Raw genomic sequence first — 1,153,433 nt, forward strand, 5'->3', positions numbered from 1 at the left:
CAGCGGTGGAGGGACACCCTTTATGTCCTCAGGGTCAGTTTAGCAGAGAGTTCACAAATCAGACGGAGTCACCAACTGGAGGAATAAAGAGAAGTTTATTACATGGATTATAGCTCGAGCTAATACAGAGTCCCAGGACAGTCAAGTGACTATCCTACGGAGGCTGCCCCTTCACTCTGGGGCACCCAACCTTATATACACACAAAACTGCTTAGTCAGAGGACAACTCCACCCCTATTGTATGCAAGGTCCTCTGCGGTCTTCAGAATATTTCAGGGATACACGTGTGGTGGGAGAAGGTACAGATGCAGCTGGCAGGAGGTGGCAACGACCTGTACAAACTTGTTCTGGCAGTTACTGATTAAGCACAACAATTCTTGGAACTGTAATTGGAAAAAGTAATATGGCAGCGATAAGCAGATTGCCGCCCAAGGCTGGGAGCACAAGGTCAATCATCAAAGTTCAAGAGGTTTGTCGAGCACATGGCAACATAATAAAGATAAACAGATGCCTAGCAGCTATGGTGTATGATTAACTTTATGTACATTTTCTCACTAGTCTCAGATTTCCTTGCTGCCAGAGCTGCCTTATATTTTCCCCTTGCGGATCTAACTAAGTCACAGAAAAGGGGAATAGATCTAAGGGCTTTTTTTTATTCTTTATGGGCCATTGTACAGGCAGAGCTAAACCATCGGCAGGTCGCAGGGCCCCGATGAGTCCTGTCACTCACTAATGCCTCTGAAACAGCATAGCTTAAGTGTTCAAATTCTGAAACTAGGCAATCGTAAATGAAACAAGAACCAAAAGACCCCCACTTGCCCTTCCCGCAGAGGAGGGGGTTGCAGGTTGATATGAAGAAAAATAACCATCCAAATAGAAAGAACCACTAACCAGGTCTCTACAAAAAAATTATATCGTAAATAGAAATAAAATCCCGCCTCTCTGTATTCTTAGCCTTCGACCGGAGCCCCGCAACATTCCAACTAATTAATGTTAAGGATTTGGAGCCCAGCCCTACCGCCATTTCCTCGCCAATAGTAACAGCTACCGAGGCATAAGGGAGGGTATCTGTCTTGTCCAGCCCAGTCTGTGGGGGAGGAATATCAAATCCAACACCCTGCACTGGCCCAACCACTCCCCCTCCTGTAAATCCGGCCTTTACCGCATGTCAATCATTCTCAACTAGGGAGGTCAAGTCCTGGTGACAGCTGGCAGAAAAGATGTTAGACCGGATAAGGGTATTGGCTGACCCTGCTTTGTAATCACGCTGAACAGTTTTAGAGCAAGGAGGGAAAAGAGATCATAGAAGTGACTTAGTGAAAAAATCTGGAGTCCTTTTTCTTTCCTAGTGCGATAAGACAAATCAGCCAACAGATATTTCACTAGGCCGGGATTAGCAAAATTAATCACAACACAGTCAACCTCATGTACTTTCTTTGAAGGTCCAACCCATTTCACTCTGCGTGCCATAAGACTCTTGTTATTGAGAGCTCCTTGGTAACTGGATTTGGTCCTTACCCAAGGGCACATTTCCTCATTCATGCCTGAGTGTCTTCATTAAGGCCGGGGTCTAAAGGGGGAACATTTGCAAGAACCAAAACATATGGAGTGCACTCAGGTGGAATATACAATGGTAGTTCTGCTCGAAAATTTGTGGAATTATTGTGAGGAATAGTTGAGCAGCTAGGACGGGCTGCCTTACTGCTCTCCAGAGTGAGGTTAGGCTCCATTGATAAAGATTCAAGACTGACTATAGGATGTTCGAGGTGTGAACCAATGTCATTGGGTGGAAAGTTTTGTAAAGCTTCTCCCTTTTCGGGCAATGCCTCCCGCAGATTACCTGAGTCTTAAAGTTGGTTGAGAAATCATCCTAATCATGTTGTTATGAAAATGTTCCCGTTTTTTGGATATTAAGGTGACAAGTTTCTCCTCCAAGGCAGCACAGAACGGTTTAAGAATAGAGTCAATTAAGTGTATGGGATCATCCCCTGCTGGTCCCTTCACTCTGTTATTGAACTTAGAATGATCAGATGACAAGTCAGGATCTGCCAAGTGACGAGCAGTGTGATCCAGGTGGGTGTTAATAATCCTCTTGGACCCTGTGTCTCGTTTTGAGGTTTTAGGGCGAGCACCCGCTTTTCTCTTTTTCAGTGGTGGGAATACCACAGGGGAGAAGTCAATATTGGGTTCACTTATGGCTTGCAAGTAGGGATCTCCTGTTGCAGGGTGGAAAATGTCATGGTTGGAAACTATCAGAGGGCCCAGAGCCCCTTGGTTAGACTCAACACAAACAGTTGGCTCGAGAGGTGGGCTTAGTGTCAATTTGTGAGCCACACCAATTTTTTCCTCCACCTGTACAATTTCAGATTCTATAGCCCCAATAACAGATGATAAATAACTGGTGATTGATGGTTGAGTTGACTGAGTTAAAGGGCCCTGGGCACCCTCCCCCTTTTGAAGGTTTATTTTCCTTTTGCCCATGACAGGTAGTGAAGACTGTACACCCTAAAGATTAAAACTGGGCTTTTTCCAGGGGTAAAGAGATAGGGGGGGGGCTTACCTCTCTTCTTCCCAGAAGTCAGTTTTCAGAGGAGTGGCCCAGCCCCTTCTGGACGATGACGGGCGAATGACGGGCCCGCCCTTGGGCCGGGTTTTGCCTGGGAGCATCCCACACACATCCAGCAGTGCGGGGAGTCAGGCACCGCTAAAGAGCGAGCGGCAGTAGCCTGACCCCACCCCCTGGTCTCCACAGCGTTGCAGGGGCTTGGCGTCACCCTGACTAGTGTCTCCTTTCCGTGTCCCGAGGTGCTGGGAGTCAGGCAGCGCTAAGGAGCGTGCGGCAGTAGCCTTACCCCACCCCCTGGTCTCCACTGCGTTGCAGGGGCTTGGCATCCCCCTGATTAGCGTCTCCTTTCCATGTCCCGCCATATGTAGAGATAGAAAAAGTGTCTCTGGTTACATATAGGATAGCAGTACCCCATGTAAAGAAGAACAAACAGATATATTACATTAATCTAATAAAAGAATAGAAGGAAAGAGAAAATCCAAAGGGAATTCCCAACCAAGTATCTCTAATTACTCATATTCATTCCCTGAATATACAGTTTCCACCAATAAACACAGAAACAACTGAACCTTTTCCAACTCTGAATGCTAATCTGACCCACGAACAGAAAGAACAGGAGATAACATTGGTCAATCGCTTTAGGGATGTCTTTTCTACCTGGGCGACCTCCTCTTGCTCAACGTCACATTCATACGGAAAAAGGGAAACATGTCAGTTTGAAACCTTATCGTATTCCCGAGGCCTGGCAAAAAGCTGTGGAGGAAGAAGTAACCAAGATGTTGAATGGCAACATTATCAAACCTTCACCCAGCCCATGGTGCTCCCCAATTGTATTGGTCCCAAAACCGGATAAAAGGCTCAGGTTTTGCATAGACTTCCAACAGTTAAACTCCATTTCTAACTTTGATACCTATCCAATGTCTAGGGTGGATGAAATGATTGAACAGTTAGGGTCAGCTCGATATCTCACCATCTTAGACCTGACAAAGGGGTATTGACAAATACGCTTATCCCCAGAGGATAGGTGGGAAACTGCCTTCACCACTCCATCTGGTCTATATCACTTTAAGGTAATGCCCTTCGGTCTACACAGAGCTCCTGCTACATTCCAAAGACTAGTGGACAAACTCCTTATTATTATACATAAAGACCACGCAGTCGCATATCTTGATTACATTATCGTCTTCAGTCCTTCTTGGGAGACACATCTGCTACATTTAGAGACAGTGATCAACACTCTTAAGAAAGCAAAATTAACTGCGAATCCTAGTAAGTGTAGAATAGCCAAGGAGTCAATACAGTATTTAGGATATAATGTCAAACAAGGTACCATTAGACCCCAGGTTGACAAAGTAAAAGCTATACAAGAAATACATTACCCCACAAAGAAACAGGTCCCCTCATTCCTGGGTTTAGTCAGATATTACTGGAGGTTTTTACCCCACTTTGCAGACAAGGCTGCCCCCTTAACCAATCTGCTACAGGGAAAAAACCCTAATCGTATCATCTCCTTGACACCCCAACAAAAAGACAGTTTGACTCCCTACAAAATATTCTTTGTACCCAACCGGTTCTTTGTTGCTCTGATTTCACCAAAGCCTCTTTGCTCAGACTGATGCTTCAAACCAAGGGTTAGGCACTGTACTGTTACAACACAACAATAAAAATGAACTCCACCCGGTGATGTACATCAGTCGTAAACTTCTGCCTTTGGAACAGAAGTATCCAACCATAGAAAAGGAATGCTTATGTATAAAATGGGTAGTAGAAGCCCTTCAGTATTATCTGCTGGTACGTTCCTTTCACATAGTTATGGATCACGCTCCTTTAACATGGCTGGCACGCCATAAAGACACTAACCCCAGGATACTTCGATGATTTTTAGCTCTCCAACCTTTTCCATTCCAGACCCTTCATCTTCAGGGTAAAGAGATGGTCACAGCCGTGAACTACGGGATCTTCATGGCCCAGTCGACCATGCTTGGATGGGGAGTTATGTAACGGAAGTCCTGTTATGAATGCAGACAAGTGCCAGGACGTGGTCGAAGAGGAGTACTCCGTAAGGCACCCCGGGGGCACAACGCAGAGAAACTCCCTCAAAGAAGAGGAGTGGTTTCGGGGCATGACCTTGGAAAAATGTCGTAAAGGTGAGACGGAGGCGGAGGAGGTTTTAGAGACACAAGTGCAAAGCAGGAGAGAACGAGAAGTAGAAGAAGAAGATGCCGAAGGAGGAAACACAGGACCATCCGAGGAGAAAGTGGAACCACAGAAACCGCTGAGAGCAGAGCGAAGATGAGAGGCGAAGCTGGACAGCAGCGCTGAACAAAACAGAGAGAGAGACACCACACAACAGCCACGCCACGTTCCTGGAGGGACGTGGCTAACAAAAGGTACTGCTGTATTTAAACAAAAATAAGCCATTATTCATGAGGATTGAGGGGAGGGAGAGGGAAGATAAGGGGTCATTCAGGGAGAAAACAAATCTAGATTTATCCAGATTGGTGGTGGCAGAAGAGCATCAGAGAGCACTTTGTGCATGACAATCACCCCCTGAACCATATATCACAGTTGAAATGCATACCCTACTTACCTCCACAAGCACCTCACTGGTGGTTCAAACCCCCATATTAAAAAAATAGAACCACTTACCTGAGACCAGTCCATGTTTCTTTGTTTCGAGGGGGACCACTTGAGATCTTGACCATGAGAGAAATATCCCTCGCCACGGAAGCCAATCGGGAAGGGTGAAGACTCATGATACGACCTAAAGAGACAGAAGAAAGGAAAACAGCTTATGAACTTACCTGTTCCCCATCTCAGACAAGTTAAATAAAGGTAAATAATCTGTCAAAACTCCTAGTACACCTGCCTTATTACCTTATAACCCACTACAGGGACATTCCGCACTCTGTGAACAACAGGAACGGCATCAGGTTTAAGAATGATTTTGTGTTCAAAACTTTCACAATCCCTAATTTATCTTGAAAAATTGCCTCATGTTTCTTAAGAACCTCTGGTAAAGAATCCACTTTCATTTCAATTTTCTCCACCAAAGTAATTGGTTCATCAGTACCAGGTCTGGGTGCCATTCCAAATTGACCCTGGTCTCTCCACCCTAAGATATTATATCCTTTCTTGGCTACATAAATTTTGCAATTCAACCACTGGTGCTGATATTGATTTTTCTCTACAAAGTAACCTATCATGTTTATTTCCTGATCTCCAAATGAAACAGTTTTGATGTCCGGCGGCTACAAAGTGTTTCCTTCCATTTAGAATGATAATCATCCTCCGAACTTTTTGTGATCGGTAAACGTGAATCTACAGTGACCTTCATGACATTAGCCCCAATTATCACTTCACATATAGGATCCTTAGTGCCATGTAATTTACTACTTTGCGAAGTATCAGATGAGGACAGCATGTTAATTGATAGTACACATTTCTTTTCAAAATTCAATTCATCAACATCATTTATCAAATCAAAGTGATTTGGACTTGGTAAATATTGGGAATCAACTAACAAGACTTTTTGAGTGTTCTTACATACCCAGGAAAAATGTCCATCTTTTTTACATTTCACACATACCTTACCTAAGGCAGGGCAATTTTTAGCATTCGCCAAATGTGATTTGGAACCACACATATAACAAGTTTTATTGCTATTAACCCTCTTTAGTTGAAACCATTCATTCTTTGAATTCTTGTTTTTAAATGCAACTACAGCTACATTTTCTGTTTGAGCAATTTTTGTTTTACTTAACTCCTTAGAAGTCATCACAGAACGTTCAATCCCCCTTGCAACTCCAATGTTTCACTTAAGGTGGTATTTCTGCAACACACAATTTGATTCTTGAACTCTGGTCTCAAAATAATTAACAACTAACTGATCCCTTAAATATTGATCCAAAGGGCTTTCAAACTTGCAAGTGGAAACTGAAATGCCTAATTCTGCTAAGAAATTTTCAACGGTTTCATGTTGAAACAGTTTTCTTGTGTAAAACTTGTGTCTCTCTACTATGACACTTAAATCACCTTCAAACTGGTTTTCAAGTCTTTTCACAACTTCCGTCAACACATCCCACTGAATAGGTGATGGAGGATATAATTGTGGTAGATGATAAAAAATCATTTGACCTTCTCCCCCGAAACAATTGTATACAATTGCCTTCTTCCTTGCAGCTGGGTAATTTATCCCTCCAATGGCCACCAAATAACTTTTAAATGTTCTAAATGAATGAAGCCCCTTTAATCTAGGTACACCTGGCTCAGCAATAAAAGGTAATGGGATATTGGCAGTTTGCATTTTTACTGTGTACATAAAACTTAGACCAAAAAGAAAAATGTGCCTTTATATAACAGGCAATTTTTTATAAGTACGGTAAAATAAACTGTCTGTATATTGTTAATACAGAATACTGGCTAAGAGGGCCTAGAGTGCCTATTGCTGTGCACTGATAGGCAAATAACAAGCGTAAAATGTGCATATCATTGAGTAAAACGTGCCTCTTAAATACTCAATATAATTATAACTTAGGAAGCAATGCAGACAAGTATAAAATGTATAATTCCATAGTATGTAGTGTGACAATTAGTAGCGTGCCTATCGCTGTGAAAATTATACGTGATACAAATGTTCCAAAAGATGTATTATGACAAGCAAGTGATAGTGTGCCTATCGCTGTATGCATATTGCTCCAGAAGTATTGCTTCAATTAAATATAGGCAGTAAAGCATGGTTGTGGCATAGGCAACTAATAGCGTGCCTGTCGCTGTTTCAACCTTGGTCCGTATAGTTTTGCCCAACTTCTAAAATGGCAGACAAAATGTCGTCAAGCGTAAATGTTTACTGCTGATAGTGCTTTTATTTGATGCATATGCGCGGACCAAGCTGATTCCCACTCGTAGTTGGAAGCGAGAGCAAAATGGATGACTCGTGCCGAAAGCACCACAGCGCTTAACAGGTGACTCGCGCCAGCTGCACGAGAGCACCTAACTGTAAAGGAAATCTGAGGATTTTTCCTTTAAACAAAATGGAAGGTTCACAAAGTGTGTAGTCAGTCTTACCCAGTGCTTTAAATGGGCCGGTACTCTCCGGTACTGAGTACCGGCACTTTTTTATTTTGAGAGGGAGAGTACCGGCACATCTCAAGAAAAACGTAATACTTTTAATTGGAGAGTACCGGCACTTCTCAGAAACAAGCAGGTACTCTGGCACAGAGTACCTGCACTTCTATTTTTCCATTTAAAGCACTGGTCTTACCACACCGAAGAAGTTTAGTAGAAAATCTGATTGACAGGTTACGACGTAACGGTATCCAGTAGAAGGGAGTTCACACGTAGGTTCAGTGAACCTTGCTGACAAAAGCCCATCGCCAAATTATGTTGTATCGGTGCATAAAGTGAAAAGGCTCCACCACAAAGAAATGTCAAGAATTGCTTTATTCTTGAATACCATGTCAGCACTGGTGTCCTCACAGCTGCTCGAAGCCCCAACAATCATCAACTGTTGTTGCTTCGAACACTGCCAGCACACCAGTGCACACATGACCAAACATTCTAAAACTTATATTCTACAGCATATTACATTTAAATAGGTTATGGGTCGGTATGTTTTCCAGAACTGTGGTCACTTGGACCATTCAGCGTGCAGCATCTTGGCAGTGGTGCCCCATGTCATTTTGGATATTGACAGTTTCGTTGGCAAAAGTGGTTGTGCCTGCGGCCAATTGATTGATAGAATTAGTGAAAGCATCATAGCATGCCATGTGCTGCTGTTGCCTGCATCTTTGCAGAATTTGCCCTTTCTTCATGGCAGCAAACCAACAGTTTTGTTCTTTCTGCAATTGCAACATTGACCTTGACATGCTTTACAGATGCCTATTAACAGTTTTTATCTATTTGGCTTGCAGGAGCTGTACTGTAATGTTGGATGTCTCGAGGTCACCAAACAATGGAGAACTGTCTGCCATGCCACCTGAAACATTATCCTGCACACAGATGAAGTTGTGTTCTTGCTTTGTGACAGCTCCTCATCACCTTCCTCAAGGTGTGGTGGTGGTGACACATTTGCCGTAATTGTAGTTGGAGTAGGAGAAATGGGCGTAGGAGTGGGCGTATTGTGCGTATTGTGCTATCTTCCATTTCCACGTGTGTCAATTGCTTCATCAGCCTCAATGGTTTCAGACAAGTCCTGGGTGTGATCTGTGGAAATGTATGTATATAGTTTTGTTTTTTCTCATATTACTTTAGTAACAGTGTATAACAAGTCAATCTTACATTATATAACATCCCAGTCTGAAATTCGGGTTAATAATAATAAAAAACATACTTGCAGGGTAAGTACAGTGACTCTCCAGCTCACAGAGGATCCCAAGAAATGTAACATGCATTAGTTACCATTGCTGGTTTAGTGTGGGTGGGTGGGGTAGAGGGGGAAACACGGGGTACGGAGAGGTCAGGCATGACCATGCTCATAACTTCCAGGAGGCATATATTAGCAAACAGGTTTTTGGTGAGGAGGGCAGGGGGAGGGAGTCTCCAGACATCCAGATCCTGATCTGTCAGCCATTCCATCCACAGTCAATGCCATGAAACCTAGATAGATAGTACTTCTCAAACCGGGGGGGCGCCACCCAATCACATTAGGGCAGCCCCCAATCCACTATCATCACTTAGGGGGGTAGCTCTGCAGTAACAAGTGACCCCAGGGGTGCGATCCATCCTCCCCTGCTCCTCCATCTTCTCATAATTGGTCCAGCATCACACCCGACAACTCCAAGTCTCTTTCTGCCTGTTCATTTATGTGTAACTTCTTGAGGCTACACTTTTCTGCCACCGCACAGCCCATTCCAGCAGGTCAGCTCTCCCTTTATCCTGCGTTAGTGGCACCGATTGTGCCCAATAAATGGCAATACGACTTCTGGCAAGCACTAGGCCCAGCTGGGCAAACCTATAAAACATCTTCCTACCCTCTTTAGGGAGTAGCACAAGACCGAGTAGACACTGGCTGATCGTCAATTCAGCGTTGACTTCTGATATCAAGTTCACTGCATGCAGTACTTCTGTTCAGAAGGTTCACAGCTCACGGCATGTCCACATAACACAGATGAAATCAGCGGGGTCACATTACAGCGGACACATACAGCTGTCAATATACATGGAGAGAGGATGAGGGAGAAGGAGGGACAAATATGGAGGAACCCACCATACTTAGCTCCCTATTTCTATAACTCAAAGTACACAAGAAAGTACGGGGTTCTCTAAAGAGGGCGTCGCGGTGACCAGCGTAGCCCTAGGTTGTGCGTGTTCCTATTTGGAAAGGTAATGTCAGTGAAATGTCAGTAAGTAACTGCAGAGTAGATAGAACCCTGAAAAGTATCTTAAAGCGTGGATGCACATAGTTTATCTCTGAGTCCAATCTTGTAAAAATGCACCCCACCTAGAAAAAAGGTTGCTGAATATGGAAGGATGCAGAAAAGGCCAGCTCTAAGGTGAAGTGGCTGGTGCAGCTGCACCTGGTGCTGACCTTGGTGAAGGGTGCTGTGTTGAGAAATAAAACAGGTTTGTACAGCAGTTTTCAGGAAACAATAAATGTCAGATAATTCTGGTGACTAATGTTCCTGCTGGAGAGAGATCAGAGTTTTGTCTAATGGCAGTTTCCCATTGCATGGACAAAATGCTCTCTGTAGTGGTAGCCTGACAAAGAGTTTGACATGTGTGTGTTTGAGGGGGTGTGGCATGTTGAATGATCCGGTATGTATTGGTGATTAATCCTTTAGACCTGTCATACCGTCTAAAAAAAAATTGGGAATAGAGTATAAGATCTGGTTACCCCAGAATAACTTAAGAGTTAAATGCCCAGAGAGGCAGCTGGCATTACTGTAGCCTCTTCACTTCAGGGAGATGGTAATCAGCCCACACTGTTCAAAAATGTTTATGAAGGCTCCCACAAAGAGGTCTCTTATTTTCCCAAAGTCCTCGGCCTCCCATCTAGGAAATGATTGGAGAAGTAGCGCAAAAGTGAAATCAGAGCTGCGTGCATTTGGAGTGTTGGAGGAGGCGAAGGTAGTAAGCCCCCTTCTTGATTCCATATCTGTCTCAGACCTCGAGTACCATCCTAATGGTGGTAGCTAAATAGGTGCTGCTCAGTCAAGCGTGCTTGAGTAGCCATGCTAGAACCCAGAGGGGCCAGCAGGCCACTAACAGATCCATATGGAACCAGTGTTTCTCACTCTTGCAGACCACCCACTCAGATGTATCGTAATTTGGCAAACCAATAGTACTTGACCATATTAGAGAGGACAGTCTACCACTTTCTCAAGGCCGATATTATGCTGATAACAGCTCTACGTCTTAAGCTGAAAATAATTAGCAGCAGTAAACCGGTCTCTAATGGGCCATCATTAACAAGTTTGTCAATTATATGAAAACTTTGGGGGGGGGGGGGTGTAAAAAAGGAAGGGATTACAAATACTCTTCAAAAACACAACCCCACCCCTACTTCTAATACTCAAAGGGCCAGATGTAGCAAAGGTTTTTCCCCATTCTGTGTCTATGGGAAAAAGTGTTCGTACATATGGCCCATACTGTGAATACTTTTATGCATTTGTAAATTCTGCTTTACCAGAATAGTATGACTGTATTAATGTATTTGATTGCATTTTTTTAAAACAGTAACAGAAGTTATCTGCAATGTTTAAAAATGTTGAGGCAGATTAGAACATTGCCAATATAACAGAGTAATTGTGAAAAATTCGGGGTGGGGGAGGCCTGACATTAAAAACGTTGGAAGATCAGTGGTGTAGAGTATAGTGGCTTTGTGCTGCTGGAGTTGAGTTGGTATTGTGTGGTGTGGTAAGGAGAAGGGTAGAACTGTGTGGCGTAGGGTGGCATTGTGTGGCATGGAGTGGCATTATGTAACATGTAGTGTAGTGGCACAGAATCGAGTCATATTATGTGGTTGTGAGAAAGTAGCCTCTTTCTAGCATGGTTACCCCCATTTCTGGCCTTTTTATGAGTGTTTGTCAGTGTGTTTTATTCTGTCTCATTAGGATCCTGCTAGCCAGGACCCCAGTGCTCATAGTTAAAACCCTTTTTGTGTAAGTTTGTTTTGCCTGTCTCACTGGGATCCTGCTAGCCAGGACCCCAGTGCTCATAGTTTTGGCCTACATGTGTGTTGTCAGTATGCTTAACTGTGTCACTGAAGTTCTGCTAACCAGAAATCCAGTGCTTATGCTCTCTCTACTTACCAAATCTGTCACTATAGTTTAGTGACTCCATATTCCAATTCTAATTGGCACACTGGACCCCCCTTATAAGTCCCTAGTATATGGTACATAGGTACCCAGGGCATTGGGGTTCCAGGAGATCCTTATGGGCTGTAGCATTTCTTTTGCCACCCATACGGAGCTCAGACAAACCTTTCTTCAGGAGACTGCCACTGCCCACACTATTTCACAGCCATTTTCACTGCACTTAAGTAACTTATAAGTCACCTATATGTCTAACCTTCATTTACTGAGCCTGACAGAGCCTCTGGAAATGCTTTGAAGGGCACATATGGTGCCCTCCTTGCATAAGCCAGTCGACACCGGTTCAGGGACCCCCAGTCCAAGGTGTGGGGACACTCTGGAGACCTCTGAGTGGCCAGTGCCAGCAGGTGACGTCAGAGACCCCTTCTGATAGGTGCATACCTGGGTAGGTAGCCAATCCCCCTCTCAGGGCTATTTAGGGTCTCTCCTCTGGGTTTTTCCTCAGATTCAGCTTGTACGATTCCTCCAGGAATCCTCTACATCCTCTGCATCAGCTTCTGACCGTCGGATCAACCGCAGACTGCTCCAGGAACCGCTGTAACTGCAACAAAGTATCCAGGATGACTCCTGTGACCTGCAGCTTCAGCTCCAGCCAGCATCTGCAACAGTTTCCAAGGTGTGCACTCTCTGAGGACTGCCTGTCTTCATCCTGCACCAGAAAAACCGAAGGAATCTCCCGTGGAGTGATGGAGTCACTTCCCTGCTTCTGCAGGCACCCATCTGCAATGACGACCGGTACTCTGGGACTCCTCTCCTGGTGATGAGCGGGCTCCCTGGAACACAGGTGGTGGACCGACACGACCCAGACAGCCCTAAGGTCCAACTGTCCAAATTTGGTGGAGGTAAGAGCTTGCCTCCCCGTGCTGCGACCCTATGCACGAGTCTTCTCCAGCTCCTTGGGCTTCTGTGCACTTCTACCAAGAATCCTTTGTGCATAGTCTAGCCCTGGTCCCCAGCACTCCATCCTGCGACGCACAACTCGCTGAGTTGTTCTCCGGCGAGGTGGGACCTTCCTTTGTAGTGCTGCAATGACTGCACTTTGCATCTTCTTTGTCCCCATGTCCTGGGACTCCCGTGGCAACAGCCTTGTCTTCTGTGGGCTCTCTGAAGTGCTGAGAGCCCCCTCTGTCTCCTCAGTCCAAGCTGAGACCCCCAGGTACCTCCTGGGTCCAGGCAGCTCCATTTTGACACAAACTGTGTACTTACACAAACCAAGGCTTGTTGGCAGAATCCAGTGACGCAAACAGCCTGCATCCAACAACTCAACGTGGGACATAACCTGCACCAAGCAGGAACCCGCAGCCATCTTCTTTGGTGCTCTTCTGTACTTTTCTTCTTACCGGAGAATCAACTTTTGCACCATCTTCTAGGTTGGCAGGTGCTCCTGTCCTTCCTGGACTCTTCTTCAACTTCTGGACTTGGTCTCCTCTCTCCACAGGTCTTCAGGTCCAGGAATCCACTGTTTGTTGATTGCAGTCTTGCTTTGTTCTCGCAAAATCTCTTATCACGACTTGTAGTGTGTCCTGAGGAAACTTGCTGTACTTTGCTCCTGCTTTCCTGGGCTCTGGGGTGGGGTACTTTACTTACCTTTGGTGTTTTCTTACACTCCCAGCACCCCTCTACACACTACACTTGCCTAGGGGGGAATTTGTGATTCGCATTCCACTATTTTAGTATATGGTTTGTGTTGCCCCTAGGCCCATTGCAATCTAATGTATTTTCTACTGTTTGCACTATTTTATGACTGTTTACTTACCTGATTTTGGTTACCAGCGTATATATTGTGTATAATATTTATCTCCAGAAGGAGTATTGCCTCTAAGATATTTTTGGCATTGTGTCAATAAAACAAAATACATATCTTTATTTTTGGTAACACTGAGTATTGGCTTTTATTGTGTATAAGTACTGTGTAACTATAGTGGTATTGCAGGAGCTTTGCATGTCTCCTGGTTCAGCCTAAGCTGCTCTGCTACAGCTACCTCAAGACAGCCTAAGCTGCTAGAGCACTGCCTACATTTCACTAATAAGGGATAACTGGTCTTGGTATAAGGTCTAAGTACCTTAGGTACCCACTACAAACCAGGCCATCCTCCTAAAGTGGTGTGAAGTGAGGAATGGAGTAGTGTGGCATTAAGTACAGTGGAGTGGCATTGTGTGACTTGTTGTTGCATTTAGTGGAGTATAGCCATCCTGGAACACATTGATTTACATAAGGATGGAATTATGAGAAAATCAAGAGTAGCAATATTCCATAAGGATGGAATTATGAGAAAATCAAGAATAGCAATATTCCAGCCAAAGACAAAGAAGAGTACACCATGTAAGAAAAAGGACTACATGTTAGAACTTGAATAGGACACTGTTACGCCAATGCAGTAGCAGCAGGAGAACAAAAAACTGCAGAATGAAAGGTGAAGGGTGTGAAGAAACACACATAGACACCAGCCAAGACATAAGAGACAGCAAGCGTCAAGTGACGATGCCAAGGGAAAGAACTGAGCTATGAAAAGAGCAACTGCTGCCAAAAAACTGCTTGGAAAAAGTGGGGAAGAGAAAGAACACTGATAAACAACAAATAGCAAGACATCAACTCAACCAGCAAGAACAGCCAAGGTCATGTAACCAAGGCACAAAGAGGCCTCCCTCCCTGTGTGAAGACTGATGCATAAACAAAATGACAGAAATAGCCAGGCTTGGCTAATACTGAAACACCACCAGGTTAACTGCAAGAAATACATCCTAAAAAGGATGAGCTACACAATAATGAAATATACTTTTATGCGGTGTAAGTGGACTGTCATATGGCAGGAGCATTGCTAGGTACAGACAACAGTTCAGCTATATCACCAATGATGGATATAAGTAAAGTGGCTCCCATCCATTGTAGCTGTTAAAAGAGTGAATCTAGGTTGATTGTGGTAGATAGCAGTGAAATAGATCAGGGTAGATTGGACTGAGGTAGACTGGAATGGGCTAATTTGGGGAAGAGTGGATTGGGGTAAATTATATTGGGATGGGGTGTAGTGGGGCATCTTGAAGTGGAGTGGGGTACTTGGAGTGTGGTGGATTGGCTTGATTATAGTACAGTAGATTAGAAAAGAGTGGCCTACATTGGGGTACAGTAAGTGTAGTATACTGGGTAGAACTTTGATGTCTCCACAATACGTTTGGGCCCTTCTCTTTCATGGTCATTTGCCCACCCACACAAGTGAGGAAAGATTTTTCTCTAGAGCTTAGGAGAATGCTAGGTAGTAGGAAAATTGTGCCTGCCTGCAGAGTACGGGACTCCCTAACTGAAATGATTTCAAGGGGATTCTGGGTGAAGGAAAACTGGTGAGAGCCACGCAAGTCCTGCACCCGTGGACTCCCCTGGTAATAGTATGTTAAAGTTAATCCACCACACAAACTAGTTGGTTTTAGCAACTCCAGAAATTATGGTTTCAAAGCATGAATAATTATCAAAGTATTTGAATACTGAAACCAAGCCTTCTGAAGGTGAGCCATAAAACCACTTCACAGCACCAGCTGCTTTATGGTCCATTCACACACCAATCACGCACAACACACAGCAATTTCATACCGACGGCCACGGGCCCAATCCAACTAATCACTGCACTCATCAATTTACTGCCGCCAGACAAGGGCCCATCACATTCATACGCAACAGGACAGAATAAGATTGATTATGTTTTACCGCCTGTCAAGTAACTGCCTCCTTCTTCGCAGAAGGGAACTGCACGAAGAAAAAATATCTGGATCCAGTCTAACACCTGAGGGAAGTTTTAAGGTCAGGAATCTGCAACTAGAATATGTCTCGTCCTGATAAATCCTTTCCGAAGATAAGTAACTTCTTCATTAAGACATCAGGAAGCAAATATGTACACTGCTAAATCCCATACATTATTTTGTATCTCTGTGGCACACAACATCACAGAGTGACAAAAAAAAGATTTTTTTAAAATAGGGAACAGAGTATGAATACCCTAACCCCCTAGCCTTTGTACAGGGGTCCACCTGGGATCCTGCCTTAGCTTAAAGGTATTTCCTTTTTACATGTCAGGAAAATCCACGACTGGACACATGGATTTCGGTGAGATTTAAAAAAAAAAAGAAATGATTTCCTGCATTTCTCGGTTATTTTGCCACTGGGATGGCCAGGTCCTGGGGGCATTATGGCAGAAAAATAGGATGGGGCGCTGTAGGTGTTGCACCTTATACTGGGTCCGAGCAACCCTTATTAGATGGTGTACAGTGTCTAGGTAGCCAGGGCTCTCTAGTGGTAGCTGTGGTGAGCAGCCAAGACTTATCTAGGAGGCATGTGAAACACTTGCAATACCACAACAGTCATACAGTCACTTATCACACATGAAAGAAACCACAGTGTAAAGGTACTTTATTACAGGAACACTAGACTAGATTACTATAAGTGTACCCCCCTCTGGAGGTAAGTAAACACGAAATATACACAAGTAAGTAGGCAGAAATAGCATAAATTAGCAAAGGGCCATATAGGGGCACCAACCCATATACTAAAACAATGGAATACGAGTACAGGTCCCCCACCAGAGTGTATGGAGTAGGTAGACAAGGACTGGTGGAGAGTGGAACCCCAAAAGGTAAGTACTTAACAGACCCCCAGCGACCAGGAGCAGAGAGGTAAATTACCTGGTCGTCCCATAGACAAACAGAAGAAACCCATGCAGGGGTGCCCTCACACACAGGGATCTGCACCATGCAATCTGGGCTGAAAAGGCCTACCATAGGGGTGACTTACAGTGCCCTGGTGTGGTGCCCAGCAGTGAAAGGGTGCATGCACTGTTTCACCAGAGTTCAATGGCAGGACTGCAGACACATTTTACTTGGGCTCCCATAGGTGGCATAACATATGCTGCAGCACATGGGAGACCCCTGCTGTACCAATGCCCTGAGTACCTGAGTACCATCTACCAGGGACTTACAGAGATACACCACTATGCCAATTGTGGGGCGTAGGAAGTAGCAAACCAAACAAATTTGGAGGAGGGAGCACAGTGAAAACAGTCCAAGCACACTGACATCAGGAAAAAGTGGGGGTAACCATGCCACCATGCCAGAAAGAGGGTACATGCATGCTGGACACCTCTCCCCCCCCCCCCAATCTTCTGCTCTATTGCTTTTACAAGCCCCAGGGACCACCACCTCCCTGGGACTATACTTAATAACTATGGTGACGGCCATGCCTGCCCCCCACGCCCTGGAGAGTACCACTTTCCCAGGCCTACAAGCACACTAACATAATAGAGTGTAGATACAGCTAGCACCGTCACCATGCACTAATAATTAACCCAGATATTACATTACTCAATATCTTTTACAATAACATTGATAATGTCACTATAAAATGTGTATGAACATTCTTGATGTGATAACTGTGCATGGCAGGGGCACAAGTTATAGTTACCTTAGGGCGCGAGGTATACTTGCTCGAAATAACAAAGTAAACCAGATTAACTTCTATGGTTTTATACTTTTATAATTAGAGCCTAACTATAACGTCTCTGTAACATTTTGTTTTTCCAAATCATTATATGTTATTATATCATCATGACTTATTATATATGTTGTATTAATATGTTAAATATATATGTAATATATATTATATATTATTATATATATATATGTGATTGAAATTCTTATGATATATATCATGTAGTTATTGAAAACAAATATAAATAATACTTTACACCCAGGGATTCATGAAAATCAACATTTTCCTTTCACTGCTGGAAAACTCGTCTAACTATAAGGTCCCTACAACCTGTGTTTTTTTAAATATTATATTATTACATTATATATATATATATTCATATATATTCATATGTTATTACTAACCAAACAACAGCATAATTGCATATTTCCATGATCAATATTACAGTGTATTCAAATGCATTTAAACGTACTGCTTGAAACCTTATTGATGTGACTCTCCAAGCACTGCTTAACATCGCGTTCGGGGAGACACAAACAAATGGGGGAGAACAAACATGCAGACAGCAGCAGAATGTCTGTACCTCCCTCTGACCACTGGAGGGACTCAGACAGACGGGGAGACACAGACAGAACACCTGAGCTCCCCCAATATGTGTCCTACGCCATGCTCATGCTGGCCACACACCCTCAGATTTTGTTTTTAATTACTGTTGGTCTGGGACCTGCCAAGACCCATCCTACTGAAAGCCCTGGGCCTCGACTTTTACTTATGAGAGACTCCCTTGACACTGCCTGTTTTGAATGAAAAGCTCAGGGGTCAGAGCACTCAACATTTTGCTTTATCTTCTGTGGCATGCACCTTCAAGAGGTGCTAACCACCAGGCATATAGAACAGACCAGTTTTTGAAACTCCTCAGAAGCTCTTTTAGAGTATGTGATGGTCATATGCATATTTATGCTAGTAGAATGCCAGAGCTTAAGAATCCTCTCTGTAATCACTTTGGTGCTTACATCTGACAGAGGGGTCAAACTGGAGGCACTAACACTACTATAGTCGGGTATGTTATCACCAGAAATAACAAACAGTAGCAAAAGAAGGCCACTCTTTATTAAATCATACATTGTGTGTGGGAGTTCATGATGAAGTGTAGCACAGTGCACTAGTTATCTTCCAAATCAGATTACATTTTTTAATGCACTGTATTAAAGATTTTGATACAGTGCTCATTCGAACAAAAGCAGTAATGGTGTACAACGTACAGCCTCAGGATAAACACATGGTTGAGAATAAAAGAACAATCAGTGATACAAAAATAGGGGGTATACAGTAGGCAATCCTGTGTAAATTGTTTGTGAATAACAATTGTGTGCAGTCATAAGGTGCCACAACAGGTGATTATATTGTGCAAAGGAGAATTGTAGGTGTTTCATGTGAGTTCTAGGGAGGATTCCTCATCAGAACAACTTGTTTTTATATACTGCTTCATACCACACTTCTGCCATTATAATGCATTATAAATAACAAAGGGTTATATTAACCAATTTAAAGGTGCTCTGTTTGTCAACCTTTGAAGGATGGATGACAGACTAGGCCTTACCAGGATTCAAACTTTTACTTACACATCATGGCATATCTCATTGGCCCTCATAGATTCAAACTTTTTATTTACAGATCATGGCATTTCTTATCACCATGTAGAACCATGAGGGGTGGTCTCCAGGCATACCAATCACCCCCTTGCCTATCACAATGATTGTGATCTCAGAGGGAAGCTTTGGCAATAGCTCACAAGAGCCATATTTTCAAGTATACAAATAACTAACTTTTTTCTCTTCATTGAAAGGCCAAAGAGCCACTTCATACCTAGGCAGAGGAGTGTTATTTGAGTAGAAGAATAATATGGGGGGGATACAATACGATTTGCTCAAGGCATTGCAATAAGATGGTAAACATTTGTTTTAGTGATGCGTGAGGGGGCAGTTTCTCCACACACTAACTTTTGAACAGTAACATCCTATTTGATAGTATCTGCATATACATACCACTGCAATGTGGACCAAACCCACTTAAAGCCTAGCTCAGCAGGAACTACTGTTTAATCCATGTAACATGAAACTATTCTTTTAAGACTTTTGGGAACTGCAAATTTTAAAAGCCTACTTAACCTCATGCAGCTGTAAAATTGCAACTTTGTTTTTGAAAGCAGCTAATGGAGGGGCCCGTGGAGAGAGAGACTCACTCTAGTCTCTCTGCGGGCGCATTCGGGAGGACAGGAAGTGGCGCCTACGGGATGGGATAGGCTGCAGGTAAGTGGGGGAGGGACTAGGAGTGGTGGTTAAAAGGGGTGTGGGGGGAAGGATTGGCCTCTTTTCGCGCCGACGTTTAATCGGGACGGAATTTGCCCACGGCAGGGGTTTTTATTGAGGCAAGTTTTTCAGGCATTGGTGATGCTTTCTGCCTCGCCGGATAACGTTAACGCGACACTCCGGCGCTATACCGATCCAGCACCATGGCAACCAGCCACGACGCTGAAGCAGCACAAGCCGCGATTCGCATCATTGGCGAAGCCGGCTGGGCCGACTTACTCAGGCCTGGCGTCCTGGACCAGGCCTGGGTCGGCATGATGTGGCCGACGCGGGCCGCGTCGAGACGGGTAGCGGCAGTTATAGCTGTGTGTTCCTCACCAGAGCGGGAGGGGGCGGGGAGGGGCATGGGCCTCAAATATCTTTGAAAACCCCAGGGGGGCGGGGGCGAAGCACATCTAGCCCCCCATACCAGGACACAGTGACTCAGGGCCCAATACAGGCTGCAGAGCAGGCGGGGGCAGACAGGCCCACGTTTTCTATTTTTTTGTCCCCAGGGGACCAGCAGGTTTTGTCTACGTGGGGAGGGCCTGACTCGTACACAGAGTTAGGTGAACAGCCTTTGCCAGGGCCCAGCAATGTATGGGCCCCTTTGGACTTGTCTTGTCCTAAGGAGGACACAGCACATCTTAAGGGCCCCGGGCCCCCAGTCAAGAAACGCGGCAAGTGCGCAGCAAAGGGAAAAGGCGGGCCTGCCAAGACAGTGAGCAGGCAGGGTAAGAAGTCCAAGGTAGGGGCAGGGGTGGGGCCAGCGGGACCTGTGTCTGGGGGGGCAGGCTGCTGGGACCAGCCTGAGGCATGGGATTTGGAGGCTAGGATCAGAGAGCAAAGCCGCATTGTAGCGGAGACTGAAGCAAGGTGGGCCCAGTTGTGCAGGGACAGGGAGGAGTCAGGGGCACGTGGCAGGCAGTTTAAGAGGGTTACAGAAGGTACTGACGTTATGGGGCCCCAGCCAACAGGTCCGAGGGCTGGTAGTTGGGTATGGTAGCCACAGCTACAGGAAGGGAGGGAGGGGGCAGGAGGCTCGTGCAGCCGGAGGGCTGGTCTGCGCGGGAAGTCCCAGTGGTGCACACGGCCACGTGGGGAAAGGTCGAACAATGCCAGCAGCTGAGGTTGGCAGAAAGAAGGCGACACCAAAGGGGCGCAACACGGCCCCTGCACGTTGGTCTGAAGCACTAGAGGAGTCTTCGGCGGCCTTCTCAACGCCGCTGGATCGTGGGGCTCGCAGGGATGGTTTGCACCATGAGGGTCAAGAAGAAATCTCGGAGACGACGTCGAGACTGAGGGGTGGTGTCACTAACAGGTGTGAGTTGGATGACGACGAGGCGTTTGACCTCGATTATGTTGAGGATGTGGATGAGTGGGAAGAACAAGAGATTCGTGAGGAGGAGGTGAGCGGTGCCAGGGGGAGGGGGCGAGGGCACAAGTGCGGCGCAACCTCTTCTTCTGTTTCTGTTTTACAGGATCCCAGGTCTGTTGACGGGCCAACGTAGGTGCGCCAAGTGATGGTGCACAGTCGAGGGTTTAAGAAGGCTGCACGGCCTTTGGGGGCGCAAGGCAGAGGTAAGGGGCAATGGTGGCCAGTTTGTGGGTATGGTGCTGTTTCCAGTGGTTCATGCACGCGCAAATCCATTGGGGTGGGTGATTGCTCAGTGCTCAAGACAGCCATGGAAGGCATAGTGCAAGGTGGCGAAACGACAAAAGCTAAGGAGGCCAGTTCTATAACAGTTACCGAAACTGGCAATCGGATGTCAGGGGAGGTCACGGGGTCCGATGACAAGGAAGGGGGGTGGTCACAAGAAGTGGCTCCCATACATGGGTTTGGCCAGGTCTTTGGGTTCGCATGTAGCAGACAAAACAAAAGCGAGAATTTGGAAACACGAATATGTGGATGTTTTTAAGCTCCTACATAGGGATATACAGGACAAAGAGGGATCCAAGGAGGAGGAGTGGGAACTAGCACAGAGGCCAAGAGTTCCTGTCACAATGGATAATTGGACGTTAGCCTTTTTGATCTTTGGCAGTATTTATTGTGAAAAATACCCAGGCAGAGCCATAGCGCTGTACAAATATATGGATATTATACGGAAGGCCCAGATGCATTTTGGAGGTTTCGCATGGCTGAGCTATGACGAAGAATTCAGGTCTAGGGTGAGCGTCAATCCTGAGAAGCCATGGGGGGATGTAGACCCAGAACTATGGATGCAGTGGATGGCATCTGCTCAATCCTCTGCGTCTACGCATACTGCGAGTGGTTTGCCTGTAGTCTACAAGCCTTTTCAGGCCCGTCCCGCCCAGGGAGGGGCGGACGTGGGTCCACGGACCCGGGTGTCCACCACGGGGGCATGCTGGAATTTCAATAAATGTTTCTGTTCCCGGCAGCCCTGTAGGTTTAAACATGACTGCTCCAAGTGTGGGGGTCGTCACCCAGCCACTCAATGCTTTTCCCTCTCCAGCCCGGCAGAGCAATGGAGGGAGTCCAAAGGACGAGGCACGCAGGGCGCTCCTGCACCAAAAGGGTCCTACGCCAATTAGGCTGGAGTCCCTGTTGCCATGGTTACGCATTTATCCAGATTCTGACAAGGCTTGTAAGTTAGAGTGGGGTTTTCGAGAAGGTTTCCGCGTAGGCTATCAGGGTCCCCGGGGAAGGAGATGGGCAGACAATTTGCAGTCTGCCAAGGAACAGCCACAGGTGGTGTGGACCAAATTGGCAAAAGAAGTGTCGCTAGGTAGAATTGCAGAGCCCTATTACGATTGGCCAAGTTCAGATTTAATGATTTCCCTTTTGGGGGTGTTGTTAAAGAAGGCCCCAGGCGACTTTCGCTTGATTCATCATTTGTCCTGGCCGGAGGGCGCTTCCGTTAATGACTTTATCGCACCCGAGGACACCAAGGTGGTTTACGCATCAGTGGATGATGCCATCAAGTTGGTCAGAGGGCGCGGGCAAGGTGCTGCATTGGCAAAATGCGATATTCAGTCCGCATTCAGGCTGCTGCCAATATACCCAGAAGATTTTGACCTGCTAGGTATGCAGCTGGACAGGGCTATTTATGTCGACAGGGTGCTGCCCATGGGTTGTGCCATTTCATGCGCACTCTTTGAAACCTTCAGTACCTTTCGACAGTGGGTTTTTGTCAGACAGAGTGGGCATCGGACAGTGACTCACTATTTGGATGATTTCCTTTTTGTAGGAACAGCCACTTCTTGGGCCTGTGGGCGGGCGTTGATGGCCTTTCAGGAACTATCTCAACAGGTGGGGGTGCCCTTGGCTCCAGAAAAGACGGAGGGGCCGCAATCAGTCCTAACCTTTTTGGGTATAGAATTGGATGCAAACACCTTGGTGGCCAGATTGCCGGCCCCAAAGGTAAAAGAGATGTTGGACTTTCTGGGTGCGGTGCGGGTGCTTCGCAGGATTGACCTGCGGACTGCTCAGAAACTACTGGGCTACCTTAATTTTGCTTGCAGGGTAGTGAGGGGAGGACGGACATTTTGTAGGCGATTGGGGTTAGCTATGTCAGGAGCGGTGCTGCCACATCATAGGATACCTGTTTCAGTAGGTTTGAGAGAGGACATTAAGGTGTGGGAAACCTTTTTGGCAGATTTCAACGGTGTATCCATGTTTTTCTGCGACATCGATACGGTGTGGCAAGTCTAGATTTTTTCTGATGCGGCTGGAGTCTCTGGCTTCGGACTTTTCTGGGATGGGAGGTGGTGCGCAGAACCATGGCCTACGCAGTAGCTGCAGCAAGGGAGGAGCATTGCTTTCCTCAAATTTTTTCCACTCCTGGTGGCTTTGGCAGTATGGGGGCATGAACTAGGTAACAGGAAAGTGGTCTTTCTGGTTGACAATATGACAGTCGTTGAACTAGTCAACAGACAGCGGGCAAGGGTCCTCAGAGTTTTGCGCTTGTTGCACCAGTTTATGCTTCGTTGTTTGTCATTATATGTTATCTTCAAAGCTGCAACATACCTGGGGTTTACAACGAGATTGCAGATTCCCTGTCTCGTTCACAGTGGCGACGTTTTCGCACATTGGCGCCAGGAGCGGAGCGGGACAAGACTGCGGTCCCGGCAGACATTTGAGAGGGGGGGGGGCGTGATGATCACTGGGCTGGTGGAGATATCCTTAGCGGAATCCACTCGGCGGATTTACAGGCTTGCATGGTTGGAGTTTCAATCTTTCGAGTTGTGTTCAGGCAATTTTTGGTTGTATGGTCCTCGGGAGCTTGAGTCCCGCGTGTTGCGTTTTGTGCTCTTTCTGATTGGGGAAGGTTTATCTCCCGCAACCATTGGGGGCAAATTGGCTGGGGCCTCTTTATACAGGAGACTCTTTTTTGGTTCGGATCCAGAGCGTAATGATTTGCTGGGCAAGATGCTGAAAGGCTGGGGCAAGTTTAGGGCTGGTTCGGGTAGGTCAGCTAGAGAGCCCATCACTTTTGATTTACTTTTAGAACTCTTGCATGTGCTGCCAGTATGCTGCAATGATGAATACGAGTTGGCGTTATTCCGTTTGTGTATGGTCTGGATGTTTTTTGGAGCTTTTCGAGTATCTGAATTGTTGGGGGTCAGGAGGGGGGTAGGTGTGAAGATCAAAGAGGTTTGCCTGCATGGGGACCATTTGGGGATTTGGCTCAGGCGTTCTAAGACTGATCAGTTGGGGAGAGGAAAATGGGTATGGCGCGACAAAGGTGGTGATGTGGCAACGTGCCCGGTGTGGGAATGGTTGAGTTTTAAGGACATGCAACGCCTGACAGGGAAGAGTGGGGTGTTTGTACATAAAACAGGAGCTAAGCTTACTAGCTTCCAGCTGTTGCAGGTTTTGAGGATGGCACTGAAGCGGACAGGTCGTCAACTGCTGGAGTTTGGCCCGCATTCATTCAGGATCAGGGCAGCTACTGCGCCGGCCCATCTGGGTTGGGACTGGGCAAGGATTAGGGCTATAGGTAGATGGAAATCTAGATGCTGTGAGCGCTACATGAGGCCGTAATAGGGTTTTGACTAGAGCCAGCATGGCTAGTTAGTTGACTCAGTTTTTGGGGTAAGGGGTTCGTTCCGAAACAACCTTTACAGTTCTGTTTCTTTGCAGGGTGTGTGGCTGGCCCACAGAAGGACAAGATGGTGACATGGCTGGTCGGCCATTCCTTTATTCACTGGGCGGCAAAGTTTGCAGAAAAACAGATTTACGGCCGGGCGCTGGGACTCCCTAGCAGACATCATGAAGTTTTCTGGTGGGGCAAAAGCGGCATGAGGTCTGCTTCCGTTTATTACTGCCAGTTTGCCAAACTGGGGATGTCCTCACTTGCTGCTGATTCATCTGGGGGAAAATGACCTTGTGAAGCTATCAGGGCTCACACTACTGCAACATATGCAGAGTTATCTGGAACTCCTCAAACAGAGGTTGCATGGTATCTGTTTGGTATGGACTGAGTTTGTGCCAAGACGAGCTTGGAGAGGGGCAGTTAAACATGGAGCCATGGAGCGGGCTTGCAAGAAACTGAACAGGGCCATGGGGGTATTTTGTTGGTCACAGGGGATAAAAGTTCTAAGGCATGAGGACATCAAGGAACAAGATGAGGCACTGTTCAGAGCAGACGGGGTGCACTTGTCTCAGTTGGGAATTGCATATTATTTAACAGAATTGAGGTTACTGGTGGGGAAGTTCTGGGAAGAGAGGTTGTGGCTCAGAGAACAAGCGTAAGTCGTTGAGGTTGCAGTAGTGTGTTCAAAGTTTTTCCCAGGGTGGGGCAGCAAAACGCAAAGTGGGTTTTGCTGGTTGGCAGTAGATGGGAGAGGGTGGAGAGCCAGATGCGGGCTTGGCCATCCTTCCAAGGGGAAAAACAAGCAGGTGAAGGATCAGAGTGTGGGGGATGCACGAAGCAAGTAGGGCATGAAAGGAAAAGGGGAGTGTCTAGGGGAGTGGAAGCTAAATGTGGGTTTGGAAGTGAAAAAGATGAGCGAGGAAATCTTAAAGGGTTGGGGCTCTGTTAAAGTTGGGGTGTATACGTTGAAAGTTAAATGATGTAATCTGGTTTAAATCCTGTCCTAAATAAATGACCTTTTACACTAACAATTGGTGTCACTGTAAGTGTGTCCCGATGTGTGCTATTCATTAACTTGCAGTTTGGAATTGTGTGTCTTAGGTCAAGCACATATTTGACATGGATTGTTTCTTGATGCCAAAATATGGTAGGTTTCTCAAACGAAAGGCTGAAACATGAGAAGATGCAAAAAAGGAGATGCAAAAATAAGGAATTTGGACTTTGGTTTCACCTTCCTCACTGTTACTGGAGAAATTAGGTCACAGTGTGTGGTCTGGGGTGTGACATTAACTAATAACAGCCTTAAACCAACCAAACTAAGGTGTCATATGGAAACGAAGCAGTTGGAGAGTGCTGAAAGAAACTCCACATATTATATGGCCCCACTATATCATAAACCGGGAAGCCCTTGCAGTCCATAATGTGGATAATAATCTTGATGATGTGTTCAATTCTGCTGTAAAAATAGTTAGTTTTATAAATACACACCCACAAGAGCTTGTCTGTTTGGCATTTGCTATTCAGAAATGGGAACTGAACATGATGGCTTGCTGTTTCACACAGAAGTCAAGTGGTAATTCTGGGTAAAGGTGCTGAATTGCAGTTTTAAACTACAAACGTACAGCAATTTCTTCTGGATTTGGACCCCTGCAAAGCAGAGGCATTATGTAATCCAGAATAGATTGTGCTTTTAGTATAGCTTGCTGATATATTTGACAAACTATATTATCTTAATCCATCATAGCAAAGAACTGAAAACACATCCTTCACTATGAATAAGAAAATATCTGCCTTCAAGCAGAAGCTTGTGTTATGGAGATATGGAGAACAGTATTTGAAGCTGACATTTTGAGCTATTCCCTTGTTTAGCAGATGTTCTGGAGGAAACAGAAAATGACCTTTCAAGTGTTGCTGAGTTAATAAAAGAAAAAAGAAATCACTGGACTTTTCTCAATGACAGTAAACATATGTATTTTCATGAGCATTCTGATCACATAAATGATTGGGCCTTTTTAAAAATTGTTGGTGGCAGCTGGCACCCATCTCACAGTTCATCTACTATCGGAGCTCCATAGTGATCATACACTGTAGATGCAATTCAGAAAACTCTTACTGAGAGAGGTTTGGCCGAAAAATGTGTACATAATATTCAGCTTTGCCAAAATTGCTGTCAGAACTCTTCTGCCCTTCAGTTTATCATGTTTTTGGCAGAATGGGTTTTAAGCACTCACAGTACTGAAGACAAAGTACCGTTCATGAGTGGAAGTGGATCACAACATGACAATGGCAATAACAATAATTTGTCCACAGGTGGACCATCTCAGCAGAGAAAAACAGGCACACCCATCACATTTGTTCAGAAAAGTGTTATGCTCTAAATATCTTAATCACATTATGTATTGTATGGGGAAAATAAAGCACCCTTGAACATTTTCGGTTTTTCATTTGAACTGTACTAAGGGCCAGATGTACAAAGCATGGAGTCAGTTGTTGCAAAATGTGCATCAAGTTTTAACAAATCCATTCTTTCTTGTAAACTGATCTATGTACTGATAAGTCGGTTTCCACCGATGGTGGGAGGGTGAATGCATTATGGTCTTGGACCTGTATCCAGGGAACCGTTTTAATATTATACAAGATGCTTGTGACACTTTCGGATTGGGCAGGGGACAATTTTTACAATATGCAAAAAAGGGCAGTCGATGTTAGGCTGTTATGGCCACTGTTTCCCGACAAGCCGCCACCCACGCAAACATTAATCACTATGTTAGCCTTCGCTGGGGGACGTCGACTGATAACCCACATTTATTGGGCACTCCAGGAGGACGGACATACAGCACCAATCCTGGTGGAGGAAAGATGGCAAGACACTAGTCTGGAACTGATTACGCCTAAAGAATGGGGGTCCACACACACAAGGGTAAAAGAAGTCTCTGTTAATGCAAGAATTAAATTAATACAATACAATTACATTCATATGGCGTACCTGCTGCCAAAGAGACTACATGCCATATACCCGCACAGACCCTCACATTGCATATCCTGTGGCACTGAGATGGCAGATTTTTTACATATAGTGTGGTGGTATCCAGTCGTTACATTATTCTGGGCAGAAGTTTTAACCCGCATCACCACTATGATAGGATGGACAGTTCTCAAACAGATCAAGCAATGCCTACTGGGCTTACTCCCTGAAAACCCTAGAAAGAAGCTGAGAAGGAAGTATGCCATATTAGGGATAATGGTAGCCAAGAAGCATATTGCAGTTCACTGGCTGAGCCCTAGACCCCCATCGATGCAGGGATGGAGGGATGACTTAGTAGAATGGTCAGGGGCGGAGGGAGCACATATGAGACACACTAGACGTGACGGCAGGCTGCCGGTTGACCTGCTTGCATGGGGAGCTATGACACAGACCCTGACGATGGTGCTGGAAGACACTCCATCCTCTTAACTGAACAGCCCTAAACCTACAAAGTGTTCAACCATACCCAGAACCACATTTGTAGATTGGAGGAATCAAGGCCGTTTAGCAAGAGATGTTCGCCAAAGCCACGTACCACCCCTAATATGGAATGATGTACTGATTCCGCCACATCCTAGAGCCTATGGAACCTAAAGGGAGGGGAATTGTATTGAGCCTTTATTAACCTTCTAAACATGTTCTAGTTATGCTACTTGTGATGCTATTAATTGTGTTTGACCAATGACTTTGTGTTTCACCACTGCGCGTATTAGTTGCTCAATGTTCACCAGTAGCACATTATGGGAGTCATTACGACCCTGGCGGCCGGCGGTAAGGTGGCGGTAACACCGCCAACAGGCTGGCGGTGTTCCGCCAGCAATTATGACCGTGGCGCAAAAGCCACGGCCATACTGCCGGCCCCTCCAATTTACCGCCAGGTTTCCGCCTGGCGGTCATAATCCCCAGGGCAGCGGTGCAAGCACCGCTGCCCTGGGGATTATGAGTCCCCGACCGCCAGCCTGTCCGTGGCGGTAAACACCGCCATGGAAAGGCTGGCGGTAAGGGGACTTGGGGTGCCCCTGGGGGCCCCTGCACTGCCCATGCACTTGGCATGGGCAGTGCAGGGTCCCCCAGGCATAGCCCCGTCGCGCATTTCACTGCCCAAATTTCGGGCAGTGAAATGCGCGACGGGTGCTACTGCACCCGCTGCACATCAGCATTGCCGCCGGCTCCATTACGAGCCGGCAGCAATTTTGATGTGACATTTCCGCTGGGCCAGCGGAAATGTCATAATAGGGAGCCAGGAATACCGCCGGCAATGGCGGTCTTCTTGCAAGACCACTGAGGTTGTAATGACCCCCTATATGTTTTGTTCCGCCTATTGGCTTTGACATGGCATTAGCCATTACTTTCTGTTTTCAGTTTAGCCGCCTATTGGCTTTGACATGGCATTAGCCATTACATTCTGTATTCAGTTTAGCTGCCTATTGGCTTTGACATGATATTAGACATTACATTATGTATTCAGTTTAGCTGCCTATTGGCTTTGACATGATATTAGACATTACATTTGATATTTAGGTTAGCTGCCTATTGGCTTTGACATGACATTAGCAGTTAAGCTTCCTATTGGCTTTGACATGACATTAGACATTACATTTGATATTTAGGTTAGCTGCCTATTGGCTTTAACGTGGAGTTAAACATTGCAGTTGAGACATTGCAGAGATGTCTGTGTTTTTTCCAAGCTGCGTTTTTCCACAAGATGAACCAAGCTGTTTTCTTCACAACAGACCTTAGCTGATAAGAGCACGTAGATGTTGTGTTTACCTCGCAATCCAGTCTGAGAGCGGAATGGCTCAAGAGAACTGGCCATTCTCCAAGGTCGTTCAGATCTCACACTGAGCTTGCTTTTAAGGATGACTCTGGGCTACCGTGAGTTAGATTCGAATCTGCTTGACTTCAGGCTGGAGCTAGACGTCAGTTGCAAGTCTCCCGTTTGGGTAGATAATCTCTTTCTCGCAGTTGACCGGAGTTATCAACTTGCAGACCCCAGAAAGATGAAGCTGAATATAGGCCCTACTTGCCCATATGGTGATGAATTTTGACTTTTATGCTTTGCAATTATATTATGCTATAAATATATATATTTGCTGTGTACATTGCAACTGAGAAGTACTGTGATATATTTTGCTTTCATTGCTGCAACTACTCTTTTAAACGTGTGCTTGAAATCTACTAATTTCGTCTCTCAAGAACTTGTGGGTCGGGGAGAATTAACAACAATAAAGGTCTTCTTTGAACTCAGAAGTGCATTCCAGAGAGGTTCTGTAAGCTCTGATAGGAGATACTTAGGGAAGCAGAACATTATGCCGTAGTCGTCAGTCTTGAGAGTCAAATTGGAGATTTCTACGTGCACAATTTAAAAGTGTAATTGTTTTTGTAATTGTTTTTTGTTGTTTAGAGAATTAAAGAAGCACAGCAGACCATGTTTGAAAATGCATGTGAAGTTAAACTGCCTGATGGTGCTGTGAGAAACATGTTTTCTTGCTGTGATAAAGCATATTTAGAAAATGTGCCTTTTGAAAGCAATGATGTTCCTTTTGTTCTTGACAGAAGGGTTTGGATACTTTTATCTGCTTACAGAAAAATGCAGGAGAGATGTAGGCAGTTAGAACATGAAAATAAGAATTTACGTGAGCAAATTAGCCAGAACACATTAATGCAAGATAATGCTGAAAGCTATAAAACTGCTGTTTTAGAAGAATCTGGCTTTTCTCATTCCAGTAATGAGGGGGTTAAGTCAGCTGTGAGCCAGTCTGAGCCTCCGTGTGAGCCGGACTTTTTGGCAGTTGAAGTGCATTCCTTAACTGATAACACGGAAAACAGAGCTCAGAATGTGATTTACGAGGTACCGTCGCAAAATGTGCAGTTACTGGCACAAGTAAAACGAAAGATTTTAGAGTTTCTTACTGTTTGCACTAAGCAAGAGACACCGAGTTTCATTTGCTTGTTTGATTTTTGGAAACAGTATAGCCCTTATCTGAGTGAAATCTTAACACTTTGGTATAAAGTCACTAGGAAAAAATATAAGCAGCTGCGCGTTTGTGATTTGGCAAATGAAATAATGCAGACTTTAGGTTTCTGCGCAGTGCAAGAGGGAAACACTGATTTACATGTAAATCAGGAACAGGGGAAGAAAAGAGTGCCCCTGCAAGACAGGGCTAGAGTCACTGCAGCCCTACATGAACAGGTGCCACATGCCCCTTTTCAGGATGTGGAGAGGGTGCAGAGAGTACCACAGGTAAAAGAGTCACCAGTGAAATTGAGTGCACCATTTGAATTCATGTCCCCTGAGGATAAGAAGCGTGTGTGTTTGACTAATGCTTCATTGACAGAAATGCTGTTTTCTAGCACAGGAAAAGGAACAGCGTTGTACAATGTGTGTCAGACTTTAAAGCAAGAGCTGATTGAGATGTGTCATTTTTACACTGATTCTTGGTTCACTGACAATGGTTTAGCCGTTTGGTTTTCCACATGGCTTGTACATAACTGGTTCAATTCCCTTACAGATGTTAAAGAGAAAAATTCACAGTCTGAAGTGTCCACCCAGAATTCTGACTTAGTGGGGATGGCTAAGCCTCTGATATTCCCATTATGGCTATCCACAATAAATTGGTGGATTCCCTACAGGGTATCTTCTATAGGGAAATCCCTTCCAAACCGAGACCTGCTGATACCCCTCGTAGGGATTGGTACAATCAGGATTGTGTGCGAGCAAGATCTAATTTAAACGAGGCTGTAAAAAACTCTACCGAAGTGGCTATTAGAGAGGCCCGACGTAGGTATGCTAATGCCCTGAAACAAGCAAAAAAAGACTGGGATAATGAGATATGGCAGAAGCTGCTTGCAGCAGTTAAACACAAAGATGATAGTTCCTTTTGGCGGCTGTTGACTTCTAGTTCGAAAAGGGGCAATGATGACATTGGTATGTACATACAGCCCGAAAGATGGGTGTCCTATTTTTCTGGAATTTATGCTCTGCCTGCACCGCAAGCTCTGGAGGACCCTGGATATGATGAGTGTTGGGCTGTCACCAAGACTTCAACTGAGAGCATTGTTTTTACCTTAGCCAAAACAACAGCTGCAATTAATTCTCTGAGGCCAGCCAAAGCCCCTGGTCCAGATAAGATCCCAGGGGACCTGTTTAAATCAGAACCAAAGATATGGGCATGGTACATCAATTTATTGTCTAATGCCATAGCAGCTGGTAGCCCTATTCCAGATTCTTGGTGTGGCGCAGAAATAATACCTAGTACAGGAAAAGGAACAGCGTTGTACTATGTGTGTCAGACTTTAAAGCAAGAGCTGATTGAGATGTGTCATTTTTAAACTGATTCTTGGTTCACTGACAATGGTTTAGCCGTTTGGTTTTCCACATGGCTTGTACATAACTGGTTCAATTCCCTTGCAGATGTTAAAGAGAAAAATTCACAGTCTGAAGTGTCCACCCAGAATTCTGACTTAGTGGGGATGGCTAAGTGGGTGCACCAGAAATGTGGACAGCTGGGAGAAAAAGCCACTTACAGGTGGGCAGAGATGAGAGGGATGCACATTTCCCTAGATTTGATAAAAACTGTACAGCACGTACAAGAGCAATCTGTCCCACAAACAGTCACAGAGCAGTTGGGGAGAGGAAAGTTACCAGGACAGTTATGGCAAATTGATCAGGTTTTAGGGCGAGTGATTGCTGCAGATTACCAAGGAGAAATCAAAATTATGCTGATAACTAGAAAAGAATTTGATTCATTCATACAAATTGGAGACAGAATGGCCCAACTTGTCAAAAGTGCAGTGAATGGAGGTTTGGTAAAGAAGAAGTCTGCCCCAGCCCTTCTGACAGTGCAAGAAAAGGGAAGCGGTAGTGCAGCAGATAAAAACCTCAGTGCTGAGGTGTGGGTTGAAGCCCCAGATGACCCTCCAGAACCTGCAGAAATAATAACAAAGAGCCCTAAAAACATCCTGCTAACTATAAAACAGGGAAAGGAAGAGAAAGGGCACATTTCAGATGACAAATGTTATTTGCAAGAAAAGTCATACTTTTTTCTTTTGCGGATCCTACCACGTTTCGCCACTGTTCCTGAGTGTGCTGTGTGGTCTCCCTCTGGATGTGTGCGTGTGGGGTCAGGGAAGGGACCGAACCCCCAACCTGAACGTGACTAAGTAAATTACAACATTAAAACATAAAATTCGAATTCGGTTTTTGGAAGGGACCCCTTAAACATGTCCCTTCCAAATACTGATAAGGTATGTTGTTGCAACTCCGAATTGTGACTTGGTTACGTGTAGGTGAATTACAATTTGGGTTTCTTACATAACAAAAGGCCTTTATGTGGTTTCAAAGGACCTGTTCTGCAAATCGGACCCAGGGCCCGCTTTAGGGCGGTGCAAGCGGTGCAGCTGCACCGGGTGCTGGCCTGGATTGGGGGCGCTGACCTAAGAGAGGCGCTGTGTTTAGCAATAACTTAGAAACAGCATCAGCCTTCAGGAATTAATTAAAATGTCAAGATACCTCTTGTGATTAATGTTCCTGATCGGAGACCAATGGGAGTTTTGTCTACTGGCAGCTCTGACTCGCCATAAAGTAGCGTAGAGGGTTAATATGCCTGCTGCAGAGAACATAACTATACTTTATGTGGACAGCTTAGTGGATTAGTAAAGCTAGCCTTTACTAGCACTTTTAAAACAAATGAATGTATGTGAAAGAGAGGCTATGGAGAGATGAGGGGCACATTTGCTGGGTGGTAGTGAGAGAATCTGAGGAGGTGGTCATGGGTCGGGGTGCCAAAAAAGACTGTCGCACAGAGCACCACTGGTGCTAAAGCCGTCTCTGATCGGACCCGTTGTGACCTTAAAAAGGCTTCATACATCGAGCCTTGTGCTTGTCACATAGTCACAGCCACTCACAAACCTAGTTTATGAAACACTGTTATTTTATTTCTCTATTGTGAAAATGGTTTGTCAGATATGATCTGTGGAGGAAGGTGGTTGTCACAGGCACTAAAAGGAAACTTTCAGGAATTTCAGTCATGTGGGGCATGACTTCTAAAAACAGTGTTGGGGGCTTGGACTAAAAAGTTTGAAGACCTTTGACATAAAGTGAGGAATGTACCGAATCTGAAGGAGCTAAGGCGATTGACGAATCTGGGACCTGAGAGTGGTTGGTGACAGTTTTGTGGCACCTAAGGATGGTGGTAAAAGTATCAGAATGTGTGTAGACCTACAAGATTTAAATAATAACATTTGGATAGAGAAATCCTACCAAATATATCTGAAGAATTGGCAATTTTAGGTGACATGTAGATAATTAGTCTGATAAACTCATTACCATCATACCACCAGATACAATTAAATGAAAGGTCTAGGCACAAGAACAAATACAAACATTGGATTGATAAGAGACATCTAGTGAAGATAGAGCAGTGGAAGGTGGGGGATATACTGTTTGGTAAAACAAAAATAATAATAATATTAATTAAGAAGGGACATCTGGGTTCCTTGGGCCTTTCAAAGTTGTTGAAGTTAAGAGTAATATGTTAGTGGGTGGTATATCTTATGATTTGCGTATGCTGAGACTGGTATAAGCCTATGTAAATTGAAGAGAAAATTATTCCTAAATTCTAGTAGAGCAAAAGATGAGTCAATTCATGACACTGACATGGTGAAATACAAACAGAAAAGACTCACATGCTGTGAAAAGAGTCATGTTCGTCAGGAAAATGTTTAATTTTAATATGTATTAAGCAATTTTATACTCCTGTTCTTTGTACATTCTACTTGCTTTTGATGCCACAATATTTTCTTTGGTGCTATCCTGCAATCATCCAACATGTTTTATATTTTCCTGTTTAATTTTCATGTATCTTTATTTTTGGCACTTTTCTTTTTTGCGAAATGTAGAGTTGCAGATTGTTCTATTTTTTGTGGTGATATGGGGGTATTATGATTTAGGCCTAACTTGGTTGGGGTGGTCATAGAATGTACTGATAGAGGAATTCTATGTTAGGACCGGAGGCGAGGAATATACATTTCTTTCTTACTTTAATTAAACAGCATATTCAAAGTTAGCTAAGAAAAAAACACAAAACAATGTCAGAATGACAAGTCCCATGAATCTCAGGGGTGAATGTGACCATAGTAACCATAAGCCAATCACAACACAGTCTATGTCCCTTCTTGTTTCTCTTTCTTCACTGCTCAGCAGTTATGTCATTATTTTATTAATTTCTCCTCAGATAATGATAGTCAGTTTAATTCGATATTAAAGTTGTTTCCGTTAATGCGCTTTTTTAGACGTGTACTGTGTTTTTTCCAATATCGTGTGGTAGTCTTTCCTGCCCAAGTGCATTTTTCCCTGATTTTTGCAGGTCCTGAAGAAACGCTCAAATGCGTCGACACAGTTCTGTCAGGTACTTTGAGGCTTGTTTGTCAGCACTACTGTGCTCTAAATGCCTCGCTTGCGCGTGTTAGTGAAGTACTGTGAGGATTTGCCTTTGGGGGTGAGAGAGCGTAGCTTATATAATCTATATTAAACATAAAATGTTTATATATTAATGTGTGATGATGCTGCATAGAAACTATAATGATAGCGATTTTGCTTAAACGTGCACTTGAATTGTGTCCACGATGAGTGGCCACCAATGTATACGCAAACTTATAATGATGAATAAAATGTTTATGTTATGTTCAAATTAAGCTTATATTATTAACATTTGTATTTTTGAATCTGTATTGAAAATCCTCATAGGCCTTAAGTTAGCGTGAGCTGCAGCTTAGCTGCCTGGCTCTCATATTAAATTAATTTTTCTGTTTTTCAATGTGCTGACTCACAAGGGGCCATGACCCCGAAATGTTCTTTTTCTTCAAACTTGGAAGATGAATGTAACCATGTTAAATCCGTTCCCAGGCGCATCTTCTGTGCCGTGGACTAAATGTTATAAATTAATTGAAACAAGTGTAGATTAATGTAATGTACAAGGTCATTTAAACTGGTGAATACAATAGAACTGCTGACCAAAAGATGTGCAAAGAATAATCAAGAGATGAAGTCACACCGGACGTGCCACCTCTGAAGACGTCAATTGCGAAGACCAATCAAAGACTTGTAAACCAATATGGGGTGAAGATTAGGATTACCTAATGTCAAATTTGATAGGTTAAAGACAGTGGGGTATAACAAATGTCCAATAGAATTTTGGGGGAATGTACTACGAAAAAGGGATAAAAGCCCATGTCACAGAGAGGTCATCACGGTGGGTTATGGAATGCTATTGATTTTATCCAGAAACTCTGTCACTCTGTTTGGTGATTTGAGATTATTGAAAACCATCCTTGCCTTTAGTTTGTCCATTCATACTTTTCCTCCTTATGAGGGAAGTGCTCCTTTTGCCCTTTAGTTGAATCCTGACTGATGGCGATTTGACTGATGACCTGAAGACTGACCTAATCTTTGGAGGGTAATTATGACAATGCATTTGTAATTTGTCTGTTTGCTTTTGCTTTCTAGGTACCAACTGCTTGCTTTTGACAGAGACCATAGCTAGATGTTTTTTAAAATTGGTGTTCTAAATTGTTTTGCATGAAGGCCAACATGCGAATGCTAATTAGTGGTTAGGACAGGGGTTTACCAAAACTGACACAAATAGACAAACAACTGACATTATGCTATGTTGAACTGACAGGTTATTGACACTCTGCTATTTTTGATCTATGTTCACGCCGTGTTATATTCTAATGTTTGTGATTCTTGCCTTAATGAAATCTTATCAAAGCTGCCATATCGTGACTATGTTATTGTTTTTCTTGGTTTTGAGGTTAACGCATCTAATCTTAGATTGTAACTAATAGGGAATAAAATTCATAAAATTCTACTAAACTGGTGTGGTTATTCAAGGCTGAAAGGTCATGGTAGCGTCCTGAATTGATTAATGACTTTGACTAAAGTGAAATGTATTGTCGTGATAAATATTGATGACATTATTGACGTATTGATTGACATATTGATTAGTTATCTCGTCCTACGGTGTCTCTCAACTGGGTCAAAAGATTCATTGGCCTAAAACGAGTCCTAATGTGTAATAAATTAACATAAAGGGACGCGTTATCAGGGGTTTTCCTTCACAGCTTCTTCCCTGCCAACCCTTGCACTGCACACCGTTAAAGCAGTGGACATCTTTTTTTCAATTTTTCCCCCTTATAAATTCAATTCTCTTTCTATCAGCACCATCTAGTGGCCAAATATATTATTATTTTAGTACACATTTTTTGCACTTCATTGTAAGCACCTGCAAGGGGGCTGCCCTTATTACGTTTTGGGCGTATTTTTTAATTGGTGCCATCATCCTCTCAAAGATGGACCAGCCAGCTGATCATTAATATTCATCCTTTCAGGATGCAGAAGAAGTGTGCCCCCCTCCCCCCCAATATTACTGGCTGATGTAGAGCAAGTTCTCTCTCTGGCAATTTCCAAGCCATTATTAGCCCACCCTTAAAGAACAGTTTGAGTAAAAAAAAAAAATTCTCAATGTAATTCCTCAGAACCGGGCCCTAGCACTTCTAGTGAAGGGGGAAAAAAAGGCCTATAAGCATGACCCGGGCCCTTGAGGTTTTCGATAAGCTAAGTGAAACCTTTCGTAACAGTGCACGCACGCTTAGACACGTACCCTACCGGGATGATGTCCACCCCAGAGAAAATAGCAATGCTGTTTCCCCAAATTCTGACCTCAAGTATGAGGTCCCCTTTAGGGGAGAGGGTGATTCAGATGGAGATGTTTCCTCTGATATCGAAAAGGACCCTCTGAGACAATGGCGTCCTGGATCCACTTCTTCGTAATCCCCTGAAGGGGATATAATTTATTCAGATATGTTTGATCCATCCACTATTTATCAACCCTGTTCTTGTGAGTGGATTCCTGATCACAAAGTGGCAGATCATGTTTCCAGCAAGTTAGACAGCCTTTAGAAAAAGCAATCAGGGCTAGACTTAGAGCAGAGTGCCCCAGACCATCTTTACAAGGGAAAGTTACGGTCACACCTGGTATAGGTCCACAACTCTGTACTTTCTTTAATAAATACATAGGGGATCCCAAAAAGGCATATATCGTTCATGGAGGAATTGCCAAGATAAGTAACTTGATATAATTGGCCCTCTTACCCACATAATTCAATTAGCGGAGCAATCTAAACAAACAGGCATGCCTTTATCTGCTGAGATTATAACTGGTTGGGCTCAAAGAGCCATCTGCTTGCTAGCAATGCTATTTGTGCACTGGCAAGTGAACAAAGGAGATCCTTCCTCATAAAGGTTGAACCTAAACTGGGTGAATTAGCGACTTTGGGCGAAGGACAAAATGCACAGGGCAACCTAATTGGAGAATCCTTTGTTTAAGAACGAGGGAAGTTTGTTGCAACTTTTCCTGTCCTCGATAAGGCACAAGCCTCTATTAAAAAAATCTTCCCTGGAAAGATTTTTGCTGGGGCCGGAAGAGGTAGGGGGCGTTCCTCCGGCCGCTTCTCCCAACAAGGTCTCTCTACAGCCCATTTCAAAAGAAACAATGGATGGAACAACGGCAGACAGGGAACCTTCTACCCCAGTAGAGGTTCAGGGAGAAGGAGAAGCAACCGTGCTGCTAGAGCACGAGCTAGCGTCCCTGGAGGAATTTCTGGTAAGCAATACCCTTTTTCCTCTCAAAAACAGGGAGGGAGAATTCAGAAATTTGCTCACAATTGGGAAAAAAATACAACAGATTCTTGGAGCCTGCAAACTGTTCAGGGTTTTCACATCTAATTTTATGAATCTCCAATACAAAAAATTCTTCCAAGACCTCTAATTTTCTCCATCGACGAATCAGTTCTTATCGAGTCAAAGGTTCTAGATCTTTTACTGAAAGGAGCCATTTACAGGTCAGTTCTTCATCAGTGCGGGTTCTTAAGCAATATTTTTCTGGTACAACAGGACAGGGGTTTCAGACTAGTGATAAACTTAAAAGAATTAAACAAGTGGATAGTCTATTGCCACTTCAAAATGGAAGTATATATCTCTTGAGAGATATTCTTCTGACAGGAGATTGGATGGTCAGGTTGGATCTCAAAGATGTTTACCTCACCATTCCTATCTTCCCTCGTCATCAGAGATTTCTCCAGTTTTAATGGAATGATCAGGTTCTAATTTCTAGCTCTCCCCTTCGGTCTATCCTCGGCATTATGGTGTTTTAACAAACTCCGAAGACCGGTAATGGATTTTCTATGTACAAGGGGAGTTTGTATGATCATCTTCCTAGATGACATTCTTCTGATGGACCAATCCCCTCAACATCTCAAATACAACTTGAACATGACAATTGCTTTCCTCCAGGACCTAGGCTTATCATCCAACAGAAATCAGAAATCATTCCAACTCAACAAATTACTTTCCTAAGATTCCTGATAGACTAACTGAAAGCTTTCCTGAGTCTTCTTCCATCGAAGGTTACAAAGATTTGGAAAGAATTCTGGACAGTCCTTCGGCGAGACAGAATATCCTTACGTCAACTGGCCAGGATAATGGACCTTCTCTCATCCTCCATCCAAGTCATTTTCCCGGAACCCCTACACTATCGTGCTCTTCAAAGGCTAAAGGCCACTCATTTACACAAGGGTCTAACTTACTCACAACTGATCTTGAATTCGGAAGCCAGGACAGAACTTCAATGGTGGATAAACCATATGGAAGCCTGGAAAGGGAGAGCAATCGTTGGGACAACCCCAGACATAATCATAGAATCATTTGGAAGTCATCTGGGCTGGGGAGCCAGATGTGGGAACATTTCAATGGGAGGCAATTAGTTGACGGAGGAATTGCAACTTCACATAAATTGCCTAGAATTCTTAGCCGGGTCTTTTGCAATAAAATCTCTCACCAGGGACAAGGTGTCATGCTGTATCCTGTTGCGGATGGACAACATATCGGCAGTCCAATACATAAATTGCCTGGGAGGAACTTGAATAAAAATATTAGAAAACCTAGCAAAGGACTTCTAGCACTATTGTCTTCAGAGACAGATTTCGGTGATAGTGGAATGTCTTACAGGACCTCAGAAAATGATAGCGGACTGGAACTCCAAGAACTTCTTGGGCAGCAGCAATTAGTAATTAAACCCCTGTTTTCCACACCCTCATGGAGAGATGGGGTCCTTGCGTTCTGGACCTCTTTGCCTTTCGGTTGAATCGTCAACTCCCTCAATATGTGAGCTGGAGACCAAACCCGGATGCAGCAGCAGTGAATGCTTTCCTTCAAGATTGGTCAAAAAATCATCCATACGCCTTCTCACCCTTTCTAATGATTCCCAGGGTGGCAGCACAGGTCAGAAGTCAAGCAGCAGTTCTAGTAACGCCAACCTGAAAATCACAAGCTTGGTTCACAACACTGTTGGAACTCTCCTTGGATCTTCTGATGAAACTGCCCTTATTCTCTTTGATTCTTCAGAATCACCTTGGTTACTTATACTCCATAATCCTTCAAGGTCATCTTTCCCTCACGGCATGGAGGATTTCCAGGGTTGCCAGAAAAATGACCAAATTTCAACAGAAGCTGCTAACTTCATACAAGCTTGGGCTTCAGGCACCTCCAAGAGGTATTGATCAGCTTGGAGACAATGGAATAGTTAGTGTGTGGAAAAACATCTGGATCCCTTGGGGACCAAAGTTATTCACATTATGAATTTCTTAGCGGAATCAGCACGATCTAGATTAGCCTATTGTACAATGAACCCTTTCAGATCAGCTTTTTCTTCAGGACACATTCCAGTTGACTCAAAACCCACTGGTGAGCATCCTTGAATTTGTAAATAAATGAGAGGTGTTAGAAATTGAGTCTTTGGGGGGCAATCAGGTTACCCCCCTGTCCAAGCAAGCACCCTCACTCTAGTCACGGTAAAGGAGAATCACCCTCAGTTAACCCCCGCTTACCCACTTGGTAGCTTGGCACGAGCAGCCAGGCTTAACTTCAGAAGCAATGTGTAAAGTATTTGTATCAACACACACGGTAACCCAGTGAACCCACTACAAAATGACACAACACAGGTTTAGAAAAATAGGTAATATTTATCTAAACAAAACAAGACCAAAAGCTATTAAAATCCGATGGACACAAGTCAAGATATGAATTTAAAAAGACAAAAAGATTCTTAAATCCTTTAGAAAACAGTGAGAACGCTGTTACCGCACAAACTACCTGGGAAGTGTCAAAATAATGCCGCAAGGGTGAGTGTGCGTCAGATAAAGGCCAGCGATGCGTTGATTTCTCACTCGCAAGGGAGACCATGCGTTGTTCCTCCTCTGGTCGGGTCGACGTGTGTCGTTTCTTCTCTCCCGCAAGAGAGCGATGCGCTGATTCCAGACAGGGACCACGGGTCCGGGCAGGCTTTGCATTGATTTTCTGCGCCCAGCGATGTTGCCATGAAATCCGGTCACACGGTGTCAAGAAACTGCCCTGCATGGGAGCTTGCATCGCTAACAGCACCTGCTGCGGGTGTTGCATGTCGTTTCTCCAGCCGCTTTGCGATAATCTCCCAGCCGCAATGCAGGAGGAGCATCGAGTTTAGCCGCGAGGCCAGCGGCGCGTTGTTTAGCAGCCGCAAGGTCGGTGGTGTGTCAAACGTTTCCCTGCACGGCGGTCTGTGCGTGGATTTCTGTCCATTACCACTAGCTGCACCTTTCAAGGGCCCAGAGACCGGTTAGGGCAGCACTTGGCAGGCAGGACTCTCAGCAGAAAGCCCAAGTGCTGGCACAGAGAAGTCTTTGTTGTCCCTGAGACTTCAACAACAGGAGGCAAGCTCAGTTCAAGCCCTTGGAGATTCTTCACCAGTGGGAAGTCACACCTTCTGCAGGGCCTCCAACACGCTGCAGAGGTGCTGCAAGTGTTCCTCCCACGTGGAACTGAACACAGCAATGTCGTCCAGGTAGTCGGCACTGAAATCATCCAGTCCAGCCAATACCTGGTTGACCAACCTCTGAAAGGTGGAAGGGGCATTCTTCATCCCAAAGGGCATCACCCTAAACTGGTAGTGCCCATCTGGTGTGGAGAATGCAGACCTCTCCTTAGTCCCCTCAGTCAGGGTGATCTGCCAGTACCCAGAGGTAAGATCAAACGTACTCAGGTACTTGGCAGCTCCCAACCGGCCAATGAGCTCATCAGCTCGGGGGGGATGGGCTATGTGTCAGTCTTGGTGACCGCATTGACTCCCCAGTAATCCATACAGAATCGGAGTTCTGGGGTGGCACCAGGAGCAGCAGCTTTTGGGACCAGGACCACAGGGCTGGCCCAGAGAATCCAATAACCCCCAATTGCAACATTTTAGAAATAATCTTTAATGTTAGCCCTCACCCTGTCAGTCACTCTGTAAACTTTATGTTTAACAGCAGGACTGTCCCCAGTGTCCACATTGTGTGTACACAAGTATGTAACCCCTGAGATCAGGGAGAACAGAGAGGCAAGCAGACCACCTGGCGATAGTCCCTTTGCTGCTCTGGAGTCAGGGAGAGGGAGAGGTTCACTCCCTCCACAGCCCCACCCTTCTCTCCAGCAGACAGGAGGTCAAGAAGAGGCTCACTCTCTTCCTCCACCTTATCATCTATTGCTAGGAGCATAGACAATTCAGTCCGCACAAAGTGGGGCTTGAGCCGGTTCACATGCAGGACCCTCAATGGGTTCCTGGGACCCCCCCCAAGTCCAGCAGGTAGGTGAGTTTATTCTTGCGCTCCACCACCTTAAACGTCCCAGTCCACTTATCCTGGAACACCCTAGGCTCCACTGGCACCATCACCCACACTTTCTGACCAGGCTGAAACTCGAACAGGGTGGCATTCTGGTCATACCAGCATTTCATGTCCTCCTGGCTTTCTTCCAATTCTCCTGCGCGAGACCCCTGAAGCGGGCTGTCTGTTTTCTCAGAGCCAGCATGTAGCTGAATACATCCTGGGGGGGGGCTTAAGAGGGGTTTTCTCGAAAGCCTCCTTTACCAGACTCAAGAGCCCTCTGACAGGGTGGCCATACAAAAGCTCAAAAGGACTAAATCCTAGCCCTTTTTGAGGCACCTCCTTGTAAGCGAACAGAAGGCATGGCAAGAGGACATCCCCTTACGCCTCAAGGGCTCTGACAGGCCCATTATCATGTTCTTCAAGGTGCGGTTGACTCTCTCAACCAGACCATTGCTTTGAGGGTGGTAGGGAGTGGTGAACTGGTATGTTACCCCACACTCCCTCCACAGAGACTTCAAATAAGTTGATATGAAGTTGGTACCCCTATTGGACACCACTTCCTTAGGGGACCCCATGCGGGTAAAAACCTCCATCAATGCACGTCCCACCACAGGGGCAGTGCTCGATCTCAAAGGAATGGCTTCCAGGTACTGGGTGGCAGAGTCCACCAAGACCAGGATAAACCTGTTGCTCATGGCTGTCTTGGGATCCAGAGGCCCCAAAATGTCAGTACCAACCCTTTCAAAGAAGGTACTAACCACAGGGAAAAGTTGCAGGGAAGCCTTGCATTTCCCCCCACTACTGCCACTTGCCTGACAAGTTGGGCAAGACCTACAATGAGCATCGGAGTGCCTGCGCATTAGGGGCCAGTAAAAGTGGATGACAAGCCATTCAAAGGTCTTGTCCTGCCCGAAATGTCCAGCTAAAGGCACATCATGAGCCAGATCCAGTAGGAAGGCTCTGAAGCGCTGGGGTACCACCAGCACACGGGCTGACCCAGGCTCAGGAACCTTAGGCTCGCTATATAGGAGGCCATTCTCCCAGTAAATCACATGTGATCCAGGCTCCTTGCCAGATGCCTGGTCTGCAGCCTGCCGCCGCAAACCCTCCAGAGTAGGGCATGATTTCTGTGCCTCACAGAATGCTTCCTTGGTGGGCCCCCCTTCCTGCTGCCACTGGGACAGCTCAGGGACCTCACCCAGTTCAACCACCTGTTCCCCTGTAGGCTCCAGGGCCTCCCCCTCAGGTTCAGCCTCTTCCTGGACTGTGGGAACTTCTGGGGCCGGTTTCCCGCACCCCTTGCCCTTCCTCCTTCTGGCAGAAACCTGGACTACTCTTTCAGGCTCCAGAGTCTCCTGATCACCCTGACAGGCTGCCATAGACCAGGTAGACACACACGCCCACCCAGGCAGACCCAACATTTCCAACTGTGTTCCACCTCCTGCCAAGGGGAATCCTCCAGGTCATTGCCAAGCAAACAATCTACAGGCATGGTTGGACTCACAGCTACCTTAAAGGAACCTGAGATCCCCCACCCCCCATTCAAAGGGAACCTGTGCCAGTCCGCACAGGCGCTCTGAGTTGTTTACAGCAACTACTTGGTGAAGTATACGGGGATCTATCTGCCCTTCAGACACCACGTGACTCCTCACTGTAGTCACACTGGCTCCTGTGTCTCTCAGAGCCTCCACTCTCTGTCCATTGATGGTCACCCACTGCCTGTACTTCTTAGTGTTATCAGGCGCAAAGGTCCTCTGGACCATCTCATTGTCCCCTAGTGAGACAAGGGTCATCTCAGCTGGCTTCCACCCACCTGGAACCAACCCCCTCCCCAACCGCGACACTGGACAAACCCTATGACTGATCACCAGTGGGTGCTGGTGTCCACTTGGGATATCTGGGGTCCCCCTTCATGTGACCCTCCTGATCACATGCAAAGCACTTGCGGGGACCCTTCTCTGCAGGTTTCACAGTAGAGACCCATGGTTTCTTTTCTACTGGGGGTTGCTATTCTTTACCCTTAGAAGTAGGTTGGGGGCCTTTAGAGAACTCCCCCGTTTACCACTACCCTCCCACTTCTGATGGGGACACTCTCCACCCTTGGCATGGCCTCCCCGAGACCTCTTTTGGTCCCTGGTGCTCTCCCAATGTTCTGCTTCCTGCGCAGGCAGGCTTTCTGGCATCAGTCAGCTTTCTGTCAATTAGGTGCTGGTGCAGCTCTGGAAAACATAAACTGTACAAGTGCTTCCAGGCAATTAAACTGTAAAGCCCCTCCTACATTGTCACCTTACTTCCCTTCACCCAACCATCCAGTGAACTGCAAAAAGAATCAACACACTCCAACCATGTTTGGGATTCCTTCTTCTTATAGGACCTAAACGTGTCATTAAACTGATCAGAGGCAAGACCATACCTTTTGAGTAGGGTGTCATTCATGATAGAGTAAGTGAGCCCCTGAGGATCCCCTAAGGATGTCAGAGTATCCCTCCCCCCACGTCAAAGTGCTTCATCTCCAGATTGAGACATGATGAAGAGTCAAAAGTGTAAAGTTCCAAAGACAGAAAAACAAGTTCCCAAACGAAGTTAAAAAGTCAATCAAGGATTACGACCAAATAGAAGTAGGGAAAAATCCAAAAAGAGAAAAAAGCAAAAATCACAAAGACAAGTAGTATGTGGTCACGTAATGGTCTGCACTGAAAACAGTAGTATGTACTCTTAATCACTGTATGTCAAGTACAAATACACGTCCAATCCCAGCCGCTGATCACCAATGTTAGAAATGGAGGGGGTCATTCTGACCCCCGCCGGCGGCGGAAGCCGCCGGCCTGGCGGGAACCGCCAGAAGACCGTACCGCGGTCAAAAGACCGCGGCGGTCATTCTGACTTTCCCGCTGGGCTGGCGGGTGACCGCCAAAAGGCCGCCCGCCCGCCCAGCGGGAAAGCACCAGCAACGAGGATGCCGGCTCCGAATGGAGCCGGCGGAGTTGCTGGTGTGCGACGGGTGCAGTTGCACCCGTCGCGATTTTCAGTGTCTGCCAAGCAGACACTGAAAATCTCAATGGGGCCCTGTTAGGGGGCCCCTGCAGTGCCCATGCCAGTGGCATGGGCACTGCAGGGGCCCCCAGGGGCCCCACGACACCCGTTCCCGCCATCCTGTTTCTGGCGGTGAAAACCGCCAGAAACAGGATGGCGGGAAGGGGGTCGGAATCCCCATGGCGGCGCTGCTTGCAGCGCCGCCGTGGAGGATTCCCTGGGGCAGCGGGAAGCCGGCGGGAAACCGCCAGCTTCCCTTTTCTGACCGCGGCTTTACCGCCGCGGTCAGAATGCCCCCGGAAGCACCGCCAGCCTGTTGGCGGTGCTTCCCCGGTCGTTGGCCCTGGCGGTCCATGACCGCCAGGGTCAGAATGACCCCCTGAGTCTTTGCTTGGCAGTCAGGTTACCCCCCTGTCCAAGCAAAGACCTCACTCTAGTCATGGTAAAGGAAAATCACCCTCAGTGAACCCCCGTTCACCCCCTTGGCGGCTTGGCACAAGCAGGCAGGCTTAACTTCAGAAGCAATGTGTAAAGTATTTGTACCAACACACACAGTAACCCAGTAAACCCACTGCAAAATGAAAACAAAGGTTTAGAAAAATAGGTAATATTTATCTAAACAAAACAAGACCAAAAACAATAAAAATCCGACAAAGAGAAGTCAAGACATGAATTTAAAAAGACAAAAAGAGTCTTAAATCCTTTAGAAAACAGTGAGAACGCTGCTATTGCACAAAGTACCTGGGAAGCGTCAAAATAAAGCCATACGGGAGATGGTGCATTAGATAAAGGCCAGCAATGCGTCGATTTCTCAGTCTCGAGGGAGACCATGCGTTGTTCCTCCTCCGGTCGGGTCGGTGTGCGTTGTTTCTTCTCTCCCTCAAGAGAGCGATGCGCCGATTCCGGACGGGGACCTCGGGTCTGGGCAGGCTTTGCATTGATTTTCCACGCCCAGCGATGTTGCCATGAAATCCGGTCACACAGTGTCAAAAAAACGTGCTTTGTGGGAGCTTGCATTGCTAACAGCAGCCGCTGCGGGTGTTGCGTGTCATTTCTCCAGCCGCATTGCGACAATCTCCCAGCTTCAATGAAGGCAGAGTGTCGAGTTTAGCTACAAGGCCGGTGGCACGTTGTTTAGCAGCCGCAGGGCAGGTGGTGTGTCGAAGGTTTCCCCACACAGCGGTCTGTGCATGGAGTTTTGTCCTTTTCCACCAGCTGCACCTTTCAAGGGCCCAGAGACAGGTTAGGGCAGCACTTGGCAGGCAGGACTCTCAGCAGAAAGCCCAAGTGCTGGCACAGAGAAGTCTTTGTTGTCCCTGAGACTTCAACAACAGGAGGCAAGCTCAGTTCAAGACCTTGGAGAGTCTTCACCAGTGGGAAGTCAAACAAAGGTCAGTCTTTGTCCTCTCTCAAGCAGAAGCAGCTACTGCAGGCCAACCCAGCAAAGTATGGTCACAGGCAATGGGGCACTACTCCTCCTCCAGCTTCTCCAGTTCTTCTCCCGAGCAGAGGTTCCTCTTGGTTCCAGAAGTAATCCGATTTTCAGGGGTTTCGCGTGCTTATATCCCTTTCTGCCTTTGAAGTAGGCCTAATTCAAAGAGAAGTCTGTTGTTTTCAAGGTCCTGCCTGGCCCAGGCCAGGCCCCAGACACACACCAGGGGGTTAGAGACTGCATTTTGTGAGGGCAGGCACAGCCCTTTTAGGTGTAAGTGCCCACTCCTCCCCTCAGCCCAGGTGGCCCATCGGGATATGGAGGCTACACCCCAGCTCCCTTTGTGTCACTGTCTAGAGGAGAGGTACAAAAACCCCAACTGTCAAACTGACCTAAACAGGGAATCCACAAACAGGCAGTCACGTAATGATTTAAACAAGAAAATGCCTACTTTCTAAAAGTGGCATTGTAACAGGGTCGGCGTTATGAGTTCACGAGCGGCCGAGCAAGTTGCCATGACAACCCTCAACGCCAGCTCCAGAAAGTGCCCCGGGGGCACTGTGCTGGGAAATGACCTGGCCTGGAACGACAACTTCTGGGTAAAGGAGGAGGGGCTAAAAGACGGGGAGAGAGAAAGACGGGGAGACAGAGTTTGGCAAGGAGAGAAGGAGCAGGAGGACGCGATAACTGAAGCGGAGGACCCTAGGAAAGCAGAAGAAGAGAAAGGAAGAGAGGACTTAAGAGGAAAACAGACAGGGTCGGAGGAGGACCCAAACGGGGACACAGACACAGCAAGGAGCAACGAGGAGGTGGAAAAGGAGGGGGAAAGCAGAGGATCGTTTGGCATTGGAGGGGACTGGAGGCCAGCCAGAAAGGAGGACACCGCCAAAGAACCACACCATGTTCCTGGAGGGGTGTGGCTATACAAGGTAGGGAGATTTTTCACCTCAAATGTACCGGTTGCAGTTAAGGGGCACTAGAGGGAAGTAAGGGAGTCATAGGAGGGGTAGCCTCCTAGAAGGAGGGTCAGGAGTGAGTCACTTACCTGTCTGCATGTAAAACACCACGTGCTCTGAACTTCGGAATAATCCCTGTCTAAACATCCCTCACTCACCCCCTTCCTGGTGAAGGCCCTACCCTATTCCCACTAGTACACTTACCTGATGAAGTTTTCCTTCATTTTGAGGTACAAGGGAATGACGGAACCTGGGACCAACCGACTTCCACCACATCCCAAGACAGAGTAACCAGTCTCAAAAGAGGAAAAGACCAGAAGGACTCCAGTTACCTTTATAATACGGTGTTTGCCCACTTGTCACAGAAGAAATAAACAATTACAATCCCACCAATCTTGACTGCGTGGCCCTCAATAGTTACCATAATAACCATCAGAGGCATTTTCAAACACACAATCCAAAAACCATCTTCACTAAAAGATGTATTTTTAAATTGTGAGTTCAGATACCCTAAACTCCATATTTCTATCTGCTCCCAAAGGTAATCTGCGCTTTAATCACATTTAAAGGCATCTCCCATGTTAACCTATGAGAGAGATAGGCTCCTAGCAACCAAGGTAATACGCCTAAAGCAAAACCACATCCCCGGAGGGCATGATGAAATAAGTAAGACTATCCAGGTCATGATTGAGGCTGGTGTAATAGGTCCAACCACCACTGAATGAAACAATCCCCTTTGGCACGTGCGTCGACCTGATGGGTGCTATGGAATGACTATTGATTACCGCTAGATGAATAAATATACACCCCCTTCGACAGATGCGGTCCCCGACACCATCACTTTGATTGAAAGATTACACAAACATAAAGGTACATGGTATGCAAATATTGATATTGCCAATGCTTTCTTTTCTATACCATTGGCCCCTGAGTGTCAAGACCAATTTGCTTTCTCATATTCTGGCAGCCAATTCCAAATGTTATCTTTACCTGTGGGGTATGTACATAGCCCCACCATCTGTCACAGGCTGATGGCAGAGCACCTGGATGAAGTATCTGTCATTCCAGGAGTGCAATTGACCCATTACATTGATGACGTAATGATTCAATGAGAGACACAAAAACAGGTGCAGACTCAGTTTGAGCGAGGTGTGGAACTCTTGCAGAGTAAAGGGTAGATGATTAATCCAGATAAGACGCAAGGACCCTCTCAAAATGTGAAGATTCTAGGGATTCAGTGAAATCAGAGACATAAACAGGTGTTGCCATAGGCAAAACAAAAGATTTTAGAGTTTGCCACTCCCAGCACCAAGCAAGAGACACAGCGATTCATTGGATTGTTTTGTTTTTAGAGACAGCATATTCCTCATTTGAGTCAGACCCTAGCCCGTTTGTACAAAGTGACACGTAAAAAGCATAAGTTTAAATGGGGTAAACAGTAGTAGTGTGCTTTGATTTGGAAAAGGGGGCAATTCAACAGGCTTTAGATTTATGGCCAGTACAGGATGGAGACATTGAGTTGCATATAACCGTTCAGGGGCAATATGCAAATTGAAGCATGTGGCAAAAACAGGGAAGAGCGAGGTTGCCCCTGGAATTCAGGACTAAAAAGTTACCTGAGGGTGGGAAGCAATACACTCCCTTTGAGAAACAATTACTTGCATGCTACTGGGCTCTTGGATTCTGAGCAAATGACCCTATGTCATAATGTGATTTTGAGACCTGAGATTCCAATAATGCAGTGGGTGATGAGTTCACCCAAAACACACTGCATAGTACATGCACAAGAAGCTATTATCATACGTTGGAAATGGTACATCCAGGACAGGGCTAGAGTGGGACCAGCAGGCACAGCTGCTCTACACGAACATGTGTCACAAGCCCCTGTGCAAGATGAGGAGAGGGTGCAGGGGGTACCACATATAGAAAAGTCACCAGTGAGATGGGGTTAGCCATTTGAATCCTTGTCCTCTGAGGATAGGAAGCATGTATGTTTTACTGATGGTTAAACCAAATATGTGGGGACTAAAAGACACTGGAAGGCAGTTTAAGATAACCCAGTCACTAAAAAGCTGTTGACCACTACAGGAGAAGGGAAGAATAGTTAATATGCAGAACTGTATGCTATGTATCAGGTGTTGAAGCAAGAGTTGCCTGGAACTTGTCCCATTTAAACTGATTCTTGGTCTACCGCCAATGGGTTAGCACCTGGCTTTCCACATGGCATGCACATAACTGGCAAATACATTCCAAGGAAGTGTGTGGCAAAGATTTGTGGCAGTAAAATTGGAAAATGCTAAGGCAAATTACTGTTATTGTGTATCATGTAGATGCCCACTGCCCCACAGATTCACTAGAACGCTGGTTCAATTCCCTTGCAGATAACAAAGTCAAAATTTCAGATGCAGAGGTGGCGACACAGAATTCGGACGTGGTGAGGAAGGCTAAATGGGCACACCAAAAATGTGGACACCTGGGAGAGAAAGCCACTTAACGGTGGGCAGAGATTAGAGGGATGCACATTCCCCTAGACTTGATAAAAACTGTAATCATGCAATGTCCTATTTGTCAACACACACAACAGAGATCTGTCCTGCAAACTGTCAAAGGTCAGTTGGGGAGAGGGAAGTTACCCGGGCAGATATGGCAAATTGACTACAATGGGCCACTATTGACTAGTCACAAGTATCAATATGCCTAAACAGTAGTGGACACCTATTCTGGTTACCTGATTGCTGTCTCTTGTAAACATGCCACTCATTATAATACCATCAAGACTCTGAACTGTTAATGTTATATTATGGAGTACCACTACAGGTCCAAAGTGACAATGAGTCACATTTCAAAGGAAAACTGGCACAAGATTACTGTTTACAACACAACATTGAGTGGATGTATCACATTCCTTATTATCCACAAGCTGCAGGACTGATTTGAGAGAATGAACGGCTTGCTGAAAGCCCAATTATGAAAATTGTCGGATACAACTTTGAAAAACCGGGGAGAGCATTTAAATTAAGCCCTCCGAATTCTGAATAACAGACCACTAACAAATGCTGAGACTCCCCTAATGAGGATGTTAACCCCCGCATTGCAGATACAACCCCATGTGGCCACCAACACCGTCATGTATTGGGAAATAAAACCAGGAGCCTTAGCTCCTTACCGAGCCTCACCGGAGTCTGCAGGTCTTGACCTACATGCTTTAAAAGCTTATATATTGAAGCCAAGAGACATGGCATTTTCTGAAACAGGTGTTTGAATAGATTCCCCCGGAGCATTTTGGAATGGTTGCTCGTAGATCTGGATTGGCACTTAAAGGTATTCAGGTCTTAGGCGGTGTGATTGATGCAGACTACCAAGGAGAAATCAAGATTATTCTCTTGAATAGTGAAAACACTGATTTGATGCTACAAACAGGAGACAGAATTGTGCAGATTACAATTATCCCTGTGTATGGAGGAATAGTGAGAAAGGGGACTGCCTCAGCCCTTCTTACAGTACGAGGGGACAAAGGTTTTGGTTCAACTGACAAAAACCCCGGTGCTAAGGTTTGGGTGGAACCCCCAAATCACCATCCAGAACCACCAGAAATTATAGCTAAGGGCCCATGCAATGTTCTACTAATCATGAAACCAGGAAAGGAATGGTGGGAACACATCCCAGCTGACAAATGGTATTTGTGAGAATTATCAAAGTTGTCTTTTTTACAGATCACACTACAAGGTGTCTATACGCTGACTGCGCTTGTGGTCTCCTTTCGGGCGTGTGGGGTCAGGAGGGACCAAAAACCCTCAACTCCAACCTGATAGATCGACCACGTCGAGGGTACACCTCTTCTGCACTTGACCGAGAATATATGGACACACCTGGCACGAGGTGTGCTCAGTAGGTCAGACTTTTGCATGGGATCAATGCAAAGAACAGTGGATGTTCTATCTAGTTGTCTGATTGCAATACCCACACCTGCATGTGTCCAACTGGATACTTTTAATGCCACCAACCAGAATGGAGATGTTCAGGAACATGACATGTTATCCCAATTTAGCCCCTATGGATACTGTAGTGACTGTCAAGAAGCCACAAATGAGAAGTGGGAAAATCTCACTCAGATAATTGTGTACAATATCACCACCGATGACGTCTGTTACCGCATATCGTGTAATCCTTATGATGTTGGAACATGCACTCAACTGCGCATAGAGGCAAAAACATGGTTTTCTCAAGAGATACCATAGGAACACCAAACTTTATGTTCTCATCGAACGGATAAACACTGCAAACACATGACCAATAACATGGCCTGCCTTCACATTGTGAAAGCCGCTAGTCACATCAAGCATGTTAAATTACCAGTAGGTTGGCTGTTCTCAAGTGGAAATACCACTTTCACCTACAGTCCCGCTAATATAACTGGTGTACCGTGGACCTTTACACAATTAGGACTCGTGATGTATCCATTTAAATCTGTACATACTCGTTATTCAAGAGAAGCTATTCAATTAAATGAAGACTGTGAATACGATATGCAATTATTATCTAAATCAGAATATATAAGCTTGAGTCTCTCTACTGTAGGCGTGCCCGGATTAGCCATTTATAATACCTGAACGATCAATAAGTTGGCATGCTTAATAGTTAAAAATATTAATTACAATTCTATTACCTAATCCGAACGTTTACTAGATATACGTGGTGCTAAAAAATCTACATTGCAAAACAGAGCTGCTATTGATTATTTATTGTTAAAGTATGATTCGGTTGCTCTGAATTTGAAGGCATGTGTTGTTTTAACCTGTTAAATCACTCTAAATCCATCCAGTCCCATATTGACACTTTACATGAGTTGGTGAAAAGAGTAAAACAAGATGTGGATAAAGGGTGGTGGGATTGGTTATTCCAGTGGTTGCCCGATTTTGGACCATTACGTAATGTTTTGGGTGGGATACTTGTGGTCATTTCTAAAGTTATAACGTTGTGTTGCTGTGTACAACGTATACCTAATTTGCTTGCAATGCTTAGACCATAGCGAGTTAATTTCACACCCATATGTTATGAGATTCGCTGGTCAAAGGGTGGAGTGTAATGCTATTCGTATTTAACCACCAGCTCCATCTTGACCACTGACTCCATTTTGTGTTTAGGTTAGCTTCCTACACCATCAGGAATTTTTCCCTGCACAGCTTGTGCAACATGTTTAAGTTTTCTTTCTCACCAAGGCAGGGACATAACACGGAGGAGTGAGGGAAAGATAAGGATGTACCAGAGAATGTTTATTGTACGGAAGGGAACAGTTCGGTCTTGAGAGCGCACCTTGGGATGTGGCCAATCTCTAACATGCTCTTTCAACACGGACTGGTACAGCCAGCGCTTGAACAACAACTCACAGTATAGGAGGGGGGAGTTCTTAGAATTCTCCTCTCCAGCTTGTTTAAGGTATTTAAGGGGGAATCTTGACAACTGGGGTTAGATCGAACTAATTCCGGGAGGGGTTCACCTTTGCCCGGTTCATTCCCATTGAGGGTGGTTCTCTTTTTCGGCAGCCGTCTGGGTATCCCGACTTGAAGTTGGCAAAGAGATGCTGTCCATGTCAGGCCCCATGGTGATGCATTTTTGATTCTTATTTTTAGCTTCGCATTGTGCATGAATATATAATCAGTATATGTAGCTATATTATCCATGAGTGTATTTTCATTGTTTGTTTCTATGATCATTATTATTCTACTGCTGTGATTATTTTCAGAAGTGTATTCATGTTACTGCATTTGACCTGCATGCTTTCCCTATGCGAACCTTGAAAAGTGACTTAATAAATGTATTACTCAGACTATGAGTGCTAAATTGTTGGCATTTCTTTCATTTTGTCTTGTCTCAATCTGTAGTTCTGTAGTATAGAAAAACACCTTAACTTTATAACATGTTATTTTATTTATTGCATAGGAAATGATCAAAGGATTGAGTAGCATGGTCACTGAAGGCTGAACTTCCTCCAGTAATGACAAGGAACCGGAAGGGACATCCCCTGATTTGTGACTGGACTATGGTTACTATGGACACATTCACCCCTGAGAGTCAGGGGACTTGTAGTTCTAACGCTGTTATGCGTTTCTTCTTTACTAACTTTGAAAATGCTGTTTAATTTAAGTGAAGAGAGAAATGAATAATCCTCGCCTCCTTGTCCTTAATAGAATTGAAACATTCCTTTTTCATAGCTAGGATATTTTTCATTTTATAGGTCACAAGGAAAACTGAATAGTTTGATGAAGCTGCCCAGCTGCCAGCACATTGGTGACGTGTTAATAAACATCTGCATCATAACAGTTCTGTGAGCCACTTTAAATAAAGATGAAAAAAGGGAAAGAATGCAATAATATTGCATCAATATACTTTTTGTCATTCCTGTGTTTGCACATTAATGTCAAGCCTACTTTTATTTAGCTTTGCTAAAATGTGTTTCAGCTGTCTAGATAACAGCGAGAAGCAAGGTCTCAAAGCCTTGTTTTGTTCTCCGACTACTCCCCCTAGGACTGGGAGGGAGAGAAATTGAAACAGGCTTGTTTCCAAACACCTAAATATATCAGAGAGAGCGTAGTTTATATAATCTATATTAACATGAAATGTTTATGAACTAATGTGTGATAATGCCGCATTAAAACTATATTAATGTGTTTTGCTTAAACGTGCACTTGAAATGTGACCACGGGGAGTGGCCGCCATTGTATACGGGGATTAATAAAAATGACTAATACTTATGAATTCTTGTATTAAAGAATTGTTTTATAGTAATTAGTAATGATTATGTTATTAAAGTTATGCTAAATAGATCTTGTAGGCCTTAAGTTAGCATGAGCCGAAGCTTAGCTGCCTGGCTCTCATATTAAATGTGTTTTTCAAACGTGCAGTGTGCTGACTCGCAAAAGGACATGACCTCTTGTTTTCTTCAACTAGAAGCTGAATGTAACCATAGTGGATCCGTTCTCATTAAATTCATATTGCTTGTAGAAATGTTTAGTTAAAATGCAACAGTGTAGATTAGTATAATGTACAAGGTCACTCAAACCGGTACGGACAATGGAGCTACTGACCAAAAGATGTGCAAAGAATTACAGAAGGATGAAATCATACTGGACGTGCTACCTCTGAAGACGTCAATCATATGGACCAATAAAATGTCTGTGAACTGTTGTGGGGTGACAAATTTGATGAGCTAATTCAAAGTTAATTGGGTAGAGATAGCGGGGTATAACATTTGACCAATTCGATTTTAGGGGAAGGTACAACGAAAAAGGGATAAAAACCCATGACACAGGGAACCATTTAGGTGGGTTAGGGAATGCTATCAATTTTATCCAGAAACTTTGTCACTCTGTTTGGTGAATTATTGGTTTACTTAAAACCATCCTCTTCCTTAGATTGCCCATTTTACACTTACCTCCTTATGAGGGAAGTGCCTTTTGCCCCAGAGCTGAGTTTTGACGGATGGCGATTTGATTAATGTCCTGAAGACGAAGACTGAACCTGTGTGCTAACCTAAACCTTGGAGGGTAACTATGACAATGAAATTGTGATTGGTCTGTTTGCTTTTCCTTTCTAGGTACCAACTGCTTACTTTTGACAGAGACCATAGCTAGATGTTTTCCAAATTGGTGTTCTAAATTGTTTTGCATGAAGCCCAACATGCCAATTCTAATCAGTGGTTAGGACAGGTGTTCACTAAACTGACACAAATAGACAAACGACTGAATCCATGCTTTGTTGAACTGACGCGTTGATGACATTTTTCTAAAGTTAATCTATGTTCACGCCGTGTTATGTTCTGATGATTGTGCTTTTTGCCTTAATGAAATCTTATCAGAGTTGCCATATTGTGACCATGCTGTTTTGTTTCTTGGTTTTGAGATTAACACATCTGCTTTTAGAATTGTAATTAATAGGGAATAAAACTTATAAAATTCTACTAAACTGGTGTGGTTATTCATGACTGCAAAGTCATTGTGGTGTCTTGAGTTGATTAATGTCATTGACTAAAGTGAAATGCATTGTGGTAATAAATATTGATGACATTATGATTGACATATTGATTAGCTATCTCGTCCTAAGGTGTCTCTCAACTGGGTCAAAAGATTAATTGGCCGAAAACGAGTCCTAAATGTGTAATAAATTATCATAAAGGGACGCGTTAACATATCTCCAATGACTTTTTGAGAAACAAGCATAGTCGTTTGGCAGTTACTTTTAAAATGGGAGTTAATCTTTCAGAAACCAAAAGTCCAAGCTTCCAAAGTCAAACATATAGTTCCACTGTCCTTTATTGACGTCCCCAGCTGCTGGAACGACGTCTCGCCGGTAACGAAAAACCTGCACATGACGTCATAAACAACTTCGCAGACCTTGTGCGGAGACCGTCCCCAACTGAAGAATTCGTTCCTCCGCCTACTGTCTACTTTTTGACAGTTACATGACTCACAGGCTGCGTGAGCTCTTCCCGCAGAAGCATCCACGCTTCCGCCTTTCCCTCAGTCGTTCTCGGATTGGCGGCAGGACAACAGAAGCTCCTCCCCCGGCGCGTCACGAGCGTTCTATGGCCGCCCACCCGCTGTCGAAGTCCCTCCTGGGTCTCTCCTGCCATCGGCTGCATACTGCACCGACCGCCTCCCTCCTGCTCCTCCCCCGATACAAGCAGCGGCTCCAGGAAGCCCCTTTGTACCGTCAGCATGGCTTCCCCTTTAGCCGAGGAGCCTTTTCCGCTGCACGGTCTTCTGCCGAAGAAGGAGACGGGCGCCGCCGGCTTCCTTGCCCGCTTTCCAGAGTATGACGGCCGGGGAACGGTTATTGCTGTGCTGGACACTGGCGTGGACCCTGGGGCGCCGGGTATGCAGGTAACAGAACGTGCATGGAAAGGTGGGACGAGGGCAGACGGGGTTCGGTTGCTCCCAGACTTCCTTCATCTGTGCTGTTTGGTTCATGGGTAGAAGCAGCACACTTCCAAACGCAGACTCCGGCAAGTGGAGCTGCCTTTGTTCCGCTCCTGATGGTGTTTGGAAAATGAGTAATTTCAATGTACTGACCTCTACGCAGTAAACAATTTCTACCTGTTGGGGGTCTTCCGCGCCCCTTTTAGCCAGCTGAACATCCTCGCGACTGGCAGTTCGTTAAGTACTATAATCTTTTCTGTCCAAATGGCTTGGTTTACTTGTAGTCCCGGCACGCAGTGATGACGAATGCCATCAAAAGCACTGACGTCAACAGTGGGGGACACGCTCTATTTTTGACACCTAGTGTGTCAGCGTTAGAACTGTAGTTTCAGTTTCACAATTTTAAGTAAGGACTTAAAAATGATTCCAACCTGCAAAGTGCCATGGATAAAATAACCGGAATTGACACTGTCATGATGTGGGTCATTGGCAACTACTGTGTAGACAAGTTTAAGTATGCTGTGCGAACATTTACACGCATTGTGTGACCATTTCAGTATGTTTTATGTACCGAGCAATTGAAACCCGGTTTCATCACTGCCTCAATTTCCGCATTTATCTTAGGAGTAATAACATTAGACGTTCTTGGGTGGGGCGGGGGGAAATAGATTTAGAATAACTACTCAGATCTGACGCGTGGCAAATTAAGATGTTTGAAGTTGTCTTTGTGACACTTATCATCACACCATTGGTACGTGTATGTTTTTATATATATATATATATATATATATATATATATATATATATATTTATTTATATATATCATTACATTTCCCTGTCATGTTAGAGGAGGTTTTAAAGTGAATTAAGTGACAATCTTGCCGGAGTACAGGAAGAGTGAAAGGAAAGGCTGTGGGAAGTTGTTTTTAGGTCGGGCGCACAAGTGCTTTGACCTGTTGTAACTATTGCAGGCTTTCAACGATGCCCAAGTCATGCCCATCACTTATACTCGTTTGTGGGTTCGCCTTTTAAAAATCACTTGATGTCATTGGTAAATGCTTTACGTTTGTCCCGCCTTGAGGCTGTTTTTGTCACATATTGCTGACTGCCCCTGTTACATGGATTATTGCATGATTGCTGTTATACTTAAGAGTGGGCAAACTATTTATTTTGTCTCTCCCCTTCGTGCTGCATAGCGTCAACAGGCACAACAGTGTGAACTCTATCAGCGGTATCGGAACGCTGATCATATTTTCCAAAGTTACCTAATCGGAGTAATTTCTTGTAGCTCTCCCCTTAAAACACCCAAAATTGGTGAATGCTTTACGCAAAAAGGAAATCCTCAAATCGAAAGAGGCTCTGCCAGTGAAACCCCCCCCCGATCACTTGAGGCACTGTAGGGGCTAACAATGTGGTTACATGACCATGTTTCTCACAAATGCTTTTTGTTGTTGTTGTTGTTTTGTTATGGTGTCCTCTAGGGACTGTTTTGAGCGATACAGTCTAATACCAAATGTTTATTTCTGATAATTGTATATGTTTTAATAATCTCTCCTTTTAACAATTATGACCATAATTCAGGCCAATATAACAGCCTTAATACACTATGTCTGAACACTCTTGATATATTTGGGTGACCCTTCTAGTTTATTTCACCGCTGTGGTTGTCTTGTGCCTTTTTTGGGCAATTGCGTTAGCCAGCCAGCAACTGTGATTGTGGGGTGGTGAAAGTGGTATTCTATTGGAATCATCATAGCAGATTCAATTTAGGATGCTAAATGGCAACATTTTCATTTTTTGCTGCAGATAGAGGAAGAAGGTAAATGGAAGTGCTTTAGTTATATGCAGGGCCACTGGAATTATATGGCAGGGAAAGACTAAAGTATGAGGCAAGGTTGACCAATTTATGTGGCAAGAAAAGTCCAGTTATGAATTTACAGTGCCAGTAGCTCTAACTTGTGCAAGAGCGAGACCTATTGCATTGTAAATGCTCGTTTGAAACTCGCACAAACATGTAAATACCTGTAAATAAACTGTATGCATTCAGCACTGAAGAAAGCAAAAAAATGATGCACATTTCTTGCAATTCTGAAATCTGCTAGAAATAAAGTTTCTAATAGGAACAAAACAAATCATGACAAATAAGTCTGTAAATGTCAATAGCAGCATTTGGAGACCTGAGTACTGTCTAATAACCCTTTACACACTGAGTCAACAACAGTAAACATGAAGTATGTACAAACAGATCTACAGCAATTAAATTCTGTGCTCTAAAACAAAATGATCACACAGTGCAAGTGATTAGTGATACAAACAATAAAGTGATTAAAAGTTAGACCATAGACAATATGGTGGTCAATAAAAGGGCTAACACTTCAAATGACTGGTAAAAACAGTGAAATTATCGTGTATCCTAAATAGCTTAAAATTTACTTTCTTTCTTAACAGAATGTATTTGCGCCCGTCGATATTTCGACCCATGAGGAGGTCACCATCAAGACAGTAATTATTTACAAGGCTAGGGGTAGATCCCAGGTCACTTGTGAGGGGTATCCAAAGAAATGGCGTGGCAGGGTTCTCAGTCTAAGAAAATTCAGGGTTTGTGCAAGGGGTGAATCGGCGACTTGTGAGAATAGCCGAGGCTTGGAAAAAAGAAACTTGCTGGTACAACTGTCGGGCTAAAATTAATTATACCCACAGATGGTAAGCTAAGGTTTTGCTGTACTTTTCAAATCGGGATCCCTGTTCCGAACGGCAGAATGAATTCTACTAATGGCATTGGAACCATCCAGTGAGTTGTGTGAATAAATCCCACTAACCAAATTGGAACCATCCAAAGAATTTGAGTTAGCCTGGACACACAGGCAACATATTCTCATTTCTATGGTGTGTCTTCTTTAACCTTTTTGAAATACTTTTTAGCATAGTCAGTTTAATCTTATCTCCACTCACTTTGGTGACCTATTCAACATGCTTTGCCCCACAGATGTTTGTTACTTTTTTATGGCTCTGTTATGTTATCTAATATACATACTCATGCTCTTGACTATTGGATATAACTATTGAGAAACACGTATATTATAACTTTTTATTCAAGTTGAACATAGTTATGTACCTAATGCTGACATGAGGCACTTAACTGCTATTTCATGACAAACTTTCTGAATTTATTTCATTTGGGTGATAAACATCATGAGTCTTTAACCTTTTCTGTATTAAGAGCTACTTATGTTCAGTGGAATGAATCCTGACCTACTAATATTTTTAGTATTTTAATAGTGACCACATCAGACAAGATTGCATTAGTGGCTAGCCCAGGGATGTGGAATTCCTATCGCCCGGCACATTATTTTTAGGGTCAAGGGCAACAAGTTTTCAAGTTTATTTTGTCCTTGGGACAAGGAGGCCCAACCCTCCTGCAGCATAAACCCCTTTGGCTGCCAGTTTACAGAGAAGGGAACTGCCTGCAGTTTAGCTAATATGTGTGTCCGTATGTTAATGCTGTTCGAACTTGTATTCATGGTTCATTAATGAGAAGCCTTCATTATTAGTGTGAATGCTGTAAAAAAATTGTTTTAAGGTCACACTGCACTACTGACAATGGTTCCAGTACCAAAACAAAAAAAAGCGTACACACGTTTGAAAAGTTTAACAATATGAGGTTAAGTATAATGCTCCCAGAATGCTTGCTAATTAGATGCAGAAGCTTGTCAGCAAGAGTGATGATTCTTCGCTTTGCTTTCAAAATAAAATGTTAAGAGAAAAATGCAAGTAGGGAAAAAAAAGTTTCACTACTATGACATTTTAGGTGCTATTTCTTTGAAGCGTCATTTAGTAAAATGTGTTGACGCATGCTAGTATTTCCCAAAAATATTCGTAATGGAAAATCAGTGTAACCATTTTCAACACGATTATGGGAAGCATGAAAATAAACGAGCACTGGCAAAGCCAACTGATCAGACATTTTTTTTTTTGTCTCTTTTGATTTTGTCAGTGCATGTCTTGTTTTGACATGGCTTTTGTAACACTTTATTGTTGTGGGAGCTGCCAGGCCCTCATCACTGTAACAAATACAGGCAAAAATAAAAAAATGTTTTTGGTCTCAAAAAGCACACGTGGTGTAACAAAGGCCCTGCGTGCCCCTTCGCCTTGCACCTGACATGAATGAGTCGGGGGGGGGCCCTCCATATTCTTTGCAGGCCCCCCCCCCTCCAATTTTGTTACTCCACTGATTTCCACAGTAGTTCCTGGTACTGAACAAAACTACTTTGTGTGCCAATATACTCCTTGTAGAAGAGCAAAATGAGATCACTCACTGTAAAGCCAGCCGATAGAGAGAGAAATAGAGTTTGATAAAACAAAATGTCTTTGTTAACGCAGGCCTAATTAGGGACCCAATCCTTAAAGAAAGTCACAAAAGTGCACCAATGGTATAGGTCTTTGTAATAGTGGCTTTCATGAATTCACAACAATTTACAGAAGTAGACCAGGAAATCATACTCCTAGAAAATATTTGTGAACTCTATTTTAGCACGAGCAAATATGCATATGTATGTTTGCCCATGTGAAAATCTATTGAGTGTTTACAAGTTCACTTTCCCTCCAACCACTTTTTCCCCCAACCCTAGAAGAACTTCTGCTTCTGCCATTGTCAGGAGTAAATTTCCAACCTTTCTAGTTATGGGACAAGATTAGAGGAGAGCTGGTGAAACTCCTTAAAACATGCAAGTTAGTAGGTTTGCAGACTCAAAGGCATTCCAGCCGTGGAACTACTGCTTACTGCTTGCTCCAGCCCCAGTATGTAGATCTGTGGAATGGTGTCAAAATAAGGAAATTGCTACAGTAAGTAACAATGAAATTGAAAGTGTTCAAGCTTACTATAGTAGAAGACCCGGCATAATCAGAGAGACCATTATCAGAGCTCTTGCATGATGATTGCTGCTATAATTTGTCACTGCACTACATGGCACCAAAGGGACACGTATAATTTTTTACAGGACAAGTAGATTTAAGAAGCAACCTGTCCCATGGACAAGTAGATATTTTAATAAATTCCACACCCCTGCGGGTTCTACAGTCTTTCGACTGGTGTTCAAAGAGATGGTAACCTTCAAATTGGATTCCTCAGAAGTGAACCCAATAATTTACTGTGTTTCCTATGACCTCTTTCATCCCTTTATATTTCCTCTGAAAGGCGGGTAAAGCAATTTATTCACAATTCCCACTTATCCACAGACAGGGCTTTTACTGCCATACAAAGCCATGCTATTTTACCATGAGGAAACCTAATCCTATGAGAAAGAGAGCTCCTGTGGCCACACTGTTCCTCCAAAATTGCCAGCAACACCAACTTCAGGTTAAGGAGCAAAGACAAGCACAAGACTGGTGAAAAAAGTATGCTCCACATGTGACGAATGTTCCTGAACTAGACAAACTCGGATCAAGTGCAGGATGTCTCCGTGTTGCTGTTATGCAAAAAAATCACCAATTCCCGAAGCACCATCTTAGCACCCTTCCATCTAAAGGTCCCAGGTGTCAGTCTGAAAGGTAGTAAAGTAGATCAAGAGGGTCTGGCAAGTTTAGTCACCAAAGAGTTACAAGTCTAGGATGTATCCTTTTTATCATAGTTCAGTTTTTCCTCCAGCGGGTGATGTATGCAGATTATGCAATTCTAATCAATATTTGTAACCGGGCGCCTCCGGACGCCGGTTCTTTGTCGGAGCGAACGACCGCCGGGGGATACCCCGGGGGCACCCGAGGGATTCCTGACGTGATGACGTCCAACGTCATCCGTCAGACAAAAACAGGAAGGACGGCCGACGGAGGAGAAGCGCCGCGCGACCCAGAGAGAGACGCCGACGTCAGGGAGAGCCGGAGAGACGAACGCCACGGACCGCCAAGAGAGAAGGGAAACCCCGCCGTGGACGAGGAACAATGGAAGGAGAGCGGAAACCCTTGGGCGCCTCCCGCCCCTGCCGAGACGAAGTCGGGAGATCCCCTACAAGCCGGCCGCGTCCCTGGGGGGGCGTGGCCAAGGCAGGTACGAGCGTACCGGGGCTGGGACTGGGGTTCTGGGTGGTTGGCTGGGTTTAAGGGGGCTAAGAAGGGAGGGCTGAGGTCGTGTAGGGAAGGGGAGCCAATTTGAACAGGACCACAGTTAACTGAAGAATAACCACACCAGGACCGTACCCAGACCAGTGAATAAAACTGTAAGGGGATCACAGAAAGGGCACAACGAAAGGAAGTCACAAGAGAAAAGTAACCCCACATTCCTCCACCTCCACAGAACCCCCCCCTCTCACTCCTTACTAACCCCAATTAACCGTATATAAATAATTTTCCCCACTTACCTGTTCCTTTCTCCTTCTTTGTTTTGGGAAATCCTGGGGCCATGAGAGCCGGGTGAACAAGACCTCTCCCTCCGAACCGGACCAGGCCGTCCCGGGAACACCAAGGAACCCTGAAAAGAAAAGGGATTTATATTAGTTTTGGACTTGGAATATAACAGTTTGGCGGAAAAGCTATTGCTACAATCCCAACGAACAAGAAAATAAACGTACTACACCCTTAAGTGCCGCGTCTGTCACCTTCTTCCAATATCCCCTCGACTCGGGATAAAAGACCCCGTCACAGTGGTGTCAGAAGTGGGATATTGGAATAGGCGACAGAGACTTCCCAACCATGGAGGAGAAGTGTACCATATCCGATATGATGCAACAGTTGGCCTCCGGACAAAGACACCTACAATTAGTGTGGGAAGAGCAACAAAAAGAGGCCAAATTGGAAAGAGAGGCACTACAAAATGCCCTTAAGAGTCAGGCCACCATAATGGCCAACAACCAGTTGGTTCATGAAACCGCCATTAAGAATCTCACAGATACCATTGCTGCTACCCGCGTACACCCGAATGTGCCCAGTTCGGTCTTACAACGATATCAAGAAGGTGAAGACCCCGATGCCTTTTTCACCAATTTTGAACGAGTTGCTACTTCCGCTACTTGGCCTCAGGAGCGATGGGGCCAATATATCGCCCCCTTATTGACGGGGACTCTCCAAGCCGCCTATCAAGCGGTAAACCCCGGTGGAATAACCCCCTATAAGGATATTAAAAAGAGCATCTTAGAACGGGTGGGTTTTGATTCTGAACATTATCGCGTCCGGTTTAGAAAAGCTAAGTGGGGGCCCAACGAAAATCCCCGGGCCCTATATTTTAGGATCAAAGATCTGGGTCTCAAATGGTTGGGTCCCATAGGGACAAATCGGGAAGACATTATTGAGATCGTGCTCTTAGAGCAATACCTGGACGCTCTGCCTCCGTCTACACGCAACTGGATCAAACAACATCCAAACCCGGATACCAATACTACCATCGAGTTGGCCTGCGCCTTTCATCGCTCCCTTGAGTTCAAAGTAACCCCCCCCGATCAACACCTAGTCCCCTGCGTCTGGGTTCGGGAACATCCTCGACAGTGGGACGAAGAATCAATGAGGACATAGGGAAAACCCGGGGACTGGATAGGCCCTATATACAACAACCTCAGTGTTTCAGTTGCGGGGAATGGGGCCACATAGCTCGAGGTTGCCCCCTGAAAACAGAAAAACCGGAACCCATGGAAATAGGGGTCACTAGGGGAAGAGTCTTTTATACAGGGAGAAGAGACACCCCTTATAAAAAGAGACTGATTATCAATGGGAAAAGCACAGTGGCCCTCATCGATTCAGGGTGCAGCCAATCTGTGGTCAGGGCCGGGTTGTTCGACGCACATTGCTACACTTCGGGACTCACGGTATCAATCTGTTGTATCCATGGAGAAACCAGAGAATATCCCCTAATCTGGACAACCCTCACCTGGGGAGGAAAAGAAATACCCATAAGAGTGGGTTTAGTAGAGCAACTGGTTGAAGAAGCTATTATAGGAACTGACTTTTCGGAATTCCCGCAACTCCTAGACAGCCTTAGACAGCTCGAAGAAACTAACAACTGGTGGAAGGACGCTCCTTTCTCCAATATGCCTCTATCACCTCCGAGGGTACGACCTAAACTCTCCCGGAAGGAGAAAAGAATAATTAAGAAAGCCTATACCCAAGACCACTCCAGCAGGCCCCGGGTAATTACAAAGGTCCTCGCCCTCACTGCTCTTCCCAGCTTCCGGACTTCTCAAAGAGAAGACCCCAGTTTAATTCATGCATGGAAAAGTGTACGACCACGGAACCCCCAGGATAAGGGTCCCTCGTTCACCATAGTTAAGGACCTATTATACCGAGTCACTTACAAAGACCAAGACGAAAAGAAACAGTTGATAGTTCCAGAACCTTATAGACAACAAGTTCTACACTTAGCACACAGCCAGCCAGGGGGTGGACACTATGGGAGGGAGAAAACAGAGGAGTATTTGTTGAGGAAATTTTACTGGCCGGGGGTATTTTCCCAGATTAGGAAGTTCTGTCAACAATGTCCAAAATGCCAATTGATTGACCCAGGCTCACGGAGAAAGGCCCCTTTACAACCCCTCCCCATCATTGATGTCCCCTTCTCCAGAATAGGGATGGACCTCGTTGGCCCTCTTCTGCCCTCGTCGAGAGGCTATCGTTATATATTGGTATTAGTGGATTACGCCACGAGATACCCTGAGGCTATTCCCCTCTCTAGTATTAACATCAAGAGTGTTGCACACGCCATGATAGGGTTCTTTTCCAGAATTGGGTTTCCTCGAGAAATCCTAACGGACCAAGGTACCCAATTTATGTCCAACCTGATGACACAAATATGTCAGCTATTGGGGATTAAACAGTTACGGACGTCGGTCTATCATCCACAAACCGATGGTTTGGTGGAGAGATACAACCGTACCCTCAAAACACTACTAAAGAAAGCTATCTCGGAGACAGGTAAGGACTGGGATAGGAAACTCCCCTTAGTATTATACGCAATCAGGACACACGAACAAGCCTCTACGGGCCATAGTCCGTTTGAGCTGTTGTTTGGGCGACAACCACGGACCCTACTAGATATGGCCGCTGAGATGTGGGAAGAAGAAGACAGGGAAAAAACCATTCTAAAATACGCCCGTGAGTTAAAAACCCACCTGCATACAGTATGGGAAAGCGTAAGGGAACACATGGAGAGGGCCCAAGACAAGCAGAAAAGGAATTATGATCGGAATACCCAATTGAGGTCCTTTTCCCTAGGAGATAAAGTGCTAGTTCTTCTTCCCAGTTCAGACAACAAATTGTTGGCCAAGTGGCAGGGACCCTACACCGTAACAGGACTAGTAACCCCCGTGACTTATAAAATTCAGCTTAACGATACTCCCCCTAGGTCACAGATCTTCCATGTTAACTTATTAAAAAGATGGGAAGAACCTCCGAACGACCCAAGGCACGGCTGCCTAGTTAATACCGTTAAGGAACTAGAGATAGGGTGGTGCCCCACTGATCCCCCTGGCGAGAGGGAGTTTCCTATCTTTAATACAGAGATCTCGATTCAACAAAATAGACAATTGAAGAATCTCTTCGATAAACACGTTCGGGTGTACTCCTCGATACCTGGTAGGACACGATTGGTACATCATCAAATCCTCACACCACCTGGGAAGATCGTACGACTAAAACCTTATCGTATCCCTGAAGCTAGGAAAACCCTCGTAGAAAACGAAATCGAGAAGATGTTAGATCTAGACATCATAGAACCTTCCCACAGCCCCTGGTGTTCGCCCGTGGTATTGGTGCCCAAACCTGATGGGTCTATACGTTTTTGTATTGACTTTAGACAGGTCAATTCCATATCACAATTTGACACATATCCCCTTCCAAGGATAGACGAGCTCTTAGAAAGATTGGGGAAAGCGAAATACATGTCTACCCTTGACTTGACCAAGGGATATTGGCAGATCCCGTTGCGTCCCGAAGACAAGGAAAAGACGGCTTTCGCTACTCCCTCCGGATTGTATCACTTTACGGTTCTCCCTTTCGGGTTACATGGCGCCCCCGCCACCTTCCAACGTCTCATTGACACCATATTGCGACCTCATACCAGATACGCGGCGGCCTATCTGGATGACATCGTTATTTTCAGTGAGACCTGGGAAGACCATGTGGTCCACATAGACCACATCTTCTCGGCTTTAGGGAAGGCTGGACTGACAGCCAACCCCGCCAAGAGCCGACTGGCTTTTAGTGAGATCTCCTACCTGGGTTATCACATTGGCAACGGTATACTTCGACCCCAAAAGAATAAAATCGAAGCCATCCTACACACCAATGCTCCCACCACGAAGAAGGGAGTTCGTTCCTTTTTAGGTCTAGTGGGGTACTATCGAAGGTTCATTCCCCACTATTCCAGTTTGGCTGCCCCCCTAACCAATCTTTTAAGAAAAGGACAGCCCAACAACATCCCACAACTAGACCCGACTCAACTTCATAGTTATCATACCTTGCAAAGGTGTCTCACCACTCAACCGATATTGAAATGTCCTGAGTTTGACAAACCCTTTCATCTCCAAACGGATGCCTCCGATGTGGGGGTAGGGGCCGTTCTTTTTCAAAAGGATGAAGACGGAGTGAGCCATCCCGTCGTCTTTATTAGCCGTAAGCTATTTCCCAGGGAGCAAAGATACCCCATTATAGAGCGGGAATGTCTTGCCATTAAGTGGGCTATCGAAAGCCTCCAATAGTATCTTTTGGGCAGACCTTTCCTACTGTATACGGACCATGCACCCCTTACGTGGCTCTCAAGATACAAGAATACCAACAATCGTATATTGAGATGGTTCATAGAACTCCAACCTTTCTCCTTCCAGGTTTGCCACCTCCCTGGTGACCTTATGGGTCAGGCTGACTATTTGTCCCGGTTTCCGGATCTGGTGGGGCTCGATCAGCCAAATTCATGTGAGGGGATGTGTAACCGGGTGCCTCTGGACGCCGGTTCTTTGTCGGAGCGAACGACTGCCGGGGGAATACCCCGGGGGCACCCGAGGGATTCCTGACGTGATGACGTCCAACGTAATCCGTCAGACAAAAACAGGAAGGACGGCCGACGGAGGGGAAGCGCCGCGCGACCCAGAGAGAGACGCCGACGTCAGGGAGAGCCGGAGAGACGAACGCCACGGACCGCCAAAAGAGAAGGGAAACCCCGCCGTGGACGAGGAACAACGGACGGAGAGCGGAAACCCTTGGGCGCCTCCCGCCCCTGGCGAGACGAAGTCTGGAGATCCCCTACAAGCCGGCCGCGTCCCTGGAGGGGCGTGGCCAAGTCAGGTACGAGCGTACCGGGGCTGGGACTGGGGTTCTGGGTGGTTGGCTGGGTTTAAGGGGGCTAAGAAGGGAGGGCTGAGGTCGTGTAGGGAAGGGGAGCCAATTTGAACAGGACCACAGTTAACTGAAGAATAACCACACCAGGACCGTACCCAGACCAGTGAATAAAACTGTAAGGGGATCACAGAAAGGGCACAACGAAAGGAAGTCACAAGAGAAAAGTAACCCCACATTCCTCCACCTCCACAGAACCCCCCCCCTCACTCCTTACTAACCCCAATTAACCGTATATAAATAATTTTCCCCACTTACCTGTTCCTTTCTCCTTCTTTGTTTTGGGAAATCCTGGGGCCATGAGAGCCGGGTGAACAAGACCTCTCCCTCCGAACCGGACCAGGCCGTCCCGGGAACACCAAGGAACCCTGAAAAGAAAAGGGATTTATATTAGTTTTGGACTTGGAATATAACAGTTTGACGGAAAAGCTAGTGCTACAATCCCAACGAACAAGAAAATAAACGTACTACACCCTTAAGTGCCGCGTCTGTCACCTTCTTCCAATATCCCCTCGACTCGGGATAAAAGACCCCGTCACAATATTGTTCCATGGAATTACATATTTGTAACCCGCTATAGACTTTGGAATTCTGAAGGGCATATTCCTCTTTCAACTCCTCTATGGAATTCATAAATTAAGTTCCCAAATGTCCCCCAATTTGGCGATCCCAATATTATCGATGCCTTCAAGCTGGATCACCTCACCTAGTGGGCCAGCAAAGAGACCAGTCATAGTGGAGACTCCTTTGTGAGCTTGTTATACCGGCTCACTTTTTAAAAGATACACACCAAGATTCCACAGTAACTCCGCTATCAGTGGGAATGTTGAAGGAAACACTGTAAAAAAAAAAAATCTACTTGTCCCTTTGGTACCATGTAATACGGCGACAAATTATGATAGCAATCTCCTTATGTAAGAGCTCTGATAATAGCCTCTCTGATTATGCCAGGGCTACTATTATAGTAGGACTTGAATACTTGCAATTTCAATCCCTACCATAGCAATTTCCTTATTTTGCTACCTTTCTGCAGATCTACATACTGGGGCTGGAGGAAGCAGTAAGCAATATTTCCAGGGCTAGATTGCCTTTGAGTTTGCAAACCTACTAACTTGCATGTTTTAAGGATTTTCACCAGTTCTTCTCTAATCTTGTCCCATAATGAAAAAGGTTGTAAATTTACTCCTGACAGTGGCAGAAGTAGAAGTTCTTCCAGAAATGGGAAAAAAAGTGGATGGAGGGAAAGTGAACTTCTAAACGCTCAATAGATTTTCACATGAGCAGGGGTGTGGAATTTATTAAAATATCTACTTGTCCACGGGACAGGTTGCTTCTCAAATCTACTTGTCCTGTAAAAAGATCTACTTGTCCCTTTGGTGCCATGTAGTGTGGCGACAAATTATGGCAGCAATCTCATTATGTAAGAGCTCTGATAATAGCCTCTCTGATTATGCCAGGGCTACTACCATAGTAGGGCTTGAATACTTGCAGTTTCAATCCCTACTGTAGCAATTTCCTTATTTTGCCACCTTTCTGCAGATCTGCATACTGGGGCTGGAGGAAGCAGTAAGCAATAGTTCCAGGGCTGTAATGCCCTTGAGTCTGCAAACCTACTAACCTGTATGTTTTAAAGATTTTCACCAGCTTCTCTCTAATATTTTCCCATAATAAGAAAGGTTGGACATTTACTCCTGACAATGGCAGAATTAGAACTTATTCCAGGGTTGGGAAGAAAGTGGCTGGAGGGAAAATGAACTTGCAAATGCTTAATAGATTTTCACATGAGCAAATCTACACATGCGTATTTACCCACGCTAAAATACAGTTCACAAATATTTTATAGGGGTAAGACATATACCATGGGTGCACTTTTGTGACTTTCTTTAAGAATTTGGGGCCACATGTAGGTAGGTTCAGATTTGCCACCCGCAAATTGCGAGTCAGAGCGACTCGCAATTTGCGAGTCGCAAATCCGAATGTAGGATGGTGTCCCTGACACCATCTGTGATTTGCAAGGGCTTCGAAAATGCCCACCTCATGAATAATCATGAGGTGGGTCGCAATTTGCGACCCTCTGGTGAATGGCGGACCTCACAGGGATGGTGGCCTCCTGGAGACAGCAGACCACCATGTCTGTGACTGCTTTTCAATAAAGCAGTTTTTTTTTGTAATGCAGCCAGTTTTCCTTAAAGGAAAACGAGATGCATTACAGTGACATTCACAATGGGGAAGGGGTCCCATGGGGACCCCTTCCCTTTTGCGAAAGTGTTAGCACCCATTTGAAATGGGTGCAAACTGCGTTTGGTTTGCGCCTGCGTTCGCGGTCACAAAACAATCCTACATTGCACTGTGAGTCGCAATTAGAAAGGGAACACCCCTTCCTAATTGCGAGTCGCAAACCTGTTTTGCGATTCGGTAACCAGGTTACCGAATCGCAAAACTGGGTTTGTGCATCGCAATGTGCTTTTTGCACGTCGCAAACAGCGAAAGTCTCTTTTTGCGACATGCAAAAAGCTACCTACATGTGGGTCTTGGTCCCTAATTAAGTCTGGTGTTAACAAAAACATTTTGTTTTTATTTAACTTCTATTTCTCTCCCTTTCGGCTGGCTTTACTGTGAGTGGTCGCATTCTGCTCTTCCACAAGGAGCATAGTGGCACACAAAGTAGTTTTGTTCAGTGTCAGGAACTACAGTGGCAATCAGTGACGTAACGAAACTGGAGGGTGCCCCTTTGCAAAGAACATGGAGGAGCCCCCTCTCCAGACTCACTCAGGGCAGGTGCTGTGCTGAAGGGGGCCCCTGGAGGGCGGCGGCGGGGCCTTTGTTATGCCACTGGTGGCAACGTGTGCTTTTAGAGTTGAAAAACTTTTTTTTTTTTTGCCAGTGTTTGTTACAATGTTGAAGGCCTGGTGATCCCAAAACAATAAAGTGTTACAAAAGCCATGTCAAAACAAGGCACGCATTGATGAAACTAAAAGACTTATAAAAATATGTCAGATCAGTTGGCTCTGTCAGTGTTTGTTTATTTTCATGCTTCCCATAATCGTGTTGAAAATGGTTACACTGATTTCCCATTAGAAATATTTTTGTGAAATACTAGCATGCATCTACACATTTTACTCAATGACACTTCATTTGCATCTAATCGGAGAGCATTCTGGGAGCATTATACTTAGCCTCATAGCCTAAACTTTTCAAACATGTGTATACACGTTTTTTTTATTTTATTTGTACTGGAACCAACGTCAGTAGTGAAGTGTGACCTTAAAACATTTATTTACAGCACTCACCCTAATAATGAAGACTTTCAAATAATGAACCATAAATACAAGTTCGAACAGCATTATCTTTTGGAAACACATTACCTCAACTGCAGAGAGTTCCACTCTCTGTAAACAGGCAGCCAAAGGGTTTGGGCTGCAGAGGGTTGGGCCTACTTGTCCCAAGGACAAAGTAAACATAAAAACTTGTTGCCCTTGACCCCAAACAAGATGTCCCGGGCGTCGGGCAATAGGAATTCCACATCCCTGATGAGGTATATTTGTTCGTGCTAACATACAGTTCACAAATATTTTCTAGGAGTACGATTTCCTTGTCTACTTCTGTAAGTTCTTGTGAATTCATGAAAGCCACTATTTCAAAGACGTATACCGTGGTTGCGCTTTTGTGACTTTCTTCAAGAATTGGATCCCTAATGAGGTCTGGTGTTAACAAAGACATTTTTGTTCTTCTTAAACTTTTATTTCTCTCTCTATCTGCTGGCTTTACTGTGAGTGATCACATTCTGTTCTTCTACAAAGAGAATATTGGCACACAAAGTAGTTTTGGTCAGCACCAGGAACTACTGTGGCAATTGCTTGCAATGTGTACTTTTTGAAACCAAAAACTTTTTTTCTTTTTCTTTTTGCCAGTGTTTGTTACAATTGTGAGGGCCTGGCAGCCCCCACAATAAAGTGTTACAAAAGCCATGTCAAAACAAGACACTCATTGACGAAACCAAAAATGGTTACACTGATTTTCCATTAGGAATATATATATTTTTTTAAACACTAGCATGCATCAACACATTTTAATAAATGATGCTTCAAAGAAATAGCGCCTAAAATTTCATTGTTGGAAGCGCTTTTTTTCCTACTTGCATTTTTTTCTGAACATTTTATTTTGAAAGCGAAGAATGAAAACTCTTGCTTACAAGCTTCTGCAAACATTTGCATCTAATCAGAGAGCATTCTAGAAGCATTATACTTGGCCTTATTGTTTAACATTTCAAACGTTTGTACACTTTTTAAAAAAAATTTTTTTTTTTTACTGGACCAACTGTTAGTGCAGTGTGACATTAAAACGTTTATTTATTGTGCTCACCCTAATAGTGAAGGCTTTTAATTAATGAACCGTAAATACAACTTTGAACGGCAATAATATATGGATACACATCTCCACTGCGGACACGGGGTTGGGCCTAGTTGTCCCAAGGCCAAAATAAACATGAAAACTTGTTGCCCTTGACCCCAAACAATATGTCCCGGGCATCTGGCTATAGGAATTCCACATCACTGGCCTGTTACCTTCTGCTTTTCTTTGTTTTGTGTGTACGCAATGCATTTCTCAAGATTATGTAATGATTTGTAGGCACTTTATCTTGTATCATTAATAAACATTTAATAAAATAAAAATTGTACTTAAAATAGGACTGTAAGCTCCAGAAAGCAAAGAAAATTGTGGACTGGATGAGTTGGTCATCTGCCGCCCTCCCAAATGCAGCGGACAAGAGAGTCTTAGAGTATTCTCTTGAATCTGGGCAGCAAGTGTAGAGTCTGATGCAACTTCAGAAGCATAGTGTTGAAGAGATGAGGCCAATTTATCTGCTGCTGATTGAATACGGTGAAGGCACGTTAGTAGGTAATCTGGAGGTTCCAAAAACAAACCGTTACAATAGGTCTAGTCTTTTAAGAATAGCAGACTGCACTACAAGGGGAGATGGTGTCTGGGAGGCAAAGACATGATTGTTTTCATGAAAGATGTCTGACAGATCAAGTAATACAAGAGGCACTACGTTGCCATTGTCGACCGCCATTTAGAGGTCATCAAGAACTGAGACCAAAGCCTATTCATTGCCTTTGGTCGTTCGAAAGCTGTGTTGTCATGTCCATTAAGGTATGGTGTTCCAAAAATTGAGAGAGCAAACTTGTTGACATATTTTTCCCGTAATTTTAACTGGGGGAAAAAATTAAATAAACCGAAAATTGCTCTAGATAGATGGATCAGCTGTGTGTGTGTGTGTGTTTGGTGTTTTATTTATTTATTTCTCTAAAACAACGGGATTACCATAGCTTTTTTCCACTCAGTTGGTGAAAAAAAAGGTCTGAGGTTAGGGAATGATTGCAAATCGATTGTAATGACTTGGCCAAACAGGCAGATAGTTTTATCCAGATTGTTGGTGGTAATGGGCGAAGAGTAGAGCCTTAAGAATGTAGTTAGCAAAACTGGCAGGGATGCCTTTGAATCTGGCTAAAGTCATCCAAGAGTCAGCTTGGAGTTGTCATTGTTAGTATTAATGACTCTCTGGATAGAGCTGGGGTTCAGTAAATCATTTGACTGCCTCTACCTGCTGGTCAAGATCTCAAATAATAATCCTAGGACATTCTCCTAAAAATAAAGTGACCACTGACTTGACATTGAAGTGACTGAGTGTTTCTTAGTGTGTCCTGTGGTAGCTTGAGATTGTAAGCCTTGGGTGCTTTCCCTCATTGCCTGCAAAGTGCAAAAGAGAGAAACCTTGGCTATACAGTTGCTGTCACTGCTATTGTGGTACTGGGACACCAGTGGTGAGTGAAAGTGCCCACATAGGGTGCTGCCCATTAACTATTGACTTTCAGAGAACCATCCGAAAAGGGCTCAGACTTGGAAAGTCTGTTTAATAATTGTTAGTGTTTTTATGTTGCCTTCAATCGTGTTAATATTGTGTGAATTGTGTTTTAGTAAGTGACTGTTGGCAGACGCATTGCTCACCTGTTGGCAACTGACATGCTGTCCAAAAAGCTGAACATTTTCATGACAGTTTATAGTTTCCTCCACTTAACTCTTCTACCCCAATAATTGCCATTCTGAACAACTTGTAAGTATGTAGTCCCTCTTTCACTGTGGGTTACTCAGCTAGTTCTGCTAACGTACGGCTTAAAAAGTTGGTTAGTAGAAGAGAAACCCCATTGCCCTTTAACAAGCAGTTGAAGCAAATGTTGACTATTAACAGTTGCAGTCTGCGTGGGCCGAGGAACAAGCAGCTTTTGAACACCAAACTTCGTGCTGCTACTGATGTCACCTTTTACTTGTTTTTTAAGTATGGTGTAAGGTGAATATTCCTGTTGTGTGATATGAGTTTCAATTTTTTTCTTCTTAGTTGACAACTGATGGGAAGCCCAAGATTATTGACATCATTGATACAACTGGCAGTGGTGATGTAAACACATGCACTGTACAGGAGCCCAAAGAGGGAGTAATAGTTGGCCTGTCAGGAAGAACACTTAAGGTAAGAAGGTAACGGTTTTTATTCGTCACAGTTGACCTTGCACTTTATGAAAATAAATATTACTGCTTTTACATCCATGTTGAGTTAATAAACGTATGTTGAAAAGCCTGTCATTGCCACAGGCCAAACACTCCACATGCCAGCAGCTCTTCAGGCTTAAATGACTAACGTCCAGGGGCCAGAATAAAGTGATTAGAATCTGATGGTCTGACTGATATCTTTGCCCTCACGTGGTAACATGTTTTTTCCATCAAATAATTGCATATTATGCTTCTCTAAATCCCACGTGGAAAGACCCTGGATCTAGTGCTAATGCATCACAATAAAATATTAAAAGGTGTGTGTGTGATTTTTTTTTAATATGCTATTGGCAGTCACAAAACACTCTGTCCTGCACCTGAATGCCCACCAGAAGCCATGGGTTACCTTCATATGCCATTTCATGTTTATGAATGGGGGCCACACAATATACTAAAGAGAGCCATCTTATTTTAGGGCCAGGGCATGATGAGCATAATGCCTAGAATGGCCACAATATGTCAGTGAAGCCATCTCTTACTGTGGGCATTCTACCATAATGGATGCCCAGATATTCCATTGTGAAGAAGTGCTTTATTTGTTCATCTGGAGAGAGTTATAAGTGAATGGAAGCCACCAACTGCCCAGGTTTGGTGGCTAGTAGATGACATATTGTTTTGTGAATGACTATCAGTCACATGACTCATTGATGTCACCACAATTTAAATTGAATGCAAAAGGAACACCCATCATTAACAGAATTTGGAGGCGCACATCTCAGCCTCCTGAGCACTCGTTGTCTTAATAGCAGTACTGTAGGAAGATTGCTTTTTATATAGTAAACCAAAATTAGATCTTCTGTACAAAGAGTCCATGCGTTCCCTCACTGGTGGACAGGGGCTTCCTCTAGCAATCACAAGATGTTCTTTTTAGGTGGTAGTGTGGTTGAGTAGCCTTAGGCTTATCAGAGAGGAGTGTTGAACATGTGCGAATACACACACAGTCAATGAGACACATTACTCAATAAGGAGATTCATACCAAGTTACAAAAATAACAGTATCTTTATATCTATATATCTATATATTTAGGCACCAGAATCAATATGATCAGTGTAGCAAGGTGAAGGTATTATATGGTATGACTAGGTAGTCTTACCATGGAATACCAACACAATACTCAGTAGTGGTCCTCTGATTCACTCTTGGCAAAGCCTAGCTCAGTCTTGGTAGTGTGGCAAAGTGCAGTCAGGCTAGTTAGAGGAACATGTGTAAAGCAAAGCAAAGCATTTCACATTACCAGCATGGGCGATAAGTAAATTACTCCACAGCAATCCAACACCAATTTGGAAAATCAGTTAGATTAAAATCTTGATTTAGACACCAAAACAAACTTTGATCTTGGACAACCAGAGTTGTGAATGTTTAAGTCTTAAGAAAATTCAGTACTGTGAAGATTTAAAGGGCTTCCATTGACGTCAATGGTGAAAAATAGCAGTGTGCACTCGGACACTTGTAGGGTGAGTTCCGGCAATCCCACAAGAACTTAAGGTTCTGCAGGGACCTAGACCATAATTCACCAGTCAGACATGTGTTACCTTGCCCAGGACGTCTGGTTGCAGAGGTGGCTTAGCTGTCCTTAGTGTTGAATGGTCCGCAATGGCTGGTGCGTTTTTCACCCTGTTGCAAAACTGGACTTGGGGGTGGACTCAGACTCTACCCTTCGGATGTAGAGGTCTTTGAGGGGCCAGGACCAGGGATCGACGCTTGGATCTTCTCCACCTTGTCTGGTGGCTCCGGGTGCAGAGATAGTTCATAGCTGTCAATCAACGGGCTGGTCGTGCCAAAGATGCTTTGCTACTCCAGTCGAAGTCACTTCTTTCAGGCAACAGTCCCACAGGAGAGGGGTCACCTACAGCGTAGGTCTCCATCCTGGGGGTGGGTGTTGTGGGGGGGGGAGTCGGTGAACATCGTGTGGTTGTTTGTTTCCGTGCAGGCGACAGACCAGCCTTGGTAGCTGCAGGAGTGGTCCACGGGCTTTCTGGCGGCTGGAGGTCGTTTGGTGGGGAGTAGAGTCTTGAAACTTGGCACAGGCTTCACTCCCACTCCGTAGGTGCTGAACACTGAGTTTTTTTGGGGGTCAGGCACTCCAAGCCCTTTGATCTCAGCCCTTCTCTACTCCCGCAGTTTATAGGGGAATGGTACCACCATTCAGGGGAGTCTTCCTTGGAGTTTTGGTGTCTACAGGGGTGCGTCTAGCTGGGACCAACGAGTTTTCATCTTCACACGTCAAGCATGCAGTTCCAGTACTGGTCTCCTTAGGTCACTCTGTGACCTGTGCATTGTGCTGGGCTGGAGATCAGGTTCTGTTGTTGGTGCAGATGTCTTTTTGTGCTTTTCTTTTCTTTTCCAGGTAAGATCTAAGTTCTGGTGCCGGGGGGGGGCCTTAAATCCTGGTGTAGAGGGCGGTAAAGGGTGCAAGGAACAGTGGCTAATGGGCTACTGTCCCTGCTGCTAATCTGCCCCTGCAGTGATGACTTCCTGTGGAAGTACGTCACTGTTTTACCCAGAACCGACTACTCTTAGGGTCTGCCAAGATGGCAGAACCTTTCCTTGGCTATGTAGACCACCTAGCCCACCTCAAAGGTGTGACTAGTTTGAGGTTGGTGCACACCTCCTGCTTAGCTAATTTCCTGCCTGCCCAGCTGGGCAGGCCAAGAAAGGTCCTTGCCCTTCATTGGGGGAACAGCTCTCAGCACATCAAAGGTTGGGGAAGCCTTTGAGGATCACTGATCTGATGCTAATCTCACTAGCCAGCCTGAGAGGGAGGAGGTGTGACTTCCTTCCTGCCCAGGCCCTTTGTCTTGCGTCCAGCCAAGGTGCTAGCACCACTGGCAGGATGTCAGACTCTTGTCTATGATGGCAGTGGCTTGAGAGAGCCTGCCAAAACAGTACAGGACTTGGTAACTTTGTGGGCACCCTCTAAGGGCACCACCTGGGCATCTGCTTTTTAATTGTAAACATGTGCTCATGTTCAGGGTTAAAAAGCAGAGTTTTGATATCAAGCATAACAGGATTAGGCCGGGCCATTGTAGAGCTGGACATCTGAGCAGTGGTCAGATGCCAGTCCATGTTATCCAATGGACCGCCAATTACTCGGGCCAGCATTGCAGTTTAAATGCCAGCATGGGGGCATATGTGCTCCTGCACATAGGCCCTCACTCATGGAACAGTAAAGCTTGCTCCCTGGACTAGAGGGGGCCTACCTTAGGGGTGACTGACCTGGCCATAGGCAGTAACAGGGACTCTGCTTGTGCCTGGTGAGGGCAGAATCTCACTGGAGTAGCGAGGTGCTTGTGCAGGCTGACATGGCAGCTTTGCAGCCTGTCTTTTACTGGGGTCTCTCGGGGTGACACAATAAGTGCTGCATCCCTGCTGACCCCTCCTTACCACCCTTGCCCTGGGTACCAGTTACTAGGGACTTACAGGAGTAGTAGGGTGCTTGCCAGTTGGCCTATGTAATTTGACATATACCTTAAGGAAAAGAGCATTGGTACTGGGGTCTGGTTAGCAGGCCTCAATACACTGACCGGTCAAAAACAACAGAATCTGACAGTTCAAATGGGGGCAAAAAAAGTGGAGGCCCAAATGAGGCCTTCAAAGCAAACCAGTGGCTTGGGGGGCAGGGGGGGAGGCTACTCCTCCCAAGCCAGTCACACCTATTTCCAAAGGACGAGGGTATTACCTCCCTCTCCCAAAGGAAATCCTTTGTTCTGCCTTCCTGGGCTTGATCAGATCAAGCAGCAGGAGGGCAGAAATAATGTCTGAGGGGTGGCAGCAGCTGGGCTGCCCGTAAAACCCTGCAAGACTGGTGGTAGCAATGCTGGGGGTCCTCTAAGGATCCCTCCGAGTGCATGGAACCATACTTCCAGTACTTGCAACAGTATTGAGGTATAATTCTGACATATTTGATACCAAACATGCCCGGTTGGGAGTTACCATTATGTAGCTGGACATAGGTAGTGACCTATGTCCAGTGCACGTGTAAAATGCCGTCTCCACACTCACAAAGTCAAGTAAAATGGTCAGAGCAATTGGCACCAACAAGACTTACTCATGTAAGTAGAAAAGATTTTGTTTGTGGTGTCATCAACAACAAATTGATCCTCTTTCTTCACCACCGGAACAGATATTGTCTTATTTACTACATTTAGCTCACTTGGGGCTCTCACATTCCTCCTTAAAGGTTAACCTGGCGGCAATTGCATCTTGTAGATGCTCAGACTCTTCACCTTCGTTATGGTCCTCTAGGTTGATAAAACAATTTCTGATTTTCTTTCCACCATTCAGAGCTCCTCCTCCCTCCTGGAATTTAAATATTGTTCTCGCGCAACTTATGAAGCAGCTATTTGAGCCAATCCATAGAGCTTCTACGAAATTCCTTTCCTGGAAAGTTGCCCTCCTTATTGCTCTGACATCAACCAGGCATGTCAGTGAGGTACAAGCACTTTCCATACAGGATCTGTTTTTACAGATTAAAAAAGATAGAATAATCTTGCGCACTAATCCACATTTCATTCCAAAGGTCCCCTCAGATTTTCATTTGAATGAGCGCTTAGTTTTCAGGACATTCTATCCAAATCCTACAACTCCAGGGGAGAAGGCATTACACTCTTTAGACTTTAAAAGATGTATTAAATTCTATCTAGACAGGACTAAAGCATTTTGCAAAATCAACCAACTATTTGTGGCTTTCAACGCACCCATACGGGGTCAACCACTCTCTGAACAGAGCATTGCTAGATGGATCTCTTCAGCAATTCAATTTTGCCATCGGGTGGCGGGCAAGCCACTGCCAACATCTGTCTGTGCACACTCAACTTGGGCAGTTTCCTCTTCAGCAGCGCTGTTTGCAGTTGTACGGCTTCAGGACATTTGTAGAGCAGCAACTTGGAAGAGCTGCCATACTTTTACTAGGCATTACTGCTTGGAAGTATTATCTCAAGGAGAGGTAGCATTGAGCCAAGCAGTCTTCGGGAATCTTTACCAGAGCTATATCTTTCATCCCACCATCCTAATTTCAGTTATGCACATTGCCTATCACAAAGATGTTTGAAATGCATGCTAAATTCTAGTTAAACTGTTGCCTATAATGTTTAGAAATTATTATGTATAGTTGTATTTTAACATGCGGTTCATGTATGTATTGAACAAGATAGATGCGTAATACAATGTGCATCAATACTGCTTACTACTCTGATTTAAGCATGTGAATCTATGAAAGTTCCAATACTGGCGTAAGAAAGTTAGTTACTTACTTGTAACTTTAGTTCTCCAGTATTGGAATCTTTCATAGATTCGCATGCGACCCGCCCACCTCCACCAGAGAAGCTTACCTTCACCTCTCTTTTCTCCTTTATATCTTAAATGCACTTGTGCTTAGAAAATCTGAGGTGCTGGAGCTTCTCTCTGGAAGGTTCTAAAGGGTGGTGTCGCTTGATTGGAGGACTCAGAAGTTTGGTCCTTTTTCTTAAAATGACTCTGATAGAATGTTAAACTGAGAGGCCTAAGGACCTTTAGGTTTAAACCTATGTTAATACTACTTAAATATACCGGGGACTCCCATCTCGACGACAGGGAATGATTCAAGAATGCGAATCTATGAAAGATTCCAATACTGGAGAAGTAAAGTTACAGGTAAGTAACTAATTTTCATCCCTGTTTTCAGTGAAGCTTTGGAACTCGTATTGACTAGTGTCCAGCACATTTTCTTAAAATGGCTTCTCTGTCCACTCGCTATGTCTGAGAATCGGCAGACATAGCAGGGACATATCTGCAAGAGCAGCTATGCCCACATGTGTAATTCAATGCACCCTGCCTTAGTTCTGTAAAACCTGCTATAGGGGTGACTTACATATATTGCATGCAGTGTTTAGGGGACATGGCACTCAGGCAGTGTGCCACATTGTGTTTTCACTTTTAGCTGCACCAAGACAAGCAGCCTGCGATGGCAGTCTGCATGTGTTAGGTGAGGGGACATGCGGTGCCCTTGGGGCCGTCTTTGGTACCCATGCCCTCAGTACTAGGGGTACCATTTATTAGGGACTTAAAGGGGGCCAATGCTATTGCCAATTATGGAACAATTGGACAGATTTAGGGAAAGAGATCTGGCACTGGGGACCTGGTTAGCAGGATCCCAGTGCACTTTCAATCAAAATTGCATTGAACACCAGGCAAAAAGTGGGGGTGACCATGTCAAAAAAGGGTCCCTTTCCTACAAGTACCGTTAGAAGGACTTTTACCCTTTCCAGCCCTCTATATCCCGAGGAGGGCAATCCTGGACAATGATCCCCTCTAGACCTCCAGGGACATATATTCTCAGGAGAGCACCCCATGTTCACCTGGCATGTGCTTTCACAACTTGACCCCTCTGAACTGGAGCCCGCACTGTATTGGGGCTCGGATTAGCCAGCCCCTAGAGAACCCTAACAAACATAGGCATTTCTGGAAACTAGAGATCCAGAGGACAAAGTCGGGCTAAAACTCTGGCCATGTAAATCCTACTCATTTCTATAGAGTATTGACGTCTAGCTCTGTTAGTTTCCCTATGGTTACAGATTCCATTGTTTCAAAGTTTGAAATTAACAACTAAACTGAAGTGCTGAAAAGGGAAGAGAATGTATTGCTTCACCCCAAAGATGTCCTCCCTCGGACAATATATACATCTATATTTTCAAGGTTGCAGCAAGTAGCTACTTACTACTAATGACAGGCTGGCTTGTTATTTAATGATGATTTGCGCTTTGATAAGTATTCACCTGGCTGAAAGTACTTCTGGTATCCATTATGGGACCACTGCTTTGTTACTGAAAGTAGATAGAGAACTAACTGCAAAACAAGTAAAGTGCAGAGCAGTAGTGGGTCACATGTTTTGAGGTTCTCTCTTATAGCACCTCAAAACCTAAACCAGAGGTCTCCAAACTTTTCTTTTAATGAGTCACTAAATTTAGTGTTGTAATATAGACAGTATCGTACAACAGTACATTAGTAACTATCGTATATAAGATTATTAATTTGGAATGCCTTTACATGAGTAATACACACCAGGCCATGATTGCAGTGCTCCTGGTAATATGGTAATAATGTTTTCCAAATGCCTAATGATTTCTCTCCCAAGTATCAGCTTTAAATATATCTTGGAAATTCAGCTGTTTTTCTCCCTCTTGTCTGCTTTTAACATGTATAAGCTTTTCACTTTAGTACATCAGTTTATATCACTATAGTGAGAGGCATTTATTAAAATTGTTAATAAATGCCTATCACTATAATGATGTTAACTGATATACGAAAGTTCGCCGCTCCTGCATGTTAAAAACATTCACGAGACTAGAGCACTTTTGTTTAGGATGCATGCACTCTGGACTTGCATATTTAAAAGTGCTCTCTTTTAACACGCAGGAGCGTTTCACTTTAATACTCAGGCATACCACTATATTGAGAGGCATTTATGAATACTTAATAAATGCCTCTCAATATAGTTATATAAACCGATGTACTAAATGAAACGCTCCTGCATGTTTAAAGCATACAAGAGACTAGAGCACTTTTAAATTTGTCACGTCAGGATGCACACATCCTGAGCTCACATATTTAAAAGTGCTCTCTTGTATGCTTTTAACTTGCATATGCATTTCACTTTAGTGAATCAGTTTATATCACTATATTGAGTGGCATTTATTAACAGTTTTCATAAATGCCTCTCAATATGGTAATATAAAATAATGCACTAAAGTAAAACGGCTCGCATGATAAAAACACACAAAAGGAACACTTTTGAAAACATGATTTCCTGATGTGTGCCCTGCTGTGCTAGTTTGCAGTTTGTTTTTATTGTTTCTAAAACCGTAAAAACGAACCACAGGCATGATAGAAGGCTGCCATTCCCCGTCCCATGTCCCACTTATCTGGCAAATCCTGCTCTGGAACACGCATAGCAGCTTGCAACAGGTGTGCTGCTGCTGTACCAGTCCAGGATGGGAGGCTGCCAAGCGTGCCCTCTCGACCTCCGGTACAAACGCATGCAGGTTGCTCAAGGTCACGGAGTCTTAGGAGATTGTGACCTTGAGTCACATGCTTGCAGTCTTTCACAGGCTGCAAGCAACACCCTTTCCCAACCTGTCACAGGTGACAAGTTGGGAAAGGGTGTTGCTTACAGTCTGTCAAAGTGATTGACAGGCAGTCGGGGAATACATGGCTTATGCCCTAGATGCCCAGGACTGCTTGCAAATGTGATGCTGCTGGCGTCATGGATGGTAGGTCTCTTCAGACCCCCAAACATTGCAGGCCTGGGCTGCTGCTAGGTCAGCCCTTTGCCTTCATAGGCTTTATTTTTTTTTTTAGTAAAATAAAATGCAGCGGGACACTTGCTCGCTAGAGCATCTATCCCACTAGAAAGTACCTGGCTCCCTGACACTCATGCAGCCAGTGCCAGAAGCAGCCATGCACTTAAGCAGCACCCCACGGGCTTTAAGACCTTAATTAATAAAAATAAAAAAAAATAAAAAAAACGTATGTGGCTGGTAATTGCTCTTTGCAATTATCATTCACACAAACCTAAAAAAAATAATAAGTTGGTGGCGCCCTGGCTTCCTTTAGTGGTAGCCGCTTCTGGAGTACCGGCTCTGACAAAAATATTTTAAGTCGGGTGGGGGAGAAAGCAGTCCGTATTCCAGTTACTTGACCTTACAAGTCCTTGTTACGGGTTTCTTTGTTCATGTAAGTGTCTCACATAATGCAACTCATAGATATGTTTTTGTTTTGAAAAAGGTCTAGGGGTAGTAGTGATATAACATTTTCAAAATTGTAGTAAGCACAACAGTAAATAGAAATGTGTGTTACACTGAGGCCTTTGATCTGTTGGAGCCTAAACAGCATTGACATCTTTTCCTTTGTCAGATTCCAGCAACTTGGGTGAATCCTTCAGAAAAATATCACATAGGCATAAAAAACGGCTATGACTTTTATCCAAAAGCACTGAAAGAGAGACTGCAGGTACCACTACATTTATTTAAATTCTTATTGGAGTCATTTTCTTCATTGCCAACTACTCAAGTACTTAACTATCAATTTTCATTTTAGAAAGAACGCAAGGAGAAACTTTGGGACCCTGTCCATAGAGTTGTGCTGGCAGATGCTTGTAGAAAACAAGATGAGTTTGATGGCATTCAAAACCCTCAGTCACAAGTAAGCAATTATTACCCATCAGTGTCATTTTACTAGTGTCTTTATGTGAACTAGACTAATGGTGGGTGTGCAGAGATGACTATGTCACAGGTGTGCTTGACTGATAATAATTTAGTAATTAACTAGCTTCCTTTTGTGGAATCTAGTCATGAAGTTGTGACAGTTATTCTTACATTGATTTAAAAAAGTTATTTCCTTGCATTGGGTTTAATTGTACATCATCTATACGAATTTCTTTAAAACGCAGGGATCACATACATGGTAGTGGGTAGGATTGTTAGGCTGGGGTTATTGGCAGACTGAATGGTTGGGAAGTAGGAAGATGTTGTAGTTTTTGGACAGTAATCTGTCATTAGAGGAGGTTGGAGAAGTGGTTAAGTCTGTCAGTTTGAGATATGATTCAAATGGATTTGTGTGGGGAAGAGTCCTTCCAATTCACCTGATGTCAATGTTTGTTACATAATATATCGACTCTCTTTACATGGGTCAAAAGGTCATGTTTGTTGGACATTTTACGTCCTCGCTAATGTGGTAGGCAACCAAGTACCACGGAATTAGTGAGTTTTTTTTTTTTTTTTTTTTTATTATTATTTTTTTTTTTAAGGGGAGGACAGTTTTATTTCTTCAGACAGATTTGGGCTCTAAGACCTGCCCCCTCTTCATGACCTGGCCTCCTTCAAGGTCTCTCCGTGGCTTGTTAGCAAGTGAGGGATTAAAGGCCCGATCCCCTCTACAGACCAATCACCCTTACACTGTGAAAGTATTTGAGGTTGGCAAGTCTGAAATGTTAAGTACTGTATTCCGTGCAATTTAATTAATAATAACTTACTGCATTGTTCCTTATTCTGATAATGCAGCTAAAATGCACGTTGAGGGGAAAATGCAGTCCTTACTAAGCCAGTCTGCCAACGCATTTTGGAATGTGGGTGCAGACGCATGCAAAATGCATGTTTGGGCAATCTTCTGTTTTGTATTTATATCAGTAATTTAGAGGAGGTTCTCAAATAAGTCCTAGGCCGAATAAATACATCAATATAATCCTTTTCTGTAATTGCAGAGGCATAGAACTTGTTCCAACAGTCGATTAGTGGGTTGTCCGATTTCTGCATGAAGCATAGTCTAACTAGAAATTGATGGGTGTGGATAGGAGTGAATACATTGAAAAAGAGATTTCTTCTCCAAGGAGCCTTTATGCAATTTGTCGAGCCTTGTAATTATCTAGGTATTAGATTTTTCCCTAGCAAAATCATGAGCAGCCTGTAGGAAGCGGCAACCTGTACTTATGTGGAGATCTTCCTAGCCTACGTGCAATTGTTCCCTCATGTGTGAGTAATAGAGCTGTTGTTTCCTTAGTAAGATATGAAGTGTGTAGGCTCTTGTACAAACCCAGTGCGCAACAGCAGTTAGTTGGTACTTTTGGATATGAAAAGTTCTTACTCCCACTCTGGAAACTGCCTCAGATGGACATTGTTCAGACATCACTTCTGATGGGATCCGAGTTTGGTCTCAACATTAGCCCGACAATCACAAAGGCTGGGACTGCACCTGGCTGGTCAGGATCATCTAGAGCCAGAAAGGAACACATGAGAAGGAAGTTTGATGGGGTTCATGTATAGGGTGTGGAGAAATGGAGCACAATATAGAGGATGGTAGAACAGAGCATGGGTGTAGAGAAGTGGAGGACAGCATATTCCAGCATGGAGGATGGTAAAGCTGCAGAGTGTGGAGGAGAGGATGACATTTGAGGAAACTGTAGAGGAAAGAGCATCAGACAAGAGTAGAGAATCAACTGAGGAGAGAGCACTGGCAAAAAAAAAGGAGGAAGCGGAGATGCACATGGAGCAGGAAGATCCTGTATTTCACTGGAAACCATAGACACAGCGGCCACCAGGAGCCAAGTCGCTTTTGACAGTTCATGACTTAAGACAAGTGATCGGAAAATGTTGGGGATGGGAAATACAGGGGCATTTATCCACTAGCGCACACGAGAAAGATGGGTGACCTATTCCAAGAACATAAAGAGTATCAAGCAAAATACCCTTAATTTTATGAGTCACAAGGTGACGGCCTAATAGCAGTTCCCTTACATTAGGACATGCCACGCTTTGGGTGTGTCTTCGGTGCTCTGAGAACCTTATTTCTTAGTCTTCTAGATTTTGAAGACCTGTAGCACAGCTCCTTTACCAGCTGCATTAGTTCTACCTGACCAGACCAAGATGATACTGTGAATTCCTATTTTCCTTCTAAATAGGAAGTGTAGAAGAGAAGGCCTTTTCTTTTGTTGAGCCAAACGTTTGACTTAGTAGTGTTACTTAGCCACAGCACTGAATTCTGTTCTATTTGAAATTAATGAGGCACTGAGCCTGTTACTAAGTGAGCTATACTGTTACTGTATGTTAAGATTGCTCGGTGGCTGTTGTGACTTTTTCTTGATAAATACAAAATTGGTTTTTGCACATTTTTATTCTTCCACATCAGTTTCTTTGTAGAATACTTGGCGAGGATAGATATTTCCTTTCCCACTTGTCTGTAAATACCTCAATTTATTTTAAATAAAATTTTTTTTTTTGTTTTTGTTGGCTTTAAAATGCGAAAGCAAAAACAAAGTTTGATATACAATGCAATGCTAATTGAATCCAAATTAACAGTACTACTTATAGAAAGTGTTTGACATTTAAGAACAATGCCCAGAGTCCACAGGTAAAAATCACTACGGCAGCAGACGCAGTAATACAAGCTTCTGATGGATACAACTACCTGTGGATTCCTCACCTAATGAATACTCCCATGGTGCCAGCATTCGATGGAAATTTTCTTCCCAATAAGAGGTCCTCGCCGACGTGCCGACGTCCGTTCCCTTTTTTCCGTGCGTTCGAAACGGTCATCTTCGAGGGAGCTACTGTTGCTTTCGAAGTTAGTGTTTTTTTTCTACTACGTGAATTTTCTCTGAGGTTACTATGTCTCAGAGGAAGTCTGGTTTCAAGCCCTGTCGGGAGTATGGGGGCAAGATGTCCGTTACTGACCCACATTCGGACTGTTTATGGTGCTTAAGCTCCGACCATGACGTCGCAACATGTGATTCATGTCAACACATGAATCCCAAGGCCCTAAAAGAACGAGAGGCTAAACTCCTCATGGCGAAGTCGAAAAGGAAGGAGAAGAAGCGTCATAGAAAGTCCTCCTCGCCGAATTCTCATCGGCGTCATCGAGACTCCCGGCGCCGTAGGGATTCACGGCGCCATTCCAGCAAAGAGAGGTCTCGATCAAGGTCGCCTTCGGCTCGGCGTCGTAAGACTTGGGAGGTCAGTCCCACAGTCACTCCACATCCATCGACGCCGTTGCCTTCTCCGGCTTCGCCGACTTCGCCTGGGCAGACTTCTTCAGTGGTCGAGGTGACGCAGCCTCAGGTGTTCTCTCCGGCGTCGCAGACGTCGAGGCTGGCGTCGGGGTCGCCTTCCATCCAGGCACCCCAGTATCCGGCTTTTCCTGCCCCTGGAGCCAATAATACCGCATTTTTGAATGCGATGTATACCATCTTCCAGCAGATGGCTCCAGGAGGTGCTCCAACTGGTCCTTCGGGGCCGTTGGCTTTCACCTTGGGTGCTCCGGCGCCGCTACGGCCAGCACCCTTCATGCCCTTTCTCCCTGTAGGGAATGTGGGCTCGGCGCCGGTGTCGGCTCCGGTGGCCACAGGTTTCGGCCCCGGAGGTTTCCATCCCATCGACTTCGGGGTTTCGACCAGTGACTCCGGCAGGTCCATCGGAGACTCCGAGACGCGCCTCTCTTCATCAGGCTCCTACCTCGGCGTCGAAGCTGCCTGTGGCGCCGGACATGGTGTCGGATGGATCCGGAGATCGGCGCCGATCCTCGACTTCGGCGGATGCCTTGTTGACACCGCGTATTGAAGAGAGACTACATTCTAGGAGGCGTGTTCTCTGTCTCTTGGAGGAGCAGGAATACCAACGGGTCTTGGAGGAAGGAGAGATTGAGGATTCTGGCGAGGGTCTTCATGGTCTGGATACAGCGAGTGGACTGGATACTTTCCCTGAGTGGGACTTGTCATCTCCAGGGGAGTATACTGAGGAGGCAGCCACTTTTCACACTGTTGTAAGAAAGGCAGCTAACTTTCTTGAACTGCCTTTGCCGGTAGCGGAGGCGAAACAGAATTTGTTGACTGAGGTCCTACATCCGGCCTCTACTGCAGCGTAGCCTCTTTTACCATTCAACGAGGCTTTGCTTGATCCGGTGTTGGAGGTGTGGAAGAAGCCGGTATCTTCCTCGGCTGTTCATAGGGCTGTAGCCAGGAGGTATCGGGCTGCACCAGCTGACCCTGGCTTTCTGTCCAGACACCCTACGCCGGAGAGCTTGGTGGTCCAGGCCTCCTGTTCTTCTAGATCTGCGCCTGGATCTTTTCCGACAGTGCCGGGGATAGAGACTCCAAGAAGTTGGACTCACAATCCAAGAAAATATTCTCGTCCTGCAGCATGGCGCTGAAGTCCACCAACGCGACATGTATCTTGGGGAGGTACATCTATGCTCTTATGGACGAGATAACATCATCACATACGGAGCTTCCCCAAGGACTTTTGAATATCGTCTCGGATGCCCAGGCTGCTGCAACCCAGGTTATCCAATCAGGGTTGGATACGACTGACTCAGTGGCTAGGGCGATGGGCACGGCTGTGGTTGCGAGGAGACAGGCTTGGCTTCGCAACTCAGGGTTCTCTGCGGACGTGCAGTCGACCCTGTTGGACCTCCCGTTTGATGGGGACAAACTTTTTGGAGCCAAAGCGGATTCGGCCTTGGAAAGGTTTAAAGAAAGCAGGGCCACAGCCAAGTCATTAGGGCTGCAAACCGCTTCTTCTGCCTCCTCCAGGTTTTTTAGAAGGTTTCGTGGATTTGGACGTGGCTCTTCCTCCTCTTCCTTTCGGGGGAGATTCCAGCAACCTGCCTCTTCTCTCACTTTTAGATCAATTAGAGGGAGGGGTAGGGCCTGCACCAGGGAAGCCTCTCAGCAGCACTATGCCTCTTCCTCGTCCTCTGGAGGGGTGCAGCAGGGGAAGCAGCCTTAGGCTTCCACCAATTCCCACTCACTCCTTGTAAAGAAATGGCTCCCTGTTGCAGTTACCCCCCACTTTTTGCCTGATACTGATGCTGACTTGACTGAGAAGTGTGCTGGGACCCTGCTAACCAGGCCCCAGCACCAGTGTTCCTTCACCTAAAATGTACCATTGTGTCCACAATTGGCACACCCTGGCATTCAGATAAGTCCCTTGTAACTGGTACTTCTAGTACCAAGGGCCCTGATGCCAAGAAAGGTCTCTAAGGGCTGCAGCATGTCTTATGCCACCCTAGAGACCCCTCACTCAGCACAGACACACTGCTTACAAGCCTGTGTGTGCTAGTGAGAACAAAATGAGTAAGTCGACATGGCACTCCCCTCAGGGTGCCATGCCAGCCTCTCACTGCCTATGCAGTATAGGTAAGACACCCCTCTAGCAGGCCTTACAGCCCTAAGGCAGGGTGCACTATACCATAGGTGAGGGTACCAGTGCATGAGCATGGTACCCCTACAGTGTCTAAACAAAACCTTAGACATTGTAAGTGCAGGGTAGCCATAAGAGTATATGGTCTGGGAGTTTGTCAAACACGAACTCCACAGCACCATAATGGCTACACTGAAAACTGGGAAGTTTGGTATCAAACTTCTCAGCACAATAAATGCACACTGATGCCAGTGTACATTTTATTGTAAAATACACCCCAGAGGGCACCTTAGAGGTGCCCCCTGAAACTTAACCAACTATCTGTGTAGGCTGACTAGTTTTAGCAGCCTGCCACAAACCGAGACATGTTGCTGGCCCCATGGGGAGAGTGCCTTTGTCACTCTGAGGCCAGTAACAAAGCCTGCACTGGGTGGAGATGCTAACACCTCCCCCAGGCAGGAATTGTCACACCTGGCGGTGAGCCTCAAAGGCTCACCTCCTTTGTGCCAACCCAGCAGGACACTCCAGCTAGTGGAGTTGCCCGCCCCCTCCGGCCAGGCCCCACTTTTTGGCGGCAAGGCCGGAGAAAATAATGAGAAAAACAAGGAGGAGTCACTGGCCAGTCAGGACAGCCCCTAAGGTGTCCTGAGCTGAAGTGACTCTAACTTTTAGAAATCCTCCATCTTGCAGATGGAGGATTCCCCAATAGGATTAGGGATGTGACCCCCTCCCTCTGGGAGGAGGCACAAAGAGGGTGTACCCACCCTCAGGGCTAGTAGCCATTGGCTACTAACCCCCCAGACCTAAACACGCCCTTAAATTTAGTATTTAAGGGCTACCCTGAACCCTAGAAAATTAGATTCCTGCAACTACAAGAAGAAGGACTGCCTAGCTGAAAATCCCTGCAGCGGAAGACCAGAAGACGACAACTGCCTTGGCTCCAGAAACTCACCGGCCTGTCTCCTGCCTTCCAAAGATCCTGCTCCAGCGACGCCTTCCAAAGGGACCAGCGACCTCGACATCCTCTGAGGACTGCCCCTGCTTCGAAAAGACAAGAAACTCCCGAGGACAGCGGACCTGCTCCAAGAAAAGCTGCAACTTTGTTTCCAGCAGCTTTAAAGAACCCTGCAAGCTCCCCGCAAGAAGCGTGAGACTTGCAACACTGCACCCGGCGACCCCGACTCGGCTGGTGGAGAACCGACACCTCAGGAGGGACCCCAGGACTACTCTGATACTGTGAGTACCAAAACCTGTCCCCCCTGAGCCCCCACAGCGCCGCCTGCAGAGGGAATCCCGAGGCTTCCCCTGACCGCGACTCTTTGAACCTAAAGTCCCGACGCCTGGGAGAGACCCTGCACCCGCAGCCCCCAGGACCTGAAGGACCGGACTTTCACTGGAGAAGTGACCCCCAGGAGTCCCTCTCCCTTGCCCAAGTGGAGGTTTCCCCGAGGAATCCCCCCCTTGCCTGCCTGCAGCGCTGAAGAGATCCCGAGATCTCTCATAGACTAACATTGCGAACCCGACGCCTGTTCCTACACTGCACCCGGCCGCCCCCGCGCTGCTGAGGGTGAAATTTCTGTGTGGACTTGTGTCCCCCCCGGTGCCCTACAAAACCCCCCTGGTCTGCCCTCCGAAAACGCGGGTACTTACCTGCAAGCAGACCGGAACCGGGGCACCCCCCTTCTCTCCGTTCTAGCCTATGTGTTTTGGGCACCACTTTGAACTCTGCACCTGACCGGCCCTGAGCTGCTGGTGTGGTGACTTTGGGGTTGCTCTGAACCCCCAACGGTGGGCTACCTTGGACCAAGAACTAAGCCCTGTAAGTGTCTTACTTACCTGGTTAACCTAACAAATACTTACCTCCCCTAGGAACTGTGAAAATTGCACTAAGTGTCCACTTTTAAAACAGCTATTTGCGAATAACTTGAAAAGTATACATGCAATTTTGATGATTTGAAGTTCCTAAAGTACTTACCTGCAATACCTTTCGAATGAGATATTACATGTAGAATTTGAACCTGTGGTTCCTAAAATAAACTAAGAAAAGATATTTTTCTATATAAAAACCTATTGGCTGGATTTGTCTCTGAGTGTGTGTACCTCATTTATTGTCTGTGTATGTACAACAAATGCTTAACACTACTCCTTGGATAAGCCTACTGCTCGACCACACTACCACAAAATAGAGCATTAGTATTATCTATTTTTACCACTATTTTACCTCTAAGGGGAACCCTTGGACTCTGTGCATGCTATTCCTTACTTTGAAATAGCACATACAGAGCCAACTTCCTACATTGGTGGATCAGCGGTGGGGTACAAGACTTTGCATTTGCTGGACTACTCAGCCAATACCTGATCACACGACAAATTCCAAAATTGTCATTAGAAATTGATTTTTGCAATTTGAAAAGTTTTCTAAATTCTTAAAAGACCTGCTAGGGCCTTGTGTTAGATCCTGTTTAGCATTTCTTTTAGAGTTTAAAAGTTTGTAAAAGTTTGAATTAGATTCTAGAACCAGTTGTAGATTCTTAAAAAGTATTCCAACTTTTAGAAGCAAAATGTCTAGCACAGATGTGACTGTGGTGGAACTCGACACCACACCTTACCTCCATCTTAAGATGAGGGAGCTAAGGTCACTCTGTAAAATAAAGAAAATAACAATGGGCCCCAAACCTACCAAAATACAGCTCCAGGAGCTTTTGGCAGAGTTTGAAAAGGCCAACCCCTCTGAGGGTGGCAACTCAGAGGAAGAGGATAGTGACTTGGAGGACAATTCCCCCCTACCAGTCCTATCTAGGGAGAACAGGGTCCCTCAAACCCTGACTCCAAAAATAATAGTCAGAGATGCTGGTTCCCTCACAGGAGAGACCAACACCTCTGAAATCACTGAGGATAACCCCAGTGAAGAGGACATCCAGTTAGCCAGGATGGCCAAAAGATTGGCTTTGGAAAGACAGATCCTAGCCATAGAGAGGGAAAGACAAGAGATGGGCCTAGGACCCATCAATGGTGGCAGCAACTTAAATAGGGTCAGAGATTCTCCTGACATCCTAAAAATCCCCAAAGGGATTGTAACAAAATATGAAGATGGTGATGACATCACCAAATGGTTCACAGCTTTTGAGAGGGCTTGTGTAACCAGAAAAGTGAACAGATCTCACTGGGGTGCTCTCCTTTGGGAAATGTTCACTGGAAAGTGTAGGGATAGACTCCTCACACTCTCTGGAAAAGATGCAGAATCTTATGACCTCATGAAGGGTACCCTGATTGAGGGCTTTGGATTCTCCACTGAGGAGTATAGAATTAGGTTCAGGGGGGCTCAAAAATCCTCGAGCCAGACCTGGGTTGATTTTGTAGACTACTCAGTAAAAACACTAGATGGTTGGTTAACTGGAAATGAAGTGTGTGACTATGTTGGGCTTTATAATTTGTTTATGAAAGAACACATTTTAAGTAACTGCTTCAATGAAAAGTTGCATCAGTATCTGGTAGACCTAGGTCCAATTTCTCCCCAAGAATTGGGAAAGAAGGCAGACCACTGGGTCAAGACTAGGGTAACCAAAACTTCCACTGGGGGTGACCAAAAGAAAGGGGTTACAAAAACTCCCCAGGAGAAAGTGGGTAACACTAGAAACAAAGAAAAAGAGTCCTCTGTAGGCCCCCAAAAACCAGAACAGGTGGGTGGGCCCCAAGACACAACCCAAAACAAAGGTGGGTACCAGGGTAAGAACTGGGATGCCACTAAGGCATGGTGCCACAACTGTAAACAGTCTGGGCACCACACCAAGGACACTTCTTGTCCCAAAAACAAACCCCAGAACAAAATTCCTGGGGTAACCAGTGTAGCCATGGGAGATGACTCCTCAGATGAGGAGGTCTTCCTAGCCTTCAACTGGAAACAGGGCCCAACAGGTGAGTTGGAGATTCCAGAGGGAAGTAGACACTTCCACCACCTACTGGTGAATGGAATCCCAACCACTGCCCTGAGAGACACTTGTGCCAGTCACACTATTGTGCATGACAGACTGGTGCTCTCAAACCAGTACATCCCAGGTGAGACTGCCAGGGTAAGAGTTAGCCTAGACAGGGTCACTAAGAGGCCTGTGGCTTTAGTGCCCATAGAAGTGGGTGGCACTCTTAGCTGGAGAAGGGTAGTAGTCAGTACAGACCTCCCCCTTGATTGTCTCCTTGGAAATGACTACCCAGAGGTTAGTCAGAGCTCAAGAGAGGAACTGGTCCAGTGCCAGTCCTCTCCCAAGGATTCTGGAAGTCCTGCCTCTGCAGTAAATGCAAGCAGGCCCCAGAAGAAGAAGAAAAGAAAACAGAGTAGGAAGGGTGGACAACCTTTAGCCAAGGTTACAGCAAGCCAAGGAGATTCTGCTCCAGTAGGGGAGAACTCCAAAAATGGCCCTGATAAAGTCCAACCTGACCCACAAGAAGTCCTGGCTAGTCAGGCAACTGTTAAACCTGAGTGGGTGGCTCCTCAGCTAACAGAAGAAAGAGTGGAAGAAGGGTGTTTACTACAAGATGTGGTAACCCCCCACTCTAATACAGCAGACAGGCAACCTGAACCCAAAGAAGCCTGTAACTTAGCCCCTTCCCTTTTAGGTGAAGAGCTAAAGGTGTGGTTCTGGGCACTGACAGCTGTCAGTGGCCTCTGCTGGGTGTTAGCCTTTATGGCTGCACTATCCTTAGCATGGTGGTCTGACCCCATGCCAAATAGCAAGTTAGGCCCCCTGACCCTATTGGTCATGGTGGGGTTACTCCAGCTCTGGGTAACCTCTCTGGGTAAGCTAGGGGTAACCCTGGCCAAGATAAAGTTAGCAGAGGTGGATACCTCTAAGACCAAAATAGAAAGAATGGGTGGAGACATTGAAAAGGCAGACAAGAGGCAATTCAGACTAGGTCCTATCACTGTGGAAGTAGGTCAGTTCCCCAAAGGGAATGACCTGAACAGAAGGATGTAAGGCAGAGTAGGCCCTGCAACTAACCAGCCTATTTCTCCTACTCTTCCTCGCCTGACAGACTAGGAAGACTCTCCCAGCTTGGGCTGAGTCTCCTGGCCTGTAGGCTGGGGGGGGCTTGTGTAAAGAAATGGCTCCCTGTTGCAGTTACCCCCCACTTTTTGCCTGATACTGATGCTGACTTGACTGAGAAGTGTGCTGGGACCCTGCTAACCAGGCCCCAGCACCAGTGTTCCTTCACCTAAAATGTACCATTGTGTCCACAATTGGCACACCCTGGCATTCAGATAAGTCCCTTGTAACTGGTACTTCTAGTACCAAGGGCCCTGATGCCAAGAAAGGTCTCTAAGGGCTGCAGCATGTCTTATGCCACCCTAGAGACCCCTCACTCAGCACAGACACACTGCTTACAAGCCTGTGTGTGCTAGTGAGAACAAAATGAGTAAGTCGACATGGCACTCCCCTCAGGGTGCCATGCCAGCCTCTCACTGCCTATGCAGTATAGGTAAGACACCCCTCTAGCAGGCCTTACAGCCCTAAGGCAGGGTGCACTATACCATAGGTGAGGGTACCAGTGCATGAGCATGGTACCCCTACAGTGTCTAAACAAAACCTTAGACATTGTAAGTGCAGGGTAGCCATAAGAGTATATGGTCTGGGAGTTTGTCAAACACGAACTCCACAGCACCATAATGGCTACACTGAAAACTGGGAAGTTTGGTATCAAACTTCTCAGCACAATAAATGCACACTGATGCCAGTGTACATTTTATTGTAAAATACACCCCAGAGGGCACCTTAGAGGTGCCCCCTGAAACTTAACCAACTATCTGTGTAGGCTGACTAGTTTTAGCAGCCTGCCACAAACCGAGACATGTTGCTGGCCCCATGGGGAGAGTGCCTTTGTCACTCTGAGGCCAGTAACAAAGCCTGCACTGGGTGGAGATGCTAACACCTCCCCCAGGCAGGAATTGTCACACCTGGCGGTGAGCCTCAAAGGCTCACCTCCTTTGTGCCAACCCAGCAGGACACTCCAGCTAGTGGAGTTGCCCGCCCCCTCCGGCCAGGCCCCACTTTTTGGCGGCAAGGCCGGAGAAAATAATGAGAAAAACAAGGAGGAGTCACTGGCCAGTCAGGACAGCCCCTAAGGTGTCCTGAGCTGAAGTGACTCTAACTTTTAGAAATCCTCCATCTTGCAGATGGAGGATTCCCCAATAGGATTAGGGATGTGACCCCCTCCCTCTGGGAGGAGGCACAAAGAGGGTGTACCCACCCTCAGGGCTAGTAGCCATTGGCTACTAACCCCCCAGACCTAAACACGCCCTTAAATTTAGTATTTAAGGGCTACCCTGAACCCTAGAAAATTAGATTCCTGCAACTACAAGAAGAAGGACTGCCTAGCTGAAAATCCCTGCAGCGGAAGACCAGAAGACGACAACTGCCTTGGCTCCAGAAACTCACCGGCCTGTCTCCTGCCTTCCAAAGATCCTGCTCCAGCGACGCCTTCCAAAGGGACCAGCGACCTCGACATCCTCTGAGGACTGCCCCTGCTTCGAAAAGACAAGAAACTCCCGAGGACAGCGGACCTGCTCCAAGAAAAGCTGCAACTTTGTTTCCAGCAGCTTTAAAGAACCCTGCAAGCTCCCCGCAAGAAGCGTGAGACTTGCAACACTGCACCCGGCGACCCCGACTCGGCTGGTGGAGAACCGACACCTCAGGAGGGACCCCAGGACTACTCTGATACTGTGAGTACCAAAACCTGTCCCCCCTGAGCCCCCACAGCGCCGCCTGCAGAGGGAATCCCGAGGCTTCCCCTGACCGCGACTCTTTGAACCTAAAGTCCCGACGCCTGGGAGAGACCCTGCACCCGCAGCCCCCAGGACCTGAAGGACCGGACTTTCACTGGAGAAGTGACCCCCAGGAGTCCCTCTCCCTTGCCCAAGTGGAGGTTTCCCCGAGGAATCCCCCCCTTGCCTGCCTGCAGCGCTGAAGAGATCCCGAGATCTCTCATAGACTAACATTGCGAACCCGACGCCTGTTCCTACACTGCACCCGGCCGCCCCCGCGCTGCTGAGGGTGAAATTTCTGTGTGGACTTGTGTCCCCCCCGGTGCCCTACAAAACCCCCCTGGTCTGCCCTCCGAAAACGCGGGTACTTACCTGCAAGCAGACCGGAACCGGGGCACCCCCCTTCTCTCCGTTCTAGCCTATGTGTTTTGGGCACCACTTTGAACTCTGCACCTGACCGGCCCTGAGCTGCTGGTGTGGTGACTTTGGGGTTGCTCTGAACCCCCAACGGTGGGCTACCTTGGACCAAGAACTAAGCCCTGTAAGTGTCTTACTTACCTGGTTAACCTAACAAATACTTACCTCCCCTAGGAACTGTGAAAATTGCACTAAGTGTCCACTTTTAAAACAGCTATTTGCGAATAACTTGAAAAGTATACATGCAATTTTGATGATTTGAAGTTCCTAAAGTACTTACCTGCAATACCTTTCGAATGAGATATTACAAGTAGAATTTGAACCTGTGGTTCCTAAAATAAACTAAGAAAAGATATTTTTCTATATAAAAACCTATTGGCTGGATTTGTCTCTGAGTGTGTGTACCTCATTTATTGTCTGTGTATGTACAACAAATGCTTAACACTACTCCTTGGATAAGCCTACTGCTCGACCACACTACCACAAAATAGAGCATTAGTATTATCTATTTTTACCACTATTTTACCTCTAAGGGGAACCCTTGGACTCTGTGCATGCTATTCCTTACTTTGAAATAGCACATACAGAGCCAACTTCCTACACTCCTCTCCTGTAGGGGGAAGGTTACTGCATTTTCTTCACAAGTGGGAGGCTATTACATCAGACACTTGGGTTATCAGCATTGTGGGAAAAGGCTACACCCTTCCCTTTCGGGAGTTTCCACCCCCCATCCCGCCCATCTTATTGTTCAAAAGAACACCTCCTGTTGTTAGAACAGGAGGTTCAAGTCCTCCTTTTAAAGGGCGCGGTGGAGTTGGTTCCAGAGCAGGAAAAGGGTAGAGGTTGTTACTCGAGGTACTTCCTGATTCCCAAGAAGGATGGTCGGTTGAGACCAATCCTGGACCTGAGGATCTAGAATTGGTTCCTCAAACAGGAAAAGTTCAAGTTGCTGACCCTAGCTCAGGTGCTTTTGGCGTTGAACAATGGAGATTGGATGGTGTCTGTCGACTTGCAGGATGCTTATTTTCATATCCCGATACTCAAGTCGCACAGGAAGTATCTCCTGTTTGTGGTGGGGTCGCAGCACTATCAGTTTGCGGTCCTCCCGTTCGGTCTTACTTCGGCACCCCGAGTCTTCACGAAGGTGGTGTCGGTGGTTGCGGCAGAGCTCAGAAGGAAGGGGATAGCAGTATTCCCTTACTTGGACGACTGGTTGATCAAAGCCAAGTCCCCGGAGCTTGTGTTGCATCATCTGCAGTCAACAACCCAATTGTTGTTCGACCTGGGCTTTTCGGTCAACGTGCCCAAATCTCACCTAGAGCCCTCTCAACGCCTCCTGTTCATAGGGGCAGTACTGGATACAACATTGAATCGAGCCTTTCCTCCGCCTCAGCGGGTTCAAGATATTCAGGAGTTGGTTCCAATGTTTTGAAATGGAGCGGTCGTTCCAGTCCTCAAGGTCCTTCGTCTGCTCGGTCTGTTTGCCTCCTGCATACTGTTGGTCACGCATGCTCGCTGGCACATGAGGGCTCTTCAGTGGTGCCTCTGAAGGCAGTGGTCTCAACACAGAGGAGATCTCGAAGGTTCTGTCAAGATCTCCAGAGATGCTGCTGCGGACTTGAAGTGGTGGATTGCGGGCAACAATCTTTCACAAGGAAAGCCGTTCACGCAGTCACCACCAGTGACCACGGTAATAACGGATGCTTCCACTCTAGGGTGGGGAGCTCATCTGGGGGATCTGAAGATCAAAGGGCTTTGGTCTCCAGAGGAACAGATTTTTCATATCAATCTGTTGGAATTGCGGGTGGTACGTCTGGCTCTCAAGGCCTTCCTCCCATCCCTTCGCGGTCAGTCTGTTCAGGTCCTAACGGACAATTTTACCGCGATGTGGTATATAAACAAGCAGGGAGGAGTAGGGTCGTACCTTCTCTGCAGAGAAGCTCTTCGACTATGGTCCTGGGCAAAGGACCATCAGATTTGCTTGGTAGCAAATCATCTGGCGGGAGTCTTGAATGTACGTGCGGACAATCTCAGTCGCCATTTCTCGGCCGACCACGAGTGGCGTCTCCATCCAGATCAAGTCCGTCTAATCTTCCAGATGTGGGGGGGTTCCTCGGATAGATCTGTTTGCCACCCGGGAGAACACGCACTGTCCGTTATACTGCAGTATCCGGTGCAGGGGCTTTGGGGGACGTGTTTCAGAGAACCTGGTGCGACCAGTTGCTTTACGCGTTTCCCCCCATATCCTTTATTCCTCGATTATTGAGGAAAATTCGCCAAGACCGGGCCCAAGTAATCTTAATAGCTCCGGATTGGCCAAGGAGGGTGTGGTATTCCGACCTTCTCCAACTCTCAATGTGCCCTCCGCTCCGTCTCCCTCTCAGGGCAGACCTCCTCCCGCAGTCGCAGGGGCAGGTTTTACACCCCAACCTCCAGAGCCTGCACCTTCATGCCTGGAGATTGAACGGGGCAACCTGAGTTCCTTCTCTCTCCCACCTGATGTAGTGGATGTTATCTTAGCGGGCAGGCGACACTCCACTAAGTCTATCTACGCTAATAGGTGGTCTAAATTTGTGGTATGGTGTGGTGAGAGACAGATTGATCCCTTACGTGCTCATTTGTCAGATGTCTTATCTTTTTCTTTGTCTCTGGCGCAGAAAGGTTGTGCAGTGGCTACTATTAAAGGTTACTTGTCTGCCTTGTCAGACTTCATTTGTCTTCCAGACCAACCATCGTTATTTAAATCCCCTATAGTCCTTAGATTCTTGAAGGGCCTTATGAATAAATACCCTCCAAAACCTTTCGTTAGGCCTCAATGGGATTTGTCCTTGGTCCTGACTTTCCTTATGGGGTCCCCTTTTGAGCCTATGCATTCTTGCCCCTTAAGGTTCTTAGTTATTAAAACAGTTTTCCTGGTGGCCGTAACATCTGCAAGGAGAGTGAATGAGTTGTAGGCTTTATCGGTAAAACCCCCTTATACAACTTTTTATGGGGATAAGGTGGTGTTGAGGACCAAGGCTGCTTTCCTGCCGAAGGTTGTTTCACCCTTCCATTTGGCCCAGACAATTACTTTGTCCACGTTCTATCCTCCGCCTCATCCTTCAAAGGAGGAAGAGAGACTACATCGTTTGGACCCAAAGAGGGCGTTAAGCTTCTACATAGACAGAACGAAGGATTTCAGGCTGGAGGATCAGTTGTTCATCGGATACGTGGGCAAGAGGAGAGGAAAGGCAGTCCACAAGAGAACACTCTCCAGGTGGGTTGTTCTTTGCATTAAAATCTGTTACTCTTTAGCAAAGAAGGATCCTCCTGATGGTATTAGAGCTCATTCCACCAGGGCTAAGTCGGCCACTTCGGCCTTGGCTAGAGGTGTTCCTGTGGTCGACATCTGCAAGGCCGCAACTTGGTCGTCCCTTCACACTTTTGCGAAGCATTACTGCTTGGACTCTGAGGTTAGAAGGGACGGCCATTTTGCACGGTCGGTGTTGCAGGATTTCTTGGTTTTACCATACAGGCACCCACCACCGAGTGCGGTACTGCTTTGGGACTCTATTCATTAGGTGAGGAATCCACAGGTAGTTGTATCCATCAGAAGAACGAGTTACTTACCTTCGGTAACGACTTTTCTGGTGGATACATTAGCTACCTGTGGATTCCTCACGGACATATCTTTTATACTAAAAACTGCTAGCATGCGGATGGGAAGATTTCTTCATGTTTCAAATTAATACAGAAAGAACAATAGCTGGGTCATAGTCATTTGCGAGTCCGCACACAGAAAAAGCAGGAAAAATAAGTTTTAAATGAGAGTTACACGGCTAGTTCGCAACTCGTGCTAACTTAAGACATACACGTTTTAATGAATACAGTTTTGATTGTAATAATGCATATATCTTATTATTATTATTATTCAACATTAGTGTTCATAAATGAGTAAATCTTCACGTTTATTAATGCATTTTAATTATTATTTATTAATATTGCTTTACCAAATGTAAGTGTTTCACGTCTATAATATGATATTTATACTACACTCTCTCAGCCCCTCCTCTGATGACGCACGTCATCACACAATTCTTGATTTTCAATTTTTCACCTTGCGCATAATGCGCATTTCAACATCTTGCCCTTTATGTGAACTTTCCCATATTTCATTGAACACTTTCTCTCTTTCACTTTCTTCATTCTGTTTGACTCTTTTTGACAAGTTTCTTCTAATTTTGTCGTTAATTTTGCATGCTCCCCATAATCCTAATAGACAAATTAAAACAATTAGTAGGCCCAACATAATTTTTGCAAGAACACCATTCAAAATATTGGTAAACCAGTTTCCTACCCGGCAATTCCTTTTCCAAACTTTTCCCAAACTCCAGGTTCTTTCAGTTCCTTCAAATCTGTACTATCTCTAGTCAGGTTAGTAAGCATGTTTCTAATTTCCTTACTGTTATCAGGTATATAAGAGCAGCAGTGTTTTTCATTAAGCATTTTGCACACACCTCCATTCTTTGCTAAAAGAATGTCTAAAGCAAGCCGATTTTGAAGAGTCATAGCTCTTTCTGCAGCGAGTTCAGTATCCATTAATAATATTGCTCCTGTAAAAGTTGTCAGCATGTTATCCACAATAGTAGACAACTTTTGAATTTTCATAGAATTTAAGATAACCCCAACTGATGGGATTATTGCTCCAAATATGTCACCAATGACAGCAGCCACTGATTCTCGTTTTTGTCTAGAATGTTGTGTTTCAGAAGATTTAGGTATCTGTTTTAAGTCATCAATCTGGTATATCTTTGGGAAAACTATTCCCAAATAACATGTCCCATACCATCCCTTTGGGAGACGATAATATGCATTTAACCCACAGATGTAATAGATTCCAGGAATCACTGGGTCTTGTCCATTTAACATGAAGGTCCATTTACTCTGAAACAAAAACACATGCCTACATTCACTCGTACCCACAAACAAATTGTCTTGATCAGATTTTGGTCTGTATATACATAGCCTACCTACGTGTAATGCATCTATAGCTAACTTGCCTTGTATTTTAATGGCAGTGAAAGCATAATCATTTGCATAAGTACGTTTTTCTAAACCTTTTTCTAATTTCTCTTTTAGTGCTTTGCGTCTATCATCTGTGTGATCTAAAAAGCTTTTCTCTACAGAAGACAGTAAGCATGTTAAATTGTTGCGGTGTGCATAAGCAGTTCCAAATGTTAGTGTTGGCTCAAATAATCCTCTGACTAATTTTATATCATGCTCTTTAGCTAGCTTATTTAGGAATTCAATTACAGGCACAAAAGAAAACACAACATCCAGATTCAAATAGAAGTATTGTACATGCTCTTGATTATAGAATCTCGTTAGTAACAGGCTGCAGCTAATTCCATAAGTAAGAGGGAGACTATGATAAGTAACCCCCTCCTGCACAGATGAAGGAATTTTAGTACACACATAACAATCTCTCGTATCCATAGTTTCCACATACTCATTTAATAAGCGATAGAAGACATTAGTAGAAAGTTCCCTCTTCGTATTAGTTCCCTCATGAAGATGTTTAGTATCTTGTTCGAATTTCTCCCACGGTGATAATTTATTAGTTGTAGTGGTAGTCTCAGGTTTTGAAGTTGCATTAATAGTTTCACTCTCTCTCCACGGCATTCCCACAATCACTCCCACAATTATTATTGCGCATACAACACCTATCATAAGTCCTAACCAACCACACACTTTACTTCCTTTGTTGCTATAAGCCATGTTTGTATAGAATCAGAATAGCAGATCAACAATCAACTTAAGATGGCAAACTCTTTCTACGTATTTACAGCGTCTTCTCTCACTCCAGGACCCTTTTTGTCAATTCAGGATAGCAGCTTGTCGTAATCAGGTTTCTTATAAGTCAAATCCAGGTTTAATTGTCTCTTTTCGGTAGGTTTATAAAGTCTCTTTTCTTTTGATATATTTTCTGCAGAGTTTTCCTGTTGTTTTCCTTCAGGTACCGTAGTATTGGCCAGGTACTTCTCGATCAAAACAGAATGCCAAGAATTCTTGTTGCCATTCAGAGGTTGTAGCATATGCCCATTCAGGACCTGTGTACCTTCGGTTTGCTATTCTCTTTCTTTTTAATCTCCGTTCACCTTGCTGTTCCCCTTCACTCAGATCATCCACCTGTGAGGTATCGCTTTCTTCTATTATTGTCTCGTTCGTTAATTTTCTTATTCTAAAAGGCGATTTTTCTGGCCATGTATCACCTCTATGTGTCTTGTTTCGGTGATTTCCTTCAGGACGTTGGACAGCACCCTCCTCTTGTGATATGGTGTTTTCTCTCGATAGGCTTGGAATTCGATCAGAAGAGTCTGATTCGTTTTGATTTGGATTTGTCACTATTCCGTCTCTCTCTCCTTCTTGTTCAATACTGTATTCTGGTTCTGAATTGTATTCGTCTGCTTCTGGGAGAACCTCTCCTTGTCTTTGTTCTCCTGCTGCCTCCACTGAGATTGGCACTCCGTCACCTCTCTCGAACTCTCTGATAGTGTGAGGGACGCGGCTGTTCTCAGCGGGCTCTCCTGTAGTCTCAGATCTTTCTTGACTGATCTCTGATTCTGAGACTTCTTCTCTCAAAGTTGCTGTACCGGAATTTTCAAGTTCCTCTTCAACAGGACACGTTACCTTCTTTGTGTGGCTGGCATGTATCCAGTTGGGAACCCCGGCACACTTCACAGCAGTAGTGGTTGTCAATATCACTTGATATGGCCCTTTCCAACGCGTCTCAAGACACAATTTTCTTACGTGTTTCTTGTCAACCACCCAATCTCCAGGTTGCAGAGATTGTCCTGGTTCGCCGATTGGTGGTAACGTGTTAGCTTCTACCTGGTGAGAGAAAGAGCGTATCACGTCAGCTAAATTTTTGCAGTAATCCAACACCATATCATCTGTAATATTCACTAGTGCATTTTCAGGTACCGCTGGTAGCCTCATTGCTCTACCCATGAGGATTTCATGGGGGGACAATCCTGTTTTCTTATCTGGTGTGTTTCTCATGGACATCAGTACTAGCGGTAATGCATCTGGCCACTTCATGTTTGTTGCTGCACACATTTTCGCTATTCTTGATTTTAAGGTACCATTCATCTGTTCAACTAGTCCTGATGCTTCAGGGCGATAGCTACAGTGTAACTTCTGCTCGATGTTGAGTGCTGCACACAGAAGCTTGATCACCTCATTGTCGAAGTGTCTTCCCCTATCTGATTCTATAGAAACCGGGAACCCGAATCGTGGTATTAATTCCCTCAGTAATAGTTTTGCAACTGTGAGACTGTCATTTCTACGTGTAGGGTATGCCTCAATCCAATGACTGAAAACACACACAATCACCAACACGTACTTCAATCCTCCACAAACAGGCATTTCAATGAAATCCATTTGTATTCTATTAAATGGACCTCCAGCTCTTCCAATGTGGCTCAAATTTACCACTGTTCCTTTTCCAGCATTCATCTGTTGACAGATAATGCACCTGTGACAAGTAATTTCTGCGGCATTTCTGAATTTTGGATTAAACCAATCAACTTTAAAAGATCTGATCATGGCGTCTCTTCCTAAATGTGCTTGCCCATGATATATTCGGGAAAATTGTGACAGTAGACTATTAGGTAAGACCAATTTTCCATCATCTGAGACCCATATATCATCTGCTCTTTGTGTACATTGCATTTTCTGCCAGGAGCGTTTTTCTTCTTTGTTAGCACGGTTTTGTAGTGTCTTTAACTCATCTAAAGTATCAACCACTTGTAATGCTAGATTCAAAGTTGTCATTTTCAGGCTGAGGTAGCAATTCCCACTGTTCTTTGAATGATATACAATTTAATGCACAAAATCTTGCTACCTGATCTGCATAATCATTCCCCATTGACACAAAGTCTTGTGATCTGGTGTGAGCACTGCACTTTACCACGGCAACTTCAAGAGGTAACTGAATTGCATGTAACAAATCTCTTATCTGTTCTCCATTTTTCACAGGTGATCCGGAAGAGGTCATGAAACCCCTTTGTGACCAGATCTGACCAAAATCATGTACAATTCCAAATCCATACCTACTGTCAGTATAAATTGTAACTTTCAAATTTACAGCAGCATGGCAGGCCTTTGTAAGAGCTATTAATTCTGCCACTTGTGCTGAAAATATCTTTTCAAGCCAGGAGGCTTCGACTATGCCAGACATTGTACACACTGCATAGCCAGCTCTTAATGTTCCAGTTGAATCTCTTAAACAGGACCCATCCACGAACCTAATGCAATCATTTTCTTTTAATTGGGTGTCCTGTATGTCTGGGCGAGGTTTGGTACAGAGGTCAGTCACCTCGAGACAATCATGCTCAAATTCTTCCCCCTCTTTGATTTCTGTATTTTCATTGGGAAGCAGAGTTGCCGGGTTCAGTACTGTGCATCTTTTCAGTGTAACATTTGGTGATCCCAAAATAATCGTCTCATATTTGGTAAGTCGTGCATTTGTCATGTGCTGTGTTTTCGTTCTTGTCAACAAGATTTCAACAGAATGTGGAACCAAAACTGTCAAAGGGTATCCCATGACTATGCCCTCACATTGGGAAAGGCTTTGACCAACTGCTGCAACTGCTCGCAAACAACCCGGTAGGGCTGCTGCGACAGGGTCCAAAGTAGCTGAAAAATATGCTACAGGGCGGTTTGCATCTCCGTGGACCTGTGTTAAAACAGACAAAGAACAAGCATCACGTTCATGACAAAACAACAGAAAAGGTTTTTCATAATCAGGCATACCTAATACTGGGGCCCTGCACATGCATTCTGTCAGCTCAAAGAATGACTCAAGTTCTTCTTTTGTCAAAGTGATTGTATATGGCTCATCTTTGACATCTTTTCCTGTCAGTTTTATTAAGGGTTTTGCAATGATTGAGAAATTGGGTATCCATTGGCGGCAATAACCCACCATTCCCAAAAACATCCTGACATCTCTTTTTGTTGTTGGGGGATTCATTTGTATGACAGCTGTTATTCTCTCCTTTGATATTCTTCGGGATCCTTTCTCAATTAGATGCCCCAAATATTTTACTTCTTTCTGACAGTACTGCAGCTTCTTAGGTGACACCTTATGCCCGTTTCTTCCCAAATGGTTCAATAATGCAATGGTATCATATTTGCAACTGTCTCTGGTTTTGGATGCAATCAACAAGTCCTCAATGTACTGCACAAGAGTTGAATTAAAAGGTAGTACAAGAGGTTCCAAATACTTCTTTAAGATCTGATTAAAGATAGATGGCGATTCAGAAAACCCTTGAGGGATTCTGCACCAACTGTACACCTTATCTAGGAATTTGAAACTGAACAAAAATTGGCTTTCCTCATGCAGTGGTATTGAGAAAAATGCTTGTGATGGGTCTACTACGGTAAACCATTCAGCATCGCAAGGAACTTGGAACATTATTACCGCTGGGTTAGGAACCACAGGGCAGCATTTTATCACAATTTCATTTATTTTTCTCAAATCCTGGACAATCCGAATCTTCCCACAGGGCTTTTTCAAACCCATAATAGGTGAGTTACATGGACTGCTCAAAACTTCTTTCAAAACTCCTTGCCTGAGAAAATCTGCAATAATCTGTGTCACTTCAATGAGTACGTCTTGAGTCATGTGATATTGTGGTACTTGTGGTAATACTGCATTTGGTTTTATCTGCACCTTGACTGGTTTAACTCCTTTAATTAATCCAACCTCCTTTCCTGTCAAATCCCACACTCTCTCTGTTACGGACCCTTGTAGGTCAGCAGGGAAGTCGATTAGTGTGAACACTGGGAATAAGGTAATTAGAGGGTAATCTTCGCTCGTCTCCCCTCCTCCTATGAGCTGGTCCTCATCACCTTCATCATCACTGTTTGTCTGAACTTCTATTCCATCGTTGGAACAGGTAATTGAACATTTAGTTTTACATAGTAAGTCCCTTCCCAGCAGGGATACTGGACTTGAGTCGCATACGACAAACCTATGCAGGCCTTGGAAATTTCCAATTTCAACCTGTACTGGATCGGTAATTGGATTTGTCAAATACTGATTAGCCACACCAACCACTCGTATTGTGCGTCCTGATAAAGGTAACCTTGGTACTTCCACACTGTGGACTGTAGAGCGTGTAGCTCCAGTGTCAACCAAAAATGAAACCTTATAGCCCATTACTTTTCCTTCTACATATGGGCCTCTCTGATCTACTTCTAATGAGGCTGCGAGCCTACACTCTTCACTGTCTGAACTGTCATCTGACCATTCGTCATTTGTCTCATTTTCACCTCGCAATGGGAATTGTTGTACAGTGTTGTTTTGACTCGACACCTGACCTGTGACCTGCTGAGGAAGCATCACCTGTTGCTGACCCATCGGGGCTAGAGGTAGCTGCATTTGCTGTCTAGGCACCATAGGAATCTGCTGTTGCATTGGTTGTACTGACACAGTTTGGAACCGTGGCGTCTGCATTTGCTGCATGGGTTGTACCCCTGACATCTGCGTCAAATTATTTTGATAATTCTGATTTTGTTGTCTCATTCTTGGACCTCGTGGATTCTGTTGTGCCCCAACATTCATGCTCTGCTGAACTGTACCATCATGCACCATATTTGGACAATCCCGCTTCCAATGTCCCATGCCCCCGCACGCGTGACATGGTGACATCCTCTTCACTACTTGCCCATCATTTTGAATGGCAACATTATTCATGTCTAAATTACGATTCACAAAGCCTCGACCTCTACCTCTCGGCTGTACCTGAAACCCACCGTTCATTTGCGGTTGCTGATGCATCATTTGCTGAACACCATTTCCCTGAATTCCAGCCTGTGCAGCTCTTATCTGCATCACCATCACCTTTTCTTTCAGCTTTTTCTGTTTTAACTCAATTTCATCACTACAGTATTTCGCATACTGCAACACCTCGTCAATCGGTTTAGCTTGCCAACAAATCAAATGGTTCTTAATCATCTGACCAACCTCTGGTCTCAGCCCTTCAACAAATCTGAACACAAGATGATTCATGTCCTTCGGCTCGATCGTTTCAGTACCACTGTAATGTTTAAATGCTTTTAACAATCTCTCATAATAGGCATGTATTGACTCCTTAACCTCTTGCGAAGTCCGGTCGAATTTCTGCCAATCGGTCACCTTCGGTGACACCTTTTGTTTCAAAAACTCAATCACTTTATGATAATATTTCATCACTTCTTCAGAAGGTGCTCCTGTCGCTTTATCCCTTGCCGGTTCCTTTGTGGGCCAATCCACCCCTCTTTTGCACTCAAGCCACAAATCTGGTGGAACAATAATCTCAAAGTATTCAAGTCCTCCCAAAGACATTTTGCGAGCTTCACAAATCTATCTGTCTGCTGATACCACTCGATCGGTTTTTCTCTCAACCTCGGGTAATCGTTTGTAAAGGACAAAATATCTCCCCTGGACCATGGCACATGGACTAAAACACCACCAGCTGTTTCTCTCATGGGCAGGATTTTTACTGAATCCAGATTGGGTGTGGTCGCTGTTTCAATAGACCCTGGGCTATCCCTCTTCCCTTTGTCTTTTTTCTTTGCCCATCGGTTTTCCCATTTCTCTAATGCTCCCCAGATTTGCGCACTCTGCAGCAATTCTTTCAGGTGTGTCTTCATCCCTGCGGATCTCATGTGTTCAAAATCTTTTGTGTCGAAGTCTAATCTGTAGCTTCGTTTCAAATGTTTTGTGTTCCCAATATCGATGTTGTATTTGTCTGCCAGATTCGTTAATCTCTGGTGTATTTTTCCCACTTCTTGGGTAATCTTAGGGCATAAGTATCTCAGTTCTGCCTCAGTGTAAGATTCTAACCTGTTCACCCCAATTGTTCCTTCCACCAACTCAGCAGCTTCTGCACCTAGCCGTACCAGATTCAAGTATTCATCTTGTTTTTCTTTTTCAGGATTGACTTCGGTTACTGTAGTTGCTGTAGCCTTTTGTGATGTACAAGTTTTCTCTAACCACTCATTTAACTGTTGTACTGTAAAACCCTGCAGTGAAATGTTCCCTGTATGTATCATTGGAGTATATGAGGTATTTGTACTCATGGTTTGAGGAGTCAAGACTCCCAAACCTACTTGCCGCATTGCCTCAAGAGGTGCCCCTATTGGACTGAGGTCCATTAAGGGTCTTGATCGCTCAGAAACCTGACCTCCCTGGGCCATTATTTGTGGAGTTCTAATAGACCCTCCTCTTATGGCTTCATGGGTCATGACTCCCTGTTCACATGTCCTTGTTCTCTCTTGGGCATATAACGGTACTGGGGGACCAACAGTGATAGGTAGTGATATTGTGGCAGGTGTCTGACCTGATCCCAGGCTTCTAGGAGCTTCAATACCATAGGTCTACTCTAATAATCCCAGTGCAGGTTCTTTCAAAGGACCCGCTACTGGGTTATACCCCGGTATCAGTTGTGGTGGTTGTGACACTAACTGTGGGGTTGACTCGATCTGAACCAATCTTGGTTTTGTATATATCGGGTCTGGCGGCACCACCAAGTTCATAGTAGTCTCGAGTACTGGAACATCTGGATAAATTCTTTTTATCTGTGGTGGAGGTTGTAACTGTATCGGTACGTCTGGTGCAGTAGGTACACTGTCACTATTCTGTATCAAAGCTGTATCGCTAGTCTGTACCGTATCAGTAACTCCCTTCTCCTGTGTCTGGTTCCCAGGATCCAAGCTAGTGCTCGCAACATTGTCACTCACCGCATAAGGTGGTGGTCGGTCATTGTAAAGAAATGGCTCCCTGTTGCAGTTACCCCCCACTTTTTGCCTGATACTGATGCTGACTTGACTGAGAAGTGTGCTGGGACCCTGCTAACCAGGCCCCAGCACCAGTGTTCCTTCACCTAAAATGTACCATTGTATCCACAATTGGCACACCCTGGCATTCAGATAAGTCCCTTGTAACTGGTACTTCTAGTACCAAGGGCCCTGATGCCAAGAAAGGTCTCTAAGGGCTGCAGCATGTCTTATGCCACCCTAGAGACCCCTCACTCAGCACAGACACACTGCTTACAAGCCTGTGTGTGCTAGTGAGAACAAAATGAGTAAGTCGACATGGCACTCCCCTCAGGGTGCCATGCCAGCCTTTCACTGCCTATGCAGTATAGGTAAGACACCCCTCTAGCAGGCCTTACAGCCCTAAGGCAGGGTGCACTATACCATAGGTGAGGGTACCAGTGCATGAGCACTGTGCCCCTACAGTGTCTAAACAAAACCTTAGACATTGTAAGTGCAGGGTAGCCATAAGAGTATATGGTCTGGGAGTCTGTTTTACACGAACTCCACAGCACCATAATGGCTACACTGAAAACTGGGAAGTTTGGTATCAAACTTCTCAGCACAATAAATGCACACTGATGCCAGTGTACATTTTATTGTAAAATACACCACAGAGGGCACCTTAGAGGTGCCCCCTGAAACTTAACCAACTATCTGTGTAGGCTGACTGGTTCCAGCAGCCTGCCACACTAGAGACATGTTGCTGGCCCCATGGGGAGAGTGCCTTTGTCACTCTGAGGCCAGTAACAAAGCCTGCACTGGGTGGAGATGCTAACACCTCCCCCAGGCAGGAGCTGTAACACCTGGCGGTGAGCCTCAAAGGCTCACCCCTTTGTCACAGCCCAGCAGGGCACTCCAGCTTAGTGGAGTTGCCCGCCCCCTCCGGCCACGGCCCCCACTTTTGGCGGCAAGGCTGGAGGGAACAAAGAAAGCAACAAGGAGGAGTCACTGGCCAGTCAGGACAGCCCCTAAGGTGTCCTGAGCTGAAGTGACTCTAACTTTTAGAAATCCTCCATCTTGCAGATGGAGGATTCCCCCAATAGGGTTAGGATTGTGACCCCCTCCCCTTGGGAGGAGGCACAAAGAGGGTGTACCCACCCTCAGGGCTAGTAGCCATTGGCTACTAACCCCCCAGACCTAAACACGCCCTTAAATTTAGTATTTAAGGGCTACCCTGAACCCTAGAAAATTAGATTCCTGCAACTACAAGAAGAAGGACTGCCTAGCTGAAAAACCCCTGCAGAGGAAGACCAGAAGACGACAACTGCCTTGGCTCCAGAAACTCACCGGCCTGTCTCCTGCCTTCCAAAGATCCTGCTCCAGCGACGCCTTCCAAAGGGACCAGCGACCTCGACATCCTCTGAGGACTGCCCCTGCTTCGAAAAGACAAGAAACTCCCGAGGACAGCGGACCTGCTCCAAGAAAAGCTGCAACTTTGTTTCTAGCAGCTTTAAAGAACCCTGCAAGCTCCCCGCAAGAAGCGTGAGACTTGCAACACTGCACCCGGCGACCCCGACTCGGCTGGTGGCGATCCAACACCTCAGGAGGGACCCCAGGACTACTCTAAGACTGTGAGTACAAAAACCTGTCCCCCCTGAGCCCCCACAGCGCCGCCTGCAGAGGGAATCCCGAGGCTTCCCCTGACCGCGACTCTTTGAATCCTAAGTCCCGACACCTGGGAGAGACCCTGCACCCGCAGCCCCCAGGACCCGAAGGACCGGACTTTCACTGGAGGAGTGACCCCCAGGAGTCCCTCTCCCTTGACCAAGTGGAGGTTTCCCCGAGGAACCCCCCCCTTGCCTGCCTGCAGCGCTGAAGAGATCCCGAGATCTCCCATTGACTTCCATTACAAACCCGACGCTTGTTTCTACACTGCACCCGGCCGCCCCCGCGCTGCTGAGGGTGAAATTTCTGTGTGGGCTTGTGTCCCCCCCCGGTGCCCTACCAAACCCCCCTGGCCTGCCCTCCGAAGACGCGGGTACTTACCTGCAAGCAGACCGGAACCGGGGCACCCCCTTCTCTCCATTCTAGCCTATGTGTTTTGGGCACCACTTTGAACTCTGCACCTGACCGGCCCTGAGCTGCTGGTGTGGTGACTTTGGGGTTGCTCTGAACCCCCAACGGTGGGCTACCTTGGACCAAGAACTAAGCCCTGTAAGTGTCTTACTTACCTGGTTAACCTAACAAATACTTACCTCCCCTAGGAACTGTGAAAATTGCACTAAGTATCCACTTTTAAAACAGCTATTTGTGAATAACTTGAAAAGTATACATGCAATTTTGATGATTTGAAGTTCCTAAAGTACTTACCAGCAATACCTTTCGAATGAGATATTACATGTAGAATTTGAACCTGTGGTTCTTAAAATAAACTAAGAAAAGATATTTTTCTATATAAAAACATATTGGCTGGATTTGTCTCTGAGTGTGTGTACCTCATTTATTGTCTATGTGTATGTACAACAAATGCTTAACACTACTCCTTGGTAAGCCTACTGCTCGACCACACTACCACAAAATAGAGCATTAGTATTATCTCTTTTTACCACTATTTTACCTCTAAGGGGAACCCTTGGACTCTGTGCATGCTATTCCTTACTTTGAAATAGCACATACAGAGCCAACTTCCTACAGTCATGCAGTAACCTATCCATAAACTCCTCATCCTCTGAATCATCCTCTTCTTCCCATGTCCTTTTTTGTTCTTTAACTTTGTCTGAGTCTTTGTTAGTTTTGCAAGAAGCTTTCTTTCCCTGTGTCTCTTCTCCCTGTGTTATCGCTGGAAACAGCTTTAACCCATCTACGATTCCCCGTCTCCACATCTTATTCTCGTTATCCCATCTTGCTTCTGCATACGATTTCTCTGCTCTTGTCAATCTCCTGTGAAACCTTTCCTGCCTATGTTTAAGAGCCATCAGAACCCAGATCGCTAGAGCCTAGTATTGTGCCGGTCTCGGAGGTGGTTTCTGTGTACTTAACATCCACCTTAAGTTTTCTAATACCTTTTGATTGAACGTCCCATGTTCCGGAAACGCTAGACACCCTTCTTTTTCTGTCAACTTGCGCCATTGTTTTTACCACAAACAAGGTGCAACACCTTTTTCCTCCATAACTGTATAAGCTGGAGTACCCTTGGGCGGTGTAGAATCCCCATCTGTTGCAACGATGTACACATCTCCCCTCAAAGCGCTTTTGAATGCCTTAACAAAATTCATTTTATTATTCCATTATTCCATTATTTCATTTGCTCACCCTATTGCCTCTCACGAACGGCAGCCAATCCGTGCGCGACCCCTCTCAACATCTGACCTATCCCAGCACGGCACCACTGACGTCACACTCATACACACTGCAGCTGACCAAGTCTTGCGGCTTGTCCACACCTCACTAACTTCTTATAACTCATACAAACTAATGCGATTTATTGCAGACACCTTAAATGACAATACAAATCTGCCAATTTACTACAGGAAGGGTAACACATTCGCTTCAGAACTTTACAGAGATTTCACTTGAAGCCTCGGCCGCTACTCTCTCCTTCTCAGTTCCCTCATACGCAAGCAGAATTCGACCCGCAAATCCTACTCTCGACTTGTCAATGACTCCTTCTAGTGCACTTTAGAACTTGTCAAATCTCCATCGAAGGTTTCACACATACGTTGTGACTCAAACTTGACTTGTCAACCACACCCGATTGACCTATTAAATCGCACAGATTACAACATAAACCATATTTTTCATCCTACTCCGGACTCTTTGACCTCAACAGGCCTGTACCTTTACCAACCACGTGGATAATTTTGAACAATAAGCGCTGTATTCACATGAAGTACGCCGACTTCCCTACTCTCATACTGTGGAGTACGCCCACTCCTGCTAAACAACACTTATTTTGGCCTAAATACACACACTCTTCACAATCTCCTGCAAGAGGCATAAGCTTTGAGCAAGCGCAAAGACCCTAACCACACATACTATGGCGCCGAGAACATTCCCAACTCATCTTAGGCAGGCTCCGAGATCCCAGGAAAGCCCATGGTGAACCTAGCCACTCATCGTTTTGCCAAATTTCATTATCACAGAAAACAAAATTAACAATGAAAACTCCGTCCTAGGGCCCCCAAGGGCCAAACCGTTGCTCTGCTACCAGAACTGCTAACGCGTCCGTCTATGTTAAATTATACACATCAGGACTCGTTTTAGGTCGATGAACCTTTTGACCCAGTGGTGAGTCTCCGTAAGACGAAATTACCAACCATCAACATATATTTCACAAAAACCATTAAAGAATCTTCGACGCATTCATTTGTTTTCTGACTCAAATAACCACACCTCGAAAGAAGAATTTGTGAATTTTATTCCCTATTGATTACAATCTAATAATAAACTTATTATTCTTAATACCAAGAAGCATAAAAGCATAATCACAAAGTGGCAATCATGATGAACTTTCAACAATGCGATGATCAGAATCATAGAATAGATATGTTAGAAGAGAATAGACCATAGTGCATGATAAACAACAGAATATCAGTTCAGCATAGCTACATGTCAGTCACGTCAGTTCCGTCCGTCAAATGAATACCTCATCTAAACTCAGGTTAGCATTAGCATGTTGGGCTTCATGCAAAACAATTTAGAACATCAATTTGGAAAACATCTAACTAAGATACCTAATTAAACATACAGCAGTTGGTACCTAGAAAGAAAGGCATATAGATTCTGTTAGCATTAATAATTACCCTCCTCGAGTTAAGTCAGCATACAAGATCAGTCTTCGTCTTCAGGACATCAGATGGTTCACCGTCAATCTATCTAAATGGAATCAAGGGACACTCTCCTCATAAGGAGGAAAGTATAATAGGGCGGGTTATGGGCTATGATAATTTTGTCTAAGTCTCAAATCACCAAATAGAGTGACAGAGTTTCTGGATGCAATTGATGTCATCCCTTCCTAACTGAACTTCGTCTCTTGTGTCATGAGTTTTTATCCCTTTTTCCATAATACATTCCCCTAAAATTCTATTGGTTATTAACTACACCCCATCATTGATAACCAATCAAATTATTCATTAAGTAATGCATTTGTTATTTCTTGATATTGAATTGTCTTTCAATTGGTCTTCATAATCAGCATTTTTCGTAGGTGGTACGTCGGGGTTACTTCACCATCTTGGCACACGTCTCGGGTCAGGAGTTCTTTTCCCCTCGTCTCATCGTCCTTGAGAGTGTCCATTACTGTTTCGAAGCACATATCTTTTATACTAAAAACTGCTAGCATGCGGATGGGAAGATTTCTTCATGTTTCAAATTAATACAGAAAGAACAATAGCTGGGTCATAGTCATTTGCGAGTCCGCACACAGAAAAAGCAGGAAAAATAAGTTTTAAATGAGAGTTACACGGCTAGTTCGCAACTCATGCTAACTTAAGACATACACGTTTTAATGAATACAGTTTTGATTGTAATAATGCATATATCTTATTATTATTATTATTATTCAACATTAGTGTTCATAAATGAGTAAATCTTCACGTTTATTAATGCATTTTAATTATTATTTATTAATATTGCTTTGCCAAATGTAAGTGTTTCACGTCTATAATATATGATATTTATACTACGCTCTCTCAGAAGTGTAAGTTGTTATGGTATAAAGAGCCCATGTCGTGGTTTCAGAGAAATGCAGAAACAACTTTATTGACATGTTCCCTGGATTTCTCTAGTTGCAGGCAAAATTTGGTTGACCACTGCTACTTCTGCCGTTGGCAAATGTTGGAGAACATCAAGGCAGAATGTGGGAAAAGTGACATTAATTTACCAAAGGTATCCTTCATTATAATTTCCAATCCTACACTAGTATTTGTGCCTAGGTCATTGCCACCACAGTGCAAATCATCATGAGTTTTGGATGCTTTCAACCAGAGGCAGCAATTGATGTCACTTTAGCCCTCTCTGGCCAAACCAAGTATTGTCTATATTAGGTAAACCAAGGTCCCTGTCAATGCCACTCTTTCTAGCACTCTCTCGCGCCCAAAACACAAAACGTTGGCCCACAATCCAGACCCTGACCATTTTGGAGACGAGCATTAGTAGCACACAGGAAAAGGCTGCAGCAGAATGAGGCAGTATTGAAGATGAAAGGCAGTTAAAATGTGTAGAAAGCTGGCTATCTATGCAGTCTACCAGTGTAGGGGTAAACAATACAGATAGTACTTGCGACCCTTATTAGCTGACATAGGTTAAAATAATAACCCTAAATACTCTCTCTTGTGCTTGTGGTAGTGTGGGTGAGAAGTTTAGGCTTATCAGAGGGTAGTGCTAAGCATTTGCTAAACACACACAGTCCATAAATGAGACACTCAAGAAGAAACTCCAGGCCAATTTTTTAGAAAAAAAGACCATTATTTTTATATTATTTTTAAACACCAAAACTCAGTATAAGGTAAATACTGTTCAAGATATTACTTTGCACGGTGAGGTAAGTGTTGCACACACTGGCTTTTATGCGGTAATGCTTTTCTATGGAGAAAGAAACATATACTGCACATAGGTACTTGCGATCGAGTCTCGGGGGTCCCTTTAGGTTGTAGGGTGCTAGGGGCCCAAGGTCACGAGAAACACCAGTCTTTCTGGTTAACCTGCCCTGGGGTATCTGGGTGCAGTGGTGTTGGTCAGGTGCCTTGCACACTGCACGGTTGGAGAAGAGGGGAACCACCTAGAAATAGACTGCAGAGGGGCACCTGGTAACAAGTCCGGTAGCTCCCAACGAGGTGCTCAGTTCTGGGAGCATGGGGGTCGAGGTCAATAGTCATAGACCCAGGCCAGGCGCTCGAGTTCAGAGGGTTATGGTCAACTGGTCTTGTGTGTCAAAGGTGCTCATGGTTCCTGGCTAGACCTACAGAGGGGAAAGAAAACCACATAGTAGGGCCATTCTCATGGGCATTGCCATCGGTTCGTCGTCTCTGGGGAGCAGGTTGTTTGTTTGCGGCAATGGTGTCTGATCCAGTCACAAACCAGCCTTGGTGCTTGCAACTGCTTCGTTACTCCGGGTATTGGTGCAGGGCAACTCCAAGTGGGATTGGTGTTTCCAAACTTGGTGGGGAGCGGAGTCTGTTCTTCTGGAGTATGCTAACCTCCTCTTGGGTGACTGCTGTGCTGGTAGACCAGGTGGTCTGCAGATCGCTGGACCAGATGTCTGTCAGTGCCTGTAGGTTGCAGAAAAGTGGCTCCTCCACTCCAAGGGAGATGCTGGCTGGTTGGCAAAGTGCTGGCAGCCATACAAGGTTTTTGGGAGACGCACAGCTGCATGATCAGTCAGGTTGGGGCAATTGTCGGGACAGCAACAGGTAGGCAGGGTTTGGCGCCAGAAGTCCACGCTAATCCACAGTGCTTGCACTGATAGGCTCTTCTTTGTCCTCCTTCTTTGTTCCTGGTGTCGGGGGCCATCTGAATGCTCATTTTAGGGGAGTACAGGTTAGTCACCAATGGGCTACTTACTCCTGGGTTAGCCACCCTTCCAATATTCCCACTTACTGTGGGTAGTGAGCATAACCCTGTCCCAAAACTCGTAGTTCCACCAGAAACAAGATGGTGGAACCCATCCTTCGTGGAGCACATCAGGCTTGCCCACCTTAGTAGTGTGACTAGCCTAGTGCATTATGCCTCCTTGCATAGTTAATTTCCCACCTATCCTGGTGGCAAATGTCCTTCAGGGCAGAAGGTGGCCTCTCCCTGGTCTGAGGAAAGCCGGTGGATGCATATCAGAGGCGGCAGGGACTTTGAAGTATGTGGCCTTGGTATGCAGATATACTAGCCATCCTGCTGATGGAGTTGATAACATCTTCCCCCCCGTAGCAGGCATTGTTTATGGCCTCTGAGATCATGGGCCGTACCCTACAGGGGGTGGGGGTGGGGGGGTTGGGAGTTTTAGGGGATCAGAAACCTGTCTTTTGTGGCAGGCTGGTCGATACCACTCAGCCAGCACACTACGAGTCTGGTAGGTATCAGAGGGCACCTCAAAGATGCACTCTGGGTGCATTTCATAATAAATTGAATACTGACATCAGTGTGTGTAGGAAGTTGTCTCTGTATGCACTATTTCAAAGTAAGGAATAGTATGCACAGAGTCCAAGGGTTCCCCTTAGAGGTAAGATAGTGGCAAAAAGAGATAATACTAATGCTCTATTTTGTGGTAGTGTGGTCGAGCAGTAGGCTTATCATAGGAGTAGTGTTAAGCATTTATTGTACATACACACAGGCAATAAATGAGGAACACACACTCAGAAACAATTCCAGGCCAATAGGTTTTTGTTATAGAAAAAAATATTTTCTTAGTTTATTTTAAGAACCACAGGTTCAAATTCTACATGTAATATCTCATTTGAAAGGTATTGCAGGTAAGTACTTTAGGAACTTTGAATAATTACAGTAGCATATATACTTTTCACATAAAACACAAATAGCTGTTTTAAAAGTGGACACAGTGCAATTTTCACAGTTCCTGGGGGAGGTAAGTTATTGTTAGTTTTAGCAGGTAAGTAAATCACTTACAAGTTTCAGATTTGGGTCCAAGGTAGCCCACCGTTGGGGGTTCAGAGCAACCCCAAAGTTACCACACCAGCAGCTCAGGGCCGGTCAGGTGCAGAGGTCAAAGAGGTGCCCAAAACACATAGGCTTCAATGGAGAGAAGGGATGCCCCGGTTCCAGTCTGCCAGCAGGTAAGTACCCGCGTCTTCGGAGGGCAGACCAGGGGGGTTTTGTAGGGCACCGGGGGGGACACGAGTCAGCACAAAAAGTACACCCTCAGCAACGCGGGGGCGGCCGGGTGCAGTGTGCAAACACGCGTCGGGTTTTCAATGGTTTTCAATGAGAGACCAAGGGATCTCTTCAGCGGTGCAGGCAGGCAAGGGGGGGGCTCCTCGGGGTAGCCACCACCTGGGCACGGGAGAGGGCCTCCTGGGGGTCACTCCTGCACTGAAGTTCTGTTCCTTCAGGTGCTGGGGGCTGCGGGTGCAGGGTCTTTTCCAGCCGTCGGGATTTTAGAGTCAGGCAGTCGCGGTCAGGGGGAGCCTGGGGATTCCCTCTGCAGGCGTCGCTGTGGGGGCTCAACTTTGGTTACTCACGGTCTCGGAGTCGCCAGAGGGTCCTCCCTGAGGTGTTGGTTCTCCACCAGTCGAGTCAGGGTCGCCGGGTGCAGTGTTGCAAGTCTCACGCTTCTTGCGGGGATTACAGGGGTCTTTAAATCTGCTCCTCTGTAACAAAGTTGCAGTCTTTTTGGAGCAGGTCCGCTGTCCTCGGGAGTTTCTTGTCTTTCTTGAAGCAGGGCAGTCCTCGGAGGATTCAGAGGTCGCTGGTCCTGGGGAAAGCGTCGCTGGAGCAGGTTTCTTTAGAAGGCAGGAGACCGGCCGGTAGGTCTGGGGCCAAAGCAGTTGGTGTCTTCTTTTCTTCTTCTGCAGGGGGTCTTTCAGCTCAGCAGTCCTCTTCTTCTTGTAGTTTCAGGAATCTAAATTCTTAGGTTCAGGGGAGCCCTTAAATACTAAATTTAAGGGCGTGTTTAGGTCTGGGGGGTTAGTAGCCAATGGCTACTAGCCCTGAGGGTGGGTACACCCTCTTTGTGCCTCCTCCCAAGGGGAGGGGGTCACATTCCTATCCCTATTGGGTGACTAACTTTTAGCAATCCTCCATCTGCAAGATGGAGGATTGCTAAAAGTTAGTCACTTCAGCTCAGGACACCTTAGGGGCTGTCCTGACTGGCCAGTGACTCCTCCTTGTTATTCTCATTATTTCCTCCGGCCTTGCCGCCAAAAGTGGGGGCCGTGGCCGGAGGGGGCGGGCAACTCCACTAGCTGGAGTGTCCTGCGGTGCTGGAACAAAGGGGTGAGCCCTTGAGGCTCACCGCCAGGTGTTACAGCTCCTGCCTGGGGGAGGTGTTAGCATCTCCACCCAGTGCAGGCTTTGTTACTGGCCTCAGAGTGACAAAGGCACTCTCCCCATGGGGCCAGCAACATGTCTCGGTTGTGGCAGGCTGCTGGAACCAGTCAGCCTACACAGATAGTCGGTTAAGGTTTCAGGGGGCACCTCTAAGGTGCCCTCTGGGGTGTATTTCACAATAAAATGTACACTGGCATCAGTGTGCATTTATTGTGCTGAGAAGTTTGATACCAAACTTCCCAGTTTTCAGTGTAGCCATTATGGTGCTGTGGAGTCCGTGTTTGACAGACTCCCAGACCATATACTCTTATGGCTACCCTGCACTTACAATGTCTAAGGTTTGGCTTAGACACTGTAGGGGCACAGTACTCATGCACTGGTGCCCTCACCTATGGTATAGTGCACCCTGCCTTAGGGCTGTAAGGCCTACTAGAGGGGTGACTTATCTATACTGCATAGGCAGTGTGAGGTTGGCATGGCACCCTGAGGGGAGTGCCATGTCGACTTACTTGTTTTGTTCTCACCAGCACACACAAGCTGGCAAGCAGTGTGTCTGGACTGAGTGAGGGGTCCCCAGGATGGCATAAGATATGCTGCAGCCCTTAGAGACCTTCCCTGGCATCAGGGCCCTTGGTACCAGGGGTACCAGTTACAAGGGACTTACCTGGATGCCAGGGTGTGCCAATTGTGGAATCAAAAGTACAGGTTAGGGAAAGAACACTGTTGCTGGGGCCTGGTTAGCAGGCCTCAGCACACTTTCAATTCAAAACTTAGCATCAGCAAAGGCAAAAAGTCAGGGGGTAACCATGCCAAGGAGGCATTTCCTTACAGTATGGATTTATTAAGATGAGGTGTTTGATACCAAACACCATAGGTTTCAGACAAGCCATTATGTAGCTGTTCAAGTCGTAATGACCAGTGCCCAGTACATACCTTAAGATGGCTTCCCTGCTCACTCGCAATATCTAGGAATCGAACTAGACATCAGAGAAGCATATCTGCTCCTATAGATCTGTCCTCACGTCAGATTTAATACACCCTGCCTTAGGGCCATAGAGACTGCTGTAGGGGTGACTTAAATATATTAGATGCAGTGATTTGGGGCATGGCACACAATGAGTGTGCCATGTCATGTTTTCACTCATGGTTTGCACCATGCCAAGCAGTCTGCAATGACAGGCTGTGTGCAAGTTGTATGGTTGTCCCTTAGAGTGGCCCAGTACATGCTGCAGTCCCCAGGACCCTTGTTATTACCCATGCCATAGGTGCCTGGGGTACAGTTTACTAGGGACTTGCAGGGGTGCTAAAGTGTGAGCTAGTTTGGTTACAATTAGATTAGTTTACCTTGTTTTAGGGAAAGAGCACTGGCATTGGGGACCTGGTTAGCAGGAACCAAGTGCACCTTCAGTCTAAAAACCTCAGTACCACTGAGAAAAGGTGGGAATTATCATATTAAGAGGGGCACTTTCCTGCAAGGTTTTAGTGCAAATCTCAGATTTGCACAAACCACAACAACCAACGATTAGTAAAGAGGTCTTAGTGGACAGGCCACTGTGTTACACAAACCATTTGTAAAAATTGTATTCATCCCGGAGAAAGGTGTGAGCAGAAAGGCCAGTCTGTTGGAAATGTCTACTACATCCATCACCCAAGAGAAAGGTCTTAGTAAACAGATAAGTTTATTGCAAACTGGTCCTACAGTCATTCATCGTGAAGGAGAGCAGCCTAAGGAAACTGGTCAGTAAAACAGAACTATACTGAGCCATCACTGAAGAGTGAAGTTATAGACCAGTTGACATGTTAGAAATAGTATCACTCAGTAGTGCAGAAGGAATGGTAACTTAATTTACGCAGTAGCATACTATACATGTTTAAGGCTCAAACTTTAACAAAACACTCACTGGTGATGTCATCACGGATGTCATTTAAGATGTCATCACTTATGTCACAGACACGTTATGAGTGATGCAATATCTGAGGCCATCATCAGTGCATTGCAGGAGTGTATTATAGGTAGCTCACAGAACTATAACTGTTGAATTTCTGTGGTTTTGTGTGTGCAAAATCTGAACCTAATTATATCGCCCCTGTAACCTTTAGTTTTTTCCAGTGAAAATGTGTGTGTGTGTGTGTGTGTGTGTGTGTGTGTATATATATATATATATATTTATATATATATATATATGTTCACTTAAATTTTTTTTTTACAGGGATGTTAGAGTTAGGTTTTGAATTTACACGCACAAAACCATAAAAATTCATCAGTTATAGTTATGGTTATCTGAAATGACTAAAACTTGCGCCCGACCTTCCCCACTTTTCTCATCATTAATTTTGTTGCAAATATCATCATGAATAATATCATCATAATATCAAAATTGTTGAGTGTTGTAAAATGTGGGGTAATTAGAAGTGCATGGAGAGGGAGCGAGTTAGTTACCTTAAGGCACAAGTTCTAGTTACTTCAGATAACCATCATTATAAATGCTGAGTTTCTGTGATTTTGTTCATGGAAAATCACAACCTAATTATGACCTCTCTTTAACCTTCTTTTTTATTTATTTATTTATTTATTTCTATTTCCTATCTATAACGTCCTTGTAAGCTTTTTGTTTTTTTCTGTGAATTTCTTTGGGTTTTTAATATAAAGTAAGGCACTGCGACCAATCTCCTTCCTGTAACCACCCAACCTGTACCAGATTCAGCCTTTGGCCATGCTTTGGGGGATGTATGGCTCCATGCCCTGACTTTTAGCAAGATCTTGCAGCCAAAAACCCAATTAACCAGTCACCCCTGTGCCACGCTCTGCCTTAGAGGTTAGGGTAGGAACCCCCTAGCGTTGGTTCTGAGGCACCCCTGGGACCCCGCCAAGGCAAAAAAGCTTTTTTTATTTTTGCCGTGAATTCAGATTAAAAAAAGGGGTGGGGGGGGGGGAAGCGCAATCTGACTGATTTTTATACAAAAAAGCCCTCAGGTTGGCCAGGTCCTAGGACATACACAAATATATAAAATAAAAGGAGTGGGGTGCATGGGGCCACCCTCCTAGGGCTTTTTAGTTTTTTTGCCCTAGGGAACCACCCAAAAAAAAAAAATGGGCGGGGTCGTGCGGAACCCCCTTCATTGGGCTTAATGAGCCCCAGGTGCCCCCTCCTCCCCGGGGCCAAACTCCTAAATTAAATTGGGAAGCGGCGGTGTGGGCCCCATCCCCCAGGGAACATGGCCCCTTCCTGTTGGTTGCCCTGGCCTCACCGAGGGCACTCTTTTTACCATGATGGAGACTGCGGAGGGAGCCTCAAGGCCCTCACGGTCCCAGCAAGCATGAGCAGCCTTCCTACTCCCACATCATTGGCGCAGAGCTAGTGTTTGCTTTTGCTTGGAGTGAGCTGTCACAGCTCCCGCCGAGCAAAAGCCAACAGGAACCGGTCCTGGGGTGGGGGAATAGCTTTTACCAGGGCCATAAAAGGCCCCAGAAAGGGGGCCGCACGACCCACTCCCTCCTTTGTTGTTCAAAGGCTGGCCCTGGGGGTGGGGTGGTCCCTGGGCCGTGTATGGCCCAGGAGGTGGGGGGCACGTGGTCCCCCTCTTCAAAAAATAAATAAAATAATAATAATTGTATTTATCCTTGGAAGTGGTGGTGGTTCCTGGGATTTCCAACTGCCCCAGGGGAGTCTGTGCACCCCTTCTCCATCAATGAAATAAAGTCCCAGTTAGGTTGTGGTCGCCGCTGCTCTTAAGATTCCATGGAGGATGGAGGGGGGGACGGAGGGGGGGAGGGGCGCGCGCCTCCCTCCTTATATATAACATTTATTTGTGTATGCCTCCAGGACCTGACCCACCCATAGGCTTTTTCTGAAAGTGAGTGCAGGAGCCTGTACTTGTATTTCTTTTTTGCCGCAAATTTGCAGCAAAAACAAACCAAAAAAACTTTTTCGCCTAGATGTGGGATCCCATGCAGACCAAGGCTAGGTCAGGGTTTTTATTCCCTGCCCAGATTTCTTTATTTTTTTTATGTTTTTGTTTGGGACTTTGCTGAGTCAGAGTTCCGAAATGGCTGCCAATACTTCCTGGTTGAAATATCTGCACGAGATCAGGAGAATTCACGAATTATTTGGGCACCCACATATACAAATTTGGATTTTCTTTTAATCAAACTACTGACCAGATTTACACCAAATAACAAAAAGCGTGCTTTCTGGACCAAGAGCTACCTTTCTGACAAATTGAGTGCATTTCCTTCCAGCGGTTTGGGCTGTCGTCTTGTCTGAAATCTATGGGAATTAACATGGGAAACAGTTTTTTTTTAACCCTCACCTTTTTCTCTGCCTCCACTTGATGGATCACCCTGAAACGTTCCATGCAAAGCAAGACCCTGGAGGACACTTTTATTGGAAAATTTTATGACGATTTGTCAAATGCTTGTCCTATGGAAACTAGGTCCTGATAATAACTACCTACCTACTGGCGACAGGTAGTAGATTATGTGTTTATATGTGCGTGTGTGCGTGTGTGTGTGTGTGTGTGTGTGTGTGTATATATATATATATGTATGTATATATATATATAATGTGTATGTATGTATATATATATATGTATGTATGTGTATATATATATATATATATATATATATATATATATATATATATATCCCACACTTTCTTTTCAAAGAAGACAGGCACTCGGAAAGCATGTTGAAGACACTCTTAAATCAGCTAAACCATTATGGGGACAGAATGCGTTTCGGAAACTTCTGCCTTTCTCAACCTGCATGTTGCCATCTTGCCTTTACTTTTAAACCATCACATAACAACCCCACAGATCTTGTGAAACAAACCTATTCAGTGCAGTCGGAAAAACAGAAGGTGGCTATGCTAAGTGTTCGCTCATCCCAAGACTATAAGGATTGGGGGCAACAGTAATACAATAAGTAAATGAGCCCAAAGAGGAGCAAAGAAAAAGGAGTCCCTGGAGTTGTGCTCACATTGTAACAGCACCCCTCCACCTAAGGTGCGAAACTCCATTCTGTGAGTCAGTCTGGACAGCTTACGAAGAAGGTACCGAAGCACACACTATAAATTGTTTCAGGGAATTCCTTGATAAGTAAGTACACAGTCCCAGGATCAAGTTGCTTAAATTCATCCATTTATTCATCCCAATCTTCTGTGCTTAACATATAAAGCTTTCTTCATAGAAGCAGCCAACATGTCTCTCTCGCTCTGTCTCTCGCTCTGTCTCTCGCTCTGTCTCTCGCTCTGTCTCTCGCTCTGTCTCTCGCTCTGTCTCTCGCTCTGTCTCTCGCTCTGTCTCTCGCTCTGTCTCTCGCTCTGTCTCTCGCTCTGTCTCTCGCTCTGTCTCTCGCTCTGTCTGTCTCTCGCTCTGTCTGTCTCTCGCTCTGTCTGTCTCTCGCTCTGTCTGTCTCTCGCTCTGTCTGTCTCTCGCTCTGTCTGTCTCTCGCTCTGTCTGTCTTTCGCTCTTTCTGTCTCTCGCTCTTTCTGTCTCTCGCTCTTTCTGTCTCTCGCTCTTTCTGTCTCTCGCTCTTTGTCTCTCTCGCTCTCGCTCTTTCTTTCTCTCGCTCTGTCTCTCGCTCTTTCTTTCTCTCGCTCTGTCTCTCGCTCTTTCTTTCTCTCGCTCTCTCTCGCTCTTTCTTTCTCTCGCTCTTTCTTTCTCTTGCTCTTTCTTTCTCTTGCTCTCTCTCGCTCTTTCTTTCTCTTGCTCTCTCTCGCTCTTTCTGTCTCTCGCTCTTTCTTTCTCTCGCTCTTTCTTTCTCTCGCTCTTTCTGTCTCTCGCTCTCTCTCGCTCTTTCTTTCTCTTTCTCTTTCTCCAACCTCCACTCGTCTGTAGGGGAATTCTTCCCAATAACACATGAAGACTCCAGCTGGTTGCACAATATTACATAAATACATCCAACTCAGTACGTTGTTTTCACCAGTTTTGTATGTTCAGTTGTGAAACAAGATCGCTCAAAGTTTCTATAGGGCTGTACCATACAAATATACGTTGATTGGCCCAAGTGGGCGATTCTCCACCCTGGTCTGTCTGCAACAGCTGTCTGCAAATAATAGATAACATAGCTCCTTGACTTCTCTGTTTTGGTAACCATCCACCTCCAGCTCTGCAAGGAAGATTTAAAAACGATATATAAAAACAGCAAAACAGCCTCCCATATTTACTCCTAAGGAGCAAAGAGCATTGATGAATATCAGTTGTTTAAAACAAAGAGCAATGCGTTTTGTCTTCATCCGTAGCTTCAAATTTCTAGTGTTCGCAATATATTCTGCAGTAAAAAGAAAATAAAAACAGACAGCTTTCTTCTTCACAGATGCGCATGTAGCTCTTCACCACAGTTCAACACCTTAGGTTCCTTGCTGTCAAATGCCAAGATATTCTTAGATGCTAATATTCGTTGCTTCTTTTCCTGTTTCCTCCTCTGGCAGTTTTGCCTATACCATCGATTACACTATGCCTAAGGTCATTTGTTCTGCCTTCATGTACATCCTTGGTATGTCTGGCCACTGAATAAGTGGTATCACAATTTTTTAATCACTCTTAAATGCTGCAGAACTCTCTTGTGGACTTGCAATGTGGTACTCCTGACATACATTTTGTGGCAGCTACATTGGCGAATGTACACAACAAAATCACTCCAACAATTGTACTGCTCTCTGATCCTGTGTAGTGCTTTCCCTCCAAATTCCACTTTCCTGATGTTTTCTCAATTTTTACATGTTTGCACTTAAAACGCTTAAAGCCATCACCTTTTGTCAACCATGTATATTTTCCTTTACTTTGTTGAATATTTACCTCTATGAAATGTTAGTAGAGGGCGTCTTGGCATGTCCTCCCCAATAACTGGGTCACTTTTAAGGAGATGCCAATGTTAGCTTAGGGCTGCTGTCATTCGGGAATGTACATTACTATAAGTAGTGATAAGTCTCTGTAATTTCTAAGGATCTTTACACCACTGTTTTCTGAAAGGGCCTATCCTGGGGGTGCTTTACATGTACCAAAAAGGAAGGTTTGGGCCTAGCAAGTGGGTACACTTGCCAGGTCGAATTGGCAGTTTAAAACTGCACACACAGATACTGCAGTGGAAGGTCTTGGCCATGTTTACAGGGCTACTAAATGTTGGTGGCACAACCAGTGCTGCAGGCCCACTAGTAGCATTTGATTTACAGGCCTTGGGAACCTCTGGTGCACTGTACTAGTGACTTACCAGTAAATCCGATATGCCCATCATGGATAAACCAATCACCAATACAATTTACATAAGGAGCGCTTGCACTTCAGCACTGATCATCAGTGGTAAAGTGCTCAGTCAATAAACCAGCAAAAACAGAGTCTAGTATACCACAACAACAGGACATCAGAATGCAACAAGACAGGGGAGACACGCCAAAAAGCAGGCATTACCAACATTGACACCACATGCCCTGAAGCAGAACATTTTAATGAATGTCATGACCACAATCCCAATTGCTTTAAGTCTTATGTAATTGATGCGGTCCCCAAGCAGATGCGGGGAGGTAACCGGGATCAGTTACTTAGACAATTTGAGACACAATACATTTCAATTTAGATTCCAAATGGTTTAAATCTGAGAGAAGAGTTGCACATATTTTTTATAAGATAACTATTTTATTGTTAACTACTCAAAGTGGGTTTGTGTAGATAATTCACTGAGGGTGGTTTTAAGTAGTACAGCTATGTCCTTCCCCTTTGCACATTTTGATACTTTTTGATAACATTCGAGAAAGGATCAGGAACTTTCATATTTGACATCAGGTGATTTACACATGACTTGATATTGGATATGATTATTTTCATTTGGCATGGATAGTGCAATAAGTAATCAGTAATAAATTCTGAGGTATGCAATTGTTGATGTGCTGCTTTGTGGAATGTGGCTGGTGCCACATAGTAGAATTAGCCCACTAAGGGCGTAATTGCTTTCAAAATGAGGTCACATGGTTCATTGCATACATAATAAGATGTATGCATTGTATTTTTTTTGCATGAGAGTATCAGATGAGGTTAATGACCCCCGCAAAGGTGACAATTAATTGTGGTCACATATCATAAAGGAGAAAGAAAAAAATTATTTAACGGATGTTTCCACAGAAAAGTTGCATAATTTTTATAGCAGCTTTTTTACCTAGAATTGTATATGAATGTTGAGAATATCTGGTTTTACCAACATGACCAGCAAATTATTAATTGGAATTTTGTCATGCTTGTAATGTAATTTATGAAACATTACACAAATGTGTATTTATTGTGGAAATATTGTAAGGGAATTTCAAGGCAATTGACTAAAACAAATGTTAAAGTCTGTCTTCCATGACCATTGATCAGGTGACTACCATTTAAACAAATGTTAGTAACGTTGTGCGTATGTGAACAAGGCCAGACTTGGCCAAAACATGTTATGTCTGATATGTTGCAAACCACCTCCCCTTCCCTCCCCCACCCCCCGGTGTGTTTGCCACAGATTTTGGTGGCACTTTCTTGATGCCAAGGAATATGAGGACATTTCTACAAAATAAATAAGCACTTAGGTCATATAGCTAAGAGGAAGGACCCTGGTTTGGGAGAGATTTACATCTTTGTAGTTTTGTTGGCTCCTCTATAGGAGGATTCATGTTATCACAGAATTCTAGAGAAAGACGCAAAAGGAACAATCATGTTGCCAAAATGCACACAAGGTCACTGGTGACATCTCCTTCTGCTACATTACACAGCTGTAGTGTAGTATACATAACTGTAAGGAAATGCCTCCTTGGCATGGTTACCCCCTGACTTTTTGCCTTTGCTGATGCTAAGTTTTGATTTGAAAGTGTGCTGAGGCCTGCTAACCAGGCCCCAGCACCAGTGTTCTTTCCCTAACCTGTACTTTTGTTTCCACAATTGGCACACCCTGGCATCCAGGTAAGTCCCTTGTAACTGGTACCCATGGTACCAAGGGCCCTGATGCCAGGGAAGGTCTCTAAGGGCTGCAGCAAATCTTATGCCACCCTGGGGACCCCTCACTCCGCACAGACACACTGCTTGCCAGCTTGTGTGTGCTAGTGAGGACAAAACGACTAAGTCGACATGGCACTCCCCTCAGGGTGCCATGCCAACCTCACACTGCCTATGTAGTATAGATAAGTTACCCCTCTAGCAGGCCTTACAGCCCTAAGGCAGGGTGCACTATACCATAGGTGAGGGCACAAGTGCATGAGCACTGTGCCCCTAGAGTGTCTAAGCAAAACCTTAGACATTGTAAGTGCAGGGTAGCCATAAGAGTATATGGTCTGGGAGTCTGTCATGCACGAACTCCACAGCACCATAATGGCTACACTGAAAACTGAAGTTTGGTATCAAACTTCTCAGCACAATAAATGCACACTGATGCCAGTGTACATTTTATTGTAACATACACCCCAGAGGGCACCTTAGAGGTGCCCCCTGAAACCTTAACCGACTATCCGTGTAGGCTGACTAGTTCTAGCAGCCTGCCACACACCAGACATGTTGCTGGCCACATGGGGAGAGTGCCTTTGTCACTCTGTGGCTAGTAACAAAGCCTGTACTGGGTGAAGGTGCTTCACACCTCCCCCTGCAGGAACTGTAACACCTGGCGGTGAGCCTCAAAGGCTCACCCCCTTTGTTACAGCACCCCAGGGCACTCCAGCTAGTGGAGTTGCCCGCCCCCTCCGGCCACGGCCCCACTTTTGGCGGCAAGGCCGGAGGAGATAATGAGAAAAACAAGGAGGAGTCACTGGCCAGTCAGGACAGCCCCTAAGGTGTCCTGAGCTGAGGTGACTCTGACTTTTAGAAATACTCCATCTTGCAGATGGAGGATTCCCCCAATAGGGATAGGAATGTGACCCCCTCCCCTTGGGAGGAGGCACAAAGAGGGTATAGCCACCCTCAGGGCTAGTAGCCATTGGCTACTAACCCCCCAGACCTAAACACACCCTTAAATTTAGTATTTAAGGGCTCCCCAGAACCTAGGAACTCAGATTCCTGCAACCTAAGAAGAAGAGGACTGCTAAGCTGAAATACCCTGCAGAGAAGACTGAGACACCAACTGCTTTGGCCCCAGCTCTACCGGCCCGCCTCCCCACTTCTAAAGACACTGCTCCAGCGACGCTTTCCCCAGGGACCAGCGACCTCTGAATCCTCAGAGGACTGCCCCGCTCTAGAAGGACCAAGAACTCTCGAGGACAGCGGCCCTGTTCACCAAAGACTGCAACTTTGAAACAAAGAAGCAACTTTGAAACAACTTGCGTTTCCCGCCGGAAGCGTGAGACTTGACACTCTGCACCCGATGCCCCCGGCTCGACTTGTGGAGAACAATTACTTCAGGGAGGACTCCCCGGCGACTGCGAGACCGTGAGTAGCTAGAGTTGCCCCCCCTGAGCCCCCACAGCGACGCCTGCAGAGGGAATCCCGAGGCTCCCCCTGACCGCGACTGCCTGTTCCTCAGATCCTGACGCCTGGTAAAGACTCTGCACCCGCAGCCCCCAGGACCTGAAGGATCCGAACTCCAGTGCAGGAGTGACCCCCAGGAGGCCCTCTCCCTTGCCCAGGTGGTGGCTACCCCGAGGAGCCCCCCCCCCCCCCTTGCCTGCCTGCGTCGCTGAAGAGACCCCTTGGTCTCCCATTGAAACCTATTGAAAACCCGACGCATGTTTGCACACTGCACCCGGCCGCCCCCGTGCTGCTGAGTGTGTACTTTCTGTGTGGACTTGTGTCCCCCCCGGTGCCCTACAAAACCCCCCTGAAGACGCGGGTACTTACCTGCTGGCAGACTGGAACCGGGGCACCCCCAACGGTGGGCTACTTTGGACCCAAACTTGAACCCCGTAGGTGGTTTACTTACCTGCAAAAACTAACAAACTCTTACTCCCCCCAGGAACTGTTGAAAATTGCACTGTCTAGTTTTAAAATAGCTATATCTGATTTATGTGAAAAGTATATATGCTATTTTGCTAATTCAAAGTTCCTAAAGTACCTACCTGCAATACCTTTCATTTGAAGTATTACGTGTAAATCTTGAACCTGTGGTTCTTAAAATAAACTAAGAAAATACATTTTTCTATACAAAAACCTGTTGGCCTGGAATTGTCTTTGAGTGTGTGTTCCTCATTTATTGCCTGTCTATGTACAACAAATGCTTAACACTACCCCTTTGATAAGCCTACTGCTCGACCACACTACCACAAAATAGAGCATTAGTATTATCTCTTTTTGCCACTATCTTACCTCTAAGGGGAACACTTGGACTCTGTGCATTCTATTCCTTACTTTGAAATAGTGCATACAGAGTCAACTTCCTACAGGCAGTCTATGGGTGAGGATGGCTTATTAAGTCTCAAGTCACCAAACAGAGTGTCAGAGTTTCTAGATGAAATCGACAGCATTCCCTACCCAGTTCTAACATCCCTTCTGTGACATGAGTTTTTATCCCTTTTTCGCAATACCTTCCCCCAAAATTCTATTGGACAATTACTATACCCCACTATCTTTAGCCTATCAAATTATACATTAGGTAATCCCAATTGTCACCCCACGATAATTTATAACACTTTGATTGGTCTTCATAATTGACGACTTCGGAGGTGGCACTCTGTGCATACTATTCCTTACTTTGAAATAGTGCATACAGAGCCAACTTCCTACAATAATGGATAGTTATTCAAGGAGACAGAAAGAACTCCACTTCGGTAGATATTTTGGGCAAAGCTGTGGACTCTTGTTGGATAAAATGGCAGGTGAGGTTCCTTTGTGACTGAGTCACTCACACAGCTACTGGCACTCTTACACAGACACGCTCAGGCTCATGTACCCAGTCACAGAGGCATTCACAACTTGAGACACCCTCCCACACCCAGACACTTTCACACCCACTCTCAGCTGTACTCACACCCAGAGAGACGGATCCTGCAGCCAACCTTCAGCTGTGCACATGTTCTGCTTTCCTACATATCTCATATCGGAGTTTACAGAACCTCTCTGTAATGCACTTCTGAGTTCAAAGAAGACCTTTATTGTTGGTAATTCTTCCCCACCCACAAGTTCTTGAGAGACGAATTAGTAGATTTCAAGCACACAAAGTAGTCGCAGCAAGAAAAATCACAGTACTTCTCAGTTGCAATGTACACAGCAAATATATAATATATTCAAAGCAAAGCATAAAAGTCAAAATTCATCACCGTATGAGCAAGTAGGACCTATCTTCAGCTTCATCTTTCTGGGGTCTGCAAGTTGATGACTCCGGTCAACTACGAGAAAGAGATTATCTACCCACACGGGAGACTGGCAACTGACGTCTAGCTCCAGCCTGAAGTCAAGCAAATTCGAATCTCACTCACTGTAGCCCAGAGTCATCCTTACAAAAGCGTGCCCCCTCCTCTCAAACTCGGGAAAACTACGCAAGCCTTTGGAGACCGGGACAGATCTCCTAGACTTCTCCTATTCCCAAGGCTGAGCAGAAAGGAAAACACCAAATGTACTCTCTCTTATCAGGTCTAGTCTGGTGTGAAGAAAACAGCTTTGTTCATCTTGTGGAAAAACACAGCTTGGAAGAATACAGACATCTGCGATGTTTCAACTGCAGTGTCTAACTCCACTTTAAAGCCTATAGGCAACTAACCTAAATATCAAATGTAATGTCTAATATCATGTCAAAGCCAATAGGCAGCTAAGCTGAATACAGAATGTAGTGTCTAATATCATGTTAAAGCCAATAGGCAGCTAACCTGAATACAGCATGTCAAAGCCAATAGGCAGAATACAGAATGTAATGGCTAATGCAATGTCAAAGCCAATAGGCGGCTAAACTGAATACAGAAAGTAATGGCTAATGCCATGTCAAAGCCAATGGGCGGCTAAACTGAACAAAATATATAATGTGCTACTGGTGAACATTGAGCAACTAATATGCGCAGTGGTGAAACACAAAATCATTGGTCAAACACAATTAATAGCATCACATTGCACGGTTGGGTGGAGAGTGTGTTGGCGCCCGGCCCCTGTAGCAGTTCCTCGCTGCGCACTGCCTTTAGCAATGTGCAGCGGTGCTAGGATTAAAGTATAGTAATTAAAACTACTTTACGTCAAAAAACCCTAAAAAAAAAACTAGAAATTCACTGGAAAAAAAGGGACGTTCTGGTTAAGAAACGGAATTAAAAAAAAAAACCTTAAAAAAATAACTTAACAAAACATAGACTACAGGGACAACATTCTAGTTCGGTTCTGAATTTACTCGCACAAAACATAGCAATTCAGCAGTTATAGTTAGTTATATCAAGTAACTCACACCCTTGTCATGCACTGCCAATTACCCCAGATATTACAGCACTCATGACATCTTTTATAACGTCAATAGAAATATCAGTGAAACATTTGCAGTCAAATTAATGAAGAAAAAACTGTGCATGGTGGGGGCGCGAGTTATAGTTAATGGAAATAACTAACTATAACCGCTGAAGGTTTTTTTTTTTTTTGTATGAGTAAATTCAGAACACAAATATAACATCCCTGTAACCTATATTTTTATTTTTTTTAAGTGATGTGTATATATAAAACCTACTGGTGGTCGCCAGTAGGTAGCTATAGTTGGGTCCTAGTTTTCATAGGAAAGGCTTTTTTTTTTTTTGTCCTGCCAATAACTGTTTGCCGAATCCTCACCAAATTTGAAAGTTTTTTGGTGCGATCTGTCAAGCCTGCGCTGAGCAAAAAGGGGAGTTGGGGGAACTCAAAACGTGTTTTCCCCCATGCATTTTCCATAGGTTCTTTAGACACGCATACAGCCTGAACCGCTCAACGGAATTACAACAAATTTGACAGGAAGCTAGATCTTGGTGTGAAGATCATGCTTTTTGTGATTTGGTGTGAATCGGTTCAGTAGTTTTAGAGATACTAAAGGGGAAAAAAATATAGATATCTAGGGGCGCCCGTTCTCCTCTTATCCAGCAGTCCCCGTGCTCATATCTGATTGGCTGCCAACACTCCAACAAGAAAGTGTTGGCACCCATTTTGGGACTTTGCTTTAGCAGAGTCTCCCAAAAAGAATCTGCAAAAAAAGCAAAGTGGGCAGAATATGAATTGCCTAACCTCCTAGCCTTGCTCGGTGCTAAACAAAAAGGAGGTACGGCATGCAGCCCCCCTCCTGGAGCCATTTATGGACCAGGGAACCGTCCCCCAGACCTTCCCCTCATTGCTGGCTCCTGTTATTTCTCGAGGTGCCCATCCTCGGAAGATAGCTGTTTGCTTTTGCTTTGCGGGAGCTGGGACGACTCCCACCAAGCAAAAGCAAATACTCCACTTTCAGCAAGTGGGAGCTGTCAAAATATTCCCTGAGTTTTCATCTCTTTCCCTACCCGAAGACATGCGGGCAGGGTAGGAGATGACAGTATTGCTCCGACATGAGGGAGCTGCATTTCCTGCAGCTCCTTGCGTACAGAAGCAGTGCCGGCTCCCACAGGAGGTGGAGAGTCAGCTGCGACCGTGGCAACCGTGAGGCTCCCTCTGCGGTCCTCAAAAATTATTTTAAAATAAAGGTATTCTGCAGGGCATGATTTATTGTGGCACGATGCTCATTTCACAGAAAGTAAACCTCATCAGGAAGCACTTACAGACCGAAACAAAGCAGGAGCCCAAGTTGCAGCTTAATTTCTGTGAAGTACTAATCATCCTAAGTGCATGGTGAAGGTAGAGCAAGTGTATTTTCATTGCACATCCACCAGGAAAAGTTTTCTGTAATCCTTGATGGAGGTGTTTGCATCCTTTCTTTCTTTTTTTTTTTTCTTCTTCTTTTTTTAGCTTATTATCTCATGTAGTGACGCTGAGTGGGTTATTTCTTGTCATCTGTTACTGAGACTAGAGATTGTGTTCTCCCTCTTAAAAACTACAAATATGTAAAATGGCCTTGGAAGCCCTACCCATTTGTCCCCCCCATACATTAGTGGTATGCTATGTCTTCCTGCCCTTTTCCCAGGATGATGGACGGCTTACTGAAAGTCCTCCCACTCCACCCTCCCCAACCCCAAAAGTGTTTCCCTCCGTTGGAGACGCGTTTCTTGATGCAGAGGAAGGTGATCACATCTGCACCAAACAAAGATGTCATACACTGCAAACTATCCCATATATTACATCAGTAATGGTATCTTCCATGGCATCATTGAAATTATTACTGCAACATTTGCAATAAAATTATTGATGAAGAAAGTGTGCATTGTGAAGGTACTAGTTTCAGTTACTTGAAATATCTCTAAATATACCTGCAGAATTTCTATGGTTTTGAAAGTCTGAAATTAACTATAACGTCCTTGTAACTTTTGTGTGTGTTTGTGTGCATGTATGTATATGTAACAGAATGTTTAAAAACAAACCATGAAATTCACTTGCAAAACCACAGTTAAAGTAAAGTTCTCGTTAAAAAACCTAAAAATAACTTCAATGAATCAATTATGATTAATTCCGCAAATCATACCTTACATATCTGCCATGCAGATTATAATTAACACACGAAATGCAGAGCTTATGATATCACAAAGTGTATATCAGTGAGTAGCAACACTTAAAAGAACAAGATAATTAATCAACAAGCCAGACTAATTTAAGGAAATACTTCTGTATTCATTGCCGACATTGATGGTATTAATGATAATACGTAATCTCATTTGTAAAACTATATATGATATTTGTAATTGCATTTGTTAAATCAAGGATGAGGTCATGAGCATTGCTTTTGGTGTGCGAGCAAGGACAAAGTATTTGCCTCTGCTTTATTTGAAGCAGAGGTGCAGAACAGTCTATTTATGAAGTACTGACTATTCAGAAGTGGAATTTCCTGAAAAGACTGACGACCATACCAGTTAATCCCTCTCACTGCCTCTTGTCAGAAATAAGGAGTCCATATAATAAGAATAATTCATGAATTGTTACTGTAATCAGTCTTGTTTTAGGTCAAGGTACAGTCTTACTCAAAGAGAGAGAAACCTTAAAAGAAACAATAGCCTGAGGCTTACTAAAGCATGTTCGTTCAGCTTTGCTAATAAGCTTCAAACTTGTTGAAAAGAACAACAACTGTACTGAAAATCGAAAAGGAAAGCTTCTGTCCGCTTTTTTATTCATTTTTGCAAAATGTTTGTTTAACCAAGTAGCATGCAGGCCTGAACACTTGCGCCAGCCTATATGAACATGTGAAGTTAACAGTCTAAGCTGTTGATCTTGGATGAGGTGAAGGATCGTTCTCTTCTGCTATAGCTGTTCTACAAATCTACCAACTCAGAATTAAGAGATCTAGGGTTTCCACACGTTGTTTTATTGGATAAACCTGCTGAAGAATACATAGAAACTAACAGAATGAACGATGCAACAAGTAATCTCTTGGTGATAATGCACTTGTGGTTAAATCTATTAAGAATTTTGATAGCTGTATGTTGTGTCATACGTACAATTCCTATACTCGTTTTGAATAAATCAATGCTAATGTTTGAGTTTTAATGTACTTAATATATTCTGTATTATGTTGTGTTTTTTTCACTTATTTGAATCTGAACAACCTATTACTTGAATTTCAAATCCTCTCGGAATCAACTATTAAAATTCTGTGCCCCTGAAGAGTCAAGTGTATTGTGGTTATCCAGCTGCAGTCTAGTACATACTAATTATAGAACAGTCCCACCCTGTTGATAATGGGCAGGAACTACTGATTGCTTCAGTATGCTGGAAAAAAGTCTCACAGATTTGTATTTTTGTCACCTACAACTGTTTTTGCATCTATGCTATTGAATCCTGCTGTACGTGTTAATATTTTGCATCTTCCCAGGGCACTTTGATTGGTCTAATTTGGGTTCCGGTCATACTGAACAACATCTTAATTTAATGTGTTTCTTTTCAAGGTTAGCAAATTGATAAAAGAAGAGTTGCAGTGCCAAGTGGAGCTGCTGAATACATTTGAAAAGAAGTTTTGTGATCCTGGCCCAGTGTATGACTGCCTGGTGTGGTATGATGGTGAAACTTGGAGGTATGTCTATTTACTAGTAGAAGCAAATTGTAGTTATGTTGGTTGATTTATTTTGCCAAACAGATTTTGGTTATCTGCTCCTTTACCATAATAAATTGAACATGTCTGCATCTGAGGTTGAAATGTCCTGGAGCAACCTTTGATCAGGGAACATAACATCCAACCGTGGGAGAAATGGGATTCTCTTCTTACCAAACACCTTGACTCTGCCTTGCCAAGCCATCATCTGAATGCATTGCTGTGGGTCAGTGTACCAATGTAGATGACGTTTGGCTTTTCACCATTGTTTTATATTTTCTAATAATCCATTTCTAAGTAGTTGATGCTTTTGGAGACTCCTTCCCACAATGTAAAAGTTCAGCCAAGTAGGGAAGAGAAAGAAGGGATTTTGAGCATTCATGTGCTGTGCTTGAGTCCACGATCTCAGGGTCTCTCTTGGGTAACTGATTGTTTCATTAATTCTGTCTGTAGGCTTTCTTAGAAGGATCGATGTTTTGTCTCTTTGCACTTAAGATTGATAAGATTGTTAAGAAACCGGAGCTGCGATAAATGGTGGCTAAGAGGTGAAATATTAATGGGAGTGACTACCTGTGGATCTGACCAAGGTGTAACCAAGTTAACCATAGACCTTTGATCAGATTTGTGAAGCAGTAACTTCCTTTTCTTGTATTTTTAAGGACAGTTGTGTGATTTCACACAGTGAGCTAGGGTCTTTTGTCTTCATTATGCCTACACATATATGAAGTCAATTAGTGTAGTTTGTCGGTACAAGCCTTGACACGTCATGTCACAACTTTAAAAAAATATATATATATTTCCATACACTGCAGCATAAACCATTCTACAAGAATGAAAACAAAATGAAGCACTTGATCATTCTTAGTTGATTCTAAATTTAATCAACAAATGTACTCCTCCAAAGAGAGCACTGTCCTTTACGAGAGAGTCCTCTATGCATTTGCCATAGATGCTGGTGGGTATAGTATGTTTGTTGCTGGTAGTTAAATTGTATCTATCTCCATCTAACCAAGATAGCAACCTCTCTTGTGCAATGGGGGGGAGGGGTCATCCAGTTCTCTTTCTCTTTTTGGCCTCGTTCACCTCCCAGCCTGTCAAACTGATCAGTTGTGTTTATGACAAGGGACACATTTTCTAGAAATTCTTTCACCCTCTAACATCTGTAACTTGGCCAGAATGGCCTCTACAAATCTTGAAGGCAAGTATCTCTCCTATCTGGGTCAGATATGGGATGAGGGCATGTCTAAGTTGCAATTAGTGGAAAAGACTGCTTGTTTAATAGCCTGTAATCCTCTTGGTGATCCTCTAATGACTTGAACTGTGTTTAAGTTGTGAACTTTGAGATGGATAGCCATAGTTGGCCCCATTCTCCAAGTGCAGATATCTGGGAGGGTGTGATTGCCTACCCATATAGTTGTTTCTTCTGTAAGTTTACCTAGCCACTCAGTTTGCCAAAGGGATAGTCACCATTTAGCAGTACCACTTCAGGTGCAGATGGAATATTGGATAGAGGTTTTCATCCTTAGAGATAGTGGAGTTGGGAAGTCTCACATGTTGTGTGTAATTCAGTCTACAGGCAGGATTAGTATCTGGCCTGTAGTGCTATCTGTTGATAATGACTAAGTGGAAGGCAAATACATTCATCGCTAATCCTTGTTGGTTGATTTATAGTATTTCACACTTGCCATCCTTAGAAGTCCAGTCTGCCAAGTGAATGACCTCCTCAAGCTTGTAATACACTTAAACGAGGTTTGAATGCAGAAAGAGGAATTCATCATGATATATAATACCCTAGGGAGGTCTGCCATTTTGACTAAGGCCATCCCCTGCAACACAAAAAGAGGGAGGATCAGAACAGTGCAGGGTATCCTCTCTGAAGTGGTTCAGTGTATAAAGGATGTTTTTCATCTATTTCCCTCTAGCCACCCGGTTCCTAAAGTACCTGTATTAACATCTGTTTAATTGGATGCCTGTCCAGGTCCTCTAGTCTGCTCATTTGCTGGGGCGGAGAGGGGAAAACTCTTCTCTTGGCCCATTTGACCCTTAGCACCAAGCATATACCAAAGTTGTCTTACGATTTGTACCTCTCATAGAAGAAGAGAAGAGGTGAGATTGGTTTCTCACTGAAATGAAAATGCTGGTTTAAGGGACCTATCTTTTCAGTTGCAAGTGTCACCCACGGGCTATATGGATGCCCATCATAAGCGTTTATTTTCAACTGCTGCACATTCTAAGGATTCAATTAATGAGCACCAGGCCTCCCTTGCCCTGCTTGACTGGCCATGAGAACACACTGAACGTGACATCAGTCAAACTTTTAATAGTTTCTCCAAAAAACTTCTCCACTTTCACTTGCTCAAAGACATGGTTTGACTAAAGCTTGACTTAGGAAATGTAGTCTTGAATGGGAAACTGAGTCTCCAGATCACTTAAAAGTGGTTGGAGCCCTGTTTATGGTGCATTGTTCACTTGATGACCGATAGCAAACTCTGAACTATATAGAAGGTACAGAACGTGTATATACATTTTAAATTCTTTACGACCTAAGGAATTTGTTGATGGTAGCAAGAGCTCCTTCACTCTGTTTGGCTGGTCAGTTAAACATGTTGCAAGTTAAGTTTCTGACTTGCAGTACTTTCTTTCCTGTCTTTTAGTTGCAAGTATGACCCTAGACTGCTGGGGAATCCTACCACAACCATACAATGTTACCATCTACAACTCCTAATGTTTCTGTCACTCTGTGCCAGACCCTATCACCCTGAATGTTGGCATGCTGTGAGAAGACACTAAACATGACATTTTTTCCCCTGTTTAGCATTTTGTCCCAGTTGATAGTAATCCCCTCCAGTGTCCCTCACATAGCAAGGTGTCCCTGCCAATAATTTGATCCACATCTGTGTTCCTCCTGGTTTCCTCAGCCTTGGGGTAGTGGACATGTATTTTTTTTTTTCTTTCTCAGTGTTTTTGAGCGGAGTTCCACTCACTAAACACCAGGAAGTGTTGTGTGCTTTTTTCTTTTTTCTTTTTTTTGTTTGTTTTTGAAGGAACTTAGCTAGGGAGTGTCTGTAGTATTTGGACCCAAGGTCATCGGCATCACAGGAAACCTACCAACTGCAGACATGTATTGAAAAGAAAAAAAAAAAAAAAAGTGGAGACGAAGGGACATTCAGGCTATAACGTGGCTTGTATGAGCTCTAACATGTTTGATTACCCACAATAACTTGCTAGTGTCAAAGTGGAGTAACAAAAATAACTATTTTGTAACTTTTCTTTGACAAAAACTCGAAATACTGTAAAAGTTCCACCATTCAACGTTCTCAAACTTTTCATGATAAAAACAGTATGGGACAGAAATAGGCCAAAACTTTCAGCGTGTGAAGAGAAATTCCAAAACCTTTTGTCAAAAAAATTTGAGAGTATTTGACTTTTTTTAGCCAAATTGCTGGAAAGTGTTCTTTTTGTATGGTGATCCCCACAATTTTGCTTTTGTGGTTTATGACTCTGAAAGCGTGCTGGAGCCTGCTAACCAGTCCCCAGTCCCAGTTTTCTCTCCCTAAATATGATGTACTCAAATTGGTATCTCCATTGGCAAGGACTTTAACCCCCTTATGAGTCTGTGGTAAATGGTAATATTGGTACCCAGAGCATGGGATTTAAAGGAGTCACCAAGGCCTACATCACTGTTTGTGCCACCCTGAGTGATCCAAGTAAACTGAAGACTGTGCAAACTGCTCCTACTTGACTTTGCCCTCACAATGTGTGGCAAGGTCAAAGCACTTCTTTTAATATATGCCAGTCTTCCCTAGGGTAGGTATCCTAAGCTCAGGAGGTAAGGTATATTATATTATATTATATTATATTATATTATATTATATTATATTATATTATATTATATTATATTAAAGGTGTGGCCATTTAAGTGTAAGCCTATGTGTCCCTATAGTGGTCTCTTTCCATTAAGGGCTGTTATAAGAGGTCAAGGGACCATAGGCTAACATGGGCTGGCACATGCGCATCCCAAGGTCGCAAACTCCATCATGACCTGCTGTAGTATGTCCTGTTTTGTTTCAAACGACTTGTCTCATTAAACCTGACTTAATTCCAAAGTGATATTTAAAGTGACTTGCACCCAGGTGGCTACCTTAGAGGTTACTCCCCTGAATGTCACAGCATTTCCTGTGCCCCGGCTGACAGCCTGCAGCTGCTGCTGCCAAGACAGGAATCTGACCCCCCTGACAGGAGATGTGAACACTCCCAGGAGTCCGAAACAAAGGTGTACCTGGGCAGGAAATATCTCCCTCCCTGACAGGATGGCTAGTGGAGTGCCACATCAAAACGGTGAGCTTCAAAGCCCACACTGCCTCGCATATGCAATTAGGCTGACTGCCAGAGGAGGACAAAGCCATCCCCCTGCCCCTAGGCATATTTGTACCCAGGCAGGTGGTAAAATTCAGTGGTCGGGAGGCGTACTCTCCGAAAAGGCTAGCCACTCTCCTAGGGTGGGCTACCTTGTCTGTACAGCTAGGAATGGGTTCTGTCATTTTTAAGAGTGGCAAAAGAGAGGGTTCTGGGTAGAAAAGGTGGCACACACCCCCTGGATGTGGTCATCGCGGGTTATTCGCTGGGGCTAGTAGCCCATTGGCTACTTGCACCCACATCCCTAATATACCTAAATCGAGGATTTAAGGGGCACCCTTGGCACCAGATCTTCAGATCTTATTCCACTTGCAACCAAGGGCAAAGAAGAGACCAGAGTCTGGGACTTCAGGACATGTAGCAACCACCCAGCAACTGCAACTATCCAGGACAAGGGACCAGTTCCGATGGTAAGATGAACTTCTCTGAGCACCAAAGGCAACTCCAGAACTCTCTTGGATTAGAGGCACTAGTCGCTTCCAGCCCGCAGGTAAAATCATGCTCCTGGAGTGTCACTGGCCATCTGGCCTGCAGATGGATCGCCCAGAAGTAAATGGTGTAGTGCTTTGTGGGAAAAGTAGGTCTGACCTCCAGCAAGGTTTAGGTGGCTACTGTTGTCTCCCAGACTCCAGCACCTCAAAGGAATTGTGTGCTGTTTTTGCCGCTGCCAAGGCTTGTCGGTGGCCAGTCTGGTTACCGCTATCTTTGTTCGATGCTGCACTTAAAGTGAACTCCATAGCACCTTAAGACGTACACGTCTGTGTCACCATTGTTGTGTTTTTGCATCAGTTTCCTCACCAGCACCATCTAAGTAGTAAAAATCAGCACCTTCAACTCCAAGGACAGCCACGACCACTCTGCACCCAGGCTGTACTAGCCAGGTAAGGTTATACTGCCTTGGGTATCTTGGTCTAGGGACCTGCACCATTTTTACCTCCGGCGGTTTCCCCTGTACTCGACTTGCAAGTGACAGTGTGTCACTGGCTGTTTTGTCCATTGACTGAAGTGTTAAAGTTTGAGAGTAGTGAAATGCATTTTTCCTTCTAAAATCCATGCTTGTGATTGTACTGATCTGATAGTGTTTGTTTTGGTGTCAATTTATATCAAAATCTGCTCTGTTTTTATAAATTGGTGTCTGATTTCTTTTGAGTTGTGCATTTTACTTATTGTCAGTGTTGGTACCCTGAAATGTTTAACAGATGTTCTTTTAGTAAAGCCTGACTGCTCTGTCCCACACTGTGAAGAACTGACCTAGGGATTTTATTATTGTGACTCCAAAGGACCCAGTTTGGGGTATTGTGAGTATTGAATAGTGCAGCCTAGCGAGACTCTCTGTATCATGCTCCACTTTCCTACACAAATCTAGGTGTTTTCTTAATGTTCTGGTAAGAAAGTGGTGGTATTCGCACACACACCACCCCACCCCACCCAGGGCTCTCACAAGTGTGAATGTTTAAGAATTGTCAGCATTTGGTAGTTTTCTGTACATGGTGGCGAACTCTGGCTCCATCTACTGTCCTCCCAAAAGTCAACCTTCTTTCTTATGTGTGCCACAGTTGTGTTTTTAGAGCTTTCCTACCCCAGATATTAGACACATCCACATCTTCCTTTCTCAGGAAACCTGCCCCAGTTATTAGATGCATCCACATCTTCCTTTCTCAGAAAACACCTTGCTTGGCGGTCACACTGATGAAGACATGCAGCATCTGATAACTCAGGATGAAACTGTCATTACTGTGGGCCTTGCTAGAAATATAAGAAATGTCAACACAGATCCCAGTAGCGGTGTAAGTGCCTGCAGAGAAAAATCCAGACTGACCTCAATATTGACCCCAACCGCAGGAAAGGCAGCGATTCAGCACAGGTGCCCGGGTTGGGTGTGAAGGTGATCAACTACCCACTGCGGCTGCATGGAAAACTCATATTGCGTAATCCTTTACATAGCAGTAGTACTCCACTTCTGCATTCAGACCAGATATCCTTCCAATTGTCTTTGACCATATACGGTATTCTGTTGCCATTCTGCTAGGTTCTCACTCTACAATGCCCATGCATTGCAAACATTTTAAAGTAACACCTTTTCACTGTGCCAAACGTGGCTAGGGAGTTTTTCTTTTGTTTGTCAGAACAGAAGGCTGTTTTGTAATAGTATCAGATTACCAGACGGCTTGTTGATACAATAGTGACCATTATTGATGAATTAGTCTGTTTGCGAAGACACATTGGTTTGTACCTAATCCCATTGTCAGGCTTACCAATATACAATCATGGATTTACCTAATAATTCACTCTCGCACTTGCCAAATCCCTAAAGTAAGCACTTGAAAAAATGCAAAACATATGGACGTCTGTAATTTGTTAGTGTTAATGCGACCTTTTATGTTAATTTATACACATTAGGACTCGTTTTAGGCCAATGAATCTTGTGACCCAGTGGTGAGACACCGTAGGACGAGATAACTGATTAATATGTCAAGCAATATATCAATAATGTCATCAATGTTTACCACCATAATGCACCTTATCTTGGTTATAGACATTAATCAAATTATCGGCGCAACCATGACTTTTCAGCCATGAATAACCACACCTTTTGATAGAATTATATGGATTTTATTCCCTATTGATTACAGTCTACGAGCAGAAGAGTCAATCTCAAAACCAAGAAACATAAGAGTATAGTCACAATATGACAACTGTGATAAGATTTCATTAGTGCAAGAATCACAAACATAAAAACATAGCACGGCGTGAACATAGATCAGAATACAAGAATATCACATGAGTCTCAGTTCAGCACAGTGTAACGTCAGTCTTTGTCTATTTGCGTCAGTCATAGTAATTTCCTGTCCTAACCACTAATTAGCATCAGCATGTTGGGCTTCATGCAAAATAATTTAGAACATCAATTTAGAAAACATCTAGCTATGGCTTCTAATAAAAAAATGAGCAGTTGGTACCTAGAAAGGAAAAGCAAACAGACAAATTACAAATCGCATTGTTAGAATTACCCTCCAAGGATTAAGTCAGCACACAGGATCAGTCTTCGTCTTCAGGACATCAATCGAATCGCCATCAGTCTAGTCTCGTCTAAAGGACAGGGGACACTTCCCTCATAAGGAGGAGAAGCGCAAAGGGGCAGTGTAAGGAAATGCCTCCTTGGCATGGTTACCCCCTGACTTTTTGCCTTTGCTGATGCTATGTTTTGAATTGAAAGTGTGCTGAGGCCTGCTAACCAGGCCCCAGCACCAGTGTTCTTTCCCTAACCTGTACTTTGTTTTCACAATTGGCACACCTTGGAATCCAGGTAAGTCCCTTGCAACTGGTACCCCTGGTACCAAGGGCCCTGATGCCAGGGAAGGTCTCTAAGGGCTGCAGCATATCTTATGCCACCCTGGGGACCCCTCACTCAGCACAGACACACTGCTTGCCAGCTTGTGTGTGCTGGTGAGGACAAAACGAGTAAGTCGACATGGCACTCCCCTCAGGGTGCCATGCCAACCTCACACTGCCTATGCAGTATAGATAAGTCACCCCTCTAGCAGGCCTTACAGCCCTAAGGCAGAGTGCACTATACCATAGGTGAGGGCACCAGTGCAAAACCTTAGACATTGGAAGTGCAGGGTAGCCATAAGAGTATGTGGTCTGGGAGTCTGTCAAATACGAACTCCACAGCACCATAATGGCTACACTGAAAACTGGGAAGTTTGGTATCAAACTTCTCAGCACAATAAATGCACACTGATGCCAGTGTACATTTTATTGTAAAATACACCCCAGAGGGCACCTTAGAGGTGCCCCCTGAAACCTTAACCAACTACCTGTGTAGGCTGACTGGTTTTAGCAGCCTGCCACATTCGAGACATGTTGCTGGCCACATGGGGAGAGTGCCTTTGTCACTCTGTGGCTAGTAACAAAGCCTGCACTGGGTGGAGATGCTATCACCTCCCCCAGGCAGGAGCTGTAACACCTGGCGGTGAGCCTCAAAGGCTCACCCCCTTTGTTACAGCACCACAGGGCATTCCAGCTAGTGGAGTTGCCCGCCCCCTCCGGCCACGGCCCCACTTTTGGCGGCAAGGCCGGAGGAGATAATGAGAAAAACAAGGAGGAGTTACTGGCCAGTCAGGAGAGCCCCTAAGGCAACCTGAGGTGAAGTGACTCTGACTTTTAGGAATCCTCCATCTTGCAGATGGAGGATCCCCCCAATAGGGATAGGAATGTGACCCCCTCCCCTTGGGAGGAGGCACAAAGAGGGTGTAGCCACCCTCAGGGCTAGTAGCCATTGGCTACTGCCCTCCCTGACCTAAACACACCCCTAAATCCTGTATTTAGGGGCTCCCCTGAACCTAGGAAATCAGATTCCTTCAACTTACGAAGAAGAGGACTGCTGAGCTGAAAAACCCCTGCAGAGAAGACGGAGACAGCAACTGCTTTGGCCCCAGCCCTACCGGCCTGTCTCCCTCCTTCAGAAGAAAACTGCTCCAGCGACGCTTTCCTCAGGACCAGCGACCTCTGAATCCTCAGAGGACTGCCCTCCTTCCAAAAGATCAAGAAACTCCCGAGAACAGCGGCCCTGTTCAACAAAGACTGCAACTTTGTTTCCAGAGGAGCAGATTTAAAGACCCCTGCAATCCCCGCAAGAAGCGTGAGACTTGCAACACTGCACCCTTCGACCCCGACTCGACTGGTGGAGAAACAACTCTACAGGGAGGACCCCCCGGCGACTCCGAGACTGTGAGTAACCAAAGTTGTCCCCCCTGAACCCCCACAGCGACGCCTGCAGAGGGAATCCCGAGGCTCCCCCTGACCGCGACTGTCTGAATCCAAAATCCCGACGCCTGGAAAAGACCCCGCAGCCCCTAGGACCTGAAGGATCGGAACTCCAGTGCAGGAGTGACCCCCAGGAAAATATATTTTTTTTCTATAACAAAAACCTATTGGCCTGGAATTGTCTCTGAGTGTGTGTTCCTCATTTATTGCCTGTGTGTATGTACAACAAATGCTTAACACTACTCCTTTGATAAGCCTACTGCTCGACCACACTACCACAAAATAGAGCATTAGTATTATCTCTTTTTGCTACTATCTTACCTCTAAGGGGAACCCTTGGACTCTGTGCATACTATTCCTTACTTTGAAATAGTGCATACAGAGTCAACTTCCTACAGGCAGTCTATGGGTGAGGATGGCTTATTAAGTCTCAAGTCACCAAACAGAGTGTCAGAGTTTCTAGATGAAATCGACAGCATTCCCTACCCAGTTCTAACATCCCTTCTGTGACATGAGTTTTTATCCCTTTTTCGCAATACCTTCCCCCAAAATTCTATTGGACAATTACTATACCCCACTATCTTTAGCCTATCAAATTATACATTAGGTAATCCCAATTGTCACCCCACGATAATTTATAACACTTTGATTGGTCTTCATAATTGACGACTTCGGAGGTGGCACATCCGGTGGGTTTCTTCACCACTTGGCATTTCTTCTCGGGTCATGAGTTCCTTTGTCCATGGTGTAATGACCTTGTACATTAGACTAATCTACTTTTGTTTCAAATTGTATTTGAATTCATACTAAGGCAGCTAGCATGCGGATGAGAATGGAATATGGTTTGTTACATAAAATGAAGAAAAGGAACAAATGCAGGGTTATGGCCCTTTGCGAGTCAGCACACTGGAAAACAGAGAAAATGCTTTAATATGAGAGCTAGGCAACCAAAATCTACAACTCACGTTAACTCAAGGCCTATGGGATTTTAATACAAATGCAATATCGTAAGTGTTAATATAAATCGTGGCATGAACAGTTTTACTCATTATTGTTAGTTCACGTATATTGGTAACCTCATACATTATAGTCGTAATTCAGAAGCATGTTTAAGCAGAACACTAATTATTTTCGTTTTCTATGCAGCATCATTAATCATTGTTATAAGCATTTCATGTTTAGTATATGTAATATTTAAACTACGCTCTATCATTAGAATAGATTAAGGAAAAAAAGCAAGCTAGAAAGCATTTGCCAAAAAGCATATCCTGCTTTACCTGAAGTCCAAGAAGACTGGCTGATACTCATTAATGGTATACAAGAGGCTCCAATAACCATCTTGGAGCATGTATCCACGGTATAAGGAAATCTTGACAACCTTTTATCATCAATGGATCGAAGTTGAGTAACTGATGGGGACTAAACATTATCATTAAGTGATATAGGTTGAATCTTTTTCTGGGCTGTCCCTCATATCCTTCACTGTTTCAGAAGTCCTCTGTACAACCTTCAGGAAAAAAATTCTAAATGTGCTTCTACTAATGATTGAGAAGATGAAATGTCCCAGGTGTAGGAAGTTGGCTCTGTAGATACTATCTCAAAGCGAGAGAGAGTGCGCACAGAGTCCAAGGGTTCCCCGTAGAGGTTGATAGTGGCAAAATTAGATAATACTAATGCTCTAGTTTTTGGTAGTGTGGTCGAGCAGTAGGCTTATCCGAGGGTAGTGTTAAGCATTTGTTGTACACACACAGGCAAAAAATGAGAACACACACTCAGACAATTCCAGGCCAATAGGTTTTTATATAGAAAATTATTTTTTTCGACATTTATTTTAGAACCACAAGATTCATAATTTAGGTAAGTACATAAATTGCAAGGTACTTCACAAAGGTAAGGATAGAACTTTGATTTGAAACAGTAGTACACACTGTTTTGCAAAAATGGCAATAAGCTATTTTAAAAGTGGACACTGCAAAAATCCCTGGGGGAGGTAAGTATTGGTTAGTTTCTCAGTTTGTAGAGCACTGGGGGTTCCTTGTTACCAGGCAGTCGCGGTCAGGGGTAGCCTCTGGATCCTCTCTGCAGGCATGACTATGGGGATGAAGGGAGGCCAACTCAGGGTGTCCACGCTGTGTAAGTCGCCTGGGAGTAAAGTCGCCTGGGAGTCCTCACTGCGGTGTTGGTTTCTCCAAACTCGAGCCAGGGGCGTCTGGCGGGAAGGTGGAGTCTCTTTAAAGTTGGTTTCTTGTTGCTGTTTTTGGACAGAGCCGGTGTCCTTGGGTGGTCTTGGTTGTTTAGGAGCAGGTCAGTTCTTTGAGTCCTCAGAGGTCGCTGGTCCCGCTGGATGCGTTGTTGTGCAGGTTCTTTGAGCCGGTAGGGCTGGGGACAAGTCAGTTGTCTCCATCGTCTCTGCGGGCTTTCAGGTCAGCAGTCCTTCTTTCTTCAGGTTGCAGGAATCTGATTTCCTTGGTTCAGTGTCACCCCTAAATACTGAATTTAGGGGTGTTTTTAGGTCTGGGGGGCAGTAGCCAATGGCTACTGGCCTGGAGGGTGGCTACACCCTCTCTGTGCCTCCTCCCTGAAGGGAGGGGGGCCCATCCCTATTCCTATTAAGGGAATCCTCCAAAACAAGATGGAGGATTTCTTAAGGGAGGGGGGGTCACCTCCGCTCAGGACACCTTAGGGGCTGTCCTGACTGGTGGGTGACTGCTCCTTGTTTTTCTCATTATCTCCTCCGGACTTGCCGCCAAAAGTGGGGGCTGTAACAACAGGCATGAACCTTTTGAGGCTCACAGCCAGGTGTTACAACTCCTGCAGGGGGGGGGCAGGGGGGTGAGAAGCACCTCCACCCTGTGCAGGCTTTGTTCCTGGCCACAGAGTGACAAAGGCATCATCCCATCTGGCCAGAAACCCGTCTGGTTATGGCAGGCTGGCAGGAACTGGTCAACCTACCACTAGGAATTGGACTGGTATACAGGCGGCATCTCGAAGATGCCCTCTGTGTGCATTTTTCAATAAATCCCACACTGGCATCAGTGTGGATTTCTTGTGCTGAGAAGTTTGTTACCAAACTTCCCAGAATTTAGTGTAGCCATTATGGAACTGTGTAGTTTGTATTTGACAGACTCCCAGACCATATACTCTTTCTGGCTACCCTGCACTTACAATGTCTAAGATTTGGCTTACACACTGTAGGGGCATATTGCTTATGCAACTATGCCCTCACCTGTGGTATAGTGCACCCTGCCTTAGGGCTGTAAGGCCTGCTAGAGGGGTGACTTACCTATGCCACAGGCATAGTGGGATGTGGGCATGGCACCCTGAGGGGAGTGCCATGCCAACTTAGTCATTTTCTCCCCACCATCACACACAAGCTGTGAGGCAGTGTGCATGTGCTGAGTGAGGGGTCCCCAGGGTGGCATAATACATGCTGCTGCCCTTAGAAACCTTCCCTGGTCACAGGGCCCTTGGTACCAGGGGTACCATTTACAAGGGACTTATCTGTGTGCCTGGGCTGTGCCAATTGTGGGAACAAAAGTACAATTTAGGGAAAGAACACTGGTGCTGGGGCCTGGTCAGCAGGGTTCCAGCACACTTTCAATCATAACTAGCATTAACAAAAGGCAAAAGGTTAGGGGGTAACCATGCCATGAGGCATTTTCCTACACCAGAGTTTTATTCCAGGTATTTTATTATCCCCAAAAGACGTTTGTGGGTGGACCTACACTGGACCTTTAATTCCCTGAGTCCTTTTCTCAGAATAGAGACCTTTAATATGGTCACTCTAGCTCCACTGTTGGATTAGGGACTGCACCTTTTGGATAACTACATGACTGGAGCTTACAGAGTCCAATGAAGGAAGCATGACATTGATATGACCAGCGTTAATGATAAATGTCTAACCTTCAGCCTGATTTCCGCTCCTAGGTTATTTTTGTGAGAAAGTAGTCTCTTTCTAGCATGGTTACCCCCATTTTTGGCCTGTTTGTCAGTGTGTATTTACTGTGTCACTGGGATCCTGCTAGTTAGGTCCTCAGCGCTCATAGGTTGTGGCCTACTTGTCTGTATGTTTTTGTCAGTATGCTGGACTGTGTCACTGAAGTCCTGCTAATCAGAACTCCGGTGCTTATGCTCTCTCTGGTTCCAAATTTGTACTTGCATACTGGTAACCCAGTATTCCACTCCAAATTGGTATACTGGACCCCACCCTTATAAGTCCCTAGTATATGGTTATATGGTACCTAGGTACCAAGGGCATTGGGGTTCCAGAAGATCCCTATGGGCTGCAGCATTTCTTTTGCCACCCATAAGGAGCTCATACAAACACTTCTTCAGGACTGCCATTGCAGCCTGAGTAAATAGTGTAAGCACTATTTCACAGCTATTTTCACTGCACCAGGTCACTTATAAGTCAGCTACATGTCTAACCTTCAGACCCTGACGACTGGGTGCATAGTATCTGTGTGTGAGGGCACCCCTGCACTAGCAGAGGTGCCCCAGCCTGTCCAGACCCATTTTCCTGGACTTCGTGAGTGCGGGGACACTATTATAAGTGTGCACTACAGTACATATAGGTCAATACATATGTGTAACTTCAAAATGGTAGATCTGAATATGGCCATGTGAGGTGTCGAACAACTGGGAATTGTACCCCAATACTGATTCTGATATTGGGAGGGGAATTACATGCACCCTGAGGGCTCCACCATGGACCTCCAGTACTGCCATACCAGTCTTCTGAGGTCTTCACTGCAGCCCCAGCTGCTGCCACCTCACAGACAGGCTTCTGCCCTCCTGGGGCTTAAGCAGCTCAATCCCAGGAAGACCGAACAATGCATTTCCTTTAGGAGAGGGGTGTTACACCTTCCCCCTTTGGAAATAGGTGTTACAGGCATGGGAGGGGTATCTTCCCAGAGCCTCTTTAAATGCTTTGAAGGGCACTGATGGTGCCCTCCTTGCATAATCCAGCCTACACCGGTTCAGGGACCCCCAGTCCTTGCTCTGTCACGAAACTGGACAAAGGAAAGGGGAGTGACCGCTCCCCTGTACATCACCACCCCAGGGGTGGTGCCCAGATCGCCTCCAAATTGTCCCTGGGTTCTGCCATCTTGTTTTGAGGATGGTCTGGGAACTCTAGGAGCATCTGAGTGCCAGTGCCAGCAGATGACGTCCGAGACCCACCTCCTGATAGGTTCATACCTGGTTAGGTGACCAATTCCCCTCTGTGGGCTATTTAGGGTCTCTCCTCTGGGGGTTTCCTCTGATTCGGAATGCAAGACTCAAGCAGGAATCTTCTGCATCCTTTACTTCATCTTCTAACGAACAAGCAACCAATGACTGCTCCAGAAACTCGACAAAACTGCAACAAAAAAGCAAAGACGACTTCTGCGACCTTGTAACTTCAGCTCCTGCCAGCAACTGCAACAGTTTCCAGGTTGTGCACGCTCTAAGAACTGCCTGTCTTCATCCTGCACCAGAAGAACCGAAGGAATCTCTCATGGAGTGACAGTCACTTCCCTGCTTCAGCAGGCACCTGCTGCAGTGATGACTGGTACTCTGGGTCCCCTCTCCTGATGACGAGCTTGGATCCTAGAACACAGGTGGTGGACCGAAGTGACCCAGACTGTCCAAAGGTCCAACTGTCCAAATTTGGTGGAGGGTAAGAGCTAGCCTCCCCGAGCCAGACAGTACCACTGTGCACCGCGTGTTTTGAAGCTCCTAGGGCTTCTGTGCGCTTCTCCAGGGAATCCTTCGTGCACAGCGTATCTCAGGTCCCCAGCACCCTATTCTACGATGCTCAGCTCCCTGAGTTGTTCTGTGGCGGCGTGGGATCCCCTTGTGTAATGCTGCGACAACCGCAATTTGCAACTGCTTTGTCCTCGTGTCCTTGGACTCCTGTGGATGCTTCCTGGTCTTCTGAGGGCTCTCTGAAGTACTAAGAGCCCTCTCTGTCTCCTCGGTCTGAGTTGAGATACCCAGGTCCCTCCCGGCCCTAGGTAGCATCTTTTCCCACCAAACGCATCTTTAGCGTGAGCCAAGGCTTGTTGGCGGAATCCATCTCTTGCACCAAGCACAAACCCCCAGCTGTCGTCTTTGGTGCATTTCTGACTTTTTCTTCTAACCGGAGAATCCACTTTTGCACCTTCATCTGGGTTAGCAGGGGCTCCTGTTCTTCCTGGGCTCTTCAGCTGTTCTTGGACTTGGTCTCCTCTCTCCGCAGGTCTTCAGGTCCAGGAATCCATTATTGGTGTCTTGCAGTCTTGCTTGGTTTTTGCATAATTCTTTATCACAACTTCTAGTGTGTTCTGAGGAAACTTGCTGTACTTTACTCCTGCTTTCCTGGACTCTGGGGTGGGGCACTGTACTTACGTTTGGTGTTTCTCTTACACTCCCAGCACCTCTCTACACGCTACTCTTGCCTACGTGGGAAACCGACATTCACATTCCACTATTTTAGTATATGGTTTGTGTTTCCCCCCAGGCCCATTGTAACCTATGTCAATTTTCACTATTTGCACTATTTTATAACTGTTTACTTACCTGATTTTGGTTACTAGTGTATATTTTATTTGTAATACTTACCTCCTAAGGGAGTATAGCCTATAAGATATTTTTGGCCTTGTGTCACTAAAATAAAGTACCCTTATGTTTGGTAACACTGTGGATTGTCTTTCTTGTGTGTGAGTACTGTGTGACTACAGTGGTATCGTAAGAGCTTTGCATGTCTCCTAGTTCAGCCTTGGCTGCTCTGCCTACAGCTACCTCTAGACCGCCTCCTTCTAGACACTGACTACATTTCACTAATACGGGATAACTGGACCTGGTATAAGGTGTAAGTACCTTAGGTACCCACTACAAACCAGGCCAGCCTCCTTCAATTTTGTAATATTTATTAATTTGTTGAAGCTCCTCTTCATCTACAGGCTTTTAACTGTACCACTCCTGAACTACTGGATTGCCAATCCGCTGTGTCCCTCTGCCTGTCAAATGGGACTTTAAATTGCTATAATCCCCCTTTTCAATCTGGAGTTGTCCGTGAACCAGAAAGTTTAATTTTCTCAAATATTAGACATCAGTTCTTAGGAATGATGATATACCTCTCTAGGAGTCCGGCATTGATCAACTCATTTAAGCATCCTTTACTTGGGCATTGTGAATCAAGAAGGAGCTATGTTTAATGGTAGCTTGCATTCCTATGATCCTGTTGTTTTGGCTTCAGATGTGAATCCTAGAGCTTCGTGGGCATCAGCTGGTGGGGGAGGCAATAGATTAATGGTGGGGTTTTATAAAGACTATATGGATGTGTTAGCCCAGCAACTATTAAAAATGTTTGGAGAGCCCAGGGAATTGGGAGTTTGCCAGTTTATTAGCCAATCTAGTAGCCATGATATTAATGCCATCTTTGTCTAGTTTGGCTTGTCCAGAGCAGTTGGGCTGTATGCCATGATGTGTGGCTTCCAATAACATTCACAATCTTTTCTTTCTGTTGCATCAGGCGGACTCTGACATTCCAGCTGGAGCACTGCTACTCGATGCAGGAAAGAAGTTTGATTAATTGGAATCAGTGGTGCCCCTTGTTTGGGAGAGAAGGCCTACCTTGTTTCCCTGTATGCATTTAATATTTTTATTACATGCTATGAGGTCAGAAGACTATACTGATCATCTAGTAAGGGAACTAATTAGATTCATTGGGATATCTGCTCTGAAAATAAATAACTTGGGGGGGGTTGAGGAAAGTCTGCCCACTTCCCCATCCTCCCCCAACCCTCCCCTTCTAAGGCAAAGTTTGCTACACTTTTTAATTCAGTGGCTGACAAATCGCTATGGTGCCTTGGTGTTAAGTTCTACTGTGACATTGAGGTAATAAGAGACCACTACATTCCTCTGATGGCTACGACACAATCCTTAGTGGACAGGTGGCTATCATTTTCACTATTTATGGCTAGAAGAAAAGCACTAATCAAGATATTCTTACTCCCAAAATTACTCCATCTGTTAACATCATTATATTGCCTACATAATTGGTGTGAGCCTGGAAACAGCCATAAGGCAGTGAAGAATTATTGACATTACTATACAACAGAAGGGGGTTCTCAGACTCTGATTCAGCATTCTCTTTCTGTGTGACTGTAGGAAAGTACCATCTTGCCTGGCATGTTACCCCCATTTTCACTATGTATGTGTGTTGTAGCCCTTGTGTCACTGGGATCCTGCTAGGCAGGACCCCAGTGCTCATAGTATGTGCCCTGTATGTGTTCCCTGTGTGGTGCCTAACTGTATCACTGAGGCTCTGCTAACCAGAACCTCAGTGTTTATGCTCTCTCTGCTTTCTAAATTTGTCACTGCAGGCTATTGAATAAATGTACCAATTCTCATTGGCACACTGGTACACCCATTTAATTCCCTTGTATATGGTACTTAGGTACCCAGGGTAATGGGGTTCCAGGAGATCCCTATGGGCTGCAGCATTTCTTTTGCCACCCATAGGGAGCTCAGACAATTCTTACACAGGCCTGCCACTGCAGCCTGAGTGAAATAACGTCCATGTTATTTCACAGCCATTTTTCACTGCACGTAAGTAACTTACAAGTCACCTATATGTCTAACCCTCACTTGGTGAAGGTTGGGTGCCAAGTTACTTAATGTGTGGGCACCTTGGCACTAACCAAGGTGCCCCCACATTATTCAGGGCAAATTCCCCGAACTTTGTGAGTGTGGGGACACCATTACACGCGTGCACTATGCATAGGTCACTACCTCTGTATAGCGTCACAATGGTAACTCCGAAGATGGCCATGTAACATGTCTAAGATCATGGAATTGTCACCCCAATACCATTCTGGTATTGGGGGGACACTTCCATGATCCCCCGGTCTCTAGCACAGAACCCGGGTACTGCCAAACTGCCTTTCCGGGGTTTCCACTGCAGCTGCTGCTGCTGCCAACCCCTCAAGACAGGATTCTGCCCTCCTGGGGTCTGGGCAGACCCGGCCCAGGAAGGCAGAACAAAGGATTTCCTCTGAGAGAGGGTGTTACACCCTCTCCCTTTGGAAATAGGTGTGAAGGGCTGGGGAGGAGTAGCCTCCCCCAGCCTCTGGAAATGCTTTGATGGGCACAGATGGTGCCCATCTCTGCATAAGCCAGTCTACACCGGTTCAGGGATCCCCCAGCCCTGCTCTGGCGTGAAACTGGACAAAGGAAAGGGGAGTGACCACTACCTCCCAGGGGAGGTGCCCAGAGCTCCTCCAGTGTGTCCAGACCTCTGCCATCTTGGATTCAGAGGTGTTGGGGCACACTGGACTGCTCTGAGTGGCCAGTGCCAGCAGGTGACGTCTGAGGCCCCTCTGATAGGCTCTTACCTCTCTTGGTAGCCAGTCCTCCTTTCTTGGTAGCCAAACCTCCTTTTCTGGCTATTTAGGGTCTCTCCTCTGGGGTATTCTTCAGATAACGAATGCAAGAGTTCCTCTGCACTTCCCTCTTCGACTTCTGCCAAGGATCGACCGTTGACTGCTCCAGGACACCTGCAAAACCGCAACAAAGTAGCAAGACGACTACCAGCAACATTGTAGCGCCTCATCCTGCCGGCTTTCTCGACTGTTTCCTGGTGGTGCATGCTCTGGGGGCTGTCTGCCTTCACCCTGCACTGGAAGCCAAGAAGAAATCTCCTGTGGGTCGACTGAATCTTTCCCCTGCTAACGCAGGCACCAAAAGACTGCATCACCGGTCCTCTGGGTCCCCTCTCATCCTGACGAGCGTGGTCCCTGGAACACAGGAGCTAGATCCAAGTGACCCCCACAGTCCAGTGATCCTTCAGTCCAAGTTTGGTGGAGGTAAGTCCTTGCCTCCCCACGCTAGACTGCAAACCTGTGTACCAAGTCATTTGCAGCTGCTCAGGCTTCTGTGCACTTCTCCAAGGATTCCTTTGTGCACAGCCTAGCCTGGGTCCCCAGTACTTTATCCTGCAGTGCTCAACCCTCTGAATTGGACTCAGAAGTCGTGGGACCCTCCTTTGTGACTGAGTCGACTGCTGTCCTCAGATCTTCCAAGTGCCTGCTCCGGTACTTCTGCGGGTGCTGCCTGCTTCTGCTGGTTCCTCGGAGTTGCTGAGCGCCCCCTCTGTCTCCTCCAAGGGGCGACATCCTGGTCCTTCCAGGTCCTCGGCAGCACCCAAAATCCTTAACTGCGACTCTTGCAGCTAGCAAGGCTTGTTTGCGGTATTTCTGCATAGAAACACTTCTGCAACATCCAGCATGCCGTGGGACAGCTTCCTTCCAAAGGAGAAGTTCCTAGCCCTTTTCGTTGTTGCAGAATCTTCGGCTTCTTCCACCCGGAGGCAACCTCTTTGCACCTTCATCCGGGGTTTCCTGGGCTCCTGCCCCCCCCCCGGACACTATCGCGACTCTTGGACTTGGTTCCCTTGCCTTGCAGGTTCCCAGGTCCAGGAATCCATCTTCAGTGCTTTGCTGGTGTTTGTGGTTCTTGCAGAATCCCCCTATCACAACTATTGTGTCCTTTTGGGGTAGTAGGGGAACTTTACTCCTACTTTTCAGGGTCTTGGGTGGGGTATCTTGGACACCCTGACTGTTTTCTTACAGTCCCAGCTACCCTCTACAAGCTCCCATAGGTCTGGGGTCCATTCGTGATTCGCATTCCACTTTTGGAGTATATGGTTTGTGTTGCCACTAGACCTATGTTCACCTATTGCATCCTAGTGTAATTCTACACTGTTTGCATTACTTTTCTTACTATTACCTGTTTTGGGTTTGTGTACATTTGAGATATTTGTAGCATATTGTCATTAAAAATAAAGTACCTTTATTTTTAGTAACTCTGAGTATTGTGTTTTCTTATGATATTGTGCTATATGACATAAGTGGTATAGTAGGAGCTTTGCGTGTCTCCTAGTTCAGCCTAAGCTGCTTTGCCATAGCTACCTTCTATCAGCCTAAGCTACTAGAAACACCTCTATTCTACTAATAAGGGATAACTGGACCTGGCACAGGGTGCAAGTACCACAAGGTACCCAATATAAGCCAGGCCAGCCTCCTACAGTGACCCTGGTCGACTATTAATTTTTGTGGTTACCACAATAAGTAATTGAAGTCTAGTTCTATTACTAGATACTTCAAGTGAACAGGGAAGCCATCTTAAGGTATGTAATGGCCAGTGATCAAAACGAGTTACCCAGATACATAGTGGCTTCACTGAAACATATGGTGTGTAGTATTAAACACCTCTTATTAATAAACCCACACTGATTCCAGTGATGAATGTATTTATGCATGCACCCTGACGGTACCTTATTGGTGCCCGCTGAAGCCTACTAGTCCTCTAGTGTGCTGGCTGACTGGTCCTGTCCGACCTGCCACCACAGATGAGTTTCTGACCACCTAGGAGGTGAGAGCCCCGCTCTGAGGACAGAAACAATGCCTGCTCTAGCAGGAGGTGTTTACACCACCTCCATCAGGAAGACTAGTAAATTACCATGTCAAGGCAGGGAGCTTCAAAGAGCATACTGCCTTTGATATGCAAGCCTGGCTTCCCTAAGACCTGGTGGATGCCACCCCTTCCCTGAGGCCCATTTTGCGCGAGGACAGGTGGGGAATTAGCTATGGTAGGAGACGTGTTACACCTCTGGGCTAGTCACAACCCTTAGGTGGGTTACCTGAAGTGAACACAAAAATTATCTTGGTTGTGGTGAAATTAGGAACTCCGGGACGGGGTGATGTGCACTCCCCACAGGAAGTGTTTATCTAGACAGTGTAGTGACCCCAGTGGTAAGTTGCCCATTGGCAACTACCCTTCTCTCCCCTTAAAAGAGTATTAAGGTGGCCCCATGACACCAGGATATCAGAGTCTGGTGACCTAAGAAGGAGGGCATTGAAGAGCAGCAAAAAGCCTTAAGCCTGCCTGCTGTCCTCAACAGTTGCACCAAAATGTACTCGTCCTGCAGCTGCTCTGCCTCCAGAAGCCTGTGAGAACTGCCATAACTTCTAGAAACCACCAGTATCTCCATTGGAGTAGCAAAACTACTACCCTGCACCCTCTTTCAGCCTATTTTCCCCATGTGAATGGGACAGCTGACTCTGTAAAGCACCCTCTCACCTGGATGCCCTAGTACCTCCCAAAGTGACCTGTTGGTGCTGCCTTGAATCTTGCCCCATACTTAGCTTAACTCCAGAAGAACAGTACTGTAAGTTGTTGCCAAGTACCCATATGCAGTATATGCTTTTTTCCCCATATGATAACGTTACCTCAGTAAAGTCAATGAAAATCTATTTGCTGCTAACTTAAAAAGTATTTACCCAATAACCAAGTCCTTTGTGTTAAGAAATATATAAAAATGTGTTATTTTTTATAAATTGGCCTGGATCTCATTATTTAGTGTGTGTGTGCCATTTATTGACTGTGTATGCAGCAAATGTCTAACACTCTTCTTTGATTAGCCTAAGCTGCTCGACCACCCTACCATAAATAGGGCACTTGGGATTTTTAAAGATAGTCCTGTCCACTAGTAATGAGATACCTGAAATCCTTACACAGCATGCCTCCTGTTGGTATACTATGTAAAGACCCAGCTTCCTACAAGAATACATCACTGAGAGAATTTGTTATTTTCAGCTCAACCTCAGGCACTGATACCACTCACTTGTGATATTATGCACTTCATTCTGATGGATACAACTACCTGTGGATTCCTCACCTAATGAATACTCCCATGGCGCCAGCATTCGACGGAAATCTTCTTCCTAGTCTCTGCACGTCGACGAGGACGTCACTCTAGCCCATGCGACGCCGTCTGACGTCATACAGGCAATAAGAGGTCCTCGACGACGTGCCGACGTCGGTTCCCTTTTTTCCGTGCATTCGAAACGGTTATCTTCGAGGGAGCAACTGTTACTTTCGTGGTTACAGTGTAGTTTTTGCTGCGTAGTCCTTCGCTGCAGTAATAATGTCGCAGAGAAAGTCGGGTTTTAAGCCTTGTCGTGAGTGTGGGGGCAAGATGTCAGTTACGGATCCTCACTCCGACTGTCTTTGGTGTTTAATCTCCGACCACGACGTCTCGACTTGCGATTCATGCCAGCACATGAATCCAAAGGCCCTCAAGGAACGTGAGGCGAAGTTGTTTATGGCGAAGTCGAAGAAAGAAAAACATCATAAGAAGTCTTCTTCGCCAAGGCATCGGCGTCATCGAGACTCCCGGCGCCGTAGAGAATCACGGCGCCATTCGAGCAAGGAGACTCGTTCCAGGTCTTCGGATCGGCGCCGGAGGACTTGGGAGGTCAGTCCCACGGTCACGCCGCATCCATCGACGCCGTTGCCCTCTCCGGCGTCACCGACTTCACCTGGACAGGCGTCGGTGATTGAAGTGGTGCAGCCTCTGGTGTTGTCCCCGGCGTCGCAGACATCGAGGCCGGCGTCGGGGTCGCCTTCGATACAGGCACCCCAGTATCCGGCTTTTCCCACCCCTGGAGCCGATAGTACCGCATTCCTAAATGCGATGTATACCATCTTCCAACAGATGGCTCCAGGGGGTGCTCCGGCTGGCCCTTTGGCATTTTCATTGGGTGATCCTGCACCTCTACGGCCGGCACCCTTTATGCCCTTTCTCCCTTTTGGGAACGTGGGCTCGGCGCCGGTGGCCGCTCCGGTGGCTTCGGAGGGATTGGCCCCGGAGATTTCCATCCCGTCGACGTCGGGATTTCGTCCTGTGACTCCGGTGGGTCCATCCGCTCCGAGTGCTCTTTCATCGGCGCCGAAGTTACCTGTGGCGCCGGACGCGGCGTCGGTGGCTTCTGAAGATCGGCGCCGATCTTCGGCTTCGGCGGAGGCATTGTCGACTCCGCGTATCGAGCAGAGGCTTCATTCGAGGAGACGTGCTCTCCGTTTATTAGAGGAGCAGGAGTACCAACGAGTCCTGGAAGAAGGAGAACTAGAGGACTCGGTTGATGGACTGCATGGTCTAGATACAGCCAGTGGGCTGGACACTTCGCCTGAGTGGGATCTTTCGTCTCCAGGGGAATACACGGAGGAGGCTGCTTCCTTTCACGCAGTGGTACGGAAGGCAGCTAGTTTTCTGGACCTGCCTTTGCCGGTGGCAGAGACAAAACGGAACCTTCTGACAGAGGTGCTTCATCCGGCCTCAGCTGCGGCAGAGCCTCTATTGCCCTTTAATGACGCTTTGCTGGATCCGGTGCTAGAGGTGTGGAAGAGACCAGTATCTTCCCCAGCGGTTCATAGAGCCGTAGCCAGGAGGTATCGAGCTGCACCAACTGACCCTGGCTTTCTTTCTAGGCACCCTACACGGGAGAGCTTGGTGGTGCAGGCCTCCTGTTCATCCAAATCAGCGCCTGGTTCTTTCCCGACGGTGCCTGGGGACAGAGACTCGAAGAAACTGGATGCACAGTCCAAGAAAATCTTTTCGTCCTGCAGTCTGGCGTTGAAGGCCACCAACGCAAATTGTATCCTGGGGAGATATGTTCATGCTCTTATGGATGACATTTCCTCATCATTTACGGAGCTTCCCCAGGGTCTTTTGGATGTTGTTTCAGATGCCCAGGCTGCTGCGACCCAGATTATTCAGGCTGGGCTGGATACGACCGACTCGGTGGCCAGAGCAATGGGCACGACTGTGGTGGCAAGGAGACAGGCCTGGCTCCGTAATTCGGGGTTTTCTGCAGATGTGCAGTCAACCCTATTGGATCTCCCTTTTGATGGGGACAAGCTGTTTGGCGCCAAGGCAGATTCGGCCTTGGAACGTTTTAAGGAGAGCAGGGCCACAGCCAAAACGCTAGGACTCCAAGCTCCTTCTTCCTCTGCCTCTTCCAGGATTTTCAGGAGGTTTCGGGGATTTGGGCGTGGCTCTTCCTCCTCTTCCTTTCGGGGGAGATTCCAGCAACCTGCCTCTTCCCATCCCTATAGATCTTTTAGAGGGAGAGGGAGGGCCCGCACCAGAGGAGCCTCTCAGCAGCACTCTGCCTCTTCCTCTGGAGGGGTGCAGCATGGAAAGCAGCCTTAGGCTTCCACCATTTCCCACTCACTCCTCTCCTGTAGGGGGAAGATTACAGCATTTTCTCCGCAAGTGGAAGACTATTACAACGGACACTTGGGTTCTCAGTATTGTGGGAAAAGGCTACACCCTTCCCTTTCGGGAGTTCCCGCCCCTCATCCCGCCCCGCCCATCTTATTGTTCAGAAGAACACCTCCTGTTGCTAGAACAGGAGGTACAAGTCCTCCTTTCAAAGGGCGCGGTAGAGTTGGTCCCAGAGCAGGAAAGGGGTCGAGGTTGTTACTCAAGGTATTTCCTGATTCCCAAGAAGGATGGTCGGTTGAGACCAATCCTGGACCTGAGGATCTTGAATTGGTTCCTCAAACAGGAAAAGTTCAAGATGCTGACCCTAGCTCAGGTGCTTTGGGCGTTGAACAAGGAAGATTGGATGGTGTCTGTCGACTTGCAGGATGCTTACTTTCATATCTCGATACTCAAGTCACACAGGAAGTATCTCCGGTTTATGGTGGGATCGCAGCACTATCAGTTTGCGGTCCTTCCGTTTGGTCTTACTTCAGCACCTCGAGTCTTCACGAAGGTGATGTCGGTGGTTGCGGCAGAGCTCAGAAGGAAGGGGATAGCAGTATTCCCTTACTTGGACGACTGGTTGATCAAAGCCAAGTCGCCGGAGCTTGTGTCGCATCATCTGCAGTCAACGACTCAGTTGTTGTTCGACCTGGGTTTTTCGGTGAACAAGCCCAAATCTCACCTGGAGCCCTCTCAGTGCCTCCTGTTCATAGGGGCAGTACTGGATACAACATTGAGTCGAGCCTTTCCTCTGCCTCAGCGGATTCAAGATATTCAGGAATTGGTTCCAATGTTTCGAAATGGAGCGGTAGTTCCAGTCCTCAAGGTCCTTCGTCTGCTCGGTCTGTTTGCCTCCTGCATTCTGTTGGTCATGCATTTTCGCTGGCACATGAGGGCTCTTCAGTGGTGCCTCCGAAGTCAGTGGTCTCAACACAAAGGAGATCTAGAAGGTGCTGTCAAGATCTCCAGAGATGCTGCTGTGGACTTGAAGTGGTGGATTGCGAGCAACAATCTTTCACAAGGAAAGCCATTCGCGCAGTCGCCACCAGTGACCACGGTCATAACGGATGCTTCCACTCTAGGGTGGGGAGCTCATCTGGGGGATCTGGAGATCAAAGGCCTTTGGTCTCCAGAGGAGCAGATGTTTCAGATCAATCTGTTAGAGTTACGGGCTGTACGTCTGGCTCTCAAGGCCTTCCTCCCTTCCCTTCGTGGTCAGTCGGTACAGGTCCTGAAGGACAATACTACCACGATGTGGTACCTAAACAAACAGGGAGGAGTAGGGTCGTACCTTCTCTGCAGAGAAGCTCTTCGACTATGGTCCTGGGCAAAAGACCATCAGATTTGCTTGGTAGCAAATCATCTGGCCGGGGTCTTGAATGTACGTGCGGACGGTCTCAGTCGCCAATTCTCGGCGGACCACGAGTGGCGTCTCCATCCAGATCAAGCCTGTTTGATCTTCCAAAGGTGGGGGTTTCCTCGGGTAGATCTGTTTGCCACTCTGGAGAACGCGCATTGTCCGTTATTCTGCAGCCTCCAGTATCCGATGCAGGGAGCGTTAGGGGACGCGTTTCAAATAACCTGGTGCGGCCAGTTGCTTTACGCGTTTCCTCCCATACCCTTGATTCCTCGAGTATTGAGGAAGATTCGCCAAGACCGGGCGCTAGTCATCTTAATAGCTCCGGATTGGCCAAGGAGGGTGTGGTACTCCGACCTTCTCCAACTCTCAATGTGCCCTCCGCTCCGTCTCCCTTTCAGGGCAGACCTCCTCTCGCAGTCGCAGGGGCAGGTTTTACACCCCAACCTCCAGAGTCTGCACCTACATGTCTGGAGATTGAACGGGGCAACCTGAGTTCCTTCTCTCTCCCGCCTGATGTAGTGGATGTTATATTAGCGGCCAGGCGACACTCCGCTAAATCTATCTACGCTAATAGGTGGTCTAAATTTGTTGCGTGGTGTGGAGAGAGGCAGATTGATCCCTTACATGCTCATCTATCGGACGTTTTGTCTTTTGCTCTCTCTCTAGCGCAGAAAGGTTGTGCAGTGGCTACCATTAAGGGTTATTTGTCGGCCTTGTCAGCCTTCATTTGTCTTCCAGACCAACCATCGTTATTTAAATCCCCTATTGTTATCAGATTCTTGAAAGGTCTTCTAAATAAATATCCTCCAAAACCATTCGTTATGCCGCAATGGGATTTGTCCTTGGTCCTGACTTTCCTTATGGGGTCCCCTTTTGATCCTATGCATTCTTGCCCCTTAAGGTATTTGGTTATAAAAACAGTTTTTCTGGTAGCTATAACATCTGCAAGGAGAGTGAGTGAGTTGCAGGCCTTATCGGTAAAGCCCCCTTATACAACTTTTTATGGGGATAAGGTGGTGTTGAGGACCAAGGCTGCTTTCCTCCCGAAGGTTGTTTCACCCTTCCATTTGGCTCAGACAATTACTTTGTCCACGTTCTATCCTCCGCCTCATCCTTCTAAAGAGGAAGAAAGACTGCACCGTCTGGACCCAAAGAGGGCGTTGAGCTTCTTTATTGATAGAACAAAGGATTTCAGGCTGGAGGATCAGCTGTTCATCGGGTACGTGGGCAAGAGGAGAGGAAAGGCAGTCCACAAGAGAACACTCCAGGTGGGTGGTTCTTTGCATTAAAATCTGTTACTCTTTGGCAAAGAAGGACCCTCCGGAGGGCATTAGAGCTCATTCCACCAGAGCTAAGTCGGCCACTTCGGCCTTGGCCAGGGGTGTTCCTGTGGTTGACATCTGCAAGGCCGCAACTTGGTCGTCCCTTCACACTTTTGCGAAACATTACTGTTTGGACTCTGAGGTCAGAAGGGACGGCCATTTTGCACGGTCAGTGCTGCAGGATTTCTTGGTTTGACCATTTAGGCACCCGCCACCGGGCGTGGTACTGCTTTGGGACTCTATTCATTAGGTGAGGAATCCACAGGTAGTTGTATCCATCAGAAGAACGAGTTACTTACCTTCGGTAACGACTTTTCTGGTGGATACATTAGCTACCTGTGGATTCCTCACGGTCCCACCCGCCTCCCCGTTGCCTTTCTGGTCTTACCAAGTAATCCTTGAGTGCGCTCCTCTTGGTCTTCAAGGTTGCAATAGACGTTGTATATATGGATACGTGTGTATATTATCTGTATATATATATATATATATATATATATGTATATATCTTTGTGTACATACATGATTTGCATATATTTGTTAGTTATATTAAATTTACAGCTATTCATTGCAATATTGTGTATTTTACAAGGTTATGGGATGTTGCCTTGCTCTTTCATTGCATTGGGTGGTTGTTCTCATGCACGTAAAAAATGTTGGTACTGACGTCGGCACGTCGTCGAGGACCTCTTATTGCCTGTATGACGTCAGACGGCGTCGCGTGGGCTAGAGTGACGTCCTCGTCGACGTGCAGAGACTAGGAAGATTATTTCCGTCGAATGCTGGCGCCATGGGAGTATTCATTAGGTGAGGAATCCACAGGTAGCTAATGTATCCACCAGAAAAGTCGTTACTGAAGGTAAGTAACTCGTTCGTCTGGCACATAGCCCCCAGTTTATATAACATAATAGCGCTTTCAGTACAGACTTTTAAACATGCAGAGAGGGATTTAAGAATAAACAATGAATTTATTTCTGCTCCCAAACAAAGCAAGTCTCCATGAGCAGTAGATTCAGAAAAATACACTATGATTACTTACACAGGTTATATTGTACTCCAGCTATGTTAAGGCCCACAGTTTTAATTCACAATTCAGTGCGTGTCAAATGTCAGAATCATCTGGTAGATTTCTTATACATGGCTTGGTGGCATATGCTTTTGAAGGACAAATATTTCATTTAGCAGTTAAGTCGATTAGGGTAAGTTTTAGAGCCTCCTACCCCGCCCCTCCTCCAATAGTTGATTATCAGGGTTTGTGAATTAGGCACCGTTTATCGTGAAGCAAATTACAACTATAGCCTTGATACTGGTAAAAAGGCTGGTGGCTATCCTGTAGGGTAGGTGTCCGGTACTAACCACAGAAGAGTAGAATCGAGATTCAGATTATTGTAGTAAAGCAGTGGGCATGTACAGTAAACTAATTCCCTGTCCTCCCCCTAAAAGATGTTTTTGGGTCCTCCATGAGAATATCTCATGTCATTAGACCCCCCGGAAGGGAAGGACGTATAGTATCATTGATAATGCTTCATTCAGTCTTCTTAAATTGTAAGATAGACTGTTGAGATGTAAGTCAAATGAGGAATGGGTGATTATAAACACTTTATATTCTATAAAGTAGGAGAGACATCATGTTGAGGACATTTATGTGAATGAAATGTCAGAGTTTTGTGTTGATGGTTAGATGCAGTTCCCTTTGTTTACCTACCCTGCAACATGTTACATGTACATAACCACGTGAACAACTATCTTGACTACTACTGTACTGATTCCCACTTTGTGTTTTTTTCCCCCCTGATTTGATGCTTTATGCCAGTTTTGTTTTATTATTGAAATATTCCAAATAAAATTAAAAAAAAAGGTAGGATTTGGGTCTGCTGGTTGTTGACATTTATATATTTATATTTATTTTTATATATATATATATATATATATATATATATATATATATATATATATATATATATATATGTTCGGTGGCATGTGTAGCTGCAGATACACATGCTGTGCACATCCCGCCATCTGGTGTTCGGCTCGGAGTGTTACAAGTTGTTTTTCTTTGAAGAAGTCTTTTCGAGTCACGAGATCGAGGGACTCCTCCCATTTCGGCTCCATTGTGCATGGGCGTCGACTCCATCTTAGATTTTTTTTTTTCCGCCATCGGGTTCGGACGTGTTCCTTTTCGCTCCGTGTTTCGGGTCGGAAAGTTAGTTAGAATCTCAGAAAAATCGTCGGTATTGTTTGCGTTCGGTATCGGGTTAGTTATAAAAGATCGACACCGACTTTTGAAGAGCTCCGGTGGCCCTTCGGGGTTTTTTCAATCCCCCCCGTCGGGGCCTGGTCGGCCCGGCCACGTGTCTCTTCAAGGCTGATGGAACGGACCCCATTCCGCTTCTGCCCAAAATGCCATAACAAGTATCCATATACAGATCAGCATCTGGTCTGTAACTTGTCTGTCTCCAGAGCACAAGGAGGATACCTGTGAAGCCTGTCGAGCGTTTCGGTCGAGGAAGACATTAAGAGACCAAAGAGCAAGAAGACTGCAGATGGCGTTGGCGCCGACAGGACAAGGGCGTTTTGAGGAGGAAGAAGAAAGCTTCTCCATCCATGAATCGGACTCGGACGAGCTCGGTCCCGAAGAATCGCCGAAAACCGTGAGTAAGACGTCGAAACATAAAACTCACGAGAAGACAACAAAAGCCCAGGGGACGCCACCGCCATCAGGCCATGGCTTAACCCGAAAAATAGGTGACCGATCATCGGCACCGAAAAAGGGCATGCATGTGGCGAAGTCATCCGACTCCGGTCGAGATACCCGCCGCACAGCAATCTCGGGCCCGAGACAGCGGCTCCGAACAGATTTGGCACCGAGACAGTGGCACCGAAATGGTTCGGCACTGAGAAACCACGATGCCGAAAATAAAGAAGGTTGCCTCGGAGCCTAAAATGGCGACCGAAAAGATATCGATTCCGAAACATCCAGCCTCGGAACCGAAAACAGGTTCCTACACAGAGGAACAGGGATTGTCCTCCCAGATGCAAGGACATAAGTTCGGAGAGGAACTTCAATCTGTTGAGCCAGACTACACTCAAAGAAGGCTCCACATTCAAAAAGACACAGGGAAGATAAGCACTCTTCCCCCAATTAAGATAAAAAGAAGACTTGCCTTTCAAGAAAAGGACAAGCAGCCACAGGCAAAGGTGGCAAGACAAACAACTCCACCACCATCTCCACCACCATCAATGCACACATCACCGGTAGCCACTCCACCACTGATGCAATCTCCGACTCATACCGCAATGAGTCAAGATGATCCTGATGCATGGGACGTTTATGATGCTCCTGTATCAGATAACAGCCCAGACTGTTACCCTACAAGACCGTCGCCACCTGAAGACAGTACATCCTACACGCAGGTGGTCTCAAGGGCAGCTGCGTTTCATAACGTCACCTTGCATTCAGAACCAATTGAAGATGACTTTTTATTTAATACACTCTCCTCCACTCATAGTCAATACCAAAGCTTACCTATGCTCCCAGGAATGCTAAAACATTCAAAACAAATATTTCAGGAGCCTGTTAAAGGCAGAGCCATAACTCCAAGGGTGGAAAAAAAGTACAAGCCACCACCAACAGACCCTGTTTATATTACGCAGCAATTAACACCAGATTCTGTGGTTGTTGGGGCAGCTCGCAAGAGAGCAAACTCTCATACCTCGGGAGATGCACCACCTCCAGACAAGGAGAGTCGCAAATTCGATGCTGCGGGTAAAAGAGTTGCAGCACAAGCAGCAAACCAATGGCGTATTGCCAATTCACAAGCACTTTTGGCAAGATACGATAGAGCTCATTGGGACAAAATGCAGCATTTCATAGAACACTTACCCAAAGAGTTCCAGAAAAGGGCACAACAAGTGGTAGAAGAAGGACAAAGTATCTCCAATAATCAGATACGGTCATCAATGAACGCAGCAGATACAGCTGCAAGGACAGTAAATACTGCAATAACAATAAGGAGACACGCATGGTTGCGTACGTCAGGATTCAAGCCGGAAATACAACAAGCCGTGCTGAATATGCCCTTTAATGAACAGCAGTTGTTTGGGCCGGAAGTCGACACTGCTATTGAAAAACTCAAAAAAGATACTGATACCGCAAAAGCCATGGGCGCACTCTACTCCCCACAAAGCAGAGGCACATTTTGCAAAACACCATTTAGGGGAGGGTTTCGAGGTCAACCTACAGAGGCCACAACCTCACAAGCAAGGCCCACTTATCAAAGCCAATACCAGCGGGGAAGTTTTCGGGGGCAATATAGAGGGGCACAATTCCCAAAAAAATAGAGGGAAGTTCCAAAGCCCCAAAACCCCTCAAAACAAACAGTGACTTCCAAGTCACACATCCCCAACACATAACACCTTTGGGGGGGAGACTAAGACAATTTTACAAACACTGGGAGGAGATAACAACAGACACTTGGGTACTGGCAATTATCCAGCATGGTTATTGCATAGAATTTCTCAAATTCCCTCCAAACGTACCACCGAAAACACACTATGTCAAAAGAACATATAAATCTTCTAGGACTAGAAGTTCAACCATTACTACTAAAAGAAGCAATAGAATTAGTACCAGAACACCAGAAAGGAACAGGAGTTTACTATCTGTACTTTCTCATACCCAAAAAAGACAAAACTCTGAGACCTATATTAGATCTCCGAACATTAAATACCTAAATCAAATCAGATCACTTTCACATGGTGACATTACAAGACGTAATCCCACTACTCAAACAACAAAACTACATGACAACACTAGACCTAAAGGATGCATATTTCCATATACCGATACATCCTTCACACAGAAAGTACTTAAGGTTTGTATTCCAAGGAATACATTACCAATTCAAGGTGTTGCCATTCGGAATAACAACTGCGCCAAGAGTTTTTACAAAGTGCCTAGCAGTCGTAGCTGCACACATCAGAAGGCAGCAAATACATGTGTTCCCGTACCTAGACGATTGGTTAATCAAAACCAACACTCTAGAAAGGTGTTCACAACACACAAAGTATGTCATAGAAACCCTCCACAAACTAGGTTTCTCAATCAATTACACAAAGTCACACCTTCTGCCTTGTCAAACACAGCAATACTTAGGGGCGACAATCAACACAGCTAAGGGGATTGCCACTCCAAGTCCACAAAGGGTTCAGGCATTTCACAATGTATTTTTTGATTTGGATACATGGCCTGTATTACAAGTCAAAAAGGTGATGAAACTCCTAGGCATGATGTCCTCATGCATAGCCATTGTCCCAAACGCAAGGTTGCACATGCAGCCTAGCATCCCAGTGGTCACAGGCACAGGGTCAAATTCTAGATCTGGTGTTGGTAGACCGCCAAACATACACCTCGCTTCAATGGTGGAACAGTATAAATTTAAACCAAGGGCGGCCTTTCCAAGACCCAGTGCCACAATATGTAATAACAACAGATGCCTCCATGATAGGGTGGGGAGCACACCTTAGTCAATACAGCATCCAAGGACAATGGGACACTCACCAAAAACAGTTTCACATAAATCACTTAGAACTATTGGCAGTATTTCTAGCGCTGAAAGCATTTCAACCCATAATAAGCTACAAACACATTCTTGTCAAAACAGACAACATGACAACGATGTATTACCTAAACAAACAGGGAGGCACACACTCAACACAGTTGTGTCTCCTGGCACAGAAAATATGGCATTGGGCGATTCACAACCACATTCGCCTAATAGCACAATTTATTCCAGGAATTCAGAACCAGCTAGCGGACAATCTTTCTCGGGATCACCAAGAGATCCACGAATGGGAGATTCACCCCCAAATACTGAATACTTACTTCCAAAGTTGGGGAACACCACAAATAGATCTATTTGCAACAAAGGAAAACGCAAAATGCCAAAACTTCGCATCCAGGTACCCACAAGATCAGTCTCAGGGCAATGCGTTATGGATGAGTTGGTCAGGGATATTTGCTTACGCTTTTCCCCCTCTCTCACTCCTTCCATATCTAGTAAACAAGCTGAGTCAAAACAAACTCAAACTCATACTAATAGCACCAACATGGGCAAGGCAACCTTGGTACACAACACTACTAGACCTCTCAGTAGTGCCTCATGTCGAACTACCAAACATACCAGATCTGTTAACACAACACAAACAACAGATCAGACACCCAAATCCAGCATCGCTGAATCTAGCAATCTGGCTCCTGAAGTCCTAGAGTTCGGACATTTAGACCTTACACAGGAATGTATGGAGGTCATAAAACAAGCTAGGAAACCTACACTAGACATTGCTATGCAAATAAGTGGAAACAATTTGTTTATTACTGCCACAATAATCAAATTCAACCCTTACACGCATCTGCCAAAGACATAGTAGGATACTTACTACATTTGCAAAAATCGAAGCTAGTTTTTTCTTCCATTAAAATACATCTTACAGCAATTTCAGCTTACCTGCAAATTTCGCACTCAACTTCTCTATTTAGAATACCAGTCATAAAAGCATTTATGAAAGGTCTAAAGAGAATTATACCACCAAGAACACCACCAGTTCCTTCATGGAACTTCAACATTGTCTTAAAACGACTCATGGGTCCACCTTTTGAGCCCATGCACTCTTGTGAAATGCAATACTTAACATGGAAAGTTGCATTTTTAATTGCCATCACATCTTTAAGAAGAGTAAGTGAAATTCAAGCATTTACCATACAAGAACCATTTATTCAGATACACAAGCATAAAGTAGTTCTACGAACAAATCCTAAATTTTTACCAAAAGTCAGATCACCGTTTCACTTAAATCAAACAGTAGAATTACCAGTGTTCTTCCCACAGCCAGACTCTGTAGCTGAAAGAGCACTACATACATTAGACATCAAAAGAGCGTTAATGTACTACATTGACAGAACAAAACTAATTCGCAAAACAAAACAATTATTTATTGCTTTCCAAAAACGTCATACAGGAAATCCAATTTCTAAGCAAGGCATTGCTAGATGGATAGTTAAGTGCATTCAAACCTGCTATCTTAAAGCAAAAAGAGAACTGCCTATTATACCAAAGGCACACTCAACTAGAAAGAAAGGTGCTACCATGGCCTTTCTAGGAAATATTCCAATGACAGAAATATGTAAGGCAGCTACATGGTCTACGCCTCATACATTTACCAAACACTACTGTGTAGACGTGCTAACAACACAGCAAGCCACAGTAGGCCAAGCAGTACTACGAACATTGTTTCAGACAACTTCAACTCCTACAGGCTGAACCACCGCTTTTGGGGAGATAACTGCTTACTAGTCTATGCACAGCATGTGTATCTGCAGCTACACATGCCACCGAACGGAAAATGTCACTTACCCAGTGTACATCTGTTCGTGGCATTAGTCGCTGAAGATTCACATGCGCCCACCCGCCTCCCCGGGAGCCTGTAGCCGTTTAGAAGTTGATCTTGAACATCTGTATATTTGTAAATATATATATTACTTTAAACTGCATTATGTACATACGTATTCGCTCCATTGCATGGGCACTATTACTAGCATATACAACTCCTACCTCACCCTCTGCGGGGGAAAACAATCTAAGATGGACTCGATGGCCATGCGCAATGGAGCCGAAATGGGAGGAGTCCCTCGATCTTGTGACTCGAAAAGACTTCTTCGAAGAAAAACAACTTGTAACACTCCGAGCCCAACACCAGATGGCGGGATGTGCACAGCATGTGAATCTGCAGCGACTAATGCCACGAACAGATGTACACTGGGTAAGTGACATTTTCTATATATATATATATATATATATATATATATATATATATATATATATATATATATATATATATATATATATATATATATATATATATATATATATATAAAAATGTGGCGAGTCTGGTCCTCAGAGAATGATTAAAACGTTTCTAAAGTGCCAGTTTTATTTTAAAGAAGACTTCTTTCCTGTCCTGGCTCCTGGCACATGGGATTCCCATTCAGCTGTGAATGATCGAGCATGAGCAAGGAATGAACCAGAATCACCATGTAGAGAATTTTCCATTCATACCCATCCCAAGAAATAGATGCAGCCTGTTGAATCCCTCAAAAGGGAAACATTGCCCACATGAAACATAACCAATAATATAGCCAAGAAAAGTTTTTTTTTAAATCCATCTTGTTTGGAAAGTCTGTCAGATCCAAACGTCTTGGAATGATTAAAAATCTAATTTCTGTTGTATTCTGGAATACATGAGAAATGTGTGGCAATACAAATCTAGAAGCATTGGACCTTCCTATAATCATGGCAAAAAAGGGACATGAAATTTATCTGTTTTCCGTACTTTTATAAATTTAAGTTTGAAAGCACATCCACAAAACAATTAAACACACATAGCAAGTTGGGCAGGGATTTGAAGTAAGAGACACTTAATAGGATTTATATAAACCCACACAGATGAGTCTGTGGCTTATCTGGTTACAAATCCACATTTTTATTCCAGTAATACCGCAGAAATAATATAGAGAAGCTTGACTTGGATATCTTATCTAGTCCATGCAAGAGTTTCAGTTCATTTTATGAAGCAAGTAAACCCCTTAGCTTTTCATGCATGCAAAGCAGGACTTTAGAGGCCATCTTAACCCCAGTTTAGATAGATTTATCTTTTGTTACTGAAACCAGAATTAGAGTTTATATTCTTTGTCATAATTTTATGTGCAGCTTGTGTTAACTACTGACTGCTCCTTGGAGGAGAATAGAGGAAGATGAGTGTATGGTGTTTATTAATGCGGCATTGCATACAACATTGAAGAATGGGAATGAATATAAACATACGTAAAATTAATATAATGTAGGTGACCATAGAGAGCCTTCAAGAACTGTATTTAAGTTTTGTTGTGTTTGCATGCTGTGTTTAGACCGATGTCTTAAATGTTCTGCTGTCCCTTTCACCAGAGCCTGTCTGGATACAAGTGAATGTGGTGACCTTAGTTCTTGCACCGTATTGAGAAGCTACAAAGAAGCACAAGAGTATGGGTCTTTTGGATCCTCTGAAATGCTGAATTACTCTATCAATATTTATGAAGACGGAAATCTGCTTTCTGTTGTGACAAGTGGTGGTAATAAATCTTTAATTTACAGTTTACTTATCTATGTATATCAATGTGTCCAGCAAGAGCTTGATGTGGTATTACATGTTTAGGTAATTTCCTGAGCTGCATGTGCTTCAAGCATCCATGAGTGATTACTACTGTATACCTAATATAGTATCCAGCTCATCCATTGTTTCACATCGAACCTTAGCCAGTCCATAGTAATGATTTCTTTTTGTAGCTTTGTGTGAATTGTAGTTGCTGGTGGGGTACTGAAAGGGTTTTAGAAACTGGGGTTTTCCTTACGTATTGTCTTTATTTCTTACATGCATTGGAATTGTGGATTGCCATGGTTATGGGTCAGTGGGAGGTTACTGGGCACTTTCACATGTGGTTGTGTTTTGCACTGCTGTTCTCCACCACTGGTGGTGTGATGAGCCAAAGCGGATTTTGCATGCTAGATAGATTTTCTGTGGCCTTCGCACTTGGGTGTAGATAGCCTGTAGGCTTACAGAACTGGAAAGCAGACAGGATCCAGTGCCACACTGTGCTAAATCACAGCGAAAAGTTGATTATTGAGACTGCTCCAGATATATCCAAACTCTTGTTTTCCGAAACAAATACCTCTCCAACACATTGAGAATCTTTATTATATGTTTACCTCGAGTTTAAAGTATGAAAAACAGTTAATGGTGGTGATCTAAACAGGAAGAAAAAAAACACAACATTTTGATAAGTGTCAAGGCACAATGTCTTATATTTTCTGTTGCCCAGTAAATGTGCACCCTAATAAAAAATATACAGAATCTCTTCTCTGATAAGCTGAGAACCCTCTTCATGGTGAAGATAGTCTAAGTACATGGGTAGGGCACTGGTCAGTTAATTGAAGTCTCCTCTTGAATTGACTGACCTACCTTTTTAATTGCTAAAACCTTGTTGATTTTATTCAAGTGATATAATGGTTATTGTCTTCATACCATCTGGCCCAGGTTACAACTCAAAACACCTTTTTAACCTGCTGGGCACCAAGTTCTCTTTTAACATCAGGCTCTAACTGTATTATGATGGTCATCCCATTAGTATACTTCGAGTATGCTGGGTAAACTTAATAAACATTCAGGTTTCATTTTTCTTGGAACATATTGATAGATTATGTATGTTTAAGGATACTAGATTGTGACCCTTACTTTGTCAATGTCCAGCACATGACCTTAAAAATAGGTATTCCAAATAGGCCACTTCAAGATTCCTAACCTAGGAGCAATCTTTCCAACCCCCAAAGTTGTCCAGGTTGGTAGCTTCCCCCCCTTCACTCCTGCTACCAGGTCACTGGTTTGTTGTTGGAGCCCAGGGGCCAGTTATCAGTCCTACCAGTCCTATTAGCTGAAAGTATGGGATAATAGAAAATAGTGGGCTAGTTTTCAATGTATGCCCCAAATGGGGTTCCTATACGTTCAAGAACATCTGACTGTCTGCTGCTAACAGGAGACTATTTCCAAAAGTGTGGAATCCAGTAGCACCCCATTGCAGTCCAGGGTGATACTGGTAGCTACTGAGCAAGATGAAGAAACATGGAACTGTAATTTCTTCAACAGTTACTTCAAAAACATAAGGGCTAGAACTTTGATTCAAAAGTTTCCAGATTCATGGTGACCACCTCCAGACCACACACTTGAGCAGTTCTGAGGCTCAGAGAAGGTCGGAAGACCCTGGGTGAGTTTGGGTTGAGACTGGCTCACCCTTCTTGATTCGTTAAGACAAAAGAGCAGTTTCTCGAACAGTGTCTTATATCACCAGGGCTGCAGGGCAGGAGTGACCTCATGGCTCTAGGGCAGTCTGTTGATCGAGCTGTCTTGATGCAGGTCCTTCCATTAGCTGGTACTGTTTTTCTTGAGGCGTCTTCTGGCATGTTGTATCCATAGCCTCAAAAGACATTTATGTCTTATGTATTTTCTCAGGTAAGGCATCAAGTAGGCTATTGGTTTCCCCAGACACCACCCCAGTCTGTGCCGAGAATGTCAACCATGGAGAAGCCTGTTTCCTGATGGTCTTCTGATACTGTTCTAGTGCACAGGACTCCTCAGTGTCTACATGAGAGTGAACAAAGAAAAAATACTGGTTGAAGTGGTTGCTACTTGCACCTCACTGGTGGTAAAGGCAGCTTTCTAGTACCAACCAGAGAGTCTGCTATATTTAGAAGTTTAAAGGCTTCACCAGTCCTGTAGGACGATTTTGTTGGCTCCATGCCCGCTGTCCTAATTAAGGCAAACTTTAACCGCCTCCATCTGGAAGCACATTGTCCTCTGTTGGTCCTTACACAGGAAACAGAAAAGCAGCTTGTTTCATCAATGCAAGAGAATTTCATTCCAAAACAAAGATTAGGCCAGTAAAAAGGTTCTTGAGATGGTGCTGTGTGAAGTGTACATCCACGCTGGATGTCAAAGATGGACATCCCCAGTCATGCACATAGGAGACCCCACACCATTTTGTGGAAATCCCATTTATGGAAGTTATACTAGCCCTGCAGGAAGTCTCCAATAAGGCTACAAGTGCAAATACGTACTACTCATTGCTGCCACTGTCAGTCAATGCATAGCCTGTGGGAATTTTCTTTATCTGCCCCTCTGAGGTCAGAGCCCCACTCCGGTGTTGACAAAATTTCAGAACACAGTGTGCTTCTCTAATGGGCTTGCATGGTTTTCGCTTTCTCTAGATGGAATTGCAGGACTGCCCAGAAGACGTACAAGGTCGAGGCAGCACTGCTTAACAGAGCCGCCCTGAGGGTTTTCGGTGCAACACCTACAGTTTAGTGTTTTGCCAGTTTGGGATTTCATGGAAGAGGTGGGGCTTGGTCGTATAAATGTCCTTGGGATGTCCCATGGGTCTGGCAATGAACATTTGTATGGTAGTAGTTATCAGTATAATTTTCTATTTGAATTCGGACACTCGCCTGCTATTCACTGAACAGTACCACCAAACGAATTCCACGTATTTGGTTTCAGTGCTTTCTTTCAACATTAATGAAAGTTTTAAGCTAATAATTTCTGGTTAATATTTCTAACTACAGATTCCTTACCTTGTAAATATTCACCAGGTTTAAAACTAGTATCGGGAACATTTAAAGCAATATTCTTGTGTGCTGGTAGCTAGCGTAGTGCAGCTCTGGCCAGAGTAATTCTACTCCAGAAGTGACAAGCAGAGGTGCTTAGAAGTGTCACCCATGCACTCTGATGTCAGTTCTTACCTTTGTGTCTACAAACACTGATCTGTAGCTTCTTAACCTTTGGACCAGGAAATATTACACCTTATAACAATAGGGTCTGTTTGTGGTACCTAAGGTTGGTTCATAACTCCAGACCCTGCGGTCACTGCACCCAGATAAACCCATATGCCATATGGGACTGTAAGGCCGAACTCTACATTGCGGAACACAAAAAGACTCCATGCTGCGACCGGTCAAAGTCGAAAGGAAGGACCTATTCTTGTCCCATAGTCATTCCTGCAGCAGATTTCCATCATGTTTTGGGTCAGTCAAGGAAAAATCACAAGAAACTGGAGCAGGAGTTCTGCCCCTTCCTATCACTGTGAACTCCAGGGAGGGTTCATGGGTGTTAATATGCTTCCCGGTCTCTCTCCCGATCTCCATCGGAGCCTATTCCAAATTTGATCCTGATGCATCTTGAATTTTCAGGACTTTCGGTGACTTTGCAGCAAGTAGACGCCTTGAAGGATGGTATGCTGTGTATATTTGGCAGTTTCCTAGCTCCATCTTGCATGCCGTCTGGCCTCAAAGCAGGCCCACCGGCAAGGCTGCTCTTGGCGCAGTCTTTGCCCCTTGAACCTTCATTTGGTTCCGCACTGGCTCAGTTGCAGACATTGGTTCAAACATCATTCCCTGTGCTGGTTCCTTTCATGCCTGATGAGAATGTACAGCCCATAGTGCTTTCCAACTTCAAACTGAGTCCACCTCAACCAAAGTCATGCCTGGTGCCAACCGGCAACTCTTCTGAGTCTGATACGTTGCCTGTACCACATGATAGGGGCCCAGACTTTACAGTGTTTTTGGCACAGACTCGGTTATAACTGTGAGAAGGGGGGAGATTATGTTCCCCAATATGATGAGAAAAGCTGGTATGAAGAGCTTCAGGATCTCAGTGGGTTGGCAGCTTTACAAGATATTGGCCTTATATCCCCTGGTCCTGCCACGGAGGAAAGTGCTTCCTATACTGTCGTCATGCTAAGGGTGGCAGAAGTTCTGGACTTAAAACTACCAACCATGGAAGATAAGACTAATGTATTGACAGAAGTATTGCAACCTGGTCAGACTTCCACTGAGCCTGTTGCCATTCAGTGAGGCCCTTACAGACGCTCTTTTGAGCTATAGGTCAAACCTTATTCAGGTCCCCTTGTTAACTGGTAGATTACTAATCATCATCCCCCTCCACCTGGCGAGACTGCCTTACTCAACAGCCAGTGCCAGAGAGTGTGATGGGACAGACAGTTGCCACCAAAACTAATCCACATGCGTTCTTGACTACTCTGCCTGACCGTGAATCAAAAAGAAATTAAACATTTGGTAAAGGCTTTTCGTGCGATCTGTGAATGGCAGCTGTGTCCTAGACTGCTCTTCTTGTGCCCTTTGGGACCCTGTTACACAAGTATTACTAGCTGTTCTGGCTGGCCTTCAGGTGTCCTTTACTAAGGTTATTTAGGACAGTCGCTGTGCAACAACAATTTTTATCCGCTCTGGACTGTAGGTAACATACTTTGTAGGACATGTACTGTGTACCATTGCCGCTCTACGGTGCCATGCCTGGATGAGGCCTGTGGGCTTTTCTGGGGATGTCCATGCATCCTTGATGGACATGTTGATGGTTCTCGTCTTTTCAGTGATAGAGTACTCGGCCTTGGAAACCTTCAAGAAGAGCAGAGTCACAGCAGGCGTTCCTTGGATCTTTCTACTCTCACTAGACAATTCCACCAGAATTGTGTTCTCTCCATGTCTACGGTAGTGTTTTTCATCTCACAGGCACCTGACTTCTCCAGCTCAGCAGGCCTTTTAGTGTTTTCGTGACGACGGCAGCGGGAGGACATCAATAGAAACAACTTGCAGCTAATCTGCCCCCCCCCCCCCCCCCCCCCCTTTCCCCTCCGAACACCACCTCCAAAACCACTTTAGTGAGTCCTTGCTGGCCTATTCCCCTCCATTCTGTCCAACACCATCAGGAAGACTGGCGGACTGAAGCAAAGAGCTCTTCGCCATCGTCGAACCCTGGGGCAGATACCCAATCCATCCCTCCCGAGACCTCTGCAACGACCTCGCCACCTTCTTTCACCGTAAGATCCAGGACATCTACGAAGGCTTCAGGAACCAAAGCCTGACAGCACCGCTCACCACCATGGATCTTGCACCCCACCAGATACTGAACTCCTGGACCTTCATCACCATAGAGGACACCCAAAGACTGATGAACTCCATGCACTCAGGAGCATCCTCAGATCCATGCCCTCATCACATCCTCAATTTGGCCGGCGCCTCCATAGCACCGGAGCTCTGCGGAACAATCAACGTATCCTTCAAGACCGCCACATTCCCGTCAGACTGGAAGCGCACTGAAATCAGCCCGCTACTCAAGAAACCCACTGCCGACCCTAGGGAGATGAAGAAATACTGACCGATCTCTCTGCTCCCGTTCCCAGACAAGGTAAAGGAAAAGGCCATCAGCCAGCAACTCAATGAGTTCCTCCAGACACACCACATCCTGGACTCTTCCAAGACAGGTTTCAGAAGCAACCACAGCACCGAAACTGCACTCTTAGGAGCCACCAATGACGTACACAACATACTGGACCACAGAGGCACTGCCGCACTCATTCCCCTTGACTTCTCCGCTGCATTTGACACCATCTCTCACTCCACCCTCTGCGACAGACTGCAAAACGCCGGCTTCTGAGCCAAAGCCCTGAACTGGATCAGGTCCTTCCTCACCGGAAGTACACAGAGGGTCAGACTGCTGACCTATTCACATCAGAACCGAAAGACACTTGCTGCTGAGTGCCCCAAGGATCCTCCCTCAGCCCAACGCTTTTCAACATCTGTTTGGCCCCGCTCGCTAATGTCACCAGACAACACGAGCTAAACATAGTCTCCTACGCTGACAACACCCAACTGATCCTCTCCCTGTCCGAGGACTCTGCGCAAGCCAAGAGGAATTTCCACAACGGGATGAGAGCAGTCGCCGCCTAGATGGAGGCCAACTGCCTCAAGCTCAGCTCTGACAAGACAGAGATCCTAGTGATCAGCTCCACCCCTTCTGCCTGGAATGATTTCTGGTGGCCCCCTGCCCCAAGGGATCATACGCACAACCTGGGCATCATCCTGGACTTCATTCTATCGATGACACTCCAAGTTAACACTGTCTCCTCATCAAGCTTCCACACCCTCCGTCTCCTGCGGAAGATTTTCAAATGAATTCCCCCTGACACGAGGAAGATAGTCACCCACGCACTCGTCACCAGCAAACTGGATTACGGCAGCGCACTATATGCTGGCATTACCAAGAAACTTCAATCAAGACTACGAGTCCAGAATGCAGCAGCAAGTCTCATCCTGGACATCCCCTTGCACAGCCGAATCTCCTTCCACCTCGGAGACCTACAGTGGCTCCCAGTCAACTAGCGCATCACATACAAATTCCTGATCCACACCGTCAAGGCACTGCACAACATAGAACGAGCACACATCAGCCACCGGCCTAACCTTCTACCTAACCAACAGACATCTCCGTTCCTCCCAGCTCGCCCTTGCAGCCGTCCCCATGATCCAGAAAAGGACAGCAGGAGGAAGATTGTTCTCCTACCTAGCACCCTGGACATGGAACACACACTGCCCCTCAAGCTCAGTCAGACTGCATCACTGAAGCAGTTCAGGAAGGTCCTCAAGACCTGGCTCTTCGCCTGAGCAGCACACCTACATTCAGCGCCTTGAGATCCTATCGGTGATTAGCCTTCATTTACAAATCCTTGATTGGTTGACGGAAGATCATCTGTCCATCTTACAGCAGCAAGTACAGGCCCTTTGGCCAAAGGGGCCTTAGAGAGGGCTCCAGCCTCTGAGTTAGGAACTAGGTTTTACTTTCATATGCCAAAGGATAACATAGGCCTTAGTGCTATTATAGGTCTTCAACCCCTCTAGGCCTTCCTGCGAAAAATCGTTCTATGAAAGTGCCATCTTTCTGACAAAGTTACCCCCAGTTTTTGCCTGATGTTAGTGTGTTTGGACTGTAGTTCACAGGGATCCTGCTAACCTGGACCCCAATGACTATGCTCCCTCCCCTGAATTTAGTTGTTGGTAACCTTTCACACCCACAGTTTGCATACTGGTGCACCCATGTAAATCCCTCGTATAAGATACCTAGGTACCCAGGCCTTTGGTACACCAGGGGTTCCCCATGGGCTGTAGCATGTGTTGTGCCACCCATGGGAGCCCATGCAAAGTGTGACTGCAGTTGCAGGCTGTGTGAATGGGTGCATGCACCATTTCACTGCCAAACCTGACTGCTGCACTTAGACACAAGGGGATTCCCAAGTTCTGCCTGTGCAGCCTTACGGGGTCTAGCTGCCAGCCCACGCTGACCCCAGACACTGTTCCGCCCTCCTGCTGGTTAGCCAGGCCCAGGCCGGAGGAGCAGAACAAAGGATTTCCTGCAAGGGAGAGGTGTGACCATCTCTCCCAGTGTATTAGTTGTATAAGGGCTGGGGTGGGGTGGCCTCGGAGCACCACCAGCCTGCTTTGAAGAGCACATTTGGAGCCCTTCTTGCATAATCCAGTTTGCATCAGTTCAGGAATCCCCGGTTCCTGCTCTAGCGCAAGACTACTCAAAGGACAGGGGAGTGACTACCCCCCTGTCCACGTCCTCTCCTCCCCTAGGGAGGTGCACAGAGCTCGGCCACTAGATTCTGCCGTTTTGGAAATAAGATATGCAGAGGCCCCTGAGAGCATCTGACTGGTTTTGCCAGGTAAATGACGTCCCTAGCCCCCACTGATATTTGGGTCACTACAGAGTGACCAACTCCCTTTTAGGGTTACTTAAGAACTCCCTTGCGGGTGTGTCCTCACATTCACCAAGCAAGACTCTTCAAGAAACTTTCTGCAAGACATCATCTGCCCCTGGCCTTTGAAATCGCTGCTGGTCTTCGTTGGAACCAAACAAGTCTAATGCTGGTGGGAAGGCTCCCATTGCAACATGTTTCTCCAGATCCTGCAAGAATTCTGCAACATCCAAGACTGTGGATTCCCCCAGAGTGACAAAGGCTCTGCCTGCACCAGGAACCATGAAGTAATCTCCCTTGGAGTGAAGGAGTCATTCCTATGCAACCACAGGCACCTCAAGACAACTTCGACCGGCTGATAGGGTCTGCTGTCCACGGAGATCTGAAAATCCTGCAATACAGGTGGCGAGTCTGTGGACTCCTCTGGATCGTGTTTGTCTTCTATCCAACTTGGGAGACTGTGGGCCCTTGCTCCTGCCACTGGACTGGCTCCCCTGTGCACAGCGACTGTTGCATTTGCCAAGGCTTGTTGCTTCTTCCTCCGAGATCTTCAGGCTCCAAGAAGCCCCGGCCTCTAGCACTGTGCAGACAGAAGATCAGCTCCTGTCCTGCAACTCCTGAGACATGGGGCTTCTGTTTTGCTGGGCTGGTAAAGCCTCCTTGTGACTACATGTGCCCAGAGCTTGCAGGTCACTTGTGGGGGATCCATTGACTTCTGTTGGCCTTCCTGTGTGCCGAGGGCCAGCTCTGACTCCCCTTCCTGTGTAGTGTCTCCTGAAGCTTGCTGGTCCCCAAAACTTTGCAAATTCTTCTGCAACCCCTATTTGCACTTGCCAGTGCTTGTTGATGACCTGGTTGGTCACTAGCCCTCCTGCAATCTGACGACCGTCTAGGGACAGCTGCAGGGTCTTCATCTTCATGAGGGTGGGTATTGCCACCTGCACCCCATTGGCACCTCCAAAGGTGCTGGACTCTGGCCCCCTTCCTTTGCAGGTCCTCCACATCTGGAATTCATCCCTGTGTTCCACCAGCCAGGTCCACGGGTTGTGATAGCAGCTGGACAATCCTAGGCATACACAGCCTTCAGAGAGTCCCTTCTCCCCTCTGCATCCGGGTCCTTGGTGTAGGTACTCCTGTCTTCAGGGTATCATGGGGTAGGGGCACTCTCCATCCATCTTCTTGCCTGCTGGTTTCATCGGGGTCCATGGGGAAGGGTCCTAAATTTCACAAACTTCAGCCACTACTCTATGTGTTGGCTTACGCGACAACTGGGTGGGTAACTGGCTTGCTCCTGGTTGCTGGGGTCACTTACAGGACTTACCTCTGGTACTCCTAACTGCCCCAGCCCCTAGCTAGCAACCACACTTACCTTGGCTGGAATCACTATTTCACATTCCTCTTTCTTTGGCCCTTCCTTAGGGCCCTGTATATTTTTATGTTATTTTGGATGATTATTTGATGTGTATATTGTGTGTAATATTTCCAAAGGAACCTACATTAATGTCAGTTTAGTAGTATTTTTGCCACATTTCTAAGGTTCTTTCTTGTGAACAAGTTACTGTCTGACTACTGTGGTATTACAAACGCTTTACATTCCTTCTGGATAACCTTTAGCTGCTCACCTCAGGTACCCCTAGAGAGCTTCTGCTATCTGGACACCTATTCACTATTGATAAGGGTTGCCTGGACTCATTATAGGGTGCCACACCATAGGTGTACACCATAAACTGAGCTAGCCTTCTACAGTCATGTTTAGATGCTCATGCTACCCAGGTGTTGTCTGGCCTGAACACTTAAGGGTGGTGTTGGACCTGCAAGGCTCTTACATTCATTAGCCTTTTCTGCAGGCTCACAGACGCTACCTGCAGTTAATGGTGGGATAGGAGCATTTTCATTCCCCGATGCTCCCCTCTGGCCTCACCAGCGCCCCTCTTATGTTCATGAAAGTGATTGACTTTGGTCAAAGCACACCTTTCGGAGGTCAGGTACCAGTCTTTCCCATACTTCGACGACTGGCTGCTGGTGGCAGGTGTGCCCCAGGCAATTGTCAGCCACCTCATGTGGCACATGCAGGCTTTGCAAAGGGACCTCAATTCTCAGGTAAGCACAACATCAGGGGAATCGATTGGTTTAGTTCAAGATTTCAGAGGAGACCCCAAAAAAATCTGCAGTGGTGGGTACTGGACTGCAATTGGGGCAGAGTTAGGCCCGTCTCCTTACTGCACCCACAGCTGACGGATGCATCACTGCTGTGTTGGGGAGGCCATTGGTAAAAGGTTGAGAGCAGGGTTCTTTTTTCTCCAACAGAGACTCAACTTTGCGTAAATTTGTTGCAGTTTAGGACGATTTGCTTTGCATTTAACGGACTTCCTGCCCCCCATCACAGAAACACTGGTGCAGGTGCTCACGTAAAAAAACACTGCCATGTTGTACTGAAATTGGCAGGGCAAGATGCGGTCTTGGGTTAAGTGGCTCTGTGCCTCTGGAAGTGGATGGACCATCAAAGTATTTCCTTGGTAGTAAACCACCTAGTAGGATTTTTAAATGCGAGGGTGTACAAACACAGCTATGGGTGTTTCGCGGATCACAAATGTCAGTTGCAATTATTATTAGGCCATTTCTGCCCCCCTTGGGGGGAGATCAGCCTATTTTTGTAAGGCCAATCTGCCCCCTTTGGGGCAGAAACCTCTAGACACCATGGATTGGTGTGTGTGTATGTGGGGGTTTTGTTTGGAGTGGGCAGCCCCTTGGGAAAGGGTCTCTCCCCATGGGGGCACATTATTGTTGGCCATAATTGCCCCCCTTATTTTGGAAGGCCATGGGGGCAGAAAGCCCACCAGAGACCAGGGAAGATTTTTTTTTTCAAAATAAGAGGTTGAGGGTTTGGCCATACCCGCACCCCATATAAATGGGGCCAACGTTGTTCTGCCCACCAGTGGGCAGATTGGGCAATTGCCCCCGATCCACACCCCGGGGGGACAGAAAGTCTACTAGATGCCAGGGAATAAAAAAAATAAAAGAAAATAGTGGGGTGGTGGCTACCAACCAGTATGGGCCTGGTTATGCCCCCACCCGAACTGAAGGGGCTAACAGTCTTTCAGCTCTTCCCCTGTACACTAAAACATCTTATCCCATGGCAAGCAAGAGGACATTTGATTATTTTTGTTTTTTGTTTTACATTTGGGCCATGAGACCTTGGTAACTCTCAAAATCGTCCCACTTTGAATGGTGAGGCTGCACTTTTTTTTTACTTTGGGACGCTGCCATGTAGAAAAATCCACTAGACCTAGACACATCTGAAAACTAAACATCTAGTTGATTCCAGGGTGGTGTGCTTCACATGCACCCCAAACCATTTCCTTACCCACAATGCCCTGCAAACCTGCAACTTTGCTGGAAAGCACACATTTTTCCCACATTTTTGTGATGGAACCTTCCGGAATCTGCAGTAATCCACAAAATTCCTACCACCCAGCATTGTCTCATCTATACCGATAAAATTTCTGCGGCACTTGTCAGCCTAAAAATGTATTTTTTCAAACTGCCCTTTTGGACCCACTTTGTTTCCCCCTCAATTTCGACGTGTTTTTGGCTCTTTCCTGTCACAAACACTTGGCCCACCTACACAAGTGAGGTATCATTTTTATCGGGAGACTTGGGGGAATGCTGGGTGGAAGGAAATTTGTGGCTCCTCTCAGATTCCAGAACTTTCTGTCACCGAAATGTGAGGGAAAAGTTTTTTTTTAGCCACATTTTGAGGTTTGCAAAGGATTCTGGGTAACAGAACCTGGTGAGAGCTCGACAAGTCACCCTATCTTGGATTCCCCTAGGTCTCTAGTGTTCACAAATGCACAGGTTTGGTAGGTTTCCCTAGGTGGGGGCTGAGCTAGAGGCCAAAATCCACAGGTAGGCACTTTGCAAAAAACACTTCTGTTTTCTTTCAAAAAATTGGATGTGTCCACGTTGTGTTTTGGAGCATTTCTTGTCGCGGATACTAGGCCTACTCACACAAGTGAGGTACCATTTGTATCGGGAGACTTGGGGGAACATAGAATAGCAAAACAAGTGTTATTGCCCCTTGTCTTTCTCTACATTTTTTCCTTCCAAATGTAAGACAGTGTGTAAAAAAGACGTTTATTTGAGAAATGCCCTGTAATTCACAGTCTAGTATGGGCACCCCATCATTCAGAGATGTGCAAATAACCACTGCTCCTCAACACCTTATCTTGTGCCCATTTTGGAAATACAAAGGTTTTCTTGATAACTATTTTTGACTCTTTATATTTCAGCAAATGGATTGCTGTATACCCGGTATAGATTGGAAACCCACTGCAAGGTGCAGCTCATTTATTGGCTCTGGGTGCCTAGGGTTCTTGATGAACCTTCAAGCCCTATATATACCCGCAACCAGAGAAGAGTCCAGCGGACGTAACAGTATATTGCATTCAAAAATCTGACATTGCAGGAAAAAGTTACAGAGTAAAATGTAGAGACAAATGGCTGGGTTTTTTTCACCTCAATTTCAATATTTTTTTATTTCAGTTGTTATTTTCTGCAGGAAACCCTTGTAGGATCTACACAAATTACCCATTGCTGAATTCAGAATTTTGTCTACTTTTCAGAAATGTTTAGGTTTCTGGGATCCAGCATGGGTTTCACACCCATTTCTGTCACTGACTGGAAGGAGGCTGAAAGCACAAAAAATCGTAAAAATGGGGTATGTCCCAGTAAAATGCCAGAATTGTGTTGAAAAAAATGGGGTTTCTGATTCAAGTCTGCCTGTTCCTGAAAGCTAGGAAGCTGGTGATTTTAGCACTGCAAATCCTTTGTTGATGCCATTTTCAGGGAAAACAACACAAGCCTTCTTCTGCAGCCCTTTTTTCCCCATTTCTTTTATTTATTTTTTTTAAACGAAATTTTCACTGTATTTTGGCTAATTTCTTGGACTCCTTCAGGGGAACCCACAAAGTCTGGGTACCTCTAGAATCCCTAGGATGTTGGAAAAACAGGAAGCAAATTTGGTGTGGGTAGCTTATGTGGACAAAAAGTTATGAGGGCCTAAGCTAGAACTATTCCAAATAGGCAAAAAAAGGCCTGGCACAGGAGGGGGAAAAGGCCTGGTAGCGAAGGGGTTAAAGCTGCTGCTTCAGGATGACCTTGTGTTGCATTAGCAGAGCTGGGTGATACACCCAGGCCTTCTCATTCTGCATCTCCTTGCTTGGAGATTGAGTAGTGGCAGTTGACCTCCTTCGACCTGCCACACAAGGTCATTGAAGTCACCTTGGCAGCAAAGCGTCCCTCCCCAAAATCCGTGTATTGTTGTTGTTGTTGGGAGATATTTGTGATTTGGTGTGTCCCCCAACAAATTGACTTATTACAAGTGTCTGTTTTGTTCGTTCTATCCCTAGACCAGCAAAGATTTGCCTTAGGCACTGTTAAGCCCATTTTATCTACTTTCAGTTATTTGTGGTTGCGAGATCGAAATTCACTATTTAAATCACTTGTTTTGTTGAGATTTTTGAATGGTTTACATTTGTTTCTACCAAATCCCTTTGTGATGCCTCAGTGGCATTTAAACTTGGTCCTCATTAGTTTGATGTGTACCCCTTTTGAGCCGCTGCACAGTTCCCTCTTGAGACTTCTAACTTGGAATGCAGTCTTTCTCCTCACCATAACATTGGCTACACATGTGAATGAACTGCAGGTGCTTTCTGTAAACCCACCTATTACCACCTTCTTCCCAAATAAGTTGGTGTTGAGATCCCGAGCTTCCTTTCTTCCGAAAGTGGTCACTGCCTTTTAATATTTGGCAAGACATCACCCTTCCAGCATTCTTTGCTCCACCTCATCCCTCTAAGGAAAAAGAGACTCCATAATTTGGATCCGAAGAAGGCCCAGAGCTTTAATATCAGTTGAACCAATGAGCAAAGAGTGGATGAACAGTTGTTTGTAGGGCCTTTGGCAGCAAATGTGGTTATGCAGTGCAAAAGTGGACTGCATATCAGTGCATTTTTTTCTGAATAAAGATTTGCTAAGCATTGGCGTAGAATCAACCCTCAGAAGAATTGTGCACTAATTCCACAAAGGCTAAAGCCGCTTTCACAGCAATAGTACGTTGGCTATCTGTCGAGGACATCTGGCAGGCATCTAGGTGGGTGTTAGTGCACACATTCATGAAGCACTACTGCCTCAACAGTCGTGCCCATTGAAAGGGGCATATTGCCTACTCATTACTGCTGGTCTCTTTGTTATGAGACATTTCAGACCTCACCACCATGGGAGGTACTGCTAAAGTATCTATTGACAAGGTGATGAATCTGCCGTTAAAAGTATCCATTAGAAGAACCAGATTTGTAGCATGTGTTGGCTGCAGGTACAGCTGCTATGCACACGCCTGCCATATAGTGTGTTGGGCCCGGACTCTGCAAGTTGTTTTTCGCAAAGAAGTTTTATGGTAGATGTTGTGCATTGTATCTCCTCCTCAAGGTATGGGCATGGCCAACTGCTTCTTTGATAGATTATTTTTTTATGCCATCGGATTTGGATAAACTCCATGTGAGCTCTACAGTTTCGATACCCTCATGGCCTACAGATAAAAAAGAAAAAGATCGACAAGACCAAAGATCGATAACGGAAAAAAACACATAGCTCTGATATGTGTTAAAACAGTGTACAAATCAACCACGCACATCAGACTTTCACAAAGTCGACATCCACACTCTTCCAGAATGTTCGCCTCCGGCTAATATAGCCAAAAACAGAAAGCTTATTTAGATGATGGCTTCAGTGTGGGGCCAAATATGCCTACTCGGACACTCACAAGGTCTGTAACTTGTGCTTACCACCAGAACACAAGGAATAGGACTGCGTAGCATGCAAACTATTATATAAAATAAGAAAACGCTGTGAAACAGAATAGATTGGTGCCTAGCACATAACATGGAGATGGCAACTGAAGCAGAGTTCTTGCATGGAGAATCACACATCGAGGGTGAGATCGATGCCAAGATACATTTTCAAGGTGGAATCGTCATCACAAACCTCTCACAAATCCAGTGGGGAAGGTGAGTTGAAGGTGTAGGTCAAGGAACCCACGCAGAAGACTTCAGTATTGGGTTGGGACCGAAGACCATACCAAGGGCTGTGAGTACGATTGCCCACCACGAATGAAGAAAATATTACATACACCTTTCCTCCACGCCACAGCCCTCTAGTTAACATCTTGAGCACGCCTCTGAGCCGAGAAGGGATGAGAATGTTCTCACTCCAGATCAAGCAACAAGGACAAAAATTGGCAACATGTCTTTATGTGCTATGTGGAAAGAACAAAAACCTTTAGAAAATCATAACTATTTGTAGCTTTTTCTAATCTACGAAAATCTGGAATACCTAGATGGATAGTAAAATGTATACAGATTTGCTACATCAAAGCAAAATGAACTGTACCTGCAATGACCAACTTATTCAACAATAAAAAAGGCAGCATCAATGGCATTTTTAGGAACTATCCCACTGACATACATTTGTAAAGCGGCAACATGGACAAACCCACACACTTACCAATCACTATTGTGTAGGTGTGCAAAACAGACAACCGGCTCTAGTGGGACAAACAGTTCTACGCACATTATTTAAAGCAAATTCACAGTCTGATGCCCAAAGCCACTGCAGGAGGTGTATGTACTGCTTCACAGTACATGCATAGTATGTGCAGAATTGAGCCTATTACCCTGTAAGCATGGATTCCTAGCATATAGTGCTGCAGATTCACATCCACCCTCCTGTCCGCATGGCAGGTATTAGATGGCGACACAAATACACAGACCTCTCAGCACTTTTAACCCCAAACGCTTACTTAGCAGACTATATCCTCACTTCCCATATGGCAGAAAAAACATTAGAATCTAAAACAGGAGCTGTAGAACATGCCCAATAACTTGAGGAGGAGGTATGATGCGCAACATCGACCATAAAGCTTTGAGAAAAACAACATGCAGAGTCCGGGCCCAACACTAAATGGCAGGAGTGTGCTTAGCATGTGAATCTGCCACACTACACGCTACGAATTGATCCTTTAACATACTCCTTACTTACTGTCAGTAACTGTCTTTCTGGTGGATACTCTTTCTAACCACAGATTCCTCAGTGTCCGTCCCACATCCCTCCTATGTGAACTTTTTCATTCTAAAAAGATTTCAGTTTAGAGATCTACAAACTGCACATGCCAATCTGAAGCCTCGGACACAGAGCCAATTAAAGCAACTGATATCTTTGTTCATGGGTGGCGCTTGTATTTGGTTTCGTTTCAATTCCAGAGCAGAACAATATTGGCTCAGAGCTGCATAATTTAACTTACTGGCATTCAGGAGTACTGTTGCAAACGTTTCCAGATCCAGGCTGACACCTGGGGAATATTCAGTAGTTAAGGAATCTGCAGTTAGATTATCCACCAGAAATGTCTGGTCCATAGGTAAATAACTTGCTTGTTAGGAAGATGGAACCCCTTGTGAAAGGCTTGGCTCTTTTGTTCAGGAAAATTCCTAGATTTCTTTTACTGGAAGATCGTGTTTTTTGTGTTGAATTAATAGGATCTTGCTAAACTAAGTGAAGCTTTGCTCTGTAAAATAACTTTAAAAAATATATATATATTTTGCCTTTATCTTGCCACATTGTGTGACTTGAACGTTTTTTAGTTTTTTTCATTATTCCTGCTGAATGCTTAGTTGTTAAGAACTAAAGCTAAATTACCGGTTGGTATATTGAGCATTAAACTTGGATATGCATTCTAAAACTTTCCTTTAATTCTTCAGGGGCACATGGGACGCATGTTGCTAGCATCGCTGCAGGCTACTTCCCAGACGATGTAGAACGAAATGGAATAGCACCTGGAGCCCAGATTCTGGCAGTTAAGATTGGCGACACAAGATTAAGCTCAATGGAAACTGGGACTGGCCTCATAAGAGCTGTAAGTTTTCATTTGGCTTGACTGACATACGTTTTTGAGGGAATATCCAATAAAAAAGGCGTGCATGCTGGTCAAATTATGGTTATTTCCCCCCGTTGAAGGTTGTGTTGAAACCAGTGGTATCTCTACTAGCTAGGTTAGACATTCTGTTTTTCCAATGTTAAAGGCCTGATACAACTGTTTATTCATGGCCGCTACTGGCCATATATCAGACTATGATGCACTCAGCGTTTTGGGAATTTATGATGTTCTAACAGGAAATTATGCTAATTCAGATTTTTATCATGCTTTGCCGTGAAAGCAATCCCTCTAGAACTTAAGTGTTGATAACACCCATTAGCTTTATATGCTCGCCACATAGCTGTAGATTTGCTTATTGGTATGCATGGGGGACGCGCATATCGGAGGGCGGCTGGAGGCGGCACCACCGGCATCACCACTGTTTGATTAGGGCAGGAGCCCTTTAAATTTACAGCAGCGCTCCCGCCTCGCGGGACGCGCGTTGGCGGCGCCCGGGCAAAGCCCGGGCCAAGGGCGGGCCCATCCTTGCCCGTCCTTGCCCGGAAGAGGCAGGGCAGGGCCACCCCCCTGACATTTCTCCATAAAAACTTCTGGACAAGACACCTATGAGCGTAGGGCTGCCTGAAGGTACTGTTGTGATTTCTTTGCTCTCCTTTCTTTCGGAACCTCTCTTTCAACTGTTGTGCTGTGTTTTGCTGAGGGGGCAGGAGCCCTCTAAAATCAAGTTTTTTAACTGGTCTGACCGCAAGGCCCATTTTACGAAGGAACCCTCTGTTCCTCGCCTGTTATCGTCAGGAGGAGGCTGGGCTGGGCCCCCCTCTTCTTCTTTTGTGATTTAAGCGGATCCCACAGTGATTGGAGCCCTTCTTTCTCTTTGTATTAAGGGAAATTGCTTCAGACATACGAACACAGCTCTCTGACCTACCGGCCATTGCGTAAAATATGGGCAAAAGAAAGCACTCAAAATTAAACACCTCAACGAATTTAAAAGACAGTTCATCTATATTAAAATATATTTCTGGGGCAATGGGAATGATAGATAAGCAAATTGCCACTGTTGAAGGGAAAATGTCATTATCTAAAGAGCAATCTCCTGACTCATTAGGATCTGTACTACCGCAACATAATTCCCCTTCAAGTGAACTTGGGGATGGTCACTCTAAAGTAAGGGTTACAAACGGCTGTATTAAAGACTCTTCGAACACAATCTACTCGATGGATGAAATATCCCCCGTTGCTAAGCGACCATGGAAACCGGAGAAGGGCCTGGTGGACAAGACCTAAAAAAAAACGCCAGTGATAGACTTAATAACTACTCCAATTAAAAAACATTTTTAAAAAATTAACCCGGAAGAAACCCTCAACAACAGCAGGAGACACTATCCGATCACTCCTCATAAATCTCCACGAGATAGTAAACTCACTGAAAATATCTATCGGAGCCACTCTGGACTCAATGACGGAATGCTTAAAGGGTGTGGAGTCTAGTCTTGAGGCAGGCCTCGAAACAATAAAGTCCTTACAACAGGAAGACACGTATTTTATAAGCAAGGACCCCAGAAATAAATTGCGGTCTTCAGAATACGAGTTCAACACACAATCTATTCCGTTCAACAGGCCAATTAGCATACATCGGATCGTTAACTTCCAGAACGAGCCCCAATCTCATCCATTAGCTCCTCCTTTGAACCAACATAACCAACCCTCATCTTCACCACATAATCTCTCCGCAGACAAAAAAGTCCTAAATCCTACTCCATGTAACACAGCGAATAGTGATAGGCGTAGGGGAGCGAATACCTATCCTTATTCAAATCCAGGGAGAAATACAATTAGCAGGCCTGGACCCCCGAATCTCGCTTACCTCCCTAGTGACCTGTTACATCTTCCCCCGGAGGCTACACCATATGTCGTGGTCTTGGCTAATGTCCCACCGATAGATGGCCGACAACAAGAAACTTGGACGGCCTTGAGAAATAAGGCCCTTAATTGCATCGGGCCCGAATGGGCCCTGGAATGGTGAGGATTCTTTTCGATGATATAAAAATGGTCAGAAGGATTAAATGGATAGGAATCAACAGGAAAGAGCTGACGGGTGATTGCGTGAACCTTTCTTTTGGCACACCAAATTTAGTGAATAGGATTATTCATGACCTAGGAGCCAGACAAGTTACTTTGCAAGGAATCTCGCTAGTACCCTTGGGATACTTTTATCAGAGACCAGAGGGGAATAATTCCACCTGCTTACAGCGCGCTGTAGCACCTTCATCCAGCCCAAACTTGTCCATAACGCACAACACATTCTACCCTCTTTCAACGCTGGAAAATATAGATTGACTCGATATGAAACAGTTAGCTCTCCATGATAGAGAAGCACAGATAACACGTAGATCAGTGACGGAACTACAAAAGGAAGGTACATCACATACAACGGTTTCTACAAGGAATGAGATATTACCCCATCTAAGCCAGTGCGATGATAAATCTAGAAACATACCAAATACCACTATGGGCGATATCCCCCCCTCCTTCCCCAAAGAACCAGCCCTGTAATTTTAATCAAAATCCTAACCAGAAACCTGAAATAGTCCTACTATTTTGGAATATTTCAGGTCTAGCAAATAAGTTAGGTAATGAGATCTGGGTTAACTTTTTAGAAGATTATTCATGTGTTTGTCTACAAGAGACATGGCTTTTAACCCCTGTCCACTTAAACGGCTACAAAACATTTCACACTCCTGCTGAGCTGTCCAGGTATGGTAGACCTAAAGGGGGACTGTGTACATATATCTCCAACAAGTTGTCCTTACAGAATTTAGCGATGCAATTTATGAGTCCATACTACCAAATGATAGAGTTTGACTTAGATCACAAGACCCACCTAGTCATTATTAATGTTTACAATAATGTTGCTCCAGGAGAGTTTTCCAACATTCTCGTGGATATGGGAAATGATATTAAAAAAATATGTGGAAAAAATAATCGCGAGATCTTATTGATATGGGGTGGTGATTTTAACGTCCATCCGTGTAAAGAAATTTCGGAGAAGATATGTGGTTGGGACTCGGAAGGTATAGGTGCAAGCCTCCACTTCTCTCACAACACTCAAGGAGATGAAATGAATTTATTGGCTCAAACCTATAACCTATCCTTTGTAAATGAATTATTTTTGGGCGAACCACAGTTTAAACCAACGTATAACGGTAGGGGCGTAAATACAGTGATCGATTATGTCCTAATGTCTACTCATTTTGCACACTATCTTACAAACTATACCTTGCATGACATCGCAATTAGTGATCACTACCCCCAGAGCATGAATCTCCTACTATCCCCCCTTTTAGCAGCTAGGGAAGACAGTACTACACTGGTAGATGATATTGAACTGGTGCCGCGTAATGGATACACTATGAAGTGGTCCCAGATAGACCCCAAGTCTTTATTGAAACAGGTTATATGCCAATGTAAACATGCCTTCGCAGACTGTTTGAGAGAACCCACTCCCAGGGCAATGTTTAAGTGCGTTTACGATGATTACCCAAACCATAAAAGAAACCCTCACTATTAGAAGCAGTAAGGCAGGGAAAAAAAGGACGTGTGGATGGTTTGATTATAACTGCACTCAAGCACATAAGAGATTGAAAAAGGCCCTAAATGCCCCAAAAAGGTGCTTGAGTGACATACGTAAACGCAGACAGGAATATAAGCTAGCAATAAAGGAAAGGAAATTAACTATAAAAATAAACTTGTGGGAAACCCTCCATATAGCAAGTCGCAAGAAAGATAACATACTCTTCTGGCAGACAATAAATTCCCCCGTGTTAGGGGACAAAGACATTCCTAAGATGGAAATCGCCATCTCTGAAGAAGATTGGGTGGCATATTTTTCTAATATATACTCACCGACGAGTGACATATCTGACCATACACATGACCACGATCCACAGGAAGGTCCACATCTAGTTATAACCCCCCAATTTAGCCTTCAGGAGGTAGAGGAAGCTATAATAGAAAGCAAATCAGGGAAAGCGCCAGGCCCTGATGGCGTTCCAATCGATATATTCAAGGCTAATATTGAGCTGTGGGGGCCTGTACTGACGCAGACATTGAGGGCTATCTGTACATGCGGACCCCTACCTTCCTGGAGAGTCTCTAACATAATCCCAATATACAAAAAGGGTGACCGCCTTAATCCAGCCTGCTACAGGCCAATCTCCCTGCTGGACACAACAGCCAAACTAGCAGGGAGAATAATTCTGAATAGGTTGCAAACATGGGCAGAGGAAAACAACGTTTTATCCCCGGTCCAGTATGGATTCCCGAAAGGAATCGGAACAGTGGAACAAAGTTTAAATCTAAGTCTCATAATTGGAAAGTATACTAAGATCAGAGCAGGCAATCTGTACCTGGCCTTTATTGACTTATCAGCCTTCGATTGTGTAATCCATGATAAATTGTGGGTCATCTTAAATAGCATGGGGGTGGAACCGGCCTTAATTCAATTTATTCGTGAAATGTACACAGGGTGTAGAGCAAGAGTGAGGTACGGCCTAAAAGGGGAATGTACTCGCCCCTTTGGTCTATACAGAGGAGTGCGCCAAGGCTGCGTTCTCGCTCCGCTCCTGTTCTCAATGTATATAAATAATCTAGATAAAGAATTGGCCACGAAGTGTATAGATCTACCCCAAATAGACAATCGACCTGTTCTGGCATTACTTTACGCAGACGACGCAGTATTAATGGCCAGGACCCCAATAGCTCTCCAGAAACTCCTGACAACCTGCATTACATACATGACACAGGTGGGACTTACTGTCAACCGCTCCAAAACTTTTATCATGAACTGCGGAGGGAAGCGCGCCAAGACCTATAACACCACTATTGCAAATAGCAAGGTCGAAATCGCGCAAACCTTTTCATATTTGGGCATAACATTTGACAAGTTGGGTACCTGGGCAAATTGCAGGAAAACGAAGAGAGTGCACCTGATCAAAACAACGATGGCACTACGACTCTTCTCCAAAAGGCTTGGGGGGATTACACCACCTAACATGATAAAGATCTATAAAGCCAAGTGTATTCTGGCTGTTACATATGGGGCAGGAATTTGGGGACATACAAACTGTGACCTACTGCAGACAGTGGAAAACGATTTCCTACGATATCTGTTGAGGGTACCAAAAGGCACTTCATCGTATGTCACACACTCGGAACTCGGGGTTCCCTTCATTGCAGATTTGATAAAGATCCAGCCACTGCTTCTATGGCATAAAGTCTGGACCTCGGAACACACTAGTTTTAACAAGGCCATCCTGACAGCCTGTACGAAGTCATTATATACATCGTGGGTACCATGGTTAAAATATATTATGACCTTCTTCGAAAAATTGGGCAATAAAGATTACTATACAAACCCAGTCTCGTTGCGGAAGATATCCAGGAAGGACCTGAGCATCTTGCCATTAAACTATCTAGAAGACATACGCTGGGGGGGCCGAATCAAATAAAACTTCAGTCATTCATAACCAAATAATTTTGACGGCTGAGGGTATGCAGCCGTACTTGGCAAATGTGGTACCCCCTCGCCATCGTTATGTTCTCACTAGATTCAGGCTAGACACATTTCATCGCCTAGTTTCATTTCCAACTATGAACGACTGGTCCACCTTGTTAAAACCATGCCCCTGTGATGCAAAAACTCTTCAATCCACAATCCATGTGGTTTTATTCTGTAATTTTTACGCCTACCAGAGGAAGCGCCTAGTAGTTCCGTTTTTAAGGTCAATCAATCTCCCCCAGTGTCGTACAGCTTATGTCTGTCTCCAGTCACTATCTTCTTTAGAGATGTGCGGAATTTTAGCTAATTTTTTATGTTCTGTATTAAAGATAAGGAAATTTATGGGGGAGGTGACTGAATTATAATTTATTGTGAAAGGGTTTTTATTTATTTATTGATACACCAGACCGTTTTATTGTTGTGTGCATTTTATATTTTCTATTGTTTTATTTACTCGACTTTTTATCATATATATTGAAATGTATGTATCTTAATTGGAGAATCTTGTATGACTGTTATGTCTTTTATGACTTGCTGAAAGTCGAATAAAGATTTTGTACTACTACTAGGTGTGCATGAGTGATAATTTTTGCACAAAATTAAACGGAGTCTAAACCTCTATATTTCCTGAGAAATATGGATTACATCCACTAAGGATGCCTGGAATCAGTCTGATCCCCTTCTTTCGAGCTAATTAATCTCTAAACCTGACAGTGCTAGATAATCGGAGGCCCAACCCACTTTGATAAGCTTTACCGTTGTCCTTTGTTTTCCTCTTTACACTACCCGAGTATTGTTATTACACTTGGGGCCCTCGTTAATTGAAGCTTGCGCTCCAAAACTTAAGAAATCAGACTTTTTTCTTTTTTTTAAAACAATGCAAATCATTTTACTGTTGGAAAAACACATTTAAGTGCACACTACACCAATATAATAAACATGTATTATATAACCATATGTAATGAGTTCCTTGTGTAATATTGTTGTTTAGTTCCATCTTCTGGTACCCGTGGCATTGGCTATCAGCTTGTCCTTTGGCTTGTGGTTGAAAATGTTAACAAAAGTAATTGATGTCACTATAGTACCGTATTAGATGCTTACCAGTTATGTATCTATGCAACTATACTGAGAGGATATGTAACTTGTATATTTGTAATACGGTTCAGTTTTGCAATCAAGGGTTCTGGTGACATAAAAAAATATGAGATTGAGTAGTTTGCAAATTTCACCTGAACCCCAAGATGGCAGGATAGGACCACATTACACATCCTACCTGTCCGTATTTTGGGTAACGTGTTGTTTTGGAGTAGTTAGCTTCAAATGTGTGTTTTCTTCAAAGCTCCGCTAACTATTGGCACTGATTAGAACAAGAACGTTTAGTTTTTTACTTACTTTTATAAATAACTTGTTGATACAATTCTGTGGCTACAGTGTTAACAGCATAGTTCTGCATCATACGATCCACAATGATAGTCCTAAATACTGGATAAGTCTGCACTACCTGCTTGGACCCTAGAGCACTTCTTTATTTATACACAATCCATTCTGAAGTTCCATAGAGTGTTTAATGTTCATCTGGTTTCATGGTGTGATAGCTTATCGGAGGCTCAGTTTATTTTTCTTGGAGAATACAATTACTGTGAAAACCGTTGTTTTAAATCCCGAGTTGTATTGATGATATTATAATGAATGACTACAGCTAATCATGACACCAGGGGCCAGATGTATCAAAGGGTTTTACCCATTCTGCGTCTATGGGAAAATGTGTTCATACATATGGCCCCAAGTATCAACAGATAATAGGGTACATTGTATAGAGCAATTCGAACAATTTCTCGCAGATATGATATGAAAAGGAATAAAATAGCCCAAAATACACACACATAGGTAAATATCCACAAGTCAATAATGACTAATGAACAATATAGCAACCGTTATCAGTGCAGTCTTGTTGCAGCAAGTAAGCATAAAAAGGACCCTAGAAATCTAAAACTGCAGCATAAATCACAGCTTGACTCTACAATAGATCATGTCTTGTATCAAATGGTCATTGTTGGAAAGTACCGTCTTTCTTGGCACGGTTACCCCTATTTTCTGCATGTTGTCAGTTTGTTTGACTTTGTCTACTGGGATCCTGCTACCTGGGACCCCTGTAGTTTTGCTCTCTCCTGTAAACTGTGCCTTTTCTTCCCCTGATTGGTATACTGGTCCCCCATGTAAATCCCTAGTATATGATACCTGGGTACCCAGGGCATTGGGATTCCAGGGGAGCCCTATGGGCTGCAGCAGTTATTCTGCCACCCTTAGGGAGACAATGCAAAGGGTTCCTCGGGCCTACCATGAAAGTCTTGCAAAAAAACAAGTGTGTCCATTCCCAATGAAAAAATCAGGGATGATTGGGGAAAACCCTGATGAGTGTCTCTGCTGGGGACTATTGGCTAGTTAAAGAGGCAGTTGACCTTGATCCTAGCATATGTTGAGGCATGTAGTAAGGCTCTGCATTTTAAGAATCAACTCCCCAATCCTATACTCTGTAGGGTTCTTTTTCATAACTGACCATTTCAAGCCAGTAAACACATTTTTAACGTCCAGAAGCGCTGCTGGGGTGAACCTGATGAAGAATGGCCACAAGTGTGTGCAGTTAAAAGGCAGTAGATTGTTGCAATATGAAGCCAGATTGTTCTTGTAATACCAGGAGCTTCATCAGTGGTTACATCTGCTGTGCCAGTATCTTAGCAAGTTTTTTATTGCCACTGATTAGTAAGGACAGCGACCTTTAGGAGAGACATTGTGTTTTGTCCTTGACTGTTTTTTGTTAAGACTATTATTATGGCCTTTGTCAGAACCCCTTTCAGAGGACCACAGGGCAAGCAGGGGTTACTGGACCCAACTGTTTTGTTTGAAATCTTTTACTCCCGATGTCCCAGGGCCCGACCTACTATGGATTGCAAGCAACTGGGCCAAGTATCCCTTCTGCCTTTGACTCCTGGTAGTAGTAATGTGGTGGAGCAGTTCAAGGCTTCCTCAGAGAGGAAGTGTAGTTCCACTGGAGTGAACACAGGCTCAAACCTCAAAATTTGCACAGCAGCAATAATAAATCGTTGTCCAACAATGTCGTCACATTTTTGAAAAAGAGAACTGTTTCCATTTTCTACTGCCGCCAGCACAAAGGAAAAATACAACATTCACAAACAACTGCATAGTCCCCCTGAGGTCAGGGATCTAGTATCTCCTTGACGGTTTCCTGTCCCACGGCTCAGGCTGTTGCATTGAGAGGTCGGAGAATCTTCGAATAGTCACACCTCCGCAATGACTTGACAGCTCCTCTGCACGTGGTAAGTCTCTGGTTCCACTGAACACAAACCAATGTAGGCCAAGAGTGTGCTAAGCACATGCAGCAGAACTTAAAAACGAGTGAGCCTGTTGGCATCACTTCTGTGCCACGTTTGAAAAAGACCTGTTCTCGTCTACAGATCACTACACGATATGCTGCCACTACCATGTTTGTGCTGCTTAACTTCTGGGTAAGGCAGTAGCATCTCACCACATTGCGGGTAGCTCTTTGAGCCCTCCCACCCCCAGTCCAACAAGACCACAATCTGCAACACAGGCTATGGCGCACACTCACAATCCTTGTTTGCCTATGACAACAAACATATGCATTGGGTATCCAGACATCCATACAGTTGGGTACTTTGGGCTGGGGTGCATGTCCATTGCCATGCACAGGACTTTTCCATCCCAACAGACTCTCTCATAGTTGGGAGTAGGTGTCCCTTAACCAAAGCAACATTACGGGCATCAAGTAGCTGGGGAGAAAGGAGGTCTATCTCCTCTATCAAACTTGACAGGTAGTCACGTAAGTGGCGTTACAACTAGGAAGGCTCATAATAGCACTATTGACATCCTCCAGGGTGAGGGAGGACTTGAGTAATTCTCGCATTTCCCCCTTATTCCAAGGCAGGGCAATAGTGTCTAGGTACATAGCTGTGTCAGGGCTATTTCATTGTATTTTGGAGGTGTGCATAATAGTGGCTAAAGATATACTTAATATTACCTGGTACAGAGGTGGTCTCATCAGTGTCTGTGTTTATACAGAAAAAATGACTGCTGTGGGCATTGGACCTGAATACCCACACCAGAGTTCTATGCAGTCTATTCCCCTCCCCTAAAAGTGAGGCATGCACATGTTTCCCCGAAATAGTCACCTGAGCTGCAGCTTCCTGAAACTTTCAGTTTATCTTGAAGTGTAACTACTACATTAGTACAGTCGCACAATTCTGTAGTGCTTGAAGTTCATCCTCAAGGCACCCCAAGCTAATGCTGACCGATCCAAGTATGCTGGACCCTTTCAATATGCATATCCTCCTCATAGACAGTCCAAATGCCTTCCATAGGTTTGGTGTCTCAACAACTGAACAGTCATGCCATTTAAAGTGTTCTGTTATTCCCTGACTACTGAGCTGATTACGTGATCTCAGACCTCTGTGCCCTTCAAATGCCAACTAATAAAAGGGGAGATAGGATGTGATCCTACAGAAGGAGACTGATCGGGGAGTGATCAGACAAAGTCCTGGGATTTATATTAATATTGCGAACATTGGCAGTCCAAGAGCGGCCACACTCACTCAGGAATGTTGTCTATGTGTAGAAAGCTGGCTCTGTTTATACTATATCAAAATGAGATATAGTGTGCACAGAGCCCAGGGGTTTCCCAGAGGCTTAATAGAGGCTAAAGTAGATAACACTTATGTGCTCTTTTGTGGTAGCGTGGTTGAGCAGTTAGGCTTAGTAGAGGGTAGTGCGAAGCATTTGTTGTACACACACAGACAATAGGAGAAGCACACACTCAATGACTTAAGTCCAGACCAGTGGTTGCAGGGTGCAGGTACCTGTGTGTGAGGGCACCCCTGCACTAGCAGAGGTGCCCCCACAAACTCCATATCCATTGTCCTGGACTATGTGAGTGCGGGGACCCACTTTACATGTGTACTGGACATAAGTCACTGCCTATGCCCAGCTACATAATGGTAACTCCGACCCTGAACATGTTTGGTATCAAACATGTCAGAATAATACCCCAATACTATTGCAAGTATTAGAAGTATGATTCCATGCACTCTGGGGGCTCCTTAGAGGACCCCCAGCATTGCTACCACCAGTCTTACAGGGTTTTCCGACCAGCCCAGCTGCTACCACCCCTCAGACAGGTTTCTGCCCTTCTGCTGCTTGATCTGATCAAGCCCAGGAAGACAGAACAAAGGATTTTCTTTGGGAGAAAAAGGTAAAACCCTCTCCCTTTGGAAATAGATGTGACGGGCTTGGGAGGGGTAGCCACCGGGTTGCTTTGAAGAGCACATTTGGTGCCCTCCACACATAAAACAGTCCACACCGGCTCAGGGACCCCCAGTCCCTGCTCTGGCACAAAACTGGACAATGGAAAGGGGAGTGAGCACTTCCCTGTCCATCACCACCGCAGGGGTGGTGCCCAGAGCTCCTCCAGAGGGTCCCTGGGTTCGCCATCATGATTCTAAGGTTATCAGGGAACCCTGGGAGTGTCTGAGTGACAAGGCCAGGCAGGTGACGTCCGAGCCCCCTCTTTTTATTTTTTATTTTATTTTATTATCCGGAAAAAAAGAAACATCAGTACACAACAAGATACATTGTCACTTTCACAAAATGAAACAAAAAGAAAGATCAGCCAAACTTGTCTAAGAAATAATTTCCCCAGATCAGAGAGAACTTTTTAACATTACCTATTCTATTAGCATATCTCATCTCCTAAAGTCTAACTTGGACCATCCTATTATACCATTCTTGACTAGTAGGAAATAATTCAGACCGCCAGTTTCTCAGCAACAGTGACCTAGCCACCGCAGCGGCTATAAATATGAGCTTCTCCCATCTAGAGGAAAGTCTTGCCTCGGGATCATAGCCCAAGCTCAACAGGCGAATGCTGGGAGATATGGGTACCAACGCAATGGATGTTAAAATTGCAAAAACCCCTTCCCAGTATCTCTGTATACATCGGCATGTCGCAATTGTATGTATCTAGCCTGCTGCTCCTATTTCCTTGCAACGAAAACACATATTAGGGTGGCCAATCCCAATAGGAGAAGGCTTGCGGGGTTCGGTACAACAACCATTTGCTAAAAAATATAATTTGATGCCAATTAGCCCCTCGTAGCACGGAGAAATTCAGACGGTTAATAGTCTCCCAGTAATCACTAGAGACCTCTATGCCCTCCTGACTAACCCATTTCATCTGAGCTCTTATCCCCAGATCCACTTTGACCCTTTCTGCCAAGAGCCTTCTCCATGCCCCTGCATTCCCTATCCGCGAAGGTGTAACTGATTCTGCTACTAATGATTGGGCATTAATGATAGAATTAACATCCAGGTCTCTAAAAACCTGCAGCAAAATATTATAGGATCCGACCAGCAAAAAAACATTGATAGGTGCTTACCTGGTTAGGTGACCAATACTCCTGTCCGGGTTATTTAGGGTCTCTCTTGGGTGGGTCCTCAGATTCGGCTTGGAAGATTCCAGCTGTACTCCTCTGCAACCTTTACTTTGACTTCGAGCCTCCAGAACTTCGACTGGGTCCTCCAGGACCCAACAAGCTGCTTCCAAGAAGAAAGGACTCTTCAGCAACATTGTTTCCAGGGCTTTTGCCTGCTTTGCAACAATTTCCTTGCCGTGCATCTTCAGAAGAAGAGGAATCTCCCTTGGAGTGAAGGAGTCACTTCCCTGCAACCGTAGGCACCTACAACAAGCGACAACCGGCTGCGTGGATTCCCTCTCCTGCTGAGCTGCTTGGATCCTGCATCATGGGTGGTGGTCTGGAGTAGTCCTCTTGGTCCTCTCCGCCAGCTATTCAACTTTGGTGGAGGTAAGCCTTTGCCTTCCCACGCAGGACAGTACCCCCATGCACTACATCTCTTGCAGCTTCCAAGGCTTGTTCACATCTCCTCCAAGCACTCTTCAGGCAACGTGTAGCTCCAGCCCCCAGCACTCCATCCTGCAAAGCACAGCTTTCTGCGTGGTTCTCCTGCGGCGTGGGATCCACTTTTGTAGTGCTGCATGGGCTACTTCTGCGACTCCCGTGTCCCTGTCCTGTGGGACTCCTGTGGGTGCTGCCTCTGCTCCTGTGGACTCTCTTCGATGCTCAGGGTCCCTTGTGACTCCCCTTCCTGGGTTGAGTCCTCCTGGGCCTTGCTGGTCCCCGGCAGGACCTTTTTTCCACTAACCGCGAGTTTGCATTTGCCAAGGCTTGTTCGTAGAAATCCTGCACCAACACGAGCCTGCAATCTTCCTTTTGGCGGGGGACGTCTTCTGCATCCATCTGGAACTCTTCTCCGGCTCCTGGGCTGCAGTGCTGACCTGTTCTTCAGAACTGACGACGAACTCCTGCTTTCACAGCTGGATGGGTAGTATCGTCTACTCCTCCTGGACTCCACTGTGACTCTTGGACTTGGCCCCCTCTCTCCACAGGTGGTCTTCCTTCAGGAATCCACTGCTGGATTTCTTGCGGTCTTCTTTGGGTGTCTTGTTTTGTTTTTCTTCTTTCCCTCCTTTTGGGTGGTTTGGGGAAAATCTTTTTTTGTTTTTTTTACTCCTGCATTCCTGGTTGCTGCGGGGTACTGTGTTACTTCCTTTTGTGGTTCTCTAGTACTAAAAGCTCTCCTCTACTTACCTAGGTGGGGGTACCTTGTTAGATTTCCACTTTTTTAGTGTATGGTTTGTGCTCCCCCCCTAGGGTCACTACTGGTTATTACTTATTGCATTGTTTTCTATCCTTTTCTGTGCCTATTTCTGATTGCTAGTGCATATATTTAGTGTATTACTTACTTCCTCAGGGAGGGTCACCTGTCTAGTATTCTGTGGTAATTTGTGCCAAAAATAAAGTTCCTTTTTTTTTTTTTTTTTTTACAACTGAGTGTTTTCTTTCATGTGTGTAATTGCTGTGTGACCACAGTGGTATTGCTTGAGCTTTGCATGTCTCCTAAATAAGCCTTGGCTGCTCATCCACAGCTTCCTTTAGAGAGCCTGGCTTCTAGACACTGCCTACACTTCACTAAGAGGGGATACCTGGTTTAAGGTGTAAGCAACTTGGGTACCCACCCCACCATGCTAGCTACCTACACTAAAGATAACAAATTACCTCAGCAAGGCAGGCGATACATATCCACTTAGTCTTCCACCCTTAGCAGATGCAAAGAACAAATGCAGTGCAAACTACATATTAACCAATGGCAGGCACTAATAAAGGTCACTTAAGTTGACAGCACCCCGCCTCAGGGCTCCTCTGGACGATGCAGGGCTGTGCGGATCAGAGCTAGATCCATCCCCATGCACCAGATGGGTGTTGATAAAAATGAAATATCTGGTTGTGTGGAGAACTAAACCATACCACTGTGCTCTGCCTGGAGCTTAGCTGGGAAGAGCTTCAAGTGTTTCATTGTTTTGTGCATGAAGTACTCTTTTAACCTCCGTAAATGTCCTTTTGGCCTCCTATACTGCAGGTGTAAAATCTAGATGGAAGGCAAGAGGAGCAGCAGCATTGCATTCAGCATTAGCTCAGAGGTGCACAATTGGATCCTGATCTCTAAAATGGAGTAATCGCACAACTATCGGCAGGGGGCTGTGACCTGATTGTGACCTTAGGACCAGAGATTGGGATGCTCTTTTCACAGTAAAAGCCTAGGGAAGGCCTCCTGTCCAAACAAGGCTAATAGTTAATCTGCAAAGCACTCCATATTGGTAACATTTGTAATCTCAGCTATTCCAATGGTGCGAACATTGTTGCGCCACAAGTAGCCCCCTAGCCTAGGTCTTAATTTTTAGCCTTTACAGTTCTCATTTCAAGGTGAGTGGAGCAAACAAGCTAGCCATTTGTCCATGGGAGTCCTCAGTGTCTGATATTCTTGTCTCTACCTGTGCAAGTCTGGTATATGTCAAACATTCATGTAGATGATCCATTCTTGTCTTCAGGGTGTCTATTTTCCCATCTATAGATCTACAATGTTCCATCATTTCACTCAGCACTGCTGCCACATCAACAGCTTCAGACATCGTTAATGGGTGCTTCCTGTCATCAGGAGCCTGCTTTTGTCAAATGGATGCTGGGCCTTTTTGGGATCTGCCTTTTCCATACTGCCATTTTCAGAGGTTGCAGAGGCACAGCAGTACAGTATTTATTCAGTTTGTTTCTTTATCTTGGCACAGGTTGCCCTGAGCACAAGACCCACTAATATACTGCAGCAACATTAGAAATAATTTCCCCCCACAATAGGAAGAAATACTTTCTAGAGAGCCACACAATAAGTACGTCCAGTGTCTAACACACTTGCACTGCTGAGCAGCATATGACCTTTATACAGGACAGCAGATCACTGTAGACGGGTCTCCTCGACAACGCCTACCGCCGCCTCGGGCTGGTGCCTTTCGCGCTCCTCAACTGAAGGACTCACACGTTCCCATGGAAACATGGGAACGCCTACCGACGCGCGCGATGATGATTTCCGGGATGAAGGACACGCAGAGGGAGAGAGCCGTGACCCGGAGATGAGCACTTGCCGCCACGGCCCTGGAGGGTCGTGGCTTAACAAGGTACGGTCCTTGTTACAAGGACAGAGGAAACCCTGTTTTTCATATAGAACATAAGGGGGAGGAGCAGGAGGAACGGAGGGGAGGGCGGAAGGAGGGCATGTGTGAAGGGAACCACAGAGGGGAAAGGACATAAGAGAAGCACAACTTGGGCCAGCACTAGCGAGAGATTGCTTGTCACTAATATACCTACCCTTACACAACCTCACTACCGGGATTCTCTATAACCACACCTACCCCTATCTTCCACAATCCCACCCCCCCCTTTGCACGACTATACGCCAACCACCCCAGAACACAGAAAACCACTTACCTTCGTTTTTCTTCTGTGTCTTTGTTTCCGGTTCCACCTGGGAGGACCAGAGAGTCGTCGTCATCCAAGAGACCTAGGAAAATACAGATCAGAGACATTACGAAGAAGAAGAAGTTAGCCGAATAGTTCCATCATCACCCTTCAGTTAGATTTATTCTTACATCAACTTCCACTACCTATTGTCCAACCTCATACAAACAATAAACTCTTTTTGCACTCTATCTACGACCCAGAATCGTCTGTACCGCCGTTCCCCCACCACAATCACATAACTGCTTCTCTACCATCAGCAAGGCTGTAGATGCCAAAGCAGTGTCTGCAGCTGCTAGCTGGAGCCCCTCCAGCAAGGCCAGCCACAAAGTGTGATGACTTATGGGAGAAACTCACAGGTCTCTGGTGCTGGAATAACACACGCACGCAATAGGAGGTCACTTGGCATAGGTTGTAGAAGGTGTCCATGGTGAGGCCACCACTGCAAGTGAAGTTGGAGTCCACCCACGAGTGATCACAAACCTGACAGAGGGAAAGGGCCTTGATTGACCACCAAATATGTGCCTGCCAGCTGCTCGCCTCCAATAGCTGTGTGCATAGCTGGCTGAGCCCCACTGGCCCGACCCACCATTCGACCGGCCTGACAGACCATTCAGTAAACCCTTGAAACGCGCACCTAGTGCTCTCTTTAGTTGCCGGAGCACAGCGAAGGCTGCTCACCGAATCACCACCACCTGTGGCACTACAAGCTCGGATGCAGGTTACACCCCACCCGGGAAGGCCTCACAGTCTCGGGGCAGCGTCAGGGCTGCATCAGTGTACACGGATCGAAGTAGGCCGCACCGCCTACTGCATGGCCCAGTAGGACAGCCACTTACAATCTGCTTCCCAGTTGACAGAGTGCACCCAGATGGGCTCCAACATTTTCAGAAGGTGCAGCTACTCAAAATGCAGCGGTATCAGTTAGCGACATCGGCAGAGCAGCTGCTTTATTAATAATGGAAGAGTGGTAGACTTGACATGACAGTTGAAGCTTGACTGTTCCCATTGGAGCATGGACAAGATTGATTTCCAAAAAGTTTGGGACCTAACTGAGGTGACGTGGTATGCAAAATAATTATGTATTGGGATATAGCCTGAGTAATTGCCAGTGGTAGAGATTAACTTAAGCTTTCAATGGCATTTGTGGCTTCAACGGTATTGTTATTGTTCACACTTTCTACATTTGCACTTTGTTGGAAAACTTTGCTAGTTTAACTCTGTTTGACCGAAGCTTCTTCAGGGCAACTCCGTTCAGGGCCTAGCTTTGAGATCATTATCATTTTTCCTGAAACTGCTCCACTTGCAATGGAACACACACACTTTTGGTGTTGTCCCCTTTGCCATGTAAAGTACCCGCACACAGACCAACATTCTGTGTGTAACTTGTGCCTGTCTCCAGACCACAAGCAATCCGACTGCCACATGTGCAAGTCCTTCAGGTCAAAGAAAACACTCTGGGACCACAGAGCTCGTCGCCTCAAGATGTCTCAGAGGGCCACAGACGACGCTCACAGCATTTTCGGTGAACAGCATACAGAGGAGCAACCATCCATTGAAGAGAAGGCCTTCTCTCTCGACTAAAGCTCCTTTTTTCTGACTTTCAGGTAGATTTGGAGAAGGAGGAACTTTAATCTGCTCAACCTGTAAGTACTTCAACCCCGTCCCCTGCCTTCCATCCTAAGCCGAACAGAAAACCTTTGGCTTCAGTGGTCGCAGAATCTGAGATCCCTGGTCAACCGCAGCTGTCTGACCATGGTCTGCTCTGGAAAACTTCACAGGTGCCCCCTGCCCCCGAGCCCAGTGCTGAAAATACATGCTAGGTCAAAACCTTCAGCATCAACCTCTTCAGACCAAGGCCATTATTCTTCGTCGACGTGACCTTCGATGCCGGCCTGGCAGTACACGTCCACCACCTCAACGTCAATAGTGCCTCTCTCCTCGAAGTCTAAAGCTTTGGAGCTGAAAACTATTTTGACTACCTCTGCCTTTACTTCACCAGCCGAACCAATTGTGGAAAAACTGGATATTCGACAAAAGAAAATATGCATACAGGTCGGGGGCTTCCTCTCCTACACCACTACAGCGGGAACTCACTTTTGAGGAAGTACTGGAAGTGCTACCTCCTACTTGCAAGAAAACTATGGACAAGGCTACCAGCACTGCTTTACTTCCATGTCCCTCTACACCTCCACCTCCTTTACCACCGCCTCCACCATTATCATTCTCCACCACCCCTGTGTTCACCTGAACATCTCTTAGATAGGTCACCTCAGGGGGTCATCACTTTCAGACACTGGTGGTTATGGGTTTCCACAAGGGGCGATCCATGGGTCACGTATGACACAGATCCCCATGGAGACAACGATCCTGGACCCCCCCCCTCCACGAAAGAGGATACAACCTCTTATCAAGAGATCATAGCTAGGGCAGCAGCCTTCCACAACGTGGCATTGCACAGGGAACCATTGAAGGATGATTTCCTTTTTGATACTCTCTCCACCAGTCACAGGACCACACAGTACCTGCCCATGCTAAAGGGTATGTTGCAGCATAGTGAAGATATTTTAAGGACACGATTTGGGCTAGGGTCTTAATCTATAGAGTGGACAAAAAATATAAGCCTGCACCATCTGACCCTATCTTCATTAGAGGACAGCTATCACCAGACTCTCTAGTTGCCACCAAAGCACACAAAAGAGCCAACTCCCAAGCCACTGGAGACACATCACTTTCAGATAAAGAGAGCAAGCAGATAAAGGGTTGCAGCTCAGGCTGCTAACCACTGGCATATTGCCTAACCGAGGCTCTCTTGGCACAGTATGTGATCGGGCTCACTGGGGTGAGATGGAAGAATTAATTCAGTATCTCCCACAGGAGCATCTAAAATGGGGTCAGCAGTTGGTAGCGGAGGGGCAAACCATCACAAACGCCTTTATAAGGTGTGTGCTAGAGTCCGCAGTCACTGCGGTGAGGGGAATAAATTCCAATATCCGCCTAAGATGTCACGCCTGGCTCAGGATCTCTGGGATTAAACCTAAAGTTCAACAAGCTGTCTTGAACTTGCCTTTTGACAAAGTGCATTTGTTTGGTCCCCAGTTGTACTCTACTTTAGAAGAAATAAAAAAACAGGACATAGAGACCTCTAAGGACATGGGAGCTCTACAAACACATGCTCATCAAAGACTTTTCGTCGCCCAACCTATCATGGAGCCTACAAGTCTACTTCTTCAGAGGCATCCACCTCCCAGCAAAAACATTCCGAAGGCTCTTAAACCAAGAGCTACTACTGTGCCTCATTCAGAGGCAGTAACACCAAGGGCAGAGGTAAAAGTGCCTCCCCCATGGAGCCACACCCTCAGCGAAGCAGTGATTACCCTATCCTACCCCTGATCTCACAACACTTGTTGGGAGCAGACTGCAGCATTTCTGTTAAACTTGGCACAGACAAATGAGTATTAGCCGTTATCCAACATGGTTGTTTCTGGAGCTCTTTACCACACCGCCGCACATTCCACCTCGCGCTCACAGGTTATATAACATTACTCAAGCAGGAAGTTCAAACTGTGCTCCTCAGAGGAGCTACAGAACCCGGTCTGGTTCAACATCAGGGCTTAGGGGTATACTCTCTGTACTTCCTGATCCCAAGAAGGACGGGTCTCTAAGGCCAGCCGTAGATCTCAGGCCTTTAAACAAATACATTCTATCAGAACACTTCCACATGGCCACCTTACAGGATGTCATTCAACTTCTTCAAGGTGACTTTATTGCAAAACTAAATCTAACTGATGCCAACATCCATATACCAATACACCCAGCTCATCGCAAATACTTAAGGTTTGTCATAGCAAGCAAACATTACCTATTCAAAGATCTCCCATTCTGGTTAACCACCGCACCCCACATGCTCACCAAATGTCTATCAGTGGTAGCAGCTCACCTATGCAGACAAAATGTCCATGTATTCCCTTATCTTGATGACTGGCTTATCAAAGCGAATACTCATCAGTGACGACAACACACTCAGATGACAATAGATCTTCTCCACAGCCTCCAAGTCTTAAATACAACCATTATAGGTTCAACCGTATTTAGGGGCAGTCCTAAACACACACACAGTATTAACCTACCCCAGTCCCGCAAGAATTCAAAACATTCAGGCAATATTTCCCCAGTTTCAGACAAATCTACAACTCTCAGTGAAGATGGTCATGCGTCTGCTAGGGATGATGGCTTCCTGCATTGCCATAGTTCCTCAAGTAAGATTATACATGCGTCCGTGACAGGAATTTCTAGCACATCTCCCAGTGCACCAGCATTCGACGGAAACTTTCTTCCTAGCTCTTCGTGTCGACGAGGATATCACAATTGCACGACTCCACACGCGACTCCGTCTGACGTCATTGTGGCAATAAGAAGTCCTCTCCGGCGTGCTGATGTCAGTTTCACCTTTTATTACGTGCCTTCAAGACGCACAGGTGCATACCAACTTAACAAGAGCAACATATCTATACCAATCCAAATACAAATATAAATCACAATATTTGTTTATATGAAAAACACCAAAAACGTATATACATTTATAGCAAAAGAAGTCTTGGTATGACCAGATAGTCAACGGGGAGGCGGGTGGGACTGTGAGGAATCCACAGGTAGCTACTGTATCCACCAGAAAAAGCATTAAGGTAAGTAACTTTTTCTTCTGATGGATGCAACTTATGAATAGAATCCCAAAGCAGTCCTGCACTCGGAGGTGGGAGCCTGACCGGTCAAGTGACTTCATTTACCAATTCCATTTGGCACACTGGACCCACTTATCAGTCCCTAGTATATGTACCTAGGTACTCAGGGCATGGGGTTCCAGGAGATCCTTATGGGCTGCAGCATTTATTTTGCCACCCATAAGGAGCTCAGACAAACCCTTTCACTTGACTGCCACTGCAGCCTGCGTGAAATAGTGCACACACTATTTCACAGCCATTTTCACTGCACTTAAGTAACTTATAAGTCACCTATATGTTTAACCTTCATTTACTGAAGGCTAGGTGCAAAGTTACAAAGTGCAAGCGCACCCTTGCACTAGCAAAGGTTCCCCCATGCTGTCCAGGGCCAATTCCCCGGACTTCCTGGGTGTGGAGATACCATTACACACATGAACTGCATATAGGTCAATACCTATATGTAGCTTCACAACGGTTACTCAGAATATGGCCATGTAGGGTTTCTAAGATCATGCAATTGTCCCCCATTCCAAATCTGGTATTGGGGGCATTTCCATGCATCCTGGTGGCTCCTCTACGGGCCTCCAGTAATGCCAAACCAGCTCTCTGAGGCTTGCACTGCAGCTACAGCTGCTGTCACCTCACAGACAGGGTTCTGCTCTGCTGAGGTTTGAGCAGCTCAGACCCAGGAAGGCAGAACAAAGCATTTCCTTTGGGAGGAGGGTGTTACACCCTCTCCCTTTGGAAATAGTTGTTACAGGCTTGGGAGGGGTAGCCTCCCAGAGTCTCAGGAAATGCTTTGAAGGGCACAGATGGTGCCCTCCTTGCATAAGCCAGTCTACACCAGTTCAGGGATCCCAGTCCCTGCTCTGGTGCGAAACTGGACAAAGGAAAGGGGAGTGACCACTCCCCTGTCCATCACCACCGCAGGGGTGGTGCCCATAGCTCCTCCAGTGTCTCCCTGGCATTAGCCATCTTGTTTTCCAAGGTGTGGGGACACTGTGGAGATGTCTGAGTTGCCAGTGCCAGCAGGGTTATTTAGGGTCTCTCCTGTGGGTTCCTCTTCAGATTCAGCTTGCAAGTTTCCATCAGGAATCCTCTGAAACTTCTGCTTCAGCTTCTGACCGCTTGATCAACCGCAGACTGCTCCAGGAACTGCTGTAACTGCAACAAAGTATCCAGAAAGGCTATTGTGACCCAGCAACTTCAGCTTGTGCCAGCAACTGCAACAGTTTCCAAGGTGTGCACGCTCTGAGGACTCCCTGCCTTCATCCTGCACCAGAAGACACAAAGGAATCTCTTGTGGAGTGACAGAGTCACTTCCCTGCTCCAGCAGGCACCTTCCATGACAACGACTGGTTGTCTGGGACTCCTTTCCTGGCGACGAGTGTGCTCCCTGGAACACAGGTGGTGGACCCTTCGACCCAGACTGTCCTAAGGTCCAGCTGTCCAAATTTGGCTTAGCTAAGAGCTTGCCTTCCCGGTTGTGACAGTACCCCTGTGCACCATGTCATCTCTAGCTCCTGAGGCCTCTGTGCACTATTTGCAAGAATCCTTTGTGCACAGCGTGGCCCAGGTCCCCAGCGCTCCATCCTGCGACGCACAACTCACTGAGTTGCTCTCCGGCGGCATGGGACCTTCTTTTGTAGTGCTGCAGCAACAACAATTTGCACCTTCTTTGTCCCTGTGTCCTGGGACTCCTGGTCATCTATGGGTTCCCTCCATTGTGAGCCCCATCTGCCTCCTCAGTCCGAGTTGAGGCACCCAGGTCCCTCCTGGGTCCAGGCAGCGCGATTTTGACGCAAATCACGACATTGCTTGAACCAAGGCTTGTTGGACGAATCCAGCGCTGCAACTCGCCTGCATCCAACATCTCAATGTGGGACATCCTTTGCATCACGCAGGAACCCGCAGCCATCTTCTTTGGTGCTCTTCTGCAGACTTCTTCTAACCGGAAATTCCTCTTCTGCAGCATCTTCTAGGTTGTCAGGGGGTCCTGTCCTTCCTGTATTTTCTACTGTTTGCACTATTCTGTGACTATTTACTTACATGATTTTGGTCTCTAGTGTATATATTGTGTATAATACTTACTTCCGGAAGGAGTATTTCCTCGAAGATATTTTTTGTACTCGTGTCACTAAAATATAGTACCTTTTTTTTTTTTGTAACACTGAGTATTGTCTTTTATTGTGTATAAGTACTGTTTAACTATAGTGATATTTCTGGAGCTTTGCATGTATCCTAGTTCAGCCTAAGCTGCTCTACTACAGCTACCTCTAGAGAGCCTAAGCTGCTAGAACACTGACTACATTTCACTAATAAGGGATAACTGGACCTGGTATACGGTGTAAATACCTAGGGTACCCACTACAAACCAGGCCAGCCTCCTACAACGCATTACAGACGGGATGGGGTGCTCACCTACACGATCTCACAGTGCAGGACCTCTGGGATGCCAAGCACCAATCTCTCCACATCAACTACCTAGAACTTCAAATTGTTCACCTAGCATTTAAAGTATTCCTACCTCGCCTCTTTCACAAGGTTGTCCTAGTCCGGATGGACAATGACAGCCACGTATTATTTACAAAAACAAGGATGGTACAGTCTCCTTAACTCTCACATCTGTCTTAGATCATCTCCAATTGAGCTGTACATCACAACATTAAACTGTTAGCAGAATACCTTCTGGGAACAGACAGCTACTTTGCAGACCTGCTCAGCAGGATGCAGCATCAAGTCCACAAATGGGAACTCCACCCGCCAGTCCTCCTACCGTACTTCTGAAAGTGGGGGTTCCCTCAAATAGACCTTTTTGCCACAGCAGAAAAAGCTAAATGCCCAATCTTCTCCTCCAGGTTCCCACACCAACTATCCAAGGGGAATGCACTGTGGATGAATTGGTCAGCGATATTTTCCCACATTTTTCCACCTCTCCCTCTCCTTCCATTTCTCGTTCAGAAGCTCAGGCAGACTTCTTTAACAATGATCCTAGTTGCTCCCACCTGGGCTTGTCAGCCTTGGTTCACAGCACTACTAGACCTTTCTGTAGTCCCTCAAGAGAAGCTCCCCAACAGGCTGGACCTTCTCACTCAGAACCACAGACAAATCAGGCACCCAAATCCCAAAACTCTCAACCTAGCAATTTGGCTCCTGAGGTCATAGAGTTTGGTTACCTTAACTTACTGCCAGAATATATGGACATTCTTAAAAAGCACATAGGCCCACATCTAAGGCCTGTTATGCACCAAAATGGAAATGTTTTGTTTGCTACTGCCACGCAAAACAAATTGACCCTTTCAAAGCCATGATGCAAAACATTGTCTACTACCTTCTTCTCTTACAAAAGGCTGGAGTAGCGTTTACTTCTATACAGTTGCATCTCTCTGCAATAGCTGCTTATCTCCAAAATAGCACCTTTCTCTCTTCAAAATTCCAGTCGTCAGAGCCTTAATGGAAGGAATGAAATGTGTTATTCCACCAAGGGCTCCTCCTGCATCTTCTTGGAACCTCAATGTAGTGCTCACAAGACTCATGTGTCCCCCATTTGAACTCCTACACTCATGCACTCTTCAATTCCTTTCTTAGAAGGGGGCATTTTTAGTCTCCATCACTGCACTTACCAAGCTCCAGGCTTTAACTTTAGAAGAACCTTTCTTCCAAATACTGAGACAAGGTGGTTCTCTGCACCAACCCTAAATTCTCACCTAAAAGTAGTGTCTCTGTGTAACCTCAACCAATCCTTTGATTTGCCAGTACCCCCACCCCCGCTTTACAGTCTACGCGGAGCATGTGTAACTACAGTCACTCATGCCATCAAACGGAAAATATCTTACCCTGTAAGCATCTATTGTGATGATACCCAACTGATCCTGTCCCTGTCCGATGACCTTGAAAAAGCCAAGAGAAACTGCCACAGTAGGATAAGAGCATTTGCTCCCTGGATGCCAGCCAGCTGCCTCAAACTCAACTCGGACAAAACAGAGATCCTTATAATCGGCTCCACCCCTTTCACCTGGAACACTTCCTGGTGACCCACCACACTAGGAAACACCCCGCTCCCACAGACCAGGCACGCAATCTGGGCATAATCCTGGACTCCTCTCTAGCCATGACCCGCCAAGTCAGCGCCGTCTCATCGTCATGCTTTCACATACTCCGACTCCTTCGAAAGATTTTCAAGTGGATCTCCTCTGACACGAGGAAGAAAGTCGCACATGCTCTTGTCACTAGCAAACTGGACTACAGCAACACACTCTATGCAGGCATCACCAAGAAACTACAGTCAGGACTACAAAGGATCCAGAATGCAGCACCCAGACTCATCCTGGACATCCCTCGACACAGCCACATCTCCTCACATTGCAGAGACCTACACTGGCTCCAGGTCAACAAGCGCATCACATATAAACTCATCATCCACATCTACAAGGCACTACACAAAATAAGACCAGTATACCTCAACCATTGCTTCCGCTTCTATGTACCCAACCGAAATGTCTGCCCTTCCCAGCTCGCAGCCATTCCCAAGATCCAGAAAAGCACAGCAGGAGGAAGATCTTTCTCCTACTTTACAGCCCGGACATGGAACCCTCTACCTCTCAAACTCGGACAGACCGCATCACTGAAGCAGTTCATGAAGGGCCTCGAACCCTACAGGGTGATTAGCCGTGCTTTAGTAATCACTGAGTGATTGATTGACATGTAGTGCTGTAGATTTATATATGCCCACTCTCCTCCCTGGACACTTGTGGCCGTTGAAGTTCCTTACATATACTATTTTCACTATATATACATTTAGCATGGTCATTGCATTACTTGCACATACTTTACATTCCTTTCTCACCCGCCTGCGGGAAAACAGTCTTAACACTGTGTTCCATGCGCATTATCAGCGAGAGGAGGAGTCACTTGACCTCATGACTCAGAAGACTTCTTCGAAGAAATACAACTTGCACAACTCCAGACTCCACACTAGATGGGAAGAGAATGCAGAGCTTGTGAACCTATAGCACTGCATACCACAAACAAATGCTTACAGGATAAGTAACACATTCTCTCTTAGGGGATTTACATGTGTAGTCATGAGCACTGAAAAGTCGAGCCCACGTGCGGGGATCCTGGAGCGGTTCTTTAATATATATGTGGAGATTTTCACCTTTCTTCAGGAAGGCCTGTAAAGACACTTAAGAAAGAGACAGATAATGCAGCCTATATAACTAGGCCACACTAACCCAATTCCTCATCATGGAGTCAAAAATGGGCCAAAACTTTAAAAATATATCACAATTTAAGATGGTTTGCAAACAGTATAAATATCCTTCACAACCCCCTTTTAATGATAGAGATGAGGGAGAAAAGGGCAGAGTAGCCTCATAGGCTGCCATTATATGACTAAAATAAAAACTGCCTTTAAGAACCCAGAGACCACCAGTATCCCATCAAGCTCAGCTGGTGGCAGTTGCTTCAGTTCTTTTTTTCCTGCTCCTTCTGACAGTACTCCGAAGTATTGAGCTCGACCTTTTCAGGTTTTTTCACAGAAATATTTTCTCCAACATTTTTGACAACCCGTCCATTCAATGTTTCAGCTTGTTACTGTCATTTTTTGGCAGACACATGTGGCATTTTGCCTAGTAAAATAGCTTCTCTGTTTGACAAGTGCCCTCGCTGTGGCAGAAAAAAGGCTAAACTGATCCTCAGATCTGTATTATCTGCCTCCCTTCCTTTTATTTTCCTGACGCCTGTGACATCTGCAAAACATTTTCCAGGCGCACACTGCATGACAGAGAGAAGATTAGTCTACAAGCAAGGGAAGAGCGGAAAAAACTTGACAACCAGCCTGCCAGTGGGACCTTAGAGGGAGAGGAAGGTCAGTCTTTCACCAAGGCTCTCCCTTCATCTTCCACTTGATGTAGAGGGACAGAAAAACATGTTTCTGGCCAGAATCAACGTAGGACCCTGTCGACGCCTAGGACACCTAACATTGAGGCAAATCACAGCACAGACCTGTTCCCCATCAAGGGCTGGATCGACATCGTTGTCTCGTCGCATGACACAGAGGAGTGCCTTGTCGTCGAGATCTGCTGGATCGCCGTCGACACGGCATGGACAATCAACATCAAGAACCAGTCGCTGACATAAGAGGTCGACGCCAAGGAATTTGGTGACATCGAAGAGGGATAAAAGAAAGAGGTGAAGAATAGGCTCTTCAGCTGAGTCTCCCTGTAGGAAGTTGGTTCTGTATGTGCTATTTCAAAGTAAGGAATAGCATGCACAGAGTCCAAGGGTTCCCCTTAGAGGTAAAATAGTGGTAAAAATAGATAATACTAATGCTCTATTTTGTGGTAGTGTGGTCGAGCAGTAGGCTTATCCAAGGAGTAGTGTTAAGCATTTGTTGTACATACACATAGACAATAAATGAGGTACACACACTCAGAGACAAATCCAGCCAATAGGTTTTTGTATAGAAAAATATATTTTCTTAGTTTATTTTAAGAACCACAGGTTCAAATTCTACATGTAATATCTCATTCGAAAGGTATTGCAGGTAAGTACTTTAGGAACTTCAAATCATAAAAATTGCATGTATACTTTTCAAGTTATTGACAAATAGCTGTTTTAAAAGTGGACACAGTGCAATTTTCACAGTTCCTAGGGGAGGTAAGTATTTGTTAGTTTTACCAGGTAAGTAAGACACTTACAGGGTTCAGTTCTTGGTCCAAGGTAGCCCACCGTTGGGGGTTCAGAGCAACCCCAAAGTTACCACACCAGCAGCTCAGGGCCGGTCAGGTGCAGAGTTCAAAGTGGTGCCCAAAACACATAGGCTAGAATGGAGAGAAGGGGGTGCCCCGGTTCCGGTCTGCTTGCAGGTAAGTACCCACGTCTTCGGAGGGCAGACCAGGGGGGTTTTGTAGGGCACCGGGGGGGACACAAGCCCACACAGAAATTTCACCCTCAGCAGCGCGGGGGCGGCCGGGTGCAGTGTAGAAACCGGCGTCGGGTTCGCAATGTTAGTCTATGAGAGATCTCGGGATCTCTTCAGCGCTGCAGGCAGGCAAGGGGGGGATTCCTCGGGGAAACCTCCACTTGGGCAAGGGAGAGGGACTCCTGGGGGTCACTTCTCCAGTGAAAGTCCGGTCCTTCAGGTCCTGGGGGCTGCGGGTGCAGGGTCTCTCCCAGGCGTCGGGACTTTGGATTCAAAGAGTCGCGGTCAGGGGAAGCCTCGGGATTCCCTCTGCAGGCGGCGCTGTGGGGGCTCAGGGGGGACAGGTTTTGGTACTCACAGTATCAGAGTAGTCCTGGGGTCCCTCCTGAGGTGTTGGATCTCCACCAGCCGAGTTGGGGTCGCCGGGTGCAGTGTTGCAAGTCTCACGCTTCTTGCGGGGAGCTTGCAGGGTTCTTTCAAGGCTGCTGGAAACAAAGTTGCAGCCTTTCTTGGAGCAGGTCCGCTGTCCTCGGGAGTTTCTTGTCTTTTCGAAGCAGGGGCAGTCCTCAGAGGATGTCGAGGTCGCTGGTCCCTTTGGAAGGCGTCGCTGGAGCAGGATCTTTGGAAGGCAGGAGACAGGCCGGTGAGTTTCTGGAGCCAAGGCAGTTGTCGTCTTCTGGTCTTCCTCTGCAGGGGTTTTCAGCTAGGCAGTCCTTCTTCTTGTAGTTGCAGGAATCTGATTTTCTAGGGTTCAGGGTAGCCCTTAAATACTAAATTTAAGGGCGTGTTTAGGTCTGGGGGGTTAGTAGCCAATGGCTACTAGCCCTGAGGGTGGGTACACCCTCTTTGTGCCTCCTCCCAAGGGGAGGGGGTCACAATCCTAACCCTATTGGGGGAATCCTCCATCTGCAAGATGGAGGATTTCTAAAAGTTAGAGTCACTTCAGCTCAGGACACCTTAGGGGCTGTCCTGACTGGCCAGTGACTCCTCCTTGTTGCTTTCTTTGTTCCCTCCAGCCTTGCCGCCAAAAGTGGGGGCCGTGGCCGGAGGGGGCGGGCAACTCCACTAAGCTGGAGTGCCCTGCTGGGCTGTGACAAAGGGGGGAGCCTTTGAGGCTCACCGCCAGGTGTCACAGTTCCTGCCTGGGGGAGGTGTTAGCATCTCCACCCAGTGCAGGCTTTGTTACTGGCCTCAGAGTGACAAAGGCACTCTCCCCATGGGGCCAGCAACATGTCTCTAGTGTGGCAGGCTGCTGGAACCAGTCAGCCTACACAGCTAGTTGGTTAAGTTTCAGGGGGCACCTCTAAGGTGCCCTCTGTGGTGTATTTTACAATAAAATGTACACTGGCATCAGTGTGCATTTATTGTGCTGAGAAGTTTGATACCAAACTTCCCAGTTTTCAGTGTAGCCATTATGGTGCTGTGGAGTTCGTGTTTGACAAACTCCCAGACCATATACTCTTATGGCTACCCTGCACTTACAATGTCTAAGGTTTTGTTTAGACACTGTAGGGGCACAGTGCTCATGCACTGGTACCCTCACCTATGGTATAGTGCACCCTGCCTTAGGGCTGTAAGGCCTGCTAGAGGGGTGTCTTACCTATACTGCATAGGCAGTGAGAGGCTGGCATGGCACCCTGAGGGGAGTGCCATGTCGACTTACTCATTTTGTTCTCACTAGCACACACAGGCTTGTAAGCAGTGTGTCTGTGCTGAGTGAGGGGTCTCTAGGGTGGCATAAGACATGCTGCAGCCCTTAGAGACCTTCCTTGGTATCAGGGCCCTTGGTACTAGAAGTACCAGTTACAAGGGACTTATCTGAATGCCAGGGTGTGCCAATTGTGGATACAATGGTACATTTTAGGTGAAGGAACACTGGTGCTGGGGCCTGGTTAGCAGGGTCCCAGCACACTTCTCAGTCAAGTCAGCATCAGTATCAGGCAAAAAGTGGGGGGTAACTGCAACAGGGAGCCATTTCTTTACACTCCCCCTTCTGTTATAGTGTTGCTATCTCCATCTCCACCGCCTCCAGCTCTTCCACAAGCTTAGACTCTTCTGCTGCCTCCACCTCCTCCACTAGTGCTTCCTCCACCAGTAGTGCCTCCTCCTTTACCATCTTCTCCAGCTTCTATGAGAGTGCCAGCACCTAGGATGCCAACGCGTTCCTGATCACGCCATCATTCTCGTGCACACACACCAGGGTGTACCTCAAATACATAACACCACTGCCATGGATCTCACCATAGATCAAGGTCACATTCCCATCGACGGTATTCTGATTATTCAACGTCTTCCACCAGGGACTATTCCCCGACCTTGTCAGACTCCCCACCATCTCGGGTTTCTCAGATTGACGACATTTTATACCTTTCAAGAGTTACTTTTCTGCGGGACTGCTAAACTCAGTAGACCGATGTTGATGTCCACATCGGTAATATTTGAGATGCTACATCACTGTACTGCGACAAGACCATTACTCCCCCTGATACCTGGTCTTCTCGAACCGGTTATGGATTTTACACTCTCTCCAGCCATGGTTAAACCTGCTTCATCCAGGCTTCAAAAGAAATATCGACCTCCAGAACAGGCTCCTTTATTTCTTTGTGCTGATTCGCTACCTGCTTCGGTCGTTATTTTGGCCACTGCAAAAAACCCTCTCCATCATCTTTGCATCATTGCTCAAATGGGAAGCCAACATGGATAACCTGCAGATTCAAGGCTCATGGTCTCAGAAAGAGAGAACTTACCATATGAATCTCCTCGAGCTCCGTGCAGTTCATCTGGTGCTCAAGGCTTTTCACCCATTGTTCACCACTGGAAACCTGCTTGTTCAAATGGAACCACCATGCACTACCTGAACAAGCAAGGCAACACCAGGTCCAGAGCTTTGATGTTACAGGCCCAGACAATTTGGAAATGTCTTTTGGCCAGGAACCTGAGGATAACAACTCCTCGCCTTCTAAGTGTTCAGAATGTCCAAGCAGGCGCTCTCAGCAGAGCTCTCGGGAAAATCACAAGTGGAGATTGAACGAAGAAGTCATTCAAGGTATCTTTCACTTGTGGGGTGACCTCTTCGCCACAGCGTAAAACAAAAAAAATGCCATGACTTTGCATCCAGGTACTACCATCCTGAGACACTGGGGAATACCCTGTGGATAAGTTGATCAGGCAAATTTCTTTGCGCCTTTCCACCGATTTCCCCTGATCCCATTTTTTTTTTTTTCAACTCCCAGTCATTAAAGATTTCTTGGAAGGGTTAAAGAAGGTTATCGGATAGACTTCTAGCTGCAGATTCCTTACCTTAGAATTTGCTGGCGTCCGCTTCAAATCACGAATTTTTCTGCTGAGCAGTACCCTGCGCACGCCGTCGGGTGGTGTCGTTTGGATCCGCTTGTGTTGTCTGGCTCTGCATGGAGTCGTCCGAGCCATCTGTGATGTCACGGTTGTCTGTATAGACGCCACAATGGCGCATGTGCGTCAGTTCTTTTCCTTCCGTGCCGGTTAAGCACAGATCTGGACAAGAGCTACCCTTTTCTTTGACTGATGTCAAGGTTTTTTCAAAAAACTCGATTGTTTGAAGCATGTCTTCTAGAAACACTGGGTTCAAACCGTGTGGTGCATGTCATCGCACCATGTTGGTAACGGATCCACACCGAGTGTGTCTCTGGTGTTTAGAAAAGGATCATGACTCCACTTCGTGTTCCGACTGTCGGGCCATGGCTCCGAAGTCCTTGAGGGAGAGATCCCTCAAACTTCTTACGGCCCGACAGCAGTCTTCGCTCGGCGTGACTCCAAGGAGGTCACGGTCCCGCAGTAGGAGGAGGTCGCAGCACTGCTCCCAAGCACCAAGTCCTCTTCCTCGCATTTGAGGTCATTCGATCACTCAGGTAAGAGGCACAAGAAGAAGTCGTCGAAACGGACTTCAGGTTCGCCACGCCCATCGACTGACGAGGTGTCTAAGGAACGTCGACGTTCAGAGCGCGCTTCTGCGGAGCTGTCGCCAGGGTCAACTCCGTGTCTTCTCCCTTTTCCAGGGACCGGCACAACCCCCGCTCAAATAAAGGAATTTTACAAGGCCATGCGCCTTATTTTTGAGCGGGCTGCACCCTCGGGTGGGTCTTCGGGCCCCGCTTGGTCAGCAGGGTCCCCATTGGGTTCGTCGTCGGTGGATCTGGACCAGTGCTGGTCCCTCACAGTGTACCTCCTTTGGTACCGGGATCGACGTCGACTCTTCCTCCACCACCGGTGGTAGCCCCATCCTCATTCCGGATGATCCAGAGCTGGGCGACGTTGTAAGACGCTGACTCCGATTTTGACAGCACCAGTTTGGCCCAGATCATTGCCTGAGCCTTATTCTGAACAGCCAGGCACAGGAGAGGCATGGGAGGGGTCTGAGGACCCTTTATAGTACTACCTAGAACAAGAACAGGACTGGTACGAGGATCTAGGGGAGGCCAGTGGACCATACACATCTCCAGATACTGGTATGCTCTCTCCTCCTAATGTGGCTACAGAGGAGGGAGCTTATTATGAGATGGTGCGTAGGGCAGCTGAGGTGTTGGACCTAGATGTGCCCACGGTGCCAGTCAGGACGAATCTCCTGACAGAGGTGCTTTAGCCGGGGGGTGACTACATCGGAGCCGATGTTGCCCTTCAATGTGGCCCTAACGGATGTCCTTCTGGGAACAGGGGCTCCTGTGAATAGGACAGTCGGCCTCTGCCATAGACCCGCTCCGAGCGACCCTAGTTTTCTTACCCAACACCCACCCCGAAGAGCTTGGTGGTCCAAGCCTCTACTTCCTGTGGTGTCTTTCCTTTCACTCCCCTGGATAGGGAATTTAAGAGGCTGGATCAGCTTGGAAAGAACATTTTTACTTGCTCCAGCCTGGCATTGAGGTCAGTAAACACCTCATGCCTATTGGCCCGTTTTTCCCAGGTCCTGGAGGGCTTATGGGACACTCTCACCTAGGCTGTTAAGGTTGGGAGAGATGCAGCCAAGTTTACTATCAGGTGTGGATTGGATACGACCGACTCGCTGGGTAGAGCGATTGCATCAACAGTGGCCCTACGTCGTCACGCCTGGCTACGTTCAACTGGCTTTTCAGGGGATGTACAGTCGAGTTTGATGGACATGCCCTTTGATGGCTCTCGCCTTTTTGGTGATAAGGCAGACTCCGCACTTGAGAGGTTCAAGCATTCTCATGCTACGGCCAGATGCTTTGGCCTCTCAGCACCAGCTCAACAGCAGTCGGTCTTCTGCCCCTTTTGAGGCTCCGGAAGGGGCGCAGTACCACACCAGCCGCAACTTAGCCACTGTCCTCAGGCTTCACACCATCCCAGGAGAGGACGTGGTCGTGGTACCATCAGACCCAGAGGGTCCGGCCAGTGGTCGACCGCCACACAGCCCCCCTCCACTGCGCCCAAACCCTCCTAGTGTGGTTCTGCAGGACCATTTCCCTCCAGTTGGAGGGAGGATTCAATTTCATCTCCCTCACTGGCATTCCATCACAATGGACAAATGGGTCTTGCAGATCATACAGAAGGGCTATTCCCTCCCCTTCCAGTCTTTTCCTCCCTCTATCCCTCCGACAAAAGAATGGCGATGGAGGACCATTTGGTTTTGCTCCGTGAGGAAGTTATGGCTCTCTTGGCCAAGGGAGCCATAGAGAGGGGTTTACTATCAATGTGCCGAAGTCGCACCGGACTCCCTCTCAGAAGCTTACTTTCATCGGAGCTGTTCTGGACACAGTGCAGTATTGGGCCTATCCTCCCGAGCAGCGAGTCCAGGATATTCAGGTTATGATACCAATGTTTCGGCCTCTATCCTGGATTTCGGTGAGACAGACTCTGGGGCTGTTGGGACTCGTGGCTTCCTGTTAAACAAGCATACAGATGGCATATGAGGGCTCTGCAGTGGGACCTGAAGTTCCAATGGGCACCGCATCGGGGAAATCTTACCAACGTGGTTCAGATCTCGGAGGGGTCTGCAAAGGATCTGCAGTGGTGGTTAGTGAAATGCGATTGGGTCAAAGGCAGACCCCTCTCCCTTCCCCAACCAGATCTCACAGTAGTAACAGATGCGTCACTTCTGGGATAGGGCGGCCATCTGGGAGAGGTGGAGATCAGAGGTCTGGTCTCTGGCGGAATCCAGGCTCCATATCAACTTGTTGGAGCTTCGGGCGATCCGAATAGCATTAAAGGCTTTTCTTCCTTTTGTGAAAGGGAAGATAGTGCAGGTGTACATGGACAACACCACTGCAATGTGGTACTGCAATAAGCAGGGCGGTGTGGGGTCGTGGACTCTTGTCAAGAGGCTCCGCGCGTCTGGACATGGCTGAAACAGCAGGGCATTTCCCTGGTGGTTTAAAACCTGGCAGGCTCTCTGAACGCCAGGGGGGTGGGGGGGTGAACTCAGCCGAAGATGCTTAGCGGATCACGAATATCCAGTAGGGATAAATCCAAAACCAGACAGGTGAAATTGTATGGAGACATGAAAAAGAATTCTTGTGAGCAGGAACTTGAGCCCATGGGAGGATTTTAACTTCTATTTTCCTTGCAATTAGTTTATATTCTTAAAAATGTCCAGCTTCAGTTGATTTTTTTTTTTTTTCCTGTTGAGCGACAGCAAAATATCCAGTTTTCTGACAGTTAGTTGTTTTCCTCAAAATGCCTTATTTTTCAAAGGTTTCCTTATTTTCGTTATTGTGACAGAAACAAGGCAGTATCAGACCTCAAGGTTTGTGTTGTGTGCCTATCAAATGACCACCTTGTAAAGAAACTGTGACATTTGCAGTAAGATTTCAAAATGTGTACTTAAGGGAAGAAAAGATTTCAGGTTTATGGTCTCATGGATGGCATGAGGAAACAAAGGAGGACTGAAGAAGAAAAATAGACTGGAGAGATGATCTTCTCATGTTCCCTCTTAAAAAAAAAACAACAAAAAAACTTGGTAACAGGGGAAAACTACACGAGCACCACTGTTAACGACATTCTGGGTCAACTTCTAATGTATCGACATTGAGAGCATCGGCTCCAACTTGTTTGCGTTCATAAGAGAGTTCAACATCACATATATGGCTTTGTGAGACAGAGGTAATATCACCTTCTAAGAAGCACTGTTGATCGATGTCAAGAGGCCGCCATCATTTGACGAGAGCCATGGACGTTGAACACCATTTGCTTTAATGTTCAAGATGCAATACATTTCTGGATTTCCATCTCCTTCAATTGTCTCTGTGGTCATCAATATCTTTGCATTCACCGCATTTATCTTCACTTTAGATTAGTGAAGCTACTCCCAGATTTTCCACTTTGTCATTTACAACTACACCAAAAAAGAAAATAGAGGCTTTAACAAAACCTATTCCAGAGAAGGATTATTCAGTTACACCGCATCATCATCCTTGGCCTTTTAGGTGCATGAAGCCAATAATCCCATTGGAGGACCCAGTTAAATAGCCATTAAAATCTTTCATATTTTCACCTAAAATGGTTTCAAGTCGAACATCAGTGTTTACTGTAAGTAAGAGTAGACCAACACCTAGTCCTTCAAAAAAAGCAGTCTCCAGAAGGAAGACCTGAATCCCCAACAAGATCTCTGTTTGCGTTCAAAGATTGCACCACACAATACACTCCAATTTCATCTGCAGCTGCTCATAGTAGATCCTCACCAGTGAATGACAATACTTTCCCAGAAGTCCTTGTTAGAGGTGCTACAAAGTTTTATATATCTAGATGCTCCACGACCTACAATGGCTGTTAACCTGGAAACCTTACAGAATAGAGTGGGTCTCATAGCTCTTTTGCTCTTGGCCCCATTTAAAAAAAAAAAAAATTGACACTATTGATGCAGCAAACCCAAGATTGCTTAAAATTACAATATAAACCTCCACAGCAAAACTGAGTTCCTAATAACAGGACCTAAACCAGACTCTGTCATAGTTACATAAGTCAAAGAGAAACGTGCTTTAGCACCAGAAACAACCACACCAGCAGAGTAAACACATTGATGCTGTTGGAAGAAACATTTGTGGTACTGCTACGTCGCAAATTACAAATGTTTATTTTACTGCCCTCCTTGGATGTTATCAGAGGGAAGTTTGTTGAGGGAATGCATTCATTTGTTGGGGACATGCCTAAACACAGTTGGCAAGATTATACTGCAATTTTGCAGAAAAATTAATTGGTGACTAACCAATTAGTGCTGCTGTAGATTCCACAAAGGTTGCGGCAACCAAATATTGCTGTGGAATATTCATTAGACTATCTTCATTGCTACGCCTACCTAACCTTAAACCAGAGGTGCAACTAAAAATTAGGAACCTCCCTTTGTCTGGTAAATATTTGTTCTGCGCGGAAACAGAGAGAGACCTGATTTTTTTAATTTTTTTTTAAATGAAGCAGATACATTGAAGGCAGTGGGCCTAGAGGAAAGTAAAACATTTTTCAAGACCCAATACAGGCCCAGAGATTGGAGACTCTACCAACGTAGGATTTAAACCCCCCTGTTGGCCTTACAATCGACAGCAGCACAACAACAATAGTCACAGAGATACCCATTCACAACACTCCTCTAAACAATGGACAAGTGTAGGAAAGTGCCCACTTTCTTGGCATGGTTACCCCTATTTTCTGCCTGTTGTCAGTGTGTTTGACTGTGTTCACTGGGATCCTGCTAGCCAGGACCCCAGTGATTATGCTCTCTCCCCTAAATTTGGTTGCTACTAACCTTTTCTCCCCACAATTGGCATACTGGAACCCCCCCCCCCCCATATAAGTCCCTAGTATATGGTATCTAGGTGCCCAGGGCATTGGGGCTCCATAGGATCCCTATGAGCTGCAGCAGTTATTCTGTCACCCATAGGGAGCCCACACAAAGGGTTCTGCAGGCCTGCCATTGCAGCCTGCATGAACAGAGTGCACACACCCTGTTTCACTACACGTCACTCCACGTCACCCCTATGGTAGGCCCTCTCAGCCCAGAGGGTAGGGTGCAGGTACCTGTGTCTGAGGGCACCCCTGCACTAGCAGAGGTACTCCCACAAACTCCAGCCCCATTTTACTGGACTTCGTGAGTGCGGGGACACCATTTTACAGATGTACTAAACATAGGTTACTACTGATGTCCTGCTACATAATGGTAACTCCGAACCTGGGCATGTTTGGTATCAAACAGGTCAGAATCATACTTCCAAAACTTGCAACAGTATTGGGGTATGATTCCATGCACTCTGGGGGCTCCCCATCATTGCTACCACCAGTCTTGCAGGGTGTTCTGGGATGCCGAGCTGCTCCCACCCGTCAGGCATGTTTCTGCCCTCCTTCTGCTTGATCTGATCAAGCCCCGGAAGGCAGAACAAAGGATTTCCTTTGGGAGAGGGAGGTAACACCCTCTACCTTTGGAAATAGGTGTTACTGGCTTGGGAAGGGTTGCTTCTCCAAGCCACTAGTTTGCTTTGAAGGGCACATTTGGTGCCCTCAGTGTATAAACCAGGGTCTCTCTCTTGGGTGGGTCCTCAGATTCGGCTTGCAGAATTCCAGCAGGACTCCTCTGCAACCTTTACGTTGAATTCTGGCCTCTGGAACCGCGAGTGGAGCCTCCAGAAACCCACAAGCTGCAGATCCACGAGGAAGGCTCTTCTTCAACTTTGTATCCAGAGTTCCTGCCAGCTTTGCAACAGTTTCATCGCTGTGCATCCTCAGAAGACTGCAACTCTTCATCCTGCACAAGAAGAAAAATAAATCTCCCTTGGAGTGAAGGAGTCATTTCCCTGCAACCGCAGGCACCTACAACAAGCGAGGCCTGGCTGCGTGGATTCCCTCTCCTGCATCACGGGTCATGGTCCGAAGTAGTCCTCTTGATCCTGTTTGCCAGCTCTCCAACTTTGGTGGAGGTAAGCCTTTTCCTTACCACGCAGGACCGTACCCTTGTGCACTGCGTCACTTGCAGCTGCCAAGGCTGATTTATGTCTCCTCCAAGGGATCTTCAGGCGACATGCAGCTCCACTCCCAGATCTCCATCCTGAAAATCCCAGGCTCCTGCATGGTTCTCCTGTGGCATGGGATCTACTTTTGTAGTGCTGCGTGGGCTTCTTCTGTGGCTTCTGTGTCCCCATCCTCTGGGACTCCTGTGGGTGCTACCTCAGCTCCTGTGGACTCTGACGCTGAGGGACCCTGTGACTCCCCCTCCTGGGTTGAGTCCTCCTGGGCCTTGCTGGTCTCCGGCAGCACCTATTTTCCACTAACTGCAAGTTTGCCTTTGCCAAGGCTTGTTGGTGGAAATTCTGCACCGATACTTGTCTGCAATCTTCCGTCTGGCATGGGACATCCTCTGCATCCATCTGGAACTCTCCTCTGGCTCCTGGGCTGCAGTGCTGACCTGTTCTTCACTACTGTTGACCAACTCCTGTATCTACAGCTGGGTGGGTAGTACCTCCTACTCCGTCTGGACTCCACTGTGACTCTTGGACTTGGTCTCCTCTATCCACAGGTCTTCCTTCTTCACGAATCCACCGCTGGTTGTCCTGCAGTCTTCTCTGGGTGTCTTTTTTTTTTTTTTTTCTTCTTTTCTTCCTTTTGGGTGGTTTGGGGGAAAATCCAGTATTTTACTCCTGCATTCCTGGTGGCTGTGAGGTATTGTTACTTACTGTTGTGGTTTTCTAATGCTCCCAGCTACACATTTTAATTACCTAGGTGAGGGTACCTTATTCACATTCCATTTTTTTAGCATATGGTATGTGCTCCTTCTGGGTCACTACTGGTTATTACTGTTTACACAGTTTTCTAACCTTTTCTATGCCTATTTCTGATTGCTATTATATGTATTTAGTGTATTACTTACCTCCTAAGGGAGGGTCACTTGTCCAGTGACTTGTGATAATCTTTGCCAAAAATAAAGTACCTTTATATTTGTACAACTGAGTGTTTTCTTTCATGTGTGTAAGTGCTGTGTAACTACAGTGGTATTGCATGAGCTTTGCATGTCTCCTAGATAAGCCTTGGTTGCTCGTCCACAGCTACCTCTAGAGAGCATGGCTTCTAGACACTGCCTACGGTTCACTAGGAGGAGATACCTGGTATAAAGTGTTAGTACCATAGGTACCCACCACACACCACGCTCGCTTCCTACAACAAATCTTAGGAAATTCCGTGCTCAAGAGGGAAACAATTGTCGGGAAAAGAGCAGTGACAATTTAGTACCCTCTTCTGTTACCCAGTCGACTGGAGGGGAGCAGTATACTTGCGTATAGCAGAGTGGACTTTAATTACAAGAAGTAAATGGGTGCTAAATGTTGTATATCGTGAATATTTATTTCATTTCAAGTTCCCCCTCCTCCAATCTCACCAAAACCAGGTGCAAAGCACCAGTTAACCTTATTCCGGAAAGAAAGCAGCAACTCTGGTACAACAAGCATTGGCAAAACCAATATGTCGCACCTATGCAAGAGTTATTTGCTTTTCCAAAGTGTTTTAGCCATCTTACATACCAGCGTGGTTGCTGTTCAGTATGGCTAAAAGTTAGTATAGTGGAGCTTGAGTATGCATGGTGTGGTAGTGCATTGCCATTACAGACAACACATTGAAATGACCATAACCTTTACACAGAAGCTAGTCTTACCTCTAAAAGCTAGTTAAAAATGGAAGCAAATTAGAGTATGGTTTTAGTGCTTAGTTCTGGACATGGTAGGTAGACTAAATGGTCTTTTTGTTCACTGAACAACTCTGTATATACACACACGTAAGAGCACTAGAGTAGTCACCTTATGTAGATGCATGCAACAAACTCCTCTCTGCAGGGTTGTTGTGATTTTTGTGCCTTCATCTACTTGACTTTCCTCTTGTGAAACCAAACCTCAGTTGGGAGTCGTAGCAAGAGTGGTGTCTATATGCGAAGAAAAATTTTAAGGAAAGACTTTAAGGTTGTTTTTTTCGTGTCCCACTATTGGGACATTTTATTTAGGGTCGATCTTGAGTACTGCACCAACACTGCAGAAACTCTTTCTATGAATTTCCTCTGACACCCTTAAAACATCTAAATATATCTGTCCTTTGCACCCTTGTTTGCCACACTCGTATGACAATTACTTACAGTTGTGGTGTTAAGCATTGTAGGTTGACTGACTTGAAATTGTGAACCCTGCTCAAAGTCTGTTATACAATAGAGTTTTCAGGCTCTGGTAATGTATTTCAACCATGCCTTCCACGTCCCAAACCCTCCCTTTTTCCATGCAGGTCTGTTGTGTGTCTTGTTATGGTTTCGGTTCAGTGTATTAAATGAGGGCAGAGATAGTGAGGTTATATGCTGCTCATGCTACATATAGATAACATTTACATTTTTAAAAATATATACTTATAGTTTATTCACTCTGCAGTTTGCTGCTTGTGTGCGGTGCAGATTTTATAGTAGGCTATATACAAAACTGGTTTGAGAGCAAGTTAACTTATTATCAAGTTAATAAATAGTGGGCAAGGCCCAGTGGGTGACAGTGTGTGTTACCAAATAACAGGTGATGATAAATTCATGAAGGAGCAATGGTGTCCAGTGACCTCCATTCACCGTTTAAAATACCGTGATACTCTAGATTAAACGTATACATAGTATTTGCACAGCTATGAACAGTTGTGATCAGTTCAAGTCACTTAACTCTGTGTGTGCTAGTCAGGCTTCTGGACATTAAATGGACACAATCTGAATCAGCCTAGTTTTTATTAGTTCTGGTTTGCAAACAGTGCATGCCAAGCTGAGTGTACTTTGACATTTCTCAACCTAATAACATTTGTACCAAGTCTCCAGCGGAATAGAAGCATCAAGATTTAAGCCTGCTAATAGGGACCAATTTGTGACAGCATGTCTGGCATAGTGTTAATAATTCCCCCTTTAATTTTGTGCCGTTTAACACTTAATCAAGATGTGATAGTGCATTAATTTCCTCTTTAAGAGAGCTGTGAGTCATCATGAGATACAAAAGCATTTAGTTGCCAAGCCAACATAGCTGTGTGGAGCCCAGATATTAATTATTTGAGACTCCCCGAACATTTTCAGAGATCTCTTTTATACCTAGATATCCATGGTATTGGCGTAACTGAAACTTCTACACAGCTAATCAGAGCCATACCTTGCCTTGATCACGATGTGGATAACCTGAATACACCAATCACAGTTTATTTCACGTACTGTTCAACACCCTGTCCTGTGGCAGTTACAATTTTTGCTTAAAAAGATGCACACTCTTCCTCTCGCCAGTTTAACCATGTCTTTGTACATTGTTCTATGGGTCTGAATACCTTTATGTGTGCCAAGAGAAGTGATGAGCATTGGTAGCTCAGCATAGGTCAATAATCTCTTCTAGACATTTAAACATACAAAATGTTTTATTTTTATGGTATAATCAAACCCTTATTTATTTGAAGAAATTACCAGGTGGGTTATTACACGTGATTAGAATGTGCTTCTTAGAAATAGTCTTGTTTTGATTTGACTTTTTTTTTTTTTTCTACAGATGATTGAAGTTATAAAGCATAAATGTGATCTTGTCAACTACAGCTATGGAGAAGCAACACACTGGCCAAATTCTGGGTGAGTGTGTTTTTTTTCTATTATTCCTTTTTACAGAGCTTGCATTTAGTTCCATGGCTTTAATAGTACAAGACAAACCAAAGTAATTTTGAGTAAATATGTGGTTTTCTACACTTTGCCATTGAAGGATTTTGGATCGCACATGGATTGTAGTACCCTTAACTTTGTCAGCACCAGCAGTATGTAATATTAGTCTCTGAAAAATACAGCATACAAACTACTACCTCGTTTTATAAGCCCAATGCAGCACTAAATGCTTAATGAGCAGCGTGTTTACCAAACCCTCATTCACAGGGCATTTCATCAAGGAAACTATTCAAATCATATTTCCCCTCTGTCCTACAGGAGCAAGAGTGGAAATAGGACAGTGATGATAAATAATTGTAGGTCCTAATTCACCAGAAAAAAAGGTTGCTGTACATGAATTTGGTCTGAACATAAAGCACTGCGTTTTTTAATGTGTAGTTGAGTTCTTAAACCAGAATTGAGTACGAACTAGAAGTAGCAAAGTACTCCTAGAAAATAGATGGATTTCAATGGTTAAAACAAAAGTTAGTTTTGAAGCTTTGTAAGTGCCCCTCTATATTCCAACTTTCTGACTAGTTATGTCATTACTTTCTCTGTTTTGCAGGAGAATATGCGAAGCTATCAACGAAGCAGTGTGGAAAAACAACATAATCTATGTTTCTAGTGCAGGAAACAACGGCCCTTGCCTTTCTACAGTAGGGTGCCCGGGTGGAACCACTTCCAGTGTAATAGGTTTGTGTTATATTTTGCGCAGCTTAGTTTGTATTATATTTTGCATAGCTTTAAGGAAGTCATGACCAACTGTTTCGTTTCTCTCTTAGTTATCTATGTTTTTCTTTGTTGTAAAAGTTTAAATATTTTCCGTTAATGTGGTAAATATGTGCATCCTTTCGAATTATCCGTTCTGAGCATAAGAGCTAAATTATGATTTGAACAATGTACTTTTGTTTTAGTAGAACAAAGAAAATAATTTTTTCATAAGCAATTTATAGGCATTTTAAAGACGTCAAAAAACAGGTAATGCACTTTATCATACAGCAACATATGTCCACATTTGCAAATTTTGACCCCCAGCTCATAAATCCAAATTACAGCAAGGGCATTCCAATAACCAGCCTGCTGCTGTAGGCTAGCCCACCAACGTTCACTTTACCTGTCGCTTGGTATAGTGCCATTAAAGTGGCACCCAATAACCCCAGATCTTACCATGCTTATTTAGGCACCCACTAGCTTAATATATTGGGCCTGCCATCATTGGACATCAGTCCATGCCTCACAATTTGCCTATGTTTTACACTGTTGCCTTCTCCACTTCTTTACATTATCCTGCTCCGCAGTGACAAGTCCTAAGTTAATGAATGCCTTCAAGTATTTGTTTACATCTTGGTGTTCAAAGGGTCCCTGTATATCTAGTTCAGAAGTATGGTTCGAAAGCTAGGATTTTGTGGTAGCTGGTTCAGTTTTTGTTCTTGCTATTTAAGATGATTTGTAATAAAACAGTTTGTGAAAAACTAGTTGAAGTCTGGAGGACTGACCGCTCAATCCATGGGGTGAGGGGTTTGCAATAAGACATTGTTGGCCCAATGGTCTTCAAGATCCACGCTGCAAAAGTATATACTTTCCTCATGCATTAATTGAGATGTGGACCAAATGCAAGGTCTGCTCTAGTGGGATAAAGAGACTTTGTTAAACCCTTTCAAGCACAGGTATCATTCCTTTAGTACACTTACATTCCTTGATACTACAATGACATTTGTTCAAAGCATTGCATGTGCTTTAAATACAATGGTACAGATGGACACTGTACTAATCTGCAACTCTTGTTTTGTCCGATTTCTGTTTGTATTGTGCCACCCAACTGTGGCATGACCAGAAACAACCTCTCAAAGCAGTGTAAATCTAGTACCATGAATTCTCACAAATATAGTTGGTAACTGCCCTCTTTTTGCTCTCCTCTGGTGTGCATCTTAACCAACTCGTTTATTGCTACAAATCATTTACTCAAATCTGCATTTCTTGTGCTGGGTGTTTTGGCATTTTGGGGTCCCCAGGTCCATCTTGTTTTCTTGGTGGTAACTATTTTTTTTTCTTCTTCCTTGGTTGCTCTCTCACAACCTGTGCCACTAAATTGAGCATTCTAACCATGTGCATTGCTCCTCAACGAGATTGCAGACATTGGCCCACAGAAGTAGTGGAAGTCTTACTGGAGGTCTTCCTTCTGGTACACACCTGCTGCCTGTGTAATACCATTGTATTTTAGTCTCTCAAGAACCACTGCATTGCTCTGTTGCCAGTTATCTTAAAAGGCATTCAATTTGATTTAATGCCAGAAAACTCAAGAGATAGTTTTGGACTTACCCTCCCCACCTCGTTACCCAGACCCTTATTCCAGCTGAACCCAATTAAGCTTGTATGGCTCTGGGAGAAGGAATAGAAGGCTCCCGATTATCACACTGTAATCCATATCCTATATTCTGCAGCATCTTTGGGCTGTTTCACAGTCCTCATCTGGAAGAGATGCAATCAGCTAATATTTGTGCGTTGAAAGTCACTGTGACTCTTTTCAAAGGAGTTCTCCTGAAAGTGTATAACAGCAGAGGAAAGAGGGAGTATGTGCATGCATTGCTTGATTACTCATATGTGGTGTAACAAGTGCACTGCATCAACAAATTACCTGGAATGGCCTAGTAAGCCACCCTTTCTTTATTCATTGAGCCAGGTCAAAGCTCACCATGCTCTGCAGTTTCGCAGTTGCACCTTGAGCCCATCATCCTTTGGGCATCAGTACCCCTCTCTTTGTTGCAGTTGAGACAACATGTTATCTGTTTCCTGCAAGGGCCGAGGAAGCTTCCTGCTCCAAGGCCTCCATTACAAAAACCATGTAAATCTTAATAAGGCCATAACACAGAGTTTTTGGCTGGATAAATACAAGGTAATTTTGCATTCTCAATGTGTTCTCCCCCTGACATTGGTCCTGATGAAAGCGGGCAAAATGGATGTGGCGTGGTGAGGGAGTGGGGACTGCCAAAAAATGAGCAGTAACAGGCAGGAATCTGTGTGAAAATGTAATTTCCCTTTTTTATTCCACTATTTTTGGGCAGTGCTGAAATAGGCTTGTATTCCTGCATCCCAGAAGTATGAATAGTGGGGTACAGCAATACTGACGGTTCCACACATGTTTAAATCAAGGCTTAAGTAGTGACTCTTCATGCAAGAGAAATGTTGGCAGAAATGCAGGCGGCATGAGCCTTCACTTTCTCTCACAAAGGTTTCCATAGCTATTTACTCCAGCCTCAAAGGAAGGGATTGCATGACTGCGAACTCCACAGATGGTATTGGTTGCACACTGCTCTGTATAGCTTTTGTCAAAATTATTTTATTAGGTTTTGCTTCCTTGACATCTACCAACCACATAATAAATGAATGAAAACATAACCATATAACGGTCGACTCCAGCCCCCAAACCCTGCTCCTGGTTCGAGTGCTTACCAGTCCCTTACACCCTTGACAAAGGTATTGGCTAACACTGAGATGTATATTTTCCTTTGCCATAAATTGTGTCCCAAAGGCCAATGGCTTTCCATTTCAGTGGGCATAACACCAGAGTTAGGCCTTTCTTCAATACCTAGGGGAAGGCTCCCTGTTTGGTTTCAAAGTCCAAAGTTAGTTACGTTACCTTGTGTTAAGTGCTTTATTACACATATCATCCATAATCTAAAGTTTCATTGTTTTATTGGTGGTTTGCTCTGCCTTTTCCAATTATATACCAACGTTAGTTTTGCCACCCCTAAACTTTGCATAACTGTATACCATTTTTGTCTATGTAAACTCTTAATTTCTGAAAGGTGTATGCCTACTACCATAACACCGAGGTCGTCTAGCATAGGATAGCCCAAAATCTTTGCAAGTGTTTTCCCCTCTTCTTTCCAGGAGGGTTTTACCATCAAACATTCCCACCTCATATGAAGTACAGTCCCTACGCCACAAGACCTTCTCCAGCTCCTTTGTTCAGAAAATAGGTTTTAACCTTGTGTGCAATACTACCCACACATTGCCCTTGTAGAGCTTTTAAAAGCAGATCGCAGTCTCTCCACCATTTCATCATTTGATATCCACTGAATTGGAGTAGGAGAGTGAAGTGGCCTAGAAGTAAAGTAATCCCCTAAACCAGTAATTGGATCATTCTCTAATCTTTACATGTTTGACTTCTATCATGCATATAGACTCACAGGCCCCCTACTTTGCGTAAGATTCTGTAGCAGGCTTCATTCTAATTGACCATAAGCCTTGTTTATCGATTCTAAATGGATTTCAGGCTGTATACAGTAAATATATGTATCGGATACTGTGGATATTTGCTTTTAGATACTGCTTAGTGTACACAAGTTGTTGATTGCAGCTAGCCAAAATGACCTTTTTCACCACTATTAACTGATATCCTCTTCTTAGGTGTAGGTGCTTATGTTTCACCTGACATGATGATTGCTGAGTATTCTTTGCGTGAAAAGCTACCTGCTAATCAGTACACCTGGTCATCAAGAGGCCCAAGGTAGATGAAACATTTTTACAAACTTTGAGAGTGCTTTTATAGCTGATGACTGCTTTTATGTTTTAGAATATGTATCTTCTGCAATGTTTTAAGATAGATGGGAAGAACCAGTACTGTACATAAAACGTGAACACCATTGCATGTATATGTACTGCTGCAATATCCTTGTAAGTGCCTGTAAGGAGAACTCAGTGTAACATTCTCTCTTGGGTTTGCAGTAGCAGTATTAGGTTGCTTTGCTATCCACTCCTTGTCTTGAGCATATGAGGAGAATGTATGCAGTTGAACCAAAAACTGAATGATAGCATTATACAGTTGTAGTATGGGTGTTTGAGGCAAGTAAGTGCTTGAGGTGAGGATGGCAGTATATGTTTCACATTTGTATACACTTGAGATTTTGGTGGAATTTCATTTATGTTTTTTAATATTTAGTATTAAAACATTACTAATATATGTGTGGATAAACTGCTTATAATAATTTATTGCACTTCAGTAGTTTGTTTCAGTTTAAGGTATTTTTTGTAAGTTTTCTGAAGCACTGTTGCATTCTGGCCAATGTAGTGCACCATTGTAGGAAGTTGGCTCTGTATGCACTATTTCAAAGTAAGGAATAGTATGCACAGAGTCCAAGGGTTCCCCTAAGAGGTAAGATAGTGGCAAAAAGAGATAATACTAATGCTCTATTTTGTGGTAGTGTGGTCGAGCAGTAGGCTTATCAAAGGAGTAGTGTTAAGCATTTGTTGTACATACACACAGGCAATAAATGAGGAACACACACTCAGAAGCAATTCCAGGCCAATAGGTTTTTGTTATAGAAAAATATATTTTCTTAGTTTATTTTAAGAACCACCGGTTCAAATTCTACATGTAATATCTCATTTGAAAGGTATTGCAGGTAAGTACTTTAGGAACTTTGAACAATCACAGTAGCATATATACTTTCTACATAAAACAAATTTAGCTGTTTTAAAAGTGGACACTTAGTGCAATTTTCACAGTTCCTGGGGGAGGTAAAGTAATGTTAGTTCTTGCAGGTAATTAACCCACCAACGGGGTTCAAATTGGGGTCCAAGGTAGCCCACCGTTGGGGGTTCAAAGTCACCACACCAGCAGCTCAGGGCCGGTCAGGTGCAGAGTTCAAAGTGGTGCCCAAAACGCATAGGCTTCAATGGAGAGAAGGGGGTGCCCCGGTTCCAGTCTGCCGGCAGGTAAGTACCCGCGTATTCGGAGGGCAGACCAGGGGGGTTTTGTAGTGCACCGTGGGGGGACACAAGTCCACACAGGAAGTACACCCTCAGCAGCGCGGGGGCGGCCGGGTGCAGTGTGCAAACAAGCGTCGGGTTTCCAATGGATTTCAATGGTAGACCAAGGGGTCTCTTCAGCGATGCAGGCAAGGGGGTGCTCCTCGGGGTAGCCACCACCTGGGCAAGGGAGAGGGTCTCCTGGGGGTCACTCCTGCACTGGAGTTCCGATCCTTCAGGTGCTGGGGGCTGCGGGTGCAGGGTCTTATCCAGCCGTCAGGATTTTAGAATCCGGCAATCGCGGTCAGGGGGAGCCTCTGGATTCCCTCTGCAGGCGTCGCTGTGGGGGCTCAGGGGGGACAACTTTGGTTACTCACAGTCTCGGAGTGGCCGGAGGGTCCTCCCTGAGGTGTTGGTTCTCCACCAGTCGAGTCGGGGTCGCCGGGTGCAGTGTTGCAAGTCTCACGCTTCTTGCGGGGATTGCAGGGGTCTTTAAATCTGCTCCTCTGGAAACCAAGTTGCAGTCTTTGTTGAACAGGGCCGCTGTTCTCGGGAGTTTCTTGGTCTTTTGGAAGCAGGGCAGTCCTCTGAGGATTCAGAGGTCACTGGTCCCAGGGAAAGCGTCGCTGGAGCAGTTTTCTTCTGAAGGAGGGAGACCGGCCGGTAGGGCTGGGGCCAAAGCAGTTGGTGTTTTCTTCTTCTCTGCAGGGGTTTTTCAGCTCAGCAGTCCTCTTCTTCGTAAGTTGCAGGAAACTAAATTCTTAGGTTCAGGGAAGCCCTTAAATACTAAATTTAAGGGCATGTTTAGGTCTGGGGGGTTAGTAGCCAATGGCTACTAGCCCTGAGGGTGGGTACACCCTCTTTGTGCCTCCTCCCAAGTGGAGGGGGTCACATTCCTATCCCTATTGGGGGGATCCTCCATCTGCAAGATGGAGGATTCCTAAAAGTCAGAGTCACTTCAGCTCAGGTTGCGTTAGGGGCTGTCCTGACTGGCCAGTGACTCCTCCTTATTTTTCTCATTAATTCCTCCGGCCTTGCCGCCAAAAGTGGGGCCGTGGCCGGAGGGGGCGGGCAACTCCACTAGCTGGAATGCCCTGTGGCGCTGGAACAAAGGGGGAGAGCCTTTGAGGCTCACCGCCAGGTGTTACAGCTCCTGCAAGGGGGAGGTGATAGCATCTCCACCCAGTGCAGGCTTTGTTACTGCCCACAGAGTGACAAAGGCACTCTCCCCATGTGGCCAACAACATGTCTCGAGTGTGGCAGGCTGCTAAAACCAGTCAGCCTACACAGGTAGTTGGTTAAGGTTTCAGGGGGCACCTCTAAGGTGCCCTCTGGGGTGTATGTTACAATAAAATGTACACTGGCATCAGTGTGCATTTATTGTGCTGAGAAGTTTGATACCAAACTTCCCAGTTTTCAGTGTAGCCATTATGGTGCTGTGGAGTTCGTGTTTGACAGACTCCCAGAGCATATACTCTTATGGCTACCCTGCACTTACAATGTCTAAGGTTTTGCTTAGACACTGTAGGGGCACAGTGCTCATGCACTGGTGCCCTCACCTATGGTATAGTGCACCCTGCCTTAGGGCTGTAAGGCCTGCTAGAGGGGTGACTTATCTATACTGCATAGGCAGTGTGAGGTTGGCATGGCACCCTGAGGGGAGTGCCATGTCGACTTACTCGTTTTGTCCTCACCAGCACACACAAGCTGGCAAGCAGTGTGTCTGTGCTGAGTGAGGGGTCCCCAGGGTGGCATAAGATATGCTGCAGCCCTTAGAGACCTTCCCTGGCATCAGGGCCCTTGGTACCAGGGGTACCAGTTACAAGGGACTTACCTGGATGCCAGGGTGTGCCAATTGTGTAAAACAAAAGTACAGGTTAGGAAAGAACACTGGTGCTGGGGCCTGGTTAGCAGGCCTCAGCACACTTTCAAATCAAAACATAGCATCAGCAAAGGCAAAAAGTCAGGGGGTAACCATGCCAAGGAGGCATTTCCTTACAACCATATTTTGCCTGACAAAGTGTTTTGCTGGAGAGTCCTTAGGGCTATTCGGAGCTCATTCAGCTGCAGAGCACCCCTCCCTCCCCCCAAGATTGCACTTGTTATCACGGCTGTTGCATAGCCTTCTCCTTAGTCAAGAAATAGAATGAGTCCATTCCAGGGGTTTCATGAAGTGAAGATGGCTGGGTTTTACCCTCAAGTTTGGCCTCTTAGAGGTTCAAAATTTGGGCTATGTAGTTGCACCACTATCAAATGGCCCACATTGGAAAGGTGTGGATGCTCAGTAAGAATCAGGTGGCTGAAGCTGTGGAATGTTTATGCAATGGAAAAGGTGACAGTAACCATTGAAGAACATGTGCACCATTTGTGAACAACATCTTAAACTCCTCTCTTGCTTGGGAGCAAGTACCAGATAACTTCAAAGTATGCTTGAGTTTGCCCCTTACTTGAACCATCACTGGACCCAAACTGGCCATCTAGCTACAAACCTGCCTCCCTCTTGCCTTTTATATCTAAATTACTGGAAAAGGCGGTCACCCCACCCCCCCAGGCTACAATATTTTCCTGAAACAAATAATCCTTAGTCTTTCATCTGTGCAAGTGGGTTTTAGAACAGGAGGAGTACAGAACCTTTTTGTTTTATCTGTGTCTGGCAATTTTGAAATTATGGTGTACAAAGGCGGGGAGGGAGTCGAAACACGTTTAGATCCCTCTGCTGCATTACACACCAGGTCTTGCTCCAACATTTTAATATATGACAGTCCATAAAATCATAATAAAGTGCCCGTCATCCTTCTGGTTTTTATTTTTTCAGGCAGTTACCAGAGTTGATTGGGCCAACTCTGGTGTGTTGTCCCACAAGGCTCAATCTCCCAACTCTCCTCTTGTGCATCTGTTAAATTATCAGAGTTCCAAATTAATAAATATTACTACACACTTGACACTCAAATTATCTTCAAAATTCCTGGGCCCTGAAGAATCCCCAGTCTAGTCTTTAGATAGTCCCGGAAGCCCCCTAAAACTTTATGGAATTGAACTCTTCAAACTGGAATTCTACCTATCTTTAACATAATCTATTGCATTTGCACAGAGTGTAGGAACTATCCTAGATTCACAACTAACTGTTGTTTCACAAATAGGATCAGCGACCAATTTATTGTGGCCTGTACTTTTTCAGTCTACCGTTGATTTTGTCAATTCTTTATATTTATGACCGCCCTCATACCCCGTGCCCCCCAAAAATGAATACCTTTCTCCTGCCTTCTAGAACTCAACTGCCAGGATCTTGTTTCATCTAAAAAAAAATCTAACAACATTCTTGTATATCCTAAACAACAGCATGGACTGTCAGTCGCCATAATAATTGAAATTTGCTCATATGCTGCTCAGCCTTCCATTGAAACATCCCCATTTTCCTACTCGAGAGTTTCAGAAAAATGTCTCTTACCTTGCTGTTTATCATCCAGTAGCCCCAAGTTTGAGGTAAAAAATAAAAACCAGCAAAATGGGGATGACAACCTTTTGAAATCCAACTCTCCAAACTGTGGAACCTCCCTCCTTCTATGGAAGATTTAAGAATGTTCTTAAAACATGACTTTCAGAAGCTTCCTTCTGCTAAGCTTTAAGTTCTGGGATCATCTCTTTTGGGCCATGAGACTGAGTGATTGTGCCCTATATAAGAACAACTTCATAATTTGATTGAGGGGAAAACATGAGTGGTTTAAGGCAATGCTTGAAACTTGTTATAATAAAAAATAATTCTGTTGCCATTATTAATTCGCTTCCTTTGAGGATGATAAACACTTGCTTTAACACATCTTCTCAAACTGCAGAACCTCCTGTTATGGATGAAATGCACCTCTGACCTACCCCCAGTGATACCCTGTATTCTTGATGTGTATATGTGACTTAAAGAAAAAACATTATATAAAGCTGTACATAAAAAGTGGGCCATAAATGACTGGATGTCATAACTGCTTAACACTGTTTTAATGTTGTGTGATTGTGAAAGCACAAATTAGGTACCATCAAGGAGGAGACCTCAAATAGTCAGTTGTGAAGACAGTTTAAATTGCACGTTCGATCTGAGATACGAAGCCGGAATCTTTATACCACACTCTGCCACGGGAAACTTGCTGAGGGGCTACTGGGAGGGCGGTGCTGGTATGGGGGTGGCGGCTGTACCTGCAGCTGGGGTGGTTCCAGAGGTGTCTGCCACCACCAGGGAGCTCCCATCAGAGGGAGGTATCTGAGTTTGTGTTGTCTCCTCTGGTCTCTGCCGAGGTGCTCTACTCACCCTCCATCCCACTGGTTTCCTCGGTGTCGGTGGACTCTGCCTCCAGGGTCCTGTGGGATGCAGTTCCCTCTGCCGCCAGTGCCCCTGCTCCTCCGCCAGATGGTGCTAATGCACACATGGACAGGATGACAGAAGAAAAAAAGGGGGGGAGAGAGGAAAAGGAAACACTGGGTCAATTACTGCACCAACACCACCTTTGGCGTACACAGCACCCTCACACACAGGGAACAGGCCTAAGCAATATGCATTGCACTACCAGTGATATGGCTAGTCACCAAGGCATGGTGAGGAGCACACACCGCCAACTGCAGCACACCTGGGACCCACGATGCCCTGTCTGAAAGTGACTACTAACAAGCTAGGTTACCTGTATTTGACATTTAACCATTACCCTTCAGAGGACCCCCGCTGCTATGTCTGGCTTGGCCTTAGGGGCACCCACTAACACACAACCACCACCCAGATACCACCACACCAGCCAAAAGATGTAATGATAACCACTTTACTCACCCCCTTGTGGCTGCTATGATTCCCTCAAGCGCCCATCCAGCTCAGGTTAGGCCACCACCAGTATTCGGGCCATCTGGGGGGGGGGTCAGGGTCCGACGGGCACCCCTTCCTCGTTGGGAGGCCATCCCCAGCTGGGCCTCCGTGCCCAGCGTCTCAGGTCCTTGCACCGTTTCCGACAGTGGGTGCTCCGCTTGGCATAGACCCCCATGGTCCGCACCTCCTTGGCGATGGCACACCATATTTCCATCACCATTGGCACACACACTGCCCAGCACACAACATGTACACCGCCAACAGACAATAACCTCCACCAACTCTTACACAATGCCTTCACACACATCTCCTTGCATCCATGCCACATGCATCGTACCCACAGTGTACTCATCTGTTTGTCTGGAGGCCCACACAGCAGTCCGTACTGGGGTAGGACCCCATCCACCAGTCTTTCCAACTCCTCCGAGGTGAAGGCTACCACTAGTGGAAGTGGAGGGCTATTCAGTTGACTGGCTAGTGGTAGGGGCCTGCTGGTGTGCTGTTGCCTCCCTCATGATGTTGGCCATGTCTGCTACCACCCCTGCTATGGAGATCAGGGTGTTGTTAATGGCCTGCAAGTCCTCCCTGATCCCCTGATACTGTACCTCCTGCAGCCGCCTGTTCTCCTGCATGTTGTCAAGGATCTGCCCCATTGTGTCCTGGGAATGTTGGGAGGCTCCCAGGATCTCGGAGAGTGCCTTCTGGAGAGTCGGTTCCCTGGTCCTGTCCTCCCCCGGCGCACAGCAGTCCTCCCAGTGTCCCTGTTGGCCTGTGCCCCTGTCCCCTGAACGGTGTGCCCACTGCCTCTGACCCCAGGTCCCTGATTGTCTTGTGTCTTGGGGGCGAGGTGTGGCCTGGAGCCCCTGTACAAGTGGGCACACTGCTGATTGACGTGTTCTGGGGACAGAGGTTTGGGTACGCTGGGCGGGTGCTGTGGTGTTGGATCCTGATGGGGAGGCTCTGTGGTGGTCTGTGATTGTGCTTGGGTGACCGGCTGTCCAGTGGTCCCTGATGGGCCAGGTAGGTCCTCCAGATCCAGAAGTCCAGAGTTACTGTCATCACTGGGGGCCTCTTGTTTTGGGGAACTGGATAGTGGTGGCACCTCTTCTACGCTGACATTGGCTGGGGTACCTGTGGGGATGTAAGTGATGTATTATGCTTCATGTGTGTGACATATTGTACATCCCTGGCTTCCCCTCTATTGTTAGTGTTGCCATGCCAGCTTTTGCCTGTGTATGGTGATGTATTGTGGGATTGTTAGTTTCCCTGTGCATGCTTTAATGATGGGTGTCCATGCAGGGCTGGGAGTGGTGTCCATGCATTGGTATGGCATGAAGGGCTTGGCATTGGGGTTAGTGAGATGTGTAGGTGCAGTGTGTGGTTTGGAGTGGAGCTATGGGAGTGAGGGTGTGGGTGTCAGATGGCATGCAGGTTTTGTGGGGGTGATGATTAGTAAGTGTTGACTTACCAGTGTCCAGTCCTCCGGCTACTCCAGCGAGTCCCTCAGGATGCTGTATTGACAGTACTTGCTCCCCCCATGCTGTGAGCGTTGGGGGAGGAGGTGGAGTTTCACCGCAAGTCCTCTGCATGGCGAGCTGGTGCCTTGCTGCTTTGGAAAGTACCTTCCCCCGTAGGTCATTTCACCTCTTCCTGATGTCGTCCCTTGTTCTTGGGTGCTGTCCCACGGCGTTTAGCCAGTCCACGATTCTCTTCCAGGGGTTCCTCTTCAATAGTCATAAACATTGAATATTCCCGCCCTTGTGCGGGGACCCCGGAGCATATATAAAATATACACATATTATACATGTGTAACAAACAGTCATGCAGGCTATCATGTTAAAAACAGGCTAAAATGCTTTATTTCTATGAAGTTTTTGTTTTTGATTTTTATTAAAAAAAAATTTTTTATATTAAATACTACAATAGAGCATAAATATGTACCCAAGCTCCTAAAACTAGGCTTAGGGAAGTAAGCAGTAGCAAACTCTAGAGAAAAAAATAGAAAAAACTGCATTGAAAAACAATGAAGCATTCTTAGCCAATAGGCTGCATGCAGGTTAGCACAGGAGAACCATAAAAACTTTGGCACCGTGCCTTTAAGACCCTGAGCACCTCCAGTATCCCACCATGCCTCAGGGGTGAAGGAAAGGTGACAGTTGGTTCACAGTTAGGTCAGTTCTTTTTTCCGGCTTCTTCTGAGAGGATCCTGGAGCATTGAGCTCTCAGTTTTTCTCAGAAAAATTCTTTAAAAAGCGTTTTTTCACTTTTCACTCGACAAATAACACCTTTGTCTGAGCTAGGCGGGTTTTTTTCTGACAGAAAAATGCCTTCACTTTTTGTCAAATGCCCTGCTTGTGGGAAGAAGAAGGCCCAGTCAGATCCCCACTCTCTGTGCATAGTGTGCCTGCCTCAGAGTCACTGCCCTGACACTTGTAAGTACTGCAAGAACATGTCTAGGAGGACTCTGAAAGACAGAGAGAAGATCCGGCTACATGGGCTTCAGGAGAGGAAAAGAACATCGTCCTCCTCACTTCCCAGACAGCCAGAAGGCCATTCTCAGGAGAGAATGGACCGGTCGACGTCGACAGGTAGGAAAGTACCTGTTTGTTCACCGTCGACGTCGACGCTACCACCGTCTCACCGGCATAGATCGACGGCGACACGCCCGACGTCGAAGGGACCGGCGTCGGAGGGACATCAGAGCAGGGGCAGGTCTCCGTCGACGGCAGCCTGCCGATCGACGTCGAGCCATCGCCGGCGTGCCCGGTCGCCGCCAAAGGCTGTGCGCCCCCGACGTCAGGACACACGACGTCGAAATCGCCACGACGGCACGAGAGACATCCGCCGTCGACCTCCCATCGCTCCACGTCGAGGCACACGACGGCGAGCAGGTCGAGGTCCAAGGATCGCCGTTCGACGTCAAGGCACTCAACGTCGAGGCACTCAACGTCGAGGCATGAGCAACCGGCTGGGCGTCCTTCGACGTCGAAACAGCCATCGACGTCGACACAGGTTTTACCTGTCCCACAGGGAGCAGAACATCGCCCCACGCCAGACAAGGCGCCATCTCCAGTGGTCTCCATACCGAGCGACTCTTCTCGGTCAAGAGCGGCATCTTCTGGGCATGTCTCGCCCATCAACCTATCTCCGAGATGGCTGGAGAGCCTCAACAGACCAGCGGCCTCCCCAGATTCGCAATATTCGCGAATGTATTCACCTACTGCCTCCCTGCCAAGAACGCCATCACCGACAGCCAGGGCAGAACGGGCTCGTTCAGCTCCTCGCCAACCGACCGCGAGGCCCAGACGCTCGGCTACAGCGTCTCGCAGCAGGTCTCGCTCTCAACGAAGATCCAGGTCGCGGTCAAGAAGAAGATCACCCTCTTGGTCTTCATCAGGTTCATCTGTCGGGCGTTACTCACCTACCCTAACAGATTCACCACCTGCTAGAGTCTCACCGGTGGATGACATTACCACATTCAACGACGTGTTGCTAAGAGGAGCGCAGAAACTCAACATAGAGGTTCCCGAACCATCTACCTCCTCATCGGTCATCTTTTGAGACTCTACAACAGAGATCAGCGTCAAAAAAGTTGATGCCTCTGGTGCCTGGCTTGTTGCAGCCAACCATGGACACTTTTCTGGCCCCAGCCTCGCTTAAGTCTGCCCCGGCTAGAATTCTCAAAAAATACAAGGCTCCAGAACAGGACCCTTTATTCCTTAGAAAGTATCCGCCACCGGACTCGGTTATCATAGCTGCCGCCAGAAAGACCCACTCGGTGGCATCTTCATCCACGGTACCCCCGGATAAAGAGAGCAGGCATCTAGACTCTCTGGGGAGAAAGATATGCGGGACAGCGGCTTCAGCAATGAAGGTCTCCAGTGCGTCTGCGCTCCTGGGCAGGTATGATCGTTCTCTGTGGGACTCCCTCAGTAGATTTACAGAAAAATTGCCCAGAGAAGACAGACAAGATTTCCAGGAGATACTACAAGAAGGATGCCTGGTATCCAACCAGGTTATCAGCACGGCAGCAGATGGGGCGGATTTGGCTGCTCATGGATACACACATGGTATCTGTGCGAGGAGATCTTCCTGGCTGAGGCTCACTGGCTTGAAACAGGAAGCACAACAACGCATCCTGAATCTCCCATTTGCCGGGAACTCTCTATTCGGTGCCCATGCAGATGAAGAGATGGCCCGCATGAAGACCGAGGTGGATACAATGAAGGCGGTGGGCCTCGAAAGAAAGAAAGATTTCAGGCGGAGGTACAGGCCGTATGACAGGCGCCCTTTCCAGCAGAGGGTTCAAACCCCTCATTGGTCGCAAAGGTCACAGCAACGACCGGGACGCCCTCTTTTTCAAAGGAGAAACACAAGGGAGCGAGGGTCAAGTAGACCTCAACAGTCCACTCCGAAAGCACCCACCAAGCAATGAAATCTCGCTTCCCTCGACACTGTACACCACTCCGGTGGGGGGGAAGTATTACGGCTTATCTTCACGAGTGGCACTCTATCACAAGAGACAAATGGGTGCTCAATATTGTCGAACATGGCTATTCTCTTCTTTTCAAACAGCCTCCACCACGCTTGCCACCAACCAAAGACAATCAATCTCATCTCAGCTTGCTACGCAAGGAGGCTCGCGCCCTCCTAAAAAAGAATGCCATAGAAAAGGTTCCACCTGCACACAGAGGACAGGGGGTCTACTCCCGTTACTTTCTAGTGGCAAAGAAGGGTCGAGAGGGCGTTTTCAGGCCAATTCTGGACCTACGGCTGCTGAACAAATACATAAGGAAGCAGAAGTTCAGAATGCTAGCGCTTCACCAGATTTTCCCTCAACTGCATCAGGGAGACTGGATGTGCTCCATCGACCTACAGGATGCGTACTTTCACATCCCGATAGCTCCCAAACATCGAAAATTCCTGCGCTTCCGAGTAGCGTTACAGCATTACCAGTTCAGAGTTCTACCCTTTGGCCTGAAATCTGCCCCAAGAGTTTTCTCGAAATGTATGGCAGTGGTGGCGGCACATCTCCGAAGACCAAGGATATACATATATCCATACCTAGACGACTGGCTACTAAAGGCTTCTTCTCCGGAGCAGGCGAGAAGCCATCGGGACATTGTACTAGGAGTTTGCGAAGCTCTAGGTCTTCAGGTCAATTACCAGAAGTCAACCTTGATTCCAACGCAGATCTTCACTACCTAGGAGCTATCATAAACACAGAACTCCAAAAAGTGTATCCTTCGGAGGAACGACTATCCTCAATAGACAGGAAGTGCCAGGACCTGTTGAGAGCCAGCGCACCTACGGCACGTCAGGTGACATCACTGCTGGGCTCCATGGCATCGTGCATTTTTATTGTCCCAAATGCCAGACTCCACATGAGACCCCTCCAAGAGGCATTGGAGACCAACTGGAGCCAAAGAACAGGTCGCTGGGAGGACACAGTGCGGCTACCGGCGGTAGCACTTCAGTCATTGAGATGGTGGATGCACAGACCTCACCTGTCAGTGGGTGCTCCGTTTCACCAGGTGCTTCCATCCGACAGCCTAGTAACGGATGCATCTCTTCAGGATGGGGGGCTCATTTGGGTCCTTTTCAAGCGCAGGGTCTGTGGTCAGACAAGGAAAAGCAGTACCACATCAATCTGCTAGAACTCAGAGCGGTCCATCTGGCTCTCAAGTCTTTCATACCGCTAATTCAGGGGAAAACTCTCTTGATACAGACGGACAATACAACCACGATGTATTACTTGAACAAACAAGGGGGAACGAGGTCCCTACCCCTATCGCGAGAGTCCCAAGCGATATGGCATTGGCTCCTGGCCAGAGGAATGTCAATTCCAGCAGTTCACCTGCCAGGTCAGCAGAACGTGGAAGCAGACTTTCTAAGCAGACACCTGGAGGACGTTCACGATTGTGTCCTACACGGCGAAGTCGCAGAATACATCTTCGCGCAATGGGGTCGGCCTCAACTGGATCTCTTCGCAGACGAAGTAAACAAGAAATGCCCAGACTTCGCATCCAGGTTCTACCGTCCGGGATCTCGAGGGAATGCCCTGTTGATCGACTGGTCAGGGATATTTCTTTACGCTTTTCCGGCGATTCCCCTCATTCCGGCAGTGATCAACAAACTTTACAGATCCAGGACCAGAATGATTCTTATAGTGCCACAATGGCCCCAACAGTTCTGGTACACGGATCTCCTCAACCTGTCGGAAAAACCTCACAGGAGGCTGCCGTGCAGACCGGATCTTCTGAGCAGAATGGAGGGCAGGATTCTACATCCCAACCTACCCTCTCTGAGCTTAACAGCATGGCTCCTGAATTCCTGCAGTATGGGCACCTAGGGCTCTCGCAGGAGTGCATGAACATCTTGAAAGAGTCCAAACGGCCTTCCACGTGGCGTTCTTACGCTTTTAAGTGGAAGAGATTCTACATATGGTGCTGTCAGAAAGGTCATAATCCCATACGGGCGCAGGAGGATGTCATACTGTCCTATTTGCTTCATCTAGCGAAGTCCGGTCTGCAGGTATCATCTATTAAGGTACATTTGTCTGCTATTACAGCCTATCGCAAGTCACCTTCTCAGGAATCCTTCTTTACAAAACCTGTAGTCAAGGATTTCTTAGAGGGTTTAAAGAAAGTTTTTCCGCCAATTCGGAGGCCTTCTCCTCCATGGGAACTGAACATAGTCCTGGCAAAACTTATGGGCCCTCCTTTCGAGCCTATACATAAGGCCTCTTTACAACACCTTACGTGGAAGACGGCTTTTCTAGTGGCCATTACTTCAGCGAGGAGGGTCAGTGAAATCCAGGCCTTGTCTTCAAAAGAACCGTACACGGTTTTTCATGACAATAGAGTGGTTCTTCGAACTCACCCATCTTTCCTTCCGAAGGTGGTGTCAGAATTCCATATTAATCAGACCATATCTTTACCGACGTTCTTTCCCAATCCGGAGACTCCGGCAGAGAAAGCATTGCACTCATTAGACTTGAAAAGAGTGCTGAAATTTTATCTGGACAAGACAAAATCGATTAGACACTCTAACCGCTTGTTTGTAAACTATGGTCATTTAAGGACAGGAGAGGCAGCATCTAAGCGAACAATATCAAGATGGATAGTTTCTTGTATTGTTAATACTTACCAGCTAGCTAATAAACAATTACTAGCGCGGCCTAGAGCGCATTCCACAAGGGGTAAAGCGGCTACTGCTGCTCTCCTTAACAATGTTCAGATATCTGAGATTTGTAAGGCTGCTACATGGAAGTCTGTCCATACGTTTACAAGACATTATTGTTTAGACTCAGATGCAAGAACGGATGCCCAAGTGGGGCAGGCCTCTCTAAGAAATCTATTTGCGTAAGACATATCTATTCCTGCACTTCTATCGGACAGTCCGCTGGGTTTAGGGATGGGCTTGCTAATCTATTCAATGTTTATGACTATTGATGAGGATCCCCTGGAAGAGAAGGATAAGTTACTTACCTGTAAATCCTAGTTCTCTTCCAGGGGTATCCTCATCATAAACAACCCACCCTCCTCCCCGGACGCACGTCTCCTAGAAGTGCAGGACAGACTGTGTCTGGAATCAGTTATACAAATTGTCACCGTAAAAAGAACTGACCTAACTGTGAACCAACTGTCACCTTTCCTTCACCCCTGAGGCATGGTGGGATACTGGAGGTGCTCAGGGTCTTAAAGGCACGGTGCCAAAGTTTTTATGGTTCTCCTGTGCTAACCTGCATGCAGCCTATTGGCTAAGAATGCTTCATTGTTTTTCAATGCAGTTTTTTCTATTTTTTTCTCTAGAGTTTGCTACTGCTTACTTCCCTAAGCCTAGTTTTAGGAGCTTTGGTACATATTTATGCTCTATTGTAGTATTTAATATAAAAAAAATTAATAAAAAAAAAATTCATAGAAATAAAGCATTTTAGCCTGTTTTTAACATGATAGTCTGCATGACTGTTTGTTACACATGTATAATATGTGTATATTTTATATATGCTCCGGGGTCCCCGCACAAGGGCGGGAATATTCAATGTTTATGACTTTGATGAGGATACCCCTGGAAGAGAACTAGGATTTACAGGTAAGTAACTTATCCTTCTCTGCCATAGCTCCATCTTCCTTGCTCTGGATATTTGCTGTACCTGTGCTCCAAAGAGCTGTGGCTCTACCCTGACAATTTCCTCCACCATGACCCTTAACTCCTCCTCAGTGAAACGGGGGTGCCTTTGATGTGCCATGGGTGTTGTATGATGTGTGTTGGTGAGGGTGTGTTGGGTAATGTGGTAGAGTGTGTGATGTGGAGTGCGCAAGGGGTGTATGGATGTAAGTAGTGTGTGTGTCTAGTTGTCTCTATGCTCTTCTTCTTAGTCTCCTTATGGAAATTGTTGTTTGTAAGGGGTTGTGGGTAATGTGAGTGTGTGTTTTATAGTGGTGTGGGTGTGGTGTGTGTGTATGGTTGTCAGGTGTGTGTATTTGGTATTGGCCAATGTGGTGGTGGTTTGTATGTGGGTGTCCATTCTGAGTGCGGCGGTATGTACCGCCAGTGGTTTACCGCCATGGTGAATCGTGGGTCATAATGTGGTGGGTTTGTTTTGTTAGCATAAAGCATGGGTTTTGGGACTTTATCACTGACCTTTGGGCTGGCGGATTTGTGTATGTGGCTGTATTCTGTCGGATTGGTGTGTGTGTGTCATAATATGGTGAACGGATATCCGCCACCGCGGCAGTATGTTGGCAGCCGTCAGCATGGCAGTAAGCGGGATTTACCACCAGTGTCATAGTGAGAACCTATGTGAGCTTGGTTAGCTGTGTGGGTTTAGTGTTTCAACATTTGACTGGATATTCACAGAAGGTCAAATGCCTATCTGATTTTTAGGCCTGTCAATCAGCCTGCTGAAGTTTGCTTTCATAAGAGCATTCTGTGGAGCACATTACAGAAATAAAGCTATAAAGGAAATAGTATTCTGTTTGTTAATGTTTGATCATAGTGGTAATAGCTTTTTTGAATAGTGGCGCAATAAGCCGGCACTATATATATATGTTCAATGGCATGTGTAGCTGCAGATACACATGCTGTGCATTATCCTGCCATCTAGTGTTGGGCTCGGAGTGTTACAAGTTGTTTTTCTTCGAAGAAGTCTTTTCGAGACCAAGGGACTCCTCCCTTTCGGCTCCATTGCGCATGGGCGTCGACTCCATCTTAGATTGTTTTCTTTCCGCCATCGGGTTCGGACGTGTTCCTCTTCACTCCGTATTTCGAATCGGGAAAGTTAGCTATTTATTGGAAAATTCTACGGTATTGTTCGCGTTCGGTACCGGTCTAGTGTTAGTACATCGACACCGAAAGAAGAAGCGATTTGGCGGCCCTTCGGGGCTTCCACTCTTCAACGGGGCCTGGTCGGCCTGACCGCGTCCATCGTCAAAACTCATGGACCGGACCCCCTTCCGCTTCTGCCCGAATTGCCATGCAAAGTATCCTTATACAGACTAACACTTGGTCTGTAATCTGTGTTTATCACCAGAACACAGGGAGGATACTTGCTAGGCCTGTCGGGCATTTTGATCGAAGAAGACCCTACGCGATCGAAGAGCCAGAAGACTTCAGATGGCGTCGACACCGACCGAACAGATCGACATTGAGGAAGAGGAGAGATTCTCCATTCACGAATCGGACTCGGACGACTCCGAAACTGAGCAGCCGAAGGCGCAGCCGAAAACTGTGAGTAAATCTGCCCCGGCCAGGACTCACTCCAAAATTATAAAGGCCAAGGGGATGCCACCGTCAACAGGCCATGGCTTAACCCGAAAACACAGTCACCAAACATCGGCACCGAAAAAGGCCTCCCAAGAGCCGAAGACCTCCGACTCCGGTCGAGAGACCGGCTCCGAAACAACTTGGCGCCGAGAGTTCGACACCCCTAAAGTTAAAAAGGTTTCCTCGGAGCCGAAAAAGAGCGTACCGAAACCTTTGGTGTCAAAACATGCAGCCTCGGAGCCGAAAACAGGCTTCTACACAGAAGAGCACGGGCTTTCCAGCCAAATGCAAGGGCACAGATTTGAGCAGGAATTGGGTATGGGAGAGCCAGACCATACTCAGAGGAGGCTGCACATCCAGAAAGAGACTGGTAAAATTCAAACTCTTCCACCTATAAAAATGAAAAGAAAGCTAGCATACCAAGAGACGGAAATGCAGCCAAAAGCAAAAGTGGCAAGGGACAAAACACCACTAAGGGTTTCGCCACAAACTTCACCACTGCAATCACCACATCTGTCCCCGGTAGCAACACCCCCAATGCAGTCGCCAACACACTCGGGGATGACACAAGATGACCCGGATGCATGGGACTTATATGATGCACCAGTCTCAGACAATAGTCCCGATTGCTACCCGGCAAGGCCGTCACCACCAGAGGACAGCACTGCATATATGCAGGTGGTATCAAGGGCAGCTACTTTCCATAATGTAGCAATGCATGCGGAGCCCATAGAAGACGACATCTTATTTAATACCTTGGCATCCACTCACTGCTCTTACCAAAGTTTGCCAATGCTTCCAGGCATGCTAAAACACACCAAACAGGTGTTCCAGGACCCAGTAAAAGGCAGAGCCATCACGCCTAGGGTGGAGAAGAAATATAAGCCTCCCCCAACGGACCCTGTGTTTATAACACAGCAATTGACACCAGATTCAGTGGTCGTGGGAGCAGCCAGGAAAAGGGCAAACTCCCAATCGTCAGGAGACGCACCACCGCCCGACAAGGAAAGTCAGAAGTTCGATGCTGCAGGTACACGGGTGGCAGCACAGGCAGCCAATCAATGGCGGATTGCCAATTCGCAGGCTCTCCTGGCTCGCTACGACAGGGCACACTGGGACGAGATGCAACATATAATACAGCACTTGCCCAAGGAACATCAAAAGCGTGCCCAACAGGTTGTTGAGGAAGGACAAGCGATTTCCAACAACCAAATAAGGTCTGCAATGGACTCGGCAGACACAGCAGCACGGACAGTGAACACTGCGGTAACCATTCGCAGGCACCCATGGTTACGGAGCTCCGGTTTTAAACCAGAAATCCAGCAAGCTGTGCTAAATATGCTGTTCAACCAAGAACCATTGTTTGGGCCGGAGGTAGATACGGCAATCGAAAAGCTAAAAAAGGACACGGACACGGCCAAAGCCATGGGCGCGCTCTACTCCCCACAAAACAGAGGCACTTTTAGAAGGCCACAATTTAGAGGGGGGCTTCTTTCCCAAACCACAGAGCCCTCCACCTCACAAGCCAGACCCACATATCAGGGCCAGTACCAAAGAGGTGGTTTTCGAGGATCCTACAGGGGTGGACAATTTCCAAAAGCAAGGGGGAAATTCCAAAGCCCTAAAACCCCTCAAGCCAAACAGTGACTTCAATGTCACAAACCCTCACCACTCAACACCAGTGGGGGGGAGACTTACCGCCTACTACCACAACTGGGCAAACATAACTACGGACGCATATGTCCTAGCCATTATCCAACATGGTTATTGCATAGAATTCATAAATTTCCCACCAGATGTGCCCCCAAGAGCACACAATATGTCCAAACAACACTTAGACCTGTTACAGCTAGAAGTTCAAGCACTGTTACAAAAACAAGCTATAGAACTAGTGCCCAAACATCAAAAAGGTACAGGTGTCTACTCCCTGTACTTCCTAATTCCAAAAAAGGACAAAACGTTGAGACCCATTTTAGACCTCAGAACTCTGAATCTCTACATCAAATCAGATCACTTTCACATGGTAACACTTCAAGACGTGATTCCCTTACTCAAAAAACAGGACTACATGTCAACGTTAGATCTAAAGGATGCATATTTCCATATACCCATACATCCTTCTCACAGGAAATAGTTAAGGTTTGTAATACAGGGAGTGCATTACCAATTCAAGGTGTTACTGTTCGGGATAACAACAGCCCCAAGGGTATTCACAAAATGCCTTGCAGTAGTAGCCGCTCATATAAGGAGACAGCACATGCACGTATTCCCCTACTTAGACGACTGGTTAATAAAAACCAGCACTCAACATACAGTGTTTGCTTCACACACAATACGTCATAGAAACTCTGCACAAACTAGGGTTCTCTATAAATTACCAAAAATCACATCTACAGCCGTCCCAAATACAACAATACTTGGGAGCAACACTGGACACACAAAAGGCGATTGCCACTCCAAGTCCACAAGGAGTACAAGCCTTCCAAAATATAATATTAAACATCCACCCAAACCAACACTACCAAGTGAGGTTTGTAATGAAACTTCTAGGCATGATCTCTTCATGCATAGCCATTGTCCCAAACGCAAGACTACACATGCGGCCCTTACAACAGTGCCTAGCAACACAATGGACACAAGCACAGGGTCAACTCCAAGATCTAGTATTGATAGACCGCCAAACACACTTCTCGTTTCAATGGTGGAACCCTATAAATTTAAACCAAGGGCGGCCATTCCAAGACCCAGTGCCTCAATACGTGATCACAACAGATACTTCCATGACTGGGTGGGGAGCACACCTCAACCAGCACAGTATACAGGGACAATGGGACGCTCAGCAAAAACAACTGCATATAAATCATTTAGAACTGTTGGCAGTGTTTTCTAGCATTGAAAGCATTTCAACCACTGATAGCCCACAAACGCATTCTTGTCAAAACAGACAACATGACGACGATGTATTACCTAAACAAGCAAGGAAGGACACACTCGTCACAACTGTGTCTCTTAGCACAAAAAATTTGGCATTGGGCAATTCACAATCACATTCGCCTAATAGCACAATACATCCCAGGGATTCAAAACCAGTTAGCCGACAATCTCAGTCGAGATCATCAACAGACACACGAATGGGAGATTCATCACCAGATCCTAAAGGATTACTTTCTACGTTGGGGAACACCAAAAATCGACCTATTCGCAACAAAAGAAAATGCAAAATGCCAAAACTTTGCATCCAGGTACCCACACCCTCTGTCCAAGGGCAATGCGTTATGGGTGAGTTGGTCAGGGATATTTGCTTACGCTTTTCCCTCCCAGTCATTCCTTATCTGGTAAACAAACTGTGTCAAAACAGACTCAAACTAATACTCATAGCACCAACTTGGGCTCGCCAACTGTGGTACACAACACTGCTGGACCTATCAATAGTACCCCACGTCAAATTACCAAACAGGCCAGATCTGTTAACTCAACACAAACAACAGATTAGACACCCGAATCCAGCATCGCTCAATCTAGCAATCTGGCTCCTGAAGTCTTAGAATTTGGGCATTTAGACCTTACACAAGAATGTATGGAGGTCCTTAAACAGGCTAGGAAACCTACTACAAGACATTGTTATGTAAACAAATGGAAAAGATTTGTTTACTACTGCCACAATAATAACATTCAACCACTACATGCTTCCGCAAAAGACATTGTAAGTCACTTACTACACTTACAAAAATCTAACCTAGCATTCTCTTCTATTAAAATACATCTCACAGCAATATCTGCCTATCTGCAGATCAAACACTCAACATCGCTCTTTCGAATCCCAGTCATCAAAGCATTTATGGAAGGATTAAAAAGAATCATACCCCCGAGAACACCACCAGTCCCTTCGTGGAACCTCAATATTGTGTTAACACGACTCATGGGACCACCATTTGAACCCATGCACTCTTGTGAAATGCTATACTTGACTTGGAAGGTAGCCTTCCTGATAGCTATCACTTCTCTTGGAAGAGTAAGCGAAATACAAGCATTTACTATACAAGAACACTTTATACAAATACATAAACATAAAGTGGTTCTCCGTACAAATCCAAGATTCTTACCAAAAGTTATATCACCATCCCACCTAAACCAAACAGTGGAACTCCTAGTCTTTTTTTCCACAACCAGACTCAGTAGCAGAAAGAACCTTACATACGTTAGACATCAAAAGAGCACTAATGTATTACATTGACAGAACAAAACAGTTTCGCAAAACAAAACCATTATTTGTAGCCTTCCAAAAACCTCATGCAGGGAATCCTATATCCAAGCAAGGCATTGCTAGATGGATAGTGAAATGTATTCAAACCTGCTATATTAAAGCAAAAAGGGATCTACCTATTACACCAAAGGCGCATTCCACTAGGAAAAAAGGTGCCACAATGGCTTTTTTAGGGAATATTCCTATGACAGAAATTTGTAAGGCAGCCACATGGTCTACGCCTCATACATTCACAAAACATTACTGTGTAGATGTGTTAACAGCACAACAAGCCACAGTAGGACAGGCTGTATTACGAACATTATTTCAGACAACTTCAACTCCTACAGGCTAAGCCACCGCTTTTGGGGAGATTACTGCTTACTAGTCTATGCACAGCATGTGTATCTGCAGCTACACATGCCATTGAACGGAAAATGTCACTTACCCAGTGTACATCTGTTCGTGGCATGAGACGCTGCAGATTCACATGCGCCCTCCTGCCTCCCCGGGAGCCTGTAGCCGTTATAAGTTGAATGAAACTTGTAAATTCGTAAATATATACTATTCTTATACACATTATGTACATACATACATACTTACTCCATTGCATTAGGCACCCTTACTATATACACAACTCCTACCTCACCCTCTGCGGGGAAATCAATCTAAGATGGAGTCGATGCCCATGCGCAATGGAGCCATAATGGAGGAGTCCTTCGTTCTCGTGACTAGAAAAGACTTCTTCGAAGAAAAACAACTTGTAACACTCCGAGCCCAACACTAGATGGCAGGATAATGCACAGCATGTGAATCTGCAGCGTCCCATGCCACGAACAGATGTACACTGGGTAAGTGACATTTTCCATATATATATATATATATATATATATATATATATATATATGTGTGTGTTCGATGGCATGTGTAGCTGCAGATACACATGCTGTGCACATCCCGCCATCTGGTGTTGGGCTCGGAGTGTTACAAGTTGTTTTTCTTCGAAGAAGTCTTTTCGAGTCACGAGACCGAGGGACTCCTCCCATTTCGACTCCATTGCGCATGGGCGTTGACTCCATCTTAGATTGTTTTTTCTCCGCCATCGGGTTCGGACGTGTTCCTTTTCCCTCCGTGTTTCGGGTCGGAAAGTTAGTTAAAATCTCGGAAAAAACATCGGTATTGTTTGCGTTCGGTATCGGGTTAGTTACAACAGATCGACACCGAATTTTGAAGAGCTCCGGTGGCCCTTTGGGTTTTTTTTCGATCCCCCGTCGGGGCCTGGTCGGCCCGGCCACGTGTGACTTCAAGGCTGATGGAACGGACCCCATTCTGCTTCTGTCCAAAATGCCATAAGAAGTATCCGTATACGGATCAGCATCTGGTCTGTAACTTGTGCTTGTCCCCAGAGCACAAGGAAGATACTTGTGAGGCCTGTCGAGCGTTTCGGTCCAGAAAGATGTTAAGAGACCGAAGAGCCAGAAGACTGCAGATGGCGTCGACGCCGACGGGACAAGAGCTTTTCGAGGAGGAAGAGGAAGCTTTCTCTATCCACGAGTCGGACTCTGAAGAGCTCGAGGCCGAAGAAATGCCGAAAACCGTGAGTAAGACGTCGAAACATAAGACTCACGAGAAGTCAACAAAAGCCCAGGGGACGCCACCGCCAACAGGCCATGGCTTAACCCAAAAAATAGGTGACCGAGCCAAGGCACCGAAAAAGGGCACGCTGGTGTCGAAGTCATCTGACTCCGGTCGAGATACTGCCACACAGCAATCTCGGACCCGAGACATCGGCTCAGAGAAATTTCGGCACCGTGACAGCGGCACCGAACAAATTCGGCACCAAGAAACCACCACGCCGAAAATTACAAAGGTTTCTTCGGAGCCTAAAAAGACGTCCGAAAAAGTTTTGGTTCCGAAAAATCCAGCCTCGGAGCCGAAAACAGGTTCCTATACAGAGGAACAAGGATTGTCCTCCCAAATGCAAAAACATAGATTTGGAGAGGAACTTCAAGCTGTAGAGCCAGACTATACTCAAAGGAGGCTCCACATTCATCAAGACACAGGGAAGATAACCACTCTTTCCCCAATTAAAATAAAAAGAAAACTTGCCTTTCAAAAAAAGGACAAGGAGCCACATGCAAAGGTGGCAAAGAAAACAACTCCACCACCGTCTCCACCACCATCAGTGCACACATCACCAGTAGCAACTCCTCCACTGATGCACTCCCCGACTCATACTGCCATGAGTCAAGATGATCCCGATGCATGGGACCTTTACGATGCTCCAGTATCAGACAACAGCCCAGACTCGTACCCTGCCAGGCCGTCCCCTCCTGAGGACAGTACATCTTACACACAGGGCAAGGGCAGCTGCTTTCCATAACGTCACCTTGCATTCCGAACTAATTGAGGATGACTTTTTGTTTAACACGCTATCCTCCACTCATAGCCAATACCAAAGACTACCTATGCTCCCAGGAATGCTAAAACATTCAAAACAAATCTTTCAGGATCCTGTTAAAGGCCGAGCCATAACTCCAAGGGTGGAGAAGAAGTACAAGCCACCGCCAACAGATCCTGTTTATATTACAACCCAGTTAACACCAGACTCAGTAGTTGTCGGGCAGCTCGTAAGAGAGCAAACTCTCATACCTCGGGGGACGCACCACCTCCAGACAAAGAGAGTCGCAAGTTTGATGCTGCGGGCAAAAGGGTTGCAGCACAAGCAGCAAACCAATGGCGCATTGCCAATTCACAAGCACCTTTGGCAAGATATGATAGAGCTCACTGGGATGAGATGCAACATTTGATAGAACACTTACCCAAGGAGTTCCAAAAAAGAGCACAACAAGTGGTGGAAGAAGGACAAAGTATCTCTAATAATCAGATACGGTCTTCAATGGATGCAGCAGATACGGCTGCAAGGACAGTAAATACTGCAATAACAATAAGAAGGCACGCATGACTGCGCACGTCAGGTTTCAAGCCGGAAATTCAACAAGCCGTGCTAAATATGCCATTTAATGAACAGCAGTTGTTTGGGCCGGAAGTCGACACTGCTATTGATAAACTCAAGAAAGACACTGATACAGCAAAAGCCATGGGCGCACTCTACTCCCCGCAAAGCAGAGGCACATTTCGCAAAACACCTTTTAGGGGAGGGTTTCGAGGACAACCTACAGAAACCACAACATCACAAACAAGGCCCACTTACCAAAGCCAATATCAGCGGGGAAGTTTTCGGGGGCAATATAGAGGGGGACAATTCCCAAAAAATAAAGGAAAATTCCAAAGCCCCAAAAGTCCTCAAAATAAGCAGTGACTTACAAGTCACACATCCCCATCACATAACACCTGTGGGGGAAGACTAAGCCAATTTTACAAACATTGGGAGGAGATAACAACAAATACTTGGGTACTAGCAATTATCCAGCATGGTTATTGCATAGAATTCCTCGAATTCCCTCCCAACAGTCCCACCGAAAACACACAGTATGTCAAAACAACATATAAATCTTCTAGGATTAGAAGTTCAAGCATTGCTCCAAAAAGAGGCAATAGAATTAGTACCAAAACAAGAACTAAACACAGGTGTTTACTCACTGTACTTTCTGATACCCAAAAAAGACAAAACTCTAAGACCTATACTAGATCTCAGAATATTAAATACATACATCAAATCAGACCACTTTCACATGGTTACATTACAAGAAGTAATCCCACTGCTCAAACAACAAGACTACATGACACACTGGATCTAAAGGATGCATATTTCCATATACCAATACATCCTTCACACAGAAAGTATCTAAGGTTTGTATTCCAAGGGATACATTACCAATTCAAAGTGTTGCCATTCGGAATAATGACTGCGCCAAGAGTTTTTACAAAATGTCTAGCAGTAGTAGCTGCACATATCAGAAGGCAGCAAATACATGTGTTCCCGTACCTAGACGATTGGTTAATCAAAACCAACACGCAAATACAGTGTTCACAACACACAAATTATGTCATAGAAACCCTACACAAACTAGGTTTCTCAATCAATTACTCAAAGTCACACCTTCTGCCGTGTCAAACACAGCAATACCTAGGAGCAACAATCAACACAGTAAAAGGAATTGCCACTCCAAGTCCACAAAGAGTCCAAACATTCCACAATGTAATACAAGCCATGTATCCAAACCAAAAGATACAGGTCAAATTAGTAATGAAACTCCTAGGCATGATGTCCTCATGCATAGCCATTGTCCCAAACGCAAGGTTGCACATGCGGCCCTTACAACAGTGCCTAGCATCACAGTGGTCACAGGCACAGGGTCAACTTCTAGATCTGGTGTTGATAGACCGCCAAACATACATCTCGCTTCAATGGTGGAACAGTATAAATTTAAACCAAGGGTGGCCTTTTCAAGACCCAGTGCCACAATACGTAATAAGGACAGATGCATCCATGACAGGGTGGGGAGTACACCTCAATCAGCTCAGCATCCAAGGACAATGGGACATTCAGCAAAGACAGTTTCATATAAACCACTTAGAACTGTTAGCTGTGTTTCTAGCGCTCAAAGCATTTCAACCCATAATAACCCACAAATACACTCTTGTCAAAACAGACAACATGACAACAATGTATTACCTAAACAAACAGGGAGGAACACACTTGACACAGTTGTCTCCTAACACAAAAAATATGGCATTGGGCGATTCACAACCACATTCGCCTAATAGCACAATTTATTCCAGGGATTCAGAATCAGTTAGCAGACAATCTCTCTCGGGATCACCAACAGATCCACAAATGGGAAATTCACCCCCAAATACTGAACACTTACTTCAGAATGTGGGGAACGCCACAAATAGATCTATTTGCAACAAAAGAAAACTCAAAATGCCAAAAGTTCGCATCCAGGTACCCACAACATCAGTCTCAGGGCAATGCACTATGGATGAACTGGTCAAGGATATTTGCGTACGCTTTTCCCCCTCTACCACTTCTTCCTTTTCTAGTAAACAAGTTGAGTCAAAACAAACTCAAACTCATACTAATAGCACCAACATGGGCAAGGCAACCTTGGTACACAACACTACTAGACCTATCAGTAGTACCTCATGTCAAACTGCCAAACAGACCAGATCTGTTAACACAACACAAACAACAGATCAGACATCCAAATCCAGCATCGCTGAATCTAGCAATTTGGCTCCTGAAATCCTAGAATTCAGGCACTTAGACTTCACACAGGAATGTATGGAGGTCATAAAACAAGCTAGAAAACCTACCACTAGACACTGCTATGCAAATAAGTGGAAAAGATTTGTTTATTACTGCCATAATAATCAAATTCAACCTTTACACGCATCTGCAAAAGAGATAGTAGGATACTTACTACATTTGCAAAAATCGAAACTAGCTTTCTCTTCCATTAAAATACATCTTACGGCAATTTCAGCTTACCTGCAAATTACGCACTCAACTTCATTGTTTAGGATACCAGTCATAAAAGCGTTTATGGAAGGCCTAAAGAGAATTATACCACCAAGAACACCACCAGTTCCTTCATGGAACCTCAACATTGTCTTAACACGACTCATGGGTCCACCTTTTGAGCCCATGCACTCTTGTGAAATGCAATACTTAACGTGGAAAGTTGCATTTTTAATTGCCATCACATCTCTAAGAAGAGTGAGTGAAATTCAAGCATTTACCATTCAAGAACCATTTATTCAAATACACAAAAATAAAGTTGTTCTACGGACCAATCCTAAATTTTTACCAAAACTAATCTCACCGTTCCACTTGAATCAAACGGTGGAATTACCAGTGTTCTTCCCACAGCCAGATTCTGTAGCTGAAAGAGCACTACATACATTAGACATCAAAAGAGCACTAATGTACTACATTGACAGAACAAAACTAATTCGAAAGACAAAACAACTATTTATCGCCTTTCAAAAACCTCATACAGGAAATCCAATTTCAAAACAAGGCATTGCTAGATGGATAGTCAAGTGCATTCAAACATGCTATCTTAAAGCTAAAAGAGAACTGCCTATTACACCAAAGGCACACTCAACCAGAAAGAAGGGTGCTACCATGGCCTTTCTAGGAAATATTCCAATGAACGAAATATGTAAGGCAGCAACATGGTCTACGCCTCATACATTTACCAAGCACTACTGTGTAGATGTGTTAACTGCACAACAAGCAACAGTAGGTCAAGCTGTACTAAGAACATTATTTCAAACTACTTCAACTCCTACAGGCTGAACCACCGCTTTTGGGGAGATAACTGCTTACTAGTCTAAGCACAGCATGTGTATCTGCAGCTACACATGCCATCGAACGGAAAATGTCACTTACCCTGTGTACATCTGTTCGTGGCATTAGTCGCTGCAGATTCACATGCGCCCACCCGCCTCCCCGGGAGCCTGTAGCCGTTTAGAAGTAGATCTTAAACATTTGTACATTTGTAAATATATTACTTGAAACTTCATTATGTACATACGCATTCACTCCATTGCATGGGCACTATTACTAGCATACACAACTCCTACCTCACCCTCTGCGGGGAAAACAATCTAAGATGGAGTCAACACCCATGCGCAATGGAGTCGAAATGGGAGGAGTCCCTCGGTCTCGTGACTCGAAAAGACTTCTTCGAAGAAAAACAACTTGTAACACTCCGAGCCCAACACCAGATGGCGGGATGTGCACAGCATGTGAATCTGCAGCGACTAATTCCACGAACAGATGTACACTGGGTAAGTGACATTTTCCATATGTTCGATGGCATGTGTAGCTGCAGATACACATGCTGTGCATTTATCCTGCCATCTAGTGTTGGGTTCGGAGTGTTACAAGTTGTTTTTCTTCGAAGAAGTCTTTTCGAGTCACGAGACCGAGGGACTCCTCCCTTTCGGCTCCATTGCGCATAGGCGTCAACTCCATCTTAGATTGTTTTCTTTCCGCCATCAGGTTCGGACGTGTTCCTCTTCGCTTCGTATTTCGAATCGGGAAAGTTAGCTAAATATAGAAAAATCAACGGTATTGTTCTCGTTCGGTACCGGGTTAGTGTTATTGTATCGGCACCGATAGCAGAAGCGCTCCGGTGGCCCTTCGGGGCTTCCGCTCTTCAGCGGGGCCTGGTCGGCCCGACCACATCCATCGTAGAAGACTGATGGAACGGACCCCCTTACGCTTCTGTCCGAAGTGCCACTCGAAGTATCCCTATACAGACCAACACCTGGTCTGTAATCTGTGTTTGTCACCAGAACACAGGGAGGATACTTGTGAGGCTTGTCGGGCGTTTCGATCGAAAAAGACAATATGTGATCGACGAACAAGAAGACTGCAAATGGCGTAGACACGAGAGAACAACTCGACGTCTGAGAGGAGGAAAGAATTTCCATCCAGAGGATGGACTCTGACGAATCCGAAAGTGAGCGACCCTCGACGATGCAGAGAACTGTGAGTAGACCTGCCCCGTCCAAAACCCACACAAAGATCGTTAAGGCCAAGGAGACGCCACCGCCAGCAGGCCATGGCTTAACCCATTGAAAAGAAGGTGACCAAACATCGGCACCGAAAAAGGCCAGAGATTTGCCAAGACTTCCGACTCCGGTCGAGATTCCGGCACCGAACGATCTCGACACCGAGAGTTCGACTCCCCCAAAGTGAGAAAAATATTGTCGGAACCGAAAAAGACCTTTTCTGAAACATCGGTACCGAAAAAAGCGGCTTCGGAGCCGAAAAGAAGCTCTTACACAGAAGAGCAAGGACTTTCCAGCCAAATGCATGAAAGACACAGGTTTGAGCAGGAAATAAGTATGGATGAACCAGACCATACGCAAAGGAGGTTGCATATCCAGAAAGAGACTGGAAAAATACAAACTCTTCCTCCAATTAAAACCAAAAGAAAACTGGCATTTCAGGAGACCGAAATGCAGCCGAAGGCGAAGGTGGCCAGAGAAAAATCGCCACCAAGGTTTTCACCACAACCTTCCCCACTACACTCACCACAACGGTCTCCAGTGGGAACACCTCCAATGCAGTCACCTACACATACAGGGATGACACAGGATGATCCTGATACATGGGACTTATATGATGCACCAGTATCAGATAACGGTCCGGATTGTTACCCAACAAAGCCGTCACCTCGAGAGGACAGTACTGCATATACGCAGGTACTATCCAGGGCAGCTACGTTCCACAATGTAGTAATGCATTCTGAGCCAATAGAGGATGATTTCCTGTTCAACACCTTGGCATCCACCCACGCTTCCTACCAGAGTCTGCCAATGCTCCCGGTTATGCTCAAACATGCAAAACAGGTATTCCAGGAGCCAGTTAAAGGAAGGGCTATCACGCCTAGGGTGGAGAAGAAGTACAAGCCTCCCCCAACGGATCCTGTGTTTATAACACAACAACTTACACCGGACTCGGTGGTTGTAGGAGCAGCAAGAAAGAGGGCAAACTCTCAATCGTCAGGAGACGCTCCACCGCCTGACAAAGAGAGCAGAAAGTTTGACGCAGCGGCCAAACGAGTGGCAGCACAGGCAGCCAATCCCTGGCAGATCGCTAATTCGCAAGCCCTACTTGCTCGCTACGATAGGGCACACTGGGACGAGATGCAACACATTATACAACACTTACCCAAAGAACACCAGAAACGTGCCCAGCAGGTTGTGGGAGAAGGACAGCCAATATCCAACAACCAAATAAGGTCAGCACAAGACTCGGCAGACACGGCAGCACAAACGGTCAACACTGCGGTAACCATTCGCAGGCATGCATGGTTAAAAAGCTCTGGATTCAAGCCAGAAATCCAACAAGCGGTGTTGAACATGCCTTTTAACCAAGAACAATTGTTTGGGCCGGAAGTGGACACAGCAATTGAAAAGTTAAAGAAAGACACGGACACAGCCAAAGCCATGGGCGCGCTCTACTCCCCACAAGGCAGAGGCACATTTAGAAAGCCACAATTTAGAGGGGGTTTTCGAATGCAAACACCAGAGCCTTCCACCTCGCAAACCAGACCCACCTATCAGGCACAATACCAGAGGGGAGGGTTTTGTGGCTCATATAGAGGAGGACAATTCCCAAAAGGAAGGGGAAAGTTCCAGACACCTAAAACAAGCCAAACCAAACAGTGACTCCAATGTCACAAAACCCCAACACTTATCACCAGTGGGGGGGAGACTTACCACATACTATCAGAACTGGACACACATTACCACAGACGCATGGGTCCTAGCCATTATCCAACATGGTTATTGCATAGAATTCACAAATTTCCCACCAGATGTGCCCCCAAGGGCACACAATCTGTCCAAACAACACTTATACCTATTACAAATAGAGATCCAAGCACTATTAAAAAAACAAGCAATAGAGCTAGTACCCAACCATCAGAAAGGAACAGGCGTCTACTCACTATATTTCCTAATTCCAAAGAAGGACAAAACGTTAAGACCTATCTTAGATCTCAGAACACTGACTCTCTTCATCAAGTCAGACCACTTCCACATGGTAACACTTCAAGACGTGGTTCCCTTACTAAAAAAGGAGGACTACATGTCAACATTGGATCTCAAGGATGCGTACTTTCACATACCCATCAATCCTTCTCACAGAAAATACTTAAGGTTTGTAATACACGGCATACACTATCAATTCAAAGTGTTACCGTTCGGGATAACAACAGCCCCAAGGGTATTCACAAAATGCCTAGCAGTAGTAGTCGCTCACATAAGGAAACAGCACATGCACGTATTCCCATACTTAGACAACTGGCTAATAAATACCAACACTCAACAGCAGTGTCTTCTTCACACACAATACATTATAGAAACTCTACACAAACTAGGGTTCTCTATAAATTACCAGAAATCACATCTGCAACCATCCCAAATACATCAATACTTGGGAGCAACACTCAACACACAAAAAGCAATTGCCACTCCAAGTCCACAAAGGGTCCAAGCGTTCCAAAATATAACATCAAAAATACACTCAAACCAACACTACCCAGTAAGGTTTGTAATGAAACTTCTAGGCATGATGTCTTCATGCATAGCCATTGTCCCAAACGCAAGATTACACATGCGGCCCTTACAACAGTGCATAGCAAAACAATGGACACAAGCACAGGGTCAACTTCAAGATCTAGTGTTGATAGACCGCCAAACACACTTCTCGCTTCAATGGTGGAACCCTATAAATTTAAACCAAGGGTGGCCATTCCAAGAGCCAGTGCCTCAAGCTGTGATCACAACAGATGTTTCCATGATGGGGTGGGGAGCACACCTCAACAAGCACCGCATATAGGGTCAATGGGACAATCAACAAAAACAGCTTCACATAAATCAGTTGGAACTGCTAGCAGTGTTTGAAGCATTAAAAGCATTTCAACCACTAGTAGCCCACAAACACATTCTTGTCAAAACCGACAACATGACGACAATGTATTATCTCAACAAACAAGGGGGGACACACTCTTCACAACTGTGTCTCTTAGCACAAAAAAAATTGGCATTGGGCAATTCACAATCACATTCGCCTGATAGCACAATACATCCCAGGCATTCAGAACTAGTTAGCCGACAATCTCATTCGAGATCACCAGCAAACTCACGAATGGGAAATTCATCCCCAGATCCTACAGGATCACTTCCTCCGCTGGGGAACACCAAACATAGACCTATTTGCAACAAAAGAAAACGCAAAATGACAAAACTTCGCGTCCAGGTACCCACACCCTCAGTCCAAGGGCAATGCACTAAGGATCAGTTGGTCAGGGATATTTGCTTACGCTTTTCCCCCTCTCCCACTCATTCCTTATCTGGTCAACAAACTAAGTCAAAAACAAACTCAAACTAATACTCATAGCACCACCCTGGGCTCGCCAACCCTGGTACACAACACTGTTGGACTTATCAGTAGTACCTCACATCAAATTACCAAACATACCAGATCTGTTAACACAACACAAAGTACAGATCAGACACCCGAATCCAGCATCGCTCAATCTAGCAATCTGGCTCCTGAAGTCTTAGAATTCGGACATTTAAACCTTACACAAGAATGTATGGAGGTTGTTAAACAAGCTAGGAAAACTACGACAAGACATTGTTACGCAAACAAATGGAAAGATTTGTTAACTACTGCCACACTAATCAGATTCAACCACTACGTGCCTCCACAAAGGACATTGTAAGCTGCTTATTACACTTACAAAAGTCTAATCTAGCATTCTCTTCCATTAAAATACATCTCACTGCAATATCTGCATATCTGCAGATTACACATACAACATCACTTTTTAGAATCCCTGTCATCAAAGCATTATGGAGGGACTAAAAAGAATCATACCCCCAAGAACACCACCAGTACCTTCGTGGAACCTTAATATTGTATTAACACGACTCATGGGACCACCATTCGAACCCATGCACTCTTGTGAGATGCAATACTTAACTTGAAAAGTAGCCTTCCTAATAGCTATCACATCACTTAGAAGAGTAAGTGAGATACAAGCATTTACTATTCAAGAACCCTTTATACAAATACATAAACATAAAGTGGTTCTCCGTACAAATCCCAAATTCCTACCAAAGGTCATATCACCATTCCACCTAAACCAAACAGTGGAACTCCTAGTCTTCTTTCCGCAACCAGACTCAGTAGCCGAAAGAGCCTTACATACATTAGACATAAAGAGAGCACTAATGTATTACATTGACAGAACAAAACAATTTTGTAAAACAAAACAATTGTTTGTAGCCTTCCAAAAACCTCATGAAGGTAATCGTATATCCAAACAAGGCATCGCCAGATGGATAGTTAAATGTATCCAAACTTGCTATATTAAAGCAAAAAGAGATCTACCTATTACACCAAGAGCACATTCCACTAGGAAAAAAGGCGCCACAATGGCTTTTCTTGGGAATATACCTATGACGGAAATTTGTACGGCAGCCACCTGGTCTACGCCTCATACATTCACTAAGCATTACTGTGTAGATGTGTTAGCAATGCAACAAGCCACAGTAGGACAGGCTGTATTAGGAACATTATTTCAGACAACTTCAACTCCTACAGGCTAAGCCACCGCATTTTGGGGCGATTACTGCTTATTAGTCTATGCACAGCATGTGTATCTGCAGCTACACATGCCACCGAACGGAAAGTGTCACTTACCCAGTGTACATCTGTTCGTGGCACGAGACGCTGCAGATTCACATGCGCCCTCCCATCTCCCCGGGAGCCTGTAGCCGTTAATAGTTGAATTAAAATTGTAAATTTGTAAATAAACATTATTTTAATACACATTATGTACATACATACCTACTCCATTGCATGGGCATATATAGTATACTCACAACTCCTACCTCACCCTCTGCGGGGGAAACAATCTAAGATGGAGTCGACGCCCATGCGCAATGGAGCCGAAAGGGAGGAGTCCCTCGGTCTCATGACTCGAAAAGACTTCTTCGAAGAAAAACAACTTGTAACACTCCAAGCCCAACACTAGATGGCAGGATAATGCACAGCATGTGAATCTGCAGCGTCTTATGCCACGAACAGATGTACACTGGGTAAGTGACATTTTCCATATATAGGCTTCTTTGCTCTCTTTCCTGCCTTATGTTTCCATGTCTAAACTTCCTAATTAATTATAAGTGGCAAAAGATAACTCCACCCCAGAAATCCTTTTATCCCTCCTCACGTCCTCTGAGGATGTGTTAATCCACATGCCCTTTGTTCCTAGACTTCCTGTCCTGAAACTGTAACTGACTGGTGGGCTTGGGAAACTCTGCACCTGTTCCTCTGCTAAATCAGTTTACCTAGTATGGGGGAACCTTAAACAATGTGTATGGCCAACATTTTAAACCACTTGACCAGTTGGAACCAGCGCTTCCTTCACCTCTCCTCTGTGAAAGTGCTCTGGATGCACTTTATCCTGATTGTAGAAGTACCAGAAATGTGCTTGTCCCTAATAATCTAGCAGAGGATAAACTTTGAATAAATACTGATCCTGTGTGGCCAGTACTATAAGGTGTCTGGATTTGGGGAAGAAGTATCTGAGTCATCAACAGGGAGAATGGAGATGGAGATAAAGTTAAGTAGAGACTGATAGATTGAGAGAATGAGAGAGGAGAGGTTGAGAGAGATAGACAATTGTGGTGGTGGGAGGAGGTCGTCTAATGGGTGACCTCACTAACTCATAATCTGAGCTGCAACTAATCAGTATTTGTGCAGTAACTTTAAGAAAGTTGAGTCGTTTTATTTATTTATTTTAAATGTATTACTTTCTTTTTTACTCTGGCCTCAAGTGTGCATTACATTGGAATATTGATAACCAGATCAGCTATAATCCTGTTAATTGGACACAAATACTGTTTTGAGAAAGGACTTGCCATTGACAGCCTGAACAACGTTTTTGGATCTATGTGAAACCCTGTCCCTGTTTAGGTGATGGGATGTTTGGTTTTGGACATTTATTTGGGAGCTCAGCTATCTTGGCTTTAACCGACTGAGTTATACAGCCTTGCCTCCTGGACTCTGAAGAAGTTAAGGGAGAGGACAGCCATATAATAGTAAGCTAATCATTACCAGATAACCATTGTAATTGAAATCTGGTGCCTTGCGCCTGCGTGTAATTTGGGGGGGGGGGGGGACGGCTAGTATCTTGGCTTAAGATCTTAGCTATAGGTGTTGTAGAAAAGCAGCCTCTTTTTAGCATGGTTACCCCACTTTTTGCCTGTTTGTAAGTATGTTTTGACTATTCATTGGGATCCTGCTAACCAGGACCCCAGGGACTGTGCTTTCTCTCTTTAAACTTGGTTGCTTGGACCACACCCCACCCACATTTGGCATACTGGTGCCCCCTTGTAAGTCCCTAGTATATGGTACCCAACTACCCAGGGCATTGGGGTACCAGGGGTCCCCCATAGCTGCAGCATAAATTATGCCACCCTGGGGAGCCCGTGCAATGTGTATCTGCAGGCCTGCCATTGCACCCTTTTCATTACAGGTTATTGCACCAGGTCACTGTAAGTCACCCCTATGGTAGACCCTCCTAGCCCAGAGGGCAGGGTGCAAGTACCTGTGTGTGAGGGCACCCCTGCATGACCCCTAGGGTCACTATTGTCTATTGCTATTTGCACTGTTTTCTACTGCTTTGTATGCCTTTTTCTGTTTTCTGGTGTACATATTTAGTATAGTTACTTACCCCTGATTTGAGGGTAGCCTATCTAGTTTTTTTGGTAATTGCGTCACTAAAATAAAGTACCTTCATTTTTGTTACACTGAATGTTTTCTTTCATGTGTGTAAGTTCTGTGTGACTACAGTGGTTTTGCATGTCTCCTAGATAAGTCTTGGCGGCTCATCCACAGCTACCTCTATAGAGCCTGGCTTCTAGACACTGCCTACACTACACTAATAGGGGATACCTGGACCTGGTATAAGGTGTAAAAGACATACTTCTTTTATGAGAGATCCTTCTAACTGTCAAGTTTGTGTTATAAACTAGCATGCCATATTAATGTTTCCAGCATGCGATAATCTTCTTAAGTCTTGACTGCTCTCTTTTTTTTATTTTTTTTACTACTTGAGTGTCTCAAAGGCAGTAGTTTGGCTATCCAGTTGGAGTGCAATAGTAATTGTCATCCTGAATCACACAGTACTCAGGCCTCACTGTTTTAAAGTTTGAATTTGGTAACTGCCAAGTAAACCTAGTTGAGCTAATTGGCTCAGTGAAAAATCTTTCCAGAATGACACTGAGATTTATCAAATTGTGTAACTTTCTGTAAAAGTGCTTCCTAGCCTGAAGCTTATGCCAGACTCTTTTTTTTTAATACTCTCCGTTTTTAATTTTATCCATCTGTTCTTTTTTTATTTTAGTACTGATGGAGCACTTGGAGTGAGTATTAGTGCACCTGGTGGAGCAATAGCTTCTGTTCCAAACTGGACATTACGCGGAACGCAGCTCATGAATGGCACATCAATGTCATCTCCTAATGCATGTGGTGGTATTGCATTAGTACTGTCTGGTAAATTTAAAAAAAAAATTAGATTCATGTGATTTATCAAGACGTAATATGTGTAATATTTCTAGCCTAGTTCACAGTATTGTTTTTTAATCCAGTCAGTACTTAGCACGAAGAGGAGAAGAAATGAGTTTTGGTGTCAGCAGAAGTAAAACAGATGGTAGAATAATAACGCATGCATTAACTGTAAACACTTTATATCAAGCCTATGTTTACAGCATTGAATGCTTTATATTACATGCTATGCACAATTTCATGCAATCCTATGCTTAATGCAGATTTTGCAAGTTCCTTTTCTTCAAACAGAGGTTTCAGTTTTGAGGTGATCCTAAAGGACATAGACTCCACCTTAGATTGTTTATTTGTTACTTTATTGTTCATACATATCTTTGAATGATCATAGACACTCTCATGATAGAAGAAACCCCACTCCCTCAAAAGGTACATTGGGTGGCAGAGACTAATGAAGCTTGAGAGTCCAAGCCTTGATGCTAGGATACCCACTTGGCCGTGAGAGTCTTTGAAGTTATTCTTGGTTCCACAACAGGTTGCAAAGACCCCCTGAATGCTGGCACTGAGCTCAACTGAGTGGTCCTCCTTCCTGTCAAAGAATGAGGTGGTCAGACAGATGTATGGCAAAGGAGAATTTATGTCTCTGCCCACATTCTGGCTTAGCTTCCACCATCTGGACGATTTGATGCCAAAAACCTTCATCTCGCTTAAGAGTTACTTTTTGAGAAAATCTGAGTTTTCCTGTTTTGCAAAAGAAACATAAGGGTCCCAAACCATCACCTGCACTGTCACTTGCATGTTCACAGTCATTAAGTCAGTTTTTTTCCCATTGACTCAGATGTGAATACCATGGAATATTTGCTAACCCCCGGAGGACCCTATGGCCTCTGACGACTGGGACCACTCTTGACATGATTATAGCAAAGACCCTCCAGACAACCCATTTTTGAAGCTGTATCCTTTTAAACACCCCCTCCTCACCTCGGCCTAACAAGAAAATTGGCTATCTCATGGTTACCAAGCAACATGCAGACACCACAAAGTAAAACTTCACATCGTGGAAGAGGAAGAAGACTTTTATTGACACCCTCTCAAAAACAGAGTGGTCTGTGCAATATTTACCCATGCTAAAATCTTCTGTGTTCTGAATGTGTGTGGTCCTACGTAGACTGGTGAAAAATAACAAAGGTGTCTTTGCAAGATCCTTTCTGCTTAGGCTTGCCTGATATGGACTGCGCAATAGTGCCAGCTGTGTGCGCTGCAAAGAGGAAGAGGCTGGATTTATGCATCTGGTGTGGCAAAATCCACAAATTCAGAACTTCTGGCTGGCTGTATTTCAGGAACTAGAGGCTCTTACAACTGAATTGCTGAATATGGAGCTTTTGCTGGCACTGCTGGGGTCCTATAAAGATGTACGGGGTGAGGTCTGACGGCTTGTGGCGATAGGCTTGCTTGCGAGGCGTAGGGTAGTGATGTGCTGGGCCTGTGGCCTGTTACCAGCAATTAAGGAATGGCTCAATGACATGGCATACTGCAGTAGTGACACTTTTATGTTGAAAATATCATTAGCTAACAGCTTCTTATGGTCAATCTCAAACTTACCAAAGATGGTATAATTCACTACAAAAATGTCATTGATAAACATTCTTACTCATCTTCATCCATATACCATGGTATTTTCACTAATCGTGTAATTTACTTATGTATTTTAGATGAGGCTATTGTTAGATAAGTATGTTGGTAACAAATATAACCGCTTATAACAGCTCACACATGTAGCTTCTTTGGCCATAGAACACCTGTAGTGGGCAATTTAGCAGTATGATACAAGTCAATGCGGCATTAAGGTTGCTTTTTTTTTCAGACTTCCAAATTCACACATCATTACTGTAGGGAAAAAGTGTCCCGAGATTGCATCTCACACACCATTCATGCCACTTGTATACTCAAGAGTTAGTGCCGACTATTTTATCTCAGTGAGTGCCCTCATACCACCATAATGGTGCTTAATGGGTGAATTGGGATGCTACCTGTGTACATTTCTACTCCAAGTATTTCCCCAGGGCAATGCACTGCGTCGCAAGCCTTACAGTAAAAAAAATAAATAAATAACCAAACTGAGTAAACTTTTTGCTGACACTGGACTGATTGAGAACGAATCTGAATTGCATATGATTGAAAAATTACCTGCACATCATAGTAAAAGTTAGTAAACTGTTGCTCCATGTTTAGTATACTATATGCTAATTTTTCATAGCTCAGCTTCATCCCCCACTTTCTTAACCCATATGTCCATTGTTGGTATTTATTGCCTACTCCAAAGGGACAGAATAGTCTGTTTCACAGCCAGTAAGAGATGTGAGATAGGCTTATCTCTAAACGAGTGGAGTGGATAGGTCCTCTTTTCCTGTTTCTTGCATGTCCCTGTCTAAACATCTCTAAAACATTTCTGAGCTTTGGACAGCCTCATGGGATATGTAGAGGTAGCATTCTCCTTGTTTGGACCCCTTTCAAGACTTCCCTTCATCTTGAGAGAGTTGCAATTGTGCTTCATTGAAAGACATTGGCTGTTCTTGCAGAGACTCGGTCATTACAGCCTCTTTTTTTTGGAGGAAACGTATCCCACCAGTACATCCGGCAGGAGGTTTCAGTTTGACGTCTATGTGGCCAACCTGTGTGCACTGTCCATCGTGATTGGTTGGGTCTTCCGGTGTTGTATTAATATGGCTTTGAAGAGGTCTGGCATTTTCTGTATGCATATTGGCTCTCTAAATCTTCACATTTTCCTGGAAGAATTACATTTGTCACATACGTGCTTGGAGGCATTCAGTCATCAACTGGTTTCTTCAGTTTCTTTTCATCAGTGCGCACTCTTAACTCCCTGTATATGGTGCATGCCATGTTTACCCAAGGCTCATAGGTGTTTGTTAGGGTCTTTTGTGCACATGGCTTTTCTCTCCATGCTACCTCCCCAATGTCTGGGATGGGCAGTCCTGCAGGGCCACTGAGCACAGCACCTCTGTCCATTTGCCTCCATGTGACTGCTAGAATCTGCTGTTAGGCCCCCAGAGTCCAGACATGCGGTCTTGGTTCCCCCATCTCCCTCTGCACACTACACCTACATGCATGCTACTCAAAGTCCATTGCTGCAGATGATTACTACACCAGTGTACCCCTCAAAGGCTTCTTTTCATTGTGGGTAGCTATCTTGAAATGTCCTATTTGCTTCACTGCCTCCAGCTGCAAGTCACCTACGTTGGCAGCTTACCTCTACAAATATGGCCCAAATGTTTACCTTCATCACAAGGTGATGTTTCCCAACCTGGAGGTCCTATGGGGTTAGGTTCTGAGTACGATATCTAGGGATGTCAGAAGGCAGGTAGAGCACTGTGAGAAGGATACCTGTATTGGCCTGGCAAGGAGCATGACATAATGGATGTGAGAGGTGTGGTCTGCATCTACAGCACTAAAAACTGCTTTTGCAACTGCTTTCCTTGGCTATTGTGTCCCTGAAGTCTTGAATTTTCTGGAATCTTTCACTGATGATATATGTAAACATTGCAGAAACCATTTTGAAGAAGTGATTTACGTAGGTTTGCCTGTCTCAAACCAAGTCATGAGTGCAGCCTTTGACTTTTCATAGCTTCCAGCTGAAGGTTACTGCTATGGTATCACTCTGTGCTATTTCTCTTGGTTGCACCTGACTAACCTGAAGCTTGATGCTCAATTTAAAATCCTCAAATTCCCATTTTCTTGTTCATCCTTGTTCAGCCAATATACTGAGGAAGAAATGGTAAGGTTTAAAAATGAGACTGAGATGCTAAAGGAACTGGGTCTTGAGCAGAAAATAAATAATTCAAACCCAAATATAGAGACAGACTATTGTTGTCATCCTCACAATGGGGTTTGAACCCCTAGTTGGCCCAAACAGCAACAACATCAACACAACCAAAGCTTATCATATCCACAGATAAGAAGACAAAACAAATAGGTTGCCAAGTCTCAACCAGCCAACTCTTCAGAGCATATGCCCTCAAATAGTTACAAATGATTCCTCAATCCCCCTCCTGTAACCTTCTTGATTATCCACTCTTTTTTGGAGGGGGGAAATGAGCTGATGCCTCTCAGTAAGGGCAATCCTCTGTAATTCTAAATCGACAACTAGATTCTTTTAAAGTGGATTTTCTAAATAAAATCATAAGTAGGTTCCAGATGATGATGATGATGTCTTTCAAGAATTCTTCACAGGACTATGCAACAGTAGATCTTTTCGCTGTGTCTCTGAACAGAAAATGCATAAGCTTCATATCCAATATATTGTTATTAGGCAAGATTTTCTGAAGGGAATGCTGGCTACATTAGTTTTACCGTTGATTACTACTCAATCTCTCCTACCCAACTCATGGAGCCGTGGCCCTTGCCGTGTGCTCCACTAACACCTCTCGTCCTGATGACCTCACAGTGACCTAGAGGTCAAAAAAGCTTTTGACATCAGATGATAACCTACTCTGTTGACCCCACTACCCGCCCCATTTAAAAGACTTCCTGGAATTGTCATATGTCTTTTTATTTATAAGCTCTTGTTGCATGATCACTTCCTGAGCACTTTTCATTTGAGTGACCTGAAATGTTTTCATAAAAATAAATGTATTTAGTACCTGTTTATTTTTATTGGTTTTTACAATTACATTTATTAGGATTTGTTGGCTGTTTTCTTTCTAATTTTGAATGTGTTCTACAAGTGTATGGATTATGCATCCTCTGGTTAAGAAACTGTCTTGTTAACAATAAGTCTGCAGAGAACCACTCCTTTTTAGGTCGAGAGTACAACTTCTTGTATACTTTTTCTGTGGGTTTCCAGCTATTTAATTTGTTAGTTTAAGTGTCATTTAAAAAAACCTGGCTTGCGAGCAGTCAGTCATGCCTCTTTGTCCCTTTTTCTGTGAGAGGAGGGAGACCAACTACTGTATAATTATGCTTCTACCGGTTTTTCTGGGTGTTAGGGGAGTTTTTTTTTTTTTTTTTTACTTCGTTTCCTGCTTGTGTCCAGTGAAGCTTCCCTTTTCATTTGCAGAGTATTCTTGCTCTGATTTTAGCTTTGCTGTAAACAAGGCTGTAAATCAGGCTTTTATCTTGGTCACATTTGGTCTTTGTGGGCTCTGGACGCCCTCTCCTGCGTAGCTCCCGCTCTTCCTTGGCTTGAATTTTCTTTACCCAGTGTGCCTGTCTGCGATCCCGTTGCTGACAGCAAGGGCGAAGATCACTTGTTTACGTAATTACTTGTTTAATTAATTACTTGTTTTAACTTTGCGAAGGTATTGGAGGCTTTACATGAGTACCAGCTATATTACACAAGGATATATTCATTTTTTGGAGGCACAGGGAGATTACGTGATGTTGAGCTGATGCTGTGACTTGAACCCAGGTCCTCGGTTCCAAAGTCAGCAGCTCTAGTCGTTACACCACACCTAACTGTTGTGCCATTCTGCATCAGATGTCTTGACCTAAACTGCATTCTGCATCAACTGTCTGTCATGCTAGTCACACGTCTACTTCTCTCTCTTTGCGATTATCAATTATTTTACTGTAGCTCCCAACAGCCTGCTTTTGTCTTTGAGCTGTTGGAGAATCCCTCCACCTCAAGGGTTTTTAGATTGCTTTTCGCTGTCCATGTCACCTCCCCTTTTTTGTAATGAGTAATATATCTTCATAGCTATGTCAAAGCGCTCAGTGACATTTCACAAATTATTCACAGATCAATTTAGATAATTTGTGTACTAATTTAATCATTTTAACCAGAAACTGTTCATTTGTAAATGATAGTGTGAAGCTAATCAAGTATTGTATTTCATGTGAAATAGTAGCTGAACTTATAACATATTCTACATTAAAGTCGAAGAGTTCAGTGCAGTAAGCCAAACTAGGCATCAATGTATATGCCCCTGTGTTCGCCATGAAAAGGACAAGGAGTGCACATTCAAAACAGCAAGTCCCTGTAGACGTCCGCAAGGATTAAGTGCTCTCAGATGTGTTTTGTTTCCACCTAGTCACCTAGTTTATAGCAACAAGTGGTAGAAGTAATTATTCAAAATGTTTTCCTCTTTTCAAATCATATGAAACAAGTAACATATGAATAATATTGCTGGTAAGACAGGCTCATGGGATGTCATGTCAGCATTCTTGGCTGCCTAGTCGCCGTGATTGGACACTGGTTAAGAGTAATTTGAGTTAATGGGATTGCAGTTCAATCAATATGCTCAAAATATTGGGTCTGAAATTCCTCAATAGAGGCTGAAGGACAGTTATCTCATGCTACTGAACAATCCACATACATTTCGTTTTAAAAAGGTTTTTTGTTCTAGAAATGTTTTAGCTCGACAATTTGAGCAAGTCATTAATTCACTTCCAGCAACTGTTTAATATTAAAATCAATAGTCAAAGTCCATTTTACAACTTAAACATGCTACAAATGTCAGGTGACACTGGAATCAATTACATCAAACGTCTTCAGCGATGGATTTGCATTAAAATCGCCCTTGTAAAACAGTGAACCCTTTTGCATTTGCAAGAAAAATATTGTGGTTTTAGTAGGCCTCAGCATCTGTGCTCACTGTCCAATGGTGACACCAAGTGAAAAACCGAAGTACTGTACCATGATAGCACCAGAAACTGTAGTGAGCTAGATTTGACTTGAAAAAAACTAGCAATAAACGCCCTAAATATCAACTCTCCGTATAGATTTAACCTATTGAGAATAGCCAAGAATACTGAGGTACAGGGAAATGCGGAAAAACCTAGATCTCTCCTGTATTAACGTAAATGGAAGGGTCAGACATAATGCCTTCATTTTAAACACTTAGCAATGCTTAACGTAATAAAAACAACCATAGCTATATTTGCTTTTGGGATTATGGAAGTTAGTCAAATTCACTTATTTGGCTGCTTTCGCTGTATCTTTTTCACCCATATTCATTAATGACCTATCTTTAGGTAGCTCGAGTTTCCACTGTAGGAAGCTGGCCTGGTTTTTGGTCGGTATCTAAAGTACTTATACCTTATACCAGGTCCAGGTATCCCCTATTAGTATAGTGTAGGCAGTGTCTGGAAGCCAGGCTCTCTACAGGTAGCGTTGGATGAGCAGCCAAGGTTTATCTAGGAGACATGCAAAGCTCATGCAATACCACTGTAGTCACACAGCACTTACACATATGAAAGAAACACTCAGTGTTGCAACAATAAAGACACTTTATTTTTGGGACACAATACCACAAAATAGTGACACAATTACCAAAAAGTCATATATAGGGAACCCTTCAATAGGAGGTAAGTAACACACTATTCTGATGGATACAACTTCCTGTGGATTCCTCACTCATTGAATTTTCCTCCCTGCGCCAGATTCCGACAGAAATTTTCTTCCTAGCTTCTGCACGTCGAAGAGGACGTCACAATTGCCCACGCGACGCCGTCTGACGTCAGACAGGCAATAAGAGGTCCTCGCCGACGTCAGTTCCCTTTTTTCCGTGCCTTCAAACAACGGTTATTCTTCGAGGGAGCTACTGTTTCTACTCTACGTAGTTACAGTTACTGTTTCTTTCTTCGAGAGAGAAGATGTCTCAGCGAAAGTCGGGATTTAAGCCCTGCAGGGATTGCGGAGGCTAGATGTCGGTGACGGACCCACATGTAGACTGCTTGTGGTGTCTCAGTTCCGATCACGACGTGGAGAAGTGTGACTCCTGTCAACGTATGAACCCGAAGACGTTGAAGGAGCGCGAGGCAAAACTCTTTTTGGTGAAATCCAAAAAGAAGGAGAAGTGGCATCGGCGCAAATCATCATCGCCTAGGGCCCACTGGCGTCACCGTGACTCCCGGCGCCATCGTGAATCTCGGTGCCGGTCGAGTAGGGAGCGGTCACGCTCGAGGTCGCCTTCGGTTCGGCACCGAAAGACATGGGAGGGTAGTCCCACCATCACACCTCAGCCGCAGACGCCTCCTGATTCACCGACTTCACCGGCCTCGCTGACTTCGCCTATGACTCCACCATCTGTTTTTGAGGTTCCTCAACGTTAGGAGTTCTCACCGGCTTCTCAGACGCCGGGGCCGGCGCCATTGTCACCTCGAGCTCAGGCTCCACAGTACCCGGCTTTCCCGGCTCCAGGTGCTGACAGTTTCGCATTTTTAAATGCGATGTTTGCCATTTTCCAACAAATGGCTCCAGGTGGTGGACCGGCTGGTCCTTTGGGGCCGTTGGCCTTTAATATGGGTGCCCTGGCTCCATTGCGTCCGGCACCTTTCATGCCCTTCCTTCCTTTGGGAGGTGTTGGTTCGGCGCCGGTACCTTTGGCGTCGGCTTCACAGCCTGCGACGCCGAGTAGATCTGTTCTGGCGCCGGAGAGTTCTCCTGTTCATCCTTTGCTTCGATCGGCGCCGAATAAGTCCACGGCACTAATAGATCCGGCGTCAGATGGATCTGAGGATCGGCATCAGGCATAGAAGTCAGCAGACGCCCTGTCGACGCCGAGGATTGAAGCCAGACTGCATTCAAGGAGGCTTGCTCTTCTCCTCCTTGAGGAGCAAGAGTATCGGAAGCAGGCCCTGGAGGAAGGGGAGATTGAAGAACCTCTGGGAGATCTCCAGGGTTTGGATACGGCAAGTGGTTTAGACACCTCTCCAGAGTGGGACTTAACATCTCCTGGAGAATATACAGAGGAGGCTGCTTCATTCCACTCTGTAATAAGAAAAGCAGCTGACTTTTTAGACCTTCCCTTGCCGGTGTCTGAATCTAAACCCAATATATTGACGGAGGTATTATATCCTGCTTCGACAGTTGAGGGAGCCACTTCTGCCATTTAATGAGGCTCTGTTAGCCCCAATTTTAGAGATCTGGAAAAAGACGGTGTCATCTTCGGCCAATCTTCCAAGAAAGCGTTTTCATCGTGCAGTATGGCTCTCAAGTCTACTAATACCACATGCATTTTGGGCAGGTACATCTACGCCCTTATGGAAGAGATAAGGTCATCCCATTCAGAGGTGTCTCAGGAGGTGTTGAGCCTGGTTTCGGATGCTCAGGCTGCGGCAACCCAAGTAATTCAGTCGGGGCTGGACACTACAGATTCTGTGGCCAGAGCTATGGGCACTGCCGTTGCTACGAGGAGACAGGCCTGGCTTCGTTCTTCTGGATTTTCATCTGATGTCCAGTCAGCCCTGCTGGACCTTCCCTTCGATGGGGATAAACGTTTTGGATCCAAGGCGGACTCAGCCCTTGAAAGATTTAAGGAGAGTAGGGCCACAGCGAAATAGTTAGGCTTGCAAGTCTCCTCTTCTGCTTCTTCAAGACTGTTCAGAAGATTTAGGGGGTTTGGTCGTGGCTCATCCTCCTCCTTTCGGGTCAGATTTCAGCAGCAGCCCACCACTGCTCTCCCCTATAGATCGTACAGGGGGAGGGGTAGGGTCCGAACCAGAGGAGCCACCCAGCAGCACTCTGCCTCTTCCTCTGGAGGGGTGCAGCATGGGAAGCAGCCTTAGTCTTCCACCAATTCCTTTACATACCACTCCTGTAGGGGGAGGTTAATGAACTTTCTCCACATGTGGGAGGCAATAACATTGGACTCCTGGGTCACCAGTATTGTGGGGAAAAGGCTATGCCCTTCCCTTTCGGGAGTTTCCACCCCCCATCCCGCCCGCCAATCCTACTGTTCAGAAGAGCACCTCCTGTTACTAGAACAGGAGGTTCTAGTCCTCCTTTCAAAGGGTGCAGTGGAGTTGGTTCCAGAGCAGGAGAGAGGTCAGGGTTGTTACTCAAGATAGTTCCTAATCCCCAAGGAGGATGGTCGGTTGAGACCAATCCTGGACTTGAGGATTTTGAATTGGTTCCTCAAACAGGAAAAGTTCAAGATGCTGACCCTAGCTCAGGTGCTTTTTGCATTGAATGAAGGAGATTGGATGGTGTCTGTCGACTTGCAGGATGCTTACTTTCATATCCCGATACTCAAGTCGCACAGGAAGTATCTCCGGTTTGTGGTGGGATCGCAGCACAATCAGTTTGCGGTCCTTCCGTTTGGTCTTACTTCAGCACCTCGAGTCTTCACAAAGGTGATGGCGGTGGTTGCAGCAGAGCTCGGAAGGAAGGGGATAGCAGTATTTCCTTACCTAGACGATTGGTTGATCAAAGCCAAGTCTCCGGAGCTCGTGCTGCGTCACCTGCAATCGACAACCCAGTTGTTGTTCGATCTGGGTTTTTCGGTGAACGTGCCCAGATCTCACCTGGAGCCCTCTCAGCGCCTCCTGTTCATAGGGGCAGTACTGGACACAGCATTGAATCGTGCCTTTCCTCCGCCTCAGCGGATTCAGGACATTCAGGCGTTGGTTCCAATGTTTCAAAGTGGAGCGGTCATTCCAGTCCTCAAGGTCCTTCGTCTGCTCGGTCTGTTCGCTTCTTGCATTCTGTTGGTCACACATGCTTGCTGGCACATGAGGGCTCTTCAGTGGTGCCTCCGAAAACAGTGGTCTCAGCACAAAGGCGATCTCGAGGGATCGGTAAAGATCTCCAGAGACGCTGCAGTGGATCTAAGATGGTGGGTTGCGGACAGCAATCTTTCCCAAGGAAGGCCGTTCTCGCAGCCTCCCCCAGTGACCCCAGTGATAACGGATGCTTCCACTTTAGGGTGGGGAGCTCATCTGGGGGAACTGGAGGTCAAAGGTCATTGGTCTCCAGTAGAGCAGATGTTTCATATAAATCTGTTGGAATTGCGGGCGATACATCTGGCTCTCAAGGCCTTCCTTCCTCCCTTCCCTTCGCGGTCAGTCGGTTCAGGTCCTGACGGACAACACTACTGCGATGTGGTATATAAACAAACAGGGATGAGTAGGGTCGTACCTTCTGTGCAGAGAAGCTCTGCGGCTATGGTCCTGGGCAAGGGACCATTGGATTTGCTTGGTAACGAACCATCTGGCCGGAGTCTTGAACGTGCGTGCGGACGGTCTCAGTCGGCACTTCTCGACCGATCACGAGCGGCGCCTTCATCCAGATCTAGTCCAGCAAATCTTTCAGATGTGGGGATTTCCTTGGATAGATCTTTTTGCCACTCGGGAGAATACGCACTGCCCGTTGTTCTGCAGCCTCCAGTATCCGGTGCAAGGGGCGTTGGGGGACGCGTTTCAGATATCCTGGTACGACCAGTTGCTTTACGTGTTCCCCCCCCATACCTTTGATTCCTCGGGTTCTGAGGAAAATTCGCCAAGACCGAGCTCAAGATATCTTAATAGCTCCGGATTGGCCAAGAAGGGTATGGTATTCGGATCTTCCCCAGCTCTCTCTGTGCCCCCCGCTCCGTCTCCCTCACAGGGCAGACCTCCTCTCACAGTCGCAGGGGCAGGTTCTACACCCCCACCTCCAGAACCTGCACCTCCATATCTGGAGAGTGAACGGGGCAACCTTAGTTCCTTTTCTCTCCCACCCGAGGTAGTGGATGTTATTTTATCGGCCAGGCGACACTCCACTAAATCTGTCTATGCTAGCAGGTGGGCTAAATTTGTGAATTGGTGTGGAGAGAAGCAAATTGATCCCTTACGTGCCCACTTATCAGATATCTTGTCTTTTGCGTTCTCTGGCACAGAGGGGTTGTGCAGTTGCTACAGTCAAGGGCTATTTGTCGTCTCTGTTAGCCTTTCTGTGTCTTCCAGACCAGCCTTCTTTATTTAAATCTCCCTTAGTATTGAGGTTTTTAAAAGGCCTCATTAATAAATTTCCTCCCACTCCTTTCATTATGCATCAGTGGGATTTGAACCTAGTCTTAACGTTTCTTATGGGCTCACCGTTTGAGCCCATGCATTCTTGCCCCATAAGGTTATTGGTGTTAAAGACTGTTTTCCTTGTTGCAATCACTTCTGCTAGAAGAGTGAGTGAGATGCAGGCTCTTTCTGTTAAGCCCCCGTATACATCCTTTTATGTTGATAAGGTGGTGTTGAGGACCAAGGCTGCTTTCTTGCCGAAGGTTGTTTCACCTTTCCATATGGGTCAGTCTATTACACTCTCCTCTTTTTATCCTCCACCTCATCCTTCGAAAGAGGAAGAAAGGTTACATCGTTTGGACCCGAGAAGAGCGCTGAGCTTCTTCGTAGACAGAACGAAGGAGTGTAGATTGGAGGATCAACTCTTCATCGGGTACGTGGGAAAGAGGAGAAGAAGGGCAGTCCACAAGAGAACACTCTCCAGGTGGGTCATTCTTTGCATTAAGCTGTGTTATTCTCTGGCAAAGAAAGAACCCCCTGATGGAATAAGAGCTCATTCCACCAGAGCTAAGTCGGCCTCTTCGGCTTTGGCTAGGGGTGTTCCTGTGGTTGACATCTGCAGGGCCGCAACTTGGTCATCCCTCCACACTTTTGCAAAACATTATTGCTTAGATTCGGAGCTCAGGAGGGATGGCCATTTTCCACCGTCAGTGCTGCAGGATTTCTTGGTTTGACCATTCAGACACCCTCCACCGAGTGTGGTACTGCTTTGGGACTCTATTCAATGAGTGAGGAATCCACAGGTAGTCATCAGAAGAACGAGTTACTTACCTTCGGTAACGCCTTTTCTGGTGGATACACTAGCTACCTGTGGATTCCTCACGGTCCCACCCGCCTCCCCGTTGCCTGTCTGGTCTTACCAAGTTATCCTTGGGTGAGCTCCTGTTGGTATTGTATAGATGCTATACATAGTGTGTATATGTATATATATATATATATATATATATATATATATATATATATATATATATATATATATATATATATATTCGATGGCATGTGTAGCTGCAGATACACATGCTGTGCACATCCCGCCATCTGGTGTTGGGCTCGGAGTGTTACAAGTTGTTTTTCTTCGAAGAAGTCTTTTCGAGTCACGAGACCGAGGGACTCCTCCCATTTCGACTCCATTGCGCATGGGCGTCGACTCCATCTTAGATTGTTTTTTTTCCGCCATCGGGTTCGGACGTGTTCCTTTTCGCTCCGTGTTTCGGGTCGGAAAGTTAGTTAGAATCTCGCAAAAATCGTCGGTATTGTTTGCGTTCGGTATCGGGTTAGTTACAACAGATCGACACCGAATTAAGAAGAGCTCTGGTGGCCCTTCGGGGTTTTTTCGATTCCCGTCGGGGCCTGGTCGGCCCGGCCACGTGTCTCTTCAAGGCTGATGGAACGGACCCCATTCCGCTTCTGTCCAAAATGCCATAGCAAGTATCCATATACAGATCAACACCTGGTCTGTAACTTGTGTTTGTCACCGGAACACAGGGAGTATACTTGTGAGGCCTGTCGAGCGTTTCGGTCGAGGAAGACACTCGGGGACCGAAGAGCAAGAAGACTGCAAATGGCGTCGGCGCCGACAGGACAGGGGTGTTTCGAGGAGGAGGAAGAAACATTCTCCATCCAGGATTCGGACTCTGAGGAGGTCGATCCCGAAGAAACGCCGAAAACCGTGAGTAAGACGTCGAAACATAAAACTCACGAAAAGACTGCCAAAGCCCAGGGGACGCCACCGCCAACAGGCCATGGCTTAACCCGAAAAGTAGGTGACCGTCCATCGGCACCGAAAAAGGGCGAGCTGGTGTCGAAGTCACCCGACTCCGGTCGAGATACAGGCACGCAGCAATCTCGGGCCCGAGAGAGTGGCTCCGAAAAGATTCGGCACCGAGACAGCGGCACCGAAGTTGGTCTGCACCGAGAGGGCACGACGCCGAAAAGCAAAAAGATTTTGTCGGAGCCGAAAAAAGCAGCAGAAAAGGTTTCGGTGCCGAAACATCCGGCATCCGAACCGAAAATTAGTTCCTATTCAGAGGAACAAGGACTGTCCTCTCAAATGAAGACACACAGATTTGAAGAGGAATTACAAACAATAGAGCCAGATCACACGCAAAGGAGGCTCTTTATTCAAAAAGATACAGGGAAGATCAGCACTCTTCCCCAAATCAGAATGAAACGAAAACTTACCTTCCAAAACAAGGACAAGGACAAGCAGCCACAAGCAAAAGTGGCTAAACAAATAACACCACCACCATCCCCACATCACTCTCCACAACTATCACTGGTAGCCACTCCACCAATGATGCAATCCCCAACACATACGGGGATGAGTCAGGATGACCCTGACGCATGGGACCTTTACGACGCACCAGTGTCAGACAATAGTCCTCAGTGCTATCCAGCAAGACCCTCGCCACCTGAGGATAGTACAGGCTACATTCAAGTGGTATCAAGGGCAGCAGCATTTCACAATGTCAGCCTTCACTCAGAACCCATTGAAAATGACTTCCTTTTTAATACACTGTCGTCTACGCACAGTCAATATCAAAGTCTGCCAATGTTGCCCGGAATGCTAAAACACTCCAAACAGGTGTTTGAAGAGCCGGTCAAAGGGAGAGACATTACTCCAAGAGTAGATAAAAAATATAAACCGCCACCAACAGACCCAGTGTACATCACACAACAGCTATCACCAGACTCTGTTGTAGTTGGAGCAGCGCGCAAAAGAGCCAACTCTCAGACTTCAGGAGACGCGCCACCTCCAGATAAAGAGAGTAGAAAATTTGACGCGGCAAGCAAAAGGGTGGCGGCACAAGCAGCAAACCAGTGGCGTATTGCAAATTCGCAAGCTTTGCTAGCCAGATATAGGGCCCATTGGGACGAGATGCAACACCTTATTGAACACTTGCCAAAGGAGTTTAAAAAAAGAGTGCAGCAAGTGGTCGAAGAGGGACAAAATATCTCCAATAATCAAATTCGATCATCAATGGATGCTGCAGACACAGCTGCTAGAACTGTCAACACAGCAGTAACGATAAGGAGGCATGCATGGCTGCGTACATCAGGATTTAAACCAGAGATACAGCAAGCTGTGCTGAATATGCCATTAAACGGACAGCAGTTGTTTGGGCCGGAAGTGGACACTGCAATTGAAAAACTTAAAAAAGACACTGACACGGCCAAAGCCATGGGCGCCCTCTACTCCCCGCAGAGCAGAGGCACATTTCGGAAAACACAATTTCGAGGGGGGTTTCGAGGGCAAACCACAGAAGCCACAACCTCACAAACAAAGCCCACTTACCAAAGCCAGTATCAGCGGGGAGGTTTTCGGGGACAATATAGAGGAGGACAGTTTCAAAGAAACAGAGGAAAGTTCCAAAGTCCCAAAACTCCTCAAAACAAACCGTGACTTCAAGGTCACAAATCCCCAACACATAACACCTGTGGGGGGGGAGACTAAACAAGTTTTACACACATTGGGAGGAAATAACAACAGACACTTGGGTCTTAGCAATTATCCAGCATGGTTATTGCATAGAATTTCTCAAATTCCCTCCAAACGTCCCACCGAAAACACACAATATGTCAAAACAACATATAGATCTTCTAGGACTAGAAGTTCAGGCATTGCTACAGAAAGAAGCAATAGAATTAGTACCAAAAGATCAATTAAACACAGGAGTTTACTCACTGTACTTCCTGATACCCAAAAAGGACAAGAGCCTGAGTCCGATACTAGATCTCAGAACATTAAATACCTACATCAAATCAGACCATTTTCACATGGTTACTCTACAAGACGTAATCCCACTGCTCAAACAACAAGACTACATGACAACACTAGACCTAAAGGATGCATATTTCCATATACCAATACATCCTTCACACAGAAAGTACCTAAGGTTTGTATTCCAAGGGATACATTACTAATTCAAAGTGTTGCCATTCGGAATAACAACTGCGCCAAGGGTTTTTACAAAATGCCTGGCAGTAGTAGCTGCACATATCAGAAGGCAGCAAATACATGTGTTCCCATACCTAGATGATTGGTTAATCAAAACCAATACGCTAAAACGGTGTTCACAACACACAAAATATGTCATAGAAACCCTCCACAAACTAGGTTTCTCAATCAACTACGCAAAGTCACACCTGCAGCTGTGCCAAACACAGCAATACTTGGGAGCAACAATCAACACAGCAAAAGGGATTGCTACTCCAAGTCCACAAAGAGTACAAACATTTCACAATGTAATACAAACCTTGTATCCAAAACAGAAAGTACAAGTCAAAATAATACTGAAACTACTAGGCATGATGTCCTCCTGCATAGCCATTGTCCCAAATGCAAGGTTACACATGCGGCCCTTACAACAGTGCCTAGCATCACAATGGTCACAAGCACAGGGTCAACTTCTAGATCTGGTGTTGATAGACCGCCAAACATACATCTCGCTTCAATGGTGGAACAGTATAAATTTAAACCAAGGGCGGCCTTTCCAAGACCCAGTGCCACAATACGTGATAACAACAGATGCTTCCATGACAGGGTGGGGAGCACACCTCAATCAACACAGCATCCAAGGACAATGGAACATGCAGCAAAAACAGTTACACATAAATCACCTAGAACTGTTAGCTGTATTTCTAGCGCTGAAAGCATTTCAACCCATTATAACCCACAAATACATTCTTGTCAAAACAGACAACATGACAACAATGTACTACCTAAACAAACAAGGAGGGACACACTCAACACAGTTGTGTCTCCTAACACAGAAAATATGGCATTGGGCGATTCACAACCACATTCGCCTAATAGCACAATTTATTCCAGGAATTCAGAATAGGTTAGCAGACAATCTCTCACGGGATCACCAACAGATCCACGAATGGGAGATTCACCCCCAAATACTGAACACTTACTTCCAAATTTGGGGAACACCACAAATAGATCTATTTGCAACGAAGGAAAACACAAAATGCCAAAACTTCGCATCCAGGTACCCACAACATCAGTCTCAGGGCAATGCGCTATGGATGAACTGGTCAGGGATATTTGCTTACGCTTTTCCCCCTCTCCCACTCCTTCCATATCTAGTAAACAAGTTGAGTCAAAACAAACTCAAACGCATACTAATAGCACCAACATGGGCAAGGCAACCTTGGTACACCACACTACTAGACCTGTCAGTAGTACCTCATGTCAAACTACCAAACAGACCAGATCTGTTAACACAACACAAACAACAGATCAGGCATCCAAATCCAGCATCGCTGAATCTAGCAATTTGGCTCCTGAAATCCTAGAATTCGGACACTTACACCTCACACAAGAATGTATGGAGGTCCTAAAACAGGATAGAAAGCCTACCACTAGACACTGCTATGCAAATAAATGGAAAAGATTTGTCTATTACTGCCATAATAATAAAATTCAACTTCATTATTTAGGATACCAGTCATAAAAGCGTTTATGGAAGGCCTAAAGAGAATTATACCACCAAGAACGCCACCAGTTCCTTCATGGAACCTCAACATTGTCTTAACACGACTCATGGGCCCACCTTTTGAGCCCATGCACTCTTGTGAAATGCAATACTTAACGTGGAAAGTTGCATTTTTAATTGCCATCACATCTCTAAGAAGAGTGAGTGAAATTCAAGCGTTTACCATTCAAGAACCATTTATTCAAATACACAAAAATAAAGTTGTTCTACGAACAAATCCCAAATTTTTACCAAAAGTAATCTCACCGTTCCACTTGAATCAAACGGTAGAATTACCAGTGTTCTTCCCACAGCCAGATTCTGTAGCTGAAAGAGCACTACATACATTAGACATCAAAAGAGCACTAATGTACTACATTGACAGAACAAAACTAATTTGAAAGACAAAACAACTATTTATTGCCTTTCAAAAACCTCATACAGGAAATCCAATTTCAAAACAAGGCATTGCTAGATGGATAGTTAAGTGCATTCAAACCTGCTATCTTAAAGCTAAAAGAGAACTGCCTATTACACCAAAGGCACACTCAACCAAAAAGAAAGGTGCTACCATGGCCTTTCTAGGTAATATTCCAATGAACGAAATATGTAAGGCAGCCACATGGTCTACGCCTCATACATTTACCAAGCACTACTGTGTAGATGTGCTAACTGCACAACAAGCAACAGTAGGTCAAGCTGTACTAAGAACATTATTCCAAAGTACTTCAACTCCTACAGGCTGAACCACCGCTTTTGGGGAGATAACTGCTTACTAGTCTATGCACAGCATGTGTATCTGCAGCTACACGTCATCGAACGGAAAATGTCACTTACCCAGTGTACATCTGTTCGTGGCATTAGTCGCTGCAGATTCACATGCGCCCACCCGCCTCCCTGGGAGCCTGTAGCCGTTTAGAAGTAGATCTTAAACATTTGTACATTTGTAAATAGATTACTTGAAACTTTATTATGTACATACGCATTCACTCCATTGCATGGGCACTATTACTAGCATACACAACTCCTACCTCACCCTCTGCGGGGAAAACAATCTAAGATGGAGTCGACGCCCATGCGCAATGGAGTCGAAATGGGAGGAGTCCCTCTGTCTCGAAAAGACTTCTTCGAAGAAAAACAACTTGTAACACTCCGAGCCCAACAACAGATGGCGGGATGTGCACAGCATGTGAATCTGCAGCGACTAATGCCACGAACAGATGTACACTGGGTAAGTGACATTTTCCTTATATATATATATATATATATATATATATATATATATATATATATATATATATATATATATATTTTTTTTAGTATTTCCATATTTGAGCTGATGTTTTATATATTTAATTTAATTAATTAAATAATTGTTTCAATTTTATATATATATTTCGCTGGTATTTGTCTGTTCGTCTCAGAGACACGTAAAAAATGTTGGTACTCACGTCGGCGAGGACCTCTTATTGCCTGTATGACGTCAGACGGCGTCGCGTGGGCAATTGTGACGTCCTCTTCGACGTGCAGAAGCTAGGAAGAAAATTTCCGTCGGAAGCTGGCGCAGGGGGGAAAATTCAATGAGTGAGGAATCCACAGGTAGTTAGTGTATCCACCAGAAAAGGCGTTACCTAAGGTAAGTAACTCGTTCAATATGTACACTACCAATCAGAAATAGACATAAATAGCAGTAGAAAACAGTGCAGTGGCAATTGACAGTTGTACCCTAGGGGGAGTCCAAACCATATACTAAACAAAAATGGAATGTGAATGCAGGACCCCCACCCAGGTAAGTGGAATCTGTAGAGGGGAGCTGGAGGAACTAGGAACCCCAGGAGGTAAGTACCACAGTCCACCCCAGCAACCAGGAAGAAAGGAGTAAGTAACTGGTTTTTCCCCAAACCACCTAAAGGACTATAAAGAAGAATGCACCACCCAGACAAGACTGCAAGAAACCAGCAGTGGATTCCTGAAGAGGAAGACCTGGAAAAGAAGGGGACCAAGTCCAGAAGTCGCAGGCGTGTCAGTGGTTGCAGGAGCCACTACCACCTGTCTGTGGTTGCAGGAGTTAGTCGACGGTAGGACGAAGACGATTAGCAATGCAGCCCTGGAGTAGGTGAAGAGTTCCTGGAGGTTGCAGTCGACATTCCATGCCGGATAGAAGATTGCAGTCTGTCTGTGGTGTGGAAAAGCCACTAACAAGCCTTGGCAAAGGCAAGAGGTGTGGTAGAGGAAAAGTGGAGCTGCCCGGGACCAGCAAGGACCAGGAGGACTCAACCCATGAGGTGGCGTCCCAGGGGACCCTCAGCGATGCAGAGAGTCCACAGAAGTAAAGGCAGCTCCCACAGGAGAACCACTAGAAGAGTACCCATGAGTTGCAGAGGAGCCGACGCAGCACAACTGAAGAAGGGTCCCACGTCACAGGAGAAGCACGCAGAAGGTTGTGCGTCGCAGGGAAGAGTGCTGAGGGCTGGGGATTCACAGAGCTTGAAGATCCCTTTGAGGAGATGCCAACAAGCCTTGGTAGCTCCAAGAGATGTGGTGCATGGGGCTACTGTCCTACATGGAAAGGCAAGGGCTTACCTTCATCAAAGTTGAACAGCTGGCAGAGAGGACTAATGGGATCACTCCAGACCACCACCTGTGATGCAGGATCCATGCTGCTCACGATGAGACAAGATCTACGCAGCCAGTCGTCGTTTCAGTTGGTGCCTGCGGATGTAGGGGAGTGACTCCTTCACTCCAAGGGAGATTCCTTTTTCCTTCTTGTGCAGACTGAAGACTTGCCGCCCTCAGAGGATGCACAGCTTGGGAAATGTTGCAGAAATAGGGGGGAGCCGTGGAAACAATGTTGCAAGCAGAGTCTTCCTCGTGGATGCAGATTGTCAGTTCCTGGAGGGCCCAGTTGCAGTTCCAGTGGCCAGAGGTTGAAGTAGACGGAGCAGAGGAATCCTGCTGGAGTCTTGCTCATCGAATCTGAGGACCCATCCAAGAGGGAGACCCTATATAGCCCTGGAAGGGGGGGAATTGGTCACCTAGCCAGGTGACCACCTATCAGGAGGGGGCGCTGATGTCACCTGTCTGACCTGGCCACTCAGATGCTCCTAGAGGCCTCTGCCGACCTTTGATTCAAGATGACAGAATCAAGAGACCATCTGGAGGAGCGCTGGGTACCACCCCTGGGGTAGTGATGGACAGGGGAGTGGTCACTCCCCTTTCCCTTGTCCAGTTTCGTGCCAGAGCAGGGACTGGAGGTCCCTGAACCGGTGCAGAATGGTCTTATGCAAGAAGGGCACCAAATGTACCCTTCAAAGCGTACCAGAGGCTTGGGTAGGCTCCCCCTCCCTTGCCATGTACCACCTATTTCCAAAGGGAGAGGGTGTTACCCCCCTCTCCCAAGGAAATCCTGTGTTCTGCCTTCCTGGGCTTGAGCTGTTCAAGCAGCAGCAGGGCTGAAATCTGTCTGAGGGGCGGCAGTAGCTTGGGTTGCCCGGAAAACCCCAGAAAGCTGGCAGAACAATGCTGGGTGTCCTCTAAGGAGCCCCCAGAGTGCATGGAATCATACTTCTAGTACTGGCAACAGTATTGGAGTATGATTCCGACATGTTTGATACCAAACATGCCTAGGTTCGGAGTTACCATTATGAAGCTGGACGTAGTGTCCTATGTCCAGTACATTTGTAAAATGGCAACACCGCACTCACGAAGTCCATGAAAATAGGGCTGGAGTTCGTGGGGGCGCCTCTGCTCATGCAGGGGTGCCCTCACACACAGGTACTTGTACCCTGCCCTCTGGGCTAGGAGGGCCTACAATAGAGGTAACTTACAGTGACCTGGTGCAGTGCTCTATAGTGAAAAGGGTGCATGCACCCTTGCACGCAGGCTGCAATGGCAGGCCTACATATACACTTTGCATGGGCTCCCATGGGTGGCATATTACATGCTGCAGACCATAGGGAACCCCTGGTGCCACAATACCCTGGGTAACATATACTAGGGACTTATAAGGGGGCACCCATATGCCAACTGTGGGGTGTGTGTGTGTGGTCCCAGCAACCAAATTTAAAGGGAGAGAGCATGGTCACTGGGGTCCTGGTTAGCAGGATTCCAGTGAACAGTCAAAACATACTGACAACAGGCAAAAAGTGGGGTAACCATGCTAGAAAGAGGGTACTTTCCTACGTCCACTTCACATTTTAATAAAACCACTATCCCTGTGCCTGCAGAAACTATTTAGTAACAGGCCTCCCAACACACAGTGCCGCCATGTGATAGCGGTAGTTTTCACAAGAACACACCCAGTGAACTGCCAATATCACACAGTGATCATAGGGTGAGCTAGAAACCTCTACATGTAGTAGGTTTCTAATAAATTTCTGGAGTCGGGTTTGTCTTGAGTGACAGGCACATACTCCCACCACCCTGGCCACTCTACCTCCAACTTTTGTCTACTGCTATCCCCAGAGACTGATGCACTCTGACCCCCGCCTACTCTCCTAGCAATGCTCCCTCACCTCCACAAGACCCCTACCTCCTCTCTGACAGCGAAAATCTGGCAGGTGCTGTGTGCCCTATGTGTCCACTGGAAGCACTTTCTTTGCTGATCCACATGTGTGAAGCTGGTGTGTCTGGTAAAAGGACTTTGTGCCAGGGCAAGGACTCAGGAACAACTTGGAATCAACAGTGAATATATTTCTCCTCTCCCCCCCCACTTTAAATCAATTGATTAACTAGTGGTATTTGTGGTTGGCCAAGTAAGATAGATACTTTGTAGCTGCACATTTTTCACCATTTAAATCCTCCCAGGTGCTAGACTGGATGAGAAAACTTCTGCAGATGCTTCTGTATGCAAACACGTACTGACTGTCTCTGTACCGACTCCACACCGCATCTAGATGTGACGAAATACAGCAGCTTATAGGCACAATCCTCGTGCGCTGCCTTCAATTCTTCTTTTTACATGCCCTCCGACTTGAATCTGGAGCACCACACCTAATTTTGTCTTGTAAAACCTTTCAAATGATGTGCCTGGAATGTCTTCCCTGAAGACTACAGGTTGCTAACTGTGCCATGACTGCAGGAAGCAAATGTCAGTCACAGATCCGCATGATATCTGCCTTTGGTGCTTTGGAAGCCAGCATGACTCAGAGCCCCACAAACGATGTGTCATGGTACACCTGAAGGCCATTAGGGAGCACAAACTAAAGTCTTCTTAATCAAGCAGAAGAATAAGGATTAGGCCCGCTTGAGGTCCCAGGGTCAGGAGTGGCCCCATTCCCCATTCTTTTAAGTCTAAGTCTGGATTGAAAGACAAGTCGCAGCTCACAGCATAAGTGTAAGAAATTGAGCTATTAATTGGGGTGGATGGTAGTCCAGCACAAGTAATAGTCACTAATCTACTAGACCCAAGTAAAGGGTTCAGAAATTTAAACCTAAGCTCATTCCCTGGTAATTGTGGAGCAGAGCAGACAAGCTTCACTGAGAGAAAATGTTTAAGGCATTTAGAAATACCAAAACCATAAAAAATCTTAAACACAACATGTTACAAATACCACTCTAAACTAGATAAATAGAGTAAAATATAGTAAACAAAATGACACCAAAACGACAAAAATCCAATAAGAGTAACCGGAGATGTGAATTTTTACATATTTAAGAGGGAAATTGCCAAGAAAAAGGAATTGTCAGTCAATAATTGTTTGTGGTAACTTAGACCTAGGTGCGATTTCAGACTAACCATAATGCTCCACATGTTTCAGGTTCACCTCGATCAAAGAATTTACCTTAGGGCATAGTTTCTGAAATGGAAGTCAGAATCCTTCAGCGGGACAGGGTTGCAAGCTATAACTGAGAAAATCTTCTTTTCAGATGTTGCAGAAGAAATCCTGTTAGACATGACCAAGGGTTCCAGGACCTCAGGGACAGCACTTGGAGATAAAGTCACTCCACCAGAGACCACAAGCAGGGTCCAATCCAGGTCCATTTGCAGCTGGTCAGATAGCACTTCAGGGAAATGTATCTTGGAGCATGTTGTGTCCCATTAGCCACACAGGAGATGAGTCCACTGACCCGTGGTGTCCTCTTCTTTGTCTTTTGTGGGAGGACTCCTAGCTCCTCCCTAACCAATGGGGTAAAAGTTGCCAAGGGCAGCCTTAGTCGCTTTTTCACCAGTTCCTGTTTGCCCTACTATAAACAATCCCAAAGTGCTCCTTACTTCTAAAATCCAAGCTGAGGACAGCATTTTTCCCTTGTGCAGAGCCGATGTGCCCTCCCAGAGGTGAGCCCAGGAAAATGAGTTGTCACCAGTCCATTGTACTCACTCAAATGGGTTCCGTGGGAGCTTCCCTTCATCTGGGTTTGGAGCCAGCTAGGCTTGGAGAACAAAGGTTTGTCTTCCCCAGGTATTACCTTGTAGTAATCTGCAAAAGGGAGGCAGTTTACAAGTTAATTAATTTTCTGGGTCCACCCTAACAAGTTTTCTTGCAGGGGAAAAAAATACCTCTCCACACCGAGGGCATTGTTTGTTTCTTCTCTCGTATCTTGTGTCAGGCTAATGAAATTAGTCTCTAGGAGCTCCAGGCTTGAGAACTTTCTAAAAGTTTTATTTATTTATTAAATAACTGTATCATATGTTTGGACTAAAATTAAAACTAGTGGTTGAATTATTTGTGTAGCTAGTTCCAAACCTGAGATAGGAAAATGAATATTTTAATCTGTATTCTAGTTTCCTCATGGGGCAGCCAGAGTTTTCCTCAGTTAAAATATATTTTGTGGGCTTATTATTACAGGGTCATGATAACATTACATTTCTACGTTCCCCACTTTTAAATTCCATGCACCCAATCTTGTGGGTTGCAGGACTAAATATGGGTGATCTATTAGAATTTTAAAGGGAAGTTTTTCCCTTATCTGAAGGCCTATTTTGACAGGTCAGGTTTGCCTAACATCAGCCACACTGTTGGTAGACCTGAAGCCATGTTTTCCTTGTCACACTACTGGGTGGCATGATACGTGCTGCAGTCCACAGGTGATATTTAACCTTCTATGCCACGAGTATAGTGTCTGCATGATATGCTATGGCCTTATAGGACAGTTAAATATGCCAATAAGGAATTAGACAATTTTTACATGTTTAAGTGGTTCGAACACAAGCAATAGGCACTTAACGTCAGTGCCTCAGTGTGCAGAGGCTAGAAAAACAGCACTTAAAAACAGCAAAAACCTGAAGGTAACCATGAAGAGAATGGCAAAAAAGCATTGAGCCAGGTACACAGGCCCCACACCCCCAGGTTCCACCTCCATCTCCTCCTCCACCAACACTCCGAGATTCTTCACTGCCTGCCTGCATCCTCAGTCTGTGGAATGATCTTTCTGTGACCAATAAGGTCCCAAGTTAGGTGTTGCACACTGTTTATTTCCTCAGTTGTCAGTTACCCACATCTGATGGTGCAGAATGTGTGAAAGAGAAAAATAACAGAGTGGAGATTTGGTGCCTGTATGCAGGTCCTTGCCATCATACTTGGCAACGGTGCAGAGTTGATACAGAGGTTGGCAGCGCCACCTGAAAGCATGCAGTAGCCATTGCAGAAGCTTCTCAATAGAATATGGAGCCTGGCAGGATTTAAAAGGTGTGGAATCTGCAGTTGGATTGTTCACCAGAATGGGTGTTACCAAAGGTTGTTCTTTGCAAGTGATCCTGAATCACGTAGTTCAATGTATATAAATAAAAGCCAGTGAAATCCACTGACTGAATGCTAAAATAGTGCTAACCTATAATTACTGGTAGAAGATTTTGTGTTGTTGGTCTTGCACAGTTGTAAGTGTGAGTGCCTAGGGTTTTACCAATTATTAATTAGAAATGAGCTCCTGTTGTCCAACTTTAAATATTATTTTGCCAACATCCGTTCAACTGAAATAAAGCAATTATTGTTCTTTGGCAAGTCACATAATGATACACTCCCCATCCTACAAATGTTACTTTTGTATTATGGACCCAACCGAGAAAACATATCTTCACATGGAACACCGTAGGTCAGTAAATATTGACATAAGTCTCTACAATTTATATTTCTAACCTATGAATTCTAAAGACTTCATCTGACAGTGTTTGCTTTGTGCTCCAAGTATTACACCAACTTTTGTGGTTTTTTTTCAGGTCTCAAAGCTAATGGCGTGCCTTATACTGTCCATTCAGTGAGAAGAGCTTTAGAAAATACTGCAGTGAAGACCGAAAGTATTGAAGTGTTTGCCCAAGGGCATGGTATTATTCAGGTACTTGTTCACAACACGTTTCAAGATGAATATGTTCAAAATATTTTGTGCTTACCAGTGGAAAATATCATATTTAATTAAAACCCTGTCAGTTCTCATGTTGGCCCTTTTCACGGTACCCAATCTCATAGTTTGCATGACTATAGATTTCTTCTACATTCTCCTGGTACTTGTGGGTTATTGAAGCTCCCTTAGCATTCTTGTAAATGTAATTGAACATCCAATAATGTTAGAAGGTAAGAACTTGTTTTACTGAATAAAGAGTTAGCTGATATGATCCGTTTGCAGTCACTCTTTCATTTTGTTTCCAACTTGTGCATTTTCTCTTCATAGGTTGATAAAGCGTATGACTACCTCATTCAGAACTCATTGGCCACTAGTAATGTAGGATTCACTGTTACTGTTGGAAGCAGTCGGGGAGTATACCTGAGAGATCCGGTCCAGATTGTTGCCCCTTCAGACCATGGTGTTGGCATAGAACCTGTATTTCCTGAAAATACAGGTAAAGGAAAGAAAATTATTGTTTGAGATTCCTAAATATACTATTTCTCTGGCATGCTTTTATGGTGCGCGCATTTATCATATTTTAAGTTTCAAATGTTGTCATGCTTTTGGTTCATTCATTGTGCCACTCCATTGTTTCAGGTGCTCCTCTCTTCCGCAGCATTGCATTTTTAATAGATTTACATGCTTGACTCGCCAGTCGCCTGACTGGGAATCCCTTGTAAATTTTATACAATAGAAGTGTTAACATGCATTTTGCAGTATTGTAAATGCAGCTGTGTAAAGCAACAAATCCACATTTTCCCCCGAAGTTCTTTATTTTAAAATATTGTTACGTTACACATATAAATAAGAAAAATGACACAGCCACTGTCAATAACAGAATAACAGAATAACATGTAATGTGCAGCGATGACAGAGAGTACAGTTTGTGATGCCCTTATTTCCATTGAGTTGCTCTGCTATCTCGTTGGGAGGGGGCCGGGTTTTAATAGCTCCGCACAAAGGGGCCTTGTTGGTCAGAGCTGCTCTCTCAGCGGTTGCATCTCTAGTGGCACTGCTTAATTTCACGCCCTCCCGCACGGCCCTGTGGACAGGACCCAATGCCTTGCTGTTGCCATCCATGTGTGTTTTTCGCATGTCAGTGGCAGTAATACACTGTGACCCAAGCCCAGCCTCCTTGCAGTAGATGTCCTGCCCCATCAAAGGGGCTGAGCCTCTCCATCCAGTGCCGCAGCAGCTGGCACCCCCTCATCATTCACTCTTTATAACATACTCTGTAACTCATGACAACCATCCTCCAGTTGCTTATCCATATAAACTTCTTTCATATGCCTCAATTCCACCCAAACCCAATACTCTAGGTCCCTGGGCCACACCTGTATCATTGGCCCATTATTAGACCGCCATCTGAAGGCCACCCTGCACTTAGTCAGCAATAGCTCTAGCTGAGCAAACCTTTAGCATGCTCTACCTTCCCTGGGGCACAGAAAAAGGCCTAGCAACAGTGCTTGGCCGTAATTTCAGTGCGAATATTAATAGCACATTTTAAGTGGCTTATTACCTCTTGCCAACACTGGGTTGGTCCCCACAACTCAATATCATGTGGGTAAACCCTGCTCCTCCCACCGCATCTCGGGCACTCATCCGTACGGATGGGGTATATTTTTCTGAGTCTTGTAGGGGGCCAGGAACGTGTGATGCAGGACAAAAAAATGAGCGGATTTGAATGACGCATTACTGAACACTTCCTTCACCAGGGCGCAAGTCTTATTCTATTCGGCATCTCTGATGGGCTCTGGTATATCTGCCTCCCTCCCATCCCATGCATGGTAATTAACCTGTGGGCGGTCCTCCTTTAGGGCCTGGTAGATATGAGACACCAGTCTCCTGGAAGATCCAAGTTCCACCATCACACCCAGTGTGCAGGCCTCTCATTGCATAGCCGGAAATCCGGGCCACAGCCCCATCACCACCTTAGTCAGAGCGACAGAGTGCCAGAACTGTCCTTGGCCCACCCCAAACAGCTCCTACTCTTCTCGAAAGGTAGACAATTATTACGCCAGGTATAAGTCACCGAGGAGCTCATATCCCCTTTCTCTCCATGTAACATTATCAGGAGCTTTCTCGAAAAACGTGTACCCCCCTCCACTATTCCACACTAGAGTAACTTGTTGGACTGCAAATTGGCAATATTTTTTTGTACTATGATCCCACCATCAACATGGATGGCAGATGTGGCACTCCCGGGGCCCACCACTGAGACACTTCCCCCAGTTATCTCCCTCTGCGCACCGCACCATCTGACTCCCATGTGGCAAGTGTGATGCCAGATAATACAGCTTGAGATCCGGCATCCCCCTCCCTCCCCCAAGAGTCTGGTTAAAAAAACCTGCAGGCCTACCCTGCTGCACTTGTCCACCGACCCAGCCAGATCAGTGCCACCAGGAGACTATCAAGTTCCTTTAATGTGCTCTGGGGGATCAAACACTGTGAGTTCTGTAATACATACAGGAATCTCGGGAGAAACTCCATTTTTGACAGGGAGATTCTACCAACTATCGACAATGGAGAGTTGGCCAAAATACCAACTAAGGCTCGCAGCACAGCCCATGTTGAGGGATTTTTTTCTCCGCAGCATGTTCCACTGGATCCCCAAATATCTAAACGCCTCTAGTTCCATCACAGGCCAACCTGCAGTAAGGCCTCCAGAGGTCGACTCTCCAGGCTCCCCAGGGGGAAGATTAGTGATTTATCCGGATTCACCCAAAGACCCAAATGCTCTACCATATCCCCTCAGCTCCCTGCAGAAGGACGGGCACTGAAAGCTCCAGCTACTGTAGGTAGATGAGGGTGTCATTGATATAGAAAGAAACCAAATGATTTGTCGTTCCCACCCATATAGCCAATCTCCTCAGCTTAGCCTGCAAGCAGATCGCCAGGGATTCCACTGCTGAGGCAAACAGGGGAGGCCCAGGCCGAGGCTGAGGGGGTAGTATGTTCTGCTTTATGGGCTCCAGGATGGCATTGAAGTGTGCCTGCTAAATGTCGATGCTCCTAACCATGATGACAAGGTTAATTTTTTGATGATCCACATAATTTTGTTAACAGGAATTCTCAAACATTGGATCTGTTATATATTTACTAGCTTGAATCATTCCCCGCCAGGCTGGGAATTCCTGATATCTCAATATAGCAGTAACCAGTGTAAAAATGTACAGCATCCACTATACAATGCAAAAGGGGCCATAGGGCTGGAGCAGCATAGTATCTTTAGCAGCACATTCACCTCATTTTCAAAGGATCCCATACTTCACCCTATGAGGTGGAAGCCCAAGCTCTTCTACTTCCCCAGAGGCCAACATAGCTCACATTTCTACTGCATGTTGTGTGTGAGGGAGCCCTCTGGCTGAGCTCTGCTCTGACCCTTCAGTGAGCCTGAAATTGTTCCTATTTTACTATGCCCTGGGTTTGAACCAGCCCTATCTTGAGCACTGAGGTACTGTGTGTTGTTTTTAGGAAAGATTATTATTTTCTGGACCAACAAGATCTTTTGTCCTGACAACCAACTGTCAGCATGACTGACCAAGAAAATATGTTTTTTTTTAAACCTTGTTCATTTTGTGGTAATAAGAGGATTTACACATAAACCACATTCTCAGTGTATTTATTGTCTTTATCCACTTCAGAAGGCATCAGCGTGTGATATGTGTAAGACTTTTTCAACTGAAACTCTTAAGGACAGAGAAAGGAGGTTGCATTTATTTCTTATGGACAAAGAGAATGTTCCTCCTTCTAAAGGAGATGCCTTGTCTTAAGCGGTGGATTCTGTGAAAAAGTGTCTGTAAAGAAATGGCTCCCTGTTGCAGTTACCCCCCACTTTTTGCCTGATACTGATGCTGACTTGACTGAGAAGTGTGCTGGGACCCTGCTAACCAGGCCCCAGCACCAGTGTTCTTTCACCTAAAATGTACTTTTGTATCCACAATTGGCAGACCCTGGCATCCAGATAAGTCCCTTGTAACTGGTACTTCTAGTACCAAGGGCCCTGATGCCAAGGAAGGTCTCTAAGGGCTGCAGCATGTCTTATGCCACCCTGGAGACCTCTCACTCAGCACAGACACACTGCTTGCCAGCTTGTGTGTGCTAGTGAGAACAAAACGAGTAAGTCGACATGGCACTCCCCTCAGGGTGCCATGCCAGCCTCTCACTGCCTATGCAAGTATAGGTCAGTCACCCCTCTAGCAGGCCTTACAGCCCTAAGGCAGGGTGCACTATACCATAGGTGAGGGTACCAGTGCATGAGCACTGTACCCCTACAGTGTCTAAGCAAAACCTTAGACATTGTAAGTGCAGGGTAGCCATAAGAGTATATGGTCTGGGAGTCTGTTTTACACGAACTCCACAGCACCATAATGGCTACACTGAAAACTGGGAAGTTTGGTATCAAACTTCTCAGCACAATAAATGCACACTGATGCCAGTGTACATTTTATTGTAAAATACACCACAGAGGGCACCTTAGAGGTGCCCCCTGAAACTTAACCAACTATCTGTGTAGGCTGACTGGTTCCAGCAGCCTGCCACACTAGAGACATGTTGCTGGCCCCAAGGGGAGAGTGCCTTTGTCACTCTGAGGCCAGTAACAAAGCCTGCACTGGGTGGAGATGCTAACACCTCCCCCAGGCAGGAGCTGTAACACCTGGCGGTGAGCCTCAAAGGCTCACCCCTTTGTCACAGCCCAGCAGGGCACTCCAGCTTAGTGGAGTTGCCCGCCCCCTCCGGCCACGGCCCCCACTTTTGGCGGCAAGGCTGGAGGAAACAAAGAAAACAACAAGGAGGAGTCACTGGCCAGTCAGGACAGCCCCTAAGGTGTCCTGAGCTGAGGTGACTCTAACTTTTAGAAATCCTCCATCTTGCAGATGGAGGATTCCCCCAATAGGGTTAGGATTGTGACCCCCTCCCCTTGGGAGGAGGCACAAAGAGGGTGTACCCACCCTCAGGGCTAGTAGCCATTGGCTACTAACCCCCCAGACCTAAACACGCCCTTAAATTTAGTATTTAAGGGCTACCCTGAACCCTAGAAAATTAGATTCCTGCAACTACAAGAAGAAGGACTGCCTAGCTGAAAACCCCTGCAGAGGAAGACCAGAAGACAACAACTGCCTTGGCTCCAGAAACTCACCGGCCTGTCTCCTGCCTTCCAAAGAACTCTGCTCCAGCGACGCCTTCCAAGGGACCAGCGACCTCTGAATCCTCTGAGGACTGCCCTGCTTCGAAAAAGACAAGAAACTCCAGAGGACAGCGGACCTGCTCCAAAAAGACTGCAACTTTGTTTCAAGGAGCAGCTTTAAAGAACCCTGCAACTCCCCGCAAGAAGCGTGAGACTTGCAACACTGCACCCGGCGACCCCGACTCGGCTGGTGGAGAACCAACACCTCAGGGAGGACCCCCGGACTACTCTACGACTGTGAGTACCAAAACCTGTCCCCCCTGAGCCCCCACAGCGCCGCCTGCAGAGGGAATCCCGAGGCTTCCCCTGACCGCGACTCTCTGAAACCTAAGTCCCGACGCCTGGAAAGGACCCTGCACCCGCAGCCCCCAGGACCTGAAGGACCGGACTTTCACTGCAGAAGTGACCCCCAGGAGTCCCTCTCCCTTGCCCAAGTGGAGGTTTCCCCGAGGAAGCCCCCCCTTGCCTGCCTGCAGCGCTGAAAAGATCCCTTGATCTCTCATAGACTAACATTGAAAACCCGACGCTTGTTTCTACACTGCACCCGGCCGCCCCCGCGCTGCTGAGGGTGAAATTTCTGTGTGGGCTTGTGTCCCCCTCGGTGCCCTACAAAACCCCCCTGGTCTGCCCTCCGAAGACGCGGGTACTTACCTGCAAGCAGACCGGAACCGGGGCACCCCCTTCTCTCCATTCTAGCCTATGCGTTTTGGGCACCACTTTGAACTCTGCACCTGACCGGCCCTGAGCTGCTGGTGTGGTAACTTTGGGGTTGCTCTGAACCCCCAACGGTGGGCTACCTTGGACCAAGAACTGAACCCTGTAAGTGTCTTACTTACCTGGTAAAAACTAACAAAAACTTACCTCCCCCAGGAACTGTGAAAATTGCACTAAGTGTCCACTTTTGAAATAGCTATTTGTGAATAACTTGAAAAGTATACATGCAATTGAAATGATTCAAAGTTCCTAATGTACTTACCTGCAATACCTTTCAAACAAGATATTACATGTTAAATTTGAACCTGTGGTTCTTAAAATAAACTAAGAAAAGATATTTTTCTATAACAAAACCTATTGGCTGGATTTGTCTCTGAGTGTGTGTACCTCATTTATTGTCTATGTGTATGTACAACAAATGCTTAACACTACTCCTTGGATAAGCCTACTGCTCGACCACACTACCACAAAATAGAGCATTAGTATTATCTCTTTTTACCACTATTTTACCTCTAAGGGGAACCCTTGGACTCCGTGCATGCTATTCCTTACTTTGAAATAGCACATACAGAGCCAACTTCCTACAGTGTCCCTCCAAACACTTCAACCAATGCAGCGCACACGAGGAGACTTGCTCAGTTTCCTGAGCATGGCTTATTTGGTTCACTGCTTGCAGCCACCTCTTCTGTTAATTCGCAAGATAAGCATACCTCTTGACACTATAGAGGTGATCAACCTGTAGTGAAGAAGAAATCTTCAAATGACTTAACTTCAAAGGCATCTTTGACGAAGACTTCTAAACTGTTGTTGACAGTTTAGAAATAAATTAACAAAATATTTTTTTTCTATTTCAAAATATCTGGTCTGGAGTTAAGTCATTGAGTGTATGCTTCTTCTTTTCTGTGTGTGTATATACAGCAAATGCTTTGTACTACTCTCTGATAAGCATAACTGTTCGACCACACTACCACAAAAGTGAACATTTGTATTATCTACTTAAGCCTCTGTTAGCCCTCTGGGGAACCCCTGGAGGTGCGTCTCCTGTAGAAAGGCAATGTGCGCTCCGACTCGCCTGAGATGTGTGGACAAGAGTCCAGTCCTCTCACATTCCAAATGAGAAAATGTATGAAATCACAAATCTCTGTATGTTGTGATCCGCGGCTGCAAACTCCCCCTCCACTGCCGCCCCCTGCACAGCACTTGCCGCCTGAATAAGCAATAAAGGACACTGCCCCCCGCAATCCTGCTGCAACATCCTTAAGCACAAAGCATAGAACCAAAGCATAGAACCAGCTGTTTTGTAAAACAAACAAGCAATGCCCAACCTCCCACATCCCACCCCAGGTAAATACCACTTGTAGGAAGTTGGCTCTGTATGTGCTATTTCAAAGTAAGGAATAGCATGCACAGAGTCCAAGGGTTCCCCTTAGAGGTAAAATAGTGGTAAAAATAGATAATACTAATGCTCTATTTTGTGGTAGTGTGGTCGAGCAGTAGGCTTATCCAAGGAGTAGTGTTAAGCATTTGTTGTACATACACATAGACAATAAATGAGGTACACACACTCAGAGACAAATCCAGCCAATAGGTTTTTATATAGAAAAATATCTTTTCTTAGTTTATTTTAAGAACCACAGGTTCAAATTCTACATGTAATATCTCATTCGAAAGGTATTGCAGGTAAGTACTTTAGGAACTTCAAATCATCAAAATTGCATGTATACTTTTCAAGTTATTCACAAATAGCTGTTTTAAAAGTGGACACTTAGTGCAATTTTCACAGTTCCTAGGGGAGGTAAGTATTTGTTAGGTTAACCAGGTAAGTAAGACACTTACAGGGCTTAGTTCTTGGTCCAAGGTAGCCCACCGTTGGGGGTTCAGAGCAACCCCAAAGTCACCACACCAGCAGCTCAGGGCCGGTCAGGTGCAGAGTTCAAAGTGGTGCCCAAAACTCATAGGCTAGAATGGAGAGAAGGGGGTGCCCCGGTTCCGGTCTGCTTGCAGGTAAGTACCCGCGTCTTCGGAGGGCAGACCAGGGGGGTTTTGTAGGGCACCGGGGGGGACACAAGTCCACACAGAAATTTCACCCTCAGCAGCGCGGGGGCGGCCGGGTGCAGTGTAGAAACAAGCGTCGGGTTTGCAATGTTAGTCTATGAGAGATCTCGGGATCTCTTCAGCGCTGCAGGCAGGCAAGGGGGGGGTTCCTCGGGGAAACCTCCACTTGGGCAAGGGAGAGGGACTCCTGGGGGTCACTTCTCCAGTGAACGTCCGGTCCTTCAGGTCCTGGGGGCTGCGGGTGCAGGGTCTCTCCCAGGCGTCGGGACTTTAGGTTCAAAGAGTCGCGGTCAGGGGAAGCCTCGGGATTCCCTCTGCAGGCGGCGCTGTGGGGGCTCAGGGGGGACAGGTTTTGGTACTCACAGTATCCGAGTAGTCCTGGGGTCCCTCCTGAGGTGTTGGATCGCCACCAGCCGAGTCGGGGTCGCCGGGTGCAGTGTTGCAAGTCTCACGCTTCTTGCGGAGAGCTTGCAGGGTTCTTTAAAGCTGCTGGAAACAAAGTTGCAGCTTTTCTTGGAGCAGGTCCGCTGTCCTCGGGAGTTTCTTGTCTTTTCGAAGCAGGGGCAGTCCTCAGAGGATGTCGAGGTCGCTGGTCCCTTTGGAAGGCGTCGCTGGAGCAGGATCTTTGGAAGGCAGGAGACAGGCCGGTGAGTTTCTGGAGCCAAGGCAGTTGTCGTCTTCTGGTCTTCCTCTGCAGGGGTTTTCAGCTAGGCAGTCCTTCTTCTTGTAGTTGCAGGAATCTAATTTTCTAGGGTTCAGGGTAGCCCTTAAATACTAAATTTAAGGGCGTGTTTAGGTCTGGGGGGTTAGTAGCCAATGGCTACTAGCCCTGAGGGTGGGTACACCCTCTTTGTGCCTCCTCCCAAGGGGAGGGGGTCACAATCCTAACCCTATTGGGGGAATCCTCCATCTGCAAGATGGAGGATTTCTAAAAGTTAGAGTCACTTCAGCTCGGGACACCTTAGGGGCTGTCCTGACTGGCCAGTGACTCCTCCTTGTTTTTCTCATTATTTTCTCCGGCCTTGCCGCCAAAAGTGGGGCCTGGCCGGAGGGGGCGGGCAACTCCACTAGCTGGAGTGTCCTGCTGGGTTGGCACAAAGGAGGTGAGCCTTTGAGGCTCACCGCCAGGTGTGACAATTCCTGCCTGGGAGAGGTGTTAGCATCTCCACCCAGTGCAGGCTTTGTTACTGGCCTCAGAGTGACAAAGGCACTCTCCCCATGGGGCCAGCAACATGTCTCGGTTTGTGGCAGGCTGCTAAAACTAGTCAGCCTACACAGATAGTCGGTTAAGTTTCAGGGGGCACCTCTAAGGTGCCCTCTGTGGTGTATTTTTCAATAAAATGTACACTGGCATCAGTGTGCATTTATTTAGCTGAGAAGTTTGATACCAAACTTCCCAGTTTTCAGTGTAGCCATTATGGTGCTGTGGAGTTCGTGTTTGACAAACTCCCAGACCATATACTCTTATGGCTACCCTGCACTTACAATGTCTAAGGTTTTGTTTAGACACTGTAGGGGTACCATGCTCATGCACTGGTACCCTCACCTATGGTATAGTGCACCCTGCCTTAGGGCTGTAAGGCCTGCTAGAGGGGTGTCTTACCTATACTGCATAGGCAGTGAGAGGCTGGCATGGTACCCTGAGGGGAGTGCCATGTCGACTTACTTGTTTTGTCCTCACTAGCACACACAAGCTGGCAAGCAGTGTGTCTGTGCTGAGTGAGAGGTCTCCAGGGTGGCATAAGACATGCTGCAGCCCTTAGAGACCTTCCTTGGCATCAGGGCCCTTGGTACTAGAAGTACCAGTTACAAGGGACTTATCTGGATGCCAGGGTCTGCCAATTGTGGATACAAAAGTACAGGTTAGGGAAAGAACACTGGTGCTGGGGCCTGGTTAGCAGGCCTCAGCACACTTTCAATTGTAAACATAGCATCAGCAAAGGCAAAAAGTCAGGGGGCAACCATGCCAAGGAGGCATTTCCTTACACCACTGAACCAACTTGTGTCTCCCCAATTTGTGTATGGGACCATGTGACCCATCCGTTCACTAGCCTAAAGGAGAGGCAGCAAACAGATTGTCCCTCGCCTTCTATCAGAATTGAGGTGTTTCAGGGTCGTGTACGGGCCGATCGCTCTAGAACACCCCCATGAGCACCTACTTCACACTCATGCCCTCCCACAGCTATCACAACAATAACCGTAGTTAAGAAAAGAGAAAAATAAAGAGAGAGAAATGGAGTAAGCAAGAGAGAAAAAGGGAACAGTATAAAAGGAGAGAAGTGGCGCAGCCACCTCATGCAGCAATGGCCCAACTGTGGAGCAGTCCGGAGCTCCACGTTTTACAAAATGGATCAAAAAAAGGCCAGATGGAAGAAGGGGGAGAGGAAGGCAAAAATTATCCCCGGCCCCTGCAAAGGATCAGACTCAAAGAACTCTCCCTGAGAGGGGGAGGGCTAAGCCCAATAAACTGCACATTACAGTCCATCATTTAAAATTTTACTCATTTGTCTTAAGGAGTCACCCAGGCGCACCAGTGGCCAGCCCCCACCACTATGGCAGGGTGCAATAAGGACTTCACACATCACGTCCAGACATCTTCCTGCTCTGATGCTGGGCCATCTTCTCCCCGAAGCGACCCAGAGCACGAGGGTGCTGCAGAGGTTGCAGTCTCCACCAGCAGCCTGCCCTCCTCTCACTCCTGCTGCAACTTTTCCAAACTCAGGGTGCCATCAGGGCGGACTATCACTTTGGCATCAGAACTGATGTATTGTAGCCTGCTCACCTCCAGCCTTCTAGGCCTCTCTGCTTACCCTCCCGGAGCGAGTCGCCGCAACACGCTCACCTCTGATCTCCAGCCAGTCCCATGCAGCTTCTGACGTAAGTAAAAATTGAAAGCGGCCAGCATGGAGCACTTTCAGTATAGCAGGGTACAGCAGCTTATACGTGAGTTCCAGCACTTTCAGCTTCTGTTTAACACCACTAGAGGATTGTCTTTGGAGTTGAACAGACCTAGTGTAGTTTGGAAAAACGCGTATGGTGTAGTTCTTGTAGGTCAGGTCTCATGCCTACATCTTTCCTGCAGTATAGTATATCGATCTCTGTAATTGAGAATTTTAGCAATGATCATCCTGGAGGGGGGGTGCCAGCGGAGGGCCCAGTGCCCTGTGCACCCTCTCCACCACAAACACAGGCGACAGTTGTGCCATAGGGAATGACCTCTTAATCCAGTCTTCCAGGAATGTTTCTGGGGTGATTCCCTCTACTCCCTCTGGGATCCCCACAAATCTCAATTTGCACCTATAAGACCTCCTCTCCGCATCTTCCACCCTCACCTCCAGCCTGCACAGCCAAACCTCCAGGGTGGCCACAGTTGCTTTCAGGGCCTCAAGGTCTGTCTGCATTGTAATCATCTGTTGTTCAGTGGCTATGGATCTTTTCGCCACTGCACTCCGATCCGTCCTCAATAGATTTACACCCACAGCCATGGCTGCGATCTTCTCCTGTACCGCCTGTCCAGAGGCCTCGGTGACCTCCAGGATCTGGGCCCTGGAGGGTTTGCGAGCATCTCCTGATGCCCTGCCAGGCTGCCAGCCCCCAACGTGGTCGGAGTAGTGAACTGGTCCATTCTAGTCTGCTGAATGCTCTTAGTCGTCCTGTCCTTGCCGCCCAGAAGTGCAGTAAATCGATGACAGATGGGCTCTCCCAGCACCCCGTGAGAGCATGGATTAGGCAGATGGAAGGGAGCTCCCCTCACCGTGAACCCAGCCATGCCACATGCACTGGGACCTTTTTAGCCCAGCAGGTGTAGACTTGTAGTGTCGCAGTTCACTAACACATCTCAGCACAGTGCCAAGGGGACCCTCTCAGCACAGCAAGGCACCCAGCCCATAACCATATGGAGGCAGGTCTCTGCCACCCTACCTCTCGACAGTGCCCACCTAAAGCGCAGAGGGGAGAGCAAAAACCCAGTCTGCAAGGGTAATCCGTAATCCTTGGGTATTCCTCTATGTTCAGTGGGTATTGCCCCTTACCGCCAGTCCCCTTGACCGGAGTAAGTCTCTCAGATCTGCAAACTGTGTGGAAGGGCACCCACTGCAGCATCGCGCCTGCAGACCACCCTCAGCGCCACATCTACTAGGGAGACCAGGCAGCAGCCAGGCACACATGGCCCTCCATGTGAATCCAGGCCCAGGCAGCTCACTGTCTCACCATGCTGCAATGTAGGCCTAGCCTCACCGCTGTGTCCGGTGACCTCCAGGTCCTTGTCCCACCAACAGTAGTGGGACAGGTCTGCCACATACTGTTGCCTCCTCGTCTCCCATAGGTGGGGGGTGGGAGATGCCATTTCCAACCCACAGGGCCACTCGCCAGCACTCAGTAGGCCCCTCAGTCACATCCCTCCAAGCAGCTAGATACTGTTGGGGCCAAGGCTGTGCCACCTATCCCCTCCACCTCCGTGGGCCAAGTGCATCCAGCATCAGGAAGGCAGCGGGCCAGAACTAGCAGCACTCAATTGGGCCTGCAATGCGACTTAGACAACCATCCCGGCCCGATCAGCCCTCATTCAGCCTCTCTTCAATTCTTCCCCTCACAAAAGGGGAAAGCGGGGTCAGTGAGGCTTCAGGACCGCAGGATTCTGTGACCAGCCCTGGGAATCCTTGCTCAGAGCAACCGGTCGGCCATCTTGTTGGCCACACGCCCCTTGGCCTGCCTTATTTAAAGTGACAGACGCTTATGTTGTGACTTGTATACATAGGGGTAGGGATTTGGATTATAGGGTACAGGACCAATTAGGTGGTCTAATGTGATTTGAAGATGTCACCAAAGATTTTTCCATCTACCTGATAAATATTTATACGTTCATGCATAATATTTAGATGTGTGTGTAGTAATAAAGTACTTTTCCTTATTTAAAAGAAAAAGCTCTGACTTGACATTTATTGAGTGTTGTTGTTGAGTACCAGCTTATTGGGGTTACTACCCCCACGCCACCTCCCTTGAGTAGGCCTTGCTTGAACTGCTCTGCTTCACAACCCTGAGAGAGTCAAATACTGCAAGGTGGTTTGTTCCCAGTAAAAAGACATTTGCGGATTGGTTACTTGTGAAGTACATGCATCTGTCTCAACTTACAACCCGATATCCTACACAAAGAAAACCTTCACTAAGGGTAAAGGTGAGGGAACCAGTTGAACAGGTTTTGAGAAGTGGGGCAGGGGGTGTGTTAGTGTTGTGCTGCTGATGTCCATCCCTATGTCCTGTAAAGGATAAGGCCATTTTGTACCGCCCTCATGTGGGATTCAGTTAACCATAGAACTCTCTATTCCATTCTTAACTTACCCATTCGGAAACATACGACATGCATCCTTCATACATGCCCCAGATATGATAAAGGCAAAGGGCCACACCTATTGAGATTGCACTGACCTTTTACATTGGAGAGCTGTTAGGCAGTCTCTCTTCAAGGTTACAGGTGCGGAAAAAAAGAAACCAATGGATATAACTACAGTCATGCTACCATCACATATCATTACCCCATAGCCTGGGTAGAAATGGCAGTGAGCACTCTCACTCGCAACATGAGCAAGACTCTGGTTGTACCTCAGATGATTGAGCATAGGTCTGATCTAAACCAAAAATGTAAGAAGCAGCAAGAACCTCCCAGGGGCTTTCGTGATTGAACACTCTAGGAACTTAAAAGGGTAGGTTGGCACAGCATAACTGAACAATGTGATATCCTTTTATTACAGCAAGATCATGATTACTGTTTTAGTTCGGTTTAGAGTGAGGGCTCGTTTAAGGTCAGGAGAAGTGTAATTGGTAGGTTTTAGAGGTCATATTGGGAATAGGTTTAGGATGAGAGTAAGCGATGGGAAGTAGACATTTATTGTTTGTTAAAATGAACATATTGTTATTGGTTCTCTGTAGTTGTTTCTTTGTAAAGGTATTCTTTGTAATAACATAGCTGTGACTTGGAGAGCCATAGCTGCATGTAAGCAATTTAAGGCCTTCCATCCTTACATGTTTTAACATTTCATGGATGTTATGCTTGACACCAAATATTCTCTTAACCTTCGCAGATAACACAGAGAGAATATCTCTTCAGCTCCATCTTGCTTTAACGTCTAGCGCATCTTGGGTTCAGTGTCCCAGCCACTTGGAGCTCATGAACCAGTGTCGACACATAAACGTCCGAGTAGATCCGAGGGGACTAAGAGAAGGAGTACATTATGCAGAGGTACTGATTGTAGTAAAAAAAAAATGCTAGTGGTCTTTTGAGAACTCTTTTAACTGCCTATTGATTATATGAATTGTTTTGTCTTTGTTTTGCAAAATAATATGATCGATGGCATATGTTGCTGCAGATACACATGTTTCGCACAGTCCGCTGCCTGGTGTTGGGCTCGGAGTATTACAAGTTGTTTTTCTTCGAAGAAGTCTTTTTTGGTCACGGGACCGAAGGACTCCTCCCTCTTCGGCTCCATTGCGCATGGGCGTCGACTCCATCTTAGATTGTTTTTTTTCCGCTGTCGGGTTCGGACGTATTCCTTTTCGCTCCGTGTTTCGGTTCGGAAAGTTAGTCAGAATCTCGGAAGAAAGCGTCGGTATTGTTCCGTTCGGTATCGGGATAGTTAGGTACATCGACACCGATCATCGGAAGACTTTGGGGTAGCTTCGATCCCACGTCGGGGCCTAGTCGGCCCGACCGCGTGCGACATCGAAGCCGATGGAACGGACCCCGTTTCGTTTCTGCCCAAAATGTCACAGTAAGTATCCTTATACAGATCAGCACTTGGTCTGTAACTTGTGCTTGTCCCCCGAGCACAAGGAGGATACCTGTGAGGCCTGTTGAGCCTTCCGGTCCAGAAAAACACTCCGGGACCGAAGAGCCAGGCGTCTACAAATGGCGTCCATGCCGACAAAACAACGTTTCGACGACGAAGAGGAAACATTCTCGGTTCCGGAATCAGAATCCGGAGACTCCGACGTCGAACAACAGCAACAAACAGTGAGTAAGACGTTGAAAATTAAAACCATCGAGAAGACAAAAGCCCAGGGGACGCCACTGCCAACAGGCCATGGCTCGACCCATAAAACCGGCGAGCCGTCGAAGGCGCCGAAAAAGGGCACGCCCATAGCGAAGACACCCGACTCCGGTCGAGGGACCGCCATGGAGCAACCTCGGAGCCGAGATAGCGGCTCCGAGAGGCAAAAACAAGATGCCGGCACCGAAAAACATCGGCACCGAGACACCCTGCCGAAAGCCACAAAAACTCTGTCGGTGCCGAAGCCGAAAAAAGATTCTCTCTCGGCGCCGAAAAGTTCCACACCTCCATCCTACACAGAGGAACAAGGAATAAGTGGCCAGATGCACAGATTTGGACAAGAGCTCCAAAGTGTAGAATCAGACTACACACAAAAGAGACTGTACATCCAGCAAGACACAGGGAAGATATCAACCCTTCCCCCAATAATGAGAAAAAGAAGGATCGGACTTCTCAAGGATGATGCACAACCACAAGCCAAAGTGGTTAAAAAAGTCACGCCTCCGCCCTCTCCACCACAACAGGCATCGCCGGCACAAACACCGCCACAAATGCACTCACCAGCGCAAACTACCATAAGTCAAGATAATCAGGATCAACACGCTTGGGACCTATATGACACCCCAGTGCCGGACAATGATCCCGATTCATACCCCACAAAGCCGTCACCGCCAGAGGACAGTACCTCATACTCGCAACTGGTGGCTAGGGCAGCAGAATTCCACAATGTCCAACTGCATTCCGATCCTATAGAGGATGATTTTTTATTTAACACCCTCTCGGCTACACATAGCCAATATCCATGTCTCCCAATGCTACCAGGGATGTTACGGCACGCAAAACAAATTTTTGAAGAGCCCGTAAAATCAAGAGCCATCACCCCAAGGGTGGATAAGAAATACAAACCACCACCCACAGACCCAGTGTTTATTACTTCGCAGTTACCACCTGACTCCGTAGTAGTAGGGGCAGCTCGCAAAAGAGCAAATTCCCATACATCTGGCGACGCCCCACCTCCGGACAAAGAAAGCCGAAAATTTGATGCGGCAGGAAAAAGAGTAGCATCACAGGCAGCCAACCAGTGGCGCATCGCAAATTCTCAAGCGCTGCTGGCCCGATATGACCGCGCACACTGGGATGAGATGCAACTTCTCATAGACCATCTTCCACAGGAATACCAAAAAAGGGCGCAGCAAATAGTTGAAGAGGGACAAACGATCTCAAACAATCAAATCCGCTCTTCAATGGACGCAGCCGATACTGCAGCGAGAACAGTCAACACTGCTGTCACCATAAGGAGACACGCTTGGCTCCGCACTTCAGGCTTCAAACCGGAAATCCAGCAGGCTGTCCTTAATATGCCCTTCAACGAGAAACAACTTTTTGGCCCTGAAGTGGACACAGCCATTGAAAAACATAAAAAGGACACAGACACGGCCAAAGCCATGGGCGCACTCTACTCCCCGCAGAGCAGAGGCTCTTTTAGAAAAACTCCATTTAGAGGGGGGTTTCGTGGCCAACCCACAGACACCACCAGCCAACAAACAAGAACCACACCATATCAGGGTTCATTCCAAAGAGGAGGTTTCAGGGGATATAGAGGGGGTCAATTCCCAAGGAGTAGGGGAAGATTCCAGACTCCAAAAACACCTCCACCTAAACAGTGACTTTCAAGTCACACAACCCCTTCACTCAACACCAGTGGGGGGAAGACTAAGCCAATTCTACCAATCTTGGCAGCAGATTACAACAGACAATTGGGTATTAGCAATAATCCAACATGGCTATTGCATAGAATTCCACAAATTCCCACCAAACATCCCTCCAAAAACACGCAAAATGTCACCACAACATTTAGAACTTTTAGGACTAGAAGTTCAAGCACTACTGCAAAAGGATGCAATAGAATTAGTACCAGTACAACAAAAAAACACAGGAGTTTACTCCCTGTACTTTCTAATTCCAAAAAAAGACAAAACATTAAGACCAATATTAGATCTCAGGACACTAAATACCTACATCATATCGGACCACTTTCACATGGTCACACTACAAGACATCATTCCACTGCTCAAACAGCAAGATTACATGACCACATTAGACCTAAAAGATGCGTACTTTCATATACCGATACACCCTTCTCACAGAAAGTACCTAAGGTTCGTATTCAAAGGAATACATTACCAATTCAAAGTGTTGCCATTCGGAATAACAACTGCACCAAGAGTATTCACAAAATGTCTAGCAGTAGTAGCAGCACATATCAGGAGACAACAGATACATGTGTTTCCTTACCTAGACGATTGGCTAATCAAGACCAACACAGTAAAAAAGTGCACAAACGACACCACATATGTCATACAAACCATTCACAAACTGGGTTTCTCCATCAACTATACAAAGTCACACCTCGAGCCGTGTCAGACACAACAATATCTAGGGGCAACCATCAACACATCAAAAGGAATTGCCACTCCAAGTCCACAAAGAGTGCAAGCATTCCACAAGGTAATAAGTGCTATGTTTCCAAACCAAAAGATACAAGCAAAATTTGTGCTAAAACTTCTAGGCATGATGTCATCATGCATAGCCATTGTCCCAAACGCAAGACTACACATGCGACCCTTACAACAGTGCCTAGCATCACAATGGTCACAGGCACAGGGTCAACTTCAAGATCTGGTGTTGGTAGACCGCCAAACATACCTCTCGCTTCTATGGTGGAACAGCAACAATTTAAACAAAGGGCGGACATTTCAGGACCCAGTGCCTCAATACGTTATAACAACAGATGCTTCCATGACAGGGTGGGGAGCACACCTCAATCACCACAGCATTCAAGGACAATGGGATGTACACCAAACAAAATTTCATATCAATTACCTAGAACTGTTAGCAGTATTTCTAGCGTTAAAAGCCTTTCAACCCATAATAACACACAAATACATTCTTGTCAAAACAGACAACATGACAACAATGTATTATTTAAACAAACAAGGAGGAACACACTCAACACAATTGTGTCTCCTAACACAAAAAATATGGCAGTGGGCGACTCACAACAACATTCGCCTAATAGCACAATTTATTCCAGGGATCCAAAACCAACTAGCAGACAACCTTTCGCGAGACCACCAACAAGTCCACGAATGGGAAATTCACCCCCAAGTTCTGAACAAGTACTTTCAAATTTGGGGAACACCCCAGATAGATTTGTTCGCAACAAAAGAAAACGCAAAATGCCAAAACTTCGCATCCAGGTACCCACACCGCGAATCACAAGGCAATGCTCTATGGATGAGTTGGTCAGGGATATTTGCATACGCTTTTCCCCCTCTCCCTCTCCTTCCATATCTAGTAAACAAGTTGAGTCAAAACCAACTCAAACTCATACTGATAGCACCCACATGGGCAAGACAACCTTGGTATACAACTCTACTAGACCTTTCACTAGTACCGCATGTCAAACTACCCAACAGACCAGATCTGTTAACACAACACAAACAACAGATCAGGCATCCAAACCCAGCATCATTGAATCTGGCAATTTGGCTCCTGAAATCCTAGAATTCGGACACTTAGACCTCACACAAGAATGTATGGAGGTCATAAAACAAGCTAGAAAAGCTTCCACTAGACACTGCTATGCATCTAAGTGGAAAAGATTTGTTTGCTACTGCCATAGCAATCAAATCCAACCATTGCATGCCTCTACAAAGGACATAGTGGGATACTTACTACATTTGCAAAAAGCGAATCTCGCTTTTTCATCTATAAAAATACACCTCGCAGCAATATCTGCTTACCTACAAACTACTCATTCATCGTCTCTATTTAGAATACCAGTTATTAAAGCATTCATGGAAGGGCTAAAAAGAATTATACCACCAAGAACACCACCAGTTCCTTCATGGAACCTTAACATCGTCTTAACAAGACTCATGGGTCCACCTTTCGAACCCATGCATTCCTGTGAAATGCAATATCTAACCTGGAAAGTCGCATTTCTCATTGCAATCACATCCCTCAGAAGAGTAAGTGAAATACAGGCATTTACCATACAAGAACCATTTATTCAAATACACAAAAATAAAATAGTTCTAAGAACAAATCCAAAATTTCTACCAAAAGTAATCTCACCATTCCATTTAAATCAAACAGTAGAATTGCCAGTGTTCTTCCCACAACCAGATTCCGTGGCTGAAAGGGCACTACATACATTAGACATCAAAAGAGCACTAATGTACTACATTACATTGACAGAACAAAGCTAATCAGGAAAACAAAACAACTGTTCATAGCTTTTCAAAAACCACACATAGGAAATCCAATCTCTAAACAAGGCATTGCTAGATGGATAGTCAGATGTATTCAAACATGCTATCTTAAAGCCAAAAGAGAATTGCCTATTACACCAAAGGCACACTCAACCAGAAAGAAAGGTGCTACAATGGCCTTTCTAGGAAACATTCCTATGAGCGAAATATGTAAGGCTGCAACCTGGTCTACGCCTCATACATTTACTAAACACTACTGTGTAGACGTACTAAATGCACAACAAGCTACAGTGGGCCAAGCTGTACTAAGAACATTATTCCAAACTACTTCAACTCCTACAGGCTAAACCACCGCTTTTAGGGGAGGTAACTGCTTTATAGTCTATGCGAAACATGTGTATCTGCAGCAACATATGCCATCGAACTGAAAATGTCACTTACCCAGTGTACATCTGTTCGTGGCATTAGTCGCTGCAGATTCACATGTGCCCTCCCGCCTCCCCGGGAAGCCTGTAGCCGTTTAGAAGTACATCTTAAATCTTAAACATTTGTACATTTGTAAATAATTATTATAAACTTTTTATGTACATACGTATTCACTCCATTGCATGGGCACTATTTATAGCAAACAACTCCATCCTCACCCTCTGCGGGGAAAACAATCTAAGATGGAGTCGACGCCCATGCGCAATGGAGCCGAAGAGGGAGGAGTCCTTCGGTCCCGTGACCAAAAAAGACTTCTTCGAAGAAAAACAACTTGTAATACTCCGAGCCCAACACCAGGCAGCGGACTGTGCGAAACATGTGAATCTGCAGCGACTAATGCCACGAACAGATGTACACTGGGTAAGTGACATTTTCAATTTATTACGTTATTTTCTCTCTAAGGTACTAATTATTTTCAAATGTTTAGAGCCCACAAAGAAAATTACCTTAATTGAATAGTAATTTTGACATGTATATATTCCAAACTTTGCAGGTTTAGAAACACACCAGCTCTCAAAAAGTTAGTAATAGTTAAAGCAAATTGTCCCGGGCATTTCAGAAAATGGATGCTATGTAATACGGCAGATGCTCTGAAGAAATACAGAAACAAAGCATGAGACTACCTGTCAAAAAACAAAACCCTCAAATTAAAACAAAAGCCAAAAAATCACACAAAGCACAAGGTTTGCAGCAATTTTTCTGTTGTACATTCACGTGCATGTCTGCTTCTGATGTGTAAAATTTGTTGATCTCAAAATCTTGGTTGGGCTTCAGCCATGATTCTGACTCATGTCTACGTCATCCTATAACCCACAAAATATTGCAGCACAGTTACGATTTTTATATTAATTTTCTCCATTTGGTCTTGAAGGTATGGCAAGACCTGGAAAAATGTTTGTTCTACTAATGCCACTGGTGCTAGCTCTGAAAAGACTACTACCACTCCCAAGTATTAGACGGACCAGTTATTTTGGTGCAAAAATACCATAATATTGTTGAAATAGTGACTTTTGCACATTACAGTGTAGTGGCTCAGATTTCTGTAGAGTTCTACCCTGTCGTACTCTTCCCTTCCCCTTTCCTGGAGCCTTTAAATTGGAGTTTAGAGAAGTCCACACTGAAGCCAAGTGGTGAGTGGAGAGACAGAAATACTTAGATATGATGACATTTGTGGCTCATTCGCCGTAATTGATGTGGATGTAGGGAAGCAGATGCATTCAGTAACCAAAGTGAGTCATAAGACCCAACTCACTGGTGCATTGGGAAGGGACTTCCAACAGAAAATGCACAACACCTCCCCCCCTGAGGTGCCTCATGAAGAATTAAAACAAAAAGCCACATCTGAGACATCATCCTTGATGCAATTAGGTATTTCAGCAACACTTGCAAATGTATTGTTTGAAAGATTGAGCTTGTACAGAATCTGTACCTTGCTGCTGTTTGATGTAGCTGAAGCTGTAAACTTGATTATTTGTTAGGTCATAAATTTGTGGATGAAAACTGTGTGCTTCAGAAACTTGCAAGCCGTAAATATGTAGCTTCTTAATTCTAAAAGCAGTACACCCTAAAGCTAGTGTGGCACATTTTACAATGGTAATAAAGTGTTGTGTTTTACTGCTGTGAAAGGAGTTTAAAGGCCATAAATGCTTTTGTAGATTGAAACGTTTCTTATTTAATATTTCTTCTTTATTTTTTCAGGTTTGTGGTTATGATTTGTCCACGCCAAACTCAGGTCCATTGTTCAGAGTTCCAGTAACTGTTGTCATACCAAGGAGGTTAGGAAACTCAACTTGATGTTTTTTGTAAATATGATTTATGTCATAATATTGAGAATGTTCACGATTGGTGGTTCCTTCGAGTTTTAATGGTACTAGGATATGAATTGTCATTTGTTCTAGTATTGTACCATAAAGGTATTGTGGTTTCACATGTAGGTTACTATCCCATATCTGTCTTATTTTGGTGGGTGAGAGAACAGACAGTTTTTCTTGATGAATTGGGATAACATTTGATGATTAGTCATTTCAATTCTGAAATTATGATACACTGAGTTTTAAGAGAGCCTCTTCACAGGTTCTGAATCATACCTAAGCTTTCTCAAATATCAAGAGAATTGATACCATGGTCAACCTGGAACAACCGCTCACTGGTAAATGACAATTTAAAAAAAAACAGCTACAGCACAAGATTGTTAGAGTGCATTGTACAGGATGGGCTCTCTGAGCTCCTAATCATGTATCATCTCCTACTAACCTGAGCCACTTCCAACATCCACTACCCTCTCTTTAGCTGTCTACTTTTTCCCATGCATGCCCATCTCTAACTCAAGTCCTGCCTTCAAATTCTGAGCAGCTTCATAGCCTCTTTTCCCTGTCTGCCAACGTTGTTCTGTTCTCGTTTCCTTCCACGCTACTTTTCTGCTGTTCTTCCCTCCTTGAATTATTCTTCTGTCTCCCCTTTCAGCTTTGATGTTGCTTGTTCATGGCCTCCTTTTAGAGCCCAATTTTGCTTTGGACTGACGTTTTATTGCCCATCATCTTTCAGTCGATCTAAATAATTGGCAGTCAATGCTCCTTGTTTTGCTTACACTTATTTTTGTCCGGTCTATTTTAATTACTGCATTGACATGGGCTTCTCTAGTTGTCTGCAGGATGTTGTCGCCCCTAGCTCTTAGTTGTGGACGTTTTCTCTCGCAATCAATTGGTTGCTAACTTAGATGTATATTAATCGTATTTTATGAGGTTGATTATGTGTTACAACTAGGATCGATACTATTGTATTTCGTTTGTAGGAGTTCAAATTACAGTACTTTAGTCTTTAATTTTAAAATGTTGTAAGAATGGGTATAAATGAAGAGCATTACATAGTTATTGCAGAGGTAGCGGCCCATACCGCTTGTTGGATGGCAGACGCATGAGCGGGTACAATCATATTACTTTTTGTCTTTTGTATGGCTAAGTACTCTGGATATCATTATTGGTGCGTTTTGGCGATAGAAATGCCTTTTGAATGTAATAATTAGGCTTTAGTTTTACTTCAGGATGTACGAATGGTAGTACTGTAGAGTGTTTAAACATGGAGCTTTAATCCAACGCAGAAAAACATGAGGGAGGGAGTATCCTCTCTGCGTTATGTCGATTGTTTAATGGGTAGTGGCATGGGTGTGTTGCCTGCTGTTATTGTAATTTTTCTTGCAGTATTTATTGCAGGTTAATTATTATTAATGCGCTGTGTTATTTGAGTTCGGCTTATTATGTCTTCCAAATTATCGCTGTAGTAGTAAATGTGACTTATATGGCTTGTGAGTTGGCTGGTTCTGCAAGCTGATATCATGAAGTGCCACTCCTTACTTAAGGCATGACTTATGGGGGTCTTTAAATGGTGCTTTCCTTCACGCCATGCTACACATAGATCACTTTCTTGAGGGATCAGTTCTGGAGTATAGCTCTGCGCTATTTGAGCTTTGTTTGATGTACTTTTCGACAGCTTTCATAAAAACCGTATTTGCATATATTGTAAAGGGCTGGGAAGCTCTTGTAGTGCCTATGGTTATTACACTTTATAGGCTAATTTCATATATTTGCCATTAATAATTTTTTATATAACCCCTTAGCTGATTTTGGTAGTGATGGGGCTTCATTTTGCATTGTTTAATGATTACCTTTTTTAATGTGATTTTATGGATGTAAAAATCGTGATTGTTTTCTGATTTTATACAGAATCTTTTGATTACATTAATTGATACTTTAGAAGTGGTCTACATGGACTTGAATATAAAAGTCTGAGCTTTTTTGAGGAAAATGTAAGTTTTTTTTGTTTTTTTTTGTGTGCATTTGGATTGCTCTTTTTTTGCAGCCATTGGTTCTGTGCCTGGCACGGATTGGCAAGCATGTGATGTTGGGTTTGATGGTTTATTTCTTTACAATAGCTTGTTCCATTTTGCTGAATACTACAGTGTATTATTTTAGTTTTAACAATGCAGTATTGTGGAAGTGGAATGCAACCTATTCACTTTTGCGCTGGAGATGACAATGTAATATGACACATATTTTGTTTGTTTTTGACATTTATTGGTGGGTGAAGGTATGTTATTGTTACTTATTCATATCTGATATGTGGCTGTCTATTGTTATAATCCCTGATGAAGTCAAACGCGATAGAGCCACATGACGAAACATGTGTTAGCTATCTTGAGTATATTTACCCTTTTGCGATGAACATGCTTTACCTCTGCGTTTGAAAATGATATAAAGAAGTTAAAAAAAAATATGGACTTAAGTACTTCTTGATAAATTAAAGGACAACAGAAACAAGACTATCTCTACTTGGACAAATTGTGTTCTATTGAGTGCTCTGGGCATTTTGTATTCAGTTTTTAACCCTGTTTTAGGGTTATTTTGGGGTTGTTTGGTGTCCAACCCTTGTCCTAGAGCCCCTATTAGTGGATTGATTGAACATCCCTGATATTTAAAAGTAGCACCCGGGTGCCTGGCTACCGTTTATTTGATTATCCATATTGCATCACTCCACCCAGATACTTCAAGGTTACATGTGCAGCAGAGGCTAGCGCAACAGCATGTCATCATAGAAGAGGAAGGATGCCAATCAACCACGCTCCAAGATAACCAAAAACAAGCCTGTCTTCTCTAAGAGGCCTGTTACCATGCACCCTCTTTCCAGCCCACTAACTTGAGTACACCAGGTTGGGGGAAGAATTTTTATTTTTACTCCTGCTTGGAGAAAGTTAATAATGGTTTGCTGGGAGCTCCAAAAAGTGTATTCTGCCACAAGGTGGAATTCATAAAACACCCCCAACTGCCACCCTGGAAGGATGTGCATTTGAGAAATCTACATCAAAAAAATCTTCTCTTTCTAAAAGGTAAAATAGAAGATGCTGAAATCTCAAATAAGTCAGAGATTTTTTTCCCAGTTTTTTCCTGGTAAAGAAAAAAATGAAGAGAGTGAAACAAATATTGGACCAGAGAAAGCTAACCAGTTCCTGAAAGACAGTCCTTCTGATGGTGCAGGAAGGGGAGCACCGTACCCAAATTACAGGCAATATCTTAGTTTGCTGTGGCAAGCAGGTATTTCAATTTAAGGCATTTGCTTTTGAACTGAAATCAGCACCCAGATTTTTCACACAATTCTTGGTACCAGTAGATTCTTTCCTATGACATTATGTGTACCACTACTTGCAGATTGGCTCAACAAGGCTCCTTCAGAGGAAATGCTTCTGCCTTTATAATGCTTGCATAAGCCTTGTCCATTAGCTGGATTTGTCACTAAACATGCAGAAGTCTTCCATCAACCCATTTACAAGACTTCAGATTCTAGGAACTTTTCTAGACACTCAACTGAGGAAAGCATTCCTTGCCAAAGATAGAGTAACAAAACTACATCTAATGGCAAAGATGTTTTGTTCCAAAAAGATGCTTCCTATTATTATTAATTAACAATTATCAGGCAACCTATAACACTAAAAAGTCATAATTCCGCAACAGTCACCCTTTAAATCAAATCCATTAGTCTCTAATTTGGGAAGAGCAAAGTTTTTAGGTTCTTCCTAAAGATAATCAGATTTTCATTGCCTCTGAGGGATGCTGGCAGCCTTTTCCACAACTGGGCTACCTTGACCTGAAAGGACCTTCTGCCCTACCTTACTTTCCTAAACCCTTGGCACATAGACCATAATGGCTAATGAGGCCTGTAATGACTGAATTTCCTTTGTAGTAGCACAGGACCTAATCTGTTTACAGCTTTATAGACCACACACACTGCTTTGAAGACAATTCTCTCTCTGACTGGTAGCTAGTGATGGTCTCTCAAGGTGTTCGAAGCAGAGTCCTGTCTTGATTTGTTCAGTGCAAGTTTTGCTGCTGTTGTTTGTACCCTGTATACTCTCTTAATTGAATGTTGTAGTGCCCCTAGTAAGATTACATTGCAGTAGTCAATTATGCTTTAAACAGTGCATTGTACCACTCATTTTCTAGCTCGCTGGGGTAATAGTGGGACAATTTTTCTACTATCCCTCCTCAGTCTAAAACATGTGGGAGCCGTTTTATTAATACAAGTTTTCATGGATAATTTCACAATCACAAAAACTCTCAAACTTCGTACCGCCTAAGCGGTCTTAAGATTCTCAAAGCTAGTCCAGGGTAAAAAATTACTCAGGAGTGAGTAAGGCACTTTGGAAGGCGAGCAACACATGCACTCAGTTTTACTTCCATTAAACTTTAATGTATTCCTCCTGAACCAACTTGCCATCTCTTTTAGGCAATTGTGTAGTCCTATCTGTGTCAGGCTATTTTTATTGAAGGACAAGATTAACTGGGTATTTTCCGCATAGTATACGAACAAGATCCCATGAGATTTGATCAAGGTCGGTAGTGGACATAAATAAACATTGAAGAGAATAGGGTACCCCATGTGTAGTTTCCTGAAACTCCAAGTGGAAAGAGGGTGTGAGATTGCTTGATATCTGCATTATAGGTAGGATTTAATCTACTTCAAAAAGGTACCCTCCTCCCCTATCTCTTCCAAGCTGAAGATTATTTGATAGATCTAATATCAGCCCTGCAACCTGGCCTCTGCCAACCATCATCCTCAGTTTGTCCATTGTCAGAATCCTCAGTTTGTCCATGGCCAGAATTATCACAGTTGCTGTGCCATGTGCCTGTCTGAAGCCTGTTTGTTCTCCAAAATGATTTGATTTTCCAGATAGCTAGCTAGTTTTTTTTGCTAACATACTTGTCCACAACTTTCACTGGGTAGGGGAGCTGAGAAATTGGGCGGTAGTTACTAGGGTCATTTACATCTGTCAGTGGCAGTAGACGAGTGACTAAACCTTTCTTCCAGGTAGATGTTGCCTTGCCCATAGACAAAGACTGATTGCATACTTTTAGTAAGCCTGTATACAGTTTGTTCACTCCTTCTTTGCACAGAATGGGCGGAATTGGATCTAATAAGAACCCGAAGAGATTGTCAAGGCCAGTGTTCTAAACTCCTCTTCTTTCATGATTTCTATATTTTCTAATTTTTTACTGATCCCCCTTAGATTGTGGATTTTTACTCATGCACTCTTCATTACACTGAGGGTCATTAAACAGGGAGTCATTATTTGTCGTTTATGATTAACTCAATTTTATTGTTTTTATTTTATATATATTTTTATTGGCCTTCCAACAGACATAGGCATCTTTCTGCAGGTAAATGAATGGAGCAAATTCAATGTAATTGTGTTACATGGTTCCACTGTCCACCCCACACTTAGCGCCATGACCTCTCCTGGTGGGGGCCACCTAGTAGACTTATTCCGCAAAATGAAGTGCCAGTACATAATAGCATAACTGGTATATTTGTATAATGAATCAACATGCCTAAACATAACTCCCACGCCCCCCCTCCCCCACTCCTCCATCCCCCCCCCCCCCCCACATGCTTCCATAGCTATCTGATATGATGAAATCAGTACACCACTACATATTTAGGGTGATACGTGGCTACGACACTGTTGCAATGTGGCCCATGACCTCTGCCCAGAATCTCGCAATAACCGGGCACCCCCATACCATATGTCAAAAAAGTCCTGCTCAGTATCACAGCGTATGCAGTGTGAGGCCCTTTGGGGGGTGTATACCATGTAATCTTTTTGAGGAAATGTATACCATATGAATATATTTATATTGTATTCTCTTTTTTCTCGCATTGATTGAGACTTCTTTCACCCCTGTGTATATGTTCCCCCATTCTTTGGGCATAGTGTTCACTATGGGCTTCTTGACATTTTCTCTCGATGCAGAGTGGTGTTCTGTGTCTATTTCCCCAGAGTGCCCAGTATATATGCATTATCAATCAACGGCCTCCAGCAAATGCCAACATTGACCAACTGGGAGGCGGGGCGTCCAGGAATGATGGCCACAACTGCCTTGCTGTGGCAGACAGTTACACATATTGCAGGAATTGTCCCCGGTCTAGTCCGACCATGTCACAAGCATCTTGCATGGTAATAAAATGGTTCCCGGGATATGGGTCTGAGACCATAATGCAGCCCCAGCTCCTGCCATCGGCCGAATGACAGTACCTGCGTGATCTGTGCAAAGGGGTGTAATATCCATATATCCAAGTCCAAATCATAGGGAGTTCATCGTATCACCCGCCTAATTGTCTGAATACACAAACCACAGGTCAATCTGACATGCGACGGGGAGGCCAGAATGCATCGCCCTCTCGTTAGCAGTTCACCTAAGTAGTGGCCGTCATGGGAAGCCCGCCAGAGGGGGCCGTTACCAGTCTTCTTCTTCGTCGAACCAGTGGACCATATGCTGCAGATGGGCCACAAAATAACAGAGATCCAGGTCTGGAACTTCAACCTTTCCTTACTCCATGCTCTTTTCAGAATGGTAGGTCCCACTCTGCTTCATTTCCCACCCCAGAATAATTGCAGCAAAAGTTTATCCAAGTCCCTAAAGATTTGACGTGGGATTTCATACACAGCCCCTTGCAGGACGGAGACAGCGGGGAGCACCACCATTTTTACCAGAGCTATTTTCCCAATTAATGTCAAGTGTAGTGTATTCCAGAATGCCATTTTCTGATGGATATAACTACCTGTGGATTCCTCACCTTATGAATTCTCCCAAAGCGCCAGCCTTCAACAGAATATTTTCTTCCCAGCTCTCCACGTCGACGAGGACGTCACATTTGCACGGCTGTGCACGTGACTTCGCCTGACGTCAACGTGGCAATAAGAGGTCTTCGCCGGCGTACTGACGTCTGTTCCCTTTTTTTCCGTGCCTTCAACGCTAAAGGTTTTCTCCTAGCTCTCAGGGAGCTACTGTTTCGAAGGTGTCTTTTTGTCTCTAGTGACAATGTCTCCTCCTAGAAAGTCAGGGTTTAAACCTTGTTGTAAGTGCGGGGTTGTATGTTTGTCATGGACCCTCACAATGACTGCTTATGGTGTCTTAAGTTCGGAGAATGATGTAGAGGAGTGTGTGTACTGCCAAAGGATGAATCCGAAGGCGCTGAAGGAGAGAGAAGCCAAACTCTTTCTGGCTTAGGCGAAGAAAGGACACAGAAGTCATCGGAGATCGTCTTCTCATAACTCATCGAAGAAGCATAAGAAGCGGTGCTGTCACGACTCTTCGTCATTCAGATAGACGTTGTTCACGATCCATGTCTCCATCTAGACGGCGTCATGCGATGTTGAAGGTTAGTCCTACTGTGACCCCACAGCCTTAAAGTCCTCAGGCTTTCCGGCACCATCAGTCTTCGAGATGGATGGACCCCAAGAGAGTCCTCGCTTTTCGCCTAGGGTGCAGGATTCTGATGCTTAGCCGACCCAAGTGCCGTAGGAAGATCAGCGGTATCCTGCCTTCCCTGCTCCGGGATCAGATCCGGCGGCATTTTTGAATGCCATGTTCAACAAGTTTAATGCTATGGCCCCTGCTGGTGCACCGGCTGGTCCCACGGGTCCTTTGGCATTCTCCTTGGGCTCTCCGGCTCCATATAAGTCGGCACCGTTCATGCCTTTTTATCCGGCTGATGGTGTTGGTTCGGCGCTGATGACATCGCCTCATAGGCCTACGCGCCGATGACATCGTCTTATAGGCCTGTGTTGCTGATGCCGTCGCCTCATACAGAGTCGACGCTGTTGACGCGACCTCATGTGTCCACGGCGCTGATGAGATCCGCTCTGGCACCGGATGGATCCCGATTGGATCGTTGTGTGCCGCCTCCTTCTCCTGGTCCGCGTCTATTGGTCCTGAAGCCGGTGTCGTCGACGTCAGCTAACTCTGTCGATGCCGAGGTTGGAGGCCAGGATGAGGTCGCGGAGGAGAGCACTGAGGCTCTTGGAAGAACAGGAGTACCAGAGGCAGCTGCTGGAAGAAGGAGAGATTGCTGAGTCCTTGGGGGAATATCAGGGCTGGACACTTCCCCTGAGTGGGATCTTTCATCTCCAGGGGAGTTTACAGAGGATGCGGTTTCTTTCCATTCTGTGGTCAGGAAGGCGGCAGATTTCTTGGACCACCTTCCATTGCCGGCTGCTGAGCTTAAAACGAACATTTTGACCGGGGTCCTGCATTCTTCTTCGGCTTCAGCAGAACCCTTGCTTCCATTTAATGATGCTCTTACAGAACCTATATTGGAGGTTTGGAGAAAGCCTGTGACATCGCCAGCTGTAAACAGATCTGTTGTGCAAGACGGTACAGGGTGGCTTCAGGAGATCTGGGATTTTTATCGCAGCATCAGACTCTGGCAAGTTTAGTGGTCCAGGCTTCATGTTCGGCTCGTTCTGCACCAGGCTCCTTCCCTGTTACTCCTTCGGACAGAGAGTCCAAGAGGCTGGAGCAGTCAGCCAAGAAGACTTTTTCATCCTGTAGTACGGCCCTAAAATCGGTCGATGCTACCTGTGTGTTAGGCAGATATGTGCACGCCCTGACGGACGCGGCTAAAGCTGTAGTTCCTGACTTAGTGCAGGATATGCAGGGGCAGTTCAGTGAGCTCCTGTCAGACACTCAAGCTGCGGCTAAGCAGATCATCCAGTCTGGTCTGGATACTACAGGCTCAGTGGCCAGGGCGATGGGTACTTCAATCGCTACTAGGAGGCTTGCGTGGCTGAAGTCTTCTGGCTTTTCTACGGATGTCCAGACCACTTTATTGGACCTGCCTTTCGAACTGAGAAAATGTGTTTGGGGCCAAAGCTGACTCTGCCTTAGAGCGCTTCAAGGACAGTAGGGCCACAGCAAAGTCTTTGGGTCTACAGGCTTCCACTACTACCCCTTTCAGGTCCTTTCGGAGGTTTAGGGGGTTTGGGCGTGGAGCCGTTTATCGTGGAAGGCCACAGTCCAACAGCCTGCCAGCCTTCCATATAGATCCTTTAGAGGGCGGGGGAGAGTTCGGACAAGAAGGGCCACCCTGCATCATCCTCTTCCACTGGGAGAGCACAACAAGAGAAGTAGCCCTAGTTTTCTACCCATTTTGAGTCACACGTCTCCTGTAGGGGGAAGGTTACTTATTTTTCTCCGCGAGTGGGAGTTAGCCACATCGGACTCCTGGGTTTTAAATATTGTGAGGAAAGGATATGCCCTTCCTTTTCGGGAGTTTCTCCCTCCCATGCCACCCCGTCCTTCGTTTTGTTCAGAAGACTATCTCCTGTTGTTGCAGCAGGAGGTTCAAGTCCTGTTATCAAAAGGCACAGTGGAGTTGGTTCCAGAGCAGGAAAGGGGTCAGGGTTGTTATTCAAGATATTTCCTGATCCCCCAAGAAGGATGGTCGATTGAGGCCTATCCTGGATCTGAGGATTTTGAATTGGTTCCTCAAGCAGGAGAAATTCAAGATGCTTCTGGCGTTGAACAAAGAGGATTGGATGGTGTCTGTCGGGTTGCAGGATGCTTACTTTCATATCCCTATTCTCAAGACGCACAGGTAGTATCTCCGGTTTGTGGTGGGGTCGCAACACTACCAGTTTGCAGTTCTTCCTTTTGGTCTTACTTCAGCACCTCGAGTCTTCACAAAGGTGATGGCGGTGGTTTCAGCAAGTCTCAGGAGGAAGGGAATATCAGTATTCCCTTACTTGGACGGTTGGTTTATCAAAGCCAAGTCTCCTAGGCTCGTGCTGCTTCACCTGCAAATGACAACTCAGTTGTTGTTCGACCTGGGCTGTTCAGTAAACGTGCCCAAGTCTCACCTGAAGCCCTCTCAGCGCCTCCTGTTCATAGGACACAACATTGAATCTGGCCTATCCTCCGCCTCAGCGGATTCAGGACATTCAGGCTTTGATTCCAATGTTTCAAAATGGAGCGGTTGTTCCAGTCCTCAAGGTCCTACGTCTGCTCGGTCTGTTCGCTTCTTGCATTCTGTTGGTCACTCATGCACGCTGCACATGAGGGCTCTTCAGTATTGCCTCCGCAAGCAGTGGTTTCAACACAAAGGGGATCTTGAGGAGTCGATAAAGATCTTCAGAGATGCTGCAGCAGATCTACAACGGTGGACTGCAATCTTTCCCAAGTAAGGCCATTTGCTCTACCACTACCAGTGGCCACGGTCATAACGGATGCGTCCACTTTAGGGTGGGGTGCTCATCTGGGGGACCTGGACATCAAAGGTCTTTGGTCTCCAGTGGAACAGACTTTTAATATCAATCTGTTGGAATTGCGGGCGATATGTCTGGCTCTCAAGGCCTTCTTTCCTTCCCTTTGCAGTCAGTCAGTTCAGGTCTTGACGGACAACACTACCGTGATGTGGTATATCAACAAACAGGGAGGAGTAGGGTCGTATCTTCTCTGCAGAGAGGCTCTGCGTCTCTGGTCCTGGGCTCAGGACCATCGGATTTGCTTGGTAGCAAATCATGTGGCCGGAGTTCTCAACGTCAGTGCGGACAGTCTCAGTCGGCATTTCTCGGCCGATCACCAGTGGCGTCTCCATCCGGATCTGGTCCTTCACATCTTTCGGATGTGGGGTTTTCCGCAGATAGACCTATTTGCCACTTGGGAGAACGTGCACTGCCCGTCGTTCTGCAGCCTCCAGTATCTGGTGCAAGGAGCTTTGGGGGACGCATTTCAGATGTCTTGGTGCGACCAGTTGCTTTACGAGTTTTCCCCCATACCCTTGATTCCTCGGGTTCTGAGGAAGATTCGCCAAGATCGGGCTCAAGTCATTTTAATAGCTCCGGATTGGCCAAGAAGGGTGTGGTACACGGACCTTCTTCAACTCTCCCTGTGCCCTCCGCTCCGTCTCCCTCTCAGGGCAGATCTCCTCTCGCAGTCTCAGGGAAAGGTTCAACACCCCCACCTCCAGAGCCTGCACCTACATGCCTGGAGATTGAACGGGGCAATCAGAGTTCTTTCTCTCTCCCACCAGAAGTAGTGGATGTTATTTTATCGGCTAGTCGACACTCCACTAAGACTGTTTATGCCGGCAGGTGGGCAAAATTTGTGGCTTGGTGTGGAGAGAACCAAATGGATCCCTTGAAAGCTCAACTCTCTGTTCTGTTGTTTGCTTTAACTTTAGCGCAGAAGGGTTGTGCAGTTGCAACTGTCAAAGGCTATTTGTCGGCGCTGTCAGCCTTTCTTTACCTTCCAGATCAACCTTCCTTGTTCAAATCACCTATAGTTGTTAGGTTCTTGAAAGGTCTAACAAATGCATTTCCTCCCACTGCGTTTCTTATGCCTCAGTGGGATTTAAATCTGATTTTGACTTTCTTAATGGGTTCACAGTTTGAACCTATGCATTCTTGTTCTTTAAGGTTATTGGTCTTTAAGACAGTTTTCCTTATAGCTATTACTTCTGCTAGGCTTGTGAGGGAGCTTCAGGCTCTTAGTGTCAAACCTTTCTTTACATCATTCTATGCTGACAAATTGGTGCTGAAAACCAGTGTGGCTTTCCTTCCTAAGGTTGTCACTCCTTTCCATATGGGCAGTCTATTACTGTCATCTTTCTACCCTCCTCCTCATCCTTCAAAAGAGGAAGAAAGACTCCATCGTTAGACCCAGTTAGACGTCAGTTTCTATATTGAGAGAACAAAGGACTTTCGTTTGGATGACCAACTCTTTGTTGGATATGTGGGCAAGATGAAAGGCAGAGCTGTCCATAAAAGAACCATATCCAGGTGGGTCATTCTTTGCGAAGAAGATTCCTCTTGAGGGTATTAGAGCTCATTCTACCAGGGCTAAGGCTGCCACTTCAGCTTTGGCTAGAGGTTTTCCAGTGGTAGATATTTGTAAAGTGGCAACTTGGGCTTCCCTCCATACTTTTGCAAAGCACTACTGCCTGGATTCAGCAGTCGGGAGGGACGGCCATTTTGCACGTTCTGTGTTGCAGGATTTCCATCAGAAGAACAAGTTACTTATCTCCGGTAACGCTTTTTCTGGTGGATACACTAGCTACGTGTGGATTCCTCACAGTCCCACCCGCCTCCCTGTTGCCTGTCTGGTCATACCAAGACTTTTTTATTATAAGTGTATTTTTGTTTTGATAATTTTTTATATTAATAAATGTTGTGCTTGTATTGTATTCATTTGTATATATGTGCTATTGTGAGGTCGGTTTTCACCTGTTCAACTCAAAGGCATGTAAAAAAGGGTGAAACTGACATCAGTCGAGGACCTCTTATTGCCACGCTGACGTCCGACTGAGTCATGTGCGGAGCCGTGCAATTGTGACGTCCTCGTCAACGTGGAGAGCTGGGAAGAAAATGTTCTGCCGAATGCTGGGGCACTGGGAGAATTCATAAGGTGAGGAATCCACAGGTGGCTAGTGTATCTACCAGAAAAAGCATTACTGAAGGTAAGTAACTTGTTCGTTGTGCGCAATGCCAAATTACCCATCCAAAGTTGAGATCAAATGTGGTTCACTCGTTGCATGCAATTTGAATGCCCAGGTATCGCACCGCGTTAGTCTTCCACGGGATACCAGCCTCCGGTAGTTTGTCAACTGGTAGCTCACCAAGCCCCGCGGTATTGGGAACAATGCTGATTTTCATGCCTCGAGAATTCCCTGAACTCTTGCATAATGTTCAATAGGAGCGGGCGGAGAAGTCAGGTTGGCGGAGATATACCATTGTGTCATCTGCATAAAGTGAGATCACATAGTCTGTGTCCCACACAGATGCTCCATCCCAACAGTGCCATTCTCAGGTGACAGGCCAGAGGCTCCATTGTGAGGAAAAACAGAGGAGACACCGGCTACGTTTATCGCTGAAGTAAGATCTCGGTAGATACATATCGTCCAGTGCGGACCCTCTCAATTGGGCATTCATATAACAGTCTCACCCACCTGATGTTAGTGTGTCCTAGACCCACCGCCTCCAGCACTTGCCACAGGTAGTCCCAACACACTTCTGCCAGACCAGGTGAGTGCAGCACTTGTGTCAGTCGTCGTATATTTTGTAGTGTATTCAGTCAGGGAATGAAGCCCAACTGGTATACATGGTCCATACGTGGAAGGAACTGTAGGAGCCTCTTTGATAGCACAGAGCTAAGCATCTTTAGATCCACGTTGAGCATTGACAGCGGGCGTGTTGAGCCTGGCATCATCCTGTCTTTCCCCAGTTTTGGAATCGGTGTGATCAGGTCCTGTGTCATAGAAGCAAGGAGCACCCCCTGCTCAAATGCTTCTCCGTATACTACTAGCAGTTTTTCCACAACTACGTCTGTGAAAACTTTATAGAACTCTATAGGGAGCCCATCTCCCGCAGGGGTTTTAGGGGTTTTAAGATTTTTAATAGGTTCCCTGATTTCCTGCTGTGTCAACGGGACCCCCATCACCTCTCTATCTTCATCCTTCAGCTTCACTCGAGACAGCCTGTCCAGATAATCGGGTAGCTTGCTCACATTTAAGTCAGAAGGCACTATATATACTGTCTGCAATTGAGCTGCAAATACATTATTTGTTTCCTGCTGTGTTGTGGCGATTTGTCCTTCAAGAGTATTCAGTGCAGCAAAAACTGATTCTGACAAGGACTCCGCCCTAATCAAGTGTTCCAACATTCCACCGACTTTATCTCCATCCATATATATCGTACGTCTATTCGCCTTCCGGAAATGCTTTTCGAGCTGGTCCCATAGTTAACATATCCGGTGTCTGTCTATCCCATTCTGATTTGTGCTCAGGCTTATCTGCCTGCAGTCTTTCCAGCATGGCCAGTTCTTTTTCTCCCTTCCCTAAGCCCGGCTCTAATTTCTGCCCGATACCCTCATGTGTGGACATGCATACGCCTCTGAGGACCACCTTGAGCACCTCCCACTCTACAGCTCTACAAGATGCACTGTCCCAGTTAACTTTGATGTATTGTTGTAGGGCCTCCCACAGGGTAGTGAGGAAAACTGGGTCTGTTAGTGCCTCTGCCTGGAGACGCCACAGTGAGATTTTAGGTGGTGTCCTGTGTAGTGAATAAGTCAGTAATAGTGGGGTGTGAGCTGATCTAGATAGGACACTTCCTGGATTCTGTGTGCGGTTGCAGACTGGACCAAAAAGTAGTCTATTCTGCTATGTGTACCTGACGCAGGTGTGTAACATGGGTATTTTTAGGTATTGGGGTGACGTGAGCGCTAAATGTTCACTGTTCCCAAACCGCTGCTCAGATGTGCTAGCGCAGCAGACATGTTAGATTTAACCCCAGTCCTAGGGGTAGAGCAGTCCATTGTATCATCCAGGACACAGTTTAAATCCCCTGCAGTAATTATCTCAGGGTAAGTGGATATCCCCGTCAGTAGTTTACCAAAAAAGGCCCCGTCATCAACATTCACCAGACAGAGGTCATGCCCATCTAACGTACCCATCATAATGACATATTGTTCCTGTGATCACCTGTACCCAGGTGTGTTTGAACAGTGTGCCAGGTGCCACATATGAGAGCCCCATGTGCGTAGCCAGAAAAGGTGGAGACATAGATTTGCCCTCACCACCTCCTCTGTAGCGTGAGTATGCTATCCCCCCAGACATGCTTTTTTTTAGGAATGCCACTTGCACCCCACATTTTTTGAGGTAGGAGTAGACCTGATTTTGTTTTGTTGGGTTATTTAGGCCTCTGACATTCCAGGTTAGGAATTTATAACTGTTGTTTCTGTTACTCACATTTGATGTTTGTGTTCTGTATGCAACCTCGTAGATGTAGCACACATATACGTTTCTCTAGATAGCAGCATGTAAAAAAGGAAGCTTCCCCTTGCAATACACAAACCGAACATAATTTCTCTCCTCCATCCCGCCTTCATACCGGCCTTTAGGCAGAATGAGTGGAGTCCCAGGACTCAGCCCACCGTCATTAGGCCCCAGTTGCTCTCCCAAATGTCTGGCACCCCCCTCCCCCACCCCACCCCCTTCTGTCTTTCAGGTAACTGAAACAGTAGTCAGTTCTGCTCGTAGTTGCTGTCCAAGAAACCTATACCCTGTCTCAGTCACACAACCCGTTGGAGCACACTGCAGCCGTGCAGAGGGGCAAGGCTTTCAGACTCTCACTCCTGTGGAAGGTTAATTTAACTGTTAGGCAGATTACGCCTCCGATAGACAAATAGAATGTTAAAAAAAGAGGTGCTGCCCTCGCTGCAAGACTGATTTCTACTACAGGATGTGTTTGATTGGTGTTTGGTAATCACACTTCACTTCCATGAAGGTCTGGTGCTAACGCTCAATGCATCTGGGCCATTACGTAGCTGAGAGAAAGAGTTCAGGATGCAGCTTCCAGTTGTCGCAGTAGGATTCTTAGGAGGGTGTTTCTGGGCTGCGTTGTCTGTTGAAGTGTTGTAATTCTCACCTTCTCTGCTCTGTCCACTCAGTGGGTTGTTGTCCTTTCCCAATACCCTGTACCTCTATCCATTCTGTGGCTTCTTTTAGTCGGTTCAAAGAATTGAACCGTACCCTTGTATTGGATATGGAGCTTAGCTGGGTATGTCAGGCTGTATTTGATTTTGTGCTCCTGGAAATTAGGGTTTTTTGATAGGAAGTTTTTGCAGAGGTCTTGAACCCAGTGATTGTAATCTGGGAAAATAAGTATGTTTTTGTCCTCGAATGTCGGAGGGCTGTGAGTGCGTACATGCTGAAGAATAGCATCATGATCTATGTCATTGAATAGCCATGCAATCAAGGCCCTGGGGGAGAGGAGGGTGCACCCGGGCTTGGCATTGCTGCAAGGGTTCGATGTGCATGCTCAATCATGAAAAAAATGACAGAACCTTAGGTTTATGGTGATTTACTATCCAGTCCTCCTGGAACAGTTCTGTGGAGGAGCCCTCTGCCCGTTCTGGGAAGCCAATCAGGCAAATGTTGTTTCAACGGGAGCGTCCTTCTGCATCTTCTAGCCGATCTTCCATTTGGGAAGCACTGCATCGTAGGCCTCCCACTGTGGCCTGAAGTGTTTTGACTTCTTGTTGCAGTGTCGGTATAGTCTTCTCTGTGCCTGTTACTCGTTCTACCACCTTGCAAAGGTCAAGTCACAGATGACTAACATCACTGGAAATAGTGTCCATCTTGAATTCTAAAGTTTCTTGTCGCTCCTTATCGCTGCCAGGATTTCTGACGTCACCTGGGGTTGGTTACCTGATCCTTGATTGATTCTTTCCTCCTGTGGTATATCCAGTGACGTCGGGCCGAAGACTGTGTAATGGTCTATCTGTGCCTGTTTGCCCCCCCTCCCCTCCACCCGTCCTTCCCCATTGTGATTCCAGGGAGTTCGTCATTGGGTCTTGTTAATGAGCTTGCCCTATGACAGCCAAATACTCCTCAAGTTCTCCACCTGAGAAGATCCAGCAACCTATGACGTCCGACATGGATCTATGCCTGCGCGCTGGTGTTTCCTTATGGGTGTAGAACTATGACACTGAGATGGTTCAGCGGACAAGCTAATCCCAGATCTACTTCTGAATCCAGGTATCTGTAACAATGAACATGTCTCACTCGTTTGAATCCAGCAAGAGATAAAATTTAGCTGCATGTTTCACCAGTAAGCATATGTTAATTAATCCATACTTGAGCATCTCTCCTCCCACCTTTACCCTGGTTGGCATCATACCTGTAGCTATTCTGTCCTTCCGGTTCTGTATCTCACAACGTCCCATAGTTAAGATTGGCCTGAGTGTTGGTAACTCCCTACTAGGGTAGGTCAGTCTGTGCAGTTACTTCTGCTTTTCAGAGTCTATACCGGCAGCATGGTTGGCGATGTGGCGATTGGTGTGCGGACGGGCGCAAATGGGCATGCCTCTGGCATGCCAGCTTGCTTCTTGAATAGCCCCTCCTTTGCCCCCAAACAACTAGACCGCTCACTCCAATGACAGTGATGGCGCCCGCCAAGTGGTTTCGGTTTCAAAAAAGGTAAGAGCAATCAATAGTATATTGTAAAAACTGGTAAAAAACATAACCCTATAAAAAACAACAATTTTCCCGCAGCTCTGTGAAAAATATTTTAGTTTTTGTATAGGACTTACACATTTCTTCCGTGTTTGATGTCATCGTGCATAGGGTAAATAAGGTTCTGCAGGTGACAAATGAGGCCAATACAGCAGGAGTTGGATCAGAAATAGAAACAGGCGGCAGGATGTTTGAATGACATAGTGCAGATATCCAGAAGGCTAAAAATCACCTGGTGTAATGGAGATCACCAAACAAATCTCATTGCATGCATCCCATCACAACCCACAATGGACTAGCTAACAGAGACAGCAGATGCCACAATGGAAAGATGGGGAGGCCTGCAAACACAAATGCTGCAAGAGAACTCCTATTCAGAAATTGAGAAACACTTGACATAAATATCTTGGAACTGAGAATCATCAGGCTCTGTCTGAAAGCATTCCTGTCAAGACTGGAAGACAACCATGTTGATCTGGACAGACAGATGGGAGAGAGATGCGCAAACATGAACCCTGGCTACAGCAAGGACTTATTATGCTAAGTGGAAGTGTTCCTTTATGGTGCAAAGTCGAAGCATTCAACCCATTTTCAATAAAGCTCCATCAAGTGTTGCCCTACTTGCTAGATCTGGCCAAGAATGGTTTCTGATAAGCTTCAGCCCATTTGGCCGCATTCAATAGTTTCAGGTGTGCTAAGGAACTGTTATCCTCTTTATTGTCCTAAAGAATAAACTGTTTGTGAAGGGTCTTTTTGAGGATTTTTCCCCTGTGAGGTGCCCTCCTGTACAAAGGGACTTAAATACAATACTTTATCAATTAATGCTTCCTCCCTTTGAACCAATCCATAAGGCTCTTCTAAAATGTATTTAATGGAAAACTGTGCTGTTGCCAGCTCTCACTTCAGCATGAAGTTCTGGTCTTTTACAACCATTTACTATAAAAGAGGCATATCTTAATTTTGCAAAAGAGCCATTTTATGTATCAACCCGAAACTCATACTGTTGTGTAGCCATTTTAGTTATAGCTTCATGCACGTTATTTTAGCACACTAGGCCTGGTGCTGTGCACATTAACCTAGATATATTTTATTTGGCGTTGTTTATTATTTGAATAATAGCCACTTTTGCAGTCTTGTTTTATTTATTTCTTTCTAGCTGTTTTTGCTTAGGCCAGCACTATGTTCTCAAACAAGACATTCGTGTTCACTCTGTGCTTCTTTCAAGGCTGCAGTAAGATAGGTTGCTGGTGAATGTGGTAAGAGTTTTGTCACTGGTATTCATAGAAAAACACACATCCTTACGTATGGACATTTTCTCAGAACATAAGCTGTTTTATTATATAAACACTTCCCTGTCCCTTACACGTTAGAGGGAGATTCCAGCCAGATGACCATGACTGCTGAACGCTTCGCTACAGCTGCTTATGCAGACTTCAGGCCTTTGCTCAGGTATGGGGGATGATGTCTTCCCAGGGGAACCTGAGGTCAGAATTGGAGCGTAACATGCTGTGCTCTATTATAGCCTAGGTAGGAATTAGTCTATTGACTCTAGTGACAATATGGTAGCGTTATTTCTATGCTTTACTCTCCTTGTCACAGTTTTAATCCTGTCAAGCTTTAACGTTCTGGTTATTGCAGTACATGCTTTATTTTCTAAGATGCAGTCACTTCATTAAAACCTTATTGAAGCATATACTGCCTCTGTTTGTCATTGTGTATGTGAGACTAATGTAACTGAGAGAAATGGATGAGACCGGATGTAGGAAGTTGGCTCTGTATGTGCTATTTCAAAGTAAGGAATAGCATGCACAGAGTCCAAGGGTTCCCCTTAGAGGTAAAATAGTGGTAAAAAGAGATAATACTAATGCTCTATTTTGTGGTAGTGTGGTCGAGCAGTAGGCTTATCCAAGGAGTAGTGTTAAGCATTTGTTGTACATACACATAGACAATAAATGAGGTACACACACTCAGAGACAAATCCAGCCAATAGGTTTTGTATAGAAAAATATCTTTTCTTAGTTTATTTTAAGAACCACAGGTTCAAATTTAACATGTAATATCTTGTTTGAAAGGTATTGCAGGTAAGTACATTAGGAACTTTGAATCATTTCAATTGCATGTATACTTTTCAAGTTATTCACAAATAGCTATTTTAAAAGTGGACACTTGGTGCAATTTTCACAGTTCCTGGGGGAGGTAAGTTTTTGTTAGTTTTACCAGGTAAGTATGACACTTACAGGGTTCAGTTCTTGGTCCAAGGTAGCCCACCGTTGGGGGTTCAGAGCAACCCCAAAGTTACCACACCAGCAGCTCAGGGCCGGTCAGGTGCAGAGTTCAAAGTGGTGCCCAAAACGCATAGGCTTCAATGGAGAGAAGGGGGTGCCCCGGTTCCAGTCTGCCAGCAGGTAAGTACCCGCGTCTTCGGAGGGCAGACCAGGGGGGTTTTGTAGGGCACCGGGGGGGACACAAGCCCACACAGAAATTTCACCCTCAGCGGCGCGGGGGCGGCCGGGTGCAGTGTTAGAACAAGCGTCGGGTTCGCAATGGAAGTCAATGAGAGATCAAGGGATCTCTTCAGCGCTGCAGGCAGGCAAGGGGGGGCTTCCTCGGGGAAACTTCCACTTGGGCAAGGGAGAGGGACTCCTGGGGGTCACTTCTGCAGTGAAAGTCCGGTCCTTCAGGTCCTGGGGGCTGCGGGTGCAGGGTCTTTTCCAGGCGTCGGGACTTAGGTTTCAGAGAGTCGCGGTCAGGGGAAGCCTCGGGATTCCCTCTGCAGGCGGCGCTGTGGGGGTTCAGGGGGGACAGGTTTTGGTACTCACAGTCGTAGAGTAGTCCGGGGGTCCTCCCTGAGGTGAGGTGTTGGTTCTCCACCAGCCGAGTCGGGGTCGCCGGGTGCAGTGTTGCAAGTCTCACGCTTCTTGCGGGGAGATTGCAGGGTTCTTTAAAGCTGCTCCTTTGGATAAAGTTGCAGTCTTTTTGGAGCAGGTCCGCTGTCCTCGGGAGTTTCTTGTCGTCGTCGAAGCAGGGCAGCCCTCAGAGGATTCAGAGGTCGCTGGTCCCTTTGGAAGGCGTCGCTGGAGCAGAGTTCTTTGGAAGGCAGGAGACAGGCCGGTGAGTTTCTGGAGCCAAGGCAGTTGTTGTCTTCTGGTCTTCCTCTGCAGGGGTTTTCAGCTAGGCAGTCCTTCTTCTTGTTGTTGCAGGAATCTAAATCTTTAGGTTCAGGGAAGCCCTTAAATACTAAATTTAAGGGCGTGTTTAGGTCTGGGGGGTTAGTAGCCAATGGCTACTAGCCCTGAGGTTGGGTACACCCTCTTTGTGCCTCCTCCCAAGGGGAGGTGGTCACATTCCTATCCCTATTGGGGGAATCCTCCTTCTACAAGATGGAGGATTTCTAAAAGTCAGAGTCACCTCAGCTCAGGACACCTTAGGGGCTGTCCTGACTGGCTAGTGACTCCTCCTTGTTTTTCTCATTATCTCTCCTGGACTTGCCGCCAAAAGTGGGGGCTGGGTCCAGGAGGCGGGCATCTCCACTAGCTGGAGTGCCCTGGGGCATTGTAACACGAAGCTTGAGCCTTTGAAGCTCACTGCTAGGTGTTACAGTTCCTGCAGGGGGGAGGTGTGAAGCACCTCCACCCAGAGCAGGCTTTGTTTCTGTCCTCAGAGAGCACAAAGGCTCTCACCGCATGAGGTCAGACACTCGTCTCTCAGCAGCAGGCTGGCACAGACCAGTCAGTCCTGCACTGAACAATTGGGTAAAATACAGGGGGTATCTCTAAGATGCCCTCTGTGTGCATTTTTTAATTAATCCAACACTGGCATCAGTGTGGGTTTATTATTCTGAGAAGTTTGATACTAAACTTCCCAGTATTCAGTGTAGCCATTATGGAGCTGTGGAGTTCGTTTTTGACAGACTCCCAGCCCATATACTCTTATGGCTACCCTGCACTTACAATGTCTAAGGTTTTGCTTAGACACTGTAGGGGCATAGTGCTCATGCACATATGCCCTCACCTGTGGTATAGTGCACCCTGCCTTAGGGCTGTAAGGCCTACTAGAGGGGTGACTTACCTATGCCACAGGCAGTGGGAGGTTGGCATGGCACCCTGAGGGGAGTGCCATGTCGACTTAGTCATTTTCTCCCCATCAGCACACACAAGCTGGCAAGCAGTGTGTCTGTGCTGAGTGAGGGGTCCCTAGGGTGGCATAAGACATGCTGCAGCCCTTAGAGACCTTCCCTGGCATCAGGGCCCTTGGTACCAGGGGTACCAGTTACAAGGGACTTACCTAGGTGCCAGGGTTGTGCCAATTGTGGAAACAATTGTACATTTTAGGTGAAAGAACACTGGTGCTGGGGCCTGGTTAGCAGGGTCCCAGCACACTTCTCAGTCAAGTCAGCATCAGTATCAGGCAAAAAGTGGGGGGTAACTGCAACAGGGAGCCATTTCTTTACACCGGAGTAACCACGATTTCCCTGAGAAATCAATTGTGTCATGCGCTCCGCTGTCCAATCATCCCTGCTCTTGGGTAGAGATGAGGCACTGCTAGTTACCCAGAGCAAAACCCGGATTAGGGCGACAGGTGTCACCTGTAGTGGGTTAAGACTCAGTCTCCCACACCGCAGGTGATTCTGCCGCTCAAATCCAGTAGTCTCATTAGAATAATGAGAGCCTAAGCGACAATACCAGAGGACTCACTAGACTTTCACTTAAACAAACCCATCATTTTCCATTTCTTTGTTCCTCAATCCTTCCATATTAGCTAAAAAATATTTGCACTCCCTAGATGACTGTGGATGTGTCAGATTACATAGGCTAAACTAAAGACTTTTGTATGTCTGAAATTATTTCTCTTTTTTGGTCACCCAGGCAGAGGCCGTTCATTGTCTCTAAAGGACACTGTTTATTCGTTGTCAACCTGCAATTACCTTGTGTAACACCAAAGCGAAGCTCAAGGTTTGAGATAGTGAGTGTATTTTTTCCACAAGAAGTATGGCAACAACAGCTTCACTATGCTGGAGTGCTGCTACAGGACATTTGCTGTGTAGCCAATGGAAAAGTAGGGCATAATTTAATCGAACACTACTGCTTGGATGTAAATGCAGTGGCTGAGTCATTGTCTGTGCGTGGAGCAGTTCTGTGAAACCTGTTTTAGAAAAGGTGAACCTGCTTTCTTCGTATCCTATTTACTTTTTGCTATACTTATTCAACTATTTGAATTTATCAAAGATCAATGCTGGAGAACAAATTGATAATTTAACGGTAACAGCAGGTCTCAGCTGTTGCTATCTTTCATAGCCTTACATGCAGCCTTTTTCCCTCCACATTTATCATTTCACTTTCTATCATGAATATCTTTCTCTCTTACGCTATGCAATTTGAACTTGTATGGCCCCTAGAGGGAGTAGAGAGCTCAGAACCTTCAGCTCCATGGCTGAAGTTTGGGTTGTTGCTACTGAGGCAGGTGTGCTAGTAAACAAACCCTTTTGTTCGGTCATGTTAACACTTTTGGCAGCTGTGGAAAGTAACCAGAGGTTCTGAGGAGAATGATTTGAGCATGTGAATCTATGAAAGCCCCAAGGCTAGAGAACTGGAATTGCAGGTAAGTAAGTAATTTCATCCTACTATTATGCCAGAGTTATATCGAAGCTGCCTTCAACTGAAAATCACTTCCCTCTGCCTGTAGTTAAGCATTTTACCCAATCCTTTAATACCTGTTCACCCTTTTACCATACTAGCTATACATAAAGTGGGCATTAATCCCTTTATTTGGATACAACATAGCTTTTGGTCCCAATTTTAATCTGGTTTATTTCAGCTGCACTAATCACCCCAAGCAAAATATTGTAGGTTACTTTGCAACTAGTCAAATTTCATACCCTGGGTTAGTAGACTTGAGAGTATATGTTAACTTCTGTCAGTCCACTATGTTCCTAAGGCCCCTTGCTTTCAGGAAAACCTTTGTTCATGACCTGGTGGTTTTCACAGAGCTCCTGCAGCAGCTAGACATGTTTCTAGTGGTCAGCAACACGCCTCCAAAAGAGTCTACACTTGTTGCATATACTATTCACTGCACCACCCAAGCTGCCTGCTTGTTCCTTTGGATGCACTAACACCATTCCTCCGGGTAGCCTTTTTCGTGATAAAGGGTGAACTGAGAAATGATTTTTTTAAGCATCAAGGCTATCATAATTCTTTTAGACTTCATTTTATATTTATAATTGGCTTTATAATAATTTTTTGTGTGTCTGTTTTAAACGCTGAAACAATGTAAAACAAGTATTGCCTTGCATTGGCATTGTTTTTTTTTAGCTTTATTTGAAAAATGATGTGTTTACATTTTCCAAGTGTTCTGGAATTCCATACATGGGCCTTACTATTAATTGTTCAGGAGTGTCATTGAAATACCTTTGAGAGCTGATGTTAAAAGTAAGTAAATTACTCATAGTGCTTCTTGTGAGTTAAGTTACCCTTAGTACCTGTTCATTGAGAAATGTATAGGTTTTTACATGTGAAGCGCTTTGGCACTTCATTTGGTAGAGTCTGACTATAGATGAATACCAATTAAATCCTTTTTACCATAATTTTGGTGAGTTACTCGTAGAATATAGAACTCTTTGCTAATTTATCTGTATTTACCACTCAAGGCCCTTGCCAAAACTGTAGACAAGACTGTAGTTCATAAATTCATTTGACAACTTTCAATATGATGCTTCTCTGGCAAAAACCATGTGGCTATAGGAATTTTGAGAAAAACACCTAGTTGGTCAGTAGAAGTGATAGCATAGAAGTGATCTGACATATTTTAAGGTTGGCCCGAGACCACATTTAATTAATTATTGAGCTTACAACATGGTAATTCTCACCATTAGGTTACACAGCAGTTGTGTTTATGCAGCAATTGTTTATATTTGCCTGCTAATGAGTGACAATGGCCTCAAATATTGTGCACTGATGTTAATGTAAGTGCACGGAAATGCAAGTCCTTGTTGTGGAAATGACTATAACCTGGATTTATGTAGTTTTATCATGCAGTTAACAAAATGCTTTCTTGGTTATTTACAAGAGTTACATATTTCCTGAAATCCATAGAGTAATACTCTACAGGCTGTATTTTCAAAGATACGTCAGTAAGTTTAATATTTCAGTCACATTGTTTCTCTTTTTCTTTTTTTACAAAATGACTTTCAGATTAAATGAATCAACAGGCTATGATGTTGCATATACTGGTGTACATTTTAAGCCAGGACAGATCCAAAGACATTTCATTGAAGTTCCTCTGGGAGCCACATGGGCTGGTTTGTGCACAGTTTACTTATATTTTCATTTTAGCTGTACGTTATTTCACGTGTTCCTTTTCTGTTTAGAATAGTTTCTTTTCTGTTTACAGTTTATGCCTCTTAAAATGTGTGGATACATATTTCTTTACATTAATGACTTCAGAAGTTATAAATACTTGGTTGCCTTTGTTCATTATTTAGCAACACAAAACTAAAAACATTAGACTAATTTGTTCAAAGGTTTGAGATTTTTGTATTCAGAATATGATGAAAGTTTCATATTTAACACACTTCTGGTACTCCCATTATTGCCTGCAATTGTATTGCTCTTGGCAAAAAAGCTTCTATTCGTATTAGGAAGCCTTTTACATGGACAGAAGGAGCGTGTTACAGAGTAGTTATTCGGCTTAATTGCCCTTTGCCTTTCCTCCCGCACAAAATATACTTTACTTCCATCACAATAGGGTGTCAAAATCATTTAAACTTGCTCACAGTCATTGCCTGTCAGTAGGGCACGCTGGACTTTAAGAGTGGTTTTGTTCTCAACAGTTTGTGCAGTTCTCAGCTCATTATAAAGAGTTGGGAGAGATCACTGAAACTATCTAACTTACCATGAGGGTGACATTTTGAAACGGTTTACCAGCTTAGCATGACAAGGTGTTAGCAACAGTAATTTGACTAACATTGCTATTGTTTGAGAATTGGACACCCATAAACTTAATTTGTCCCACATCAAATGTTTGCCAAACTAATATCTCAATATATTGATTGTGGTGTACTTAATAGCTGCCATGTTTTCAGATTGCTTATGTGTGACATTGCAATGGTTTCAGTGTACCTATGAGTGACACTCAACTGCCAAATGTATGACCCTTAATGTGGCATTTTCTTGCGAGTAAAACCAATCAATGAAGTGCATGGAAAGAGAGAGATATTCAAAATGACACCCTTTTGATCAATGAGAAGCCCTAAAATATCTTGAAACTGCTTTAAAACACTTAAAATGGAAAGTTAAGATATTGATACAAATAAAATGTCTTGCACCCCCACACCAAATGCACCTGATTGCTCCATAATACAGGTAAGTACATGCTGCATAGATCAGATGAACATCAGGCAGGTATTTTGTTGTTCCAGGCTGTACAAAAATAAGCAAAATCACCTAAAGCTGGTAAATACTTTTACCCTTTATCTGTGCATACTACAAAGAATAAATATAAATAAAAAGTACTTTTAAATGTGTTCTAGAGCTGAGCCATGACTATTACTTAAAGTAAACAAATACAGGAATGACAATTTGCAAATGGATAAATATGATGTGGTTTCCAGTTCTATTTAATATTACATGCAGGCATTAGGAGACTCATCAAAAACAACTAAACTTCTCCAACATTGGAGCTTTCATAGATTCACATGCTCGAGTCATCCTCATCTAGGTGGGAGTCCAACAGTATCTTCTAAAGCAATAGAAACAGCATACATAGCTTATCCACATCATTTATTAAGAACCTAACTCCAATTAGATGATCGCCCCCTCTAGAACACTCCCTGCAGAGGCATCCCCCACAGATTTTCCACTGCACGTCGTGTGAAAAGCAGTCTCCCTGACTTGTGCTCAGTTCTTAAACTTCTACCCTGATTTTGGTCATCCAATGTCACCTTTGCTGCTTCATCTTTCAGAGCCTGACATAAATATTTCATAAACATCTCGACTTTTCAAACCGTGTGGGACCTGTGGAAAGGAGAGGTTATACTCTGAAGATCCTCACAAAGAGTTTATCTACTGCCTTCATTCTGCCCACTAGGTAAAGGATTGTAAAATTTGCTGTACTTTTTCATCCAAAACTCTCGACAATACAGAGGGGAGGCTTTTATTATGGTTACAAAAGTTAAAATCACAAAGTCTACCATTTCCGAGGAAAAGGACCGTGTGGATTCAATTTCCTCACTTGAAAGCTCAAAATAAGAGGGAGAGGTCGCCCCAGGGATCACCAGAGGTGCATAGAAAGGCAGTGAAAAAGACTCTGAATGAGTCTTTAAGAGACTTTTCTCTCACACAGAAAAAGAAGAGATTATCTCCTCAGAAGCTACAGGATTATAGCCTACCACTCCCTCTTCGGGTCTGGCTTTACATCCTGGAAAGTCTTCCACAGAGCCAGTGAGTATGAAATCCAGACTTGTGACAAAGGTCTTGTTGATGACATCATTGCCATCAAAAATGTCACCAAGTGCAGTGACGACAACCAGGACTGCGACAACTATGTTGACAGTCACGTAGATGACGACGACCCTGTCGATGATCACCATGCAGATACTGTCAGCGACAATATTGATGAAGAAGGCTTTCTCGACAAGACCATCGATGACTACAGAACATTGATGAAAACTCCAGCGTCGACGATGCGACCATCGACAAACAAACCATCATTGTTGCTATTGACACCTGACCTGACGACATCATCGATAGTACCATCCACAAAAGACAAACCAAACCAAGGCAAGACTTGCTGTGCCCAGAACACACCTCACTTTGCAAGATGTCTCCCTTTCTACCAAATCACCAGTTGGATGTGGAGGACTCAGATGATAATGACCCATTTGGTACTGCTCACAGTCCCTCAGAATGTAACGCTAAGTACCAAGACGATGATGAAGGTGATTACAGGCAACATGTCTATGGAAGTACATAAAAAAATCTATACAACATGTGGAGCATTTCCAACAGTTCGCTCCACCTCCAACTCAAGAGGGCATGGTTCCTGTTCCTGTTGCTCTAGTGCTTGACCTTCATGGCATGTTACAGGATTATTACAAGCTCTTCCCTGAGCCTACGAAATCAGCGTTTCCAATGCATTCACAAACTCAAACACCAAGATCATCTGATCCAATGCTGCCTGTGACTCCCAGAATGTTCCCCAGTTTGTAATATTGCCATGCTTCCTGTAGATGATCTCTCTTGCTTGGATAAAGAGGAAGAGGAGGGAGACCTCCTAGATAATCAGTCTGTTCCCAATGAACAGGATGGCTACCTCATTCAGACGCCTTCACCACTTCACCCACAACTGGCAGATTACCCACCGGATGATATTGGGGGTTTCCATACCATAATGGAGAGAGCTGCCAAACGATTTCAGCTTCCCCTAACAATCAATCAATCTGATTTTATTTTTTATAACAGTTTTAAAGAACCTGCTAGAAGGTCCGTTAGAGTAATCCCTATGTTTGATTATATCTGGGATGCAGGAATAAAAATAATGAAAATTCCTGCCTCCGTATCATCTGTTTTACAATGAATAGATGAAAACCACAAAGCTCCTGAGGACTTGCTGGCATGTTTGGTGGGACACCCCAAACCAGACTGTTGTTTTACCAGTGGCCCAGCGTCAGTCCAAGATTCTTGCAACACCAATATCTATCCCGCTTGACAAAGAAGGCAGATGCCTCAATAATATAGGGAAGAGGTTCTCAACCACGTCAGCGATGGTCCGAGTGGTCAACTTGTTTGCATTACTAGGCAGTTCTGACCGGCAGAGGTGGTCAGACATTGTTGCATATATACATTTTCTACCGGAGGATAAAAGAGCCAAAGAAAAGAAGATCTTGCAGGAGGGAGAGAGAGCCTCATTTGAAATGATTGTTTGTGCTATGGATCAAGCTTCGATAGAATTTAGACAGCTTGGAGGATTAGCAGTTTTTAGCACCAAGGATGGCTGAAGGCCACATTATTCAAACCTTAAGTACAGAGCAAGATATTAGACATGCCATACGACGGAGAGACTCTGTTCTGCAAGCATGTAGACGACTCCTTGCAAGAAATAAAAGCGGAAACGGGTACCGCAAGGTCCTGGGAGACCTTACAAATTAGGAAAGTGCCTTGTTGATGGGCACGTGGAAGAGGCGTTTACTCATACAGAGGAGGTTACCAGAGGTATTGGTGTTATCAGCCCTTTCAGCACACCTATAAACCACAGTATCAGCAACAAAAGTATAGAACACCGCCAGCAGCTGTCTACTCCAAACAACCATGAAAAAAGCAGACGTCTCAGCCAAGAGACACTGGCAGAAAACAATGACAACATGGCGGTTCTGGCTACATCACATGCAGTACGCCATCCAGTCGAAGCAAAAATTTCAAAATTGTCCGATCAGTGGCAGAAAATAACCTCGGACAAATGGGTGTTGGATCTCATTACACATGGCAGTACTTTGGAGTTCAGCCAGATTCTGCCTGTCACCTCGCCAAAACGAGTGCACCCATCTCATCTCCATCTACTTCAGAAGGAAGTGCTCTCAATGCTATGCTATGCTATGCTAAGGTGCCATAGAGAAAGTCACACATTCTTTAAAAGGAATAGGCTGCTACTCTTGTTTTTTTCTTCATAAAGAAGAAATCCGGGGAATGGTGGCCCATTTTGGACCTCAGGAGATTGAACAAGTATCTGAAAAAGCAATACTTTCATATGATAACCCTCCAAGACAGCCTGCATCTCCTCAATCACAGAGATTACATGACAAACTTAGGTCTACAGGATGCTTATTTTCATACTCTTATTCACCCAAAGCATCGCAAATTTCACAGATTCAGGGTAACCAGTTCCTCCCTTTTGGTCTCACACCAGTCTCTTGCATCTTCACGAAGTGTCTGGTCCTAGTAGCAGGAGGACGCCATGCGGAGGATGCTGTCAGGATCCTTATCCACTTGATAAAACATAAGCCCGACATCACAGACAAACAAAGGACAAAGAGGTCTCCAGGATTTTTCTGTGCCTGGACGATTGGCTCACAAAAGCGCCATTGTTCCACCAAGTGTCGAAGGCTACAAAGGCCTGTCTGCAAATGTTTCAAACTTTTAGCTTATTACTCAATTAAGTCAATCCTCCTGTCCATCCACGAGGATACTGAAGGAAGATGGGCTCTGGTTGCAGTTACACCGCCACTCCCAAGCCCCCCTTCTGCATGGTTTTTGATGCAATTTTGACTGAAGTTTACTGGGTTCCTGCTAACCAGGTTCCCAGTGTCAGTGTTCCTTCCCCAAAGCAAGATCCCTCAAGTGGCCAGGCCCCTTTACCACTTATGCAAGTCCCCAGTAAGTGGTACCCCTGGTACCTAGGGCAAAGACATTAAAGAGGGTCTTTAACAGCTGCAGCACAACTTGTGCTACTCTAAGGGACCCAAGACCAACCTTATGCAGACTGCCATTGCAGGCTGCATGATAAGGTGCTCGCAAAATTGAAAACACATGGCACACAGGCTGTGTGCCATGACCCTTAAACACTGCATTTAATATTTGCAAGTTACCTCTACAGCAGGCCTTGCATCCCTAAGGCAGAGTGCATTATATTACATGTATAAGCATATCTGCAAGAGGAGATATGCCCCTGCTATGTCTTTGTCGATTCTTAGACATAGTAAGTGTTCAGTGAAGCCATTTTCAATTCACATGCTGGACACTGGTCAATATGATTTCCCCAGCTACATGATGGCTTCTCTGAAACTAAGGATGTTTGGTATCAAACATCTCATATTCATAAACTCTCACTGATTCCAGTGATGGATTTATTATTACATGCACCCAGATGGCACCTTAGTGGTTCCCACTGAAAACTTACTAGCTGCTGGTGGGCTCACTGACTAGTTTCAGAAAGCCTGCCACCAACAGACGAGAGTCTGAGCGCCAAGGGTGGGAGCCTTTGCTCTCTGGAAGTCAGAAACAGTCTGCTCTGGCAGGGGTGTTAACATACCCTTCCCACCAGGATGAACGACAAATCGGATTTCCAAGGCCGGAGCCTTTGGTGTGCAGAACGGGCTGTCCTCCGAGGAGGATACCGACCCTCATGCCCCAGGGACCATTTGCCACTTGGGCAGATAGGAAAATTAACTATGCAGGAGGAGTGTTACATTTCCAGGCTGGACACACCCCTAGGGTGACAAGCCTGCAGTGGACATAGCCTGGGAAATTCTGCCATCTTGTGTGGTGGTGTTCAGGAACTATGGACAGGGTGATGCTCACTCTCCACAGAAAGTGGTAATCTAGGGGGTGTAGTGACTCCAGGGGTATGTTGCCCGTTGGCTACTGCCCTTCACTCCCCTTAATGCCCCCTAAGTTAAGTATTTAGGGGACCCCTGATACCAGGTGTAGGAAGTTGGCTCTGTATGTGCTATTTCAAAGTAAGGAATAGCATGCACAGAGTCCAAGGGTTCCCCTTAGAGGTAAGATAGTGGCAAAAAGAGATAATACTAATGCTCTATTTTGTGGTAGTGTGGTCGAGCAGTAGGCTTATCAAAGGAGTAGTGTTAAGCATTTGTTGTACATACACACAGGCAATAAATGAGGAACACACACTCGGAGACAAATCCAGCCAATAGGTTTTGTTATAGAAAAATATCTTTTCTTAGTTTATTTTAAGAACCACAGGTTCAAATTCTACATGTAATATCTCATTTGAAAAGTATTGCAGTTAAGTACTTTAGGAACTTTGAATCATTACATTAGCATGTATACTTTTTACATAAAACACAATAAGCTGTTTTAAAAGTGGACACTTAGTGCAATTTTCACAGTTCCTGGGGGAGGTAAGTTTTTGTTAGTTTTGTCAGGTAAGTAAATCACTTACAAGTCTCAGGTGTGGGTCCAAGGTAGCCCACCGTTGGGGGTTCCGAGAGACCCCAAAGTTACCACACCAGCAGCTCGGGGCCGGTCAGGTGCAGAGGTCAAAGAGGTGCCCAAAACACATAGGCTTCAATGGAGAGAGGGGGGAGCCCCGGTTCCGGTCTGCCAGCAGGTAAGTACCCGCGTCTTCGGAGGGCAGACCAGGGGGGTTTTGTAGGGCACCGGGGGGGACACAAGTTCACACAAAAAGTACACCCTCAGTGGCACTGGGGCGGCCGGGTGCAGTGTAGAAAAAAGCGTCGGGTTTTCAATGTAAATCAATGAGAGACCAAGGGATCTCTTCAGCGTTGCAGGCAGGCAAGGGGGGGGCTCCTCGGGGTAGCCACCACCTGGACAAGGGAGAGGGCCTCCTGGGGGTCACTCCTGCACAGGAGTTCCGTTCCTTTAGGTCCTGGGGGCTGCGGGTGCAGGGTCTTTTCCAGCTGTCGGGAAATGGAGTTCAGGCAGTCGCGGTCAGGGGGAGCCTCGGGATTCCCTCTGCAGGCGTCGCTGTGGGGGCTCAGGGGGGACAACTTTGGTTTCTCACGGACTCAGAGTCGCCGGAGGGTCCTCCCTGAGGTGTTGTTTCTCCACCAGTCGAGTCGGGGTCGCCGGGTGCAGTGTTGCAAGTCTCACGCTTCTTGCGGGGAGTTGCAGGGGTCTTTAAATCTGCTCCTTGAAACAAAGTTTGCAGTTCTTTTGGAGCAGTGCCGCTGTCCTCGGGAGTTTCTTGTCTTTCTTGAAGCAGGGCAGTCCTCAGAGGATTCAGAGGTCGCTGGTCCCTTGGAAAGCGTCGCTGGAGCAGGTTTCTTTGGAAGGCAGGAGACAGGCCGGTAAGTCTGGGACCAAAGCAGTTGGGGTCTTCTGTTCTTCCTCTGCAGGGATTTTTCAGCTCGGCAGTCTTCTTCTTCTTGTAGTTTCAGGAATCTAAATTCTTAGGTTCAGGGGAGCCCTTAAATACTAATTTTAAGGGCGTGTTTAGGTCTGGGGGGTTAGTAGCCAATGGCTACTAGCCCTGAGGGTGGGTACACCCTCTTTGTGCCTCCTCCCAAGGGGAGGGGGCTCACATCCCAAATCCTATTGGGGAATCCTCCATCTGCAAGATGGAGGATTTCTAAAAGTTAGAGTCACTTCAGCTCAGGACACCTTAGGGGCTGTCCTGACTGGCCAGTGACTCCTCCTTGTTATTCTCATTATTTTCTCCGGCCTTGCCGCCAAAAGTGGGGGCCGTGGCCGGAGGGGGCGGGCAACTCCACTAGCTGGAGTGTCCTGCGGTGCTGGCACAAAGGGGTGAGCCTTTGAGGCTCACCGCCAGGTGTGACAGCTCCTGCCTGGGGGAGGTGTTAGCATCTCCACCCAGTGCAGGCTTTGTTACTGGCCTCAGAGTGACAAAGGCACTCTCCCCATGGGGCCAGCAACATGTCTCGGTTGTGGCAGGCTGCTGGAACCAGTCAGCCTACACAGATAGTCGGTTAAGGTTTCAGGGGGCACCTCTAAGGTGCCCTCTGGGGTGTATTTTACAATAAAATGTACACTGGCATCAGTGTGCATTTATTGTGCTGAGAAGTTTGATACCAAACTTCCCAGTTTTCAGTGTAGCCATTATGGTGCTGTGGAGTTCGTGTAAAACAGACTCCCAGACCATATACTCTTATGGCTACCCTGCACTTACAATGTCTAAGGTATTGCTTAGACACTGTAGGGGCACAGTGCTCATGCACTGGTGCCCTCACCTATGGTATAGTGCACCCTGCCTTAGGGCTGTGAGGCCTACTCGAGGGGTGACCTATACCTGTATAGGCAGTGAGAGGCTGGCATGGCACCCTGAGGGGAGTGCCATGTCGACTTACTCGTTTTGTTCTCACCAGCACACACAAGCTGGCAAGCAGTGTGTCTGTGCTGAGTGAGGGGTCTCCAGGGTGGCATAAGACATGCTGCACCCCTTAGAGACCTTCCTTGGCATCAGGGCCCTTGGTACCAGGGGTACCACTTACAAGGGACTTATCTGGATGCCAGGGTGTGCCAATTGTGGAATCAAAAGTACAGGTTAGAGAAAGAACACTGGTGCTGGGGCCTGGTTAGCAGGCCTCAGCACACTTTCAATTCAAAACATAGCATCAGCAAAGGCAAAAAGTCAGGGGGTAACCATGCCAAGGAGGCATTTCCTTACACCAGGACTTTAGGTTTTCACTGGACACAAAAGATTGAGTAAACAAGAAGCCTGCAGAACCTGAGAACCAAGAAGAATAACTGACTTGGTGCCAATCCTGCTAGCCTGTCTTCTGTACCTGACCCTCAAGGAGCAAAAGACCTGTTCTGTTGCTGCAGCCTTCAAGAAACTGGAGAGCTGTCAGTGCTTCGCAGATCGCCAAAAATAACTCCCTTGGAGCAGAAGAGCTGCTTTCCTGCATGCAACCCAAGAAAGAACTGTAGAAATGGGGCTTCCAGAACCAGACATCATTGCACCTGAACCGCCTAGCCTGAGCTGAAGTAGGCCAACGTTGTCAGTGGTGTACCCAGGCCCTCCAGACACAGTCCACCTTGAGTGCACCCACTGTGGACTTCTCTATTGTCTGCAACCTGTTTCTGTAGACCTCCCTTCAACTGTGAATGTCCAGGAGACAGACCCGATGCCTCCGAACACCTCTGCACCTGTCTGATCTGGACCTAGGAGAAGCGATCCAAGGGTGCCCCCACGTTTCCTAACCTCGTGAGACCTGAGCCCATTTGTTGGCTTGATCAAACTGAACCCCCAGTCCACACCTGCAGACTGTTTCTGCAGGCCACCCTGCAACCGTGAGTAACTCCAGCACTGGACCCGACGCCAGAAGACACCACTGCACCCAAGCCCCACAGCTGAGGGGAAGTGGGCTGATAGTGTCCTACGTGCCTGAGGACCTCAAGGATCAAACCCCTGGCCTGACCTTCCAGTCCCACTTTTCAGCAACTTCCCAACCTGACTGTTTCTCATTGAAGTGAATGGGACACCCAGCGCTGTAAAACACCTGTGCACCCATACGCCTCAGAGCCTCCCAAGGTGACTTGTTGGTTTGCTCAAGGACCATGCTCCATACTCACCTTAAGCCCTGGAGAAAAGCCCTGTAAGTCATTTTGAAGTGTCTGAATGCAGTATATGTTTTCCCCCATAGGAAAACATTACTACACCCACAAATTGCACTGCCAACGTAAAAACTGTGAAAAGTCTTAACTCGAAAAGAACTTACCTGATTCCGGTGATCTTGGTATCAAAGTACAAGTTACTTTTAGAAATTGGTATTGATTAATTTGAGTGTATGTCTCACTTAATATATGAGTGAGTCTTACATGCTTAGCACTACCCTCTGACTAACTGCTTGAACACACTACCCCAAAAGAGCATTTGGGGTATTATTCTTGCCTGTGATACCTCTTGGGTTTGCCTGGACTCTTTGCACAGTGTACTTCATTTGGTCCACTATATAACACACCAGCGTCCTACAGATACTATTTCTGGGAGCAGTTCTGGATACTCTCAAAGACCAGACATTCTTGTCAGAAGAAAGAGAGAAAATCCTCATATGTTTAGCACACAACCTCTCAAAGATCCATTTCTGTTTGCCTTCTTAAATCACTTCTAGGAATGATGTAATCGGCTATCTTACCAGTGCCTTGTGCCCTCATGAGAATAAGACCTTTCCAAGAAGGAGTAGACGAAGAATGGATTCAGACAGAAGACTCATTAGACTATGTCATCAAGATCACACCAACTAAGACAAAAGCTCTTCCTTGGTGGACGGATGCCGACAATCTTATCATGGGGTTGAACGTTTTTATCCCAGATTCCCAAATATGTCATTACGACAGACTCTTCTCTGGAAGGTTGAGACTCATTTATAGGCCTTTCAGAGCAGCGGGAAATGTACCCTGACTCCATCAAGGATGCACATAAATGTCCTAGAGCTCACTGCAATCTCATTTGCCTTCCAAGCTTTCTTGCAGAGAATAAAAGGATCTTTAGTGCTGCTACGCATGGACAACTTGACTAGCATGCACTAAGTGTCCAAGCAGGGAGGAACATGATCTCGATTCTATGGAAATGGGCATTATCACACCAAATAACATTAATAGCAGACCATCTCCCAGGTTCGAATAACAGTTTGCCAGATGTAGGTGACATGTATTATGTAGGGTGACCGGTAGCACCTCTTTTTTCTCTTTACATTTGTTATCTTTATACTTGGTGATTGGGGATTAAATTAATTTTGATTAATTTTGGTTTATCATTTGTTTCCATTTACTTTCCTCTCATTTCTATAGTTTCTTTCTTGCTCTCGGTTTTGAATGGGACCTTTCTCCAGTTTATATTTTGTGCGTCTCAGAGTTTGAGCATTTTGGTTTCTAATACGATTCATTTATGTACAATTTAGAGCCCTGAAGAAGTCGCAGGGGATTAGAAGAACTCCCCATGACGAAACACGTGTTGGCTCGGAATTTATCCTCATGGATGTTGGTGTAAATAAATTTTAAAAAATTATATTGCGACCTATTAAATCTCCAAACTTTCTTTATGGACTTTGGAAGAACATTTGACTTTTTGTTTGCAATTCCTTGAACCCACTCACTTGGATCTAGACTCACTTGATTTGAACTGTACTCACTTGATTCGTTGACGTACACAATTTGTGAAGTTAAAAATTGTTTGGTAAGGGGGTCTCACCTTGTGCAATTTAATGTTGGGTTTATTCTAAACCCGTGAGGGATGGGTGTTTTCCCTTGTGTTGACTTCCCCTAACACTTTAATTGGCCTAGCAGTACCCTGAGCGCCATTCTTTTCCCTATTTTTGCACCCCACTTTCGTTTGTTTAACAGTTTGCCAGATACCTTGAGCCTGACAAAGCTGCCACGAATGGGAAATAAATCAATCCGTTCTCAAGAAAATCTTCCAGCAATAGCGCAAGCCGGCACTAGATCTTTGTGTCTCAAGAGAGCCGGAAATGCTGGTTTTATGCGAGCTGGGACTCCCCAACAAGGGTAATGGGGGAATACGTTTTCGATAAGATGGTCAGGGATCTTTGCATACACTCTCCTCCCAATCACTCTCATACCTAGACTTCCCAGAAAGATGAAGAGGGAGCTGCATTGAATGATTGTAATTGCACCATGGTGGCCCAGACAGCACTGGTTCTCTGAACTTCTCCTACTGTCGGAGGAGAATCACATTCAGCTGGAACCTCAGACGTATTTACTATCAATGAGCCGCAGCCAGGTGGTTCAACCGGACCAGTCTTCCCTGCAGTCATCAGCTTGGCTCCTGACTACCATGAATTTGCAGATATAAATATTCCACAAGACTGCAGAGATATAGTTGTGAGAGCAAGTGTGGACAAAACATACCGATTAAAATGGAAGCGTTTCTGCTTATGGCGCCAAAGGTAAAAAATTCACACTATCATAGCACCTCCGGAGCAAATCTTGCCATACCTACTACCTCTGGCTAAATCAGGCCTAGTTAATTATCCAATTAAAAGTACACTTAGCGGCAATTTCAAGATACAGACGTACACCTGAATCTCCTTCATTATGATCTAACAGAATAATTACACAGTTCCTTAAAGGTTTGTTCAGAGTCTTACCTCCAATAAAATCTCCTCTTCCAACCTGTCAACTTAGCACGGTACTGGCACAGTTCATAAAAGACTCTTTGAACTTATACATAAAGCAGAAAGCAAGTATCTAACATGGAAATTAGTGTTACTGCTAGGTTTAACATCATCCAGAAGAGTGGGTGAGATACAACCGTTAAATATCAAGGAGCCTTTCTTACAGTTTAAGGTTGATGCCGTGATTTTAAGAACCAATCCGAGGGTTAGTCCAAAAGTTCTTAAGGATTTTCATCTGAACTAACCTATTGTGCTTAACACATCTTCCTGAATCCCAGAAAGCTGCTGAAAATACATTGCACAAATTAGATGTAAGGAGATGCCTAAAGTTTTATTTGCATTGCACAAAACAGTTAAGAACTACAGATCAACTGCTAATTGTATATGGAAACCATAATAAAGATGGGCTGGTTTCCAAGGCAAGCATGGGTATTCAAATCTACTATTCTACGACTAGTAGGCCTTTGACTGGACAGATTAAGGCACACTCTACTAGGGCGATCGCTACTTTACAGTTCTGTTTGCTGGAGTGCCTATTGAAAGCAAATGCTGGGCAGCGACTTGAAAAACAAGCATACACTCACACACCGTTATTGCCTGGATTCATCAAAATGCAGTGATGCAGCTGCAGGACAAGCAGTACTACGCCTTCTCTTCCAATAAGGTGAGCCGACCAGGAGGATATATATGTAAATGTATACCCCCCATCTGCTATTGTGATGATTTAGCATGATATTAGTTATTTATATAACTATCTTCTCTGATTCAAGCATGTGAATCTATTAAAAATCCAGTACTGGAGAACAAAACGTGTTACTTTCCTATAACTCTCGTATTGGTATCTTTCATGGATTCACATGCGGCCCATCCTTCTCCCCATAGAGGCTCTCCTTCTTGCAAATGGAAACTATTCCCACTAGTGCTTAAATATCTGAAGGAGATTCCTGTGCAGTCGCCTGTTTGGCTGGCATGTGGTTCTTAATAAATGGTTTTGGATAAGCTACTAAAGTCAATATATTTTGCCATTATGAGGTTATGTATGTTGTTTCTACTGCTTTAGAAGGTATTGTGGGACTCCCATCTCGATGACAAGGATGACTTAAGCATGTGAATCTATGAAATATACCAAAACTGGAGAACAAGAGTTGCAGGTAAGTAACAAGTTTTTTTTCTCTTGGAAATGTGTCAACCCTAGGCAGAGTGCTTGACTCACCTGACTGCTGCTATTCCATCAGTGCCTGGGAGTGGGGTCTCAATTTGAGCACTTCTCCAGCTAGCTTTAATTACAGTCTTGAGCTGCAAAGTGTCTCGGGGCTTTAGCTGCAGAGGAGGGCGATGGGTACAGCTACAGTTTAATGCTGAGTCAGAGCAGGTAGAGAACCACAGGGAAATCTCCTCAAGAGAGTTCACTATAGTTGGCTGCAGTTTTCGATAATTAGAGGACCCCCTGCATGTTTTTTTCAGGCAGGCCTGTCTGAGCAGCTGCGATGCCTTCCTGGGGGCAGGCAGGATAGTAAAATTAAAACATCCTGCAGGGTGTCAGTCATGTGCACTGACGACCCTGTCAAGGCTTGTGTAAGTTAGCACAAAGAGTGCACAGCCAATTAGGTGCCACTTGGACCAGAGGACGCCTGCCTCACACACTGCCTGCGACAGGGCACCTGTACAAGAAAAAAAGTTTAATTTGACCACAGCTGCCACTCATTGATTGGCCATAATCCCAACACAGCACACAGTGCAGGGGTGGCACCATTTGCTGGAAAACCAGCAAGGGGAGGCGCCGCACCCAGATCATTCAGTGCAGGCGTACTGCTGGGTGACTTTATTATTGCAGAAATAGGAACTGTGGTGTTATCCTTCTCTAACAGCCACGTCACACGAGGCTCCGCCACAGCCTGGGCTGAGAGTGAGGCCTGGTTGATTGAATGTAGCCAGCCCCAGGCCATGACGCTGTGCCAACTCTAATGATAGTTGCATTGCTTCCCAGTATGTGTGCAGCAGGATGTGGTCAGGCAGCACACACTGTGTGCACTGCACTCACCAGAAGCGCGCTGCTTTACCTAGTGGAGAGTGGTTCCTACATTCATCTCTGCTTGTGCCACGCAGCACCAATGGTGTCAGGAGGCACTATAGATGCATGACTTAGATACTTTAGTGAGGTGATGCGGCCCACCACCCTAAAATGTGTTAGTCTGACCCCTGATGTGTGATACTTGCTAGGGCTGGTACTTCAGTGGGGATTGGCCAAGGGAATCCATGCATTAGGTTGCTTGTGGTTTGAATAAGAATTAACTTTAATCTGAAGTCAATGCACACATTTTCCATTTATTGACTTTCTTTTACCCTAGAGGTTACAGTATCTTCATGCTCATCAGATGTGTCTTCGAAGTTTGTGCTCCATGCAGTTCAGTTGATGAAGCAAAAGGCCTATCGAAGCCATGAGTTCTACAAGTTTTCCTCTTTACCAGAGAAGGGCTCTGTGACTGAAGCATTTCCTGTTTTGGTATGTAACATTTTATGTCAAGATGCTCTAATAGCTGTGGTGTTTGGCTTATTTTCAGCTTGCATGATACTTACTAAACTCTACTAATAAGCAAAAGCTATTTAGCCACTCTCATAGATGCGTTAATGTTGCTCTAGGCAAAGTAAAATTGCTTACACTGCTTGTGCTTGCAGTCCCTGGAGCCTGGGCCATCTTGGTATTTTCAGATTTGTTCAGATTGTTCTAATTTTAATCCTTGAACAGTAGGACTTTTCTGTTGAGTTCCACATTTGATTTTGCTATTCAACAGTTATTACTAATTCATAATTTGGAAGGACAGATAACAACCTTATTTTCTTTTGTTTGTGCATTCCCATTGGCAGTTGAATCGTTCTTTTGCAACATTTTCTTTGGATAATTGAAGGCAGAACTTTTTGCCCCAAGTTTCACCCCTGTCTACTGCTTGAGCATGCTCGGAGTTGCAGACTAAAGTTTGCTTTATTTTACTATCATATTCTAAATGTACCATAGTTGAGTCCTAGGAATCATCAACTGCAATCGAAAAAGTGGTCTCGAAGGTGCTGTAAAAAATAAATAAAAAAAATAAAAAGTTTAACTCTTTCTAGGAGCCTGCAGAGTTTCAATATTCAGTCTGTACTCTAAGGTAATTGCTGGTCTAATACTGGCAAAATTTAATGGATATTGTTGAGGCCACAGACAAATGTGGCCATGGTTGCTTTGTTTGCATGTGGTGCCTACAAGTCCGACTAGACAGTTGATTTTGGATATCCTGAGAGAAGGTGCTGGAAGATAAATTCTAAAGCCATTGCATTAAACATTTAACTTGATCTCCTTCTTTTCTCCTTGGTAAGAACCTGGAGAGTGCAAGTCCAGGGTAGCAACACTAAAGCTATAAATTATATTTAATAAAAGGATTGCAGTAGCCTCTGCAATAAGGTGATGAAAACATAGGTTTGGGCATTGAACACACCACATCTGCATCTACAAAGCTTTTGTAGTGCGGGAGGGAACCAAACATTCTTATGACCCTGACTATGTATGGCGGTCACAATTTTGAACTTGTGGTCTCTGAGGAATGCTTTGTATCAGGATTGACTTCTCGACTTCTCTGCTGAGCAGATGGTCCCACACACACCCCTAAAGAGCCTCTGTATCCAGACTGAACAGCAATAACAGAAGTATTAGATATTGTCCAAGGAAGGAGTCAGTGTGGTTCCAGCTGCAACTTTGACAGTCTGTCTAAGCAGGGAGATGGAAAGGATTTTCAGGCTTGTGAGAATCTAATATCACAGCTCCTTATTTTCATCTCTGTTCCTGCAGTTTTGCAGTATTTCCAACCTAAAAAGGTTCAGGAAAAGGGTTGTCCATGGTATCTGGCCGCCATTAATTTTTTATTCATGTGAGTGTTTTTTTTCTTCTTTCAAACAATAGAGCTTTCTGTAGGATGCCCTTAAGAATGGTCTTCCTATTCATTTTAGTTCCCACTATAACTCCCCAGTGTGAACATAATTGGGCTCTACTCCTTTTTGATGGTGACGTTGTTGAGCCCCTTAGTAATTGTGCATTCATTGTTAACTCTTGGGCCAAAATGTGTTGGTTGGAAAAGTTGTGGTGCCCTCCCCTAATACTTTTTTTATGCCCTGTGTTTTTTTCCTCCAGTGAATTCCGTCTGTAACATTTTAAATTTGCTCTTTAACAACTCCCTATTGCCCCCCCCCCCCCCGGTAAAGGCTGGTTCATCTCTCCCAAGGCCTTCTAGTGCTTTTATATTTGGGCATAAGCATGATGTGTATTTGGAGTGTATGTGTTCAAGTTTTGGTAGAACCTGAATGTATGATGGTATTCATTTGGGACACCAAGTGCATTGTTGCACTGAATTTGTCTCCCTGCTCTGTATTTTGTCCATATATACATGACTGCCTGTGCATCCCTCTGCTTAGAACCCAGCCATTAAAATTAGTTTCACCTTTTCTTTATTCAGAGCAGGGTTCCCCTCCCAGAATACAACATGCCCTCCTTACTGCATTTCTGATTGCCCCGCTGTACGGTGACCTTCTCTGGGTCTTGCACCAACTAAGTATTTACCACTGCTTTCCTTGTATTCCCTGCTCCAGAAGTCTCTGAAAACTGAACTAGACGAAAAAGGCACTTCTACCAACAGATGTCTTTTAAAATCTGAAAAAGCCATGCTTTAGTTAGATTGTTTTTTTCACTTTGGCTACCATAAATAGATAAATCCTGCCCCCTCGAGTCAACGACTTGTACATCGTCTGGATCTCACAGGTTCAAGATTTACAAGTAATACTTCAAATGAAATGTATTTCACTCAGGTATTCTACGAACTTTGGATAATCACAATAGCATGTACAGTTTTGACAAAAATGGCAATAAGCTATTTTAAAAGTGGACACAGTGCAAAAATCAACAGTTCCTGGGGGAGGTAAGTATTTGTTAAGTTCACAGGTAAGTAAAACACTTACAGGGTTCAAAGTTGGGTCCAAAGTAGCCCACCGTTGGGGGTTCAAGGCAACCCCAAAGTTACCACACCAGCAGCTCAGGGCCGGTCAGGTGCAGAGGTCAAAGTGGTGCCCAAAACACATAGGCTTCAATGGAAACAGGGGTGCCCCGGTTCCAGTCTGCCAGCAGGTAAGTACCCGCGTCCTCGGAGGGCAGACCAGGGGGGTTTTGTAGGGCACGGGGGTGGAAGGACACAAGCAGGCAGTGAAAGTACACCCTCAGCGTCACAGGGGCGGCCGGGTGCAGAGTGCAAACAGGCGTCGGGTTTCAGATAGGAATCAATGGGGAGACCCGGGGGTCTCTTCAACGATGCAGGCAGGCACAGGGGGGGGGGGGGGGCTCCTCGGGGTAGCCACCACCTGGGCTAGGCAGAGGGTCACCTGGGGGTTGCTCCTGCACTGGAGTTCGGTTCCTTCAGGTCCTGGGGGCTGCGGGTGCAGTGCTGGTTCCAGGCGTCGGGTTCCTTGTTACAGGCAGTCGCGGTCAGGGGGAGCCTCTGGATTTCCTCTGCAGGCGTTGCTGTGGGGGCCAACTCTTGCTACTCACGGGCTCGCAGTCGCCGGAGAGTCCTCCCTGTAGTGTTAGTTTTCTTCAGGTCGAGCCGGGGGCGTCGGGTGCAGAGTGGAAAGTCTCACGCTTCCTAGCGGAAAACGTGGGGTCTTTAAAGTTGCTTCTTTGTTGCAGAAAGTTGCAGTTTCTTGAACAGGGCCGCTGTTCTCGGGAGCTTCTTGGTCCTTTAGATGCAGGGCAGTCCTCTGAGGCTTCAGAGATCGCCGGTCCCTGTTGGATGCATCGCTGTTGCAATTTTCGTTGAAGTAGGGAGACAGGACGGTGGGGCTGGGGCCAAATCAGTTGTCGTCTCCGTCTTCACTGCAGGGCTTCAGATCAGCAGTCCTTCTTCTTCTTTAGGTTGCAGGAATCTATCTTCCTCGGTTCTGGAGGCCCCTAAATACTGAATTTAGGGGTGTGTTTAGGTCTGGGAGGGCAGTAGCCAATGGCTACTGTCCTTGTGGGTGGCTACACCCTCTTTGTGCCTCCTCCCTGTGGGGAGGGGGCACATCCCTAATCCTATTGGGGGAATCCTCCTTCTACAAGATGGAGGATTTCTAAAAATAAGAGTCACCTCAGCTCAGGACACCTTAGGGGCTGTCCTGACTGGGGGGTGACTCCTCCTTGTTTTCCTCATTATCTCCTCCAGCCTTGCCGCCAAAAGTGGGGGCAGTGGCCGGAGGGGCAGGCATCTCCACTCGCTGGGATGCCTGTGGCGCTGTAACAAAGGGGGTGAGCTTTTGAGGCTCACCGCCAGGTGTTACAGTTCCTGCAAGGGGAGGTGAGAAGCACCTCCACCCAGTACAGGCTTTGTTCTTGGCCACAGATTGACAAAGGCACTCTCCCCATGTGGCCAGCAAAATGTCTGGTGTGTGGCAGGCTGGCAAAAACTAGTCAGCCCACACTGGAAGTCGGGTATGTTTTCAGGGGGCACCTCTAAGATGCCCTCTGGGTGTTTTTTACAATAAAGTGCACACTGGCATCAGTGTGCATTTATTTTGCTGAGAAATTTGATACCAAACTTCCCAGTTTTCAGTGTAGCCATTATGGTGCTGTGGAGTTAGTGTTTGGCAGACTCCCAGACCATATACTCTTATGGCTACCCTGCACTTACAATATCTAAGGCTTTGCTTAGACACTGTAGGGGCATAGTTCTCATGCACATATGCCCTCACCTGTGGTATAGTGCACCCTGCCTTAGGGCTGTAAGGCCTGCTAGAGGGGTAACTTACCTATGAAACAGGCAGTGTGAGGTTGGCATGGCACTCTGAGGGGAGTGCCATGTCGGCTTAGTCATTTTCTCCCCACCAGCACACACAAGCTGGCAAGCAGTGTGTATGGGCTGAGTGAGGGGTCCCTAGGGTGGCATAAGACATGCTGCAGCCCTTAGAGACCTTCCCTGGCATCAGGGCCCTTGGTACCAAGGATACCAGTTACAAGGGACTTACCTGAGTGCCAGGGTTGTGCCAATTGTGGAGACAAAGGTACAGTTTAGGGAAAGAACACTGGTGCTGGGGCCTGGTAGCAGGGTCCCAGCACACTTTCAAATCATAACTTAGCATCAGCGAAAGCAAAAAGTCAGGGGGTAACCATGCCAAGGAGGCATTTCCTTACACACACCACCAGCCAAGTGGCTTTAACGTTTGTGGAAATGAACAGAAGAGACAGAGTGCCATGAATGATAGTTTGATCAGGTGCAGCTGAACAAAGTGAGCCGCTATTGGAGCAAGTCTGGACTTGATCTTTTCACCACCTATTCCAGTACAAATTCAATTTCTACCCCTCCAGGAATTTTCAACCAGGACATGACATGAAATATGTGCATATACTTTCCTCGGTTTCCCCTCATTGCACTGACCAGCAATGTGGAAATGTGCCAGATCATCTTCAATGGCTGATGGAGATAATACTGTTACTTGACAGCCTGGTACTTGACACCTTGCTCCTGGACATCATGAATTGTAATGTTAAATTCCCTCTCAAATCATGGCATCTTTAGCCTCAAAAGGTTACTAAACTAAGTAACAAACAATTTGTCTGGTGTTTTCAGCACATATATTTCCAGTATCCTTGCAGCCACATCAGCTGGTCCTCTTTCTGCTACATTTAGCCAACTGTGGCCCAACATTTAGTTTGGTGAGGACTCAAGGAATTCCTGAGGGGTTTATTCTAAGCCATTACATCTGCCTCCCATTAAACAGTTGATGCAAGCAAGTTTCACACACACGTGAAACAGGCCATAACCTGCAGACAAACCACAAATATAAACTGTGCCAAGCTGTGCATCCAAAAATATGAACACATAAATGTCATTCTGTCACACAAGACTGCATGTGTGGCATCTATGATATTTGGGGGAGTGGGAGGGGGGCAGATGAACCAGACTTTAAGCCACTTGAACTGCTCCACTGTATTTCCTATTTGTTGATAGTAAATTATCTCTTGCATTTAGAGAGTCTTAGCACACTTAGGGTGCAAGATGAGATATGTCTTCCTTGATCTGCTCCACCACAAGAGATTGAGGTAGGTCCTGGCTATGAATACCTGCCTCCCTACTCATTTATATTTTTTTACATGACATATTATTAATTCTGATTTCCAGGGCGCAATTAAGTTTGCGTAAGGGTGATGAAGATTATTGGGTAACACCCCCAAATCTACTCCCCTAGACAAAGTGAAATGCAGCTGATTAGAGGTCAGAAAGGGGCACGCCTTGTGTCAGGTTACCCATCAGAAAAGAGTGGTTATAAATATGCCAGGGGTAGCATGATGTTACGGAGAAGATTCCATGGTATTCTAATGGGCGGTGCTAGAGCTCCGGGTGTGGCGGTCTCTAGCTACTAAGGGAAATTAGCCAACATATTTGCATGACCAGATGCACTCAAAAAATAGTTCACGCAGGCACTCCTCCCTTTACTTGCCTCCTGCTGCTGCTGATACTTGGATTGCGGCATCTTCCCAGAAGCCATTGCATCCGCCTACAAACTCCACAGCTCTCCAGAGGAGCAGAATAGGGTTTGAGTGTTTGAGTCAAGGTGGACTGGATAGATGCCAGGAAAGTCTGCCTATCTACATATATACTTATACAATCATAAACCCTACTCGGTATTTTAGTTTCCCTGGTAAAACGCAGTTTGCTTCCCTGAGGGTCTGAGAGATGTGCTGTCTTATGGCGATGGAGATATAGTCGGCTGCCATCTATATATGTTTTGTTTATTTGAACTATCATTCCTGATGTTTTGGAAGCCCTTCTTCCTCCAAGGTAGTCCACTCCCACTGTGAAAGACATTTCCTTGTTGTCCAGTGGTGGATTCCTGATTGGGCCCTCTTGTAATGATCCTCAAACCAAAACTTTTTTTTAGCTTATTTTTTTATCAGCAGCTTTTTATATCATGAACTAGACCATTAGTATGACAGTGTTTTATATAATAGTAATTTCTACATCATAGGATTCTCACTAATAGTCCTAATCATAGGAGACTTCCATCTGCATGCAGTGACCCCAGAATACTTCTTTTATATGTATATTCTTCTGATGTTGAAGGCAGCCACCTCAGTGTTGATCAGTCTGGTGACAGACCAGCTTTAACCACAATTTTTCTAAAGAAAGCTGTAGTGATATAGTTATGATTTCAAACCACATATAATGTTGCAATGAACCACATAATAAAAACCCAACCTAACACCCTTTTCTAACTGCAGAGAAAAATTAAGGCAAATGAGCCTGTGGGGCCAAGAGTGCATCATCTGCACTGAGCATACACTGTAACTTTAAGAGAGCCAGCAGCTTCCATTACCCAGCACTGTACTGGCAGTTTGCCTCAGAGCCTCAGTTCTTTATTTCCGGCTCATACTGACTGGATCTCAGACACTTAATGATTATTAACCCACCTTTTGACTGAAGGTTTTCCTTCAGAAAATTGTTTTAAAAACCTTCAATCATTTTTTGAAGCGCTTAACATCTGCCCTAAATTTGAACACCTTCAAGAGGTTGTTTTTCTTCATAAATTGCTTCAGCTTTTGTGAAGTTTTCCTCCTGTGGGAAGAAGAACTCTGCTTCTGTACCACACACCCTATGTGTGGTCCAGTTACCTCGACCTCATTCTGTAAAAGAATGTCCCTTTTGTCAGAAAATGACAAAAAGGAAATTTATCAGGGACAGAAGCTGGAGAAACTAAGCTAAAGAGGATAGAAAAAGCACAGAAGAAAAGAGAGGGCTTTCGCTCTACTGCACCATCTTCCTCCTATGGAATGACCCCCACAGAGGACAAGCTGGGTAAAAAAAAAATATATATATATACACCAGAGACTTAATCGCCATCATTCCAAATTCTGCTGTCATTCACAAGAGCACCATTCACCAAGACTATCAGCACAGACATGCCTGCTGCCAAAGGGTTTGATGGCAACGCTAATGCCTCAGATACTATATTCCATATTGCCAGTAACCATTGACATAAATACAGTTGGTTTTAAATAAATAAAAAAAAGAGACCACTATGGTCGTCATCAGCGGTGGGTGAACAAGTTTTGATGCCATTTCTTATCAGGCCAACAACAACGCATTTGGCACTGCCATTCAGCGCTGAAATTTGATTTAGCGTCTTCATCGATGCAAAAAAAGGCACATACACCAAGAATGTTTTTAGCACCGCAATCTGCTGTTAAATTGACATCAAGGCATTCAGTGTCGAGATATTCAGTAGACTTCAATAATTAATTTATTTCATTCAGTTTCTTCAGGACATTCTGAAGGAGAGCATCTTGTGCGAAAGCCAGTTATTTCTAAAGACCAAGGTAATAATTTCAGCTGAGGATCCTTTGCAGATCCTCTTCAGCCTTTAAATGTTCCACCACTCTTAGTGACTACCAACAGCACCAATGTCCACTTTGTAGCATGGATCTTCTCTCTCATTGTTTCCAAGAACGCCAGATCTGTCCACTCCTCCTCCACAAAATCCGGATCATCATAAACAAACAACTCCATAAACATCTGAGTTCATATGACACTGATACAACATATATCTCTGCTTCATCACGTGCTTCTCCATTCAAGTATGTCTTGATTTTTCCAAGATGTTCTCATCAGAGATGCAGCTAAATTGAATGTTCAGATCAAAATCCCACGTACTACTCAATCATCATGGAGATGTTACAATAAAGTACTTTATGAAGACCTTTCTTGCCTTTGTATCCTGGATTTTCAGAACAAGCAGATGGAAAAATTCCTGACTCCAGCCACCTTGATGTATGCAACACCAAAACTGTTAAAAAATATATGAAGTTGCCAGCCAGACTCTTTATTCCTCAGACAAGAACCAAAAGCTGATTCTAAAGTATACAAAAGGTGATGGATGGGATGGTTGAATTAATCCCAGCCACTGGTAATTACTCGGGTTGCATCCCAGTCCATCGCTATTTTGTACACTGTGCCACCTCATTTTGGACCCAGCCATATGCAATTCTGTCTTAATCGTCCCTGAGCCAACACACAAGCAATCCAGGACCATTTTTGCCTTAGTTAGGGCAATGGACATATAGTCCTTGTAGACCATCATTTCTCAAAATTAGGCTATACGAGCCATTAAAGACATTTTGATCCAACATGTGCAACCCTGGCAGGTACCCAGTTGGTTCATTGAAGCTCTATATGAAATTACTCTGAACAAGAACTGCTTTATATTCAGTGGTGAGTTCTGTTTCCAAACAAAGGGTGTGGCGAAGGGGTGGATTTGCTCCAGATCTAGCAGATATATTCATAGCAGGGATACACTAATTGCACAGCTAGCTCAACACTTTATCAGCAGATATACAGTTTACTATCAATTTTGATAGGGCTGAGATACCCTTCTTTGACCTTTGGGTCTAGAAAGATGATAAACAATATGCCTTTTTTCGTTCTTGGAAACCTTTTTGGCAGGAACTACTGCAGGTAGCGAGGATGCATTTCTTTCCCTTGCTTCATCTTGTAACTTCACTCTAGCAGGGTTTTTTTATTGTCCACCGCGCTTAGCCTAAAATGTTGTAGTCTCTCTAGCAGATGCCCTATTAGCCTATGTCCTGAGGTACTCGAGCTTCAGTCATTGGAGACCTCAATCTCCATTTGGAGGGCGTTGAGTGCCGAGCGGTGGCTGCTCTGGTGGCTGACTTCAAAGCTCTGCTGCTCACACAATTGGTTTGTGGCCCTACTCATAAGCTGGGACATATTTTGGATCCCATTTTCTTCAACTTAGCTAACCTAGTGGTGGATCCACTTTCTCTTCCATGGTCAGATCACTGTGCTTCCTCTTCATATCCCCATTAGCACCCTGCTACCTTCGTCCATTTCTCCTCAACCGGTTTAAACTCTGAAATGGGCCAAGGTGACCTCTGTCACCTTTAATTAAGCTCTAGAAGTGAGACATCCTGTTTTGGATGATTGTGTAGACACAGCGAATTCTCAACTGGTAGATTGGACAAAGGGTGCCTTGGACCAAATTGCACCGCAGGTCGAACACACCATTAGAAGAATGAAGCTTTCAGCTTGGTTCAGTGAGGAGTTATCTGTTCAGAAAAAACTGTAAACGTCTTGAACAGATCTGGCGTAAAAACTTTGATCCTACTGAAAAGACTAATTACTGTGTGGCCCTGAAGGATTACCACAGGTATATTTGATAGAGACTTCTAGTTGGCAAATCCTTATCTTAGAATTTTTCTCCAGGTGTCAGACTGGATCCGGAGATTTTCTTCTTTGAGCAATACCCTTGCGCGTCAATAGGTGGCGTCTGTCGACTCTGCGGGTGTTTGTTGGCGTCGTAGTCGCCGTGATGACGTTGGGATAGTCGCTGTGATGTCAGGTGTAGTACATGGACATCGCCTCAGCGCAGTGATGTCAGTTGTTTTCTTTCCACGCCATGCGCTGATTAGCAGAGCTACCCTGGTCTCTTTTTGACCGAGTTTGACTGTTTTGTTGAGGTTTTTGGTGTGTCGAGATGTTCCCGAAGACGGGTTTCAAGCCGTGAGAGGACTGTCAACGCATGATGTCGATGACGGAACCGCATCGGGTCGGTTTGTGGTGTTTGGAGCCCGACCCCAACCCAAACTTGTGCTCCGACTGCCGGGCCGTGCACCCGAAGGCCTCGACTCTGCGTAGGTCCCCAGTCTCGCTCGAGGGGAAGATCTCGAGACCGCTTGCGGAGCCACCACCATCCTTTGTCCTCCAAGTCTTCGGGCACAGTTAAGAAGAAGTCTAAGTGCTCCCGCCGCCCTTCGACTTCAACCTGTCGCTTGGCTGATGGGACGCGAGAGGAGCATCAATGCTCGACGCCTCACTCTTTGGAGCCCGCTTCCTGTTCGGCACCGTGTGTCCCTGAATTTCCGGGATCGACCCCCTGCCCAATTAAAGGAGTTTTATGAGGCAATGCACCTCTTTTTTGGGCAGTCCGACCCCGATACAGGGGGTTCGGTTGGGGGGCCTTCGAGTTCTAATCTGGCGGCTTCGGCTCCGGCTACCGAGACCCCCCTCTGGATCCGCACCGACGCCCGTTGTACCACTAAGACCTTCCCCAGCGCTGGTTCGATTGTTGACACTCCCGACGTCGGTGATGCCCACCATCGAGGTCGACTCGATCCTCGTCCCCAACAACTCGGAACGGCATTGGCCGACACCTCCTCTGTCTTCGATGGGGCCTACCCGCCCCAGGTTGGTTTTGGACCCTTTTCCTTATGGGTACGAATTGGGGGAAGGATTGGAGGGGTCCCTGGACCCTTGTGAATACCAGGATGACCCATCTTTGGACTAGGCACAGGAATTGGGCGAGGCCAGTGCACTTCACACTTCTCCAGACGCTGGCATGCTGTCTCCTCCTACCCGTGGCTACGGCGGAGGGAGCAACTTATGCTATGGTGGTCGGTAGGGTGCCTTAGGTCCTTGGCCTTGAGCTGCCTTCTGTACAGATCAGGTCAAATCTCCTGACGGAGGTGCTTCAGCTAGGGCCTTCCACATCTGAGCGCCTTTTGCCATTCAATGAAGCCCTCAACGATGTCCTTTTGGGTACTTGGTCCAAACCCAACACAGGGGCTCCTGTGAACAGTACTATTGCACGCTGCCATCGGCCCACCCCAAACTACCCTAAATTCCTGCCTCAATACCCCATGCCTGAGAGTCTTGTCATCCAGGCCTCAACTTCCTCAGGTGCATTCCCTTCTGCATCCCCGGATAGGGAATCAGAAAGGCTGGATCAATTTGGGAAGAAGATGTTTCCTTCCTCCAGTCTCGCGCTGCGGTCCGTGAACAGCGCATGCCTTTTGGGCCGCTATACTCACTCTCTGTGGGATACGGTCATGCAAGTTCTGCCGCAGATACCGGAGGAGGCCTGGGCTATCGTCTCCCAAGCTGTCAACGATGGGAGAGACGCGGCGAAGTTCACGATCCGATGTATGCTGGACACGACCGACTCTCTGGGCAGATCAGTTGCTACGACGGTGGCCTTGAGATGCCACACCTGGTTGCGTACTTCTGTTATTTCGGGGGATGTCCAACAGTTTCTTTTGGACATGCCCTTTGACTCCCGTCTCTTTGGAGACAAGGTGGACTCGGTCTTGGAGAGATTTAAGGACTCCCGGGCTACGGCTCGGTTCCTTGGCCTTTCCGCTGCCCCTCGCCCCCAGCAGTCCGCCTTTTGCCTCTTTCATGGCCACGGAAGGGGCTCCCTGTCATGTCCCCAACCCAGTTACCATGCCACCCATGCTGTTTAGCCGCTGCGTGGCCGGGGACGTAGAATTCCACGTGGGCGTGGGACAGGGAACCAGAGGTCTGCCCAGTCCACCCCTGCCCCCACTGCAGCCTCAAAACCCTCCTAGTCTGCCCCCTCACTCCAATCCAGTTGGTGGCAGGATTCGCCATCACCTGCCCTAATGGAAATCCATCACTACGGACAGGTGGGTTTTGCAGATAGTTTGAAAGGGCTATTCGCTCCTCTTCAAATCTGCCCCACCAGCTGTGCCTCCATCAGTCAGCCAACTTCCGGACGATCATTTGGCACTTCTCCGCCAGGAAGTCGTGGCTCTCTTGGCCAAGGGAGCTATAAAGAGGGTCCCTATGCTAGAATTAGGATGTGGTTGTTATTCCCGCTACTTTCTGGTGCCGAAAAAGGACAAGGACTTCACCGTCTGGACCCAAAAAGGGCATTGGTGTTCTATCTAAATCGTACTAAAGATTTCCGGGTGGACGATCAACTCTGTCTGGTATGTGGGTGCGAAGAAAGGGAAGGCAGTGCAAAAACGTACCATCTCTCGATGGGTACTTCTTTGCATCAAGATGTGCTACGCTTTAGCCAAGAAGCAACCCCCTGAGGGCTTGCACGCTCATTCCACCAGAGCAACTGCTGCTTCCACTGCGTCAGCACGCGGGGATCCTGTCCTGGATATCTGCCAGGCAGCTACATGGGCATCCCCTGCACATATTTGCTAAACATTACTGCCTGGACAGTCTGGTCCATCGGGATGGCTACTTTGGTCTTTTGGTCCTGCCGCACTTTCTAGTATGATCTTGGTTCTTAGCCCACTACCGAGGATGGCATTGCTTGGGTATCTATTCTAATGTAAGGAATCTGCAACTTGAATTCTCTATCAGATATACAAGTTACTTACCTTCGGTAACAAAATATCTGGTAGAGAAATATTCTAGTTGCAGATTCCTTACCGACCCACCCATCCTCCCCGCTTTCAAACTGATTTCTAGGGACAGCGATTTCCCCATCAGTTCCTTAGCTTTGGCGCACCATTCTCGGTGTTCTCAGCGGCTCTGTGCTTTGGCGTGGAAAGTCGTTAAAAGAAAATGACGTCACTGCACTGAGGCAGCGTCTATGTACCACTCCCGACATCACCATGGCGACTACGACGTCGATGCCTGTGGAGTTGACCGACTCCACCTACCGACATGCAAGGGTATTGCTTGAAGAAAAAAATCTGCGGATCAAGTCTGACGCCTGGGGGAAAATTCTGCAACTAGAATATGTCTGGACCAGATATTTCGTTACCATAGTGGAACTAACCCCTCTACTAGCAGCTGTTAAATTATGTGACCCTATAGACCCTGCCTCCCTGGCCATTCTCGAGCGGGGATGAATTCAATAGCACCCATGCTATGCAATTATCTTATCAATTCCTTTGTCAGGCCAGATTCCTGTTTTGGAAACAAGCTACCATAGTGCTGTTTCTTAAGAACAAAACCAGAAAATTTCAGATCCATCTCGTTGCTTCCCTTTGTTTCCAAGGTGGCCAAACAAAAATTAAATCAACAGCTCTCAGCCTTTACTGAGGCATGAGACCTCTTCCACAAGTCACAATCGGGCTTCCGTCCCCAGTACGGTACTGAGTCGGCACTTCTGCCCTCCTCTGAGTCCATTCGGCAGGCTGTGGATAGAGGTGTTGTAGCTCTGCGCAGCCTTTGACGCAGTGTCCCTCAGCCTCCTACTGGAATGGCTGTGGAGCTATGGAGTTGGTGACAAGACTCTGCTGTGGCTTCTCATTTCTTCAGAACCTCACCTTTCAGGTGACTGCAGTGGGGTGGGGGTGCCTCAGGGCTCTTCTTTGAGCCCTACTCTTTTCAATCTGTATATGCACCCTCTGGCTAATACCATTGAGCCTTACGGCTTTAACACTCTATAGTATACCTATGATATGCAGCTGATTATCACCCTCTCTCAGGACACTGCCAACACAGCGGCTCTCTTAAGTTCTTGCCTGTCGGAGGTTGCTGAGTGGATGAACTTCAGTTGCCTCAAGCTAAAGTTGGGTCCTCAGCAGGCAGGCCTCGCTCTGGTCCTCAGCCTGGTGGCCTTTCTCGCTGGGGCCTCTACCTGTACCAAAACCTAAAGGGAAAAACATCAGCATCTGGTTCAACTGAAGGCTCTCATTTGATAACCAAATCACTAATCAAGTGGGACAGTGTTTTGGGATATTAAGAACCTTAAAAAGATCCTTGTCATCTTTCCAGAAGCAGTGAAGAAGACAGTAGTCCAGTCTCCAGTTGTGTCAAGACTGGACTATTGCAATGTCCTATATTTGTGGGGGTCTCTCAATCTCTACTTATGAGACTTCAGCATGTACAGAATGCTGCAGCTCATCTCCTGCTAAATCTGCCGAAACGTTCCCCTATGGCCCCTGCTCTGGTGCAATTGTACTGGCTCACTTTAAAGGAAAGGGGTTCTTTTAAAGCCATGTGCTGTTGCTACAGAATTCTTAACAGCAAAGGCCTACAATAGCTGCAACCTCTAATCAAACCTTACTCCACTAGAAGAAATCTGAGAATGATGGCCTGCATTCCCATCTTTAAAAAGGCATGCACCGGAGGTTGCTCCTTCATCTTTCTGGGCGTCAAGATGTGGAACTCTCCCCCCATTACTTAGGCAGGAAACTTCTGAGCTATCCTTCCGGAAAAATCTGGAAACCTTTTTCTTTTTTTTCTTTTTTTTTTAATGCATCTAGCTGAGCCTTCTGGGTCTGGAGCAAAACCTGAGCGCTGGGACACTTCTCGTGAAGTAACTATGCACTCTACATGTCACTTTATTATTATTATTATTATTAACATTATTATTATACATCCCTATACAGGAAACCGCTAGAAGCTAACTTACTACTTCAGAATCATCCTAGACATCAGAGGACAGTCTTTTTTTGGGGGCAATTCCTGCGCATCCACAGGAATTGTACCTGGAAAGAGGACTTTTTAGAGACTCAGATACTCTAATGCAATGTCTGATAGAGTACGAGTAGGGGACATGGATTGTTTGATCTGTATAGTGGTAATGAGATAAAAAGGACCCTTCAAAACTCTCCGGCCATCAAACTTGCATCGGAGAAGAAGCATTTTGTTTTTGACGCTCACATCCACAAGGAGAGTTGGAGAGATCTACAGGTTAACTGTTAAACCACCTTTTTTGCATTTTTGCAAAGACTAAGTGCTGTTGTGCACTGCGGGCAATGCAGTGTTTTATGTGGCCTCGGTGTGTGACCTCTTTGTGTAATACTCTCACGATGCCGACTTGAGTCCAGTCAGACTTGTTTGCTAAACCTTAGCTCAACCCTGGGTAACTGTAATTTCAAGCAGTCGGACTTAAATAAAGGAACAACCGTAAAGCATTTAGAAGTACAAAAACAACAGAATAAGGAAGTCGTGCAACACCAATAAAACCAACACCAATTTATAATAATAGATAGTTCGATGGCATCTGTCGCTGTAGATACACATGATCTGCATAGCTCGCCATCTGGTGTTGGGTCGGAGTGTTACAAGTTGTTTTTCTTCGAAGAAGTGTTTTCGAGTCACTGGACCGAGTGACTCCTCCTTCTTGTGCTCATTGCGCATGGGCGTCGACTCCATCTTCGATTGTTTTCTTTCCGCCATCGGGTTCGGACGTGTTCCTGTCGCTCCGAGTTTCGGAACGGAAAGATAGCTGAAAACGGAAGATTTTCGACGGTATCGTTGCGATCCGGTTCGAGATAAACACATACGACGACGCATTGAACATCGAAGCGCTTCGGTGCCCTTCGGGGTAGATTTCGGCACACCGTCGGGGCCTAGTCGGCCCGACCGCGTGGAGAACAACGCCGATGGAACGGACCCCGTTTCGATTCTGCCCTGAATGCCACAACAAATATCCCTATACGGACCAACACTCGGTCTGTAACCTGTGCCTGTCACCCGAGCACAGCGAAGAATCCTGTGAGGCCTGTCGGGCGTTCCGGTCCCGAAAAACTCTGCGCGACCGTCGAGCGAGAAGACTGCAGATGGCGTCCACGCCAAAAGAGCATCGACAGTTCGAGACAGAAGAGGAACAGGAGGAATCCTTTTCCATCCAGGATTCAGACTCCGACGAACTCGACAATACAAAAACTGTGAGTAAGACGTCGAGATCAGAAATTAAAAAAGGCAAAAAGGCCCAGGGGACGCCACTGCCAACCGGCCATGGCTCAACCCAAATTCACGGTGACCAACAATCGGCACCGAAAAAGGCCCATTCAGTGTCGAGATCGTCCGACTCCGGTCGAGACACCGGCACGCAGCCTCCTCGGGACCGAGAGAGTGCTAAAGAGAAGCATCGACACCGAGAGTTCGGTGTCGACACGGATCGACGCCGAGACAGTGGCGCCGAAGACCATAGAGGCCAAGATTTTTCGGCACAAAAGAAGAGGAAGGTTACCTCGGAGCCGAAAAAACAAACAACAGGGTTTTCGGAGCCGAAAAAAAGCACCAACAGACCCAGTTTCAGGCTCCTATACTGAAGAACTTTCTATGTCTTCACAAATGAAAAGACACAGATTCGAACAGGAACTGCAATCCACTGAAGTGGATCACACGCAAAAGCGTATTTTTATTCAGCAGGGGACAGGGAAGATCAGTACCCTTCCACCTGTCAAAAGAAAGAGAACACTTCAGTTTGTAGCACGAGAGGCTCCTCAGCAACAAACAGCAAAGACGGTAACACCTCCTCCCTCGCCTCCACCTGTAACTCCGGCTTCGCCAACTTACACCCCGTCACATTCGCCAGCTCACACCGCCATGAGCCACGACGACCAAGATCAAGACGCGTGGGACTTGTACGATGCACCAGTGTCTGATAACAGCCCAGACACATACCCAACTAGGCCATCACCACCTGAGGACAGCACAGCCTATTCACAAGTGGTGGCTAGAGCAGCTCAGTTCCATAATGTGGAACTACACTCTGAACAAGTAGAGGATGACTTTTTATTTAACACCCTCTCCTCCACCCACAGCTCCTACCAAAGCCTGCCTATGCTCCCAGGCATGCTACGCCATGCAAAGGAGATCTTCAAGGAGCCAGTTAAAAGTAGGGCAGTAACGCCTAGAGTGGACAAAAAGTATAAGGCGCCTCCTACGGACCCTGTATTCATCACCTCTCAGCTGCCACCAGATTCTGTGGTGGTAGGGGCTGCCAGAAAACGGGCAAATTCACACACTTCTGGGGATGCACCTCCCCCAGATAAAGAAAGTAGAAAGTTCGATGCAGCCGGGAAGAGGGTCGCTGTCCAGGCAGCAAACCAGTGGCGCATCGCAAACTCACAAGCGCTGCTAGCGCGATACGACAGAGCCCACTGGGATGAGATGCAGCATCTCATTGAACATCTCCCAAAAGATCTACAAAAGAGAGCAAAACAGGTTGTTGAAGAGGGTCAAAACATTTCCAACAATCAAATACGCTCCTCTATGGATGCAGCAGACACAGCCGCAAGGACCATTAATACGTCGGTTACCATCCGTAGGCACGCATGGCTCAGAACGTCTGGATTCAAGCCAGAAATTCAGCAGGCAGTACTTAACATGCCAGTAAACGAAAAACTTCTGTTCGGTCCGGAGGTCGACACAGCCATAGAAAAGCTCAAAAAGGACACTGACACTGCCAAGGCCATGGGCGCACTCTACTCCCCGCAGAGCAGAGGATCTTATACCACCTTCCGCAAAACACCTTTTAGAGGAGGGTTTCGGGGTCAGGCCACACAAGCCAGTACCTCACAGTCCGCACCGTCCACCTACCAGGGACAGTACAGGGGAGGCTTTCGGGGCCAGTATAGAGGAGGGCAATTCCCTAGGAATAGAGGAAGATTTCAAAGCCCCAAAACCACTACCAACAAGCAGTGACTCACACGTCACTCACCCCCCCCCACACAACACCAGTGGGGGGAAGGATAGGTCAATATTACGAAGCATGGGAGGAAATAACTACAGACACATGGGTCCTAGCAATTATCCAACATGGTTATTGCATAGAATTCCTGCAATTCCCTCCAGACATACCACCAAAATCACAAAATTTATCAAAACACCATTCACAGCTTCTAGAGATAGAAGTTCAAGCACTACTGCAAAAAAATGCAATAGAATTAGTACCAAGCACACAAATAAACACAGGAGTTTATTCACTGTACTTCTTGATACCAAAAAAGGACAAAACACTGAGACCAATTCTAGACCTCAGAGTAGTAAACACATTCATCAAATCAGACCACTTTCACATGGTCACACTACAAGAAGTGTTACCATTGCTCAAAAAACACAACTACATGACAACCCTAGACCTCAAAGACGCATATTTCCATATACCAATACATCAATCTCACAGAAAATATCTAAGGTTTGTATTCAAAGGAATACATTACCAATTCAAAGTATTGCCTTTCGGTTTAACAACCGCTCCAAGGGTATTCACAAAATGCCTAGCAGTAGTCGCTGCACACATCAGAAGGCAGCAAATACATGTATTCCCGTATCTAGACGACTGGCTAATCAAAACCAGTTCGCTCACACAATGCTCAAACCACACAAATCAAGTCATACAAACCCTCTACAAACTAGGGTTCACCGTCAACTTTGCAAAATCCAACATTCAGCCAAGCAAAGTACAGCAATATCTAGGAGCCATAATAGACACGACAAAAGGAGTAGCAACGCCAACTCCACAAGGAATTCACAATTTCAACAGAGTCATTCAACACATGTCTCCAAATCAAACCATACAAGCAAGAACAATACTACAGCTCCTAGGCATGATGTCCTCATGCATAGCCATTGTCCCAAACGCAAGACTGCACATGAGGCCCTTACAACAGTGCCTAGCCTCACAGTGGTCTCAAGCACAGGGTCACCTTCTAGATCTGGTGTTAATAGACCGCCAAACTTACCTCTCGCTTCTATGGTGGAACAGTATAAATTTAAACAAAGGGCGGCCTTTCCAAGACCCAGTGCCACAGTACGTAATAACAACAGATGCTTCCATGACAGGGTGGGGAACACATCTCAATCAACACAACATAAGAGGACAAAGGAACATACATCAAACGTAACTGCATATAAATCATCTAGAATTATTAGCAGTTTTTCAAGCACTAAAAGCTTTCCAACCAATCATAACCCACAAATACATCCTTGTCAAAACAGACAACATGACAACGATGTATTATCTAAACAAACAAGGAGGAACACATTCAACGCAGTTAAGCTTATTAGCTCAAAACATATGGAAGTGGGCAATCCACCATCAAATTTGCCTAATAGCACAGTTTATTCCAGGGATCCAGAATCAACTGGCAGACAATCTCTCTCGAGATCACCAGCAAGTCCACGAATGGGAAATCCACCCACAAATTCTGAACACCTACTTCACACTCTGGGGAACACCTCAAATAGACTTATTTGCAACAAAAGAGAACGCAAAATGCCAAAACTTCGCGTCCAGATACCCACACAAGCAATCCCAAGGCAATGCCCTATGGATGAACTGGTCAGGAATATTTGCTTACGCTTTTCCTCCTCTCCCTCTCCTCCCTTATCTAGTAAACAAATTGAGTCAAAACAAACTCAAACTCATTTTAATAGCACCAACGTGGGCAAGGCAACCCTGGTACACAACACTGCTAGATCTTTCTGTAGTACCCCACATCAAACTGCCGAACAAACCAGATCTGTTAACGCAACACAACCAACAGATCAGACACCCAGATCCAGCATCGCTGAATCTAGCAATCTGGCTCCTGAAATCCTAGAATTCGGACACTTACAACTTAGCCAACAGTGTATGGAAGTCATAAAGCAGGCCAGAAGGCCATCCACTAGATACTGCTACGCAAGTAAGTGGAAAAGATTTGTTTGTTACTGCCATCATAATCAGATACAACCACTAGACGCAACTCCAAAACATATAGTAAATTACTTGCTCCATTTACAAAAAGCAAAGCTAGCCTTCTCTTCTATTAAAATACACCTTGCAGCAATATCTGCATACCTGCAGACTACCTATTCAACTTCCTTGTATAGGATACCAGTCATCAAAGCATTCATAGAAGGTCTTAAAAGAATTATACCACCAAGAACACCACCTGTTCCTTCATGGAACCTAAACGTGGTCCTAACAAGACTCATGGGCCCACCTTTCGAACCCATGCACTCTTGCGGAATACAATTCCTAACCTGGAAAGTTGCCTTTCTCATCGCCATTACATCTCTGAGAAGAGTAAGTGAAATTCAAGCGTTCACAACACAGGAACCTTTTATACAAATACATAAAAATAAGGTCGTCCTACGACCTAATCCAAAATGTTTACCAAAAGTTATTTCACCGTTCCATCTAAATCAAACGGTAGAACTACCCGTTTTTTTCCCACAGCCAGATTCTGTGGCTGAAAGAGCACTACATACATTAGATGTCAAAAGAGCATTAATGTACTACATTGACAGAACAAAGAACATCTGAAAGACTAAACAGCTATTTATTGCATTCCAAAAACCTCATGCAGGTAACCCAATATCAAAACAAGGTATAGCCAGATGGATTGTTAAATGCATCCAAATCTGCTACCTTAAAGCAAAAAGACAACTGCCCATTACTCCCAGGGCACATTCAACAAGGAAAAAAGGTGCTTCAATGGCCTTTTTAGGAAACATCCCAATGCATGAAATATGTAAGGCAGCCACATGGTCTACGCCTCACACATTCACCAAACACTACTGTATAGATGTGCTATCCGCACAACAAGCTGCAGTAGGTCAAGCTGTATTAAGAACTCTATTTCAGACAACTTCTACTCCTACTGGCTAAACCACCGCATATGGGGAAATAACTGCTTACTATTCTATGCAGACCATGTGTATCTACAGCGACAGATGCCATCGAACTGAAAATGTCACTTACCCAGTGTACATCTGTTCGTGGCATCAGTCGCTGAGATTCACATGGGCCCACCCACCTCCCCGGAAGCCTGTAGCAGTTCAGAAGTTACCTTCAATTTTGTACATTTGTATATATATTATTTAAACCTTTAATAGGTACATACTTACACATTTCATTGCGCGGGCACTATTACTATAGTACAACTCCTACCTCACCCTCTGCGGGGAAAACAATCGAAGATGGAGTCGACGCCCATGCGCAATGAGCACAAGAAGGAGGAGTCACTCGGTCCAGTGACTCGAAAACACTTCTTCGAAGAAAAACAACTTGTAACACTCCGACCCAACACCAGATGGCGAGCTATGCAGACCATGTGAATCTCAGCGACTGATGCCACGAACAGATGTACACTGGGTAAGTGACATTTTCATTATTTTTTACAACTTTTTAGACACCAGAACAAACCAGTTCGACCAGAGGGTTCAGGAGATGTAGATTTTTAAGTAAAATGTAAATCACAGTGTTTTTAGCTGAAAATGCTTTCAAGCATTGGTAACTGTAAAGAAATGGCTCCCTGTTGCAGTTACCCCCCCACTTTTTGCCTGATACTGATGCTGACTTGACTGAGAAGTGTGCTGGGACCCTGCTAACCAGGCCCCAACACCAGTGTTCTTTCACCTAAAATGTACCATTGATCCCACAATTGGCACACCCTGGCATCCAGATAAGTCCCTTGTAACTGGTACCTCTGGTACCAAGGGCCCTGATGCCAGGGAAGGTCTCTAAGGGCTGCAGCATGTGTTATGCCACCCTAGAGACCCCTCACTCAGCACAGACACACTGCTTACAAGCCTGTGTGTGCTAGTGAGAACAAAATGAGTAAGTCGACATGGCACTCCCCTCAGGGTGCCATGCCAGCCTCTCACTGCCTATGCAGTATAGGTAAGACACCCCTCTAGCAGGCCTTACAGCCCCAAGGCAGGGTGCACTATACCATAGGTGAGGGTACCAGTGCATGAGCACTGTACCCCTACAGTGTCTAAGCAGAACCTTAGACATTGTAAGTGCAGGGTAGCCATAAGAGTATATGGTCTGGGAGTCTGTTTTACACGAACTCCACAGCACCATAATGGCTACACTGAAAACTGGGAAGTTTGGTATCAAACTTCTCAGCACAATAAATGCACACTGATGCCAGTGTCCATTTTATTGCAAAATACACCCCAGAGGGCACCTTAGAGGTGCCCCCTGAAACTTAACCGACTGTCTGTGTAGGCTGACTAGTTCCAGCAGCCTGCCACACTAGAGACATGTTGCTGGCCCCATGGGGAGAGTGCCTTTGTCACTCTGAGGCCAGTAACAAAGCCTGCACTGGGTGGAGATGCTAACACCTCCCCCAGGCAGGAGCTGTAACACCTGGCGGTGAGCCTCAAAGGCTCACCCCTTTGTCACAGCCCAGCAGGGCACTCCAGCTTAGTGGAGTTGCCCGCCCCCTCCGGCCACGGCCCCCACTTTTGGCGGCAAGGCTGGAGGGAACAAAGAAAGCAACAAGGAGGAGTCACTGGCCAGTCAGGACAGCCCCTAAGGTGTCCTGAGCTGAGGTGACTCTAACTTTTAGAAATCCTCCATCTTGCAGATGGAGGATTCCCCCAATAGGGTTAGGATTGTGACCCCCTCCCCTTGGGAGGAGGCACAAAGAGGGTGTACCCACCCTCAGGGCTAGTTGCCATTGGCTACTAACCCCCCAGACCTAAACACGCCCTTAAATTTAGTATTTAAGGGCTACCCTGAACCCTAGAAAATTAGATTCCTGCAACAACAAGAAGAAGGACTGCCCAGCTGAAAACCCCTGCAGAGGAAGACCAGAAGACAACAACTGCCTTGGCTCCAGAAACTCACCGGCCTGTCTCCTGCCTTCCAAAGAACTCTGCTCCAGCGACGCCTTCCAAAGGGACCAGCGACCTCTGAATCCTCTGAGGACTGCCCTGCTTCGACGACGACAAGAAACTCCCGAGGACAGCGGACCTGCTCCAAAAAGACTGCAACTTTGTTTCAAGAAGCAGCTTTAAAGAACTCTGCAACTCCCCGCAAGAAGCGTGAGACTTGCAACACTGCACCCGGCGACCCCGACTCGGCTGGTGGAGAACCAACACCTCAGGGAGGACCCCCGGACTACTCTACGACTGTGAGTACCAAAACCTGTCCCCCCTGAGCCCCCACAGCGCCGCCTGCAGAGGGAATCCCGAGGCTTCCCCTGACCGCGACTCTCTGAAACCTAAGTCCTGACGCCTGGAAAAGACCCTGCACCCGCAGCCCCCAGGACCTGAAGGACCGGACTTTCACTGCAGAAGTGACCCCCAGGAGTCCCTCTCCCTTGCCCAAGTGGAGGTTTCCCCGAGGAAGCCCCCCCTTGCCTGCCTGCAGCGCTGAAGAGATCCCTTGATCTCTCATTGACTTACATTGCGAACCCGATGCTTGTTCTAACACTGCACCCGGCTGCCCCCGCGCCGCTGAGGGTGAAATTTCTGTGTGGGCTTGTGTCCCCCCCGGTGCCCTACAAAACCCCCCTGGTCTGCCCTCCGAAGACGCGGTGTAAAGAAATGGCTCCCTGTTGCAGTTACCCCCCACTTTTTGCCTGATACTGATGCTGACTTGACTGAGAAGTGTGCTGGGACCCTGCTAACCAGGCCCCAGCACCAGTGTTCCTTCACCTAAAATGTACCATTGTATCCACAATTGGCACACCCTGGCATTCAGATAAGTCCCTTGTAACTGGTACTTCTAGTACCAAGGGCCCTGATGCCAAGGAAGGTCTCTAAGGGCTGCAGCATGTCTTATGCCGCCCTAGAGACCCCTCACTCAGCACAGACACACTGCTTACAAGCCTGTGTGTGCTAGTGAGAACAAAATGAGTAAGTCGACATGGCACTCCCCTCAGGGTGCCATGCCAGCCTCTCACTGCCTATGCAGTATAGGTAAGACACCCCTCTAGCAGGCCTTACAGCCCTAAGGCAGGGTGCACTATACCATAGGTGAGGGTACCAGTGCATGAGCACTGTGCCCCTACAGTGTCTAAACAAAACCTTAGACATTGTAAGTGCAGGGTAGCCATAAGAGTATATGGTCTGGGAGTTTGTCAAACACGAACTCCACAGCACCATAATGGCTACACTGAAAACTGGGAAGTTTGGTATCAAACTTCTCAGCACAATAAATGCACACTGATGCCAGTGTACATTTTATTGTAAAATACACCACAGAGGGCACCTTAGAGGTGCCCCCTGAAACTTAACCAACTAGCTGTGTAGGCTGACTGGTTCCAGCAGCCTGCCACACTAGAGACATGTTGCTGGCCCCATGGGGAGAGTGCCTTTGTCACTCTGAGGCCAGTAACAAAGCCTGCACTGGGTGGAGATGCTAACACCTCCCCCAGGCAGGAGCTGTGACACCTGGCGGTGAGCCTCAAAGGCTCACCCCTTTGTCACAGCCCAGCAGGGCACTCCAGCTTAGTGGAGTTGCCCGCCCCCTCCGGCCACGGCCCCCACTTTTGGCGGCAAGGCTGGAGGGAACAAAGAAAGCAACAAGGAGGAGTCACTGGCCAGTCAGGACAGCCCCTAAGGTGTCCTGAGCTGAAGTGACTCTAACTTTTAGAAATCCTCCATCTTGCAGATGGAGGATTCCCCCAATAGGGTTAGGATTGTGACCCCCTCCCCTTGGGAGGAGGCACAAAGAGGGTGTACCCACCCTCAGGGCTAGTAGCCATTGGCTACTAACCCCCCAGACCTAAACACGCCCTTAAATTTAGTATTTAAGGGCTACCCTGAACCCTAGAAAATTAGATTCCTGCAACTACAAGAAGAAGGACTGCCTAGCTGAAAAACCCCTGCAGAGGAAGACCAGAAGACGACAACTGCCTTGGCTCCAGAAACTCACCGGCCTGTCTCCTGCCTTCCAAAGATCCTGCTCCAGCGACGCCTTCCAAAGGGACCAGCGACCCCGACATCCTCTGAGGACTGCCCCTACTTTGAAAAGACAAGAAACTCCCGAGTACAGCGGACCTGCTCCAAGAAAAGCTGCAACTTTGTTTCCAGCAGCTTTAAAGAACCCTGCAAGCTCCCCGCAAGAAGCGTGAGACTTGCAACACTGCACCCGGCGACCCCGACTCGGCTGGTGGCGATCCAACACCTCAGGAGGGACCCCAGGACTACTCTAAGACTGTGAGTACAAAAACCTGTCCCCCCTGAGCCCCCACAGCGCCGCCTGCAGAAGGAATCCCGAGGCTTCCCCTGACCGCGACTCTTTGAATCCTAAGTCCCGACACCTGGGAGAGACCCTGCACCCGCAGCCCCCAGGACCTGAAGGACCGGACTTTCACTGGAGGAGTGACCCCCAGGAGTCCCTCTCCCTTGACCAAGTGGAGGTTTCCCCGAGGAACCCCCCCCTTGCCTGCCTGCAGCGCTGAAGAGATCCCGAGATCTCCCATTGACTTCCATTACAAACCCGACGCTTGTTTCTACACTGCACCCGGCCGCCCCCGCGCTGCTGAGGGTGAAATTTCTGTGTGGACTTGTGTCCCCCCCGGTGCCCTACAAAACCCCCCTGGTCTGCCCTCCGAAGACGCGGGTACTTACCTGCAAGCAGACCGGAACCGGGGCACCCCCTTCTCTCCATTCTAGCCTATGTGTTTTGGGCACCACTTTGAACTCTGCACCTGACCGGCCCTGAGCTGCTGGTGTGGTGACTTTGGGGTTGCTCTGAACCCCCAACGGTGGGCTACCTTGGACCAAGAACTAAGCCCTGTAAGTGTCTTACTTACCTGGTTAACCTAACAAATACTTACCTCCCCTAGGAACTGTGAAAATTGCACTAAGTGTCCACTTTTAAAACAGCTATTTGTGAATAACTTGAAAAGTATACATGCAATTTTGATGATTTGAAGTTCCTAAAGTACTTACCTGCAATACCTTTCGAATGAGATATTACATGTAGAATTTGAACCTGTGGTTCTTAAAATAAACTAAGAAAATATATTTTTCTATACAAAAACCTATTGGCTGGATTTGTCTCTGAGTGTGTGTACCTCATTTATTGTCTATGTGTATGTACAACAAATGCTTAACACTACTCCTTGGATAAGCCTACTGCTCGACCACACTACCACAAAATAGAGCATTAGTATTATCTATTTTTACCACTATTTTACCTCTAAGGGGAACCCTTGGACTCTGTGCATGCTATTCCTTACTTTGAAATAGCACATTCAGAGCCAACTTCCTACACGCGGGTACTTACCTGCAAGCAGACCGGAACCGGGGCACCCCCTTCTCTCCATTGGAGCCTATGCGTTTTGGGCACCACTTTGAACTCTGCACCTGACCGGCCCTGAGCTGCTGGTGTGGTAACTTTGGGGTTGCTCTGAACCCCCAACGGTGGGCTACCTTGGACAAAGAACTGAACCCTGTAAGTGTCTTACTTACCTGGTAAAACTAACAAATACTTACCTCCCCCAGGAACTGTGAAAATTGCACTGTGTTCACTTTTAAAATAACTATTTGTGAATAACTTGAAAAGTATACATGCAATTGAAATAATTCAAAGTTCCTAATGTACTTACCTGCAATACCTTTCAAACAAGATATTACCTGTTAAATTTGAACCTGTGGTTCTTAAAATAAACTAAGAAAATATATTTTCTATAACAAAACCTATTGGCTGGATTTGTCTCCGAGTGTGTGTACCTCATTTATTGTCTATGTGTATGTACAACAAATGCTTAACACTACTCCTTGGATAAGCCTACTGCTCGACCACACTACCACAAAATAGAGCATTAGTATTATCTATTTTTACCACTATTTTACCTCTAAGGGGAACCCTTGGACTCTGTGCATGCTATTCCTTACTTTGAAATAGCACATACAGAGCCAACTTCCTACATTGGTGGATCAGCGGTGGGGTACAAGACTTTGCATTTGCTGGACTACTGAGCCAATACCTGATCACACGACAAATTCCAAAATTGTCATTAGAAATTGATTTTTGCAATTTGAAAAGTTTTCTAAATTCTTAAAAGACCTGCTAGGGCCTTGTGTTAGATCCGGTTTAGCATTTCTTTTAGAGTTTAAAAGTTTGTAAAAGTTTGAATTAGATTCTAGAACCAGTCTTAGATTCTTAAAAAGTATTCCAACTTTTAGAAGCAAAATGTCTAGCACAGATGTGACTGTGGTGGAACTCGACACCACACCTTACCTCCATCTTAAGATGAGGGAGCTAAGGTCACTCTGTAAAATAAAGAAAATAACAATGGGCCCCAGACCTTCCAAACTACAGCTCCAGGAGCTGTTGGCAGAGTTTGCAAAGGCCAACCCCTCTGAGGATGGCAACACAGAGGATGAAGATAGTGACTTGGAGGAAAATTCCCCCCTACCAGTCCTATTTAGGGAGAACAGGGTCTCTCAAACCCTGACTCCAAAAATAGTAGTCAGAAATGCTGGCTCCCTCACAGGAGGGTCCAGCCTCTCTGAAATCACTGAAGGTAACTCCAGTGAAGAGGACATCCAGTTAGCCAGGATGGCCAAAAGATTGGCTTTGGAAAAACAGATCCTAGCCATAGAAAGGGAAAGACAAGAGATGGGCCTAGGACCCATCAATGGTGGCAGCAACATAAATAGGGTCAGAGATTCTCCTGACATGTTGAAAATCCCCAAAGGGATTGTAACAAAATATGAAGATGGTGATGACATCACCAAATGGTTCACAGCTTTTGAGAGGGCTTGTGTAACCAGAAAAGTGAACAAATCTCACTGGGGTGCTCTCCTTTGGGAAATGTTCACAGGAAAGTGTAGGGATAGACTCCTCACACTCTCTAAAAAAAGATGCAGAATCTTATGACCTCATGAAGGGTACCCTGATTGAGGGCTTTGGATTTTCCACTGAGGAGTATAGAATTAGATTCAGGGGGGCTCAAAAATCCTCGAGCCAGACCTGGGTTGATTATGTTGACTACTCAGTGAAAACACTGGATGGTTGGGTAACTGGAAATGAAGTGTATGACTATGTTGGGCTTTATAATTTGTTTATGAAAGAACACATTTTAAGTAACTGCTTCAATGAAAAGTTGCATCAGTATCTGGTAGACCTAGGTCCAATTTCTCCCCAAGAATTGGGAAAGAAGGCAGACCACTGGGTCAAGACTAGGGTAACCAAAACTTCCACTGGGGGTGACCAAAATAAAGGGGTTACAAAGCCTCCCCAGGAGAAAGTGGGTGACACTAGAAACAAAGAAAAAGAGTCCCCTGTAGGCCCCCAAAAACCAGACCAGGTGGGTGGGCCCAGAGACACAACCCAAAACAAAGGTGGGTACCAGGGTAAGAGCTGGGATGCCACTAAGGCATGGTGCCATAACTGTAAACAGACAGGGCACCACACCAAGGACACTTCTTGTCCCAAAAACAAACCCCCTAGCAAAATCCCAGGGGTGACCAGTGTAGCCATTGGGGATGACTCCTCAGATGAGGAGGTCTTCATAGCCTTCAACTGGAAAAAGGGCCCAACAGGTGAGTTGGAGATTCCAGAGGGAAGTAGACACTTCCACCACCTACAGGTGAATGGAATCCCAGCCACTGCCCTGAGAGACACTTGTGCCAGTCACACTATTGTGCATGACAGGCTGGTGTTCTCAAACCAGTACATCCCAGGTGAGATGGCCAGAGTAAGAGTTAGCCCAGACAGGCTCACTAATAGGCCTGTGGCTTTTGTGCCCATAGAAGTGGGTGGAACTTTTAGCTGGAGAAGGGTGGTAGTCAGTACAGACCTCCCCCTTGATTGTCTCCTTGGAAATGACTACCCAGAGGTTAGTCAGAGCCTAAGAGAAGAACTGGTCCAGGGCCAGTCCTCTCCCAAGGAGTCTGGAGTGCCTACCTCTGCAGTAAATGCAAGTAGGCCCCAGAAGAAAAAGAAAAGGAAACAGAGTAGGAAAGGTGGACAACCTTTAGCCAAGGTTCCAGCAAGCCAAGGAGATTCTGCTCCAGTGGGGGAGAACTCCAAAAGTGGCTCTGATAAAATCCAACCTGACCCACAAGAAGTCCTGGCTAGTCAGGCAACTGTTAAGCCTGAGTGGGTGGCTCCTCAGCTAACAGAAGAAAGAGTGGAAGAAGGGTGTTTACTACAAGATGTGGTAACCCCCCACTCTAATACAGCAGACAGGCACCCTAAACCCAAAGAAGCCTGTAACTTAGCCCCTTCCCTTGTAGGTGAAGAGCTAAAGGTGTGGTTCTGGGCACTGACAGCTGTCAGTGGCCTCTGCTGGGTGTTAGCCTTTATGGCTGCACTATCCTTGGCATGGTGGTCTGACCCCATGCCAAATAACAAGTTAGGCCCCCTGACCCTGTTGGTCATGGTGGGGTTACTCCAGCTCTGGGTAACCTCTTTGGGTAAGCTAGGGGTGACCCTGGCTAAGATAAGATTAGCAGAGGTGGATACCTCTGACCTCAAAATAGAGAGAATGGGTAAAGACATAAAAAGCACAGACAAGAGGCAGTTCAGACTAGGTCCTATCACTGTGGAAGTGGGTCAGTTCCCCAGAGGGAATGACCTGAACAGGAGGATGTAAGGCAGAGTAGGCCCTGCAACAAACCAGCCATTTCCTCTACTCTTCCTCGCCTGACAGACTAGGAAGACTCTTCCAGCTTTGGCTGAGTCTCCTGGCCTGTGGGCTGGGGGGGGGCTTGTGTAAAGAAATGGCTCCCTGTTGCAGTTACCCCCCCACTTTTTGCCTGATACTGATGCTGACTTGACTGAGAAGTGTGCTGGGACCCTGCTAACCAGGCCCCAACACCAGTGTTCTTTCACCTAAAATGTACCATTGATCCCACAATTGGCACACCCTGGCATCCAGATAAGTCCCTTGTAACTGGTACCTCTGGTACCAAGGGCCCTGATGCCAGGGAAGGTCTCTAAGGGCTGCAGCATGTGTTATGCCACCCTAGAGACCCCTCACTCAGCACAGACACACTGCTTACAAGCCTGTGTGTGCTAGTGAGAACAAAATGAGTAAGTCGACATGGCACTCCCCTCAGGGTGCCATGCCAGCCTCTCACTGCCTATGCAGTATAGGTAAGACACCCCTCTAGCAGGCCTTACAGCCCCAAGGCAGGGTGCACTATACCATAGGTGAGGGTACCAGTGCATGAGCACTGTACCCCTACAGTGTCTAAGCAAAACCTTAGACATTGTAAGTGCAGGGTAGCCATAAGAGTATATGGTCTGGGAGTCTGTTTTACACGAACTCCACAGCACCATAATGGCTACACTGAAAACTGGGAAGTTTGGTATCAAACTTCTCAGCACACTGATGCCAGTGTCCATTTTATTGCAAAATACACCCCAGAGGGCACCTTAGAGGTGCCCCCTGAAACTTAACCGACTGTCTGTGTAGGCTGACTAGTTCCAGCAGCCTGCCACACTAGAGACATGTTGCTGGCCTCATGGGGAGAGTACCTTTGTCACTCTGAGGCCAGTAACAAACCCTGCACTGGGTGGAGATGCTAACACCTCCCCCAGGCAGGAGCTGTAACACCTGGCGGTGAGCCTCAAAGGCTCACCCCTTTGTCACAGCCCTGCAGGGCACTCCAGCTTAGTGGAGTTGCCCGCCCCCTCCGGCCACGGCCCCCACTTTTGGCGGCAAGGCTGGAGGGAACAAAGAAAGCAACAAGGAGGAGTCACTGGCCAGTCAGGACAGCCCCTAAGGTGTCCTGAGCTGAGGTGACTCTAACTTTTAGAAATCCTCCATCTTGCAGATGGAGGATTCCCCCAATAGGGTTAGGATTGTGACCCCCTCCCCTTGGGAGGAGGCACAAAGAGGGTGTACCCACCCTCAGGGCTAGTTGCCATTGGCTACTAACCCCCCAGACTTAAACACGCCCTTAAATTTAGTATTTAAGGGCTACCCTGAACCCTAGAAAATTAGATTCCTGCAACAACAAGAAGAAGGACTGCCCAGCTGAAAACCCCTGCAGAGGAAGACCAGAAGACAACAACTGCCTTGGCTCCAGAAACTCACCGGCCTGTCTCCTGCCTTCCAAAGAACTCTGCTCCAGCGACGCCTTCCAAAGGGACCAGCGACCTCTGAATCCTCTGAGGACTGCCCTGCTTCGACGACGACAAGAAACTCCCGAGGACAGCGGACCTGCTCCAAAAAGACTGCAACTTTGTTTCAAGAAGCAGCTTTAAAGAACTCTGCAACTCCCCGCAAGAAGCGTGAGACTTGCAACACTGCACCCGGCGACCCCGACTCGGCTGGTGGAGAACCAACACCTCAGGGAGGACCCCCGGACTACTCTACGACTGTGAGTACCAAAACCTGTCCCCCCTGAGCCCCCACAGCACCGCCTGCAGAGGGAATCCCGAGGCTTCCCCTGACCGCGACTCTCTGAAACCTAAGTCCCGACGCCTGGAAAAGACCCTGCACCCGCAGCCCCCAGGACCTGAAGGACCGGACTTTCACTGCAGAAGTGACCCCCAGGAGTCCCTCTCCCTTGCCCAAGTGGAGGTTTCCCCGAGGAAGCCCCCCCTTGCCTGCCTGCAGCGCTGAAGAGATCCCTTGATCTCTCATTGACTTACATTGCGAACCCGACGCTTGTTCTAACACTGCACCCGGCTGCCCCCGCGCCGCTGAGGGTGAAATTTCTGTGTGGGCTTGTGTCCCCCCCGGTGCCCTACAAAACCCCCCTGGTCTGCCCTCCGAAGACGCGGGTACTTACCTGCAAGCAGACCGGAACCGGGGCACCCCCTTCTCTCCATTGGAGCCTATGCGTTTTGGGCACCACTTTGAACTCTGCACCTGACCGGCCCTGAGCTGCTGGTGTGGTAACTTTGGGGTTGCTCTGAACCCCCAACGGTGGGCTACCTTGGACCAAGAACTGAACCCTGTAAGTGTCTTACTTACCTGGTAAAACTAACAAATACTTACCTCCCCCAGGAACTGTGAAAATTGCACTGTCCACTTTTAAAATAACTATTTGTGAATAACTTGAAAAGTATACATGCAATTGAAATAATTCAAAGTTCCTAATGTACTTACCTGCAATACCTTTCAAACAAGATATTACCTGTTAAATTTGAACCTGTGGTTCTTAAAATAAACTAAGAAAAGATATTTTTCTGTAACAAAACCTATTGGCTGGATTTGTCTCTGAGTGTGTGTACCTCATTTATTGTCTATGTGTATGTACAACAAATGCTTAACACTACTCCTTGGATAGGCCTACTGCTCGACCACACTACCACAAAATAGAGCATTAGTATTATCTATTTTTACCACTATTTTACCTCTAAGGGGAACCCTTGGACTCTGTGCATGCTATTCCTTACTTTGAAATAGCACATACAGAGCCAACTTCCTACAGTAACTACCACAGTTGGCGAAACGTAAAACTTTAAAAAAGTTTTGTTTGGGTATTCCGGGCCCTCTTTGGGTGACCAGCTTCAGCCAGGGGGTGTTTGGGGGGGCGGGGGGGCAGTAAGAATTTCTAGGACAGTTACCTTGTCGCCAAAGCACTCCCAAGTCCAATTCCACCTTTTGTGGTGAACCACGATATGGTGTGGTCATTAAAAAAGGGCTTTAGGATGCTGAAGATTCTGTCAGATGCTGTGCAGTCGACTGAGGAATTCCTTGGGCAGCTACTTGGTTGGCGATCTTGGTGGGGTGACTTTGACCACAGAGGTTGATATCCCTCAAAGTCCTCTTGGATCCAGCAAAAGTGAAGGTGCCACTGGACTACTTTTTTCGGTTACAGCGAAACCTGCAGTTTCCATTGGTTAGTGTCTGTCTAGGGTGGCAAAACTGCTCTCGGACAACTTTCCTGGGTCCAGCAGTCTCTGGAGTAACTTTTGAGTTTCTGGTCTTGGTTGTTTGGACTGCACATCGGCAGTCTTAGGTGATCAAAAGATTGTGGCTATTGAGTGGCCAGAATAGGCTTCTTCATCAAGACAGGAAGTCAGGCAGCTTAGACCTGGAGTACACCTCTTTTGTCTGGGACTCAGGAGCTACTTTTCCATGAGCCATCCACCACAGGTATAGTCCTCTCCTTGCTTGCCCAGGGATCAGCAGGTACAGTCCAGCAGTTGGTGAGCCTCTCTTGCCAGGTTAGGGAGCAGCAGGTCAGTCATGATCTGTACTGGAGAGAAAGTACCCAGAAAGAGCTCTTGGCAGATGCATTGGATAGGAGCAATGGGCTACTAGGACCGTTTCTGCCTAATAGCGACTTCCTGCAATGTGTGCTATCTAGCTATCCCAGAGTGCACTATTATACCCACTCCCAAGATAACGGAACCCTTCTCTTGGTGTTTGGAGCTTGGTCACCACCCTGTAGGTGTAGCTACCCAAGGGCTACACACCCACTGGAAAAAATGGTTTGGCAGCTTGTCTCCCCTCACTGTCCTTGATACCTGTCTGTCTACCTGAACAGCCCCTTGTGTCTGTTGCCATCATTTGCCCTTCAAATGTGGCTTTCACTTGGAAGCCTGCCTTTTGTGCTCACACCCTGTGTGGCGTCCTGCCAGGGAGAGGTAACACCTCCTTCAGTAGCTGGCTTCTTTTGTTCTCGCTCCTGGTAGTCGTTCACACTTCGCTCCAGGAGGGCAAAAGATTTTCTTGTGGCCAGCATCTGCAAATGGCCACTGGGAAACTTGGGCAGCAGAGTGGCAACTTTCTAAAAATTGCATTTCTTTAAAAGTTTCATTAAATTTGACTTGGGCATCTTCATGTTTATTGTAACAATTATTGTGATTCCTTGAAGTACCTACTTTACCTACTTGAGTAGTCCCATTCAGAAGTAAGCACAGCTGAGGTATCAGCGTATAAGCTAATTGGGCTACTAGCTTTTCCACAGTAAAAACAACAATGAGGTTTTTTACTGGTAGAACATATAAAAATATATGTCCTACTTTTTAATATTCAGCACCCTGCCTTAGGACTCAATATGTCTGCTGTAGGGGTGACTTATATATCTTAAAAGGGGAGGTTTGGGCTTTGCTATTAGTTTAAATGGCAAAGTTCATTTAGCAGTTTGCACCTGCTCAGCCAGTCTGCAGTGGCAGGCTGGGAGACTTTTTTTCACTTTGTCACATTCTGGGTGGCACAATAGGGATTGTAGCCGTAGCGGGGTACTTAAACTTACAGGCCCTGGGCACCCCTCGTACCATATAACTTTAATTACTTAGAGGTCTGTAGTATAACAGTTTGGTATGAGACAGTGTAGGAAGTTGGCTCTGTATATACTATCTCAAAATGAGATATAGTGTGCACAGAGTCCAAGGGTTCCCCTTAGAGTTTGATAGTGGCAAAATTAGTTAATACTAATGCTCTATCTTTTGGTAGTGTGGTCGAGCAGTAGGCTTATCAGAGGGTGGTGTTAAGCATTTGTTGTACACACAGGCAATAAATGAGGAACACACACTCAAAGACTTAACTCCAGGCAAATAGGTTTTATATATTTTAGAACCACAAGATTCAAGATTTGAGGTAAGTACATAAAATGCAAGGTACTTCACACAGGTAAGTATAGAACTTTGATTTAAAACAGTAGTACACACTGTTTTGGTTAAAATGGCAATAAGCTATTTTAAAAGTGGACACTGTGCAAAAATCAACTGTTCCTGGGGGAGTTAAGTTTGGTTAGGTGTCTCAGGCAAGTAATGCACTTACACAGTTGGTCTCCTGGGCATAGGCAGCCCACTGTTGGGGGTTCAAGGCAACCCTAAAGCCACAGCACCAGCAACACAGGGCCGGTCCAGTGCAGAGGTCAAAGGAGGGCCCAAAACACATAGGCACCTTTGAAGAACAGGGGTGCTCCGGTCCTAGCCTGCTTTACAGGTAAGTACCTGCGTCCTCAGGTAGCAGACCAGGGGGGGTTTGTAGAGCACTGGGTTGGGGGGACACACAAGCCCACAAAACACACCCTCAGTGGCACAGGGGCAGCCGGGTGCAGTAGCCAAAGTAGGTGTCGGGTTTGCTATAGAAAGCAATGGAGGGACCCGGGGTCACTTAGGCGATGCAGGCAGGGCACAGGGGGGCTTCTCAGGCCAGCCACCGACTGGGCTATGATGAGGGCCGCCTGCTGGTCACTCCTGCACTGGTAGGTGGTTCCTCTTGGGTCCTGGGGGCTGCGGGTGCAGTGCTTGGTCCAGGCGTTGGGTTCCTTGTTACCACGGTCAGGGGGAGCCTCTGGATCCTCTCTGCAGGCGTCGCTGTTGGGGTGCAGGGAGTTCGTCTCAGGGTGTCCACATCGTTGGAGTCGCCTGGGAGTCCTCTCTGCAGTGTTGGTTGTCCTGGACTCGAGCCGGGGGCGTTGGGTGCAGAGTGTGAAGACTCGCGCGTCTGGCTGGAAGTGAGAGTCTCTTTAAAGTTGTTGCAAAGTTGTTGCAGTTTCTGAACAGTGCAGCTGTTCTCAGGAGTTTCTTGGTCCTTTAGGTGCAGGGCAGTCCTCTGAGTCCTCAGAGGTCGCTGGTCCCGTTGGATGCGTCGCTGTGCAGGTTCCTTGAGTCTGGAGACAGGCCGGTAGGGCTGGGGCCAAGTCAGTTGGTGCCTCTGTCGTCTCTGCAGGGCTTTCAGGTCAGCAGTCCTTCTTTCTTCAGGTTGCAGGAATCTGATTTCCTCTGTTCAGGGTTGCCCCTTAATAATAAATTTAGGGGTGTGTTTAGGTCAGGGGGACAGTATCCAATGGCTAATGTCCTGGAGGGTGGCTACACCCTATTTGTGCCTCCTCCCTGAGGGGAGGTGGGCACATCCCTATTCGGGGAATCCTCCAAACTCAAGATAGAGGATTTCTAATGGCAGGGGTCACCTCAGCTCAGGGCACCTTGGGGGCTGTCCTGACTGGTAGGTGACTCCTCCTTGTTTTTCTCATTATCTCCTCCGGACGTGCCGCCAAAAGTGGGGGCTGTGTCCGGAGGGGCGGGCATCTCCACTAGCTGGGATGTCCTGGGGTGCTGTAACAACAAGCAGAAGCCTTTGAGGTTCACCGCCAGGTGTTAGTTTCTGCAGGAGGAGGTGAGAAGCACCTCCACCCAGTGCAGGCTTTGTTCCTGGCCACAGAGTGACAAAGGCACTCACCCCATGTGGTCAGAAACTAGTCTGGTTGTGGCAGGCTGGCAGCCTAACACTAGGAGTCAGACTGGTATTCAGGGGGCATCTCTAACATTTTACAGTAAATTCCACACTGGCATTTAGTGTGCTGAGAAGTTTGATACCGAACTTTCCAGAATACAGTGTAGCCATTATGGAACTGTGGAGTTCGTATTTGACAGACTCCCCGACCATTATATCCTTTATGGCTACCCTGCACTTACAATGTCTAAGGTTTGGCTCAGACACTGTAGGGGCATAATGCTCATGCAACCATGCCCTCACCTGTGGTATAGTGCACCCGGCCTTAGGGCTGTAAGGCCTGCTAGAGGGGTGACTTACCTATGCCACAGGCAGTGGGTTGTGGACATGGCACTCTGAGGGGAGTGCCATGTCGACTTAGTCTTTTTCTCCCCACCAGCACACACAAGCTGTGAGGCAGTGTGCATGTTCTGAGTGAGGGGTCCCCAGGGTGGTGTAATACATGCTGCAGCCCTTAGGGACCTTCTCTGGCCACAGGGCCCTTGGTACCAGGCGTACCATTTACAAGGGACTTATCTGTGTGCTAGGGCTTTGCCAATTGTGGGAACAAAGGCACAGTTTAGGAAATAACACTGGTGCTGGGGCCTGGTCAGCAGGGTCCCAGCACACTTTCTATCATAACTGGCATCAACAAAAGGCAAAAAGTTAGTGGGTAACCATTCCAAGGGAGGAATTTCTTTACAGGCAGCCAAACATAATTTTAAGTGGCAGAGCACTGGCACTGAGGTGTGGTTTGCAGGCCTCTGTGCACTCTTGAGTCGAAAAACCAGCAGTATCAGTCCTAAACGTTGAGGTTATTCATGCAAAACTAGGTATTTCCTTACATACACCAGATCAAAATTTATTCTAAAAGTACCCTCAGACTTTCATCTTTGTGAACGTATCATTCTTAAAATGTTCTTTCACAGCAACAGTGTGGAAGAGTTTCACACTTTCACAAGACACTACTGTTTGTGTACAGACTCTGCTAAAGACTCCACTGAGGGCAAGGTGGTCCTACGTCAACCTTTCCGTTAATGTGAGCCTCTTCTTGCATACTCTTGATATTTGTGAAGCAAGAGTTTTGTGATATGCATTCTATGTGTGTACATTGTGTGCTGGATACAGCTTGCTATCTTGATTCAGGCAATCAAATCTATGAAAGATCTGTTGCCGGGGAAGAAACCAGTTACTTGAAAATAACTACTGTTCTCCGGCAATGGTATCATTCATAGATTCACATGTGACCCTCTCTCCTCCACCCCACAATCAGGGGCTGTGCATCAAAACATCCTTGGACACTAGTGTACTAGAAATCTGAAGTATGGGAACCTCTAGGGGAAGTGGGGGGAACATGGGGGGTGGGGGGGCAATGATTGAAGTTTGGGTCTTTCCTAATGATATTATTGGATTACGAAATCTCATGGTTTCATTTTTCCAAAACATATTTCTTTGTACTACTTTTGAAAAGTTACTTCCAGTTCGAGGACTGGGAATAATTCAAGTATGTGACTCTGAAGCTTGATAAGTCACAGTTAGTAACTTATTTCTTATTTGTATGCTTGCTCTAATGTAACCTATGTTGAATGCACAATCAAAGTTAATGTCTTGTATTGATTTTGTTACGCTCCGGCAGTCGCAGTGAAACTCGTTTACTGTAGAATAACTTGAGGATGTTGAAAATATTCAAGTACATTTATTTTTTATTTTTTATTTCTTTTCTGTAGGGTGGAAAAACATTAGAATTCTGTATTGCTCGTTGGTGGGCAAGCCTCAGCGATGTTTGTGTTGATTATACAGTTTCTTTCCATGGCTTAGTTACCTGTGCTTCTCCGCTTAACATTGTAAGTGTGATTTCTTTTTTTAAACATGAATTATATTTTATGTTTTTAATATATGTATTTTTAAAGTCTGCTTCAGATATCTAGATTTAAAATGACAGCTTAAATTTGTGTGCTTCATGCTTACACTATAAAGCATTTGCCATCAATGAGGGACTGTGACACAAAATCTATCTTCTTTGAATCTATTTGCAATATCTGTATTTTGACAGTTTAGTTATTACAAATCAGATATGAACACACATGCTGCACATTTGCCAATTGAAAAACAGTGATTCAAGATCATAAACAAAATGTTAATGCTAGGTGGGAGATACACCTATTGTTTAACTAGAGTTGAGACTTTCAGTCTTTACTATTTAGTACAAGGTGCTTTTGTTGTGCTTTCACACCCAAGTCCTACTTTCAGAGTGGCTAGATTACTACAAGTCTTTTGAAAGGCATGCAGTTCCATCATTTGTGCCATTCAAACATATGTGGTGATTACCCCTAGTCTGTAATTTAGTGACCAGTTCACAGTAGTAGTTTAAATACTTATTTTTGCCTAATACTACTGAGAGAATCTCTTGTCACTTTATCACATTACACCAAACTGGCCAGGACCTGCATGTTGTTTGGATAGGATTACTGCAACACTGTGTATGTCTGAGTACCAAACACAGATTGTGAAATTACAGACACTACAAATCAGATCTAGAGTCTTGACTCAAATTACCCCGGTGCTCTAGACCTTTCAGTGACTGCAGCACTTTTGTACTTTTGAATCAGCAGCTCACCTTCCTTTATACAGTCCCCAATCAGTCTTATCGGTCGAGTCTACCTTAGAATATTGTCTTAGTAGGTGTTCAGAGTAGAATCAGATTGGGAGGTAGCAAAGCCAGTGTATTCCGAAATTGATGGAGTGAAAGACTCAGACTAAGCGGTTACAGTGTAAAAATCACTATCATTATTAGCTGACAGTTATAAAATGTTCAAAACAGTATTCCATCTTGAGCCCTGGTGATGGCTAAATCTATTTGTTGTGGGGTGTATAATGCCCTGAATCCGATTTGGAAAAAGTAAAACTATTGCATTGCAAGAATTTGCCTTTTTGAATGAAAGACAAATGCAGCAATTGTCAAAACATTTACTGTTATAAAGGCAAAGCATGTGTCAAAACATTTAATTACTTTCCAGACCTTATAGCAATAATGATAGTGGTTTGACCTGTCAGCCTCACCATCCTACTTAATAAGGAGCTGTCCTACTATGTACATGTTTTTTTACTTGTGATGCCTTTGGAACTTAGTGACTTGTGATCACCTCGAAGCATAGTATGAATGCTTGTGAAAGCTGGTCACTTGGTTCATAAAAAAACTATGTAAAAGTTTTTATTATGTATGTATGTATAAGTAAAAGGAGTGTTTGTTTTGTTGTAGCATGCTTCTGATGGCATTGTTCGATTTGATGTACAGTCCACATTAAAGTACGAAGAATTGTCCCCCTGCATAACTCTGAAGAGCTGGGTTCAAACATTAAGGTACTGCACTTTTGGATTCCTACAAATAAGTTTCATTCCTTGAAATGTATTACAGGAGGCAAATGAATTGTGAATGCCCTAAAGACATTAATACAATTTAATTACTCGTTCACCTGATGGCTCCAGCTGCAAGTTAACCAATGGGTTTAAGGGGTAGAGTCTGCTCAGGCTCTCTTAGATTGAGGACCTATTTAACAGGATGAAGGATACAATCTGTAATTTAAATGTATATCCATCTTTGGTCAGGTTTAATCCACACTTTCCTGTAATTTCAAGGCTGCTCAGTGGAAGGCAGTTTCTTTGATCTCATTTGACAATGTTGAACAGTGTTGAACACAAAGAGTTTTGGATATAGCCTGCTCTATAACAAATCTGTCTTTAAACCAGCCATCAACTTTTTTTTAAATAATTTTTTTTATTGTTTTTTGGAAGATATAACAAGGCACATTAAAATCCATCAGCAAAGCACATACATATGTCACAATTGGGCCCACCCATGACCATACAGTGCAATAGTCAGTCGAACTTACATCAGAACATTGGGTCCCCATGGCAGTCCACTCATAACATGTCTGGTTCCACATTTGCATTCCATTTACCTCATATTTGGCTGGGTAACCCCAAGCCTCAAATACTGGTTTCTCCAGTTGGTTGTACTAATCAATGCCATTTCTCCTCTGGGCCAGCGAGGAAGGCTTTGAGAATGTCCACTGGGCTACAGTGTCTCATTTCGGTACCAGCAGAGCCATCCCAGAAAGTCACAATCCGCCCGGTTCCCCCCCCCCCACTCTTGAGTACACCCATCAAGACTAGCAATGGAGCCATGTCTGTATCAAAGCTAGGATAGTGCAAAGCTCAGTGACATTCACCTCCCAGTACTGTACTAAACAGGGACCGGCCCGCACCATATGAAAAAAATCAGCACTTGGCAGCAAGGACACTGAGAGGTGGCCCAGAGTCCCACCTGTGCATCCTATCAGGGGTTATATATGCGCTGTGTAGGTAGTAAGTATGGACATGTCAAAGTCACAATGACATGGTCAGAACTCTAAGGGCCATCAGGGTGTTCTGCCAGTCCCTGTCATCTAGCTGCCCCAGCCAATCCTCTCATTGAAATCTAAGGCCCGTCAGGGGGACCATTGTATTAATACTCGGAGTGCCATATAGTTGGGACACCCCGCCTTTCCCCAGTGCACCTTCATAACCTTAGATTCCACCAGACTAAATTTGCGAAGCAATGTAAGGTGGAATATGAATCCTCAACGTGTGTCCCAGTTGCAGGTATTTATGAAATTGTGTATTTGAAAGGGAGTACTGCTGTCTGAGTTCTTGAAACAATAGCATATGTGAGCCGCTCCAAACGTCTCCCAGCAGTGCAACACCAGTGGCGTCACATCTGCCAAATCCCTCCAGCGCAGATACCTCCCCATCCCAAGTACCGTGCCATACAGGTATCTGTTGGGTAAGCTTCGACCACCAGCCCGTGGAGCATAATGCAGCTCTTCCACCCGATGAGCACTATCCAGGGCACCTCAGGGATGCTGCTGGGAAGTGTGGCCTCCGTAGAGCAGCACCAAAATACGGGAAAACCCTAAGACAAGGAGCTCTAGTTGGTATTTCGGATCCGACCACCCATAACCCAGCCAGTCATTGACCACCAACAATTGTGAGGCTAGGTAATAAAGCTATAGGTTGGATATCTCGAGCTCTCCATCATAGGAGCCAGGCTGGCAGGTAGAAAAAGCCAAGCGGAGGCGTGAACTGCCTGGGTCAGGTACATTTTGGTCCAGATAGCAGCCTACGCAAGCCCAAAAAGTGCAGCTGTTCACTAATGCAAGTGGGATGATACTGGGAGTTAGCCAAACTCTCCTGGCCCATTTGTGAAAACACCCAAAAGAATCAAATGTTCTCTTGCTTGCCATTGGGATGGGATGCCTTTGTCTGCAAGGGAGCAGAAAGACTGTTGAGGTTTTGGTGGTGAGGGTGGGGCCTGATGTAAGGCTGGGAAAAACCTACCCATTATTTATTTAAAAAATATATATTGCTGCCATACAGTGTGCTTTCCACCCCCCTTAATTGCCTCCATCTGCCCTCCAGGAAGGTAGAAAGACTGAACCAATGGACCGAGGCCCGTCGCCCCCACCAAACCCACCAAAAACCTCCAAACTAGCAAGCTTGTACATGCCAGATCTTTGCACCACAAAAAAACTAGAGATGAAATGGTGCCGGTCCAAACTCCCCAACGACCGTACCACACTCAAGAAAGCTTTCAATCACTATCACACGGTCATAAAAAGCACCAGAAAGCAAGCCATGCCACTCGCATTCAAGACTGTGCCAGCAAAGAACTCTTCGCTGTCTTACGAGTTCGCCAATCCCGCATCACTAGAGAACACCATTCACCCCATGCAGGAACTGTGCGACTCCCTCACTGCCTACTTTCCCAACAGAATCACTACTTTCTACAGTAACTTACCACTACAGCTGACACCATCAACCTCCTCAACCTCCCGGACACCCCTCCCATACACAGACTCTACAAGTGGAATCAGATCACCACCCAGATGACCACGGACATCATGAAATCCATCCACTCAGGATCTCCCACAGACCCATGCCCTCATCACATGTTCTACCTCGGTAGCAACACCATTGTCAGCAGACTCACGGACATTAACACAGCCACCAACCTTGACGACTGGAAACATGCAAGACTAAAGCCCCTCCTCAAGAGGCCCTCTGCCAACCCCAATTATCAATCTCCTGGTTCCCTTTCCCATTGAAAGTAATAGAGAAAGTCAGCAACTTGCGACTTACCTAGAAGAAAATAACCTGCTGAATTCATCACAGTCCCGATTCCACCTCAATCACAGCACTGAAACAAACCCGATAGCTGGTATGGATGATATCAGAATCCTCTTAGACCAAGGACACTCTGCCGCCCTCATCCTCCTCGACCTCTCAGCAGCATTCTATACTGGCTCCCACCACACTCTGCTCAAGAGACTCCAGCAGATCGGCATCCAAGGAAACGCCCTTAAATGGACTGCTCCCTTTCTCTCCGGTCGGACACAGACTATCCTCCTTTCACCTCTTAACCCGATCCCGCCATCTGCAGAGTTCCTCAAGGATCCTCCCTCAGCCCTACCTTATTCAACATCTACATGACTCTCCTGGCCAACATCATAAGAAACCACAAACTGAATATCGTCTCCTACGGAGACGACACGCAGCTCATCCGCTTGCTATCCAAAGACCACTCCAAGTCCAAGACTAACTTGCAACTCTGCATAAGAAATTGCTGTCCTCTTCCTACACAACCAAGGACCTGCCATCCTCAGCCACCGCCTGAACTTTCACCACCCCATCAGAAACCTTTTATCCGCTGCCCTTTACCTCACCCACACCCCGCATCCTCAAGAGCAACCACAGAGAACGCACCTTCTCCTAACTCGCTGTGAAAGCATGGAACACAGTTACCCTCCACCTGAGGTCCTCCCTCCTCCATCCTGGAGTTCAGAAGACAGCTCAAGACCGGGCTCTTCGACTGAGTCCTCCAGGTGGGCCCGTGCTGCACATACGGTGCCTGGATACCCTCACTGGTGATGTGCGCCTTACAAGTCCATTTGATTGATTGATGGGGGGTAATTGCCCCCATCTGCCCCAGGCAAGGGAGAGGACAGGAAAACTGTATTAAAGAAAAACAGCAAGGGGAAGCACACGCCTTTTCCCAAGGAACCTCTCTCCCTCTCCATGGTGTCTAGTAGGTGGATCCCTGCTTGGGGACCGCCTGGATGGGGAATCGCCCTCCTGCAGCGATCCCCAAGCAGGGATCCACTGGGGACTGATACGATTGGAAAGGGGAGATTTTCCCCTTTCTAATGACCCCTCCCCATCTGAATTGTTGCTCCAGGGGCTGAGCTTTGCCCCTGAGCACCGATGCAGTGAAAATGAAGTGAGCCAATCGGCTCATATCACTTTCACTGTAATGCCATCAGTGTACCATGTGTGCCATTTGTCATTATATTGAAAAAAAATGCCTCTGGCTGCTGCAGCAGCTTTTCCTCAGCTCCAGAGGCTGAATTAAAGAAAGAAAAACTCTGGTGCTCACAAAGAGGGATTTCCTGCCTCAGGTGCGAGGATGATTTGGAGCAGTCTTCGGCACACGAGCACTGGTGTGGAGGATGGCACGAAGCTGTCCTCTGCTCCGATGTGGGTAAGATACTAAAGTGTACCTTTGTCTGTTATTACTTACTGAATACAGCATCAACCCCAAAATGGCTCTGGAATTCCTGTTAAAGGTATCTTGGTTAGTTACAGACTGTCTCTCAGCTAGTTTCCAAAGCATGATTTGATACTTTCTCTTTTGTGGGCTCTAGCACAGAATTATAAGTTCCGCTGTTGTTGCATGATCCAATAAATAATCCTCTACAATTCCAGTGTGCCAATACTTCACAAATCAATTGTTCTAATGACCTGTCCTATGCTAAATTATTATATTCTATTTCTTTTTTTTTTCCAGGCCCTTAAGTTCTAAAATAAAGCCATTAGGATCCCGTGATGTTTTGCCAAACAATCGACAACTTTATGAGATAATTTTAACATACAGTTTTCATCAGGTAAGTACAGTCTACATGCAGCTAACAGAAAATGAAAATTAAACTACCCTATTTTCTCGACCACCTATTTAAATATTTATTTGCCAATAATTAAGAGTTTGATTTAGAGCTTGGCAGGCAGGCTACTCCGTTTCAGTGTCAACAGAATACTCCATGTTAAAGTTGGGTGGACGGTGAGGTTAATTTACTCCATTGTTGTCAACCTTTCTCAGACAGGCCAAAGGGGTATGAGCTGTCTAAGGTAAGCGCCTCAAAGCTGAAATGGCTCCAAATTTTCAGAAGAAGAAAGAGTTTAATGCCCCTCTTTAGATGTACAGAATTTTGATGAAATCCTCGATGGAACAGACAGAAGGGACAAAGGACATCGGAGAACTTAAATCTCCAACAACACCTGAACTTTTGGAGAAAGAAGTAAAATACATCTTCTTAGAGAAAGACCTAGAGTTACAGGGCACATTCCAGAACAGAGGAGGGTTGAAACAGTGAAGCAGACTTCCTAGAAGAGGGGATAGACACTTTTCCTTTTGAGGTCTTCATCCTCAGATGACATCAGCATGTACAATCAGCTTATCAAAAGGACTGCTAACTACAATGTACAGAGGGAGGAAGAAATAGCACAGTAGGGCTTTTTACTTGAGAATTATTACCATCTCGAAGCAAAACTCGATATCTCCCTACATTCCCAAGCATACTTGCCAAGATAGAGAGGCCTTCAAAGAGCCAGCGACATGAAGGTGTGTAACACCAGTGGGCGAAAAATATAAGCGTTCATCGAAGGACCCACCTTATATCAGAGGGACAGTACTTGCGGACTATTGTTGCAGAAATATCAACAAAGAGAGCAAATATTCCCACAACATCAGGCCTGCCTCCAGACAAGGAGAGCAAAAGAATGGACATGGTGGGAAGAAAATTTGAAAGGGGCGCTGCGATGTAGTAGTGCATTGCCAACTCTAGCACAGTGATATAAAGGTATGCCCATCAGCGTTGGGAGGAGATGGAAGAGCTCATGAAACATCTCTCTGAGCAATACTGGAAGAGAGCAGCATCCCTCATAGAGGAGGTAAAAATATTGCAAATACCTTTCTAAAATCGGCTCCAGATGCTGCAGATATACAGCAAGCAGACAAATGATGGCAAGAACCACCCTAAGAAGACACACTTGGCTAAGGGTGTCTGGTTTTAAGAGTGAGGTCCAAGCTAATATAATTAACGCTCCGTTTAATGGGGAACAATTCTTTGTAAATGTGGTAAAGGAAACACTACAACAGCAAAGAAGGGGTCATGAAACTGCAAAATCAATAGAGGCATTGCAGTTCAGGGGAAACTGAAGATGAGGATCTACACCTACTAGACGACATGTAAGGAGAGAGATTTTCCAAAGTGCATCCTTGTAGGAAATTTGCTTTGTATATACTATCTCAAAGTAAGAGATAGTGTGCACAGGGTCCAAGGGTTCTCCTTAGAGGTAAGATAGTGGCAAAATTAGATAATTCTAATGCTCTATTTTGTGGTAGTGTGGTCGAGCAGTAGGCTTATCAGAGGGTAGTGATAAGCATTTGTTGTACACACAAAGGCAATAAATGAGGAACACACACTCAGACTTCCTCCAGGCCAATAGTTTTTATATAGAACAATACATTTTCTTAATTTATTTTTAGAACCACAAGTTCAAGATTTGAAGTAAATACATATAATGCAAGGTACTCCACACAGGTAAGTTAGGAACTTTGAATTAGAGCAATAGCATACACAGTTTTGGTTAAAATGACAAGCTATTTTAAAAGTGGACACAGTGCAAAAATCAACAGTTCCTGGGCGAGGTAAGTAATGGTTAGTTTGTCAGGTAAGTAAGACACTTACAAGTCTGTTCTTGGGCAGAGGCAGCCCACCGTTGGAGGTTCAAGGCAACCCCAAAGTTACCACACCAGCAGCACAGGGCCAGTCAGGTGCAGAGGAGCCCAAAACACATAAGCGCCTATGAAGGACATGGGTGCTCCGGTTCCAGTCTGCCAGCAGGTAAGTACCCACGTCCTCGGAGGGCAGACCAGGGGGGTTTTGTAGAGCACTGGGGGGGGAGGGGACACAAGTAGGCACAGAAAACACACCCTCAGCGGCACAGGGGTGGCCGGGTGCAGTGTCCAAAGCAGGTGTCGGGTGTCGCCTGGTGGACACTCCTGCACTGAAGTTTGGTTCCTTCTGGTCCTGGGGGCTGCGGGGTGCAGTGCTTGGTCCAGACGTCGGGTTCCGTGTTACAGGCAGTCACGGTCAGGGGGAGCCTCTGTATTCTCTCTGCATGCATCGTCATGGGAGTCCAGGGAGGTCGTCACGGGTTACTCCCGAGGTCTCAGTCACCTGGGAGACCTCCCTGTAGGGTTGGTTCTCTGGAGCACGAGCCGGGGGCGTCGGGTGCAGAGGGTGAAGTCTCACGCTTCCGGCAGGAAGAGTGAGGTCTTTAAAAGTTGCAAAGTTGTTGCTGTAGTTGAACAGAGCCGCTATTCACTGGAGTTTCTTGGTCCTTTGGTTCAGGGCAGTCCTCTGAGGCTTCAGAGGTCGCTGGTCCTTGTTGGATGCGTCGCTGTTGCAGTTTTCTTCGAGTCAGGAGACAGGCCGGTAGGGCTGGAGCCAAAGCAGTTGTCGTCTCCGTCGTCTCTGCAGGGCTTTCAGGTCAGCAGTTCTTCTTGTTTCAGGTTGCAGGAATCTGATTTCCTGGGTTCTGGGCTGCCCCTAAATACTAAATTTAGGGGTGTGTTCAGGTCTGGGGGGCAGTAGCCAATGGCTACTGTCCTGGTGGGTGGCTACACCCTCTTTGTGTCTCCTCCCTGAGGGGAGGGGGGCACATCCCTATTCCTTTTGGGGGAATCCTCCAAACTTAAGAAGGAGGATTTCTAAAGGCAGGGGTCACCTTATCTCAGGACACCTTAGGGGCTGTCCTGACTGGTGGGTGACTCCTTGTTTTTCTCATGATCTCCTCCAGCCTTGCCACCAAAAGTGGGGGCAGTGGCTGGAGGGGCGGGCATCTCCACTAGCTGGGATGCCCTGGGGTGCTGTAACTAAAGGCATGAGCCTTTGAGGCTCACCGCCAGGTGTTACAGTTCCTGCAGGGGGAGGTGAGAAGCACCTCCACCCAGTACAGGCTTTGTTCCTGGCCACAGAGTGACAAAGGCACTCTCCCCATGCGGCCGGCAACTCGTCTGGTTGTGGCAGGCTGGCAGAAACTAGTCAGCCTAGCACTAGGAGTCAGACTGGTATTCAGGGGGCATTTCTAAGATGCCCTCTGGGTGCATTTTACAATAAATTCCATACTGGCATCAGTGTGCATTTATTGTGCTGAGAAGTTTGATACCAAACTTCCCAGATTTCAGTGTAGCCATTATGGAACTGTGGAGTTAGTGTTTGACCAACTCCCAGACCATATATTCTTTATGGCTACCCTGCACTTACAATGTCTAAGGTTTTGCTTAGACACTGTAGCGGCATAGTGCTCATGCACATATGCCCTCACCTGTGGTATAGTGCACCCTGCCTTAGGGCTGTAAGGCCTGCTAGAGGCGTGACTTATCTATCCCACAGGCAGTGTGAGGTTGGCATGGCACTCTGAGGGGAGTGCCATGTCGACTTAGTAATTTTCTCCCCACCAGCACACACAAGCTCTGAGGCAGTGTGCACGTGCTGAGTGAGGGGTCCCCAGGGTGGCATAATACTTGCTGCAGCCCTTAGAAACCTTCCCTGCCATCAGGGCCCTTGGTACCAGGAGTACCATTTACAAGGGACTTATCTGAGTGCCAAGACTGTGCCAATTGTGGAAGAAAAGGTACAGTTTAGGGAAAGAACACTGGTGCTGCTGCCTGGTTAGCAGGGTCCCAGCACACTTTCAGTCATAACTGGCATCAATCCACATCCCAGCAACCCTTTAGGGGGTGCACAAGAGGGAGATCAGTCGCAAAGAGGAGCGGTAATTCCAGGTAATAAGTGACTCTGTACAGAGGACCTCCTCACAGATGACGCCTGTGGGAAGGAGGATAAAGGACTTCTTCGAAGAGTGGGAGAAAATAACAGACAAATGGATGCTAAACGTTATATGATACGGCTATAACATGGAACTAATCAGGACACCACCAGTAAAGTGCCCAATTAACGTGGTCCTTACAAAAGAGGAAAATATCAGATTGTTACAGGAAGTACAAGAATTACTCCGAAAGGAAGTGTAGGTAGCTGGCCTGGTGTGTGGTGGGTACTCAAGGTACTTACACCTTATACCAGGACCAGGTATCCCCTCTTAGTGAAGTGTACGCAGTGTCTAGGAGCCAGGCTCTCTAGAGGTAGCTGTGGATGAGCAGCCAAGGCTTATCTAGGAGACATGCAGGGCTCATGCAAAACCACTGTAGTCAAACAGCACTTACACACATGAAAGAAAACACTCAGTTGTACAGAAATAAAGGTACTTTATTGTTGGTTACACAATACCACAAAATACTAGAAGGGTAAACCCTCCAATAGGAGGTAAGTAATAAACTAAATATATACACTAGTAAACAGTAATAGGCATGGAAAAGGTTAGAAAACAGTGCAAATGTAGATAACCAATAGTGACCCTAGGGGAGCCCAAACCATGTACTAATAAAATAGAATGCGAACACAGAACCCCCACCTAGGTAAGTGGAATGTGGAGAGGGGAGCTGAGAGTACTTGAAAACCACACAGGTAAGTAACAAAGTACCTACCAGCGACCAGGGAAGCAGGAGTAAATCACTGGAATTTCCCCAAACCACCTAAAAGGAAGGAAAAGAAGACACCCAGACAAGACTACAAGAAATCAGCGGTGGATTCTTGGAGAAGACCTGTGGAGAGAGGGGACCAAGTTCAAAGGTGTCACTGTAGTCCAGGAGGAGTAGGAGCCCACCCAGCTGTACTTGCAGGAGTTGGTCGATGGTGATGAAAAACGGGTCAGCACTGCAGCTCGGTAGCCGTAGAAGAGTTTCTGATGGATGCAGATGTCCCACGCTGGAGTGAAGATTGCAGACGGGTGTCGGTGCAGGAATGTCACCAACAAGTCTTGGCAAAGGCAAATTTGCAGTTAGTGGAAAAGCGGAGCTGCCAGGGACTAGCAAGGCCCAGGAGGACTCAACCCAGGAGGGGGAGCCAGAGGGGAGCCCTCAGCGACAGAGAAGACCCACAGGAGCAGAGGCAGCACCCACAGGACGTGGGACACAGAAGTCGCAGAGGAGCCCACGCAGCACTACAAAAAGGGATCCCACGCCTCGGGAGAACCACGCAGAGGGCTGTGCATCACGTGAAGGAGTGCAGGGGACTGGAGCTACACGTCGCCTGAAGATCCCTTGGAAGAGATGCAAACAAGCCTTGGCAGCTGCAAGAGATGCGGAGCACAGGGTACTGTCCTGCATGGGAAGGCAAGGGCTTACCTCCCCCGAAGTTAGTCAGCTGGCAGAGAGGACCAAGAGGACTACTCCGGACCACCACCGGTGATGTGGGATCCACTCAGCTCAGGATGAGAGGAGATCCACGCAGCCGGTTGTCGTTGCAGCAGGTGCCTACGGATGCAGGGGAGTGACTCCTTCATGCCAAAAGAGATTCCTTCTTTCTTCTAGTGCAGACTGAAGACACACCGCCCTCACTGGATGCACAGCTGGTGGAAATGTTCCAATTGCAGGCAGGAGCCCTGGAAACAATGTTGCCAGAGAGTTGTTCTTCTTGGAGGCAGCTTGTCAGGTCCTGGAGGTTCCAGTCGCAGTTCCGGAGGCCAGAAGTCAAAGTGAAGGTTGCAGAGGAGTCCTTCTGGAATCTTGCAATCCAAATCTGAGGACCCACCCAAGAAAAAGACCCTAAATAGCCCTGAAAGTGAGATAGATACTTACCTGGCTAGGTGACCAATCAGGATGGGGCTCTGACGTCACCTGCCTGTCTTTGCCACTCAGAGGCTCTCAGAGGTCCCTGCCAACCTTGGAAACAAGATGGCAGAACCCAGGGACCCTCTGGAGGAGCTCGGAGCACCACCCTTGGGGTGGTGATGAACAGGAGAGTGTTCACTCCACTTTCCATTGTCCAGTTTCGCACCAGAGCAGTGACTGGGGGTCCCTGAAACGGTGTGGACTGGTTTATGCACAGAGGGCACCAAATGTGCCCTTCACAGCATACCAGTGGCTTGGGGAGGCTACCTCTCCTAAGCCAGTCACAGCTATTTCCAAAGGGAGAGAGGGTGTTACCTCTCTCTCCCAAAGGAAATCCTTTGTTCTGCCTTCCTGGGCTTGATCAGATCAAGCAGCAAGAGGGCAGAAGCCTGTCTGGGGGGTGGCAACAGCTTGGGCTGCCCGGAAAACCATGTAAGACTGGTGGTAGCAATGCTTGGGAGTCCTTTAAGGAGCCCCTAGAGTGCATGGAATCATAGTTCCAATACTTGCAACAGTATTGGGGTATGATTTCGACATGTCTGATACCAAACATGCCCAGGTTCTGAGTTACCATTATGTAGCTGGACATAGGTAGTGACCTATGTGCAGTACACACGTAAAATTGCATCCCCGCACTCATGAAGTCCAGGAAAATGGAACTGGAGTTTGTGGGGGCACCTCTGCTAGTGCAGGAGTGCCCTCATACACAGGTACCTGCACCCTGCCCTCTGGGCTGAGAGGGCCTGCCATAGGGGTGACTTACAGTGACCTGCAGCAGTGACCTGTTGTGAAAACGGGTGCATGCACCTGTTCCACGCAGACTTCAATGCCAGGCCTGCAGGACCTTTTGCATGGGTTCCGTGTGGGTGGCAGAATAACTGATGCAGCCCATAGGGATCCTCTGGTACCCCAATGCCCCTGGGTACCATATACTAGGGCCTTGCATGGGGAGACCAGTATTCCAAATGTGGGAAGAGAAGGGTACCGTTACCAAAATTTACAGGAGAGAGCATAACCACTGGGGTCCTGGTTAGCAGGATCCTAGTGGATGCAGTCAAACACACTTACAACAGGCAAAAAATGGGGGTAACCATGCCAAGAAAGAGGGCACTTTCCTACAGCAAGCATTAACAAGAGTGCCCAAAAACGATATCAACCAGGGATAATACTCAAGCATATTTCATATTACCAAAACAAGGAGGATCTTTGTCCAATTTTAGATCTTAGATTTCTAAACAAATTCACAACAATACTGAAATTCAAGATAACTCTGCAGAATGTCATACCACAACTGCAAAAAGGAGATTTTATCGCAACAATAGATCTAAAGGATGCATCTCTTAATGAACCACAGGCACATGTAATGCTTTTGTGTTATGTGGTAAACAGAGAACTCTATTGGTTCAAGGTGCTAGCATTCGAAATCAAGTCAGCACCAAGAGTGTTTGCAGTGTCTGGCAGCAATAGTGGCACATTTAAGAAGACAGGGAATACATTTATACCCTTATTTAAACAATTGGCTAGTAAAAGGGAAATCTGATATAGACAGCTAGAATTTCTCCTAGGCATCAGTCTGGACCCAGATGTTTTTCTTAAACAGTACACCAGCGTGCCATTAGGTGGCATCGATCAGCTACATGTCTGGGGGCGGCGGTGTCCATGCCGAATATGGCATCACAGGTCCTATATAGGCACCACTGCAGGGTGCTGACAGCACTTTTCTTTCCCTTTCAGACAGCGAACTGAAGAGGTTGTGGTGTTTTTTTTTTTTTTTTTCTTTAACTTTTTAAAAACTTTTTGTCAAGTTGTTTAACTCCAGGTGTGTCAAGTGATGTCTTCGAGGAAGACCCATTTCAAGCCCTGTGGGTCCTGTAGTCGGGTGATGTCCATGACTGATCCGCACCTCGTGTGCCGTTTGGTGCCTGGAGCTTGACCCCGACCTGAAGTCCTGCTCAGAGTTTTGGGCCATGCATCTGAAGGCTTTGAGGGAGCAGTCCCTGAAGCTGATGGTGGCCCAGCGCTTGACTCCGCAAGTTGAGGCATAAGAGGAAGGTGAAACGTTTTTGCACTTCCCTTCATCTGTCGGCCTACTAGACGAGGGAGTGGACAGTCAGACACTGCTGGTGTGCCTTTGGGCCCTGAGGAGTCTGAAGGGGCTTCTTCAGGTTCGTCAGCAGCTTTGGCCTCAGCTCTGAGGCACCCAAGGATACATGCTTGGATCCGGAACTGCGTCTGTCGTACCACCTCAACCTTCCCAGACACTGGTCGTAATGCTGAGCCTCCAAGCGCCACTCGTGCCCACAAACCCCCCTCCCGGTGTCTGCACCATCCCCATTGTTGACTCTGACATGGAGCTGGATGGGCGTTGTGCGACGCTGACTCAGATGCCTGCAGGACCCTTGCCCCTGCCCTTTTTTCGCATCCTGAACCTTTTTCCTCTGGGCTAGGTTACAGTGAGAAATGGGAGGGGGCTGCTGAACCCTCTGGAATACCAGCTCTAAGAATCTATGGACTGGCGTATGGCTTGGGTGAAGCCAGTGGCCTGGAAACCTCCCCAGATATTTGTATGATTTCTCCCACTACAGTGGCTACAGAGGAGGGAGAGTCATATTTTATGGTGGTGAGAAGAGCAGCTGATGCTCTGGACCTTGAGTTGCCTTCGGTGGCAGTTAGGACTAACCTCCTGACAGAGGTGCTTCAACCTGGAGCTTTATCCTCTGAACCCCTGCTCCCCTTTATTGAAGCCCTTAAGGATATCCTACTGGGTACTTGGTCCAAACCCAGCATAGGGGCTCCTGTGAAGAGGACAATTCCCTGCCAACATCGCCCTGCTCCGGTTGACCCAGGTTTCCTTGCGCAGCACCCCACCCCTGAGAGCTTGGTCATCCAATCATCTACCTCCCATAGCGCGTTCTCTTCCGCACCCCCGGATAGGGAATCCAAGAGGCTTGGATGACCGCACTTTGGGAAGATGTTTTCTTCCACAAGCCTGGCATTGTGGCCAATGAACACTGCATGTCTTTTGGGCCGTTATTTCCAGACGCTGTGGAATACAGTTGCTTAGTGCTGCCACAGGTCCCGGAGGAGGCCCAGGCTGTACTTTTCCCAAGCAGTTTCTGATGGGAGCGCGGCAGCAAAGTTCACAATCTGATGTGGACAGGACACTACAGATTAAATCGGCAGAGCAGGTTGCATCGACAGTGGTTCTGAGGCACCACGCCCGGTTGAGGACGTCTGGCTTTTCGGGGGGATGTCTAGGCCAACCTCATGACCATGCCCTTTGACGGCAACCGTCTCTTCGGAGTAAACGCTGACTCTGTGCTCGAGCTCTTTAAGTATCTTGTGGCACGACCAGGTCCTTGGCTGTCATGGTGGCCCCTTGTCCCCCTCAGTCTGGCTTCTGCCCCTTTTGTGGCTATGGAAGGGGTGCCCACAAAATCTGTCCAGCCACTTTGCAGCGCATGCTGGCCAGCCTATGCGTGGGAGGGGATGTGGGATCCACCGCCCTTGAAGATCAGGGAGCCGGCGGTACAGCCAGTCAAACTCCCCACCCTCCTCTCCCCACAGCTACCTCCAAACCTTCCTAGTCTGACTCTTCCTCACCAGGCACCACTGAGAGGCAGGATCCCCCACGCCTGTTCCTCTGACAATCCATCACAACAGACAGGTGGGTATTGCAGATAGTCCGAGGGGGGGGGGGCTTCTCCCTACTCTTTAAGACTACCCCTCCATCCAAGCCACCATCCTCCGATTGGATAACAGAGGATCACTTGTTACCTCTACGAGAGGAGGTTACAGCTCCCTTAGTCAAAGGAGCCATAGAGAGGGTTTCTGTGCCAAAAGTAGGTTGTGGTTGCTATTCCTGCTACTTTCTGGTACCCAAAAAGCACAAGGGCCTGAGCCCTGTCCTACATCTTTAGTCCCTCAATCTCTTCCTCAAGAAGTTGTTCAAAATGCTCACTTTGGCTCAGGTTCTTTCTGCCCTGGACCCAGAACACTGGATTGTAGGATTGAACTTGCAGGATGCTTATTTCCATATTCCTGTCCTGCCTGCCCACAGACGTTACTTGCGGTTCACAGTAGGCCACGAGCACTTTCAATTCACCATGCTTCCTTTTGGCCTTACCAACGCCCCTCGGGTGTTCACTAAGGTGAATGGCAGTGGTGGCAGCTCATCTGTGCATATCAAGGGTTTCAATCTTCCCCTATCTCGAAGACTGGCTGTTGAAGGTGGGCTCGCCCCAGTCTGTTGTCTCCCACCTACAAACAGCGGGCCTCATGCATTCTCTGGGGATCACTGTAAGCAAGCCAAAGTTGCACCTGACTCCCTCTCAGATACTCCCTTTCATTGGAGCTGTTCTAGACACAGTGCAGTTTCAGGCTTATGCTCCCAAGCATCGAGTTCAGGATGTTCTGACTATGATAACGAAGTTTCAACCTCTATCCTGGATTTTGGTGAGGATGATACTGAGGCGACTGGGCCTCATGGCCTCCTTCACCCTTCTGGTGACTTATACCAGATGGCTCTGCAGTAGGACCTGAAGTTCCAGTAAATGCAGCGTCAGGGGAATCTTTTCAACATGGTCCAGATCTCGGAGAGAATTGCACAAGATATGGGGGAGGGGTTGTTAACAAACCGCAGTTGGGTCAGAGGCAGATCCCTCTCCTTTCCTCAACAGAGATCTGACAGTAGTGACTAGGATGGTGTGGTCTTCTGGTGTCAGTACATTTAGACTGTAGTGCACTGGGATCCTACTAACCAGGACCCCAGTGTCTCTTGTTCTCTCTTCTAAACTTAGTTGCTAAGAAACTTTTACATACCACATTTGGCATACTGGTGCCCCCCCCTGTAAGTCCCTAGTGTATGGTACTTGGGTATCCAGGGCATTGGTACACCAGGGGTCCTCCATTGGCTGCAGCATGTATTGTGCCACCCATGGGGGCCCATGCAAACTGTGACTAGAGGCCTGACTTTGCAGCCTGTGTGAAATGCTGCATGCACCTTTTAGCCCTTATATAATGTTTGCCTCATAGCGTGGTCACTGCACTCTGATCCTATAAGTCACCCCTAAGGTAGACCCTTCAGCTCAAGGGCAGGGTGCTTGGTTCTCATTGTGAGGGCACCCTTGTATGAGCAGAGGTGCCCCTACAAACTCCATTATCTAGGCTTTGTAAGTGTGGGGAAGCCATCCTAAGCTATGTAGTGGACACTGGTCAGCACAATATGTCCAACTACATAATAGCTTCATCAAATCTAGGCATGTTTAGTATCAAACGTGTTGGAATCATATAACTACACCGATTCCAGTGCTAGTTGCATGATATCATGTACTCTGGGGGTTCCGTAGGGGATCCCTCATGTCTGCCTGTACAGCCTTGCAGGGTCTGCGTGCTAGCCTGTGCCAACCCCAGACACAGTTCTGCCCTGCTGCTGCTGAGCTTAACTTGGGGCGGGAAAGGAAGAACAAAGCATTTCCTGTAGAGGAGAGGTGTGACCACCTGTCCTTTAGAAATAGGTGTCACTGGGCTGGAATGTGGGTGCTGGGGGTGCCTATGATAGCCACCAGACTGTTTTGAAGGGCACATTTGGTGCCCTCTTTTTGGAAACCGGTTTACCTCGGTGCAGGAGCCCCCGGCTCCCGATCTGGTGCCAAACCAGTCAAAGGACTGGGGAGTGACCAACCCCCATCCATCTCCTCCCCTAGGGAGACGTGCAGAGCTCTGCCAGGTGGCCCCTTGATTCTGCCATCTTGGAAATAAGATGAGCAGAGGCCCTAGGAGCATCTGACTGGTTAGTCCATCTGGATGACATCCCTGACCCCTCCCGCCCCCCTCGATAGGTGGGTCCCTGCAGAATGTGTCATACCCCCTTCCTGGGTTACTTAAGGGCCTCCCTCGGGGTGGGTTCCTCGATATGTCTTAAGACTTCTAGATCAGTCTGCAAGTCTCCTCTGCAAGACAGTTCTGCAACCTGGAAACTGGAACCGCTGCTGTTCTTCGCTGGGACTGAGAGCAAGACTGTAACCAGTAGGGGGCCCTTACTGCAACTTTGTTGCTAAGCTCTGCAAGACTTTTGCGGTCTCAGTGGCCGTGCATCCTCTAGAGTCACAAGGACACTGCCTGCACCTAGAACAGCAAGAAGAAATCTCTATTGGAGTGAAGGATCCACTCCCCTGCATCCACAGGAGCTCAACATCGATGACCGGTTTGGGGATCCTGCTGTCGCACGGACTCTTCAAGGCTCTACAACACAGGTGGTGGTTCTGTAGCACTCCGGAGACCTGACCTGTCTTCTTTGCAACTGAGAAGTCTGTGGTCCTTCGCTAGAGCTGCTTGGCTGGAACCCCTGTGCACCATGTCTGTCTTTGCTAAGGCTTGTCGTCTCTTCAATTCGAGGACCTCCTAGTACCAAGAAGACATGACCTCCCACACTCCCCATCTCCAAGAAAGATGTCCTTTCTGCAACTCCTGTGACGTGGGCATCCATCTTTGCTGGGCTGCTGACTCCTCCCAGCCACTACCTGTGCCTGCTGCCAGAGGATCCTGCTGGGGGCTCCATCGATTTCTGCAGGCTCTCCTGCTTGCTGAGGGCTGGCCCTGACTTACCTGCAAAGGTTAGGCCACCTGGACCTTGCTGGACCCCACATACCCTGCAATCTTCATGCTCCCTGCATTTGCCAAGACTTGTTGGTGGTCCCGCTGACCACTGACCCCTCTACAATCCGACGACCGGTGTGGGACAGCTCGTAGACAACTCCATGGGTCTACCTGCAACACCTGGACTCCACAGCTGCACCTCTTCGACCACATTCTGACAGAAAAGCATCTCCTGCAACGCCTGGCCACCTCCGGATGGTCTAGATCTGTCTCCCCCCCCCCCCTTCCTTAGGTCTGCTTCAGGAATCCACGCCTAGGTTCCGCTGACCTGGTCCACGGGTCATGACAACAGCTGGACAACCAAGGTCCCCATTGACTTCAGCGGGAGGTTCAGACACAACTTCACCCTTATGCACCTGGGCACCCTGGTATAGCTACCCTACTATTCTGAGTACCTACAGGAGGAGGCACTATCCAACCTCCCTTGTCCCAACAGGCATCCTCGGGTCCTCTGAGAAGGGTCCTAAATCCACGAAACTCCAACTACGACTCCCTCACATTATCCAGTGGACACCTAACCTGGGGTTACACCTCTGCAAACGGGCACCTAGGGAATCCTACTTACTTACCTTAGGTGTTCCTTTGTAACCCCTTCCCACCCTGTGCACATGTTATTATATGCCTGTACATACCTTTTTCAAACTATAATTTTGTATGATCATATCGCCGGTTAGGAGATTCCAAAGTTGTAGGGTCTGTGTTACCATAAATTTAGAATATTTTCTAACACTGGTGTGATTCTTTGCTTTGTGTACGTCCCTGACCTGTGTGGTATTTGAAACTGCTTTACACCCTCCTGGATAAGCCTTAGCTGCTCTCCACAGCTACCCCTCTGAGAGCTCTTGTTATCTAGAATCTCTTACACTATCACTAAGGGTTGCCTGGACTCCATACAGGGTGCCTCACCTTTCAGTGAACACTATGTACTGAGCCAGCCTCCTATATGCCTCATTAATAGTACATTTGGCAGCAATAGTGGCCTACGCAAGAGGCCATATAGGAAGGACTATCCTCACAACTCCAGTAATTAAAAGATTCCTGGAGGAAACAAAAAGATTAGCACCTCGAAGAAAAGTACGAACTCCGATATGGAACTTAAATTTTGTGCTAATATAAATAACAAAGAAACCTTTTGAGCCTCTTCACAAAGCATCCTTGAAACTGGTCACTTTCAAAACAGCTATCATTATCGCAATGACATCTCTGCATAGAGTAAGTGAATTACAGGCACTCCCAATTCAAGAATCATACATGCAAACACACAAAGACAAGATAGTCATGAGAGCATACCTGTATTTCTTGATGATTGTCATATCTTCCTTCCACATCAATCAATTCAAATACTGAGTTTCTTTCAATATCCAAAATCTGCAGTAGAAAGAGCGCTGCACACGGTAGACAGTAGAAGAGCGATAATGTATTGTATGGAGAAAACTAGACCAATCAGAAGAGGAAACAACTATTTGTGTCATTTACAGGCAACAACAAAGGAAAACCAGTTCCAAAGATTACCATTTCTAGATGGATCCTGCATTATATAAATGTGTCATGAAACCGCAGGAGTACAACTCCATATCAAATTAAGGGCACACTCTACTTGCAAAAAAGAAGCAACAGTAGCCTTTCACGTAAATATACCAGTTGCAGAGCTAACACTTGGTCATCAATGCACACTTCTATAAGGCATTATTGCATAGACATCCAAACGAGCAAGGAAACTCAAGTGGGACAAAGAGTACTGAAGCATTTAGTTTGATGGCTTGTGTGGTTGTAGATAGACATGCTCTGCATACTCTCGCCATCTAGTGTTGGGTCTGGAATGGTGCAGGTTTTTTTTTCTTTGAAGAAGTGCTCCGAGTCAGAGGATTGAGTGACTCCTTCCCTCTGTGATATTGTGCATGAGGATCGACTTCTTTGTTAGATTGTTTTCTGTCTGCCGTCTGGTTCGGACGTGTGTCTTCGCTCAGTCTGTCGATTCGCTTCGATTCAAAAAGTTTCTCCTGCCTTACCCTCTTTTGATGGTATTGTTCTCACTTGTACTTCCTCCACCTTTGTGCTCGCCTCGACTCAATAGTTCGGACACTGACTGCATGCCCTAGGGAGCGTCTACACCCGACTCGGGCCTATCTTCTACGCAGTACCGATGGACATGCAAACCTGATGGAACAGATTACATTCCGCTTCTGCCCTCTGTGCCATTCGAAATTTCCACCGACCAGCATCTAGTGTGTAATCTCTCCCTCTCCCCCGATCATCAAGAGGCTACCTGTGGTGCCTGCAGATCTTTCTGATTGAGGAAGACCCTTTGGGACCAAAGAGCACGTCGATTGGAAATGCCACACAAGACTCCAGACGACACCCCGGACATCTTTGATGAGGAGCACGCTCGGTAGGAGCCCACCTAGAAGGAGGAGGCCCTCTCCATTCAGGACTCTTCAGACTCTGATGTACAGTTAGACATTGAATGCCACAAGACCATCTTGGCGCAACCTGCGAGGACCATGGACCCTCCTGTCCACCATAAGACGGTTAAGTCCTCTTCTCGAGGTGGCCAGTCCACCACTGCCACCAGGCCATGGTCAGAACTGAAAAGCTACTTTGGCTGACCCACCTTCTGACTCTCCACCAGAACCATCTGACAAGACCAAGGCACCGCCCTTGGCTTTACCTCCTTTTCATCGGGCCTAGATATGTTCTTCATCTCAAGCCAAGCTTTGACTCCAGGCTGAACACCTCCAGCCTCCAATTTGGTGCCGACCAAATCACACCACTGAGATCTTTGGTGTTGAAACACACAACCAAGATCGTCGGAAGCAGCAGACTCTGGTCAGTGTTCTACTACTCTTTCTCCTGTGGAGCCTATCCTGGAGACTATAGATGCTCGTCAGCGCTGCCTCCAAATTCAGGGGGGCACAGGAGGTATTTTTACATCACCACCTGGACCTTTGAAAAGTAAGCTTTCCTTCCAGGAAGCTTTGGACATTCCTCCACATCAAAAGAAGATTACCAAGGACAAGGCCACTAGTCAACCTCCTAAACCTTCTCCACATGTTCCTCTGCATCCTTCACCTCAACCGTCTATGCCTCTCCACCTCCCTCACCTCATTCACCCGCTTCACCTACACCAGGAGATTATATTTCTCAGGGTTATTTGCTGAGGGGAGAATTTAGGTGGGCCACAACACCACCCAGGTCCCTGGGATGCTTATGATCCCAAACTTAACCTGTCTAATGATCCTGACCTCTACCCCACAGGACCCTCAATACCAGAGCACACTACTTCATACCAGCAAGTAGTGGCACAGCCTACTTTTCATAATGTGGAATTACATAGAGACCCTATTGAACAGGACTTCCTCCTCAACAACCTTACTTCCACACACAGGGCTATTCACTTCCTCCCAATGCTCCCTGGCATGCTCATCACTCAGACAAAATCTTAAAGTAGTCCTTTCGCTCTAGGATTATTACATCTAGTGTTGACAAAAACAACAAATCTGCTCCCTCTGACCCTGTATACATTAGGTCACAGGTCCCCCCTGACTCAGTTGTAGCTACCACAGCTCCAAATCAAACTAACAGCCAGGCCAGTGGAGACTCTCCTCCTCCTGAGACGGAGAGTAGGAAAATTGATGCTGTGGGCAAACGGGTTGCTGCGCAGGCAGCCAGTCATTGGCGTAACACCAACTCACAAGCATTGTTTGCCAGATAGGACCGGGCTCACTGGGACGAAATGGAGGAGCTCCTCCAATTCTTACCAGATGAGCACAGAAAAGGAGGACAGCAAAGAGTTGCTGAGGAGCAGACAATATCTAATAATTCCATTTGCTGTGCCCTGTATGCCACTGACACAGCTGCACGTGACATAAACAGTAACACGTGTGGCTGCGCTGCTATGGATTAAAACCAGAGGTCTAGCAAGCGATCCTTAATATGACATTTAACAAGGAGTGTCTTTCTGAGCCACAAGTGGACACTACCCTTGAAGCTCCAAAAGGGCATGGCCACAGCAAAAGCTTTGGGTGCCCTTCAGTTTCGCACACAAAGGGGCACTTTTCGCCAATGCGAGTTAAAGGAAGCCTCCTCTTCTGAGGCGTTCATATCCCACCCCAGACAACCTCAAACCACCTATTCTAAAGGCTTCTACAGAGGCTCCAATAGAGGTACCACAAATAAGGGATGAGGCTCCTCCTCCACTGCAAAGCAGTGGCTACCTCCATCTTCCCCCCGCTCATCCAACACCTGTTGAGGGAAGACTACAACACTTTCATTCACATTGGGACAATATTAACACGGACCAATGGGTCCCCTTCATTATCCAACATGATTATTGTGTGGAGCTCACCACCACTCCTCCCAATGTTCCCCCTCGCAGTCACAGGCTATCTCAGGAGCACCTAACCCTTCTCAAACAAGAGGCCCAATCCCTTCTTCTCAAAGGGGCCATAGAGATCGTTCCACTACAACATTAAGGGACAGGAGTATACTCCCTATTCGTCCTGATTCCCAAAAAGGATGGTACTCTCAGGCCTGTTGTCGACCTCAGACCATTAAACAAATGCATCCTGCCAGAACACTTTCACATGGTAACCCTTAAGGACGTTATACCATTTCTACAGCAAGGCAGAACATTCATGTGTTCCTCTGCCTCGCCTGGCTCATCAAAGCCTGCATCTTACAACAGTGGCAACATCACACCCAGTTGACAGTGGACCTCCTTCACACACTGGGTTTCACTCTGAACTTCTCGAAGGCCCATCTTTAACCTCTTCAGAAACAGCCTTATCTAGGAGCCATCCTGAATGCAGAGTTAGGGTTAGACTACCCCAACCTGGCTTGTGTCCAGCATTTTCAGACTCTTCTTCCTCAATTTCAGGAGAATCATAGTTACACAGTCAGGACCATTATGCGAATGTTAAGGATGATGGCGTCTTGCATCGCCATGATTCCCCATGCCAGACTACACAAGCGTCCCCTACAGTAGTGTCTGTTTCGTCAGTGGTCTAAGTCACAGGGTCACCTGGAGGATCTAGTGTTGTTAGACCTCCACACTCACCGTTCTCGCCAATGGTGGAACACCACCAACCTGTTTAAGAGGCGCCCTTTTCTGGGCTCTGTACCTCAGGTCATACTGACCAGACTCGCCACTGAGGAACTCTAGGTACCAAACCCTACATATCATCTACCTTGATCTTTAGGCAGTATTTCTAGCCCTGAAAGTATTTGTCATCACCTATTTCACAAGGTTGTCTTAGTCCACTCATGACTTGTCATGTATTATTTGCAGAAAAAGTGGTGGGGGGGCACAATCGTCCTAAATGTCACTACTCTGTCAGACAATATGGAAGTGGACTCTCTACCACCACATTCACCTGGTGGCAGAGTATCTCCCAGGGATGGACAACAACTTTGCAGACCTGCTCAGTATGCAGCAACAAGTCCATAAATAGGAACTCCATCCACAAGTCCTTCAAACATACTTTGCCAAGTGGGATACTCTTCATATAGATCTTTTCACCACAGCAGAAAACAAAAAATGCCCAAGCTTCACCTCCAGGTATCCACACCCTCTGCCCAAGGGCAACCCTGTATGGATGAACTGGTCAGGGATATTTTGCTTTTGCTTTTCCACTTCTCCCTGTCATTCCGTTTCTGGTTCGTAGAATCAGACAAACGTCTCTCACCATGATTCCTGTAGCTCCCACTTGGAAGTGTCAGCCATGGTTCACAACACTTTTAGACTTCTCAGTAGTCCTCTACGGGAAGCTCCCCCAACAGACCGGACAATCTCACTCAAAATCAAGGACAAATCAGACATCCAGACCCCCCCATGTCACTCAACCTTGCGATGTGGCTTCCGAGGTCATAGTTTGGTTACTAAGGATTGCCTGTGGAATGTATGGACATTCTCAGGGAAGCTCGTAGACCCACAACTAAAGCCTGTTATGCTGCAAATTGGATTTTTTTTTTTTCTACTGTCAACCCAAACATATTGACCCCATGAAAGCTACTGTTCAAGGGATTGTTCATTTGCTCCATTTACAAAAGCAAATCTAGCCTACATTTCCATGCGCCTACATCTCACAGCTATAGCTGCATATCGACAGAACAGACCACATATGTCTGTTCAATATCCCTGCCATTAAGGCTTTCATAGAAGGCCTTAAACAGGTTATTTCACCCAGGATACCCCCTGCACCCTCGTGGAACCTCAACATTGTGCTCGCCAGGCTCATGGGCCCTCCTTTTGAGCCACTTTGTTCATGTCCTCTTCAATACCTTTATTGGAAGGTAGCTTTCTTAATTGCCATCACATCACTCAGACCTGTCAGTGAGCTCCAGGCTCTAACCTTGGAAGAATCTTTCTTCCAGATTCATAGAGATAAGGTTGTCTTTCACATTAACCCAAAGTTCCTCCCTAAAGTGGTTTCAGAGTTTCATATAATCAGTCCATTAAACTACCCATCTTCTTTACGCAACCTGACTCTGTTGTAGAAAGAGCTTTCCATACTCTAGATGTTAAAAGAGCACTATTTTAAATGGATAGGACCAAAGAGTTTAGGAAAACTAAGCAGCTCTTTATAGCTTTTTCACCATCTCCCAAGGGCAGCCCAATATCCAAATCTGGCATAGGTAGATTGATAGTTAAATGTATTCAAGCTTGTTATGCGAACACCAAAAGGCCATTACCTGTCACCCCCTAGAGCACATTCCACTAGGAAAAAAGGTGCTACTATGGCCTTTCTTGGAAATATTCCTATAGCTGACACCTGTAAGGCAGTTACATGGTCAGCACCACATACATTCACAAACACTACTGTGTGGACGTGCTAGCAGGCCAGAAAGCCAATGTAGGTCAGGCTGGGCAATGAACACTTTGTCAACTGCAACTTCTGCAGGATTTTATCTTTGTGTATTTAGACTGCAGGCTCAGGTGGGGGGTGAGGGGGGTTTGGGGGGTGGCAGTTGGGGACACACAACAGGTAAGTTACAAATGTGGGGTGCTTGGGGATGTTGGTGCACCTTTGGTCCTCTTCTCCAAGGCCCAGGGGCAACGGATGCAGGGGTGTTCTTTGACGTCTGGCTTCCTTGTCCAAGAGCACTTACAGTTGTGGTTCCTGTGGTCTGAAGCTAAAGGTGTCATCCGGGAGTGCAGGAGGGGTGAAACCACAGTGGTCTCAAGCCCAGGATTGCTGGGGGGCATCGTTGACACCAGGGGTCTGCTTCAACTCGGGCCAGCAGCGACTGGTGCAGTCGGTGCTTTAGGCATCTGGTTTCTCTTGCCACAGAGGCTGCGGGAGAGGGGGCCTACGTGCAGAAGCTGCAGATGACTTCGTGGAGTTCAAGAGAGGTTGAAACCACGATGGACTCGTACTCCGGACAGCTGAGAGACTTGGCTGCCACCAGAGGTCCTCTCTCACTCAGTTCGGTGACTACGGGTGCAGTGGTGTCTTCAGGTGTCGGATCTCTGCTGGCCTGGATGCTGCAGAGTCCTTTCCTTAGAGTTGGATGGAGATCTGGTCTGCTGCTCACAGGAGACTTGAGTCTTTTTGGAAGGCAGGCAGTCCTCCCAGGTTTCTTGAGGTTCTGCTGCAGGGCGGGGTGTCTGTTGGTGCAGAGTCCGTCGAGGAGTGCAGACAGCCCGGCAGGGTTGGTACCAGGTCCGCTGCTGCTTCTTCTGTGGGTGCGTCTTTGTCCTTTTCTTCTTAGGTTGTCAGGGTCTAAGTTCTGGGGTGCCACCTAAATACTCTATTTAGGGGCATCTCAGGCAGTGCCGGGTGGCAGCCAATGGGTTTGCCCACCGTTAGGTAGCTACACTCTTTTTATGACCACTTCCGTGGGGAAGTGGGCATAGCCCTGACCCTAGTAGCCTAATTCCTTCCAAACCAAGATGGAGGAATTTAAAAAGTGGTGTCCACTTCAGCTCATCTACCTTAGGGATGGGACGGGCATGAAGTGGGCACACCTCCTAATCTGCCTAATTTTCCTGCCTGTCTTGCTGCTAAAAGTGGGGTCAGGACTGGGGGTTGGTCATCTCCACCATTTGGAGAGACATTGGAGTCACATTACAAAGGCAGTTAGGCCTTTGAAGCTTCCCGCCCTGAAGTGTCCATCCAAGCTAGAGGAGGTGTCAAACCCCGCCCAGTGCATGTTTTTGTCTCTAGACCCCCCGAGAGTGCTGGCTCTCACCATAGGGGGTCAGAAACAAAGCTAATGTGGCTGAACTAGTAGGGATCAGTCAGTTAACACACTAGTAGCTGGTAGGTTTTCAGGAGGCACCTCTAAGGTGCCCTTTGGGTGCATGTAGTGGTAAACCCAACACTGGCATCAGTATGGGTTAATTAATATGAGGTGTTTGATACCAAACATCCCTGTCTTCAGTGAAGCCATCATGTAGCTGTGGAACTTGTAGTGACCATCACATGTATTTACAGTGGCTTCCCTGTACAGTTACTATGTCTTACAAATCGACAAAGACATAGTAAGGGCTTATTTGCTCCTGTATATATACCCTCACTTGTAATATAATGCACTATGCCTTAAAACTGAAGGCCTGCTGTAGGGGTGACTAACACATATTACAAGCAGTGGTTTAGGGAACATGGCACACAAGTGTGTGCCATGTTGTGTTTTCAATTTTGGGAGCACCTTGTAACGCAGCCTGCAATGGCAGTGTACATATGGTTGTTGCTGGGTCCCGCAGAGTGGCACATGTTGTGCTGCAGCTTTGAGGGGCCCCTCTTTAGTACCCATGCCCTAGGTACCAGGAGTACTATTTACTAGGGCTTTACAGGTGCTGAAGGGCCTGTCACTTGGAGATGAAGTGACCAGGTGTCTTGGTTAGTGAAGGAATCCAGGCACTGGTTGGACCTGGTTAGCAGGAACCCAATGCACTTCAGTCGAAGTTGCATCTAAAAATCAGGCACACAACTACTAAACAAAAAAATTCCAGACCCAACCACTAGTTGGCTGAATAATGCACAGCATGTGAATCCAGAAAATTCTTCAAGCTGAAAAACTATTTCTACAGGTAAGAAACAATTGTGTCTTTTAATTGGGAGGCAATTGAGAGTGTTAGTAATATATAGCCAGAATTTTATTTTCATGTGTTAATATCTAGTACAGCATTCATGAACTTTATATTTAAGAACTGAAAGGCCCAGGGTGGTCCATTCCAAGTAAAAGGCTTTTCTGTGGCACATTTGCTACATTTTGTTAAATACTTTTTTCTCTTCTCTGTCTTTATAATAGATTTGAAGAGGGAAGGTTTTTTTTTCAAGTTTGTCTGTTTTGTTTGTCTTATTGCAGCCTAAGAGTGGAGAGGTAACCCCTAGTTGCCCATTACTTTGTGACTTGTTGTACGAATCCGAATTTGACAGCCAGCTGTGGATAATATTTGACCAGAACAAAAGGCAGATGGGTTCTGGAGATGCCTATCCACATCAGGTACAGTGAATTGTGTGTATTATTGATGTGGATAGTTTTCGTGATTGCAAATATGCCTTTGAAGTATGCAGTTCTAATGATTAGTTATTTCTTTTAAGTAGCGCTTTACATTGGTTTAAATATTAATAGCAAGCATTTGTAGAAAAACTTCATTTCGTTTGAATGCTTTTAGTGGTCAACATGTGCTCAGATAACTGAAATTCAATATGTATATGCTGCACCTGAAAAAACATACCGCTCAAAGTGTATTGATACTATAGCACAAACAGAACTATGAAGCATTGAAGAGTTGTATATTGTGTATAAATCTATGAGCATGCAGTGGGTATATATTTGAATATAGAAGTTGGAATGTTAACACACTAATATGGCAACGACTGTTATGTTGGGCAGCAACTTCAGTGGTTTTGACACCAACTTTTGGTGTCTCAAATTAGATCTCCTAATCACCTTTCAGCAGTCTTTTACAAATATGGTGGACTACTATTTCTCTTCAGTAAGGCTTTTCTTTGCCTTCACCAATATACTTGGCAGGTAAATGGCACCAAAAGGCTTGCTGACTCCACAAACGTAGCCAAGTAATTGAGGAACATAAATATGTAAGAAAGCATTCTTTTACTGGAAATATATTGATCTTGCTTGTGTAACGAGGGCCATACTGCAAAGCAGGACTTGAATTTAGGAGCTGTCCTTGTAGCAGTGGGTCCAAAAAATGCATAGTGTTTACCAGGGCTAATACCTCTACGTTTGATTTTAATTGCTTTCTTTTATTGTTCTGTTTATGTATAATGCATCTATGAGTCTTTCATGTGGGAGGTCTTTCTTCAGCCCAGTTGTATGATCTTTGGCAGCCCTTATTTTTATCCCTAACTCACAGAATCTTTTAAAATACTGCTTGCTTCATTGTGGCCTGCATAGAAAAGACAGGTTTTAAGATACTTGTGAAACACACAGGACTCCAGGGGTGCGATGTGCATAGGTGAAGAATTCCACAATTTAGTTGCCGCCGCCACTGAGAAGGAGCGACCACCCTTTTGTTTTTGTGTAATCCGGGGACAGTACACCTGATGTAACCCTTCGCAGTTCTCCTCATGGTGACTTTGCGTCTTTGTTTTGGTGGCACAATTAGCAAAAGCCTACACTGGCTGATGTGAGTTCTCAATATGTGAAGGCCTCTTGCGAGGTCCCACTCATATTGGCTGCCTTCTTCCTTCCATTATTTACCATTTTTGTATGGCTTCTTATGTTGTTCTGGCACCACTACTTACATTTTCACTGGTGATGATATGCCGCACAGTTTTGCTTGCATGTCTTTACTTGTTAGAAGTTCTTTTTGAATAGTGGATGTGGATGAGCAGTGACAGTTTAAAACTGAATTGAAGCAATACACTGATATTTTAGACCGAAACATCAGCTCCTGCCTTATTTTTCTGTGAGAATCTGGTGAAAAATACATAAGGCTTTTCCTGGAATTGGAGCACCCTGATAATTCAGATTGGATCAGTTCTTCAAATGCCATTTTGTTAATTAAAATCATTCAGGTGCTTTATACTCTATATTTCGGGGTGCATTCTGCAGTAGTAGTGGGAGCACTGTGAATTTGCATACCGATTACGCAGTGTTGCTTAGTTACAAATTGAATGTAGTTTGAGGACAGGATGAAGTGTATTGGATGATTTTTGTTCTTTTGAAATGCCAACTAGTCTAGATTTCACTAGGTCGTAGTGTGTCTTAGTGATGCTTACCACTTTTGGTATGACTTAGATTTTACATGGAACAGCATTTTCTTACTAGAGTTCAACAATAAAAGGTTGCAAACCTGTTAGAATACTAGGGAGAATCTACTTGAATGAAAAATTACCATCGTCTTTCAGTCTTGCCTCCTAGACTGTGGAAATACCTAAAGTATAATCCCACTTCTTTACTCCTTATGTCATTTTGCTAATTCCTAAAATTGGTCTTATTTGAGACTATTTTTGAGTATGGCCTTTCCTTTTGATTGTTCCCTCTAGATCTTTATCACGCTTTAGCCCTTGTTGATGAAGACCCCAATGATAGACACTTTATCTCAAACAACTCAGATTAGTGACTTACAGGACTATACCATTGCATCTACCTTTCCATTATAGCTCATACAAGTGTTGCTATTGGACAATAAACCATTTTGGATTGTGCACATTTTAGAACTTGAACTTGATGAAGGAAATGATTACATTAGTGAAGGAGATTGGGAAGAAACTATTGTGCCTCAGAACACTGAACAGCCAACAAAAACAAAGAATGGGATGCTTAATATCTGTTATAGGGATTGGCTTAAAAATATCTGCATTATGAGAGGTCAAAGTTCAGAGCACAGATTAACTGATCAGCCAAGAAATGGAGATCCAATCTTTCAAACAGGATACAATATCTGATAGAGGCATCTAGCAGCAGATTCCTTACTTTAGAATCCTCCACAGGTGTGAGACTGGATCCGAAAATATTTTCCCGTAGCACGTGTGTGTGTGTCGTAAAAGGGTGTCGGATGACTTCGTATTGATGTCGTCCACCAGATGTGAGGTCGACTGAGTCCCTATAACCCCCACGCTCATGTCAGTTCCTTCTTTTCTGTGCTTGCAACGCAGATCTGGTAATAGTTTATCAGGCCATTTTCGTCCTATGTTGACGAATGCGTAAACGGAACAGTGTATTTTTTTTTCTGTCTTCAGGATTCAAACCCTGCGGGCGACAAATGTCAGCCACAGACCCCCACTCTATTTGTATGTGGTACCTGAGTGAGCACAATGACTCTGTGGAGTGTGACTCCTGTCATCACCTTCGGCCGAAGATTCTGGCGGTGCAACAGTTGGAGTCTTCCCAGGCTTCCTGTCGACCTCAGTCTCCTTCGCGTACTAAGGTGCATTTGTGGGCCCGTGCCAGGAGTCGTTCATGTGGACCTCATTCTCCATCTACTTCACGCAGTAAGTCACGACGCAAGTGGTCGAAATTGCGCCATTTCCTGACCTCACTCCGTACAGCCTCCCACCACTCCTCGGTTGAGGAGTTGATGGCTGAGCCATCCTGCGTTTCCTCCACCCTTCCTTGGGGGTGGGACGAATCTGATCCAGATGAAAGAATATTATGATTCTCTTCATACTATCTTTGGGTCTTCACCTTCCCCTGGAGCACCTTTGCGCTCCAAGTAGGTGCAAAGTGCAGTGACTGTATCCATGCTGGCAGGTTTGACCTTAGCTTCAGTTAGGCCTTCTGCTTCATCGAAGCCGTTACAGCCTTTCAGGGTTTTCACCTTCAGCACCCGTATCCGATCAGCCGACTTTGATCACAGTTGTGCCCTTTTCCCCTTTTGATGTCAATGCAGTGCCCTTTCAGTGCTGGTTGACATTGGGTACGGTGCCGATCATGCCAGTTGTCTCTGATACTCTTCCCTCAGTTTTCTGTAGAGTCCCCTCATATTTGTCCATCGGAGGGACATGGTTTTGAAGGTATTGGGTAAGAGTTGGGGCTTTTTCACAATGCTCAGCCTCCTATGGAAGACAGCTGGCTGACTGACCTAGAGGCAGCTAGTGGCTTGGACTCTTCTTCGGCTTCGGGCCTTCTTTCCCCGCTGGCCTTACTATGGAGGCGAGTTCCTCTCTAGCTCACATGCCGTGGTTTGGATCTGACACTTCCCTCTGTGTAATTGACTACTGATCCTCTGATAGGTGTTCTCCATCTTGGCCAAACGGGTTGAGTAGGTACTTCTTTACATGACATTTTGTTAGGGGCTTGGGCTAAACCTGATTCAGAGCCCCTTGTTGATCAGGCTATATCCCACAGGCACTCAAGATCCAGTAGTCTCATTAGAATAATGAGAACCTGCGCGACAGTCCAGAGGGATGGGCATTTCCACTACCTGGAGTGACCTGGGGCACTGTAACAGGAGGCCTGAACCTTTGAGGCTCACTGCCAAGTGTTAGTTTCTACAGGCACCAACCAGTTCCTGGTGATCTGGCATGCCTCCCTCGGCATCCTACTTCTCATAGTTTGGTGGTACAGGCTGCTTCTGTTCCACATGATATTGACTCTCTTCCTCCTGTTAAATCTAACAGAGATTCCACAAAACTTGACACTTGTGGCAGGCGTATTTTTTCCTCCACCAGTACTGCTCTGTGATCTCTTAATACATCTTGCGTTCTTGGACATTTCTCCCATTCATTGTGGGACTCATTAGTACACATTTTGCTATAACTGCTGGATGATACCTGGAGTGATCTTGGCCTTTTGATCAGAGATGGCCAGCAGGCAGCTAAATTAATAATTTGCTATGGTATGAATACCACTGACTCTGGGTCGGGCCATGGCCTCTTCAGTGGCACTATATGGCCATGCCTGGTTATGTAGCTCTGAGTTTTCCGAGGCTGTACAAGCCACTTCGATTGCCATGCCTTGTGATGGTGCCCATTTATGCGACGCACATGCTTACTCTGCTTTGAGGTGTTTTCGAGATAGTTGAGGTGGAACAGCGACTTAGCTCTGTTCCTCTCTGCCCTCTACTTTCAGTTCCACCTGTACTGATTTGTATCTGGGATATTTGTCCTTGCTTTTTCACACAGATGACACCTGGTCGAGTGTTCTTATACTGTCATTGACCGCTTATTGAGGAATTTATTTTTGCCTTCCCCTGGGGTGTATGTTGCCTTGGGATCCTCTGTGGGTTTTCACTTCGGATGCTTCAAGGTGTTTTTTCTTTCTGAAGATGGGCTTCTTCCCAGTTCTACTTCTATGGTGAGTGTTCTGCTAGCATTGTGTGGATGCAATGTTGCCTTGTTCCTTGTTCTGCATTAGGTGCTTGGTGCAGAAGTGCTGGCTTTCCAATTCAGGTCTGTTGATGACAGCTCTTCGGCTGTTTATTTCTTTTCTGATTCTTAATGATACCTGATACACAGGTCATACAATTTCCTTTATTCTGAAGAAGAGCTTGAGCTCAAGAGTTGATACTTTCATGGTATGTACCTTACTCTAGGTGGAGTATCTTTTGTATGTCGGGGGAGCGTTTTATCATCTGTGGTTGCTTAGCAACAGAAGGGTGCACTATTGATGGGATTATACCACTCTGAGGGTGTCGATCTCATGATTCCTTCTTGTATTTTCAAACAAGGTAGCTTTTGGGCCTACTTTATAAGTTTATGTGGGTTTTACATTTACCCTTATACTATTAATTCTGATTACTAGTAAAAGTTCTCTACTTTTGCTAGATTTAGTACATTATAAACCAGAAAGTTATCATCTTGTGAGCCTTACAACGTATGTTTGGTCTTAAAAGTTTTGACTTATAGCTTGGTTGTCTATTATATGCCTTCGTGTAGATATCTGTTGGTTTAAACATGTTCTTTGAACATTATTCTTTCATTCTCCTGGGATTGTCATGCTATCATAGGTTTCCATTAAGACGTAGTCTCTGTGTAGATTCTGTTTTCTCTTTTGTACAGAGTCCTTGATATTCTTGACTCTTTAGGGCTGTTTTGACGTTTTTGTGTTAATACTTAAGATTTCCTTATTTTATGAAGGAATTTACCCTCTAGTGATGTATTATTTCTTCTATGTAAAGATGTTCTTAGCAGTTGTACATGAGAGGGAATATGTATTTGCATCATAACTTCTGGTTTGGGTTCACACTTTGTGGAGTCTTGTCCCTAGAAAGAATATTCAAATTGATGTATATTCAGGGGTGTGGAATTTATTAAAATATCTACTTGTCCAGTGGACAGGTTGCTTCTCAAATCTACTTGTCCTGTAAAAAGATCTACTTGTCCCTTTGGTGCCATGTAGTGTGGCGACAAATTATGGCAGCAATCATTATGTAAGTTCTCTGATAATAGCCTCTCTGATTATGCCAGGGCTACTACCATAGTAGGACTTGAATACTTGCAGTTTCAATCCCTACTGTAGCAATTTCCTTATTTTGCCACCTTTCTGCAGATCTGCATACTGGGGCTGGAGGAAACAGTAAGCAATAGTTCCAGGGCTGGAACGCCTTTGAGTCTGCAAACCTACTAACCTGCATGTTTTAAAGATTTTTACCAGCTTCTCTCTAATATTTTCCCATAATAAGAAAGGTTGGACATTTACTCCTGACAATGGCAGAATTAGAACTTCTTCCAGGGTTGAGAAGAAAGTGGCTGGAGGGAAATTGAACTTGCAAATGCTCAATAGATTTTTACATGAGCAAATCTACACATCGTATTTACCCATGCTAAAATACAGTTCACAAATATTTTATAGGGGTACGACATACCATGGGTGCACTTTTGTGACTTTCTTTAAGAATTTGGGGCCACATGTAGGTAGGTTCAGATTTGCGACCTGCAAATTGCGAGTCGCATATCCGAATGTAGGATGGTGTCCCTGACACCATCTGTGATTCGCAAGGGCTTCGCAAATGCCCACCTCATGAATAATCATGAGGTGGGTCGCAATTTGCGACCCCCTCGCGAATGGCGGCCCTCACAGGGATGGTGGCCTGCTGGAGACAGCAGACCACCATGTCTGTGACTGCTTTTCAATAAAGCATTTTTTTTTTTTTGTAATGCAGCCCGTTTTCCTTAAAGCAAAACGAGATGCATAACAAAAACGAAAAATGAAACGTTTTCGTTTCATTTTTTCAGAGCAGGCAGTGGTCCACAGGACCACTGCCTGCTCTGAAAAAATGTTTACTGTGACATTCACAATGGGGAAGGGGTCCCATGGGGATCCCTTTCCTTTTGCGAAAGTGTTAGCACCCATTTGAAATGGGTGCAAACTGCGATTGGTTTGCGCCTGCGTTCGCGGTCACAAAACAATCCTACATTGCACTGCGAGTCGCAATTAGGAAGGGAACACCCCTTACTAATTGCAAGTCGCAAACCCGTTTTGCGATTCGGTAACCAGGATACCGAATCGCAAAACTGGGTTTGTGCATTGCAATGTGCTTTTTGCATGTTGCAAACAGCGAAAGTCGCTGTTTGCGACATGCAAAAAGCTACCTACATGTGGGTCTTGGTCCCTAATTAGGTCTAGTGTTAAAGACATTTTGTTTTTATTAAACTTCTATTTCTCTCTCTTTCGGCCGGCTTCACTGTGAGTGATCGCATTCTGCTCTTCCACAAGGAGCATATTGCCACACAAAGTAGTTTTATTCAGTGTCAGGAACTACAGTGGCAATCAGTGACGTAACGAAACTGGAGGGTGCCCTTTGTAAAGAACATGGAGGAGCCCCCTCTCCAGACTCACTCAGTGCAGGTGCTGTGCTGAAGGGGCCCCCTGGAGGGGGGCTGCGGGGCCTTTGCTATGCCGCTGGTGGCAACGTGTGCTTTTAGAGTTCAAAAACTTTTTTGGGGGGGGTTTGCCAGTGTTTGTTACAATGTTGAGGGCCTGGTAGCTCCCACAACAATAAAGTGTTACAAAAGCCATGTCAAAACAAGACACGCATTGATGAAACTAAAAGACTCATAAAAATATGTCAGATCAGTTGGCTTTGTCAGTGTTTGTTTATTTTCATGCTTCCCATAATCGTGTTGAAAATGGTTACACTGATTTTCCATTAGAAATATTTTTGGGAAATACTAGCATGCATCAACACATTTTACTAAATGACACTTCATTTGCATATAATCATAGAGCATTCTGGGAGCATTATACTTAGCATCATAGCCTAAACTTTTCAAACATGTGTATACACGTTTTTTTTTTTGTACTGGAACCAACGTCAGTAGTGAAGTGTGACCTTAAAACATTTATTTACAGCACTCACCCTAATAATGAAGGCTTTCAAATAGTGAACCATAAATACAAGTTCGAACAGCATTTTCTTTTGGAAACACATTACCTCAACTGCTGAGAGTTCCACTCTCTGTACACAGGCAGCCAAAGGGTTTGTGCTGCAGGGGGTTGGGCCTACTTGTCCCAAGGACAAAGTAAACATAAAAACTTGTTGCCCTTGACCCCAAACAAGATGTCCCGGGCGTCGGGCGATAAGAATTCCACATCCCTGATATTTTATGGATCAGTCGGGTTATTTTTATTATAGAATCCTTTAAATTTTTTGGTTTAAGTATGGAACACCTTTTCTAGTTCATCTGTAGATAAGTCTCTATTCATAAAAGAAGGGTCACATACTAATATTGGTTCTCACTAGGCCATCAAGGTTTCTTTTTCATATTTACTATCTTGTTCAACTTTATATTATTGTTGCTTGATGGTGGTGTTTCAGGCAATTTCATTATTCTGATAGTTTGTATGGCTGTTGCTTTCCTTAGTGGTATGATACCCACTATAGTTTCCATTCTGTAATGCCAGTATTGCCTGACTGGTTACTGGGCTCTATTTTTATATCTATGTGTATTTATTTTTCTCTTGTTAGTACATAGGTGTTTATTTATTTTACTCCTATGTCACTATATATATATATTGGGGATATCCTAGAGGTAGTTGCATTATTTCTAGTTAATTTTCCTAGGGAAAAGACTGTCTGTCTGGCAATAGTTGCTATTGTTGTCTTTGACTTCTTTCAATACAGCATTCTTTATGCTTTATTCACTGGAGATGGACCTTTTTCTTTGTCTTTACAGGGCGGGTCTGGCTAGGACAGGGCTTTATATGGCATAGAGCTTTACCTCAGAGGCATAGCCTGCTGATCGGTGTTCCACAAGTATCGAACACGAAGTATGGGTCTGGCTATAAGAGCAAATAGATTAATAATCATAGGGTCATTTGACAAAATTATCCTACTGTCATGGGTAGCATTATCCCTATGTTTTCAATGTATTTTTGACTTTGTATTACTGTGCTCCTTTCCACAGTTCTTATTGGGTGAGCATGCATGGGTTCTGATCTGAATAAGGGTGAGAATAATTTTATATTTATATTGTTGGTTGGCTTCTGACACAGATTTGTCATACGAACATGCATAATTTTATCCCCATGCTTTTAATGTCTGACTTGACTTACCTGTGGTTCCATCCACAGGTTTTTATGTTGTAGAGTATGTTATTGCTCACCAAAATTATGAATGTCCAGTCTTTTTCTTTTGTTCTAGACTGGTTTTGTTCTAGTTAGAGACTTTTAATGATCTCATTTTGCACACCCTCCTCCAAGGATGGTATGACTTTTGTATCTGCTTCTAAAGTAAGGAATCTGTGGCTAGATGACTCGATCAGATAAACAAGTTAGTTACCTATGGTAACACGTTATCTGGTAGAGACCAGATCCATCCGCAGATTCCTTAACAACCCTCCCATCCTCCCTGCTATGCGAAATGAGTCCTATTTTGTCTCAATGATTTTCTTACAGGAATTCAGATCCTGAATTAAGAATTCAGTGATTACGTGACACAAGGGTGTCTTTTTTTTTAATTTTAGCGCACTGTTTCAATAAGCAGTTTCTATATGTGGATGTACATTTTGGGTGCTGAAAATGGTCACGGAAGAAACGGACGTTGGCGCGTCAATGAGGGGGGGTCATATGGACTCCGTTGATGTCACACCCGGCAGACGATGTCGATAAGGAGTTGCATGTCGCACTCTTCCGACACTCAGATGTGCTATGGGAAAAGTTTCCAAATCCAGTCTTGTGTCTGTGTAGGAGGGCATGACCTCAAACCAATGAGTTGTGGAAGTCATTCAAGTTGGTCCCTGCCTGGAATTTAGAAGCACCAACCACTCCTTCTAGATAGACACAACATCAACATTACAAGACCTGCAGAAACAGACTTGCAATATGCCACACAATGAAACAAGTATGAACACTAGTACGTCTAGTTGGAGCAAGTTTTCAATTTCATCTCCCTCACTGGCAGTCCTTTACATTGGACAAAGGGGTCTTGCAGATCATACAGGTGGTCTATTCCCTCCCCTTCCAGTCTTTTCCTCCCCCAATGCCTCCCTCAAAAGAACTGCTGATGCATGATCACTTGGTTTTGCTCCACGAGGAAGTCGCGGCCCTCTTGGCCAAGGGAGTCATAGGAGGGATCCAGATATCTGAAGTAGGCAGTGGTTGCTACTCCCGCTACTTTCTGATACCCAAAAAGAACAAGGGCCTTCGCCCTATTATGGACTTGCAGGACGTAACTCTCTTCCTCAAAAAGGAGAAATTCAAAATGCTCACTCTTGCTCAGACCCTGTCTGCCCTAGACCAAGGAGACTGGATGGTAGAGTTGGACTTGCAAAAGTGTATTTCCAAATCCCCATCCTGCCTGCTCACAGGGTTACCTGCGGTTTATGGTGGGTCATGAGCACTTTTAGTTTACCGTGCTCCCGTTTGGCCTCACCAGGTCGCCTCGAGTGTGCATCAAGTTGATCGCGGTGGTCGCAGCTCATCTGCGCAGACTAGGGGTTTCAGTCTTCCCCTACCTCGACTACTGGCTGTTAAAGGCTTCTTTGCCCCAGGCTGTCATCACTCACCTTCAGACTACTGTGAACTTCCTGCATTTGCTGGGGTTCATTATAAACATGCCAAAGGCATACATGACTCCCTCTCAGATGCTCCCTTTCATCGGAGGCATTCTCGAATGCAGTGCAGTTATGGGCTTATCCTCCCGAGCAGCGAGCCCAGGATATTCAAGTTATGATTTTGATGTTTCTGCCTCTATCCTGGGTTTCGGTGAGACACTCTGAGTCTGCTGGGCCCCATGGCCTCCTGCACCCTGTATGAAAGTGCCCCCTTTGGCATGGTTAACCCCTGCTTTTTGCCTGATATTGATGCTGACTTGACTAAGAATGTACTGGGATCCTGCTAACCAGGCCCCAGCACCAGTGTTCTTTCCCTAAAACTGTACCATTGTGTCCACAATTGACACACCCCTGGCACACAGATAAGACCCTTGTAAAAGGTACCAGTGGTACCAAGGGCCCTGTGACCAGGGAGGGTCCCTAAGGGCTGCAACATGAATTGTGCCACCCTAATGGACCCCTCACCAAACGCATGCACACTGCCATTTCAGCTTGTGTGTGCTGGTGGGGATTAAAAGGTAAAGCCGACATGGCACCCTTCTCAGGGTGTCATGCCCACCAACCACTCCCTGTGGCATAGGTACGTCACCCCTCTAGCAGACCTTACAGCCCTAAGGCAGGGTGCACTTTACCACTTAGCTGCATGAGCTATATGCCCCTACAGTGTCTAAGTCCATTCGTAGACATTCTATTTGCAGTGTGGCCATATTAAGTACATGGGCTTGGAGTTTGTCATCACAAACTCCTCAGCTCCATGATGGCTTCATTGAAGGCTGGGAGGTTTGGTATCAAATGTCTCGGCACAATAAACCCACACTGATGCCAGTGTTCGATTTATTGTACAGTGCACCCAGAGGGCATCTTAGAGATGCTCCCTGTATTGTAACCAACTCCTTAGTGTAAGGCCGACCAGTCTGTGCCAGCCTGCCAATTAAAGACATGTTTCTGCCCTCATGAGGTGAGAGCCTCTGTGCTCTTCCTCACACCTTCCCCCTGCAGGAACTTTTCAATTGGCAGTGAGCCTCAAAGGCTTGGGCCTCCTGTTAGAGTGCACCAGGCCACTCCAGCTAGTGGAGATGCCCATCCCCCCGCACTGTCGCGTAGGCTCTCATTATTCTAATGAGACTACTGGATCTTGAGCGGCAGAATCGCCTGCGTTGTGGGAGACTGAGTCTGACCCACTACAGGTGACACCTGGCGCCCCAATCCGGGTTTTGCTCCGGCTAACTAGCAGTGCCTCATTTCCACCCAAGGGCAGGGATGATTGGGCAGCCGAGCGCATGACATAATTGATTTCTCAGGGAAACCGTGGTCACTCAGGTCTCATCCGTTTCTCTCAGTTACATTAGTCTCACATACACAATGATGAACCGAGGCAGTATATGTTTCAATAAGATTTTAATGAAGCGACTGCATCTTCGATAGCAAAGCATGTGCTGCAATAACCAGGATGATACAGCATGACAAGATTAAAATAGTGACAAGGAGCTAAAGCATAGAAATAACACTACTATATTGTCACTAGAGTCAATAGACGAATTCCTACCTAGGCTATATTGGAGCACAGCATGTTAAGCTCTAATTCTGTCCTTGAGGTTCCCCTGGGAAGACATCATCCCTCATACCTGAGCAAAGGCCTGAAGGCTGCATAAGCAGCTGTGGCGAAGCGTTCAGCAATTAGAAGACAGTCGTGGTTCTCTGGCTGGAATCTCCCTCCAACTTGTAAGGGACAGGAAAGTGTTTTATAATAAAACAGCTGATGTGCTGAGAAAATGTCCCTACGTAAGGATGTGTGTTTTTCTATGAATGTCAGAGACAAAACTTGTACCACGTTCACAGGCAACCTATATTACTGCAGCCTTGAAAGAAGCACAGAGTGAGCAAGAATGTCTTGTTTGAGAACATAGTGCTGGCCTAGGCAAGAACAGCTAGATAGAGCGAAAGGAAACAAGACCGCAAAAAGTTGCTGTTGTAAGAGTAATAAAACGAAGCTGAATAATTATATCTAGGTTAAAGTGCACAGCGACAGGCCTAGAATGCTAAATAACGTGCATGGAGCTGTAATTAAAAATGGCTACACAACAGGACAAAGACCCAATTTTGGCAGCAAGATAAAACAGGGAGGAGTGACCACTCCAGCTAGGACCACCCCCAGGTGTCAGGAGCTGAAGTGACCCCCTCCCTGCAGAATCCTCCATCTTTGTTTGGAGGACAGGGCCCAATAGGGTTAGAAATGTGCCCCTGTCCCCAAAGGGAATGGGCACAGGAAGGTTGTAGCCACTCTCGGGGACAGTAGCCATTGGCTGCTACCCTCTGAACCCTGTAACTCCCCTAAATCTAGGATTTCAGTGCACTCCTGAACCTAGCTCACCGGATTCTTGGTGACCTCATCAAAAAGAAGAAAGAGGCCAGAAGGACTGCTAAGCCGACCCCAGCAGAGAAGACTCCAGACACCAGCTGACTTGGCCCCAGCCCTACCGGCCTGTCTGCAGCTTCAGAAGCCCTGCTACAAAAAGGCAACACATACTGCAGGACCAGCGACCTCTCGAAATCTCCATAGGACTGTCTGCCCACCAGAGCACCAAGAACTCCTGAGGTCAGTGGCCCTGTTCACAAGAAACTCCAAGAAGGACTCCATAACTGCCCTGATTCCGTGAGTCCTGCCCACTTTGCACCAGATACCCACGGCCCGAGTCCAAGTGGCCCACCGCTCCAGAGCAGGTCTCCAGGTGATTCCGACCTTGTGTCCACCCTGGGTTGACCCCTCCTGGCCAGCACGACGACACCAGCAGCCCAAATTCAGCGAACCCCCCTGAGCACGAGAGAACCTGACGTAGATTCTCAATGCCTAATGTTATCCCTTCATCCGCAGCCCCCTGGCCTTCGGGAATCCAACCACCAGTCCAGCAGCGTTCAGCCGGTGGCCTTCCTTGTCCAGCCTGTGGTTTCCCGGAACCGACCCCCTGACCCCAGCCTGCAGCCCCCTGTTGAAACGCATTGGGAGCCCGATGCTGTGTTTGCACCCTGCACCCGGCCGCCCTGTGCCACTGAGGGTGTGTGTTTTGTGTGTGTTTGTGCTGACTTGTGCGCATGTCTGGACTTGGCTGGAACGGCAGGGCATAACCCTGGTGTTTCAACACCTGGCAGGTTCTTTGAACGCCAGGGCAGACAAACTCACCTGTCGATGCCTAGCCGATCACGAGTGGCAACTCCATCCGGAGGTGGCACAGAGACTGTTTCAGCAGTGGTGAGAGCCTTGGTTATATCTATTCACCTCCGAAGAGAATGCACAATGTCAGCAGTATTGCGCAGTGGAGTTTCCAAACGGTAATTGCTCGGTGACGCTTTTCGTCACAAGTGGAGTTCAGGCCGCCTGTACGCCTTTCCACCCATACCACTTCTGCCCAGAGTCCTCAAGAAGATCAGGAACGACCGGGCCCAGTTAATCCTGGTGGCTCTGGACTGGACACAGAGAGTCTTGTATCCAGAGCTTCTGAAAATGAGCATTAATCCTCCAATCAGGCTGCCCCCTCTGGAAGATCCTCGGTCACAGCAACAGGGGAAGGTAATCCACCCAAACCTGTCAACTATGCACATTCGTGCATGAGGATTGAGTGGCAGCAGTTGACAGCCTCCAGAAGTCTGTAAAGTTATTCTGGCAGCCATGCGTCCCTCAACCAAGTCAGCATATGCGTGCCGTTAGAAAAGCTTTGTAAATTATTGTACAGAAAGATCTGTTGATCCTCTTTCTGCTTCTCGCTGACATTCTTCTCTTTGTCTTATCTATTGCCCAACAGGGCTCAGCATTGGGCACTCTCAAAGGGTATCTTTCTGCCTTATCGGAGTTCCTTTGGTTGCATGATCTGCCTTCAATATTCAAATCACCTATTGTACATACATTTCTCAACAGGCTTGTACATGTGTCTCCTCCTATGCACTTCTCATGCCTTAGTGGGACTTAAATCTGGTCCTCACATTTCTTATATGTGCTCCCTTTGAGCCTTTACACAACTGTCCCCTCTGGCTGCTCACCATCAAGACAGCCTTCTTAGTAACAATAACATCTGCCATGAGGGTGAGTGAGATGTAGGCTTTCTCATCTAAGCTGCCATATCTCATTATGTTCCCGGATAAGGTGTTACTTGGAACTCGTGCCTCTTTTCTCCCCAAGGTGGCGACCCATTTCACCTGGGTCAGAACATTACACTGTCCACCTTCTTTGCTCCACTGCATCCCTCTAAAGAAGATGAGCGACTCCACCAGCTGGACTCAAAAAGAGTGTTGTTCTACACAAAATTGTTCCGGGTGGATGACACACTTTTTGGGGTACGTGGGAATCTGCAGCTAGAAGTCTCTATCAAATTAACAAGTTATTTACCTTCAGTAACGCATTCTCTGGTAAAGACTATATCTAGCTGCAGGTTCCTTACACCCACCCATGTCTCCCCGCTCTGCGGACACTTCTGCCTGGGTTAGGAATTGTCTCTTTCAGGGCCCTAGTTTTATCGCACAGACCAAAACTGTTGGTTCTTTCCATGGCACTGTGCGTCCAGCGTGGAAGATAATGGAAAAGTACTTATGTCCGCCCGCCTGGGTGATGCCTTTATAGGCGACCGTGATGTCACAGACGGCTACAGTGACGCCATGTGGATCCGAATGACTCCACTCGACTGCTCGTGCAAGGGTAATGCTCTGCAAAACTTTTGGATTCCAAACTGACAACAGGAATGTCTAATGATACGGAATCTGCAGCTAGATAGTCTCTACCAGATAATGCATTACTGAAGGTAAGTAACTTGTTTGTTGCATCACATACGTTACTCTGTCAGTAAAAATATAACCTAATTACTGCCTTTGAGTAACATAATTCAAACTAACACTGCATATTGTTGGTCTCCAAAGAAGAAAACATAGAACGTAAATATGAAAATATCAAGTTTAAAATTATTATTACAGGTAACTAACGTATTTAAAAATGAAGTTCCCATTCCCCTTATCACTGTTCCATTATTTTAATATTTTCTATTTAACTTGTGTCCTTCGCACATTGGATGGAACTCCATTGGTTGCCTTGGTTAAACCACTGCTTTCAGACATCCAGCAAAGATATTAACTATTGACTGTGTTAACCAAAATATATGTGACGATTCACAAAATCATTAAGTACTACTAAATGGGTATTCCGTTATGTACTTTTACATCCTTTTGTGAGTTAATCCCAAAATGTCCAACTTCCTTTTGGTAAAAAAATAAGAGAACTCAGTCCTGTCTATTTGTACTAGCTGTAAATGAATACTTGTATTCCCACGTTAGATGTTTTTGTCTCAATGCGCTAAGGTATGTGAGAGTATGGAGGAAAAAAAAAACCTACAGAAGTGCAACTTCAAAATGTTTTTGTGAATAGGCCCACAAAGGCGAAGGGAAAGCCAAACCTTTGAGGCCATTGGTTTGAGGTCATTGGTTTGAGGTTTTTGTGATTACTTGTCATAGACTTGTACAGAGCGGCCATCAATGAAGTATAACCGTGCTTAACAACTTCTTAGCACTAACAGCAGGTTTAGGGTCATCTCTTCTTTACAGAGGGTGTTAGGACATCATGGGTCTTTCGTTCTTTTTATGTGCAGTAACATTTCTGACTATAAGTTTTCTTATTTCTTTTAAAAGACATACATTTTCCAGATTACTCTGTCATAGTTTACTAGAACTCAGATCTGTGCTGCCTCATAGATTAAGCTTTCCCTGCTCATACAATATCCCTTAGGCAGATAAGCACACAGAGGTTGTCTTGTCTATAATTTTACTTTATAATATGACCCAATGACTAGGAACACTACTTGACAACTTCAGTATTCAACCAGGATAACCAAAGGGTGTCTGGCAAACTGATGTTTTTTCAATTTTCTTCTCTAAATGTTTTATCACATCCCTCCTCAATAGCCACACATTTTTCCTTGTAGGAGAAAGTAACTGAGGGTCTGGGTGCAATATGGAACCACAAATGTCTCTGGCAGCAAGTTTGTGTTGAAGATGGCGTGATAGGTTTCTTTGCAGTTATGTGACTGTCTTTGAAAGAATAGAGTTATCGGGGAAAGATAGGAACCATTGTAACTATTGTAAACGAAAAATTGTGTATTTGTTGTGAGATTTCTTGTACATGGTGTTCTAGAGGGGATGATTTATTTTTAATAATCCCAGTTTGAAGAATAAAATTAGCAAGACCCAATCCGTTTTTCTGCAGGTTTTTTTTAAATACTTGTGCATGTTAACTCACTCCTAAATGCTGTTTCCTGGTTTGATATATTTGTTTTAGTACTCAGTGAAACTGGAGAAAGGAGATTATACGATTCGGCTACAAGTTCGTCATGAGCAAATGAGTGAGCTAGAGAGGCTCAAAGATCTTCCATTTATTGTTTCTCATCGGTTGTCTAATACTCTGAGCTTAGACATTTACGAAAGCCACAGTGTTGCACTTCAGGGGAAGAAAAAAGCTAACAGCTCAACGCTACCACCAAAACACAGCCAGCCTTTCTTTATCGCCATGCTTCCAGATGACAAGTGAGTTCATTATATTATTCTCTTGAGATTAGAACAGATCATCCTAATATACATTTATGGAATCATGCAAACCTCCATCAGCTTTTAAGTAAAGCAGTGTGTTCTTAAAGATAAATCAGGACCTTTTGCAGACACACCACTGCATATAGACACATTTGTAACTCTACAGGTCTTTATATTACTCTCATTGGATTTCACATTAAGTTGACTAATGTCCTCTGGTTTCACATGAATGATAGATCTCCGGTAATAAGAATTTCCTGTGTTTCCTGTGATTTGTTTTTGTTGTAAAATAAATTAAAAAAAATACAAAATGGGGTTCACTGAATGCGGTCTTTTTAGTGAGCACTCCTGCCTTTCACCTGTTTTTCAGTGAAGGTCTGCCCTTTCACACCCTATTTGGCCAGAGCAAAGAACGTTATTAATCCAGCATAATATGATTTATTGTAATTGTATCTTCCATCATTGGTAGTACAAAGTACATCGCTCCTTCACACCTAAATAAGCAAACCTTCATATTAACAAGGTATTTTTCTGGTCAAGGCATTGTTGAGCACCATGATTGGCATGCATTGCTGTTGTTTTCTTGCTCCTTTGTTATTCCTTTCGAACAAAGAGGAATAGGACGCACTATCACTCCTCTTTGTATATCACTCTCCCAATTTTCTGCAGCAATATATGATTCAATTCTCAAAATCTAGTTTATGAAGCAAAGTCCTCTCCCTATGGCCTCATTATACAATTCCCATTAATTCAGCCAGAATCTAGAATTTTTTAAACATATACTGCTGTAGATTACATGCTTTGCACACTCGTTCCATCTAGTTTTTGACTTGAAAGTTGAAGGTTGCTTTTCTTTAAAGTAGAGAGTTTGGTTTCGAGTTGACTTGTGATCTCTCCTTAAAACTCATAATACATAAGGGCATGGGCTCCACCTTAGATTTTTGTTTTCCCGCCATCAAGTTTGGGCATGCTTTTTTCTGAGCTCCCGGTCTGTCACGCTACAGAAGCCAATTGTTCAACCCTGAGGACAGTAATCTTCCCTTAAGAGATATGAAACTACTCTGACGGTCTGCTGCTCTCAAATGAACCCAGACCTGAGGTTTTGGAAATCAGAATGGCTTGTGTTTATTGAATACACAACCTTTCAATCCTGTCCTGAATGCAACAGCAAGTTCCCATGGTCAGATAGGCTTAGGGTCTGTTACCTTTACCCACCAAGGTACCATGGAAAATTGAACTATTTGACTTGTCGACCTTGAAAATTAAGAAAACCTTTCTATGACAGAGGGAATGTTGGTGGACACACTAAAAGATGCAGTGCCAAGCCCCCCTCAGTCATGGAGGATGTTGAGGGCACATACTCCAGAGAGAAGGCAGGCCAATCTGGAATCCTTGAAGGCCACACACAGTGCAGTCTAGAAAATGAAATCAAACTTTGGAGACCAATGGCCTTCATTTCTCATAGTGAAGCCCACTCCCAGGACAGAGTATCTTTCTCCAGGTATTAACCTCGATGGGCATCTCCCCTTCCTGAAAAGGATTGGCTTGTAGGCCAGAGGAGGCACAGAACAGGCCTTATCAGTCTGCACCAACTCTGCCTCTGAGATCGCTCATCCTTGAAAATATTGGCTCCAAAAGGCTGCACTTGCCTGTGAGGCCTTGATGCTGAGGGACCCCTTCTTGGTACAGAGACCCGCTTACAGCTGTCTTGGAAACGAGGTCTATCCTGAAGCTGGCTTCGAAAGAGGCCTCAACAGCTACTCAAGCCTAAACATCACAATAACTGGAGAAGCCTAATGTTAGACCTAGATATACAGTGATCCTGGTACAGGGAAAATACTTGCACATCCCCCTCAGAAGACTCTCGTGGGGCAAGTACACTCAAAGAAAAATATATTTCGAAGAGACTGTATCTTAGGAACTCTGTTCTTTTCCTATCACAAAGACATAGGTCTAGGGATCCCAGATCTCCAACACCAAATCAGTCACTGATGTGCTCTCGCTCACAACACAATCACTGCACACAAACTCTCATATTGAGCATGTTTTCGACATTCCTGATCCCTTTGAAGAGCCTTACTCTATGGACAAAGCTGGTGGCCCAAGCACTATTAATCCTCAGGAGGAACCTTCTTTGGAGACCTGTCTAATAAAACGTTCCCCACCCAATGGCACTATAGCATACTATTGGTAAAGTTCAGGTGACCACGGCAAAGTTAAATTACATGTAGTGGAGGCAAAAAACAAATTCATAATGGAGATACTCTCAAATAGAGAATGTTGAGGTCAATTTTCATCTAATGCTAAAAATATTGTCTAAGTGTGGAGCAGAAAAAAAAAGAAAACATTTAAGGACACAGTAAAAAAATAGATTGTCTGAGTAGAGAAGTGCAAGGAAGCACCAGAAGATCTCTTGTACCTTAGAAGTGATGTACCACCAGACTCCCTGGTTGTTCATTTAGCCCAGAAGAGGACCTTCGCCCAGAGCACAGTTAATGCCCCACCATCAGAAGAAAATAATGCAGAAATGGATGCAGCTGGTCAGAGAGTAGCTGTTAGTGCAGCTGCACAGTGGCAGATCACCAGTTCAGTGGGCCCATTATCTATATAATATGGGTGCCACTGGGAACAGATGAAATGTTTGCAGCTGGTCAGAGGAAAGGGGCTGGGGCAAGAGGCAAAAATCATCTCCCAGATCAACAGCCAATATGGTCTGGATGCAACCGATACTGCATCCAGGTAGACAAACACCAGCGTCCTTTTCTAGAAGGTATGCCTTGCTCAAGATCACTGGGTTTTGCCTTGAAGGCCAGCAGCATCTGTTAAAAGTCCCTTTCGATGGTGACCATCTATTTAGACCACAAGAAGACACAATGATGGAAATAATCCTAGTGATACAGATGAAGCAAAGGCTAATTGTGCACTCCAAACTCAAATTTGCATGTCTGATTTTTGGCACTAGCAGAGTAGCAGAAAAACAAAAGCTGCAGCCACTCCACAATGCCCTACTTTTTAACAGCAGCATGACTTCCTGGAAGGACAAATTTCCAAGTCCTTTTAAGGAGGGTTATGGGGCAGCGGTCAGAAAGTCAGAAAAGCCTGTGGAAAAGGCCCCACTCCGTCAAAGTAATGACTTACCCTCCATACGTCTTAATATTTAACACCTGTCAGGGAAGGATATGGTTGGTTCTTCCCCAGTGTGAAAACATCAGACAACTGGGCATTTTCAATCATCTCCCACAGATACTGTTTGGAATTTCATACCACACTACCAAAACAGAACATTGTCAAAACCAAAGGACAGCTAGTATATTCCCTTTACTTCCTAATTCAGAACAGGACTTAACACTTAGACCAATCAATGAGTAGCTCACGAGTTACTGAAAGCTCTCCAGCTACCTAAGAAAGTAGCTATTCTGTGTCCAGCTCAGCCTACAAAATTAGAAAGAATTGCTTGGCTGATGTTTGTATATCAAAAGTGAAAACTGTGTATTCAATATCAAAATGTGTGTATTTTCAGACCTCATAAGCTGAAAGGGTAGTAACCTTGACTGGTATGGCTACTATTGCAACTCTGCCTGATGTGATCATGTAGGGAGCGGGGGGGGGTCTGGTTGCAGTAAATACACACACACACACACACACACACACACACACACACTTTTTTATTGCAACTTTGACTGAAAGTGCACTGGGTCTTTGCCAAACTGGTCTCCAGTGCCAGATCTTTTAACCTACAACTGCACAGTTGTTTTATCCAATTGGCAAACCTTTCGCTACCTAGGGCATGGGGTACTTAAGGAAGGCACTTGAGAGCTGCAGCATGAATCGTGTCACCTCCAAGTACCCCCCTCACTAAGTGCACACAGTGCTGCTTCCGAAAGCTGCTTGTCTTGGTGCAGAGCCAAAATGAAAATAGGACATGGCCCACAGCCTGCGTGCCCTATCCCCTTTGCACTGCTTGCAATGTAAGTCACACCTCTAGCAGGCCTTTTAGCTCTAAAGGCAGTGTGCATTATATTACATGTAAAGTCATTCCTGCATGAGCAGATATGCCCCTGCTATGTCTGTGTTGATTCTCACACATAGTACGTGAACAGTGAAGCCATTTTAAGTACATATGCTGGACACTGGACACTGGTCATTAAGAGTTTCCCAGCCACATGATATAGGGATATTTGGTATCAAACATCTTGTATTAATAAACCCTCACTGAATCCAGTGATGGGTTTATTAATGCATGCCCTCAAAGGGCACCTTAGAGGAGCCCCTTGAAAAACCTACCAACTCCTAGTGTGGGCACTGACTGGTCAAGACCAGTATAGCCACATTATGACAGGTCTGGCACCCTGAGGTGAGAGCCAATGCTCTTGCGGGCTCAGAACAAAGGCTTGTTCTGGGCAGAGGTGTGACCACCTCTCCCAGGCAGGATGGACATTCCAGGGTGGAGAGTTTCAAAGGCCTTGCCGCCTTTGAAATGCAACCCAGGCCTCTCCAAATGGTGGAGGAGGAGGCCGACTCCCAGTTCCTGACCCCACTTTCAGCAGCAGGATAGGGAGGAAAATTAAATTAGGACAAGTGCCAACTTCATGCCAATCGAACCTGTAGGGTAGACGAGCTGAAGTGGACACTACTTTTGAATTCCTTCATCTTGCATGGAAGGAATTAGGCCAATAGGGTTGGGGCTATGCCCACTTCCCAAAGAAATGGTCATAGGAAGGGTGTAGTCACCCTTAAAGGTGAGTAGCTAATTGGCTACCACCTGACACTCCCTGTAACACCTCTAAATTCAGTATTTAGGTGGTACTCCGAACTCTAGAATCAGATTCCTGTCAATCTAAGGAGAGCCGGTCACCACAAAGTCGCACCAGCAGAGAAGATTGAAGACACCCACTTACTTGACCCCAGCCCTACTGGCATGTCTGCAGCCTTACAAGAACCTGCACAAGAAGACAACTTGTCCTGCAGCCCAGTGACCTACAAAGACTTGGGACGACTACCTGCCTTCAATAAAGAACAATAACTCCTGTGGACAGCGCTGTGCTATGTTGGCACTGTGTACCCGGCTGCCCTGTGCCGCTGAGGGTGTAAGTATGGTACTGCCTTATGCCCCCCCCCTTCCCCCCCCCAGTACTCACCTCATTATCCAGAGACCAACCTCTGACTCCACTTGTACTTACATGAGAGCAGCATGTCTTCACCCCCCCAGTCTCCATTGATTAACATTGGGCACAAACTCCGACCTTGGCCTTTACACCCAGCCGCCTGTACCGCTGGGGGTGCACACTTGAACGTTGCCCGGTTCTAGTCTAAATCCTTGAAGACTGGGATTGTAAGATGTGTACTTTTCTGTGAAACTGCATTCTTGTTTTCATCTCGTAGGTTAACATTGAAGACGCTGAAAATTGCACTAAATGGCTATTTTTGAAACTGCAAAGTATTTTTCATTTTAAAACTGCGTACTTTATAATGAAGTTATTTGGTTCAAAGCATATAGAAAAGCAACTGTTACTTTTTTAAATTGCTTTCGGATTTATTCTTTGAGTGTGGGTTTCATTTATTTCCTCTGTGACTACAACAGATGCTTAACACAACTCCTTGATAAGCCTAACTGCTCACCCACACTACCACAAAAAGAAAACTAGACCCATCTATTTTTGCTTCTGCAAACCTTTGGGGATCCACTGGACTCTCTGCACAGTGTACTTCATTTTAGTGTAGTATATAGAGAGCCAGCTTCCTACAGGTCATTATTAAAACACTAATACCATTATTAGCTTGGTATGGCTTTCATTGATCAAAAGTAGCTCTTATTACAGAAAAGGTTGTAGACCCTTGACTTACACCAGTACTACGTCTCAAGCCAGTACTAAATCTCAGGCCATTGAACCAATGCATTGTCCGAGCACTTCCAGGTAACATTCTGCAAGGTGTCATTCCACTGCTCTGCATTCAGCATTATTCAAGGACATGTACTTTCACATCCCCATCCACCCAGCGCACCACCAGTGTCTCAGGTTTGTCGTCAATAGGCTAAGCTATCAGTTCAAAGTGCTACCATTTAGGTGCACAACAACCCCAAAGGTCTTTACCAAGTGCCTGGCACTGCTTGCAGCACACCACTGTTGCAGCATCATTCATATCTTTCCATAGGTGTACAACCGGCTGAGAAAGAGCAGCAGTCAACAGCAATGTTAACCACACATTAAGATACACAATAAATGCCATAAGTCACACATCTCCAACAATCCCGCAATATCAAGCTCTCTTGAGAGCAATACTTAATACAGTGATGGGCAAAGCCAACTCCAACATGGATAGGGTGATGACATTTCAAAGTCTACTTACAATTTACCAGATTTCGCATCCTCTAACAGAATGATACCGAAACTGCTGGGGATGATGGTCTCTTGTATTGCGATAGTAACATATGCTCCTCTTCAAATGTACCTCCTACAAGAGTGCTGTGCATATCGTTCTTGACCCACAGTCTCTCGTGACAATTAACACCGAAGCCTCCCTTATGGGGGAGTGGAGTACTTCTAGGCGGCCTGGCCATTCAGGGCACTTGGTCTCCTTAACAACAAATGCACATCAGTCTTTTGAAGCTGATAAATAGCAGTGCGGCTGGCATCATGTGCATTTTATACTATAATTCGCATAAAATGTGTTTATACGTAAAAGCAACATGATCACTATGTACAACATCAAAAAACAGAAGGAGCCAGTCAATGACCTTATCACAATCTAGCACTAGGCTATTCGTTAATAAGTCTTTCTTCTACAGGGTCATCTCCCAGGAGTGTACAGCGACTTAGCAGACATGCTAAGGAGGACTTATGAACCAACACTCAAATGAAAGATAGACCTCAAAGTACTTCATTAGTACTTTCAGCGATTGGGAGCATCCACAGTCACTGATAAGAGACTTCTAACTGCAGATTCCTTACCTTTAATTTTCCCAGGTGTCAGGCTGGATCCGGAAGCTTTTGCTGAGCACTACTCCTTGCGCACTCCATCGGGTGGCTCCATTCAGCTCTGCGAGGCGTCGGAAATTGTCACGCCCACCTATGTAGGCACCACCCAGTCGCACAGGTGTTGGTTCTTTTCTTTCCGCTGCAGTTAGCGCAGATCGGGAGAGAACTACCCTTGTCTTTTTTGACAGGCCTTTTTTTGATTTTTGTCGAGTTTTTTCTTCAAGGAAGGCTGGGTTCGAGCTATGTGGCGCCTGTCAGTGCACCATATCGGTCACTGACCTCCATCTCATTTGCCTCTGGTGCCTCGAACATGACCATGAATCCAAGTCATGCTCAAAATGCCAGGACATGGTGCTGAAGACTTCAAGGGGGCGGTCCCTCTAGCTGCTTGCTTGAAAAGTACCCTCTTTTTGACATGGTTACCCCCACTTTTTGCCTGCTGTCAGTGTGCTTAGACTGTTTTCAATGGGATCATGCTAACCAGGACCCCAGTGATTGTGCACTCTCCCTCTAAATTTGGTTGCCTACGTCTTTTGTACACTCCGCAATTGGCATACTGGTGCCCCCTTAAGTCCCTAGTATATGGTACTTAGATACTCAAGACATTGGGGCACCAAGGGTTCCCCATGGGCTGCAGAATGTATTGTGCCACTCATGAAAGCCCATGCAAAATGTATCTGCAGGCCGACCATTGCAGCTTGCGTATAAAGGTGCATGCACCCTTTCACCACAGGTCACTTCACCAGGTCACTGAAAGTCACCCCTATGGTAGGCCCTTCTAGCCCAGAGGGCAGGGTGCAGATCCCTGCATGAGCAGAGGTGCACCTACGAATCCGAGTTCCATTGCACTGGACTTCGTAAGTGTAGAGAAGCCATTTGACCTGTGCACTGGACACAAGTCACTACCTGTGTCCAGCTACAGAATAGTAACTCGGGCCCTGGGCATGTTTGGTATCAAACATGTCAGAATCACACCCCAATGCTGTTGCCAGTATTGTTTATATGATTCCATTCTCTCTGGGAGCTCCTTATAAGACCCCCCAGTATTGCTCCAACCAGTTTTGTGGGCAGCCCGCGCTGCTGCCACCCCTCAGACGGGTTTCTGCTCTCTTGCTGCTTGACCAGCTGAAGCAGGGGAAGGCAGAACAAAGGATTTCCCGTGAGACAGGGAGGCAACACCCTCTCCCTTGGAAATAGCTGTTACAAGGCTTGGGAAGGGTAGCGTCCCCAAGTCACTGGCTTGCTTTGAAGGGCACATTTGGTACCCTCCTTGCATAAACTGGTTTGCACCAGTCCAGGGACCCCCAGTCCATGCTCTGGTGCAAAACTGGACAAAGAAAAGGGGAGTGACCATTCCCCTGTCCATCACCACCCGAGGGGTGGTGCCCAGAGCTCCTCCAGGTGGTCATTCAATTCTGCCATCTTGAAACCAAGATGTGGAGAGAGGTCCCTGGGAGCATGAGTGACCAGGTCAGGCAGGTGACTTCAGAGACCCCTCCTAATAGGTTGGTCACCTTGCTAGATTACTTATAGGCAGTCCCCCCAACTGGAGGTAAGTATTATATTATATTATATTATATTATATTATATTATATTATATTATATACATATATATATATGTTCGATGGCATGTGTAGCTGCAGATACACATGCAATGCATAGTCTGCCATCTAGTGTTGGGCTCGGAGTGTCGCAAGTTGTTTTTCTTCAAAGAAGTGTTTTCGAGTCACAGGATTGAGCGGCGACTCCTCTTCGACTCCATTGCGCATGGGCATCGACTCCATGTTAGATTGTTTTCTTTCCGCCATCGGGTTCGGACGTGTTTCTTTTCGTTCCGATATTTTGAGTCGTATAAGTTCTAAAACTCGCTAATTCTCGTCAGTATTGTTTCGATCGCGTACCATCTTCCATCGACACTTCTGTACCGTTGGGTCAAACATCTTTACTTGCCCTTCGGGGCGCCGGCGCCTAACTCTGGCCTAGTCGGGCCGACCGCGCGGAAGCCTCATGGACCGGACCCCATTCTGCTTTTGTCCTCTGTGCCACACAAAATTTCCCTACACAGACCAACATCTCGTCTGTAATCTCTGTCTCTCCCCAGACCATTGGGAAGAAAATTGCGAGGCCTGCAGATCCTTCCGTTCGAAGAAAACTCTTCGAGACAGAAGAGCATGGAGACTCGAGATGGCGTCCAAGAGCACTGAACGTCTCGACGTCGAGGAGGAGGACATCATGCACACGGCAGTCTCTGTCCGAGGGTCCGACTCCGAACAAGAGACCGAGGACGACAGACCGGTCACGGCAGGACAGCATGTGAGTACGCCTGCCCCAGCCAAGCCCAAACATAAGGCCTTTGGAACACCACTGCCGGAAGGCCATGGCTCGACCCGTAAAAAGACCTTCGGTGACCAACCAACAACTTTGGCACCGAAAAAGGCCACGCCACCCAAGCCTTCGGACTCGAGTCGAAGCTCTGTCTCCGACACTATCAGGCATCGATCCTTCGAGTCGAAACCTCGAAAATCGCCTTCGGAGCCGAGGCCAACATCCACTCCCAGCCTTTCGATACCGAAAAAAACAGCTTCGGAGCCGAAAAGGCCAATTTATATGGAGGAACACGGACTTTCGCAAGCACTCAAAGAAAGCTATAAATTCACTGAGGAACATTCACAAATGGAGAATATAGATTAAAGGCAAGCCAGGATTCACATCCACAAGGACACTGGCAAAATTGTAACAGCACCTCCTCTGAAGCCCGAGTAAATTGGCCTTTCAAGAACAATTGGACACTGCTCAGCCACCGGCTAAAGTGCCAAAATCTAAACAAAAATCTCCACCTCCTCAATTTTCTCCTCCTCAGTATCCTCCTCACTCTCCTCACTTGCTTATCTCTCCCCCTACTACTCCCACACCTGTACAATCAACTGTACATTCATTTGATTCACAGCAAGACAATGTGGATCCATGGGATCTGTATGATCCAGATCCCATTCCAGATAACAATCCAGACTGCTATCCCTCTAAGCCATCACCACCAGAGGATAGTACCGGATATATTCCGGTCTTAGCTAGGGCGGCATCCTACCACAATGTCGCCATGCACACTGAGCCCTTAGAGGATGACTTCCTTTTTAACACACTATCTTCTACACACACCACCTATCAGTTGCTTCCCATGCTTTCAGGCATGTTAAAGCATGCACACCAGATATTCTAATAGCCAGTGAAGGCTAGGATAATTACTCCTATAGTGGAGAAAAAGTATAAACCACCTCCCTCTGATCCTGCCTTTATTACACAGTAATTGCCTCCCGACTCTGTAGTCGTAAGCGCGGCCAGGAAAAGAGCAAACTTGCAGTCATCAGGGGATGCACTTCCACCAGACAAGGAAAGCAGAAAGTTTGATGCTGCGGGCAAAAGGGTGGCATCGCAGGCAGCCAACCAGTGGAGGATAGCCAACTTCCAAGCACTGTTGGCTAGATATGATAGGGCCCACTGGGATGTGATGAAGGATATAATACAACATCTCCCCGAAGACCAACAGAAAAGGGCGCAACAAATAGTTGAGGAAGGGCAGGCTATTACAAACAACCAAATCAGGTCAGCCCTAGACACAGCAGCTAGAATAATCAACACTGCTGTCACTATACGAAGACATGCATGGCTTAGGTTTTCAGGATTTAAGTCTGAAATTCAACAGGCGGCCCTTAATATGCTGTTTAACCAAAAACAGCTTTTTGGCCCCGAGGTAGACATGGCTATTGAGAAAATGAAAAAAGATTCGGACACCGCTAAAGCCATGGTTGCTTTGAATACAACGCAATACAGGGGGTCCTTTCATAAGTCCCAGTACAGAGGTGGATTTAGAACCCAAACACCTGAGGCATCGACCTCACAAACAAAGTCAACCTACCAACCTCAATATCAAAGAGGTGGGTTCAAAGGCACTTACAGAGGCCAAATACCCCAGAGGCAGGTGAAAATATCAATCACCCAAACAAGCCTCACAACAGCCAAAGTAGTGACTTAATCCATCCCTTTCCTACTCACATCTCACCTGTGGGGGGAAGACTGCAAAGGTTCCACATCAATTGGCTACCCATTACAACAGACAACTGGGTATTATCTATTATCCGCAATGGCTATTGCATAGAATTGGCACAAATGCCCCCAAATATTCCACCAAAACCACACAACCTCTCCACACAACAAATTGCCATGTTGCAAGAGGAAGTAAAATCTCTATTACTCAAACAAGCAATAGAGCTTGTGCCACAAGATCAAATAGAAACAGGAGTTTACTCACTGTATTTCCTCATCCCCAAAAAGGACGGAACCTTAAGACCAATATTAGATCTCAGAACCCTCAATCTTTACATCCTGTCAGAACACTTTCATATAGTGACACTACAGGATGTGGTCCCACTGCTCCAGCAGCACGATTTCATGGCAACATTAGACCTCAAGGATGCGCATTTTTCACATACCCATCCATCCAGCGCACAGAAAATATCTCAGGTTTGTAATTCAGGGAGAACATTATCAGTTCAAAGTGTTACCCTTCGGAATAACAACAGCTCCCAGGGTATTCACAAAATGCCTGGCGGTAGTAGCAGCCTACCTAAGAAGACAACACATTCATGTCTTCCCCTATCTCGACAATTGGCTAATAAAATCCAACAGTCATACACATTGTCAAAAACATACGCATTATGTAATTCAAACCCTACACACCCTAGGGTTCTCCATAAACTACCAAAATCGCACCTACAACCTTCGTAAATTCAACAGTATTTAGGAGCCACACTAAATACACAAACATCACTTGCAAGACCAAGTCCACAAAGAATACAAGCATTTTGCAATATATTGACTCAAATACAGCCAGCCCAACAGCACACTGTCAAATTTGTCATGAAACTGTTGGGGATGATGGCATCCTGTATCGCCATTGTCCCACATGCAAGACTAAACATGCGGCCTTTACAACAGTGCCTTGCACAGCAATGGTTACAAGCACAGGGTGGAATTCCACAAACCTAAACAAAGGGTGGCCTTTTCAAGACCCTGTGCCTTACACCATACTTACAACTGATGCATCAATGATTGGCTGTGGGGCACACCTCGACAATCACAACATTCAAGGACAATGGGACGCCAAACACAAACAGTTTCACATAAATCACCTAGAATTGCTAGCTGTATTCCTAGCACTATAAGCTTTTCAGCCTCTTCTCACTTACAAGAACATCCTTATCAAAACAGACAACATGACAACAATGTATTACCTAAACAAACAAGGAGGGACCCATTCATCCCAACTCTCCCTCCTAGCCCAAACGATTTGGCAATGGGCAATCCACAACAACATTCACCTGGCAGCACAATACATTCTAGGGATACAAAACCAATTGGCAGATGTTCTCAGCCGAGATCATCAACAAACACACAAGTGGGTGAGTAATACCAAGTGCTTCAGCTATACTTTCACCACTGGGGAACACCAGACATAGATCTATTTGCCACCAGCGAAAACGCAAAATGCCAAAACTTCGCAGCCAGGTACCCACATCCCCTATCCAAGGGCAATGCTCTATGGATTAATTGGTCAGGGACATTTGCTTACACTTTTCCCCCTCTCCCACTCATTCTATTTCTAGTCAACAAGCTGCGTCAAAACAAACTCAAACTCATACTCATAGCGCCAGCGTGGGCACGTCAACCCTGGTACACAACGCTATTAGACCTGCCAGTAGTACCACATATCAAACTCCCAAACAGACCAGATCTGTTAACACGAAAAAAACAACTGATCAGGCATCCAAATCCCAACATACTCAATCTAGCAATTTGGCTCCTGAAGTCATAGTTTGGTTATCTACAACTACCAACTGAATGTATGTAAGTAATTAAACAAGCAAGGAAACCCACTACCAGGCAGTGTTATGCAAACATATGGAAAAGATTTGTGTATTACTGTCAATCTATGCTTCATTTGCAAAAAGCAAATTCAGCTTTTTCATCCATAAAAATACATCTCACTGCAATCTCTGCGTACTTTCAAAATATACAACACAGCTCCTTATTTAGATTCCCTGTTATCAAAGCCTTCATGGAAGGTCTAAAACGCTTCATTCCACCTAGAACACCTCCATTACCTTTGTGGAGTTTAAACATAGTGCTCACACGATTTATGGGTCCACCATTTGAACCTATGCACTCATGCCAGATTCAGTACTTGACATGGAAAGTTGCCTTCCTAGTCGCAATTACTTCATCAAGAAGAGTTAGTGAAATTCAAGCTTTGACAATTCAAGAACCATTCATACAAGTACATAAACATAAAGTTGTCCTTCGAACAAACCCAAAATTTCTGCCAAAAGTTATATCACTGTTTCATATCAAACAAACAGTGGAACTACCAGTCTTCTTCCCACAGCCAGACTCTGTAGCAGAAAGAGCCCTGCATACATTAGATATTAAAAGAGCCTTAATGTATTACATAGATAGGACAAAATCATTTAGGAAAACCAAACAGTTAGTTGTAGCGTTCCAAAAACCACATACTGGTAACCCTATTTCAAAACAAGGGTTAGCAAGATGGATAGTAAAATGCATCCAAACATGTTACCTAAAAGCTAAAAGACAGCTCTTAGTTGCACCTAAAGCACATTCCACACGGAAAAAAGGGGCTACAATGGCTTTCTTAGGAAACATACCAATGGCCGAAATTTGTAAAGCAGCCACTTGGTCAACACCGCATACATTTACCAAGCATTACTGTGTAGATGTGTTAGCAACACAGCAAGCCACAGTAGGACAAGCTGTACTAAGAACACTATCTCAAACAACTTCAACTCCTAACGGCTGACCACCGCTTTTATGGGAGGTAAAACTGCTTTGTAGTCTATGCACAGCATGTGTATCTGCAGCTACTCATGCCATCGAACGGAAAATGTCACTTACCAGTGTACATCTGTTCGTGGCATGTTCTGCTGCAGATTCACATGCACCCTCCCACCTCCCCAGGAGCCTGTAGCCGTTTATGTTCAACATTCACTTGTACATATGTGTATATATATATATATATATATATATGTGTGTGTTCGATGGCGTGTGTAGCTGCAGATACACATGCTGTGCACAGTCCGCCATCTGGTGTTGGGCTCGGAGTGTTACAAGTTGTTTTTCTTCGAAGAAGTCTTTTCGAGTCACGAGACCGAGGGACTCCTCCCATTTCGACTCCATTGCGCATGGGCGTCGACTCCATCTTAGATTGTTTTTTTTCCGCCATCGGGTTCGGACGTGTTCCTTTTCGCTCCGTGTTTCGGGTCTGAAAGTTAGTTAGAATCCCGGAAAAAATCGTCGGTATTGTTTGCGTTCGGTATCGGGTTAGTTAGAACAAATAGACACCGAATTTTGAATAGCTCAGGTGGCCCTTCGGGGTTTTTTCGATCCCCCGTCGGGGCCTGGTCGGCCCGGCCACGTGCGACTTCAAGGCTGATGGAACGGACCCCATTCCGCTTCTGCCCAAAATGCCATCACAAGTATCCGTATACGGATCACCATCTGGTCTGTAACTTGTGCTTGTCCCCCGAGCACAAGGAGGATACTTGTGAAGCCTGTCGAGCGTTTCAGTCGAGGAAGACGCTGAGAGACCGAAGAGCCAGGAGACTTCAAATGGCGTCCACGCCGACAGGTCAAGAACGTTTCGAGGAGGAAGAAGAAGCTTTCTCCATCCACGAGTCGGATTCTGAAGAACTCGACGCAGAAGAAACACCCCAAACCGTGAGTAAGACGTCGAAAATCAAGACTCACGAGAAGTCCACAAAAGCCCAGGGGACGCCACCGCCAACAGGCCATGGCTTAACCCGAAAACTAGGTGACCGATCCAAGGCACCGAAAAAGGGCATGCTGGTGTCAGTCATCCGACTCCGGTCGAGATACCGCCACACAGCAACCTCGGAGCCGAGACAGCGGCTCCGAGAAACTTCGGCACAGAGACAGCGGCACCGAAGAATTTCGGCACTGAGACACCACGCCGAAAACAAAGAAGGTTTCTTCGGAGCCTAAAAAGACTTCCGAAAAGGTTTCGGTTCCGAAACATCCAGCCTCGGAGCCGAAAACTAGTTCCTATACAGAGGAACAAGGATTAACCTCCCAATTACATAGATTTGGAGAGGAGCTTCAAGCTGTAGAGCCTGACTACACGCAAAGAAGGCTTCATATTCATGAGGACACAGGGAAGATAACCACTCTTCCCCCAATCAAAATAAAAAGGAAACTTGCCTTTCAACAAAAGGACAAGCAACCACAGGCAAAAGTGGCAAGGAAAACAACCCCACTACCGTCTCCACCACCATCAATACATGCATCACCAGCAACAACTCCACCACTGATGCACTCACCAGTTCATACTACAATGAGTCAGGATGATCCCGATGCATGGGACCTTTACGATGCTCCAGTGTCTGACAACAGCCCAGACTCCTATCCCACAAAACCGTCACCACCTGAGGACAGTACATCCTACACACAGGTGGTCGCAAGGGCAGCCGAATTTCACAACGTCACCTTACATTCTGAACCAATTGAGGATGACTTTCTGTTTAACACCCTATCCTCCACCCATAGCCAGTACCAAAGCCTTCCCATGCTCCCAGGAATGCTAAGACATTCAAAACAAATATTTCAGGATCCAGTTAAAGGCAGAGCCATAACTCCAAGGGTGGAGAAAAAGTACAAGCCACCGCCAACAGATCCAATCTATATTACAACACAACTAACACCAGACTCAGTAGTTGTCGGGGCAGCTCATGAGAGAGCCAACTCTCATACCTCAGGAGACGCACCACCTCCAGACAAAGAGAGACGCAAATTTGATGCTGCGGGAAAAAGGGTTGCAGCACAAGCAGCAAATCAATGGCGTATTGCCAATTCACAAGCACTTTTGGCAAGATACGACAGGGCTCATTGGGATGAAATGCAACATTTCATCGAACACTTACCCAAGGAGTTCCAAAAAAGAGCGCAACAGGTGGTAGAAGAGGGACAAAGTATCTCAAATAATCAGATACGGTCTTCCATGGATGCAGCAGATACAGCTGCAAGGATAATAAACACTGCAATCACGATACGAAGGCACGCATGGCTGCGCACTTCAGGGTTCAAGCCGGAAATCCAACAAGCTGTGCTCAATATGCCATTTAATGAACAGCAATTGTTTGGGCCGGAGGTAGACACTGCCATTGAGAAACTCAAAAAAGACACCGATACAGCCAAAGCCATGGGCGCACTCTACTCCCCGCAGAGCAGAGGCACATTTCGAAAAACACCTTTTAGGGGAGGGTTTCGAGGTCAACCCACAGAAACCACAACCTCACAAACAAGGCCTACTTACCAGGGTCAATATCAGAGGGGAGGTTTTCGGGGGCAATATAGAGGGGGCCAATTCCCAAGAAATCGAGGAAAATTCCAAGGCCCCAAAACTCCTCAAAATAAACAGTGACTCACAAGTCACACAACCCCATCACATAACACCTGTGGGGGGAAGACTAAGCCAATTTTACAAACTTTGGGAGGAAATAACAACAGACACTTGGGTCTTAGCAATTATCCAGCATGGTTATTGCATAGAATTTCTCCAATTCCCTCCAAACGTCCCACCGAAAACACACAATATGTCAAAACAGCATATAGATCTTCTAGGACTAGAAGTTCAAGCATTACTACAAAAGGACGCAATAGAATTAGTACCAAATCTACAAAAAAACACAGGAGTTTACTCACTGTACTTTCTAATACCCAAAAAGGACAAAACTCTGAGACCAATACTAGATCTCAGAACACTAAATACCTACATCAAATCAGACCACTTTCACATGGTCACGTTACAAGACGTAATCCCACTGCTCAAACAGCAAGATTACATGACAACATTAGACCTAAAAGATGCGTATTTCCATATACCAATACATCCTTCACACAGGAAATACCTAAGGTTCGTATTCCAAGGAATACATTACCAATTCAAAGTGTTGCCATTCGGAATAACAACTGCGCCAAGAGTTTTTACAAAATGCCTGGCAGTAGTAGCTGCACATATCAGAAGGCAGCAAATACATGTGTTCCCGTACTTAGACGACTGGTTAATCAAAACCAACACGCTAAGACAGTGTTCACAGCACACAAAATATGTCATACAGACCCTTCACAGGCTAGGTTTCTCCATCAACTACGCGAAGTCACACCTTTTGCCGTGTCAAACACAGCAATACTTAGGAGCGACAATCAACACAGCAAAAGGGATTGCCACTCCAAGTCCACAAAGGGTTCAAACATTTCACAAGGTAATACAGGCCATGTATCCAACACAAAAGATACAAGTCAAAATGGTAATGAAACTCCTAGGCATGATGTCTTCATGCATAGCCATTGTCCCAAACGCAAGATTGCACATGCGGCCCTTACAACAGTGCCTAGCATCACAATGGTCACAAGCACAGGGTCAACTTCTAGATCTGGTGTTGATAGACCGCCAAACATACATCTCGCTTCTATGGTGGAACAGTACAAATTTAAACCGAGGGCGGCCTTTCCAAGACCCAGTGCCACAATACGTCATAACGACGGATGCTTCCATGACAGGGTGGGGAGGACACCTCAATCAACACAGCATCCAAGGACAATGGGACATACATCAGAGGCAGTTTCACATAAATCACTTAGAACTGTTAGCAGTATTTCTAGCGCTGAAAGCATTTCAACCCATAATAACCCAAAAATACATTCTTGTCAAAACAGACAACATGACAACAATGTATTATCTAAACAAACAAGGAGGGACACACTCGACACAGTTGTGCCTCCTAACACAAAAAATATGGCATTGGGCGATTCACAACCACATTCGCCTAATAGCACAATTTATTCCAGGGATTCAGAACCAGTTGGCAGACAATCTCTCTCGAGATCACCAACAAACCCACGAATGGGAAATTCACCCCCAAATACTAAACAATTACTTTCAAATTTGGGGAACACCTCAAATAGATCTATTTGCAGCAAAGGAAAACTCAAAATGCCAAAACTTCGCATCCAGATACCCACAAGATCAATCCCAAGGCAATGCTCTATGGATGAACTGGTCAGGGATATTTGCGTACGCTTTTCCCCCTCTCCCTCTCCTTCCATATCTAGTAAACAGGTTGAGTCAAAACAAACTCAAACTCATACTAATAGCACCAACATGGGCAAGGCTACCTTGGTACACAACACTACTAGACCTTTCAGTAGTACCTCATGTCAAACTACCCAACAGACCAGATCTGTTAACACAACACAAACAACAGATCAGACATCCAAATTCAGCATCGTTGAATCTAGCAATTTGCCTCCTGAAATCCTAGAATTCGGGCACTTAGACCTCACACAGGAATGTATGGAGGTCATAAAACAAGCTAGAAAACCTACCACTAGACACTGCTATGCAAATAAGTGGAAAAGATTTGTTTATTACTGCCATAATAATCAAATTCAACCTTTACACGCATCTGCAAAAGAAATAGTAGGATACTGTAAGGAAATGCCTCCTTGGCATGGTTGCCCCCTGACTTTTTGCCTTTGCTGATGCTATGTTTACAATTGAAAGTGTGCTGAGGCCTGCTAACCAGGCCCCAGCACCAGTGTTCTTTCCCTAACCTGTACTTTTGTATCCACAATTGGCAGACCCTGGCATCCAGATAAGTCCCTTGTAACTGGTACTTCTAGTACCAAGGGCCCTGATGCCAAGGAAGGTCTCTAAGGGCTGCAGCATGTCTTATGCCACCCTGGAGACCTCTCACTCAGCACAGACACACTGCTTGCCAGCTTGTGTGTGCTAGTGAGAACAAAACGAGTAAGTCGACATGGCACTCCCCTCAGGGTGCCATGCCAGCCTCTCACTGCCTATGCAAGTATAGGTCAGTCACCCCTCTAGCAGGCCTTACAGCCCTAAGGCAGGGTGCACTATACCATAGGTGAGGGTACCAGTGCATGAGCATGGTACCCCTACAGTGTCTAAACAAAACCTTAGACATTGTAAGTGCAGGGTAGCCATAAGAGTATATGGTCTGGGAGTTTGTCAAACACGAACTCCACAGCACCATAATGGCTACACTGAAAACTGGGAAGTTTGGTATCAAACTTCTCAGCACAATAAATGCACACTGATGCCAGTGTACATTTTATTGCAAAATACACCCCAGAGGGCACCTTAGAGGTGCCCCCTGAAACTTAACCGACTGTCTGTGTAGGCTGACTAGTTCCAGCAGCCTGCCACACTAGAGACATGTTGCTGGCCCCATGGGGAGAGTGCCTTTGTCACTCTGAGGCCAGTAACAAAGCCTGCACTGGGTGGAGATGCTAACACCTCCCCCAGGCAGGAGCTGTAACACCTGGCGGTGAGCCTCAAAGGCTCACCCCTTTGTCACAGCCCAGCAGGGCACTCCAGCTTAGTGGAGTTGCCCGCCCCCTCCGGCCACGGCCCCCACTTTTGGCGGCAAGGCTGGAGGGAACAAAGAAAGCAACAAGGAGGAGTCACTGGCCAGTCAGGACAGCCCCTAAGGTGTCCTGAGCTGAAGTGACTCTAACTTTTAGAAATCCTCCATCTTGCAGATGGAGGATTCCCCCAATAGGGTTAGGATTGTGACCCCCTCCCCTTGGGAGGAGGCACAAAGAGGGTGTACCCACCCTCAGGGCTAGTAGCCATTGGCTACTAACCCCCCAGACCTAAACACGCCCTTAAATTTAGTATTTAAGGGCTACCCTGAACCCTAGAAAATTAGATTCCTGCAACTACAAGAAGAAGGACTGCCTAGCTGAAAACCCCTGCAGCGGAAGACCAGAAGACGACAACTGCCTTGGCTCCAGAAACTCACCGGCCTGTCTCCTGCCTTCCAAAGATCCTGCTCCAGCGACGCCTTCCAAAGGGACCAGCGACCTCGACATCCTCTGAGGACTGCCCCTGCTTCGAAAAGACAAGAAACTCCCGAGGACAGCGGACCTGCTCCAAGAAAGGCTGCAACTTTGTTTCCAGCAGCCTTGAAAGAACCCTGCAAGCTCCCCGCAAGAAGCGTGAGACTTGCAACACTGCACCCGGCGACCCCGACTCGGCTGGTGGAGATCCAACACCTCAGGAGGGACCCCAGGACTACTCTGATACTGTGAGTACCAAAACCTGTCCCCCCTGAGCCCCCACAGCGCCGCCTGCAGAGGGAATCCCGAGGCTTCCCCTGACCGCGACTCTTTGAATCCAAAGTCCCGACGCCTGGGAGAGACCCTGCACCCGCAGCCCCCAGGACCTGAAGGACCGGACTTTCACTGGAGAAGTGACCCCCAGGAGTCCCTCTCCCTTGCCCAAGTGGAGGTTTCCCCGAGGAACCCCCCCCTTGCCTGCCTGCAGCGCTGAAGAGATCCCGAGATCTCTCATAGACTAACATTGCGAACCCGACGCTTGTTTCTACACTGCACCCGGCCGCCCCCGCGCTGCTGAGGGTGAAATTTCTGTGTGGGCTTGTGTCCCCCCCGGTGCCCTACAAAACCCCCCTGGTCTGCCCTCCGAAGACGCGGGTACTTACCTGCAAGCAGACCGGAACCGGGGCACCCCCTTCTCTCCATTCTAGCCTATGTGTTTTGGGCACCACTTTGAACTCTGCACCTGACCGGCCCTGAGCTGCTGGTGTGGTGACTTTGGGGTTGCTCTGAACCCCCAACGGTGGGCTACCTTGGACCAAGAACTGAACCCTGTAAGTGTCTTACTTACCTGGTAAAACTAACAAAAACTTACCTCCCCTAGGAACTGTGAAAATTGCACTAAGTGTCCACTTTTAAAACAGCTATTTGTCAATAACTTGAAAAGTATACATGCAATTTTTATGATTTAAAGTTCCTAAAGTACTTACCTGCAATACCTTTCGAATGAGATATTACATGTAGAATTTGAACCTGTGGTTCTTAAAATAAACTAAGAAAAGATATTTTTTCTATACAAAAACCTATTGGCTGGATTTGTCTCTGAGTGTGTGTACCTCATTTATTGTCTATGTGTATGTACAACAAATGCTTAACACTACTCCTTGGATAAGCCTACTGCTCGACCACACTACCACAAAATAGAGCATTAGTATTATCTGTTTTTACCACTATTTTACCTCTAAGGGGAACCCTTGGACTCTGTGCATGCTATTCCTTACTTTGAAATAGCACATACAGAGCCAACTTCCTACAGATACTTACTACATTTGCAAAAATCTAACCTAGCTTTCTCTTCCATTAAAATACATCTTACGGCAATTTCTGCTTACCTACAAATTACGCACTCAATTTCATTGTTTAGGATACCAGTCATAAAGGCGTTTATGGAAGGCCTAAAGAGAATTATACCACCAAGAACACCACCAGTTCCTTCATGGAACCTCAACATTGTCCTAACACGACTCATGGGTCCACCTTTTGAGCCCATGCACTCTTGTGAAATGCAATACTTAACGTGGAAAGTTGCATTTTTAATTGCCATCACATCTCTAAGAAGAGTGAGTGAAATTCAAGCATTTACCATTCAAGAACCATTTATTCAAATACACAAAAATAAAGTTGTTCTACGGACCAATCCTAAATTTTTACCAAAAGTAATCTCACCGTTCCACTTAAATCAAACGGTAGAATTACCAGTGTTCTTCCCACAGCCAGATTCGGTAGCCGAAAGAGCATACATACATTAGACATCAAAAGAGCACTAATGTACTACATTGACAGAACAAAACTAATTCGAAAGACAAAACAACTATTTATCGCCTTTCAAAAACCTCATACAGGAAATCCAATTTCAAAACAAGGCATTGCTAGATGGATAGTTAAGTGCATTCAAACCTGCTATCTTAAAGCTAAAAGAGAACTGCCTATTACACCAAAGGCACACTCAACCAGAAAGAAAGGTGCTACCATGACCTTTCTAGGAAATATTCCAATGAACGAAATATGTAAGGCATCAACATGGTCTACGCCTCATACATTTACCAAGCACTACTGTGTAGATGTGCTAACTGCACAACAAGCAACAGTAGGTCAAGCTGTATTAAGAACATTATTTCAAACTACTTCAACTCCTACAGGCTGAACCACCGCTTTTGGGGAGATAACTGCTTACTAGTCTATGCACAGCATGTGTATCTGCAGCTACACATGCCATCGAACGGAAAATGTCACTTACCCAGTGTACATCTGTTCGTGGCATTAGTCGCTGCAGATTCACATGCGCCCACCCGCCTCCCCGGGAGCCTGTAGCCGTTTAGAAGTAGATCTTAAACATTTGTACATTTGTAAATATATTACTTAAAACTTTATTATGTACGTATGCATTCACTCCATTGCATGGGCACTATTACTAGCATACACAACTCCTACCTCACCCTCTGCGGGCAAAACAATCTAAGATGGAGTCGACGCCCATGCGCAATGGAGTCATAATGGGAGGAGTCGCTCGGTCCCGTGACTCGAAAAGACTTCTTCGAAGAAAAACAACTTGTAACACTCCGAGCCCAACACCAGATGGCGGACTGTGCACAGCATGTGAATCGGCAGCGACTAATGCCACGAACAGATGTACACTGGGTAAGTGACATTTTCCATATATTCCATTTGCATGGACATCTCTTTTCTTTATACTCTATCACTCCTACCTTACCCTCTGCGGGAAAACAATCTAGCATGGAGTTGATGCCCATGCGCAATGGAGCCGAAGAGGAGTAGTCACTCGATCCCGTGACTCGAAAACACTTCTCGAAGAAAAACAACTTGTAACACTCCGAGCCCAACACTAGATGGCAGACTATGCATAGCATGTGAATCTGCAGTGGAACATGCCACGAACAGATGTACACTGGGTAAGTGACATTTTCCATATATATATATATATATATATATATATATATATATAACACGCACACACGTGCACAACCTAGTGAAAATAGTGAACCATATACTAAGCAGGTAGAATCCGAAGTGAAGTCTCTCACCCAAGGATATGAAGTTGTTAGTGGAGATGGAAGAACTAGGAACCCCAAGAAGTGAGTACCTGAGTGACCCCCCAGCAACCAGGAGAGCAGAGGTAAATAGCTTGTATTCCCAAGGACTAACAAGAGGTCTCAGAAAAAGGATTGTGCAAGAACAGGACCAGTCTAGAAGAAACCAAAGGTGGATTCCGGTAGAAGAGGACCTGCAAACGAAGAGGACAGAGTCCAGTCTATGATAGTGTCCAGTGGAGGCAGGAGCTACTACCCACCCATCTGCGGATGAAGATCCGTGTCGACTGGGGAAGGAGAAGACCAGCTGTGAAGCTCAGGAGCTTAAGAGTAGTCCTTGGAGCGGTGCACATGGTGTTCTACGTCTGTCGTCGGGTCGCAGATGGTCAGTGGTGGAGGAGAACCACCAACAAGTCTTGGAAAATGCAAGAAGAGCAAAAGAAGAGTTACAAGGCTGAAGAGGACCATCAAGGTCCAGGTGACTGCCCCTTTGGAGGGTAGTCCAGGGTGACTATCAGCAGTCGGGAGAATCAGCAGAAGTAGTTACAGCCCCCATAGGCAACGCATTGGGAGCAGGCACAGTAAGTCCCACTGAGGTCCAACCAACACACCTGGAGAGGAGTCTCACGTTGCTGTAGCAGCAGAGAGAAGACTGTTATTGGGAGGATGAAGTGCTGGAGGCCTGGGCTACTTGGATCCTGAAGATCCCTTGGAACAGGACACAGTAAGCCTTGGTAGCTGTAAGAGTCACAGTGCACAGGAGTACTGTCCTGCGAGGCAAGGGCTCACCATCTCCCAGGTTGGGCAGAGAGGGCCAAGGGGACCACTCCATACCACCACCTGTGATGCAAGATCCACGCAGTTCCATTGTCCCCTACAGGGCCGGTGGTTTCAGCCTCGGCTTTGGGAGAGTCTCATAGATCATTGTCTGGATCCGGACCAGCGCCAGTCATACCCAGGTGACCTTGGCTGCCGCCGGTCAGGATGCTGATGCTCCCCAGCGCCACTAGTGGTGCCAGACTCATTCTCATATCTGATGAGCCAGACTGGCGTCACACAGCGCCAATGCGACCGACGCCTTCCACAGGTGCCAGATCATTGCCTGAGCCTGATTTTTCACAGCCAGGCATGGGGGGAGAGTTGGAGGGGTCACTGGACCCTTTAGAACACCAGTTGGAAAGATCTTTGGACTGGTATGAGGAGCTAGGATATGCCAGTGGCCTGGACACCTCTCCAGATGCTGGCTTTCTCCCTCCCCACACTGTGGCTACGGAGGAGGGAGTGTACTATGCAAAGATGGTGTGTAGGGCAGCAGAGGTCCTTGACCTCGAACTGCCCTCTGTGACTGTCAAGACAAACATCTTGACAGAAGTGCTTCAGCCTGAGTCTTCTACATCTGAACCCCTTTTGACCTTCAACAAAGTACTTAAAGACGTCCTGCTGGGAACTTGGTCCAAGCCCACCACAGGGGCTCCTGAAAATCGGTTGCTTGCCGGCCGCGATTGCCCTGCTCCGGAAGATCCTAGCTTTCTCAGCCAACACACCACCCCTGAGAGCTTGGTAGTCCAAGCCTCCACGTCCCACGGCTCATTCCCTTCTGCTTCCCCAGATAGGGAATCCATGAGTGTGGACCGTCTTGGGAAGAAGTTGTTTTCTTCCACCAGCCTGGCACAGAGATTGGTGAAAACCTTATGCTTATTAGGCCGTTTCGCTCATACCATTTGGTACATGGTTGCGTGACACGTCCTGGAGGAGGAGGACCGGGATATACTCTCCCAAGCAGTGAAAGACTGGAGAGACGCAGCTAAGTTCACCATCAGATGTGGCTTAGATATGACTTGACTCGCTGGGCAGAGCGGTTGCGTCAACAGTGGCCTTAAGGTGCAACCCCTGGCTGAGGACATCTCGTTTTTCGGGGGATGTCCCAGTAAATCTGATGGACATGTCCTTTGACACTCACTTGTTTGGTGAGAAGGCAGACTAGGTTCTGGAGCGTTTAAGGACATTTGGGCTACGACCAAGTCCTTGAGCCTCTGTGCAACCCCTTGTCAACCATCTGTCTTTTGCCCCTTTTTTGGCAATGGAACGGGTGTGGCACCGTGCCAGCCCTATGCCAACCACGGTCCTACGCAACCAACCCAGGGTATGCAAGGATGTGGGTTCAATGTCTTCAGACCTAGAGGGTCTGCAGGCCAGAAGTTTTCTGCCATCTGGTTCTGGCCGCTGCTGCCTCAAGGCTTTCCTAGTTTGGATCAGCAGGACCATGCTTGTCCAGTTGTTGGGAGAATACACGATCTCCTTCTCTGGTAGTCTATATCCTCAGACACCGGGGTACTGCAGATCATCAAGAATGGCTGTGCCCTGCCTTTTAAACCTTTCCTCCTCCTATTCCACCAACATTTGAATGTCTGGCGGAGAATCATTTGTCACTGCTCTCGGGGGAAGTTTCAGCTCTCTTGGCCAAGAGAGCCATAGAAAGAGTCCCGATATCAGAAGTAGGCAGTGGTTGTTATTCCCTCTACTTTCCGATACCCAGAAAGAACAAGGATCTTGGCCCTATTTTAGACCTTTCTTATTTTTTTCACAAAGAAGTTCAGGATGCTCATGTTGGCTTAGGTTTTGTCTGCCCTAGACCTAAAAGACTTGTTGGTAGCGCTGGACTTGTAGAATGCATATTTTCATATCCCATCGTGCTAACCCATAGGCGTTACCTGCGGTTCAAGGTATGCCATGAACACTCAGTTCACCGTGCTGCCATTTGGCCTTACCAGCGCCCCCGGGTGTTCAAGGCGGTGGCTGCAGCTCATCTGCGCAGGTCAGGGGTTTTAGTCTTTCACTACCTCGACGGTTTGCTACTGAACGTGGGTTCACCTCAGGCTATCGTCTCCCAATTCCACAATACAGTGAGCCTCCTCCATTTACAGGGGTTCACTATAAATGTGGCAAAGTCACACCTGACTCCCACTCAGACGTAGGAGCTGTTCTGGACACAGTTCAGTTTCAGGCTTGTCCTCCCGAGCAGCGAGTCCAGGAAATTCAAGCTGTGATACCAATGTTTTAGCCTCTGTCCTGAATTTCAGTCAGAATGACTCTGAGGCTACTGTGCCTCATGGCTTACTACATCCTGCTGGTAAAACATGCCAGATGGGATATGCAGGATCTGCAGTGGGACCTGAAGTTCCAGTTGGCACAGCATCAGGGAAAACTCCATGGTCCAGGTTTCGAAGGGAACTGCTAAGTATCTGCAGTGGTGGTTAACGAACTGCGATTGGGTCAGAGGCAGACTCCTGTCCCATCCCCAACCAGACCTCACAGTAGTGACAGACATGTCACTCCTGGGATGAGGTGGCCATCTGGGAGAGGTGGACATCAGAGGACTCAGGTTTCCAGCAGAATCCAGACTCCACATAAACATGTGGAACTCAGGATGATGTGACCAGTGCTGAAGGCATTTGTTCCCTCTGTCAAGGGGAAGTTACTGCAGGTGTTCAAGGACAACACCACCTCCATGTAGTACTACAACAAGCAGGTGGGGGTGGGGGTCATCGTCCCTTTAAGAGGCCCTGCATCTCTAGATATGGCTGGAACAGTAGGGCATAATCCTGGTGGTTCAACATCTGGCAAGTTCTCTGAATGCCAGGGCAGACAAACTCAACCGTTGATGCCTAGCGGATCACAAGTGGCATCTCCTTTCGGAGGTGGTACAAGGTCTCTTTCAGCAGTGGGAGAACCTTGGTTAGGTCTGTTCACCTCTGAAGAGAATGCAAAATGTCAGCAGTTGTGCGTTGGAGTTTCCAAGGCGGCACTTGGCTCCGCGATGCTTTGCGACGCAAGTGGAGCTCAGGTCTCCTGTACGCCTTTCTGCCCATACCACTCCTGCCCAGGGTTCTCAAGAGGATCAAGAACGATCACGCATAAGTAATTCTTGTGGCTCCGGACTGGGCACAGAGAGTCTAGTATCCCGGGCTTCTTAAAATGAGCATCGATCCTCCAATCAGGCTGCCCCTTTAGGAGGATCTTCTGTTGCAGCAGCAGGGGAGGATCATTCACCCGAACCTGTTAACTCTGCGCCTTCATTCGTGGAGTTTGAGTGGCGGCAGTTGACAGCTTTCGACCTTCGTGCCGAAGTCTGTAACCTTATGTTCGATGGCATATGTTGCTGCAGATACACATGTTGAGCACAGTCCGCTGCCTGGTGTTGGGCTCGGAGTATTACAAGTTGTTTTTCTTCGAAGAAGTCTTTTTTGGTCACGGGACTGAAGGACTCCTCCCTCTTCGGCTCCATTGCGCATGGGCGTCGACTCCATCTTAGATTGTTTTTTTCCGCTGTCGGGTTCGGACGTGTTCCTTTTCGCTCCGTGTTTCGGTTCGGAAAGTTAGTCAGAATCTCGGAAGAAAGCGTCGGTATTGTTCCGTTCGGTATCGGGATAGTTAGGTACATCGACACCGATCATCGGAAGACTTTGGGGTAGCTTCGATCCCCCATCGGGGCCTGGTCGGCCCGACCGTGTGTGACGCCGAAGCCGATGGAACGGACCCCGTTCCGTTTCTGCCCAAAATGTCACAGTAAGTATCCTTATACAGATCAGCACTTGGTCTGTAACTTGTGCTTGTCCCCCGAGCACAAGGAGGATACCTGTGAGGCCTGTCGAGCCTTCCGGTCCAGAAAAACACTCCGGGACCGAAGAGCCAGGCGTCTACAAATGGCGTCCACGCCGACAAAACAACGTTTCGACGACGAAGAGGAAACATTCTCGGTTCCGGACTCAGAATCCGGAGACTCCGACGTCGAACAACAACAACAAACAGTGAGTAAGACGTCGAAAATAAAGACCATCGAAAAAACAAAAGCCCAGGGGACGCCACTGCCAACAGGCCATGGCTCGACCCATAAAACCGGCGACCCGTCGAAGGCGCCGAAAAAGGGCACGCCCATAGCGAAGACACCCGACTCCGGTCGAGGGACCGCCATGGAGCAACCTCAGAGCCGAGATAGCGGCTCCGAGAAGCAAAAACAAGATGCCGGCACCGAAAAACATCGGCACCGAGACACACTGCCGAAAGCCACAAAAATTCAGTCGGTACCGAAGCCGAATAAAGATTCTCTCTCGGCGCCGAAAAGTTCCACACCTCCTTCCTACACAGAGGAACAAGGAATAAGTGGCCAGATGCACAGATTTGGACAAGAGCTCCAAAGTGTAGAATCAGACTACACACAAAAGAGACTGTACATCCAACAAGACACAGGGAAGATATCAACCCTTCCCCCAATAATGAGAAAAAGAAGGATCGGATTTCTCAAGGATGACGCACAACCACAAGCCAAAGTGGTTAAAAAAGTCACGCCTCCGCCCTCTCCACCACAACAGGCATCGCCGGCACAAACTCCGCCACAAATGCACTCACCAGCGCAAACTACTATAAGTCAAGATAATCAGGATCAAGACGCTTGGGACTTATACGACACCCCAGTGCCGGACAATGATCCCGATTCATACCCCACAAAGCCGTCACCGCCAGAGGACAGTACCTCATACTCGCAACTGGTGGCTAGGGCAGCAGAATTCCACAATGTCCAACTGCATTCCGATCCTATAGAGGATGATTTTTTTATTTAACACCCTCTCGGCTACACATAGCCAATATCAATGTCTCCCAATGCTACCAGGGATGTTACGGCACGCAAAACAAATTTTTGAAGAGCCCGTAAAATCAAGAGCCATCACCCCAAGGGTGGATAAGAAATATAAACCACCACCCACAGACCCAGTGTTTATTACTTCGCAGTTACCACCTGACTCCGTAGTAGTAGTGGCAGCTCGCAAAAGAGCAAATTCCCATACATCTGGCGACGCCCCACCTCCGGACAAAGAAAGCCGAAAATTTGATGCAGCAGGAAAAAGAGTCGCATCACAGGCAGCCAACCAATGGCGCATCGCAAATTCTCAAGCGCTGCTAGCCCGATATGACCGCGCACACTGGGATGAGATGCAACTTCTCATAGACCATCTTCCCCAGGAATACCAAAAAAGGGCGCAGCAAATAGTTGAAGAGGGACAAACGATCTCGAACAATTAAATCCGCTCTTCAATGGACGCAGCCGATACTGCAGCAAGAACAGTCAACACTGCTGTCACCATAAGGAGACACGCATGGCTCCGCACTTCAGGGTTCAAACCTGAAATCCAGCAGGCTGTCCTTAATATGCCCTTCAATGAAAAACAACTTTTTGGCCTTGAAGTGGACACAGCCATTGAAAAACTTAAAAAGGACACAGACACGGCCAAAGCCATGGGTGCACTCTACTCCCCGCAGAGCAGAGGCTCTTTTAGAAAAACTCCATTTAGAGGGGGGTTTCGTGGCCAACCCACAGACACCACCAGCCAACAAACAAGAACAACACCCTATCAGGGTTCATTCCAAAGGGGAGGTTTCTGGGGATATAGAGGGGGTCAATTCCCAAGGAGTAGGGGAAAATTCCAAACTCCAAAAACACCTCCACCTAAACAGTGACTTTCAAGTCACACAACCCCTTCACTCAACACCAGTGGGGGGAAGACTAAGCCAATTCTACCAATCTTGGCAGCAGATTACAACAGACAATTGGGTACTAGCAATAATCCAACATGGCTATTGCATAGAATTCCACAAATTCCCACCAAACATCCCTCCAAAAACACGCAAAATATCACTACAACATTTAGAACTTTTAGGACTAGAAGTTCAAGCACTACTGCAAAAGGATGCAATAGAATTAGTACCAGTACAACAAAAAAAACACAGGAGTTTACTCCCTGTACTTTCTAATTCCAAAAAAAGACAAAACATTAAGACCAATATTAGATCTCAGGACACTAAATACCTACATCATATCGGACCACTTTCACATGGTCACACTACAAGACATCATTCCACTGCTCAAACAGCAAGATTACATGACCACATTAGACCTAAAAGATGCGTACTTTCATATACCGATACATCCTTCTCACAGAAAGTACCTAAGGTTCGTATTCAAAGGAATACATTACCAATTCAAGGTGTTGCCATTCGGAATAACAACTGCACCAAGAGTATTCACAAAATGTCTAGCAGTAGTAGCAGCACATATCAGGAGACAACAAATACATGTGTTTCCTTACCTAGACGATTGGCTAATCAAGACCAACACAGTAAGAAAGTGCACAAACAACACCACATATGTCATACAAACCCTTCACAAACTGGGTTTCTCCATCAACTATACAAAGTCACACCTCGAACCGTGTCAGACACAACAATATCTAGGGGCAACCATCAACACATCAAAAGGAATTGCCACTCCAAGTCCACAAAGAGTTCAAGCATTCCTCAAGGTAATAAGTGCTATGTTTCCAAACCAAAAGATACAAGCAAAATTTGTGCTAAAACTTCTAGGCATGATGTCATCATGCATAGCCATTGTCCCAAACGCAAGACTACACATGCGACCCTTACAACAGTGCCTAGCATCACAATGGTCACAAGCACAGGGTCAACTTCTAGATCTGGTGTTGGTAGACCGCCAAACATACCTCTTGCTTCTATGGTGGAACAGCAACAATTTAAACAAAGGGCGGACATTTCAGGACCCAGTGCCTCAATACGTTACAACAACAGATGCTTCCATGACAGGGTGGGGAGCACACCTCAATCACCACAGCATTCAAGGACAATGGGACGTACACCAAACAAAATTTCATATAAATTACCTAGAACTGTTAGCAGTATTTCTAGCGTTAAAAGCCTTTCAACCCATAATAACACACAAATACATTCTTGTCAAAACAGACAACATGACAACAATGTATTATTTAAACAAACAAGGAGGAACACACTCAACACAATTGTGTCTCCTAACACAAAAAATATGGCAGTGGGCGATTCACAACCACATTCGCCTAATAGCACAATTTATTCCAGGGATCCAAAACCAACTAGCAGACAACCTTTCGCGAGATCACCAACAAGTCCACGAATGGGAAATTCACCCCCAAGTTCTGAACAATTACTTTCAAATTTGGGGAACACCCCAGATAGATTTGTTCGCAACAAAAGAAAACGCAAAATGCCAAAACTTCGCATCCAGGTACCCACACCGCGAATCACAAGGCAATGCTCTATGGATGAGTTGGTCAGGGATATTTGCATACGCTTTTCCCCCTCTCCCTCTCCTTCCATATCTAGTAAACAAATTGAGTCAAAACCAACTCAAACTCATACTGATAGCACCCACATGGGCAAGACAACCTTGGTATACAACTCTACTAGACCTTTCACTAGTACCGCATGTCAAACTACCCAACAGACCAGATCTGTTAACACAACACAAACAACAGATCAGGCATCCAAACCCAGCATCATTGAATCTAGCAATTTGGCTCCTGAAATCCTAGAATTCGGACACTTAGACCTCACACAAGAATGTATGGAGGTCATAAAACAAGCTAGAAAAGCTTCCACTAGACACTGCTATGCATCTAAGTGGAAAAGATTTGTTTGCTACTGCCATACCAATCAAATCCAACCATTGCATGCCTCTACAAAGGACATAGTGGGATACTTACTACATTTGCAAAAAGCAACCCTCGCTTTTTCATCTATAAAAATACACCTCGCAGCAATATCTGCTTACCTACAAACTACTCATTCATCGTCTCTATTTAGAATACCAGTTATTAAAGCATTCATGGAAGGGCTAAAAAGAATTATACCACCAAGAACACCACCAGTTCCTTCATGGAACCTTAACATTGTCTTAACAAGACTCATGGGTCCACCTTTTGAACCCATGCATTCCTGTGAAATGCAATATTTAACGTGGAAAGTCGCATTTCTCATTGCAATCACATCCCTCAGAAGAGTAAGTGAAATACAGGCATTTACCATACAAGAACCATTTATTCAAATACACAAAAATAAAATAGTTCTAAGAACAAATCCAAAATTTCTACCAAAAGTAATCTCACCATTCCATTTAAATCAAACAGTAGAATTACCAGTGTTCTTCCCACAGCCAGATTCCGTGGCTGAAAGGGCACTACATACATTAGACATCAAAAGAGCACTAATGTACTACATTGACAGAACAAAGTTAATCAGGAAAACAAAACAACTGTTCATAGCTTTTCAAAAACCACACATAGGAAATCCAATCTCTAAACAAGGCATTGCTAGATGGATAGTCAGATGTATTCAAACATGCTATCTTAAAGCCAAGAGAGAATTGCCTATTACACCAAAGGCACACTCAACCAGAAAGAAAGGTGCTACAATGGCCTTTCTAGGAAACATTCCTATGAGCGAAATATGTAAGGCTGCAACCTGGTCTACGCCTCATACATTTACTAAACACTACTGTGTAGATGTACTAAATGCACAACAAGCTACAGTGGGCCAAGCTGTACTAAGAACATTATTCCAAACTACTTCAACTCCTACAGGCTAAACCACCGCTTTTAGGGGAGGTAACTGCTTTATAGTCTATGCTCAACATGTGTATCTGCAGCAACATATGCCATCGAACTGAAAATGTCACTTACCCAGTGTACATCTGTTCGTGGCATTAGTCGCTGCAGATTCACATGTGCCCTCCCGCCTCCCCGGGAAGCCTGTAGCCGTTTAGAAGTAAATCTTAAATCTTAAACATTTGTAAATAATTATTATAAACTTTTTATGTACATACGTATTCACTCCATTGCATGGGCACTATTTATAGCGAACAACTCCAGCCTCACCCTCTGCGGGGAAAACAATCTAAGATGGAGTCGACGCCCTTGCGCAATGGAGCCGAAGAGGGAGGAGTCCTTCGGTCCCGTGACCAAAAAAGACTTCTTCGAAGAAAAACAACTTGTAATACTCCGAGCCCAACACCAGGCAGCGGACTGTGCTCAACATGTGAATCTGCAGCGACTAATGCCACGAACAGATGTACACTGGTTAAGTGACATTTTCATTTGGCAACCAGGCGTTCCGCCACATAAAGGGTATATGCCTGCCATTGGCAAAGAATTATAAGATATTGTGCAGAGAAGTCTATAGATCCTCTCTCTGCTTCTCTCTCTGATAGTCTTTTCTCCATTCTTTCTCTTGCCCAACAGGGTTCCTCTCTGGGGACACTGAAGGGCTATCTCTCTGCTCTATCAGCCTTTCTGCGGCTGCCTGATCAATCCTCTCGGTTTCAAGTCCCCTATTGTAAATAGTTTTTTTAAAGGGCTTCTAAATGTTTCCCCCTACGCTCTTTGTCATGCCTCAGTGGGATCTCAATCTAGTTCTCACTTACCTCATGTGCGCTCCTTTCAAGCCATTTCACAATTGTCCATTCTGGCTGCTCACCATCAAGACAACCTTCTTAGTGTCAACACCTGCCCGGAGGGCATACAGGTATTATCTTAGTGCTTCCAGAAAAGGTAGTGCTGCACACGTGTTCCTCTTTCCTTCCTAAGGTGGTGACCCCATTCCATCCAGGTCAAACTGTCACCTTGCCCGCCTTCTTTGCTCCCCCTCATCCCTCTAAGGAGCGGAAGTGGCTCCACCGAGTGGACCCAACAAGAGCGTTGTCATTTTACCTTGACCACAGGAAAGAGTTCCGGGTGGACGACCAACTCTTTGTGGGGTATGTGGGAGCAAGGTAGAGACTGGCAGTACAGAAGGGGACCATTTTGCGCTGGGTCATTCTCTGTATTAAGATCTGCTATGCCCTGGCTAAGAAGCAGCCTCCTGATGGCTTAAGGGCCCAACCACAAGGGGAAAAGCTGCAACCACAGCATTAGCACATGCAGTCCCTGTCCTGGACATCTGTACGCAGCAATGTGGGCATCCCTGAGCACGTTTGCCAAATACTACTGCCTGGACAGTCCGGTCTGCAGGTACGAGCATTTCGCCTGTTCGGTCCTACAGGACTTTTTAGTCTGAATCATTGTCCGCAGCCCACCACCAGGAGGATGTGGCTGGAGTATCTAGTCAAAGGTAAGGAATCTGCAGCGACAAGTTTCTGTCAGATGAACAAGTTACATACCTTCTCTAATGCATTATCTGGTAGAGACGGAGCGCACAAGGGGTATTGTTCAGCAAATGTTTCTGGATTCAGCCTGGTGCCTGGGAAAATCAAAGGTAATGAATCTGTAGCTAGATAGTCTCTACCAGATCATGCATTCCCAAAGGTAATTAACTCGTTCTTCACTACTGCAGAAATCACAAAATGCCCAAACCTCCTGTGTAGGTACCCCCTCCTGCAGTCAATGGGTAGTGCTCTGTTGATGAAATGACAATGGATAGTTGGCTATGTTTTTACTCCACTACCACTGATAACGTATGTAATGAGAAAAATGAACCAAGCGCCCATACACTCATTCTAATCTCTCCCACTTAGGTGAAGTTACCAAGGTACTCCATGGTTGCTTCATCCACACAAGTTATTCCAGCATGCAGATCTACTGGCACAGGTTGAGGGTCAGTTAAGACACCCAAACCTAAAGGCACAGAATCTTGTAATTTGGCACCTGAGGCCTCAAAATTAGACTACAGTGACCTCCCACAAGAATGCATACTCTTACTAAAGGAGGCTCACAGGCCCACCATCAGGGCATGTTACACTGCGAAATGAAAGTTTTACCGACTGTTTCAGTAGAAACAATGAGTCCCTGCATGCTTCAGTACGGGACACCATCTACTATTAACAGTATCTGCAGAAATCGGGCCTGGTTTATACCTCTTGTAGGGTACATTTAGCAGCATTATGAGCCTATCTGCAGAATAGACAGCCCCTATCTTTTCTTATAATTTCTTTTGTGAAAGCGTTCATAGAGGGTCTAGAGTTGTCTTGCCAACACCACCTGTCCCTTCATGGGATCTTAACGTTGTTCTCACCAGGCTCAACAGACCAAACCCAAACGCCCCCCCCCCAGAGCAGTTATATCCTTGCCCTCTGCTGTTTCTCTTGCGGAAATTAGAGCAATGTTTTCATTCAATGTATTGGACAAACCATTCATTTAAACCAGACTCCAAAGGTAATGTGGTGGACATGGATGTTTCCTTCACTGCATTCAAGCAGTTTAGATTTAGCAGTGCAGAAAATGTGTCAGCTTAAGTGGTAAAGCTTTCTCTCTCGCTTGAAAACCTCAATTCAGAACATCTAAGTAGCATTATCAAAGCAGGAGGTGGTAGGCCCGTGATGGGCCCAAAGTTGAGTTAAATGCTTTTTATTGTGTAAAACTTTCAGTTCTCTATATTCTTAAACCATTCCAAAAACACAAAATGATAATGATTCCTTTAAGAAAATGTTTGGTCTATGAGCTGAATTTAAAATGAATAGCAGGATTGTGCAGCACTTAGCGTACCCTGTTCTGGGTAAGAATGATTCGAATACAGCAGCAAAAAGCTGTTAATAAGGACTGAAATATGCTAAACTGCCACAAAGGTTGTAACGTATTCTGGTGGGTCTAAGGCTTAATGCAGTATGGTCGGAAAAGACAAAAAAACAAAACCAGATAAGCAATTAATAACGTCTCACTATTCGAACCCAGCCAGATCCAGAAGGTTCAGAAAGGCAACTATCTCTATGTATAGTGTATGTGTAAACTCCTGAAAGAGAATCATACCTTGAGTATTCACCTCCTACATACCTTTTATTCCTCTAAGTAAGGTTTAGGCTGAATATTCCACAACTCAAATATTATAATTTATAATAACAAGAAGGCACAATGTTAAGGTGAGCTGAAGAGTTTTCTTTATTCAGTCATCCACTCTCCACAACTGTCATTTAATGAACATTCTAAAGCAAGCTCCTTTGAAATGTTCAACAATAATACAGGAAAAAGTGGTGAAGAAATGCATCATTATCAATAGAAACATACTTATGTTAAGCTATCAAATAAACCTCATAATATATGGTTTATAACATAAATTACAGCACATCTCCCGTCCTTAATGAGAGGATTATTTGCGGAAACTAACATAACAAGATATGAATTACCTTATGTTTAACATCTTGTAAAATACTCCATGTTTAACCATTGTTTAATTGTACTTCATTGCAGTAGAATGGTTATTCGACAAGGAGAACATATCTGGATGCTAATTTTCACTGTTTCACAATTTTGTCTGCACTCAGTATTTGGCCATTGTCTAACTGTATTATGTTGCGGTACAATCTGGCTATTTAACAAGGAGGGTAGTATTTGCTTTTTTTCTATGCTCTTTGGTACTCCTTATTACTTGTAACCAATCACCTTCTTTCCATTTGTCTTTCCACCCCATGTTTGTTGTCATACCAATGTTTATATTTGATTTGATGTTGTTGCACTTTCTCATGAGCTTTAAACTTATCTACGTTTACTCTTACCTCCACCCAACCACAAGGGGTTCATTTTGGTGCCAGGTATCCTACCTCCGATAGATACAATAGTTGTAACACTGGTAATGAGGTTAGGTTAAGTGTGGTATGCCACAATACAGTCATGCAATGATTTTTCTACATCCTGTCAATTTACTGTGGCTAGTCAAATATGTTCTTTAATCATAAGATTCGTTTTATCTACCAACCAGTTTGCTTTGGGATAGTATAAGTCAGTTTTCTTAGTTTATATTAAGAGTTTGCAAGAACTCATTAGTTTCCTGGGACGTAAACTGGAAACTTCTGTCCGTAGCTAAAAGCATCTGTTAAGAATTCAATCAGTGTGCTCTTAGTTATACGTTGGACTAATTTAAAAATTATCCAATGAGAGGTGTAATCTATCAATACTAACATGAATCTTTTTATAAACCCCCACACCTTCCATAGGTCCAATTATATCCATGGCTAGTTTATTCCAGGTTTCTTTGGTTTTTATACAGGGGATAAGGAAGCCTTATGTATGATCTTTGTTTTCACTTTTTACGCAGCTAATACAATCTTTTACTTTTTGTTCTACTAATGAGTCCATCTTAGAGAACCAGAAGTTATTCCTACCTTTATTTTTCATGAGGCTCCTACCTAGGTGTCCCTCGTTAGCCAATTCATTTTTTTCTTTGAATTCTTCTGGTGGTATAATTTTCCCATTCCTGCAGATTTTTCCATCAAGAATGTTTAGTTCATATCTTCATTCCCAGTAATCCTTTACTTCTTTCTTAATCTCACTGCTCTTTCTAAGGCAACCATTTATGATTATGCCTTTAAGTAGAGGTAATTTTTCATTATTCCTCATGCACTCTTCCAATTCAACCCTAGATAAGGCAGGCAGTTGCGTGTAAAAAAATAGGACTGTCTATTGCTTTCTCTTGTACCTCTTGTTCTAAAGGTGCCCTAGCGAGATAGTCAGCAATCTTATATTGTCCTCCATGTACATATTCCAAATTGAAGCAAAAATGTTCTAGGCCAGGTATACACCTGGAAATGCATGGAGTACTATTCTCTACCCCTTTAATAGAGAATGTAAGAGGTTTGTGATCTGTACGTATCGTAAAGTTTACACCCCATAGGTAAAATTTGAAATGTTTTATGGTCCAAAAGCAGGCCAAGGCCTCTTTCAATTACAGAATCGTTACATTTGGCTTTGGCTAAACACATGGATGCAAACGCTTATTTTTTCACCTCCCTCTCCTTTCTGAGATAAGGTTGTACCAAGATCCTTTTTAGAGGCATCTTTCTAGAATCAAAAGTTCGTAGTGCAGGAGATTTGATTATTTCTTCTTTTATTTGAACCTTTATCTCTTTGTTTTTCTTCCCATACAAACTGTGTTTGTTCCCCAAAAGATCATGCAGGAATTCACGCTTGTTTGAAATTATTTTCTTATTTTGCCATCTATTCAATCAGACCCATAAAGGATTTTAACTCATCCTTATCTTTGGGACAATGAGCAGCTTTTACAGCTTGAATTAAACAGATTTTTTTTGGTCTGAAACCTTTCTTCGATATTGTGTGACCTAAATAGTCAACAGAACTGACTCTAGTTTGCCATTTGTTATGTTTCACAGATAACCCAGAATCCATCAACCTCTTAAACACTGCACGTAATGTCTTATGTTCTTCTATATAGGAACCATAGACTGGGATGTAATCTTAAAAATATAAGGTGTTGGTTATATTCTTCAAAATCTGATGCATTAATTTCTGCTTGACAGTAGCCGCAGATACGAGTCCAAATGGTATCCTTAAAAACATAAATGATGCCAAAGTTGTAATAAATGCCGTTACCAGGCTAGAATCCAGATGAAGATCTACTTTGTGATATGCCATACATAGATCATTGACACTGAAGTACTTTCCTTTTCCCATTGTGCTTAACATCTTATTTATATGTGGAAGTGGGTGCCTTTCACCCCATATTTTCTCATTTAAACTTCGTAAATCCACACATAAGCAAATGCCTTCCCCGTTTGCCTTGGATGCTATAGCTATAGGAGCTAATCATTTTGAAGATCATGTAGGTTGTATGATTCCTATCTCTCACAGTTCGTTCAATTCTTTCTCCAAAGGTTCTCTCATGTGTGGGATAGGACGTGGTTTATGTGCTACGGGTTTGGCTCCCTCTTTCAATTTGATCTTATGTTGGAAATCATGAAGTTGTCCAAATTTTCAGTAAATAAATCTGGATATTCCTTACAAATATCCAATTCACCGATCGCTCTATTAACCAGTAGTACTTTGTCACCAAAATTAATTTCCAAATTTAACCGAGTTATACTATAAATATCCAATTTTTCCTGTTTATCTTTTCTTTCCCTCTCTGGTTCCGGAGGTGTTTTATATATTTGACAACATATGCAGGAGTATGTGTTACTTGCGAACAGCTGTAAATCTTTCACCTCCAGTTGCTCTTAAGTAAGATTCAAATACTTTTAGCCAGTCTTTCCAATAACTATCAGATTCACCTATCTCATTAAAAAATGGAGGCGGTGGGTTCATACTTGCAGCAGCCATCCTAGTAGTAATGGATTGTGATTTTCTTTTTTTTTTTTTTTTTTTTTTTTTTTTTTTTATACAGAAAGACTTATTTTAAATTGAACACATATGTATCAAATACCCAATACAGAAGATGTAAAATGCAATAACTCCATGTAACGTAAAGCCTGAATTCCTAAATGTAGGTTACTTAAACTTAAAATAGAATTATCTACTCACTTTACATTCTGCAGTCATTTGAGATAATATTACTCATCGGACAATCTATTACACAGGAAATGAATTAATAAATTAGTACCAGTACATTTGTGGCTGTAAAGAGGTAGGGTGACAAGTCACCATTTACAACAATCCTGTAGAAACACTATGCTGAATGGTGTGTGTCACTGTGCATAAATATTAATTACTTATAATGCATAAAAGGTCTGCAAGAAATGTTGTAAGGTGTGTGTGTGTCACCATGTATAACTACCTTGGAGACACACTATCCCAAATGATGTGTCACCGTATAAATGTGCAGTACACTCTGTGTGTCTCCGTATATAACAATTTTGAGGACACATTACGTCGAATGGTGTGTCACCATATAATATGCACAGTACACTTTGGAATATTTATTTTTGCAAACAATTAATTTTTAAGTTACCGTCCTCCCAAGGTCGATGCCACTCAAAGACTTTCTCTGAAACAGTGAACTGCTCGACTTCAAACAACTCCAGCAGAGTTCTGGCCCGCACCCTCACCTTGAGAAAACAAAACAAGTGAGGCGGCTTGCGGGGAATCTGAGTCTCTGGTATCCGACATAGAGATATTGCCTAAGACATTCAGGGCACGGTAGCTATGAAGGAGCCAATTATTCTCCACCGGTTCAGCAGTGGCTATTCCACTGCCGGGTCATTTGGTTGGATACTACTCCTCTGTTCCAGCTATGAGGTAGCTTGGACCTCCGTCTTCTTCACAGCTACTCGTTTACTGCTAGCTGATTCACCGCCGGACCATGAGGCGGAAATTCCTCCTCCTGTCCTGGCTATGAAATAGCTGGTACGCTGCCTGACGAAGGCTCCTCCTTCGCCTCAGCCTGCTTAAATGTGTCTCGTGTGCAATCAATAAATGTCTGCATAGCCACGAAGAACATGTTTGTGTAGATCGCAAGATAGAAACTAAATGCTGACACTCACAAAATATGAGGAGATATTAGGATGCTCCGCTGAGAATTACTATTAAAAAAAACATCTAGGAGAGAGCATAGAAAGGGGAGGCGACTGAACTGCCCCTTGCGCAGTTAAGCTCGTCACCAGTATTCTAATATATAATAAAAAAAACATGACGTCAAGGTAAACTGAAAAGTCTTCTTTGTTTAGTCAGCCACTCTCAATAACTTGCACAAATGGCATTTACTGAACATTCTAATGCAAGCACCCATGGAACGTTCAACAAGTAATCCAGGAAAAGGTGTGACGGAACATACTATTAGATGGCAAGATGGAAACTAAATGCTGACACTCACAAAATATGAGGAGATATTAGGATGCTCGGCTGAGAATTACTTTAAAAAAACATCTAGGAGAGAGCATAGAAAGGGGAGATGAATGGAACTGCCCCTTGTTCAGTTAAGCTCGTCACCAGTATTCTAATATATAATAAGAAAACATGACGACAAGGTAAGCCGAAAAGTCTTCTTAATTAGTTATCCACTTTCCATAACTGACACCACTGGCATTTACTGAACATTCTAAAGTAAGCACCTATAGAACGTTCAACAAGTAATCCAGGAAAAGGTGTTACGGAACATATCATTATCAATAGAAACATACTTCTCTTAAGCTGTCAAGTATACCTAATTTTTTAAGGTTTATAACATTATAAATTACAACAGCATACAATTCTCTCAGCGTGGGGAATGGCATTTTACCTCAACCAAATTAGTGAATGTAAAAGTATCATGAATTTGTTCTGTTTATTGAAAATATGTTTTCTTTATAATGATCTAAAATATACCTGTCTGAGACCAATTTTTAGTGAAATTAGGCCATTGAAGGTATGTAAAGTTTCAACAAACATAAGGTCTGGGCTTTGTCAGCAAAGAAGGGAGTTTCTAAAGTTTAACAACTACTAATAGTTACTGCATGCTTATAATCCGACCATTTCATAAAATGACAAGTTCTCTGACAGAAATGTAAACATAGTTTAAGAATGAGTTAATTTTATGTAAAGCTAGTAAACACATTTTTATGGAAATATCGGAAATTTTAAATATTAATGTTACAAAAGCATTAGAAAGCCTTAAGAAATGAAAAAGCAGCAATGTCACAGCCCATGCTTGTTGCCCATATGTGAGCTCTTCACCATACAACACTCTGAGCCACTGAGCTCCCACTTTGCTTTGTGGTAAGCATAGTTAGCCTTGCTATTAGCCACTGTAGAGAGGATAAATTATCACCTACAAATCCTGGAATCAGGGTATACCCTAAATCCTTGTGCTAAGACTAAGCAAGCATAGACTCTTAGTTTTGGGCCATTCAGATTAGCATTTCACTGACAACATCCTTGGAAATGCTAAGCAGTTTTTTTCACTGAATGTTTTTCTCGACAATTGAAATTTGACATACATCTAGTGTAGTGGTTCTTTACTTTGTGTGCACAGAGGAGGATGGGGGGGGCTTACTTATCTAGAAAGCTCCTACACCTGAGGCATTAAATACTCTTGTTTCTGGATGGGAACTTAAGGTCCTGCATTATTAGCTGCGCCTGGTATTTCCAAGATTACAGATAAACTCAGTTGAGCAATAGCTGCACATCTTAAGGCCTCTAAGTACAGCTTATAGAGTATCTGAATGACTGCATTTTTTTATTCTTATTCAAAAAAACAGATATTGAAAGTGTTCCAGGCTAGTCCACACATTGCCTACTAAGTGGACCAATTTGTGAATGATGGGCAATCAAAACTTTAATTATGATTAGTTCTTAATTGTTTCCAGTGAAAGCAGTCATTTTTATTGTCTGTGCAGGTGTTACTAAAAATAAATTAATTCTTAGAAAGTGTGAATAAATGCAGCTTTGTATTTATATCTCTGGACTACTCAGAGCGGGGTGACACTGATTTGCATATGGCTCTCTAGAGAGCACTTAGGATATTATTGCAAAGTTGCAAGAGTAAAAACCCATAACTGGATATATCCTCACTTTCTAAGAATATGTGTTTTTGTAATTCCTACAATATCACCCTGATGCTGTATCTAGAATTTGATCGGGTTCCCCACTGCTTACAGTTATAAAAGCTTGATTTTCTGAGGATCTGCAGGATTGGACCAAGAAGTTTAGACACCTCTGTACTAGATAGCTTATTAAAAGCTTCTAAATGCAAATATTGTGTCTGACATTAGCTATAAGTAGAAAATAGTGTAGTTAATTTTACTACATGACCTTGTAGTGGACTCTGCATATTTTAACCAAATAGTCATTGTTACTGACCACTTGATAGTATTTAGATCACATAGTGTTGTTAATGTTGTTCTCATTTAATCTTTTTTTTCTAGAATACCAAAGGGGGCAGGACCTGGGTGCTATCTTGCAGGATCATTGACGTTATCTAAGACCGAATTGGGAAAAAAAGCTGTGAGTAGTATCAATATGTCTTCAATTACGTAACGTGTCATTGAATTAGTAACCATACAGTCTAGCTATATTCACTCCTTTCATTTCTGGTGCTGCAAGGACACTTCCAATTAAAACTATAACACTGATGCTCTGATGTCGTAACTCTTTTCCATTTTTAGCCTGCAAAGTTCCTAAAGGTCCCAAAAAGGACTAGAAATCATGAATATCAACTTGGCCAATCTGCCCACCCTGAAATTGAACGAAATGAGGGCACTGTGCATAGATAGCAAAAGTGGGGTGCATGCATTAGCTAAGAAGTAGAGCCCAGAGAAAGCCCTCAAGAACAAACCTGCTAAGCCGTGCCGGATTCTGCGATTACCCTTCACAGTGGAGAAGAAGATTATGATGTGGAAGTAATTGAGGAGGGGGACAATGACAGCCTGGCACCCCCACCGTCCGACATGTGCACTTCTGTACATCTGGCAGCAAAAGTAGCTCAATGTTAGAGAGAGGGCATAGGAGTCTTGATGTCCAAGTGAATCTCCTAAAGATTTAGGAGAGAAGACTGGCCTTAGAGGAAAGAAAGGAGGGTACCTTGGCTACTACCCTACACTCCACAAAACGTCCTTAAATTCTGTATTTAGGGGAAGCACCAGAAAATCGGATCCCTGCTGACCTACGAAGAAAGAGGACACTCAAGAGCAGTGAAAACAAAGACTGAGGAAAAAGCATCTGACTTGGCGCCAGCTCTGCCGACCTGTCTGCTGTTCCCACCGATTTTCACCACAGTCTTCTCGTCCTGCAAACTGTTGTGCTTCCAGAAGCCAAGGACTCTGGACCGCTGAAAACCGGACACCTGAAAGCACCATTGCACCCGTGCCCCGAGTTGAAGTGGACCATCGGTGCCATTGTGGTCCCCCTGCCCTCCAGAGACATAGCCCACCTTGCATCTGCCCACTGAGGACACCCCGCCACTGCCTGCAGCCTCTAGCCACAGGCCCCCTCAACCATGAGTGTTGCCGGTGGGGAAAACCCAACCCATCAAGACATCTCTGCACCCATTGCCCTTGGCCCGTAGAGAAGAGGACCTAAAGTGTCCCTAATCATCTCAAGATTTTAACCAACCTGTGGTTTCACCTCAACTGGACTCCCAGTGCAAACCTGCAGCTTCTTTTCAATCCGACCTTTCCCTATTGACTAACATGTGGCACCCGAGCCGTACTGCACCTCTGCACCAGGCCGTCCCAGTGCTGCCCGCTGTGATCTGTTGCTGTGGCCTTGACCCTTGCCCAATACTTACCTTAAGTCCAGGAGATTGGTCCCGTAAGTTGCTGTACTATACCTAGTATGCTGTACTTGTTTTTCCTCCATAGGATAACATTGCTGCATCAGAAAATTGCACTCAGTGTTGACTTTTAAAACCTTTCTTACAAAACATACTTTTCTGATGGATACAACTACCTGTGGATTCCTCACCTCATGAATACTCCCATGGCGCCAGCATTCGACGGAAATCTTCTTACTAGTCTCTGCACGTCGACGAGGACGTCACTGTCTCGCACGCGACGCCGTCTGACGTCATACAGGCAATAAGAGGTCCTCGACGACGTGCAGACGTCAGTTCCCTTTTTTCCGTGCATTCGAAACGGTTATCTTCGAGGGAGCAACTGTTACTCTTGCGGTTACAGTGTATATCTTGCTGCGTACTCTTTCTCTGTGGAAATAATGTCGCAGAGAAAGTCTGGATTTAAGCCTTGTCGTGAGTGTGGAGGCAAGATGTCGGTGACGGATCCTCATTCCGATTGCCTTTGGTGTTTGAGCTCCGACCACGACGTCTCGACTTGTGATTCGTGTCAGCACATGAATCCGAAGGCCCTTAAAGAACGCGAGGCGAAGCTGTTTATGGCCAAGTCAAAGGAGAAGCATCACAAGAAAAAGTCTTCTCCAAGACATCGGCGTCATCGAGACTCCCGGCGCCGTAGAGAATCTCGGCGTCATTCAAGGGAGGCTCGTTCCAGGTCTCCGGATCGGCGCCGGAGGACATGGGAGGTCAGCCCCACGGTGACGCCGCATCCTTCGACGCCGTTGCTCTCTCCGGCGTCTCCAACTTCGCCTGGACAGGCGTCGGTGATTGAGGTATTGGAGCCTCAAGTGTTTTCTCCGGCGCAGACGCCGAGGCCGGCGTCGGGGTCGCCTCCGAGTCAGGCACCCCAGTATCCGGCTTTTCCCACCCCTGGAGCCGATAGTTCCGCATTCTTGAATGCGATGTATGCCATCTTCCAACAGATGGCTCCAGGGGGTGCTCCGGCTGGGCCTTTGGCCTTTTCTTTGGGTGATCCTGCGCCTCTTCGGCCGGCACCCTTTATGCCCTTTCTCCCGTTTGGGAACGTGGGCTCGGCGCCAGTGTCGGCGCCGGTGGCCGCTCCGATGGCTTCGGAGGGATTGGCCCCAGGGATTTCCATCCCGTCGACGTCGAGATTTCGGCCTGTGACTCCGGTGGGTCCATCCGTTTCATCTGCTCTTCAGTCGGCGCCGAAGTTACCTGTGGCGCCGGATGCGGCGTCGGTGGCTTCGGAAGATCGGCGCCGATCTCCGACTTCGGCGGAGGTATTGTCGACTCCGCGGATTGAGCAACGACTGCATTCAAGGAGGCGTGCTCTCCGGGTACTAGAGGAGCAGGAGTACCAACGAGCCCTAGAGGAAGGAGAGCTAGAGGACTCGGGTGATGGGCTGCGTGGACTGGAGTCGGCCAGTGGGCTGGACACTTCCCCTGAGTGGGACCTTTCGTCCCCGGGGGAATATACCGAGGAAGCTGCTTCCTTTCATACAGTGGTACGGAAGGCAGCTAGTTTTTTGGACCTGCCTTTGCCGGTGGTGGAGGCGAAACAAAACCTTTTGACAGAGGTGCTGCATCCGGCCTCAGCCGCGGCGGAGCCTCTATTACCTTTTAATGACGCTCTGCTGGATCCGGTTTTAGAGGTGTGGAAGAAGCCGGCATCTTCCCCAGCAGTTCACAGAGCCGTGGCCAGGAGGTATCGGACGGCTCCAACTGATCCTGGTTTCCTATCTAGGCACCCTACGCCGGAGAGCTTGGTTGTGCAGGACTCCTGTTCGTCCAAGTCAGCGCCTGGTTCTTTTCCGACGGTGCCGGGGGACAGAGATTCAAAAAAGCTGGAGGCGCAGTCGAAGAAGATTTTTTTCGTCCTGCAGTCTGGCTTTAAAAGCCACCAATGCAACCTGTATCCTGGGGAGGTATATTCATGCTCTGATGGATGACATCTCCTCTTCGTTTACAGAGCTTCCCCAGGGTCTTTTGGATCTTGTCTCTGATGCTCAGGCTGCTGCGACCCAAATTATCCAGACGGGACTGGATACCACCGACTCGGTAGCCAGAGCAATGGGCACAACTGTGGTGGAAAGGAGACAGGCCTGGCTCCGTAACTCGGGCTTTTCGGCAGATGTACAGTCCACATTGTTGGATCTCCCGTTTGATGGGGACAAACTGTTTGGGGCTAAGGCTGATTCGGCCTTGGAACGGTTTAAGGAGAGCAGGGCCACGGCTAAGTCGCTGGGACTCCAAGCTCCTTCTTCCACGGCCTCTTCCAGATTCTTCAGGAGGTTTCGTGGATTTGGGCGTGGCTCTTCCTCCTCTTCCTTTCGGGGAAGATATCAGCAACCTGCCTCTTCCCATCCCTATAGATCTTTTAGGGGGAGGGGTAGGGTCCGCACCAGGGGAGCTTCTCAGCAGCACTCTGCCTCTTCCTCATCCTCTGGCGGGGTGCAGCAGGGGAAGCAGCCTTAGGCTTCCACCATTTCCCACTCACTCCTCTCCTGTAGGGGGAAGATTACAGCATTTTCTCACCAAATGGGAGACTGTTATGTCGGACACTTGGGTTCTCAGTGTTGTGGGAAAAGGCTACACCCTTCCCTTTCGGGAGTTTCCACCCCTCATCCCGCCCCGCCCTTCGTATTGTTCACAAGAACACCTCCTGTTGCTAGAACAGGAGGTAGAAGTCCTCCTTTTAAAGGGCGCGGTGGAGTTGGTCCCGGAGCAGGAAAGGGGTCAAGGAGTTTACTCAAGGTATTTCCTGATTCCCAAGAAGGATGGTCGTTTGAGACCAATTCTGGACCTGAGGATCTTGAATTGGTTCCTCAAGCAGGAAAAGTTCAAGATGCTGACCCTAGCACAGGTGCTTTTGGCGTTGAACATGGAAGACTGGATGGTGTCTGTCGACTTGCAGGATGCTTACTTTCATATCCCGATACTCAAGTCACACAGGAAGTATCTCCGGTTTGTGGTGGGATCGCAACACTACCAGTTTGCGGTCCTTCCGTTTGGTCTTACTTCAGCACCTCGAGTCTTCACGAAGGTGATGTCGGTGGTTGCGGCAGAGCTCAGAAGGAAGGGGATAGCAGTATTCCCTTACTTGGACGATTGGTTAATCAAAGCCAAGTCCCCGGAGCTTGTGTTGCGTCATCTGCAGTCAACAACCCAGTTGTTGTTCGACCTGGGCTTTTCGGTGAACGAGCCCAAATCTCACCTAGAGCCCTCTCAGCGCCTCCTGTTCATAGGGGCAGTACTGGATACAACATTGGGTCGGGCCTTTCCTCCGCCTCAGCGGATTCAAGATATTCAGGATTTGGTTCCAATGTTTCGAAATGGAGCGGTAGTTCCAGTCCTCAAGGTCCTTCGTCTGCTCGGTCTTTTTGCCTCCTGCATTCTGTTGGTCACGCATGCTCGCTGGCACATGAGGGCTCTTCAGTGGTGCCTCCGAAGGCAGTGGTCTCAACACAGAGGGGATCTAGAGGGTACTGTCAAGATCTCCAGAGATGCTGCTGTGGATTTGAAGTGGTGGATTGCAAGCAACAATCTTTCACAAGGAAAGCCGTTCCAGCAGTCGCCACCAGTGACAACAGTCATAACGGATGCTTCCACTCTAGGGTGGGGAGCTCATCTGGGGGATCTGGAGATCAAAGGTCTTTGGTCTCCAGAGGAACAGATTTTTCACATCAATCTGTTAGAGTTACGGGCTGTACGTCTGGCTCTCAAGGCCTTCCTCCCTTCCCTTCGTGGTCAGTCGGTACAGGTCCTAACGGACAATACTACCACGATGTGGTACATAAACAAGCAGGGAGGAGTGGGGTCGTACCTTCTCTGCAGAGAAGCTCTTCGACTATGGTCCTGGGCAAAGGACCATCGGATTTGCTTGATAGCAAACCATCTGGCCGGAGTTTTGAACGTGCGTGCGGACAGTCTCAGTCGCCACTTCTCGGCAGACCACGAGTGGCGTCTCCATCCAGATCAAGTCCGTTTAATCTTCCAGAAGTGGGGGTTTCCTCGGGTAGATCTGTTCGCCACTCGAGAGAACGCGCATTGTCCGTTGTTCTGCAGCCTTCAGTATCCGATGCAGGAAGCGTTGGGGGACGCGTTTCAAATGACCTGGTGCGGCCAGTTGCTTTACGCGTTTCCTCCCATACCCTTGATTCCTCGAGTATTGAGGAAGATTCGCCAAGACCGGGCTCTAGTAATCTTAATAGCTCCGGATTGGCCAAGGAGGGTGTGGTACTCCGACCTTCTCCAACTCTCAACGTGCCCGCCGCTCCGTCTCCCTTTCAGGGCAGACCTCCTCTCAGTCGCAGGGGCAGGTTCTACACCCCAACCTCCAGAGTCTGCACCTACATGCCTGGAGATTGAACGGGGCAACCTGAGTTCCTTCTCTCTCACGCCTGAGGTAGTGGATGTTATATTAGCGGCCAGGCGACACTCCACTAAATCTATCTACGCTAATAGGTGGTCTAAATTTGTTGCGTGGTGTGGAGAGAGGCAGATTGATCCCTTACATGCTCATCTATCGGACATTTTGTCTTTTGCTCTATCTCTGGCGCAAAAAGGTTGTGCAGTGGCTACCATTAAAGGTTATTTATCGGCCTTGTCAGCCTTCATATGTCTTCCAGACCAACCATCTTTATTTAAATCCCCTATTGTTATCAGATTCTTGAAAGGTCTTCTAAATCAATATCCTCCAAAGCCATTCGTTATGCCGCAATGGGATTTGTCCTTAGTCCTGACTTTCCTTATGGGGTCCCCTTTTGAACCTATGCATTCTTGCCCCTTGAGGTATTTGGTTTTAAAAACAGTCTTCCTGATAGCTATAACATCAGCAAGGAGAGTGAGTGAGTTGCAGGCCTTATCAGTAAAACCCCCTTATACAACTTTTTATGGGGATAAGGTGGTGTTGAGGACCAAGGCTGCTTTCCTCCCGAAGGTTGTTTCACCCTTCCATTTGGCTCAGGCAATTACTTTGTCCACGTTCTATCCTCCGCCTCATCCTTCCAAAGAGGAAGAAAGACTGCACCGTCTGGACCCAAAGAGAGCGTTGAGCTTCTTTATCGATAGAACAAGGGATTTCAGGCTGGAGGATCAGCTGTTTATTGGATACGTGGGCAAGAGGAGAGGAAAGGCAGTCCACAAGAGAACACTATCCAGGTGGGTTGTTCTTTGCATTAAAATATGTTACTCTTTGGCAAAGAAGGATCCTCCTGAGGGCATTAGAGCTCATTCCACCAGAGCTAAGTCGGCCACTTCGGCCTTAGCCAGAGGTGTTCCTGTGGTCGACATCTGCAAGGCCGCAACTTGGTCGTCCCTTCACACTTTTGCAAAACATTACTGTTTAGATTCTGAGGTTAGAAGGGACGGCCATTTTGCACGGTCAGTGCTGCAGGATTTCTTGGTTTGACCATTTAGGCACCCACCGCCGGGCGTGGTACTGCTTTGGGACTCTATTCATGAGGTGAGGAATCCACAGGTAGTTGTATCCATCAGAAGAACGAGTTACTTACCTTCGGTAACGACTTTTCTGGTGGATACATTAGCTACCTGTGGATTCCTCACGGTCCCACCCGCCTCCCCGTTGCCTTTATGGTCTTGCCAAGTAATCCTTGAGTGCGCTCCTCTTGGTCCTTGAGGGTGCAATAGATGTATATATATAATATATTTGTATATATATATGTGTATATGTGTATATATCTTTATGTATATACTTGGTGTGTGTATATATTTTAAAAGAGAGAGTTTTATATATATATATATATATATATGTACATAAAAAGATTTACAGTTATTCATACAATGTGGTGTATTTTACAATATAATGGATGTTGCCTTGCTCTTTCATTGCATTGCCTGGTTGTTCTCATGCACGTAAAAAATGATTGGTACTGACGTCTGCACGTCGTCGAGGACCTCTTATTGCCTGTATGACGTCAGACGGCGTCGCGTGCGAGACAGTGACGTCCTCGTCGACGTGCAGAGACTAGTAAGAAGATTTCCGTTGAATGCTGGCGCCATGGGAGTATTCATGAGGTGAGGAATCCACAGGTAGCTAATGTATCCACCAGAAAAGTCGTTACCGAAGGTAAGTAACTCGTTCATCTGATCGTATTGATTCTGTTGCCTGAACATATATAAAAATACTTATTTTTGTAAATCGGTGTGGATCGCCTTCTTGAGACATGCCTTATTTATTGACTGTGCACCTATGGTAAATATCTAACCCGCCTGTCTCACAAGGCTAAGGCTGCTCGACCACATTACCCCCTGAAAGAGCACCTTGGGATTCCTAGAGCAAGCCCACATCCATTGGTAAGGGAACCCCTGGACTCTTTGCTTTGCACGGTATACCTCGTTTTGGTTTTATCATTTAAAGGGCCAGCTTCCTACAGCAGCAAAGACAATGAGGTATCTGCAGGGGGTGCTCTTGATCCACATTTGCAGAAAGGTTTTGTGCCGAAGTATGTTGAGGAGGTGACATAGATAAGTGGCTTGAGTTGTTTGGTTCCACCCCAGAAGAGTATTGACAAAAATTCGGGAGCACACACAAGGGAGAAACACAGATGTGGGTGGACTTGGTGAATGCTTCAGTAAAGTACTAAATGGCTGGATTAAGGGTAACAAGATGACTACTTATGAAGGGTCCTTTAAAATAATGTTGAAAGAACATATCCTTACAAATTGTTCGTCGGAGAAGATACACCAGTATCTGGTAGTCTCTGAACTATCTAGCTCCTGAGAGCTGACCAAGGTAGCAGATGAGTGGGTGCATACACTGGTACCCAAGAAGTCCCAGGTGAGTGAGTCCAAGAAAAGGGGGCTAGGCCCACAGTAGAAAAGGGAGGGGAGTAGAAGGTCTACAAATGAAATTTCTTCAGCCTCATAACTGAGGGAGTCCAGACTAGTCACGTCTTGCAAGCAGAATAGTGGTGGCCCAGGGCTAAAGGAACTTTGGACAAGAGGTTGTGTTTTAACTGTCAGCAGCCAGTACACCACAGGGGTGAGACAGCATGCCCCAAGAGGAAGATTACCATTGGAATGGCCAGTGTATCCTTAGAAGAGGATTCCTCAGATGAGGAGTTCCTAGTAGCTTTCAGGTTTCTTTGGGGGGGTTGGGGGGGAGCTAATGCTAAGCCAGTGATGCCTGGGGATGGTAGTAGACACTTCCACCAGGTCACCATTAATGGGGTTCCAACCACAGCTCTCTGGGGTACAGGAGCCAGTCACACCATTGTGATATAAAGGGTGGATTCCCCAGACCAACATTTGCCAGGTGAAGTTGTAAGAGTAAGGACAGCCCAGGGGCTGGCTGGCTTCCCGCTCTGTGGCTTTGGTATCCCTAGAGAGGGAGGGTACACTTATCATTAGATGAGTGATAGTCCGACCTGACCTTCCCTTAGATTGCATCCTAGGCAATGAGCTGTAGGAAAGTGCCCTTATTTGACATGGTCACCCCCACTTTTTGCCTTGTATATGATGCAATTGTGACTGAAGGTGCATGAGATTCCTGCTATCCAGGTCCCCAATGCCTGATCTCTTTCCCTAAAACTGTACAAATGTTCCTAATTGGCAATACCTTTGGCCCCCTGTAAGACCCTTGTAAATGGTACACCCAGGTACCTAGAGCATGGGTACCAAAGAGGGTCCCCCATGGGCTGCAGCGTGTATTGTGGCACCTTCAGGGACTCCTCAGGTAGCTCATTCAGACTGCCATTGCAGGCTCATGTTTTGGTGCAGCTAAAACTGAAAACACAGCATGGCACACAGCCTATGTGCCATGCCCACCAACACTGCATACAATATATGTCACCACAGCAGCGGGTCTTCCAGCCCTAAGGAAGGGTGCATTATATTACATGTGGGAACATATCTTTCAAGAGTAGAAAAGCCCCTGGTATGTTTTTGTCGATTCTTATACATAGTAAGTAATCAGGGAAGCCATTTTAAGTCCATGGGCTGGTCACTGATCAGTAAGAGTTCCCCAGCTACATGATGGCTTCACTGAAAATAGAGATGCTTGGTATCAAACATCTCATATTAATAAACCCTCACTTATTCCAGTGATGGGTTTATTAATACATGCACCCGGAGGACCCCCTAGAGGTGCCACCTGAAAAACCTACCATCTACATGTGTGCTGGATGACTAGTTTTAACTAGCCTCCCACCAACAGACAGGTTTCTGAACCCCAAGTATGGGAGCCTCTCCTCTCTGAGGCAGTCGGGAACAAAGCCTGCTCTGGCAGGGGTGTAAGCACACACCTCACAACAGGATGACATGCATATCTGCACTCCAAAGCAGGGGGGCTCTAAGGAGCCCACTGCCCTTTGTATGCAGATCTGGCTTCCTTCTGAATGGAGATGCCAACCACATGCCCCAGGGCCCATTTGACAGCTGGACAGGTGGGAAAATTAGTAGTCAGAGAGGTGTGCCCACCCCTCAGGTCAGCTCCACCCCTAAGGTGAGTTGCCTGATGTAGAGACAAAATTTCTAAGTCTGCCGTCTTGGTGATGACAGAACTGGGAACTCTAGGACAGTGTTTTGCCTCCTTCTCACAGGAAGTGGTCATATAGTTGGTGTAGGAAAGTGCCTCTTTTGACCTGCTTAACCCTTACCTTTTGGCTGGTTTCTGGTGCAGTTTCCACTGAATGTGCATTGGGCGCCTGCTAAACAGGTCCCCTGTTTTTTCAATTGGCAAACCCTTTAGTTGCCAGTGTAAGTCCCCTGGCAAATGGTACCCTTGGTACCTAGGGCATGGGGCACTAATAAAGGACCCTGAGGGCTGCAGCACACTGTGCCACCCTCGAGGACCCTCTCACCAACTGTGCACAGTGCTTCCATGGCAGACTGCTTGTCTTGCTGCAGAGATAAAATGAAAACATGACATGTCCCACAGCCTGTGTGCCGTGTCCCCCTAACACTGCATGCAATTTATGTAAGTCACCCCTCTGGCAAGCCTTACAGCCCTAAGGCAGGATGCATTATATCACGCATGAGTAGCTATGCCCCTATTATGTCTTTGTCGATTCTCAAACATAGCAAGTGTCCAATGATGCTATTTAAGAACATGTGCTGGACACCGGCCACTATGAGTTTCCCCAGCTTCATGATTGCTTCACTGAAGATAGGGATGTTTGGTATCAAACGTCTCATATTAATAAACCTTCACTGAATCCAGTGATGGATTTATTAATGTATGCACACAGAGGGCACCTTTGAGGTGCCCCCGGAAAACCTACCTACCCCTAGTGTGGTCACTAACTAGTGCAAACCAGTGCAGCCACCTTAGACAGTGTTCTGGCCTCTTGAGGTGAGAGCCAGCGATCTCGAGGGCTCAGAACAAAGGCCTGCTCTGAGTGGAGGTGATGACACCTCGTCCAGGCAGGATGGACATTCCAGGTTGGGGAGCTTCAAAGGCCTAGCTGCCTTTGAAGTGGAACCCAGTCCTCTCCAAATGGTAGATGAGGCAGACCCCCAGTTCCTGACCCCTCTTTTGGCAGCAGGACTGGCGGGAAACAGTTAAAATAGGAGGAGTGCCCTCTTCATGCCAGTTCTACCCCTAAGATGGATGCTGCTTTTTAAATTCCTCCATCTTGTTTGGAAGGGATTGGTCCAGTAGGGCTAGGGCGATGCCCACTTACCAAAGGAATTGGTCATAAGAAGGGTGTAGTCACCATAAAGGTGAGTAGCTCATTTGCTACCATCTGGAACCCCTGTAATGCCACTAAATTCAGTAATTAGGTGCACCCCTGAACCCTAGAACTCAGATTCCTGAGTCCTAAGACGAGCCTGAGACTAAAGCGTTGCACCAGCAAAGAACACCTAATAAGAAACCAACTTTAAACAAAAAGACCGCACCTGGACCCACCTCTGCACCCATCGCCCAAGTCACAGTAGCCCACCGATCCTGTGAAGGTTTCCCAGCAATTCAGAGCCCGAGTCCACCATGGGTTCACCCCTGCCTGACTCTGCCTCAAAGCCTGCAGCATCAACCTGCCCCTCACTGCGACAGCCCTATAAGCAGCTTTCCAACGGCAAAGGACATCCCTGCATCTGGAGCCCCTGGACGTTGGGGATCTGGACCAATGGTGTCCCTGAGTCCTTCAACATCCAAAATTACCTTGGCCGCTGTGAGTTTTCTTCATTCAGCCTCCTGCCCCGAGCCTGCAGCCCTTTTCCAAACACCTACCTCCTCCATTGACTTGCATTGGGCGCCCAATGCTGTGTTGGCACTCTGCGCCTGGCTGCCCCTGTGCCGCTGATGGTGTAAGTTTGTGCGTCCTGGTGGCCCTCCTTGCCTGGTTAGAAGGTAACAACTTGCATGATTTCAAAGTGCTGTATAATTTAGTAATGAAAGAGCATCTTTTGAGTAATTGTGTCCAGGAAAAGTTGCACCAGTACCTGGTAGACCTTGGTCCACATTTTCCTCAGGGATTGGGGAAGAAGGCAGACCACTGGGTCGAAACAAAGGTGACCAAAACATCTACTGGTGTTGGGAGAGGAGGGTTTGGGGGGTGTATGGGGTGCAAGAAAGAGACCAAAATCCCCCACTAGCGAAAGAGGGTAACCAAAACAAGGACAAAAACAGTGTCTTCAAAAGACCCCCAAAAATGTGCACAGGAGGGTGGTCTCGAGACTCTTACCAGCCCAAGGGTTGGGTACAAGGGAAAAATGGGATTCCAGAAAGGCTTGGTGCCACACTTGTAAAAAAAACAATTGGCACCTAACTGGAGGTCCTAACTGTCCTAACAAAAATAATGCCTCTAGTGCACCTGCAGAACCTGTGGTGGGAAGTCTGCTGATGGGATTCTAAGTAAGCACTGACCATGTCAGTCTGCCTACTGAGGCATCTTTAGTCTGAGGGTGGGGTAGATGTAGCTGCTCTTGCTGTCTGGCCCAGTAGTCTGGAGAAGTACAGTCAACAGCCTCATCTAAATGGGATTCAAGTTGAAGCACTGAGAGACACTGGTGAAAGTGCCACCTTGATGACTGAGCAACTGGTGTCCTCAGACCAGTATCTTCCTGGAGAGGCATATACTGTCCGCAACACTGATAATCAGGCTAAGGTCCATCCCATGGCAATGGTGTCCTTAGAAAGAGGAGGAGTTACTGCCCAAAAGAATGTGGCAGTATCTCCTGCTATACCTATCCAATGTCTACTAGGGAATGAACTGGAGTCCTCAGTGTGGGCTGAGGTAGTAATAAAGACCCATGCATCTAGGCTGGGTATCCCTGTGTGGGTGTGCATCATAACCCGAGCAGAGAGCAAAGCACAGCTTGAAAAAGTAGAGTTGGAGCCTGGGAAAATAGCCCAACCGACCAAGAGAAAGAGCAGGAAGACTGGGGTCCAGCTTCCAAACAGATCACGTGCCAGGATCTGTTTTCTCAGGGAGAAGATCTAACATCCCCAGAGGGAACTGAGCCTCAGGAGCTTGGGTCTTAAACGGCAGAGCTCCAAGGACCAGGGGGACCCTCAAGGGATGATCTGAGCCAGGTACAACAAACCTGCCCCACTCTTGAAGGCCTGAGGCAGCAGGCCGCTGCAGAGGAAAAAGGTGATGTTAGTGGTATCCACAGCATATATTGGGAAGAGGAACTCCTGTATACCGAGGCTAGAGACTTTAAACCTGGTGCCACCAGGAGATTGGAAGTGCCTCAGCAATTCAGAGAGTTTATCCTAACACTGGCCCATGACATCCCCTTAGCTGGTCATCCTGACTAGACAAAAGCATGGAGTCGGTTGGTCAACCACTTCTACTGGCCAGGCATGTCCCAGAAAGTAAAGGAGTTTTGTAACTCCTGTGTCACCTGTCAAGCCAGTGGCAAGACAGGTGGACAACCAAAGGCCCGCTTAATTCCACTTCCAGTGGTTGGGGTTCCCTTTGAAAGAGTTGGGATCAAAATTGTTGGTCATCAGGAAACAAGAGTTATACTGGTGGTAGTGGATCATGCCATTAGGTACCCTGAAGCAATTCACCTAATGACTACTACTGCCCCTGTAGTAGCCAGAACCCTCTTTGGTATCTTTACCGGAACGGGCTTTCCTAAGGATGTGGTGTCAGACAGAGGTACCAACTTCATGTCTGGCTACCTGAAGCACATGTGGACTGTGTGTGGTATGACCTGTAAGTTCACATCCCCTTATCATCCTTAGTGCAGTTGTCTTGTTGAGAGATTAAACAAGACCTTAAAAGGCATGATTGGTGGGCTTCCTGAAAAACTCAGGAGATAGTTGTCCTACTTCCTTGCTTGCTTTTTGCCTGCAGGGAAGTGCCACAAAAGGGAGTGTTTTTTTCTCCATTTGAAGTATTTTTGGCATCCTGGTAGGGGACCACTTTTTCTCATGGAAGAGGGATGCGAGGGCCTTCTCAGAGAGTCTAAGCAAAACATAGTGGATTATATGCTGGACCTTTGTTCCAGGATGGTGGAGTACATGAAGAAACCAAACAATTTTAAGGCCAGCCAGGAGTTCCAGAAGCCCTGGTTTGACCAAAAAGCTGCATTAGATGTTTCCAACCAGAGAAGAAGGTATGGGTGTTGGAGCCTGTGGCCCAGAGGGCCCTCCAAGACAAGTGGAGTGGGCCCTGCCCCATCCTAGATAGAAAAGGGGGAAGTCATCTGTGTGGTGGACTTAAGCAGTTGCAGAGACTCCAAGACGGTGATCCATGTTAACCGCCTGACTCTACCATGATAGAGCTGAAGTGATCATGCCCATGGTCACAGATAAGGGACAGGAAATTGAGAGTGAGCCTCTCTCCCTGATCTCCTCTACAGCAATCCCAAGGACGGTCCAGTTGAAGGACTAGTCTTTTCAGACACCCTCTCGGACCAACAGCAGAATGATTGCAAGCAGGTCTTGCATCAGTTTGCTGAACTCTTCTCTTTGACCACTGGCAGAACCATCTGGTGTACCCATGATGTGGACACTGGAGACAGCTTACCTTTCAAGAATACAAAATACTGACAATCTAACACCCGCCAGGTGCAGGCTTTTGTCTCTTGCCCTTGAGAGCTCAGGCTCTCACCTTTTGGGGGCCTGAAATGTGTCTAAGGTGGCTGAACTGGTCAGGACCAGTCAGTCAACACACTAGTAGCTAGTGGTTTTTCATGGAGAATCTCTTATGTTCCCGCTGGGTGCACTTATTAATAAATCTGTCACTGGAATCAGTGAGGGTTTATTAATCTGAGATGTTTGATACCAAACTTCCCTATACTAAGAGAAACTACCATGTAGCTGGGAAACTCGTAATGACCAGTGTCCAGCACATGCATTTAAAACGGCTTCCCTGTTCACCTACTTTGTCTGAGAACTGACAGAGACATAGCAGTGGCATATCTGCTCATGAATATATGCCCTCACGTGTCCTGATGCACCCTGCCTTAGGGGTGACTTACACCTGGCACATGCAGTGGTAGGGGACCTGGCCCTCCGGGGTGTGTGGCACGTTGTGTTTTCAATTTTGCCTGCACCAACACGCAGTTTGCAATGGCAGGAGGGGTCCCTCGGGATGGCACATTTGGTTCTGCAGCCCTCAGGGACCTTCCTTAGTACCCTAGGTACCAGGGGTACCATTTACTAGGGACTTATAAAGGGTGCTAAAGAGTGTGCCAAATGTGAGAACAATTGTGCAGCTTTGGGAAAGAGCTCTGGGGACCTGGTTAGCAAGGAACTGGTGTACATTCAGTCGAAATCACATCAGATACCAGGCAAAAAGTGGGGGCTAACATACCAAAAACAGTGCTTTCCTACAGTGTGACTGCCTCTGAGGCTGCTGGGCCTCATGGCCTCCTGCATCCTGGTGGTAAAACATGCCAGGTGGCATGTGTGGGCTTTGCAGTGAGACCTGAAGTTCCAGTGGGTGTAGCATCAGGGAAATCTCTCTGACATGGTCCAGATTTTGGAGGGAACTGCGAAAGACATGTAGTGGTGCACTACGAATGGCGATTGGGTCAGAGGCAGATTCCTCTACGTTCCCCAACCAGACCTTACAATAGTGACAGATGTGTCACTTCTGGGGTGGATTGGCCATCTGGGAGAGGCGGAGATCAGAGGACTCTGATCTGCGAAATCCACACTCCACATCAGCATGTTGGTGCTCTGGGTGATCCGACTAGCTTTGAAGGCATTTTTCCGTCTGTCAAGGGGACGTTGGTGCAGATGTTCACGGAACACCACCGCTATGTGATACTACAACAAGCAGGGTAGGGTGGGGTCATGAACCCTTTGTTGAGAGGCCCTGTGTCTCTGGACATGGCTGGAACAGCAGGGCATAGGCATGGTGGTTCAGTATCTGCCAGGTTCTCGGAATGCCAGGGCGGATGAATTCAGCCAATGATGCCTAGCAGGTTACGAGTGGCGTCTCCATTCGGAGGTGGTGCAAGGTCTCTTTCAGCAGTGGAGAGAGCCTTAGTTAGATCTATTCGCCTCTGAAGAGAACGCACAATGTCAGCAGTATTGCGTGTTGAAGCTTCCAAGGTGGCAATCGCTAGGCGATGCTTTTCATCGCAGGTAGAGTTCAGGCCTATACCTTTCCACCCATACCGCTCCTGCCCAAGATTCTCAAAAAGATCAAGAATGACTGGGCCCGAGTAATCCTTATGACTCAGGACTGGGCACGGAGAGTCTGGTATCTCAAGCTTCTGATAATGAGCATTGATCCTCCGATCAGGCTGCCCCTTTGGGAGGATCTTCTGTTTCAGCAGGGGAGGGTTTTCTACCCAAACTTGTCAACTCTGCGCCTTCATGTGTGGCGGTTGAGTGGCGACAGATGACCGCTTTCGACCCTCCGCATGAAGTCTGTAACTTTATCTTGGTAGCCAGGCGTTCCTCCACAAAATGGTATATGGCTGCAGTTGGCAAAGATTTGTAAAATATTGCTTCGAGAAATATATAGATCTTCTCGCTGGTTCTCTGATATTCTTCTTTTCATTCTTTCTCTTGCCCAGCAGGGTTCAGCTCTGGGTACTCTGCAGTGGTGTCTCTCTGCTCTGTCCGCTTTTTTGCAGCTGCCTGATTAACCCTCTCAGTTCAAGTCCCCTATTGTGAATAGGTTTTTAAAAGGGCTGTACATATTTTTTCCCCAACACTCTGTATCATGCCCCAGTGGGATCTTAACCTAGTTCTCACTTACCTCATGTGTGCTCCCTTTGAGCCACTGCACAATTGTCCCCTCTGGCTGCTTACCACCAAGACGGCCTTCTTGGTGGCAATAACATCTGCCCAGAGGGTTAGTGAGTTACAGGCCTTATAATCTAAGCCGCCATATCTCACAATATTTCCAGACAAGGTAGTGCAGCGCACCCGTGCCTCTTTTCTTCTAAAAGTGGTGACCCCATTCCATCTGGGTCAAACTGTAACCCTGCCCACCTTATTTGCTCTTCCACAGCCCTCTAAGGAAGACGAGCTACCCCACCGACTGGACCCAAAAAGAGCGATGTTGTTCTACCTTGACTGCACAAAAGAGTTCCAGGTGGACAGCCAACTCTGTGGAGTATGTGGAAGCAAAGAAAGGACTGACAGTACAGAAACAGACCATTTTGCGCTGGGTCGTTCTCTGTATTAAGATCTGTTTTGCCATGGCTAAGAAAGCCCCTCCCCAGGCTCATGGGCCCATTCCACCAGAGGAAATGCTGCAACCACACCATTAGCTTGCGGAGTCCAAGTCCTGAACATCTGCCAGGCAGCAATGTGGGCATCTCTGCACACGTTTGCCAAACATTACTGCCTGGACAAGCAGGCCTGCATGGACAGACATTTCGCCCGTTCGGTCCTGCAGGACTTTTTAGTCTGAAAACATTGTCCGCTGCCCACCACCAGGAGGATAGGGCTTGGGTATCTAATCAAAGGTAAGGAACTTGCAGATAGAAGTCTCTATCAGATGAACGAGTTACTTACCTTCGGTAATACATTATCTGATAGAGACTGTATAGCTGCAGATTCTTTACACCTACCCATGCCGCCACGCTCTGCAAATTTGTTTATTAGGTTTAGGGTGATCTCTTTTTGAGGGCCCTGGTTTAGACACACACATGCACCAGTTCTTGTCATGTCTCTGCTCTTCTGGCATGGAAGTTTGTGATTAAAGTAACTGATGCCCACGCGCCCTGGTGACGCCTATAAAGGTGACCGCAATGTCGCTTCTGCCATCAACTATGCCACTCGGAGCCTAATGGAGAAACCCGAAGGTGCGCGTAAAGGTACTGTTCAAACAGAAGTTTCCATATCCAGTCTGGCACCTGGGAACATCAAAGATAAGAAATCTGCAGATAGATGGTCTCTACCAAATAATGCATTACCAAAGGTAAGTAACTTGTTTGTTATCCCACTGGAAAAGGACCGCACTTGTGCCCTGGTGGTTTAACCCTCTTCTCCCGACTTTGGTTTCCCTACCACTAGACTTGGGCGATTCGAAAGAGTTGAGTATTCAAAGTCAGTCATTTGAATCAAGTACAAGGCTTCCAAAGACTGACAGCTCTTTGTGTCTACGACACCTCTAGTTCAGTATGTGATGGTGGAGACAGCTTCTCCAACAGGAGTGTAGCTAACTCCCTCATAACAAAGGAGATAGTGTCTGGAGGAGCAGAGGAAAATGATTTTCCAGCTTTGAGGCCTTTCCACATGGCAGGCCAATGCCAACACCATCATTGCTGGATGTGGTCTCCAGCTGTGGTACAAGTTTGACTGCAAGGCTCCTCAGTTATGCCCAAGAAGAATACCAGTTAATATCCTGGCCAAGGAAGCTGTCAAGCTCAAACAGTGTTAACACAAATACCTTGAAGATGACACTGCTAGGACCAGGAACACCAGTCTGGTGAGGCATGGGTCTTCATGGCTCTGGTTCTGTGACCTGAAACTGGAGGCTCAAGATAAGGTAATTGGTCTCGCCTTTGATGACAGTAGTTTTTCAGTTCCATGATGGACAAGGCCTTGAAGCAGTAAAAAAAGGTTTTGTTCATGAACAAATCAATGCAAACTATCTGGGCTATACTGGCTAGACCTCCCTACTATGTGCAAGCTAACAAATGCCTACCTGTTTTTTAAAACTATGGAGTCCTTTGGTCCCAGGTGCCCAGCTGGACTTCTCTTTTCCTTGAGTAGCAGGCGGTGCTAAGGACCCGTGAGGAAAGAAGCCGGTGTTCCAGCTTCAGCAGAGGCCAAAAGGTCCCAGTGACATCTCCATAGTTAAGCCAACTTTCTCTGCACCATCTCAGCGGTGCCATTCCACACCAATGAGAGAAGGCTTTCCCAAAAGTAAAACTAGATAGTCAGAGATATGGGCCCTCTCTAGTGAAGACTGCTTACATTATACAGCCACCATGACTGCTACCATCCTAGACATCCTATCCCCAGACAGCAAGTCGATAAGTTTACGAGTTAGAGAGGCTCTTCTCTGTAAGAGCTATTGATTCAAACTTTCTTGCAGAAAGAGCGCAGAATATTAGACCACAAAGTGCTTGATTTTGGTATAGGTGAATACTCAGTCACAAAAGTGGCAGCTATTCCGTTGGCCTTATTACGATCCCAAGATATCCGTGAACAGGATATCCGTCGCATTTGTGAAGGAGTAGTTCCTCTGCCAAGATGTAAATCAGGCCCTAAATCCTCAAAAGGAAAAAAGAATGAGCTCTGTGGCCATCATGGATCATAATGGTCTTATCCAGCTCCTCCCCTTTGCAGAAATTGAAAATGCTGACATTGACTTGAGTACATGCAGCTGTCCAGTTCAGTGTCCAGAGTGGTTTGTGGGACCTAAGTGTGCTTTCCTTCATGTACCTCTTCTGATGGAGCACCTTTACAGCAGATTCTTTATGAGAAGCTAACATCACAAGTAGAAGGCACTGCATTTTGAGTTCAGTGCCACCCATAGTAACTCAACAAATATCCTGCTCATGGTAATAGCCTTCCAACTTACGCAGAAGGGACTCACTCCTCCCCACACCTAGAAGATTGTCTTTTGGATGAAGAGAGGCTTTGAGGAAGATTGCAGAGGTTGCTTTAACCTCAACACCGAAGATCCTTAACAAGCTTTGGTTCTGGGTGAAATTACATCCTTGCTGGTTGTCTTGAGGCATTTCAGTTTATAGGGCATTTTTGGACACCAACCTAATAGGACAGGTTATGGCCATCAGTCAAGCAGAGGGCCATTTCTTGACAGTCCAGTGGTTCTAGGGTAATCTGGGACTATAGGCATCTCCTACTGGGTAGTACCCCATAACAAGCTTTCCATAAACTTGTTGCTATCTTATTCCAGTCCATCCATCCTAGATTCCAAACCTGCAATGATAGACGCAGCTTCTCAAATCTCTGGTGGCATGCTGCTTTCTGCTGCCTCTCAGTTCAAGGTCCCCACAAAATCCTCAGTGCACACTCTGCAAAACTCTTCATCTTTGCCTTGTGAGGTATGTTCATACACACAGATGCGGTTGGCAGAAGGCAGTTTTCATGGCATTTCAGGCCCACCAGTGCTGAGGTGTAAGATGGTGATGGACCACGTAGTCAGCAATACTCCCCACAACTCTGCCATCTGACTATAGGTGTGTGAAACTGGCCTTGTCAACAAAGCATGTTCTTTCCTAGTCTTTTGCATCGCTGGTATTGACAGCACCATCTTGGACAGCTTATGCAGGCACCTGTGCTCATCCCTGGAGAGGGATATCATCCAAGCAGTCCTCAACTCAGTGTTCAAGGTTTGTGGTTGACCATGTGTATACCATTTGCACCCCATTTTAATTCCAGGTGCTGTCACTTCACTCCTTGGATGGGGACCTGGTTTCCAGAGGGATGGACAAATAAGATGGGGCATTTCTGGGGACTTTTCTCTAACCACTATTGTTTTTGCAGTTCTGCAGAAGATTAAGGACACCCTGGGTTATGTGGTGATTCTGGTGGCTGATGCCTAGCCTTGCCGGATTTGGTACTTGGATTACCTCTATATCCATGATGAAGACCATGACTGCTTCCACAGGAGTTCTTATCAATTGAGGGAGGGCAGGTTTTAGTTGAATGCATGGTTCCTAAGGAGTTGTCCTTTCAACACCTAGGCCTTTGTGGTAAGTGGCTTTCTCAGTGGCCATAATATTGCTGAGGTGCAAAATCCAGCTTCAGGCCCTTTGAGCCTCAGAAACCTTGATATTTCATAAGAACTGGGTATTTCCTCAAACACACCTTTCCACCCTCCCAAAATTGCTGTTGGAGTTCCACATTAATTGGATTTTTAACTTTTTCATACATCTGCATTCCACCACTGCTGAAGTCCTCTACTCCTTGGATGTGAAGCGTGTGCCTAAAAAACGTTTTGTGAACTTTGGAGCAAAAATGCTGGCTCAACATGTATAGCCCAGCAATGCTAGATGTATAACATGGATGACACCATGCATCTCTCATTGCAAGCCTCTGCATGGAGCTTAGCCTTTATTCGGACTAAAGGCACAGCCCACCTAGGGTAAGATGGTGCTGTTGGCATACTTCTTGAATCTTTCTGTTAGTGGTATATGCCTGGTAGCTATATGTGCTACTCAACATGCACTGTCGTGAGAATACTCTGTAAAGACATCTTCCCAGACCAGTGTTAAACCTGGCCAGGAAGTTCTGTTAAATCACCTTGACTCGGCCTAAGCCACCCAGTGTTTCATTCTTAATTCTCCTACACTTCCTAAATATGGTGGACGCTACCGATGGGTTGAGTATGGGAAAGAGCCAGGACATCATAAAATTAGTTTTATGGTGATTCCTTTACATCTAATCCTTAGGCTGTTTCCCATTATCAAACCCCTCCCACCAACTGATCCGCCATTGATCAGAACAAAAACATTGACTGGCTCCTTTTACAGAATCATAAAACAGTTTATTGTAAGATTGGTTAAAATAATTACAGTGTGTCAAAAAGGAGTTTAAAAGACATTACACAGTTAGCAACCTGTCCCGAAAAGTAACGATAAATTAGAGCTTTGATTCCATTTTTATAAAGAAGTTCATCACATTTTTACAAATAAGTGTCCAAATTATCCCCAGAGATATGTGACACTCTAAAATAAAAACTGTCAAGTTAAAACAACTGCCCAGGGCCACATTTGATCTCCAGAAAATTGCCTGATCCCTCCTTTGTATTAATGTCTGAACCTGGCCCCAATATTATCTAGGACTGTTAGTCCTTTTTGCAAGCATGTAAGAGTAGACAGACAATGTTTATTCTGTTTGGACTTGAGCTTTTTTTCTTTTCTATGGCCATACATTTTTGGTGAACCGGCAGCTCATTAAATGTTGAAGCCTTCCAGACTGGCAATCATCCCATGACAGTAGGTTCTTATTTGGAGCATGTTAAATAGGGGTTTTAACAAATGGACTCACTCCTTTCTATACCCCAGACAGACACATACACAGGAGGTGAAGTGATAACTCATAACAGTATCCCAATCTTTTGTCTATATCTTTTGTATACCAGGGTAGAGATTGATCGTTTGACGGCACTTGACCAAATTGATATTGCAAACATTTCATTTGCAGTGTGACAGGAAATAGCTGACACAGATACTCTTCTGGAGTTGTTTATAAGAGTTGATGACAGACCATGTACGCAAGCGCACGCTGAAAGCAATTTTGTCCTCGGTGAAATACTTTTTAGCAATGAGGTTTGTAGTTTTTTTTTTTTTTTTTTTAAGAAGCTGTGGTTTATGGGGCCCAACCACAGATCTAGCAACTCTAGATTATTTAGTGAGGCGTTTAGTAGCTCCAGCCATTGACTTTACAGGTGAAGAGATGTTTGTGATTTCCTGCCAGGTGTAATAAAATAATGTATCTGAATTTGCAGATTTCAATTTATGCAGTGTTTGATATAAGCATGTTTCCTGGCATAGCTGGTTAAGGAGCCCAAACTCTTGCCTGGCCTGAGACTGAACTGCATTTGCTGGCAGCTGAAATATTTTTCCCATTGCTTTAACTATGATAAGATGACAGAAACGAACAATTTCAATGGGTAAGGCAACAATTCCATAGTTTAAGGCAGGCCCAAGCTTGCTGTTAATTGTACACAGGAATGGTTCCATAGAAGGACTATGCAATTTGGCATGTGGCTGTTTAAAGGTGTATATGAGAGAATGTTCCTTTAATTGCAGCAATATGGTCCTTGAAGGGAGTCTGGTGATCTAACATAATGCATACGTTTCTATAAGGGTTTACAATTTCAACTTTTCAGTTGTAGATAAACCAGGCTCCTTTTTTTTTTTGTATCTTTGAGAGCCAACCATCACAACTTTTATTTTGTTGAAATTTATTTCTAGACTACTAGACAAACTTTGAACATACTGCTCTACCAATAATCATTCCAACCATCAGCTGTTTTACTCATTAGAGACTTATCAGCATATTTAAGGATGGGAAGATGCAGGTGGGCTATTTTTGGTGGTGGATCCCAAATTGCCTTATCCAGTTTCTTATTGCCAGCCAAGAAGCTATTCAATTGGGGGAGGGGCGTGTGTACGTGGTTTAACTGCTTAGCATGTTTTCCTTTTATGAATAACAACAAAGCATATGAGACTACAGAGGTTCAAGTTCATGCATAGGAAGCACTTGTTTCTTTACCAAAGAAGACTAGTGCCACTTACCTGCCTGCTCTGAGAGCATATTAATTTGTGCTATAATTTTTGAGAGTGCACTAAATTCCTTTGCCCTAAAGTTTGCTGCATCACCCCCCGAAGTTCCATTCTGTACTGAAGAAATCCTGCTAAAATTATCACTTTCAGTCCACACAGGTACTATTTGCTGTGCTGTGATAGCTAGGTTTAATCGTTATCCTTCTCTAGAGTGAATTTTTGATTATTGTGAAATGTGGAAATTTCAAATTTTCAAGCTAAAATTTCAAGAAAAGGCATAGTTGGTTTCAGAGTTTCCAGTTAAGTGAGAGCATCAATTGAAAATGAAGGACTCTCCTGTTTTTTTTTTTTTATTATTATTTTTTAAGTCGGGTGGTCATCAAGTCTTCAAGAACACTTCGGACCACCCTAGGTGTTGTAGGGCTGTGATTTCTGTTTCATATCTATTAGTCATCTTATTTTTTTCTTTTATTTTTGTAAGATGTTAGGCAGTTCTTCACCTCAGCTTGGTGTTTTTTGGTTAGGCTGGTGGTCTGGTTAAAATAAGTTTCCATTTAAAAGTTTGGTGAGGTGGCAATTAAAATCGAACATCCTTCTTTGTCACAACTTAGTGTCCTGTCCTGTACCTCTCTAGTAACATCAATGCTGCAGAAAAATTTACTTTTTCACAACTGGTGACCATACTACTGTTGTATATTTTTGTTCCTGGATGCTATATCTTACCCCAGATGCATCCCCTAAAGAAATATTCCCTGCTGTTAGACTAAATGTAGCAAATATCTTCACTTCTTGAGAGATGGACTCCAGTTGACACAGTACAGCTTAATGATTTGATAAAGGTGTCTACGACATCTGTTCTGCCTACTTTCTGCAGTACATAATACTTTTACTGCAATAACAATACTAAAAATAGCAGAATCTTCATGGAAGAAAAAAAGGACAGGAAGACTGGTTATTCCTCATAAAACACATTATGAAAGATAAAGTAATTTGTTAGACTCACTGTGACTTATTCCCAGGGATTCCTCATCTAATGAAATCCTCCCTGTAAGACCTCAATATGAGATTATGCTGCACTGAAAAGCATAGTCAAATCAGTGGCACACAAACAGCTGGAGGTCGTCACAACAAGAACCTGCCTCGACTGTGACATCAACATCTAATAGGTAATGTTGTAATGAAAAAATATTTGGAAAACCCAGTTAGTGCTGGTCAGATATCTAAGGTGGCTCCTCTTTAAGCAAAGTCAATGTTTAATGACTGTGAATGGCTCTGGTGGGACCTTCTTAGCTAACTTACACAGAAATAGAATATTCCATAGGGCAAGTGGTCTTAGTGGTGTATCCCCTTTTTGACAACAGAAAAACTAAAAAAGGCAGCTCCTACAAGCAATATTCTTTGTTTTCATAATAATTACAAAAAAAGAGAGCTCTTCTGAGTTCAAGCCTGTGCAAATGTTCCTCAATGTAAATAGGTAAAGAAGAGTGCCTTCAGAGATAAAAACTGACATGTTCTCATGTTCTGATGCAACTGGAATTCAGAAACCACCTTTGACAAAAAAAAAAGGTGGTCTATTGAGGCCTTAAGGACAACCTTATCAATCAAAAAATAAATAGAAGGGTTTCTGCAGTTAGCCAACTCTGCAAACTAATCTAATGGCCACTAGGAGAGCCGTTTTCAGAGTCCAGTTTTAGAATTAAAGCATGCAATGGTTGAAAGATATCCCTCATCAAGACGTAAAAAACACACATTAAGGTCCTAGGCTGGAGAAGCAAAGGCTTTGGAAGAAACTGCTTCTGAAGGCTCTTTGGTAAGTGATGAACTTTTAACAGCTTGAATAAAGAACTGTGCACAGCATTGCTGAATGGAAATACCTTGTATTGCCACAGGGTAACCTGTAACTGTCCAGGTCAACCCTTTTTGTCCAGAAAGTATTCAAATGCACATATCTGTAACTCTGCAGTACCGTAGGTCCAACTTGTGGGCAGCACACCAACCTAAACATTTAGTCAAATGTTAATATATAATGGCTTAGTGAAACAGTGCCAGTCACTAGAGCAAAAACAACCACATCTTGTGACTAACTGTTAAAGATGCTCCTTTGAACTGATATACTTTGTTGCATATTGTCAGTGTTGAAGTTTTACCACTATCACTCACTTCTGCAAGGGCAGGTTTGTCCTCTGGCAAATTAATCAGTTAGCGTAATCATGAGATCATCAAGTTAGACTGTATTCCTTTTAGGATGCTTCTGTCCCTCACTGGGCCGCAATTTTGCTGCAGCTGCTGAGATGAAGTTGTCTGGCTAGATAAATAATAGCTGTGCCTCTTCCTCCCGAGCCAGATGTTTAGATGCTATTGATGAGCAGTATGTGTGGTGGATTCAAAGTTAAAAAACCTGGCAGTTTCCATGCTTGATTTTTGCAGGCTTTCACATACCTTATGCTATTTAACAAATAAAGACTTTTAAGACCTTTGTATCATATATGTGTAGATGTACATTGAAAACCCTCTGGAACGTATATCAAGCACGTCAAAAAAGTGCTGCACTGAGCCCTTAGAACAAGCCTGTGGCATCCACAGCATCTACAAGGTATGAACATCATATTGGGAGGTCTTCATTTCTTTGGTAAAAATCTGATGTAAGAATGATCTGATAGAGACTTCTAGCCACAGATTCCTCACCTTAGAATTATCCCCAGGCGTCAGGCTGGATCCGCAAAAAGTTTCCTGAGCAGTACACCTGTGCACTGGTAGGTCATGTCATTCGGCTCCACACTGGAAGTGACTTGTGTGTCACTATATAGGCACTACCTCAGCGCTCTGAAGTCAGTTCTTTCTTTCTGTGCCTGTCAGTACAGATCTGGAGACAGCTACTCCAAGTCACTTTTTGACTGATGTTTTTTCAACCTTTTGTCAAAGATTTTTTCAGACATTGTCTCCTGTAGTGGCAGGGATGGCAACAAGGGAGGATGATTTTAAGCCCTATGGCGCCTGTCACTGGCAAATGTCAGTGACGGACCCATATCTCGGCTGCCTCTAGTGCCTCGAGTCTGATTAAGATGTCAAGACCTGTGACGATCATCGTGCCACATACCTCAAGGCCTTGAGGCACTACTCCCTCAAGCTGCTTGCTGCTCGACATGCAACACTGCGACGGTCTCAATACCAAGTTTAAAAAAAACAAGGAGGTGAAGAGGTCTTCGACAGTCTCCCCTGGTCGAAGTCATCCGACGAGATGCAGGAGCCTCGGTATTCGAGGCCTGGCTCAGCGGTTGAGTCTGCACCTGGACTGTCTCCGTGCCTCCCAGAGTTTTCCAGGGGCTGGAGATACCCTCAGCCAACTCAATTTTATGTGGCTGTGTACCTCATATATGGGTGGCTTGTCCCTGCTGGAGCACCTTCGGGCCCAACTGGTTCAGGGAGGACACCTATTGGTCTTCTGCCAGAGAGTTCGCCTTTGGTGCCTGTCGGGCCCCTTGGATCCATTGATGGGTCCAGACTGGCATAGGTTTGAGCCACTTCGACCATCCAGGTGCCAGACCCACTGCTGCTGGTGCCTACCAGCAGCTCCGACCCCATTCTCATCCCCGACTCCGATACGGAGCCTGATGGGTGTCGTCCGATGCCGATTGGAGCCATTCTCTCCAGACCAGAGCCTATACTGTATTCCTTTGGGCAAGCACTTTGCTATGCAGTGGAGCGGCCACTGGATCCTGAAGTATACCAGCCCCTAGATCTCATTGAGAACACCTGGTGGAAGGAGATGTCGGATGCCAGTGGACTGGACACCTCCCCAGATACTAGCTTGGTCTCTCCTCCTACCATTGCTATGCAGTAGAGCGGCTCATTTACTATGGTGGTGAGGAGACCTGATGAGAGGTCATGGACCTCCAGCTGCCCTCCATGGCTGTTAAGACAAACAAATTGATGGAGGAGCTTCAGCTGGGAGTCACCCGTTCTGAACCTCTTCTTCCATTTAATGAAGTCCTTGTGAAAGTCCTACTCAGGGCCTGGTGCAGACCTACACAGGGACTTCTGTAAATTGCCCGCTGCCATCGCCCCATCCCAGGAGACCATAGCTTCCTCACTCAACATCTTAGTCTAGAGTTTGGTGGTGCAAGCCTTCATTTCCAGAGTAAATCCTGGTGCATTTCCTACCACTCCACTAGACAGGGAATCCAAAAGATGATGATGTTTTCTTCTACCAGTCTGGCACTGCAGTTGGTGTACACCCAGTGCCCTTTGGGCCAGTGCTCCCATTCGCTCTAGGACTTAGTTGTGCAGGTGCTGCATATGGTTTTGGAGGAGGCTCGAGCCATACTCTCCCAAGCTATTGCTGATGTGAGAGATGCTGCTAAGTTTACCTTATGCTATCTGCTGGATACGACTGACTCAAAAGAGCAGTTTCATAGTCGGTGGCCCTTAAGCGGCAAGCCTGTTTGAGAACCACGGTTCTGGGGGATGTCCAAGCCTTGCTCATGGACATGTCCTTTGATGGCTCCCGTCTCTTCAGAGCTGCCTCTTTGGAGGTGGACTCCGCACTAGAGCGCTTCAAGGACAGCGTAGCTATGGCCAGGTCCTTGGGCCTTTCTATGGCCCCTTGCCAAACTCAGTTCTTCTTTCATGGCCACAGAAGGAAATTCCAGCTCTATCTCTACCCTCCTAGCCACCACAGCATACAAGCTCCCCAGCCCCTGCGTAGACAAGTTGTGTTACCCACAGACCTCGTGGGAAAGGTAGCCAGAGGTCGGGCCAATCCACCACCTCCCAAGTAGCCACATCATCCAAGCCTCTTTAATCAGCCCGCTGCCCACCATGGACACCCAATGAGAAGCAGGTTACACCATCACCTACACCACTGGAAGTCAATAACATCTGACTATTGGGTTCTCTAGTTTGCCCAGAGGGGTTACTCCATCCCCTTCATGACTACTCCTCCACCCATGCCACCCCCTTGTGACAGGCTGATTGTGACAGGCTGAAGGAGGACCATGTCTCCTTACTCTGCCAGGAAGTGGTAGCTCTCTTGTCCAAAGGAGCCGTAGAAAGGCTGCCGGGTTCTGAAGTAGGTCATGGCTGCTATTCCAGCTACTTTCTGGTGCCCAAGAAGGACGGAGGCCCTTGGCCTATCTTAGACCGGCACCCTTTCAATTTCTTCCTGAAGGAGAAATTCTGAATGCTTATGCTCATCCAAGTCATGTCTGCCCTGGACCCAGGAGACTGGATGGTAGCATTGGACTTGCAGGATGCATACTTCCGCATCAACGTCCTTCCTACACACAGACGTTACCTGTGGTTCATGGTAGCCCACACGCACTTTGTTTACCATGCTCCCCTTTGGCCTTGCCAGATTCTGCTTGGGTGTTCACCAATGTGATGGTGGTGGTAGCAGCTCATCTTTTCGATGACTGGTTGGTGAAGGTGGGCTCGCCCCAGGCAGTAGTCTCCCATCTCCAGATTACGACAGACCTCCTGTACTCGCTGGGGTTTCCTATAAACGTGCCAAAATCACACGGAACCCCTTAACTCCCTTTCATCGGAGCTGCTCTGGACACAATGCAGTTTCTGGCTTGTCCTACCGATGGCAAGTCCAGGATATTCAGGCTGTGGTACTGATGTTCAAGCCTCAATCCTGGTTTTCAGTGAGACGGACTCTGAGTCTGCTGCGTATCCTTGATCCTGCTTGTGACACATGCAGGCTCTGCAGTGAGACCTGACATTCCAGTGGATGCAACATCAGTTAAATCTTTCCCACATAATCCAGATCTTCGAGGGCACTGCAGAAGATCGGCAGTGGTGGTTAACAAAGCCACAGTTGGGTCAGCCGCAGACCCTTCTCCCTTCCCCAACCAGATCTGACAGTAAGGATAGATGCATCACTCATGGGCTGGGGCAGCCATCTGGGTGAGGTGGCGATCAGAGGCTTCTGGTCTCCAGCAAAATCCAGGCTCCACATTAACCTATTGCAGCTCTGAGCGATCCAACTGGTATAAAAAGCCTGTCTACTCTCCATCAAGGGAAGGCTAGTGCAGGTGTTCACTGGCAACTCTTGAATGAGGAGTACTGATGACACAGATACATGTTTAAAGCACAAATAAGCTGGTGATTATGCTGATAAAGACAGGCCCTTGGATGTAGAGTGGAAGAGGGCGTTTAAGTTGACTGGAGAAAGAAAAATCTTTAAAATTATTTTTGCCCTGCTTCCTTTGGTGTGCTGTATAAAAGCATTGTAGATCAGCGTTTCACTCCTCTTGTACGTAGTGGCAACTCAAGGAAGTGTGGGATAAAACAATCACACTAAATAACTAAGTATGAATACCAGGTCTAAAGATTCCGGGAGCAGTACCAGATAGGTGGAAGGGACTCAACCCCCACAAGATTGTTCATGAACAAATGAATAGGATACAGTGTGTGTGAATCCCAGGTTTACAAAGAAAGAAGGTGACTTGGGCGATATATACTAACAACAAGGGAACCCTTTTTGATTTGGTTCATGGACAACACCACCGCCATGTGGTACTACAGCAAATAGGATAGGCTGGGGTCGTGGACCATTTGCCAAGAGGCCTTACATCTCTGGACATGGCTGGAACGTTGGGGCATTTCCCTGGTAGTTTAATGCCTAGCGGGATCTCTGAATGCCAGAGGGGACCAACTCACACGAAGATGCTTAGTGGATCTCGAATGGCATCTCCATCCAGAGGTGGTGCAAGATCTCTTTCAGCAGTGGGGAAAGCATTGGTTAGATCTGTTAGCCACCACTGAGAAAGTGCAATATCAGCAGTTCCGCACACTGGAGTTTCCAAGGCGGCTCTCGTTCGAGAGACACTGTTAATCTTGAGTGGATCTCAGGCCTCATGTACACCTTTCCGCCCATACCACTCTTGCTCAGAGTTATCAAGAAAATCAGGTATGACTGGGTCCACGTCATCCTTGTGGCTCCAGACTGGGCTTGGAGAGTCTGGTATCCTGATCTGTTGAGCATGGCCTTCAATCCTCCGATCAGCATGCCCCTTTGGGAGACTCTTCTGTTGGAGCAGCAGGGAAGCGTTCTCCACACGAACCTGTCAACTCTCGGCCTTCATGCATGGAGATTGAGCGGCAACAGTTGACAGCTTTCGGCCTTCTGCCAGAAGTCTGTAATGTTATCTTGGCAGCTCAGTGTCCATCCACCCAGATGGTATATGCCGGCCAGTGGAGCAAATTTGTGGTATGGTGGACAGCCAAATAGTTTGACCCCTTTCCCACGTTTTTCATTTATCCTTACTCTGGTCTAGCAGGGCTATGCATTGGGCATGTTAAAGAGTTATTTATCCGCAATCTCTCCTTTCCTGCTGCTGCTAAATCATCCTTCTCTCTTTAAGCCCCCTATTGTAAATAAGTTCCTTAAAGGTTTGCAACACTTAATTCCTCCAGCTCCATCATTATGCCTCAATGGGACCTTAACTTAATTCTCAATTTTTCTAATGTGTGTGCCCTTTGACCCTCTTCATGCCTGCCCTCTTAGGCTTCTTACCATCAATATGGCCTTTCTGGTGGCAATTATATCTTACTGGAGGGTCAATGAACTACAGGAGCTGTAATCCCACCTCTATAGGTCTTTCTTCCCAGACAAACTGGTCCTTCGGACATGTGCCTCCTCCTTGCCAAAGGTAGTCACCCTGTTCCACATAGGCCAATCTATCACTTTGCCCACTCTTTATGCTCCAGCTCCTCCTTCTGAGGAGGAGGAGAAACTCTGCCATCTGGATCTAAAAAGAGCGTTGTTGTTCTACCTTGACTGCACAAAACAGTTCCGGGTGGAGGATAAACTCTTTGCGGAAGACCGTGCAGAAACAACCATCTCCCGATGGAATGTGCACCGCATTAAGATATGTTACGCATTGGCCAAAAAGCAACCCCCAGAGGGTTTGCATGCTTATCTTACCAGAGGCAGGGTTGCCACCACTACGTTAGCACACAAAGTTCCAGCCCTGGACATCTGCCAGGCAACACTGTGGTCCTCATTGCATACGTTCACTACTGCCAGGACAGTTAGGTCCGTCGGGATGGGCACTTTGTTTGTTGGGTGCTACAGGAATTCCTAGTCTAAATCAGGGTTGCAGACCCACCTCTAGAGAGGTATTGCTTGGATATCTATTCTAAAGTAAGGAACCTGCAGCTAGAAAACTCTGTCAGATGAACAAGTTACTTGTCTTTGGTAATGCCAGATCTAGTAGAGACACTATCTAGCTGCAGATTCTTTACTGACCCATCCATCTTCCCTGCAAACAGATTTCTAGAAATAGGACTTTGCCTTTTCAGGGTCTTAGTTCCGCATGCCAGTGGTCAGTGTTCTTTGTGGCTCTTCGCTCCTGATGTTGAAAGTCGCAAAAAGAAACCAATGTGGGTGTGGTGTGGTGGTGCCTATATAGTCACTTCTGGCACGAACTATGCAGACGATGTCTGTAGGAAGTTGGCTCTGTATGTGCTATTTCAAAGTAAGGAATAGCATGCACAGAGTCCAAGGGTTCCCCTTAGAGGTAAAATAGTGGTAAAAATAGATAATACTAATGCTCTATTTTGTGGTAGTGTGGTCGAGCAGTAGGCTTATCCAAGGAGTAGTGTTAAGCATTTGCTGTACATACACATAGACAATAAATGAGGTACACACACTAAGAGACAAATCCAGCCAATAGGTTTTGTTATAGAAAAATATATTTTCTTAGTTTATTTTAAGAACCACAGGTTCAAATTTAACATGTAATATCTTGTTTGAAAGGTATTGCAGGTAAGTACATTAGGAACTTTGAATCATTTCAATTGCATGTATACTTTTCAAGTTATTCACAAATAGCTATTTTAAAAGTGGACACAGTGCAATTTTCACAGTTCCTGGGGGAGGTAAGTTTTTGTTAGTTTTACCAGGTAAGTACGACACTTACAGGGTTCAGTTCTTGGTCCAAGGTAGCCCACCGTTGGGGGTTCAGAGCAACCCCAAAGTTACCACACCAGCAGCTCAGGGCCGGTCAGGTGCAGAGTTCAAAGTGGTGCCCAAAACGCATAGGCTTCAATGGAGAGAAGGGGGTGCCCCGGTTCCAGTCTGCCAGCAGGTAAGTACCCGCGTCTTCGGAGGGCAGACCAGGGGGGTTTTGTAGGGCACCGGGGGGGACACAAGTCCACACAGAAATTTCACCCTCAGCAGCGCGGGGGCGGCCGGGTGCAGTGTAGGAACAGGCGTCGGGTTCGCAATGTTAGTCTATGAGAGATCTCGGGATCTCTTCAGCGCTGCAGGCAGGCAAGGGGGGGATTCCTCGGGGAAACCTCCACTTGGGCAAGGGAGAGGGACTCCTGGGGGTCACTTCTCCAGTGAAAGTCCGGTCCTTCAGGTCCTGGGGGCTGTGGGTGCAGGGTCTCTCCCAGGCGTCGGGACGTTAGGTTCAAAGAGTCGCGGTCAGGGGAAGCCTCGGGATTCCCTCTGCAGGCGGCGCTGTGGGGGCTCAGGGGGGACAGGTTTTTGTACTCACAGTCTTAGAGTAGTCCTGGGGTCCCTCCGGAGGTGTTGGATCGCCACCAGCCGAGTCGGGGTCGCCGGGTGCAGTGTTGCAAGTCTCACGCTTCTTGCGGGGAGCTTGCAGGGTTCTTTAAAGCTGCTGGAAACAAAGTTGCAGCTTTTCTTGGAGCAGGTCCGCTGTCCTCGGGAGTTTCTTGTCTTTTCGAAGCAGGGGCAGTCCTCAGAGGATGTCGAGGTCGCTGGTCCCTTTGGAAGGCGTCGCTGGAGCAGGATCTTTGGAAGGCAGGAGACAGGCCGGTGAGTTTCTGGAGCCAAGGCAGTTGTCGTCTTCTGGTCTTCCTCTGCAGGGGTTTTTCAGCTAGGCAGTCCTTCTTCTTGTAGTTGCAGGAATCTAATTTTCTAGGGTTCAGGGTAGCCCTTAAATACTAATTTTAAGGGCGTGTTTAGGTCTGGGGGGTTAGTAGCCAATGGCTACTAGCCCTGAGGGTGGGTACACCCTCTTTGTGCCTCCTCCCAAGGGGAGGGGGTCACAATCCTAACCCTATTGGGGGAATCCTCCATCTGCAAGATGGAGGATTTCTAAAAGTTAGAGTCACTTCAGCTCAGGACACCTTAGGGGCTGTCCTGACTGGCCAGTGACTCCTCCTTGTTGCTTTCTTTGTTCCCTCCAGCCTTGCCGCCAAAAGTGGGGGCCGTGGCCGGAGGGGGCGGGCAACTCCACTAAGCTGGAGTGCCCTGCTGGGCGGTGACAAAGGGGTGAGCCTTTGAGGCTCACCGCCAGGTGTCACAGCTCCTGCCTGGGGGAGGTGTTAGCATCTCCACCCAGTGCAGGCTTTGTTACTGGCCTCAGAGTGACAAAGGCACTCTCCCCATGGGGCCAGCAACATGTCTCTGGTGTGGCAGGCTGCTGGAACTAGTCAGCCTACACAGACAGTCGGTTAAGTTTCAGGGGGCACCTCTAAGGTGCCCTCTGGGGTGTATTTTACAATAAAATGTACACTGGCATCAGTGTGCATTTATTGTGCTGAGAAGTTTGATACCAAACTTCCCAGTTTTCAGTGTAGCCATTATGGTGCTGTGGAGTTCGTGTTTGACAGACTCCCAGACCATATACTCTTATGGCTACCCTGCACTTACAATGTCTAAGGTTTTGTTTAGACACTGTAGGGGTACCATGCTCATGCACTGGTACCCTCACCTATGGTATAGTGCACCCTGCCTTAGGGCTGTAAGGCCTGCTAGAGGGGTGTCTTACCTATACTGCATAGGCAGTGAGAGGCTGGCATGGCACCCTGAGGGGAGTGCCATGTCGACTTACTCGTTTTGTCCTCACTAGCACACACAAGCTGGCAAGCAGTGTGTCTGTGCTGAGTGAGAGGTCTCCAGGGTGGCATAAGACATGCTGCAGCCCTTAGAGACCTTCCTTGGCATCAGGGCCCTTGGTACTAGTAGTACCAGTTACAAGGGACTTATCTGAAGGCCAGGGTGTGCCAATTGTGGATACAATGGTACATTTTAGGTGAAGGAACACTGGTGCTGGGGCCTGGTTAGCAGGGTCCCAGCACACTTCTCAGTCAAGTCAGCATCAGTATCAGGCAAAAAGTGGGGGGGTAACTGCAACAGGGAGCCATTTCTTTACACAAGCCCCCCCCAGCCCACAGGCCAGGAGACTCAGCCCAAGCTGGGAGAGTCTTCCTAGTCGGTCAGGCGAGGAAGAGTAGGAGAAATAGGCTGGTTAGTTGCAGGGCCTACTCTGCCTTACATCCTTCTGTTCAGGTCATTCCCTTTGGGGAACTGACCCACTTCCACAGTGATAGGACCTAGTCTGAATTGCCTCTTGTCTGCATCTTCAATGTCTCCACCCATTCTTTCTATTCTGGTTTTAGAGGTATCCACCTCTGCTAACCTTATCTTGGCCAGGGTTACCCCTAGCTTACCCAAAGAGGTTACCCAGAGCTGGAGTAACCCCACCATGACCAATAGGGTCAGGGGGCCTAACTTGCTATTTGGCATGGGGTCAGACCACCATGCTAAGGATAGTGCAGCCATAAAGGCTAACACCCAGCAGAGGCCACTGACAGCTGTCAGTGCCCAGAACCACACCTTTAGCTCTTCACCTAAAAGGGAAGGGGCTAAGTTACAGGCTTCTTTGGGTTCAGGTTGCCTGTCTGCTGTATTAGAGTGGGGGGTTACCACATCTGGTAGTAAACACCCTTCTTCCACCCTTTCTTCTGTTAGCTGAGGAGCCACCCACTCAGGTTTAACAGTTGCCTGACTAGCCAGGACTTCTTGTGGGTCAGGCTGGACTTTATCAGGGCCATTTTTGGAGTTCTCCCCTACTGGAGCAGAATCTCCTTGGCTTGCTGTAACCTTGGCTAAAGGTTGTCCACCCTTCCTACTCTGTTTTCTTTTCTTCTTCTTCTGGGGCCTGCTTGCATTTACTGCAGAGGCAGGACTTCCAGAATCCTTGGGAGAGGACTGGCACTGGACCAGTTCCTCTCTTGGGCTCTGACTAACCTCTGGGTAGTCATTTCCAAGGAGACAATCAAGGGGGAGGTCTGTACTGACTACTACCCTTCTCCAGCTAAGAGTGCCACCCACTTCTATGGGCACTAAAGCCACAGGCCTCTTAGTGACCCTGTCTAGGCTAACTCTTACCTTGGCAGTCTCACCTGGGATGTACTGGTTTGAGAGCACCAGCCTGTCATGCACAATAGTGTGACTGGCACAAGTGTCTCTCAGGGCAGTGGTTGGGATTCCATTCACCAGTAGGTGGTGGAAGTGTCTACTTCCCTCTGGAATCTCCAACTCACCTGTTGGGCCCTGTTTCCAGTTGAAGGCTAGGAAGACCTCCTCATCTGAGGAGTCATCTCCCATGGCAAAAAGTGGGGGGGTAACTGCAACAGGGAGCCATTTCTTTACAATGTCACACTGAGCAGAACAACGCCACCTACAAGGGTGCAGGTATATTACTCAAAAAAAAAAATCCAGATTCTGTATGACATCTGGTGATAATTCTAAGGTAAGGAATCTGCAGTTAGAGTATTTATCAGGTAAGGCTTTACTGAAGGTAAGCACGTTGTCCTTTGTGGTCTTTGCCATCTCTCACAAGGCATGTGACTGTTGGTGCAACAGGGACACCACATTTGTAATGTAGACGGTGAAACGTAATGGACACAAATAATAACTTCTCCCATCTATTTCTCCTTTTCCTTTTCCTTTTCAAAGGTGTAGCATGACATTGCAGAAACCACGTGGACTACTAGGGTTTCAGAATTAATGTGTGATCTGACAAAACTGTCCCCTACAGGCTCTAAGCAATGATTTTGAACAAGTTGTTGTCCCCCGCCAAAAACACTGTGGTCCTTGACAGAACATTCATCGCTAATAGGCTAATGGATCTTTAATTGCAGGCTTTAGAATCTGTGGGCGTCTCAGTCAATCACTGCACCAAAAGAGTAGGAGTCATCTAAGAGGGTTGCTTATGGCAAAAGAAAGTATTATTTGCTTGCATTTTTGTGGATCTGCTGGTACACTAGAGATTGTCTCAAGAGAGTGGAGGAGAGGACAAAAAGGTGATTTCACAGACTTTCTTAGAGGACTTTGCTTTTTTTTTTTTTTGGGGGGGGGGGCCTTCTCCATCACATACTGGAAGGCAGCATTGCTGGATACACAAGCGGAGTAATAAGCACCTCAAGCCTTGATATTAAGAGGACTGAATGAGTTGGAAGGCAAATGTTTGGTGTTGGCCTTTATCCGCAAGGGACCCAGGTGGTGCTAAAGGTTTTGGTATCTTCTCTGAAAGACACCTGGTACAGAGCCAAGCTTGACACCTTATCTACAGTGGCATCCATTGAGAGAACACTAGATGCTGGAGTTGAATGTGGGGCCATAATGGTGAATTCCTTTTTCAGAGGAAAATGGTGATGCCATGTTGCAGAAACTTATTGAAAACAACCAGTGCTGGAATTTTGTGTACAGTTAGTAAATCATTTTCGTAGAGACTCTTTTGAAGTTTTAGAGTTTTGCATGGCCTCCTCACTTTTTATTTAATTTTCACTACGTTCCTCAGTAGGATTCCATCTTTTAAATTCTTAACCCATGTGATAGAGTGCTCCTAAGCAGTCAACATATTGATAACTGAATTTCGAAAGGCCTTGAAAACTTGGTTATTCTAGGTTCAGTTGTTTTTATTCCTTTTTTGTTGCGTATCACTCTCTTCCCCTCTGTGGTTAGGGTTTAGTAGCGCTGGGAAACCCGAGGGTAGCCATGCGCTGTATAAATTGTGTAACATAACATAACTTAAAGGATGTGCAAGAATGTAGTGCAGCTCTTACACTTCCAATATCACCCTCATGAGTTCACAAGAACCGTGTTTGAAACAGAGTTCTGTGCAAAAGCCAGTTTTAAATATCCACTTTTTTGTAGCCTGCTGTGTGCATCACTGGAGCTTTGTCGGTTTCTTTTGGATCCTGTGCATTGACAAGTTTCATGGGCACATTGCATTGTAAAATGGGGGCAAATATGATCTCTTGCTTTGCAGCATGACATTCTTACATATGAACGTACACAGAGCAGGATAATACAAGCGAAGTATAATGGAATTTTAAAACTAGAGGAAAACCTTCCTCATTTTCTAGTAGTTGCCATGAATTGTCATGCCTTAGTGTTGTATAATAATTCTTATTAATGCTTCTGCTGCTTCCTGAAATCTGGGCACTCTTCGGAGGGGTTGTTGGCAAAGCAATACAGTACGCTAAATGAACTGTGCCATGTTGTTAATCCCATCATTGAGGCAACATTTTGTTCAGGTCCCTTTTGTTAATGATAAAGTTAATGATACAAGACCTCCCATTAACAAGACTGTCTTTGTGGTCAGCCATATAGTCATCATTATGGGTCCCCTTGGCAAACTTGCAGCCTGACATAAGAAATAAGTAGATACCAAAAGGGAACGCCTGCTGTACTTTTTTCTCCTACGTAGTAGTAGTAACAGCAGTAGCAGCCTTTTCTTACAGAAACAAAGTTTGATGGGTGCTTTCCTTGGGAGTTTCTCCAGTCCCGTCAGAGCATAATTGCTGAAAATAATCGAGCTCATCGAAATCAGCCTATCATGCTAAATGATAGCAGCTTTTCTGTGTCTTGAGTGACACACAAATGTGACCTTTCCCAGCAGGACACTACAGAAACAAATGGTTTCTCTTCACCATGCCAGATGATCATACATCAATTTCTATATATGATCCCACTATAAATCTGAACTGGGAAATTTGGTCTTTACACAATTCTAAGCACTTGATGGCACGAATTTGTGACTAACTACTCTTGTATCAGATTCTGTGGTTGTAGCTGTGTCTGAAAAGAGAATGCTGAATCCTGTTTGAATAGAATATTAGGTCTGAGTAGCCAAAAGCTGTTTCACACCTCTTCAGTGGTAGGAGTTTCACATTGAGTGACTACTCTTGCAAGATACACCTGCAAAATATGAGGAAAATGGAAAACTGTTATTACACACTTCTCTGCTGACATAAAAGCAGAAGCAAATTATATAACACGTAAAGGTCACCTGGCCTTCAAGCATTCTTTAAAATTTCAATGTAATTACTTGCTCAGTCGTGTGTGTTCTTTTTTTTTTTAAGGTGCACGTTTAGCGGATTTAGGCATTGAAGTACTGGCCATAATAAAAGACCTGCCTTTAAATTGAGGTCACCTGTTTAAATAACAAGTAAAGACAAACTTTACAGTCAATTAAAACTTTCTTACAGTACCAAGGCTGTGAATCCAATTTCATAATGTACCCTATTGTGAAGCCAAGCAACAGGCTCTTCCAACAAGTTTGTTCTGTCAACCGTGTCATGCACTGCCTTTAAATCTCTGTAGCAGGCAAAATCAGAGGTTATATGTATATATCTCTAAGGCTTTGAGGGACACAAAATGGTTGCTTCTACAAGCAAACATGACATGCTACTTACATCATATGCACCCCAGTGGCAAAGTATGATTTGGAGAGTTGGTCTTCACTGATGAGCAAAGATCAACCCAATAGGCACAGATAATCATTCTATCAGGATCATGACATATTCTGTAATCGCAGATGCCTAAAATATATTTTTGAGTTGGAGGACTAATTCAGAAATATATGTGAACATTGAAACAAGAACATGCAAAGTCAGTTTGTAAAGCACAGGTAAAGGAGGCTATTGTTGCAAAGCTTCAGTAGTGTTTTTAGGCTCTCTTTGGTCCAACAGAAACTTGTTTCCAGGACGGTATCCCATCCTTAAAATATTTAGCATATTCATAAAGAAACAGACTTTTGAAACTGTACTACCATGGTCATCCCTTGAAGTCTTAGATTTCCAGTTATTAGGCTTCCACAATGTGTGCTTCTGCATCTGGTGTATGTTGAACACATTATAAAACAAATTTGATAAGGGTGTCATAAATTGTTAATTCACAGTGCTTCTGTTTTCCCGAAGATCAAACCAAGAGTCACTCAAGGGTTTCATGTGCACCTACTTACATCTAAATTGTGTTATGCATGACTCCTCAGCACATCCCAGCTCTCTTAACTCCTGCCAGGAGCTCCTGAAAGAGTACTGTATCAGTTTTGTTGGAGACTTCAGAAAGCCTTTAACCAGAAAAACATACTAGCTATAAATGAAGGAGGTTCTTTCTTGGTGCCTGTAGAGGAATTAGTCATATCTGTTACAGTGACATTAATTCTGAATAACACTTTTTAATGTACTAGATTGGTTTGTGTCCCCTCTGCGGAAATCTGTAGATTGTGATTGCTGAATCAAAAGCCGAATGATTGAGCTCTCCATCATTACTGGGTTTTTCTTGGTTGAGAAGTTTGGCCAGCATTAAAATTAATGTTTTCACCACAGTTTTTTGCTATGCAAACGTCATGATGCGTTATTAAAATTTTAGCAAGTTTCTCAACTTTTGCGAAGGTTGCACAGTTAAAATTACGAGCAAAACTTTCAGGAAGTGTTTTTTTTGTTTTTTTTTTTGTATTTTTATAATCATTTAAAACAAATTTGGTAGGAGAATTCTCTTGCCAAAGGTGTTTTTGCAGGGTTATGTTTCGCCAAGTGAAGTTTTTCCAAACAAGTGCAAAGTTGGGAAATTTCTCATTTCACAGGCAAAAATGTTTTGTTTGACCTTCCTACCTGGGATCATTTCACTTTATGATCCAAAATGTGTTCCAGAAAGACTGAATTTCCAAGATGTTTGGTTTGCTTCAGTCGAGAAGAAGGTAAGTGAACGTATTATATGGTGAAATGGGGGAATTACATTGGAATTTCTGAGTGTGAAGAAAAAGCTGATTTGGTAATAATGGTGGTACCCAACTCAGAGCTGTTTTAAATATTTAAAACTACTAACACGGAGCTTATGCAGATGCAACACCCTCTTAGTCACCGGATTGATATCTTCTGCAATGAGATGATGTTCTTTTGAAAAAAAAGTCAATACAAACGTGTGAATCCGATTCAGTTCAACAACTGATATTGCATGTATTCATTCTGTTTCAACCGCAAGGTACTAGGGAGCTCAGTCATGATCTGACGGACTGGCCCATCCGTATGTCTGGGTGGTGGAAGGCACCATCTCTGCCATCCCAACCACGGTCAGCCTTCCAAACTTAGAGTTGACTGCCCTCGGTTTGGATGCTTTTCTACTGAAGCAGCTTCTGCCTCTATTGTGAGAGCTGCTTAGGCAGGTCCACCTTGCTATTGCAGCATGGCAGGGCTGTCTGTGTTTCTGTGATCCCTGAAGATAGAACCCTACAGGGAAATGGTCAGTCTTAGGAAATCATAAAGGCAATGGCTTATGAACTTGTCCTGTCCTGGATTGCCATGGTTTAGATGGTAGTCCCAGACAGAAAATATACAGGTCGACAAGTAACTCAGTTTCTCCTGGCATCGGGTCAATGCAACGGTGTTCTTGACATCGAGTCAGTGGACAATCTACCTTCAGCAAAACAACGTCACACAGCCTATTCATGAGGCAGGGAAAAAGATTGGCGAGCAAACTGGAAACTGCCAATATTGGCAAACGTCCTGATACTGCCCACCTCTAAATAAGGCTCTCAGCTGCTGATCTTTACAAGCAAATCTACGTTTGGTGGAGTGTGGCAAGCATACTAGCATGCTTCACTGCTTAACCAGACCTACCCAGCAGGTCCCATTTGTTCCCTCCCTTTAGAAGCACTCTACTCCTCTGGGGAGCACTTAAAATGTGAGACCTCTCTCCAAACTACTTAGTGATTCCATTACCTTTCCTGTTTTTTTTTTTAATCCTGAGATTTGATACCCACTTGAAAACAAAGTTCAAATAATACTTTATTCAGCTGCCTGAGCAACCATAAAAGTGCACATTACAATACATAAAACAGAGTATTAATTAAATCAATTAAAAATCTATACATGGTAGTAGGAGAATGATTGTATTAAATAAAAATCTAATAGACCACAACAATACTTATCTCCAGACTCAATATCTTCCCAGTGCACAAATAGCTTGTAATATAATTAAGCAGTGCATAATACAACACCAGGGTTCCTATTTGCTGTACAAGGTAAAAGCCATCTTGTGCATTCTGGTATTAAAACTGTGCAACAAAGGAATAAGAAAACATTTCCTGTGGGTTACGTAGAGTTGTGAGAAGAGAATTAAGTGCAAGGTGTTATGTTTAGATCTGCCATCGTAGGGACGTAGTAAGAGACAAGAACCGTGCCCATTGTGTTGGAAATGCCACTAAAAAAAGGTAAAAGCGTAACCTCATGAGAAGAAATCTGAACCATTCGTTTTTGGATAAACTGGAGGTATGCCGCCGGTGCAGAGTTCATACTAAAATTCCATTGAGATAAACTTGAGTCCCATGACTGCAGTTCATCCCTATACATCTTGAAACGGTTTTTAAAATACAGATCTTTGACTAGGTTAGGGATTAAGTGTGGAGAACTCTCAGGATGTGACTATAGTTCTGGGATACCTAACTCAAAGGAAGCTTTCCTAATATATGTCAACCATGTAATTCCCGTGGCATTTTCTTAAAGCATGACGGTCCTTTAGAATTGCTATAGGAAAATGGGCTTCAGTTTTCCTCCAGGCTCTTAACCATAAAAATAATAATGATTGCAATTTAAAGTAGTCTTCATCAAAACCCAACCCCACCTCAACATGACAGCAGGTGGTGTGTGAGGATTGTGGGAGAGCCGGAATCCTTCATATAAAACTGTCAGTCTTTTGTACAGGGCGGACATCAGTGTACCTCCAGACTCCTGCAACAAACGTGCCAATGGTTAAGCATTTACCTTTGTAAATGTGAACATTTTCATTAACTAGTTTGTTCCCAAGCCTCTTGGCAAACCAGAATACTGCTCCAACAAATCTTTGAGATTGGAATAATTTTTAACAAACATTTCCAACCAAAAGATGCATCAATATGAGGACGACCACTGCCTCCTGCCATGATGGGACCAACGGACCTACTGTAGCAGCTTTTATAACTCCTATAACAATGGGGGCCTGAAATGAGACTTTGAATAAATCTACTGGGATCCCACATGGGCCGGGTGTTTCCCTGAAAGGCTGCTTTCAGTGGCTAATTTCACATCATTGATACAGATTATCTGATAGACACTTTTATTGCAGATTCCTTACCTTAGAATTTCCCCCAGGTGTCAGACTGGATCCAGAGATTTTTCTTTGAGCAGTACACCTGCGCGACACCAGGTGGTGTCTGTTGACAATGCCATTGGCGTCATGGTCGTTGTGATGATGTTGCGGTCATATATATGTATCATCCTGGTGCGCTGACGTCAGTTCTTTTCTTTCCACACCTGCCTATGCACAGATCCGGAGAAGAGCTACCCTCTGTCGCTTTTTTTTTACTGGATTTTTTACTTTTTGTTGAAGTTATTATTTTTTTTTTTTTTACCTACTTGGTGCGTCAAGTTGTTGTCCCTGAAGACCGGATTCAAGCCTTGTGACTCCTGTCACCGCATGATGTTGGTGATGGATCCTCACCTTGTATCCTTGTGGTGTTTGAAGCGTGGCCATGTCTCGAAGTCATGCTCTTGAGTGCCAGACCATGAACCCGAAGGTTTTGAGGGACTGGTCCCTAAAGCACATTGCAGCTCGGCGTTTGCTCCATGTTGCTCCTGGTCTCCTTTGAGAGGAAGGTCACAAGACTGCTCGTGGAGCCATCATCACTCATCCTTGTCCCACTCTAAATTGTTGGGACATTTAGGTCATTAGAAGAAGTCGTCAAAGAAAAACAAATGTTCTTCGACTTCACCCCGTTGCTCGGACGAGGGAAGAGCGTCGATGCTCTAGGTCTCGGTCTTCAGAGCCTACGTCTGAGTCTGCTGCATGCCTCCCCAAGTTTCTGGGAGCCGGAGCTACCCCTGTCCCGCTCAGAACATTTTATGAGGCCATGCACCTCATTTTTGAACAGTCTGACCCTCCTGTGAAACTTTTGGGCCCAATAGGGTCGGCAGGAACCCCCCTGTGTTCTGCACCAGTGGCTTAGGCATTGGCTCCAGAGGGCATCCCAGGAGCCATTAGCAGATCAGCACCAACTCCGGTCATGCCATTGTGACCTTCGCCAGTGCAGATGTTGATGCTTCTGACTTTGGTCGGACCCACGATTGGAGTCAACCCCATACTTATTTCTGACTCCGACCCGGAGCAAGAACGATGTCGCTCAATGCTGATTCCCCAGGTTGGACCCTGACCCTTGGGTAGGGGTACGGTGAGTGATGTATGGGGTGCTGGACCCTTTGGAATTCCATCTAGATGACCCTGATGTGGACCAGGATCAGGAATTGGGTAAAGCCAGTGGTCTTGACATCTCCCCTGACATGCTTTCTCCCCCTAACGTGGCTACGGAGTAGAGAGCCTCATTCAGTGGTGGTGAGAAGAGCGGCTGAGGTCCTTGGCCTCAAGCTGCCTTCAATGGCTGTCAGTACTTACCTCTTGACTGAGATGCTTCAAACTGGGGCGTCTACTTTTGAACCCCTTTTGCCCTTCAATGGAGCCCTCACCAATGTCCTGCTGGGGACTTGGTCTAAACCCAGCATAGGGGTTCCTGTCAACCGGACACTTACCAGCCGCCATAGGTCTGCACCTAACGCCCCTAAGTTCCTTACCCAACATCCTACACCCGATAGTTTGCTCATCCAGGCTTCTTCCTCTTCTGGCGCATTCCCTTCCACAACCCCAGAATCAAAAAGACTGGACCAACTTGGGTAGAAGTTGTTCTCTTCCTCCAGTCTAGCGTTGAGGTCCATGAACACTGCATGCCTTTTGGGCCGCTGCTCCCATACCATATGGGATATGGTCACATAGGTGCTGCCCAAGGTCCTGTACCAGGTCTGGACCATTCTCTCCCAAGCTGTTGCTGACAGGACAGATGCAGCCAAGTTAACGATTCGTTGTGGGCTGGACACGACTGACTCACAAGGCAGATCGGTTGCATCAGTGGTGACCTTGAGGCACCACACCTGGTTGAGGACATCTGGCTTTTCGGGGAATGTCCAGCAGTCACTTATGGACATGCCCTTTGATAATATACCCATCTCTTTGCAGACAAAGCTGACTCAGCACTCGAGCGCTTTAAGGAGTCCCGAGGTACGGCTAAGTCCCTTGACCTTGCAGCTGCCCCTCGCCCTCCTCAGTCTGCTTTTTACTCCTTTCACGGCTATGGAAGGGGCACCCAACCCATCTATTTCCCTCCAGCCACATGCAGCGCATGCTTACCTGCCTTTGCATAACGGAAGATGTGGGATCTCACGTCCCCGTGGATCAGGGAGCAAGCGGTCAGCCCAGTCCGCTGCCTCCCCCCCCATGCCCCTGCTGCAGCCTCCAAACCTTCAGAGTCCATCACTTCATCACGGACCAGTTGGAGGCAGGGTTCGCCATCTCCTGCTCCACTGGGAATCTGTCACGACGTACAGGTGGGTCTTGCAGATCGTCCGAAGGGACGACTCCCTCCCCTTCAAGACTACCCGTTTTACCATGCCACCATCCTACGATCGGATGATGGAGGATCACTTAGCACTTCTCTGCGAGGAAGATATGGCTCTCTTGGCCAAGGGAGCCATAGAGAGGGTCCCTGTACCAGAAGTAGGTCATGGTTGTTAATCTCGCTACATTCTGGTGCCCAGAAAGGATAAGTACATCCGCCCTATCCTAGACCTCCGGTCCCTCAATCTCTTCCTCAGGAAGGAGAAGTTCAAAATGCTCATTCTGGCTCCGGTCCTATCTGCCCTGGACCCTGGAGACTGAATGGTAACATTGGACTTGCAGGATGCCTACTTTCACACTCCCATCCTGCCTGACCACAGATGTTAGTTGTGGTTCGTAGTAGGCTATGAGCATTTTCAGTTTACTGTGCTCAACTTTGGCCTTACCAGCGCCCCTTGGGTGTTCACGAAAGTGATGGCGGTGGTTGCAGCTCATTTGCCGGCTAGGGGTTTGTCTTCCCCTAGCTCAAAGACTGGCTGTACAAGTCGGGCTCGCTCCAGGCTGTCGTCTCCCACTTCCAGACTATGGCAGACCTCCTGCATTCACTGGGGCTCACAATAAGCATGCCGAAGTCATACCTGACTCCCTCTAAGCTTTTCATCTTTAATCTAAGCTATTCTGGACACAGTGCAGTTTCGGGCCTACCCTCCTGAGCGGAGTCCAGGGTATTCAGGTTATGATACTGATGTTTCAGCCTCTATCCTGGATTTCGGTGACACTGACTCTGAGGCTGCTGGGCCTCCTGCGGGCTCTGCATTGGGACCTGAAGTTCCAGTAGACGCAGCATCAGGAGAGTCTCTCCAACGTGGTCCAGATCTTGGAGAGAACTGAGCAAGATCTGCAGTGGTGGCTTTCAGACCCCAATTGGGTCAGAGGCAGATCCTTTTCCCTTCCCCAACCTGATTTGACAGTAGTGACAGATGTTACTCCTGTGCTGTGGTGGCCACATGTAGGAGGCGAAGAGCAGAGGCTTCTGGGCTCCACATCAATGTTCTGGAGCTCAGAGCGATCTGGCTTGCATTGAAAGCATTCCTTCCCTCTCTCAAAGGGAAAATGGTGCAGGTGATTGCGGACAACACCACTGGGGTGGGGTTGTCGACCCTTTGTTAAGAGGCCCTGCGCCTTTGGACGTGTCTGGAACGTCATGGCATACCTCTGGTGGTTCAGAATCTGGCAGGCTTTCTGAAAGCCAGGGCTGACAAACTCAGCCGTATATGCATGGTTGATCATGAATGTCGTCTCCACCCAGAGGTGGAGCAAAGGTCTCTTTCAGAAATGGGGAGAGCCTTGGTTAGATCTGTTTGCTTCCGCAGAGAACGCGCAATGTCAGATGTTCTGCACGTAGGAGTTTCCAAGGTAGCACTCGCTTGGCGATGCTTTTTATCTTGAGTGGAAATTGGACCTCCTATACACTTTTCCACCCATACCACTTATACCCAGAGTTCTCAAGAAGATCAAGAATAACCGGGCCCAAGTGAATCTTGTGGCTCCAGACTGGGCACGAAGAATATGGTATCCCAAGCTTCTGAGCATGGCCATCAATACTCCACTCAGACTGCCTCTTCAGGAGAATGCTCTGTCACTGCAGCAGGGGACGGTTCTCGACCCAAACCTGTCCAGCCTCTGCCTTCTTGCATTGAGCTTGAGTGGTGGCAGTTGACAGCTTACGACCTTCCGGCCGAAGTCTTTAATGTAATCTTGGCAGCCAGGCACCCCTCCACCAAAATGGTATATGCCTGTCATTGGAATAAATTTGTGGCATGGTGTACCAACAAGTCTGTTGATCTCCTTCCTGCCCCTCTGTCTGAGGTTCTTTTGTTTGTACTGTCTCTTGTCCAGCAGGGCTCTGCTTTGGGCACCCTCAAAGGTTATCTGTTTGCCATATCTGCTTTCCTCATAATACCTGATCACCACTCCTTGTTTAAATCTCCCATTGTTGGTAGATTCCTCAAGAGTCTTACCCATATGTTTCCACCTTCTCCATTCATAATGCCCCAGTGGGATTTGAACTTGGTACCCACTTTCCTCATATGTGCTCCCTTTGAGCCTTCATAATTGTCCTCTTCGGCTTCTCAATTTAAAGATAGCCTTCCTTGCAGCCATCACCTCTGCATGTAGAGCAGGTGTGCTGCGATCTTTCTTTGAAGCCACCCTTCATCTCTGCCCATCCTAACAAAGTAGTTCTTCGTGACAGGGCCTCTTTCCTCCCTAAAGTGGTCACTCTCTTTTATGTAGGCTAATCCATCACCTTGCCTACTTTTTATGCACCCCCACATCCTTGTCGTGATGAGGAGAGACTCCACCGACTGGATCTAAAAAGAGCGTTGACATTGTACCTTAATTGTACCAAAGAGTTCTGGGTGGACGATCAACTCTTTGTGGGTTATGTGAGTGTGAAGAAAGGTAGAGTGGTGAAGAATAGAACTATCTCTCGATGGGTCGTTCTCTGCATAAAAATGTGCTACACATTGGCGAAAAAACACCCCCATAGGGTTTGAGTGCTCATTCCATCACAGCTGCAACCACTGCGTTAGCACGTGGAATTTCAGTCCTGGACATCTGCCGGGCAATGAAGTGGACATCCTTGCACACGTTTACTAAACACTACTGCCTGGACACTCAGGTCCGAAGGGATGGATTCTTTGCCCGTTCGGTCCTGCAGGACTTCCTAGTATTATCTTGGTTTGCAGACCCTCCTCTGGGGATGGTATTGCTTGGTTATCTATTCTAGGGTAAGGATTCTGCAACTATTCTTCATGGCTCCTGCCTTCTGATGTGAAAAGTCGTAAAAAGAAGCTGATGTCAGTGTGGCGGGGTGATGCCTATATACAACTGCGATGTCATCATGATGCAAATGAAGGACACTGAATTGAACAGCGCCACCTGAAGGTGCGCAGGGGTACTGTTCGAAGAATAATCTCCAGATTCAGTCTGACGCCTAGGGGAAATTCTAAGCTAAGGCATCTGCAACTAAAGTATGTCTCTGCTAGATGATTAGTTACCACAAGTAAATAACTTGTTTGTCTGTCTCAAAAGCAGATTGGGTGAAAACATTTAAAACAATGTTCTACCAATTCAGTAACTAGGATCACAGTGTCTATCTGTGGACTATCACTACAGCAAAAAATAAAGGATGCTTCAAATGTAGATACAAAAACCCTTTAAGTGGGTTTGAAAGCAATATAAAGCAGAATACAAATTGTGTAGCAGTACATTGTAGTGAGCATAGGCATGTTAGAGATTCGGATATTTTCAGAATGTCATCCCCCAGAAACACCGTAGTGTTTCAAATGCAGCTACAAAAAACTTTTTAGTATGTTTTAAAAGCAATGAAAAGCAGAATACGAAGTGTGTACCCGCACATTGCCGTAACATATGCATGTTAGAGATGCTAATATTTACAGATTTACAGGTATTTATAGAAATGTACCTATCAATACGTTGTTGATGCATTTTTCTAAAGAACAATTGCGCTTATGCATGGAGCAAGTCACTTGTGTTCCTGCTCCTATAATATAAAAAACTATAAATTCGTACCTCATCCTTTATGGTTCTCGGATGAAACATGCGTTCCCTGCATCACATTTTCCAAATACCTCGAGAGAGTATTTAAAAAAGGCCGGGAACATGTACTTGCCTTGTTGGACTAGCAATAATGTGTGCAGCGCAAATCAAGCTACTTTGCTCAAGATTACCCCCATGCAATATTCATTTATACCACCTATTGCCCCTCTGGTGGGCTTCCTTTCTTGCATCCTTCTGCTGCTTTATTTTCTCTGCAGTCTGCAAGGCACCTCCGATCTCCATGGTGGTAAAAAAAATATCTGAGAACTAGCACACACAAAGGGGGTTGTAGCCGAAGATAAAAGGATCTGGTTACACACACACACACACTCACTCACGCTCTCTCGTACAAAACCAGTAGCACTTTCCAACCCCCGTCACATAGTATGTGAATCTAAAAGAGTCCAAGCTGCAAAACTATCGTTACAGGTAGGTAACTAGTTTAACTACCCTCCAAACTTCCCGCAGTCTCCAGATGTTCACATGCTCTGGCTCTTATATCAATCTCTCTAGCTGTGATAGCTGCCTTACAGATCTCCATGGCTGAGCTCACTTTTGTAATATCCTGCAGTCGCACACTTACAGCTAATCTAAGACTTTTGTGGGCAGAAGAGCATGTCCTGTTGAACCAGCCAGATTTGATAAAACATGAGTGTTTATTTAAAGTACCTTTTTGTGAAATATAAACAACCAAGAGATATAAATGCGCCTGATACCACCTAATTCAAAGCCCCATATTCTTTGTGAATTCTGTAGCTCTACATGGGGTCCGAGTGGCTGTGGTGTTAAGTTCAATTTGCAGGGATAATGTGAGAGGGTTATGATCACTAATACAACTTGGAACAAATCTTGTGTTTTTTTTTTTTTTGAAGGGGGGATTAAATTAGATGAAAACAAAATATAATCAATTACAGTACCTGAACCTCTGCTGTGAAACGTTGTAGGAGTATTGCATTCAGAGGTCTTAAAATCCTGTGCATAGACTAGATTATTAGACAAGAATATTCTGTTGAGTGCATCCCTATAGAGGGGGTGTGTAAAGTGCATAGTCTGTGAATCTGAGTCACCGTGCAGCCCACAGACTACTGCGATTTCAGGGTTACAAGTACGAATATTAATCCCCTATCCACAAAATCCTACTTTACTTTTTCAACATTGTTTCAACAGATGGCCTTCTAACTCATCCACATCATTAGTCACCATAGTATTGAAGATGTTTCGATAAAAGTTTATCAGCAGGATGTCGAAGGCTATATGCAGTTTAAGTAACAATATTTGACAGAACAACATATAGAACAACTCTTAACAAGCACTTTAGTGAGCTTAACAAACAAATGTAGCAAGACCACTCTTAGCCCTGTCCACCAAATATGTAGTCGCAGGGCAGCACATTGTAGAATACCCATTAAGGTACCTTGGTTCCTGGTCCCTTGTCTCATGACAACAAATATCATACTGGCTCACAATTTGCACCAAGTCTGGATTGTGACGTTTGGCCCCTAAACCAGCCACATTCCAAGATAATAATTTAAGGCAAACTGGAGACGAGACCCTCTGCTTGAAACAATACACTTCGTTACCACGGGCAGTTGAAGCAGGATTGGTAAGTCAGTCCATCTAATCCAGAGAGGAGAGGGGTTCTGTTAGAGATCAGTGTCTCGCGTACTAAAATCGAGCTGGGACCACGCTGTTCGCTGCTAGGTGCCTGAACTCCAGTGTGTCCAAGTGCACTAGAGGATGGATGCTTAAATAAACAAGAAATTTAAAAAGTTGGTGCGCTTTTATGTTGCCTTGTCGATTTTGTTAATGGATGAAGACAGTGTAACATCGCTCTAGTAAATGAGTGTTTTTAAATGAATGATGATACGGTCTTTTTAGATGTTTCCACACTTGTCCAAACTCAGGGAACTCTTCTGATGGTAAGTACCTCACCATAAAGGTTACAAGTTCACCTGGAGTGTTTTCTGAGCCAGTCCACCACTTTGTGTAGAAGCAAAGCATGAGTTTCTTGATGAGGGGTCAAAATGTAATGAACATTTTCAAGCACAATAATATAGAGTACATTGAGGTGGGATGTGTGGGTCATCAATGGAATTATTCTGGCAAAAAAAAAAAAATCTATTGCCTTCCAAGTGCGGGCCTTGCTCTCTGGCACAAGCCAATCAGAGCTAACCCTCTGGATGACATAAACTATTTTATGTTACCTACAGATCAACTGACCTCCTGATAAATCATGGACACTCATGCAATACCTTGAAAACTCAGCTGCAGCAAGAGAAGGGTTACAAACTGGACAGGCAGGGGACCGCAGATTTAACTGGCATTGTGACTGTGACTGACAACAGGGAACTATTGATTGATATCTTTTGGGTGGGAGTTGGGTAGGTAAAGGTTGAACAACCCCTTGGGCTTTGCAAAGATTCTCAAATTTGTTATCAAGGTCTTTCAACTTGGTCAAAATAGTAGAACAAAACTTATTAAACAAAGCTTCCAATTTGCCCAATTTACCAAGAAACCTGCCACAATTATCTTTTAAGTTATTTTAAAAATTCAGACAAGCCTGGTAGCATCTAGTACTGGCAGGCCTTTTCCCTTGCGCACTTGAGAGGGATGACAGGGCATCAGCACAAGTGGAAATGGATTCCTTGGATCTCAGTGTTTTGTTTCTGGTCCTTTTCGAAGGAGGGCTGTTGGGTATATTTGAGATCTATAAAATAGTTAGCGCCAATGAGTCATCAGAGTACACAGGTTAGTTCTGTTGGGCGCTGCTATACTCTTATTGCGGAGTTACATTACCTCATGTGAGAGATAAGGCAGCTGAGAAAACGGTAGCAATTCCATGCTTGCCCTCTGTGCAGAAACAGGTGCTTTCCCCTGGGAGTTTGCTATGAGGACATTGGGCCTTTGAAGGTAGCTCCCAACTGCCTTCAATGGAAGCACCTGCCCAGCGCGAGTTCAGAAAGTCCCGCCTCCTGCGGAAAAAGTGTTGTATGGGGCTTGTAGGCTGCCCCTGAGTTTCGGCTTCCAGTGATTCCGCCCCACTATGCTCTCCACTGCCTTTAATGTGAGTGCCTGCCAGGCACAAGTTCAGTGAGACCTGCCTCCGATGGGAAAAGTGTTGTGTGGGGCTTGTAGGCCACCTTTGAATCCTGGCTTCCAGCACGTCCTATGGCACGGTTCTCCCCACAGCCTTTAGTGGAAGTGACTGCCCAGTGCAAGTTCATCAAGACCTACCTCCTGCAGCAGAAGTGTTGTATGGAGCTTATAGGTTGCCCCTAAGTCTCTCAGCTTCCAGCGCTTCCCTGGAGTTGGTTTCCAGAACAATTTTTTGTCCCTGTTTTTTATCTTATTTTTTTCTTTCAACAGATTACTCTTTTCAGGTGTTTTAGTCCAAGTGATTAAACTGAATGTAACTGAAGACTACAGCTCCCAGACTGCATTGCATACGTGCTCAAGACTAAACCTGAAGTTATACAATAACCCTAGAGGCCAATTACAGATCTCTGCTACAGCCATACAGGGCAAGGACTAAAGCCACCAAGGCAAATGCTGTGGGTCACCCAGGTCAGGAGGACAGGTTAAGGAAATCAGTGACAAGAGCACAGGAAGGCATCAGGATGGTCTAGTCACGGTTTCTTATGTTATCCTTCTCCGTCTCTTTAACACTCTTGAAAACATTGCAGATAACACACAGCTTCAGATTGCTCTTTGATATTGATATTTCCTTCATCAAGTGTGCTTCCAACACCTTTGGCAAAATCACATTAGTCCTCATTGTACAGCAGGTAGTGAACATTGAAGACTGAACTGGTCTTTACGGTTGGCTCAAGTTTTACCTAAAACAATAAGGCTACATCACACCTTCCTTGAAGGCTTTACACAGGCTGCTGGTTACAGTGATAGCATAAATCAAAACCCAGTACATTGGTCATAATGCACAACATAGCCACAGTCAAGCCTCTCTGCCCTATAGTGTTGTGGCAGTGATCTTCCAGAACCTACTAGCATTGCGTCTCCTGAGATTTAGAAGCATCAGTACCATTCCAGCCCATCTTATACTTGATGGGGACCTACTAAAACTTTGCTGCTAACTGGGGGCACTTCTTCCTCTCCATTTATAAATAGGGAGGAGACCTGCCTATATCTTCAAACCACCTAGACATTTGATTGAACCAAAAGGCCACCACCTCATCCTTCTACCCCGGCTTCACCATCATCTAAACATATCAAGATGTTATTCTGAATTTTGAGGTGTGCACACCTATGCCATTGTATGTGTTCCGTCAGTGTTTCTACACCTGTGTAACCCCTTTTGGGCTCATATCTACAAGCGTTCTGAAGTAACTTAACATGGAGCATAAAGCTCAATTGAACTCAAGTCAGAATCATTTTACTTGGAACGTATTTCCATAAAGCCACATCAGAGAATCATTAATACATGGCACACTATGGCCTACTGTTTTGGTCAATAATTCTTTATGATTCAAGGGTATGGAGGAGTTGTTTCAAGCAAGTGTGGTGTGGGTGGGATTGGTTTACGATTTCTGTCTTGATGTTAAAGCCAAAAAGTTAGGTTTTATTTTGGTATTTCATATTTCACGATTGAGTTACCTGTGTAGCAGAAACAAACAAAAATAATAATCTGTTTCTTTAGAAAACTCCATTGCATTTTTACCATTTCTTTCGCATATTTGATTATTGGGGGTTTTCAGGGCTCACCAAAACGTTTGCCAAAGTCCACATTGAACAACAAACACTTTCTCTGGTAATTTTCTCCATCATCCTAATTTTACGTTTTTTAACCAAAATGAGTCCAGATTCTCGCACACCATGCACATGCTTATTTATTTGTGTTTAATCTTAAAATGAAGGAGTAGAATTGAGGAAACCAATGCATCCACATATACAAGAAAAGGTAATAAAGATTGTCATAGAGGAGGGGGAAAGTAATCTGTGCAGAGATTCTAAACTAAGTAGTACTAATTATTGTAACAACTAGTTAAGTCCATAAACATAGCTAATCTAAAGCTGTATAAAAACTCATAATGGGGGGCATTCTAAAGCATATCATATTCTTAAATTCTCCGAAAACATTCCACATTTATTCAAAATCTAAAACTGAATAGCACATAAAGTAAACATTCCTGACAATACATTATGGTAGGTTCACAAAATCTGTGCAGAAATTGGAGTGAAAACTACAGGAGGGAAGACAGAAAAGGGAGAATTTTGTGTTCCATAAAATGGTGGAACAAAAACACTAGAGTATTGTTTTACTCTTTGTTTCTATTCATATCTATGGTAAATATGTGTTCTCATTCTGCTGTGTTCAAGAAAGCTAGGATTTTTGAGTGGTCTAATGCCGTGTCTACTTCTTGGTTAATAAAATACAAACTTTTTCATTCAACTGCTGTGCATTCATTTTTTAGAGTATGTTTGAAAATTAGTGGGCAATGGCAGTATTTCTCAAGAGAATGTAAAATACAGTGAAAAGGCAGTTAAACCATAATGTGATAGGGGCATGTTTTATCATAGTGCTACTACTTGATCGTTCACCAACTGCAAATAAATGTTTTGCCATCATACTAAGGTGGTATCACCTTCCTATGTCATATACTGTATGCATGTGTTCTTACAGTATGTTATTCTAACTCCCAGGGGCAGTCTGCAGCAAAACGACAAAGGAAATTGAAAAAGGTACTGATTGCCAGCTCTTAAAACAGATTTACAATAGTCTTTTTCTAATATATGAATTGCAGTTTTATTTTTTTAAATACGTAGTTGGTATTTTTTCTTTATTTTTATCCCTTTAACACCCTAAACATTTTTAAACTTCCATTGCTGTGCAATTGTGACAAAGTGCTAGTGTCACAGAAATATGTTGCTTCCTTTAGTGGAGTGGGCTCTAAAAACCGATCATTCCCTGCAGCCAACACCCTTTCTTGCTTAAATGGCTCATGCCCGGTCTTGCTGCTTTCGATTTGTTTTGTCTTAATGTGTAAGCACCAAGAAATTAAACTGAATGAATGAATGAGTTTTCTGTATTTTTTCATATTTGCTATGTATATTCCAACTGGTAAATGTGTACACATTTTAAAGTACACTAGTTATTTTACAAAACACACTTCATATCTTCCAAATAAGAAATTCCCTTCGTTAATAAAACTGTGTGAGATCCACAATAGAATTCGATGTGCCATGTATTTTTTTAAAGTATTGATAATGTATTCTTTTCCAGTTCTGTTTGAGGTGTTTTAATGCATACTTTATTAAACTGCATTGTGCTCTTGAAGTATCAGCTGTATTTCTTCCTTGGATAGCATCAACGGTAGGTTACTAAAACTGGTGTTTTCAGGGATATTTTCCCTGAGCTGTTGCGCCACTGGCTCTCCATTTGGAACCGTGGAAAATCCAGAAAATTATCTCAAAACTGTAAGGGGGGGGGGGGGTGTGACATCATAAAAATACACAACAGAATGTCCAAAAGCAATAGTTGTTCTCCCAAATTTGGACCTGAAGAGCAGAGCAGACCTTTCACCTTCGCGAAGCTTCCCTCATGTGTTTCAAAACATTCAGACAAACAACTATCTATATGAGCTGGCCATTTATTTGTCCTCATTGTTACGTGATTTGGCTAATGGGCTTCAAATCCTCCTGCAGACACCCCCATAATATTACTTGGGAGCAGCTTCCGTCATCACACCCATTTATTGTTGATATTGACACACCCATATCTTGGTGATATTGACACCCCCATATCTTGGTGATATTGACACCCCCATATCTTGGTGATATTGACACACCCATATCTTGGTGATATTGACACACCCATATCTTGGTGATATTGACACACCCATATCTTGGTGATATTGACAAACCCATATCTTGGTGATATAAGGCGGGGTGAGATATTTGTTCTTTTGACACCTTTTTCCTATTCACAGGTATTTGAAAGAGTCCTAGGGTCAAGGACTACTGGAACTTTGGATCTGCTTCCCTCTCTGGCAGAACTGTACATGTAGTTGTTTGTGTTCTCATGGACAGAGAAGATAGATTGCCATATTTAGCTCATTTTGCCCCTTTGGACTTAGAATAGGGCTGATTTGCTGTGGATCGGTACTCTGTGATGACACTGATACGTTAAAAGGTTGAAATGGCATGCTACCCTCTGTTTAGGAAGCAGATCATGCATTTCCTTTCATTGCTTTGTAGTAGCCTTGTGTCACATACACTGACAATGGAGATTTGAGGCAGTGATCTGGTGGTAGAGTGTAGTCCTCTTGTTTATTAACAAAGCAGTGATTTTTAGATAGGAGTGCATTTTTTCCTGAATATTATGTGTTCTACTGCTTGAATGGCATTCCGCAGATAGTTCCACTGTTTATTTGATTTGTTCTTTCGTTGTTCATGAACACAAACGAACCAGGCTGGTTTGCCAGTTGTTAGACTTATTGCAAGCATTCTTTCCATCACCTTTTTTGTGTTGCATGATTTGAAGACCTTCAAAGGGTAATTTGTTGGTTATTAGTCAAAGGAGCAAATCCATGCTGTTAATAGCATTTACGACTGCTATTACTATGTGTTGAGATTACGTAACTACCTTAAATTAATTAAATGAAATAGAAGTGCAGTTACAACAAATGGCAAAGTCTGCCTTTCATTTTCAGTGTGTAGAGCTAGTACTCCCTTTTCAAAAAAAATAATGTCTTCTGAGGAATTGGCTTTTGAACTCTACTTCGAAAACCATGGTGCCATATAGAAAGATTGACAGCAGATGCTTCTATCTGTTGTTTTGGAAATATTTACAGGGCCAAAACAAAATCAGAAAGCGTTCCGTATAGCTGCATGGGGGTTGGAATAGCTTCATAGGCCCATTAAATTGCTGATTGCAGGTTCATTTGTTCCAAATGTGCAGACTAATTCAATACAAAATTCAATAAAGGTAAAAATTCTTAGAGATTGGAGGTTGAAAAAACATGGCTGGCTTTTGCACAGAAGGGCTGTGTGTTTGAGTCTACAGTTTGCAGCATGACCATCACAGCATTTTCACCCCTGAGCTAATTTAAGCTAATTGTATTTGAAAGTGAATTAGAGGGTTCTGTTCGGAATGCAGGATGGATATGCAGAACAACAAAGGCCAAAGCTAATTTAAACCTAAACTATTTGTGAAATTTAGGCTTTGCTTAGTCATAAAAGATATCTTTTTTTGCTGTGTCTAAAACATGCGTCTTCAGAGGCATAGCTAGTCAAGGCCCTACACAACTGTGGACCTGCCTACTTGAACAACCGCCTGAACTTCGATCAGCCCACCATACACCTCCGCTCCGTGTTCCTTTCTTTAAATCTCACCCCCTGCATCCAACTTAGTAGATATGAAGGTTGCTTCTTCGTCTTCCTAGCAGCGAAGACATGGAACAAGCTACCCTTTATTCTACGGACCTCCCGCATCTCTTCCAGAGTTCCAAAAGTCTCTGAAGTCCTGGCTGTTTGGCTAATTAACTGGACACCGCCAGCGCCTGGATACCCTTAACGGTGACAAGCAGCGCTCTACAGATCTACTGATTGATTCATTGAGTCTCTCTGTGAGTGAGGCTAAGCTTTTTCTTCAGCTTTTACTAGTGAGAGAGAAAAACACATATTTTGAAGGCTGCTTAGTTAGTCACTGCAGTTCTTGTGTGCAGTCATCCACCTTCAGGGTTTAGCTAGGAACAGCCATGGAACATGTGTGGAAAAGGTTAGAGTAACTTATAAAACAGTGACATCTAGCAAGTGCGCAAAGAGTGACTGTGCTCAGGAGAGAATACTTTGTTTTTCCTTCAGGAATGGTGTTTCTGGTGTATGCACAGTCCTAAAAATGGGGTCGGATTTTATGGTTGATTTTTTTTTTTTTTTTTTTTTTCATTTATAACACTTGAGCAAAATCACCTCATCGTTAATAAGTGATAGTCAATCCAGGACTATGCATTAAAAAGTTCCTTAACAGTTCATGCATGGAACTTTGAAATTCCTTGCAATAAATGAACTAGCTTAATAGTCGCTGCTAAATTTGTTGTGGGGTTTTCTTTTTTAAGGGGTAATTTATTTTTTTCATTTAAGAGCTCAACTGTGTAAGCTGCCATAATTATTTGTACTAGCGGAGAAATCAAGAGATTTTATCTTTTTAAAAGTCCATTGTTTCCTTACATTTTGATGGTCTGAGGGATGTATGTTGCACTTTGTGGAAGAATAATAACTTTTATCGTTTATGTAGCCTGCAGTCTAAAAAATAAATTAGTGCAAGTAAGTATAGAACCAATACCAATGTTCAGTAGAGAATAGCCCAACAGTGGCAAACTTTTGCTGGGTACTTGTAAAGCTTTCTTAAAAAAATGTTACAAGATAGAGAATTATGATATTACATCTCCATAAATAGATGCTCATTTTCGTATCCTGTGAAGAATAAGCAGATGGGTGAACTTGCAGGGATTTGGACCAATGACCCCCAAGTAGCACATACTTGTCAGCAGTGAATGTCTGTCCATAGAGAATTAATTCTCTTTCATACCTAAATGGCCTCTGGCTGCAGTCGTAACTCTGCACAGTCTGTGAATGGCAAAGGCTTATGGGGAAATATTATTTCAATACCACTGAACTTCAGAAAATGAAGAATTAACTTTGTGCCTAATATGTTTTTTTAATCCAGAAGGCAAACATTGAATTTCAATTAAATAAGCTGGCAGTATTTGTAACCTCTGTATCTACATCTACTAAAGTCAGTGTTCCTTTTGGTCATTTTGCTGTTTTCAATTGAATTGAAGGCAACAGGAGGCATGCACCTTAAACAACCACCATGTTTGACAGTGCCTGATGTATGTAGAATTTATATTATTGTTTGAACTGGTATTGTGAGGCATTTGAATTGGCTCATTTTTATTGAAGAGCAGAGAGATGAACTTGTTATTTAACCATTTGAAAGATGATTCTGATACATAGGGTTTCCTTTACTGATAATTTTTGAGGTAGCTTAACAGCAAACAGGGAATGTGGAACAGTTTTCATACCATACTGTCACAGGAGTATGACATTTGTTCACCAAGTGTTGCAGTAGAGTTTTGTGACAAGGTTCTACTTCATAACTGTGTCCCCCTGTACTCAACCCTCTCAATTACCAGATACTGTACACAACTATTTATTTTAGAGTGAAATATTTCAGAGCAATACTTAACAATTTGGATAGAAGAATATCTGGAAACACAATAAGTGCTACCTGAAGCAATGTTATAAATACAGGTCTCATCTCCTCTATCGTTATGAGTCTAGATTATTGTACTTAACTAAATCGTGAAGTAAAGACCAGCTGGCCGCCCTCCAGATGTCCTTAAGATCCTTTCATGAATGGATTAGTGACTGATGGCTATAGAATGAATCTATTAGGTGGGGAGCTTTTGGATGCTTCATACCACCCTCCTGTACAAACTATACCCCAACAACAGTGCCTGTTTAATTGCAGATATGCCTCTGGATCACCTTTAGAAGGCAACCGTGGGATATTCTTCATGACATTTCCAAGTATAGCACATCTGTCGATCTCATTGGTTGCTGTGTTGAAAAGAAAGCTGTAGTTTTATGGAATGATGTTAATAAAATTCTCTTTCCAGCATGAGAGAACAGGCTCTTTCTCAGATCACTGTTCCTTAAGAAAACAGATTTGAAAGTAAGTCAACTGAGTGAGTCGTTCCCTTTCATACTCTACATGAAATTACTGCCACCAGTATCAGCACTGAGTTTCGAATTTTAGATCATCAATATTGAGTAGCTCAAATCATCCAAGACGCTACTTATATTAAGATCCCATAATACATGGAACTCCAGTAAACTTCTTAAAATGTGAAATATCTGATATACCATAGAAATGTGGAAACAAAATTCTCATTAATATTGACAACGTCTACAGTAACCCACCACAAAAATGCAGTCCTTTTTATACAATTGAATTGTAAATTCCAGACCCACCAACACTGATGCCAGCAATCTCAAGTAAGTAATGGAATAAAGAAGCATAATGCTCGTTTCCCCTGCATCCACCATAATGTACACAACTTTGTCCCAAAGGCTGCAAACTGAAAACCTTAACATCTGAGGAAATAGGCTTTTCTGCTTGGGTGAAGCAAAGGGTTTGCCTGCTTAGGCCGATTAAATTGGGCACTGGCCTTCTAAGACTCATCCAGACCTGGGTGCCACTGTTTTTGGACTCTGGGGCATACCTGCTACATATGCATTATTTAAATTATTGTCCAGACATAAACATGGTGTATTGGCCAGAGGACTAAAGTTGCATCTGCTCGCTTTCCAGTTTTCTGAAGCCGAATAGAGGTGCTTTGTGTGATCTGATAAGTTATGAAGAGATCCACGTGTGTCTGTAATATTTGGGTGTTAACTAAAGCACACAAACAAAAAAGAGTAGCTGCAGCAAGCTACGGTGAAGAACTATGCTGGGTACAGCAATAGTAAGCCACTCCAAACGCTGGAAAATGCATTTTTGAGTTCACGACTACACTTGAGTCCTGTTATTCCACTTCTTGCCCTGTACCTGGAGATGGGCATGGTTCCTACCTCCGAGCTTATAGCTTTTACACCGGTACTGTATTGGCTATGTGTAAACCGCAACCTGCATGGAGAGTCCTTTTTGAGTAGCCAGCCACCATCAATAGTACCACCGCTACCATGGTAAAGGAAGTGTTCCTGCATAACTAACTTAAGACACATTGGGATAGCATGCTCTTCTGTTCTATCTTGTAATTATCTGCACACAAAGCACACCTTCGGCATGGAACAATATCTGTCCGACACACGCCACACTTTACGTTTAAAATTTCATCTAGGTATTTTACCCATTAAAACGTACATCGCCGAAGACTCTAATAGCTACACCACTTCTGAACTCTGCGATTGCACAGTGGGTGGCAGGGATTCCATAATACACTTTCTGTTATTTTGCACCAAAACTAAGCATCTACGCACAAAGTGGCTTATCTCACCATTTAAACAATTCTTATTTACATCTTGCATAGACACTCTAGTACTTTGTGCCAGATCGGATCTGCCATCTATTTACAAGCTTTTATCTAACTATATTATGGGAGAGTGACTTACCACAAATAGGCCATAGAGATTTCTCACCACGGCTATCAATCAACCAGTAGTCCCACCTAACCGGGCCATTGGCATGCTTAATTTGACACATTTTATACAACTGAAATGTACATAAATGTTTAATGTCATCTTTAGTAGTTTTAGGGCTCGAATATGTTAATAACAATCAAAATACCCGAGTTTGCTGATCAGGACTGTGCCAGCAGGCGCAAAATAGACTAGAATACTATTTGTCTGTTTTATACAGTTTTATTGCAGATGGAAGAAGAGGTGAGTGGACTAATTCACAAGTTAAGTTGTTACGTCTCAATAGCGATTGATATGGATACTCAAGAAACTCCAGAGCTTTGAACTTTGCATTAATTTAAGCTCTTTATTGGGTGTTATACTTGAGTCTCTTCACAGTATTGACTAGTATCCAAATTGTAATTTTATATTATATACATATTGCCGTTTTTTTTAAAATTGTGAGGCAATCTGCTAAACAATAAAGATTTACAGACATTTTGACCCCTGGTATGGGTATAAACTACACTCAGGATTTCGATCTGCAGCAGTTCTGTTATTGACCTACGCTACAAGCTTATTGTGTATCAATACAGTCACTCTGCACGTTTATATAGTTTTGTTTTCTATTCAGAGTTTCAGATGAGTAAAAAGGAGTGCTGTTGCTTTGATGCAGCTAGTCGCTGGGCCAGGCATCCTCAGTCTATGAAATAAATTCATAATGTGCCTTTTTTCAAATGGAAGTTTAAAACTGGTTAAGCAATATATATGCTGTTATCCTATGTTACCTAATATGATTTTGTTGCACTTTCCATTTACCTTTTAGTTCCATGAGACCAGTTATCTAGTGTCAATGTGCTCTAAAAATTATGTAACACAACACTTAACAATTCATGCCTCGGATGTTGTTTGGTAGCACAAAGTTTGCTTGACTTCCTGTAGGAACATGTGTCCATTTAAATCTGATCGGCCCAAGCTCCAACCCACAGTCAGATCTTCTGTGTGAGCTCTCCTGTCTGTGATAATGCTTCAGTCAATACCTCAATCTGATAGTGTGAAAGGCATTTCATACACCTTCAACAGATTCTAATCCAGCAGACCTGGTCTTAGAAACTAGCCTTGGTCACTAACAATAAATGTGTGACAAGTCCTAGGTTCTGTAATCAGGAATCTGTAGTAACTATAGGAATTTGAGCTTCACCTGAGACACCATTCTTACATTAGGTGACCTGTACAACCCAAAATGGTCCCTAGGGTGAGATATGATCAGGATATCGAAGATTGTGGATGTGTGAGGCCCACGTGGTATGACAAACTTAGGGAATCTTCATGACAAATGTAGCGCAACAACATGGACAAATTTGTGCTGGGCAAAACGACCTTGCATGTCTGCTTTCAAACATGGAACAGGTGTTAAAGTTGCTCCCATTATGAAAAGATTTATTGTAAGAAGGATGCTTTCGATGGTACCTGATCATACATGCTACTTTACTCTTTTTTTTTTTTTTTTTTTTTACTTCACCCATTTTTTGACCTTCTCCAGCTCTTGTGATTTAAGGGGGTCTTAAAGTGGCTTCTCACAGTCTACAGAAAGAAGTCTGAGTGGCCAAAGTCTCTTATCCTGTGGTGCTTGATGCACTGTTTGATATTGCCACATATAAAAAGGGTTTGGTTGTATGGGAAAGCTAGAGTGAGCTGTAATCCTTGACTGCTCACATTTTTCCAATGAATGATCCACCTCACTGAAAATCTTCTCACAGTTCAAAGTTATGTGTAAAAGAGTAGACTGTATTTTCAGCGAAACCCCTGATGAATACAAACTTTGTGGCAGAAGAACTTTTCATTGACCATGCTATAGGGTCAACTGAACCAGCCCTGCTTTCATAAAATACCCTGCCAATTACACACCATTTAAACAAAATGACCCAATCAAAATTGATGCATTTTTTTGACCTTTGAATGATGAAAATCTGAGTTGCTTAGATGGATCAAAGATATCTAATACTACCTGTTTTAAAGCATCCAGTTCACTTCTGTGTCTTGTAAATGCCACAGCGAGAATAGATACTATTTAAATTGCTGGATAAATTCTAATCCATGTACCTTGAAAAGAGAATTAAGCATCAGTTGCCCACCCCACCTTGTGTCTGTCTGTTAATAGCATGAGAATCGGCAACCAAATTCAGTTAAGCCTGGGCAAAAGTTAAATTCCGCCAGTGAAATTGAAAAATCACTGATTTTCGAGTTACTTGAAACTCGCAAAATTTCTAATTTTGCCTGCAGGAGATTAGATTGCACAGAAAGCGTCTCACTGAGCGAGGTGTGTACGCACAATATGCAATTGTGTGAAAGTCACACAAGATACAGGCAAACAACATTTCCTTCTAAAAGTGTAATTTCTGATAATGTCACAACATTGTTGGGTATGTTACACATGTTCACACTCTCCTAAAATAATCCTAAAATGTAAAGTGGCTTGATATCTGTTTTTCCTTTACATTGATGACGATAAAGCAAGCTTTGGCGCTGACTTTTTCAGATTTTGGCAAAAGGCATTCTCTGATCCTCAGCAAAAAGCTGTTGTCATTATTTGGGTTCTTATTAAGGACGTCTGTGGTTTTGGTATGAATGTTGACTTATTTCTGACCTTCCACTATTTCTGAAGCAGCTTTTCTCTCCAGTGTCCTATCCAAAGCCACATATGTAGATATTGAGGTGACTTTGAAACACACACAGCATCAGAATACCTTTCACTTTCCTCCCCTCTGTGAAAAGAAGTTGCAAAAGTTAAGGTGTTAGTTTCACAACTACTTTAGATGCTGATTGCTCCATGTAATTGAGAATTGAATAATCCATAACAATTCTGGAGTTCTGGGGATCCCTTATATTACTAATTCCCACATTAGTGCTATGGGCATGGTGTGGACAGAAGAAGTAATTTGTCAAGAATGTGTTCAGACGAGCCTCAAAGGTATAGAAATGTCAGAGAAAAGTTAGTAATCACTTGCCCCTGCTCCTCCTGTGCTAGAGGCTGCACTTGGAGCAGTAACCTGAATCTGTTTCACAAACTTTTCCACAGCGGACTCAAAAGCCTTCCTGACTTTAGGAGAAGTGTCTGTGGTTTGATGGGGGTGCCTTCTGTGATCTCAAAGTTTCTTCTTTTCTGTTTTCAGAACTGGTCCTGTCTATGGGCTCTAGTGAGATTTCTTGTCCCAGAAATTGATGGAGTGACCCTTTGCCACACTTATATGGATCCCTTTGTTTAATTTTATTAAACTTGCTAGTCATCGGTTTTCTCTAGGCCACAAGCCCTTTAAACGCAGGCTGAGATATGAATTACAAATGTATCTATTGTGATCGACTGCAAAAAAAAAACAGCAATTAGGGAAGTTGGTCTTTAATATTGTTATATTGAATTTGTCACAGTGCTTAAATTCCAAAGCCTTTTACTCATTGCCATCAGTAAAACCTCACAGTAGCCAAAACTGAATGCACAGTTTTGTGTGACTTGTGAAACCATTGCATTTCTCTGCAGTGTTACTAATCCTGACACCACTAGCATAGACATCAGAACTATTGAGTTTTTGGACAGTGGTACCAAGATTGATGCACTTGATGTTGACCCTTTGCAACATGATGGGACAAAAGTAGGACAAACAAAACAGCTCCAGTCAGCGCTGTTGCTATTACTGAGATACTGTATCAGTACAGAGAATAATATCAGAAGTCGTGTAATGCTATATTGTAAAACATGCTGATGGTTGTCCCACAGAAAACGTATAACAACAACCTTCTGTTTTTTATTTAGGATGTAGTATCTGTTCACTATCATCTTGTGCCCTCACCTGCGAAACCGAAAAATGGCAGCAAAGAGAAGGAGAAAGATCCAGACAAAGAAAAAGATGTTAAGGAAGAATTTGCAGAAGCACTGAGAGACTTGAAAATCCAGTGGATGGCAAAGTAAGACAAACATAATTAACAAAATATGAATTGGTGTTTCCCCAAGACACGCTCATAACTAGCAAAACATCTGTCTCTATCTTGTTGATTATCACCCTGGCTTTACAGATGGTCCTTACACTCAAGTGTTAATGTTATTTTGTTTCATACCTTGATCATTACATTTTCTATTGTTTTTTTCCCCAATAATCAAATTGTTGGGGTTCATGAAGGCTAAACAGACTAGGGAAAAAAACTTTTGACAGCTTTAATGCTTGTTCCCTCTGCTCTATCACAAATCTACTGCTTCTCTTTTCTCAGCTAACTGGCTAGGATTTTAACTTGTAGCTTTTGCTTCCTCTTCAGAAGTTCTGACCTCATTGAATTTCTCCACTGTAACCAGCTCCCCACACCTTCTTTGCTTACATTTTGCAACCATTTTTACTCAGTTAAGCTGTACGTATAAGAGCCTAAGGTACTGCATTTTCTATAAGGTTTTGCTGGTTTCCACTATGGCCACTTATCTGATAAAGACTTCTAATTGCAGATTCCTTACCTTAAAATTCCCCCCAGGCGTCACACTGGATCCGGAGACCTTTCTTCAAGAGGGATCCTCACATGCCGTTCGTTATTGTCCGTATTGCGGGGACGTCAGTGTTTTTCTTTCCGCACCACACATTGATCCAGAGAAGAGCTACCCTGGTCACCTTTTGACCAGCCTCAACACTTTTGTCGAATTTTGTGGTGACCATTGGTGCGTCTATGGATGTCCCCAAAGACTGGGTTCAAGCCTTGTGGGTATTGTCACCGAATGATGTCAGTGATGGATCTGCATCTGGTCTGTTTGTGGTGTCTGGCGCGACAGTCCTGCTCAGAGTGCCGGGCCATGCACCCTAAGACTTTGAGGGAGCGGTCCCTAAAGCTAATTGCGGCTTGGCGCTCGACTCCATATCGCTCACGGTATTGTTCAAGAGAAAGGTTTAGAGACCGGCCACAAAGTGACCACCACTCGTCCTTGAAGTCATCGGGACATTCGGCTAAGAAAAATAAGTCATCAAAGAAGGCCAGGCATTCGCTTGGACGATGCAGTGCGGGAAGAGCATTAATGCTCTAGGCCTCCGTCCGTGGAGCCTACTACTGGGTCCGCTCTGCACCTGCTCGACTTTCCGGGAGCCGGCGCCACCCCTGCCCAACCAAAAGAATTTTATGAGGCCATGTGCCTCATTTGTGGGCAGTCCGACCCACCTGTGGCACCTTTGGGGCCTGGGGAGCCAGAGGGTGGCCCTTTGGGTTCTGCACCGGCAGCTCCAGCCACTGAGAGCCCCTACGGATCAGTTTCGGCACCGGTCGCACCACTGAGACCTTTCCTCGGGCCGACAAGGTCGTCGATGCTCCCGACGTTGGTCGAGCCCACAATCAATGTCGATTCAATTACCAGAACTGCATCAGCCGGCGTAGCTTCTGACTTCAATGAGGCCCAGCCACCCCAGGTTGGATTCAGGCCCTTTTTTCTATGGTTATCAAAGCGAGGAAGGGTTGGATGGGTCGCAGGACCCTTATGAATACTTAAACATGGACTGGGTTCAGTAATTGGGTGAGGCCAGTGGTCTTGATACCTCCCCAGACACTGGCATGCTGTCTCCTCCTACCGTGGCTACGGCGGAGGGAGCTTCTTACTCCATGGTTGTCAGTAGGGCAGCCGAGGTCCTTGGCCTTGAACTGCCTACTGTTGCGGTCAGGACTAATCTCCTGACAGCGGTACTTCAGCCCTGGGAGTCTGCTTCAGAGCCTCTCCTTCCATTTAATGAAGCCCTCACTGATGTCCATCTGGGTACCTGGTCCAAACCCAGCACATGGACTCCTGTGAATAGGGCAACCGCTCGCCACCATCGGCCCACTCTGTACAACCCTAAATTCCTGACTGAACACCCCACGCCTGAGAGCTTGGTCATTCAGGCATCTTCATCATCTGGCACATGCCCTTCCGCTCCCCCGATACGGAATCAAAAAGACTGGACCATCTGGGGAAGAAGATGTTTTCTTCCTCCTCTCTGGCATTGCGGTCGGTGAACACTGCATGCCTTTTGGGCTGTTATACCCACTCCTTGTAGGACACGATTGCGCTGATTCTGCTGCAGATCCCGGAGGAGGTCCGTGCGATTGTCTCCCAGGCTGTTGCCAACGGGAGAGACTTGGCCAAGTTCACCGTTCGATGTGGGCTGGACACAACGACTCTCTAGGTAGATCGGTTGCGTTGACAGTGGCATTACGACGTCACGCCTGGTTGAGAACTTCTGGTCTTTCGGGGGATGTGCAGCAGACCCTCATGGACATGACCTTTGATGGCTCTCATCTCTTCGGCGATAAGGCAGACTCAGCGCTGGAGAGATTTAAGGACTCGTTTGAAACAGTCCAGCGTTTGCCCCTTTCGTGGCCACGGAAGGGGCTTCCTGCCACTTCCCTTCCCCAGCCACCATGCCAAGCATGCCTTTCAGTCTCTGCGTGGCCGGGGATACGGAATCCCACGGGCTCGTGGGACAGGGAACCAGAGGTCTACCCAGTTCACCCTCGCCCCTGCTGCAGCCTCCAAACCTACCTAGTCATCCCCCCACCTTCGCCCAGTTGTTGGCAGGATATGCTATCACCTGCCCCACTGAGAATCCATCATGACGGACAGGTGGGTTTTGCAGATCGTCTGAAATGGCTACTCCCTCCCCTGCGAGACTTCTCCTCGGGCCATGCCTCCCTCCATCTTTTGGCCAAATGACGGAGAATCACTTTGCACTTCTCTGCAAGGAAGTTGCTGCTCTTGGCTAAGGGGGCCATAGAGAGGGTTCCTGCATCAGAAGTAGGCTGTGGTTGTTATTCCTGCTACTTTCTTGTGCCCAAAAAGGACAAGGGCTTTCATCCTATCGTCAACCTCAGGACCCTCAATCTCTTTCTCAGGAAGAAGTTCAAAATGCTCACCTTGGCTCAGGTCCTTTCTGCCTTGTACCCAGGAGACTGAATGGTGGTGTTGGATTTGCAAGGCACTTAGTTTCATATCACCGTCTTGTCTGCTCACAGGCGTTATGTACGATTAGTAGTAGGTCACACGTGCTTACGCTTTACAGTGCGTGCCCGTCGGCCTTACCAGCGCCCCTCGGGTGTTCACGAAAGTGATAGCAGTGGTTGCAGCTCATCTCTGCAGGTCGGGGATTTAGTCTTCCCCTGCGTCGACGACTGGCTGTTGAAGGCAGATACGCCCCAGAAAGTAGTCTCCCAACTTCAGACTACGGCGAACCTCCTGCACACACTGGGGTTCACTATAAACATGCCAAAGTCACACCTGACCCCCTTGGAGACGCTCCCTTTCATCGGAGCTGTTCTGGACACAGCGCAGTTTCGGTCCCATCCTCCCGATCAACAAGTCTGGCATATTCAGGCTATGACTCTGATGTTTCAGCCTCTATCCAGGGTTTCGGTGAGAGTTACTCTGAGGCTGCTTTGCCTCATGGCCTCCTGTATTCTGCCAGTGATACATGCCAGATGGCATATGCGGGCTTTGCAATGGGACTTGAAGTTCCAGTGGGCACAGCATTGGGGAATCTCTCCAACATGGTCCAGATCTAAGAGGGGACTGCGAAAGATCTGCAGTGGTGACTTTCACATCCGGATTGGGTCAAAGGCAGATCCCTCTCTCTTCCTAAACCAGAATTTACAATAGTGACAGACACGTCACTTCTGGGATGGGTCGCAACATGGGAGAGGCGCAGATCAGAGGCCTCTGGCCTCCAGCGGAGTCCAGACTTCACATCAATCTGCTGGAGCTCCGGGCGATAAAGTGGTGCAGGTGTTTACGGACAACATCACTGCTGTGTGGTACTGCAACAAACTGGGCTGTGTGGGGTCCTGGACCCTTTGTCAAGAGGCTCTGCACCTCTGGACATGGCTGGCACATCAGGGCACTTCTCTGGTGGTTCAACATCTGGCAGGCTCTCTGAACGCCAGAGCAGACAAACTCAGCCGTCAATGCATAGTCTATCACAAATGGCGTCTCCATCCGGAGGTGGTGCAAGGCCTCTTTCAGCAGAGGGGGGAGTCTTGATTAGATATGTTCGCCTCCACAGAGAACGTGCAATGTCTGCAGTTTTGCACGTTGGATTTTCCAAGACTGTTCTCGCTTGGCAGCGCTTTTTGTCTTGGAGCCTAGTTCAAACGTATAATGTAAGAGGGGGAAGGGACCGGGAGATTGATTGGTCCAGTGTACACTCTCCCTACAATAGTACAAAACAACCAAAGTACACTGTTCCATAAAGAGAAAGAAAGAAACTAGGGGGATCTGAAAGATCAGGAGCCAGGGTCCTCAAGCGTCACAATGGATGACTGGCATCATCATTGGGTACTGCTCCTCGTCAAGCCGGCAGTGCAACGCCTGACGGGCTCCCCACATGGAGGAGCACTAAGCCGTATTTTTTGATAGTTACTGGTGAATGCTAACTATCTCAACGGGCATGCCTACATTCAAGCACCAGTACATGAAGGAGAGAACAAAAAGAAACAAGGATAAAATTGGTTAATCATCACTACATATTGAGCATTGACACTCAATATTTTACTTTCTCCTGGTTTTTAATTTTGGCCTCATCTCTGACTATTGATTAAAATGATGATATATGTAGTGATGATTAACCAATTTTATCCTTGTTTCTTTTTGTTCTCTTGTTCTCTTGTTAGGTGAAATACCTCATAATTAGGCTACAAATACGGGAAGCGAATGGGAGGGTTAGGTTGCATCAATATCACCCCCTCCAATGCCTCCAGTGGCCAGTTTGCCACCAGATGATTTTGGGGGCATCCATGCCCTCTTGAAAAGCATGGTAACTTTCTAGAAATTTACTCAGAAACCTCCTTGAAATCCACCTTGCAGGATTTTAAATCAACACCTTAGTCTGGTAAAAGAGGAAAGCAACCTGTTTATGATCAGGGGAGCAATCTTACAGGTTCCAGAAGCACACAGAAACACAGCATTTTACTTGAGCTTCTTCCCACTGAAGAAGAGAATGAAAAATGAAGGCAAGTATTTGATCTGAGACAGCTCAACAACTATCTCAAAACCAATCATTCATAATGGTCACGATGCAGGGTATCATTGAAACGATAGACAGGGAGTCATGTGGCATCAGTAGATCTACACAGTTCCCAATTCCTTATTCCCATCTGTAGGAAGCTGGCTCTGTAAATACTATCTCAAAGTGAGAGGTAGTGTGCACAGAGTCCAAGGGTTCCCCTTAGAGGTTGATAGTGGCATAATTAGATAATACCAATGTTCTATTTTGTGGTAGTGTGGTCGAGCAGTAGGCTTATCAGAGGGTAGTGTTAAGCATTTGTTAAACACACACAGGCAATAAATGAGGAACACAATTTGAAGTAAATATATAAAATGCAAGGTACTCCACGCAGGTAAGTAAGGAACTTTGAATTAGAGCAATAACATACACAGTATAGGTTAAAATGGCAATAAGCTATTTTAAAAGTGAACACAGTGCAAAAATCAACAGTTCCTGGGGAAGGTAAGTAAGGTTAAGTTTCTGAGGTAAGTAAAGCACTTACAAGTTCAGTTCCCTGGGCAAAGGCAGCCCACCGTTGGGGGTTCAAGGCAACCCCAAAGTCACCGCACCAGCAACACTGGGCCGGTCATGTGCAGAGGTCAAAGGAGGGCCCAAAACACATAGGCGCCTATGGAGAACAGGGGTGCTCCAGTTCCAGTCTGTCAGCAGGTAAGTACCTATGTCTTCGGGGGGCAGACCAGGGGGGTTTTGTAGAGCACTGAGGGGGACACAAACAGACACACAAAACACACCCTCAGCGGCACAGGGGCGACCGGGTGCAGTGTGCTTTGTAGGAGTCGGTTTTCTGTAGAAATCAATGGAGGGACCCGGGGTCACTCTAGCGATGCAGGCAGGGCACAGGGGGGCTTCTCGGGCCAGCCACTTACTGGGCTGGGCAGTGGGTCGCCTGATGGTCACTCCTGCACTGGAGGCTGGTTCCTTTCAGTCCTGGGGGCTGCTGGTACAGTGCTTGGTCCAGGCGTCGGGTTCTTTGTTCCAGACAGTCGCAGTCAGGGGGAGCCTCTGGATCCTCTCTGCAGGCGTCGCTGTTGGGGTGCAGGGAGGTCGTTTCAGGTTACTCACGAGGTCGCAGTCGCCTGGGAGTCCTCTCTGCAGTGTTGGTTCTCTGGAGCTCGAGCTGGGGGCGTCAGGTGCAGAGGGTGAAATCTCACGCTTCCGTAGGGAAGAGTGAGTTCTTTAAAAGTTGCTTCAAAGTTGCAAAAATGTTGCTGTAGGTGAACACCGCCGCTGTTCTCTGTAGTTTCTTGGTCCTTCGGTTCAGGGCAGTCCTCTGAGTCTTCAGAGGTCGCTGGTCCCTGACGGATGCGTCGCTGTGCAGGTTCTTTGAGTCTGGAGACAGGCCGGTAGGGCTGGGGACAAGTCGGATGTGGTCTCTGCAGGGCTTTCAGGTCAGCAGTCCTTTTTTTGTAGGTTTAAGGAATCTGATGTTCTGGGTTGCCCCTAAATACTGAATTTAGGGGTGTGTTTAGGTCAGGAGGGCAGTAACCAATGGCTACTGTCCTGGAGGGTGGCTACACCCTCTTTGTGCCCCCTACCTGAGGGGAGGGGGGCACATCCCTAATCCTATTGGGGGAATCCTCCAATCTCAAGATGGAGGATTTCGCAAGGCAGGGGTCACCTCAGCTCAGGGCACCTTAGGGGCAGTTCTGACTGGTGGGTGACTCCTCCTTGTTTTGTCTCATTATCTCCTCCAGCCTTGCTGCCAAAAGTGGGGGCAGTGGCCGGAGGGGCAGGCGTCTCCACTAGCTGGGATGCCCTGGGGTGCTGTAACAAAAGGCATGAGCCTTTGAGGCTCATCACCAGGTGTTACAGTTCCTGCAGGGGGAAGTGAGAAGCACTTCCACCCAGTACAGGCTTTGTTCCTGGCCACAGAGTGACAAGGGCACTCTCCCATTTAGCCAGAAACTCGTCTGGTTGTGGCAGGCTGGCAGAAACTGGTCAGCCTAGCACTAGGAGTCGGACTGGTATTCAGGGGGCATCTCTAAGATGCCCTCTGGGTGCATTTTACAATACATTCCACACTGGCATCAGTGTGAATTTATTGTGCTGAGAAGTTTGATACCAAACTTCCCAGTTTTCAGTGTAGCCATTATGGAGCTGTGGAGTTCGTGTTTGACAAACTCCCAGACCATATACTCTTTATGGCTACACTGCACTTAAAATGTCTAAGGTTTTGCTTAGACACTGTAGCGGCATAGTACTCATGCACATAAGCCCTCACCTGTGGCATAGTACACCCTGCTTTAGGGCTGTAAGGCCTGCTAGAGGGGTGACTTATCTATCCCACAGGCAGTGTGAGGTTAGCGTGGCACTCTGAGGGGAGTGCCATGTCAACTTAGTTATTTTCACCCCACCAGCACACACAAGCAGTGAGGCAGTGTGCATGTGCTGGGTGAGGGGTCCCCAGGGTGGCATACGACAGGCTGCAGCCCTTAGAGACCTTCCCTGCCATCAGGGCCCTTGGTACCAGGGGTACCATTTACAAGGGATTTATCTGTGTGCCAGGGCTGTGCCAATTGTGGGAACAAAGGTACAGTTTAGGGAAAGAACACTGGTGCTGGGGCCTGGTTAGCAGGGTCCCAGCACACTTTCAATCATAACTGGCATCAACAAAAGGCAAAAAGTCAGGGGGTAACCATGCCAAGGAGGCATTTCCTTACACTATCCGTGGCAAATACAGGAGGTATCTAAGATCTGAGGAGGCCAGATGTCACTACTGATTCAAAGTCCCTCCTTTCGGGTTAAAAATCTGCCCCAAGAATTTTTACCAAGTGCATAGCAGCAGTATTAGCCTGCCTGAGGAGAAATGGACAAAATATATTCCCATACCTGGATGACTGGCTAATAATAAAAAAAAAAGCAACCACATTCCAGGCTGTCATACTTTCCACAAGAACATGCCTTCAAAGCACTCAGGTCTCTAACTAAACAGGCAAAAATCATGCCTTATTTCAAACGCAGGAATTACATATCTGGGGACAATTCTGGACACAAGACTCTGCAAGGCCTTTCCTACATGAGAAAGGGGTTACCAAAATGATAAGGCTAGCCTCTGCTCTCACTCTCAAAAAAAAAAAGTCCACTTCAGACAGGTAGTACAAATCGTTACTAGGAATTATTTTCTCTTGCATTCCGTAGATTCTAACTATCATTTGTTTATAAAACCACTGCAGGAACAAATAGACATAGAATGGAAGCAAGAGACAGAATCTTTCATTGTTGTCATCAGAATAACACCAGAAACGGTGGAAGCCATGAAATGGTAGATGCAAAAATACATTTCCATAGGATTAGATTTTCTTAACAAGCCACCAAATTGCATCATAACAACGGCTGAGTCTATGGAGAGCTCGGGATCACATGTCCAAGATTTGGAAATGAGTGGCAAATGATTGACCAAAGATAAAAAGAGGCACATAAATCACCTGGAAATAAGAGCTGTGGCCTTGGAGTTTCGTGTTTTCTTGCCAAGATTAAAAAGATGTGTGGTGATGGTACGAACGGACAGCATGACAAGAATGTTTTATTTAATCAAACAAGGAGGACCAATATCACAACTACTGTCCAAGGAAGCCCAAGACAATTAGAATTGGTGTTTACTTCACAACATTTCCATGATATAAGTGCGCGTGCAAGGAAAACCAGTGGGTGAACGTTCTGAACAGATCTTTAAGGGAATGTCATGAACGGTAGACTGCACACACAGCTTTCGAAAATATTTAGCAAATGGGGAAAACCAACCTTAGTCCTATTCACTATTCCACTCAGTCGGAAATGCCAATATTATGCAAGCAGGTTCATGCAGAGTGGGTCTTGGCTGAACAGCTTTCAGATTGCATGGACAGGAATAATTGTGTATGTGTTTCCACCATTACCTGTGATCCGTTTGATTCTCAACAAGTTGGAGAAAACTGTGTCAAATTATTCTAATATTTCTGGCATGGCCAAGACAATTTTGGAACATGGAACTTCTACTACTGTGTTCTACTTAATTGCGAAGCAGCAGAGAACTTGGATCAACCAATATCTACTTTCCTACACATTTTACTAGACTGAACAGACCGCTACTAATTAAAGACATTGACCACTCTTACGAAAGTATTGTGAAGGTCACTTCGCTATTAAACAAGCACAAATATCTACTATCTGAAGATATGATTAGGATTACAAGGATGTTCAAGTGCTTATCACTTAAAAAGCACAGCTAAATTGAGATTAACTTTTGAAGCATGTAAATGACATGGGCTTCTTTATAAAACTCTTAAAATTTTGAATTTTTCAGACTGATAAGTCTTAACTACAATCCGTGTGAGACCAACAGTGCTAGTACAAACCGTTTTAGGTAAAACAAGGCTCATCTCGACAGTGCTGCGTGTAAACGATTTGAGCTACTTCTGCGACCCCCTAGCCCGCCAAACCAAGTTGCATGCCTTTAGGAAAATGCCCTCTTTCTTGGAATGGTTACCCCCATTTTCTGTCTGTGGTCAGTGTATTTGACTGTGTTCACTGGGATCCTGCTAACCAGGACCCCAGTGATTATGCTCTCCCCCTTCTAACTTGGTAACTATACCTTTTTCTTCCCACAGTCAGCATGTAAGTCCCTAGTAAACTGTACCTCGGTACTCAGGGGATTGGGGTACCAGGGGATCCCTATTGGCTGCAGCAGTTAATTTGCCACCCATAGGGAGCCCATGCAAAGGGTTCTGCAGGCCTGCCATTACAGTCTGCATGAAACTGTTGTATGCACCCGTTTTCACCTCCGGTCACTGCACCAGGTCACTAAAAGTCACCCCTCTGGTAGGCCCTCTCTGCCCATGGGGCAGGATGCAGGCACCTGTGTGTAAGGGCATCCCTGCACTAGCAGAGGTGCCACCACAAATTCTAGGCCCATTTTCCTGGACTTTGTGAGTGCGGGGACGCCATTTTACGCGTGTACTGGACAAAGGTCACTTACCTATGTCCAGTTGCATAATGGTAACTCCGAATCTGGGCATGTTTGGTATCAAACATGTCGGAATCATACCCCATTACTGTTGTAAGTATTGGAAGTATGATTACATGCACTCTGGGACTAGAGGAACCCCAGAATTGCTCCCACCAGTCTTACAGGGGTTTCTGGGCAGCCCAAGCTGCTGCCACCCCTCAGACAGGTTTCTGCCCTCCTGCTGCTGGATCTGATCAAGCCTAGGAAGGCAGAACAAAGTATTTCCTTTGGGAGAGGGAGGTAACACCCTCTCCGTTTGGAAATAGGTATGACTGGCTTGGGAGAGGGAGCCTCCCCAAGCCACTGGTATGCTTTGAAGGACACATTTCTAAGCATACCAGTGCATAAACCAGTCCACACTGGGTCAGGGACCACTGGTCCCTGTTCTGGTGCAAAACTGGACAATGGAAAGGTGAGTGACCACTTCCCTGTCCATAACCACGCCAGGGGTGGTGTTCAGAGCTCCTCCAGAGGGTCCCTGGGTTCTGCCATCTTGTTTCCAAGGTTGGCAGTAAACTCTGGAAGCATCTGAGTGGCAAGGCCATGCAGGTGACATCAGAGACCCCTCCTGATCTGTGCTTACCTGTCCAGGTGACCAATCCCTCTTTCAGAGCTAGGTAGGCGCTCTCTCTTGGGTGGGTCCTCAGATTCGGCTTGAAAGATCCCAGCAGGATTCCTCTGCAACCTCGACTTTAACTTCTGGCCACTGGGACTGCGTCTGGACCCTCCAGGAACCGACAACACTGCAATCCATGAAGAAGACTCTTCTGCAACTTTATTTCCATGGCTCCTGCCAGCTTTGCAACATTCCCCCGGCTGTGCATCCCCAAAAGACAGCAACTCTTCAGCCTGCACAAGAAGAAGGAATCTCCCTTGGAGTGAAGGAGTCACTCCCTGCGGCTGCGTGGATCCCCTCTCATCCTGAACTGCATGGATCCTGCATCACGGGTGGTCATCCGGAGTAGTCCTCCTTGTCCTCTCCGCCAGCTCTCCAACTTTGGTGGAGGTAAGCCCGTAAGCCCTTTCCTTCCCACGCAGGACAGTACCCATGTACTCCATGTCTCTTGCAGCTGCCAAGGCTTGATTGCATCTCCTTCAAGGGGTCTTCAGGAGATGTGTAGCTCCAGTCCCCAGCACTTCTTCCTGCGATGCACTGACCTCTGCGTGGTTCTCCTGCGGTGTGAGAGCCCAAGCTGCAGTGTTGAGTGGGCTCCTTCTGCAATTTCTGTGTCCCCGTCCTCTGGGACTCTTGTGGGTGCTGCCTCTGCTCCTGTGGGTCCTCTGAGTCGCTGAGGCTCCCCTGTGACTCCTCCTCCTGGGTTGAATCCCCCTGGGCATTGCTGGTCCCCGGCAGCACCAATTTTCCACTAACCACAAGTTTGCTTTTTCCAAGGCTTATTGGTGGAATTCCTAAACAACACTCATGTGTAGTCTTCACTGCAGTGTGGGACATCTACATCCATCAGGAACTCTTCTCTGTCTCCATGGCTGACCTGTTCTTCCTCATCATCGACCAACTCCTGCAAGGTCAGCTGGGTGGGTAGTAACTCCTACTCCTCCTGGACTCAGCTGTGATTTTTGGATTTGGTCCCCTTTCTCCACAGGTCTTCTCCAGAAATTCATTGCTTGTTTCTTGCAGTCTTGTCTGGGTGTCTTATTTTCTTCTTTTCCTTCCTTTTGGGTGGTTTGGGGAAATTCCAGGGATTTACTCTTGCTTTCCTGGTCACTGGGGGAGTACTGTGTTACTTACCTCTGTGGTTTGCTAGTACTCCCAGCTCCCCTCTACACATTCCACTTACCTAGGTGGGGGTTCTGTGTTTGCATTCCATTTTTTTTATTTTTTTAGTATATATGGTTTGGGCTCTCCCCTAGGGTCACTATTGGTTATTGCTATTTGCACTGTTTATTTAACAGTTTCTATGCCTATTACTGTTTACTAATGTATATAATTAGTGTAGTACTTACCTCCTATCAGAGGGTTGCCTTTCTAGTATTTTGTGGTGTTGGGTTACAAAAATAAAGTACCTTCCTTTATTTTTGTACATCTGAGTATTTTCTTTCATGTGTGTAAGTGATGTGTGACTACAGTGGTTTTGCATGAGCTTTGCATGTCTCCTAGATAAGCCTTGGTTTCTCATCCACAGCTACCTGTAGAGAGCCTGGCTTCTAGACACTGCCTACACTTTACTAAGAGGGGGATCCCTGGACCTGGTATAAAGGTGTAAGTTCCTTGGGTACACACCATGCACCAGGCCAGCTTCCTACATTGGTGGTGCAGCAGAGGGATAAGCTCTTGCAATTGCCTTACCACTCAGTCACTTGATACTTTCCACAGGAAAGACCACTTACTGGCCAGAGGTCTACTCTTATACTTAGTTTCAGGAAACTGTCTCTTGGGTTTGGGTAAGAGAAGGGTCTAGGCATACCCCTTGCTCCAAACTTCTCTATGAGAGACTAGAAGTTAGGAAGGTTAGGGACACCCTACACCACTCTAACACAAACATGCCTTCAGGACAGGGTACATCTCAGGCTATGGACTCTCCTTATGAGAGCCTCACTTTTCAAGAATTGAGGGAGAGGTGCAAAGAAAGGAGCCTGGAGACAGGGAGGAACCCTAACAAGAGTCTGCTCCTAGGCCTTCTCTTCCAGGATGACCAGGACCATGCTGGTGGCCAGGAGGAGAGGAAGAAGGATGTAGACTCTAGCCCCCCAGTGTTAGTAAGAGCAGATCTGGACACTGAGGAAGGCCAGGAGGATCCCTCAGAGGATCACAGGGTCCCTAGTAAACCCCCTAGTGCAACTTGGAGCACTACAGGTAGTGTGAGGGGAAGCCATGTTAGTACCCCCACCCCCCCCTTTGTACCTGGAGGGCTAGTCCAGAGGGTTAGCAAAATTAGGGACAGATCCTTCTCTGCCCACTCATGTCTCCTTCTGAGGGAACATACTGCTCAAGAAGAAGATTCTTTGGACAGGGAACTCTGGAAACTGGGGCTGGAGGAGGCCAAGCTGATGGTGCAACAGCAACAACTAGCCCTAGATATGGAGGCCTTGGCAGTGGAGAGAGAGAGGCAGGGGTTGGGGTTAGCACCCCATGGTGGCAGCAGCAATTTTGGTTTCGGGGAACCTAGGGTCAAGGCAGATTCCAGAAACCTTAGTAGAGGTCTCCCCCCCCCCCCCTCCACACACACAAGGTGGGGGCTGACATTCACAAGTGGTTCTCTGCTCTGGAGAGGGCCTGTAATGTACAGAGGGTACCCCAAAGACAGTGGGCTGCTATCCTTTGGCTCTCTGACAAGGGAAGGGATAGACTCCTTACTGTCAGAGAGGAGGATGCTGATAGCTACACTGTGTTAAAGTCTGCTCTTTTGGATGGGGTTCTTATCACTGAACAAGACAGGATAAAGTTCAGGGAGGCCGTGAAAGAGTCCTCCCAAGATTGGGTTGATTTTGTGGATTGGTCTGTGAAGGCTTTGGAAGGCTGGTTACATGGTAGCAGGGTCACTGATTATGAGGGCTTATACCATCTTATTCTGAAAGAGCATGTACTTAACAATTGTGTGTCTGATTTGTTGCACCAAATCCAAATTTATTGTCATCCTATCCGGCCATAACCAATTCACAATTACAAATAAAAACATCACGCCAAAATGTCATAGTTATACTCTTGCTCTAGGCAGTACTGCTGGTTTATGGATGACAGTACTTATGTCTGTAGGCGAACGACTATGCCACTCCTACAACAAGTCGCAACTGTCATCCCAACCCTCCCGGCTCACAAGCTGCACCTCACCAAAAAATCCGAACAGTAAGAGGTGACTTGTGGCAGCCTTTACACATGGACTCAAGAGTGTGACATCCCAGGGAGTGTCATGGTTAAACAGAGATTACCCCTTTCTCACATAAACACCATGTCTCAAACATATACAGGCAATGAAGAAGATGCAGTAAAGTTTCAATAGGTTTTATTTAGCAAAACTGCAATCTACGATAAGTTGCGTGGGCTGCAATGATTACGATAATGAATAATGCAAGAAACAGAACGGTAAAGAAAAGAATCGATAATACAAAGACCCCCACCATCCTGCAGTAACATGAAATGTTAAATATGTCCTAATACCCTAGCAAAATGAGCCTAACCTCTAACCTAAAAGAGAGCTAGGTATATCTGATAGAGAATTCTAGCTGCAGATTCCTTACCTTAGAATTCCATGGCGTCAGCTTCGAATCTGGAATTTTTCTGCTGAGCAGTACCCTACTCACGCTGTCGGGTGGTGTAGTTCGGATCCGTGTGGGTCGTTCAGATCCGCGTGCGTCATCATGCTCCGTGTCGCGTCGTTGGAGCCATCTGTGACGTCACGGTCTTCTATATAGGCACCACCTAGGCACGCATAAGTCAGTTCTTTTCTTCCGTGCCGGTTAAGCGCAGCTCTGGGAAGAGCCTGGCTTCTAGACACTGCCTACACTTTACTAAGAGGTTTTGTCAAGGTTTTTCGATTATCTGAGCGATGTCTTCAAGAAAAACAGGATTCAAACCGTGTGGTTCATGTCATTGCACCATGTTGGTTACGGATCCACACCAGGTGTGTCACTGGTGCCTTGAAAAGGACCTTGATTCGAAGTCGTGTTCCGACTGTCGATCCATGGCTCCCAAGACCTTGAGCTTCTAGCGGCCCGGCAGCCGTCTACGGTTAGCACGACTCCGAGGAGGTCGCAGCACCGCTCCAGGATCCCCAAGTCATCTTCCTCGCATTCGAGGTCTTCGGGGCATTCAGGTAAGAGGCACACGAAGAAGAAGTCCAAGCGGACTTCGACTTTGCCACGCCCATTGGCCGACGAGGCGTCCAGGGAACGTTGAAGTTCCGAGCGCGGCTCCGCGGAGCCATCCCCAGGCCCACTCCGCGTCTTCCCCCTTTTCCGAGGACCAGACGACCCCCGCTCAAATTAAAGAATTTAATGAGGCTATGCGTCTTGTTTTTGAGCGGGCTGCTCCCTCGGGTGGGTCTTTGGGCCCTGTGGGGTCAGCAGGGGCCCCATCGGATTCGGCATCAGTGGCTTTGGTCTCCGCGCCATTTGGGACCCTGGGATCCAATAGCAGATCCAGACCAGCGCCCGATACCTCACAGTCGACCTCCTCCAGCACCGGGCCCGACGTCGACCCTCCCATCACCACCGGCACCCACTGGTAGTGGTAGACCCATCCTCATTTTGGATGATCCAGAGTCGGAATGACGACGCCGATTCCGACTTCCACCCAGATCAGTGCCTGAGGCTTATTCAGAACAGCCAGGCACAGGAGTGGAAGGGGTCTGAAGACCCTTTAGAATATGGATTGGAGCATGAACAGGACTTGTATGAGGATCTAGGGGAAGCCAGTGGACTGGATACTTCTCAATATGCTGGCATGCTCTCTCCTCCCACTGTGGCTACAGAGGAGGGTGCATCTTATGCCATAGTGGTGCGTAGGGCGGCTGAGGTCTTGGACCTAGACTTGCCTGCTGTACCAGTCAGGACTAATCTCCTGACAAAGGTGCTTCAGTCGGGGTTTGCTACATCGGAGCTGATGTTACACTTCAATCAAGCCCTCACGGATGCCCGTCTTGGAACATGGTCCAAACCCAGCACAGGGGCTCCTGTGAAGATGACAATCGGCTGCCGCCATAGACCTGCTCCAAATGATCCTAGTTTTCTCACCCAACACTCCACCCCAGAGAGCTTGGTGGTCCAAGCCTTCACTTCCAGTGGTGCCTTTCTGTCTGGCCCTCCAGATAGGAAATCCAAGAGGCTGGGCCAACTTGGAAAGAAGTTGTTTTCTTCCCCCAGCCTGGCATTGTGGTCAGTAAACGCCTCTTGCCTATTGGGCAGTTTTTCCCATACTTTATGGAATACGGTGGCACAGGTGCTGCCCCAGGTCCTGGAGGGGGTACGGGACACACTCACCCAGGCTTTCAAGGATGGGAGAGATGCAGCCAAGTTTACTATCGGGTGTGATTTGGACACGACCGACTCACTGGGCAGGGCGATTTCTTTGACAGTGGCCCTCCGTCGCCATGCCTGGCTAAGTTCTACTGGCTTTTCAGAGGATGTCCAGTCGAGTTTGACGGACATGCCTTTTGATGTCTCTCGCCTTTTTGGTGAGAAGGCAGACTCTGCGCTTGAGAGGTTCAAGGATTCTCGGGCTACGGCCAGATCCTTGGGCCTTTCAGCGCTGGCTAGTCAGCAGTCTCTTTCTTTCATCCCTTTCGAGGCTTCGAATGGGTCGCGGTACCACGCCACCCACAAGTTAGCCACGGTCCTCTGCCTTCACATCATCTCGTAAGAGGACGAGGTAGTGGTACCGTCAGACCCAAAGGTTCTGGTCTGAGGTCGGCCACCACACAGCCCCCCTCTTCCGCAGTGCCCAAGCCCTCCCAGTATGGTTCTGGAAGACCATGTCCGTCCAGTTGGAGGGAGGATTCAATTTCATCTTCCTTACTGGCACTCCTTCACATCAGACAAATGGGTCTTGCAGATCATACAGAAGGGCTATTCCCTCCCCTTCCAGTCTTTTCCTCCCTCTATCCCTTCCGGTAAAAGCACAGCTGATTGGGAATCATTTGGTTTTGCTCCGCAAGGAAGTTACCGCTCTCTTGGCCAAGGGAGCCATTGAAAGGGTCCGGATGTCAGAAGTAGACAGTGGTTGTTATTCCTGCTACTTTCTGATTCCAAAAAAGAACAAGGGCCTTGGCCCTATCCTGGATTTAAGGGACGTCAATCTCTTCCTCAAAAAGGAGAAATTCAAGATGTTCACTCTTGCTCAGGTCTTGTCTGCCCTAGACCAAGGAGACTGGATGCTAGCGTTGGACTTGCAGGTTGCGTATTTTCACATCCCCATCCTGCCCGCTCACATGTGTTACTTGTGGTTCAAGGTGGGCCTCAAGCACTTTCAGTTTACCGCGCTCCCTTTCGTTCTCACCAGTGCCCCTCCAGTATCCATGAAAGTGATGGCAGCTCATCTGCACAGGTTAGAGATTTCAGTCTTCCCCTACCTGGACCACTGGCTCTTGAAGGCTCCGACACCCCAGGCTCTCGTCACCCACTTCCAGACGATGGCAAACCTCTTGCACTCGCTGGGGTTCACTATAAACGTGCCTAAGTCACACCTGATTACCTCTCAGAAGCTCACTTTCATTGGAGCTGTTCTGGACACAGTGCCGTATCGGGCCTATCCTCCTGAGCAGCAGTTCAGGTTATGATACAGATGTTTCGACTCTATCCTGGATTTCGTGAGACAGACTCTGAGGCTGTTGGGACTTATGGCTTCCTGCATCCTATTAGTCAAGAATGCCAGATGGCATATGAGGGCTCTGCAGTGGGACCTGAAGTTCTAATGGGCACAGCATCCGGGAAATCTTACCAACATGGTTCAGATCGCAGAGGGATCTGCAAAGGATCTGCAGTGGTGATTTGTGAACTGCGATTAAGTCAAGGGCAGACTCCTCTCCCTTCCCCAACGAGATTTTACAGCAGTGACAGATGGTTCACTTCTGGGATGGGATGGCCACCTGGGAGACGTGGAGATCAGGGGCCTCTGGTCTCCGGCAGAATCCAGACTCCATATCAACTTGTTGGCGCTTCAGGCGATCTGGCTAGCATAAAAGGCATTTCTTCCAATTGTGAAAGGGAAGGTAGTGCAGGTGTACATGGACAACACTCCCACAATGTGGTACTGCAACAAGCAAGGCAGTGTGGGCTCATGGACCCTTTATCAAGAGGCTCTGCATCTCTGGACATGGCTGGAACATCAGGGCATTACCCTGGTGGTACCACACCTGGCAGGTTCTCTGAACGCCAGAACGGACGAACTCAGCCGGCGATGCTTAGTGGATCACGAATAGTGTCTCCATTTGGAGGTGGTGCAAGGACGCATTCAACAGTAGGGAGAGCCTTGGTTAGGTCTGTTCGCCTCCGAAGAGAATGCACAATGTCAGCAGCATTGCGCGTTGGAGTTTCCAAGGCGGCTATCGCTAGGTGACGCTTTTCGTCGTGAGTGGAGTGCAGGTCTCCTGTACGTCTTTCCGCCCATACCACTTCTACCCAGAGTTCTCAAGAAAATCAAGAACTACCGTGCCCAAGTAATCCTAGTGGTCCTGATTGAGCTTCTCAAAATGAGCATCAGTCCTCTAATCAGGTTGCCTCTTCAGGAGGATCTTCTGTTGCAGGGGAAGGTTCTTCACCCGAACCTTTCAACTCTGCGGCTTCATGCATGGAGATTGAGCGGCGGCAGTTGATGGTTTATGACCTCCCTCCCGAAGTCTGACAGCCAGGCGTCCCTCTACTAAGACTGTTTACGCCTGCCGCTGGAAACGTTTTGTATTATATTGTATAGAGAGGTCTATTGATCCTCTTTCATCTTCTCTTTCTGATATCCTTCTGATCATTCTGTCACTCTCCCAACAGGGCTACTTTTCTGTCTTATCGGCTTTTCTTCGCTTGCCTGATCAACAGTCTTTGTTTAAGTCTCCTATTGTACAAAGATTCTTAAAAGGGGTTGTACATACGTTTCCACCTACGCCTTTTGTTATGCCTCAGTGGGACCTTAATCTAGTTCTCACTTTTCTGATGTGTGCTCCTTTTGAGCCTTTACATAATTGTCCACTCCGGCTGCTCACTATCAAAGCAGCCTTCTTAGTGGCGATCACATCTGCCAGGAGAGTGAGTGAGATGCAGGCTATATAATTGAAACCGCTGTATCTCATGATATATCCGGATAAGGTAGTCCTCCAAACTTGTGCCTCTTTCCACCCCAAGGTGGTGACTCCTTTCAATCTGGGTCAAAATATCACCTACTTTTCTCCACTGCATCCCTCTAAGGAAGAGGAGCATCTCCATCGGCGGGACCCAAAAAGAGCGTTATCGTTCTACCTTGCCCCCACAAAAGAGTTCCGGGTGGACTGCCAGCTCTTTGTGGGGTACATTGGTGCAAAGAAGGGGCTGGCAGTCCAGAAATAAACCATTTCATGCTGGGTTGTTCTCTGCATTAAAATGTGTTACACTTTGGCTAAGAAGCAGCCTCCTGGGGGCTTAAGAGCTCACTCTACCAGAGGGAAAGCTGCTACCACTGCATTAGCTTGAGGCACTAGACATCTGCCAGGCGGCAACGTGGGCTTCCTTACACACGTTTGCAAGGCACTACTGCCTGGATAGCCAGGTTAGAAGAGAGGGGTATTTTGCTCGCTTGGTCCTGCAGGACTTCTCTTCGCAGCCCACCGCCAGGAGTTATAGCATGACTAAGGTAAGGAATCTGCAGTTAGAAGTCTATCAGATGACCAAGTTACGTACCATCGGTAACAAATGATCTGGTAGAGAGACTATCTAGCTGTGAATTCCTTACACCCACCCAAGCCTCCCCGCTCTGCGGATATATATATATATATGGTATGTGTAGCTGCAGATACACATGCTGTGCATTATCCTGCCATCTAGTGTTGGGCTCGGAGTGTTACAAGTTGTTTTTCTTCTAAGAAGTCTTTTCTAGTCACGGGACCGAGTGACTCCTCCCTTTCGGCTCCATTGCGCATGGGCGTCGACTCAATCTTAGATTGTTTTCTTTCTGCCACCGGGTTCAGACGTGTTCCTCTTCGCTCCGTAATTCGAATCGGGGAAACTTAGAAAATCATCGAAATTCGTCGGTATTGTTTGCGTTCGGGACCGGTTTAGTATCATCACATCGGCACGACAACAAGACCGCTTCGGCGGCCCTTCAGAGGTTCTGCACTTAATCTCGGCCTGGTCGGGCCAACCACACCTGTCGACAAACAACTAATGGACTGGACCCCTTTCCGTTTCTGTCCGAAGTGCCACGCCAAGTATCCTTACACAGACCAGCATCGGGTCTGTAACCTGTGTTTATCGCCCGAACACAGAGAGGATACATACTTGTGAGGCCTGCAGAGCGTTTAGATCCAAGAAGATCTTAAGAGATCGACGCACAAGACGGTTACAGATGGCGTCGAAACAGTCACAACATCTCGACACCGAGGAAGAAGAGATGCGGATATCCATCCAGGGTTCGGACTCGGATGAATCAGATGGGGATCGACCACTGACGGCGGCACAAAAAGTGAGTACACCTGCCCCTACCCACACCCAAGGTCAGGTCAAGAAGCAAAAGGCCTCGGGGACGCCACTGCCGGAAGGCCATGGCTCAACCCACAGAAAAGACGGTGACCAAGTAACATCGGCACCAAAAAAGGCCAAATCAGTGCCAAAGACTTCCGACTCCGGTCGAGAAACCGGAACCGAAAAGAGTCGGCATCGAATAATCGAGACGAATAAACCTCGAAAAAGCCACTCGGAGCCGAAACAGGCAATCTCCATTGGGGTTTCGATACAGAAAAAAACAGCTTTGGAGTCGAAAAAGGCGTCCTACATGGAAGAGCAGGGGCTCTCTCTACAGCTCAAAGAAAAGCACAGATTTGAGCAGGAACTGGATTTAGAAGATTACGATCAAACTCAGCAAAGGCTACAAATCCAGAAACATACAGGGAAGATACAAACTATCCCTCCTCTCAAGTCCAAAAGAAAACTGACTTTTCACGAGACTGAGATGCAACCAAAGGCCAAAGTGGTTAGAGAAAGGTCACCACCCCCACAATTCTCACCACAAACGTCCCCACTTCAATCACCACAGTTGTCACCAGTGGGCACACCAATGGCACAGTCACCCACACATACTGGGATGACTCAAGATGATGCGGACCCCTGGGATCTATATGACCCACCAGTTTCGGACAATAGTCCAGAGTGTTATCCGACAAAACCTTCGCTGCCAGAGGACAGTACGTCCCACACGCAGGTACTGGCCAGAGCAGCAACATTTCACAATGTAACAATGCACTCAGAACCAGTGGAAGACGACTTCCTGTTTAACACTCTGGTATCCACGCATGCATCGTATCAAAGCCTGCCAATGTTACCGGGCATGCTTAAACATGCACAACAGGTTTTCCAAGAACCAGTGAAAGGGAGAGCAATCACGCCAAGGGTCGAGAAGAAATATAAACCGCCCCGTCAGACCCTGTGTTTATTACACAACAGCTCCACTCCGGACTCCGTGGTTGTGGGTGCTGCAAGAAAACAGGCTAATTCACAGTCATCAGGGGATGCGCCGCCCCCTGATAAGGAAAGTCGTAAATTCGACGCGGCTGGGAAAAGAGTGGCATCGCAAGCAGCCAATCAGTGGTGAATTGCCAACTCACAAGCCCTCCTTGCCCGCTACGACCGAGCACACTGGGACAAGATGCAAGACATCATCCAGCACCTCCCCAAAGAGAATCAAAAACGTGCCCAACAAGTGGTTGAAGAGGGACAGGCCATATCGAACAACCAGATCCACTCTGCAATAGACTCTGCTGATACAGTGGCACAAACTGTAAATACAGCAGTAACAATTAGAAGGCATGCATGGCTGCGAAGTTCTGGGTTTAAACCAGAGATACAGCAAGCGGTATTGAATATGCCGTTTAATCAACATCAACTATTCGGCCCGGAAGTGGATACCGCAATAGAAAAAATGAAAAAGGACACGGCCAAAGCCATGGGCGCACTCTACTCGTCTCAATACAGGGGAACATTTAGGAAACCACAATTTAGGGGAGGGTTTAGACAGCAACCCTCAGAACCATCCACCTCCCAAACAAAACCCATTTACCAATCTCCGTACCAGAGAGGGGGGTTTTGTGGTTCCTACAGAGGACATTTCCCAAGAGGAAGAGGTAAATTCCAGCCTGCCAAGCAGACCCCTGGTAGCAAGCAGTGACTTCAATGTCACACTTCCCCGACTCATATCACCAGTGGGGGGGAGATTAACAAAATACCACCACACTGTCTATGTGGCCCCCCTGGCAAGACTTATACGATCATATGGCTTTTCTCCATCCTCCTATGCTGATGACACCCAGATTATTATTCCAGTATCTAGGAGTAATGGGGAGGAAGTGGCAGAGCAGTTTAATAGCTGCATGAAGGATATTAATCAGTGGATGAGACAGAATTGACTCAAGCTCAATACCAACAAGACGGAGATTGTCCTGTATGGTTGTAGTAAGGATCTGTGGGGTCCGCGATGGTGGCCAGATGACTGCGGGCAACTACCTAGCCTGTGCGGAGCAACTAGAAATCTAGGAGTGATTTTTGACGAAGCATTAAGCTTTAAACCACAGGTTAATGCCTTAGTGAAGTCTTGCTATTGGACCTTGAAAATCCTGAGAAAATTTTTACCATTACGGTTATGTTGGCACTGATCATGTCAAGAGTAGACTATTGCAACTCATTGTTGTTGGATATTGATGAATGCACTTTGAAGAAACTGCAATTGATTCAGAATAATGCAGCCCGCGTGATTCTGGCACTTCCACGTTTAGCGTCGTCGTCCCTTAGCCTTAAGCGCCTTCACTGGCTCCCGGTGGGCAAGAGGATTATTTTTAAATCTCTCTGCATTACCTTTAAAGCACTACATGGGGATGGTGCAGAACACCTGGTGGACAGACTCCGGTGGTATCGGCCAGGACGCGTCCTAAGATCAGAGAAGTCGTTTCTAATCCAGGTCTGTAGGACGCGCAGAGTTAGGTGGGGAGATAAAGCGTTCACAGTGGCGGCTGCCAGATATTGGAATGGTTTACCGCTTGATATCCGGAAAGAACAGAACTTCTCGATGTTTAGGAAGAGGGTGAAAACCTAGTTGTTTCCGTGATAGGGCTACTAGCCTTCAGTCATCTTTTTCTCCTTTATGTCCTCTTAGCGCTTCGATGCCAAGGCCGGAACGCGCTTTATAAATGCCCATATACATACACAATTGGACACACATTACCACAGACACGTGGGTTCTATCAATTATCCAGCATGGTTACTGCATAGAGTTCACAAGATTCCCTCCAGATGTTCCCCCAAGAACGCACAGAATGTCAATACAACACTTAGACCTATTACAAATAGAAGTCCAAGCACTACTAGCAAAAGAAGCCATAGAACTGGTACCTTATCACCAGAGAGGAACAGGGGTTTACTCCCTGCATTTCCTCATCCCAAAGAAAGACAAAACGTTAAGGCCTATTTTAGATCTCAGAACACTGAATCTCTTCATCAAATCAGATCATTTCCACATGGTAACACTACAGGATGTAGTCCCTTTACTAAAACAAGGGGAATACATGACAACACTGGATCTAAAGGATGCGTATTTTCACATACCCATCCATCCATCTCACAGGAAATACCTCAGGTTTGTAATACAAGGCAAACATTACCAATTCAAAGTGTTGCCATTCGGAATAACAAAGGCCCCCAGGGTATTTACAAAATGCCTAGCTGTAGTAGCAGCTCATATAAGGAGAAATAACATGCACGTATTCCCGTATCTAGACGATTGGCTAATGAAAGCCAACACTCAATAACAATGTCAAAATCACGCGCAATATGTAATAGATACTCTGCACAAACTAGGTTTTTCTATAAATGACCAAAAATCACATTTGCAACCATCCCAAATACAACAATACTTGGGAGCAACACGCAAAGAGCAATTGCCACTCCAAGTCCACAAAGAGTCCAGTCGTTTCAAAATATAAAATCAAGCATGTAATCAAACCAACAATACACGGTCAGGTTTGTGATGAAACTACTAGGCATGATGTCCTCATGCATAGCTATTGTCCCAAACGCAAAACTACACATGCGGCCCTTACAACAGTGCCTAGCAAAACAATGGACGCATGCACAGGGTCAACTCCAAGATCTAGTGTTGATAGCCCGTCAAAAACACTCTTCTCTTTAATGGTGGAACCCTGTAAATTTAAACAAAGGGCGGCCTTTTCAAGACCCAGTACCTCACGCCATTATCACAACAGACGCCTCCATGATTGGGTGGGGAGCACACCTCAACAATCACAGCATACAAAGTCAATGGGACAGTCAACAAAAACAACTTCACATAAATCATTTAGAACTGCTAGCAGTCTTTCTAGCAGTAAAAGCCTTTCAGCCCCTTCTAGCCCACCAACATATCCTTGTCTAGACAGACAATATGACAACAATGTATTATTTAAACAAACGGGGGGGACGCACTCGTCACAACTGTGTTTCCTAGCTCAAAAAATTTGGCACTGGGCAATTCACAACAACATTCGTCTGATAGCACAATATATACCAGGCATTCACAATCAGCTAACCGACAATCTCAGTCGAGATCACCAACAGTCTCACGAATGGGAAATACATCCCCAAATTCTAAAAGATCACTTCTACCGCTGGGGGACACCAAACATAGATCTGTTTGCAACAAAAGAAAACGCAAAATGCCAAAACTTCGCGTCCAGATACCCACACCCTCAGTCCAAGGGCAATGCTCTATGGATCAGCTGGTCAAGGATATTTGCTTACGCTTTTCCCCCCTCTCCCGCTCATTCCTTTTCTGGTCAACAAACTGAGTCAAAACAAACTCAAACTAATACTCATTGCACCAACGTGGGCTCGCCAACCGTGGTACACCACACTGTTGGACTTCTCGGTAGTACCGCACATCAAACTACCAAACAGACCAGATCTGTTAACACAACACAAACAACAGATCAGGCACCCAAATCCAGCATCGCTCAACCTAGCAATCTGGGTCCTGAAATCTTAGAATTCGGATATCTAAACCTCTCAAAAGAGTGTATGGAGGTCATTAAACAAGCAAGAAAACCCACAACAAGGCATTGTTATGCTAATAAATGGAAAAGGTTTGTTTTCTACTGCCAGGCTAATCAAATTACGCCGCTAAACGCCTCCATACAAAACATTGTAAGTTATTTACTACACTTACAAAAAGCAAATCTTGCTTTTTCTTCCATTAAAATCTATCTCACTGCAATATCTGCTTATTTGCAGATTACACATACAAAATCGCTTTTTAGAATCCCAGTTATCAAAGCCTTTATGGAGGGACTAAAAAGAATCATACCCCCAAGGACACCACCAGTACCTTCATGGAATCTTAATATTGTACTAACACGACTCATGGGTCCACCATTTGAACCCATGCATTCTTGTCAAATCCAATTCTTGACTTGGAAAGTAGCCTTTCTAATAGCCATCACTTCTCTACGAAGAGTTAGCGAAATACAGGCATTTACTATCCAAGAACCCTTTATACAGATACATAAACATAAAGTGGTTCTCCTTACAAATCCACAATTTTTACCAAAAGTCATATCACCGTTTCATCTAAACCAAACTGTGGAACGCCCAGTCTTCTTTCCACAACCAGAGTCAGTAGCAGAAAGGGCATTACATACATTAGACATTAAAAGAGCGCTAATGTATTACATTGACAGAACAAAACAATTTCGAAAAACAAAACAATTATTCGTAGCTTTCCAAAAACCTCATGCAGGTAACCCTATATCCAAACAAGGCATTGCCAGATGGATAGTCAAATGTATTCAGACCTGTTACCTTAAAGCTAAAAGAGAATTACCCATTACTCCAAGGGCACATTCCACTAGGAAAAAAGGCGCCACAATGGCTTTGCTTGGTAATATACCAATGACAGAGATTTGTAAGGCAGCCACCTGGTCTACGCCCCATACATTCACTAAGCATTACTGTGTAGATGTGTTAGCAAGACAACAAGCCACAGTAGGACAGGCTGTACTGAGAACATTATTTCAGACAACTTCAACTCCTACAGGCTGACCACCGCTTTTGGGGAGATTACTGCTTTGTAGTCTATGCACAGCATGTGTATCTGCAGCTACACATGCCATAGAACGGAAAATGTCACTTACCCAGTGTGCATCTGTTCATGGCATGTTGCGCTGCAGATTCATATGCGCCCTCCCACCTCCCCGGGAGCCTGTAGCCGTTTTAGTTGCATGTAAATATGTAAATAAATATTCCTTTAATACGAAATATGTACATACATTTCTACTCCATTACATGGGCACCTCTAGTATCTTTACTTTACCAACTCCTACCTCACCCTTTGCTGGGTAAACAATCTAAGATTGAGTCGACGCCCATGCGCAATGGAGCCGAAAGGGAGGAGTCACTCGGTCCTGTGACTCGAAGATACTTCTTTGAAGAAAAACAACTTGTAACACTCCGAGCCCAACACTAGATGGCAGGATAATGCACAGCATGTGAATCTGCAGCGCAACATGCCACGAACAGATGTACACTGGGTAAGTGACATTTTCCATATATATCATGTTTTTGTATTTTTGCCTTTCTTAAGGGCATATCTTTTTTCCTCAGTCAAGCGTAAAACTAAAATGTTTGTTAGTTCTTCCATGACTCTGCGCTTCTGGCGTGGGAAGTTGTGGAAAATAACTGATGTACGTGCACCGGGGTGGTGCCTTTATAGAAGACCGTGACGTCAGACAGCTCCAACGATGCTGACGACGACACGTGGAGCCGGATGATGCATGCGGATCTGAACACCACCACCTGACGGCGTGCGCAGTGTACTGCTCAGCAGAAAAATTCTGTATTTGAAGCTGATGCCAGGGAATTCTAAGGTAAGGAATCTGCAGCTAGATAGTCTCTACAAGATAATTTGTTACCGAAGGTAAGTAACTTGTTCGTTAAACCTAATCTGCCAATGCCATGTTCATGAGAAGAGGCTCCCCAACCCTTGTTACCTTGGAATGAGGTCTCTAGCTCAGACTTTGTAGGGACACGAAGACTGGGTCTGCATCAAGGCGATGTCCAGCAGCAGTGGCATCTGGTAGGAATCCCTCTGACTATCTGTTTAACTGAGGAGTATTTATACAGATCTCCTTGGACCCCTGATGTAGGTCTGTTCCCAAACAATAGATAACAAGATATGTTTTGGATGGTATTTATATAAACAATTCCCTCGAAAGCGTGAAGAGGTAAAGTATCTAATGTGAACACCTACAGTTTGTTTATCTTTGTCGCTTGATATTGACGCCTTAGCGCGGTGGCACTGATAATGCAAACTAAAACATGGGCCTAACTAAAAAGAAGTCCGCCATCTTAAAAGATTTAAATAAATTTGCTAAAACAGAGCAGGCAAAGTAGGGTAAAAGTCACTAGGTGACAGGGGCACGAGTCTGCAAGCCAAAGGCTAAGCTAACTCCTCTATCCCATTAAAACAAGCTAGGATTCACATCAATAATGCATTAAAAATCACATGTTAAAATACAAACTTATCAATTAAAACTATGATTAACGATCATTTCCTTCACATACGCCATCACACGGAGCTAAGAGCACCTAAAATAGTCATGTATGTGCTTTGCACAGATGGCTAGCTGATCATACCTTGACTTTATCACATAATGCAGTAGTCGGACCAGTACAAGTATAATAAGATTTAAATTAGATGTAATTGTCCTAGAGCTGGTAATGTAGGACCATTTGATTAAACCCCCAAGAATAGTAGCATCCTAGAATGCTTTCCCTATCATACCTTCTCCAGCATTGCCTACAGTGATTGCTTCACAAGCAGAAAACTTTAGAGTCACCTATTAGGTCAAGATCAAGCTAGTGCTGCAAAGATAAACCTCAGAATCAGATCTGGCCTCTCCCCAAGAACTGGGAAAGAAGACAGACAAATGTGTCAGAACAAGAGTGAGCAAAAAAGCTTACACAGAGGGTGACTAAGACAAGAAAAAGGAAGCAGGTAAGTCTTGGGACAAGGCTGGGGGACAAAAACAAATCTAAAGAGTCTTCACCAGACCCACAAAATCCCTCTGGGTGTGGGTCCAAAACCTCTTCCTCCTCTTCCATAACAAGAAGCCTTGGTGCTATCTTTGTAGAAGCAAAGGCCATAGGCCAGGAGACAGCTCCTGTCCTAAGAAAAGCACCAAGCCACCCATAACTACAACCCCCACCTCTTCCACTATTGCCCCTAGTAACAGCAGTAGCAGCAGGTAACAATAGCCAATCCAAGGGTGTAGCTGGGCTCACTTTAGGAAGTGTGGTGGGGGCTAGCTTAGTTAGGGAGACTACTGAGACACCCTTGCTGTCTGTCCCCATAACATGGGTAAGTACAGGCAGTTACCCTTAATAAATGGTGTTCAGGCAGAGGCCTACAGGGACACAGGTGCCAGTGTCATTTTGGTGACTGAAAAACTGGTGGCCCCAGAGCAACACCTACTTGGTCATTAGTACCAAGTGTCTGACGCCCACAGCAATCCTGTATGCCACCCCATGGCAGTTATTGATTTCAGCTGGGGGGCTTATGCCCACTGCCAGTGGTTGGGGTTCCCTTTGAGAGGGTTGAGGTGGAGATTGTTGGTCCCCTAGACTCACCCACTGCTTCTGGAAACAGACCACTACAGCCCCTGAAGTGTCAAAAGCCCTCCTGGGAATCTTCTCCAGAGTGGGCTTCCCAAAAGAGGTGGTAGGAGACAGAGGCACAAATTGTGTCTGCATACCATAAGGCCATGTGGAAGGAATGTGGAGTAACTTAAAAGTTCACCACCCTGAGAGGTTTAATAAAACTCTCAAGGGCATGATTATGGGACTCTGAGGTTCCTTAGAAGGGAGTGGGCAACAGCCCCTTTGATGTTCTGTTTGGACACCCTGTTAGGGGTCCACTTGCTCTTGTAAGTGAGGGCAGGGAGTAACCTCTCAAGCCCCATAAACAAGACATTGTGGACTATGTACTTGGTGTCGGACCCAGAATGGCTGCGTACATGAAAAAGGCCACCAAAAACCTTCAGGCCAGCCAAGAACTGCAGAAGCAGTGGCATGACCATAAGGCTGTCCTAACTGTGTATCAGCCAGGGCAGAAAGTGTGGGTCCTGGAGCCTATGGCTCCCAGGGCACTCCACGACAAGTGGAGTGGTCCCCACACTATAGTGTAGAAAAAGGGTGAGGTCACATATTACTGGACCTTGGCACTCCCAGAAGCCCCCTCAGGGTGCTTCATGTGAACCACCTTAAGCCATGGTATGACAGGGCTGACAAGACCCTGCTCATGGCCACTGATGAGGGACAGGAAGAAGAGTGACCCTCTCCCTGACCTCTTCTCCACCACTGCAGCTGATGGCTCTGTGGATGGGGTTGTCCTAGCAGACTGTCTTTCTGAGTCTCAGAAAGAGGACTGCAGGAACCTCATAGGGCAATTCTCAGAACTGTTTTCTCTGACGCCTGGTCAGACAGCATGGTGGGAACACACCATTATCACAGGGGACCGTTTGCCTATCAAAAGCAAAATTTACAGGCAACCTGACCATGTTAGAGATTGCATCAAGGCAGAAGTGCAAAAGATTCTAGACCTAGGAGTCATTGCGCACCCTGATACCCCCTGGGCTAGCCCAGTGGTGCTGGTCCCAAAACCTCACTCCCAAAATGGTAAACTGGAGATGAGATTCTGTGTTGATTACAAAGGGCTCAACACTGTCACAAAAACTGATGCTCACCCTATTCCTAGGGCAGATGAGATCATAGATACACTGCCATTTGCCAAGTATCTTAGCACATTTGATCTGACTGTAGGCTATTGACAGATAACGCTATCAGATGATGCTAAAGCAAAAACTGCATTCTCAACCATTAGACGGCATTATCACTTCAAGGTAATGCTCTTTGTTTTGAAGAATGCACCTGACACTTTTCAGAGGCTGGTAAATACTGTCCTCCAAGGTTTGGATGCCTAAGGTGCAGCTTATCTAGATGATATAGCTGTCTTTAGCTCCACCTGGGATGACCAACTGGTCCACCTCTAGAATGTTTTGGAGGCTCTGCAAAAAGCAGGCTTCACTATCAAGGCCTCTAACTACGAAATAGGGCAGGGGAAGGTTGTGTATCTTGGCCACCTGGTAGGTGGAGGCCAGATTCAACCACTGCAGGGGAAGATCCAAACTATTTTAGATTGGACTCCCCCCTACTACATAGGCATCACTGGGTACTACAGGAGGTTCATTAAGAACTATGGCTCCATTGTAGCCCCTCTTAATGAGCTCACCCCTAAAAGAATGCCTAAAAAAGCTTGTTGGGCAGCTAGCTTTCCAAAAGCTTTTGAGAACCTCAAACAGGCCATGTGCTCTGCACCTGTGTTAAAAAGCCCTGACTACTCCAAGAAGTTCATAGTTCAGACTGATGCTTCAAGGCAGTTCTTTCCCAAATTAACACTGAGTGCCAAGATCAACCAGTTGTTTTCATACGCAGACGGTTGACCCCTAGAGAGACGCGTTGGTCAGCTATAGAAAGGGAGGCCTTTGCTGTGTTCTGGGCCTTGAAGAAGCTGAGGCCATACCTGTTTGGCACTCATTTCATTGTTCAAACAGACCACAAACCCCTTATATGGCTCAAACAGATGAAAGGAGAAAACCCCAAATTGTTAAGGTGGTCCATATCCCTACAGGGAATGGACTATAGACTGGAACATAGATAGACCTGGGAGTAACCACGCTAATGCACATGGACTCTCCAGATATTTCCACTTCGACAGCAAAGACTCATCTGGGCAAGGTTAGCCTTCTTGTCCTTCGCTTGGGGGGGGGTGGGGGGAGAGGTGTAGGAAAGTACCCTCTTTCTTGGCATGGTTACCCCCCATTTTCTGCCTGTTGTCAGGGTGTTTGACTGTGCTCACTGGGATCCTGCTAACCAGGACCCCATTGATTATGCTCTCCCTCTTCTAACTTAGTAACTGTACCTTTTTCTTCCCACAATTGGCATACTGGACATGTAAGTCCCTAGTATGTGGTGCCTAGGTACCCAGGGCATTAGGGTACCAGGGGTATCCGTATGGGCTGCAGCAGTTATTCTGCCAACAGTAGGGAGCCCATGCAAAGGGTTCTGCAGGCCTGCAAATGCAGTCTGCGTGAAACGGGTGCATGCACCGTTTTCACTACAGGTCACTGCACCAGGCCACTGTAAGTCACCCCTTTGGTAGGTCTTGTCAGCCCAGAGGGCAGGGTGCGGGTACCTGTGTGTGAGGGCCCCCGCACTAGCGGAGGTGTCCCCATAAACTCTTGGCCCATTTTTCTGGACTTTGTGAGTGCGGGGACACCATTTTACGCGTGTACTTGGGCATAGGTCACAACCTAGATCCAGCTACATAATGATAACTTCGAACCTAGGCATGTTTATCAAACATGTCGGAATCATACTTCCAATACTTGCAACAGTATTGGGGTATGATTCCATGCACTATGGGGGCTTCTTAGAGGACCCCCCGCATTGCTCCCACGAGTCTTACAGGGCTTTCCAGACAGCCCAAGCTGCTGCCACCCCTCAGAGAGGTTTCTGCCCTCCTGCTGCTTGATCGGATTAAGCCCATGAAGGCAGAACAAAGGATTTCCTTTGGGAGAGGGAGGTAACACTCCCTTTGGAAATAGGTGTGACTGGCTTACGAGGGGAAGCCTCCCCAAGCCACTGGTATGCTTTGAAGGGCACATTTGGTGCACTCTGTGCATAAACCAGTCCACACCAGTTCAGGGACCCCTGCACCCTGCTCTGGCGTAAAACTGGACAATGAGGGTCCCGGGCTTTTGCCATCTTGTTTCCAGGGTTGGCAGGGCACTGTGGAAGCATCTAAGTGGCCAGGTAGGTGACGTCAGAGCCTTCTCCTGACAGGTGCTTACCTGTCTAGGTGACCAATCCCCCTTTCAGGGCTATTTATGGTCTCTCTCTTGGGTGGGTCCTCAGATTCGGCTTGCAAGATTCCTATGCAACCTCCACTTCGACTTCTGGCCACTGGAACTGCAAGTGGACCCTCGAGGAACTGACAACGCTGCTATCCACGAAGTAGTCTCTTCTGCAACTTTATTGCCAGGTCTCCTGCCAGCTTTGCAACATTTCACCTACTGTGCATCCCCAGAAGACAGCAGCTCTTCAGCCTGCAAAAGAAGAAGGAATCTCCCTTGGAGTGAAGGAGTCACTCCCCTGCATCCGCAGGCACCTGCTGCAATGGCCACTGGCTGCGTGGATCTCCTCTCATCCTGATTTGTGTGGATCCTGCGTCACGGGTGGTGGTCCGGAGTAGTATTTGTTAATTAATTTGTGCAGCAGCTTTCAAAGCACTGTAAAGTTCCTTGTAAGCTTTCCGACACAAATAAGTGTCAAGATTGCTCTGGTGACTAATGTACCTACTGGAGAGATGGGAGATTTTGTCTAGTAGCAGTTTTCCTCCTCAAAGGTAGCACTGACGGTTAATATGCCTGCTGCAAAGGACGTATACCATGCAAAGAATAGTATTCTATGTGCATAGCACAGTGGGTTACCGCTTTTGTCAGAGATTCTTTAGTTACTGTACAGTTCATAATCTAGCACAGTGAGTCATCAACTGCCAACAAAGAACTACATGGAACAAATTAGAAAGTTGTGTTTTTTCCCAGTCTTTCATTATCCTTATGCTGATGAAAAAAGGTTTGCTTGCATAGGAATACACTATTATTAAAGGCTATACTAGCCATTTTTATATTCCGAATTCTGAGTTTGTGTTTCTCAAGACCAAGCACTCTTAGAAAATGCCTCCAGTATGGATGACGTGAATTCTAAACCTGTAGTCCTCTGTAAAAAGTGTTCTGACACTCTACACTGGTATGAGAGGTGCTATAAATCAAATGAAATACATGTGACAGAGAGGCTATGGAGAGAGTAGGCCCTTATGGTTTTACTTCCTTTCGCTACCACATATTATATGAAAAAGCTTTCTCAGATCTTTTGTACCAAAAAAAAAAAAAAAACGCAAATCGCTTGAGAAATGTAGAATCATACTTGAGGTTTCAGCTTTCATAAATGAAACCAAACATTGTTGCCAAGTTGCAGCACCAACCACCCCATTAAATGTTTTCAATTTCTGTATATTTTTTCAATATAAAATAATGATATCTTTACTAAGTTAAGTATTTGTTTGGTGTGTACTTGTTTGTGTATTTTTTGCAAATTACTATTTTAATGTTTGAAATTTAAATCGGAAAAATTGCTTGGGGGTCCCCAGCTTCCAGTAATGATTCAGTAGGGGTCCTCAGGAGTGAAAAGGTTGGGAACCACTGCTTTAGAGTATAAACTCCCATCAAGTTGGAAAATGGGATGGGTGTGGCTATAAAACTAAGTAAATGTGATAAAGCAAAGTAACAACATTGGTGTTAATTTTTTCCAGTTTCAGTTCAAAGCATCTTTATTAAGTTCACTCATCACATTTTTAATTTCGAAATGAAGTGGATGGCATGTGTATTGCACATCTCCTGGGCATGCGCTTTAACTGATAAGATTGAATATAAATGTTCTTCTGGATTAGGAGTGTTACTGTTAATAATGGAGCATAACATTTTGGGTAAGATGCAATTGTTTTTGTGAAAATGCCTGACAATTTGTACGGTGCTGCTTGTATTAGAATAACTTTTTTATTTTGGCAACTATTTTTGTCTAGACTAGATACCAGTGACCTATATAATGAATTGAAGGAAGCTTATCCTAATCACCTTCCCTTATATGTTGCAAGACTCCAGCAACTCGATACTGAGAAGGTGAGCCATTACACATTCTAAAGTCATGTCATTTGTTCTGAAACCTATTTTCTTTTTTTTTTTTTTTCTCTGTGTTTATTCCCCTTCTTTTTGTTTAAGTCCAGTTGTGATTGTTGTGGCCGGCAAGTGAAATGCCTAGATAACCAAGATGTTTGGACCTGATTCACATTCATATTATAATAAAAAAAAGTCCTCTCAATTTGGTATTCCTACTTTTTTAACCTTGCACATCAGCCAGTCCTGGCTGTGTGATTACAACTATTTAAAAACATAATTGGAACTTTTAACTTTCTCCAAAATATGTTAAGACTGGAACTAGAACAGTAAATAAGCCTCCAAGGCAATTTAGTGAGAGTGGTCTTTTCACCATATATTCTAGAATTTGGGCTAAGAGTATTACATTTGCCTTTCTTGTGTCCATTAAACCCTTTTCTACCCAGAGGGTGCAACTGAAATCAAGAAGTTTCTGGTTAAAGCATCAAATTGAAAGGCAGATCCATACTTATAACTTCCCCCATTGTGTGAGCACTATCTTACAGAAAATCCAATTGTTTAATTGTCTTTAGTAAATAGCTCTTTCTCTCGTAATCTAGAGTGTTTTCCATTACCACTCAGCTCTAAATCCCACCCTGCAGCTTGTATATGGCAGATGCAAGTGCATTTGCTTGTGAAATGTCTAGTTAAAGGATTGTTTCCTGTCAGATACCCCTTTCATCAAATCTAATGCCTTATTACAACATTGTTCATTATCTTAATCAGAATATTTTGTTTACAAGGATGAGAACTGGAGGTGGTCAGTACTGTTTGCCACTTCATAAAAGATTTGTGAAGATTTTACAATGTAAACCTTATTCTACATTCGTGTCCTGTGTATCATTCTTTACATACGACTGAAGACACTCCCCCTTGAACATGTAATGCACAAAAAAACAGATAAGCAATAAGGAATTTTAATTTTCCTTCATTAGCTGTAACACTAGACAAAATGGCCACTTTGTCCCATGGTCCTTTCAGATAAAGTAGGGGCAAACCAACTGCTTGGTTTTTCTGCTGCAGTGGCAAGGATTCCAAAACAGTTCTCTTTTTATTCAGCATTTCTACTATGCCGTATTTTTCAATGTCAGAAGAATATCTAACGTGTGTTTCTCTTTTCTTTGAAAAGAGGCATTCCAGTATTCCTGTTTCTATTGAAGTGTTTCTCTACTTGCCTCGTCTGATGGGTACTTCTGTCTGCAGATTTCTCTCCTTGTGAATATCCACAGGCACCTGATTGGATCAATAAAATTCAAAGCAGTGCATTATGTGCAAGCAGGTGATGTTGTGTGGCTTCTCGTTGACACCATTCTACTATAATAGTGACAAACGGAGCCACATATTGGCATCACCCACAGATATAGGTGCTTTCTGAAATCCGTGCCTTTCTTTCTGCTCCTTCAGATGAGGATCATGAGCACTGCTTTTTTCATTTGTGAAGATAATTTTTCCCATCACATTTCCTAGTGTGTTTGGAATGTCACGCCTTACAGCTACAGGGTTTAAGCCTTTCTAGGGATTGACGCAAAGAGATGTCTGACAGATCCTGACGAGGTGTGCCTTTCACACTTGGGTTCTTTGGACGACCTTAAGGCCTGCGACAACTGTGCCCAAATGAACCTGAAAACCACCTGAGATCACAAGGTAAACCTCTGCTTGGAAGTATTGGAAGGTTTCTTGCTAGTCGTGCTGCAAGTGTAAGTCAAGAGTGCAGATCCATTCTTGAAGTCTTTCCCTGGGCTACTCTTCATCTCGGTCGAAGTCTCCAGGTGAATCAAAGAAGAAACACCAGGAGTCCAGGCGGGACGTAACTCTTCCCTACACTCTTTGGAGAAGGCACCTCCATATGTGGAGAGTGAGTGGTGGCAGTTTAGCCTTTTCGATTTCCCTCCTGAGGTTACTGATGTCATGATACCAGGCCATGCTGTGGGCACAGTTAAAGATTGCCTGTCAGCACTTTCAGCCTTTTTATGTTTGTCACACAAACAGTCTTTGTTCAGTGCTGCCTGTTCTTGCCACTCACTCACTCACTCACTCTCTCTCCCGTTCTGTCTTTGATTCCCATGCACCTGAGTTTCTAGAACGATCAGTGAAGTTGTAGCATACTGCACATCTTTGGCATGCATCTGGTTCCCTCTGGCTCACCAGTGGGCCCCAAAGATATGCAGGGTCCTTCAGACAGATTAGCACTGTGACAAAATCCGCACAAGTTGTTCATCAATATTGGCACAGGTGCCTCTGACGCCGGAGGAGGACCTCCAGTTCCTTGGTCTGTCCGACCAGCTTCAGCGTGACCATGACTAGGTATTCATGGGTCACTGCCTATTTTGATCCCATTGGGCTTGAATACAATCCCACTGTTTCACATCCATACACAAACATTTTAATCAGCTTTTTGTCTCAGGCTCAAATAAGAACCATCTCTATGGCGATGACTATGGAAAGGACTTTGGAACTTGCCCCTCCTTTTGATGCAGATGTTTCGCACATGGAATTACACAAAGCCAGTGAATTTGGCAAGTGGGCAAACACTAGTTTGTTTTCCCCACCAATCCAGCAACAAAGGAGAGTACTTTCTTCACTTCAGAGCTGCTGAGGTCCTTGATCTTCACTTCCAGACTAGGGAGTTCAAAACCAGTGCCTGCACAGTGGTCCTATAGCCCGTCTGACTCTGACCTAACCTCTAATAAAGCCCTTACTGACAAGCTATTGAGCGCTTTGGCTAAGCCATGCTTTGGGCCCCCATGCAACCGACAAGTTGCCCATCACAGTAGACCTGCTTCTGGTGGCCCAGATGTTTTCACCCAGCATCCAACACCCATGATCTTAATAGTACATGCTTCCACCAATAAAGTAAATCCTAAAGCTTTTCCAACCATTTCCCTTGGCAGGAAGTTGACACTTCTGGCAGTCTTGCCTTGAGTACATTGGAAGTCAGTTAATGCGAGCTGCTGACTGGAGCACTCTGGGACATGGTGGGTGAGATCCTACCTGTGGTCCCCGAAGACCTGCAATCCTTACTAGCCCAAATTATTCAAGATAGTCGGTTTGCAGCCATATTCATCATCCACTTTTCATTTGTCCAGAAGAGACATAAGGGATTATTTAGAGTTTGGTGGATACAGGGCAGCCACCAAATATTGGCATATTTTTTGCCTGTCCTGTTAAAATTTTATATGCATATTTATAGTTTTTGATGGATGCAGGACATCTTCTGAATTGGTGTCACTCCTTCTCCCCCTTTAGACATTCTGTGTTACATCTCTCAACATCAATCCCATTGGAAATGTGTTATGTTACTCATTTATATGTCACAAGTGTGGCCCCACAATGCTTCTTTGTCTGAGTAGTCATGTGCTGAAGGGTGTATGGTTCATCTGAATGGTTGCAGGCTGGAACAAGCGTGCAAAGTCTGATCACAAACAGGTTGGCATTTGTATGAATGATGTGATGAGTGTGTGTGGTTGAAGGGTATGTGAGATAGAATCAGCATTATGTGTTGTGAATGAGTCTCCAACAATTGCTCCTGCTTTTGTGGCTAGCTGAGTTGCTTCGGTGTGCTTCTTTCCAGAAGAGAGGGAAAAGGATAGAATGTATTCAAACCTACTTTAAATAGGTACCATGTAAATGTTTACAGCTGGCTTATTGTAGCCAACTACCTTTGTTTACTTTAAAGTCCTAAACCATCAGGATGCCTTGATGTTTGGTAATGGTATTAGAAAATCATTAATCTGGCAGGAGCTTGTACGTAATTTCACTAAGCTTGTTCTGGCATCTATGGATATGTGTGTGTGTGTGTGTGTGTGTGTGTGTGTGTGTGTGTGTGTGTGTGTTGATAATTATTATTCTGTTACTTCTGATAGATAGCTGAGCTAAATACACTCCAGATGGTTAAGAACAGTTGAAATATTTAGTAAATCTTGATGATCGGTGTTGGAGGAAGGCTGACAGGAGCTATTTGATAGACAATAATTAATGATAATTGTGCCTTCCAGCGATGGGAATGTGGCACCTTTTTAGCTAATTGAGAAGGGGAAGATTTCCTTGATTCACTAGCGGTTTGATATTGATATTGGCCAGCAAAGATGCATTTAGCCAGACATCTAGTCCAGCATTATCATTGCAAGAGCTTTCAGTGAAGAGGATGCAGGAACTAGAATTTAGGGAAGTGCATCAACCAAGCTTAGGATCACAAACCAGTGGGTTATAGTGCTTTAAGATTTTTCGTAATGCTAGTATATAATAATATGCACTAGTATATTGTGAAATTATAAATTGGTGTTCAGGGTGTGAGATGTTGCTTTTGAGGTAATAACCTTTCCTAGTACTGGTGTAATGGAAATACTGTCTAGGCCCATTTGCCACATTTACAAAGCATCTGTGAAGCTTGGTAAGGTACGCAGATGCAAGAGGAATATTTTTATTTGACCTATAAACCTAATGGCTAGTTAAGTGAGAACTTAACCATACTTTCCAGGTTGTTTCACCTGCAGTATAGGATTTTCAGGGACTTTAATGGACCTGCCTTCATTAGGGCTCCCCTTCCTCTGCAGAATTATGAGCTACTGGCGTCAGACCCCTCCTTTCTTTGAGAGACTACACCCCATTAAGCCTGGTAGTATCTACAACTGTTACAATACCTTGTGTTCAAGGCACCACCTCTACAAAGAACAACGTGGACTCAATAGAAAACTGTGAAAGACTTTGGCATTAACACATTCCTTTTCAAATAGAATGGAGAATTGAGGAATTTCTTGGACAGACTCATTGGTTTCCTAACGAGGGGGTTTAGAGATGACCTTTGTAGGAAGTTGGCTCTGTATATACTATCTCAAAGTGAGAGATAGTGTGCACAGAGTCCAAGGGTTCCCCATAGATGTTGATAGTGTCAAAATTAGATAATACAAATGCTCTATTTTGAGGTAGTGTGGTCGAGCAGTAGGCTTATCAGAGGGTAGTGTTAAACAGTTGTTGTACACACACAGGCAATAAATGAGAACACACACTCGAAGACTTAACTCCAGGCCAAAAGGTTTTTATATAGAAAAATATGATTTTCTTAATTTATTTTAGAACCACAAGATTCAAGTTTTAGGGAAGTACATAAATTGTAGGGTACTTCACACAGGTAAGTATAGAACTTTGATTTAAAACAGTAGTGTACACAGTTTTGGCAAAATGGCAATAAGCTATTTTCAAACTGGACACAGTGCAGAAATCAACAGTTCCTGGGGAGGAAAGTATTGGTTAGTTTCTCAGATAAGTAAAGCACTTACAAGTTCAGCCTCCTGGGCATAGGCAGCCCACAGTTGGGTGTTCAAGGTAACTCCAAAGCCCCAGCACCAGCAACACAGTGCCAGTCAGGTGCAGAGGTCAGAGGAGGGCCCAAACATCATAGGTGCCTATGGAGAACAGGGGTGCTCTGGTTCCAGTCTGCTAGCAGGTAAGTACCTGCGTCCTCTGGTAGCAGACCGGGGGGAGGGGTTTGCAGAGCACTGGGGGACACACACTCAAGCACACAAAACACACCCTCAGCTGCACAGGGGCGGCCGGGAGCAATGTGCAAAGTAGGTGTCTGGTTTTCTGTAGAGAACAATGGAGGGACTCTGGGGGTCACTCTGGTGATGCAGGCAGGGCACAGGGGGGATTTTCGGGCCAGCCACCAATTGGGCTAGTATGAGGGCTGCCTGCTGGTCACTCCTGCACTGGTAGGTGGTTCCTCTTGGTCCTGGGGGCTGCGGGTGCAGTGCTTGGTCCACACGTCTGGTTCCTTTGTTACCAGTCAGTCGCAGTCAGGGGGAGCCTCTGGATCCTCTCTGCAGGCGTCGCTGTAGGGGTGCTGGGAGGTCGACTCAGGGTGTCCAGTTTGTTGGAGTCGCCTGGGGGTCCTCTCTGCAGTGTTGGTTCTCCTGAACTCGAGCCGGGGGTGTCGGGTGCAGTGTGTGAAAACTCGCGCTTCTGGTGGGAAGTTAGAGTCTCTTTAAAGCTGCTTGCTTTGTTGTTTGTGGACAGAGCCGCTGTCCTTGGGAGGTTCTTGGTCCTTTAGGTGCAGGTCAGTCCTCTGAGTCCTCAGAGGTCGCTGGTCCCGCTGGATTCGTCGCTGTGCAGGTTCTTTGAGTCTGGAGACAGGCCGGTAGGGCTGGGGATAAGTCAGTTGTCGTCTCTGCGGGGCTTTCAGGTCGGCAGTCCTTCTTTCTTCAGGTTGCAGGAATCTGATTTCCTGGGTTCAGGGTCGCCCCTAAATACTGAATTTAGAGGTGTGTTTATGTCTGGGGGGGCAGTAGCCAATGGCTACTGTCTAGAGGGTGGCTTCACCCTCTTTGTGCCTCCTCCCTGAGGGGAGGGGGGCACATCCCTATTCCTTTTGGGGGAATCCTCCAAAATCAAGATGGAGGATTTCCTAAGGCAGGGGGTCACCTCAGCTCAGGACACCTTAGGGGCTGTCCGGACTGGTGGGTGACTCCTCCTTGTTTTTCTCATTATCTCCTCCGGACTTGCAGCCAAAAGTGAGGGTTGGGCATCTCCACTAGCTGGGATGCCCTGGGGTGCTGTAACAACAGGCTTGAGCCTTTGAGGCTCACCACCAGGTTTTACAGTTCCTTCAGGGGGAGGTGAGAAGCAGGCTTTGTTCCTGGCCACAGAGTGACAAAGTCTAGACACCCGTCTGGTTGTGGCAGGCTGGCAGAAACTGGTCAGCCTAACACTGGTGTTTGGACTGGTATACAGGGGGCATCTCTAAGATACCCTCTGAGTGCATTTTTCAGTCCCACATTGGCATCAGTGTGGATTTATTGTTCTGGGAAGTTTGAAAACAGACTTCCCAGATTTCATTGTAGCCATTATGGAAGTGTGGAGTTTGTGTTTGACAAACTCCCAGACCATATACTCTTTATGGCTACCCTGCACTTACCATGTCTAAGGTTTGGCTTAGACACTGCAGGGGCATAGTGCTCATGCAACTATGCCCTCACCTGTGGTATAGTGCACTGTGCCTTAGGGCTGTAAGGCCTGTTAGAGGGGTGACTTACTTATGCCACAGGCAGTGGATTGAGGGCATGGCACTCTGAGGAGAGTGCCATGTCGACTTAGTCATGATCTCCCCACGAGCACACACAAGCTGTGAGGCAGTGTGCATGTGCTGAGTGAGGGGTCCCCAGGGTGGCATAACACATGCTGCAGCCCTTGGAGACCTTCCCTGGCCACAGGGCCCTTGGTACCAGGGGTACCAGTTACAAGGGACCTAACTGTGTGCCATGGGTGTGCCAATTGTGAGAACAGTGGTTCATTTTTAGTAAAAAAAAATAAAAAAACACTGGTGCTGGGGCCTGGTTAGCAGGATCCCAGCACACTTCTTAGTCAAGTCAGCATCAATATCAGGCAAAAAGTGGGGGGTAACTGCAACAAAACAAAGAGTCATTTTCCTACCACCTTCAAGAGATTTAGGAGCCTTTTGCATCCATGATCTAAGGCTCATGTGCCAAGCCTGAACTCCTTTATCTCAGTCGGCAGCACAGCCCCCGGGGGGGTGGGGGAATTTTTTCCAATGCTCTCTTCTCCTGGCAGAGGATAGATGAAGAAAATTGAGTGGTAGCTATTGTGAGGAATGAATACAAAAAGTGCCTCTTTTTTCTCAACCAAGGTTGTACCAGACATGTGGAAACTCCTTCTCCTAGTCCCGCTGGTGCAGTAAGTTCAGTCCCTTATTCAGCTGTATGCACTGGATCATGTCCTCAAACTGAAGAGAACAGGCATTTGTTTCTGTACCTCTTAGTAAAGAAGTGACTACGTTTGGAATATCAATTGTGACCTAAGGTACCAGTGGATAACCAGTCTAAGCTCCTTATGTTCTTCTATACTGTGATATACATGTAGGAGTATTCCTTCAGTCTGGTTTATCCTGTCTTTATTGTATAGCATATAGTTCTGCTACCCTGATTTCCCTTTCCCATAGCGTTCTGAAGGGGATAAAAGGCAACATAATGTATGAAACTCTAGAAATAGCTCTGGTGGATCGGATTTACAAGTAGGGATGTACAAGATTCACAGGAAGCTCTTGAGGTTTTTAATAGGGACCTCCCACTACCAGTACAGAGTTCTCTCTTTCAGGCTCATGTTAGACCGTCAAGTATGGCAGTGGAAGTGGTGACTGTAGGGCACAAGAGCATCATATTGTATTTGTACCTAAATAACTAGCTGCAGAAACTCAAATAGGTACCAAACCTTGAACAGGAACTTCAGTCAACACTAAATTATCTGTACCTCTTTATTTATTGTTTGGATTTTCGAAATCCACAAAGTATCAGCTCATGACCCACAGTTTGTGAAACCCTGATCTGCACAAATGAAGATTTGGCTCCAAAGGAAGAACACAGCTGCTAGTGGTCAGACAGGTCTGCAGGATGCTTTCATCTTTTGACATTGTACCCATCAACAGGCTGCCCATGCGTTCTCCTCAAGAGTGTCTGTAGGGCGACTCGTCCCAATAAACAGAGGCCATCTCAGAAAACCTTTTACCTACTGTATCTGTGATTAAAGATTGCTTAGAAAGTCTGAGACAATTATTACCTCCAGTTAGGAAGCCTTCTCTCTGACATTTGAACATTGTCCTCGCTAAACCTTTTGGTCGTCCTTTTCAAACCATGTACAAATCTGATCTGCAACATTTGTCATGGAAATTGTATATGCTTGTTATTGCCACCTTTACCAGGAAGATAAAGAATGCGATTCAAGCTCTGTGCATGGACGAATCGTGTTTCTTTTTCCATCACATTAGTGTATCCTTTAGTTCTCACCCCTCCTCCATTGTTTCCTAAAGTTGCGTTGGCACTAGACCTCACTCGTATTTCCCTTAAATTTATTTTTCAAGGCCATTCTTCAGCATTAACAGCTGTACTTGCATTGCATGTTAGAGAGCTGAAATTATATTTTGAAAAAAACAAAAGATGTAAGACAGCCAGGATAGAACAGCTATTTGTTATGTGTCTGTCCAGACCTCTCGTATGCACCCTTTAAAAGAGAAGTAACTAAAGAACACTGTTCCTATACAGCTCCTTGGAGTTAAAACTGCAGTGCCCAAATGTATATTCCCTGTGTGAAATGTTCATGAGCACATGTTCTATCATAAGAGTTTGTGCATCAGTGCAGCAGAGGAGCCCTGGTAGAGCTGGACTTTCTGGATCCTCTGACACCGTGTGGAGTAAGATCCTCAGAGGCTTTCCACCATTTTGCATGGCCCTCCACACTGAGAAACAGCCTCTGCATCAAGAACTGCTCATGGCATTGATAATCAGTTCTTAAATAGGTCTTAAAATCGAATAAGATCCCCTTGGAACAAAGACCGTTGTTTTTATTGAGGTGGACCTTTGTGGATACAGGCCTTGAGGTTGATATGGCGGAGTACCGTGACAGTAGTGCCAGAAAACCACAGGATGCTGACCTACAGTCCATGACTTAAAATTGTTTCTCCGAACTGAACTATGAGGGCTGAAGGGCAGCTTCCCTGAAGACCATATCACTAAGCGCGATGCAACATGTAAAAAGACTGGTGGACTCCACTGAGCTAGCACACTACAGCAGTGAGATGGGATAACTGTGCCGTCAGAGGGCAACAACCTTAGAGTGCACACCCTGAGGTGGAGGTGCCAATATGCTAGGGTCTCGAGTGGCAGCTGTTCCAGTGAGGTGTGCTGTGGGAGGATTACACCACTGCAGGGCTTCTCCGCCTAATGATCATATTGCATGGAACCATAGAGCCAATATGTTCAGCAAAACTAGGATGTATATATTGACCAGGAATTTTAGATGGATTTTATTGCCTCGTTCAGTTCCGGTAGCGTAGGGTGATGGAAATTCTAACTTTGTTACAGATATTACATGCCCTAAACCAAAAGCCCCCACCCCAGCCACCCAGTCTCTAAGGCCTCTGTAGTCTTCTCTAGTTGGGTCTTACAGAATCCACACCCTCACAACTGCTAATCTGTAATCAAAACTATTTTTATATGACACCCCAAGCTTAATGTGAAAGTATTGCTGGTTAGGCAACTATAAAGTTTCACATGGTTACTGATGGCTTCAGACGGCACAGGGCATTGTGATCAATTCTGTACTGACCCTTGTTTGCATTTTCCAATAAAATGCAGTAAGGTTGGTTGGGTAAAAAGGAAGCTAAGTATTATATTCTTCAGGCACCTCATGCCAGCACAGTAAAATATTCTCAGCCTCCATTTCTTACAAATCTCCTAGCTCCTTTTGTGGAAGAATGAGTTGCTGTTCTATTCAATATTTAGTCTCTTCATCATTCAGGAGACACCAAAATAGTTAGAATGACTAGCAGTCGTGCTGCATGCTGAAATTTGAGATGTTCTTTAGATTCCTTAAAGCAACAATGCACTTTTTTCCCCAGTAGGTTGTGTGCTTCTGGAAACTATTTCCTTTCATTGTTTCTCTTTTAATAGAGAGGGTACAATGGGATTTGAATGGCAATGCTGCTATATATGATTTTTAAAGACACTTTCATTTCTTGTAGACTTTCCTTTTGCTGCGATGTATTGTTTTTTGGGGTTCATAATTGTCTATCTCCTTACTAAAAAAAAGTATTCTAGATTTCCCCACATGCCCTGGAATATTCAATATTCCAACGATTTATGAAGAGTCTCATGGTGGAGAAGAGGTGTTACAGGTTAATGCCTTTCTTCTCGCGTCATAGCTTCCATGTTAGCGTTTTGTTCCATCTGATAGAGACATTTAGCCGCAGATTCCTTACCTTTGAATTTCCCCAGGTGTCAGACTGGAGTCAGAGGATTTTTCGTGACCATACCCCTGTGTGCCAGTAGGAGGCGTCATTTGGTTCTGAGTGGGAATGTCGAAGTGATGTCGCAGTCACCTGTATGTGCCACCTCGGCACACAGGCGTCAGTTCTTTTCTTTCCACACCAGTTAGCATTGATCCGGGAATAGCTACGGTTTAACAGAATTTTTTGGGCGTTTTGTCTAAATGTTTTGGAGTTTGTTGCGTATGTCTTCAAGGAAGACGCGGTTTCAGCTGTGGTGCCTGTCAAGTTATCATGTCGAGTACAGACCCCCAATTGGTCTGTTTGTGGTGTCTCGAGCACGACCACGACTCCAACTCTGCTCTGACTGCTGGCCCACAGCACCAAAGGCTTTGAGGGAGTGATCCCTGAATCTGCTAGCAGTCCGGACACTCAGGAAAGACGCACTAAAAATATAAGAAGACAAAGCGTACTTCTACTTGTCCATCAGCCGACACGATGAGTAAGGAACATCAGCTTTCCAGGCACGGTTCTGCGGAGCCATCGACTGGGTTGACTTTGCGCATCCCCGTGTGGTCTTGTCTGCTCTAGACCAGGGAGACTGGATGGTAGCTTTGGACTTGCAGGACATGTGTAGGAAGCTGGCTCTGTATATACTGTATCAAAATGAGATATAGTGTGCACAGAGTCCAGGGGGTTCCCCAAGAGGCTTGACAGAGGCAATAATAGTTAATACTAATACTCTATTTGTGGTAGTGTGGTCGAGCAGTTAGGCTGATCAGCGGGTAGTGTTAAGCATTTGTTGTGTACACACAAGTAATAAGTGAAAACACACAATGCCTTAAGAGGCCAATAGGTGTTATATAGAAAAATATCAGTTTGTTAATTTATTATTAGAACCACAAGGTTTAGATTGCAGGTAAGTACATTCAGTGAAAGGTACTTTGCATAGGTATAGTTACAATTTTTAATCAAAACAGTAATGTACCCAGTTTTTCATAAATGGCAATAAGCTCTTTTAAAAGTGGGCACTGTGCAATTTACAACAGTTCCTGGGAGAGGTAAGTACAGTTTAGTTATTATGGTAAGTAACGTACAAGTTCTGTCTCCGGGGCATGGGTAGCCCACCGTTCGGGGTTCAAGTCAATTCCAAACACCCAGCACCAGAAACACGGGGCCGGTCAGGTGCAGAGGTCAAAGAGGAGCCAAAATAACATGGGCGTCTATGGAGATAGAGGGTGCCCCGGTTTCGGTCTGCTGACAGGTAAGTACCTGTGCCCTTAGAGGGCAGATCTGGGGGGTTTGGTGGAGCACTGGGAGGGCCCCAAGTAGGCACACAACACACACCCTCAGCGGCACAGGGGCGGCCGGGTTCAGTGGACAAACAGAGCATGGGGTGTACAATAGGTTTCAATGGAGGAACCTGGGTGTCACTCAGACGCTGCAGGCAGGGCACGGAGGCTTCTTGGGCAGCCACCAACTGGGCACTGGTGAGGGCTGCCTGCTGGTCACTGCTACACGAGTGGTTGGTTTCTGACAGGCCTGAGGCTGCGGGTGCAGTTCTTCTCCAGGCGTAGGATATCTTTGTCCTGGGCAGTCACGGTCGGGGTGGTCCTTGAAATTCCCTCTGCAGGCGTCGTCGAGGGGGTGCAGGGAGGTCAGCCCAGCCCAGGGTGGACATGTTGTCGGAGTCGCCTGGGGATCCTCTCTGGGTCGTTGGTTTCTCTGGACACTGGCCAGGGGTCTCAGGTGCAGAGTGTTGGGGACTCACGCTTCTGGAGTGAGGTGGAAGTCCCTTTAAAGATGGTTTCTTCTTTCTTGGTTGGACAGGACCGCTGTCCACTGGAGTTCTTGATCCTTCTTAGGTGCAGGGCAGTCCTCTGAGTTGGCAGAGGTCGCTGGGCCCACAGAATGCGTCGCTGGTGCAGGTTCTCTGAAGTAGAAGACAGGCCGGTAGGGCTGGGGCCAAAGCAGTTGTCGTCTTCCTTCTTCTCTGCGGGGTTTATGAGCTAAGCAGTCTTTCTTTGCAGGTCATCAGGAATCTAAAATCCTGGGTTCAGGGTCACCACAAAATACTAAATTTAGGGGTGTGTTAGGGTCACAGGGCAGTAGCCAATGGCTACTGTGCTTGAGGGTGGCTACGCCCTCCTTGTGCTCCCTCCCTTTGGGGAGGGGAGCACATCTGTATCCCTATTGGGCTAAAACCTCCCAAACAAGATGGAGGACCTTCCAAGAAGGGGGTCACTTCAGCTAAGGTCACTTTAGGGGTAGACCTGGCTGAGGGAGTGACTCCTCCTTGGTTTTCTCATTATTTCCCTGGACTTGCTGCCAAAAGTGGTGGCTGTGTCCGGGGGCGGGCATCTCCACTAGCTGGAGTGCCCTGGGGCACTGTAACACCAGGATTGAGCCTTTGAGGCTCACCACCAGGTGTTACAGTTCCTGCAGGGGGAGGTGTGAAGCACCTCCACTCAGGACAGGTTTTGTTTCTGACCACAGAGTGCACAAAGGCACTCACCCCATGTGGTCAAACTCGTCTGGAAGTGGCAGGGTGGCACAGACCGGTCAGTCACACACTAACAGTAGGGATGGCATACAGGGGACATCTCTAAGATGCCCTCTGTGTGCATTTCTCAATAAATCCCACACCGGAATCAGTGTGGGTTTATTGTGCTGAGAGGTTTGACACCAAACTTCTCAGTATTCAGTGTAGCCATTAGGGAACTGTGGAGTTAGTTTTTGACAAACTCTCAGACCATATACTCAGAATGGCTACAGTGCACTTAAAATGTCTAAGAATTGACTTAGACACTGTAGAGGCATAGTGCTCATGCAGCTATGCCCTCACCTGTGGTATAGTGCACCGTGCCTTAGGGCTGTAAGGCCTGTTAGAGGGGTGACTTACCTATGCCACAGGCAGTGGGTTGAGGGCATGGCACTCTGAGGGGAGTGCCATGTCGACTTAGTCTTTTTCTCCCGACCAGCACACACAAGCTGTGAGGCAGTGTGCATGTCCTGAGTGAGGGGACCCCAGGGAGGCATAATACATGCTGCAGCCTCATCGAAACCTTCCCTGGCCACAGGGCCCTTGGTACCAGGGGTACCTTTTACAAGGGACTTAACTGTGGGCCAGCGCTATGCCATTTGTGGAAACAAAGGTACAGTTTTAGGGAATGAACCCTGGTGCTGGGGCCTGGTTAGCAGGGTCCCAGCACACTTTCAATCAAAGCTGGCATCAACAAAAGGCAAAATGTTAGGGTGGAGCCATGCCAACAGTGGCATTTTCCTACAGCTTGTTTTCCGTATTGCCATCCTGCCTGCCCACAGACGTTTCCTGCGGTTTATGGTAGGCCACAAGCACTTTCAGTTCACCGTGCCCCCCTTTGTCTTTACCAGCGGCCATTGGGTGTTCACCAAAGTGATGGTCGTGGCTCATCTGCGGAGATCAGGGGTACCACTTTCCCCTATCTCGACGATCGTCCTAGTCTTTTTGTCTCCCACCTCTAGACTACGGTGGACCTCCTGCATTTACTCCGCGTCACTATAAATGTGCCAAAGTTGCATCTGACTCCTTCTCAGATGCTCCTTTTCATCCGAGTTATTCTGGAACAGTGCAGTGTCAGGCTTATCCTCCAGAGCAGTTAGTCCAGAATATTCAGGCTATGATACCAATGTTTAGCCTTTATCCTAGAGATTGGTGAGAAAAACTGAGGCTGCTGGGCTTCATGCCCTTCAACATCCTGCTAGTAACTGATGCCAGATGGCATATGCTGGCTTTGCAGTAGGACCTGAATTCCCAGTGGATGCAGCATCAGGGGAATCTCTCCCACTTGGTCTTGGAGGGAACTGCAAAAGATCTACAGTGGTGGCTAACGAACTGCGATTGGGTCAGAGTCAGACCCCTCTTCCCTACTCCAACCAGATCTCATAGTAGGGACTGATGCGTCTTTCCTGGGATGTTATAGCCATCTTAATGAGATGGAGATCAGAGGACTCTGGTCTCTGGCAGAATCAGTACTCCCTCTCAACTTACTGGAGCTCCTGGCAATCCAACTGCCATTGAAAGCCTTCCTATCCTCCATCAAAGGAAATCTAGTGCAGGTCTTCACTGACAACAACACTGCCAATTGGTACTGCAACAAACAGGACGTGGTCAGGTCGTGGATCCTTTGTCAAGAGGCCCTGTGTCTCTGGACATGGCTGGAACAACAAGGCATATTCCTGGTGGCTCAACATCTGGCAGTTTCTCTGAATGCCAGAGCTGCCAAACTCAGCCACCAGTACCAGCGGATCACTAGTGGTGTCTCTATCCAGATGTGGTGCAAGGTCTGTTTCAGCAGTGGGGAGAGCTTTGGTTAGTTTTGTTCTTCTCGGAAGAGAATGCCTAATGTCATCAGTTTTGCACGTTGGAGTTTCCAAGGCAGCTGTCTCTCAGATGCTTTTTATCTCGACTGGAGCTCAGGCCTCCTGTATGCCTTCCCACCCATACCATTCCTGCACAAACTTCTCAAGAAGATCAGGAACAGCCAGGTCCAAGTCATCCTTGTGGCTCCGGACTTGGCATGGAGAATCTGGTATCCCGAGCTTCTGCTCCAATCAGGTTACCCCTTCGGGGGGATCTTCTGTCCCAGCAGCAGGGGAGGGTCCTCCATTTGAACCTGTCCTCTCTCCTCCTCCTTGCGTGGAGACAGTTGACAGCCTTCAACATTCTTCCCAAAGTCTGTGATGTTATTCTGGCGGCCCTCCACCAAGATGGTGTATGCCTGCCGATGGCAAAAATATGTAAATTATTGTACAGAAAAGTCTATTGACCCTCTTTCAGCCTGTCTCTCGGATATTCTTCTTTTAACTCTTACCTTTGCCTTGCAGGGCTCTGCTCTGGGTATTCGTAAGGGCTATATTTCTGCTGTGTCTGCCTTCCTGGGGCTGTCTGATCAAGCCTCTCTAATTCCCCTATTGTAAATAGATTTCTTAAAGGACGTGTATATTTGTTTACCCCTTCACCATTCATTATGCCTCAATGGGACCACAGTTTGGTTCTCACCTACCTAACGTGTGCTCCCTTTGAGCCTCTGCATAATTTTCCCCTCCGGCTGCTTACCATCAAGACAGATTTTCAAGTGGCATTAACATCTTACTGGAGGGTGAGTGAGCTGCATACTTTGTCATCCACTCATCCATTCCTGTCTGTTTTCCCAGACAAACTGGTGCTTCTCAAAAGGGCCTTTTTCCTCCTGAAAGTGATGACTTAATTCATTGTGGGCCAGTCATTCACCCTGCCCACCTTTTACGCTCCTCCACATCCTTCTAAAGAAGAGGAGTGACTCTACCGTCTGGACCCAAAAAGAGTGTTGTTCTACCTTGACCATACCAAAGGGTTCCAGGTGGAAAACCAACTCTTTGTTGGGTATGTTGGATTCAAGAAAGGTCAGGCAGTACAGAAGCAAACCATTTCATACTGAGACATTCTCTGTATAAAGATCTGGTTCCCGTGCGCCAAAAAGCAGCCTCCAGAGGACTTGATGAGCGCCCATTCCAACAGAGGAAAAGCTGCGACCACTAAGTTAGCACGTGGAATCCCATTCCTGGGCATCCTGCACATGCTGCCTGGACAGTCAGGCCCACAGGGAAAGGCATTTCACCCGTTAGGTCCTGCAAGACTTCTTAGATCAAAAACTTTGTCCACAACCCACTGATGGTGACGGTATTGTGTGGGTGTCTATTCAGAGGTATGGAATCTGTGGCTAGATGTCTCTATTGGATGAACAAGTTACTTACCTTTGATAATGCATTATCTGGTAGAGACAATATCTAGCTGCAGGTTCCTTACCAATCTGCCTATCCCGCCCTGCTCTGTAGACAAATTTCTAGGGTTAAGGATGACCCCTTTCAGGACCCTAGTTTGGACACACCGATGTCAGTGCACTTCATGGCTCCTGGCCCGGAAAGTCATGAAAAGTAACTGACATACGCGTGGTGCATATATAGGTAACCGTGACATCACTTGGTGCGTACGACATCAACAGCGCTATGCAGAACCGAACGAAGCCACCCACCATCGTGCAGGGGTACTGCTCTCAAAAAAATTTCAGATCCAGTCTGACACGTGGAGAAATACAAAGGTAAGGAATGTGCGGCTAGATATTGTCTCTGCCAAATAGTGCATTACGAAGGTAAGTAACTTGTTCTTTAACTGCCTCTTTAACTGATTCGATGAGAACACTCAAACATATTGTAAATAAAAGTTAGTGTTTATTGGGAAAATACATTTTTATGTCCCTCATCCAAATATGTTTTGTAAGTTGACAAAACTGAAAAATTGCTGCATTTTTATAACTGAGAAATACTGATTTACATGTCTTTTTGTGTGTTTCATCTTGGATTTTATATTTTCTCACAGGAAAGAATGACCAGACTAAATGAAATCATTGAAGCTTCAAATGATGTTATCTCAAGAATTGACCAAACTGCATTAGCAGTTTATGCTGCCATGAAGACCGATCCTAGGCCAGATGCTACTACCATAAAAAAGTACCTAACCAGTAAATAGTTTTTCTTGCATCCCTTTTTTGTATAGTGATGGTGTTGATAGTTGGTTTGATACCTATAGGAAAAGAGGTGTAATATGCTATGTCCCAAAAATTCAGTGCTACTGTGTGTTTATACTTAAAATTGTGTATTTAAGTCATATGTCATTCATTAAAAACCTGTTAGATGGTGATGGGTGTATAATATTTCTGTGAAAATCTCTGCCAATTTGGTAGAGGCTTATCCCTACTGATGGTGACCTAACTGATAACTTGAGGTTCACTTCATTCTGTGGTTCAACAAATTCTATTTTTGAAACTCATATGCTGGTTGTTCTTTTCAGAGCACCTTGCCTTATTTACCATTGTGTTTCTGTTCACCAGAAAACTGCAATTGTACCTTTAAATTGTTACTCGTTAAAATGTTTACATCAAGCCTAGGCAGCACGCAAGTGCTGTTACTTGACATGTTGAAATCTTCATCTGTGGGCTTGCAACAGTCCCGTCACTTTCCTTTGTTCTTTGGCCTGCCTTTCAAATTTCCCTTGAGGTCGTAGGTAACTGCTTTATGTTGGTCCCGACTTGGGGCTACTTTGTTACCGCCTTAGATACTGACCCTGTTACATGGATTATTGCACAATCAGCCATATAACTTAGCGGGGTGCATTGCTTTTTTTCTTTTTCCTCTCCGCTTCGCACTGCTTGCCCATGTTTTCTTCCTCTTCCTTGTTATGGGTATGCTGCTGTTTCTTTGTGGTGGTCTGAGCATTTTACATGAGAACTTGAAGTTTCCTATACAGCGAACTTGATTGGAAGATTGCTTTACATGACTCTTTGAAGTTTTATATAGTGCAACCTCATAATTTTTATTTTTTTTCAAACCGCATATTACTCTTGTCTCCCCTCCCCCATAACCTGAATGCACAGCGTAAAACTTTGCTCAAAATGGGCGCTGCGCTTCATTTTTCAGCATGGTGCCCGAAAGTCATTGGTGATGTGTTGAATTCAAGATTGCAGGGTGCAGTACCTTATGTGGCCAAAAGAGGTCCCGACAGCCTGTGGTACTGCACCTTTTCCCTGCTTTGTGCATAATAGAAGAGTGAATGTTGCAGGTTTTTTCACCCAGCATATTATAAGTGTAAAAGCGTTAATGTAACCATGTTGTTACTCCCTACATGTCACATGCTTTACTTACATAACGGTAACGTCCTGGGCAGCACCGCCCAGGTGTACAGGACATAACCGTTAAGTCCAGCAAGGGGCCCATGGGGGAAGCGCTCCCCCCCGGGGGCCTGGCACCCCCCGCCCCTGGGCAGGGATGGAAGGGGTTTCGCTTCCCCTTCCTCCCCACTGACCCACCCCACCCCCGTGGCGTCTGATGATGTCCGTGCGTGATTGCGCGCTGACCACATCAGAAGCTGCCCCCACTGCGAGGATTGGTGGAGAAATGCAAAAGCATTTCAACTCCGATCACGTGGAGGGGGCAAGAGAGGCATGAAAGGAGAGGAATGGCCTTTCCTCTCCTTTCATCTCTCTCTCTGCATTTCTGTAGAAATGCCACTAGACACCAGAGATTTTTTTTATTTATTTTAATTATTATTATTATTAATATTATTATTATTATTTTTTTTATATCACAAGGGCTGCTCCCCAGGGGGCAATTAATTTTTAGGCCATTTCTGCCCCCGGGGGGCAGAAACTGCTAGACACCAGGGACCTTTTTTTGTTTTGTTTTTTGTTGTTTTATGTATGTGGAGAGAGACCCCTTACGCAAGGGTCGCTCCCTTGGGGGCAAATGTACTTTTAGGCCATTTCTGCCCCCCCATAGAGGCAGATTGGCCTATATTTCTGCCCAAGGGGGGGCAGAAACCACTAGACACCAAGGATTGGTATGTGTGTATTTTGTTTGGGGTGGCAGCCCATTGGGCAAGGGTAACTCCCCATGGGGGCACATTAATGTTGGCCATGTCTTGCGCCCCCCCCAATCCCGGGGCAGATCAGCCTAATTCTGGAAGGCCCATCTGCCCCCAAGGGGGGCATTAAGCCGACCAGGGAAGATTATTTTTCCAAAATAAGAGGGTGGGGGGTATGGCCATACCCCCACCCCAAATAAATGGGGCTAAAATTGTTCTGCTGGGCAGGTGGGCAGATTGGGCAATTACCCCAGATCCACTCCCTGGGAGGGGTAGAAAAATGCCATGGAATAAAAAAAATAAAAAATAAATTGTGGGGTGGTGGCTACCACCAACTAGTATGGGCCTGGTTATGCCACCACCCCAACTGCAGGGGGGTAACAGTCTTTCAGCTCTCCCCCGCACACTAAAACATCTTATCCCATGGCAAGTAAGAGGACATTTGATTATTTTGGGTTTTGGTTTTACATTTGGGCCATGAGAGCTTGGCTAACTCTCAAAATCGTCCCACTTGGAATGGTGAGGGCTGCACTTTTTGGATTTTGGGACACTGCCATGTAGAAAAGTCCACAACACCTAGATACATCTGAAAACTAAACACCTGAGTGATTCCAGGGTGGTGTGCTTCACATGCACCCCACACCATTTTCTTACTCGCAATGCCCTGCAAACCTCCAACTTTGCTGGAAATCACACATTTTTCACACATTTCTGTGATGGAACCTTCCGGAATCTGAGGATTCCACAGAATTCCTACCACCCAGCATTGTCTCCTCTCTACCGATAAAAATTCTGCTGCACTTGTCAGCTTAAAAATGTTTTTTTTTTTCAAACTGCCCTTTTGGACCTGCTTTGGTTCCCCCTCTTGACCCACCTACACAAGTGAGGTATCATTTTTACCGAGAGACTGAGGGGAACGTTGGTGGTAGGAAATTTGTCCCAGTGCAGTGATCCTACACAGAAATGTGGGAAAAATTTGATTTTATTTTTTTAGCTAAATTTGAGGTTTGCTGAGGATTCTGGGTAAGAAAACATTGGGGGATCCACGCAAGTCACACCTCCCTGGACTCACTTGGGTCTCTAGTTTTCAGAAATGTCTGGGCTTGGTAGGTTTCCCTAGATGGCTGCTGAGCCCAGGACAAAAAACGCAGGTGCGCCCCCCCAAAAAAAAAACAGGTAGTTTTGTATTTGATCATTTTTGATGTGTCCAGATAGTGTTTTGGGCCATTTCCTGTTGTGGGTGCTAGGCCTACCCACACAAGTGAGGTACCCTTTTTTATCAGGAGACTTGGGGGAATGCTGGGTGGAAGGACATTTTTGGCTCCTCTCAGATTCCTGAACTTTCTGTCACCAAAATGTGAGAAGAAAGTGTTTTTTTAGCCAAATTTTGGGGTTTGCAAAGGATTCTGGGTAACAGAACCTGGCGAGAGCCCCACAAGTCACCCCATCTCAGATTCCCCTAGGTGTCTAGTTTTCAAATATGTGCAGGTTTGGTAGGTTTCCTTGGGTGCCGGCTGAGCTAGAGGCCAAAATCCACAGCTACACACTTTCCAAAAAACAGCTCTGTTTTCTTTGGGAAAATGTGGTGTGTCCACATAGTGTTTTGGGGCATTTCCTGTCGCGGGCACTAGGCCTACCCACACAAGTGAGGTACCATTTATATCAGGAGACTTGGTGGAACGCTGGGTGGAAGGAAATTTGTGGCTCCTCTCTGATTCCAGAACTTTCTGTCACCAAAATGTGAGGAAAAAGTGTTTTTTTTTTTGGGGGGGGGGAGGGGGTTTGGCCACATTTTAAGGTTTGCAAAGGATTCTGGGTAACAGAACCTGGTGAGAGCCCCACAAGTCACCCCATCTTGGATTCCCCTAGGTGTCTAGTTTACAAAAATGTGCAGGTTTGGTAGGTTTCCCTAAGTGCCAGCTGAGCTACAGGCCAAAACCTACAGCTAGGAACTTTGCAAAAAACACGTCAGATTTCAGTGTGAAAATGTGATATGGCCATGTTATGTTTCCTGCCGCGAACATTAGGCCTCCCCATGCAAGTGAGGTACTATTTTTATCGGGAGACCTGGGGGAACACAGAATAGCAAAACAAGTGTTATTGCCCCTTGTCTTTCTCTACTTTTTTTCCTTCCAAATGTAAGACATTGTGTAAAAAAGAAGTCTATTTGAGAAATCCCCTGTAATTCACATGCTAGTATGTGCTCCCCGTAATTTAGAGATGTGCAGATAACCACTGCTTCTCAACACCTTATCTTGTGCCCATATTTGGAAATACAAAGGTTTTCTTGATATCTATTTTTCACTCTTTATATTTCAGCAAATGAATTGCTGTATACCTGGTATAGAATAAAAACCCATTGCAAGGTGTGGCTCAGTTATTGGCTCTGGGTACCTAGGGTTCTTGATGAACCTACCCTATATATGCCCGCAACCAGAAAAGTCCAGCAGACGTAACGGTATATTGCTTTAAAAAATCTGGCATTGCAGGAAAAAGTTACAGAGTAAAACGTTGAGAAAAATTGCTGTTTTTTTAACCTCAATTTCAATATTATTTTTTATTTCAGCTGTTACTTTCTGTAGGAAAACCTTGTAGGATCTACACAAATTATACCTTTCTGAATTCAGAATTTTATCTACTTTTCAGAAATGTTTCTCTCTCTGGGTGCCAGCATTGGTTTCACACCCATTTCTATCACTAACGGGAAGGAGGCTGAAAGCACAAAAAATAGTGAAAATGGTGTATGCCCCAGTAAAATGCCAAAATTGTGTTGAAAAATGGGTTTTCTGATTCAAGTCTTGCCTGTTCCTGAAGGCTGGGAAGCTGGTAATTTTAGCACAGCAAACCCTTTGTTGATGCCATTTTTTTTTTTTTAAACGAAATTTTCTCTGTATATTGGCTAATTTCTTGGTCTACTTCAAGGGCACCCACAAAGCCTGCGTACCTCTAGAATCTCTAGGATGTTGGGAAAAAAGGGCGCAAATTTGACGTGGGTGGCTTATGTGGACAAAAAGTTGAGGTCCTAAGCGCGAGCTGCCCCAAATAGCCAAAAAAAAGGCCTTTTCAACTGAGGGGAAAAGGCCTGGCAGCGAAGGGGGGTTAACCTTGCATTCTCTGAGTGTTTTATTTTTCCAGAATGTTGCTTTTTTTTTCATTCAGCCAGCATATTACTCTTGTCTCCCCTCTGTCATAACCTGAATGCACAGCGTAAAACTTTTCTCAAAACGGGTGCTGCTCTTCATTTTTCAGCACAGCGCCGGAAAGTCATTGGGGATGTGTTGAATTCAGAATTGCATGGTGCAGTACCTATGTGGCCAATAGCGGTCCAATGGGACACCTAGTGACAGCCTGTGGGACTGCACCCTTTCCCTGCTTTGTGCACATTTAGAATAGTAAATGTTGCAGGTTTTTTTCAGCCAGCAGATTAGAAGTGTAAAAGCATTAACGTAACCATGTTGTTCCTGATTTCATTTCACATGCTTTACTTAGTCTTGCATTCTCTGATCAGTTGCTTTTTCCAGGATGTTGTTACTTATCTTTTACCTCAGCCAGCATATTAGTTTTGTCTTCACTCCCTTGTAACCTATTTGCCGGTTCTCCAGTGCCACAAGGTCATACGAATGGCATAAGCGCTATACAAATATCATCACTCCACTGTATACAGAAAAAAAGTTGAAAATGTCATTTTCTACTGCAAGAGCGCTAACTTTCACAAATGCGAGACCGATTGCATTGCAAATGCTTGTTCAATTCTATCTTTATTCTATGTGGAGTTGATCTTTGTATAACCTGTTTTCATACTATCTGTCGATCTCTTCGGCGCTGTTTTTCATTAAGCTTTTGTAGATTTTGTGCTTCGGTTTTCATTGTGTAAGATTTAAAAATATACTTACGTTCAAAATAATATTTCCATCTATAGGACTCTGCAGTTGATTCCTTATGCACGTACGACACAAAATCTTCCATCCAGGCTCTGCACATTCAGAAGTCAGCACTTGCTGATGCCCATCTCCTACTGCTTTTACCTTTTGACACCTATTTATATATATATGTGAAGCCAGTTCCCGTCTGCTGGCCAAGGGTCTGTAGAATGAGTACTGGCTTCTGAGTGAAGAGAGGGGTGCTATTCATTCTACTATGTCGTACTGAGGAAGTACTGTGGCCTCAAGATTAAACTTGATCTACGCCCTCTGAATGAAAGTCTACTGAAAGACAAATTTGAAATGCTCATCCTGTCTCATGTTCTTTCCTCTCCAGACCCAGGAAACTGGATAGTGTCCCTGGACTTGCAGGACTAATTTTTTCATATTCCTGTCCTGCAGCCTGACAGGCACTACCTGTGGCTAGAAGTGGGTTTGTAACACTTTCAATTTACTATACTTCCCTTCTGCTTCACCTCAGCCTCACAGGTGTTCATGAACTTGATGGTTACATCTAAGCTCTACAAAGAAGATTTCATTGAACTCAAGATGCCATATGCGGTCGTGCAATGAGACCAGCATCACGGCTACCACTTGACCTCCATGCAGGTCTTGCATGAGACCACTGATAATCTTCTGTGGTGGCAGTTAAGTGCCACTGTGAACTGCTGCAGCCCATTCTCCTCTTTAGCAGTCAGACATCACTATTATGATGGATGCATTGAGGTCGATATCAGAAGTATCTGGTCTCCAGCAGTGAGCGAGCTTCTCAAAAATCTATCTGTTGGTGCTTCCTGCCATTTATCAAGGGGAGGGTAATGCAGGTCCTCAAGGACAACTTAACTGTTATGTGGTACTGCAGAAAGCATGACTGAGTGGAATTGTGGATCCTGTTCCAGGAGGCCCTATGTTTCTGAACATGTCTGGATCAGTAGAATATCTTTCTGGTAGCCAGCCATTTAGTAGGGTCTCTGAACTCCAAAGCAGACGAGCTGAGCAAAAGTCGTCTGGCAGATCACAAGTGGCATCTCCAGCCTGAGATGACAAACAGCATGCCCTAGTTAAATCTGTTCACCATCAGCAAGAGCCCACAGTGTCAGATGTACTGTGCATTGCTGTTTCCTCCAGAAAATTCACTGTGATGTACATTTACCTGCAGTGGAAAACAGGTCTCATGTGCGTGTCCCTGCCACAGCCTCGAGTTCTGAGGAAAGTCCGGCCAGACCTGACACACGCCTTTATCATGCTGGGTTAGGACAGGAGAGTGTGGTACCTAGAGCAAGCTCCTGAGCAATCAATCAATCCAAAAAATGTATATAGCGCGCTACTCACCCGTGAGGGTCTCAAGGCGCTTGGGGGCGGGGGGCGGCAGGATGGTCACTGTTCGAACAGCCATGTTTTGACGTTTTTTCTGAAGAGCAGGAGGTCTTTGGTTTTGCGGAGGTGGGTAGGGAGGGAGTTCCAGGTTTTGGGGGCAAGGTAGGAGAAGGACCGGCCTCCTGTGGTGGTGCGTTGGATGCGGGGGACTGTGGCTAGGGCAAGGTTGGCTGATCGGAGGTTGCGGGTGGGAGTGTGAAAGTTCACTCTTTCATTGAAGTATGTCGGGCCTGTGTTGTGGAGGGATTTGTGTGCGTGGATGAGGATCTTGAATGTGATTCTCTTGTTTTTGGGGAGCCAGTGAAGGGTTTTGAGGTGTGGTGAGATTCGTTCGTGGCCGGGGAGGCCAAGGACGAGGCGCGCGGCTGTGTTCTGGATTCTCTGGAGTTTGCGTGTGAGTTTGAGTGTGGTGCCGGCGTAGAGGGTGTTACCGTAGTCTAGTCTGCTGCTGATGAGTGCATGGGTGACTGTCTTCCGGGTCTCTGGGGGAATCCATTTGAAGGATTTTTTTTTTTTTTTTTTTTAGAGTGAGGAAGCAGGAGGAGGTAAGAGCATTGATCTGCTGTGTCATGGAGAGGGAGGGATCCAGGATGATGCTGAGGTTGCGTGCGTGGTTTGCGGGTGTGGGTCCTAGGGTGGTGGGCCACCGGGAGTCGTCCCATATGGTTTTGTTGGGGCCAAAGATGATGATCTCGGTTTTGTTGGAGTTAAGCTTGAAGCGGTTAGTTGTCATCCAGTTGGCGGTGTCGAGGAGAGCTGCGTGTAGGTTGGTTTTGGCGGTGGTGGGGTTGCGGGTGAGGGAGAGGATGAGTTGGGTGTCATCTGCGTAGGAGAGGATAGTGATTCTGTGTGATCGGAGGATGTTGGATAGTGGGACCATGTAAATGTTGAAGAGTGTGGGGCTGAGAGGACCCTTGGGGGACTCCGCAGATGATCTTGGTGGTGGTGGAATGGAAAGGTGGGAGGCAGACTCTCTGGGTCCGGTCAGTGAGGAAGGAGGTGAGCCAGTGTGGAAGTGTGTGCGGAGTGTGTGGTGGCAGACAGTGTCAAAGGCTGCGGAGAGGTCTAGAAGGATGAGTGCGACAGTCTCGCCTTTGTCGACTTTGGTCCTAATGTCGTCAGTGCATGCGATGAGGGTGGTTTCCCTGCTGTGGTTCTTGCGGAACCCGGATTGTGAGGGGTCAAGAGTGTTGTTTTCTTCGAGGTAGTGGAATAGGCGGGTGTTGACTAGTTTCTCGGCGACCTTGGCGGGGAAGGGGAGGAGGGAGATGGGGCGATAGTTGGAGAGGATCTCTGGGTCGGCTTTGTTTTTTTTTAGGAGAGCGGTGATTTCCATGTGCTTCAAGAAGTCTGGGTAGGTGGCGGCCTCGAAGGAGGAGTTGATTATGTCGCGGAGTGTGGGGGCGATGGTTGGGCTGGCTTTGTTGTAGATGCGATGTGGGCAGGGGTCTGAGGGGGATCCGGAGCGGATAGAGTTCATGGTATTTTCAGTTTCTTCATGTGTGGTGGGGGCCCAGGTGGTGAATGTGGTGGGGGATCATGAGTGGGGGTTGAGTTGGGTGAGTGAGGGGTGGGTGTGTGTGGTATGAAGCTGTTGTGGATGTCCAGGATTTTGTGGTGGAAGTGGTTGGAGAGGGCGTCACATAGGGGCTGTGTGTGTGAAGGGTCTATGTTGCTGGCTTTGGGTTTGGCTAGTTCATTAATGATGGGGAAGAGTTCTTTGCTGTTTTGAGAGTTATTGTCTAGGCGTGTTTTGTAGTGGTCTCTTTTGGCGGTGCGTATGATTTGGTGATGGGTGCGAATGGTGGCTTTGAGGGTGGAGAAGTTGGTTGTGGAGGGTTCTTGTCACCATATTTTCTCCGCTTTGGCAGCATTTGCGCTTGGAGTTTTGGAGTTCGGGGGTGAACCATGGGGCGTTCTTGATGTTGCGGGTGGCGATCTGTTTTCTGATAGGGGCTAGTGTGTCTGCGCAGGTGGTGATCCATTTCGAGAGATTGTGGGCTCCTGCGTTGGGGTCGTTGGTGTGGAGGGGGGGGTTGTGAGCCAGTTGGGAGTTCAGGCGTTCTGTGGGGATCTTGTCCCACATGTGGTAGGGTGTGGTGTGTTGATGGTGGTGTGTGGGGGGGTTTGGCGAAGGAGAAGTGGACGCAGTGGTGGTCAGTCCAGAGGAGTTTGGTGGTGTGGGTGTAGGCTATGTGTTGGCTTGAGGTGAAAATTGCGTCAAGCGTGTGTCCTGCTGAGTGGGTGGGTGCAGTGACTAGTTGTTTGAGTCTGAGGTTGTCTATGAGGGATGATGAGTTGTGGTCTTGTAGGTTCTCCAAGTGAAAGTTGAAATCACCGAGGAGGATGTAGTCTGTGGAGGTGAGGGCGTGTGAGCTGATGGTGTCACAGAAGGCGGGGCGTGGTCCTGGTGATCTGTAGATTAGTGTACCTCTGAGGGTGGAGTTGTTGTTAATGTGGATTCGGAAGTGCATGTGTTCTGTGTTGTCAGTAGTGTCTTGGGAGCTGGTGGTGACTTTGATGGTGTCCCTGTGTAGGATGGCGATGCCACCCCCTGGCCTGTTGAGGCGGTCTTTGCGTTGGAGTTTGTATCCCTTGGGGGGTGGCGATGGCTATGTCGGGTTCCGAGGAAGGGTTGGTCCAGGTTTCCGTGAGGAAGGCGATGTCGGGTGAGTGTGATGTGATGAGGTCCCAGAGTTCTATGGCATGTTTGTGAAGGGAGCGGGTGTTGAGGAGCAGGCAGTTGAGGCGGTTGTGGTGGGTGGCGTTGGTGTGGTGCGTGAGGGTGTTGTTGCGGGGTGTGTTCTGGTTGTGGGGTGGTGTGCTGCGGGGCTGGTTGGTGGGGGTGGGGGCAGAGCAGGTGTGTGTTGTGTTGGGGGTGTTGTGTGTGTAGTCGGGGGGGTCGCTGTGGTTGGTGTGTGGTGTGAGGGAGGAGGAGCAGGAAAAATGACAGGTGTGGCAAGTGAAGGGGCCATGAGTGTTTGTGGGGCTGGAAAGGGTGCAGTTGGGGCGAGGGCCTGGGTTGAGTGAGTGGAGGATGAGGGGGGAGTAGGCTTGTCTGCGAGGGCCAGGGGGACTGGCGCTGGGCGCGGTCTTGGCGCAGACGGGCTTGTCTTCGGTGCGTCCGCGGCGTGAATAAATGGGGGGAGGGAGGGAGTGGCAGCTGGGAGGAGGGAGGGCTGGACAAATGGGAAGGCTGGGGGGGTGGAGCTGCAGGGGATGGCAGCGGTGGAAAAAAAGAAACGGAGGAGAGGAGGGAGGCGGGAGGGGCCGCAGGGGACGCAGCTGGGTGAAGCTGGAACGGAGCAAGGAGAGACAAAGGGAGCGGAACAGTGAGGTGGTGGCGCTGGGCGGCGGAGCGGGGAGCGACCTGCCTGCTAATGCATGACCATTTGCCCTCTGATCCAGCTACTTTGGGCCTTGTTATGTTTACCTTTCCTGCCATCTTTTCTTAAGTCATTTGTTGTGACACATTTTATAAACGATTTAACTCAAATTTTCCTTCTGAGCTATTTGTTATAGCTCAATGGAACCTGAAGTTGGTCTTGACATTTCTCAGTTTCATGGTTTTCGAGCTGAACCACAGCTGCTCCTTGAAGCTTTTGAACCTTACAACAGTTGTCCTCATTGCCATCACATTAGCACTCCTCAGGAGTGATCTACAGGGGCTGTTGCTGCAGACTCCCTACACCACCTTTTTTCGGGACATGTTAGTGCTGAGGACCTAGGAAGCATCCTTACCCAGAATTGTGATGCCTGTCCACTTTGATAGTCACTCTGCCAACAGTTTCTCCTCCCCCTCACCCTTCGAAAAAGAAGGGAAGACTGGATCGACTTGACCCTAAAAAGGTGTTAAGTTTGGACATCAACTGCACAAGAGCCCACTGCATGTGTTGTTTCTCAGTTCCTACTGAGATGATAGGACAGTGTATTAGACCAATAAAACTTCAGAATGTAGGAGACTAAGGGTCTGTTTAGATTTCAGCAGACGGGATACTCCATCACAACTGTGACGGATATCCTGTCCCCCGAAATATAAATCCCATTATTTCCTGGGGGATTTATATTTGAGCGGACAGGATATTGTGACGGAGTAACCTGTCTGCTGAAATCTAAATCAAGCCCTAAGTCCATTCACACCATCAGAAACTACCAGCCCGATTCCTGGCTAGCTCGCAGTGCCTCACTCAAACTCCTAACCTTACTGGGTTTGGAAGGTGATTATGGCAACTTGAACATGACGCTCTGACTCCCAGTGAAGTCGTGGAAACAGATCTCACCCATTCGTTATATTACTCATGCATGCCAGGTGAAACAGAAGAGAAATCAGAGACAAGTTTCAATACATTTATTGAAATAATTGTAGTCTTGCAAAGAGAAAATTAGCTGAGATAATTAGGCAGATGAAACAAGGCAAAGTAACCAGCATTGTCAGCATGGTGAAGAGGACGAATAAACCAACCATAACTGACTTCTAGATGTTCCTACATAACCCAAAAGACTATACTGAGAGCATAGTAGGTTTATCACTCTGCCTTTGCCTAATCTAAGGGATTAGTTTTAGCCCATACCTGTGGAACAAAATCTGGAGTCAGCCTGTAGTGTGGATGGCAATCCCTTTGGGAGGATGGAAGGTTAACGACAGCATAGCTGCATGTTGAACAAAGCATTCGTCCTAGGACAGTCACGGCTGGAATGCCCCTCTGCCCCTGCAGGGTCAGTGCACCATTTATATAATAAAAGCCACGCTGTTAGGAGCACACCTCTGATGCAATACTATGGTTAGATGTTAGAGGCTCCTGAACAGGCAATACACGCACTAGGATATCATGTACTGCGTTCCTAGTCTTAAGCAGTATATACGGATTGTATGTTAGGGGAAGGCTAACTAAAACAAGCAACTTTTCCAATATATTCCTAGAATAATATCGTGCAAGCGAAGTGTGTAAAATATCTCTGCTAAAAATCATACTAAAAGCAATGCAGCTAAGATGTGTAAAATATAAAACAAAAATAGGGAACCAATGTGGTCCAAGAGGGCCACACTGCAGGATGACCTGCTCTTTAGAGGATTCTCTGTAGCAAAGACTGGGAAAGCAGTGTAGAAAAGGACCTTGTCAAGATGGATACCCCTCTGCATCAAAATCTGCTTTGCACTGGCTGAGAAGCAACCTACAGAAATATTAAGCACTCACTTTACCGGGTGTCAGCCTATTACAACAGTATTGGCAGGGGTAGGAGGGACAGTTCTGAATGTTCTGCCAGAAGTTGATGCACATGTTCACAAAACATTACTGCCTTGACAGTCAGGTCTGATAGGAGGGCCATTTTGCCTGTTTGATTGTGCAAGAGTATCTGGTCTGGGTCCACTCCTCAGACCCTCAACCTTTGGGAGATACTTCTATGGTATCTATTCTTATGTTACAGAATCCAAAGTTAAAAGTATCCATCAGAAGACCAAGTTTCCAACCTTCAGCACTGATCTTTCAGGTGGAAACCCTTTCTTAACCTCACATTTCTAACTGCCAACCCACCTTCCTGTTGGAATGAATATCGGGGCTTTGTTCAATGTTTCTCTTAGTAGAAAAGAAAACTCAGGATTTGTGGTGTATTTTGGATATTAAAAAATCAAAAGCAATATCTACAGAAACTAGGATATCAATTCACACTGCTCTTGTTAGGCAGTCCCCACATACTTTTAGGAAATGGATAAGGTCATTGGCAGTCCACCTTGGACATTTAGGCCTCCATGTGTACCCTTACCGAGCAGGCTGGGTGATCAGAGCAAACTCTTAGCAGCAAAACCAAAGTATCTACTGCATAAACCATATGGTTTCTGAAAATTGTGGGTGTTCGCTTAAAGAAGCCAAGCTGTCCCTCGGTCCGGTTACTTAAGTGATGTTATTAGGGGGGAACATTTTGTATGCAAATTTCACAGCAACCTCTTTCACAGGCAGGGAAAGCAATCTTATTTTTTTCTCTAGCTTGCTGAAACATCCAGAGAACATATTGATCAATCAGGGAATTTGTAAACCGCACTTCTCAACCGTGAGGGTCTCAAGGTGCTGAAGGGGGGGTTGGGGGCTACTACTGCTCAAACAGCTGTGTCTTGAGATGTGTCCTGAAGGTAAGGAAGTCCTTGGTCTGATGCAGGTGGGTGGTAAAAGTGTTCCATGTCTTGGCGCCAAGGTGTGAGAATGATCTGCTGCCGGTGGTTGTTCTGTGGATGCGTGGGCAAGGTCGTCAGAGCGAAGCTGTCGGGTTGGGGTGTAGAAGGAGAGGCGTCTGTTGAGGTATTCTGGTCCGGTGTTGTGCAGTGCCTTGTGAGTGTGGGTGAGGAGTTTGAAGGTGATTCTCTTGTTGACGGGGAGCCAATGCAGGTCTCTCAGGTGGGCTGTGATGTGGCGGGGGATGTCCAGAGGGCATTGCCGTAGTCCAGTTTGCTGCTTACGAGGGCTTGGGTGACTGTTCTTCTACTTTTTAGTGGTGATCCATTTGTAGATCTTCCAAAGCATGCAGAGGGTGTTGGTGAGGGAGATGGCATTGACTTGCTGGGTCATAGATAGTGAAGAGTCCAGGATGAATCCCAGGTTGTCTGCGTGGTTGGTGGGTGTTGTGTGGTTCCGAGAGAGGCAGGACACCAGGAGTCGTCCCATGTGGAGGGGGTGGAGCCAAAGATGGGGACCTCAGTCTTGTCGGAATTCAGTTTCAGGCAGCTCTTCTTCATCCATTCGGCGATGGCCTTCATTCGTTCATGGAGGTAGGTCTTGGTGGTGTCCTTGGTGATGGAGAGGATCCACTGGGTGTCATCAGCGTAAGAGATGATGTTGAGGTTGTGAGATAGGATGATGTTAGGGAGCGGAGCCATGTAGACGTTGAAGAGTGTCGGGCTGAGGGACGACCCCTGGGTACGCCACAGATGATCTTGGTGGCTTCAGAGTGGAATAGAGGGTGACGGACTCTGAGTTCAGTTGGCGATTCCTGCGCCGCTGAGGCGTGTGCGTAGGGTGTGGTGGCAGATGGTGTAGAACGCGGCTGAGAGGTCCAGGGGGTGAGGGCCGCGGTTTTGCCATTGTCCAGTATAGTTCTGAAGTCATCGGTGGTGGCGATGAGGACAGTTTTGGTGCTGTGATTGCTGCGGAACATGGATTGGGATGGATCCAGAGTGGTGTTCTCCTCGAGGAAACGGTTCAGTTGTTTGTTGACAATTTTCTCTGACTTTTGCCGGGAAGGGTAGCAGGGAGATGAGCCAGACATTCTTGAGGTCCTTTGGGTCCGCCTTGGGTTTATTTGAGGAGGGTGTTGATCTCTGCATGTTTTCAGCTCTCCGGGAAAGTGACATTCGAAGGAACTGTTGATGATCTTCCGGAGTTGGGGTGCAATGACGGAGCTTGCTTTGTTGAAGATGTGGCGAGGGTAGGGGTCAGATGGTGAGCCGGAGTGGATGATGATCATGATTTCGATGGTGTCGTTGACGTGGGTCCAGGAGCGCTGGTGGGTGGTGGGTCTGTGGTGTCGGTGGTTGACGCGGGGTCTCAGTACTGAAGCTGTCATGGATGCCTGCGATCTTGTGGTGGAAGAAGGTGGCTAGGGAGTCCCAGAGGTCTTGTGATGGCGGGATGTTGTTGATGTTGGAGCCGGGGTCGGAGAGCTCCTTCACGATGTTGAAGAGCCCCTTGTGGCTGTGTGCATTTTTGTTAATGCATTCTTTGAAGGCGGTTCTCTTGGCAGTTCAGATGAGTTGGTGGTGTCTGCGGATAGCGTTCTTGAAGGCTGTGTGGTTGTCCAGTGTCTGATCTTGGCGCCACTTCATTTCGAGTCTTCAGCATGTCTGCTTAGATTCCTGGAGGTCGGCGGTGAACCAGAAGGCCTTTCTGTTGGTGCATCTGTTGTAAGGATTTTTGATCGGGTGAGAGTGTTGGCACAGCCGTCAATCCATTGCCTGAGGTTACGGGCTGCTGTTTCAGTGTCAGTGGTGTCGGATGGGTGGGTTCCGGGAGAGGGTAGTGAAGACTTGTTCTTCGCGGACCTTGTTCCATCTGCGGTGTAGAATCCGTTGCGGGTGATGGCGTGTTGTGGGTTTCTCGAAGGAGAAGTGGATGCAGCGTTGGTCGGTCCATTGGAGTTCAGTGGTGTGGCTGAAGGAGACGTGTTTGCTGGCAGAGAAAATGGGGTCAAGCATGTGTCCTGCGGAGTGGGTGGGTGTCGTGACGAGCTGTTTAAGGCCGAGGTTGGAGAGGTTGTCGTGCAGGGTGGTAGAGTTGTTGTTGTTGGTGTTCTCGAGATGGAGTTCAAGTCCCCAAGAAGTATGTAGTCTGTGGATGCGAGAGAGTGCGTACTGATGACGCTGGTGATGGAGTTGCTGAACTGCTGGCGGGGTCTGAAAACGAGGGTCCCTCTGAGGGTGGTGTTTGGGTCGGTGTGGATCTGGAAGTGCAGGCGTTCAGCAGTGCCGAGGGTGTCTTCGGTGCTGGTCATGATCTTGAGGGTGTTCTTGTGGACGATGGTGATGCCTCCTCCTGGTTTGTTGTAGCGGTCCCTGCGGGTGATCTTGTAGCCGTCCGGGATGGATATGGCGATGTCGGGCGCTGAGGAGGGGTTCACCCAGGTCTCGGTCAGGATGACGACGTCTGGGGAAGCTGAGTCGAGTAGATTCCAAAGTTCAGCAGCGTGTTTGTGGACAGAGCGGGTGTTGAGTAGGATGCATCTGAGATGGCTGTGTCCTGCCTTGGTGTGTGGGTCGTTGGTGTGGAGGCTGGTGAAGGTGCAGATCCGCCCTGAGAAGGGTCCGCGGGTGAGCTGCGGGGTGTCTTGATGGTAGGTGGGTGAGCGCCCGGTGTTGAGGGCGTGGAGGGTGGTGGTGTTGTAACGAAGACGGGTGAGGCGGCGGTGAGGGGGGCGAGAGCCAGGGGTTCTGGAGCTGGCCATGATCCAGGCACAAACAGGCTTTCCTTTGGCGCACCAGCGGTGCGGTCGCCATTAAGTAGGGTGGGGAGGAGAGGACAGCTGGGAGGCAGGAGTGGGGGTGAAACTGTGCCAATAAAAGGGGGGCCGCGGGCACAGCAGCGGCAGGAGTGCAGTGTGAGAGAGAGGAAGGGGTGAGGCTGCAGGCACAGCGGGGGGGAGAGACAGAGAGAGATCAAGAGGTTTGAGAGCGAGAGTGGAGGAAAAAGCGCAGAAGTAAAGCAAAAGTCAAGAAAGAGCACAGTGGATAGCGAACGGCAAAAAGGGGCACAAGGGGGCAGACACGGAAGAGAGAGCACACACAGCGCGAAGCAGAGAAAAGGAGGAGAGAGGCAGCCTAGTAGGACTGCAGAGCTCTCCTACTAGACACCAGGGATGAGGCGCAGGCAGAAGCCTGCGGGTGGAGGAGGGTCTCGAACTCCTGACAGGGGTCAGGAGTTCAGAGGACGAGGGCTCTACTTAACGGGTGGAGCTATGGGAGGCAGAGCAGTTCACTGACCAGGTCAGTGGTATTGCATGGCTAAAAAAATTAAAGCATTACTGAGATGCTTGGCCATCTGCATTCCAATAATTCTGCATTCTGACTGTCAAATGTTGTTGGTTAAGGAGGAACTAGGTAAGCAGAGGCAATTAGTGACAGGAGATTGTGAAGACCAAATTTGAGTCATAGATTAACAAAAATAAGCACTAATGTCAGGACCAACTGGATCCATTCAAGGGATTCCTGTTCTGTCAGCAAGGCCTACTAATGTACCTGACAGCAGATGTCACAAGTTGTCATGGTACAAAAGTAGTCTGCCCTCCTCAACAACATTATGGAACTCAAGATAGTGAGACTGACCTGAAAAGCTCCTTCCACCCTGCAGGAGTTCAGGATCAGATCTGGCAACTTAGGCTTGCCATCTTTTTTTTCCATATCCAAAGTTAAGAAGGGATCAGGTGTTACCTGCCATCAAGGAAAACACAAATACTTTCGCATGGAGTCAACAAATAAAATGCATCACTGTTAGTAGAACGTGCTACATTTCAAAACACCCTGGGAGATGCATTGAGCAGAGATAAAGAAATGGGATTTGGATGACCTGCAACGGAGTCTAATCCTCCATTGCTGAGGCATACTGATTTTGGACCTGTTTGCCACTCGACAGAAAAAACAAATGCAGTTTTTTTTATTTTTTATTGCTCCGTGGTTGCGGAGCAAAAGCATTATCAACCCTGGTATGCTTTTACATCCATGCTACTGGCTCCAGCCCTCATCAAGAAAATTAAACTGGAGCCTTGGACTGTAATGCTGGGGGCACCGGCCTGGGCCAGAAAGCGCCGAGTCTGAAGAAGCAAACCTCATTTTCCCGTAAAAGAGCTTCTTATGGATACTTTACATGGAAATTTCTCACCCGTTGATTCCTCAGTGGTTGAATATACCCAGGTGTCAAACTCGATCAGAAAGCTTTCATTTTACTCCTGTGCCAGTTGGTGTAGTTGGCTCCATCTCAGTGCTGTAAATGGCACACTAGTGACGTCCCAGGAGCCACATATCACCCACCGTGGCGTGCTTGCCTCCGTTCCTATTCTTCAGAGCCTTTTGACGCAGATCCAGAGCACTCTAGTGGTTTTACCGCTGAGTCTTTCAAGATTTTCAAATTCCCTTGTGTTGTCAGGAAAACGTCTCCCACAAAAAGTTGTTTTTCAAGCCCTATTGCATATGTGACAGGAAAATGTCAATCACAGACCCACATGAGGAACGTCTGTGGTGCTCCCGTACGATTCTCTATCGTGTGCCCAGTGCCGCAGCATGTTATCCAACACTCTCAAAGAATGCACGGTCATGTAGTTCATGGCCCGTGCCCCGTGTGACAGACCGGTGCATCGTCACTACCAGTCCAGATCTCACTCTCATAATTTTCTCCTGCATGTCCTAGTAATCTTGACAGTGTTAAAGCTGTACCGAGTGGTTTAGGGGCTGCGTGATATTGAAATCTGTATTTCACAGTCTGGCGCCAAAATTTCTGTTCGTGCTCGAAACTGTTCTATTTGGTGCTTCAGTTCCCATTTCCAAGGGCTTGAAGGCAGGTGTGGTTTGACACCTGTTAGTTTGCACACCCCTTCTTACAGCAAGTAAGTGAGTGTACACCTGCTCTTGTGTTTTGTAGCGCCGCTGTGGTCACGCTTTAGGCTATTTTATGGAATCTGGTGAAAAGTTGGACTCATTTATTGAAATGGTTTTTGAGAAACAGTTTAATGTCCTTTGTTTCCGTCTATAAATTCTGCTCATAATTACTTCTGTACCGTTTACATACAGTGACTGACAAAGGGGCACTTCAGAATATAGAACCGATTTCAGAAGCACAAGGCAGTTAATCTGTAGTTTAAGTCCAAACAGTGCTAAGTAAAGCCCTTCCAAAGAAAGGTTTTCCAAGGTGTATGTAGCATGATTTTGTTTGCTTCCTTTTACGGACAGTCAGTTGTCCGTTGTACCACAGATATGCCATAAGGCTAAATGGTGCTAATGCTGTTTTCATAGGTCAGCACCGATAACATTTTTCACTTGTTATGCTATGTATATTTATAAAGTGTGCTATCACCCCTAAGGGTATAATTTTGCTGTGCAGGTGTGTAATGCTAGCCCAGGGAGAGGGAAGAGGACCTACTTGTAAATCCAAGTCTTCAGGTTCTTGTGGAACTCAAGAAAGGAGGATAAGGCTCATATTAATAGTGAGAGGTTTTCCCTTGTTTAGGAGTGATGTAAGAGAATACTCGATCGCCGGTTCTGCTTCTGTGATTGTATGGGTGCGTGTGCTTGTAAGAGTCTGGCTAAGCAGAGGTGCTTGGATGGTTAATGGCATTGTATGCGGCTGCTAAGGTAGTTTTGGGCCTGTTTTGTGTAGTGCTTTGTATGTGTTGGTCAATAGCTTGAACTGTGCTCTGAACTGTGCTCTCGTGTATATTGGAGGCTAGTGGAGCTCCCTCAGGTGTACTGTGGTGTGTTGAGTGCTGCGTGGGAGGGTGACAAAGAGTGTGGCTGCTGCGTTCTGGATGGTTTGCAGTCTTTTTGTAAAATACTTGGTGATTCCTATGTAGAGCGAATTCCCATAGTTCAGTCTGCTGGTCTTTAGGGCTTAGATGTGACTTCTTGGTGTTATTTGGCAGCTACTTGTAGATCTTTCGCAGCATCCTAAGAGTGCGGAAGCAGGAAACAGTGGCAGTGTTAACCTGGACGACATGTCTAGCTTGTTGTCAATGATGATCCCACTTAACCTTCTTTGCATCCCGTCACCAGTCAATAAAGCTTCGACTCTAATGCAATGTATAAGTCACCTAAAACACCTTTTCTGGTGTTCACTTTACCTCATTTCCATCTTAGGTACAGTGTGCTACTGCTTGCTAATTTATTCGAAGTATTTTAATTGATAAATAAGTATTGCAGCAAACAGTTAAATTACTCTTTTGCAACATTTTGTTTGCAGCTCACTGGTTCACATGCAACCTGTTCTCCCACACCCATGTCCGGTGAGGCTGCTAATATGTTCTATTGATGCTTTATTCCCCATTTCCAAGGTGCCAATCTTGAAATCTGACGCAAATTTCGAGCACATTAATTTGTACACCCCTGATTACTGCAAGTTAGCACATGTGAAAAGGGGGCGTTCAATAAATGAATCTGAAGATAGTGTGAATCTCATGGGGCTTCTGTGGTTTCAGTTGACATTTTACCAGGTCTGTTTAGAGACATCACCTCAAGTCAACATCCACTGGTGTTTTTCATTTTTTTTTAATGTCCAACCATTATAAGGCAGACGTTTGTGAAGCAGAAGCCTGTCATTCTAAAACCGTTGATCGTATGCCCACCTTAAAGCTGCAAAAGTGACGTAACTACAAACTCCATCACTAGTGTAAAAAGTTTGGTTTCCTTTTTGTTATTTAGAGCTGGGTGTGCCTTTCAGGATTATTAAGTACTAACTGCATTATGTTTTTTTTTTGTACGTTTTGCACAGTGACATGGACAAACAGAAGAACACCCTAATTGATGCTCTCTGTCGGAAAGGAAGTGCTTTAGCAGATAAAATTCTGCAGCAGCAGTCTCAGGATGGCGCAGTGTCAAATAATACAGAGGGAAAGGAAGATGATCAGGAAGCAATCTTAGAGGCTTTGACAGAAACATACTGGGAGGTTGCAAAATGGACAGAAGTTTCTGAAACAAAGGTAAGATTTTATTGTGGTCATGTGTCTGAATCATATATCTTTTCCGTGAAAATTGAGTGTGCCCTACCTCTGGAAATTGTTGAGCCAAGTCAACCGTTGCTGCAAAGTATTCATATTTACCAAAATGAGTGGCAGATGTACTATTTACTGGATGTGAAATACTGATTAAAATTTGTAACCAGTATTTTTGACACCAATAAATATTTTTACGAATCAACCTATGTACCATTAGATTGGATTGTGTATTAAAAAAAAAAATCGGATTGGGTCACAATGCGACCTACCTAATTATTATTCATTAAGTAGGCCACAAATTACAGCTCAGTATGATTCGTCACAACCCCAGGGATCGTAGATGGGGCCACTGCCTACTCATCAACAAACTTTTTTTTTAATTCACAAATTCTAAATGGGTTACAGCCTCCTTCGAGGTGCTGGTAAAGTTTAATTGTTTTGTGACTTGATTTTGTTTGCAAAATGTTGATACATAAGGCAACAATTCCATATTTTCAAGGAATGCCCACACCACTGCCTTTCCAGATACCGAATCGGTATCCATTTGGAAATGCAAAAACTTTTCCGACTCCAGAAATTGGATTTAAATGGTTAGTACACCTGGCCCAGAATTGTCAACTTTGATTGTATATATGGGTAATTGCTTTTGTTTTCAGTTTGTCAGTGTTGTTTAGTTGGAGGACTAGTCCTCTTTGCAGTGACTCTGTATTTGATACAAAATTATAACATAGGTGGTCTTGGATATTTGTGCCTTTTGGCTTGCCTATCATCACTGTTCTTCGTCCAGGTCACTCTTTCCCCGTATTTTCCTGTGTTGATATCTCAGCCTGTACAAAGTGTAAGTAAATGTGAATGAGCACCTTCTTGGAATTATATTTCTTCAGGGAAAGTGTGTGAGCAGCCCAGGTTAATATTAGTCTGGACGAATGGTGTTTTTTGTATAGTTATATATAGCTAGTGTTCTTGTTGGAATAGCATCTGTTGTACACCTGCAGATTCTCCAGTATTGAATCTTTCATAGGTTCACATGCTTGGATCATTCCCCGTTGTTGAGGTGGGAGTCCCTCAGCACTTTTAAAAGCAGTAGAAACCATACACAGAAGACTACAATGGGTAGAAGACATTACTTTCATTAACTTATCCACATCATTTATAATGAACCAAACTCCACCAACTGCACCCCCTTGAACACTCCCTTCAGGGGCATCTTCTGTCAGATTCTGTACTGCACATCGTGTGAAGGGAGTCTCATTGAGTTCTGCTTAGTTCTTCAGCATTTAACTTGATTTTCTTAATCTTTACTATTCCGTCTTCCAGTGCCTGGCAAAAAAATGTCAGAACCATCCAAAAAGAGACTTTTCAGACCTTGTGGGTCCTGTGGAAAGAAGAGAGACTACATGCTGAAGATCCTCACAAACCGCATATCTGTCTTCATCCTGCCTACATGGTAAAGGATTGTGAAATGTTTCACTCCCTTTCACCTAAAACTCTCAAGGATAGAGAGGAGGCTTTTGTTATGGTTACAAAAACTAAAATCACGAAAGTCTGTTATTTCTGAGAAGGGAAGACAATAAGAATTTCACTCCCTCAAAGGAAAGATCAAGAAAAAGGAAGAGGTCATGCCAGGAGTCACCATAGGCGCAAGTACATCAGAAGACCAAAATTCATAGTGTTGGCATTATACCAAATGTTCCCTTGACTCATGCAAGAAAATTCCTTAGATATCAGTGCAGACTGCTGCCTTTCAGACTAAGCTCTCCACTGAGCACATTATCAAAGTGAATTTCAGTTGTGGCTGCACACTTGGAGACAAAAGATCTAGATATATCCATACCTAATCGGTTAGCTAATAAAAGCTCTTTCGCCAGAATAGTCTCAACAGGATTTCAGCACCACCACTGTATCCCTTCTCCACTGTCTCAGTCTCCATATCAACTATGCGAAGTGTGTATTGGTTCCTATTAACATTGTAGACTACTTATGTACTACTCTGAACACAAAAATTGGAGAAGTGTCTTCTTCAGGGGACAGAGTAATTACCATTTTGAAGAAAGGAAAACTTCCATAGGAAATTCCTTCTTCCTCTGGATGTCCGTTATTGTCCATGCAGGAATCTGTGGCATCATGCATTTGTGCAGTGCCTAGTCTACATGTTTTCACGAGACTGCTGCAACAATGCATGGAAGGCCAGTTGATTTAAAACCAAAACAATTGGGTAAACAAACTGAAATAAATGTGAAGGGCGAGAGATTAAGGTAGATGTCGGTGCAAGATGAAGAATCTTCTGAAATGACTTCCGTTTCACCAGTCCCTACCTTTTCAGACAGTAGTGATGAATATGTCCCTCTCAGGATGGGAACCCACTTCCAAGATCTGACAACACCGGGTTTGTGATGAAGGAAGCAGCAGCTATACCATACAGATATACTGGCACTCAGATGTGCATCTCACTTTGAAGGAGCTTTAACCATCATTCACTGTCTAAAGGTTGCTTGTTCTGACATATACCACAATTGCATAGCATTATTTAAGCAAACAAGATGGCTCCGCGGATTCTATCTCTCGAGACCCAAGCAATCTGGCAGTGTCTCAAAACGAAGAATTGATCTTTTCAGGGCTTCAAAACTGCGAAGGAGACAACTGAAGCAAAGTTTTCAAGGAAAACCACAAGTGGGAAATAAACAACCATGTGCTCAAAGATATTTTCCTTGTCTGTGGGTATCCTTCAATAGAGTTTGTGTTTTGTCTTGCTGGTTAAAAAAACATATTGCCCACACTCCACGTCAAGAGTGTGAGTAGTGAGATCAATGGGCTATGCTTTTTGATGAAATAGGTCAACACATTTCTGTATGCCTTTCAACAGTTCACGCTAATTTCATCAGTGCTGATGAGGCTGAGGCATTGCAATATTAAAGTGATTCTTATTGCTCCAGAATGGCTAAGGCAGTGGTGGTTCCCAGAAACTCTGTATCTATCAATAATGCCACACCGGAAATTGCTGTGCAGACTGAATCTGTTATCGAAGATGCAGGGGGGAGGTCCATCATCCTAAAATGCAATCTTTGAATTTGACTGCATGGCTCTCGAGATCCTGCAGTAAAGACTCCTAAGTTTACCTCAGGAATGCATGAGCATTCTTAAGGAAGCAAAACATCCTTCCACAAGAGCATCTTACAACTTTAAGTGGAACCAGTAAGTAGTCTGATGTACACAGAATAACCACAATCTTACTCAATGCCAAGAAAAGGTAATTAGATCATATTTTCTGCACCTGTCGAAACTGAAGTAGTGTTCTTCAATAAAGGTACATTTAGTTGCCATCACTGCTTGCAGAAAAGAACCAGACCCAAGATCCTTCTTCACAATTCCAGTCGTAAAGGATTATTTGGAAGGACTGAAGACCTACCCTCCAAGATGGCAGCCTTTTCCGTCATAGGAACTTAACTTGGTGTTAAGCTCTTCTCAAGCAACATCCACTATCCTTTTCAGGGTGAAACAGTGACTTAATCAACCTGTGCCTAATCCTGTAGTAGCTTGGCACAATAGCAGTCACCCTTAACTCAGAGGCAGTGTGTAAAGTATTTATGTGGCATACAAACAGCAATAAATTGAAAACACAACACAAAAAAGCCCAAACCAATTTAGAAGAATAGAGTAACATTTAATAAATTTGACACCAAAAGACAGAAATCCAAACTGTAGAATCAGAAGTATGGAATTTCAAAGGTTTAAGGTAAAAGCTCAAAAAGGCACAAAGCATCAGCTGAAAGTATGGGGTTCCTCTGGACCAGGACAAAGTCCTTGGGGTTACTTTGGTAGTTCTGGCTGCAAGCAGAAAAGCAGGTCTCAAGCAGCAAGGTAGTCCTCTGAGAAGCCTTCCGCAGGTTCAGAAGTGAACTGAAGAGTTGGTCTGAGGGTCCTAGTTTTATATCTGGTGCCCCCTTTAAAGTGAGTAAATCTTCTGGAGGAAGGGCCATTCGGAATTCTGAAAGTGGGGTGATGCAATAAGTTAACCCAGTGGGAGAGGGAGGCCTTGCAGTAGTGGAAAAACAAAATTGAGAGTTTTCAATACAGAGACGTAAAGCGTAAGAGTGCATATCCAACTTTTCAAATTCTTTGCACCCTGTTCTATGGGCACATAGAACCTACCCTAGGGTTGACTTATATGTATTAAAAATAAAGGTTTAGGCCTGGCAAAAGGTTTATTTTGCCTGGTTGTAATGGTAGTTTAAAACTGCACACCCCAGCTGCAGTGGCAGGCCTGAGGCAGGTTCAATAGGGCTACTTAAGTGGGTGTCGGAATAAGTACTGCAGGCACACTGATAGCATTTAATTTAAAGGCCATGGGTACTTCTAGTGCCACTTTACTAGGAACTTACTAGTAAATTAAATATGTCAATTGAGTGTCAGCCAATTTCACCATGTTTTAGGGAGAGAGCACATGCACTCTAGCACTTGGTAGCTGTGGTAAAGGTGCAGAGGCCTACATGCCAACAAAAACGAATTCCGTTAAACAGGAGTGAAGGCAAAAAGTTTGGGGGTTATCCTGCAAAGAGAGACGGGTCCAACCCTCACCAGAAATGACATGCAAGGTGCCTACATAGGCACCGACCCGGCGCGCTGACATGCGTTCCTGTCTTTACATGCCAACAGTGCTGATCCGGAGAACTACCTTGGTAACTTTTTGACCATTTTTTCTACGTTTTGTCGACTGTTTATGAGCTTTGCTTCCAGCGCACTAAGGACATTTCTTCCAGCAAACCCATTTGGGTTGAGCCCTATGAGGAATGTCAGATGGATGGATGTCTGTCTCTGACTCTCACTTGGTTTGCCTGTGGTGCCTGTAGTCGGACCATGACCCAAGGCCTGTGCTGGCTGCAAGTCAATGCACCTCAAGGAGATTCAAAAGCAGGTGATGAAGCTTTTGGCTGCTTGTCAGAAGAAGGCTTCCTGCCTTACCGGATCCCAAGGGAAATCTCTGGGGCGTTCTGGAGAAGTTTCCACAGACTATTGTCTTCTCCACTCCCAGTCATCACCTTCAAAGTCCGATAAGTTGAAGAATTATAAGAAGAAGTCGAAGCTTTCTTCGGCTTCATCTACTAAGCACTGTTTCTAGGCCCTGCTCCTGCACTCCAGTTGTGTAGCCGGAAGACTGGTCTGCTTAGCCGAAAGCCTGGTCCGCTTCACACTTCCATGAGTTCCCTGTAGCTGGAGGGATTTTTGCCCAACTCGACTCCATCTTTAGGTCCACAGCTCTCTTTACTGTCCTTTCAGGCCCCACGGAGCCGAGAGGTGCCTACCGTCAGCAGGTTTACCCCCAATGCGAACCGGGCCCTCTGGATCTGCATTGGCGCAGAGACCAGTGCCTCCACCTTTCCCAGTCTCAGCCTAACCAATGCCATCATCAGTGCCACTCGAAAAGGAATCTTTTCTCCTCTCAGACTCTGGACTGCACCACCTCAGTGCTGTTTGATGTAGACACCTACGCTGCCCAGATCATACCTAATCCCAGACTTCCCACCCATGGACAGGCCCTCATTTCTGTAGGAGGGGATGGATGACCTAGATGGTTACAGCCTCCTGGACGATGACTCCTACAAAGAGGAAAACTGGTATGAGAAGCTAGGTGATGCCAATGGTCTGAAAACCTCTCCAGACACTGGCCTGATTTCACCTCAAGGCCCTGCCACAGAAGAAGGTGCATCTTTTGTGACCACGATGCGCAAGGTAGCAGAGGTTCTTCAACTGCAGCTGCCCTCCATCAAGGTCAGTGTCTTTGCAGAGGTCCTTCGACTGGGGGTCAGCTCTGCAGAGCTCCTGCTCCCTTTTAATGAGGCCCTCACCAATGTTCTCCTGGGGGCCTGGGCCAAAGCCTGCACAAATGCCCCCATGCACAGAATGATTGCTGGGCGCATTGCCTTGACCCAAGAGACTCAGCCTTCTTGTCACAGCATCACAATCCAGAGAAGCCTGGTGGTGCAGACCTCAACAGCTAGGATAATCCCAAGTGTATTTCCTACTACCCCACTGGGTAGGGAATCCAAAAGTCTCTATACTTTTGGGAAGACTATCTTAATTTTCCACCAAATTAGCATTGCGGTCGGTGAACACAGCATATCTCTTGGGCCAGTACTCCAATGCCTTGTGGGATTCTGTTGCACAGCTCCTGCCAGTGCTTCTCAAAGAGGAACATGCCATCCTGAACTAGGCATTGGTTGATGGCAGGGACTCACTGAAGTTAAGCTTTTTTTGTGGACTGGACACCACTGATTCCCTAGGCAGTGCCATGGCCTCTACAGTGGTACTACACCACCATATCTGGTTGCAGTCCGCTGGAGTTTCAGGGTATGTCCAATCATCTTTTATAGGCATGCCATTTGCTGGCTTCCGTCTCTGTGGCGACAAGGCTGACACGTCACTGCCAGATCCCTGGGCCTCTCGCTGGACTTCTGCCACCAGCAACAGTCCTTTCCGCCTTTCGTGGCCATAGTGGAGGCTTTCATGGGTGCCCCCAATACCCACCTCATCCCTTAGGCCAGCAAGCTTACAGTCCTTTGATGGCCAGGAACACAGATCTCATAGATGACGCAGGACCCACACCCAGAGTACTGACCAGTCCCCACCTCTGCAGCTGCTGCAGCCCCCAAACCTCTTTACTGTATTCTCCATGCCATACACCTATCCTGTTGATGGCGCGATTAGGTACCAACTATCCCAGTGGTAAGCAAAAACTTCCAGAAAGTGGATGCAGCTGACTTTTCTGAAGGTTAAGCCATAGCCTTCCTGGAGACTACACCACCCTTGCTGCCATTCCCAGAACAGCTGACGGAGGACCATCTCTTTTTGCTTCGTAAGGTGTTGCAGGCCCCGTTAGTCAAAGGAGGCATTGAGAGAGTTCCATTATCATTAGCAGGATGTGGTTACTATTCCTGCTACTTTCTGGTGCTGTAAAAGGAAGGAGGTCTTTGTCCTAAACTAGATCTGTGCCCTCTCAAAGCCTTTCTATGGAAAGGGAAATTCAAGATGCCTATGTTGGTTCAAATTCTGTCTGCACTACTCCTCAGATATTGGATGGTAGTGTTGGACCTCCAAGATGCCTATTTCCACATCACCTGTCCTCCTGGCCCACAGGTGTTAACCTGCAGTTCACAGTAGGCCATGCGCATTTACAGTTCACTGTCTTTCCCTTTGGTCTTACCACTGCTCCTCGGGTGTTCACCAAGGTGATGGTGGTCATTGCAGCACATCTGCAGCGATTAGGGTTCCAGGTTTCCCCATCCTCGAGGACTGCCTGTTAAATGCAGGATTACCTCAGGCAGTTGTCTTCCACCTCCAGACTACAGCTGACCTCCTTAATTCGCTGGAGTTCATTATCAACGTGCCGAAGTCACACCTGACTCCCTTTCATCTGAGTTATTATGGGTACAGTGCAGTTTCAAGCTTATTGTCTGGAACAGTAAGGCCAGGATAATTGGGCTATGATCCCGGTGTTTCAGCCTCTATACTAGATCTCAGTGCGACTGACTATGAGACTGCTGGGTCTCATTGCCTCATGAACGCTGCTGGTTAAACATTCTCGTTGGCCTATTTGGTCTCTGCCATGGGATCCGAAGATCCAGTGGATACAGCATCAGAGGAATCACTCCAACCTGGTCCAGATATCGGAGGGACCTGAGAAAGTTCTGCAACGGTGAGACACGGCCTGCAGTTGGGTCAGCGGCAGACCCAGATGCCTTCCCCACCCTGAGCTCACTGTAGTGACAGATGCATCACTCCTGCTTTTGGGCTGCCATCTGGGAGAGGTGAAGATCAGAGTACTGTGGTCTTGGGTGGAATCTCAGCTCATCATCAGTCTGTTGTAACTGAGAGCAATTCGACTGGCATTGAAAGCTTTTCTGCCTTCATCAAGGCAGGACTAGTTCAGGTGTTAACTGAGAACACCATTGTCATATGGTATTGCAACAAGGGGGCGGGGTTGTGAAACCTGTGTCAAGAGGGCTCTGTCTTTCTCAGCATGGCTGGAACATAAGGACATTTTCCTAGTGGTTTAACATCTGGCTCTCTGAATTCCAGAGGAGACTAACTCAGCTGTTGATGCCTTGCGAATCACAAATAGCATCTCCATCTGGAGGTGGTGCAATGTCTCCTCAGAGAGTAGGGAGCACCTTGGTTAGATCTATTCCCGAGCTCAGAGAACACGCAGTGTCAGCACTTTGGTGTGCTGCAGTTTCCAAGGCATGCTGTGGGACAAAATGCAGGCTCTTTTGGTCAAACGAGTCATTGAGAGGATGCCAATTTTATATTAGAAATAGGTTGTGGTTGCTATTCCTCCTACTTTCTGGTGCAAGAGAAGAGTGGAGAGCTCTGTCCTATCTGAGATCTGCACCCTCTCTATGTCCTCCTGAGGAAGAAGAAATTCCAGATGCTGACACTTGTCCAGGTCCTGTCTGCATTAGACCCTGGAAACTAGATGTGGCATTGGACCTGCAGGGCAACTACTTTCATATCCCTGTCCTGCTGTCCCATTGGCATTACCTACAGTTCACTGTAGGCCCAGGAATACTTCCAGTTCTCTGTGCTCCCCTTTGGCCTCACCAGTACCCCGAGGGGGTTCAACAAAGTGCTGGCAGTGGTTGTAGTACACCTGCAAAGGTCAGAGGTGCCAGTCAAGGATAGTTCGGCCCAGGCAGTCGTCACTCACCTCCACACTACAGCGGACCATCTGCACTTGCTGGTGTTCACTATGAACGTGCCATAGTTACACCTGACTTCTGCTTAGATGCTCCTTTTTATCAGAGGCATTCAGGACACATTACAGTTCCGTGCCAACCATCCGAAGTGGAGAGTCCAGGACATCCGGGCTTTGTTCCTGATGTTTTAACCTCAGTCCTGGATTTCGGTGAGATTGACTCTGAGGCTGCTGGCACTGATGGCCGCCTGCTGGTAAAACATGCTGAATGGCGTATGCAAGATCTGCAATGGGATCTGAAGTCACAGTGGACACAACCTCAGGTTAATCTCCAGCCTGCTCCAGATTTCGGGGGGGGTGGGGGGGGGCTGCGAAAGATTCATAGTAGTGGTTGATGAGCCGTGTTTGAACCAGAGGCAGACGCCACTCCCATTTCCACCCAGAATTGACAGTGGTGATGGACAAATCACTTCTGGGATGGGGCAGCCACATGGGAGCTGTGGAAATAAAAGGATTTTGATCTCTGGTTTGATCCCAGCTCCATGTAACCACCTGGAGCTGAGGACAATTCGCTTTCTATTGTAAGTCTTCATCCCATCCATCAAAAAGAGGCTAGTTCAGATGTTCATGGACAACACCACTGCCATGTGGTATTGCAACAAACCAGGTGGAGTGGGGTCATGGACCCTGTGCCAGGAGACTCTGCACTTCTGGACTTGACTGGAGTGACAGGAAATCTTCCTTGTCGTGCAGCGTTTGGCAGGATCTCTGAACGCGAAGCCTTGCGGACTATAAATAGCATCTACTTCCGGCTAGGAGATGCGTTCCAGATAGACTGGAATCAGGGGCTCTGGTGTGCCTTTCCTCAGATACTGCTCCTGCCCCAGGTTCTTATAAAAAAAAAAAAATCAGGAGTGTCCCAGCCCAAGTCATCTTAGTGGCTCCGAACTAGGCAAGGAGAGTTTGGTATCCCGATCTGAGCGTGAGCCTCTGTCCTCCGATCAAATTGCCCCTTGGCTGAGAATCTCCTGTCACAACAGCAGGGCAGGGTCCTGCACCTGAATCTGGGCTCACACTACCTTCATGCATGGAGATTGAGCAGTAACAGTTGAATGCTGATCTTCCTCCTGTGATGTGATTTCTCAACACATTTGTGGCTTGGTGCTCCTCCCATCATGTTGACCCACTTTCAACCCCCTTGTCAGAACTGTTATTTGTTCTGTCATTATCCCAGAAAAACCTTGCCTGAGGCACTGTTCAAAGTTATCTTTTGGCCATCTTATCCTTTTTTTTTTTTTGTGGTTGCCGGATCAGCCTTCACTGTTTGTCTCCTGTTGTGACATGTTTTCTTAAGGGTTCGCAACATTTGTTCTCCTCTGCCCCTTTCATCATGCCCCAATGGGGCCTTCATTTGTTCCTAACATTTCTTATGACCTCCCTTTTGGAGCCCCGACATAGCTGTCCCCTAAGACTCCTGACTCTTAAGACTGTCTTCTTAGTGGCCATTACATGGGCCAGGAAAGTTGGTGAGCTTCAAGCTCATTCATTTAACCCTCCTTATAACAGCTTTAACCCAGACAAACTGGTCCTTTGCACTTGTGCTTTCTTCCTACCGAAAGTGGTGACCCCTTTCCACATCAGCCAAAATGTCACGTTTCTGATTTTTTTTTTATTCTACCTCATCCTTCTAAGGAAGTGGAGAGGCTCACCTTCTAGATCTGAAAAGGGATCTTCTCTTTAACATTGATCGTACCCAAGACCACTGTGTGGGCGATCAACTCTGTATCAGTTTCACAGGAGCAAAAAAAAAAAGGCAAGGCAGTGCAGGAGAGAAGCTTCATTCAATGGATTGTACTTTGCATTACAATCTGCCATGCACTAGCTAAGAAACAGCCTCTTGAGGGCCCATACCACGAGGGTCAAGGGTGCCACTGGCCATCTGCCAAGCTGATACATGGGGGCCTCCATATGGTCACAAAGTTTTACTGCTTGGTCAGTCAGATCTGTTGATATGGGCATTTTAACCGTTGGGTATGCCATCATTTCCTGGTTTTACCTAGTTTGCAGACCCACCTCAGGGTTTTGGGAGGGGGTATTGCTTGGGGTATCTACTCTAAGATGCAGAATCAGTGGTTATAAATCTCTATCAGAAACACAAGTAACTTACCTTCAGTAGCGCCTTTTCTGGTACAGATTATATCAAAATGCAGATTCCTCACTGTCCCTCCCATCCTCCACGGTCTGCTAGCTGAGCTCTTCACCCTAACCCTGTTGGATTCTGCACACTGGCCAAACAATCATTTTATGTATCTCTTTTGGCCCTGTAATAGTCACAAAAGAAACAGATGTCAGCGTGGTAAAATGGTGCCTATGTAGGTACCACACATGTCACTTATGACATGGACAGTGCAGACACAGAGCCGATTAACGCCGCCTACCGAAACAGAGGTTCTGCTTAAGATTTTCCGGATCCAGCCTGATGCATTGGGAATATTCTAAGGTGAGGAATATGCAGTCAGAAACAGTGTCTACCAGAATAAGCGTTACCGAAGATAAATAGCTATTTCTTTGAGCCATTTCATAAGTTATCATTGATACACCTTCCCTGGAAGGTAACTTTTCCGGTTGCAATCACTTCTGCTAGAAGGGTCAGGGTCAGTGAGCTGTCAGCTGCATCTGCTCTTGAAGTGTATTCTCTTTCATTAAGTAGGGTAGTTTTTAGAACACTTTCATTTTCTTTCAAAAGTTGTCTGTTTTTCATATTAATCAGGCTATCTCTACCATTTGTTTTTGCAGCCTTACCCCAGCAGAAGGAACATTACACTTATTAGATATAAGAAGATTGTTAAAGTTTTAGCTAGAAAGAACCAAAGACATAGGCAGATCTGCACATCGGTCAGTTATGGAGCTTGTCACTATGGGGATGGCATCTACTAAATAAGCAACTGCTAGATGGATAATGTCCTGCATAAATCTACTTTTATTAAAAAAAAACTAACAAGCCCTTGCCTAGTAGGCTGAAAGTACATTCTTTAGGAGATAAAGTAGCTATGATTGCTTGGTTGAGAAACATTCCCCTTTGTGAAATCTGTAAAGCTGCTACATCGAGCTCAGTCCACACATTCACTTGTTTACAGGAAAACACTAAAGCCGACTTTATGGCTGATCAATTAAAACAAGGTGATGGATGAAATGTTTGAATTAATCTTAGCCTCTGGCAGTCACTCAGGCCACATTTCAGTCAATTGTTTTTCGCCCACCACTGTAAACAAAGGCCCACCTTATGCAAATCAGTTCTAACCCTGCTCCTCATGGGAGCAGTCTGTACCGAACTACCAGGCAAGGCCCCATCCAGAAGGAAGCAACCCCAGACCAGTTTTGACCTATTTAGTTCTCACCTGAGGTATAATTAGGGTCCAGTTGCACAGTTAGCATGGGACCCATGTCTGGGCATACCCAACACACTTAGGGAGGGCCTGGCAATTCTGGCTGTACTGTTCAGAGCAGGGTCAAGACTGATTTGTGGCATAGTGTGCAAAATACTGATGGACTGGTATGTTTCCCAGAGAATAATTCAGGCATTCCATCCATCACTTTCTTGTTTACTTCTGTGGTTGGTCAGGCAACTGTAATGAACCTCTTCGGTTAAGACTAAAAATGTAACCGCCTGTACTTTATTTTAGAGATTTGACTGGACAATTCTGGTATTTGCTATGAGGAATATGCTAGCTACTCTGTTCTACATTCATGACTATCAGTGAAGATCCCAATTACAGAAAGGAATGTTACTTACTTGCAATTAAATGTGTGCATTCTGCAAATCTTCACAGATGTCGTAAACACACCCTCTTCCTAAATACTAGTACTTTTCTTCAAGATCTTGAAAGTTATGCTCTGCCTGGTCTTCAGATAAAATTGATGTTTTATATTTGTCCAGTGATGGCAGCACTACTGGCAATATAACTTTGTTAGTGATTGAAAACTATCCCAAGAAGCTATCTTAGTTGCCAAGTAGTTTGTTGAAGCCATAACTTCCTGCTTTTATATTTATTTCACTATTCGTTCGCTTTCATTTTGTAAAGGCTTTTGTTTCTCAGTGACGTAAAACATTGCCCTGGATGGAAACGTGCCTCCATTATTTCTTAAAATTCGAAGCACATAATCACCAGTGTTTTAGCTGCAACAAAATTGAAATAAAAGTATTCACTTGTTTCTCTTATTCACAAATTCCATGTGATGTTTTTAACCACAGCTGTGCATGTGTTCGCGTGTCCACTTTAAATAAGTGTTTCAAGGGTGTTTTCCTTTTGGGAATACCATTTTTTTTTTCAATATTGTCAGGACCTTAATCTAGATTGTTGGGGACATTACTGTTCTAACTGTGAGAGAATTTGCACGGCAGATTTTGATATTTCTTCTGGCCAGTTGTGCCAAAAATACATTATTTCTGGGCCACATCCATTTATGACAAATCTCTCAGTTCCCAACTTGGCTTTACTTTTATTATATGTATAAAGACCACATTTTTGTATTGTTCAGTTACTTTCATGTTTTATCTGCCTCATTTTGTTTTATATCTAGTTTGATAATTATTTTCTCCGTTTAGCACTGCATTCAGTGTTTGATTTAAAATGATTGAAGTTGCTTTAAGCCTGCCACCATATTTCCCATCTCTAGCAGTGGCAGTCAAACTAGTATGTTTGCCAAAGTAAACGGTAAATAATGTGTGCATTCTTTCGCCAACCTTTAGGTGTTGCCATTTGCATACAAGCATGCATTGGTAAATAAAATGTACGGTAGGAGCCTCAAATTTGCAACAAAGCTTGCAGAAGAGAAACAAACTAAAGAAAACTGGAAAAATTGTATACAGGTATGCAAAACCTTTTATTGGTCTTATTTTTCATACAGGACTGCATCAGTAAATTTGAGATTTCCTGACTAAATACTTTAGAGTATTACTAGTAAGACATTTCTTTGATTTAACGTTCGTCGTTTTTTAGAAAAACGTCTTGCAATCATAATGTTTATCAAGCGAAACAATTTTATTTAGTAAAGGTAATTGCACTTTTAAGATAATAGTTTTTTTAAAAAGTCTGTCCCTGAATCTGAAAGCATTGTGGATTTCGAAGTTCTCCTTCTCAATTTAGATAAAATGTAGTTCAGGTTATCATGCAGACAAGATTCTGTTCTCTTTTTACTCCGGCTCATATTTGGAAGTGACAAGTAATTGTCCAAATTAGTCCAGCCATTACTTATCCTCCTGTATAATGCTCACCAGAGACTGGTTCGTGCAAAACTAAAAGCTAAAATAAAACTGCCGGTAATGTAGAATTTTTGTATTATTGTAAGTGCTTTTTTTATACCAAATTCACCTTTATCATGATGCCCCTCATCTTTTGCTTTAAATTTTGTTTCTACTTCTCTCACCAGTCAATTTCTTTGCAAGCATCCATTCTACTGTAGAAGCACCAGCTATCCTCATTTTACCAATTGTGGATGTTAAGAGCTCTTGGATAATCTGACATGCCTACAACTGATGGTTTCTCTTGGTCTGTAGGTTCTGGGAAAAGCTGTTAAAATCTAGAACATCAAACATCAATGGTAATAAATAATGGTATTACAATGTAATCCTAGCCTTAAACAAATGTATTCTGAGAAGCTGGAAATCCTCTAACAGTTTAAGCAATTGAATATACTGCTCAATTTTTAAAGCAAATAGAGCAGAAGGCGGGCACCCCTGCCTGGTGTTGCAGATGATAACAGTGGCATCAGAAAGTGGATCCTTGCTCTCAGACCGGCATTAACCTGATGAACTCTGGAGCAGAAGCCTGAGCCAAGTCCAGGCCAGGAGAACCAATCAAAAGCTTTCTCCACATCCAGCTTAATCATAGCACCAGGACCCTCCGCAACAGAGGTGGCTTCCAGGGAAGTTATTGCCATGTTGATGTGTGCAGTAGTATTGCATCCCGGGATAAAGCCATGCTGGTTTGGATGGACCACATGCATGATGACTTCTGATAACCGGTTGGCCAGAATACCTGTATAGATCTTTGAGTCTGCATTGATTAGGCAGATTGTGCAATATAAGTCGCACCGAATGGTGTCTTTCCCTTTTTTGGGGCAGATAACAATATTGGTCTCACCCTAAAACGCAGGAAGTTGACCAGATGCAACAAAGGAATTAAACATATCCTGGAGAACCGGGGCCAGAATTTGCAAGAAAGCAGCATAAAATTCTGAAGAAATCTGGTCCAGGCCAGAAACCTTACCCTTGGCTAGAGAACTAATTGTAGCTTCAACCTAGGAATAGGTTATAGGTACTTCGAGAGTAGCCTGATGGATGTAACTCAGCTTACAATGGAAATAATGCCCAACAAACAGATATGTAGCTTCAGCAGACCGAAAACAAACATCAGGATAGAGATCCTGACAGAACTGCTGTAAGATGTCTCTGATAGCAGCCAGGTCTATAATGGCCTCCCCTTTTTTGTTCCTAATTTGCTGGATGGTGTTAATGTTGGAACTAATCTTCACTTTGAAGGATAGCAGCCACCCCATCGCTTCACTGTTCTCGAAGCTCCGCATTTGCCTAGCACAGAAGTTTTTCCTGATTTGCTTCCTAAGAGAAGCCCGAAGAGCGGTCAACCGTTCTGCCAAAGCTTCTGTCCGAGGCCCATCCCTAGCAATTACGCTATGGCCCAAGTTAACCTCGAGCATGCTGTAGGAAAGTAACCTCTTTCAAGCTTGTTTACCCCCACTTTTTGCCTGTATGTCAGTGTGTTTGACTCTGGTCACTGGGATCCTGCTAACCAGGAACCCAGTGACACTTCTCTCTATTCTAAATTTGGTTGCTGGTAACTTTTTATTCCCACAATTGGCATACTGGTCCGTCCCCCCCCCCCCCCCCCCCCCAATGGAAGTCCCTAGTATATGGTACCTAGGTACCTAGCGCATTGGGGTTCCAGGGGATCAAGGCTGCAGCAGTTATTCTGCCACCCATAGGGAGCCCATGCAAAGGGTTCTACAAGCCTGCCATTGCAGCTAGCATGAAACAGGTGCAGGAACCTGTTTTCACTACAGGTCACTACACCAGGTCACTCTAAGTCACCCCTGTGGCAGGCCCTCTCATCCCAGTGGGCAGGGTGCAGGTACCTGTGTGTGGGAGCACCCCTGCACTAGCAGAGGGGCCCTCACAAACTCCTGATTCATTTTCCTGGACTTTGTGAGTGCGGGACGCCCATTTACGCATGTACTGGACATAGGTCACTACCTATGTCCTGCTACACAGTGGTAACTCTGAACCTGTATCAAACATGTCTGAATCATACCCCAATACCGTTGCAAGTATTGGTAGTATGATTCCATGCACTCTGGGGGCTCCTTAGAGGACCCCCAGCATTGCTACCACCAGTCTTACAGGGTGTTCTAGGCAGCCCATCTGCTGCCACCCATCAGACAGGTTTCTGCCCTCCGGCTGCTTGATCTGATCAACCCCAGGAAGGCAGAACAAAGGATTTCCTTTGGGAGAAGGAGGTAACACCCTCTCCCTTTGGAAATAGGTGTGACTGGCTTGGTAGGGGTAGCCTCACCAAGCCACTGGTTTGCTTTGAAGGGCACATTTGGCGCCCTACGTGCATAAACCAATCCACACCGGTTCAGGGACCCCCAGTCCCTGCTCTGGCATGAAACTGGACAATGGAAAGGGGAGTGGGCACTCCCCTGTCCATCACCACCCCAGGGGGGGTGCCCAGAGCTCCTCCAGAGGGTCCCTGGGTTCTACCATCTTGATTCTAAGGTTGGCAGGGAACTCTGGGAACATCTGAGTGGCCAGGCCAAGCAGGCGACTTCAGAGCCCCCTCCTGATAGGTGCCCAGTCCCCCTTTCAAGGCTATTTAGGGTCCCTCCTTTGGGTGGGTCCTCAGATTGGGCATGCACGATTCCAGCAGGACTTCTCTGCAACCTTCACTTCGACTTCTGGCCTCCGGAACTGCGACTGGAACCTCCAGGACCCGACAAGCTGCTTCCAAGAAGAAAGGACTCTTCAACAACATTGTTTCCAATGGCTCCTGCCAGCTTTGCAACAATTTCCTTACCGGGCATCCTCAGAAGACTGCAACTCTTCAGCCTGCACAAGAAGAAGAAGGAATCTCCCTTGGAGTGAAGGAGTCACTCCCTTGCAACCGCTGGCACTTACGACAAGCGACGACCGGCTGTGTGGATCCCCTCTCCTGCTGAGCTGCGTGGATCCTGCATCACTGGTGGTGGTCCGGAGTAGTTCTCTTGGTCCTCTCTACCAGCTGTCCAACTTTGGTGGAGGTAAGCCTTTGCCTTCCCACGCAGGACTCTTGCAGCTGCCAAGGCTTGTTTGCATCTCCTCCATGGGATCTTCAGGTGACGTGTAGCTCCAGCCCTCGGGACTCCATCCTGCAAAGCACAGCCTCCTGCGTGGTTCTCCTGCGGCGTGGGATCCACTTCTGTAGTGCTGCGTGGGCTCCTTCTGCGACTCCTGTGTCCCCGTCCTATGGGACTCCTGTGGGTGCTGCCTCTACTCCTGTGAACTCTCTGCAACGCTGAGGGTCCCCGGTGACTCTACCTTCCAGGTTTGAGTCCTCCTGGGCCTTGCTGGTCGCCGGCAGCACCTCTTTTCCACTAACCGCAAGTTTGCCTTTGCCAGGGCTTGTTGGTGAAAATCCTGCACCAACACCCATCTGCAATTTTCCTTCCGGCGTGGGACATCTTCTGCATCCATCTGGAACTCTTCTCTGGCTCCTGGGCTGCAATGACCTGTCCTTCAGTACCGACGACCAACTCCTGTATCCACAACTGGGTGGGTAGTACCTCCTACTCCTTGTGGCCTCCACTGTGACTCTTGGACTTGGTCCCCTCTCTCCACAGGTCTTCTTTCTTCAGGAATCCACTGCTGGTTTTCTTGCAGTCTCCTCTGGGTGTCATTATTTTTCCTTCTTTTCCTCCTTTTGGGTGGTTTGGGGAAAATTCTGTTTTTTACTCCTGCATTCCTGGTCGCTGGGGGGTACTGTGTTACTTACCTTAATGGTTCTCTAGTACTACCAGCTCCCATCTACACATTCTATTTACCTAGGTGGGGGGTACCTTGTTCGCATTCCATTTTTCTTCTTCAGTATATGGTATGTGCTCCCCCTAGGGTTACTATTGGTTATTACTGTTTGCACATTTTTCTAACCCTTTCTATGCCTGTTTCTGATTACTAGTGTATGTATTTAATGTATTACTTACCTTCTAAGTGTGGGTTACCCGTCTAGTATTTTGTGGTGATTTGTACAAAAAATAAAGTACCTTTATTTTTGTACAACTGAGTGTTTTCTTTCATGTGTGTAAGTGCTGTGTGACTACAATGGTATTGGATAAGCTTTGCATGTCTCCTAGATAACCACAAGCCATGGCTGCTAATCCACAGCTACCTCTAGAGAGCCTGCCTTCTAGACACTACCTACACCTAACTAAGAGGGGATACCTGGACCTTGTATAAGGCGTAAGTACCATATGTACCCTCCACACACCAGGCCAACTTCCTACACATGCTAAGAGTCCGATGGGTCTCTGTCTCCTCTACCATTTCCACACTCTCTTGGCGGGTGGCAAACTGGAGTGTATGTCCTCGAGAGAAGGCCTTAAGTGCATCCCAGACAACAGTGGGAGCTGCTGAGCCAACATTAATCTTGAGAAACTCACTTAGATAAAAAATTAATAGGGCAGATATAATCCTCATCTCAGAGTAGTCCTCACTTGAATGTCCATCCCTGGGACCCCAAGGGCTGGAGGGGACCGGTAGATTGGATGAACAGAGATAGAAAATGATGGTCGGATTACTAGCGCTGGGATTAAGCACCAACCTTGAAGATGAGACCAATGTATTGCACACTAGGATCATATCTAAGCATGAGAGAGATTTGCAGGGGACAGAGTACAATGTAAAACTGGGCTCACTAGGTTGCTCAAAACGCCAAAGATCAACCAGCACATATGAAGAAATAAGTTCTTTCAGAGTTGCCCTAAATCCATTACCCTCAGAAAAACGAGCTCAGCTGGTCCCAGGCCTGTAACGTAGAATCTTTATAAAGGATAGTGTCACATTAAAAGTCCCCATATACAATAAGAGGCGATGTCCAGAAATGAAGTCGGGTCATTGTCGTTCAGTACATAGAATACACAGATGGTAAAGCCCATGCTGTCCTTCTGGATGGTAGCGAGGAGCCAACAGCCCCCAGAGTCGGTCTTTTGCCCCAAGACCTGCCTTTTGCTGCTCCAAACCACTAATACACCACCCCTCTGAGCAGAAGTAAAACAAGAAGTACATAAAACTCTATAGCCGATATCCTTTAGCAAGGGGATTTCTGCCTGGGATAAATGCGTCTCCTGGAGGCAGACAATTTATGGCTTAAGGATGTTTAGTTCCTCACGAACAATCTTGCTCTTAGGGGAGGACTTAACCCCATTGAAATTCCAAGAGAGAATATGCAGTTGCTGGTCACGACGCGGACTATCACTCGCCATCAGTACTGTAACTCAAAGACCAAGAGCTGTCCCTCAAATGGTCGCTTATCTGCCATAACACCCCCTGGATATATTTCCCCAGTTCGACAATCGCCATTCTTCTCCAACAAATAATTTTTCTCAACATTAACCTTTATGCTTTTGCCACCCTTCAGCCTGAGAACAAGACTGTCAGCCCCAGCTACCAACATATAAACCCACCTCCACCCCAGGATCCCAGCCTGGCAAACCTTTCCACACAACCTCCCCTTCCCCTCCCCCCTTGCCCCCATGCTATGCCCCACCAGAAGGACCATGGACCCTGTGCCGTGGGCCTTTGGCTATGTTACCTTACAGCTGAGGTCAGCCCTGGGTCTGAAACGAGATCCCCAAAAGCTAGCATCATAAAATAATACACTACCCCCTGCGGAGAGAAAAAGGAAGAGAGAAGCAGAAGAAACAAAGAACCAACCTTTGTTTTTCTTTCCATATTGTTTTCCCTTTTTGTCATCATGACTTGCCACCAAAACCCTCAGAAAGGCCTCTCACATACTAAACCCATGACAGCATCCACAATAACATTACCCTTTAATAGTAAGTACCGCCCATCCTAAAGACCACTCTACCAAAGGGAGAAGATATAAAACACAGAGCAACCCAAACTCGGCCCACCTGGCACGGTTGAGGAGACATTGGTGGTGTTAGCTCCATCCCTTCTGGATCCCAGAGCAGCTCCTCTGCCCCATCTAGTGAGAAGGTCGGGTCCAATACCACCTTCTGAAAAGCAGGCCTGACAATGCCCTCCAGATGGGTAGCTGACAAACCCCTGGGACCACTCAAACCCCTCAGAGAGCACATTAGTTCCCGATTGAGCAGTGTGTTTGCCCTTGTCTTTGCTATCGGACAAGCTACCTGAGTCTGAAATAGAGAAAAAGGTCTCCTGGCTTTCTCTCCCCCATTGCAGCAGGATTGAGTGGTCGTACCCCTGGGGCAGCTTCTACGCAGGGCTGTGGAACTTGCGAGAGCTGTAAAGGTTGTACAACATGAGCCAGTCCATTGCCAGATTCCAGCCAGCAAACAACCTTGTCTGCCTTAATCCCATCCAACGGCTTCCGCTGAGCTGGGAAAACATTTGCCAAGGCGGGAAGGTACTCCCTAGGTGCTACAGTAGACTGTTCAGCGGAGGAGGGGTCGAAGACTCCAGGGGTGCCTCCTTAGTCACTTTTTTCCCCGTAAGCGTTACTCCACTCGGGGCTGTTGAAGCAGGAGGGAGCAGGCGCAAAAGAGTCTAGTGTCTGCTGTGAGCGTAGAAGCGCAACCCCCGTCTCGATGGAGCCTGATACAGACAGACGTACCAGGATTATTAAGGTTATTGAGAGAAGCAGTATCAGCCTTTAGGCCTCCAGACCTTGAGGCTCACAGGTCGGTCTGGTCAGGTTGGGGCCAGCCCTATCCTTCCGAGTAGACAATGATGATCACCTGGAGCTTCTGCCATTCCATTCCATCCCTTCCCTACCCCACCCCACCCCCCCCCCCCCCACCCCGCAGCTTTTGGGGCTATTCTCTCCCTTACTGGTGAGAAGCTGCTTGTTGGCAAGCTTCTGAGGAGTACTGGAACACTTCAGAGGCTTGTAGCAATGTATCCAGCCGACAGCATATCGGCAGCCACCTAGGCCGGTAAAGTAGGTGGATACAATGTAGCAGGAACAAAAGATAGAACTCTGCTGAGTTGCTTTGAGAAATTTGCAGAGGGGGAGGCCATTCATACTGCTCCCCGGTATGCACCCTGTGCCTGCGGTTGATGACAGCACAGTTTCAGTGGCACTAGGGACCCAAAATGTCAGCCACTCGACTCTGCTAGAGACAACTGCTCCCCACAACACCTAGCCTCCATGACGCAACCCAGACGTGGTGCTCACCCCGAGAAGCAGTGAGCAGCATGCACCATATGTGGGTGAGTAAGCAGTGAAGGCACATGGTCTAGCGATGTCTGTAACCATCACATTTTGCACTTCTCTGTGGGGTGCAGACCAGCAAATTGACTGCACGAGCCACCATCTTGCTCTGCCCTCGAGAGCCCTGTTTAAAATCACTTCCTGGTGCTGGTGGCAGATTTAATCCCCCAGCTAGGACCCTGCAGTCAATCCAAGCGGTTGCCCACTCTTTCAGTGAAGTTTCAGGCTATAATCTCAGTTCTGACAAAACACAGGTCAAATCTCACTCGTCTCGAGCGATGGGTACAGTTAGCGGTCTGGGGGCAGAGCTGTTAGTGTGAATGAGGGAGATTATCAAAAATTACTTCGGGAATTATATCAACATACAGCTAATGTGTTTACTAAGTGGAATCGTCTTCATCTGGGTCTAATAGGTGTAATTTATCAAAATAATCATCCTTCCGGGGACCTATATCTCTTCCGCTGTATTCCTTTTTCTCCCTGTGGCCTTTTTTTATGAGAGAGAGTCCTTGTGTAAGAAGTTTATTTCGTGTTATAGGAATCCTCATTGTAAGATAGCTTCTCTAACAGCCTAAGGAGTATGGTGGGGTCTCGCTTCCAGCCCTGTTGTTTTTACTATCTTGCCTTGTTCTTCTCTTGATGTCGTCTGGTTTTGGGCTGGGGATCGTGGAAGCAGGGTTGTAGGATGTTGGCTCTGTATTTAATATTTCAAAGTAAGAAATAGTGTGCACATAGTCCAAGGGTTTCCCTTAGAGGTAAGATAGTGGCAAAATTAGATAATTCTAATGCTCTATTTTATGGTAGTGTGGTCCAGCAGTAGGCTTATCAGAGGGTAGTGTTAAGCATTTGTTGTACACACACAGGCAATAAATGAGGAACACACACTCAGACTTACTCCAGGATAATAGGTTTTTATATAGAAAAATATATTTTCTTAATTTATTTTTAGAACCACAAGTTCAACATTTGAAGTAAATACATAAAATGCAAGGTACTCCACACAGGTAAGTTGGGAACTTTGAATTAGAGTAGTAACATATACAATTTTTATTAAAATGGCAATAAGCTATTTTAAAAGTAGTGCAAAAATCAACAGTTCCTGGGGGAGGTAAGTATTGGTTAGATTCTGAGGTAAGTGAAACACTTACAAGTCTCAGTTCCTGGGCATAGGCAGCCCACCGTAGGGGGTTCAAGGCAACCCCAAAGTTACCACACCAGCAGCTCAGGGCTGGTCAGTTGCAGAGGTCAAAGAGGTGCCCAAAACACATAGGCGCCTATGGAGAACAGGAGTGCTCCGGTTCCAGTCTTCCAGCAGGTAAGTACCTGCGTCCTCGTGGGGGGGGGGGCAGACCTGGGGGGTGTTGTAGAGCACTGCGGGGGACACAAGTTGGCACACAAAATACACCCTCAGCAGCACAGAGGCGGACGTGTGCAGTGTGCAAAGCAGGCGTCCGGTTTTGAATAGACTTCAATGGAGGGGCTGGGGGGGTCACTCTAGCGGTGCAGGCAGGCACAGGGGGGGGGGGCTTCTCTGGACAGCCACCACCTGGGCTAGGCAGAGGGTCGCCTGGGGTCACTCCTGCACTGAGGTTCGGTTCCTTCAGGTCCTGGGGGCTGCGGGTGCAGTGCTTGGTCCAGGCATCGGGTCCCTTTTTACAGGCAGTTACGGTCAGGGGGAGCCTCTGGATTCTCTCTCCAGGCATCGCTGTGGGGATCCAGTGGGGGGGTCGTCTCGGGCTACTCACGGGTTCGCAGTCGCCGGGTAGTCCTCCCTGTGGTATTGGTTCTCTGGATCTCGAGCCAGGGGCGTCTGGTGCAGTGTGTGAAGTCTCACTATTCCGGCGGGAAGAGTGAGTTCTTTAGAAGTTGAAGTAAAGTTGGAAGTTTGTTGCAGGTTGTTCAGCAGAGCCGTTACTCACTGGAGTTTCTTGGCCTTGTGGGGGGGGGGGGGGGGGGGTCAGGGCAGTCCTCTGAGGCTTCAGAGGTCGCTGGTCCCTGTTGGATGCGTCGCTGGTTGCAGGTTTTCGAGTCAGGAGACAAGCCGGTAGGACTGGGCCAAAGCAGTTGTCATAGTCTCTGCAGGCTTGTAGGTCAGCAGTCCTTCTTTGTAGTTCAGGTTGCAGGAATCTGATTTCCTGGGTTCTTGGGTGCCTCTAAATACTAGATTTAGGGGGGTGTTTAGGCCTGGGAGGGCAGTAGCCAATGGCTACTCTCCTGGAGGGTGGCTAGGGCACTTCCCTAATCCTATTGGGGGAATCCTCCAAAACTAAAATGGAGGATTTCTAAAGGCAGGGGTCACCTCAGCTCAGGGTACTGACGGGTGGGTGACTCCTCCTTGTTTTCCTAATTATCTCCTTCAGCCTTGCCGCCAAAAGTGGGGGCAGTGGCCAGAGGGGCGGGCATCTCCACTAGCAGGGATGCCCTGGGGTGCTGTAACAAAGGGGGTGAGGCTTTGAGGCGCACCGCCAGGTGTTACAGTTCCTGCAGGGGGGGGTGTGAAGCACCTCCACCCAGTGCAGGCTTTGTTCCTGGCCACAGAGTGACAAAGGCACTCTCCCCATGTGGCCAGCAACTTGTCTGCACTGGCCACACTAGACGTCGGGTTGGTATTCAGGGGGCACCTCTAAGATGCCCTTTGGGTGCATGTTACAATAAATTGCACACTGGCATCAGTGTGCAGTTATTGTGCTGAGAAGTTTGATACCAAATTTCCCAGATTTCAGTGTAGCCATTATGGAACTGTGGAGTTCTTGTTTGACAAACTCCCAGACCATATACTCTGATGGCTACCCTGCGCTTACAATGTCTAAGGTTTTGCTTAGACACTGTAGGGGCATAGTGCTCATGCACATATGCCCTCACCTGTGGTATAGTGCACTCTGCTTTAGGGCTGTAAGGCCTGCTAGTGGGGTGGCTTACCTATGCCACAAGCAGTGTGAGGTTGGCATGGCACTCTGAGGGGAGTGCCATGTCGACTTCATCATTTTCTCCCCACCAGCAAACACAAGCTGTGAGGCAGTGTGCATGTACTGAGTGAGGGGCCCCCAGGGTGGCATAAGACATGCTACAGCCCTTAGAGACCTTCCCTGCCATCAGGGCCCTTGGTACCAGGGGTACCAGTTACAAGGGACTTACCTGAGTGCCAGGGCTGTGCCAATTGTGGAAGCAAAGGTACAGTTTAGGGAAAGAACACTGGTGCTGGGGCCTGGTTAGCAGGGTCCCAGCACACTTTCAATCAAAACTTAGCATCAGCAAAGGGAAAAAGTCAGGGGGTAACCATGCCAAGGAGGCATTTCCTTACAAGGGTCGTATGTTTGGCGACTTCTTGCCATTAGAGGAATTGATTGGTCAAGGTGCTAGTATAGTGCATTCACTGTATTTCAAAAGAGCCCGGTTTAAGACCTTAAACGTCTTTCATCTCTTCTGGAGCCCTCTCAAGTAAATATCCCTAGACACTACCTTTATTAATCATTTTACATATTAAGGATATAATCCTAATTTACCCTCTTGTTTTCACTGTAGTTTTCAGGAAAGTTGGGAGAAGGCTAAACTCCTTATTATGGGCCAATTATTCAAGGGGGATGTTATGTTTCCTCTCTTTTAAGAACCTCCATTATTAGTTTTCCCCACCCTTCTATTGGCTTTTTTTCGGTATCTGAAAGTATGGCACTTCATTCATAGTCTTAAGGACAAGATTAGCTGCTTTGGCAGTCCCGTTGTAGAGTTGGTAATGAAAGCACGAGCAAAGAGAAATATTGGTTTGGTTTATAAGTATATTTACTTTTTCTCACATGTTGACGCGTCTAATCCTTTTCAGCTGAACACAGCTTAGTGGAGTAGAGTCCTGAACACGGAGGTAAAAGCGGTGCATTTGGGCTTAGTACCCTCTTGCCGCAGAATTTCTTGAATGTGTCACGCATTAAGGTACATCATATCAAATGTATCCATGACTTTTACTGTACCCCCTACTGCCTTTGGGTCATGAAGCTTCACACTGACGATCGCTGCTTCCGCTTTGGGCTCGTGAGGGCCGATCTGGTTTGTCTTTCCCTCCTATCCTACTCTGTGTTAAATCTGAGCTTTTGTTTTTGAGAAAATTAATAGCATCTCACACATATCGGTAGGATGTCTTAAAGTTGATCGTGCTGGGGCATTCGCTTGTAATCCCTCAATAGCTGGCTGGTATACACTTCTCTATTTCCCTGGAGAGACCATTGCTGGTACATTCTTGAATCTCATGCGGTGTCCCCTGACCCTTGGAAGTGGTGGCAGGATTTTTTTTTATATTTGCATGCTGGAATGATGCACAGAGATGGAGGTTGGGTAAGAAATGGGACCCAGTTAGGCTTTGGCTGGGTGAAACACTTGTTGGCAAAAATGTTGGGGCATAGTTCTTTATTTACTACCACAAGGCTCTCCTATTTTAGGTATTTTGATATTTGGGTTCGGATATGGAGGGTTTTGTAGGCATCCTGTTAAATGTTCTCTGTCAAGAACTAATGTTTTGCTTATATCTTTTTTCATCACCTAATGTGCTTTGTTCTCTTGTTTGGATTTTCTTCAATAAAAAACAGGGCTCGCGTGTCTTTTTTTACTTTGTACTGTCAGCAGGAAATAGGGGACATGTGGTGGTCTATGTAATAAAATAAATAAACCTAGTAGTGGGGGAAAAATAATATGTAATTGTCTTCCCCCTCCTCCCCACCCTGAAATTGGATCAACCATCATTCATTTTAAGGCCCTGTTTAAGTTGGTCAGTTTTCAGATGTTTATCCTGAAAAAGGTCCTCCACTTTCTTCCGACTGCAGATCTTAAGTCAAATAGGTAGGCTTTAGTTCTTTCACATCTAGACTCTTATTAATATGGTGCTGGTGGTCCATCTGCTCAGGATAGTGGTACATGCTACAACCGGGATGATTGCTGGAGATGAAAAGTAGAACTATGCTGCACCTATTTTTATAACCTGCCTCCTCTCCCTTTAAAGACCAGGGTGAAGTTTGAAGTATTGTGTCTGCCTTTAAAATGGTGTGTCTGAGAACCACCACAAATCTAAAAGAACAATTTAACATTTCAAGAGGGACACAAACTAGTGACCCAAGCTTCCATAAGAAATCTTTTTAGATTTAGTTAATGTATCTAGATCTTGCCTCCTAAACAAAAATACACTACAAATTGAAGCCATTATCTGAATCTTTAAATCATCACAGGCTGTAGTAGAATAAGTTAATTGTTGGCAGTGGACGACAGCTTGCATAATAGGCAACTCTCTCATCCTCTCCAGAGAAAATGGTAAAGTTGGAGAAGAGCAATACTTGAAGCACAACATCTGTACCGTGGATCTGACAATTATTTTAAAAGTACTCCATCTAATAGTTTGTACAATATACAGAGTGGGATTTATGTCAGGCCTTTTCTCATGATTGGATAGGTTTCTCGTCTGTCTCAATTCCCTGCTCCTTATTTGATGGTACTCCTCCCTATTCTCATGGTTTACCTTCCCCTGGAGCATAGTTTCTTGAATTCTAATTGAAAGATGTGCCATTCCACTGCTGACATCTCAAGACTTTATATTTCTATTTCAGGACCCCTTGGGAGTACATCACTTTCTCCTCACTCTCTCTCTTCCAGTCACGTCCATGTTTTATAGGAATTCTCAAGTTAAGATCTATACTGAAACCCATAATTCACACAGCAAAAACACAAACCATAACGTGTACACCATTGCAGTGCTCATGATATTATCCTTGAAGTCACAGATTTAATGGTAAATGTTGTAAATCTGAAACATTTTAAGATGTCAGTACATATATTGATTATACTTAACACAATGAACGAGATGATAATGAACACAGTATTTACAGATTTCAATGTGTATTAATTATGTAGTACCTATAAGTGTTGTTTCTACTATAAATATCATATGCATTACATTTCTAAGTGAATTTCGAAGTGTTTTCTTTTTTTTTTTGTTTTTTTTAAAGATACCCTAAGGTATCACAACTTTAGTGTTTTTTTTAAATCTTATTCCACATGCAACAGTGTTCTGCAGCTAACCCCCATTTTGCAACACCTTAGGCCACACCAAGTGAGAGTTGGTCGCAGGGCCTGTCCTGTCACCAGGCCCTGCACTCAAACCACCATAGGCAGGCAGCCCCCGCTGCATCTCTTTCGGTGGTGTGCAGGGGCTAGAGGATTTAACAGTCCGTAATACGAAAAAAAAAACTCCATTATCCAATGGCATGCATTTATTATTTTAATTGGAATTCTCAATGGACTCCGGAATTTGTGGTCCCAATAACTCGATCTTCTAAATCTTTCAAGGTGATCCAAAAAATAATTCACACATTAATTTCTCAAACTACTGAATGGATTTACATAAAATTAACTTAAGGTTCTTCCTTGAGTAACGTTCTGCTTTCATGCCATGTTAGGTGTACTTCTGTTAAGCCATTTTTCTCTATTGGAAATCAAAGTATTATGTGGGAGTTAAAATGGAAATCTCATTCTTTTAACACCCCCTCCCCCTTTTTTTTTTGGCCCCTACTTGCTGAATTTACACAAAGCCCATTTTCCTAAATCAGACAAATGTTGGTTTAGAATGTTTTTCCTGATTCATTGTAAAGCATTAAAGTTGTTAAGAAATCAAAAAGTGCTTTTCAGTGGAAAGACCTAACCATAACTACATAGACAGCGTCTGTGTAATATATATTGTACATGGTAGGTCACCACTGTGTAGTTATGATTCAGCCACACTTTGCATTTTTTTTTTTTTTTGGCCAAAACATTTGGCCCTGTGAACGGTCTGCACCAGATTGGGCAGTTACTTGCTGTAGTCATCCTAGCTTGGCATGCTAATTTTGTGCAGTTCCATACAGGTTAAAAACAGTTTGTTTTTTTCTGCAATTAAAGGTGGTTGAGCGGATATAGGCCCTCATTATAGACACCGCCATGGAAAGGCTGCCGATAAGGGGACTCTGAGTGCCCCTGGGGGCCCCTGCACTGCCCATCCACTTGGCACGGGCAGTGCAGGGGACCCCAGGCATAGCCCCATCATGCATTTCACTGCCTGAATTTCGGGCAGTGAAATGCGAGACGGGTGCTACTGCACCCGCTGCACATCAGCATTGCCTCTGGCTAAATTACGAGCCGGCAGCAGTGTTGATGTGACTGTGAAAAGTCGAAATAGGGAGCCAGACATACCGCCAGCAAACTATAACTGGTGTGAATTTTAGGAGTTTTTCAGGTTTGAATTTGATGAACCATAGCTAACCTTTAACAGTGTTTTTCTGTGAGGTGTGTGTGTGTGTTCATATATATTCGATGGCATGTGTAGCTGCAGATACACATGCTGTGCATTATCCTGCTATCTAGTGTTGGGCTCGGAGTGTTACAAGTTGTTTTTCTTCGAAGAAGTCTTTTCGAGTTACGAGACCGAGGGACTCCTCCCTTTCGGCTCCATTGCGCATGGGCGTCGACTCCATCTTAGATTGTTTTCTTTCCGCCATCGGGTTCGGACGTGTCCATCTTCGCTCCGTATTTCGATTCGGGAAAGTTACTTAGTACTCGGAAAATTCGACGGTATTGTTTGCGCTCGGTACCGGGTTAGTGTTAGCACATCGACACCAAAGAAAGAAGCGCTCCGGCGGCCCTTCGGGGCTTCCACTCTCCACCGGGGCCTGGTCGGCCCGACCGCGTCCATCTTCAAACCTCATGGACCGGACCCCCTTCCGGTTCTGCCCCAACTGCCACGCAAAGTATCCTTATACAGACCAACACTTGGTCTGTAATCTGTGTTTGTCTCCTGAACACAGGGAGAATACTTGCGAGGCCTGTCGGGCATTTCGATCCAAGAAAACACTGCAAGATCGAAGACTCCAGCTGGCGTTGACACCGGCCGGGCACATCGACATCGAGGAAGAAGAGAGATTCTCCATTCGAGATTCGGACTCGGACGAGTCCGAAAGTGAGCAGCCGAAGACGCAGAAAACCGTGAGTAAACCAGCCCTGGCAAAAACTCATTCAAAGATAATGAAGGCCAAGGGAACGCCACCGCCAACAGGCCATGGCTTAACCCGAAAACACGGTGACCAAACATCGGCACCGAAAAAGGCCTCCCAGCAGCCGAAGACATCCGACTCCGGTCGAGATACCGGCTCCGAACAAACTCGCCACCGAGAGTTCGGCACCCCGAAAGTCAAGAAGGTTTCCTCTGAGCCGAAAAAGACTGTAGAAAAAGCTTTGGTGCCGAAACATGCGACCTCGGAGCTGAAACCAGGCTCCTATACAGGAGAACAAGGCCTTTCAACTCAATTACAAGGGCACAGATTTGAACAAGAACTGGGCATGGGAGAGCCAGACCATACCCAGAGGAGGTTGCATATACTAAAGGGCACGGGGAGAATCCAAACTCTTCCTCCAATAAAGATCAAGCGCAAGCTTGCATTCCAGGAAACGGAAATGCAGCCAAAAGCGAAAGTGGCTAAAGAAAAGACACCACCAAGGTTCTCACCACAGCAATCTCCATCACATTCGCCACATCTGTCCCCAGTAGCAACACCCCCAATGATGCAGTCACCGACACACACAGGGATGACCCAAGATGACCAGGATGCATGGGATTTGTATGATGCACCGGTCTCAGACAATAGTCCTGATTGCTACCCGGCAAGGCCTTCACCCCCTGAGGACAGCACTGCATACATGCAGCTACATTTCATAATGTAGAGATGCATGCAGAGCCCATAGAGGACGACTTTTTGTTTAACACCCTGTCATCTACTCACAGTTCATACCAAAGCTTGCCAATGCTGCCAGGCATGTTAAAACACGCCAAACAAGTGTTCCAGGACCCAGTAAAAGGCAGAGCCATCACGCCTAGGGTGGAGAAGAAATATAAATCTCCCCCTACTGACCCTGTGTACATCACACAACAGTTAACTCCAGATTCAGTTGTAGTAGGATTAGCCCGAAAAAGGGCAAACTCCCAATCCTCAGGAGATGCACCACCGCCCGACAAGGAAAGTCGGAAATTTGATGCAGCAGGCAAGAGGGTGGCAGCACAGGCAGCCAATCAATGGCGGATTGCCAATTCTCAGGCTCTACTGGCTCGATACGACAGGGCACATTGGGGTGAAATGCAACATCTCATTCAGCACCTTCCCAAAGAGTACCAAAATTCGAACAACCAAATAAGGTCGGCTATGGACTCAGCAGACACGGCGGCAAGGACAGTGAACACGGCAGTAACCATTCGTAGGCACGCATGGTTACGGAGCTCCGGATTTAAGGCAGAAATCCAGCAGGCTGTGCTGAATATGCTGTTCAACCAACAACAATTGTTTGGGCCGGAGGTGGATACGGCAATAAAAAAACTGAAAAAAGACAGACACGGGCAAAGCCATGGGCGCGCTCTACTCCCCACAGAGCAGAGGCACTTTTAGGAAACCGCACTTTAGATGGGGGTTTCGTTCACAAACCACAGAGCCTTCCACCTCACAAGTCAGACCCACATATCAGGGCCAGTATCAGAGAGGAGGTTTTCGAGGACAATATAGGGGTGGACAATTCCCTAAAGCAAGAGGGAAATTCCAGAGCCCGAAAACCCCACAAACCAAACAGTGACTTCAATGTCACAAACCCCCACCACGCAACACCAGTGGGGGGGAGACTTACCGCATATTACCACAACTGGGAATACATAACTACGGGCACGTGGGTCCTAGCCATTATCCAACATGGTTATTGCATAGAATTCCTCCAGTTGCCACCAGATGTGCCTCCAAGAGCACACAATATGTCCAAACAACACTTAGACCTGTTACAACTAGAAGCCCAAGCATTGTTACAAAAACAAGCAATAGAACTATTACCCAACCATCAAAAAGGAACAGGTGTCTACTCCCTGTATTTCCTAATTCCAACGAAGGACAAAACACTGAGACCCATATTAGACCTCAGAACACTGAATCTTTACATCAAATCAGATCACTTCCAGATGGTAACACTTCAAGACATGATTCCCCTTCTCAAAGAACAGGATTTCATGTCAACATTAGATCTCAAGGATGCTTATTTCCACATACCCATACATACTTCCCACAGGAAATACTTAAGGTTTGTAATCCAAGGCGTGTATTACCAATTCAAAGTGTTACCATTCGGGATAACAACAGCCCCAAGGGTATTCACAAAATGCCTTGCAGTAGTAGCCGCTCACATTAGGAGACAGCACATGCACGTATTCCCTTACTTGGACGATTGGTTAATAAAAACCAGCACTCAGCAACAGTGTCTTCTACACACCCAATTTGTCTTAGAAACCCTACACAAACTAGGGTTCTCTATAAACTACCAAAAATCACATCTACAACCGTGCCAAATACAACAATACTTAAGAGCAACAATCAACACACAAAAAGGGATTGCCACTCCAAGTCCACAAAGGGTACAAGCCTTCCAAAATATAATATTAAACATGTACCCAAACCAGCACTATCAAGTGAGGTGTGTAATGAAACTTCTAGGCATGATGTCTTCATGCTTAGCCATTGTCCCAAACGCAAGACTACACATGCGGCCCTTACAACAGTGCCTAGCAACACAATGGACACAAGCACAGGGTCAACTTCAAGATCTAGTGTTGATAGACCGCCAGACACACTTCTCGCTTCAATGGTGGAATCCTTTAAATTTAAACCAAGGGCGGCCATTCCAAGACCCAGTGCCTCAATACGTGATCACAACAGATGCTTCTATGATGGGGTGGGGAGCACACCTCAACCAGCACAGTATACAGGGGCAATGGGACGTTCATCAAAAACAACTGCATATAAATCATTTAGAACTGTTAGCAGTGTTTCTAGCGTTGAAAGCATTTCAACCACTAATAGCCCACAAACACATTCTTGTCAAAACAGACAACATGACAACATTGTATTACCTAAACAAACAAGGGGGGGACACTCATCACAACTGTGTCTCTTAGCACAAAAGATTTGGCATTGGGCGATTCACAATCACATTCGCCTAATAGCACAGTACATCCCAGGGATTCAGAACCAGTTGGCCGACAATCTCAGTCGAGATCACCAACAGACACACGAATGGGAAATTCATCCCCAGATACTAAGAACTTACTTTCTAAGTTGGAGAACACCAGAAATAGACCTATTCGCAACAAAAGAAAACGCAAAATGCCAAGACTTCGGGTCCGGGTATCCACACCCTCAGACCAAGGGCAATGTGTTATGAATCAGTTGGTCAGGGATATTTGCTTACGCTTTTCCCCCTCTCCCACTCCTTCCTTATCTGGTAAACAAATTGAGTCAAAGCAAACTCAAACTAATACTAATAGCACCAACCTGGGCTCGCCAACCGTGGTATACAACACTACTGGACCTGTCAGTAGTACCTCATATCAAACTACCAAACAGACCAGATCTGTTAACCCAACACAAACAGATCAGACACCCAAATCCAGCATCGCTCAATCTAGCAATCTGGCTCCTGAAGTCTTAGAATTTGGACATTTAGACCTTACACATGAATGTATGGGAGTCATTAAACAAGCTAGAAAACCTACTACAAGACATTGTTAGCAAACAAATGGAAAAGATTTGTTTATTACTGCCATAATAATCACATTCAACCACTACATGCTTCCGCCAATAACATTGTAAGCTACTTATTACACTTACAAAAATCTAAACTAGCATTTTCTTCTATTAAAATACATCTCACAGCAATATCTGCCTATCTGCAGATTACACATTCAACATAACTTTTTAGAATCCCAGTCATCAAAGCATTTATGGAGGGTTTGAAAAGAATCATACCCCCGAGAACGCCACCAGTCACCTCGTGGAACCTCAATATTGTATTAACACGACTCATGGGTCCACCATTTGAACCCATGCACTCCTGTGAGATGCAATACTTAACCTGGAAAGTAGCCTTCCTAATAGCTATCACATCTCTTAGAAGAATAAGTGAAATACAAGCATTTATTATACAAAAACCCTTTATACAAATACATAAACATAAAGGGGGTCTACGTACAAATCCAAAATTCTTACCAAAAGTTATATCACCGTTCCACCTAAATCAAACAGTAGAACTCCCAGTCTTTTTTCCACAATCAGACTCAGTAGCCGAAAGAGCCTTACATACGTTGGACATTAAAAGAGCACTAATGTATTACATTGACAGAACAAAACAGTTTCGCAAAACAATTGTTTGTAGCCTTCCAAAAACCTCATGCAGGAAATCCAATATCCAAACAAGTCATTGCCAGATGGATAGAGAAATGTATTCAGACCTGCTATACTAAAGCAAAAAAAGATCTGCCTATTACGCCAATAGCGCACTCCACTAGGAAAAAAGGCGCCACAATGGCCTTTCTAGGAAACATACCTATGACAGAAATCTGTAAGGCAGCCACATGGTCTACGCCTCATACATTCAAAAAACATTACTTTGTAGATGTGTTAACAACACAACAAGCCACAGTAGGACAGGCTGTATTACGAACATTATTTCAAACAACTTCAACTCCTACAGGCTAAGCCACCGCTTTTGGGGAGATAACTGCTTACTAGTCTATGCACGTCATGTGTATCTGCAGCTACACATGCCATTTGAACGGAAAACGTCACTTACCCAGTGTACATCTGTTCGTGGCATGAGACGCTGCAGATTCACATGCGCCCTCCCGCCTCCCCGGGAGCCTGTAGCCGTTTAAGTTGATTAAAACCTGTAAATTTTGTAAATACTTACTAGTTTTATACACATTATGTACATACATACTTACTCCATTGCATGGGCACCTTTACTATATAAACAACTCCTACCGCACCCTCTGTGGGGAAAACAATCTAAGATGGAGTAGACGCCCATGCGCAATGGAGCCGAAAGGGAGGAGTCCCTCGGTCTCGTGACTCGAAAAGACTTCTTAGAAGAAAAACAACTTGTAACACTCCGAGTCCAACACTAGATGGCAGGATAATGCACAGCATGTGAATCTGCAGCGTCTCATGCCACGAACAGATGTACACTGGGTAAGTGACATTTTTCATATATCTATACACACACACACACACACACACACACACCCACCCACACCCACACCTGCAGATTCCTTATCTTATAACTCTCCCCAGGCGTCAGACTAGATCCGGAAACCTCTGCACGTCAGGAGAGGGGGTCGAGCGGCTCCGTAGCGCTGTCGTCCCCGGACATGACCTCAGTCCAATTTAGTCTTCCTCCTCGTGGCCCAGGGATAGCTCTCGAAGTCATTCGCGTACGGCTCCTACGACGTCTCTTGGTCCAACAATGTCCCCAAGTAAGTGTTTCCGGGCGAAGTCACGTCCTTTGACGTCACCGCCCTCTCACACCTCTCCTCAAGTGGAGTCTGTGCTGGAGTCGACTCCTTCCTTTCCGCCATATCCGCAGGCCGGGGCAACTCTGACCCAAATGCGGGACTTCTCCTCGTCCCTGCATTCTATTTTTGGGTCTTCCCCTCCCTCTGGTGCACCTTCAGGCCCTAAGGAGGTGGCAAGTGCTCTGATGGGGCTTCACCAGCGGCTTTGTCCTCTGTGCCCATTCAGTCTCTCTACTTCGACTCCGGAGTCGACTCTGCACCGATGCACGACCTCTTGCAGCCACAATCGTCTGTGCCTGATCCTGTGATACTGAACCATCCACGGCACCTGTGGCTCACTCAACTTCACTTGATGCCCCTATTGTAATTACTCCGGAGTCAGATTACACTGCTTCCGAGGAGGCTTACCCCTCGACATCGACCGACACCCGGCGATGTCCGATTTGGATGTTGTTATGGGGCTTGGCCCTCTTGATCCTCCTTCAGAGGTTCCTTCATATCCTCAGCCTCCTTTTTCAGGCCCCATTCCATTTTCTTAATGAGATTGGGTGCTTGACTTAGCTAATGCAAGTGGCCTTGATTCCTCGCCGGCATCCAGCCTACTCTTGTCCCCTAGTTTGGTGACTGAGGCAAGTTCTGCGTTTGCAGTCATGTTGAGACGGGTGGCTGATGTGTTGCACTAACAGTTTCCTCTTGTGCAATTATCAACGGATCCGTTACTGGGTTTTAATCCTGATCAGTCTTCTTCTGAACTGATCCCTCTGTATTGTGAGGCTCTTTATGACATCCTCTTGGGTATTTGGACCCAGTCTGTTTGTGGTCCCGCTTTGGAGCGTGCTATCTCCCACAGGCACCCGCCTGCACAGGAAAATCCGTTATGCCTTCGCGACCACCCACCCACTCAGAGTTTTGTGGTACAAACTGCTTTGGCTGCACCTGACGTGACGCAGATCCCTCCTGCCTTGCCACAGCAGGAAGCCAGACAGCTGGGTGCTGCCTTTTGTTCCACTAACACCTCATATGTGCTGGCTCGCTTCTCCCTTGTTCTATGGGATTCAGTGGAGCGTTTGTTACCAACTTTCTCAGAGAAAGCTTGATCTGCCCTTTAATAAGGGATGGTAAGCCGGCGGCCAAACTCACTGTTCGCTCTGGTATGCATACCACTGATTCCTTTGGTCAGCTGATGGCTTCATCGGTTGCAACACTACAAACGGTTTTGACTAAGACCTTCTAATTTTTCGACTCCAGTAAGGGATTCTTTGCTTGACATGCCATTTGATGGCAAATCTCTTTTTGTCACACATGCAGATTCCGCTTTTGCGCGCTTTAGAGTTTCTTGTAGTGGGGACTAATGTTCCGTCCTCCTCTGAGCCCAATCACCTGCACAGTTGCATACTGTTTTGGGTTTCCGAGGTCCTTGTGGGTGTGTGTAGGAAAATTGCTCCCTGTTGCAGTTACCCCCCAATTATTGCCTGATACTGATGCTTACTTGAGTGAGAAGTGTGCTAGGACCCTGCTAACCAGGCCCCAGCACCATTGTTCTGTCACCTAAAATGTACCATTGTTTCCACAAGTGGCACAACCCTGGCACACAGATAAGTCCCTTTTAAAAGGTACCAGTGGTACCAAGGGCCCTGTGACCAGGGAAGGTCCCTAAGGGCTGCAGCATATGTTGTGCCACCCTAGGGGACCACTCACCTAACACATGCACACTGCCATTGTAGATTGTGTTGGTGGGGAGAAAAAGGCAAAGTCGACATGGGATCCCCCTCAGCATGCCATGCCTACAAAATACTGCCTGTGGCATAGGTAAGTCACCCCTCTAGCAGGCCTTACAGTCCTAAGGCAGGGTGCACTATACCACAGGTGAGGGCATAGCATCATGAGCAATATGCCCCTACAGTGTCTAAGTTTATTCTTAGACATTGTAAGTACAGTGTGGCCATTTTAAGTAAATGGTCTGGGAGTTTGTCAAAAACGAACTCCACAGCTCTATAATGGCTACACTGAATACTGGGAGGTTTGGTATCAAACTTCTCAGAATAATAAACCCACACTGATGCCAGTGTTGGATTTATTAAAAAATGCACACAGAGGGCATCTTAGAGATACCCCCTGTATTTTACCCAATCCTTCAGTGCTAGACTGACTGGTCTGTGCGAGCCTGCTGCTGAGAGACGAATTTCTGACCCCCTGGGGTGAGAGCCTTTGTGCTCTCCGAGGCCAGAAACAAAGCCTGCACTGGGTGGAGATGCTTAACACTTCCCCCCTGCAGGAACTGTAACACCTAGCAGTGAGCCTCAAAGGCTCAAGCTTCGTGTTACATTGCCCCAGGGCACTCCCCTAGTGGAGATGCCTGCCCCCTAGACACAGCCCCCGCTTTTTGCTGGAAGTTCAGGGGAGATAATGAGAAAAACAAGGAGGAGTCACCCACCAGTCAGGACAGCCCCTAAGGTGTCTTGAACTGAGGTGACCCCTGCCTTTAGAAATCCTCCATCTTGATTTTGGAGGATTCCCCCAATAGGAATAGGGGTGTGCCCCCCTCCCCTCAGGGAGGAGGCACAAGGAAGGTGTAGCTACCCTCAAGGACAGTAGCCATTGGCTTCTGCCCCCCAGACCTAAACATCCCCTAAATTGAGTATTTAGGGGCGACCCTGAACCCAGGAAATCAGATTCCTGCAACCTGAAGAAACAAGGACTGCTGACCTACAAGCCTGCAGAGCAGGAGGAAGACGACAACTGCTTTGGCCCCAGCCCTACCGGCCTGTCTCCAACCTCGAAAACCTGCACCAGCGATGCATCCGACAGGGACCAGCGACCTCTGAAGCCTCAGAGGGCTGCCCTGGACTAAAGGACCAAGAAACTCCTGTGAACAGCGGCCCTGTTCAAAACCAGCTACTTCTTTGCAACAAAGAAGCAACTTCCAAAGACTGCATGTTTCCCGCCGGAAGCGTGAGATTTCTCACTCTGCACCCGACGCCCCTGGCTTGTGATTCAGAGAACCAACACCTCAGGGGAGACTCCCTGGCGACTGCGAGCCCGTGAGTAACCAGAGACGACCCTCCTAAGCCCCCAAAGCGACGCCTGCAGAGAGAATCCAGAGGCTCCCCCTGCCCGCGACTGCCTGTAACAAGGGACCCAACGCCTGGAACCAGCACTGCACCCGCAGCCCCCAGGACCTGAAGGAACCGAACCTCAGCACAGGAATGACCCCCAGGCGACCCTCTGCCTTCACAGGTGGTGGCTGTGCCGAGAAGCTCCCCACCTGTGCCTGCCTGCACTGCTAGAGTGACCCCCGGGTCCCTCCATTGTTTCCTACCTGAAACGCGACGCCTGCTTTGCATACTGCACCCGGCCGCCCCTGTGCTGCTGAGGGTATGTTTTGTGTGCCTACTTGTGTCCCCCCCATTTCAAGAGTTTACTGCAAATTTTGAACCTGTGGTTCTTAAAATAAACTAAGAAAATATATTTTTTAATATAAAAACCTATTGGCCTGGAGTAAGTCTTTGAGTGTGTGTTCCTCATTTATTGCCTGTGTGTGTACAACAAATGCTTAACACTACCCTCTGATAAGCCTACTGCTCGACCACACTACCACAACGTAGAGCATCCGAATTATCTACTTTTGCCACTATCTTACCTCTAAGGGGAACCCTTGGACTCTGTGCACACTATTTCTTACTTTGAAATAGTATATACAGAGCCAACTTCCTACAGTGTGTTTCTGTGAGTGCACACCTTTTGCTGTTATGTTGTTTCTTACAGTTGACGTCCTCTGCATTTCTGGTTAGCTCTAGAGTGTACTCCTGCTTCTGCAGAAGCATTATTCTTACAAATTAGCTACCTTAAATGGTGGACTTTTCCACTTGTAAGGATGGTGCTGCGCACCGTTTAAATTCTGCGCATATAGCCGGGAAGAACAGGAGCTCTACTTCTGAGGCATGGTCTTGTTGTGCTTTCAGACCAAGTCTGCTTCTCCTTCATTTTACTTAGGCGGGTCTCCTACAATCTGTTTCTGTGGAGATTGGATTTAACCATGGCTCTTTCAAGCATTCTGGTGCAAGCTATTTGCTACATTTTCCTCCTTGTTGATCCCAGTTGGGATCTTTTCTTGTACTCCGACAAGAGCAATTTGTTTCCTAAATTATTTTAGGCTTGCTGTCCATCAGCACTGCATTACCACCCTTCTTCTACAGGATGTCTTTTCTCCCATGTTTTCTGTGGGATTATAATTGATGTTGTCTTTATCCACACAGGGCCACATTTGGTGCCTTTGAAGGTTCTAGTTTTACCTTCCTCCTGTCTTGGTGGGTGGCTGTGTGTCACATACCTCTTGTACTTGAGAGAAAAAAAAAGAGAGAGAGAACAGGAACACATTTAATTAACCTGTGCTCCTAAATTCCTTTTCCATACAACCCATGTCCAGTGAAGTAGTTCCTTTACGGACATTGCTTGGGATGCTAGTGTATTCCCTGTGGCATTATGCTCACGGTCACTATCCTTCACACAGGATGATGAAGGTTCTATTCTAAGTGTCTTTTCAAGCAGTCCACCTTTTATCTTATTTACCTATGCCACGGAATCATATACTTTTGTGTATGTCATTCTTGGCGGGAGTCTTTGACCGCTGTGTGCGCTTTATGATGTGTGCCACCATACACTATCTGATATCCACATACTTCCATTGCCGGTATTCCTTCCATAACTAATGGTTTTGTTGGGTATCATCAGATCTGTTATTAAACTTTTGAACACTCCTTTGGGGGTTGTTTCCCTCGACATGTGTTTCTTTCTAACCTGTTCACATCTCTAAAGGTACTGTTTCCTGCGTTTCCTCCCTGAGCATTACAAATTATTGTAGCTCCGTGGTAGGACTGTTTTTTCTCTCTCCACTAGGTGTCTTCCTTTGTAACCTTACAAGTCTCTAAGGTTGATTACTTTGCTCCTTTCCAGACATTGTCTTGTCTGCTGGTCTTTAGCATCCTGTTGTTCTCCACCTAAGAATTTTCCATGGCCTCATGGTCACGGTCACAGGCCCTCACTCAACGTGGTGGGATTCTATTCTAGGTCTGTCTGTTAACATGCCTCACCTTTCATTTCTTTACATCTTCTGCCCTGGTCTTACCTTCAGGTTTTCCATAGCTGTTTTGCTTCCTCTTCAATGTTTTTTTCCCATTGATCGCTATGCCTGTTTTCTTGCATTCTGTGCTGCACAATTCTGTCAGGCTTTTTGAGCAGATAGTTATTCCGCCTTCTGTTAACCTTGATGGCCCCCTTTGTTTCCTCTTCATTGCTGTTTTCATGGAAGGGTGTTTCTTCCTCCCCTTCATTTTTCTGTCAGGTTATTTCATTGTATTGTGAGCACACGGTGACATTCGGTTCTTTTACCTGATGCCATACCATTTTCGCTAGAAGGGTTTATTACCAACCCTCCTATGGTGTTCTGTTTTGTCTATGGTGTACATGTGCTCGTGCACATTTTGGGCTGTGCATTCTTTGTCCTTCCAAGTCTGTCGTCCCAATGGGTTCTAGAGCTAGTTTCTTCTAGTTCTTCTTGGTCACCCATTGCGGTTTGTCTTTGTACACCTTATGGTGTTCTGTTATTTACTTCAGTACATCATGTCCTTCTGTTTTCGCTTTGTGTGTTCCTTCACACATATGCTCTGTTTTGGGGGTTCTCTTTTTCTGCAGTGATACCGCTGTCCCTAGGATGTTTACATGCCTCTCTCTCACAGTCCATTGGACATTTTTACCCCTTTTTCATTCCCAAAATGTATTGGCAGCTATACCTGCCTCACTTGTCGTGGTCACTACCATGTTCCCTTCAGGGACATTCCTTTCCAGTCATGACTTATCATATCCCCCGTGTTGGTCATCTATTCATTGTGGGTCACTTGCATTATCTTCTCACTGTCTGTCTCGTGCCTGGCATATTTCTTCTTTGTTTCCAGGTTGTTCATTGTCAGACTGGTGAGATACGTTTGCAGCCCTCCTCCTGTGTTGATATTGCTTTGATATTTAATTCTAAGATAAGGAATCTGCGGCTAGTTGTGTCTATCAGATGGACAAGTTACTTACCTCCGGTAACGTCTTATCTGGTAGACCCACACTTGCAGCAGATTCCTTATCAACCCATCCATCCTTTCCACTTGCGAACTGTGTTCTCTTCAGTCTCGCTTGGGGTAGCCTCTGCTGTCTTTTCGTTACTGTGCATATAACATCATGATTTTTCCATCCTAGTTGGCATATTCATTATTCCTCTGTCTGTTTCTATGTGGCTGCATGTTGTTATGTAGAGTCTAGTCACAGAAGAAACTGACCTCGGCGTGTAAGGGGAGGGACTATATGGACTCGACTGAAGTCATGTTCGGGGACGATGTTGCTACGGAGTCGCTTGACGCCCTCTAACGAAGCGCAGAGGTACTGCTGAGGAAAAGTTTCCAGATCCAGTCTGAGGCCTGGGAAGAATTCTAAGATTAGGAATCTGCGGCTAGTCTGTGTCTCTACCAGATAAGGCATTACCAAAGGTAAGTAACTTGTCCTATATGTATGTATGTGTATATATATGTTCGATGGCATGTGTAGCTGCAGATACACATGCTTTGCATAGGGACCTGCCATCTAGTGTTGGGCGCGGAGTGTTACAAGTTGTTTTTCTTTAAAGAAGTGTTTTCGAGTCACAGGATCGAGTGACTCCTTCTCTTCGGCTCCATTGCGCACGGGCATCGACTCCATCTTAGATTGTTTTCTTTCCGCCATCAGGTTCGGACGTGTTTCTTTTCGCTCCGGTAGTTCGAGTTGGAAAAGTACTACAAACTCTCTAAATTCGTCGGTATTGATTCGATCGCATACCATCTATCATTGACACTTCGGTACCGGCAGATCCAGCTCTTTACTTGCCCTTTGGGGCACCCGCACCCAACTCTGGCCTGGTCGGCCTGACCAAAGCCTCGTCGAAGCCTCATGGACCGGACCCTGTTTCGTTTCTGCCCTTGGTGCCACACCAAGTTCCCTTATACGGACCAACATCTTGTCTGTAACCTGTCTATCTCCAGACCACTGAGAGGATACTTGCGAGGCCTACAGATCCTTCCGCTCGAAAAAGACTCTACGAGACCGAAGAGCGCGAAGGTTAGAAATGGCATCGAGAAGCACCAAACGTCTCGATGTGTAAGAAGAGGAGATTATGCACACCGCAGTCTCCGTTCGGGGATCTGACTCCGAGCAAGAGACCGACAATGACAGACTAATCACGGCAGGACAGCACATGAGTACGCCTGCCCCTGTCCCATCCAAGCCCAAACACAAAGCCTCGGGGATGCCACTGCCAGAAAGCCATGGCTCCACCCGTAAAAAGACTTCCAGTGACCAAGCAACAACTTCGGCACTGAGAAAGGCCACGCCACCGAAGCCTTCGGATTCGAGCTGAAGCACAGGCTCCGCAAGTCAAACACCGACCCATTGAGTCGAAGCCTCGAAAGTCTCTCTTGGAGCCGAGGCCAACGTCTACTCCAGGCCTTTCAATCCCGAGGAAACCAGCTTCGGAGCCGAAAAGACCCATATATACAGAGGAGCATGGACTTTCCAAACAAATGAAAGAAAGCCATTGATTTTCTGAGGAACTTACGCAAATGGAGGAATTTGATGAAAAACAGGCCAGAATTCAAATTCATAAACACACTTGCAAGATCCTCACTGCACCTCCTCTAAAAAAAGAGGAAGCTGGCCTTTCAAGGGCATTTGGACACTGATCAGCCACCAGCTAAAGTGCCAAAACCCTAACAGAAATCTCCACCTCCTCACTTCTCACCTCACCAGTCTCCTCCTCATTCTCCTCACCTAACTGTCTCTCCACCTACTACCCCCATTGCACAGTCTTCAATACACTCTGCAGATTCACACCAAGATAATGTAGACCCATGGGACCTTTACGATGATCCAAACAGTCCAGACTGCTATCCGTCAAAACCATCACCTCCAGAGGATAGCACCTCATACACTCAGGTTCTAGCTAGGGCAGCATCATACCATAACGTAGCCATGCACACAGAACCTCTTGAGGATGATTTTCTATTTAATACGCTGTCCTCAACTCACACTATGTACCAGTCTCTACCCATGCTTCCTGGCATGTTAAAACATGCACATCAGATTTTTCAGGAACCAGTTAAGGCAAGAGTAATCACTCCTAGGGTAGAAAACAAATAAAAGCCGCCCCCTTCTGACCCAGCTTTCATTACCCAGCAGCTACCTCCAGATTCCGTAGAGGTCAGCGCAGCAAGAAAAAGGGCTAACTCCCAGTCGTCTGGTGATGCACTGCCACAGACAAAGAAGGCAGGAAATTCGATGCTGCTGGTAAAAGAGTAGCATCACAATGGAGAATAGCCAACTCCCAAGCACTACTGGCTAGGTACCATAGGGCCCACTGGGACGAGATGAAAGATATCATCCAGCATCTCCCCAAGGATCAGCAGAAAAGAGCCCAGCAAGTAGTCGAGGAAGGGCAGGCTATTACAAATAATCAAATTAGGTCAGCGTTAGACTCCACAAACACAGCAGCAAGAACAATCAATACTGTGGTCACCATTAGAAGACACGCATGGCTTCGGTCGTCAGGCTTTAAACCTGTAATCCAGCAAGCTGTCCTTAACATGCCATTTAATGAAAAACAGCTGTTTGGCACACAGGTTGATACAGCCATTGAAAAAATTAAAAAGGACTCTGACACTGCTAAAGCCATGGGGGCTCTTTATTCAACACAGTACAGCGACTCATTTCATAAGCCTCAATACAGGGGAGGTTTTAGAGCCCAAACACCTGAGGCATCTACCTCACAATCAAAACCGTCTTACCAGCCACAGTACCAAAGAGGAGGGTTTTGAGGAACCTACAGGGGCCAATTCCCCAGAGGTAGTGGAAAATATCAGCTCTCAAAGCAAACCACACACCCAAAGAAGTGACTTGCTCCACATCTTCCCTCACCACACTTCCCTTGTGGGAGGAAGACTGCAAAAGTTCCACAAACACTGGTTACCTATCACAACAGACAGTTGGGTCTTATCCATTATCCAGCATGGTTACTGCAGAGAATTCGCACAAATTCCTCCAGATATACCTCCAAAACCACACAAAGTCTCCTCCCAGCACATTTCAATGTTGCAAACAGAGGTACAGTCACTATTACTAAAACAAGCCATAGAGCTTGTACCACATCATCAACTAGGAAGGGGGGGTTTACTCCTTGTATTTCCTCATTCCCAAAAAAGACGGAACATTGAGACCAATACTAGATCTCAGAACTCTCAATCTTTATATCCTATCAGAACACTTTCACATGGTAACACTACAGGACGTAGTCCCACTGTTACAACTACAAGATTTTATGGCAACAGTAGATCTCAAAGATGCTTATTTTCACATACCCATCCATCCAGCACACAGAAAATATCTCAGGTTCGTAATACAAGGAAAACATTACCAGTTCAAGGTGTTACCTTTCGGGATAACAACAGCTCCCAGAGTATTTACAAAATGCCTTGCCATAGTCGCAGCCTTCATAAGAAGGCAACACATCCATGTCTTAACCTATCTTGACGACTGGCTAATAAAATCCAACAGTCAGGAACAGTATCAACACCATACGCGTTATGCAATACAGACTCTACACACACTAGGGTTCTCAATAAACTACCAAAAATCTCACTTACAACCAGCGCAAGTTCAACAATATTTAGGAGCCACATTAAATACCCAAACAGCACCTGCAAGCCCAAGTCCACAAAGGGTGCAATCATTCCACAATATATTACCACAAATTCAGCCAAATCAACAGTACACAGTCAAGTTTGTCAAAAAACTGTTGGGCATGATGGCATCATGCATCGCCATTGTCCCCAATGCAAGACTAAACATGCGGCCCTTACAACAGTGCCTTGCAAAACAATGGTCACAGGCACATGGTCAGCTTCAAGATCTAGTGTTGATAGACCGCCAACATCCAGCCTCGGAGCCGAAAAGTGTTGGGCTGGGTAAGTTACAAGTTGTTTTTCTTCGAAGAAGTCTTTTCGAGTCACGGGACCGAGTGACTCCTCCCTTTTGGCTCCATTGCGCATGGTCATCGACTCCATCTTAGATTGTTTTCTTTCCGCCATCGGGTTCGGACGTGTTCCTCTTCGCTCCGGTTATTCGATTCGGAAAACTTCAAAAATTGCAGAAAATTATTCTTGATTGCGCCCCATCGACACCTTGGCACCGGCGAAACACACTTCCAGTTTATCTTCGGGGCACCCACGCCCAACCTGGGCCTGGTCGGCCCGACCGCAAGAAGCACCGAAGCCTCATGGACCAGACCCCGTTCCGATTCTGCCCTCGGTGCCACGCAAAGTATCCCTACACAGATCAACATCGGGTCTGTAATCTGTGTTTGTCACCAGATCACCGAGAGGATACCTGTGAGGCCTGCAGGTCCTTCCGCTCCAAGAAGCCCTTGAGGGACCAAAGGTCGAGAAGGCTACAAATGGCGTCCAAGAGCACCGAACACCTTGACGCGGAAAAAGAGGAGATGATCCACACTGCCATCTCCGTTCAAGGATCTGATTTGGACGAATCCGACGTCGACCGACCGCCGACAGCAGGCCAGCATGTGAGTATGCCTGCCCCAACCCAGACCAAGACCAAAGAAAAGGCCTCAGGGACGCCACTGCCGGAAGGCCATGGCTCTACCGGGAAAAAATCAAGCGGTGACCAAGTAACACCTTTGGCACTGAAAAAGGCCACACCCGCATCGAAGTCTCCGGACTCGAGTCGAGACACAGTCTCTGAAAAGGTTCGACCCCGACTCGTCGAGTCGAAACACCGAAAGACTCTTTCGGAACCGAAGCCTACTATCACCATGGGCGTTTCGGTACCAACAGATCCACGAATGGGAAATTCACCCCCAAATACTGAACACTTACTTCAAAATGTGGGGAACGCCACAAATAAATCTATTTGCAACAAAAGAAAACTCAAAATGCCAAAACTTCGCATCCAGGTACCCACAACATCAGTCTCAGGGCAATGCACTATGGATGAACTGGTCAGGGATATTTGCGTACGCTTTTCCCCCTCTCCCACTTCTTCCATATCTAGTAAACAAGTTGAGTCAAAACAAACTCAAACTCATACTAATAGCACCAACATGGGCAAGGCAACCTTGGTACACAACACTACTAGACCTTTCAGTAGTACCTCATATCAAACTGCCAAACAGACCAGATCTGTTAACACAACACAAACAACAGATCAGACATCCAAATCCAGCATCGCTGAATCTAGCAATTTGGCTCCTGAAATCCTAGAATTCGGGCACTTAGACCTCACACAGGAATGTATGGAGGTCATAAAACAGGCTAGAAAACCTAACACTAGACACTGTTATGCAAATAAGTGGAAAAGATTTGTTTATTACTGCCATAATAATCAAATTCAACCTTTACACGCATCTGCAAATGAGATAGTAGGATACTTACTACATTTGCAAAAATCTAAACTAGCTTTCTCTTCCATTAAAATACATCTTACGGCAATTTCAGCTTACCTGCAAATTACGCACTCAACTTCATTATTTAGGATACCAGTCATAAAAGCGTTTATTGAAGGCCTAAAGAGAATTATACCACCAAGAACACCACCAGTTCCTTCATGGAACCTCAACATTGTCTTAACACGACTCATGGGTCCACCTTTTGAGCCCATGCACTCTTGTGAAATGCAATACTTAACGTGGAAAGTTGCATTTTTAATTGCCATCACATCTCTAAGAAGAGTGAGTGAGATTCAAGCATTTACCATTCAAGAACCATTTATTCAAATACACAAAAATAAAGTTGTTCTACGGACCAATCCCAAATTTTTACCAAAAGTAATCTCACCGTTCCACTTGAATCAAACGGTAGAATTACCAGTGTTCTTCCCACAGCCAGATTCTGTAGCTGAAAGAGCACTACATACATTAGACATCAAAAGAGCACTAATGTACTACATTGACAGAACAAAACTAATTCGAAAGACAAAACAACTATTTATCGCCTTTCAAAAACCTCATACAGGAAATCCTATTTCAAAACAAGGCATTGCTAGATGGATAGTTAAGTGCATTCAAACCTGCTATCTTAAAGCTAAAAGAGAACTGCCTATTATACCAAAGGCACACTCGACCAGAAAGAAAGGTGCTACCATGGCCTTTCTGGGAAATATTCCAATGAACGAAATATGTAAGGCAGCAACATGGTCTACGCCTCATACATTTACCAAGCACTACTGTGTAGATGTGTTAACTGCACAACAGGCAACAGTAGGTCAAGCTGTATTAAGAACATTATTTCAAACTACTTCAACTCCTACAGGCTGAACCACCGCTTTTTGGGGAGATAACTGCTTATTAGTCTATGCACAGCATGTGTATCTGCAGCTACACATGCCATCGAACGGAAAATGTCACTTACCCAGTGTAAATCTGTTCGTGGCATTAGTCGCTACAGATTCACATGCGCCCACCCGCCTCCCCGGGAGCCTGTAGCCGTTTAGAAGTAGATCTTAAACATTTGTACATTTGTAAATATATTACTTGAAACTTCATTATGTACATATGCATTCACTCCATTGCATGGGCACTATTACTAGCATACACAACTCCTACCTCACCCTCTGCGGGGAAAACAATCTAAGGTGGAGTCGACGCCCATGCGCAATGGAGTCGAAATGGGAGGAGTCCCTCGGTCTCGTCACTCGAAAAGACTTCTTCGGAGAAAAACAACTTGTAACACTCCGAGCCCAACACCAGATGGCGGGATGTGCACAGCATGTGAATCTGCAGCGACTAATGCCACGAACAGATGTACACTGGGTAAGTGACATTTTCCTTATATATATGTGTGTGTGTGTGTGTGTGTGTGTGTTCGGTGGCATGTGTAGCTGCAGATACACATGCTATACACTGTCCCTGCCATCTAGTGTTGGGCTGGGTAAGTTACAAGTTGTTTTTCTTCGAAGAAGTCTTTTCGAGTCACGGGACCGAGTGACTCCTCCCTTTTGGCTCCATTGCGCATGGTCATCGACTCCATCTTAGATTGTTTTCTTTCCGCCATCGGGTTCGGACGTGTTCCTCTTCGCTCCGGTTATTCGATTCGGAAAACTTCAAAAATTGCAGAAAATTATTCTTGATTGCGCCCCATCGACACCTTGGCACCGGCGAAACACACTTCCAGTTTATCTTCGGGGCACCCACGCCCAACCTGGGCCTGGTCGGCCCGACCGCAAGAAGCACCGAAGCCTCATGGACCAGACCCCGTTCCGATTCTGCCCTCGGTGCCACGCAAAGTATCCCTACACAGATCAACATCGGGTCTGTAATCTGTGTTTGTCACCAGATCACCGAGAGGATACCTGTGAGGCCTGCAGGTCCTTCCGCTCCAAGAAGCCCTTGAGGGACCAAAGGGCGAGAAGGCTACAAATGGCGTCCAAGAGCACCGAACACCTTGACGCGGAAAAAGAGGAGATGATCCACACTGCCATCTCCGTTCAAGGATCTGATTTGGACGAATCCGACGTCGACCGACCGCCGACAGCAGGCCAGCATGTGAGTATGCCTGCCCCAACCCAGACCAAGACCAAAGAAAAGGCCTCAGGGACGCCACTGCCGGAAGGCCATGGCTCTACCGGGAAAAAATCAAGCGGTGACCAAGTAACACCTTTGGCACTGAAAAAGGCCACACCCGCATCGAAGTCTCCGGACTCGAGTCGAGACACAGTCTCTGAAAAGGTTCGACCCCGACTCGTCGAGTCGAAACACCGAAAGACTCTTTCGGAACCGAAGCCTACTATCACCATGGGCGTTTCGGTACCAAAAAAAACTGCTTCGGAGCCGAAAAGAGCATCATATACTGAGGAACATGGACTTTCTAAACCGCGTAAAGAAAGCCACAGATTTGAGGAAGAACTTCAACAAATGGAGGAATTTGATGACAGACATGCTAGGATACAGATCCACAGGACACTGGCAAGATCCTCACAGCACCTCCCCTACAATTTAAAAGAAAGCTGGCTTTCCAAGGACATTTGGACACTGATCAGCCAAAGGCTAAAGTGCCAAGAGAGCAATCTCTGCCGCGCCAGCTTTCCCCAGCACATTCTCCTCAAAGAACTGTTTCTCCACTTGCTACACCCACTGCACAATCACCCACACACACTGTGCAGTCACATCAAGACACAGACCCATGGGATCTTTATGATGACCCTGTGTCAGACAACAGCCCAGAGTGCTATCCGTCTAAACCCTCTCCATCTGAAGATAGCACCTCCTACACACAGGTTCTGAGTAGGGCTGCAGCTTTCCACAATGTAAGCATGCATACTGAACCACTAGAGGACGACTTTCTTTTTAATACATTGTCCTCAACAAACACATCATACCAAAGTCTACCCATGCTCCCAGGTATGCTCAAACATGCCCAACAGATTTTTCAGGAGCCGGTTAAGGGAAGGGCCATAACTCCAAGGGTAGAAAAGAAGTATAAACCACCACCTTCTGACCCAGTATTTATCCCGCAACAGCTGCCCCCAGATTCGGTAGGTCAGCGCGGTGAGGAAAAGGGCCAACTCGCAGTCATCTGGAGATGCACCCCCTCCAGATAAGGAGAATAAAAAGTTTGATGCGGCAGGAAAGAGGGTAGCATCACAAGCAGCCAATCAGTGGTGCATAGCGAACTCACAGGCCCTCCTCGCAGGATATGACGGAGCTCATTGGGATGAAATGAATGACATCATTCAACATCTCCCCAAAGAATACCAAAAAAAGAGCTCAGCAGGTAGTAGAGGAGGGACAGGCAATAACGAATAACCAGATAAGATCTGCATTAGATTCAGCTGATCGAGCCGCAAGAACAATAAAAACTGCAGTTATAATTAGATGCCATGCATGGCTTAGATCATCAGGTTTTAAACCTGAGATTCAACAGGCGGTCCTCAACATGCCATTCAACCAACAACAGTTATTCGGCACACAAGTGGACACAGCCATAGAAAAAATGATAAAGGATACTGACACAGCCAAAGCGATGGGAGCGCTTTACTCATCCCAATATAGAGGGACATTTAGGAAGCCGCAGTATAGGGTGGGTTTCAGGCCACAGCCATCAGAACCATCCACCTCACAGACAAAGCCCTCATACCAATCACAGTATCAAAGAGGAGGGTTTCGAGGGTCCTTCAGAGGGCAATTTCCCAAATCCAGGGGAAAATTCAAATCTACAAAGCAAGCCACTAACAACAAGCAGCGACTTTGCCATCACCTTCCCACAACACACATCCCCTGTGGGAGGAAGACTGGAAATGTTCCACAATCAATGGTCAAACATAACAACAGACACATGGGTACTATCAATTATCCAACATGGTTACTGCATAGAATTCACACATTTTCCTCCAGATATTCCCCCCAAAAGCTCACAAACTATCGTCGCAACATCTAACAATGTTACAAACAGAGGTGCAGGCACTATTAATAAAACAAGCCATAGAACTAGTACCTCGTCAACAAAAAGGAACAGGTGTCTATTCCCTGTACTTCCTTATTCCCAAAAAGGACAAAACACTAAGGCCAATATTAGATCTCAGGACTCTCAACCTATACATTCAATCAGAACACTTTCACATGGTGGCACTACAAGATGTAGTCCCATTACTGAAACGGGGAGAATACATGTCAACACTGGATTTAAAAGATGCGTATTTTCACATACCCATCCATCCAGCTCACAGAAAATACCTCAGGTTTGTTATACAAGGAAAACATTACCAATTCAAGGTATTACCCTTCGGGATAACAACAGGCCCCAGAGTATTTACAAAATGCCTTTTGCTGTAGTAGCAGCATACATAAGGAAACAACACATGCAGGTGTTCCCATATCTCGACGATTGGCTAATAAAGGCCAACACTCAAGAACAGTGTCAACATCACACACGTTATGTAATAGATACCCTACACACACTAGGGTTTTTGATAAATTATCAAAAATCACACTTGCAACCATCCTAAATTCAGCAGTACTTGGGAGCTACATTCAACACTCAAAAAGTGATTGCAAGTCCAGGCCCACAAAGGGTGCAATCATTCCACACCATGGTGCCAAAAATACAACCAAATCAGCACTACACAGTCAGATTTGTGATGAAACTCCTAGGCATGATGGCATCATGCATCGCAATTGTCCCAAACGCACGGTTACACATGCGGCCCTTACAGCAGTGCCTTGCAAAACATTGGTCGCAGGCACAGGGTCATCTCCAAGATCTAGTGTTGATAGACCGCCAAACACACTATTCGCTTCAGTGGTAGAATCCCACAAATTTAAACAAAGGGTGTCCTTTTCAAGACCCTGTGCCTCACTTCATTCTCACAACAGATGCATCAATGATTGGGTGGGGAGCACACCTCAACAATCACAGTATACAGGGACAGTGGGACAGCAAGCAAAAACAGCTACACATAAATCACTTAGAGCTGCTAGCAGTCTTTCTAGCACTAAGAGCTTTTCAACCTCTTCTGGCTCACAAATACATTCTTGTCAAAACAGACAATATGACAACTATGTACTACTTAAACAGGGGGGAACACACTCATCGCAACTTTGCCTCCTAGCACAAAACATTTGGCATTGGGCAATTCACAACAACATTCGTCTAATAGCTCAATACATTCCAGGGATTCACAATCAATTAGCAGACAATCTCAGTCGGGATCACCAGCAAACTCACGAGTGGGAAATACATCCCCAGGTACTACACAAACACTTTCATCAGTGGGGGACACCAGACATAGATCTGTTCGCCACAAACCAAAACCCAAAATGCCAAAAATTCACGTCCAGGTACCCACACCCTCAGTCCAAGGGCAATGCTCTATGGATCAACTGGTCGGGATATTTGCTTACGCTTTTTCCCTTCTCCCACTCATTCCATTTCTTGTCAACAAACTGCGTCAAAACAAACTCAAACTAATACTTATAGCACCAACGTGGGCACGCCAACCATGGTACACCACACTGTTGGACCTCTCAGTAGTACCTCACGTCAAGCTTCCAAACAGACCATATCTATTAACGCAACACAAACAGCAGATCATACACCCCAATCCGGCAATGCTCAATCTAGCAATCTGGCTCCTGAAATCTTAGAGTTTGGCTATCTAAATCTTCCAAACGAATGTATGGAAGTCATTAAACAGGCAAGAAAACCTACCACCAGGCAATGTTATGCTAACAAATGGAAAATATTTGTTTTCTACTGCCAGGCAAAACACATCACACTGTTGGATGCGCCCATACAAGACATCGTAGGATATTTACTACACCTACAAAAAGCAAATCTAACCTTTTCATCCATCAAAATACACCTCACTGCAGTTTCGGCTTATTTGCAAAATAAACACACATAATCCCTATTTAGGATACCAGTCATTAAAGCCTTCATGGAAGGACTAAAACGAATCATACCTCCAAGAACTCCACCTGTATCCTTGTGGAATCTTAATATTGTACATACACGACTCATGGGTCCACCTTTTGAACCCATGCACTCTTGTCAGATCCATTTCTTAACTTGGAAAGTGGCATTTCTAGTAGCAATCACTTCATTACGAAGAGTTAGTGAAATACAGGCTTTCAGTATTGAAGAACCCTCTATACAAGTACACAAACATAAAGTTGTTCTCCGCACAAACCAAAAATTTCTACCAAAAGTCATTTCACCGTTTCATTTAAACCAAACAGTGGAACTCCCAGTCTTCTTCCCGCAGCCAGACTCAGTGGCAGAAAGAGCACTGCATACATTAGAAATAAAAGGAGCTCCAATGTATTATATCGACAGAACAAAAGCATTTCGTAAAACTTGTTTTACGAAAAACTTGTTTGTCGCATTCCAGAAACCCCATACTGGTAAACCTATATCCAAACAAGGCATAGCCAGATGGATAGTGAAGTGTATACAAACTTGTTACCTGAGAGCTAAAAGACAACTACTCATTACACCAAAGGCACACTCCACTAGAAAGAAAGGAGCAAAAATGGCCTTTCTAGGAAACATACCAATGACAAATTTGTAAGGCAGCCACTTGGTCCACACCTCATACTTTTACCAAGCACTACTGTGTAGATGTGTTAGCAACACAACAAGCCACAGTAGGACAAGCTGTACTATGAACATTATTTCAAACAAGTTCAACTCCTACAGGCTGACCACCGCTTTGGGGAGGATTACTGCTTTGTAGTCTATACATAGCATGTGAATCTGCAGCTACACATGCCACCGAATGGAAAATGTCACTTACCCAGTGTACATCTGTTCGTGGCATGTTCCGCTGCAGATTCACATACGCACTCCCACCTCCCTGGGAGCCTGTAGCCGTTTAAGTTACAATTAGAAATTGTACATATGTAAATAATCATCCCTTTACTTCAACTTTGTACATACATCTCTATCCCATTGCATGAACATCTTTCTATTCTCACTCTATCACTCCTACCTTACCCTCTGCGGGAAAACAATCTAATATGGAGTCGATGACCATGCGCAATGGAGCCGAAAGGGAGGAGTCACTCGGTCCCGTGACTCGAAAAGACTTCTTCGAAGAAAAACAACTTGTAACACTCCGAGCCCAACACTAGATGGCAGGAACAGTGCGTAGCATGTGAATCTGCAGCGGAACATGCCACGAACAGATGTACACTGGGTAAGTGACATTTTCCATATATATATATATATATATATATATATATATAGTTAACCTTCATAGATACAGATTTAAAGAGGAAAGGGATAGTTTTGTAAGTGGGGTAAGAAAAACTACTGCTGTAGTGTGATGTAGTCGACAGATCTTGGATAGATTGTTCAAAAGCACAAGTCTGTGATTGGCAAGCCTGGGTTAGTTAGGAGAAAGCAGAAGGGCTTTCAGTTATTTGGGTCGAGGAGCCAGTCTGAGAAATAATAAATTCTCTTGCTTTTTACTCCTTTCTATAATGGTTGAGAAATATGTAGCATCACCTAGAAACACTACATGAATGCAAACCCATTGGTAATGGAAAAACTAATTAGTGATGTTTTCACCTTTAACTTTCAAAATGTCTAACACAAAAATTCATGTGTCTGTTGCAAGGTTTGTTGAGTAGATGCGGTCTTCCAAATTTCAAACGTGTTTAAAAAAAAAAAATGTTTTCTGCTCAAGCACACGGAAGGTGCTGCTAACGGTGCTTTGCATGCTTGAGCATGTACCTACATAATCATAATGAGAAATGTTTCTTTAATGCTGTAAAACTGAGGTTCTTAACCAGTGGTCCCTGGTGCTCCGCAACACCTACTCAAGGGGGTCCTCGAATGCTTAGAAAATTTAATAATATTAATCTATTATTATTTTTTTTATAAATAACAAAATAAGATTGTAAAATTGGAAATGTAATTACAGAATGTTTTAAAATTTCCAACTTTAAATTGGAGGCTAAATTTGTGAGTTGGTGCCCTCAGATTGAAATGGGGGAACAGTGCAAATGCATCAAACAGAACATAGTATGGGTTTAAAATAACCCAACCTTCGAAATAAAAAATACATTTTAATGATTTATTTGTTTGTGAATTAAATAAATATTTAATCATTTGTGCATCCGTATGATGAATGCTTGTTTCTGTGTTATGCGTTGTTTTTGTCCTCCGGCTTCCAGTAGTGTCTCAGTGGGTGCTCTCAGATTCCAATATGATTAGATTGTGGCTCTGCTTTTCAGTAATTTTTTTTTTTTTTTTTTGGTTAAATCATTTTTATTTTGAATTTTCATTAAGCAATAAAGAAAGTGAATTACTTCCATGTAAAGTGATACAGAAAAAACAATTGCAAGAATCAGTTATAAAGAAGGAGATGTAAAGACATAAATAAAAAGAGAAAGAAAAGAAAGAAGGTAGAAAAAGATAAGAAAAGGTAAAGAAGAGCAAAAAACCAAGAGATAGAGATTGGAAACTAAAGTTGTGAGCACAGAGAGAATATTGATAAAAGGTAGCCAGTGTAGGTCAGCTTTAAGCGTTTGTGATACATTAAGGGAAGATATAGTATGAATCCTGTGTTAATCACGTACAAAATTCCACCAAGTAGATACAGATAATTTAGAATTCCGACAGAAAGTGTGACTGGTAAAGCAAGAGCAATAAATAGGATAGGTATTAGAGGTCTTTTAGTCATACAATCAATATCGGTGCATAAAGAGCCAAAAACATACTGTAATGTGAGGAATTACATTGCAGAATCTGTAAGCATTTAGACAAAACTGACGTCCAAAAACATTGAACATAGCAACAATTATCTAACATGTATAAATGAGCCGGTATGTGTAGAACAAGACAAGCACAAAGGAGTAGCCAAAAAATTGAATTTACTTATATGTTCTTAGGTATTGGCAGCTCTATTGCATATAAAGAAAATAGATTGAATGATATGAGCTGCTTTAAAAGTTCTGAATAACTTATTCCAAAGCTTATCCGAAAACTGAGGAGACAAGGAAAAATGTAAGTCCTTTTCCCACAACACCTATCACACTTTTAGCTCTGGAGGAAGATGGAGATAATAGGATATTGTATATAGAAGCAGCTTTTTGAAGAGAAATGGTTAATGTTGTGTCAAGATATATAGGAAGTATGAGGTTAGGATGTTGGCAAATATCTTGCAATGATGATAAGGGAAATAGGTCTGTAAGTTTTGCAAAATTTTGAATCCTTGTCAGGTTTAGGATTAATAGTTATCAAGGCTTCCAAAAAGGAACCACTAGCAATGGAATTAAATGTAAAGGAATTAAAAACTCCAAATAGCTTGGGTGCAAAAATATGAAAATGAAGAAATAAGTTCAATAGAGAACTCATCAGGCCCAGGAGCGTTCACTCTCTTTAGAGATGCAATGCCATTCAAAATTTCTTAAAGTGTAATATCTGCTTCCAAGTCAAACTTATCAAGGGATTTGGGTAGGTTAGGAATATCAGTGAAGAACTGTTAAAAATTACGTGCACATGGGAATGTATCTTCAGTGTATAATGTTTCATAAAATGTTTGAAAATATTTAGAAATATCAGCATTAAAAACATATACAATATTATCTAGTACATTAATAATAGACCCTATAGCTTTATATTTTGTTTTATTTTTTAAATAATTTGCAAGCCTTTTGCCAGCATTGTTCCTTCAGCTGTGAAATTTAGATTTAATTTTATATAATATTACAAGCATCCACAGTTGAAATCTTGGTTTTTTTTTTAAGACCTTATTGCAGTTTTCAAAAAACAATGTCATATACACAGTACATGTAAGGGCATTCGGTACATCAGATACCATACAACATTTTAAACAGTAAGTATTCTTTCTGAAATATCAGAAGTATTCTGCAACGTAAGTTTAATATCACAGCTAATATAATGAGGACGCCTGTGCTTGTGTAGTTATGGGCAATGAAAGGAAGCAAAAACAGTGAACCACATTAGGAAACTCCACCCCCCTCCCTAACCACAACCAGCCACCAGTTATACTCATTATCGTAAAAGCATATTATATGTGCATAACCCTAAATAATTTCCTAAAGGCCCACCTAAAGGGTATGTCTCAGTGGGTAGTAAAATAATAAAAGCATACTATATGGTCATAACCCTAAATATTTTCCTAAAGGCCCAGCTAGAGGGTATGTCTCAGTGTGGGTAATAATATCGAAGGGGGTGGTGTCAAGTGTTATGGGTGACATGGCTGTGAGAACATCACTGAGTTGAAACTACTGGTCAGTGTCCACTTGGGAGTGGAAGGTGTCTAGTAGGTCAACCAAATCATTGTGATGGATTGCTTTCAGAGGCCTCAATATTCATCCCTGCGCAGAGCACAGCTCTCTGCCATACCCAGCATATGACCTAGTCTTGCCAGCTCTATGTACAGGGCACACGAGGGGATTTGTAATGTCTGGTAATCTGGCATTTCACCAGAAGAAGCGCTACGTTGACAGAGCGCGCCATGGCCTTAAAATTCTTAGGCTTGGGGCCATAGGCCTAAGAGGCAATGTTCAACGATATCCCAATGGGTGCCTCCCGTAAGCGTCTAGAGTGCTCTATTGATATATACCCAGTAAGGCGTGCTCACAACATGTGTATCAAATCCACAACGTCCACCTGGCAGCGGGGACAGTTAGGTGACACTGTGGGGAACAGTCTGTGAAGCGTGAGCAGTGTCAAGTATGCCCTATGCAAGAGGGAAAATTGGATGAATTTAACAATGAGCTGTGGGAGATTTTGCTCGGGTATTCCAGGAGCGCGTGCTATTCCCCATCATGCAAAGCTCACCCTAGGTCTACCTCACACGTCTCTTAAGGGCGCTAAAGATGTATGTAAGTGGGCAGATAAACATTTATAAAGCCATTTAACAAGAAATCTACCTCTACCCAACTCATAGACTGCTTGAATCAGTGCATGTGTAGCTGGTTTTGTCCCTGCTGGTGCCCCATGTAAACGTGCACATCGGAAAAGCATGGGGTAGATTAAGAATAGGGAGCATCTCATGTAAACGGACATATCGGAAAAGCGTGGCATGTATTAAGAATAGGGAGCTTGGCAATCCATGATGTTGTATAAAATCTTGATGGGTCACCAATGTGCCCTCCATGAACAGGTCCCCAATTGTGGTAGCCCGTGCTTCCTCCCAAGACACCAAATGGGCCTATGTGAGTACCCCCATAGGTGTAGGTATACCCCTCAATGGGATATTTGGAGCGTAGATTGGGAGTGAAGTGGCATACTGGAGAGCACACCTCCAATATGTCATTACTAAGCAACAATGGCAGGCGAGAGGGGGTGGAGGTACTCTGAGTAATAGCAATCTATGTAGTGTGCCGTGGTGTAACACCCATGGTGTATAAACAGGTTCGTTCAAGTGAAACCCTGCCATCCAATAGGACAGATATTGTAATTACCCAGGAAAGCAATAAGCCCTGAAGTCAACTCTGCGGCTTCCCGTGCCCCAAATCAGTTCTATCAGTGAGGAGTTGAGAGTTTTAAAAATTGACAAGGGGACTGACTGGCAAGTTGATGACAAAACAATATAGTAGACAGGGCAACATCACCATTTTGGATGGAGCCAAGCGGCCTGCCACCAATAGTGGTAGTGTTACCCAGAAATGCACTTGGGATTTAAGCAATGAAATGGCTTCTGTTAAATTACCATTTGTTAATCTGCTGTGTTCCTATAGATCTGGATGCCTAAGAATCTAAACGTATGTTGTGCTACAGGTATAGGTTGGGAGCCAAAGACCAGTGTATGTTCAACTATGGGTCCTTGAATTGAAATGGCATGTGATTAAGTTTTATTCACACAGAGACCAGATAAGTTACAGAACGAGTGTAGTAAGTTGGAAATTGATACTAGATCCATAGTAAGGTCACAAATATACACTTTTGTGTCATCGGTGTACATTGAGACAGTGTGGAGCGGAGGCCCCTGCAGTATACATGGCAAAATACTCATGAAAGGCTGAATTTATATCAAACTGGGTAGTGCATAGAAATTGGTAGACGTATGCAGGACAGGTGTTGATAGTGGTATTGGATGGACCATGAGGGCCAATAACACAACAGCTTTGTCACCTTCTGTCTGTGTATTTTGTGTGTAAGCAGTGTACTCGAGGACTCACAGGCATTCCAGCAGTTCTATGTGTTTAAGCCTCGCCCAGTTAGTTAGGGCTTAAGCCTGCCTGACCAAGTTTGTAGCCTGAAGAGGTGGATGGGAACTGTCAAGGAAAATATCCATGGTTGCATTAAAGTCCCCCTTGATTACCCAGGGGAAGTGTGGCTAAGACAGAGGACAGTTGGATGAGGAATACTTCCTGTTCTATATTTGGAGCACATATACTGCCCAACACTATAGGTATACCATCCAGAATACCACGAACAAAAACATAGTGACCATTTGCATCGATCTCTGTATCACAAGCCTCAAAGTATACACCCACTTTCAGGAAGATGGCCGACCACAGGCCAGAGCGAAGCATGTGGTAGCAAACAGTTATTCTCTCCATTTCATTCTAAACATGACCATCTCACCCGCAGAGAGGTGTGTTTCTTGGAGGTAGACTATATTGGCCTTATGGCGAATGAGTAGGGAAAGGACCCTGTGGTGTTTATGGGCAGAACCCATGTCCCTGACATTTTAGGTTAACATGTTATATTTGCAAGTAATATTGGACATTCAAGGAGTAAATATGCATCACATTTGATAGTCATTCAACAGGCATATTTTACTGTACAATAGAAATAGAGCAAACTGATGGCACAAAAAAACTAAAAAAATACCCCAATACTAGTCCAGCGAAGAATAATCGCTTGTCCAAAACTGTAATAACACATTAACTAGGTGTACACTTGTGTGCAACTGATGTTGGGGTTGGCCATCAAGGCCTTAAAATTGATTAGTGATATATTAAACTGTAATGCGTCCGCATCTCTGCATGTGTGGCACAAGAAATCACAGCAGTAAAGCATAATTCAAAATAAACAATGCACTTACTGGGAGTAGCAATGTCCAGTGGTAAACACCAGCTGGGACTACTAGAGCACATCAAAAGAAAACAGCAATGGGAAGTGGTGAAGTGTTACCAGTCCATGCATTCAGATCACATTGTGTGTAGTTTATGGTGGAGGGAAAAGAGCTATGCTGGTGTTGGAATCAGAGTCTGAAGCATTGTTCCTGGAGGAGAAGGAGTGGGATGACAATTGTTGCATTCTTATGGAGGACACCGTTTCAGTTGCGCCTTGTTTGACCCTCCATGGCTTTGGATGGTGGTATCCGAGGGCTCCCTCTCTAGCAGTGCCAGGGAGGCCAGCTGATCTCATGAGAGGAATGCTCCAAAGGAGGAGGTCGGTGTTCAGTTAGGTATCGTTGTTCCAGCCAATTCCATGTAGCCCCCGTGGTATCAAAGAAAAAAGTCTGATGATCATGGGCAACTTTCAGCCGGGCTGGTCACATCAGTGCTTAATTAAGGCCCTCAGTCCTAAGTTGTTTCTTGGTCTCTAGAAAATACTCTGTCTGGCGCTGAACTGCTAAGGTGTGATCAGGGAAAAGAGCTGTGGTGGTGTTATCCATGAGGGGCCTATATTCTCTGGCCTTTTGCAGCACCATGTCTGGGTCCCTGAGATTGAGGATGCAAGCCACAACAGGTTGCAGTGGTGCCCCCGGGGTCAGGATTCACATTGGGACCTGATGTGCTCTCTCCACCGTGAACAAGGCAGACAGTCCCTGTGGAGCCACACTGGTTTTCAGCCAGTTTTTGGTTTTGGTTCCTCAGTGCCCTTAGGTAAGCCCGTAATTCATAAATTGTGTCTCGCTCGGCCTTCTGCATCTCCAGCCCTGTCATATGGAATGTTGAGTTGTATCTGAAGATCATCCAGAGAGGCAGAGTGTTGGGCTTCAGTGTGGTCAAGGCTATTTCAGTGGATTAAAGCCTGTCCTATAACTTATGGTGATCCTCCCTGAGTAAACGCAGGTCCATAGTCAGTCTGCAGATACAGTGCTCTGTAGCCATCCTAGATTCATGTATTTCCTGCAGTATGATGTCTAGCTTGTCAGGAGTGGGGCTCAGTGCCGTGGGTGGAGCATGGTCATCAAACGTGCAAATCATGGAGGCATCAGAGTGGCTGTGTTAAATCACTACGGTCTCGCAATGTTGGAGGCAGAGTTTTGGTTGTGCTGTCTGGTTTTGAAATGTTATTAGGTAGAAGGGTGCAAGGGCCCCTACAGGTCAGTGGCGAGCACCCTATTTCATGCTGTTAACCCAACTGCACATGAGCGGAGACTTAGGGCCTGATTTAACGTTTGGTGGAGGGGGTCACAAACGTGGCGGATATCCCATCCACCATATTGCTATCCCAATATAGCCTATGGAGATCATAATACAGTGGATGGTATATCTATCATGTTTGAGACAGAGCAGCCTGTCCGCCAAACTCTAAATCTGGCCCTGAGTCTTTTGTCAGTTAGCAGCCAGGTTACACAAAGAGCACAAAGAGAAAAATAGGGAGGATATGGTCAGAGTAGGGAGTAGGGTGTAGGGTGGCTGTTATTTTGGCCACTGTATATAACGACTCCAAAGCAGAAGAGGGAAGTGTCCTATATTCCACTGCAATCCCTCAAGTCAAGAAAAAGCTAGTAGCCCAAGAGATCAGTGATTTACTATAAACATGCCCCCACGAGTTGCAGAAGTGTGTCAGTAGTGCACTGAATTAGCAGTTTGCGTGTAAAGTACTCTGTACGGGTTACTAGAAGCTCCCTTCCACATACCTGTGCAGGGAGCGCTGATAAGTGCGATATGCAGTATGCCCCATGGCTGATTCTGAAGAGCTCGCTGCCCGGTCATCATGGCCTCCAATGAAAAGCACGAGATCTGTGCTGCAATTTGAGGCAAGTGGGAAGCACAGTGTGCGATTGTTAGTGAATACCCCCAGCTCCGCTAGGTGGCCTCAGCAAGTACTGCAGCAAGCGTTTAGCACGCTGTCACAGTACCCCAAGGGCCAACCCATGCCGATCCACGCAGATAATGGAAACAATGGTGGCTAACGCGGGCCTGTAATGTACTGTTCGGTGGCATGTGTAGCTGCAGATACACATGCTGTGCATAGTCCGCCGTCTGGTGTTGGGTCGGAGTGTTACAAGTTGTTTTTCTTCGAAGAAGTCTTTTCGAGTCACGAGACCGAGGGATTCCTCCTACTTTGGTTCCATTGCGCATGGGCGTCGACTCCATGTTAGATTGTTTTTTTTCCGCCATCGGGTTCGGACGTGTTCCTTTTCGCTCCGTGTTTCGGGTCGGAAAGTTAGTCAGAATCAACGGAAAATTCGTCGGTATTGTTTCGATCGGGTTAGATTAGAATCGACACCGAATCTTGAAGAGCTCCGGTAGCCCTTCGGGGTAATTTCGATCCCCCGTCGGGGCCTGGTCGGCCCGACCGCGTGCAACATTGAGACTGATGGAACGGACCCCGTTCCAATTCTGTCCTAAATGCCACAGTAAATATCCCTATACAGACCAACATTTGGTCTGTAACTTGTGCCTGTCACCCGAGCACAAAGAAGAAACGTGTGAGGCCTGTCGAGCGTTTCGGTCGAGAAAAACGCTCCGAGACCGAAGAGCCAGAAAGTTGCAGATGGCGTCCACGCCGACAAGACAACAACGGTTCGAGGAAGAGGGAGAAGAAGAAACATTCTCCATCCACGAATCGGATTCCGAAGAATTCGACGTCGAAGAAACCGTGAGTAAGACGTCGAAACAAGCATCACACAGAAAAACAGACAAAGCCCAGGGGACGCCACTGCCGACAGGCCATGGCTCAACCCATAAAGTAGGTGACCGTCCATCAGCACCGAAAAAGGGCGAGCTGGTGCCGAGATCGTCCGACTCAGGTCGAGACACAGGCACGCAGCAATCTCGGGACCAAGAAACTGCCGCAGAAAAGGGTCGGCACCGAAGCTGCTCGGCACAGAGATAGCGGCACCGAAGATGGTCGACGCCAAGAAGGTACGACACCGAAAAAGAGGAAAATCTCTTCGGAGCCGAAAACCACAAAAGAGACGGTTTCGGTGCCAAAACGCCCAGCAACCGAACCGAAAGCCAGTTCCTACTCAGAGGAACAATCACTGTCCTCCCAACTTCAAAAACACAGATTTGAGGAGGAATTACAAACAACAGATGTAGATCACACGCAAAAGCGGATCTTTATACAAAGTGGTACAGGGAAGATCAGCACCCTTCCCCCAATCAGAAGAAAAAGAAAACTAGATTTCCAACAACAAGAAAAAACACCACAAGCAAAAGTGGTGAAGAAGGTAACTCCACCACCCTCTCCACCACCGGCAACTCATATATCACCGGCACAGACTCCGTCACAATCACCAGCTCATACCACCATGAGCCAAGATGACCAGGACGCATGGGATCTCTATGACGCCCCAGTATCGGACAATAGCCCTGAGTCGTACCCCACTAAGTCCTCACCACCTGAGGACAGTACAGCGTATGCTCAGGTGGTAGCTAGGGCAGCAGAGTTTCATAACGTATCGCTCCATTCAGAGCCTATCGAGGATAACTTCCTTTTTAACACCCTGTCCTCCACCCATAGCAATTATCAAAGCCTTCCTATGCTCCCGGGAATGCTAAGGCACGCTAAACAAATCTTTAAGGAGACAGTTAAAAGCAGAGCAATAACCCCAAGGGTGGAGAAGAAATACAAGGCACCACCCACAGACCCTGCTTTTATTACATCACAACTGACACCAGATTCGGTTGTCGTAGGAGCAGCTCGTAAAAGAGCCAACTCGCACACATCAGGCGACGCACCACCTCCAGACAAGGAGAGCCGAAAGTTTGATGCAGCCGGGAAAAGGGTTGCAGTACAAGCTGCAAATCAGTGGCGCATCGCCAACTCGCAGGCACTCCTAGCGCGATATGACAGAGCCCATTGGGACGAGATGCAGCATCTCATCGAGCACCTCCCCAAAGAATTCCAAAAACGGGCAAAACAAGTGGTTGAAGAGGGACAAAACATATCCAACAACCAAATCCGTTCTTCTATGGATGCAGCAGATACAGCTGCAAGAACTATAAATACTGCTGTAACGATAAGGAGGCACGCATGGCTGCGCACATCCGGCTTCAAACCTGAGATACAACAGGCAGTGCTCAATATGCCGTTCAATGAACAACAATTGTTTGGACCAGAAGTGGACACTGCAATTGAAAAATTAAAGAAAGACACTGACACAGCTAAAGCCATGGGCGCACTCTATTCCCCGCAGGGCAGAGGCACATTTGGCACATTTCGCAAAACTACTTTCAGAGGAGGGTTTCGAGGTCAAGCCACACAAGCAAGCACCTCACAAACAACACAGTCTACCTACCAGGGACAGTATCAAAGGGGAGGCTTTCGGGGCCAATACAGAGGGGGCCAATTCCCAAGAAACCGGGGAAAATTTCAAGGGCCCAAAACCCCTCAAAACAAGCAGTGACTCACAAGTCACTCAACCCCTTCACACAACACCAGTGGGGGGAAGACTAAGCCAGTTCTACAAATCGTGGGAGGAGATAACAGACACTTGGGTCTTAGCAATTATCCAACATGGTTATTGCATAGAATTTCTCCAACTCCCTCCAAACGTCCCACCGAAAACACACAAGATGTCCAAACAGCATATAGACCTTCTAGGACTAGAAGTTCAAGCATTACTGCAAAAGGACGCAATAGAATTAGTACCAAAAACACAAAAGAACACAGGAGTTTACTCACTGTACTTTCTAATACCGAAAAAGGACAAAAGTCTGAGACCAATATTGGATCTCAGAACACTAAACACCTACATCAAATCAGACCACTTTCACATGGTCACGTTACAAGACGTAATACCACTACTGAAACAGCAAGACTACATGACAACGTTAGATCTAAAAGACGCGTATTTCCATATACCGATACATCCCTCGCACAGGAAATACCTAAGGTTCGTATTCGAAGGAATACATTACCAATTCAAAGTGTTGCCATTCGGAATAACGACAGCACCAAGAGTCTTTACAAAATGTCTAGCAGTAGTAGCTGCACATATCAGGAGGCAGCAAATACACGTGTTCCCGTACCTAGACGATTGGTTAATCAAAACCAACTCGCTAACAAAGTGTTTACACCACACAGATTATGTTATACAAACCCTTTACAAACTGGGTTTCTCCATCAACTATGCAAAGTCACACCTTTTGCCGTGTCAAACACAGCAATACTTAGGAGCGACAATCAACACAACAAAAGGGATAGCCACTCCAAGTCCACAAAGGGTTCAAAATTTTCACAAGGTGATACAAGCTATGTATCCAACACAAAAGATACACGCAAAGATGGTCTTAAAACTCCTAGGCATGATGTCCTCATGCATAGCCATTGTCCCAAACGCAAGATTGCACATGCGGCCCTTACAACAGTGCCTAGCATCACAATGGTCACATGCACAGGGTCACCTTCTAGATCTGGTGTTGATAGACCGCCAAACCTACATCTCGCTTCTATGGTGGAACAGTACAAATTTAAACAAAGCGCGGCCTTTCCAAGACCCAGTGCCACAATACGTGATAACAACAGATGCTTCCATGACAGGGTGGGGAGCACACCTCAATCAACACAGCATCCAAGGACAATGGGACGTACATCAAAGAAAGTTTCATATAAATCACCTAGAATTGTTAGCAGTATTTCTAGCGTTGAAAGCATTCCAACCAATGATAACCCACAAATACATTCTTGTCAAAACAGACAACATGACGACAATGTATTATTTAAACAAACAGGGGGGAACACACTCGACACAGTTGTGTCTCCTCACACAAAAAATATGGCATTGGGCAATTCACAACCACATTCGCCTAATAGCACAGTTTATTCCAGGGATCCAGAACCAGCTAGCAGACAATCTCCCTCAGGATCACCAACAGGTCCACGAATGGGAAATTCACCCCCAAATCCTGAACACTTACTTCCAAATTTGGGGAACACCTCAAATAGATCTATTTGCAACAAAACAAAACGCAAAATGCCAAAACTTCGCATCCAGGTACCCACACCGGCAATCTCAAGGCAATGCTCTATGGATGAATTGGTCAGGGATATTTGCATACGCTTTTCCCCCTCTCCCTCTCCTTCCATATCTAGTAAACAGATTGAGTCAAAACAAACTCAAACTCATTCTAATAGCACCAACATGGGCAAGACAACCTTGGTATACAACACTACTAGACCTGTCAGTAGTACCTCATGTCAAACTACCCAACAGGCCAGATCTGTTAACACAACACAAGCAACAAATCAGGCATCCAAACCCAGCATCGCTGAATCTAGCAATTTGGCTCCTGAAATCCTAGAATTTGGACACTTAAACCTCACACAGGAATGTATGGAGGTCATAAGACAAGCTAGAAGGCCATCCACTAGACACTGCTATGCAAGTAAATGGAAAAGATTTGTTTGCTACTGCCATAATAATCAAGTTCAACCATTGCATGCATCTCCAAAAGATGTTGTAGGGTATTTACTACATTTGCAAAAGTCAAATCTAGCTTTCTCTTCCATAAAGATACATCTCGCAGCAATATCTGCATACCTGCAAATTACTCATTCAACTTCCCTATTTAGAATACCTGTCATTAAAGCATTTATGGAAGGCCTAAAAAGAATTATACCACCAAGGACACCACCTGTTCCTTCATGGAACCTCAATATTGTCTTAACAAGACTCATGGGTCCACCTTTCGAACCCATGCATTCTTGCAAAATGCAATATCTAACGTGGAAAGTTGCATTTCTCATTGCCATTACATCTCTAAGAAGCGTAAGTGAAATTCAGGCATTTACTATACAAGAACCATTTATTCAAATACACAAAAATAAAGTAGTTCTAAGAACCAACCCAAAATTCTTACCAAAGGTCATCTCACCGTTCCACTTAAATCAAACAGTAGAATTGCCAGTGTTCTTTCCACAGCCAGACTCAATAGCTGAAAGAGCACTACATACATTAGACATCAAAAGAACACTAATGTACTACATTGACAGAACAAAACTAATTAGGAAAACAAAACAACTATTTATTGCATTTCAAAAACCTCATACAGGAAATCCAATATCAAAACAAGGTATAGCTAGATGGATAGTTAGGTGCATCCAAACCTGCTATCTTAAAGCAAAGACACAGCTGCCTATTACACCAAAGGCACACTCAACCAGAAAGAAAGGTGCTACCATGGCCTTTCTAGGAAATATTCCAATGAACGAAATATGTAAGGCAGCAACATGGTCTACGCCTCACACATTTACTAAGCACTACTGTGTAGACGTGTTATCTGCACAACAAGCCACAGTAGGTCAAGCTGTACTAAGAACTTTATTTCAAACTACTTCCACTCCTACAGGCTGAACCACCGCTTTTGGGGAGATAACTGCTTACTAGTCTATGCACAGCTTGTGTATCTGCAGCTACACATGCCACCGAACGGAAAATGTCACTTACCCAGTGTACATCTGTTCGTGGCATTAGTCGCTGCAGATTCACATGCGCCCACCCGCCTTCCCGGGAGCCTGTAGCCGTTTGGAAGTAATCTTCAACATTTGTACATTTGTAAATATATTACTTTAACCTTCATTTTGTACATACTTATTCATTCCATTGCATGGGCACTATTACTAACATACACAACTCCTACCTCACCCTCTGCGGGGAAAACAATCTAACATGGAGTCGACGCCCATGCGCAATGGAACCAAAGTAGGAGGAGTCCCTCGGTCTCGTGACTCGAAAAGACTTCTTCGAAGAAAAACAACTTGTAACACTCCGACCCAACACCAGACGGCGGACTATGCACAGCATGTGAATCTGCAGAGACTAATGCCACGAACAGATGTACACTGGGTAAGTGACATTTTCCTTATGTGACAGAAGGAAGGTCTGAAATAGCGTGGACAAGAAGAATAGTTGTACCGCTGCAGATCATACTAGGGTTACTAGTGAAAATGTGTGGGAATGGAGCAACGCTGGCTTCCCTCTGCCTATGACCTCACAACATGTGGCGTTAGGTCTCCGATGTGGGCAGGGGAAGTGGTAAACCTCCTGCCAATGCGAGTGCTGAGCTGTCAACCATGTTTGCTCATTGAATCTACGGTCGTTTGTGGGCTCCCACCGATGATCCATTCACTGGAAATACTGTCATGGGTTGCAGGGGAGTGTATCCCTCACCGGTGCAGCAGTATTGTGCATTGTACTGGGATAATGCCGGATGGTGCATGATGTTCAGTACCCGGTGGGAGCTCTACAGAACTCAGTCTGCATCTCTGGCGGCTGGCTACGCCGCCGCACCCCCAGTTGCAATCTTGTTTAACTCAGATTCAGCTGTAATCAAATCATATACATAGAGATTTATTTTGAGGTAAAATAACTATTTTCAGGTGATTTAATTTCATGTGCCAAAATGTTGTATTGACTTTTCGAGCACTCTGTTTTTCTTTGCTGACTAAGCAATAACAAAAGCTCTAAAAGAAGCCTTAAAGGCATGGCAGTAATTAGCAATAGAGGTAAGGGCAGGATCATTGAGCTGAAAGATAGTAGCAGCTGGTACCCTAAACATTTGGTGGGGAAACCAACAAAACAGGGTACCAGCAGCACATGAAAATTAAAAATGTACTCACCCCCTTGGCTCACCTCCTCCAGTCATCAACCCTCAGTGCTCTGACTGCAGCAATTGAATGCTGCACACGAATCTAGACACTTTCATGTTGCTGATAATGTTGGAAGCATGAGAGCAGCGCCCAGATTGGCTGGAGCTGACTGCCTCGATGCTCCAGCAGGTACTGGTGGCCTGTGCCTGCTCTCCACTCAGCTGTTTCAGACAGCTAAGTGGAGAGATTTACACTGCACATGTGAGGCTGGCTATCACAAGATGGCTGGCCAAAATGGCGTGCGCAGCGCGAACTGTGGAGTGAGCGTCACTCCCCTGCAGCCAGTCAGCAGCAGTGGCCCCACCCCCAAACACGGCTGGCTGGGCAAAGGGAAAAATAAAATGATGGTAAATGTATTTTATTACCATTTTATTTTTCACCTTTTTGGCTGGCTGCAGGTGGACGACGCTCATCTGCCCTAAGGGAGCGGCCGCCGCTGCTGGAAGAATTCTAGTATAAAAATTAGCTTCAGAAATGAAGGTTTGATCCATAGAGGAGAATTATTCATCTTTGAACAGTAGAGATGTCTAAAGAAGCCAGTATCGGTGCATGGTCAGAGAAAAAAAAAATGGAACCAAGCTCAGCACAGTGTGTACAGTATGTAGTAATGGTTTAGTAACTAAAATAAAATCAATTCTAGATTTGGTCTTGTGATCATTAGGAAAGAAAGAAAATTCCCTCATATCAGAATTACAGGTGCACCAAACATCATTGAATAGTTTAGATTAGAGGTCACATTGAAAGACCTTGTATGTTTTTATCAGGTTTAAATTTATATTTGGATTGTCTGTCAGTAAAGGGATATAACACAAGGTTAAAATCACCAACAAAACTAACATTGGGATTGGAGATTGCAAGTTTTATCTAATAGTATTCCAAAATGCAGGATCCAATTTAACAGGTCAATAAACCTTAAAGAAAGTTAAGTGTAGGTTGCCCAAAGTAACATTAACAAGCACCCATTTGCCCTCAATGCCATATTATGTAGCGAAAACATGTACGTTCAGTAATTTATGGCATAGATTACCAACCCACCTTTGCGATCAATTGCTGCTGAAAAAAGTACTTGGCCAACCCATTCTCTCTTCAGTTTGAGAGACTACAAGAATTACAATACATTTCTTATAGATATGCAACTTTACATTCAAGTTTAGAAAGGTAAAAAAGTACCTTTTTGTCTTTTAATGTAGTGTCAAAGTCCATGAACATCCCACAAGACAAAAATATGCATACAGGACACGCAAGGTAAAAAATACAGGAACAAGGATGATAATCTGCAAAGAAGGGGAAAAGGATATGGTGACCATAGTGGTTAAATACAATAGGAGCATAATACAAGACAAATATCAGAAAGCATGCATAAAAAGAAGAGAAGAAAAGCAACGAAGAAAGAAGACACATAAAAGGAAAGAGAAAAAGATATAAGCATATCAGAACTAAAAATCCAGACCTGGCAGCATAAATAATGAAGATGGGGATAAGACATGTCCACACCATGACAAGAATGAGAACAGAGTAAAACATTTGAAGGCCAAAAATAGGGGGTGACATAATGAACATTATCTTAAGTTTTTGAAACACTAGACTCCTTTGGACGAGAAGAAGCATTGTGGCGGAACACTCCCAGTTCAGCAGGGCCATCAAAAAGTTTAGTGGTTCCCTCGTGGGTTATCCTGCAAGAGCATAGATAAAGGATTACATAACGTCGGATTAAATGTCTCTTGTGGGATCTCAGAGCAAGAAATTATTTTCATGTGGCATTGGCTTTAGGGGAAAGATCCTGCGAGATGAATAAAGTATGGCCAGACCATGTGAGTTTTTTTTTTTCTTCAATTTCTGTGTGTGTGTGCTTTAGTTGCTTTCAAACCCGAAGAAATTCAGTGAATTGCAGGAACAGCACTATAGTACCTCGAGGTTTGGATGACTGAGGATTGAGTCTACCTGCCCTCCTTAACCATCTTCAATGTATTTCAACTCTTCATTAGTGGCACATATAAAAGGCTACAATCCTCTTATCTCATCCAGAATAGAATCCAAAATAGGGTTACTAGATGAGGCAATGGGCGATGGGGGATCATTCTTGGTTCTCTTTGATTTAGCACCTCAGGAGGAAGCTTTAATCCCAGCAAGCGAGTCGCTGGCCATTTTGGCTTATAAAACACTATTCCTGGAGAACCACTGCAGCAATTTGGTACTGCCCATGCAGGGGAGGAGATGGAAGGTCCAGAAGCCCCGAAATAGTGCCGTTCATAACCAAATCTTGAAGGAAGGAAACTGACTAAATAAATGGACTTACTTCATAATAGATGTACAATGACCGCAGAGTTCAGTCACTAAGAGGAAGATTGTAAGATGGCGTAAGATGGTGGTTAGTGTGAGTGAAAATGAAGAAATGCTGCACAGAATGGTGGTAATACACTCAATTACCAGGACCGAGGCACCACGAGAATCTGCATAAAAGGCAGGTAAGAAATCACGAAGGAGAAAAAAAAAAAAAAAACATAGGCTCCACGGCGCATTGTCGTGAACAAATATCCTAGCATTGCGCATCAAAAAATGGCAGTCTCCTGCTTACTAAATATCTTGGCAGCAGTGGCATGTAAAACACAGCCAGCATCCAAGGTAAGGTCTCCAAGATGCACTGTTGTAAGTATCCAGTAGGATCCTTTGTAAAGGAGCTGAATGAAAGCTCCAAGTAGTGGCAAAATTGATAGAAGTGCTCGGTTATGAAGCACAGCTTTATCAGTCTGTTGCCATCTTGCCGAAGCCACGCCCCCTCCAGTAATAAGTGGTAGGTCCACAAAGATCAAAAGATCATGAACCACTGTTGTAAAATGTTTTAGGTGACAGGGAGCATTTCCCCAGAGCAAATCTAAGTGTAGCATTAAGAGCAACCACACTAATCCAGTAGGTCACATATTCCGCTTCTTTACATTGCAAGATGATGGCACATTTCCTTCTTAGGTCCGTATCACACCAGTTTTTTCCATGAGTAGAAGTATGAGTCAGTTACCTATTTGCCAGAAGTTGCACAATGAATGTTAATTTCTGCTGCATGATACCTCTCAGGCTTTCAAAACGAGGTCCCCTGCGTGCGAGTTTTGGACTGATACGTTAAGGATAGTATCACAAATCATGTATCCTTGTTAAACAAAGAAAATGTGCACTGGGACTGTGGCCGAGTAGACTAGTCTTAATATGAAACGATCAGTCTCTTTTGCATGTAATGAGAGTTGGTTGGGAACGTAGGATTGATCACATATTCATTTGGCAAGTGGGTATCTGATGATACATTTTTATTCTGAAACCTGTGTGTTGGTAACGCAAGTTGGATTGTTGCTTTTTTTAAAAAAAAATTCTGTGCTCTCCGTGAGTTCTGTATTCCTCATCCTAGTAGTAAAAGCTTATTAAGCATGCAATTTATGTACCTAATTGGCTGCCTGTATTAACTGTCCCAATGAGCTTGACTCCAGTATGAATGCTCCATTTAACCCTTGATGAAGAACTTATTGGCAAGGTTTCCAGGTGTCCGGTTGGAGAAAGATTATACAAGCTCCGCAATGGACATTACCTAAAAATAGCAAACCTCCGTTTATGAATGAGAGAGTGAGGAAATGGCATATGCGCGATGTAATGATTCTGGAAAAAGGCTTTCTAAAAAGTTAGTGGATATTCGACTTTGATGATGTAGTGTTACACCCAGAGCTGTCTACTCTGGGATCGGGGAGCCAGCAGTGCTTTGAGCGGAAATATAGAAACGCTGAGTACCTTTTTGCTCCTGGTACTCTGTTCAGGACTGCCGACAAGTGCAGATGCTCTCCCTTTGAAATGAGAGAAGTGCAGGTACTCACTACCTGACAGTACCTGCCCATTTAAAACATTAGGAGCCAGGTTCAAGTCAACAGGCTCAACATCCTGTGTTTCTGGGCAAATCACTTAATCTCCCTGTGTCTAAAAAACGAATGTGACCTTGTGGAATGTAACTGGTGCTTGTGTAAAGTACTCCAGTACCTTCGGGTCTAGTCAACACTATATAAAACTGCAACAAAAAAATCTCAATTCAGATGTCGCTTTGAATCTGCCTTTGGGAGTGGAATAGGTTTTGTTTTGACCTTTTTGTGAATTCTGTTTGACAGTGAGGCTCACTTGTATTTAGTCAGTCAGTCGGTCAAAAGTTTATTTATTCGGCTATTTGCCTTAAGACCTCATAAAACAACCATTTACATTTTAAAATGTTAAAACCATAAAATCCTATAATATTTTAAAACTGACTACAGTTAAAATCATAAGATCAATTTATAAGTCTGCAATTTAAAATACTTCAGTATTTTCAAAACGTTTCCTAATTGCTAAAGCAGACCTACCAATGTTCAATTCAGAATAGCAAATTTCTAATGTCTAATTTTTGTATATCATCCTTACAAATTTCTGAGATGTGCTTTACGTTACAATGGTATCATAAAAGCAGACCTCAGAGCTGAATATAATGTGCAAAAAAAATATATAAAGTGACGTGCTCGGATTTGACTTTGAATCACAAGGACACATAGGTAGATCTTTTTTCCATATACACTCTTAAGGATATGCCACTCTAAAAGGTATTAAATTCAACTTAAGCAATGTCAAATAAGAACGGCAATGCACATTGTAAAATTATAGTAGATAGGGCTCTATGGCAACTGTTGTTGAAATTCTAATATAGGATTCAACTGTTTTCATATTCATAGAGCCCCATAACCTGTGCCATGGCAGCCTCCCTATAGCGTTGTTTCACTAACTCTTGAGTTTGCTTGCAGGGATTGTAGATTTGTGAACATATTAATAAGACCAAGATTTTGAAATGGAATTTTTTTTTATAAAAGTGAGTCAGTGAATCATATTCAGACAAACATTCAAACACCAGTTCAGCCTCTGGATTTCTCCAAAATTTTAATCCAGTGGAGAAATGGAGCTAGTGTGATCTCTTCCTCCAGGTGCTGAATTCCCAGCTCCTCATGACAAATAATACTGGCAACACTCTTAGGTACCATCAGCAGTCAATATATAAATTTATTTTTGATTTGTTGTAACAGGTCTGCTTTACAGTAACCGGATCCCCCGCTCCATAAGTCGCTTTCTACACACAACTGGATTTATAAAGAGTTAACAAAAGAGATACAGGTTAATGCCCAATTTATGTGTGAAACAAAAAATTGCCTCTAAATTCCTTTCAAACTGTTTAATCATAAGGTGAGATTTCCAGAGCAAACTGGAGCTAACAATCATACCTAGGTAACAAAAGTTCTTTACCTTTTTAAGGACCATCCCGTCCATCCAAAATTGCTTTGTCTTCTCATTCAGTGGGCCGGTTGTCAGGATATAAGGTTTGGCAAAATTAACTTTTAGATCTACATCCTGCATAAAATCTAAAAACAAATCTAAGAGGCCCTGTAATCCATTTGCCGGTCGGGAGATCAATACCACATCATCTGTGTATAGAAGAATTGGCAGCAGTCTCCCGCCCATCTTTGGGAAGTCCTTTGTATTCAGTTAGTAACACATTTAGGACTGGTTAGCAATGCTTTACTGCTATAATGTCTGTGCCCATCTATGTATCCATTTATCTAGCAGTTAATTGACCGTGGACCCATCCTTTCTTTTTGTCTCCTTCCCTTTTTCTTTCTCCTTTGCTTCTTTCCTCCTTTCTTTGTCTTGAAGAACGTTTGTAGGTTCAATGTTTTCTAACAGGATTTTGTTCTACTCCCACCAAATCTTTCATTTTTATTACACTGTGATTCAACATACATTTGGCTATCATTTATCCTACTAGCGTTTTAGTCTCATCAAGGTCCGAGGCCGAGTTGACAGTCAGGTCAAAATTGGATGTCTTATTGTAGATTTGTAAGCACAGACAAAGGAATGAAATGCGTTTGGATTTCAAATTTATTATGGGTGGAAATGACATAAAATTCAACCGTTTTTATTCAATAATAATTCAGTATTCTTTTGAGAAGCCAAGTGAGTGAATCTAGATGTCTGATATGTACAATCACAGGGAGTTTAATTTATATTTTCTTATTTTCATGCAGGTTATGAAATATCTTGGATGGTCCCATTGTGCATCATTTTCTGAAAATTGGCTTCCAGTGATGTATCCTCCAGATTACTGTGTTTTCTAAACTTCAGAATATGCCATAACTAAAACATTTTTATGCTGATGTTATAAAGCAGAAAGAGAAACGTTTTGGTTTTTTTACTTTTTTTTTATATAAAGCATGTTTAGATCCATTGAAGGAAACTGATTATTAAATTGTGCCGTATTTATAAGGGTTTGCACAGGCATCTGGTCTCACTCGTTAAAGCTATGGTGGGGAGATATACTTGCATGTATTGTAGATTGATTACTGTAACTTTTAACTTCAAACCTATGAAAGTTCTGAATTTTACATGCCAGAGAGCTTCAACTTGTTTTATATTACAATTATGTGAAAGCCTTAATGTGAGCTATGTCCACAGTAGCAAGCATACTTTATTTATTAGACAAAAAGCAATGAAATGCTGTTATCTGCATTATTGTTTACATTTTGAATTCATCAATCAAGAAATCTGTGTTCAATATTTTCAGTCTTTGAAGCCTATGTGCTTTTATAAATCTTGACCTGAGAGTTATTTCAGGCTAATCATTTTAAATACACCTATTTAAAGTTAATAAGGTTATTATACTTTTACAAATGCAGGTATACAGTATAACTCTTCTTAATCAGGTATTGTAAAGTTAGATGACATTGTTTTTACATAAATAAAATACAATAAATGTGCTGACAAATTAAATGCACTCTGATACCTTAAACGTTTCTTTTATATACTTAATAAAATGAATATTGAAGAGCCTTAATGTCATTTTTACTTTTGCAAGCTGTATGAAATCAACGACTGCTACTAGTAAACTGTCATATTTTGTTCAATATATTCCAGAAATGCACTGCGACTGGCATAAGACTGCAGCATGCCTTCTGATATGTCGGTTGTATTGATTATATTTTATCTAATAGAGACTTCTAGTTGCAGATTCCTTACCTTAGAATTTCACCTGGTGTCAGACTGGATCCGGAGATTTTTTCTTCAAGCAGTATCCTTGTGCGCCGTCAGGTGGCGTCGGTCGACTCCGCGTCCGTCATTCTCGTGGTCTCTGTGATGATGTTGGGGTAGAATATAGGCGCTGCCTCAGCGCGGTGACGTCAGTTCTTTTCTTTCGGTGCCACACGCTGATCCGGAGAAGAGCTATCTTGGTCACTTTTTGACCGGCCTCAACACTTTTGTCAGATTTTCTGGTGACTTTTGGTGCGTCTGTGTCCCTGAAGTCCAGGTTCAAGCCTTGCGAGGATTGTCACTGAATGATGTCAGTGATGGATCCACATCGGGCTGTTTGTGATGTCTGGAGCGCTACCATGACTCAGTCATGCTCTTGAGTGCCAGGCAATGCACCCGAAAGCTTTGAGGGAGCAGTCCCTAAAGCTCTTGGTGGCCCGGTGCTTGACTCCGAATCATTCCTTGTCTCACTCGAGGGGAAGGTCTCAAGACCGGCTGCAGAGTCATCACCACTCGCCTTCCTCCAAATCATCTGGGCATTCGGGTAATTCTTCGACTTCACCCCGTCGCTCAGATGACGCGACGTAGTAAGAACGTCAAAGCTCTAGGCCTCTGTCCGCTGAGCCTGATGCTGGGTACACTCTGCGCCGCCCTGAATTTCTGGGAGCCGAAGCAACCACTGCCCAACTAAAAGAATTCTATGAGGCTATGCACCTCGTATTTGGGCAGTATGACCCCTCTGCTGCGCCTTCGGGGCCTAGGGGTTCAGAAGATGGTCCTTCGGGTTCGGCGCCAGCAGCTCTGGCTCCGGCCATCGAGGGTCCCTCCGGGTCCGTGTCGGCGCCAGTCATACCATTGAGACCTTCCCCAGTGCCGGCGAAGTCGTCAACGCTCCCGATGTCGGTCGGGCCCACAATTGACGTCAACCTGATGACCCTTATGAATACCAGCAAGATGAGCAGAACATGGACTGGGCTCAGGGATTGGGCGACACCATCGGTCTTGATACCTCCCCAGAGACTGGCATGGTGTCTCCTCCTACCTTGGCTACGGTGGTGGGAGCTTCTTATTCTGTGGTGGTCAGTAGAGTTGCTGACGTCCTCGGCCTTGAGCTGCTTACTGTTGCAGGGAGGACTAATCTCCTGACGGAGGTGCTTCAGCCCAGAGCCTCTGCTTCGGAACCTCTCCTTCCATTTAACGAAGCCCTCACTGATGTCCTACTGGGTACCTGGTCCAAACCCAACACAGGGACTCCTGTGAATAGGACTAACGCACGCCGCCATCGGCCCGCTCCGAACGACCCTAAATTCCTGTCCCAACACCCCACACCTGAGAGTCTTGCTATCCAGGCTTCCTCTTCTTAAGGCGCATTCCGTTCCGCACCCTCGGACAGGGAATCCAAAAGACTGGAACAGTTTGGCAAGAAGTTATTTTCTTCCTCCAGTCTCGCGCTGCGGCCTGTGAACATTGCATGCCTTTTGGGCCGCTATTCCCACTCTTTTTTTAGATACCGTTGCGCAAGTCCTGCCGCAGATACCGGAGGAGGCCCGTGCTATCGTTTCCCAAGCTGTGAACAATGGGAGAGATGCGGCCAAGTTCACAATCTGTTGTGGGCTGGACATGAACGAGTCTCTGGGCAGATCAGTTGCTACGACGGTGGACTTGCGACGCCATGCCTGCCTGCGTACTTCTGTTTTTTCTGGGGATGTCCAACAGTCACTCATGGACATGCCCTTTGATGGCTCACATCTCTTTGGAGATAAAGCAGACTCGGCCTTGGAGAGATTCAATGATTCCCGGGCTATGGCTCAGTCCCTTGGTCTTTCCTCTGCCCCTCGCCCCCCACAGTCCACTTTTCACCCTTTTCGTGGCCACGGAAGGGGCTCCCTGTCACATCCGCCACCCAGTCACCGTGCCATTCATGCTGTTCAGCCTCTGCGTGGCTGGGGATGCAGAATCCCACGTGGCTGTGGGAAAGCGAACCAGAGGTCTGCCCAGTCCACCTCTGCCCCTGGTGCAGCCTCCAAGCCCTCCTAGTCCGTCCCCTCACTCCCATCCAGTTGGTGTCAGGATTCGCGATCACCTGCCTCACTGGGAATACATCACCATGGACAGGTGGGTTTTGCAGATAGATCGAAAGGGATACTCCCTCCCTTTCGAATCTGCTCCACCAACCATGCCTCCATCCTTCAGTCACCTTCCAGACAATCATTTGGCGCTTCTCCGCTAGGAAGTCACAGCTCTCTTGGCCAAGGGAGCTATAGAAGAGGTCCCTGTACCCAGAAGTAGGTTGTGGTTGTTATTCTCACTACTTTCTGACACCAAAAAAGGACAAGGGTTTCTGTCCTATCCTAGAACTTCGGATCTAAACTACTTCCTCAAGAAGGAGAAATTCAAAATGCTCACCCTGGCTCAGGTTCTGTCTGCCTTGGACCCAGGAGACTGGATGGTAGCGTTGGACTTGCAGGACGCTTATTTCCACATCCCCATCCTGCATGCCCACAGATGTTACCTACGATTCGTGATAGGTCATGAGCACTTTCAGTTTACCGTGCTCCCCTTCAGCCTCACCAGCGCCCCTCGGGTGTTCACGAAAGTGATGGTGGTGGTTGCAGCTCATCTGCACAGGTTAGGGGTCTCAGTCTTCCCCTACCTCGACGACTGGCTGTTGAAGGCAGACTCACTCCAGAAAGTCATCTCCCACCTTCAGAATACGGTGAACCTCCTGCACATGCTGGGGTTCACTATCAATGTGCAGAAGTCACACCTGACTCCCTCTCAGACTTTCCCTTTCATCTGAGCTGTTCTGGACACAGTGCAGTTTCTGGCTTATCCTCCCGAAAGGCGAGTCCAAGACATTCAGGCTATGATTCCAATCTTTCAGCCTTGGGTTTTTGGTGAGACTGACTCGGAGTCTGCTGGGCGTCATGGCCTCCTGCATCCTGCTAGTAACACATGCCAGATGGCATATGCAGGCTCTGCAGTGGGACCTGAAGTTCCAGTGGGTACAGCATCAGGGGAATCTCTCCGACATGGTCCAGATCGCAGAGGGGACTGCTAAAGACCTGCAGTGGTGGCTTTCGAATCCGCATTGGGTCCACAGCAGATCCCTCTCCCTTCCCCAACCAGGTCTCTCTATAGTGAAAGATGCGTCACTTCTGGGTTTGGGCAGCCACATGGGAGAGGCGGAGATCAGAGGACTCTGGTCTCTGGCGGAGTCTGGGCTCCATATCAATCTTCTGGAACTCCGGGAGATCAGGCTTGCGCTGAAAGCATTCCTTTCCTCTCTAAAAGGGAAAGTGGTGCAGGTGCTCATGGATAATACTACCGGCATGTGGTACTGCAACAAACAGGGCGGACTAGGGTCCTGGACCCTTTGTCAGGAGGCACTACGCCTCTGGACATGTCTGGAACATCAGGGCATTACCCTGATGGTTCATCTGGCAGGTTCCCTCAACACCAGAACAGACTAACTCAGCCGTCGATGCACAGCCCATCCCGAATGGCTTCTCCATCCGGAGGTGGCGCAAAGTCTCTTTCAACAGTGGGGAGAGCCTTGGTGAGATCTGTTCGCCTCTGCAGAGACGTGCAATGTCAGCTGTTTTGCGCATTGGAGTTTCCAAGGCGGCACTCGCTCGGATACACTTTTTGGCTTGGGTGGAACTCCGGCCTCCTTTACGCCTATACCTCTTCTGCCCAGAGTTTTCCAGAAGATCAGGAACAACCGGGCCCAAGTTATTTTGGTGGCTCCGGACTGGGCATGGAGAGTATGGTATCCAGAGCTATTGAGCATGCCCATCGATCCTCCACTCAGACTGCCTCTTCAGGTGGATCTTCTGTCGCAGCAACAGGAGACGGTTCTTCACCCGATACTGTCCAACCTTCATGTGTGGAGATTGAGCGGTGACAGTTGACGACTTTTGATCTTCCACCCGAAGTCTGTGATGTTATCTTGGCAGCCAGGCGTCCCTCAACCAAAATTGTATACGCCTGTTGTTGGATTAAATTTGTGGCATGGTTTACCAACAAATCTGTTGGCCCCCTTTCGGCTCCTCTAGCCAAGGTTCTTCTGTTCATTCTTTCTTTGGCCAAGCAGGGCTCTGCTTTGGGCACCCTTAAAGGGTATTTATCTGCCATTTTGGCCTTCCTTAGGTTACATGATCAGCCCTCACTTTTTAAATCTCCTATTGTGAGTAGATTCCCAAAAGGCCTCACCCATTTATTTTCAACCACTCCATTTATCATGTCTCAGTGGGACCTCAATCTTGTCCTTACTTATTTGATGTGTACTTCCTTTGAGCCAATGCATAATTGTCACTTGCGGCGCCTCACCGCCAAACTGTCTTTCTTGTTGCTATCACCTCTGCTCCCAGGGTGGGTGAGCTTCAGGCCCTTTCCTCAAAACCTCCATACTTGTCTGTGCACCCTGACAAAGTAGTGTTGCGCACTAATGCTTCCTTCCTTCCTAAGGTGGTTACACCTTTTCATGTAGGCCAGTCCATCACTGCCTACTTTCTACGCATCCCCACACCCTTCCCATGAGGAGGAGAGACTCCACCTTCTGGACCCAAAAAGAGCGTTGGCGTTCTACCTCAATCGTACTAAAGATTTCCGGGTGGACGATCAACTCTTTGTTGGGTATGTCGTGCGAAAAAAGGGAAGGTGGTACAAAAGCGTACCATCTCTCAATGGGTGCTTCTTTGCATCAAAATGTGCTATGCTTTGGCCAAGAAGCAACCTCCTGAGGGCTTGCGTTCCCATTCCACCAGAGCAACTGCTGCTACCACTGCGTTAGTACGCTGAGTTCCTGTCCTGGATATCTGCCAGGCAGCTACGTGGGAGTCCCTGCACATGTTTGCCAAACACTACTGTCTGGACAGTCAGGTCCGTCGGGACGGCTATTTTGGTCATTCAGTCCTGCAGGACTTCCTAGTATGATCTTGGTTTGCAGCCCACCATCGAGGATGGCATTGCTTGGGTATCTATTCTAAGGTAAGGAATCTGCAACTAGAAGTCTCTATCATATGTACAAGTTACTTACCTTCGGTAACGAAATATCTGGTAGAGACATATTCTAGTTGCAGATTCCTTACCGCCCACCCATCCTCCCCGCTTGCGAACTGATTTCTAGGGACAGGGATTCCCTTTTCAGGTCCTTATCTCTGGCGCACCAAACTCCGTGTTCTTATCGGCTCTGCGCTTTGGCATGGAAAGTTGTTAAAAGAAACTGATGTCACTGTGCGAAGGTGGCATCCATATATTACTCTTGACGTCGTCACAGTGACGACGACGCCAACAACGCCCGCGGAGTCAATCAACGCCACATACCGACGCGCAAGGATATTGCTCGAAGAAAAGCCTCCGGATCCAGTCTGACGCCTGGGGTACATTCTAAGTTAAGGAATCCGCAACTAGAATATGTGTCTACCCGATATTTCGTTACCGAAGGTAAGTAACTTGTACTTCTCAATCTCAGAAAAGCATTTAAGCAACAAAGCCCTATTTAAAATGAAATCTTCATCGAACAGGGGAATAAAGTCCAACCTAAAAGTATCCACATCACACCATAAAGGGTCTAAACCTTCTCGCACGGGAAGCCCCTCTTTATACCTGTATCTGGGAAAGGTGCAGCCATTGGATTCAGTGAAGGAGGTATATGAGACGGAGATGCCCCATGTTCTGCTGCTAACACTACTGCAGGTCCCTCAGCCATTACGTTAACAGGACAATGATCAGGATCCATGGCTTGGTGAGTTACTCGCAGAGATCATATTATACCTTTTGCACTATGTATGAAATCCATACCTGCTCTAAAACGTAACCTCCTTTGACTTTTTAGCAAATCTGCGGAGAGGTTTTTTTCTTCTTCCCTCTTCACTTTTTCTTCGTCCCCCTAGCCTTTACCTGTGGAGCCTTTGATTCACCATTATTTACTTCCAGTCTAGGCCGAGATTTAAAAATTGTAAACACATCCTGTTCAACACCCATCAGGTTTCCGTCCAGGCTCTTCTTATTAGAGGTAGTATTAAAATTAATTTTATGGCATCTACTGGGCTCTCAGTATGGGAAGCATTCTTAGTAGGCTTCTTACATTGAGATTTACAGGCCTGAGAGCAAAAAAACATTTGACAACCAACAGCCTTCTAATAATTTTCCAGACTTGGGATCAAGGCCCCTTCTATTTCCACTAATTCACAGGGGCCTATTTCCTTTTTCTTTTTATTGCTTACCAACTCCCTTAATGTTTTTATTACAGTGCTGAAAACACAATCAGAACCACCAACACGTTTTTCTAACAACTTTAAAATTGAAGACAAAAGACTTTCTAAGCACAATAAGGAAGCTGATACCTTTACTACTTCATTAGGAGGGTAACAAATTTGAATACCACTTACATCGAGATCTGGGATTACAGACAGATGAGATCTCAATGAAGAATTATATCAAGGAGTACTACTGTAAAGCTGCAATCCAGTGGGAACCATCACAGAAGGTGTACCCACAGTCTTACTATTATCTTGTAAACAGTATCTCCTACATAAATCTATATCCAAATTTAGTAAAGTAAAATCCTCCTCAGCATATGGCACTATAGGTGGACAAGGATCTTCTTGCGGGATTATGTGGGGATTATCAATTGCAGTCATAGACTGATAAGGGGGTGGGTCTTAAATGGGTAATAAGGAGGGTAAAACCTTTGGGGGATATATTGGAAACACCTCCAACCTACTGTGTAGTATCCTGCTGCAGTGTGGGCGACTTTTCCCTCTTGCAACCGGACTCTACAGAAACAGTGGGATACAAATTAGCATTAACATTAATCCCTCCCCACCCTCCATACAGTTCCACAATCGAGTTCGGATCCTCTTGCAATGGTTTCTCCTTTTCTCACAAGCTGAATGACTGACTGATTTTTCACTTTTTGCATCATCAAAGAGGCATCTCTATTATTTGAGAGGATTTGATTAGTAGTCTTTGTACAATCCTCCCCTGAAGCAAATGACCAAATCTTAGCTTTCTTACAGTCATTATTAATTTTGGTATCTTTTTAATTTGATGTGCTGGAATCCCCATTATGGCTCAACACGACTGACCAATCAAACACCAGGGCAGCTAGAGCAAAATAACTAGAAATGCTTTTGTGCTTCCCTTCTCGAGCTCTTTTTCCCCTCAGGATCAGATTTCAAATCTAAAAAGTCAAATTTTCGGTTTTCAGGAGTGCTGTTCTGGGCTGTACTCGGGTAATGGCCAGCGGGATGGGCAAACACCCCAACAAGCCGCACCTGGACCTAGCCAGGCCGCCTCCGCAGGGGTGGGCCTCTCCCTCTAAGGCACTGCACCTAATACCGGGTTCTCGCATCACCCTTTTGCCAGCCCTAGGCTTTGCAGGCCCTGCAGTACCACAAGAAATTCCAGACCTGCTTTGCCCCCGCGCCACTTACCTCTCATTGGCACTCATGCTCCTCTTCTACTTCTCCTGCTATGAGTGGAGAGTGCTGGCAATTGGTTAAAATCACAGCAGAGTACATGGAGTATGTGTATCAGGGGCATTTCAGAGTTGTCGGGGGGAAGTGGCCGCCTCTCCCAAAATTGCAGGAGAGGGGCTGCAGAACAACAATAGCAGTAGGGGCCAACCTCAGTAGTAGCACAACGCCGAACCACGCGGTTGCAGCGACCTCACCTCAATGCCATGCGATGCCGAGTGGCACAGGCCGTATCAGCTGGCGTATGGAAACCCGTGGGGGGGAGTGGGGGGCGCAACCACATCCTCAGATTTCTCAAATCTGGCTATGATGTAGCAGCAAAACAAGCCACGAGCCGCAACAATGGCCTCGTCCGCTGACGGCCACGCCTACCTCGCGTCCTCTTCACAGCCCCCTCGCAACGTCCTCACACAGCATGACCACCTAGTGTGATGTCAAGACTCCCAAGATTGAAAGTTCCACAAATCATATCGAAGAGTGGCAACTCGAGAGCAATGACAAATGGGTTCTATGTATTCTGTAAAATGGACATGTTCTTTGAATCATCCCAACTCCGTTGTAATGAGTCCCTTTAAGAAAAGAAAAACTCATATTTCAGCTGGACTGTTTACAAAAATAAACAGGCATAGATCTGAAAAAAGAAACTGTATAGCCAGTACTGCCTTCACATGGAGTGAAATGCATTTACGTTCTCGTTCCCCACAAAAAGTCCAAAGTGAGTTCAAGCCTATTTTGGACCTTAAGATTGCCAACAAATGGATTAATAGAGAGAGCGTCAGCATGTTAGCGTTTCACCAAATAATCTGACAGCCCAAGATTCAATATATTCAGTATACCTGCAAGGCACGACATTTCCATGCTCCAGTTGCCATAAAACCCAGGATATTTCCTAGATTTGTAGTGGAGAAGTCACATAACCAATATACAGTTCTGTCCTCTGCTCAAAGTTGGTCCTTCACATGTTCATGGCTGTAGTGATGGTTCAACTGTGAAAACAACAAATCTTAACTTATCCTTGCCTGGACAAGTGGCTAATCGAGGCCAGTAATCCAGAAAAGAAATTACAGAGCTTCCCAGACCACATTACATCTTCTTAGTCACCAAGACCTCCAGATAAACTTTCTGAAACTTATCACTTACGTCCCAGATCTCGCTTGCTTTGGCACAACATTGCAAGCACTCCAAGGAATTTTTTTCCTGTGGAGGACCGCAGTAGTTGCAATATTTAGAAATTCATCATCTATTGAGCATTACACATATGGCATACGACACGTTCGATCTTGTTCCTCCTGAGTTCAATAGCATTGTGCATGTATATTAAATACTAGACTATGTGTGCAACCCATATAACAAGATCTGGAGGTTCAGATATCGAAGTTTGAGGATTCTTGGCAATATAAGCATCAGCTCTCATAATCAGTGAGACCGTCCCATCTGTGGCAGTGGATTTGGAGCAGCCTCTTACAATGGGCCTCATTCCATCAGCATTAACCAATACAGATAATTGCTATTAGTGCAGCCTTGATAAGATGTGGTGCACATCTAGGAGCCCTGCTGATGCAAAAGCTGTGGTCAATCAGAAAGTCTAAATAAGACGTTAATCTCCTAGGATTCAGGGCAGTCTGCCTGGTTTTCAAGGCCTTCCAACAGTCTAACTATGAACAGAGTTCTCATACTGACTAGAGCAGACCACTATGTATTATTTGAACGAACAAGGGAGGTACTAGGTTCAGGACCCTGTCCTTGAAAGCGCAGTCTGTGTAAAAATGGCTTCTGGGAGGGAATCTCTTCATAATAGTGCCCATCCCATGTATTCATAATTAATATGCAGATCTTGCGTCAGGTTCTATGAAAACAATTCAGACGGTTCATCAATGAGAATGTTCTGCATGCCATCTCAGAATGATTTTCCCCAAATACCCTTGTTTGCTGCTTCCCAGTATGGTCTGCTTATGTGTGAAGATTCCATGAACCAGGCTTGAAAGGCAGTGCCCTTTTGATGAATTAGTTTGAGAAAGTTCTATTCACTATGCTCTATTCCTGTGATAAGATCAACAATGGTGAAACTGAAGTATTGTTAAACCAAACTGATACTCATTGCATGAACATTGGTGATATATGGACCTTTTACATATAACAATAAAACCAGACAAGAGATGTCCATGCAGACCAAAGCTCTTGTCCAGTTGCAGTAGGAGCAAATATTATATGCCATTTGATGGGGTTGCAATGGGTGCCTTGCTGTCTGCAATACTTGGGTATACAGATTTTTCATGACCCCACTGGCTATCTTGAGGGGAATGTTGGAAAAACGATCTGGGATCTTAAAAAGAACATTGATTTCTTGAAAGATGCTCCCTGTCGGTTGTGGGCCACGTTGCACTATTAGAAATGTTAGCGCTCCCGTAGTTGCTATATTTTGTGATGCTACTCGTGTGGATTCCCCAAGCTCTGTTTAGGGAGATTAATACACTTGTCATAGACTTTATTTGGAGCTGAGGCCTCAGACGGGTGGCCCTGGCCACCTCGCAGAGGCCGACGGGAGACAGAGGGCTAGCTGTTCCCGACTTTGGGTCTTATTATCTTGCAGCACTGTTCTAGTGGTTGACGCTTACCTCCCACTGGGGAGAAATCACAGCTGTGCTCACGAGGTCATTAAGGGAGAGGTCCCCAGCACTCCACAACACTTCCCGTTGAGCTGCTTTTCACACACTGCTAAAACAAAAGACCGGTGTAGGTTCCAAGACCTAGCTTTCATCCTTGCAGAACAAGAAATCACATGAAATTGGAAGACTCTGAATGGGGCACAGGTGGAATTATAACAAAGAAAGCTGAAGTGATAGGCAGCATACGAAGGCGCAGTGCTGCTCTGAGAAGCCAGATGTGGTTGAGGGTCATTGGATATGACCAGGGCCTTGGAGGCGCTGGTGCACTGTGTAACACACCCAGAACCTTCATCACCGGAAACACCGGCGGGGACCTCCTTGGGGAGGCTCCTTCCTTCAATGGTTAGCTCCCCTACCACACTACCTGTTGAAACTGATGACCCTATAGAATGCCACTAGATTATATGGCCAACTTGTAGGTTCTCCAAATTTGCTCATGCTAAGAGGATCACATTTTAACTATAATGGTTAATATGTACCAGAGATTGTTGAATTTGACATAACTGTTCGATGCTACATGCTGCAGAAAACCAATAAAATTTGTGACAAAAAAGTATTAAATGCCAGTCTAAGGTTTGGTGTGGGGTTTCTGAGTACATGCAGTGCAGTCATTGAAATTTCAGCAACTTCTTAAGAACAGCAGAGGGGCTGTCGCAGGGGCCGTTTACACTTTGTGATAGATACTTCTAACCGCAGATTACTTACCTTAGAATATTCTCCAGACGTCAATCTGGAAAATCTTGAGCAGCACCTCTGTGTGCTGGTAGGTGGCGTGGATTGGCTGTGCCTTGGAGTTGTCCACAGTGGAAGTGAAGTAGTAGTGCTCATATAAATGTCACCCCAATGCACTGACATCAGTTCCATTCTTTTTCCGCACCATCAGCGTGGATCTGAAGAGCTACTGTGGTCATTTTTTGACCAACGTTTTCAGCCTCTGTTGACTGTTTTTGAGCTATTGCTGCCAGTGTGCTATGTCTTCTAAAAAACCGACAGGGTTTAAGACTTGCGGGCAATGTCACAGTCAGATGTCTGTCTGATCCCCATTTGATCTGTCTCGGGTGCCTGGGGTAAGGTGACAACCACAAGGTTTGCATGGGGTGCAAGTAGATGCACCCCAAACTGATTTGAGAGTGAATGAGGAAGCTCCTTGTGGCTTGCTGTTCCCAGGGTAAATCACAGAGTTCCATGTGGACAATCATATGAGCAGGACTTCTTTAAAGTCTGGTAGGTCCAAAAAGCACCCAAAGAAGTTGGAGCATTCTTCGGCTTCCTCATCCAAACACCATGCTTCTAGGCCCTGTTCCCGCATGTCACCTATAGAGCTGGCATCCAGGCCTGCTTCACGCTACCCTGAGTTCCCCAGAGCCGGAACAACACCCACTCAGTTGAAGGAGTTCTATGATGCAATGCATACCATCTTTGGGCCGCAGGCTCCCTCAGGTGTTCCTTCAGGCACCATGGAACCACAAGCTGCCCGACTGGGATAATACCTGTGGGTTTGCCCTCAATGCCAGCTGGGCCTTCTGAGTCTGGCTTAACACTGCCTTGGTCCCCTATACCCTCCCTAGTACCAACCCCAAAGCCAACGGTGCCAGTAGACGACAAACCCATACACCTTTCCAACTCAGTTGTTGTCCTGCCAATGCTGCTCAGCATTGATACTTGCACAGTCAAGACCATATCCACTCCTTGACTTGCTGCCTGTTGACAGGCCTGAGGCGGTTGATGAGGGGGAAGCATATGGTCCCTTTGGGGTTGACCTTTTCCAGGAAAAGAACAGGAAGGAGGAGCTGGGTGATGCCAACGGGCTGGACACTTCCGCAGACTCTGGCATGTTTTCTCCTTTGGGCCCTGTTTTTCAGGGAAGCAAACCCCTCTCAGCAGTGATGCACAGGACATCTTAGGACCTTGACTTAAAATTGCCTGCAATCAGAAAATCAAGACCAGTGTCTTAAAAGAGATGATTCACCCACCAGTGAACTCTGTGGAGTTTGTGCTCCCCTTTAATATGCCCTCACTGATGTTACCCTGTGGGGCTGTGCTAAAACTTGCACGGGGCTCCTACACACTGCAAGATTGACAGTTGCTATCGTCCCACCGCAGGAGACCCATCCTTCCTCTCCAAGCATCCCTCTCCTGAGAGCCTGGTGGTACAAGCCTCAACAGCCAAAGTTAACCCAAACACATTCCCTCCCACCACACTAGATAGGGAATCCAAGAAGCTGGATACCTTTGCGAAGAAAATGTTCTCTTCTGCCAGCCTGGTTTTGCAGTCTCTTGAGCCCAATACTCCCACGCATTATGGACCTCAGTTGTGCTGCTACTCCCCAGGCTTCCTTAAGCGGCCTGCGCCATCCTACACTGAGCCTTGGTGGATCGCCGAGGGGCAGCAAATTTTGCCATAAGATGTGGACTGGACACCACACATTCTCTAGGCAGGGCCATGGCCTCTATGGTGGTACTCCATCGTCATACATAATTGTGGTCCACTGGGTTTTTTCAGGCATATGAAGTCAATCCTAATTGACATGCCAACTGATGGCTCCTGTTTGGTTGGTGACAGTTGATACAATGCTTTTCAGGATAGCCGAGCCACTGCCAGATCCTGGGCATCTCTCTGGCACCTAATCACAGCAGCAGTCCTTATGCCCTTTCCAGTCATTCATGCCCAGCGTGTTGTCCAGTCACCCACCCCTCCAGCTGCTGCATCCTCCAAGCCATTTTAGCAAGCCCCCACCCAGCGCAATCATACTGTTGGCTTCAGGGCTCCACACCGCCTGCCGTACTGGAGCAACATAACCTCTGACAAGTGCGTGCTCCAAATTGTTAAATGGTGTTACTCTCTTCCACTTGTGGAAATCCCTCCGTCTTTGCCACCATTCCCAGAAGTGCTGATAGAGGACCATCTCTACTTGCTTCCTCAGGAAGTGCAGACTCTGGCCAAAAGAGCAATTGAGAAGGTGCAAATGCCAGAAGTAGAATGTGGTTGCTATTCCCACTACTTTCTGGTGCGGAAAAGGAACAGAGGACTTTGTCCTATGCTAGATCCACAACCTCTCAAAGCCTCTCTTGGAAAAGAGAAATTGAAGATGCTCACCCTTGGGGGGGGGGGGGGTATGGCTAGAACGCTAACATGGCAGACATGCTCTGAATGAGCTCTTCATTGCACTGAAATTCGTCTACAGCGGTTGACTACCCAGGGGGAATTGTCTGGGTAGAGCACACACCAACAGCATACAACGGGTGCCTACCGCCTCAGCACCCTGAATCGCCACAGCCCAGCCCCACGAGCAGAACCTGGTGCGGACAGAGTGTTGAGTGAGGAGTTGGCCGTGTGGTCCACCGGATGGTCAGACAATGCCCCCCTGGCAAAGAGTGGCCCCATAGCCTCTGGTGATAGGTACTTCTAGTTCGCCAAGTATGGGGTGATGTTAAGGGTAGAGGTTTCTTAGTTTTGTTCCACATTGATTGCTCCATGGAACAGATACGCCTGATACACGCAAAGTTCCCAACACGATTACCATCTACACAGCATTATGCCAAGCAGACCAGGCCACATAGGAGGGGGGGGGGTGGAGGGGGGGCATGAGGTTTAATATCCAGGTGGGTTATTAGTACTCTCATGGAATGTAAACAGCTAACTCAACACAGATCAAATGCAGAGTGGTGCTCAAAGCGACTCTCAGAGATCTGACTTCCTCTTGCTCCAGCAGACGCAACTTCTGGGCAATCACTGCCCACTTCTGGTCCATCAGGGTTTTGCGCAAGAAATACCACTCTGGGTGAGACCTCTGGTCACAGGGCACTTCCAGTTTAGTATGCAAACACATCCCTCTGACAGTAACCAATCCATGGCATGACTGCTATGGCTGCTATATGACAGTGACAGGCACACTTGGGGGGCTTCCCTATTTCCATCATTAGAGTATATGCCCCCCAACCGCTGACCGCCGATTTTCTGGGTAGACTAGGTGAACTGTTCAGGGAGTTGCTCAGAGCTCTGTGGCTCACGGGGGTAGACCTCGATGAAATTTGCGATCCTCGCTTTGACTGTTCTAGCGCACCTGCTATCATTGGGGCTGATACGGGGGCACTCTTATCTGCCTTCCTACACAACCTATCCGTGTTGAGCATATTGAGGGCTCACCACCTGACTAAGAGGGGTTACGCCTTTTACTCTAGGGCCCATAGATCTTTCTTTCGCCTAGTCTACTTCTTGGTGCCCCGTCAGGAGGGCTATCGGGTCTTCGGTGTTCGTGTACTGGTGAGAGGTCTTTCTGACCACTTCCCCTTGGCGATGGATGTGGTTTGGGCGTCAACTAGGGCCGCAATGAAATGCCGACTGAGCTGTTGGTGCCTGCAAGGAGAGGAGTTTCGGGAGACAAGACAGAGATTCTTCAAATAGAACCACAGCTTGGTCGATTCTCCAGGCTTTATGTGGGAAGCCCAAAAAGCCACTTTACTCAGTGAAATTATCAGTTTTTGCAAAGGCCAACAGGCCTGTGTTTGCCAGAGAGTTGAAGGCCTTGAAGCAAAGGTGCTTGACCTTGAATGAGGGTACCTCGACAGAATGGAAGATGAACTTGTTCGGGATTCTCTCCATGCACAGACAGTGGTCAAACAAGAGCTCACCCAGGAGGCTCAAGAGGCCTGGTTGCTCTCCTGTAGCCGTAGCTATCAATGCGCTGACAAAGCAGGCAAAACACTACACCGGCTATACACTCCTTGTAAGGTGGGGGGCTCCAGTCGCATACCTTGACCATTGAAGGTGCTAGCATCGCAGGCAGCATTGACATAGCGGCCACATTTGCTGCCTATTATAGCACCCTTTACGCCTCAGACCCAATGGACTCCCCAAATTACCTGTGCCAATTTGTGGCTGCTGCGCCCCTACATCTCCTGCTCCCTGAGGTTCAGGACTCCCTGGCAGCGGAGGTCACCTGCAAGGAGCTCGGGCAGCGCTAGGACAGTTTCATGCTGGCAAAGCGCCAGGCCCCAATGGATTCACAGCCAAATTTTGGCACCTGCTTTGGACCCATACTGACCCCTTGCTACTGAGCTCCTTTCAATGAGGTCCTGAAGCTGGGGGAGCTGCCCCACGATCTATGGTCTGGTGAGATTGTTGTTCTGAAACTGGGCCTCCAGTGTACCAAATGCAAAGAATACTAGCCAATATCCCAACTGAATTAAGAGGTGAAAATCTGGGCCAAAATGCTCACCACTCAGCTCTCAGGAATGATCAATTTAATGTACCTTGACCAATCCGGATTTAAACCCAGTCGGGCTACAAGATACAACATCCAGAGAGTTGACAATCCAATTGAGTTAAGCGATAGGCTGCTGGGGCACCAGTCACTGCTCATGATTGACTTTCAGAAAGCATTTGACTCTGTCACCTGGGAGTATTTATTTGCATGCCTGGACCAATACGGCTTTGGCCTGCGATTCATTAGCTATATACACTTGCTTTACACCAACCTTACAGCACAGGTATGAATGGGAGTGACTGTTTCGGACTGGTTTAATATACAGAGAAGCACTTATCAGGGCTGCCCTCTCTCTCCTTTGCTGTACGCACATGCGTTCAAGCTGCTGGCAGCTTTGGTGTGTCTCGGTGCTTTATTCTCCAGATTTCAACGGTTCACAGAGGTGAGTGACAGAATATCCCTCTATCCGGATGATTTCTTGATTATTTTTTTTGGTGGGGGGATAACTCATAGGAACAGTGCCTCACGCACTCCAAATTACCTAAACCTTTGGGTCCTACTCTGGTCTCTGCATAAATGAGGCCAAATCCATCCCATTGCCCATATTCTATGCCCTGGGCACCCAAGCTGAAGGGGCTCCCGCTGGATTTTAAATACCTGGGGGTGTTTGTTACCACAGACAAAAGTTGAGCGTACAAGGACAACTAGCAATCCCAACTTGATGTTCTTGCCAAAGACACAAAATTCTGGTCAATCCTTCCGCTGTCCCTGATGAGGCACTCAGCCATCTTCAAGATGCTGTCCCTGCCGAGACTTCTGTACCAGTTCCAGAATTATCCCTACCTGATCGGTCAAGCTTTGTACACCTTGCTGCAAACTCTGCTGTGGGGCAAAGGGCCCACAAATATGCCTGGAAAAGAGCTGCCACCCAACACACGGAGGTGGGATTGCTACCCCAGGCATACTTCTATACTACCTTCTATACTACCAAGCAGTCCACCTCCTTGTTGTGAACAACTGGTGGTGTGAGGGTTTTAATGACCTAGCGTATGTAGCTGAGGAGTGGATCATGGACTGCTCCAACCTCCGTCATTTACTCTAAAGGGGCGCATGGCAAAACTTTCTGCCCTCTTCTATGAAAGTTGTGTTGACGATGAGTTGACACACCCAAATTCATGGGATAGACCGGTAAACTCATGCTTGAGACTCCACTATGGCGGGGTAGTTGTCTTCCATAGGTCATTGCCCTTTGCGGTTTCTCCACCTAGGACACTATAGGCATCTCTGTACTCTGAAACATCATACATAATGGGTTGCGTTAATCCTTGCAGGATCTACAATCAGAATATGACGTCCACCGCTCCCAGTTCTTCTGCTACCTCCAGCTCCAAGACATCCTCCTGCCCTATATACAATCAGTGGAGGATATTCCTTCATATTCCCCACTTGAGGCCAAACTCCTCCTAACCATCATCAAGGACCATAAACTTTCAGACACATATTGTATGCTTCTCCGCAACATGCCAGACTTTATGGTGGAGTGAGGGAGGCTTGGAAACACGACCTGGGCCCTTGGAGGACGAGAACTGGATAGGCAGTCGCTTCCCCCAGGGAAGCGGCGATGGTGTCCCAGTTTCCCCTGATCCAAATCAAATTGCTGCATTGCACGCACGTCACCTGAGCTAGGCTGTTCAGGATGGGACTGATCACTTCAAGCAATTGTTTATGATGCAACCTCTCAGAGGGTGACTTAATGCATACATTCTGGCAATGCCCTACCTTCTCTGCCTTTTTGAGACCAGGTACTGAGAACACTGGATGGGTTACTCAGATGGGCAATTTCCAGGAACCTCAAGCAAACCCTGCTGTATGTCACAGAGGGCACTGAGGGTAAAATATATCAAAAGGCACTGCTGTGTTTAGGCTTAGTGATTGTTAAAAGAGAAATAGTGCAAGAATGGAAAACCACACTGCCCATTCTGTTGCCAAACTAAGGGCATGATCCAGTGCATGGGCCTAGCACGTCTAATATACCTGCTGTGGGGGTGCCCCCAAAAACACCTCAAGATATGGAGGGGATGGGCTGACTTTAGAGGCGTCACACTAGAGCTGTGCCCGCCGCGACACTGGTCCATAAGCAGAGAACCACACTCCCACAGAGGAGAATTAGAGTTAATATCTTTGGACTGAAACACGCAGGATATCTTGCATGGGAACACATTGTTATAATGCGTTTGTAGGCTATGACATGGCGTGGTATTATACATTTCTCTACATGCTATCAGAATTTTGTACCATCTGCTCTGTGTACTGTTCCAAATGTGGAAACAGTTTGGTTAAAACGAAAATCAATAAACAGTTTTACAAAAAATAAGATCCTCACCTTGGCTTAGGCCTTGTCTGCCCTGGAGACTGGATGGCAGTGTTGGACTTCCAGGATGCTTACTTCCAAATGCTTGTGCTGGATGCCACAAGTGTTACCAGCGGTCCACAGTGGGCCACCAGCATTTTCAGGTCCCTATGTTCTCCCCAGGCAATCATCACCCACCTCCTGACTAATGCAAACCTCCTGCATTCGCTGAGGTTCACTATCAACATGCTGAAATTACACCTGAGTCTGTCCCAATAGCCCCTTTTCATTCAAGCTATTTTGGATACAGTGCAGTTCCACACCTTCTCTCTGCAGTGAAAAGTCCAGGATATTCGGGCTATGATCCAGATGGTTCACCCTCTGTCCTGGATTTCGGTGAGATTGATTCTGAGGATGCTGGGCCTGATAGCCTTCTGCCTCCTGCTGGTGAAGCATGCTTGATGGCTCATGCAGGCTCTGTAATGGGACCTCAAGTCCTAGTGGGCCCAGATTGAGGGGAATCACTCTGACCCAGTCCAGGTAGATAACAAACCATGATTAGCCGATCATCAGACCCCTCTCCTTTCCCCACCAGGAGCTGACAGTGGTGACTGATGCATCACTTATGGGCTGGGGCAGCCACCTGGGAGAAGTGAAAATCAGAGGACTGTGGTCTGCAGCAAAGTCCCGGCTCCACATCAACCTTCTGGAGCTGCGGGTGGTTCTCTCGACACAAAGTCTTCTTCCCAACCATCAAAGGAAGTTTGGTTCAGGTGTTCAAAGCCACCTCCATGTGGTATTGCAACAGGCTGGTGTAGGAAAGAACCCTCTTTCTTGGCATGGTTAATCCCTTTTTCTGCCTGATGTCAGTGTGTTTGACTGTGTTAAATGGGATCCTGCTAACCAGGACCCCAATTATTATGCTCTCTCTCCCAAAACTCGGTATTTCATCCCACAATTGGCACAGTGGTGCCCCATTATAAGTCCCTAGTATATGGAACCTAAGTACCCAGGGCATCAGGGTTCCAGGGGATCCCTATGGGCTGCAGCATATATTTTGCCACCCATAGGGAGCCCAAGCAAAGGGTTCTGCAGGACTGCCATGGCAGCCTGTGTGAAAAGGTGCAAGCACCCTTTCACTGCCACTTCTCACTGCACCAGGTCACTTATAAGTCACCCCTATAGAGGCCTTCTAGCCCAGAGGTCTGGGTGCATAGTACCTGTGTGTGACGGCACCCCTGCACTAGCAGAGGTGCCCCCATGAACTCCAGGCCCATTTCCCCGGACTTGGTGATTGCGGGGATGCCATTTTATGTGTGTACTGGACATAGGTCAATACCTATGTCCAGCTACATAATGGTAACTCCGAACATAGGCATGTTTGGTATCAAACATGTTGGAATCATACCCCAATGCTTTTGCAAGCATTGGTTTTATGATTCCATGTACTCTGGGGGCTCCTTGGAGGACCCCAGTATTGCCATTACAGCCTTCTGAGGGTTTCCAGGCAGCCCAATCTGCTGCCGCCTCCCAGCCAGGTTTCTGCCCTCCTGTTGCTTGAGAAGCTCAAGCCCAGGCAGGCAGAACAAAGGATTTCCTTTGGGAGAGGGATGTTACACCCTCTCCCTTTGGAAATAGGTGTTACAGGCTTGGGAGGGGTAGCCTCCCCAAGCCACTGGTAATACTTTGAAGGGCACATTTTATGCCCTCCTTGCATAAATCAGTCTACACCAGTTTAAGGACCCCCAGTCCCTGCTCTGGTGCGAAACTGGACAAAGGAAAGGGGAGTTACCACTCCCCTGTCCATCACCACCCCAGGGATGGTGCTCAGAGCTCCTCCAGGGGGTCCCTGGGTTTTGTCATCTGGGATTCAAGGTTGGCAGAGCTGTGGGAGCATCTCAGTTGCCAGTGTCAGCAGGTGATGTCAGAGCGCCCTCCTGATAAGTGGTCACCCAGATAGGTGACCAATCCCCCTTCCCAAGCTGTGTAGGGTTTTTCTCTTGGGTGGTTCCTCAGATTTGGATTGTAAGACTCCAGCAGGATTCCTCTGCAACCTCCACTTTGACTTCTGACCGAAGAAACTGCATCTCGACGCTCCAGGACCCCACAAGCATTGTATCCACGGCTCCTTACAGCAACTGCAACTTTTCCCCAGTTGTGCATCCTCTGAGGACAGCCTGTCGTCAGCCTGCATCAGAAGGAATCTCCCTTGGAGTGAAGGAGTTACTTCCCTGCTTCTGCAGGCACCAACTGCAACGATGACTGGCTGCGTGGAATCCCCTCTTGTTGAGCTGTGTGGATCCTGCATCACGGGTGGTGGACTGAAGTGGTCCAGACAGTTCTCTCTTCCAGTTGTCCAACTTGGGTTGCGGTAAGCCCTTGCCTGCCCACGCATGACAATACCACTCTGCACTGCGTCCTTTGCAACTGCCAAGGCAGGTTGACACCTTTTCCACAAGATCTTCAGGCATCTTGAAGCCTTAACCCCACAGCACTCCATCCTGCAACGCACAGCTCCCTGATTGGTTCTTCAGTGGTGTGGAAGCCTTTTTTGGAGTGCTGAGTGGGCTTTTTCCTCGATGATTGTGTCCCCATCCTGTGGGACTCCTGTGGGTACTGCCTGGGCTTCTGTGGGCTCTCTGTGTTGCTGAGGGCCCTCTCTGGCTCCTCCTCCTGGAAAGAGTCCCCCGGTCCCCGGCAGTTCCACTTTCCGCTAGCCACGTGTTGGAGTGTGCCAATGCTTGTTGGTGGAGTCTGAAGACGCAAACCTGACTGCAATCCTCCTTCCGGCGTGGGACATCACCTGCATCCTCCAGAAACTCAACTTCATCTTCTTGGGTGCAGTGCTGACTCTCCTTCTCCATTGTCGACTCACCTCTTGCACATTCAGTCTGGTGGGTAGGGGCTCCTGCCCTTCCTGGACTCTGCTGTGCTTCTTGGACTTGGTCCCCTTCTTCCACAGATCCTCTTGCCCAGGAATTCACTGTTGGTGTCTTGCAGTCTCTTCTGGGTTTTGCATTTTTCTTCTAAGTGGGTGTTCTGGGGAATTTACAGTGATTTACTCCTGCTTTCCTGGTCGCTGGGGTGTGGGTTGTGGTACTTACCTTTGGGCCTTCCTAGTACTCCCAGCTCCCTTCTACACACTCCATTTACCTAGGTGGGGGACCGACTCTCGCATCCACTTTTTTTAGTATATGGTTTGTGCTCCCCCTAGGGCTATTTCTCTAATTTTTGATTTTTGCTAATTGCACTGTTTTCTAACTCTTTTTATGCCTATTTCTGCATACTAGTGTATAAAATGTGTATATTTCTTACTTCCTAAGGGATTATAGCCTCTATGGTATTTTTGTCACCATAAATAAAGTACCTTTATTTTTGCAACACTGAGGGGGTCATTCTGACTCTGGCGGTCTTGGACCGCCAGGGCGCAGAATGACGGAAGCACCGCCAACAGGCTGGCGGTGCTTCAAAGCCCATTCTGACCGCGGCGGTAAAGCCGCGGTCGGAAAACCGGGGCCGGCGGTTTCCCGCCGTTTTTGCCCCGGCTGGGCGAATGCCATTCGGACCCCATTACCGCCAGGAAGAGGATGGCGGTAAGGGGTGTCCTGGGGCCCCTTGGGGCATGGGCAGTGCAGGGGTCCCCTAACCGGGCCCCGGCCAGCTTTTCACTGTCTGCCTGGCAGACAGTGAAAAGCGCGACGGGTGCAACTGCACCCGTCGCACGGCCGCAACACTTCGGAGCCGGCTCCTGTGTTGCGCCCCTCATTCCCGCTGGGCTGGCGGGCGCTAACTTGGTTAGCGCCCGCCAGCCCAGCAGGAATGTTGGAATGCCGGCAGCCGCCCGCCAAAGTTGGAATGACCGCCTGAGTGTTTTCTTTCATGTATGTAAGTACTGTGTGGCTACAGTGGTATTGCATGAGCTTTGCATGTCTCCTTGGTAAGCCTTGGCTGCTCATCCACAGCTACCTCTAGAGAGCCTGGCTTCTACACACTGACTTCACTACACTAATAAGAAGGGATACCTGGTACCATAGGTACCCACCACACACCAGGCCAGCCTCCTACATTGGTGATGCAGCGGTGGGATACGCATGTGCAATTGCCTTATCGCTCTGTCACCTGGTGCTTTCCACAGGAAAGGCCACCCCTTACGTAGAGGTATACATATTACCTAGTACAGAATGCTAGTCTCTAAAGTTTAGGTAAGATAGGGTATAGGCATAACCTTTGCTCTGAACTTAATTCAGAGAGACTAGGAGTTAGGTAGGTTAGGTAAAACCTACATATTATAAAGTCCACCACACGCAGTACTTATCTTTCAACTCCAGACTTTATTTTAATCTCCACTGTTCAGCCTTCATATAGTTTTCCTCATCCCCTTTTCTTCAGCTCCTCAGCTTCCTCCAGCTTACCTCCAGCCCTCTCTTCATCTAACATTCTATCTCAACCTCCCATCTCAACAGTCCGAGTGTTCCATGTTTCCACTTCCCACGGGGGAGAAGAACAAACCATTCTTAGACCTGTGTTATAACTAATACATATTACTACTATTATGACTATAACTATTAAATAATATAACACAATTAATAGATCTGCTACAATAAATATTATACTACACTACTAGTAATTATTATACCTTATTACAACACATCTTCCCCTTTATGACAAACAAAAGCTCATTTGTTACATTGTTACCCAAAAAAAATATTTTCCTTGACATTGTAGGCCTCACACCAAACCGCAGGTCTGGATGAGATCGTTTGAACATGTATTCTGTGAATGACCTTGGCTTCTCACATTCAAATTTTCGTCATTTCACCGTGAGACTCTATCGGAAATTGCCAAATTGCTATGTGTATGGTATTTAACAATTCTGTCCATACTCCAGCATTGGCCATTATTTAAAATAACGACATTTTTCTTTATTTTAGTTATGTAGAAGGGACCTGTAAACTTAGAGTCTTTCATATAAGGCCTTGCTTGACCCAATGGTCTATTTACTAAAACTTGATCTCCCACCATCCAATTTTGCATTTTCGCCCCGTGTTTAATATCATATCTTTGTTTGTAATTGTTTTAGTGCATTGTTATTTTTGTACTGTTGTGAGGTAATAACTTTTCGTCTTTATTACCTCCCCCAAGCCACGATGGAAAGAATTTGGTGCATGGTTTCCTGCCACGTAAAGCAACAAAGGGGGAAATCTTAGTAATTAAATTCGGAGTAGTGTGGTAGGCCCACAGCATCTCCCTGACTGCACACTCTACATTTACATGGTTAATAGAGGCCAATTGAATGCATTCTTTAATCATACGGTTGGTACGTTCAGCCAGGCCATTAGCCCTAGGGCAGTATAGAGCAGTAGTGAGATGTTTTATGCCCACCGAGTCCAGGAATTGTTTCATCATTATAGATGTTAATTGTACACCGTTGTCTGTTATAAGAGTTTCAGGAATTCCTTCCACAGCAAATATGTCCTTAAGGAAGGTTATAACAGAATTTGTGGTGATTTGGTTTACAAATCTCGTGGATATCCAATGGGAATGGTAATCAATTAGAACCAAAGCAAATCTTTTTGGGAGACTTGTATAGTTAAGAGGGCCAATAATATCTAAAGCTAGCTTAACCCATGGTTTATTGGGAATTTGAACTGGAGAGATGGGCGTTTTGAGAACTATTTTAGATTTGTCACTTGAAGCACAAACTGAACATTCTTTAACCTAATTTTCTATTAAGGAATCCATGTTGGGGAACCAAAAACACTCTCTAACTCTGGCTTTGGTGAGACTACGTCCTAAATGGCCCTCATGGGCAAGTTTTATTATTTTCAATCTAAGGCTCTGTGGAGGTATGATTTTATCATTTCTGAGTACAAAATTATTATTTTCGTTTATTTCCAACCTCACTTCCCAAAAATCCTTGATGGCATCTTCCAGATCTCTTCTCATCAACGGCCACCCCTCTCTAGCTTTTTCCTTTAATAAGGATAAGGCGTCATCCTGTTTATATGCTGACTCATATTCGTTATTACTAATGGAGGGTAAGTCAACTAACAGTATGGGAAATTCGTTAATCTCCACCTCCTCTTTAATGTTCATAGGAGACCTAGAGAGGAAATCAGCTGTAGAATTCCTACTACCAGGAATGTATTCCACATTGAAACAAAAATTTTCAAGCCCTAAGATCCACCTGGCTATTCTTGGAGTGCTATTGCTGAATCCTTTGGTGGAGAACACCTATACTAGGGGTTTATGATCAGTTCTCAAGCAAATTGAGTTCCCCAGAGGAAAAAAACTTGAAATGTTTTATGGCCCAGAAGGCCGCCAGGGCCTCTCTTTCGATAACCGAGTAGTTAGATTTTGCTTTGCTTAAGGCCTTGGATGCAAAAGCTACTATTATTTCTTCCCCTTCAACAATTTGAGATAATGTGGCGCCCAAGCCTAATTTGCTGGCGTCGGTTGTGAGAATTGTCTTCCTGTTATGGTCAAAATTGCACAAGTAAGGTGCTTCCACTAGGGCCAGTTTGATTTGCTCGAATGCACTATCATGGTCATCAGTCCAAATATATGGTACATGATTTTTTAATAACTCTCTAAGTTTACACGAGATAGATGAATTTTTTTTAACATATTTGCACATGAACTCAGCCAACCCCAGAAATGATCGTAACTCGTCTTTGTTTTTTGGAGGATCAGCTTTTTTCACCGCATCTACTAAGGAGAACTTGGGTTTAAATCCGTCTTTAGAGATAATGTGTCCTAAGTACTCTACTGAACTCACCCCCAACTGACATTTTTCACTTTTTAATGTGAGCCCCGCTGTCTTTAACTTTTGAAGGACAACTCTTAACTTCTCATAGTGCTCTTCTTCCGTGACACCATAAACCAGTACGTCGTCCTGGAAACATAAGGTGTTAGGTAAGTCGCCCAGGATGTTTTGCATAACTTTCTGAAAGACAGCTGCTGCTGATGCGAGCCCAAAGGGCATTCTATTGAACATGAAAGAGCCAAATGGGGTGGTAAAAGCTGTGAGCCATTTAGAATCGGGATGCAATTCAACTTGATGATATGCATTTGAAAGATCCAGTATTGAAAAGTATGCCGCTTTCCCCATAGTACTAAGGATCTCATGGATTCTAGGAAGGGGGTATCTCTCGACCCATATGTTCCTATTCAAATCCCTCAAGTCTACACACAGCCTGATATCTTTACCGTTACTTTTTTTTGCCACCACAATGGGGGCCAACCATTCCGAACACTCAACTGGTTGTATTATTCCTAAATTTTCTAACCTGTTCAATTCTTCTTTGACCGCACTCTTTAGTAGATGCGGTATCGGTCTAGTCTTGTGTGCAACTGGTTTAGCTTTAGGTTTGATTTTAATCTTGTGCTGGAAATTTTTTAAAAGCCCTAATTCATCAGAGAAAATTTTTGGGAACTCGCGTACAAAAAATTCACTTCCCCCAGGGTTCTCAATACATATCACTTATTCAGGATTGTTTGGATCAAGTTTTATTCCCAGTTCTTTTTGGTGTTGCCACCCCAGCAAACTGGAACCATCTTCCACCACGTATATCTTACCTACGGTGGATCGCCCTTTAAACGAAATGATGCCTGTGAACATTCCGTTCAAGCAAATGGGATCCCTATTATACCCTTTGGGACAGATATCCGCTTGTGATAACTCAATTTTACTTCCGTTTTCAATCTCACTTAAATCACGAGAATTGATAATCGTGAATGGAGAGCACGAATCCGCATATACTCTAGTTAATCTGTTATTAATGGTTATGGTACACTCTGGATATCGATTGGAGTTATTATTATCTGAATTTACTTGTAATACAATCTTCTTGATCAATTGGGAAGCATCTTCCGATTTCTTGTTGTCTACCAGTTTAGATGTGTCCTTGCACACCCTTGCAAAATGGTCCCTTTTACTGCATTTCCTGCAAATTGCAGATCGGGCTTGGCACTGAATGGAATTAGCCAGGTGATTACCACTACCACAGCGGTAACATGTAAAGTTAAGTTTAATGTTTCCGTACAGTTGGGGTTGTTTATCCTTGCCTCTGATTTTAAGGATTTTATCGTCTCTGGGATCACTCGTAATTTCATTTACGTGTTCCTCAACAGGTGTGTGTCTAATTTCCTGTAAGCAAATTTCAGTGTGTTCTATAGATTTCGCAATTTCAATGGCTTCCTGTAGGTCCGGTTGTCTCTGCAGGAGTTTTTCCTGAATTTTGGCATTATTTGTGCACCGGACTAATTGGTCTCTGATGAGAGAGTCATTGAGATCCCCGAATTCACACAATGTACACAACCCTCTAAGAGCAGCAATATAGTTGGTGACACTCTCTTGCTTGCCTTGACATCGAGACAAAAATTTGTGTCGTTCAAGAACAACATTAACACGGTCTCCAAATTGTTTCTCAAGTTTTATACATGTGGTCACATACTCATCCTGCACCTGACCATCGGGATTATTAGGATCTGGAAGAGAATCATAAATTTTCCTCCCATGAGTCCCTAAATTATGTAGCAAAATATGTTGTTTCCTTATGGGATTAAATTTGTCCCCCCCAATTGCTATTAGATAAGATTCGAAAATTTTAAACCAATCCTTCCACGGAATGTTGGGTTCCCCCATTTTATTTAAGAAGGGGATTGGTTGGGACATCCCTGCAGCAGCCATTATTCCACCCAGGAAACAAATATATATATAATAATTATTCCTTTTGAATAAATAAAAAGAAATATAATTAATTACCTAAATCATAAGTTACAATGGAACCATTGCTGTTAGAAGTGTGATTTACTAAGTTCTCATAACAAATCAACCCACCCAGGAAATGAAAATTAGAGAAAAGGCATAGGCAACAAGACAATCCCAACATGCACCATTACATTGTCTAACCCACAACTCAATCAGAATTGAAAATTAGAGAAAATACATCAGCAGCAAATCAATCCCAACATGCACTTCGGAGTTTGTACAACAGCACCACCAGCTGAATTGGGAACAGGTAAGAAAGTTTCCCCTTTCAATCAATTCACATTACATTGATAAAATATTGACTGAGGTTTGTGGAACCCCGTCCAGGAACTGATTTTGCTGTGTTGTGCTGTGCCTGTCAGCGCGAGCAGGTAACAGGCCAGAATGTTTCCTGAAATGCCGCCGATGAAATGCAGCCGTAACGAATCTCGCTGTGGTGTTGGCAAATAACGTTAATTCTGAGGTGTTTGCGAGCGCGCGATCAATAAACTAGCAGACGGTCCACAGAAAGAGAATGCTGTGCCTGTCAGCGTGAGCAGGTGACAGGCCAGAATGTTTCCTGAAATGCCGCCGTTGAAATGTAGCCGTAACGAATCCCGCTGTGGTTGTTAGCAAAGAAATGAATTCTGAGGCGTATGCGAGCGCGCGATCAATAAACTGGCAGGCGGTCCACAGAAAGAGAATTCTGAGGTGTTTACCGTTTCTTGAAATGCCGCCGTTGAAATGCAGCCGTAACTAATTTCTCTGTATTTGTTATCAAAGAAAGAGAATTCTGAGGCGTTCCACCGCAGACACGAGTATCTCGAGTCACACTGGTAACTGTGACGCCCGTTCCCACCACCAGCTGTGCTTGTTACTTTAACTTCACTAGATCAGCCCGTAATGAAGGATTAGATCGTGACTGTTGCTCTTTAGATACTGCAGGGATGAATAAAATCCTTACTAATACGGATCCTCATTAGTTACTGAAGGCATGAATAAAATTATTACTGAAACAAACGTCATTCATCAAAGGGGTGGAGATGATGGTGCCCCCTTTCGCACTCCTCGTCGCCAGTATTATAAAGTCCACCACACGCATTACTTATCTTTCAACTCCAGACTTTATTTTCATCTCCACTGTTCAGCCTTCATATAGTTTTCCTCATCCCCTTTTCTTCAGCTCCTCAGCTTCCTCCAGCTTACCTCCAGCCCTCTCTTCATCTAACATTCTATCTCAACCTCCCATCTCAACAGTCCGAGTGTTCCATGTTTCCACTTCCCACGGGGGAGAAGAACAAACCATTCTTAGACCTGTGTTATAACTGATACATATTACTACTATTATGACTATAACTATTAAATAATATAACACAATTAATAGATCTACTACAATAAATATTATACTACACTACTAGTAATTATTATACCTTATTACAACACTACACTATCCTAACGCACACCATGTCTGCAACTAGACACAGCTCCGAGGTCATGGACTCTCCCTATGAGAAGCTGACCTTCAAGGAATTGAAGGGGCTGTATGCAGAGAGGAAGTTGGACATGGGAAGGAACCATAAGAGTCTGCTCTTAGGCCTCCTCCTCCAGGATCACCAGGACCAAGCTGGTGGCCAGGAGGAGGAGGAGGAGGATTAGGAAGTAAACTCTAACCCCACTGAGGTAGAAAATGACCTTCTAGATCTGGGGGAGGGTACCTAAAGGGATCATCATATTCCTAGCAGACCCACTAGCATAGTTGGTAGTGGGAAGGGAAGTCACACTGGTAGGGCTCCTTTAATCCCCAGAGGGCAAGTAGAAAGGGCCACAAAAACTAGGAATAGATCCTCCTCTGCCCACTCTCACATCACTTCAGTGTCTGAGGGATCAAATTGCACAACTCCTGGGGATGACTCTATAGATAGAGAGCTCAGGAAACTGAGACTGGAGGAGGCCAGGTTGACATCTCCCCAAGAATTGGGAAAGAAGGCAGACAAATGGGCCAGAACCAGGGTGAGAAGAAAAGTTCATACAGGGGGTGACAAAGACAAGAAGAAGGAAGATGGTAAGTCACATGACAAACGTGGGGGGGACATAGGTAAGAAAGAGTCTTCATCAGGCCCACAACATTCTTCTGGGGGTGGGTTTAAATCCACTTCCAAAAGCAATCAGAACAGAAAGCCTTGGTGCTATATTTGTAGAAATAAAGGCCATAGGGCAGGGGGCAGCTCCTGTCTTAAGAAAAACACCAAACATCCCAAACATCCCACCACTACTACCCCCACTCCTACAACTAGTGCCCTAGCAATAGCAATAGTGGTGGGAATACTAATACTACAAATAGTCAATCCAAGAGTGTAGCAGGGCAAACTCTGGGAAGTGCAGTGGAGGCTGGTTTAGTTAGTGAAACCACTGAGGCTGTTTTAGTCTCTGTTGGTGGCATTGACCTTGCTACCCTTGTTGCTTGTGCCCTTAATATGAATAACTACAAGCAACAACCCCTAATCAATGGTATTCAGGTTGAGGCCTACAGGGACACAGGTGCCAGTGTCACCATGGTGACTGAAAAGCTGGTGTCCCCTGAGCAAACACCTACTTGGTCATCGGTACCAAGTGACAGACGCCCACAACAATATTGTGAGCCACCCCATGGCAGTTGCTGATCTCAGCTGGGGGGGTGTTTACTGGTCCTAAAAATGTTGTAGTGTCCACAAACCTACCTGTAGAGTGTCTACTAGGGAACGACTTGGAGACTTCAGCTTGGGCTGAAGTAGAGTTGGAGGTCCACGCAGCCATGCTGGGCATTCCTGGGCATATATTTGCTTTAACCAGGGCTCAGGCCAAGAAGCAGAGAGAACAGGGAAACTTGGATCCTAAAACTATGGACCAAGAGCTTCCGAAAAGTAGGGGTAGAACCCTGCTTCTCATCCATCATCCCCACTTCTTATCCATCATAACATCATCCCTCCTTCTCTTCCATCATACATCATCCCTACTTCTCACTTCTCATCCATCATCCCTACTTCTCACTTCTCATCCCTACTTCTCATACATCATCCCTGCTTCCCACCCATCATCCCTACTTCTCATCCATCATCCCTACTTCTCATCCATCATCCCTACTTCTAATCCCTCATTCCTGCTTCTCATCCCTCATATCTGCTTCTCATCCCTACTTCTCATCCATCTTCCATCATTCCTACTTCTCATGCCTCAGCCATCATCCCTAATCATCATCCATCATCCCTACTCCTCATCCTCATCCCTCAGTCATACCAACACATTTTCAGTTTTGTGAAACACACATTCACACTGATTGGTTGGGAACAGCCAACCAGAGTTATGAGAGAGAGCTGCATTCTATTTCAATGAAAAACAGCCTCCTCATTGCACATGGTGGGTGAAGAGGAAATGCAACTGTGTGTTTGTTTCCTGTGAATTCAAGGCTGCACAATATTTCATTTTATTTAACTCAGTGTTTTTCTGTTTTCACAGGCCTCTGCAGAATGCTATGCTGGTTTGGGAAATACAAGGAGTGCACAGCCTGGGCCATAAAAAAGCTCTTGGAGTTTCGTTATACAGGTCATCTACAGTTCAACCGAAAACCTTTCTGGTTTCAGTTTCATATGTGGAAACAAAATGTTTAAAATCAACTCTGGTGACAGTTTATCTCTGAGAGCTGTTTTTTTTTCCTTTTCTGAAACCAGAAAGATTTCCAATGAACTGTATAACTCTTTCTCCAAGAGCTGATTTATGGCCGTAGCTGTGGGCTCCTTGTATTTCCCAAACCAGCAGAGTGTAAGAATGCAGCTCTCTCTCATACCTCTGATTGGCTATTCCTAACCAATCAGTATGAAGGTGTGTTTCACAAAACTGAAAATGTGTGGGTATGACTGAGGGATGAGGAATGAGGAGTAGGGATGATGGCTGAGGCATGAGAAGTAGGAATGATGGATGAGAAGTAGGGATGAGAAACAGGGATGAGGGATGAGAAGTAGGGATGATGGAAGAGAAGTAAGGATGAGAAGCAGGGATGAGGAGTAGGGATGATGGAAGATAAGCAGGGATGATGGGTGAGAAGCAGGAATGATGGATGAGAAGCAGGGATGATGGATGAGAAGCAGGGATGATGGATGAGAAGTAGGGATGATGGATGAGAAGTAGGGGTGATGTATGATGGATGAGAAGTAGGGATGATGGATGAGAAGTGAGAAGTAGGGATGATGTATGATGGATGAGAAGCAGGGATGATGGATGAGGAGTAGGGATGATGGATGAGAAGCAGGGATGATGGATGAGGAGTAGGGATGATGGAAGAGAAGTAGGGGTGATGGATGAGAAGTAGGGATGATGGATGAGAAGTAGGGATGATGTATGATGGATGAGAAGTAGGGATGATATATGATGGATGAGAAGTAGGGATGATGGATGAGAAGTAGGGATGATGGAAGGGAAGTAGGGATGATGGAAGAGAAGTAGGGATGATATATGATGGATGAGAAGTAGTGATGATGGATGAGAAGTAGGGATGATGAAAGATAAGCAAGGACGATGGATGAGAAGTAGGGATGATGGATAAGAAGCAGGGATGATGGAAGGGAAGTAGGGATGATGGAAGAGAAGTAGGGATAATATATGATGGATGAGAAGTAGTGATGATGGAAGATAAGCAGGGGCGATGGATGAGAAGTAGGAATGATGGATGAGAAGTAGGGATGATGGATGAGAAGCAGGGATGAGGAGTGAGGAATGAGGATGTCCTAAAATGGATGCTGTGCACCATACTTGTCCCACACTTGAAGGTTTGAGACAGCAAGTTGTCAAACAGGAAGCTGAGGATGTCAGTGGCAACCACAAGGTGTACTGGGAGGACAACCTCCTGTATTCAGAACATAGGGAACACAAACCTGGTGCCACCAGGAGACAGGTAGTACCTCTGCAATACAGAGAGTTCTTGTTGACCTTAGCCCATGGCATTCCCCTAGCTGGTCACCTGGGAAAAGCAAAACCTGTGACAGACTGGTCCCTCACTTTCACTGGTCCCATATGCCAGAAGGCACAAAGGAGTTTTGTCGCTCCTGTGTAACTTGTAAAACCAGTGGCAAGATAGGTGGCACACAGAGCCCCCCTTAAATCAACTTCCAGTGGTTGGGGTATCATTTGAAAGGATAGGGGTTTCCATTGTTGGGCCCCTAGACCCTCCCACAGCTTCTGGAAACAAATGTACTCTGGTGGTGGTGGACGACCATGCCACCAGGTATCCAGAAGCCATACCTCTTAGGACCACTACATCTCCTGCAGTGGCCAAGGTCCTCCTGGGAAACTTTTCCAGGGTGGGTTTCCCAAAAGCGGTTGTATCAGTCAGAGGTAGTAACTTTATGTCTGCATACTTAAAAGCTATGTGGAAAGAGTGTGGTGTAACCTACATATTCAGCACACCATACCATCCCCAAACAAATAGGAGTGTTTTAACAAAACACTCAGTTATGATTATGGGACTCTCTGAAAAATTCAGGAGGAGATGGGATGTCCTATTACCATGCCTCCTCTTTGCCTACAGGTAGGTACCCCAAAAAGGAGTGGGCTACAGCCCCTTTGAACTCCTCTTTGGTTACCCAGTTAAGGGTCCACTTGCTCTTGTGAAGGAGGGATGGGAATAACACCTGAAGCCCCCTAGATAAAACATAGTGGATTATGTACTTGGCCTCAGATCAAGGATGGCTGAGTAAATGAAGAAGGCCAGTAAAATCCTTCAGGCCAGCCAAGAATTGCAAAAGCAATGGCATGACCAGAAGGCTGTCCTGACTGTGTACCAACCAGGACATAAAGTGAGGGTCCTGGAGCCTGTGGCACTCAGGGCACTCCAAGACAAGTGGAGTGGACCACACACCATAGTGAAGAAAAAGGGTGAGGTCACTTATTTAGTAGACCTTGGCACTCCAAGAGGTCCCCTCAGGGTACTTTATGTGAACCACCTAAAGCCCTACTATGACAGGGCTGACAACCCTACTCATGGCCACTGATGAGGGACAGGAAGAAGAGAGTGACTCACCCTGACCTCTTCGCCAATTCTGCAGCTGATGGATCAGTTGAGGGGGTAGTCTTAGCAGACTGCCTTTCTGAGTCTCAAAAAGAAGACTGTAGAAAACTCTTAGGGCAGTTCTCAGAACTGTTTTCGCTTACACTTGGACAAACCACATGGTGTGAACACACCATTGATACAAGGGACAGCCTACCTGTTGAGAGTAAAATCTACAGGCAGCCTGACCATGTAAGGGACTGCTTCAAAGTAGAGGTGAAAAATATCCTGGGCCTAGGAGTCGTTGAGCACTCTGATAGCCCCAGGACTATCCCAGAGGTTCTGGGCCCAAAACCCCACTCTCAGAATGGGAAAAGAGAGATGAGTTTTTTTGTTGACTATAGAGGGCTCAATACAGTAACTAAAACTGATGCTCATCCTATCCTCAGGGCAAATGAGCTCATAGATACTCTGGCAAGTATCTTAGCACTTTGGACCTTACTGCTGGCTATTGGCAGATTTAGTTGTAAGAAGATGCTAAAACTACATTGTCAACCTTGGAAGGAACTACCAATTCACAGTAATGCCCTTTGGTTTGAAGAATACGCCTGCCACTTTTCAGAGGTTGCTGAACATAGTCCACCAAGGTCTGGAAGCCTATAGTGCAGCATATCTAGATTAACTAGCTGTCTTTAGCTCTACCTGGGATGATCACCTGGTCCACCTCTGGAATGTTTTGGAGGCTCTGCAAAAAAGCAGGCCTCACTATCAATGCTTCAAAATGCCAGATAGGGCAGGGGAAGGTGGTTTATCTGGGACACCAAGTAGTTGGGGACCAGATTCAGCCACTACAGGGGAAGATCCAGTCCATTTTGGATTGGACTCCTCCTACTACACAAACTCAGGTCAGAGCCTTCTTAGACCTCACTGGGTACTACAGGAGGTTCATTAAGAAGTATGGCTCCATTGTTGCCCCTCTTAATGACCTCACATCCACGAGAATGCCTGAAAAGGTATTGTGGACAGCCAGCTGTCAAAAAGCTTTTGAGGAACTCAAACAGGCTATGTGCTCTGCACCTATTCTAAAAAGCCCTAACTACTCCAAGAAGTTCATAGTTCAAACTGATGCTTCAGAGGTAGGGGTTGGGGCAGTTCTTTTTCAACTTAATAGAGAGGGCCAGGGTCAACCAGTAGCTTTCATTAGCAGAAGGTTGACCCCCAGAGAAAAGTGTTGGCCAGCTATAGAGAGGGAGGCCTTTGCTGTGGTCTGGGCCTTGGTGAAGTTGAGACCATACCTCTTTGGTACTCATCTCATTGTTCAGACAGGCCACAAACCTCTCCTATGGGTTAAACAGATGATAGGAGAAAAGCCCAAATTGTTAAGGTAGTCCATTTCCCTACAGGGTATGGACTTTATAGTTGAACATAGACCTGGGCTAACCAGTCCAATGCAGATGGACTCTCCAGATATTTCCACTTAAACACAGAAGACTCATCTGGGCAAGGTTAGAATTCCTGTCCTTCGTTTGGGGGTGTTTTATAGGAAAGTACCCTCTTTCTTGGCATCCTTACCCCCTTTTTCTGCTTGATGTCAGTGTGTTTGACTGTGTTCACTGGGATCCTGCTAATCAGGACCACAATGAGTATGCTTTCTCTCCCAAAACTCTGTATTTCATCCCACAATTGTCACACCGGTGCCCCATTATAAGTCCCTAATATACGATACCTAGGTACCCAGGGCATTGGGGTTCCAGGGGATCCGTACGGGCTACAGCATATATTGTGCCACCCATAGGGAGCCCAAGCAAAGGGTTCTTCAGGACTGCCATTGCACCCTGCATGAAAAGGTGCGAGCACCCTTTCACTGCCACTTTTCACTGCACCAGGTCACTTATTAGTAACCCCTATGGTAGGCCTTATAGCCCAGAGGGCAAGGTGCAAAGTACCTGTGTGTGAGGGCACCCCATGCACTAGCAAAGGTGCCCCCCTACAAACTCCAGGTCCATTTTCCTGAACTTGGTGAGTGCGGGAATGCCATTTTATGCGTGTACTGGACATAGGTCAATACCTATGTCCAGCTACATAATGTTAACTCCGAACATAGGCATGCTTGGTATCAAACATGTTGGAATCATATCCCAATGCTTTTGCAAGCATTGGTTGTATGATTCCATGCACTTTGGGGGGCCCTTAGAGGGTCCCCAGTATTGCCATTACAGCCTTCTGAGGGTTTCCAGGCAGCCCAAGCTGCTGCCACCTCCCGGTTGATACCGGTTTTCAATCTTAGTACCATCTCAATGGACACAGATATGGAATCGCTACTTAAGAAAGGATTGTCATTTATTCCCACTACTTCCATCAATAAGTTTGATCTCCTCGCTGATCTACATGCTTTTTTTTTGAAGAATCAGACTTACTGTATACTTTGAAGACAAAGAAGATAACAGAGAACCAAATTTATCAGGCCTTAAACCAGTCTCTACCTTTACACCATACTTAGATACTGTAGGACCTGAAATAAGAATATTAGAAAATATCGTGACAGAGAAGATCCAATCGTTACTGAAATTTGTCCCCAAACCTTGTTTCAACTTAAATAAAGGGGAATACCAAGCACTTCATAAGTTACAAAGAGATAAGACCACTACTGTCAAGCCATGCGACAAAGGCGGAGGCATAGTCCTATTAGATACGGAAGAATATAAACATAAAATTCAGACTATGCTAAATGAGTCCCACTTTTATCGAAAAATTAACATGAATTGGCAAGAAAGAGTTAGAAGAGATATTACCCAAATCACTAATGAAGCGTATGAGAACGGACTTATTTGTCAACAAGAGCGCCAATACTTGAATCCTATAAAGATCAGAACTCCATTGTTCTATGGGGTTCCCAAAATACACAAACATGCCACAGATCCCCCCATGCGCCCCATAGTTTCCACTATAGGAGCTTTGACTGAACCCCTATCTAAATATGTGGAACACTATTTAAGCCCAAGAGTAGCCCAACTTCCAGCATTTTTTCGTGACACTAGCCACATTATTGCTAAACTAGAAGGACATACCTTTAATTCGAATACTCAACTATTAGTTACGATGGATATCGAAGCACTTTATACTAATATTCCCCAACGAGAAGCCTGGCAGGCAGTGGCTTCCTCATTCACGAAAGAAGGCATGACAGAACACTCTGCCTTTGTCCTTCAGTGCTTAGATATTGTGCTGCGCGAAAATTTATTTGAATTTGATAATCAAACTTACCAACAAATGAAAGGGGTTAGCATGGGAGCAGCTTGTGCCCCAAGTGTTGCGAATATATATGTCGGTGCTTTTGAAGAAAAATTTATTTATAATGAGATAGCCCCATTCTTTGAAAACATTCACGCTTGGTCTCGGTTTATATATGACATCTTCTTCATCTGGACAGGTGAAGAGGAATCCCTATCAGAATTTAGTCAGTGGATTAATCTATGTGATTCTAATCTTAAGTTTACTTTTCACACGAGTAGAAACAAGGTTGAATTTTTAGATCTTTGGATAGGACATAATAATTCCCAACTTCAAATGTCCTTATTTATCAAGCCTACAGCGAGAAATACCATCCTCCATTTTGATAGTTTTCACCCTTCGTGTCAAAAGCAAGGCATACCTTTCAGCCAATTCCTACGGATTCGTAGAAATTGTTCAAATTTATCTGATTTTGAACATCATGCGGATATACTGCAACAAAAATTCCTATTGAGAGGATATCCTAGGAAGCTCATCAGGGATTCATACAAAAGAGCTAAATATTACAATAGGGCCAGTATGTTTGAAAAATCAACAAATACTAAAAAACCTGTTACCACTCTGGCATGTGTAATTCAACACTCCAATCTAAACGAAAAAATTAGAAGGATAATCCTCTCTAATTGGAATATACTCAATAGTAACTCTAACCAAGTGCCACTAAAACGTCCCCTCCTATCGTTTAGGAGGAATCAGAATATTTCCAACAAATTGGTAAGGGCTTTCCTACCTAAAAATGAAAGTTTTTGTCAAAAATCTATAAGTGGAGATCGACCTATCTATGGACACCACAAATGTGGCAATTGCAAGGCTTGCTCCAAAGCAATTGTGGGCGATTCCTTCTTTTGGAAGGGTAAAAATTACATGATAACAGATATGACTAATTGCAGAACTACTAATTGTATATATTTGATTAGGTGTACATGTCCCCTCCTTTATATAGGTGAAACAGGAAGAGAAGTTAAAGTAAGAATATTAGAACATATGTCTAACATCAGAAATGTAAATAAAAGTTCCCCTTTAGCGTCTCATTGGAGACAATATGGACACCAACTAGATGATTTTTCTTGGACTGTCGTAGAAAAAATCAAAAAAGCAGGACAACTAGATGAGTCCAAAATAAGGAAAAAACGCGAAGTGTTTTGGATATTTACTCTTGACAGCTGTGCAAAAGGACTGAATGAACTTATACCTTGGGAAAATGCTATCACTTGATCAATATCCCTCTTCGGTTTGAACTTGAATGCAAGTATTTTAATACTACATCGAACTATGAGAGATAGCCTTTAGTTTAGATTCACGTATATATTTCTATAGATTGTGGTATTCTGTTTTCACTCTTTTTTATTTTTTAACTATCAATAACAAACTTAGTAGATATATTCTGTATCTACATTTTTGCCTATGGCCTCCTAACTATTTACCTAGTCTTTTTGCCTATTTCTGTAACTATCTACACTTTATATGCTTTGATATATCCAATTCAGTATTCTTCATTTCATTTTCTTTTCTATTTTCATCTCTTTAATTTTTCAGTATCTAAAAAGAACTTTAGTAGACATTCTGTATATTTATATTTTTTCTTATGGCTATTCTATTAGGTAGTCTTTTTTCTATTTTCTCTATTTTTTCTATTCTTAACTTTCTTAGCTATTGATATTTTGTAATACTCGGTATACACCTACTTTAGTAATTTCTATTTCTACTTTTACTCAAGACTACATATGGTATTTGTTCATATTCCTTTATCCTCCACCTTTATTTCCATTTCTATTTGCCATAGAGTGCTTTAGAACGTTATTTTCCAGCTAGAGCCATCGCTCCCCTTAGGATCGCGTAATTCCAATATGGCGGCGAACCTGGGACAATAACAGCATAACAAATGGCCTCAGACTAGTTGCGTGGCCCATATCGATCCTCCATACCATTTAAATAGAAGGAAACCGCGGCCGCCGATGCATACTATATTTTTTGGAGACAGCATCGGCCACCTGGTGAGTGTTATGTGAGCTTATTACTATTAGTAGCTGCCAGCTATTACCGAGGAGATAATTCTCCTTGATTGCCCCCGGGTGTATCTAGCAAGTCATCTTCATTCTCATTTTGTATCTCTATTTTCAATGTTGTGAACGAGTCATACTAAATAAACGAGCATCATCCTTTTGTTCTTTCGATGTAGGTCCCACTTTCTTTAAACCTATTACTATCAAATCTCAACGGAGACCATGTACCACACGATCAGATAACAGTTCGCTATATTGGTTTGCTCCAGCAGGTAAATAAAAACTAGGCTTATTTCTGTGGCTCAGTGCCTATATATATATATATATACATGAATAAAATTTTCTTTTAAATTATAGATAAAAGAGCCTTCAAATAATATTAACAATAAGATATACCTGTAGAGACTGGCGACTAATTATCTTTCATAGTCGATTACTATACATCTTTTAATATGCATCTTTTTATTTATTGTTTTATTCTTCAGCTAGATTGTTTTCTTTGCTGAATGGACGTCGATACGTCCATTCCAAGGACTGGACTTTCTCTGTGATTTCAACACCGCTTGATACATTCCCCAATACTACTTTAGTAAGCGATTTAATACCTATGGAATGGCACTATTGTTCTAACATGCACAGATGCATGGTCACACTAGTTTGGGATGTAATAATAATAATTTTATGCATTCTTACACAAGATACAATTTCATCAACTTTATACTAACATATCTATATAAATATGCTCTTAATGATTTTATTAATTAATATAATTAATATAATTATTTTACTACTTTTACTCTTCCAACTCTCACCTCTTAATAAATAAACCTTCTTACCGGGATCTCTGAACTTTAAGCTTGAGTAATTTTCTCACCCATATCTTAAATTAGTGACAGGCACGTTTACTATATAACTCTAGATGTAGACACATCTATGCGCACATGGCAATTAAAATAATTGATGGAAAGAAGGCCAACAATTCCATAAAAGTATATTATGTTATGCTTTTTTCTTTTTCTTTATCAGATGACATGACTACAAGACTCCAGTGCATTAAGCATCCAATGAACAAATAACTTATTAGAGAATTGGCTGCTGAAATTAAACTTTTGTCGTTTTTTATCCACGGGAATGGCCCTGAAGAAGGTGACCTAAATATTATAGGAACACCGAAACGCGCGTAGGCCTTTGGTTTCCCAGCTTATCCTTGCTGGCCCCTGGTTCCCCAGCTTATCCTTGCTGTAACAACACCACTCCGACCTTTTCTTCTCCAACTACAAATCAATTATTTGCTGATTGGATTGTTATCGATACTTATCCATGTATTTCTGAATATTTTCTCTATATAATTGTATTTATTGTATTTCATGTATGTTAGTCCACTCATGTTGATATATTTGTAAACAGTTCTTGGATCTATTTTGTTATTGTCCATACCTATTTTTATTTAGTTTGAGTGTGGTGTGTCTGAATTAGAAGTTTTATGTCCTATTATCACATTCATTCTTTTTCCCCCTTTCTTCAACATTCTTTTGTTTCCCCCCCCCTTATTTATCACATTTCATTAAAGTCTATTTAACTGAGAGTAGGTTTCTTGTATCTTTTGTTATTATTATTATTTTTTTATTTTCAGCGGCCTCTAATGGTTTGTATTTAAGATTTTGAATTATCATTAGTTAATCATCAGTACCCATAAGGATACCAGCCTGAAGTTTATCTGCAGCTTCAGCTACCTATATTATCTACTTTGTAGCTCACATAGTAGTTTCCCTTACTTGTATTTTTCCCTGATTGAGCTACATTTATTTCGATTAGGGTACCCCTATATAGTCTTTTTTCTGCTGCCACCTCCCAGCCAGGTTTACGCCCTCCTGTTGCTTGTGAAGCTCAAGCACAGGAAGGCAGAACAAAGGATTTCCTTTTGTGAGAGGGGTGTTCCACCCTCTCCCTTTGGAAATAGGTGTTACAGGTTTGGGAGGGGTAGCCTCCCCAAGTACTGGTAATGCTTTAAAGGAAACATTTGGTGCCCTCCTTGCATAAACCAGTCTACACCAGGTCAGGGACCCCAGTCCCTGCTCTGGCACAAAACTGGACAAAGGAAAGGGGAGTGAACACTCCCTGTCCATCACCACCCCATGAGTGGTGCTCAGAGCTCCTCCAGAGGGTCCTTGGGTTTTGCCGTCTTGGATTCAAGGTTGACAGGGACCTCTGGGAGCATCTGAGTGTCTAATGCCAACAGGTGACATCAGAGCCCCTTCTTGATAGGTGATCACCCAGCTAAGGGACTAATCCCCCTTTCAGGGCTATTTAGGGTCTCTCTCTTGGGTGGTTCCTCAGATTCGGGTTGCAAGACTCTAGCAGGATTCCTCTGCAACCTCCACGTTGACTTCTGATAGAAGAAACTGCATCTGGACGCTCCAGGACCCACCAAGCTGCAACAAAGAAGCAATACGCCTCCTGCAACATTGTATCCACAGCTCTTTTCAGCAACTGCAACCTTGCCCCAGTCGTTCATCCTCTGAGTACAGCCCGTCTTCAGCCTGCATCAGAAGGAAGAAGGAATCTCCCTTGGAGTGAAGGAGTCACTCCCCTGGTTCTGCAGGCACCAACTGCAACGATGACCGGCTGTGTGGATTCCCCTCTCCTGTTGAGCTGTATGGATCCTGTATCACAAGTGGTGGACTGAATTGGTCCCGTAGATCCTCTCTTCCAGCTGTCCAGCTTGGGTGGAGGAAAAGCCCTTGCCTGCCCACGCAGGACAGTACCCCCGTGCATAACGTCCTTTGCAGCTGCCAAGGCTTGTTGGCAGCTTTTCTACCAGATTGTCAGGTATTTTGAAGCTCCAGCCCCAGTACTCCATCCTGTGACGCACAGCTCCCTGAGTGGTTCTCCAGTGGCGTGGGAGCCTTTTTTGTAGTGCTGCATGGGCCTATTCCTCGACGTTCGTGTCCCCGTCCTGTGGAACTCCTATGGGTGCTGCCTGGGCTTCTGTGGGCTCTCTGTGTTGCTGAGGGCGTCCTCTGACTCCCTTTCCTGGGTAAAGTCCACCTGGTCCCCGGCAGCTCCACTTTCCGCTCACCGTAAATTTTGCATGTGCCAAGGCTTGTTTGCAGAATCCGAAGACACAAACCTGAGTGCAATCCTCCTTCCAGCGTGGGACATCACCTGCATCCTGCAGGAAGTCAACTTCGTCGTCTTGGGTGCAATGCTGACTCTCCTTCTCCGTTGTTGACACACCTCTTGTATCTTCAGTCTGGTGGGTAGGGGCTCCTGCTCTTCCTGGACTCTGCTGTGCTTCTTGGACTTGGTCCCCTCCTTCCACAGGTCCTCTTGTCCAGGAATCCGCTGTTGGTGTCTTGCAGTCTTGTCTGGGTTTTGGGTTATTATTTTCTTCTAAGTGAGTGTTCTGGGGAATTCACAGTGATTTACTCCTACTTTCCTGGTCGCCTGGGTGGGTTGTGGTACTTACCTTTGGGCCTTCCCAGTACTCCCAGCTCCCCTCTACATACTCCACTTACCTAGGTGGGGGAATGGCTCTCACATTCCACTTTTTTAGTTTGTGCTCCCCATAGGGCTACTTCTCTTTATTGTGATTTTCACTAATTGCACTGTTTTATGCTTATTTCTGCATACTAGGGTATATATTGTGTGTGTTACTTACTTCCATAAGGGATTATAGCCACTACGGTATTTTTGGTATTTGTGTCACCGAAATAAAGTACCTTTATTTTTGTAACAATGAGTGTTTTCTTTCATGTGTGTAAGTATTGTGTGACTACAGTGGTATTGCATGAGCTTTGAATGCCTCCTAGATAAGCATTGGCTGCTCATCTACATCTACCTCTAGAGAGCCTGGCTTCTAGGCACTGACTACACTACACTAATAAGGGATACCTGGTCCTGGTATAAGGTGTAAGGACAATAGGTACTCACCACACACCAGGCCAGCCTGCTACAGCTGGGCATGATGGTGTTGTGGACCTTGTGCCAGGAGGCTCTACACCTCAGGACCTTGTTGGAGCGACAGGCCATCTTCCTGGTCATACAGCACCTGGTGGGATCTCTGAACCAAAAAGCGGTTGAACTTGGCTGCCGAAGCCCTGCCAATCACAGCTGGTGGAGATGATGCAAGATCTCTTTGGACAATGGGGAGAACCTTGCTCGATCTATTCTCCACCACTAAGTACATGCAAATTCAGCAATTCTGTGCATTGGAGTTTCCAAAGTAATTCTTGCTAAGAGACTTGTTCCATTTAGACTGGAAAACAGTACTCCGCTACGCCACCCCACTGAAAATACTCCTGCCTCGAGTTCTCAACAAGATCAGAACCAACCGGGCTCAAGTCATCCTAGTGACTCCAAACTGGGCAAGGAGAGTTTGGCATCACGAACTTCTAAGCATGAGCATCTGTCCTCCAATAAGTCTGAGCCTTCAGGAGGCTCTCCTGTTGCAGCAGGGCAGGGTTTCATACTTATGAACTTGAACTTAAAGGCACACTCCACCTTCATGAGTGGAGATTCAGCTGCAGAGGTTAAAGCCCTTTTTTCTGCTTCCTGAGATCCATGACATAATCTTGACAGCCATGCGTGCCTTGACAGACTGTATACACCAACAAATTTGTGACTTGGTGCTCCTCTTGCCAAGTTGACCCTCTTTCAGCCCTCTTGTTGGACGTTTTATTGTTTGTGTTGTCATTAGCCCAGCAAAACCTTGTCCTAAGAGTCTTTAAGTGTTACCTTTCGGACATATCAGCTTTATTGTGGTTGCTGTTCAGCCCTCACTGTTTAAATCACACGTTTTCTGAAGGGTTTGCAGCATTTGTTTCCTCCTATCCCTTTCATTAGGCCCTTACTGAACCTTAATTAGGTCCAACCATTCCTCAGAGGCTCACTATTCGACCCCTCTGCATAGTTGCCCACTGAGGCTTCTCACTTTCAAGCCTGCCGTTTTAGTGGCCATTAGATCAGCCAGGCATGTTAGCGAGCTTCCAGCTCTTTCAGTTAACCTGTGTACCAGGTTTTACCCAGACAAACTGGGTCTTTGGACATGTGCCTCTTTTTTACCCAAGGTGCTCACTCCCTTTCAAGTTGGCCAGAACATCACACTATCATAATTTTTCACTCCACCTCATCCTTATATGGAGGAGGAGACACTACATTGCCTGGATCCAAGGAGAGCTCTATCTTTCTACTTTGATCACACCAAAAATCCTCAGGTGGAAGATCAGTCCTTCATTGGATTCAAAAAGAGCCAAAAAAAGGGCATGTTGGTTTGGAAATGGACCATCTTATATGCTTGTACTCTGTAAGAAGATCTGCTATGCCTTAGCTAACAATCAGCCCCCTGAAAGGGTAGAGCCTCTACTACTGCATTAGCATGCAGGGTATCGGTCTCAGACATCTTCCAAGCTGCTATGTGGGCGTCCCTCCATACATTCACAAGACATTACTGCTTGGATAGTCAGATCTGGCAAGAAGGGCACTTTGCCTTCTCAGTCCTCCAGGACTTTTTGGTTTGAGCCAGTTTGCATTGCCACCTCCGGGGAGGTATTTCTTGGGCATGTGTGCTAACGTGAGGAATATGCATTTAGCAGTCTCTATCGGAAAAAGATCTTACCTTCGGTAAAGCTTTTTCTGGTAAAGAATCTAACCACAGATACCTCCCCTCCCACCCCCCTGTTCTGTGAACTGGGCTCTTCACCCTAAACATCCCATCATAAACTGTACTCTTGACACCAGCACAAAACCGATTGCCACCATTACTGGCATGTGGGGATACTGCTTAAGATTTTACAGATCCAGTCTGACTCCCTGGGAATTTTCTAAGGTGAGAAATCTGGGGTTAGATAAAGTCTCTACCAGAAAAATTGTTACCGAAGGTAAGTAATTTGTTTTTCAGGTGGAAAAGATTGTGTATTTGGCGTCAGCAGCAGAACATTGACCTGAACTTCTTCCAAGAAGCAATGCTGCCTTACCTTCTTCACCTATCAAATTAACAGTTCACTATTTATTAAGGTACAGCTGGCAAACATTACAGCATTTTCGAAGGGCTTAGTTTTTCCTCCATTCAATAGATCATCACAACCTCAGGAGTTTAACTTTTTGATTTCTAAATTGATAGTTCCTTCCTTTGCATCAATGCACAAAGCTTTGTTCTGGCTTCTTCCCTGCAAAAGAGCACTCATAGTGGCTACTACATCTGCCTGCAGCATCGGTACGCTTTGGTCTTATATGCTCTAGAGCCTTTTTTCATTGCACTCTCAGAGGAATAATGCAAAACTCGTCCATCTTTTAGCCAAGGAAGTCTGACTTCCACATTATTCAAACTATTTCCTCGCCAGTGTCCTTATGAACCATGTGTATTGTTAAGAAGGTCCCTATTTTCTTTAAAAATTAGAAATGTGCCTTGTTTTTACTTACACAAGATCAGATTACAGGAAGCCCAGTAAACATTTTGCCAACTTTGGCGTTCTCCAGACTGGTTTGCCTACCTCTAAACTGTCAGGGGATGCATGGTTTGTGTCCTTTATAATTCTCTGCTCTCAAATGACCAGCAAGACTTGGTGAGCAAACATAATACTCACTCTGCTAGAGAGAAAGCCGCTGTTTGGCTGAGTAATGTAGTCCTGTGTGAAATATGTTAGGCATCTACATTTGAGGGCAGTTCACTCTTTCAAAAGACAGTATTACTTTGACTCAGATGCCTTTGTGGGAAGAGCTGGTTTGAAAACCCTCTTAGCTCAATTTTGCTTCCACTATCAGTTTCTCTCTTAGACTTTGCCATCTGTCTTTTGAGGCCTAAGTTTGCTGAGGCAAGCTTGTTATTCTAGTCTCATGTTTATGGCTATCTACATATTTCCTTTGATGCAAAAGGAAAAGCCACTGGTAATCCTAGTTCTGATATTGCCATTGAAGCCTCATCTCATGGATAGTTACGTACTATTTATAATACCATTCAATCCTATCAAAAAGACCTTGAGCTGTGGAGCATCTGCAAAGTCAAGGAATGATGTGATATGGGAGATGCTGGTGCTTTAAAAACAGTTCTTGTGATGGACACGTTTAACTGTATTTTCCTCACCTTTAGGCCCTTCCTTCATTATCCTGTTTTCTATAGTAATTGATAAAACACCACCAAAATGGAAACAACCTTCATCAGTATAAACATATAAACACCTGCACAACCATGAACTAAAATGCTATTCAAAGAAAGGAAAGTGAGAGAGAGCCATTTTCATTTCTTTCTTAAGGGGGCAACCTTTTTGCAGCTTTGCTGTACAAGGCAATAGCAAAAAAGACCGGTCTAAGAATATTTTGTTTGAGTTTTGTTGTTTAGGGTTGTCACTAAAATACTGTTGTTTCTTGTTTTTGTTTCCTCCAGTTTTTATGTGCTTCATTGAAAGGTGCTGGGTTCAGAAGAACCTTTTAGGTCTGATGTAATTATTTTAGACACTGTAGAGAATCTGTCAATATAAAAATCTTATTTGATTGGTGAAATGGCTGGCTGATAAAAATCTTGGTCAATATGTATTATCACACTTACCCTCTGACAAAGAATGAATAAAACCACTTGATAAATCAGCTTCCTTTTCAAACAAGTCAGAATCGATAAAAGGTCACCTGCCAAACACCAAGGATGTAAACATTCTGTTCAAGGCTTAGTGATGGGACCTGTGAAAAGACCACTGTCACCATGCACATGGGATAGTGGTAAAAACATGACTTAAGACTTTCCAAATACCAACAAATTACATAGCTGCAAGGTGTCTCATTGTTAGGTGTGATACCTCCAGACATTCCTGTTTTCAACCCAACTGCACTTTTGTGCTGTTTTTTTTAGTCCATAGTTCAAACGTTAACAGCAACATTTCAAGTCCCGGAATACAATGAGATGTCTGTTAAAAGGTCAGGGCTGACATAAAGTGAGGCATTTGCTGTTGGGACACTTAGTAGCTGTGAGTGCCCATTTAACTGCGGTGCCACCTTAATGTAGTCAGTCAAAGAGGGCAAAAAAGCTGTGGCAACCAGGCTTTAAGAATCAGGTTCAGGTGCCATAGAATGTAGGGCTACGCGTTATTCTGGTACCCGTCATATTGTAAAGGTTTTGCAAGGTACTATACTGTTGGCAAAGTTGACCACTTCTACAGTGTCATAATATTCAGTGAGGAGGAGGTGAATCATCCCCAACTGTATCCAGGAATTTATGAAAACATTTTAACACAGCACTTTTTAAATATATGAATATTCTTGTAAGACAGAGAGTCCTGAGAAATGTGAGTGGCAATGAGGTGTGAGAGAGGGCAATGGGGTGTGAATGTGAGGGAGAGTGTAATACACTGTTGTTCTGTGATTTAAACAGTCTTACATAAGCCCGTTGGACACACTCTCAATCGGAAGAAACTATATTCCTTTTTTAATTTGTTTTTAAATATGCTCTTTCTAGCAATCACTGCAAAAGCATGTTTTGTAAACACTTGAAAAAGAAACAGTTGAGGGTTAGGCAGCTGAATAAACACTGATAATCACTGATTTCAAAAGATTTCGAAAAAACTGAGTAAAAAATACAACTGAAATCCACAAAAAATAAACACTGAAAACTGGACATGCTTCAGACTAGGTTTCAAAGTTTTTATAGCTGTGTTTCCACATTCCACTCCCTGATGGCCTTATTCTGCCTTGGAAGTGTGAGAACAGAGCTTCATATAACCACTACTCCTGCATGCTGCCCATCAGTTCCTTTCTTTCTGTGCTTTCGAAGGTGGATCCGGAGCTCCACTTCCTTTTTTATCGGTTTTGAGGATTTTACAAGATTGAATTCCTGAGTACAAGGGAACAATATCCCTACCTTAAAGTACAGGGTTCAGACCATGCTGTGACTGCCAAAAACAATGTCAGTCACAGGCATACATGCATGAGATGTGTTTTTGGTATCTGATAGAGACTTCGAGCTACAGATTACTTATCCTAGAATATTCATCAGGCATCAGACTGGATCCAGAATTAGTTTTTTAGCAATCCCCTTGTGCACAGTTAGGTGGCTTTGTTTGGCTCCATGGGTGTTTCCTATGCCGGAAGTGATGTATGTGATAACTATATAGGCTCCACCCCAGCGCCCTGACCTCAGTTCATTTCATGGCCATTGGAGCACAAACCGACAAGCTCTCCTCAGACAATTGACAGACTTTTTTTTTCAACCATTTTGTCAAATTCAACCACTGTGTCTTTTTTCCACCAGTTTTAAACTATGTCCCCAAATAAACCAACCGCAGGCAAATGTCTGTGACAGACCTCTACATGGTGCCTCTTTTTGTCCACGGCGTGCACGGATTGCAGAACTATAAATCCAAAAGCTATCTGCGAGCAGCCCTGAAGTTTCTGGCAGCTCGTCATGCAACTCCGCAGTGCTCCAGGTCCCGTTCGCCAGGGAGATCCCGCAAATGCTTTTGAATTCGCTAACCCTGATCATCATCATCATCATCACCATGATCCCATACTTCTTCCACTAAGTCTCATAAGAAGTCCAAGAAGATGAATTCATTCTTTGACTTCTCAGTGCCTGTCCCATTCATCAGATGAGGTGCTGAAACCATGCCACAAGTCCAGGTCCCACTCCCAGGTCGTCTCTGTGAAGCCTTTGCCTGATACTGGGTCTGCTCCATGCTTTTCTGAGTTTTCTGGAGCCTGAAGATCTCCCACCCTTCTTCAAGAGTTTGAGGCCATGAGCTTCAATTTTTTGGGTGGTCCTTCTTGAGTGCCTTTGGACCCATTGGTACAAGTGAGACTGTCTGGGGTTCCTCAGGCAGGTCCACCCTTGGTACCATGTGGGCTCTCAGGATCCATTGGTGGCAACAGCATCCTGGCTTCCTCCAGGGACCGTTCTAGTGGTGTCATTCTCACTGTGATTCCCGATTCTGATTCAGAGCCGGAATGGTGTCTCCTGATGTCGGTTCCGGCACTGACCAGGCCCACTTGGCCTGAATTGGAGATGGAGCCCTGTTTCCTGGAAGGGCCCTTTGAGGAGCAAGAATGAAAGGGGTCCAAAGATCCCTATGGTGATTCTGACCCCCTAGCAGAGTCCATGGCTGACAATGCCTGGTTTGAGGCCCTGGTTAGGGCCTGTGATCTAGATGCCTCACCAAACAGTGGACTTCTCTCTCCTCCCACAATGGCTACAGATGGGGGGCTTCCTTTGCAATGATGGTCCAGAGTTCAGCTGAGCTCCTGGACCTTCAGCTGCCCATGGTTGAGGCTAAAACCAATGTCTTGACAGAGATGCTTCAGCTCTGGGAATCCTCCTTGGAACCCCTACTCCCCTTCAATGAAGCCCTCATTGATGCCCTGCTCAGGCCTGGGACAAGTCCTGCACAGGCACTCTTGTGCACAGGACTTTCTCACACCCCCATAGCCCGCTCCCAGGGACCCAGCCTTCCTTACCCAGCATCCCACCCCTGAGAGCCTGGTGGTCCAGCTTTGACCTCGAAGATACACCCCTGTGTATTCTGTAGGAAGCTGGCTCTGTACATACTATACCAAAGTAAGGTATTGTGTGCAAGGAGTCTAGTGGATCCCCAGAGGCTTTACAGAGGCTAAAGTAGATAACTCTCTTTTGTAGTAGGGTGGTCGAGCGGTTAGGCTTATCAGAGGGTAGTGCTAAGCATTTGTTGTACACTCGCAGTCAAGAAATGAGGCACACACTCAATGACTAACTCCAGGCCAATGTTTTTATGTATCAAAAATATACTTTATTACTGTATTACTTTATTTCCAGAACCCAAAGGATCTTTGTTTCAGGTAAGTACAGTTTCAAGAATGTATCACTTTCAAGTATCAAATGCACTTTGTTTAAATTCACAGATAAGACAGTTTAAAGGTAAGTAATACTTTTCAGTTTCAGAACTGGACACAGTGCAATTTCTTATAGAAATCAATGCAATCCTAGGGGAGGAAAAGTAGCAAATACAATTCACAGGTAAGTACTTGACTTACGATCCCAGTCTTCAAGGGCTGGGATGTCCACAGCCCAAGGTTCAAGTTGATCCCAAAAGCGCACCACCAACAACACAGGGCTGGCTGGATGCAGAGGTCAAAGTTGGTGTCAGATTTTTAATGGAATCCTCTGGAGACTAGGGGCACTCGGAAAGAAACAGGTTGCAGGTAAGTAACTGTGACTTCAGGGCACAGACCTTGGGGGGAGGGTGAGGGGACGGGGTAGGGTTTAGATGAGCACTGGGGAGGCCATAGGTCAGCATCAAATACATACCCTCAGCGGCACAGGGGCGGATGCAGGGTGCAACCACAGCATTGGGTACCTAGTGCTTTTCAATGGGGGAACCCCAGGAATCACAAAGATGCTGCAAGCTGGGTTTAGGGAGTTGCTTGCGGAACACCAAAGGCTGGACACGTAAGGGAGGAGCCCGGTGGACATTGCTGAACTGTTGGTTGGATTCCCCAACACCAGGGGGCTGCTGGTGCAGGGGTACCTTTAGGCATCGGGAATCTTTGTTGGATCTGGTCACGATCCGAAGGGTCCTCCGGATTTAGGCTGCAGGCTTCGTCGTGTTGGCCAGGAGTGAACAACCCAGGGAGGACTCAAGGTCAGAATTTCCTGGGGACCTTCTCTGCACTGGTGGGCCACCTGGACTAGGGCCATGGGTGTCAGGTGCAGAGTGGGCAGGCCTTGCAGACCCGGGGAGGCTCAGGAGTCCTTTTGGAAGTTTTTTTGTGGACAGGCCTGCAGTCCTCGGGAGTTCTTGGTCCTCTGGTGAGCAGGCAGTCCTCTGGGGGTTTGTAGAGGTTGCTGGTCCTGCAGGATTTTGTAGCAGGAGTTCTGAAGCTGCTGACAGGCCTGTAGGGGTGGGGCCAGGTAACTTGTCGTCTGGAGCTTCACTGCTGGAGCGGCTCTTCAGTCGTTCTTCTTCTGGAGGCCATCAGGAGTCTGAAGAGCAAGGTTCACGGGTGCCCCTAAATTTACTAGCTTTAGGGACGTTACAGGGCTCAGAGGCCAGTAGCCAATGGCTACTGTCCCTGAGGGTGGCTACACCCTTACTGTGCCCACTCCTTTTGGGTAGGGGGGCACATTCCTAGACCTATTGGCTATCCTCCCCCAAAACGAGATGGAGAATTCTGCAAGGAGGGGGTGACCTCAGCTCTGGGCACCCTAGGGGTGGTCCCACCTGAGGTGGTCATTCCTCCTATTGTATACTAATTTTCCTGCTGGTTCTGCGGCCAAAAGTGGGGCTTGGCCTGGGGAATCAGGGTTTGCAAGCATCTCCACTAGCTGGAGTGCCCTGGGGCAGTGTAACAAAAGGCAGGAGCCTTTGAGGCTCCCCGCCAAGTGTTGCAGTTCCTGCAGGGGGGAAGTATGAATCGCCTCCACAGAGAGCAGGCTTTTTCCCTGACCCCAGAGAGCACAAAGTCTCTCAACCCATGGGGTCAGAAACGTGTCTGTTAGTGGCAGACTGGCACAGACCTGTCAGCCTCACACTAGAGGGTTTGGTGAAATACAGGGGGCATCTCTAAGATGCCTTCTGTGTACATTTTTCAATAAAGTGTTGGGTTAATTGAGCTGAGAAGTTTGATACCAAACTCCCCAGTCTTCAGTGAAGCCATCATGGAGCTGTGGGGTTCGTAATGACAAACTCCCAGCCCATATACCCAATATGGCCACACTGCACTTATAATGTCTAAGAAAGGACTAAGACACTATAAGGGCATATTGCTCATGCAGCTATGCTCTCACCTGTGGTATAGTGCACCCTGCCTTAGGGCTGTAAGGCCCGCTAGAGGGATAACTTACCTATGCCACAGGCAGTGGTTTGTGATCATGGCACCCAGAGAGGGATGCCATATCGACTTTACCTTTTTCTCCCTACCAACACTCTCAATCTGCAATGGCTGTGTGCATGTGTTTGGTGAGGGGTCCCTTAGGGTGGCACAATACATGCTGCAGCCCTTAGAGACCCTCCCTGGCCACATGGCCCTTGGTGCCACCGGTATCTTTTACAAGGGACTTAGCTGTGTGCCAATTGTGGAAGTGATTGTACAGTTTAGGGAAATAACACAGGTGCTGGGGCCTGATTAGCAGGATCCCAGCACGCACTCAGTCAAGTTAGCATCAAATATCAGGCAAAAAGTGGGGGGATACTACAACAAGGTGCCAGTTTCCTACATATTCCATTCTACATCAATGGACAGGGAATCCAAAAGGCTGTATACCTTTGGAAAGAGAATTTTCTCTTCGACCAGCCTGACGCTATCTGGCATGATGGTCTGTGAACACTGCATGCTTATTGGGCCGTTATTCCCATACTCTGTTGGATAGTGTTGTGCAAGTGCTGCCAGTGGTCTCGGAGGATAATATAACAAAAAAATATAACAAAAAAAAAATAAAGAGGAGGAGGCACAAGCCATGCTCTCCCAAACTATTGCTGTTTTGAGCGATGCAAAAAGTTCATGATCAGATTTGGATTGGATACTACAGACTTGCTGGGCTGAGCCATTGCTTCCATGGTGGTGCTACAACGTCACACCTGGCTGAAGACAACTAGCTTTTGGAGGATGTCTAGGCATCTCTTATGGACATGCCCTTCAATGGGACTTGCCTTTTTGGTGACAAGACCAATTCAGCTCTTAAGTGCTTCAAAGACTGAATTCCCACCGGTAGGTCATTTGGGCTCAACATGGGTCTGAGACAGTCGCATTCCACCCCTTCCATTGGCTATTGTAGTGGCTATCGGGTGTGTCCTTTTCCTCCTAGCCTTCACAGCCAGCAGACACCATAGTCTTTCCGTGGCTGTGGATGCAGCTCCAGCAAGCCTTGTGGGAACCATTGCCAGGGGTTGACCCAATCTATCCCCCTAGCAGCTGCAACCACAAAGCCACTTTAATTTGCCCTCATAACATCATGGGCACCCAGTTGGTAGCAGGATTCAGCACCACCTGCCCCTGTGGTGGGAGATCCTTTTGGGCAAATGGGTGGTTCAGATAGTCTGGTAGGTCTGTGCTGTACCTTTCCAACAGACCCTGCCACCTTTGCCACCGATCGACTGACGGAGGACCACTTTTCACTCTTGCGTCAGAAAGTACTAGCTCTTCTGCCCCAAGGAGCAATAAGGAGGGTGCCAGCATCAGAAGTACTGTCATGGTTGCTATTCCCACTACCTTCTGGTGATGAAAAAGGATGAAGGTCTCCATCCTACCCTCTGCCTACACCCTCTCAACTACTTCCTGGCACAGGAAAAATTCAAGATGATCTCTTTGGTTCGGGTACTGTCAGCTCCTGATCCTGGAGCTTGGATGGTAGCACTGGACTTGCAGATTGCCTACTTCCATATCCCCATTCTGCCTGCTCATAGGCCTTATCTACAGTTCACGGTAGGCCAAGAGCATTATTAGTATGCTGTGCTACCCTTTGGTCTTACCAGTGGCACTCGAGTATTCACCAAGGTGATGGCAGTGGTTGCAACACATCTTTTAAGGTCCGTGTTCCAGTCTTCCCCAACCTGGATGACTGGCTGTTGAAGGCTGGATCACCTCAGACAGTTGTCTTCCATCTCCAGACTACAGCAGACCTTCTTCATTCACTGGGGTTCATTATCAGTGTGCTGAAGTCACACCTGTCACCCACACAGATGCTCCCTTTCATTGGAGCTATCATGGATATAACGCAGTTTTGGACTTATCCTCTGAAACAGCTAGACCGGGATATTTGGGCTACGATTTTGATGTTTCAGCCTCTATGCCAGATTTCATTGAGACTGACTCTGAGGCTGACTACTGGGTCTCATGGCCGCCTGCATACTGCTTTTAAAACATGCTCGTTGACATATGCAGGCTCTGCACTGAGATCTGAAGTTCCAGTGGGCACAGCATCAGGGGAATTTCTCCAACCTGGTTTAGATGTGAGAGGGAATTGAGAAAGTTCTGCAGTGGTGACTCATGGCCTGCAATTGAGTCAGTGGCAGACCCTGATCCCTTCCCCACCTGGAGCTCACTGTAGTGACAGATGCATCACTCCTGCTTTTAGGCTGCCATCTAGGAGAGGTGGCGATCGGAGTACTATGGTCTCTGGTGGAATCTGAGCTCCAAATCAATCTGTTGGTATTGTGAGTGAGTTGACTGGCAATCGAAAGCCTTTCTTCATTCCATCAAGGGAAGGCTGGTTCAGGTGTTCACTGAGAACACCATCGCCGTGCGGTATTGCAACAAGCAGGGCAAGGTGGGGTTGTGGAGCCTGTGTCAAAAGGCTCTGCGTCTCTGGGATGACTAGAACATCAGGAAATTTTCCTGGTGGTTCAATATCTGCTGGGCTCTCTGAATGCCAAAGCAGATTAACTCAACTGTTGATGCCTTGCAGATCACAAATTGAGCGGTGACAATTGAGGGTACTTGATCTCCGTCCCGGAGTGTGCGATGTGTTCCTGGGAGGCAGGCATTCCTCCACTAAAACATGTTACCCCTGCACTTGGGACAAATTTGTGGCTTGTTGTATTGCCAAATCTGTTGATCCTCTGTCAGAATGCTTGCCTGAAGTTCTTTTGTTTGCCTTATCCCTTGCCCAGCAAAGCCCTGCTTTGGGCACAATTAAAAGGTACCTTTCTGAAGTTGCCATATCAGCCCTCTCTGTTCAAGTCACCTGTTGTGACCCATTTCCTGAAAGGTTTATAGCACATTTTCCCCCTTCTACTTACATTATGACCTAGTGGGACCTAAATTTAGTTCTCACCTTATTAATGAATTGGACCTTTGAGCCCTTACACAGCTGCCCTCTAAGACTGCTTATCATCAAAAAAGTCTTCCTTGTGACTATAACATATGCCAGGAGGGTTAGTGAATTGCAGGCACTTTCAGTTCAACACTTATACTCTACACTTTTTCAAGATAAGCTGGTTCATATGACTTGTGCTTCACACCTTTTTTCATACCTTTTCATGTCGGGCAGAATGATGCCCCACCTCATCCAACCAAAGAAAAGGAGGATTCCACTGACTGGATCCAAAAAGAGGTTTGCTGTTCTCGATCGATCGTCCAAAAGACTTCTGGGTGGACAAGCAACTCTTTGTTGGATTTGCTGGTGTGATGAAAGGCCATCCACAATAGAACAATCTCCAGATGCATTGTCCTCTGTATAAAAATCTGCTATACAATGGCCAAGAAACAACCCCCTGGGAGCTTTAGCTCTCCTTCCACCAGAGCTAAAACTGCAACCACTGCTCTAGCTCGAGGTGTCCCAGTACTGGACATCTGTCAGGCAGCTAGGTGGGCATCGGCGACACACATTTGCCAAGCACTACTGCTTAAACAGGCAGTCCGGCGAGATTGGCATTTCGTCCATTCGTTCCTCCAGGACGTTAGAGTAATAGTCCACAGACCCACCTCTGGGAAGAGATTGTGTTGGTATCTATTCTAAGGTAAGGAATCTCTGGTAGACGTCTCTATCAGATGAACAAGTTACTTACTTTCGTTAATGGCTTATCTGGTAGAGGCTCTATCCAGCTGAAGATTCCTTACCAACCTTCTCTCCTTTGAGGTCTGCAAACTGTATTTCTGACATCACAGAGATCCTTTAGGACCTAACTGTGGCACACTGGTCATTCCACCTCAGCTCGGCTCCATGCTTCTGGTGCGGAAAAACAGTCCTGAATTGAGGTAAGTGAGCTGGGGTGGTACCTATATAGGCACTGCACGTCACTTCCAGCATGGATGACGCCACACGGAGCTAAACTGTGCCACCTATTGGCACACAAGGGCACTGCTCAAAAATGTCTGTATCCAGTCTGACGTCTGGAAAATATTCAAAGATATAGAATCTCCTCCTAGATAGTTTTGAGCAGCTAAGGCGTTATCAATGGTAAATATCTTGTTCTTCTGAGCTCGGTGCATGGCCCTAAGTTGAGTGACGAATGTGCTCTCATGCACCCGAAGGCAACCTGGGACCATGAAGCTGAGCTGTACATCCCAGAACAGCCTATAAAGTCACAGACCTTGTGTAAGTCCTGTTCCATGTCAAGGACGCTGACCGTTCTAAATTTGAAGGCTGATTTTACAAAAGTGAACAGGCAGGTGGCCAGAGGCTACAGACCAATACTGGCGTGACCCTTATTTCTTTACACAGATCCCTACTCCTGGGAGTTTGATGGTCCAGGCTTCCACCAGCAAGAAAAATCCTAATTCTGGAAAGAATATTCTAGTGTTTATGACTTCAGTGGCAATAACCATGATGCAGAACATGCATTACAACTAAGTAACTTTTCCATAGTTAAGCTGTGGTCAGCCGTGTCATTTGTGGAGCAACTCTTAGAAAGATAATTTATGAAACATGAGTCGTAGAACTACAAATGTCATGCATTACCACATAACCAAATTCGTTGATACTGGATTCAGGCATGCCCTGTATTTGTGATCCATTTGTGATGTTTTCTCATCTTGGATTCTGAAGATGTCCTAGAGTCACAGAAATATGGGCCATATGTACGAACACATTTTCCCATAGACACAGAATGGGCAAAACTGCTTGCTACATCTGGCCCTATGATCCAAGCATTATGAGTAGTACATTTTAAAGCTATCTCAGCTACAATCGTTTAACACACTCCCTAATATTTTTCCTTCTCTGTACTGTCTTCATCCATGTTCAAACATTTCTTCGGGCAGATTGCATTGATTGGTGTCAAACTACTATCCCCACTTATGTTTTTCTTCTTATCAACCACTTAGGTTTTATTCATCATCTAGCCACCATCAGTATTTTGATTCTGCATGTTGCTGATAAGTTGTTCTGTCATGCAAACTTTTTGTTAAGTATATTTACCTATCTGATAGAGGCTTCTATCTGCAGATTCCTTACCTCTGAATTTACGAGGCGTCAGACAGGATCTGGAAACTTTTGCATGAGCAGTACCATCAGGTGGCTTTGTTCATTTCCAAGCGGCGGCGGGGTGGCAGAAGTGAAGTCATGGTCACCTATAATGGAGACACCCAGGCACTCGGATGTTGGTTCTTTTCTTTCTGTGCCAGTTAGTACTGATCCAGAGAAGAGCTACCCCTCTGTCTCTTTTTGACAGGTTTTTTCAGCAATTTTTCATAGTGCGTTGAAGGATGTCTTCAAGCCATGTGGCACCTCTCACTGCTCCATGTCGGTAACGGACCTGCACTTGGCATGCTAATGGTGTCTCGAGTGCGACCACAGCTAGAAGTCATGCTTGGACTGCTTGGCTATGGCGCCAAAAGCTTTGAGGGAGTGGTCCCTTAAACTGCTTGCGGCCTGTTGGTTGACGCCAGTTAGCGTGACACCTAGGAGATCTCTTCCTGATCGAGAAGAAGGTAGCGGGACTGCTACAGGAGTCCCAAGTCCTCTTCCTTGAGGTCTTCAGGACACTCTGGAAAGAGGCACAAGAAGAAAAAGAAGTCAAAGCGGTCTTCGACTTTACCTCGTCCATCTGCTTACGTGACGAGTGAGGAACATCAGTGGTTCTGTGGAGCCGTTGCCAGGTACGACACCACACCTTCCACCCCCCCTTACTGGGAGCTGGTGCAACCCCAGTCAAGTAAAGAACATTTACAAGGCTATGCGCTGTGAATTTCAGCATGTCGACCCCTCCAGAGCACCTTTGGGCCTCTCTAATTCAGCGAGGCCCCATCAGCTTCGGCACCGATAGTTCCGGCCTCAGCTCCGATGGGGTCTCAATCTTAGAGCCACGCGACTTTCTCTTGTGCCAATGCTGATGCTGCCAGCCCCAATAAAATGGCGCCAGCACCTATCTCAACCCCAATGGCTCGGAATCTAAATGGCATCGCTTGACGATGATGCCAGCACCGGCAGGGCCCATTGGTCTTATGTCTTACGTCATTGTCTGAGTCGTGGGAAGAGTGGAAAAGGTCACTGGACCCTTTAGAATGCCAGTTAGAGACCCTAACTTTATTGGACTGGTATGGGGAGCTAGGAGATACCAGTGGACTGGACACCTCTCCAGATACTGGCTTACTCTCTCCACCTACCGTGACTACAGAGGAGGGAGCATCTTATGCAATGGTGGTGTAGAGGGCAGCAGAGGTCCTTGACCTTGAACCTCACTCTGTGGCAATCAAGTCCACCCTCCTGAAGGAAGTGCTTCAGCTGGGGGGCTTTCTAATCCGAACCCCCTATTGCCCTTTAATGAAGCACTGACTGATGTCCTGCTGGGAACTTGGTCCAAGCCCAGCACAGGGGCTCCTGTGATCAGGACAGTTGCCAGCCACCCCCGCTCTGACCCGGGTGATCCTAGTTTCCGCACCCAACACCCCAGCCCTGAGAACTTGTTAGTCCACGCCTCAACTTCCATGGTGTGTTCCCTGCCGCTCCCCCAGACAGGGAATCTAAAAGGGTGGAGAGCTTAGGCAAGAAAATGCTTTCTTCCACCGGCCTAGCATTGCAGTTGGTGTACACCGCAGGCCTGTTGGGATGTTATTACCATACCTTGTGGGATATGGTTACGCAAGCGGTGCCACAGGTCCCAGAGGAGGCCATCCTCTCCATTAAGCTCCACTAAGTCTAACATTATTGATTGGAACCAGTATCAGTTCTCTCTTTGAGGGACTTCTGATTTTTCGTCAAACTAGAGATTGGTGACTCTATTATGCTAAGGCCATTTCACTGACACCTAGTGCTCTGAAGTAACTGTAAGCACTATAAAAGCTCCTTGAGTGATTCGCAGTGAAAGATGGAAGAGATGCGGGGAAGTTCGCCATTAGGTGTGGTTTGGACATGAGTGACTTGCTGGGCAGAGCTGTTTCCTCAACAGTGGCCTTGAGGTGCCAGGCCTGGCTGAGAATGTCTGCCTTTTCAGGTGATTGACTGATTAGCAAACATGCCTATATAAAAATACATAACAAAAACATGAAACATAGAACTGTTCTATGTCGGTATCAGACATCGTCCACACTGGATGTGACTTGCATGGTGCCTATATAGGTGCCACCCCACCGCACTGACATCAGTTCTTTCAGTGCCAACATTTTATTTTGTGTTGTGATGTTGCCTTGTGTGCCCTAAGAGGCTAGGGTATGCCCAGACGTGGGTCCCTTGCTCGTTGCACCACTTGATTCAAGCTGGCCTGGCTGATGAAGGGTGATACCCTGAAACAGGTCCCAAGATGCTTGTTTCCTGTCCAGGGAGGACCTGCCCTGGCAGTTCGGGCTAGACTGTTCCCAAGGGGAACAGGGTCAAGACTGATTTGCACATGGCTGGGTCCAAACTGGTGTGATGTGGCGAGCAAAATAACAATGAATTAAACCCAGATCTGTGACTAGGGTTGAGTGTATGAAAAGTTTCATCACTGCGTCCATCATTTTATTTTGTGTTGAAATGTCTGTGATGGACCTTCATCTGGTTTCTCTGTGATTCGTGATGCCTGGAGCTTGACCATGCCTCTAGGAATTGTCCCGACTACCACATCATGAATCCATAAGTGATTTAGGAGCGGGAGACAAATCTACTGGAGGCCCAACATTGGAAACATTCTCACTACTACAAGACCCAGTTGCATGGAAGGTCACGGGCCTGCTCTGAGTCATTCTCACGACACCACAAGTTGAGGCCCCCTCTGCACCTCATATTTGAGTGGCCTGACCTCTCTAGAATGCCTTTGGGCCCAACAGGTCTGGGAGGTTCCCCGACAGGATTTCTGCTAGCGGGTTCACCTTCACGGCCAGCCAGGCCTACTCATTCTGTTTCCAAATTTGGACCAACTCCGGTCAAGAATCCATGACATTTGCTGATGGTCAGCCCCATGGTGGCAGGGTTTGGCCCGTAGTGCGAGCCCATAGTCATTCTCAACTCCAGTACAAAACCGGACCAGCATCGCTCAAAGTCAACACCATTGCCAACTGGTCTCCAACAACCATCCATATCAAAGACAGTGCCTCCTTTCTTTGACAGACCGTGTGGGGATTTTGACTGGGGTCGATCTGAGGATCCTTACAGCTACCATGATCCTCAATGAAGAGTCTTTAGTCCAAGTAGATGATGACAACTCTTATGAGAAAATGGCTGATGCCAGTGACTTGGGCACCTCACCAGACACTGGCCTGGTCTCTCCTAGAGTGCCTACAGAGGAAGGGGCAGCCTTTGCTATGGTGGTGAGGAGGGCGGCTGAGGTCCTCTATTTCTTCCTACCCTCCATGGTTCAGCCGGGGATACCCCTAATGCCCTTCAATTAAGCCCTCTCTGATGACTTACTCTGTGCCTGGGACAAGCCCTCCATGTGCACCCACCATCCACAGTACAATTGCACATTGCTAATGGCCTGCTTCTGTGGATCCAGCTTTCCTTACCCAGCATCCACCCATGAGAGCCTGGTGGTGCAGGCTTCAACCTCCAAAGTGAATCCTGGTGCATTTCATACCAGTCCACTGGATGGGAAATCCAGGAGGCTAATTACCTTCTGTAAGAGAATTTTCTCTTCCGCCAGCCTTGCACTGCCGTCAGTGAACACCTGTTGCATTTTTGGCCGATATAGCTACAGTGTGAGACTTGATAACGCAAGTGCTGCGTAAGGCCTCCAAGGATGCATGAGCCATGCTGACCCAGGCTATTGCCAATATCAGGAACACAGCAAAGTTCGCCATCAGATGTGGGCTGGACATCACAGATTTACAGGGCAGGGAAATTGCTCCGTCAGCGACTCTCCACTGCCACGCATGACTGAGATCAACTGCCTTCTCAGGGGATATCCAGGCTTACCTTATGGACATGCCCATTGATGCACTCGCCTGTTCGGCAACAAAGCTGATTCAGCGCATGAGTGCTTCAGGGAGAGTAGGGTCTCCACCAGGTCATTGGGGCTCCTCATGACCCCGTGCCAGCCACACTCTTTATATCACTCCATTCATAGATACAAAGCTATCAGCTATGTCCTTTCCATCAAAGCCACCACAGCCAACGGTCTTCCCAGCCTTTCCATGACCGCGGATACAGCTCTAACAGGTCCCATAGGAACCAAAGCTAGAGATCTGTCCAGTTCACCACCCCTGGCAGCCACAGAGTCTAAACCTCTTAATGTACCCTCACAACCACAAAAGCATCCTGTTTTAGGTAGGATCAGGCACCTGCCACTGTGGCAAGCCATAACTTCAGACAAGTGGGTGCCCCAAATTGTCCAGCAGAGTATGCCCTTTCTCTCCTGAAAACCCTGCCATTCCTGTCACCATCCTTGGATCAGCTGACTGAGGACCACCTCCCCATGCTGTGGCAGGAAATGCAGGCTCTTTTGGCCAAATGAGCCATTGATAGGGGGCAAGCATCAGAAGTAAGTTGTGGCTGCTATTTCTTCTACTTTCTGGTGCCAATGAAGGACGGAAGGCTTCTTCCTGTCTGGGATCAGCACCCTCTCAATGCCTTCCTGAGGAAGAAGAAATTCAAGATGCTGACACTTGCCCAGGTCCTATCTGCATTACACCCTGAAGACTAGATGTGGTGTTGGACCTGCAGGATGTCTACTTTCAAATTGCCATCCTGCAGGCCCATTAACATTAGCTACAGTTCTCCGTGGGCCTAGGAGTATTTCCAGTTTGCTGTGCTCCCCTTGGGTCTCACCAGTGCCCCTCTGGATCACAAAGGTGGTGGTGGTGGATGCAGCATATCTGCGGAGGTTTGGAGTACCAGTCTTCTCTTACCTCAATGAGTGGCTACTGAAGGTAGGCTTGCCACAGGCAGTCATTGGCCACCTCCAAAATACGGAAAACCTCCTGCATTCGCAAGAATTTGCTATCAACACACCAAAGTCACACCTGAGTCGCTTTCATGTGAGCCATACAATTCTGTGACTACCCTCCGGCGTGGAAAGTCCATATCATTTGGGCTATAATACTGCTGTTTCAACAGCAGTCCTGGATTTCAGTGAGACTGACTCTGAGACTGCTGGGTCTGATGGCCTCCTGGATCCTGCTGGTAAAGCACCCTGTATGTCATATGCATGCTCTGCAAGTCCAGTGGACGCAGCTCCAGGGTAATCTCTCCGACCTGGTCCCGATCCCGACCTGTACTTTTGTGATATGAACTGCTGAATTGATTGATCAAGTGTTGATATGTTTGACTGTGAATCCAAATCTTTTTATCTGTTGTCAGACTAAATTATCTTCTCTTTTGTTGAACTAGCAGCAGTCTTTTACTCTGTATAGTTTATATCAGTCTGTTCTGTGGTGGATTAAATTCAATGAACAAATATTAAGGTTTCATTTTTTAACTTTTATTTGTTTACTGCTGATACATATTTGTGTATATATGTTCTTTTTGGTGTTTTTTGGGTGTTATGCTTACTGTAATAGTATACGTGCATTTTAATTCCTTTAAATAGCACTACTCTTTGCAGATTTTGCCATCCCAAGTGAACCACAGTCATTTGACAATACTGATTTAGAAAGAGACTGCAAAAGGTCTGCAGTGATGGCAAACGGACAGCGACTGGGTAATCTGCAGACCCCCCTCCCTTCAACCCAGAACTGACAGTGGTGATTGATGCATTGCTTCTGGGCTGGGGTGGCCATCTGGGAGAGGTAGAGGTCAGAGGCCTCTGGTCTCCAGCAGAGACTCGGCTCCACATCAGTCTTTTGCAGCTGAGGGTGATTTGCTTTTGCATTGAAAGCTTTCCTGCCCTCCATCAAAGGGAAGCTCGTCCAAGTGTTCATGGACAACACTACCGCCATGTGGTACTGCAACAGGCAGGGTGGTATGGAGTCCTGGATCCTGCGTCTGGAGGCTGAATGCCTCTGGAAATGGCTGGAACATCAGGACATTTTCCTAGTTGTACAGCCTCTGGCGAGATCTCTAAATCCTAGGTTAGTCTAACTCAGCCGTTGAAGCCTCGGGGACCACAAATGGCATTTTCACCCGGAAGTGGCTGAAGGTCTCTTTCTGAACTGAGGAGAATCCTGGCTAGATCTATTCACCACCACAGAGAACGCACAATGTCGGCACTTCTGCATGCTGAGTTTCCAAAGCAGCTCTTGCTCAGAGACACATTCCGACTAGACTGGAATATGGAGCTCCGAAACACCTTTATGCTGGTACTTCACCTCCCCTGGAGTACTGAAAAAGATAAGAACCAAATAGGCCCAAGTCATCATGGGGGCTCCCGATTGGACGAGGAAAGTGTGTGATACCCAGAACTTATGGGCAAGTGCATATGTCCTCCAATCAGGCTTCCCTTCTGGGATGATCTTCTGTCGCAATAACAGAGGAGTGTGCTGCACCCGAACATATGCACACTCTACTCTCCACCTTCATGCATGATGATTGAGCAGTGACAGTTGAGGGTCTTCGAACTTCCTCCCAAAGTCTGTGAGGTCATCTTTGCAGTCAGGCATCCATCAACAAAAAACTGTACAAGCCTGTGTTTGGGGCACTGAGAAACACATTGACCCAGTTTCTGCAACCTTGTCTGAATTGATGTTGTTTGCCCTATCCTTAGCCCAGTAATGCCATACTCTGGGCATAGTCAATGGGACTCTTTCAGCTGTCTCATTTTTATTTGCGGTTGCCGGACCAACCCTCCCTGTTTAAGTCTCCCTTTGTGTTACGTTTTCTGAAAGGTCTCCAGCATGTTTCCTCCCATACCTTTTGTCATATCCCAATTGGATTTTAATTTAGTTTTCATATGTTTGATGTGTTCTCCGTTTGAAACCATGAATAGCTGCCCTCTAAGACTTCTGACAATCTGGACAGTCTTCTTTGTGGCCATCACATCAGCCAGGAGGGTCAGCGAGCTGCAAGCTTTTCCTGTTCACTTTCTATACATAAAGTTCTTCCCAAACAAACTGGTTCTCCGCACCCATGCCTCTTCTCTGCCAAAGGAAGTGAAACGTTTCCACATCTTCAAACTTCACGCTACCAGCTTTCTTTGCTCCACCTCATCTCTCCAATTAGAAAGAGAAACTTTATGGTCAGACCCTATAAAGACGCTTTCTTTCTATATTGATCGCATCAAAGAACACCAGATAGAAGATCACCTCTTTGTGTGGGTCACTGGAATGAAGAAGATGAAAACAGTGCAGAAACAAAGTCTCTCCAGGTGGATTGTACTTTGCATAAAGATTTGCTGCGCATTAGTCAAGAAGCAACCCAGTGAGGGTTTGTGGTCTCATTCCACCAGACCCAAGCCTGCATCTACTGTGTTAGCTCGTGGAGTTCCTGTCCCGGGAATCTGTCAGGTTGCCATGTAGGCATCTTTGCTCACGTTCACCAAGCACTACTGCCTTAACAGTCAAGTTCATTGTGATGGGCATTTTGCCTGTTTGCTAATCCAGGACTTTATGGTCCGAGCCAGTCCACAGGCCCATCTACGGGAAGGAATTGCTTTAGTATCTGTTCTAATGTAAGGAATGTGAGGCTAGAGGTCTTTATTAGATGTTTTAGAAATGAAAGAAACTGATGTCAGCACGCTGGGGTGGAGCCTGTACAGGCACCACCCACGTCACATCCAGTGCGGATGATACTTACACTGAGCCATTCAATACCACCTACCGATGCACAGGTGTGATACTGAAGATTTTCAAGATTCAGCCTTGAATCCTAGTGGATATTCTAAAGTAAGGAGTCTGTGGCTAGATTTGTCTGTAACAGATAAGGTGTTTTGGAAGGTAAGTAACTTGTTCTTTCATGGTCGTGTCTACAGTAGTGAGCACTCCCGCACCTACACCACTTGAAGTGAAGCATAGAGCTTGACTGAATTCTCTGATCTTTCCATCTCTATTGTTTCACACATATCCAATGGACAAATGATCACCTGCTCATCTCAAGACAATTTTTCTGCATGATCTGGATTTGTTACTTTAGCCTCAGTTTACCCTTCTGCCAAGAAAGTGAGGAATGCATGACAGTTAACCTTGGTTTCTTCTGAGACTTCTCTTTGCCCTTGTTCAGATTTCTTTTTCGACCACTTTCAATGTCAGATCAAAATGGTCCTTGTTGTGACCTTATTTTCCAGGATGCTGGACACCAAGCCACTCTTTGATGAAGCTTCGGTATGCTTAGGACACCATTTACAGTGCAAGTTATTTATTTACTTGCCCCAGTACCTTCTGAAAACGTATTTGGTAGCCCTGAAAAGACTGGCAGACCTAGGTACTATGGCCTCCTGCTTAGTCTCCAGACAGAGGATTTCCAATTTACAAACCTTGGCCCAGAACAGACATAACATTCACAGGGTATCTATAGCAACAAGCAACAAATTATCAGCTCATTACCTCTTGACTCAACCACTGATGCAAACTGAGATGATGTTCAACTCTTATCTTTTCCAGACGTGGATCAACTCAGAACTGCCTTTGTTTCCAGTTTAGGTCACGTTACCAGAAAGGTGGCGAACAATATAGCTAGTCCATATATCTGATGCTGTTATTCAGACAACTTGCTATGTATGTTCCCTGGAACCTGTCTTTCCAAACAGTGACTACAGCCTGCAATGTAAATAGTTTTTGCTGTGTCTTTGACCTGGCCATGCTCTCAGCGGGAGAAGAATAAATAAAACTGTAAAAAAAATATATATCTTTAGTGACCGATCTCCTTTTGATTCCTGTTTCATTAGCAAAAAGGATAGCTATTTACTGTATAGAAAATTACCTTTTGGGCATCCCTGACGCAATATTGAAGCAAACAATATCGATTGACACAGCTATTGTGTCAAAAATAATGTTTTTCAAAATATTCCTTGCAGCAAAGACAAATTCAGCTCAGCATATCTAAAAACCTTACAGAGGCTGCCTATGCGCAAGCAAGCAAGGTTCAAAATGTTCTGCAAAGCTCATAAGGCACTATACAGCTCTGGCCCAATGATGCTACGCTGCAAACTAGAATTTTACAAACCTTCCCGCAATTTGAGATCTCAGAATTTTGTATTAGCTAAAACAATGCAGATTCCAAAAGTATGGTCAGGTGGCCGCTCCTTTTTCTATTTAGCACCAGCCCAATGGAAATTACTGCCCCTCGACATCGGTCTTACGGAGGACCACATAACCTTCAGAAAAAAGTTAAAAACCTGTTTTTTCTAGATAAGTTTGTATCCATCATCATCAACTCTATTTCTTATATAGCGTGCCTTGTACTTTTAAGCAATCTTCAGTTTCAGTCCTGTACTGTTCACCTGGGGATGAGTGAAGCGCTCTACAAAAATCTTATTTAATAATGAATAATAATGTTACACTGTACACATATATAACACCAAAAAAACAAATTTACAAAAAAACTATAAACATTAAAAAAAAAATATATATATATATATATATATAAATAAAAAAATAAAGTATTAATGCTTTAAAATCTATTCAACTAATATGAAAACTACTAGAGTCTAAGAATATTAAATATACTATTCCCACTCCAGTCTACACAACAGTAGGGAAAGTGTTGGGTTCTAGAGAGATTACATTTAATATTCACACTCCAAACAACACAATAGTAGAGAAAAATGTTGGACTTTGGAAGGGTAAAATTTACTATTCCCACTCCAGTCATGGAAACAGTAAGGGAAGCATTGGATTTTGGAGAGGTGAAATTTAATATTCTCACTCCAAGCAGTGCAATAGTAAGAAAAGTGTTGGACTGTGAAGTTACTTACCTTCAGTAACGCATTACATTATCTGGTAAAGACTCTACGTAGCTGCAGATTCCTTACTTTTAGAATTTCCAGGCATCAGCTTGGAATCCTGAACTTTTGCTGAGCAGTACCCCTGTGTGCGCTGTTGGGTGGCATTGTCGGATCCGTGGAGCATCATCGACGAAGCCGTCTGTGACATCATAGTCCCCTATAAAGGCACCACACTAGCGCGTATACATCAGTACTTTTCCACAAACTTCAACGGCAGAAGCACAGAGCCTTGGAAAGAACTAACAGTTTTGTTTGTGCAAAAAAACTAGGGTCCTGAAAGGGACAATCCTTAACCTTATTAAATAAGTCCACAGAGCAGGGAGGCATGGGTGGGTGTTAGAAATCTGCAGCTAGAGTCTCTACCAGATAGTGAGTTACTGAAGGTAAGTAACTTGTTAATCTGATAGAGCCTTCTAGCTGCAGATTCCTTACATGTAGCATAGATACCCAAGCAATAACCCCCTGGCGGTGGGTTGTGGACAAATTAATCTCCAACTAAAAGGTTTGCAGGACCAAACGGGCAAATTGTCCGTCTCTGAGGACCTGACTCTCCAGGCAGTAGTGTTTGGCAAACGAGTGCTTGGACGCCCACATTGAAGCCTAACAGATGTCCGGAACTGGTACACCTCTTGCTACGCAGTGGTAGCAGCTTTGCCCCTGGTGGAATGAGCCCTCAGGAGGCTGTTTTTTGGCCAGAGCATAGCAGATTTTATGCAGAGAATGACCCAGTGGGCAATGATTTGTTTCTGCACTGCCCAACTTTTCTTCGCTCCCACATACCCCACAAAGTGTTGGTCATCAACCCGGAACTCTTTTGTGCAGTCAAGGAAGAATGTCAGGGCTCTTTTTCAGTCCAGTCAATAGTCGCTCCTCTTCCTTAGAGGGATGCGGGGAGCAAAGAAGGTGGGCGGGGTGATGTTCTGACCCGGGTGAAATTGGGTCACCACCTTAGGGAGAAAAAAGGCACAAGTGCGAAGCACTACTTTGTCCGAAAACATGGTGAGATACAGAGGTTTGGATAGGAGAGACTGCATCACACTCACCCTTCTGCCAGATGTTCTTGCCACCAAGAAGGATGTCTTGATGGTGAGCAGCCGGAGGGGACAATTGTGCAAAGGCTCAAATGGAGCACACATGAGAAAAGTGAGAACCTGATTTAAGTCCCACTGAGGCATAATGAAGGGTGTGGGAGGAAACATATGTAGAAGGCCCTCTAAGGAATCTCTTTACAATAAGAGGTTTGAATAAACAAGCCAGAGAAAGGCCGATAAGGCAGAAAGATACCCTTTGAGAGTGCCCAAAGCAGAGCCCTGTTGGGCAAGGGACAAGATAAAGAGAAGGATATCAGAGGGAGTTGCAGAAAGAGGATCAATAGATCTTTCTGTACAATAATATACAAAGCGTTTCCAACAGCAGGCATATACTGTCTTGGTGGAGGGATGTCTGCCTGCCAGAATAACTTTGTAGGCTTCGGGAGGAAGGTCGAAGTCTGTCAACTGCTGTCGCTCAATTTCCTCGTATGAAGGCTCAGAGTTGGCAGGTTCAGGTGCAGAACCTTCACCTGTTGATCCAACAGAAGCACCCCCTGAAGGGGCAACCTGATTGGAGGATCAATGCTCATTTTTAGAAAGTCAGGATACCAGACTCTCCGTGCCCAGTCGGAGCCACCAGGATTACTTGGGCCTGGTCATTCCAGAGCTTCTTGAGAACTGTGGGCAGAGGTGGTATGGGGGGGAAAGGCATACAGGCGGTCTGAGCCCCACTCACAACAAAAAGTGTCGCTGAGTGACTACCACCTTTGAAACTCCACCGAGCAATACTGCTGACATTTCAAGTTCTCTTTGGAGGCAAACAGATCTAACCGAGATTCTCTCCAATGCTGCAAGTGTCCTTGTGCCACCTCCGGCTGGAGATGCTTCTTGTGATCTGCTGGGCGTCGACGGCTGAGTTCAGCATTCAGAGAACCTGCCATGTGTTGAACCAACAGGGTTATGACCTGCTGTTCCAGCTATGTCCAGAGTCACTAGGCCTCTTGACAGATGGTCCACGACCGCACACCGCCCTGCTTGATGCAGTACCACATTGCGCTGGTGTTGTCCATGAACACATGCACTATCTTCCCTTTGACAACAGGAAGAAATGCCTTCAGTGCTATCTGTATCACCCGGAGCTCTAGTAAGTTGATATGGAGTCTGGATCCCGCTGCAGATCAGGGACCTCTGATCTCCACCTCTCCCAGATGTCCGCCTTATCCCACAAGTGATGCATCTGTCACTATTGTGAAATCTGGTAGGAGAAGGGAGAGTAGTTTGCCTCTGACCCAATGGCGGTTCTTTATCTACCACTGCAGACTTTTGCACTTCCCTCTGAGATCTGAACCGTGTCGGAGAGATTTCCCTAAGGCTGCACCCACTAGAACTTCAAGTCCCACTGCAGAGCCATCATAGGCCATCTGGCATGTTTTACTAACAGGATGCAGGAGGCCATGAGACCTAACAGCTGCTGAATCTGTCTCACTGAAATCCAGGATAGAGGCCAAAACACTGAAATCGTAACCTGAATATCCTGGACTCCCTGCTTGGGAGGATACCCCAGAAACTGTGCTGTGTCCAGAACACCTCTGATAAAAGGAAGCATCTGAGAGGGAGTCAGGTGTGACTTTGGCATGTTTATAGTGAACCCTAGCAAATGCAGGAGGTCTGCCATAGTCTGGAGGTGGAAGACGACCCACCTTCAACAGCCAGTGGTCGAGGTAGGGGAAGACTGAAACCCCTGACCTGCACAGATGAGCTGCCTGTGACCACCGCCTTTAATTTGGTGAACACCCCAGGGGCGCTGGTGAGGCCGAAGGAGAGCACAGTAAACTGAACGAGCTTGTGGCCAACCTTGAACTGCAGGTAATGCCTGTGGGCAGGCAGGATGGGGATATGGAAATACTCATCCTTCAAGTCCAACACTACCATCCAGTCTCCTTGGTCTAGGGCAAACAAGACCTGAGCTAGAGTAAGCATTTTGAATTTATCCTTTTTGAAGAAGAGCTTGATGCCCCGTAAATCCATAATAGGGTGAAGACCCTTGGTCTTTTTGGGTATCAAAAAGTAGCGGGAGTAACAACCACTGCCTACTTCTGATATTAGGAACCTTTCTATAGCTCCCTTGGCCAAGAGAGCCGCAACTTCCTCACAGAGCAAAACCAAGTGATCCTCCATCAGCTGTTCTCTTGAGGGAGATATTGGGGGAGGGAAAGACTGGAAGGGGAGAGAATAGCCTTTCTGTATGATCTGCAAGACCCATTTGTCCGATGTTATGGATCACCAGTGAGGGAGATGATATTTAATCCTCCCTCCAACTGGCCCTATGTGGTCTTGCACAATCACACTAGGAGGGCTTGGATGCTGTAGAGACAGGGGGGTGGGTGGCAGACGACTTCTGGCCAGTTCCTCTGGGTCTGAAAGCTCCATGATTGCGTCTGCGCACTTGTTGTGGGCCGGATAGTGGCTAACTTGTGAATGTCGTGGCACCGCACCCCTCTCATAGCCACGGAAGAGACGAGGCCTACGGACGTGGCTGTTTTATGAGAGTCCTTAAAACGCTCCACCGCCGAGTCAGCCTTTTCGTCAAATAGGTGGGACCTATGGAAGGGCTTGCCATAAGGTTTGCCTGGACATCCCCCGAAAAGCCAGATGTATGTAGTTAGGCCTGGTGCCGAAGGGCCACTGTCAATGAAATTGCCCTACCCGGTGAGTCAGTCGTGTCCAAACCACACCTTAAGGTAAACTTTGCTGCATCTCTCCCGTCCTTAACTGTTTGAGAGAGAATGGTCAGCTCGTCCTCTGGGACCTGAGGCAGCACCTGCGCTACAGTATCCCACAAAGTGTGGGAATAATGGCCCAATAAGAATAAAGTGTTTACTGACCTCAATGCCAGGCTGTTGGAAGAAAAAAAATTCTTCTCAATTGGGTCCAGCCTCTAGGAATCCCTATCTGGAGGTGCAGAAGGGAAGGCGCCCTGGGGAGTGGATGCTTGAACTACCAAGCTCACCAGGGTGGGGTGTTCGGTGAGGAAACTGGGGTTGTTTGGCGCCGGACGATAGCGGTGGCCAATTGTCCTGTTTACAGGAGCCCCTGTGCTGTGTTTGGACCACGTCCCCAGTAGGATATCAGTGAGGGCTTCATTAAAGGGCAACATCGGTTCCGATGAGGAAGCTCCCGGCTGAAGCACCTCTATCAGGAGGTTAGTGCTGACCTGCACCAAGGGCAATTCAAGATCAAGTACCTCTGCTCCTATGCACCACCATTGAATATGATGCACCCTCCTCCATAGCCACAGTAGGAGGGGAGAGCAAACCAGTATTTGCAGATGTGTCCAGTCTACTCGCCTCTCCTAGTTCCTCATACCAGTCCAAAGCTTCCATATGGGTTTCTAGAGGGTCCAAAGACCCCTCCCATTCCTCACCAGTGCCTAGTTGCTCAAGCAAAAGATCAGACAATGATCTGCATCTGTGGGCACCATCTGCGCCAAAATCGGCGTGCGATGCCTTTCCGGCTCCAGATAATTGGTGATAAGAATGGGGCTCTCGCCACCGGTGGGCACCAGGAGCATTAACGCCAGGCGCAGCACAGGAGAAGATCAACTGTGTGGTGCTGGCACCATTCCGGAATCGGATTGACAAGATCCCATTGAAGTTGTGGCAAAGCTGCCATTCGGAACCTGATGGGGGTCCTCTGCTGACCCCGCGGGGCCCATAGCCACTCTGGCGGGGCTGACCCACTCAAATACAAGGCGCATGGCCTTGTAAAACTCCTTTAATTGAGCGGGTGTCACTCTGGCTTCCAGAAAGGGAGGAAGGAACAGAGTCACCCCCGGCAACGATTCTGCAGACCTGTGGCTGGAATGTCAACGTTCCTGAGTCACCTCGTCGGCCGACGGGTGAGACAAAGTCTGCTTGGACTTCTTCTTGTGCCTCTTCCCCGAGTGCCGAGAGGACCTTGAGTGGGATGAAGAGGACCTGGGGCTCATGGAGCCGTCCTGCTACTGTGACCAGGACCTCGGAGGAGTCTTGCCGGCTGATGTCGACTGCCAGGCTGCCATTAGCTTTAAGGACCGCTCTCGCAAAGCTTTCAGAACCATGTCCTGGCAGTCCGAGCACAACTTTGGGTCATGGTCATTCTCAAGACACCAAAGGCATACCTGATGGGGATCAGTCACCGACATTGCAAGATGGCAGGCGCCACACGGCTTAAATCCTGTCTTACTCAAAGTCATCTTCGCACAGACAAAAATACTTGACAAAAAGGTTGAATAAGACTGGTCAAAAAAGACACAGGGGTAGCCCTATTTTGGATTTTCGCTTAAGAGGCGCAGAAGGAAAAGAACTAACGTACACGCACCTGGGTGGTGACTTTATAGGCGACTGTGACATCAGACAGCTCCAACGTCGCTGATGACGCCACACGGATCTAAGCGACGCCACCCGATGGAGCGTGCAGAGGTATTGCTCAGCAAAAAAACAAGATTCCAAGCTGACGGCTGGAAATTCTAAAGGTGTGGAATCTGCAGCTAGGAGTACAAGTTACTTACCTTCGGTAACGAAATATCTGATAGAGACATATTCTAGTTGCAGATTCCTTACTTAAGAATTTCCCCCAGGTGTCAGACTGGATCCAGATATTTTTCTTTGAGCAATACCCTTACGCGTCAGTAGGTGTTGTCAGTTGACTCCACGGGCGTCGTAGGTGTCGTAGTCGCTATGATGACGTCAGGAGTAGTACATAGATGCTGCCTCAGCGCAGTGACGTCATTTTCTTTCCACAACATTTCACACCAAAGCGCAGAGCTGCTAAGAACACTGAAATTGGTGTACCAGAGCTAAGGACCTGAAGGGGAAATCCTGTTTCTAGAAATCAGTCCGCAAGCGGTGGTTGGGTCGGTAAGGAATCTGCAACTAGAATATGTCTCTACCAGATAGTTCGTTACCGAAGGTAAGTAACTTGTACATCTGATAGAGACTTCTAGTTGCAGATTCCTTACCTTAGAATAGATACCCAAGGAATGCCATCCTCGGAGGTGGGCTATGAACCAAGATCATGCTAGAAAGTCCCTTAGGACCGAACTACAAAAGTAGCTGACCCGATGGACCTGACTGTCCAGGCAGTAGTGTTTAGCAAACGTGTGCAGGGACGCCCAAGTAGCTGCCTGGCAGATATCCAGGACAGGAACTCTGCGTGCTAACGCAGTGGAAGCAGCAGTCGCTCTGGTGGAATGAGCACGCAGGCCCTCAGGGGGTTGCTTCTTGGCCACAGCATAGAACATCTTGATGCAAAGAAGTATCCATCGAGAGATGGTATGTTTTTGCACCGCCTTCCCTTTCTCTGCACCCTCATACCCAAAAAAGAGTTGATCGACCACCCGGAAATCTTTAGTACGATTAAGATAGAACACCAATGCTCTTTTTGGGTTAAGACGGTGGAGTCTCTCCTCTCATGCAAAAGATGTGTGGGTGCGTAAAAAGTAGGCAGGGTGATGGACTCGCCTAAATGAAAAGGCATAACCACCTTTGGAAGGAAGGAAGCCTTAGCGTGCAACACCACTTTGTCAGGGTGCACAGACGAGTATGGAGGTTTGGACAAAAGGGCCTGAAGCTCACTCACCCTGCGAGCAGAAGTGATGGGAAGAAGAAAGACAGTTTTAAAGGTGAAGAGTGAGGAGCCGTGAGGGACAATTGTGTATCGGCTCAAAGGGAGTATAAATTAAATAAGTAAGGACAAGATTGAGGTCCCACTGAGACATGATAAATGGAGTGGGAGGAAATAAATGGGTGAGACCTTTTAGGAATCTACTCACAATAGGAGATTTAAAGAGTGAGGGCTGATCAGGTAACCTAAGAAAGGCCTAAATGGCAGATGAATACCCCTTAAGGGTGCCCAAAGCAGAGCCCTGCTGGGCCAAAGAAAGAATGAACAAAAGAACCTCAGATAGAGGGGCAGAGAGGGGATCAACAGATTTGTTGGTGCACCATGCCACACATTTATGCCAACAACAGGCGTATAGCATTTTGGTGGAGGGACGCCTGGCTGCTGAGATAACATCACAGACTTCAGGTGGAAGATCAAAAGTCCTCAAGTGGCGCCGCTCAATCTCCACGCATGAAGGCGGAGATTGGACAGGTTCCGGTGGCGAACCGTCCTCTGCTGCTGCGACAGAAGATCCACCCAAAGAGACAGTCTGAGTGGAGGATTGATGGCCATACTCAATAGCTCTGGATACCATACTCTCCGTGCCCAGTCCGGAGCCACCAAGATGACTTGGGCCCGGTTGTTCCTGATCTTCTTGAGAACTCTGGGCAGAAGTAGTATAGGTGGAAAGGTGGAAAGGAGGCCAGAGTTCCACTCGAGATGAAAAGCATCTCCAAGTGAGTGCCACCTTTGAAACTCCAACGCGCAAAACAGCTGACATTGCGCATTCTCTGCGGAGGTGAACAGATCTAACCAAGGCTCTCCCCACTGCTGAAAGAGACCTTGCGCCACCTCCGGATGGAGACACCATTCGTGATCGGATGTGCATCGACGGCTGAGTTCGTCCACTCTGGTGTTGAGAGAACCCGCAAGATGTTGAACCACCAGGGTAATGCCCTGATGTTCCAGTCATGTCCAGAGACTTAGTGCCTCCTGACAAAGGGTCCAGGACCCTACTTTGCCCTGTTTGTTGCAGTACCACGTAGCGGTAGTATTGTCCGTGAACACCTGCGCTACCTTCCCTCTGAGAGAGGGTAGAGGTAGAAATGCTTTCAACGCAAGCCTGATCACCCGGAGCTCCAGAAGATTGATATGGAGCCCAGACTCTGCTGGAGACCAGAGGCCTCTGATCTCCGCCTCTCCCATTTGGCTGCCACAACCCAGAAGCGGCGCATCTGTCACTATAGATAGATCTGGGTGGGGAAGGAAGAGGGATCTGCTGTGGACGCAATGCGGATTCGAAAGCCACCACTGCAGGTCTTTCGCATTCCTCTCTGAGATCTGGACCTTGTCGGAGAGATTCTCCTGATGCTGCACCCACTGGAACTTCAAGTATCACTGCAGAGCCTGCATATGCCATCTGGTCACTAGCAGGATGCAGGAGGCCATGAGGCCCAGCAGCCTCAGTCTCACCGAAGCCCAAGACAGAGGCTGAAAGATCGTAATCATAGCCTGAATATCTTGGACTTGGAGCATTTTGACTTTCTCCTTCTTGAGGAAGTAGTTGAGGTCCCTAAGATCTAGGATAGGACGTAAGCTCTTGTCCTTTTTCGGCACCAGAAAGTAGTGGGAATAACAACCACAACCTACTTCTGGCACAGGGACCTTCTCTATAGCTCCCTTCGCCAAGAGAGCCACGACTTCCTGATGGAGAATTGCCAAATTATCCTCGGGAGTTGGCTGAGTGATGGAGGCATGGCCAGTGGGGAAGATTCGAAAAGGAGTGAGCAGCCCTTTTGAACGATCTGCAAAACCCACCTGTCCGTAGTGATGGATTCCCAGTGGGGCAGGTGATAGTGACTCCTGCCCCCAACTGAGTGGGAGTGAGGGGACGTACTAGGAGGGTTTGGAGGCTGCAGCGGGGGCAGAGGTGGACTGGGCAGAGCTTTGGTTCCTTGTCCCACGTCCACGTGGGATTCTGCGTCCCCGGCCACGCAGTGGCTGAACAGCATGGGTGGCACAGTGGCTGGGTGGGGGATGCGACAGGGAGCCCCTTCTGTGGCCAAGAGAGGGGAGAAAAGCAGACTGCTGGGGGGGGGGGGGGGGGGCAGCGGAAAGACCAAAGAACTAAGCCGCAGCCTGGGAATCCTTGAATCTCTCCAAGGCCGAGTCCGCTTTGTCTCCAAAGAGACGGGAGCAATCAAAGGGCATGTCCATAAGAGACTGTTGGACATCCCCTGAAAAACCAGAAGTACGCAACCAGGCACGGTGTCTAAAGGCCACTGTCATAGCAACCGATTTGCCCAGAGAGTCGGTCGTGTCCAGCCCACATCGGATTGTGAACTTCGCCGCATCTCTCCCATCGTTGACAGCTTGGGAGATGATAGAATGGGCCCCTTCCGGAATCTGTGGCAGGACTTGCCCAACCGTATCTCACAGAGAGTGAGTATGGCGGCCCAAAAGGCATGCAATGTTCATGGACCGCAGCGCGAGACTGGAGGAAGAAAACAACTTCTTCCCAAATAGTTCCAGCCTTTTTTATTCCCTATCCGGGGGTGCAGAAGGGAATGCAACTGTGCCGAATCCACCAGTGCAGAGCCCAAAGGCCCCTCAACCGATCCCCCTGGGCTCGAAGGCGCCCTCTTGGGGTTTGTCCGCCCAAAGATGAGGTGCATGGACTCATAGAATTCCTTAAGATGGGTGGGGTTGCTCTGGCTCCCGGAAACTTGGCGAAGCGCGGAGTGGACCCAGAAGCAGGCTCTGAGGACGGAGGCCTTGAGCGTCGATGCTCCTCCTGCGTCACGTCAGACGATCGATGGGGCGAAGTCGAAGTGCGATTAGACAGCTTCGACGACTTCTTTCTCTTACCTGTACCCGAAGATTTTGAGGAAGACAAGTGGTGGTGGCTCCGTAAACGGTCTTAAGACCTTCCTCTCAAGCGACACCGGGACCTACTGGGAGCACGACTTTGGGTCGTGGTTGCACTCCAGACACCACAGACAAACCCGCCATGCAGATGGGGCATGCAGGCATGACTCATTGGGTGCTCACATTGGGGTAACAACTGGGCAGCACACAAGTCACAGTCGCAATCCTGGGTGACACGACTGGTCTTGTTGCACAGACAACATTGTGAGTGGCAATGCTCTGAGCAAGATGTGGAAGAGGCAGCTAATTGTGCCTAGGCCTGGATGTGGATGTGAGTGGGATGAACACTTGTGGAAAGCCATGACAATTGGTGTTATCTGAAAATGAAGATCTTTAGCTCTTTCTTGAATTCCTGATGAGAGGCATCCAGTATCGCCATTTAATGTCACATTTATACAGAGCATTACACACCGACTTCCCACGACGACCTTTCTGCTACAACCTGCACAGATATTAATGAACCTAAACACCCCCCTCTCCACTTCAAAGAAAGTAGGAGGTTCGTCCTGCTGGGCGACATATAGCCATAAGATGGTTGAGCCCCAATCCCCTGCTTATTCTGAATGGGTTAAAGACATTAGGGAATGGGCAACAACAGAAGAGGTCCGAATGAAATACATCCGAACAGATGAAAATCTGGAAGAGGATCTACAAGCCTGGGCATCTATGTTCTCCAATCTTAAAACAACCCCATCACAAGATGGGGTGGCATAACTGTCCGGTGTCACCCACACTTACACCCACAAGTAGCTATGTATGTCTTTGAAAAGTGATTGATCACTTTTTTCACTCTGTAGAATTTGTTGACTGCAATGTTTACACAAGAGCTGTTGGGGGTGAAGGGGGGGTAGTTTAAGTTGATATGACGATCTGCTTGGTAACAGTGGGAATTTATGAATAACCGTTTTCATTTTACCAGAATTTACTCTGTCTTTAAATGAAAAAACCAATAAAGATAATTTGGGAGAAAAAAAATATATTAACTTGGCTATTCACAAATGACGTCCTCCTCTTCTTAACTAATCCAGTGATGTCTTTACAAACTCTAAAGATGGAGATCGGCCAATTCAAGGAAGTCTGAGGGTTTAAGCTCACGAAAGTATGGGCATTGCTGGCCCATGCAAGTCAATCCAAGATTTCCTAACTCATGCAGGTTTTGCTTGTTTGGCAACCCATATAAAATGTCTAGGCATTAAATTACCATCAGAACAAAACAATATCTACAAACGGAGTGTCCTGTCTCTCTTGCAGATGCAATATGAAAACATAGAGTTGGTAGAAGTTAGAAATATCTTGGATGAGTTGGGTGGCAAGGCTTAAAATTAATTTCATGCTGCGTCTCCTCTAGCTAGCCCAGACGTTACCCTTAAACTTCACTAAAACAACTCAGGCCCAGAAACAAAAGAGAATGAGAGATTTTTTTATGGAAGGACAGGTCTCCCAAAGTCACCAAAACAACTTTGATGCATAGACCAGCAAAGGGTGAATTGGCCTTCCTAGATGCAGCCATGTTCATTAAGATTACCCAACTGCCCCCAGCTCTAGATTTTATTACAAGACCGGAGGCTCATTTTATGTTTTCTTTTCTTGTATTTGTTATATAGCAGCCAAAAAGAAAAAAACTATGTAACCCAGAAATCATGGGAGCGGAACTATCAACCTGACATCCCAACAGCTTAACCAATTGGACGTTGAGTACATCGATAATTATCCTGACTGAGAGCAACAAATCCTCTTTTCTTGCTGCTCGCAGTCAAGATAAGTACCATAATTGCTCTTTTCAGATTCTGTTTGATATATTACTATTGCATGAAATGCTGTGACCTGTTATTATTGAGCCTTGTTTCATGCGTGTTGTTCGTGAACAGCCTGCCCTTACCTCGGCTCTCTGCGCAGCAGATGGCGTTTGCTGCAGCTACACCGTGCCAGTTGCCTACTTTTTCCCACTAATGTATATATATATATATATATATATATATATATATACATATATATATATATAGTTATTTTTTATTTTTTGTTTTTGCTGTTCCCAGTGTATTTTTGCCCAAGGTGAGAAATTGAAATGGTCGAGGAGGAGGATGCCCAATTATTTAAGGATAATTTGCAGCCCTTTATTAAGGACTCACTACAGCATGCTGTGTCTGTCTCTATGTTAGATGTTTAAAAAAACTTAGAAGCTTCCATATCAAACATGTTGTCCAGTCCTCCTGATGTTCCCTCTAAGAAGGGAAAGACATTTGTGGCAGCTCAGGACAAGCTTCTTATAGGCGTTCCTCTCATAACCTGTCCTCCCACCAAGAGTTTTCTTTTTCGGGGCTGCTCACTTCTACTCCCCTTAATGTTACTGATACATGAGACATTGATGCTGAGGGTCTTGACGTCCTGTATTATGGTGACAACTTTGATAAATCTCTGGATTCTTTTATGCATGGGCCTCCAGTGAAAAGGTGTAAAATTTCTTCTCATGTTCATGATGATTCTCACTCAATATCTGATGATCTGGTTGACCTTTTAGGGGAACTTATGTTTGACCCTGCCCCAATACATCACCCAAACTGTAGTGAGTGGTTCCCATCTGAACATGTTTCAAACTAGGTTTCCTTTTTAGCCACTAGAAATAAGTTAAAATCTGAATTCCCTCGCCCTTCCCAGCAGCGTTGCTCCTACTGCTTTTACTGACACAAATATACTTTTGTTTTTTACTAAATTCTGCAAAGATCCGGAAAAAAAAAGGAGTGGACAGGGCCTGGTCTAATTGCCAGAATAGAGTCTTAGACCTAGCTGGTCCCTTAACCAGAAGTTTTGATTTAAATGAAGAAGATAAAATGGAGGGTATGCATGTTGATCCGGATACCCTGTGCCTACTGGGCTCAACAAGCTATATGCATATTAGGCAATGCTATCATACATATCTCAGAAGGGATGCGATCACCTTCTGTTAAAGATAGATCCCCTGCTTAGCAGCCTTTCAACCAAAGAAGAGGGACAACAAGGCAACGGCCTATTGTTTGGAGGCTTGGTTATGTAGGAGATTGGCAAGTACGTTTCACCCTTTGCTAGAATCGATAAGTCTCAATTCTCCTTAAAGAAGATTTTTCTTCCTGTGTTTTTGAAAGGACCGTCAAAGGAAGGAGTCGCTTTGCCAGCCTCTATCACACAAAGGGACATGCCACTGAAAGAGGCTCCTTTGTTCAAGGTTCCCAACAGGACTGTTATCAAGACTACAAACCTCACTTCTATCCCCATTGCCCCTGAGGCCACCAGAGTAAGGGATACAGAAATAAAAAAGACCAATACTAAGGTATGAATTTTCAATTGCAGTTTTCCTCCTGCAGAAGGATGTTTATCTCTGTCTAAATGTGTGGTTTTCCCTCACTGCAGAGCCCTGGGTGATTCAGATAATTCAAGGCTGTTTTTTAGAGCTTTATCAGACTACTGTGCAGCTACTTTTGCCCCGCCCCCACACTTTTTTCAGAGCAGTCAATTCTTCTCCATGATGAAATTCAATTGTTTCTAATAAAACAAGCTATTAACCAACCTCTTTCGATCCCACAGATTTTCTCAGTACCATCTTTTTGGTACTATGTCGATAGATCTCTTAGTCTCCCATCTCAATTCTCATCATTCTTCCTTCTTCAGTTGGAGACCAGATAGACTGGCTCTTGCCACAGATGTATTACTCCAGTCTTGGCTTCAGACTCTCCTTTATGTCTTCCCTCCGTTTGTGATGATTTCTCAAGTCCTAGCACAGGCCCGCAGGCAACACCTGTCCCTGGTTCTTATCACCTGATTTGGCAAGCTCAACCATGGTATCCAACTCTTTTGGAAATGTCCTCAGATTATTCGGTCTGGATTTCTCATTTTCTTGAATTGCTCCTCAGCGAACCTGCCACAGCCTAATTCTGGAGGGCTCCCTTTCCCTAGTCATTTGGAGGATTTTGGGTCATCCTGGAGAGCCCCAGGAATTTCAGGGGTACCTGTCCATCTCATCCAACAGTACTGCCCCCCGGCACAACAAAACTCTACAAGTCAGCCTGGTTGATCTGGTGTAGCTGGTGTATGGACAGGGGTTCATCAACCCTTTCAGCTAATGTAACTTTGGTGGTTAACTTCTTAGTCACATTGGCATTTCAAGGAAAAGCTTATCATACGATTAATACCTACCAATTGGCTATCGCAGCTGAGTATGTCAGAGTGGATGGAAGACCCATTGGAGAACACCCTATCTACTGTCATCTTTTGAAAGGAGTAAGATTTTCTAATCCTCCTGCCCCCAAATATAATACCATGTGAGATGTTAATTTGGTGTTGAATATGTTTATTTACTGGCAGGATAATGTGAATCTTTCAAACATTTATCTGCAAAGTTAACAATGCTTCTGTGTTTGATTTCTTTGAAACTTGTTTTGGATTTCAAAGCACTTTATGTTTTTTCTTTCCATTATTCACCTCTAGGTGTTTCTTTTTAAGTTCACAGATGCACAAAAACCAAATTGATGTCAATTCCTTATTTCTTTTTCTCTTCTCAACCAAAGTTCTGTGTGGGAAATTGTTTGAAATCATATGTTCGACAGACTGCAGATTTGAGAACGCCCTCCGCTTTTCAATTACTTGTTTCTTTTCAAAACCCTCACAAACTTGTCTCTGCTCCAACTTTGGCCCTATGGGTAAAATAGATTGTAGGGGTCATTACGACCCCGGCAGTCGGTGGTATAGTGGAGGTATTACAGCCAACAGGATGGTGGTACCTACCTCCACTATTATGACTTGGCGGTTTGGCCAAAGACAAACCGCCAAGTCAACACACCAACCACCACGGCAGTAATGACTGCCGGACTGGAGACTACAGTCTCCATCCTGGCGGCCGTCACTAGGCCACCCATGGCATTTTGACCCCGCCCACAGCCATGGTTTCAGTGGATTCTGTACCGCCACTGAAACCATGGCGGTAGGCACTATCAGTGCCAGGGAATTCCTTCCCTGGCACTGATAGGGGTCTCCCCCGCTCCCTCCCACTCCCCAGAGTCCTCCCTCTCCCACTCCGACCCCCCTCCCCACATTACACACATACATGCACATACATACACACCCATTCACACATGCATACAATCACCCACGAATTCATACATTCATACACACTCACAGCAACACTCACGAACATACATCCAGGCACACACGCAATTTTGCGACACAACATGAACGTACACACACACCCACTCATGCTCACACGCATTACACATGCATGCACGCATTCACACATACTCACACACACACTCCCACACATGCACACAACACCCCCACCCCCTTCTTCTGTCAGAGAACCCGACTTACCTGCTTGCAGGGGGTCCTTCTTCAGGAGATGGGATGCAGTGCTGCGGCCAGCAGCAGCGTCCGCCAGCAAAACACTGCCAGGCCGTATCATGGAACATGATACAGTAGGCCGTGTATTGCTGGCGTGGCGCTGCTGCTGGCAGCAGCGTCACCTTACCGCCGTCAGCCGTCAGCCGCCATGACCGTAGATGGAATTCCGCCAGCCTTCGGGCAGAATTCCGTCTACGGTCATAATGCCATGGACGGTCGGTAGCCACAGCAACGGTATGTTGGCCGTCGCCGTGGCGGCATCTGCCGCCAATGTCATAATGAGGGCCTATGTCTTCAGCTGGCATTAATACTGAATTCTTTGGCACCAAATGCGCCAGAGGGGCTATGACCTCTATGGCTTTTTGGGTGGGAGATGGCTTCATGATATTCTCAAATCTGCAGATTGATCAAACTTTAATACATTGAGGACTTTTGATTTTAAACCTATTACTTATTTGTCTGACTTTGATTTCAATGCATTGAACAAACATAATATGAGCCTCAAGTCTTGTAAGGAATTGTGATTTTCCTAGCCTTTATGTCAGAAAGGGTAGATTTTATCAAAGACACGGAGGAGAGTACTATCCCACCACTGTTTTACTAACCCTCCCTGATTTGTTTTTCTGCAGTTCCAGTACCATCAACCAGTACTCCTGCATCAACTTAACACAGTTGAAACCACTCCTTTTTGGGACTCAGTGGGTGGCTTTGCGGCCTTATCCAGCCATAGAGAACGTTGTTCCTTTGTTCTTTTTGGACTTCCTTAAGGACCTTTTGACTATCCTAATGGCATTTGGTTTGGTGCTGATGTTTCTTTCAATGCCTCAGCTTAATTGACTTGTTGCAAGAAAAGAGGATTTGTTACTTTCAGTCAAGATAATTATTGACGCACTTGATGTCCTATTGGTTGTGATGTCACATTTGTAGATCTGTTCCCAGGGTTTTTGGGTAACATCGTTTTTTTCCTTTTCTTCTTGGCTGCTGTTCAATAAATGCAAGAAAAGAAAGCATAATATTCATCTATGTTTTTAATAAAATCCAGCCTTTCTGACACCAAGGCTAGGAAAATCTCAACTGGAACTACAACCCAGGAAACAAGTTGTGGATGCAGGTAGAGCAAGAGTTTTCTTGAATCCCACTTTCCCATCTTCTCTGTCTTTCCTCTAAATCCAAACCCACACTACACACCCTCCTTAAAGCAGTCTCAAATCTTTTAGACTGCTGATACTGGGTGATGAGGAAAAAAAGGTTCTTTATTTTATCCATGCCCATTGACACCGGCGGTCTATAGTGCTGATTTGCAGAACCAGGATTCCCGAGCTGGAATCATAGCAGTCTTCCTCTGATGGCGAACTATTTGAAGATTGCTGTCTCATGACACGAGGCAACTTGAGAGATAGAGTTAACCTTGACTGGGGATGAAGAATATCAATTGCCACAGATACTACATTGGGCTAACAATAGGGACCTAATGGATAACGAAAGCAGGGGGAAACATACTTAGATGCTTTCTTTGCCAGTCGAGTTAGGCAGAAAGGCATAACATGGCTCTAGTGCTACATTCAGGAGCTTGGCCCAGTTACCAAACATAAATATGTGGCTAAATTAGAAAGGGACCTGGAGACAGAGATTCCTAGGAGACCTGGCGGGCATTTCGGATGAGGGTGGGTAGGTCCTTCATCAGCATACAATACAGAGAAAATGTCTACAAGTTCGTGACCAGATTTTGTATTTGACCCACTGAATTAAAAGCTCTGATTCTTGCTGGAAGGACTGTGGGGAGGGGCACATTACTTCACACCTAATGGTCTTCAATGCACATTCAAATGTACTGGTGAGAATTTATCTCACACAGGAAAGCAAAAACGGGCATTACTTTGCCATCCCAGCGTCTATTCCTGTTACTTGGCGACATACGGAGAACAGTGCGTGCCCACTGGCTACACCGCTGGGGAAGCTCATTTCCACTTTGTTACTAGTGGCACATTACGCAGATGTGGAAGTTGCCAACAATCCCCCATATTAACATGTGCAGATCAATGTTTGGTCCAATTATGCCATGGGAAAGCTTTTGGATGTTGTGCACAATATAGTTTCTAATTTTGAGAAGGAGGTTGCCTCCCTTTTGTTACCCACTAAGGAGAGATCTAATGCTAGGTGACAATCCTGCGGTTCTATCGGCGACAACGCGTCATTCTGTGCTTTCTGCGTTTTCACCTATTAGCGACGTCCTTGATGCAATCCTGGACGCGTAAATAACAACGGCGATAATCATTGGTGTTTTAAAATTATTTGTACCAACCTGGCGGGTTGATATGGGTGGTTACCCTGGAATGGGGCTTTGAAGTTATGACCGATCTTTTAGATGCGAAGCTGTTTTGTCTTACGAAATGACCAATGTTTGATCCTGAAGGTTGTGTCTTAAGAACCAGTGCGTTACAAAAAGCAAACAAAATAAAAGAAAGGTTAAGAAAGGTAAATTACTTTTTACTTAAAAATAACTTAGAAAGGCGAATTATGCTGACAGGCAGTGGCACCCGGAGATAGGAGGAGGGGCAGTTTTTTTTAACTGGTCAGCTAGTACTGAGTACCTGCCCTTCTTAGCATAGCTGCAATACACTTAATAGGAGAGTAGCGGCACTTCCCTGGAGAAAACAAGTACGTTAAAGAGTGAGGACCTGTACTTATATATTTCCATTTAAAGCACTGGGGAGAGTGAAAAGGGCAAGTGCGGTCCATCCACGTTTACCTACAGTATGCGAAGAGTCTCTCGCTTTAGGTGGATGACATCCATTTTTTTTCTTTGCTGTTTAATAGCCCGTACTCGACCCGAAGATATTCGGAGCGCTTTACATGAGCGCCAGTTACTGTACAAAAGGGCATTCATTTTTGATAGGCAAGGGGATAGCGAATGATTTACCGCGGGATGTTGAGCCGCCCAGGCTCGAGCCTGGTTCTCCACCTCCAGGGGCTGCGGATCAGGCCCCTACGCCACATCCTACCCCCTAATTTTTTACCCGCCTTGATGAAACGTGTTCAAGTTTAAACCATGTATGTTAGAAATATGGTCAGTACTCGAGACCCTGTATAAATTAGACTAAGGTCCTCTTGGTCTCAGTAGGTCGCCTGAATCCGATGGTAGATCTCGCGATGGTGGAATATAGTAACTTTAAATACTACACAAATATATTACTCCGAGAACCTGGATCCTATTTTACAGGAGTTAGGGACAGTCAGTGCGCATAGATGGAAACGTTCCCTCTCCCTCCTGGGTCGTGCAGCACCGGTAAAAATGGGGCGCTCTTGAAGCTGTGGTATATATTTCAAAACACGACGTATGTAGTGCATGAACGGGTTTTCGTTTTAATAGTTGAACTGCCCATTCCATTACTGTAGGGGGTGGGGTGGCGGCGTTCCCTAATAATTGCCTTGGCAACACTGCCGAGATAGACTCCCGAAGACAGCATAATGTAGCCAATCATAAAAAAACAGAGTCAAGCCGTCACACACCAAGACAAGCCTGCGCCCAGAATAGGCAGACAGAAGGGATAGAAAGGCTATACCTACCTGTTCATCATCATCATCATCATATACTTTATTTCGACCATAGGTCATAAAAGTTACACATTAAATTGTACAAAGAAGGTGCGTTTGTTTCATTATGCTCTCACACTGGCTTAAAATAAAGTTTAGAATAAAAATAGCTTCTCTAAAACCTTCAAATTCTAACAATAAAAAAATAAAAAAACAGTCATAGGCCATGGCCTACTATAGTCCACCATTATTCCCGATACATAACTTAACATTTAGATACCAAGGTTTCTAAAACGTCTGCTTCATAATGTTAGAATAATACAAATATTTAAAAGCTCTTAAGACAATATGAGGTGGTTTCAGATTCAAATTTCCCAGGTGATACCATCATCAAGATAAATGCAAACTATCCGACCCAAGATTTAAAGATTTAAAGTGCTAAGTTGATGTTACATAGTGATACAGTTTCTTGATAATTTAGATAGCATACTTTGACAAAGAGAGCCTACTACCGGCACAATCATATAGGCAAATTTAGGCACTGTCAAGTCATTAAAGACACAAGCCCAGTGTGATAAAAAGCTTGTATAATAACTTAAAATGGATATCGGATTCATGTTAAAATGGCACGAATACCAGACAGGTGCATAAAAATAACTCTTTGCGGCTAACACTAGTGATAAAATAGCAGAAACACAGGATGGTTACCCACATATTGTCTGAGAAAAATCTATTCCAAAGCCCTGTCCAAACCACATGGTCAATAATTCATCATCATCATCAGCATCAACTTTGTTCGATCAATGACCATAAAAGCACATAAAACAAGATAATAAATAATTCTTAAGTAAATAAATAAATACACATCTATAAATTGGTGTAAAAACATTAAAACAATAACTTGAATTGCACATATGACTCTAAAACTTATCTATAAAAGAGATGAGACCTTAAATTACTTTTTGGAGATGGCATCGTATGCGCCAAGCTGTTGCTAAATACTTGCTTACTGAAAGAATTACGTCGGCTGAATTATGGCTTTTTAGAACCCGTAGAGCCAAAGAGCAGTTCTTGAATCCCATGTCCCTGCAAATATTGCGGATCCATTTTAACCGTGGAATCGCATAGGCTGGGCAGAAGAACATGAAATGCTCAATGGTTTCGAAAGTACTGCCACAGGCAGGGCATATATCGGGAAGATTAATCGACCCCCACCTATGAATCAATGACATCAGGGGCAGAGAGCCAAAACGAAACCTTGCATATAAGCTCTTGCCCTGCAAATCCGGTATAACATCCAAATAGGATTCAAACTTTTGGGACCATTTAATATCAATGAAGGAATTAGTTAAGCGACCATGGGATTTGTGGGTTATGTAGTTATCCTTAACATAAGACCAATAGGTTAACTTTAAAACGTTTTTATGCCGTCTCTCTAATTTATGGGGATTTTCCCAATAATCACCCAGACCCAATAGCCGAAGCCAATGGGCCACATGGCGAATCCAGGGAAGAGTATTAGCGTTTTGGCATTTCAATAGATCGAGTTATGCGGTCTTATATATATCTAGTTCGGGGGTTATCCATAACCTGATCCAATAAAGGAGAGGTCTTAGAGTAGCTAGATCTGCTACTCGGCTTAACCCCAGATCTAGAAATAATGGAAGCAAGGGTGTGGTGCGTGGACATGCAGTTAAAGCCCTTGCAAAATTGTTTTCCCCCACACAGATCTTGTTACAGTTAGCGTAACCCCATACCTCCGCTCCGTACAGGGCTGCACTTTGAGCCTTAGCTGTATAAATTTTTATTGCTGGGGAAACAACTTTTGTAGAGGTGCTTTGATAGAAATGCAATATAGATGAGGCTCTGTGTTGTAGGAGCCCTGCACTTTTTGTAATCTGCTCTTCCCATAATAGTTTGCTGGTTAGCCTAACTCCCAGTTAATCTATAGAGCTTACTTCCTTCAACGGTACTCCCTCAATATGAATGGACATTTTTTTCCTAGGTCCCTTGGATAACACCATCAGTTTTGTTTTGTTAATATTAACCTCCAACCCATGATCGCTACAAAATTGGTTAAACCGGTCAACAAGGGTTTGCAACCCCATTGGTGTCTTAGAAATGAGGAGTGAATCATCGGCAAAGAGCAGGATGGGGATTTTTTGTGTATTCAGGGAAGGGGCATCATTCTGGCCTATGGACACAGCCTTTACTACTTCGTTGATAAATATGGTAAACAGTAGGGGGGCTAGCACACAACCTTGGCGAACTCCCCTTCTAATTGGGATCCGCTCTGTCAGTTCGCCTTGTTCACCCCACCTCACTTGGGCATAAGTGTTCTCATGTAATCGTTTTAACAGGAGTAATAGATCCTCTGGGACTCCCAATCTACCCAGCACTTCCCACAGTTTGGCTCTTGGGACCAGATCAAAAGCCGATCGCAGGTCTATAAATACCACATACAGGCATTGCTTGGCCACAAGAACATATTTCCAATGCAATATGGCCAATCGAAAGACCTGGTCTATCGTGCTAGTTTTTGCACAAAACCCTGCCTGTAAATGGGAAAGGATTTGGTACTCCTCAACCCAATTGATTAGCCTCTGCAAAATTTGTTTAGCAAAGATCTTTTGTAGGTTGTCTATAAGGCTAATTGGCCTATAGTTAGCTGGAAGATTAGCATTTCCTTTTTTTATAAATGGGTATGATCTCTGCCCCCTTCCATGTACCTGGAATTTGCCCCCCTGCAGCTATGCTATTTGAGATGGCATTAATATACCAGGACCAGATATATGGTTCCGATCTATAAAGATCTCCAGGAAGCTTGTCTGGTCCAGGTGCTTTGCCAGGTTTTAGGCTATTTATAGCCTCAAGGGTCTCTTCTACTTTAAAGATGAGGCAACCCTCAGGGACACACTGGGCCTCCACTTGGAGGGCCATGCTGGAATTTGATTCCAGCAATTTTGTTGGAGAGTGGACCACATTGGTGTCCATTGGGCCCTCTGGTAGGGCATAAAGAGTACTAAAATGCTCTATCCAGCTTTCTGGTTGAATATGGTTGCTGGGACAACTTCTACCTCCATTTTCTCTTTTAGACAGAAGTTCCCAGAAACGCTTGTTATTCTTCTCTCTGGAAGCATCTAATAATTCCTGCCACAGGGAATCCTCCCACCGCTTTTTTGCGTTAGACAAAGTTACTTTGTATAGGGACCTAGCTTGTTTAATTTCCCCCTGGGAACCAGACATTACTGCTACTCTTAACCCAGACTTAGCCTTTGAGCACCTCTCATCAAACCATCCCTTGCGTGCCCCTTTCCCTTCATGTGGCTTTGACCGCCTTGTTTTATAAAAGAACCCCCGTAGCTGAGTAGTCATGCTGTCATGTATTTTGAGAATCGGAATATTCCCCACAGCCTGATCTTTGTACTCAGCCAAACTATTTAAGAAAATCTGATATATTGCTCTAATATGGTGAGGGTTGGACATCACTTTTGGCCAAGTAATCTTGGTGAATTTGTTGTTCCAGCAAGGTGGCGGAATTATTGTAGCATAGTTGTTGAGTGTTCTCCTTAACATTTCTCCAGAAAGGGTAAGGAGCAAGGGGAAATGGTCACTATCACATCTCACTTCTACTTTCATATCTACCAAATGGGGCCACAACCTAACATCGACCAAGAAGTAATCAATAGTGCTTATCGACATGCCCCTTTTAAAAGTAGGTGCGCTGTTCATATCGGATGGAGTTCTACCATTACAGGCCCTAAGGCCATGGTTTAAACATAATGTGGCTAATTGCATGGCCACCAGAGATTTTTTGCAAGGCCGGGTAATAGATAATTGTGGGATCCCCCACTGCTCATCTTCTTCATCAGTTAAACCACTTATGAGAATAGAAGGCTCGAAGGTACAGTTAAAATCTCCAGCTATGATTAGAATAGTTCAGGGGTGGAGGCTTCCTACAAATTCGGACAGAATAGCCAGGGTATGGGACTTGGAGCCATATGGGACCGATCGTATATAAGCATTAACAATAACAATTGATAATCTTCTGTTGAACGTAATACACATGGCTTTTAGATCTACAGAATCAATTTCCAAAAGCTTATAGTCACACTGCAGATTCTTGTTAACAAGTAATAAGAGCCCACCTTTTGCCCGGCCCCTCCCCTTCTCTGGAGGTATAGCAGGTGCACTAAATGAGAGAAATCCATCTATATTAGTAGCATCCTCCGCCCAAGTTTCCTGAAACAAACATATGTCTATTTTTTTAATAAAAGAGGCCCATTCACCATCATCTAATTTCTTTGCCAGGCCGGCAACGTTCCATGACATAAGTTCTAACGTACATTTATCTTGGTTTATTACCATGATTGTGCATCCAGCATCTACTGCGCTCGGGTCATTACTACAAATGTTTAATGATGGTGCTTTATCATCCCCGTCAAATGTGAGGCCTTGGAGCGGGCCGTCACATTAGTTACTAGTTCAGTAGTCAGTCATACAGGATTAGGCAGCGGCCTGGGATTAGCTTCCTTTCGTGCAGCACCTCCACGGGAATTAATTAAACCATCGAATCCTGCCGGTCCCATGGCTGGTCCAGAATTATGTGGGTGTAACATGAGTCTTATTCCCCCCCTGGTTGTTGCGTTATCCAAGTGGGTACGAGAATCAAAGTCCATTAATTGTGTCACCATATACTTGTCTTCAAAATAGATAGTTATTGTGTCAAAATTGGTCTCTGTGATGCTGCTTCTCTTGGCCGATATTATGTCAGAACGAATAACAGAGAGACAACTTCGTCGGGAGCGTATCCAGTGTATGACTTTGTTAATCAAGGAAGCTTGGTTCTCAGCTAACCCTGACGATAGTTTTGGAACATTAGTCAAATAGATTTTGTTTGTTCCCTGACTTGTAAGCAGGTCCTGTTCTTTATTAACTGTACTCTCAATATTGTAGCGAGAGAGAGTGATGGTATTATAGGGGATCTTGTGTGACCTGTTAGGGGTTTGTGTAAAACTGGAATCTTGGACAGTTTCCGGTGGGTCGGGTCTACTGGTCCTACCTCTAGCTCTGTCACTGGTTAAATTACTTGACCAGTTACCTTGACGGTCTCCGTGTCTAGGTACATTTGTAGACCTCCTTCTGGGCCTCATATTGTCAATATTGGGATCACAGCGGTAATCTTCCCTCCCTTGAAGAGCTGTCCCCCCTCTAATGGGGAGACGAAAATGATCCCTTAACTCCGTCCCATTTGTTGGGGCAGATATTGGGAAAGCCTCTTCCCACCTGACCTCCCCACAAACTTTACAAATCCCTGCACAAGCACGGTTGCTTTTCATAAGATCTATTAGTACTAAAACCAATCCCTTAACTTCATCGACTCTCTGAAGGACTGTAGCCAAGTTGTCTCTACTAGCTGCTGGTTCTTTGCCTTCCGACTCGAACTGGGGGATCGGTGAGGTAACACTAGGGTTGGGTGTTCCAACTACTGGCTTGCACTTGGGCACACTCGTGGGCACGGGCGAATCCTCTATTGCTAATAGAGGTTCAAAGCGATTAGTACAGAATAAGCTAGGGACCACCTTGATCACCGGAGTCAGTGGTAGGAGAGTTGGTGTATGTGGTACATGTGGGAGACCCCACTGGGATACTGGAGGACTCGCTATGTTATGAGTGGGTTTTGGGAAGGGGCCCCTACAGTTATGCGGGCCCCCATCTCCATCAGCCCCTGTTATAGTGTCTATAGAATCCCTTGACCCCTTCTTTTTAAATATCTCTGGGATTTTCCTATCCTTAGGGGGGCCTCTCTTTGAATTATTTGCCTCTATAGTTGTTTGTGTACCTAACCTAGACTCAACTTCTTTAACTAGGAGGTCTATTTCATCCAATGGGTTAGACCCATTGGGTATACCTAGATTCAAAGGTCTACTTGGGCGTTTTTTTGCGATTTTAGTACCCTTGGATTGCGCTGGTAAATCTATAGCCTTTCTTTTCCCCATATTGGGAAGATGGCCGTAAGATAAAATAACACAAAATACAGTGGTAAAAGAAGAAAGAAAGGGAAGACAGCTCCCTTTCTTATGAGTTCAGTGTCCTGTCACTGGAGTAACTGGCCCTGCCTCCGGTCTCAGGACAGGCGCAGAACAAAGTTTAAGGGCTCCTGCCCTGACTACTCCTCCCCTCGAATGACGCGCTTCTATATACTTATTTAGTGGAACCCTCCGAATTATGTCCAAATTGCAGTTACAGTGGGAGAACTTAGAGGAGGGACTGATGAAGGAAGGGCTGAGTAAAGAATAGGCTTCTCAATTTAAGAAATGTAGAATAGTGCTATAATCTATACTCTCTTAAATAACTCTTAAATAACAAGCAGATCTCTTACTGCAGGTGAAAGAGAGGGGGCCCAGCCCAGCCTCCTCAGGTCTCTGACGGGCTAAGGATGGGCCCACCCTTGGCCCGGGCGCGTCCCGCGATGGCGGGAGCGCAACGAAAGTTTAAAGGGCTCCTTGCCCTGTAGTGTGGCACCTCCTCCCGGCTCCTCCAATGCGCGTCCCGCGACGGCGGGAGCGCAACGAAAGTTTAAAGGGCTCCTTGCCCTGTAGTGTGGCACCTCCTCCCGGCTCCTCCAATGCGCGTCCCGCGACGGCGGGAGCGCAACGAAAGTTTAAAGGGCTCCTTGCCCTGTAGTGTGGCACCTCCTCCAGGCTCCTCCAATGCGCGTACCTACCTGTTATACAAGGGCCTTCTGCCGGATGTTGACCCGCCTGCGACGAGTCCTGCGATCAGAGCATGGGGCAAACTGACTAGATGTGGGCTCGGTGAAACGGCTTACACCCAGAATGCTACTGCGGATGGGCACGAGTCTAAGAAAGTGCCAGATCTACTGGCGTCACCGACTGGCATACAGTAGGGATATGGACAATGGGAGAAGTCTTAGGAAATCACAGAACAGTCCTATTTACAACTTATAAGTGAATATAGCATGCAGTAATGCCAGACCATAAGTACTTACAAGTTGAACATATGCAGACAGAGGGAGATGTCAGGGTTCATGTTGGAGGAATCACAGAAAACAGACTGTTGGATACATCTTTATACTGAAGGGTAATATCCATGATCTATATCATGTTAATGAATAACATACACGGACGTGATCATACTGAGAAACACATAGGATGGCGATGTGGCCATGTGTCAGTAAGTCCTTAGGGCCATATTTATGGCCTGATGTGCACCGCTATTGCACCTCGCGACGTGGTGCAAGAACAACGCAAACCTCAAGTTAGATTTATGAAGCCACGCCAGCAAATCTCTGCGTTACATTACTCTGAACCAGAGAGGTGTTTTGTGTGAGTGTTCCTACACAACATCCATGGATTTTGACGCATTCCCAAATTTACAAGAACTTGTAAACATGGGAATGAGCCAAAAAGATACGCCTTCCAGGAGAGGCGTCACATGGAGAAATATGTTTATTTTTCCTCGTTTTTGACTCTTTCTATGTGTGCTGCAGCACACATAGAAAGGGTAAAAACCATTAGGATTGTTTTTGTGCAGGAAGGTGTTCCTTCCTGCACAAAAACAATCCTGCATACAACGCAGGCACCTTTGCACCGTGGTGCAAGGGTGCCTATATTGGCGCTAGGTAGCCAAAAGAGCTCCAGCATGTCCAGTACTGGATAAATAAGGAGCATTCCTGCCATTTCCCTGTGACACAGAGCAGCACAGCGAGGTGACATGCTCTGCTGCCCTGCGCCACAAAACCCATAAATATGGGCCTTAGTTTTCCCTCAGTAGTGTTGATTTAGGTGAGATTAGGCTAGACCAGCTCAAGATTTTACCCGGGGTGTACCATTCCAAGAAATAATTGTCCGGGACAGCCACAATGATAGATGTGAAGACTTACATGAAAGTGAGTATATTCTTTCAAACCTCATAGATATGTCCTCCTAGTGGAGTGGACGCCGGTCAGTGGGGAATAGGAGTTGGAGACTGGTGCAGCCCTGGAAATGCTTGCTTCTACTATGCTCCTGGATCCAACCAGACACCAGAAAACACTTGTAAATCAAGGTCTTGAAGCCAAAAGAGAAATCACCAGAAAATGGGATAGCCCTGCAGTAGCAATCATTGATGAATGGACAAGAGATATGGACTGGTGTATGCATTGCACATCGGACGCTGTATCAGAGTTGCGCATGTCCTGGCAAATTAGAGAAAATTGACCTGGGTGATCAATGTGGTATTTGGGTGAGGCATATAATCAATAACAGATAGTTAAGAAAAGGGCCTCACCTGTGCAGGTCAGTTGTAATGTACTGCGTGTGAGCCCCGAAGAGAACCCTCTGCCTCTTGATGACGCACCAAGCTCTGAAGCTTATTACATACATTATCTGAAACTTATCACTTGCTTGAGGGTTATATTTTTAATGAGGGTTTTTTAATGTTCAGTCAACGTACTGTCATGAGATGTCATTCTTCGCTGACTATCGGTTTGCCATTTAATGAAAATCAATAAAATGCTTTATTGACACATTCTTGCTATCTAATCTGAACTGGTTAGTGCACCAGACTGTATAGTTGCAGCCATAGTGGAGGGTTTTTCTTCAAAGTTAATAGATTTCTTAGTGTGGGCTTGAAGAAGAGACCTAATGCCTTGCAATGGATGCGGGTAGAGAGATATGGCTGATGGAGTAACTGCCGGTTTGATTATGTGCTCATATTTTTTCTTACCAGTGGTCAAGTGAGTGAATTTAATAAAAATGGCCTTCAGTGGCACGGTTGTGGTATTCGGGTTAAGGGAGAAATACATTGACACCATCATTATGCAGAAGTACAAGGATTTCAGTGGTTGAATGAATGTTAGTGGCTGGGAGGTGTGTTTTGAGCTTTCTGAGGAGGTTATGGTGGAACCATGCTGTCTGGCATTTTCTTTGCATGCGGTTGTATGTATGGTCGGATTTCACCCAAGAGCTCATTCATTTTGTTCAGTTGATGGGGTCAAAAGCCCTCTAAGCTCATGCCAGACAGCTGTGTTTCAATCTGAGAAACCACGTGATCTCCATGGTATCTGTCAGGAATAAGAGGTACCTGGTTTATGTATAAATGCATATCTGGGAAAAGAGTGTAAAGAGGGAGAACCTGGTCCCATATCACAGGTGTGGCACACTTGCCGGGTCATTGAGCCCGGTGTGCTAGTCAATGGCAGGCGTGAGATTGTGGCTGCCCTTGGGACAGTGTAATAGTGAAAGGTGGGCCAGCTGTTTAAAACTGCCACTTCCCCTATTCACTGTGCAGGTGGCAATCTGCTTCCTATTGGAAGAGGAGGGCAGAGATGCCCCTACAGGCTTGTGCAGTAAGTGAATGCACCTGCCTGTTGTGGGCTACCCAGGTTCAACCCTTTCTTTCTTTTTTTTTTGAAGGGTGTCCTTGGGGTAGAGCACTGACAGTTCTCTTGCATCTGAGCCCATATCTTTAATATGGCATGGGAGCAAGGGCAAAATATTCCCATGAGATTAATCTGGCATGATCTGTATTACAGAAGGGGCCACGCAAGTGTCTGCGTTCCCTGCTGTTATTGCAAATACCACAGAAAGCGAATGGATACCCCCTACTGCGCCCCTGGTGCACCTTTGATAATACGGACCATTATGTCTAACACTGCTGATAGTTTTGGTGCCTTAGAAGATGAGTTTCCATTATCTGTGCTGAGCGCATCATTGACTGGTAGCATTTGTTTCGTTTTAGTCACACAGCTGGGACTCAGCGATATATGGTGACAATCAATGTGAGTCTACACCTGGATGGCTCAGGCTCTGTGCAGCATTTTTACAATGAAACTGAGGAGAGTGACGGAATGGTAGTTGGAGAATGTGCCAACATTAGCACTGCTTTTTCAGGAGGCCTGGAAAGCGATTTTGAGGAGTTTAAACATCATAGTAAAGTGGTCTCTGCAGGCACACTGCTCACATAAAATCTTTGCAAGCCCCTTTAGCCCTGTCTCTGTGACAATTAACATTTACTGCATTGCCTGGGCCCTTTTCCCTGAATCAATATTCAGTGAGGGCTACATCAGTGTTGTGGCACAATAATTGCAGGTCATCAACTCACCAACCTTTTTGATGAGGATCTCCCACTGATTTCAGGATGGCGCAAGGCACATTTGAAGTTTATATATTTATCCGTCTTCAAGTGTAAAGTACACACGGAGGAACATAGTATTTCCTCGCCACCTGTATCCTTTTGTGATGTTTCCATTCAACAAAACCGGGTGCTTCCACTTATAATTAAATTGCACAACAAATGGTCTAAAAAGCGGAGCACTCTTACTGCCGTTGCCAGCAAAGGGTTAAGACCATGACCCTCACAAAATAACCCAACAAGAATTGCTGCACTCCCAGAGGTATGGATAAGCAGATTCCATTTATTCACAGAGCAGCACATCAAACACCACAATGTGTTTCAGCATTTCATCTTCCTCAAGTGGTTTAAGTTTGTATGCACATATGGTTCTCATTTATCTGTCTTTTATAATCACAAGGGCGTTCTGGGAGTTATAGTTCAAAGTGCCGCTTTCAGAGTACTTATTTCACTGTGGCTAGTCAGACAAACATCTGCGTTTTGTTGGAAAATCCTGCTGGTAAAATTGCATTAAGAAAGTACTGCATTTCAGCCTGGACATATTTCACAGCCCCTCCTCAATCCAAGCAAACTGTAGAGAAAACATCTAATGGTCTCCCACAAGCCAGCATCTTCCTTTCCTCTTCCCACTCTTCCTATCACCTCATCACCCCACACTGAAGTTCCTTGCACATATTTGCCAGCTGTTCAGAGCAGATGTTAAACATGTGTGTTAAACCTCCCTGAATAGGGAATACTGGGCCAGATATATCAAGAATGCCTTTTGCGAGTCGGAAATAGCGATTTTTAAGAAATCGCTATTTCTGATTCACAAAATGCAATGTATCACATTTGCGATTCGGTAATAGCGATTTCTTAAAAATCGCAAATGCTATTACCGAATCGCAAATTGCGATACTGGCCCCATTCGCACCTATGGGCCTGTAGGCCCATATTTGCGAATTTTTTGCATTTCCAAAATTGTGATTTCTTAACTGGAAAACGCAATTTTGGAAATTCAAAACCCCAGGGTGCTGGGGGCCTAAAGCCCCCTCTGCTGCACCCCAAAAAGTTTTTTTAGGACATGTAAGGTGCACACATGCCAAAATGGCATGTGTGCTTTACATGTACATTTTAAAAATGCATTTTAAATTCATTTTTAAAATTTGCACATGGTTACCACCAAGTTCAACTTGGTGGTAAATAGCGATTCCTTCATGCCCAATTCGCATTAAGGAATTGCTTCTTACATGAGCTTTAGAAATCGCAAATAAGGAATCCTTATTTGCGATTTCTTATTTAGAGAGTCGCAATTTGCGACTCTCTAAACAGGGTGCAATTTTAAGGAAACGCTATATTAGCGATTCCTTAAAATTGCTTTCAGAATGTCTTTGATACATTTTGAAATAGCTTCTTGCATTTGCATCGTTTGCGAATGCAAAAAGCTTTGATACATCTGGCCCACTGTGCACAATTCTGCCCCGTAATTACAGGTGCGCACAATTATTTTGTAGTTCAAAAGGTTTATCTCAGAATTGGATAGTATTGTGAGGTCTTACTGCAGGATACTGGAATTTACAGGTGCAGAGTTTCCGCCCCACCGTACTAAGAGCTAGGGCTAACATGTCATAACTGTATTGAAATGTCACATATATACTCTATCAAGCTAACAGATCACTTAGCAGCTATGTAATGCTGTAGGTGGAATATAATAACATATTGTTTGCACATAATAAATAATAGAAAGTGTAAAATGAAACCACTCACTGGAACTGCAATGCTGTGATTCCTAATAGGTTGCAAAAATGCTTTGTTCTGCGAGAGTGCAGGTCACATACCACAAGAAAGATGGGGTCCAGCACTACTTGGAAACAGGACAGGCTAGTCTGAAACCATGTTGATCTTTTCCATTTAGGTTGTGTAGGGATTTCCAACCCTTCCTCACACATAGTTGATCCCTAGAATTTAGGGCTCTCTAATATTTGTCTCTATTTTCTGTATAGGGTAAGACTGACATTATTCTTTCTTTCCCTCTTTTTGCTTTTAATCCGGACAAAGGTCCATATTTTTATTAAATATTTTTCTACATGGTCCTTTTAGTCAATTTTAACAGTTCTCACACCAGTCCCACATTCTTGCATTCATTCACGGCATATTTCTACAAAAGATCTCAGGCAAAGAGTCCCTATGAGGGGCGCGTCAGACATTGCAGTGCCGGTCTGACAAGGAGCAATGCCCGATGATGAAGCATGTCACCTACTGGTGAGTGAGGGCTCTTGTTCCTGACTCTGGTCATCCACAGGAACTGGACTTTGTTCTCCCCTAGACTGAGGTTAAAACATCACCTGCATGGTCTCTTTGGAACTGTGCATTCATTGTTTTTTTTATATATATGGGAGTACATGCAGAGGACCAATTTTTCCCCATAGTTTGAGCCCTTCTATTTTGGTTTTGACATTTGAGTACAGCAGCTAGCTGTAGGGCTTTTCTTCAATTGCATCTGAGTTTATCAGTACCCACTGTGAATATGTTTGACCTTCAAGGTCTTAGTTTTGATGAGGACATGGTCAAAGCGATTCTTCAAACTCCCTCAATTTTGGGGGAAGATAATAGTGGCCCTTCTGGTTGCTCTTAAAAAGATTGGGACCATTTGACATCTTTGAAAACAGAATTAATAAAAACAGCTCTATAAGGCACAATTATGACGGAATACCTTAGGGCCAATATTGCCCCAAATGGCCTGATTGTTACCAATATACAGCACATTCTTTTACAAGATTTGCAATTTAGAAATGACTGGGCTCAGATATCTTGGAAGTTTACAAGGTATTGGATGGTGCTAATCATTAACACTTTAAAAAGATTGACTGACCATATCACCGTTCAGATATCCTTGATGGAGATGTCTATTAAGGCAACTATCCAACTTGCCCAGTTTAAAACTCGTCTAGCAGAGATTAATTCAGAACTTAATGATACTAAAGAACATCTGACTCGACAGAAAATCACTAAACTACAGAGGACATAAAGAAATTTAGCAGAGAGAAAGTTTAGCCCTATACAAAAGAGGATTGTCAGCAGGAAGTTGGTTCCAGGGTCTTCGGGTGATTCCGGGGACCTTCCTTGACAATCATGCTCCCATCAATATTTTTCTCTAGTTCAGATGATTGGAGCAGTGATGAAGAATGGAAGAAAAGTTGGAATCGACAATTCACTCCAATTAATGCAGTACCCCCATTTTCTTATTCACAGTTCCCAATGTGGAACCAACACCCTTACCCTTTTTTCCAACTTTTTAGGAAGAGGCCAGGGCAGGGGCAGGGGCAGAGGAAGAAACAGAGGGAGAGGCAAAACTGTATATTGGGCACCAGAAGAACCACAAATGATAAACAGAAGCCGCAGTAGAGCAGCGGGAAAGAAGATTTAGTTGTTAACTTGTCTGGCGGATTGCTAACCCCCACGAAACTCACTGCTCTAAACAAAGGCCTAGATTTTGTCCCTACCCTACAAGAAGACTTGTTTAGACTCAATTGTGAGATAACTGCTTTCTTTCAGGAGATTTGCTTACATTTCTCCTTTAAAGACTGTCCCATTACGACCTCTGTGGGGGACACACATTTGAGAAAGCCATCCACTTTCATGCCTCCTGCTAATTCGGTACCCATTGAAGTGCTTACATTCGAGAAGGCAGTTCGTCATGAGATTGGTCTACTTCTACCTACATGACCTTTTCAGAATTTATCTAATGATGAAAGACAGGCTGTATGCTCTTTGTCCCAAGATTCAAACATTACCATTAAACCAGCAGATAAAGGAGGCGCCATTGTAATTCTGGTTACTATTCTGTACACTCAAGTATGTAGGAGACTATTGAGTGATAACTCTTATTATGAACACTTTGGGTCTGACCCAAATCATAGGTTGCAAAGTCCCATTCGCAGTATGATTGAGGAAGCAGTCAGTGGGTGTTGGTTTACATACCAAGAATCAGGGTTCTTGGATACAAAGGAGCCCAGAGTTCCTTATTTTTACTATCTTCCTAAAATACACAAGGGGACCCCTCCCCCAGGCTGTCCTATTGTCTCAAGGATAGGATCTGTCTTGGAACCCTTAAACAAATGTTGTGATTTATTTTTCCAACCTATTGTCCAACAAACCCCTACTTCTCTAAAAGACACCAAAGATACCTTGATACTGCTGGACCACATTAATGACAGTGGGAGTACAGACATGTTGCTATGCCTTGATGTCGAGGCATTATATACTAAAATACCACAAGATGCCACTTTAGAAGTGTTTGAGAAAATTCTCACCACCAATACCTGGCCTTATAACATCCCCATTAGTTTTGTCTTAGAGTGTGCCACACTGGCTCTAAAAGAGAACTTTTTCCAATTTGAGGATGATTTGTTTAATCAGATCCAAGGCACTTCTATGGGCAGTACCTTTGCTCCTAGTTTAGCTTGTCTGTATATGTACTCCTTTAGAAATGTCACATTTATAACCCACACAACCCTTCTTTTCTAACATTTGGCTATGGCGTAGATACATTGATGATATCTTGATTGTATGGAAGGGGGATATGGATGAGGCCAGCAGATTTGTGAAGTGGATCAATACATTAGACCAACACTTACGCTTTAGTGCCACCACTTCCGATAAGGGTAGCTTTTCTGTACCTACGAATCATATTGAAGGACGGAATTCTACATTCTTCCATCTTTCACAAAAAGACTGATACGAATAGTCTATTACTTTTTGACAGTCATCACCCACGATCCTTGAGGACCAATTTACCTTTTGGTCAGTTTCCTAGATTAAGACGTAATTGTAGCGATACGAATGATTTCCACGTACATTACTTAGTCAGAAATTGAAGGATCAACACTACCCATCACAGGTTATCGCACAAGCAAGGAAAAGAGCTCGCAACATTCCGAGAGAAACTTTACTGACTGATTCCAACAGAGTCATACAGACAAGATTAACTTGTGTGACCACATTCACTCCCCTGAGCAATCAGGTGAGGAAGATTATGGATCGTAAGTTGCCGATTTTTACTAGCACTGGGAAACCTTTAGATAACCCTCTATTTACCTTTAAGAGGACACAGAATATCAGGAATTTTATTGTCCGTACCAGATCAAAATCCAACAAGCCTGTAGATGTAAATCTACCACAATCATGGCTTGAGGTCAAAGGACACCATCCATGTGGGCATTGTAGTGTCTGCCCTTTGTCAATGAGTACCACTGATCTAGATCTAGGGGAGACACATAAGTGGCAGTTGACTAGACATATGAATTGTCGCACTAAAAACTTTGTTTATATGATTCTATGTCCTTGCAATCTTCGATACATAGGAATGACTACCAGAATGGCGAAAACATGAATCAATGAACATTGCAATACTATAAGATGCCGGCGTGCCTCCATTGGATCCAAACACACACTAGATGATATGAAATGGGTCATCCTAGAGAGTGTTACAATCAACAGAGAATGCACCAAGATACTCTTTGAGAAGTAGCAACGTTGGGTTCACAGATTGAAGACCCACATAAGGGGCCTCAATGATGATGTGCCCTGGTCCGAATTAATATAAATCACTTTTTTATGTTGGTACTTGTTTGTTGAGGGTATGGGCAGCGGTCATTTCTCCAATTATGAGTTGGGAGGATAAACTTTTCTAAACATACATATGCTCTCTGCATCTGCCCTTTTACGCTCAGGGTTAATAGTTACATCTCCTTACAAATCCCACTTGCCCCTGGAATAATCACATACACCTCTGAATGTGGGCCATAATTTTCTTTTCCTAATAACCACATTACCGCAACTTATGTTGATTACTAATACTGTTTCATGTTCATCTTGGTTCCCCTTCTATAGACGAGAATATCAAGTACCATTTCATACTTGTATAAGACACCTGTACTTTTATGTCTCTTAGGAATATTTTTAAATATATGCCTCCTTTAATCGGGATCGCAATACTTGATTTTTTTGTCATAAACCTATTTGTTCTTCTTTATACACGTTTTTTCTCTCTTTTTGCACATTCAAATATGGTCATGCAGTGTTCACAGACCACAATGCCAGGCTCGTGAATGAAAACATCTTCTCCCCCAAAATGTCCAGCCTCTTGTAATCCCTGTTTGGGGGTGTGGTTGGGAATGCACAAGGATTTACACGAGAGGTAGAGACTTAGACCACCGAGCTCTCTGGTTTGGGGTATTGGGTATTGACGTTTTGGGGCCTCTGGAGCAGGGCATTGGAGGCAGGCAATCATCCTATTTACAGGAGCCCCTGGGTTGGGTTTGGATCATGTCCCCAGATGGAAGCCAGTGAGGGCTTCATTGAAAGGGAGTGTCATTGCTGAAGGGGTGACTCTTTGTCAAGAGGCTCTGCATCTCTGGATGTGGCTGGAACATCGTGGCATATCACTCATGGTTCAACACCTGAAAGGTTCGCTGAATGCCAGTGACAGACGAACTCAGCCAAAGATGCCTTGAGGATCACTAATGGCGTCTTCACAAAGTGGTCTCTTTCAACAGTGGGGAGACCAATAGTTAGATTTGCTTGAGTCTGCCAAGAATACACAAAGTCAGCAGTTTTGCGAACTGGAGTTTCCAAGGTGGCTTTCTCTTGGAGATGCTTTTCTTCTTAAGTGGAGTGCAGGTTTCCTGTACACCTTTCTGCCCATACCATTCCTGCCCAGAGTTCTCAATACGATCAAGAATGACAATGCCCAAGTCATCCTTGTGGTGCTGGACTGGGTACAGACAGTCTGTGATTCTCAGCCACTGAGCAATGGCCATCAATCCTCCAATCAGGATGCCAATGCTGGAGTATCATCTGTCACAGCAGCTGGGGAGGGTCCTCTACCCAAAACTATTCAGTCTTCTTGCATGGAGATTGAGTGGTGACAGTTGCCAGCTTTTGATCTTCCTCCCAAAGTCTGTGATGTCATCTTGGCAGCCAAGCGTGTCTCCACCAAAATGGTATACACCTGCTGTTAGAAAAAATGTGTGGCATGGTGTGAAGAAAAACAAGTTGCCCCCTTTCTGCCACCTTTCTCAGGTTCTCCATCTTGTTTATTTTCCTGCCAGCAGGGATCTGCTCTGACACTCTTAAGGGATACGTCTCTGCTATCTCTTGACCAGTCATTCCCTTTTAACTACTCTATTATAAATAGGTTTCTAAAAGGTCTTGTTCATCTCTTTCCCCCTATACCATTTTCCATGCCTCTGTGGGACCTTAATCTTATATTAACATTCTTGATGTGTGCTCCCTTCGAGCCTCTCCAAAATAGTTCTCTCAGGCTCCTTACAATCAAAACAGCCTTCCTTGTGGCGATTACATCTGCCCGAAGAGTGAGTGAGCTCCAGGCTTTGTCATCCCAGCCTCCTTACCTCACCATCTACCCTGACAAACTGGTGCTTTGCACAAACGCCTCCTTCCTTCAAAAAGTGGTCATTCCATTTCATGTAGGCCAAACCATTACCTAACCTACTTTTGGCGCTCCCCCACATCCCTCTGAAGAAGAGGAGCCACTCCACCGTCTGGACCCAAAAGGAGTGTTGTTGTTCTACCTTGATCGAATGAAAGAGTTCTGGGTGGACGACCAACTCTTCGTGGGGTATGTTGGAGCAAAGAAAAGGCAGGCATGCAGAAGAGGACTGTCTCCAAATGGGTTGTAATCTACATTAAGATCTACTACGCACTGGCCAAAAGCAACTTTCTGAGGGCTTACAAGCTCATTCCACCAGACCTAAAGCTACGACCACTGGATTAACACACAGAGTTCTGGCCCTAAATATTTGCCAGGCAGCAACGTGGTCCTCTTTGCATACATTAACAGAACACCTGAATAGTCAGGTCTATAGGGATGGGCACTTCACCTATTCGGTCCTGCAGGACTTCCTTGTTTGAAATTGGCCCACAGACCCACCTATGGGGATGATTTTGCTTGGGTATCCGTTCTAAGGTAAGGAATCTGTGTCTAGACGTCTCTCTCAGATGAACACGTTACTTACCTTCGGTAACACCTTATCTGGTTGAGACTATAACTAGCTGCTGATTTCTTACCTATATAAGTGCTATGGATGTTGCTTTCAGTGCAGATGATGCCGATGATGCATGCAGAGCCAAAGAACACCACCTACTGGCATGCAGGGGTACTGCTCATAAATAATCTTCCGCATCTAGTCTGACGCATGAGGAAATTCTAAGGTAAGGAATCTGCAGCTAGGTGTAGTCTCTACCAGATAAAGCATTACCGAAGGTTATTAATTTGTTCAATAGGTAGGGAAAAATATAAAGCCTCCTGCTTACTTCTATCTAAGACCCTAACCCAGAACACAGCCAAAGAATAGATAAAACAACATGCTTGCCTTTAACTTTTGTAAAATCAACCTTTACCCAATCCTATACTGCCTTGTCCTCACCATGTACTGCAAAATACCATGGTAATTTTGCAGTATTTTGCAAAGTGTTGTGGTTTGTCATGGCATCAGATATCAATAAGTTTAAATCCCTTATAACTTCAAAAATACTTACCCTACTTACCCTTACTACCAAAAGGGATCCTCTGCGCACCATAATCTATAATTCTTCTAAATTTCATGCAAACCCATTCACCCGTTTGTTGCTACATCCATTAGAAAAATCTGTGGAAAATGCTTGGAAAAAAATGCTTTTGGGATCCCCCTTTTTCTTTGCGCCCCCCCCTTTACAAATCACCACAAAACTTTGCATCACTGCTAATGTAGAAAAAGCAATAGGACTTCAATGTTTCGTATAGCTTGGTCAAACCGGTGCAAAGTTATTGATAATCAATAATCTGAGGAATTCCTATCTCTGGGAATCCTAACTACTACTGCCACTCTGTAACACACACACACACATATATATATATATATATCACACAAAAAAGGCACTGCACTCCTGGGGGCTCCATGACAGCTTCATTTATTCAGACAGATTTTCAGACCCCACGACGCGTTTCGACAATCATGTCTTTCTCAAGTGGTATCGTCTGTTCCTTCCTGCCATCACACTATTTATATTGCATTCTGGGATTAATAGTCACATGTCTCTCACCTGTAAGATATTCAAACGTGATTGCTGTTAACCCGATTCCCTAATTCAATAATTTGATTATAGTCATTGATAGTTCAATCTAATATTATTTGTGCATCATGTTAAAAGGAATACATGCATCAATTACATTCAGCATATTTTTTCAAACAGGTTTTTCCGTAATTTCCTTTTTACCAGTTCTTTCTCTCTGTGGCAAACTGTCTTATATTTGAAATCCTTGTCACAGCACCCAGACCCCAAGCAACTGAGGCGTTCCTCAGCGGCAGGGCCGCATCGGCATCCATATCAATTTAAAGACACCCTCAACGTTGTTCCTCGATGAGACTGTCGCTCAGAGTTGCTTTAAGCGTTGTTGAAAGTTCCTTATGATAAATACGTCTTCCAGTGCTTCGTGCACACGCCGGAGATCAGTATCTCCTCGCCTACTCAAAGTCTGTTCCAAATTGTACGCGGATGCCGGGTGCCATCGCTGTAAATGTAAATCCAACCCAAATGGTCTAAAATAGCGAGGCACTCAACTGCTGTTGCATGTGGAGGGTTTTAGACCATAACCCTTATTAATCATCACACAAAAAAAAATATATATATATATCTATAATATCCATACAACATATAGATGATATTAGGGCCTGTAAACATTATTTGAAGACACACTCCACTAGTCTTCTAGAACAAACTGAGATCTTGCTTGAAATGTTGTTTTTTTGTTTGACTCATAACACCTTCTTATTTGATAACAAATATTATTTACAAATACATGGCACAGCCATGGGCACTTCATGCGCACCAACATATGCGAATCTGTTGATGAGCCATGGGAGTCAGTATTATTGTGGACTGATGATAACAAAGATTTTATTGAGAAAATAGTCTTATGGATGCATTTTATAGACAACATATTTCTTATCTGGCATGCAAATGAGGAAGAACTAACTGACTTTATTGAATCGTGGGAAGGAAATCCTTATAAATTGAGCCTTACATATGACATCACTACTCCTAAAATTACATATTTGGTTTATTGGTGTACATACAAGATGATGGGTTTGAAGTAAGTTATATAGGAAACCCACAAGTTGCAATAATTTACTCCATGCAAATAGCGGACACCCAGAGCCCAGAGGATGAAGTATTCATACATGAAGCAAAAGAAATATGTCAAAGATTCATTGAGAGAGGCTATCCCCGGAGTGTAGTAGAGAATGCTATAGAGAGAGCCCTGTCATGTAAAAGAGATGAATTATTGACTCCAAAGCAATCTAACACCAAGATGGAGGAACAAGGCCAACCTGTCGTTATATCATGGAATTTGTTGCTTCAAGTAAATCAGTCAAACAAGTTTTACAACAATATTTGCAGGTTTTTACATTGGATACTACTATGAAACAGATATTACCAGATCATCCCATGATAACATATCAGAAAACCAGAGGGGGTGGTGGTCCTCAGGGCCATCAATGGCTCCAGGAGGGGGCCCCACCCTTCCTATGCACAGGCGGCCCTGGGGAGGTGGTGGTCCCCAGAGCCATATATGGCACGGGAGGGGGGGCTGTGCAGCTGCCCTCACACTTCTTATTACATGTTTGGCTCTTGGGAGGTGCTAGTCCGTTGTAGCTGGGGAGTCTGTGCGGCCACCCTGAAAAAATGTATATTTAGCCTTTGGAAGGTAGTGATCTCCGGGACATTGTAAAGCCTGAGGATGGGGGTCCATGCAGCCCTGCTCCACTATTTTAAACATGCCCCGGAGAGGTGGTGGTCACCAGGGCCCAAAGGAGGGGGGCACATGGCCCTCCTCCAATAATATTTTAAACCCCTGGGAATGTGGTGGCCTTCAGCGCTCGAAAGAGCCATAGCAGGGGGGCCCTGTGCACCCCCTCCTTGTTTTTTTCAGCCCTCATTCCCCCGGGCCCACGTGGGGGCTACATTTTAAAGAAGTGCAGGAGACCACATTTGTTTTTTTGTTTATTTTAATTTTCACTGGATTCATGGATCCTCCACAAATTTCACCGAACAAAAAAGAAAATGCTTTTTTGCACTGGCGGGGTGCCAAGGGAACCCCAGCATCAATAATGTCATAAACATGTCATGAGTGATGCATTATGTGAGACAATACACAATACAAATTTTAATTTAATTAAATTAGTTCACTAAACTAGAACGGGTGAAATTCAGTGGTTTGTCGATATATAATCAACACCAGCAAGTTGTTTTCATTATATTCTTGAGAATGCTTCAAAGGTTGATATTTACTCGTGGGAAGTGTTGAACTGAGCTGGGAACACACAAAGTTAGTTTGCTAGCAAGAAACAGAAATTACTCTGGTATTGGTGTAAAAGGCCAAATAAAAAGGTCATAAAAAGCAAACTTGTCTTTCTTTACCACCATGAAGACGATGGAGCCTGGAAGGGGTAGATGAGTTTAGGTACACTGCTCAGAAAACAGGAATGAGAAAGGTTTCCTGCTAGAACACCATGACAGGGGTTGATTGGATAGCTGCATATGCAGTATCTTGGCATATATTCTTGTAACTGTTTGGGAAAATGTTTGATGTGTTTGACAGAATTCGCACTTTATCTTTGGTTCCCCATTATAACTTTTTTCAACGTGGATAACCTAGATAAAGTTCACATTTGCACATTTTCTACACCAATGACCATGGTATTAAAAAAAAGGGCATGGAGTTCCCTGTTCTACAACGTTTCATAGTTAAGATCTGTTAAAATGACCCTCTTCCACTTTTGTTTTTATTTCTTCCTAGTTTGTCTAATATCTATTCTTTCGTAGCATATCCATGTATTGATAGTAATAATTTTCTCATAATGTATATTTTAATGAATAAACACTTTGTTAATTCTTGTTTGCATATCTTTCAGTGTCATTATTTAATTCTCCAGCATAGGATCTTTCATAAATTCACATACTTGAATAATTCCCCATCTATGAGCAAATAATCCCCATTATGATATTGATATAGTAGTACAAAGACTGTATTCAAAAACCGCTTAAAAATGTACCACTTTAGTAGCACAATCATCTGATTAGAAAAGAGCCAAACTTCAACCAATGAGGTGAGAGTGCATTGATCTCCACTCTCAATCCCCATCTCCACAGAGGCCTATATAATTAAGAGGTCTTTCTATACACTGTTTTACCTCTTATTCCGGAATTCCCATTCTTTGGCATGAAGTATTCCTGAGTCTCTGAAGTTGTTCTAGTGGGAGCTAGGAAAATAACGTTTATCTCTTCATAGAATGGCTGACTCACAGAGGAAAGTCTTGTTTAGAGGTTGTGTGGGAAGAAAAGACTGGTGCTGAGTGATGCACATGCTAACTGCATATACTCATTCAACCTGTATTATAAGACTAAAGATGGCAAGATGTGCTGGAAATTCTAAGCAAAAGTCCTGAGCGACCGCCAAGGCTATTTGCTACATTGGCTACAGAAGAAGAAAGCCAGTGAGTAGAGGTCCTCACATCCCAGTACTCAGGAAGATTAAAAAATCACTTAAACGCCAACTAAAGGGTGAAACCCCAATTCACAAGATGAAAATCCACCATTCACTTAAAGGGAATCTCCTTATAAAGCCTCAAAGATATCCAACAGGAAGCCAGAAAGTCTGTGTAAGTCATCTCTTGAGGCTTGTTCTAAAGGCCAAGTTTCATCAGTCACCATGGTTAACATGCTGATTGGCCTTCGAAAGACAAATTAACCTTTCTTTAGCTTGTCTGACTTCAAAGCGCCTGTTGGCAACTTGCCAGCAGCATTGCTGACAGATGACACCCCCAGCAACAAGACCACCATAGACAAAACAAGCAACATCAAAGGCTATACCATTGACAATGGCAGAGTTGATGTTATTGTCGACTACACCAAAGAAGCAGTCTGTCATTCTGACGCCTAATTCAGTGAAGCATCATCTGATCTTGGAGGACACATCTCCTAGCAAGATAGCTCTGCAGCTTCCTCTAAGATCATAGATAAAGAAGATGAATCACTGGACTTACAACCATTTGGAGTGGCCATTAGCCCTGTCAAACAGAAAGTGCCAAGAAGATGATGTTGATGACCAGTATGATCAGTAAAAGAAATGATTAGACGGGTTTTATGAGGAAGTGTCAACCAGGTTACAGGCACCCCCGTTAGGAAAGCCACCATGATGAATATTTTTAGGGGCTTCATAAACAAGAACAAACAATGCTTAAAGTCCCTATTGTCCTTATTAATAACCTCCATCTGCTATCATAGACCTGTCTCAAACCCAGCCTGCACCAACACCACGGCCTTCTTTGGTGACTCAGCCTCCACCTCCGCTTTGGCCACAGATTCAATAGTCATGCTCCACTGATGGAGACTATTTAAATGATGACATACAGTAGGAAGGTTAGCTTCCTGAACAACCACAGACGAGAACTGATGAATGGGATGACTACATGGCTCCGGCCAATAGGACATTAAGTCTACCTCTGTCATGAGGCCTTCTTGGTCCCACTCTGTTTCTCCATTTTAGGTTATTTTTATATTTTACATTTTACACATTTGAAACTGGCATTGGTTTTTAGCCATGACACTTTACACACTTTATGATTGCACAATATTATTCAGAGAATACCTTGTACATAGTGCTTGTTTTTAGCTAACCTTTCTTGACATGTAATCTGTACACTCTGCTCAAGGCTTGGATCATAGAACATGATATCCTAGTGCTTGACTTGTCTGTTCGGAGACAGCTTCTATCATTTAGACATATCATTGCTTCAGAGCTATGCCTCTAACAGAGTGAGTTTTGATTATATAAGTTGTGCACTGCCCCAAGAGGGTCAGACGAGCACTCTGGCCACTACTGTCTTGGGACAAATGCTATGTTCAACATGCTGCTCTGCTGACACTGATCTTCCATCCTGCAGCGAAGGATTGCCAACTCCACTCTATACTGGGATCCTGGCTCAGCTTTCCAGGTATCGGCCTTTCAGGCTACCCTCCTATATTGGGCAGAGGCAGAGGGTACACCCACTATGCTCTCAGATTGTAGATAGTGCTAGGTAGGAAGATATAGATCTAAGATTATCAAGGTTTGACTGCTTATTCTTTTCACCATGTTAGTAACGCTGGGTACATTGCTTTGTTTAATCTGCCTGATAATCTCAGCTCATTCTCTCTATGCAAGAATATGATTGTTTCAATAAATGTTTGAAATCCTTTATTCGTATGTTTCTTGTATTTACCCTGGGCATGCATGAGTAAAACAACGAAAAGGTAAGATCTGGTTCCACAACTTCCTTGGGAATCAGAGTGTTATGTTCGAATTTGCTGTAAACATCTGTTACCCTGGCAAGGTTGTCGTTTGAGGTGAGGCACTGTGAGCTAGCTAGGAATTGGGTTGGCAGTTCCTGATGGTGTACAAGAAAAAGGGGATCCCTGTATAGAAATGAAAAGAGAGAATTAGGGAATAAAGTCTATTAAGAGGAAAAACTCTTCTCTCTCTGGTTATTCAGACAAATAGTCCAAACATCAAATAATAAAAAAATAACTCACAAATAGACTAATACTAGAACATTATTAACAAATATTTATTCATAATAATATACAATAAATCAAAATCGAATTTACACCAGACATGGAAAGACAAAAAGACTTATGTCACATACACAAAAGACCCAAGACGCAAAACATATACACAACAGATAACACAAATCCCAACAGTCTCAATATATACACTTCATATTTAAAATAAAAATAAAAATTCACACTAATAAACCATATCAACAATACCTGAAACAATATAGCTGCTCAAATTCATCATCAGCTGTAGAGAATACTTTTATTTTGTCCACGTATTTTATTCTTCGACCGCCTTTAAATAGTCCTTATATTTCAAAGAAATTTATGAATCTCAAGAAAGTTCATATTTATGGATCCAAGATATATCCACAAATTTATATTTTCAAAATCCTCAGCTGTGTTGACCAAAAAACAAGAGTAGAGGTCTTCTGCCAGCCAACCAATTCATTGTCGACGTGCGTTTCGGTGGATCATAACACCAACAGATACTTTTAACCACCTTCCTCAGGGCTGTGCACAAACGTGCATTTATAAACTGGAATCTTATCTATGAACAAAATGAAATCCAATAAACTATGAAGCCCTTTCAATTAGATATATCAGATTTTAAATATATTTCACCATGTCTATTATTAATATTTTCGCAATAACAATTATGCATGCCACAACAATGGTCCAAGCTTCAAATGTGTTGGGGTGGGTCTTTCAAGAAAAGAGTGAAAGAAAGAAAACCTTATGCCAACATATAAAAATACAATCTATAGAAAGAAAAGACCCTCAACCTCAACACCCTATCAGTGCTCCACATGTTTTACTAAAGCTCACCATAGTGTCCTCATACACTCTTTAAGATAAATCACTTTTACCTCTCTATAAGACTCTTCCTCATAGTTGTCACCAATCCAGAACTGATTTCGAGCAAAAAACGCTCAATATAGAACACTTGGTACTAAATATAAAACAGTCCAGATTAAGAATCTATTGAGGCCACATGCTTATAATATATATATATAAATCTATTGACAAACCTAAAAACATACATACCATGAAATCAACACGATTCTACAGAGATTAATTGAACCACTTGAACCTAAGAACTAATTACATAAAGTCCATCACTCGCAATTACAAAAGATCTCCCACATCCATTCACTAACTAACTCACTTATTCATAACAAAATATATTTAACACTACCTGCTCGCTCTCCTTATGTGCCTCGCTTCTCTTTCAAGCGCATAACCGTAGTTGCCCTATTTCCGATATGCCGACTAACCGAGAACATCTCGGCGTGGCTTTTTAACCGCACTTCCTGATTTGTAAAGCTAGATGACGGACTCCTAACAGACGTCCGCATCCAGCTGCCGCATTAATGGCGGCCATCTTTGAACATGTAAAACGGCATGGAAAATCCCTAGACCAGAGTCTAATAATACTCACTGCTCATCTGAATCTGTTTAAAAAAACAGTGTCTATTGCAAAAAACAGAGAACTCGCTGACCATATATATATACCGATTTATCCTAATCTTAAATTTGTTTGAAAAAACAATGTCTATAACGACAAAAGGAGAAACTAGCTATCAATATATACATAGAAATTCATCCTAATCTCAAATCTGTTACTAAAGAACAGTATCTATTTACAACATAGGAGAAACTTGCTGGCCGAAAAACGCATTTTACTCCATCCAGCAAGAAAAATTAGTAAGAAACACTTTCCTCACCTGACCCCAAATGGTCAAGGAGGAGAAATCACTCCTCAAGACCATGCTTAAAGGTGCATAATCGAAGCAAACTTTGTAGATACACCTAAACGAATAGGTACATCATCTAAGACACTGTAAGCAGAACTACTGGACCATATTTGTCCATCAAGTATTAACTTATAGCATTCTGCCATGGTATTTCTGCATTTAATCCTTTTCTGAAAGTGTCCAGATAAAAGATCCAGAACACTTCTCGTTTCTTTCTCTTTTTCTCACCAACTTCCGTTCCACTGAATTCAATTTTTTCCAATATTGTCCATCTGATATCTTCTTCCTTATGTTTATGCTCTTGCCAGTGTACAGCCAAAAGAGCATTTGCTCTCTGCGTCCTACAGGCAGAACAGTGTTTGTAGTACCTGAATCTAAATTCCCTAGATGTTTCACCCACATAGCCTAGGTTAAATGGGCATTGATCAGATACACTACATTTTTAGTTCTACAATTTGTCATCTGTCTCAGTACAATATCCTTGTTATTATGGGTAACAGTACTTGTTGTCACTGCTCCCTTACATGCTCCACATGTGCCACATTTGTGGTTACCTTTCACTAGTTCCAACCCACAAATGGATTTTTGTACCAATTTGCTTTGCATTTTTAACGCAGATTTAACCAAAATGTTTCTCAAATTTTGGTTTCTTTTGAATGCAAACAAAGGTCTCTCCAAAGGTTGCTGTTCAGTTCCCATATTTAAGATGTCCCATTGAGAGTTAATGATTTTTCTAACCTTCTCATTAATATTAGAGTGGCGGATGGAACACACCAATCTATTATTAAATTTCTTTGGATTTTTTTGAAAGATCACCTGTCGATCATAATATTTGGCTCTTTTGAGGGAATCCCTAATCAATTTAGGAGGGTATCCTCTGAGGATAAACTTCTTAGCCAGAATGTTAGAATGCTCAATGAAATCAATCCTACTTGCACAGTTTCTCCTGACCCTCAAGAACTGACTAAACGGAATATTCTGTTTCTGACATGCAGGATGGTAACTTTCAAAATGCAATAATGTATTATTTGCTGTGGGTTTAACATACAGTGACATGGACAAAACCCCATCTTTGTGAGCAATCCAAATGTTCAAAAATTCAACTTGGTTACAATCATATTTCATAGTGAATTTAAGATTCACATCACATAAATTTAACCAAGAAAAAAACTCATGAAGATGTTCTAATTCTCCCTTCCAGACAAAAAAGATGTAATCAATATATGGTGACCAACATGTGATTTTCTCAAAGAATGGAGCCACTTCATTGTAAATATATTTGTCTTCAAATAATCCCACATACAAGTTAGCTATGCTCGGAGCACACGCTGCTCCCATGCTGACTCCTTTTATTTGATGGAAAATCGTGGAATTAAACTCAAAAAAATTATTATACATCACTGTCTCAAGGCAATCCTCGATGAATTGTTTAAGTGCTTCCGACTGCATATTTTGTAAGTTGTATTTCACACATTCTAAGGCTTGTTGTTGAGGGGTATTACTATATAAGGACTCTAAATCCATCGTTACCAGATACTGAGTACTCGGGTCAAAATGCTCACCTTCCAGTTTTGAAATAATATGACCAGTATCTCTAATGTAGGAAGGAAGTTGCAGAACCAATGGTTTAAAAAAATTATCAACATATTTGGATAGTGGTTCAATGGCCGAACCCACCATCGAAACGATAGGCCTCATCGGTGGATTAATGGTATCCTTATGAATTTTTGGAAGACCATAAATAACTGGAAGCCGAGTCAGTTTCGGGGTGAGAAAATCAAACTCTTTCCTACAAATCACCTCTTGTTCCAAAGCTTTCAAATTCCTTTCCAAGATCATATTTTTAATTCTTCTCTCTAGACTTACTGTTACCTTAGTGTAAAATTCTTGACACTGCAACATACTGAACATCTTTTCAATGTATGAATCTGTATCTAAAATAGTAATTCCTCCTCCCTTATCACACGGTTTGATGGTGATCTCCTTATTCTCTTGTAGTCTTTTTAAAGCCAATTTCTCATTATTTTCAAGATTATATCGTCGCTTAGGAACAAATTTAAGACACTGCGTTATTTTACTCAATACAGCTTTTTGAAAATTCTGAACTTCAGGGCCCAAAGTTTCTATCTCAGGAGTAAACTGAGATGCAACCCGCAAACCTGATGTATTCACTGAAGTTACCGAAGACCTAGGCTTAAAGTATTTTTTTAAACGTATTCTTCTAAAAAAAGCATGTATGTCTGTCATCAATTCAAATTTGTTCACATAGGAACAAGGAACAAAAGAAAGACCCTTAGACAAAACTTTTTTTGAAAAAACTTCAAGCGTCTCAGTATTTAAATTAAATATCGTGATGTCCTCTAATCCCGCGAATATTGGTTTCTTCTGGTTTGCAGAATTTGAGCCGGTTTGTCTGAATTTACAAATCTGTTGCCCCGATTGAAGCGGGGTCTCCCTCTGTACCCGTTCCTCCTGTTCCCTAAAAAACGGGTATTAGGATAAGACTGGTCACTCTGATTGTGTCTATGACCAAAGTTGTCAAATTGATGTGAAATACCTTCTCCTTCAGAATCTGACGTATCAGAGAAGGTAACAATCTTTTTGGATGTCCAATCAAATTAATCTTGAGAAGTCTGATTTATTTGTTTATAATAGTTTTCAGCTAAATAAGGATACGTTTTTTCAACAGTAAAATATCTAATGTCCTTTTTAAGTTTTTCTGTTTTCCTTTTTATCAAATATTGATCGAAAGAATCAAACTCTATCACTACTTCTTCCAGTTTTTTCTTGGCATCTTCTAATGCATTAGATTGTTTTAATTTATCTTCTAATTCTTCAATCTCCTTGCATAATAGAGACACTGTTTCTCTTGCAGTTTCAATGATTAGTAACATCCAATCCCTTGAACACCTGTTTGAAATGAGTGACCATTTCCCCCAAAATGCTCTAATTTCTACAAATAATCCCAGGATGTTTCTAACTTTGAGCCCATTCGGAATTACACCTGCTTTTAAGTATTCCAACATAAACTCTGCATGGGCTTCAGTTCTTTGAGTCTTCTTTGAACCACTATCCAAATATGTTGATAATTATTTTAAACCATTGGTTCTGCAACTTCCTTCCTACATTAGAGATACTGGTCATATTATTTCAAAACTGGAAGGTGAGCATTTTGACCTGAGTACTGAGTATCTGGTAACAATGGATTTAGAGTCCTTATATAGTATTATCCATCAAAAAAACAAGCCTTAGAATGTGTGAAATACAACTTACAAAATATGCAGTCAGAAGCACTTAAACAATTCATCTAGGATTGCCTTGAGACAGTGATGTATAATAATTTTTGTTGAGTTTAATTCCACGATTTTCCATCAAATAAAAGGAGCCAGCATGGGAGCAGCGTGTGCTCTGAGCATAGCTAACTTGTATGTGGGATTATTTGAAGACAAATATATTTACAATGAAGTGGCTCCATTCTTTGAGAACATCACCTGTTGGTCACCAAATGTCCATATGACATCTGTTTTGTCTGGAAGGGAGAATTAGAACATCTTCATGAGTTTTTTTCTTGGTTAAATTTATGTGATGTGGATCTTAAATTCACTATGAAATATGATCATAACCAAGTTGAATTTTTGAACATTTGGATTGCTCACAAAGATGGGGTTTTGTCCATGTCACTGTATGTTAAACCCACAGCAAAGAATACATTATTGCATTTTGAAAGTTACCATCCTGCATGTCAGAAACAGAATATTCCGTTTAGTCAGTTCTTGAGGGTCAGGAGAAACTGTACAAGTAGGATTGATTTCATTGAGCATTCTAACATTCTGGCTAAGAAGTTTATCCTCAGAGGATACCCTCCGAAATTGATTAGGGATTCCCTCAAAAGAGCCAAATATTATGATCGACAGGTGATCTTTCAAAAACATCCAAAGAAATCTAATAATAGATTGGTGTGTTCCATCCGCCACTCTAATATTAATGAGAAGATTAGAAAAATCATTAACTCTCAATGGCACATCTCAAATATGGGAACTGAACAGCAACCTTTGGAGAGACCTTTGTTTGCATTCAAAAGAAACCAAAATTTGAGAAACATTTTGGTTAAATCTGCTTTAAAAACGCAAAGCAAATTGGTACAACAATCCATTTGTGGGTTGGAACCAGTGAAAGGTAACCATAAATGTGGCACATGTGGAGCATGTAAGGGAGCAATGACAACAAGTACTGTTACCCATAAGAACAAGGATATTGTACTGAGACAGATGACAAATTGTAGAACTAAAAATGTAGTGTATCTGATCATATGCCCATGTAACCTAGGCTATGTGGGTGAAACATCTAGGGAATTTAGATTCAGGTACTACGAACACTGTTCTGTCTGTAGGACGCAGAGAGCAAATTCTCCTTTGGCTGTACACTGGCAAGAGCATAAACATAAGGAAGAAGATATCAGATGGACAATATTGGAAAAAATTGAATTCAGTGGAACGGAAGATGTGAGAAAAAGAGAAAGAAACGAGAAGTGTTCTGGATCTTTTATCTGGACACTTTCAGAAAAGGATTAAATGCAGAAATACAATGGCAGAATGCTATAAGTTAATACTTGATGGACAAATATGGTCCAGTAGTTCTGCTTACAGTGTCTTAGATGATGTACCTATTCGTTTAGGTGTATCTACAAAGTTTGCTTCGATTATGCATCTTTAAGCATGGTCTTGAGGAGTGATTTCTCCTCCTTGACCATTTGGGGTCAGGTGAGGAAAGTGTTTCTTACAAATTTTTCTTGCAGGATGGAGTATAATGCGTTTTTCCGCCAGCGAGTTTCTCTTATGTTTTAAATAGATACTGTTCTTTAGTAACAGATTTGAGATTAGGATGAATTTCTATATATATATATTGATAGCTAGTTTCTCCTTTTGCGTTATAGACATTGTTTTTTTAAACAGACTTAAGATTAGGATAAATCAGTATATATATATGGTCAGCGAGTTCTCTGTGTTTTGCAAAAAACATGCCGTTTTACATGTTCAAAGATGGCCGCCATTAATGCGGCAGCTGGATGCGGACATCTGTTAGGAGTCCGTCATCTAGCTTTACAAATCAGGAAGTGCGGTTAAAAAGCCACGCCGAGATGTTCTCGGTTAGTCGCCGTATTGGAAATAGGGCAACTACGGTTATGCACTTGAAAGAGAAGCGAGGCACATAAGGACAGCGAGCAGGTAGTGTTAAATATATTTTGTTATGAATAAATGAGTTAGTTAGTGAATGGATGTGGGAGATCTTTTGTAATTGCGAGTGATGGACTTTATGTAATTAGTTCTTAGGTTCAAGTGGTTCAATTAATCTCTGTAGAATCGTGTTGATTTCATGGGATGTATGTTTTTTAGGTTTGTCAATAGATTTATATATATATATATTATAAGCATGTGGCCTCAATAGATTCTTAATCTGGACTGTTTTATATTTAGTACCAAGTGTTCTATATTGAGCGTTTTTTGCTCGAAATCAGTTCCGGATTGGTGACAACTATGAGGAAGAGTCTTATAGAGAGGTAACAGTGATTTATCTTAAAGAGTGTATGAGGACACTATGGTGAGCTTTATTAAAACATGTGTAGCACTGATAGGGTTTTGAGGTTGAGGGTCTTTTCTTTCTATAGATTGTATTTTTATATGTTGGCATAAGGTTTTCTTTCTTTCACTGTTTTCTTGAAAGACACCCCCAACACATTTGACGCTTGGACCATTGTTGTGGCATGCATAGTTGTTATTGCGAAAATATTAATAAGAGACATGGTGAAATATATTTAAAATCTGATATATCTAATTGTAAGGGCTTCATAGTTTATTGGATTTCATTTTGTTCATAGATAAGATTCCAGCTTATAAATGCACGTTTGTGCACAGCCCTGAGGAAGGTGGTTAAAAGTATCTGTTGGTGTTATGATCCACCGAAACGCGCATCGGCAATTAATTGGTTGGGTGGCAGAAGACCTCTACTCTTGTTTTTTTGGTAAACACAGTTGAGGATTTTGAAAATATAAATTTGTGGATATATCTTGGATCCATAAATATGAACTTTCTTTTGAATCATAAGTTTCTTTGAAATATAAGGACTATTTAAAGGCGGTCAAAGAATAAAATACATGGACAAAAGAAAAGTATTCTCTGCAGCTGATGATGAATTTGAGCAGCTTCATTGTTGTTTCATGTATTGTTGATATGGTTTATTAGTGTGAATTTTTCTTCGTTTTTGAAATATGAAGTGTATATATTGAGACTGTTGGGATTTGTGTTATCTGTTGTGTATATGTTTTGCGTCTTGAGTCTTGTGTGTATGTGACATAAGTCTTTTTGTCTTTCCATGTCTGGTGTAAATTCGATTTTGATTTATTGTATATTATTATGAATAAATATTTGTTAATAATGTTCTAGTATTAGTCTATATGTGAGTTATTTTTTTATTATTTGATGTTTGGACTATTTGTCTGAATAACCAGAGAGAGAAGAGTTTTTCCTCTTAGTTCCTGATGGTGTAGACAGACTCAGTCTGCTCCTCCTGAAGTTCTGGCGCCCTAATACGCAGTCCTACCTTTTTTTTATTGGGAACCGCATAACACTTTGTTCAGACTGTCCACCAGAAGATATAGTGAGATTCCATTCTTTGGTGGTGAGCGCTTACTTTCACTTTCATCTGCACCTATCCATAACAGAGTCGGATTGCTTCTGTATGGTTCTAAGGAGGCTCCAATGAAATCAGCTACACCATACCCATTCTTGACCACATTAGCAAAAAAAGAAGGACTGAAGATTCTGGAAGCAAAGGCTTCAGTAAGATTAAGGCCCATATTTAAGAAAATTGGCACATCAGCTATGAAGCGCCAATTTTCTTCCGCCCCCCCTACCGGCATCTTGGTTGTGCTGTATTTATAATGCAGCACACCATGGCAGTCGTTAGCACAATAGCATCAACATTTTTGATGCTATTGTGGCGCTTTGCATACTAGCATCAACATTTTTATCTTAGTGCAGCTAAGTGTAAGGAGGCCCATAGGTTACTATGGGAGCAACATTTTAACGCCTTCTCTTAGCAGGCTTTAAAAATGACACCACAGATGGCACAGTGAAATATTTTAAATTTCACTGAGCCATTTTTTATGGCCTCCTAGCATCGGAAAACACCCCCACCCCTTGCATATATTATGCCTGGTGCAGGCATAATGTGATGCAAGGGGTTATAAAGTGGTGCAACGCATGCATTGCGGTGTTTGGGGCTCTTAAATATGCTCCTAAGTTCCCAAACTCAATATGAATTAAAGAGCTTTGGATGATGCTCCGTCATGCTTGATGGGTTGTCCTATGGAAGACTCTGTGGTTATGCAGTAGTCTCTCTGCTGTTCTTTGAATGCTGCTTTCTTAAGCTTAAGATAGAGAGGGTCAAACAATGGGCAGTTTTGAAAACAGTTTCAATGGCCAAGATAGGCATTTCTTTTGATGTGACCAGCACTGGCTTTTGCCAAAAGGCAGGCCATGCAGTTTCAAGGCGGCAGGGGTTGCTGCATTCTACTTCCTCTAGGTGGAGGTGTAGCACTGTCGTATGGATATGCTGTTTGATGGCAAGGACCTCTTTGGCAGACGTGTGGCTGAAGACATGCAATTCAATTAAATCAGATACCGATGAAGCTCGTTCCATAGAGATTGCACTATCGGGGGAAAGTGCCCCTTTCGTGGAGCAACAACAGGGTGTACCCTCCTTTAGAAGCAGTCTCCAACCTCTTACCCCTTTCCACAAGGCAAATACTTTACTATATGCACTAGCAGTGTCCACTGCCCCTTTACGGACGCCTTTGCTTTCATACTTAAGACAAAAGCCCAGGAAAAAAAAGGCTGTTGGCCACAGCTAACCGCAAGACCTGTCTCGCCTTCAGTGACTTGTAGTCAGCCTAGATTATTCAATACATCCATCTGTCCCTCGAGTCCCGGTTGGGTTGCAGTGTTTCCAGTGCTTAATGTGTAAATAAAGAGGTGCCTGTGCTCAAAGCCCTTCTCTTAAACACCAGGCTGCTGTAATTAAATCTGCCAGCACTGAATACTGAGGCAGCGTAATTCTGAAGCCATCCCGGGCCTCTTAAATCAATTTACGGCCACCCCTGCCACTTCAGCTCATCCTGCAACTTTCTACTTTCTCCCTTTGTGACGCTTTTTCGTTTTTCATTCCTCCGTCTTTCCCATATGTGTCTTTTGCTCCCAGCAACTGCTTGAGGCATATAAGTAAGTGCCGGTGCTCAGCACCGGAAACAACAAGCACAAATTAAGCACTGAGGCCCATATTTATACTTTTTTAGCGCCGTATTTTGTAAGTTTGCGCCGCTTTTGCATCAAAAAACGACGCAAATTGGGCCTGAGTATTTCTGTCTTCTATCCATAATGGGAAACCATTACTTCCGATCGGTGAATTTTGGACTAGGTACATGCACGTTTGAATTTGTTAAAAGTTCCCTACTGACATTTCCTCAACATCCACATATCTGCAGGCATAAACCATTTGGGGTTCTTGGAGCTTGTCCCCAAATCCCAGCGATGCAAAGTTTTTTTTACTCCGGGTTCTTCCTTATCATAAAAACAAAATAGGTGAGAGGTGTCCCATTCTGGCTCTTCAGCACTCCATCAGTTATCTGTGAGAACAATCATTTCAAATAATAATGCTGCAAGAATTACTGCAGATACTGCAGGAAGGGAGGTTTATGATTTCTTTGAGCTACAGGACGCTTATTTCTTTTTTTCCTATACACCCCAGGCATTGCAAATTACTAAGATTTGAAGGAGCCAGTTGCCCTATCAGTTCCAGGTTCTACCCTTTGGCCTCCGTCGGCGCCGAGGACTTGCATGAAGTGCGTGGCTCTTATGGTAGCTTTCATGTGATCAGCAGAAAACCAGGATTCCCATACTGGGATTATTGGCTGTTTCAAGAAGAAGACATTTGGAATGACAGAGGTATCCAGATGGGAGAGCGCATAGCTGTTTGACTGATTGTGCTTTTCAATCAGTGTGGCCAAAACCCATATATGGCCCACGATATCCATACATTTCCTGGGCACCAACGTGGACACCAAAGCATGCAATGCCTTTCCATGAAAATAAATAATTCACCATCCTCAATCCCTCATTCATCACGCCTGAAAACAAAACTGAGTGTTAGTCCATTTCTGCAATTCCTTACTGGGCATGATATCCTCTTGTATACTGCTGAGTCCCCATTGCAGACTGTGAATGTGCACTACACAGGAGTGATTAGATGCCAAATAATTTCAAGTGTCTGGATCTGTCAACGATCAAACCAACTCAAAGAGGCTATTCTGTGGTGGCTGGATCATATCAATCTTATGTAGGGCCTACATTTTTATCCTCAAGCGGAATCCTAGTCAGGACAACAGGTGCGTCACTGGATGGATTGTGTACTTATCTTCAAGAACTGAAAACAAGAGGTCACTGGTCGACCCAGGAGAGGCCCCTTCATATAAATTAGAGCACTCTGCAATGAATGTAATCTTTCCTTCCAAGGCTGAGGAACTAACAGTTGTTAGTGAGAATGGACAACACCACCTGCATGTTTTACATAAATAAGCGGGGTGGCACAAAGTCCCTTGTACTTCTGCAGCAGGTTTTGATTGGTTGATGGAGCTCAGAATCTCAAAAAAGCACCAACCTTTTTCCAAGAGGGTTTAACACATGAGCAAACACTCTTTGCAGGACCTCATGTGTCTCCTACGAATGGGAGTTACATCAGGATATGGTGAACATGATCTTTTGGCAGTCGGGCCATCCAGGGTTAGACATGTCTGAGACAACATTGACAGAGAAATGCTGGTACTTCGACTGAAGGCTGTGGCATCCTTGACAGATGAGAAATTCTTTTTGATGTGATGGTCCTAGACCTTTGCTTAAGCTTTTCTAATGTTTCCCCTCATCTCGAGAGTTCTCAGCAAAGCAAAAAGTGTACCCTCATGGTTGATACTCATCATCTCTGCATGGATCGGAAGGCATTAGTTCATCAACCTCCTTTGCCTCTACAAGGATCCTGCATTACCCGGGGAACCTGCTATGAGGTTCTATCCAGGGAGAACAAACACATTCTGCCTCCCTGAACCTGGTTCCCTGAACACCTGAAGTTTGCACATTTCAGTTTTCTTCCAGATTTATGGCACATTCTATCAAATGCCAGGACTTCTTCCACCACCAAAACCTATAAAGCAAATGGAATTGTTCCTTAATCTAGTGTCAGTACAGTGGACTGCATTCAACATCTGCACAACAGCTTTAAATGTATCCTTATCTACCTCCATTAGTCCACTTCACAGCTACTTCAATATTTAGATGTTCTACTGAATCCTTGTCTCTTCTATCACCAGGGATACCAATGACTTTTGTAGAAGCCTGTTAAGACTGTTCCCCCTGTGTGACCCCTGCACCATTATGGAAGCTTAATGTGGCCCTCAGCCAGCTGATGAAACAGCAGTTCAAACCCGTACAGAAAGCCATTATGCATTTTTTTGTCATGGAAAACTGTTCTGCTGCTCGCCTTAATCTCCACTAGGGAAGTCAGTGAAATTTACCTTTCGCAATCAAACCTATGCTTCTGCAAGGACAGTACTATAAAACAATCGAAGATCCAATCCTAAATCTCATGAGAGCTCTCTGGCCATTCATGCTAGCTTTGCATATTTCAAAAACTGCCTCAGTATGATGCCTAAGTTTACTTGATAGTCTTCAAACTTTCCAAATTTATCAGTGTAATACTAGAGTCAGAGAGTTAAGCAGCCCCGCTCTTTCCATTGTGCCATCTCCATGTCTCTGTTGATCTTCTTTGAAGCCCACATGGCACATAATGGGATATCTAATGCAAATGAGGCCCTGTTTCTTGTAGTCTTCACTGCTTTCTCGCAGATCCTTCTGTCTTCTGTATTGACACCTTTAAAGTATGTGAATCCCCATCATCAATAGTTACCATAAATATGTGTGCCTATGCATGCCCCTAAGATGCACGGTCTCCAAACTAGATTGTTCATCAAGCCATTGGACTTCATGCTGTGAGTGTGTGTTGATATAATATAGATCAAGGTCATCCAGTCCTAACCTACCTTTACTCAACGGCAGTTTCATTATTTTCAGTTTAACCCTAATGTCCTTCCTTGCACATTCCAACTGAATCCCTAGTTGTCTAACTTGAACAACTGCACTGGTAGCAGGGTTATTGTTTCCTGTGGGGAATATAGTCATTTTTGTGGAAAGATTATTTTAGCCACCGACGTTCTACACTAAGACTGCTTCTTGACACCTCACAATGTCAATCAGATTACAGCTGATATTAACAAAGAGATTCCTAGCAGATCTCTCCACAGATTCCCCCTCCAACCTATGCCTGCTTTGAATGATACACTGTATACATAGAATCTCTGAATGGATAACCCAGTGCAGTAACCAGCTAAGTGGACTATGATCATAAGAAATATCATAACGGGACCTACAGAGCTGCTAAAAGCTGCCAGTTTACTGACATTCATAAACTGTGATCCTCTCACGCACACCTTTTTATTCATCACACTGCTAGGCTCTGCATCCTATAAAATGATAACAGCACCTCGTCGGTCATCATGTGTAACATGGAAACTCTTCCCATATAGGATCAAAACCAAGACAACACAGTTCCAACCACACACCCTACACTGTGTAGCATGCAACACATGTAGGTAAGCACTTCAAACCCCACATAGGGTTAAAAAGCTCTATATCAATGTTGCAAAACAATACTTATTGCAAAAATGCTAGTTTATTTTAAATGGTCACAAATTCTTTGAGTCTGTTACTAACGTGCCCCTATTCTGCTTCTACTGTTCTTCTACTCTATGTTGCACTTTGATCCCTAATCATCTGAAACTGACTAGTTCTCACTGAATATGAATCTGTGTATTTTTTCTAACTCTTTCAAGCCCCAAAGGGGAATAATTGACCTTTTCTCCTGTTAATACGAAACCCTGATACCTTCCCAAAGTATTGTAATTCTTGAAATAGTAGTGGTACTGATATTATTGGGTCTAAGAAAAATATCAAACTATAGTTTCAGTAATCCAGGACTACAGCACTCTTTATAGTATACATCACAGAGTACAACCCCATCTAATTCCCCTCTCTATTGAGCAAATATCAGATACTGCTCGTCTGGGCCATTGCCTTGCCCTTGGGTCAGCGAGTTGCAAATGTATCCATACCAGAAATGCGGGGCTGAAACCCATATGTTCGAACATGCACAACATGTACGACTATCCAATTGTGCCTTAAGGTTTTTCTATAGGACAGCCAACACATAAGGGTCTTCGACCCTGTTTAATCTGTGCATAATATGGATGATATGCTTCAACTTTTACAACATACTATTATTTGGTGGAAAATCCCTTTGATCCAAGTACCTAAATGTTTCCATGATCTTAAGCAATCCTTATGGCCAAGACTTTACTCATGTTAACGCTGAATTTTTACTAATAAATATTCATGTATTCTGAATGTTGAATCTGCATGGAAAATAAATTAATATAGAAAATAATACACAACTTTGAAAATGTGCCTACTTGAGTGGCCGTCAGTAATCACGAAGTGTCCTTGTTAACTGCTTATTAATATGAAATGTTGTGCTCATGTTTAGATTAATGTAGTAGTATGTTATATTAATGATCATGTATTATGTAGTTGCTTAGGCCTTAAGTTAGCGAAGTCTTGGGCCTAGTTGCACAGCCTCATGTTTAGTTGCACTGTTTAAATGATTCACACAAAATGGCTGCGTAGAGAAATCGATTTGTATTTTTTCACTGTGTTGACCAAACACTAGTAAATGATTTCTTTCCCATGAGAACTGCTTGCTAGAATACCTGTATTAGCTTTAGATACATTGTGGAGTTTAGTGTGTGTGGAAGCGATGTTCCCAGGAGCTAACAATGGATGCACTGACTGGAGGACAGAGAGATACAAAATTGTTACCTGATGAGTCCGATGATGGGAACAAGAGAAGAGGAGCTAATCATCGACATGTGAAAGACGGTTTAGTTATACCTTAGATTTGAAGTTCTACTTTCATTGGACTAAATGTAAACATACGATTCTTTGACTAATAGCAACGTAGAAAGTGTTCTGGATGGTTTTAACTTAGCCTGGCTGCACTGAGGAGAGAGAGGCTTTTTCCCACTTTGATATCCTCCTGAGAGGAACTTGTTTATTCTGTCTGAAGAGTTGAAAGGTTCCTGACAACTTTAATTCTATCTTTAACTTTATTACTTAAACTTTGGTGCTAAATGCTAATCCTTAGACTGTGCTTTACAAATGGATCGGATAGCTTAGAGTCCCCCGTTCTGAACGATTCCCTCTCATGGTCCGATGCTGACTGAACAGATGTCCAATTGACGAATACAGTTGCAGCTTGCTGATCCATACCGAGGAGAGGTATATCAGGATGTTATTGTGGATGTAATTTGTCCTTTTTTTCTAGGTACCAAACGCTAATTTTGATAGAGCCATAGCTAGATGTTGTTCACAATTTGTGTTGACTAAATTGTTTTGCATGAAGCCCAAATATGCTATTCTAATCAGAAAGTTAGTTAGGAGATTCACAGAAGATGTTTGCTAATTTTTAATTGTAGTTGATGTCCTTTCTTTGCTGAATCTACATGTATGTTATTTATTTTGCACAGTTATTCTTGCTATTGAGTTGTACTGTAATCCTAGTATGCATTATCAGACATGCTTTGATTAAATCGAGATTTTTTAGGAGGTTTGGTCAACCAGTGTTGTTTCTGTATGGTTATCATCTGATTTTGAGATTACGTTACGTAATGTTAGCATTGTTAATATAGGGAAATAAACATTCTAATTTTACATAAAGGTGTGGTTATTCATGACAAAAGGGGTCATGGTGCGTGGAAGCTACTGACTCCCAAGATGATTGATTCTATTGATTTATATTGGTATTGAACACTCACCACTTTTCTGTCTATTTTTAGTATGGATAATGGCCTATATGAGCTGCACTCATATGGATAGCGGTTTGGTTTCCTTGTCATCATGATGACTGTCTCTGTTATCAGTGGTGGCCTACCCTTTCTTCAATACCCCTAAGGAGTTACCTAGAGGTCACTTAACTGGAAATGAAATTGATAGCAGCAGACGTTGTAAGTGACGTCAGTGCACCATCCCAAAGCAGATGTTGGTTGAATGGATCACTCTGTTTCAGTGGGGCTTAGCTTCAGGTAGGCTGCAAACATTGACAACTGGATGATGCTGGCTAATGAGTCGTTTATTGTTGGGGTAGGTGTATGGAAATGTTGTGGTTAGTAAGGAGAACCTCTAAGGATTCATGCTAAGGTTAAAGATTGTTGACAATAGTGAACCCAGAGGGAGGCTGCAGTTCAACAGTAGAAGATCTGAAAGTCTCTATATTTGTGGCTTTCACGTAGGAAGGTGTGAGCGATGCCTATTCAGTATGAGTGTGTAGAAAGTAGTCACTTCTAACAAACGTTTCTGATCGGTCTAAGAGCACTAGATAACCAGGTTATGCATTGTTGAAGCTGGAAGTGAACCTGGTTAATATGCTTGAGATAGCTAGTGACAGTTGAAGTCATTTTCTAACTATTTGGTGTTGGTCTCTGAAGGATATTTTTCATGAAATTAAGGCGGGGGTGCAGTTAGAGAATTTTCTGTTTCAGTATGTTTTTTTTCTGGAATCGTAGTGTCCGAGTTTTCAGTGAGGAAAGGAAGATGTCCCAAATCATGAGACAGGAATGTGCGCAATGTTGTATTGAGTCTGACATGTTTGTAAATTAATAATGAGCTATGGTATGACATAGGCGTCAGAAGAGATGGATTTGAGTGGATAGATGTGTGGGGGGTTTATAATGAGCATGCAGACAATATATGAAATCATTGGCCTGTTTCGGCAGCACAGTGGCAGTCATTCCCTCAAAATAAATTGGATTTTTCAGCATGTAGCGGTGTTCCTCATGTGACTGGCCCTTGCTGGCCCCACAGTAGTACTTATTTACTGGTGTAGTCTGTGCCCGGTCTACCAGCTCCATCTCCTTGCAAATCTTCCTGGGCTTCAGTGGATTCCACCTGGATCTGGAGTACCCGCCCTTTGTCATCCACATTGCCCCACCAGCACAGGCAGGACAGGTGGATTGGGGTCTTACCTTCTGTCTGACATTGAAGGGCTAGGAGGATGCCAAACGCCAGCCAATGCACAAGAAGCAAGACTCCAAGGAGAATGGAGACCAGTCACCAAACATTGGCCAAAGATTCCCCAATTGCGCAAAATGCACTGAATTGAGTGTACCCTAATTTTCCACAAATTAAGTAGCTTCATTCACAGCATTTTTTTGTTGTTTTTTTGCAACACAATAGTTAATTGTTTCTTCGATTACATTTCTTAATCCATGACAGTGCCATCTGACTGTACAGAATTCATACTAAATTAACTCTATATAGTATTCAATTGCAGGTATGTAGTGCCGGGTAACCTTCCAACAATTCGCTTAGTCCTGTTGTGCGTAACATTTAACACGTTGTTATCTTCTCATCAGTTTAAATCACTTTTATGATATCTCGTCACCTGAATAACATTTTGACGTGCTATGCAAACATTAAACAAAACTGCCTCTGAACTGTTTGTGGAGCTCTGTCACGGATCTGCAGTTTTATAGCATTTCATTTCCGAACAGTACCAGACACGAAGAGGGGCTAGGGGATGGGTACAGCAAACAACAAGGGGAAGGCAGTCAAGCCTATAATTCCCTCAGTCCAAGAGTGCGTCCAGTGCTATCCCGCCTTTAATCAACCACCGGGGAGGTGAATTTTCATCCTGTTGTGGTATTGAAACAAACAGCGCCTTCCACGCTTCCTCTAATCCCAAATTCCCCCTACCGTTCTTGGCTTTCCAAAGTCATAATCTGCTTTCATACCCAGCCGATATAAGAAGGTCTTTTTTCCAGGTCTCATAATTACGACTTACTGGTGATTGTCAGCATTGTTCAGCTGTAAACCCTTAAATTCCATTTGAAATATTGAAAGACAATGCACACTTTTGGGTCCTCTGCATGTTGCCCGTTCAGCACCGAATTTGCCGAAGAAAACAGCTGCCAAAATATTTTTGGGAGAAGTCTGAAGCTCATTGGAACTAGATGGTGGGTGTAAAAGTTCATTTACAGAGCTCCGTAGTGGCTTATCACTACAGGCACGTCTTTGCCACCTTCATTTTGGTCTGTGAGTCCCCACGGCCTAGAGAGAAAGTAAAGCACAGCTGATGCCCCCAGGCCCTCTTTACAGTGGACCTAGCCAGCCGCCAGGGCCTCCTGGTAAAGTGGAGCATTTCTGGGTATGAGGACTACCCACCATACATGCAGGGAGCCCTCACATCTGGACAAGGACTGTCTGCATTCGGAAATGGATGCCTGGTGCGGATGGCAGCTCCACACCTTCCCAACATGGCAGATGGTCCTCTTTCCCCTTCCTGCACATGGACTTAATTTATTATTCTGCTCCTGAGACTTGCAGGAAGAGGGACGTGAGTCCTGGTCACGGTAGAGTGATGTGCCCGGAACTGGGGGGTGAACCTGAGTGGGCTATGGGGAGGCCTCAAGTGATGAGCACTAAGTCCAGAAGCGGTGCAGTCTCTATGCAGGGCCACTGCAATTAAGGGGCAGTGGAAGTCTAAAGGGTTGACTAAGTCGATAAAAGGCAAATCATGCTGCGCAATGCAGCACATTTTGTGATAGTATTAATTTATTATTTTGCCATTTTCACATATGCTATCTGTGCAAATGTTTGACCTCATGAGTGTCAGTTTAACCCTCAAATGCTGCAATATATGACAGAATAGTGATCAGTCCAGGTTTGCGATGGGTCTTGCACTTCCTGGCAACAACTGAAGCTACGTTTTTAGTAACTTTTGATCCACTTGAGCTAGAAACAGTTTTTCTTGGTAATATATTCAGAGTGCGTAGCAAATGTTGAATTACATGTCAAAAGCGGTAAATCTATAACTAAGCAGAAAACGCTCTAGCAACAGAATCGCATAATTATAGTGGCCCTTGTTATACAGTATATCTGGATGCCTTGTCCCCAAGCACCCTAACCAGGGGGCGAATTTTCAGTGCCGAAAGACAGGTGAAAACGTGCACAATACTGACAAGGAAGACAAGAAAAACTGAACAGGAACAAAATGAAACTTGAACAAACATTGTCAAAGCCAGTAGAGCTGGCGATGGCTGCCAGCCTTTTGGCCTTGTCAATGCTTGTTTTTTTGTCATGTTTTTTACAAACCTTTAATGTTGCAGGGGCTGATGGGTCGATATAAATAAATATTGGTAAAAAGCAAATCATGTTTTTGGTATCCCCTGGTAAAGATGGGAACTACTTTGTAGATGTGTTCCTTGTGAAAAGAGCAGAATGCCTTCACTCACAGAGAAGTAGCAAATGACTAAAGCGGGCTGACCCATTACCCGAGCTGAAAGCTGTAGTGGATGGAAGAAAAACGTGAACTGCACAACAATAGACCACTGGAAGAAGAGGGGCGACTGTAAGCCACTCTAAGTATATTCGTTACATATAACTTTATTAAAATCAAAAAGTCTTGGATAACCGCAGACCTAAAAATGACTTTGGACTTGCAAAATGATGCAGATATTCAGAACTTATACTGCATTTAATAATTCGTGCAGCATGTTGTTCCTTTGCTGTAACTTTATGAAACTTTTACATGTTAACTGCTTCTTCCCAGATAAAAACTATTCTCACGTAAAGAACTCGGACACCATTTAGAGCTGTTTGCTCTTTAAAGCCACAATAATACAAACAAGCATTTACAATGCAACGGGTCTCGCGTTTGCTCATGTTAGAGCTGATTGCGTTGTAAACTCCTAACCCGACTTTTCACCTATCGGGCAAAAGTGTATTTATGTACGTAACCCGAAAAAGTGAAATGAACTATGTAAAGCGCTCGACTTCTGCCAAGCGAGATCGCGCTCGTAAATTAGAGAAAAAGAAGTCCATGAGCCCGATGGAAAACAGCGAGCCTCGCATGTTTTCTGTACTTGGTCACTGCGCTCGAGGAGGGCTAGCCACCGGAAAAGGCATGACCTATGCGTGCCTCTGACTAATGAAAGCAAGCAGATTTAATTAGGCAAGCCCACTAACCAATAAAAAACACTGACGTGAAGTTGACAGGGCTCCGAGCCCTTTTCTAAATACAATAGCGTCTCGCTGCGATACGCATTCGCGAGCGCATGCAACGCAGGCTCGACCCTAAAAAGGGTTCCATACAAAGCAACTGGTTTGAAAAATATGTATATTTTTCATGGCTGATATTATTTAATATTTCAATTAATATTTTTATTTATCTTGGACGCCTTCTTTTGTGTGTCAGACAAAAGATACAATGCCGGAAGCTGCACATGCCTCTACTGTTTCTGTGCCTCAGTTCCTTTAACATGACACAGGTAATATGACTTGAATAGTATATGCATGTATTTATAATCACATTTTCTCACAGAAGGCATTCCCAGTGTAGAGGTTTAAAATATTAGGGCTGATTGGGTCACATAATATCGCTTATGGTTTCACATAGCCAGTTCTATAAAGTGATTGGGCTCCGACCATGACAGCCATGACTGTGACACATACTGAAACATAACTAGGGGGCATATTTACTAATCTTTCAAACAACGCAGTGCAGCAAGCAAGGTTGATGCGTTGCGCTGCGTTGCCTGAAAAGTAGTTAGCAGAACTGCTCCATATTTACAAAGTTGTGGAGCATTTCTGCTCTCTCCGTCTGCTGGCACACTGTGTACTGCCTAGTGTCAACTCAGGCACCCTTGCATCATAGTGCAAGAGTGAATCAAACACAAATAAACCTTCCTGCACAAAAAATGATCCTTAGAGGCATTTTCCTCCTCCGATGTGTAACATGGAATCCATCACACATAGAAAGATGAAGTGACTAGGAGAAATGAAGATATTTCTCCTTGTCATGCCTCACTGGGGAAGGCGTAGCCTTTAGATGCACTCCTAGGTTCATTAGTTATAATAATTCTGGGAATGCACCAAAATCCATGGTTGGGTGCATGGGAACTGCCATGCTCCACCAAGTGAACGCCTTCCAGTTTCAACTGTAACGTAATGCAGCGCAAGCCCCTGTGTTGCTTTACATTTCTTTACAAAGCAGTGCAAGGTTGTGCAAATTGGCTCTTGCGTGGCTCTGTAAATAATACTCAAGCCTTTGCGATGCCCTTCTGTCTCCTTGCACAACATAAGGGTAACACAAAAGCTTGACAAATCTGTGCCTAGATGTTCAATGAAAAGAAGAGCCGACTTGGACTTAATTAAAAGGCCCAGTGTACTCATTGATGAGTTTTGCTGTTATTAAAGATGAGCCTGTTTGTTTCACTCAAGGAGAAAAAACCCCAACAAAACTGATTTGTGAGTCCATTCCCTAGGAAACATTAGATCAAATACTCTTTGTAACTACCCTAGTCAGCACCATCCTTGGGAAAAATCACTAAAAAGAAGTATGTGTGGCAGTCTCCTTTTCCCCCATGGGGCATCATCACGCTTATACCCAAGTTAGAGACATTTTTCAGATAAGTTCAAGCATTTCCACATATGGCTGCGACTAGTAGCTCAAAACTAAGACCTACGGACAAGGAAATGGTTTTCCATTTATTTAAGTTGATGAACATGGCTGCATCATTGAGTTTGAAAGACCAACCACCTAAGCATGTCACCACCTCCTCCCTGTGCCTGTTAGAAACCACCTGTACTGATTCGGCTTGTTTCATGGTCTACAAAACAGCTCCTGTGTAATGTTGGTTTGTTGTCAAACATGCAATGAGGTTGCTTAGTTAGGAAAGGATTTAATATACATGTAAAATAAATGCAGGAATAAACACACTTGGAGTAGAACTATTTCTAACACAGTCCTAGTCACACTGACTTAAAAGCCTTCAAAATCTCCTCTAAAGACACCTTCTATCATTTCACTCTGGTTGAAGGGATTTTGAGGAATTATTTTAGGTCTCAGCTACCACAGCTGTATCTGTTCATATACCAAACCCATTGTTTCCAATACATTACATATACATAGACCTTTGCTTACGGTTAACTCCTTTATCTTGATTGGATGGTTTTGTTGTCAGCCTCATTTCAAAGCTCCTGATTCAATGACTTTCCTCCCTATTCTTGTGTTTGCTCCACCTAGAAGCATTTCTGTCTCTCAGTTTTCTAAATGAGTGAGTTGTATTCTTCCACTGTTGGCATCAGGAAACTATAATTCCTTTTTCTGTGTTTCTTCAGTATCTGACTTTTAGCACAAAATGGGCGTATCTCTATCTCTCCTCCCTCTCCTCTCTGTGTCTGCTCTTTGCCGCTCCCAGACCACCTCTCTCTTTTTGCTGCCTCATGCTGCTTGCTGTCACCACCTTCCTTTGTGTTCTTGCTCAGTGTCTTACCTCCTCCAAGGATCAATGACTGGCAGCATAGGGATTCTTGCTTGCATCAGGGCTAGCTTTACCCTGAGGAATGCTTCGTCCTAATCCCTCTTTCCTGGGTGAGATCCAGCTCAGGTGCAGGTACCAGGAGGGGAAACATGCCGGTGACATCTAAAATCCGGGCAAGCCAGCGCATTCAAAGAGAGGGTCGAGCTGGGAATCTGGCTTGGCTCTAACAGTCAAAGCACTAGCTGAACCATCAAAAGATTCAGCATGTAAATCAAGAAACAAATGTCATAATATATTGTGATAAAGACTCTAAATTGAAAAACACAACATTTCTGATTGTCCCTCAAGTTCATCCAAGTATATTTCTGTATGGAGTGACATTTATTTTAAGTAATATTTTTTTTAAACACGGGGGCAGAGCCACGCAAGCGACCAACATGCCGCACGGCACTGAAGCTCCGGGGAGCGATCTCTTCAAACACCATAATTCAGCCTCATAATGTGGAATGATGCTGCCAGTGATAGAGCGGAACGTGGTAACAAATTTACCTACGTTTGGGCGCTCTTTAGGCCGATGAATCTTTTGACTTAGTGGGAACTCTCTGTACGCTTAATCGATTGATCTCATCAAAATCAATAATCAATAACGAACATAAGCAACACCTTGAACAACATAACATTTAACAATTAATCCAGAATACATTTCGGCGAACCCTGACCTTTCAGTCAGGAATAACCACACCAGTTTAATGCAAAATTAGTTAATTTATTTCCCTATATTAACAAAGCTAGCACGATATAGATGTTTCTCAACACCAAATGATAAACATATATGAACATTAATAGCTGTCCATAACGTCGAAACAAATGTAATCTATGAAGCATTTGAATCACAAGGCATTCGATAATGGCAATGCAAAGCACTAAGACGATAATCTGTAATGAACTAATTGCGTACATTTAGTCAGCATAACAAGATCTCAAATTGCATCGTGCGACATATGGAATCCTCATCTAACCTCAAATTAGCATCAGCATGTGGGACTTCATGCAAAAACAATTTGGCAACATTAATTTAGAAAAACTCCTAACTAGGGCTCTTACCAAAATCAGCAGTTGGTTACCTAAAAGAAACACAATGCAATTTTACAATTTCCTTTCATATTTACCAATTACGATCAGCATACAAGGAAGTCTTCGTCTCACAGGTACCGTTCTTCGGTCAGCATGGGTACCGTTTCTCGATCAGCATAGGACGGGACAAAGGGGCAGGGGTGAACGGGGCAATTGCCTCACGGCAGCAAGGTAAAACTATTACTTCATGCAAAGGGATCAAATCAAAGTTACAGTCTCTAGGGCAAGAATCATTTAAAGTCTCTTTCTCTCGATTAGAGAAAGCATCAAAGTCTCTCAAAATGGCGTCGCAGCAAAGTGGGCCATAATAGCTACGAAGTCAAAATGGCGGGATGTCCGATGACAGAGAGCAATGATCTCTGGCAATCATAGCGCATAATGGCTACCTTCTTCTCGTGCACCTGGGTTTTATAGACAACAGTTCAAGTCCAGTAGGGTCTCCATTGGAGGGTTCATAGGTTAGCTTCAAATTGACCAATCAAACACGACAGTCCTCAAGCCTTTACTTAAGCATACATTATCCTTGGAGATGGGTACGTAATTTGCAACATTGTTTTCCCATTAGCTTACTCTCAGAGCCTCCATTGTCCGCACCTGCAAGTCGACCTTGAATTTAAGAGAAAATATGCCAGGCTGGCACCAACTTTAAGATAAGCATGTGAACAGTTTCTGTGGAAAAGTACAGCTTCAAGCTAAAATACACGTTTAATAGCACAGTGGAAAAATACGAGCATCTAAACCGTGAGACCAGGCAGCTAGGCCAAAGCCTCTGCTAAAGTAATGCTAAGCTAAAGCATTTCAAACAAGCAAATCGTAGCACCCGTGTATGATTATGTCGGATTAGTGCAATTCTAATTCACCACGTTATATAAAGCACGCGTATAAATGATGGCAAACTACTCTGAGGGCACATTTTGTCCCCGTACAATCTTAATTAATTCGGTTAATGTCACACATGATTATTTCAGCACTACGTTTAAGCGTTAATAAATCAAAACCTTCATTTTCTGCTTCATCAATCCCTCCTCTGATGACTACTAGTCATCACACAAATTTAGCCCACAAATTTTATCCCATTAAAATTCTGTCAGTTCCCTTTTCCTTTTAGTACCCCTAGTTTGCGCTTTGTATTCTTCTGCCATTCTCTTCATTATTTTCTCTTCTTTTCTTCTTTTAATTCTTTCCATAATCATTATTATTCCCCTTTTTATTCCCCAAATTCCAAATACACAAATTATTACTATTAATATTCCTTCTATTATTTTCAATAATATTCCATTCCAAATTCCCCCAAGCCAATGTCCCACTGAAGCTATTCCTTTTCCAACCTTCTCCCACACTCCTGGTTCTTTCAGTTCTTTCAAATCTGCACTTTCTTTTGTTAGGTTAGCAAGCATAGTTTTAATCTTCACACTATTATCCGGTATGTAGGTGCAACAGTGACGTGCACCAATCATTTTGCAAACGCCTCCATCCTTTGCTAAAAGAATGTCTAAAGCAAGCCTATTTTGAAGAGTCATAGCTCTTTCCGCTGCAAGCTCAGCATCTATCAGTATTATAGCACCTGAAAACTTTGTCAGCATGTTATCCACTATAGTAGACAACTTTCGTATCTTGATGGAATTCAACACAACTCCCAATGAAGGAATCATGGCTCCAAATATATCACCTACCACAGCAGCTGCGGTCTCTCTTTTCTGGATATGATGGGATCCAGATGTCTTTTGAATCATCGATACGTCATCCAGTTGATAAACCTTTGGGAACACTATACCCAAATAACATCTCCCCCACCATCCCTTGGGAAGACGATAATAAGCATTATGCCCACAAATATAATATACACCTGGAATGACAGGGTCAAGTCCATCCAACATGAATGTCCATTTGGCCTTAAAAATAAACGTATGTTTGCACTCACTCGCTCCTACAAAAATATTGTCATAATAAGATTCACCTCGATATATACAAAATTTCCCTACATGCCAAGCATCTAAAGCTATTTTCCCTTGTGTCTTTATAGCAGCAAAATCATAATTATCTACTGAAGTCCTCTTCTGCAGCTCCTTTTCTAATTTCGCCTTCATTTGAGCCCTTCTATCATCTGTGCGATCTAAAAAGCTTATTTCTACATCAGAGACTGAGCAGGTAAGGTTCTCCCTATGAGCATGAGCCGTCTCAAAAAGTTGCATTGGCTCGAAAAAATCCCTCATAATTTTGTAATCCCAATATCTTGCAGTTTCGCTTAGCTGCGCTATTATAGGAACATAAGCAAAGGTAACATCATAATTCGAGTAAAAATACTGTATGTTAGTTTGACCATAAAACCTAGACATTACTATACTACACGTAATCCCATATGTAAGGGGCATGTGATGATAAGTCACCCCTTCCTTTACTGATGTTGGTATCTGTGTTCACACATAACAATCCTTCGCATCCATAGTCTCAACATACTCTGTTAGCAAGCGATAGAAAACGTTATACGAAAGCTCTTTCTTATCGTGCAAGAGCCTCTCATCCATTGCTAATCTTTTCAATGGTGTTAGTTCAGTGACAGTAACAGGAGCAATAGTAGAAGCAGTAATAGTCTCATTCTCACCCTTTCCATGCATTCCAAACACAATTGCCATTATTATTATTACACATGTAATTACCAAGCCTATACACACATATTTACAAAATTTCTTTCTATTGTTTGGCGCCATGATCTGTATAGAATCAGAGAGCTAGAAGCACTTATAAATGAAACTATTTAGCAAATCAGTTACAAAGCTGAACGAGCACAATGTTCACACCGTCTTCTTCAAAAGGCCAGTCACTTATCGGTTAGCAGCATTCGTCTCAATTCGGCAATAACTCAGTCTTTATCAGTTCAGCAAATGTCTCATCCGGTTTGACAATGTCTCAGCTGGTTGTTTCTTTCACGTTATATTGTAGCAAGCAATATCATTTACTCTTTCAATCGACAGAGTCTATGAAACTTTTCTTTTCAATTGGTATCTCTTCTTCTTCTTCGTTCTCGATGCTTAGAGATACAAACTCGTCAGTCCAATCATCATTGACTGCATATGCCCATTCAGGACCGGAATACCTCCTGTTTGGTATCCTTTTCCTCTTCAATTTTGCTTCTCTTTTCGACTCTGCTTCGCTGGTACTTTCCTCTTTTGTCAAGTCTTTTTCTTCACTTGACGATTGATCCACAACAGTCACTTCTTTTCTTTTCTCTTTCACTTTCGGCCTTCCTCCTTCGTTCAAACTTTCTTTACCCTTTTCTTTTATTGGTGAGATACTTAGTCTTCTCTTTGCACCATGTCCATTTGATGGACCTGCGATCTTTTCTGTGGAAGCTTGAACCCTTTCGTTCTGTTCTGCCTTATCCCCTTCTTCTGGGGAATCAATCACGTTCTCTTTTCCTTTTCCTGTATCGTCTGCTTCTGGGAAAGCCTTCCTCTGATCAGGCTCTCCTGCTTTTTCACTTTTCTCGAGCCCTTCGTCACCGTTATTTTCTTCAGGCTCTGTATCACTTTCAGCTGCTTCAGGCTCCTTGTCACCTTCAGCTGCTTCAGGCTTTTTGCTACCTTCAGCTGCTTCAGGTTCTTTGTCACCTGCAGCCTCTTCGTCGCTGTCTGAACTTTCTCCTTTGTCTCCCCCAAGCGAGTTGATGTCTTCGTTGTCGGAGAATACCTCCTTTTCTCCTGCTTCTGCCTGTTCGCTTTCAGTTCGCTTTTGTTCTGTCTCTGCACTCGGCACTGCTTTATCGGGCACTGGTACTTTCAGCGCTTCAACTTCCTCATCTGTGGGACACAACACCTTCTTTGTGTGACTGGCGTGAATCCAGTTGGGAACCCCCGCACACTTCACAGCGGTAGTTGTCGTCAGGATCACTTGGAAAGGGCCTTTCCAACGGGGTTCCAAACACGATTTTCTCACGTTCTTCTTTACCACGACCCAGTCACCTGCTTTCAGTGCGTGTCCTGGACCTTGGATCGGTGGCAAGGTGGTCGCTTCCACCTGGTGAGAGAAAGAGCGAACCACGTCAGCCAGACCTTTGCAGTAGTCTAACACCATATCATCTGTAATATTCAAAAGCATGTTTGCGGGAACTGCAGGAAGTCTCATAGCCCTGCCCATGAGAATTTCATGTGGAGACAATCCAGTCTTTCTATCGGGAGTGTTTCTCATTGACATTAGCACTAAGGGCAATGCGTCAGGCCATTTCAAATTAGTCGATGCACATATTTTTGCCATTCTCAATTTCAGCGTACCATTCATCTGCTCCACCAGTCCTGATGCTTCAGGGCGATAGCTACAGTGTAGCTTTTGCTCAATGTTCAGTGCTTCGCAAAGTAACTTCATTACCTCATTGTTGAAGTGACTTCCCCTATCTGATTCTAAAGAGATCGGGAATCCGAAACGTGGTATCAACTCTCTCAACAATAGCTTGGCAACTGTAAGGCTGTCATTTCTACGTGTAGGATATGCCTCAATCCAGTGACTAAAAATGCACACAATCACCAACACATATTTCAGACCTCCATGCACAGGCATCTCAATGAAGTCCATCTGCATGCGGCTAAAAGGACCACTTGCCCTACCAATGTGACTCGCGTTCACAACTGTTCCCTTTCCTGGGTTCATCTGCTGGCAAGTGACACATCGATGGCAAACTGCTTCTGCAGCTTGGCGAAATCTGGGGTTAAACCAATCAGTTTTGAACAATCTTATCATGGCATCTCTCCCTAGGTGAGCTTGCCCATGATAGAACCGCGCAAGCTGTGATAAGAGACTATTTGGCAAAACAAATTTTCCCTCATGTGAAACCCATAACTCGTCTTGTCTCTTTATGCATTGTGATTTGACCCATGAATCTCTTTCATCCTCCCTGACATTGTTCTGTAGTGCTTTCAGTTCCTCTATTGTATCTACAACCTTCAAGGCAAATGCTTCAGCTGGTTCGAGTTCTGGCTCATTTATCGTATTCCAATCATCTCTCAGTAATATACAGTTCAAGGCACAAAATCTTGCGACCTGATCTGCATATGCATTTCCCAGAGACACATAGTCCTGTCCTTTCGTGTGAGCACTGCACTTTACCACTGCAACCTCAGCTGGCACTTGAATGGCGTGTAACAATTCCCTTATTCTCTCCCCGTTCTTTACTGGGGATCCTGAAGAAGTCAGGAAACCTCTCTGTGACCATAGTTGTCCAAAGTCATGCACAATCCCAAACCCGTATTGGCTATCAGTGTAAATGGTGACTTTCATCAATGCAGACAGTTGACATGCTCTGGTAAGGGCGACAAGTTCTGCTACTTGTGCAGAATAGACTCCTTGAAGCCATCCCGCTTCCAAGACACCTGTTACAGTACATACGGCATATCCTGCTTTCAAAATCCCCATCCCATCTCTTAGACATGAACCATCAACAAAAAGAATTTGGTCATTTACATCAAGCTTAGTATCCTTGATGTCCGGTCGAGGTTTTGTGCAAAATTCAGTCACCTGAAGGCAGTCATGCTCGACGTCTTCAGCGTTCTCAATTTCAGCATTTTCTCCAGGAAGCAAGGTTGCTGGATTCAACGTAGTGCACCTTTTCAGCTGCACATTCGGTGAGCCCAGAATTATCGTTTCATACCTTGTGAGTCTTGCTCCAGTCATGTGTTGCGTTCGGGAGCGGGTCAAAAGTATCTCAACTGAGTGAGGGACCATGACTGTTACTGGGTGTCCCATCACTATTCCTTCACTCTGAGTGAGGCTGATACCAACTGCTGCTACGGCGCGCAAACACCCTGGGAGTGCTGCTGCAACCGGATCCAAAGTAGCTGAAAAATACGCTACTGGTCTGTTTACGCCACCATGGGCTTGGGTCAAGACAGACAAAGAGCATGCATCACGTTCATGGCAAAACAATGTGAAAGGCTTTGTGTAATCAGGCATACCTAAGGCTGGAGCCCTGCACATGCATTCTTTCAGTTCAACAAAAGCGTCCATCTCGTCTCCTTTCAGCTCAATTTCATCCAAAGCATCCTTTTGGGTCAATTTCAGTAGGGGCTTCGCTAGAGACGAAAAGTTGGGGATCCACTGGCGACAATATCCCACCATTCCCAAAAACTTCCTCACCTCCTTCCTTGTCTTTGGTGGACTCATCTGAAGTATGCTTGTTACTCTTTCCTTCATTATTCTCCGTGACCCTTTCTCTATTTGGTGACCCAAATATTTCACTTTCCTCTGACAGAACTGTAATTTGGAAGGAGACACCTTATGACCATTCCTTCCCAAATTGTGCAACAGAGCAATGGTATCGGCTGTGCAGCCATTTTCTGTCTTTGATGCAACCAGTAGATCATCAATGTACTGTACTAGGGTTGACTCGAATGGCAGTTCTAATGCTTCCAGATCTTTCTTCAGAATCTGATTGAAGATTGACGGTGACTCAGAAAACCCTTGAGGAATTCGACACCAACTGTAAACTCTGTCTAGGAATTTGAAACAAAAGAGGAATTGGCTGTCCTCATGAAGAGGCACAGAAAAGAATGCCTGTGACAAATCGATGACTGAGAACCATTCAGCATCGCAAGGGACTTGAAACATTATCACAGCTGGATTCGGTACGACAGGGCAGCACTTTATTATGATGTCATTTATTTTCCTCAAATCCTGCACGAGTCGGACCTTTCCACTTGGCTTTATTAGTCCCATTATTGGTGAATTACATGGACTACTTAGCACTTCTTTCAGTACCCCCTGCTTTACAAATTCGTCAATGAGTTGGGCAACTTTCATGAGGGTGTCTTGTGGCATGTGGTATTGTGGGGTCTGGGGAAAGATCGCATTGGGTTTTACCATCACCTTTACTGGTTCCACTCCTTTCATCAATCCCACCTCTTTCCCTGTCATGTCCCACACTTCCTTTCCGACTGTTTCCCGTAATTCTGCTGGGATATCTTCTTCAGTTATCATCGGGAAGAGACAAATCAGAGGATACTCTTCGTCGACTGTTTCCATTTCATCCCCCTCTACACTGTCCTCTTCCTCCCCATCATTGCTCGTTTCTATTGTGATTCCTTCGTTTGAACACATTATCGAACAACCCAATTTGCACAATAGGTCTCTCCCTAACAGTGCTATCGGGCTTGAGTCACACACCACAAACTGATGTACCCCTTGGTAGTTACCGATGCTGACTGGAACCGGATCTGTTATCGGGTTCGTCAGATGTCTGTTTGCTACTCCCACCACTTGAACTGTCCTCCCTGAGAGAGGCAAATTTGGAACTTCACTGCTCTTAACTGTTGAACGTGTGGCTCCCGTGTCAACCAAGAATGAGACACGATGACCCATTACTCTTCCCTCTACGTACGGACCCCTTTGATCAACTTCCAAGGATGCCGCAAGCACGCAATCTCCTTCTTCTCCTGAACTTTCACTCTCCCATACGTTGTTTATTCCACTCTCACTGTGTAGGGGGAACTGTTGCACGGTGCCATTTGTACTCATTACCTGACCCGTTACCTGTGGAGGAACCATCACTTGCTGCTGACTCATTGGTGCCAAAGGTATTTGCATTTGCTGATTAGGTACCATAGGTAACTGCTGTTGCATCGGCTGCATTTGCGTCATCTGCATACGAGGCATCTGCATCTGCTGCGGCTGCATAGGTTGCAATCCCTGCAATTGATTTACAGTCTGAAAATTTGCATTTGGACCTCTCAATTTCGGTCCCCTCATTGTCTGAAATGCATTGACATCATTGTTTTGCTGACCAACACCTACACCTGCACCTGCACCTACACCTGCACCTTCCTGCACCACCATCGGGCACTCGCGTTTCCAATGACCGACGATCCCGCAAACGTGACACGGCATCACCTTCTTCATTGCCTGCACACCCGTCACAACAGTGTTCAAATCCGGACCATTATTCACAAAACCTCCTCTGCCTCTGCCTCTGGCCTGTGGCTGAAACGCCATGTTTCCCTGCAATTGCAACTGCTGTTGCGGTACCTGCTGTTGGAACCCTTGCATACCTTGCAGACCTTGCAAACCTGTTTGAGCTGCCTTAAGCTGCATCATCATCACCTTCTCTTTCAGCTTCTTCTGTTTTACCTCAATTTCGTTGCTACAGTATTTCGCATAAGTCAAGACCTCATCGATCGGTTTCGACTGCCAACAAATCAAATGCGACTTTATCATTTGGCTTATCTCTGGCCTCAGCCCTTCCACAAATCTGAACACAAAATGAAGCATGTCCTTCGCCTCAATTGTTTCCGTGCCACTGTAATTCTTGAACGCCTTCAACAACCTCTCATAGTAACTATGAATCGATTCTTTAGTCTCTTGGGCAGTTCGGTCAATCTTCTGCCAATCCACGTTTTTTGCGGGTACCTTTGTTTTCAAATGCTCAATCACCTTATAATACAAGCTCATCACCATAGGTGATGGTGCGCCTGTTTCCCTGTGTCTCTCCGGTTCACTTGTCGGCCAACCTACAGCTCTTTTGCAATCCTCCCACAAATCTGCCGGAACCACAATCTCAAACAGAGTGTTCAGGTCTTCCCAGAGACATTTTGCAAGCTTCACAAACCTATCAGTCTGCTGATACCATTCAATCGGCTTCTCTCTTAGTTTGGGAAAATCGTCCGTAAAGGACTGAATGTCGCTTCTGTGCCATGGTACATGTACTAATTTTCCTCCTGCTGTTTCCCTCATTGGTAACATTGTTACTGTATCACTACTCTGCGGTCTTTTCTCATTGTGCTCTGTAGCGCTGTCCCTCCTCTTATCCTTCCTCTTTACCCATCTGCTTTCCCATTTGTCTAAGCACCTCCACACTTGTGCACTCTGCAGCAATTCTCTAAGGTGTGTCTTCATACCTGCTGACCTCATGTGTTCAAAATCTGTGGTCCCAAAATCTAACCTGTAGCTCCTGCTCAAGTGTTTCGTCTTGTCTATGTCAACCCCGTTTCTGTCAGCTGCTTCCTGCAAGCTTTTATGTATTTTGTTCACTTCCTTCGTAATTCTGGGACATAGATACCTCAGCTCTTCTTCTGTGTAGGACTCTAACCTGTTCACACCCATAGTCCCTTCCACCAATTCTTGTGCTTCCATGTTCAACCTGACCCTATTCATGTAGTCTTCTCCTTTCCCACTAGCTGGACTTTGTGTGGAATTCAGACTGTTTAACCACTGTGTCAGCTGTTGTGCATTTACCCCCATCAGGGTAGCGTTTACATCGACTGCCATCGATGGCTGCGGCAGTTTTTCAGTGTTCGATGTGAGAGGTATTATCAGTGGGGGGCTCGACCTCACCAGTGTTGACTGCGCACATACGGGACTAAACTCCAACAATGATCCAGACCCAGTTGGCTGAGCCGGTATCGGAGTTATCCCTGGAGTGTTTTCTATGCACCTTCTCTCTGTCCCATTTTGCAGCATTGATCCCTGACTGTTCAGACCCGAATTAGGCTGACTATACAGAGGTACCACTGGACCTACAGTAATGGGTAACGATATCGCATCTGGGTTCTGTCCATTCCCCATGTTCTGTGGCATGCTCATTCCCACACCATGGGACATCATTGCCGGCATGCCCATCTGGCTTCCCGTCATTTGAGCATGTGCATTTCCTCCCTTCATCTGCTTTTGAGGCATCATAAACTGAGTTGAGTCAGCTTGTGCCATTGTTGGGTTGTAACCATTCTGTACTCCCCTTACTGTTGGATCTAGAATCATTCCCGCACTGCTGTCACTGTTGTAGTACCCTGGCATCTGCGGCTGATAATTTTCTGCTGGTTTCAACACGGGCACATCTGGATATATTCTCCTAACTTGCGGTATCTGCGGGGTGAGCAGCAGACTCGGGTCCTTAGATCCCGATGATGCTCCTGAACTCGGGGTTTCATTGCTCTGTATTGGTGCTGGAGGGGCAGAACTGGTACTTGGACCTTGTCCATTCTCTGCATAAGGCGGTGGACGGTCGTTCAGCAATTGCATTATCAACTCCTCATCCTCTAACTCCTCTTCTCTTCGCAACTTTTCCTCGTCCTCTCTATCCTTAGAACACTTTCTGTCTGTCTTACAGGTAGCTTTCTTCCCTGTCTCTTCTCCTTCCTTAGTAATTGCGGGGAACAATTTTATCCCCTGCAATACATCTGACCTCCACACCTTCTGTGCATTATCCCACCTAGCATCCGCTAGTGTCTTTTCTACCTTCCTCATTCTGGTCTCGAACTTCTTTTGCTGTTGCTGTCTGGCCATTAGTTCCCAAATTGCTAGAGCCTCAAACTGTGCTGGCCTTGGAGGCACCTTCATGTCATACATCGTGAATCTCAAATTCTCTAAAATCTTTATATTGAATGTCCCGTATATCGGGAACGCTACGCTCCCATGTTTCTCTGTCAACTTGTGCCACTGCTTTAGCCAAAGGCACGGAGCTACCCCTTTTTCCTCCATTACAATGTAAGCTGGTGTGCCCTCAGGCGGCGTCTCCTCTCCTACGTTCGCTTTAATGTAAGACTCCCCCTTCATTGCGCTCCTAAATGCTTTAAGGAATTTCATTTTCTCGTCTTCTATTTTCACAAAGTTTATAACCAATATTTGACTTCAATCCCGCAAAACTTTAACCAATAGGTAACCTTTAATTGCACAAATTTGTAATCAATAGGTGACTTTAATTCCCGGAATACTCTTCACCTGCCTTTCCCCTTCCAATCGAGTCCCACGGACTGCGTCCAATCCGTGCGCGACCCGTCTCACCCACCAACCTATCCCAGCGCGGCTCTTAGTGACGTCACACTCACACACTGCGGCTGACAAAGCCTCGCGGCTAGTCTTCCTTCACTCACCTCCTCACGTAACAACTTCTGCATGTATCGCGAGCTACCAAAAAAAATAAAACAGATCTGTCGGTTTACTACAGGAAGGGTAACACAGTCGCTTCAGGACCTTAGGGACTTTTCACCAACCGTGACCACTCTTCGATCTCTTTCACCAGCCTCGGCCGCTATTCGGTCTTTCTCAGTCCCCACATTCGCAAGCAAATCTGACCCGCAGACCTACTCTCAACTTGTCAATGATCTGTTCTAGTGCACTTAGAATCTTGTCAAAGCCCGAAGTCGAAGTTTCTTTCACTCCCTAACACACGTACCCGACTTGTTGACCACGCCCGATCAACCTACTAAACCGCCCAGACCACAACATGGATCAACATACTCCGGAGTCTCTTGACCTCGCAGGGCCCGTCTCAACAACAACAACCACGTGGACCTTTTTATGCACAAAGCGCCACACGCACATGAAGTTCGACGACTTCCCTACTCTCACACTCGGAGCCGCACCTCCGTTATTTCTATGAAGTTCGACGACTTCTCTACCTCTACACTCGGAGTCGCACCTCCGCTATCCTTAAAAGAAAACCCTCGCAACCTTTTCACACACCCTGCGGCATTAAGCTGTGCAAGCGCAAAACCCTAACTTCACTCATACCATCACTAGTACCGCCAGCGCTGATTCCACACCTCCGTTCTCTCCATTCGCAAGCTCCGAGATCCCGGGAAAGTCGCGGTGGACCTAGCCCATCATCATTCTGTCAATCAGTTTTATCCAAGAAAAATCTAATTCAACTTCTCAAATGGGGTCTCGAAGGGCGTAACCGTTAATTCAACACCATGTACTTTAGGAGTACAGGGTCCCAAAAGACGAAACCGTCCTCTGCTACCATCTACTGATAGAGCGGAACGTGGTAACAAATTTACCTACGTTTGGGCGCTCTTTAGGCCGATGAATCTTTTGACTTAGTGGGAACTCTCTGTACGCTTAATCGATTGATCTCATCAAAATCAATAATCAATAACGAACATAAGCAACACCTTGAACAACATAACATTTAACAATTAATCCAGAATACATTTCGGCGAACCCTGACCTTTCAGTCAGGAATAACCACACCAGTTTAATGCAAAATTAGTTAATTTATTTCCCTATATTAACAAAGCTAGCACGATATAGATGTTTCTCAACACCAAATGATAAACATATATGAACTTTAATAGCTGTCCATAACGTCGAAACAAATGTAATCTATGAAGCATTTGAATCACAAGGCATTCGATAATGGCAATGCAAAGCACTAAGACGATAATCTGTAATGAACTAATTGCGTACATTTAGTCAGCATAACAAGATCTCAAATTGCATCGTGCGACATATGGAATCCTCATCTAACCTCAAATTAGCATCAGCATGTGGGACTTCATGCAAAAACAATTTGGCAACATTAATTTAGAAAAACTCCTAACTAGGGCTCTTACCAAAATCAGCAGTTGGTTACCTAAAAGAAACACAATGCAATTTTACAATTTCCTTTCATATTTACCAATTACGATCAGCATACAAGGAAGTCTTCGTCTCACAGGTACCGTTCTTCGGTCAGCATGGGTACCGTTTCTCGATCAGCATAGGACGGGACAAAGGGGCAGGGGTGAACGGGGCAATTGCCTCACGGCAGCAAGGTAAAACTATTACTTCATGCAAAGGGATCAAATCAAAGTTACAGTCTCTAGGGCAAGAATCATTTAAAGTCTCTTTCTCTCGATTAGAGAAAGCATCAAAGTCTCTCAAAATGGCGTCGCAGCAAAGTGGGCCATAATAGCTACGAAGTCAAAATGGCGGGATGTCCGATGACAGAGAGCAATGATCTCTGGCAATCATAGCGCATAATGGCTACCTTCTTCTCGTGCACCTGGGTTTTATAGACAACAGTTCAAGTCCAGTAGGGTCTCCATTGGAGGGTTCATAGGTTAGCTTCAAATTGACCAATCAAACACGACAGTCCTCAAGCCTTTACTTAAGCATACATTATCCTTGGAGATGGGTACGTAATTTGCAATATTGTTTTCCCATTAGCTTACTCTCAGAGCCTCCATTGTCCGCACCTGCAAGTCGACCTTGAATTTAAGAGAAAATATGCCAGGCTGGCACCAACTTTAAGATAAGCATGTGAACAGTTTCTGTGGAAAAGTACAGCTTCAAGCTAAAATACACGTTTAATAGCACAGTGGAAAAATACGAGCATCTAAACCGTGAGACCAGGCAGCTAGGCCAAAGCCTCTGCTAAAGTAATGCTAAGCTAAAGCATTTCAAACAAGCAAATCGTAGCACACGTGTATGATTATGTCGGATTAGTGCAATTCTAATTCACCACGTTATATAAAGCACGCGTATAAATGATGGCAAACTACTCTGAGGGCACATTTTGTCCCCGTACAATCTTAATTAATTCGGTTAATGTCACACATGATTATTTCAGCACTACGTTTAAGCGTTAATAAATCAAAACCTTCATTTTCTGCTTCATCACCAGTGAAACGTCCCTACCGGCATGAGACCATGAGGAAGCAGTAGGAGTGCCCTAGATTTATCTGGTTGCGCTACATCGCTGAATGTGGCCACAGTACTCCAGACCCACCTTGTGTGCTGGAGGCCCAGTGGCAACAGGATCCATGGGTCAGCCTGGTGTACAGGGCTGGCGGGTCACGCTGTGGGCCCTGACTGGTTGTGCTGCACCGCAAATACATCAGGAGAGGCTGAAGACTCCCCCCAGCCCGCTCTAATGGAAACTGTGACTGTCCCTGGAGTGGCCACGGCTCACGATTGGAATGGAGCCCAGATAAACTGATGGCTGCCTGGGTCACTGCCTGGAAAGATCAGGAGCAATGCTGACAAAGAACTGGTAGGCACCGCATCTCAAGCAGTGCTGATTTCCCCACATGTATACATGGGGAAAGATCCTTCATACTAACAAGAGACTCTTCCACATGCTTAAGCAAAACTGTCTGCAGAAGTACCTGCCCCATAGAAGGCTGCATAATGGGGGAGATGAGGGTAATTGAAACTGTGTCGTTACTGCAGGCCATTCTAGCCTAGAGCCTCCACTCCCTCAGACGAAGACTTACAATGCCGCTAACTACTGCTTTACTGACTTTCTACATACTACACTTGCCAATGACCCAATAGGCGCCACTCGCGCTGCCTGCCACACAGAACCAGGCTGCCACAGTACCTCACCCGCCACAACATCTGGGGCAGCTGGCAATCTCCCCTGAGCTGTGGTCATGGTCCAGGGGGACCCAAAACAAAGGAAGCTACCACTTGTGAGGCCTTGATGTGCCCCCATGGCAGAAACAAGCATGGCAGATGAAGGTGGTGCAACCGGGAGCCCTGCACAGATGCAGTCAGTCGATTTGGGTACAATCATGGCAGAATTACGATTTGGGTTCTGAGAGATTGATGCCCGCTTCAATACCATTGTTTCCTGCTGGAATGCAATGAAAGACTTCATGGACAGGCAAGACACTAGAATACAAGATGCAGAGGAACAGATTTCGCAGCTTGAAGACAACACCAACAAAACCAAAAAACGCCTCAAACACCTTGAAGCAAGAATGTGCATAGTTGAGATTAAAAAGGAGGAATTGGAAGCCTGCAGACTGCAGAACAACAGCCTCATCCCGGGAATCGTGGAATCTACTAATACAGGTCCCATGGACACTTTTGTCAAAACCCTGTTAGCGGAGACAGTTGGGCGCAACTACGTTTGTGGTGTAACAAGCTCACAGAACCTTGGGTCCATGTCCTATCCCGGGTGAATCGCCAAGACCCGTTCTGGCCCGGTTACTCAATTTTGGGGAGTGCGACACGGGCCCTACCAAGACATGTCCATCTCAATATTCCCTGAATTCGCAATCGCCATCCAGGATGCATGGTGTAAGTTCACGGATGCTAAAGTAATGCTAGGTAAACTGGGAGTGAGCTATGGAATGCTATACCCAGCATGGCTTCGAGTTGGAACCTCCCTCAGCCTATCCCTCAAGGACCTGTTCCCAGTGGAGTAATCAAGCAAAACTACCCTCAACAACACATTACTGTCCACCATCACAACGACACCCATCTGCACCTAAATGCAAAGCCACCACTCCAACAGACACTGTGAGCTGAGACTCCTACTGACCATAGCTGGCTCATTCACGATCTGTTACAATCAAGTCAACATCCCAGGAAGAGACTCCTGCTGCAGCGTTGCTACCTTCCCTGGTTGATACCACACACTCAATATGTTTTTTTTTGTTCTATCTGTTTTATAGTTGGGGTTTCACGAGGTAACTTATTACTGGATGTGGGAGAGGGGACAGTGTGTTGACAATTATAGCTTTCTTTTATCAGCTGCATATTACTTTTTTCTTGCACAGACTATGTCATTATGGAATACATCGCACATATCAGTATATCTACATAGATGGGTACCCCTAAGATCCCAGAGCTGACCGCCCTAGACGTTGTCTTCATTGCCTGGAACATTTGATGGCTCAATAACTAGCGCAAAGGCAAGCAAGTCTCGACATGGGGCACAAATCATCTTCTTGCAGAAGACACACTTCTCACCTCAACACATGTGTACATTTGTGGCTAATTGGGGCCCACATAGGTATTTCACTAGCTACAGTTCGTACTTACGAGGAGTCTGCATGCTAGTGCACAAAAACCTACTATTTCACCCATATTTAACATTGATTGACGAACAGGGTAGGTACAAACTAGTGTCGGGAAAGCTGTCTGGCCACAAAGTGCTTTTAGTAAACATATATGTCTCTAACATGGACGACCCTGAATTCTTCCATACCCTCCTAGCCCATATTGATCAAATAGCAGCAGATCATATTATAATGGGTGGGGATTTTAATATGATTATGAATGCGGGGCAGGACATGACAGCTGTAAACCCCACTAATGAACCTCGCTCACTGTGAGTATTAAGGGACATTGGTGATGCTTACGGGTTGAGGGACCCATGGCGACTGCAAAATCTACACACCTCTGCCTACACGGTTTACTCCACCCATACAATATGTGGACATACATAGATTATTGGTTGGTCTCTGCAGCCACTGCTGTTTGGCTTGGCCCACTAACCCATCTCTCAAGCACGTTGTCAGACCACTCTCCATTATGACTCACTTGTAACATTTCACAGTCCACGCCACGTGAACAACAATGTAGATTTCCCACTTTGGCGCTCCAAGATACACTATTTCGCACAGAACTACACACAGCAATAACAGAATGCTTTGTCCTCAATAAGGGCACAGTCGCCTCGTATGCTACCTTATGGGAGGCCTTTAAGGCTTATGCAAGGGGGATCTGCATAGCAAAATACATGGGGGTCTTGCGAGGCATACGTAAAAGCCTGTCCAGGGTGGAGGGCAAGTTCTCTGAAATGGACCATATAGATGTACAACAATGCACACAACCCGACTTAGGTAAAAGGGCTTCTCTATTGGAGGAATTTAAGGATCTTGCCCAGCACGAAACCCACTATATGGGCAAGTATGCTTGTGCCTGGCAATATGGAGAGGGGGATCGCCCTGATTGCACACTTGCAAATTTGCTAAGACTCTCTAGGGCTTACTCACACATACCTGAGCTGCATGCGTCCCTATACACCTCCTGACAAGGAAAGATGTGGCAGATTTGGCACAATATCTTGACGAGGTGGCTATGGTGCAGCTCACCACTGTACAGCAGCAGTTCTTGAGCGAACCATTCACATGCGAAGTAGTCCACGGAATTGAGATGCTAGATGGCTCAAAGTCCCCAGGCATAGACAGCTTCACAGGTGCCTTCTACAAGGCATGCAAACACAGAATGGCACCGCACCTACCAGCAGTATATGCAGAGGCATTAGAAGCTGGCATCCTGCCGCCAACGATGAGAGAGGCAGTCCTCATTCTCTTACCCAAACTAGACAAGGACCACACACTGTGATGTTCCTATCGCCCTCTTTCATTATTGAACTTCAATAACAAAATCCTGGCCAAACTCTTAGCAATGCACCTGTCCTTCCTGTTGGACAGTGTCATCTCACCGGCCCAACCGGGCTTTGTCCCCCACCGCTCTACCACCATCAATCTTCGTACATTATTTGCTGCGCTCCACCGAATCTCCTCCACAATTACTGCAGTGGTGGCCCTCTTAGACGTGGAAAAGACGTCAACTATTTTGAGTGGACATTCCTGTTAGCAAACCTCCAGAAGTTAGACCTCCCCTGTGGATTCCTTTCCCTGATCCAATCTCCAGAGACATGTGGTAGGGGTGCCCCGGTCCACCCTACTCTTCATCATGACAATGGATCCCCTGGTGTGCCATCTCACATGCACAGGAGATTACAGTCCAAGCCTGCCCCATTGCTCATATCGCTGCACTCAGACCATATACTGTAATGCTATGTGTATTCAATCAATTCCATGTTTGACCATCAACTCCATTTTGTGCGAGTGATTCCGTTTTGTGCCCTGCATCAGTGCAGTTAGAACAGATGCTTTTTCACACAAACTTGTTTTCCACACCGAACTTGTTTTTCTCTTATCATACCATGCTGGAACATATTATGGGGGATGCAGACTAGATACGAGTATACAAGGCTGAGAATGTTTTTATCAGAGGAATGTACAGCTCTGTCTCAGAAATACGTATTGGAACGTGGCCAGTTCTCTTGCTTGTTTTTGATGCAGACAAAGCACAGCCAGCGTTTAATTTCATTCGAGGGGAGGGGTTTTCTAGAAATATCTGTATAAAAGACAGAGAGACTTGGCACCAAGACTGGAACTCATCTGTGGAGCGGACATGCTGCCCAGGATCTCTTTGATCCCAACTTGGGGGTCTCCTTCTTTAGCTGATCCCTGGTTCCTCAGTCTGGCTGGACAGGATGATGAACCTACCCCCTATGGTGATGCATTTTAAATCTTGCTTATGTAGCTTATATATACATATATATGATACATGGCACGTTTCTGTCTGCGTTTGCTTAACTGCTGTAATTATTCTTGTATATACACACGTTTTACTTCATTTGCGTTAAATTTGTGTGCCTTTTATTTGATATCTAGGAAGTGCCTTAATAAAGTCATTACTCAGACTAAGAGTGATGCATTTTTTGCATTGTTTCATGGTAGTTTAGGCAAAAGCAATACATATACTACTGTTTCTATGACATCCTGCTGAAAACCTGACTCCTGTTTTGTAGGAGGTGTGCCGCTTCGGCACCTATTCAGGACTGCAAATCAACTGGTCCAAGTCAGAAATGTTTCTATTTATAAACATGACTACTCCTGTTCACTCATCATTTCCGTTGACATGGTGAACTAAGCACATCAAATATTTGGTTGTATATATACACTGAGACAGAGAACAGATAATTTGCCTAAATTACGGTATGGCGATTGATAAATTGACCACACAAGTGGAACTGTCATCCCCTGTCAATGGCAGGCTGTATAGCCATCATAAAAATTGTGGTTCTTCCTCAGTTTTATATTTGTTCACCAATATCCCTTTGTCATTATACAACTCGTTCTTCTGATAATTAGAAGCATACTCACATGACCAATTTGTGCAAATAAACATCCCAGGATTCAATGGGACATATTAACACTTCCCTCTGAACGCAGTGGGTTGGGCATCCCACACTTTTAATTATTCTACCTGGTAGTCCAGTGCCAGTTTGCATTCCACTGATACTACCCAGACTCAAGACTGCTTTATGGCATACCGGAGAGGGAGAGAGGGATTTGATTTACCTGTCCCCCTGCGTACCGTTCTCCCTGAAGGGTTTCCATCAAATCCACAAGACATACAAACATTTTCGACTTTGCGCTGGGTGTGGCAGAAGCTGACCAGACTAATACAAGCAGAAACTCTCTATTACCCAGCACTGCCACTACCAAACAATTCATGGCTCCACATCACAAAGGAGAAACTGATCCAGCAAACCTTAACAAACGTATCCCTACACACATTTGGAGACCTTTCCCCGAGGGGCACGTATTCTCAAGGACAGAGGACAGATGGTTTGCCACTTACCACCAGCATGGATCACTTTGTCCTCCGGTGCCTCCAAAGCACTCTGAGGGCACAACTCCCCATATAACCCCTGGAGCCCGATGACTTTCAACCCCTTACTCTACTCATCATGGACGCTGAAAGACACAGACTGGTTTCTTCCCTCCACCACACATGCATAGAGCTGTTACCAATACAGGATGACAAATTGTGTGCTACCTGGAAGGCAGAAATAGGACACCCACTCACAGATAACATTTGGGTGGCCTTTTGTGCACAGATATGATTTGTCCAAATAAACTATTGTCACAAGCTCATTCACTTCAAGTTTTTGAGATGTGTATACATCACACGGCCAAAATAGACTCCACCCACTCATCGAGCTGCCCTAAATGCCTTGCACCACAGGACAATTTTGCACACATGACTTAGACATGCCCCACACTAGCGCACTACTGGTTGGAGGTGGTCTTCTGACTATCGCTGATGATAGATAATATGCTAGACCCCAGTTCTCTACTAGCGCTTCTAGGTTATGTAGCAGATATCCGAAAATCCGTTAGATGATATACAGTGATTACCTTGCTGTTAGTGAAGTGCAAACTTGGAATACACTGGTGCAGCAAAATCCCACTGCCGATGGGAAGTTGACTTCGTAGCTTCCTTTACTGTAACACCACTGGTGAATTGTATGTGGAACTCCAACCATCCACATCCTGCCCCAAAAACGTTTGGCAGCCCCACTGAGATTACATGATGTCTGCTGACGCTGCTACATTGTAGCACAGAGACAGTGCACATTAGCCATGGGGGTTGGGACACCTAACTACCAACGTGATACCAGGAACTCTTACTTCCAGATGTACCACTCGAGAAGTTGACATCTGCATTGTATTAGTATGGTCGCCATGAGATATTGCTGGTAATTGCCATAGATAATATGATGTCTTTATTCTTATTGCTTTACAGATGACCTGTATTACACCCCAGTTACCTGGGGATAGTCTGTGTTTGTTTCCCTTTGTTTGTGTTGCTGAAAATCATAAATGAAGTTCTAAAAATATTTAGTAAACATGAAATATTCCAGGACACCTAGAGTTTGTCACATTATCTCTATATTTGGCCTACATTGTTATTATATCTGAATGAAGATTATTTTATTAATAACCATATGCAACTAAGGCTTTTATTTTGCACTGATCCTGAACTGGATTACTTCAATGTGCTTTTGAATTGGTTAAAGAAAATGATACATAGTAAAGCAATTTAGCTTGAGTCACACACTTTGCTCACATTCTTCTCCTGTTCAACATTAAAGGTCAATACTCTGTGTTCAGTTATTTGATGACTTGGTATTAGTAGACAGAGGTCAATAACTACACATTTTATGTATAAACCAAAAACATTTGTTTATTTATTTTTGAAGTTTCATATAACACAAACGTAGCCCAGGCATTTTAGAACGCTTGAAAAGAGAATGGTAGTTTCATCAGAAAAGACAATCCGACATTAGAACCAACAAGCATCACCAGTCAGTATTTTGCAACAAAGATTTGGAGGTGTAGGTAGGAACGTAGATTATTTAAAATGACTCAATGGGGCAAGATGAGGAGGAATGTAGTAACAAAATGCATGTATATAAAAATATACAGTCTGGTGTTGTAAGGTGCTCCTTACTGGAGCTGCTCTCCACCTAAATTTGGAAACTACCCAGAGTTCCCTCTACTTTTTTTTGCATATATTACCATTCAGGGGTTCTGGTGACACTGACAAACCACAATACATACAGAAGGCTTAGGGCTTTATAAATGTCATCTGAACCGCCAGATGGAAACCTAGGACCATATTATACATGTTACTCGTTCTGTTATTTTATATAACATGATTTATTGATTAATTTTAATACTCTTTCCCTTTAGTACTGATCGTTTGCCTGCAACAGCAGCTATGTGTCAATGTTTTGAGAAGTACGTGCTTTTGTTGGAAATAATAATACTTAAAATGTGTTATATGCAACAATGTGTATTATTTTTAATCACATTTTAAATCAAACCACATTGTAAGGAAATTTAAAACAAGCATTCTAAAATTTACTCATATCTTGTAGTACATTGACACAATAGAGTAGGTTTAAGACGACCTATATAAAAAAGAAAATACAGTGTAATGTTGGACAGTGCAATTTTTACCTGAACGGGGTCTGCCTTTACAGTGTTTATTGACTCACAGTGGAGACGATTCATTGATAGATGCTTGCAACAACAATGGGCCTGCAAGGGCGTCTTTTGAAAGTGTTTTATTTCACCAGAACAGAAAAGAAAGATGAAATGGTGTTTTAACATTTGTCTTCATTTAGGGACTCTAAATATCCTACAAATGATTGGAACAATGTGAATTATTGAAATAATTGACCAATAGACCTCTTTTTTGTGATATGAGTTTTGAAACCATTGGCAAATATTGAACAAGAAGACCTAACCCTGTAAATCATATATCTATCTAGCTATATATGTACTCTGGGTATTTCCCTAGTTTAGGTGGAGAGCAGCTCCTGTAGGGAGTACGCTGCACACCACAACACTCTGAATCTGCTTGCCTCAAATGTATATTTCTCCAGCATAGTTTTTAAGTATAGCACTAGAACAGTGCCATCCACACAGGTAAAATGAGGTAAAACATTGGTAAACAAACAGGAGTTTACCGATCCAAAGCTGTAATACTGTGTCTCAAATGGTAAAAGGCTTTTGTCATTGTTCAGCTCAGTGAGGATAGCATTTGATAATCCTATCCTTAAAGACTTTGCTGTAAAAATGGCAAAATACTTTATCACTCCTTAGCTCGGAGCTGATGGCACTGTGCTAATCCTATGCTTAAAAACTTTGCAAGAAAAACAGAGGTGAGCAGATTTAGGTCCTCATTATGAGTCTAGTGGTCTTCAGGCCCCCACATTAAAACCCTGGTGGTCAGACCGCCAGGAAACCGCCAGCATCACCAGGATCCATGATCACAGCGGGCTGGTGGCGGTGAAGATCTGAAATGAGTAGTCGTGAATACGTTGTATGACGAGGATATTTATTTCATTAAAGAGCATATATCAGTAACCTGGAATACTGTGACATCACACTATACGATGTCACACGATTCCAGGTGACACATCCAGGTTCTAACCACATCACCACAAGATCGTAATCCGAACGGGCAGCGCTGCATGCAGCGCTGCCCTCCGGATTACAAACTTGTTCTCTGTCAGCCTTTTCATGGCAGCAACACTGCCATGAAAAGGCTGGCGGAGTGCAGGTGCAGGGCGCCAAGCGGGGCCCCTCCACTGCCCAGGCACTTGGCATGGGCAGTGCAGACGTCCCCCTGCCCAGCACAGTCTCAATAATGTTCACTGTCTGCTTTGCAGACAGCGAACATTTGCGAGGGTGCTGGTGCACCCTGCAGGCTGCCACATTGCTGCCGGCTTGATTACGAGCCAGATACAAAGCTGTAGCTTGCTTCCTGCTAGGCTGGTGGATGGAAACTGAGGCCACCCTGTTGGGAGTTTGGCAGATCGGCTTTCCTGTCCGCCAAACTCCAAATTAGGCCCGAGGGCCAGATTTAATGGAAAATGAAGGTGTGCGGTACCAAATTTGGCAGCATCGTGCACCGTCATTTTCAGAACGCAGGGATGCGCCATATTTACTAGAATACGGCGCACCCCTGTATTTCCCCCTGTGGCGACACTAAATTTGCTGGCGTGCACCAACACAGCCACCCTTGCACCGTAGTGCAAGGATGGCTGCCTTGAAGGAGATATTGTTTTTGTGCAGGACGGAATGCCTTCCTGCACAAAAACAAAACAGTCTTAAATGGCTCTTTGCTCTTTCTATGTGTGATGCAAAAAACAGCACACATAGAAAGAGCAAAAAACAAGGAGAAATGAAAGGATTTCTCCTCGTTGTGTCACTCTAATGCCACCCCTGGGGTGGTGGTAGATTTTGGCGCTGCCTCAGGTTTACAAAAACCTGTAAATCTGATGCAGCATCAAAATGCAACAGGTGTTGCTGTGGCAAGCCCAAAGCAACACGCATTGCACGTCCCTTCCATGCAAAGTGCTGTGTGTGAAGGGGCCGTATTTACATGGTGGCATTAAGCCACAAAAAGTGGCTTAACGCCACCGTGTAAATACGGCTCAGGGCATAGCGCCACCAGAGCATCACAAAAAGTGACGCTCCGTTGGTGCTAGGGGCTCTTAAATATGCCCCTGAGTGTCAGTGGTGTTCTAGTGTGCTCCATACAGGAGCTGCACTCCAGCTAAACTTGGGAACTGCCTAGAGTCCCCTGCTGCTTTTTTGCATAATTTATGCAGCACTCTAAGCTTGAAATGGTATTTTCTTAATATATATATGTTCATGTTTATATGTATATATATATTTGTGTTGTTGCGTATGTGTGGATGTATATGTATATCTAATATATATATACATATCTATATTTATTAAATGGATAAGCCTCTTTGTTTTCTTTATTTTGTTAATTATTCATTTTCAGTCATAAAGGTGTCAAGTGTCAAGCCTCTCCTAAGATGTTCTGTTTGTCAAGTTTGGTGCAGGTGAACCAGCAATAACCTTAACGTGGAAAAAATTATCATCTTTACAAAAAAAATATACATATGTTTCTTCATCTAAAAAAACAACGGTTACAGGTACGTTACAGGTAAGTTATGGTTAGGTTCTGAATTTACTCGCACAAAACCATTGAAATTCACCAGTTATAGTTAGAGTTATTACAATTAACTATAACTCGCACTCTAAAGTAACTGTAACATGGGCCCCCACCATGCACAGTTTTGTCTTCAATAATTTGACTGCTAATGTTTCATTAATATTTTTATTGATGTTATAAAAGTTGTCATGAGTGCTGTAATTAGCAGTGCATGGCGTGGGCGAGAGATGAAACCTCTGCTTCCAGCAGGCAGGTCCCTTTGACGGCTCTTGCCGGCCAAAACTGGAGTGTTTGCGTTGACTTGGAAGGAGCTGTCCAGGCTCCTACCAAGTCAGAGAAAACAGCTATGTACTGGGTATGGGCACCAAGGAACATATCAGGAGCAGGCCATGGGGGCCATGTATGGCTCTACCCCTCCACTGTTTAATTTAGCCTGGGGAGGTGGTGGTCCGCTGGGCTGGGGGTCTGCAATGGACCCCCTTCATTACCTTATTTCAACCCTGGGGAGGTTACGGTCCCCAGATGTGCCTCCTCTCTTAATTTTAATGAATTGCTCTGGAAAGGTGGTTGTCCCCGGGGCTGCGGGATGCTGTGAAGGCCCACCACATTAATTTCATATTTAGCCCCGGGGAGGTTTGCGCCTCCCTCCTTTTTTCACCCCCCATTACTCCTGAGACTTGGCCCCCCAGGGGTTAAGTAAGAGAAAAGCATGAAAGACCACTTTTTTATTTAGTTTCGGAAAACTCTGTGGATCCTTCCGTGGATTTTCATGATAATTAAAAAAAGAATTGCTTTTTAGCCCTGGTGGGGTTCCTGGGGAACCCATAGACCAAGGGTAGGGGCTCAGATTGTTAGCCCTGGTGGGGTCCCTAGGGAACCCATAGACCAAGTGTAGGAGCTCAGGGTGTCCCTACCCTGGCCCCTTTTCTCTTTTTTTTATTAGACCAAGGCTAGGTGCTCGGCGTGTTCCTACCCTGGTCCCTTATCTTTTTTTTTTATGGGACTCGGCTGAAGTCAAGTCCCAAGATGGCTTCCAACAGTTCCTTGTTAAACCGCTGGCAGCCAATCAAATATCAGCAGGGGTACAGTTGGATCCACGGAGGATCTGCATTGTTAGAAATCTATATTTTTTACCTTTAATATCTGCAAAACTACTGAACGGATTTACACTAAATCACATAAAGCACAATCCTCGCACCAAGATCTAGCTTCCTGACAAATTTGGTGTAATTCTGTTCAGCTGGTTGGGCTGTAGGCGTGTCTAAAGACCGTATGAAAAAACTAATAGGGAACTACATTATGGTACTGCCCCTTTGTCTCAGACCCTGCTTCACGGATCACTCCCAAACTTTCAAGACAGCAGCTGAACCGACTGTTGTATTAGTTCTGAAAATGTTCTGAAGATTCGTCAAGGGAGGCTAAACTTATTGACAAAACAAAAAACACTCTACCTATGAAAACTAGGTCCTAACTATAAGTACCTACTGGTGACCGCCAGTAGGTAATGTACAGATATATTTATAATTTCAGTTTTTTTTGGCTTGTCTCTGTTTGACATTGTTAGTCCCCATGGGAGAAGGCATTTGGCTCAATCCAGGCTAGGCTCAAGCCTTGCTTTGCTCATGCACCTCTAGTGACAGCCAAACCAGATTCTAATGTGTTTACACTGTTCTCATATTTTATTAGTTTGCACACTTAACATTGCCTTGTCTTGCTTTGTATCACACTCTGGTCTTAAGAAGCTGTTAGCAATGAGGCCTTTGGTTGGCAGCCAGGTTGCCCCCTGTCCAAGCAAGGACCCTCACTCTAGTCAGAGTAAAGGAGATACACACCCGGTTAACTCCGCTCACCCTCTTGGTAGCTTGGCACGAGCAGGAAGGCTTAACCCAGAGGCAATGTGTAAAGTATTTGTACCAACACACACAGGAATAACGTGAAAAATTACAAAATGGACACCAGCAGGTTTAGAAAAATAGTAAATATTTATCTAAATAAAACAAGACCAAATACGATAAAAATCCACCACATACAAGTAAAAATATGACTTTAGCAATTAAAAACACAAAAATAGTGCCTCGAGATACAAATGCTGCAATCTGATGTTAAAGCGGCGTTGTGACAGAGTCGTTTCCCATAATGCGTCTCCACTGGCACAGTTTACAGAGTCACATGGACCCTAGGTACAGTACCTTAGCAAAATGTGTGGAAAACAGGCCAGTGTACAGTGTCGGGGAGCGAGATGTTGCTAGATCCGATGCAGCGTCGGTTCTAGTGCTGCGGGCGAAGGAGTGCAGGGGTCACAAAGAGGTATCGGGTCCTTGCTACGGAGAAGTGGAGGTGAGGCAGCGTTGTTTGCGAGGAGTCGGTCCCTTGGCACCTGTGGCAAAGTTGAAGTCTAGCGAAGTTACAAGGCTGTGGGGCGACCTCACGGGGTCGCGATCACGTCACAGGTTCACAGGCGCTGCAACAGGGTCAGGTGTCACGAACATCAGGTGTACGGCATTCCAACTCATGAGTTCGTGCGGATGTCAGCGGCTGCAGCCATATTGGGCCTATGTTGACGGTGGGGTTGTAGTGCCTCGGGAAGGTGCACAGATCCAGTTGTAGGTGGCATCGCAGGCTTCATGCAGCGGCGTAGAGTAAAACTCCCTAAAGTAAGGACTCTTGTTCCTATTGCTAAGTGTAACGCTTAAATTGTGCATAGAGCTATCACTCATTTAAGTTAGTAATCTTTCAATATACACATCATAAAATTATCATGAATCTAAAATTTCTATTATTTCAATTTTAATATTCAATCCCACAGTCAAAAACTCCCCCTATATGTTAATTGACAATTGCAAAAGTCCAAATTCATAATTCCATCTCCTTCAAAGTAAACTGGATAAACTAAAGTTGTTCCATTGATTTCCAAAGTCCATTTAATTCCAAGTCAGATGTTCCTGTACTCCTTATTATCACCTCTAGATCAAGTAGAGATCCATAGTGAGTCACATTGTCCACATTCCTTGCAACAACCTCACAGCCAACACATGTTTCGTCCCTTGACTTCCTCAGAGCTGGAATATAGTCGCTTCTTTTAGTAAGTTTTTCTGGAACCCAAGAGTCATCATGTAAAGCATAAAATATATAATCAATTTGATTGTAATGAGTTCATTAACAAATATGTGGAATGCTAGTGTCATTGTGAAGGCAAATACCCAGAAGAAATGTTGTGGGTAGATTAGTATCCACTTGTCCAAATCAACCAGTAATAATCAAATATTGAATCATGAGAACACCCAAAAAGTGACTCCCCTTATCGTGCACTCCAAATCACTGTGTCAGAAAGTGAAGAAAGTAAACAGTATTCATGCACTGTATAATATCATTTAATTAAGGAACCATAAGAGGGAAACTCAGAATTAAGATTAAATTATAGCCCATTTGTTGTAACGTTATAAATAGACAGGTGAGTGTGACCAAGAAAGTCAAAAGTAACCCTGAATATTAAAACCAATCGAAAATTACCTCCAAATACTCCAAAAATAAAGCCTATGTGGTTATCCAAACAATTAACGCTTCCGTTGTCAAAGTTATACTACCAATGCTCTTTCTACTCGATCTATCCTGTAGGAAAAGGGTGTTTATAAGCCTTCATTAGCTTGCCCATAGTTTAACATACTCCTAAAGATGCATCAAATCAGCAAAGAGTAAATGCATAAACCACTTCCCCATTTCATTCCTCCAAATTGTTTCAAAACCGCATCCATGAAGAAACTCCTGTTTCCCTTATTTATTATGCCCACCTAGTTCTAAAACCTGCTAAATTAATCGTACCTTCACGTATTCCTCCAACGTTACGTCGAGGGAAGTGTAGCATACCACAAGTCCGCCTCCGAAATTACCTAGCCGCATAACTGATTCCCCGACAACAAAACGCCGATCCTACACCAATAAACACGAACCGTGTATTGTTGCCTAGAAAGCACGAAGACGCCGAAAACGGCGTGTCCTTAACCACTTCGCTGCCAGGCCTTTTCCCCCTCCTGTGCCAGGCCTTTTTTTGCCTATTTGGGGCAGTTCGCGCTTAGGCCCGCATAACTTTTTGTCCACATAAGCTAACCAAGCCAAATTTGCGTCCTTTTTTTCCAACATCCTAGGGATTCTGGAGGTACCCAGACTTTGTGGGTTCCCCTGAAAGAGGCCAAGAAATTGGCCAAAATACAGGGAAAATTTTGTTTTTTTCAAAAAAATTGGAAAAAGTGGCTGCAGAAGAAGGCTTGTGGTTTTTCCCCTAAAAATGGCATCAACAAAGGGTTTGCGGTGCTAAACTCAGCAGCTTCCCAGCTTTCAGGAACAGGCAGACTTGAATCCGAAAACCCAATTTTTCAACACAATTTTGGCATTTTACTGGGGCATACCCCATTTGTGCAATTTTTTGTGCTTTCAGCCTCCTTCCAGTCAGTGACAGGAATGGTCATGAAACCAATGCTGGATCCCAGAAACCTAAACATTTCTGAAAAGTAGACAAAATTCTGAATTCAGCAAGGGGTCATTTGTGTAGATCCTACAAGGGTTTCCTACAGAAAATAACAGCTGAAAAAGAAAAATATTGAAATTGAGGTGAAAAAAACATCAATTTTTCTCTACTTTTTACTCTGTAACTTTTCCCTGCAATGTCAGATTATCGAAAGCAATATACCGTTACGTCTGCTGGACTCCTCTGGTTGCGGGGATATATAGGGTTTGTAGGTTCATCAAGAACCCGAGGAACCCAGAGCCAATAAATGAGCTGCACCCTGCAGTGCGTTTTCATTCTATACCGGGTATACAGTAATTCATTTGCTGAAATATAAGGAGTAAAAAATAGCTATCAAGAAAACCTTTGCATTTCCAAAAAGGGCACAAGATAAGGTGTTGAGGAGCAGTGGTTATTTGCACATCTCTGAATTCCGGGGTGACCATAGTAGCACGTGAATTACATGGAATTTCTCAAATAGATGTCTTTTTTACACACACCCCTATATTTGGAAGGAATAAATGTAGAGAAAGACAAGGGGCAATAACACTTGTTTTGCTATTCTATGTTCCCCCAAGTCTCCCGATAAAAATGATACCTCACTTGTTTGGGTAGGCCTAGCGCCCGCGACAGGATATGCCCCAAAACACAACGTGGACACATCACAGAAAACAGAGCTGTTTTTAGCAAAGTGACTACCTGTAGATTTTGGCCTCTAGCTCAGCCGCCACCTAGGGAAACCTACCAAACCTGTGCATTTCTGAAAACTAGAGACCTAGGGGAATCCAAGGAGGGGTGACTTGTGTGGCTCGGACCAGGTTCTGTTACCCAGAATCCTTTGCAAACCTCAAAATTTGGCTAAAAAAACACATGTTCCTCACATTTCTGTGGCAGAAAGTTCTGGAATCTGAGAGGAGCGACAAATTTCCTTCCACCCAGCATTCCCCAACGTCTCCCGATAAAAATGATACCTCACTTGTGTGGGTAGGCCTAGCGCCCGCGACAGGATATGCCCCAAAACACAACCTGGACACATCACAGAAAACAGAGCTGTTTTTAGCAAAGTGACTACCTGTAGATTTTGGCCTCTAGCTCAGCCGCCACCTAGGGAAACCTACCAAACCTGTGCATTTCTGAAAACTAGAGACCTAGGGGAATCCAAGGAGGGGTGACTTGTGTGGCTCGGACCAGGTTCGGTTACCCAGAATCCTTTGCAAACCTCAAAATTTGGCTAAAAAAACACATGTTCCTCACATTTCTGTGGCAGAAAGTTCTGGAATCTGAGAGGAGCCACAAATTTCCATCCACCTAGCGTTCCCCCACGTCTCCCGATAAAAATGATACCTCACTTGTGTGGGTAGGCCTAGCGCCCGCGACAGGATATGCCCCAAAACACAACGTGGACATATCACAGAAAACAGAGCTGTTTTTAGCAAAGTGACTACCTGTAGATTTTGGCCTCTAGCTCAGCCGCCACCTAGGGAAACCTACCAAACCTGTGCATTTCTGAAAACTAGAGACCTAGGGGGATCCAAGGAGGGGTGACTTGCGGGGCTCGGACCAGGTTCTGTTACCCAGAATCCTTTGCAAACCTCAAAATTTGGCTAAAAAAACACATGTTCCTCAAATTTCTCTGGCAGAAAGTTCTGGAATCTGAGAGGAGCCACAAATTTCCTTCCACCCAGCGTTCCCCCACGTCTCCCGATAAAAATGATACCTCACTTGTGTGGGTAGGCCTAGCGCCCGCGACAGGATATGCCCCAAAACACAACGTGGACATATCACAGAAAACAGAGCTGTTTTTAGCAAAGTGACTACCTGTAGATTTTGGCCTCTAGCTCAGCCGCCACCTAGGGAAACCTACCAAACCTATGCATTTCTGAAAACTAGAGACCTAGGGGAATCCAAGGAGGGGTGACTTGTGTGGCTCGGACCAGGTTCTGTTACCCAGAATCCTTTGCAAACCTCAAAATTTGGCTAAAAAAACACATGTTCCTCACATTTCTGTGGCAGAAAGTTCTGGAATCTGAGAGGAGCCACAAATTTCCTTCCACCCAGCGTTCCCCCACGTCTCCCGATAAAAATGATACCTCACTTGTGTGGGTAGGCCTAGCGCCCGCGACAGGATATGCCCCAAAACACAACGTGGACATATCACAGAAAACAGAGCTGTTTTTAGCAAAGTGACTACCTGTAGATTTTGGCCTCTAGCTCAGCCACCACCTAGGGAAACCTACCAAACCTGTGCATTTCTGAAAACTAGAGACCTAGGGGAATCCAAGGAGGGGTGACTTGCGGGGCTCGGACCAGGTTCTGTTACCCAGAATCCTTTGCAAACCTCAAAATTTGGCTAAAAAAACACATGTCCCTCACATTTCTGTGGCAGAAAGTTCTGGAATCTGAGAGGAGCTACAAATTTCCTTCCACCCAGCGTTCCCCCAAGTCTCCCGATAAAAATGATACCTCACTTGCGTGGGTAGGCCTAGCGCCGGCGACAGGAAACACTCCAAAGCGCAACGTGGACACATCCTAAATTTTGGAAAAAAACAGAGGTGTTTTTTGCGAAGTGCCTACCTGTAGATTTTGGCCTCTAGCTCAGCCGGCACCTAGGGAAACCTACCAAACCTGTGCATTTCTGAAAACTAGAGACCTAGGGGAATCCAAGGAGGGGTGACTTGCGGGGCTCGGACCAGGTTCTGTTACCCAGAATCCTTTGCAAACCTCAAAATGTGGCTAAAAAAACACATGTCCCTCACATTTCTGTGGCAGAAAGTTCTGGAATCTGAGAGAAGCTACAAATTTCCTTCCACCCAGCGTTCCCCCAAGTCTCCCGATAAAAATGATACCTCACTTGCGTGGGTAGGCCTAGCGCCGGCGACAGGAAACACCCCAAAGCGCAACGTGGACACATCCTAAATTTTGGAAAAAAACAGAGGTGTTTTTTGCGAAGTGCCTACCTGTAGATTTTGGCCTCTAGCTCAGCCGGCACCTAGGGAAAGCTACCAAACCTGTGCATTTCTGAAAACTAGAGACCTAGGGGAATCCAAGGAGGGGTGACTTGCGGGGCTCGGACCAGGTTCTGTTACCCAGAATCCTTTGCAAACCTCAAAATTTGGCTAAAAATACACATGTTACTCACATTTCTGTGGCAGAAAGTTCTGGAATCTGAGAGGAGCCACAAATTTCCTTCCACCTAGCGTTCCCCCACGTCTCCCGATAAAAATGATACCTCACTTGTGTGGGTAGGCCTAGCGCCCGCGACAGGATATGCCCCAAAACACAACGTGGACATATCACAGAAAACAGAGCTGTTTTTAGCAAAGTGACTACCTGTAGATTTTGGCCTCTAGCTCAGCCGCCACCTAGGGAAACCTACCAAACCTATGCATTTCTGAAAACTAGAGACCTAGGGGGATCCAAGGAGGGGTGACTTGCGGGGCTCGGACCAGGTTCTGTTACCCAGAATCCTTTGCAAACCTCAAAATTTGGCTAAAAAAACACATGTTCCTCAAATTTCTGTGGCAGAAAGTTCTGGAATCTGAGAGGAGCCACAAATTTCCTTCCACCTAGCGTTCCCCCACGTCTCCCGATAAAAATGATACCTCACTTGTGTGGGTAGGCCTAGCGCCCGCGACAGGATATGCCCCAAAACACAACGTGGACATATCACAGAAAACAGAGCTGTTTTTAGCAAAGTGACTACCTGTAGATTTTGGCCTCTAGCTCAGCCGCCACCTAGGGAAACCTACCTAACCTATGCATTTCTGAAAACTAGAGACCTAGGGGAATCCAAGGAGGGGTGACTTGTGTGGCTCGGACCAGGTTCTGTTACCCAGAATCCTTTGCAAACCTCAAAATTTGGCTAAAAATACACATGTTACTCACATTTCTGTGGCAGAAAGTTCTGGAATCTGAGAGGAGCTACAAATTTCCTTCCACCCAGCGTTCCCCCAAGTCTCCCGATAAAAATGATACCTCACTTGCGTGGGTAGGCCTAGCGCCGGCGACAGGAAACACCCCAAAGCGCAACGTGGACACATCCTAAATTTTGGAAAAAAACAGAGGTGTTTTTTGCGAAGTGCCTACCTGTAGATTTTGGCCTCTAGCTCAGCCGGCACCTAGGGAAACCTACCAAACCTGTGCATTTCTGAAAACTAGAGACCTAGGGGAATCCAAGGAGGGGTGACTTGCGGGGCTCGGACCAGGTTCTGTTACCCAGAATCCTTTGCAAACCTCAAAATTTGGCTAAAAATACACATGTTACTCACATTTCTGTGGCAGAAAGTTCTGGAATCTGAGAGGAGCCACAAATTTCCTTCTACCCAGCGTTCCCCCAAGTCTCCCGATAAAAATGATACATCGCTTGTGTGGGTAGGACTAGCGCCCACGAAAGGAAAGGGCCCAAAACACAACGTGGACACATCAAATTTTTTTATAAAAAGCAGTGCCTACCTGTGGATTTTGGCCTGTAGCTCAGCCGACACCTGAGGAAACCTAGCAAACCAGTGCATTTTTGAAAACTAGAAACCCAGGGGAATCCAAGATGGGGTGACTTGCGGGGCTCAGACCAGGTTATGTTACCCAGAATCCTTTGCAAACATCAAAATTTGGCCCAAAAAACACTTTTTCCTCTCATTTCGGTGACAGAAAGTTCTGGAATCTGAGAGGAGCCACAAATTTCCTTCCACCCAGCGTTCCCCTAAGTCTCTCGATAAAAATGGTACATCACTTCTGTGGGTAGGCCTAGCGCCCACAAAAGGAAATGGCCTAAAACACAACGTGGACACAACATATTTTTTCACAGAAAACAGAGGTGTTTTTTGCAAGGTGCCTACCTGTGGTGTTTGGCCTGTAGCTCAGCCGGCCCCAGGGGGGGGGGCAGAAATGGCCTAAAATAAATTTGCCCCCCCAACCCCCACCCTCCCCCGCCGGGAGCGACCCTTGCCTACGGGGTCGCTCCCCCTGCGTGACATTGGCACCAAAAAACAAATCCCCGGTGCCTAGTGGTTTCTGCCCCCTTGGGGGCAGGTTGACCTAAACTCAGCCAATCTGCCCCCAAGGGGGGCAGAAATGGCCTAAATACAATTTGTCCCCCAGGGGAGCGACTTTTGCCTGATGGGTCGCTCCCCATCTCTAAAAAAAAAAAAAACAAAGAAAAAAAAGAAAAATTCCCCTGGCGCCTAGAGGTTTCTGCCCCCCCCCCCGGGGGCAGATCGGCCTAATAATAGGCCGATCTGCCCCCCGGGGGGGCAGAAATGGCCTAAAATAAATTTGCCCCCCCAACACCCACCCCCCCCCCCGGGAGCGACCCTTGCCTACGGGGTCGCTCCCCCTGCGTCACATTGGCGCCAAAAAACAAATCCCCGGTGCCTAGTGGTTTCTGCCCCCTTGGGGGCAGATTGACCTAAAATTGGCCAATCTGCCCCCAGGGGGGCAGAAATGGTCTAAATACAATTTGCCCCCCCAGGGGAGCGACCCTTGCCTGATGGGTCGCTCCCCATCTCTAAAAAAAGAAACAACAACAAAAAAACACACAAAAAAAAAATTGCCCTGGCGCCTAGAGTGTTCTGCCCCCCCCCGGGGGCAGTTCGGCCTAATAATAGGCCGATCTGTCCCCCGGGGGGGCAGAAATGGCCTAAAATAAATTTGCCCCCCCCAACCACCACCCCCCCCCCCCCCGGGAGCGACCCTTGCCTACGGGGTCGCTCCCCCTGCGTGACATTGGCGCCAAAAAACAAATCCCCGGTGCCTAGTGGTTTCTGCCCCCTTGGGGGCAGATTGACCTACAATTGGCCAATCTGCCCCCAGGGGGGCAGAAATGGTCTAAATACAATTTGCCCCCCCAGGGGAGCGACCCTTGCCTGATGGGTCACTCCCCATCTCTAAAAAAAGAAACAACAAAAAAAAAAACACACAAAAAAAAAATTGCCCTGGCGCCTAGAGTGTTCTGCCCCGCCCCCGGGGGCAGTTCGGCCTAATAATAGGCCGATCTGTCCCCCGGGGGGGCAGAAATGGCCTAAAATAAATTTGCCCCCCCAACCCCCACCCCCCCCCCGGGAGCGACCCTTGCCTACGGGGTCGCTCCCCCTGCGTGACATTGGCGCCAAAAAACAAATCCCCGGTGCCTAGTGGTTTCTGCCCCCTTGGGGGCAGATTGACCTAAAATTGGCCAATCTGCCCCCAGGGGGGCAGAAATGGTCTAAATACAATTTGCCCCCCCAGGGGAGCGACCCTTGCCTGATGGGTCACTCCCCATCTCTAAAAAAAGAAACAACAAAAAAAAACCACACAAAAAAAAAATTGCCCTGGCGCCTAGAGTGTTCTGCCCCCCCCCCCCCCGGGGGCAGTTCGGCCTAATAATAGGCCGATCTGTCCCCCGGGGGGGCAGAAATGGCCTAAAATAAATTTGCCCCCCCCAACCACCACCCCCCCCCCCCCCCCCGGGAGCGACCCTTGCCTACGGGGTCGCTCCCCCTGCGTGACATTGGCGCCAAAAAACAAATCCCCGGTGCCTAGTGGTTTCTGCCCCCTTGGGGGCAGATTGACCTAAAATTGGCCAATCTGCCCCCAGGGGGGCAGAAATGGTCTAAATACAATTTGCCCCCCCAGGGGAGCGACCCTTGCCTGATGGGTCGCTCCCCATCTCTAAAAAAAAGAAAGAACAAAAAAAAAAAACACAAAAAAAAAAATTGCCCTGGCGCCTAGAGGTTTCTTCCCCCCCTGGGGGCAGAAATGGCCTAAAATAAATTGCCCTCCCCCCCAGGGAGCGACCCTTGCCTAAGGGGTCGCTCCCTTTGCGTGAAATTCACGCAAAGAAAAAACTCCCTGGTGTCTAGTGGTTTCTACCCCCCTTGGGGGCAGATTGGCCTCATCAAAATAGGCCAATCTGCCCCCAAGGGAGGCAGAAATGGCCAAAATATAATTTTCACCAGGGGGGGCAGAAAAGGCCTTTTCAAAAAAATGCCCCCCCTGGGAGCGACCCTTGCCCAAGGGGTCGCTCCCTTTAGTCAATTTCAATGAAAAAAAAAAAAATCCCTGGTGTCTAGTGGGGTTTCAAAAGCCGGATTGCAAGCAATCCGGCTTTTGAAACCCTCGGAGGGACTTCAAAGGGAAGGAAATACTTTTCCTTCCCTTTGAAGCCCCTCCGGGCCTCCCAAGTGATTGAAAAAGAAATGCTTTTGCATTTCTTTTTCCAGCGCGACTAGGTAGGCCCCTGTGACAAATCAGCGCGCGCTCGCGCGCTGACGTCACAGGGGGGGGTGGGGGGGGTCGGGGTGGAAGGGGAAGGGATTCCCCGGTCAGCCCTGACCTGGGGGGGTTGGGGGGCGTCCCTCGGGAGGAGCGCTAGCGCTTCTCCCGAGGGAAGCATTCAGGACGTAATGGTTACGTCCATGGCGCCACACGGGCGCTGCCATGGACGTAACCATTACGTCCGTGGCGGGGAAGGGGTTAAACCGCTAATGAGGCAGCAGCCTTCAATGAAATAAACAATGGACCATTCCCCTGGTATTCTCTAAGACATAAACAAAGGACTAAAGCTACAAATATAACTTCCCCAGTGTACACTGCTCCAGCACAATAAACGAAGGACTATTGATCCATCATTTTACATACATTTGGGATTGTACCTCCCTCTTCCTTCTCAAACGTCATAAAGAAAATACAAATGAAAATGAAAATAAGGCCCGTATTTATACTCCGTTTGCGCCGAATTTGCGTCGTTTTTTTCGACGCAAATTCGGCGCAAAACTAACGCCATATTTATACTTTGGCGTTAGACGCGTCTAGCGCCAAAGTATGGGCAAATTGCGTCATTTTTTGGCGTGAACGCCTTCCTTGCGTTAATGAGATGCAAGGAAGGCGTTCCCGTCTAAAAACAGACGCACATAGCGGTGCGTGGTATTTATGCTCCAGGGCAAAAATCACTCCCGCGCGGCAGGCGGCGCAAAAAAATGGCGCAAAGCACGAATAGCGTGAAATTTTAACGCCTGGGTCAGGGCAGGCGTTAAAATGGGGCAAACACACCTGTACTTAATCAGAACACACAGAACAAACAACAGAGCAGCAGAGCAGCAGAGCAGCAACAGGGAGACATGGAGGTGCTTTTTCTTCAACGTGCACGTAGACGCAGAGCCCTGCAGCAACAACAGCAGCCACAACAACAACAGCAGGGACCCCAAAGACAGCGCAGAAGGCAGGAGAGGATATTCCGCCCAAGAACAACCCTGCATGGCCTCAGGGAACGAGACATCATCCAGAGGTACCGGTTGAACTGGCAGGCCATTCAGCAGCTGCTGACAAATATTGAACAGCAATTGGCCCCCACTTTAGTGACTCCACGCACTATCCCAACAGAAACAAAGCTGCTTGCCGTACTTCACATGCTGGCAAGTGGCTCCTTTCAGACAACTGGTGCCCTGGTTGGTGGAATCTCACAACCATCTTTCTCCGCATTCCTGCCTAAAGTACTGGATGCCATCATTGGACTGACACCCCGCCACATCTGCTTCCCTAACACACTGCAGAAGCAGCAGGAAACAAAACAGGGGTTCTACGCCATCAGTGGCTTTCCGCACGTCCTTGGTGCAATCGACTGCACACACGTACGCCTTGTGCCACCTGCTGCGAGTGAACACCTCTACCGCAACAGGAAGCACACACATTCCATCAACGTGCAGGCCATAGTCGATCACCAAGGACTGATCAGCAACATTGTGGCCAAAAATCCTGGGAGTGTACATGACGCATTCATCTTCCGTCACTGCACCATCAACCAACACTTCCAGGATGGACGGTATGGCAATGGACTACTTGTTGGTAAGGAGTAAAATCTACTTATATACTTACTGCACAGAAACCCTCTAGGATAAACAACACATACACCACAATAGCAACACCTAGACAGGGACACACTGAGGTACTCACATCACTAGCCATGTGTCACAAGTCACCATTGAACCTCTCACACATTTGAATTTACTCCACAGCTTAGTGTGAAGACATTCATGACTGTGGTTGCCTAAATGTCACCTTGCAAATTGGAAGTCTCACAATAACCTGTACACTAATACAATGCATAACTTTTAAGGGATGGGATGGCCTGGCTATGTTCATATGGACGTTTCTAATACCCTTTCATGTTTCAACTCTGCATGGAACTATCATCACACCCCCAGTGAGGACACACGGACACCTGTGTCACAAGTCACAATGCAAGGGAGGGCACACTGTACTTGAGAAACCAATACATCCTGCTGACAAACAGTTAGACAACAAACACTTGCTCAGCCAAGGAAAAAAAACAATGCCAAAGTTTCCACCAACAACCATAGGTTGTCACATTAGTACACAAAATAGTCACAGACAACACAACACAACTACTGCCATCAAAGATACGTACAACAGTGCCTCCTACGTCTAATTGATACCATTCTGTGTTTCTCTTTCAGCTGATCAGGGGTATGGCATCCAGCCTTGGCTAATGACACCATATGGGAACCCAAATACTGCTGCTGAGCGGGCATACAATGACGCCCACAAGAGGACACGCAGCATTGTGGAGAGGACCTTTGGGATCCTAAAGTCAAGGTTCCGCTGCCTTGACATCACTGGCGGAAGCCTACTATACTCCCCAGAGATGGTATGCAAAATCATACTCACTTGTGCCATATTACACAATATTTGTGTACAAAGGAACATTCCCCTCCTTGAACCGGACCCAGACATGCCTGAGGATGATGATGAGGAGGATGCTGGCCTGCAACAGGAGGGGGAACAACCTAACACCGCAGCAGGAGTGCGTAGGCGCCAACAGCTTGTGAACAATTTTTTTACTTAAGTCATTATAATCACTTGTATTCCACACTTGTAAATAAACACAGATCACAAACACCACATCATGCTTTGGCCTATTCATTTCTGACCACCTTTAGTTTGAAATAGCTGAAGATGAATGTCGTCTCATTGATCAAGAATGCCATTAAAATTCATCACACCAAAAATAAACATCACAACTGTATGCACAGAGGGTAGGATGTGACATGTTACATTACCATACACAGAGCCCAACAAGAGTACAAATGTGACAATTAGACATGCCGGATCCAAACAACTGAAACAGTCTCTCATCCAGCCCAAAATTGGAGATCATTTGAAAGTCACATCACACGTGTTCAGAGACAGGGTGGGACCATCCATGTGTACGTGAACATGTCATCAATGGCTTCTCTCAAGTGTATGATGTGAGCAATACACAATTGGAACAACATCAGCTGACACTAACTCAGGAGGAGACCTTGAAGTTACAGTGACAACATACACACAGACAGGTCATACTGGATCCACATTCCCACACACATGTACACATATGTCATACAACCAACCTAATATTTGAAAGTAGACCATCACAGTTGTGTCCCAGTTTGAACCGAGCAGGAAGATTGTAACATGACACTAAACCAGTTTATGCAGAAAGGGACACAGACAAGCAAAACAATCTTCGCATTATCACATCGTGAACGCTGAGAGTCTTGCAAACTTAGGGGGGCATTCTGACCCTGGCGGTAATTCCCGCCATGGCGGAGGTCGGCGGTAGCACCGCCAACAGGCTGGCGGTGCACCGATGGGCATCCTGACCGCGGCGGTTCAGCCGCGGCCAGAAACGGACTTCCCGCTGCCCTTGAGAATCCGCCACGGCGGCGGAGCGCGCTCCGCCGCCATGGGGATTCTGACACCCCCTACCGCCATCCTGTTCCTGGCGGGTCTTCCGCCAGGAACAGGATGGCGGTAGGGGGTGCCGCGGGGCCCCTGGGGGCCCCTGCAGTGCCCATGCCAATGGCATGGGCACTGCAGGGGCCCCCATAAGAGGGACCCCCAAAGAATTTCAGTGTCTGCTTTGCAGACACATAAATTTGCGACGGGTGCAACTGCACCCGTCGCACCTTCCCACTCCGCCGGCTCCATTCTGAGCCGGCGTCCTCGTGGGAAGGGTGTTTCCCGCTGGGCTGGCGGGCGGACTTTTGGCGGTTGCCCGCCAGCCCAGTGGGAAAGCCAGAATGACCGCCGCGGTCTTTCGGCAGGAACCGCTTGGCGGGCGGCGACCGCCGCCCGCCGCGGTCAGAATGACCCCCTTAGTCATATGACAATGGTATGCAACTTAGCTCAAAATCATCAATACTGCAAACGTCAAATGGGCTAATGAGATGAATGAATGGTCAACAGTCATTCATACCATATGGCCTTACATTCGCCCGCTGCTGCAGGTTTGCCAGGATATGATAAAAATACTCCATGGATACAGTAGCTATTCTGGATGGTCAAATCCTAGGGTGCTGGGGGCCTAACTCCACCTCTACCACCCCCAAAACATACAGGAATCATGTACTTGTGAACTAAACACATGCATAAGGCACATATGTGGCCTCCATGTCACAAGTCCTACACAAATATGAAACACAAAATCATGATGGGACATGGTCAGCCCCCTAAAAACTGAAAGTGACTCTCCCACTCCCTGTTAGGACTACAGATAAAAGCATCCCCATCATAAAGGTGGGGACATTTTGGAGACGGAATACATAATGGTATCAAAAACCTCATTTCAAAATAGCCATCAGCAATTACACCAAATATGTTGTCAAATATGGTCAATACATTAGTTAACGTATCACAAACATCACAGTGTGAAGGCCGTCTATACATAAAAGTAGGGACATTTGTCATATACAAACACAAATGTGTCTCACATCGCACCGTTTTACCATGACAAATCACCTTTCCAAAGCTAAACACATGAAGACATTTGGATAAATTTGCTCCATATTCTACGCATACAGCATGGCCGTCATAATTTGTTCATGTACATGAGTGCACACAATGCAGAGTCAGATACAAATGTATCCAAAAGTGTTTTGATATTTCACCTTCAAATTATTATTTACATCCACAATATTTTTGACTCTGCATCATGTGCACTACTGTACGTGTAATAAAAACCACGCACATGATGTATGCGTGGTCAAAATGACGCTATATGCACAATATATTCCTCATTTCATGTACAGTATTAATTATTAATATTCATACCCTTTTTTTTCACTCCGCATCATGTGCACCACTGTACGTGTAAAAAAAACGACGCCCATGATGTATGCGTGGTCAAAATGACACTATATGCACAATATATTGCTAATTTCATGTACAGTATTAATTATTAATATTCATACCATTTTTTTTCACTCCGCATCATGTGCACCACTGTACGTGTAAAAAAAATGACGCCCATGATGTATGCGTGGTCAAAATGACGCTACATGGACAATATGTTGGTCATCTCATGTACATTATTAATTATTAATATTCATATCATATTTTTTGACTCCGCATCATGTGCACCACTGTACGTGTAAAAAAAATGACGCCCATGATGTATGCGTGGTCAAAATGACGCTACATGGACAATATGTTGGTCATCTCATGTACATTATTAATTATTAATATTCATATCATATTTTTTGACTCCGCATCATGTGCACCACTGTACGTGTAAAAAAAACGACGCCCATGATGTATGCGTGGTCAAAATGACGCTATATGCACAATATATTGCTAATTTCATGTACAGTATTAATTATTAATATTCATACCATTTTTTTTGACTCCGCATCATGTGCACCACTGTACGTGTAAAAAAAATGACGCCCATGATGTATGCGTGGTCAAAATGACGCTACATGGACAATATGTTGGTCATCTCATGTACATTATTAATTATTAATATTCATATCATATTTTTTGACTCCGCATCATGTGCACCACTGTACGTGTAAAAAAAACTACGCCCATGATGTATGCGTGGTCAAAATGACGCTATATGCACAATATATTGCTAATTTCATGTACAGTATTAATTATTAATATTCATACCATTTTTTTTGACTCCGCATCATGTGCACCACTGTACGTGTAAAAAAAAACGACGCCCATGATGTATGCGTGGTGAAATTGACGCTACATGCACAATATGTTGGTCATCTCATGTACAATTTGAAATATTAATATTCATAGCATATTTTTACACTCCGCATCATGTGCACTGTAATGCGTCAAAAAAATATGACGCACATCTGTGTATGCGTGAAAATATGACGCATTTTATGCAGGAAGTGATGTAATAGGATATCCTGTTTACCAAATCTGTACTGGGAGTTGACTTTCACTTTCACTTTGCAGTCTCAGAGTTATCTAGACTGTGTGGTTGTGTGAAAGGTGTTGTCCTGTGTTTTACTGCTTTAGTGTCCTGTGTGCCTTGTATTTTGTCTTTGTGTCAATCTTTTATTGTTGTCAAACATTGTCTCAGTCTGTTTAGTGTTGTTTTGTCTATACCTGTGAGAGTTTGTATTGTCTGTGGGAGTCTGTTGTGGGTAGCATAGTTTGGGGGGTTAGTTGGGCTATTTTTCTCCTTCTTCTTTTTCTTTCACACCTCTACCTTTCCCCATTTCCCACTTTTTCTTTCATTTTTCTTTGGTACTTTTTTTACACCTCGCATCATGTCAGGTAGGCCTCGCCTGTCCAGGATGGGTGAGGACGAATTGGGGGGCTTCATATGGCTCGTAAGCCATTTCCTCCCACTGATGCTGGAGGCTGGGGGCCGTGTGATACACGGGTATCACACGGAGGCGAGGAAAATCCGTTGGGAGAAGGTGCGCCATCACCTGGTCCGGGTCTACGGGAGTCTGAGGAATATCCATCAACTCAAGCACCGCTGGGCAGATCTGATCAGCAGGGAACAGGACCTGCTGGACCACCTGGGACTCCGGATTGGTGGCTATGTTGGTGAGTAATAATCAATTACATGGGAATAATAGGAATGTGTGCGTGAACATGTGATGATTGGTAGCCAATCTGCAAAATAAGTAGCTGACTGCGTGTTATACTAGGGAAACCTAGGCCCATGGGCATACACATAAATCCCCATTTTTGCTACACATGTACACCCAATAACAGCAGTAAAATGCAACATCAATTTGTATTTTGCTAAGTAGCCCCCTCTCTGCGTCACAAAATGATGCAAATGCTGCGCTACAAAGGTATACATATGTGTCCAAATGTGTATTTGTTGCCGGGTGTGTATGAAGACCTATGCTACCAGGCCGATGCCTCATTTTTGCAACACATACCAGATGGCTGTAGCTGCATGGAATGTAGTGTTGCATTTGTGTCTGAAAAGCAACACGTGAACTGCTCTATTTGTACTCTACTGGTCATAATGGCCAGTGAGTATGTCATGTAGAAACAACATACCTACATATGTAGACGCCATAGCTAGACCGAAAATTGCAAACACATGATGATGCAACACCTGTGTGTTGCCTTCACGTCACATGAAGTTAGTCATGTTGTCCACACATATGTCACATGTGTGTCTGGTTGCTGTGTGTTGAACCTGTCCACATAGCCTGTTTGATTGTGAGTGGTCATGCAGTCCTCAGGGAACCAGTTGTGGAATGTTTCTCTCTGGGATGCACATGCTGAGATGTATGGATCACATGATTGTTCGGGCCTACTAATGGAGGAGTAACTTGGACGACACATGACTGTCCTGGCCACTGCATGAGTGTAGTAGGGTGTGTCACTGGAGCAGGAGACTCATCCAATGATAATCTAGAATACAAAGTCAGCCAGGCAGGATGAGCATGTGTGAAAGTGTATCATTACCATGTAATATTCACACACTGTCATTGTAACAGAAATTATTTGTCTGTTCACCCAGTCTGAGAATAATCTTCCTTTCATGCTTTACAGGTGGACCAGCCCCGTACACCGTTGGTGAGGTAGCCCATTTTGACGACCCCGATACCTACAGTGAGTGTTGCCTAAGTGCTATTTACATTGTTTGGAAATGAAGCATGATGGATTACTGTGTGTTCAGGACAATTCATGATATGATGTGCTTGCCGTTCATTGGCTTTGTTGTTTTGGTGTGATATCAAATTGGAATAATGTTTCGGTAAAGCAATACCTAGTCATCTCTCAGATTGAGGGGCAGTAGGTCATTCAATTAGTGCGACAATTGGGAATAGCATGACTCATTTTGAATACACTGGTCAATGTTAGACTTGGTCAGGAACTTGCCATTAACTGAGTCAGCATATCAGACTGACAGTCTCCCAGATAGCTTAGGCACATGGCTTCGATGACAAGTGCTTCTTCCTAGTTGAGGATGGACTGTGTACACTGTAGGTCGGATCTTCCGGGGGCATGTACTTCCACAATGTGACCTCGAAGTGTGTGTGACTTGAGTGCAATGGCCTAGGTGTTCTGTTGAATCATGTGAATGGGTGTTCTACCTCCTCTGTGTGTGTTGTAAAACATGCCTCACTAATAGTATGTTATGTTGGGCTAAGTCATATCATTTTGACATGTGTGGACCTGGGATGTGACAAGGTTGGGCTGACTCCAACGTGTTGCTAGCCCTTCATAGGTGTTGTGTGTGAAGGCACATGCTTGTTGAACTTTCTGTACACTCCTGGTTGTGCATTGATCATGGGATTGTTGTTTGTTCTTCCCACACCACCCACAAAGACTGGGATGTTACTGTGAAACAGGGTACCTAGGACTGTAGCAAACAGTATGTTACACGTACTTAACACCTTTTGTGACTTGAGTTTGTACCTAGGTCCAGATGTAGCAAAATGTCTCCACATTGCAAATAGCATAATTTGATGTTAGTGAGTTGCAAACGTCTGTTTCCTAATCCAAAATGTTTTTGGTGGTCATGTACATATTCGCAAAATGCTTTTCTAAAGTAAAAAAATAAAGGAGTTTACCAGCCCTACTTGCAAATCACAGTGTTAGGCAATCCCATTTGCTAACGAGTACGTGGTTGCAAAGTGAGTAGCTGTTATCATCCACTTGAAGTGGCTGCTAACCAACTTGATGACTGGAAGGGGTCCTCATTGTGAACCTTCACCTTTGTGAGTGGACCAAAATACTCCTGCACAAAACAGCCAGTGGTCTAGGGGAGCAATAATTATTGTGTAAATTACGAACAATCAATTGTTGTGAATTTAAACAAATCGCAGCTCATTTTCCTTTCAGATAAAGGGCCTACACTTGGTGAAAAATAACTTGCTTCATTTAAAAGCAGTCACGTCTATGGAGTTCTGCTGTTCCCAGCAGGCCTCCATCCCCGTGAGTGCCCATAGTTGCTAAGGTGGTGCAAGTTGGAACCCACATCATTGATGTTCATGAGGTGGGATTTAGGGACCCCATAGTGACTCGCAGACGGTGTCAGAGACACCGTTCAGCTTTGCAATTTGCTAGTTGATTTCCCATCAATTCCTACATCTGGCCCATAGTGTCGACATATGATTCATGGCCAGGGGTTCAATCTTAGCACACAACTCTTTCGAAATGCCATTGAGTGAGGAGTGTGATTCTTATCACATAGAATGACATATGTAGTGAAGTCAGTATGCGGACGAGCTGGTGCCATAATGTATAATGGCTTAGGTATGAATTGTAGGAGTAGTTTAGGGTGATGTCATCCATCATGTAGAGACATGGATATGCTATATGTGATATGCCCTTCAGTATGCATGATTCACATGTACTTCCTCTGAGCCTTCCCGTGAACTATGTTGTAACAATTGCTGCAACCAATACATTGCTAGTAATGGACAAATTACCCATTGTGGTATTCAACCCACTGTAAATTCTATGCTCAATATTTGCCTTTTCCCTTCACAGCTGCAAACCTGAGTGCCGCAGCTCGCAACCAGTTTGAGCGCCGGGCAATGAGGTACAGACACATCCTGCAGGTGCAGTGTGGGTATCGGAGGATGGCCCGCAGGTACAATTCGGAACGGGCCTCCGGGGCGTGGTATGCCACACCACAGGCTCCCCCAACGGTGCCCCCAACAACCCCCGCCACTACATCCACCAGGTCTGGCCAAGTGGACCCAGCAACGGACCAGGCATCCTCATCCAGACCTGGACCCAGCCGTGTGGTGGGAGCAGGGCAGTCCCGTGCCCACACCACTCCACCAACACAATCCACCTCCACCGGCACCCAGACCTGCACTGACCCTCCGATCAACCCAGCAGACTTCCACGCATTGTCAAGGAAATTGGACAGGTTGATTGCAAAAGTTGACACCCTGACGGAGGACATGGCTGAGGTGAAAAAGAAGGTGCGCTCCATCCGGCGAACAGTACGGAGGCAAAATCCGTAGACATTTTGCCCTCCAGAACTTTTACCCCTCCCCTCTCACCTCTTTCCTATTTCATACTGTTAGTTGGGTTTGGGGGGTTAGTTATAGGATAAGTGTAGGTAATTAGCTTAGTTAGTGTTAGGTAAGAGGGTGGGGGGTCCTTCTTCTTTATATCTTATCTTTTTGTGTGGGTGGGTGGGTGGGGGGCAATGTTGGGATTCCTGTTTAAAAAAAATAAATATATATATATAAAAACAAAAAAAATAAAAAAATATATTTGTTTGTTTAGGATAGTGTAGTATGTGTGTAGGTTAGTAAGTGTTGTCCTGCATGTGTCTTGTCTCATAATGGTGGGTGGGGGGTTGATGTTTAGATCGTTTCGTTACATGTGTAGAGTAAGTTTAGCTTAGGTTAGTTAGGGACAGTTGTGGGTTAGTAGTAGTCAGGTTAGATTAGTGTAGGTTTATCTTTCCCTTAGTTGCCTCTTTTCTTACTTATTGTAAATAAAAATGTTGTTAACCCTTTACCTGATGCGTTAGGTGCTACCTTTTCATGGCCTTGACATCAGTGTAGCAGAAAGTTTTAGTATGACATTTGTGTCCTATGCTCGCTATCCCCAGGCTATTGAGGTTTAACATGCCAGCTACCCGTGTGCTAACTTGGTAAGTATCCACCGTGTGGGAGAGCCACCATTGGTAGTGTGCATAGATCATCAAGATTTGGGGTTGGTATGTATCCTACTTCACAAAGAGTGCTTCCAGAGTTGATTTTGTAGGTAAATAGATAGGTCGGACAGCATTGTGAAGTTCAGGGAGAGCTTTGTAGATGAGTATTTGTTCACACTCTTGTCTTGTTGCTGTCATTGCTGACCTACATCATGTGTGTACTGCTTGAGCATGACTTTCCTTCATGGTAGTATACGCTGTAAGGGTGATTGATGCAGTGTAATTTGGTTATCATTCCTTTCATTTTACAGCATAATGTATTGTTTTAGTATCGCAAGGTGCCTACATTTCTCATCCACCATTAGTTGTCTCGAATGGCTATGGATGGGGCCTCATTCTGTCCAACACAGCATGATTGTGTGTGCTTAGTCCCTACATCAGTTATTTTCCTCAGTCTAGTAAAGCTATGATGCAATCCTGGCCACTGCACAGATGTTTCAGTATACATGAAATCAGGACAGTAGTATAGAGAATCAACATGGTTGCCACACAGCCACTTTGGAGTTATGTACTGCACAGTTGAAGTGTGAAATGACACAGAGACACAATAGGTGTGCAAGTGATATTTATTTTTAGGTGGAGTAGTGCAAAAAGTCCATTGACAATGTTAGGTGAGTCCGTTCTGGTGCATTCTTAAATGGTGATCCTATTTACAGGGTGTGGATGATGCTCCTGACATGCTGGGGTGATGTCACAGACGGTGCAGAGGAACAGGAATTGCCAAATGGTAGGAGAGAAACATTTACAGCCAATGTGGACAAGTTAAACAGTAGATTGCCGAACAGTCATTGAGGGTAGTTGGAGTGAGGCTGGCATGTGTCAAAACGTAGGACCTTGGTCAGAGGGGGCATGGTGCAGGGACTAGGGCTTCCGGGTACTCTTGCGAGTGAATGTTATCTGTTCCATGTCTTCTTCTTCTGATGTGTGTGTTGCCTGGTGTGTCCTTGTTGTTGTTGGTTTTGAAGGGGCAACACACACCTCAGTGTCAGAAGACATGGAGGCAGACATCCCGGGGGCTGATCCCTGTCTAGTTATGAAGGGCAGTACTGCAGCAAGGAGAGCGTGCTGGTTTTTCAGAATGGCAGCCACATCCCGATGGTAGGCAGCCAGGTCTGCCCTGAGGGGTTCGATGTTGCATTCGTGCACACGCTGACTGGCTTGCTGTTGGAGTTGTTTGGTCAACTGGATGACAGCTGTGCAGATTGCCTTCTGTGTTACTAAAAGTTCCTCCAACAGCGATGTTCTGGCTTGCATTGCAGCTGCCTGATCAGCAGTTGACAGCATGCACGAACGCACCCCCTCAAGGCTGGCTGCCATAGTTTGCATCCCCACCCGCACCTCCTTGGCCAGCTCCCGCTGGACCCCAACGACTGTTCTTTCGAAGCTGGTGCCAGTGTCGTCAGAGTCCTCAGCTGTGTTGGAGCTGGCAGGTCTTACAATTGGGGTGGCGGGTGGTTCTACTGTGGTGGCTGCTTCTTCTTGGCTCCTCCTTGTTACTGAAGGGGGGGTTTGGAGGCTTTCGAGGACCATGTCAATGGTCTCTTGTGTGAGGTTGATGTTCTCGTCATCCATGTCATCAGGGAACTCATGGACAGGCATATCGGCAGGAGATATGTGTTCCTCTGCAAAGAAACAGGGTACAATTAGTGTGTCTGTGTTGAGATCATTTAGCACTAAGATACAAGCCTTTGGATGCCTTAACTTTGTACTCTGATTTTGTCTTGGTATCTGCTGTCTGTCATAGGGCATTGTTGTAGGCCTATGGCCCACCTGTGTGTCACATAAATGATATGGAGCTATCAGACATGCCTGCCAGGTCATCTCTAGGTGTTGATTTGTAATTATTTCGGAATATGCATTTTTTTGTCCTACTCCTCCCTCGGTGTTTCACTATTGTTAGGGAGGGACATTTGTTTGGGTGGGCTCTCATTATCCTACATGTGATTCTTGGCTTTCTAGGCAGCAGGATAGCTAATGGTGTGGGGGACTAAGTTTGACCCACTTGTAAATAACTCTGTCACCCAGATATTCTATTTAGCTCAGACAGACTAGCAGTGCCTCTGGTCTCCCACAACAGAGGAATGTTTAGAAGTCCAAGCCCATGACATCTTTGGAACTTCTCAGGGAAGTGGTGGTCACTCAGGTCCTACACATTTCTATCTTTTCCGGTATGTTCCCATACACAAATGACACAGACAGTATTTGTTTGATATGAGGTTTCATTGTACAACTGACTTGTAGGAATTTAGGTGTGAGCCCCAATAACCAAAACAATACACACAGTTAGAACTGAAATAGTCCGCAGGAGAGTAATACCTTGGTACACAGCTATCATGGTGCCTAACAGTTTCTACTCTCCCTCTGCTTGTTCTATATATAGCACAGCATGTTAAGTTTGGAGCTTGGCTGTCTGAATCACAGGGGAGACATCATCCCTCATATCAGAGGAATGGGCTGGGATCTGGTTGTGCATCAGCAGCAAGGCAGGCAGCATCTAGATGTGATTTTCTGTTTGTAAACTCCCCCATGCGTGTCTTGGGACGAGGAAGTGAATTTAAAAGACATATGTCATTGTGATGACAAAGTTTCCCTACGCAGGAATGGCAAACCTTAACCCCTACCACATCTATCATCAACGAACCAGACGGTATCCTTGACTGGGGCACAGAGTGAATATGTTCTGGCAAACTCCAGTGCAGAAGTAGGCAAAACAGGGTGATTTGACTAATTGCCAACACCTTAGGACTGACTATTTGCTACATTAACTGATAGGAAGGGCAATGAGATTCATTTAGTGCAAAGTGCTCTGAGGCACTTAGATGTGAGCAAATGAGTATAAGTACATTCAGGGTAAGATGCACAAAGGCCTCCAGCCTGAGGCTATTGCGCAAAGTATACGTTTCACTTGCCACGCTACACTTTGACTGACTGTGGGTGTTGTGACTGCCCTGCCAGCACACTTGCCTCACAGGTCCCGCACCATACACTTTTTATTCACATTGCATGATCTGTACATGTTAGGGGGCATGACCTATGTATGTCAATGTTAGGATGTGGTATGGATGTAAACATTGTTGATGTTTGTATCTGATGGGGTCTCATGTGTGTCTTACTGGATTGGCCTGTTTATCGTATGAATGTCCTATTTTTTGGTTAGACTGTGCAGATGTGTTTCATTGACCAGTTGCCTGTGTCCCCTCGTCAAAGTTGTTGTCTGAGCAGTATGACATTTGTGATGTAGCATTGTTAGGCAGGCACGTGAGGGACCCTGACGTATGCAGCATGTGTGTGTCGTTAGTGCTGTGTGGCTCCTATTGCTGTTTACTTAGGCTTATGTATGTGTCAGTTATGGACATTCGGCATTTAAGTGTACTGGTACCTTTGTCTTATTTCTAGGAGTAGTTGCAGATGTCATCCTCACCCCCTAATTTAGGAATGTATGTTCCAGGGTGGGGTTCCTGCCATTTGGTACTATAGCTGCCCAGAGATGAGAGGTGTTATTGTCAACTGTGGTGGCAGTTAAGTTGCAGTTGTTGTATTTGCTACTGCATTACAGGTAGGGACCTAGTTGATGGGGAATAGTTTGTGCAAAACAAGTGCCTGGATGTGGATTCAGGGTAGTGTCCTTCCCACCTGTCACTGGTTTCCCTTGGCTCTCTTGTTGTAATTACAGGATGTCCCCATGGGACTGTAGTGGTGGCAGTATTTTGTCGTGCCCCGGCTATGGTCAGTACTGGGCATTCCCCCCTGCCGTGCCCCTTTCCCCATGCCACTTCATATATGTGCCAAGTTACATGCATTGTGTAGTAGGTATCCCCCCCCTGCTTACAGTCCCCATTATTGCATTGTAATTCCCCATGCGACTTACCCTGCATGTGCGTTGTGTCGTGGTAGTCTGCGCTGTCCAGTCCTTGTATCCCTGTGACGATCTCCTCCGGGATGACGGCTGCGACCATCTCCTCCATGTGGTCCAGAGCCTCCTGTTGTGCTGGACTCCCCCCTCCAGTCTGCATTGCTGCCTTCCTGTTCCTGGCCATTTTCTCTTTGGTCCTACGTTTACAGTCATGCCAGCGTTTCTTACACTCGGTGACTGTCCGGCGTTCTTCAGCCACACTGTTTATCTTGTCCACAATTTCTTTCCAGATGGCCTCTCTCCTACTGAGTGGCAATTTTGAGGATATGAAAAGTTGGTGCTGGTGTTCCGTCACCTCTTTCACCAGGATTTCCTGCTCCTCTGCACTGAAGCGACACTTTCTTTTTTTCTTTAACATGTCCTGGTTCCTGTATGCTTCCTCCTGGCTGGGTCCTGGTCTGCTCTCATCCTCCTGGGGTCTGTTGGGGCATCTGGGATCCATTTTGGGTCTCCTCTCCTGCAAGTGCAGTTTTCGCGCTAAAATGTCACGCAATAGCGTGAAAAAAAACGGCGTTTTCACGATTGCGCTGTCGTAAATCGACCCACAGTGATTTGCGTCCCTTTTACGTGGGTTTCCCTTACGACAGACTGACGCTGTTTGCGTCACGAAATAATGACTCCCACCTGTTGGTTGCGCCGCCGTACGTCAAAGTATAAATTTGACGCCCGAATGGCGCATCCAAATGGCGTTAGACGGCGCAAATTTTTTTGACGCAAAACTGCGATACCGCAGTTTTGCGTCAAAAAGTATAAATATGGGCCTAAATATGTTATGCACACCGAAAAGTGTTGGGGTTATACTAGAGTATTTTTACTATTCATTCCGTCCCTTTAATTAACAAGATGATTAACAATTTACAGTTAATTTTAGAACAAGTCATTCAAAGGCATCATCATATGTGCCATATCCTAAACAACTCACAACATAGTATAATACCTTATTTATAAATGCTACCTCTGGAATTGTAACCCAAACTCGTGTAGGATGGTGTGTTTTGGTTGCGTTTTCGGCGTCTTCGTGCTTTCTAGGCAACAATACACGGTTCGTGTTTATCGGTGTAGGATCGGCGTTTTCTTGTCGGGGAATCAGTTACGTGGCTAGGTAATTTCGGAGGCGGACTTGTGGTATGCTACACTTCCCTCTGCGTAACATTGGAGGAATACGTGAAGGTACGATTAATTTAGTAGGTTTTAGAACTAGGTGGACATAATAAATAAGGGAAACAGGAGTTTCTTTATGGATGCGGTTTTGGAACTGTTAACGCATCCCTTTATGTCAATTTATACACATTAGGACTCGTTTTAGGCCAATGAATCTTTTTTTTTTAATTTTATTTATTTTATTAAAGGTAAAAACAGTACAAATATATAGTGAATATTTTCGCAATTTTTCCTTTTTCACATTAAATATTTCTGTAATGGGTACATACAAAAATGCAATCTAACAACAATTTCTAGCCCATTAAGTGTGACATCATAAGCACATTCGGGATGGTAGTCTTGCATCAAAGGAGCGATGAATAGGGGTGTCTTATGGGTTAAGAGTGGTGGAAGATAAAGAGGAAAGGGGGAGAAAGGGGGGGATTAGGAGGGTTAGGGGAGGGAGAGGGGTTGCTGAGTGTGAGGACTATTGGATGTATAGGAGAGGGGGGTTTATTGTCCCTGTGTCAGTCGTTATGCTCAGTCCGTCGTGGCTTCTCTCTCGAGGACGATCGGTTTTAAGGTTTGAGCTCCCTTTTTTTTTTATATAGGATGACATTGGGGATTGGTGCTGAGAAGCGACTGCATAGGAGAGGGGGTGGTGAGGCCGTCCGTAGCGGACTGTTCATTATTACAAAGTCTTACTTTAAGTTGTACGTTCTTCTTGCGGATTTTGGTGTTCTGGAATAGGTTATATGGGGGGACCGGGAGAAGATGTTTGCTTGCTTGATCCAGAGTCTAATGTGGTTATCTAAGTGGGACAGCTGTGAAGTGAAAAAAGAGAGGGGAGAGAGTGGGGCGAACAGTCATATAGGAAAGGGAAAGAATAGAGGAGGGAGGTGTGAGGAAGTGAACGATATAGGTTATAAGGGAGGATCATTATTTCTCTCAAACCTTTGGTCATTGGCCCTCCGCCAGCTGTTTTATGACTTTGTCAAAAATGGATGCCAGACTTCCTCGAATTGTTCTATTTGGTCCTGTAAGTTATAGATCACTCGTTCATGGATGGCTGTTTGGTACATGGCAGTCATCCATTCTGTCGGCGTGGGGGCAGTGCTAGCCCTCCAGTGCCAGAGTACACATATTTTGGCCGTGGCAAATGCGGTGTGTAGTAACCTTTTTTGGGTACGTGTTAGGGAGGGGAATAGGCGTATATCATGTAGGAGAATAAGTGATGGAGGAGTCGGGTTTGGGATCTGGATAATATCCAGCAGGGTATGGCATACTGCATCCCATAAGGGCTGAATCGTCGGACAGTGACATAGGATGTGGAGTAAGTCGCAATGGGGTTCTATGCATCTCCAGCACTTTGCATGTGTTAGCAATCCAGCCCTAAAAAGTTTGACGGGGTCCAGTACCAATCTTGTAGAACTTTAAATAGGCAGAATTTTAGTCGGGCTTCGCGTACTCCCCTATCAAGGGCTTCTAGTATGTCTGACCATTCTTCTTCTGTGTAGGTTAACCCTAGTCTATCCTGCCATTTTAACCGTAAACGTTCAAGGAGGGGTTGCGAGTAGAGATGATTTGTTAGTTCAGCGTAAAGGCCTGCCATAACGCCTTTGTGTCGGCCCCATTTCTGAAGATAAGTAACAATGGGTGAGGTTTTACACGTCCATGGGGGAGCCCCTAGTGAGCTGAGCATACAATGTTTGAGCTGCAGGTATCTCCATTCTTGATTACTATGGATACCGACCTCTTCCTGGAGAGAGGCGAAAGTTCGTAAGTTATTTCCGTCTATTATATGGGATATGTTATGGATTCCTGCCTCAGTCCATTGGGGCCACTAGAGGGGTCTCCCTCCTATTTTTATGTTTTTATTCCCCGCTATAGGGGCCTGGGCGTGTAGAGAGGGATTTATGTCCAGCAGGCGATGGGCTCTGCGCCATGCTGTGTCGGTAGCTTTGAGGATGGTGTTAGGCGGGGAGGGATGGTCGGTGTATACCCCTCCCATTGTGTGCTGCCCTCTTAGGAGTCTCTCTGTGACCACCCATTGTGGTGGATCTGGCGTATTTGGGAGAGTGTATGCTAACTGTGAAAGTTGTAAAGCTAGTGAGTATTGTTCTATTGAGGGTAGGCCTAAACCTCCATAGGGGTGTCGGGCTAGGATAGTTGCCGGCTTCAGTCTCGGGCCGAGGGAGCCCCACGCAAAGGCCCTCATAGATGCGTCAATCGAACGGAGTATCAGGAGGGGTACCTGTAGGGGGAGCATGCCCAAGACGTATGTAAAGCGTGGTAATGTAGTCATTCTAACTGCTTGAGTCCTTCCCCACATCGACAGACCCAGTAATGACCATTTAGCAAAATCCAGTTTCATTTTTGATATAAGGGGATCTAGGTTATCTCTAACTATATGTTCCAGGCCTCGGTTGATATACGTTCCTAGGTATTTAAGGCGAGTCTGCGTCCATTGGAATGGCAGACCATGCACTGCTGCTCTCGTTGTCATGCGGGATAGAGGCAGTGCTTCACTTTTGTCCCAGTTTACCCGGTATCCAGATGTAGGCGCAAATTCCTCTATGGTGGAAAGCAGTGTGGGTAAGGATGTTTCTAGGTCAGTCAGGGTTAGTAGGATATCGTCTGCGTAGAGATAGATTTTAGATAAGCCCCCGGTTATTTGGATACCTTTTATCTGTTGGGAGTTCCGTATAGTAGCTGCCAAGGGTTCCATGGCTAGTAGGAATAGGAGTGGTGACAGGGGGCAGCCCTGACGAGTGCCTCTTCCTATGGGGAAGGTGTCTGATAAGAAACCTCCACAGTTAACCTGTGCTGAAGGGTGGTCATATAATAAGCGGACTTTAGAGATGAATTGTTCTCCTAGGCCAAAGTGTTTCATGGTGGCGAATAAATAGGGCCATTCGATGCGATCGAATGCCTTCTCTGCGTCGAGGGATAATGCAAGGGCTTCGTTGGGCATATTTAGAGCTTCCAGTAGTGTATGATAGAGAGTGCGCATATGGTTTCTGGAGGAGCGGCCAGGCATGAACCCCACTTGGGTGTTATGGATCAAAGATGGTATCACTTTACGCAGGCGTGCTGCTAGAATGCTAGCTAGGAGTTTGACATCTCCATTCAAGAGGGAAATGGGGCGATAGCTGCCGCAAAGAAGGGGTCTTTCCCTGGTTTAGGTAGTACGACAATTGTGGCCCTGTTGGATAAGGCTCCTAGGGAGCCTTCCTGGCATGCTTCGGTTAGTGCTCCATGGACTGCGTTGATTGCCTCTTCTCCGGCCCACTTGTAGAATTCCGCAGGCAATCCGTCCTCTCCTGGAGATTTATGATAGGGGAGGTTTGTTACAACTTGTGTTATCTCCTCTCTGCTTATATCACCGTCTAAGAGGGTTCTGCCTGCTTCCGACAAGCGGGGTAGATTGGCCGTCCTAAGAAATGTCTCTATCTGTGTCTGATCGGACGACGTTTCCGGCGTGTAAAGGTGCTGGTAGTATTTAGCAAATTTGTTCACAATATCTTGTGGGCGAGTTAGCACTGCCCCCGATGTTGATGTTATGGCCGAAATGGCGGAAGCTGCCTCTCTTTGTCGGAGCTGGGCCGCTAGGAGGCGTCCTGCTTTCTCTCCTTGTTCGTAATGACGGTCTCGCAGTTTTTTTAGTGCGAATTCTGCCTGAGACGTGAAGAGTTCATTGTGTGCTATTCTGGCTTGTTCTAAGGAGCGGCGTAGTCTAGGGGACGGTTGGGTAGTGTACTGTTTAGTGAGATTCTGGATTGTGGTCTCCAGAACGGTTTGACGGGCAATTCTGTCTTTGTTGGCCAATGCTGCGTCTCGCATCATATTACCTCTCAGTGTTGCCTTTGCAGCTGCCCATAAGATCCTTTTGGAGGTCACTGTATCTTTGTTCTCTGTCATATATGTAGATACGTGTGCTCTTAATTGTTCCTTCCCTTGGGGGGAGCGATATCTGCGCACGGCCAGGCGCCACGGTTTTCGGCACAGAGGGGACAAGCCTATCTGAATCAGAGTTAGTACTGGGGAGTGGTCTGAAAGGCCACTGTCTAAAATACTGGAATCCAGCACTCCGGGGATTACAGTGTGTGACACCAAAAAATAGTCCAGGCATGATTGGGTGCCGTGGACGGACGATTAAAAAGTGTATTCCTTGTCTTTTGGGTGTTGTATTCTCCAACAGTCCACTAGGCTGACGTCCGTCGTTATGTCTGTCAGGAGAGCTCTATCATGGTTGTTGCCTATATCAATGGGACCTGTCCTGTCCAGTATTGCGTCTTGGGCTAGGTTCCAGTCTTCCCCGATTATATACCGGGCTGTCCCGATTTCTGTCAAGATGCGATTTAGTTGTAGGAAAAATGTGCATTTTGAACCGGTTGGTGCATAGACGGAGCCCACGCATAAGAAAGTGTTCCCTATTTTTAGTTTAACGAATGTGTATCTTCCTTCTGTATCGCTCCATGTTTTAATGATTGTAATCGGGAGAGATTTTCGTATTAATATCGCCACCCCGCACTTGCGAGGTGTACTGCTCCTAGGTTCTTGGCTCGCCTGGCAGCAACTATGAACGACCCTCCCTACCCAGTCCTGTTTAAGCTTGTCGGATTCTAAAGTATCAAGGTGGGTCTCCTGTATTAAGGCAATGTCTGCTTTTTTGGATTGAAGGTAAGATAGTATTTTTTTCCGTTTAACATAGCTCGTCATGCCATGTACGTTCCATGAGAGGATACGCAGTGGCTGTATCCCTTGGAGAGTTCTTCTCGACATCTTTGAACAGGTGTACCAGGTCACGCTTATTTCAGTGTCAACCCTCGCAGGGGAGGGGAGGGGGAAATGTCACCTAACTCTTTTGTTCAAATAAGAGTTGTGTTTGTTATGATACAATGGGTTGTGGGAGGAGGAGGTGCAGCTGGCGGGGCTCGGAGATGTACTCTGTGGAAGAAGAAATGAGAGAAAAGGTAAAGGTTGGATGGGGTAGAAGAGGGAAATAGAAAGAAAGGGAAGAGAGAAGAAAAGAAAAGAGAAAAGAAAGGGAGGAAAGGCTGGAGGACCTGCCTCCTTAGCTTAGTTCTGTAGACGGCGGGTCCGGTTCCTCTCGGGGCTCACGCGTCGACGGGATGGTCCCTATCGGGGGGCCGGAGGGGAGCGCCTGGATGGGAAGGGCAATTGACAGTCGGTTGTCCGCCTGTTAATGACAATGGGGTGCGTAGGGATCTTGGCTGTGTATTGAGGGTCAGGGGGCAAGTCTAACGCATGTTGCCGTTGGGTTGTGATGGTTGTCATGTTATGTTTGATCGTTTATATGACTAGGATATGTGGTATTGGGGGTAAGGAGAGTGGAAAGGTAGTGAGTTATCTTATGGCTAGGTAGTATTGCTGTAGGTTACAGTTATCTGTTTGTGAGAGGTGGCAGCCGGCTGGAGGGGAGGAGGAAGGGATGGATGGGAAAAGTTTGTACAGGATGGGGCTTGGTACATATTACATGATTTCTGATGTTTCTGGAAATGGGGGGAGGTGAGGGTGTACATGAATGGTGTAATGGGGGGGGGGTCCTGCGGTGGTATTGTCAGACGAGGATAGGGTTTACAGAGGGGAGAGGGTATTCAATTAGGAAGATTGGGGCGGGGAGGGAGTGGGAGCAGCAAGGGGGGGGGGCGGGTGGAGTTATGTAGCATTAGTACCTTTGTGGATAGAGGTGCAGAGAGTTTCAGGTACACAGTTTACACCGGGTCCCTCTCCCTCGTCCCAACATCACATTTTTATCTGCTTCAACATTTTTATAACCTTTTGATTCTTATTAACATTACACATCCTTGTGGCTATTATTACTTTGTTATGTTATGAGCTGTGGATCTGAGTATCGGTCTATATGTCGTGCGGTGGGCAGTGAATGCAGCATAGTTCCATGGCGTGCGAGAGCATTGTGTGGCCTGCCTCCTTGCTGATGTCCTATCAGGTATTATTACTTCATAATACTGTTATGGGGTGTATGATAAACGGATGCCGACCGTTTAGTAGTGTGGTGCTTATTGCCCTTATAGTCGTTCTTTCTAGAAGGGGTTCGCAGGCGTTCGTGGTGAATGATCTGTGAACGATTGAGTGCATCCTGGATGGGGGGGTATGTACCTTATATGTGTTGCGATACCTTGATGCATGGGATCCCGTGTAGTAGTACTATGCTCTTTTGCGTCTTTTTGTTGTGTGTGTTTGGTGTGTGGTGCTAACAGGTCCATTGATATCCAATGGGTCGTATTATGTTACATGTGTCTCGAGGGATAAATTGGAATATCCTTTTATATCCCAGTCGCGGTCCCGTAGGTCCTGGTCTAGGCTCTTATGGAGTCCGAGAGAAGGGGAGGGAGTCTAGTCCTTACGTAGGTATGTGTGTTCTTGTCATACACCCAGGGCGAGTAACAGTTTTTACCCATTGTAAGACTTTATACCGGGTTACAGTGTATTTGTGCTTTTGGAATGTCAAGTGTAGACGACTATATTAACGATCATAAGCAATTATAAACAATTATAAAGAAGGCACACATTTGTATGAACTAATTGGGTACTCATCATCAACACATAGCTTTATTCGGTTACTTTCAACCATAAAAGCAAAACAACCAACAATTAAATGAAAAAGGAGATAAAAATTAAGTTAAAAAGGATAAGAATAAGATAAAAACATATATGTCAGCCTTAAAACACATAAAATTATTTTCCTTAGAAAAAGCACCTAACCCCCTAATACCTAACATTTAAATTAAACATGGGGTTTTATTTCAGTCTAGGTGTGTAGTTAAAATTTAGCAGCTAAAACACACTTATTTTTTTTTGTTTTTTTTAAACATTTGGTCCTCATCATCATTATTTCCCCAAAAGTTTAGTACGTATATGCCAAGCAGCTACAATATACTTGCTAACCGCACAAGATAGAGGGAGAGAAGTTTCCCTCATCATGATCCTTAAGGCAACAATACAATGTCTTACCCCCATATTACTGCACACAGATCGTAACCACTTCCGTCGCGCAATCAAATAAGCAGGGCATATAAACATAAAATGTACAATAGATTCTGAAATTTGATTGCAACTCGGGCAAGTGTCAGGACTTGGGATCGCACTCCGCGTACTGCCATAGGATTTAAGAGGCAGACAACCATATCTGAACTGAATATATAGACTCTTACTTAATGGATCAAGAATTGTATCCATAAATGGTTCCAAATATGGATACCATTTAAAATCAAAGAATTGTGACGTCAATCTGCCGTGTGTTGAGCACAGCAGATAGTTTTCCCTGACATATATCCAGTAAACAGTTTTCAGATGATTCTTCTGATCCTTCCTTATACTTTCTGGATGACTCCAAAACTCACTAAGACCCAATCTATGAAACCATTTTGAGATGTGGTTAAACCAGGAAATGGTAAGTACATTTGGTCTATCTAGAATGTCTTGAATAGGCTCCTTGTATGTGGATAGCTCAGGGGTGGTCCATACACGGACCCAGAAAAGCAATGGTCGTAGGGCAATTACATCTGAGATGCGTGGAAGGCCGAGGTCCCAGAACATTGGCAGCAGTGGGGTACTGCGAGGACAGGCCAAGATTGAAATTACAAAGTTGTTTTCCCCCACTGCTAGCTTGCCTGTGTTCGAGGACCCCCAAATTCCTGCCCCATAGACCGCAGCGCTCTGTGCCTTTGCTCGGTAAATTTTAATAGTTGGAGTAATCACTCTCTCAGAGGTAGACTTGTGGAAGCGTAAAATGGCCCCAGATCTCTGTGCCAGAAGAGCTAAGCTTTTATCGATTTGGGGCCCCCAATGCAGGTTGTTGCTAATTCTCACCCCCAAATAATCTATGGAGCTTACCATACCTAGGGGGGTTCCATTATAGAAAATTGAGTATCTCTTAGTGGGGCCACAGCCCAGGGTCATAAGTTTAGTTTTGCTGTGGTTGAGTTCAAGCCCATAGTCAGCACAGAACGAACTAAACTTATCCACAAGTACCTGGAGACCCATAGGAGTTCTGGAGATCAGGAGGGAATCATCAGCAAATAGCAAAATTGGAGTTTTGTGGTTATTCAAGGATGGAGCATCATTTTGGCAGTTGGTAACGACTTGCACCACCTCATTGATAAACAATGTAAATAGCGTTGGGGCAAGAACACAGCCCTGACGCACTCCTCTCCTAATCTCTATTTTGTCGGTGAGTTCCCCCTGATTACCCCATCTGACTTGTGCAAATGTTTTTTCATGTAATCTTTTAATTAAATGCACTAAGTTTCCTGGGGTACCGATTTTGTTTAATACTCCCCAAAGTTTCTCTCTTGGGACAAGATCGAATGCAGATCTCAGATCTACAAAGGCAACATAAAGTTTTTGCTTAGATAGGGTGACATACTTCCAAAATAGTAATGACAGTCTGAAGACTTGGTCCATGGTATTAGTTTTAGGCCGAAAACCGGCCTGTAAGGGGGATAAAATTTGGTTGTCTTGGATCCAATCGGTAAGCCTATCTAAGACTTGCTTAGCAAACGTCTTCTGAAGGATATCAATAAGGCTGATTGGACGGTAGTTTGCAGGTGAACCTACATCACCCTTTTTATAAATCGGTATTATTTCTGCGCCACGCCAAGAATCTGGAATAGGGCTACCAGCTGCTATGGCATTAGACAATAAATTGATGTACCATGCCCATATCTTTGATTCTGATTTAAACAGGTCCCCTGGGATCTTATCTGGACCAGGGGCTTTAGCTGGCCTCAAAGAATTGATTGCAGCTGTTGTTTCGGCTAAGGTAAAAACAATGCTCTCAGTTGAAGTCATGTTAACAGCCCAACACTCATCGTATCCAGGATCCTCCGGAGCTTGCGGTGCAGGTAGAGCGTATATTACAGAAAAATAGGACACCCATCTTTCGGGCTGTATATACATACCGATGTCATCATTGCCCCTTTTCGAACTAGAGGTCAACAGCCGCCAAAAGGAACTATCATCTTTGTATTTGACTGCTGCAAGCAGCTTCTGCCATATCTCATTATCCCAATCTTTTTTTGCTTGTTTCAGGGCATTAGCATACCTACGTCGGGCCTCTTTAATAGCCACTTGGGTAGAGTTTTTTACAGCCTCGTTTAAATTAGATCTTGCTCGCACACAATCCTGATTGTACCAATCCCTACGGGGGGTATCAGCAGGTCTCGATTTGGAAGGGGTTTCCCTATAGAAGATACCCTGTAGGGAATCCACCAATTTAATGTGGATAGCCATAATGGGAATGTCAGGGGCTTCTTGTTCCTCATAATCTACGAAGAGTTTTAAAAATATTGAATATATTTCCCCAATCAAGTACGGATTGGATTCAACCTTTGGCCAACAGACCCGAGAACGTCTATGGTTCAGGTAAGGGAGTGGGACATTAGTGATCGTTGTGTGCTGGACTCTTAAAAATGCATGGTTGGTCAGTACAAGGCACAGAGGATTATGATCGCTATCCAAGCGAGATAAAATTTCCATGTCCAGTGAACTTGACCATAGCCTAATGTCCACCAGGATATAATCAATAGTACTAAAGGAAAGCCCTCGCTTGAAAGTGATGGCTCGCTCTGAATCAGATTTAGTGCGGCCGTTACATTCTCTCAGGCCATATTTCAGGCAAAGGGAAGACAATTGAGATGCAACACAGGAAACGGGAGAAAACGCCATTTCCTTAGATTGGGGAATACCCCAATGTTCGTCCTCTTCAGTAGTCAGATTACTGATGGTGTTGTCCAACGCAAAGGAACAATTAAAATCGCCTGCTATGATCAGGAGATCTGAAGGGTCCAGAAGCTCTATGTAGTCCGTCAACTGGGTGAGAACCATTGATTCTGACCCACGGGGAACGGATCTTGCATAGGTATTCAGAACTATCAGCCTGAATCCGGGTCGGAAAGTGAGTTGCACACCCAGCAGATCATAGGAATTAAACTTTATCATAGAGTGGTCACATTCTAGCTTGTTGTTCAATAAAATCATTAACCCTCCTATCTGTCTTCCAAAGCCACCGGAGGCAGGTTGGGCAGCAGAAAAATAGGTTGTAAAGCCTTGTATGGATAACTGTTCTGCAGTCCAGGTTTCTTGAAAAAGACAGATATCTTGTTTATTAACAAGGCTTACCCATTCCGTGTCATCCAACTTTGACTTGATTCCTGCTACATTCCAAGATATAATATTGATTTTAGGAGGCGTAGTTGTTAATTTGGATCTCATTAAAGAGGCGGGAAATGGAGTCCCTATAAGGTGACACTCGTCATTTGCTATTTTAGGAAGTACTATACAGGGGGTAATCAGTCAGTCTGATTCAGAAAGTAAGGGGTAAGGGTTCTCAGATTTAGATGTTGCAGAATTATCTGAAGAGGGAGTAACCCCGGCTACAATAGTTCCAGATGTACAACATCCTCTACATAGCGGGGCCCCAGGCGACTGACTACTAAGTCTAAGTTTCGATTCCCTATCTGTACATAGTGTACCTGTCCGTGTATCGAAGGCCAGGAGATCATTAACTAGACTACTATCATTAAAAATAATCGAAATATAATCAAAATCCGACCCTAACTGATTATATCTGTGTGCCTCACGTATATCAGACCGGATAACAGAGAAACAGTTCCTCTGGGAGCGTATCCAATGAATGACTTTGTTAGTTAGAGAGTCACTCGACTCTCTATTGCCCTGAGGTAGCTTTGGCACCCTAGTCAAATATATGGTGGCATCTTCCCTCCTCCTTCTTAACCTTCCCTTGATGTCACAGGTCTGCAAGAGTGACAAATGATCAGGGTGAGTGGCAGAACGGGAACTAACACAACAACTTGCTGCAGAGGGCAATCCTCCTAGATTTAACTGAGAGGTTATTGGGCAAGGAGTACCTTTGTCCCCCCGACCAGAGATGGATCCACACTTGTTTACACCTAGTTTTGGAACTCGCTCATGGGTGGAAGACATGGTCTGACAAGCAGACCTACCGTGCGTTGGGGAGCTACCATTTCTTCCCCTAGCGATGTTATGTGTAGAAGAGGATGTCAATTCATCACCTACGGTAGGAGGACTAGGTTTTTTAGTTTCCATCAATAAATCAGAGGGAGGGGCAGACTCATGTGGCACAATGCAATTACAACCAGACTTTTGATCATAGAGTCCAGCAATTTTGTTCATCAAAGATACCAACAAACACTTAACGTCATCTATTTTCTGAGAAATGATAGTCAAATGAGAAGCTTCGTTGTTGCCCATCTTTCCATCCAGAGAGTCTTTGTCAGTTCCCTCTACAAGTAAGGTTTGTGAATGTCCAGGACTTACAGAATCAGAGGACAAAACCGAAAACCTATTTGAGCAAGGAATGACAATAGGAGGTGCACCTTCTACAGATAAACATCCATTAGTTTCCACCAAGGATGGTGAAATCTCCAAGAGTGAAGGAATTACACTCTGGGAGTGGGGAGGGGGATGTAAATCAGCCTTAACCTCTATTCTATGCATCTGAGTTTTTTTCTTAAAGAGGTCAGGAATCTTTTTGGGATGAATGGTATCCGGTATGGAAAGACCCGCAACAATTGGGTACTCATCCGTCTCCAAGTTCAGGAGCTTCTACGATTGTCTTGGCTTAGGCAAATGTCTTTTTTGTGTGTGGGATAATGTCTTCTTCTCAGGGGGGCATAGTCGTTGGTTTCAGTGGAGAGCGAGATTTGTCCCTTTCCGACAGCTGGCTATGAGTTACCACTGCGTGCAATACTTGGCCCCTGTCATCATGAGATCTGACCATTCTCTCTATGTCTCTGCCTCTTTGCCCGACTCCAGTGTCACATTGGGCTGTGTCCGTCTTTTCCTGTCCTGGGGGTAGGTTTCCTTCATTGTCGCCTCCGTTGTCATGTGAGCCGCTTGTGCTGGTAGAGTCCAATGATTGGGGTTGGAAGGAGTCTAGGAATAGTTGCAGTTCTTCTGGGTTGTAGAAATCCTTAGACACTCCGATTTTAGTGACCCACATTCTTGCGGGATCGAAGAGGCCGTATTTTATCTCCAATTGGCGCAGTCGGGGTCGTAGGGCTAGGAAGGCCTTTCTGCGGTCATTTGTTTCCTTAGAGTAGTCAGCGGTTATGCGGATGTCATACTGATCCAATTGGAAGGGTCCGTGTTTGCGTGCCGCTTGAAGTATTTGACGAGTCTGGTTGTGCCGTAGTAAGCATGCAATGATTGGTCGAGGTCTTGAGGAGTTGCCGGGGCGCTTTGGTCCTACTCGGTGCGCCCGTTGGAATTCTATTAGTGGGTCAAAGTCCAATGAGGTCTTTTTTGGAAGGATAGATCTCAGGAAGGATTGCACGTCCACACCTTCTTCATTTTCCGGTATCCCATGTAGACGTATGTTATCTCTCGGGCTCCTATCTTCCATGTCCGTTAGCTTACTCCTCAGATAGAGGTGGTCTTGGTCTCGGTCCCGGGACATGGTGGTCTATGCCTCTACCAATCCCATGCGTTGTTCCAGTCCAGTCACTCTGGATTGAAAGCCTGCAATTTCAGCTCGCATGGATTTAGTCTCTAGCGTTAGTGAAGTTATAGAGGCGTCCATCCCCTCTATGTGGCGACTGACAGTGGTGATTTCCTGTAATATCCTATCCATTGTTGTGGAGTGGCTCTTTTCTGCCATTGTGGTGGATTCAGTTGGAGGTGATGATGTTTGGGGGTTGGTTGAGGTAGAGGCTAAGCGTTTGTGTTGGCGTGCTTCCGAGAATAATAACTGTTGTGCAGGTTTACTGGCAGATTTTTGATTCAGTTGGTTACCGGGCATCGCCTCGATAATCCGCCCGAGTCTTCTGCTTAGTGTACTGTTCTCCCTCCTCTAAGTCCAGTTGGGGCGTGGGCTTTTCTTTGGCCGTTGATTCTTACTTCTATTCTATCACTTCCTTTTTATTCCCCCTTTTTTCCCCCTGTCTCCTTGCCCTCCTCTGAGCGATTTCTTTTATTCGTGGTTCTTCGTTTTCTTCCGTTGCCTTTTCACCGTTGAACTGCTGTGCCAAAGTTCAGTGATCTGACTTTGTTTTCGGTTACATCCTTGTCGGTTCCGCTATGGTAGAACTGGTGTGGGGGTTGTCACAGCCAGAGTATTTATGGGGGTTTGGTCGCTTTCCCCTGTACCTGACTCTTTTGTGGTTGTTGTTAAGTGCAGGGAGCGGTGGGGGAGTGTGGCCTTCTCTGAGCCCTTCGTCTGTCGTCTGGGTTGGTCAGAGTTTGCACGTGGCTGCATTCCTGTGGGGAGAGGGTTGAATGCGGTATATGTGCTTGTCGCCGCCTCTCTGCTCCTCGTTTGTCTCTCTGCCCCTTTTTCCTCCACTTTTACACTTTCCTTTTGTTTCCACCGTGCCCCCTCTTTTTGTCTCTCCACTTCATCTTGTTCGTCCCCATTTATTCCCCTCTTCCCCTCTGGCGTCTCCTCTGTCCTCTCTTATTCCTTCAAGGATTATGGGGGGGAAGAGGAGAGGTAGTTGCGCTTGATATCCCCGTAGGGGGGGGGGTGTTCCGATCGTCCGGTGGTTTTCGGTTTATGGAGAGCGGGGGGAGGGTGACGATGGAGGTGGAAAAGAGATCGTACCTTCGTCTCCGTTGGTTTGCGCTTTTACGATCGTCCCGGCTCTTCTGCAGGACCGTCGCGTAGGGTGCGGGTCTTTGACGCCTCGGCGGATCTCCTCGGGAGATCAAAGTGTCTCGTGCAGACTACTCCTCACTGTCCCGCGGCTCAACAGTCTGTTCCACGGCCGCACCATGTGCGGCTCTTCTTTTATGCGGCTCCGCCCCTCCAGCCAGGCCCTCTCCGTCGGGAAAGAAGGGACTTGGGCCGGTCACGAGATCTTTGCTCCCCGGTCGCCCTCACTGTGTCTCCAGGCTTCGGACCGGGGCACAACGGTTATCGGAGCGGGTGTCGCCGTGCACAGTTTGTTTTCTTGCCATCTCAGCGCCCCCGCCGCCCCCGTGTTCGCCGCGACGCGGAGCTCTCGTATTAGGCGGCCATCTTTCTTCGTGGCCCAGCCACGCCCCCAGGCCAATGAATCTTTTGACCCAGTGGTGAGACACCGTAGGACGAGATAACTGATCAATATGTCGAGCAATATGTCAATGATGTCACCAATATTTATCACCACAATACACTTTACTTTGGGTAAAAACATTGATCAAACTGTCGGCGCAACCATGACCTTTCAGTCATGAATAATCACACCCTTTGATAGAATTTTATGAGTTTTATTCCCTATTGATTACAATCTACTAGCAGAAGTCTCAATCTCAGAACCAAGAAGCATAAAAGCATAGTCACGACATGGCAACCGTAATAAGATTTCATTAACGTGAGAATCACAAACATAAGAACGTAACACAGAGTAAACATAGATCAGAATACAAGAATTTTACGTAATTCTCAGTTCAGCATAGTGCAACGTCAGTCTGTGTTTAATTAAGTCAGTCAAAGTGATCACCTACCCTAACCACTAATTAGCATCAGCATGTTGGGCTTCATGAAAAATAATTTGGAACGCCAGTTTAGAAAACATCTAACTATGGCCTCTATTCAAAAATACAGCAGTTGGTACCTAGAAAGGAAAAGCAAGCAGACAAATTACAATAGCATTGTCATAATTACCCTCCAAGGATTAGTCAGCACACAGGATCAGACTTCGTCTTCAGGTCATCAGTTGAAACTTCTTCAGTCTAGCTTCGCCTAAGAGACAGGGAACACTTCCCTCATAAGGAGGAGAAGTGTAAAGGGCAGTCTATGGGCATTATCATTTTATAAAGTCTCAAGTCACCAAACAGAGTGACAGAGTTTCTGGATAAAATCAACAGCATTCCCTACCTAGTTCTCTCGTCCCTCCTGTGACATGAGTTTTTATCCCTTTTTCGTAATACCTTCCCCCAAAATTCTATTGGATATTCGCTATACCCCACTATCTTTGACCTATCAAATTATACATTAGGTAATCCCAATTGTCACCCCACGATAATTAATAACACTTTGATTGGTCTTCATAATTGACGTCTTTCGTAGGTGGCACATCCGGGGGTTTTCATCACCATCTTGGCACGTCTTTCGGGTCATGAGCTTCTTTATCCATGGTCAAATGTCCTTGTACATTCTTTCGTATACTTTTGTTTCAAATTCTGTATAAAACTTATACTAAAGCAGCTAGCATGCGGATGGGAACAGGATGAATTTGGATACATAAAATGAAGGAAAAGAACACATGCTGGGTCATGGCCCTTTACGAGTCAGCACACTGGAAAACAGAAAATATGCTTTAATATGAGAGATACACAGCTAAAACTTCAACTTACGCTGACTTAAGGCCTATGGGTTTTTAGTACAAATGCAATATTTATAAACGCTAATATATGTTCAACTAATCATGGTGCAAGCAATCATTTCTTATAACTGACATTAGTTTATGTGCACAATAGTAAGTTCACGTTTTATAATTATAATTCGAATACACATTAAGCAACTACTATTTATTGTCGTATTTGATGCATCGTTGTTAGACATTTATATAAGCATTTCACGTTTAATATATGTAGTATTTAGACTACGCTCTCTCAAAACAATTCGGAGGAATGAATGGGGAAGTGGTTTATGCATTTACTCTTTGCTGATTTGATGCATCATTAGGAGTATGTTAAATGATGGGCAAGCTAATGAAGGCTTATAAACATCCTTTTCTTACAGGATAGGTCGAGTGGAAAGAGCATTGGTAGTATAACTTTGACAACGGAAGCGTTAATTGTTTGGATAACCACATAGGCTTTATTTTTGGAGTATTTGGAGGTAATTTTCGATTGGTTTTAATCTTCAGGGTTACTTTTGACTTTCTTGGTCACACTCGCCTGTCTATTTATAACGTGACAACAAATGAGCTATAATTTAACCTTAATTCAGATTTTCCCTCTTATGGTTCCTTAATTAAATGATATTATACAGTGCATGAATACTGTTTACTTTCTTCACTTTCTGACACCGTGATTTGGAGTGCACGATAAGGGGAGTCACTTTTTGGGTGTACTCATGATTCAATATTTGATTATTTCTGATTGATTTGGACAAGTGGATACTAATCTACCCACAAAAGTTCTTCTGGGTATTGGTCTTCACAATGACACTAGCATTCCACATATTTGTTAATGAACTCATTACAATCAAATTGATTATATATTTTATGCTTTACATGATGACTCTTGGGTTCCAGAAAAACTTACTAAAAGAAGCGACTATATTCCAGCCCTGAGGAAGTCAAGGGACGAAACACGTGTTGGCTGTGAGGTCGTTGCAAGGAATGTGGACAATGTGACTCACTATGGATCTCTACTCGATCTAGAGGTGATAATAAGGAGTACAGGAACATCTGACTTGGAATTAAATGGACTTTGGAAATCAATGGAACAACTTTAGTTTATCCAGTTTACTTTGAAGGAGATGGAATGATGAATTTGGACTTTTGCAATTATCAATTGACATATAGGGGGAATTTTTGATTGTGGGACTGAATATTAAAATTGAAATAATAGAAATTTTAGATTCATGATAATTTTATGATGTGTATATTGAAAGATTACTAACTTAAATGAGTGGTAGCTCTATGTACAATTTAAGCATTACACTTAGCAATAGGAACAAGAGTCCTTACTTTAGGGAGTTTTACTCTAGGTCAACTGGTGCCACAGGTTGTACATAGTTAGTTTGACTGTTTAACAGTCAGCATTTGGGGTTAAGTGCACCGTTGTAGACAGTTTGGTTAGTCTCTAATTTGGAAAAATTCTCCTTGGTGCACCGCGTCTCCCCTCTAAATACACCTCCTTTATGTACAAATTCATGCAGCGGCGTCCTTAGCGAAGTAGCACGGAGTTGTCTGGCGTCGTTTCACAGGATTTTCACCAGAAATTCACTTCCAAGGGCCTAGGAACTGGAATGGCACCCTCTGGCAAGCTAGAGTCCACAGCATGCAGACTCAGAGATTGGTTGGTGAAGCCTTTGCTGTCCCTGAATCTTCAAAAACAGGTGGCAAGCTTAGTCCAAGCCCTTGGAGATACCTCTCAAGCAAGTCCAGTTTTTGTCCCCTTTTCACAGGCAAAAGTAGCAACCGCAAGTTGCCCAACAAAGAACAGTAACAGGCAGGGACAGCACTTCCCTTCAGCTCTTCTCCTGGCAGAGGTTCCTCTTGAACCCTTAGAGTAATCTGATGTCTGTGGTTTTGGATCCAATATGTATACCCCTTCCTGCCTTTGGAGATGCCGAACTTCAAAGAAAAGTCTGTTGTTTACAGCATCCTGCCTTACCCAGGCCTGGCTCCACACACACACCAGGGGGTTGGAGACTGCTTTATGTGAGGGCAGACATAGCCCTTTAAAGTATAAATGACCACTCCTCCCTGGCCTAGCCCAGATGGCCCATCGGGATATGCAGGTTACACCTCAGCACCCTTTATGACACATTCTAATGGAGATGCACAAACAGCCGAACTGTCAGTCTGACCAAGACAGGGAATACACAAGCAGGAAGAGTCATAGAATGGTTTAAGAAAGAAATGCCCAATTTCTAAAAGTGGCATTTTCAAACAGACAATTTGAAAAACAACTTTACCAAAAGATGTATTTTTAAATTGTGAACTCAGAGACCCCAAACTCCATATCTCCATCTGCACCCAAAGCGAAACTCCACTTTAAAGATATTTAAAGGAAGTCCCCATGTTAACCTGTGAGAGAGATAGGCCTTGCAACAGTGAAAAACAAATTTGGCAGTATTTCACTGTTAGGACATGTAAAACACATCAGTACATGTCCCACCTTTAACGTACAGTGCACTCTGCCCATGGGGCTCCCTAGGGCCTACCTTAGAGGTGCCTTACAGGTATAAAAACAGAAGATTTAGGCTTGGCAAGTGGGTACACTTGCCAAGTCGAATTGGCAGTTTAAAAACTGCACACACAGACACTGCACCTACAGGTCTGAACCATGTTTACAGGGCTACTCATGTGGGTGGCACAACCAGTGCTGCAGGTCCACTGGTAGACTATACAGTCCCTGGGCACCTCTAGTGCACTTTACTAGGGACTTATTAGTAAACCAAATATGTCAATCATGGATAAACCAATCACCAATACACCAATACAGTTTAGACAGAGAACATATGCACTATAGCACTGGTTAGCAGGGGTAAAGTGCTCAGAATCCTAAAGCCAACAAAAACTGGTCAGAAAAAATAGGAGGAACGAGGCAAAAAGTTTGGGGGTGACCCTGCAAAAAGGGCCAGGTCCAAGAGAAGCTGTTTTAAAAACTAAAAATAATGCAATAGAGCATAATAGGATTTGTGCTGGAGAACCCATTTGGACTGTTTATGCACTGTTTCAGAGGTACTGTTAAACAGGAAAGGTGTTTCTATCAAGATTTATTGACATGGCTAACTAGAAACACCCTTCTTTTGATAGTCAACATGCTTTGTCTGTAAACTGTCATGTGATGGCATTATTTTAGTATATTGTCGTCAAATACTGTATATGCTCTATGCTTTTGTGTTGTAAATTGTAGCACATCTTTAATCTGATTATGTGGTTGTTACTTTACTTTTGTGAACAGACATTGTGTATGTATTTGCACATGCTTCTGTATGGTGTTTGACTACAAAGTGGAGATTGCATGGTTGCCCTTATTCCTCACAGGACGTAAAGAAGTTTCCCAGAGTCTCTCACATTTGTGGTAGTTGATGTGTTTATGTCTAGATGTGAGCTTATTTGTCTAGTATGGAGATTTTGGGGCCAGGGGTCTTTTGATGGCTCTAGTGTATTGGTCTTAACTGCTTGGGATCCAGAGTTTTGCCAACACAATCTCTGTAATCTTGAACACTGTAAGTTTTTAAAAAGAGTGGCTTCAGAACCCATCTGTAATACTGATTACAGCAGATTCCATATGTTTGGACAACTTCGAGCCTATTGCTTAAAAAATCTGCAACTGACTAAAGAAGAGTAGTAGCCATTTCAACTCTTTCACTGGGTGGTGGAAATCAGCATGGAATAAGATGACTAAAAGGAATATTTTCATTATATGCAAACTGTCTAAATAACATTGGCAAAGCTAGTAACCCACCCTTTTATAGCTGAGACCTATTGAAAAAAGAGAGTTCTTGTTTCTTTTTTGGAACAGGAGAGATTGATCGTAGACCCTTGGGTGCTGCAGAGCATAAGGAAATGTGTTTTCTGGGTGGTTGTCCTCCAACCCCATTACTCCATGCAAGGCTTTTTAGTATGTGCTACTTTGCAGAAGAAGGCAGGTGGGCTAAAATCTCCTGTCACTTCCTTATTCACTTGATATATTGTTATCCCTGCTTTTTCCTACTTTTGAAAAATTAGAAGAGCACTTCTGGTGAGATCTCTGGAAGTAATTCAAGTTGAATGAATGTTTTGATTTTAAGTACAGTATATGTTTGTTATTTGGGACTGTGTAGTATCAAGGGCAAGAAGAGGGCAATGAAAACATAGCAACCACCGAACTCAAAAAAGTGGCAAAGCTATGATGCGTATAGTTTCTCTTTTTTGTACAAAGTGTACATTTCAGGTGAATGTTTCTTCTTGTCCATATAAAGGTTCACAGAGTATTTTGCTTGGTCCACGAGCATGGCTGTGGATGATATTTATTTAGTCACCACTCTTGGCTCAACAGGGCAAACACTTAGACACTGATTCACATATTGGTGGTAAACAAACTTTAATGGTGGACCAAAGATTGCAATTATGAAAATTCAGCCTACTTAACCCTCAAGACCAAATAGGCATGCACACATCTATATTTACTCATATGGGGGACTCATGGTGAACGCTGTTCGGCCAAACAAAGAATTTTCATTCCATTGACCCCCATTGGATCTCAGGATCAATGGTCTGCCTTTTACCATATTTCTACCACCAACACAACCCTAGATACCACTCCTCGTCATTCACCTCTCCAAAATGGCCATTGGTAGGAGATTTATGTCTATACAGACACGCCTGCTCTGTAACATGCTGCCGAAGAGACCAGAGATTGTCAGCACTTGCCTAGCAGTAAGAAAAACAAAAAAGTCCTGGAATATTGCCAAATCATGATTTAAGTAACTTCAGTGCATTATACTGGTTTGCATAAGCAGTCAGTGAACCTATGCCTCACTCTTTGTATCCTATTTCATGCTTCTGCGACCTTTGGAGCACTGCTCCGAGCATTACGCATGACATCAAAACATATTACTCATAGATTGCACTACAACTAACACTCCTCTGACCATGCACAACAAATTGTTTTATGCAAAGATTTACTTTATGTACTTATAAAGAATAATATATGTGTCGCCGGTCCTTTTATGGCTGTATTCGGCACCAGTGGTTCATCTGAGATTGAAATCTTGTGAGTCTTATGGAGCATCAGAATCTATAGGGAGGTTTGATTCAAATTTTGCTATTTAGGGCCTCATTTATGGTACCAGATAAATAACAATATCACGGGGTACATTATATTTCGGTGTGATAAATAACATCTATTACGAGTTACTGGGGAATAACATGCTGATTTGGTGTTTAGTGCACTTTTCTGCATGATACAGTAAATACTGTATGCTTTCCCCCTGTTAAATTGTGGCAGATTTGACCTGCCGAAATTCAACGAAAGTTTAGTTATTTAACACATCCAATAATTATCTGATCCGTTAAATACCTTCAAACTTGTCATTATGACCCATGCATAAACAGAGGTTTATGCATGGGTCAGAATTAATCGATCCCAGTAGTAATCAGGCCCTTTGTTTCAGTAAGCGCACTTGTATCTACAGATTGTCATGCTGCTTTTTCTCTGTTGGCCTCCACTGGTGCTGCTGTTGCATATGAACTTACCATTTTAGTTTCGTGTTTTGTGAAGACAATACACTTTGTGTAAAATATAGCAAAAAAAGCCTTTGCATAATCCTTTGTATGCATTTCCCTCTGTTGAGCCCACATTGCAAATTTATAAACTCGTCTTCCATTTTAAATTCCACATTTAAAGACCTCTGTCTTTGTTTTTAACTGCTCCACCTTTTGCTGTGGCCTTAAACACCTTCACATCCAGGCTTGGAAATTCTGCCAGCACTGTTGTGTCAAATGCAGCATTGAATTTTTCCAAAAACTCAAAATCTGTGTTTAATCTGAACTTATTTGCCCATATTAACACTGTCCCTGGCTGACAGAAATACTCCATGGTTGACAGTAATTCATCCAGAAATTTATGGTAGTAGACGACGTCCGAAGCCAAAATGTAGTCATAGAGACAAGTGTCTCTTGGGAATGTCCATTCAACGTCGCTTCCCCACACCAGCTCTCTTACTTGCGGTGTATGTACAGTTTTGTTTCGGGTATTCCTCAATAGGTTGAATTGCAGATTACCGAGCATATCTGGCATGTCGGTTGCTGTAACAGATGCACCTAAATGAAAGAAGTGAATTTGTTTAATAGAGGTGCATATACTTTCTTTAATATCATGTTTTTAAATTACTATTTTCATTTTAAAATGTTACGGCTGGTACTATTTCCGTTTTATCAGCATTTGTCACATATAAACACACGTGGAGAAACACTGTAATACCCTACGAAACTACATTGTTTATCACAAAACCTAAGGAGAATCTTCATTCGACATTTTTAGATATTACTAACTCTTTTTACGATAGCATTCTAAGAAACATACCCAAATAAGGTCAAACTTATTCAGTGCCTATCCCATTATAGAAGAGTATTGTTCCATGGCAAGATATGTACTCGTGTCTGACAACTGGATGTCGATGATTTGTAGCACGTTTATTTGGTGTCATTTAATCACTCCACTTGCTATTACCACACTTCACATGAATAATCTTTTGGGTAACATAAAATATTTGATATAGGGAAATTAGCAGCTGCCTCAATGTCACATATATTCAACACTTTTGTGTGTTTAAGATCATTCTTACCTTGGTATTGCCAAAAACGAATCAACAGATAACAGTCCTAAAAGCATATCTGTCAAGTTTCTAATCTAAAAGTCCAATACACACTGTCTTGTCTGATGTCTCCCTTAGCTTAGTAGATCCAGAGTAACGTAGGGCAGCGCAAGGTCTTGTGTTACTTTGCCCTGGGAAGGCGTTCTATGGGTGGAGTGTGGGTGTTCTCACGCATCCACCCAAGAATTTTGGTGCAGCTTTATTAAATAATTTGATTGGTGGCGTTGATATGGCATGAGTGCTGAATTATTTTTATTAGTGTCTACTGTTTAAGTGATAATATAATAAAAATATATAATGGCCTTAACAGTGAACAAAGGATTCGGTCCATATGTAGCAGAAAAAATTGTGTTATATATTATTGTTTTCTAACCTGATGTCTGTGAATTAATAGAAAACGAAAATTGAGAAACCACAATAGAGGAAATCAAATCATGAAAAAAACTGATTTTAAGGAAATAAAAAAAAAACGAAAATTATAAGAAACATTGTAAAGGAAAGACAATTTTGAGAAAAGTCCAAAATGACTTTAAACTTCGGTGGACCTGAGGACTACTGTGGGTTGGTTAGGGTTCAGGGGTGGGTAATGTTTGGGGTGGTGAGGGGTTTTAGGGGTCCGAAATAACTGGAGTTCAGGCACAGAAAAGAGCTTTCAGGGTCCAGAGATGGGTGGAGGGTAGGGGTGGTGAGAGTGTTTTAGGGTTCACAGAGATGTGTGTTTATGTGTTTGGGGTATTTTAGGTTTCAGGAATGAGTGGAGTGTAAGGGTGTCAAGGAGTTTTAAAGTTCATGGACTGGCGAAGTTTAGGGCTGGTGAGGGTTTTTAAGGTTAAGTTATGGGTATCGGCTGGGGTGGTGAAGAGTTTTTTGTGATTCAGGATGGGGTGAAGTGAAGGGTGGTGAGAGGTTTTAAGGATTCAGGGATGGGTGGAGTTTAGATGTAGAAAGGGGTATTTAGGATCTAGGGCTGAGTTGATTAGGGTGATTAGGAGTTCTTATGGGCCATGGATGGCTGATGTTTAAAGTCGGTGACGTTTTTTTTAGGGTTCAGGTACATGTGTAGTTTGGATATAATGATGTGTTTTAATAGGTATGTGATAGGAGGGCTTAGGCATAATTAGGTGATGATTATGGTTCAGGAATGGGTGGAGTTAGGGTTAGTGGTGATTTTATGGTTCAGGGATGGTGGATATTTGGGGTAGAAAGGGCTTTTAGGCTTCAGGCATGAGGGTAGTTTAGGTGTGGTGAAGGGATTTAGGTCATAGGGATTGATGGTGTTTAGGGATTGTGAGGGGTCAGCAAAGGTTTATGGGTGGTGATGTATGAACAAATTAAAAGTATCCAAAGTAATTGTTTGACAATGTAAAAGATATAAATATGAAATGATGCCCCCTGATGTGAAGCACTGAAGTAAATATCTCTGACAAACCTGTTTCTGAGAGTAAGAACTGCAACCATTGCACATGAACTTAAAAAATAAGCTTTCAAAAGCCAATTTCGACTAAAAAGACATTCTATGAATTGGTTTCTACAAAAAGGTAAATGCCACTTAGTCTGAAAATTTCCATTCAACTTTTTAGATGAAATGGTTTCTCAGTAATAGTGTTCCATGAAATTATTTTTCTATGAATTCACATACAACCTTTCCAAACAAAGGAGAACTTGGTCAAAGTTAATAACAGTAAACCCATTTGGTAAAATGTATCAAAAAAGCAAGCAGCCATGGAAAATCCATGTAAGACCTGGCCAAAAAATTGCCAAACAAGCATTTAATTAGATATGGGAGCTGGAGTTTCCTAATGATCAAGCAAATATTCAAAAAGGAGTATTAGCGTTAGAGGTATACATGAGAAGGTCTTGGGAACTAATAATACCTGTTGAGTGCTTCATTAGGCAAACAAAAAGATTAAGGTATAACAAAAGAAAAAAGAACAACATGGACTGCTACTGACCTATTTTGGAATGTGTGTACGCAAAGGGTATCAGGATAGGGAGTGTGAACCCAGAAGTAGCATATGGCTTCTGGGGACTTTCTTCTGGTCCAGACTGGACCAGAAGAAAAAGCACCTCTCCAGAGTGAGTAAAGAGTGCGCTATGTTGAAATGAAATTAGTTACAATAGCTACAAATTAGTCTGATGCAAAAATAGTGTGCAGCATCTCGTATAGAACACATTGAGGAAAGTAACGATTATAAGTGGAAGCCATTACTAATATAAACACTTACTATAGGAAGACTGATAGTTATGTGAATAAATGTAATATATCGAAGTGAGAAAAGTGAAATGATGTAAATAGTTTTTGGTAGGCATTGTGTGTGCTTATGTGTGCACCATGTTGGAGTGGTCATGCTCGTATTGATGGCATTAATATAACTAGACAAGGTATTAGTACAGGGTAATCTGAGTCCATAGTCTGTAGTGGAGGAAAGAGGAAACAGAAGAAGATAAGTTTGACAAAATTAAGTAGACAGTAAAAAGAAACCTGCTAGTACAAAGAAGCTAACTATCAGTATTACCAGTTGTCTAGGGTAGAATGTGAAGTTTATATTTCACACAAAATAAGATTGCAGCAGTTCTGTCTACTTAAAAGCAATTGTTGTGTATATAAACATTAAAACAGATTGAATGAAACAAGTTGTAAACATTTCATAGCATTACAAAATCATTATTTAGAAAATCATACAATGATAGTAGTTTGGATCGTGTTTAAAACAAACTACAAGAAGTGTGTCAGATGCATAAACATAGATTAGGTTACTAGTGAATAGAGCCAAAGCGACAAATGCAAAATGTATTTGTTTTTTAATAACATGTACCATACACAGATAAATAGTTGACACGCACATATTGTTTCTAATTGTCATGCTAATTAAAATGATCAAAGCTAGAAATATTTCTATACGATCGGTAGAACATCTAAATCAAGTATTCAGAAACATACATGTTGGTTTAGATTGAGAGTAGGAACAGAGGAATGGAAACAAATAAAAAGGTGATATTCAACTATGATGCAAGTGGATATACCGCTACAATACAAATTTGCATATGTTACAACTATTTATTTAATCCCTTCCCCGCCAAGGACGTAGTGATTACATCCGGAGGCGCGGTGCTGAAGCGCCATGGACGTAACCAGTATGTCCTGGTATAGGCCCTCAGGGGAAGTGGTGGCGCTCCCCCCAGGGGCCTCCCCCCACCCCACCAGGGCAGGGCTAGAAGGGGAATCGCTTCCCCTTCCACCCCGACCCCCCCCAGTGATGTCTGATGACGTCAGCGCACCGACGCGCGCTGACCTCATCAGAGGTTAACTCCCGTTGCGCTCAAGGAGAAACTGAATAGTTTCTCCTCAGTACGGGGGGGGGCAGGGGAGGCAGAGGGGCATGAAAAGGGAAGGAAAGGCTTTTCCTTCCCTTTTCAGGTCTCTCTCTGTGTTTACTTTAGGTAAAAAAAGAAGGGGAGCGGCTCCTTGGGCAAAGGTCCCTCCCCAAGGAGGGCATTTAATCTAAGGCCAATTCTGCCCCCGTCAGGGGCAGATCGGCCTATATTAATTAGGCCTATCTGCCCCGGGGAAGCAGAAGCCATTAGACACCAGGGATGTTTTTTTCTCTATATATTGATAAGGGGAGCGACCACTTAGGCAAGGGTCTCTCCCAGGGGGGTAATTTTTTTATTAGAACTTTTCTGCCCCCCATGGGGGGGGGCAGATCGGCCTATATTAATTGGGCCGATCTGCCCCCAGGGGGGCAGAAGCCACTAGACATCAGGGATTTCTTTTACATTTATTTATATTGATAAGGGTCGTTCCCCGGGGGGCAATTTTTTAATTAGGCCATTTCTGCGCCCCCCTGGGGGCTGATCGGCCTATATCTATTAGGCCGATCTGCCCCCAGGGGGGCAGAAACCACTTAGGCACCAGGTATTGGTGTGTGTGTATGTGTGTGTTTTGTTTGGGGGGCAGCCCCTTGGCAAAGGGTCGCTCCCCAAGGGGGCACATTACTGTTGGCCATACCTGCCCCCCTTGGGGGCAGATCGGCCTATTTTTGGAAGGTCCATCTGCCCCCAAGGGGGGAAGAAAGCCCACCAGAGACCAGGGAAGATTTTTTTTCAAAATAATAGGGTGGAGGTATGGGAGGCATGGCCATACTCCCATCGGCTACCAACCAGTATGGGCATGGTTATTCTCCCACCACAACTGAAGGGGATAACAGTCTTTCAGCTCTCACGCTGCACACTAAAACATCTTATCCCATGGCAAGCAAGAGGACGTTTGATTGTTTTGGGTTTTGGTTTTACATTTGGGCAATGAGAGCTTGGCTAACTCTCAAAATCGTCCCACTTGGAATGGTGAGGGCTGCACTTTTTGGACTTTGGGATGCTGCCATGTAGAAAAATCCACAAGACCTAGACACATCTAAAAACTAAACAACTGGGTGAGTCCAGGGTGGTGTGCTTCACATGCACCCCACACCATTTTCTTACCCACAATGCCCTGCAAACCTCTGACTTTTCTGGCAATCACACATACTTTTCACATTTTTGTGATGGTACCTTCCTGAATCTGCGGTAATCCACAAAATTCCTACCACCCAGCATTGTCTCATCTATACCAATAAAAATTCTGCCCCACTTGTCAGCCTAAAAATGCTTTTTTTCAAACTGCTCTTTGGACCCGCTTTGGTTCCCCCTCAATTTTGACATGTTTTTGGCTCTTCCCTGTCACAGGCACTTGGCCCACCTACACAAGTGAGGTATCATTTTTACTGGGAGATGGAGGGGAACGTTGGTTGGTAGGAAATTTGTCCCGGTGCGGTGATCCCACACAGAAATGTGGGAAAAATTTGATTTTTTAGCTAAATTTGAGGTTTGCTGAAGATTCTGGGTAAGAAAACATTGGGGGATCCACGCAAGTCACACCTCCCTGGATTACCTTGGGTGTCTAGTTTTCAGAAATGTTTGGGTTTGGTAGGTATCCCTATAGGGCTGCTGAGCCCAGGACCCAAAACGCAGGTCCCCCTGCAAAAACGGGTTGTTTAGTATTTGATCATTTTGATGTGTCCACATAGTGTTTTGGGGCTTTTCCTTTCGCGGGCACTAGGCCTACCCACACAACTGAGGTACCACTTGTACTGGGAGACTTGGGGAAACCATGGTGGAAGGAAATTTGTGGTTCCTCTCAGATTACAGAACTTTTTGTCACTGAAATGTGAGGAAAAAGTGTTTTTTGGGCAACATTTTGAGGTTTGCAAAGGATTCTGGGTAACAGAACCTGGTGAGAGCCCCTCAAGTCACTCCATCTTGGATTCCCCTAGGTGTCTAGTTTTGTAGATAAATGTACAGGTTTGGTAGGTTTCCCTAGGTGCCGGCTGAGCTACAGGCCAAAATCCACAGCTTGGCTCTTTCCAAAAAACAGCTCTGTTTTCTTTGGGAAAATGTGATGTGTCCACATTGTGTTTTGCAGCATTTCCTTTCACAGGCACTAGGCCTACCCACACAGGTGACCTATCATTTTTATTGGGAGACTTGGGGGAATGCTGGGTGGAAAGAAATTTGTGGTTCCTCTCAGCTTCCAGAACTTTCTGTCACCGAAATGTGAGGAAAAAGTGTTTTCTTGGCCACATTTTGAGGTTTGCAAAGGACTCTGGGCAACAGACCCTGGTAAGAGCCCCACAAGTCATCCCATCTTGGATTCCCCTAGGTGTCTAGTTTTCAAAAATGCACAGGTTCGGTAAGTTTCCCTAGGTGCCGGCTGAGCTAGAGGCCAAAATCCACAGCTAGGCACTTTGCAAAAAAAAGGTCAGTTTTCTTTGAGAAAATGTGATGTGCCCACGTTGTGTTTTGCAGTATGTCCTGTCACGGGCGCTAGGCCTACCCACAGAAGTGAGGTGCCATTTTTATCAGGAGACTTGGGGGAGCTCTGGGTGGAAGGAAATTTGTGGCTCCTCTCAGAGTCCAGAACTTTCTGTCACCTTTCTGTCAGGAAAAAGTGTTTTTTGGCCACATTTTGAGGTTTGCAAGGGATTCTGGGTAACAGAACCGGGTGAGAGCCCTACAAGTCACCCCATCTTGGATTCCCCTAGGTGCCTAGTTTTCAAAAATGCGCAGGTTTGGTAGTGTTCCCTAGGTGCTGGCTGAGCTTGAGACCAAAACCCATAGCTAGGCATTTTGCAAAAAACAGCTCTGTTTTCTTTGGGACAATGTGATCTTACCACGTTGTGTTTTGGGGCATTTCCTGTCACGGGCGCTAGGCCTACCCACACATGTGAGGTACCATTTTTATTGGGAGACTTGGGGGAACGTTAGGTGGAAGGAATTTGTGTGGCTTCTCTCAGATTCTTGAACTTTCTGTCGCCAAAATGTGAGGAAAAAGGGTTTTTTAGACAGATTTTGAGGTTTGCAAAGGAGTCTGGGTAACAGAACCTGGTGAGAACCACACAAGTCACCCCATCCTGGATTCCCCTACGTGTCTAGTTTAAAAAAACGCACAGGTTTGGTTGGTTTTTCTAGGTGCCGGCTGAGCTAGAGGCCAAAATCCACAGCTAGACGCTTTGCAAAAAACATGTCAGATTTCAATGTAAAAATGTGATGTGTCCAAGTTGCGTTTCCTGTCGCGAGAATTAGGCCTATCCATGCAAGTGATGTACCATTTTTATCGGGAGACTTGGTTGAACACAGAATAGCAAAACAAGTGTTATTGCCCCTTGTCTTTCTCTACATGTTTGCCTTCCAAATGTAAGACAGTGTGTAAAAAAGACGTCTATTTGAGAAATGGCTTGTAATTCACATGCTAGTATGGGCACCCCGGAATTCAGAGATGCGCAAACAACCACTGCTTCTCAACACCTTATCTTATGCCCATATTTGGAAAAGCAAAGGTTTTCTTGATACCTATTTTTCACTCTTTATATTTCAGCAAATGAATTGCTGTATACACGGTACAGAATGAAATCCCATTGCAAGGTGCAGCTCATTTATTGGCTCTGGGCACTTAGGGTTCTTGATGAACCTACAAGCCCCTTATATCCCCACAACCAGAAGAGTCCAGCAGACGTAACGGTATATTGCTTTAAAAAATCTGACATCGCAGCAAAAAGATACAGAGTAAAACATTGCGAAAAATGGCTGTTTTTTCACCTCAATTTCAATATTCTTTTTATTTCAGCTGTTATTTTCTGTAGGAAAACCTTGTAGGATCTACACAAATTACCCCTTGATAATTTTTTTTTTTCTACTTTTCAGAAATGTTTAGCGTTCTAGGATCCAGCAGTGGTTTCACACCCATTTCTGTCACTAACTGGAAGGAGGCTGAAAGCACAAAAAATAGTAAAAATGGAATATGTCCCAGTTAAATGCCAAAATTGTGTTGCAAAATTGGGTTTTCTGATTCAAGTCTGCCTGTTCCTGAAAGCTGAAAAGCTGGTAATTTTAGCACCGCAAACCCCTTGTTGATGCCATTTTCAGGAATAAAACACAAGCCTTCTTCTGCAGCCCTTTTTTCCCATTTAAAAAAAAAAAACGAAATGTTTGCAGTATTTTGGCTAATTTCTTGGTCTCCTTCAGGGGAACCCACAAAGTCTGGGCACCTGTAGAATCCCAGGGATGTTGGAAAAAAAGGACCCAAATTTGGCATGGGTAGCTTATGAGGACAAAAAGTTATGAGAGCCTAATCGCGAACTGCCCGAAATAGCCAAAACAAAGGCTTGGCACCTGAGAGGGAAAAGGCCTGGCAGCGAAGGGGTTAAGGCGAGTTCTCAAACCTGGGGTTTACAATCATATGCTAGTAGTATGGAAGCAAAATGTGCACAAGGGAAACATTGTACTCCCTGTTGTGGTTGATTACCCAGACCACTAATCTGAGTTTGGCTAGAGGATAACTGTTATCATTATTGTGGATAGCTGTGAAGTATTTTTGTATTTGCTGTTTTACAGGGTAAATTGTGCTACACACACAGATATTGCAGCATTGGCATTTCAGGACATAAACTGCCTGTTTAGTGTTGCAATTTATGAAGTAATTGACTTGGTATGTAATGCTACAATTAGTGGGTAAGAGTAGGTATGTTGTTTTTTCCACTGCCCCATATTGAAAGTTCACCTACATTACACAACCTAATAGCTAGTAAGCCCCAGATGAAGCACCGCACTCAACAATCTGTGATCAAATTTGCCATGGATTTTTAATTCTCACATAAAGATTGTTTGTGTGCTCCCTTTGCCAGGTACAATTGCAAGAGTTTTGAAAACTATATATTTAAATTTCCTGCCATTCCTTGAAGATATTGTCTATTTTTTCCTTCTGAACTCTACAAGGCATCACAAAAATGTATTCTGTTTATTATAGACAATACTCTCCTTTTTATTTCAAGCAAGATCATTCCCTCTTGCCAAATGTGTTTGATGCAGTAAATAACATGCCTAATCTACTCATCTGAAAGAAAATCCTTCCTATTGATCTTTATTCGCAGATTTACTCTTAGACATGCTTTTACATTTAACAATATTGACTCCTAAACCTGTATTTTATTCTCCCTTATCTGCTTCAAAGATGAGAAATACTCATCTGTTCTGGAACTTTGCTTCCGATGTCACAACTAAGGTATTAGCTTGAAAAATGATTCCTCAATGTCTTCTCATCCTGGCCTTTCCACACCATCAACCCTAAACCCAATGGCAGTTTGTCAAACTAATGCCATTTTGTGATAATTTTTGAAGTATGGCATGCCAACACCTCAGCTATCAAGAGAAGTCTGACATCTTTCACACTAATTTTACAATGCTTTTTTACCCCTTGCAAACATGACAAAATCCTTCATTAGGGATTTAAAAAAAAAAATCTTTGATGATCTCATAGAACTTTTGATAAAGGGAACATTTCTATTGCATCCATCTTCCCACATAATAACAGCCATCGTTTGTCTCTATTTACACATAAGTAATTATGGGCCTGATTACGACTTTGATGGTCCAACCGTCGGACCACCAAAGCCGCGGAGATGAGGCTGCCATCAATCGAGCAGCTTCACACCCATCATATTATGATGTTTATACCAGGCTGACGGGAGAAATGTCGTATTATGACATTTCCGATGGTCAGCTCAGTAGAAACAGCATTGGCCTCGGCTCCCTTGGGGAACAGAGGACAATGCTGTCGCACACCAGCAAAATAAGAATGCACACTGTCTGCAGAGGGTGCTGTCAGGGGGCCCCAGCACTGGCTTTCAACCAGCTTTTCCATGGCGGTGCAGCCGCCATTGAAACCCTGACTGAAAGGGGAGTTGTAAGCATACTCAGAACTGCCGTGACTGACCACGATTCGATTCCAACTGCAGTCAACCCATCGGGATCCCTGATCTCAGCAGAGGTGGCGGTTTCCTGGCGATCCTATCATTAGGATCATAATCTGGTGATCAGACCTCCAGGAGTGCAGTGGCCCAACCGCCATTGCGAGTTTGGCGGTCCTCTGATCGCCATTGCGAGTTTGGCGGTCCTCTGATGGCCAAACTCATAATCAGGCCCTTAGTCTTTTTATGGATAAATATATATTTACTCAAATGGTCCCAAAAATCTCTATGAATCTGAATTTCAAAGTATTTAATATTTCTTTTATGGTATTTTTAATCAAGGACAACCAGATATTGTATTTAAGCACCCTCTATAAATGACCAATATCTCACATGCATTTAATTTCTCTTCACCACCTAACAGAGATCCAAGTTTGGCCACAACATTCACGCCCTTGACATGCAGAGTTATCTGATGAATATTTTACTACAGATGTTACAGAAACACTATCAATGATTTCATCAAAGATATTATGAGTGTCATAATTTATGGGGTAATTAGCAGTGCATCGCGAGGGCTCGAGTTATAGTTACCTTAGGACACAAGAGTGAGATTACTCTAACTATGACTGGTGAATTTCTATGGTTTTGTATAAGTAAAGTCAGAGCCTATCTATACCATCCCTGTTACCTTTGGATTTTTAAGTGAATTTCTATGTTTTTTAAAATTCTATTTCCTAACTATAACATCCCTGTAACCTTTGTTTTTTCAGTGAATTTCTATGTTTTTTTTTAACATAAAGTAATTTTCACTACTAAACGTTAATCCAACCACTGGCGTGCATGGTTTTGGCCATGCGTAGCAGTGGTTGGGCCTACGCCCAGGCCATGTGGCCATCCCCCTATAATCACCCAACCTTGCACCTCGCACGGTCTTTGGCCATGCCCGTGGGGCTGGTCGCTGGGCCTGGCCTGTGGCCAGACTCTGCAAGGAACACCCCTAGTCATCAAATTCTAAGACAGAGTAATTGAGAGATTGGAGAGACAGCGATTTAGGCTTAAATGAATGAGATACATAAAATGAGATATTGTAGAACAAATTAAAAAGAAAAGTGTATTTGTCACTTAAAACGAGTGACATCACCCTTCAGTATGAACCGTCAACTTTTGAAGTTTAAAATAAATTAAAGAAGGAAAAAGACCACAGAAACACCTGGAGTAGAACCCTTAACTTTCAGTGTTAGGTTCTGTGACCTTAACCATTAAACCACAGGTGACTCCTTCCCCTGCTTTTTCCAGACATGCCTATGACATTCAACCCACGCATGTGATAGGAAAGAAACATGAATGTTCTATCTTTAGCAAGGTTTAATAGTCAAAACACTAGTGAATAAACAAACACACTGTCAAACTATACTGGAATTTGAACCTTCAGCCTACTGAAAGAGTGACAGGACCACAGGGGAGCCTCAAGTCCCCTTCAGTCCTGGATGCTTTTTCAAGTCCAGCGAGAGCCGGCACTGCTCCCACAAACAGGGAGCTGCTTTAAGTAGCAGCTCCCTACTTGTGGGAGCAATGTTTTCATCTTTTTTCCTGCATACAATATTGCATGCAGGGAAACAGATGAAACTCTGTTTTTTGCCACCGGGAGCTGTTTGACAGCTCCTGCTGCTAGAAGGCAGACTTTGTTTGCTTTTGAATGGGGGGAGCTGTCAGCTCCACCAAGCAAAAGCAAACAGCTATGTCCCAGAGGTGGGCACCCCAGGACATAGAAGGAGCCGGCCCTGGGTGGTGGTGACTCCCAGGGCCATCATCGGCTCTTTGAGGGGAACCGCTGACCCCCCCTCCAACTGTGAATGTAGTCCCAGGGAGGTGGCAGTCCCTGGGGCTGTGAGGGTCGGAAATGGATCCCCTTTCTTTTTTTTCATGTTTCCCCATGGGAGGCACCCTGCATTCAAATACAATCAAGTCCCAGAGAGGTGATGGTCCCTAGGGCTGCGGGGGTGCCGCTCCCCCGATTCAAATTCAATCAAGCCTCTGGGAGTTGGCGGTCCCTGCTTCTACGAGGGGGTTGTACAGCCTTGTGCATTAAATGAACAATTAGCCCCAGGGAGGTGCCGGTACCGGGGCACTGAAAAGCCTCCTTATTTTTCACTTTGCCTCCAGGACATGGCCCACCCTGGGGCTTTTAAAAAAACAAGTGCAGGAGCCCACGCTTGTTTTTTTTTTTTCTATTGCTTTGAATTTGCAAATGTTGCGGCAAATTGTTATTTAACAAAATGCTATTTTTGTCCTGGCAGGCCCCTCTGGGCCCCAGCACCAGAACTAAGGGGACAGGGTGTCTCTACCCTGTCCTGTTTTCTTTTTTGTAAACTTTTTTTTGAGGTACTCTGCTAAAGCTGACTCCTAAGATGGCTGCCAACACTTCCTGGTTGAAGTGATGGCAGGCAATAAGAGCTGCGCATTTCCCTGCACAAGCTCATCAATATTTGCAAAGTCATTGCAGCTAGAGATGCACAAATTTGGATTCCCTTAAATTTCTCAAAAGCTACTGAACTGATTTACACCAAACAAGCCAGAGCACAATATGCGTACCGAAAGTTAGCTTTCTGCCAATTTTGGTGTCCGTCCAGTAGTTCGGACAGTAGTCATGTTCAAAGGTCCTATGGGAATTAACATGGGAAACACAGCTTCTTTAACCCCCACCCCCTTTTCTCAGCCCCCGCTTGACAGATCACCCCAAAACTTTCTGTGCGCAACATGACTCACCAGGACACTTAAATAAAAATGTGAAGGCTTGTTAAACAGTGCCAAAGATATAGGCAAGTCAAAAAACGCTTTTTCTATGGAAACATGGTCCTAACTATAACTACCTAGCAACCGCCACTAGGTAATATAGCTAGATATAGCTTTCTATTTGTGTAACTATTAAAGTATATAACAGGTGTGTATTACATTATCTTCTGACTTAATTTTCATTAAGAAAATCTGGTTCTGTAGTAGTGTATTATTGGGCAGGGGTGTGGAATTCCTATAGCCCAATGCCTAGGACATAATATTTGGGGTCAAGGGCAACATGTTTTCATATTTATTTTGTCTTTGGGACAAGTAGGCCCAACCCCATACAGCACAAACCCTTTGGCTGAAAATTTAGAGGAAATTGAACTCTCTGCAGTTGAGGTAATATTTGTGTCCATATGTCATTGCTCTTCAAATTTGTGTTTATGATTCACTAATGCAAAGCCTTTATTATTTGGGTGAGGACTCTAAATAAACGTAAGGTCACACTGCACTGCTGATAGTGGTTCCAGTAAAAAAAAAGTGTAAACACGTTTGAAAAGTTTAACAACATGGTTCTATATATAATGCTCCCAGAATGCTCTCTGATTAGATGCAAATGTTTACATAAGCTTGTAAGCAATATTGATGATTATTTGCTTTCAAAATAAAATGTTCAGAAAAAAATGCAAGTAGGAAAAAAACATTTTGTTAAATTACTGTGAAATTTTAGTAGTTCCTGGCACTGAACAAAGCTACTTAGTTTGCCAATATGTTCCTTGTGGAAGAGCAGAATGTTGTCAGTCACAATAAAGCCATCCGATAGGTAGATAGATAGAGAAATAAAATTTTAATAAAAGCAAAATGTCTTGGTTTACGCCTGACCTAATTAGGTGACAAATTCTTAAAAGAAAGTCACAAAAGTGCACCTGTGGTATATGCCTTTGAGTTAGTGGCTTTCATGAACTCACAAGAATTTACAGAAGCAAGTCAGGAAATCGTACTCCTAGAACATATTTGTGAACTGCATTTTAGCATGAGCAAATATGCATGTATAGACTTGTTCATGCGAAAATCTATTGAATGTTTACAAGTCCAATTTCCCTCCAACCATTTTTTTTTCCAACCATGGAAGAATGTCTACTTGTGCCCTTGTCAGGAGTAAACTTTCAACCTTTCTCAGTATGGGAAAAGATTAAAGAAGAGCTGGTGAAAATCCTTAAGACACATGCAAGTTATTAGGTTTGCACAGACTCAAAGGCATTTCAGCGCTGGAACTGTTGCTTATTGCCTCCTCAAGCACCAGTATGTATATCTGCAAAAAGGTGGCAAAATAAGGAGATTGCTATAGTAGGCTTTGAAAATACTAGTATTCAAGCCCTACTTTGGTATTAGCTCTGGCTTACTCAGAAGGGCTGTCATCAGAGCTCTTACATAATGACATTGCTGCCATAATTTGTCACCGCACTACAAGGAACTAAAGAGACAAGTACATATTTGTACATGACAAGTAGATTTAAGAAGCAGCCTGTCCCATGGACATGTAGATATTTTATTAAATTCCACACCCCTGATCGGGATTTAAAAAAAATATATATTGTAAAATCTCTGATGTCCTATCTAGTCTCTATTTACAAGTTTCGTTCTACAGGAACCTTACCAGAATATTTGACACTCCTTTCTCCAGACAAATTGATGATGTGTTTTTTTCTATGATCAAAAGGTAACATACAATGTTAGCATTAATTTGTTTGGTTAATTTCTTGTATGAACAGTGGCAACAGCACTCAAGTCTGTTCACTAAAATCATGGGAGTCACAGTCCTGAAATCACTTGTCCTTTGATCTGGGGGCATCATATGATATTTGCGCTTACAGACCTGAGAAGACCTGCTATCCTAGTGTCTATGACCATAATGAAACTGTATGAAAAGTGTGAAAAAATATACTGCTATTGGGTAAAATCAATAATTAACTTCACATTCTTATCAAATTAGGCATATTAGGGAGTGCTGGTGAATTGAAGAGTCTTTTATTTGAGGTCCTTAAACTTCTCAAAAAATCTGACCTAACTCCTCAGTGCATTCCGAATCCAGTCATAGCACAAGTTTCTCGGCCATTGGTCCCTGTTGCTTCACCAGTAGACTCCCCATTGCCAAGAGAATCAGTCAAAGGCTCTAGTCATAGATATCAACATGGAAATCATTTGACTTCAGCTCAAGCGAATTCACCTTCTCTTTTTTTAAATTCGGGTCAATCTGTGACCCATTCTATTCGTGTACCCAACCGAAATTGCATTGACATGTGCAATGTCCCTCGACTTTCACTTCACACGAGGGAAGATACTTCTTCTCTTATTAACAAGGTGTCGTATTGGATTCGCCACACTTGGGGTTGTGGTTCTATCATCCACGCCGATATTGTCTTTGCTTCTCGTGTGCGAGGCCCTGGTGGGCGGGACACTATTAAACTTAATCTCGCCAGCCCCGCTTTAGTTAAGGGGATTTTGCAGATGGAAGCTCGCAATTTAACTCTGACATATTTTTTTAGAGAAAGCTTGCCTGCTATGGGCCACGAGATTATGTCCTTTCGTCCATCTAGAGTCAACCCAATTCCTCGAAATGCTTCTGTTTCAATTGTCTCCCCTGGCTCGTTGCCTTTTCTTGGCGACGGGGCTGCTCTGGTTTATAACAAAGGTACTTTCACACGAGACCCTGCCATCTCAGGGGACACATCAGATGTGGATTGACTACACCATCCTAATTCTTGCAAATACAACGTTCCACACGCCCGGGCAGCGTTACCCCAAAGATCTTTATTTGGTTTGGATGCCAACACTACGAGGGCTCTACCCTGCATTACTAACGGGATTTCAAATTCAGCTCCTGATGCCGACTCTTGCAGGACAGTTTGTAGCATTACAACAAGGAAAATATTGTCCTGGAATGTGGCTGGCATCAAGAGCAAATTATATGATCCGGACTGGGGGGCTTATGTTGAAACTTTCTCCATATGTATGTTTCAGGAAACTTGGTCGATGTATTGTGTGTTCAGGCAAGGCTATTGTTGTTTTACTAAAAAGGCGATTCAGTCCTCTAGGGGAAGGGCGAGCGGGGGTCTATGCACTTGGGTTAAGCTGACTAAGGTGGGTAGGGTAAAGGAAATCACTGTTGACTCTTGCGATATTCTTGCAATAGTAATATGGCCTATCACAGGTATTACGGTGCTATGTATTAATATTTATAATAGGCCAGGCCCCTCTAACCACCACTCTGGCACCATTCATCTGTTGTATAAACTTTTATCTGACCTTTATTTTAAATACTGTGTTATTATTGCAGGTGATCTCAATGCCCAAATTGAATTCGATTCAGCCTTTGCTGAGCCTATCCAGGCCGAAGATGAAGCATGGAATCTCCCCCCGTTTTTAATCCAACCAGTGTCATGTACTCCTTCCCCTAGGGTTATGCAGATAATAGACCTTGTAGTAACTTATGGCCTTCGTTTTGGAAATGGCCGAATTTTAGACCCACCTTCTACAGAGGCCACTATAGTAGCACTCTGGACTATGTTATTTTTGATCTGCAAGTCTGGCATTTTATAGTCAATGTAGAGGTGGGTTCTCGACGCATTAGTGATCATGCCCCCTTACAAATTGAATATAATGCAACTCTTTTTTTAGGGCACACTCCATCTCACGTTTTGGATGCTCCCAACGACCGGCTGGAATTATCCAGCAATAGGCGCGTGCTGAGATGGTCTTTGTTTTTTAAATCTAACCTTCTCAATGATAAGCTCCGCGATCTAGTTTCTAGCCATCAGCTTTTTGATGACTCTATTGTTTTATCTCCCTCAGAAGTTATGTCCTCTCAAGCGACTTTTTTTATGGATCTTAAGGAGCTCTTTACTAAACCTCCCTTAACTCAAAACAATTCTTCCTTGCCTAATCGCAAGTGGTTTGATAAGGAGTGTCGGGAGGCCAGGAGCCTTTTGTCCAAAGCTCTAAAGCAAAAGAGCCGGGATGTTATTATACATGCGAGAAGGAACTATGCTTCAATTTGTAAGTCATCTAAATGTAAATACGAGGAAAAATTGTGGGAGGGTTTGATGGAGGCGGCTAATGTCCGTGATCTTAAACTTTTCTGGACCTTGGTCTCACGTAGAGACCCCGCCCTTTCAATCACTCCTGAATGTCATATTGATGCAGAATCTTGGCTTTCCCATTTTCGGGAACTTTATGGGTCCTGTTCCGACTTGAACAACACTCCTACTGATTCTTAATTATGCTTTTCACCTGTGTCGCCCTTTACCTTAAAGGAAACTGAGTTGGCAATCTGTGCTCAAAGAACAGGGAAGGCTCCTGGCCTAGACAGTGTTCCTTCGGACCTGTATAAATCAGACTTACCTGTTTGGACCCGGTACATCAATAGGTTATCGAATATTGTTATGACAACTCGATCTTACCCAGATATGTGGAAGGTGGCTATTATTGTCCCTATACATAAAAAAGGAGATAAGATATTCTCCTTCCAGTTGTTATCCAGATTAAAATACTGGATAACAAAAAAACAGGTTTTAAGCCATCTCCAGGCTGGTTTCCGGGACAAGGTCAGTACCATCGATCAGGTCTTCCGATTTACTACCATCAAGTGGAAGACCGTAGATGCAGACAATGGCCATTTATTCGTGGCCTTTGTCGATTTGAAATCTGCGTTTGACCTTGTTCCGCGTGCCAAGCTTTGGGAGGTCTTGAGCAATATTGGAGTTCCGGGTTCTCTGATTAATATTATCAAAGACCTTTATGCTGATAACTATGCCAGAGTTCGCTGGGGTTTGGCTGGCGACCTGACCCCAGCTTTTTCCACAACGCGAGGTGTGAGGCAGGGGTGCGTTTTGCGCCCACCCTATTCCTAATGTTTATTAATGCTTGTATCCCATACCTCTCAGACTGCCATGGTGATGCCCCGAATCTGGGTGGCCAGACGTTCCCCTGTCTTTTGTTTGCAGACGACACCCTGCTACTCTCGCGAACTGCCACGGGCCTCTCCAGAGTGCTATCACGATTTTTGGAATTTAGCAAGGACCATGGGTTGGAAATCAACTCAGTAAAAACTAAATATATGGTCTTTGGGGACAATAGGTGTTAAATGAAGAGACCGGTATACCTAGATGTCGCCCCCTTGGAAAGAGTGGGCACTTTTGACTATTTAGGTATTAAATTGGAAGACTCACCCTTTTGGCACGCACACCGCCAGAAATCTTTATTGTGCTTGAAGCAAAGGGCGGTTGGCATCGTAAGATTTGCTTCTAGATCTCCCAAATTTGCGATGTCCCCTGCCCTCGAAATATACAAATCTCAAGCCTGGGGGGGGGGGGGCCTATACAGTTCCGAACTTTGGGGCCATTGCAACCTGGTGGATCTGGCAAGGGCGGAAAATCAATTTTTGAAATCATTATTAAAAGTTCCTTCTAGTACTCCATCCCTGCCCATCCGTATGGATTTAAATCTTTTTTCTATCTCACAGATTGCCGCTTTAAGGCTTCTATCATATTGGATCCAGCTTTGGATAACAGACGCCCTTTCTCCATTTCGCTGTGGGCTTCTCAAACTGGTGGGCTGCAACACTATTAGTAAAACGAAATGGTGTGCCTATGTCAAAGAGTCCTTATCCCATCTAGGCTTAGGGTCCTATTGGTTGGACCCACTTTCCATTCCCAAAAATGCTGTGCAGTTACTGAAGGATGCTTTTTGGCATAACGTTCAGATTGTGCAATTTACTAAGATTGCCCCGCTGTCTATGTCTGACAATTATTTATCAATTAAATGCCACTACGAATTTGAGCCTTATATGGATATAGCATTATCTCCATTTGCGCAAGCTCCTTTTGTCAGATTCAGAATTGGGTCCCTCCCTCTGTGTTCTCTAACGTACAAATGGCATTGTCCTACTAATAGATCCAAGCTTTGTCCGATGGGCTGCCAACGTGAAGAGTCTATTTCACATGTCTTTTTTTACTGTCATGCATATCACAAACAAAGAGCTTTTTGGATCATCCCGCTCTGCAAATCTATAGGCGCCAGGTCCTATCTTCATTTTGAGAGAATTTTAAAATCTGATCCATCTGCCCAGGTAGTTTTACCAGTGCCAAAAATTCTTGAATCAATCTGGCGCCTTAGATTAGCTATTTTAAAGAACAAGACTGGGTAACAAACTTTTAGATTTATGTATGTATATTTATTGACTTTTTGATGTCTGATTTTAGTATTTAATTCTCAGGATAAAGATACTCTCCTATTGTATTATTGAACACTTATGGGCATAGGGAATAGGGTCCTTGCTGTGTGGTATATTCTAAATCTAGGAGACGTATACTTTGATTATTTTGTTTGGATTTTTACTCCCTATTATCGTTTTTTTTATTTTTTTTATTGTGCTTATATTTTTTAGTGTTCTATTAATCTTAAAAAAAAAAAAATCAAACTTTATGATGTTTTTACTGTACTTTTATGGTATGTTTTTTACTTATCGAAATAAAGTTAAATGATGATGATGAGTGCTGGTGTGACTCTTGCTATTCTATTGCCAATGCCACTCCAGTAATCAGTTACATTGACACAGTATATCTAACCATGAGTTCCTTGCTATTTGTGGAGGTTGGTGGGGATATACAAAAGTGGGAATTTCTCCAGTCTTGTTACTACTAGCGGAGATTCTGCGGAGCATAAAGATTTCCAAGAAGGTCACATATTGTGCAATTGTGTTAAATGGTGAGCCATAAAGATATAAAGGAAGAAATACATTTTTTTAAATTCCACATATTCATTTTTTTCTAGTGGAGATGCACCATTTGTAAGTTTATATTAATGTAAGAGCTTTTATATTTTTAAATGGATGGCACTTAACACTGTTGTTGTGGTGATCCCTATTGTTTGAGTTAAAAGCACACTAATGAAAAAGAGACAGACTTGGCCCATGTTAAACTGTCCTGCCAATGAATGGAGAGGAGTCAGATGTATTTCTTTGTCACATAGGCTGCCACAGGCACAAGGGGATCCATGAACTGGTGTAGGTTCTTAAGATCTTTTTAAGGGGTCGACATTGTTTATCAGTCCAAACAGGTTATTCACCCAGGCACTCCAGGAGGCTTGTAGGCTAGTTCTAAATAGGAGAGACTCTCACAAAACAGATTTAACATCTTGATCTGATATTCTTTTGGGTAGCTGACACCTTGAACAAGGGTGTCTTAATTGGACAAAAAAGGTGTGCAGATCAGATTGAATTATCATGGAACACAAACATAACTGCTCTTAGTTATTTTGCCGATGCACAACACAGGACTATATCTTGTTCCACTTTGGTGACATACACCTCATTACAAGTGGTTTTGTTGTCTAAGTTCAGGTCTAAACTTGTGCTCTCAGCTCCTGTGTAGCTAAAGTAAAGAATATGCATCACTTGTCACACACATCCACGTAAGCCTGCACTACTGTAGTACAACCTTGTTGAGATTTCCTACTTACTTGCAGCCTTGCAAATAGCCCACAACCTCACTTTCAGGGTATCAAGATTGTGGGGAAATTTTAACATGATCCACTACCTGGAAACGACTACCTTAGTTGCCCATTAACCAGTGTATAGTTTTTGTGTCTCTCTTAGGCTCAGAAAAAATCTTTTGGCCCAAAGAAATCATAACGCTCTGTCTTACCTGAATAGTGCAAACCTGGATGGGATTTTCGGCCATCTCACTACCAGAATTTAGTGTCCTCACAATAAATAAAGCGAGAAAGGAGGGGGATGGGGCAATCAGGCTGTTGTATAGAGCCAAAACTGTGGGACTGTCTTCCGCAAGAAAGCAAACACATTTTCAACAACATTGCCTGTAGGAAAGCCATTGCAAAATTACCTATTCTGATGTTTATTGTAGTTGTGAGAAATTGGGTAATTAGTTCTGAGGATGTGAGTCCTGCAGAAGCAATGGGTCTGCAAGTGTATTATTGCTGGGAACCAAGTAACCCATTGTAGCACTTGACTCTCTCAAATTAGCAAAGCAGAACAGTCCAAGGCCTACTCAGGGGAGGTGGTCTGTGCTAGTAATCACCAATGGTGGTACATAATAACAACACTCAATAAATTATTGTTCAGTCAGTGTTTTTTCTTTTGGAATGGAAAATTACATTTATTACACACATTACTAAATACCACACATTAAATTGCAAATATACACATTCAGGTAGATGAGAATACCTTCAGTAACATACTTATACCATAATAAAACCCTAGTAGATTCTGAACCCCATAATAACAATGCTCTCATGCCTATACCACATGTAACATCACCCTATAAAAGGGTGCCATTTTTTATAAATCAAGCTGACTAGTTTAGTCAGGGGGGGTCACCATACCAATACATAAGGCAGGTTTATTGGCTTTGTCAAGGGGGCACCACATTAATAAATATAAGGGCAGACTAATTGCTTTGACAAATGGGCACAACATTAATATAAACAAGGGAGGACTGTTGACTTTCATAAGGCATCACCAGGTTCTTAACAATAACCATGTTACACTTCAGCAATATAAAGCCGTTGGACTTAATAAAAGTGCCATTGTCTGGAAAATCATTCATTATCAATGAAAATATGACAGTCCTCCTTATAATACTACCAATAAAGCATTGTAATTTGAACCAACAGCACATGTGTGTGTTAGTCTTTCCTCTACTACTTTAAGCCACATAATGAAGCCATAACACTAACAACTGGGGGCCACTGCACTCCAGAGCAAAAGCTCCAGGTCTGGGATTACACATACTAAATGAAAGGTTTTCATGGGATCATGCTCTTTAGACCTCAGGTGACATAGGGTTAATTCTTTTGAACCTTTTCTGGGGGAGGCGGTACTGCTGCCCTCCATGCAGCCCTCCACAACACTCACGAAATGCATTGATCATGACCCTGCTCAGATTGGTGCACCACAGAGCAAGAAAAATATGTAAATAAGGTCCTCACAGAGCACAATGGGTTACTCCAGGACAGGAGCAGTGAATATTTTAACAGCACGTCTTCCCCTGCTATTCTCTTGCATTGGTGGATTCCTTTTTATATTGTTTCTCTTTTTCTAAAGGTGTTCAAGGTTCACCTGAGACACCCATGGCTCATTTAGTCATTGGGGGCCTGAAGTCATTGAGGGCCGGCAGGAGGGGCCCCAAAGCCCCCCACTGCCCTGCTGGCTCCCTGTGTTCAGCTTCTGTGCTGCATGTGAGCGGACACCTGTTTCCCTTCTCCTGCTGGAGCAGAAACAAATCCTTTCATTGCTCCCACAGTGGGAGAAGCTCTCTGTGTCTGGGTACACCCTCCCCCATCTATGGGCTCAGGGGGCATCAACACATCCAGTGCATGTGTCCCTACCCCATGGGATGGGGTCCCTGAGGCAGGCAATGATCTGCACTCTGTGGCTTCTTGCTTTCTCTTTCTTATCACCTGCCCCCAAGGCAGAGATAAGATCCGGCTGGCTTCAATGTGCCAATTCACACACATTCACAAATGCTGTCTACACTTTCCATGCACTGCATCCTGCCCCGTTGGCTTTGCCAATACTGGAGAAAGGTAGAACAAAAATTACTCGCTGTATGGAATCCATATAGAAGCTAAAATTAATGTGAGAAACAGCGTGATGATTGAGTGAAGTTTTCACATGTAAAATAGTCCCTCATGCATTTCAATAGAAGAACATCCTGAAAAGTGGAATGCTACACAACATAGCCAAAAGCATGAGGAGAGACAGTGCTAGATCTCTGAGTTAAGCCCCCCACACACACAAAAGTATATATATATATATATATATATATATATATACATATATATACATTTCATTCAAGATTTTTAGGAAACAGACAATAAAAGGTGGCAAGCACTATGATGAATCAATACCAGACAAAAGGCCTCATTTAGATATTGGCAGGTGTGTTACTCTGTCACAATGGTGACAGACATCCAGTCCACCAAAATCTAAATCCCATAGGATATAGTGGGATTTAGATTTTGGCAGATGGGATATCCGTCACCTTTGTGATGCAGGACCTTGTCCGCCAATATCTAAATCAGGCCCAAAAGCTTTAAAACATTAGACATTGATGGAAGGCTCAATCGCCCCCATTTGCTCCTTCCACACCTATTTGCAAAAGTCATGTGATCAGCTGCAAACTGACTTTGGCTTGAACAAATGTCCAGCAGTATCTTCCCTATATTGGCACCAGTTCCCCTATATTTTGGAATGTTTATGTAGAAACACCCTAGTCTGCTAAACCAGCAACTCTAGTGTCATGCAATGATCCATACTCCAGGCGGGGGGCTCAGCCATCTGCCACCTGGTGACATTATGCATGGCTGTCACTAGGGCCAGTCAAATCAAGGTGTGTTTGTACTTGTTAGAGACCGAGTTAGTGTTTATGTATAACAGATTGAACTTATGTTCGTATGGCAGATTCCATCTGACTACCATGCTCTATATATTTAAAACTCCCCTTTAAAAGGATCTGTCCTTGGGGAAGTGCCAAACAGTGGGTATAAAGTCCCATATCTAGATATTGACCCACAATCATGTTGGGTTTGTGATTAAGCCCATTCTGTATAAGTACAAATTGTGTGGCAATGGTTGTCTCCCAAAGGACGATTATTGATTCCTGCCACTCAATACGTGATAATTCACACAAATCACCTTCCCAGGCCAACCTTAGTTGCTCAAAAGTATCAAGAGTGGTAAATCCTTAACGATCTGTACACCTGGGATATTTTTTAGTTTTTAAGTCCCCCATCAAAGGGTTTTGCCTCAAATGGGCTGTTCAGGATGCTCTTCCAGGCCAGTTATGTATGGGGTTAAAGCATGCACCAAATAGTGGAAGCAAAACAATTGGCTCCAATGGAGTCCACATTCAGATCTGAGGAAATGACCATCTAGGTGTTGCAAACATTACATCTCCCAAGCATGACATATCAATGGTGTATAAGCCCTTAAAGCCCAGCAGTTGTGCAATCTTATTAAGTCTGTTGCTTACACATAGTGGAGTCGCCCTTTTGAGTTTGTCACTCCAACCCAAATCTTTAAGGGCATTGTCCCATATTTTAAACACCATTTGAGTGGCTGCTGGCAAAGGGGCAGAGGCTTACAACTGTTTACAAGGTGGAAGGTCTGATTTTTCTGTAGTTTGGTTGTAAAAGAAAGGTTCTCTGCCTGTGTCAAGATACAATTCATTTACAGCAAGAAGAAGAAGACTTTGACAATAGACAGCAAGTAGATGTGCTGCCATATAATAAAAGGAAATGTCTGCGTCTGTGATTTCTTCATCATACTGAGATTTAGAGCACTTGGATAGATCAATTCTGGGTGAGTCTTGATCCAAAAGGAAGGTCCATAGGAGCCTATAATTATACTCCACATTGTGTGCAGTATTGAAAAAGTGTAGTTTTACTACTGATTAGAGTGATTTTGGCAAGGCTAACATCTTAAAGATAGCTAAACGACCCAGTGTAGATAACAGCAGAGGGAAACAGAATATTAAATTGTTACATAAATTGTCAATTTTAAGTTATATGTCATTCTCTGCAGTGAGTGCCCTGCCTGTCTTCATGTATACTCCCAAATGTTTTAATCTTTTAGTGCAGGTTGTGAAACTGTGTGCCCAAAAGCGATCATGTGGCTAATCTCTAGCCATGAGAGCTACAGATATAGCTCTGTTACATCTGAGTCGAGAAGCTTCACCAAGTATGTGAAAGATTTGAAGGACCCAGGGGTCGGACTCCTCAAGGTTTCGCAGAAACACCATTACATCATTGGTCTATAAGGTTATTCTTCATTCAATATCTAGGCCCATTCAAAGTCCCCCCAGGAGACCATTTTTTTCACCCATTCTGCTAATGCTTTAATTGTAATGGTGAACAACAGATGGAAGAGAGGACACCTCTGTCATTTATCCCATTGTATAGGGAAATAATTTTATATTACTCCTCCTGACCTCACCTGTCGGGACAATTTATTATATAGCAGACGTATGTACTTGATGACCTTAGGATCGGTGTTTACCTTCTCTAACAAGGCAAATAAATATATCCAATCAACCATCGAATTGAAAGCCTTCTGAACACCGTCTATGAAAAGCATCAATGGGCATTCAGACAAATCGCTGTGGGCAGGGCATCAGAAAGATGCCATGGGTTATGTCTAGTAGCTCTGCCTGGCATGAATCCTGAGTAGTCAGGGTAAACCAGAGAGCAGATTACTTTCATCAGTTGATGAGCCATGGCTTTTGCCAAGAACTTTAATTCAATATTTAGGAGTCAGATCAGGCGATGAGAGAATCACCTCTCTAGGGCTTCTCAGGCCTGTGAAACACCACAATTTCTGCTACTCTTAAGCAAAGCGGAAGCTCTCCAGTGATCATCGCCTCTTCCAACAAACTCTTAATTAAATTCACTTTTTTAGTTAGAAGGCCACAACCTCCTTACTTGTAATACCGGCCTCCAACAACTTGTGTCATCAGACATAAGACATTTCAGTGAGAGGTTATTCAAGCTCATCAGGGCCTCAGGGATGGGAGATTCCTTCTGCTTGTATGTATCCCTATAGTCTGATGCAAATTTACATGCAATGTCATTGGTATCAGTAGCTATTATACCCTGTTGGTCAGTCACTTATCCAAGGTGACTGCAATGTTCAGCATTATGGAACAGCCAGTAAAGCATTCTGCTGGCTTTATTGTCCATTGACATATATGGCTCTGGGTTGCAAGCCATATCGCATGAGCATCTTTGATGTGGATTTGGTGGAGTACAGTCTGAGTGTGCCGGATATTGGCCATTACAGCCAATTTTGGTGTCTCAACATATTCGGTTCCCCAAGACACAAGATGTGCCTCCAGGTGAGCCACGTCTTGGTGGTTTCAGTTTCTTTACATTGTATAGCTAAAACGTTTGCCTCTCATTGTGGCCTTATAATTCACCCAGAGTACCCCAGGTCAGTCTACTGAGTCTTGATCGCAGTCAAAGTACCTCTTTCTTCTGCTGTGTGAGATTTTGATTCTCTGTCAGTTAGCCACTAGTCATTAAGATGCCAGCTAGACTTTTTTGTCACAGCTCTCAGTTCTATGGCTAGCTCCTTTGGGGTGTGGTCTGATAAGGCCCTGGGCAGTATTTGGATATTAACTACTTTCTTCACATCAGCATTCTGCACCAACAGACACTCTATTCTGGAAAGCATTTTATGGTTGCCAGAGTAAAATATAAAACATTGTTCTTTTGGGTGAAATGCTTGCCAGACATATGCCAGACCGACAGAATTGAAGAATCTAGGAAGAGACTTGGGGCCTCACTGTGTGACACCCAGACTTCCATACGATGTAGGCAACAGACAACCACCCAATTGAGATCCTTCATAATGACCCTAAACATCCTGCTTTTTTTATTTGTAAGGGGAGGTGGTGATGAATAAAGATTGCCACCATCCTTAAACCCCAGGTAAATCCTATGTGCACCATCTGGGAGTAACCTGTATCTTGCCAAAAATGGGCACCTTCCACCCAATAAGTGGGTTTCCTGGTGAGAAGGATGTGTGGATTAGGTGGCTGATTTAGACTTTGAAGTACGGTAACTACTGCATCAGGGTGACAGAATAAAATAATCAGTTAACCTGACAGAGTAACCATACTCTGAATTTAGGGGTGTCCACTGGCCTAGCGGACATCTTTTAGCATTGGCAAAAATCGTAATCATGGCAGTTCCTGTTCATCTATAAAATGCTTTACAGCCAGTTCCATCAACATGATGATACATTCCATTGTATATTTTTGTAGTTTCAAAAGCAAAATCCCAAAGTGAAGTTTTGATTTTGAACATAAAACCAATGCCCCCACACAATGGGATTTGCCTCCCACGAAGTGGGGGTCATTTTGCAGTTTCAGTTGCCCCTTACTGTGAGGTTTTACCTGACAGTGATAGTGATTCGACCATCCACTATAAATCAGCGAGTGGTCGAATGGCAAACCTCTGATGGCCTTTACTCCGTTGGGTTGTAGGAGGAGTATAGGTCTGATTAAGTGATTGTCACAGAGGGTACTCAGTCGCAATACCATAAGTGTGTCAGCGACAGAGACTACTTTGTCTCTATTTTTGACATACTACTCCAATGGTCTGATGTAGAGTTGCTATCTTGCATGATTTATTGAATCAAACATTTTCAATGGTTAATTCATCGACTCAATCATGGCCCTTGACATGTGCCAACAAACTAGGTATCTTTTTAAATGTTATATTTAATGTCTTAAAAACAGTAAAAATACAAATATAATTTTTTTTTTTAAGTAACGCAGTTGGAGAAAGAAGAAAATGATGTGCTGGTGGTATGGAGGTGGTTCCTGAATAAAGACCAGCGGGGATATTTACATGTAGCTTGTGCCGCCATTGCATAATTTTTTTTTTGGGCACCGTGGTGGCGTTGTGCTAACTCCATATTTGCAATGTGATGCATCTATCTAAATGTGTCAGTTTTCCTGGCCCTGCATTAAAAACAAACAGAACCGGATCCCTCAGCGTCATTCTGATTTTAATGTACGCAGAGTGGGTGTTCTATCAGAACCAGTTGTAGCAGGTCTACACATAGTTCAATCATGTTGTAGGACCTCTCGATCAACTGGGGTCCATGGCACCTATGCTTTTATCATCCTCTGCAGCAAGGCTATGAAACATTGTGTACTCTTTGCAAGGGACAGGACTGGATTGTCACTTCTCCAAGGAGGAAACAATCCCCAAGTCCAGGTCTTCGTACTTCAACAGACAACATGTAAGTACACGCATAAGTTACGTAATACATGTATTGCCACTTCATATTCAAACATATATTTGTATTCACTTACTTTACACTGTCACTATATCACTGTACTCAGATCTCTACGAACACATAAGTACAGTACGCCCACTGTAATATCACACATAGATGAACTGCATACATAACCTCTTACATCCAGGATCAATGTAGAATTGTAGAAGGTGATATTCCAACATTTCACAGTTTTTTACAGTGATCATCACACATTTGGCTACTTGCAGAAATTTAAACTGACACAGCACCTCTAAATTTTGCCATATCACTGAAGTTGCATCAATTGTGATTCCAACTCCAGTGATGCAACACTTTGGGGCGGATTGGTCATGGCATAGTTCCCACAGATGCGTCAGAATTTCTGACACATCTTGGGTCCTCGCGCCCTGGTGCCCCGTATTGTAAATACAGTAAATCCATGGTGTCATAACAAATTCCAGTGCACCTTAACTAATGTTGATGCATCGCTGCCGCTGGTGTCATTTCTTGTCAATATACCCCCAAGAGTTTTATGATAGACCACGTGATGATTCCCAATGTGCCTCTGGGTAATATTCATTAAAATTACATTTAGAATTTTAATCATACTGACCTAGCATACTCGCCACAATGGATACAAGACCTGTTCCGGAGCCGATTTCAAGTATTTTTTTGTCTTTGAAATCAAGTTCTTCTCTCTTGTCTTCTAGATACTGGCATAAAGCCATGGCCTGAAAGATATAACGCATTAAAAGTGGGTTACTCTTGGAAAGTTTCTATTCTGTAGAGCATGGACACCAGTGGATTATTTTATGGCAACACAAAAAACAAATTTAATTTTCGAATACGGACTACGTATGAAACAGCAGTCTACAATCTCAGGACAAACTTTTAAAAATGCTAAGCCAAAAAAGTATTAAATATTTTAATTCTAGTGATATTTCGAGGCTCCTTATGAAGATATTACACCAATCGGGAAGTCTTACAAATACGCTCCTTGAATCTGCAGTCGAAACACATGAGAGGTGCCAGATTTTCAATAGACTCCCAACCCTCCTGCACTCTTCATTTAGCATATTTCATACTGCTTCTGGGAGGACACAAAGTCAATATTAAGGATGATGGGCCATTTTTGGACATAAAGTCATGTGTCTGAATCAAATATTTTAGGGTGACACCATTAAAACTGAGACTTTCAAAGGACAGCTGAATTACCGTGCAACAGTCATTCGTCCAGGTCAGGCAGTTAAAATTTATGGAGATGCTTAATTATATAGGGATGATGCCTATATCTGTGCCAGTTTAATTAAACTTATTCTCACAGTTCATTGCAGCAGGTGATGACTGTCAGCACGAACCTCTGAGCGTACATACAAAACACTCAAGTGACTTGACGTGTGCAATATGCATGAGAAGACAGCTCAGTGGGTTAAGCGCTAACTGTCGAGATCAGTGTGTGATAAGCAGCTGATAGGGTTGGAATCCCAAGGCTGCATTTAATGCTCCCCAGATCAAAAAAGATCCAGTAGAGCAGAGATTTATAACAGGAAGACCTGTCAATTTTTGTGCCACTAATTTGAGAAGAATGGTACCAGGAGCTATATAAATACACGTCAGTAATTTAACATTGGAACGTTAAAATAATTTCAGTGGCTTATTCAACACCACTAATTTAACAAGCGGGTGACACACACTGTAGCACTCTTTGGCACAGAGTTGTGGCCTACAAGCAGATATAGCCCTCTTTTGTACGTGTTGCTTCTGCAGCTGTTCCACAGCACTGAATAGAAAACAAAGGAGGCCATTGTATGGCGTAATTTGCAAATTTTCTGAGCATTGTGGAAGACAGCAGTTTCGCAGAGATGGGTGCTGTTCCTTCCCATGTTACCTTGCTAGCCATTGATGCACAAATGCACCACACCCTAGTACCACTGATACAGACATCGTGTGGCAGATTATCCACAGGTCCGTTATTCATGGTCACATCTACATGATTCAAATCCACCTAAAACCTCTCCGTAGGCTAAACACTCCTGACTGTCTGTGGAAAACAGAAGATGGGCAACCAGAGGATCTAGAATGCCCACCTCACAAGTTACACTGTTTGAAAATGACTCTGTTATTAACAATAGATGCAAAGCTAATTGAGGATTTCCAAGTGTCAAATGATATCCAATCAGGAGCCAGACATTAATTAAAACAATAACTTTAGGTGGTTTGACACAGCTGGAGTATCACTTATTTTCCATTTATTATTCAATAGTCCACATCAAATAATCAACCACAAAAGCCGTCCCATTGCGTTCAGATGTTTGTTTCTTTGTTATTGAGTTTTCCGGCAAAAATGTACTAATTGTCTGCTAACACATGTTTTGCTTTATGGACCTGTAGCCCTCCTGGGCTACCTCAAGGCTCATAACATAAGAGTAAGTAAGGAACTTTATTATGATTAATTGAAACCATTACAAGCATAGGCAAAAGACGAACACATATACAGCTATATGTATATGTAGAATTCCAGGATTAATGATGACACTGTTCTTGGGGAGCCTCAAGGTGTCTTCTGCTCAGCTAATGAGCATTAATTGGGTATTGAGTACAGATGTAAGGGTCAATCGTGACAGTTTCTATCCCCATATATGGCCAATTTCAAGAGTTTGGACCACTGGTTGCAGTTTTTTTTCCAACTTCCAAAATTACGCTAATTATGTACTTCAAGCTACCCTTCTTTGCCCAGGGGACCAGGTGACAGTATTTTACAAAGTCTGCTTTGCAGGCTAAATCTTGCCTTCGTAAACCAAACTCCAGGTGCTGCTGTGCCCTCGATGAGCTAATTGGCAGATTAAATAAGTTCCTACATTTATTACATTGCACCTGGTCGAGCGTGGACACAAGTTGAGCTAGATACCCTTGATGACCATAGATCAGGGCAGGAAGGAGTTTTGCTCTACTTACCTTTAAGATTATAGAGATTGAGAGGCTGTAAAGTTTGGCTTGACTTCTGCACAATCCGAAGGTGAGGCCAGCACCTCTGCACCTTAAGTTTGCTAATTGAAGTCTAGGAGACCATTTCTCCACAAAGCAGACACCAAGGTAGTTATACACAGCAGTGCAACTCAACATTGCTGAGCCAACATGCATTTTTTGAGGCTTTACTTTTTTGTTTCCTGAAAATCATTACCTTTGAGTTAGATTCATGTAGAGTAATCTTATTCTTCAAATTTAATTTGCGCAGTTTATATTATGCTCTTTGGAGGCCGATGTAGAGTTGATCTAGTAGGAGAATACCATTTGCGAATTGCAGAAGTTGAATGCGATGTTAATGTATTCTTGGTGGAAACAGTCTAGCCATACCTAATACACCACCAGTATCGATCGTCTGTGTAGAGGTTACAAAGAGCAGGGCCAGGGTGCATCCCTACTTTAATCCTCTTTAATATTTGTAAATATTTTTGTTGACACCCCATGTCCTTTAGCAAATTTTACCTGCGCCAAAATTTACTGACATAAGGACATCAGGGCCTGTAATTAGACAGTTAGACTCTCACAATGAGCGCAGTTTTTTTCTATAGCACGTGACTGTCAACCTTATTGAGGGCAGCGGAGTAGTGGATGAAGGAATAGTGGATGAAGCATGCAAAAAGGGGGGTGTTCTTCATGGTACCCTGCTGTGCCAAAAGCAACACCATCACTATGTTGACTTTGGTGCTTCATCCTGACCTGACACCTGACTGGTAGAATGGAATAATTTGCTGATCCTTGATCCATGTTTCTAATTTATTTTAGAAGTATTGCGTATGCGTTGACTTCTCTATCGAATAAGGCGAAGAGGTAATAGCAGGTTGGTTCCGCACAACTGCCTTTTTCGAAAAGTGAGCAGAGGATGGTTCCTTCCCTGGAGTCTGGAACTAAAGACAGCTGGAATGATTCTTTCTAGAAGGGGGTTAGCCAGTTTGACCAACACTGAGTTGGGTATGTCATTGGGGCCTGGGGCACCACTAGATCTTCGTTGTTTTAAGGCAAATCTTATACTTTGCATGTTTATGTTAATATTAATGACGTCTCTCATACTTGAAATTTCGATCTTGGGCGATGGGAAAAGTAAGATCTGTTGGATTTTCATCAGAGTATAGTTGCAATAAGTGAAACTCCCATGCCGTGGAGCTGGCTCAATTTTCTGTTATCGAACTGCAATAGTGGTCCAGTTTGTTAAGGACATTCGAAAGTTTACTATGGTCTTTTAATTTGAATATATTGAATCGGATTTGCGTATATTCAGCTTGTAGTGATTTTATTTGCTGATACAAAGAGGAGTCTGGAGCCCTTTGAGGTATAAGGTGCTTTTGGTGCCAATGTCAATTTTTAATTGTTTTAATTCCGGGGTGAACATCTTTTATGATGTTCTTTGCTGCGTTTGAACATAACATATATTAAAGTTGGAACCCACTGTGGTTAATGGACACCTAAATACTACTGTGTGACGATTTCAGCCATGCTAAAAATATTGAAACTGACTAGCTAGTGTTTGTTGGGAACGTTTCCAAGATGAGGTAGTGGGGTTCATATTCGATATATCCAGCCTATAACGTTGCTTGCACAAGTGCATTCAGAAATATTTTTGGCGTGGCTGAAATCATAACATGTACATTTTGTCCTCGAAGGCACAATAATGCAGAAAGATGTGCAGTGATTTAATCAGCTGAAGATTTCTAATTGATAATTTCTTCTGATTTGCACCAGAAGGTTTCCTTTTCCCCCTTGCAGCTCGGGCTGCTCGGTAAGAGCTTCCTGCACAACCAAATCCTTATTTTTGTTTGTAATGACTAGGGTCTGGGCTCAGGGGCGGCTACAGGAAAGCATCAAACCTGGGTCAATGGAAATACCACAGAAGAACATCCATTAACCTTGGTTTGATCCGTTCCTGAAGGCACTAGGCACAGCCCCACAAGTGGAGCAGTGTTTTTATCATAACAAGTGGGATACTGCTGTGTGGGAGGAATTTTGAGGACGTTTATTTAGCAGAAATATAGCGAAAGTGCTTGATTTTAGCCAAAATTTGAGGTTTGCAGGCCACTGTGGGTAAGAAAACCTTGTGAGATTCATGCAAGGCACACCACAGTGGAATTCCCTGGATGTCTACTTTTAAAAAATGTTTGTGTTCATAGGTTTGCACGGGTAGTGCCACAGCACGGCCCCAAATACTACAGCTACACCTATTGCTAATCTTTCAACGTAGCTTTTAGTGCTGTGGTGTCTTGGCCCACCCACTCAAGTGTGGTAGTGTTCTTATCAGGAGACATATAGGAATTGAGGAGGGTAGGAAATATGTGGCTCCCAGCAGAGTACAGAACTTTCTGTCACAGAAATGCGAGAAAGATGTGTGGATTTTACCAAAGTTTGACAATTGCAAGGGCTTCTTGGTAAAATTCCCAAGTGAGAGCCACACAAGTCAAGCATCCCTATAATCCCCTGGCTGTCTAGTTTTAAAAAATGTGCAGGTTTGCTAGGTTTCCTTAAGTGTGGATACACTATGGTCCAAAATCCACAGCTGCCCACTTTGCAAAAAAGGGTGAGTTTTGAGAGGAAATATGCAATTAATCCATGTTGCGTTTTGGGCCATTTTCTGTCGCAGGCACCAGGTCAACCCACACAAGTGAGGTACCATTTTTATCAGGAGATTTAGGGGAATACTAGTTGAAAGGATGTTTGTGGCCTCCTGACGATTCCAGAACCTTCCATCACTGAAATGTAAGGAAAATGTGTTTTTTTAGTCAATTTGTGCAGGTTGCAAGGTACAAAGACCTTGTGAGAGCCACGCAAATCACCTCACCCTGGATTCCACCAAGTGTCTGATTTTCAAAAATGTGCAAGTGTCATAGCTTGTGAACACAGAGGGGTAGAGGGAAAAGACATCTGAACATGCTGTCTCTAGACTATTATGTTTTTTCCTTTCATGCAGGGGAGATGCACTCTGCTAAAGCATCTGCATCTGACCTTAATCAAGTTAAAAAGCCACCAATCCCCACTGGCAGGCCACTGATGTCTGGGCTTGAGTCTGTATAAAGCAAAAAGGGATAGGAGTGAAGACAACAAGACAGAGTTGGAGTCAAAGAAATGTAGACAGTGATTACAGAGATTGGACCAGGAGAAATTAGATCAGGAACAGAGATACAAATACTCAGTAAGGCTCTCTCCGGACAGTCTCAGCATAAAGCCCCAACCTGCAAAACAATTCCCCCCTCCTCACATAGCTAATTTTGTGTGCACGTTGGCAGGTCTGCTACACACATTACAGTTATCATTGCTATCACCCTTACTACTGCCATAAATACCATTATCATCACCATCATAATCACCAGTATCGCCACTAGCACCATCAGTATTTATATCCCCACTTCAGCACCATTACCTCTACAACCACTATTAACACTACTATCATTTCCACTATCAATGTTACAACTACTACCACAATAGGCATTGCTATGTCCAAATTACAACTACCATCGCCAGTACCCCCACCACCATTACAACCAACATCATTTGCGATACCGCTAAAGCCAATAGGTCTGGCTTTACTGAGGTAATACATGCACATACACCCATGAACAAACACTGTTTGCATGTATTACCTCATTAAAGCCATACATGAAAAATCATGAATTCATCTAATGCAAATTGGGCTGCCACATTGACATACAGTACATGGGATGGTCGTACTTAAAAATGAGACGTCTTTATTTATGGCCCAAACTATTGGCAAATCAGATGTGGATACCTCTGAAGCCATGAGAAATTGTTGAACTTGGAAACAGTTGAAACTGTTGTGACACGTTCGCTTTATGTAGGATCTGTTGGGACCAAGTTTATGGCAAGTACAAGTGTTCAATATTGCTGAGAAAGAAAGTGTGTATTTTAAATTGCAGCCAGCTAGAGTTAAGCCTTACAGTAACCACATATCAATGACAGAGATAAGCACAAAGGTAGAGAAAATCATGCATTAGAAAATGTTACAAAGAAGGATAGATGTTTTTGCAGTAAATTTGCTGGTTGGAGTCAATGATGACTCTCACACCTGGACTATAGCACTGAGATTATCCTTTACCAGAACATCTCAGACGCAGCCCCGTACCTCCTCAGCACCAGAAAGTCCACCAAGAAATGCACAAAGTATAGAAGTCTTTAAGATTGTCAATACTTCTGCCCTTTTCACCCCTTGACCAACTATTGCTCCAGATGCACAAGCAACCACTAATGTCACCATGCAGAGGACTCTGCGCTCTGGGTATACATACCACCAAGCAGGTAGCCTGAGCACTGAGTGCCTCCTACTGGAAAGTTAGCGTAGTACATCATACCTCAGATTCCATTGTGCATCTGTGTGTCTAGTGGACTACTAGTCTACTGTTGAAAACTACTAAATGTAATTTTTTGTATGGTTTTCTTTTTCTGTATTGTTTAAAGAGAAGAGAGTCTCCTGTCTGTCACTGGATCAGGTATTGAAAAGGCACTCAACGGTCGGTTTAGATGCTTTTACATATGATCAATGCAAATGACGCTTGAGATTCCTGACATAGGGCCTGATTCTAACTTTGGAGGACGGTGTTAAACCGTCCCAAAAGTGGCGGATATACCACCTTCCGTATTACGAGTCCATTATATCCTATGGAACTCGTAATACGGTAGGTGGTATATCCGCCACTTTTGGGACGGTTTAACACCGTCCTCCAAAGTTAGAATCAGGCCCATAATTCCTTAAACTCAATCCCCATGATGGTCTACTGGAATTCCTCCATTGCTACCAAACATTGAGCAATATGGAGCAAAGTCAGATGAGTTATTCTTGATGCAGCGGTAAGCGTGTGCAAGTGGTGCCACATGGAAGCTACATCAAGACTTCTCTTGAGGTTGTGTGGTAAAGTTGCAGGGTACCTACTGTTTAATTAACTGTACAATTAAATCTTGTCAGATGCGCTTCTCCGTGCTGTCTAGAAGGGCTGACCATGTCTTTCTTAACTTCAGGAGTTTTCAGGTGACATGAAAAAGAGATTTTTAAATTCTATGCCTTGATCCATATGGGATCAGACAGACAAGACAGCCCCTTTGCTGTTGCCAGCTGCAGATGAGAAATGTGGTAGGTCTGTAGGGTTTTACTTTACACATGGATTCACTAATTTGTGTGCATATGTTGTGATTTAAGGCCTCATTTAGAGTTTGGCGGACGGGTTACTTTGCCACAAATGTGACAGGTATCCCGTCCGCCGTATTACAATCTCCACTGGCTATTATGGGATCGTAATATGGCGGAGGGGATATCTGTCACATTTGTGATGGAGTAACCTCCGCCACCAAACTCTAAACTAGGCCCTTAGTTTCAATACAAGTTACAGCATATGGTGTTACAGCTCCCATGGCATTTATCAACATACCTTGCCTGTTATGGGCAATAGATCAATTTGCCAACAAGCGTAGCATGCTACACGGTGTAGGGTGTGTGGTTGAAAGGATGTCGTTTTTGTTTTGGACCTGTGCAGGAAGTGTTTTCATGTCATGCGTGATGACCACCTAGGTGTGGTTATCGTGTTCTGGGACGCAGCGTGTAGCAGAGTGTTGGATGACAAAGAGTAAGGCATAGATGCACAGTCGTATGGTTTTCAGCATGCTGGTAGCTTTAAACAGCTCTGCAGGTCCATTTATAGTATTTCAGATAATACAGCCTGCTTAGCTCGTTACTGCACTGGTTCTTCAATCTATGATTTTGTGTATAGTTGTAGTCATGAGCCTGCATGGTTGAGATCTGTTGGGATGGACATTTTCACTACCAAAACATATCTGAATGTCTTTGTGAGATGTAAAGAAGTGGTTGGTTAGATTGTATAAATATTTATGATCTGCAGTGAATGAACTATATTAAGGTTCTCCAAATTGTCCAGTAGTGTAGATCAGATCTCTTCAGTTATTTCATGCCTTTTCATGATTATTTTTGGCTGTACAGTGCTGATGATGGACAAGCCTCATAGCAGATCTGTCTTGTGTGAATGTAAGAGGTATAGGTTATAATTTGTTGCTGACCACTGCATATTATGGTTTTAGTATTATTGTGGGTGATAATTGTTATTTATGTAGTACATATCTATTTAATGCCACAGTGAACCATGCCACAGTGAACCATAGATCAGTCCTTTTTTGCTTACCTACATAACGAAAGAAGTTTGCTGGTTGAGATTCTGAGTTGTAAGCTGAGGCTTGAGGGTGCAACTGGTATCTGGGCTCTTTTGCAGGGATGTGGGTGGCACAGTTATCAAGGAAAGAGCCAGGTTTTCAGCTGTCGCAGAATCTACTGGGTGCTTCTAATGCTAGTAGTGTGTTCCAGAGCTTGAAGGATTCTACTGCGAAGGTAGTGTCTCCTACAGATTGCTTCTGGTAAGGAAGTATGATGATAAGTGGTGCAAGCGTGGAACACAGTGTTCTGTTTGGTTTGTGTTGCTTGAATTTAACTTGTAGGTATAGTGGTCCTTTTCCTTGGAGGCTCTCCGGAAAATGCAGAGTGCCTTGAACATTGCCCTTCTAGCCATTGGTAGCTAATAAAGCAATTGGAGGACTGGAGTCACATGTTCTATCTGGTGAAGGCCGATAATAAGCCTTGCGGCAGCATTTTAAATAAATTGTATGTTATGTGTATTGAATGTGAGTATGTAAAGTTATAGGCTGTTGGCATAGTGAAGCTTGGAGATTACGAGATGAGGATGGCTTGAAGTTTATGTTGGTATGCAAGGTATGGGAAGATGTGATATACTGTTTTTACTGTGTAGAAGGCATTCTTTCTGACCTTGTTGGTGTGCAGTATTAAGGATAGTTCTGAATTCACTGGTACTCCTAGATTTCTAAATAATCTTCGTATTGTTGGAGGGGCTTCAAGTTCCTTTGGCCATATGGTGGTAGGCTGGTAGTTTCGCCATCGTCCACATGCCATCATCTCTGTTTTTGCATTGAGCTGAGATGGTTATTCATCATTCATGTGTTTATGTCACAAAGGCAGTCTTTGAGTTTTGAATTGTAGAGGTCTTCATGTCTATCCAATTTTAAAATGATTTGTGTGATAATCGTAACAGGTAAGGTTGTGTGATTTAATGAGATTTGGAAAGAGGTTTAGGTAGATGTTGAATAATAGGGGGGATATGATGAGCCCCTGAGGAACGCCAGTGTTGTATGTGAGAAGGTGATGTGAAGGTGGACAGTTACACTACACTTTGTCCATCTGTGAATAAGAAGCAATCGATTTTAAAGTTTTTTTTTCACAGATTCTGATATTGTGAAGCCCTTGTAGTAGCATATGGTAGTGGACAGTGTCAGGTGCAGTTAACAAATCCAGACATAGTAAGGAGGCCGCTCTATTTTTTCCCACTATGGGTTTTAGGTCATCCCAGATGATTTTCATGGCTGATTCTGTGCCTTTACCTGATCTGAAACCAGATTATTGATCTCACAGTAAACCATAATGTTCATAACATTTAGAGGGTTGAGTAAACAATGCTTTCTCAAACTTTGTTCCTAAGACTGGTCCATTTGATGTGGGCCTTTTGGTATCTTGGAATATTGAGATCTAGAATGTGGCTGAGAGTTCTATGGAGAGACGGTTGGAGACATCAAGAGCTGCAGGGTGGACGAGGTGTTTCTTTTAATAAAACTTCAATAAACCAGTTTAATCTGCCACTGGGTGTTGTACTTTCGACATTGGTGATGGTCTAGGAACTCTGAAATACTACGCTCAGGCACTCACTACTCCCAAGTCATGAAACTTTATTCTTTATCAACAAACTCTCGGTTGTTGCAGTGGTATTTCAGGGAAGACTTTGACGTTATTTGTCTTTGTGTTTTTTTCACCTTCTATTGGAATCCTCATACAGCGCAAGTTTGTTTGCATACTGTTGTTAAGCTGCTGTGCCTGAGAGTACCGTAAGATGGGCTCATGGATCCCGGCATCTCTGCTCTGTGACATGGAACACTACTTCAGAACGGAGTGTTGTGCCCTAATGTGAAATGGATGCCACCTCCCATCTCATGCTGATTGGCTTGTTGTCTAAAGTAGCCAATCCTGCGCCATGTTTAGCTGTGTGTGAGGGCTCACCAGATTGGACCCAAGTTCTTCAGAGGAAAGGTCCTTAGTCTTTGGCGGCTTGGACAGGGTGAAACTTCTTGTTTCCAGCAGTGTCGCTCTGGGGAATTAGTGGAAACTAAAGGAGCACCATTATCTGTGTAGTCAACTCGGGTGCTGCAGATTGATTCCAGGTTAACTGCAGTTTTTCAGGTCAATGTGGTTATATAACTTTTTTTGTATTTTTTGTAGGTTAACAAGGCAATTGTACTCTTTTAAGTGGATCAGTTTCCCCCTGGGATTGTTACTGTGCTGGATTTCATAAACGAAGAACATATTATGGGCCGGATTTGCGTTGCCCCGCCCCACCTAACGACACCATGTCTGCATCGTATTCACAATATGGTGCACCATGGTGGTCGTTTCCACAAAAGCATCATCATTTATGATGCTATTGTGGTGCTTTCCTGGCTTAGCACCATAAGTGATGGCACTAGTGCAACAAAGCACTAGGAAGGCCCACAGGACACTATGATCCCATCACTTTAACGCCTGCCCTGAACAGACTTTAAAAATGACAGAAAAAATGTTACAGTGAAATCTTGTAGATTTCACAAAGCCATTTTTTGCAGCCTCACTGTGTGGGAATGCTCCCTTGCATACATCCTGCTTGGCACAGGCATAATGTGGCGCATGGGGTTACAAAGTGTGCAATGCAAGCATTGCACCACTTTCTAAATATGGCACGAGGAAATGGCCTCCTTAATGCCACATTAGCATAAAAAAATGACACTGGTGTGGCGCAAGGGGATGCAAGGGCCTTGTAAATCTGGCCCTATGTTCTTTAAGGATTGTGTGTGGCACATACTGATTTTCTTTTCAGGTAAGATTTGGCTACTCAGGTACCAAGTCGGTACTGGTGAGGGTGTATGGTCACTGGTGGACTCGGATGCCAAGTCGGGTAGATGTGGTGTTTGGAGTGCTTTGTATTGTGTTGACTGTTGGATTTTTTCTATGGTTACACGGTTGAAATGGAGGGGTGTTATCAAGTTGTCTGACAATGCAAAACATAGCACACTCACCATTTTTCTTGGTTCACCTGGAGAACCTGTACTTAAATGGGCTAAGCTAAATAGAAGAAAATGTTTGACCGCTATGCAACAGTGTGTGGCACGTCATTGAGCGCATGAAGAAAGACCTCTCTTATCCTTCACTGTTTAAGTGATGAGCATCAGGATGTCTTTGAACATCTTCTGTACTTGGAGGATACAGAAGCTGAAGGTTTGAATGTGTTTGAAGTCTGTTTCAGAAAGTTGGACAAACAATATTCAGCCAAAGTTAGCACCATTTCAGAAGTGTACCATTATGGGAAGAGAATTCAGAGACCTCAGGAAACTGTGGAGAATTATGTTACTGATTTACTTAAGCTGGCATCTTCATGTAAGTTTGATGGTGCATTAGAAGAACGTAAAAAATACCAATTTCTGTTGGGGTGTAATATGGAGAAGGTTAGAGAGGAACTCAAAATTGGATGAGGTGTTGCTTATAGCCAAGAAAGTTGAACATTCTCTAGCGTGTGTTGATCTGATAAGAAGAGAGAATGGGGACATATTGAAGGAACATGTCTACAGTGTGGTCCAAATAAAGGGCAATGATTTACAGAAGAAAAGGTTTTCAGGAAAATGTTTTAGATGTGGTACAGTTGATCACATGGTGAATGATAAGAATTGTCTGGTATGGAGGACCGTGGGCAAGGCGTGTGGGAAAAAGGGTCACTATGATAGCAAAAGTAGATCTAGGTATAAAAACAAGGTGAAAGAGGTTGAGGTGAATGATGATACTAGTGAATGTGAATGTAATGGTCTGCAGTGTGGTGAAATAGTTCTACAACTACAGGATCAAAATAAGTGTGGGCCTGTGGAATTTGTAATTGTCAATGGGTTTGAAGTGAGGATGCTGTTTGATTCAGGTGCAAAAATCACACTGGTACCGAGAGTGTTTTATGAACAATATCTTGTTAACAAGGTGATGTTATAGAAGCCATATATCAAGTATTTAGGGTATGGGGGTCAAACAATCAAATTGGTTGGTTACTTTATTGGTCAATTAGAGTACCAATGAGGCATCACTGTGGGCACGATTTATGTCTCTTGTAAGGAGGCTAGCATAATCATCTGGTTTCACCAGGGAGATTTGGAAGTGATTTGGATCCTAATAGCTCTCACCCATTTGTCTTGGGAAGGAATGTGTCTATTAATCCTTGTAGTTCTCCACTGATGGCAAGTAAGCTAAATGTTTCTCCTCCAATTGTTGGAAAGGACAAGGAGTCTGCAGAGGTTGCTACAATCCAGGCTATGGTACTGACTGAACACGTGGATTTTTGTCATTGGAAATTTCAAGATTTTTTAAGTGACTTGAGGTGCTGGAATAACTATGCACACAAGATTGCATTGAAAGATAATGCAGCTCCAGTGACTTGTAGGGTTCGGGGAGTTCCTTTTGCTCAGAGACAGGCAATAATAGATGAATCGGACAGATTAAAGAAGAAGGTATTATTGAGGAAGTGGAAGCTTCTGAATGGGTGTCCCTGGTTCTATTTGCTCTCAAAGCTTCCAGTGAGATGGGATGTTGTGTTGGCTTGAGAGGGTTGAATAAAGCTGTGGTTGTGGATAAATATCCCCTCCCTAATATAACGCATATGTTGCTGTAGCTTGACGGTGCTGTGGTATTCTTCACCCTAGATCTTTGGTCAGCATATCACCAAATCAAATTGGAGAGGCATTCCTCACTCCTTTGGGGGTGTTTAAATTCACCAGGATGCCTTTTTAGCCTGATTTTAGCAGCTTTGGCTTTTCAGATGGCAATGGAAAATGTTTTGGGTGATTTGTCTGTGTTAAAATTTACCAGGATGATGTGTGGTATTCAGAACCACACAGGAGGAACATGATCTTAGGTTGAGGGGTGTGCTTGAAGATTTCAGGAAGAAAAGACTTAGGGGGTTATTACAACTTTGGAGGAGGTGTTAATCCGCCCCAAAAGTGACAGTAAAGTGACGTATATACCACCAGCAGTATTACGAGTTCCCTAGGATATAATGGACTCGTCATACGGCTGGTGGTATATCCATCACTTTACCGTCACTTTTGGGACGGATTAACACCTCCTCCAAAGTTGTAATAACCCCCTTACACTAAAGAAGACCAAATGCAAACTGAACTGTAAGGATATTACTTGTCTGTGCCACAGGTTATCTGGGGTGTTATGAAAGCTAATGAAGAGTTAGTAAACATGACAGACAATGTGGTTGTTCCTAGGAATAAGAATGACTTGAACAAATTTTTGGGTTTAGCTGAGTACCACAATAAATTCATTCGTCAATTTGCTAGTCCAACCTTCAATATGAGAAAACTCTTGAAAAGATATGACGTTTACCTGGTCTTTGCAGTGTGGGTTGGCATTTGAGGACTTGAAAAGTGCCTTGTCAAATCCTCCTTCATTACAAGGATTCCGTAAGAAGGAAAAATCTGTTTTGCTTACAGATGCCAGTGCTAGAGGACTTGGAGCGGTGTTGAAGCAGGGTGAGGGAAATAATGAAAGCATGGTTATGTTTATTTCAAGATGCTTGAAAGGTCCTGCGTACAGGTATTCAGTGATAGAAAAGGAGGTTTGTTGCACATATTGAGCCATCAGAAAGCTGAATAAATGTTTGTGGGGCACCAGTTTTGTGGTCAGGTCTGACCAAAAACCGCTTAAAGAGATTTTTGGTAAGAAAGGCTTGGATGCAATGTCAAACAGAATTTGCAAATGGGTAATTTCCTTACAGGATTTTGACTTCCTGGTGGAGTTCATTCCAGGCATGGAAAATTAGGTGGCAGACTATCCCTCAAGGATGGTGGACTCCACAACATGTGAGCAGAAGGTGGGGTGGGTGATGGACACATTTAGTGTGTGCAAGGTTACTGGTGGCATTATAAGTGAAAGTGAGTGGAAGGACTATGTCCCAAATAACAAGGAATTGAGAGGAGTGACCAAAATGATTGAAGGTGTTTGGAATGACACACAATAGTACTATTCCAGAATGTCTGAAGTTTTGAGAAGTTATAAATGAACTCACAAAACATCATGGGTTGTTGTGGAGGGGGACACATCTAATTCCCTCATCATGTGTGAGGGGCAGTCTTGGGGATTTGGCCCATCAATGACTTCTAGGCATCTGTAAAACTAAAGATAGGATAGAAATGTACTTTTGGTGGTCTGGTTTGGATCTGGATGCACAGATGGAAAGGGTGATCAGAGATTGCGTGAAGTGTAAATATAGTGAAAAGGTATGTTAGAGAAGAACACAACCCATTATTATAAGAGAACCACCAGAGGTACCCTGAAAACAAGTAGCTCTAGACATTTTGAGTCCTGTTACCAACAAGACTGGCCAATATTATGCGTTGGTAATGATTGACTTGTATCCAGGTGACCAGAGATATGTATTTCTCAAGGCAATGAAACAAGGAATGTGTTGAGGTTTTTGATTGAAGTGTTTGGCAGAGAGGGAAATTGGTATCCTATCCTGACTGACAATGTTGTGCAGTTGCTGTCTCAGGAGATGTTTTTTTTTATTTTTTAGACAAAGTGGAATCCAGCATAAGAAGTGTCCTATAAATCACCCAGAATCTAATGGGGTAGTGGAAAAATGTAATAGGGTTCTGAAGGAAGCCATAGAGATTGCTGAGATACAAGGAAGAGACTGGAGGGAGGAAATTCAGTCATGGGTGGAGATTTATCATTTAACTCCACATTCCATGACAGGACGAGTACTGTTTGAGCTCTTTAGAGGGAGGAGGCCTAACTCTATTGTGTCCTTCCTGGATCAGTCTCTAAATGGGAGCACTTTGATTGTGTCGGATTAGTGGAAAGAGAAGCAACAGCAAAAGACTGATGTGAGAAATAAATTGTATGGCTTTAGACATTCAAATAGTTATACTACGTTTGCTGTTGATGATTGGGTGAGGATAAGGTTACCGCAGGAGTTGGTTAAGTCCTCAACATTTTCAGTACCTCAGAAAGTCTCTAAAGTTTTTAGGAATGCTGTAAAACTAGAGGACAATTGCATATGGAATTTGGGAAGAGTAGTAGTGGTGAATCATAAGGAATGTAAGGATGAGGTGGAGGATGCTGGGAAGTGTACTAGGGATTATACTGAGAGGGTTGTGATACCACCTAATGATTTTAAGGATAATGTAACCAATGTAACAGGGGAGTTGGTTAAATGTATATCAACGGGGATGCTGGCTGATTAAAAGATTTTGTGATTTGTATTTCTTGTTTTTGTTGTTTGTCTTTAGTTTATCTTCCTTAAGGTATTGTAATATTTAGTATTTAATTTTTTTTGTAATTATTTTTTTACATTTATAAAAGGGTAAAGATGTGTGGGGATCCAGAATGTGAGCCGAGTGTTCTATGGAGAGATGGTTGGAGAGATCAAGAGCTGCATGGTGGATGATGTTTTTCTCTTAATTAAACTTCAATAAACCTATTTACTCTGCTATTGGATATTGTACTTTTCTACAGGCCTGTAGATTGCTTGGGCTACTGAAGGGACTTGGGACTTACTTTACTTTTAAATTTGTGAAATTGTTGATACATAAGAAGGTTGAGAGAACTATTGAAACTATCTCCAGAAAAGCGATGTATGCGCATGTGACACTGAAGCAATAAAATAAGGAAAGAGGGGGCGAGAGGTTGGTATGGCTGACCTTAATATTGTTAGGATCCTCCATAAGATGATGGTACTCAACAAGTCCAGGAAGCACACCATATGTCACTACTCCAACAAATGTTATTGTTTGCTATTTGACACAGTTGCTTTTTAAGGGTTAAGGTACCGTCCATCAGACACAGTACACCAAATGACACAAAAAATATCTGCCTTCTGTCATGTTCTCACATTCCAATCAAAACTCTTTGAATGCCTTCTTTACTGGTGCTATGCTGAAGATCATTACCTTTAATGCCAAAGGCCTAAACACTCCAACAAAACCATTAGCTTTTTTTAATATGATGCATGAAACACATCTAATAAAAAAGACTGAATTGTGTGCTGGATGGGGAGTAGGATCGTCATCCACCCATGGGTGGCACCAAGCCCCAGATGACAGGAGCCTCAAAGAGGGCAATGGAGACTCTGGGGCTGTTAGGTGGGTGGCACCTGTTACACCCGGATCGTAGGGAATACAGGTGTCAGTCTGGAACACATAACACATCCAGCAGACTGGATCGTTTCCTGATGGGACGATTAGAATATATGCGGATAAAGGTGTTACTGCATATGGCAAGGTTCCTCTCGGATCACGCCCCTGCCTTGTTGACTCTGGCCCAGAGTGAGAGGATAAGTGGGGTACGGTCCTAGCATATGCCATCAGACTTGTTAACAGACATAGCCTGTAGGTCAGAGTTGGGAACTGCTATGGCAAACTACATGACTACAAATTGGGGAACAATGGATACTAGGACAGCTGAGTGGGAGGCACTTAAAGCGGTTGTTAGGGGGAATGCATACGTACGATTTGTGGGGTACGCAAGAAACTCTTGGGAGACCTGAAAACAAAAAAGGGCCAGTTAGCTGAACTTCAGAGGAAGGAGCCTCCCACAGCAGAAGTACACAGGGAGATCTTAGCAGCTCACAAGGAAATTCAAACGCTTTGGGATACACTGGACAAAACAGGACTTAAGGCATATTGTCAAAGTTGCATGGGGAAGGAGATAAATCAGACTGACTCTTAGCCTGGCTTCTTCGACGGGAGAGAGATAACTCTTATTTTGACCATACGTAATGCACAGGGACAGCTCTTGATCCGGAAGCACGACTTCTTATTGGTGTTGCAGGATCATTTTAAGGCAGTATATGAGGAGGGGCCGCAGGTTGGTGAGGCCGGACTGGAGGAATTCCTGACCCGGGTGAGGCTCCCTCACCTAAGTGGGATGTTGCCCAGGGTCTAGAAGAGGACATATCTCTAGAGGAAGTAAGCACCGCCATAAAAGCACTTACAGCATCTAAGGCGCCGGGCAATGATGGCTTCCTGGCAGAGTTTTATAGGGCTTTCATGTCTACACTGTGGGACAAATTATTGGAGGTCTACTGAGAGGCAGGGTATGGAGGTGTCCTTCCGCAGACCATGAGAGAAGGGGTGGTGTGCTTAATGTTGAAGCCTGGGGGTGACTTGCTGGATCCTGCTGTGTATAGGCCTCTCACCATGGTTAAAACTGATCTTAAAATACTCTGTAAGGTTGGCTGGGATGATTCGGGGATTGGTAAATGAAGACCAGTGTGGCTTTATGTTGACACGCAGCACCACACATAATCTCCGTAGGTTGATGCATGTGCTATATGCTACGTTAGAGGGGAGAAGGGAGAAGGTCTTGGTCTCTCTGGATATTGAAAAGGCTTTTGACACAGTAGAGTGGGCCTTCCTGATGGCGGTGTTACAGGGTATGGGGTTAGTATCTATTTTTTGCTCATGAGTATGCCTCTTGTATACTGCCCCTTCGATGTGCATTAAAGTGGGGGGGGAGACCTCAGATGCCTGGCTGGTGGGGCGCGGCACCAGACAGGGATGCCCTCTTTTGCCCCTTTGTTTGCCCTGGCAATGGAGCCACTTGCATTGTTACTGAGGGCAGAACTGGCGCCATGGGGAATTAAAGTAGGCGACACAACCCATTTTGTCTTGCTATATTCGGATGACGTGTTAATCTATCTGCACATGCCCGGGGCGTTGGTACTTATCCAGATACAGTCTCTGGGGGATTTCCGGACTTCGAATTAACAAGCATAAGTCACTGCTATTTCCATTAGGAGACTTGGTGGGGGAACAAAGAAAGCAACTACTAGTTGTGGTTCTTCGCTGGGAACTAGATGGCTTTCGATACCTAGGGATCTGGGTAACACACAAAGAGGCACAACACAGGCCACAAAATGTAGACGGGAGCTAAGGGGACTAAATGGCTCAGTTAAATTGTGGAATAGTCTCCTGCTCTCGGTGATGGGCACAGTGGCTAAAATGGTTTTCCTCCCCCCTTGTCTGTACCTGGTACAAAATTCCCTGTTTCTCTTGCAGGACTGGTTCTTCCGCAACTTGAATAGTCTATTAATTTCTCTGGTATGGGTGGGCAGACGCAGCAGTGTAGCACTAACAATCTTGAAGAAGGCTGTGGAGGAGGGGGGACTGGCTGTCCCGGATATACATTTCTACTATTATTCAGTGCACCTGCAACATGCTGCCAGATGGTTCGGCCTGTTGTCGGAGAACTGAGAAAAGCACCTGCTGGGGAATGGGTTTGGAGGAAACACGCTGCCCCACCTGTTAATGCGGGGAGGCAGATCGGAGGTCACAGTTCCATACTTGGTCACACATATGGCTAGTATATGGGAGAAGGTGGTTCACAAGGTCATACAAACAGCTACCTTTAGTAGGACACTGAATATATGGGACTTGGGGCTTTTTCAGAATATAGACTCTATTATGTCCATGGCGTAGTGGCAGTAGGGAAGTTGTACGAAGGTAGGGCCTTGTACCCAGGGGACATGTTTATTACCTTTCAGGAAGTGTAAGATATAGAAATAGACTGAAAGAAGCTCTCCACAAAAACATGAACACAAGAATGACCAATGATTCAGGAGACGTGGGGGCAAGCACACTCTGGGATGCTCTGCAGGCAGAGATCTGGGGGAAACTGATCTCAGCCTCCATCTAGTGAAATACAACTAGAGCAAAAGAACAAACCCACCTAGAGGCCCAATTAATAAAATTGTAAGGGATTCATAAGAGAACAATCTTGGTTAAAATTTGGTGTACATTTATAGCCATTAAGGCACAAGGAAAACCATTAGACAAAGTGGAATATATATACTGCTCATGCCAAACAAAACTGTCACTGCAAAGGAAATATAGTAGGGACAACTAACTTGCAATTTCAGTGCCAAGACAGGAATCAAAAGTGTAAAGGATCCCTTAGGATCTTCAAAGGTAGTGATGTAGACAAAGCCAAAGCATTCAGCCCACATGAGTACAAACTTATATTTGAGGAAGCAGGCATCAAATCACTATACAATTCAGTGGGGAGTATGGCATACAAGAAACTGATATTACCAAATTAGACAATGGGCACTACACAGTTGTGTTAGACCTTGGCAGTCAGCCATATTACCAGATTTGAAAAGCAAATAATCTTTGAAAAAGAAGGCAAAACCTCATGCCCTAACTCTAAATTTCTTAATTCGTCAAAAGCAAGGGAAATTCCTAGGCGCAATAGATGGTCGATTTAGCTGGGTCTTTCAGTCTCAGATGTACAATAGGAAGTCATATACGGTTGGCCACTTATCGTGGCCAAAGGTTCCTCAAGCAGTGAAGCACACTCAAAATTGATGTTATTCTTGAATAACTCCCTGGCTTATACAAATAGCAGAAAACAGGGCAAAAAGCTTATTGATATGTGTGTGGGAATAGAGGCACTCTATCACTTTTATTTTTGCAGTGCCCAAAACTCCCCAACTAACAAGACAAGCCTTTCCATTAAGAGATAGACAGATCCAGGGGTGGCTGATGCTTGAGAGCATGTGGGGCGTAGCCCTGTCATCATGGGGGGTGAGGGGAAGGAAATTCAAGCAGAAGGGGTATGAGATGCTTGTGATGTACCAGCGTAGGTTGTGTTTTTTCTGGGTTGAGGGATCAGTGCTAAGGCTGGTTAGCCCTGCGCACGTCCAGGCAAGGAAGTCACTTCACCCTCAAGGCACAAGCTAGGACAGTGACATCAGAGTGATTGGCCAGGCAAGATTTGGCAGTTGTGAATAGGTTGTTTTTGGGCGTTTACTGCTGTGGCCCTGGGCGGGGTCCGCAGAACTCCATTGAAGTAACGGACCGGGTGGAGCAGGCTGATGAGCACCAGTAAAGACTGGGTGGTAACTACCTAGGTGAATGCTCCGCCTTCTCTCCGTTCCACCCACTACTGGTTTCATTTTCCATGTTAAGGAGCAGGCTGGAGACGTCCAGCATACCGACTTTTGGTTTGCTTGTTTTATGCTCAAGAAGTTGCTGAGGAAGAACTCTTTACCTGTCTTCGGGTCAGCTGAGGGGTTTAATGTTAAGCAACCTGGCGTGCTCTGAAGAGGCCCAGTGTGGCATGCTGCTACTGATATCAGATCGATAATCAGATAATGATGAACAGCAGCTAACATAGCACTGCAGTGTCAATGGAGGTGGGTTCAGTATCCCTGCGTCCTGTTATCACTACAAACCGCAGGCTGGCACAGTGCTAACCTCGGGGATTCATGCTTCATTTTTCGCAGGCATGTATGTGGTGGGAAAGTCTGCCCTCGTATCCTGTTCAGAATGTACGGAACCCACAGTCTCTCACCACAAACACTTACACTGCGTTGCTGCCCCTTACAGGGTAACAACATTAAAAGTAAAATAAGTATGTAAAACATTTAACACTGCTACGCTATGGATAAGTGAGGGGGCTCTGAGGCCCATACGCACACTTTTTGCACATGGACTGTTGTTTCCTTTTGAAGGGTAGAACGTTTAGCTTAAACGTACTTCGGGGGAGTGAAAGGTTAATATAAACCACATACACTTAATTCAAAATGTAAGACTGCATATATATTTTACAACTGTTTTGCTGTGCTCATATAAAGATGGAACTCTGAGAGCCCTTGCACGAGCAAAGCCCTGGAAGTGTTTGCCAAGTTAATCGTGCAACAAAAATCACATTAAGTTTGATAATGTGCATTCAGAATTAAAAACTGCAATGTTCTTTAACGTGTGGTAGCTTTCACATTAATAAGTCACACAAGTGCCTCATTGAGAGGCAATGAGGAAAAAGAGGGATTGGTGGAATAAAATATTTTCCTAAAATCACGCAGTTTGGTTAAACAGGAAAGCTGGGATTAATCCCAAGTTTTTTTGTTTTTTCTTTGTACAAATCAGCCACTAAGTATCTATGTATCTGTTCTTTATACCTCAAATGTTAATGCTTTTTTTTTTACTTTGTGTACAAAAATAGAAAAAGGGTGGGGGCAGAACACATGAAACCTCTGCTCATTCTGGGCTTGAGGGTCCAGGAGTACCTTGAGCTGAGCTAGAGACTGGCATGTGGCTCCAGCTTTAAGCAGCTCACCGACATCTATGACCCTCTTATGTCACCATTAAACTGGGTCCATTGTGCTGTAGCTACACAGTTGTTAGGACTGCAGCTGAACCAACAGGTTAGGCCTAAAGTCCAGGCAAAGGCCTCAGCACGGACCTGCTTGCCAGGTTTGAGGTGCACAAGCAGAGCTTTGTCCGGGATCTGCGAACGAAGGCCCATATTTATACTTTTTTAGCGCCGCATTCGTGTCATTTTTTGACACAAAAGTGTCGCAAACCCAAAATACAATTACATTTTGTAAGTTTGCGCCGCTTTGCGTCAAAAAATGACGCAAATGCGGAGCTAATAAAGTATAAATATGGGCCTAAATTCTATCATATCACACGGATTGCTTACGGTAGCATAACAGATCATCACTACAGCTTTGTATTATAAACAGTACCGAATATCTAGGGAGCTGCTGGTTAAAACTGAAGTACAGTCTGTAAGTGCCAATAATAATAACAAGATGATTGAAAGTTACGACAGTGATGCATTAGGAGAGCTGTGTGTCAGAATGTAACTTCTGGACGAGAAGCAGGTCCACAATGAACCCACCTCACACCCACATTCCCCTGTCGCAGACGTTCAAAGCACTGACAGGTATTATTGAGTCCACTTGACTGTGTGCCCCCATACATTCTGATAAAAATCTGAGTATGATACCCCTTCGGACTCTGCACAATGCGGCAAAGTGAAGCTAAATATGGGACTGTAAAATGCATTATTTGACATAGGTTTTCCTGGCATTAAACCCCTTTTCTCATCAAAGTTTATGCCTCACCACTTTCAAATTTCACCAGCCGCCACTGCACATGTCCCTAGCATTATCTGTAGCCAAGTAAGCAATAACAGGTCTGTAGAGGAAGACTGGGGCTCCATAACCGAGGGAATGGCGGCAAAGATTAAAGGGATCCCTTGGGGGATGGAAAAAACTATCTGCATCAATAGAACCGAGACTGAGCACTTACAAGAAAGACTGGTACCCTTTGTTGTTGAATTTAGATAATTAAAGTCCCTGATACAAGTCAGATCTGAGAATCATCCAATTGGACAAGATTGACTGTGATTTTTCAGAGGGAACAGTGCAATGAAACTGTTGAACTTTCTGGCGAGTTAGGGACACTGGTTTTAGGGGCTTTAGTGCACAAAATGCCTTCGTTTTTTTATATGTGAAGGTGACTGAATATTAAATATTATGGTTGCAAAAATAGATCCTCGCATAGTTGTGCTCAAGGGAAGAAAGCAGGTTGAACTGCTGCTGATGAATTGGGTTCAGAAATGATTCTGAAAACGTCTCTAGAAATTTGGAGGCCTATTTTATCAGATTAGAGGAATAATGTTTTTTGCCATTTTGATTTGATGCCTGTGTCTAGTTGTCATAGCGATGTAGACTTTTAAAAAATATATTGAGTCGTTTTTTTCTTAATTTTCTTTGAAAGCTAGCGTCCAATTAAAATTTTGCTAATTCTGTGGGGAAAGAACTGTGTTTTGTATTATCTTTTGCAGTGGCACACTGCTTGGATGCCCTGCAATTTCAGTGTTCAGTAAGGCTAAATAAAACTCGGGGACAACATTTGTTTGTTACCAATTCCATTAGGTTCCAGTTTCTTTCTTGATGCGTATAACTAGTAATTTAAATATTAAGCGATCACGGGTGTGCTTAGTGAAAGAGAACGCAAAAATGATTCATCCCCATTAAAGGAATGAGATCTCCAGAGGAGAGCAAACCACTGGCTGTGAAAATTAGGTATATAACGGAAGCGCAGGTTTGGTATTGGTCAGAGGAAGAGCATTTAAATGGCCAAGACTGACTAATGTTTCCTGCAAGGCAGCAACAGAATTTGCTGAACTGCATTACGCAATAAGGCAATCATAGTATAGAGCATGGGTACTCACAAACTTTTTCCCAGGGCCAAAAAGTATGGTCTGTGACATGCCTGGGGGCCGCAGTGGCGGTCAGGTGGGGTGACTAGGGGGATTGGTGGCAAGGTAGGTGTAGGGGAAGCAAAGGACATACATCTAGTGGGTGAAATAAACAATGGGAAACCAGAAAACCTGGAATTAATCCAGGCTTACCCACTTTTCCAAATGTTGTGATCCTAGGCTATTGTTTAGTGTCACTTTCCCTCCTTTTTCTGCATTATCACATTTAAGATAACCTCAAAATACATGACTCATGGTGTGCGCTGCACAAAACCTGCTTCTATGTTTGATTTAATAAACTATAATGTTGTTTATGTATGATACGAACCCAGGCCATCCATAAAGTGCACATACCAAGTGACTTGCCTCTTTAATTTACTATTGGTAGTGTTCTCAGGGTAAGGGAAATAATTAATGTTTCCAAATTCATGTTTGAAAACTATCACTTTAAAATGAATACATCTCAATGCACTGATAAAATAAATTGTACTAAGGCGAAAAGGTTCTGCATGTTAACTAAATACACATAATTAATATTGAAGAGACTGTCTTAGTTTTACACTTATGCTGCAAGATGTCTTTAAAAATGAAGGCGTTTCTAAAGTTAAGTGCAGGAGTCCCTAGTTACTTCCTTTCTTTAACACCAGTTAAGTTTGAAATAAACGATTGTGTATGTAATATTTTTATTAGTGCGGAGTCGAGCAAACAGCTGCCCAGTGGTCCTGTTGCCCCAGGGGACGCATGTAAAGGTCAGCGGGGCCGCATGAGGCCCACGGGCCGTACTTTGAGTATCCCTGGTATAGAGCAACATCTACTCAGGCTGATCTTCAGTGTTTCATTTGTAAATGAATAAGTGCTGGGCCCAAAGTGTTGTTCAAAGGCCAAGGCTGGCGCTATAGGATATTAGAGTGCAGGACACTAAGGCTGCATAACTTGATTCCACCAAATGCATCTTTCACCCATCAACAGACTTTCCCTGCACTAATATCTCACTCTTTCAGTTTGTTTTTCCTCTCTGCTCTCTTAATTTGTCACTGTTTTTTCCATCTCTCTTTTTTCTCCGTCTTGTTCTGAATTAAACCCTACTTGGGTAAAATAAAAAAAAGAGTGGTTAGGGGCCTCACCTGCACCACCGGGTCAAACTGCTGCACTCCTTGGCATTGGTGCTTTCACAAAGCTGCATTGTGGAATGCACAGGCTCACACTATGGTTTAGAAGTGAATGTGCACTGTATAGATTAGTATTAATACTCGAAGCATACTGTTCCAATACAAATTTGTAAGATACCGCACATTGGATATGTGTTGTGCACAGCAGCACATATTGAATGTGTGTTTAGTGGCGCAATAGGTGTGTGGCCACTCTCTGCACCTCAGATGCACTATGGTATTACAGAAGTGACTACAGATGCTTGTGTGGCCCCTTCTGGATACAGATCACACCACGATCCTAACTAGGTGTTCCCTCATTTGCATGGGAGCACAGCCCCATATAAATGAGGGAAAAGGTATGCTGAACTGGTCATGAACCGCTCGTTGTTTACCAAACTCTGTTCAGCAAAAATCCTATGCGTGAGTCGACAGACAGGAGGTGAGGGAATCAAAATTTGTATCAAGAACTGTGTAAAGCATTCAGAATGTACTTTCCCAGGACCTGAACAATGGAGACACTGACTGGAGAAGAAGATGCAACATTTTCAATACCTGACGAGCCGGATGATGAGGACATCGTAAAGTGAACTAATCAACTACATGGGAACTGTGTAATGTTAGACTTCATAGATTGGGAAAACAAGGACTATTGGATAATGCAAAATCATCAGATTAATTGACCAATTAGACCGGCACAATACGAGGCTTTGGCGATATGGGACTTGATGGCTCTTAAACATAGACAAGAAAGGTTTCAGAGAAGGTTGAAAAGGCAGAAAAATCATATGCCGAAGCTAGATGGGACAATGAGAGCAAGATGTGGAGACGGGGGATTGTAGATGGGTTAAAGTTATTCCCAGCAATAACACAAGGAGAAGAGACACAGGGAAATAAAGCTTCTTGTAAAACTGACAAAGATTCAGGCAAAACTAAAGAGAATAAAAGGTCCTGGGAAGAGGAAGATGATTCAGATGATGAAGAATTTATGGATAGATTGTTACATGATCGTCCGCCACCATATGCGGTGAGTGATAGTGCTCCAAGTACCAGCTTGGACCCTGGGAACCAGACGCAAGAGAAGGGAGTTACTGATACGGTACAGACTAGCGATACGGATTTGATACAGAATGGTGTCAGTGTACCCACTGCACCAGACTTGCCGATACAGTTGCAGCCTCCACCGCAGATAAAAAGAATTTACCCTGATGTCCCAGTACTTGAGACTACTACAAATTTGATAGTGCCGCCAGACCCGATATACACAAAGCCAAAGTTAATACAGATTGAATCGACTCCGAAACTGGTGTCTCAACCACCACAGCTGATACCTGGGTATAACCCTGTAGCGGGACCACAGTTAGTACCTGTTCCGGGTACGCTGGAGCAAACCTATGGTGTCGCTGCTCCAAGGAGTCTGGGTCCAGGTCAGACACCTGCTGCTATATCGCTACCTATTACTGTTGGTCCCCCAGTAGCGTTATATGCACAAGGTAAAACAGGGGTGTGTGAACAGGGAATGACGACACAGGAAGCGATAAGAGGAGGGCCTATGGGAACTCCACAGATAATGGCCCCTGGAGAGCAAGCAAATGAGCCACCGAGATCTTTAATGGACCTTAGTCCAGTAGGGGCACCTCTCGAGGCAATGCGACAAGCAGGGTTGGGAGTTTTAACTCCCCAAACTATAAGTACAAATACTTCACACACTCCAATGATACGTGCAGGGAACATTTCACTGCAGGGTTTTACCGTACAACAGTTAAATGAATGGTTAGAAAAAACATACACCTCACAAAAGACTGCAGTAACCACAGATGAACCTGAAAAAGAAAAACAAGACGAATACTTGAATTTTGTACGATTGGGGGCAGAAGCTGCCGAGTTAGTGGAAGGAACTATGGGAGTAAATAGGTTGGAATCATACACTGAGGCAGAATTGAGATACTTATTTCCCAAGATCACCAAAGAGGTGGGCAAGATAAATCAGAGATTAGCAAATTTGGCAGACAAATATAACATCGATATCGGAAACACTACGCATTTGAAAAGGAGTTATAGATTAGACTTCGACTCAAAAGATTTTGAACACATGAGGTCTGCAGGCATGAAGGCACACTTGAGAGAATTGTTGCAGAATGCTCAAGTTTGGGGCGCATTAGAAAAATGGGAAGGCCGATGGGCAAAGAAAAGAGATAAGGGAAAGGGAGATAGTCCAGGATCTAATAAAGGTGGGGCTACACCTAATATAGATTCAGTAAAAATCCTACCTATGAGAGAAACAGCTGGTGGTGTTTTGGTACATGTGCCATGGACTAGAGGAGACATTTTATCCTTTACGAATGATTATCCTAGGCTGAGAGAAAAGCCGATCGAGTGGTATCAACAGACGGATAGGTTTGTGAAGCTTGCAAAGTGTCTCTGGGAAGACTTGAATACTTTGTTTGAGATTATTGTCCCGCCAGATTTGTGGCTCGAGTGCAAGAGAGAGGTAGATTGGCCCACGAAGGAGCCAGCGAGAGATAAGGTGACTGGAGCACCTTCAGAAGAGGTGATGAAATATTATCATAAAGTAATTGAGTTTTTGAAGCAAAAGGTGTCGCCGAAGGTGACCGATTGGTAGAAAATTGACCGGACTTCTCAAGAGGTTAAGGAGTCAATACATGTGTATTACGAGAGATTATTAAAAGCGTTCAAACACTACAGTGGTACTGAGACTATTGAACCAAAGGACATGAACCACCTTGTGTTTAGGTTCGTCGAAGGGCTGAGGCCAGAGGTCGGCCAGATGATTAAGAACCATTTGATTTGTTGGCAAGCTAAACCGATTGATGAGGTGTTGCAGTATGCGAAATACTGTAGTGACGAGATTGAGTTGAAGCAGAAAAAGTTGAAGGAGAAAGTGATGGTGATGCAGATAAGAGCTGCACAAGCTGGAATTCAGGGGAATGGAGTTCAGCAAATGATACAGCAACAACCGCAAATGAATGGTGTGTTTCAGGCACAGCCGAGAGGCAGAGGTCGAGGGTTTGTGAACCGCGGTTCGGACATAAATAATGTTATTATCCAAAACGACGGTCAGGGAATGAAAAAGATGTCACCATGTCATGCTTGCGGGGGCATGGGGCATTGGAAACGGGATTGTCCGAATATGGTGCAGGATGGTGTAGTTCAGCAAAGCATTAATGTCGGTACATTACAAAATCCACGAGGTCCAAAAGTGAGACATCAGAACCCGAATTTTCAGAATAATTCAGTACAAATGCAAGGGGCACAGCCCATGCAACAGATGCAAATGATGCGTTTCCAGTCAGTGTCAATGCAACCAGTGCAGCAGCAGATTCCTATGGTGCCTAGACAGCAAATGCAATTACCCATGGCTCCGATGGGACAGCAACAGGTGATGCTTCCTCAGCAGGTAACAGGCCAGGTAAACAATCAAAACAACATTGTGCAACAATTGCCATTACGAGGTGAAAATGGCATGAATGAGGATTGGTCAGATGACAGCTCAGACAGTGAAGAGTGTAGGCTTGCAGCATCTTTAGAGGTGGATCAGAGAGGCCCATATGTAGAGGGAAAAGTAATGGGCTATAAGGTTTCATTTTTGGTCGACACTGGAGCTACACGCTCTACAGTTCGAAGTGCAGAAGTCCCGAGATTACCTCTCTCAGGGCGTACTATACGAGTGGTTGGTGTGGCAAACCAGTACCTGACTAATCCGATTACTGATCCGGTGCAGGTTGAAATTGGTAACTTCCAAGGCCTGCATAGGTTTGTTGTATGTGATTCAAGTCCAGTATCCTTACTAGGAAGGGACTTACTGTGTAAGACAAAATGCTCGATTACCTGTTCCAGTGATGGAATAGAAGTACAGACAAACAGTGACGATGAGGGGGATGAAAGTCAATGCATAGAGGAAAGGGGAGAGACAAATGAAGACTACCCTTTGATTACTTTATTTCCAATGCACATCTTGATCGACTTGCCTGCCGATCTACAAGGGACTGTAACAGAAAAGGTGTGGGATTTGACTGGGAAAGAAGTAGGGTTGATAAAGGGAGTAGAACCAGTCAAGGTACAAATAAAGCCGAATGCAGTGTTCCCAGAAGTACCACAATACCACATGACCCAGGATGTCCTCATTGAGGTAACACAAATAATTGCAGATTTCCTCAGACAGGGAGTCCTGAAAGAAGTTCTGAGCAGTCCGTGTAACTCTCCCATTATGGGTTTGAAGAAGCCCTGTGGGAAAGTTCGAATTGTGCAGGATTTGAGAAAAATAAACGAAATTGTGATAAAATGCTGCCCTGTGGTACCTAACCCAGCAGTAATAATGTTCCAGGTCCCTTGTGATGCTGAATGGTTTACTGTGATAGACCTGTCACAAGCATTCTTTTCGGTACCACTTCATGAAGACAGTCAATTTTTGTTCAGTTTCAAATTCCTGGATAAGGTGTACAGTTGGTGCAGAATGCCTCAGGGGTTTTCTGAGTCACCATCCATCTTCAATCAGATATTGAAAAAGGATCTGGAACCACTTGTGCTGCCTTTTAATTCAACACTTGTACAGTACATTGATGATTTGCTAATTGCATCGAAGACCAGAGACAGCTGTAAATACTGTACCATTGCATTATTGAATCATCTGGGAAAGAATGGGCACAAAGTGTCACCCAGAAAGTTGCAATACTGCCAAAAAGAGGTGAAATACTTGGGACATCTGATTGAAAAAGGGTCCCGTAGAATATCAAAAGAAAGAATAACAGCTGTTTTACAAATGAATCCCCCAACAACAAAAAGAGACGTCAGGATGTTTTTGGGAATGGTGGGCTACTGTCGTCAGTGGATACCCAACTTCTCGATCATCTCAAAACCTTTAATAAAATTGACAGGAAAAGAAGTCAAGGACGAACCGTACACCATAACTTTGACAAAAGAGGAGCTTGAATCATTTCTAGAATTGAAGGAATGCATGTGCAGGGCACCAGCATTAGGAATGCCTGACTATGAAAAACCTTTTCTGTTTTTCTGTCATGAACGTGATGCTTGTTCTTTGTCTGTTTTAACACAGGTCCACGGAGATGCAAATCGCCCTGTAGCATATTTTTCAGCTACTTTGGACCCTGTCGCAGCAGTCTTGCCGGGTTGTTTGCGAGCAGTTGCAGCAGTTGGTCAAAGCCTATCACAATGTGAAGGCATAGTCAAGGGATACCCTCTGACAGTAATGGTTCCACATTCAGTTGAAATTCTGTTGACACGAACTAAGACACAACATATGACCAATGCACGACTTACTAGATACGAGACGATTATACTGGGGTCACCAAATGTCACACTAAAGAGATGCATTGTGCTGAACCCGGCAACCTTACTTCCCAATGAAAATACAGAGATCAAAGATGGAGAAGAGTTTGAGCATGATTGTCTTGAGGTGACTGAGCTCTGTACTAAACCTCGCCCAGACATACAGGATACCCAGTTAAAAGAAAACAATTACATTATGTTTGTTGATGGGTCCTGTCTAAGGGATTCAGCAGGAACATTGAGAGCCGGTTACGCAGTATGCACCATAACTGGCATTGTCGAAGCCTCTTGGCTCGAGAAAGTGTTTTCCGCACAAGTGGCAGAATTGATAGCTCTTACAAAAGCATGCCACGCGGCTGTAAATTCGAAAGTTACCATCTATACTGACAGCAGATATGGATTTGGAATTGTGCATGATTTTGGCCAACTTTGGTCACAGAGGGGTTTCATGACCTCCTCTGGTTCTCCTGTGAAAAATGGCGAACAAATAAGAGATTTGTTACATGCGATTCAGTTACCTCTTGAAATTGCTGTGGTGAAGTGCAGTGCCCATACCAGATCACAAGATTTTGTGTCAATGGGAAACAGTTATGCAGATCAGGTTGCAAGATTTTGTGCATTAAATTGTATATCATTTAAGGAGCAGTGGGAATTGTTACCACAACTGGAAAATGACATGAGTTTAAGCCTAGCATTACGAGTGGTTGATACCTTAGACGAACTAAAGACACTACCAAGTTGTGCTAGCAAAGAAGAAAAACGTTCCTGGCAGAGGATGCAGTGTGTACAAAGGGCAGATGATCTGTGGGTTTCAGAAGAGGGGAAACTGGTTCTGCCAAATAGTCTTTTGTCGCAGTTTGCACGGTATACCATGGGCAGGCCCATCTAGGAAGAGACGCCATGATCAGATCCTTTAAGATTGATTGGTTCAATCCAAAATTCAGACATGCCGCAGAGATCACTTGTCACAGGTGCATCATCTGTCAACAGATGAATGCGGGAAAAGGGACTGTGGTAACTTTGAGCCACATTGGGAGAGCTGGAGGTCCATTCAACAAAATGCAAATGGATTTTATCGAAATGCCTGTGTGTGGAGGATTGAAATACGTGTTAGTGATTGTGTGTGTGTTCAGTCATTGGATTGAGGCATATCCAACACGTAGGAATGACAGTCTTACCGTTGCAAAACTACTACTCAGAGAACTGATATCAAGATTCGGGTTTCCGGTTTCTATAGAATCAGATAGGGGAAGACACTTCGACAATGAGGTGATTAAACTTCTGTGCGCCGCACTTAACATTGAACAAAAATTGCATTGTAGCTATCGCCCTGAAGCATCAGGACTAGTTGAACAGATGAAATCCTCATGGGCAGAGCAATGAGATTACCAGCGGTACCTGCCAATGCCCTAGTGAATATTACAGATGATATAGTGTTGGATTACTGCAAAGGTTTGGCTGACGTGATTCGCTCTTTCTCTCACCAGGTGGAAGCTAACGCGTTGCCACCAATTGGCGAACCAGGTCACTCTCTGCAAGCTGGAGATTGGGTGGTTGTCAAGAAGCACGTGAGAAAATCGTGTCTTGAGCCGCGTTGGAAGGGACCGTATCAAGTAATATTGACGACCACCACTGCTGTGAAGTGTGCCGGGGTTCCCAACTGGATACATGCCAGTCACACAAAAAGGGTAACGTGTCCTGTTGAAGAGGAACTTGAAGTTTCCGGTACAGCAACTTCAAGAAGAGAAATCTCAGAGTCAGAGATCAGTCAAGAAGTAACTGAGACTACTGGAGAGCCCACTGAGAACAGCCTTGTCCCTCAAACTGTCAATGAGTTCGAGAGAGGTGACAGAGTGCCTATCTAAGTTGAGGCAGCAGGAGAACTAAGTCAAGGAGAGGTTCTCCCAGAAGTAGACGAATATGGATTAGAGCCCGAACTCAGCATAGAACCAGAAGATGAGAGAGAAGGAGAAATTGTAGATACAAATCAAAACGTGTCAGAATCTCCTGAACCAGTTGCAGGTCCGTCAAGAGGAAACACTATATCACAAGAGGAGGGTGCTGTCCAACGTCCTGAAGGAAAACACCGAACCAAGACACATAGAGGCGATAATTGGCCAGACAAGTCACATCCTAAAATAAGAGAGGTATCAAATGAGACAATAATAGAAGAAAGTGATACTTCACAAGCAGATGATCTGAGTGAAGGAGAACAACAAGGGGAACGAAGACTAAAAAGAAAAAGAATAGCAAACAGAAGATATACAGGTCCTGAATGGGCATATGCTACAACCTCTGAATGGCAACAAGAATTCTTAGAATTCTGTTTTGATCGAGAAGTACCAGGCCAATACTACGGTACCTGAAGATATTCAAAAGGAAAAACTCGGCTAAAACTGAATTTGTAAAACTAAAAAGGAGAAAGAGACTTTATAAATTACTGGAAAGTGACACTAAACCTGGATTTGACTTTAAGAAAAACCTGATTACGACAAGCTGCTAACCTGAATTGACGAAAAGGGTCCTGGAGTGAGTGAAGACGCTGTAATATACGCAAATAGAGTTTTTCTTCTCGAGTTGATTGTTGTTCTGCTATTCTGATTCTATACAAACATGGCTTATAGTAGCAAAGGAAGTAAGGTGTGTGGTTGGTTAGGTCTTATAATAGGTGTTGTATGTGCAGTAATGATTGTAGGAGTAATTGTGGGAATGCCATGGAGAGAGAAAGAAACTATTAATGCAACTTCAAAACCTGAAACTACTACTACTAAACTATCACCGTGGGAGAGATTTGAGCAAGACGCAAGACATATGCATGAGGGAACTAATGCAAAAGGGGAACTTTCTACTAATGTCTTCTATCGCTTACTAAATGAGTATGTGGAAACTATGGATGCGAAAGATTGTTATGTATGTACTAAAATTCCTTCATATGTGCAGGAAGGAGTTACTTATCATAGCCTCCCTCTTACTTATGGAATTAGTTGCAGCTTGCTATTAACAAGATTCTATAATCAAGAGCATGTGCAATACTTTTATTCAAATTTGGATGTTGTGTTTTCTTTTGTGCCTGTGATTGAATTCCTAAATAAATTAGCTAAAGAGCATGATATTAAAATAGTTAGAGGATTCTTTGAGCCAACACTTACATTTGGAAATGCTTATGCACATCGCAATAATTTGACCTGCTTATTATCTCCTGTAGAGAAAAGCTTTTTAGATCACACAGATGATAGACGCAAAGCACTGAAAGAAAGGTTAGAAAAAGGCCTAGAAAAATGTACTTATGCAAATGATTATGCTTACACTGCAATCAAAACGCAAGGCAAACTAGCTATAGATGCATTACACGTAGGTAGGCTCTGTATATATAGACCGAAATCAGATCAAGACAATTTATTTGTGGGTACGAGTGAATGTAGGCATGTGTTTTTGTTTCAGAGTAAATGGACCTTTATGTTAAATGGACAAGATCCAGCAATCCCTGGAATCTATTATATTTGTGGACTGAATGCATATTACCGTCTCCCTAAGGGATGGTATGGGACATGTTATTTGGGAATAGTATTTCCAAAGATATACCAGATTGATGACTTGAAACAAATACCTAAAACGTCTGAATTACAACATCCTAGACAAAAACGAGAATCAGTGGCGGCTGTCATTGGTGATATATTTGGAGCCATAATCCCATCAGTAGGGGTTATCTTGAATTCTATGAAAATTCTAAAGTTGTCCACTATTGTGGATAACATGCTGACAAACTTTACAGGAGCAATACTCCTGATGGATACTGAACTTGCTGCAGAAAGAGCTATGACTCTTCAAAATTGGCTTGCTTTAGACATTCTTTTAGCAAAGAGTGGAGGTGTTTGCAAAATGCTTAATGAGCGTCATTCTTGCTCATTTATTCCAGATAACAGTAAGAAAATTAGAAACATGCTTACTAACCTTACTAGAGATAGTACAGACTTGAGGGATCTGAAAGAACCTGGTGTTTGGGAGAAATTTGGGAAAGGAATTGCCCGAGTGGGAAGCTGGTTTACCAACATTTGGAATGGGGTACTTGCAAAAATTATGATGGGTCTATTAATTGTTTTGGTTTGTTTATTAGGATTATGGGGGGCATGTAAAATTAATGACAAAATAAAAAGAAATTGGACTAAAAGAACCAGAAGAAATGAAGAAAGTGAAAGAGAGAAAATGTTCAATGAAATATGGGAAAGCTCACATAAAGGGCAAGATGTTGAAATGCGTATTATGCGCAAGGTGAAAAATTAAAACTAGAGAGAAAATTGTGTGATGACGAGCGTCATCAGAGTAGGGACTGAGAGAGCGTAGTTTAAACATTACCTATTTTAGATGTGAAATGCCTATATTTAACAATGCTGCATTAATTATATTATTCATTGAAACGTATTTTAACGTGGAGAATCTTTCATATGCATAAACTAATGTTGACTGTAGGAGTTAATTGTTTGGAAAATGATTAACACACATAAAGATTGCATTAGAATTCATACATCTTAAGTTAGCGTGAGTCGGAAAACTAGCTATGCAGCTCTCATATTAAAGCGTGTTTTTTCTATTTCTTCAGTGTGCTGACTCGCAAAAGGCCATGACCCAGCAATTGTTCTTTTCTCCGTTATATGTAACACTGCTAGATTTTCTCATCCGCATACTAGCAGCTTCAATATAAAAAATGTAGGCTTTGCAACAAACATGGACACTTTCAAGGACACTAAATCGCGGAGAAGAGAACTCTTGACCCGAAGAGGGTGCCAGAAAATGAAGTAACCCCGGATATGCCATCTACGAAAAACGTCAATTACGAAGACCAATCAAAGTGTGGAAAATTATCAAAGAATGACAAATGCATTACTTAATGTATAATCTAATAGGCCACAGATAGTGGGGTGTAGTGATTATCCAATAGAATTTTGGGGGAATGTATTATGAAAAAAGGATAAAAACTCATGACACAGGAGACTCAAGAGCATTAGGTAGGGAATGATATCGATTGCATCCCGAAACTCTGTCACTTTATTTGGTGACTTGAGACTTAATAAAATCATCCTCACCCTTAGTCGCCCCATTACATTTTCCTCCTTATGAGGGAGATGTCCCCTGTCCTTAGATTAGTTAGACTGACGGCGATCAAACTGATGTCCTGAAGACGAAGACTGATCCTGTATGCTGACCTATCCTGAGGAGGGTAATTATAATGTTGCCTATTGAAATTCACTTATTTGCCTTTTCTTTCTAGGTACCAACTGCTGTGTATTTTTGATTAGAGACCTTAGCTAGATGTTTTCCAAATTGGTGTTCTAAATTGTTTTGCATGAAGTCCAACATGCCGATGCTAATTAGTGGGTAGATGAGGCATTAATTTGACTGACATAACTGACGAGACTGACGTGGTGCTATGCTGAACTAAAAACCTATGGGGTTCTATACGTTAGAGTTGTTAATCTCCATATTACTATCTTATGTCTAAGATTTTTGCACTGTTACCGTATTGCGATTATGCCCTTTGCTTCATGGTTTTGAGATTAATACGTTTTCTATTTAGATTGAAATCAATAGGGAATAAAATTCACAAAACCCTAATAAGGTGTGGTTATTCATGACTGAAAGGTCATGTTTGCGCCGAAGTTTTAACTAATGTTTAAAGTGAAATATATTGTGGTGATATATGTTGACAACGTTATTGATGTATTGTTTGATGTATTAATTAGTTGTCTCATCCTATGGTGTCTCATCACTGGGCCCAAAGATTCATCGGCCTAAAACAAGTCTTAATGTGTGTAAATTAACATAAAGGGACGCGTTATCAGTGCCATGTCTTTGGTTAAAGCAGTAGTGCAAATTGACAGAGAAACAGGGAGCTTTAGCGTTTCCAGAGCATGGAACGTTTAATTTGAGAATTTTGGATCAGTTGCGGATGACTCTGTATGAGACAAAGCCTCTCCTGAGACCAGCACAGTTGGAGGCATTAGCAGTTTGGGAACTCATAGTGAGACAGCAACAAAAAGTAAAATTCCAGAGGAGAATAAGGAAGGTAGAGAAGTCTCTAGCAGAAGAGAGATGGGATTGGGAACAGAAGAGGTGGAGAACGGCGACATTGCAGGATGTTAAGTTGTTTCCTGCTATTACGGAGGAAGATGAGTCAGAAGGAAAAGAGGAGAATAGCAAACGTGATAAGTTTATCAGGGAGTAAAAAGAACAAAAGGTCTTACATAGTAGAAGACGATGTTGAGGATCTCATTACTCAGATGCTGAGGGACAGGCCTCCACCATATGCGGTGCATGAGGGGGGCCCAAGTACTAGTTCTGCTCCAACTGCCCCCGCACAAGTGTCGGGGACAGCGGGACCAGTGCAAACAGATAATGGACAGGTACAAGGGGTAGTACAGAGTACTCCTAATGCAGTGACTACTTTGGTAGATGCACCCACCACAGGTAGAGAGAATTTATCCAGAGATACCAATTCTTGAGACAACCTCGAAATTAGTGGTGCCTACAGAGCAAGTGGTTCCAAGGCCGACGCTAGTTCAGACTGCGCCGACTCCAATGTTAATGCCTCAGGCACAGCTACAGGGTTTGCCGAAGTTCACACCAATGACAGGGACACAGTCAGATGTAACACCAGTGACGAATCAGAGCATGGGAGTAGCCCTTCCACAAAATGTGGGTGTCAGAACGGCACCAGACACAGTATCATTGCCAATTACTGTTGGTCCAGTGGTACCATTATTTGCGCAGAAAAAGCCAATTACAGGAGAAGAGGGTGAAATGTCACAAAGCCTTGTGAGGAGGGGGGTGGGAAAGCATGTGCCGGTGGTTTCGTATATGGGTCAGACTTTTGACGGATCTAGGTCATTAATGGACCTTAGTCCACTTGTGGCGCTTCCAGATGCCATAAATGGCCAGAGTGTAAGTCAGAGCTTGAAGCTTTTGACACCGCAAACTCCAGGTGCAGTGATACAACAGGTGCCAATGCCGAATGCAAGTAATATTTCATTACAAGGACTGACAGCACAGCAGTTAAATGAGTGGTTAGACAGTCTGAATACTCCACGAAACACATCTAAGGGTGAAGAGCAGATTGATCATGTGAGGCTGGGTACAGAAATAACTGAACTAGTCGAGGGATCAATGGAAGTGAATAGGTTAGAATCCTATACTGAAGAAGAGCTGAGATACTTGTGTCCGATAATCACAAGAGAAGTGGGCAAGATACATCAGAAGTTGGCAGATTTGGCAGAGAAGCATGACATAGAAATTGAGAAAACAAAGCATTTAAAAAAAAGTTACAGGTTAGATTTTGAAGCAAAGGATTTTGAACACATGAGATCAGCTGGGTTGAAAGCGCATCTTAAAGAACTATTGCAGAGTGCTCAAATCTGGGGAGCATTAGAAAAGTGGGAAGGTAAATGGGCAAAGAAGAAAAACAAATGGAAATGAGATTCACAAGAAGGGTCTGAAAGTGTTCAGAAAGAAAAGGATCCAGGGAAAATATTGCCAATGAGGGAAATTCCAGGAGGGCAGTTTGTTCATGTTCCCCGGCACCGGAGTGATATTCTGTCATTCACAAATGATTATCCAAAGCTGAGGGAGGAACCGGTTGAGTGGTACCAGCAGATAGATTTTGTGAAACTTTCGAAATGTCTGTGGGAAGACTTGAATACTCTGTTGGAGATAGTACTGCCAGCTGATTTGTGGGTTGAATGCAAGAGAGCAGTAGATTGACCGACAAGTGAACCAGAAAGAGATAGAGTTACAGGTGCACCATCACCCGAAGTTATGAAACATATTATAAGATGACTGAGTTCCTGAAGACGAGAATCTCGCCTAAAAATATTGATTGGCAGAGAATTGACAGGATAGTACAGGAGGTAAAGGAGTTGATACATATATGCTATGAAAGATTGTTGAAGGCATTAAAGGAGTACAGTGGTAAGGAAGCGATCACGCTGAAGGACATGTTACACTTTGTGTTCAGGTTTGTGGACGCACTGAGACCTGAAATAGGTCAGATGATTAAGAGTCACTTGATTTGCTTCACGTTCTACAGTGAAAAGTGCAGAAGTTCAAAACTTACCTCTTTCAGGCAGAACAGTTCAGGTCTTAGGGGTAGCAAATAGACAGTTGATAAATCCGATCACAGATCCAGTGCAGGTTGAGATTGGCAACTTTCAGGGACTGCATAAGTTTGTAGTCTGTGAGTCAAGTCCAGTATCCCTACTGGGAAGGGACTTCTTATGCAAGACCCGATGTTCGATTAATTGTTCAACTGCTGCAATAGAGGTCCAGACGAATAGTGATGATGAGGTAGAACAAACTCCTGAAACTGAGAATGAAACCACTAATGAGGAGTACCCATTGATTGAGTTTTTCCCGATGTTTACTGTGAAGGTATTATATGCAGACTTTCAGGGAACTGTGCAGGAAAATGTGTGGGACCTGACAGGTAAAGAAGTGGGTTTGATCAAGGGAGTGGAGCCGATTAAGGTTACCTTGAAGCCAAATGTAGTGTTCCCGCAGCTTCCACAGTATATCAAGACATGAGATGTTCTGATGAAAGTGGCACAGATAATTGGAGATTTTCTAAAACAAGGGGTTTTGAAAGAAGTGTTGAGCAGTCCATGTAATTCACCGATAATGGCCTGAAGAGACCTTGTGGGATAGTGCGAATTGTGCCAGACTTGCAAAAAGTGAATGACATGGTGTCAAGTGTTGTCCTGTGGTGCCAAACCCAGCAGTAATATTGTTTCAGATTCCATGTGATGCAGAATGGTTCACAGTAGTTAATTTATCACAAGCTTTCTTTTCTGTGCCTCTTCATGAGGATAGTCAGTTTCTTTTCAGTTTCAAATTCCGAGAGAGAGTCTGCAGCTGGTGTAGGCTTCCTCAAGGGTACACGGAGTCACCGTCCTTGTTCAATTAGATTTTGAAAAATAATTTGGAGTCATTGGAATTGCCATACCAATCGACTCTAGTGAAATACATTGATGACTTACTCATTGCTTCCAAAACAAGGGACGAGTGTAAGTACGACTCGATTGCTCTATTGAATCATTTGGGAAAATTTGGACATAAAGTGTCACCATTGAATTTGCAGTACTGTCAGAAGTCAGTAAAATATTTGGGACACCAAATTGAGAAAGGGTCAAGGAGAATTTCTAGAGAAAGGATTACAATGATACTGCAGAGAAGTCTCCCGACTTCACAGAGAGATGTCAAGATGTTTCTGGGAATGGTAGGTTATTGTCGTCAGTGGATTTCAAATTTTGTTGAGATTGCCAAACCATTGCAGCAGCTGACACAAAAGGATGTCACAGATCCCATTACACTAGACCAGGATCAGATGAAAGCGTTTATTGAGTTGAGAGAGAGTTTGTGCAGGGCTCCAGCGTTGGGAATGGTTGATTACACAAAGCCATTCACATTGTTTTGTCATGAGCGTGATGCTTGTTCTTTGTCTGTCTTGACACAGGTCCATGGAGGTGCTTATCGCCCAGTAGCCTATTTTTCAGCTACCTTGGACCCAGTTGCAGCAGCCTTACCGGACTGTTTGCGTGCTGTTGCCACAGTTGTTCAAAGCCTTTCACAATGCGAGGGAGTAGTGATGGGATACCCTCTGATGGTAATGGTATCTCACTCAGTTGAGGTTTTACTGACAAGGACAAAATCACAGTATTTGATGGGTGCCAGACTGACAAGGTATGAGACGAGCATTCTAGGATGTAACATTGAAAAGAGGTACAGTGCTGAACTCGGCAACATTACTTCCAAGTGATACTGTTGAAATTGAAAAAGACATTGAGCATGATTGTCTTGAGGTAACTGAGTTGTGCACAAAACCAAGACCTGATATCAGAGATACACGATTAGAGGAAAATTACCAAATTGTCTTTGTTGATGGTTCATGTCTCAGAGACGGTACAGGAACGTTAAGAGCAGGATATGCTGTGTGCACCATTATAGGTACTCTAGAAGCTTCTTGGCTTTGAGGTGTATTTTATGCACAAGTGGCAGAATTGGTAGCTCTTACTAGAGCATGCCATGTATCTGCTAGATTGAGAGTTACTATCTATACAGATAACCAATATGGATTTGGAATTGTTCATGATTTTGGTCAATTGTGGTCGCGAAGGGGTTTCCTAACCTCTACTGGTAAACCAGTAAGAACAGGCGACAGAATAAAAGAGTTACTGTATGCAATACAGTTGCCTGAAGAAATTGCTGTGGTGAAATGCAGCGCATATCTAAAGACACAGGATTACGTGTCACTGGGAAATGGATATGCGGATCAAGTCGCAAGGTTTTGAACTGTATATCGTTCAAAGACAAGTGGGGACTGATGTCAGATGATAATACATGTACAAGTTTTGCATTGAGGCTGATCGATACTTTAGAAGAGTTGAAAACACTACAAAATAATGTTGACAAAGAGTAGAAACGACTTAGGTCCAAATTAAAATGTGTTCAAAGGCCTGAAGAGATATGGGTTTCAGAAAAAGGTCAAATGGTCCTGCCAAATAGTTTATTGTCACAAATGGCCAGGTATTGTCATGGTCAGGCACACATTGGAAGGGATGCCATGGTACGTCTATTTAAAATTGACTGGTTCAATCCTAAATTTAGACAGGCAGCAGAAGCAGTATGTCATTGCTGTATAATCTGTCAACTACTAAATGTGGGAAAAGGGACAGTGGTGAATTTGAGCCACATTGGAAGAGCAGGGGGTCCATTCAGCAGAATGCAACTGGATTTCCTTGAGATGCCTGCGTGTGGAGGTCTGAAGTACGTGTTGGTGATTGTGTGCATTTTTAGTCACTGGATTGAAGCGTACCCCACAAGAAGGAATGACAGTCTCACAGTAGCAAAGCTGTTGCTTAGGGAGTTGAAACCATATTTCAGGTTTCCAATCTCTTTAGAATCAGATAGGGGAACACACTTCAATAACGAAATGATTAAGCTTTTGTGTGCAGCACTAAACATTGAGCAGACGTTGCATTGTAGCTATCGCCCTGAAGCCTCAGGACTAGTGGAACAAATTAATGGTACTTTGAAATCAAGAATTGCTAAGATGTACGCAGCTACGAATCTGAAATGGCCAGATGCATTGCCTTTGGTGTACACCTGACAGGAACACAGGGCTATCGCCCCACGAGATCCTTATGGGCAGAGCAAAGAGATTGCCAGCAGTTCCAGCCCATGCACATGTAAACATTACAGATGATATGGTGTTGGACCACTGCAAAGGTCTGGCTGATGTGGTTCGCTCTTTCTCTCAGCAGGTGGAGGCCACTACGCTGCCACCCATCCACGATCCAGGGAACAATCTAAGAGCCGGCGACTGAGTCGTTATCAGAAAACATGTTCGCAAGACGTGTTTAGAGCCACGCAGGAGAGGGCCTTACCAGGTGTTCCAAACAACTATGGTAGCTGTGAAGTGTGCAGGACTCCTGAACTGGATTTACGCAAGCCATACGAAGAAAGTGGCATGTCCACTGGATCATGAAGAAGCATTGTTGCGGGTCCCGACAACGGTGAAACGGGTTGTCGCACCTGAACCAGAAAAAGATCCAAGAGAGTCTGAAATTGAACAGGAGCTTGTGGAAGATGGTTCTATAACCCCTGTAAGAGACGAAAGTGAAGAATTACAGGAGGGTGCGGAAGAATCAATCTCAGCGGATACAGCAGGAGAGCCTAGCTCAGAAGGAGTCCTCCCAGAAGCAAACATTGTTGAGAAGCAGACAGAGCAAGTGCCAGACCAAGAAGGGGAAGGAGTTGAGACGGATCAAAGTCAAAGTGATTTGACTCCTCCTGAGCCCGTTGCAGGTCCATCAAGAGAAAACACCATAGAGAAAGAGAAGGAGAAAAGTCCAATCTTGAAAAGAATATTGAGAGAAGGATCAAGAAAAGGAGATAATTGGCCTGAATCACAAGTAGAGAAAAGAAAGGAAGTGGTCATAAATGAAACAATAGAGGAAGAAGTAGATACTACAAGAAAAGAAGAATTGAGTGAAGGAGAACTAAGTGGTGATCGAAAGTTGAAAAGAAAGAGAATATCAAGTCGACGATACGCAGGTCTTGAATTGGCATATGTAACTACTAATGAATGGCAACACAAGTTTATGTCCTTTTGTTTTGATAGAGAGGTTCCGAGTCAGTATTTTGATGTAACCTGAAGGTGAATAAGGAGCTGCATTGTTGAACCAATCTGAAAATATCTTAAGGAAAGAGACTGTTGAAAATAAACTGGAAGAGACATTGTAAACCTGATTTGACAGTAAAACCGGATGTGACAAGCTGCTAATCGATTTTGATGAAGGAAAAGGGTTCCTGGATGTGATCTGAACTGCGAAAGAAAGAAATTTTCCTTATTTTTGATGCACTTTATAAGAACTACTTCTGCTTTCTGATTCTATACAGATCACGGCTGAGTTAAATAATCAAATTAGGGATGCTAGGCACTGTAAATATATGAGCACTGGATTGGCGATTATGTGTGGGATTTTGTTCACTGTATTGATTGTGGGTATGTCTGTTCTTGATGCAAGAGGAGCCAGCTTTACTACTGCTTTTGAAACTACTACACTAACAGCTTTAGAGAAGTTTAAGTTAGATGAGAAATATTTGCATGACTATACTAATGCTGAAGGAGAGCTTTCCTCTAACGTCTTCTATCATTTGTTGAGTGAATATGTTGAGATGATAGATGCAAGGGATTGTCTTGTGTTTACGCAAATCCCTTAATCAGTAGAAGAGGGAGTTACGTACCACAGTCTTCCACTAACATATGGAGTAAGCTGTAGTCTGCTACTAACAAGAGCACATCCAGTATTTTTACTCGAACTACGACTTAGTGTTTTCGTTATTCCCCATCATTAGGTATTTGAGTAGAGTAGCTAAAGATCACAATATAGTATTGGTTAGAGGATTTTTTGAGCCTACACTAATGTTTGGAATGGCATATGCACATAGGAACAATCTCACATGCTTGCTTACACCGTTAGAGAAAAGCTTTTTAGGGTATACTGATGATAACAGAAGAGCATTAAAAGAGAAATTAGAAAAAGGCTTAGAGAAAAGGACTTACAAGAATGATTATGCTTACACTGCAATTAAGACTCAAGGGAAATTAGCTTTAGATACATTACACAGAGGGAAGTTTTGTATATATAGGCCAAAATCACGCTCTGATACTTTATTTGTGGGAACGAGTGAATGTAGACATGTGTTTTTGTTTCAGAGTAAATGGACTTTTATGTTGAATAGTCAGGACCCTGCGATTCCAGGTATCTAATATATTTGTGGACTTAATGCTTAATACAGTATTCCAAGAGGATGGTATGGGACACCTATATTTGGGGATAGTGTTCCCAAAGATTTATCAGCTAGATGACCTAAAGAACTTTCTGAAATTGACTGCTATACATCATAAGCGACAGAGGAGGGAATCCTCATCTGCAGTTTTGGGAGATACATTTGGTACAGTGATTCCTTCACTGGGAGTCATCCTGAACTCTATCAAGATTTAAAAGTTGTCTACTATTGTGGATAACATGTTGACAAATTTTACAGGGGCAATACTCCTGATAGATGCTGAATTGGCTGTGGATAGAGCTATGACTCTTCAAAATCATCTTGCTTTCGACATCCTTCTAGCGAAGGTGGGCGGAATCTATAAAATGATTAACTTTAAGCATTGTTGTTCTTATATAACTAACAATAGTAAGGAGATAAGAGACTTACTTACTAACCTGACTAACTCAAGTAAGGATTTGACTGAATTAAAGGAACCAGGGGTTTGGGAAAAAGTTGGAAAGGGATTTGCTTCAGTGGGAAATTGGCTTAGTAACTTTTGGTATGGGGTATTTTAAAAAATCATACAGGGAATATTAATTGTGATTGCTTGCATATTGGGATTATGGGTTTCCTGTAAATTGGGTCAAAAGATTAAATTGAAAAGGTATAAAAATAATCAGAGAAGGGAAGAACGAAACAAGGAAATAATTTATATGGAAGATTTGAGGAGAAGGCAAAATGCTGACGAGACAGAGTTGTGAAAAATTCTTGATGGTAAAGTAATCTGATGACATATTTAGTCATCAGAGGAGGGATTGCTAGAGCGAATATATTAATTAAAAAGTATTGATGAATGTTTATGTATTTTGAATAAAGAAAACTGTAGAAATTGATTAATATAGAAAATAATGTGCACATTTGAAAATGTGCCCTCGGAGAGCAATCACCAAGATTCACAAATGGACTAATAAAAATGAAGAACATGTATGAAATATAGAAAAACGTATTGAAATAATGTAGTAATATGTCATATTGAAATACATAACGTATGTTTGCACTATATTGTAGGGCTTAACTTAGCCGAAGTAGTGGCCTAGTGTTGCCAGGCCTTGTGCAGAAGCCAAATATTAACCCTCAATGTAGAAATGCTAGTGTGCTGAACTGACCATGAACCACTCGTTGTTTAACAAAATCTGTTCAGCAAAAATCCTATGCATGAATCGACAGACAGGAGATGAGGGAATCAAAATTTGTATCAAGGACTGTGTAAAGCATTCAGAATGTACTTTCCAGGGACTTGAACAATGGAGGCATTGACTGGAGAAGAAGATGCAACATTTTTGATACCTGACGAGCCGGATGATGAGGACATCGTAAAGTGAACAAATCTACTACATGGGAACTGTGTAATGTTAGACTGCATAGATTCGGAAAATAAGGACTATTGGATAATGCAAAATAATGAGATTAATTGAGCAATTAGTAATTGGGGAATAGTCTGGGTGACGTTGATATAATGACATGACAGAAAGGGAGAGTTCAGAGATGCTAGATCGAGGTGTTAGGCAGATGTCCAGTGAGAGAGAGACTACGAGATCAAAGAAATTCGGGATTCTGTCATTGGGCTCATGTTCTTGAGAGCCTGATGGGATGCTGATCGATTGATGACCTGAAGACGAAGAATAACTTTGTTGCTGATCCATATTGTGGATAGGTAGCTATGAAAATGTGACTGAATCAACTTTTGTGACTTTTTTTCTAGGTACCAACTGTGCTGTCTAATAGTATTCCTTTTAGCTAGATGTTTTTCCAAATTCATGTTTAAAATTGTTTTCGCATGAAGTTCCACATGCTAATGCTAATCTGGGTTAGGTGAGGTTCCTATTCTAGACATTGACAACTATAGTGACAAATGATTGACAGACTGATTTGCTGAACTCTGCTACTCATGTTGAAGTATTCTCCTTTGATTTATATTTAGGCTTAAGCTGAAGCGTTAGAATGTATTTTGTTTCAAGTTCCTATTAGATTATGTTATTGGTGGTCACTAATGAATTAATCTTGATTTGCTTTGAATAAAGTTTGAATTAATCCCATGACTGAGGTCCTCATTACAACCCTGGCGGTCCAAGACCGCCAGGGCTGTTTTGGCTGTAGCACCGCCAACAGGCTGGCGGTGTTTCAGAGGGGATTACGACCGCAGCGGTAGCGCCGTGGTCACACCGCCGGGGCCGGCGGTTTCTCGCCACATTTGCCCTGGCGGTGATTATCCGCCAGGGCAGCGCTGCCCAGGGGATTACGAGTCCCCCTACCGCCAGCCTTTTCCTGGCGGTTTGAACTGCCAGGAAAAGGCTGGCGGTACGGGGAGTCGCGGGGCCCCAGTGGGGCCCGTGCAGCTTTTCACTGTCTGCATAGCAGACAGTGAAAAGCGCGACGGGTGCAACTGCACCCGTTGCACCGCCGCAACACCGCCAGCTCCATTTGGAGCCGGCTCCCGTGTTACGGCCCACATCGCCACCCGCCAATGTTGTAATGACCCCCTTAGTATTGTAACTAATAGGGAAATAAAATTGATAAAACATATATAGAGTTGTGGGTATTCATGACTGAATGCCATTGTGCAATGTTATTAACTGGTGATTAATGTTTTGCTTAATAGTTATTGATTTGTGTATTGATTATTGATGAACATTGGTTACACCATAGCTAGGATACTCCATGCGAATCAAAAGGTTCATCGACGCATGCGGGTCGCCTTATAAGTTTACTTATTAAGGACCGGGCACGCTGGCAAAAGTAATATGCACCAAAATATCAAGAGACATCAATTCATCATGCCTGTATTCTGAGTTCTGTTTCTGACATCACACTTTGTGAAATGGTCTTTAAGAGGCCTTCCCGAGTAGAGAAAAAACATTTATCTTTACCCGGCCCTCCATCGTATCAATCACCTCCAATAGGCATTCCAGAATGTTTGTTTGATGATTTTTCCTTGGCTTTTGAGACTTATTGTGACACTACTCATTGGAAGGTACCTTTTAAAGGGACCATTCAATATGAAGATACAAAACACAGCACTCTTTGCCCATTCCTCTAACAATCACCAACAACTAGGCATTCCAGAATATTACTTTGTTTGATGATGTCAACTGGGTTTTGAAATCTATTGTGACATCTTTCACGTGATGCCCCCCTTAATACTCGTTTCCTGGGAGGGAAATGAAAAGAACTTACTTTGTGAAATGCTGTATGGTGGGAAAGGATTTCCTTCTTTAAAATGTTTATTTGATAAAAAGCGAGCAGAAAGTCAGGCAATAAATAGTATTTCATCAGAATACCTAATTGCAGCCTAGCTTGATGATGCAGGAAGGGAGTAACTTCTCATTAGACAGAATCTCATTGCCATGTTCCAAGATGGAGGCTTGCCTTTTCTTTTGCTCATTAATCTTGTTAAGATTTCTTTCATCATTCTTCTTCTTTGGGTATAATTTGTCATTAGGGATTTGCTCTTACCTGTTGAATGTTCATTTCCTCCTTTCATCCATGGATGAAAACATCTGCTGTAAGGCTACAATATCTCAATACTATGGCCCTCATAATAGGCAAACCTGTATTCCATGTTGGCAATACCACAGTTATATTACCAATACCAGAGTATTGGTAATTGCAGCTCCCTCATCACATCATATATTGATCCCTTGTACAATGCTGTGGAATGGGCCGCAACAACAGGAAATCTATTCTAGTGCACACGTTTCTGAATGCCACCCATAATGTTTGGTATTTTATCAACCACAAACTTCTTCAGGTATTTATCTTCCATAAGTAATGTGAGATTACTGCACCCAAGAATATTGAGTGTGGTAAAACTGTGCCAGCATTATATGCCATTATTATGCAATCCGATGCTATCAGAGACATCCAGGCATCTATTGACACTTCCCCTGCACTGGAGGATCGACACACCTTAGCAGCTGCTGCTGGGGAATGTGGGGGGTGGAGAGGCATACAGGCGATCAGCAGCCTGGGATCAGTGTCACCCTCTTGGTGATAGGGACCACGGGTGAGCTTGAGACTTAGGGCTAACCAACCCTCCCGGACTGCCGTTGCCCCTTTGCCCCCATTACACCCTCCAACTTGGCGGATCATCTGCCCCATACCTGCAATGGGCACTGGTCTATTTTTGCTGCCTGTGGGGCCTGGTGCCTTGACCTACGCATGCACCACCACTGGGGGCCAATAGGGTGGATCTGAGTGGTGTGGCTGCTGTTATGGGGTGGGAGGGGCCCTGAACAACTGAGGCTGCAGTTTGAGAGGACCAGAGGGTCCGATAAACCTGGACCCCAGCTGATATGGAGGGTGACATGACTGCCCCCCCACCAGCATGAACAACTGACTGGCATGGACGCCATCATGTCAGAACTCCGCTCGGGGTTCACTGCCATAGATGCCTAATTCAACTCCCTCACTGGCAGATTAGGTAAGAAAGGGGAGCGTCTGGACCGCAAACACACTAGATTGGATAGAGCAGAGGAGCGAATTTCCACTCTGAAAGACAATGTCGCCATGACCACGAAACAGCTTGAAAGACTGGAAAAGCTGCTCAAAACATTCACCATTAAGAACAAAGATTTGGAAGCCAGATCCCGCTGCAACAACTTGCAGATCCTAGGTTTTGCTGAATCGACTGATACGGGTAGGATAGATCTATTTGTTGACTGAACTTTTTGATCACCAACAATTAACCTCCACATTTGTGGTGGAGAGGGCGCACAGATGTCTTGGGCTGCAGCCAATAATTTTTTATGGTTGCTTTGAGGTGACTTTATTGACTGTGATGGCATGTCTCACTTCAGGTGATCTAAACACATGGCTAGCTGTAGTGTATTGCGTGCTTGGACACAAGTATATTTTTACGCAATGTTTTTTGGTTGTCTGATAATGTGGAGTGATTATTTATCTTGCTTACAATTTTAACGAGGGACTCACCTGTTTCTGGATAATGTGTCCTGTATGCTCTGATGCTCCACACATGTTTTTTGTTATACGTTTTGTGTGTCCTATTGGGTATGGCGAATATTCACCTCTGGTTATGATCAGGAGGCGGAACCTACCTTATCCTGGATGGCCCATACAATTGTCATTGTTTCTTTTTTTACAGATCGGCTGTTCCCTGCCTAATTTTGGGTATTTATTTACCTGCACCAATTTGGTGGATTCTTGCACTATTTCCACATTTATGTTGGACCATTATCTCAGTAGATTAGGAATTTTTAGCTTCATTATGACGAAATGCCACTGATTCTTATAACCTTTAGGCAAAAAATATTTTGACCTTGATCTAACCTAACACAAAGGAGCATTATTTTCCTTCATTGATTGCCTTAGTTTTTAGTCATGACAAGGCCCACCTTCACACTAAGCATAGTTAAGGTGTCCCTTAGTCATTTTGAACTGTCATTCTTCCTTCCAATCTACACACTAGACAGTTTAACTTTTCTTCGGCATGGCACTTTTCACAAAAGATTTCTGGCAAAGAGCCTGCTTGTGGGTGCCAGTTAGGCATTGCAGCGCCTGCCTTATTAGGAGCTGCCCAATGAGGAAGCTTGCAACCCAACTGGATTGGTGAGGGCCCTTGCTCCTAAATTTATCTACATCCATACGACCTGGTATATATCGGGGTTACATTGTGTCCTTACCCTGATTATGTGAGGAACTGCATACCCCTTCTTTCTGTATCTTAATCGCTCCCAGTCCCCTTTGTTTGGATATTCATAATGGTGCCCTATATATGTGGAAACTCTAAAACATGGGAAGTCTCTCCCACTTAAGTGTTAAACTCCCTTATTTAGAATATACTTGATTCCTGCTCAGAGGAAATCAACTTCTGGATTGGTGTATGGCAGCTGCAAGGGGCGAGCAGACTAATTGCATTTGATAAATCGATACTTTTAAGAATGGGGTGCCTTCTTGTCTTCTGGGGTTTGTGTTCATACTAGTTTACAACTAGCAGTCAGATCAACATGAACAGATGGTTTATTGTCGGTGCATTTCTGAAGTGCCAAAACGCATTCAGAACCTTAACCGATGTCCCTCATGATCTTGTGATTGTCAGCTGTGCCCGCTCTATTATGTAGTCTTTCCTCTCTTTTATTGCATGTGTTCTTGGTACTAATATCCATAACTATGTAGACCTAGTGAGCTCAGTCTGTGCCAAAAAGCAAATACTCTATCAATGGAGATAGATAATCCTGGTGCTTTCTTGAAGCCAAATTCGATGCATGAGCACGCATCTACTGGCAGTCCTCTCTCTACTACTCCTATGTTTAGGTTGAAGCCTACCAGCCAGCACAGCTGTCTGGTTTGCTAAAGGCGTCTTGGGGCCATTCAGAAAGTTGACCTAGGAATGCAGTCTGCCCCTTGCTTATCAATGGCTTTGTGGTTTGAAACTCACATTTTCTGGCCTTCTATTTGCTGGCTTTATTTGCTTTAGGCTGTCAAGCTTGAGTTTGTCCTTCCCTATACACATACCTTGTTTACTGTATTGTTCCACAAACTCACTTTCTGTCAACAGGCCTTTAAATCTTCTCCTTATTTTGTCACATTTGCTGTTCATTAAAAGACAGAGGTCAAATGTCAAGTGCTGTCTTCTGAGAGCGCTTGGTATATACTTTTCTTTGACTTCAAAGTGAAAGAACTTATGTGACAATCCTACTGAGTACCCATGTAAGAGAAGAGGGTGGACAATGTTCTGTTTTTCTAGCACACTGAAAATAATTGACTGTGCTGATGTTTCATTACCTGGCACCTGTTTTCCTTTCAAAGCTACTGCCGGCTGGCAGAAGAATAGGCTTATGAACACCTTGGCAGAACTGTGAAGTTAAAATATTTGAAGTGTACAAAAGGCAAAGTCAAACACTTTTATGCATGGCATAAGTCTCCAACCTCATTTTGAAAATTTGCTGTGCTACAGTTCTTCAGTTACGGCTCTTGCTCTGCTGTGCCTTATGGGGATTGGGTACCAGTGGGAATGTGAGAATGTACCCTTGATAGGAAGGTCTTCCTTCAGGTATTTGCCCGTGATTCCAGCATCTCCTTTACTGGATGGAGGTCTTTACAAGCATCTGCGGCCACATCCATTATACTAAAGTGCCCTAGGTCTGCAAGAAGTGGATACAAATGTCCATTGTATTCCCGAGGAGCTTTCTATAACAGGAGCTCAAGGGCAATGTTTATAAATATTTAATGTAACGCGAAGCAGCAAGCCACCTTGCTGCGGTGCGTAAAAGGGAGAGGACAGGTGTGCGCTTTATCTATCAAGATATGGGGCTTTCGTGCTCTTTACCTGTGCAGGCCAACCAATTGCTGCTTAGCACCAACACAGGCACCCTTGCACCATGGTGCACGGATGTCTGGGATATAGGCAAAATTTTTTTATGCAGGAAGGGACAGTTTCTTGCACAAAAACAATCCTCTGAGGCTTATTACCCTTTCTATGGAAAGAGGAAATACAAAGTGAAATAAATATATTTCTCCTCACTACATCTCCCCAGGGAAGGTGATGGTTCGGACTATACTAGTTAGTACAAATGAAACACATTTGTTTTATAATTCAGAAGTGTGGTTATTTAAATACGATCAAAACACATCAATACATTGGGTGATGACATTTGCACATCATTTGTGTGCAGTAAAACCGTATTTCTGTGCAAATGTAATGGTCATTTCAATTGAGAATGTGTTGTCTGTAGTAGCAGTGCGCTGTTGCACCATGCATACTATACACTAAGCCACTCCACTTCACTCTATGCCCTTCCACTCTATACCACCCCACTCCATTCTAGGACACTGCACTCCACTCTTCACCCCTCCACTCTAAGAAACTCTATTACATGCCACTCAACTCGACGCCACTCCAATCTACGCCTCTCACTCCATAACACATGCCACTCTACGCCGCTCCACACCACTTACCACACTCCACTCTATCCCCCTCCAATCTACCCCACTCCACTCCAATCAATCCATCAATCCCACTCCGCTTGTCTCTCCAGTGTAACCAAATCTACCCCACCCCACTCCACTTTACTACAATCCACCCCAATCTACACCACACCAATCTACCCCACTCCACTCCACCCAGTCTACCACACTCCACTCTGATCTATGCCACTCCACTCAATCTACCCCACTCCAATTTACCATACCCCAATTTACACACCTAACTCCATCCCTCCCCAATCTACACCACTGCAATCTACCCCGCTCTACTCCAATCTACCTCACTCTACTCCAATCTATCCCAATCCACTCCAATACTATCCAATCTACCCCACTCCACTACCATCTACCCCACCCCCATCTACTCCATTCCACTGTACCCCAATCTACCCCACTCCACTCACCTCATATCTACTCCACTCCAATCTACTTCACTCTACCCCAGTCTACACCTGTCTGCCCTTGTCCACCCCACCTCACTTCAATCTACCCCACTCCACTCCAGTCTACCCCACTCCAGTCCAATCGACCCCAATCCACACCAAACTACCCCACTCCATCTGAATGTACACCACTCCACCCCAATCAACCCCAATTCAACCTACCCACCCCCCACTCCAACAGATCACACTCCAATCTCCCCCACTCCAATCTAGCCAAATCTATTCCACTCTAATGTACTCCACTCCAACCTGCCCAACTCTACCCCAATTTACCCCAATCTAATCCACTCCATTCCACTCAACTCAATCTACCCCGGTCCCCTTCACTCCAATCTACCACATGCCACTCAAATCTACCCCACTCTAGTCCAGTCTAACCCAGTCCATCCCAATCCACCCTAGTCCAATGTACCCTACCCTACTCCACCCTAAACTACCCTACTCCAATCTACCCTATCAAATCTGCCCCACTCCAATCTACCCCACTTTAATCTACCCCTTCTCAATCTGCCCACCTTGTCCCAATCAACCTCACACCACTCTATCCAACTCCACTCCATTCTACTCCACTCCAATGTACCCCGATCTACACCACTCCAAATGACCCCACTCCTACCTATCTCATTCCAATCTAGCCCACTCCAATCTACCTCCCTTCACTCCAGCCTACCCTACCACAATCTTCCCAATCTATCCCACTCTTATCTACCCCACTCAAGTCTACCCCACTCTACCCTGATCTATTTCACTCCACTCCATTCTATTCCTCTCCACTCTAATCTACCCCAATGCATTCTAATCTACCCCACTCCAATGTACCTCACTCCACTCCATTCTACCCCGACCCACTGCACTACAATCAACCCCATGCTACCCCCATCTGCCACATTCTAATCCCCTTCACCCCACTCCAAACTATCGCACCCCATCCTAATCTACCCCACACCACTCTATCCCACTTCAAACTACTCCAGTCTACCCCATTTGATTACATTTTACACTACTGTAATCTACCTAATCTTCCACCGTCCACTGTAATCCACCTAACTCCTCTCCACTCTATTCCACTCCACTCTAACCTACCCCAATCCAGCCCACTCCACGTTTACCCAATCTATCCCACTCCACTCCAATGTACCCGAATATATCCCACTCCACTCTACCACAATCTGCTCTACCCCAATTTACCCCACTCCACCTAAAATACATTGCCAAAGCCGGTAGCTCTTGCATAGGCGAGACCTATTCGCTTTGAAAATTCTTGGTTTACATTGTACACACAAAAAGGACAAGGCTTTAATTCCTTTTTCCCAGCTAGGATGTTGAATAATTTCCCGGCACCTGTTTTCCTTCCAAAGCTACTGCTGGCTGGCAGAAGAATAGGCTTATAGACACCTTGGCAGAACTGTGAAGTTAAAATCTTTGAAGTGTACAAGAGACAATGTCAAACACTTTTATGCATGGCATAAGTCACCAACCTCATTTTAATAAGTTGCTGTGCTACAGTTCTTCAATTAAGACTCTTGCTCTGCTGTGCCTCTTGGGGATTGGGTACCAGTGGGAATGTGAGAATGTACCCTTGATAGGAAGGTCTTCCTTCAGGTGTTTGCCCGTGATTCCAGTATCTCCTTTACTGGATGGAGGTCTTCACAAGCATCTGCGGCCACATCCATTATACTAAGGTGCCCTAGGTCCGCAAGAAGTGGGTACAAGTGTTCATTGTATTCCCAAGGAGCTTTCTATAACAGGAGCTCAAGGGCAATGTTTATAAATATTTCATGCAACGCAAAGCAGCAAGCCACCTTGCTGCGTTGTGTAAAAGGGAAAGGACAGGTATGTGCTATATTTATCAAGATATGGGGCTTTCCTGCTCTCTACCTGTGCAGGCCAACAAATTGCTGCCTAGCACCAACACAGGCACCCTTGCACCATGGTGCAAGGATGTCTAGGATATAAGCAGAATTGTTTTTATGCAGGAAGGGATACTTTCCTGCACAAAAACAGTCCTCTGAGGCTTATTCCCCTTTCTATGGAGAGAGGAAATACAAAGTGAAATAAAGATATTTGTCCTCACTACACCTTCCCTGGGAAGGTGTAGCATTTTGACACATTCCCGGACCTACCAAAATTGGTAAATCTGGGAAGGCTTCAGAATCCATGGATGAATGCTTGGGAACACTCACGCTCTAGCCATGGAACGCCTCCATGGGGCAGAGTAATTCAAGGCAGTGACTTGCCCTGTCTTGCATTACTCCAGACTTACCAAGCCATGCAGGGCCGCACAAAGTGGCCTTGAGTGTCTTGGTAAACCTCAATATAGGTTTTGCGTCGCCCTGCACCCCCTGCTGGGTTCAAGGGCAGTGCAATAGCTTTGCTAAGTATGCCTGTAGGTGTACCTTTTACCTCTAGAGTTTTGGGTTGGTGACTTCTGTTATTGGTGCTTTTTTGTCTAATGTCAATGCTATCATCCTGGGTTGTATGACATTACAATGCTGGTGTTAGACCTGGCATTATTCGGGTGGTTTCCCCTGACTTTTTTGTCTTCTGACTTCCTGTTTGCTGACTTTGTTTTTGCTGGTTTTAGGACTCTGGGCACTTTACCACTGCTGACCAGTGCTAAAGTGCATGTGTTGTTTCCCTAAAACATGTTACCATTGGCTTATACACAACTGGCATATATAATTTACTTATAAGTCCTTAGTAAAATGCACTACATGTGCCAAGGGTAAGTAGATTAAATGCTACTAGTGGGCGTGCAGCACTGATTGTGCCACCCACTTAAGTAGCCCTTTAAGCCATTGCTTAGCCTGTGTGTGTGCAGGTTTAAGATGCCATGTTGACCTGACAAGTTAACCCTCTTGCCAGGCCCAAACTTTTCTTTTTAATATATATGTCACCCCTAACATAGGCCCTGGAAAGCCCCCAGGGTAGGGTGCAGTGTATTTTAAAAGTTGGGCATGTACTTTTAAGTATTACATATCCAGGTAGTGAAAAACCATTTAATTGTTTTTCACTATTGCAAGGCCTATCTCTCCCATAGGTTAACATTAGGATTTGCATTCAAGAAAAGGAAAGGGCCAAGGCGATAGGTGCTGCTCTTTTCCACATTAGTATACATATAAATTTCAAATTTCGTTCATGTACATGGTGCACGAGTCATGAAGATCAGCCCTCCTCTTCTAGGCCTCAAAACACCAGGACAAAGCCCTGGAAAGCTATTATTTTCATGAGACACAGCACTCATATGTGTTCCATATTAATGTAAATAATTTGTCGAAAGTCTATTTCCATAGTAGTGAATAGCACGAACCTCCAACACTTCTTTCTTAGTGAAACAAATCTTTATTCAAAAAATATTTATAATGATCATTTTCTTCTATAGTTCAAAATGTCCATAAAAATGTTTTTCCCAATTCTGAATGATCATGTTAGCCAACTTGTTTTGTCCATAGGACGTCTTCAGGGCTACAACCATGCAGAAAAAATACATACCATAAGTTTATACACACACATTTAACTGTGTATAAAAAACCTTTTTACAATTATGAAATTTACCATTCTATTTATAATTTTCACGTAAAATATTGTCTTCAGACAAAAAACTTCATTAAAGACCAGATGTTTACTAACAGCCTATTTTGGGGAGCCTCAAAGAATATATTTGCTCATATCGGTCATTTGTCGTGCCAAACTAATATATCATTTTAAATTTTAAAATCACTGTTCAAGAGACAGGCTCAAAATTAAATTCTATGGATCAATTTTACACTATATAGTCTTATAATTATGATTCCATATTTCTTTACCCTAAAACCTAAATACCCTTACCACCCAACACCCTTACCAACCCGTAAACCCCCAAAACACTCTTACCACCCAATTCCTTTACCCACGAGTAAACCCTAAAGTTACCCTTACCACCCAAAGCCCTTACCCACCTCTAAAGCCTAAAAATACCCTTACTACTCCTGAACCCTAAAGATACCCTTCCTACCCAATACCCCACCCATAAACATTAAAAACACCCTTACCACTGAATGTACTTACCCACGCTGAAACCTAAAATCATCCTTTTCACCCAGTACACTTACCCACGCTAAAAAACCCTTACTACCCAATACTACCCCTAAACCCTAAAAAAACCCTTACCACCCAGTTCCCTTATCCACCCTAAACCCTACCATCACCCTTTCCACCCAATTCCTTAACCCTCCCCTACACCCTTGTGCATTACTGGTTACTCAAGAAAGCAAAACAAATATTGTTTCCTTCAGAGAAGTAAAATTGGCAAACTTTATTCCAGTAAATGTTTAGCCACAGGCCTAAAAATCTCAAATCTTTTTTTACAAGTCCTAAATACAATTATTAGGGGTAAATCAGCACAGTAAGGACACGTCTCAATTCATCAATAGTATTCAGTCCACTTCAAATGGAGTCACATCGTGATGTCCACTTACGTTCCCTTTTATTCAGGTGTATACTCAATGTGTATCTCTTTTGTGGCTTTTTGACAGTGTCAGCAAATTGAATGTCATCTGCTTGGTAGCCAGTGCTCATTACGTGTGAAACTAATGGAGCACTTGTGACGTGGCATCTGATACGCTGTCTTCTGTGCTGAATGATGAATGATTTTACCTTTTGTGTGGCTTTCCCAATGTGTGTCGTACTGCATGGGCACCAAATGGACTATATAACGTTTATGGAATTCCAGTTTCTAGAAGTGATGTAAATAATGTGTAGTTGTGGTGTGTCTCGATCTCTTGTATTGCAGTTTAAACCAACCATAGTTTAAATTCCACATTAGAGCATCCAATATTCAATATTGTTGGGCAAATGGCAATTGCATAAGATGGACTCTGAGGCCCTACGTTACGCAAATTGCTCCAGGAAACCGGTCCTTCCAGTGTTTATTAGTGGCCTTTATAATCTCTAGCACTTTTTTTTTATATACAACAGTTTTTCATTCAGGCTGTTAGCATTGTGCTCCACCTATGAAACTAAATGTTCAAGGTGATCAATGCAGTTATCATATATGTCAATATATTCCTTAATCTGATTGCCCAGTGTGCCAATCTTGGACACTATTATGATCAGACTATTTAATTTCAGTTAGAAGATGCTGATGTTTGTTTCCTCATTGCCAGTCTTAGCAGTGTGGGTCTTTCTAGCCTCTCGGACCATCATATCTGCCGATATATAGAGCATGGAGAGGGCCAGGCCCAAAAGACTTGCATACCCTGTTTTCTGCAGCGCTCCATTGCTTCACAGCTGAGTGGGTCCCACCACACCCTCCACCTTCAATGTATTTCACATTAAATTACGGGGCCACGAGCAAACCTGGGGCCAGGCAGGGTGGCCCTCAATGCTGCAGCCACCCCAACAGCCCCATGTTCCTGCAGAAGGAACCATCAGTGCTCGCTTCAGTAATTATCAGCCTGGTTGCCCTGCAATGACACAGCCTGGCACTCAACTCAGCAACTTCCTCCACGCTCAGTATGTGGCTCCGCCATGGGTCAATCATTTTGCCTCCCCATGTGGTGCCACCATTTTGCAAACTACAGCACTCTAGGAGTGTGTCATTGTTGGCCACAGGTTGATGGCTCGTCCTTTCTGTCACATATACTGGGCAATAGGGCACTTTGTGTGATGTGTCCCAGCGCTGGCCAGTGTTGGATGCTTGTTTAAGTCAGAGCCAGTCCCAGTACCAGCAGGTGCCAAGGGGAATACGTCAAGCATCTAACAGCCCTGGTGCACTGCTCAGCAGATTGTTTAGTTTATGACCAATGCATGGGGGTTTCCTCATCCTATAAGTATGTGACACACAAAGTGTATACCTCAGTGAAGTGTTTTTTTTCCATTCGTAGGTCCTTTAAACTTATTTCTTTCATAATGTATTTATTCTTATTCCATTCAGGCCTTTTGCTTTTGTTTTCCTCTCAGTTGTTATGGCTCAATCACGCATAGAGACAGTCATATTTGGAAGCATTACGCATGTGCCCTTGCTTTTTTAACCATGTTTCTGGCCTAAGTACATTATGTAAGTATGGAGTTAATGTGTGTTATGTCGTGGGATGTTTAATTGATAGGGGTGGAACCCCACACATGGAAGTTGATACCCCTGGTAACGAGGGGATGGTGGTATGTCCCTAACGTAAGGGGCAAGTTAATAAATGTGGCCAGCGGCTTTGTGTCAAAGGCCACTACGCAACCATAGCCTCAAGTCCATGTCATCAATATCCCTACCTGAGGCCTCCCTAGCGACACAACAAACTGGCAACGAGGATGGGATCTTTGACCCACACTCGCTTGGATACCTGCGGAGGCTCCTCTTGCCCTCTGCTCCTGCTGTCGCCTGCCTGCCTGCTGCTGATCACCTTCGGGGTGGGGGAGCACAGTTTCCAGCTACCCTTTGCTCTGCCTCGCAGTTCTCTGTCCGGCGCTGCGTTCCCCAGTCTGTGGGCGCACCTGCTAGGGCAGCCCTGCCCATCGCCTCTTCTCTCATGCATCTCCCAGGGGAGGGAGCACGCTTTTAGAGTCTGCTGCACCAGGTCAGAAATGTTTTTCTCTGTCAGTATGATGCCAGCAGAGCCCAAGTTCTCCAGGGGTTGGGGGCAGCTATATCTGAACATTCACTGGCCAAACAATGAAACACCCTGCCTTGCCCCACATTTCTCCAGTGCACCCTTGCTCCCTGCCACGGCTACTTTCCTGGTGCCTATTTATGATACACAGGCTGAGCTGAGACTACAGTTGGGAGCCATCCTTCTCTTGTCAACTGAAGTGTCACTGTTGCCCTTCTACAACCCAGAAGGTAAGACAAGTGCATTCTTTGAACTGTCTCCAGACCTCCTCAGTGCATGACCCTATCCTGTCAAACAAAAGCAAGGGGAGACATATGCAAAAAGAGACCCTGACAGGTGCAGGCGAGAGGCCTACCTCCTGATATTTGCCCTAACCCACCGCCGTCAGTGCTGCTTGTATCCTCAACTGACACCTGTCACTGCCACACCCTGGCATCAATACCTGCACTGGAGCCGTTTGTAGCAGATGGACCACCCTCAGCGCATGCGGGAAGGTGGATGACTGGGTCGACAGGCTGGAGACCTATTTTGCCATGGTGGCGCTTGACAATGACAGATCTCAGCCCATTCTCCTGCATATGGGGGGGGCGCCATGATTCACAAAATCAGCAAATCGGTGGCAAGGAAACCCCCATTTGACCTGCAAGTCCTTAAAGCAGACCCTCACCGTCTACTTTGAACCTCTTGCAAACCTGGAATATGAGAGATTTCTTCTTTGTGAGGCCCAACAACTTATATACTAATCAGTGGACATCTATGCGAGGCTGAAAGATTTGGCTAGCACATATACATTGCCCGATGTTGATGATGAAGTGCGAGCCCAGTTCATCCAAGGGTGTCACTCCTTGAAGCTGAGGTCCCAGGCATGTCCATGGCAGATATGCTCACCATGGGTCAATTGAAAGAGTTATCCAGGGTGCGCATGGCACACATGGAAGCAGCACTGCAGAGTCAAGTCAAGACGGAGACAGTAAATATGGTAACCATAGCATCCTTAGATAAGAGAAAAGCTTGTCCCAAACTTTCTACAAGCACTTGGAACTACTACACCTTTTGAGGGTTCTACCCACATAAGGGCCCCTGCCTGGCTCATGGAAAATGATGCACCAATGATAACAAGCTCAATCAGTTTGCTAAAGTTTGTTGTTCCACACCCTCAAAAATACCCACCAAGGCAAAAAACAGTCAACACCGCACAAACCTCTCTCCCTCTCGAGGACGAAAGGGACATGGACGATGATGATGACAACATGGAGAGGGCCATCCACATCATGCATGCAATGCAACCTGGGGGACACCATTGAAAACGGATTCTGAGATGCAACATCCTAGTGGCGGTTCAACAGGTGTCGGCCCTCATCAACACTGGGGTGTCCATCAATATCCTGGAGCAGTGCATCCTAAAAACCCTACCTATTTGTCCTGTGCTTCGCCCCACGGCCACTCAAGTCTATGCATTTGGGTCTTCGACACTACTTCCCCTGGCAGGAGTCTTCACGACGGACATTGCGCATTAGACGCAGACGACCAGTGCCAAAATTTACATTACCAAGACCGGTTCAGGCATGCTGTTGAGCTGCAGAACAGCTGAAAAACTCAACCTGGTGTTTGCTTTCATTGTGCACCTGGGAAGCATTGATGATCTGCTATGATTAGTAGCAGCTATTTTAGGGCATTGGATGTCTTAAAGGAAGCCTCATAAACCTCCTCATTGACAAGTCCATTCAACCTGTGGCCTTAAAACACAGGCAGATTGCAATTCACAGACGCCATAAGGTTGGAGAAAAACTGCGTAAGCTGGAGTTGGCTGACATTATTGAATGAGTGGATGGACCAACACCATAGGTTTCACCAATTATCATCACTCGCAAGCCAAAATAGCCTGGTGAGAATCCGTCAAGAACGCAACTTAACCCCAAATGGGGATGACATTGTGGCAGAGGTGAGCGGGTCACGTTGGTTTTCGAAGATGGATCTTCAGGCAGGAGATCATCTACTACGGCTAGCACCGGAATCAAGGGCATCACCACATTCTCAACACGTCGGAGATACAAAGGCCTCAGTTTTGGTATATCAAGTGCTGCAGAAGTATTCCAAGACACCATAAGAGGAGTACTGGCTGGGCTGGAAGGAGTCATAAATGTTAGCGATTACATTTTGGTGCATGCTCCAACCATTGAGGAGTACCTTGAACGACTGCATGCCACCTGCAAGCGGTTGCATGATAATGGGCTGACACTCCATTGTGAGAAATGTGCGTTTCTGCAGCGAGACATTGCGGGGCATATTTATACTCCGTTTGCGCTGAATTAGCGTCGTTTTTTTCGACGCAAATTCGGCGCAAAACTAACGCCATATTTATACTTTGGCGTTAGACGCGTCTAGCGCCAAAGTATGGGCAAATAGCGTAATTTTTTTGCGTGAACGCCTTCCTTGCGTTAATGAGATGCAAGGAAGGCGTTCCCGTCTAAAAAAATGACGGCGACGCAAATGCGTCGTATTTATACTCCCGGGCAAAAATCACGCCCGGGAGTGGTTGGGTCAAAAAAAAACACATTTGCGCCACTTTTTAACGCCTGGGTCAGGGTAGGCATTAAGGGGCCTGTGGGCTCAAAATGAGCCCACAGGTGCCCTCCCCTGCCCCCAGGGACCCCCCCTGCCACCCTTGACCACCCCAGGAGGACACCCAAGGATGGAGGGACCCATCCCAGGGACATTCAGGTAAGTTCAGGTAAGTATAATTTTGTTTTTAAATTTTTTTTTGGGTGGCATAGGGGGGCCTTATTTGTGCCCCCCTACATGCCACTATGCCCAATGACCATGCCCAGGGGACAGAAGTCCCCTGGGCATGGCCATTGGGCAAGGGGGCATGACTCCTGTCTTTACTAAGACAGGAGTCATGTAAATGGCGTCTGGGCGTCGTTAAAAATGGCGCAAATCGGGTGGAGGCGATTTTTTGCGTCAACCTGACTTGCACCATTTTTAAGACGCCCTAGCGCCACTTTTCCCAACGCCGGCGCTGCCTGGTCTACGTGGTTTTTTTCCACGCACACCAGGCAGCGCCGGTCTGCTTGCGCCGGCTAACGCCATTCAATAAATACGGCGCCCGCATGGCGTTAGCCGGCGCAAAATTTTTTGACGCTAAACTGCGTTAGCGCAGTTTAGCGTCAAAAAGTATAAATACGGGCCTGCTTTCTTTGGATACCACTTTTCAGAAAATGGCGTAATGCCTGACCTGTAAAAGATAGAAGACATTCAGTCTGCACCTGCTCCCACATCTTTCACCGGAGTGCGCAGTTTTCTAGGGATGATTACGTACTGTGGGAGGTTCATTCAAAACCCGACCTCCCTCACTGCACCTCTCTAAGAACTGACCAAGGCCAGTGTAGTCTGGGAATGGGGGCCCGTCCAGGAGGCAGCTTTTCAAGCCACCAAACAAGTGCTGTCAACACACACCACTCTAGTATACTTTGACCCCTCCAAAAATCTGAACTTTCAGTGGATGCCAGCCACAGGGGACTCAGGCAGTCCTGTCCCAGAAAGGGAACAATGGGGAGCCTACACCAGTTGAGCATTGACAGACACCGAGCAACGGTGTATTCGCACATTGAGAAGGAGGCCATAGCTGTTCACTGGGATTGTCGTCACTTCCACCTTTACCTGTACTTCCAGCCCTTCACGGTCCATACAAATCACAAGCCCCTTATCCCCGCTGTTCAATGGATCATCCTCCAAACCACACCCCAGGATCAAAAAGTGGACCCTCCAACTGCAGGGGTATCAGTTTTCTGTGGTCTTTCGCCCGGGGGCTCAGAACCTCGCTGACTATCTCTCTCGGCATGCTAGGCCAGCCACTGCTCGAGAGGAGGCAGGCCAGGAGACATTCAGGAATATGTGCTGATGGTAGTGGAACGATCACAACCTTTACCCATCTCTTTGGAGGAGATCAAGGTAGCCACCCAGGCTGATGAGTGTCTGCAATTGGCCATATCCAGGGTCATCATTGGGAGATGGCACGCCATGATGCACAGCGTGTCAAAAAGGATGGAGGAAACACACCGGATGTTGTCATCCCTACAACACGTCAGGCAAGAACTGGTGGTATCCCTGAAAGGGTGTCTTTTATGAGGTGTGAGACTAGTGATTCCTGTGTCCCTAAAACAAAGGGTCGAATACCCCCCATGCTGCACACCAAGGGATTGTAAAAACAAAAGCAAGTCTACAATGCAAGGTGTGATTCCCCGGCCTGGATCAGCACTTTGAGAGGGCCGTGCAACATTGCCACATCTGCCAAACAGTTGGCCCAGCCAATCCTCCTGCACCCATCATCGCTGAACCTATCCCCTCAGCTCCTTGGCACAGAGCCAGTGTGGCTTGGGAATCCTGCCCGATGGGCAGCACATGCTGGTTGTCATTGATGACTTCTCCAAGTAACCAGAAGTGGAAGTTCTGGAATCCACCATGACAGAACAAACTATCACATAAAGAAAAGATCCTGGCTGCCCATGGACTCATCCAGGAACTACGGACAGACAATGGCCCGCCTTTCTCGAGCCAGGACTTCACTGAATATGTGGCCTTCCATGGCATACACCATCGCAAGATCACGCCTTGTTGGCCTCAAGGGAACAGAGAGGCAGAACTTTTTATGAGAACTTAGAACAAAGTCCTGAGAATTGATGTAGCTAAGGGGCAGAACATAGATTGTGCGGTCTTTGCCTTTTTACTGAAGTATCATCTCACACCTCATGCCACTACCAAAGTGTTGCAGAGCTCCCTGTGCATACACCGAATGGTGGGTGACGCGATTCCACACTATGAAAGTTCCTCTGTATTGCAGAAACAAGTGGCTGACACGCTACACTGATGCTGCATCAACAATGATCGCATGTCCAGGAAAAGACATGCCAGAGAGAGACTTTCGTGTGGGCGATGTGGTGCTAGTTGAGAATTGGTATCCGGGAGGGAAATTCAAACTCCTTTTTGAACCAATGCTGTGGAATGTCACAAAGGTCCGAGGGACTCTAGCCACTGCACAGAAAGGAAATGAGTCTATAACTAGAAATGTGTCATTCTTCAAACAATATCGACCTCCAGAGCCCGAAGGTCTTGGGGATGTATTGCCAGATATGCTGTTTGCTACTGATAATCTGGCAGTGCCCTGCTTCCCCACCAGATGTACCTGTGATTCCATGCTGGGTGCCATGCCAGAAGCGGAGCCAGGCCAGGTGACTTGCATGTCGTTAGTGCCTGGAAGTGAAGGGAGGGAGGACCCCTCCAGAGCTGACGTTTTGTCCTCCCTCATAGAAGTCTGTACTCAGAGGGATGGTTCTGGGAAGTACCATCTATGTATCAACAAAGGGAGGGACTGGGAGATTAGTTGGTCCAGTGTACGGTCTCCCAATTAACTGAACATACAAAAAAGGTGTACACTGTTCCAAATGGAAAAATATAATCACTAGGGGAACATTAAAGTTCAGGAGCAAGAGCCCTCACACATCCGAGAGGATGTCATGCTTCATCATCGGGTAGGTCCTCGTCAGACCGGCGCTGCAATGTCTGACGGGCTCCCCGTAAGGGGGCTCTTTGCCGGAGATCTTTTAGGTAGCAGCCGTGGTAGCGGACACTACAAGACCTGGTGTTGCGGTCAGGTGCTAATCCTGGCAGGAGAGTGAAAGCTAAAATTGGTTCCCAGTCTTAATAGGAGCGAGTCAATTTAATTAATCAATGGAATAAGACCGGGACCAAGATTAAAAACAGAAGGAAAGTGTAAAATGAGGAATAATGCTCAACCACTTTCTGCATGGTGCTGGAGCTTAAGGAGATTATCGTCGGGCTCCTAGGACATGGTCAACATGTTTCACGTACAGTGGTCTAACAAGATCCTATGACGCTTCTTCAGGACCAATACATAATAAGACTTCTCCTGTCTATATTACTGAAAGTTTGCAAAAATGTCAAACAAATCATATAGTCACTTACATTGTAGTTCACGAAGCGTCATAGGATCTTGTTAGACCACTGTACGCCTTGAAAAAGCCCTAGGTGAACACTCCACATGGGGCGAAACACGTGTCGGCTGTTTCTTCTTATCATTTTCAGAACAACTTCTTTTCTTGGAATCATTAACTTCACTTGAATAAAATATCAGAAACTGATGGATCTTCGCCTGTTTTGTAATTCAAATTCTATTACACCTCTAAAAATGATTTAAGTGGGTTCTCAACTCTTGTGTCTTCTGATGATTTTTCTTTGGGGTAAACTGGTCCAATCCCCAACTTGACTACCCACTGTTCAAATCTATAAATCTGGGCAATTGATTCAGGAAGGGAAAATTGGAACTTGGTAACTTGTGTTTGTGGCATGCCGTTAGTGCCTGGAAGTGAAGGGAGGGAGGACCCCTCCAGAGCTGACATTTTGTCCTCCCTTGTGGAAGTCTGTACTCAAAGGGATGGTTCTGGGAAGTACCATCTATGACCACAACATAAGACCTCCATTAGACTGAGAGATTTTGTACTAATATGAAGAACCAACCTGTGTGTCATCCAAAATCATTCAGTATTGATGTGTGATGGCGAAACCTGCATGGAGTTGTTTTCTCTGTGTGTTGTGGCCCATGTTTGTATGTTTTTATTTTTGTTCTTTGTTGTTTTGTTGCTATAGGAAAAAAAGTTATTTTGTGGGATGTGTCATTGATAGGGGTGGAACCCCACACACGGAAGTTGATTCCCCTGGTAACAAGGGGATGGTGGTATGCCCCAGACGTAATGGGTAAGTTAATAAATGGGGCCTGAGGCTTGGTGCCAAAGGTCAGTACGCAACCATAGCTACGCAACCATAGACTCCAGGCATTACCCCGACCTGAGGCCTCCTCAGAGACGGAACAATTGTCTGTTTCGATAAAATAAGTTTTCCAACCCCTAAACGACAGTTCTTAATATTTTAAGCTCTGATTGGTATATCCCTATCCACCCAAAATAAAATTACGATGACGTTAGGAGATTAAATAAGCACATTACCGCTTATGGAAAAAGGTGCAGGGCGTGAGTTGTTTAACTGCTGCATTAATTGTGCCACAGGCATTATAAAAATCCTAAAAAGATTGTTCGACTAATTTTGATTGAATGATATCTCAGTAAAACATTGTTGTATAGAAAATGCTCTGTTTGAAGCTGCAGTCTGAAGTACGCAACTTCTTGCGCAGTAATTGGTTGTTGCCATATTTACTAACTAAAGCTTGTAACGTAAAAAGGAAATTATTTCACTTAATATATATATATCCTTTATATTTTCAGCTTTACAAATATAAGCCATACCGTAAAACATAAAAACCTGAGCGTTTGTGTTGTGTTATGTTATTTTTTGTGTTCCTAAAATATACTGACATAAGGACAGTTTGAAAGCGTTGAAGAATTTAAGGGTTAGGAGTAAAGGATGTAGGGTATAGGATTAAGGCAATAGGGTTAAATGTATAGGATGTATGACATAGTGTATGGTTAAGGGATATGAGTTAAGGCTGTTAGGTATAGGAGTTAAGGGCAGGGGATTAATGAAAAAGGGTTTTGAGATTAGGAGTTAATGGTATATGGTATAGTATATGGCTTGTTAAAAGTTAAGGGTTAGATGTTAGAGGTGCAGGGTTAAGGGTCAAGAACTGGGGTTAGGGTATAGGGGTTAAGGGTATGGGAATTGGGTTATAGGGAATAGGTGTTATGGATAATGGGTTATGGTTTTGGAATACAGGGTTAAGGGTGTAAGGTTAAGGGTTTATGGTTAAGGGTATAGGATTAAATATAAAAGCTTTAGGTTTAGGGGTCAGGGATTGAGGTAAAGGATTAGCCACTATAAATACATTTGTTCAATGTCACTGATGGAAATTTATTTAAAATGTGAAGATGGCAATTACAGTCATTTTTATTTTGCATGTTCAGAGTTACAAAAAATCAAAATGTTGCTTTTAACATTAAAAATCCAATAAGCTATTTCAATGGAACACGCTACAATTTCGAAGTAATGTAGTTGGAAACGTTAAACACCTACTGCTGTTAAGTGTCAGTGAAAAATCAAGGCACAACCATTAATGTGATATCTATCAAATGTCTGTTGAGATAACTAACAGCATAGTTCAGTTAATACCCTGTTATAAAGCTATGTTTTAAATAATGTTAGTTGTAAAATGAGGAAGACAGAAACATATTAGACTTACTGCTGGCCATACGAGAGCTCCAAAGCTATCGATGGATTCTTGGATCTTAATTTCATAGCCTGCATACCAGAAGCTGTCTTTATTGGGTATGTAGTAGAAGTTGGTAGTCCATGGGTGCTCCGGTTGAGGAGATAGCTTGGAGTAATGTATAATATCTGCAAGAGTAAAAGAGGTGTAGATGTTCATCAACTCCAAGACAGAAGCTACCACATACTATCCCAATTCATCTACTTGAAAAACTAGAGACTCTTAACTTTGACATTTATCTATCAACTGGTTTACTGAAAAGCAAACAAATCAGAAAAATGCAGTGCCTCAGTGAACTTTTAGCAGATGCAGACCATCTGCAAAAAACGGCTGGTGTCCCACCTGCTGCTGTCTGGTCGTTGTCCTTTCTCCACGAAAATATGTAAAAGAAGAGAATTAGAGCATAATATTCAGTGGCCACTCTGAACATGTAAAAGCACTGCACACAAGGCATTCCTAAGCACCGGCTTCTGTCTACTGTCTACGCTGCTTACCAGCATTTTAACTGTTGGCTTCATTACTACATTTTCCCATCTCTTGTGTCTTAAAATATATATTTCTGGAGTTTCAATTTTGTTACAGATTTTTGATAGCTGTTGTCTGTACTTTATTTTTGCTTCCTTTTTTCTTTTTGTTTTTAGTACTGTGATGGACCTATCACATTTTTTCAAAAATCTGTTTTTTATTATTTTCAATCATACTGTAACATTTTGATTTTTACATCAACACTCGGATAACACATTTGTGCAATTACTACTCGTCTATATAAGCACATCAGGAGAAAGTAGGCATCAAAACAGTTGACAGCTAGACCTCCAATCGGAGTACTCAATTACACTGTTCCAGAACTTACATAGATCAGGATTAATTGACATACGAATTCAAAAGAAAATGTCCATACACTGAAATCTTTAGACTCGTGGATGACCTGGAGGACGATAAATACCCAAGTGCCCCTTTAATCCGCACAAGAAGATCAGTACATTCGTACAGAGTTGTGCTTGCAGATATTAATCCTAAGCAAACAACAGATAACAATAAGAACAGTAACAAACTTTGGAGTACTATCCCTTCAGTCAACAGACTTTGAGGGAATCGCATCGTCGTGTGTGCGGAAACCCATCCGCTCTATCCATTTGTACCAATATAGGACGGGAACACCTGCAAACCACAGACACCTGCTGCCTATATAGGACCCAGCCGCACTCCCAAAACAGAGGCTGGGCCACCTACCCGAGCCCAGGCACCCTCTGCTTCGTGCTCCCGCGTCTGGATTAGGTGCGCTCCCATCTCAGCTGATAGACTAACTCCTCCACACCTCCGGTCCCGAGCCTTGTAGGCATGCCATCATCGTCTCCCAGCTGTCTGATAACGGATACTTGCGTAACCCCAGTGAATCCTCCCATCTTAATGCCACTCCCTCCGCACTTGCCCAAATCTCGAATGAATATTTCTAGGCCCGCTCGGCTGGTGGGTCAGCCGACTTCCACCTACAGGTTATCAGCCGCTTAGCTGTTATCAAGCCTAGATCAAGAAATCTTGCAGCAGCTCTATGCCGCGTGCCCCTAGGAAAGAGGCCCAACACACAGACCTCTCAGGTAAACGGAACAGAGCGCAACGTGCACTCTGATAAGCAGCCTACCACCGCTCTCCAGAAGCAGTGCAAGGATGGACAGGACCATAGCATGTGAATCATGTCTGCATCAATGTAGGAACAGCGGGAGCAAGCTGCATCGCAACGAGAAAAATATCTGTTAACGCGAGCTTGAGTGAGGTATGCCCTATGAATGATATAGAATTGGAACAAGCAAAATCCGGAGTTACGGGGTATATTAACGTGGCTGGAGAGAACAGAGTTCCATTGCACGTTTGTGAAAGAGGCGTTCGCATCCATGTCCCAGGCCGCACGCAGTGTATCGCACTCTAGGGTTGTGTGCATGCACAACGCGTCAGTGAACCACCTAATCAGGTGTCGACCCTGCCCCATCACCTGTATGTACTGAACCAACAGATGGTGGAGGGCAGTTGACAGGTCACCCCACTTAGATGCTAATGACCTCAACAATGAATTATATAGCAGAAACTGTCCTGTAGGCAAGCCTGACTCCTGAACCAGTTCGGGGAACGAGATCAGCTTACCATCATTATAGAGGTCGCCCAGCGTATACAGCTCTGCCTCATGCCACGCACGCAGTTCGGGACCTGACGTAACTTTGGGGCCTCGGGGAGTACCCAACAACGCCAAGGCTGGGGCAAATGGGACTATCCCCCCGGTAAGGCGCAGGGACCAACTATGACAGCTATAGGCCACCTTAAGGAATATCTGTCCAGGCAACGCCGCTCGTGTGAGTGGGTGAAATAAATGCAACACTTGCATGAGGGACCAAGGGCCCTCCGTGGTCGCAGTGTCTTTAAGGTGAAGGCCCGCCAGCCATTTGGACACCCACTGGAGCTGAGAGGCCAAGTAGTAGTGCTTCAGGTTAGGGACTGACAGGCCGCCCCTCTCTAGTGGCAAACACAATTTTCTCAGCGCAACTCTGCAGCGCCCCCCATTCCAAATAAATTCCCTCAACGTGGACTCCAGGCCCCTGAAGAAACTGGGCGGGATATAGTGCGGGAGGTTAGAAAAGTAATACAATAGGTGTGGTAAGACTAACATTTTTAGCAGTGCTATCCTACCTGCCACCGACAGCGGCAGCGGCTGCCAGAAAGCCATCTGGGATTTGATAGAGGACACCGCTCTCTTAAGGTTCCCATCAATTAGGTCTCCCTCATGGTGGTAAATATGGATGCCTAAGTATCTGCATACGTGGGGTTGCCAAGGAACAGTATTTCCGGAGAGACAAAGCTCTGGGTTCGAAAGCGAGGGATCAAAACGGAAGACGCATGATTTAGACCAATTAACCTTGAGGCCAGACAGCAAGGCAGACTGTTGCAGCAAGGTCGCAACCTCTGAGGGGATTCGCGAGACATCCCGAAAATACAACAAAATGTCATCGGCATACAGCGATGCCACGTGCAGGCCATCTCCCAGGACACACATTTACTGACTCTGATATAATGCCCCCCAGCTTGACTCGGACCTGAGGATTAGTGTATAGAAGCTTAACCATATGTATAAAGAGGGGCCCAATGCCGAACCGCTGTAAGACCCTGAAAAGGTAAGGCCACTCTAAGGAATCAAAGGCCTTCTCCAGGTCTAGGACAAGACATCCCGTCCGTGGTCTGTCCAGCCTCGCGTAGTGCATGACACGGAACAGCCGTCTGATGTTGTGTGACGTATCTCTCGCAGGTACAAACCCGTTTTGATCCGGGTGCCCCAGGCCCGGAGTCATAGGTGCTAGTCGCATCGCTAGGGTTTTGGCCAGTATTTTATAATCCATATTGAGCATTGCCAATGGTCGGTACGAGCCCAACTCCGCCGGATCTTTCCCGGGCTCGGGAAGGGACATAAGCATCGCCTTACTCTGAGATGTCGTCAAGAATCCCCTCTGTATTGCCTCCTCATAGACACGGAGTAGCCTGGATGCAAGGATTGAAGTAAATGCCTTGTAAAAGTCAGCCGGCAAACCATCTGGGCCCGGTGTCTTGCCAGCCGACAGCTCAGGGATACTGGCCTGAATCTCAGTGAGGTCAAGAGACTCCTCCAGCACACTCCTCTGGTCAGCCTTCAGACAAGGAAGTTCTACCCCAGAGAGAAATTAGACGCAGGACCGTTCAGAGGAAGCCACAGCTGAGGCGTACAGTGCCCTATAATGCTGCGTAAACGCGGGGTGTATTTCCACAGGAGTATGAAGCAAACGATCAGCCTCTGAGCGAATCTCCATAATTGGGCCGTGATCGCAATCGCTTCTAATCAACCAGGCCAGAAGTCTACCCGACTTGTCTGCTGAGGCGTGCGTTCGCGCTGAGTGAGCAGCATAATTCAAGCGACCACCCGCTCAAGTAGGGATAAGCGCTCAGCGCTCAGCGCGGGCCCTGGATAGCAGAGCCGCCTCTGCTGGGCTTCGAGCAGCCTCTCTCTCAGGGCGCAGCAAACCTCGCTCTATATGGGCAAGGTCATGTTCGATCGAGAGGCGCAAGTTCCACTGGGTCCCCATACAGTGACTTCGGATGAAGACCTTATAGGCGTCCCATTCCAACAGGCCCGTAGAGGCAGTGCCGTCATTATGTTAAAAAAATTCAGGGATCGCCGCATCGAGCGATGCTTTAAAAGCTGCATCCTCCAGGAGCTCAGGTCTGAGTTTCCAAGTAGGGACAGCTGAAGGGGAGACATTCCAGCCCAAACGCACAATCTGTGGGTTGTGGTCTGAGTGCATGCATCCTAAATAGTCTGCGTCTACAACCGCAGAGGTCAAGTTTTGTGTGCATAGTATTCTGTCGAGTTGCACATGCAGGGAGTGCAGGGCAGAGTAGTATGAGTAAACTCTGTCTGCAACATTCCGCTGCCGCCATATATCTATCAGGCGCCAGTGTTGGGTCCAGGCTCCCAGCCAACGTGCAGCTGCCACAGTAGGCGATGTAGGCAGTGGGGGGAAGGAACGATCTAAATCAATATCTAGCACACTGTTGAAATCCCCTCCCAGTAACCAAGGGTATTGACTCCAACACGATAGTTGATGGGACAAAGTGTGCAGGAAGGAAGTCTGATCCACATTTGGAGCATATATAGAGCCTAGCACTATGGCCCGACCCGCAAGCTGCCCACGTACCAGGGCAAATCTCCCCTGCGCCTCTATGATCTGGTCCTCTGCCACAAAGGGGACACCCGGCTTGATCCAGATCAGGGCTCCCCTAGCATAAGTGGAGTGGCCTGTTGCATATAATTGCCCTCTGCAAGCGAGGGAGCTCCGAGAGCGCCAAATGGGTCTCCTGTAGAAAGACGATGTGGACTGAGTGCCTTTTAAGATATGAATATATGAAGTCCCTGCACCTAGGCGTGTGTATGCCTCGCACGTTCCAAGTAATCGCAGTATATGGGTTCATAGCGGCATCAGTTCAGTGTGCCTGTATACTCCCCGTCCCGCTCTTAAGCGTAAGACTCCGCATACAATGGCGGATTACCAGCACCCAGTCAGACATCCCGTGTATAGCCTCCAATATAACCAGAACAAAACCAATACCATCAGAGCAGGTGAACTACCGGTTCCCGCCCAAACCCAACAACTCTTACAGTCAACAAGATAATCACACCTATTAATTGTCCGCTAGTAGGAGAGTGGGGTAGGCCTGATCACACAAAAAATAAGCGCGCACTAAGCCAGTCACCCCGGCTAGAGTGGATAACAGAGTGGGGGGGCCGGCAGCGAGCTGCGCTTCTAAACAGTGATCCGAAACAATTACAATACCATTGAAAGCTGCACAGTCTACCTGCAAAGTATCCCATGCTTGGCAGTCGCGCCCTCAGTCAGCATATATTGGGTAGCATGTCATCTCTATAGACCAGGCGCACTGCTCACACCAAGCAAAAAGTTACATCATTTCCGGGCCGTTCAGATAGGCTCCTGCAGGGTCTAAAAAAGGTCGTCCGCAGTGCCGGGGGTCACAGTCGGACACTCCGGAGAACCCAACCCAGAGAGCCGGTCCGGTGTGGCAGGGCGATCGCTGTGAAGCTGTGAAATTACAGTTTCCGACTCCGATGTCGCCGAAGAAGCACTAATAGCCGCTGCCGACTGTAGCGCCTCACGCCGCTCCTGTATGAGCTGTTCCAGGTCAGGAGCGTGTGTCGCAGCCTCAGCGGCTACATCGCCTCCCCTATGGCCACTCCTCACCCGCCTGTGCCTGCTCTTCGACGCAGGTGGGTTCCTCTCCGTCTCGCGGCCCGAAACGTGGCCCGTTGACTCCAGCCATTCCCATACCGCTTCTGGCGTGGTGAAGAAGTGAGATTTGTTCTCAGCTATGAATCGGCGCTTGGCTGGGAATAAGAGAGAGTACTCCAAGCGCAGCGCCTGGAGTCTACGCTTCAAGGATAGGTAGGAGGTCCGGTCTCTTTGCACCGCCAAAGTGTAGTCTGGGAACAGCATTATCCACCCGAGGCGGTGGGGAGGATCTCACAGTTTTGAGAATAATATATCGGTCCGCATAGTGGAGCAAGCAAATTATAAAGGGACGAGGGCCACTTCCTGGAGGCCTTGGTCGCGTGGGGATTCGATGAGCCCGCTCCACCGAGAAGAATGGGTTCAGTGTACCTTCCGGCACTAGCCCCCTAAGCCAGTTCTCAGAATAGGCCACCGCATCACGGCCCTCCACACCTTCCAGTAATCCAACCACCCGTATGTTATTTTGCCTGGTGCGGCCTTCCGCATCTTCAACTTGGCGCTCCAAATCTCCTATACATGTCAGTGCATCCCCCTTTTTGGCGTCCAGACGAGACGTCGCCGGAGTCAGCTCATCCATTCGCGCCTCAATCATACCTGTCTTGTCCGCCAGGTTGTGGTGGTCAGCGTGCAACAGGACAAGGCCACTGGCCACCTTGTCTATCTTGGTTTCCAGGGATGTGCGAGCTCGCTCCAGCGAGTCGCTGATGAGCTCCACCTCGGCCAGCACAGCATCCACCTTCTGGCTGTCCTGCGCCACAGCATCCTGCGACCTCCCAGCTCCAGAGTGAAGGCGGCCCGCCCCGCCATATCCAAAGTCTATGCGGAATCCAACTGGCACCACTCCACATACCGGCCGACACGCAACCAGTGTTGCCACCCAAGGGCTCACCGGTGCACCCAGCCAGAGCAGGAGGACCGGGCCAAGAGAGCAGCATAACAAATGTGGCTGTCATGCGGCAGAGCAGGCCCTCCGGGTCAGCCCCCGGCCCCTCTCAGTCAGCCAGATCAGTGGCCCGGTCTCTCAGCACTGTAAGCCGGTGGGGACCGATTACCCGCCACCAGCTCCGAAACCAGCAACAAGTCAGCCTTCAGATCACTCTGGGCGCCCTCTGGACCAGCGCTTCACCAGCTCACCGAAGGCTGAGCCCACTTGCCTGTGCCCCCAGGGCGGCGCCGCAGGTCGCTGATTTCAGGCCCCCAAATGTCTCAGGCAGACTCCTTGGCCTGAGGCACACAGCGCGATTCAGGCCGCGCGGCCAGTAGGCACGGGCCCCCCCCACCAGCATGGTAGCGCCCTGTCCAGGAGGCTGTCCCCCGCCGCCAGGCGCCTCGAAGCTCCTCAGGCTCTGCTCCCAGAGAAGCAACGGTCCCCCAGGTGCCCTCCTCCAACTGGCCCCGGCAGCTGGGACTCTCCGGTGCTTCAGTCGCGCGCCTCACCGAGCCCCTGCCTGACGCTCACCTGGGCCCGGCAGGCTGCGGATCCTCGTGGGCCCGGCCCGACACAGCTCCGCGCCGCCCAAGGGAGCTGGCGCCTGAGATCGCCGCGACCCAGGGTGCCGCAGCACTTCAGCGCGCCTGCCGATTGGGCGCCACCGGCCACAAAGCCCCTGTATGCCACCGGATAAGCCGGGCCGGACGCAGAGCGCGCTCAGCTCACGTCCGCCATTATCCCCGGCTTGGCCACGGCCCCCGCAATGGACCTATCACATATCTGCGAAGATCACAAGATTGCTTCTTTAGATGCACCCCTGAACATATCAGCTCAAAGACATGCCTCCTAATTTATAGGTGCGGTTCATACACATTAATTAGGGTTTAACTTTAGTGGCCAGTTGATTTTGAGTGAAGTTGTTGTGAGAATCTATCGCCATGTTAGCATCATTTTATTTGACACTAATGTGGCCCAACGAGCCCAAAATCACCACACCAAATTTACAAAGTGGTGCAATGCATGCATTACGCCACTTTGTAACCCTTTGCACCACATTATGCCTGCGCCAGGCATAATGTATGCAAAGGGGGCATTCCCCCGAGGGAAACACCTAATAGGTCCAGCGGAGTGGTCGACACTACGGCAGCGGTCCCCCTCTCAGGAGTTTGGCGGACAGACTTACCCATCTGCCAAACTCAAAATGTGTCTACAGATGTTGCAGGTCACACAGAGGAGGCCATTACGAGTTCGGCAGTCTCATGACCACTATGTTAGCGGTAGTGGTCGTACAGGCTGGTGGAGAAGACTACCAAAATTATGACCATGGGGTTATTCCCAACAGAATACAGCCAATCCACCGCCGGCACTGCTAGTGCGGTAAGGCGGCTATGGATGTCGGTAGCAACCTGCAGGTTGGCGGACACCATCTTCCTGTGGACAGATTATGAGGCTGCACTCCACCAAGGCTTCCGTCGCGATTGCACCGCCACGGAAACCATGGCAGAAACCAACTCTACAAAAGGAGACACTCACCCTCAGGAACACATACCCGTCTGGTGATGCTCGCCCAACGACTCCAGAACCGACGACGACGACAGCAAACGTGAGTGCCAAAAAATGCGAATGACCTACGCACACACAACATACATATCTGGAACGGATGGCGAGGGTGACAAACACATGTGACACACACACTCACAGACAGCCACATACACACATGCCCATACATAGTCTACACACTACGGCCACCATACACACACGCAGGCCAAAAACACACACCAAACCCCATATACACAGCCCTGGCACAGTCACACACAACACAACACCACCAGATGACACAACTACACCACAACCGCAACACCACAAATGCACCATTAAGCATCCACAATACACACCGACAAATCATACATACAACACAACGTAACAACACCAGAGAACTAACACACACAATCACACATCCATACAACGAGGCATACGTCATACCCCGCAAACACACATCACAATGGAGCTGACATACCAATCACCACACACACTCATGCACACAGTACAACCACACAAAGGCACACAACACTGCAAATAACACATCAACACATTCACAACATACAATAAATCAATCAATCAATCAGTGCTTGCACAGCGCAACTACTCACCTGTTAGGGTCTCAAGGCGCTGGAAGGGGGTGAAGAGTAGCGTATACAGGTGAGGTGGTTATTAGAAAAGCCATGTCTTTAGTTCCTTCATGAAGCTGAGGAGGGAGGTGGGTTGTCTGATGTGGAGAGGAAGGGCGTTCCAGGCGGTGGCTGCGAGGTAGGAAAAAGAGCGTCCTTCTGGTTTTCCTGATGCAGGGTACTTCTGCGAGAGAGAGCTGGGCTGAGCGTAGGGACCTGTCGGGTACGTGGAGGTTGAGTCGCTGGTTCAGGTAGGCTGGGCAGGTGTTGTGGAGGGCTTTGTGTGCATGGGTGAGGATCTTGAAGGTGACTCTTTTTTCTATGGGAAGCCAATGCAGTGTACAAAGGTGTTGCGGGATATGGCAGTGTCGAGGTAGGTCGAGGACCAATCTGGTGGCGGCGTTCTGGATGTTTTGTAGCATGCGGGTGAGTTTCTTGTTGATCCCGGTGTAGAGTGCATTGCCGTAGTCCAGTCTGCTAGTGATCAGGGCGTGTGTGATGGTCTTTCTATGTTCGAGGGGGATCCACTTGAATGACTTGCGTAGGAGGTGGAGGGTGCAGAAGCAGGTGGAGGTGACTGAGTTGATTTGCAGGTTCATGATGAGGCTGGAGTTCAGGATGATTCCAAGGTTGCGGGCTTGGCTGGTGGTGGTGGGCTGCTTACTGTGGGCAGGTTGCCACCAGGAGCTGTTCCACACATTGGGTTGAGGCCCCATGATGATTACTTCTGTCTTGTTTGCATTGAGATGAAGGCTGCTGTTTCACATCCAGTTGGCGACTGCTTCCATGCCTTCGTGGAAGTTGTGTCTGGCTTTGTCGGGATAGTTGGAGAGGGAGCGGAGGAGTTGAGTGTTGTCAGCATAGGAGATGATGTCCCCAACTCATACATGCCTAACACACAATACAAACCCATCACTGCCGGACAAATGCAATGTACACACTTACGAATGCTGAGCAGACACAACTGGTAGCGCAACCACCACACACACAAAACGTACTTACACACAAACAAAAGCAGCAAAGACCAAAACAGTCCTAAGAAAAGAAAGGCAGGACAAAGATGTAACTTTCAAACTAACAATGGGTTGACCCAGATATATGTAAATTAATAAATAAATATATATACATAAATATGTACATAGATTATGGCCATAGGTCAGTCCAAACACATATATGCAACATGCACATATGGAACTTCCAAGTGCCCCAACGTGACGCCATACTACCATGTAACCTTCGCAGGCAGAGGTATCAAGGGTGCAGGCAGGCACATCAGGGATTGGGGGGGTTGGGCTTAGATTTGGGAGGGGAATCTTTTGACAGGCTTGGGAGGGGGGCTTAAGTCGAGGCTTAGGGGAGGGCTGGGAACTCTTGGGATGGGTTGACTTCTTGGCAGGGGAGGGGCATGGGTACTTGCAGGGGGGACAAGGGAGGCCTTGGAGGTGGAAGGACTGGACTTGGGGAGGGACACAGAGCATTTGGAGGTCACACGGGGAGCGAGTGGGATAACTCTGAGAGGAAAGATTTCTTAGACATATGGGGACGGTCATGGCAAAAGGGTTTGGGAGTGGAGGGAGAGGGAGTAGTTGTAAGAGGTGTTTTGGTGCATGTCTTGGGTGCATGTGTGTGCGAGGTATGCTTGTGGGTGCCCCTGTTTCTGTTGGGTGGGTGAGTGAGGACGTTTATGTGTCTTGGGAGGAGGGGGGGAAGGTGCTGGGATATGCCATGTTGAATGGGTGACTGTCTGTTGGACTGGTGACTGCAGGCATGGTGGATGTGCTGCATTTAGGCGTGTCTGTGGTTGTGTTGTCTGCTGGTGTGGTGACTAGGGTGTATATCTGAGGGTCTGCTATTGTGCTGACTGTGGGTAGGATATGAGTTGTGGCTGGATTGATTAATTTTGGTGTGGTGTCTACAGGTGTGTCCAGTGTTGTGTCTGTGATGCTGGGGGTGGCGGGGAAGTCAGTGCAGGTAGTGACTGTTGGTGTGTCTGCAGGTGGGTGTTGTTTGTGTGCATGCTTGAGGTGGGTCTTGTGGTGCTTGTGTTTGTCAGCAGTACCCTTGGATGTTGAGGTAGATGCATGCTTGTCTGTTTGAGTGCTTTGGCTGGGTCAGGGAAGAGGGGTTTGGGATTGGGAAGAGGAGGTGGAGGGGGTGGAAGACAAAGGGTGACTGGCTGCTGTCAGTGTGGGGGCCAGAGCCTGAAAGGATCTCTGTAGGCCAGCCAGAGCACCGTAAATGCCCTTCAGGAATGCATTACCCTGCTGGACTTGAGTTGCCAGTCCCTGGAGGACATTCACTATGGTCGACTGACCCACAGAGATCGACCTCAGGAGGTCAAAAGCCTCCTCACTGAGGGCAGCAGGGCTGACTGGGGCAGAGGTACCAGTGACAAAGGAGACGCCAACCCTCCTGGGTGAGCGAGCACCGGCAACTGGGTGGGGAGCTACAGGGAGGCCAGTGGTAATAAGTGGGTGGCACACAAAGATGGTGATGGGGTGGTCCCAGATGGGTCCACCACCACCAGGGAGTGAACACTAGAGGAGGATTCTGAGGATGATGATCCTGTCTCCCTTGTGGAACTCCCCTTGCCTTCCAGGCCACTGGGTCCCTCGCTGTCTGTGGAATCAGCACTCCGGGTCCCATTGCCCAGCCTCCCAACTCACCTGTGCCCCGTCTGCTTCACCTGCTGCTGCTGATGCACACAAATAGAGAGAGGGGGAGGGAGCGATAGAGCGGGAGAAACAGGGTCATCACATACACACATAACAGCATGCACAACTGTAGGTATACATCTCCTAGCTAGGCAATCCAATATAGAAAACCACATATCCTACATCATGTCACCACGTGTTACTTCTATCCACCCCGTTATGTCATCTCTCTAACCGACATCATAATTAATGTAAGGTAGCACAACTTGAGCATTCCATGAAATCACCTGTAAATTTTTGTCAGCATGCTCATCATGCTCTGGCTAAAGCTGAAATTCCTTCCTAATCCTGATCATAACTCTCTGTACTCCTATCACCTTTAGGAAAAGCAGTTGACTGATCACTCTTTATCATGCATGTTACGATTCAGCACCTGACCTGTCCATGTCCAGAAGTTATGTCCCATGCAAGTAAAGGCACATAACATTCCTCCTGACATGCAGATGCCGTTCCACAACATGACAACATAAGTAAACCAACATCACGCACACCATTCCTGATGTGATTACCTGTACCCAAGTCTAGACAACTTACAAATCCCACTGAAAAGGCATGTACGCATGGTCGTACATGACTGCCATTGCACTTACAACATAACCACAACAACAACACCTATATGACAAAAAGTAGTTCAGCCAAACCATGATATCCCAAAGTAAGAAGTGACCCAAAACCATTTCCTGTCCAACCTGTCCACATCAGCTAGGCTAAGGGTAGCAATGTTTGTCCCACTCAACAACATCTGCCCCCAAGAAACCTTTGCGACATGATGTATGCGGCTAATACCATAAGTTGCACTAGTATTGGGAGGCCACTGGCACTTACAGCATGGAAATTGCACATTGTCAGAGGGTAGGAAAGCCTAATCACTTACCCCCCCTAAAACAAGGGCATTGGGATATTAGTGAATCGCCTACAGTTCCATGGCATGGGAATGCATGGTAAGGCCAAATATAAACAATCAGACAACCATAGTTGGATGTCCTTCCGTTAGAACCTTCACATACCCTATAGTATGAATATGAAGGGACAATGGGAACACTTCCACAAACCCATATGTACAGTCCTATACTGACCATATCTGTTGACTGGTTGAGATGACAGCCTCACATGGAGTCAATACATGTACCAGGACAAAAGGTAACCAGGCCCTGTACCAAATATGTCATGCACTCAGTAGCAAATACAGGTGATCCACACAGATGGGAGTGGTCTGACACCTTAGAGCTACATTTGCACATATTCATATGTATGGACCTGGAAATACTGGATGGGTAGGATGATACAGCAGTTTACATACATATATATGGCTGGGTGGAGTCACACATGGGGCAATATCAATTGTGCAGCTCCACATGCAGTCATAGATATACCTTGACACAGGTGATCTAAACGTAGGAATGGCCAACCCTAATGCCAGATCTGCATCTATTAGTCAGGCAATGTGAGTATTATGTATTCCCACTAGTCTACATACATGTAGCACCTACTACATTATCACAGCTGCTAAAGTGTGACAGCAAGCACCATATTACCAGAGCCAAGTACAAGGATATAGTCAGTACTTACCCCCTTGTGGCTGCTGTGCTGCCCTCAAATGCTAGTCCACCTCAGGGTAGGCCACTGCCAAAATGCAGGCCATTGGGGGGCCAGGGTCTGACGGGCACCCCTCCCTCATTGGGAGGACATCCCCTGCTGGGCATCAGCGGTCTTTCGGGCCTAGCATCTCAGGTCCTCCCACCCCTTTCTACAATGGGTGCTCCTCTGGCTGTGGACCGCCAGGGTTCGCACATGCTTGGCAATGGCACGCCAAGTCCCCTTCTTCTGATGGGCGTTGACCTGTATGGATGACACAGACAAAAGGACATATGAACCATACCGATAGGAGTGGTCGGTACACATCAGTCACAGCAAGTAGGCACACTTACCCATCCTATCTGCTCAAATGCCTTCACATTATGCCAGCTGCATGCATCTAAACCCTCACAAGTTCATATGCGCAATGCAACATCACACACAACACCTATAACACATGGCTAAGGCATTGAACTCACCTGCTCCTTTGGTCCCCTATATAGCTGTCTATACAGGGGTAGGACCTCCTCCAATAGCCTCTCAAGCTCTTTCAGGATAAAGGCAGGGGCCCTTTCACCTGCAGGATGTGGCATGATGGCTCCCAGAGGCAGTACACAGCAACTCACATCATGCAAGTCTTGCTGGCAACAGTGTCAGGAGTCAAGTGAGCAATACTGCAGAAAATGTCGGTCATGGCCTCTACGTACAGGACCGTCACCACCGGCGGTCATGGTCATTGGCCCAAGTCCACCAAAGGCAGTAATGTTAACCAATGGCAAGTTGCACAGCGGTTGCGACTACCTACCGCCATGACGACTTCCGCCGGTGGACGTAGGTCACTTCCAACTATTCACTACAGTAGGTCAGGTGCCTGCCATTTTGGGCACATGTCATCAATGGATGTGCTTACTCATCTGCGTCAAACACTTACCCCCCCCAAAATGCTGTGTGTCCGTATGTAGTACTATCATGGTTGTGCAACACATTGTGCCAAATTTAACAAAATGACATAATGATGGAGTATATATGGTGAGAATTATGTACAGCTACTCTGAGGTACTTGGGTCACGGCTACATATAGGTAGAATCCAAAACATATGTGTGATTAGTGCAGGACAGCTAAGTCTTACACACATGTACACTAACATTAGTTTCATATGTACAATCCCATTTACATGTTAGCCATTGTGCAGCAATGAGAGTGAATTAGGTGCATATCTATGGCCTGTACTATACATGTCAGAAGTGCTACGCATCCTCTACAGATGTTAGGTGCCAGATAATATACAATATGTTAATGATGTGTGCATAATGCATTACTCATAGTATATTTTCTTCTCTCAACATAGTTATCCTGCCATGAGGAGAGTGAGACAACCACCAGTGTACCGTCCACTAGTAGACCTGGAAATCATGTAGCAAAGGCATGTCATCCAGACATATTGTCTGAATCATCATACCATCATAGAGCTTTGTACTCAGGTGGAGCTAGATTTGATGCTTGCCATTTGCAATCCCTCTGACATACCTCCCATTTTTCACGTCATGTCAATGCTACACTTCCTGGCCACAGGGTTCTTTCAGAATACTGTTGCCTTAACAGCAAGGATGTCTCAGCCCATGTTCAGTCTGGTATTGAAGGATGTACTGTGTGCATTGTTGAAACACCTGAACAGCTACATCAGGTTTCCCCAACAAGTGGATTTGTCCTATGTGAAGGCAGACTTTTATGAGATGGGACACATTCTCCATATGTTAGGAGCCATTGATGGCACCCATGTAGTCATGGTCCCTCCCAGTGCCAATGAACAGGTGTATAGGAACAGGAAGAACTACCACCCAATCAACCTACAGGTGGTGTGTCTGGCAGACCAGTACATTTCACAAGTCACAGCCACATTTCCAGGATCTGTGCATGATTCCTATATCACACAGAACAGCAATGTCCCACATCTGATGGCACGACTACAAACAGAGATTGCAAGGCTGTTTGGTAAGTTTGCTTTGTAGTGAGTGTTTGTGTGTTATGTCTCCTGTCATCACAATATAGCCAATCACAGGTACTATTTATGAGTTGTTCTACCATTGTGTTCACAGGGGACTCAGGATATCCAAACTGTCCTTGGCTGTTAACACCAGTGAGGTACCCAGCCACGCCAGGGAAACTCTGTTACAATGAGGCCCACTGGAGGACAAGATGTGTAACTGAGCAAACATTTGGACTCCGGAAGGCAAGATTCAGGTGCCTGATCGATCTGAAGGAGCCCTCCTCTACTCGCCCCACAAGGTATGCCAAATAATTGTCGCCTGCTGCATGCTCCACAATCTAGCCGTGAGACGTCAGATACCATTGATAGCAGATGAGGGGGAGACAGCTGGACCAGTGGCTGGAAATGCTGATATGGAAAGTGATCAATCAGTACTTCCTCTGACATATAGGTATGCGAAGTGGACCTCTTTATGTGTTGAATGTGAGCAACTTGAAGTAGTTGGCTGCCATAACACCTCCTGACTTGATTCATCAGAGGAGGTGTCATGAGCTCCAATGCCTATGTGTGAGTTTGTGGATGCAGACTGATAGATGGTAAAGTGTACAGTACAATATGGTCTGCTATATCATGTATTGTTACATCTTATCCTAACATACACTTCTACAATGTACTTTTCACTACTGAGGTATTTTTCTTGCATTCTCCTATCCTCTTTTTTCCTTCCACTCACTGAAATTGCTATTTCATGTTTAGCTCTGCAACCTATGGCTTGAGGTATTCATTGTCAGTAGCCAATGACAGACATGAGAGGTGTACCTGACAGATAGTTGGTAAAATGGAGATAGTTACAGTGGGATGGTACCTTGTTAGTACTTCCTTCATACAAGTGGGGTTGTGACTGCTTAGTTCTTTCCTATTACCAGTGGGGTTGGATGATGTGAAATGGTGTAGTACGTGTCAGTTGAAGTGTGTGGCCCATGTGTGATGACTGGATCGTGGCCTCTGGCTTTACAATGGGTGGGGTACTTTGCAATGACCATGGGACCTAGCTGTGTTTATATTCTGACGTTGCTGTCCAAAGTGCAGGTAACTGTATATTGACAAAGGTGAGTGACAATCCTACAGGTATGGGGCCTATGTTAGTGTATGGTTGAAGTGCTGGGTTCCTCAGTGATGTTCTTTGTGTGTTCTATGGGATATGTGATCATGTAACTATGGGATGGGTTTGTGAAGACCCTGTACCTGGTGATATATAGGTCCAATCTGGGTGCCCCTGCATTGTAGGTAGTTGACCATGGACATGCCTTCCATTACTTGTATATGTGCATTGTATGTCACCATGCCTTCTATGATGGTACTCTCTGTTATGCTGTATTTGCAGATTGGAATACTGACTATACTATTGTGTTGCCCTGGATTTCAACCTCTCTGACATCTGTCCTGTGACATTTCTGTAGTTGTGTGTCTCCTGCTGAGGGAGCCTCTGTCTGCTGACCATTACACTGGTTGTTCGATGCAAGGGGGGGGGGGGCATGACCAGACCACAGTTGGAAAGCATGGCAATTGCTGTTGCATTACAAAAGACACATATACAGTAGCTATATTCAATTGTGATTTATTGTGCATATCAGAATACTAAAGGTCAAAATAAAAGTGCATCAATGAAAATTAAGGTGATAAGTGAGGTCATGGTAGATGGATTTATCAGAGTAGCTGCTACACCAGTTGGTTACACAGGTCCAATGTCCTTGTACCATGGGAAAATTTAGTTATGTCTCAGAACAGACTACAGGGTGTCTCAATGGCACACAAGGGTGACAAATCAGGAGGGGTTCACTTCCTGGCAGTGGGTTTGGTCTTAGCATCTGCTCCAGCCGGATGTCTGGGTGGACGTCAATGTTTGCGGGGGGTTCTTCAGCTACAGAGAGAGGGGTGTCTGAAGCATGTGGTTCCCCTGGCAGGGCCTCCATTCCACTAGCTGTCGCAGATGTAGATTGGGCAGATGTTATATTGCTAGTGGAAGGGGCCTGATAGCGTGTTGAGAAACCAATCAAGGTGGTGTTGTTGTCCCTCAGCACCCCTGCAATGGTAGCCATGGAGGTATTATGTGCCTGCCACTGCTGCATGGCTTCCTAGTGCTATCCCCTCTGCAGCCCTTGATTTTCCCTCATGGTGCTTATTTGGCCCATCGTGTCCTCGGAACGTTAGTGTGCTCCCAGGACTTGGGAGATGGTTTCCTGGTCAGCGAAGTCCCTATGGGGCCTCATCCTCTGGCCCACAGCACCCCTTTCACACACCCTACACCCAGGCGCCTGTGCCCCTAGCACGGTGTGCCCACTCCCAGTGGTAGCAGGTCCTTCATTGTCAGGGATATCAAGGTTCGACTCAGGCCTCTATACTGTGGGGCACACAATTGATTGAACAGTCTTTGGGACACAGGTTTGGGGATGAATGGTTGCCTGTGATGTGGATGCACCAGGAGTAGGAATTTGATGTGAGCAGGGAGAGGCAGGCAGTTGTTGGCTGATCAGGTGTCCCAGATGGGCCAGGTTGTTTGTCATTGTCCAGACATCCAGGCGTGTAGTCCTCAATGGGGCCTTCAACCTGAGGGGGACTGGCAGTCTCAGGTATCCTCTCCGTGGTGGCAATGGCAGGGTTACCTGTAGAGGGAGTGAGACACATAGTTCAGGTTAGAATGTGTGTTTGGTTACCTCATTGTGAGATGCACAGTGGCTTTACATGATTCCCTGAAATGACAGTAACAGATGCTGCACAGCATACCATTATTGCACATACAACTTTGTGACTAGATTTCCATTCTCCATGTTGGGAGCTGTCATACAAGTTTGGTACATATTGCACTGCAGATGGGTTCTGGTTTTTTCTGATAATTGACATGACTGTTCACCTCTGTTACTTAGTGAATAGTCATGCTTGCTAGATGTCACACATTAAAGCTGCACAATGCACAATGGTGTCCTAGTGGAACATAGTATGTGAGTATGGAAGGGTAAATGTCTTGTATCTGGATGTTGTGCATGTGCATCGACTCAGCCATCTTACTTTACAACCCAGGTCAGCCTATTTCTGGCTTGGGATATCTGATCTGTGATCATTAGGAATGGTTACTCAGCTGTAGTTGTGTTTTGCTTTGTTTACTATTGTGAGTGTGCCATTACATTACCGTCATTGCCTTGTACTGGTCCTCACTAGAACAATCTAGATGGTGTAGCTAGTACTTTAGTTGTACATGCATTACATGTGATGTGTCGTGCACATTCTAGGTTTTCACAGTAATGGGTTAGTGCATTCTGGGAGTCGTAGTGATATGATCAGCCAGTAGTGAACGTGCCAATTCCAAGGGCTGTGAGGGCAGCTGGGCTAAGTGGAGTGGTGGCATCCATAAGAGGGACATAAGGTGATTAGGTGGGAGGTGTAGTGGTACAAAAACAAAGAGGGAGAAGGCGGTTGTGGGGCTGGGGCTGTCCTCTTTATAGCATATATATCATTACAAAAGAGTCCCAGCTAAAAGAACTAGCACAGGATGGATAGGAAAAAGGATTTTCCTGTTAGAAAAAAACATCAGGTGTAATGGGACAATTAGTTAATTAGGGAGTATTTGGGTGGTGAGGAAGCATGCAAGACAAGACAAATGTGTGACATGAATGTTGTGGGCACTTACCAGACTCCAGTCCCCCAGGTATTCCAGTCAGGCCCTCACGATGCAGTTTGTCCATGACCTTCTCCTTCCATGATGTGAATTGTGCGGGAGGAGGTGTGGGGTCCACTGCCAGTCTTCTGCACGGCTATCTGGTGGCGTGATGCCAGGGAATGCACCTTCCCCTGTAGGTTGTTCCACCTCTTCCTGATGTCCTCCCTTGTGCGTGGATGGCTGCCTACTGAATTGACCCTGTTGACTATCCTTTGCCACAGGTCCATTTTCGGGGCAATCAATGTTTGTTGGACCTGTGCTCCAAACAGTTGTGGCTCTACCCTGAAAATAAAATGTTTTCTAGCTATTGCGTCAAGAATTTTCAATTCTATTAAGGACACGGAGGCGAGGATTATGCTTTCTCTTTCTTTACTGACTTAAACAGCAGCCAATCAAATACAAGTAACAGAAAAAACGACACTACCCAGGATGCCTAACATCCTGTCACATGGTCCAATCACCATCCATGTCCTCTGCCATGAGTCCTTTGACCTATGAAGTCACTTCAATAAAATAATTTATGAGGAATTGGCGTACGGCAGTGCCGCAAGTATTCTTGCTACACGGCCCTACACCAATATAAAAGGGCAGGAATGGACCATATTTATGAAATACAGTGCATTCCTGTCGTTTCCCCCGTGTGAGTGCACACAATTGCTGCCTAGTGCCAACAAAGGCAGGATTGTTTTTGTGCAGAAAGGGGTACTTTCCTGCACAAAAACAATCCAGAGAGGCATTTTTCTCTTTCTATATGTGCGGCAGAATGAAACACACATGGAAAGAGGAAAAACACTAGGAGAAATTAAAACATTTTTGCTAATTATGCCTGCTCTGGGAGGCATAACGTTTTGCCACTGCTTACAGTTTACGTGATTTTGTCAATCTGTGGCAGTATTAAAACGCATGGGTGTTGCGTGGGAACACCCAGCACAATGCCCATGGAATCACTCATTGACGCAAAGTAAGGCAACACAGCGGCTTGCGTTTCTTTGCCTTACTCCATATCTATGAGGCCATGCAAAGCCATGCAGGGTGGCTTTGCATCACCTCATAGTTATGATTGAGAGGCTTGTGCCGCCGAAACGTCAAAAAAAGTGATGCTCCGTCAGTGCAAGCCTCTAATAAATAAGCCCCATAATATTCTGTATGTTTTTTTAAGTCTTTCGCTATCAGGTATCTGCATATAAAATAACAGCGAGCTTAAATGAAAAATAAATAAATGTTACTCATTGGGAAATGCACTGTTCTACATTATGAAACCTCTATTAGTTAATACACTGCAGAGGTCTGTGTGTAACCAGACAGCAACAGAATTAAATGTTGGTTTGTGCAGTGGTGAATAGTGACCTGTGTATTTTTAGTGCCACGAGGTCACAGCCTGTCACAGAATGCACTATGAATATGTAAGGCATTATTTAATACTTAGTATACACACAGTATAAGATAAGCCACTAAAAAAAGGTTTAAGATAAAATGGTGCTTTAAAAATGTAGATTTAACTAATACCAGACATATGCAATATCATTTTTAACAGTTGTCCCTTCAACACCTCCAGGTGAAGTAAGCACTATGTAAATACAATTACAATTAAAAGCATTCGCTTAACAGCACAGTTGTTAACTCTTTGCACTACCACTCAGAAAGAATAAATGTTTGTCATCACAAAGCTTTGAGTGACTCGATCATTTAAAGCCATAATCAGCATCTTTTACAGTTGCAGATTACCCTTTACATTTGCAGATCTACTCGTAGCGCACATTTGCATTTCATTCACGAAGAAGGCACCCTGGCACAACGGCATCTTAGGCTGTCTGTGTGACTTAGCACAGGAGACTCATTGTATTGGGGTATCGCAGCTCACAGGGCTCCAGGAGGAACAGGGGCAAACAGGGGGCTGCTAGGGGCATGAGCACTAAGCGGGAATGCCAGGGAAGTGAGAAAAACAGAGAAGGTATACAAGGCAGATGTGGGAGCACACAGAAGAATTATAGGTGGCAGAGAGGCACACAAGAACAGGTGGGCCTGGGGGCACATAGAGTCTTCAGGAGGTACATAATCACATACAGGAGCTGGAGGGTAGTGAGGGATTCAAGTACAGGATGAAGGGGAAGCAGATGACACACAGACTGACACTGCAGCAAACACCCACCAATCATTTTACACTAGTGGAGACATCAATACATGTCAACACGCCTACTATCATAACACTACACAACCAACATCCTATGCCAGCACACTCAACAACATAAGTCCACACAACCAACATTATAAACAATGTTTGCACCTTTATGTGGGCACAAAACCAACTTCATACACTAACACACCCACCACTATATCTCCACACAACTGTTATCATATGCAGGCACACCTACGCCAAACACACTTGCCACCAACCCCATAACTCACATCAAAAAACCAATGACATTCCTCAAAAAACTATAGTTGAAAATAAGCTAAAGTTGACTAATAGGTTGACAGTGGTTTAACCATAAAAAAGAAAATACATAAAGGTAATGAATTGAGGGCTACTTTCACCCCGTGGCTCATCCTCACCCTGCTAAGTCAACCTCAACTTCCACCCCCAGCACACACTCTTCACCACTTCATACATCTATTCCAACAAAATATGAAACATTACACAATATAACATATCATTAATTACATCAGTCAGCAACATTCCCACAACCATAGGTCTTGCAACAAACATCACATATAACTGCATACTCCTATCACATCTCTGTACAACCATCAAATATGGACACACACACCTTAATAAACAACAACACAGATATGTCTATAAGCATACACCTATCAAAATACATCTACTGTATATGCCCATGATCAAACACCCAACCAATCACCATAATACACCAAAACACATATGCTCACAGATTCAAACACTCGCCATAGTACAACCTGACAACCAGCAACGTTCCGACCATGAGGCACCCACACAGCCTCAAGTGCTCTATACTGTTATTTCAAGATGTAAGTCACAACATCATACATCTTTTTACATACATAAACATAATTCGCAAGTCTGTCAAAACTATTTCAGTTAATAATAAGGGTGGGAGTTAAGGTTGATGGTTGCACTGAGAGATGAGGTGAAGGTAGCACCTTAACTGCAGAAGCCACTGTTAACATATTAGTAAACCTTAACTCATTTTCAATGTTAGCTTTTTTTTATTGGGTATATCTATAGATACATAGATAGATAAATAGCCATTGTGTATAGAAGCAGAATACATCATATTTATTTGTTACCATTGTTGAGTATAGGACAGTCATGACTCACGAGAATTTAAGCCTCAAGTGAGTCATACTGCCCTTCTCTTCTCTCTACAGTAGCAATATGTAGTGTGTTACACTCAACATCTGTATGTGTGGATTATTCCATGCCATTTGTTTGAGTACAGGTGTATAAATATTGGTATTTAATTCTATAATACCTTCTTCGGAAGTACCCAAGAACGTGGCGGGGACTAATAGCATGCAACAGTTAGGCCATCTGGGTGAGTCTTCGAAACACTTGTTTAATATATGATGTCAAAGCTTTACTGCTACTGATGGTGGAGAGTGTCAGAGCACAGGTGGTACACGATGGTGGTACACGATATAGGGCCCACCCCAGCCAAGTTATCTGCGTTGTCAGCATTACCACTATGCGCCAAAACATCATGTGGGAAAGCACATGAGGCAGCATGTACTGCTAACTAGTTGTCTCGTTGTTTATTCTTGGGTTAATAGGCTGAATTGTTGTCTAATGTATACTTGGGGAATGTTAGATTGCAGGTTACCTTACCTCATGACCAAGAACTGAAAGGTACTTGTCAAAAATATTAGCAATTGCTCTGTTTACACAGTATTTCTGATTGTAGTATTCCCTTGTTTAATCAGAAACTACATTTACTAGCAGCCCTGCACAGCCGCCATCTTGGGTGTGGCACCAGTATAAAACCGGCCACACCCTTCAAACAGTGCTCACTATTCTTTCCGGCTTCCTCCTATTGAAGGTGAGCTGGCTTCCGGTCTTAACAAGGGCACCCCAGCGAGGCTCCAGCTCCCATAGGGCTTCTTCTCCTTGCCTCAGCTTTACAGCGGCTGCGGTAGACAAGCCACGAATTCCCGGGCCTTTTGCTTTTGCTTCATTTCGGAGCACTTTGTCTCAAATTAAACCTCAATGGTCATGCATTAGAAAATGGAACAGACCGTGTTCTGTATGGTAAGGTCGAAGTGCTTGTTTCTTTACCAGATTCGTTATTGCGTTTAATTGCGAGCAGGATCTTTAGTGAAATTCGCATTCTTGCTTCAACAAAAAATTAGAGGAAGAGCATCTACAGAAAAAACCTTATATGACTCCTATAGTTGCTTGGCATTTTTGTTTCTTTTAAAAACCTGTGAGAGTTGATTCGAGGACGTTTTGTCACGGATGACATATTGATGTGAGTGAGAGAGCGTAGTTTAAACATGACCTATTTTAGATGTGAAATGCCTATATTTAACAATGCTGCACTAATAATATTATTCGTTAAAACATATTTTCGTATGCATAGACTAATGTTGATTGTAGAAATTAATTGTTTGTATTATAACGAACTGAAAATTATTAACACATATATAAAGATTGCATTAGAATTCATACATCTTAAGTTAGCGTGAGTCGGAAAACTAGTTATGCAGCTCTCATATTAAAGCGTATTTTTCTGTTTCTTCAGTGTGCTGACTCGCAAAAGGCCATGAACCAGCAATTGTTCTTTTCTCCATTGTATGTAACATTGCTAGTTTTTCTCATCCGCATACTAGCAGCTTTAGTATATAAAAATTTAGGCTTTGCAACAAACATGGACACTTCCAAGGACACTGAATCGCGGAGAAGAGAACTCTTGACCCGAAGAAGGTGCCAGAAAATGAAGTAACCCCGCATGTGCCACCTACGAAAAACGTCAATTACGAAGACCAATCAAAGTGTGGAAAGTTATCGTAGAATGACAAATGCATTACTTAATGTATAATTTAATGGGCCACAGATAGTGGGGTGAAGTGACTGTCCAATAGAATTTTGGGGGAATGTATTTCGAAAAAGGGATAAAAACTCATGACACAGGAGACTCGAGAGCATTAGGAGGGAATGATATCGATTGCATCCAGAAACTCTGTCACTCTATTTGGTGATTTGAGACTTAGACAAAACCATCCTCGCCCTTAAACTGCCCCATTACATTTTCCTCTTTATGAGGGAGATGTCCCTTGCCCTTAGATTAGATAGACTGACGGCGATCTAACTGATGTCCTGAAGACGAAGACTGATCCTGTATGCTGACCTATCCTGAGGAGGGTAAATATAATGTTGCCTATTGAAATTCACTTATTTGCCTTTTCTTTCTAGGTACCAACTGCTGTATATTTTTGATTAGAGACCTTAGTTTAGATGTTTTCCAAATTGGTGTTCTAAATTGTTTTGCATGAAGCCCAACATGCCGAAGCTAATTAGTGGGTAGATGAGGCATTCATCTTGACTGACAAAACTGACGAGACTGACGTGATGCTATGCTGAACTAAATACCTACAAGGTTTTACGCATTAGATTTGTTAATCTTCATGTTACTACCCTATGTTGAGATCTTTGCATTATTATCGCATTATGATTATGCCTTTGTTTCATGATTAATACGTTTGCTATTAGATTGTAATCAATAGGGAATAAAATTCACCAAACTTCAATAAGGTGTGGTTATTCATGACTGAAAGGTCGTGGTTGCGCCGGAAAGGTTTAACTAATGTTTAAAGTGAAATATATTGTGGTGATATATGTTGACAATGTTATCACTGTATTGCTTAATATATTAATCAGTTATCTCGTCTTACGGTGTCTCACCACTGGGTCCAAAGATTCATCGGCCTAAAACGAGTCCTAATGTGTATTAATTAACATAAAGGGACGCGTTATCAGTTCTGGTAGCAGAGCGACGGTTTGGCCCTTGGGGACCCTAGGACGGAGTTTCATTGTTTAATTTGTTTTTCTGTGATAATGCAATTTGGAGAGATGATGGGTTGCTAGGTTCGCCATGGCTTCCCCGGGATCTCAGAGCCTGCCTAAATGAGTTGGGAATGTTCTCGGCGCCATAGTATGTGTGGTTAGGGTCTTTGCGCTTGCCTAAAGCTTATGAATCTTGCAGGTGATTGTGAAAATTTGTGTGTATTTAGGCCAAATTAAGTGTTGTTTAGCAGGAGTGGGCGTACTCCACAGTATGAGAGTAGGGAAGTTGGCCTACTTCATGTGAATGTAGCACTTGTTGCTTAAAATAATCCACGTGGTTGACTATCGTGTACGGACCTGTTGAGGTCTAAGACTCCGGAGTATGGTGATAAATGTGGTTTATGTTGTAATCTGTGCGGTTTAATAGGTCAATCGGGCGTGGTTGACAAGTCGAGTTTGAGTTATGATGTATGTGTGAAACCTTCGATGGAGATTTGACAAATTCTAAAGTGCACTAGAAGGAGCCATTGAGAAGTCGAGAGTAGGATTTGCAGGTCGAATTCTGCTTGCGTATGAGGGAACTGAGAAGGAGAGAGTAGCGGCCGAGGCTTCAAGTGAACTCTCTGTAAAGTTCTGAAGCGAATGTGTTACCCTTCCTGTAGTAAACCGACAGATTTGTGTTGTCATTTTAAGTTGCTCGCAATAATTCGCGTTAGTTTGTATGAGTTGTAAGGGGTTAGTGAAGAGCGGACGAGCCGCAAGACTTTGTCAGCTGCAGTGTGTGTGAGTGTGACGTCAGTGGTGCCGCGCTGAGATAGGTGAGATGCCGAGAGGGGTCGCGCACGGATTGGCTGCCGTCCGTGAGAGGCAATAGGTTGAGAAAGGGGCAGGTGAAGAGTGTCCTGGGAACTAAGCCATTTCTGATTGAAAATACTAAATAAAGAATTGAAAAATGAATTTTGGCAAGGCATTCAAAAGCGCTTTAAAGGGAGATGTATATATTGTCACAACCGATGGTGAACCTACACCACCTGAGGGTACTCCGGCTTACACAGTTATGGAAGAAAAGGGTGTTGCACCTTGTTTATGGATGAAACAATGGCGCAAACTAACAGAGAAAGAGGGGTGTTTAGCATTCCCAGAACATGGGACATTTAATCCAAAGGTGCTAGAAAATTTGAGGTGGATGTTAAGTACACAGAAACCACCTCCGAGACCGGCACAATACGAGGCTTTGGCGATCTGGGACTTGATGGCTCTTAAACATAGACAAGAAAGGTTTCAGAGAAGGCTGAAAAGGGCAGAAAAATCATATGCTGAAGCTAGATGGGACAATGAGAGCAAGATGCGGAGACGCGGGATTGTAGATGGGTTAAAGTTATTCCCAGCAATAACCCAGGGAGAAGAGACACAGGGAAAGAAAGCTTCTTGTAAAACTGACAAAGATTCAGGCAAAACTAAAGAGAACAAAAGGTCCTGGGAAGAAGAAGATGATTCAGATGATGAAGAATTTATGGATAGATTACTACATGATCGTCCGCCACCGTATGCGGTGAGTGACAGCACTCCAAGTACTAACTTGGACCCTGGGAACCAGACGCAAGAGAAGGGAGTTACTGATACGGCACAGACTAGCGATACAGATTTGATACAGAATGGTGTCAGTGTACCCACTGCACCAGACTTGCCGATACAGTTGCAGCCTCCACTACAGATAAAAAGAATTTACCCTGATGTCCCAGTACTTGAGACTACTACAAACTTGATAGTGCCGCCAGACCTGATATATACAAAGCCAAAGTTAATACAGACTGAATCGACTCCGAAACTGGTGTCTCAACCACCACAGCTGATACCTGGGTATAACCCTGTAGCGGGACCACCGTTAGTACCTGTTCCGGGTACACTGGAGCAGACCTATGGTGTTGCTGCTCCAAGGAGTCTGGGTCCAGGTCAGACACCTGCTGCTATATCGCTACCTATTACTGTTGGTCCACCAGTGCCGTTTTATGCACAAGGTAAAACAGGGGTGTGTGAAAAGGGAGTGACAACACAGGAAGCGATAAGAGGAGGGCCTATGGGAACTCCACGGATAATGGCCCCTGGAGAGCAAGCAAATGAGCCACTGAGACCCCTGATGGACCTTAGTCCAGTAGAAGCACCTCTTGAAGCGATGCGTCAAGCAGGGTTGGGAGACTTAATTCCCCAAACCATGAGTACGAATACCTCACACTCTCCAATGATACATGCAGGGAACATTTCACTGCAGGGTTTTACTGTACAACAGTTAAATGAGTGGTGAGAAAAAACATACACCTCACAAAAGACTGCAGTAACTACAGTTGAACCTGAGAGGGAAAAACAAGATGAATACTTGAATCTTGTACGATTAGGGGCAGAAGCTGCCGAGTTAGTGGAAGGAACTATGGGAGTAAATAGGTTGGAATCATACACTGAGGCAGAGTTGAGATACTTATGCCCCAAGATCACCAAAGAGGTGGGCAAAATACATCAGAGATTAGCAAACTTGGCAGACAAATATAACATCGATATCGGAAACACTAAGCATTTGAAAAGGAGTTACAGATTAGACTTTGACTCAAAAGATTTTGAACACATGAGGTCTGCAGGCATGAAAGCACACTTAAGAGAATTGTTGCAGAATGCTCAAGTTTGGGGCGCATTAGAAAAATGGGAAGGTTGATGGGCAAAGAAAAGAGATAAGGGAAAGGGAGATAGTACAGGATCTAATAAAGGTGGGGCTACACCTAATCTAGATTCAGTAAAAATCTTACCTATGAGAGAAGCAGCTGGTGGTGTTTTGGTACATGTGCCTTGGACTAGAGGAGACATTTTATCCTTTACGAATGATTATCCTAGGCTAAGAGAAAAGCCGATCGAGTGGTATCAACAGACGGATAGGTTCGTGAAACTTGCAAAGTGGTTCTGGGAAGACTTGAATACCTTGTTTGAGATTATTGTTCTGCTAGATTTGTGGCTCGAGTGCAAGAGAGGGGTAGATTGGCCCACGAAGGAGCCGGCGAGAGATAAGGTGACTGGAGCACCTTCAGAAGAAGTGATGAAATATTATCACAAAGTAATTGAGTTTTTGGAACAAAAGGTGTCGCCGAAGGTGACCGATTGGCAGAAAATTGACCGGACTTCTCAAGAGGTTAAGGAGTCAATACACGCATATTACGAGAGATTATTAAAAGATTCAAACACTACAGTGGTACTGAGACTATTGAACCGAAAGACATGAACCACCTTGTGTTTAGGTTCGTTGAAGGGCTGAGGCCAGAGGTCGGCCAGATGATTAAGAACCATTTGATTTGTTGGCAAGCTAAACCGATTGATGAGATGTTGCAGTATGCGAAATACTGTAGTGACGAGATTGAATTGAAGCAGAAAAAGTTGAAGGAGAAAGTGATGGTGATGCAGATAAGAGCTGCACAAGCTGGAATCCAGGGGAATGGAGTTCAGCAAATGATACAGCAACAACCGCAGATGAATGGTGTGTTTCAGGTACAGCCAAGAGGTAGAGGTCGAGGGTTTGTGAACCGTGGTTCGGACATGAATAATGTTATTATTCAAAACGACGGTCAGGGAATGAAAAAGATGTCACCATGTCATGCGTGCGGGGGCATGGGACATTGGAAACGGGATTGTCCGAATATGGTACAGGATGGTGCAGTTCAGCAGAGCATTAATGTCGGTGCATTACAAAATACACAAGGTCCAAAAGTGAGACATCAGAACCCGAATTTTCAGAATAATTTAGTACAAATGCAAGGTGCACAGCCCATGCAACAGATGCAAATGCCGCATTTCCAGTCAGTGTCAATGCAACCAGTGCAGCAGCAGATTCCTATGGTGCCTAGACAGCAAATGCAATTACCCATGGCTCTGATAGGACAGCAACAGGTGATGCTTCCTCAGCAGGTCACAGGTCAGGTAACCAATCAAAACAACACTGTGCAACAATTCCCATTACGAGGAGAAAATGGCATGAATGAGGATTGGTCAGATGACAGCTCAGACAGTGAAGAGTGTAGGCTTGCAGCATCTTTAGAGGTGGATCAGAGAGGCCCATATGTAGAGGGAAAAGTAATGGGCTATAAGGTTTCATTTTTGGTCGACACAGGAGCTACACGCTCTACAGTTCGAAGTGCAGAAGTCCTGAGATTACCTCTCTCAGGGCGTACTATACGAGTGGTTGGTGTGGCAAACCAGTACCTGACTAATCCGATTACTGATCCGGTGCAGGTTGAAATTGGTAATTTCCAAGGCCTGCATAGGTTTGTTGTATGTGATTCAAGTCCAGTATCCTTACTAGGAAGGGACTTACTGTGCAAGACAAAATGCTCGATTACCTGTTCCAGTGATGGAATAGAAGTACAGACAAACAGTGACGATGAGGGGGATGAAAGTCAATGCATAGAGGAAGGGGGAGAGACAAATGAAGACTATCCTTTGATTACTTTGTTTCCAATGCACATCTTGATCGACTTGCCTGCCGATCTACAAGGGACTGTAACAGAAAAGGTGTGGGATTTGACCGGGAAAGAAGTAGGGTTGATAAAGGGAGTGGAACCAGTCAAGGTACAAATAAAGCCGAATGCATTGTTCCCACAAGTACCACAATACCACATGACCCAGGATGTCCTCATTGAGGTAACACAAATAATTGCAGATTTCCTCAGACAGGGAGTCCTGAAAGAAGTTCTGAGCAGTCCGTGTAACTCTCCCATTATGGGTTTGAAGAAGCCCTGTGGGAAAGTTCGAATTGTGCAGGATTTGAGAAAAATAAACGAAATTGTGATCAAATGCTGCCCTGTGGTACCTAACCCAGCAGTAATAATGTTCCAGGTCCCTTGTGATGCTGAATGGTTTACTGTGATAGACCTATCACAAGCATTCTTTTCGGTACCACTTCATGAAGACAGTCAATTTTTGTTCAGTTTCAAATTCCTGGATAAGGTGTACAGTTGGTGCAGAATTCCTCAGGGGTTTTCTGAGTCACCATCCATCTTCAATCAGATATTGAAAAAGGATTTGGAACCACTTGTGCTGCCTTTTAATTCAACACTTGTACAGTACATTGATGATTTGCTAATTGCATCAAAGACCAGAGGCAGCTGTAAATACGACACCATTGCATTATTGAATCATCTGGGAAAGAATGGGCACAAAGTGTCACCCAGAAAGTTGCAATACTGCCAAAAAGAGGTCAAATACTTGGGACATTTGATTGAAAAAGGGTCCCGTAGAATATCAAAAGAGAGAATAACAGCTGTTTTACAAATGAATCCCCCAACAACAAAAAGAGACATCAGGATGTTTTTGGGAATGGTGAGCTATTGTCGTCAGTGGATACCCAACTTATCGATTATCTCAAAACCTTTAATAAAATTGACAGGAAAAGAAGTCAAGGACGAACCGTACACCATAACTTTGACAAAAGAGGAGCTTGAATCATTTCTAGAATTAAAAGAATGCATGTGCAGGGCACCAGCATTAGGAATGCCTGATTATGAAAAACCTTTTCTGTTGTTCTGTCATGAACGTGATGCTTGTTCTTTGTCTGTTTTAACACAGGTCCACGGAGATGCAAATCACCCTGTAGCAAATTTTTCAGCTACTTTGGACCCTGTCGCAGCAGCCTTGCCGGGTTGTTTGCGAGCAGTTGCAGCAGTTGGTCAAAGCCTATCACAATGTGAAGGCATAGTCATGGGATACCCCCTGACAGTAATGGTTCCACATTCAGTTGAAATTCTGTTGACACGAACTAAGACACAACATATGACCAATGCACGACTTACTAGATATGAGACAATTATACTGGGTTCACCAAATGTCACATTAAAGAGATGCACTGTGCTGAACCCGGCAACTTTACTTCCCAATGAAAATACAGAGATCAAAGATGGGGAAGAATTTGAGCATGATTGTCTTGAGGTGACTGAGCTCTGTACCAAACCTCGTACAGACATACAGGATACCCAGTTAAAAGAAAACGATTACATTATGTTTGTTGATGGGTCCTGTCTAAGAGATTCAGCAGGAACATTGAGAGCCGGTTACGCAGTATGCACCATAACTGGCATTGTCGAAGCCTCTTGGCTCGAGAAAGTGTTTTCCACACAAGTGGCAGAATTTATAGCTCTTACAAAAGCATGCCACGCGGCTGTAAATTCGAAAGTTACCATCTATACTGACAGCAGATATGGATTTGGAACTGTGCATGATTTTGGCCAACTTTGGTCACAGAGAGGTTTCATGACCTCCTCTGGTTCTCCTGTGAAAAATGGTGAACAAATAAGAGATTTGTTACATGCGATTCAGTTACCTCTTGAAATTGCTGTGGTGAAGTGCAGTGCTCATACCAGATCACAAGATTTTGTGTCAATGGGAAACAGTTATGCAGATCAGGTTGCAAGATTTTGTGCACTAAATTGTATATCATTTAAGGAGCAGTGGGATTTGTTACCACAACCGGAAAATGACATGAGTTTAAGCCTAGCATTACGAGTGGTTGATACCTTAGACGAACTGAAGACACTACAAAGTCGTGCTAGCAAAGAAGAGAAACGTTCCTGGCAGAGAATGCAATGTGTACAAAGAGCAGATGATCTATGGGTTTCAGAAGAGGGAAAATTAGTCTTGCCAAATAGCCTTTTGTCACAGTTTGCCCGGCTATACCATGGGCAGGCCCATCTAGGAAGAGACGCCATGATCAGATCCTTTAAGATTGATTGGTTCAATCCAAAATTCAGACATGCCGCAGAGATCACTTGTCACAGGTGCATCATCTGTCAACAGATGAATGCAGGAAAAGGGACTGTGGTAACTTTGAGCCACATTGGGAGAGCTGGAGGTCCATTCAACAAAATGCAAATGGATTTTATCGAAATGCCTGTGTGTGGAGGATTGAAATACGTGTTAGTGATTGTGTGTGTGTTCAGTCATTGGATTGAGGCATATCCCACACGTAGGAATGACAGTCTTACAGTTGCAAAACTACTGCTCAGAGAACTGATACCCAGATTCGGGTTTCCGGTTTCTATAGAATCAGATAGGGGAAGACACTTCGACAATGAGGTGATTAAACTTCTGTGTGCCGCTCTTAACATTGAGCAAAAGTTGCATTGTAGCTATCGCCCTGAAGCATCAGGACTAGTTGAACAGATGAATGGTACCTTAAAATCAAGAATGGCAAAAATGTGTGCTGCAACAAACATGAAGTGGCCAGATGCTTTACCTCTAGTACTCATGTCTATGAGAAACACCCCAGATAAGAAAACGGGACAGTCCCCCCATGAAATCCTCATGGGCAGAGCTATGAGATTACCAGCGGTACCTGCCAATGCCCTAGTGAATATTACAGATGATATGGTGTTGGATTACTGCAAAGGTTTGGCTGACGTGATTCGCTCTTTCTCTCACCAGGTGGAAGCTAACGCATTGCCACCAATTGGCGAACCAGGTCACTCTCTGCAAGCTGGAGATTGGGTGGTTGTCAAGAAGCACATGAGAAAATCGTGTCTTGAGCCGCGTTGGAAGGGGCCGTATCAAGTAATATTGACGACCACCACTGCTGTGAAGTGTGCCGGGGTTCCCAACTGGATACATGCCAGTCACACAAAAAGGGTAACGTGTCCTGTTGAAGAGGAACTTGAAGTTTCCGGTACAGCAACTTCAGGAAGAGAAATCTCAGAGTCAGAGATCAGTCAAGAAGGAACTGAGACTACTGGAGAGCCCACTGAGAACAGCCTTGTCCCTCAAACTGTCAATGAGTTTGAGAGAGGCGACAGAGTGCCTATCTCAGTTGAGGCAGCAGGAGAACTAAGTCAAGGAGAGGTTCTCCCAGAAGTAGACGAATACGGACTAGAGCCCGAACTCAGCATAGAACCAGAAGACGAAAGAGAAGGAGAAATTGTAGATAGAAATCAAAACGTGTCAGAGTCCCCTGAACCAATTGCAGGTCCGTCAAGAGAAAACACCATATCACATGAGGAGGGTGCTGTCCAACGTCCTGAAGGAAAACACCGAACCAAGACACATAGAGGCGATAATTGGCCACATAAGTCACACCCTAAAATAAGAGAAGTATCAAATGAGACAATAATAGAAGAAAGTGATACTTCACAATCCGATGATGTGAGTGAAGGAGAACAACAAGGTGAACGAAGAATAAAAAGAAAAAGAATAGCAAACAGACGATATACAGGTCCTGAATGGGCATATGCTACAACCTCTGAATGGCAACAAGAATTCTTAGCATTCTGCTTTGAAGTACCAGGCCAATACTACGGTACCTGAAGATATTCATAGGGAAAACTTGGTTAAAAATTGAATTCGTGAAAACTGAAAGGAGAAAGAGACTTTATAAACTACTGGAAAGTGACACTAAACCTGAATTTGACTTTAAGGAAAACCTGATTACGACAAACTGCTAACCTGAATTGACGAAAAGGGTCCTGGAGTGAGTGAAGACGCTGTAATATACGCAAAAAGAGTTTTTTCTTCTCGAGTTGATTGTTGATCTGCTATTCTGATTCTATCCAAACATGGCTTATAGTAGCAAAGGAAGTAAGGTGTGTGGTTGGTTAGGTCTTATAATAGGTGCTGTATGTGCAGTAATGATTGTGGGAGTGATTGTGGGAATGCCATGGAGAGAGAAAGAAACTATTAATGCAACTTCGAAACCTGAAACTACCACTACTAAACTGTCACCGTGGGAGAGATTTGAGCAAGACGCAAGACATATGCATGAGGGAACTAATGCAAAAGGGGAACTTTCTACTAATGTCTTCTATCGCTTACTAAACGAGTATGTGGAAACTATGGATGCGAAAGATTGTTATGTATGTACTAAAATTCCTTCATCTGTGCAGGAGGGAGTTACTTATCATAGCCTCCCTCTTACTTATGGAATTAGTTGTAGCTTGCTATTAACAAGATTCTATAATCAAGAGCATGTGCAATACTTTTATTCAAATTTGGATGTTGTGTTTTCTTTTGTGCCTGTGATTGAATTCCTAAATAAATTATCTAAAGAGCATGATATTAAAATAGTTAGAGGATTCTTTGAGCCAACACTTACATTTGGAACTGCTTATGCACATCGCAATAATTTGACTTGCTTATTATATCCCGTAGAGAAAAGCTTTTTAGATCACACAGATGATAGACGCAAAGCACTGAAAGAAAGGTTAGAAAAAGGCCTAGAAAAACGTACTTATGCAAATGATTATGCTTACACTGCAATCAAAACGCAAGGCAAATTAGCTATAGACGCATTACACGTAGGTAGGCTCTGTATATATAGACCAAAATCCGATCAAGACAATTTGTTTGTGGGTACGAGTGAATGTAGGCATGTGTTTATGTTTCAGAGTAAATGGACCTTTATGTTAAATGGACAAGATCCAGCAATCCCTGGAATCTATTACATTTGTGGACTCAATGCATATTACCGTCCCCCTAAGGGATGGTATGGGACATGTTATTTGGGAATAGTATATCCAAAGATATACCAGATCGATGACTTAAAACAAATACCTAAAACGTCCGAATTACAACATCCTAGACAAAAACGAGAATCAGTGGCGGCTGTCATTGGTGATATATTTGGAGCCATAATCCCATCAGTAGGGGTTATCTTGAATTCTATGAAAATTCAAAAGTTGTCCACTATTGTGGATAACATGCTGACAAACTTTACAGGAGTCATACTCCTGATGGATACTGAACTTGCTGCAGAAAGAGCTATGACTCTTCAAAATCGGCTTGCTTTAGACATTCTTTTAGCAAAGAGTGGAGGTGTTTGCAAAATGCTTAATGAGCGTCATTGTTGTTCATTTATTCCAGATAACAGTAAGAAAATTTGAAACATGCTTACTAACCTTACTAGAGATAGTACAGACTTGAAGGATCTGAAAGAACCTGGTGTTTGGGAGAAATTTGGGAAAGGAATTGCCCGAGTGGGAAGCTGGTTTACCAACATTTGGAATGGGGTACTTGCAAAAATTATGATGGGACTATTAATTGTTTTGGTTTGTTTATTAGGATTATGGGGGGCATGTAAAGTTAATGACAAAATAAAAAGAAATTGGACTAAAAGAACTAGAAGAAACGAAGAAAGTGAAAGAGAGAAAATGTTCAATGAAATATGGGAAAGCTCACATAAAGGGCAAGATGTTGAAATGCGTATCATGCGCAAGGTGAAAAATTAAAACTAGAGAAAAATTGTGTGATGACGAGCGTCATCAGAGGAGGGACTGAGAGAGCGTAGTTTAAACATTACCTATTTTAGATGTGAAATGCCTATATTTAACAATGCTGCACTAATAATATTATTCGTTAAAACATATTTTCGTATACATAGACTAATGTTGATTGTAGAAATTAATTGTTTGTATTATGACGAACTGAAAATTATTAACACATATATAAAGATTGCATTAGAATTCATACATCTTAAGTTAGCGTGAGTCGGAAAACTAGTTATGCAGCTCTCATATTAAAGCGTATTTTTCTGTTTCTTCAGTGTGCTGACTCGCAAAAGGCCATGAACCAGCAATTGTTCTTTTCTCCATTGTATGTAACATTGCTAGATTTTCTCATCCGCATACTAGCAGCTTTAGTATATAAAAATTTAGGCTTTGCAACAAACATGGACACTTCCAAGGATACTAAATCGCGGAGAAGAGAACTCTTGACCCGAAGAAGGTGCCAGAAAATGAAGTAACCCCGTATGTGCCACCTACGAAAAACGTCAATTACGAAGACCAATCAAAGTGTGGGAAGTTATCGTAGAATGACAAATGCATTACTTAATGTATAATTTAATAGGCCACAGATAGTGGGGTGAAGTGACTGTCCAATAGAATTTTGGGGGAATGTATTTCGAAAAAGGAATAAAAACTCATGACACAGGAGACTCGAGAGCATTAGGTAGGGAATGATATCGATTGCATCCAGAAACTCTGTCACTCTATTTGGTGATTTGAGACTTAGACAAAACCATCCTCGCCCTTAAACTGCCCCATTACATTTTCCTCTTTATGAGGGAGATGTCCCTTGCCCTTAGATTAGATAGACTGACGGCGATCTAACTGATGTCCTGAAGACGAAGACTGATCCTGTATGCTGACCTATCCTGAGGAGGGTAAATATAATGTTGCCTATTGAAATTCACTTATTTGCCTTTTCTTTCTAGGTACCAACTGCTGTATATTTTTGATTAGAGACCTTAGTTTAGATGTTTTCCAAATTGGTGTTCTACATTGTTTTGCATGAAGCCCAGCATGCTGATGCTAATTAGTGGGTAGATGAGGCATTCATCTTGACTGACAAAACTGACGAGACTGACGTGATGCTATGCTGAACTAAATACCTACAAGGTTTTACGCATTAGATTTGTTAATCTTCATGTTACTACCCTATGTTGAGATCTTTGCATTATTATCGCATTATGATTATGCCTTTGTTTCATGATTAATACGTTTGCTATTAGATTGTAATCAATAGGGAATAAAATTCACAAAACTTCAATAAGGTGTGGTTATTCATGACTGAAAGGTCATGGTTGCGCCGGAAAGGTTTAACTAATGTTTAAAGTGAAATATATTGTGGTGATATATGTTGACAATGTTATCACTGTATTGCTTAATATATTAATCAGTTATCTCGTCTTACGGTGTCTCACCACTGGGTCCAAAGATTCATCGGCCTAAAATGAGTCCTAATGTGTATTAATTAACATAAAGGGACGCGTTATCATGAGTATGAGTATTCGATTGTTATTTGACAGCATCGGAGCACACTACGACATTCTGATTTTTATGGCAAAAAGATCTACATTTAGGTATATATCTATGTGAGTGTTGATGCTCTCTAAACTAATGCCACAATACTGATTACTGAGTTAAAAGCCTGACACAAGCGGTGATAAGATCATCTTGTTGTACTATGACATATCAATAATCTTAGGAGTTCTTCCTGGAGTGCTATGAAGCAATAGCGTGCATATTTTACTTTGTCTAACCATATTTCCTTGCAGGTCTTCTTCCCCACTGATCCCTTCCCTCACCCTTCCCCTCGCCAGGCCACTCCAAGAAGCTGAGCTATTATAACATACAGATTTAAAGGTGCCTGGAGGTAGGCCTTGTTTGAGCTTCATATAGATCCTCAGGAAGTGGCACTCGGTCTGACAGAATAGTGAGCCCACAAATTAATATTCCTCCTGGTCTATATAGAATCTCATCATGGCTACCCTGGATAATGTAATGAAAGTAATTACTTAAATGCAGAAGGATCTTCTTGAATCAAAAGCAACAGATGCGTTGCTGGCAGACGGGGTGAATTAGTTACAACAACAGGTGGGGAGTGGGCAGGGAACTACAGGTCCTTCACAAACACAACGTCCAAGCTTCCAAACCCCTACAAACATCTCAGTGAATCTGCCAACACAGATCCCTCTGGCCGCTTCAGAAAGATTTACTGGAGATCCAGCTAAGGTGCAAGTTTTTCTAACTCAAGTTGAATTGCATGTCCCGTAGGCCAACTGCCTTTCCAGATTCACAATCCAGAATAGCCTTTTTGATTTCGTACTTATCTGGGGATGTTGCCACATGGGCAGTTCCATTGGTGCAACATGGCAGTCCTTTATTGAACAATTGGCAGAGGTTTGTGACCGAATTTGAGAGACGATCAGTGACTCTCTCGGCGGATAGAGAATTGCTAGTATTAAAATGGGGAACCAAAGACCTAATTACTTACTTGTCACACTTCAATCGACTCATTGCTGAGACATCGTGGCCGGAAGAAAAGAGATTAGCTCTGTTCTACCAAGGGCTAAGAGACGAGTTTAAAGATGTATTAGCCCTAAAAGACCCACAACCAACTTCCTGTACCGAGCTAATTAATCTCACATTACGACTCGATCATCGACTAGCGGAGAGAAAAGGAGACAGACGAAGATCCAAAAGAGCTGGGTGGCGAACTGAAAAACCAAAAACCCAAAACTCGTCAACAGATTCAACAGTAGAAAGCATGGAAATTGGGACATTACGACAATCTCTAATGAAAGGAGAGAAAGAAACCCGCAGACAAAATGGACATTGTCTTTATTGTGGTTACAAAGGCCACTTCGTAAAGGAATGTACTGTAAAGCCAAAAGGAAAACTTTTTTAGTCCAAAAAGATAGTTTCAACTTCCATAGCAGGAACTGCGACAGAAAACTAGATCACCCAAGAAGTCGAGAAGGGAACCTCTTGGGAACACTTGCATACCCTTCCATAAATTCATGTGCAACAAACCATAAATCAAATTTTTACTTGACTGTATCCATTTTGGTGAAAGAAAAATTACACACATTGCAGGTGCTGATTGATTCTGGAGCCACAGGTAATTTTGTAGACCTAAACACCGCTCAATGCCTAGATATACCTTGCATCCGCAAAAACACCCCAGAAATAGTTCAAGCAGTTGATGGTAAAGTGATATCCGGGGGGGGGGCCTGTGATTAGGAGAACCGACAAAATTCAGATGAGTTGTCAACCCAAGAAAGAGCTCGTACACATCGAATATATCCAATTTGACATTATTCAAGCACCACAATGTGGCTTTTAACTAGGGATGCCTTAGTTGGTGTTGCATAATCCTGAGATAAATTGGCAAGCACACGAATTACAGTTTTCCTATCAATATTGTGTTACTCATTGTTTAACTCACTCCAAACCTAATGAGAGTCAAAGTTCCTTGACACAGATAGCCACTGCGGCTGAAAAAGACACAGAGTTACCCCCTCAATATTGTCAATTTAAAGACGTGTTAAGCGAGAAGCAAGCCACAATTCTTCCACCTCATAGGTCTTATGATTGCCAAATTGACTTACAGCCAGGGGCTGTAATACCTAATTGTAGAATATATGCTCTTTCTGAAAAGGAAAATAAATATCTACAACAATACTTCCCTCATGTTCTCCACTCTTCTTCGTGCTAAAGACCAATGGAGAACTGAGAGATTGTATAGTCTATAGAGCAGTAAACAAAATCACAGTGAAGAATAAATATTCGCTCCCCCTTATTCCAGTCTTACTAGATCAGGTTAAATCAGACGTGATATATACAAAATTAGATCTACGTGGGGCTTACCACTTAGTCCGAAGAAAAGAAAGGGACAAATGGAACACCACGTTTAAAACACGATATGGACTCTATGAATATTTCGTTATGCTCTTCAGTCTCTGTAATGCTCCAGCTGCATTTCAATTATTTTTAAATGATATGCTACGCGATCTCTTAGATTGTTTTGTTGCTGTATACATACATGATATTCTCATTTATTCAGAAACTGTTGCAAAACATGAAAACCATGTAAAACAAGTTCTAGAGGTCCTTCGCAAACACCATTTATATTGCAAACTCAGTAAATGTGAATTTCATGTTAATCAAGTAGAATTTTTAGGAGTAATCCTCACTCCCTCTGGCATGCGCATGACAGAAAGAAAAATACAAGTTATAGCAGAATGGCCAGTACAAGATCGGTAAGAAATGTCCAGTGTTTTTTAAGGTTCGCCAATTTCTGTCGTCGTTTCATCGATCATTTTTCTCAGACAGTGACCCTCATAACCCAGGTTACTTCGGAAAAAAGTAACTTTCGAATGGTCAATGGAAGCAGAGACAGCCTTTAAGAAATTAAAGACAGCATTCATACCGCCCCAGTATTAGCTCATCCAGACACAAAAACCTTTCATAATAGAAGCAGATGCTCCTAACGTAGCAACTGGGGCAATTTTGTCACAACGTCACAGCAACACTGGACAACTCCATCCCATAGCCTATATGTCCCAAAAATTGAATAGTGCTGGGCAAAAATACACCATTGCAGAAAAAGAGTTATTAACTATTCGCACCACCTTCAAAGAATGGAGCCATTATCTCTTAGGGGCAGAACACACCATCACAGTATACACCGACCACAGATATTTACAATTTCTGAGTTCAGCCAGAATATTGACTCCAAGACAAGTGCGCTGGATGCTGTTTTTTGCAGAGTTTGATTTTATTGTAACATTTGGACCAGTAATAAATAATAGAAAGGCCGATGCACTGTTGAGACAAGCTTCTTCTTTGACTCACGATACAAAAAGTCCACACTCTATTATAGCACCTTCTAAGGTAGTATGTGTTACCTCTGCTGAGAAGTTTATTAACGATATCCAATAAGAGTTCCCAGTAACAATGTGGTCAGACTGGCTCAAACAAAGTGAAAAGAATCCCATAAAACAAGGGTTACCACTACATGATTCCAAAGTGTATTTGCCCACACCAGAACTCCAACAAACAGCCTTTTTATGGTCACATGCTAACCCTATAGCAGGTCATCCAGGTCCAAAAAAAACAGTGGAACTAATACAAAGACATTTTGGTGGCCAACACTGAAAAAATATATTTTACAAAAAATCCAGAACTGTGAAATCTGTGCATGATGCAAAACGGATCATGGCAAACCTAAAGGATTATTACAGCCAATAGGAACCCCGTCATTACCCTGGGAACATATTTCTATAGCTTTTATCATTGGAATACCCAAAGTCCAACAACATACAGTGATCCTAGTTATCATTGACAGTCTTACTAAGTATGCTCACTTCATTGCATGTAAATCTTTACCTACTTCTGGTGAATTGGCCACTTTATTGCTCCAACAGGTTGCCCGCTTGCATGACCTACCAAAAGTAATTCTATTGGATCGAGGGAGTCAATTTTCATTGTGATTTTGGCAAAAGTGGTGTTCTGCCCTCCACATCCCTGCCACTCTTTCCACTAGTTACATCCACAGATGGATGGTCAAACAGAGAGATTAAACCAGACTTTAAAACAATTTCTACGTTGTTATGCTACTGATGCAAACACTGCTTGGGTAGATTTGTTATGGTTGGCATAATTAGCCTATAACCACTCTTATCCTTCATCCACAGATACCACTCACTCCTTTTTTGGGACTATATGGCTAGAACCCTAACATTTTACAGGTGAATTTACCAACCAAACAGAACATACCAGCAGTAACGGATACAGTAACGCATATGCAACAAATCCACAAGAAAATACAAATACATTTGAAAAAAGCTAAAGAAATGTATAAATTTCATTATGATAAGAAACATAGAATGGGACCTATATAGAGTCCAAATGATGCCGCATGGCTTTCAACAAAACACTTGACTTTAAAAAATAAAAGCATTTTTTAACCAAAGTTTATAGGTCCCTATCGGATCTTACAGAAAATAAATCCAGTGACCTACAAATTTAAAAACCCACCGTCTCTTCGTATCCATCCTGTGTTCCATACTTCCCTTCTGAAACCAGCCCCAAAACATTGCCCTACATGACCAGCTCCTGTGATGGTTCAGGGAGAATGGGAATTTGAAATAAGTAACATTTTAGACTCATGAACCCAAGGATCTACCCTATGGTATTTGGTTTCCTGGAAGGGCTATGGACCAGAAGATAATTCCTGGAAACCAGCTCGCAATGTGCATGCACCACAACTAGTGCGCCTTTTTCACCTCCGTCATCCCGATAAGCCAGGCCCTAGACGGTGCTTGGGAGTTGGATGTACTGTCAGAGCACGGGTGGTACGTGATCTAGAGTCCACTTCAGCCAAGTTATCTGTGTTGTCAGCATTACCACTATGCGCCAAAACATTATGTGGGAAAGCTCATGAGGCAGCATGTACTGCTAACTGGTGGTCTCGTTGTTCATTCTTGGGTTAATAGGCTGAATTTTTGTCTAATGTACACTTGGGAAATGTTAGATTGCAGGTTTCCTTACCTCATGACCAAGAACGTAAAGGTACTTGTTAAATATGTAGCAACTGCTCTGTTTACACAGTATTTCTTATTGTACTATTGCTTTGTTTAATCAGAAACTACATTTCCCAGCAGCCCTGCACAGCCGTCTTGGGTGTGACACCAGTATAAACCCGGCCACACCCTTCAAACAGTGCTCACTATTCTTTCCGGCTTCCTCCTATTGAAAGTGAGCTGGCTTCCGGTCCTCACAAGAGCATCCCCACGACGCTGTGGCTCCCCCAGGACTTCTTCTCCTCGCCTCAGCTTTACCACAGCTGTGGTAGACAAGCCACGATTTCCTGGGCCTTTTGATTTCGTTTCATTTTAGAGCGCTTTGTCTCAAAGGAAACCTCTACAGTCACGCATTAGAAATCAGAACAGGCCGTGTTCTGTATGGTAAGGTCAAAGTACCTGTTTCTTTACCAAATTCGCTATCGCGTTTAATTGCAAGCAGGATCTTTAGCGAATTTCGTATTCTTGTTTCAAACAAAAAACTAGAGGGAACGCATCTACAGAAAAAACCTTATGACTCCTATAGTTGCTTGGCATTTTTGTTTTTTTTAAAACATGTGAGAGGTGATTCGAGGACGTTTTGTTACGGATGACATATTGATGTGAGTATAAGTATTTGATTGTTATTTGACAGCATTGGAGCACACTACGAAAGATCTACATCTGTGCATATATGTATGTGACTGTTGATGCTCTCTAAACTAATGTCACAATACTGATTACTGAGTTAAAAGCCTGCCACAAGATGCTTCTTGTTGTATAATAACACATCAATAATCTTAAGGGTGCTATGAAGCAATAGCGCACATATTTTACTTTGTCTAACCATATTTCCTTGCAGGTCTCCTTCCCCGATGATCCCTTCCCTCACCCTTCCTCTCGCCAGGCCACTTCAAGAATCTGCGCTATCGTAGCATACAGATTTGGAGGTGCCTAGAGGTGGGCCTTGTTTGAGCTTCATATAGATCCTGAGGAAGTGGCGTTCAGTCTGACAAGAGTTGTTGTTTTCTGTTTGCACAACCACTAATAAAAATATTAAAATAAATACACAATACTAGGCCTTGGGCGTATGATCCCCGTTTTTTCTCATCTTTTAGTAATTGCATTAAATGTATACATTGTTACAGCACAGAACGCTAATATCACATGTGGCGTAAATATCCTTACAAAATCCTTAATTTTTATGCATCATTCATTGCTTCTATGACATAATATCAACCTCAAAAATATCACAATACACAAATATCTAGGCAAAAATATTGTGGTCCTAAATACTGTTTTTACATATTTACAAGGTGAACTGGAAAAATATAATCTATAAAATATTATGATACTAATTATCAAGAACATATAGAGAAGTATACATTTTAGAATATTAGGAATTTTACTATCTTAATTTTTTTTAAAACATATGCATATAATAAAAATGAAAATATAAAGATAGTACATTTTACAATTATATAATAATTTAAAATATATTTAAATAAAGAAATATGCAAAAACATTACAAACCAAATAAAAACATTATAAACACCCAAAACGTGCATAATAAACATTTAGGGGCATATATATACTCTGTTTGCGCCGGAATTGCGTCGTTTTTTTTTACGCAATTCCGACGCAAAACTAACTCCATATTTATACTTTGGCGTTAGACTCGTCTATCGCCAAAGTCCATGGAGTTTGCGTCATTTTTTAGCGTGGACACCTACCTTGCGTTAGTTATATGCAAGGTAGGCGTTCCCGTCTAAAAAAGTGACTCCGAGGCATGTGCGCTGTATTTACACTCCCGGGCAAAATTCACGCCCGGGAGTGGGCGGGTCAAAAAAAATGACGTACGCCCGATTTTGCGCCGTTTTTTAGCACCTGGTCAGGGCAGGCGTTAAGGGACCTGTGGGCTCGGAAGGAGCCCAGAGGTGCCCTCCCATGCCCCCAGGGACCCCCCCTGTCACCCTTGCCCACCCCAGGAGGACACCCAAGGCTGGAGGGACCCATCCCAGGGACATTAAGGTAAGTTCAGGTAAGTGTTTTTTTTTTTTTTTGTGGCATAGGGGGGCCTGATTTGTGCCCCCCTACATGCCCCTATGCCCAATGACCATGCCCAGGGGACAGAAGTCCCCTGGGCATGGCCATTGGGCAAGGGGGCATGACTCCTGTCTTTGCTAAGACAGGAGTCATTTCTATGGGGGTTGGAAGTCGAAAAAAATGGCGCAAATCGGGTTGAGGCGAAATATTTGCCTCAGCCTGACTTGCCCCATTTTTTTTGACGCCCAAGCTCCATATCCCCCTACGCCGGCGCTGGTGTATGTCGTTTTTTTCCACGCACACCAGGCAGCGCCGGCGGCTAACGCCGGCTAACGTCATTGATTAAATACGGCGCCCGCATGGCGCTTCAGAATGGCGTTAGCCGGCGCTAATTTTTTTGACGCAAAACTGCGTTAGCACAGTTTTGTGTCAAAAAGTATAAATATGGGCCTTAGAATAAACATTAAAAAATACAATTTAATGATATAATTATTATTAAATTTGTAAATTACAACTGGCACATTATAAAAAACTCATATTACTAAAAAACGTAATAAATAAAGTACAAATAAATTATTATGGAAATATGTTGTAAATTAAAAACCACAAAATTATTTATAAAAAACAAAAATAATTAAACATTTAAATAAAAATGACAAATTAAGAATAAGAATGTAAACAAAACTTTAACTGCCAATACAAATAGATGTATCTTCAACAAAAAATTAAAACATATCTGAAATTCTAAATTCAAAGTAATAAACAGAATAAGTTGAAATGAATATCAAACAAACAATTAATCTCAATGAAAATAAATATGAAACCAAAGCCATAGATACAACAAAATTAACATACACACAAAACATTTCATAAAAGTTACATTTTGAAGGGATAACATTTGCCACTCCATTTAAATTTAAGAAACAATGAGTTCCACTTTAGACGTACACAATCTACCATTTCCACTCCACTCTAACTTCAAACTAAACAACAGTGGGGAATGCACTGAACTTTGGAGGATTAAGATTTATGATTCGCACTCAAACCTAAGCAACAATAGGGACAGAGTTGGACTTCAGAGGGCTGAGATGTACTATTCCTACTCCAATCCAACCAACAGTAGAGAAAGCATTGGACTTTGCAGAGGCCAGATTTACTAATCCCACTCCAACCAAAGCATTGGTAGGGAAAATGCTGGAGTTTGGAAGGGCGAGATTCAATATTCCCTCCCCAACCTAAGCATCAGAAGAGAAATTACTGGACTTTGGAGGGGTCAGATTTACTATTCCTCCTACAACTTAAGGAACACTGGTGATAGCATCAGACTTTGGAGGAGTCAGATTTACTATTCTCCCTCGCACCTAAGCAAGAGTAGGGAAAGCGCTGAACTTTGGAGGGGTCAGATTTATTACTCCAACTCCAACTGAAGCAGCAGCAGGGTGAAAGCGTTGGGCTCTGGAGGGGTCCCATTTACTCTTACAAATCCATCCTAAGAAACCACAGAGAAAGTATTGGGCATTGGGGTTGGGGTAAGTTCATAATTGCTGTTCCCACTCCAACATAAGCAAGAGTAGGGAAAGTGCTGGACCTCAGAGGTGTGAGATTTACTATTACAACTCTAAGCTTAGCAACAGTAGGGCACACGTAAAACTCTTGGGGTTAGATCTAATATTCTCACTATAAACTAAGCAATACTGTAGTATGGGAACTGCAGTACTTAGTACTGTTGATAACTAATTGAGTTAAAATATCTAATAATTTCAATTGGTGTTTAGAACCCTCTATTTTCCTAATGAGGTTTTGTGACTTAAATGAGTTCCATGTGATATTTTGTATTACTTGATATACATAGTTACCTAGGACCCGTGGGCATATTGGGTTGTCCTTGTGACTAATTTATACACCTATAAACCAAGCCACTCGGCTATGATTAAGAAACCCCTAAAATAAATTTAAAAACTAAACTTTAAAAATATCACCAAAACTATAGGAAACTACCACAAATATTGCAGTCAACTAAGATTCACATATTAATAAATTAAAACACACAATGTTGAAAAACGTTGCAAAATCCATAGTATATACAATTATATTGAAAACACAATACTAAACACATTAAAACACATTGGGCCTGATTCACAACAGTAAACATTCACTTTGTGTAAGTTTACTTTTTTTGTATTCACATACTATGAGTTAATAGTAAGTTTGCGACTTCAGAGACTCCGCAGTCGGGGTGGAGAACACAACACATAAAAATATAGGCCTACCCTAAATTAACCATTGCTCATGCCCCCGCCATGCACAGTGTTGTTATCAACTATGTAGTTTACGATATTGCAGTGATATTATCAGTGATGTCATAGAAAATATTGTAAGTGATGTAATATCTGGGGTATTTAGCAGTGCATGGCGAGGGTGGGCGTAATTGTCAATCTTTGGCACGAGTTATAGTTACTTGGAATAACTATAACTGGTGAATTTCAGTGACCCAGATTTAAGTAGGCTGGCTACATTCTAACCACATTAGCGTAATTTTTTACGCTAATGTGGCGTTAGATGGCCAAAAACGCAGCTCCATACTTACAAAGTGGTGTAATTCATGCATTGCGTCACTTTGTAACCCTTTGCAATACATTATGCCTGCGCCTGGCATAATGTATGCAAAGGGGGCATTCCCTTGTTAGGGGGTCTGAAAAAATGGCGCAATGAAATCTAAGAGATTTCTTTGCATCATTTTTTCCGGCATTTTTAACGCCTGCTCAGAGCAAGCGTTAAAAGGATGCGCCCATTGGTTACAGTGGACATCTGGGTGTTTTGCAAGATTAGCGTCATTATTTTTTACGATAATCCTGCAAAGCGCCGAACTAGTGCAAACAATTCTGACGCTAGTTTCCTAACTACCGCCATGGTGCGCAGCATATTAAATACAGCACACACATGGTGGCGTTAGGGGGGGGGCTACCCTTATCTTTATTGCACATTAGGCCCCTGGGAATGAGGTCCCTGGAGCCTGTCCGAAGCATAGGAAGTGACAGGGCATGCCCCTTCCTTTTTTATATTAAATTTGACTCCGGGGTTTCGGGTCAGTGGGGATATTTTCCTGCACAATAAAAATCTTAAGAGGCAATTTCCTTTTTCTATGTGTGATGCAGAATGCATCATGCATTGAAAGAGGAAGTAACAAGGAGAAATAAAGATATTTATCCTCACTATGCCATGGTCAGAGTGGCATATCATTATGGCGCAATCCCAGGTTTACTGATTTGAGTTAACCTGGTATTTCATTAAACCTAGGAAGGAGTCAAAATCTATGGGTGAATGTTTTGTGTTACATTTCTTTAAAAAGGTCACACAAGGTGGCAGAAATCGGCCCTTGCGTGGCTTTGTAAATCTTACAGAAGCTTTGCGCAACTCAAGGACAATGCAAAGGCTTAGTAAAACTGGATGTAAGGATTCTTCACAAGGATATTAGCATGCAATAAACAAATGTCCAACCATTCATTGTCCTTAAAAAGAGAAAGTACTTTACTATAGTTACAAAAGAATACTACACATATATTAACCAGATTGTTTAGGCACACAGTTTTCTGGGGCAATCAAAGTCTGCGGCTAATAGTAGCAGCCATTCCCCACTGGAATTCTGGGATCCTTTGCTTCTAGTGAATAGCTCCCACCTCTCACCCTCTTCTTGTGGTTGTTTCAAAAGCTGCCTCAGAGCAGTCTGGGGTTTGTAGTCCATGCAAATTGCTCTTCTTAGGGATAGTCTTCCCACTCTCTGTGGAAATCCTCCCTCTTGTAAGTGCCCTTGCTCAGGTGCATTCTAGCTGAAAAAGGTTGAGTCAAGCATTCGGAGCATGGTTTAGTGTCCTACATTTTGGACCGAGCTGCCCCATGCCAGGTATGCCCATGAGCTTTGAGCTGGCTCCGTTGGTCAGGAGCACACACAGGCAAGTTGATGGTCAGCACTGAGAGTGCAGCCTACAGCTGTAATGCCGCACTCTGACGCGGCGTCTCTTTCTGTCCTCGCGGGTGGAACGCACTACCGATATTCGGAGCGCCGTTCCCCGCGTTTTTTGACTAAGCTTTCTTGGAAGCATATATTTCGCCCCCCGGTCACGCTACACTTACTTGTAGCCTTTTTTCTTCTTTTATTGTTGGTGGTGGGTTTTTTGTTGGGCCTTTTGCCTGTCTCTATCCATGTTGTGTCCATCTTGTCTTCTTCGTGTTTTTGTCCCAGCATGCTCTGTTTTTCTTTTATACTACTTCCTTTTTCCTATACTGGTCTATGGGCTTTTCCCAATCCAAGATGGTGTTACTTCCCTTTCCTGTGATGTCACTTCCCTTTTCTCAGTATATAAGTCAGTCAGTCTTGTTCCTCCTTGCGTTGCAAACACTTCCTTCTGGTTGTGCTGTTCGCCCCTGTTCTTTGTTCCTGCTTTTTTGCCTTGGGAGATTTTTGCCTGTTCTTTGTTCCTGCTTTTGCCTTGGGAGATTTTTGCCTGTTCTTTGTTCCTGTTCTTGCCTTGGGAGATTTTTGCCTGTTCTTTGTTCCTGCTTTTGCCTTGGGATATTTTTGCCTGTTCCTTTTTTCCTGCCTTGTACCCTGGATATTGCCTATTTTTGTTTCCTGTTGTCAAGTCCTGTTTTTTCTTGTTTTCCTTCTGGAGTTCCTGTTAGAGGTTTTTTCCCCAGTGTTGGGGTTTTTTCCCTCTGGGACTCCTTCTGGAGGGTACGGTCTGCTTTGGCGTAGCCTGTCAAGCGGTACCGTGGCTACTAGAAGGGGTCGCCCTTATCTGGGAGCATCCAGGACCTGTAGAAGACTTGGTGTATTCGCCAATCCGAAATCCAGAGGTGAGAAGTCCAGTGCAGTACGTGACAACAGCAGCTCTGGACAAATGCCAACCACAGTACTTCCATTTCTTACAACTGTAGATATGGACAGTATCCATGAGAGGTCACCACCCAAAGGATTGAAGAGCCACCCCAGCAAGTCAGGTATCAACTTTAAGTAGTATGTTTTACATTTGTTCAGTGATGGACTTGATTTGTCACTAGGTGTGGCCATGGAGATGTGGTGGTGAACATGCTCTCAAGTACAAAAGGGGGGCGGGGTGATCAATCTGACTGTGTTCACAACTTGAACTATGTCATGATTAAGTAGGTTTCTACCTCCCAGCATGAGCTGGACCAAAGAGCTGCAGGGCTTGCGACACACCCTCCATACAAAGCCCCTTTGGTAGGCCACGGATTTTTCAAAAGGCTATACTTATTGACAGCACAGCAAATATTGAAAATGAGTTCTGTATGTAGCTCACTAAATGCCTTTCAGTGTTAGAAGCATATAGCAAACTGTCACACTCATTGGATGATGTCATCAGTGATGTCATCAATAATGGTAACTGAGATGCCATCAGTGATGTAATCAATTATGTCATTGAGCATGTAAAAAGTGATTTAATTAGTGAGGTCATAAGCAGTGCACAGTGGGCACAAATTATAGTTAGCTGTGTAATTTGCTAATTTCAGTGTTTTTTTGCTTTAAACAATAGTTGTTATTATTATATTGCAGGACCTAACTATAACATCACTTTAACCTTTGTTTTTTTCACTGAATTTTTTTGTTTTAAACAATAGTTTTTATTATTATATTGCAGGACCTAACTATAACATCACTTTAACCTTTGTTTTTTTCACTGAGTATGTATGTATATATTCTCCTTGTTCTCCATTTCCCTTGCCTGGGGCTCCTCATGCCCCGCCATGCAGAGTGTTGTTATAGTTATGTCATTTCAGATGTCATCGGTGATGCTATCAATGCAGTCACTGAATATGTCATGAGAGATGTAATATGTTAGGGTTAAGCAGTGCATGGAGAGCATGCGAGTTTTGGTTATTTGAGGGCTCAAGTTATAGTTACTTCAGTTAACTATTACTGGTGAATTTCAGTGTTTTTTTAATGTAAAATGTTATGTGACAACTGGCATTGCAATCTAAGTATCGCCTCACCATTACCTTTGATTTTTTAGTGAATATTTAATGTTTTTTTTTAAAGCCTAAGTATTAATGTCACTTTAACCTTTGTATTTCACATTGAAGTTCTTTTGTCTTTTTGATGTAAGTCACTGTCGATGCATAAAAGACAGGCCTATGGTTTTGTCAAAGAGGTCATTGCATTGTCTGTCAATAAACACTTAAATAAAGCATTTGTAGTCAAACCAATATTAAAGAAGTGTCAGAGTCTTTCTTTCACACTCTTCAAACCACATATTGCAGACATAATTCCAACCAGAAGGAGACTCTGCATTCCCAAATGGAAGAACAAAAGCTCTAGTTCTAGGAGTGCTTAATAATATAATCAACTTTTCATAGGGTCATGTTCTATAGACTCAAGGAAACATAAGGTTATTTTTTAAGTATTTCTAGGGGGCTGCTGTACTCCTTTTAGCCCGCCACAGCACAGCGATAAATATGCTGGTGGTGTCAGTGCCCAGATTGTGGCAAGGACATGTACCAAAATATATTTAGATTAGCGCATGAAGGATATTATAGGGTGCTTCTTCCTGGGAGCAGTGAATAATGAATGAGCTCACTTATTATACTTTCCCAATTAAAAAACAAATTGTAGGTGTCCTGGCCCCATCCTGGACACCCACATCTCTAAAATCTATGAGGGGCCACAGAGGGAGTCCCAAGGCCCTAATGGCCCCTGCTACCACCACAGCCAGCAGCCATCCTGGGAGCTGGGGGAGCCAGCAGCAGCTATGCTCCCGCTCTGCAAGAGCAGGTTTGCTCCACCAGCGGGAGTAAGTATTCTTCTTTGCCAGAGATCATGCCCAGGAAAGATAAGAAAAGGTTTGCTCCCACCCAGCAGAACACATAGACGAAGTTCCAGGGAATGGGGTGCTCTAGGCTAAACTATGAAATGGGAAGGGGCCCCATGCCTCGCCCTCCCCAAAACAAATTAATTGGCCTCAGAGGATTTGATCCTCAGAACTGTACTATGATCCACGTCTTCTCCTCAAAACAAATGAGATAAGCCCTTAGGTGTTGGGACTCCGAGGGCTTCGGGAGGCTTGGGGTGGTCACATGTCCCCATCCATAATTAAATTAACATTGACCCCAGGGTATGGAGTTACCCAGTGCCTCCACAAGCACAGGCAGGGGTGGCTGATGAGTGCACCCCAGAAGGCTAAAATGGCTGCTGACACATTTTTGTTGATGTGGCAGCAGATAATCAGATATTATCAGTTAGATCTGTAGACTCTCTGTGACTCTATGTATAAATAGACTTGAAACCTTAAGTTCTCAAAAAATACTACTGAACAGATTTACACCAAATTGATTAAAGCACGCTTTCTGGACCAAGTTCTAGATTTTTGCCACATTTGGTGTAATTTTGTTTTCATTTTTGAGGTATTGCTGGTCATTTTTTATTTGGAAAATTGCATTGGGAAAATGCATTTGGGACCCCCACTTTTTCTTCGCCTTTGCTTGACGGATTAACCAAAGTTTTTGCAGGAAGAAGATGAGGTGGAAGAACTATTTTTTGTAAAGTTTTGTGGATATTTGTCAAACTGTGCCAAAGATATAAGCAAACCAAAACTAGTTGCATACCCAGTAGCGCATATATATATATATATATATATATATATATAGTTTGTGAAGGTGATAGAGGCGCCCATCCTCAGGGATGGGTCACAATCAAATGATAATGACTCTGAAGAGAGAAAAAATGGTGATCCATCACTAAAACTGTTTTCATAGTCACACAAAGCTACAGTTTCCTGATTGGTTGCCTCTAACTAGAGATTCTAATTAATTTCTATACCTGGGTATGTTGCAGACTGAACAAACCTAATGTGTGCTTCTCTGTTCAGACAAAACTAAGGGAAAGAGCCTACATCTAATGGACCCATCGGGGTGATTTAGGTATGTACAACTATGTACAACTGAAGCCATTGCTTGTAGGAGTTACCTGACATTCGGGGTAAGCTCCTGTTGTTGGTACACCTGGCTGGTCCATCTGACATTCAAGGGATGCTAGGCTTTGGGCAAAGCTAGCCAGTCAAACTTATATTTAAGAAAAGCACAGGCTGTGAGTACCATTGACTAGTCCATGTACTGGCACTTAGCTGAGAAGGATAGACCAAAGGAATGCAGTTCAAGCACCAGAGCTGTATGGCAGCCCTGTGCAGAGTTGGAAGTGCTGTGGCTCTTAAAGTGTCCTGTGCTCGCTTATCTGCCTAGTGTCTAAGCAGTCTATGGCACAGTGCATGGTTGCAGAGTTAAGCATGCTGTTGCTATAAGGTCATTGTGCTACATGTGTAATTTGTGGGAATACTGCCACTAGAGGTAGTGGTAAATTATTATCCTGAGTAGCAGTAAAACAGCTACTTTCAATTCCAGTATTCCAGTTTCCTTATTGCCTGGAGGTAGTCAAGCTGTGTCCCCATTCAGACCTAATCTGATCTAGGTAATTGAATGATCAAATGGTACTTAAAGGATTGGGGCACTGGGTTGCGGACCTAATCTAACTCAAGCCTCACGCTCCTTTCTCTCTTTGGCACTCAACTTCCTAATTGTCATGTAGATGTATATTTTTATGTATGCATTTGAATTTGGAGAGTGCAAACCTAGCTGCAAAGCAGAGTAAAGGTAAACAATGTTTACAATTAAGCAAGATGTAGGTGGTGAAATGTGTAGACTAGTAGGTTTATATTTACTAAAATGTTGTTAGGTGCTTGAGTAGCATAGCACATTACAAGATTGCTCTGTGCCACATGAGCACTCATGTAAATGTTTAGTAACTCTGCTCATTAGTGTTTTCTGAAGAGTCTTCTGTTTCTTTCTGAATTATGAAAGGGTGGGGAAATTCTGATTTAGATGGAAATGCTGTTCAGGATCCAGAGAGCATAGATAGAAAATACTTTTTTTAATGTTTTCTCTTTTTAAGAGATTTGTAGGTCTCACCTACCAGACAGCGCAAGATGTCAGTTGGCAAAAATACCTAATGTCAGCTTACAATGGGTTTAGAGCCCACACATTACTTACTATTGGTTGAATTTACTGTAATTCTGATTTGCTTGCTTTTTATTTGTTAGCTTGTGTGGGCTTTCCTTCATCTTACTTGTCCCTTTTTACTCACCTGAAGCATGGATGCATTACTTGTGTTCATTCACTGCATGGTCTTCAATCAGTACTTTTTTCTTTTGGGTTAAGCACACCATGAGAGTGCATGTGTTTTCCAGATGTCTTCCTCCTATGCTTCTCTCCCCCAGCCACGCTCTGTGTTGTTTTTTGTACCCGTGTACTTCTTTCATGCCCCCTCTATATTTTGCTTGCCCTTGTGTACTCTTTCCCCATGTTGCATTCTCACCCATGTGCCTCTCTATCTCCCCACTCCACATTGATCCCCCTTACCCACTGCTTCTCTTCAAAATCCGCACCCTCCATGGTGCTTCCTCTGTGGTTTCCCTCAACCTGAGTCTGTTGTGATGCTTCCCCTACCTGAGTCCTTTATGATTCTTCCCCCATCTGCGCTCTGCATGTTACTCCCCTCATCTATGCTTAAAAAAGAGAAACAAACTCTTTTACAATACATATTTTTGTTTATTTACAGGTCCACCTCTGTAAATAAAAAACATCTTCCTGACATTTTGCAGATGTGTGTGCTGGATATGCCCAGACGTGGGTCCCGGGCTCACTGTGCCACTGGATTCAAGCTATCTTGGCTGATGAAGGGTGATACCCTGAAACTGGTCCCAGGATGCTTGTTTCCGATCCAGGGAAGACCTGGCCTTGCAGTTCGGGCTGGGTTGTTCCCATGGGGAACAGGGACATGACTGATTTGCATTTGGCTGGGTCCAAAGTAGGGTGGCATGGTGAGCAAAAGAATTGATGGATTAAACCCAGATCTGTGACTAGGGTGAATGTTTGATTGGTTCCGCATTCCGACCATTATTTGTGTTTGTTTGCATGTGTGGTTTATGGACACACAAACTGATACGGCCAATGAATCATAGCACCATTTTTTGTTTGTTTTTGTCTTAGCCATGGTGCACAGTGTCGGGGATGCTGTACTGCGGTTGTAAAAACCATTGGTCAAGCCATTAAAGGCGAGACACATTGGCTTTGCCAGTGCTTCTTTGTTTTCTATCTGTGATGTCCTGGCGACTGTTTTGGTTCTGTCCATTTCAGATAGTTGTTTTCTTAGCCAAGTATGGCTGATCTTCAATAACATATGTTTTACCACTATAACTTTCTAAATCGAAGGACAGCTGCATTTTTTCAGGCCTCTCGGATTCCATTCTTGATTGTTTTCTCTGAAGTACTTATTGCATTTGTTAATGCTATGTATATCAGCACTTTAAAACTGCCCCCTGGAGGCATTTAGCTTCAAAGAAAACCCAGCAACAATTAAATAAAATAAAAAACACAAATAAACTAAAGCATTAAAAAGGCTATTAAATGAAATAAATTACCAATTTGCTAGGGCTAGATGCCAGCATAACATGTTAATGGCTAGCCCATCACGTTCTGTCCTCAATTATATCCTTTGCTGCATGTGGAGAAAGCTCACACCGAATTTTGCAAACCTGCCTACGTTAGGAAAACCTAGATTTGATCAGGTAGGTGAAAAAACGTAGTACATCGTGCTTCTGCATCACGTGCATGGAGTCTGAATCGCGGTTTATTACTCATGGCTATTTACAGCCTTCTAAACTCTAAAATCATTGGGCACTGTCCTATGAATTCCTGAGAGAACACATCATGGCTGACGGACGCAAACATATTGTGCAACTTCAAAAGCACTCCCCTGCCACTTAAAAAGGAGTTCGTGGGAATTCGAACGCTTATTCCGTTGCACGGCCCAAGCACATTATTTATTTCTGTTATACCAATAAAACGTATCTGCATTTTTAAAGAGGACAGGCGCCAAACGCTTAAAGGCACGGCTCAAACGTATTTTTCTATAAAAGAAAAGTTATTTGTGGCCCCGAAAGGGTGTGGTGGGACCCAGGGCAAATAAAGAAAATGAGCCACCCCTTCAACATTTTTGGTTACGCTGCAGTGCTTGCTCCATTCCATGTTTCTGAAATGTTTACATTTCGCATGTCTTTTGCTAACGAGGTAGCTTTTACAGTGACATTTTAAGAATTGTTAGGACCCCTGGCCAATTATATTTTGCACTTCCCTGTTGGGGACCCTTAAAAGTGAGAGACAGAGTCAGAACTAGAGGTAGAGAGGTTCAGACAGAAAAAATGACAACGGTAGGTAGAGTGAGAGAAAGATTTTATTTCAAAGGAGTGAATAAGAATGAGCTGTCCTGATGGAGGTGGAAAGAGACCTCCTGGCCTTGGCAGTGATAAGAGAGAGGATGAGCAGGCAAACAATGCTTAATTTGTAAATAAAAACGTGCCGGTGCCCAAAGCTCCCTTTTGAAATACACGACTGCTGTATTTAAATGTGCGAGCCATCTCCGGACTCTTTAATCTATTTACAGCCACTCTCTGCCCCTTCAGCTCACTCATGCAGCTTTCTCCCTTTGTGATGCTTTTTCGTTTTTCTCATCCTCCACCTTTCCCTATGTGTCTTTTGCTCACTGTAAATGCCTGATGCAGAAAACTAAGTACCGGCCCTCAAAAATAAGTGTCGGTGCCCGCACCATAAACCACCGGCTCAAATTAAGGGCCAGATGTCTCAAAGCTTTTTGCATTCGCAAACAGTGCGAATGCAAAAAGCCATTTCAGAATGTATCAAAGGCATTCTGAATGCAATTTTAAGGAATCACTAAAATAGCGATTCCTATTGCGACTCTCTAAATAAGAAATCGCAAATAAGGAATCCTTATTTGCGATTTCTAAAGCACATGTAAGAAGCAATTCCTTAATGTGAATTGGGCATTAAGGAATCGCTATTTACCACCAAGTTGAACTTGGTGGTAATCATGTGCAAATTTAAAAAATGCATTTAAAATGCATTTTCAAAATTTACATGTAAAACACGCATGCCCTTTTGGCATGTGTGCACCTTACATGTCCCCAAAAACTTTTTTGGGGTGCAGCAGAGGGGGCCTTAGGGCCCCAGCACCCTGGGGTTTTGCATTTCCAAAATTGCGCATTCCAGTTAGGAATTCGCAATTTTGCAAATGCAAAAAATTTGCAAATATGGGCCTACAGGCCTATAGGTGCGAATGGGGCCGGTATCACAATTTGCGATTCGGTAATAGCATTTGCGATTTTTAAGAAATCGCTATTACCGAATCGCAAATGTGATACATTGCATTTTGCGACTCAGAAATAGCGATTTCTTAAAAATCGCTATTTCCAACTCGCAAAATGCATTCTTGATACATCTGGCCTTAAGTACTGTGGGAGAGACAGGCTATCTTCACAGGAGGAACAGAATCTTGGCTAAAGCTACAGTTGGACAGTGTTTCGAAAAGCGGTGACAAAAGAAAGATGATTTTAAGTCATGTAAAGCTTGGACGCAGAAGTGGAGAAACAAAAACCCAGATTTATAAAGCCCTTGCGTTGCCATTGCATCACACGAGGAAGTGCAAGGCAAGGCAAGGGCTTCAGTGAGATTTACTAAGCGACGCAAAGCCAACTTGCGTGGCTATGTGTGGCTTGATAATTCTAGAATAACGCAAGTTACCTCGCTTGCCTGAACCACTCATGTGCTTGAATGACGCAAAACCGTGGTTAAGGCAACATGCATATGCGTAGTTCAGGCACTCAGCAGGAACAGCCAGGAGAGGAACTCAGCAGCCTGGTAAGTGGGGCTGGGGCACGTGGGGAGATTTTTAAGGACAGGGTAGGGTAGGTTTTAGAGTTCATGGTGGAGGGGTTGGGGTAGTTTTTAGGACAGGGTGGGGCAGGTTTTAGGGTTCAGGGTGGGGGCAGAGGGGTGGGGTAGTTCTTAGGAGAGGGTGGGGTAGGTTTTAGGGTTAGGGTCGGGGGTCCGGGCAGTTTTTAGGACTGGGCGGTGTAGTTTTTAGGACAGGGTGGAGTAGGTTTTAGGGTTTAGCGTAGGGGGTCAGGGTAGCTTTTAGGACAGGGCAGAGTAGGTTTTAGGGTTTAGGGCGGGGTGACGGGTCATTTTTGGGATAGGATGGGGTAGGTTTTAGGACAGGGGAGGTTTTAGGGTTTAGGGCAAGGGTGGGGGTCAAGGTAGTTTTTTGGGGCAGGGTGGGGTAGGTTTTAGGGTTTATTGGGGGGTCGGGGCAATTTCTAGGACAGGGTGAGGTCGTTTTTAGAACAGGGTAGGTTTTAGGGTTTATGGCGGGGGGTCGGGGTAGTTTTTAGGACAGGGCAGGGTAGGTTTTAGGGTTCAAGGCAGGGGTGGGGCCTTGGGGTACTTTTTAGGGTATGGTGTGGTAGTTGTTAGGACAGGATGGAGTAGGTTTTAAAGTTTAGGGCAGGGTCAGGGTAGTTTTTAGGACAGGGCAGGATAGGTTTTAGGTTTATGGTGAGGGTTAAGATAAGCTTTTAGGACAGGGTGGGGTCATTTTTAAGACAGGGTTGGTTTTAGGGTTTAGGGTGGAGGGTCGGGTAGTTTTTAGGACAGGGTGGAGTCACTTTTAGGACAGGGTAGGTTTTAGGGTTTAGGACGGGGGATGGGGTACTGTTTAAGACAGGGTGGGGTAGTTTGTAGGACAGGGTATGTTTTAGGGTTTGGGGGTTGGATTCGCTTTTAGGACAGGGGGTAGATTTTAAGACAGGGCCGGGTTACTTTTAGGGTTTAGGGCAGGGGTAGGCGGGTCGGGTAGTTTTTAGGACAGGGCAGGGTAGGTTTTAGGGTTTAGGGTGGGGGTGAGGGATCGGGATAGTTTTTAGGAAAGGGTGGGGTCGTTTTTAGGACAGAGTAGGTTTTATTGTGGGGGTGGGGTAGTTTTTAGGACAGGTGGAGTAGGTATTAGGACAGTTTGGGGAAGTTTTTAGGTCAGGGTAGGTTTCAGGCTTTAGGGCAAGGGGTTGGCGTAGTTTTTAGGACAGGTCGGGTAGGTTTTAGGGCAAGGCAGGGTAGCTTTTAGGTTTTAGGGTACGGGATATGGTTGGGATAGTTTTTAAGGACATGGTAGTGTAGGTTTTAGGGTATAGGGTGAGAGGTCAGGGTAGATTTTAGGACAGGATGGGGTAGTTTTAGGACAGTGTATGTTTTAGGGTTTAGGGCAGGGGTGGTGGGTCAAGGTAGTTTTTAGGACAGTGTGGGCAGGTTTTTGGACAGGCAGCCGTAGCTTTTAGGTTTTAGGGTAGTTTTTAGGACAGGGCAGTGTAGGTTTTAGGGTTTGGGGTGGTGGGTCGGGGTAGGTTTCAGGACAGGGTAGGTTTTAGGGCAAGGGGTCGGGTAGTTTTTATGACAGGTCAGGGTAGAGTTTAGGGTTTAGGGCAGAGGCGGGGTTGGGGTAGTTTTTAAGAGCAGGGTAGGTTTTAGGGTTTAGGGTGGGAGGTCAGGGTAGTTTTTAGGAAAGGGTGGGGTAGTTTTAGGACAGGGTAGATTTTAGGATTTAAGGCGGGGTCAGGGGTTGGGGAGTTTTTAAGACAGGGTGGGGTCGTTTTTAGGACAGGGTAGGTTTTAGGGTCTAGGGCGGGGGTTGGGATACTTTTTAGGACAGGGAGGGTAGTTTTTAGGCAGGGTAGGTTTTAGGGTTTAGGGTGGGGGTGGAGGGTTGAGGTAGTTTTCAGGGCAGGGCAGGATAGGTTTTAGGGTTTGGGGTGGTGGGTCAGGGTAGTTTTTAGGGCAGGGTAGGTGTTAGGGTGTCGGGCTAGGGGTTGGGTAGTATTTAGGGCAGTCTGGGGTAGATTTTATGATCGGGCAGGGTTACTTTTAGGGTATAGGGCAGGGAAGGGGGTTGGGGTCGTTTTTAAGGGCAGGGTAGGTTTTAGGGTTTACGGTGGGGGTCAGGATAGTTTTTAAGACAGGGTGCAGTATTTTTTAGGGCAGGGTAGGTTTTAGGGTCTAGGGCGGGGGGTCAGGGTAGTTTTTAGGACAGGGTGGGGTAGTTTTCAGGACAAGGTAGGTTTTAGGGTTTAGGACGCGGGTGGGGGGGTTAAGGTAGTTTTAGGACAGGGCGAGGTAGGTTTTAGGACAGGCAAGGGTAGCTTTTAGAGTTTGGAGGGTCAGGGTAGTTTTTATGACAGGGCAGGGTAGGTTTTAGGACAGGGCAGGGTAGCTTTTAGGGTTTAGGGCAGGGGCGGGGGATTGGGGTAGTTTTTAGGACAGAGTGGGGTAGTTTTAGCACAAGGTAGGTTTTAGAATTTAGGGCGGGTCAAGGGTCAGGGTAGTTTTTAAGACAGGGTGGGGTAGTTTTTAGGACAGGGTAGGTTTTAGGGTCTAGGGCGTGGAGTCGGGGTCGGGGTACTTTTTAGGACAGGGAGGGTACTTTTTAGGCAGGGTAGGTTTTAGGGTTTAGGGTGGGAGTCAGGATAGTTTTTAAGACAGGGTGCAGTAGTTTTCAGGACAGGATAGGTTTTAGGGTCTAGGGCGGGGGTAAGGGTAGTTTTTAGGACAGGGTGGGGTAGTTTTCAGGACAAGGTAGGTTTTAGGGTTTAGGACGCGGGTGAGGGGGTTAAGGTAGTTTTAGGACAGGGCGGTGTAGGTTTTAGGACAGGCAAGGGTAGCTTTTAGAGTTTGGAGGGTCAGGGTAATTTTTATGACAGGGCAGGGTAGGTTTTAGGGCAGGGTAGCTTTTAAGGTTTAGGGCAGGGTCAGGGTAGTTTTTAAGACAGGGTGGGGTAGTTTTTAGGACGGGGTAGGTTTTAGGGTCTAGGGCGGGGGTCAGGATATTTTTCAGGACAGGGTGGGGTAGTTTTTAGGACAGGGTAGCTTTTAGGATTTAGGGCAAGTGGTTGGTATAGCTTTTAGGACCGGTGAGGGTAGGTTTTAGGACAGGGCAGGGTAGCTTCTAAGGTTTAGGGCAAGGGTGGGGATTGGGGTCATTTTTAAGGACAGGGCAGGGTAGATTTTAGGGTGGGGGCAGGATATTTTTAGGACAGAGTGGGGTAGTTTTAGGACTGGATAGGTTTTAGGATTTAGGGCGGAGTCAGGGGTCAGGGTAGTTTTTAAGACAGAGAGGGGTAGTTTTTAGGACAGGGTAGCTTTTAGGATTTAGGCCGGGGGCCAGGGTAGTTTTTAGGACGGGGTGGGGTAGTTTTTAGGACAGGGTAGGTTTTAGGGTTTAAGGCACGGGTGGGGGGTTGGAGGTAGTTTTTAGGACAGGGCGAGGTTGGTTTTACGACAGGCAAGGGTAGCTTTTAGGGTTTGGGGGGTCAGGGAAGTTTTTAGGACAGGGCAGGGTAGGTTTTAGGGTTTGGGGTGGTGGGTCAGGTTTGTTTTAAGGCAGGGTAGGTTTTATGGTTTAGGGTGGGTGAGGGATTCAGGAGGTTGTATCACACAACCACACATGGCGTTACCACATATACCTTTACTAAGCATTCTTTTACAATGAAATTCATTATAAAGGCATGTGTGGTAAAGATGCATGGTTCCAATCGTGTTGTAAAGTCATGCGTGGTTCTGCCATGTGTGGGTCTGTCATACAACCCCGCAAGTCGTTGCCTTGCATTACTTTGCGTTGGGAAGGAATTCCGAGTGTGGAGTGTGGGTGTTCCAACACACCCACTTATGGTTTTTGGGAAGGTGCCCCTACCTGCACAAAAACAATCCTGCCTGTAATGGAGACACCCTTGCACCATGGCGCAAGAGTGCCTGCATTGGAGCTAGGCTGCACTGTGTGAGCCAGTGCAGAGAGAAAGCAGGAATGCACCATAAATTAGTACATAGGCACATTCCTGCTCTCTCCATTTGAGGTAGCACAGCAAGTTGTGCCCCTGAATTGCGTTGTGCCAAGTAATAGTATATTTGGGCCTTAGGGTCTAATTCACAAAGGCATTTGCGCTCATATGTGTTGGGGCGGACTCAGGGCCGGCTTTAGGGCGGTGAGAGCGGTGCGGCCGCACCGAGGGCCGTATTTATACTTTTTGACGCAAAACTGCGCTAACGCAGTTTTGCGTCAAAAAAATTAGCGCCGGCTAACGCCATTCTGAAGCGCCATGCGGGCGCCGTATTTATTGAATGGCGTTAGCCGGCGCTAGCAGACCGGCGCTGCCTGGTGTGCGTGGAAAAAAACCACGTACACCAGACAGCGCCGGCGTAGGGGGAAAATGGCGTATGGGCGTCTTAAAATGGGGCAAGTCAGGTTGCGTCGAAAAAATCGTCGTAACCCGACTTGCGCCATTTTTGTTCGACGCCCATCCCCCATCAACATGACTCCTATCATTGTAAAGATAGGAGTCATGCCCCCTTGCCCAATGGCCATGCCCAGGGGACTTATGTCCCCTGGGCATGGTCATTGGGCATAGTGGCATGTAGCGGGGCACAAATCAGGCCCCCCTATGCCACAAAAAAAAAAAAAAAAAAAACTTACCTGAACTTACCTTAATGTCCATGGGATGGGTCCCTCCGTCCTTGGGTGTCCTCCTGGGGTGGGCAAGGGTGGCAGGGGGGGTCCCTGGGGGCAGGGGAGGGCACTCTGGGCTCATTTTGAGCCCACTTGTCCCTTAACGCCATCCCTGACCCAGGCGTTAAAAAGCGGCGCAAATGCGCCGTTTTTGGCCACGCCCACTCCCGGGCGTCTCTTTTGCCCGGGAGTATAAATACCACGTAAAGGCCTGGGAGTCATTTTTTAAGACGGGAACGCCTCCCTTGCATATCATTAACGCAAGGAAGGGGTTCACGCTAAAAAATGACGCACACTCCGGGCACTTTGGCGTCCGAAGCGTCTAACGCCAGAGTATAAATATGGCGTTAGTTGGCGTTAGTTCTGCGTCGAATTTGCGTCGAAAAAAACGACGCAAATTCGGCGCAACCAGAGTATAAATATGGCCCCGAGTGCTGACCTCAGGGGGTCACTGTGTTTAGCAATAACTTACAAAGCTTGGAATTTAAAAGCACCTGCTGAAAAGTTTCTTGTGCGTCCAGCCTTCAGGAAGTTATCAAAATGTCAAGATACGTCTTGTGATTAATGTTCTTGCTAAAGAGAGAGAGATCGGAGGTTTGTTTAGCGGCAGCTTTGACTCGCCAAAAAATTCCAGGTGTACCACGCATTAGACTACTCCCACCCTTGCAAAGGAGTTAATCATGTGTATTGCTGCCTCGTCATGGTGTTATAGTACCCAGGAGCAAATGCATTTACTACTGCTAGGTCATCCTTTGTGCGTGTCTACAAGTGGTAAACCCTGCCATTTTCAATTACAAAAAAACACTTATGGAGAGCCAGACAGGCTTTTTATTCCACTGGGCATCTCACTGGTGGGTTGTAGCCCGTGAAGGCTGGCTTTGAAAGCCCAGGATGTTCCTGGTGCTTCTGTCTCTTCCTCCGAGACTAATTGCAGAAGGCAAACGGGAGGCTTCGAGAGAGTAAGAGGAAGGGTTGAGACAGTAGAGAGAGAAATCGAACACAGAGGGAGAAAGGAGAAGAGAGTGAGAACATGGATCTATTAAAAGAAAGAGATAGCAGGAAGAGTCGAAGGGAGCGGGCTGGTGTCAGCTTTTTTTAAATGACTGCATTTGGTTTCTCGGTCCGTACAGTTGTGAATGGCGAAGCGTTCCAGACGTACTACTGGTGAGTTTTATAGATAGCCAAAAGGTTATAAATCTAGTAGAGTGTACCTAAGTAGACTTTCAGTTTTTCTTTGTGAATCGAGCCCTTAAAACTGCAGCGTTTCCTAATGGGCAGCCAATGAAGGGCTGTCAGATACAAGGAAATATGTGGTGTAAGCTGAGCGTCAAACTAGCCTCTGAATTGTTGGCTGCTTTCCTGGTGGACATAAAATACTTGGGAAGCCCCATGTACCGTAGTCTAGGTGGTGGATTTCCAGCAAGAGGATGGAAATAAAGCAAAGGCTTCAAGAAAAACAAACAAGTAGAAATATGATTTTAAGGGCAAAAAGACGAGTCAACGGGGACATCAGGATTATGAGCGGTTTACACTGGGTGAAAGTGGGATTTCTCAGACCAAATGGAGATGTGGTCACCAAATATGAGCACATCTCTTGCATGATAATTAATACTTGTTGCCTTACAGTATGGCACACTGTACTCCATTCTTCCAGGTCAGTGGAGGGATGATCTCCACTGCCCTGATAGACTACAGGCCCCATATTTAGAGATCTTCACCAGGCATGCAGTGATCCCAGGGCCTTCAGCAGTGCCATCATCCCGCTGAAGGCACTACTAAAACTTTGCTGAGTGGCCACCATGTTTAACGCATCCACTCAGCAGAGTTGTTTGTTCTACATATACAAACTGGCACAGGGGAGTTTGTTATTGAAAAACAAAAAACATAAATATCCCTAACATGCTAGTAGTTTTCTCTCTGTTTGTAGGGGCTCATTAGTTTTATTTTTGGTTCTGGACCATTAGGCTTTCTCTGGCGGTCAAGATCAGGAAAAAAGTATGCTTGGTCATCTGCTATAAATAAAGAATGTCTGAGCAACTTTGATCGACAGCCCAATATCCGATGGCCCGTCAACCAAAGGTTTCCCTTGACAGAACCAGAGTAGCCACCAACATCGGCAACTTGGTGGTTCACCAACTCTAAACAGAATGCTGGAACTGTGAGTTTGGAGACTGCAATATCCTCATGGATGTGTGTCAATTCTTTGCTTACTAGTTTAGCATCACCACGCTTTACCAGGTGGCCGTGCATAGGAAAAATTATGATTGAATGTCTGCTGTAATTCGGGCAGACGGACTGAGTTATTTTGCCCGACTGCCCAATTTCCAGTGGGCTGTTGGTCATAGGCTTCTACCAGTAACGCCAGCATAGGTTTCGCCATTAGAAACATGCCAGTCTTCCTGCCTCTCAGTAGAGCAGTGGAACCATGAGTTTGGCAAACAAGATGCCCACCACAGTTTTGACACATTCTCCTGTTCATTAAACTCTAAAGGAGAGCCTTAATGTGTTATGAATCATCGCATGAGGAAATGGCTGTAAGACTGTTTTTGAAATGTATGCCGGATGTGTTGGTGTCACTGCTCATGTGGACAATGAGTTGTATGTCATCAGCATAAGTGTAAAAACCTAGATAATTGTGTTAAGAGGGGCAACATAGATGTTGAAATGAGTTAGCCTGATGGTGGAGGCCTGAGGAACCCCAATGGAGTGAGTCTTCAAAGAACAATGAAACAAATACTGAGGCACAACTTGCACTCTGTCCATAGGAAAAGAGCAGAGCAAAATTTGAGCTCAGACTCTTACTTTGTTCCTGTAGGAGTGATCTATTAGGATGGAATGGGAGACAGTTGAATAACATGGAATGGTTAATAAAATGATGAGGGCAACCTTTCCCCTCTGTTCAGCGATATCCAAAGATCACTCAATATGGAGACAAAAACTGATTTAGTACTGTGGCTTGATCTAAAGCCATCTTGGGCAGTATCAAGTTGACCATTGTAATCAAAGAAGCAGGAGAGTTTGTCATTGTCCAGGCTTTCCACCTGAGCAGAACACAGAAGAAAACACATACTGACCTGGGTGATCTGTATACATAATACTGTCATTATCTTGTATTAGCCCTTTTATTGTAAAGGTGTCTGTTTCCTTGCTCCTAAGGGGACTTTATAGCTCTCTGTTACTGTCCTAATCTCATCTAGGGTAGAGATCAAGGCTAACTCAGTAATGTGGCCAAAGTAGATGTCCAGTTGGCAAGAGTCCAGCACTTCTGACTATTTCAACATGTACATGAGTTGTGAATAAACAGTATAGAGGTGCACCACACAGTCAACAAGAGTCCCATATACAAACTGTTAAAATCTTTTTTATTTGTTCTCCTTAAGATCATCACAAAAACACCGAAGACAGCCAACGTGTTTCGCCCCCAAAAGGGACTTCTTCAGGGCTGTAATGTAACAAATACAAATACAACATGAATATACACTAGACAAACACACAGAACATATTCTGTATAAATACATACATAATCAAAAACGAATAAAAACACAGTAATTATGCTCAAGAGCAGAAAACACAACATAAAAATACACATAAAAACAATGATTCATGCCTAAATACTTGAATAACTGAACATGTTTAACCACCTACTCAAATGGTATCTGACTTATATGATGTACACTTATTGATGTCATTGTCTGATGATGAAGTGTTGCATGTGGAGGATTTGAGGGATGATTTAGATATTTTCAAGGATGTATATGTGGATAGTGGTCTTAAACCTCGTTCTAAGTTCATACCTTCCAGTACACACCACAACATTGACCTATTCAGGGAAAGAGTCTCAAAAGATCCACGTACATTTAAAAAAAAATCCAGGACATGGTCTCAAAAGAAATACAATCTGACTAGAGGGGAGAGAACAGCCCTTGAAAATTTGAGATCTGACAAAACTATAGTAATCAGGGAAGCAGACAAGGGTGGAAATGTTGTGATAATGAATACATTTGATTACATGGAGGACATTAATCAACAATTGGCAGATACCAATTGCTATGAATCTATTTTAAATAATCCCATCAAGGCGCTAACTGTACAGGTCAATATGCGCCTGCCAAATTGGCATGAGAGTTGCCTTTTAACAGATGGTGAGTATAACTATCTTTCTGTAAAAGATTCACGCTTTCCATGTATATATATTCTTCCTAAAATTCAAAAAGGGGGTCATTTCCCTCCAGGAAGGCCTTTTATACTGAGTATCTCTTCACCCATTGAAAGGCTATCCAGATATGTGGATACGTTTCTTCAAACCTTTGTCTGTAATCTGCCAGCATTCATACAGGACAGTAAGGATACCTTAAATACGTTTGAAGGCATGAACTGGTCAGGGGATCTGATTTTTGTCACTATGGATGTGGCCAGTTTATATACCTGCATACAGAAACCACATGGCATCAGAGCTGTTGAGTCTATTCTTCCACAAGAATGGCTGACCATCTTGAACATAATAAAGTGATTATGAAAATGATAGATATCATCCTTACGAAGAACTACTTTCTTCATGATGGCCGGTGGTTTCATCAGCTACAAGGCACTGTGATGGGTTGCTCCCCCTTATGCCAACCTTTTTATGGGCTGGTATGAGAGGGAACATGCCTGGTGCCGATACGCCTTCCCCTGGACAGTTTTGATTGTTTTTTAGGGAGGCATATCAATGACATCATCATGTTATGGAAGGGAACAGTGGGCCAACTAATAGCTTATCGCTTGAATGATAATCCTTAGAACATCAGACTGGCATTCAACCACAGTAGAGAAAAAATAGAGTTCTTTTCTATGTGGAAAATAATGTGGTACAAATCACAATGCTTAGAAAAATGACAGTTTGCAATAGCATCCTTCGTGTTACCAGTGCTCATCTTAAATCGGTTATTAATAACATCCCTATTTGCAAGATGGTATGCATAAGGCACAACGGCAGTTCCAGGGCAACAATTACTGCTAACATTGCCAGCACCAAGCAGCGGTTTAGGAACCTGGGATATGAGAAAAGGGTTGTGGCTAATGCAGAGAGAAGGATTCTTTTGGTGGATAGGAAAGACACACTTAGAAATACAGGTAGAACTGTTAAGGCCAATTACCCTGTGAGTGATGACATTTATAGAATTTAAAAAAAACATTGGTACTTGTTAACAGAGGTCCCTGGGCTTAGTGGCCACGTGTCCAACAAACCCAAAGTTACTTATTGCAGGGGCAAAATCATAAGGGATTGGTTATGCCCCCGTTATGTGACTATTTAAAAAAAACATCTTGGTAATCTACACAGATTAGGGGGTTTTATACGCATCGGGAATGTAACAGGTGTAGATTTGGTAGAGATAGGATCAAGAAATTTTATTAGAACACGGCCAGGACACATGAAATAAGACACTTTATCAATTGCAAGACCAAATTTGTCACATACATAATTGGTTGAGGTTGTGATGTAATATATGTGGGTAGACAGTTAGATCACATAAATTTAGAATCCACGAACATGTGTGTGATGGAGCATCATACCAACAATGCTGAAATTTGGTTTAATGGAATTTACCATATACCATTAGATCCAAGAGGGGGAAGCAGAGAAGTAACATTGTGGCGCAGGGAGGCTACGTGGGTTTGTTTTTTACGCAGCGTGGAGATGGGTCATAACAATGATGAAGAATTCCATTATTTTTAAAGATTTCTTTGTGCCCCTTTGCAATCTTAAACCATGAGTTCATCCGGTAGGGGTTAGTACCTTATGACATATCGGCCCTGTCTTATTTGCTAATGTGGGGATGAGGTTATGCACCATAAGTATGATCGTTACTAGGTTGCTAAAGCATTTTCAATATTTAAATGCTTTTGGAAGTTGTGAGTGCCCATATTGTAAACAACCATTAGAAAATACCAGTTGTTGCAGTTTGAATACAAATATCCTATATCTTTTACACTCTAGGATGGTGTTGTTGTTTTTGCACATCGTGATTCGAATGAAAGATATCCAAGTGCCATATGAGGTTATCCAAGTTATCATTGGTACTTTTTCAAAGTTGTAGCTTTAGGAAGTGCGGGCTTTGTGCATGCGCCTGAGTTGCTACAATGAGGTTTGGTGCTGTGGACGAGTTGTTTTAAAATAAGCATATGAAGACCCCTATGGGGGGAAGGATATCACGGTGTTATATTGGTTGATTATAGTGGACGTTGATTTCATTTCATAGACACCTTTTTGGACTTGTGAGCATTGTGTGTGTGCCTTAATTGATAGAATGGGGTCTGGTGTTGTGGATCGCTTTAGATTTTGGAACACAACTGATGACATTTGGGAAGGTAAGACATGCAATAGAGGACTAATTGTCTTTGGACAGAATTTTTGGTGATGCAATTGTTTTTTTGCTTGTTTTTTGTAACAAAGTAGTATTGGAACTACTTGTCTGGGACTTGGGAATTTTTTATTATTGATATTGGTTCTATGTTAGGATGGTTGACATTAACCACTTTAGTCGATGAAATTAGGTTGGTGCTGAGGCTTATTCTAGATTTTGGTAAATATTTAAATATGTGTGAGAAAGTGAGCCATGCATATTGCTTCATTATCGACATTTGCACCACGTCAGGATAGTCAACACCAACTGCTCTAGTTGACATAATGAGGTTGGTGTTGGGGTGTATTCCAGATTTTTTAAAATAATTGATGAAGTGCGAGACAGTGGGACAGGCATGGGATTTATTCATTGTTTCTTTTGGGATATCATTTTTTGGTAATGGTCTCGCTTTTCAATGAGTTTTCTTTGTAATATGGCTTTATTTTTACCATCTGTTTGGGCCTAGGGAAATCATTTCAGTATTGATATCCACTCCACGTCAAGATGGCTGACACCAAAACAATCTGGTGGGTCGGACTATGCTGATGAGGGAAGGTCAACATCATGTGATACCCAGGGGTACTGCACTTGAGTGGAAAGATGGACGTGACTTTAAAACACTGAATTCCAACATTGGGGTTTCTTTGATTTTCTGTTTCCACATGAGTGGGAAAAAGGATGGGTGCAAGCAGCTGTCGGCACCAATTGTAGTGAGTAGTGGTCCAGCTTGATTAGTTTTTTAGAGATTGATATGTTGGCATTCAGGAATAGCACCTTTTGTGTGATGCGCTGCCTGCCAATATACCACCCACAAAACGGTGTTTGCTTAACAAATGGCCACAAATCGATTGACATGTCGGCATTTTGGATAAGCATTCCATACTGCATCAACGCACATATTAAATATGGCTATGAAGGGAAGTGTGGCCTGCCTCTCATGGGGTTTGACCTTTATTTGAAACGTTTTTAAGTTGTGGCTTAAACATTAATATGCCACCCATAAAATGGTGCATATCTATGAAATGGCCATGAATTGGAATGTGGTCTGCCTCCCATGTAGGGGTCGAACTTCTATTGGGATTGTTAATATGTTGTGCTAATCGTCAATACGCTGTTGACAACACGGGGGCTAATGTCTTTTTGTGATATTAATTATGGTTTCTGCATGATGCACTACGTACCAGTTTATTGTGGTCAGTAGAATGGACTTGGAACATTGTTGGATATTGTGCGGTAACAGGATTTGCATGAATAATGAGTGGTCTCTGAGTAGTGTCTGGTCCAAAATGGAGCATATTTGCGGACATGAGGACAGTTTTTGTGGCCATGTTATTTATGGTATTACTCGCCCCTTCTCTGCCCTTTCTGGGTCATCTGAGAGTCACTAAATAATGGCCACTACTTGTGGCTAATATTTATTTGCACTTGTCTGACTAACACAATGTGGGAATATATTGATTTCGTTATATCAAATGGCGTTTTTGTTCAAATACAGTCAGGTGCCACAACGGGAGAATGGACCCGTATTCAAGAAAGAATGATTTCCTGATGTTATTCTTTACCACTAGAGGTTGATGGGAGTTGTGTTTCAGTATGTATACCAAAATGTGGATCTATACTGCATCTTATGTGCACATATTAACAGGACACTACATATAATAATTTCGTTGGGATCCTTTGGGTTGTTTATATGTATTAACAACTACTGAAACTTAATTTCAAGTCATAACCACTAATATTCACGGGGATCGATTTTTTTTAACAGTGGTGAGTTTTATGGATAAAATAAATCTTGTAAAATGCAACTTTATTGTTTATGCAGCAACCAGGAAACGTGGATTGTGTTATGAGGTGAATTGTTTAAAACTTCATACATGATGTACCCCATATAATCGATTTAGATGACTTGCATTCCTTTAGTATGGTAGGTACCTATGTGGTGACTTGTTTTCTTAATGGCACAGTTTGAGTTATGTTAGCATATGTGATTTTTTCTGTGGGGAACGGAATGTTTTCTGGGCTGATAAATGTTTGAAGGATTAATGTTTATTCCAATCCTTATGTTTTGATGGTGTCCTACTGTTATTATGAAAAAAGAAGATATGGCTAATAGTGAAAGGTGGGGACTTTCCCTCAAACATCATATGGTGAATACTACTGGAATAAGTCTTAGCCAAGAGATAGTATCATGGTGTGTGTATATATATATATATATATATATATATATATATATATATATATATATATATAATCTACTGGATTGATAATGCGCTTCATTTGAATAAGCTTTAATAACATGAGTATATATGTGCCTTTATGGTGTATTAATGTCTGGAATGGTTTATTTTATTGGGAGTGATTTGTGCCACCCTTTCCCATGTAAGGTTTTCTATTAGGATATTACATTCTAGCAGTTTTATCACTTCATTAATTAAGATGTAATTATCTTGAGGGGATCCTTTGGAATGTTGTATGGTGCATGTTTTAGGGTCTAAATTATAATCAATGGATTAATATGATCTTGCCCACCTGATTGATGGATAGTGCTTTTTTGGATGAATTATAAGTAAATGAGGTAGTGTTAACATCTTTTGGTAAATATGTATCTCAATTTGGAAATTAAGGATATTAGAATACGCCCTTATCAAGGTTTTAGGACTAATGTTGGTAACTATAAATGTATTCTTTATATACAAAACAAGCCGCAAAGAATGCTCCCTTATATTCAATTCAATTACATGGTTGATTTTTTTCTTCTTGTATTGTTTGTGTGGTACTTGGGTATGAATCATTGTTTTTATATGTATTTTTATATTGTGTTTTCTGTCCTTGAGCATAATTATTGTGTTTTTATTCATTTTTTATCACCTCTGTATGCGGGTCATCCCACCCCCCATGAAACCAGTCATTGGTAAGGAGCTGCCCAATAATAAAGAGGTATGTTCGCTATGGCCAGGCCTTCATCATACATTGCCTGTGTGCATTTGCTGAAACTCCCTTGGGGGTGTCGTCGGCCCAAACTAATTTGCGGTTTAGGGCCTGAACAGACTCAAACCATGCTTCTGGAATGTGCAGGGGATGATTTTGTAAGATGTACAAAAATTTGGGGAGGGCCATCAACTTGAACAGTGCGATCCTGCCCATGGTATTGAGGGAAGATTGGACCACAGCACTAGATCCTCTTTGGCTTTGTGCATTATGGGGACAAGGTTCAGGCTCCATGCCAGGTTTGTCCCCAAGATATGTATATTCCAAGGTACTGAAAACTAACCTGGAGCACCAGTAGTTGTGATTGCCAGATCTTGTCCCGGCGGTCTCACCGCAGGGGGACCAGTAGGAGTTTGTCCCAATTAACTCAGAACCCTGAGGTGTCCCCAAAGATGATTAGGATCCAAAGGAGTCTAGGCCCAGTTTCTGTGGTTTTCGACATGAATAAGAGGACATCATCCGCATATAGTGCATATAATTGGCTCTTTTATTCAATGACTATAAGTTCTCTTTAGCAATGGTCATTATGGGCTATGGCTTACTGTGTCGGATGTATGGCAATGACTTTCAAATGCGCCTGAGTTTACAAATGCAAAGTAAAGGTTGTGACTAGGTCCTTGGTGAGGTTTAGGTCTACATGAAACCAAGTGCACTGTCTGGAGAGTATTTCTTTTTCCAGAATAGAGCAATTAGTTGTCTCTCTGCCTTTAATGTCTAGTCAATCAGAACGTAAACCCTGGATGGTGATTGACCAATCTGCAGAAATAGAGAACCTCAGGACACCTTTGACATAAGAGAGAACTTCCTCTCCAAACATCTACAAGACACCTCCAGCAGACATCTGTCATGACTGGAAAGATGCACTGTGCACGCCCTGGCACCAGGCAGCATTGAAATCTCACCTTACATGCCAAATCAATTTAAGGTATGCTTCTATAAACTTTAGGAACGTTGGACTTAAATGTCATACTGTCCATGCCTCATAGGTGCCAGCACAATTCTTAACCTCTCCCACCTCTTTTGATAAGGTCATTTCTTTATTTGGTCTCTTTTGTGCAATACCCATTGTGGGTCCGAAATAAGGTCTCCCCTGATCCTGAATAGGACTAATATGTTGTTTTCCCAAATAGTGTCAGGTTTTGTGCCAACGGGTGTAGGGCTCATTGCTGGAGCTGGCAGGATGGAATCCTGGCTGCTTCTTGTATAGCATATTATGTTTTACTTTGTTTTACTTTGTGAGAAGCATTTATTCTGGCCCCCGGTGGAACATGTCTGGAAGAATTATGCACTCTCCTTTTTCTGCAGAGCTGAACATTGTTTCTTTCTAGTGCTGGGTTGAAGTGATGGCTGCGGTGTTTTGGGTATACAGGGAAAGGACAGAGATAAGGTTGTCTTTCTCAGATTATTGCTCCCACCCTTCTACAATGGACAATTCAGAGATGTGCTGCTCAGTAGTACTGTAGGATGCCGGGGCCAGCCAGTCCCACTCTGTCTATAGGGACCATTAGGACCTTTTGCAGAAGACATTGTCTCCCCTGCCCCAAATGACATAGATCATATGCATTTGAATAATCTGTATTTCTAATAAGGAAATACTGGTTTAGAATGCTTAGAAAACATACAGGACCATTGGAAGTATATTCATTTCAAGAACAATTATACTCCCTATCCAAGAGACACAGAGAGTCAGCCTTCACAGATCTTTATAGATCTGGTTTTGGGGGGTGGGCTAATTAGCATCTTTTCATTCTGTTAGTTATACTTTAGCCCAGTTACTAAAGCAAACGTGATTCCATTTAAACAATGAAAGAGATTGTAGCCTAGGCACTTTTTCTGGCAGGATTATCAATTTCAGAAACATTGTTTTTTGCTGTTTGACTTGAAAGTTAGACAATCTGAAAACTTGGTCAAGCTACTCTAGTTTTCCTGGCAGGGAGCAATCTGGGTCAGTTAAAGAAACCAGCCCATTTTCAGCAAGGAGAGGGCGCTTGTGCTCTTTTCTGATGAATGGGATTCCTCTTACATTGGTCTGTGCCCTGATCTTTAAGGCCAGTCCTTCCACCCCCAGGGTAAATAGAAGGCGAGTGAGTGGGTAGCCCTTTCTAGTGCCCCTCTGGAAGGAAAACTGGGAAACCTCTGTCCATTCACTTGGATTGACAGTGTTGGCCACTTATACCTCGTTCCGATCCATTCCTTCATTTTCACATCCATCATTCTCTTGTCAAGGGCTGCTTCCAAAGAACTCTCAGCTTACCCAATCTATTGATTTTTCTGTATCTAGTGATTAGAGTATAGCCAGAGGCTTCTTTCTGTTAACTGTCTCCACCGGGAGGGCCAGTCACCTAATGTTGTCACTCCCTGTCTATGCTTAGTAAAAGCCAACCTGATCAGAGCATATCAAGATCAGCATCAAGTTCTCCAATCTATTAGTCAGAACTTTTGTGAATATTTTTGCATAAGTGTTTAAAAGTGAAATAGGTCTATAGGTATGCTCCTCAAGGCTCCTTCTGTGATTGGGTATGGGATTTATATCAGCCCCACACACTGTAGGAGTCAAACCCAAGCGGTATGTGAAAATAAAACGGGCCTCTAGAGGCTCACCCAGCTGCGGAAGGATGTATTGTAGAATGATACTGGAACCATCCTCTGCTGGGGTTTTGTTTGGGGGGCATAATTTTCAGGCCTTCTCAGATTACAGTCATATATATATATATATATATATATATCTTTTTTGCACATTAAGGGTCATATTTATACTTTTTGATGCAAAACTGCACTAATGCAGTTTTGCATCAAAAAGTTTAGCACAATCCTGCGCTACTCCTGTGCGCCAGCAGGGTGCCATATTTATAGTATGGCACAAGCCGGTGCAAAGTGTGGACTAGCGTAAAAAATGGCATTAGCTGGGTGGGGGTGGTTGTATGGGAGAAGGGTGTTTTGCACCAAAAATGCTGCTAGGCTGTTTAGAGGCAAATAAAATGCCTCTATCCAGCCTAGCGTCATTTTCTGACACAAAACTATCCATACCACATGACTCCTGTCATAGATAAGACAGGTGTCATGTCCACCACCCTAATGGCCAGCACAGGGGACAGGGGTCTCCTGTGCATGGCCATTGCATCCATGCAGGGGGCCCTAAGCTGGGCCCTCGATGGCACTTTAATTAAAAATAAAAATACTTACCCATACTTACCCTACTTACCTGGGATGGGGTCCCCCATCCTCCGGTGTCCCTCTGGTGTGGTTGGGGGTGTTCCTGGGGCTTGAGAAGGACACCTGTGGACCCATTCCATAGCGTTCAACCATGGAAATGAGTCCACAGGTCCCCTAACACCTGGTCTGAGCAATATTGAGCCCTTCCTCCCACCCGTGCGTCATTTTACCACAGGGGGATAAATATGGGGCTATGGGGTTAGCACCATTTTATAGATGGAAACACCTACCTTGCATCTCATTAATGCAAGGTAGGTTCCAGCATCTAAAAAATGATGCAAACTCCAAAATTTTGACGTTAGACGTGTCTAGCTTCAAAATATAAATATGGAGTTAGTTTTGTACCGAATTTGCGTAAACAAATGATGCAAATTCAGCAGAAGTGGAGTATAAATATGCCCCTAAGGGACATATTTATACTCTGTTTGTGCTGAAATAGTGTCATTTCTTTTAAGCTATTTCAGTGCGAACTTAACTCCATATTTATATTTTGACGCTAAACCTGTCTAGTGTCAAAATATTGTAGTTAAAGTCATTTTTTGCCTGCAGAAAACTACCTTGCGTCAATGAGATGCAAGGTAGGCGTTCCCAGGCAAAAAATTATTCTAAGGCCCAGGTGCCTTATTTATCCTCCCGTGCCAAATGGTGCATTGGAGGCCGGACTAAATAAAAGCTCTACGCTTGCTTAGCGCTATTATTTAATGCCTGGGTCAGGGCAGTCGTTAGGGGACTTGTGGGCCGTTTTCCATGGTCAGAGACTATGGAAAGAGCCCACAGATGCCCTTCCTCGGCCCCAGGGACACCCCCACCCACACCAGGAAGACACCTAAGAATGGGGGACCCCATCCCAGGTAAGTAAAGGTAAGTAGAGGTGAGTATATTTTTCTTTTTTGTAAGTGCCATGGGGGGGGCTAACTTGGGCCCCTCTACATGGCACTGGCCCCAGTGGCCGTGCCCAGGGGACATAAGTCCCCTGGGCATAGCCATTGGGCTGGGGGGCATGACTCCCATCTTTACTTAGACAGCAGTCATGGCCATGGGGGTTGTGCCCCGAAATGTGACGCTAATCAGGTTAGAGTCATTTTCTTGACTCTAACCTGACTAGCGCCATTCTTTGACGCACAACCTCCAGTTTTCCCTACGCCTCCCCCACCCGGTAAGCATCAACTATTTTGAGATAGTGAGATATTAGGCTGTTTTATATTTGGTTATCTCAACTTGCTTTCAGAATGGGATGCAGAAGCTACCCGAACCATTTTCTGTTCAACACGGTTTGATATATACGCCACTTGAGGTTATAATTGATCCTTTGTTCAACTTCTGTTTAATATGGTTTGGCATATATGCCATTTGATTGTGTAATCGGCTTCCTTACTCCACATGCTCTACATTAAATAGTTATTGTTGTGGTATTTGTTTTATAAACAAAGAAGGAAGGCAGTTATCATGGAAAGATATTTGGAAGATACTCCAATATATATTATGGAGGAGATGCAAATTAAGATAAGTCTGCCCGCAAGGTTCATTATTTCTAATATATTTACACACCTCTTCTCTCCTTTTTATTGTTTAAGTTAGGACTTATGAGTATGGCCACTAAATTACGGCGTCAATACTTGAAACTCTAGAGGTCAACTGTCCTGCCTATTTCACTGATGCCTCAGAGCACCCTGTAATTTGGTATGTGTAAGCTAGTTACCGCTTGCACAATCATCCTTTCAAGCTGCTGCTAGGTTCAATGATAAACACATCTTTTGTTGACCCTTATAATTGCCAGGCTATGTCCAGTTTTCAGAGAGTGAGTTTGTTTATCTGTGGTCTCCAGGTACTTAAGTTGTGCTGTGAGGGCATTTTACAATATCCTCTTTTCTCTTGCGATGCTGGCATCATACGGATGGCCACACACTGTTGCTTTGAAAGCATGGTGGGGAGGTATCAAGTGGTATGTTAGCTTTAAATTATTCTTTTTTCAAGTCTTTTTATTAGGTATTTTTATAACTGACTTGACAAAATAGAAACAACCTCCTCTCCCAGGGTGCTCAGCGGGCATTTGTTACAGGAGTACATAACCACAATCATGAACACTAATGGCTAGTTTCAAAACATCAAGAAATGAATTTCCCCCTCATCCACCTTAAACTAATCTTTGTGAACCAAGTCTCAGATGGTGCTTACCTGCAATCTCAAAATACCTTTTCCAAGGACCCCCTCTTCCCTCCTAGGACATCTATAAATAGGCATGATCGAAGATCAATATATCAATGATGGACACCTCCAATAGGAAAAGGAGAAGATCGGCAATATTAATATTGAATTGATAATATGTGGCAGGCACATTTAAGTAGAATGAGTAATCCCTAACACTAGGGTAGATATTGATCCATGGATCGATCACATTGAAATGTGTCACTCCCTTGTTTAGTCTTCCAGAAATAGCCGCTGAAGTGGAGAGATTTTTATGGGCCCCTTTGAGTTTGGGATCCCATGCCAAGTTAAAGTCTCCCCCCACCACCAGTTGCTCTTCTACAACAGCAAGTACTCCCTGCAGTACTCCAGGTAAGAATGATTCTTGTGCTTCCTGTAGTTCTCAGAGATTTCTGAAAACAGAGGGCTTATGTTGGACCATTAGTTGGACTCTGATATAGCAGACCCCCAGACCTATGACCCTCCCTTCCTACATGCCTATTTACAGAGAAGTGCACGCCCTGCTGTTTGTGACTCATCAGAGGTTCAGAACTTCAGGAAGACAACATGAGGATCATGCTCCCTAGAATAACACATAGTTGTTATATTTTACCTGGGGAAATTAAACATGTTACATTCCATTATATTAACTTGAATGGAAACCTGGCAGTGGGCTTTTGTAACTTCTTCAGTGTAATATCCAATCCCCATTACCACAACTCCCACATCCACATTTTTGAGACAGTCAAGGGCCAAACATCAAATCCACTCTTCACCACCAACCTCAAAAGTGAACACCAGGCTACCATAAAGCAAAATCCTGAGCAAAGCAAAAAGAAAGAAAGAAACAAATGTGAGTGGGAATTCTTAAATTAATCTCAGCCACTGGTAATTGTTATGGGTAGCATTCCAAACCATTGTTTTTTCTCGCTTTGTCAGGACAGAATGGGAGGTATCACATTCAAATTAGCCATGGACTTGCTCTCATTTTACCATTTGCTTTTTTCCCTAAAATTAATACTTCTTTGGGCGAGTAAGAGGAAACTGCCAAGAGTCCTCACAAATTCTTCAGAATAGAACAAAAGTTCACCACAATCTTGTGCATAGCAAATGTGATCACTCACTTGCATAAACTTAATACTGATGGCACCTTTTTAGCACTCACACATATGTCCTACCACCCTGCCACAACAACCATCTACAATGACTTTGCAATTATACAACGCAGTACCACAGAAGTCATCATACCTCAACAACCATGTGCCACAAGCTTCTCATTCACTCTCCCAACAAAAATACTATCATTGCTAAAAGCCTCAAGTCCAGCTAAGACTCAAGTAACCCTTGCCCAGCTGCTATTGTCTGTGGACATACGGCCTATCACAATAACTACCTTCATACATAGCTGCCTCAAAGTGGGTTGTGTACATGCTGTCCTGTAACACCGTTTGTTAGCTCTGTCCAGCCTCCATGCAGCAGGACTAAACCACTAATACTGCAAAGCTGGCCTTCCATAGAACTCAAGAATTCAGAAAAATATGTTGCCATCGAACACCAATTCCACATAAAAACCAACTAACCTTCAGGCACCCCCATTCTGGCTTCACCCACAACACGGTACAGAAACAGCTCCAGTTACCATTTGGAGTGAGATAATAGGAATAGTAGATAATAGATCCAACTGCATATTGATCTTCCTGGAGCTTTTTTTGCCTCTGACATGGTGAAGTCCAAAATCCCATTCCACCACTACCTGTTAGTGGCCACTATCTCAATGGAGCACGTAAGTGTTTTAAAAGCTCCCTTTTGGGCCAGAGTCAAAGAGTAAAACTAGGTGAACCGATCATTCCTCGTGCACTGATTTGCTGGTGGCATGCCTCAAAGATCACCCTTGTCACTGCATCCTTTCAACATTTCTAATAAATTTCGCTGTGTCGCGCAGGGCAGGGCAGCAAGGCTTCTTGCTGCCCTGCCCTGTGTCAAAAGAAAAGGGCAGGAATGCACCCCATCTCTGAGATATGACGCATTCCTGTCCTCTTCCAGTGCACTGACGCACAATTGGCTGCCTTGAGCCACCGCAGGCACCCTTGCTCCATGGTGCAAGGGTATGTGCTTTGTAGGAATGATTGTTTTTCTGCAGGAAGGGACACAGAAACAACCAACTGAGGTGTTTTTCTCCTTTTATGTGTGCTGCAGAATGCAGCACACATAGAAAAAGGAAAAAACTAGGAGAAATACTTATTTCTGCTTGTTACGCCTCCCCCGGGGAGGAGTACGCTTTTGACGCATTCCTAGATCTACAAATCCTTGTAAATCTGGGAGTGAGTCAAAATCCATGGGTGTTGTGTGCGAACAACCACCGCAATGTCCATGGAACGCCTCTTTGACGCAGAGTAAGGAAATGCAGCAACTTGATCTGCATTGCTTTACTCCATATTTTTTAGCCCATGATAAGCCACACAAAGTGGCTTTGCATGACCTTGTAGATATGGGTCTGCAGCCTGCGCCGCCGGTGCATCATGAAAAGTGGCGCACGGGCGGCACAAGCCACTTATAAATATGCCCCTGAGTTTATTACCCATCTTCACATCATTCAAGCCCTTACAATGCTAAACAATAATGTAATATTAAACTTTAAGATACAGGAGCACCAAAGGCAGCTAAAAGCTCGAGCTGCTGGCATCCGTTAAATACTACCAAAAAAGCATAAAGATGCATTGATAAAATCATTTCTTTTTCAAATTGAATATAGCTTTTATAGTCTGGCACTAGCACTTTACCTGGAACTGTGTCTAATCAGACTACTGTTCCAGTTATAAGAAAGACACAGTTAGAGTGACTTGGTGATTATTTAGTGAACGTATTCATGTTAATATAAGACATATGCACATAGAGCTTGAAATATGGCTTTGAATGCCGTATATTCATAATCATGAAAACTCCCCTGTCACAACTGTATTCTTTCTGTAGCAGTCAAAATCAACAAACAGGAAAGTGATCTAAGAAAGGATTGAATCGATCTCACCCTCTGATTGTCTCTTGGCTAACATTACATTCCAAACCCCAGGTCCTAGGATTTTTATCATTCTTTAGAGTGAAATTTGATCAATTTCTCCTTTATTCTATTCCTCTGCCTCTCCTCCCCATCCTCTTTCTGTGTGTACTTCTATGGCTAGAGAGTGAACCCCATCCCTGCTAAGTAAGAGAAATGGGAGGGTGCAGAGGACAGAAGAAGAACAGAGGGGAAAGACAATGGCTAAGCAAGACAAGTGAAGTAAAGGGAGAGGAATGGGCATAGAAATGAAGTAGAGAGAAAGGTGAGGTAAGAAGAGATGCAGGGTGAGGAGATGGAAGGGTAGGTCATCAGAAAAGATAGTGAGGTAGAAAGAGAAAGAGGTACATAAAGAGAAGGAGAAAGATAGGTGAAGTGTCCTGGTGAGGTAGAGACTTAGAACAAGCTAGAAACATGAGTAAGAAAATTATTGTTGATTACTGTGGACTTCCTGTTAATGGTTGAAAGGTTTGTCGCAACAGATATGCATTTTTTTTTTTTTTAAGTCTTTGTATTATTGAAACCTAATTTCAGGGGTTGGGTTGGTGTATACTAAGGGTGAGGGAGGAAAAGCTAAGGTAGAAGGGGAAGTGATTAAGAGAAAGGTAGAGGCAGAGTGAGGTAGAGGGATGAGGTGGTGAGAGAAGTATAGAGAGATACAAGGTAGTGAGGGGTGAGTTAGCGAGAGCAGATAAATAGGAAGGGGTATAGACAGACAGTTTAGATAAAGACTATATACCACAATGAAATATATACAGAGCAAGTGAAGAGTAGACAGAGACTAGGTGCTGGAAGAAAAGAGGTGCAGTAGAGAGATAGTGGTGATGTTGAGACAGAGATGAAAGGTAGGGGTAGAAAGATGCATAAGAAGAGAGAGGTAGAGTGGGAGGTTAGATAGAAATGGTGAGTCAAAATATAGAAGGGATCAGCAGAGAAAAGCAGAATAGACAGAAGACAGGAGGGAATGATAGAGAAAAAGAGGCAGAGGTAAAGGTAAAAGTAGAGGTAGAGATAGAGATAGAAAAGAGGTAACAAGAAAGGAATAATGTAGTGTGAGAGGTGAGCTAGAGATGACAGATGTAGAAAGAGTGTGGTGTGGTGGGGAGGTGAGGTAACAATGAAATGGAGGAGTAAGTTGAGAGGTTCAGTATTGAGCGAGAAAAAGCATTTGGGTAGAGAAGAAAGGAGGTAGTGAAAGATTTGAGGTATAGAGAGAAATTGGGCAAACAGGTGAGGTAAGAGTGATGAGGCAGAGAGAGGGCTCAAAGAGAAGTAGACAAAGGTGAGGTTTTTAATGATGGGGAGAAATTTTAAGTAAAGAGGGAGATGAAATTGAGAGGAGGGTGAAGAGGAAGGTGAAATGCATGGAGGAGAGACGAAAAATAGCACTGAAGTTTATGGGTTATTTTCAATTGTACAGTATTTGCAATGTCATCATGGGCCCAGTGGTGTGAGGGGTCCATGAACCCTGAATGTTGCTTTATTTTATTCCCGATGAGTGGTCATGGCCCATTCTTCTTACTTGCACTAGGGCTAATGGCACGCTAGCTACGCCACTGTGAAATGTAGAGATGAGGCTGAAGTAGAGATAGAATTGTGGTAGAGAGACATGGTAGAGGGTGGAGACGTAGCAATAGGCTCAGAGAGTAGCGAAGAGAGAAGTAAGATCAGGAGATTGAGGTAAAGAGGACAGGGAAAATAGAGGAGTATTGTAAGAGAGTGAGGTGCATGTAGACGAGGTATGGGGAGTTGAAATAGCAAAAGGGGTGGGTACACAGATATGTAGAGAAAGGGAGAGAGAGAAGTAAAAGACGAATGGTACAGTAGAAAATGTGAGGTGAAATAAGTAGAGCAACATGAGAGAGAAAAATTATTTGTAAACCTAATTGCCACCAATTGCCTGAGAGCACAAGAGTTAAGTTTGGACAAGCTGAGCATGCGTTCTAAGATTCTATGAAGTGACCATGCCCAGCTGTCAATGTAAACAATAATCTGGTGGCAGATTTAACAAAATTCACATAATCCAGCGCAGCAAGACACCTTATTGCATGCATGTCTGGGTGAAGCAAGAATACGCAATATTTAACATTCTATTGTGCATTCCTGCCCTCTCCTTGTACTGGCGCACTATGTGCTGCCTAGAGCCAATGCAGGCCATGGTGAAGGGTGTCTGCACAGGAGGCAGGATTGTTTTTGTGCAGGAAGGGGCACCTTCCTGCACAAAAACAAACTTCTGAGGCGTGTTCCTTTTTTGTGTGCTGCAGAATGGAGCACACATAGAAAGAGGGGCAAACAAGTAGAAATAAACATGCTTGTCTTTGTTATGCCCCACCTGGGAGGCATGCCATTTTGACGAATTCCCTGGTCTACCACTCATGGTAGATTTGGGGATGTGACAAAAGCCATGGATGGATGCATGGGAACACCCATGCTTCACTCCTGGAATGCCTCCCTGGGCCAGAGAAACGCAAGTCAGTGACCTGCGCTGCCTTGTGTTACTCCAGATTTACCAAGCCACTCAGTGTCACACAAGGTGGTCTTGCGTGACATGGTAAACCTCATTCTAGATTTTGCATTGCCCTGCACCCCCTTGCGTGGCGCAAAACGCTAGATAAATCATATACCTGCTTTTTCATGCTTGCTCTCATTATGAAGGAACTTCCTGATCACTTATGGAAGGTGGTGACCGCGGGCAGTAGCCCACTTTGTCCACGGCTAAAGCGGCTCTCGATTTGTCCCTTCAAAAAAATACAGAGAAAGACAAATGAGAATGTAGAGTTTGGGCAGAAAACTGAAGCGGTTGGTGGTGCCTTGAAATATAAATTCCTTGATATAATTTGAATAAAATCAGGTGTGGAGGAGGAAGGCTGAAAAACTGTAAGAAAGAAATACAAGTAAATGTTGACATGACATATAAATCAATTTGTAAGCATAAAAGACTACTTACTGAAACGAATAATATTGAGAAGCATGTTCTCCACAGTGTTCAGTGCAATAAAAGCAGGTATCCAGGAATGTCATTTATACTCTTATAACCCATGTGTATTATCTTGATAACTAAGTAATTAATAAAACCCATGTCCATGTTTTCTGTTATTTTTTCAACTATTGATCATGAACAATATGGTCACGATGTATAACATTCAACATGTATTCTTACTTAAGGCAATACAGAGCAAAGTTATACCTGCACAAACCTTAAACTGCATGGACTCTATAATATAAAACAGGCATTTATTCAGAAATCATATTACAAATAACATAAATAAACATAACAAACATCTGTAAAGGGCACAAAAGGTATTCGTCTATATTACCCTTCTGATTTGGGTGGCATGCCTCTGTGCCACAATCCGGGTTTTCCTGATCTGTTTCTGCCTCCTGAGTACCATTCACCTCTTCTTCAGGAGGTCGAGCATCCATCGCTAGATAGCAGCACCGATGAAGCAGACAGCAACCACAAGGCAGAACACGACACAACCAATGCGCCTACACCCGTTCCAGTGGGTGTTCAGCCGGCTAATCTCCCGCTCGCTGCCTTCCCCCCTTGTTTTATAGCTCGCTACCTAACGCAGACAACACCTGCTCTCTATCACGTTGAGCGCCAGAAGCCCCTGCATTTCCTAAATATCTGCGGGCTTTTCTCCAGTAGTCATAGTGCCTGTGAGGTTGTTGGTGGGGGAGTACGGTGGGCACAGGGGAATTGGGCATGTTTCCGCGCCTCTGTAATTAATAGCGCTGCAAAGCTGTACCTGCCAAATATATTCCGGGGATGAAATATGTGCGTATATTCATTTACAATATTTACAAGGCAGGTGGCCAGTCTTGCACTCTGAGGCGGGTCATATGAAGTGTGTAACTGTTTTCCTGCTGGGCCTTAGTTAACTCGTAAGACGCATGTTTGTACGTATGATGCTGTCCTTACATGCCGTTTTATTGACGGTTATCAGGCAGCAAGCGCCTATATCATGTCTCTGGACCAGTACACGTGTGCAATGACCGAGGTTTCTGTCAGAAGTCTGACGCAGCTGCCTTCTTTCAGTTATGGTTTCCGTGCATCTCGGATGATCCGGAAGTAGGCATGAAGCCTAGCCGCCTGGCAATTATCCGCGTGGCTACAGCTACTTTCAAGTAGTCACTCCGAGCTTTCTTAACCTCCCTGACCGACAGTAGCCTCACACTACAAGGCTGTTGTGCTCGCAGCAGCCATTTCCACTGGTGTTTCGCATGTCGACGGGTATGTTTGTTATCTATTGGAATCAATATTTCTTTTTGTTGGGACATTCCGCTTGGATGGAGCAGACTGTTCTAACTGTATATTCAACGACACATTTTTCATTATATATTTAATTTTATTGGATTTTAGAGCATAGTAAATGATGACCTCACAGTGCACCAGGATACAGCAATCTTTATTGGGGTTCTTCAATGACTCCTTAAACATTACCCTGTAACAGTGCTTCTCATCTCTCCATAATCCCTCTCTCACATATATTTCATTTGCTTTATTTCACCTCTCTTTTCAGCCGAGGGTGTTGGAGCACTTTAGATCACACACACACATAAAGGGAGGCAATGAATCATATGTGTGCAAATAAAGTGTACAGAAAATGTTGCCAAAGGGGTCTACAAGGTGTACGATTCACATCATCTGTACTGGTAGGCGTTTTTTAAGAGTGCCTGGTCTGGGGAAACACATTTTTAGGAAAATTAGGATAATCAAAGACTGGGAAAAACATAACTTCCTAACATGTCCCATGCAGTTTGCATGCAGCTTTTCAATGGTAGTTTATAGCTCACTGTGCTAAATTATAATTGTAATTTAGGAACTGCCTTAACAAAGGGAACTCTGTGACAAAAGCAGTATCCCACTGTGTTATGCACATAAAATACTGTTCTGTGATCTGCATAGTACACCCTCCTTGCAGCAGGCTTATTAACTCTCTGAGCTGCCTTAGATGAGTCAAAAATGCCACTAGAAAAACCCGAATCTCTCACCAGCAGGTACATTATTAATCATTAGAGTTTCCTTGGCACTTTCATTGTTGCCTCAAAAACATGGGGATATACAAGAAACTCTGCTGTACTTTTAAAACTGCTGCACTGCTATAAAACCAGCCCCCAGTAACAAAAGCGCTCCTCCCCCAACAACCTTCCAGCCTTCTGGGGAAATTGCCAATGCCCGGTATGGCTAGTCCAGCCTTAGGAGAAGGATAATCTGGGCATTAAAGTCCTGCTCTTATGTAATAGACCCTCAAAATACCGAAACAGAACTTTAATGGCGGGTATAGTCCCAGGTTTCAGAGTTTAAGGCAATATCAGAACATTACAATGTTGGGCTTTCCAGAAGAACCACGCAGGGACCGAGGGCCAATAATGGCTGATATTGACCTTCTGTTTCAAGATTCTAATGCTTGTCTTTTTGCTCCTCTCTATTCAGTTTAGAATGTTCCATTTTACTCTGGGTTCACTTATGGTACCATTGTTGCCTGTCTACTCGAAACACTGCGCTACTTTTGCAAGGAAGTATTTATTGGGGAACATTCATCATATGGAATGCACTAGTTTCCAAATGTTTGGTTTTCTTTGCGTAGGTGTCTTGAAGGAATTGCCATTATATACTCAGAGTCCAATGGGCAGGTATCATGACCTTAGAGAGACTATGGACGAACTATGGCTAGGTTTACACTTAAACTCTGTGTTGCGTGCATGAGTTTGAAAACCATGAAAAGGTGAAATACAACCCAGTTCCAGGTAAGGATTTCACTTGTGGGCCCTGCACAATGCTGAGGCATCTATCTGAGCACTGGAGTTGATTTAGATGGTGTGCGCCCTGAATATCGAATCCACAATACTGGTGGAACAGAATATCACAGGCAATATATCCCAAAATATGTTGACGGATAAGTAAGTCTAGATTTTCTATACCTACGTCCAGTTATATATGTACCTACATGTACATATATCTTCAAGATATGTAGATGTGGTGTTAAGAATAGTAAATCTATACTTCCCTATATGCACTTACCTTTCGATATTCTGTCCTTTGACTTTCTGTTCTTGATATTCTTGTACCACTCTATTGTTGGTGTTGATATTTATTAATGCAATCGGTTCAGATTATTTACACTTCAAAAACCTTGATTTGGTGGTGATGACCCTGGTAATGTTGGTAGTTGACTTTGGATCACTGTTTGTCCATCAAACTAGGCACCAATGGACTGACGACTGGGTATACCCCTGGGAATACCCTACGACTGGGAAGGGAATGCCCAGATGTGGGTCCCGTGCTCACTGTGCCACTAGATTCAAGCTAACCCGGCTGATGAGGGATGATATCCCGAAACCGGTCCCGGGGTGCTTGTTTCTGGTCCAAGGAGGGCCTGGCCTGGCAGTTCGGACTGGACTGTTCCCATGGGGAGCCGGGCCAAGACTGATTTGCATATGGCTGGGCCCAAACTGGAATGGCATGGAAAGCAAAAAAACAGATGGATTAAACCCAGATCTGTGACTGGGTGTAAATGTTTGATTTGTTCCTCATTCTGTCTGTTGTTTATGCGTGGGTGTTCCCAATCAACATCCATGAATTTTGACGCATTCTCAAATTTACAAGGTTTTGTAAAGATGGGAATGTGTCAAAAGCTTACACCACTTCAGGGGTCTCCCCACTTGAATGATGCCATCGGACTGCTCCCCTTAACAGGTGGATAACTATCTGGACCAGGATGTAAGCTAAACAGGCTGTTCCTGAAATATTGTCTTTCCTTGCATAAATGGACCATCATACCATGGTTAAGGTATATGAGTAGTTGTTTCTCTAAATTAGGGAGAAAGGAACTTTTTTAAATAGAGAGAAGGGAGCTTTTTTGAAAATCCAGGAAAGGCTGTGAATGCCAGTTTGCCCTGGGTTAGCAGTAATTATTTCAAGTGGAGACACACTACTAGGGAACAGACAGAGCTTATTAAGCCCACAGTAAGAGCATGTGACTTTTTACAGACTACTTCTTGTATGGAACCATATCTTAGTCTAGTTTTAAATGCGTACCATTGGTTTCTATTGACACATTTTAGATCTAATATGTTTCATTGTTTTTTGTAGAGGACCGCTAGCCTCATGGTGGCAGTCGGACCACCGCCGCGGTCCAACTGCCACATCACAAGTTTGGTGGGTGTACCGCTTAAAGACCACCATCCCCACCAGGATCAAAGATCCCGATGGGATGATGGCGGATTTAGTTGTAGTCAGCAAGGGTGGCGCTAAACTCAGCGCCACCTGGCTGATTACAACCTTGTTCTCTGCCAGCCTTTTCATGGCAGTTTCCCCACCATGAACAGACTGGCGGAGCATAAGTGCTGAGTGACACAGGAGGGCCCCTGCACTATCCATGCCCATGAGATGGGCAGTTCAGAGGCCCTCTGCCCATCAGAATGCACACTGTCTGCCCATCAAACTTGTAATGTAGCATCCGACCGCCACAGCAGTCCCACTGCCACCTCGTAATGGGGCCCTAAGTACCCACCAAGCTATAATGACCAAGAAAAATAAAAATAATTAGCTAACAATAGAACTAAAAGGACTTTGACTGATCAAAAGGAAAGACTGAACAACCAGTGTCTTGAGGCTTTCTTGATCTTGAAGATGGGTGGTTTGTTTTTCAGAGAATGTAGAAGTTTGTTCCATCATTTTATGCCAATAATAGAGAAAGACTTACCTTTGCAGACAATGCACATTCCAGGGGTGCTGGTAGGCCCTCTCTGTGCTACGATACAGTACTTAACTCCTTTAAGGTAGCTGAGTGCTATATCTTAGCACTGTTCCCTCTGGTCTGACCATTGGGAATGCTCTATTTCAATGTTTCCGCCAGTCGGTCTTGTCAGACTGGAGGAAACCTTGTAATAGGGTGGGGGTTTGGGACCGCCAAACTCATAATGAGCCTGTCAGTTTCAGAATGGCAAGAGATCTCTTCTTTTGGGGAATAAACTATGCACTTTACAAATGACTAGATAGATAGATAGATAGATAGATAGATAGATAGATAGATAGATAGATAGATAGATAGATAGGTAGACAGATATAGATAGATAGATAGATAGATAGATAGATAGATAGATAGATAGATAGATAGATAGATAGATAGATAGATAGATAGATTGCTTCAGCATATAATCATTGCACCCAGATTTTTGTGTGGCTGTTCAATTTGATAGGAAGGGTGAATTAATTAAATTTTTTCTTCTACCTCATTGTCCACTAGGATGTGTATTGGCTTCTTTTCTTTTCAGACAGACATGTCATAAAGTTATCTTCATTTCTTGATTAAATTTGTTCAGATCTTCTACAAATTGATAAGATAGCGATTTATGGAGTAGATGTAATAACGGCCTCATTATGAGGTTGGTGGTAGGACTACCAGACTCGTGGTAGGAGTCAGACCGCCGTACCCCAGTCGGTCCAACCGGCAAATTACAACCTTGGTGTGTGGACCTGCCTAAATACCACTGTCCCCGCCCGGAACATCGTTCCAGACGTGATGACAGGGGTCAGGGTTGTACTCAGCCAGGGTGGCACTGAACTCAGCACTACCTGACTGATTACAACACCACTTTCTACCAACCTTTTAATGGGGGGGACCCTGCCATGAAAAGGCTAAAAAACGGAAAGCCAGTGCTTGGGGCCACAGGAGGGGCCCCGGTACTGCCCATTGCATGGGCATTGTATGGGCCCCTTTGCCCAACAATGTCAGAATGTGCATTGTCTGCTGAAATATCAATAAAAGGGGTGGGTTTGAGGATGTATGCCCTCATATAGAGAAACACATTTTTTATTCCTTTATGAGTATTTATTTTAAGAGGATGTGGGCAATTTTCATACATAGTTGTAATTTATTAGAGTGTTGAAAAAATAAAATACAAATATTAAAAAAAAAAGTTTTAAGATGTGGGATATTAGGTTTATAGGGGATAAGGGTAAAGAGTGTATTCATTTTCGTGTGTTTAAGTTTCTTGGTTTTTATCTTAGGGTGTGAGGATATTAATTTATTTGCAAAATTGGTGTAAAATATTTGGGGAAATACAAATAATATACAACATTATATTAAAAAAAATACAATTTATTACATTTGTAAGAAGTTGGATATTTGGGTTACAGGGTGGGAAGTGTATTCATTTATGGGTATTCTGATTCATGCTTTTTTAATTTTAAATGTGAGGGTATTTCTTTTTTGAGGTACAGGTGTAAAATATTTGGGTAATTAAAAGTTGTATAAAAATTAAATTAAAAAAATGCAATTAATATTTGTATGAGGAGCAGGATACTAGGATTATGGCTATTATACATTTCTGTTTTTTTATAGGTGGTAGAGCATTTTTTTCTTTTTTTAAAATCAAATGCAAACATTATTGGGATGATAAAAATATATAAAATGATTTAAAAAATGAAAGGAGCAGGATATTAGAATTTTAACAGATAATGTATAGTTATTTATTATAATGAGGTATGTACATTTGTTAAAAATGGTTTATATTATTTTGAGTTTTAAATTATTGAATCACATTTCTATAACAATTGTTTTATTGTATTACACATACACATACCAATTATTTTCAAATGAGTTTGTCAACTGTATAAAAAAAATACAAGCACTTTAAAAAAAATTAAACCAACATTCATTAGAATGAAATATATATAACCATTTTTGTAAAAATTCTTTAATTAATACCATCTTTAAAAAAATATTACAAAATGGAAAAACGTATTCATTTACATCTGTTTTTCCATTCATTTCCATTCTAGAAATTGTGACTTTTTCTGTATTGCTGCCATTGTTTTATGTTCTTGGTGTTTTTGTGCCTGTTTTATTAGTTGATAGATCCTTGCTGTCAAAGTAAGACAGATGTTGAAGCTGCTGTCGGATAATATCATAAGAACTGAAATTGCGATTCATGCTCCTCTACCTGGCTCGTCTGAAAGGTTATATTCAACTCGCAGACCTTCCTTTTTGAGTCTCTGTGGATGTCTTCTGATGGACTGATGAGAAATTCTTATTGAAGAAACATACCCCACCGCTCATGGATTCCGATTCATCTCAGGGAGATAGAAGCGATCATCCTGTGAAGACTCTGGCGAAGAGGTGCAACATATCTCAATCTTCCAGGAGGAGCTCCAGATGAGACAGAGAGACTTGAGCATGAGACAGATGGCTTCTAGGCTCTCCAGCAGAAGTAAAATCGCCTTCACATGATACTGGTAACAAGGTTGGAGCCTGGCGATGTCCACAAACTACGTGATGTGGGCCACAACATTTACGACTGCACACACTAGAGGCAGTGATTCTGTCGTCTCTAGTGGTCTAAGCTTTTTGGGTATGGGGATCCATTGGGACAGGAGGGGTGGCGTCCCCTGTAGGGGCCCCGCATTGACCTGCCCCATGACAGATACATCTAGTTCCCGAAGTATGGAGGAGGAACTTGGGAACTGTTTTTTATGGTTTCGTGTTTAACATGTGCTGACCTGCCATGTGCCCTTTCCCCCATAGTACCCACTACAATACAGAAACTTCCACTCTGACACATCAGGGGCCTACGGTTTTGGATAATCCAGCTGGTCGCATCTGTGTAATATCATGAGATAACCATGGTATCCTAGATAAGATTAAGCAGGGACAGTTTTAAAACGCAATAAGGGGTTGGCGGCCTCCTGCTACAGGAAACACATCTCCTGGGTTCCAAGGTCCTCTGCCTGGCCAGATGTGGCTACAATCAGGTGTTCCATTCAGGGTTTGTGAGACGTTCCATTGGAGAAGGCATTCTAATTCATCTTCATGTCCTCTTCGCACACAATAAAACTTGTTCAGATCATCAGGATAGGTTCACAATAGTCACAGGCACCCTGTATGGTGAACCTCTTACACTCCTACACCCCTCCCTCTCTTGGTCAGTCCTTCTTTGACTTCATCGCCGGCTTGTGGGCTGCCCTTCGAGTAGGCCTGATGGTGGTAGGAGATGACTGAAATGACATGATAGAACCCTTGGTAGGCAGGTGGAGTGCTTGGGGACCCTCTATTGAGATATACAGGTTCCAGTTGCCCACCTTAGCATCAGCCCTGGGGCTGGCTGATGTTTGGCGAGCCCCAAGAATTGATTCAACTGTTTCTCCACAGTACATGGCTCCCTATCTCATATCGATTTTTTCCTTGTTCTCTCTACGTTTATGCTCAGAATCTCAGATGCTTCTACCCTGATGTGGGGACTTTCTGATCACTCCCCAATAGCTATTAATCTTCATATTGGACCAAGGAAGCCACCATTTAATTGGCATCTCTCACCTTGGCATCTGGAGAACCCAGCCTTTCGACTGCGAATTCCACGCTCCATCGAGGAGTACTTTAGCTTCAAAACTGGCACTGCATCATCTCTGGTGACACTATGGGAAGCATTAAAGCCCACACTGCGGGGAATAGATATTTGTTTTTGCGCCGGGAGTGAAGGAGTTGAGAAGAGGGCCTGGTAGATTTTAAGTCACAGATGCAGACACTGGAGGAACAAAGCCGTCGGACTGATGGGCATATAGCACAGCAGCAGGCTGGATTTTGGGCAACAGCAGTACCAGCAGAACCTGCTGGGAGAGGCCAAACGGACCTAGCAAGCAGCTCAGAGTTGCATTTATCAGTGGGGGTACAATTCAAGTAAAATGTTCCATAGATTATGTCAGTCCACCCAATAAACCCCATCGATCCCTCTGGTTCGCGATCCACACGGCTTGTTGCGGGTAGAGCCCAGAGAAGTAGCTCAGAGCTTTACTGCATATTTCAGAGTGGTTTAAGCTTGAAGAGAGGTCTTATCTTGGGAGCAGATTATGGAATTTGTGGATTCTCTTCCTCTTCAAACTCTTTCAGCTGTAGGCAGAGGCCAATTAGAGGAGGAGGTCACAGTAGAGGAGTTCTCATCCGCCCTGATTGGGCTGCAGTGGGGAAAGGCCCCCAGACCTATTTGGTTTCTGTGTGAGTTTTTCAAAGTGTTTATGCCCCAACTCAGGAAGCATCTTTAGGGGGTGATTCATTCTGCAGCCACGGACAACACTACTGCCAGATTGGCGCCATGCAGGGACTGTGCTGTTTCCAAAGCCAGGCCGTCCGCACGAAGATCATTCCTCCTACAACCCAATTTCCCTTTTGAATTTGGTAGTGAAGATACTAGCCAAAGCATTATATGTGGCCTGTCTACAATGCTCTATTGCTTGTGGACCGTCTAGAGGAATCTGCAGCAATACTCCTAATGGACATAGATAAAGCATTGGGCTCTGTAAGCTTGGCATACCTATTTCCATTACTCCACCGGTTGAACTTCAGACCCAGATTTCTCTGCTAAGTAAAGCATATATACACAGACTTGACGGCAACGGTTCATGTGGCCTGAGCTTGATCTGATCCATTTCCAATATGGTGAAGAATGAGACAGGGGAGCACCTTGTCCCCTCTAATGTTTGCCCTTGTTATGGAAACGTTGGCGATGTAGGTCAAGATGGACTCTCAGATCAGCGGCTTTGAGTGGGGCAAGGGGCTGTCAGACAGGATCACCCTATATGCGGATGATGTCTTGTTTTTTCTGACTACCCCAAGATTTTGGGACCCTGTATTCTGCAGATAAGACATACCTTTGAAGAAACATTGGGCCTCTATATGGACCAGTCAAAATGGGGTGCCATGTGCGAAATGTGTGCTTGGCATCTGGACTGATGCTGGCTGAGGGCGGCTTCAATTACTTGGGTCTTTTTGTATCTCCGGATGCAGTGCTGTCGTGGTCCCATACTCTAGAACTGGCCATGCCTCGAATGAGGTATGAGGCGAAGGTTTGATAGGTCCTGCTATTATATATGTCTGGAGGTCACCAATTTTTAAAGTACCAGCTGCATAACTTCCCATATGCTATCCCACCATCCTGGTTCCGCAAGATCAGTTCCATTCTCAGTGGCTTCCTCTGGGAGTGGGGTGCCTTAAGTGAATGTTTTGAGTCAACCTACAGTGTTGAATATCCCATCCATCATACAGATTTCACTATTTTCCAATTTTACAATCATGTAAAGTTGCAGATGTGTATTTTTTAGGGTCCTTCTGACCATGCAGAAGAAAAGGCTCATGGTTGATGGATTTGGTTAGTACATGGGGAATGTTAATATCACTATATGTTCTGGGTTGCATTTATTGCACTTGCCTGTTTTTACAATAAACCATTCATTCTGAATTTGGAGTCGTGGTGATATCACTTGTACCATACATAGTGACATTTTGGAAAACCTCCTTTAGCACTGAACCAAATGGTTCATTAGAGGCTGCACCTAAAGGTTTAACTTGCTGGACATTTTTTCAGACTTTTAACTCTGTTGCAGTGTCAGAGTGGTTATGGTCTGTTGTTTTTTCAACAAAATCATCAAGAGTAACTGCTTTGTCTTTGCAAAGAGTTGAGAAGTACTCCACAGACGCCCATTGACCCTTAGGCTCAGTGTGTCCCTCCTTTGTAAGAAATTTGCCTAGAGCGTCAAAGAAGACAATTGTTGCTCTTCAAAATGGCATAATTAGTTGGTTGCATATTTTCCTTGTTTGCGTCTGAAAAAAAAGAAATACAATTAAATAAAATATGTATTTGTGTAACTATTATTTTAAATATTTCATAAACCAGTAGACTTCTCTGTGTGACATGTTTTGTGAAATAAAAAAAACTTAGAACTGTTGCAATTTTTTTTAAATTTGTTTAGTGTATTTATTATTAAAATTAGAAATACATTAGTGGTGTTAGTGATTAGTTCATACTGTTACAATATTTTAAATTTATTTTCCCTTACCATTTATTGTTGTGTCTTAACTGTGGCAGGTGGTTTATTGACTGATTACCTGTCTTCTGTAACAAAAAATAACTCATATTATCTTTTATTTGTCTTTCCAGTACCTGTTTTGCAAAATATAAATAGTTAGTGCTGTGGAATAAACATTTTAATACGTTATTGTTTCATTTATTTACCTAGAAAAAATAAGTTGCTATATAATGTATAAAGTTTAGTGTTTTTTGTTATAGAAGTTGTAGTTGTTTCAGTCACTTATTTTTAAAGATGGTCATTTAAGCTGTATGTGAATTTTCTTTTTAGCAAAATCGTCTAAAATAATTAGTAGCACTTCACAAATAAATGAATGAGATTTTGTTTTTAAAAAATGTACCCATATGGTTCTTGTGGAAAAAAATATATTAATTTTAAAATTGCTACATTTGCATAATTATCTACTTTTGTCGAGTACTGTTCTTATATTGGCAAATCTCCAGGAGTCGATGTCAGAAGGAAACATCCTTTCTGGTTTTCAGACGGGGGTCCGTGCCAGTATCAATACTCTAGACCAGGTTTTTCTTTCATTTGCATCTATTGGAAATAACTTATCCTAAATAACAGCTAACTTTTTGTAGCGTTTGTGGATTTGTGAACAGACTTTGATTTGGTGCCCAGGGCAGACTATGGAAAGTGCTGGGTGAGATAGGAATCCCCCCTAACCTATTGGCCATTCTAAGGTGAATTTCTGCAGACAGCTGGGCTCAGGTCACGTTGGGAGAGGATGGGAAGCTTACTGAGCCCCTTAAGATCAGACGTGGAGTCAGGCAGGGGTGTGTCCTAGCCCCTCACCTTGTTTTCGCTATTCATCAATGAGGACGAAGATCACTTGGATAGAGACAGGTGCAATGACCCAAAGTTTGAGGTGGAGGAGGGTACCAGCCCTACTTTTCACCGATGACACCCTACTGCTATCAAAATCCCTTCATGGGCTCGAACAGTTATTTAATGATTTTTGGTCCTTCTATGATGAGTGTGGGTTGGAGTTCAACGATACTAAGACAAAGTACTCTCCAGTGGTATCCCAAAGCCATTTATGAGACGCATATGTGTTAGGGAGAAGCTTATTGAGTTTGTTTCATCTTTTGACTAGGTAGGTGTAAGACTCATCCCAAATCTTTGCTGGACATTACATCTCGAGAAAACTCATCTTCCCCTTATCCAACAAACTTGAAATCTATAATACTATGGGCCTGATTATGAGTTTGCTGAACTTCCGATGGGGGAAGTTGCCCGCTCACTGGCTACCTCTCCGCCTGGCCCTTTATGACTTTCCAGCTGGGCTGACGGGCGTTAACCAAGGTTTCTGCCCATCAGCCCAGCGGGAAAGTGGCGGTAGCATTGTCATCGGCTCGTAATCGAGCCAGCGGCAATGCTGCTGCCTGCAGGGGGCTTGGGGAGGGTGCTGGGCAAGGGAAGCCATGCACTGATTATGCCAAGTGCTTCAGCAGTTCAGGGGCCCGAGGTGGCCCCCTGCACCTGTTCTCTGCCTGCCTGTTTTTCATGGTGGTAAAACCACCATGAAAACGCTGATAGAGTACCAGGTTGTAATCAGCAGGGGGGTTCTGCATGCAGCATCTCCCTGGCTGATTGTGACCTGCACCCACCGTCAACCTGTTGGGATCACCCCCAGGGTCATAATGTGGCAATCGAACCACCACAGCAGTGGCGGTCCTGACCTCCACCGTGAGTCTGGGGGTCGAGTGACCGCTAGACGCATAATCAGTCCCAAAGTCTTTGGGATCAGTCGTGTATAGTGCAGCATGTGAGAATACTGATAATTTATCGGTAAGTGAGCATTGCTTTATAAGATCTTTATTAAATCTGCAGTATCCTTCCAACCCCAATTTTTGTAGACCTGGCCCACAGGAAGATCAAACACAAAATTGAGTGTAGACTCCTAGGGCCATTTGTACGAACACATTTTCCCATAGACACAGAATGGGCAAAACTGCTTGCTACACCTGGCCCCTAATGTTTTAGCACCGTCTATGATCTACAGATGCTCTAGATCCCTATCTGGTGGGTTTTGTTAAGCTTACTATGTCCTAGTGTGCTAGCAAAATCCGCTGGCTGCACTCCCTTAGGGCACTTCTGACAAGATTGGGGCTGGAAACATTGGAAAGCCCCAAAAAAGCTGTCCCAGACTTTCAGAGTAGGAATCAAAGTGATCTACTGGTAATCAATCCTGGTGAAAAGTGTGACCAAATCCACGGGATCGCTCAGTTCATTGTTCATAGATTTTAAACCCTTCTCTTCCTCCAATAGGAACACACAATTGACGAGATTGTTCCACTTCTCACGAGGAAACTGTGTCTACAATTCACATACAGGACACTCCCCACAAGCTTATTGTGCAGCAAATGGCACACCCAAGCTCCCCCATCGATGATCAGTGCCCAGCCTGTAAGGGAGAACCCAATTCTTTGGTGCAGCTGCTATTTTTATGTCCCTTTTATAAACATCCGAGGTCTAGGTGGATATTACACCTTTGTAGGAGTTTTGGCTCCAGGCACCATCTCATAGTGTTCAGAATTCCTAGTACAGACACAAGGCGAGTTGTGGTGTTTGGAGTAGCAAGATTTTTGATGGCCCTTCGGCTCAGATGTTCGAAGTGTATAGAGTGATCTTATCTATGTACCTATTTTGGGGTGATTTTTAATGGTTATCCTATAAGCACTAGGTAAATGACTTTGTGTGTTTATTTATTCACCCCCTTTTCATCTAACTGATATTTTTATACTTGAACCTCTGTAAATTGCACTTTTTAAGATCCTTGTAATTGAAATAAAGTTTTATAATGATCACTTTTAAATCGAATTACAATATCTATTTTTAAGTTGCATGAATTAAACATGAGCAAAAACAAAAATCTTAATATTGAATACTACATAGAAATAATCCGGTGGACCTACTTTCTGTTATTGGTTACCTAGTTTGATGTGTAGGTGGCAGTAGAACCTTCATTTTTGTGTTGGCAGCAGTGTTGTGTTGTTAGCTGACAGGCAAAGACATTATTGACCACAAGATGGTGGGCTGCGTTATTGGTATTATTTTAAAAGAGTACTTATTTTTTTTGATAAACCCATCTTATTATTTTCTTGACAACAGAAAACAACTAACATGGTCTACTGTCGATTTAACTGTACAATAGCACATACACACCAATCCCCACTCGCCCAGGCCTGACCTCGTTATTCTTCATTGTCCAGTATGTAATATGATCACCACTTGCCCGAGATCTTTTCATGTTTTTATGGGCAACCCCGGGCCGGATATATTGGTTGTTCCATCTTGGCACCCCAATACACTCCCATCTGCCACTCAGCCTGAAGGATTTCCACCTGCCAGCATTGTCTTACTTGGCCCAATGTGGCCACCTACACCCTTATTCTTTCACAGTGGGGGCCACCCAGGTCCTCTAGTATTCCAAGTAGTTCTATTTTCAGGTTTAGAACCACCACCCTGTCCAGAACCGGAATCCGTGATGGCGCCATTCCTATCCCCTGCTGGAAGCCCACTATCCAGGGACTGTCTCACACTACATGGTAACATTTGGCATCCATCTGAGTGCATTAGAAACAGGTTGACTGGGTCATCACCCTGATCTTCAATAAGCATCAAGGTCTAAATGATGCAGTGGAGGTACTTGGATCAGTTGCAGCCTAGCAGAGATTGCTATTTCATGGGGGCCATCTGGGCATCTTGCCAGTCTTCATTCTTTAAAAGACCCAGCCAGCCCTCCAGTTTCTGTATGAGGGATACGAGCATCTCCGGGTCATTGTTAAAACAGTGTGCAGTAGGTCCACCATATTGCTCCTTTAACAGGAAGGCCCATCAGAAATTTAGCCTTAAGTGATCTGGCAAGGCGATCGGGATGTGGTAGAATGGAGCATGGTGGAGTTGTAAACATTTCTGGAATTGTGTATGGGTTTAGCGAGAACTGTTGATGCAGTTTCTGAAGTAAGTGAAAGTGATCCATATGCCAGATGATACCCAGTGTTGATACTTGTTAGATGTGGCATCCTTGGCGTAGTTTTCCCTAACTTTTTGCCTCTGACCTCCTGATTTCTGACTTCATTTTTGCTGGCTTTTAGGATTCTGGGCACTTTCCCCCTGCTGACTAGTGCTAAAGTACAGGTGCATTGTACTTTAAACATGGTAACATTGACTTCTCTACAATTGGCATATTTAATTTACTAGTACGTCCATAGTAAAGTGCACTATACATGCCCAGGGCCTGCAAGTTAAATGATACTAGTGGGCCTGAAGCACTGATTGTGCCACCCGCTACAGCAGCCTTTCAAACCTGTCTAAGGCCTGCCACTGCTGAGCCTTTGTGTGCAGTTTTAACTGCCAATGTGACATGGCTAGGCCCAAACCTTCCTTTTTCTTTTACTCATATTCTCTATTTTTCTAAACTGGTGTGGAGACTTTTTGTCATCTTTCCCTGTGTTACTGTAATTAAGTGTTGCACAAATACCTTACACGTTGCCTTCTTAAGTTAAGCCTGACTGCTCTGTGCCATGATATCACAGGGTTAGCACAGGTTAATTTAGGGTGTGATCTGACTTACCCTGGCTAGGATTGTGTCCCTACTTGGACAGGGTGACTACTTCTGCCAGCTAGAGACCCAATTTCTAACGATATACCAATGTTGTCCCACTGCCGAAAACCCTCAAGGTGAGCGGTGTGGTGCAATCACTATGCCTCCCATAGCGGGATCAACCAGGTGAGCTTCTTGTCCCACCCCATGAAGCACAGGACTGCGCACCAGGTCTTAATGGGTGTTGCCATCAGCTCAGGGAGGTGATTAGGGAATGAGGTACAAAAAAGCAGGCCCATAACGGTGTCCAGGCCCAGACGGTAAAGCTTCAGCTGGTATGCTGGGTCATCCCACCCTCCCGTCAGCCACTCTAATTGCCATCATTTGGGTCACCCATTAGAACAGCTTAACATCTGCCATCCCCAGTCCCCCATTGTATACTGGTCGCCTACATTTGACAAGGGCTATGCAGGACAGTTGTCCTGCGCTTAAAAAGGTTAGAGTCAGGGCATTCATTTGTTGAAACCACTGGTTGGGGATGGTGAACTGTAAGTGTTGAAGGGTGTAAAGGAATCTAGGCAGAGTCATCACTTTGAAGAGGGTGATTTTCCCCAGTTGATTAAGGGGGAGTTGTTCCCATCTCTGCAAGTTTCACTTCATCTTAAGGATAAGTGGGGAGAGGTTAAAAGCCCAGGTTAGTTCAGAGTTGCTGGAGATGTGGACACCAAGGTAGAGGAAGCTTAACCTCTGAATGGGGATGAAAGAATGTTAGTCCACTATGCTCTGATCGCCTTTGATGCGGACTAAGAGGGACTTGCGCCAATTCACTTGCATGATGGAGGAAGTCCCATATAGGTTAAGCAGCTCCAGTGCACGGGGGCCTGAGAGATGGGAATTGGCCAGGAAAAAAACATCATCTGCATATAGCGCAATCTTATAGTTTATATGCCCGGTCCACTTCCATCCCTGAACCTGTGTGTTACACTAGAAGATTCACACTAAAGGGTCAATAGCAAGAGCAATAAGAAGCGGGGATAGGGCTTGCATGCCTCGTGCCCCTGGAATCAGGAATGTATTTGACATTGCCTAGTTGACCCATTCCTGGGCAAAGGGGCAACTGTAAAACAGCCATATATAATCTCTGAATTTGGGGCCAAATACGAGTCATTGCAGGATCTTAACCAAAAAGAACCAATTGATTAAATCAGAGACCTTTTCAAAGTCTGTTAGGAGGAAAGCACATGGATCTTGCAGGGTTGTGGCATAAGATAGGGCAGTCTGCTCATGCCTGATACTTTTCATAGGCTTGAAGCCACATTGGCCTGGGTGGACCAGGCTGGGGAGGACTCATTGAAGCCTATTAGCCAGCATCTTTGCGTAGATTTTGACTTCTGCATTATTTAAAGAGAACCATTGGGTAGGTAGTTGCCCAACATTTAGGGAGACATCAAGCTCAGTAGGGAACGGTTCTCTGTCCACTGCCTCCCAGTATAGCTCAATAGCTCAATAAGAAGAGGTCTGAGGAGATCTCAAAAGTTTCTGTAGAGTTCCATGTGTAACCAATTGGGTCCTGATGTTTTCCCCGACTTCATGCCCACAGTGGCATCATTGATTTTGTCAAGCAATATAGACTCTTCCACATCAGCACAAAGGGTCACTGGGAGCTGTGTCATGCAGGAGGGGAAGGTCCGGGGGTGGTGGGTTTAGAGTGCTTGGTAGTTTAGTGCACATAAATCCGCCATCAAAAACTCAAGACTTCAAGCTCCGTTGGTCTCTCACTGCATGGAAGCTAAGCATAGGGAAAGCGGCCTAAGGTGGACCATTTTAGAAAAAATAATGGTGACATCTTTGGGAAATACAGTTACCTATAGAAAAAAGCGAGACATTTTTTGGATTTTCTATCTGAATGCGGTGGTTAAGGGTCTGAATGAGAGAATCTCCTGGGAAAATGCCTTCTAGCCTTCAATATATATACAAGTTTCATCAATTTATGGATTTAGTGGCTCACCAGGTCAGCCTTTTAAAGATTTTTACAAGCACTCTTTTCCTTGATAGAACTATGTGTACCCAAAGAACAGATGAGGTTTCTTTAGAGTTTGCTATTTATCAATATGGCCACAAAGCTTTTATTAGGGTAGTTATAGGATTCCCTAAGAATGACTTTCAGTGAGTATGACTATTGATAAGAACGGTTATGTCCTTAAATATATGAGGACTGATATCCTGTTCTATAATAAGAAACTATTTTTACATTCTTCATTCTTTAAAGATGGCTGCCATTTTTCACCAGATTTGGATAGGTGCTGAAGGTGAATTTTGTAGTCCTTTTTCAATTTCTTACTCGACTTATCCTGATCAGGTACGCATGCCGTCTTGGTGTTCAGTTCGTAAAGCGCCTCTGGAGCACCCGGAGAAATTGGATATATGTACTATATTATTGAGGAGTGTGTCAGTTAGAAGCTTCTCTCACGAAGCAATCCTTCATACAGGACTAACACGAGGCCTCTGGATATCCTGTACTTTAATAAGAAACTATCCTTTCATTCTTTATTCTCTAAAGATGGCAGCTACGTTTCACTAGATTTAGATAGGTGCTGAAGGTGAGTTTTGTAGTGCTTTTTTTATTTCTCACTTGATTTATTCAGATCAGGTACACACGCCGTCTTGGTGTTTAGCTAGTAACGCACCTTTGGAGTAGCCAGAGAAATCGGACAAGGTACTAGATTATTGAGGAACGGGTCAGTTAAACACTTCTTTTGTGAAAGAATCCTTCATACAGGACTAACACGAGGCCTCTGAAAAAATGAGTAAATATTACCTGGAATAACTTTGAGGGTTTCAAAATGGCAATCAATAATAGGTATCTGGTTGTGATACCAGTTTCAAAGTATTCATCGTATTATACCTTGCCCATTGGAAAGCTATTGCGCAGTGAATGTCGGGCATTATACCCTTTAATGCTTATCTTTATATGCTGAGTATCTATTAAAACTTTAATATTTCAGGCTAGATTGTGAGTAACATTGTGACATCAACATTAGATAATATCGTTATTTAGCCTTAATGAGTACTTTATCTGATAGTGTAGGTGTGTGTTACGGCAATATTAGTGAAATTGGCTCGTTTGGCTTGGTCTTTAGATTTCTATTGTGACATTACCAGATGTCCAAATTTTGGATAGGAAGTCCCATTGCTACCACAGATATAAACTCATCCATTAAGGGGTAGTAGGTAAACTTCCTCCTGTTTCTTTTCTTCTTTGTTTCTCTTTTTTCCTTCATTTTCTTTTTCTTTTTTCTCTCTTTTTTCTTAATCTTTTTCTCTGTTGGTTTCTTTACTTTGTTTTTTTCGGTTTCCTTTTTTTACTTTTGGTCGTTTTGTCTTAGGTGCTAAAATCCTCACTATTGGAATTCTATTGAGGGATACATAACGCATAATAGATGCATGGTTTTATAGTTGGTGGTAGGTTGCACAGGCATGCAAGGGTTCACTTCACTAACCAGTAAGATACAGTCACCTTGATATAGTAGGGGTCAAGCAATTAGTCATTTAGTTTTTTCTGGATTTGGAGATTCATTGGATTTAGGACCAGATTCTCCCCTGTGTGTTTCAATCGGTTACAGTGGATTTACCATGTGCCCTGAAGAAGGTGTATGACCAGTTGGTCATTTGGCACCGAAATGTGAGTCAGCACGACTCTTGGCCAGACAAAGTCACTTTTGTGACTCTCTCTTTGGATCCCGTATATCTTATACTGATGGATTTATGAATTTATGGACTTGAAAGACGACAGCTATAAGGAAATAATCAGTATAATACAACCACTTTCAGAAATATTATAAGAATTGTAACGGGTCCTAATTGTATGTGGTTGAAACCTGTAAATTCATGACAGAGCAATACATTTATTAATATCTATGCTTGTTTACAGGTGGGGGGCACTAGAGAGACACTTGCTAGGCCTTTGTTTGACCCTTTGGTTAACTTTAGTTATTAGTGAGTTAGTATGATGTGAGCATGTTGGTATGAGAGTGGTAGGGGGAATGTTTTCAGGTCCTATTTTTATTTTTATTAATACTGCATATGATGATATAAAATGTATTTTGTTTATCGATCAATTGAATAAATATAATTATGTTTATCATTGTTTCTGTATATATAATGTTTTCGCTTGACGTTTATCAACTGGTTATGGGGATTCCAGTTATGGAACCTAGATAGGAGGTGGGTTCTTTCTTTCTCTAACTTGGAGTGCTTAGTAGTACTCTGCAAATGCTGTTGAGATGCCCCAGCTATCTGGTTACGGGTCCCTGACAATTCTACAATCTCTGGGACTAATCTGGAGGTCATATCTTTGATGGCTAGCCAGGACAGCAGTTTCCCACTTTTATCCCCCCATTCATAGACTCTCTGTATAGAAGCCATCCAGCATTGCCTGGCCTCTTCAAGTGATACTTATTTCAGCGACTTCTTGGAGATCTGGAGCTGATGTCTAAGTGTTTCAGTGGGGTCGAGCATGACCCTCTGATCCAAGTCTACTATTTGGCATTCCAGCGCTGTTATCTTGCCAAGTTTGCACTTCTCCAGGTGATAAAGATACCCCCGTCCCAGCCCACAAAGAGAGGCTTTCCCAGCTGGTCACAACATCCCCACAGAGGAAACCCTACTGGTGTTATGCTCAAAATACGCTTGAATTTCTGATGCTCAGAAATCAAGATAGCAGCCTCCACAAGGTACCAGGTGTTGAGACACCAGGTAGGCAACTGGGTCCCGTCCATTGTCCTAAGCTGCCTAACTATTGGTTTGTGGCCCTTGTCAGATGTAGGAGATCTGTGTCAGGGAGAAGGGATAGATCAAGCTGGGATATTGTCCCATGTGCTGCTGAGATGTGTGTATATTCTTGGGCACCAGGGTACCAAACCGTCCAGGCATCGCATATACCAGGGAGTCCATCCAGATTTAAAGTTGTTTAGCACAATACACATGGCTCCTTGTGGGTGTGCTGAAATCGCGTGCGGGGTCTAAGGAGGCATTAAAGTTGTCTCTATTAGCACGGTCCAGTGCTAGAATGTAAGGATGGTGCTCTCTAATGCTTGGAGCACTGGCACAGGCATCTGTGGTGGAATGAAGTTGCTCAAAAAGTTATATTGGTGGCACTCAAGAAGCCCTTCCAGACCAACAAACTGTCTCTGAGTATCTCCGACATTGGATGTCACCACCAACAGGAATTACTTATGGAGCAGGATCGCTACTTCCCGTGATCCCCGTACCTACCCAAGCGGTACACACAATCATACCTGAACCGCTTCAGGAAGGGGCAGTCTGCACCCAACAGGTGTGTATCCTGTAACAAGCAGGTATATTTTTTAGCATAGCTCAGGAACGCTGTCCGCTTAATCTGGACGAGAAGACCATTGACATTCCAAGACATAAACTTAAACTTAAACTGAACCACTAAAGATAGTATGGGTCTCGGTGTAGGTGGTTTAAGGATATGGTCAAGGGGGCTTATAGGCTGTGAGCGAACCTGTCATTGGATGTCCTCGTGTCAACTAGTATAAGGCATGATAGTGTGTGGTGACATGTGTTGAAAGAGTTGACTAAAACATGAACACAAAAGTAAACAGAACTCAGTAAGACAACCCTTCTTCCCAGTTCTCCTTTTGAAGCACTTGTAACCCCCAGAACTGTGAACCATTGCAAATAAGAAGACAGTACCATAGAACAACTACTCCTCTTAGTCAGGATAGAGTGGATTAAACAAATGCTGTGTAGGAAACTGTCTCGGTACCAGTATGATACCAGTCACCACCAAGTACTAATCCTCCATTGACTGTGTCAGATTAAGTCGTCACGTTTGACATTCAGTCACAGAACCACATCTGGATCAGTCGTCGAGGTCTAGGCCATGTATATCCTGGTTATTTGTGGGGCTCTTGCTGCTTCTGGATTGCGTCCTTCCCAAGTCTGAGTTTTTTCCTTACTCTTCTCAATCGTGTCGACCTCCTGGGCTTGGCAGGTGGCTGCATTGAGTGAGAGGAGTGCCGCTCAGAAATAATTTGTTGTGAAGGTCCAGTGTTTCAGTTGCCCACCTCCACGCCTCCTCCAGGGTGTCAAAGAAGAGTGTTTTAGGGTCATGGTTTACCTGGAGCCTAGCAGGAAATATAAGCATGCATTACATTTGTATGCTCTGGAGTTTCTGTTTGACCTCTTCATAGGACTTCCTTCTCATCTGGACCACCCTGGTGTAATCGGGAAAGATCATAATCCTAGCTGATTTAAAGATCAGGGCCCCTGTTTGACTGCCTGAACAAAGGATTGGGGCCCTGTCTCTATAGTTCAGAATCTGGGCTATCATGGGGGAGGAGGAGCACCTGGTGGGGGCACTAAGCCAGAGAGTGGTGCGCCCTCTCAATGGTGAAACCCAGGGACAACTGCTTCTTAGGTATCCTGGATTCCATCCATTTTTCCAGAAACTGCTCCAAATGGGGCACTTCAGCATTGTTGGAATGTGTCTTTTAAAATCAATATTAACATGAAAAGCTTGCAATATATTCTGCAATGAAGCTGCATAGAAAATGTGTTAATGTAGGAAATAATGCACACGTTTGAAATGTGCCCACGGGGAGTGGCCACCAATGCATAGGAAGACTAATGAAACTTATTCATTATAAATTAATAATGTATAACGTATGGATTTGTATTAGCATATTATGATTAAAGTCAGGTATTGGGGTTTTGCTAAATTAATCACTAGGCCTTAGTTAGCGAGGGTCTGGGCCTAGCTGCCTGGTCTCATATTAAACTGTGTTTTTCTAACGTGCAATGTGCTGCTTTCCTGAAGGACACGAAGCTGTACTTTTCCAGAAGCTGGAGTATGTGTGTGTAGCTGTAGTAAATTATTTCTCATGGGACCTGTAAGGAAATGCCTCCTTGGCATGGTTACCCCCTGACCTTTTGCCTTTGCTGATGCTATGTTTTGAATTGAAAGTGTGCTGAGGCCTGCTAACCAGGCCCCAGCACCAGTGTTCTTTCCCTAACCTGTACTTTTGTTCCCACAATTGGCACACCCTGGCATCCAGGTAAGTCCCTTGTAACTGGTACCCCTGGTACCAAGGGCCCTGATGCCAGAGAAGGTCTCTAAGGGCTGCAGCATGTCTTATGCCACCCTGGGGACCCCTCACTCAGCACAGACACACTGCTTGCCAGCTTGTGTGTGCTGGTGAGGACAAAACAAGTAAGTCGACATGGCACTCCCCTCAGGGTGCCATGCCAACCTCACACTGCCTATGCAGTATAGATAAGTCACCCCTCTAGCAGGCCTTACAGCCCTAAGGCAGGGTGCACTATACCATAGGTGAGGGCACCAGTGCATGAGCACTGTGCCCCTACAGTGTCTAAGCCAAACCTTAGACATTGTAAGTGCAGGGTAGCCATAAGAGTATATGGTCTGGGAGTCTGTCAAACACGAACTCCACAGCACCATAATGGCTACACTGAAAACTGGGAAGTTTGGTATCAAACTTCTCAGCACAATAAATGCACACTGATGCCAGTGTACATTTTATTGTGAAATACACCCCAGAGGGCACCTTAGAGGTGCCCCTGAAACCTTAACTAACTACCTGTGTAGGCTGACTGGTTTTAACAGCCTGCCACACTCGAGACATGTTGCTGGCCCCATGGGGAGAGTGCCTTTGTCACTCTGAGGCCACTAACAAAGCCTGCACTGGGTGGAGATGCTAACACCTCCCCCAGGCAGGAGCTGTAACACCTGGCGGTGAGCCTCAAAGGCTCACCCCCTTTGTTCCAGCACCGCAGGGCACTCCAGCTAGTGGAGTTGCCCGCCCCCTCCGGCCACGGCCCCACTTTTGGCAGCAAGGCCGGAGGAAATAATGAGAATAACAAGGAGGAGTCACTGGCCAGTCAGGACAGCCCCTAAGGTGTCCTGAGCTGAAGTGACTCTAACTTTTAGAAATCCTCCATCTTGCAGATGGAAGATTCCCCCAATAGGGATAGGATTGTGACCCCCTCCCCTTGGGAGGAGGCACAAAGAGGGTGTACCCACCCTCAGGGCTAGTAGCCATTGGCTACTAACCCCCCAGACCTAAACACGCCCTTAAATTTAGTATTTAAGGGCTTCCCTCAACCCAAGAATTTAGATTCCTGCAACTTACAGAAGAAGAGGACTGCTGAGCTGAAAAACCCCTGCAGAAGAAGAAAGAGGACACCAACTGCTTTGGCCCCAATCCTACCGGCCTGTCTCCTGCCTTCAGAAGAAAACTGCTCCAGCGACGCTTTCCCCAGGACCAGCGACCCCTGAATCCTCAGAGGACTGCCCTGCTTCCAAGAAACCAAGAAACTCCTGAGAACAGCGGCTCTGTTCAACAAAGACTGCAACTTTGTTTCCAGAGGAGCAGATTTAAAGACCCCTGCAATCCCCGCAAGAAGCGTGAGACTTGCAACACTGCACCCGGCGACCCTGACTCAACTGGTGAAAAAACAACGCTACAGGGAGGACCCCCAGGCGACTCCAAGACTGTGAGTAACCCAAGTTGTCCCCCCTGAGCCCCCACAGCGACGCCTGCAGAGGGAATCCCGAGGCTCCCCCTGACCGCGACTGCCTGACTCTAAAATCCCGATGCCTGGAAAAGACCCTGCACCCGCAGCCCCCAGGCTGAAGGATCGGAACTCCAGTGCAGGAGTGACCCCCAGGAGGCCCTCTCCCTTGCCCAGGTGGTGGCTACCCCAAGGAGCCCCCCCCTTGCCTGCCTGCACCGCTGAAGAGACCCCTTGGTCTCTCATTGAAAACCATTGGAAACCCGACGCGTGTTTGCACACTGCACCCGGCCGCCCCCACGCTGCTGAGGGTGTACTTTTTGTGCTGACTTGTGTCCCCCCCCGGTGCCCTACAAAACTCCCCTGGTCTGCCCTCCGAAGACGCGGGTACTTACCTGCTGGCAGACTGGAACCGGGGCACCCCCTTACCTCCACTGAAGCCTATGGGGGTCATTCCTACATTGGCGGGCGGCAGTCGGCGCCCGCCAAGCGGGAACCGCCGAATGACCGCACTGCGGTCAAAAGACCTCGGCGGCCATTCTGGCTTTCCCGCTGGGCCGGTGGGCGACCGCCAGAAGGCCGCCCGCCGGCCCAGCGGGAAACCCCCTTCTACGATGAAGCCGGCTCCGAATGAAGCCGGCGGAGTCGAAGGGGTGCGACGGGTGCAGTGGCACCCGTTGCAATTTTCAGTGTCTGCAAAGCAGACACTGAAAATCTTTATGGTGCCCTGTTAGGGGGCCCCTGTACTGCCCATGCCAGTGGCATGGGCAGTGCAGGGGCCCCCAGGGGCCCCACGACACCCGTTACCGCCATCCTGTTCCTGGCGGTAAAAACCGCCAGGAACAGGATGGCGGTAAGGGGGTCGGAATCCCCATGAGGATTCCCTGGGCCAGGGGTAAACTGGCGGGAAACCGCCGGTTGCCCTTTTCTGACCGCGGCTTTACCGCCACGGTCAGAATGGCCCAGGAAGCACCGCCAGCCTGTTGGCGGTGCTTCCGTCATTTTAGCCCTGGCGGTCGCCGACCGCCAGGGTTAGAATGACCCCCTATGTGTTTTGGGCACCTCTTTGACCTCTGCACCTGACCGGCCCTGAGCTACTGGTGTGGTAACATTAGGGTTGCTCTGAACCCCCAACGGTGGGCTACCTTGGACCCCAATTTGAACCCCGTGGGTGGTTTACTTACCTGCAAGAACTAACATAACTTTTCCTCCCCCAGGAACTGTGAAAATTGCACTGTGTCCACTTTTAAAATAGCTATATGTGTTTTATGTAAAAAGTATATATGCTATTGTGATTATTCAAAGTTCCTAAAGTACTTACCTGCAATACCTTTCAAATGAGATATTACATGTAGAATTTGAACCTGTGGTTCTTAAAATAAACTAAGAAAATATATTTTTCTATACAGAAACCTATTGGCTGGAATTGTCTCTGAGTGTGTGTTCCTCATTTATTGCCTGTGTGTATGTACAACAAATGCTTAACACTACTCCTTTGATAAGCCTATTGCTCGACCACACTACCACAAAATAGAGCATTAGTATTATCTCTTTTTGCCACTATCTTACCTCTAAGGGGAACCCTTGGACTCTGTGCATGTTATTTCTTACTTTGAAATAACACATACAGAGCCAACTTCCTACATTGGTGGATCAGCGGTGGGATACAAGACTTTGCATTTGCTGGACTACTCAGCCAATACCTGATCACATGACAAATTCCAAAAATTGTCATTAGAAATTGATTTTTGCAATGTGAACTATTTTTCTAATTTTTTAAAAGTCCTGCTAGGGCCTTATGTTAGTCCCTGTTAGCATTTCTTTTAGAGTTTAAAAGTTTTGTGAAAGTTTGAATTAGAACCTAGAACTAATTTTAGATTCTTAAAAAGTATTCCAACTTTTAGAAGCATAATGTCTAGTACAGATGTGAATGTGATGGAACTCAACACCACCCCTTACCTCCATCTTAAGATGAGGGAGCTAAGGTCAATCTGTAAAATAAAGAAAATAGCAATGGGCCCCAGATCTTCCAAACTACAGCTCCAGGAGCTGTTGGCAGAGTTTGAAAAGGCCAACCCCTCTGAGGATGGTATCACAGAGGATGAAGATAGTGACTTGGAGGAAAATTCCCACCTACCAGTCCTAACTAGGGAGAACAGGGCGTCTCAAGCCCTGTCTCCAAACATAATAGTCAGAGATGCTGTTTCCCTCACAGGAGGGACCAACCTCTCTGAAATCACTGAGGATAACCCCAGTGAAGAGGACATCCAGTTAGCCAGGATGGCCAAAAGATTGGCTTTGGAAAGACAGATCCTAGCCATAGAAAGGGAAAGACAAGAGATGGGCCTAGGACCCATCAATGTTGGCAGCAACATAACTAGGGTCAGAGATTCTCCTGACATGTTAAAAATCCCTAAAGGGATTGTGACTGAATATGAAGATGGTAATGACATCACCAAATGGTTCACAGCTTTTGAGAGGGCTTGTGTAACCAGAAAAGTGAACAAATCTCACTGGGGTGCTCTCCTTTGGGAAATGTTCACTTGAAAGTGTAGGGATAGACTCCTCACACTCTCTGGAAAAGATGCAGAATCTTATGACCTCATGAAGGGTACCCTGATTGAGGGCTTTGGATTCTCCACTGAGGAGTATAGGATTAGATTCAGGGGGGCTCAAAAATCCTCAAGCCAGACCTGGGTTGACTTTGTAGACTACTCAGTAAAAACACTAGATGGTTGGATTCAAGGCAGTGGTGTAAGTAATTATGATGGGCTGTACAATTTATTTGTGAAAGAACACCTATTAAGTAATTGTTTCAATGATAAACTGCATCAGCATCTGGTAGACCTAGGACCAATTTCTCCCCAAGAATTGGGAAAGAAGGCGGACCATTGGGTCAAGACTAGGGTGTCCAAGACTTCCACAGGGGGTGACCAAAAGAAAGGGGTCACAAAACCTCCCAAGGGGAAGGGTGGTGAGGCATCCAAAAACAAAATTAGTAAAGAGTCTTCTACAGGCCCCCAAAAATCTGCACATGAGGGTGGGCCCAGAGCCTCTTCACAAACCAATTTTGGGTACAAGGGTAAAAACTTTGACCCCAAAAAGGCCTGGTGTCGTAGCTGTAATCAGCCTGGACACCAAACTGGAGACAAGGCCTGTCCCAAGAAAACAACAACTTCTCACTCCACTCCAGCTATCACTGGAATGGCTAGTCTCCAAGTGGGTCAACAGTGTGCCCAGAGCAAATCAGGTGTCACACTGAAGCTACATTAGTCTCTGAGGGTGGGGTGGATTTAGCCACACTGGCTGCCTGGCCCCCTAATATGCAAAAATACAGGCAGCAGCTCTTAATTAATGGGACAAGTGTAGAAGGCCTGAGGGATACAGGTGCCAGTGTCATTATGGTGACAGAGAAACTGGTTTCCCCTGGTCAATACCTGGCTGGACAAACTTATCCAGTCACCAATGCTGACAATCAAACTAAAGTACATCCCATGGCTATGGTAACTTTAGAGTGGGGAGGGGTCAATGGCCTGAAACAGGTGGTGGTCTCCTCAAATATCCCAGTAGACTGTTTGCTTGGAAATTACCTGGAGTCCTCAGCTTGGGCTGAGGTAGAACTGAAAACCCATGCAGCCATGCTGGGTATCCCTGAACTGGTCTGTGTCAAGACAAGGACACAGTGCAAGGCACAGGGTGAAAAAGTAGAGCTGGAGTCTGGAAAAAGGGCCCAGCCTACCAAGAGAAAAGGAAAGTCAGCTGGGAAACCAGCTGTAACACAACACCAAAAAGAGAACCTCTCTTCTCAGGAATAAGTTCTGCCCTCTGAGGGAACTGAGCCTATGGAGTTGGAACCTTATCAGGTTGAGCTCTTAGGCCCAGGGGGACCCTCAAGGGAACAGTTGTGTAAGGGACAAGAAACCTGTCCCTCTCTTGAAGGCCTTAGGCAGCAAGCTGCTGAAGAGTCCAATGGCAAGAAAACTGGAACACATAGGGTCTATTGGGAAGATGGACTCCTGTACACTGAGGCAAGAGATCCCAAACCTGGTGCCACTAGGAGAGTGGTAGTGCCTCAGGAGTTCAGAGAGTTTATTCTGACCTTAACCCATGATATTCCCCTTGCTGGGCATTTGGGACAAACCAAGATGTGGGAGTGATTAGTCAATCACTTCTACTGGCCCAACATGTCCCAGAAAGTTAAGGAGTTTTGTGTCTCCTGTACCACCTGTCAAGCCAGTGGTAAGACAGGTGGACATCCAAAGGCCCCCCTCATTCCACTTCCAGTGGTGGGGGTCCCCTTTGAAAGAGTGGGTGTGGACATAGTGGCTCCACTTGAACCTCCCACAGCCTCAGGAAATATGTACATCCTAGTAGTAGTGGATCATGCTACTAGGTATCCTGAAGCTATTCCCCTTAGGTCGACTACTGCCCCTGCAGTAGCCAAGGCCCTCATTGGTATCTTTACCAGAGTGGGTTTCCCTAAGGAGGTGGTGTCTGACAGAAGTACCAACTTCATGTCAGCATACCTAAAACACATGTAGAACGAGTGTGGAGTGACTTATAAGTTCACTACACCCTATCATCCACAAACTAATGGCCTTGTTGAGAGATTCAACAAGACATTAAAGGGCATGATCATGGGGCTCCCAGAAAAACTCAAAAGGAGATGGGATGTCCTCTTGCCATGTCTGCTTTTCGCTTATAGAGAGGTGCCTCAGAAGGGAGTAGGGTTCTCACCCTTTGAACTTCTGTTTGGCCACCCTGTAAGGGGACCACTTGTTCTTGTTGAAGAAGGCTAGGAGAGACCTCTTCATGAGCCTAAACAAGACATAGTGGACTATGTACTTGGCCTTCGCTCAAGGATGGCAGAGTACATGGAAAAGGCAAGTAAAAACCTTGAGGCCAGCCAACAGCTCCAGAAGTTTTGGTATGACCAAAAGGCTGCAATGGTTGAATTTCAACCAGGGCAGAAAGTCTGGGTTTTGGAGCCTGTTGCTCCCAGGGCAATCCAGGACAAATGGAGTGGCCCTTACCCAGTGCTAGAGAAGAAGAGTCTGGTCACCTACCTGGTGGACCTAGGCACTAGCAGGAGCCCCAAGAGGGTGATCCATGTAAACCGCCTAAAGCTCTTCCATGACAGGGCTGATGTAAATCTGTTGATGGTAACAGATGAGGACCAGGAAGCTGAGAGTGAACCTCTCCCTGATCTCCTCTCATCAAACCCTAAAGATGGTTCAGTAGATGGAGTGATCTATTCAGACACCCTCTCTGACCAACAGCAATCTGATTGTAGGAAGGTCTTACAACAGTTTGCTGAGCTCTTTTCCCTAACCCCTGGTCAGACACACCTGTGTACCCATGATGTGGACACAGGAGACAGCATGCCTGTCAAAAACAAAATATTCAGACAGTCTGACCAAGTTAAGGAAAGCATCAAGGTGGAAGTCCACAAGATGTTGGAATTGGGAGTAATTGAGCCCTCTGACAGCCCCTGGGCTAGCCCAGTGGTCCTAGTCCCAAACCTCACACCAAAGATGGAAAGAGAGAGATGAGGTTTTGTGTGGACTACAGAGGACTTAATTCTGTCACTAAGACAGATGCCCATCCCATTCCTAGAGCTGATGAGCTGATAGACAAATTAGGTGCTGCCAAATTCTTAAGTACCTTTGACTTAACAGCAGGGTACTGGCAAATCAAAATGGCACCTGGAGCAAAAGAAAAGACAGCATTCTCCACACCTGATGGGCATTATCAGTTTACTGTTATGCCCTTTGATTTAAAGAATGCCCCTGCCACCTTCCAAAGGTTGGTGAATCAAGTCCTTGCTGGTTTGGAGTCCTTTAGTGCAGCTTATCTTGATGATATTGCTGTCTTTAGCTCCAACTGGCAGGATCACCTGGTCCACCTGAAGAAGGTTTTGAAGGCTCTACAGTCAGCAGGCCTCTCTATCAAGGCATCCAAATGCCAGATAGGGCAGGGAACTGTGGTTTACTTGGGACACCTTGTAGGTGGAGGCCAAGTTCAGCCACTCCAGCCTAAGATACAGACTATTCTGGACTAGGCAGCTCCAAAAACCCAGACTCAAGTCAGGGCATTCCTTGGCTTGACTGGGTACTATAGTTTGTGAAGGGATATGGATCCATAGTGACAGCCCTCACAGAACTGACCTCCAAGAAAATGCCCAAGAAGGTAAACTGGACTGTGGAATGCCAACAGGCCTTTGACACCCTGAAACAAGCAATGTGCACAGCACCAGTTCTAAAAGCTCCAGATTACTCCAAGCAGTTCATTGTGCAGACAGATGCCTCTGAACATGGGATAGGGGCAGTTTTGTCCCAAACAAATGATGATGGCCTTTACCAGCCTGTTGCTTTCATTAGCAGGAGGTTACTCCCCAGGGAGCAGCGTTGGAGTGCCATTGAGAGGGAGGCCTTTGCTGTGGTTTGGTCCCTGAAGAAGCTGAGACCATACCTCTTTGGTACTCACTTTGTAGTTCAAACTGACCACAGACCTCTCAGATGGCTGATGCAAATGAAAGGTGAAAATCCAAAACTGTTGAGGTGGTCCATCTCCCTACAGGGAATGGACTTTATAGTGGCACACAGACCTGGGACTGCCCATGCCAATGCAGATGGCCTTTCCAGGTTCTTCCACTTAGAAAATGAAGACTCTCTTGGGAAAGGTTAGTCTCATCCTCTTTCGTTTGGGGGGGGGGGGTTGTGTAAGGAAATGCCTCCTTGGCATGGTTACCCCCTGACTTTTTGCCTTTGCTGATGCTATGTTTTGAATTGAAAGTGTGCTGAGGCCTGCTAACCAGGCCCCAGCACCAGTGTTCTTTCCCTAACCTGTACTTTTGTTCCCACAATTGGCACACCCTGGCATCCAGGTAAGTCCCTTGTTACTGGTACCCCTGGTACCAAGGGCCCTGATGCCAGAGAAGGTCTCTAAGGGCTGCAGCATGTCTTATGCCACCCTGGGGACCCCTCACTCAGCACAGACACACTGCTTGCCAGCTTGTGTGTGCTGGTGAGGACAAAACAAGTAAGTCGACATGGCACTCCCCTCAGGGTGCCATGCCAACCTCACACTGCCTATGCAGTATAGATAAGTCACCCCTCTAGCAGGCCTTACAGCCCTAAGGCAGGTGCACTATACCATAGGTGAGGGCACCAGTGCATGAGCACTGTGCCCCTACAGTGTCTAAGCCAAACCTTAGACATTGTAAGTGCAGGGTAGCCATAAGAGTATATGGTCTGGGAGTCTGTCAAACACGAACTCCACAGCACCATAATGGCTACACTGAAAACTGGGAAGTTTGGTATCAAACTTCTCAGCACAATAAATGCACACTGATGCCAGTGTACATTTTATTGTGAAATACACCCCAGAGGGCACCTTAGAGGTGCCCCCTGAAACCTTAACCAACTACCTGTGTAGGCTGACTGGTTTTAACAGCCTGCCACACTTGAGACATGTTGCTGGCCCCATGGGGAGAGTGCCTTTGTCACTCTGAGGCCAGTAACAAAGCCTGCACTGGGTGGAGATGCTAACACCTCCCCCAGGCAGGAGCTGTAACACCTGGCGGTGAGCCTCAAAGGCTCACCCCCTTTGTTCCAGCACCGCAGGGCACTCCAGTTAGTGGAGTTGCCCGCCCCCTCCGGCCACGGCCCCACTTTTGGCGGCAAGGCCGGAGGAAATAATGAGAATAACAAGGAGGAGTCACTGGCCAGTCAGGACAGCCCCTAAGGTGTCCTGAGCTGAAGTGACTCTAACTTTTAGAAATCCTCCATCTTGCAGATGGAGGATTCCCCCAATAGGGATAGGATTGTGACCCCCTCCCCTTGGGAGGAGGCACAAAGAGGGTGTACCCACCCTCAGGGCTAGTAGCCCTTGGCTACTAACCCCCCAGACCTAAACACGCCCTTAAATTTAGTATTTAAGGGCTTCCATCAACCCAAGAATTTAGATTCCTGCAACTTACAGAAGAAGAGGACTGCTGAGCTGAAAAACCCCTGCAGAAGAAGAAAGAAGACACCAACTGCTTTGGCCCCATTCCTACCGGGCTGTCTCCTGCCTTCATAAGAAAACTGCTCCAGCGACGCTTTCCCCAGGACTAGCGACCCCTGAATCTTCAGAGGACTGCCCTGCTTCCAAGAAACCAAGAAACTCCTGAGAACAGCGGCTCTGTTCAACAAAGACTGCAACTTTGTTTCCAGAGGAGAAGATTTAAAGACCCCTGAAATCCCCGCAAGAAGCATGAGACTTGCAACACTGCACCCGGCGACCCCGACTCGACTGGTGAAGAAACAACGCTACAGGGAGGACCCCCAGGCGACTCCAAGACTGTGAGTAACCCAAGTTGTCCCCCATGAGCCCCCACAGCGACACCTGCAGAGGGAATCCCGAGGCTCCCCCTGACCGCGACTGCCTGGAAAAGACCCTGCACCCGCAGCCCCCAGGACCTGAAGGATCGGAACTCCAGTGCAGGAGTGACCCCCAGGAGGCCCTCTCCCTTGCCCAGGTGGTGGCTACCCCGAGGAGCCCCCCCCTTGCCTGCCTGCACCGCTGAAGAGACCCCTTGGTCTCTCATTGAAAACCATTGGAAACCCGATGCATGTTTGCACACTGCACCCGGCCACCCCCGCGCTGCTGAGGGTGTACTTTTTGTGCTGACTTGTGTCCCCCCCGGTGCCCTACAAAACCCCCCTGGTCTGCCCTCCGAAGACACGGGTACTTACCTGCTGGCAGACTGGAACCGAGGCACCCCCTTACCTCCATTGAAGCCTATGTGTTTTGGGCACCTATTTGACCTCTGCACCTGACCGGCCCTGAGCTGCTGGTGTGGTAACTTTGGGGTTGCTCTGAACCCCCAACGGTGGGCTACCTTGGACCCCAATTTGAACCCCGTGGGTGGTTTACTTACCTGCAAGAACTAACATTACTTTTCCTCCCCCAGGAACTGTGAAAATTGCAGTGTCCACTTTTAAAATAGCTATATGTGTTTTATGTAAAAAGTATATATGTTATTGTGATTATTCAAAGTTCCTAAAGTACTTACCTGCAATACCTTTCAAATGAGATATTACATGTAGAATTTGAACCTGTGGTTCTTAAAATAAACTAAGAAAATATATTTTTCTATACAAAAACCTATTGGCTGGAATTGTCTCTGAGTGTGTGTTCCTCATTTATTGCCTGTGTGTATGTACAACAAATTCTTAACACTACTCCTTTGATAAGCCTATTGCTCGACCACACTACCACAAAATAGAGCATTAGTATTATCTCTTTTTGCCACTATCTTACCTCTAAGGGGAACCCTTGGACTCTGTGCATGTTATTTCTTACTTTGAAATAACACATACAGAGACAACTTCCTACAGGACCCGACTTGCTCAAGGAGACATTCTTGCTGAATGCAACAGTGTAATTCGTAACAGGCACAAGGCTGTCTGGAGTAGGAGAAAACAATGGGACTACTGACTGGAGCGTAAAGTGTAACTTTTCTTACCTGACATTCCTACCAATGAAGACGTCAATTAACGGAGCCAATCAACTGTATGAGAACTGTGTTCTGTGGAAAATTCCAGTGAGGTGCGTGAAGAATTATGAGACAGAGATAATGATGCACCAAATATTATCCAATGGGGAATTAAGGGCTAGTTCGACAGTTTTGATATAACCGCATGACCCGAGGAGAAATCAGCCATTACTATTAGCATTATTCTGACAAGCCATTATTAGCCATTATTGGGACACTATTGCCATTATTCCGACATTCTGCCTTAAGTCATACTTTACCATTGCTCTTTTGAGCCTTTGCTGTTTATTCTTCCTGATACTTCAACCATCCTCTATCTATGCTTGCTTCGCCTCCATATGATGGAAGAGCCTTATTCTTTTGCTATGCCATACTCAGACTTTGCCATGTCCTATCCTTGCTGATGGTGAATCAACTGATGTCCTGAGGACGAAGGCTGACGCTGTTTGCTGATTCGTTGGAGGGGTAACTATCTGATGAAAATTGTAATTGTCTGTTTGCCTTTTCTTTCTAGGTACCAACTGCTCTTTTGATAGAGGCCATAGTTAGATGTTTTCCAAATTTGTGTTTGCTAAATTGTTTTGCATGAAGCCCAACATGTCGATGCTAATTCGAGGTTAGTGAAGGTGATCACTAAAATCTGACGGAAATAGACAAATGACTGAGTTCTTGCTTTGTTGAATCTTGTACTCTGAGACTTTGCTAAGCTGCTTCTTATTAATGATGTGTTAATGCTTAATGAATATTCTCTATGTGTTGATTAACTGTGTTCAAATTATTTATCTGAAGAGTAACTAATGAGATTGATTTCTAATGAGATTAATGGAAATGACTATTAGACTGTAATCAATAGGGAATAAATATCCTAACACTTAACTAGATTCATGTGTTTATTCAAGGCCGAAAGGTCATGGTGATGTCGTTATTGATTCCTATTAAATGTTATTGATTATCTTGTTGATTACTCACTGAGAGATTGATTGGGTTGTTGAGATATTGATTGTGATGCCAGAAAGATACCTCATATTGGGAAGTCTCCGAACGTGGTCAAAAGGTTCATCGGCCTAGGCGTGTCTCCTTATAAGTTTACTTATCAAGGTTCTGACGTGCTATCAGTTTCTTCGGGAAAGCCAACAAAGCATAGGTTATTTTTCCTGGGCCTATTTGCTGTGTCGTCCTTATGATTTTCCAAAATGGCTGTGGCAATGAGGAGTTTCACTACTCTGCACTAAAGGAAGGCCACTTCATCTTCAAGGGTAGAGATCCTACCTTCAGCTTCAGACACCAGTTGGACCACATTGCACAGGTCTTGGCGTATGAGTGAGACATCAATCTGCACCTCTCCTATCTTGGCTTCGACAACTTCTCTTGTGGATTGCATGGCCTGTAAAATAATCCTTTGATCCACAGATGGGTTTTGTTGTTTATGCAGGCTACTGGATGGCATTTCGACTGCATAGTGAATTTGTCTATCTTAGGGCCTGATTTAGAGTTTGGTGGAGGGGTAAGACCATCACAATGGTGACGGATATCCCGTCTGCTGAAATATAAATACCATTATATCCTATGGGATTTATATTTCAGTGGATGGAATATCCATCACATTTGTGACGGAGTAACCCCTCCACCAAACTCTAAATCAATAGTGCAGGTCCCAAGTAGTAGAGTCTTTGGGGCGAGAGGGCCCCCCACTGGTGTCCTGTGCCACTCATCTCTGCCAAAGGGTACCAGGGGTCCTCTTGTGGCCAAGGAGGCATCTCCACTCAAGGGACTATTGTGGGGGGGATCCTGCTTCACCGTTTCGTATGTCCTTTGGGGAGGTCCCCCCATGCAGCACCTCCGTATTGTTGCACCAGTACCAAAAAACCCCAGCTCGCTTGTCCCAGCCCCTTCCTTATGAGGGTAAGGCAGATGGGGGCAGTTGCAGCACGAGCAGCTGGGCCTGTGACCCAGGTGAGCAGATTGTTTACTGGCAAAGATCTCCTCCCAACTCAGGGCCTCCAGACAGGACCAAGGTGCAGGGTTGCACTGTTGTCTCTGGTGAGTCTTGCGCAGCAGAGTGGACGCTTTGCACTGCAGCCATACACTCCGACACTCCCCTCCTGGCCTTGCCAGTTCTGGGCTTCCTGGTGATCTGCGGCCGACGGATCTGACACTTGCAGCGGAAGGGGAGTTAGCAGGCACCTCAGGTCCCCAGGCCGAATGGCTGTGCAGACCAACCACAGCCAGCTGTGTTCACCCACAGCTTCCTGCCATAGTGAAAGCCACATTGGTCCGGACAGGATCTGACACCATCTTGTGACTTGTGCATGTCTGGCACAGCAGTCGGTCAGTCACAGTTTCCTGCAACTAGGGAGAGTCGTTCAAGGGCCATCCAGTGATGTGGAGAGTTCAGGTGTACTAAATGTGTCTATGTGGAAGAATAAAAGAGGAGTACCGGAGCGTTACATGAAACACGTCTGCAATCTTGGCCCCCAAAGGTGTACTTACTTTTGAATGTAAAATGTGGCTTGAAATCTACCCAATTTTTGCTTTAGTTGAATGCCTGAAACTATGTTTTTGGTTTTAGCTTTATTTTAGTAACATTTGACCTTCTCAGTTGGTTATTATAAACGTGATCTTTGTTAGAGACGGCTGCATTTACAGCTAGGATAATATAAAAACAATGTTCCATTTTCTTTAAACATATATACTTATTTAATTAATCATTTAAATAAGTCAAATATGTAAACAAAACAACAGTGTTGTTAAGGTATGCATCATAGAGGTTAAATTAATGTGTTTTTATTATTTGCGTGGTAAAGGTTTGTGCGATAAAATTAATGTGGTAAAGTACCTCATTGTAAAACCTTTTGTTGTAACATCTGAAGTCCAAATCAAAGTCTTTGCGACCAGTAAAACTCTTTTAAAATATATTAAACGAATTTTACCATTCAGAAAAAAAAATCTGCATTGGAAACTGTGTTTGGAGATTGTTATTGATTCAGTATTTGGGATCGATGTGTTCTGTACACCTTTTCAAAATACCGAATTGGAAACCTATACATCAATGGTTTGCAACTGCAATTCAGGTCATAAATAATTGATAAGTTGCCATTTCCTAAATTGGGATGGAAACTGATCTGCAAAGAATAAGGGGGTGTCAATTTCACAGAGAGTAGTCAGTGATACAAGCACCACTGGCAACTCTCACAGACGTTTTTCAAAATTAAAAACCTTTTTTAAAAGCAGAAATATTTTAGTTTTTCTTTTGTAACATATGCAGATGACATACAACTCATCGCCTTGACAACTCTTGAAGGTGTGAAGGGTGTTGGAAATACTGCTTTAATGACGTAGAACCTATAATGTGAGCTAACGCTTTTACGTTACGCAGTGATTAGACTGGATACTGATTGTAAACCACACTAGCGAAGATTGGACAGACAGCTGACTGTCACCATATTTGGACCCACTCCTACCCAAGTTATTGTTCCCTTAGACAAGTCCCAAGTCAGCACAGTTGAACCACATTTGTATTAAGAGAGAACGCTTAAAAGGAAATAACCTTATCTCTTGCGTTAGAAGAAAATGAGCTTATCAAGCAATAACTCTCTCTAGGTAGGACTATTGTCCTATAGTTGGAATCTCTGCAGACGCTGCTTTCAAGATAGTAGCTGGTTCAAAACTGTACATTGCAGGCTATCTTTAATCTGCCGAAATGATCATCTGTCTATCTTTTCAGGGTTCAGCTCTTCAGCTCTATTGGCCCGTCATTGTGCAAAGAATAGTATTTAAGAAATACTGCATTATTAAGTGTACCTGTCATCCGTTGTGGCCTAGATATATTCATTTAAAACTGACACATTATACTCCAGCTAATCTTATCCGATCTAGTCTCTCGCAAAAACTAACTCTCAATATAGAAAAGAAAGCCAGAGAGGCTGATCATTCTCCGATTAGACAGGGAAGCTAAAATCTCCAAAGACACTATTTTTTCCTAACTCATGTTGCAGATACGGGTGTTAGATTCTCCATTTGTTAACCCCTCAGTTCACTCAGAAGACCACTCACCCTTCCACATACCTTAATAATGTTTCATTCAAATTCTCATATTTTCAGAATTGATTCATTTTCGTTTTAGGCAACAAACATAAGAGTCATGAGTGCTTAGAGGAATACTTTACTCGTGCATAACACAGTGCCAGGTACTCATGTTCTAAGGAAGGAAGGCCCTTACCCACCTAGTTGCTGTCATGCTTCATCATCGTTCCCATCCTGTTAGCAGTCAGTGAGATCCAGGTGCAAGCCACCACCCATAACACTCAGGAGCTCAATAGAATTTTCTGTGTTTAACAATGGAATGGGTTTGATGATGAGTGAATGGAGTTATCTAGGGAAAAGCACCCCACAGCTGAGAGGAGCGAAGAAAGAGGGCATAACAACTAAAATGGCTGTTGGTAGACAGAGAGTACTATATTATGTCCTTGAGGTCATATTAAATAGATTAAAAGGAGCTGAGGTGATAAATGAACCCACTAGTGAGAGTCAAAATGTTTTTGCTTATATAGCAATCTCTCTGCTTGACAAGAGTAGGAAAGTGGGGTATTCTCAGTGAAACCAGTTAGGCTACACTATGTAATACCTTCACATTACCCCAAAGACGTCAGTTGGATTCACACTAATAAATCCCTAGCTCATTCCTAGTAGTGTGGCACAGAACAGTCACGCTTTACTAGAGGAACATGTGTTAAACATTTCAGAGTACCATCATGGATGATAAATAATCAATACGACTCAAAAGAAATCCAACACCAATTTATAAAAATACAGCAGATTTTTATATAATTTTAGACAACAAAACAATCAGTTTAGAAAAACAGAATTATGGATTTTTAGAGTAAAAATAGATTAGTGCATTTCACTCTTGCAAAACAACAACATTGGCGTTAGTGGGAAATTACACTAGAGAAACTCGGTAACTTGCAGGTCAAGTTCAGTGGAAACTACTCAATGGTAAGGTGAGGGGGGTCCCAGGACCAGGGTCTGAAAGTCAGTTGAATTCTACCTGGTTCGTAGGGCCAGAGTGCAGAGTTGTCCTGACTATCCCTGGTGCTGAACACAAGATCTCGGGGTGCTGGTTTTGCCGCTTAGATGGTGCTGGTGAGGAAGGGGATGCAAAATCTCAATAACTGGGCCACTGGGGCCTCAGGTTGAAGATGCTGCATGATTCCCTTGAGGAACAGGGTTAAATAAAGGTAGTAATATTCCGAATGGCTACCAACAAGCCTTGGTAGCAGAAAAGTTTAGACTTGGGTCACTTCAACGTCCTAGAACCCGGGGGAATGTAGTACCCACCTGAAATTTACTGGAGGTCAGGACTACGTTTCCCGCATTGCATTAAACTATGTACTTTTGGCTGATCCCTCAGTGGGCCTAATGGCCAGTTCATCTTTGGTTTCCTGCCTTTTGCTGCAGTGGACTAGTACCTCAAAATCAAGGGAGTTCTGTTGGCTTGCAGAGAGGTTCCTATTTCCTTTTGAAGCAGTCTGTGGTCCAGGATGATTTGCAGTCATGCAATTGCTGGATGGTAGCCACCGGTGCAGTCTTTGGTGGCTTTTTCTTTGGGCGGGTCCTGAAATCGCAGACTAAGATCTCTTCCTTGTCTTTTGTTGCAAGTCAATCAGATCTGAGGTTCTGTTGCCATTAGGCTACTAGCCCTAGAAGCCAATCTAGCCCTGAAGTGACCTCTTCAGAAGGAGTGTTGTACCTTTTCTACCCTGAAGCTTCTAGTCTGCCACTTTTAAAATTGGCAGAACCCGTTTTTGCCTGTACCAACCAGGTAACGCACCCTAAGAGTGTGGCTAACCTTTTGGGTGTACGCCTCCTGGCTACCTAACTTCGCCGGTCAGGCTGCAAATGGGCATAGGGCAGGAGGTTGCCTTTGTCCTCCTCTGATAGACAGCCCACTTGCATATCAGAGGCAGTGTGGGCTTTGAAGCTTACCACTCTGATATACCAATTCACTTGCCATCCTGTCAGGGAGAGAGGTGACACCTCCCGCCCAGGCAGGCCTTTGTTTCTGACTCCTTGGGCTGTTCACACATGAAATCTGACATGGGAAGCAAGTCAGGTTTGATGAGACAAGTTGTTTGATATCACACATGACACTCTTCAGTGTGGCTATAATGGAGTTGACAACCTTGGGATGCCCAGGTGCCAGTCCATGTTATTCTATGCCCCCATGAACACCTGTAGTCACCCTTTAATGGAAAGGGCTACTATAGGGAGATATAAGCTTGCACTTGTATGTCAAACATTTTAATATGATGCACCCTGTCTCCTGGGCTCAGGAAGCCTACTTTAGGGGAGACAGGCATATATTAAAATAGTGCTGTGACCTCGCCCCTCATGGCGAGGGCAAACTTAAGTTTGAGTACTTTGCACTGCTCATGCAGTATGCAATGGCAGAGCTGCTGTCATTTGTTTATTTGGGTCACTAAGGATGGCACAATCATTGTTTCAGGCCCTGGGGACACCTTTAACTCCCATGCCCTGTGTCCCACTGGTACCACTTACCAGGGACTTATAAGGTGGTTAAAGTCCTTGCCAATTGGGGTTACCAATTCACTTGCATCATATTTTAGGAAGACAGCACAATCACTGTGGCCTGATTAGCAGGCCCCAGTGCACTTTCAGAGTCATAACCATCAGAATTGGAGAAAAAAGTATGGGGTGAACATACAAAAAGGGCACTATCTTATAACAAGTACAAGTGAACCAAGCGGTGTTACAAACTGTTGGTAAGTGAGTTCATTGTAGTAGAGTGTCTAAAATATCCATGAAAGATTATATTTCTCAGTGTATGGGTTAAAAAAGATTAGCATGATTTAGTATACAAATCAGAAAAAAAACAAATCAAAATTAGAGTTCACAACTAGTACCACACACGCACGGTGAAAGTGTTCAAACGTGATGTACACTGCATGCAGATTAAGTGATTTATCTTACCCAATTAAAGTGATTTTTATTGCCTCTTCTCAGTGAGGGGGAATAGAGTAACCGGGTCTTTAATGATGATGTGTAAACATATGTTAGAGTAAAGCAAGTTTTCTCATCATAAATTAAGCAGTATATTGCTTCAACATGAAAACATGGAGAGTATACAGTCACTCATCTGGACTTAGAAGTTCAGTGTCTAGCTTTAGGTACTTGTATTGGTTGTTGGTAATATTTCTAGATGCAATAACAGAAAACTCAGAGAGGGGCACCCGAAATCTGCTCAAGTGGCATGCTGTGTGACACACAGGATCTTAGTTCAAATGTTTAAGCAATGTTCTGAATTACTTAGGCCATGTTGCTACTGAGGTCATTTTGTGACTGTGACTTTCTCACACTTATTGGCTTTCTCATTGGTTGGGCAATTCAAAATCAAATCAAGGTTTATAAGGTGCAACTACTCACCCGTAAGGTTTGTCCTCTGAGCTTCAGTTTAAAAGCCAGGTTTTAAGATCCTTCCTGAATTGAGGTAGTGATGGTGAGTGCCTGAGGTGCAGGGGCTGGGTGTTCTAGCTCTTTGCCGTGAGGTAGGCAATGGATCTTCCACCAGCCGAAGCCTTCCATCTGCGGGGTACAGTGGCTAGTGCTTGTTGAGTAGAGCGGAGAAATCTTGTGGGGGAGTAAAAGGTCATGCGGTGGTTGAGGTAGGCAGGTCCTAAGTCGTGGTGGGCCTTGTAAGCCTGGACTAGGAGCTTGAAGTTAATTATTTTCCTGATAGGATGCCAGTGGAGGTCTCTTAGGTGACTGGAGATATGTTTGCGGTGGGGAATGTCCAGGATGAGTCTGGCGGAGGCATTTTGGATGTGCATTTGTTTCCTTAGGCTCTTCTAGGTGGTACCGGCATACAGGGTGTTGCCATAGTCGAGTCTACTCGTAACCAGGGCATGGGTTACGGTTTTGTGGCAGTACTTTGGGATCTATTTGTAGATCTTTCGAAGAAGTCGGAGTGTGTAAAAGCAGGAGGATGCGACTGAGCTGACTTGGCATGTCATGGTGAACGATGAGTCTAGAATGAACCTGAGGTTGCGTGCAAGGCTTGTTGGGGTGGAGGGGTGCCGAGGGTCGATGGCCACCAGGAGTCGTCCCAGGGTGATGTGCATGTTCCCAGGATGAGGATCTCCGTCTTCTCAGAGTTAAGCTTGAAGCAGCTCTCCTTCATCCAGGCGGTGATAGCTTCCATCCTGTTTTGGAAGTTCTTCTTTTCAGTAGTGGGGTTTTCAGTCAGTAAGATGATCAGCTGGGTGTCATCGATGTAGGAGATGATGTTCAGGCTGTGGTCCCTGACGATGGATGCAAGCTGGCCATGTAGATGTTGGGGACTGTGGGGCTCCGGGAGAAACGCTGTGGAACTCCCTAGCTGATCTCCATAGATTCTGACAGGTAAAGTGGGAGTCTGACTTTGTGTTTTGCCAGACAGGAAGGAGCATATCCATTGTGGGGCCTTTCCGTGGATGCTGGCTGCGTGGAGCCTAGAGTGAAAGGTGAGATGTGAGGCTGTGTCGAAGCTGGCTGATAGGTCCAGTAGGATGAAGGTAGCTGTATGGTTGGGGTTGAGGAGCGAGTGGATCTCATCTCTGGCGGTGAGGAGGGTGTTCTCCATGCTGTGATTGCACCTGAAGTAAGATTGGAAGGTGTCCAGGATTTTGTTCTCCTTGATGTGCTTATGGAGCTGAGCGTTGATGGCCTTTTTGATGACAGTGGTGAGCAGTGTGATCATTAATTTCCATGTACATTGGTGTGACTGGAGTGGGGGTGGGGTTGCTGCCAGCTTAGTCTTTTTCATGTGGTGCGTCTTCTCCAGTGCATGAGGTATTCCTCTGCCCCACAATAGATGCTGCTGATATGAACTCAGATCATCCCCACTCCCTGTGTGTGCTTCCTTGAAGGAACTGCATGCCTTTTGGCTCAGAGATCCAGGGGTGGAGAGAGGTTCCTTTCTACCTGACCCTCTATCTGAGGTGCCAACTGAGCATCTGATGCCACTGCAACTTGTTAAAAGGTCTTTCAAATCTGCCTGAGTGCTTGTAGGTTTACATCGTCCTCCTGCCAAAGCACATCTGGTGACACCATGGGTGCACACCATAATAAACCCCCAGACCATCTCAAATATTCCTATTGAGGTAGCATGGTTAAGGATAAAACTGGCCCACTCTAACTCCAAAACAAACTGGATAAATATGTGAAACCCAGTAAAGACTCCCCAGGGACTGTTGGTGCAGCCTAGACTGCCACTTACCTTGTGCTGTTTCTGCGAATGATCAGCTCTTCACAAATGTTATGTTTCAGACTATCTCCTTCACACATTCTGCAAAATAATCCAAGATTGGAGATGTGGGTTCTAATGTGATGCTAATTTGTCAGGACGTTCATAATAAAATAGACAGGATCATCAAGGCTAAGTGCCACATGCCAATACTGAAGAACACAGAGAGAGATCTATAGTAGTTGCCTCCAACAGGTTGATTGCCAGCTGCCAGTAGCTCACAAGTTGCCACTGAGTACCTCGCAAGTGATACTTTCCTGTCAGCAGGCTTAAGAATATAGAGCTGCTCACAAGACAAGGCAGCTGTTTAAAACACTGAACCGGTTTCTATGAGAACGTGAAAGCTAACAGTGCAAAATTACGCCGCCTTGGTTCTTCTGAAAAAAAAATCCTCTTTGCTTGTTTTTTGCTTTCATGTCTTTCTTAGCAGTCTCAGTTACTTCCAACCCCTCTTTAATCCCATTTCTTTATTTCCTGTCTTTTTACACTACTTTCTTCCCCTACTTTTTTCCTCCCCTCCCTTGTTATCTATTATTTTCAGTTTCTTTCACTTTCTTTTTTCTTCTTGTCATTATTTTACTCTTTCTATTTTTTCAACATTTGTCTTTGTTTCTTATTTCTACCTCGTCTTTCTCCTTCTACTCTATTTACCCCTTCTGTTTCTTTCTTTTTTCATTTTTCTCTTCAATTCTGCTCTTTTTTTCTCTGCTTCTTTCTTTTTCTGTCTAGTTCTTTCCTCTTCACCTTTCTTTTCTCTGTCTTTCTCTCAATATATATTTTATTTGTTCTTTTATTCTTTCTTTTTTCACTCAGATTTCTGTCTTTCTCCTTTCTCTGTTTATTTTTCCTTTCTTGGGTTCTCTCCTACACCTCTCATCTGCTATCTTTTGTCTTATGCCTTTCTTTCTATACGTCTTACTTTATCTGATTTTTTCTCTTCATTCCCTCTTTTTGCCTTATCTTCTTTCTCTGTCTTCATCTTTCCTCCTGTTCTTTGTCTTTCTTTTTCTAGCTTTGTTTACTTACTGAACTTTTTCCTTTTTGTTTGCCTTTTTTCCTCCACCATTGTACTTTTCTCCATGTCCCTCCAACTTGTTTTTTTCTTATTGTCTTTTTCTCTTTCTCTTTTTTTCTCTTATTTATTCATTTTCCTACTTTCCATCCTTTCCTGATTCTTTTTTCCTTCTCTTGCTTTCTTTCTCTTCAATTTTTCTGCCATACTCTTTCTTCTTTCTATTTCCTACTACCTTCATTATTTTTTCTTCCTCTCCTTTCATTCATTTCCTTCACTATTTGTTTTTTCTTCCTACTTTCTTTCTTCCTTCATCTCCTTTCTTTCTTTTGCTTCTTTAGCCATTTATTTTGTATTTTTTCTCATTCTTTCTGTCATTTGATTTGTTCTCTTTCCCCCCTGCGTTCTCTGCTTCTCTCCTTCTTATTTTCCTTTCTTTGTCTTGCCTTTTTTCTCTTATACTGTCATTCTTTCCTTTGTTTTTCTATTTCTCTCTTCATCTTCTCTCTCTCCTTCCTCTTTTCTCTCGCTTTCTCTGTCTCTCTTTCCCTCTCCCTATTTCTCTTTCTTTCACCTGTTCCCTGTCTCTAGAGCAAAGGACAAAACTGATCCTTAGGGACCACAAATGTAAACCTGTTGCAATAAAGTTCCTGTGCCATTAATCCTTTGTGCTCTCTTTGTTTACGTTATTTGCCCTCTGTGTACATTTATTGTATCCCTATATTATTGAAATAGTACTCACTATAGACTGGAGACCAGCTGAGCTACAGGGTGCATCCAAACCCTTGACTGATCGGATGTAGGATGTGAAGTACAGGGCTAGAAGCAACAATTTCAGTCTAGTAGGGGCTCCATATTGGATAGAGGGCATGCAGCTGGTGAAAAGGGCCCACCGAGCCTTGGTTCAGAGGCCTCCTCCAGGCATCCTCCTCATCTGAAGGCAGCGTCTGGTTAATTATAACATTAGCAAGCCTATACTGAAATAAGCCAAATTGAAGGGTCAGATACTATCAGATTCATACTAAATTCTGCTATTCCCAGATGATATAACACTTATACAACAGCAAGAAAATCCTTTGAAGGTGCCAACCAAAGATTTACAGTGGTGAAACTTGAGTACATGGTTTTATTCCCTGCTGACCTGATAGTGCTTTCCTAATCTAACAATCAAGATCTTGTTTTTTAATCCACCAAGGCTGCATGAGACTTGACTTGCAGAAAGAAAGGATCTGAGGACTGAGACGATGCTGAAGGTGAGAAAGGCTTCCCCCACTTATCCCAATGTAATGATATGTGAGTTTTGACCACTGACCCCATGTTGCACTTAGCCTAGCAGTACACCATCACATTAGTGACCACCAACTTTATGTTGCCCATTGACTTTATTTTAGCATTAGCCACTGCCACACTAAAAGCTGCAAGTAGTTTTCCACATTGTACAATGTGCACATGTTTTTATTTTTTGTGTTCTTTTCCACCAAGGGCTTAGGCTGATAAGAATGTACTCAGACGTCAGGGAACAGACTTGTTTTCATTTGACACCTTGGGATTGTGGCCAAGTCCCAATGTGTTATTTTCAAAGCTGGCCTAAAGCAATCAGCATTTTTTGAATAAATAAACTTCTGCCGGGAGAGGGAAATTCTAAAATTTTCCTCTCTTGTTTCTTCAAAGTATAAGAGACCGAGACTAGATGGACCGAGGACAAAGAATGTTTGCAGATCTCAGGCATATCCAGGACGCTGGCGTGTGTCATCCTTCCTGTGAGGATAATTGATCTCTCCTCGATCGATGCTGGGATCTGGTGATCTGATGCTGAATAGGAGGGAGATGAAGCAGTGATGCCCTTTTCTCATCATGATGCATATTTTTTAATTCATTATTTGCTTTGCATTATAATATAGAGACATATATTTGCTATGTATATTGCAGTGGAGAATCATTTGTGCATGTTTTCATTTCATTGCTGTGACCATTTTTAAAGGTGTGCTTTCAGCATGCTAATCTCCTTTTAGGTACCTTGCGTAGTGAAATAATAAATGTCTTCTTTGGAATAAGATGCACATTCCAGATATTTTTGTCAGTGCATGAGTGCTTCAGCTCAGTCATTAGTGAAGCAAAACATTTTAGACAGGTCGGACAGTCTAAAAGGAGTTTGGAAGTTGAAAGTGTACGATTTAAAAGTGAAAATATGTTTTTATTCAGAGAGTTAAAGGAAGCTCCGCAAACCATGTCTGAAAATGCACGTGAAGGTAAAATGCCTTATGATGTCTTGGCAAATGTGTTTTCTTGTTAATCAGGACTTTCTAAATTTTGGGATGGGTGCTTAGATAAAACAGAATTATTAACTGTACTTATATGTTTAAAAAGGTGCTTTTTGAATGGAATGATGACCCTTTTGTTCTTGATAGGAGGGTTTGGATACTTTTGTCTGCTTACAGAAAAATGCTTGAGAGTTGTAAACAGTTAGAATATGAAAATCAGAAATGAAAGACACAGATTGACACAAAAAATACTATATCTATACTGTCTTGTCAGAATAAGTTATTACAAGATAAGGCTGATATCTACCAAGCTGTCGCAGGGAAGTCTGATTTTTCATATTCCAGTAAGGAGGAGGTTACAAAAAGTCGGGGCCAGTGTGAGCTACATCAGCAGAACATAGTTTGTGCACAGCCAATATTTAGATGAAAAATACAGAGTAGCCCACAGTTTTTGGCAGGAGTTGAAATGCATTCTTTAAAAGATTACACCCAGCAAAAAGTTAAGGATGTTAACGATATATTCACAGAGCTTTTGCAGAGTAAAATGTGTCCAGGACTTAGAGAGATGTTGTTACAGGGAAAATAAAAGATTTTGGAATTTTCTACTTCTCGTACTAAGCAAGAGACACAGTGATTTATGGGATTGTTTGATTTTTGGAGACAGCATGACCCTCCTCTGAGTAAAATCGTAAACCCTTGGTACAAAGTGACAAGAAAAAAACATGAGTTTGAATGGGGTGAGTGCAGCCGTGTGCTTTTGATGTGGCAAACGATATAATTCAACAGGCTTTAGACTTGTGGACAGTGCAGGAAGGAGACATTGTGTTGCATGTCACTATCTAAAGACAATATGTAGATTGGAGCAGGTGGCAAAAGCAGAGAAGACCAGGAATGTCCCTGGGGTTCTGGACTAAAAAAATATCTGATGGGACTCCTAAAAACTGGAGAGAGCATTTAACTGAAGCCCTCCATATTCTGAATAACAGATCATTACAAAATGCTGAAACTGCCCTGATGAAAATGTTAACTCAGATACAATCACTTGTGGTCACCAACACCATTGTGTAGTGGGAAATAAAACCTGGAGCTTCAGCTCCTCACAGAGCCACACCAGAATCTGCAGGTCTTGACCTACATAGTTACAAAATTGCCATCTTGTCATAAGTCCAGTGTCTGGAGGATTGTTGAGGAAGGGGACTGCCCCAGACCTTCTGACAGTGCAAGGAAAGGGAGGTTTTGGCTCAACTGACAAAAACCCTGCTGCTAAGGTGTAGGTGGAATCCCCAAATGGCCCTCCAGAACATGCAGAAATTATAGCCAAGGGCCCCAATAATGTCCTGCTGATCATAAAACAAGGAAAGGAAAGGGGGAGCACATTTCAGCTGACAAATTTTATTTGCAAGAAAGATCATACTTGTTTCTTTTACAGATCATACTACAACATGAGTGTGCTGTGTGCGGTCATGTGAGACAGCACCCCCAACCTGAACCGGTTTGATCAATTATGCAGCGCAACACCCCTGCTGCTTTTGAAGAGCAATACCTATGGATCCATGTGGTACAAATAGTGCTTCACAGATCAAAGTCCTGCATGGGAACAATGCATAGTACCATGGATGTTCTATCAACCAGTTTGATTGCAATTCTAATGGAGCAAACAACATGGCTTGTTATCACCTGGTGACTGCTGCCAGTCACATTAAGCATGTTTAAGTTGCCAGTTGGCTGACTGTTCTCGTATGGAAACCTCACTTTCCCTTACATTCCAGCAAACATTACAGGTAGACAGTGAATCTTTACATGATTAGGACTCATGATGTTTCCATCTGACTCTATACCAACTCATTATCCTAGAGACACTGTTCAATCAGTTGTTATCCCAATCAGAATATGTAACCTTCTGTCTTTTTATTGTAGGTGTGCTTGGTTTAACTGTTTATAATATTAATCCCACGTCAATTGCTTTATAGTGATTGTTCTTGTCATTTCATTTTGTTGCTGTGTACAATGCATACCTAATTTGCTTGTAATGCTTTTTTTTAAACAAAAAAAAGAGAAGTTGATTTTAGGACTATAGGGTATGAGTCATTGGTCAAAAGGGTGGAACGTAATGATATGTGAGTTTTGACAACTGACTCCACGTTGCACTTAAGCCTAGCAGTACACCGTCACATTAGAGACCACCAACTTAATTTTGCCTTTTGACTTTATTTTAGCATTATCCACTGCCACGTTAAAAGCTGCAAGTAGTATTCCACATTGTACAATGTACACATGCTTTTATTTTTTGTTTTCATTTTCCACCAAGGGCTTAGGCAGATAAGAATGTACTCAGACGGCAGGGAACAGACTTGTTTTGAATTGGCACCCTGGGATTGTGGCCAAATCCTGACATGTTATTTTCAAAGCTGGCCTAAAGCAATCAGCATTTTTTTAATAAACTTCTACAGGGGGAGGAAGGTTCTAAAATGTTCCTCTCTTGTTTGTTCACAGTATAAGAGGCCGAGACCAGATGGACCGGGGACAGATAGTGTTTGCAGATATCAGGCATATCCAAGACGCTGGAGTGTGTCATCCTTCCCGTGAGGATAGTTGATCTTTCTCTCCTCGATCGATTCTGGGATCTGGCGATCTGATGCTGAATAGGAGGGAGATGAAGCAGTGATTCCCTTTCTTCATCGTGATGCATATTTTTTAGCTTATTATTTGCTTTGTGTTATAATATAGATACGTCTATTTGCTATGTACATTGCAGTGGAGAATCATTTGTGCATGTTTTCATTTCATTGCTGTTACCATTTTTAAACGTGTGCTTTCAGCATGCTAATCTCCTTTTGGGAACCTTGCGTATTGAAATAATAAATGTCTTCTTTGGACTAAGAAGCACATTCCAGAGATTTTTGTCAGTGCATGAGTGTTTCAGCTCGGTCATTAGTGAAGCAAAACACCCACACAGTGGCATAATGAAACTTGAGGGCCCCCCCCTTTAAATTACATGGAGGCCCCCCCCATGTGGACATACCCAGGAGCTCTCAATCCAAGGTACTCTGCTGAGAGGGGGCCCTGGAGCTTGGAGCCCCCCTCAGCACTGCGGGGGTTGCAGGGGTTTTTGCTAAGGAACTGATCCCACAGACACTCACCCCAGGGATTGGAGACAGCAGGGCTGAGGATGTATTTGTGATGACCTCAAGTACCTAGACATATCAGGACAGAGAACAGACCTAGAGCTGACTTTGTCAGAGGATTCTGCTAGTTCTGATGCATCACCTACTAATTAATCCACCTTCTACCTTCCTCCATATCTGGTTTGGTCGACGTGCTGAAGAATCTGGCTAAGGCAGACCTGATACCCCATAGATAGGCTGAACACTTCTCTTTCCTTCAGTATGGTTCACTCACCGGTCCAGTTACAGAAATTTGAAATGTATTCAATTGCAAAATGAGCACCCGTTGTTTCGTGGATGCCCCATCTCTTGTCCTTCCCTTTTCCTTTTTTCCTCTTTACTATCCACTATGGTCTTTATCAAGATGGTAATGGTGTTTATTATTGTGGGATGTTGCCATTCAATCTCATTGTTCAGATATTGGTGTGTTCTGTTTTTTAGAATACATCTACATATGCTCTTTTCTCTTTAGCAGTATGTGTTGGAGTAGGTTGGGGGAATGTTTTTTTCAATTACTGTATTGGCTTTTCCCAATGCTAGAAAAAGGGATTCCAATAGTAAGTCTCTTCTTACTTTTTATGCTTATGCACTATTTGACATCGAGTAACACTAGTGCATAAAAGGTTTCCCAGTTGCTATATTGGCTTTTACTAATGCACTATTCATATTTCAACCTTAACTATTCTTTCCTAATCCTTTTTGTATACAAAATTGTTAACCATTTCAAGTCCGCCAGGTACCTTCTTTAATATGCATACATCTAAAAAATGTTTGAATGGATTTAAACCAGTGGTTTCCAACCTGTGGACCTGGTACCCCTGGGGGTCTACGAAGCCTCCTCAGGGGGTCCGAGAGTGCCTAAAAAATGAACTCATATTAACAGATTAATAAAGTATTTATAAATGCTAAATGTACAACTGAAAGTTTTTAAAAGTACTGTAAATGTCAAGGAATTTGAAATTGGAGGCTAACAATTTAATTAGTATCCTTAGATGGATTAGTGAGAGCAGTGAAAGTGCATCGACCAGAATATAGTATGGATGAGATGTGGCTTCAATTGAATTTAGAAAACCTCCGACCTTCCTATTAAAATTATATATATATTTTTTATTTTATTTGTTTGCAAATTAAGAAAATGGGCTCTCATTTGTGTTTATGTTTGATGGAATACTTGTTTCTGTATTTTTTTGTACTGTTTTGCAGCTCAGATCATCAACAATATTTTAGCCCCCGACTTTCAGTAATGACTCAGTGGGGGGGTCCCTGGATTCCAATAATGATTCAGTGGGGGTCCCCGGGTTTCAGTGATGATAACATGGGGGTCCACAGAAGTCAAAAGGTTGGAAACCACTGATTTAAACCAAAGCAACGAAAGCACACTGAATAAAGTTCTACTTGTATGTCATGTTTGGTGTAAATTAATTCACTATCCATCTATGAGATATGGATATTGATATATGGATATTGGATATGAGAGAAAATGTCATGTCGTCAGATAGGCCAATGACACACAAATATACCTCAAACTATTGAATCTTTCAGGCTTCTCCACCCTCAGATTGGTCATGGAAAACCTAACAAAATGGATGAGTCCACCTTTGTATATCTCTGCCATTTAAAATTGTGAGTCAGTGATTCACGAATCCTTTCAACCTCATACGAAGTTTTTGACACATGGAGAAGGATCCTGTAGAACATTTTTCGGGTGTGTTTAAAAGTGAAAATGTATTATGATTCGCAATTTCTGCACTATGGAAAAGCATTCTACAGCAAAGGGGGTGCACTGTGAGCGTCTGACCTCATGGGAGTGCTAAAAGAAACCCTCATGCATGGAAAATTCGAGAACCATACATGAAAAAACATAGAACATGATCCAGAAGTTGAAACAGGTAAAGATCATTTGACCAAACCACCTTGCTCATGGCCAAAAGTAATGCACAGTTGGGATTGGCAGCGTGCAACGGGTTGGGCACAGGGGCTGGACCAAGTGGAAACTTGTTTTTGAAAAACGAAACATAAATTACCCTGACTCTGTGGAAGTCTTCTCCCGGGTTATGGGGGTTACATTTCTATCTTTTGAGTCCCTGGCTGCCAGAATTTACCTGGCAGTCCCGAACTGAAAAAAAAAACATCAGACCATCCACACTAAATAGGGCATATGGTGTGACACACCTTCAATGACTCCGTTGGGCTGTTGGTTTAGGGTTTCCGATGTTGATACAGTGGAGCACTGCCATCGGAAACATCGTGGCCCAAGGAACACACAACAAAGAGAACAGTCTGTCATTTTGGTGGACAAGGTACTCTCTCAGTCCGCCAAACCCTAAATCAAGCATTAAATCTATTTACTAAGAATCCCTCCAAATAACTTACTACATAAAGGTTGGGTACAGATTTTAATGAAAAATCATCAAAAACACGACAATATTCCCCACAGGCCCCTGACAAACCATGGTCTAGATCTGCTTCTGTTATGGTAGCTCTGCCTTTCAGAGAATTTGACATTGGCCTAATCTCTATATTTACTGCATCGCATGGATTCATGGTAATTCGACCTATGTGAATACCTTAGTAACACTGCGGGGCAGGGGAAGGCCAAAACTTTAAGAAGTGGGATTTACAGTTTATTTTCCATATCACATGTCACAAGTGGGGGATGTGAATATATCGACGGAGCACCCCTTTTATTTATAGATAGCGACCACAGTCCCTCCTCAGTTGTAGCCTGACAAAGAGCAGTGCCCACGCCCGACCATTTTCTTCTGAATCTGTGCACGTGCAATTACTGTAAACTGTACTCTGTCTCAGAGACCAGCAATATGGTCTCAAGGTGTTTGCAAACCGATTGGGCCGTGTCCTTTTTACTTCTGATACTGATCCAGGAGGGGAAGAGAACATCTTTACAACTCGTAACTAAGAGAGAACGGGCCACCACTTACCCTTCATTCCTTAAGGAGGCAGGAAGATCTCCAACGGTCTCAGTGAGTCGCTTTACCATAAACTGGTTAAAAACACACCAGCAGCACTCATATGCTATAACAGGACACCAAAACCTTTTATCTAACAAAAATATTTTGCAGTAACTCAGGAAAACATTGTTCTTGTTCATAACTTCAAAGTACAGCTCATTCTTTAAAAATGTCGCTTATAGCCTTTCATTAAAAAAAGTTACACAGAAGTTTGAAATGTTCTTTTCACATTTTGGTATGCGATTATATTTATTTTAGTTTCTTTGTACAGTGCACATGGAGTCAGGAAACAAAGTCAAAGCTGCAATGCATATGTATTTTTGTGTGTACACTATCAAAGTGTACTAGCTCTTTCTCTCAACAAAAATATAATATGAACAAATATAAAATCATAAACGGCATCACATTATTTCGTTTTCAATATTTTTTCCATTTTTTTAGAAAGTGTTACCATGCTGAGGTTGTACAGTACCACCTAGCAGCAAATACTCCCTCTCTAAACCCTCTCCCTAGATCTAAACACCTCTCATCACCTTCTCCAAATTGTTCATTTCCGCTTTACCCAACGTTCCTTTTTAGGGTCGAGCCTGCGTTGCATGCGCTCGCGCATGCGTTTTGCAGGGAGACTCTTTTGTATTTATCAAAGGGCTCGGAGCCCTGTCAACTTCACGTCAGTGTTTTTTATTGGTTGGTGGGCTTCCCTAATAAAATCTGCTTGCTTTCATTAGTCGAAGGCACGCATATGGCATGCCTTTTCCGGTGGCAAGCCCTCCTCCAGTGCAGCGACCAAGTACAGAAAACATGCGAGGCTCGCTGTTTTCCATCGGGCTCGTGGACTTCTTTTTCTCTAATTTACAAGCCCGATCTCGCTTGGCAGAAGTCGAGCGCTTTACCTACTTGATTTCACTTTTTCGGGTTATGTACATTAATGCACTTTTGCCCAATAGGTGAAAAGTCAGGTTAGGAGTTTACAACGCGATCAGCTCTAACATGAGCAAACGCGAGACCCGATGCATTGTAAATGCTTGTTACCCCTTCCTGGTATCTTTGAACAGATAATGTCTGTGTCAGTAAACTCTGAGGAGCAGATTTATGAAAAATGTGGCACAGGGCAGCGCAGCAAGGTACATTGCTAGGCAGCCCTGCGTCAGACGGGGAACAAAAGGGCAAGAATGCATAATATTTACAGAATACAGTGTACTCCCATCCTTTCCCTATGTGCTGGCGCATAATGGGCTGTCTAGAGCCAACGCAGGCACCCTTGCGCCATGCATGCAGGATTGTTTTTGTGTAGGAAGGAGCACCTTCCTGCACAAAAACAATACAAAGAGGCTGTTACCTCTTTCTGTGTGTGCTATCCATAGATAGAGGAAAAAACAAGGAGATATAGTGATATTTATCCTCGTTACACCTCCCCTGGGCAGGTGTAGGATTTTGGTGCATTCCCAGGTTTACCAGGTATTGTAAATCTGGCAATGTGTCAAAAACCATGGGAGTTGCGTGGGAACACCCACACAGCACCCATTAAACCCCTTCCCAGGGCAAAGTAGCGCAATGCAGCAATTTGTGTTGTGGTGCATTACTCCCGGTTTATGAAGCCACGCAGGGCCACACAAAGGGACCTTGAGTGGGGTCATAAATCTGACTTAGGGCTTACATCACTTTTGCACCACACAACACCACATTGCGTGGTGCAAAAGTGATGCAATAGGGCTCATAAGTATGCCCTTTAATTTGGGTCAATGGTGAGTAGCTGCTGTTTGTCTTCTCTGCTAAACATTACAGGCTATTTTGCGTTACTTTGCATCTAAAGGACAATACATGGGTGGTACCTGGGCATTCCCTAGCGCCCACTTGTGGGTTTTGATAGAAAGCCCTATCTACTAACATTTCAGCCGGGCTCTGGGCCAAAAAATAATGCTTCAGGAAATGTTTTTATTTCTTCAACTTTTCAAAATGTGCATGTATGCTACACACATACAGAGTCTGAAAAGATCTATGGTCCAAAGGTGTATGCTTGGAGCTAGGCGGCCGAAAAGAGCACCTGCGCTGAGAAAAAAGCAGCAGTGCCACATCTAGTCTCTCACCTCCTAGTGCAATGCAGCACAGCAAATTTGATTGCCATGCTGTTCTGTGCTAGATTGTAGTAAATCTTCCCTAAGGTGTAGATTTATCAATACTTTGCATCCATGCAAAGTTACACAAAGTGACAGAAACCAATGTAGAGTCTTAATAAAGTATTTACTTTCTAGTGGAAAACTTTTCTTCTGGTGGAAAGACCTGCTGCTTTGCACTACTGTGGATCAAGGAAGCATCTCCTGGGTGGGACTTGTGCATTCCCACATGACCACTCTTGGTTTTTATAGGAAAGCTCTATGTTAGACCTGTTAACCTTAGGGTGGTCTTCCCCTAAACATTGTGCCTCCTCTATTCATCCTCTATTTTTTCTGACCTTAGGACTCTGAGCACTTTGCCATTGCTAACCAGTTCTAAAGTTCATGTACTTACTCAGTGCTTAATTTGTAAACAAAAATGTGCCAGTGCCCAAAGCCCTCCTCTCAAACATGCGGCTGCTGCAATTAAATGTGTGATCATGGAATACTGAGGTGGCGTAATCCTGAAGCCATCTTGGGCCTCTTCAATGCATATAAAGCTACTCCCTGCCCCTTCAGCTCACTCTTGCAGCTTTCTAATTTCTCCCTTTGTGACGCTTTTTAGTTTTTCCCTTCCTCCGTCTTCCCCATATGTGTCTTTTGCTTACAGTAAATGCTTGAGGCAAAGAAGAAGCCCCGGCCCTCAAAAATAAGTGCTGGTGCTCAGCACCAGAAACAACAAGCACAAATTAAGCACTGTACTCACGCCTTAAAACATAGTAATATTGGCTTATCTCCAATAGGCATATTTAATTTACTTATAAGTCCATAGTAAAGCATTATTACATCTGCCCAAGGCCTGTAAATTAAATGTTACAAGTGGGGCTGCAACACTGATTGTGCCACCCACCTAAGTAGCCCCTTTAAACATGTCTCAGACCTGCCATTGCAGAAGCTGTGTGTGCAGTTTTAAACATTTTGCCAAGCCCAAAACCTCCTTTTCAATACATATAAGCCACCCCACTTGAGTAGGTCCTAGAAAGCCCAAATGGCAGTGTGCAATGTATTTAAAAGTAGGACATGCACTTTTGAGTTTTACGTGTTTTGGTAGTGAAAAACTCTTAAATTTTGTTTTTCAATACTGCAAGGCTAATCTGTCCAATAGGATAACATTGGAGTTGCCTTATTACATTTAATAAGTGTAATTTCCAAATGGGAAAAGATAACCAGTTTAAGTTTGGTGTCTCTGGAGTTACAATTTTGAATCCTAACACGATGAAGTTGGATTTTAAATTGCAGTTCTGAAAATGCCACTTTTAGAAAGTTGGCATGTTATTGCCTTAGTCATTTAGTGCCTGTAACCTGTCTTCTGGTCGCATGACTCAGTGTAGCTGACAGTTGAGCTAGACAACTAGACACAATAGGGAGCTTAGGTGTGCCTGGAGGGACCATCACTGGCAGGATGGGAGGGAAGAGCTGGGCACAGGCAAACTTGCACCTGAATAGGCTACACCATGCTTTCACACAAAGGGATGCATACCCCCTGTAGTTAGTCTAGAGCAAGGGCAGGGGAGGCAGGATGACTGGGGACTTCAAAGAGAAACCTCTAGAAGCTTCTCCTCCACTTCAAAAGTGTATGAACCGTAGGCACCAATTCTTCAGTACACTTCTGGACCTGCGGATACTCTGCAAACAAGAAAGACTGCTGTGCTGCTACAAGAACTGACACTCTGTTGGACTGCTGCCCTGATGGGCTGACCTGTTTTTTGCTGCTCTCTTGCCTGGGGAAGGAGAACTGGACCTCCATCTTCTTCCAGAATGTAGAACCCCAGACGGACTCCAATGGCTAGTCCCCCCCCGTGCTGCTTATTTTAAAGGGACTCCACATCCCAGGATCCTTGGCTGCTGACGCTAGTGCCGGGGACGGGCCTCTTCATCGTGGGCGCTTCAAAGCGTGCCGCGCACTGCCACTGCGCGGGGATGCGCGCGGGCAAAGCCCAGGCCAAGGGCAGGCCCGTCTGCGATCATAAGAGGTTGGGCCGGGCCGCCCCTCTTTAATTCGTGCCCAGAAGCCCCAGTGACCTAGGCCAACCAGTGAAGTGGTGCAGTGCGAAGATTTGAGAGTACTGATGGTGAGAAAAGTGGCGAGAGCCAGAAGTGTCCTTGTGAGCCCCTTGCAGACACCTTAGAGTAGTCAGTGGAGGAGGGGAAGAGCAAACAGTGAGGAAAGTATACAGAAATGAGTAGAGGAGAGAAAGTATACAAGGGTGAGTGATGGGCAGACGGAAGGGGGTGGCACTACAAGATAATTCTAAAACTAATAAAACTTTAGATGGTTTCCTACAAAAGGCAGTTGGTGCCTTAGACAAAGAGATAGAGCTAGTTGAGCGCCGTCTATCCATCTCAACATTCCCAGTCTCCCCAGTCTCCACCCCCCGCCTTCACTTTTTTCACAAACTTGTTTACAGTCCCCGCACCTCCAGCAGTCCCAAGATACGCACCTAGTTATGGCATCCCCCCCAGCTGCCCATATAAAAAACGTCCGGGAGACTACCTCAGTGACCTTGGATAAGGCTATTACAGCAGAATCTGCCCAGCTGACTCCAGCTCTCTTAGCTGGAGCATTAGTACTCGATCCAGAGCCTAACCTAAAAGGAAAAAGAAAGCGTGGTGAGGTCAATCTGAGGAATAAACAAGCTTGTACTATGAGTACCAACAATCCGGGTTCTGAAGCTGGGTACGGCAGGTCTACAATATCACAAGAAAGTGCCGCTGGCCAATTGGCGCTTGAATGTATAATGGAGCACATAAGGGAGGAGCTCATTAAGAGATTGCATCCTATTGAAATCCACCTCCAAGCCATCAAGGAGAAATTAGGAGGGCTTACTAAGCCCCTTACGTCTGATATCTCTCTGCAAGGTGACGCACAATCTCACTGTCATCCTCTTATTTTGGGTCATTCCTCTGGTACTAACGACAGGACCTCTGCAAATTTAGATGAGGGCCTTCTGTCACTCAAGGATCGCTGTGACTACCCTCACCAACTAGAGATGGGTCGGATTGTCAGGTTGCACACCAACTCAGATGACAATTGCCTTAAGGCAACTGCCACCATTTCTAGGGGAAATGTAGGAGTAGTTCCAACTACTAACACAGTGACTATCACCAGCAAAGCTTCCAATGCTTGTGAGCATCATCAATATGGCCCCATAGAGACGGACCTGGACCCAGCAGACTCAGTTCAGACAACTATGGGGGACAGCCCAGAGTTTTATATCTGCTCCTGGAATCCTGTCCTTATGTCCTTGTAATTAATAACATTCCTAGATTTCGATCAAATAGTCTGGAAACCTATACTGAATTGAAAAACAAGGTTACACACTGGTTGTATGTTAATGCTAATTTTGCATGGTACCCTCTATATTAATGGTGAGGAGGGTGGGACGGGTGGGCCCATTGAATAAGATTGGAACGGGGGATTGCATTGTTATCAATTTTGACTCACCGGCCTTGGTCCAACAACTTCTTTTAAATTCGTGTAGAAATGGCCCTGCAGCAGGAGGTGCCTCTTTGTGTAGACTTACAGCTTTTTATCCTCCAGTGGCCAAATGCGTCCTAAGTGGGTCAACACCCAATTCCAGAGTCCCCCCTCACCCCCAAATGCAACATGCTTACCCATTTGAACGTAGGTATCCATCATCCACCCTTTCAGATGTGAATTGACATGTAGCTAGTGCTATACAGGACATCTCAGAGACCCTGAAGTCTAGATCAACCATTAGGGAATGTGCCATCTCCAGTGACAATGAGCAAGGAAGAACCAGAGTAGACAACCTCGATGGAACTTCGACCCCAAATGTGGTTTCTAGGGTCCCTGGCCAAACCATAATGCCTACCCAGAACGACACAAGGTCTGTAGTAACTAGATGGAATATAACTAACTCCAAACTTACTGGGGTGAGTGATACTACTGGAGACAAAGACGCAGGGGGACTTATTGAGAGCAGTTCATTGATAGTTGCAATGTGTAACACGAATCTTACGAGTAACCCATCTATCATTTCTCAAACTTCGACTGACGCATTACAAGTCCGAGATGATATTTCAGCAAAAATTATTTGCTGGAATATAGCCGGGCTCGAGCATAAAATGCGAATCCCTGATTGGGGCCATTTCATAGACGAGCACAAGATATGCTTATTTCAAGAGACATGGGCTTTGGAGCCCAAGTATAGATGTGTTTTTAAAAGTTATTGGGTCCCAGCCTGTAAGGTGACTTCTGGGAGACCTTAGGGTGGCTTACTTATATGGGTCAATTGTTCACTTACGTGCCGGGTTGAAGAAATAGATATGGGTAGCGCTGATCTGCAAGGCTTAATATTATCGACCCACAAGGAAAAACCTCTATTATTAGTAAACATATATAGCAGGAGTGTGGGTAGCAATTGTGAGTCAGATGTTTTGATTGTATTAGACAATATTTTAGCTAGTAAATCAACCACTCATCATATCATAATTGCAGGGGATTTTAATGCGACTTTCGAGCCTTACTCAGTGGCTCAAGAACTCTATGACAAAGAGGATATTTACTGGGGAATTCCGTATTCAACATCGAACAAAAGTCTTAGAATGAGCAGAACAGCCTATCAAATCGTCGACATCACACTTGCATACGGTCTTCATGCCTGTAATGGCCGTTCTCACTCAGATGTTAAACCCTGCCCCACTTTTAGGCGAGGAGTTTATAGGAGCCATATTGACTATTTTTTATTGGATATTTGTCTGTGGGGACATATGGTCGATATGAACCACTAGTCTTATGTACTAAGGGTCTGCTGCCTATATCAGAAGTCTCTGACTCTAAGGATTATGTACAGCAGCTTGTCATGACCAATAACAAACGTAATATTAAGTGGAACGCTGTAAATTCCTCATTGGGCTCCCTCACATCAATATATAGGGGGTCATTCTGAGCCACCGACCACGGGAGCACCGCCAACAGGCTGGCGGTGCTCCCACGAGCATTCTAACCGCGGCGGTTCAGCCGCGGTCAGAAGCGGCAAGTCGGCGGGCTCCCGCCGACTTACCGCTGCTCGGGGGAATCCTTCATGGCGGCGGAGCGCGCTCCGCCGCCATGAGGATTCTGACAGCGCCTACCGCCATCCTGTTCATGGCGGGAAACCCGCCATGAACAGGATGGCGGTAGGGGGTGCCGTGGGGCCCCTGGGGGCCCCTGCCATGCCCATGCCAATGGCATGGGCACGGCAGGGGCCCCCGTAAGAGGGCCCCGCAAAGTATTTCAGTGTCTGCTTTGCAGACACTGAAATACGCAACGGGTGCAACTGCACCCGTCGCACCCCTGCAACTACGCCGGCTCAATTCTGAGCCGGCGTCCTCGTTGCAGGGGCATTTCCTCTGGGCCAGCGGGCGCTCTTTCGGAGAGCGCCCGCCGGCCCAGAGGAAATGTTTAAATGGCCGCCGCGGTCTTTTGACCGCGGTGCGGTCATTTCACGGCGGTACCTTGGCGGACGGCCTCCGCCGTCCGCCAAGGTTAAAATCACCCCCATAGTCTTTTAGCAGAACGAATGGAGCATATGCTCTGTCTACCTGAGGATGGGGATAGGCTTATGGCCGCACATCTAGATTTATTTAATTCTCTCAAAAAACATTTCATTAAAGAGACGGCTGCCAAAACAAGGAATAAGTACAGCAAGAGATGGTTTAACCATTCATGTAGGGAAGCTAAGCTCAAGCTATTGAAGGATTTGAGAAGGGGGGCTAGAGAGCCTATAAGACAATCAAGAGGGAGCTACAAACAGGAACTTATTAAGGCCCGCAGGAGCTAGGAGGAAGCGAGGTGGGCTGCTCTTCTGGATTCGGCAAGAGATAATGCCACCTCCAAGTTTTGGAAGCTGATTTCAAGCGACTGTGGTGACTCCCGGCCTCTGCCTGGTACCTCAATACTCCCTGTAACTTGGGTAAAACATTTTGGGTCCCTTTACACAGAGGCAGATGCATCAAACTTCATGGAACTGGTCGAAACCAGGAAATCTGATGCACCCCCATCAGATTTACCTTGGCAGATACCACGGCAGCAATAACTTTTTTGAAGTGGGGGAAGGCCCCGGGTCTCGACAAAATCCCTGGTGATCTCTACAGATCAAACCCCGAAATCTGGGCTCCTTATTTGAACTTGGTCTGTAATGCAGTTGCTGCAGGAGAAACCATTCCCTGGACATGGAGGGGAGCCAAGATAGTTCCCCTCTTTAAAAAAGGCAGCCCTTGCAATCCTTCTAACTATCGCCCAATATGCCTACTCGATAATCTCTAAAAACTCTTTGCAAAGCAGATCCTGTCTCACTTAGAAGAATGGATAATAGAGAATAAAGCCATCTCCGATCTACAGGCAGGGTTCCGACCCGCGATTAGTACAATAGATCAGGTCTTGAGGTTTTTAGCAATTAAATGGAAGACAGTGGATGTTGGAGGTGGAAACCTATATGTGGCCTTTGTCGATTTTAGAGCGGCTTTTGACCTGGTACCTAGGAACAAAAATCTGGCTGACACTATCTAATATGGGTGTCCCTAAAGGTCTTCTGAACCTTATAGTCCGACTTCATGACAATACCTTTGCTCAAATCAGGAGCGGTAATGATGGTGAATTCTGACCCAGTTGCTATCAGAAGAGGAGTTAGGCAAGGTTGGGTTCTAGCACCCACACTCTTCCTTCTATATATAAACAATTGTATCACATATTTAACCAATTGTAATGATGATTTGACAAGTTGGCAGGCAAGAAAATCCCAGTTCTGCTTTATGCGGATGACACCATCCTATTATCCAAAACTCCTATGGGATTGCAAAACTTGGCTAACCAATTCTGTTTGTTGTACAAAGATCTTGGTTTGGAAGTTAACGTTAATAAAACTAAGCTTATGATATGTAGCTCCAGGAAAACATAAGCTAAAGCGACTATTTCAATGAATTCTATTTCTTTGGAAACGGTCACTGAGTATGAGTACTTGAGGATCAGATTAATGGATTCGGGCAGTTGGGTCGTAGCTATTAGAAAAGGGGCTCATATAATATGCCACGTTGGGCATGTGTAAGATAGTGAAGATTCGCCTAAGATTCAGGGAGGTGCTGCGACCAGGGACAAAACCATTCTGGTCAGCATGTATCAGTGTGGTCATGAGGGGGAGCAGTTGGCCGGCCATGATCTTACTAAGGATCTTAAAGTCACTGTTTAGCATCGATAATGGACGGAAGTCGGTGACCGATGCTTCCCTATAGTTTGTCTTGGGGAGTGGCACCACCAGAGCCTCACGCAGCGTGCATGGCAGCTCTCCACGATGTATTGCCTCCGCGTACATCTCCGCCAACCTGGGAACCAGTAAAGGTTTATATTTTTTGTAAAAATCCATGGGAAGACCGTCCGTACCAGGTCTTCCCAGGGGCCAGCTGCGCTATGGCCTCATTTATCTCCTCCGCAGTCACCGGCCCCCCCAAGCTGTCCCTACCCTCTGGACTCAGCATCGGCAGGGGGATCTGCATCAAAATGTTGTCAAAGGCCTCTGTCTCCAGATTGCTAGGTCTCCTATACAGGTGCATATAATAATCCCTAAATGCGTCATTAATGGGGCCTGGACTAAGTCTACGATGTCCCCCTATGTCCAGCACACTCGTGATGGGCTCGCTATCTCCACTCGGGTGCACCAGCCATGCCAGTAGTTTACCCGATCTGCCCTCCTCTGACTGTAGGGATGCCAGGTATTTCTGCGTGCTGTGACACCTGAGCCGTTCCTCAGCTTGGGAGTGTTCTCTGTGGGCGCAGTCGTATTCCTCATCTCCTTGTGTTACCAGAACCTGTCTCAGTTCCCCCTCATGCATGACCTTCTCCAGGGCAGTTAGTTCCCTCTCAAGCGTGCGTCTCACCCCCACCGACTGCCCAAGACAGAAGCCCCTCGTCAACACTTTGAGTGTCTCCCATTCCACGGCCCTGGAAGGAGTTGATCCCTTGTTGGTCTCAATGTATTCTGCCAGATGGCAGCGCAGTGCCTCTCTGTACGCCTGATCTTCGAGCTCCGCGGGGTCCAGCCTCCACGACGGTATGGGGGGGTCTGTCCTGCGATACACTCAACCATAACAATAGTGGATTATGATCCGATATAGTGCGGGCAAGGTATTCAGAGTGAGTCACATTACGAGCCAGCCCCGCAGTGCAGACCACCCTATCAATTCTGGTGTGCACCCGGTGGAGGCCTGAATAAAACGAGTAGTCCCTAACGACTGGATGCTGCACCCGCCAAATATCCACTAATCCCCAGGTGCCCAGCCACTCAACCAGTCTTTGAGCTATCTTAATTGACATTGCCCCTTGTAGTGGCGGGGTGGACCTGTCCATGTTCACATCTAATACTGCGTTGAAGTCCCCTCCTATTAGTACTTCCCCAGTGCGTTGGCGGGTAAGGTGTCTTGATAAGCCTGTCATGAATGGGACCTGGTCTTGATTAGGGGCATAAATGCAACTCAAAACCATCGGGGTCCCGTGTAACTTCCCCTCCAGTATCACAAACCTGCCCTCTCTGTCTATGTTGGAAGAATCAATCGTTAGGGGGACCCCCGCCCTGATCCAAATCAGTACGCCTCTGGCATAAACTGAGTATTCTGTGGCAAACACCTGCCCCCTCCACCTGCGTCTCAGTTTCTCTCCCTCCCCCGGTGCCAGGTGGGTCTCCTGTAACATTGCTACCTGCACTCCCCTTCTCTTTAGATAGGAAAGAATTCTATGTCTTTTGGCTGGAGTGCCCATTCCCCTGACATTCCAGGTTATGAAATTGTAGTCTGCCATCTTGTTCTTACAGTCTGGTAAAACCGGGGCTGGCGCGCCTGGGATTCTGATTGACCCCCCGCATGCTCGTACCTTTACTGTGGTCGGTCTTCTCCCCCCACACTGCCGATTTAACTCGTAACTGCAAACCCCAACTCCCCATCCCCAGGGAGCCTCCGGAACTGTAGGTTGCCCAGAAAACTGTGCAACAGTCCAACTTGTTCAAACACATAACTGCAGTACTCGCCAGCCTAGTTGGACAGGCGAGAATCTAGTCAGGGGGGTGGCCAGGTCCGGAGGGGCCACTCGTTCACTCAGCATGCCATGTCTCCGGGAGCCTCTGCAGGCCTGGATTATCCGAGTTCGCCGGCCGTTTGTGGGGTCACCTTCGGGGTGCGAGACAAGCACCCAGAGTCCCCAGCGGAGGACACCATTGTGTCATCGGACTCTTCTTCAGAACCCTCCTGGGGGGACACCTCCCCACCCACTCGGGCTGCCGCCTATAGGGTCGCCCTCCTGCCCGTCTCTCTCTGCATTTGCGTTGGCGCCGTTCGTGGGCGATATCTGGGCCTCTTCCGCCTCGGGGCTGGCGAGTCCTACTCACCCCCGGGCCCTCATGCGCGGGCCGCACCGTTTGGGACCCATGTCTCTCGAGCCATTCCCATGCCTCCTCCGGGGACTGGAAGAACGTGGTCTTCTCCTCCACAATCACTCTTAGTCTTGCTGGATATAGCAGCGAATACTGGATCCCTTCGTCGCGTAAGGCTCTTTTAACTGCTAGGAATGAGGCTCGCTTGTTCTGAACGTCTAGAGTGAAGTCCGGGAATAGTGTCACCTCCCCATTTGCCACTTTAAACGGGCCCATCTCTCTGGCTTTCTGTAAAAGGATGTCTCTGTCTCTGTAGTGCAGGAGTTTGGCCATTACAGCACAGGGAGGTCTGCCAGGGGCTAGAGGTCTTGACGGCACCCGATGAGCCCGCTCCAGCGTGTAGAAGGGGGTCAGGCACCCCGGTGCGACCACCGTGCTCAACCACTTCTCCAGGAATTCCACCATGTTCGTCCCCTCCGTCCCCTCGGGGAGGCCCACCACGCGCACATTGTTCCTCCTGTTTCTTCCCTCCGCATCTTTGGCTCGTTGTTCGAGCCTTGCCACTCTGCCGGCCAGGGAGGTTACCTCTGCCGCCACGTCTTTCTGCCTTGGCACGATGTCCGCCAACGTGGATTCCGTTTCTTTGACTCTGTCAACCAGTTTATGGTGATCAGCTCTCAGGAGACCCACCTCAATCGCAACTTGGTTGATGTCGCATTGCAATGTTGACTTTGTGTCCTCTATCGCCCCAAGCATCTTGTCTAGGGTGTCTTGGACTTTGGCTTGTGACTGGTTCTGTGAGTCCGCTTCTCTGTCCCCAGGCAGCGCCGCGGGGTCTATGGTTCTGTTCTTGTGTCGGCCCTTGGGGGGCATCGGTCAAGCAAAGGGATGTACCCCGGGGGCACGGGAAGCGTCCCGAATGTTATTGTGTGCTCTTCTCCTGCGTTGACCCCCCGTTTTGGTCTCCACTGATTTCACCTCTGCTCCCAGGTAGCCCTGGGCCGGGCTACAGGCGCCCCGCTGGCCGTCCCCGGCTTCCAGTCGCAAGGCCAGGGGGCTCGACGGTAACAGACCGTGGCTGATTGCCACCCGCTTCGGTTCTAGCTCCTCCACTCGTTACTCGCGCCGGGCCCCTCCCAACCAGCTGGGATCAGGAATGCGCCGCAACCGCGGCCCGGCCGTCCCCCCACACGGGGCACTCACCATCTCTCCAGCGCTTCCTCCGTGACTATGTCTTCATACTTGGTCGTGCCCAGTGTCCACCCTCAGAGGTCAATGGTGCCCCACGGCGTCCAGCAGTTCGACAGTCCTCCCCTACCAGGCAGCCGGTCACCATTCCCCTGTGGGGTGAGCATCCTCCGCCGTGAGCTCCACTGGACGTTCCTTTCTGCTTCAAGTCATACACTACAGGGGGGTTAGTCCCCCCCCAACTCCCAGAGAGGTTCCCGGTTATCCTGCACAGTATGATCACGGACCGGCTCCTGTTCCGCGCCGGGTTGTGTCCTCAACTACTAGTCAGGCCTTCCACTTCTTCTCAGGGGCCTGAGAGGGCCCGTGGGGGCCACCGACCAGCAGAGCCCATCTCCGTACGCGTGACTTATGGGGTCCCTCGTCACCCTCCAGCAACTCTTCAGGCGGCCCCCTCGGGGAGCCCGCGGGCCGCAACGCCGATCCGTCTTCCTGGTGCCCCACCCGGGCCTGGCGCAACGCTCACGGGTCGGCCCCAGCAAAACCAGGGCCGCGCCCGCCTCACCGACTCTGGAGGGAAAGTGTTCGTTGGGGCGAGGACCCACTAGGGCCCCCAGCCCCCGCCGGCCGCTCCGACATCTTCAGCGCGGCAGGGAGACCCGGACGCGGTCCCCGCCGCACACGGGCCGTCCGCTCTGCACTCACGGCGGCCCGCAGCTCCACCCGAGGCTGCGGCTCCAAGCGAGGGGAGGGGACGCAAGCCTCCTCTCTCGTCAGTCGGCCCGACTCGGTCCTCCGCTCCCCACGGGACCGCAGCGGAGGCTCAGCCGCGTCTTGGGCTGGTCCTCTGCACAGCACCCGCGCTCCAAGGAGGGACGGCCCAGGCTGGCTCGTTTCTCAGGAGTTTTGCCGTCGGCCCCTCCGGAGCGAGATATTCAGACGTGCGCCATGTTCAGAACCATGGCCACGCCCCCCCATTCTTCAAAAAGTTCATAACTGTGGTTATACTGATTAACCTTTCATGATTGTGATCTTGTCTGACCTAGTGTTGAATCTTTATGTGGGTTGTTTTCACTGTTTTACTATTTGAAGTGTTGCACAAATTATTTACTTGTTGCCTCTAAGTTAAGCCTGATTTCTCTGTGCCAAGATACCAGGGGGTCGAGCACAGGTTCATTTGGAGTTTGCTTGTGCCTTACCATGACAAGGACTGTGGTTGTGCTTGCCCAGGGATCACACCCCAATTAACCAACAACCCAATTTCTTACACCCTAACTACTAAAATTGTTAGAAAAGACTTTGCACTAAAACAACACTGTTGAAGTAGGTGCTAAGTAGGAGAAGTATTTTAATTTCTCCTAACTTTTCACACATTGCTTCTGCACTGTACAACACACAACTGTACAGCACACATCCAATGTATGAAACGTTTTAAAGTTTTTGGAGCATAGTATCTTATATTGGAAGGGTACGCTTCCAGTACGAAACTTATGATAGACATCAGCACCCACATTAAGGAAGAAAGCAGCAGTACTATCAAAACAATAAATCATAACATAAGCCAGTGTGTCATTATAGTCAACAACATAGTAGGATGTGAACCGTATATCAAAATAAAGGGAAATAATCAAAATGAATAAATCACCAAAAGGGCAATACATGGAATCATATTATAATAGAAAAGAAGAAAGAAAGCTAGAAGGAGCAAAAAAGGGAATTAAAACAAAGAGCGGGTAAGAAGAATATCAAGTTCATGTTGAGACAAAATTATAATAAAGTAAGAGATAACAAAATATCCTATCAAAATCTGAATGAAATATAACATGAATAATAACTCATAACAGATGAAATTCATAAAAAAAACTGGTTAGTCTTGTGAAGACATTGTGGCATTAACATTAGCACTGTGAGATAAATAATTGGTAAATGCTCACCACTGTTTGTCACGTTTAAATGGTAGCTGTAGGAGTATAGATTACATCTGTCCAATCTGTGGTTGTGACATACTAAATTCCATCAACTGTTAATAGAAATATTTTCTTTTGATTTCCAATTAGAAGTAAGGATCTGTGAAGCAAATGCTATTATGAGGTCTTCAAGTGTTTCTAGCAATATGCTATGAGACCAAACAGACTGCAGCCCCCTTAAAAACAGGTGATCTAAAGAAAAAGGTGAGTAAACATTGGTAATAACTTTACCTTTTACTAAACATAAGCCCACAATTCAGAAACAACAGGGCACAGAATAAACATATGTAAGTATGAACCAGCATGTGCATCACATCACCAACAAGTATCTTGTTGAATTAGTTTTGTTTTATAAAGAAAAACAGGAACACAAAATAATTGAGTATAGAAAAAACAGAGTTAGTGTTAAAGTAGCGGAGTGAGCTGTAGAATGCAATTTTGCCCGGATTTGTATCTCAGGTGGAAACCAGACAAGTAGAATGCAATTAAATTCCCACAAGACCTTGTTAAGAAACCTAGACCTGTTCATATTGGGCGGTCAGAGCAACTTGTATATGACAGCAGCTTTTGAGAACAAATTCCTAGAAATAGCACTATTCTGCACCTGAGGAGCTGCAAGGCTATAAGAGGTGAATAACACAAGTGCAGTCTGGAGGAGACCTTTACGCTCGTTATATTGTGTAAACATATTATTTCAGAGATTGTATGTGCTGGATAGTCCTAAAAAAGAAAGAATAGATTTATCCTTTGATAATTATAAAATGATGAATATACCACTTACGTCCACTTTTTCCGCAACATGGTTTTACCATTGTTCTTAACCAATTTATTATACCAGATAGGACTGTTAAAACTGATCAAAAGGTGATGAATTTAAAACTATTAGTGATTTTACAGGGTTGTAGAATTCCTATAGCCTGATGCCGAGGACATACTGTTTGGGGTCAGGGACAACAAGTTTTCATATTTATTTTGTTCTTGGTATAAGTAAGCTCAACCCCCTTATAGTACAAACCCTTTGGCTGCCAGTTTACAGAACCATATTGTAGATCAGGGAAGGGCCTTGACTAGAGTTAAGATGACATTTGAGTTTGTATGTTAATGATGGTTGAACTTGTATTTATGGTTCATTAATGCAAAGCCTTTATTATTAGGGCGAGTGCACTAAGGAAATGTTGTAAGCTCAAACTGCACTACTGATAGTAATTCCAGTATAAAACTGTGTACACATGTTTGTAAATTTTAACAATAGGAAGTTACGTATAATGCTCCCAGGATGCTCTCTGATTAGATGCAAATATTTGCAGAAGCTTGAAAGCAAGACTGGGAATTCTTGGCTTTAGAAAATCAAAGCATTCATTGAAAAAAAGGGAACTAGGAAAAAAACGTTTTGCTAAACTACTGTGAAATTCTAGTTATCATTTCTTTGAAGACTCATTTAGTAAAATGTGTTGATGCATGCTAGTATTTCTAAAAAATATAACCATAATGGAAAATCATTGTAACTAGTTTCAACAACATTATGGAAAACATGAAAATAAACAGGCATTGGCAAACCCCATCAGCCTTTTGGTTCTGTGAAAGCATGTCTTGTTTTGACCTGGTTTTTGCAAAACTTTATTGTTGTGGGAGCTGCCCGGCCCTCACTTTAACAAAAAACACTGCCAAAAAGCAAAACTAGGTTTGCTCTTAAAAAGCACACATTGCCACAGCACGTCCTGGGGCTGAACAAAACAATATTGTGTGCTGATATGTTCCTTGTGAAAGAGCACAATGCTGCCACTCATGGTGAAGCCAGTCAATAGATACTGAGAGAGATAGAGATAATTTTAATAAAAACAAAAGGCCTTGGTTAATGCCAGACCTAATTAGTCGCCCAATTCTAAAAGGAAGTCACAAAAAATTAACCTATGGTTTATGTTCTTGCATTAGTGCAGATTTACAACTTTCATTAATTACCAAGAATTTACAGACAGAGGCCAGGAAATGGCATTCCTAGTAAATATTTGTGAACTGCATTTTAACTCAAGCAAATATGCATATATAGATCTGCTTATGTGAAAATCTGTTGAGCATTTACAAATTCACTTTCTCTCCAATTACTTTTTGCCCCAACTTTCAGAAATACATATTCAAGCTTTCTGAGTATGAAAAAAGATTAGAGAAGAGCTGGTGAAAAACCCTAAAACATGCAAGCTTGTTGGTTTGCACAAACTCAAAAGGGCATTCCAACCCTAGAACTATTGCTTACTGCCTTCTCCAGCCCAAGTATGTACATTTGTGGAAAGGTGACAAAATAAGGGACTTGTTAGTTGTCAAATCCTTCTATAGTATGAGCACTGGCATAACCAGATAAGCTATTATCAGATCCCTTATGTATAGAGATTGCTGCCATAATTTGTAGCCAAAGTACATGGCACCAAGGGGACAAGTGTTTTTTTTTTTACAGGGCAAGTAGATTTAATGAAGCACCTGTCCCATGGACAAGTAGATAGTTTATTAAATTCTACACCCCTGGTTTCAATAAAGAACAAGAGTGTGATACAGTAGATGGCAACCAAAAACGTAGGTGGATTAAACATAAATATAATATTTTTGTGAGAAAAAGGGAAAACCAAAGTACACTCTATATTTTGTCCTAACTTGCCAATGTTGCAGACAGGGTCCACTAAATGAACCTGACTTTGTTTGTGTCCAACTGCCCTGTGATAAGTGGAAACATCTGGGAAATTAACACCCCATGACACTATGGGATTCTTCAATCTGGCAAGGGAAATTCTAGTTTTCTTCCCATTCCAAAGGAGCTTACATAATATGTTTTCTGAGGTAGCAAACAAATTAAACATTTTGACCAGCATCAAGATTAAGAAAAAAGTTTACAATGGGGAGAATCATCATCTTGATTGTGTCAATGTGACCCCTCCAAGATAAAAAATAAAGGAGACCATTTTTGTGTAAGGTGAGGGACTTTACTAACCATTTCATCTGTAGTGATTATAACAACATCCACAATAAAACTACATTAATAGATACCCAGGGATGTAATCTTAGTTGTATTCCAGGGTACTCTTGTTGCAACAAATGGCTCTTTCATGCAATGTTGATTAAGAGGCATAACCCCTAATTTATCTACAGTAGGTTTATAACATGAAACCTCTCAATACCGTTTTAGCTCTAGGAAAAAAGTTGGTATAGACAATTCAATTTTTTAAACAAAAAAAATATATAATCTGCATAAGCAGCAAGTTTAATGTGTTGATCTTTAACTTTAAAGCCAGAAAAACTCTCATACTGTTTAATTTGAAATAACAGTGGTTCTAATGCCATACTAAAGAGTAAAGGATAGAGAGGATACCCCTGTCTAGTGCCACTTTTAAGCAGAAAATAAGGGGATTGGATGCCAATACCTATGACTGTCGACTTGGGAGAATACAGTAATGAAATAAGCTCCAATCATTTGGAACCAAAACCATCCCACTTCAGTGCTTCCAAAAAACACTGCCTCTGTCAAAAGCTTTGTCTGCCTAAAAACTGAGTCCAGCAATAAGGATGGCTATTTTAGAAGCTTTGTTAATGATATTTTAAAAAGTACAATAATTATTGGCTGTGTTTCTATTTGTTAGACAACCACACTGTTCCAGACTAGTTGTCTGGCATGAGGTTAACTAGTCTAAGGGCCAGTGCTTTGGCAAATATTTGACAATCACTATTAATAAGAAAAATAGGTCTGTTGTTTTTGAAGACAGAAATATCTCAATCTTTTATAGGTTTAATAAAAACATAACCTCTGTCAAATAACCCAAGGAACCCTTCAAGAAAAGAGGTGATTAATCAGATTAAGTAGTATCGAAAACTAGCTGAGCCTTAAGCCTGGTCAAATGTGACAAGACTGTTTGCATCTGACTAGGGTTTTATAAACCCTTTACATTCCAAGTAGCAATTCTGAGATTCATTACAAACAATGCAATTGAAAAATTATTGACTTAATTGATGCATATTTTTAACACTCCAAGAAAAAAAAAAATAGAAAAACCGGAAGGAGTAATAGGAAAGAAAGAAAACAAAAAGTGGGGAACTTCCCAATAGACCACCAAAGACAAGAATGACAATAAAGAGGAAAAGAAAATTCCCTAGTCGCAGTTGAATCAATATGGATATGAACTGAAACACTATAAAGGATGTGTGAGTGATGGAAAACCTATGGGCAGACATGGAGATTGTGACTCTAAAGAGCAGAAAAGGAAAGAAAAAATATATGTCTGCCATGCCAGACAGTGCGCATTCTAAGGGTCCTGGGGGCACCGCCTTTGCGATGGCGTTGGCCTCGGCTCCCTGAGAGCCGACGCCAATGCCGCTGCACTGTTTCCACTGGCCAGCCCAGCGGAAACATCATAATATGGTGGTGTGGAGGCCACTGGCTTGGCCCCACCTCTCCACTGCCCGATTGGAGTTCTGGGGGTCCAACCACCAGACTCCTAATCAGGCCCTTTGTTCCCTGACTAGTGCAATTCTCAGATTTGTTTGGCTGCTGAAAGAACATACGTCATTCTTTGAACTGCAGGAAGAGAATGATGATGCCCCTAGGCCTTGTACTAGATGAAGAAGAGATTTTAGGATCCAAGCGATGAACCCATTGGATGCTGAGTGCACCACGATCTCCCAGTTGAACAATTGAGGAAATACCCTTTTGTAAGACTGATAGAATGTTGGAACCTTCTGATTCCTCCGGTATAACATACAGGCAAACAATATTGCTCTTGCTTCTGTTTTCCAAGTCCTCTGTTGTTTTTTAAAGTTGTTCAAATTCCATGACCATGTAGGAAACATCTGGTATGGCATCTTCCACATCACTCATTCTCTGTTCAACAGCCAATATTCTCTTGTCATGAAAATACCTTGTATCCTCAATTCTTTCAAGAGCTGCATTGGATTAGAAAACAACAGGTTTCAGAGCTCTAATCTTTCCGATGAGATCTTCCAAGGTCAAGGGGGAAGGTGATTTGGAGGGACAGCCAACATTCATTTTTGGCCACTTAACAGAGGAAGAGGTGTTGGACTTTTTTGAAACTGCCCTTGAAACTTGAGGAGAAGAAGAGCACCTCTGAGAAAATATACCTTCCTTTTCCATGCTGGCCCCAAGAGATATGTTATCAAGATCCTTCTAACACTTTTCAGTCTTGATAAGGGACTTGCAGGACAAAGAAGTAGGTTCAGTGCTAGCCCTCTTCTTTTGCGATCTCCCCACACAGTCACAGGAAAGAACAGCATGTGCCAAACCTCCCAAGGAATAACAGTTTAATAGCAATGTCAAAAAGATGCAAGGTAAGGACTATAGGATCATCAATGACTTCACAATCCAGAAATAAAACTGCAGCAAGGGAGGCATATCTATTCTTCAAACTGTTTCCAGGTAGGTGAAGGAACCAATAACCCCACCCCATGCCCTAGCAGAACAATTAAAATAGAGCCTTTAAAAGGGTGCATGTCAAGTCAGGCAGTGAGGTCAACACATACTATTGTAGGGGCTTGATTGAAAATAGGCAGAGCAGTATTTTTTCAGTAAATAAGCAAAATAGTGCTGGGTCTTTAGCTTTATAAAAAATACTGAGGTGAAAAATAAACAAACTGCAAGAATGTTCTTCCCCCATACAACAAATGGCCTTACACAAAATATGCTGCATACATAAAATATTCTTGTGCCTTTCAGAATTGTTTTAGTGTGTTCCTGTTAATACAAAAACTCCTCCGCTACCAGGAAAAGTTTTACATTCATTTTAAAAAGGCTTTTGAATGCTTTGCTCACTTAACAAATATATTGACTTCAAAGACAGAGCAATATTAGTTGAGGTCATTATTATCCCTGTCCTTCTATAAAGTAAAATTAAATCTGTGTTAAAGAAGCCTTTCACAGCAAAAGAGATAAAGTGAGAGTGTGAAAAACTCACAAATCACCTCTGCACTTCTTTCAAAACATGACAGAGATGAGGCATTCATAAAAAGAAACACAGTCTCTTTTCCACAGAAGATTTTCACATTTCTGGTGAAAAGATAAAGTTGATCGCCTTTTGATAAATCTGCCACCACATGTTTCTTTTAATTGTTAAGTCATAAATCTCCTCACCAGGTCTTGTAAAGGTGACTAGAACAATGAGCTACCTTTACCAAAAACAAACACATCCTGTATATGTATGTGATTTTTGGTGATGAGTCTGTCTTCAGGCTCTCAACAGGGTCTGTTGTTGATGTTTATGCTAAACAACGATCACTGTATCCATTTTCTGTGTTTACTAATGGTCAAATGTTTTCATGGTGCAGAGACACTGGGTGTTTTAGGCTGTGACAAAGACCGTAAGGTCAAAACGCATTGCCACCAATAAAAAGCTCTTTCTGAGAACGCGATCCTGGAGTGAGGTTTTTCCTTCCAGCAGACGCTGGATTTCTTATATATAGGTAGTTATAGTTAGGACCTAGTTTCCAGAGGAAGAGCGTTTTTTGTTTTGCCAATAACTTTGTCGCCGTTTGACAATGCTCCACAAATGTTTAAAAATTTGTACGGCAGTCGGTTCAGCTGCTGTGTTGAAAACTTTTGGGGGAGTTGTGAAGTGGGGGCTGAGAAAAAGGGGGTCCCAAAATGCTTTTTCCCCATGCAATTTCCCATGGAGATTTTTAACACGGCTACAGCCCGAACTGCTGGACGGAATTACACCAAGATTGACAGAAAGGTAGGTCTTGGTTCAGGAAGCCATCTTTTTGTTAATTGGTGTAAATCTTTTCAGTAGTTTTTGAGTTATTTAAGGAAAAACAAATTTGTATATCTACAGGTGTGAATCCTCTGCAAATCCACCACAGTGCTTTTGCGAATCCTCACGCCAGCAGGAATGCAGTGATTGGCTGACTGCAACCTGAGTAGAAAGTTGCTGCTGACATTTTGAACATGGGGAACGGTCCCTGGCAGCATGAATAAATGTGAAATGTAGTGGAAGCGACAGGGTATAGGTACCCTGACCTCCTGGGAGCAATATAGGGGTCTGTCAGGGACTCCTAAATGGCAAGAAAATGCCCATAAATGTTTTTTTCCATGTGCAAGAATTGGCAAATCCACTGCAACCCTCCCGTGTAACTTTGGGGTGGATTTGTGAAGTTTGACGGGATCAGTATAGCATTGCAGCAGATTCATGAATTCCAACAAAAAATTGAAAAAATATACTAATTCAGACACGCATGCACCCACTCAGAAACCTAGACAGACACACTGATACTCATCAACAGACCAAGGCCGAGCACGGATCTGGGTTCGCAGCTTATAGGGGTTGGCCACAGGGCTTGGCCACAGGCAATTTGCCAAAAAGCAAGATCTTTTTCCAAAAAGTATGATTTTGTGATTTGTTGTAATTCTGTCAGTAGTTTTCAAGAAATTATGGTTAACAAAATAGGTATTTCATGCTGCAGAGGACCCGCAGAGCTTAGAGATAAGATCTGATTGGCTGCTGCCCCATCAACAAAGATGTGATAGCCATTTTAGGACTCGGGACTCAGTCCTCTGTCCTACAAAAAACATACAAGGGACCAAGTTGGGATGAAAAGAAATGGAAACTCAATTTGCAAATGTCAAAAAACGTTTTTTCCATAGAGGTTATCCACGAGCAAATATTGAATTTGTTTCCAAAAGAGCGAAAATGATAACTTGACAACAAACGTTGGTAGATAAAACATTGAACATCATGGAGACCGATGAGAATGTGTCCTCGCTTAATTCTCACTTATAGCAAGGAAAGTAAAGATATTGAAAGAAAATTCAGAAAACAATGGAAAATATTAAAAATTGATTGAGACATTGCACACAAGGTGGGTCCCAGACCACAAGTAACCTATAGAAGATCACGTTTATTAAGGGAAATTCTTGTAAAGAGTCATTACTTGGCACCAACAGTGAAAAAATGGGTGAATAGTGTAACAAGTGCAAAGTGTGTCAAATTGCGAAAACCTAAAGACGTTTACAGACTACAAAGGAACGCAGATACACATTACTCAAAGAATCCCTTTAACAGCCAATATGTGGTATATTTGATTGAATGTGAATGTGGCCTAAGATATATAGGCAGTACCCTCTGCCCAATAAAGAAAATAATTATTGAACATACCAGAGCCATAGCCAATCAGGATCAAAGTTATGCAGTTGCCAAACACTTTACAAAACAACATACAGAGGATTGGAGAGGAATTAGATAATTTGGTCTAGCACAAATCAATAAAAGTGACATTGGGGTTGATAGGACCTTAAAATTACAGCAACTGGAAAGTAGATACATTATCTAGTTATGTACAAAAATACTGCATGGACTGAACATGGACAAATAATTTTTGTTCACTTTTGAGTTATAATTGATGACAAAATGCTATATTTTGAGGGTGAATAATACTTTAAATATATGTCAAGTGGTAAGGGAATTAGGTTTTATAACCCCAACAAGAGAATATCATTGGCTGTAATCATAGGGATATGGTTGAGGCACTTAGCACACATTTTGATAATTGCTTAAGTTTATAAAAGGCTTGAAGCAAACTTTAATAGGTGAACAACAACAATCAAGTTGCTAAACGTCTTAGCACTAAGCTTAAAGGGAACTCAATATTGAATAATAACAGTTAAACATATAAACATAAGTATGATTTACATTTTAGCCATCAAATTAGCCATGGATTGTTATTGTATTTACATTTCATTTCACCTATGCTCCTTCCTCAGGATCAAGTTAATATGTGATAAAAAAATGTATTTGATAAATAACAATGAAAGTGTATATATTGAAATCAAAACATGTGATTGCCCCAAAAAAAGTTGTTTAAAAAAGATTCTGCAGAGTTCAGTAAGATGCATATCACGTCCATTAACAGATTTATTTTACCAGGATTGTTGTTTTCATTATGAATTTATATTGGTTTGACTTCAACATCCAGAATGCACCATAATTGGCAGGATGGATAGTTGCTTTATAAAGTGAAAAAAAAAGGACTCACTCACCGTGAACAAGACTCCCAGTGAGTTGAAACACGTCGGTGGTTGTTGCATTGTTCTAAATTGAAATATAATCATGTTATCTGGGACTTCATGGAGTGCAGCGAACTTTCTTGTTAAAAAAAAAAATATATATATATATATATATATATATATATATAACTACCAAGTTTCCACTTCATGAAAGATTTCTCACTGGTCCATCAAGCAGCGGTCAAGAAGAAGGGAGGTCTCTAAAGTGTGATTTCCCATACTAATTCCAATAGAAAATTTGCTCTCCGATGCAGAAAAAATGGCTGCACTGACCTACACCAAATTTTGGTGATTTTGTTTGAATCCGTTCAACTGTTTTCAAGAGATTAGCTTTCAAACAGGTGCTCAGATTGGGCATAAAGGGGATTGATCCTCAGAAAAAGTTAGAGATAGCTGGACAGTTGGTGTCCAGATATTCTCTGATTTGCCCATTTCAAGTGGATTGGTGGATACTGATTGGCTGGCCACAACATGAAGAATGTGTTGTGGCAGCCTTTACACTATAGTCTCCTAGTCTTGAAAGAAAAAGGAAAAAATGAACTCCTACAAATAGAGGAGCTCCTTTTATTTTAATCTTCACAGGGACAGCCACTATCCAAGGGATTATAGTGAGCATTGCTGTGCTACTTTTATTTTACCGTCACTAGAGACTGCCTCCTCCTAGGGGAGAAGAGCGATAGCTGTCGTATTCCTTTTACTTTAGGCAAAGCAACCTGCCAGAAGAAATGAGTGTGCTCATTTTACTATAATCTCCTTGGTGTCTGTCTGACAATCTCAGGTGCCCAATTGAGGCTGTGCACCCAATTAAAACAAATATTTTAAAAAACATAATGCTAAATTGATTGTAGCGCCAAGGGACCCTATATATCCTAGGGCATGTTTTGTATGAATGACCCTGGGAAAGTATTTAGTCGTTACTTTAAGTGTAAGGAATCAGGTCATTAGTTGTGTTGCTTGCACAAGTAATGGATCCACATTTGCCCTCCAATGGGAACCAAACACCCCATTGTAGCGCTTGACTCTCTCATGGTGGCAGAGCAGTCTAATGCCTACTCAAGGGAAGTGGTGTGGACTAGTAATCTTTACTCACTGGTGCACAACAATCACACTCAATAAATGATTGTCCAGTCTGTGATTTTGCTTTAGAAAATTAAAAGTGCATTTATTACACACACACTACTCAATACTATGCAGTAATTTGCAAATAAGGTGGATGTAAATACCCTTTAACAACATTGTGTAATCACATCTGACCTCTAAAGGGGTTATACCACTACATAAGGTATGTACACTGACTCGGTCAAAGGTCCTAGAGCAACAAACCACATGTCAAAAATCCTCACTTTAGGAGTAAATGCGATGATCAAATATAACCATAGCTGAAAGCACTTATTACTGATAATAAAGCATATATACTTTGATCACAAGTTGATGTCAACATCATTTCAATAAAGCATTTATAACAAAATTAAATGTGCATTTCTCATGGGTCTGTGTGCTTGTTCTATACTTGCAAAATTGAAAACGCCTTAAACAAAATAGCTCCTGCAGGATATCACATTTTGGGCACAAAACCTTTAAACATCAACTTGGCCCCTAAAAGGCATTGCACAAAAATGGAAAATAGCCTTCCTGCAGGGTAATCACTGGACATTTTGTCTTCCTCCTCCTATTTTTACTGGATTTGGTTTTGTTGGCGTTAGGACTCTGTGCACTTTACAACTGCTAACCAGTGTTTGTGCTCTCTGCTCTAAACATGGTGGTGTTGGTGTATCCAATTGGAATATTTAATTTACTTATAAGTCCCTAGTAAAGTGCACTACATGTGCCCAGGGCTTGTAATTTTAATGCTACCTGTGGGCCTGCAGCACTGACTGTGCAGCCCACTGAAGTAGCCTGCTTAAGCATGTCTCAGGCCTGCCACTGCAGAGCTTGTGTGCAGTTTTACATTGCCATGTCAACCTGGCAAAGCAACCCTTTTGCCAGGCCCAAACCTTTGCCAGGCCTTTTTATATATATGTCACCGTTACGTTAGGCGATGGACAACCCAGAGAGCAGGATGCAATGTATTTAAAAAGTAGGACATGTACTTTTAAGTTTTAAGTTAATTACTGCAAGGCCTATCTCTCCCATTCGATAACATTGGCACTACCTTATTACATTTTGTGTGTAATTCCCAATCGTGAAGGGATAGACTTTTCAAGTTTGGTGTCACTGGAATCACATTTTAAAATCCAAACTTATGGTGAAGTTGGATTTTAAATTGCACTTCTGAAAATGCCACTTTTAGAAAGTTGGCATTTTCTTACTCTAGCCATTTGCTGCTTGCTTGCTGTCTCTGATCAAATGTCTGGGGCGGGTGACAGCTGGGCTTTGTGCATTACCCCTAGACAGCCACACAGAATGGGGGCTTAGGTGTGACTTGATGCGCCATCCTGGCTGGTTGGGAGGGAGGAGCTGGACCCAGCCTCACTTACACCTGATTAGGCTCTGTTCTGTCCCCACATTAAGGGCTGCATACCCTCCTGTAGTGAGTCTGGGCCTCTGTGCACTTCAAAGAACTGTCTAGGAAGCTCCTCCCACTTCAAAGGCACTACTGGATATAAGAACTGGACATCAGAGACCACCACTTTAGTATACTTCCCTACCTGTGGCCTGGACCTGTGGATACTCTGCCAGGAAGATAGATGCTGTGCTGCTGAAAGCACTGCCACCCTGCTGGACTGCGACTCCGAAAGAGCTGCTGTCTTATTGTGCTGACCTGCCGCCATCTTGCATGGAGAGGAAGAACTGGACCTGGAACCCATCTTGAACCCAGGACCATGAAGTGACTGAAAAGGCCAGTCTGCTGGGCTCCTGATCTGAGCTTCAGGGACATAACAGGCTCCCCACAGCTCTTGGATCTGTCTTCAATTAGCTCTTGACCCCCAAGAGGCACCTCTGCGGTCCTGGGCCCTTTGAGGTGGTCTTTTTGCTCTTTATATAAAATCAAGCTTTTGCGCTCTTTGCGAACGCAAACGGGCCAGTTAGGCCAGGAATATCGTTGCCCACCTCAAAATCCAGCGTGGGCAGCTGCATGTTTCTTTCTTCACAAATCAAGCATTGTCCGCTCATGTGGATTGCCACCATGAGGCTCAAGCCTCTCTGTCCGCAACTCCTGACCTGCTCCTTGCGCCCTGCCGACCATCACCAGCAACGCTGTCCTTGCTCCCAGCGAACTTCTTCTCTGCGAACAGGACTCTTGATGCAATTCTTGAGAAGATAAAAATTCAGTGGGACTAATCTGGGTCTGTATCTCTGTCCTGTCATCCATTGAGACCAGATAGCTGCGGTTAGTCCTTAATACTTTTAGATGCTATATTGTAGATTATTCTTTAAACATTCATAACTCCAGTTCTGCTGATTAACTTTTTGTCATTATGGTCTTGTGCTTTTTTTATTAAATTCAGATACATTTTTCTAACCTGGTGTGGAATTTTTGTGTGTGGTGTTTTCACTGTTTTACTGTTTGAAGCGTTGCACAAATACTTTATACATTGTCTTCAAGTTAAGTGTGACTGCTTTGTACCAAGCTACCATAGGGTGAGCACAGGTTAATTTAGGGTTTGCTTGTGCTTTACCCTGGCTAGGATTGTTTTGCTGCTTAACCAGGGTTTACACCCCAATCAAATGACAACCCAATTTCTAACACACAAAATGTACCTCCCTGCCATTGGGGCCTGGAGGTGGGTCCCGGACCCCAATCGAGAAACTGGTCTGGGGGATGGGGTACCCAGGCCCACGAAACACTGGGGAGGGGGCCCCATGCATGCCCTCTTCCAGCACAGAACTTGAGACTAATCTTTGCAGCGGCCCCCGGGGCGAGGCCCTCCCTGAGAGTTACAAATGGTCAGGCAGCAGAGCTTCACAAGCTCAAGTCCTCGCTGGGAGTCAAAGGTCACCACCCTTCTACTGCTATCTGAGGCCCCGTTAGACAGTTTTGCATGTTTTTGGGTTCATTTTGCTCCAGGTGGCATTCCCTAGCCACCTGGATAACTTTACTAAAGCCACCTGGCCTCAAAGGTG

General features: G+C 45.0%; 2 protein-coding genes across 3 annotated transcripts; one reads left to right on the forward strand and one right to left on the reverse strand.

Annotated features, from left to right (window-relative positions):
* Positions 1–56,507: 56,507 nt before the first annotated feature.
* Positions 56,508–691,785, forward strand: TPP2 (tripeptidyl peptidase 2). 2 transcript variants are annotated; one of them, XM_069204557.1, is made up of 30 exons: positions 56,508–56,816; positions 74,557–74,685; positions 83,656–83,751; positions 83,839–83,943; positions 136,272–136,396; positions 172,355–172,518; positions 189,354–189,508; positions 230,185–230,261; positions 230,893–231,020; positions 234,738–234,837; positions 269,842–269,990; positions 295,428–295,543; positions 295,877–296,045; positions 309,626–309,783; positions 317,053–317,129; positions 341,382–341,488; positions 356,107–356,261; positions 393,869–393,985; positions 395,401–395,501; positions 400,024–400,120; positions 421,996–422,133; positions 438,907–439,151; positions 481,625–481,703; positions 535,358–535,396; positions 545,646–545,797; positions 579,240–579,336; positions 596,535–596,665; positions 616,828–617,035; positions 630,490–630,609; positions 690,985–691,785. In XM_069204557.1, exons 1-30 carry the CDS (start codon positions 56,652–56,654, stop codon positions 691,072–691,074), a joined length of 3,789 nt encoding a protein of 1,262 aa, XP_069060658.1. In that variant the 5' UTR covers positions 56,508–56,651; the 3' UTR covers positions 691,075–691,785. The 2 variants fall into 2 exon arrangements, with proteins under 2 accessions (XP_069060658.1, XP_069060657.1); XM_069204556.1 differs by lacking the exon at positions 535,358–535,396 and having other exon boundaries at positions 56,531–56,816.
* Positions 691,786–894,847: 203,062 nt separating this feature from the next.
* Positions 894,848–1,073,940, reverse strand: METTL21C (methyltransferase 21C, AARS1 lysine). The gene is made up of 4 exons (XM_069203142.1): positions 1,073,747–1,073,940; positions 991,325–991,479; positions 924,736–924,853; positions 894,848–896,664 (listed from the first exon to the last, which is right to left on the reverse strand). Exons 1-4 carry the CDS (start codon positions 1,073,850–1,073,852, stop codon positions 896,243–896,245), a joined length of 801 nt encoding a protein of 266 aa, XP_069059243.1. The 5' UTR covers positions 1,073,853–1,073,940; the 3' UTR covers positions 894,848–896,242.
* Between the last annotated feature and the right edge of the window lie 79,493 nt (positions 1,073,941–1,153,433).

Source organism: Pleurodeles waltl, chromosome 8 (genome assembly GCF_031143425.1).
Source record: "Pleurodeles waltl isolate 20211129_DDA chromosome 8, aPleWal1.hap1.20221129, whole genome shotgun sequence".
In the NCBI taxonomy this organism is placed as follows: domain Eukaryota; kingdom Metazoa; phylum Chordata; class Amphibia; order Caudata; family Salamandridae; genus Pleurodeles; species Pleurodeles waltl.

What these genes read in the sequence shown, in the direction of transcription:
- TPP2 (XM_069204557.1), top strand. Translation starts at nt 56,652, where the DNA reads ATGGCTTCCCCTTTAGCCGAGGAGCCTTTTCCGCTGCACGGTCTTCTG. An exon ending in AAGGAGTACATTATGCAGAG is followed by an intron (nt 309,784 to 317,052) that starts GTACTGATTGTA and finishes TTATTTTTTCAG; the next exon opens with GTTTGTGGTTATGATTTGTC. An exon ending in AGCTGGGTTCAAACATTAAG is followed by an intron (nt 395,502 to 400,023) that starts GTACTGCACTTT and finishes TTTTTTTTCCAG; the next exon opens with GCCCTTAAGTTCTAAAATAA.
- METTL21C (XM_069203142.1), bottom strand. Translation starts at nt 1,073,852, where the DNA reads ATGGATGCTCGACCTCCTGAAGAAGAGGTGAATGGTACTCAGGAGGCA. An exon ending in ATGCCACCCAAATCAGAAGG is followed by an intron (nt 991,480 to 1,073,746) that starts GTAATATAGACG and finishes TTACTCTTGCAG; the next exon opens with ATATTATACATTACTCCAAG. An exon ending in GAGCTCTCGTATGGCCAGCA is followed by an intron (nt 924,854 to 991,324) that starts GTAAGTCTAATA and finishes TATATCTTTCAG; the next exon opens with GCCATGGCTTTATGCCAGTA.